This window comes from Ambystoma mexicanum, chromosome 3q (assembly GCF_040938575.1).
Source record: "Ambystoma mexicanum isolate Mex_15411 chromosome 3q, UKY_AmexF1_1, whole genome shotgun sequence".
Taxonomy (NCBI): Eukaryota; Metazoa; Chordata; class Amphibia; order Caudata; family Ambystomatidae; genus Ambystoma; species Ambystoma mexicanum.
The window spans coordinates 267608865-268762297 of NC_090926.1; the positions used below are offsets into that span (position 1 = coordinate 267608865).

Below are 1153433 nucleotides of genomic sequence, written 5' to 3' on the forward strand. Positions count from 1 at the left end.
CATTACAATTGACGGCTGCTGGACCAACCATTGGAAGATTACCAATAAGCAATGTCTTTTCCATCGTTATTATCTGGGCCGACCGCTATGTCCACTTGCGGTTCCTGCTATACGAACCAACCTGCTAACCTTTATTCTATAAGCCATCCCAGAGGCACCAGATGCTACCTTCGCTACCTTTCAAAAATATGTATTCTTCCACACGGGCCACCAATCAGCACTACGTACTCCTTTTCCCACTGTGCTACACGAGAACAGAAGAACAGAATTGCACAGATGGCATTGGTCATTGGATTTCGTTTGCGAAATAAAACAGCTGTGATTCCACCAACTGCGTTCACTTTCTGTGGCCAAATAAAGCACTTCCAACCACTAACCGTATTGTTAGTAAAGCTTGGAATGATCTGGAACCGTAAACTCTGTTTGCGCATGTCCGCTTTTCCTTTTGTTTATGTTGTTTGTTCCTTTCCAGAGCTAGGTACTCACATGACAGAGTGCACTACGCTTGGCACGCACATAAAATAAATACCTGGAGTGCCCACCATGACGAACGACTTTCCACAAGTGAATTCACTAACGCCAGTGACTACTGCAATGGTGTAGCCGGCACACAGGAATATCTAACGGAAGCGATGCACACATTGCAATTCCACACACTTAAAGCTCCACCCGCTTCCTTTTGCCATCTGAACAAGTACGCCAAACAAGGTAACAGTAAGATGGCCTGCCATCCTGTATATAGCTCCACTTAACGGCGTTCATTATGTTGCCGGCTGCAAATGTATTTATGTTGGACTGTACATTCACCATAGTTTTCATGTATAATACTTATTAGGTTGTGTCATGTCTCAGGCTGCCTTCCTTCGCTCTTAAAGTACAGGGTATTATAAGAGGTGTACCATACTGTACATGAATTGTGTCATCTCAGTAAGTGAATGGCAACAAGGCCAATAACGGTCACCATATTCACGTGCTGTCACTTCACGCCACCTCTACTGGTATGCCAACTGCAAAATTTCCTCTAAAACCATGCTGCGACAGTGAGCACCCACAGGAGACATACTTATTTCCAGCAGTGTATGCTGGATTTACATATCAGTGTAAGAACTAACCCAAGGACAGGAACATTCTTAACCCTACTTCCAAACAATATCCACATTATTACGTCAAACACCCATATCCATCCATACACGGCAGTATGCGCTTCCCACTACCAACACAACATGGTACACCGATTACAACAATCCCTATACCATCTGCAATACACTCCCCACCCCCAATAGCCTCTGTGTGAAAGCAAAAAGAGCATATCGAGGCTGAGTACCCCAAAAGGAAATACACCAAACGCGGGTTCAAAAGATACACAGATCTTTATTCTACAACTGAACAGTTTTCAAAGAACAAAGCAACAGATAGCTTTCAGGCCCTCAGTACAACACAGCGAATACCAGCCCTGTTCGGTGTGTGCAGTGAGTGGGACTGTACATCAGAATGGTCGCGTCTTTTATACAATATGTAATCTGATGTCCAGCCCACTTGCAGGTTAACCATTTACTTGGGCTAGGAGTTCATGCCGAGTTTGTTCCTAATTTATGCATCTATACATTTACGGATTGTCCTTAATAATTTCTCCAATAGTTTACAATAGCAACGGTGTGTCTTTGGATTCTATATTAAGTCTTCGTACATATTCTCATACAATATAGTCAAATAAGTGTTCACATCAAATGCTCGAACAGTATTGTGCATAATATAGGTTCACGGATTAGTATTGTTGGTACAGGTAATCCTCTATGCACAGGTCAACGAAGGACAAGGTCTCATTACATGACCCTAACATTTGGCCTGCGGGCAGTTTAAGCATTAACATGCATGCAGAGGTCAAGACGGCCATGTTACTAACAGAAGAACACTGTCCACCATCTTAGAACACAGGGTGACGTTGGAGCAAGAATCAAAATGGCGGATGAACCTAAAATGGTGGCTAAATCGTTCTAAGGTCAGAACCTTGAAGCGCAGATTTTCTCACAGAGCGACTGGGCTTAGGCCAACATATACGATCAAGAGGGTATAATATGATTTCCCGTTCGACAAACCTTCCTTTTGGCCTAAACCAAGTGCTGAACTACTTCTAGTCACTCTACGAACGTCTCAATGTCCATACACCTTGAATCACTATCAGAGATATCAATTGCCATAAGATCAGTTACTAAGATTTCTTTCAACATATATTCATTGGAGTTCTTGTCTGGGGCATATACCTTGCGTCCTAATGTACCCATCGCCTGTGCGCAACATCCCCCTAGCATCGAACATATACCAGGAAGACATTGTGTACAACAACAAAGAAACAGCAGAATTCCTAAAATGATCAGCAAGACCGAAAGTAGCTTCCAACCCCAAGATCACAAGAAGTCCCAGAACCAAGCGCTAAGATCCCAGTTTCCCTTGGGAACATGCACTTCTGAATTTAAGACATGCAGATTCTGTATTGCCTTGAAGATAGTTGGGGAGGAATCTGGCACGAAAACACAGCAAGCGGACCCCACTAATTTACATACCCCACCATGTTCAGCCAGGATGACATCTAATGCCATCCAGTTCTGAAGTGCTACTAACCTTATTGCTTTCTGTTCTAAAGTCATATTATAGAGTATGTCATAGGTCCGGTTGATGGTTCTCTCCAGTACTCTCGCTAGTCTCCTGATATCCTCGAGTTCATTATTTGTCCCCAAAATGGCACAAAGGATTTTGCTGCATCTCCCAGAACTTGTGCTGAAGTGTCACCATTCTCGTTCCGCCATGGACGAGCCTTTGAAACTTCTACGGTACTGGCTATGAATACCCCGGTTAACAGGATCCCTAAATAACAAGTTCCCTGACAATCCCTGGGTAACCGTGGAAATGCTACATTACCGCAAACAAAGTAGATAGGTTCGTCTACATACAAAGCTCTGTCCTCCCCAGTCAAATTCGCAACATTGGCGCAACCTTTAAAATCACCCATTGACTGAGTACCATTCCTCTGTATGCAGAAAGAAACTGAATCGGGCTATGGTTAACAGTGTAAGAAGGAGGTGTGGCATCCTTAATGGTCGTTAGGAGCGATCTTGAAGGAGATCAAAGATTGAAAAGGACGGGACAGTTTATCAGAAGGTCTAATTGAAGCAACATTAGGCTTACTCCTATTTGCAAAGAGCGAGCATCCCAAGGGAGTCAGAACACGTTTTTCAAACTGATTCAAATTAGTCCCATCAAAGTTCCCTGAGATGCTATTGTTCCAACGACCAAAGAATAGTGCTCTAAGAGAAGCATAGCATGCAGTTGTCAAAGATAGAGGATGTATATACCAATCTAGCCCCTTATCCCCATGTTGCGGTAAATGTGAACAGACCCAACAATTAGATTTGTTGACGATGGCATGTGTAGCATTCATGATGAGTAATAGTGTATTATTATGATATCTCTGTCTGTGCTGAGTGTCTCTAGGAGATAGAGTGTGCAGATGCACGAAAGGAGTAGAAACAGTAGGTACATTTTCAGTCAGCAACAAATTCTCAAGCGGATGTACTTCTTCTAGATACCAGAAGCCTAAAACAATAACTGTTATAAAACCAATTAACATTATCACAAGACGCAGTACATTTTTGGGGCCCTCGTAACAGTTAAATGTTCATTTCCGTAGCTGGTCACACAGTCTTTTCGCTTTTCCATACGAGCGGGAGCAGTTGCAGGCATTGTAGTCTTCAAACAAACGCACCAATATTTTTAGCTGGCAACCTCCAGGCCGAGCGTCTTCTTAGACCTTCCACAAACCCTAGCCAACAGAATCCCCTTTTCAAAAAATTAATCGGGCAAAAAAGGCAAACCCTTGATGACCTTTTCTTCTCTGAACGCACAGCTGAACCGTGCCGTAACTCTATTTTCTTGGACGCATATCGTACCTTGTGATCCCTGGTACTGATTGATCCGTGAACAATGAGTCGTCATTTCCCGCTGGAAGCGACAAATCAGAAGTAGAATTAGAGGCAAGATCCGGAACAGTTTCCGGAAACAAAACTGTTGGAGAGTGTGGAGGCAAAATGGCTGTTTCCCCAGGCCCCACGGGCTCAGGGAGAATCTCTGATGCACTCTCAATGCTGTTTACTGCTTCGGGATCATTGGTTGCAGTACTGGTAAGGGGTTCTGCTTCTTCTGTATCGTATGGCACTGGGTGTGCGTCGCGTGGATCCAATTTTTCCGGCCCGCTCCCCGCACTGCAGTTTGTGTGACCAGCTGGACTTGGAAGGGGCCCCGCCAATTAGGTGCGAGGCAAGAGGATCGCTCAAAGGCTTTAACAAGGATCCAATCCCCAGGCCGTATGCTGTGACCGGGGCCCTCATATCGTACAGGTAAAGCCTCTCGCACCTGGTGATAAATCAAATACAAGTTTTTAGTCAACTGGCTACAGTAACCTGAAAGAAGTACATTTTCAACATTTCGCAAAGAACAACATTTCCGAATGTTCCAGATATTAGCAGGCCTCCCCATAACCACCTCAAAGGGAGAGAGCCCAGTCTTAGTTTGAGGGGTTGTACGCATCGATAACAACACGATCGGTAAGGCGTCCGGCCATTTTAGTTTGGTGCCGGCACACATTTTGGCGAGCTTGTTTTTGATGATGCCGTTGTGTCTTTCCACTAATCCAGCACTCTGAGCGTGTCTAGCCAAATGGAACTGTTTATCGATCTGCAATCCCGCACATATCTGCAGAATTACAGCAGCAATAAAGTATGGACCATTGTCCGACCAGATGACTCTTGGTAGCCCGAATCTCGGGAAGTATTCCTGTCACGACCCTCGCCCAAAACCCCCTCTGGCAAACCCATTGGCCAGGTGGAGTCAGGACTCAGGCCTCTAGAGCCTGGCATCCTCTTCAAAAGCCCTCATGTGGCCAGTCCACCATGAACAACAATGTGCTTGGGAACTACCTTATTGTATTGTCAGCCAACATGGAGGCATCCACATAGCTTGGTTCCTAAGAACCAAGCTATGCGGTCTAGTGTTTTGTGAGTGGCAGGCCTGGAACTACCTTCCCTGGTACTACTTTACCTGGGCTATATAAACCACACCCTGACTGCAGAACATGCTTTGTGTTACTTTGCAGCTTGCAACGTGACGCTCACCGTGTCTAGCTATTCCCTCGAACCTCGGAGAAGCAGAACCTGCAAGGAGACAAAATAAACATTATTAGCAGCAGCATCTTACCTGCAGTCTTCATCTATAAACACTCGCAGCTACTGAGAACAGCTTCCTCGAATCTGCACGCTTCCCGGACAGAATGACCTGAAAGAGGAAGATAGAGGCAACATTAAAGAAAGCTGTAGAGACATTTACAAATTACGAACTGCTCAAAAGGCTTACCTGGCTGGTCGCCTCTCGGCTGGCACCACTCCGGACATTCCACTCGCGCTGAAGAACACCGCGACGTACAAGGAAGGAAAACACAGGTTAGCAAAGGCAAGACTTCGCAGTGCTGCGCATAGCGCTTACTTACCGCATCATAGCACTCTTAATGCACCATCATTTACCAGCGGGGCTCAACCAAGCCAGTTTGCCGTGCTGAAGCTCTGCATACCTAAGGGAGAAAAAAGAGACATTTGAAACAAAGAAAGGCATGCAGGATAGCAACAAAACTAAAGAACAGCAATAAGACCTACCTGAACAATATCAAACGGGCTGGTGTCAGTGAAGTAACTGGACCGCACTCGCCCATGAAAGACAACGCGCCCGTGCAAAGAAGGCAGGATGGAGAGCAAGCCCAATTCTACCACAAGGTGAAGAGAGGGCGCCAGAGGGACTGAAAGCATACAGGGGTGGAGGGAGGATACTTACCCCAGTCGGTCAGTCTTCAACACAGTCCTCCTGTATTTTCAGGCAGAACCTTCCCCGCAGACCACATCAGGGCAAAGCTGAGAAGCATACCAGCGAGTAACCCAGCTGGGTGGCGTCCCTGTGGATACCAGGTGAGCATAACAGAACACGAACGCCTACCATAACAAATCTACCTGGGTGCCATGGAGACATCAGAAATTGACCAATTGGAGAGGAGAGCTTCGTGCTGAGGTTCATTCTGCCGACAAGAGACTAATGCCCTCCGGAGAGACCTAATAGTGACCAAAGAACGCACTGAAGAGATTAGCAGGCAATACTTGCAATCACAGGCAGGACAGACGCCTCTACCTGGAAGCAATCCAACAATGCAAAACCCTGCCATACCATCCACTCCGGTACAGATCATGTTACCTGGAACAGTGCCCCTGGCAAAACCAGAAAGGTTCTCAGGCGACCCACGGAAGTATGCGGCATTCATCAATCAGTGCCGCCTTCATTTTCTTTGTAGGCCTGGAGCATTTCCAAACGACCAAGCTCGGGTAGCTTTTGTTTTATCATACCTGGGTGGTAGTGCAGCAGATTGGTCGGTGCCATTGGTAACCCATGACGATCCTCTATTACATGACTTTGGGGGGTTCCAGAGAGAAATGGAAAAACTGATTGCTCGCCATACCCAGGAACAAGCAGTAGACAATGAACTCTTGTCCCTCCGACAGGGGAATCAGGACTTGTTAACGTACATTGCTACCTTCAACAGACTGATTGCCGAAGCTAGGTGGCCAGAAAACAAAAGAACCACGTTATTCCATCGAGGCTTACGAGGCGAATTAAAGGACGTCATAGCCCAGATGGTTGATCCACCCAGAGACTGTGCAGAATTCATAAATCTGGTCGTGCAGCTAGACCACCGGTTGCAGGACCGAGAGGCAGACCGGTCTAAGACGGACCCTCGGACCGTGTATGTTCAACCAAGGGAAAACACACCCCGTGTACCTGAAAATGCTGTAGAACCCATGCAGATTGGACGGATACGGCCTCCATTAACAAAAAAAGAGCGGGACAAAAGAAGACAACAACAGCTTTGTTTGTATTGTGGGAAACCAGGACATTTCCTGAAGGACTGTCCAGTAAAACCCCCAAGAAGAACAGTCGGGCCACAGAGAAGAATGAAGCCAAGGAATCGGGAAACTACCAAGCTCGACAAACGTAGAGGTCAGTTTGTCGAGTGAGAAGAAAGAGTTGCTGACCTCGCACTTTGCAATACCAGTGATCTTAATTAACCACCAACAGTCGTCAAGAATGCATGCCGTTGAAGCATACATCGATAGCGGAGCAGTTGGAAATTATATTGATCAAGAACTGGCAGCAGAGATGGGGCTTCCTTTGTGTTCTAAGCCAACTATGGACAAGGTAACCACCGTGGATGGGACAGAAATCGCTTCCGGACCAGTAACCCAGTGCACAGCCAGGGTAACCTTGCTGTGTCAGGACGGACATCGGGAGTCTATTTCATTCGATCTCATCAATGCACCTCAGTTCAGGCTAATACTAGGGATGCCATGGTTGGTTGCTCACAACCCTTTGTTAGACTGGCTGGCACAAAAATTAACCTTCCCCGGTGACTGCTCCCCTGCCTGCTATTACCAAGAGGAGAAACCCGGCGTCTGTATCCCCATGACTCCCGGAGCGACAGTATCAACCCAGGGTGCAATTAATACCTTGCCAAGTGAATACCATGATTTCCAGGATGTTTTCTTAAAGGACCAAGCCAATACATTGCCGCCGAACAGGCCCTATGACTGTCAGATCGACCTTGTTCCTGGTGCACAAATCCCTTGCAGCAGGATCTACGCTCTCACAGAACCAAAAAATTTGAAATCCTATTTAGACCAGTACCTTGCAAACGGATTTATCCGTCCTTCGAAGTCCCCCGCAGCCAGTCCTTTGTTCTTCGTACCGAAAAAGGAAGGAGAATTGAGAACCTGTATTGACTACCGCGCATTGACCCAGATCACCGTGAAGAACCGCTACCCCTTGCCACTTATCCCTGAGATGCTAGACCAAGTTAAAGATGCCCAGATTTATACCAAATTGGACCTTCGAGGAGCGTACCACCTGGTCCGAGTCAGAAAAGGATATGAATGGAAAACCCCCTTCTGTACTAAGTACGGCTTGTTTGAATATCAAGTCATGCCCTTGGGGTTATGCAACGCTCCTGCGGCATTCCAATATTTCATGAATGACGTCTTAAGGGAGTTAATTGATGTGTGCGCCTTACTGTACATAGACGACATCTTAGTATACTCAGCCTTGGAACAAGATCATGTCAGGCACGTTTGTTCAGTCCTCACCAAGCTCCGTCAACATCGCTTGTTTGCACAGCTTGAAAAATGCTTTTTTCATGTCACCGAAGTAGAATTTCTTGGTTTTATCCTTACTCCAGGAGGCATCAGAATGGAAGTGCACAAGGTAGATGCCATTCTGAAATGGCCTTCACCGACGTCTCTGAAAGGGGTACAAAGCATGCTGGGCTTTGCGAACTTCTACCGCCGGTTCATCCCAGACTTCTCTCAGGTTGTGCACCCAATCACAGTACTATTACGAAAAAAACAATAAAAGGTTTGCTTGGACCGAAGAAGCAGAAGAAGCCTTTCAGGAACTTAAACGAAGGTTTACCTCCTCTCCAATCCTGCAACATCCTCGTCCAGACCTCCCTTATGGACTCTAAATACTCTAGGACCAAGCTATATTATCTCGTCGATTGGAAAGGATTTGGACCACAAGATAGATCCGGGGAGCCCAGTGAGAATATCCACGCACCACGTCTAATCAGGAAATTCCATCGGAACTTCCCAACCAAACCTGGGCCAGACAGAAGGAACACCATTGGAGGGGCCTAAGGGGGGAGTGCTGTCATGACCCTCGCCCAAAACCTCCTCAGGCAAACCCATTGGCCAGGTGGAGTCAGGACTTGGGCCTCTAGAGCCTGGCATCCTCTTCAAAAGCCCTCATGGGGCCAGTCCTGGCGCCTATGGCGCCAGGCTCATACACCATGAACAACAATGTGCTTGGGAACTACTTTATTGTATTGTCAGCCAACATGGAGGCATCCACATAGCTTGGTTCCTAAGAACCAAGCTATGCGGTCTAGTGTTTTGGGTGTGGCAGGCCTGGAACTACTTTCCCTGGTACTACTTTACCTGGGCTATATAAACCACACCCTGACTGCAGAACATGCTTCGTGCTACTTTGCAGCTTGCAACGTGACGCTCACCGTGTCTAGCTATTCCCTCAAACCTCGGAGAAGCAGAACCTGCAAGGAGACAAAAGGAACATTATTAGCAGCAGCATCTTACCTGCAGTCTTCATCTTTAAACACTCGCAGCTACTGAGAACAGCTTCCTCGAATCTGCATGCCTCCCGGACAGAATGACCTGAAAGAGGAAGATAGAGGCAACATTAAAAAAAGCTGTAGAGACATTTACAAATTACGAACTGCTCAAAAGGCTTACCTGGCTGGTCGCCTCTCGGCTGGCACCACTCCGGACATTCCACTCGCGCTGAAGAACACCGCGACCTACAAGGAAGGAAAACACAGGTTAGCAAAGGCAAGACTTTTCAGCGCTGTGCATAGCGCTTACTTACCGCATCATAGCGCTCTTAATGCGCCATCATTTACCAGCGGGGCTCAACCAAGCCAGTTTTCCCCGCTGAAGCTCTGCATACCTAAGGGAGAAAAAAGAGACATTTGAAACAAAGAAAGGCCTGCAGCATAGCAACAAAACTAAAGAACAGCAATAAGACCTACCTGAACAATATCAAACGGGCCGGCGTCAGTGAAGTAACTGGACGGCACTCGCCCATGAAAGACAACGCGCCGCTGCAAAAAGGCAGGACGGAAAGCACACCTAATTCTCCCACAAGGTGAAGAGAGGGCGCCAGAGGGACTGATAGCATACAGGGGTGGAGGGAGGATACTTACTACCAGTCGGTCAGTCTTGAACACAGTCCTCCTGTATTTTCAGGCAGAACCTTCCCCGCAGACCACATCAGGGCAAAGCTGAGAAGCATACCAGCGAGTAACCCAGCTGGGTGGCGTCCATGTGGATACCAGGTTAACGTAACAATTCCTTTAACATAGTCTTTGCAGTAGTCATGGCTGTAGCGTCTTTAACAGGAAAAGCCTCGACCCATTTGCTAAAAGCACAGATGACGACTAACACGTACTTTAGATTATTACACTGTTTCATCTCAATAAAATCAAAGTGGATAACCTCGAAGGGGACAGAAGGTGGACCAAAACTACCCCTAGGAGTTGCTGTGCCCTTTCCCACATTGTGCTGCAAACAAATCATACATTCCTGAACAAAGTGTTCAGCTACTTTAGAGATTCTATCATTTACCCATACTTTTTCCAACAGTTTAGTGATTTTAGGAGCACATATGTGTGTGGGACCATGAACCATAACAACCATCTTCATAATGTACGCATCGGGAAGTAGCCACTTCCCTTCAACTCTGTCCACCCAACACCCATCGTCTTCAAGTTTCCCCAAGCCCTCAGCCCATTTCTTAGACTCTTCTAACGTGGTGTCGGCTTGGATATCCTTTACGGAATCAATACCCTCATCCATAGTACAGGCATTTGTGGCTTCTCTTGAAGTATATATGTCTGAAGAGAGATCAGTGGCAGTCTGTTTAGCTATCTGATCAGCAAAAGCGTTCCCTTTTCCTACATCATCTACAATCTTCTTATGCGCTGCGCATTTTACGATAGCTAGCTGAGTAGGGAGTGCAAGCGCTGAGAGTAGCCGTACTATCAAGGAGCCATGCTGTATTTTTGTACCATGTTAAGTCAAGAACCCTCTTTCTGACCAAAGTCTCCCAAAGTTGTTACCTACTCCAAAGGCATACTGGCTGTCAGAGTATATATTCACAGTAAGCCCTTCGGAAAGTTCACAAGCTCGGGTCAATGCTATAATGTCTGCGGCCTGCACAGAGTTATGCGTGATTCTCTTGGTTTCCACGACCGTGCTCAATGTAGTGATTGCATAAGCAGCTGTGGATGTACCATCCGGAAGTTTGAAACAGGAGCCATCGCAAAACAGCTCCGCTTATGGATTGTTCGAAGGAGTATCTTTCAGATCAATTCTACCCTTTGTCTCTTGTTCGGTCGTGTAAAGGCAATCATGTGACTCTTCATCACTGCAAGCAGTACCTTGCAGGAAAGGTAAGAGTTCAGCCGGATTAAGAACAAAACACCTCTTAATTTGTATGTGTGGTGAAAACAAAATCAATTCATATCTCATCAACCGTGCAGAAGTGAGGTGTTGCGTTTGAGTTCTGTTCAGTAGAACATCCACAGAGTGAGGTACCATCAGGGTTAAAGCATGGCATAGGACCATTCCCTCACTCTGTTTTACAGACACAGCAGCAGCAGCAGAGACAGCTCGCAAAACTCTTGGCAAAGCACATGCTACAGGATCAAGGGCGGAAGAAAAGTAACCACAAAGCCTATTCTTCCCTCCATGTTCTTGTGTTAATACAGTCAAAGCACATCCATCACATTCATGCACAAACAACAGAAAAGCCTTTCATAATTTGACGTGCCCAAAACCGGTGCCGAGCACAATGCAGTCTTGAGCAAATCAAATGCATGCTGGTGCTCCATGTTCCACGGCAATGGCGAAGAAATGCCCTTCTTCTTCAGAGCCAACATCGGCTTAATCACTAGTGAAAAGTTGGGGATCCGCTGCCTACAGTAAGAAGAAATTCCCATCAAGGCTCTAACTTCCTTCTGTGTATTTGGGACAGACATGCTAGAAATTAGTTTTATCCGTTCAGGCGTCAACCTTCTTCCCTCCTTTGACCGGAGATAGCCTAAATAGGCGACCTCCTGACAACAATATTGAAATTTCTTAAGCGAAGCTTTATGTCCATGTTTAGCCAGATGAATAAGTAACAACACAGTGCCCTCCTTACAAGCGCTCTCTGAGTCAGCAGCTAAAAGCAAGTCATCAACATATTGAAGCAGTGTACAAGAAGAGGGCAACTCAAGGGTGTCGAGCTGCACTTTCAAAGCCCTACTGTAAATGCTAGGACTTTCCGTGTAACCTTGCGGTGCACGGGTGAAGGTAAACGAACGTCCCCCTAAGGTGAACGCGAACAAGTATCTACTGTCCTTGTATATAGGAATAATAAAGAAAGCATTCTTTAGATCCACAACACTAAAGTAAGAAGCTGAAGCCGGGATCATGGTTAATATCATCATCACATCAGGCACAATTGGAAATTGTGGGGCAACGATCTTATTGATGGCATGCAGATCAATTATAAAACGAAAAGGAATTGCATTATCGCCTTTTTGTACACAGGCAAAATCAGACTATTGCACAAAGTACCTGCAATTTCCTCAATCACCCCTCAATGCACAAAATAGGAGACGATGCATTTCAAAGCTTGCTCACCATCGACTGAAATCTTATACTGTGGAATACGTGGCAGCTTTACTCCATGTTTCAAGAAAATTTTAACAGGCTCAGTTTGCAAAACACCGACATCATACCGTCAATTGCCCACAAACACTCCAGAACATCACTAAATTCCGGGGGCAAAGGTCTGGACAAGAATTGAGAGACAGAAAGTTGCTGTGGTGAAATCGTCAAACGCACTCCATCAGAGAAAAATGAATTACCGCATTTAATTCCTTCAATAGATTCAACCCCAGCAAATTCTCTCCACAATTTGAAGTCAAAAGGAATGGACAATGGTCCATAAAGGGACCTAAAGAAATAGGTAGCAGTGAAGAAACCGGACAAACAACTGGTGTGCCAGAAAACCCTACAGAAACATTGTTTTGCCCTGACAGTGGAATGTTTGGAACCCAAGAATGATCAATGGAACACTTCTGTGCCCCTGTATCTATCAAGAATAGATGTTTCCTATTTCCCACTATCATTTCAACATAGGGACCTTTCTGTTTAACGGGAATAGGCGTTGGTTCCAAACCCTGCTTCAGGCAATCCTAGCGAAACAGAATGTCATCAAGAGGAAGTTCTTCAGAGAGGTAAGCGGCAGAAGGATGATCAAAAATATTTCTAGTATCCACACCTGATGCCTGATTGTCCTGCGAAAAAGGTTGCTGTGAATCCTGCGAGAACTGACCTCTACCAGGGCCCCCTACACCCGTGCGGCCTCTGGATCATCTACCCATATTCCAAAATGTGTTATTTGACCTCTGTCGGAGGATCGGGCATTGTGCATGCCAATGACCCTCTTGCCTACAATAGGCACACTGGTTAATGTTTACAGGACCCAAGGGCGCATTACCTTGTGGAATATACTGACCTCTAATTTGTGAATTACCCCCTCTAGGGCCTCAAACAATTTGCTGCAATTATACTTTTGTCTTTAAGTCTCTTCTCAACACTTTCTTTTTCATTATTGACACGATTCTCATAGTACTGAGCCATGTGCAGTACTTCTGATTGAGACTGTGCTTGCCAAGCGCTCTCAGAAGACATAATTTGTGACTGGATGTCAGGCAGCAATCCACGCACAAATGTGTCTACGAATAATCTTTTCCCAGACTCTGTGCCTAAGTCTTGTCCACTGAAATCCGAAAATACCTGTTCGAACCGATTAAAGATCTCGATGGCACCGTCAAACTTCCCTTGAACACAGGCAGTAAACTTGTCCCAAATAATTCTTTTTTCGGGAATTATAGTTTTCAATTTTGCAACTATTCTGTCAGGTAAAGTTAGTATCACCTGAGGCGGTCTTTCGCCAGCTGGCCTTTCTCCATCAAGTCTAATTATGTTAGTCCATGTGTCTCCTAGGCTTGCTACATCGTCTATAGTTCTAATCTGTTTCCACAAGTCAACAGGCAGAAGCACAGGAAATAACAAGTCAATGGGCCTCATTACGACCCAGGCGGTAAGTTACCGCCTGGGCCGTGACTTTACCACCATGGCGTAAACTACGTTTACGCCATGGTGGTTGGCGGACTTACCGCCCCATTCCGACCTTGGCGGGGCGGTAAGTCCCCAATCCCCATTTACCCTTCCCCATTCCCATTTTTGCCCCATAGGGCATAATGGGAGTGGGGAAGGCGTTAATTACGCCACCGTAAATTACGGTGGCGTAATTAACTCCATGGTCCCTTAGCGCCATGGATTTTAACACCCGCTAAAAGCAGGTGTTAAAAGCACCATGGCGCTAGGGGACCTCGTAATTGGCGGTAAGGGGTCGGCGCAGCTAACGCTGGCGTTAACCCCTTACCGCCAGGGTCGTAATGAGGCCCAATATCACTTAAGGTGAATACTGATGATTGCAAAACAGACTCTATTTCTTTGTGGAACCCTGTCGGATTCTTCCTAATGTCGGGAATAGATTGTCTAATGGTGTTCACTTCCTGTCTTGAGAACGGGACGTGAACGAATTGGGACACATAGTGTGCAGGGATGTCTCGAGCAACTGTACCTGCTACAACATCAGCGGGAATCTCCACTTTCGGGACAAATGTCGGAGGAACCTCTCTCATAGGCAACTGAGAAGTAAGCAACTCCGAACGCTTACTAAGTAACAGAGCCAAATCGAGCGCTAGAGCAGGCGAAGAAGTGTCGAACGAAAATGCTCTCTTGTAAATACTCAATAACTCTGCGGGACAACAAATCTTTCTTTTTACACACTCATCCTGTAGGCATTCTGCCATTACCTGTATCATTTTTCTCTGCATTTCTGGCCTATACTGACTATACGTGTCATATACTTCAACGGGAGTTATGGATGCGTCTGAAATCCATCTAATCGCGTCTTTCGTGCAAATTCGCGTTTCCTCAGATATCGATTTACGACAAGGAAGGAACCGTTTTTGTACGAACATAGTACGCAAATTATCTCCATCTTCATCTTCATTCTGTAGCCTTTCCAGCTCCCTTCTATACTCAAGTACCCTCTCAATATGCTCTTGCACCTTCTCTGCAGTGTCTCTAGAAAACGCCAAAGTATTTAGATCCCTCAATCCTTGTGGAAGATCTATATCATTTAGTCTGTCCCACATTACACATAAATGAATCCCTAATCCCTCAATAAAAACGTTTTTCTCAGGAAAACTGTCTGTATTAGAAAGTGTGGTAAAAACACTAGCTTGATCACCCTTCTCCATGCAATGCTTAGCCCACGCAATTAACTCACGTTTTTTCTGAGGAGACACAGTATTACGAGTGACAACCCTCGATCCCGCTCCCCTATCTACTACAAGCGGTGTAGAAACACTCGGAAGAGGGAGAGTAGGCAAGTTCAGTGGAGGTGCTATCACTGGTGCAACAGGTAAAGGTGGAGGAGCAGGTGGAGGAGCAGCGACAAAAGGAGGACCAACAACTGGAGGAAGAGGAGCAGCTAGAGGAACGATAGGAGGAGCTGGAAGAGCAGGAGGAGGAATAACAGCAGGAAGAGGAACATACAGAGGTGACACAGTGGCGCCAGGCCTTCATTCATTCAACAACTTATCAATAAGTTTGTCAGAAACATGAAAGTCTTTAGAAGGATAGATATTCTGGATACCAAGTGAGAAAGCCCTATCCATATTCCTAGCTGACTCAGACTGTTTATTTTGGTCATATAACAACGCTTTTTCGGCGTTCGTCTTTTGATGGCGCGCAAGCTTTTCTCTACTCTTAAACAGCTGTAAAGCTTCTTTCTTCCAATTCTGTAATACATCAAATGCTGCAGGTCTAGCCTTTTTCTTTAATAATGTAGATTCTAAATACTCAATACGAGGGATTTCAAAACTACCATTGATTGGCCACTGAAGTTCGAAAGCATGTCTAGTTTGTCTGTGCCAAATATCATTAAATACTATACTTCTAATGCCGTGCTTACAGTACATAGTACACGCAGGCGACCCCTCCATTGGTGCCGGTCGGCCAAATTCCAAAGATTGTCTGTCACTGCGGAATAACGCCCTAAAGAAGGCAGACAATTTCCCAGGCATATCAGAATACTGGTGTTACCTGGTCAGTAATTGAACTCGCGAGTACAATGCACCAAAACCAATGATCAGGATACTTAAGAATCGGGTCACGACTCACCTGATCAAATCCTAAGGAGGTCCGATCAGATTTCAAAGTTTTCTAATAAAGTTTACCACGTGTTTGGTGATTTCGGCAAATCTGCCCGCCTCGATATGTGGACCCTCGTCAAGATGCTGACTCGGACCGCGTGCTCACCGTCCAGGGATCGGGCCGTGCAGTGCTGCTGAGGTGTCGCTTCTCATTCAGGAAAGGGGTCCCCTTTACACCGTCCGATCCCGGTCCGATAGCCGCGCCAACCTTCAACGAGCTGGCATAAATCTTGAGGGTCCCTATTCGGGCGCCATCTGTGAAAGCAAAAAGAGAATATCGAGGCTGAGTACCCCAAAAGGAAATACACCAAACGCGGGTTCAAAAGATACACAGATCTTTATTCTACAACTGAACAGTTTTCAAAGAACAAAGCAATAGATAGCTATCAGGCCCTCAGTACAACACAGCGAATACCAGTCCTGTTCGGTGTGTGCAGTGAGTGGGACTGCACATCAGAATGGTCGCGTCTTTTATACAATATGTAATATGATGTCCAGCCCACTTGCAGGTTAACCATTTCCTTGGGATAGGGGTTCATGCCAAGTTTGTTCCTAATTTATGCATCTATACATTTACGGATTATCCTTAATACATTCTCCAATATTTTACAATAGCAACGGTGTGTCTTTGGATTCTATATTAGTCTTCGTACATATTCTCATACAATATAGTCAAATAAGTGTTCACATCAAATGCTCGAACAGTATTGTGCATAATATAGGTTCACGGATTAGTATCGTTGGTACAGGTAATCCTCTATCCACAGGTCAACGAAGGACAAGGTCTCATTACATGACCCTAACATTTGGCCTGCAGGCAGTTAAAGCATTAACATGCATGCAGAGGTCAAGATGGCCATGTTACTAACAGAAGAACACTGTACACCATCTTAGAACACAGGGTGATTTTGGAGCAAGAATCAAAATGGCGGATGAACGTAAAATGGTGGCTAAATCGATCTAAGGTCAGAACCTTGAAGCGCTGATTTTCTCGCAGAGCGTCTGGGCTTAGGCCAAGATATACGATCAAGAGGGTATAATATGATTTCCCGTTCGACATCTGAAGGTTGTGGCCTGCGCAGCTACCCCACAACGCTTTATTTGTTAGTATCTGCGTACATGCGCCATGTCGCAAACATTATGCAGTAGAACAATCCTTGCATTTCCCACTTTCTTAATGCACTCCCTGAAAGAAAGCTCACTTCACATCCACACCCCTCCTAACGCAAATGGTGTCTTATCTCACCAATGACCCTTTACGACCTGCACCATGCCCTCCACATTGATTCTGCAAAGGCGCGGATCTTACCACACTTACATATTTACAAGTGTTTTGTATGACACAAGGTAAGCTTTTAATAACTTATACAAATTACATAAGGCAAAGTGAAAGGACTCTTTATACATATGTCTTCAATCCACACACCAATATCAGAGGACTCCCATACATAGCAGCATTGCGGTGGAGGTTTCTTAGCAAGAGTCTACTCCTTTGCCACACCCACTGCAAAGCAATACACCCATGCATGGAAACATGTCAGCACTTACCCTTTCTGTCCACAGGTGCATGTCGGTTCCGTAGTGAACCCAATGAAGTCCACTTTCTGATACCTACTTCGAACCAGTACCCACCGTCTTATGTCCAAGGGCCCCAGTCATGCACTACAACTGCAAATATCGTCATATTCTCTCCAAAGCACTCCCCTTCTCCAATGGAGTCTGCCTGCACTCACCAAAAAATGAAACTCGCCTCTACAACTGCCCACCAATTAACTATCTGTGAGTACCTGCATACAAATTCCATCCATCTACCAATGTCTCACTGCCCTCCCCAACGCAAAGCTGTGCCCAAGCCCTAGGCTCTTGGGTACATAGGTGGAGGCCTATGGCCTCCGCCCATACACCCAATTGCCTAGTCCTACTACACACCCACTGGAACGCAATAAAGTCATACATGGTAACATTTCCCACAGTGTTTTACTGCCTACAAGTACATATAGATACAGCAACAGACTCAAACAAAGCAATATTCTCACATCTACTTCCAACCAGTGCCTACACTGTTACGGCCAAGGGCCGTACCCGTGCACACAAGCCAGTCTGGATTTTTCAGGCACAAGCCAACATGGCACTCCGACTGCAAATATCCTCATATTGTCTCCAATGCACTCCCTATCCTCAATAGAGTCTTCCTGCACTCACCAAAAAATGATACTGGCCTCCACAACTACCCACTGATAAAGTACATGTGAGTACCTGCATACAAATTCCTTCCATGTGCCAATGTCTAACTGCCCTCCCTAAAACAAGGCTCTGGCCAAGCCCTACAGTCTTCGTTACATAGGCGGAGACGTACGGCCTCCAGCCATGCACCCAATACCGTACTCCTTCAATACACCCACTGAAATGCAATATATACATGCATACTACCATGTGGCCACGTACGTTTGCTGACTACCGGTACATGTGGGTACTGTAACCAAGTCACACAACGCGACATTCTCCAACCTACTTCCAACCACTGGCCATACTGTTACATCCTATAGCCCTGGCCATGCATACAATCCAGTACACCTTTCCAGGCACAACACACTGTCATACATCAACTACAAATACCCTCATATTACCTCCAATTCACTCCCCATCCCCAATGCAGTCCACCTGGGCTCAATGCACTCTTTCTATGTGTGTGTGCTAAGCACACACCATTATCACAGTCCTCCCATACATGCCTAAAATGTGTTTCAGGTAATGTGCCCAACACCTACGCTACTCTTTGTCCAGATATCAATAGCACAGTACTCCTATACATTGAAGCATGTCGTTGCCGTTTCATTGCCAACAACCTACTCCATCCCTACACCCACTGCAAAGCAATGGAACCATTCATTGAAACATGTGACCACTCACCTTTCCTGTCTAAAGGTACATATTGGTACAGTAATGAACGCAATCAAGGCAACATTCTGTAACCTACTTCCAAACAGTGTCCACCCTGTTATGTCCAAGAGCCCAAGGCAGCAATCTGTAAACTACTTCCAACCAGAGGCTAACCTGTTTGGTCCAAGGGCCCCAGCCATGCACACAAGTAATTAGGGGTTTTGCAAGCACAACACAACATGTCACTCCAACTGCTAATATCATGAAATTGTCCATTTCTAACTGCCATTCGTAATGCAAGCCTGTGCCGAAGGCTGAGGCTCTTCAGTACATGGGCAGAGGCCTACGGCCTCCGCCCCTGCACCCAATTGCCTACTCCTACTAAACACCCACTGGAAGGCAATTGAGACATGCATGGTAACATTTCTCACGGTGCTTTCCTGCCTACACGTATGTATACCTACACTAAAGTAACCAAACAAAGCAACATTCGCACACCTACTTTCAACCAGTGCCCTCACTGTCACGAGCAAGGGCCATTGCCATGCACACAAGGCAGTAGGCCCTTTAGAGGCACAACACAACATAGTACACCGACTGCAAGTATCCTCCTACTATCTCCAAGGGACTCCCCATCCCCTATACAGTTTGCCTACAGTGACCAACACATCATAGTCCCCGGTGTACCTAACCACCAATCAGTGTATGTCAGTAGCTGCGGGAATGCAGTCTACCTGGACTCAATGCACTCTTTCTACGTATGTGTGCATTTCACACACCATTATTACAGTCCGCCCATACATGCCTACAATGCGTTTCAGGTAGTGTGCCCAACACCTAAGCTACTCTTTGAACATATGAGTGCTATCCACATATCAATAGCACAGCACATAGCACTCCAACTGAAATATCATCATATTGTAAATGTCTAACTGCCCTGCGTAATGCAAGCCTGTGCCCAAGGCCGAAGATCTTCGGTACATAGGCAGAGGCCGCGTGCACCCATTTGCTTACTCCTACCGCACACCCACTGGAAGGCAATAGAGGCATGCATGCTAACATGTCCCACTGTGGTTTCCTGCCTACACATATGTATAACTACACTAAAGGAGCCAACCAAAGCAACATTTGCACACCTACTTTCAACCAGTGCCCACACTTTTACAGCCAAAGGCCATTGCCATGCACACAAGGCAGTAGGGCCTTTAGAGGCACAACAAAACATAGTACACTGACTGCAAATATCCTCATATTATCTCCAATTCACTCTGCATCCCCTATACAGTTTGCCTACAGTGACCAACATATCATAGTCCTCTGTACACCTAACCACCAATCCAGTGTATGTCACTAGCTGCGGGAATGATCCATATCGCAACAATGTGCTGCCAAACAATCCTTCCATTTCTCCATGTCATTATGGCCTCCCTTGCAGCAACGGTGTGACCAGACTTGGCTGCATACCTAACCGCTAAGTGCCTCACTGCTCTTCCATGCATGGAGGCATTAAATTGCGGTGGTGGTGCCCAAGCCCTAGGCTCTTTCTACATGGCATGTCCATGCAGTGAAAAGGGTATGCCTTATCCAGACCCACAGCAAGCCAAGTTAAAGAAGCATGTTAATATTTCATCACAAACCCACCGCTGCAAAAGAGCACAAACGCACAAGATCAACATAACCACCGGCAGATGTCACCTTCAGCACAAAACATTGCCAATATCTTTGCTTCCCCCTCTTTCACCCAGTCGATCCTGCAAACCATTCTTTCCAATGCCTTTTGGCGAGCCACTATCCTCTGCTACACCATGGTGACGTCTCCCAAAAATGTTCACGCACAGCACGCCTCCCTCCATCCAACCACCGGCCGCATCCAGAGTTCGCCGATAGCACGGCATACCGCCGGCCAATAAGACATCGGTCCGCGGAGGGAACAGGGAAATGGGTTCAAGGAGCGGACCCAGATATCGCACATTTTTTGGGTTATACATTTCAGTGTTTAGCAAATAAATTACCAGCCGATTTCCACCAAACACACAAAAGCACACTTTCTGGCCCAAGCCCCCTTTCCGGCTGCAAATTTGGTGAAAATCCGTCCAGCCATTCGGCCTGTAGCCGTGCGCAAAATTTTTATTGGGGGAAAAAACATTTTGGGATCCCCCTATAACCCCTCCCACACGAAACCTCGCCCAACTTGGCGAAGAAATTTAGAGCCGGCCATATACTTCTTTTGCAAAGTTTGGTGAGGATTTGTCCAGGGGGAGCGAAGTTATAAGCCGCCGAAAAAGTGCTCTTCCTATGAGTTTAGCAACTTAACCATAACTACACGGCTGCTACTGCGGGCCGTGTAATATATATATATATATATATATATATATATATATATATATATATATATATATATATATATATATATATGTATACCAGCCTCTTTCTGGCTGCCCCACTCTTGCTCTCTATCTACCTCTCCGTCGCTTTACGCCCCCTCTCATTTTGTTCACACTTCTCCCTCTTCCCCATCTCATTTTCACTATCGATCCTGCGGTCTCTCTTTCTCTCATTCTATTCCGTCCATTTGTCCACTCTTCTGCCTCCTGTTGTTCCTCTTCAGACCTAATTCTCACCCTGTCCATCCATGTTCTCTTCCACTCCTTGCTGTTTCCCCATCCTAACCCCTTTCTCTCACCACATGTAGTTTATTTTTTTCTTCTCCCATTCTGTAATCTTCACTCTCCATCCCTACCCAGCTCATTCATATTTTCTTTCCCTTGCCCCCCCCCTTGGCCCCCCCTCATCCTTCTGTGATCTCAAGAGCCAGAAGAGATGCACACACATTTGCTTCCTGTCCTCATTCATATTTTCTATCCCTTGCCCCCCCCTTGGCCCCCCTCATCCTTCTGTGATCTCAAGAGCCAGAAGAGATGCACACACATTGGCTTCCCGTCCAGGAGAGAATCATTTTCAAAACCGTCTCCAACACCCACAAATGCCTGTCTAACACAACACCACCTTACCTCGCCAAAAGAATTGCCAAAGCCCACTCTTCCAGACCTACTAGAACCCCTTACACAGACAGACTTATTGTGCCCAAAGTTAAAAGATGCACAGCTGGAGGTGCCAGCTTCCCGTACCTTGCTGCCAAGCTGTCGAATAACCTCCCTCCCTCCCTGAGGGCAGAGAAGTCCTACCGGATCTTCCGCAAAGCACTAAAAACGCAACTATTCGCCTAAATCCCCCCCAGCACACCTATCCCCAGGAACGTCTTTGTCCCACCACTTGAGGATAATTGCCACCTGGTTTCACTCCTATGTAATGAAAGATTCTGTATGCTTTCTGTGATAACTGCCCCTTGGTTATAGCTCTTCGCCATGTGCTTGTATGAAACGATGCCTGTATTACAATAAGCCTGACTAATACTCGGTACTTGTAAGAGCACCTCAGTGCCTACGGGTTGTATGCGCGCTTTATAAATTAAATAAATAAATGAATCTGCCTCTTCCCCGTTTTGCCATGTCCTACCCCCTTACTTCTCTGCTTTTCCCTAGCGGCTCCCCGTTTCATTGCGCACTGCATCCCCTCCACCCAATCCGGTCTCTTGCCCATCCTGCCCCCCCCCCCACTGTCATATGCCTCATCTCGGAGCCCCACCCCCTGGTGTAGCTGTAGCCCCCATCTGTGCCTGCTTACAGACCCGCCGCGGAGACCGGCTCTTCTCCCGTCTGTGAATACATGAATGACTGAGCTGGCTGCCCGCAGCCCGAGTGGAGGGAGATTTCGCTGAGACCAGGGTTTGCGGTGTCATCGTGATTAATTCTCTTGGTCAATATAGTATTGACCCGCGGTGGGGGGTGAGGATGGAGATTGGAGAGGGGAGTAAGAGGCGCCGAGGAGAAGGTACACACGCACGCGCCCACAAACACACACATAGGGAGATGTCAGTAGAGGGCAACAGAAAAGGAACTAGAAAGGGAGTAGGGGGAGGGGAGAAGAGGGAGTGTAGCGCCGATGGGAGAGGTGAGTGAACAAGAGAGGGTGAGAGGAAGGAAGAATGAAGGGAAGTAGTTGAGGAGATGATGTTTGAGGCGAGGATAAAATAGAAGATAGGAGACCGGTTACAGAAGGCAGAGAAAGAGAAGGTGGAAAGAGGAACGTAGAGTGGGAGAGTGTGTGAGAGGCAGAGAGAAGAAGGGTGAGGGAATGGGGAACATTAAAGCAAGGAAGAGCGAGGGGCAGAAGGGAGGAAAAGAGAGAGAGAGAAAGAGAACGAGAGATTGAAGGAGGGAAAGACGGTGACACAGAGGCAGAGAAGCAGCGAATGGGCTGAGTGCTGGAAAGCATTAGACGGGGCAGACATATGAAGGAGGGAGACCGCCTGGAAAATAAAGAGAGGGTGTGTGATGGGGGACTGGAGAGGCCTGACAAAGTGTGAGACGCCGGGAGGGATTGGGAATGGGAGAAAGTGAGAGTTTGTGAGGGGAGCGATGCACGTCTACGAAGGGTCTATTAAGAAGACAGTTTAGGATGCGAACCAGGCTCACGAAAGCTAGGCTAACAGGGTCCGGGGTGCAAGACAATCTAGGTCGGACGATGAGAGTGAGGGTTCCCATGAATGCCCCCCACATGGGCATCTAGGCTTGGGTGGGCAGGGGAGACTTCTGAGAGGTGGCGCCAAACGGTCTGCTGCCCAGCCCTTTCCCAAAGTAGACTGGGCTTGTGCCCATGGTGTACGCCCTTGTGCCAGGCTGAGGTGTTTCTGGATTGGATGAGTACTGTTTGATGGTGGCGGGCAGTGAGATGATTATTTTCCCACCCACCTGCCTTAGCAGGAGCTGATGATCAGCTGCGAGTTTACTGTCCTGTTTAGAGAGGCCGAGGGGCGGTACCAGCTGAGGCAGCTCGTGGCACCAGGGCGCGAGTAGATGTGATGTGACAGCAGCGAGGCATTGCCAGACGCGTTTAGTGAATAGTGGGGGCAGGGTTGGGTATCTGGCCACTTGCTCTAAATTCTCTTGATTGGCTGTAGAGCAGGTGTTCTCTTTTCCACACAGCAATACAATAACATGCATGGAAAGTAACTGACGAGGAGGCCCTGCTGCTGGAGTTCAAAACCCAACTCATGTTGACAAACTCCTGTCCACATTTCCCACTAAACATCACTCCTTAATCACTCTCAAGTATTAACATCACCCCTAGATCAGTCACACTTACTAACATCACTCCTTGATCAGTCACACTTATCAACATCACTCCTTGATCACTCACACTTACTAACATCACCCCTTGATCAGTCACACTTATTAACATCACCCCTTGATCAGTCACACTTATCAACATCACTCCTTGATCAGTCACACTTACTAACATCACCCCTTGATCAGTCGCACTTATTAACATCACTCCTTGATCAGTCACACTTATCAACATCACTCCTTGATCAGTCACACTTATTAACATCACCCCTTGATCAGTCACACTTATTAACATCACTCCTTGATTAGTCACACTTATCAACATCACCCCTTGATCAGTCACACTTATCAACATCACTCCTTGATCAGTCACACTTATTAACAACACTCCTTGATCAGTCACACTTATTAACATCATCCCTTGATCAGTCACACTTATTAACATCACTCCTTGATTAGTCACACTTATCAACATCACCCCTTGATCAGTCACACTTATCAACATCACTCCTTGATCAGTCACACTTATTAACAACACTCCTTGATCAGTCACACTTATTTAAAGAAATGTGTTGTAGATCCCAAGTGAGGGTTGAACTCGCGTAATTTGGAATTCCTGCAATGTGCATGCAGTGTTATTTTCCCTTTATAAATACAGGATGTGATTAAGTCTTAAAGACACCCCCCACTGGAAGAACCTTGGTCAGTGCCCGAACATGTGGTCATGCTTTGACACAGGTATGCAGTTTGCTGATGTGCATGAAGAGATTAAATCTGCAGTTTAACAGAAGAAATATGTTTTATGTGCCTAGCAAGCTATCTTAATGGATATCGAATAGACAGCTTCTAACAGCTTCATCATTGTTTTTAGGTTTTGGTTCCTTGAATGCAGGTACATATTGGGTAGCCAGTTGCGAGGCCATTGTGTAGACAGCAAAAGGGGCTCAAGCCGAGAGAGGCGGATAAGTAAATGCAGTCCGGCACGAGGCTCTTCTGGTTTGCTCTGTCCACAGGCACCAACTTAAATCCCAAAACAAAAGAGGTGATGTCTGGGAGGTTTGGAATTAATCTTAACCTCTGGCATTGCTCTGGGCATCCTTCCAGACCATCGGGGAAAGACCATAGGCATATTGGGCATGGTCCCAGCCCAAAAGGGGCAGCCCAGCCTGAACTACTCGGCCACAACCCTTCAGTATGAGACCACAAGTATCCCCAAACATGTTGGGCCTTGCTGAGCCTCATCAGTGAGGAGTATCTTGGGTCTCTAGGGCCAGCAAGCACGGGACTCACATCTGGGCATACCCACCCCACTCAGGGTGACTACAGCAAAACAGCCAGAGGTTAAGATTAAATCTAAACCTTCCAGTGATCACTCTTTTTTGTTTTGCGTCAAACTTAAATCGGACACCAACTCCTTCCTTAGCTAACCGAAGGTGGACTGAGGCCCCACCTCAAAATCTAGGGATGGGGATTCCATCCATGTTCAACCTTGAGTGACACCAATTTCTACAGAGTTGGGGCGGTTCGGGGGAGAGGGGCTCCGTCACCCGAATGCATCCACGACTTGTTCCCTCGGTCGAGGGGCACAGGGGGTCGCTTCGTCCACCTGAGTATATCCTCGGCTCGACTTGTGTCCTGGGTGAATGGGTGAATGCAACTTTCCCAGAGTTGGTGGCCTATAATTTAGCTGAGCAGAGGTCAAGGAACATCTATTGTCTGTAAACTCCGATTTTGCCACCTACCATGGTCAGTACTTTGCTGAAACAGAACCAGGTTTAAACAATTAATAATGAACTTGGGACAGGGTGTCATGAGCCGTCGGACACGCCCCTTCTGGACCTCCTGGTCCTTGACACATCGAGGCTTACACTCCATGCTACTTCCAACATGGCCGTTAAGCACCAAACGCTGCCTCCCAGCCTTTACGTCCGATGCAGCATGTCCTATAAAGTAGCCACGCCCCCACGGGCCAGCGCGTCTCCACGCTACTGATTGCTGTGGCAAGACGTGTGCTCCGTAAGTTCACTTTTGCGGTACTCTGTTTATTCCTGGTTCCCGGTCCCTCCGTCTTCTCCTATATTCTCAAGCCCCCTTTCCTGTCATCCTTCCGGACTCCGTGTACCCGCCTCCGAGTACACTTCTTGTTCCCTGGACTTCCTGGACGTTTCCTCGATCCCGGACACTGAAGCTGAACGAACGCTGGAAGCCGACGATGGCCGAGCGGGCTTATATAAAACCCGAACCGTAAAGAAGAATACTCCTCCCAAAAATACCGGTAAGCAGCAAAAACAGGTGAGAAAAGGGGAAACCTGTGACAGATTGAGACGCCACCTAACTGAAGACAATACAGATATGGAGGCAGCCATTCAAGATCTTATGCACGGCATGCAAGAACTAACGACCGAAGTACAAAACCTAAAGGCAGAAAATGCCGCATTAAAGCAACTAGTCTTATCCTGCGACTCCGCCACGAAGGAAAGTGTACTATTGGGCGGCATTGTTGACAAATGCGATGGGTCTGCAAAAGATCTTCGTGGATTCCTTGATTCCTGTCTGGTCCACTTTACCTTTAAGCCTTATTATTTTTCTACTCCCAGGGCTAAGGTGGGCTTTATCATCTCACACCTTTCCGGGAATGCATTAACCTGGGCCACACCTTTAGTTAATGCCGGAGATGCCCTCCTGGATGATTATGATGGGTTCATTCAAGCCCTTAAGACCATGTTTGACCGCCCAGAACAGGTTTATACCGCTCAGGAGCGTCTACTCGATTTCCAACAGGGCTCTCAGGACATGCTCACATGTGTAACACGATTTAAGCAAATGGCTAAAGAAGCAGATTGCTCCTCAGAAGCCTGCTTCACTCTTTTTCGTGGAGGCCTAAATGAAGACATCAAGGATGAACTAGCCACCGTTGCTCGCCCAGGTTAATTCCAAGCCCTTATGGATCTCGCTCTACAGATTGACTTTCACATCCAGGAAAGAAATGCAGAGAAAAAGAAGACCAAGTTGCCCTTCCAGAAGAACCCTATGGAGACTTCCTCGAAGTCCGAGCCTGTTCCTGTCCCTAGTAACGAACCCAAATCCATGCAACTAGGGGCCTTTCGTGGACCCATCTCCCCACAAGAGAGAATGCGAAGGATCCATACGTGCTTATGCATGTATTGCACCTCGGACAAACATTTAGTGAGAGAGTGTCCTATAGCTCCTCCTCAGCGTTCAGGAAACGGCAGCTCCCGATCCTAGATGGAGCACAGTTTCGGGAGAGTGATGTTTGCTCCACATCTATTCCATCCTTGAACTCTCCTGGAAAAAACAATCTGGAGATTTTACAGGCTTTTCTATCATCATCCAAGAAGGAAACCTACCCCATTCTGGCATTGGTGGACTGTGGAGCTATGGGAATATTTATAGATCAAGACTGGGTCTTTAAACACCATATTCCATACAAATCCCGAGATATCATGCAGCCTGTAGAAGCAATTGATGGAAGACCTCTCTCTTCAGGACCCATAACCCTTCAAACCAAGGAAATTGAGCTCGCAATAGACCACCATCGAGAGAAGATAAAGTTTGACATCATTAAGTCCGCCCATTACCCAATGGTTTTGGGAATCCCCTTTGGAAGGATGTTCATCCTATCCGAACCTGAAAAGAAGGCCCTCCGTGAGTACCTAGATACAAACCATGAAAATGGCACCGTACGACCATCCAAATCCCCAGCCGGAGCCTCACTGTTTTTTGTTCCTAAAAAGGACACCAATGAGCTCAGGCCTTGTCTTGATTATCGAGGTTTAAATCAGTATACACTCAAGGATCGCTATCCATTGCCCTTGATCTCAGATATCTTGGAAGCTGTAAGAGGAGCCGTAATCTTCACTAAGTTGGATCTCAGAGGTGCCTACCATCTGATCCGTATTAGAGAAGGAGATGAATGGAAGACAGCCTTTAGAACACCTTTTGGTCATTTTGAGTACTTGGTCATGCCCTTTGGACTTGCAAATGCCCCAGCGGTCTTCCAACGCTTCATTGATCGGGTATTTTCAGACATGCTATTACTCTTCGTCATCGTGTATCTGGACGACATCTTGATATTCTCTAAGGACCATCTGAAGCATGAAGAGCATGTTAAGGCAGTGTTACAACGGCTAAGCGAAAACAAACTCCTAGCAAAACCCGAGAAGTGACTTTTTCATGTTTCTACTGTTCATTATCTAGGATTTGTCCTTAGTCCAGACGGTATTGGTATGGATCAAACCAAGGTAAAGGATACTATCTTGGCCGACCCAGACCACTGTGAAACAGATTCAATCCTTCCTGGGGTTAGCCAACTTCTACCGGAAATTCATACCTTCCTTTTCCGAGATAGTTCAACCGATCATAGCCTTGTTGAAAAAAGACAGTCCCTTCCATTGGACAACAGCCCAAGAGGAGGCATTCCAACGGCTAAAAATTGAGTTTACACAAACTCCCATCCTGGCTCAACCTGACATCAACCGAACCTTCCTAGTAGAGACAGACGCCTCTAACTCTGCCATCGGTGCGGTTCTAAAACAGGAATTCAATGATGGCCTAGAACATCCTATTGATTATCTTTCACAGACGTTAACTCCCAGTGAAACCCATTACTCTGTTTTTGAAAAAGAACTGCTAGCCATCCGCCAAGCCTTCACAGAGTGGCGTCATTTACTTCTAGGAGCAAATCATCCAGTCCAGGTACGCACAGACCACCGTAACCTTCAAGTATTAAAGGCCTTGGAATGTAGGAATAGCCGACAAGCTCGTTGGGCCTTCTTCTTTGCCCAATATCAGTTCCAAATTCATCATGTCCCTGGAACACAGAATTTGATTGCTGACACCCTGTCTCGATGTCCCGACTGCGAAACCCTTGAAGACCGCTCGTTCCCTAAAATGTTCTCACATACGATATTCGTGGCTCAAGCAAACAGCCTTCTAGACAAGGTTCGAATACAAACACAGTCCTCTGAACTATGGGAAGAATATTCAGGAAAGAACCGATGGAACCGCAAAACTAAGGATGGATACCTTTTCAAGGATAAGAGTTTAGTCATACCCACACAAAAACTACAGCAAAGGGTATTAAATCTCTGCCACGATACCCTTCACTCCGGACATCGTGGTATTACAAACACCCTCCGTCTTCTACAGAGACAATTCTGGTGGCCGAGAATGAAGTCTGACGTACGACTGTATATTCAAGCCTGTACAGTCTGCAGTCAAAACAAGCATGACCACAAGAGACCAGCGGGCCTCCTACTTCAGCCCTCACTACCAACAAGGCTCTGGGAAATTATTGCTACGGACTTCATTGTGGAACTACCACCTTCCAGGGGGTATACAACTATCATGGTCACCATAGATCTATTCACTCATATGGCTCATTTTATACCCTTACATAAACTACCCTCTTCCTCGGAACTTGCTGGAATCTTTCTGGAACACATATTTAGACTCCATGGACTCCCATCCAAGATTATATCAGACAGAGGGTCTCAATACATATCTCACTTTTGGAAACACCTCTGCCGAATACTGGGAATACAACGTGCCCTCTCTTCAGAAGAGACCTACAGAGATTAGCAAGAATACACAGTGAGCTGTCTGCAACTGATCAAGGGATATTATTCAGGGGGAATCGATTGGTAGCTTCAAAAAGTTTGCAGAAAGCTCATGTGATTCTAGCACACTAGGGTCATCAGGGAGTTGCAAACACGAAGAAGATACTAAGAAATCAGGTGTGGTTTCCAAATATGGATACAATTGTGGAAGATACTTTGCAACATTGTTTGGCTTGTCAGGTGACCTCATTCAGCATTCATTCATTCATGCCCACTTCAAATAGTGCCAATGCTTGACAGTCCTTGGCAGAGGGTTGCAATTGATTTCTATGGGCCGTTAGAAGAAGGAGGACATCTGTTGGTGCTGATAGACGAATATTCACGATTCCCACTGGTCAAACATGTGGCATCCACAGCCTTTCATCATGTGGTGGTAGTCCTGGATGAGCTCTTCAGTGTGTGGGGAGTCCCTAACGTGGTTAAGACTGATAATGGCCCGCCTTTTCAGGGACAAGAGTTTGGAAGGTTTGCATCACACCTGGGTTTCAGACATCAGAAGATCACCCCGTTATGGCCCCAGGCTAATGGTATGGTTGAAAGGTTTATGTCTACAATAAAACGAACCAGGCAGAAGGCTGTTACAGATCTTATGTCTATGCCACAAGCGATCTGACAGATGTTGCGGAGCTATCGTAACACGCTGCACGAAGCGACTCGGCGTTCACCTGCGGAATTGATGATACAGTATAAGCCAAGAACTAGGCTTCCACAACTTGAGGATTATACTCCTATTGAAGATGATGACATCAGAGAAAGGGAGAGTGTGAAAAGAAGAAGAGTCAAGGAATGGAAAGACCATAAGAGGAAAGCTAGAGAACATCAGCTGTCAGTGGGTGAGAGTGTGTTGGTCCAGCAGAGACAACGAAGGAAGATGGATTTGAGATATAGACCAATGCCTCGAGTAATCAAAGCGGTCAAAGGACCTAAGATTACAGCAGTAAGGGATGATGGTGAGATAACCAGGAATGCTTCTTTCTTTAGAAGGATGTTTCAGGATGACTAGGAGGAAGAGTCACAAGCCGTGTCTTAGTATTCCTGGAAGCTTTGGAACTTCTTTGTTGTTGTGTTTACAGGGCCCAGAATCTCAGGGAACTGCTGTGAGTGGTCGACCCCAGAGAGGTATTTGCAAGACTTCACGCCTCATTAAGCAAATGTAGATGTGAAATGAATAAGCATATGCTTATGAACTTAAATGATAAATAAGGCAATGGTGGACCTTTCTCAGGCCTTTGACACAGTGGACCGTCAAAAATTGTGGTCCAAGTTAACTTCTTGGAACTATCCAGGCTCGATTCTCGACCCAATAATGGCTCTTCATTCATCAATCTCGCTTCGAGTACGTCTAAATCAGCAAGGGACTCTCTCAGATCAGATTCACATGGAGCGCGGTGTAAAACAGGGCTGTCCTCTGGCTCCAGCCCTCTTTATTGCCTTCATTGGTGACTTTCAAGAATCTGAAAAAATGGCAAGATCCTTCCTGCCAAAAGTTGGAATTTCAAAAGTGTCGAGACTGTGGTACGCAGACGACCTGACCCTGATGGATCACACGGCGATCGGCCTGCAGAGGCAACTTACAAATCTGTCAACATACATGGAAAGTAATAATTTGCAAATCAACAAAACCAAGACAAAAATTCTATCATTCTCTAAAATACCCAAGAAGAGTCAGGCCAGTCCATTCTGGTTCTTGGACAAAACAAAAATAGAAGAAGTCAAAGAATTTAAATATCTGGGTGTTCAGTTAGACAACACACTTAACGAAAGTTCCCTTCAAAACTCCTTGTGGTCAAAGATGAGAAGCTTGACAGCACAAACTCGTGCAGTGGATAGAAAATTTGGAAAGTTTTCATGGACACCGGCTCTACAGTTTTATAAATCAAAAGTAGTCCCTACGATAACATACGGAATGGCGGCCAATCTAACCCTAGGCGCAGAGTTTTGGACTAAACTGGAAGGATTCCTGTGAAAATCGGTGCTAGGCTTACCAAAATCAGCCCCAATGCCAGCAATTTGACGCGATCTTGGTTTACCATCCCTAGCCTCCGTGGAAATGCAAAGTGCCATACTGCTCTATAGGAAAATTCGTATGCCAAATGCCCTCCCGATCTACCTGGTTGTGGCCGCTGAAATCAGCAACGGATCTTGTAAACCTCTAGTTGAGTGGGTCAAGAAAATTCAAGCAAAGTTGGAAGAAGTCAATTGTAACGAAGACCTGCTCATCTCCAACCCTGGACGAGTTAAGATCAAACTCTGCCAACAAGATTGGATAAATACAAATGAGAGAATTCTACACTACAAATCTTTAAAACATCTCCCACCAAGCCACAATCAACTAAAGGCGCCTTTGAGGTACTGTGAAAAATTCCCTGAGAAAGATCTGAGGAAAGTCTGCATGCGTGCCCGTTTAAACTTACTTCATACCAGGGAAGTCTTGGCATCCAGAGCGCTCTCGTCAGTAACAAACTGCCGCTTGTGCGGAGTGGTAGATCAAGTAGAGACAGTACGTCATCTCCTTACATCGTGTCCAGCACTAACGCGGGAAAGACAGGCATACTTGGCACCACTCATTACACAGCCGTCTGTTCTAGATGAAGGAAACATATGGTTCTGGCTGATTGCAGATGACTCCACCAGACGGTCGAGAATGGCAGCAAAATTTCTGGAATTGGCACTCAAAAGAGCTAGCGCACCTGGTGTTTCCTCCAACACGGCGCCTGACGACCAGTCTCTTCGGCTTCTTGGATCTAAGGTCGTACCAGAAGCTCCAGAAGCTCTAGAAGCTCTTTCTGTTGATCCAGAGTGGTGTCCTGAGTAGCCTTCACAAGACTGAAACAGTTTGACACAGATCTTTTGTAAAAAACCAATTGGTTAATAAACAAAAATTAAAGAAAATAAATAAATAAATAAGGGGGGTTGTTGTAGTGTAAGGTAGTGCAATGGAATGTAGAATCAAGCAGGTGGAACTTGGAATTTGGGATGGCTTGGGGTATTCAGTTGAAGTTAGACATTAAATGTAGTAAGAACTAAATGGTGTCCTGGCCTCGTTATTAATGTAATAACAATGCATGTGTAATTCAGGACACAACAATGGGGTCACAGAAAGCGAGAGTGTCACCAAGATACACGGGCGGTCACTGAAGAGGGCACACAGAGGGATGGGTCAAAGAGACGAACAGGGTCCACATTGATAGCTCTCTGGGCCACACACAAAGGGGGGAGGTTTCACAGAACGAGGCGGGTGTCAACGATCAACACAGGGACTCGTGGAAGCAAACACAGAGTGTGGGGGGTGGGAGGGGCAAAAAAAGAGGAGAGTCACAGAGGAAAGCAGCCGGTGGGTCATAGAGAAAGAGACGGTGTCACTTAGTAAGAAGGGCAGGGGGCACAGAAAGAGAGAGAGGCAGACGGTGACAGAAGTGGCACGGGGGCGCAGATAGTGCCGGTGGAGGGCCACAGGGAAAGGGCGTCACATAAAGAGAGGGGTGTCACAGAAAGAGGAGCGTGGACGGCGAGAAGCCCGCTGAGCCAGTGCGCCGCCCGGGAGAGGCGAGCGTGGGGGAGGGGCCGCGGGCGCTGCTCACACCTTGTGGGACTGTTGAATGCGGTGCAGGAGCTGGGAGCTGAGCTGCTGCCGCCCCATCGCCTCTCAGGGAGCCGGAGAAGTGGAACCAGCGCCCCGCCGCCGCGATGATCGCCACCACCCAGCAGAGTGTGACCCGGGACCTGGTGAGTGAGTACACGGGGGCCAGCGATGGGGGCTCCGTCGCCTTACACGGTGTGAGAGGGGGTGGCCCGCCGCTTCAAGAAGCGGTTCACAGCACCGTGGGGTCGGGTATAATGCCACCCCCCTTTCCAGGGACAGCTCAGTGCATGGCGTGTGCCTTGAACACGGAAGAGTCGTTATTATTATTAGAGTTTGCGAAGCATGTGCCACAATAAGGACTTCTTCGGGACCCCCGGGAAGGGGCTCACCCGGGCATCAGTAAGAGAGAGGGCTGTCGTGCGCATCATACAGCCCCAGACTGACTGCTTTGGGACCCCAGAGTGGGACAACTCGGGCGTGCTGTGTGCTCCTTCTCGTCACCAGGGGACCCTGGGGTGAGCGTGGCCCTGGAATCCCGGGGTGGTGCTCCCCGCAGCCCAGGATACAGGCTGCTACTGAGGTGGGCACAGGGATGCCACACCAGTGCCTGTGGGATGATCGCTGCTCTGCAACGCCAGCATGGCGTGCCCCGCGGCCCAGGACGCATGAAGGCTGCCACTGTCAAGGGATAGCGGCTGCTCTGGAGCCCTGGGTGGTGCTTTCCCCGCACCACGGGACGCGGCATAGGGGCTGCTACTGGGAGCCCTGGGCGGGGACTGCTCTGCCCATCAGGATGGGGCTTTCACTTAGCGATGATGCCTGACCTGCGGCCCTGGACAGGGGGCACACAGGGAGGGTCCTGGTCGCGACCCAAGGGTGGGTGCTGTCCAGGTCAGGTGCTGGTCTGCGTTCCATCATGAGTGCTGGTCTGAACGTGGGGAGCAGTGGGTCTGTACTAGTATTCTAACCCGGTCATTAATTCGTTCGTTCGTTCGTTCGTTCGTTCGTTCGTTCGTTCATTCATTCATTCAGCGTTCGGGGGCGGGGGGCCTCGAAGTGCTGAGCCTGCAGCACTGCAGCAGACTGCCACCATCCGAGTCTCCCCCTCCCTGCGCCAGCCACGGCGGGTTCACAGGCTGCCTTGCGGTGCTGCGCCGCCTAGATTTATAACCGAGACGTGTGATGTGCGGCAGCTTCTCTCGGTCCTCGTGTGTCCCGTCGCTGCCTGCCGGCATCCAGTTCCCACTGTCCCAATGAGATACAGATCCAATGCTCCGTGCACTGCACCCCGTGTCCAGTATCCCGGGCACTGCGGGCACTAAAGAAACCGAGAGCCCTTGTTCGTAACTACGCGTGTCCCAGCACCGCAGAAATCCAGTGGCCGGTGAGCTGCACCTACACCGCGTCACCTGCACTGCAGAGATCTATGTGTCCCGACACTGCAACTTCCCTGCGCCCGGGCACTACAAATATCCTGTGCCACCTACTGTTGCGAACGCCGTGCCAGCCCTTCCGTGTGCACCTGGCGACGCCTGCACCCGCACATCCACCACATATGTCGGAGCGTGGCAAATAGCAAGTAACACTTGCACGGCACCCTCGCGATTTCCAGCGGCGCTTACTTGTGTGTCCTGCATTGCATCGGTCGAGTGGCACCCGCAGGCATCAGGCGCTTCAAACATATCAGGCCACCACCGCTGCCTGCCCTGCGTGCCACAGCACCGCAAATCTGCCACATCGCCCCGGTATCCTGGAGCTGTAAGCGTCAATGCCACCCGCAGCGCATTCTCCGGGTGTGACGTCATTTCCCTAAAACCATCTGCCCTGTGCCTCGCCTATCCACTGACACTGTAAAAGCGACCGTCTGTGCACCTAACGCTCCAAACAGTAACACTAGTACCTGCACTCATTCATCCACGTGTTTAGGCGCTGCACAGATCTAAAGCGCCCGAAGCGCTGCAAATATTTAGTGCTACCCACACTGCATCATTCTGGTGCCTCCACAGTGCAAATGCCACTTGACCTGTGGGCCTTGGATGTCCCAGCACTGCAGACCTCAAATGCCTCCTCCTACTACATCCCCTCCCCCTGCATCAGAAGGGCGCAGTGCCACTGCACTTCTTCCTTCTTGTGACCTGGGCGTGACTATGAAGGTTTTATGTTACTTGCACTGTATATATTGTGAGTCTGAATACTGCAGGTATATATGCCATCAGTAACGGTTTATTGAGAAGCCATCCTCAACATGGGGAGTTGCTTCCCTCCCCACTCAAGGTGTGATACAGAAAACTTTTTAAGGGATACTTTATTCAGCCCCACTTCAGACACATATCATACCCCTTTGATCCCCCTAAGCCAACAATGAGCCAAGAACCAGGCCAATGTACAGGAAATATATATATATATTTATTTAAATTAAAAGAAATAGAAATCACACGGAATTACACGCACCACCTTCTGTGTGGCTCCATTAACTTCTTGTTACACAAATCAATTACACAAATTAGTAAAAAAAAAAAAAAACAAATCACAATTCTTTACTTTCTACAAATTTCACTTCGAGAAATAATTAAACTGATCAATAACCAAAATACGTTAAAATGTAGTGCTGTGCAATTTTGATTTTCCTGCGGGATTAAAAGGCTAGCAGTAGGGTTTGAAGGTTGGCACAAATACATATTACAATTATGATTTCACCCACACTTTTCGTTTAAAATAAACACAAGGTGATTTAGCGGTTTGTTTTTCAGACACTGCCTTACTTCTGTGTTGGGGAAGTCAGACAGAAAAATGGGAATGATTTGGTGACTTTTGGATTTCAGACCTCCCTTTACTGAAAGGCCTGTGTTAGGGATAAGTTGCACAAAAAGATTGGACTGATTTAAGAACAAAGACACCCCTCTTCCTTAAAGAAGTCGGGGTCAACAGGGCAAAAAGGATCACCCAATTAAGTTATAGGCTATAGTTTTTCAGCGCACACTGGCAAGTGAGCTTTGTTAATTTTGAATTTTAACAAAAATCGTGCCGTAGTGTTACTCCAAATGGGGATTTAATTAAATTAATATTTTAGTTAAGTAGGCTAAGGATCTACACAGTTTGTCCCCCTCCCCACCAACTATGAAGGGAAAGGATTTAAGGCATGCAGATTCCCCCACCTTTTGGTTTCCCAGGGCTCTGTTCTACTTACACAGAAAGCCTCTGTTTAAAGTTCAGGAAAGCCAGCTGCACTTTTTGTGTTTTCAGTGACCCAACCAATTTTACAATCTAGGGGAAGTACCCTGCCAGAGTTCTCACAACTAGGATTGGACAGTTACCCTTCTCTCTCCTCCCCACTCCAGCCCCTCTCCACAGATTTGTTTAAGAGTCTGGAGCAGACATATGGCAGCTTAATTTACAAGCCCCATTTTTTCTCATGTGACATTTTTGGCAAAAACGAGTTATGTGGCAAAACTTCATAATTTGGCTAATAACTGCCATAATATACATATTTTCAGATTCAGCTAATCATGGGGAATTAAATAAGATTGCAGCCAGGTCCGCAACATGTTGCAAGGCCATGTGGCAATTTTCTGTTGTTTCCAAAAACAGCATAACAGTTATGAATATGTAATTTGTTACCCATGTTCCTAATTTCATCCTCCTCCTGTTCACCAACTCTCACATTTGAAACATTTTAAGATCAGCCAGAAGCATATCTTAGATGGTCAGTACAGTTCCCTAACTCGTAGGTGCATTCATTTTATATCTCAAATAATCGCCTGGAAATTACCTAAAACATTGTAAATAAATAAAGAAAATCCACCTTTTGGTTGCTGGGAAAAAGGCCTAAATGATAATAGTCCTTTTACATTATTAGTACATCTTCATGTTGGACAAATGGGAATTCTCCTGCCTTCAGACCATATGGTCTCACTGGGTCAGTCTTTAACCAGAGTTTTTATTATTCTATTTGTGTTTGAAGCTTGCTCTTTGAAGTTGGTTGCCTGTTTGAAGTTGTAACCCCCTGTCTTCACACCTTTTAGTCATGCTCCAGTCAAGGGGAACTTGTCCTGCAGTAGCTGCCTTCAGAGCCAGCACGTCTGGGGAACACTCGGTTTTCCACACCTTTAGCAGTACACTCTTTTTGCAGTTTATAATTAGTTGAATGTCAAATCCAGACTGGTAGTGGGGGATTTCTTTGTGAAGTATCCCACAGCCAGCAAAAGGGGTTGCCTCTGGCGCAGAGACACTGTTTCATGAAAACAAAGTGGCTTTTCCTTTCAAATGTTTGCTGGTATTTTGCATGCAAAATATAATATACATTACTTTATGTCAACACGCACCATGTCTTTTCCCTGACATTTTTCTGTTAGCAGTGGTACATTTTCACATCCAGTTTCGGGCTGTTGAATGCACCCCACGTACCCCCTTCCTGTTCTTCCATGAATCTTTGATGGGGAAGAGTAGGGCAGAGTGAGGTTTCACTAGGCGCAATTTCCTTCATTGGGAGTGGGCATTCCGGCCTCTGCTTCCATCTTTGGGTTGGCGGGTGTTGCATGGCACCCCCTTTCTTTGTTCTTTAGGAAATGGGCACGCCAGCCTAACCTTCCCTCTTTGGGTTGGAGGGTGCAGCACGGCACCCCATTTTCTTCCTTCTTTTCCGGGGTCCCTGGTGCTCTCACCGGACTCCTTTCTTGCCTCCAGGTTAGAAATGAAGGTGGTTAGTTCTCTAATAGTAGAAAGGAAAAGATGTTCAGTACTTTTTACACACATATTTCCCCGGAAGATGTACATAGAATGGACAACAACAACTGCGTACAAGTATAAAAAGAAATTTTCACCATTTCACAAACCACATTTTATTTATTTTCTTTATTTAAATTATTTTTACCATGAGCACCAAATAAATTACTCCCTGTTATATATGTTCGTCTTAGTTTCTGTCTGATTTTTCATCCTTCCTTTTCATTCTTCAAAGGGTTCCTCTGCTCAACTTTCATTTGGCGCCTCAATCAGTCATGAAGCATATCTGGGGTGACAGCTTTTCAACTGATTTATGTGGACCCATTTTTGTTCTGTCTGTTCTCCTTTTGGGATGCAGATTTTGTAGGCAACAGGTGATATTTTATCTACAATTTTAAAGGCACAACCCCAAGATGGAAGGAATTTCCACTCCATGGCCTGATTCCTTTGAAAACTGTACAAGTAAACCTTACCCCCCACCTCATATTCTTTCTTGGTGGTCTTTAGGACATAATAGCTCTTCATTCCTTCAGTCAACTTTTCTAAATTACGCTGAGCATAAGCAAAAGAATGCTGCAGGTGCTTGCTTAAATTTCCAATGTACTCATGAGTAGTGGATATATTTATCAGTGTCTGATCCTGTGTCCTATAGAGCAGATGCTGCAGTACCACAGCTTTTCATCCGTTCATGAACTCAAATGGAGCCATCTTTGTTGCAGAAGGTGGAGTAGACCTAAGAGCTTTTCTGCTGTCGGGCCATTCCATGCGACCAAATCAACTCGCAGATGGTTCCCAGTTATGGATCACTTCCATGAGCAGCCAATATGGAATGTAAGATTTCCAATAGTTTAGAACTACAACTGGTGGCAATAGTTCCATTGTCCTGACAACTGCAGCATATCATGTATGCAGCCTTAATGACAACTGCTGCTACCCCGAGGTCATGTTTGACTCCAAGACAGATATGCCCTCTTCCTACACGTAAAGCTAACAGTTGCTGAAGCCATATTGTCGCCCCAGCTCTTTTTGGTCCATGGAGCTAGGTGATGGTGAATTAGTGTATAACTTGGGCCCCCTGATGAAGACGTGGTCAAAATAAGGCAACACATCAAAACTGGTCGGTCTTGAATCTATTTGGTGATGTGATAATGCAAACTATAACTTCCATCAAGATCCACTCCAAAATATGATGACATATGCATTTACTGATGTTGTCACTAAATATTATTTATAATGTATGTGAAAGCACTATTGTAGGTGTATGATTGTAAGAATATGGTTGTTGGATGAATGAATGGATTTTGCTGTGTAGGAGCGATTATGTCATCTGCTCTTTTTTGGATGTGATTTTACCTGCAACCTAATTGTTATTTTTGTTTGTGATGAATTCATGATTCATTTTCATTCACAATTTTCGTATCAGTTTAAATAATTTATTTTTGATACAGATCTATTAAATTAAGTCCTCGGGATCATTTATCAGTGCATATTGTTGTTGTAATTCCCTGGTCCATAGTGTGGGGTCTCCCTGCTCTTCAGCACTCTAGCAGACCTAATAGCCACCAGGATAAGCAGTAATTGGATGTCCCAACTGGGCCCAGAGTCTGGAACAAACTTCTTTATGATACTCACAATTGCTTTGCTGTATCTCTCTACCTCCCCACCAGGCGGTAGGCAATGTGGAGTTTTCTTTTTACCCCTAGAATCTCCTAAATCTTCGCCATCACCTCACTGGTAAACCGGCTTTCTCGGTCTGACTCAATCCTTTGCGGGAGGCACAAACGAGAGAAAATGTGATTGATCATGATTGCAGCAGCTGTCTGCAGCTTAGAATTTGGAGCTCCCCAATTCTACCCGCTTTGTGAACATGCATGTCACAGTCAACATGTACTTATTTCCTCTAGAGGAGCGAATCACTGGCCCGATGAAATCGACTTGCAAATCTGACCAAGGCAGTGCCATTCCTTTTTTTATGTAGGGGAGCTCTATGTGTGAGTGAACTGGTTTGAAATTGAGCACACACAAGACACCCCTTGAAGTAAGTCTTGAGGTCCTGGCCCATGTGTGGCCAGTAGGCAACCTCATGCAAGATTACTAATGTTGTGTGAAACTCTCTATGACCGGAAGTGGCCGCATCATGGGCGTGACTCAACATCAGGCTTCGGAATGAGATAGGTACCACCCACTGGTCACAGCCAGATAGGGCTCTCCTTACCAACAAACCGTCTTGGATCCAAAACATCCTGAAAAACTTCATCAACACCTGGAGATCCTCTTTACCGGTATAATCCGACTCTGTTAGAGGAAAGCTCACAGGGTCTTCGATGTGTCAATAACATTTCCCAATGAGTGGGTCCTCTTTCTGTGCTCAAATCTGGGGTATCTTTACTCCACTGGGCAGTCAAGAGTTAGCTGTTCACATGGGTTTGTGACCTGGTGACAGCAGCAATTTGGATTTCCCCCAGCAGAGATTCTGTTTCTATGAAATCCCACTGCAGAACTGCGTTTTAAGCCAGCTGGTCATCCAGGTCATTGCCAGTCTTATCTGGGAAGTCTATCTTAGAATTACCTCATATCTTCTTCCAATAGATGGTAATCTTGTTGCAAGTTAAGTAGATTGTCAATTGACTGGATCAGTTTGACATGCTTTATGGGTTTGTTGTTGGCACAAAGCATTCCTCGATTATTCCAGTTAATCAGGTGCTTACAAACCCATTACTGACATAATCAGAGTCAGTGATTATGACCAGTTCATTGAGTTGGTCGTGCACTGCAGTGAGGATGGCTTGATAAACGGCCATCAACTCTCCAACTGGACTAATTCAGGGTCCTATTTTATAACCAGCAGAGGGTTCTGGGGTATCATTCACCCAGGGATTCCCAATGCCAGCCACCAGTTATTTTGCCTCGTTGATCTCATCATGGTAGGAGAATCTATCCACATAAAATGTGGGCATCCCCTGACATGTGTCTTCTTCATAGACCTTGTGTGGGGAAGTTAAGTACGCCTCCATGTTGTTGTTGATTATTAGACTTTCATCCTCAAGACAGTTTCTTGAGCACAATCATGCAAGTCCCCCAACCCTTGCGCTAGGGGACTGTTCTTGTTTTGGCCATATCTGACCTCCTCAGGAAAGCTTTGCATGGACAAAATCCAGGAATTAATTCTGGAATTACTAATGTTCCCGTACAGATTCTGTCACTTTGTGGATACTGCAAGGGTTGGTGAGGTGTCTCAACAATGATGTGCTCCCCCTGGATGAATGGGTGGTAATTTTCCAATGACCACACTGTTGCCAGGAGTGCCTTCAGTTGTTTAACTGCCTCAGATTGTTCTGGACCCCACTCTCACTTGACTCAGGCCTTTAATAAATGGACCAAGGGTCGAGTGACCTCTGCGTAGACTTCAATTAACTTTCGACTATAATTAGTGAGTCCAAGAATGCTTCTTAATTCTTGCAGAGTGGTAGGGTCTTCTAATTTCAAGAAGGCTTCCACCTTCTTCACCTGTGGATTAAGACCCTCAGGGGTGATCTTGTTCCCTAAGAAGTTCACTCTGGTCTTACACCTCTGTGCCTTCTAAAAGGACAGTTTTGCTCCGGCTTTCTGTGACGGGGTTAGAATATAGCCAATGTCTGCTATATGTTCCTCCACAGTTTGGCCAAAACATCATCAACATAGGCCAGGTTTTCCCTGCACACATCGGTTATGGCCTTATGTAGGAAGATGTTGAACTTATTTCCAGAGTTTACGTATCCAAAGAGGGTTCGGGTCCATGTGTACTGCTGCCCCACGAAGGTAAAGGCAAGCTTGTACTGGTCTTCCCTACTGACGGGTATTGTCCAGTAACCGTTGGTCAGGTCAATGGTGGTGTACACCTTTGACCCTTGGATCTGGGTCCATCCCTGATCGATGTACAGAAGGGGCCATCTTGACATGTGGATCCCTTTTTTCAACTCCCTCAGGTCTACGCATAGTCTCCTTTGGCCATTTGGTTTGAGTATCCCCAGGACCAGGTTGTTGAACGTCTGTGGATTGGCGAATTATCCCACAGGATTCTAAATTCTTAATGATCTCTGTGAGTGACTCCATGGATGTGAGAGGTAACCGGTATTGTTTCACAAACACTGGAGCCATATCGGGGTTCCACGATAGTGGTGTTTGAATGAATGAAGGTTTGTGCACAGTCATATGAGTCCACTGAAAAGATATCTTGGAATTCCAGGAAGACCTGTTTCAGCTTTTGTCTTTGCTCCTCAGTCTCACAGGCATCAGCAAGATTGATCCTTTCTTCGACCACCTGCTTGAAACCTGGAAAGACCTCAGACTTGGCAATTTCAGCGGTATCCTCCAGTTGGGTGGAGAGATCTCTTTTGATGGTGTTGACCAGGAAAGAGTATTTGAGGTAGTGGTCCTTGACTCTGAACAATACCTCCTCCCTCCTAATGTCACAGGTCACCGCTTACACACCATAGGGGTAGGAAGAGTACACCATGAAATTCCCCCCATGCCTTGTAAAAATCCTTTCTGGAGGTATACCGCAGCTGAGTTCGAAACAGTCTTTTGGGATTGGTCCCATGATTTCATTACCTAAATCAAAAGAATAATGTTGGGCATGAATCGCCATTCCAACAAAGGTGTCTGCACCCAAAGTGATACTTTGAGGGTCGCTGTTATCCACCAATATTAGAATGGTGTCATGTTTTAGGTCTACTAGAGGTGTCAGATTTAAATACATACCTTGTTGTTGGACATGGGAATTTAGATTTATATAGGAGTCCTGATGTTTGAGGTGAGGTTCTGTCCTCGCTTAATTTTGAGGGGGAGAATACACTGTTACACCTGCCCTGGGATGGTAACCTCTTCTCACACTTGAACCTTAACCGCAGGCAGCAATTGAGCTAACCGGAATGCTGTTTCAGTGTTGTCAAAGCCCACGGGGATACCCCCAGTTGGGACCAGGCTTTATTATTAATTAGGTCCAAATTGATTGCGAATCGAATGAGGATGTCACTCCCCAGATAAAAAGTGCAATGGACATCTCTCACAACCCAACAATTATGCTCTATGCTTTTGTCGCCAATGGACATTTGTAGCATATACCTGTTAGCAAGGAGATGTTTGTAATTTGAGGTTTCCAGACCTACTTCCCATTTGTTAATCAGTTTAAATGTGGGAATTGTCTGATCTTTTGAAAGTTTCCTGAATTGTTCTTCGCTGATGAAGTTCCATCCATTATTCAGGCATACACTGGCAAGCATCGGTTCCTCCCCCTCATTTAACTGAATGGGGAAAAACAACTGCTAGCCCTTTTCCTGAATGTCCGTCAGACTTTGAGCGGGTTCTACCTTGCCTGGTTTCATGGGACTCAATATTTCGTCTAATTTTGGACTGGTGTACATTTTAGGGTGTTCCCTTCCAGTGTGAATTGCCACTTAATTCTTGGAGGAAGGTCGATTTTCAGGAATGGAGAAGGGTTCCCATCACCAGTTTGTTCTTCTACAGAGATGACAGTGATATCTAGGACTTGGTTATTCTTGAAAAGGAACTCTACATTCTCAGAGCATTGCTCAGTTACGTGACAGGTACCAATGATTCTTACATAATTGGTACTCATTTTTAATTTTATAGGGCGGTTGAGTCCAGACGACCTTGTTTACACAGTCGATCAGAGGTGATAACCTCATCAGGAGATCGTTCCCCAGTAAACAAGTTGTGCCCTCTGGAGTCACAACTATCACTAGATGTTTCAGCCTGTGCCGTCCAATTTTTATAACCAGATCTGCATTCCCTTGAATGGAAATATCATTCCCGTTGAAATTTTGGAGTTGTCCGGAAAGTGTTGTGAGTGGAATATGGTGGCCCTCTCACCGTCTAGAGTTTAGTTGGCCAAATTCGTTTTTGGACAGGCAGGTGGCTTGGGATCCAGAATCCACCAGATCTGTTCTGCTGAAGAGTCAAACATTTTCTGGTATTCTTTTAAACACCTCTGAAGAAGTTGATGACACATAATTACTCTGGATCGATCGCCTCAAAACTTCAACGGTTTCATGTCCTTCAACAGTCTTAAGTTAAGATGTATTAAGCAAAAGAGGGTACATAGGGGCACAAAAGTGGCTTGGGGCAGCATGATAGAGATAGCCAGATGAGCTTCAGGGACTACCAAGATCAGGGCGTGCAAAGTAACCACGCTGCATACACCAGGGTCCAGCATGCCCAATAATTATTGAGGATGGCAGAAGTCCCACTGGCCAAATCCGCAATGCGCAAAATTTTAGTACAGGTTTTATTAGTCATGACTGGTATAGTGCCATCGCCCCAGAAACATAAGGAAACATGTGTCAGTAACTGTATATTAACAGGTCTTTTTTGTGATTTCAGACATGTCAACTTTTTGACATAATACTTCAGAACATTCATTGTTGACATTATCTACCTGTTGTTCAGTAAAGTTCCTCATTCTTCCCCTTTTACAACTATTCACCCCCTGTTCACATTCACTGTGTAAAAAAAACCCCTCCTAATTACAATTGTGATCGCAGACTACATTGAACATCTTCGTTCTACTACTTTTCTTCCCTTAAACATTAAGATTGATCGATTGGTGTGGTAGTAGCCTGGACTGCTTGCCCTTGAAATAAGCCCCTCACTATGTACAAAAATAGGTGTACCATGCATTGTACTATTTGTGGTGTCACTTCATCAGGAATAAATAATCTTTGGATGCCAGAAGCATGAGGAATGAGTGAACAAATATAGCATGGGTCTGCCGTCTTTTCCCTCCTCACCCTCGTCATATGCCTATACCACAGATTATCAGGAGCAAAGCCATGTCCATTCACCATCTGGTCAAAACCCACCTCCTCATCTACAAATCCCCCTGGGTCCATACTGCTTGTGGTTTAGGGTTTCAATATTTCATAATTTTTAAACATATTACCCATATCTACATTATTATTCAGTGTCACGCCTGAACAAGGAAAACAGGAAAACAACAACAAAACATACATCCCACCCCTCATGTTTATTAACAGACATCTCCATTATCTGTGCAGGAACTTAAAAGCCTATTTATTCGGGGGGGGCGCTGTTGCGCGCAATGAAGCTGGCAGCCTAAGTGCCGAGCTCCGGACTGGGGCGGCCCTTTTTCATAATATAGCCAGCTTTTCGCCACTATTCCTCTCTCAACGCCCTAAATCCTGTGAACAGACCTCCTTGGACGAACCTGGCTGAACGGCAGAGCCCGAAACCCTGTGACTGCGGAGATAGGCGGTCCCTGACCTCGGCGGGGAGCCGGCTAGCTCTCCCCGCTCTGTAGCTCCGGGGGGCGCGGCCTCCCTGCTGCTGTGTCCCGCGGCGCAGCGACCTCTGAGGGGGAGGGGCATTTCGCCCTTCGCTGCGCAACTATTCTCCAGCGGATGACGGCGAGCGGAGGGGGTGGCCTGATCTGGGCTTTGGTGGCCCTGCGGTGCTGTGCGGGAGGCGACCGGACCCCCGAGGGCCCAGTACACCGGTGCTAGATCCTGTTTCATGTGGTGAGCCGGCGGGCGGGCGCTGCCTTGCTGGTGCCCCGTTGGGCGTTAAGCGGTGCGCAGTGTGGCCCGCGCTGCCCTCCTGGCCCTCCCCATCCCCCCGGCTGACGGATGCGCCCTGCACACCAGAAGACACGGTAGGGAGCAGGGGGGATTGCCGGGCATTGCGGGGCACAGCGAGAAGGGCCCTTATAGTGGTGGCTTTGTACCGGCTGCCTTGAGACCGGACAGAGAGACTTTCATCACCGCATCGAACAATAGTGGCAGCCATCACTCACCTCCCTGTGCATGCCCCTGGAGCGGGCCTACCTTTGTCTCGTCGGCCCCTGTTGCTGGGTCGGGGTTGATCCCCCCTCCCCATCACCATCTATCTCCCACAAGCACTGGGGGTAAATTCCCATGAGAACTGGAACTCCAATAGCCCGCAAATAAATCAAGCCCCGGGCCGGACGCCCTACAGGTGACAGCAGCGGGCTGGGCCCCACCTACTCTCCTACTTTATATTGGATTGGTTGACTACTCCACATACAGATAAGTGAGACTTCTTGTACCCCATCACCCGGCGCGAACCTCTCGGCGGATTGAGATGGGGCACGCTCCCACAGTGGCATACTCACGACTCCTCCAGAGGAGCCTGGGGCATAACTTACCTCAAGGACCCAAAACAGATGTCTTAGCGGCCCAACCGGAGTGGCCTGAGATACCATACGCTGAGTGGTAACAGAACTTTGATATTGCTAACTCCCCACACCCTACCCTGTGCTTGAACCCCTCTCTGCAGACACCATGACCAAAGGAGCGGGCACCGGGAAAAACAAAGCTCCTTGAACATGTTTACAAAGACCCCAGCTAAATCCGCAGCTGAGACCCTGGATGAAGCCCTGGCAACATCTGCCACTCCAGTTCCGGATGACTCGCAGAAGATGCTAGAGTATATCCGCGAGGGGTTCACCACTCTACACACTAAACTTGATGATATGAATGGTACTATCTCATCCATTAAGGCACACATTGAGAAGACTGATGGCCGAGTGGCGGAGATAGAAACAAGGGTGGGCGCCACAGAAGATGAACTGGGTTCTCTATGGGCCACGGTCTCCTCACTCTCTACTCGGAAGCTGGCGGTTGAAAAAAAGAACGATGACCTAGAATCTCGCTTGAGATGCAACAACCTGAGTATAGTCGGAGTGCCTGAGGACAACATCAACAAGCCCATGTAAGACTTTGTGGAGCACATGTTGCTGACAGTTCTTGACTCCCCTAAACTCTCCCCACAGTTCGCAGTGGAAAGAGCCCATCGATCCTTGATTGCAAAACCTAAGCCTGGCGCACCTCCGTGCCCATCATAACCAGAATCTTAAATTTCCGGGACCATGATGCTCTCCTGAGAGCGGCTAGAGTCAAAGGTGAACTGCGAATGGGGGTGGCTAGGATCCACCTTTACCCTGACTTCTCTGTAGCGGTACAGCAGGAACGCAAGGTCTTTGTGGCAGTTAAAAACGACTCCGAGACCTAGGGGTTAAATACTCCATGTTATTCCCCGCCAAACTAAGAATCGAACACTCCAATCAGACTTTCTTCTTCACGATCCCGGAGGAGGCTTCAAAATGTATTGATGAACCTTTCCCTGGATGATCCTCTGCTGCTGCAATGGAGCCGCTGTGACCTGATCGCTGTACACCAGGTCCTTGCCTGGAAACAAGCCTATTGACGTACCCACATTCATCTGGGGCTATGCCCCACGGGTTTGCATTAACAATTTGATCTTGTTCTTCTACTGAACTGTCTATTCTCCACTCACCAAGTCTATACTACTTACACTGGTTAATTGTCTGGTATTGAAGACCTCCTTATACTTCACCCAGTCCGGGGCGACACCGCCAGGCCAGCTAACAGGCCCCCAGGCGTTGATGCCGATGAGTTGGCTGTTGTTATGGTTATGTTGAGTTGTCATCCCTCTGGTTGGGGCAGGGATGTGGGTGGGGGTCGGGGGTGCGGGAGTTATGTTAAAAAAGGCTTGACAACCACAAGAGAGACCACGCATGCCACAGTATTAGGTCACAAGCATACGGTTAGGGCGACATGTCCGCTCCAGTTAAATTGGCACAGTAAACTGGAGTTTAACCAACATTCCCACACAAATGGCGGATAGTAGCTTGGCATTCATGAGCTGGAATGTTAGAGGTCTAGGCAATCACAAAAAGATGCAGCAGATGCAACTTTTCACTGAACGCCACAGCGTTAAAATCCTATGTTTACAGGAGACTCATGCCCGTTCTGAACAATGTGAAAAGTTTGCTAAACAGTGGGGGCCCCAAAGGTACTGCACAAATTATTCTACCCAAACCTGAGGTGTCCTTACTCTCATACACAGAAGCCTTAAGTTCTTAAACTGCCATTCACATATAGACCCGCAGGGGAGATATGTTCTAACCATTGGTAGATTGCAAAACCAAGAGGTAGCCATTTTGAATATCTACGGCCCGAACATTGATGACCCTGATTTTTACCTGCACCTAGCCTCTTTGTTGGAGAGTAATTCCTTGGTTCCGATTATATGGGGAGGAGATTTTAATAGAATCCTAGACATCAGCCTGGACAGATCAGGCTCCAGACCTTGCCGGCTTTCCAGAGCTGCCTATACCATTCTGACTACGCTTCCCCGATTGGCGGTCGTGGACGCTTGGCGGTTTATGTACCCCGACTCCCGCACATACTCCTATTACTCCTCGGTGCATGACTCGCACTCTAGAATAGATAGATGGCTCATATCAGATATATTGGTCAGATGCCTATCCCATCTAGCGATCCCCCCTAGAATCCTATCCGACCACTCGCCAGTGATCATCCCCTTGGATTGGGGTCCAGACTACAATAGAGAGAGACAGTGGAAGATGAGGCCTCATGCCCTACTTGACCAGGTCTTTGCTTCTAAACTCTAGTCTTCCATCGAGGAATTCTTCGAAGTTAATACCAATTCTGTGCCATCACGGGCCACTCTCTGGGAATCCTTTAAGACATACATTAGGGGTATTGCCATCTCCAAAGGGAGTGGTATTCTGAAAGGAATCCGCTCGGATATTGCTAGTAGCGAATTGACCCTAGCCACCCTCGAGACCCAATATGCCCAGGAACAATCCCCTGAAATATTGGCACAGTTAGGGGCTGAGCTGTACATATTTCGAAGTCTAGCCGAGCGAGAAGTCAAATTCCTGGACAGCCCCCAGCCGGTAAGGAAATATGTCAAGGGAGAACGGCCGGGCCGTTTGTTTGCCAGGTTGATAAGCCGTGAGTTTGGAGCCCCCAACATACTGGCGATAGAGAGACCCAATGGTACGCTGGCCACCTCACCACAAGACATTGATTCTGAATTTCTATCATTCTATTCTTCTGTATATTCGAAAGTCGAAAGCGTCCAGATATGAGAAATTGACTCCTATTCAGAGAGGCTCCCTCTCTCAGTCCTCTCCACTGACTCCAGCACTTCCCTGGAGAGACCGTTCACTCCTGAGGAACTCGCTGAGGCCATTGAATCGTCATCATCGGGCAAGGCCCCGGGACCGGACGGCCTTACCATTGACTTCTATGAACGATACAAATCTCTTCTGGTTCCACACCTACTGGCCCTATGGGAGGAGGCATGTGGAAGGGGCATACTCCCTCCCACACTCCATGAGGCAATGATAACGGTCCTTCTCAAACCTGGCAAACCCCCCACCCAATGCGGCTCATACCGTCCCCTTCGTTAATCAACTCCGACGTCAAAATATATGCCAAACTATTAGCCATCCGACTAGCCTCATTCATCCCCCACATCATTCACCCTGATTAAGTGGGATTTGTCCCAGGCAGGTCCACCTCTCTCAACCTGAGAAGACTCTTCAATGTGATAAGTAGGATCAGCCTGGAGGTGCAGGCAGTGGCGGCCACCCTAGATATGCAGGAGGCATTTGACTCAGTATCGTGGGAATATCTGTGGCGAGTCCTAGAGAAATCCAAACTTCGGCCCCAACTTCGAGCCTGGGTTAAGTTACTCTACACCGGCCCATCAGCTAGAGTCTGCACTGAGGATGGATCCTCCCCTCCCTTTCAGATAGCCAGAGGAACAAGACAGGGCTGCCCTTTTTCCCCGCTAATATTCGCTATAGCCATGGAACCCTTTGCTGACATGATGCGGCAGGCACATTCCCATAGAGGTTTGCGTACTGCGGGCCAGTCCAATATTGTTTCCCTGTACGCTGACGATGCCCTCCTTTACATTCGCTCCCCTGAAACCAATCTAGCCCCGATCCTAGAGGATGTGGTCCGTTTTGGACACATATCCGGGCTTAGAGTAAACTGCTCTAAATCTGTCCTATTTCCACTCACAAATTGCACGCAGCCCCCTCTGACCTCAGGGGGTTTACATGGTCCTCAACTAACTTCACGTACCTGGGGGTGGTGGTCTCTCAACATACGGTGGAGCTTCGTGAGGATAACTACCGGAATTACCTCACAAATCTGGCCACTAAAACCACTAGCTGGTCTAGACTCCCTTTTTCCTTAGCAGGCCGGATAGGAATACTTAAAATGATTGTACTGCCCCAACTCCTCTACTGATTCACCAATCTCCCCCTGAGGCAAGGCGATGATTTCTTTCGGACACTCCGCCACATAACTAACACCTTCCTATGGCACTCCGGCGCAATCCGCCTTAAATTAACAACATTGACCACCCCTATGGAATTTCACCAGGTATTGGATTGTGGCCCAGTCCCAATTTGCCTCCCACTGGTTTAACACCGCTGACCCCCCCCCTCATGTCCGGTTGGAGAAACGGTCAGTGATCGAGTACTTGGCTCCCTTATTCTCAAGCCCATTCCAGTCGACCCTGATTCAGCGGACCCGGTTACATGTACATCCTTGGCTCTAACTAAGATCTGGAAACTGGTGGGCACGCCTCACCCCTTCTATGGGGACCTCCCGCTCTGGAATTTTTTCCCTGATGTCCCACAAGTCCCACAATCCACTGTATCTCGATGGGCTAACGCAGGCTTCTTGGCAATCCGGGATGTCTTTGACCAGGGCAACTTCATTGAATGGGCAGATCTCCCACCCCCCCTCAAGCGGAACCCTTCAGTATGGCTACAATACTCCTATCTCAGGAGAAATCTCAAAGCCAGATACCCCAACATCCCCATGATTCCACTCGACGAGCCCATAATTGCGTAGCTATGCTCCTTCGATTCCTTTAGGGGGAAAGTATCAAGGCTGTATACTCTACTGCAGACTAGAGCTGCCCCCTCCTTCACTAAACTGAGACACAGGTGGGAAGAAGATCTCAGAGTTGAGATTACTGATGAACGCTGGTACCGAATGTGTAGCCGCACCCACAATGTATCCTACAATTCCAGATTTAAGTTAATACAATTTAAGGTGTTACAAAGATTTCACCACACCCCAGGCAGACTACACCATATGTTCAATGAACTCCCCTCCAGCTGTCCTAGATGTGGCGCAGACCAAGCTCCCTACATCCACATGATCTGGATCTGCCCACGACTGTCACAATTTTGGACGGAAATCTGCACCACATTATCGGCTGTACTAGATCATACCATAGATCCATCCCCACTGCGATGCCTCTTCCACGACTACATCAGTTGGGGCGAGATTCAAGGAGACTAGCGGGACTCTGCATGATACTAGCTGTGCGTTGCATCTTGATGAACTGGCTTCGGCCTAGAGCACCCACGCATGCACAGTGGCTCAGAGCAGTCACATGGGCACATGATACTGAGGAGGCCCGTGTCATGCCACTTACCTGTAGACCGGTATTCTCTGCACCCGCTTTCCCCTCCACCTCTTGGCGTGTCTACCCGCGCTTTCGTGCATGGGGAACCGCCACGGGGAGAGCGTCGGGGGGCCGAGCTGGAACTCCGCTGCGCATGTAATACAATTTAAGGTGTTACAAAGATTTCACCACACCCCAGGCAGACTACACCATATGTTCATTGAACTCCCCTCCAGCTGTCCTAGACGTTGTGAGTCGGTCCATCTTCCACCCAGTATCAATCTTGGGTGGTGGAGAGGCTGGTTCCCCGTGTCACTTGCTCATCAAGCAACTGTTGTCAGTCTGGCTACCACATCAAGATCAGCAACCAAGCAGACAGGTACGCAACATTCTCGTGATACTCGCCTTAACAGATTGAGACGCCTGCCTTCAGATTTGGAGATGGAGGACTCGCAAGACATGCGGAATGAGTTACAAGCTCTCAGAGCTGAGATGACTGCATTGCACCAGTAAAATCAAGCATTACGCCAAATGATAACACAAGGGGCAATGAGTGCCTCACAGGCTGAAGGTTCTCTGGCACACACAACTCCAATCAAGTTTGATGGAGATCCGCGACGAGTGGCGGAATTTTGCAACCACTGTCGAATTCATTTTCTTTTCAGATCTACTCATTTCAATAATGATAAGGCCAATATTGGATACATCTTGGGTAATTTAACTGGGAATGCTCTCGCCTGGGCAACACCTCTTGTGGCCACTAACAGTCCTATACTAAATGATTTTGTAGCCTTTGAGAAGGCTTTCCTGGAGGTTTTTCAAACACCTAACCTGGCCTCAGCTGCGCAGAATCAACTGATGGACATAAAACAGGGAAACGCTGACATAATAACATATATAAGTCGTTTCCGCCAACTGGCAACCGACTCTCAATGGCCAGAAATCACACAAAAGACCCTGTTTTGCCGAGGGCTGAGAGAGGAGTACAAGGATGAGCTACTCCATATTCCTGAGCCAGAGACCCTCCAACACCTAATCGATCAGGTGCTCCGGATAGATCAAAGACTAGCCGAACGAAAGGCAGAGAGACGTCGGTTTGAGAGAATTAATCTCAGAATGACCAGTTTACCTGCCGGATCTTTTGGTTCTACGGAGTCTGGAACAGAGCCTATGCAATTGGGAGCCATGAGGGTTCCTTTATCGGTGGAAGAGAGGAAACGGAGAAGGACATTATGCCTGTGTCTTTACTGCGGGGCCGCTGGGCATTACTTGGGTACGTGTCCTTTACACCCTCAGAAGAAGAAGGTGGAAAACTAGAGGACCTGTTATGTGTTGGAAGGGCAACGACAGGTCTCATCCCTTTTTCAGACCTTTCCACCTCTTGTTCTGTGCTCCACCCCATGTAACCAGCTGTTTTACTGACTTTGAAGATTCAAGTACAATTGCCAGGCAAAACTCTAGAAGTTTTTGGGCTGTTGGATAGTGGGGCCTCAGGCAATTACAGCTATGAAACATTTGCTACCATCAACAAGATCCCGCTCCTGTCCAGACACACAGCCCTACCTGTGGAAGTCATCGATGGTACCCCTTTATCTTCTGGACCCGTCCGACTGCACACAGTGGGTTTGACTCTTCAGATTGCTGACCATCTGGAAAATCTTGCTTTGGATGTGATTAAGTCCCCTACCTACAAATTGGTAATGGGGTTACCTTGGCTGCAACATCATAATCCAGTTATTAATTGGAGAACTCACACCCTGACCTTTTCTTCCGCTTTTTGCACTCAGAAGTGCAGTTTGTCAGCTCAAACTCAGGTCTCCTCAACTCCCTTGGAATCCCTTGGCAAGGGGGTCAGTCTTTGTTCCATTTCTCAGATCGCACAAGTATATGACGAGTTTGAACATGTATTTTCTGAGCCAGGAGATATACCCTTGCCACCTCATCGTTCGTTTGATTGTGCTATAGATTTGTTGCCAGGCTTTGAGATTCCCCATGGGAAACTGTATGCTTTAACTCAGGACGAGAGACAAGTGTTACAGGACTATTTGTCAGATTGTTTAAGGAAAGGATACATAACACCGTCCAAGTCGCCTTCAGGATTCCCCTTGTTTTTTGTGAAAAAAAAGGAAGGCACTTTGAGACCCTGTGTTGATTACCGGCAATTGAACGACATAACTACAAAGGACAGATATCCATTACCTTTGATTCGCAGTATCCTGGAATCCCTGCACACGGCCCGGATTTTCACCAAGCTTGACTTACGAGGAGCCTATCATCTCGTCCGTATCAAGAACGGGGACGAATGGAAAACTGCATTTAAGACACCTTTTGGGCATGATGAATATAGGGTTATGCCCTTTGGTCTGCGCAATGCCCCAGCTATTTTCCGACGATTCATGGATAACATCTTCTTTGACCTGATAGGCATTTCGGTCTGGATATATTTGGACGACATTTTGGTCTTCTCCAAATCTTTTGAAGAACACGTAGGGCATGTACATGAAGTTCTTCGTTGCTTATCTCTCAATCATTTGTTTGCCAAGGCAGAGAAATGCTTCTTTCATCAACCTAGAATAGAGTTCCTGGGATTTGTGATCAATCATACTGGCATAGAAATGGATCCCAAGAAAGTTCAAGCTATACAAGAGTGGAAACAACCCCATGATGTAAAGTCTTTATAACGCTTTTTGGGATTTGCAAATTTTTACAGGCGTTTTATCCCACATTTTTCTCAAATCACAGCGCCTCTCAACAGGTTGACCAGCAGCAAGATTACTTACAAGTGGGAGTCTCTTGCCACACGGGCATTCGACACCCTGAAGTCAGCTTTCATGACCGCTCTAATTCTGCGTCACCCTCAGGATGAATTACCTTATATTGTGGAGGCCGACGCTTCGGACTTCGCCGTTGGGGCTGCTCTCCTGTAGAAGGATCCTGTGACGTCTGTTGAACATCCAGTGGCTTACTTCTCACGCAAGCTGAACCCCAGTGAGAGAAATTATGCGGTTATCAAGAAAGAACTGTTGGCCATAAAAACCGCATTTGAAGAATGGAGACATCATCTACTTGGGGGTCGCTTTTCTCTGGAGGTCCGTACTGATCATCGCAATTTGCAGTACTTGCGTTCCTTACAATGTGGAAAGCCTCGCCAAGCCAGGTGGGCCTTCTTTTTCTCCCCATTTGTGTTTCATGTCACTTACGTCCCTGGTACGTCTAACCTGAAGGCGGATGCCTTGTCCCGATCCCTGGAGAAGGAGGAAGGGACTTCCAGTCAGAATCAGCCGCTGATTTCTCCTCATCATTTCTTGTTGACGTCTCCTCATCTAAGTCTATATCAGATGCCACTCGAACTGATCCCGAACGGCCGGCTCTTCTTCGACAAACATCAGTATCCGAACATGATGGTTTCCTGTTTTTCCAGAAAAGGCTATACATTCCCAAGGGGGCGATTCGAGATGGCATATTGCATGGCTTCCATGATTCACCAATTGGGGTCATCGAGGGGTTAGAGCAATGCAAGAACTGATATCCCGACAGTTTTGGTGGCCTGGATGGGCTGGTGAGGTCAAGAAGTAAGTGGAAAGTTGCCCCGTTTGTGCCCAGTCCAAGGTTCCCAGGAGACGGCCTTTGGGATTGCTTTTACTGACGGAATTAGCACCATATCCGTGGCACACCATCGCCACTGATTTTATTGTGGATCTGCCTCCCTCTGATGGGTATACTTGCATAATGGTCGTGGTGGACTGTTTCACTAAATATGCCCATTTTATCCCTTTGAACAAGATACCTACGGCTACCCAAATGGCTTCTGCCTTCTTACATGAAGTGTATCGGTTACATGGCCTTCCTGAAAAGATTATTTCAGATCGAGGTTCTCAATTCCTCTCTTCTTTCTGGAGCAAGGTGTGTGGCCATCTTAGTATCCACAGAGCTTTCAGCTCTGGTTTTCACCCACAAACCAATGGCCTCACTGAAAGAACTAATCAGACTCTGGAAGAGTACCTCCGTTGTTTTGCTAATGCTACTCTGTCCAACTTGAAGGTGTGTCTAGACCTTGCTGAGGTATCCTACAACAATTCTGTCCATTCTTCTACTGGAGTCAGTCCGTTCTATTGTTTGACAGGCCAGCATCCGTAATTGATGCCTTTCCATCCCGTGCCTTCCAGTGCAGTCCCTTCTGCTGATGCCCTGATATCAACCATCCAACAGCAACATGAAATGGCACGCAAGACTTTGAAGGAGGCAAAAGATCGTATGAAATCTCAGGCTGACAGGAGGAGGAGTGAGGAACCTGATTTTCGGGTTGGGGATAGGGTTTGGTTGTCCTCTAAGAACCTGCCGCTTCGCAATTTGCCTGTTAAGCTGGCTTCCCGGTATTTTGGCCCATTTAAGATTACCAAGCGTCTGTCCTCTGTGGCCTTCCGTCTCCAGTTGCCTCATTCTTGGCATGTACACCCTGTTTTTCATGTCTCCCTTTTGAAGCCCTATGTTGATGACACCTATGGTCGTTCTTGTCCTCGTCCAGCTTCTGTCCTAGTGCAAGGTGTTCCCGAATTTGAGGTTCAGGAGATTTGTGATGCCCGCTATCATAGGGGGGTGCTCCACTTTTTGGTGGATTGGAAAGGGTACCCAGTTTGTGATCGCACTTGGGAACCGCACCAGCATGTGCACGCTCCCCGCTTTGTGCGTGAGTTCTATGGTCAGTTTCCTTGGAAACCTGGGGCCCCGGGCCTTCCTGAGAGGGGGCATAGTGTCACGCCACTTACCTGGAGACCGGGATTCTCTGCACCCGCTTTCCCCTCCACCTCTTGGCGTGTCTACCCATGCTTTCGCACATGGGGATCTACCACGGGGAGAGCGTCGGGGGCCGCGCTGGAACTTCGCTGCGCATGCACGGGAAACCGCCGTCATGGTTCCGCGCATGCGCCGCGGATTGGGTCCTCGCAATTGGAAGGGCTTGCATTCCAAGCCTCGCTTTGGGTTCCGCCGGTGCCCGGCAATGAGACGGCTTGCGTCTCAAGCCTCGCGGGTGCCAGCGACCCATAAAAGAGAGCCGTGATCGGGAGCAAGTCGCGTCTCAAAGCGGTTTGTTCCGGATCGTGTTGCCTGCTCGTTCAGCTCCCGAGTTTTCCTGTTTTGCTCCTGCCTTCAGCTCTGCCCCTGGTTTCTCCATTCCTTTCCTGTTCTCCCTCTCCAGTGGGTCCTTGGACCATTTCCTTGTCCAGCCCTAGCTTGGCTGTGGGTTCCCTCCCCTGTTCCTGTACTCCCTTGGCTTCCCATCTCAGTCTTCAGGCTCCCTCCTTGGTTTTTGGGTTTACCAACTCTTGGATCAGTTTCCTTCCTCCTGCCTGAGTCCTCCCCTGTTTTTGTCCCGGACTTTTCGACAATCAGTGGTTCTCCTGTCTGGCCAACCCCATCAAGACCTGTCTCCTATTGCCTGCAATCTCCTCGCATTCCTGTGGACATAATTGAACCAGCCTCTGTCTTCACCTCGTGATCATCCCCGGCCAGCCTGGGACTTGGGTCGGCCTCAGCATCTGCTTCATTTCTTCTGGGATTGGCTCTTTTGGATTTCACCCTTTGGCAAGAATCTTCTGACTAAGGACCTTGAACTTCCGCCTCTCCTGCCTGTGCTTGTACAGTCCCTACATCACGCTAATCAGGAGAGTGCATCCCGTGACGTTGGGAGTCGGTCCATCTTCCACCCAGTATCAATCTTGGGTGGTGGAGAGGCTGGTTCCCCGTGTCACTTGCTCATCAAGCAACTGTTGTCAGTATGGCTACCACATCAAGATCAGCAACCAAGCAGACAGGTACGCAACATTCTCGTGATACTCGCCTTCACAGTCTGGAGTAGTTTACAGCACTCGCACTCGAGACGAAGGGACATTTGGCGGAGATTTCGCAGTTATGTGTCCACCAGGACCTCAAACTCGGACACAGAATCCTCTGCCTCTGCCCTGTCCCCTCCTAGGGCTGTCCCATGAACTGTGGCAATTGAATCATATATCTGTAACACCACCTAGACCCTGACCCTCTTGATTGCACATGAAATGCCAACACTGTATTGTACAGTATGCTTGTGTAAAAATATGCCTTGTTGTTACGCTGTGAGTGTCTCCGTTTACTTGTGTGTTGTCAAGTCAAATAAATAAAGGTTTAAAAGAAAATCCTATTTATTCACTCGGTTGTTCTCACTCGAATGAGCCCCGGTTTCTATGGGAATACTTAACTCAGTATTATCTGTTGAATCCGCCCCGCTAGATATCTGTTCTTGTGAAGTTGGAGAGTCGCAGGCCACTTTCTGTACTTCACTCAAATGGATCCAATGTTTTTTTCGCTTCCACCTTCACAGTGCTAAGGGTCGCATAGACTACTTCATAGAGCCCATGAAACCGACTTTCATTCCACTGGTGAACAAATGGTCTAATCAGTACTTGATCACCCGGGAAGAGGGGGCTGTATTAGGACTCCTGATTCTTGATCGATGGCCTCTGTTGCGCCCGGCTATTGATGAGAAGAAGCAACCCATGAAGATGTAATCTTGACAGCTTGGGTTAAGTCCCCAAGGCAGGCCCTAAAGTCCTCCCCTAGAATCTCAGAGGGCCTCTGAGCATCTGATGCTGTGTGTGTGGATGGAAGTGGTGTGCATATCCTTCTCCCTATCACTATTTCATGGTGGGACAAATGGTGCACCTTTCCCTGGATGGTTACGGACATAAAACAGAGCCAGGGGAAGGCAGTGTACCCACTTCTTTTTAAGCAACCATTAATGTGAACCACAATCCCATTGACCGGTAGGTGATACACTAAACACAACTTATGTTTTATCCCCAACAGAGAAGTTATTTCTGTGAAACGTTCATTAAAAAAAGTGAGTTCCATTATCAGGCCCCACAGCTTGAGATATACCCCACTTTGGAAACACCTAACTCACCAAAAATGTTGGAGCTGATTTAGCATCAGTGTGTGCACAGGGTCCAGCCTCAAGCCATCAGGAGAATGGACAAATGACAACAATGAGATAACTGAAATTTCTGCACCTTTTTATCATGTCCACATAGTCAATGTGATGTTTTCGAAGGGGCCAGGATTGAACTGGCAGCAGTTCACACAGTTTTGATTCAGATTTACTCACCTGTTCTTGTAGTTTGGGAACAAACCAGTCCTCCTAGAGGTCAGCCTCTATTTTCTGTCGAGACGTGTGCGACGGGTGATTGCTTTAGGGACACGCATTGTATGAGACTGATAACTGTACTTGTTGGGACATGGTTTCTGGGATATGGGAATCTGTGAATGGCAAATACTTAGCCTCCTTTGCTGCACTATCAGCCGCATTATTCCCAAGTGCAATTAGGTCAATATTGGTAGCATGTGCAACGCAGTTAACAACTGATGTTTCTGCTGGTAATGTTAATGCATTTGGCTAATAGTGCAGCATGATGTACTGGAGACCCATCCGATCTCCTGAACCCTCATCTCTGCCATCTCGACAACCCTGAATGCACCGTGGATGTGATGTATGCAGAATCAGAGTAAATAGTGATTACCTTCTCCTTACTGATCTCAAGCGCCTCCATGAGTGCTACCAATTCAGCTGCTTGCATGGAGAAATGTGAATACGATAAGATAATGAGAGTCAGAGTGCTAATACAGAGAGAAAAATGCATATTTCAGATCCATCAAAGTAAAGTGAGTGGATCCAGTAGGGATTTCAGACACAAAGGATGCCTGGTAAGGCCCTGGTCGTCCAAGCTAACACATCTACCAAGCCAGCAAATTCATCAAGACCCATGTGTTGGACAGATTGGGCCATGTAAAGGTTACATGTGATTTTAACGAATCACATAATAACGAATGAATTTTTAACGAACAAAAAACATCTAAAAAAATAACGAATAGTTTTTTGTTGTTTTTGGAAGGGTTCCCCCTCCAAGCCCACTTTCTTAAAAATCATACCTTTTCCCCACCTCCAAAACTACTATTCCCATTCCCTGATCCATATATATAGTTTTAAAAAAGTGTCATTTGGGTTAGTTGAAAAATGCATTAGTTGATTTTTAATTCAACAAAATAACTGCATACCCATGTAAAATACATAGCCAGATTACTCAAAAAATATATATTTGATTTTTGTATGTCAAATATTAAAAACATATGCAATCCTAATTTCATTTAATACACCGAATGTACAGGAATTCAAATAAGCACCAGACATCATGAATTTTGAAAAGTTGACTAATACACAAAAACACCTACCCTTTCTTATTCAAAACACAGTGATAACATAGAATGATAATTGTGTAACCAACACAGAGACCTAATCAGAAAACACTGAAAACACATGACAACATTTATATAAATATATATACATTACTACAACATAAATTCAACAATTGACACAAATACCCCTCCCAATTTGGGGGAAAAAAAAGGATAAATGAAAATTATCCACAACACCTGCACCTATTTAACAATTTAGATATGGTCGACACATTGTGTTTTGGCCAATAGGCAAGCAATTTCGGCGCTCCAGCTAACCCCGGCCTTGACCAGGGCAATAGTGGTGCTTGCTCACACCCCCACCAATGGGATCCTGTGTTCATGCATGTCTGTATAAAAAATATACAACCATGTCTTATTTTATAGTGATCTGTCCAACACTTATTACTACACAGAACTAAATCAGAAAGATACATTTAAATAAACACTTAATGTGAAATGCAACACAATGCCTCTCTTTCGATCAGTGTTTTAGGCTGACAAAGCAGTCCACATCTTCTTAGGGGGCCTATATGAATGACACAATGGGAAATGCATTCTCACCCTAGTTGTCAAACTACAGTTCCAGTAGGGTTGTTACAAAGAATGGTAGCAGGATTTGGGACCACCGGGACCTCTGCTTCAACAATATTATTCAGAGTACACAAATCTTTTACCATCCTCCAACTTGATCCCTTTGCCTTTTTACAGGGTACTCTGAGGGTTCAGAAATGAAAGCTGGACACAAAGGTGTCATGTTTTTGGTTAAATACTTTTACTAACATAAACAGGCTGGGAAAATGCCTTTCTCACCCTGCTCTAAGAGGAGTTTTCCTAAAAATGAAGGATCTGCCTGTGTCAGGATGTCAGAAATCAAAAGCCATCCTTGTGTCTTAACGTTCTATCGTGACTCTCACACTGCAAACAAAATTATAAAGTAAGATGGGAAATGTCTTTAACCTGGTATTTGTAAAAAGAGTTCATAAATAAAAACAGAACAGTTCCAACGTAAACATTCTTCAAGATGAAAAGACCTTGGTTCCAGAGGGTAATTCCCTTCCCCTGGATTCTTCAATGGTATGACATTGGGTCTCATAACGGCTGCGTCAGTCCGGTAACAACGGTGCCAGTAAGCCTACCAGCACCATTATTGCTGGATCGGCACAATACGACTCTGCGGGCGGGTGCTGTCCCACCTGCCAGTGTCAGACCTGGCGGGTGGAACGGCACCCACCCACAGAGTTTCACAGAAGTACCGGCACCATTATTAAGTGTGCCGGGGCTGCTGTGGTCCCCATTTCCATTGAGTCCTATCGGACTCAATGGGAATGGCGATTTACACTTTACCGGTGCCTGACTTCCCAGAACGCCAGGGTTGTAATACCCCGGTGTTACCAGAAGCCAGGTGCCAGATAATATTGCAAGTCCGTTACCGCCAGACTTGTAATGAGGCCCAATGTCTCTTGGTCTAACAGTTCTTTGTGTCTTTCTTGACTCACGACAATCCTGTTAGGTACAAAGCTGTTTAGCCTTGTAAGTCCCTCTTTAACAAAAGTTCCATCTTTGTTCAACAAACACTGCCCTTTCTTGACACTTTTTGTAGGTTTGCAATTGGCCTGGTATATTCCCCTGCCAGGACTCTGTATGCACTCCCAACTGCCTGGTATACTCCCCTACCAGGACTTCGCATGCACTTACAACTGCCTGGTGTATTCTCCTGCAAGGGCTCCTCTTGGTCTTTCAGCTGCCTCTTGCCAGGACTTCTAGTTTATTACAGTTCCTCTTTACATCCAAAACTGCATATACTTTCCTTGGTTTGGTATATCTATCAGTTTCAATGTTTGTTTCAAGCTTTCCCCACATCTGCATTCCATGCACTCATATGTTATTGGGGTTTGTGTTTGTACTCTGCCCTTTAAACTTGAAAACAATGTTCTTATTGTTGCTGTCTCTTCGGTGTTGCAATGTTCAAACGTCTCAGGGTCCCCACTTTGGCTGGGCTGACTCAATGGCTCTGTGTGGCATTCATACTTATGCGGCATAGCTTTGCCACTTGTTTCCCACTCTGCACACCTGCTTTCCATCAGGTCCCGGTAAAGGTAACGCTGCTTCTTCCAGCTGCCGAACGCCCAGGAATCCTCTAGTGCTTCCTGGCATCTCCATGGCACCTCCTGCTCATGCAATGTTACTTCCCTTCTCTGCTGGTGAGTCCCTTTGCTCCACTACACCAGCTCTTGCCTCTAGTTTCTATACACCTCTGCGAGAGATGCAACGCCTTCTCCTGAACCACTGCTCATAGTTTGGTTTCCATCTTTAAATGTCCCACGCGATGGGGCTTTCAGAAAACAACTAGCTTGCTCATTGAGCTTGAGGTGCCTACTGCTCTGCATAATTTCGTTCATAATCCTTGGCCCCGTATTTAGGTGTCAGGGAATGGGTTCTAGAAAATGAACGCTACTGTGCTGAGCTCTGTGTAGTCGTAGTTCTATTTTCTGGTATATCTTTGCAAGGTCACAAGGAGTAAGGGGCAAACCAATTGGAAATTTCGTAAGAGGTCCTGGTTACCTTGCAGTAAATTATATTATTTTTGACCCTTGTAAATAAAAAGGATCTCACACAGGTTGCTGTGTCTTCACATGTGGTTTTTATTGTCCCTGATGTGGACATATGGTAAAAGGAAAATGGTCATCCGGCACTTGTTTCAACCCCAACGGGTCTTTATCAAGGCACAAGTAATATATCTGAGGGATGTTATCCCATGTTGTTCTGGCTGCTGGTTGTCAATGTTTCTTAGTAAATCTCATCACTGATGAGTGACCCGCGCTGATACTGGCACCAGCCTCAGGGATTCTGCAAGTTTACTAAGAAACATTGCCAATCGGCAGCCAGAACAACATGGGATAAAATCCCTCAGATATATTACTTATGCCTTGATAAAGACCCTCAGCATCCTTTAACAATTGTTCGGCAGACACCTCCCTCAATGATAGTGTTGGATCAATGCACAGAACTGTGTGCCATTCCTCTCCTTCCTCATTAGTGCCTGAGAGAACCACCTTGTCCTTTGTCCTTTTAACAGCTATGGCATCTAGAAATATATTAACAACAGTACCTGGCGCTTTCTCTAGTGACACCGTGGAACGAAAAAAAAACTCTGCTGGTATTCATAATGCTCTAATCTGAATCCAGGGAACCCACACCAACACCACTATGGCTCAATAAAGAAACAAATCTGAATGTACAGGCACTCCCCCTTACTGCACTGTCACTAAAACATGCTTGCAAAGCGCCATAGTTATCACATGATACAAACCTGGGGTTGAATATACTATAGCTTGTTTGGTTTACAAGATCGTCATAATCAGTTCACTGAACAAGTCTCCGCCAAGAGATTCACTGGAGTATCTGAACCGTACAAAAAAAGAGCTGATAAATCTTGAGTACCTACCTTGATAGATATATCATCTGTGCGTGAAACCGACAGAATAGCCCCAGAGAATCCCTGAGTATCCAGCATTTTACCTAAAAGGGGACACGTACCTTCCTTGATGCAAGATTTAGTTGCCTGTGTATCAACCATAAAGGAAAAAATGAGATCGTCTCTCATTACACCTACCTGGGGTTCCTCTTCCGGATCTGCAGTAACAGACTGAACTGGACACGTCAGAGCTCTCTGTGGGCTGTCCTAACCGGGTATGAATTTGTACTCGTGAGTGGCAAAGGGCCCCTCCTAAAACAGACGCTCCTCTGTAATATGTGACGGTACCTTGAGGCAAAGGATTCCTCTTCCACTACTGTACTGGTGCCTGTGCTGACACAACTGACTATGGTACATAGGTCTATGCAGCCTTAGACTCTGAGTTCTGTCATACCTGTGCTTGCTGAGGTTGCACAAAGCCTGGGATGCAGGGCATAGTTGGGTCTGCATCTGGGGAGCGGGATCACCCGCAAACCTATGCAAAACAGAGGGGGGTCTGGGAAACTCTCTATCAGCACGAACACAGCCAATTGACTTGTTCTTGGGTGGATGGCCCCTGGGAGAGTCTCAACCAAGTCTTTAGCTGACTGTTCTTTTCACAGAGAAGAAATGTTCCTGCATATCAGTCTATGTCCTGCCCTTTATACTGCCCTACTTGCTGGTCCACTAAGGTTTGCATGTGGATTATAAAAATATGATGGCCTTCTCTGGCAATCCTTCTCTCGCAGGACCAACACTGGACTCCATATGGCCCTCCAAACTGGCCTCGAATTTGTCCACTGAGCCTAGGCCTCATTCCTCTAAATCTGTCAAATGCACCCCATCCTCACCTCTGAAAATGCCCTCTGCCCCATGAAACCCCTCCCATTTCTTTTGAAAACAGGAGCATGTCCATCCATCCACCCTTGTGTCATATTTGATTCAAGTTGTCCCTGCTGTCCCTGTTGCCTGGTGGAGCCTGTAATCATAGCTCCTTCTAAACCTATTTAAAGGGGTAAACTGTTGTTTCGTTGACAGGCATTTTTACGATTGCCTTTTTTTACGTGAACACTATTACGAAAAAGTCTTTGAAATTTTGGGGGTGTGGTAAAGGGCAGATAAGGGGTTGGGGGTCTGGAATAGTTAAGAATAGGTGGGGGTAGGGGGATTTAGGGAGGGGAACCCCCCAAAAGAATTCAATGACTTTTTTCATAATAGTGTCCACGTAAAAAAGGCAGTCATAAAGATGCCTGTCGGCGGAATGACATGGAACCTTTTAGCCAGTTTCTTTTGAATCAATTAGGCACCACTTTCTGCCCCTGCTCTGCGTTTCTTTCTCCTACCTCCTTTTACAATGGTGGACTATATGTGCTTAAATTTCTGGCCAACCCTTTGCTTCCATTCCTACAACTTTATCAAAATCTTGCTGTACCTCTGTGGGGAGTCCCTTTTTTAACACATGATAGAAAATGACCATGTTTTTATCCCATGCTTCCCCTGTCTCTGCTCTCTACATCTCTTGAATCTTTGGTATATATTCAGCAGGATCATCATCCGCCTTCATGGTCCTAGCTATGATTGAATTAATATCTGGTGTGTCAGGATACATAGCTCTTAAAGCTGCCCATACATTTGCCCTGCAATTGTTATAGGATGAAGCATCGTGGTTATTTGTGTCTAGCTGGACCTCTGGATACCCCGCTTTCCTCCAAATATCATCTACTTGTTCTCCTCTTAGGGTGGCAAGCAAGTTTTTCATATCTCCTACTGCCAATATAACACCTGCTGTTTGCTTTTCTAATGCATAAATCCGCTTCCATGCCCCTGCAGTGTGCGAGGTGTAATGAATCTGGAGTAAAGCTCAGACACAGAGGAATTGTGATGATTGCTATACACTTTTATTAAAAGAAATCAGATGGAAAAAAATTATATTTCCCTAACTCTAGTAGGGGTTTCCCTCCCTCACCAAAACTAACTACAGTCAAGATGTCCAAAGTGAAAGTCTTCCAAAACCCTACACTGACCCTCACCCGCTAACCTCATAATAAAGTGCAAAAGGGCCTAATGTTCTCTAGCTGCCACTTGCAGCTGTAGTTCACAAGTTAAACTAAAAGTTCCAAAAGGGTGTCAAAGAAATAAACAACCAAAAGTTCCACAATCATTGGAAAGGGATTCCATTCCTCTAAGTTTCTTAGCTCTTTCACAGTTCAGTCTCATAAGCGCCAGAAGGGTGTTCACCTCCTCTCAACCTTTCCACCACTTTCAAATATATAGCAAATATATCTCTCCACATATGTGTGGAGAGATTTCCCTCCTCTCTTGGTAGAAAGGGTTTTTCTCACTCCAAGTTCACAACAAAAGAAAAAAGAGGCCAAGAAGTTGCACTTTTCCTGCTCGGTCTTTTCACTCCTTCACAAGACTTGCTTTCTTTCCTTATTTGTATTCAACACAGTTCAGGGATGAGTCTCCTGACTCATAAACAAAAGGGGGCTGGTGTACTCTCCTGTCAGGACTTGGTTAAGACTTGACTACTTGTATTTTGGATGCAGGTCCCAGACTCACATTCAAATTGTCTGGTATACTATCCTGCCAGGACATTATCAGAACTCTTCATTTACTTTATTTGGGTGCGGGTCCCAGACTTGCATGAAAGGTGCCTGGTATACTCTCCTGCCAGCACTTTGTCAATGTTCTAACACTCTCTTATGCTCATATTTGTTTCCATTTGAGTATTGGGCCTTTTACCCACCTTTCATTCACAACGTCACCTGCTTGCCAGGTTCCCCCAGCTCCCCTACTCGGGTTCTCCCAGGCTTTCCAATTATGTTCAAATGGCATGCTGTGTATACCTCAAAGCGCCCCAGTGCCCCAATCTCCTTGTGTGGGCCCATCGGTCTCTCCAGGCTGCTTCAGCTTTACACAGTCTGCGCATTGCCCAGCTGTAAGCTTTGTCTTCTGTCCAGCATTGCGTATGCTCCCCGGTCTTCGCACTGCAGCGGCTCTCCCAATAGAGTGTCTCTTGCTCCTTACTTCCACGCAGCAGACCTCCGGTTTCATGGCCTCCTCTTCACCCTCTACCACAATCTCGCCTTCTCTTGGTCTGCTCGGCGTCCCTTTGTTTTCCCAACCAGCCTTGGGTATGGTGTGTTTCCATCTTCACGGCTTGTCAAGTGTTTTAAAGTTCCAGGCATTGGTCAGCTGTTCGGAACAACTAGCTTGCATTGTCTGGTTCTCAGCGGCCGTGATCTTCAAACCTCAGACCCTCTTCCTCGTCCCAATAGGCCCATAGGAACAAGCATGTGTTTGTCTATGGTTTTTAACAGCAGGTTCCATATTACAATATGGCAGACATAGCTGGGAAGGCAAAAACTGGCGACTATTATCCCTCAGAAGGTGGGTATGACAGGTCTTCTTCTAGTGAGCCATCTTCACCCCACCGAGGTTGGCCACCCCCATGTGGTCCTCCCACAGATAGCGACCCTCAGGGTCAAGATCGGTTAGCTTCTGCCTTTCCCAGGCCAAATGGGGAGAGACTTTCCCGGAGAAAAGAGTGATGACATCGCCCAATTCATCACAGACGATAGTGACTTCATAACATTATTCCTGTGCTTATGCGGCCAATAGAATACATTTCTTGCTATACCCAACCCTTTCTGTAGCAATGGAAACGGTCTTCGCTGTACCATTATTGGGGTTTTCCCTGTTATCCCTTGTGAAGGCATCATGAAGCAAGACACAGACAACAGATTTAAAGTTCATACTCAAATGGTTTATTAAATCAAATGTCAGGATGGTTGAAGGCTTAACTTGCCCTATGCTAAGGTGGGATTTCCCTACCTGAACGAAACTAAGGAAAGTCTGAGCCAAAGAGTTCAAGTTAAAAGTCTGTCTGTCTCCAAAACCTATCCTTGCCCTCACAACCAAAGCTAAACAATGTGTAGGGATGTCAATAATAATAAGAATAATGTAAAAAGAAATAGTGATCAACACAAAGTTCTGAGTTTTTAAAGAGTACAGCCATGTTTTTAGAGGCTGCAGAGATACAGGCTTGGATGTGGGCTCTCTTCTTGGACAAGACAGATAGTCTGTATTGCTTTTGGAGCAGGTGGCAGGCAAGTTTGTCAGAGGATGTGCCCGATGCCCTCCGCTTCCTCTTAGCCACCCTACACTTGCATTTCAGGGTGGCGAGGACAGAGTCATACCAAGAGTTGCACTTGGTGGTAGGCTTCAGACGGATTCTCATGACAGGGGCAAGGACATCCAGAGTGGTGGAGCTAGAAAGATGCTGTGTCAGAGTGTGGGTTAACTGACACATGCTTCAAGGGCCGAATGCCTGCGAAGGTAGGTGGCAGTCCTGGGGTGGGCTTCGCTGGGGAGATAGAGAGCTTCAGGTGAGAGGAGAGTACAAAGTGGTCCGTGCAAGAGAGAGGAGTGGTGAGAGGGTTCGAGAGCGGGATGTCTGAGCAGATGAGAACATCCAAGGTGTGCCTGGCAGAGTGTGTCGGACCAGAGGATAGAATGGAAAGAGAGAGAGAGAGAGTGTCGCAGAAGTTGGAGGGATGAGAAGCATTCAGGTGGATGTTGAGGTCTCCTTGTTGGCCTCTTGGCTTTATTTGCAGGTTCTCACTCTCCTGGCTTCTCCTGGTTAGCCTCTTAGCTTTGCCATTATGTGTTACACTTCTTATGCCAGTCTTTGGCCTTGCCACATTGTATCCATTCATGAAGTTCCCTTTAAGGTGGCTATGTGTATTCCCCACCTTTCTGTCTCACTGTTTCAACTTGCACTCTTTTCCGTAGATTGCTTGCAAACTGGCACTTTCCCTTTTGGCTTCCACCAGCTATTAGCTTTTGCCCATAAAGTTTCATTCAGTTCGATATTCAATATATTTAATTTAGCTTTGCTTCAAGTTTCCATTCAGTTTGGGATTCAATATAATTTATAATTTAGCTTAGCTTCAGGTTTTCATTCAGTTTGGCATTCCATGTGCGTAATTTAGCTTTACCTCATGGGTTCTTTCAGTTTGGGATTCAATATACATGTTTTAACTTTGTTTCAAGCTTTCATACTGTTTGGGATTCAATATAATTCATACAACACTTCAGTGCTTCTGCGTAGCCTCCTAGGAGCAGCCGGCTCCGAGTGCCCTTCCCTTGCACTCACTGGTACTCAGCGTTCGGCTATTCTGCTTCCAGTCGGCTTCACAGGCTGGCGGGCCGGTCCCTGTGAGCCCTGATCACTCTCTGGATGCTCCTGTCACACGTCGGTTGCACAGCTTCTGCTCCACAGATGGAGACAGCATCCTCTCCTTCCTCTCTCTTGCTCACAACTCCAGCTGCTTTCCCTTAACCACAGAGGCTCCCACCGCTGTGGCAGCCTAATGGTGTGATTCGCTCTGGGCTCCAAATGATCTCTGGGACATCTGCCGGCATCCTGGCTTCTCCTCTGGACCCACCATGGCTGCCTCATCACAAAAAGGGTCCCCAGCTGGTCTCTAACACACAGGCCTCCCTGTTGCTCTTCTTGCTGTTCCTTTGGTCTCCCTTTATACACTTGAAATCACCTTATTGGGGTTCCCCGAGTATAGTTAAAAGGACATGCCTGGGGGAGTAGGAGTGAGGATACCCTCAGGTTTCCAAAAACCTTTACATTTCACTACTGCTATATGAGTACTACAGCGTGTCCTAAGACCCCATGGTGTAATCTCTCTAACCACTTCTTCAGGTGCTGGAGCACCAGGCTCTCCTTGTTCTCCCTCTGATTCCTCTTCATCTTCCTCCCCTACAATCCTTACCACCTCTGTCCACCCCAAATCGTGGCCCACTCAACCATGGTTCTCTGTTTCTGGGACAATGTCTCAATTTTCCCTTCTAAGGACATATCTCACTGAGAGAAATCTACCTTGAAGTCTGTTATAGCAGCACTGTCAACTTTCAAAAGGAACCGCCCCGACCACCACTGATCCAATCCTAATCCTGCTACACACCTGTCTTCTTCACCATGCTCCTCTCTTCCTTGCTGTCTTGCTTGTACCCTCACTCCCTCAGCCTGCTGAAGCGCTTCCTCCAAATTTCTGCGCTTTTGGTTCTCCACCACTCGTCTTAATCTTTCTTCTATTCTCGCCATGGGAGGCGTTGCTTGCTTCCTCCTTGAATTTACTGGCATGGAGGATTGAGAAGACTGTGGCAAATACTGGGTGTTAGTATATCCCGCAGCAGGTGATAAGGGAAAGCGCCCATACGGTGGTGGGGCTGTCAGGGTTTCTAAACCCCCTTTCATTTACTCCCCTTTTTCATCTAAGCTTCCTGGGCCTTTTCTCTTTCCTCAAACATTCTCCACAATTCTAAAATGCTTTGCCTCTTCTCTAATATCTTACCCTTATACCTTGTTGATAAAAAGGTATACATATTCTCCAACATCCCTGCGTCATGTGTACCTTTCTCGGGCCATGATCTAAACATTCTGCCCTTAGTTTATTTTACCCATTCTCTGTGATATTCTAAAATATATTCCTTATCATTTGGAAACGACTAACAGATGATCGAGCGGAGTCTCCATAAACCTTTACAATCTGTTATCTAACAAAAAGAATCAAAAAAAGAAAAATACAAATCTAAACACAAGCCGAACCTGCGGCATGCCAAAAAAAGCAAACAATTCCCAAACAAAAGCCAATTTCCTCCCAAGTCTTCAAAACCCCTCAGAAAATCATTCACCCCTTCCTCATTCACACTACAATAAACTTCAGCACATACTTACATTAATCACTCTTATGCAAATGACAGCCTATTATCAATAATAAAAATATAATACCATGGTTAATAAATCTCCCGCGAGCACTAGAGAAGGGTGGTGTTTTATTACACACCACTTCCTCTTTTCTCTCTAATGCAGCAACTTTGGCTATGCTGCTGTCCTTTCCTGCCTACAGGAAGATCTCTCACTACTTGACTAACCAAGAAACATAAGAAATGAAAATGGAAGGGCTTACAACATATAACAATTCACCCTAACTTCTCACCCATAAACGAAATCACTCACTTTCATCCAATTTAGGTAGTTAACTTTCTAACTCCAAAAATATTCCAATTCCACACCCTCTCTGACTCCAATAACCCCGCCACCCTGGTTTTCTTGCAGAAGTGTACTCGCGTTAGAAAAGAGACTTTCCCCGAGGCCATCTGCAGCGATGTCCTTCCCAAAACAAGAGCCGGCACGATAGGACTATGGCACTTCACACCTGAAAAAAACAGGTCCTCAAATTCAATTTAGCACCCGCAGGCTATCTCATTATTGTGCACCGAATTTTCGATAACGTCAAAGATAAGAAGCCGCAGTCAGTGTGTGGCAGGACAATCCAGCCGTGAAACTGACCAGGGCATCAATTCAGCAGTCACCAAATGTTGGGACATGACTGAATGCTTCCAATGCAAAAGTATAGCTTCCATGAAGGGACACATGCACTTCTGTCAGAAAACAGGTTTATTGCATGATTATGATTGGGAGGGGCTAGTCAGTTACTTAGAGCTGAAAAACGAACTCAGGGTAATACAAAATAGCAGTTAAACAATTTACATAATCACACATATTTTGTTACATAGTCCTCGTGTAACCCTTCATTGGCTAACACTAATACAAAGTAACTTAATCACCCCAACTTTAAAATCCCATTGGATACTTTCATAGGGTACACCGCTTTTGACATCCGATCGTCTTCTCTCATCAGACATGACGTATTTCCACATGATACATATATTGTTCATAAACAACCAAGTTTATTATTATTCATACTATGTGACCGAAACCCATTATGGTGATTGTACAGGGCTATTATTCCTTTGGAACAACAATAAAATTCAAACCCACTGGCGTCTTTGTATTATTTTTTCGTCATCACTTCACATAGCCTTACTTGACATTGTCATCTCAGACCATATAATGTTTAACCCATAACCTGCTTATCTCCTTCAGAGCCCATAAAAACCCTAGACCCCCATGTGGTTTATTAACAAACTCTTCCTTCAGCCTGCCATGCAGGAACCTACGTGCCTCCAAGAAAATTACCTCTTGTATTTACAATTCAATCCAACCATAAAGGCTCAGAAAAAATGGTTTTGCATCTTACTCTCCTCTCGATATTATCACAGCCAGCCATATGCAGCTCGCCCCCATCTACCTATGCCTTCTGGGACAGCTGAAAATCCCCTTTCCTGAAACCAACACATTCTGCAACTTACATGGACTTTTAAACTGAGTGAAAACTGTTTTTACATTTTAAGCCTTTGTCAAACCCTCACAGGTACAATGTTCATAATTACTGCATCTCCCCATGTTCACTTCCTTTTGTTCCCATGTGCGCAGAGCTTCCCGCTTTGTGCCTGTACAAATGGTGCATTGCACAATACGTTGTGTGAGGAACCCGAGTGTGTCCTCATTTCTTTTCCCATGTACCCGCTTCCCGGGTGGCCAGTGAAAGGCCATCGCTTTTGGATCCCGACCCTGGGGGTGGATATGCGAGGGAGGATCACCAGGGTGTAGGAGACCTGGGGAGTGGGGAGAGGATTTCCTTGGGTGAGACATGGTATCCCCCATTTCCCTTTTGTAATGAACTCTCTATCCCTCAAGCCTTTGTAGGCTATTGTCAACCCTTTCCCTGTTTTTCCTCACAAACTGTCACCAAGAAACAACAATTTAATACTGGGATGAGGAAGAGACCAACTAGAAAGACACATCCTCATTTTATTAATGCAAACACACATCAGCCTCATTTTGGTAATACAAACAAATATCATCCTCAGCTGTATGCTGGGACGAGGAGACGGACAGTATGAGTAAGGCAGAACTACTGTTCTAATGGCGAGCAGTCTGGTTTTTCCTGGACTCATTTTTATGGTGGGATCTTTAAAAACCGACATTCATTTAGAAATGGAGTCAGCTGTGGAGGCAGTGAAGCATGACTGCTACATGCAGGTAGACCTCTCCAGATCGGTGGTGTGGCAGGAGGAGGGCTCGAGTTTGTTTCACGATTGCAGAGTTTATGCAGCAGGAAGCGAAGCGGGGGAACACTGGAAGCCAATAATGGACTGCAGGAGGAAGACCGGCCCGACCAAGCCAAGTGGTCAGAAGAATACAGAGGTGCAGGTGGAGCAACGCTGGGTGAGCGTAGCCACGAGAAACCGCTGGGAGTAAGAGCAAGGTGCTGCACGGGAAGGACCTTGCTGAAGAGCCGCAAGATAACCCGTCAGTGAAACCAGACTGGCAGGCGCATATGACAATCAGGCAACAAACATTGTTTTACTATGAGCTGATAGCAGAATTACTTCTGAATATCGAATTAAGTGTTAAGCAAAGTAAGCGCTTTTGGATACCGGATGAAGTGAAAAGGAAAGCAAGTGCTTTTGAATATTGAATGAAGTGAAAAGCAAAGCAAGTGCTTTTGAATATCGAATTAAATGAAAAGCACTGCAAGTACTTTTGAATATTGAATAAAGTGAAAAGCAAAGCAAGTACTTTTTGAATAACAAATGAAGTGAAAAACAAATACAAACAGTGTTGAATGCCGAACAGAGCAGATACACATTTTGAGCATTCTTGAACACTGAGCAGAGTGAAAGAAACATTGGGAATCTGCCGGATTCAAGGAACTGAGTACTGTATGAGCAAACATGCATTGGTAAAAGCCAAGAACATCCAAGAAACTGTGTATTATATGAGAAACCAAGCATTGGAAGCAGTCAGGAGAGTGCAAGAAAGTGTTACCAATGCTTGGTGGTCAAACAAGCCACAGCACAGTGCCAGAAGAGTGAGGCACAGATGAATGAAGCAAACCTCACTGTCAAGTTGATGCAGTGGCATATAGTTGATGGGAAAGAAGCCAAGAAGGGGTATCGGTTGCATGACCTGTAATTGATGTACTGTGTGTTCCAACAACTGCGTCTGGACCGAGTATACCTCTGTGTGGAAGAGCCACTGGAAAAGAGCTTGTGTTTTATAACAACTTCTTGTATGTTTTGAAGTCACAGAACTGAACTGCCTATATATGAACTGGTGAAACGTGACAATCTTCTGAAGGCTGGGACGTGTCCCAGGGAGCTTTGTTGTTTAAAAAGCTAGAATATTTGAACTCTTGGGGAAGGGAACCGCTCTGCTTTCTGAACAATTTTGAACTTGGGGAAGGCGAAGCTGATTACAAGCCACGAGCTGGAAGAAGCTCTGAACATTACTATGAAAACTTTTTGTTTTGATGCTGACATCCCTATACATTGTATACAATTAGACGTGAGGGCAAGTATAGGTTTTGGACACAGACAGACTTTTATTTCTGACTTATCGACAAAGACTAACCTTAGTTTATTTAGGTAGGGAAAATCCACCTTAGTATAGAGCAGGTTAGGCCTTATCTAACCCTACAAGTTAAGCGAATAAAACTTTGTGGACCAAACTTGTACCTGTGGCCTGTGTCTGCTTCATGATGCCTTCACAATTGTCTATACTACTAATAATGGTACTATCTACTGTAACTGTAATCTGTGATTACAAAGTAGTATTTATGAAGGCATCATGAAGCAAGACACAGACAACAGACTTAAAGTTCAAAATAAAATACTTTATTAAATCAAATGTCAGGATGGCAGAAGGTCTAACTTGCCCTGTGCTAAGGTGGGATTTCCCTATCTGAACTAAACTAAGGAAAGTCTGAGTCAAAGAGTTCAACTTAAAAGTCTGTCTGTGTCCAAAACCTATACTTTCCTTCACAACTAAAGCTAATCCGTGTTTAGGGATGTCAATAATAAAATAAATCATCTTTAACTCAAGGTTCTGAGCTGCTTCCAGCTCATAGCTCTCTTTCTGCTCCCCTTCCACACATGTAAGAAAGTTCCACAAACGTCTCAGGATTACCTTTCTCCAGTTCACAGTGATACAGTTGCAAACAATCCTTGTGGATCCCTTCCCCAAGTTCCAACCAACACAGTTAAAAATCAAAAGGGTCTTGAGGCTCCGTCCTCCAGACAACACGTGTAATTCCTCAAGTCTCAGGTATCCCTTCCCCAAGACTTTAGCTTCACCACTTATGCGTGTTTCATTCTTTTCAAAATGTTTAACACAACTCAAGGTCGACCTGACCCTCTTTCTGGTCTCCCTCACCAGTTCACTTACAGTGCTACTTATTAGTGTATTTCACAAGGTCCTTGGTTTTCAGCATTCTGGTCTCACTGGTCTAAGCGCAGTTGTTACACCACACAGTCCACCCATCACAGGTTGCGCAACTGGGATCCCTGGGCTCTGCAACCCACACAGGTTCTTCAGTCTTTAGCCCTGTCGACCAAGTCACCTTCACTCAGTTTCTCTTTATTGGCCTCTTGGTTTTTATGCGCAGATTTACACTTAACTGGCTTTTCCTTGTCAGCTTCTTGGCTCTGCCATCAAGTGTCACACACCACTTGCCAGTCTTTGACCTTGCCACACTGCATTCCCTTCTAAAATTCACTCTTTGGGGGTTTTGTTCCTATCCCACCTTTCTATGGACCTCTCCAAACTTGCGCCCTTTTCCATTGTTTGTTTTCACATGGGAAACTGTGTTGTCCTCTGATATTTGCTTTGCCCATAAAGTCTCATTCCTTTCAATACTTAATATGTCTAACTTCAAGTTTTCATTAAATTCAGTGTTCAATATCTATTCAACATGTTTAATTTCAGGTTTCCATTCAGTTCGGCATTCAATATACATCTGTTCTGCTTAATTTCACATTTCCCTTCAGTTAGGTATTTAAGATGCATTCGTCATGCTTGTTTTCATGTTCCCATTCAGTTCAGTATTTAAGATGCATTTGTTATGCCTTATTTCAGGTTTCTGTTCAGCTCGATACTCAAAAGGCATTTGTTGTATTTACTTTCAGGGACTGTTACTTATCTACGGTCCGCTAGAAGCGTCCCGGTGCCCAAGTGCTTTCCCTGACACTCACTGGCTCTCTGCACCTCCTTCCGCTGGCCTACGTTGATTCCTGTCTGTTTGCGAGGTCGGCGGGCCAACCTTTGCGAGCCCTTCTTGCATGCTGTGTATTCTCTGCATGGCAGCAACGTGAAAGGCTTCTCTCTGGACGCAGACAGGGTCCTCTTCTCACTAGCAGATCCTGCTGGTCGCTCTCTGTCATGGAGGCTCCCCCCACCTGTGGCAACAACGTGGCACACTCGTCCTTTTTTATTTTTTATTGAGGGGGAGTTCCAGAGGGAGAAGCCAGCCAAGGAAAGGAATCCACCTCCCACTCTCTGCTTGGAGAAGTGTTTGACCTGCAGAGAGTTGGAGCCAGAAGACTAAAGGACTATGACCGGGAGGTATTTAGGGAGGGAAAGCTAGATGTAAAGAGGTCCTAGGCCCCAAACAGCCTTGTGGATGATGCAAAGGGTCTTGAATTTGATCCTTGCGGTCACCGGGAGCCAGTGGCGAGATTTGAGGCTGTTGCAGCAGTCAAACCTAGAGAGAACCGGGGCTCTGGAGACGTTGCGCTTCTGGGGAAGGTGAGGAAAGATAGAATGCCCCTGAGGAGGTGCAGCTGAAAATTGGATTTCTTGGCAAGGTCCATGATGTGAGAGAAAGAGAGAGAGGAGTCAAAGATGATCCCAAGGTTTTTTGCCTCACGAGTGGTTGAGGTGAGAGGACCCGGGGAATCTAGACAGGAGTCATGGGCCCACAAGTCCTCAGGGGCATTCGCCGATGTCCTGGCTCCTTCTCCGGCCCCACCACGGCTGCCTCCTCTCAATCCGGGTCGCCTGCTGGTCTCTCCCACACAGGCCTCCCTGTTCCTCTTCTCTATGCCCCACTGGTCTCCCTTTATGAACCTGCATCCCCTTGACAGGCTGCAAGTGTGGGTGCCTAATTAGACTTGCCTGACCACAATGAAAGGGACATGCCTGACCCTCGCAGCACTTTTCAGGCATCTTCCTCGTCCTATTACTAAAGTGGTGAAATGTTATAGTGGTCATTACTCTTAGTCGCCTCTTCCTAATCCCAGTACTGTGAAGTGTCACATGTGGGAAAATTATGGGAACAGCTTCATAGGAACCCATAAAGGTTGGAGGAGGGTTAGGTTGGTCCTCAACAGAAAAGGGGGGATACCATGTCCCTCCTGTGTTATTCTTACTCCTTCTCCTCTTTACCCTTCCTCTGGTATTTCTAGAGTCATACCATCTTTCGTCAATTTCTGGGTCAGTGGGACAAATCTGCTGCACCCAAAACACTTCACGAAGTACATCCAGTCACTCCCAAATGCCTCTCTCCATAATGTCAATTTCAGGCTTCCAGTTCTAGTGTCAAATGACGTACTCTTTCTCCATGGTTACATTAAGCATTCACTTGTTTCTGTCAAACAAGCATTTCTCTAGCCAAGCGCCTGAAAGTCTGTGTATGCATCTCTTGTTCTGTTCCCAATCACTGTGTGTTCTGTCATTGTGACATTGTACATCATATCTATACCATGCTATCTGTGTACGAAACCATACCATCCTCCATTTCTCTCCTTCACTGAAATCCCTCTCTCCGTGTCTCTCTGTGCAAAGCTCCTCGCTCCCTTTTGCATGCCCCCACCTTCTTGTCTGCCTGCAAACAAGCCAGGGCCTGATAATAAAGCTAGCTCTTCCCTTCTCTACTAAGGCAAAAGTCACCTAATCTCTGACTCAAAACATTCTTCGCTGTGGCGCTGCTCTTCTGTGTGGCTCAGTGGCTTCAGAATGGCATAGGAGCCAGCTACATGCATTCTAACGTTTACTCAACCTCTCGCAACCCAAGCGCTATACCATGGCTCAATGCATACTTCTAAGTGCACACTCATGCGTGTCTCTACAATGCATACATAATAACATATGACTTTCTCTACATGTCTCTACAAGGCATGTCATATAACAGGCCTCTTTCTCTAGAAAATGCAAACGGCTGAATAATATGGATAACTAATGTCACTACTAATCAGAATGAATGATGGAAAATTAATCCCTAAATGAGTCACTAATTACTAATGATTCACTAAATGAGTAATGGATTTCTAATGATAACATACCAGGCCTCTTCATATAATATCCAGTTTCACATGGCAACACTCCACAACTATCTCTGGGACAAAGGGTTCTCCCTGAAATGGAAATGTGGAATACCACATTTTACCTGGGGAAATTTCTTTCACACTCCCAAAGGACCATCCTCCAGGTGATCTCCCTTGCTTCTCCACACCCAGGTTTGGGATGCAAGAGCGATGGCTTTTCCCTGGCCACCTGAGAAGAGGACCCAAGGGGAATAAATGTGAGGACACCCCCAGGTTTCTCACACTCTCCAGTCCTCTAACTACATTGTATCCCATGTTTTAGTGGCTACATCGCCTTTCAACTCTACTGCACTGGGGCATAATACACTTTACACAATGTAAATCTCTATCCTGCGTTGGGGTTTATAATGTCATCTCCAACACAGCAACAATTGAAACAAATGCTTGAAAAGATTTCAGTCTCAATTGGAGTTGACCATGGTGTCAGAAATAGTCAATAGTGAAAAGGTAGTGAGCTGAGTGCCCTAGACAGCATTCAACTCTGTTAAAAATAGTAGTTCTTCTTAAAAGAGTCCTTTGGAGACTTATATGGCAAAAAATACCATTCAGTGGCTTCAAAAATCAGACCTGGAAAAAGGAGGGACTTCCCTCTCCTCTCTTCATAGGAAAAAGTGTCTCCAGTGCTTCTCTATGTATGGTCCTCCCCTCATTCATCTGCCTCATCCTTCTTCCAGCAGGTCAGAGCATCCTACTCCCTCTCCCCCAAAGCCAGCCCTTTTTTTTATAGTTTCAGCCCACTATCAGCAAAAGCGAGATACTGCATCAGGAGCAGGATGCAGCTTAGATCATGAGCCCTCTGTCAGCGTTTAGCTAGGGTATGTCACTGTTTAGATCATATTCTCATTATCAGTGCCAACCACATTCCCATTATCATGAGTTTACATCTAAAGCAAGGCCAACAGCAAATTGCTGAGATCTTTCACCCAGTTACGGGATGTTCTCTTATCACATTATGGCTATTTCCCTGTATTTATTTATTTATTTGTATTTGTAAAGCGCATGTACAGCCCACAGGCATCGAGGCGCTGTTGCAGCAGTTGTCTTATTTGCACATATTTGTCTTAGTTACGTGAGTATGCTTGGCTCATTGTTACAGTGAGCAGGAGACATATGAAGGCGTTATTGCGAATTGAGATCATCATACAGTAGACATGATTTGGCTCTCGGTTACAGTGAGCAAGATACATTTTAGGTGTACAGAACACCCGTAGGCTGGAATGACAAATCAGCCATATTGAGATCCGCGAATCAAGGCCTTTAGGTGAACAGCATTGTTTTGATAGCTTTCCTGAAAGCAAGGTACGATTCAAGTTTTCTGGCTGGGGGAGGGAGGGCATTCCAGTGTGAGGCTGCCAGTACCGGAAAGCTGGAGCCTCCTGCTCGCATTCTCTTAGATCTAGGCACAGAAATCATGTGCGTGTAGGCTATTCTGGTAGGTCCGGTGGGTACCTGCTTAACAACTCTTTGTGCTAAGTATAGGGGTGCACGGTTTTTGATGCACTTGTGTGTTAGAGCAAGGGCTTTAAAGACTATCCTCTCTTTAATGGGTAGCCAGTGAGCTTGCTTTCTGGTCTCCAAAATGTGTTCCCTTTTAGAGATGCCAGCAGCTGCCCTAAGGGCGTTATTCTGGACTATCTGCAGCTTGGAGGTTTTTTTTTGGAGGTCCCTAGGAAGAGGGCATTACAGTAGTCAAATCTGGATCTGATTATGGCTCTTGCAATGGTGAGGCAGTTGGTCTTTGAGAGATAAGGTCTGGCTGCGTTAATTAGTTTGGAGTGATAGGCGGATGTCAAGGCAATGGCATTGACCTGCCTATTCATCGTAGGTCTGAGTCCAGGTAGACGCCCAGTGTCTTTACAGCTTGTGATACTGGGATAAACTAGTGGTCAATAGTGAAGGAACTGTATTGTTTGTCCATTTTTTTTACTGTGGCCGGTGATCCTATTATCAGGAGCTCGGTTTTCTCCCCATTGAGGCATAACCAATTCTCGGCCATCCAGGTTTGGATAGTGGAATAGATGGCCTCGAGGGTGGCCGAATTGGCTCCATAGTCACCTGTGAGTGGGATGAGGACCTGTGTGTTATCAGCATATTTGGTATATGTGATGCCCAAGGCGTCCAAGATTTGGAACAGGGGCCTTGTAAACAGGTTATAGAGGGTGGGAGAAATGCAGGATCCCTGTGGGACTCCACATTTGATGAGGCTTGGGAGGGCACAGGCTGAGTCCGAGAAGACTTTCATAACCCTTTCTTGAAGGAAGAGGTGATCCAAGCAATGGCTGTAGTGGAAATGTTGGCACTAGTGGACAAGTGGTGGCAGAGGGTATTATGGTCCACTAGGTCAAATGCTGCTAATAGATCAAGGAGCAGGAGAAGAGCGGGTTTGCCGGCGTCTCTCAGGTCATCCATTTGATTCTTTAGGTCTAGGAGGGCAGTTTTGGTGCCGTGTCCTGGACGGAAGCCCGACTGCCTAAGGCCAAGCACATTATTATCCTCCAAGAACTTTTGGATTTGCAGATAGGCTGCTTTGTCCAGAATTTTTAGAAGGAAGGGGACTGTTGTGATGGGTCTATAGTTTCCTGGGATGGTAGGGTCAAGGGTCGGCTTTTTAAGGAGAGGGCGAACCCATGCTTCCTTGAGACTAGTGGGGACATGGCCGGATTGGAAAGAGGCGTTAATGAACGCTGTGATGAAGGGGGCAAAGGGGAGGGCGCATTCTTTGATAAGTTGAGCTGGGCAAGCATCCTCCTTGCAGGATGATGGTTTAATTGAGTTGAGGAGAGTGATAACCTCTTGTTCGCTCATGTCCTTGAACTCAAATGAGGGGGAGACAACGCTAGCAGAGGTCCGAGAATGAGATATCTGGTGACTCAGGGCTTGTTGATGGGCTAGGATTTTGTTCTGGAGCATGTTGAGCTTGTCCAACATAGCCATTTGGATTTTGTTTTGTTGCACCAATCTTCATCCTTTTGGAGTGTTGGTGGGGGGGTAGTGGGAGTTTCCAGCTCCCTGAAAATGGCAAAGATTTCGTTTGTGTTGGATTTTGCATTTTCTATCCTAGAGTTGAAGGAAGAGGCTTTTGCTTTAATAATTGCCGCTTTATATTCTTTGGATAAAGCCTTGAAGGTGGACTTGGTGGTGTCATTGGTTTTTGCTTTCCAATGGGAGAGCGCTTTCCTTTTTTTGGCTCTGAGGTCGTATAGCTCTTTGGAGAACCAGGTTTGGAATGCTTGGACCGCTTGGCCTTTTTCAAGGTATGGGGGGCGATTGCATCCACTGCCTGAGAGATGACCGTTTTAAACACTTCAGCAAGGGTTTCTGGGTCATTGGAGCCATGGGCCTGGAGGGCTGGAACTAACAGATAGGATGTAAGCCTTTCTTTAGTTAGTTGCCGGGCACTTCTTGCCATATCAGCAGGTAGGGGGGTCAGTTTGAGTTGGTCCCTGGAGACCTTAATTTCAAACATGATAGAATGGTGATCAGACCATGGAATGGGAGAAACGTCTGTGACTCTGATGGAGCAGTTGTGATGAGCAACCCAGTCGAGGGTGCGGCCTTTGCTATGTGTGGGTACTTTGATGGCCTGAGTGAACCCCAGGGTGGATAAGGCTTTGCTAAGGGAGGCTGCTTGGGTATCATTAGGGTCGTTGAAGCCCAGATTGAAGTCTCCTAGGAGAATGGATTGGGATGTTTTCTTTAAATTGTCTGAGAGAGCATGGATTAGTGCATCTTGGAAGTCTTCCACAGGCCCAGGTGGTCTATAGATGATGTGGATTGCAATGGTGGAGTTTGCGGAGACCTTAACTTTAAGAGGAAGGTAGTCACAGTTATGGCTAAGATCCCCTTCTAGTTGTCTTATGGCAATAGAGTTTTTTGCAATTAGGGCTACCCCTCCTCCTTTCTGGAGGGGGGGGTCGTGTCTAAAGATATTGTAGCCTGGGGGAATGGCCAAGCCGAGGGCAGGTCCTGAGGAATCAGAGAGCCAGGTTTCGGTAATCATTAGAAGGTCAATGTTGCTGCTTTGGATGAGATCTAGAACATCCAGTGCATGTGCGGGTAAGGAGCGTGCATTGATGAGGGCACATTTGAAGGGAGCAACGTCAATGGAAACGTTGAAGTTCTTCGTAGTTTTTAAAATAATTGTAATTATTAGCTAAACCATTTAGCTTTGTTTATCATAATAAACTGAGGCACTTGGAGCACTTCCCAGACTGTCTGGAGTGCATCCCAGAAGCATTGTTTACGCAATCTGTTCACGGTGTTTCCTACCAAGGATAACATTGGCATACATCCCAAACTTCCAACATGAATTCTTTTATGTCGCCTGCATACATTTCAAATACATCTCAAAACAGTGCTGTCTTTCTAACTTGGAATACCACATATAATTATAATTATTTTTTATAACGTGCTTAATACCAGAGAACCAGTTTCTAAGCGTGAGCCCGGAATTCGAACTGGTGTTGCTATGTGTTGACTTGCTTCCAAGACAAAATGTGTTGCCCCTGAGCTATCCTCTCAGTGCTATGGCTTGCCATACCGCTCAATCCCATCATTCATGCTAAATTACATGTCACCCTCTCCATGAGTCATGAACACACCAGGAAGGAATCTTAAGACCCATTGAAATGAGAGTGAAGAGAGGAAAGAGCCTTGAAAACATAACATAATACGTATTCACTAAACTGTGTTCACCCATGAACTTCATGAGTTACTACATACTAAGACATAAACATATATCTTCGTGAGAAGATCCAGCTGAAGCAAGAGCTGGTCAGTATTCCAGTCGATGATGAATGTCTGTAGATGAATCAGAGATGGGTAGATGTTCTCCACACAAAAAGTTCCAAACAGTTCTCATTTGTCAGTCAGGTTTTAGCTTTGGTGCATTGAACAGGTTCTCTGTTATTTGTCAAGACAAAATAAAAAGATGATCAGGATTAGGATGAACTGATCTGCAGGAATGTAGAACACAGGTGTAATCCCAGATCCTATGTTTTCAAAGAAGTCCAATATGCTTTTCAATGGATTGATGGAGGAAACTGTATTCATCAGCTAGTCCATAATGGATCCCAGGATGGAGCTCCCATTTGTTGGAGTGGAGCTCTCCAGTAGGGCTTGAATCTCTTTTGAATCTCTTTTGGCCAATCTGGTGCCCTCTCCAGAAGGTTTCTGGCCACTTGCACGGCTCTGGTTGATGCTTCTACAAAGGTTTCTGTGGTGCTAGTGATATGTATCTTCATGTGCAGGAGATATGCCAGTTTCAGTGATAATTGCAGCAACTTCAGAGGCAATAGTTTCACTTCATGCCAATTTAATAGCACCAGTTCAGGACACACTGGGGGATGAAGGATGATGTTGCAACATTTGATCACCTGCGAGACAGTGATCAAGCTGGCAATCCCCACAGACACACCATAGCATGAAAGTCAAACTGCACGATGTAGGATCCATTAGGTAATAGTGAAGCTCTGCTATTAAAAAATTCCATTCGTATTGCACTCAGTGTACATTTGGTAGAATTTGAACTCTGCTCACATGGACTGAACTTAGCAATGTCCTGGTATCTTGCATGAAGTGTTCCCACGGAGTCTTTCAGATGAACTGTAGAGTCCTCATGTGTCACACAGGCATGGGTACAAGGCACCTCATCGATGGTTGTATACATTGCATGGGGCCCCAGGTCTGCAGCTTCTCATACATCAGTGGTGATCTTGCTTGGATCCCATGTAGTGTCCATGATATACTGTCTTTGTCCCATGCCGATATTCCATAGACTGTCTTTCTGAGAACACTCATAAGAGTGTAGGTGGACTCTGAAATGGCCTGTCTCTGAGCCTGTCTTGATAGGTTCAGTTCTGTCAGTTTCTCTGGCCATGTGCTGTAGTCCAGTCTGGAATGACCTGTAGACAGTGTGTTTAGGAAATCTGTGATCTTCAGAAGTTCACCAATTGCTTGTTATTCATCTTGTAAAGTTTCCAAGTCCTCTTGGATGATCTGCACCATATTTACTACCACATCTGTCAGCCTATAGATTCCCTGCTAAAATACAATGAAGTTGTCATCCGTGGCAAGAAGGCTCTTCTCCATGGGTCCTCCTGCCATTCTTTAGATCTCCAGGACAACTTTTTCCAGGTATAGGAGATGTCTGTTTTTTCACCTCTCTTCTGGTGCTACCCTTTCCTAGTTGCCCTATCTAATCCTCCGATTGCTGGCCAATGACCTGTCTTTCCCCATGTGTCTATCCGCTAACAACCTCCTTTAAAGGTGTGTGTTTTGCCGTTGTCACTCTTTGCCTATGGAAATTGCATAGGTTTGTGACATGTTAAGTGAAACATAAGCTGCCTATTTACCTACACCTATACCTCTGCGTCTCTTATGACACTCATTTCCACAAAGGTTCAAGCCTACTGGAATGCCTGAGGCATTTGTAATATGTTCATATTTATTTTCTTGCATCACTTTGTTAAGCTGCTGTGATGACCTCCAAAATGCACCCTCATTGGCTTTCCTAACTGGATACTTGGACATTTGGTAACCAATAATGGAAAATGAGTGGAATTGGGGAAGTACATTAAATGCAGATTTCAACATGCTAAATCTAGAGTGTCTGTTCCATGAGCTTGGTTCACCCCTCCCATGTCATGTTCAAAGGGACTTTTTCTTGCCATGTTTTCTCTGTCATTGTGGCATAGAATGTTTCATCATACACCATAGAATTTGTAAACTACAGAAATTGGGCATTTGCAGGTGGTGGGGGAAATATATAGTGGTTCAGCTCTACAAACTCCCCCTTCGATGGGAGTGTTAGTGCGTAAGGGCATTGTGTCTTAAACTCTGGTGGTGAGTTCAGAAGTGGAACAGGGCAGTGCTCCCAACTGGTATGGCCTGGCCAACGCACTGGCCTTTGTTTGCCAAAAAGAAAGGTGTCACAATATTTAACAAAACATACATGGTCTGCCATATCATGTAACTTTTCTATATCATCTTTAGGATCTAACAGTGCTTTTTGAGCAAAGACTTCAATCTCGGCCCTCAACATGTTCCTATAGGTGTCTTTGACAAGCATTTTAGGAGACAATATCCTAGAGACTATCAAAAATGCAATACGTAGTTACACAACTTCTACCCTACTCTCGCTTACCCCCTCTAGACCATTTATCACCACCCATCCACATGCCAGCTTGACATGGGTGGCTAGCAGGGACTTGGCCACCCCTCATATCTTAAACATTGGCCAATATGCACACACGCATGCTAGCACCACCTCAAATTTTCCCATACGTTCCCCCAAGGGTGTTCAACCTACAGTGCATTGTGGCCACACTAATGATGAAAGGCGCTATAGAAATTACATACTACTACTACTATCAATGATAGTGTATGTACCTAGAGTTGCATAATAGGATAGGCCCAATGTAGGTTTCATACTGGCGCATCTAAAATTGCCCTAACTCTAGTGGGTATATGCTTATTTGTGTTGAAACTCCACCCACATTAGCAACCCGCACCTCCCTCTCTTGCACTGGGTGTACTGTATGTGCTACATCTAAAGTTGAAATGTTCAACTGTCTGCTGATCATTGGCATCTCCAGTGGGATAAAAAAATGGCCCATGGTCAATAGGACAAAGAAGGAGAGACAATTTATCCACAGCAAAGTGTAGAACAGGATTATTGCTCCACCAAAAGGTTCACAGTTCTTGGTGCACTTTGGATGGTCAAAATACTTTGGATAGACGGTGTGCTTGGCTCTACTTCTAGCCTTGTGTCTGGCTCATCTGGTCCAGGTAAAATATCAATAATTTCATAAGATGCAGAGTTTTCTGGAGTTATTGATCTTCTATTCTTGCCTGCTCGTCAGGTTGTTCAAGAAAGAGAGTCTCCTCCCTCAGGAACCAGGCATTAACCATCTGTAGCTGACTTAAAGTGATCAACAGTCACTTGATGCATACCTTTCTTAGGAGTCAGGTCTGGGAGTGTGAGAATCAGTACAGGAGCCGGGGTTGATGCTGAGAGAACTTTATTTATACACGGGTTAAATGTTCAGTGTTACCCAATTAAGGTTGGGGTCCCGGTATGCCCACAGTTCCTTCACTGTGGGATAATGCCAGGATAGGTGTTCCTTATGAAGCGTCTCCTATTCACTCGTACTCAGATAGGCCCACCAGTTGCTTCCACACTCCTCTCCTTCTCCCTGCAAAAAGCAACAACACTGCCATTAGGCCAGTCCCTTTTATACCTGGTCATAGGTTGTAAAAGGGCCAATCAGGGACTCTTTCCACCCCCCCTCTGATTGGTGTAGACTCAAGGAGTCCTCCGACTAGAAGTAGAGCTGCCTTCCCCCCTCCTCTTCCCTTCCTCCTGTTGGCTGATCCCAGACCTCCCTCCAAGCTTCCAACTCCTTCCCTGCTGCCATTGCACCTGAGCACTGCCTGGCGTGCGTGTTCCCTACAGGATCCGCCCCCCCATATGGTATTCCATGGTCAGCCCGTCTCGTGGGCTGTCCTGCGTCGGCAGAATTTTTAGGTAAGGAGGGGGGGTTTGACTTATTCTCCTGACCGCGTCCTCCCTGGTACTGTGAGCCCCTCCGACACTGAGCGGTCGGCCCGAGCCCGGCACTCGTGTCCACAAGCCCTGCTGTTGCTCAACGCTGGAGAGTAAGGTGCCGGCCCGTATCCCGCTTGTACAGGGTTCTGCTGTGCTGCCCTGCTGCAGCGCCAGTGCCCCGGGCCAATGTGAGAGGGGCCGGCGCCGCGGCAGTGCAGGCGGCCTCGGTGCGGAAGGGCGACAAGGCGTCCCCGTTGTCCGCGGCACTTCCCCAGCGTTCCACACTAGTGCCATCAGCGGCGGCACCTCCGAGCATCCCGCACCAGCGCTGTTGGCGGCTGCAATTCCCCCGAGCCCCGTATCTGTGCTGACCGAGGTGGAGTAGGCGCAGCCTGCTCCGCCGCCCCCGAAGAGCCCTGCATCAGGCCCGGTCCGGCTCCCTTGGTCTCTCCCCTCCTACCTCCATCCTCACCAAGTAAATTGTGTGCCCGAATCCACCACGGCCAACAAATATTTGTATTTGATGACGGGTGTCAGGGGACCTATGTGGTCCATATACATGCATTCAAAAGGCCCTTTCATGGTATATGGTCATTGCATCTAATTCCTTGCATCTAAATGCATTTGCATCAAATTGTTTCCATCTAAAAAATGTGCATCAAATGCATTATTGTTTTTTTGGGGTTGGGGGTGGTCCCCACAAACCCCTGATTTTTGCCCTTTAAAATCAACCCGAACAAAAATTAACCCTTTACCCCCCAAAGACAACCATTCGATGCACATTTTTAGATGGAAAAAAATTAGATGGAATGGCATTCAATGGAATGGCATTAGATGCAATGACCAGATACCCCTTTCACACGTGTTAGTGTGCTCACTGGTAGTTTTTGGGAATTGACCAGGGACCACTGGTGTTTGCAAACATATGGAGCAATTTGCAATGTACTGCCATACTTCTTTACTAAGCCCAGGCCACTAATATCTGTCTTGCAAGAGATGTGTAGTAGCCGACACCCTAAAGTGGTTTGTGGATGCACTTGCATGTGCTGCAGAGATTATTTTCAATCTAACTTGCTTGTTCGGTAGTACCCTATCAATAGGGCCTCCCTTTAACCTAGGTATAGTGACTATTACTGTATTCTCTTTTAAAGTGTAGGCATATGTGGTTGAAAACACTGGCGGGGTAGGACTATTTGCATCTAGACATGCTGTTATGTCCTCATCTATGTATGTGGTGGAACGTGCTAATGCTGCTACCATCTTTTGTACAGTCCACTGTCTTGCAGACTGATCGCCAAGCGCATTGCCTGCACTGTGCACATAGGGCCTCAACACAGCCTTGGTGGTATCCAGGCGGTTAATCCACCAGGATGGTACCAACACAAATAGCATTATTGCAACTCGGTCCAGTGCTATTAGCGCCAGATCCCGAGTTGTGTAAGGCTGTTACTCCCATAAGACTCAATGGGACAGTATTGGCGCTATTACCACTGGTGTAAATAGCATGCTGTAATAGCGCTGCAAAAGGGCAGAAAGTGGAGAGTTTTACCTCCAGCAAAGAGCTGGAGGTAAACCTCCATATTTCGCTCAAACTCAAGTTTGGGCAGAGCTGTAATGCGGCGGTAATAATGTTAATGCTGCCTTTTTGCCGCTCTGCTTAACCCCTGATGAGGCCCATAATCCTTTTGTGTGCTTTTTTTATGCATAACCCACAGGAGAGTTCTAGCCTTCTTGATGTCCCATATGTTTTGCCAAAGCTGTTTTGACAATATTGGCTTACTTTTAGAGTCTCTGAATGAGTTGGATTGCTACCATTGAAGGTCAAAATTACACCCCCTTACTACATAGTCTGAATCAAACATAATTAAAGAGGGCTTTTGTGGACCAATTTGTCCCAGTGCAAGGAGGAGGCCTTGTAACTCACCAATACGAGGTGATGCATCCCCTAAAGGTGTTGCTTGGGTATCCTGGGGTTCAAACTCATTCTTATGGTTGAATGGCCCTTTACGGCAGCACAGGCATCAGAATACTGCTGGAACAGCACTTCTATCACAGAATATTACATCTGCAAGCATCCAAAATGGGATGTCTGGTACTGCTGTATTCTCAGCTGGTTTTAAAGACCATTCCAGTTCACACTTGTGTAGTAGTTCTGGTTTATAATTAATTATATTTTATATCTTCTGCTGTCTGCGTCAGGGCCCATTAACCTATCTGGAGTGCAGTGCCTTCACATTTACAATACTAGAGCGTGTAGCTGCTTCAGATTGCATTAACATTGTGTTTAGGTGCATGATCTTGTTTGCAGCTAATGTGCATTCCTTCTGCATTATTATCTGTACTGCAGCCAGAATCGTCTCCTCTGGAGTAAACCTCTGCTTTGTAATAGTATAGATATGTGAGTGGTATGCTATGGGTTTTGTCTCTTCATGGTTACACACTACATATGTAAAAGCTTTTGGAACAGCAAACAATGTCACTTCTAAGTCCTGATCATGTTTCTGTTCTGGAGAGGACTACTTTGAGTTATCTTTTGGTAGACCTTGTGCAGAAGTTTGCTGGATGGAAGGTGAGCTTTCACAAGTGATATAGTGATTACACTAAAGCTGCGTAGTCTGCAATGTATGAACGCCTACAGCTGAAAAGGTCATTTATGGCCTGAAGCTGCTTAGGTGTATGTGGGCTTTGCAAGTGTGCACATTTCTCTAGGAACTGTGGTGCAAGCCCTCATCACTCATCAGATAATTGAAACCCCAGAAATATGATTTATCTATGGGCTATTTTAGATTTCTTAAAATTGAAAATGTAGCTTTTAGCAGCTAGTGTCCTTGTGTTTATGTCCACCTTCTCCAAGTGTCCAAGTAAATCATCATCTGTGCAGCATATGTTGTCTGCATATGTCCAGCATGTCTGTATGCCTTTTAAGAGGAATTGTATTCTACTGGAGAATAGCCCTGGACTGTTTTTGTACTCCTGTATAAACCTTGTGATGCAAAACTGTTTCCCCCTAAATGTTACTGCTGTGTATTTATGGCTTGATGGATCCAAAGGCTGTGCAATAAATACATTTCCCAACACAATCTTATATTTACATCTACATCAATATTTGCTTGAAATATACAACCGACTAACCAAAAAGCTCAAACTTTCTGCATACTCACTCAAAAACTCACACAACCATCTTGTGCACAGCAAGCTGCACACACTTCAACACACCGCAACAACACATAAGCTGCACCAACAGCACACTGTGGAATCAGAAAATACAATATTAAGGATTTACACCATGCAAAGAGAAATACACCAACAGGGGCTTGTAAAGATTCCCAGAATCTTTATTGCAACACTGAACAGTTTACAAAACAAAGTACACAAATAGCTATTTGGCCGTCAGTACATCACAGAGAACACCAGCAGGTTCAATGTGAGCAGTGAACAGGAATTGCTAGCTGGACATCAGCATATTTATACAGTTTCTTTGTAACGATGTCCAGCTTCTTACGAGTTAATCATGTACTGTGCTAGGGTTCGCGCCAGGTTCATTCCTAATTTACATATCTCGTGCATGTGGTTTACTTCTTAATACATTTACTAACAAATACTATTATTCTCTGGGTTTAACTTTACACTCTTTACACATTTGCTTTAATGCAGGTCAAACAGATGTTTCGCGTATGATGTTTTAAATAGCATTATCGTTCTTGTATACTTGTAGGTTAACATCGTCGATCCAAATAGTCCCTTGTTCCCGAGGTCAACAAAGGACAAGGTCTACATGACCCTAACATTAACTCGCCTACAGAGGTTGAAGAGGTTAAAGTAAGAACAAGAGAACACAGGTCGGCCATTTTAGGCCACAGGGTGACTTTGCACGACAAGCCAAAATGGTGGCTTTAACCTAAAATGGAGGCTTGATTAACTTAAGGTCACGACCTTGCGATGCAGATTTCCTCGCAAAGCGACTGGGCATAGGCCAACATATACAATGAGGACGAAACAATATTATATCAGTTTTGACAAACCCTGCTTTTGGCCTATGCCAAGCGCTAAACTACTTCCAATCACTTTACGACTAACTCCACATTTCAACGTCTATACACTCCGAATCATTATCAGACATATCTATTGCCATTAGGTCAGACACTAGAGTTTCTTTCGACACATACTCCTTGGAAACCTTATCTGGGGCGTATATTTTATGCCCTAATACACTTGTTGCTTGAGCGCAACATCCCCCTAATACCGAACATATACCAGGAAGACACTGTATACAACAACAAAGGAATAGTAAACTACCCAAGATGATCAGCAAGGCCGAAAGCAACTTCCATCCCCACGACCGTAGGAGATCCCAAAACCATGCACTAAGTTCCCAGTTTCCCTCAGGAACATGCACTTCCGAACTAAGAACATGTAGATTTTGGATTGCCCTAAAGATCGTTGGATCGTTGGAGAGGAGTCTGGTACGTAAACGCAGCAAGCGGACCCCACTAATTTACATACTCCTCCACGCTCAGTCAGAATGACATCTAATGCCATCCGGTTCTGAAGAGCTACTAATCTCATCGCTTTCTGTTCTAACGTCATATTATAGAGTATGTCAGTGGTCCGGTTGATGGTTCTCTCCAGTACTCTCGCTAGTCCCCTGATATCTTCTGAATTCATAATTTGCCCAAAAAATGGCACAAAGGATTTCATTATGTCTCCTAGGGTTTGCGCTGAAGTATCCCCCTTCACATCTCGTCGTGGACGAGTCTTCAAAATTTCTGCAGTACTGGCAATAAATACCACAGGTAATAGAATCCCTAAATAGCAAGTTCCTTGCCAATCCCTGGGCAACCATGGAAATGCCACATTACCGCAAACAAAATTGACAGGTTCACCTACATACAGAGGTCTGTTCACACTAGTCAAATTCGCAACATTGGCGCAACTTCTAAAATCACCCATTGACCGTGTCCCATTCCTCTGTACGCAGAAGGAAACTGAATCGGGGCTATGGTTAACAGAATAAGATGGAGGCGTGGCATCCTTATTGCCAATAGGAGCCATTTTGAAAGAGATCAAAGACTGAAAAGGACGAGACAATCTATCAGAGGGCCTAACAGAAGCAATGTTTGGCTTACTCCTGTTTGCAAAAAGCGAGCATCCCAGGGGAATCAAAACACGTTTTTCAAAACTATTAAAATCTGTACCATCAAAGTTCCCTGAGATGCTGTCATTCCAACGGCCAAAGAATAGTGCTCTAAGAGAAGTATAACAAGCAGTTGTCAAAGGTAAAGGATGAATGTACCAACCTAGCCCCTTATCCCCATGTTGCGGTAAATGCGAGCAGATGCAGCAGTTGGTCCTATTAAAAACTGCATGAGTGGCATTCATTATTAACAAAAGAGTATTATTCTGATAGTTCCGTCTATGCGAAGAATCTCTAGGCGACAAGGTATGCAATTGCATGGAAGGAGTGGGTGTAACAGATACATTTTCAACAGGTAAAAAGTCCTCTAGCGGATATGCTTCCTCCAGGTACCACAACCCAAAACCAGTGGTCACTAAAAACCCAGTTATTATTACAAAAAGGCAACAATACGTTTTCGGGGTCCCCCTACACGCTTGCTCATTGTCTCTGCTAGTCACATATTTATCTAAAAGTTCGGTACGAGCGGTAGCGGGTGCAGGCATCGTAGTCTTCAATCGAAAAAAAACCCAATTGTTCGTACAGTCGCGCGTCTTCTTAATGTCTTTCCCACAACCCTTAGCCAACAGAATCCTTTCGTATAGTCGGGCCAAAAGGCAAGCCCGCAAATGATTTCTCCAATTGCACAGTCAAACCGTGCCGTACGTCTATTTTCTAGGACGTAAATTATATTTCACAATTTCCAGTGCTGAAGGATCAGAAAGCAGTGTGTCGTCACTTTCCACTGGAGGTGGTGAGTGAACGGAAATGGGATCAGAAAATGGATGATCCGGAAGTACCACTGTTGGAGAGTGCGGAGACAAGATGGCCATTTGTCTGGCCTTACGAATTCTGGAACGGTCTCCGATACTCTCTTGTCGGTTGTTGCTGTTTCGGGCACGTTGGTTACAGCATTGGAAAGGGATTCTGTGTCTTCTGTATCGTATGGCATGGGCTGCGGGATCCGTTTGGTGTGCGTTGCGTGTATCCAGTTCTTCCGCCCTGGTACCCGCACTGCAGTCTGGGTGACTAGCAGGACCTGGTTGGGACCCCTCCACCGAGGTGCAAGGCAAGACGACCTTTCAAAAACGTTCGTGAGGATCCAGTCCCCCGGTCGTAGACTGTGACCGGGACCCTCGTACCATACAGGTAATGCTTCTCGCACCTGGTGATAAATCGAAAATAGATTTTTAGTCAACTGGTTACAATAATCTGAAAGAAGCACATTCTCTACATCCCGCAATGAGCGACTCTTTGGCATATCCCAAATATTAGCAGGCCTCCCCATCACCACCTCGAAGGGAGAGAGACCATTCCTAGTTTGAGGGGTTGTTCTCATCGACAGCAACATGATCGGTAAGGCGTCCGGCCATTTTAACTTGGTGCCAGCACACGTTTTAGCGAGCTTGTTCTTTATAATGCCGTTATACCGTTCCACTAATCCGGCACTTTGGGCATGTCTGGCCGAATGGAACTGTTTATCAATCTGCAATCCTTCACATATTTGTAGGATTATAGCAGCGATAAAGTGTGGCCCATTATCCGACCAGATGACTCTCGGCAGCCGAATCTAGGAAAGAACTCTTTCAACAGAGTCTTTGCCGTGGTTATGGCCGTTGCATCTCTAACTGGGAAGGCCTCAACCCACTTGCTAAATGAACAAATGACAACCAACACGTATTTAAGATTGTTGCAACGTTCCATCTCAATAAAATCAAAGTGGATGATCTCAAACGGAACAGAAGGTGGAGCGAAACTTCCTCTAGGAGTCGAGGTACCTTTTCCTACATTGTGCTGCAAACAGACCATGCACCCTTGGACAAAGCGCTCTGCAATTTTGAAGATTTTATCATTGGCCCATACTCTGTGTAACATTTTAGTCAATTTACGCGCACAGACATGGGTCAGACCATGAGCCATAATGACCATCATTGTAATATAGGCGTCAGGGAGTAACCATTTTCCTTCAACATTGTCCACCCAACACCCATCACCATCCGATCTCCCTGCACCCTCGACCCATTTCTTGGTCTCCTCTACAGTAGCATCTGCTTGAATGTCTTTTACAGAATCAATACTTTCACCAAAGGTGCAGACATTTACAGTTTCCCTTACAGCATACATTTCTGAACTAAAATCAGTGGCAGTTTGTTTAGCTATCTGATCAGCGAAAGCATTCCCTTTTCCTAGATCATCTGTAACCTTCTGATGTGCTGTACATTTTACAATGGCTAACTGAACAGGGCGTGCGAGCGCTGAAAGTAATCGCACTATTAAAGTGCCGTGCTGTATTTTTGTGCCATGTGAGGTCAAGAAACCTCTTTCTTTCCAAAGTCTACCGAAGTTGTGAACTACCCCAAAGGCATACTGACTGTCGGTATATATATTTACTGTAAGCCCTTCAGAAAGTTCACAAGCTCGAGTTAATGCTATAATTTCTGCGTGGAATTATGCATAATTCTTTTGGTTTCCACAATCGTGTTTAAGGTAGTGACAGCATAAGCAGCCGTGGATGTACCATTCGGAAGTTTAAAACAGGAGCCATCACAAAATAGCTCTCCTTGTGGGGTATTCAAAGGCGTATCTTTCAAATCGATTCTACCTTTAGTCTCTTGTTCTGTAGTGTAAAGGCAATCGTGTGACGTTTCGTCCCCATCAACAGTATCTTGCCAGACAGGTAAAAGTTCAGCCGGATTTAATACACAACACCTCTGAATTTGAATGTGGGGAGCAAACAAGATCAATTTGTATCTTGTCAATCGTGCAGAAGTAAGGTGTTGCGTTTAAGTTCTATTTAATAGAACATCTACAAAGTGAGGTACCATTAGGGTTAACGCATGACCCAGGACCATTCCCTCGCTCTGTTTTACAGACGCAGCAGCAGCAGCGACAGCTCTCAAACATCTCGGCAAAGCGCATGCAACAGGATCAAGGACGGATGAAAAATAGCCGCACGGCCTATTCTTCCTTCCATGTTCCTGCGTTAACACAGCCAAAGCACAACCATCACGTTCATGCACATACAACACAAAGGCCTTTTCATAATTTGGAGTTCCTAAAACCGGTGCCGAACACAGCGCGGTTTTGAGTAAATCAAATGCTGTCTGGTGTTCCAAAGTCCATGGCAATGGCAAAGAAATGCCCTTCTTTGTCAAAGCCAGCATTAGTTTAATCGTTAACGAAAAGTTAGGGATCCACAATCTACAGTAAGAAGCCATACCTATCAGGGCTCTAACTTCCTTCTGCGTATTTGGGACAGACATGCCAGAAATAGTTTTTATTCGTTCAGGTGTCAACCTTCTCCCCTCCTTTGACAGGAGATAGCCTAAATAGGCGACCTCCTGACAACAATATTTGAATTTTTTGAGTGAAGCTTTATGGCCATGTTTTGCTAGATGACAAAGCAACAACATGGTGCCTTCTTTACAGGCACTTTCAGAATCAGCAGCCAAGAGGAGATCATCTACATACTGTAGTAACGTGCAAGTAGTAGGCAACTCGAGAGTATCGAGTTGCTCTTTCAATGCTCTACTATAAATACTTGGACTCTCAGTGTACCCTTGTGGTGCAGGAGTGAATGTGAACAAGCGTCCACCTAGGGTAAATGCGAACAAATACCTACTATCGTTGTGTATAGGAATAGTGAAAAACGCATTTTTGAGGTCAACAACGCTAAAGTGAGTGGCAGAAGCCGGAATCATAGTTAGTATGATAGTTACATCAGGTACAATGGGAAATTGAGGAGCCACAATTTTGTTAATAGCACACAAATCAATTATAAACCAAAAAGGAATCGCATTATCACCTTTTTTGTATACCGGCAAAATCGGGCTGTTACACAAACTACCTGTAATTTCCTCAATTACTCCACGATGTACAAAGTCAGAAACTATACATTTCAAAGCTTGTTCGCCTTCAACTGAGATTTTATATTGTGGAATGCGAGGCAGTTTTACTCCATGTTTCAGAATAATTTTAACAGGTTTAATTTGAAGACTGCCCACATCATTATCATCAATTGCCCATAAGCATTCCGGAATGTTACTGAATTCTGGCGGTAAAGGTCGAGTCAAGAACTGAGAGGCGAGTGATTGCTGAGGTGAAATTGTTAACCGAACTCCATCCGGGGAGCAATGTATTACTGCATTCAATTCCTTCAACAAATTTAACCCCAGCAAATTCTCTCCACAGTTTGAAGTAAGTAGAAATGGACACTGCTCTGTGAAGGGACCCACTGTTATCGGTACGGGCAAAGAGACTGGACAAACTACAGGTGTGCCTGAAAACCCTACGGAAACGTTGGATTGCTCTGACAGGGGAATGTTTGGAACCCGTGAATGGTCAATGGAACACCTTTGTGTTTCCGTATCTACTAAAAATAGATGCTTCCTATTTCCCACCGCCATCTCAACGTAGGGACCTTTCTGATGAACGGGAATAGGCGTTGGTTCCAAATCCTGCTTTGGGCAATCCTAACGAAACAGAATGTCATCAAAAGTAAGTTCTTCAGAGAGGTACGCGGCAGAAGGATGATCAAAAATGTTTCTATTATCCACACTCAATACTTGTTTATCCTGTGAAGAAGGTTGCTGTGATTCTGGCGCAAACTGGCCTCTACCAGGGCCCCCTACACCAGGGCGACCTCTAGATCTTCTACCCATGTTCCCAAATGACCTTTGCTGCAAGATCGGGCATTGTGCGTGCCAGTGACCTTCCTGTCGACAATAGGCACACTGGTTAATGGTTACAGGAGCCAAGGGCGTACTTCCCTGTGGAACATATTGACCTCTAAATTGCGTATTACCCCCTCTAGGGCTTCTAACAATCTGTTGTAATAGTACTTTTGTTTTCAGGTCACCCTTTCTTTTCTCAAGTTTTCCCTTTTCATTATTCACACGATTTTCATAGTACTGAGCCATGTGCAGTACGTCTGATTGAGACTTCGCCTGCCAAGCGCTTTCAGAGGACATAATCTGTAACTGGATGTCAGGCAGCAATCCACATACAAATTTGTTGACAAACAGCCTTTTCCCTGACTCTGTGCCTAAGTCTTGTCCACTGAAATCTGAAAATACCTGTTCGAACCGATTGAAGAACTCGGTAGCACCCTCAGACTTTCCTTGGACACAGGCCGTAAGCTTGCCCCAAATAATTCTTTTTTCAGGAACTATGGTTTTCAATTTTACAATAATCCTATCAGGCAAAGTTAACATCACTTGAGGCGGTCTCTCGCCAGCTGGTCTTTCTCTGTCGAGCCTAACCATATTATCCCATGTATCTCCTAACCCAGGTATATCATCTACAGTCCTAATCTGTTTCCACAAATCAACTGGCAGGAGTACGGGAAATAATAAATCAATATTGCTTAAGGTGAATACCGATGATTGTAAGACTGACTCTATTTCTTTATAGAACCCCGTCGGATTCTTTCTTATATCAGGAATAGATTGCTTTATGGTGTTCACTTCCTGTCTCGAGAACGGGACGTGAACAAACTGCGATACATAATGTGCAGGAATGTCCATAGCGACTATACCTCGTGCAGCATCGGCCGCAATCTCAACTTTTGGGACAAATGTCGGAGGGACCTCTCTCATAGGAACTGAGAAGTAGGTAGCTCCGAAGGCTTACTAAGCAACAGAGCCAAATCAAGCGCTAAGCCAGTCGATGAGGTATCAATCAAAAAGGCTCTCTTATAAACACCCAACAATTCTGCGGGACAACATATCTTACTTTTTACACACTCCTCCTGCAGGTATTCTACCATATCCTGTATCACTTTCTTTTGCATTTCTAACGTATACTGACTATACGTGTCATATACTTCATCTGGAGTTATCGACATATCCGAAATCCATCTTATCGCCTCCTTTGTACAAATTTGCGCTTCCTCACCTCACGGCGATGAGAAAACCGTTTCTGTAAGAATATAGCGCCTAAACTATCACCATCTGCTTCTTCATTCTGTAACTCTTCCAACTCCTTCCTATATACAAAAATCCTCTTGATATGCTCATATACTTTCTCCGCAGTATCCCTAGACAATGCTAAGGTATTCAAATCCCGTAACCCTTGTGGGAGATCTACATCGTTTAATCTATTCCACATTAGGCTTAAATGAATTCCTAACCCTTCAATAAAAACATTTTTCTCAGGAATACTTTTTAGATTTTCGAGTGTGGAAAAACATCAGCTTTTTCACCCTTCTCCATACAATGTTTAGCCCAAGCAATCAATTCATTCTTATTATTTGGGGACACAGTATTACGAGTCACAACCCTTGATCCCGCTCCCTGGTCTACTACAAGCGATGCGGAATCACTTGGAAGAGGAAGAGTAGGCACATTCTGAATGTCAATAGGTGGAGGCAAGGGGGCAGGCAAAGGAGCAACGACTGGAGGAACAACAGGAAGGACAATAGGAAGGACCGAGGGGACTATAGGAGGAGGAATAACGACAGGAAGAGGCAAAGCACCGGGAGGAGGGACGTATGGGGGTGGCGCAGAGGCATCGGGCCTTCGTTCATGCAAAAGTTTGTTAATCAATTCATCGGATGTATGAAAATCTTTCGAAGGGTACATTTTCTGAATGCCTAATTGAAACGCTCTGTCTGTGTTCCTAACTGATTCCAATTGTTTATTTTGATCATATAACAGTGCTTTTTCGGCATTCGTCATATGTCGACGCATGTTTTTCTCTAATCTTTTGTTGCTGCAAAGCTTCTGTTTTCCAACTGTACAATGCATCAAATGCTGCAGGTCTAGCCTGTTTTTTTTATCAATACAGACTCTAAATATTCTAACCGAGGGATTTCAAAGCTACCATTGGTTGGCCACCGAAGAGTAGGGTTATGTCTGGCCTGTCTGTGCCAAATATCATTAAATGCTATACTACCAAAGCCTTTCTTACAGTACATAGTACATGCCGGCGACCCCTCCTATGGTGCGGGACGGCTAACTTCCAAAGATTGTCTGTCGCTGCGGAATAATGCCCTAAAGCAAGCAGACAATTTCCCAGGCATATCAGAATTCTGGTGTTACCTGGTCAAATAATTGTGCTCGCGAGTACAATGCGCCAAATTCAAATTGTCAGGGTTAAATTAAGAATCGGGTCACGATTCACCTGACCACAGGACGGGGAGGCCCGATCGGGTTAGTAAGGACAATCTAAGGACCCACGTGTCTGGTGATTTCGGCAAATTTACCCACCTAGATATACGGACCCTCGTCAAGACGTCGTCTCAGGCTACAGCTCACCGTTCAGGGATCGGATCATGCTGTTCTGTCGAGGAATTCACTTCTCATCCACAGGGGCCTTTTTGTTGACACCGTCCGATCCCGGTCCGATAGCCGAGCCAACCTTCAAAGAGACAAAGTCAATCTTGAGGGTCCCTGTTCGGGCGCCATCTGTGGAATCAGAAAATACAATATTAAGGCTTTTACACCATGCGAAGAGAATCTTTATTGCAACACTGAACAGTTTACAAAACAAAGTACACAAATAGCTAGTTGGCCGTCAGTACACCACAGAGAACACTAGTAGGTTCAATGTGAGCAGTGAACAGGAATTGCTAGCTGGACATCAGCATATTTATATAGTTTCTTCGTAACGATGTCCAGCCTCTTACGAGTTAATCATGTACTGGGCTAGGGTTCGCGCCAGGTTAATTCCTAATTTACATATCTCATGCATGTGGTTTACTTCTTAATACATTTACCAACAAATACTATTATTCTCTGGGTTTAACTTTACACTCTTTACACATTTGCTTCAATGCAGGTCAAACAGATGTTTCGCGTATGATGTTTTAAATAGCATTATCGTTCTTGTATACTTGTAGGTTAACATCGTCGATCCAAATAATCCCCTGATCCCGAGGTCAACAAAGGACAAGGTCTACATGGCCCTAACATGTAGCCTGCAGGCAGGTTGGACATTAACTCGCCTACAGAGGTTGAAGAGGTTAAAGTAAGAACAAGAGAACACAGGTCGGCCATTTTAGGCCACAGGGTGACTTTGCACGACAAGCCAAAATGGCAGCTTTAACCTAAAATGGAGGTATGATTAACTTAAGGTCACGACCTTGCGATGCGGATTTCCTCGCAAAGCGACTGGGCATAGGCCAACATATACAATGAGGACAAAACAATATTATATCAGTTTTGACAACACGAGGACTGACATCTATCCGAAACTCGCACCAAAGCTCAGCGCACAGTGTATACCGAGATGAAGCTGCCAACAGAACACCACTCCTCTCACTATCCTACTCCCTCTTCACCTCACTAACCCATTCTGCCGTCTCCTTTGCAGATCCACCAGAGCGCCTGGGGACCAACTCCGTTGGTGACAGTGCGCGGTAAAGATACCTTTAATATTTAACATCTCTGTATGTTATGTTATATTAAAGGTTCTTATACTGCACACTATTGCAGCTTGCATGCTTCCTTGGTGCTCTGGAGGCTCTGTAACGCAAGAGGGTAGGGAGGTAAGTTAGCAGGACTCAGCAGGAAAAAGGAGCAAGAGAGCTGTGATGTGCTATTGGCAGTTTCAGTTCTGTTGACACCGTTTTCTGGGCATAGGTGTGTTTTTCGGTTGGTAGCCGTCATTTGCTATTGTGCAAGGCTATGTGTGGTTTGGTTCATTGTTGTGGTGTAGTGACGTGTGTGCAGTTTGTTTTGCTGTAAAGATATGGTTGTGTCTAGTTAGGACTCTGAGAGGTGTATGCGGAAGGATGAGGTTTTTTTCACATAGGGATGGTTAATGGCGGTCCGTTATCCTACAGCATCTGTTTTGATTGTCTGTTGCACATATCTCTTCCCCTGTTGTGTATTCTGGTGTGGTACACTTGCCCCCCACCTGTGATGTGGGAAGCATAGTGTATCCTCAAAGGGCTGTATCTTCCCCTTCAGTATATTTCGGTGTGCCACAATTACCAACCCCGCGGGTTCCTTGAGGTTGGGCTGTTCTCCCTGTGTCCCACAGTCCATCAGCTCTGGTCAACCATGCCATCCTGCTCAACCGTCTCTGTGATAACCTGGGTATCACTGATCAGGCCCTTGTTTGGATGCCTTCTTTCCTCCTCGATCGACCCTCCCAGGTTCAACTTGGGTCCTCCTTCTCCTCTATCTCTATCTCTACATGTGGTGTTCCCCAAGGGTCTAACCTCTCTCCCTGGCTGTTCAAACAATACCTGTCACTCTTGCCCACCGCATTGCCGCTCTCTGCCCCAACTTACAGTGCTATGCGGATGACACTCAACTCATTTTCAGTCTCCCTTCTGCCGCCTCTTCTCCTTCTCTCATCTCTGACTGTCTGTCTGCTATCCAGGAGTGGTGTGCCGCCAATGAGCTCTGCCTTAATGCCAGTAAGACGAGATTCTCCTCATTGGCACACCTGCTCGCTCCTTTCCTGTTACTTTCTGGCCGGCCTCTCTTGGCCCTCTTCCTGCTCCCACCTGTGAGGTTAAAAACCTCTGGGTCATCTTCGACTCCACACTTTCCTTTTCTCCTCACACCTCTGGCGTCTCTAAGAAGTCACACTACCAGCTGCACCTCCTCAGCGGTATTCTTATTTTCCTCTCCTTCCCACAGAAGCTTAATGTCTCCAGAGCCCTGGTTCTCTCTAGGCTGGACTAGTGCAACAGCCTCTTTCTAAATCTGCCTGCCTCTTCTCTCTGCCCTCTGCAACTCATCCAAAACAGGACTGCGAGACTTGTCCTTGGCCTCAAGCCTAGTGATCGTATCTCTCCAGGACTGAAATCTCTGCACTGGCTCCCAATGGCTTTGAGGATTAAGTTCACAACACTCTGCATTGTCCACAAGGCCTTCTGGGATCTGGGGGCTCAATACCTTCAACTCTCTCTTGCTAAATATCTTCCTTCTCAAGCTCTTTGCTCATCCGCCTCAAACTCCCTCAGGGTCAGTCGCTTCTCCAAGCAACGAGTTGGTGGTAGATCTCTTTCTTCTGCTGGGGCCTCCCTCTGGAACAGCCTCCCTGCCTCTCTGAAACTTGAGGAGAACCATCTCCGATTCCGGAAGCACCTCAAGACCATCCTCTTTGCTTCTGCTTTCTCTCCTCCTCTTCCCTGCTGATCTCCTGGCTGAAACTGAAACTGCTGTGGTTACTGGGCTCTAATATCTACTCTAATATCAGGCCCAGTTCCCCTCTCTGCCAGTTGCACACCTGCACTACCCCCCTGGCAACCCTTGCACTCGGGGACTGTTTCTGTATCCCTACAGCCCCCTACCAGCACTTAACACCTGATTTCTGCACTTACCCTTGCACTTGTCAGCAGCTGGCCGCACTTTTATTTATTGTTTTATTTATGTTATTGTTATCCTTTGTACTGCACTGGCACCACCCTCTTGCCCCTGCACTTTTCCCTTCCCACTCCTCTGCACTTGTATGATCTCAATGTCATCTGGCCTAGTAAGATCGTTGTCGCTGTCTTCCCTCTGTTCCTCTTCCCTTGCCTCGTCGCGCCTTGAAAAACTTGCGTATAGGCGTGTTATAAATGCCATATCATATCATATTGGGTGCCTCTCTTTCGCCCCCTTAACTCAGGCTCTCCCCCGGTGGTCGAACCAGGTTGAACCCATCTCTGTCCCCGCCTCTTTGTTTGATCCCCTATAGTGAAGGGTACACCTAGGTCTGCCTCACATTCGGACTGCTCTCCTCGTGCCTGCACTCCACTCCGGTCCGGCATATGTTACTCAGAAGCCTGAACTTTGCATGTTCTGAACGTCCTCTGTGTGTGTACTGGTGTTTAAAACCCTAAAGTAATTTACCAGTCGGTATACATCATCTGGTTTGGACACTGGAAGTAGGGCTGTGTTGCATGGTCTGGCCTGTTGTATCAGAACCCCTTGGTCTAATAACTGATCCACAATTATTTTCAAATGTGGTATAGCCTGTGCTTTGATTGAATATTGTATCTGCAGCTTTGGTGTTGCAAACACTGGCGTTTTAGGTGGAGGGCAATCTATGTCATGTCCTACATGATTCTTGATTAACTGTGCTGCACCTTAAACAGCCCATGAGGCTGCATATGTGTTTACTACATGTTTCTCAACTTCTGAAAAAGCTGATTTAGTGACTTCTTCCCCACTAGGACTTTCACTAACATATAGCCTGGGCCAATTGTGTTAGCTAAAAGGCCATCTTGTGTTAAATGCAACTTAGACCAAAATAGTGCATCTATTTCCTTTAGATGTCCCTCTTCAAGATGTATGGTAACTACGTACACTTCATTTTCCTCAACTACTTCTCTTGTGGGAGTCATAACATCTACATTTTGATCAGTAGGAGCATGTTGTAAAAGCCTCTTGTGTCTTTCTTTAAATATGGAGACTTGTGTGCCAGAATCCAATGGGTGCCAAGACCTGTTTCTTCTCTTTCTGTGAAAGACAAGGACAGTCTTCATCTCTGTATCTTTGTGGTTGCCTAAGCTGTTCCCGAATTTTTAAATGATACTTTATTAATGCCATTGCCTTGTAACTAAAGTAACCTATGTACTAAGCTGTAGGACTTCTTATTGCCTGCGGCCTAATACCTTTGGGTCCGGCACGCATAATAAATACTAAACAAACAAACAAACAAACTTGTTTCACCACTTCTGCCCTGATAGGGGCTTCTACCCCAACCAGCATCTTGCCTAGGGCCTTTACTGTCCCTTTCTACAGATGATATTCTGCTATAAAAAGAGTCCCTTTCTTCTTTGACAGGGGATGTACTGGAAGCCCGTGTACTTCTTTTTCTGCCACTAACTGAGAAGGTATTTCTGCCTGGTTTCTGCCTGATACAAGTGGTGCTAATAGGTGGTGCCCCCTTAGAGTGCTTACTCTCACCTAATTCCTTCTTTGTGTTCTCCTCATAGCTTCTACCCAGGTGATCTTTACCTAGGGACCTGTAAGTAGCTGTCACAATGTGACCAAACTGTAGTTTCCTTTCCTGATCACTGGGCAATGCCCCTAGGTGTCTGAAGACCTCTAGACTCACTGACTCACCTTTTATGATGGGCATGAGCACTCCCTCTGCCATGGGATAATGGCCCCCAGCTATTGCCAGTCCTAAAATCATTGCCGCTTCTGCTCCCTGGGAATTCAGTATCTCTCCCAGAATGGAACTTAATGCCGCCATTGAAGGAGTCCCTATTAAATGCAGGTATAACCAACTATACAATGAAACCCAGTTGTTTTTTTGTTTGTTTATTTATTTATTTATTTATCTATATTGCGCGCCGGACCCGAAGGTATCAGGGCGCAGAGGTTACAAGAAGACTCCCAGCTTAGGAGAGTTGTCACAGTATTGCATAGGTGAATTACAACCTGTTGGCATTATGAATGCTAAAACCCCTGCCTCTGTTGAGGAGTGACTTGAGGGTAGGCTGACTCAATTTAGGTGAATACCAGCTAGGGATCTGCCTTGTGGGGCAGATATCTAATAAGGCTTTGAGGGTCTGGAATAGAAGTATTCCTTCCTCCCCTGCTATTAATGGCCTGGGTGCTGCTGGTGCTGCTCCCAAGGCTCTATATTATACAGCTTGAGCGCGGACAGTATCAAAATGTCTCCTTAGGTGTTCATAGTCTTCCCTGGTATATGGGTCATTTGCCTCCTGTGAGGCAGGCATGGTATCAGGAGAGACTCAGACTCAAAAATAACAGTTTGAAAACCTTTATTATCAAACTTTGTTGGGTTGGTGTAATGCCTATCTGGCCCTACCCCTAAGGGGATTGTTCCCTCAACTGATGTTTCTAAGGACCGTCGATGTCCGTAAACCCAAAACCAACGTTCGTCTCTGTTCAAACCTATGCTTGCCCTCACTCTTAAACCAAATGTGATAGAGGGTCTTCCTAAAGGAAAAATGGGGATTCAAAAGAAAATGTAAACTACAGTTGGTTTCAGGTAGTCTTACCAATAGGTGTAGTTCTGCCAGTTCAAAATAGCTGAACTGAAAAGGGTTGCCCTTGGAACCTTCCACTTAGGGCTCTTGCAGCAAATCAATAAAGTTCACAAGGTCCCTGGGTCTCTTGGGTTCCCTTCCCCAAGCTTTGATCCTTCCAGTTCTAAACAAAAAGACACAGTTCCTGTTGGCCTCTCAGGGTTCCCTTCCCCAGGTCTAGACCTCTCTTTTATTTATTTATTTATTTATTTGTAATTTGTTAAGCGCACAGAGTCAGCCCTGAGGCATCGTGGCGCTGGTTACAGAAATAGCGCTGGTTGCAGAAATAGCGCGACTTAGTTACAACATAGAGGCATACAAGCATACAGGTTTAGACAATAACAATATTAGTAATGTGTGCCTGTTTGGCTGTAGGTAGAGGAAGTTTAGTCAAAGAGAGAGGTTTTGAGTTTTTTTCTAAACGCTGTGAGGGAGCCTTCTGCTCTTAGAGCGTGGGGGAGATTGTTCCAGAGTCTGGGTGCTATGTAGGGGAACCGCCGCCCTCCTGCTGTAGTCTTATTGATGCGTGGTACAGTGAGTTGGTTAGTGTAGCAAAGTCTGGTAGGTCTGGATGAGGTCAGTCAGTGAATAGTGTCTGAGAGATATGATGGTGCAGTGTGGTGGATACATTAGTGGGTAGTAGTCAGTACCTTGAAGGTGATGCGTTCTTTGACAGGGAGTCAGTGAACAGATTGTCTTGCAAGTGAGATGTGGTCCCTTTTGGAGATGCTTAAGGCTGCTCTTAGAGCGTTATTTTGAGTGACCTGAAGTTTGTTTAGGTTTTTTTCAGAGGTGCCAGCTAGGAGTGCGTTACAATAGTCAAGTTTAGCGCCTATGGTAGCTCTTGCTATTGATAGACAGTTTTCTTTGGAGAGGAATGGTTTGATGGCGTTGATGAATTTGATCCTTAGTGCAGATGCAGAGACAATGGCACTAACTTGTTTGTCCATAGACAAGGTTGCATCAATGTAGACCCCTAGTGTTTTCGCAGAAGATAGGACTGTGATAGTGCAGTTGTCAATGTTGAAATTGGCATAGCGACTATCTAGCCTGGCCAGTGTGGATTTTTGGCCGAGGATAAGGATTTCAGTCTTATCCCCGTTAAGACATAGGCCGTTAGTGGCCATCCAGGCTTAAATGGCGGCGTATATATGTTTTAGAGTCAGGGCGTCTGTGTGGTATGAGCCAGTTAGTGGGAGGAGCACTTGGGGGTCGTCTGCGTAGTTGGTGTAGGCAATCCCAAGTGCATCCAGTTTATCGAAAAGGGGCTTAGTGAATAGGTTGTACAGCGTAGGTGCTGTACAAGAGCCTTGTGAGACACCGCAGTGTATTATGGATGGTGTTGCGTTAGAAGTGTTAGAAAAGACTTTTATGGCCCTCCCTTCTAGAAATGATGTTATCCAGGAGGTGGCTTGGTCAGAGAAGTGTGCAGAGTGGGAGAGGTGTGAAGTGAGGGTCTTGTGGTCCACTAGGTCGAACGCCGCTGAGAGGTCAAGGAGAAGTAGAAGGGTGAGTTTACCTGTGTCCAGTATCTTAGTTATTTGTTTTTTAAGGTCCAGCAGAGCAGTCTCTGTTCCATGACCTTTGCGGAAGCCTGACTGTCTGGTACCTAGGATTAAGTTAGTTTCAAGGTATAGTTGGATTTGGCTGTGTGCCACTTTATCTAAAATCTTGAGAAGGAAAGGGACTGTCGTTATAGGTCTGTAGTTGTTGGGCACTGTGGGGTCGAGAGTGGGCTTTTTTAGAAGTGGGCGCACCCAAGCTTCTTTAAGACTGTCTGGGATGGAGCAGGTCTTGAATGAAGCATTAATGAATGCGGTAATGAGTGGGGCAAGTGGTTCAGCGCAGTCCTTGATTAACTTTGGTGGGAAATTATCGCCTTTGCAGGTCGATGGTTTCAAATGTTTCAGAATGTCCAGGACTTGTAGTTCTGAAACTTCGTTAAAGGCAAATTTGGGGATGTTAATGGTTTTGCTAGAGGATTGAGAATGTGAGTGCCGACTCTGTTTCGGCAGGGTATTGTAGTGGTCACGGATTTTGTTTTGTAAGAGGTCTATTTTGTTGAGCATGGCGGCTTGGATATTGTTTCACCAGCCTTCATCCTTAATGATCTCGTCAGTGGAAGTGGGAGGCACTGTGAGCTCTTTAAAGATGGAGAAGAGTTCTCTTGAGTGGGGCTCCGAGTCTGATATTCGGCGGTTGTATGACTCAGATTTGGCATTGAAGATGGCAGTTTTGTATTTCTTTGCGATGTCTTTGAATAAGTCTTTGGTGATGTCGCATGGGTTGGCCTGCCAATTTTTAAGTGCTTGGCGCTTGTTGTTACGCAGAGCTTGGAGGTCCTCTGTGAACCATGTGTTGGAATGGAAAGACTTTTTGTCTTTTTTTTCTTCTAGAGGAGCAATGGAATTTATAGCATTAGTGAGCGTATCCTTGAGGATGTCTGCTAGAATGTTAGGATCTTGTGGGATAGGTGGGGCGAGGCATGGGGTGTTGAGAAGGTGGCGTAAGTTGTCTGCAGTTAATTTTTTGGAGCTTCTGGCTAAGGTGGCAGATTTATGCACTGGTGTTTTTTTGGTAGGTATCGTGGGGATAGAGAATTGTATGCAGCTGTGATCTGTCCAGGGGAGGAATGTATTGGATGTGATAGAGGAGTTACAGTTATGGTCAGCTAGCCATAAAGATCAACAATGTATTTAGCCGGCCTCTTAGGATTCTCTTCCCCAAGCCTAGGCCCCTCTTTACGAAGTTCACCAATGTCTCTCGTGGGCCTCTTAGGGTTCCCTTCCCCAGGCCTAAGCCCCTCTGGTCTCAACCAAACAAATTCCTCTTGTCAGGATTTAACTTCACTGTAAGGTGCTTTCATGGGGGTAGTATCAAAGACTTTTGAGGGTATTATCAGAGACTTTCAAGAATGCCAGGCTCTTTGCTCCTACCAGGCACGACCACTCTGACCTCTAACCCATCTCCTTATTCTCTAGCACATTTTCCTCTTCTGTGCCTCTTTCACTCTGTCCTTTTCAACTTCACTGTGCTTCCTGCACACCTTCTTTTCCTGTCGTGCACACTTGCACCTTCTTTCCACCTTTCTGTGCCTCTTGCACACTTCTCTGTTTTTCACTGTGCTCTCTTGCACCTTTAGTTTCTCAAGGTGCTCTCTTGCACCTTTAGTTTCTCAAGGTGCTCTCTTGCACCTTCATTTTACCTTTAACGTGCCTCTAGTACTCTCTGTATTTCCTTTGGGTTGCTTGCACCCTCTTTCTCACTTTCGTGTTGCTTTCACTCTCTCTTGACTGTCGGTTTTCCTTCTCACTGTCTCTTTCCTGTCTCTCTCAGTATTGGGGTGTTGGCACCCCTCTCCTTACTTTTGGGTCTCTTGCAGCCACCTTGGATGTTTCCACATTGCCAGCACACTTTGATGTCTTTCATCACTTCTGTGCCTTCTGCCATTCTGCTTTGCTTTCTTTCACTGCTTTCCAGCTTTCGCTTTCTATGCTTTGCTTTTACCTTTCTCTGGCTTTGCTTTGCTTTTACCTTTCTCTGGTTTTGCTTTGCTTTCTTTCACTGATTTCCAGCTTTCACTTGTTTTGCTTTTACCTTGCGCTTGCTTCACTTTGCTTTCTTCCTGCTTTCGCTCACCGGGTTCTTCTTTACACAACACTCCTGCTTCTGCTCCAGCCAACCGGACGCTTCTGAGTTTCTCTCTGTCTCATGAAACTCACCAACAGTAGTGTGGTGCCGGCGAGCAGGTCAAATGGTTTTGTGTCGAGGTCAGGGTCTCACCACCTGCCCCTCAGCACCCCTGGGACCTGTACACATCCCAGGGGAACGAGCACTGGTCTAAACAAGGCCGAAAGACTGCATTCCGTCCCTCTCCTGCTTCCTGGAGGCACGGCTCCCTCACAACACTGCAGCCCCTCACACACACCGGGCCAGCATCTCAGCGTTCTGTGGTCCTTCTGGGCTCCACTCATTGCAACCTTATGCTGCTTGGCCTCCTGGTTCCATCTAGCAACCCCAGCTCACTCTGCTTTTCTGGCAGAAAATTGGTTGGGTTGAGAAGGGATCCCTTGCTGGCCACACAGCCTCCCGTCTGTTCTCGCAACTGATGCTGACTGTACTGCTCAATGTCCCACCTTTTATATACCTGAGGCCTGTTAAGGAGTTTCAAGTGTGAGTCCTTTGCCTCTCTTGCCTGACCCTCATTGGGCCAATTAATAGGACACGCCTGACCCCTAGGTCCCCTTTTCTCCTGGTCAATCCTGATAGAGTTCAGGTATGTAGGATTGCTGTCAAGTGCCTGATTTCGCCTGACTCTATTTATGGGACAGCCTAATCGTGGAGTGTAGTAGGCCTCTCCCTGCACATTGTTATTCCTAGGGGTAATCCTTATAACTCCCGGTCACCACTTCTTTGCCTTAGTACTTATTGGAAATGGGAATGGGGGATGATGTTACATATGGGAAAATGAGGGAAGATGTTTTACTGCAACCTAAAGAGATTGTGGGAGGGGAAATGGTAGATTGGCTGTCAGTAGGAAAAGAGAGATACCGCGTCTCACCCGTGGATCCCTCACTCCCAATACCCAAGGACCCTCCACCTAGGTGATCCTCCTTCACTTGCCCACCCCCAGTTTCTGGATCCAACAGAGATGGCCGTCCCCTGGTCAACTGAGAAGAAGATTCAGGGGGAGTAGGAGTTAGAATACCCTCAGGTTTCTCACACTCCCTATTTGGGTGGAACCTAAGGATGCATTCTAAGGTTAACCCCTCTATTGCAAATGGGCCATGTCTAGCCCGGGCAGTGGGATATGTCAAACCCACTTCAAACTAGTTCTGGTGGTCTACCTGCTGCAAAGCTAACTCAGGATACCTATCGGCTGTATAATCTATTTTGTCTAGATCCCGTCTGATGTTTAGGGTTTCAAACCTATCCCCTGGCTCAATGCCAGGTGTCTTTATGTAAAGTTGGTGTTGCCATCTCTAACACCTCCTTCCTGTAATCACCTGGTTACCACTCAGCGGCAATCTACAGGTATAGAGACATCAACATGTAGGTTAGCCATTCTAGTATCTCTTAGCTAGAAAGCTGTTAAGAGTATGTGCTTAAAAAGACACCCTGCTACTCATAAGAGCATGCTTTAATCTATTTATTCTACACCCTGCTCTTCACTAGAGTGTACTTTAAGATATTAACTTGTATTCTTTGTATCGCCAGGCCTGTACTCAACCTCCTTAGCTCCTATTCAGTAGCTAAGTAGGGAGAATGTTTTAAGGTGTAGGATTGTCTAAGAAGTGGGGAACCCATCTGTGGTGCTAAAGGTTACGTGATTCTTATCACCCCCATATCACAGATCCTTCCCTTCGCCCCTCATGGAGTGTCCAAGAGTAGAGGTAGGAAAGGTCATATACCTGTCACTGTGCATCAGTAAAGAGAGTAGGCAACAGCCCCCTGCAGTGAATGGCTAATCTCTTTCATCCGCACACGAGTGGTTTGTTAATGTCTGTATTAAAGACATGAACCATATATAACATATCAATATACAATACATCCAAACAGATGCCCCACACATAATACTCATATTCAAATGCTTCTGACACAATTCTCTGAAATGAACACTCAATGAATGGTCTTACACTCTCCTGTATAGTGTAAATCTTTTAATTATGAGAAATTAATAATATAGACATATTGCTAATATCTTCACTACACATAACACACTTAATATGCAAAAAATGATTAATGAGTAAGCAGCAATCATTGTCACTGCCTCTATATTTGCTTGAGATCAATCATTTCAGAAGCATACTAGCCACTACAATATAAGTGTCTACCTTATGAGGCAACCTCATAGAAGGATCTGCCCTCTCAATATCTCTCCTCTTTCCCAATGGGATATTAAAGACGGGTAAAACAATTTCTCATACTCACTTCTCCATGGAAGATAGAAGGTAGGGAGATAGGGAGAGGGGCAGGATGCATGTAGTCTTCACAATTCAGATTAATGTAAAAATATTGAATCCAAAGAAAGAAAATGCTTTAAGAGGTTTCTCTCTCAAATGGCACTGACCAGCGTTTCAGAAATAGTCAATTGTGAAAAGGTGGTGAGCTCCATGCCCTAGACAGCATTCAGCTCCATTAAAAAATAGTAGTTCCTCTTAAGAGTCATTTGGAGACTGATATGCCAAACAATCCAATTCAGTGTCTTCAAAAATCAGACCAGGAAAAGGGAGGGACGTCCCCCTCCCCTTCTCATAGGAAAAAGTGGCTCCAATGATTCTCTATGTGAAACCCTCCCAGCCCTTGTTTGCCTACCTCCCGTCTTCTTCCAGTCCATCAGAACACCCTACTCCCTCTCCCTGAACCAGCCCTTTTTATATAGTCTCAGCGCACTATAACCAAGAACGAGAAACTGCTTAGCTCACGTTCTACCTATCAGTGTCAGGAGCAGGACCCAACTTAGATCATGAACCCTCTGTCAGTGTTTAGCAAGAGTGCTTCGCTGTTTAGATTATATTCCCATTATAAGTGCCAACCACTTACCCATTATCAGCTTACGTCTAAAGTAAGGCCAACAGTAAATTGCGGAAACCATTTGTCCAGTTACGGGCATCCTCTTATCGCATTATGGCTATTTCCCTGTATCCAACTCCGTCAGAAACGCTCTAGTTCTTTGTAGTTTGTTATTAATTGTCATTATTAGCTAAACCATTTAGCTTTGTTTATCATAACAAACCGATGCACTTAGAGTGATTTTCCAGACTGTCCGGAGTGTGTCTCAGAAACATTGTTCACATGATCTGTTTGCAGTGTTCCCTAGCAAAGATAACATTCACGCACATCCCAGACTTACAGCATAATTCTCTGCTCTCAATTGTAAATTCTTTTACATCACCTGCATACCTTTCAAATGCATTTCAATACAGTGCTCATTTTTCTAACTTGGAATACGACATATGGCTTGCGATGCTGCTCATACCCATCATTAATGTTAAATTACATGTTAGCAGAGAGTGGAAACTCGACGAGAACGGAAACCCCACAACCTACACCATCTTCCTCCTGATCCTGCTCCACCCACCCCTGCCTCCCCTACTGACCTGGAGCCCTCTGGTGAGCACAGGCTAGACAACTTCACTAGATGACCCTGAACACCAGAACCACCAGTAGGGACAAAGTTTCAGCACCAAAACAATCCATTTCGTGCTCCCCATCTGTTATCAATCCCCTTCAAGCAACAAGTCTAGGGGTGGTGGGTGTGAAAAGAGATCCGGCTTGTACTCCATGCAGCAGCAGCCCAGTCAGGGTCGATGCTGAGGCACATCGGGAAGGCGACTGTGACTACACCCTAGAGCTGCGTGTTTTATGCCACCTTTCCTGCCACGCCACCTCTGCACCGGGGAATAGGCAGCGAAATGCAGCCTCCATCCCTGGCACTGTGCGCTGCTCGAAGATGACATCACAACACAGTGTCAGAAGGGGAGGGGAGGACAATGGATCCTCAAGGCACACTCAACCTGGCTCTCCCAACCCAGCCATCCTGGAATGTTGATGGGGTTTGCCATCATGGGAAGCACAGGAGCCAGAGCCTGCCAAGAAGACACATTATGCCCTTCTTTGGAAAAGCATTAGGGCGCATTTATTCATACAAAATACAACAAGTCAAAAACATTGCACATCAAACAAGTTAGTCATCATGGGTAATTGCATATTATCAATAGTATGGTTCAGAATAATGATGCCTTGGACGTGGCAGTAGAGCAGGGGCCTATCCCCGCTATACTCCCTGGAGCGATACCAGGAGGCCGGAAGCCCTACACCATTAGCCTCCTAATCTCTCTCCCCTCTGCCCCTGTGACCATTACCAACCTGAACACCCCAGTCAACGCTGAACCCCATACACACACACAAGCACAGTTATTGTCGAATGTTGAGCATTTCCCATGTCTGGCACACTGAGGCCATACCTAAGGCAGTAGCCGTACATTCCCCATTCCCCTTTCAGGAATTAATATTTAGGGGATGCATAGTGGCTTCAAGGCACATAATATGCAGAGTTTCCCAAGAAACGGCCTCCATACTTCCAGAATTCGAGGGAAAAGGAAATTCCAGATTAGCTCACCTAAACTCTGACCATCACATTGAGGCTGTTGCAGCCAATTTGCTACTTTTCTATCCAGTCTGGAAAACACCGAGTTACAGACAATTGACACCTGTCATGATGCCTACCCCCGGAGCACCAGGCCAGGCCCAGCACCCCCGGAAGCAGGCATCATGCCCTTGGGTAAAAGCCCAGCGGCCCCTTATAGGGGCTCTTTGGACTCAGTCCTGGCGCCTTTGGCGCCAGGCTCATGTTGGACATCAGTCCTGGCGCCATAGGCGCCAGGCTCATAAAGGGAGGTGTTTTGTGCACTTACCTGATGCAGACCATGCTGCACGCTTCAGGCCTCCCTGAGACCTGAAAGGGACTATTTTTTCACTCGGGCGTGGCCAGGGAAGGATACATACCTAGTTGGGGAAGGATACATACCTGGGACTTCTTTGGAGGCTATTTAAGCCACGCCCAGACAGCAGCTCATGCTTCGCGTTGTTCTGCTTCCTGCAGCTTAACGCTCACCGTGTCTGCTCCTGCTCCTGGACTCCAGCCACGCCCGCCTCGAACCTGGAAGACCTGCAAGGAAGGAAGAGAAGAGAAAGGTGAAAACCAAGGACTATTTCAAACTTCTTACCTGCATCCGGAATCTTCTCGCCAGCATCCCTGAAGAAAGACTTCCATTTAAAAGCATTGGGTTGCTCGCTGCAGCGCCACGCTTCACTCACCTGTCCTCGAGACATCTCCCGGCTCCATCGCGGCTGTCAGCATCGGGCGCCACATCTCTGCACCTAGGGGAGAGAGGAAGAAACAAAAGGTGAGCAGAAGGAACACAGAAGGAAAGCCTGATTAACAGCCATAATACTTACCGGCTTTTCTTCCACATTTCGGGTCGGCGCCGCCCCGTTGGCAGGTACCGTACCCCGGCCCCTATGGGGAAAGGACAAGAGACATTTCTGGGGAATGATAAGGACATTTAGAGGGATCGCCCTCATCACTACTCACCTCATCAGTTTAACCCCTCGACGCATCGCCTTCATTCTGCACCTGAAATAAAGGACAGATCACAGGTTAGAAAGACAACATAAAGGGGGCCTCACTTGAACTTTGAACTTTCATACTTACGGCGCATCGCTCAGGAAAGTCAAGTGGATTTTGCCAGCGCCATTCTGAAAACCAGTGAAGTAACTGGACGAACACGCGCCCCTGCACCAGAAGCAGGATGGAGAGTTCATCCTTCCAAACCATAAGGTGAGCTTAAACCGGGGTTTGGAGGAAGTTAGAGAGGAACGAAGGGGGAAGGGGGAAAGTGGGGAGCTAGCACACTATTCTGCAGACTGTTAATCCCCTTTCTCATCTGCAGAAGGATATTCCTACGGGCCAGGCAAGCACGATTTGGAGGTCCTGTCCAATCGGTGTTCCGGGTCCTGCGCATCACGCTAGAAGAGGCCACAGCAATCCAGACTAGACCAGCGCCCCCGTGGGAACCAGGTGAGCGTTACACACCTGATGTTTGGAGACATCCCACCCTCCATCAAGTAGATCTTTTTGGGGAGTCCTTGGCATGGGGCCCTCAGGAATGAAGAGTCAGATATGGGTGCGGCATGCACTTTGCTGGGTTGTGTCCCGGCTGGTGTTGCTTCTCCCTTTATCCTTCTGAGGTCAATTGGTTGAGTGTCATTTAATGACAATGCAGTAAACAATGCTGCCTGTCTTGGAAAAGGCGACCATTTTTTCCAGTTTATGTAGCCAACCAGGAGACAGGATTATACTCCTTTCCTTTGGTGTTCTTAGATTTCACAGTTCAGAGGGCTATGGCCTACTCCTGAGCTTGAGGTCGAGAGACCTCGTTCTTTCATCAGCCTGCTTCAAGATGGAGACTCTGCAGAGGATAATCCCTTGATAATATAAGATATCCACATCATTCCACTTGGCTAATTCCTACTTTAATGTTCTTTAAAAAAAATATATTCTGTCCTCTTGCGATCAGCCCCTACACACACATCATTTAGTACAGAAAAGTGTTTAATTTAATTTAATGAAACTGCTAGCCATTCCAAGCCATATATCATTATCAATATCTTTTCTAATTTACTTCATTCCTATTAAATGTGATAATTCAGGCCAGCGTACAGAACCATATTTCTTCCATCACACTGAACTGCTCATCTGTCCTCTGACTGTCCTGGGAAATTGCAGGATTTTTGGCCTCTTCCCCAATCTGCCACCAAGAGCAATGCTTTTGTCGGACACTAATGTCCTTGTTCTCTGGATACAGACACAAGAAGAGTAGGGGCCATGTCAATCTTCTGGCCAGTTTCTATTGCCGGGTTCCCTTTGCACGACTAGGAGGATATTGCAGAAGGTTCACAAGGATGGGCATCAGTTGATGGTGGGGGCCCACTCTGACTTGGCCCCTCAAAGCGTTGGCTCCATCTCTCAATTCAGCTGTCAATCCCCAGCCCCTAGGATGAACACTTCTGCTAGTTGTCCTTTTTGCCCTGGAAGTGGGGGGGGGGGGGCGTGTGTTGCCACTTTGCCCCCAGTGTTTTGAAGAGCAGAGATTTCCTACATCAGGGCATGTCCTGAGGGTTAGCCATTTTCATGCTGCACTATTGTAGTTCTTCTCCACTTCTTTTTAGAAAAGTTGTAGTTCATTTGAGAGTTGCCTTCAGTATTACCCACTTTTGCCAAAATTACACTTTCTGCAATTTAATTTTTTTACCGCAAACAGATAGTATGTTTGGGTAAGGTATATAGAATGTGGGTCGAAAGGGTGGGGGTTGAAGGGGTCTCCCTGCTTTTTTCAGAAAAAAACAAGTGGAAAAAGTGTAATTCGGCAAAGAAAAACCAGCAACACATCATAGAGCCGTGTCTTCAGCGTAAACTAGCAGTCCTTTCAATCTATGCGTGATTTTTCAGGAGAGTGGTTTTTCCATATGGCCACGTCTGTGACTACTATTCGAAGTCAGAGTTCAGAGATCAACTCCTTGAGGGGACCCTCGGCAGGTCCTGCGAAGGCTGCTCTCTTGACATCCTTCCATTTTCAGATCTGAAGCCCAGGCCTGGGGTCTTCTATTGGTAATGATTAGGCTCCTCCTCCCACACCCTTGGACTATTCGGACATGGGTCTTCTTTTTGTCTTGGCAGCCTACTATCCATGAAACCATATATAAGGTTAGGGTTAAATGCATTTAGAGCCTTGTTATAGAAGGAGCCGCTCTTTTGTTTTATATCGGATGCTATCCTCTTCCGGTGTGGTCCTTCCTTTGTGCCAAATGTTTCTCCTTCTCCTCCACTTTACCAAAGTCATACTTGTGGACATTTGTCTGTCTTCTTCCTGCATGGAGAAGGTGTCATTTCAGACCCTGATTCAGGGGTCTGCAATCTTTGACTCTCCTTGTGTTTCGGACTGCAATTCCCAGAATATCTTGCTTTTGACTATGCTGGTTAGGGATGATGGGATTTGTGGTCCAAAATATTTGGGGAGCCAAAGGGTGCAGACCTCTACCCTAGTTGTACCACAGGCTGTGCTGCCACTCCAAGTATAACCTCTTCTTTTTGAAAATGTTGCAATTTGAATTATTCAATCAGGGAAGACTTCAGCTATCACCTTGAGTTATGGGATCGAGACAACAATTCATTAGCTCCCCATTAGGCCGTCAACTTGTACTCCTGGCTTCTATTTTGCACCCTCTTATGGTGTTTTGCTCTCCTTCTCACCATATTCCTCAACTCCTTTTTTTCTTCTCTTTTGGCTGTATACTTTTGTTTGATCTTGGTAATTACTATGCGGGCAGACAATCAATTTCACCCTAGGTGCCCTGACCCACTAACCTCCCTCCCTGGACTTCGCGCTCTGAATCACTTGTATACGAGCGCAATATAAATAAAATATCATATACCACAGAGAGGGGAAATGTGTTAGAGAGGGAGACAAAATGGCTCTGTGTTGTTTGATCCTAGTAAATTATACCACTGGTTGCCTGATGTAATTTTAGGACTTTTAAAACAGTATTCCCCAAATATGCTAAGACTGGTGTTAGATTTGTAAATTATACCAGTCCGAGTACATTTGGGGAATACTGTATTAGAAGCCCTAAAATTGCATGAACCAGTGGTATAATTTACTAGGATCAACCAAGATAGAACCATGTTGTCTCCCTCTCTAACCCATTTCCCCTCTCTGTGGTATGAAGTCCAGGGAGGGAGGTTGGTGTTGGGGGTCCGGTGGTGGCGTCGCCTTCTATACGATACTTACCAGCTTAGATACGTCAGACTGCAACTTCTTGGCCTGCGCACTTCACGTGCACATCTTTTGGATATACGCACTATTGACTGGGTATCATCATCAGAAGAGCAACGTATTCAAGCATGCCAAATATTTTGTTAATGCATCTGCGGTCGATGTGTTGCAAATGTAAGCATTCGTTTGCATATATGCATGTTTCTGCATTTTCACCATCATATGCTACTTGTGCCGGTGGTGGCAATGCATATGTTTGTAGCGCAAAAAATACACAATTAAGTCATGTGCACACGTGTTATGCACACATATTAATGAGCTACTGTGCAGTGAGTCCTGAAGAGGACACCGAGCCCTTAAGGTTTGGGAATTCACACTTCGCAATAAGATGCACTATCACAGAAATACCTTCAACTCTCTCTTCCTAAATACCTTCCTTCTCGAGCTCTTCGCTCATCTGCCTCCAACTCCCTCAGGGTCAGTCGCTTCTCCAAGCAACGAGTTGGTGGCAGATCACTCTCTTTGGCAGGGGTCTCTCTCTGGAACAGCCTTCCTGCCTCCCTGAAACTCGAGGAGAACCACCTCCGGTTCCGGAAACACCTCAAAACCTTCCTCTTTGCTTCTGCTTTCTCTCCTCCCCTCCCTTGCTGAACTCCTGACTGAAATTGCACTGGTTACCTGGCCACGCTTCTGATCACTGGCCCAGGCCCTGTCAACTGCCCACCTGCACTGCCTCCCTGGCAACCCCTGCACTTGGGGACTGTTTCTGTATCACTTCAGTCCCCTTTCCAGCACTTTGTCCGCACTTCCTGCACTTGCCTGTTTTTTATGTGTTTTATTTATCTTATTTATTCCACTTCCCATGTACCTCACTTTCCCCTCTCCCTTTCCCCCCTTGCACTCTTCCTTTCCCCCTTCCCATGCACTTGCGCGATCTGAATGACACCTGGCCTAGTAAGATCGTTGTCTTTCCTCCCTTTGTTCCCCCCCCTTGCCTCGTCACGCCTTGAAACACTTGTGTATAGGTGCGTTATAAATGCCATACCATATCATATCATATCAGAACAGCATCCTGGTGTGAGTGCACATCACATGAAGACAGTGCCAGATTAAACCCTGTGGAGGTTCCTAGGCATGGAAATTTCGAGTCCCCCCTCAGAAATGATCTCCTAATACTTTTTAATTTTACCAACCAACAATTTTAGTAAACCAATTTTATTACAGTCTTGCGGGTCCCGTAAAAGGAGTGGGACAATAGGCTGGTGCCTACTTTGCCTATTTGGTAATCCTGAACCGCATGAAGACGCATATTTTGGTATCCAGGGATTTTACCGAAAACATTTTTTCGATGGATTGTTTAACCGAACAAATTAATTGAAAAAACACTGATTTTATTTTAAATATAAATATATATAAATATATATATATATATATATATATAAATATATATATATATATATATATATATATATGGGGAAGGGGTTAAAACGGGTGGGGAGGGAATTGGGGTGTGTGGTCAAGATAATAGGGAAACAGGGAGGGTTGGGGGACCCGCACAAATAAAAATAAATGAAAAAATTGGCTATTTTTTTTGGATTGATTTCTTTCAGTAGAAAATCCATCTGGAAAAAAGGGTTCTGTAAAATCCCAGTGAAGCAGACATTTTGTTGGGAATCGGGCCCATTGAGTATGTAAGATGAAGTACCACCCCTGTCTGACATTGATGTAAGTGGGTTTTGTGGAGTGCAGGAATTAAGTTATACATGGTCCTCATTCTGAGCAAGTCATTGATGGTGAAAAGAAGCACTCATTTCAATACAGCCTGTTTGTACTGCTCGGCATGCTGTGACATTTGGGGTACTTAGTGTACCCAGTATTGCAGGGGAATACTGGGTGCAGTATCTGATGGAAAGCAACATGTACTAGAGACTGTCTGATCATAATGTGAAATATTTCATATGGTGTTGTCCAATTTTTACATCGATCCAAGGGGGAGAATGTAATTTTTTTAAAAATACATAAAGATCCATAACATTTTAAAAAACCTTATCTGCAGGTCGTGAATGGACGCTCAGGGGCTCCCTGGCACAGGAAAGTAAAATAAACTGCATGATGACCGACACTCAAGAGGGGGGTCCTAAACCCCATCTACTCACCTTCTTTGCAATGCAGAGAAGAAGAGAAAAATGTTCTCAACATTATCAAAGGTTGTACTTCAGCGGCGTGATCCCCTTCTGTACATACTCCACTTCCAGCCACAAAACGAAGGTGGACATTACAAAACAATGTTACAAATATTGAATGTAGATTGTTTTTTAAATTCCACATGCAGCATTTCTGGAAATCAGCCTCCATTACCACCAAATCGGCAGATGCCCCATAATCTGGGGGATTTCAAGAATTAGCGGATCCTGCAGTCATTTCTATAAGGAATCCACTGAGTTGGTGCTGCTATGTCGCCCAGATGTCAGGGTCAGGAACTGCGATAGGGAGGATCAGGAAACACGATGGTTTTTCATCTTTGTGAATGGAAATGGGCACAGCAGTCCATATGTGTGAAGCTGTTGTGCAAAACCTCTTCCTCGTGCTCCCACACCTGGAAAGAGTGGAGCGAGCGACTAGACGCCACTCCCTGAATGAAAGAGCACTTATTGGCACTTACGTAAGACATCGGTCGCAAGAAAGGATGGCCATGTTTGATAGTAGGCTCTGTGCATTGTAAATAGTCATCTGAACTGCACAGTGTCCAGTGTCCAGTGTTATCTAGATAAAAAGACAGCAAAGATATGCAAATAGAAAACATATTATAAAGGAAACGAAGAGAATTAAAGAGTCTATATGCTACTAGAAAATCATGTGACAGTAAAGACTAAAAACTGACTATGAAGATAGATAACAGATAATATCAAAAACTAAGAAAACAAAAGAAAGAGTATATGCTACTTGGAAGTCGTGTCCTAGAAAACAGACTATAAAGTTATAAAAAATAAATATGTAAATCTCTTTTGGACAATTGTATGGGAGTGTTGCACAAAATGTCAAGCAACGGCAGAGTTTGAGGCTTTAGATCTAATTCTTTTCTTGTGTTCATTCAAACAAATGCATGCTTCTCTGTTGGTCTTGCCAATATTAAAAAGCCTGCAAAGGCATTTTATAGAGTAGATGACATGACTTGACATGTAGTTTGAGTATTGTTTAGGTTTGCTCTTGTCCCATTTTTGGATGAGTTACTCCATGAATTGTTGCGCGTTATCTATGGGTTGCGCAGCATGAACTAACGATTCCTTTGGATTTCTGCTTCTGGAATAAGTAAACATGTTTTTTTCTGGAAACAGTTTCAGTTTGGAATCTGAACTAATGATGTTCCAATTATTCACCACAATCTTACAACTGACATTACTCTGCCATGAAAATATTGTAATCATATTAAGAGAGGGTGGAGATTTAGGTTGAGGTGGTCTAAGTAAAGTAGTGCATGGTTTGGTAGATGCTGGCATTAGTTATTTGACAAGGAAGTCATGTGGATGTTCACTAGGAATAAATGTTAATGTTAAAGGATATTTGTACTGCGCATTATCCCCACTGCAGTGGTCCCCTGGCGTTCTGGCGGCTCTGAAAAGGGAAAGGGGTGAGTTAGTGGGAATAAACGGGAAAAGTGCAAGAGAGCAGTGATGTGCTGTTGACAGCCTCAACACGGTTAACACTGTTCACTGGGCTTGGGGTGTTTTTTTTGGTCGGTAGCCGGCATGTGTTGTTGTGTGAGTCTATGCGTGGTTTGTTTTGTTGTTGCGGTGTAGTGAAGTTTGTGCGGTTTTTTGTGCTATAAGGTTGTGGTTGTGTTTGTTTAGAGTTTGAGAGGTATATGCAGAGGGGGGAGGTGGTTAGTGGGTTGGTTATTGGCATCGCTGTCTGGAAGCAATGTGATGAATTTCCGCTGCCTTTTTAGGTGTGGCGTGTGAACATCTCTGCATTTCTGTCTCAATCCGGCATCCGTTGAAATTCACAATCCCTTCCAGATATGAAGCCCACAACTGTATCTAATTTTGGCCCCTGCCCACCTTTGAAGCCTGTCTGTATGTGAAGCGAACAAGTGTTCGCGATTCCATCGAAATCTGGCTTTGATAGCATGCCAATGCACTCCAGACGCGGCATTGGCCCGCAACCGCTACTCTATTCAGATGTGGCGATGGTCGGTACTCACAATCCTATCCAGCTGCGCACGCAGCTCACACAGGCTACCGTTCACACCCCATCCCAGCATGGCACATGCCAACACCCGCAACTATGTCCAAGTGTGGCACCTGCCATCATTCACAGCTTTGTCCGTGACCGGCACTTGCCAACATCCACAAACCCATCCAAATGTGCCTACCGTCAACAGTCAGAATTCGATCCGAGTATGGCACTTGGTAGTGTTCATGGAGTGGGCGAGGTTGCTAGATGGAGTTGGGCAGGGATGCTCATTTCTGTCCTCATGGGGTTGTCGTTTTGTGTCCTATTCCACCTAGCGTTGTCTCTTTGATTATTTTTGGGGTTTCCCTTAAGTTTTTGGATGCGGTTGGGCAGGGATGTTAATTCTGTTCTCATGGAGTTGTCGCTTGTGTCCTATTCCACCTAGCATTGTCTATCTTGTTATAGTGGGAGTTTCCCTTAGTCGGTTCTAGGGTTGTCTGTGTCATCCTAAATCCTGTCAACCTGTTCTTTGTGTTTCCTGTTTGATTGTTTAGTTGTTTCAATTTGGTTCTGTTGTGTTGAAAAGCCAGGTTTTTAGTCGTTTTCTGAATTGTAGGTGGTCTTTGGTGTTTCTTATTCTTTTGGGATGATGTTCCAGGTTTTTGCAGCCAGGAGAGAGAAGGATGAGCCCCCTAGTTTTTTCTTGACGTACGGTTTTGGTTCCAGGCGGATTTAATTGATTTCATAAACATGGACTTCATAACTTGTTGAACGATAGGCACGTCATGGTCTTCTGAAATGTATCTTTGCAATCTCAAAATCTGTGAATATGGCAAATTATGTATCAAACATCTAGGGTTGTTATCAGTACTTATCGAGGTATTTGTTTGGATTCACATTTGAAAGACATTGGCCATACTAGAGTGCACTATAGTTCTAGGTTGTTTTTCCACCTGGCATTCCTTGCTTTTTGTATAATACGTGGAAAATATGTGCTTTCACACAGTTGCACCAGTGTGGCACGGTCTCACTTTCTGTTTTGATGAACAAAGAAAATTTGCCATGGTTCCCATGTAGGGCTTTCTGCAGTTATTGGTGTTAACCTGGCGGAATGAACTGCAGCAAAAGGTTGGAGACATCTCCTCCACTTTATCGCCATCCTCATAGCTTTGCAGCATCGTAAAAGTGGTGATAACTGCCATTTGACCACCACTTTTCCCCATAATTACGCACACAGGCTAGTCAGGTAAAAGGGACAGGCGAGATGTTTGAGATATTGAATGCATTTTATAATGGATACATGTTTGTTTAGTTATTTGTTTATTTATTTGATATAGCGCGCAAAACCCAGAGGTAACAGGGCGCAACAGAGAACAGAGGAGTAAGTATACATAAAGACTTGGTTACAGGGTAGGAAACAGCTGAATGGTGAGCAGAGCATTACATTACTTACAGGGTCTGTTAAGTAGGCATATATACAAATATACATACAGTATTGTACATATTTGGTAGATTCATTTAACTTAAAAGTACATAATTGAGTAGTATAACTGTCCTTAGTACTCTAGTGCAATTATTCATAATCACGAGTTAGGTGAGGAGCTTTGCATGTGTTATTAATTGGAAACATTTCCCAGTCTCCAGGTCATAGGAGCAACTGATTGCAGTTGAGGGCTCTGCAAGATTTCCATGCACAATTTATGAGAAGTACTTGCATTTTAAACTGCAGATTACATTGCATGTTTACTTAACAGACCTAAGTTTGGTCCTACCGTTGCAGGAAATGATATATAGGGCACCCTTGCTTGCATACCTGACCCAGATATAGTGTCAATTTAAGTGCGAACATGACCACTGAAATAATAAACAAGATCACAGAACTGATTAACATAGAGAAAACCAATAGTTTTGGCTTGTGGATAGGAATTATATAAGCATTTGCCAGGATTTGGCATTACATGGTAAGGAAGTGATAAGATTTGCCAGCTATATGTCCCATGAATTCCATTATTTTCCAGGCATTGGCTGGTGTGCACTGATACGCGCATTGTGTCAGAAGTATTGCTGTCATGTGCCTGGTGTTGGGCCTCATCACGAGTTGGGTGGTAGCCCGGGTGTACGTGCGCAGGGATACCAACCAATGCTATTAGCGTTACCGCAACTCAATCTGGCGCAATTTGTGCCACATCCCGATGTTGCGGTGGCACTATTAATCCCCATTTATTTGAATCTACAGAACACGATGGGGCTTTTCGGCACTATTACCTCTGGCGATAACAGCGCCTGCGCTAATAGCACCGGAAATAGGCAGAAAGGGGAGGTTTTTACCTGCAGCAAAAAGCTGGCGGTACACCACCCACTTTCCACCCAAACTCGGGATTATGCAGAGTGGTAATGCAGCGGTAATAGCGTTACCGCCACATTTTTACTGTTCCGCCCAACCCCTAATGAGGGCCGTTGTCAAGAAATGGCCAGACGTTCATACCATTTCTAGTTTTTGTTATCAAAAGTGCACGTATTCACAGAATGTCAAAGCTTTCTTATCAAAAGCCCAGGTATCAACTCACCCTTTTGGCAGGTATTGCCATTAAAACCTAAGACTCTTACACCATTGCCCTAATATACATAAATATTCCCAACATTGCCAAGGATATGCCAGGTTACTATAGTATAGCAGTCGCTAGTTTCATTATGTTCAGTTAGGAAACCATGTCCAGATGCCATAATGCCCAGGTGGCACTGTCATATTCCATTATGTTCAGTTAGCAAACCATGTCCAGATGCCATAATGTCCAGGTAGCACTGTCATATTCCATCATGTTCAGTTAGCAAACCATGTCCAGATGCCATAATGTCCAGGTGGCACTGTCATATTCCATCATGTTCAGTGAGCAAACCATGTCCAGATGCCATAATGTCCAGGTAGCACTGTCATATTCCATTATGTTCAGTTAGGAAACCATGTCCAGATGCCATAATGTCCAGGTAGCACTGTCATATTCCATCATGTTCAGTGAGCAAACCATGTCCAGATGCCATAATGTCCAGGTAGCACTGTCATATTCCATTATGTTCAGTTAGGAAACCATGTCCAGATGCCATAATGTCCAGGTGGCACTGTCATATTCCATCATGTTCAGTTAGCAAACCATGTCCAGATGCCATAATGTCCAGGTAGCACTGTCATATTCCATCATGTTCAGTGAGCAAACCATGTCCAGATGCCATAATGTCCAGGTAGCACTGTCATATTCCATTATGTTCAGTTAGGAAACCATGTCCAGATGCCATAATGTCCAGGTGGCACTGTCATATTCCATTATGTTCAGTTAGGAAACCATGTCCAGATGCCATAATGTCCAGGTAGCACTGTCATATTCCATTATGTTCAGTTAGGAAACCATGTCCAGATGCCATAATGTCCAGGTAGCACTGTCATATTCCATTATGTTCAGTTAGGAAACCATGTCCAGATGCCATAATGTCCACGGTCATATTCCATTATGCTCAGTTAGGAGAGTAGTGCTAACCTTGTTTATGCTGTCAAGAACACACCAAATCTCAAAGACAGTTAAAGGGGATTTATTGCTTTTGTATTGAAGGGGCTCTCTAATGGCCGCCCCTCTCTATCTCATCTGGAGATGGGCGTTCCCTCTCTAACCCAGGAGTCCTGCAACCATGGGATGGTCGCTACCCGTACTATCTAAAATCTGTCCCACCTAATCGTGATGGCCTAAAGGCAGAATACCTTATCTATCTCGGTGGTCCCCGCTCTTACGCCCCAAAGATGGTGTAGATGTGGATTTGTTCCTTTCAGACATTCAGGCCCCACTTGATCTTATTCTTACCTGCCTAACTATTACTCTCCCTATGATTGTTACTCCTCCTTACCTCCTCCAAATCTCCTCCCTCCGGTTCTGCCCACTGTCTCTCCTCTTTCTCCCTGACAATTCCTCCTCTGCCCCCCAAAGTTCTTCTCTCCAGTAACTGCCTCCACCCTCTGTTGTTACTCCCTACTACTCTCCTTCACTCCTCTCCACTATCTCTACTACCCGCTTCACAATACTTCTACTCCCCTCTACACATCACTACTGTTCCACTATCCACAATACTACTGCTCCTATCTACACACTACTGCTCACTCCACCTACCCCTTCTCCTTCAGTCACTCTTCTTTCACTTTCCCAGTCACCCTTTCTTTCACTCCCTACTCTCCCTCTATCAATCACGCACCCTCAAATGGAAGCATCGCTCTCTCCCACCAAACAATACCTTGCCTTGCTCCCTCCGACCAATTGGTCCTTCCGCCGCCTGGTCTCTTTGTCCTCTTGCTCCTCCCATGAACTCACCCAAACAACCCACGCCTTCCTGCTTCCTGTCCTCCCTTTTATTTTAACCCTTCCTTCTAACCCTTCCCCATTAACTCTTCACTTCTGCTGGTCCCCCCACCAACCACTGGCTGTCCCCGGTTCGTATGGGTGTCTCTCAGCTGATTAAGGTTGTTGATTGGGGAGGGTACGGCTCTGTTCATCTTCATGAACATTTCACAAAGTGAAAAAGTGCATTGGGGGTGGGGCTTTGTTTTCATGGGGATGCCATTCATTGCAGTCGCAAGATACGTAGGGGCACGGGAGGTAGTTTTGGGTCTCTGTCTAGGGAAAGGGGAGGGGTCTAACATAGGTCTGCTAATTTTTGGGGAATACTATTTTCATCCAAGTGACTGACCCGTGCCAATTGTCGCAGACCCTGGGGGAGTGACCCCGGGATCCTTCACACTTCAGCCCCAGGCCCAACACCCACCAGCTCGGGATAGCATCTGGGTGCCTGAACCACTCTCCCAGCCTTCCCCAGAGCCAGGCAGGGGACTTTTCAAATCCATTACAAACAGCGAACACAGCAGTGCCAGCTTCTTTTATGCCCTACTGGCATTATATGTTCTGCCTCAACCATGCCTACTTAGCAAATGAGTGGCAGATTCCTGATACCAGATTCCAGATGGCCAGCTTGCGAGGTGGTCATAAATTCCATTATTTCGAGGTGGTAAGTTGCACGGGTCTATAAAGGCCTGTTTAGCAGCATAAGGACCGATAGTATTATGTCATGCTGGCACAGAGTAGCACAGATTCCATTATTCACAGTGACCACAGCGGTGCAAGAATCCCATCTACTCAAGTGCAGCATGGCAGATAGGATGTCAAGCGAGCACAACATAGACAGATTCCATCAAGCCCAATCAGCATAGCAGTGGTGGATTTCAGTATGGCCAAGCAGGCGAATAGTGAGGCTTCCATTATGGCCACATAGTAAGGTAAAGTCAAACACCATAATGTATTTCGCCCAGATAGTAAAATAGTGACAGATTCCATTATATCCACTTAGCAGGACAATTAAGGATTTCATGAAGCCAGTGTAAGGCCGATTCTAGGTGATTTATGTGATCTGCTGTGATTTGAGCTCACAGTAAGGCATGTTCTATCACACAGTGTGAGCATAGCAGAATCAGATTCCATTATGGCCAGTTTCAGCAAGAAGGCCGCATTACATCATTCAGATTTCCTTATGTCTCATTGCCACAGTAGGGCCAGATGCCAGCATTACCTCTCAGCACATAAAGAGCAGATTCCAGTATGCGCAGTAAACATAGTAGAGCCAGATGTCTGCCCACAGAGCAAGGGAACATTTCCAAAGTCCAGTTAGCACAGTGATGCCAGATTCTATTATGCCCATTTACCACCGCAAGGTCATGGGATCTGCCCGTGCGAGAGAGGCATTCTTGCACTCCCCGCCACTGGCAAGCACACCGGCTTCACTGCCATTGACAGTTGGCCATGGAGTCGGGCAGGGCTGGCGGATTTCAGGAAATTTGAGCAGCAATTTCCCTGTGCTCCACTAGGCCTGGACGGGTACCTGGCTTTGCTACCACAGGGGGACTGATGAGGCAGGCTGGGTTGGTTGAGCACAGGTGTGCCAAAGGTTTCTGTTTATGTGCTCCTAATATCCATTTAATTTCTTATGCCCCACTCCCTTTCACTGCGTGCCCAGGGAAGAGGGGGAGTTAGTGGGAATGCCACTGGGGCAAGGGGGGGAAGAGCAGTGATGCTCTGTCCTCTCTCAGTGCTTGCCCCTGTCCAGCTCTCTCTGTGCCTACCCTGCCATTTTCCCCTCATTGACATTGTGGTCAGTGAAACGAGCAGGCCATTGCTCACATAGCCAATCGTGATTGGATGAATACTGATCAGGAAGGAAATGGAAAGTTAAAGCATGTCCCCATATACAAATCTCCCGGTTGTTGCTAGAATCAAGTTCAAGACCCCCTGCATCATCCAAAAGGCTTTCTGGGGCCTGGGACCAAGCTACATCAAACCCCTTCTTCCTAAATACCTCAATGCTAGCGCCCTTCAGTCTTCTAGCTCCAACTCTCTGCGGATTAGACGCTTCTCTAAGCAGAGAGTGGGAGTAAATATCTCTCTTCCGCAGGAGCTGCCCTCTGGAATGGCCTCCCTGCCCTTCTCAGACTTGAGCGGATTCCCTTAAGATCTGGAAGCTCCTCAAGACCTTCCTTTTAATCTTCTTCCTTTCCTCTCCCCCTCCACTGCTAACACCCCCATCTGCTGCAGTGACTGGCTGCCTGGTTCCCTCTGAGTTCTACAGGGCACCAGCCCACCCCCCTGCCAATCCAACCTCCTCCTCAGCATGTGGACCCTCACACCCTGCATCCCATGCAATTCCCAGGCACGGGCCCTCCTGCCCTCCCCATTGCACTTGCCAAGCCCCTGTGGCCCCTTCCCTCCCCCCTCCACCCTACTACTTTCACTTGCACTTCCCTCTATACCCTGCACTTCCCTTCCCACCCTAGGACTTTACTTTCACACAGTCTGGCACTTCCTCCACACCGCTCTGCCACGCACTTCTTATGACTGCACGTGCACAGTCCGAATGTCACACGGTCTAGTAGGACCAGTATTGTTATCTTTCTCCCTTCTTCCCCCGCCCCCTTTTTTGTCTTATGGCGCCTTGAAACGTCATGTTTTGTATAGGCGTCTTACAAATGTCCAATAAACAAAATGCCATATAGGGTTATTCTTCCACCGCGGTGGTGCAAGTGTAACTTCTCAGCCAAAACTAAGCAGAATAAGGGGCAAAGAAGACACACGGTGGTGTCCCCTTCTAGGTTGTAGTGACATGCACCGAGAGTCACCACAAAAGGCAGTAAGATAAATAGGAGCCCATCGACCTTAAAGCTGTACCTCCCCATTGCAACTAGAGATGGTTTAGTAGGGTGCTGTGACGAACATTGTCGAAATCTACTGGAGAATCAAGACGCCTCCCACATTCACCACCTTACTTAGGCCAGCGAAGGGAGTCTCAGCCCCGCGGTGTATACAAAAACCGGCATCACAAGAATTGAGCAGACGGCTAGGTTCTTCCTTTGGTTATCACCGCTTCATGAGAAGACTTGGCCCTAAGATCAAACCAAGAGGATGAAACATGGAAAAAGAAAAGTGCTAACTAAAGGTTACCAGTGATCGAAGTGGGCGGGAGCAGTAGGGAGCGGCGCTCCTCTACTTTAAAAAAAAAAGAAGTACTGTTCCTATACTTTTATTTTAAAAAGAAACTGTTCTGAGATGATTTATTTTTAAAAATAAAAGTGTAGGAAAAAGTTGAAACTTGCACTTCAGCGCACTGCACTTAACATTCCCTTAAACAGCAGGTGCATTTGTTTGGGGGCTTGTCTTGCACGTGGGAGGGGGAATAGTGATCTGGTTTGTGGGGAGCGGGGGCAGACCAGCAGGGAACATAGTTCTGCTACTTCTTTCCTTACACTGCGATTGGTTACCTATAGTAGCTACGCACAACAAAGTATTACCGTGCACACACCAAAGAGCAACAAGGAAGCCGCAACAAACAGGATCTGTGCACATCTGGTCTCAGTTCCAAAGTTGATGTGCCTCAAAGGCCTTCTAGCATTGAGTACTAAGCCAATGGAGTTGTGTAAACGTCATCCTTGCTTTTAACTGTCCGTGAACTTAGCCTAGGGAACGCTCAACAACACACCCCATCCCGCCTACCTCTGGTACACAGATTCCACACCAAGCATAGACCTGACACAGCACCCACTAGTACGCACCCAAGCAAACCCTCGCTGATAAAATGCCCCAAACACACTTCCACCCTTATATCACAAAACTACTCCACTCCCACAGAGTCCCACAGCGCATACAGACACCAACCATAGAATCTGTCACAGCACACATGCATACACACAGCACTACAGTATCACCTGAGCTGCACTCATGGACAGTCAGCCCTCTTCGGTGTGGCAATATTTTGAGGCCCCCACCAAGAAGATATAAAACGTGCCAAAGCAGTAAATCGCTCTATGTGGCTGGTCCATTTAACTGGGGGCAATACTCATAAGTACAATGTGGGTGTATCTTGTATGCTCCTCCATATGTGCTAAACACACTACAGCATTTACGTTAAGAATGTGATAATCACTTTGCAGAACACACTTCACAAACCAATTAATCTCACGCTACCACCCCACCAGTATAGCAAGTGTAGAAAAAGACTAGGTCCTACCAGAGACACTATTGTGCACAAACACTAAGACAAGTGGACAAAAACCTGGCCACCTTGAGTTGGCGAGCCATAGCATGAGTGTTATGCTCGTCCCTTTTGCATAGACTTGCATAATAGCCTGGTACCTAGGGGGTTAAGTCAACATTTAAAAAACAAATGAACAATATTCAAAATATGGTATTTACTGCCCATAGTGTCTAACCGCCATTGCTGTGGGTGATGAAATCTGGAGACACGAATAGAAGTCATGTGGAAACACACCTTCCCGCATACGACAAATGAAAATTAAATATAGGTCTTTAACAATATATAGTAACTACCATTAAATAATTTGAAAATACAGAATGTATACATCACAAGTAATTATGTCTATATATACACGTTGCTAAGACAATTGGGGTATGCTGAAGCCTCCTATTACTGAAATAAAGAAATATGACATTATATAAATGTATAAACTGTAACTGTACTTATCTAATCTAATTAAAACATGTATACAATCTAGTTCCACATTTATACTTAGTGCAAATTACAATGCTGCAAGAATACAAAGATAATTTATAAACCACAAGAGAGAAGGGTCTTTTGTACTTATTGTAAAATGTCCATTAAGAAATAAATATATCACAAATTCCCAAACTTTGATATCATCACCCTCTGAACTCTTCTCCCTAGTGCGCCACACTGGTCCCAGGTAAGGTGGTACAAAGTGGTCCCAAATGTAAAGCGTCCACCAGAAATAAAAGTCGATGTCCCGGACAAGCACTGTAGGTGATGTTCAAATGTAAGCATTCAGAGAGATTCCGGAATGTTGGCCAAGGTGACAGCAGCTTGAACCTGCAGCTCCTGATCCCCTCCCTGAAGCTATTTCAAGATTGATAATGAACTCAAAGAAGAAAATTCAAGAACCAGAAAATCCTACTTCTAAGAAGCAGAAGCAACTGATGGACGTGGAAGAGGATAATCCTAGCAGCCAGGACATATATAAGCTTTTGAAACAGGTGTCCCTGGATATGGTAGAAGTTAAAACTACCTTGGCAGAACTGAATTCTAAGGTGTGTCATTTGGATGGCAGAGTGGAAGAGTTGGAAAGAAAATCACATTCAATGACTTCTGAGATGGCGGGAAGTTACAGGGCCTATAATAATTTGAAAAGGGATCTCCATGATGAGAAGGACCGGAGGCTGGAGATGGACTTCAAACTGCGGGAAAGAAATGTCAGGCTGGTGGGAGTGGAGGAAGACCCTGGAGTTGACAAGCTGCTTTCAACAGTTATTGGGATCTTCAAGGAATGTTATGGTCTAATATCAATTAAGGAAGAGGATATTGACCATGTTTATAGGATTGGTAAGCAGCCTGGCTCTAGACCCAGGCACATCATGGTAATCTTTGTTTTGGCCAGGAAGAAAGAAGGTCTGCTACTTGCTGCTAGGTCTAAAGGATCTACCTCTTACAAGGGAAAAGATATATATGTGTTTCCAGACTACCCTAAAGAAGTCATGATGGCTAGGAGGAGCTTTAAGGGTGTGAAAGATTTGGCAAAAACCCTGAAGGTGAAGTTCCTTTTGAACAAATATAATTCATTGACCTTGATGCTGCCAGAGGGGGAGAGAATAACTAAGGATCCAAAAGAAGCTTTAATTTGGCTGGAGGCGCTTCGGGATACACCTGGCACTATTGCTGATTGATTGACATTTTTTTTTTTTTTTGTTTTGGCCTCCCCTCTTTTTCTCACGTGTATTTTCCTTTTTTTTTAAATACCTTTTTTTTTTTTTTTTTTTTTTTAACATTTAACGTGGTAAAATGGCGCCGGATGGTAGTTACAGTTATACATTCAAATTCACCTACATTCGATGCTGTGATACTGCTTGTGGAATCTTTAGCGGCGACGCTCTGATGGGAGAGAGTAAAGGACCTTGTTATCCGACGTGAGGACACGTGACGCGTTTCTCTGTGGTACGTCGATATTACGGCTGGTGTGGATGTTCCGTGTTGTGGCGCTCCCTCCTCGTGTAATGGATATATGGTGGCTCGAACGCCGGGAATGGAGACCGGGAGTGGTTTACTGTAAGGTCAGAGGTAGGTAGGAGGTAGCGATCTTGCTGCGGGGCCTAAACTCGACGAACTACGAGTGAATTTCAGCTGCCCGTACTGTTTTGGTCTGAGGGAGGATATTAACGGGGGTATGCGCAACACGGAGCGCAGGGCTGCAGCAGTTGTGCCCCCGATCCTTCTGGTATATACGGAGCAGCTGACTTTTAACACTCTCTGGACATACAGGGTGCGACCCAGTGCCCTATACCCTCTTCCAATCTATTTGGAATGTGCTGTGCTGGTGTGTATAACATACCCTGGTTTATTAGAAATAAAGTGAACTGCTGGTGTTTTCCAACGCACGGTCACACGTACTCTATTGGATACGTCAAGTGGTACAGTAACCATCATTCTACCCTGTGCCCATGTGTCTCCCTGACCTGGCAGCTCTCATAATACTACTGTGGAACTGATGACAACACATTTGGCATGCTTTCCCATTTTATGCATGTTTTATTTTATAGCACTTGTGTGGTGGCACTTGCTAAATGATTCCTTCTACTGGCTGCCTTGTGACATGCTGCCCTGTAGTGCTATCTACTGATACTGACATTGGTTAATCCGGGGCGGTCAAAGGGTGTGGATTCATTTTTAAAGTCTGATTTGCTGCATTTGTGACATTATTCAAGGTCTGTGACTGGAGCTGAAGTGGCAAGATGACTTTTTCATGTGCTACGAATTGTCTATGTTTGGAATATGAATGACTCAGGCACTGGCATGTGGTGGAGTCGGGATGGGCACGCAGCTGCTGGGGTCCTGCTTCATTCTTTACACTGGCTCCTTGTGACATTGCTTTCCGGGAGTTGCGGAGTGGTCATCTTCACTGCTCCGGTATCTGTTTTTGGATCCAAATGACAAATGCATGTTACTTGACAAAACATACAGCATTTTATTTTCGGAATATTTTTATTCTTGAGGGAGACCAGTGTGTGGAAGCGGGGCGGAAGTGAACTGCAGTGTTGGTTCAATTTTAAAAGCATGTTGGAAGTGAGATTCCAGAAGGCTGTCTCCACTGTTTTGTGCCTGTCATTGGTTACAGGTCAGGAGAAGAAAGAAGACATGAGGAGCTCATTTTCCCAGTTCATAACAATATGATATAACTGCAGAAATGGGGCAATGCGGTGGCATCTTGACTTTTTAACTTGGTGGGATGTAACTCCTCATGGTCTCATACTGGGTGTTTTTTGATTCTGAGGCGCAGTCTCCGTATCGTAGTCACACTAGCTACGTCCATGACATTATTCAGGTACTATGATTAGTGGTACGCAATGTGCACTAAAGCGACAGAATGGCAGTTTAACAAGTTATTAGTAAATCTGCTTGTGATTTACAGCTGGACTTGGACAGAAATGGGGATTTGCTTCATGTTTGCCTAATATATGTTGCTACATTGTTATTGCTTTGCTATCTTAATATGTTGTTGTGTTTTTTTTATTTTTATTTAATTTTTTTTAAAATTTATTTATTTATTTATTTTTTAAAGAGGGGTTGGGCATCTCCATCTTTTGACTCACGGGTCGGGGATGTTTTGATAGGTGGTCCAATGGGTGTATTTATTTAGTTTTAGATATATTTGTTGCATCCTTTTCACCTGTTGCTTCAATGACTGGGATGCTGTTGAAGTGATTCAGGTTATGTTATGGGTTGCTTATGGCCTGTATGGGCTCTATTTGATTTTGGTGTTTTCTGGTTGGGATATCTCCATGTGATTGGGAGGGGTATCGGGGGTGGCTTGGGGTTTGTTAGTTCTTGTTGACGTTGGATTCATACTTCTGCAGGTGGGGGTGGGGGAGGGTTTTTGATTCTTATAGGTACAGATTTTTTTATTTGGTTTTTTGTTGTCTTCTTTTTTCCCTTGCAATGCCTTCTGGGAGGGGTGACCAGTTGTCTGTTTCCTCATGGAATATAAATGGTCTAAATAATCCACTCAAAAGGCAAATGATTTTTAATTGTTTAAAGGATATGCACAGTGATGTTTATTTTCTTCAAGAGACCCATTTATTGATGGACGAAGTCAACGTGTTGCGCAAGGGGTGGATTGGGGAACTTTTTGTCTCGTGTTATTCGTCCAGGAGTAGAGGGGTTGCTATTCTGATTCGGAAGAATTCACCAGTTAAGGTTTTAAACTCATGTTCTGATAAGGAGGGTAGGGTGATTGCACTCTTAGTGGAAGTTCAGGGAGTTCAAACTATTCTTTGCAATGTTTACGCTCCGTCGGTGGATGATGGTTCTTTCTTTGGAAAAGTGGCTCAAACATTACAGGATTTTGCTTGCCGGAATGTTATTCTGGGGGGAGATTTTAATTTGGTTATTGATAATGTCAAGGACCGAAGTGGATCCAGTACTGCTTGCAGGCGGGATCCAACATTTTGTTCTTTTAACTCACTTGTTTCGGAATTTGCCTTAGAAGACTGTTGGAGATTACTTCATGCTGATTTGAGAGAATACACGTTTTATTCTAACTCTCATGGCTCACATTCTCGCATAGATATGTTTCTCACGGCTGGTTCAGCAACCTTGAATCTGGCAAGCTGTGAGATTGGCTGTGTCGCTGTCACTGACCATGCACCTGTGTTTATGAATATGAGTTTGCATTTTGATACTTCTAGATCATTTTGTTGGAGAATGAACACCTCAATTCTTCAGGATGAGGAGATAGTGGAAAAAATCAGATCAGAGGCTGATCATTTTGTTGTAGAAAATAGGACAGAGGGAATTAGTGTTGGGACAGTCTGGGAGGCATTTAAATGTACGATGCGGGGATTGATCCTGGGTTTATCCAGTAGCAAGAGGAAATGTATAGAGAGGGAAAATTTGGATTTGGAACAAAATATTAAGCAGCTTTCAATGGATTTGGTGAATGACTCAATGAATCTGGAGAAAAGGAGAAAACTTAGGGAACTACAGAGGAAGCTGAATGAGACTTTGAAAGCTAGATCTGAAAAGGAGTTGTTTAGATTGAAATGTTCGTATTTTGATTATGGTGAAAAGTGTGATCGCTGGCTTGCCTATAGATTGAGACAACAGCAGTCAGAACGGTCTATCACTTCTATCATTAGAGAGAATGGTCAGGTGACTTGTGACCCGAAATTGATTAATGAGACTTTCAAGGAATATTATATGAAACTTTACCAACGGGAGTTGGATGTCAATGGATTGAATGGTTCCTTTTTTGATGGATTGGAGATACCTAGAGTGAATGATTTGGAGAATGCAATGCTGGGTGAGGCTTTGACTGTGGATGACTTGAAAACCGCGATTGGGAAGCTGAATTCGGGCAAGTCTCCGGGCCCGGATGGTCTGCCTGCTGAATTTTATAAAATCTTACCTGATTCAGTGGTAGAACTTATGCGGGATATGTTCGTAGAATCCAGGGTGGGAGGTTTGCTTCCTGCTTCTACTAGTCAGGCCATTATATCGGTTTTTTTAAAAAAGGGTAAAGATGGTTGTTTGACTTCAAATTACCGCCCGATCAGTTTGATTAATACTGATAATAAGATCCTTGCAAAACTGTTGGCCCTTCGTTTGCAGACTCTTCTTGTGAAGTTAGTGCACACTGACCAGTCAGGCTTTGTTCATGGCCGGAGGACATCTAGTAATATTAGGAACTTATTGTTGTTGATGACACATGCACAGGATATAGATGATGATGTTGCGGTGCTTTCCTTAGACGCGGAAAAAGCGTTTGATCGTGTTGACTGGGACTATCTTTTTTCAGTATTGCGTGCCATGAATTTGGGAGAGGAATTTATTTCTTGGATCGCCTTGCTTTATGCTAGCCCGACTGCCGCTGTCAGGACTAATGGGCAATTGTCAGACACTTTCGTGCTACGGAGGGGTACGAGACAGGGATGTCCTTTATCCCCCCTGATATTTGTTTTGGCCATGGAACCATTGGCGATTGCCTTAAGGAGTGACGCGGGGATACAGGGTCTGAGTTTTCATGGTGCTGACCAAAAGTTGTGGTTTTATGCGGATGACCTACTTTTGATGTTACGGAATTTAACGGTGTCCCTTCCGGCCTTGCTGAATGTTTTGGATAGATTTCATACAGTGTCTGGATTTAAGGTTAACTGGTCTAAATCTGAGGTGTTACCAATTTCAGGATATTGTGACAAGAACTTGATTACTGGGATAGGGTTTCAATGGTGTGAAAGGAAACTAAGGTACCTGGGTATATGGCTAACCCCACTGGTGGATGAGATGGTTGTGGTAAACATGAACGAGGTTTGTACTGATTTAAAAATGAGCATCTTGAGATGGTCTTTACTTCATTTGTCCCTATGGGGCAAGGTGAACGCTATCAAAATGAATGCAGCCCCAAAGATTAATTATGTTCTAGGTATGCTTCCGATGAAAATTGGTCAGCATTACTGGAAAAAAATTGATGGTTTCTTACAGTCTTTCCTGTGGGATAATAAGCCGCCTAGGCTTAAATTGTGGAAACTTCAGTTGCCAGTAGAAAAAGGTGGTCTAGGGGTACCAAACTTCAGGGCATATCATTTAGCCTTTTCAAGTCATTTTATTGTGCCTTTTTTGATAGATTTGCCTGATCAATGGGTAATTGCAGAGGCTAGTATGTTGGGTCCGCTCCCTCCAAGGGCAATTCTCACAGCGACCAACAAGTCATGTAATAAATCACCTTTGACGGTTTTTCTGAGAGAGACGTGGAGACAGGTTCATGAATTGTTAGGCTCGGTTGCTTCAAGGACCATTCACTCATCCATCTGGTTGAATCCATTGATTGCTATTGGGGGCAGGTCTCTATTTTGGCCGGATTGGTTTCTAGGCGGAGTGCTCTGGATTGATGATGTTCTGGTGGATGGGGGGTGGATTGGGGAATGTGAGTTACGAGCAAAGTTTCACATTGATAATTTCAGAACTGAAGACTACAGGAAATTGAAAAGATCTATTGGAGATGTGACGGAACTAGGAAGTTCAATGGTGAATCTCTATCTTATGGAAAGGGAGCCAGGTGGTTGTTCCATTGCTAGCAGGATATATAATTGTATTGTGTCTGCTTATAAGGAAAATTCTGATTTGAGAGATGAATGGGGAAGGAGGTTGGGGTGTGAGATTTCGTCTGAGGTGTGGTTGGATATGTGTGCGAATGTTAAACTCTGTGCAATTGATTTGGTGGAGCGGTCAAGACAGATAAAGATCCTCAATAGAGTGTTTTGGAGTCCGGAGCGAATGTTTAAGAGAGGGCTGTTAGACTCGGATGAATGCTGGTGTTGTGGGAATGGACAGGGAAGTATGGAACATCTGTTGTGGGAATGTGTGCGTGTACGGGGCTTTTGGCACGAGGTTTGTGGTGCCTGTTTGCGTGTTTTGGATTTGGATGTTGAATTGGATTTTATGACAATGATTTTGGGAGGTGGTGAATTGCTGGATGATCTATCTATGTCACGGAAAAAATTTTTACTCCGTGGAGCTGGTATGGGCAAAAAGTTGGTCCTCAGGGGCTGGAAGTCACGGAAGGCACCTTCTCTTGATGATTGGGTTGAGGGGATGTCTGCCCTTGCATCCATGGAAAGGGTGGTTTACAAGCGGCAAGGGAAGTTGAGGTTGTACGGAAAGGTGTGGGATGACTTTCTGAGTATTTACTGATTTATTGCAAGTTATGTATATATAATATTCATTTATTCTGTGTATTCTGGCTGAGTATTTTTGTTCTGATTGCTCTGATTGTTTGATTATTTATGTGTAAACTTTATAAATAAACAAATAAAAAAAAAAAAAAAAAAAAGAAATGTCATTGCTAATAAAGCCAGTACGTTTTACCTTGAAAAAAAAAAAAAAAAAAAAAAAAAAAAAAAAAAAAAATGTAAGCATTCAAAAGGAAGTTGACACGGGACACTGCACCTAAAAAACAAAGGTTACAAACAATGGAAAGCAGTGTCGCACATCCATACAACCATCTGGTTAGCCCCAGATCATGATCTCATCTGTGCAAGGACTATGGAAAAAAGTATATCTGCTGGTAATACACAATGCCAAAACGTACAATGATACAAGATGAAGTAAAGATACCAACATCGGTAGACAGTGGGGGTCATTACGAGTTTGGAGGCAGCCATGGCGCTATTAGCGCCATTGGCTGCCTCCAAACCCGGGTCGGGTCTGGCTGAATGGGGACTTACCAGGACATTCCGACCTATGTGGACCCGGTAAGTCCCCATTCAGTTGACCCTCCCCATTCCCATTTGCGGGCCCGTTATTAGCTTCAAGGTCCCTTAATGGGACCTGCAGAGAACGGCTGGTCAGACCAGCCGTTCCTGCTGGGACCCGCTAAGAGACCTCGGAATAGGGCTCTAAGGGTTAAGGTGCCCGTTAACCCTTACTGCCCAACTCGTAATGACCTCCAGTGTTTATATTGAATCCTTTATATTGAATGCCCATATATCGAATCTTTTATCTTGAAAACCTTTATAGTGAATGTATTTAGGGTGGGGTAAAGGGTTAAATATTTTTGGGAACCGGTCGGGATGGGTTTTTAGGGGTGGAAAAGAGGGGTTTGGGGGGACTCCCCCCCACCCCACAAAACGTTCACTATAAAAGTTTTCAGGATAAAAGATTCGATATATGGGCATTCGTTATATATTACAATCAACACTTCTCACTTGCACGCATGCCAAATTAACAACGGCGACACTCACACTATTCCGGTTCACACGGCTGGATCTTGCTCTACTTGTCGAAAACAAAGCTTCACACCACAGTCCAGTTACTGTGCTCAAGTCAAACACTGTTCTGGCACAACCACAGAAATGAACTGTAAACAAAATCAATTGTATAAAACGCAAACATAAAATCCGAGGTCGAAATGTGCCTGCAAAAATACACAATGTGTAATTGTTAAAATGGCCCACTTCTACAAATATTGTTAACGAATGAGGAACTATCTTGAAAACAAACATATAAGCGAGTTATGCAGAAGAATATGTATGGCATATAAAATAATATACTAGGAAATCTTCCACCCTCCTCTCTTGAAATCATCGCAACCTCTATGACATGGACACCATGCCCATAAAATGGAGGCCAATACTATGAGGTAGAAAACCTCTATGACATGGACACCATGCCCATAAAATGGAGGCCTGCTCAAAAGGCCTATACTGGAAACGAATCGTGTATCCCAATGACAGGACCACAAATCTGCAGCTGGAGCTATTCAACGTGAAACCCAAACAACTCTGGCTAGACCAATTTCAAAACCTTCAAAAATGTCTTCATGCCACTGCATCCTATTCACCTGCCAAAAACCTACATCTATTTTCACATTTTCAAATTAATTCCAAAGCTTGATACTAAACTTTTAGTCCAACCTAAAAAAAAAAAATTGAAAACCAAGCACAATACAAATGATCACACATTATGATATGATATGATACTTTATTTGTATCGCGCTCGTACACAAGTGTTTCAGAGCGCGACCAGGCAAAGGAAGGGGAACAAGGGAGAAACAAAAACAACAATGTTTTTAGGCCCAGTGACATTGAGAACGCGCAAGTGCATGGGAAAGGGAAAAGGGGGAAAGTGCATGGAAGGGGCGAGAGGTGGAAAGTGAGGAACAGAGGAGAGAAAAGAATACATAAATAAGTAAAATAAATAAATAAATAAAATAAAGGTGATAAACCGTGGTAGTGCAGCCAGCAAGTGGCGAGTGCTAGGTTAAGCAGATAGGATATATCTGATAAGTGCATAAGAAAAGTGGGAGGGGGACTGTATTGGTACAGATACAGGCCCCAGCGCAGGGGTGGCGCAGAGGCAGTTCAGAGTGAGCAGGTACCTGGGCCCGAAGGACAGAGGGTGGCCAGGTGCACAGTGCCAAGAGAGAAGACAGATCAGCAGGGCAAAGAAGAGGGGCAAAGGTGGAAGCGAAGGAACATTGCGTCAATGTTCCCTGCTAAGGTGTGTGGGGGGTGACTTGGAGGGTTGGGCCCCACCCCCGACTTCAAGAGGCATGCAGGATCCCTACCCCCATAAAGCTGGTGCCTCCTTGAGAAAGATACAGAATATGAAACTTGAGTCTGCAGGCCCTGCCAGGCCAGACCTGCAGTGTCTCATGCACATGCATGTCCCATCCGAAGTCACCCTGATACAGCATGGCTCACTCGCTGCTGCCACTGGAGGAGACCACAGACCGCAGAGAAGACACAGGTCCTAGTGGCCATCTTCATTGGCAGCGAGAGCCTGCCGGTATGTGCATCTAGGATTCAGGATTGCAGACTGGACCTTTAAGGGCTCGGTCAGGTTGGAGCAATAGTCCATTACACAAGACAAAATACACCTCAATACGGGAGCTCCATGGAGCCTAAGCAATCCCTGAGTACAAATACTGGTTGCACCCAGGTGCAAGTCCACATTCAAGCCTGGTCCAGGGCGAGTCAAGAAACCACTATACAAATCCTCACGTTCAAAATAGCAGCGAAGAAGCAAGTAGAGGTTAGGCAGTGTTTGAGGTGCAGGAGTTTGGTGGTGCAGGAGTTTGGTGGTGCAGGGGGGGTTGGTGGTGCAGGAGGAGTTGGGGAAGCAATAGGAATTGGGGAAGCAAAAGGAGTTGGGGAAGCAAAAGGAGTTGGGGAAGCAGGAGGAGTTGGGGAAGCAGGATGAGTTGGGAAAGCAGGAGGAGTTTGAACAGGGAACGTTGAAAGTCCAAGAAGTGTAGGGGAGATGGAGAAGGAGGGGATAGAAATAGAGAGAGAGTGAAAGAGCAAACGAGTAAAGCAGCTGGGATGGAGTGATAACCAATCAGAGAGGGAAGACAGAGAAATGAGAGGCAGTTGGAGGAGGAGAGGATATACAGAAGATGAGAGAGGAGGACGGTGCTACGTTCCTCAGGGGCACAGACAGTGAGCAAGACAACACATGCATACTTGCTCCCTGGGACGTGTGGGGGGAGGAAGAAGCACATGTCAGAGGGTTGACGAGGTTAGACGACAGCCAGCTCATGGGGAAGAGACAAGGTCTTGTGCCAGGACCTGAGGCTCTAATGAGCAGCAAGTCAGCGGAGAGGAAAGCCAGACAGGGCTGGGTGGCTGTAGGTTTAATACCATAAGTGGGGCAGGAGAACCAGAACCTTTGAAGATACCAAGACACCCTCGGGGGCCTGTCTGCCTCTCCTCTGGGGACATTGTGAAACCTGCTCCAGAAGACTATTGCACTATCGCAAGAGTACCTAAGACATCTTGGAGACACTCTCCATCCAGCGGCCAAACCGGGGAAAGCTGCTTACCCACCAGGACAGTATTCCATGTAGCACCTTGCCTAAGAGACTATTGGCCTCATTACGAGTTCGGCAGTAACCTGCCGGTGCTACCGGTGGGTTGCCGCAGAACTCGTGACACTGTTCCGCCGACTGATATCCCGGTGCCACCGGGACAGTCCCGTGATATCAGGCGGCGGAAAGTGTAAGTCCCCATTCCGGGATGGGGACACAGAAGCACCGGCACCGTTGCTAACGTTGCCAGTGCTTCCGTGAAAACCATGCCTGCAGGAGCCGATGCCGCTGACAGGTCAGCCCTGCCGGGAGCAACGGCCCCTGCAGGTATAGTTGTAGTTTGGCGGTCCGGAAAGGGTGATGGTACGTTGCTATTGGCACCCTTATTTCCGCACCTGCAGACTTAGATTTAGGTCCTACCAGTGATCCTGGGAAGAGACCGTGAGAGGCTTTGAGAAAACTCTTTACATTCAACAAGATACTTGCTATTCTGAACCTTTTGAAGTTGCCCAATCCTGCATGAACTTCAGAATAAACTCTCTGAAATGAATTCATGAGTAGCATAGAAATTTCTGGGGGCCACTTGGCTTTGTGACAACGTATCTATTTTGACAAACACAACTTATTAACAAATAGTAACTGAAAAGCACAATGTTTTAAAGTATGTGACTATAAAAAACAGAAAACGAACAAATAAACTAGGTGCTCTGACGTCCACGCACAAAATTGCCATGTGTGCATTTGTCAAAGTATTAAAAGTAATAACCCACCAATGTTAAGCACCCTAGTCATGTAACACTGATGGGTCACATTATGCCCCTTTCACTTTCACCTAAGTCTCCTTCTAGAACAATCCGTACAATCGCCCAATCACAAAGACTACAGTATCTAAACGGCAACCCTCAACCATCTTATTTATTTAGAATTGATTTTTAAGGCACCAATGGTGAACCGCGGTCCCTTTGTGCACAATTCCTAGGGGAGAAAAATAACGCACACGCACAGTCTTGTAGCATTCAGAAAGGTAAGTTCAGGGGGTAGGGAGAGATTGGTGGAGGTGCAGACAGAAGCACACAGACAAGGCAATGCTTTCAAGGAGGCCGACGTCACAACGTTAACCAGTACTATATTAATACATCATCAAAAGTGCAACTTCATCCACGGGATGCTCTATGAACCACATATACTCAAAACATTCTCAAAGAATCTGCACTTACCAAGAAAACCATACTCCAAAAGAGTTGTATGCACAGAGCCAAGGGGAAAGTTAAAATGTATTTTTAAGTTACTATCTATAAAAAGTTGAAGTCTATAAATGTTGGAATACCAATGTTAAAGTTTAACTTGTGATTAGACATAACACCAACATCAACAAAAGACATACAAAAATAAAACCAGAAAGGTTAAAGATTACCCCTGCTACCTTTCAGAGGTTAGTCAAGCAGGTCTTGGATGTCAAGAAATAATTAATTGTGGTATACTTAAACATATAATGTTCCTTAAAGCTATTTGAAAGTTTCACATGGTGCTGGTTCACAAAAGCGAGTTAGGTGCTTTTAAGAGTCAATCTGAAATTTAAGACCAGTAAGCTTCAATTTGGGCCTGGGGCCGTAATCTACCTTGGTAGCCAATTAGATGATGGGAAGGTATGGCTTCTGCAGGCAAAGATCCAGTCTGCTGTGCATTGGGAACCTCCCAAAATATAGATTGTCTCCTTGAAGAACCCCTGGCTCACTTACAGGCACTGACGGCCAAATCCAAGATTTAACATCAACAGAAGTATTGTGGGTGCAGGAATCATCATCACAATTAGCTTGCAGTTAAGAAATAGGAAGTCTAAGGTCTAAACAAAATGATTTAGAAAATGGTCAAAGATATTAACTAGGGAAAACAAAGATCTGGAATAGAAACTGTAGAAAATACTTTAAAATGACTAGAATAATGTTATGTTATGTTTTGTTAATAGTCTTTTGTACTGTGCCAAACCTATACTGTAGCAGTTACAGAGCCTCAGCAGTTTCATGCACTACGCATAAGAGGTTTAAAGGTTTAAAGGTCAGGAATTATTTTTAGTATCCTTGTAGGTGTCAGGAATTCGACCATCTGCACAGCCAGTGTGGGCTCGCCTGGGCTTTTTTGAAGTTTTGCAATGAAAATGAATAATGGGAGATCAACCTCAGAAAATGTGTGGGGCTAATCTGCACATATTTTCCTATGCTCACCACACAACAAACCCATAGACCTGTGTATTCTTTGTGGACACAGCCTACAGCTAGGAGTACATAAACACATCTCAAGAGGAGGAGGGCAACACCTTCCTCGGCCATGGCTAGCCTAATCAACCATGGATCCGCCCTGTCTATTGTCAATCTGCTGGTGGCAGCGCATACTGATGAAAGTTAATTGAAACAGGCCTGCGAGAGGCTTGTTCACAGAGTTGACGAACGGGACAGGAAACCCAACACCTTTTTGATATGCATCTCTGTCATCCTGAAGTCAGTTTCCACCCCTTATTATGAGGGGCAGTGAATGTCATGTCTGGGACAACTGTTTACAGTAGGCAACCTCAGCAGGGGACACCCTTTCAGAGGAGAGGGAAGAAGTATGTGATTTGATGGAGACAGAAAGTCTGTTCGCGCCATAACTTCAAGGGAGAGCTGCGCTTTGATCAGGGACCATGGAGACCCGTTGATCCACAACAGACAGGAAGATGGGTGGGACTTAGTAGTACATGTGATCACCCCTTTACCTTTCCTGTTGGAAAGCACTCTGGTTATGACCTCAGATATAACAGAAGATTGTTGGTGGTGACTCATGATTGGTTCATTAAAGTAGGCTTAGCCTGCACTAACGACTGGAGCCCATTTGGCTTTAAAAGAGGACAGAGCCCCTCTCTTGGCAGATCTGAAGACTTCTCAAGGATTAACAAGAAGAACTCATTTGGACCCTGGCTGAAGGTACAGTCTGCCTTACAGCTTCCGCTACTAAAGGAAGGCCAAGATTTCCAAAAGGGAAGCAAGATCCCTCCCCCAAACATTTCCCCTAAACATTTCCCAGGGAGCAGAGGGAGATGCTGAATCCAGAGGACCCTCTAGCAGCTCCAGAACCGGTACCCAGCCACCATGCAGCGTGCCCTGCTAGGCTCTGAAAGCAAGCTTCCTGGGTGGGAAGTTCCAGAGAGTCTCTGAACCGAAAGAAGGACAAGGCCGTTGCCTGCAACACTCTCCTCAACTTTGGGCCATCCGCCTTAAAGGACGGCACGAGCCCAGTGAAGAAGCTAGGAGGAGTGCACTGACAAGCATCAACCAGTGTCCATATTGGAGGGAGTCGAGCCCCTCGGGCTGGAACCACTGCACCACTGACTGTTGTCACACTGCATTCTCTCACGCTGCCTGAGACGCTTCGACCAGTCCTTCAGACCCGCCAAACAGGGCTGAGACAGCGATTCCTGACCCAGAGCCGCTGTGTAGGCCAACCTGCAGCCGTCTGACCAGCCTCGCTCTCCGAAGTGCCTGCCACCTGATACTCACAGCCATTTCCTGTGTTGAACTCTGTAGGAGGAGCGGCAAAGCGCCCTGAAAGCGACTCGATGCTGTCAAACACCAAGAATATATACAACACAAGGTACATTGTGGTTCTGTCCCCCTGGCCCTTCCCCAAAAGCCCTTAGTGACATTTTACGACCCATTTCTCCCTTTGTGCTGTATCCAAGTATCCTTGAACTATTGAGATAAATTACTTTATCAACTACCCTCCTGTCAGTATCCAGAGTGCATCCCCGTTCCTTCTTGAAACTATCTGTCCTCTGTATTCCTTTACAGGGTGGGTTGTATTTTGTAGTATGCTAGAATTGTCTGTTGTGATAATAATAAAGTAGATATTTTTGTCAACCTTGACTGAACAGTCCCTTTTATCATTGGTTAATCATTATATTTTCGCTGTGTTGCAACTAACCAACGGTCCACGACCTAGGGGATATAAGCCTGCTGTTCCGTCCACGTTACCAAAATTAGAAAAGGCGGTTTATAATTTACTTGGGTTTCCAATCTGTTTGCATCCCTTCTGGTGTACTAGAGTTGTGGGGCTGATTGATGGTTTAGAAACCAATATTCATCCCATGACAACCGGCACCCCAGAAGTTTATTCTTCGCAGTAGGTCTTTTTAGTTGGACTGCATTTAAGGAACAAATAATGATGCGAGTTGACTAAACCGACCTGTGGTTTGTGCTCAAGTCTCTTAGACAAACATACTTTTGAACATAGAAGAAGGTCTGATGCTCAGTTCACTTGAGCATGTGTAGACTGATGGCAATGAAAAAAAGCTCTACAATGGCAAAGGCACTTGTTTGTTTTCAATGTGTGGGGTTTCTCTTGGCACAACAGCCTTCAATGGGCAATGGTCCTAGAAGTCCTAAGAGCGTTCCACAGCTGTGGATCAAGTGTGCCAGATTGTGATGTTCGAACCCTTTTCAGAGAGGGGAATGCTTTGAATGGGAGAAGGTGCTGCTTGTGGGTGAAAAGGATTTGGCTTACTTGGCTTGACATGGCAATCTCTCCTTGGAGGTTTTTGCCGGCCTCAAATTGAGCACTAGGTTCTGATGCAGTTCTTTATCTGCAGAACATACTTCCGCAGACTTGGAATTCTGTACTGCTTGTTATTGACTGTAGGTTTGTGGGGGATGGCTTGTACGCCCGGGAAATTTACGAATGTATTGTCACAGATGGCACAAGAAACACTTCAAGCCTCACAGGCGGTTCAAGGGTTATTATTGGTTCTTCAATGGGCCCTACAGCCCTCTGTCTCTCTCTGGTCTTGTAACACACCCCCTCCATATCCCAGGTGCCCCTGACCAGTGCTTAGTAGATAGCGCTCATTGAACCCCTACTGTCTAGGTTCTGTCTTGGGTTGCCCTCTCTGTCTACCCTCTGTCGGGGACTTGCTAAGCATGTCCCTACTCTATCCAGTTGTTAGTGTTCTAAGGGGCAGACCTGATTAGATGTGAAAAAAACTATTATGATGTGACCATTAAACCATTATTTGACAGTTCATACATTACCCAAATGACAGGGCAAGCCGTGCTGTTGGGGCAAACAGACTTTCCAGTTGCATCAGTAAAACTAGATTCTGCCAAGCTGGGCTGTATCACTGGCACTTGGTAGCACCTTTCTCCCAGGGCTTTTTTCTTTACTTCCAGGAGCTGGTTGGGGGGCAATGCATTCAGCGCTGACCTAAAGAGGCCTTTTTTTGTCACTTGGCTTGTGTAAGGAAAGTACAAACGCATAATTCACACTATCCTCGAGCTTAGCTGGGTGCCTAAAACAATAAACACATTTTAGACAAATCATAGTTTCCAGACGATTTGCCATTCCCGTGGGTCTCTCTGACAGAAATGTGGTGACCGTAAGTCAGCAGCCCCCCCCCCCCCATGACACACCATATTCCCCAACCTGGGGTTTCCTTTATTAAAATAGACGGATATCATTCTGTCTAGAAACAAAACAATGTGAACAGAGCACTCTGTGTTTAGTTTTTCACTCAAAGTTACACAAAATAAAGATAAAACACGTAGGGTAACACAAGGGTGCGCAACACAAAGGATTTCTGCAGACTGTTCAACTAAGCCATGCATGCAGAAGCAACACTTGTCTAGCGTCAAAGGGGTTGTGTCAATGCCAAGCTCTTGCTGTGATTTGCGACCAGCACTTTGAGGCCGCCATTCACAGACTCAAGCACCTCTTCTGCCTGCCTCCCCAAGAAACCTCCTGTGTTGTGTGGTCCTGACAATCCCTTATATGCGCCTGCAATAGAGCTTTTCCCTCCTAGGAGGGACGGGGAGCCCACCGGGACGCGCTAGGGCCACTGCTGGACAGGGACATAGTTGTCAAGTTTCCCAGTACCATGCAGGACCCATCGAGCCAGTCATGTTTTCTTTTTTGCACTGCATGCTGGGTCATGTAAGCCCAACCTTAAAATGGGAAAATAAAACTACGAGTTCCAGCATGCAATTAGAAGCAAAAACTCAGGATTGGCTAAAGGTGTCACGCATGGAACTGCAAAACGTGGCAGGCAGGCGTTAAATGTCACATAGGAGGCCAAAGTGGATCTGTGCCTGTTACACATTCCCATTTCACCCACCGGTCCCCATCTCAGTTTTGTTCAACAGAACTCAGCTACGTCAGACCTGGGCAACTATTTTCATACTGCCTCCTGAGGAGCCCAAAGAGAGTGGGTTGCGATGCTGCCTTCCACTTGGGAACACCAGCTGCCAGATGCTGAATTAAGAACAACACAAACAAGAGGTTAGCCCAATCTAATCTGAAACGCCTACGACCAATGGGGATCAAACAACAGGAACACTACAAGGAGGTCCTGTGCGTACAATTAGCACAATCAAAGGCCAAATGCAATATATAGAAAGTATTACTAAGTATGTGGAATAAATGTAAAATAATACAAACAGGGAGAAACAGATATCCAGTTAAACAGAAGAAAGCATCATCCAATGAGAATCATATTTCCATGCACAACTCTACCCAGACATAACCCACACGTCAATCATGCCTAACTAACAACATGCACCAAATGCAAGAAACAAATATAATGAACACATGTTGCAGTATATCACCCTGTCTGGTCTGTGCTTGAAAACCTAGTGAAACCACAACGATACATGCCTGTGGTAAAACGTGCAATTATGTAGCCGAGTCCAGACAAACCGATTACACCCGCAAGGTTAAATTTAAGACCCTGTCAGATAGGCTGGGGCATCAATTAATCCCTCAAAAAAATGTACTGAGCGACGCAGAGAAAGGACTCCCCCAGACCACAGGAGAGGACCTGCGCAACCGCAACGAAACAAGAAATCACCCAGGATTTGCAGGTACGCAGCATGCCCCATTTTGGTGGAAGATAGCTTTAGACACAGCCACACTCCCGCACTCATCGCGATCATTCGCCACTTGAATACACATAGCACAACACCTGCCATTAGAATGCAACTGAGTCCCACAACAGAAATGTGGTCTGGCTGGACACATAAACAGTCTCCTGGACTCGCATAATCTCCTGAAAACCTCACAGCACCCATCCACAAACCAGCTCGACATGGGTCGCTAGCAGGGACTTAGCCACCCCTCCCAACCTTCGTATCAGCTCAAATGCACACGTGCATTCTAAACTCCTCTGACAAATCTCCCATACCACAGACTTCGGTCCACTCGAGGGCATTCACCTACAGTGCTTTGAGCCCATACCAATAGGAAAAGGCGCTATACAAATGCCATGTTACATTAGTTTACATCAAAATGGCGACTGAGAGGTTTTATAAGCGTAGCCTCGTTCCACTGAAATGTTTCTATTATTGGGATCGGAAACAGACACTGAGAGACAGGATTCTCTCTTTGGGCTTTTCTTGCTGCAATTCTGCGCACACAAAGCATGCTTAATGTTCCGGACATAACGGCTTCATGAACTCACTGTTGGGATAAAGCAGCGCGGCTCCTGTGATAACTCCCCAGAGCAGTCCAGCTTGAGGCAGGCAACAGCACATGCGCACTGAGGGATGGCAACAATGAACCATAGCTAATTGATCATAACATTGAGAAAACAAAATCAATCCCAAATTATAAAGGAAACTCGAAGTGTTTACTCTCTCAGCAAAGGTCAGTTAAGCTAACATAGCGGGGAGATTCCCCCATTGGCCAACCCACACCTCTTGTGGCCAGTGTGTTATAATCAAATCAAGCAATAAGCAACCACATACAACTTTGTAAGGTTTTTTCGAAGAAACAAGGTCACAGTTTATTAGGAGCAAACATAAAAAATGGGACGGTCCCAGCCACATACTATCAAATTACAAAAGGGTGAACCGTGTCATCCCTGTTTGCCAGAGGCACAAGTGGACTCCGCCTCTAGTTGTACTACCAGCCAGACACTTTTCGGGACACTGACAAGAGTTGTTGTTAGCCTAAAGCCATGGAAGGTGAGCCAGGACCCGTCGCTGGATTTAGCTTGAGCCCGGCCAATCCTGAACCACTAACAGCTGAAGCCGCAGCATGAAAATCCCTCACTGGCTGGCTGGGACCGCCGGACACTCCGCCATGCTTTGGGGTTGGCTTAGGCTGGCCCCAATGCCCCCACACAACTAGGACATACTCACCATAACACTTATGTGCAGCCAGCCCTGCTTAGTGCTACTTGTATTGCCGTCAAGAAAACATCTATACCCTTGTCCGACAGATGAACACTGTCCGTAGCAAAATGTGAAGGCAAAGGATTTAAGGAGCAGTGTCCCACATAGCCCAATCCTTCTGCTTTTGTGAATTTCTCCACACTCCTGTTAAGATGCCTCCTGGACTTATCCATCCCGGCCGGGGAAATGGCGTCACATCAGAGCTGTCTTGGTACAACTTCTGGCCAAAAAATGTCAGTGCCCAGTAACTCCTGGGCTGCTATGTGCAGTGCCACCTGTATCTGGGCCAACAAGAAACCCCGACCCAACTTGGCCAAGTCACTAACGCCCAAATGAATGACCATAATTCTTGGTGCCTGCCTCCACCTTAGTTTCCAATGGATGGCGGGTAGCAAGGAGTGCCACCTCATCCCTGGTGTACCAAGCCATACTACCTTGGTCCCCCTAAATCCTAGGTTGGGGCCAACTGTCCATTGTAGGACCTTCTTCTCTGCTCGTGTTATGAATGAATGCCCGAGCATCCTTACTGCATCATCTGTTGGAATAAACAAAGTGTTATCAATGCAGCCCCTCTACTTCATCATGCCCCATTCCCTTTCTCAACCATGACTCCTTGGACACCGGGAGGTGGGGGGTGGGAGTTACAACCGTTTAACAATCTGTGGGTGGGGGGCCCGTATGCGGGCATCCATAAAGCCTGTAGCAGCCGGATTCCCATCTGCCAACCTTCATTATAGCCTGGGTGGACATGCCCTGCTGGAAGGCTGTGGTGGCCGCCCCTATCCTGAAGCTGTGGGTGGAGCAACCCTCCCCATGGATGCCCATGACCCCTAAGGACATGGACAGCACCTTCCTGAATTGAAACAATGAGAGGGGTGAAGCGTCAGCATGAACTAACAGGGGGCTGTCCTCCCGGCCACGGTTCTCTAGAAAGAGCTTGAGAAGGTGGACCGGGCAGCTGTCCTTGAGAGGGGACCCATGTATTACCATATTAAAGCACTTGCCTTGCTGGTCAGTTTTGGATTTCCTCAATCTGATCTGTACCCCCTCGCCTGTGCCTTTGTTCAACAAGAGAACATCGCCCAAGGTGATGGCCCTACCCGATGTGTCCTTCCTAGATGCTGAGACCAACTCACTAATCCTGAACGCCCCAAAGAAAGCCCATGCAAATGCAAGCCTGAATAGTGACAATTCATATGAATCAAAACATACGCCCGCCAAAGCGGACAGTAACCTTATCATTGAATCAAAATCAATGGGCTTGCAACCATTTTTCTTGATAGGCTCAGACCAGGCCCAGCCCTTCAGGGCAGTGCGCACCAGGAATCCTTTAGTGGGGTCTGCTTGGCCTCCCAATTTGTAATGGAAAGCTACCGCCGCCAGGTGACATGCAGCCCAGCTTTTAGGTTTACCTTCCCTGTGCACCCATGCCACAAATGCGCGCACCTGTTCTTCTGCAGTGCACTCCACAAAGTTTAATGCCACACTTACACTCAAGAACTTACCATAGTTTTGCTGGTATCTAAACCTGACGTCCGGTGTGAGTGAACGCTCACCTAACTCACAGAGCGCCCTGTCCACACTACTAGCTGCCACCAACTCTTCTGAAACTGCGCTCCCTCCACCCTGGCCGCCGGTTGGGCCTTCCAAAACTTGGTCCACTGAAATCGAGAAAGAGCGTCAGCAGCAATATTTACAGTGCCTGGCACGTGCTGGGCCCTAAACTCAATATTACTAAAAAGGCACACCTCCACCAATTTCCTGAGCAAGCTAAGTACCACCGGGCATGACGCAGACTGCAAATTAATTGCTTGCTCAGACCAAAACCGTACTCTCTTGTCACCCAATCCCTTGGGCCACAACATAAGTGCCACCACAATGGCAAACATTTCCAAAACCATGATGTTCTTTGTCCTACCTTTCTTGTGCCACTGCTGTGGCCATCTTTGGGCACACCACTGTGAGCGAAGGTGTGATGCTGGAAATGCATCGGAGGGACAGGGCCTCTGTATCCTTGTACTTTACTGTTTTTTATTGTGTGTTCTGTCGTGTTTTCCATGTTCATGTGGGACTCCTGGTGGTGCAGCTCTTTCTTTTAGTTTGGTGTACAGACCCATGGGATACCCTTATGGCACCCATGGGTGGAGGTACAACCCTGTGCCCCTAGTGTATTTTTTTGGGCACCTGTGTGCGGCCCACAGAGCAGGTTTCGGGCTGGTGGCAGCTCTGTGCTGAATTGACAGGTGCCCTGAGCGTCCTCTAGTTTGGGATGCCCATGCCCTTGTCATTGGAATCAGTAGATTCCTGATGAAAACAAGATGGCCCCACTGGCCTCTTGCCTTCCCCCGACTGTTACCTTGGTTTTCCCAAAGTCCCGGAAAGCCTTGACTCTATCCCTTCCCCCTGACTGGCTATTGGGTGGAAGTTCCATATATGGTAGTGTGGGGAAGTGCCGACCAGGCTGGCTGGAGCCTTGACAACGACCGTATGTTGTGGGTACGCCTGTGGGTGGGACCTCGGTGAATGGAGTGTGTGACGAATACGCATTCTGTGTTGTGGATGTTTAGTATCTGGTGGTTGACACAATGACCGAGACAGCCCTGCCTGAAATTGGTATGAATGCAGTGTGTAGTGTTGAATGGTGTGGTACTTGTCCGAATCCACATTCTGTGTTGTGGGTGTATGGATGGAGAAGAATGGCCTGAATGCACCGTGCACCTGATTGGCTGACTGACTGCCCGAATGCCCTTCTGAGTGATTGGTTGCTTGAGTGTGACCCAGCAGAATTAATGGGAGATCAACAGTATATCTGGGGACCTCTCACTGCTAGAATTCATTCAGAAGCTGGAGTTGAAACTGACATTGAAACTGAAGCTTAACCTTGAAGCCCTGCTGGAAGAGAAGTATTACTGCTGCTCTACTTCGTCGATCTGAAAGTTGTTGTGTCTTCAAGAACTGATCCAGAGAGGACCTGGTTAGGCACCTGAGCTACTAGGAACCATCGTGCACTGCTAACCTTCGCCGAAGCTCCCTGGAAGTCAGACCCTCGACAGGCTACTGACCAGAGACGGAGACCGCTGAGGAGAACAAGGAGAAGCACCAGACATTCCATCTACTGTTGTCAACCAGGGTTTGCATGTTTTCTATGACCGCTGGAGGCCCGTCGAAGTTAGTTGCCCAGAAGCGGGGACTGCTTGACGCCGTGCCATCGACGACCGGAAGGCGCAACGCTCCATTGATTAAGACATTTGATTCCCAGACGCGCCCGTCCACATCGCCGACTGCCTTATCCCACTAGAGACGAGGAGCATCCACCGGTGGGTTTCCCGCCACACAAAGAACGTAGAGATGCCGGACGACTCAACGCACTTGCTGGGCCACAGTTCTTCACAAACTCTTTGCTGTCCTGAACTATTGACATCAAGGTGCCCTACATGCCTCTACCTTGTAGGACGTCTTTGACTTGTCATCGACGAGCACCGCCAGGACCGAAGCTGCTGCCTCAATGCCACTGAAATTTTCATCGAGGATCATTGACACCAAGTTCACTTTCTTCGAGGCCCATCAACGGTCCGTGGCTCCTACTTTAAAGGAAGTCACTCAAGAAGGATCCATAGACGCCTCCTCAAGGAACTGTGCTATTCCAGGTACATTGGGGTGATAGAAACACTTTAGAAGAAAATAAGACTAATTGAACAATATATGGACTGGGCTTGTAGTATATCTTTATTTTACAGGTTGCCCAGTTGGGGGGATCTCCACACAGAATAGTGTGTAGTGGTAGGGGCCAGTATTCTGCCAATTGTTCTAATCAACTGCTTTTTCTCCTATGTCTATTGTTGGTTACCTTTATTAATTAATTTGTGTGACATTTAACCAGAGTACAGTTGATGCACTTTAATGAAATCTGATAATAATTGTGGTACCGCTTAGAACTGTATATATTTGCCATTGCAGATTAACTGTGCACAAATTGAGTTATTGTGATTGTGTATATAACCTTGAACCTTAATTATATAAAGACGGTGTTTTAACTAATACATTGTGTGGACATTCCTTTGTGGGTGCTTGGGAACTACACTGTACTTAAGAACCAGCCTGCATCACCTCCTGAGAAGCTAGGCCTTGATTGCTTGACATGCACTACCCTATAGAGAATCTTGGCTGGGGTCCTCTGTGCCAGTCTTTACACAAGGTTCACCCCAAATCCTCGTTCCCTGTAGCATCAGAATACAACTGTAGCTCCACACTTGTCTCCCGTGGTGTCCGCCAAATTTGCACACCATTGAAACCTTCCAAGAATTTGAGCCACATCTTTAAATCTGCATTCAGGGCTGCACTGAGTCGGACGTGGTGTTGCTTTTGGAAAACCCCAGCAGTCACCCTGCCTAGCCTGAGTGCAAAGATCCTGCTTGGCTGCGAAATTCCGTTCGCCCAGGAGCTGTTGCAGTTTTTTCAAGGTTGGTCCTGTCATTAGCCAGATTATTAGAGATCTCTGCCACCAACCCTCTGACCTTATCCTTTGGCAACCTGCAAGTCCCTTCCACAGTGTCAATCTCAATGCCCAGGAAAGGACCCTGCACGGACCCTCGGTTTTCTAAGTAGCAAAAGGTACGCTAATCTTTCTCATCAGATTCTGGAAGGAAGACAGCGCAAGAACACAGTAATCCAAGCCATCCCTGCCTGAAAACATAAAGTCATCTATGTAGCGGATAATGGCACCCCTTTGCTCCACCCCAGGGGTGTTGCTAGGGGGGCTATGGGGGCTATAGCCCCTGATCTTTTGGTTGTAGCCCCGGATAGAATCTCAGGAGCTACAGCCAAAATACTAGCTTGCCCCCAGTACCAACAGTTCCGACATCAGCGTAGCCCCGGGTCTTTTCCAGACCTAGCAACTCTCCTGCTCCACCCTATGTGCTGCCCATTCCAAAAATGTGCTGAATGCTTCAAACAATGCGCCTAACACCGAGCAACCCATAGGCATGCATTTATCCACATAAAAACGACCCTCCCACTGGAATCCTAGCAGATGAAAGCTGACTGGGGGCACTGGCAATAAGGCAGAGGGCTGCTGGACAAGAGACTGACTCACAGCAGCCCCCGTCTTATATGCATCCCCCAGGCACCTGCCACTGGATGTCAGGCCCTGGGGGACGCCTCTTGCGCCTCCACTGGGGAGGAAGTGTAGAGGCTGACCACCCTGGAAGGTGGCGGCAACAGGGGACCGCCTGCTATGAAGGCTGTCCCTCTAGCGCACCATACGGGGGCCGATCCGCTTCTTATCTGGCTTTTGCTTAACTTTTCCCATGGGGGGACTAGGATGTCGTACAACAGCGTGGGGGAGGAGGAGGGTGTTCTCCTTGTGTTGCAGGTCCTGCACAGCCTACCCAACCAGAAAGCACACTCCTGGTCGCAGTGTCTATGCCCCGGTGGCTGACATCATTGTGTATGAAAGTAACTTGCTCCTTTTTTTTGTGTCAGTACCCCAGGTCCACTGCGCTGTCAGTCACTGACGCCACCAGCTTGGACAGTGCAAACTACAGAGGTGAAGCAGGCGATCACCTAAGAAAATGAAGGGCAAGTGGTAAGGTTCCACTGCTTTGGCCAAATGAGGTATTCCTCAGCGCCGCTGGCAAGGATAGCAGGCAGTGGTGGAAATGGAAAAAATGTGAAGGGGGATCCCACAAGGGCCGGAGTGAGGGTGGAGTTTGGAGGAGGAGCGGAGGTCTGAGGACGCGGAGTTCTGAGTGGTGGAGCTGGCAGTTAAACTCTGATCAAAGGATGCTTGAAAAAGATTTAAAATGGCGTAATTTCGTTCATGGCTTGAAAAGTACACAAATCATGGTAAGATATGCACTTTCGTACATTATTATGGTTTGTGTACGTTTCAAGCCATCTTCTCAAGACTACAAATAACAGAATCTTTTTTGGGAAAGGCAATGTTCAGTGCGGCTCGATAATGTAATCTGCCCTGTGTGCACAGTGTGCTCGCACAGTGCAGATTACATTACCGAGCCCACGAATCTGGGGGCTTTGTGATTATTGTGTTTTCCAAATGAATTCTGCTCTGTGCGCACAGTGCGCTTTGTGCTCTGCCACAGGGTCTTTAACCCTCGGCAAACCTGGGGGTTATCCTTGGCAGGGGAGTATCCAGCATTGCAAGAGTGGGGGGGGGTGAGCTATGAAAAAGGTCCTGCTACTTTTACCCCCAAATTTAGTGTGTGCAATTCCATACGGTTTCATTCGTGCCCCCAAACCGGCCACCCCCACCCCAATCTAACTTTTTGGTAACATTAGTGGCAGATGGCATTTTAACAAATAACAAAAAAAATCAAACTGCAGAATCATTGCAGATGTAGGAAACTCATCTATAGACGCCTCTGTCCAGGCGCTCTGGGGCAAAATGCATGCAAACCTCCTGATTTGCAGATGGACTGCCCCAACAGAGGTGAGTTCACAGAAAAGGACATTGCAAGGAGCATCATCTTTGATTCTTGGAGGCACCATGGAAATGAATTTAGAATAAGCTGCATAAGTAAGCCAAGTGGCAAATAACTTTGTGGAGCAAAATATCTAAATTGTACTATTATTCTATATGGAGCAACTCTATAGTCATTAGGCTTTTTTTTATAATAGTTATAATAGCATGCTATACTAATATAAGCTATGAAGTGAATCGGAATCACTTACAGAGCTGCAGATAAGACACAGTGCGATTAAATGATTTGCCCAGGATCACACACACTTTGGTGAAACCAGGATGTGGACAATTTAAGCAACTGAGCACATCTTCGCAGGTTTAGTTGATATACATATTTATCACATTGTTGCTTTGCATTTCATGTGCTTAATTAAAACTTTATTCATAGCAATGCCTTGGAAGCAAACCACATTACATAATAAACTAGCCTCTCATAGGAAACTAACTATGCACCTTATACATTGTCATAGAAATAAGTTGAGCAATAGGAGTATGGCTTTTGTTTTTTTTCTCCCCCTCCTGCATTCAAAGTGAGCCTAACAAATGCCCCTTGGGTTTTAAAGCGATAGTCATTATTTCATAAATCATGCAACGTTATACACACTTACCACTCCCTCCCTTTCACATTTCTAAAGACAAAAGTCCCTGCTAATAGACCCCTTCCCTCCCATCAGTGCCTAATGGCTCACATTCTAATGATCTGTTGACACAGAGCAACGTGACAGCCCCTCTGCTGCCCAGAGCTCCTTGGGACATTGCCCTGCCAGCGGGACACCTTTCCCGTTGGGCATCCCGATTGAGGTGCCCAACAGGAGAGGTGTCCCACTGACAAATGTCCCACAGATGCTTCCCCCTCGGTTTGCCACTGGGCCTCAGGGATGTAATGTGCTCTGCGCAAGCGCACTGTGCACACAGTCTCCGTGTGCACAGTGCGTTCCCATAGAGCAGATTAGATCTGTGCACGGTTGTTTGGCAGGGCTGGGGCAGAGGACAGCCGATCCCGAAATCCGGCTAGAGATCTGATGCCGGATCTCGGATCCGGCGAGAGCCGGCCCTTTAGTCAGTGCAGCTAGCAGGTATCCACTACATCGGAAAGGGGCACAAGCAAACATTAGCTGCTGCCACCCTGGGTGCTCGCTAAATAGCCAAGAGGGCTTATTTCAAAATCTCTATCTTCAGATGTTAATGATTGTAGCAACATGGGAAATCAGAGAAGACGGAGAGGACCATCAATAAATGGACTTCACTATGCCATTAACATAGCTGCTGAGATTCTCAGTTCCAGCCAGTCTTGTTTTCCTGCATGCTGGGACTTGTAGGCCCATGCTTACAATGGGAAAAATGAAACTACAAGTTTCAGTATTCAATTGGAATGAAAGAAACAGGACTGGCTGGAGGTGTCACTCATGCAACTTGGCAGGTAGGGGGACGCAGAAGACGCTGCTGGTTAAGGGAGTGAGTGTGGCCTTCCCACTTTGGAGGCTGGCACCCAAGGGCGGGGGCAGCACCCCCGGCTGTCCTGGAGCTCTGGATGAGCATGATATAGCTTTTCCCTATGGGGAGGGCGAGGGGCACCCGGGAACGAAGTCCATGGGAAAGAGAGCAGATCCCATAGGAGTCTGTGGTAGGGTAACTCAGCGGGAGAGCCTCTCCAAAGAAGGGAGTGTGGAAAGCCTTCCAAAGAGGAGAAACTCTGCATGTTTGGAGGAAACATTCCTAAAGTGATTAGAAAAGTGTGTGAAGAAAGCAGACCTGGTGCTGACACTTTGAGTCAACCTTCCCAGTGTTATTCGAGAACGTAACGGAACAGGGCCAACATGGTTTCTATAATTTGGGGTCAAAGTTCCTAAAGCCCTTGAGAAAGTGGCTGAAAAAAAAGACATGGTTCGTGCTAGAATTTGAAAGCAGAATTAGTAGATACGTTGAGAAACTGATTACACAGCGAAGATGCTGATACCCGGAACTTGGATAAACTCCTAGACGCGCCGAGGAACGCAGTATAAGGATAAATGCTATACGCTGAAACTTGCAGGTTAAGTTCCCAGAATCAATTGAGAGAATGAGTGAATGGAGCAATACTAGGCATTGAAAGTTGCAAGCAAAGTGTCAAGAGTCATTTGAGAGACATTGAAGGAGAAACCCCATGGCGTGATGCATGAAGTTCAAGATTCCCAGCACAAATGGTAAAGAAAGTGAATACAAATTGTGGCTATCGAATGAGAGTTCTGGGCCACCTGACAAATCATTTAATAAAAAAAATAACTGTGTCGTGATCTCTGATGTCATACTCTTATGATATCACCATAAATTGATTTAGAAGTGGGATTATATCTGGCCCAATAAAACCCAAACCACCCAAACCCATGTCTCCTTCTACCTGGAAATGGTCGCTACGAGAAACCGCCTCCTCCAATTCGGAAACAATCACTCCATGCCTGTCAACAGCGGAAAGGATCCATGAAGATAATCCTGTATTTCTCCTCCAAACTCCTAAAAAGAAATGGAAAAGTGCGACACCCTTCCAGATTTCACACCCTTTCTCAAACTCGCTCTCCCTGTCCATTCCGATCCTGCTCCGGAACAAGGATTAGGGAATGACCCAGTCAACAAGATCAAGGAGAGAGCATGGGTGCTACCATCGCCCTGGGCCAATGCACTGCAAGCTCTTCAGAAACTGCTTATGCCATGGAGGTACTGATACAAACGTGAATTAGCTGTGGAACAGATAAAGGTGCAAGAAGCTCAGAAAACCAAGAGGAAAAGTTAATTTACTGTGCGAGATAATCCACAGCTAGTCATTACCAGCTCAGAGAAGCTATTGCATCATCTGAGGTGCATCCAAAGGTCGCACCTTCCGTCCTTCAAAAATACACCAGGCTGGAACCCCATAGTTTTCTTTCTCCTCTTTGGGAGGGAAGTCCTGACTGCTGAATGCCTCCAAGAGAGGTTGACTCAGTGGGGACAATTCTCAAAAAATGGTGCATCGAAGAGTAGCTCAGAGGATATGCTCTTTTTACGTCCCCCATTTTTGGAAGTGCGCAGTTCACCTTATTCTCAAAGGTGGCAAGTTTGCTGCGAGGGGGCTCGGCTGCAGCGCAAGTGCTGTTCAACCCCATTGAATATGTTAGTGTTGGGAGTGGATTACAGGCTGCAAGCACCCACATGGGTGCTGGAAGCGCATTTCACTGTGACAGGCCCTTATAGGTCCCGTTACTGTAAAATAAGTTAAGCAAAAAAAGCATTTCTATCCCTGTTTGAGGGATAGAAATGCAAGTGAGACAACAGTGGTTCATATTACTACTGTCATCCTTAGAAATGCATGACAAGGTCAGGAAAGACCCTGAAGTGCAATGCGAACCCCCCTATGCCTGTTCCAAACGGGCACAGGAGTATGTCTTCGTTTTCTTTACTTTTTAACGCGCATCACATTTGCCAATTCGGGATGCGTTTTGTGCAGAAAAGGATTGTGCAAATGGGCAAGGGGTTGAAAAAAGACATAGAGAAGGTGAGAATCAAAGATGCGAACCTTCTGAGCCCTTTGTGGATTTGAATGCATCTTTTTTAGTCACTTCTGCCATAAAAAAGGTTTGAGAATCTGCCACAATATGTCTTGCCTCACTCAACTGTAGAGTTACAGCTGGCAGAGGAAAAGGCTAATCATGCTGGAAGTCCATATGTGCAGAGAGCAAGGAAGTCATTCACGCGAGACTTGGGAAAAGTAAAGAAGCATTCGGACCAAAGATTTAGAATACCAAACCTCTAAGCAATGAACTGCCTCGGCAGAGCTTATTGCTTGCGATGTAATGGCTGCCCAGCGCAGATGCTTCCAAAAGGCTTGCGGCCATCCTACTAGAACAGTTCTTGGATTTTTTACCAGTTCATTCAGTGGTGGGTCAGGCAACAGTATTGTTCCAATATTGCCTCCTCATACCAGCGGTCAAATAGTTGTGCCCCTACAAAACGGATTATCAGGAATTCTTCCAAAATTACCATCAGTTTGCTTAACACGATTAAAAGGCGACCAGGAAAACCTCCAAAACCTTGGCTAGAAGCAGTAAAATCACACCCACAGATGGCCCTCTTAGAATAACATGCTGTGTTTCTTTTCATGTGGAGATCTTGGTCATCTCTCCTTCCACTGTCCTAAACATTCCCCCTATTAGCCAATGGCGAGAGGCTGCATTCATTGATACAAACATCACTGCACCAGACAACCCAACCATTGCATATCATCAGATATTGAGCGCGTAGCCCAACTGGGTGAAAGAGAAATTCCAATCTGCCACCTTGCTTGTGTCAACATCCTCGACAAAATTGGATATTGTCCCGTTCATGAAAATTGCCCATAAGTCTTGAACTTGGGCTCCTGCTAGAAGAAAAGTGGCATTTATATGATGGCGATTCGGATGCATGACCAACACACTACAGTCCTGATCGATTCTGGAAGCAAACAGAGACTTCAGAATGAATGAGTCTTCATGAATGTGAGCCAGGAAAAACGGTTGGCATAATGTGTGCATGCGTTGAGGGGAAACCCCGCACTGATTCTATATTTGACATTGACGGGACAGCAATGCAATAAAACACAGCGGCTGAGCCAAACCAGCCTTGCATGTGATTATTGGGACCTCCTTTCCCCAATTCCCCTAATTAATACAGAAAAGCCAGAATAACAAGAGCTTGGTGAAACCGCAAGTGTGTTAAGAAATACCTGACCACGATTTTGAGGCCATTACTCAGTGGCCAAGAACGCAACAACCTCCACCCAGATAGTAGATTGCTTATCATTTGACTTCCCTGCTACCTGTGATTCCCAAAAAAAGAAGTCAAGGGAAAGGATAGGTGAAGAATCATCAGGCAAGATCAGTGGATAACCATCCGGTTGTGAGTCTTTCCACTATCTCTATGATTAGCTGACAACTACCTTGAAAACGCAGAGTAAAGGAGTTAAGCCAAGAGACAAAGTGTGAGAAGAAAGCAACATTGATTGCTGGAAATTGCAGTCAAAGCCCATAGAGCTATGAGCGAAAGTGATTTAATCGAGAAACACGGTCTGCTGGGATTTGGAGTCAGAGGTCCCAGAGTAAGTAGAGAAAGTAATTGAACAAATCCAAACTGCTTGCTAGAACTTTTTTTTCCCTCTTTGGGTCAAAGGTCCTAGAAAGCTTGAGAAAGTAACTGACAGGAGTTTATGCTTTATGTTGGAACTCAGAGGCAGGGTTCCAGGAGCAATTTGAAGGTAAAGTCCAAAGACCCAATACATGAAGCAAAAGGAGAAATACAGTGTGCTGGAACGTGAAGGCCATGTTTTCAGACCCATTTGCTAATGGAGTAGAAAGAGAAACGCTGCATGCTGGAACTTGAAGTCAGAGTTCCTGGAGCCATTGAGAAAGTTACTTTCCAGAGAAATAGTGCATGATGCAACTTGGTGGCCAAGTTCCTAAAACCTTTGGGAAATGGACTGCAGAGGGAAATGGTGCATGCTGGAGCTTGAAGTCAGAGTTCCTGGAGCCATTGAGAAAGTTACTTTCCAGAGAAATAGTGCATGATGCAACTTGGTGGCCAAGTTCCTAAAACCTTTGGGAAATGGACTGCAGAGGGAAATGGACTGCATGCTGGAGCTTGAAGGTAAGGTTCCTAGAGGCACGCGGAAAGCAAGCAGCGACAGAAAGAATGCAATGCTGCATCATGTAGGAAAGGTTTCCATGGACATTAGAGAGACTGATTGGAAATAGATATGCGGCTGGCTGGAACTTAGGCCAAGTGTCTAGAGACTGGCTGGACGAAGGTATGCTACAGTTTGGTGGATGTTATTAAAGCTTCCCAGGGCACACGATAAAGAGAGTGAAAAGAAATGGTGGTCATCCAATAGATATAGGTTTGAGTTCTCGGACCGCTTGACAAATCATTTAATACAATTTAGGAACTCACATATCTTGTCTGATGTCATAATTTTACCAAATCGCTTCAGAAAACAGAGATCACAATGATGCAGAAGCAACATATATAAAGTTTAATGATGAGAGGATTCTCAATTGGGAGTATGCGACACCACTGCAGCAGAATTCTCACAAGCTTTCTGAACGTGAATTTTGTAATATATAACCCGAGCACGATTTTATTGCCTGCCAATAAGATCCACATTGTCCGGATGGTCAGGGGGGCAGGGAGGGCAAGGCATGTCCGTTTGCTTCCGAAGCAGTGAAGGATACTTTGTATGTTGGGCTGTTTTGCTCAGTCTTTAAGGACATCATAGCAAGAACATTGGCTCAAGTTTTTGGAGACAAACAATTTGCACAATGCCGACCGGGCTTGTTATATCTTCTCTGCGCAGAAAACCCGTTTGTGAGCTGGTCATTGTTATATTTTTTTGAAACAAGCTATAGCTAGGAGGGCATTTGTGTTATCTCTCACCGGTAGTTGATGGGTCCGCCAACACCGGTCTAGCTCATAACAACAAATAGGGCAGATGCATGTGAATGTGCGCAAATCAAGCTAACAGGTCGGAGATGCAAAAGATTTTAGCAAACTTACGTAGTTGTCTCTCCTTTTCCATTCTCGCATTGACAATAGATATATGTTTAACCCTGTTGTATTGGCATGTACATACGCAGTTTGTAATTTAGTATCTGATGAATTATATATTGTTTTAGTGATTTGTATTATTCTTAATGTTTGTTTGCATATATATATATATATATATATATATATATATATATATATATATATATATATATATATATGTGATTTGATTTTGATATTTTTAAAAATATATATAAATAATGTCTATGGATGTCTGTACATTGGAGGCTGTGCATGCCCAGAGCCATCCTTACCCTTAGAACCGGCTTGCTCTCTAAGCCCTTCTTCTTCTAATCCTTTAGCTCAATTGAGCCCTCTTAGACCCCAACAGAGTGATATACATTGCAGCCATTTTATCTTTGCATACAAATTGTGAATATGTCAGAACTTGTATATATGGTTCATGATTACAAACACTTTAATGTAAGGATGAGTGTTGTGAAAAATGAAATCAGCCCCATGACCAGTGAGCATTATGTATTTAGTGCTTCAAGCATGAAGCACTTTTATCACTGATAGATTATTCAAATATAGAGCGCTGTGGCCATTCTTAGGTCCCCAATATTCTCTCTGATTTTATGCAAAGCATCCAGGAATCCTCCTTGGTGCTATTTGTCAATTTTTCATTTCTCATAGAAATGTTTTGAAAGAGTACAATAGGAGTGTACCAGTCTATCCATCTTGGAATCAAAACTTTCTATCAAAAATTATTTTTGGTGGTTACTCAAGGTGTTGACAATGTGCTCAGTAAGACAAGTTGAACGTTCTTATCGTGACACCAATATATAATGTAAGTGATCATTCGACATGAACAATGTACAACTATAAAAAGAGACAGTTTACAATGGTGACACAATTAAATAAATTCCTGTTTTTAGTATCTTCTGTCGCCGAGAATAAACCAATGATCGGTTTCTTCTGTGAGTACCAACAGATTTCTTTTTATTTTACATGCTGGCCACTGATTGGTTGGTGGTGCTTCTGAACCCACCCATTATTTACAATATGCACAAACACTAACACTAATAATTAGCTTACAAAAGAAAATAACAAAATCATGTGTAGGCCCTACAGCCTTGTCTTCTCATCCCTTAGAGGATTTGTCAGAATCTCGGCACCCCCTCAGAGCCTATCAGCATTCCCCTCAACTCCTCTGTGTGAACAATGTACTCTCAGTGTGATGGTGACATTCCTGCAGGACAAAGGTGACACCACTGTAAGTCTCCAAATACCAGACCAGGCTGCACCTATGTTACTGCTGCTCTCATTCTACTTTTAACCCTAAAGTAACTCAGCCCACCCTTCTAGATATGTTTTTCACTGGTTGTGCTGCCTTCAGTGATGGCTGGGGTGGCTTCTGTGTCACACAAAAGGGAGTGAGACAGAGACATAGAGTGAGTCAGAGCAGAGAGATAAGAGAGAAAGACAGAGAAAGAGTTGGGAGAGAGAGAGAGAGAGAGAGAGAGAGAAGAGAGTGTGCAAGAGTGCGTGCAAGAGTGCTAGATTGACATGTAGTATGCCGGCTACAGCTAGTGTTTAAGGAATATTGATGGATTTGCTCAAATGGAAACCCTACAAAGTTCCACAATAGAGACCCCTCACATCTCAATCCAAGAAGTCACAGTACCCCACAGTAGAGCAACCCAGAATTGCCTTGGGAACAACAATCTCCCCATGCTCATAAACCACAACTATAGTTTGTCTCGCAAATCTGCATAAGGTAGCTGTGTCCACCAAAGACACAAACAGAGACTCAGAAGAGTGAGAGGGAGCTCTTCTAGCTAAGTAAATATGGGCTGCCGACCAAAATACAGCAAATGGGGAAACAGACCAGAGGACAAGTCCAACGGATAAGGAGTAGGCAAGATAAGCTCCTGGGCCACATAAAATATAGAAAGGATCCTGGGGAAAATATGGGAGAAGTTTGCAATACCAATCCCTCGAGCAAAAACCACAAATCAAATATGTCTGCAATGCCGGGAGATTCCCTAACTCACCAACCTGGCGAGCCAAATAAAAGACTACAAAAAGCAATATCTTAAACCATGCACATTTCAGTTCTACGTCTGATAGAGGTTTAAAAGGAGCAGATTGATGAGCAGCAAGGAAGAAGGGAAGATCCCAAGTTGAAGTCGCAGAATAATATGGGGCAAGGGACCAAAGGAGATGCCAGTAAAGACAAGAACCAGACAGCAAAATGTAATTTAGTCTATTTATATAGTTCTTCTCTTTAGTTTGAAGCACTTGCCCCCTTAGGTTAATGTTACCTCTGTAAGTCACCTGTTTTCTTATATATATTTTGTTCAGTTTGTTTTATCCGTGGCATATGTCCCACTTATTTACACCTTCATAAACTGGCTCACCACGTGTTTTCAACTTTGTGCTATTGTACAGGCACCCTTCATGGCAATGTGTTATTTCTGATGGAAATTGACATACCTGTTCTTCAAATAAATATTTATTTTATCTATTGAACATTTGTATGGCTCCTATACATCAAAAGTGTTTCCAGGCACCACAAGACAACAAAGAGGGTTGGAGGAACAAGGGAGAAACAACAATAAAGGTCCTACTAGGCCCTGTGCTATTCGGATCGTGCAAGTGCAGTATCAAGAAATTCAGGGGGAGGGAGCAGTCGGGCGAAGGGATGGGATAGAGAGAGGGGGAAGAGGGAGAAGTGCTGAAGGGAGGGGGCTCAGGGGCAGGGCAAGTGCTAAGGGGAGCCCAGGAGGGCAAGTGCTCAGGGAAGCAGCAGGGGGGGGGTGAACTAATGTGGGGATAGGGGTGGAACAGACTAAGGGCCTCATTACACGGAAGGCGGTGAGCCATGGCGCTATTAGCGCCATGGCTCATGCCGGTAAAATACCGGCACCGCCTTGGCGGAAAGGGGATTTACCGCCCCATTCCAAGGTTGGAGGGGCGGTAAATCCCCCTTCCGCCATTGCCCTTCCCCATTCCCATTTCTGCCCCATAGGGCTCTATGGGAATGGGGAAGGCGCTAATTACGGCACCGCAATTTTGCGGTGCCGTAATTAGCTCCGAGGTCCCTTAGCGGGTTGGTTTTTAACGCCTGCAAAAAGCAGGCGTTAAAGCACCAACCCGCTAAGGGACCTCGTAGTAAGGCGGTAATGGTTAACGGTCACCGTTACCATTAACGGTAGCCATTAACCATTACCGCCTTCCGTGTAATGAGGCCCTAAGTATGCTAGTCAGGGAAGGATGCCCGAGGGCAAGTGCTGGTAAAGAGCGGGACAGGGGAATACTGGTGGATGGAGGGTCTGGCCCCGGTAAGACTAATAAGGGACACAGGCAACCAATCTCAGTGGCAGGTGGAGACTAGCAAGGGAGGTGGAGAGGGAAGGAAGAGGAGAACAGGAAAGTCTTGAGACACTTCCGGAACTTAGGGAGATCCTGCTCAAGTCGGAGACGGGCAGGAAGGCCCTTCCAAATAAAATTAACAGTTCCCCACCAAGTCTCTTCAAAGGCACAAATTGTTGCCGACTGTGCTCTCAAAGGTGGCATAGCCAGACCCAAGTAAAATCCCTCCGGTAGGATGTCCAGGTACCTTTAGGATAACAGGATATGGGAATTCCCCCTATATCCAGGCACCATGTGCGTAGAGTGGCACGCCACCTAGGATGTTGCACTGATAGAGCCACACTGTACTAAACCATTGGTTCACTCCTTGCAGTAGCTATGCCAGAGAAACGCATGCGCAGGAGTAACGTCTCACAGAACCATCCTGGGGCAGTGGTGTACCGAGCTGGGGCCGCTTGCCCCCCGATTGGCTCTCAATAGCTGGACTGGGACATTTGGGCTGGCGGGTCGGCACAATTGTCCTCCTAGCAGCGGGACATTCAGCACCCTCACCCGTTTAGTTCCCCCTTGACAATGAGGGTGCAGAACGGGAGGTGTCCAGCTGCCAAGACAAGGATTGTGATGAACAGGAGCACACCACACGGCAAACAGGTATCCGTGTCCCACCACCCCGCTCTGAGCCACTGCAGCAGCTGCAGCCTGGAGCAGTGCAGGGCACGGACACCAGACAGTGCTCCTGTGTGTGCCCCTCCAGCTCCAGTCCTGAACGCATTCACTAGTCAGACTTCAGAAAGAACTCCGATTATTTATTTCTGGAGTCAGAAAGAAATGATCTGAGTTCTTTCTGAAGTCGTACTAGTGAATACACTCAGGGCTGCAGCTGGAGGGGCACACAGAAGCATTTTCTGGTGATGTTAAAACTTTGGTTTATCATACATGCCCATAAAATATGTCATGCCACAGTAAGAAAGGGCTTGATTGGCTGTCCCCAAATGCCAGTCTACTCAAGTAAAAATCCATACCATACTAAACCAAATATGATTTGTGTGATTACTTGGCTAGAGTGCATTTGGGGACAGTCCAGGGATGACATCAGGGCCTGTCAACCCTTTAAAATGAAAGGGGCCTGAAGACTTAGGGGTGCCACCAGCAGCTGCCCCCAATTGCCAGTCAACAGTCTTGTAATACAGGAATGTATTAATTTCTCTTTTTTCATTCTGGGGCTTAAAATGTGCGCTTTGCCGCACTCGCATTACAAGCTGTGTTTTCTCCTCCCATGGGATATAGAGAAGTGCTATCACCTCATTGCCTTCTAACACTGGTTCCCCCACATCAGCCACTTGCTGACAAAGAAGGGGTTTAGAGTTTTTCAGTGGGCATTTAGTGTGTAAGCTCCCTGCTGACTGGCCGTCTCGTGATAATGGGCGGCTCTTAGCTGTTATTGTGGTCAGCATTATAATGTATATACCCATTGGGTGCCTCAGACTGTTTTCGTTCAAAGCAGGGGACCCACAGCCATCATGTTGAAATGGGCCCCCAAACATCTTCAGCCGGGCTTGAGGTGTGAAATATTTTCTGGGCATTCATGATCAGCCAAATATGGTATGTGTTATTACTTGCCTAGTCTGGCATTTTGGGGCAGCCTTGTTTAGCCCTTTCTTACTGTGGCATGACTTTTATTCTGGGCATGCTGTCGACAGCAGTATTTCTGTATGCTCCTGCTCTGTAGCCTCCATGCACAAAGAGGGGCATAGCAGGAGCACGCTCTGTGTCCCACTCCAGGCTGTTGACTGCACTGCAGGCCCAAGAAGTAGCAGAGCCAGATGCAGAGCAGGAGCACACAGCTCCATGTCCCACTCTTGCCCGAATGTTGTAGGGAGAGGGTACAGAGTCAAGTCATCAGGTGTGTCAGTTTAGCATTAATATTCCAATGTGCATTTGAGGGGGAAAGTAGCAGGATTTATTTTCGTGGCTCCCTCCCCGCCACTCTTGCAATGCTGGGTACACCCCTGTCCTGGGGGCAGAGCTATTTGGATCAGCAGGAGAAGCTAGGAACAGGGACTCCATCCTTCCTGGTTTTGCTGAGCAGCAGTTATTAATGGGAAAAGAGGAGATGCATATAGAAGACCAGCCGGGCAAGGGAATGGCAGAGAACGGATCCCTGCGCAGAGAGTAAACAAGATGGAGATGCGTGTCCTGAAGAGATGCAAACAGATGCATCCAGGGAATCCCGTCCTCCGGGGTAGCTGGCAAAACGAGCTCCCTGAAAGGAGTGGGAAGTCGGAATACCTGACCAAGGGAATCTGTCAAAACATTCTCCATCCGGGGATAGAAGCTGCTGACAGAGACAGGAGGTGAGCAGCAGGAATTTTCCAGATGAAACTGTGGGAGTCTGACATCACTTTATCTTTCCTGAGACTCTTGTATGAATTCAGAGTTTCCACAAGAGGCACTTAGTTGCTATACACTCATGCATATTTTGAACATGCACACAACATGTAGAGCCTGATAGTTTATACAGCTTACTACACATTAGAATCCTAAGGATAACACACGTAACAGTCTGTTTTAATCTAATTCTTTCCACCCGTGACATACCACATTTATTTGAACTAATGCAATCGTTGTAGATATTCCATATGTATAAGGTATATTTAATTTTTAAAAAACTATGCATATAGTACCAGGGATGTCATGTGGTGATTGCCAGGGGTAGCAGCTGCTACCCCTGGCTCCCCCTCTGCTACTCCTAGACCTGTCCTTGCTACCCCTGGCCACTGGAAAAAGAGGCAGTGCCAAGAGCAGATATCTGTGTTGCACCTGATAAAGGCGGTTGTAAATGCAGCTAAATGTGCCACCGCTTTTTTCACCTGGAATCTCGATCTCGTTAGCTGGAGATATAACAGGAATGCAGGGAAATCCATGAAGCCGCCATGGCTAACAGTTCGGCAGTCCATTGGTGAAGAATGCCTGAATGTTTGGGTTCAGAGGTGGGGCTGTCTGTGCAGCTCATACCCAGTACTGTAGCAGCAGGAAGGGTATGGGGCTGGATCTAGCTAGCTGGGAATGGGTAAGAGCAGTTTGCAGTACTTAGTGACAGCACAGCATGAACACAAATCTCATCAGTGTTTCTCACTGTCTGCTTTGCACATCCTGCGAGCCACTGGGCCTGTGATAAGAGATGTGTGCCCCAGTGGCTTCTGCCACCAATCCTGCCTGGGCACTGTGTGACCTCTGCCAGACCTGCATCACAGGCGCACTCTAGATAGACGCAAGGTGACATAATTAATTTACATCAAGTTGCCCTCTGCCTGTGAAAGAAACCATCTGCTGCTTCCTCAAGCAAATAAAAAATATATTTGGAAGGATGGCTCAGGGGCAACGCACTTATTTTGGGAACAAGAGGATGCAATGCAACATGGGTTCAGCTCCTGTACCAGTGCTTAGGAGCTGGAGGAGGCTGGCGTTAAGCAAGATATGAAGGACCAAAGAAAATAATAAAATTGGCCTTTTGTAGGGGCGATGTCATGGTGCTTCTGCTGTTTCCATTTTAAAATGAAAAAGAACTGCAATTACTGTGACCTGCATCACATCGTTCCCCTCTCTCTCATCTAACACAACAAACTGTGGGTTACTTCCCAAATAACCAAAACAGAAAGGTGATGACTGGAAGGTTTCAAATCATTCATAGCCACTAACGCTACCACTATCAGTCCGGCCCAAACAGCTAGATCACATCCCTTCTGCACAAAACCACAAGCATCCCGAGACATGTTCCAGCCCCATTGGGCGTCATCAGTGAGGTGTAGGCTATGTCTCTATGCCCAACAGGCTTTTCTAGGGGTATGTCATGGAACTGCTGCTACATTTTAAAATAAAAAGTCCTGCAACTACTGTGGCTTGCAACGCATCCTCCAACACGTCCCCTCTGTCTCCCATCTAACAAAGAGAAATATGGGTTACTTGCTAAATAAGCAAAACAGAAAGGTGATGGCTGGAAGGTTTCAAATCATTCCTAACCACTGGCACAGCTCTGGTCAACCCTCCAGACCATAATTTGTCAGCCTGCCAGCCCACTACACGAGAGAGAAGACCAAATGCAAATCAGGCTTGGTCCCACCCCAAAGGGGGCAGTCCAGCCCAAACTGCTAGGTCGCATCCCTTCTGCATGAGGCCACTTTAAGCATCCCCAGACATGTTTCAACCTCATTGGGCGTCATCAGTGAGGAGTAGCCTAGGTCTGTAAGCTCAGCAGGCTTTTCTGGGGGTGATGTCTTGGAGCTACTGCTGCTGTTTACATTTTAAAATTAACAATAACTGCAATTACTGTGACCTGCAACACATCCTTCCCCTCTATCTCCCATCTAACAAAAAAACTGTGGGTTACTTACCAAAGAAGCAAAACAGAAAGGTGATGGCTAGAAGGTTTCAAATCATTCATAGCCACTATCACAGCTCTGGCCAACCCTCCAGACCATCGGTTTTATGGTTGGACTTGTGTTGGTTAGTTGTTATTTCCAGTCTGTAGCCAGACACTTGGCAGGTACTGGATGTCTCACCCTGTTGATTTTGACCCGGAAACCCGGGACTGGCGGAAATTCCACCATAGTCCGCCTATCAATAGTTCCCCTACCTGCCGGCCCCTCTGGTGGCTATCAATGGAGCCTGCTGATCTGGGCCCATCCCGTTAGCAAGTTTGTGCTGACCAGCCACCACAGAAGAGCCCAGCGCAGAAGCCGTCTGAATCTCTACCATATACTCTTGTGATTTTTGCCCCCAGAGCATGCCGGCCAGCGCCCGAGGATCCGACAGTGGCCACCCATCCCCCTAGAACGCGATGCCAGGGACAGAGGGCATCTCGGCCAGCTTGAAGGAGGTCATTGGGGCCTGCAGTTTGAAAACTTGTGATGAATGAGTACCTTCTTTAGGATGGTCCCAAAGAGGGGGGAGGGAGGGATACAATGGGACTTGAGATGATTCGCTGTCCTCCCATGACTGGAGAGGAGAAGGAGGACCCTTGCTGCTGTATTGTGGGAGCCGCCTGACCCTCTGTCACGTGGACCAGAGCTCCCTGTCAGGCGTGTGTCCTGTCCTGTTCCCCGGGGATGTATCCAGGGCTGCATTAACCCGGAAGCAAAAGGTGCAGATGAATTCCACAACTGTGACTTGTATATTTTTTCTCTTGCACTAGCACTTTTGCTTGTGAGACATGACTGCACAGTTCTCTGCCCTTTAAAACATGTTCAGCGCGTAACATGTCTTCTCATGACCTGACCGAACTGTGAGCACCGTGTCTTCTGTCATGCTCTGTAACACACAACATTGCTTCACATAGCATTAGCATTTTCTCTTAATGTGATGCTAAAAGTGCAAGAGAAAAGAGGCCACTAAAATGTCACAGTGTGCACTACACAAGAGTACATTGCTTTACATTACAAATCTGAAAGTGCAAAAAGAAATGTGCAACTGGAAATCTATTTTCTGTTTTCTTTTTGCACTTTGCATATGAAATGGGACAGCAAACGTCAAGGTTTACTCCCTGCCCGCTCTACCTTCATGCAACTTATCTGGCTTCCGGTCAGTACTTGTGTCATATTCCCTCCAAAAACTATTAACCAAAAAGTCTGTCTCTACCATGAATATTTTCTCTCTAAAAAGGGCAGCCATGTTGTGGTTTCAGTGATAAAAACGCAATGCATGTATGGGGCATTGCAAGGATATAACGTGCGAAGCAGTACAGGGCGAACTGTCTGAAAGTGGCATAATAAGGAATCTATTAACTGGCCATATATCGAGCTGTGGTTCACAATAGCGCTCAGACATGGAGGGGCAGGCCCCTGGGGCGAGAGTCAGCAGGACAGTTCTTAGACAGCGTAGAACTGCTATAATGCACCCCTCTACTGGGGCAGGAGGGAGGAGCATTCTGGGCTCAGAACCCTGCAATGCACCTCACCCCCACCATTATAAAATCATTGCAATATAAACAAAAGCGAGTTTTATGGAACGTGTAAAGTAGTAAAAAGTAATAAGCAGGCATGGCAAAGTATACAACGATATTGTAAAAAATAATTAACGTTCATTACCGCATGTATGCGTTCATTGCCCAGAGCAGAGCCGGCTGGATATTGCTGCTGTAAAAGTGGTTATGCTGAGGCGCATATATTTTTGTGATGATTTTGCTCTTAATCGAATTCCTGACTGGAGGCAGTAGCCCCTCTTTACCCATTACAGACTGCAAATATGTTTTAATCACATTTAGTTTATGGAAAACTCCCATCAACAATCAGCAACAGCCCCTGTAACAAATGCTTTGCAAAAATAGACCGCATTTTCACTATCCACAAACCACAATAGTTGGCGTTTTATTTTTTTTAAAGCACAAACTGGAAACGGAATCACTTCTAGGGGCCCCCAGTGTTGGTAGCTAAGGCAAAGCGGCATTAAGGGGTTTGCCCAGAATCACACATTTTGATTAAGTGGGGTACCCGAGATTTGAGCCCAGTCTGCAATGTAGGCACTAGTCCACACATCCTCCCATCCCTAGTTGCTACAGATATGTGTTAATTTGAGCCTATACCAATATGCTGTGGGGTTTTGCAGCTGTGCTATGTAACGGCACTAGTGAGAAAAGTTGCATAATAAGCCCACCTACCTCCAGTCATTATTTGACACAGCATCGACCATGTTATACAATCCTCCCAGTTCTAACCGCACAAGATTTGAAATTCTTCAGTGACATCCCACTAACCACAGCAGCTGTCAGTTGCCCACTCAGGGCTCTCTGAGGTAACCTACTACTATTTGCTTCCCATTTAAATTGCTTTGCTGGCAACAGAGAGAGCTTTAACACATAGTTCCTAGACCCTGCTTGTCCTGTTTCTTCCTTTGTACTTGAGATGTACAGAGACCAACAAACAGATCAACAGGGACAATCTCACAAATGAAGCTTCCAGCACTGGCTGGGGACAGTTGACCCTACGCCCCCAAAGTACCAGCGCTCTGCCCGCCACAGGGAGCGTCCCCGACTGGCCCTCTGGTGCCCCCGTGTGCAGGGACAGAGAGCTGTAAACACTCATTAGCCACCGCACAGACACTTTGTTTGCACATCCTGAACTTTGAGTCACTGTCAGATATATAGCGTGAAATTACTGGACTGGGAGGCCGCTTCCTGTGTTGCGTATCAGCCACTGTCCACAATCGCTGATCATGCTCCCAACGGGAAGCTTGGTATCATAGGAAGCACTCATGGTAATGAGTTACTGTGTGTGTGTGCCTCATGATGACCCCATTCTTTACAAACACACACACTCAGCACGTCACCCTAGCAGCGACCAATCACGGGAGCACCATTTACATTGGCCACGGTGTGCGCCTCGCCACTGAACGTTTCTGAGACATCTCGACACACTGAACTCAGGGACGTCATTTCACCAAAATGCCAGGGGTAGCGGAAGTGACATCACGCGACCCTTGACCCCCCTGATGACATCAAATGAAGTGATGTCATTTGACCCCACCCCGAAATGATATTGCGGGAATCGATGGAACACGACCTTTCACCTGTTGACAAAACAGGAAGTGGCTTCACATAGCATTGTACACTACGAAAAATATGGCTACGATATCACTATAATGTGATGTACATTTCATACAAGAGTGGACCACCATATGTATTGTTAATATCAGTGTGTATAGGCCTATAAATGACAGTGAATGCAAGCAGTCGTCCATGGCCAAATGATAATGATGTGTTATTATATAACACTTAAGCTTAAGCGCTTTATATAGAAAAAATATACACCCAATATCACCCAACCTGCGTTGGTACTCATTTATCGACCTCAGAAGGATGAAAGGCTGAGTTGAGGCGTTTAAGAACAGACTAAATCAGTGACCCACCCCCTGAAGTGTGCCTGAAATAAACCTTTAACGAGTTTAGCATTTATTGTACAGAATTCCAAAAAGACACATTATTTGGTATTCCTATTCTTTCTTATTTAGGGGCAGTGCTGAAAGTGTTAGGGCCTCATTACACAAACGGCGGTAAGGGTTTACCGGTACCGGTAAGGGCACCGGTACCGGTAAACCCTTACCGCCTACTACGAGGTCCCTTTGCAGGTTGGTACTTTAACGCCTGCTGTTTAGCAGGCGTTAAAAACCAACCCGCAAAGGGACCAGGGTGCTAATTACGGTACCGCAATTTGCGGTACCGTAATTAGCGCCTTCCCCATTCTCATAGAGCCCTATGGGGCAAAAATGGGAAAGGGGAAGGGCAATGGGGGAAGGGGGAATTACCGCCCTGCCAACCTTGGAATAGGGCGGTAATTCCCCTTTCCTCCAAGGCGGTGCCGGTATTTTACCGGCATGGACCAAGGTGCTAAAAGCACCTTGGTCCTCCGCCTGCCGTGTAATGAGGCCCTTGGACTTGTGGCACCCCTGTTCTTATTTTTCTTGTTTTTTTAAGGGGCCTGAACAAGAAAGCCAGCCAATCCGGAAGTAAAGCGCCACAAGGTGCTGGCCACAGCCCAGGCTCTTGCATTACAAAAAAAACAAAAACTTTTTTTTTTGTTTTCTTTTGAGAGGTCTGCAAGGAAGACCTCAGAGGTCGCAGCTGCGACCTCTGGCGACCCCTAAATGACGTCCATGACTGAATTTAGGCTTTCCATCGCTCCCTGTTTCTCAGTTAATACATGGCTGCGGTGCATTGCCTTACTAAACCATGCTGCAGTTATCGTTTTCGAGAGATTATTTGAAACGGTCAGACCTGCTTAGCGAATAACTCCTGCCTATAAGGACACATTCCTTGGTTGATGGGCGTTCTCATGTGTTCACTTTGCACGTTGCAAGCCCAATATTTAAACCTATGCTCTCTTTTAGGACTTTCCTCGACCCGAAGGTGGCTTTGCTGGTTTTCATGGACCACCAAGGCCGATGTTGGAGCACACTATGCAAAGGTTGAGCATTGTGTATAGGCGCTATATAAATAAACTAGAATGTCAGATACCTCACCATATGCACTGCTAGTCTCCAGCTTTGTCTTTATGTTTGGCATCACAGCTCTAATGAGTGTGACATTTGGAAACCTCTGACAACTCCCATTCCCTAAGGTTCACATGTCAGCCTTTAGTCCTTAAAATAAGTGCTATTATAGAGGGTAAGCGCACATGTTAGAAATGAAGTTAGTGGAGGCCACTTCAAAGGTACTTCACAAACTCTATTTCTTCGGCTTTCTCCAATGCTTTCTATTAAGCCCTACATCGCCTGCTGGTAAACAGTAGACCTCGAGCCCTAGCAAAACATCAGGGAGGGCACACCTCATGAAATCCCCAGAGGGCAAGCTTGTGAGATAGCGCTCCAGTTACAGATTCCAACCCAAGTGACATAGCTCTGCATGTTAAGGTGCCCGTTGCAGAGATCATGGCGAGGCCCGGTGGTTGCAGGGTCCAATCTTGGAAAGACAGCTCAGCTGGCTTATGCGTTTTCTGCAGAAGTGTTCTTAATCAGCTGCCGCCACTATCACTGCGGGGACTGCACACTCGGCTCTGGAAGCGTAATCCAACCGTACGCCCGATGACCAGCCTGTCGGCTGTTCATTTCCACTCCATCCAGTGTAAGGAATTTGCCATAGGATGACCCTGTGTACCGTTTTTAGTTTGGCCTATTAAGTGGCGCTTTAGCTCCACCTTTAAGCCAAAACTATTGCATTAGAGTACAGATAGGGAGAAATGGCATATGAGGGACACAAAGCTTGAGGGTGTTGTTTGGCTATTTGCCCAATCGATGACTGCCCATGGCCATGCTAATCCCTATGGCCATTCCCACCCAGTTCCTGCCCCTTTCCACCCCAGATACCTCCTTATGGGAACTCGTTGAGCTCGTTTTAATCAAGCCTTCCCATCAAACTGTGCACTCGAATGGCCGGCCAGTGTTTTCTCAAAACAGTCTTCTGAGAGTTAATGACTTGATTGGAGTTGTAAACGCGCTATTGGTTTAATACAAATGTCTTAACCAGGTCTGCCTTCACTCATTGTATAAGCACTATGCATGTCTCTCACTGAAGTCCTGTTAAAAACAAACATTGGCAAAGACAGCAGTTTTGACTTGTATATATGTATTAGGCAATTTAAAGGCACTGCTATTAGATGCCCAGGTACTTTCACCATGTTGCACCTGCTACCACCAATAGCCAGTTAATAGCATTACGGCTGTGCCTGGCAAGTGCCCTTCCATGCCTACACGAAAGCCCAAACTGTTGGAATTGCCAATGCTTGCTTTCTGTTGTAATTGTTTCCTGTCTGGTGCAGTGGAAGTGGAGTGAAGGGGGGCTGCGAGAGAGCCTGGATCTGTGGGATAATGTCCCGCTGGATCATTGCACGGGGGCTGCGGTGTGCATCAGGCATGTCCCACCCAGGGAGGGGGGTTGTCTCTTGCCGCAGTGTAGTGTGGGAGCTGCTCAGTAAACGATCAGGGGGAGCCTAGGCTTTGGTAATTAGGTATTTCCAGAGCCCGTGACAGCGCCATCATGCACAGTACATTACCCCGCGCCGCCACAGGCCTCTCTCAGGGGACCCATCTCTGCGGGGAACATTATGCTGTCAGCACTAGACTGCTGAGCACGGCACTCTGCGTGGACATATGCGAGTACGCATCCAGGCGCACGCGCAGACTCGCGCGGCCGAGGTGCCATGGCCGGTCTAGCTATAGTCTGTGTGTTGGGGTGACAGAGGGAACACAAAGGCTCCCAGGGTGCCCCTCAATCCTGCTGTGCCGCCTCCACCCCCAGCTCTGCCCCTGTGACCCCTGAGACTCCAGTGCTGCACACCACGCTGCTTTACCAATGCACTTGGACTCTCACCTGTAGCTTCAGCTCCAAGCCCCAGGCACAGCTCTGCCAATGCACCTCATCCTTGACCAGGAGAACACTCTGCTCATTTCGCAATACCCTCCACAATCACTCTGCAAATTACCCTCTAAACTGACTTATTTTATTTTAGTTCTAGGATTCACATAACGCGCTGCCGAGGCGCCCCCATCCTGCGATTCCTGGTCATTACCGCTCCCCTTGTTATTCTAATCGGGGAACTCGCAAACAGCTCTACCAATGCACCTCAATCTTTACCAGCAGCAAGCACGCTTACTGTCAAATACACACAGCTCGGCAGGTGCGCCCCAGCCGTGACCTGGTTGCTCATACCTGTCGGCTGTTACACTGTTTCTGTAGCTCTGACACTCCCCCGCCATTTTGACCGGCAGCGTCTCTTGCTTTCCCAGCCTCTTACTCCTGGCATTCCTGCACTTGGGACCACACACAGCTTGCTACTGCACCTGAACCGTGATCTTCCGACCGACCCCTGCGATTCCATTACTGGGATCATTCCACGCATACGCCGCTCACCCATTGCACCATACTGCTGACCAGCAACAACCCTGCTATTCCATCAGGGGATCCCGCGCACTGCTCAGCCATTGCACCGCACCAGCAGTTACCCTGTCATTCCACCACAGGGATCCCACACACACTGCTCATCCACTGCACCACACCTCCCCCACAGAAACCCTGCTATTCCATCCCAGGCATCCAAGGCACTGCTCGGCCATTGCACCACACCTTACCAGCAGCTAGCCTGCTATTTCATCGCTAGGATCCCTTGCACTGTTCAGCCATTGCACCAAACCTGTAACCAGCAGAACCCCTGCTATTTAATCTATTTAATCCGAGGGATACCATGCACCACTGATCCATTGCACCACACTGCCGACCAGCAGCACTCCTGCTATTCCACCACTGGAATCCCACACACCGCTCAGCCAATGCACCTCAACCTAACAAGCAGCAAAGCTGCAATTGCAACACTGGTATCCCAAGCACTGTTCAGCCATTGCACCACACCCGCCAGCAGCAACCCTGCTATTCCATCCCTGGCATCCCAGCCACTGCTCAGCCCTCAGCCATTTCACCACACCCGCCAGCAGCAACCCTGCTATTCTATCTCTGGCATCACATGCACTGCTCAGCCATTGGACCACATCTTAACAGCATCACCCCCGCTTTTTCATCACAGGAATCCATGCACTGCTCAGCCATTACACCTGCACTCTGACCAGAAGCAACCCTGCTATTCCATCACCGGGATCCCAGGCACTGCTCAGACATTGCACCAAACCTCTGATCAGCAACAACCCTGCTATTTAATCAGAGGGATCCCATGCACCACTGATCCATTGCACCACACTGCCGATCAGCAGAAAACATGCTATCCCACCACTGGTATCCCCCACACCGCTCAGCCAATGCACCTCAACCTAACCCGCAGCAAAGCTGCTATTGCATCCCTGGCATCCCAAGCACTGCTCAGCCATTACACCACACCTCACCAGAGGCAACCCTGCTATTCCATCCTTGGCATCCCAAGCACTGCTCAGCCATTATACTACACCTTACCAGCAGCAACCCTGCTATTCCATCCCTGGCACCCCATCCACTGCTCAGCCATTGCACCAAACCTCTGAACAGCAGAACCCTGCTATTTAATCCGAGGGATCCCATGCACCACTGATCCGTTGCACCACACCTCACCAGCAGCACTCCTGCTATTCCTTCACTGGGATTCCACGCACTACTCAGCCAATGCACCCCACCCGGACCAGCAGCAAAGCTGCTATTCCATCACTGTCATCCCATACACTGCTCAGCCTTTACACCACACCTCACCAGCAGTAACCCAGCTATTCCATCACAGGGATCCGTGCACTGCTCAGCCATTGCACCCCCTCTCTGACCAGGAGAAATCCTGCTGTTCCAACACTGGGATTCCATGCACTGCTCAGCCATTGCACCAAACCTCTGACCAGCAGCAACCCTGCTATTTAATCAGAGGGATCCCATGCACCACTGATCCATTGCATAAACGTATATAGATGTACCCTTGCTCGTGAACAATACTCAAGGTAAGAGTTGGGGTGGACCAGTTCAAGTATTAGAGCTGGTCCAAAGACTCGCTTTAGCAAAGTAGTTGGTTGCTAAATAGCAGATCCAATCGAGATCCAATCGGTCAAAGACATGTACAAACCATTCACTGTGTTCAGAAATACATAAATGCAAAAAACAGAGATTTATTTTCTCATACGGACTAACATATAGTGCATAGATTTAAAAAAAACAGTGCTGTAGAGTACAGCATACATGTGCAGAAACAATATTGATTCATCATGACATTACTTAACAAAAGAAAAGTGTAATATATACAACAACCAAAAAACAAAAACAAAAAAACCAAAAAAACCAAAAGAGCATAAAAAACTGTATGGTTAGTATACAGATAGGTTTCAATAATGTCATTATTGTTTGACAATATACATGTTGATATAAGTGAAGAAGTGTTATTCTAAATCAATCCAGAGTAAACAACTAGAAAGAGAAAGGAGGGACTAAACAGTTTCCCAAATCTCATTAAATTTCCTAATTTTTGGGTAATTCCTTTTTATGGTTAATATTTCTTCCAATTATGACAATGAAATGTTCCAGGGTCTTGGGGAAAACAAGATATCTTTTACGCCAACGTGGCAGAGACTGTAGGTACAGAATCTGGTGCAAAGAGGAAACAATCAAACAAGTGTTCCCAGTTCGAGTCACGTTTCGGCGGATTTGCATCAAATTGCGTCCGCCTTCATCAGGGCTCCGCAGGGGAGACCCTATAATGTATGTAGAGAGAACTCCAGTGAGTATAGTAATGAGGAGCCAATCCTCAGTAGAGCATAGTGAAACATAATACATATTCTCGAAACACCGTGCTGGCAATTTACCTGCCGGTGCTTTAGATCCCAAGTACTTGGTTCTGAATCACACAGGGGCCAGAGGCTGAGCATTGGATTATCCTCCGGTGTAATCCTGCTGGGAAATGTGGACCCTTGCAGTCGAGGATAAACTCTACATCCCGATGCTGTGTAGAGGGTAAAGAGCAAAGAGACGGGATAGTGCGTGAGGAACCAGTGCCTAAATCCACACTGCTTGTGGTGGAGAAACTTGAAGGCAATGCATAGAAAGGAAATGAGATTCCACAATGATGCTGCAAGAGTATATTAAAAATCGCAAAAACGGGGTACCTGCTGATGAAGTGAGGGTGATTCACTGCAGGGAAAAGAGGTTAGAAGTGCTATTGGTATTCTCCCTCTTAACTTCGGAACAGCCAATAGGTTGCTTTGGTCGGAACCTGGAGTGGTCAGGATAACTGGGAAGTGGAAAGGGAGAAACAGCAGAGAGGACATGAAGGAACTGGGCAGTTAATGTGAGCCTGTGGTAATCTGGCTGTAAAGCATTCATCTATGGGGTTAGGGAGCGTGACCATTCAAAAAATGATGCAGGAGAAAGGTATAAAGAAATCCTGTGGAAGTGCACTGTCAAGAGATTAGTGTGGCCATATGGAGATGGCACAGATGGCATTAGTAGTGCATCAGAAGTAAGAAAGTACTCCTCCATGCAGGTAGACACTGTCTGTGCGATGCCGTGATAGAGTTCGAGGCAAGAAAAATGATTTAATGGATGCATGTTGAAGTGACCACCGGTGTACGTTAGAATACATCAGCAGATGTATCGCGGGGGCGGATAAGTTACCTTTCGTGGTGCAAGCACTCACGCATGTCTCCACATCAGGTGTAGTGCTGGCTGGCTGCGGTGGACTGCTGCTAAGTGTTCTCAGGACGAACGCGGGCGCTGGGAGCCAAGGTCTAAATGAACGTGTCCCTAGCAACCGCGCGTGCGTGGAGTGTGTGCCTTCCAAAGTCGCCGGCCAATCCCGTGGAATCAGGAAGTGCTGTGTGGTCGGAGTGTGGACGCGCCCTTTTTTGGTCTGGTAGTTTATTCAGTTGCCATGGCGACCCGCGCGGAGCACGGGTCTGCAGACTGGGAGGCTCCACATACGTAGACAGTCCAGTGCTCGTCCCACGTACCGGGTGAGTAGGATCAGCAGAAAGAATTCTTGTGCATGTATATATGTGACTGGATGTGACCTGGGTCGTAGGGTGTGCACGTTGTGCCCAAACAGAGACCAAAGCGCGGGTGGGGCAACTGGGGCTGTTGTCAACATGTGACTTGTGGTAGCGGCATATGATGGACCGCGTGCTGGTTGCTAGGGCACATGTCTCATGGTGACACATTACCAAGGGGGTATTGTCGGCGGTACGGGTTGGTGAGCCTCATTAGTTCAAAACTTTAGGTCAGAGGCTGAAAAATCTCATTTAGACCATGGTGGTATGTGTCTAAGCGATGGATCCACCTGGATTCTTTTATCAAAAGGCTGTGTTGAATATCAGGCCCACCCTTGACTCTTTCCACCACCCACCACAGGATGTCATTGGGGGTGTGGTGCATGGTAATGTAATGTTCCACTAGGGGGGCTGTCAGTGTTTTGCATCTGATTTTCTTACGGTGTTCTGAGATGCGGGTACTGACTGTCCGGGTGGTCTGGCCTATGTATCTAAGTCCACATGGGCACTCGATACAGTAAATGACATTCTGCTATTCCATCACTGTCATCCCATACACTGCTCAGCCATTGCACCACACCTCACCAGCAGTAACCCAGCTATTCCATCACAGGGATCTGTGCACTGCTCAGCCATTGCACCTCCTCTCTGACCAGGAAAAATCCTGCTATTCCAACACTGGGTTTCCATGCACTGCTCAGCCGTTGCACCAAACCTCTGACCAGCAGCAACCCTGCTATTTAATCACAGGGATCCCAGGCACGTTTGGCTGATCCATTGCACCACACCACCTCACCAGCTGCACTTCTGCTATTCCATCAGAGGTGTCCCATGCACCGCTGATCCATTGCACCAAACCTAACCACCAGCACTCCTGCTATTCCTTCACTAGAATTCCACACACCACTCAGCCATTGCCCCACACTGCTGACCAGCAGTAGCCCTGCAATTCCGTCACTGGGAGCTCCTGCACCGCTTAGAATCTGCACCGCACCTCACCAGCAGCACTCCTGCTATTGCATTACTGGGATCCCATGCACTGGTCTGCTATTGCACAACACCTCACCAGCAGCACTCCTGCTATTCCTTCACTTGAACCCATGCACTGCTCAGGCATTGCACCACACCCCTGACCAGCAGCACTCCTGCTATTCCATCCCAGGGATACCATGCACCGCTCAGCCATTGCACCACACTGCACCAGCAGTAAGCCTGCTATTCCTTCACTGGGATTTTATGCACTGATGATCCATTGCCTCATGCCACTGACCAGCAACCAACCTGCTATTCCATCACCGGGATCCCATGTACAGCTGATCCATTGCACGGAAACTCACCAGCATTAACACTGTTATTCCTTCACTGGGTTTCTACGCACCGCTGATGAATTGAACTACACTGCTGACCAGCAGCAACCCTTCTATTTCACCACTGAGATCCCACACCCACACACTGCTCAGCCATTGCACTAAACTGCTGACCAACCGCACTTCTGCTATTTCATCACAAGGATCCCATGCCCCGCTGATCCATTGCACCAAGCGTAATCAACAGCACTCCTGCTGTTCCTTACCTGGGATACCACACACCGCTCAGCCATTGTACCACACCGCTGACAGCAGAAACCCTACCATTCCACCACTCGGTTCCGACATACCGCTCAGCCAATGCACCACTCTGCACCACCAGCAACCCTGCTATTCAATCACAGGGATCTGTAAGGGTGTAGAAGTAAAACTCTGACATTGAGGGGTCATCGTGATTGGCATTAACCTTTATTCAAGTGAGAAAATGAAAAGAAAACCCTAACTTACCCTATCTCTACAGGAGGTTTCCCTGCCTCATCTGAAATACTAATGTCACAGAAGTACTATGTCAGAATCATGTCTCTGTCCCTCATACTTTATGCTAAACAAAAAATATACAGGATATCTTCCTGCTCCAGAGGAGTAACTCCCTTCCCCTGGACAGAAGGCAGGTCTTGGTATGAAAGTTCTCAAAGGTCATTCTCCACTGGTGGGGGAATGTCTTCTGTCTTCTGCGAGGGAGGCGGGGGGTGTTCTACGCACCGCCGATGCATTGCAACACACTGATGACCAGCTGCAACCCTGCCATTCCACACTAGGATCCCACACACTGCTCCACCATTGCACCACACCTCTGACCAGCTGCAACCCTACTTTTCATCACAGGGATCCCATGCAATGCGCCGCTGATCCATTGACCAAACTTAATCAGCAGCACCCCTGCTACTCCTTCATTGGAATTCTATGCAACACTCAGCCACTGAACCACACCGCTGACCAGCAGAAACCCTACCATTCCACAACTGGGTTCCCATGTACCGCTCAGCCAATGCACCACACCTCACCAGCAGCAACCCTGTTATTTCATCACTGGTATGCCATGCACTGCTCACCTATGGAACCAAACCGCTGACCACTAGCAACCCTTCTATTCCACCACTGCTAGAACACGCACCGCTCAGCCATTGCATCAAATCTCTGACCAGCAACACTCCTGTTATTCCATCACTGGGATCCCATGCACCGCTGACCCATTGCACCACACCTCACCAGCAGCCCTTGTGCTATTCCTTCACTAAAATTCTTTGCACTGTTCAGCCATTGCACCACACATGTGACCAGCTGCAAACCTTCTATTACATCTCAGGGATCCCATGGACAGCTCAGCCATTGCACCACACCTCGGACCAGCAGCAAAGCTGATATTCTATCACTGGCATCCAAAGCACTGCTTAGCCATTGTAGCACACTGTACAAGCAGCAAACCTGCTATTCCATCACAGGTATCCATGCACCGCTCACCCACTGCACCAAACCACTGACCAGCAACAACCCTGCTATTTAAGCACAGCAATCCCATGCACCACTTTGACCTATTGCACCAACAGCACTCCTGCTATTCCTTCACTCAGATGCCACGCACCGCACAGCCTGCTATTCCATCCCTGGGATCCCATGCACTGGTCAGCCATTGCACCGCAACTCACCAATGTTGAAAGGCAGCCGAATATGTCATCCATAGTTCATGCCCCTCCCCCAGTTCAATATTACACAGGTGAGAAATGTTGCTCACTAAGACAACCATACGGCCTTTATTCCAGGCAGGAATAGCAGGATATGGATGCAATCTAATGCTGACGGTGGCACGAGTAAACCAAACCAACGTTATAACAAGACAATACCAATACATGTGCATGCACGAGACATGAAGCAAATATGCACTCAAGATGAAGAACACAAACATTTATGCATGGAAAATATTAACATAGCATCCATAAAACATGAAGAATACTAACATAAGCAATGTATAATGTGATGAATCCAATTGAGTCATCACTGATTCCCTGGCGGTAACCTTCTCCCATGTGGCCAGAGGGTGGCTATATGAGGGAGGATCACATGGGAGGAGACAGCCTCCGGGGAGATGTCATGGCTTCATTGGATGAGACATGGTATCCCCCATTTGCCCAGGAAGAAAACCCCATTATACCTAATATCCTTATGGCATGTTGCCATACATCTACACCCCCCTGTTAGGGAATAGGGAAACTAGAGAAACCCTTTCCTAAAGCTCTGTAGATCAGACTTCCATCCCTGGTCTAAAACGTAGTAGACCCAAAACAACCTTTTCCAGTTCTAATTATTTACCATTGAGTCACATCTAGACAGAATTGTAATACTAGCTTGCATCACATCTAGATAGAATTGTACAGTTTAGCATTGCGCCGCATCTAGACAGGATTGTGAAGATTAGCATGCATCACCTCTAAATAGCGATGCCACTAACCAACAACACTAAATAATCTCACCCCTCTGCACACACCCCTCACACTCTACACATATACAACCACACCTCCAAAGCACTACAAACCGCATGCACTTGGCTGCCAACAGCACATCAAAGGTCTCTTGCTCTCTTTCCCGCTCACCCTTACTAACTCATCCCACCCTCTTTCCTTGTCAGATCCGCCAGAGCACCAGGGGACCACTACCGTGGTGATAGTGCACGGTATAAATATCCTTTAACATAACATAACATATAGAATTAGCATATCATGTAGAACTGTTGAAAGTGATTTTACAAGTAAGCTACAGCTCTCAACAACAATGGACTCCTTTTCCCACAATCACCCAAATACTGGGACGAGGAGGAGGAAAAGAGCAATGCCGAATGAAAGGATCCCCACTAGTTGTATTCAAAGTGCACCTGTACACGGGAGATTTAAAGACCAGAGAGCAAGTCAATGCAGCTTTCGGCGACTGCGCCAAATACAAACTGTAATAATTAAAGCCACAGGAGAAGAGGAAGTAAAGAGACTAAATGAGTAAAAAGAAAGCATATTGCAAATGAGACCCCTAACAAGGTACGATTGTGTGGATTACAAATATGTGGGAAAACCAAACCAAATGATGTATCAATGAGATTTAATATACCAAAGAGGGTATGCACAACTGTGGAAGTTAAAGAGGAACAACGTGTAATGACAAGAAGCCCAGGCAGGAGAGTACAGCAGGCAATGATCAGTGTGAATACAAGGACACCTGGCAGGAGAGCACACCAGGCTGACACAAGTGAATGAGAAGTCCTGGCAGAAGAGTATACCAGACAGTTGCAAGTCTACAAAGAAGAAATATAGAACTGTGTTTTCTGGACAAAAGCCACTTGTTGAAAGAAGTGGAACAAAATAGCTAAAGCGCTTTGTAAATAACAGTACTGTTGTGGGCCGAGAAAGACACAAAGAACTTTCGTATTGAGGAGAATTCCAGGGGAAGAGAGCCAACCTCTGGAGCCAAGGATTTTCCCCCTTAGAGAACTTTTGTTTTGGAGCTGTCTATTCTTCCTTTACGACCTCCTAAGGTTAAAGACATTTCTCTTTTCACCTTATAGTTTTGTTTATAGCGTGAGGGTCAGACTAGAACTTTTGGACAAAAGGATGATTTTGATTTTGACATCCTGACACAGAGAGATCCTTAGTTTTTGGTTTTAGGTAGGGAAATTCCTCTTAGAGCAGGGTCAGAGAGGCATTTTCCCAACCCTTTTGTTTTCAATAAAGTCGTTAACCAAAAACATGACTAACTTGTGTCCGAGTTTCATTCCTGACTCCTCACAATAAGCTGAATGCAACATGAGCGGCATACGACTATAGCTCACTAACATAGAAATGCAACAGTAATTAGCAGCCATCTTTCCAAAATGGAATCCGCAACATGCTTCTAAGTTGACGAAAGGGCTCAAGTATTCACGAAAACTCAAAATGCTGAAATAACAAAATACAGATCCATGTAGAGCTCTGGCAGTAGCTAGCAAAACAAGCCAAGGTTACCATGAATAAAGGAGGATAGGAACGACAGAGAGAAAGCACAAAATAATGATTCCCAGGATGTAAACCATATATTCTAGTTTCATTAAGAGCACAACTAGCCTTTGTAAGCCAGACGCAAGGCAATTATAAACCAAAAGATTCCATGAAGAATAGCTCAGGAGAGTCCTCAGTGGTAAGAGAAACCATAACACTCAAATTAATTTTAGTTTCTATCCTAATAAACGCAGGGTGAAATAATTCTAAACATGCTCCGATAGCACGTGACCCATAATTGAAGAACACTGACTATTCATTAGCAATGAATACAGATAAGACACCTGCATTACTCCTTACCCATATCCCCAGACACGAGATGCCACACAAGGTAAAGTACAAAGGGATCATCAAGTACAAAGGGATCATCCTGGCTTATAGTCTAGAAATTAGTGATGGTATCTTCTTCAATTGAAAGGAAAGCAGTCCGTGGACCTCTCTCCCCCTACTCCTGTCTGGCTCATGTTTTGACAACCTGTCTGTTGTCCAAGGGTGGTCAGTAAAGAAGCCAACCAATTAGAATCCTTAATGTTCGGCCGCTCATTACGTATTATGCCAACCAACTGCATATTGTAGAGATTATGTCATTTTACTGTTATGAATTTAAGAGGTGGTCTCAGGAGGAGCCATCAGACAAACGTTACCCAATTAGAAATGTAACCCCTATTGAATGTATATGTAGTCGTCAACTATTATCCAATCCCTATTCTCTGCAGATTTTGTACTGAGAGATGATGTTGTGATCTTAGCAATGACGAGCTTTGAATATTTAATCCATTGTTTGTATTGAATTAATCGAGAGCTCCAAGACTTTCTATGCTTGTATGCTGTGCCTGCTTTATTTTGATGATAATAAAACTAGGTTTTGCCTTGCAACTTGTTTATTTCCATTACTGAGTCTGGTTTGATCGAACTCCAGAACCTCAGTGTTATTTGTGACTTTCCCGGCCGTCTTAACACCAGCAGTACTCCTGCTATTTCTTCACTGGGTTTTGTGAAGACATCATGAAGCAGGACACAGACAACAGATTCACAATTCAAACAGAAAGGTTTTATTAACTTAAAGGTGGGATGGTTGAAGGCCCTACTTGCCCTATGCTAAGGTTGGATTTCCCTACCAAATGAAATTAAGGACAGTCTGAGTCAGGAAGTTCAACTTCAAAGTCTGTATGTGTCCAAAACCTATACTTGCCCTCACAACTAAAGCCAAACAATGTGTAGAGATGGCAATAATAAAAGAAATAGGGCCACATTACGAGTCCAGCGGTAGCCGTGCCGGTAAAACCACAGAAACACTGGGTTATTATGACCCAGGTGTTCCTGGAAATCAGGCGCTGGAAAAATGTTAATTCCCATTTGAGTCCAATAGGACCCAATGGTAATGGGGATGACGGAAGCACCGGTACCGTTCATAATGGTACTGGTGCTTCCCAGAAGTCTGTGGGCGCCTGCCGTCCCACCCACCAGGTCAGGCCTGGCGGGTGGGATGGCAGCTGCCCGCAGACTCGGAGAGTGCCGGTCCAGTAACAATGGTACCAGGAGGCTTACCGGCACCATTGTTACCGGACCGGCACACTGGTAATGAGGCCCGTAGTGTTCCAAATAAAGTACAGAGCCTTTTCCAGCTAACGGCCTACTTTTCAGCTCCCATTCCACAAGTTAAAGACAGTTCCACAAAGTCTTGGGGTTCCCTTCCCAAGTTCAGGACAGTTCTACAATTAAAAACAAAACAGTTCACCAAGGATTGGGATCCTTCCCAACCTGCTTACCAGGGTTACTTTGCCTAGTTCGCCAATCCACTTTGGTAATTACACAAGTCTCTTTCTGTACATTTTCATTGACTTGCTCCTCCTCACATCATCACTCTTGCCTTCTCCTTTCAGCTACTTTTGGATGTAAAGCACTTGATTAGAGCAAAGTCGATAGACCACAGGGTCGACCCATCATAGTTCACACAACCAATGCCCCTTTCTTGGCTGTGATTGATCAATATTGCTTTCATGAAGCGGTCCCCTCATCTAGGCGCAGTTGACAGACCACACGGTCCACCCATCAGAGGTCATGCAAACAACACCCCTTTTCATCTGCTTTATCAACCATGGTTCACTGCTTTCCCTTTACAGTGAAGAATAATGCTTGCATCACGTTCACTTCCTTCCAACACCTTATTGTGGCTAGCTTCGCCACTGTTCACTTAGTTGTGCTCTTTATGCTTCTCTGGCTCCTGCCAATACAGGTCTCCTTCTAAACTGCAGTTCCTTGACTATGACTTGTGTCAATGCTCTTCTCATACCCTTCTTAGGATCTTTGTTGCTTTGCCAATACTTGTATTTCAGTCATTTTATTCTGTTGCACTCGTCACTTGCCCAACGTTGCTTTTATTCCATTCAAAATCTGCTCATCATCTGCTTGATTTTTGTGCAGCATAAAAAATTGCTTTTTCAAACATCCTTGTTACTTATTTTCATTCCATATAATATTCAGCAAGACTTTCAGTTTGTTTGGTATTCAAAACTCACAGGTTTTGTAATGCTTTCAGTTTGTTCATGTTGCGAACACTTGCTTCAGTATTCAAAAGTGTTTATAATAGTTTCTGCAACGTTCTTTATCGTGAAAGACTTATAGCGGGGCGCTCCGCAAACCGCAATGACTGTTGCCCTTCTGCACTCACCGGCTTCAGGCTGCAGCTCCCGTCGGCTTTGCGTTCTTCCTTGCTTGACTTTTCCCGCCTCCACGGTCTCTGCGCTTCTCGCACGGAGGGTGGGGAGAGCATCACAAGCTCTCCCTGCGGTCTGTGGCAACCGGAGTACTTTGGCGCTTCGCAACTTCTGCTTGCGCCCGATACGAATGGGGCACAGGACTTCCCGACCTTCTCTGGGCCTTTACCATCCACTGTGATTCTGGTCCTCTTCCGACATTGCTTCCAACACTCACACCTCCCTCTCCTATCTCTCCGGTACGCCAGCTTCCTGCTCCAGTCGGCTCCACAATCCTACCTGCTGTGGATCTGCATCTGCAAAGTCCCCATTTTTATACTTGTTGGGTTTACTAATTGGCCACAGGTGGTGGTCACTTACTCCAATTGCCTGACCATAATTAAAGGGACATGCCTGAACTTCACTGTACTCTGCAGGCCTCTTCTTCATCGCAGTACTTGAGTGGTGAAATGACCTACCGGTTTTTCATCACTCAGAGTCGCCAGCATTACAATAGCCCATAAAGGCCGGGGGAGGGTTAGGCTGTTCTTCAATAGGGATACTGTGTCTCGCATGTTGATATCCTCTCCCCAATCCCCAAGGACACTCCACCCAGGTGATCCTCCCTTTCTTCTCCACCCCCAGGGTCACTATCCAAAGGCCATGGCCTTTCCCTGGCCACCTGAGAAGAGGATCCAAAGGGAGTAGGTGTGAGGATACCCTCAGGTTTCTCGCAGTTTCTATGCACTGGTGATCCATTGCACCACACTGCTGACCCGCAGCAACCCTGCTATTCCATCACAGGGACTCCATGCTCAGCTGATCCATTGCACCAAACCTAATCAGCAGCCCTCCTGCTATTCCTTCAGTAGGACTCCATGCACCACTCAGCCATTGACCCAACTGCTGACCAACAGCAATCCTGCTATTCCAGCAATGGGTTCCCACACACAGGTCAGCCATTGCACCAACCCATACCAGCAGTAACCCTGCTATTTAATCACAGGGATCCCATGCACCACTGATCCATTGCACCACACCTCACCTCAACAGCAGCACTCCTGCTATTCCTTCACTGGGATTCCATTCACCAGTCAGACATTGCACCACACCGCTGACCAGCAGCAAACCTGCTATTCCATCACAGGGATCCCATACACCGCTGAACCATTGCACCTCCCCTCTCACCAGCAGTACTCCTGTTATTCTATCACAGGTATCCCATGCACCACTCACCGATTGTACATCACCACTGACCAGCAGGAACTCTGCTATTACCTTACTGGGATCCCTTGCAATAGTCAGCATTGCACCTCACCAGCAGCAACCCTGCTATTTCACCAGTGGGATTCCATGCACTGCTCAGCCATTGCACCTCCCTTCTGATCAGCAGCAACCATGTGATCCCATCACTGGGATCCCATGCACTGCTGATCCATTTCACCACACCTAAGCAGCAGCAACACTGCTATTCCATCACTGGCATCCCATGCACTGCTCAACCATTCCACTTCACCTCTGACCAGCAGCACACCTGCTATTCCATCCCTGGGATACCATGCACGGCTCAGTCATTGCACTTCACCTCTGACAAGCAGCAACCCTGCTATTTAATCAGATGGATCCCATGCACCACGATCCATTGCAACACACCTCACCGGCAACATTGCTACTATTCCTTCACTGGGATTACACACACCGTTCAGACATTGCACCACACCACTGACCAGCAGTAACCCTGCTATTCCATTACAGGGATCCATGCACTGCTCAGCCATTGCACCAAACATCTGACCAGTAGCAATCCTGCTATTGCATCACTGGCTTCTCGTGCACTGCTCAGCCATTGCACCAAACATCTGACCAGCAGCAACCATACTATTTAATCACAGTAATCCCATGCACCACTGATCCACTGCATCACCCGTCACCAGCAAGACTCCTGCTATTCCTTCACTGGGATTCTATGCACCACTGACCCATTGCACCAAACATAACCAGCGGCACCCTGCTATTCCTTCAGTAGGATTCCACACACCACCAATCCATTGCACCAACCTACCTCACCTTCACTGGGATTCTATGCACCGCTCGGCCATTGCAGCACACTGCTGACCAGCAGAAACTCTGCTATTCTACCATTGGTATCCATGCATCACTTAGCCATTGCACCTCATCTCTGGCCAAAAGCATTCTTGCTATACAATCACTGGGATCCCATGCACTGCTCGGCCATTGCAACTCCTCTCTGACCAGCACCAACCCTGCCTTTCCATCACAGGGATCCCATGCAATGCTGATCCTTTGCACTACACCTCACAAGAAGCATTGCTGCTATTCTTGCACTGGAATTCCATGGCCAACAGCAACCCTTCTATGTCACCACTTGGATCCCACGCATCAGTCAGCCACTGCACCTCACCTCTGACCACCAGCAACTTTGCTATTTCATTACTGTGATCCCACACACCACTCAGCCACTGCACCTCACCTGTGACCAGCAGCAACCCTGCTATTCCATCACTGATGCCCCATGCAATGCTCAGCCATCGCACCACACCTTACCAGCACCAACCCTGCCTTTCCATCACAGGGATCCCATTCAATGCTGATCCTCTGCACTGCACCTCACAAGAAGCATTGCTGCTATTCTTTCACTGGAATTCCATGGCCAGCAGCAACCCTTCTATGTCACCACTTGGATCCCACGCATTAGCTAGCCACTGCACCTCACCTCTGACCACCAGCAACTTTGCTATTCCATCACTATGATCCCACACACACTCAGCCACTGCACCTCACCTCTGACGAGCAGCAACCCTGCTATTCCATCACTGATGACCCATGCAATGCTCAGCCATTGCACCACACCTTACCAGCAGCAATCCTGCTATTTCATCAAAGGGATCCATGCACTGCTCAGCCATTTCACTTCCCCTCTGACCAGCAGCAACCCTGCTTTTCCATCACCGGGGTCCCATGCACTTATCAGACATTGCATCACACCTCACCAGCAGCCAACCTGCTATTCCCTCACAGGGATCCATGCATTGCTCAGCCATTACACCAAACCTCTAACCAGCAGCAAGCCTGATATTCCATTACAGGGATCCCATGCACCACTGATCCATTGCACCTCACCAGCTGCACTCCTGCTATTCTTTCACAGGGATTCCATGCACCAATCAGTCATTGCACCCAGGGCTGGCCCTAGGAATTGTGGGGCCAAGTGCGGTCCCATTCATTTGCATTTGATGATATCACAGCAAGTGACATCACAAGATAATGACCACTACATATGTAGGTAGGAGCGAAAACATGGTAACAAAATATATATATACATATAAATAATCTGAGAGGAACATTTCCAATAACTACACTAGCAAAGTAGGTGTCCGCCCTTTAAGCCCAACAATGTATGTTAAATGTTAAATGTTAAAGGTATTTGTACCGCGCACCGTCACCAACGGAATTGGTCCCCAGGCGCTCTGGCGGATCTGTAAACGATAAGGTGGGTTGGGTTAGTAAGGTGAAGAGGGAGTAGGATAGTGAGAGGAGTGGTGTTCTGTTGGCAACTTCAACTCGGTGTACACCGGGTGCTGAGCTTTGGTGCGGGTATTGGATTGGTGTCAGTCCGCGTGTGCTGTTGTTCCGGCTTATGTGTTGTTGCAGTGTTGTGAAGTGCGTGCGGCTTGTGGTGCGAGAGATGGTTGTGTGAGTTTTTTGAGTGAGATAAGTATGCAGAGTTTGAGGACAGGGGTGGGTACTGAGGTGAATCTGTTAATATTAAATCTGCTAAAACTGGAAACGTTGAAGAACAAATCAAAGCTCTATCTGGCATTTATTGATATGCGGCAGGCCTTTGACTCAATAAATCGAGTCAAATTATGGGAGAAGCTAGCTAAGTGGAACTGTCCTCTAGCACTATTAAATCCATTGATACCCCTGCATTCGAACACTACAATGCGCGTACGCATGAATGTTCTAGGGGAGCTATCAAACAAAATACCCACAAATAGAGGCGTGAAACATGGCTGCCCCTTGGCGGCTCTATTGTTTAAACTATATATCTCAGATAATGCAACTGGACTCAAAGAAGCGGCATGTTTTCCGCCAAAGGTGAATGGGCAACATCTAAGTTGGGCTATTTATGCTGACGATATTGTGTTAGTGGACCGCACACAAATTGGCCTACAAAGGCTCCTGGTTAAATTTGAAGAATACTGCGATGTCAACGAGTTAACAATAAACGAAAAAAAAACAAAGATTCTGATTGTCGGCAAGGTCCAAACCAATAAAGATCGAGCATTTAAGTGGACAATTTCCCAGGAGAAAATCGAAATAGTGTCATCGATACGTTATTTAGGAATTCTCTTTAATAACTCTATAAGAGAATGCGATTGGTGGTGTGACCTAAGAAATCGTATGGATGGCTTTGGAGCTCAGGGAGCTCGCATACATGCTGACTACGGAAAATTCTCATTAACTCCAGTGTTGAAGTTTTTTAAACAGAAAGTTGTACCAGCAATTACTTTTGGGTCAGAAGCTGGGTGGAACCTGAATGCGCATTGTTGGGACATTCTTGAGGGAAAGTTTTGGAGATGTGTACTAAGGCTTCCCACATATGTCTCAATTAAAGCCATCAGACATGAACTTGGCCTTGATTCCTTGTATACAACGGTCTTATGGAAGTCAATTACATCGGCAAGGAAAATGCATCTGAAGGATCCAGCACCGGCTTACAGAATTCTGTCAGCAACCACGCAACAACAGTATGGAGGTTTATTAAAATGTTGGGTCGTGAAAATTAAAACCATTGTTGACTCTGCAAACATCAAGTGGGATTTGGTGATGGCGACACCACAACTAGCTAAAAAAAAACGACGTCAATGGAGTTGGATACAGAATGTAGCTGACCGTGGGAAGATGAAGACCTCACTAGCATTAGGAACCATGGAAAATAGCTTGGATAAGTTACCTAAATATCTAAAGCAATTTCCATCTAGATACCACCGGAATAAATTCCTAAGACTACGTCTAAATGTCTATCATACCAAGGAAGTGCTTTGGACAAGACATGACGTAAACACAATAGATAACATCTGTAGATTTTGCAAAACATCTGATGAAACGTTGAAACACTTAATTACGGAATGTGAAGCACTAGTAAGTGCACGCTCAATAATGTTAGGAAAATATGCGCCTCTCAATGGAAACTCGGAAGAATGGTGGTTTAGAATGTTAACCAGTAATAATGTTCAGCTAACTTATGCGGTGATAAATTTTCTTGAAAAAACTTTACCGAACAATGAATCGTTGTGAAAAGGTCATGGCGAAAAGAATGGTTCCAGAGAAATCTGGGGGCAATCCTGAGGTCTATTAAAGAGGACATTTTTGTAGCGCTCCATCTGATTGGCTTGGTTGTGTTGTGTAATAAAAAAGTTGATAATAAAACAACTACAATATTACAATAAAAAAATATATTGGTTAGTGGGTTACCTGACCTTTAGCATGCTGCCATTCACAGTTTTGTCTAAGTGTGGCACTTGTTGGCCTTCACAATCCTATCTGGAAGCGGTGCAGGCCAATGTTCAGAATTCTATCTAGGTGTGGGCATGCTAACATTCACAAACTTATCTAGATGCGGCGCAGGCTGGTGTTCACAGTTCTAAGTGTGGCACATGCTAACATGCTCACAATCTTATCTAGATGCGGCGCAGGCTGGTGTTCACAGTTCTAAGTGTGGCACATGCTAACATGCTCACAATCTTATCTAGATGCGGCGCAGGCTGGTGTTCACAGTTCTAAGTGTGGCACATGCTAACATGCTCACAATCTTATCTAGATGCGGCGCAGGCTGGTGTTCACAGTTCTAAGTGTGGCACATGCTAACATTCACAAACTTATCTAGATGCGGCGCAGGCTGGTGTTCACAGTTCTAAGTGTGGCACATGCTAACATGCTCACAATCTTATCTAGATGCGGCGCAGGCTGGTGTAACAGTTCTAAGTGTGGCACATGCTAACATTCACAAACTTATCTAGATGCGGCGCAGGCTGGTGTTCACAGTTCTAAGTGTGGCACATGCTAACATGCTCACAATCTTATCTAGATGCGGCGCAGGCTGGTGTTCACAGTTCTAAGTGTGGCACATGCTAACATTCAAGTTTCATCTAGGCGCGGGCATGCTATCCTTCAATCAAAATTCCATTTAGATGTGACGCAGGCTAATGTTCACAATTCTATCTAAGTGTGGACATGCTAATATTCACATGTATAATGAAATATTTCAAAGAAAACTAAATCCAAGCATGAGACGTGCGCTTATATGGCACTTTTATGTGTGCTTGTGGGTAAGCGTCTGCGTTGGAAACATGACCACCTGGTGTGAAAATCTAGTAGCTAAACACTTGAGCAAGGAAACTTTTTAATGCTGACCTCAAAAACTCAGAACCGGGGTTGCGTCCACCCGTTGAAAAACGTGGGCAGACGTGTCACCCAATATGTATCGTCTTGTGCCCTGAAAATCAGTACAGGGCCAGAACCAGAGAACATATCCCCTGCAGTCTCCAGGATGAGCACCTCTCTGCTCACATCCTTGGTACATATGCATGGCTCACCTGCATGCTTCACACACAATGTGAGGAAAATATTACATTGTACTTGAAGGCTTTTTTGGCTTGGTGAATATAAACATGTGGAAACAAGGCAAATGGCTCAAATGGTTTTGTGCGATATGTTTAATTGTGCTGGAGGAAGGTACAGATTGTAGGCAGCTAACTGCGGCTTTGCATGTGCTTTCAAAATAAAAATGTTCTTTGCAGCTCTTAACACGTTAAGAACGCCTTGTCCACAACAATGGTCTCTTAAATAGGCCATCGCTAATAAATCGCAGGCACTTTTAAAGTGATCAACAGTGCTTAGGAGGAGGCCGCAGCGCCTATTGGGCTGCTTGGAGGGGGGCATTTGTCTCGCCAGCGTCGCAGCAGGGGGTTGCCTGGTAACAAAAGATACGCTTCCCCTTCACCATGCATGCTGCAGCGTGTGCCACCCATGCGCTCAGAGTGGACTGCAGCGAGCTTAGGGACTCTGAGCACACGTCCCATGCTGCAGCCTGCAAGAGGGAGTCAACAGCACCCTTGGCGCGGGGCCCTAGTAGGCGCGGAGCCAAGTGCAGCCGCACATGCTGCACACGCCTCGCGCTGGACCTGATTGCACCAAACTGCTGACCAGTATAAATCCTGCTATTCTACCACTGCCATTGCACCTCACCTCGGACCAGCAGCAACCCTGCTATTCCATCACAGGGATCCTGTGCACCACTTATCCAATGCCCCTGACCAGCAGCCCCTCTGCTATTACTGCACTGGGGTTCCATTGCCCCATACCGCTGACCAGCAGCAACCCTGCTATTCCATCACAGGGATCCTGTGCACCACTTATCCAATGCCCCTCACCAGTAGCCCCTCTGCTATTCCTGAACTGGGGTTCCATTGCCCCATACCGCTGACCAGCAGCAACCCTGCTATTCCATCCCAGGGATCCTACGTACCACTTATCCAATGCCCCTGACCAGCAGCCCCTCTGCTATTCCTGCACTGCGGTCCCATTGCCCCATACCGCTGAGCAGCAGCAACCCTGCTATTCCATCACAGGGATCCTACGTACCACTTATCCAATGCCCCTGACCAGCAGCCCCTCTGCTATTCCTGCACTGCGGTCCCATTGCCCCATACCGCTGACCAGCAGCAACCCTGCTATTCCATCACAGGGATCCTACGTACCACTTATCCAATGCCCCTGACCAGCAGCCCCTCTGCTATTCCTGCACTGGGGTCCCCTTGCCCCATACCGCTGACCAGCAGCAACCCTGCTATTCCATCACAGGGATCCTACGTACCACTTATCCAATGCCCCTGACCAGCAGCCCCTCTGCTATTCCTGCACTGGGGTCCCATTGCCCCATACCGCTGACCAGCAGCAACCCTGCTATTCCATCACAGGGATCCTGTGCACCACTTATCAAATGCCCCTCACCAGTAGCCCCTCTGCTATTCCTGCACTGGGGTCCCATTGCCCCATACCGCTGACCAGCAGCAACCCTGCTATTCCATCACAGGGATCCTACGTACCACTTATCCAATGCCCCTCACCAGTAGCCCCTCTGCTATTCCTGCACTGGGGTTCCATTGCCCCATACCGCTGACCAGCAAAAACCATGCCATTCCAGTGCTCAGCCATGGCTCCTTAATAGAAACCAGTGGCCCCCCGAAATGCTATTACTCTGGTCCATCCCACACACCGCTCAGCCAAAACACCCGAACCCTATCTTTGACCAGCAGCCCCCCAGATTTTCCATCATTGGGATCCACTCTATACAGCACTCAGCACCCGTGCCTGTTTGACCAGCAGCAACCCTCTCATTTGTATTTCTTGGTTGCTTGTCCATGTCCCTCACAGAGGTTGGTGGGTGTTTGGGGATTAGTAGTCATCGCTTGGTCTTCGCAGGCACTCCATCAGACCAAGAAGCCATGGACGCTCAGCATAGACAAAATAAAGGTGTGGGAGGGGCAATGAAAGCGCTAGCAGGCATTCAGTAATGTGGATGTGGCGGACCGCATGGGAGGAGGAACTAACCTGTGCCATTTCCTTTTCCCGCAGGATATGGGGTCGTCGGGCCGGCCGCCCCGGAACTGGAAGGGAATCTGCATCGCCCTGATGGTGATCATCCTGGTGCTGTCGCTGGTCATTGTTTCCATCCTGCTGCTCTCGCCAGGTAAGGACACGGCCTCGCCTGTGCTCTCGACTCTCTGTGGCCCTGTCTATCTTTCCGTTATCCCAGTCCCCTGTGCCCAACACCCCTAACTACACCGGGGAAAGACTTCTTTCTACCCGCTTGAATCGAGGATGGAAGAAAATACCCGGCCTTCAGAGGGCAGTGCAAGCAAGCAGAACCTCAGAAATAGGACCAGAAGCCGGGATGAGAAGTTGGGCTGCTACGCAGCGGGCTACACGGCCCAAATAATCCGCCTTTTAAGTCTTTTCAGAAAGGAATCGATTGAGAAAGTCAAGAAGCTCCTTGAGGAAGCCCTCCCAGTGTGCTGGGCCGGGGGCACCGGGGCCTGCCCACCAAAGCCGCCGGAATAGAGCACATAGGGACCGGCAAGCGGCTGCTCACAGGGGGTCGCGGAAGACTTGATGGGCTGTATTGATTCATACTTGTTTAAAGGCAGTAAGAGTGATTAGCAGCGTGGCATTTATGGAACCATGTGAGAATGTTCAAAGTGATGCTTTCTTGACTGGGGATCTAAGGGAGGGGCGTGTTAAACCTGCTCTGATGGGCTTGATTTGCTCCAACAGTGAATAAGGCGAACGGGGCATCAGGAGTCCTTTGTACTTCACGGGGGCACAGTTTGATTTCATTATAATTGAACTACCATCCAGTTGAATTAGGAGTTTCTCCGCGCAGTTTGGTTATTCTGTGGTTCCCCTAATAGTTTAGAACTCAAACTTGTGAGTTCTTATGAAAAAGTGGCATAGTAAATTGTGTCAATTACACATTAATATCAAATTGATTGGGTGAACAGTAAATACAACATTTTATTTTTGAAAATTAGCCAATTTTAACCATACTGATGTAACAATCACAGGGGAAAGAACAGGATGAAGGAAGCAGAGAAACAGGAAGTGGGCGCTAACAACAAGGGGGAGGGGACAATTTGGCAGCAATGGATCTTCTTGGAGTTGTGACATGTGAAGGTTTACATTAGAATGTGCTGAAAGTTCTAAGACTCATAACAGAACTGTTAGGGTTTATTGGGTCTGAAGTTTGATAGTGAATGACTTCGTTTGTTTACATTGAGGTTCTTGGACTTGTGAAGTGTGAAGATTTATAATAGAATTGGCTGGAAGTTCTAAGACTCAGAACTGTTAGGGTTTATTGGGTCTGAAGTGTGATAGTGAATCACTTTGCGTGTTTACATTGAAGTTCTTGGAGTTGTGAAGTCTGAAGATTTATAATAGAATTGGCTGGAAGTTCTAAGACTTATATCCAAACTGTTAGGGTTTATTGGGTCTGAACTTTCACAGTGAATGACTTATTTTATTTACATTGAGGTTCTTGGAGTTGTGAAGTGTGAAGATTGATAATAGAATTGGCTGGAAGTTCTAAGACACATAACAGAACTGTTAGGGTTTATTGGGTCTGAAGAGTGAAGAGGATTCAGTTATTTCGTTTACACTGAGTTTCTTCGAGTTGTGAAGTGTAACGATTTATGTTAGAATTGCCTGGAATTTCTAAGACTCATAGCACCATTTTTAGGGTTTATTAGGTGTGACGTGCAAAGATGAATTAGTTATTTTGTTTAGATTGAGGTTCTTGGAGTTGTGAAGTGTGTAGTTTTATATTAAAATTGTAGTTTGCACTGCTCAGTTTAAGTTCACTGTAGTTTGCACAGCTCAGTTTGAGTTCATTGTAGCTTACTTAGTGGATTTAACTGTAGTTTGTGGAACTCGGTTTGAGTCCATTGTAGTTTGTCCAGCAGAGTTCTTTGTAGTTTGCACAGCTCAGTTTCCGTTCATTGTTGTTTGCACAGCTCAGTTTGAGTTCATAGCAGTTTGCATGGATCAGTTTCAGTCCATTGTAGCTTGCCCAGCAGAGTTATGCTATGTGATATTTGTATAGTGTCTACTGCCCTTGCTTTGGCTTTAAAGGCACTGTGGGTTGAAAGGCCCTTCGGTAGACCGCAGACTGTGCAAACATGAAAATAAAGAGTAATACATTGCATGCAAATAGTAATTAGAATTAGGTGAATATTCAACTACTAGCAAAGTTGACTAGTTTAAAACATTATAAAAATGTTGCAGAACATTGTGTTCAGGCGCAAAGATGACTGCTATGTCAGTGACCATGGGGCTCATTCTTAGTTTCCCTCTATACGGTAAAACTGCTGGTAATTCTATTTGCCAGCACTTTTACCGTTCCAGCCAAGTACGAGTTGGCAGAAACACTGTTGCTGTTCGTAGCAGAGCCAGTATTCCCAGTACTCACTCTGTACTGTCTCACCGGGGAGACGATAAAAGAACTCCACACCCCAGGAGGACATAGAGAGCAGGATTGCATCAGGACGGCCATAACACCCCTGGTCAAGTTGGTGTCGGTCCTGCACTTTTTGGCTACAAGCACATTCCAGTACTCTGCCCTCTCCAGAGTGTTGGGGCACGTGCTGGAGACACTCCTGCGCCATGTGGGACAGCACACTGCCCTCCCCACTACCCAGACACAGAATGCCACCAAGGCCTGCTTCAATGCCGTTGCTGGCATGCTCAACATAGTAGCAGCATTTGATTGCACGCATGTTGAGATTGTGGCCTGTCACGCCTCCAAGGAGGTCTACAGGATCCAGAAGCAATTCCATTCACTAAATGTCCAGTTCACTTGTGACGCTGACCTCACCATCATGCACTGCTGTGCCCGGTTCGCAGGATCAATCCATGATGCAATGGTTCTGCGGAAGAGCACACTGCTGGCATACATTGAGCGTCAAAGAGGACAATGGACCTGCATGTTGGGTGAGTACATGAACAATACCACCTACCTTGCAGTATGAGTGCCAGGCAAAAGGGGGGGGAGGCAACAATGTCTGAAATGCATGTCTGGACTAGTCCCAGTACATGCAGGACCCACCAGCATACCCCTCAACTGAAAGGCCACAACACACAGGAGTAACACATGACTGGAAATGCAGCAGTCAATGACCAGGACATTGCAACCCCAACAGGACAACGACACACAATGTTCCACATGTACCAGAATGCAACACCACACCCATGCATTGGGAGTAATGTGGTTGGCAAGGCCATCTATGGGCATCAAATGTATGTACAGTGGCACCCCCAAGATTCTGGGGGAAAGCATGAAGATGACCCATAGCAACAACATCAATGACCAAGGTTGACGTCCATTCACAGGAAACAATGCAGTACAGTGAGGCACAATTAGCTGTGTCTATTCAATGACACATGCTTATCTGGACCAGGCTAGGGGGCGTGGCCTGGAGATCATGGCGAGTAGAGGCAGAGTTGCCGAGCTCTGGCTGAGGCACCGCATCTTGATCCTTTTTGCCCAATTTAAACCACATCTGCGGCGACGAAAAGTAGTCACAGGGCAACGGAAGCGGTCCCCATCACGTTTCAACAAGTTTGCTGGAAAATCGGAACTCCGGAACATGTGGGATCCCACCTGAACTGAGCCCCCCCCTACCTCCGACTGAATCCAAGATGGCGACCGGCCTGTGATTCCAGCGTCGCAATCCGCACCCGCTCCGGTGGGCACACGAGGCGGAACAACGGGCGCGAGCCGCGGCCACGGAGAGTCCCGCCCTCTCACCCGGGCACGTACAGATGCAATAGACAATCGGCCCTGGTGACTCACACCGCACCGCGGCTACTGTGGAGGCCCATCCCCAGCGAGAGCGGAGGATCCAGCCCAGAGACATCTGCGACCGCACCCCGGCAGGGTAGTGGACTCATACGCAGGAAGGAAAGATGCACATCTGCTGACGGCGGGGGAAGCGAAAAGAAGGCGACACACAGACCCGACGAGAACGGGCAAGACCCAGAACCTGCTGGCCTCGGCGAGGTGGAGAAAAGAAACTAGCGGTGAGGAGAACTGCGGGTCGGGCACGCTGGAAGCTGGGTCACCGAAACTATCCAATGAACCGGAGCACAAACACACGCCATCCGCACAACAGCAGGCCCTCCCCAAGAACTGACCTGAAGGCCTGAGGCACCGGACCCGAGTGGCCATAGAAGGACACCGACCCAGCACCGGGGGAGCCCTACGCACCACAAATTGGCACTGGACAAAACCCCCAGAGCCACTCGGAATAACGAACTGCGTGTGCTGGGAGCCACAAGACCAGCTCCTACCTTCAGCAACTCAAACCTAGCACACCTGCCCAGTCCTGCGACCCTCCTCCCGGGTCGACACTGAGAACCAGAACAGCCTACCCCCGGAGCAAATTGGGCAACGCACTGTTAAAGCTTTCCACATGGCCGCCAGAAGCAAAGGGAAATCAGCCACTGTGGACACATATGTCTCCACCAAAGCAAAGACCCCTGTACAACCTCGCCTCTCCACCCCTGAACCTGCGCAGACAAGAGAAGGGGAACCTCCGGACAATCAATCCCAAGTGGTGGAAGCTATTGCATCACTACGAACATTTATAGACTCAAGAATCGACGAATTTAAGTCTGCAATCCAACTCATGCGCCAAGATGCCCGGAACTTAACTGAGAGAGTGACAAATGCAGAGACAACCATAAGTGAAACATCAGATGATACTGCAGGACTCAAAGCTAAGGTTGTGGATCTAGAGAAGAAGGTAGCTGCACTTGAGGCAAGATTCAAAGAGGCCGAGGGTCGGGCTAGACGAGGCAATTTCAGAATACTAGGGGTACCGGAAGGAAGCGAAGGCTCGAACCCAACAGCCTACATAAAGTCCCTGTTACAACAAGAGATAGGTGCCGAGAAACTAACGCAAGGATTTGCAGTGGAAAGGGCGCATAGATCCCTACAGAAGAGACCCCACCAGGCTCACATCCTCGCCCTATAATCGCTAAAATACTTAACTTTCAGGACAGAGAAACCATCTTGAAGCATTCCAGAGAAGAAGGACCCATAGAACGTGGGAACTCCAAAATAGCCATTTACCCTGATTACACCCAGAAAGTACAGAGGGAGAGGAACTAATTCGTTCCAGTCAAAGCGAGGCTCAGACAATTAAATCTGAAATATATGCTGCTTTACCCATCAAGACTTAAAGTCATCCACAAAGGCTGTGAGATTTCCTTAGAGACCCCAGCAGCCACCAATATGTGGCTGGAAAATAACAACCTGGCAGAAGGCACTGACACCCACCCTATGGAAGACTGAGGCAAACCCCAAAAACGTACGCGAGAAACGGAGCCACTTATGAAACCACATTCTCAATGCAGACAAGGCGAACAGAAACCTAGAAGGTAAACCACACAACAGTTAGCCACATGAATGCAGCCCTCGCTCGGCCTCCCGCCAGGCGCAAGGCACTACCCCCACGAACAGTCCAGGGCAGGCCAGTTGCCTGACCGACCCCGCTCGTGCCTGATACCCGGATGGGTTCAGACGGCGCGAGAGCGCCCGAGCACCACAAGAAAAATGTAGTTGCTAGGCGCACCAGTTTCAGTTATGTTGTTCGTTTTATTAGTTACACAGTGCCTCATTACAACCCTGGCGTTGGACCATGGTGCTATTAGCACCATGGTCCATGCCGATTCCGCCATGGTGGATGGCGGATTTACCACCCCATTCCAAGGTTGGCGGGGCGGTAAATCCCCATTCACCATGGCCCCTTCCCCATTCCCATTTTTGGCCCATAGGGCTCAATGGGAATGGGGAAGGCGCTAATTACGGCACCGTAAATTACAGTGCCGTAATTAGCACCAAGGTCCCTTAGCGGGATGGACTTTAATTCCTGCAAAAAGCAGGCGTTAAAGTGTGAATCTGGCGTTAAGGGTTTAGCGGCGCCGCAGCCTTTTACGGTGCCGTTAACCCCTTAACGCCAGGGTTGTAATGAGGCCCACAGTCTTCAAATCACTAAGAACGAAGAGGCACAGGACAGGACAAACTCAAAAGTCATGGGCAAATGGACCATGGAACCCAAACGAGAGAGATCCCATAACCCGGTAAAAAGACCGCCCCGAAATCCCAGGGGAGTTTGAGGGGAAAGGCCGACTACACCAACTCAATGGCATCACAACTCAGAGTGATGACATGGAATGTGAGGGGGATGGGCTCATATCTAAGAAGGAATCGGATCCAATCCTACCTCCGCAGAAAAAAGGTCTCGATCGCGATGCTCCAGGAGACCCACCACATGGTAGAATCCATGTCCAAATTATCTGAGCGATGGGGTGGAGTCGGAAGAGGGGCACCATACTCCAAATACACAAGGGGAGTATTTACGTGGGTAAAACCAAATGTGCCATTTCAACTGCTGGGACTTGAAGCCGACAAAGAGGGACGGTACCTAATAATGTGGGGCACCATTGAACACATGACTGTGTGCCTAGTAAACTCCTACCTCCCACAACACGGAATACCCTCTCACCTCAAAACACTATGCACTAAAATGGAGCACCATAGAGAAGGAACCTTTATATGGGGAGGCGATTTTAATTGCATCAGAAATGGATCCATGGACAGGTCGAAGCCGCCCCATCAACAAAGTAATGCCGCAACTGACGCACTAAACAACACACTTGAGCACCTCAACTTGGTGGACATCTGGAGGGAGCATCACCCCACTGAGAGGAACTACCTCTACTACTCAGCCCCACACAAAATCCATACGAGGATAGACTATTTGTTCATAGACCGAGAACAAGTTCTGATGGCCGAATCCGCAACATATCTAGGCAGATCTATCTCTGACCACTCACCGCTAGCCATGCAATGGAAACTCAGCGGGCCTAGACCACCAATCCCGATGTGGAGAATGCCAACGGCAGCACTCACTGACCACGAATTCAGAGAAAACCTCGGCACCAAACTGGAGGACTACATAGACATCAACAAAGGCTCTGTGGCAAGCTGGGGCACATTATGGGAAGCTATGAAAGTAGTGACACAAGGTGAAGCAATACCAGGTGCGGGGGGTATCCGAAAGCATCTGAAGGCAGAACTAGAGGAACTAGAGATGGAAATAACACACCTGGAATCCAATTCCCACATTACACTAGAGATAGAGGCGGAGTTGAAAAGAATCCGTGAAGAATCCCAAACAGCCTGGGACAGATTAGCCAAATTTGACTTTGCAACATACACTGCCAGGACACACAAAGAAGCAGATAAGCCTGGCAGACTGTTGGCCTGGCTGTGTAAACGTGAACACCCAAAACATCTCCCAACAGAGATTACAGACGAAGGAGGGACAACTCACAAGACACTGCAAGACATAAACATAGCATTTGTGGACTTCTACTCCAAACTATACACACACAACAAACAAATACCCAGAGAGGAAATCAAGGCACCCTAGAAGAAATTGGACTTCCAAAATTATCGGATGAGCAGAGAGAGTCACTAGAAGCTGAGATCACTACAGAAGATGTGACGGAAGCAATTAGATCGCTAGCCACAAGCAAGGCCCCCGGAAGCGCCGGCCTCCCGCCCGAATTCTATAAAGCATACGAAGCAACTCTCACACTGATCGTACACGAGGTATATATGGAGGCATATGAAAAAGGGATCCTTCCCAACTCCATGAAAGAAACAATAATAATCCCTATGCTTAAACCGAATAAACCCCACAACGACTGCAACTCATATCGCCCACTAGCGATGTTAAACTATGATAGTAAGATCCTGACCACTGTTCTGGCCAAGAGACTGGCGAAGGCGTTGGGAACCCCGATTCACGAAGACCAAAACGGCTTCGTCCCGGGACGCAACACCACAGCCAACCTGAGGAGGCTCCAACACATCATGGAAGAGACTTATTCAAGAGATGAAGACCTGGCAGTGCTTTCGCTCGATTACATAAAGGCCTTCGACTCCATATTCTGGGAGTGGCTGATCGAGGTGCTGAGGGAGTTCGGCTTTGGCAAGGGCTTTGTGAGATAGGTCGGGGTGCTGTACAACTCGCCCGTAGCGAGATGAGAACCGGTGGGACGATGTCCAAATCCTGGGGTCCAAATCCTGGGAGATACAGCGGGGCACCAGGCAGGGATGCCCGCTATCACCGATGTTATACATCTTAAGCCTAGAGCCGATAGCCATTTATTTTAGGAAACAGTTCTTCGATGCAGGCATCAGGCTGGGCAATGATCTCTCCATAATATCACTCTATGCGGACGATGTGCTCCTGTACCTGAAGGACCCTCAGCTCAATGCACAAGTCACATTGGACGTCCTCGACAACTACGCACAATACTCCGGGATTAAATTCAGCAGGCTAAAATCCTGTGCGTTCCCACTGGCCAGACTCAGGGGCTTGAAGGAATCTGATTTGCCAGATGTTGGGATAAAATGGCAACCGGAGATGTTCCGATACCTAGGAGTCAACGTGAAACACACCCCGGAGCTCACACACAAACATAATACTTCAGCAGTAATACTAGGCCTCCGCAAATCCATGAAATTTTGGTCAAAACTACCTCTTGCAATGATGGGCAGAGCTGCAATTGTCAAAATGATAGTCCTCCCTCAATTCTTGTACTATTTTGTGAACATTTGCCACTATATCAGACCACCCTTCTTTAAGAAGCTGGAAGCACTGATTAGGGACTTCAAATGGGGACCTTCTAGACATAAACTATCTTTAACTACACTTACGCTGCCTTACAAAGAAGGTGGGATACAGCTCCCTGACCTCCAAATGTACTATTTAGCAGCACAGCTCAGCCACGGGATGAGATGGCTCTCAGACGAATCGACCGCTGAATCAGGGCTACTGCGATAAACACCCTCCAGGCTGTTCCCCAAAGAGACTCTCTGGAACCCTCTGAAACTGACACAGGATGTCCCCATGACCGTAACACTAGGCAGGCAAATATGGTCCAGAACCTGCTTCATCCGGCAATTGAAACACCCCTACTCCCCCAACACCCCCATCCTGGCAGACACATGTAGGACCCATACAGATCTCACAGTAGCCAGAAGCTGGGAAAGAGCCGGGATCTACACATGGGGAGACATGTTTGAAGAAGGTACATTCAGAGAATTCGAATCACTGCAAGCAAATGAGGGACTCACGAGCGGTCAGTTCCTATGGTACCACCAACTAAAACGGACTGCCAAGAAACAATGGAACATCTGGCCAGAGAAGCCTACCCCAGACCCCCTTCTACAGGAGATGCATGACCTCACAGATGGCTGGAAACCAGTGACCCAACTCTACAGTTGGCTGATGGACAAACCCAACCCCAAAAGCGCAACATTGAAGGAAAAGTGGGAAGCAGATCTAGAAATTACACTGACGGACAAAGAGTGGGAAAGAATATTACTTTACCCCAAAGAGGTGTCTAGAAACGGCAGATTCAATTGAACGTCTTATACAGGACGTACATAACTCCACAGAGAGTGGCCAGCTTCAATAAACGGACACCGTCAAAATGTCCCTGGTGTGCAGACGACAAAGCAGACTTGCTCCACATGTTCTGGACTTGTACCAGGACGACGAAATTTTGGTCCTGGGTAAAACAGACTTGTACAGATGCCGGGCTAAACAGATACGAGTGGAACCCCAAAGAATGTTTACTAGGAGCCCACCCGAGGGTGAGCAAAGATAAGCACGTAGTCAAACGGATGGACATCGCCTGCATCCTCGCCAAAAGAACCATAGCAATGGCATGGAAGTCACCAGGGGGCCCGAGACACGAATGCTGGATCAAAGAGATGGAAAGATGGACTAAGGCAGAGACTAGAACCTGGCAAGATGGAACCAACGCAGGTGGGGATAACGTGAATGACACTCTCGATTCGTGGAAGGCCCTGCTGCGCGACATACACTTCTCTGCTGATCATAAACCCCCCTGAGAACGCTTCCAGACCAATGTAGCCGAACTAAGAACCATCTAAGCATTCGGGGCCCCCCGACCTGGATCCTCCTCAACACCCGAACCATTAGCCGCCTGCCCTCCTGCCCAAACAGACTGCCGAAAACGCTATACCATATCACGAAGACTGTTTTGGTTAATCGTTTAGTTTGTTAATACGGTTAATGTTTGTATATATTTGTATAAATGCCAATAAAATAAGTTACAAAAAAAAAATATCTGGACCAGGCTACCCAGGCCCGCACACACTTGGCATGAGTTCAGGGATTTGTGCAAAGACTAGGTGCAGGGCCCACAAACAACAATGTTGCCTATGGCGTAGCCATTAGATGAGGCACCGAATGACACCCCCATACATGGAATGACACACTGCCAAACAACAACTGAGGGACACTACCCTGCCATCAGACATGGCATGCACTCCGTTCCCCAGAATCAATACTCACCATCATGGATGCCGCACAGATGACCTGCACATGTAACCCAGACTTCCATCACATACCATGATGCACAGGCCCAGACCCCCACACATTGCATGCCGCTCTGTCAGTCAGATACCAAAATGAGTGTTGGCTGTGAGCTGTGTGCAAGTAGTACCATGTCAGACTGGACACCCCCCTGAGCAGTGCACTCCACATGCAAGGACTGGAATATGAAACAGTGTGGCCCAATGAGAAATGGGACATGCATGCACAAACTGACCATTGAGATGCCACCGTCAGAGGCAATACAACTGCTGATCATCATGAGTCACACCTGTGTCTTTCCCCTTTGTAGGTGACTATGGATACCCTCAGCTTCCATGGCTGATGACCCCTCTGAGGAATCCCCAGAAGCCACAGGAAGTGGCATATAACAGAGTCCATATGAGGACCAGGGTGACCATGCAGACCTTCAGCATCTGGAAGGCCCAATTCAGATTCCTGCACCAGTCTGGGGGTGCGCTGTTGTACAGTCCAGAGAAGCTGGGACAGATAGTCCTGACCTGTGCAATGTTGCATAGCATCTGCGTCAGTCGCAACACACCCCTGTCCCTAGATCTGGACATTCCTCCCCAGAGGATGATGCTGGTGCACCAGCTGGGCCCATGCACGTGTGCACCGAGCGCATGGAGGCCAGGGATGGGTGCATGGCCCGTAGAGCTGCTTGATAACCTTTTCTGAGTTTCCCCTTCACTTTGCACACCCCTTGCACCTTTGCAGAAATCCTGCACCATCACAGTAAAAGGAATGTCCTGTCATGGCTTTAAATGAAAATGCTTTTATGTGAAACGTGACTTGCGACATGCCCTACAGCACAACTGATTACCGAATGTCCAAACACCCACCCTCCTCTCTACACCCCAAACACATACACTCACAACACCCTTCCCAAGCACACCCAGTGATGCACCCTGGCAGTGTTTAAATGTCACTTATGTCATCTCATTTGTATGGGGCCCTTGAACGGTTCCTTCACAGGCAGGGGGCATTTAGAGCGACGCTGTGATTTTTCAGGCTCAGAGCCCTCTGTGGGGGTAACAGAGGCTGAGGGATCCGTCCCCTGGTCCTCCATGTGCTGCAGGGTGAGCTAAAGTGAATGGTTAATAGCCTCAGCAGTGGCCGAGGTAGAATCTGCGTTCTCCCACACTCTCTACACAAGAGTGACCGGGGCGGATGTCACATGGCCAAGAGACCGGGCCCTCCCGTGGCTGTACACTGCATGCACTGGTGCATCAAATGCATTTCCTCAAGCTGCTGGCCTGCAAGTATGGCCATTTCGGACAGGTGTTGTTCAATGGCCCGCAAGAATGCATCCATGACCCTCATAATTGACACAGGCAGAGGTGGGGGGCTGTGTAATGACCCAGGCTGATATACAGGATGTGTCATCATCCTCCTCCTCCTCATAGGTGTGGGCATATGGTCCATGCCTTGATGGCCTGGTGTCTGCAGTGCCCGTAATGGTTATGTGGGAACAGGAGGGACGGCAGCACTGTGTCCCCTGATAGGGGCTTGGTCAGGCCCAGCAGAGGGGACTTTGGCAGCTGGGGTCAGTCACTGCTGGCCAGTGGTGGGCACTGACCACTGGCCTGGGGATGGCAGCAGCCACAGGCCCCTCTGGTAGGCCACTTGCAGTGGTGGGAGGAGGTGGCGTTGGTGGTGTTGGTGGAGGTGCTGATGGCGCTGATGGCGGTGGGGGCGATGGTGCTGATGGTGGTGGCGTTGATGGTGCTGATGGTGGTGGGACTGATGGTGCTGATGGTGGCTCATATGGGCCGGAAGCCCTGCCCTGCCACCTGGGAGCTGCTGGCAAGCGGTGTAGACTTAGCAGGTTTGGATGCAGCTGCTTCCCCAAATGTAGATGGTCCAGCCCAGTCGCTGTCTGTGCACTGTGTGCCTGTTGTGAATAGATAGGCATGCTGTTAGTCATTTCGGAGTTATGTTTGCAGACTTGCATTACAATAATGCAACATTCAGTGCATCCTGGTCACTTCATGAGGATTACTTGGGTGTGTTGGCTCTGATGTGTGCTGCTATATGTGGGTGGTGTGAGTGCACATTGCCTGTTGGCCTGCCAAGGTGGCTTGTTGTTGTGTGTGTGATGAGCCATCAATTCGTGACATGGACACCCTTAGCACACATGGGTGCTTCTCGTGTGTCCATGTGTCGGGCTCTACTATTCGGCTATTATGCTTGTGCATGGCTACATTCACCCACAAACCCTGGCACGTGTTTGTGATGTGGCCAGTTGCTGTGACGGACATGTGTTGGACCACTTCCCTTGCTCATTTGGTCCTTCTCTGCTGGGGGATGCATGTATCGGACACAACATTTGGTTGCACCTGGGGGTCTGTTGTACTTACCGCCATCACCTTGGGTCCCTGCTCCTGCCTCCCTCAATGACCTTGGAGTGGAGTTTTGTACTGCACGTTTCCTCCCAGGGCATGAGGCGGAGGGGTGCCACCGTTCATCTCCTGTGGCGATGCTCTCCCTCTTGTGTTGAGCAATGAGGCTGCGTACCCGCAACTGCAGATCGTCCCACTGCTTGTGACAATCCCTGATGGTGCGTAGGGCAGTCACCATGGCCGTCACCCTTTCTAAGACCTCTTGCTAGAAAGCTGTGTTGCTTTGCTGGTTTGTTTTCCTCTGCAGGGTGCTGAAAGGTGCCTCTAAGTGTTGCACCACTGCATCCGCCAATGTGGTCAGCGCGGCATCTGTGAATTTTGTCTTTCTCAGCCAGAGATCTGGTAGACGGGTCTCGTTAGCATCAGACATTGCGATGGCAACTTTTTTCCTCGTGGATGGCAGCAGGAAATTATAGATTCAGGGTGTATTGCATTTTAAAGATAGCTGCCGGCAGTGACACTATTTCTGGTGCTGGTAATTCTGGAGGTTTGGGTGCCGGTATCTGTATTACCGGCACATATCTTCTGGTAATACTGGCAGATGGCAGCTGACGCCGGTAATACCGGCTTGACAGTATTACTGTTTCCAGCAGGGGGGTGTGCTCGCACACAAAGACTTGTGATGTGCCGGTAATTCCGGCCATCGCCCCACCGGAAAAGGTAACACCGGTGAGCCGGTATTACCAGCGTTTTACCAACAAACTCGCAATCAGCCTCCATGTGTTAGCTGGACTGATGTTTTCGTGGGACTCAGCTGTATTATATGGGTTGCAGCACAAGAGGGGGAATAGGTATTCTAAATAGTCTATCAACCTCTAGGGTAACTGTCCACTGTTGAGGGCTCTGCTATGTTTTACATGTAGAACACATGCTCACTGAATAACATGCAATCACATGCTAATTACATGCACAATTCTCAGATATTTCAAAAGATACATTCCATGCATGTCCTCTGGTATGTACGATCAGGTTATTGGGAAATGTGTATTCCTTGGTTTCTATCTACTTCTATCATGTAAAAACAGCATCAGAATGTGTGATGTATAAGGCTTGCCTGCGTTATTTTTACTCAGTCTTCTGAGATTTAATGCCTCAATTGTGCACGTAAATGAGTTCCAGTAGTAATTAAAATAAGACAAGTGTGGCCGTGCATATGTTCCTTGCACTTAATCCTGTTAAAAACAAGCACTAACAAAGGCACAAGTTTTGGCTTTTGTATATGTATTATGTAATATAAGTGGTCTTGTATAGTGCCCATCTACCACTATTGGTGGCCTTGCTGCACTTGGCTATGTCAGAAGGGGTGGGGGGGTTCATTAGTGGGACAGAGGGAAAGGCAGATGCAAACCCTATGGTGTTTATGAGTGCAGCTCGGAAGTACCCGGTTCCTGACTGTCAATCTGCTTTCTATGGTTTTGGCAGAGAAACTTGGGAATATGTTATCAATAGGGATGAGCCCAAGATCTGAAAGTCTACAGAGCTTTGGGTCTAGTTAGTCTCTGATGTGGGAGAGTGGGAAAGGGCTAAAGAGGGGAGGGTAGTGATGAGCTCACAGGTAGGCCAGTGGTGGTCGTCTGTGGCTTTTTGTGTGCACTCTCTAAGGTGGTAGGAGATCTTGGAGGGGAGATAGTTATTCAGGGAACGGGAGAGTAGACCTTACAAAGCAAACCAACCTGCAACTCTGCACTCCTCCCACTGGCCTCTTGCATGCAGGTCCCATTTCACTAGCTCACACTGTCCCTGCCAATCCCCCACCTCTCTTTCTCTCTCTCTCTCTCTCTCTCTCTCTCTCTCAATACATTGTATCTGCGAGCTGGCATATGAGGGGGAAGAGGCAGTCTGTAAACTCCAGTCAATTACCATAAACTGCAGCTAAGGATTATGGGAGGCAAGCACCTTTGGTTCAGAGAAAAGGCTACTTGAAATTTGCAGCTGCAGTCAGCCCTTTTCTCTTGCTTAGCATGCTGGATGGCAGGCTGAGAGATGCCTCAAAGCTCACACTACCATGCTCGGGTGCTGTGGTCAGTGGCCCATTGTGAATTCTGCCTGTAAGTGCACACCCTGTCGTGGGCAGGGAAAGAAGGCATTGGTCAGGCGTTGTTCAGGCATTGGTCGAACAGAGGCTAGATTCCCTGCTTATTTCACCCAGAGGTCTAACTTGCTGTCTCCCTCAAGCCCCAAACTCTTCTCACACAGTCTGAAATTAAAATCCCCCTGCCACCGCCACCAACAAACAAACACACCAGGTTTTGTCATGGCACCAGGCCTTCAATATCAAAGTAAAGCAGCAATCCTCTCCATTGTAGTTTGCCCGGCACAGTTTGAGTCGATTGCAGTTTTCCTGACTCAGTTCAAGTCCATTGTAGTTTGTCTAGCTTCAAGAAGTGCCAGGACTGCGGATCGAAGATGTCGATCACCGACCCCCACCGCATTTGTCTGTGGTGTCTCAGTTCCGGGCACCGTATTGTCGACTGCGGCTCCTGGTAGGGGATAAGCAAAAAGGCTCTCAGGGACCATAAAGGTAAATTGGCGTTGGGGAGATTGCCTTTGAAGTCTCCTTCAAAGAGGTCAAAAAAGACTGATGAGTCGAGGGATTCTTCTCGACGTAAAAAATCCAAACAGACTTGATCGAGAAGTCGATCACGCCATTCTTTGTCATCTTCGAAGAAGGCCAAGAAAAGGCGTTGTAGGTCACCTTTGACCTCCAGTGATTCCTCGGCTGAGGTAAAGATGTCCTACGAAATCTGACTCCCCTGCAAAGTGGGACATATTTTGTAGTGAGATGCTTAAAATCTTCGAGAATGCGGCCTCGACCCCCTCGAAGGACAATCAGAAAGGTCATGCTGATACCGAAGTCGACGCCAATTGAGGCGGCACCAATTTCGAAGACGTCGACAACAACTTCGAAATTGTCGAAACCAGTAGTGGTATTGAAAGGGGCCCCTAGGGGTCCCTCACGTCTATGGAAGCAAGGCAAGTCACCCCACACGATAGATACGCCAGACACGAGGTTGTATTCCCAAAGCTAGGGTTTATTGCAAAGCAAATAGTCTCAGTTGGCCAACTTGGTCTCACGTCCCGTGACGTGTATCTCTAGACCTCGAGGGACGCAAGAGAGTGAATTACGTACCTCAGTTACATATATACAAAAAGCATATCATACAATCAGCTATGACATGTTTTAACACCCCCCTTTATTGGGTTTCTTTGAACTTGGTGTGATGATGGACACTTTTGACAATTATGACACCTTCAAATATCTATTCTAGTAACAATATGCAATTTTGCAAGTGCGGAGGCATCTTTTAGTTGTTGAACAGAACACAGTGCTTCTGTTCTTGGAAGCGAGCTACATACGGGGGAAGAGTCACATTCCAGACCTTGCTATCTATGAGGTGCTATTTGTGTCCTGGGAGCCGATACGCTCTACAGGGCTCGGTAAGTGGGGGCCATAAGAAGAGCATAATTCAAGCCTTTAGCTGCTTTATTATAACATTTTCTACCATATAAAGAGACTGGCTGGCAGCTGTGAAATGATTAAATGCCCTGCGGCTCTGCTTCAAGGCTACATTCGGGAGGGAGCCGGGCATTCCTTCCCGGCGCTGCCTACGTTGTGTTTCAACGAACTCTTATAAGCCTCGCGGCCCTGCGGCCTTGTCCTTTCACATTCAGACAACAATATTAACAGTCGAGCAGTGTAAGCAGAAAATGTGCTGCGAAGCAATAAGAACAGAAAGCAATGAGCAATTGTTAGAACACAAAATAAATGGTGATCCTTGTTACATCAAAATGGCCGTTCATTGGTAAACTCGGAAACCTGTACCTCTATCGTATCGTGCATGAGACGGTTGGCCCGCAGCCACCAAAATACGTTTGCCGTCAATCATGAGAGGTATCCATTTTTCTAGACTGACAGTACAGGAAAAGGTTTTCAAACGTTTGCCTAAAAAAGACTATTTTAGGTCTTTATCTGCCATATATTAGGAAGACCAACCCTCTGATGACAATACACCAGTTTTTTGGGCTACAATTCGGCACCCCTAATGTGCCAGAGGAACATGAGTCCAGGTTAAGGGATTTTGTATGACAGCCTTCAGTCAGCCAGTGGGTTAGATACCTCGCCAGAGATAGACTTTGGCAAACCAGATAAATCTGAACATGCTGACTCTTCAAATAGAAAACTCATGGGAAAGGTCATTGAGTTTTTAGGATGGAGCAGGCCTACTCCTTCTTTTTAACAAGATGACATGACAAACATCTTGGATCAGGGCCCTCAGAAAGACCCAATTTTGCCCTTTCTGCGGCATTACAAAAAAGGGTCTCTGCAAATTGGGAGACACCAGAAACTGCGGCTGCAGTAAATGGAAACTTTGCAAAAAAATACAGGCCATCCAGCAGCAACCCAGAGTATCTCACTAAACATCCAACACCAGAAAGCTTGGTGGTTCAGGCTGCTACTTCTACTAAACAGTCAGCATACCCATACATCCCTCCTGATAGGAATGATGAAAGAGTGGATGGAGAAAAGTTTTTACCACTGGTAGTATGGCATTAAAGTCTACAAAAGTGACTTGCACCTTATCAAGATTTACGTTTACCCTGTGGGACTGTGTTGCTATTGTGGCTGCCCACATCCTGAGAGGAGAGGAAAGAGACGGCTTCCTGGCATTCATCAAGGATGGTAAGGAGACAATGGTTGAATGTCTCCAGTCAGTTTTGGATTCTGCAGACAGCATCAGCAGGTCCATGGTGGCGAGCACAGTGTTACGCAGATTTGCATGGTTGCGGAAGTCCGGGTTTGCACCAGATGTGCAAGCTAGACTACTCAACATGCCCTTTGACGGCTCAAGGCTGTTTGCCAGGAAGACCGATGAGAGTTTTGAAAAGCTGCATACCTCAAAAGCGGCAGATAAATCCCTTAACGCCACCATCAGACAGCCTCAACACACCTACTTGGTCTCATCTTCCGGGCGGGGTAAATCCTTTTGATACTACTCCTCATTTGGAAGAGGAAGAGGGCAAGCAGGTCAAAGAGGTCAAAGAAGATTCCCTCGTGGTGGACGAGGGAGAGGTGCTGAGCCAACCCAGGCAGCGCCAGCTTTGCCATAAACTGCTGCTTCAGCCACCTCAAAACCACTCTGAGGCCTTGACTCAAGAGACCCTGGTGGGAGGCAGACTTACTCAGCATCTAAGCGAATGGCAGGGCATTACTTCAGATGGTTGGGCACTGGAAACTGTAGCCCAAGGTTACTTCCTTCCTTTCCAAAGACTCTGTGTGAGACTCTAACCCGGGATATAGGCTGGTAGAAGAGAACTCCCTGAACCCCCCTTGTTTGTGCATATTAAGTAGCTTTGGGTTTTCACCCTAAGTTAAGAGGGTAATCCAGACGTGGAACCCTTGCTCACTGTTCTTAGAGTGGCAAAGCTCCACCTCACTGACAAGGCCCAACCAGGCTGAAACATGTGTCTGGGGTTGCTGTTGGTACTCTTGTTCAGAAGAGAATTCCCATGCATTTCAGTGCTGGACTGTCCCTGGGCAGGACAAAGACTGGTATGTAGATGGAAATTTCTCTTCTGTGAAAGGATGGTGAGCTAAAGACTCTGGTTGAGACTCTAACCCGGGATATAGGCCGGTGTAGAGAAACTCCCAGATCTCCCATTGTTTGTGCATATTAAGTAGCTTTGGGTTTTCACCCTAGGTTACGAGGGTAATCCAGACGTGGAACCCTTGCTCACTGTTGTTAGAGAGGCACAGCTCCACCTCACTGACCAGGCCCAACCAGGCTGAAACATGTGTCTGGGGTTGCTGGTGGTACTCCTGTTCAAAAGTGAATTGCCATTCATTTTGGTGCTGGACTGCCCCTGGGCAAGACAAAGACTGATATGTAGATGGAAATTTCTCTTCTGTGAAAGGATGGTGAGCTAAAGAATCTGGTTGAGACTCTAACCCGGGATATAGGCCGGTCTAGGGAAACTCCTAGAACCCGCCTTGTTTGTGTAGACTACTCAACATGCCATTTGACGGCTCGAGTCTGTTTGGCAGGAAGACGGATGAGAGTTTTGAAAAGCTGCAGACCTCAAAAGCAGAAGATAACGCCATCAGACAGCTTCAACACCCCTACTTGGTCTCATCTTCCTGGCGGGGTAAATCCTTTTGATACTACTCCTCATTTGGAAGAGGAAGAGGATAAGCAGGTCAAAGAGGTCAAAGAATATTCCCTTGTGGTGGACGAGGGAGAGGTGCTGAGCCAACCCAAGCAGCGTCAGGCATGCCATCAACCACTGCTTCAGCCGCCTTAAAACCACTCTGAGGCCTTGACTCACGAGACCCTGGTGGGAGGCAGACTTACTCAGCATCTGAGCGAATGGCAGGGCATTACTTCAGATGCTTGGGCACTGGAAACTGTAGCCCAAGGTTATTTCCTTCCTTTCCAAAAGAGGCCTCAGAATCATCCACAGGGGAACAAGGACATTTTGACCCTGCAAGAGAAAGGTGCAATAGAACATGTACCTGGAGCGGAAAGGAACAAGGGTTGGTATTCCCCATACTTTCTGATCCCCAAAAAGGATAGAGGATTTAGACCCATCTTGGACTTAAGAAACTTGAACATGTTCCTCAGGAAGGACAAGTTCAAGATGGTTACCCTTTCTCAGATCCTTCAGGCTCTCCAAATCCAAGAATGGATGGTATCATTGGACCATCAGGTTGTTTACTTTCATGTGCCTATCCATCCCAAGCACAGAAAGTACCTGAGGTTGGCGGTTGGCGGTTCTCCTTATCAGTTTCGAGTTCTGCCATTCGGGCTCACCTCCGCCCCAAGGGTTTTCACCAAGTTGAAGGTGGTGGTGGCAGCGAGCATCACGAGAGGGGGGATTCACCCCTACCCGTACCTAGACGATTGGCTGATCAGGGCTCGTTCACCATGACAGCCCTGGGAACATCTCAGCATAACGTGCCATCTTCTCCACAGACTGGGATTCTCCCTCAATTACAAGAAGTCCCACTTGATACCACCTCAAAAACTCCAATTTATTGGAGCAGTCCTGGATGCCTCCTCAGGAAAAGCCTCGACACCCGAGCTAAGAGCTCAACACATTCTGCAGATGGTCACCAAATTCCAGAGTGCCCAGCATCTTCTGGCCTTTGATTTTTTGAGTGTTGTTCAGTCTCATGGCATCCAGAATTCTTCTGGTGCCAGAGGCTCGCCTGAGAATGAGATCCCTTCAATGGGCTCTCAGGACTCATTGGTCCCAATTTTCAGGCAGAATGTTTGACCACCTGGACCTTCTGTGGTTGGCTTGCAAAGACAAAATTGTGAAGGGAGAATCCTTTTGGCAACATTGGCTGGAGATATTGGTAGTGACGTATGCTTCACTCACAGGGTGGAGAGCCCACACCATCGATCTGATAATCAGCGGTCGTTGGTCTCCATCTGAGTGTAAACTACATGTCAACCTTTTGGAGCTGAGGGCAATCAGACTAGCATGAAGGCCTTTCTACCCTCGGCACTGGGAAATAATGTCCTAATAATGACAGACAACACAGTGGTAATGTACCTCAACAAGAGAGGAGGTGTAGGGTCACTACCACTGTGCAGAGAGGCAATGCAGCTCTGGGTCTGGGCAATTCAAGAAAGAAGCTCTCTATCAGCAGTTAATCTAGCCGGAGAGCTGAACACAGTGGCGGACGCTCTGAGCAGACAGAGCACAGTCTCCCACAAGTGGGAACCACTCAGGAAATCCTTCAAGAGATCTTCACCCTTTGGGGAACACCTCAAGTGGATCTTTTCGCAACCAGTGTCAACCGGAAGTGAGAACTGTACTGCCCCACAGAATTTCCTCAAAGCGGAGCTCTAGGGGATGCATTCATGGTTCCTGGGAGTTTCCACTCCTGTACGCGTTTCCTCCAGTCTCCGTCATTTCTCACGTGAATAGGAGGTTTCGAAAGTTCGGGAAATCCATGATACTAATTGCTCCGGATTGGGCCAGGAGGACGAGGCACCCAGACCTTCTGGACATGTCCATCTGCCTTCCAATGCTTCTTCCACCAAGAGAGGATCTTCTCTCGCAAGAGGAAGGTCGGGTTCTCCATCCAGATGTCAAGACACTCAGTCTTCACGCATGGTTTCTGAAAGGCTGAAATACAAGGATGACGTAATGGAGATTTAGCTTTCGGCCAGAATGCCAGCAACAAAACCTTTGTACCGCTGCCACTGGAACAAGTTCAGCAGCTGGTGCAGGCATATGAATGTGGATCCCTTTCTATGTGACACACCTGTGTTGCTTTACTTGTTACATTTTGCAAATCTGGGGCTCCAGATCGGAACAATTAGGCGTTATCTAGCGGCGCTTTCTATTTTCAAGCTACCTTCATGGGAGGATTCATATTTTAAGATCCCTCTGATTGTTCAATTCCTGAAAGGCCTTACTAATGTATATCCACCAGTTCCATTCACTGTCCCTGTATGAGACCTCAATCCAGTGTTAAGGTTTTTAACATGCATTCCTTTTGAGCCTTTACACGCATGCTTATTAAGACTCTTAACATTAAAAACTGTTTTGCTTATTGCAATAACTTTAGCCCGTAGGGTAAGCGAGTTGCAGGTCCTTCCCTGTAAACCTCCACATACAGTTTTCCATAAAGACAAGGTAATTCTCAGGGTAAAGCCTTCTTTTTTTTTTACCAAAGGCAGTCTCCAACTTCCACTTGTCAGAAAAAATTACCTTACCAACTTTCTATCCACCTCCTCATCCAGAAAAGGAGGAGGAGAGGGTGCATAGACTGGATCCAAAAAGGGCTCTCAGTTTTTACATATCCAGAATGGCTAAATTTCACCAAAATGACAAATTGTTCATTGGCTATACTGACCCCAAATTGGGTCTTGCAGTTACTAACCAAACCATATCCAGATGGATCATCCTGGCTATTGGTGATTGCTACAGGTTAGTGGGCAAGGACCTGCCGGAAGGCCTAAGGGCACATTCCCCAAGGGGCATGGCAACCTCTGCTGCTCTTCAAAGATGTGTCCCAATCAAAGACATTTGTTCAGCGGCCACTTGGTCGTCAATTCATACCTTTGTGAGGCATTACTGTCTGGATTCATCTTCCAGTCAGGGGGACAATTTGCAAAAGCTGTCCTTCATTCAGTCCATGATTAAAATGTTATTGTAACTCCCACCTCCATATTATTACTGCTTTGGGAGTCTATCATAAGATGAGAAATACATGGGAGAACACAATCCATTCGAAGAATAAGTTACTTATCACTGGTGACGTTCTTTCGATTGGATGTTCCTCCCACATATTCCTCATCGCCCCTCCCAGGCTACCCCGCCATACAATTTGCGTGTTCTTACACTTTATGCTTTCTGGCAGCCTAGGTCTATGGTACGCCTGGTAATTCCTCTTCAGGAGGCGGAAAAACAGAACTGAAGTCAACGGGCGCTGCGTGCGCTACTTATACTGATGATGACATAGACCGTCGAACGGAAGCCCTCGAGGGACAACGACTCGACGAGACTTTACACAGCACCATCTGTCCGAAGCTTCTGAAGCTGGGGAGATAATTATCATAAGTTGAGGAATACGAGGGAGGACCATCCAATCGAATGAACGCTACTAGGGGTAAGTAACTTGTTCTTTGCCCACTGCAACCGTAGTCATGGTACCTGGGCACTGACTGCTTTTTGGACTCAAGGCGGCTGCGCAAGTCCCTTTTATGCTCCATATATTTTTGTCGCACCAGTGTAACATCAGTTTTGGAAGCATTTGCCGTAACAGCATAAAGCCATAACAAGTCAAGACTCGCAAACGCTTTTTCCAAAGAGTCCAGCCAGGTAATATTCCTGCAGGTGTCTGAAAGTTTCAGATATTTTAGGATCTCATGTGTTAGGTGATGCTCTGCTTGGGACCATAATCTTACCCAAAATAGCAAAGGTTTTAGGCTTATAAGATAATTTATATAGTCCAGTCTTAATTCTCAATGAAGCAAATAGATTGAGGTACTCTTCGTTGCTCCTAAGACCTTTCGGAGGAATCCATTTTCCTTAACCGGAATTGATTGGACTGGAGACAGACCCCAAAGACGCAGCACCATAAACACCTGATGCAACGAGCTTAGCCCGATAGATGTGTTGGATCGATAGTTAACCCACCCATCTCCAGTCCAAACCTATGCAACACACGGTAAGCCTGTGCAAATTTCTCCGTTGTTTCGGAAATATGGTCCGAACAATTTGCCCTACTATTAAAAGTCACCCCTAAATAGGTGAATCTGTCCACCCAATCAAGTTTAAGTCCAGATGCAAAAATATGAGGCAGACTTTTAGACTGCCTACCGACTCACATAACTTGGGACTTCTTTATATTGATTGACAAATCTCTGCCACCCATATTTTTCACATAGGCATGTACAGGTTCCTGTAGTGCTGACCAAGTACGTGCCAGCAACACTGCGTCATCGACATAAAACAGCACAGTAATATTTCTCCTCGTAACGCTAGGTGTATGTTTTGTGACTTTATTTAATTCAGTTGCCAGATTGCAGACGTTGAAGTTGAACAATAGTGGGGCCAGAACACAGCCTTGCCTGACCCCATGTGAAATGTCAAATGATAGGCCCGTATGTAGGGAGAATAATATATTCAAAATGGGTGCTGGTAAGCCCATCGTTTGGAGCAAATTCCACAGCTTTACGCGGTTTATCCTATCCAATGCTTGACTAAGGTCCATGAATCCCAAGTAGACTGGAAAGTCGAAGCCTTAAACATACGTGCCCAGAATCAAGCCGAGGTTCAGGACCTGCTCTATTGTGCCCATTCCTGCCTTGAACCATGTGGCTCCTCTGGGAAAAGGCCACTTTCTTTTGCCCAGTTTTCTATACGTTTATAGATCACCCCACCCAGCCATTTTGCGGTGGCATCAAAAAGGGATATTGGCCGGTAACAGCTGGGGTCCATATTGTCTCCTTTTTTAAGTATCGAAATTATTATGGATTCCTTCCAGCTGTCAGGAGACACACTCCTGGCCACAAATTCGTTGAAGTGTTCAGTAACACAGGTACTCATACTTGATATTCCTGCCTAAATATGACAGTCACCAGAAAATCAGGACCCAGAGCCTTGCCGATAGGGATAGAGAACAGAGCTTTCTTTGCCTCGTCGGCCTGAAACTCAGAAAGAAGCTAGTCAGCTGTAATGGGATCTTGGAGTGTACCGATGGATGTTTCTTTAGGGAGTAAAAGTGGCTGGTACATTCTGACGCCATACATTATTGTTGCATGTATTTTCCTGTCTTTAGAGAGTACAAGTGACTGGTAAACCGCTTATCTGTAAGGCTGGGCCCCATGAATTAGAGGAACCTTTGTGGAAGAGCCAGAGTGTGGGACACCAAAGCCTTGTGATACAGGAGTAGACCTATAGGAAGGTAAGGCTGGGTCACCCGGCACATGGCGACCACTTTGTCATTTATAAATTAGTGGTCGAGGGCATCAGAGTGTGCTGACTTAAGTACTCTCACCAGAGGTGTACTTCGATTGATGAGGCTCTCTTTGGGGGTACTTTGCATGGTGAACACCAGGAAGATGGGCATCCAGAGGGCACATTTCCCTAGATCTGTTTCTAATTGCAGTGGAATCTTACTGAAGAAGGAACTATTCAAAAGGAGACCCCAGTTGGCTGATATGAAATGATATGATTGGTTATTTATAACGTGCTTAATACCCAGAGGTTTCTAAACGTGGACCAGGGATCAAACCTGTGTTGCTGCGCGTTGTCTTGCTTCCAAGCTGAGCACGTTGCCCCTGAGCTATCTTCCCGATGCTGGAGACGCGGAGTCCACAGACAGTGTCCCTGACATGTGGGTGATGGAACAGCATTCAGACTCATGCCGCCTGCTGCTGCCCTGAAATGCAGACAGTTTACCCTCAATGGTTCAGGACTCTGTTAAGTGGCATCACTGTAGAATTAACTGTACATGGTCTTGATGTGAGGTGCCTCTTATGCCACGTTAAAAGTACTGGAGCGCTGCAGAGAAGTGCCAATATTGCCCCCATAGAAGCTAAGGATTGGGTTGTTTGTTTGAAAGTATTGCCCCATTGGAAGTTAAAGAGTAGGTTGTTAGTTTGTAAGGTTAGGGCTGATAAAGCAGGATTTGAAATGAGGAAAACATTTAGCAAGAAAATAATTAGTTCTAAACTAAGTTGTGACATCTTTACAATACTGTATTAGGGAAGGCTGGGGTGGTGAGGGGCGCTCTGTATAGGATCTCTGACCAGCACAATGCCAGTAACCTGGTGGGAAGTGCTGGCATTGCCCCAGTAAAGTGCTGGAAGTCTACTGACATGTGGGAATTAGGGTTAAACCCGTGAGTTTAGAGGCAAACCCTTAGATTTTCTGGTTTAGGAGTTTTGAGGTAGGGGCCTTGGTTCGGAGTTTAAGTGAAACCTATGATTGCCTGTACATATAAGTCTGAAACGACACACCCACTTGAAAAGTTGAAAAAATGTAAACGCCACTCTGATTTCTTTTGGAAAGTTTTATACCACTTCTTCAGTGGTGGCAATGCTATAAGGGCCTTGGAACAGATCTCGGTTTCCCATTCGTTATCCAGAGACGGATTGCAGAGCGAACCATTGAACAGATTCATGTCAAGCCGAAACGAGAGTAGGTGCCGGGTCCAGAAATTGTGTGCAAATCTGCCTAGTGATTTTTTTCAGTATGTCCACACCCTAGCAAAAATCATTGAGTATTATCTGGCTTCATCCAAACAGTTTGCTCACCTATATATAGCCAGTTCACCAGTTGGCTACTTCGGGTCCTGGTCTGCAAATACACATCTGGGAGGACCTGAACCAAGGTTCCCAGACTTAGTAAGGGGCAACTAGATTGGTTCGTTGAAAAACAGCCAATATGATTAGTTGGGGTAGATGAACATTTGTCAAATGACCAGACATTGTTGTTCGCAAACATTTGTTGATTTCTCGAATTGTGAGTTGCAAAAACCTATTATAATGGAGATATTGCTGTTCCCTGCATCTCCCCCGACCGAAACAGGGTGAGGGGGCTCACAGAGGGGTGCAATATGTCCCCAAATCAGCAATACAATGGCAATGTCTTTCACGGGGTAGCCAAACCCAGCTCCTGGAAACCAGGCCCCCTAACTTGCCCACACTGCATCCGCCTGACCGCCCCCCGTTCCTAGGCAAGGAGAGGGAGTGTCACAGAGGGGTGCAGTAATACTCTCTAAATGGAAAAGGGTTATTTTATTAGCAGAGCCAATGAACCCAATCTCTGAACACAGATCCGGGTCCTAGGGTGGATGCATTTCCGGGAGGTTGGCCATCGTTATGCGCATTTCACAGGCTCCCAACTCCCATTGGGCTCGTCCACAGGTCAGGCCCCCCTGTCCACTTCAAGTGGCTTGGCAGGCCTGGGGCATGGCCAACAGACACTTGACGTTGCTTCTCGGGGCCTTCGCTATGGCCAAACAATATCGCCCAAAGTGACCCATGGAACTCGAGTGGGGACATAGTGGCACTGGGCTACTGCACATGCCTTGGTGACGCCTGCAGCACGGCCAAAGGCCATGCCTCAAGAAAAGTGGCATGGTCACAATGAGGTTAAAGTAGCCACTATACATAACCAAAAGCCAGCCCAGTGGCTTAGTGGGGTGTGGGGCATATCTGGTGAAGTAGTCACAGGCCTTGGGCAGGTTTCCACAGACCTGCAATGGTTGTAAAGTGGCCGCTGGGAGGCTTGGTGGTGCTGCCGACAAAGCGCATTGGGCATAACCGCCGACCATGCCCAGGTGAGTAATGTAAGTATATTGTATGCAATTTAAAAAAAACATTGCAATTCTGTGAAAACAACTTTGGTTAAAGAGATGTTATGGTTAAGTTGGTCTAATAAATCCCCTAGAATTTAGAGCAAAACCTTCTTAAACGGACATTATGCTTGCAGCGCAAGAAAACAAAATCGTAACAGTTTACCAGTCAAGGTTTTTAAAGTAACAGTGGCTGTGCCTTTGACATAAAACATATGCAACTCAGTCACCACCATCCACTGCTAATAATGCCACGTAGGTTATATGTGATCTCATCGAGGAGATCTGGTCGAATCCAAATCCAACTTTTTTTCAGTTTTTAGTTTTACATTTTTTATTTTTTCTCTCTTTTAAGCCATTTGGCTGAAGATATGTAAGGGGGAGTCCCACCCCACCCCTCATCTCCCACTCACCCCAGACCTTAATGTCTACCCTTACCCACCCCTCCACCTAGATTTGCATCTAAATTTGGCCGAAGCGATTCAATGGATTTGGCTTCCACCAAATCTCCTGCAATGAAACCTCTCTATCCCGCCACATGTGCCCCGACAAATGACAGACACGTACCCAAACTTTGTATCCGCCTTGAAAAAAGATAATGAAACAAAAAAGGCTCCTGATGGATTTGTTTTTCGTTCACTGTCATGGCTTGTTTATATTTCATGTGAGGGACAAATTGGCAAAGTTTAACATGAGTAAACATGGAATAGAAGGCTTGATTATCTGTGGGTTACCATGCAGGGAGATCCCAGGAGCAGCGCATCAGTGGCTGCTGTCTGTTTTATAATGGCAATGCTGCAGCTCTGGTTGCTTTAGAACCCATACCCGCTGAATTGTTTAATTTTTTTCTTGTGCCCCATCCATACCAGCCCTTTAAGTACGTTTTTTACTGGATATATATGCATCGACATTTGGGAATCATTGTATTCCCAGTTTTATAAGCCTCTGGGAGTCGGAGTCGCTCAAAGTTTAAGGATGTTGGGGGTTTCGGCTCAGGCAATGAGGCTTCGGTTAAGGGCATTTTGCTTTAGTGGCTTAGGTTTACGGGTTTAGACTTGGGTTCAGGGTTGGGTTAAAGTGTCTATGCTTAGGCTTCATAGTGTAGGACTACATGTTTATTCTTAGTTTTGTTAGGGTGGGTTTACGATCAGGGGCTTGTAGTTTCAGCTTAGATGTCAGATTTTCGGGAATCAGTTTTAGGCTGGGGGGGTTAAGATTCGGTTGTTGAGCTGTTGGAATTTATACATGGGGGTCATTACAAGTTTGGCAGCAACCGTTAAACCAGGTGTATTTGCCAAATACCACCATTTATACCTTTTCAATTCAGGGTTTTGCAGGAAAATACCTCAGACGGTATTCCAATGGAAAACTGCCAGAGGTATTATAAGTAAGGCTCCCGGTTTTTCACTTTTACTGATTTTTACTGATTCACATAAATAGAGATGGAAATAACTCTGGTACCACCTGTCCGGATTTATCTATGAAACCAAAAGGTCTGCTTCTTGTTTGCCACAGTTTGCTGTAAATCATGGCAGAACAGCAGAGGGATAGAAGGGTGGTCTATCTATTGCCCAGAAATAACAGAGGGGCACTGCCCTCTTCACGAAAACAAGAATAATCATCTCTAAAAAGTCAAGCCTTGAGAAAGAGAAAGAGCGACAGCAGGTCGAAACACGTGTTGGGATCTGGGAACGTGCTTAACATAAACATATAAAAACAATTTTCTGAACTATTTCCTTGTGAAGAATATTGATTGACACTTTATAATCAGAGGGCTTCACCACAGGCCATAAGATACTAGGCAGTAAATCCAGGACTGCTAACTCCCATCAGCCTATCATTGCATTTTGGAGCTCTGGGGCGATTATCAGGTTAGGACATGCGCATGGTCTGAGTTGTAAAACCTTTCTCGTGCCGTCAGTCATGCATTGCAGGCCAATGGCTGTGAACACGCTGAGATTTTCCTTCAAAGCAATTTGCAGAGCTGAAGAGATGGCTCCGCTCCGCAGTACCCAGAAGATCGTCCCTTTAAAAAGCACTGAGTTTTTTCAGCTGAAAATTGAGTTTTGTTTGATGTGCAGGTTCAGCTTGAGTGTCAGTATTTGTGCGCTTATTTCCAGCCACTGTGTTGGTGTGTGAGCTACTTCCTGGAAGAGAGAAAGTGGGCAGGCATGTCAAGGGTGGCGTCCAGCTCCACAAGGGCCCCATTTTGCAAGGAAACACCTGAAATTCTGTCTGATTTAAGTGTCTCCATTTGTGATAAAGGTGCGACATGATCAGTTCTGCAGGTGTTCCATTTGCTTTAAGCAAATATCAGCCCATGTGTATCAAATGGGAACAGGGAATCCGCGTTGACGTCACTAGCCCAGCTCAGTGTGCGTGTCTCATAACAGGCTTTCAAACGCTCTCATCATTTTTTATTTGAATATATGTGTACAAATACTCGTGGGAATGAATTTCTTTTACAGAGCAAAAAAAAGAAATATTGATAAGTAGAAACGTATCTATATTTTGAGGAAAAGTTGCAACTGTGCCTGCACTTATTTGCGCCAAGATAAATTACTGGTGTATTTACTTTTGCTATGAATGACAAATCCAAAAGTTCTGTTTGTTTCGGCGTACAACCTGCACCTTTTTCAAATCCGGGCCTTTAATGTGTCATTACGGTTCACACAAAGAATAATGTTCTTGTTGTAAATGAAGCACTTTTAGTCTTGGGCTCAATCCCACCTGAAAATTCTGATACTCGCGCTACAAACATCGGATTTCCTGACACATTAAAGGCCCGGATTTGAAAAAGGCGCAGGTTGTACGCCGAAACACGTGTCATCCAAGAGGGGCTGAAAATTCCAAATAAAAAACTTTATCAAATACAACAGAACTTTTGGATTTGTCATTCATAGCAAAAGGAAATACGCCAGTAATTTATCTTGGCGCAAATAAGTGCAGGCACGGTTGCACCTTTTCCTACAGTTTACAAACGGAGTGACCTACACTCATGCGACAAAGAACCAACCACGAAAGACAAAAACCCTAAGGCTAATAATCACCAAGTAACCCCGATTTGGTCGCAAAGGTACAGACCTATGATATCTCAAAAAAGTTCCTCAATGTTAGAAAACTATCTATATTTTGATACCTACAAAGGCTGTTACCGTCTCCGGCACTCGGTCTGGCAGCATTGCTGAAGGATTGCGGGTGTCAGCGGAGCGGTGTAAATCCCCCTTCATGGAGTCCCGCAGGACTCCATAAGGGGATTTGCCATCATTACCACCATCGGCAATGCCGGTGGCGGTAATAAGGGCTTTTTTGGGTGGTAGGGCGTCTGGCTTACCTCCAGCATTTAGCCCCATTTAGCTCCCGTGGTTGGGCGGCCCGGTAAAGTGCTGGTATCCTCAGATACCGGCACTTTTTTACCGGAACATCTGACTCAGAATGAGCCCCCAAGAGCCTTCATTAGGAGTTAGATTTCCAAAACAGAAATCCTCCAATTTTTGATCTTCACGCGAAAAGTGGAGATAAAAAGTGTACATTGGCCTGAAACGCGTTCATAACGTTTTCATTGTATGATATGATATGATATGGCATTTATAACGCGCCTATACACAAGTGTTTCAAGAACAAAGGGAGGACAGACAGCAATCCTACGAGGCCAGGCGTCATTCAGATCGCGCAAGTGCATGGGAAGGGGAGGGAGGAGAAGTGCAGGGGGAGGGGGAGAGGACAGTGCAGTACATGGGATAAGAAGAAAAACAAAATAAACAATAAGTAAAAGTACGGCCAGCAGGTGGCAAGTGCAAGGGTAAGTGCAGACATCAGGTGTCAAGTGCTAGTAATGGGACTGTAGGGATACAGAAAACAGTCCCAAAGTGTGGGGGTTGCCGGGAAGGCAGTGCAGGAGAGCGACTGGCAGGGGAGGGGACCTGGGCCCGAGATCAGAGGGTGACCAGGAACCAGTGAAATTTCAGTGTCAGCCAGGAGGTCAGCAAGGGAGAGGAGGAGAAAAAGCAGAAGCAAAGAGAAAGGTTTTGAGGTGGTTCCGGAACCAAAGAGGATTGTCCTCAAGTTTCAGGGAGGCAGGGAGGCTGTTCCAGAGGGAGGCCCCAGCCGAAGAAAGAGATCTACCACCAACACGTTGCTTGAAGAAGTGACTGACCCTGAGGGAGTTTGAGGTAGATGAGTGAAGAGCTCGAGAAGGAAGGTATATAGGGAGAGAGAGTTGAAGGTATTGAGGCCCCAGGCCCCAGAAGCCCTTGTGGACGATGCAGAGGGTTTTGAACTCAATCCTCGCAGCCACTGGGAACCAGTGCAGAGATTTAAGTCCTGGAAAGATACGATCCTTGGCCTTGAGGACAAGGACAAGACTTGCAGGCCTGTTCTGCATAAGTTGCAGAGGGGCGGAGAGTAGAAGCAGGCAGATTTAGAAAGAGGCTGTTGCAATAATCCAGCCTAGAGAAAACCAGAGCTCTGGAGACCGTGACCTTCTGGGGGAAGGAGAGGAAAAGGAAGAATGCCTCTGTGGAGGTCCAGCTGGTAGTGTGACTTCTTAGAGATGTCAGAGATGTGAGGATAGAAGGAGAGTGTAGAGTCGAAGATGACCCCTTGGTTTTTTGCCATGCAGGAAGAGGGCCAAGAGAGGCCGGCCAGAGAGCTACAAGAAAGGAGGGAGCGGGTGTGCCGATGAGTAGAATCTCAGTCTTACTGGCATTAGGGCAGAGGTCATTGGCGGCACACCACTCCTGGATAGCAGACAGACAGTCAGAGATGAGGGAGGTAGAGGAGGAGACTGAGGGTAGTCTCAAGATGAGCTGGGGGTTATCCGCATAGCACTGAAAGTTGGGGCAGAGAGCAGCGATGCAGTGGGCCAGGAGTGCCAGGTATTGGTTGAACAGCCAGGGAGAGATGTTAGACCCCAGGGGGACACCACAGGTAGAGAAGAGGATAGTGGAGAGGAAGGAACCAAGTTGGAACTGGGAGGGTCGGTCGGAGAGGAAAGAGGTCAGCCATGCCAGAGCCTGACCAGTGATACCCATGTTATCACAGAGACAGTTGAGCAGGATGGCATGGTTGACAGTGTCAAAGGCAGAAGAGAGAACAAGCAGGATGAGGACGCAAGGGGTGTTAGAGTCAAGGTTGGAGAGCAGGTCTTCATGGATGTTCAGGAGAGCCGTTTCCGTGCTCTGGCAGCTCTGAAGCCAGACTGATGGTCATGAAGACAACCAACAGATTCAGTGTGGAGATTAAGCTGGGAGATGGCCAGTTTCTCCAGGAGCTTGCCCAGGAAGGGAGTGATGGAGATTGGGCGATAGGTGGCTGAGCAGGAGGGGTCGGCACAGGGTTTCTTAAGAAGAGGGTGCACAAGGGAGTGCTTTGGGGGGATGGGAAGACTTCAGTGGCGAAGGAGTGATTGCAGAAATCAGCCAGGGGAGGTGCCAGGGAGTTGATGTGGTCCTTGATAGTTTTGGAGGAACAGGGGTGAACCTGTTTCGACGAGACATTCATAGATCAGACTTGTCTAGAAACCTTGTCTGCGGAGAACAGTGGAAAGGCAGAGAAGGAGGGAGGAGAGGTGGCTGCCGAGAGGCCAGAGGAAGAGAAGGGAGTGGGGGGAGGTGGGGGATAGGAGGAGAGAGAGGACAGGATGTCCTAAGTTTTAGAGATGAAATGAGAAGCCAGTGACGTACAGACAGGCCTGGGAGGGGACAGGAGAGGTAGATACTGCGGCAGGATTGGCCAGTTCCTTGCAGATTTTAAAGAGTTCAGCCGAGTTGTTAGATGACGCAGAGAGGCGGGCTTGGATATGCGCTCTCTTCTTGGTTAGGACAGAGAGCCGGTATTGTCTTTGCAGCAGGCGGCAGGCCAGTTTGTCAGAGGATGTACATGAATTGTACAGAAGAATAGCACATGCGCTTCCCTTTAATACAGTGAACAAAGTGTTTACATTTTGTTTGGGTAAGAGGGTCAGAGGAACTACCTCAAGCAGTACTGCAATGCAACACCGCCTTAGGTATTACAAGTTAGATTTGGGGACCAGTCAAGTCCCTTTCTGAAAGTGAGGAGTGGGGTTGTAGCCTTGCAGTTCATGTGTCCCCGCTTTTCATCCTTGGTTCTGGTGCGGCTCCTGAACCCACAGTAAATGCTGGTACCCCCATTAAAAGAGAAGAACTGCCTAAGCTGGGGTGCATTGTGGCTCCTGGCTCAGGGAGGTGCAGCTCCAGCAAATGAAGGTAGGTCAGGGTCCAGAAGAGCCGTTCGTGTAGGAAATGCAATCTTCGGCGTGGCGTGCCAACATTCACTTTAGACTTCCTTTGGTTTGTGCTCCTAGTGCTGCAGGCCTTCAGTACAGGGCCATACAGGGAAGAGGGAGGGACAGTGATGAGTAGGCAACACACCAGCTTACTGCACAGCAGTGTCTGTGGCGTTCAGTGGTGCAGGCATGTGCACAGCCTCATTGTGCTGGCGTGACCTTTGTGGCCAGACCAGCTTCTCTGGCTCAGGACCACTGATGCTTGAAGCGCGGCAGTCTGCTGTGTCTAGGAGCAGAGGCACAACCAGGATTGTCTAACAAGTGGGGCCTGAAGCTAATGTATTTGGGCCCAGCGCAGTAGCATTGACATCTGTAAATGCCCACAGAGCGCTACTCAGTGGGCATTTACACATTTTGGTTGGGCCTTGCCCGCTTATACCCTGTCCTGTCTACACCTCTGTCTAGGAGAGGTTGTTGTCCTGTATTTGTAGGCATGCATGTGGGCCAGCTGTTCAAGACTGGACCTTCTACGTTACATATTGCTCTTGAACCAACAAGAGTGTGTTCATACAGTGGCAATAATGGCAATACATTGTGGGGCAAAGCGTCATGAACATGTGCTTTTCATTGCTGGCATACATGATGGACACAAGCATCATGAAGTGTGATTTACAGTGGCAATAATGGCATATAACTGTACTGTAGGTGACCAGTTATCTATTGGATTCTTTCACGTTACCCCACAGAACAAGTGGTAAATGGTATGGTTTTATTCCAATTTATAGCAAAAGATACATTGTCAATAAGTACTATTTTAACCCATTATTAAAAAAAATTCTTGGGGTAGAACTTCCCATAACTTTCATTGACTTGTTAGGGCCTCCTCTCTACTTTCTGTCACTCACACTCAGTTAGCAATATGTGCACCCCTCCAGTTAAATAATTTACCAGCCACCTTTGGAGTTCTTAACAGTTTGAACCAAAAAGAAGTCCTCTTTCACAGTTTTAAAATGTTTATGAAATTTTCAATTCACATACATTAAATCATCAGGTGCATGTTTTGACTAATTTTGCACGCTTGGGATGCCTTTTGGGATCGTGCCCTGTGTCCAGACTCTGTGTCTTTAAATTAGATCTGCTGTTCGGAATTGTGCCATAAATTTTACCAGAATTCTTTAGAGATTGTCCAGAATGTGCATTGTTGCCAGGTGGTGAACCTTTGGCAGCATATTGTGCACCATCTGTTGTTTTTGCCTTCTAGGTGTCAGCACTGTTAGTTTTGTCACTCAAATCAGACAGGAATCCCCTTTCCTCACCTGATTCTTCTTGACTTCATGCAGGCTCCTTCTTCCTTCTTCCTGCCTTTCTTCTTTCCCGTAGATCTATTCTTTTTGACACGATACGGCTTACCTCAAAGGGAAGCCACCAAGCCTTCCTGGTCAGCTGGTGGGCTAGTGGCCCCTTCACTGAAGCAGCCAAGTAAGGGAAAAGCCTATGAAGGCGGAAAAACCCTTGGGAGTGAGATGATGAGAAGTCCAGTCCGAGATCAGGGTGACGTCGAGAAGCGGAAAAGGATATCCTCAGGAAGGGAGATCCACTGGTAGCCCAAAGGTAGCAAGATGGGGCGAGAAAACAGGAGAATCAAAGGACTGAGATGTGAGCCCAGGAAGGGGGAGCCAAGCAAGGGGAGAACCGGAGCTTGAAGCTCTGGTCGAGAGCTGTGGAAATTAGCAGAGCAGCAAATCCGCCAGGAGTAGCGGAGGAGCTCCGCCTTCACAGAAGGCAATGAACTAAAGCAAAGGGAAGTGGGGCAAGGCAGAGAGTGAAAGCCAGGGCAAAGACAACAGAGCAAGAAAGGAGAGTGGGGACCTAGACAGCGTTTCACCCGTAAGGCCAAATTGCATCTGTTGCAACGCGTCGCCATCCAGAATCGGAGTGAGTTTATCTGATGCGGCAGGGGCCATGTTGGAAACAACTAGACCAGCACATCACACTTCGGAATTAACATGATGTGCTAATTCAATGTTAGAGAGACCATTTGTCCCACAAGCGCCATTGCTTGCTGCGTGTGACACTGGGTGCAATGGAGCCATCATTATCAAGCCGAGAAGCATTTCATCTCCCTCCCACCAGGCTGCTGATATATTTGGGAAAAGAGAAACACATCCTCTCCTCTTTGAGGTCACGCACCCATTTTGTGCATTAAACCGACTCACTTTAAAGGGAGGACAACCAAAGCATGAGACATATTGAAAATAGGATGGATGGAAATAATCTTTCACTCAAAATAGGCAGAAGCTAAAAGATGAACAGTGAGACAATACATGCTATTTTTGAAAAACGGTGGGCCCGACTCGCCAACCATTTTTTTTCAGAGGTATTCTTCCTTTCCTCTCATTCCCCCAGAAGCTCACTGTCTCCCAAGCTCTGGTTCTCTCTAAGCTGGACTATTGCAACAGCCTCTTTCTTAATCTACCTGCCTCTACTCTCCGCCCTTTACAACTTATCTAGAACAGGACTGCGAGACTTGTCCTTGGCCTCAAGCCCTGGGATCGTATCTCTCCAGCTCTGAAATCTCTCCATTGGCTCCCTGTGGATGCAAGGATTAAATTCAAAACCCTCTGCATTGTCCATAAGGCTTTCTGGGGCCTGGGTCCAAAATACCTTCAGCTATCCCTCCGCAAATACCTCCCATCTCGAGCACTCCGCTCCTCTACCTCTAACTCCCTCAGGGTCAGTCGTTTCTCAAAGAAACGAGCAGGGGGTAGATCTCTGTCTTCGGCTGGGGCCTCCCTCTGGAACAGCCTCCCTGCCACTCTAAAACTTGAGGAGAACCATCCCTGGTTCCGGAAGCACCTCAACACCTTCCTCTTTGCTTCTGCCTTCTCCTCCCCTCTCCCCTGTTGATTCTGCTCTCCCTCGGCACCATGCACCTGGCCACCCTCTGTCCTCTGGGCCCAGGTACCTGCTCATCTTGCCACCCTCACGCACTGCCTCCGGGCCACCCCCTGCACTGGGGTCTGTATCTGTACCCATACAGCCCTCCCCTTTTATTCCTGCACTTTCAGACCTACCCGGCCTGCTGCCATAAACCCAGCACTTGCCACTTGCTGGCTGCACTCCCATTGTTTGTTGCCTTTTTATTTATTATTTGATTATTATTTTTGATTTATTTCCTTCTCGCTCCGCACTCTCCTTTTGTTCCCCCTTCCATGCACTTCTCCCCCTTCTCCCTCTACCCTGCACTTGCACGTTCTCAATGTCACTGGGCCTAGTAAAATCGTTGTTTTTGTTCCCCCCTGTTCCCTTTCCCTGTCTGTTCGCGCTCTGAAACACTTGTGCATGAGCGCGATAGAAATAAAATATCAATCAATCAAGTGATGAGATCCAATGTTTAAATACAGGGGTTTGCTGTTTATTGCTTGTAGCTCAAAAGAGCCTGATTACCTTGGGAACAACATTTAGCTCCCGGGGCCAATTGGTGCCATTCAAACTTAAGCTCTGTTTGGGATGGTGTAAAAGGAGCATTAATGCACTGACATAGGGTTTTGCATTTGCATCGAATTTTTTCCATCTAAAAAATTGGCTTCAAATGCATTTTTTTTTTCATTTTTGTTTTGGGAGGGGGGACACTGCCCAAACCCCTGTTATTTACCCTTTAAAATCCTCCGGAACAAAAATAAACCCTTTACTCCCCAAAAACATGCATTCGATGCACATTTTTAGATGGAAAAAAATGGATGGAATGGCAATAGATGGAATGGCATTAGATGGAATGGCATTAGATGCAATGACCAGATACCCTGACATAGGTATAAAAATATGGAGGTTAGGTTTGCGGCACGGTATATAATACTAGCCCCTTATTCTCCAGAGCTAGCCTCTGCTGACTGGAGCATGCCGATTATCCAGGAACTACGTTTAGAACCTGCTCATGAAATCCATATTTCTAGCCCTATAATCCACAGTTTCATTAAATTGGGTTCTTATATTGCGCGTCACGCCTGGGGTCCAGCCTCTAAACGCGGGACCAGGTTTCGAACCTGTGCTGCCCAACAGTGGCCCCAAAGCTGTCTTCAGAGTTCAATGCTGTTTCAAGGTTAGAGCTCCCCCGACTAACATTTCTTCTTTTTAAGTAAGTCTAATTAAGGCAATGGTTTGAGTGAAAAGAGAAAACTGAAGGTTTCATCTGGCAGAGGTATATTCTGTCATAGAGCGATCGTACTCATGGCTCAACAGACCCTTCCTTGCACAAAGCAATTGTATCCGCCACAAAGCTAAAGTGTAGACAGCATGAAGTGTCCCAGTGATTCCCTTCTTGAACAAGTGGCTCCAATAAGCTCTCACAGTTCTGGCTCTGTAGAACCCCCAGCAGACTCTACAAGTGGTTTGCCTTTTACATCCTTTGAGACACACGCACACACACACACACACACACACTCTTCCATAAGGACATTACCAAATTGCCATCACATTCCTTCCAGAATTTAGATTCCTTTACTTCACACTATTTATTAATTTATTTATTTATTCATTTATTTTCTGGTTCCGGAGCCCGCAGGCATTAGGACGCCGGAACAAAAACACAGAATACAACAAACTAAACGGGACAAGCAGAGTCGAGAGGGCACAAGGGAGCTTTAGTTGAAAAGAGCAGTCTTAGTTGTCAGCAGAACACTAACATTGTGCACTTGTGTGGGCCAGGACGGGGAATCCCCACAAAGCCCACCTGATTCTGTAAGAAGGTGGCATGCATTGGACTGCTGAGATGTGATAGATGGCACGTGCAGCACGCTCAGTGGTATCGAAAAATTGAGAGGTCACCAACCAGGTGGTTCGAGTCATCCCGGCTGTGGTGGCTCTTTTTCTTGCCGAGAGTTCCCCGCTCTACACCCAGATCCATCTGACTAAGCGTCCCTGGAAGGCTTTGCAAAGCGGGTGTGGAGAAGCGGTGGAGGCAAGGTATCCTCACAGGGGTCATTCTCCACTGTCCTAACTGAGCAGGATACGCAGACATCCATGCGTCAGTGTATTGAGGTGGCTACAGCCTAAGTGCCGCGGCAAAGCTTTCTGGGAGCACATGAAGCCTGTTAAAGTTCACGTGGGGGTGTCCTTCCGGAAGCTGCTGTTCATCAAGTGGGCATAGCGGCGCTGCGGGTGTCAATTGCTTCCATAGGAACGAGTGCTAGCTAAGCCATATAGCTACATGCTTGTGAGTTGGGTTCTTGGAGGCTGGTGGGGGGATCTAGGATGAGTTTTGGGAGCGTGGGGGGGTTGTGATTCGTTTTTCAGAATGGCATGTGGTGCTAGATACTGTACTGTTTCTTTGTTAGCCAGTCTGTGCCATTATACAAGGGGAACAATCATATGCAAGCATGTCGGGGCCCTGCCCGCAAAGTGACAACATTCAACCAAAACAACTAGGCCGCGCCACCTCTGCGCTGGAACACAATCCGCCCCAGACAGGCTTGGGGCTTGTTAGGCCTTAAGGAAGCGCTGCTTGAGCTACACATACCCTGTGAAGTGGTGGATGGGCAGCTTTAAAGGAAATGTACCCACTGGGAATTTCTCTTGGCAGCTTTTCATTCCCTCGACTGTTTGGTGCTTTCAGGAGAGAAAGCTTAATGCTTGTGTTGTGCCAGCAACGTAGCCAAGATTGTCTAATAAGTGGGACTGAGGCTAATGTAGTTGGGCCCACTGCAGTAACATTAACATCTGTAAATGCCCACACAGCGCTGGTGATTGGGCATTTACAGATTTTGGGTGGGCCTTGCCCCTCAGGCCCTACCCTGTCTACGCCTGTAAGTTCCATAGGCAGCAAAGGCCAGGGGGATTGAAAGATGGAAGGATTCACGAGATGGCTGTTCAAAGTGAGCAGAGTCCTGGTAGTTGCGCCGAAACGATGCACGTACGGGGTCAATGTTTAGGTGTTTGTCTGATGGCTGCATGCAGAGGACCAAGGAAACAGTTCTGCCTAGGGCACACTTGCACCAAACCGTCAAGCAGCAGGAGTACTGCGGCTGCAGCCAGGATATCTGGGAGTAACTTGGGCCCTAGCAGGGAACTTTTTTTCAATTATTCAAATGGCATAGTAGAAGAGGGGGCATCTTGGTCTTGAAGGCGACACCTAAACCTCACACCCCATCCCTTTTTTTAACTATGAATTGGTGGTTCGCAGTCGCGCGCCGACTGTGGCAGTGGTGATGATGAGAGCAAAAAACGTGGGAGATGCTTTCAACGGATTAACTCTGAAATAAGACCTGCTTGAAATGTATAAACAAAATTAAAGGAATAAAGGGTGTGTTTTTATCCAGTCCTTATAATGATGAATAGTTATGTTTAAGTTCATTACAAAAACATAGAATAAGATCCAACATGAAGCAGAATACGAGTGTTGAGAAACACGTTGAATTCAAAGGTATTACCCAAATTAACCTTTTCATATTGAACTTTTGTCCTAATTTACCTAATAATAGTGGTCCTAATTGACCTTCTGCACAATTGACCTTTACCTGTGTCTTAGTTATTTTATATATGTGTGTGGTGGGTTTGAAATAATTAATAATATATGGGGATTGGGTGCGGGGTAGCAGGGGGTTTTGGATTGGGTGGGAGGTTGCAGGGGGTTTCACCCCCGCATATATGTCCTGATTGCCCTAATAAATTAGATCAGTTTTCCCGCGAGCAATTCTCCCGCAATCAATTATGATTAGAGAATTCGTATACATCCAATTCAAACATTCAGGAAAAAAAAACAACTTAATTCAAAGATCCTATTGGTTCTATGTTCCAAGATGGCCAGGTTTTCTTTCGCAGAGTGTTTTGCTGAATATTTTCGGCCCAAAATCTCATCGATTTTTTTGTTTTGTTTGGTGGGGTCAGGAATTCGATTCCAGGTTCCCCTTTGCCTATTAGCTAATCCCTATTCCCCATACGCCCTACCTCCTATATCCCCTTACGCCGGGCGTAATACGCCCCCCATCAGCATTCATTTTCTATGAGTTTGTTGGGGTGAAAATGGTCAGCAAAAAATCTCAGCAAAAACAAAATGGCGATGTAACAACGTCATAGCCCTATGAATGACATCCAGTAGCCTGACTGAGTTACCTAGGGAAGGGGATCAGGGGTCACATCTTAAGGGCCTGTGGAGGGGTCAGACGAGGACAGGGTAGGGGAAAGTCTTCTCTTGGTCTTTTGATTGGGTGCAGGGTCAACTTCCTACTACCAGGAAAATGATGGCGGAAATTTTCAGCACACAATCTCAGAGTGTCCCGGGTACTGCGAGATGCATCCATGTCCTAAAGCCCATGTTGCACGAGCACGCCCTGTCTCTCTCTTTTTCGGGGTCCCGTTACCATGGCCCTCATTTTAGAGGATTTGTCATTGGAAAGCAGATTCTGCTGACTGCGTGATGTTGTGTGCTTTGGCCCTCGCATTACCATGACACATAGGGGCCTGCACTGCACACGTGTGGTGATGCTGGATGGGGTAATTCATGAAGATTCTGAGAGAATCAGAATCTGTGACAATTCGCACATAGTACCTTGACATGCTCCCCAACTTCTGACAAGTGATCACACATTTAAATAAACTGGCAGGGCTCGGAGGAAAGCTTCAGTTGGTTACATGTCTTTATATCGAAATCCGTTTTAGTGAATGCACATAGCAGCGGCCATAGCAAATAGGGGCACGGCCACAAAACATGCAGCTTCACCAGATCCATGCTGCATATTTTGCAAAAGGGGTACCTCTAGGGCCTACAATGAACTGGAAATAGCCCGATTGCCAGATGTGATAACAATCCTTATTCCTTAGAATAAGGGTGAATGAGGCACTTGGAAATGATCAATGTCCACTGGGAGCCTCATGCTAATGGGTGGAGAAGTCCCTGGAATGTAGCAGCCTGCGGTTGGGTCATTCCCATGGCCCTGGGAAAGTCCTCCTGTGTCGGAGGACATGTTACTGGCTGCATACATGGGGTAACTGCTCATTCATGTCTTCTGTCCGCATCAGGGGACGTTGCTAGGTCTGGAAAAGATCCGGGCTACACTAAGGTCGGGACTGGCGGGACTCAGGGTTAGCTAGCCTTTTGGTTCTAGCCCCTGAGCTTCTATCCAGGGGTACAACCGAAAGACCGGGGGCTATAGCTCCCAGCCCCTTCTAGCAGCGACTCCGGTCCGCAGTACTGTGAGCGTGTGCGTACAACGGTGGGACATGGTGGAAGCCAGTCCCACCGCACCTTGGTGCGATTTCTCAGATTGTGACTGGTTTCATCTAGCGTCCAAAGACCAGACACAATCTAGCAAAGTGCATCTATTGTAGGTCCATCGGGATCTGCCTGCATTGCCGCAGGTGCACACGTGACTGTAATGCATTGCGACTCACAGTGGAAGGTAGGAGGGAATTGGGTGGATTGGGAACCAAATGTGGCCCTAGAAATGTTTTGCCGCGTGGCATCAAATTACACCATGCAAGAAAGCCCAACAGAAGAACAGGGCCTGGGGGCTCTGTGCCCAAGGAAACTTGGAAACATTGGTCCAAATCGTGCATTTTGAATCACTTGTGTCCCTATGTAGGCATTACAAAGTAGTTAAACAGAACACTAAACGTTATAAAACATTTGTTAAGCTTGAGGAATAGCATAATGAAAGATTTATAACAAATTAATTGTTTCAAATAGATGTGGGGACATGAGGACAGATGAGGGAAAACGGTTTGGTGAATGGTAGAGAGGATAAGAGGAGCAGAAAACCAGGGTACCCGCACAAAAGATGCCCATCGTGAACTCTCCAGGGTCCCTGTAGGCCACGCCACTACTCGGATTGACCATTTTAGGGCGAGGTGATTGCATAAGGCCAGAGACGTTGCTATTTTGGGGGCTGAGTGGGCTGTAGCCCCGGATCTTTTGGTTGTAGACCCGGATAGAAGCTCAGGGGCTACAACCAAAAGGCTATAGCTAGCCCCAAGTCCCGCCAGTCCCGACATTAGCGTAGCCCCTGATCTTTTCCAGACCTAGCAACACCCCTGCATAAGCATATTTTCTGTATAAGAGCTTTGAAAGTAAGCTGAGTGCCCAGGGCTTTAAGTGGGGTAAGAAATCGAGGGGGGGACCGGGGACCTCTTTGGGGGCATGGCTTGTGGGGTGAACGTGGTCTAAAAAAGCACACAAACCATAGGAAGGTACGCAAATATATAAATGCATGTAAGCATTTACATATTTGTATGTGTACCTTGCTATGGTTTGTGTAGTATGCAAGCCATCTTTTATAAACATAGAAATCTATGTTTATAAGAGATTGCTTGAAAAGTACACAAACCATAGTAAGGTACGCACACAAGTATATAACATTTATATATTTCTGTGCATACCTTAAGGTTTCCGTGCTCTTCAAGTCATGTTTTTTAAACTTTTCTATGTTTATGAAAGATGGCTTGGAAAGTAAGATACGCACACAAATACAAGTCATCTTTGATAAATCCTGGCCGATGGGCAAAGCCTGTGGCGTCTTTTATAAACACAGAAACCAGCACAGAGTCCCCAGGTTCGCTGAGGGTCAAAGACGCCTTTGCGACCTGGGCAAAGGGACAGTAACTTCCTCTGGTGACCCCAGCCCACTTAAAGCCCTGTGAGGGCCAATGCTTACACATTGTTCCAGCGGAGTAGGCAGGTTTTGCCGCAGCAATCTCCCTCGACCAGTTGTTTTCAAGGAAATCGCAGAGAACCGTTCCAGCACATTCTGGAGAGCAGCTAAGTTATGCAGAAGCTGCGGGAATCCTGTCACGAAATCGTCCGACAGAAGGAATAATTGGGAAACAATCAGTCGACAGCAACAACAAAACAAATTGAAAATGTTAGGAAACCGTAAACGATGAAGACTGGAACAGTAAAGAAAAGTTTGTCGGGAAACGTTCCAAAGAAGGAAGATGAATCTCACATGAAATGATGCATGTTCTGGAACCCATGACCACTAAGATGGATGCCGCGCAGCAGTGGATTGTGTCGGCTTCCTGGCTTTTAGCAGTGCATGGGTAGAGTCCATATTCATTTAGTTTTCCATTTATAAAGCGCACTAAACCCTAAGGGTGTCAAGGCGCTGTTACATACATAGGCGCTGTTTCCTGGCCATATTTCCCAGTGCCTTTGATCGTCTGCTCGAAAAAAACGAAGAATGAAAGGTCTTTAAGTGGTTTACAAAGTTATTGTGGAATCTGCATGACCCAAGGGGAAATTAAAAAATGTTAGGGGTTGGTGAAGGTACCATGGCGGAGAAGTGATTTTATTCGGACCCTGGCATATTCGGCCCTTGCAAGGCACTTACCCCTTCCAGGTAAATCTTCCACTACACTGGGGACAGCTTCACAGTGCCAGGAACATTTTACGGCTAGAACCTGTGGAACCTTCAACCGGGATTTTTTCAGACCCCCCCTTCCCCACCTTCAGCTGAAGTTTCCCTTTCTCAACCTCTGTCCCACAATGCCATACTGTCATGTCTCCTTTACTCGTCCTGTAACCTCCGACCTTTTCCTTTCAGGGAGAAAATATATTGACCGCCATTTTACAATTCCCCGGGGGTGTTAAAGGGAGGGTAAAATTATGCATTAAAGGTGTATGAATGTTTTGACACTACATTTAACATGCTACCCTACACACTGAAGGGGATTTTCCACTTTCTGTTAGCGTGAGTGGGGGCATGGACCCAGGGTTACATATCCACCACTGCCATCCACTCCTCATGTCACACATTTGCCAGAAAAGCATTGCATCCCCAAGGAACACTTCTGTGCAGCCGCGCTATAAATGTCATGTCATATCATATCAAGGAATCCACCTGTCTTTTGTACCTGCTAAAAGATGGCCGCTTCCAGAGATATCCATTGTAAACGCCCCCTGCCATGCATCAAGGATGGGAGGGGTTTACACCAGTTTGAACTATGAAGTGTAAGCAATGCATGCAAACCCAAACACTACACCGGGGTACTGAAGTGCATGTAAGCGCGCACATTGCCGGTCCACCGCATGAAAAATGAGTTCCATTGTCTTTTAGCATGTACAAGTAGGAAGTAGAAATCATGAAGGTCTGGAACCGACAGGTGTTTTCTCTCTTCCAGAAGAATCCAAGCAACAGGTGGGGTCCAGACTCACCCTGGAGGACCTGGGAAAGCTGGAGTACCAGCTGCATGACCCCAAGGTGCGCTGGGTCAGCGGTGAGTGTGCCAAAGACACAGAGCCAGAGCAACGTGTGCATACCACGCACAGTAATACAGCCATGCAGACAAGCAACACAACCACACAATAGCATTACCACTGACATACATAACAGCACAAACACCCATACACACAGGCACCTACCAGCACAACAACGCAGACACACACCAGAATGTACAGGAATAAACAGTGTTAAATACCATACATATATCTACTGTGCAAAGCATTAAAGACGTGTCTCTTCTGCTAAACTACCTTTGCATATAGCCCTTCCTAAATTCTGCCCATAGGTGCAGTGTATTCTGCCAGGTTCATACAATATTAAATACATGAACATGTATACACGCAACAAAACAGAAACACAATTAGACACCAATACAAAAAAGCACAAGTATTTGGACACCATAGAACAGCCCTACACAAGGATGTAGACTAATTGTATTTTATTGTTATAGTTGTGTTTAGTTCCTAGTCAAATTTACAACTATTACATTTATATTTACATCAAATCATATCAAAATTCATACATTCAATTTGTTATATTACAAAACAATACATCACAATAAGACTACATACATACATTTTCTTATAAGAATTTCACAAAATTCTGACCTACACTACATGGTATGTACATAACAAAACAGATCTGCCTATCAGTTTTTGTGAACTAAAAACAAAAAAATGAAAAACTGCCTACCATGCTTACTCACTTACAGAAATCTCACCACTTCTCTATGTTGAGATTTCTTATTTGACATGCTAATCACTCCTTTTTCATTTTAATTGATCAAAAGCAACCACTGCGCGGAGCCAAACGCGGTGTAGCGCAATGTGCATGGATTCAGTGTTCGTATTTAGACAATAGTGCCAAAAGTGCTCGGTTTGAATTGTTTTATACTGATACACATACCGCACATAGGTGGTCATGTATAGAGATGCAAAAACCGGGCACTCAGTAAGAACATGCCTTGCTGTCTCAAAGTTTTCACTATGTTTACAAATACGGCAATGACGCTGGTTCATAGACAATTGCCATTGAGTGCCACCGGCAGTTGATTTGTCCTCATTAATAAACAAAATTTACGTACCCCTGTGTTTGGGCATCGCAGAAGATATACTTGTGGACGAAGATATGAGTGAATAATTCCCTCAATTTGGTAGTGAAGTGTACTCATCTATATAAAATTACTTTCCCAATCCCATTTTTTCCAGCTTTTTTTAAATGCAAATTTGATGGATTTAAATCGCCTGAAGCAAGCCAAGTCAGTTGACCATTGGAGTTGGCTATACAATTCCCTACACAAATCATCATATTCATTTGAGTAATTTGTCTTCTTCAAATTAATGATGGTTTTTCCTATTATTCGTAACATTTGGCTTTCAGAATGACTAATTGCCTTCAAAGGGAGAAGACCTCTCTGTAACAAAATAGTAGCCTTCAGAGATAACAGGCCAAGTTCAACTCTAGCATATTGAATTGAACATGATGGAGGTAGGCGGAGGACAGTTCGCCAAAAGAATCCTTCTACCCTGTCTAATCAAGCTACATTTCTCATAGAGGGGTCATCTAGACAATAGGCTATTACAGGAATCAACCACTGAGTGTATAAAATCATGATTCCTTTCAGTGAGTATCCTGCGTAGTCCGAGACAAAGCTAAACACGAGCATAGATATTTGTTTGCCTCAACGTATCTTGTTTTCTATAAGAGGAGTATAGCCAAGTCTACGGTCTATCACAAGACCTAAATATTGATAAGATTCATTGTCATCTATAGTTCCCCAACTTATTTCCTTTTTGAGCTTATTCACTTTTTTGGTTGAGAAAACATAATCTGGTTCTTTTTTAATTTGTAAAGAATGTTCTGAAGCAAATAGACCAAGTTCTTCTGATATTGCTTTCATACCACTTACAGTGTGATCATCTACAACAAGATCGTCAGCATAAAGACCCTTGTACATTTAAATTTAGCTGGGCAGTTAGCTTTCTTTTCAAGACGTTTTAATAATCTGGCTAGGTAGAGGTTAAACAAATGAGCTGCCAACAGGCAGCCTTGTTTAACTCCTTTGTTGATTATAATAGATCTAGTCATGCAGCCTTTGTTATCAAGGTGTATTTGGGTACTATTGTTGGAATGAAGCATAATTAAGATCTCCAATAACCAGCTGGGACAATTCATTTCTGTTAATATCTCCCACAGTTTCTATCTATTGACACTATCAAAGGCCGAGCAAACATCTATTAATGTGAAGTATACAGATGGGTTGTTTATCTTTTTTTCCTTACTTATGATCGCATCTAATAGGTGAATATCGTGGGTAGTGCTGGACTGGACCCAGCTCTAAAACCTGTCTGAAAGGGATGGAGTAACTGATTGTCTTTAGTCCAGCACTGCAGATGATCTAAAACTATGACTGCAAATAATTTACTAGTAGTATCTAATAGTGAGATTAGATGATCATTTTCTGGGGCAATCCACTCACCAGCCTTATACACAGGGATTAGAATTGAGGTTTTCCAAGATGCTGGTATGTGTTTTTTACTGCACACTTTCATACAAAGGACATATATAATCTCTGTCCAAATTGCAGGGTCATGTTTAATAACCATAGACGCCAAGCCATTTGGACCAGGAACTCTGGAATTCTAGGTTTTGCTAATTATCTGATTAATGCACTGTTTGAAAATTCTAGTGGCCATTCTTCTAACAACGATTTCTGGTAAGCCTCATACATCATTTTCGATAAGTAAGCCACTCATCTTTCCTCACCTATCGAATTCAATGGTTGAGGAAGGGGGTTTCCTCTAACTTTATTCTGTGAATTCCACACTGGACTGGTGTATTTTGTTTGCAGTACACCTATCATCTGTAGCCACTTGAGATTAAGTTTCTCAGCTTTTCTACTTTTCCGCCAGCTTCTATATACATTATTCAATGTTTCCCGTTTCCTGTAGTAATCAGTAGCAGGCATGTTCTGGCTTTTTATTATACAGAGATTTCTCTGATGTAATCTCTTAACCGCTAATAATTCTGTATTAATGTACACTAATAACATTACAGCTCAGGCACATAACAGTACAGCATAATGAAACATGGTAGCACACACCCCCCCCCCGCACACACACACACCACAAGAACACCACTACAAAAACATACAAGAACACTACCACACACACCAACATACAATAGCACAATACACAGCGATGGAGGTAAACAATGTACACACACACATTTATACATATCAGTTAATAGGTACACAATAGAGCAACCAGAAACTCATATTCAAAGGCAAACAACACCGCACACACAACCAAATAGACACACAACAGCACAGTGACATAGCAAAATGCACAAATCCTCCCACCATCGTATAGGCACAGAACAGCACAAGCACACTAGAATGTAATCATGAAGACATACACAGTCCGATAGCTACGCAACCACACGGGAGCACCCGATGGCCACCAAATCAAATATCAGTACAACCACACAGCAGCATAACCATGATAATACAGGCACACAACTGGATACCCACACAGACACATCCATAATTCAGCACAGCCACACACACACCAGCATAAACTCAGACACACATTCTTACAAGAATAAATACAAAGATCAACACATCCACCAATGAAAAAACATTAGTAGAGATGCAGATGGAGGGGTAGTGTGAGCTTTTGGGAGACTGCTGGCCAAGCCCTTTGCACGTCCATAGAGGTCAATGGTTTTTCACCCGCCAAAAATAAATCTCTCGTTTCACCCACTCAGATGACAGAAAAGGTGGAGAGGTATGTGTACCCTCTGTCCCTTGCTCCCTTGTGACTTTCTCTCACTAGCACCCCATTTATTGGAATGCTGTTAGCCACATTCAGGTTCCTGATCCTGTTACAAGTATACCCAGTACTACACTCCCACCCCACCATGTTACACTCTCAGCTTGGCTCCCACTGTGCAGTCCTTCTTGGCAGGCTGCACTGTACTCGTGCCATCCACAGGTGGTTTGATGTCTATCACATTTTCCGTGTGGTGTGTTTTCACAAGAATGTTTAGTCGCCATTGTTAATCACTGAGTGCTATGCATTCGCGGTACAGGCGCCCTAAGAGTTCCAATGGGTACAATACTTACTGTAGCCACACACTTCAAGTACCACAATACAGGCCCACCTCTGCTCATCACGCTAAAACCCCAAAATTGATATTTGGAGTGCTCACGTACCACAGCACTAACACCTGAACACGTAGGCCCTTGAAGTGAGGTAGTGCTATCTGGGATGCATGGGGATGCAGAATTTACTCTCGCACCAACAATAAGGCAGACTCAGGAAGGTGGCAAAACGTAACTGGTTCATTTGCAATTATCTAAAACAGGGAATACAACAGCCATCAACTGACGTTTGTTCAAGTCTCTCACCATGTTGCATGGAAAAACATACATTTAAAGCAAAAACTCATCATCATTGACGTCATACTACGTGGCAAAGTAAGAAAACCTAACTGGGACTGTGGCTGGTCTCCGTGGAACATCTACATATACTTTTCTATGGGGGCAAGGATATTGGATCTCTCTAATCAGGTGGACAACTATGCCCACCCCTAGTGCAAGTCATCTTCGCTGTCATCAAATACACGTTTCATTGGCTTTTAAACTATAAGATCAAGGAGTCCGTATTAACGTGGCCCTCTACAATTGGTTGGCACGCTTGTACCCTTCTGGAATATTCCACTCGCTAGCAGCACGCAAGCTGGTGCCCCAGGTGCTTGGAGGGTTGGCTTGACCATGCCTCCCCACCCAATTAGCCCATCATCTATCATCACTCCTGCTGTCTGCCATTCAAATTGTCTTTTAACTCGGCCTTGTAAAATAGCACTGCACCTGGGTATAGAAGGGAGTGTGAGCACAGTCTTATCTTCAAGTATCGATGTAGCTTGCCCAAAGTCTATTTCGATCTAGACCATGTGACAGGAGACGGTGTTTGAGCTCTTTCTTTTGTATTTAACACTATTAAATGAATAAAACCTGCCACTCATAGTGTTTTTCCATTGCACCTTTTCCATTGCACCAAACAGGAGCTCGTCTTTGCTTTTCACGTTTATTGTATCTTCTCGAATAGATAACCAGTTTCTTGGCTGCCCCAACCCTTGTCATTGGCCAGACAAGCCTTCTCGATTCTTCCTTCATTGTCAGCTGTTTTTTTCTACTGTGCCACACTTTCAGCCCTTCTGTTCTTGGGGTCCTAGTTTGCTTACAATATGACGTGGAGCATCCAAATTCTATATACATATATATATATTGGCGGCACCGCCTGCATTCTATTCACTACTTATAGCCAGCCTTCATGATTACTTAGTATGCTTGCGTTTCAGCGTCTGTACATTTAAACAACAGCTTGCATTTTCTTCAGTGCTTTTCGTATGTGCAATATTCATTCCGCACAATAAATGTCACTCAATTCTTTACTTCGTCATCAGAATCTGGAAGGTTTATATACTTTCTTCTTTGGCATCTCCCTTTGGTACGCCATGTCTGCTTCATCTGACGTCACCAGGCTCTTCCCTTCACCGCTTCACACTTCTTTAAGGATCTCCCTTAAGAGGCTGTCATTTCTTCCTGGATACATTATGTAGGGTCTTCTCAATGGATACCCTGTTTCGAGGATTTTTCGTGGAAGCTATACCAATACTGGCATTGTGCATGTCTACATTTCTGCCTTCCAACATATGGACAGAATAGGGGCGGGACATCTGGTAGAGGCACCTGGCTCCTCCTCTACACTCCCCCCTCTGGTTGATTTATCGACCACTCTCCCATCAGCCTTCTTATCTAGAAATCCTCGTCTGACATTTTTTTCTTTGGAGTCCATGTCTTCACTACTCCTTTCAAAGATCCAGCTGATTTGACATGCTCATCAATACTCCAGGTCATGTTGCACCATTGTCCATTTGGATTGCAGTAGATCCATCATCCTAAATACTTCTTGTGGTTTATTGGATACAGGAACGTCATTCCCTAAGGTGCTAGAATACTGGCCTTTACTTAGACTCTGATTTCTTCATCTGTCAGATACTTGGGTCCAAACCCAAACTCAACATCGATCATGATCTTCATTCCTACTGCTTTCTTTGCTGTCTTAATGCACTGTGTGATTAGTATTCTGATCACACATAATCCAAACATGATCATCACCAATAGTGCTCCCAAAAACTTAAATATTCTCCATCCATTGTGGAACCGATGAGAAGATCGATACAAACCAGCTTTCATCTGCAATAGCTTCTGTTTCATCTTCCATCTTGATGTGTAAGTTTGTTTACATTGGTATGGCCTCTGTCAAGGTCCCATTCTCGTCATCATGTGAAGGTATGAATGTGCAACATGATTCTCTGATTTTTGCATAAACACCTCCATCCATCGCTGTACTCATGTACAGGACGTATCTGTTCTGAAGAGTCATTAGTCTTATGGCTCTCAGTTCTTCTTGACCGCATTGAATCCCTTTATGGTAGCGTTGATAGTCTGTTATCTGTAACCATTTGGCATTTGCCATCGTCTGGATCCCTAGCATGAATGTCGCTGCGAATACTGCCGAAGTCTGACTGAACACCTGTGTTCATACGGAATAGCATCGAAAGCTTCTATTGATTTAGCTGAAAAGTAGTTATCTCTCTTTGTTCGATTGAGAAATCCAACTGATCTCCTCTGAGATGAGCATCTGCTTTTGGAAACTCTCCAATGTTCGGGTCACTCTTTGGAATCACTGATGCTGGAACATGAACAATCACTATAGAACACAGCCCTCCCCAGTCCTTGGGCAACTTCATATATGCTCTGGATCCACAGGCCCAGTAGTGGTCCATTATTACTACTGTTCCATCCTTCATTCCTGGTACATTGAAAATTCTGCTGCATTGCTGATTCATTCCAACTTTTCTTGTGCCATTATTTCTGAAGCATAGTTCTGCACTATCTAGAGGCACTATCTGTAACAGGCCTCCTTTATCATCGCCCCATGTCAGCAACTTTGCAATCTTCGGTCATTGATGTTTGCATTCATTCACTGCAGTATTTATAACTGGTTCATAACATCCTGTAAGTGCTAATGCATTGCATATAACCAGGCCTTCCTCCCATCCACCGGGAGACAGCACCGTTCCCTTGATTTTCCGCTGACCTCTCTCCTTGCATCTCCATATTTCTGCAGGGTTCTTCCCTTGACAATGGAGCTTTTTGTTTATTTCCCACCTGATTCCTGCTCCATGAATTTCAGGCTGTCCATATCTTATCACGTGATCTATAGTGTGGGGTCTCTCTCTTGTCTTTGAAACTTGCACATAGTCATCTTCTTCTGGCGCTGTCTTCTCGGTCACCCATACCAAGGATGCCGTCTGACCCTGGAACTGACCTGAGTGCAAGGCGCGTCAGGCAACGACCTTTTTGAACTGCTACTTCTATAGCTATGTCTATCTTAGGATTCGCCATGGTATAAGGTAAGAGAGCCCAAACATAGCAGCTCTCCTTTGAGGTTCTCTCCCCCACCTTTTTCATGTGCTGATACCACATGTTATTCCCCAAATGTGCTGTGCTGTCTAACTAATTATTTAACTCATAATCATCCTCCCTTGTATTTCTATTGTGTCTCCCTCTTGCAAGTTGTGCGCGTGCATAATGCTCATGAAGTACATCAAAAACGGTCCTTCCTACAGGGGGAATCATAGGAACACTTGTCATAGAGATAGGTGACCTCACATGCGTGAATGGAGTGTGGATAATCACAAATGGCCTAGGTATTTCAGTAATAGACAATTCTGAGAGATGAGAGAGTCCTGAAGTGGGAAGAGTCAAAGGAACCCCTATCTTGTTCGAACCGATAAAGTAAACAGTATGGATTAGCAAAATCATGAAAATAATGTTAGATGTTGAGCACACATGTATTATGCCCCAGTACATTAATCCCCACCATTTACAATTCTCCACACGTCGTTGAGTTTGCTCACTTTCCAAAACTGTATCATTCTTGACATTCCTCATTGTGCCTGTATACTGCTTTAAGGAAGGAAAAAACCTTTTTAATCAGGCAACTCTGTTAAATGGCCAGGCAATTGCAAGATCTGTTCATCTATCACCATGAGTAGCTTCCTCATCGTAGTGCCATTTTTAGGATCATACAGAAAGGTACGTGTATCTGTACTGCGCCCAACAAGAGCAGGACAAGCTCTAAGTATAAAAACAAAAACAGCGAGAAGGAGCCTATGGGTATCAGCATCTGACAGGACCATTGCATTTTAAACAAACAAAAACTCAGCGAGGACTTAATCTGGAAACTGCTCACGCTTCCAGTAGTCAATTCAAACTCCAAGTTTGGCATATTTAGAAAATCAACACTTTCTAAAGTCCAATTCAAAATATTCCTGTGGCTCAAGAACTTGGTTTGCACCCCTGCTATAATATCTATAAAGAGTGTCTGGGGTGAGCCACAATCCAAATGCACACTTGCATTAATTTACTCAGCAACCTTAGCAGCGTTCTTCCTCGTCATCGATCAAGACTGCACATGCAGAACGTCTTCTTCTTGTCTTGCTTCCGAAATCGACAGCTGGGGGTGCATCGGTCTCACCAGCATAAGGCTTTACATTGCTCAAATGTATGCAGGCACATCTCTCTTGGACTTTTAAAGCTCAGGGAGTAATTTTTTCCACCACATAGGGACCACTAAACCGTGGCTCGTGCCACTTCTGGGTAAAATTACGCACTAGAACTGGATCTCCAACAAATAGTGTTGGTACAGGTAAAAGTTCTTGAGTTCTGGTTGCTGAATGGTCTTCATATGTGTCCCGAGACCGACCCCCCTTGAGCTTGAGTTGATCTGAAATGACAGAGATACTAGCGGTCATACATCTCAAATAAACACGTAACTCGTTTTCTAACATTTCAGCAGTTTTCTGGGCATCATTTCTGCTCCTCGATAGAGGAGCCAAAGGCATTCTCATTTGCCTGTCTGTCACTAGCTCGTGGGGTGTGAGGTGGTGGTCCGACCCAGGTTGATTCCTTAATGCATGTAATGCAAGGGGCAGGCAATACAGCCATCCCTTATTCAGTGTCAATTTTAACTTCACAATTCTTTCTTTGAGGAGACCATTGAGTCTCTCACATATTATGTTTGCTTGCAGGTGATAAGCAGAAGAAAACTTGTGTTTTTTGCTTAGCAATAGGCTAATCTATTCGAATACTTTGTTAACAAAATGTGGTCCATTGTCGGATCTCAGCACCTCACATACTCCTCTTGGAACTTTGAACGTTTTGATCCACCTTGAAAAGGGACACACCACCACTATCATATACCTGTATCCACTACATACTTGCAGCATGTCAACATAATCGATATGTAAATGCTGAAATGGACCATTCAGTCGGGGAATCACTCCTTTAATCATTCGCAGTGTGTGCCCACCGGTAAACCTTTGACATATGATGCAATTTACTACATAAAATGCAATGTGTTCTAAAAGGTTCGGTACGGACCAGTCCTCCGCAATAGCTGCTGCAAGGCTCTCCCTAGTTCCATGCACAGGGTAGTGCAGCTGTTAAAGTGCTACCTTTAACAAGGCTACAGGCATCACCATCTTTCCAGGGCTGTCCTGTTGCCACAATGCTTCAGAGGGGGACAAAGAACACCCCCTCCGTTTCCACAATTCTTGCTCTTCCTGTGGTGCACTGCCTTGAACTTCCATCAACTGAGTTCTTGATAAGTGATTAAACTCTTCATTCATTGTTATAATCGTGACATCCTTTTCCTTTACATCTGGAGTATCAAAACTCGAAATATCTGGTTAATATGACACCCTTTTGGCCTCTTCGTCTGCGGCTTTGTTCCTGCAAGAGATAAAGTCAGTTTGCTTAGTATGTGTTGCACATTTAACTAATAAATGGCTACTGGGAGTTGTAGTGCCTTAATAAACCTGTCCAATAATGCTGGGAGTTGTACTGGAGTGCCATCCACTCAGAGGTAACCCCTCCTTTCCCAAAGTGCTAACCCTGTGTGTATGGTTGACCTCACATAGGTGGAGTCACTGTACACCGTCACTTCCTGTCCTTCATTTTTTTCGAGCACAACAACAAGCGCCACCAATTTTGCAGCTTGTGCTGAAAAGTGAGACGTAGACTTGCACTTACTATAACTTCAAATTCCCCGTTTGCTCTATGTCTTACTACAGCAGCACCTGGATGCCTTTCTCCACTAGTTTGATGCATTTTTGAAGACCCATCAATGAAGAGAATCTGCCCCCTGCTAACGCATTCTCCTTTGCGCATGGGATGTTATTGTAGAACTCCTCATAGTTAGCGTAATCATGCACATGCTCTCCCTTTACCACAGGCTCAGCTATGAGTGTGGCAGGGTTCACTATTTTACACCTGACTATTTTGATGGCTGGATTCGTTATAACTACTTCATATGCAGAAGCTCTCTGGGATGTCAATGTACCCTTAGGTTTTTCCAAAATGTCAAACAAAGCATGCTCAACAAACAATGTCAAAGAACACCCCATCACAATACTGGTGGACTTCTCTATCGCGAACGCGGCTGCTGCCAGCGATTATTTGCATGGAAAGTGCCCTCTCATAACTGGATCTAGAATTACCAATATAATACGTCAGAGGTTTGTACCCCAATGTGGTTCTCTGTGTAAGCACTGCTGTTTTGACTGTCCCATTTGTATGCGAAAATAAAAAGAACTCCTCAGCATAATTGGGAATTCCTAAAACTGGAGCTGCACAAATTGCTTTCTTTAGCATTTCGAATCCTTCCTCCATTTCCTCAGTCCATACTATCTTTTCTTTATAACCTTGTGGTTTCTTTAGAGCCTGCAAAAGAGGTCTTTTGTATGAACTATAATCAAACACCCACGCTCTAACATAGTTGCATAATCCCAAAACTGCTGCATTTGCTTTACTGTGTGTGGTTTTGCTGTTTTCATGATCGCCTCAACTCTTTCAGGTGTGACTCTCTTCCCATCATGTGAGATCAACTGACCTATATGCAACACTTCTTCCTGACAATATTGCAATTTCCACTTTATATCCTTTGTCTGCTAGGATAGTCATTAACTGAATTGAGTCCTGTCTGCACTCATCTTCTGTTGTGCTACAAACTAAAATAACATCTACGTTCTGTATCACAACACTTTTCAAATCAATATGGCCTATGTCCATATGGAGGGCCCTATTAAAGATTGATGGAGACTCACAGTACCTTTGGGGAAAACGAGTGCTCTTCAGTTTAGTTTGGCGAAACGCAAATGACGTCAGGTCTTGGGAATCCTTATGCAACGGGATTGAGGAAAACACATTTTTCAAATCAATCACAGTGAAATAACGTTCCTCTGCTGGGATACTGCATAATATTGTCGCTGGATTCGGAACTAAAGGAAACTCTGCCTCTACAATCTGGTTAATCAGTCTCATGTCGTGCATGAATCTCCACGACCCTCCTTTTGATTTCTTTTATTGGATACACCTCAGTATTACAAGGTGACTCTGACATCACTAAAATACCTTGTTCCATTATGGCTAAAATAGTCTTAAAAATACCCTCTTCCACCTCTCAAGACATGGGATAGTGTCTATCTCGAGGTAAAATTTCTCCTGGTTTCAGCTTAATCTCAACCTCTCCTACCCCGTTCAATAGTCCTACATCATAGGGGTGTGTAGTCCATACCTGGCACTTTCTCCAAGTCCTCATCAAAAAATGCTGGACGCTGACGTACTATCACCATTGGCTGTGGGATTTCTCTTTTCTCTATTCTGATCCAATACTTAATACTCATCTCGAATACCACTTCATCATCTGATGGATCATCTCTAAACATATCCTCATCAGTGACGTCAGTCAACATATACCATTCCCCAAGTGCAATCCCTGTTCTCCAGGGCCTTCCCTTGTCACCGGTTCCTTCGAGCATGGCCATTTCCCCTCGCACTATGGCTGCATCTAACTCTAGGGGAACAATCTGTCCCCCCTCTTCGTCCATAGGTATCTGTGGTCTGAACAAAAATGTATAAGGTATTCTCATAATCTTTCCCACTAAGCTGGGTAGCAATGTCAACAAAATTCATACTCCATAACCTCTGGTTCTAATGACATTCCTCGCAGAGCCATTTGCCCTGTAAATGCCAATATAAATTTGCCCACATTCATCTAATGTATCCCTGAAGAAGAACACACTATGCCTTCATCAGTAAAAGAAATTGTCAATTTAGGTTTCGTCATTAAATCTCGCCCCAGAATATTGACTGGTTTCAATGGTGCTTACTGCAGTTGCAAAGCCTGTTGCATTTGCGGTGCTTACACTTGATACACTGTCTGATCTTGGACAAACCTGATCCTGGCTTGTGAGCTATATGCTGGAGGATATGCTGAGAATGGCCCATTCTGTACATACCATTGGCTTCCACATGTTCGCGCAATGTGCCTTGTCATTCCACATGTCCAACATACAGTAGGAAACCCTCTAATTTGTCACCCTTTGTTTAAACCTCATTGCATATTCTGATTATCATTCTGCATATTTTAAACCCCCCCTTGGTTATTCTGAAAACCACCCCTTCCTCTTTAGCCCATTCCTCTACCCTGTGGCATAAACCCAGTCCCTCCTTGATCCAGTTGGTGCTGATTATTCATCTGCAATGTACCCACTGCTTGCTGCATTCCCAATCCTTCTCCACTTGTCAATATTGCCCCTTCTATAGCATATTTTGACAATTTCTTCTGAACTAACTTTGCTTCCTTAAGTTTTCTAGCATCTTCCTTTTTCTTATTTTTCTCTTGCTACCGCTGACAGTGATGCACTATGGTCAACTGGTTTTCTGACCACTAATTCCTTAAACTGCCTTTGTACCGGTTCAGGTACTCCCTGACATAAATGTGGTAAAATACTGCCACTGTCTTTCCCCTTGTTTCCCGCATTCTAGGAGTCCACCGTTCCTGAATGCTTTGAATATGAGCAAGTGGATCTTCATCATCTCTCATCTTACGTGCCATAATTGCACCCATATCTGATGTATCAGGATACTGTACCCTGAGCGCTCTCCAGACATCTGCTCTACAATTATTAAACAGCGCCCCATCGTGCGCTGTGTTATGTGCCGTGACACTTGAATATCCTGCTCTCGTCCAAATGTCATCAGCCCTTTCCCCAAGATTGGCTGTTAGGAGACCTTTAATGTCCCCTATTGCTAACGTATTTCCCCCTGTCATTTATTCAAGTTCATATATCCATTTTCCTGCGACCGTCGCTAAACTGGGAAGTTTACATCTTAGATTATCTTTATCCATTTGTGGCCATGGGATATAATGCGGCCTGACCCCCCTTTCTCCAATAAAGGGAAGTGTGGAACCCAAATCCACAAGCGGCTCCCATTTTCTCCCTATCCATAGTGAGGACAAGAAGACAATGGTTCCTGATCGCCTTCTACCTGGTAATGACCTCAGCCTGCTCACATATGGTGGCAACTCTCCCTTCTTGCTACGCGATTGTCCTTTAGGTCATTCTGGATATGCTATAGGATCTAGGATTCTATCTTTAGGCTGCTCTAGATAAGACCAGTGTACTTCCTTGTCTGCCTGTCTCCCTCAGGACTGGATGCACTTCTTTCCTCCTACCCACGGAAGATTTCTCTCTCTTCATTCAGAGGGTTTGCCCAGACGTGGGTCCCTTGCTCGCTGCGCCACAGTGAACCAGACAGGACCAGGCCTAGCAGTTCGGGCTGGGCTGCTACCTTCGGTGGCGGCAGCTGCTGACTGATTTGCACATGGCTGGTCCCCTTTTGCAATGGTGCAGACGGGCTAAAAAACAGTGGTGTGGAAGATTGCCCAGAGCAATTGCCAGTGGTTTAGATTAATTCGAAACCTTCACCCATCACTTTTGTGGTCAGTTTGTTTCTCCTTGTGAGAGAGGGTATGCCCAGACGTGGGTCCCTTGCTCGCTGTGCCACAGTGAACCAGGCTGCACCTCACTGAGGAGGTCCAACAAGGCCGAAACATGTATGGGGTTGCTTGGTTTTCTGTGCAGAGGGGACCTGGCCTAGAAGTTCGGGCTGGGCTGCTACCTTCGGTGGCGGCAGCTGCTGACTGATTTGCACATGGCTGGTCCCTTTTTGCAATGGTGCAGACGGGCTAAAAAACGGTGGTGTGGAAGGTTGCCCAGAGCAATTGCCAATGGTTTAGATTCATTCGAAACCTTCCACCCATCACTTTTGTGGTCAGTTTGTTTCTCCTTGTGAGAGAGGGTATGCCCAGACGTGGGTCCTTTGCTCGCTGCGCCACAGTGAACCAGGCTGCACCTCACTGAGGAGGTCCAACAAGGCCGAAACATGTCTGGGGTTGCTTGGTTTTCTGTGCAGAGGGGACCAGGCCTAGCAGTTCGGGCTGGGCTGCTACCTTCGGTGGCGGCAGCTGCTGACTGATTTGCACATGGCTGGTCCCCTTTTGCAATGGTGCAGACGGGCTAAAAAACGGTGGTGTGGAAGGTTGCCCAGAGCAATTTCCAGTGGTTTAGATTCATTCGAAACCTTCCACCCATCACTTTTGTGGTCAGTTTGTTTCTCCTTGTGAGAGAGGGTATGCCCAGACGTGGGTCCCTTGCTCGCTGCGCCACAGTGAACCTGGCTGCACCTCACTGAGGAGGTCCAACAAGGCCGAAACATGTCTGGGGTTGCTTGGTTTTCTGTGCAGAGGGGACCTGGCCTAGCAGTTCGGGCTGGGCTGCTACCTTCGGTGGCGGCAGCTGCCGACTGATTTGCACATGGCTGGTCCCCTTTTGCAATGGTGCAGACGGGCTAAAAAACGGTGGTGTGGAAGGTTGCCCAGAGCAATTGCCAGTGGTTTAGATTCATTCGAAACCTTCTACCCATCACTTTTGTGGTCAGTTTGCTTCTCCTTGTGAGAGAGGGTATGCCCAGACGTGGGTCCTTTGCTCGCTGCGCCACAGTGAACCAGGCTGCACCCTCACTGAGGAGGTCCAACAAGGCCGAAACATGTCTGGGGTTGCTTGGTTTTCTGTGCAGAGGGGCCCTGGCCTAGCAGTTCGGGCTGGGCTGCTACATTCGGTGGCGGCAGCTGCTGACTGATTTGCACATGGCTGGTCCCCTTTTGCAATGGTGCAGACGGGCTAAACAACAGTGGTGTGGAAGGTTGCCCAGAGCAATTTCCAGTGGTTTAGATTCATTCGAAACCTTCCACCCATCACTTTTGTGGTCAGTTTGTTTCTCTCTTCATCTGACATATCTTGTCCCCAACTAGTATGACTCTCCCTCTTTCACCCTTGTCTAAAGTCAACCTGTCTTAGGACAAGGCTCTATGCTCAAGACTAAATGAGCTTTTTTCTTCGCCTCATGATTGGGCGATTATAGATCGATCTTCTTTTCCTTTGGTTTTTGTTTCACCTCTTGCTCTCATATCCTGATAAACTTTATCGATCCTATCTCCGATGTTCCCTATCTCGAAGTTCTCATCTATCATAACTTTAAATGGCCCTGACGTTGCTCCATGCGATGGGAGGAACTCCTCTATATCGCTCCATCATATCACTGGTCTCCGCTCCATCAACTCTTTCTGGATGCGATCAATATCGTGCTCTCTGTCTCTTTTTTCACTCCATTTCTTCATCTAACTCTCTTCTTCTTCTTCCTTTCGTCTTTGTGTCCTTTTATCCCTTAATTTCTGCACTTCCTCCTCTTCTCTCTTTCTGTCTTGTTTGACTCGTTCTTCAATTGCTCTCTGCCTGTTGTCTTATTTCCTTTGCTTCTCTGCCCTTTCCTCTTTCTTTTGTTGTTCTTCCTGATACATCTGTTCTCGTCTCTGCCTACTCTCGCTTTTAGGTTCATCCTCTTTCAGTGGCTTTTCTCGTTCCCTGTCTTTCCTATCCTGTTCGTCTGATCTTCCCTTTACCTGACTTCCTCAATACTTTTCCCATCAAGCTTGAGCAATATCTGTTCACCCATCCATTCATTCTGTATGAGTGTTACCTCGTCAGCTTTATACTTTTATCCTTTCCATCTCGTAATCTCTCGTTCTATGTCTCTGGTTACATTGGATCATTTGATTTTCTCATCCTTGTCCTGTAAGAACTTAAAGATCTCCTCCTTTCTTCTAGCCTCTTCTGGACTATCGTCACTGCTATAATCAGGCGGTTCATATATCGGGTTACTATACCCTGTCACTGCTTTTAGTTCCTTCAATGGGTACAATCCTGTACTTTCTGTATCAATGCTTTTTACTTCAAGCAAGGTAAGGGGAGCAGAAGGCTCAACACCTTCCTCTTAACACTGATTGAGCATCCAATCCTCAGGAGGCGGATACTCCCGCTTCTCCTGGTACATTTTCCAGAATTCTAAAATAGCTAACCTCTTCTCCAATTTCTTCCCTGTGTACGCGGTGTACACATATGTGGTCATGTGTTGCAATATCACCTTTGACAATTATCCCCCTTGTGGCCATGGCATGAACATTTTATCTGCTGTGCCCTTTACCCATTCCACACTATACTGTTTGAGTTTAGGCACATGTTTTGGCAGCGTCTTGCACAGATGCATCAGTGGAGTAATATCTTCCATTGTGACAAGTCTCAATTGACTGTCAATACTTACCGCCATTTACACAGATACGTTTCAGAAAAACAGCAACCATGAGCGCACTCCAACCTTTGCTGCTCAAAGCCTTTATTTCTCTATTATCTCAACTTGTTTTTCAGTCGGCGCGGACAATGACCTAAAATAAGTAAACTATTTATATCTTCTTCAACTTTACACAACTTTTTCTTGTCGCTCTTCAACACTTCTTTTCAATTACAAAATACACAAACAGACAAACTAGTCAACTTTTCATATGTACACCATGATACTCCTTTCCCCCTAGCCCCTAAAATACCCTGATTGGAGGTTGAGTCATTCCCTATCATAAACCTGTTTATGTGCCGCCTATTATACCCCACTTGGGGTTTTTAAATGACTCCTTCTAAAGCCTGTCTTGAGGTAGGAAACCAGGTTCTATAAACACTTCTGGTTTTAAACGCTCCTTGTTATATACTAAACAATATTCATTTATACTAGACAACCCCCGTTACTTTTCTACGTTTTCACAATCCCATTCGCTTATTTTGCCATTCCCCACAATCTACTCACCATTCGCTCTTAAACTCTAGGCATTCGGTATCGTCTCCCCTCCTCTTAACCGACCACCATCACATTCTGTCCACTCAGCACCTGTGGAAACTAGAAGGGATTTCATCAAAGGGGGAATCGTCCCACCTATATCCCACCTATATCGATCTTCTTGCACATTTTCTATATCAAACCTTGCAATCTTCGGACTGCATAGTGGAGGGTGTCTGAACATCCAAAACACTGGAAACCTACTGGTCGATGGGCCTTTGAACCATCCTCCCTCTGCTACCACGTGAATCCGTAGGCCCTTTAAGCGAGGTACCGCTATCTGGGATGCATGGGGATGCAGAATTTACTCTCGCACCAATAAGACCGACTCAGGAAGTTGTCAAAATGTAACAGTTTATTTTGCAATAATCTAAAACAGGGAGTACAACAGGCATCAACGGATGTTCGCTCAAGTCTCTCAATGTGTTGCATGAAAAAACACACATTTGTAGCAAAAACCCGTCATTGACGTCATACTACGTGGCAAAGTAAGAAAACCTAACTGGGACTGTGACTGCTCTACAGGGAACATCTACATATACTTTCTATGGGGGCTAGGATTTTGATTGTATCTCTCTAATCAGGTGGACAACTATGCCCACCCCTAGTGCAAAGTCATCTTCGCTGTCATCAAATACACGACATTTCATTGGCTTTCAAACTATAGGACTACTTAATACGTGGCCCTGTACAATTGGTTGGCACGCTTGTTCCCACTTCTGGAATATTCCACTTTCTAGCAGCACGCAAGCTGGTACCCAAGGTGCTTGGAGGATTGGCTTGACCATGCCTGCCCACCTAATTAGCCCATCATCCATCATCACTCCTGCTGTCTGCCATTCAAATTGTCTTTGAACTCGGCCTTGTGAAGTATCACTGCGCCTGAAAATAGAAGGGAGTGTGAGCAAATTTTTATCTTCAAATCTCAAAGTCTATTTTCATCTAGACCATGTGACAGGAGACTGTGTTTGAGCTCTTTCTATCTTATTTAACACTATTAAATGAATAAAACCTGCCACTCATAGGGCCTCATTCCGAGTCCGGCGCTAACCAATGGCGGTAGTAGCGCCTTGGTCAGCACCGGACCCGTACCGGCACCGCCCTGGTGGAATGGGAAATTACCGCCCTATTCCGAGTTGACCAGGGCGGTAATTTCCCATTCCCCAGGGCTCTTCCCCATTCCCAAATGAGCCCCCATAGGACTCAATGGGAATGGGGAAATTGCAAAAAGCCCCTTTGCGCCCTCATCCCTAACGCCTGCTAAAAGCAGGCATTAAGGACGAGGGCGCAAAGGGAACTCGGAATGTGGCGGTAAGGGATTACCGGCACCGGTCTCGTTAACGGTGACCGGTATCCCTTACCGCCATACTCGGAATGAGGCCCATAGTGTTTTTCCATTGCACCTTAACAGGAGCTCGTCTTTGCTTCTCACGTTTATTGTATCTTCTCGAATAGATAACCAGTTTCTTGGCTGTCCCAACCCTTGTCACTGGGCCAGACAAGCCTTCTCAATTCCCCCTTCATTGTCAGCTGTGTTCTTCTACTGCGCCACACTTTCAGCCCTTCTGTTTATGGGGTCCTAGTTTTCTTAAAACACATCGTGGATCATCCAGATTCTATATAGATACATATATATAGATTGGCAGCACCGCCTGCAGTCTATTCACTATGTATAGCCAGCCTTCATGATTATTTAGTCTGCTTGCATTTCAGCATCTGTGCATTTATAAAAATGGCTTGCATTTTCTTCAAGGCTTTTCGTACGTGTAATCTTCATTCCACACATGAAATGTCACTCAATTCTTAACTTCGTCATCAGAATCTGTAGGATTTATATACTTTCTTCTTTGGCATCTCCCTTTGGTGCGTCATATCTGCTTCATGTGACGTCACCAGGCTCTTGCCTTCAACGCTTCACACTTGTTCAAGGACCTCCCTCAAAAGGCTGTCATTTCTTCATGGATACATTATGTAGGGTCTTCTCAATGGATACCTTGTTTCGAGGATTCTTTGTGGAATCGATACCAATACTGGCATTGTGCATGACTCAATTTCCGGCTTCCAACATATGGGCAGAATAGGGGCGGGACTTGGTTCCTCCTCTAAACACCCTTGCACCCCCCTCACACACACACGATCCTCCAGCACAATAGATTCTGCTTGCATATAAGATGCACCAAACCATATCAAGAAGCGTAGCAACAAATATGCATCACTTAGATCTGAGCACGTCTCTGGTGCTTACCGTACAATGTTGTTACATCGCCAATATATTTTTCGATGAGTTTTTTTGCAGAAATATTTTCAACAAAAATATAGGGGGGTGAGTATGGGGATATAAGGGTAGTGGGTGGGAAATATCAAGTGAATAATAGGAGAAGGAAGGGATTGCGGGGTAACCCCCCCAAATAAAAAAACTGCAATGAGTTTAAAAATAAATATTTTGGCAAAAGACTAATGGAAAAAATAACTGGCGATGTAGCAACGTAGAACCGTGCATACATATGGAGTCTAACAGAGCACACTTTGGGTGCATGCTAACCACACACTCTTCAACCCACGCAGCAAGGGGCCTAGCTTTGGGCTAAGGCTTCAGGACAAGGGTCTTATTAGGCCAAGCCAGTGGCAGATGTGCACCTTGCAAATGCAAGATAACATAACACACTCTAGCACAGATACAGGCATGCACTGTGGAGCCACCTAGCAATGGCATGTTTCTGCACGCCTCTACCCTACACCGACACCGACATGTTTCATGATAAGCACTTGCATTCGCAGCCCAGTCTTCTCTCGCATGCCACCATTTTCCACTTCGTGTTTAACAGATGACGCCAATTGATGTTTCCGTGCTCTCCTCTCTGCCTTCCCAGATCGGGAGCTTGTTCTGAACACCAGAGAGGGATATGTCATCCGACTGGACGTGGCAAGCCGAGAACAGGAGACCCTGGTGGAGAACAGCACACTGGTGAGCAGCTCTGCACTCATTCTTTTCCAAGGAACCTGCGGGCCAAATTCTCAAAATACATTTTGTCACAAAAAAAATGTGCCACATACTCAAAGAGCCTTTGAATGTCTGCATCATAGATGCGCACATTCAAATGCCCCTTTTCACCCCTTTGTGCATTTGAGCAACCCAACGTGCATTCCTGTGCGTTTTAATGTGCATTCCGAATTCAGAAACAGGAATGCGCAGGTTTGAGGTTCCTTCCCCTGTGCCTGTTGGGTACAGGGGAATGCGCAAAGCATGAAAGGGGCATTTCTGATCCTGTCATTCATTTTTCTTTAAGTGTGAAAACAGTGGTTTGAAGCCGTTGCTGTCAAACAGAGATAGAAATGCTTTCATTTTTTGTGTACATTTCTTCACAGTCACAGGCCATTTAGGGCGGTTGTCACTGTGCGACACACTCCCAGCTCCTGCATGTGTGCTGGGAGACTGTCATACATTAGACTCTGGAGGGTGCTCTTCTTTTGCTCTGCCGCACAGCCCTCAAGAAATGTGCAGGTCTCCTTTGTGAGTAAGGTGGCCTGCACATTTCTTAAAGTGGTCTTGGAAGGAAAAATCTTGAGGTCTATCTTGAGAGTTCCCCAGTCTGTGCCATGTGAGGTTCTAAAACTGAAATTAGGCGTTCAGCCATTAAGATATACATGGCTGATTGCTAGGTGTAAACTCTGGTGCTCAATGTTGCCAACCTGGCCGGGATCCCTCCTGTCACTAGTAGCCAAGTCTTTCATGACTAGGTCCAATGCCTTTATGGATGGTTTGCAGGGCACCATGAGTAACCACTTGGTCTCAATTGGAATGTCTCTAAGTGATGTCGTGGACAACCGCAAGGGTTTGCTACTCTTAAAAAATACAACTTCTATAAATAAATCCGACTACTACTTTTGTTGCAAAGAACTGAAATGCACGTCCCAAAAAATGACGTGCTGTCGGAGAAGTTTGGACGCAGCCGCTGGTTGGCTGGAGGGAAGCGTGGTGTGCGTCAACATTTTTGGGAAAGCCACCATGGTGTATCGCAGGGCAGTGTGGCGGCGAAAGGGTCTGGAAAATGTACCGAACGGAATGTGCTGGCAGCAATAAGAGAGGGAACAGTTGGGGGGGGGTGAGAATTGGTTCATGTGACATATGTAGGCGAGTACTTTGGGGATTGGAGGCAGCTGTCGTAACGGCCCCATAGCTTCTGCCGTGACCTGTTTGCAGCAACCTCTTTTTTCTGGTGAGTGGTGGCAGGTCAATTGCAGAAGGGGGGTAAATTGCACATGACATAGGTTGGGTGGGAGCGCGGGTGGCTGTGTGCTGCGGATGGAATGCAGTAGTTGGACACATGGTGACATGCATGCGCTGTGGTTGGGGATGCTGTAGTGCAAAGTCATGCAGTGTGAACAGTGGGTGCAGTGTTTGCATACTGTCACTATGGTAGAGGGTATGGTTGAAGGGCAGCTAATATGTGCTTGGATAGTGTGCTGTGTGCACAATGCGTGCAGTATGGCCAATGTTTGTAAACATGTTGTGAAGTTGGCAGTGACACAATACTTCCTGAGTGTAAGTGGGTAAGACAATAGTATGGGAATGAAAGGGCATAAGGGTGCCGGACACAGTGTAATGTTTATACATTTTGGTTACTGTTGCATGTAACGCTTTGCATGTCCATTGCGGTGTGGAGGTTGGTTAGGAGTCCTGGTGCCAGTGGTGCGTATGTGCATAGTGGTAGTTGGTGACATGCTGACATGCATAGTTGCAGTACGGTGCAAGGAATGTGTGCAAGGAGCACACCCTCTGGAGCAATGCAGGTTTCACAGTGCATGAGGCACAGGGTGGCGATCTTTGGAGAATGGATGTGGAGCACATTGTTAACGTGCTAAAGCACCACAATTCAGTTGCAAAGCCTGTATTGTGCATTGCCTGGTTGTGGTGATAGTGCTGTGTGCAGACTTGTTGAAGTAGGCCCAATGTTGTGAAAATGGTGTGCTTAGTGACACAATACTTTGCGAATGGCTGTGGGTAGGGGTGGTGAAGGCTGTGGTATGTTTGTGGATTCTGGTAATTGCAACCTGTTTTCGTGAATGGGCGTTTTATGGTGTGGGGGAGTTGGGGTGAAGTGCTGCTTCCTACGTATGTTACGTTCATGCATAATTTTAGCTGCCCACATGGGCGTTATGTTAACTGTTGCAATTTGTTGCTGCATAGGGCCATGGCGGTGTACCGGTTTGGTAGGAGTGCTGGGGCAGTGGTGTGTATGTGGATTGTCTTAGTTGCTGAAATGGTGACATGCGTGGTGGCATAACATTGCTGTGTGTGTGTTGAAGGCCTAGACTATTGAGTGCATGGCCAAAGGCCATAGGCCTTAGGCCATTCACTCAAGAGCCTAGGCTTTGAGGACACCCAGGGCAGTAATGCTTTTTTGAATGTGCATCACTTAGAGAGTGGTGACATGTGAGGAATGGTTGTGGAGCACATTTCAGCCCTTATAGGCCAGTGTTGCAAACAGAATGTGGGTAGGTTGGCAGTGCCACTACACTTTGTGAATGGAAGTGGGTACGCCCATAGTATGTGATTGAAATTGCACAGCGATACGTCAGAGAGTGTTGTGTTTGTACATTATGGTAAATGTTGCAATTTGTTGCTGCATAGCTCCATGGTGGTGCGCTGTGTTTGGAGATGCTGCATTGAAAAGGCACGCAGTGTGAGCTCTGGGTACAGTGTTTGCATACTGTCAGTATGGTGGAGCGTATGGTTGAAGGGCAGCTTATATCTGCTTGGATAGTGTGCTGTGTGCACAGTGGAGGTTGGTTAGGCGTGCTGGTGCCAGTGGTGTGTATGTGCATAGTGGTAGTTGGTGACATGCTGGCATGCATGGTTGCATTACGGTGTGGGGAGTGTGTACAAGGAGCACATCCACTGGAGCAATGCAGGTTTGACAGTGTATGAGGCACAGGGTGGTGATCTTTGGAGAATTGGTGTGAAGCACATTGTGGACGTGCTACAGCACCACAGGTGAGTTGCAAAGCGTGTATTGTGCATTCCATTGTTGTGGTGATAGTTGCAACATTTTACAGTATTTGGTGTGCGGCAGGAGATGTTGAAGTGAGAAGTTGCGTGTGGGGATAAGCCAATCAGGGTGTGGTTAACGGGAATGGGAGGTTAAACTGTTGTACATTATACTCTGCGTACTGAGGGTGGCTGACATGGTGAAACGCATTGTGTTCACGGTAGGTGATCCCTTTCTCATAGATTTGCACAACTATGCCCTGCAAAGACACTTTGAAGGCAATTGTGTTTTGCAAGGAGTGGAAGCATCGTGGAACCCTGTGTATGAGTGCAATTTTGCCGATATGCAAGCACTTTGCAAAGACCTCGCCACTTTTCCAGTAGTAGATGTTATCGTCATCCATTACAGCGGCATGTATACAGGTTACTTGGCTTGCTTACATTTTTTCCGTAGACTGAGGAGATTGCTGGATGTCATGAGGATGCTGTTCCCCACCGCCAAGCTGCTTTTCTCATCCATAATACCACAAAGAGTATGGCCCACTGCAAATGGAGGTTGCTCCGAGGCAGACGCAGGAAGGTGTCTCATCAACAGAAGCATGTATAGTTTTGTGTCCGCTCGTGGAATGTTCTTCTGCAACAATGACCTCATTAGTTGTGGAAATGCAGAATCTTTCCAAGAAAATGGTATTTTGTTGTCACCCATTGGCAATGCAATTTTGTTTGCTTATTTACAGGATGCAGTGAAGAGTTTACTGTACTAATGGGAGCACAAGAAAACACAAAAGGTAATAAAAACTGAAAAAAGGTGCTTCTGTAGAAGCATCTAAACAACAAACAACCAACAGGCTCTTTTAAGAGCCGCCCCTTACCACGAACTCCCCCTCCACCTCCCCTGGTTGCAAGTTATTCCCCCACGGCCGCATACAGCACGAAAGCCACATCCGGGGATTTTGCGAATAGCGGCTGTGAAAATGGAACTGTGGGGATTGTCCAATCAGATGCCTAGAGTGTGGGGCAATAGGAAGAGGGACTTCTGCTTCACTCTGCCCCGGCCCTCAACGTACTTGGGGACCCGCATGTGCCACATTCGGCGCTTCTCACCATGCTGGCCTATGAAAATGGGACTGTAGCGATTGTCCTATCAGGCCGTGCTCAGGGTGTGCGTCACAAGAAAGCACGCCAATAGGAAGAAGGACTCCTCCTGCTTTACTGGGGTGCAGCCCTCGTGGTACTTGGAGAAAGGCACCTGACACATTCTGCGCTTCTCAGCATGCTGGCCAATGGAAATGGGATTCAGGGTGTATGTGACAGGAAAGAGCACCAATAGGGAGAAGAACTCCTCCTGCTTCACTGGGGCACGGCCCTTGCACTAGTTCGGAAGGCCACATTGTGCCCTTGTAAGCATGCTGGCCAATGGGAATGTGCCTGTCGTGATTATCCAATTAGCTTCTTAGGTTCCGCCTCACAGGAAGGGGCGGTAACACAATCTTACTGTACTTCCTGCACTCAGACTGGCAGAAATGGAGAGATGCAGAGTGCTGTTACTGGGTGATGGCTTTGTGGTAGATTTGCACAGGTTTGCCCAGGAAAAAGACTTGCATGGCAATGTCGGGTTGGAAGGAGTGGAGGGAATGTGGTGCGCTGTCGATGTATGCAATTTCGGCGTTGTCATTGACCTTTGCAAGAAGTGGTCACTTGCGGCCCTTTCCATGTTGTCGTGCTACACTACGGAGCTCATCATGTGGTAAGTGCCCCTTCTTCATATGTGGTGCATTAACTGAAGAGATTGTTGAAACAGTGAGGTGTTTTTTTTCCCACTTCGAAAATTCTATTCTCTTCTATACCGGCAAGAAGAATGTGGGACTGTTGGAACGCAGTTTCTTCCGACACAGAGGGCCAAAAGTGTACCGTGAATGGAAAAGTGGCTACCTGTGGAAGCAATTTTGGAATGTTCTTCTGCAACAATGACATCATTGGGTGTACATATGCGGTTTTCTTCCATGACAATGCCATGTCTTTGTTGGACATTGGCATTGGTTTTTTGTTGCAGCATCTACAAGATGCATTGAAGATCTTACTATAAGAATGTGCGGAGTACAGGAAAAGAAAAATCTGTAAAAAAAGCGAAAAATCCTTTTTATTATCCATACCACTAACAAGACTATGCACCTGTTGTAATGCAGTTTGTCCACTGCAAGAGGACGGAAGATGTATCAGCAATGCAAGCATGTCTACATTTTTGTATGATGTTGCAATGTTTTTCTGCAAGATTGACATCATTCTTTTGAGATCTTGCGTGCTGCCGAAGTGTCCCCAGAACACCCCAGAACACGGGCGAACACTGAAGAGCCGGGAAGAAACAGTGCGAAGCCGCCACCGACTGAGAGTAAGCCGGCAGAGGACACCGAGCAGGTCGAGCTTCCGGCCATCCTCTCAAATGAACTGGAAAACGACTACTGAGTCTGTATTTCATTGCATCGCCCTGCACTGTTGAAGCCCAGCTACCTTTGGAGTAAATGCTGCCCTTGTTGTCTGTTTTGTACTGCTACTTTTGCTGCAATAAGAAAGACTTCATCTTTTAACACAAGAGCTTCTGCTAAATCATTTTACAATACATTGCTGCAAAAAATGCGGCCTTTTGCCATGACAATTTCCAATATTGGTAATGGTGTTTTGTAGTAGCATCTACAGGATGCGGTGAGGAGCTTATTGTAAATGAGTAGAATGCACAAATATAAAAATTTCGATAGGAACCACAAAAATAGTTTTTCCTTAAAAGCATCTATAGAAACGCTGTCTTGGTTGAATTGTATTCCGCCACGTCTGCACACAGCACAAAAAGTATGCAGAAACCCTGTTCCAGGATTCCACATCTGGGCCATTTGCAGAATGGTGCGCATACAAATGGGTCTGTGGAAGCTAGGACATTGTGCAATAAAGCTTCCGGGTGTGGTGAGAGTAAGAATGTTTTGGAAGTGTAACGTTAGCACATTAGTCACCAACGGATTATTACTGCACTCTATATGATGTTGTTAGCAGGTAATTGCAATAGCTACCCAAGGGTGGGCAGGGACTTAGACACGCATTGCGAATGAAAGCCGTCGACTTCAACTCGGTCCCAATACGCACTGTGTTCCTTTCATCTTGCATGTGAACAAAGGCCCACTCTACAAGTTGCTATCAACAGTACAAAAGAACAGCAAATGTATATATCGAACGTCTCATGCACTACTCCTAGACAGCTTGTGCAGTGGCGCTACCATATGTGTGAATGTCTTACCAAGGGTAATTTCTTCTCGCACTTATAGCTCTGCAGCATAATCTATGTCATATATTACACCACAAAGCTGCAATGTGTACGTCTTTTAATATATCAATGTGTGCATCCAAGAAAATATTCCCTCACTTGATGGTACGCCATTAGTGGTATCTGTACCATTTATGGAGAAGAGTACATTTTGCCACATAGGAGTGCTTTTCATCAGGAGACACGCAGTTTTATTAGGAAGCGCAACAAGACAGTTGTTCAGGCAGCGGCATGCAGCCACAATACTTTTGTTACCGGCACTGTTAATATTTGCCATACAACGATTTTGTGGTTTACTCAGCTGTGCTTACATGTAACTGTCAGGGATTTAGCAAGCAGCTACAGTGTTTACATTTTCCACACTCACTACTGATTGTCATATGTGTAGTGCAATATTTTAGGTACTTGAACAAACCATACTGAGGAACTTGCTACGTAAGCACACATTGCTAAGTGTAGAGATGGTGTGTCAGTTTCATACCTAATGGAACGACAAGCAGCTCATCAATCATGGCAATGGCCCATTTAACACGCCCACTGTATACTAGAGCATCCTGCTCCTTGCTCCCAATAGGCCCCAGGCATCCAGGCGTGACGCTGTCATAAAACGGTATCTTTGCAACACGAAATCCGTATGCCGCAGCGAAGTTTGAAATGAGGTAGTGTGTGACATGATTCGGTAGGCGTGGGACAGGGCACCATTACCAGGTGACAGAGGATGAAATACGCATACATATAGCTGGGCAACTGCTAGACGTCCGGTGCCACGACTAATTTAAAAGGGAATGAGAAGATGTGGACATGAGGCAGGTTTTGTAGTCTTATGGACACTTCCATTGCCATTGAACATACGCCGGCCACATGCACTCTCAGTAGGAAACCTCCATTTTGCTTACCTCCAGGCATCTAGGGCAGCACTGTGCGCTACAGAGTCACAATGCATTGACAGCACCAAAGCAACAAATATGCACACACTCACAGTTTACATGTACACGTTTCATTTGTAAGAAACATCTGCAGTATTTGGACAGGGGGAAGGGTACTAGTCATTGTTTAGCAATTGTTCAATTTTTACGTACTGGCTGTGCACGTTACTTTTTACAGTGTCTCATAGATTTTGTGTGGCTACGTTCTGTTGCGGAAGAGGTGCTGCTATTGATGTATTCCTTCAATGTAAAGTACGTCCTACACACAAACATATGTGTGAAATGTACATAAAGCAATACATATTACTTACATTTTTTTCTTAGACTGTGCTGCTTGTCCATGCAAATAGTATTGTTACTTATTTAGGGAAGAGGGATGTTATCTTCCTGCTATTCTAGGGTTCTTGGCATTGTTGCAAGAAAAAAAACAAATACCATGGTTTGTTATTGTGGTACACTGCAGAAACTAAGCATTAATAGGAGACACTTCAGTGTACTTACCACATTGGAGTTACGTTTTGCTCTCAATACTTTGCATTCCTTACTCTGCTTCTGTCTTCGTTTTCATGTGTTGCAGCAGTGTGGTAATATTGCTGGATGCACACATGACTTTGTGTACTGGTGCTTTCCATTATGGTGCATACTGTATGCCTTTGGTCTGTTTGTTTCACAAATACAGAGTTTGCGCACTTACCTTACTTCATTCTCCTTCCAATCTAGATACATGGTCCGATTTATACATGTTTATTCAGTTTGATGAATGGTAGTAGTATGTAATACAACGAATGCTGTTTCCAGCAGTTGGAATGCTAACCACTATATGCGCTCACATGTACAGTTTGTGGTTATTGAAGAGGGAGCCAGACCTGTGATGTCATCAGTGATGTCATCAATGACATTTGTGATGTAATCTTTGATGTCATGGGTGTTAGTCCTTGCAGAGCACAGTGGTAGCGTGAGTTAGGGTTGCGTACCGTACCATAACTTGCGAATTTCTGGGGTTTTTAGGTTTTACTTGTAACCATAACGTTCTTGTAGGAAAGTTTTTCCATTGAATTTCATAGGTTTTTTAGTGGTGCAACTTCACCATAACATCCCTTTAACAACGTTTTTTGTTAGTGTATATATATATATATATATATATATGTTTATGTCTATATTAATTCGGTGGTATCAATGTGTAGCTCAGACTCCCCAGTAGCATAAATCACTGTCATGCTCCATAAGAAATGTGTTCTTCGCAGGTTTAAACACTTCCGCTCTTGTCGCTGTACCGTTTGTTGCTGTAATAATGATTCGTAGTTTACTCAATTCCAGTATAATCCAAGTTCCAGTTTACACAATTCCAGGATACTCCCAGTTTATATCACACAATTTCAGTACGTTCCTAATTTACTGTTTTGCAGTGCTGGCCTGCCAATAGCCCCTAACCCCTCCCTTCACCCCAACTGCAACATCTGAGGGGGAGCCTCCAGGGCCCCCAGCACACTGCCACTGCGCGTGCCTTCCTGGCAGGCTGTTCTAAATGCAACTTGGGTTACAGTGCAATTCACTTGATTGATTTTCTTGCAGATTCAGTCAAATGTAGCAAGCGTCAGTTTCTAGATAGTGCATCACCACAGCTCAGGGTTTCATAAAGCTCAGGGCTGCCACACCCTGATGTCTGCTGTTGTATTCTCTGTGCATGGTGACAAGCATGCATCCATGCAGACAGAACATGGTTTTCTTCACCCGTCACAGAATGTGCCTGAAACAGGTTGGGGATATGGGTCAGCTCAATATTCCCCTATACCAGTCACAGGCAAATACAGGCACAGGGTGAGGTCAGGGGAGTTGCCCCATGCTGGCTGACTAAAGTCCTGGGAAGGGTTGGTCTTCTAAGGGGGGGTCACACAATACTGTGTATGCCATTAGGCTTCAGGATCGTGTGTGCTAATCGCAAAAGTAGGTGAGGAGGTGGTGTAGCTCTAGTGCACAGAGACTCCTTTCATAGTCTCAAAACCCTCCATTGACACCATCCCAGACTTTGAATTGCTCGCTCTGACCTGCTTCATCTCTCTTACAGTCACACTTAGCTTCCTCTTAATCTACAGACATCCTTCCTAAAGCTGACATCAACGCCATCTAACTGCAGTTGGAGATTTCGACATCTGGCTAGAGAAAGCAGACAACGCTATTACAAAGTCACTTGGCGTGAAAACTCAATGCATTGTACCTCAAACAGATGGTTAAGGGTTCCACCCACATAGCTGGACACACCATGGATGGCATTGTTTTGCAATGAAAACCTAATCAATGTCTACTACCCAATTCACTCCGGTGTAGATCACTTATTTATCCTGTTAACAATATTCACAGAGGTAAAATAACCACCTTCAAAAGAACCATCGACCATGACCAAACCATGGAAAGAAATACACATCAACTCCCCACTAGAAAGACTAGAAGCAACCAAATCTACTGTCCCCGCAGATGGGCTAACAACCACACTGGATTCAAAACTCCACCACGTCCACAACTGGACTATATCTGTGTTGGACTGCATTGCCCCTAAGAAACCTTTCAAAAATTCTCAAAAATAGAAACAAGCCAAATGGTTCACAAACACACTAAATTACCTAAAAAAAAATCACAAACTACAAAAGATCTGGAGAAAGACTAATCTAGACACTAGCAAATTCCCCTACCATAACAGTTACATCTTTACAGGGCTGAAGTACTGAAAGCAAAGAATGCACACTACTCCACACGCATTGATTCCGCGCATCACAGCAAAAGGGACATGTATAAGATCATCAGAGAATTTAAAAACCTGACAGTCTGCAACACAACTGCTCCCCCTAAACAAGAGCTCTGTGACCATATCACTGCAGACTTCAACCAAAAGATCCTCCACATCGAGTATCACCTTGACAGCAAAAGATGCTCCCTTCCACAGGCTACCAACGAGATCCCACCAATACCCCCCACTACCTCCTCTTTATGGGGTTTCTGCCTTCTGTCTGTAGAAGACATACAAGCTACCATTGGCTAATGCAACCCATCAGGATCCATGTCCCGCCAATCTTTACAATCCTGAATCCTGAAATCACCAGAGTTGTTGCCCATCTTTCTTATCCCTCCATAATGACTCCATCAGTACTGGAAGAGTCCTAGCTCAGTTGAAATCTGCATACAACAGGTAAATGCTTAAAAAGCTCAGAGCTTTGTGACCCAGCCAGCTATCATCCGACCTCAAATACGCCTTTCATTGCAAAACCTGTGGTGACATTCATATATCGAAACAGACCAACTCCTGAATGAGGCACACCACAGATTCAGACCTTCTAGGTATACAGAATCAGCTCTGTGCTCCATCTGGGATACACTTAAAAACAATTTGGATGAAAACTCAGAGAGTGAACTCATCCTGCTCGACATCTCAGCCACTTTTGACACCATCAGTCACAAGATCCTCCAAAAAAGACTGGAAGATATTGGTAGTAAAGAAACAGCTCTACAACGGCTCTCCTCCTTCCTCAAGGGTAGAACAGAAACCACTACCTTGGGCCCCTACAATTCCTGGCCTCACCCACTTACCTGTGTAATACCCCCAAGGAACCACACTCTCACCTCTACTTTTCAATGTCTACATTACACCCCTACTAGACATCATCAATAAATCTGTTATCTCCTGCTACAACTATGTGGATGTCACACTAATGATCTACATATTTGTGAACCACCCACCACCAATCGCCTGAGACAATAAAAACTGCCTTGCACAGGTGGATGCAGGGATGACAGCAAACAGACTTAAACAAACCCTAGCAAAACAGAGCTGATGCTCTGTAATCCTGCAGGTTCTAACTCCACCACAATCCCTTGGCATGGCGAGATGGGCCCCTTCCCAAACCAGTCAACCATAGTAAGACATCTTGGAACAGCAATGGACAACACCCTCACACTTGATCCACAGGTCAAAGCCATAGTTGAAGCTGTTTCTCCCAGCTGTGCATGCTACCCCACATCTCACCTTACTTAACATTCATCCACAGTCCTAGGCCACAATTTCTCTAATATTATCCAAACTAGACTATGCAAGCAGCCTTTACATCGGACTCCTGGATTACCTAATGCAGAAACTTCAAAGGGCAAAACTTCTTCTCGGAATGAATCATTTTGAGCATATCACGTCGGCATTACGTATTCTGCACTGATTCCCATTTTTAAAAAAGGGTTAATTTCATAACCTTGTGCATGTTCTATCGTTCATACTATGGAGGGGGGCCTTTCTCCTTCAGTAGTAAACTTCAACACGGATCTATGTAATCACTGCGCCGCCCGCAACTCCAATGCCAAAAATGCCGCCCGCAACGCCAACGCCTTCCCACCCCCCCAACCGCAACTCAAACACACTTACTTTTAGGGCGGCAAACTTCTGCTTGTGCCTCCCGCACTCTGCAATCCCTGCAGTGTCAGCTCCTCCCACTAACGTGAGTTGGAGCTGACGCCACAGGGTGCTTTTTACATTTTATTTATTTTTTTACCTTTTTTTAACTTGTCCTCCGCTTTCTAAAATGGTAAGCGGGGGACACCACCGCAACTCCCGACCCCCATTACTGCACCCAGGAAATGCGGGGGGGACCCCGCAATCCCCGCTCTGCTTGGGCGCAGTAAATGTCACCCTCATTTTGTGTGCCTCCAAAGTCTCAGTGACTGTGGGGGCGCACAAATGAGGGCGACATTTTTGTACGATACCCTTCAACACTACATTGCTCCCAGAACTCGTAGGTCCCCAACTTAAACAAGAAACGGCAAAAGGGATACTCTTTGGCGTGAATAGGCTGCACACTGCAGAATGAACAAGGCTCTCGGTGTAAAGTGAGCATTTTTTTTCTTTTGTTTTGATGGCCCGGCTGGCTCCAATTAGCATAATAATAAATGTGTTGTGTGTGTGTGTGTGAGAGAGAGAGAGAGAGAGAGAGAGAGTGAGCAGTCAGCCAACAAAGGTTGCTTGGCAACCAAACAGGACTATAGAATCTTCTTTGCCCAAGCTCACAGTGCAGTTAACTTGTAAGTTGTTTCATGACTTCAGTCTTGCGTTTTCACTTTGCCCATGACCGAGAGAGCCCTTGGGTGCCACGTGCGGTGCAGCGTGTAGTGACTGAGTGAATGTCTTGCTGGGCCTCAATAACTGATGATGGAATGTTGACACATGTGTATGACAAACAGCTCAGGAGAATGTTGAAGAGTGCTTGATGTTCTGAAGGAGTCAGTTGAGGGCGTGAGCTGGAATGTAGCTTCATGACCGCTCAGGAGGGAGCGGACATGGGTAGTAAAGGTAGCCAGCCCGAGCTAAGGCAGGCCCGATCGAAGCGAGGGATTCAGCTTAGGGTTTGGCCCGTTAGCAGCAATGTCCGCCTTCCTGAATGGGCATGAAAGCCTTTCGCACTCCAGGGTTCATCCAGGGTGCGAATGGCCTTCGTTATTTTTCCTATGGAGTTTCGCAGCCGATCTCCCAAGGAAAAAAGAAAAACGAATTGAAAAAAAGATGGCCACGCCAAATGGAAATGGGACTCAGTGCCTTTTCCCTGTCTTTGGTGGCGGCAGGGAGACAGGACAAGCAGCGGGACCAGAACACAGAGCTCCGGTCCCTCAGGTAAGTGGGGATGGAGAGAGAAGTTGGGAAAGGGTATCAGGTGATTTTGGTTTGAGGCAACAGGGAGAGGCCTCAAGTTGCCTCCTCACATTAACAACAAACAAAAAATGACGCCACCTGGGGATGGTACGGGGGTGCTGGGACAGCGTGAGGAGAATGTCTATTCTCGCCCACTGTTCCAGGTACCTGGTGGCTGAGCGCCCTTCGACGAGTGCAAATGAATGAGAATAGCGAGTGGGTATTACAAGAGTAACTGGATCCTTTAAATACCTGTAAATAAAGTAACCTAGATTTTTCTTGGAAGTGACTCACAGCTCGTCTGTGTCTGTTCTCCTTCTATACACCTCTTCCTTATGGGGGGCAATTGGGCTCAGGGCTGGCTGGTTGTGGGGAAAAGGCCAGTCAGTGTCACAGATGGATTGAACGTGTGTGGACTGTCATGCCTGCTGATTCATGAGCACCCGTTAGAAACACGCCCGGCATCAGAAAATGGATGGGTGTACCATTCGCCCAAAGCAAGGCTGCGAGACCGTTCTTCTCACAATGGAAGCTGGCATGGCTTGTTGCCATGGAGACGTTGTTCTACACCAGCACATAGCGCGGTAACGCTGCGTTCCAGACGAGCGTTCCTACCACATGATGTGCATCCTGTTGCATCACGGTAGGCTGCAAGCGCGTGTCTGTTTATATCGTCCTGTTTCAGTCCAAGGTGATTCTGATTACGGATTTCTCCTGAAGCTCTCGTTGTTAAGCCGTTTGGCTGTATTATTGTGAATCCTGTTGCCGACCTGTCCTTCTGCCTGCGGACTCCCTTTTGGAACTCGCCCATGTTTCCTTGTTGTACTCTGTCTCTGATCACGGCCTGGTTACGGAGCGCCTGCTTCCGGCTTTCTTGTTTTCAGCCTACACGTTACCAACGTTAGCCCGCTTACTGGACTGCCTTCTCTTGCTGAATTTGTACCATCTGTTGGGGGTCGCCTGCCATGGCCATCCGGCAGGCGCCCCCGGGGTGCTGCTTCCTCACAGCACCAAACAGGCCCAGCGCCTGTGGGAGTTTGGGGCCTGCCACGTCCATCCGGCAGGCCCCGTGGCACTAGGGGACAGCAGCGCCATCGGGGTGGGGGCACAGCCTGCCAGGGTCCTGACCATGCGGACCTCGGCCACCGTCCCGGCACGAGGGTCCCATGGCAACAGGGCCTGCAGGCCTGTACCTCCCACATGTAGGCCTGCGGCCTACATCATCAATGAGACACGGTCTCAGACCAACCTTCCACGGAGTCTGCAGCCGTTCTGTTGCACGTGCCTGCAGGAGCTCCTTTTATTAGCTTGGGCCATGACACAGTCATGGCCCATCTTAAAGGGGCAATGCACGTGGGAGGGACACATCCCCTTAAAGGGGCAATGCACATGGGAGGGTCACCCACAACACTCCTCCTTTTTCATAACAAACAAACAAACATGGCTAACACAATTATGCGTCCCATCTTTTACAGAACGGCAAACTAGTTATCACTTCAAACCTTGCGGGGCAACCAGATACCCAACAAAGCACTGACACAACACCTAGCTAACTGAAAATAGTTACAACCATAACACATGCTACGCAATTATAAACACGCTCTGCGGGTGACAGTCGCGGTGGGTGAGCTGCCGATGGAATGTGGGCAGCTCTCCCAATTCACAGGACCCTTTATTAACCTGGGGTTCAGAACTACAACTGCTGACAAAACGCCATGGTCGGCGGCTGGCTCTACTCACACCCCACAACTGCGGGGCCACCGTTTCACCTTATGGTTCTTTCCTGAGACCACTCTAGGCAGGCGACTATGATACAGGTTCACAGCAACAAACACACAGGATTACAGAGTCCTCTTAAAGCAATTGCAGGACCGCAGAATATCAGACCGTCTTCTATCAAGAGTCTATTCAGGAGTCACTTCCCGGGTCCAGGTCCAGTGATGGTGCAGTTCCTGGCCGGCAAAGCCGCACCTGGTGGGTGCCAGGAGCCACATCAGCATAGTTCCTTGATGTTCAGAGCAGGGCAGCGGGACACCGGTCACCTGGCCTCCATGCTTCTCCACGTGCTGTTGGCGGGGCATGGTGCTGTTAATCGGGCATGGGATGGCAGGACATCACTTGTCCCCTCTCCAGCGATGTTCCCTAGTCCGGAGTGTCCCCCTCCATCAGGAGCGCAAGAGGGCGCACAAGCACTCCTACGGAGCTGCAACCGCTGCAACTCATTTTCAGCCTGGTGCTGATTCCTGGGGTTGCGGTCCAGGGCTGCCTGGTTCATTGGTCAGACCCACGTTGTCCGAAATCTGGAGTCCTGCCGGTATTTCCCTACCCCCCCAAATCCTGCTTCGTCTGGTCGGTCGATGGTGTGGCATGCAGGATGTCATTGGTGACCCGCCAATGGGGCACCACTCTGGCAGGCTGGGTGGCTCAAGTTCTGCTCGTACTAGGCCGGGAGATGACCATCTCTCTGCTGGTTGGACTTCCTTGCAGCACCCTGGGCACTGCACTAGTGGTGAGGTACATGATGCGCAGCGTGCAACACACTCAGGTGCACTGTACTTGGAGCAATGCTGTGGTGTTGGTGGATTGACTCTGCCCTGCGGCCAGTGTCGACATCGCGTATGTGATCACTCACATCTCTCCGGGCATGTGATCACTTACATCTCTCTGGATTGAGCGGACTCATCCCGACCTGCCCAGTGCACCGCTTCTTCATGGGAGTGTCAGGGTCACCCGTGCTTGCTGGTCAGACCCCATGGTGGTTGGATTCAGGGGGCGGTATGCATCTCCCCAAACCCACGCTGACCTGGTACTTTGACCTGATGTCACGCCGGGTGATGTCGGCAGGCAGGCAGAGTCACCACCTCCTTGGTCCTCAGGTGGTCTAGTAGGGGACCTTCATGGCAGTGTGTCGAAGCCACTTGTAGGGCTGGCAAGTGTCTTCCATGTTAGGGTGTCCTGTTTCCCCCATGGCACTGTTATTCAGGTTTACAGTGCACAGGGCTTAGGATGCTGAAATGTCGCAGCTCGGGGTTCTGATGCTGGAATGCCCTGGCTCAGGGTTCTGGTGAGCATAAGGTGTAAGTCCCCGTTCAACACAGCATGGCTCGTGTTGGTGTTGGTGTACTGCCGCACTCGAACAACCAGTTGCTCCCCATTGTGCCCCAGGTCACTGCTTCAGGCAGGTGAGCGCACCTGTGGTAGTGCGACCCTCGTGACTGGGTGACGCCAATAGTGGGGTTCTGTGAATGTTGTGAACCTGTCTGTCTGTTCTGTGAATGTTGTGAACCTGTCTGTCATACTGTTCTAGCTGGCAACCCACCATGTCCTGCCAGTATGCTGATTCGCTTCTGATGGTTTGCTTTTGGTTAGTATATGGACTGTCATTAGGCTGGCGGTTGTCACCCTTTTCCATTGTTGAACACTCAGGGAGCACGGGTGGGGCTGCTTCCACTGTATCGATATACAGCCCCCGGTAACCAGAGCTGCTTTCCATGTCAGGGCACCTCAGCTCTGTGTTGTAGACGTTTACACAGCACTGTTTCAATATCAGAGGTGGTTCAGCTTGTAGCTTGGTGCCCAGGCACTTTCACAAGAGTCTTTACTTTTGCCACCCAGAGAAATGCTCATTTCATCGTTTCTTTGTTCTCAGACGTATTCAGCACGCAAACCCACAGCTTTCCCAAGTGTGGACAGCGGTACAGAGCGCCTTGATCGTCACCACCTGCTTGGCCCGGGCAGTTTCCTGTGGGCTTGCCATCGCTCCAACAACGGACTAATCAGGATATTCACTGCCTATCGGCCCGGGACCTCTTCTATGTGCGGCGCTGCTTTCTAGGGGTCCAACACTGGAGGGTGTTTACACTTCAGTTTGTTCTGATCTAGAACCCTATGGTTAACGCACGGGACAACACCAGCCTTACACCTCTTCCAATTTACATCCGACGAACATAGGATCTGCAAGGGGCATTATAGATTTGTTGGTATTGCGCTCGCAATGGAGAGCTTCCTTCAGTCATTGCCTGCTCGCCACAAACAGCTTGGTCATTGTTTCCAACAGATTTTGTCACCAGCCTGATTTCCCAACTTCCACGTGCTCCTGGCATGGATATGACCGGAATACTCCACTCAAAGGCTGCCCCCTCCCTTCTTGGTGGGGATCAGAATCACTCTCCCTTTGTTTTACGGCAGCTGCCTTTCTTGACGGGGTTTGAGGTAGCACAGTTACTTTCTTTGCAGCGGGAGTGCCGCGGTGAGGAATGCAGCACAACTCACCCCTGGGTGGGGAGGTGTTGCTAATTTTGCGGCTGCAGCCGCTCCACTCCCCCTCCCCTGGGGTACGCCTGACTCCTCTGCCCGCACCCGATTGCTGCGGGAGGTGGGGGAGCAGGGCAGGACGTCACTCATCCCTTGCGGACCTCATAGTGTGCGGCAGCCGGCGCTCCGTTCTTTTCCCTTTTTTTTTTTTTTGGACGGCGCCCCCGAAGTCACTGAAAATACCGCCGCGGGCAAGGTATGGCCGCTGGCCGACCCTCCCGTGGCCGCACGAGCACCCTCTTTATACAGGGCTGCGGCCAGGGAGGGTCCGATCTCACAGCCGCTCCCTCCTTGTCGCAGGAGGGGCGGTTGCTCCCTCATCTGCATCGGGCAGCGGCACAACCGCAGGCGGCCGCACCAGAACCTGCCTCCTTCGGGGCGGGAACTGCTTCACTTCCTCCCTCGCCGAACATATCTTCTCTTTGTGGCGGAACGCCGCGGGGGAGCATCTCACCGCGGGGCAGCCCGGGCCTACATCTCCCACGCCACGGCGGTGTGGCGCAGGCCACGCTGGACCCGCGGTGGGGTTGCACACTCCTCTTTCCCCCGTCGGGAGGTGTAAGTTCTCTTGCGGCTACGGCTGCACCATGCCCTCACCTGTGGGCTAGCCCAACTCCTCCTTTTGCGGCGGCTATCGCGTGAGAGGGGAGTGACACTCACTCCCCCGCAGGAGCCGTCATATTCTTTGTGATGGTGACCGCACAGCTTCTTACTACTTTTGGGGCCGCCCAGTTCTACTTTGTGGCAGGGTGCCGTGGGGCGCACCTCACCGCAGGGCGGCCCGGGCATACACCGCGTCGCAGGCGGTGGGCGCAGGCCAGTCCTAACTTGCGGTGAGGGGTCATGCGCTCCTTCCATCACTCCCCCTTTCCATGCAGGTCACTGGATGGATTGGATTCCGCGGGCTCATCGCCTCCTCGCCTTCCTTGTGAAAGGAGGCGACTTCCCCGTCGCCAGTGTTGGGGGTCGCCTGCCATGGCCATCCGGCAGGCGCCCCCGGGGTGCTGCTTCCTCACAGCACCAAACAGGCCCAGCGCCTGTGGGAGTTTGGGGCCTGCCACGTCTATCCGGCAGGCCCCGTGGCACTAGGGGACAGCAGCGCCATCGGGGTGGGGGCACAGCCTGCCAGGGTCCTGACCATGCGGACCTCGGCCACCGTTCCGGCACGAGGTTCCCATGGCAACAGGGCCTGCAGGCCTGTACCTCCCACATGTAGGCCTGCGGCCTACATCATCAATGAGACACGGACTCAGACCAACCTTCCACGGAGTCTGCAGCCGTTCTGTTGCACGTGCCTGCAGGAGCTCCTTTTATTAGCTTGGGCCATGACACAGTCATGGCCCATCTTAAAGGGGCAGTGCACGTGGGAGGGACACATCCCCTTAAAGGGGCAATGCACATGGGAGGGTCACCCACAACACCATCCCTGCCTGCACGTTACAAACCTTGGCCCCTCTTATTGGACTGCCTTCTCTTGTTACATTTGTACCTTCTCTGCCCGCACGTTACCGACCTCGATCCGCCTACTGGACTGTCTTCTCTTGCTGATTTGATACTTCCTCTTCAGACGCAGTGCACAGGACATTGGTTTGCTTTGATGACTCTTCCGGGGTGCACCAGCCCGACACTTGCGCAATCCTCGTGCCGCGCTGGTATAGACCCATACTAACCTAACCCCTTTTTCATCGTTGCTCCTCACGCCATCCCTGGATTCCGCCATCATTCACCTCATCCCCAACACGTCCTACGGTAAGAGGATCTCAAGTGAATACCTAGACAAGGGTGCAGGGGACGGGGGTAGGAGGCGAGTAGGGTCTCACTCTCTAATACTGCGTTCCGCTTCTCTTACTAGGCGGAAGCAGGAAGGAGGCGCGTATCTGCCATCTCCGAAGCAGGATTTCGATTCCTGTCAGGTTAGTTCTGCATATTTGGGACCCTCTATTTTTATCATCAAACAAGGACCCTTAATGAACCCTGTCATTTTGTTTCAGCCTAGTGTGTTCCAGTAATCTACCCCACCACCCTTCCAATTGATCGGCTCCTCTGGCTCCTTACATTCTAACAGCTAGTGGGGCATATCACGGGGAAGGTTTATTTCCTCCAATAGACCAGTATTTCTGGTAAAGAGCCAGCAAGTTTCGGTCCACATCCCTCAGGGTCTTGCTGGTGAGTTTCTGGTCAAGTGGCATTGTTGAGCTTTAACCTGACATGGACTCATTGTCACTGGAATTTCAGTACTCACTGTCTGGTCCAAAGGACATGGACCCCAGTAGGCAGGGGCTGAGTGAGTGGAGGGGGGTGTTATTTACAGTGTAACATCTCTCTTTTCTGCGAAACACTGTCTCCAAACTTCCTTTCAGTCACTAGCAGTGACGCCTGGGGAATTCCTTAATTGAATTGGTGTAAATGTTTCACAAGGATAAGCATGAGTGGCCCACCAGGGCGAGGAAACCTGAATCAACAAAATAGGGCTTCATGGAGTTCTTCTTCAAAGACATTTTTACAAAGAACAGGTAAAAATGGGGCATTTTAATGCAGACTTCCTGTGAAACATTGGGTAAAAAGCCACGCCATTTGAAACTAGTTTTGTAACACATTAACACATCCAATAGATGCAAGTGAACAGTGCTTAGGAGAATTTTCCAACACATTTTCAAGATGCCTTTTCACACAATATATGACAGTATAAAAATCTATTTCATGTTCACTGTGCTCATAGACGTCCATGCTGGCAGCATCAATACATTTCAGTATTCCCATATAAGAACATACTCATGTTTGTTTTTCCCATAAGGACAGTAATGATACTTTAAGAAGAAAACATCTGCATAGTGGTTGTGCCAATATTTTCCAGTATCCCGTGTAAGCGCATACTACTATTAGTTTTGCCAGGGAAAATGTCATGCTACAGTAAGAAAATATGCCCACATTGGCTGCACAAATGTAGGGCAGTCTAGCCACACAATAATACTTATGTTTGCTTTACTGTTGATGCCCAGTAAAAATGTTGTGCCACAATAAGAAAATATATCCAGACTGGCTTCACCAACGTAGGCCAGTATAGCCACTTAATAATACTTATCATGTTTGCTTTACTCCTGATTCTCAGCACAAAATGCCCTCTCACAGTAAGAATATATCACCGTACTGACTGCACCAAAGTAGGTCAGTCTGGCCATGTAAACCACTTACCATGTTTGCTTTACCTCTGAGTCTCAGTAAAAGGTTCCATGCCACAGTAAGAATAGATGGGCAGCCTGACTGCACCAATGTAGGCCAGTGCCACATTCTAACACTTATCCTGTTTGCTTTATTTTTGATTCCCAGTAGAAAATGCCACACCACACGAAGAACATAGAGCCAGCCGGAATGCACCAAAGTAGGTCAGTCTTGCCACATAAGAACGCTTATCCTGTTTGCTTGACCCGGGATTTTCAATAACAAAAATGCCATACCACAGTAAGAATATAGGTCCAGACTGGCACTACAAACATAGGCCAGTCTTGCCATGTAATAACACTGACCATTTTTGCTTTATCCTTGATTCCCAGCAGAAAATGCCATGCCACAGTAAAATAAACAAAAGGTTGATGGTCTGGAGGGTTGCCCAGAGCTGTGTCAGTGGTTATGATTGATTCAAAACCTTCCAGACATTACCTTTTGGTTTTTGCTAATGCCACAGTAAGAATATGTCACCAAAGTAGCCAATCCAGCTATGTAATAACACGTATGTTTGTGTTTTACCTTTGATTCTCAGTAAGAATGTCATGCCACAGTAAAACAACATGCCACTGCACCAATAGCATCCCCATCCAACACTGCCACAATCTCGCCCCCTGCCCCATACTCACGCATAACACATTCATGCATCCATTCATTTCTCTCATTCACTCATGCAGAGCTACAACATGCACTCACTCATTCAATTACACACTGACAGTACAAAAACTTGCAAGCATGCATCAATACATGCAAACATACATACATGCAGTCTTTCATTACCTGAAGCCCCGGTCTGGACACTATCTACCACAAAGGCCCCGTAGCTCTCGTGCCACACTAACAGGAAGCCGGAAGCAGATGGAGCGTCCCTGTTTCTGAGGACATGCAGAGTGGAGCCAGAGTGCCTCCTCCACGCCACCTAGGGGGACCTAAACATGTGGAGTGGTGCAGGAGCACCCCATAGGCACATTTAGGTCTGAAATTCCCCAGCATAAATCCCCAATGGGCTGTGCAAGGATGGGGAGGCAAAATGCTCCGGCCTTGCATGTTCCATTGGGCACGCATACTCTCAAAGGGAAACACGTTTCCCTTTGACAGTTAATTAAAGCCAGCTCGGGATGGGAGTGCACAGTCATTTTACTGGGCTGATTTTGGATCAATCACCCAAAAGAGGCGACGTGGCGGGTCAGCGCCGGATTACCCATTATGGATGATCCGCTCCTGGTAACTAGTTTCAATTGAAGATACTGAAAATTATATGTATCATAATAATTCTAGCCACCTCTGCCAATTTACAAGGGGAGTTCAGAGTGTTGCCATTTCTCGCTAATATTGCGATCTCCTAAGGGCATGAAGGGGCAAATCACATTCTCCCTGCTCAACCACCTGAGTTATCTGAAAGAAACTCACCAATCATACGCCTTTCATAAGCTATTTGAATGATCCCCAATGTTTCCGAAAGCTGCATTTCAGCAGCCACGCGCTAAACGGTTGGTCTGAGTTGGAGGAACATCACTGTATTGGACGCTAACTCTGCAAAAAGTAGCACGCCCCTTACTATGCACCTTGCTCCCAAACATGCCATTCTGTGAAGGTTCAGCATTTTTGCTATAAAACAATAAAGCTTCCAACGAAACAGCTAGTGACATAGCAGAGCAGGTTACACATAATTACTCCAGTAGTGTATAACAGGTGCTATAAGCTAAAGTAAAGGCTGCAAATGAGAGAGAGAATCCAGAGAACATGAAGGTTAGACCAGGAGAGAAGTGCTGGTGTGCTAGAGGGTGCGCCTATGCTGGGAGTGAGGTAGGCTCATCAAGCTTGTGAAGCCAAAGTTTAGTTTTGGTTTTGAAGAAGTGGAACGTGGGTTCTGATCTGGGGGTGGTGTTCCAAAGTTTAGCTGCAAGGACAGGGAAGCTAGATCCCCCAGCAGATTGTAGCTTGAATATGGGTATAGAGAGTGTGTTGACATAGGTTGATCTCAGCAGTCTAATCACAACATGTTGAGAGAACCGGCTGGTCAGATAGGCTGGTGCCAGGTTATTCTGAGCCTTGTAGGTTAAGGCTAAGGTTTTGAGCGGAATTCGCTGCTTGACGGGGAGCCAATGAAGGTTACGTCTGATGTCAGAAATGTGAGATCTTCTCGGGATGTTGACGGCTACCCTGATGGCATTGTTTTGTGTAACTTGTAGATTGTCGATATTTTTTTGGCTAGTCCCTAGGTAGAGGGCATTACAATAGTCTATTTTTGCCATGATTAGTGTTCTTGTAGGATGATGCAGTTCTCAGTGTTCAGGAAGGGTCGGCAGGCTGTGATAAGATTACAGGTATAGGCTGAGGTGGACACTACGGAATTGGTTTGTCTGGTTTGCGATAGAGTTGCGTCGAGATAAATGCCTAGGGTTTTAGCTACGTTCGACACTTTGATTATGTTGCCATCTATGGTGAATGATTTATATGCTGGGTCAAGTTTGGCCAGTTTGGAATGATGAGTAGCTTTGTTTTCTCATCATTAAAGCAAAGCCTGTGATGGGCCATCCAAGCCTGGATGATTAGGTAGACATAATTGAGAGCCTTTGCGTCACGAGCAAAGTCACCCGAGATAGGGATGAGTATCTGGGTGTCATCAGCATAGTTGGTGTATGAAACACCCAATTTGGTTCTGCTATACTATGCAGCGGTTTACTGTGGTATAATATGATGTATAAGCATATGCAGCATTATGCCACTTGGCTGGATTTTGTGGTACTCTGGTATTTTGTGTAATGCTGTACTGTGCTAGGTTACTCCCTGCTAAATTATGCAGATTTGTAAAGCACAAGCATGCTGCCTTCCTTCCTGAAAACCTGGATGGAGTGCCTCAAGCCATTTTAATTAGCTTGCATCTTTTCCCTGTGGTTAATAGCTTGTAATTACATTTTAATTACATTGCAAGACTTATTAGTGTGCCGCTGGGCAAGTGCTAAAAATAGTAAGGGGGCCTCACCAAGTGGCCCAGAGATTGACAAAGCTTGTGTGACATGCCTGGGCTGCTGTGGCCAAATCCAGATATGGATGGTTTATGAATATATGCCTGGAATTCATCATCATCAACATAACTTTATTCGGCTAATAGCCATCAAAGTATACATAACAATCACAAATATACAGTACAAATTATTTCCACCAGTGAAAGGGAATCAGGAAAGGAGACAGTATTGGAAAAATGTTCTCAGGGGGCCTGAGTCCTACGGCAACCCTCAGCTAGTCAAACAAGTTTGGGCGGAACCCCGTTGTTGTTGACAATGGATACGAAGGAACCAGTTAGACCTTCTGTCCCCCAGGGGGGTTGCATTTCCACCTTTTAACACTGATCCCGGAGGCCCAAGACCCCTTTGGTAAAAAGAAAATTCAATTACACTATTAGAGTGCGGGGGGGCGGGTCTTATAGGCTTTCATTATGTCTCGGGCCACTACATAGTCACAGAGTTTTAATTTGACAGCTTCCTCTTCCCCCCATTTAAACATTCTGACACAGTTAAGAATATGGTCCTTGGTCAAAAAGGAGCACCCCCCTGTGGTTCCCATCCAGTGTAGGGTTTTGTTCATGAGTGCCTCACTTGATTCCGGGTGTCTTGAGAGCGGTTTGGGAACTCTTTGCATTGATATGGTCCTGTTGTCCAACGGTCTGCCATACTTGGAAGGGGAAGGGTAAGTTCTAAGGGGTGCCAACCTGCGGGGACACCTTTTGCACTAGAATGGATTGTGGAAGCTTGGCAGATGACCCCTCATTCATATTTGGTTTCTGGGGGTTAAGCCCTGAGTTTGACTCAATGTCCACAGGCAAGGATAAGTAGGGGCCCTTAGCAGAGTGGGAGGAGGTGGGGGGGGAGGGGGAGTTACAGACACGGTCATCTCCATTACGTAGATTATCACCTGCTTCATCCTGGTTGCATGTTGGGTCCCCTGCAGGTATACTGCTGGCCGCCACCTCTGCAGTGAGGATCAGCAACAAAGTCTTAATCTGGGAGAGCTCAACCAGAACTAAGTTACAATTACAACAAATAGAAGGGGTCATCCCACCGTCCTCCTTCCTCTCCTGTGCAGCAATGTCCATTGGGTCGGATGATGGAGTAGCGACAGGCCCAGATATGCTATTCAGGGGGGCGCAGGGCTGGGGTTCGAATACAGAGTCAGCTGCAAGAGCTCCCTCACACCCCATGACCCTGGGGGGGTTGGCTGTGCAGTTTGCGCGGGAGGACGGGCGGGGGTTACACAGGCAGCATTTGCCACAGCAACAGGGATAGTTGGCTGGGACTCGGGAGCTGCAACAGGCAACTTTGCTGCAGGAATGGAAGGGTCCCCTGTCCCTTGACTGCCCAGGAGTTGACAAATGTCTTTAATCAACAGGTGAGCCTCCCCAAAGGCTGTGGGTGCTATGAACTCGGTGAGCGGTTCCCTGCACGCCATGAGCATTTGGAGCAACTTTAGGGCCCAATAGCGAGCTCCTTTTTAGGAGCCTGATTTTCCTCTTGGCGCCTAGAGCTGGACCCGCGCCAGGATGGGGGCCGTAGGACACAAGGGGTGGGGGAGCAGGGATTTCCCCAGTGTCTTGAGCAAGATGGTCCGGCATAGTGGCCCCTAGGGGATGTTTCCAATATGGGGCAGAAATAACACCAGGGGGGGTTACCTCCTGAGTTACCTCCTTTGCGGTCAGCAGCAGCTTCCATACAACATGCAGCGGCCTGGTTCAGGCTCCAGACTCCAGACTCCGGCTTCCAAAACTCCCAATGTTCGGTGTCAACAGTCAATTGCATACAATGATTTTAAATGTAGATTAGTGTTTCATCATGAATATTAATGAGTGATATCCGCAAAACCCATCAGGATTGCTATTGGAAACTGAAACATCACTCAGCTTTCAAATTCCGTTTAATCTGGGGATCAGCATCCTTACCTCACGAGGTCCAGCGGGATACCCACCAGGCAGTCACAGGGCCTCATTACACGGACGGCGGTAAGGGTTTACCGGTACCGGTAAGGGCACCGGTACAGTAAACCCTTACCGCCTTACTACGAGGTCCCTTTGCGGGTTGGTACTTTAACACCTGCTGTTTAGCAGGTGTTAAAAACCAACCCGCAAAGGGACCAGGGTGCTAATTACGGTACCGCAATTTGCGGCACCGTAATTAGCGCCTTCCCCATTCCCATAGAGCCCTATGGGACAAAAATGGGAATGTGGAAGGGCAATGGGGGAAGGGGGAATTACCGGCACGCCAACCTTGGAATAGGGCGGTAATTCCTCTTTCCACCAAGGCGGTGCCGGTATTTTACCGGCATGGACCAAGGTGCTAATAGCACCTTGGTCCTCCGCCTACCGTATAATGAGGCCCACAGTGACAATGTTGGCCAAATTAGACAGTTTTTAAAGATATCACATTCATATCATGGAGGCCCATCTATAAATGAATAGGTCATAGGCTGAATGTACGAGGAAATGTTACTTTATTAGTCTTCAAAAGTAACTCCATTATAGAGCCCCAGCTGGTGTTCATTGTGCTATTAATTGGAGAAGGGCATGGGTGCTCCTGTCCCCATGTGCTGTCCATTCGCTCTCCGCAACTCTGCCATGACGTTGCTCGCTCTCCTTCCTCCCTGTGACGCCCCGCCCATGCCCTGCTCCATGCCATGAGCGGTGTGTGTTGTGAGGCAGAACAGAGCGTGTGTACAGGACGGGCGCGACACTACCTCAATGCTTTGCAATCTCTTGCCAGGACCTTATGTTCGTCCCTGAGTAACTGTACGGAATTAAACAGGGTGCTCTAACTGGAGCATAAACTACAGCCACAACAAAAGGGCTTCTCCGTAAGAACAGGCCTCTGGGTTTATTCCCCCTTAATCTGTGGTGTGCCACTGAGAACAATGAACTCAACAACAGGTTGTCGCCCCACTGGGATTCAAAAAGCAAAGTCTCTAGGCTTAGCAAAGTCTGTGATTTCACAAGAAGCCTCTGGATTTAACAAAATATCTCTGAGTTTCATAATCTTCAATCCAAGGATTCCTTGCTACGATAACCTCCCCTCTCAGGCACTCAGTCTTGGGGATTTTGTCTACTGTCCTCACATCTCTTTTTGGCTCTTCATTCTGCAGATTGATTTCACTGCTTCTTATCTTTGAGCTCGGGCTGAGCCCTCACTTGGGTATCAGGGCCCCACGCACACTCACACATTAGGGGTGGACAACAGCAGTAGCTAGGGCTGAGCGGTGGTAGGAGAAACCTTAGATCTACTACTAGGCGTCTGGACATCTGAACTCCTCTCAAGGTTTTGTTTTGGCACTTCTTAGGGACCTTGTTTCGGTCCCCAACACTCTGTCTTCACGCACCTCCACAACAAGTCGCAACAAGCTTGTGCCTAACAGGATCTATTCTGTACCTTTTGCACTCTCCTCTCCCATCTCTTACTGCCACCTCCACCAACGCGTTGCCCTGTGCTCTTAAATCCCTTCCTCCACCATTCATACCCCTCAACTTAGGGTGTGCCTGCTCCTCTCTCAATTTTCTCCACTCTGCTCCTCTGACACCCTTTCTGACAGTCCTCTCCTCATGCTCAGCTCCTCTTCTGTCTTCCTGCTTAGCCCTCTCTTGTACCTCCTTGGGGATGTTCCTTTCACTTCCTCCCTGATATATATACTACTCCTTTTCTCTTTCAGTGTCACCTCTGACATCCCCCTGAATGCATTGCTCCACCTCTCCTTGCTGTCACCTCCAACCTCTGCCTGAGTAGAGTCCCCACCTCTCCCTTGATATCACCTCCAAACGCCTCCTGTCTTTACTCTACCTCCTCCTCACCTCCTCTTCTTTAAGCTCTCGCTCCAGCCATGTCACTTACTCTGACCACTTTGTCACCTCATCTCTTTTCCCCACCTCCTTCCTGCTTTCTCACCTCCTGGCCACCTTGCTCCAGCCTCCTTCCCTTTGCTCTGTTTGAAACATAGTTTTATCAACTGAGGAGAAACCGCTCTCAGGGATATAGACAACCACATTTGTGCTTCACCCTATTTAGCGATATCAGTGATATGATGGCCCATTTAATCTCTGTGGTGGGCCCCATAGAGATGATTGAAATGATTATTCAGAATCACCATAACCATCCCTGGTAGCTCCTGTCAAACACTTGCATGTTAAGGCTTTGATTTGCGACCATGCCAGACTTCAGTGCTATTCTTCTGTTGGTTTCCTGGGGTACCTTAAACTTAAGTCTCTGGAAACCAACAATCTGTCCTCTGCCAGTACCACTGTGTTTTTTGTAATATACAGATCAAATCAGGCAGAGTCAATAGTGGCCCGGAATCAGGCCTTAGCATTGTCTGATATGAGAACACATTAAACAGGGATGTACTATCTTGGGTGGGACTCCTGGGTCAGGCCCCATTTATCAGACTTCTGACACCATCTGTCACAGAACGAGTGATCAACAAAATATTCGAAACATGTATGTGAGGTTGCCTTGATTCTCATCATACCCTGCATACCAGAACCTGACTGCTGCCCAAAGGTTATTTAAATGCCCACATGGGGCTGTGCCAGGTTGCGAAGCAGAGAATAGTTGCACGCCCGAAGCAAGGCTCTGGAGAGAGTTGGATCTCTGCTCTTTGTGCAAGAGAAACCAGGACCCCGAGTACTTGACTGGTTTTGTGTGATAAACATTAAATGTTAGCAATATCTTCCATGCACAGTTTACCACTGAAACAAGCATTTACACTTGCAGTACAGTGTCTTTTTATATTCAACCCTGTTCTCTGTTTTTGTCTAGCCTTTATGTATATTTATTCTCTTGTAGAGATAATATATGAACATTTTTAAAAATAGTATAGTCAAACAATATTCAGTTCCCAATAGTGGAAGTAATGTTGTGGCAATAAGCCACGAGGTGGCGGGCCAATACCGCCCCAGGTAGCGAAGAAGGGCCTTAACGGTGCCCCGGGGTCATTACCTCGGGCAGTATTGGCCTGCCACCGAGGGGCTTATTGCCATTAGTACCCCGGCCCGTTAGACCGAGGTACTAATTGCTTTTTTTTTCTGTTCCGAAACACGTTTCGGAACAAACAAAAAAAAAGGCAAATAAAATGGCCACCGCCATGGAAAGGGAAAACGTAGTGCGTTTTTCCTTTCCATAACGGCCATCGGGATGGCCCCGCTCCGAGTCTCCACACGGCTGGAGCCTTCCATCGTCCCCCGTCGGATATCGCAGGATAGAATGTAAGTCGGGTGGGGTGGGAGGTAAAAAAGAATCCTTACCTGAGTCCCCGGCGGGGGACAAAGGAAGCCTCCAGCCATGGGGAGGCTCGGAGCGGGGATTGCTCAGTTTCGATCCTCCTCATTGGCTGAGGCGGTGCCATCCCCACCGCCGGGAACAGAGTAGCCGGCACGCACGGTGTGGATGGGAATACCGTGTGGTATGGCTCACAAATGAGCCGATCACCACACAGTATTCCTGTTCAGCTGCGCGTGCCGGGTACTAATGTTGAATATAGCACTAGCATTCTACTCTTCTCCTATTCACTTCTAGAATGTTCAAACAACCTACAAGCATCATCAATATGTGTAGCCATCTAGAATTGTGGCACAGCAAAACTTAGTATTATACTCATAGTCGTGTTGTCAGGATTGGCGAGCCAGGGGGCAGGTGAGGTTATACCAACCTCCGTATACCTAATAGATGTAAAGGGTTAAAGAACTCTGTCAAAAGTCACAGGCATTTTCCCTTAAAACAACCTAAAAGCAAACTGAAGGCATGGATAATAAAATACAGATAACATTTTTTAAATCCCTTGCAAGGATTCACCTCTTCGATCCTCTATGCTTTAATGGATCCACTCATCCTGGCTGAAGAAATACAATGGTCGGCACAAGTCTAAATGCACTATGTCAAACCACAATATCGCAATATACACCAGCATAGGAGTAGCTGAAAGACTACATGACAGAAATACATCATGGTGTCTCTTAATGATGTAACCATGGGCAAGACAAATATGTTGCACAAATGTATAAAAACTGCTTATTTCAGCCCCTGAAACATTGAAACAGTCAGAAAATTGATTTTGGACGAATTGGCAAAGTGCTACTTTTTAGATTCATAGCAGATTTACTAGGTCATGGTGAAGGCCTTTGAAGTTGTTTGCTTATTCTTGTCAAAGCACTTCTTGGGTTAGTTATGCCTCTAAAATATTGATGCAAGCATAAAAATTTGAATTTGGAAAAATTGGAACAGTGACATTTTTAAGGCTCATAGGCAGGTCTGCTCTGCTATGGTAAATGCATTAAATTAGCTACTTGCATCCTCTTACCCGGTTACCCCAGCCTTGTGATTCAGCTAGGCCCTCCAGCTCTGTGGATCTGCTTCAGCCCTGGAATCTGATTGCCACAATACCGTCAGAATATGTCCATCTGCTTTTTCGCACAGCTTGTTATAGATGCTGAAGTCCTGTGTATCTAAACCCTTTCTATTTCCTTGCCATCCAACCCTGACTTGTGGCAGTCAGTGTCCTAATCTCTAATATTGTTCTTGCAAAGTGCCAGCGAAGACCATTTCCCATTGGCTTGTAATTGATTTCATGAATTAACCGTGCACAAGTAAGTCATGTGTGTAATCTGTATCACCTCACTAAACTGTGTCCATCTCCCCTCCCAAAATTGAGCCAGCCCACCATGAAAAATTGAAAAGCAGCCGGGACATCTGTTTTACATAGCCTTTCATGTTAAGCAGAGACAAATCTAAAAGTGTCCTCCCACAATACAATCCTAGTCAGACCAAAGGCAAAAAACGTAGTCATCAAATTGTTATATGCAAGTTTAACATGGAGCCTCCAATTTGAATTCCCCATTTTCATTCAGATTGCAATTTTCCCATGTGATGATAATGTATTTCTTAAAATGAAAATGAATTGAATGGCATTTCAAAAAATACCATACTCATACATTGTCCAAATCTTAATTTGCAAAATGCTGTAAAAAAACTCATTTGATTTGACATGTATCCTCATAATGGGGCAATCTATTTATTATGATTATTATTATGGTATTTTGTGAGCACGGACCTAACTTCGGGAAGCAACAGAGCGCTTTACAGTCATAGGGGAAAGAACACAGCGTGGAAGTAGAGAAAATGAGTGCAGGGAACAAACAGGAGAGAGCATGCAATTGGCAGCAAGGGATCTACAAGCAACTAGGGGAGGAAACAGAGAGGAGCAGATCACCAAGACTGAGGTACGGGTCGAAGTGACAGTTGTGTGGACCTTGTGTGGAGCTGTTAGGGAGGAGACATTCCTTGATGAGGACGGCCTTGAGGTCTTTCCTGAACTGTAGAAGTGAGGGGGCAGGTTTGATGTTGATGGGGAGGAGGTTCCAAAGTCTTGTACTGTAGGCCTGATTTGTTATCATTATGGAATCATTAGACTCATTATTATGGAATCATTACTCATTGTAATCATTGCTTCCTGTTTAGTTATTCATCATATATTCTGATTAGTACTGATTAGGAGTACATTAAATACTGACATTAGACTATCCACAATATTCTGCCACTTTGTATGCATTTGCATTTGCTTATAAAATGAGGCCTGGTATATTCGCAGAGACATGTAGAGCCATGTAGAGACACAAGACACATGTAGAATGTATTATGTATGCATGTGTAGAGACACACATTGAGTGTGCACTTAGAATAAACATTGAGCTTTAAGTATAGTGCTTGGTATGAATGAAAGCTTATAGGCACCACATTCGAGAATAGAGAGCATTTAACTGCCATTATAAAGCCATTTCTAAATGGAGACAGAGAAGCGCAGCGGAGTGCAAAGTTGTTATGAGGTAACAGTGTACAAGTATTCGTAAACATTTGCTTGGCAGAACACAGATAACACGAACCTTGTCCGAGTGGGGAAGGCGAAGGAGGCTTATCAGCATGGCTGTGTGCTTCGCAGAGAGAGAAAAGGTGGGGGTGAGCACCACAGGCAGCATGGAGTGCTTTTGCATGGAGAGGGAGAGGCAGAGACATGCACGAGAAGGAGAGAGGGATTTCAATGGAGTGAATGGATATGAATGGAGAAATAGATGGTAGGATGCTTTGCAAACAGAAAGCCATGGTATAGATATGATAAGAAATGCCTCAATGACAGAACACGCAGTGATTGACCAGAACACAGAGTGAAAGTACATGCAAACACAGACATTTAGGCACTGGCTTGGATATAGAATTTGCTGACAGAGACAGAGAGGTATCTTAGCTTAGAGAACGAATGTAACCATAGGGATTTGTATACATCATTGCACAGTATAACCAGAGGGGAGGCTTTAGGAGTTTCTGGTTGTTGGAGATGGAGTTTTGGATGGAGCTGCTCTCTAAGAGATAGATCGAGAGATGTTTGGATGACTCTGAGATTGAGGGAGAGGTGTTTTTGGTGCAGCAGAATCCGATGGCTTTGGGAGTTCGGAAGCTTGGGGAAGCATTCTGGCGAGGGGAGAGATTGAGAGCTTGGCAGAGGCTTGAGGCAGTTCGAGTGACCAGACTTGGCACACTGAGCTGGAGAGGGGAGAGATGGGACACATTTGAGATGAGACCATGGGAAGCTCAAATGGGAAGTATGGTTTATGGCCTAAACTGATTGATTAAGGCAGACACTCACAAAGAGCTTTGGGTTTGGGAAAGGGGAAATCAGACAGGGATTGTCTTAGAGAGAGAGAGAGAGAGAGAGAGAGTGTATGGTGTGGGATTGGAGAGGAAAGCTGAATGCTGGCACTTGCTATATGTATATTGCATTAGACCTGATAGATCCAGCTAATCATAGGCTTGCATTAGAAGCCTGTAAGGCTTATAGTTATTACACTGCATGGTAGATTTGCACCAAAAGTATAAAGGTGCAAATTCAATATTTTCATTATATTACTGTTTGTATCATGCCTGGCTGTGCATGAATAAAAGTGTTTCTATTGTTTGAATCGATTCATGTGTTTTCTTTGTGTCTTAGGTTAATGTGTCCATAGGAGTAAGTTGATAGGAGTAATCTAGGAGTAACATTGTGCACATTGGCCTCAGATACGAAAGCAGGGGGGGGATAGTGATCCACACCACCCTAGGAGATTGTCTAGGAAGTTGTCTAAGACTGATACATGGTCGCCCACTTGGGTAGACCATGGTAGGACAAGTTTGGGGATAGAAAATCTAGGGGTAGGTCAATGGTATATTAGGCAGATTTGTTTTACGGAATAACAGAAGTAGAGAAAATGAGTGCAGGGAACAAACAGGGGAGAGCATGCAATTGGCAGCAAGGGATCGACAAGCAACTAGGGGGGGAAACAGAGAGGAGCAGATCACCGAGACTAAGGTAGGGATGGAAGTGAAAGTTGTGTGGACCTAGGTGTTAGGGAGGAGCCATTCCTTGATGAGGAAGGTCTTGAGGTCTTTCCTGAACTCTAGAAGTGAGGGGGCAGGTTTGATGTTGATGGGGAGGAGGTTCCAAAGTCTTGGGGCATAGACAGAGAAGGTGTGCTTTCTGGTTCTTTCCTTCCTACACCAGTGGAGTTCAAGTCTACACATGTCCTTAGGTTTGGTGGATCACAGGCCTCCAGAGATGCTGGGCTTCTCAGTCCGGTAGCTTGGGGACTTCAGGGTGACAGCCTTTTAGATGACGCAAGAGGATTCAAAGATAATTCGGGCATGCAGCAGGAGCCAATGCAGTTCAATGAGGGTCGGGGTGTTGTGGTTGAATTTGCAGAGTCCTTTGATGAGTTGTGCTGTTGCATGCAGAACACATCTCAGGGGGTTCCATGGTAGTCGCTGGAAGGCCATCCAATAGGGCATTGTGGCCATGCAGGTGGGAGAGGACCAAGGATTGGATAGTAGATCTGAGATTGTTTTCTGGAATAAAGGGCTTGATTTTCTTCAGCAGAGAAAGTTGGTAGCAAGCCCTTCGTGTCTCTCTTGCTATGTGCTGTTTGAAGATGAGGTGTCTGCCGATGTCGAAACCAGGGGACTTGGCGCATATGGCCAGTTGGGATGTGAAGCTCTTGAGGTTCATAGCAAAATACCCAGGTCTGGATGTCATGGTGTTCCGTATTGTTGGTCATCAGTAGGACTTCAGTCTTAGAGGGGTCTAGCTTCAGGTAAACACTGGACATCCAGGACTGGATCAATGTGAGGCAGACCTTGAGCCTGTGTAGGTCTTCGATGGAGGATATCATGAAGTAGATCTGTCCGCCGTCTGCATATTGGTGGATGAGGATGTTGTATGGACGAAGGAGGGTTCCGAGCGGTTCCATGTAAAGAGTGAAGATCATGGGGGGGCAGGATGGATCCTTCGGAACTCCATAGGTGATTGGTAGAGTTGGTGATCTGGAGGAATCAATTCGTACAAAACGTTGCCAATAAAGTAGAATTGGAACCAGCTGAGGATGATTATCTACAGTTATTCTGTTAATATTTCCTAAGAAAATGTACTTTAAACAGATTTTTGCAACAGCACAATACAGTGCAATCAAAGCCTATGAGGCCCAAATGCACTATTTATTTTTAAATTAACAGTTTGCTTTTGTAAAACAGAGCTGCATACTCAGGTTGTATGGCAGCAGGGTTTGAAATGCATTATTCATATAAATGGAGCACATTTTCTTTTACGCTAAACCAATCCAGCGGTTTGCAAGAATACTTTGTGTCTCATTTGTGACAACCAGGCCTAGTTTTGATTTTCATTCTGTGAACATTCTGCTTGTTATAGCAATGCACAGATAAGAACGTGACATGCATTTCTGCAGGCACGGCACAGTGTGCATTCACATTATGAATTGTAATGGCAGCGCAACTGTGTAAATGGCACCTTCTAAATCGTGTGTGCTCAGCAAAGCTTGCGTAAAAATGCATTTTGATTTTAATAGAGCATTGGCAATACAGTGCGCATTCACATGTTTTTTGCAGCTGACATGTCTTTTTACACAGTCAAATGCAATAGTAAAGTTTGTCACATATGTTTGTGCAGGGGTGTGGCTAGATTAGACAACCAGATAACTAGTCTATATCATATGAGCGCATGCGCCGCATCGTGCTTTCGAGCGTTAATATTGCATGGTATACTGCTCCTACTCATTTGGACTACTGCTAACAAGTAGCTTTACCGCCACTCCAAAGTGTGCACATTCATCCAGTAGTGCTAATTAGTACTTTATGAGGTTAAATAAGACAAAGAAAAGCCTTATATATTTAAGCAGGAGCTGGAGAGCGACCTGTTTGCCATAGTGTCGCTTGCTGCTGGTTGTTGGGTTGACAAACTGACAGGGGTAGCTAGTGGGCTTAAAAAGTGGTGGGGTTCCATGTGATATAATCGCGGCAAAAATTGCCGTGGTAACAAAATATTGCGGCAAAAATGCTGCCGTTTTTGCGCCTCAGTCCATGTAAAACATGCGGGGGACACCCCCGCAACCCCCGGACCCATTAAACCATTTAAGGGGAGCGGGGACACCCCCGCAACCCCCGCTCCCCTTAAATGGTATAATGGGGCACACTTTTACCGGGTCAAATGGTGGCATTTTTGCCACGATATTTTTGCCGCAATTATATAACCTGATACCGTGGTGGGACGTAATTCATGTATTTATGCACTTCATTGGGAGAATGGAATAAGGATTCAAAAGCACAGTAGAAAAGGGAAATCGGATAAAGGAGGAGTGGAAAGGGAAATGGGAGGGGCAGTGGATATCTTGAGGTTGGAAGTGAAGAGGAGAAGAATAAGGAGGAACGGATGAGTAAAGGGGGAGAGAAATACCAGAGGAGGAAAGGGAGATGTAGGTGACAGGGGAAACAAAGCAGAGAACAAAGGGAGCCAAGATAGATTTAATAGCAGAGATGGGAAGGATAGAAGTAACAGATGGAGGAAGGTGTAAATGAGACCGGAGGAAGGGAGGGGAGAAGTGATGCGGTAACTAATGGAAGGAGGGAAACAGAGTTTGAGAGAAGACAGGAGGAGAGCGGGAGCAAAGGTGATTTGGTAAACAAGCTACACAGTGGGGTGACAAAGAGGTTATAGATGATGAGGGTGGAGAAGAGAGCTCAGAGAGAAACTAGAAGAATAGGATTAAGAAAGGAAGTAGTGAGATGGAGGAAGACAGTGAAAGTGGGGAAGGAAGGCCTGCAAAGGTTTGCTCACCCATTATATCACTGCATGGGATGAGAGCTAAGTCGTCGGCTGATGGCATGGAGAAAGCAGCTGAGTCAGACCTGGGGTTAAACATTTGCTTAAAAATATGATGCCCAATCCTCTACAAAACCACCCAAGGCACCATGGGTGGTGGCGGTGCCAGGTTATTCCAGGCTTCCTGACCAGATCCAGCTGTGCTAAGAAAGATCATGCAAGACTGTCAAGAAGGGACAACAAGAAGGTATCTTGCCAAAGAGGTTATAGACGAATATGAACTAGTTTGGTCGTCTTTCATTAGGGTGTTATGCTTGAAACGCATAACCAGAATTGCTTTCATACATTACACATACTGCTGACACTTCTACTGTAATGTAGCTAAGTTTCACTTTGCCACTCTATTTTATGCTTGTCTTTGCTTTGTGTTGCCCGAGTGTGAGTGTGTATACACATACACATGTGGAATAAGCTGGGATCTTAGGGAGATCTGTAGAACATCTTTGTGAATTGATATTATAATCTCACTCCGTTCGGGTTGTCTTCTTATTATTCTTGGAAGATATTATTGTACTTTAAACTTTCTCAATAAATTATTGGGAAAAAAACTAAAGAAACGTAGGGACTCTTACAACACCAGAGATTGTTACTGACTAACCAAGCATGAATATTTACCCGAAAAGGGAGCGAGGGAGAAGGACTGAGGGTCACAGTCCTAAGAGAATCTATTTTATTTGCACTGGTTATTGTAAACATCCACCACATGACCTTAGTTAACACTAATATCCTAGCATTTGGCTTTTTTGATAAAGCCTTTTGGCCCCACTTACTGGCTGTATGTTGTCTGTTGATCACTTTAGCCATGACAAGCCTCGGAGAAAAGGCAACCAGATTTGGAATCAAACACAGCTGTCATGATTAAGAAAGTACGTAATAGCATGGGGAAAGTGTCATCAGAAACACTCAAATCTGTGGGCCTCATTACACGTTGTGCGCTAAAAACCGCAAATTAGCGGCATGGCGCTATTAACGTGTCCGCCCTCGCAAGAGGGCGCTAATGGCGTACCATTACGAGTACGCGGACACGAGCATAGCGCCATGCCGTTAATGACTCTACCGCCATCCCGCTAAAGTCCCCAAAAAAACATTTACCGCCTTCTGCGAAAGTGCAGATAGCACCTCCGCCCTCGCGCCATTAGTGGTCACCGCTATTAGCGATCACCGCTATTAGCTGTGACTGTTAAATTGCGGACCCGGAAATAGCGTCATCGCACAGGAACGGGAAAGAGCACGGCGGCCATCTTTAAAAACACAATCCATTGCCATCCTCTGCACCCTGGACCTGTTTTGAGTTGGGAGCTGTGCAAATTCATCTGGGACGCCTGCATCATGCCCAAGGCTTTGAAGAAAACCAGTGACAGGCAGCGCAAGGAAAAATATACCAATGAGGAATTGGTCATGTTAACACAGACCCTTGCAGAGCATGCGGAGGTAGTCTTTGCAAATGACATGCGCCGGCCAACCTTGCTGAAGAAAAAAGCCATCTGGGAGGAGGTAGCTCTCAAAGTCAGTGCTGTGGGCACCAGCATGCGCACTGTGCGCGAATGCAAGAAGAGGTGGGACGACCTCAGGCGCGGGTGAGGGGCATCCTGGCTGAGAACCACCGCATTGCCAGTGCCGGTGGAGATGGCTCACCAATCCGGATGAAGGAATGGGAGGAGACATGCGCAAAGATGATTGCCGTTGAATCCATTGAGGGAGTGGGCAGCATGGAGATCGGCGTGGCTACCACTTCAGATGGAGGTGAGTGTAAACATGACAGGATGCGGTGTGAATGTACTGTTACCCCCATATGTGAGCACAGACTCCTCTCATGCATGGACACACACCCACACATGCATCCATCCCTCACCATGTCAGTGTCAGACCCAAACACACACACATGCACACATCACCAGAGACAAGTCCCAAACACAACCATGCATGGATGAGGCACTGAACTGGCACATCACCTGCATCCACAACCACTGAGTGCCAATGGCCACAACTGCATCATTCATGTAATCTTCATGAAGTAAATTGAATCGCAACCAATGATATCCCCCTTCTCGTCCCTGACAGGCTCACATACAGATGGGGAGGATGCCGCTGATGCATCAAAGGCACCAGCTACATGCAAGAGGCCAAGGGCACAGGAGCCGGAGGATACCCCAACAACATCCAGGGGCAAGGGGGGAAGGGCACACCTGACGAGTAGGAAACATCGTCATAGTGCCACTGCGGTAGTACTGCCAGGGCAGTAGTAGCTGCACCACCAACTGCGGCCCCACCACCGGAGGTGAACCCACTGGCACCAATGCCAGCCACCGAGAGCCCACTATCAGCTGCGGCTAGCTCCGCTGGTGAGGCAGCCGCCACTGCCCCCCTATCCGATCCGGAGGACACCCTAGGCCAGCACATGGAGATGCACACCCCAAGCCCCCCTGGAACCCTAGTGCCTGTGCCATTCCAGACCCCTGGGTCTGATGGGACTGTTGAGGACACCAACCCTGCAATCATGTCCCCCATGTTACCATCACCTGCTGCAGTGGATGCATCGGAGGGCACATCATCCAGTGCACGGTCACCCAGCACTGCCCCCCAACTGACCACCATCCTGCAGCGCCAAAACGAGCTGACTGTGCTGGTTAGCCAGCATGTTGAGGAGGCTGCCAATCTCAGAGAGAACATTGTCGAGATGGCGAGGCACTGCACTGAGCGGATGGACGCCAACACCGACAGGCTATGCAATGAGATAGCGAGGCTCATGGAGGTCCTTGTTCGCATGGCTGACACTATGGACCGCCACTTTTCCCAACAAGGCCAGTCTGCCCCGTCCTCATTTTCCGGGTCGAGACAAACAAGCCCCCTCCGGCGCTCATCGCGCACCACCAGGCGCACGTCTGGCAACCCTCAAGATCCTTTCAAGGACAATGGAAAATAGGGGGTTGATGGAGATTCCTCTGTGTGCATTGTCCAGGGAAAACATGGCAAACACATGAAGGGCTGTTGTGGGGGGTGGTGGGAAGGGTGTTATGGGTCTGTTGTGGGGGTGGTGGGAAGGGTGTTATGGGTCTGTTGTGGGGGGTGGTGGGAAGGGTGTTATGGGTCTGTTGTGGGGGGTGGTGGGAAGGGTGTTATGGGTCTGTTGTGGGGGGTGGTGGGAAGGGTGTTGTGGGTCTGTTGTGGGGGGTGGTGGGAAGGGTGGTGGGATGTTTTGGGGCTTGCACTTCTACACCTTTATGTCACTCAATACACTGGTTTCTGATCAAAACACAGGCTTGGACATCTTCATTCTGTGTGTGTACTTTATTGGCGACAGGGTCCATTGCGTGCTTCAAAACATACACCAGTGCATTACCCCCCATATCCATGTGACAGTACGAAAACATGTTCCACAGAATATTTGGTTGATCAGATGCTGTCTCACAGCACGTCCCTCCTGGCCATCCCCTCTTGCAACACCTGCATCCCCTTCACCTCCGTCCTCATCACCATCATCATCCTCATCAGGTGCTTCTATTTCAACGTCAGGGGGCAGTGGCACATTCCGTCTGATACACATATTGTGCAGCATGACACATGCCATGGTGATCTTGCCCACCTTCTCATGTCCATACAGGAGAGCACCACCAGACCTGCTAATGAACCTAAAACGTGACTTCAAAAGTCCAAAAGTCTGCTCAATCACGACGCAGGTACGGGTATGTGCACGATTGTATTCCTCCTCGTGCCTGTTCTGTGGGTTCCGTACAGGTGTGAGGAGCCAGGTCTTCAGGGGATAGCCCGCATCACCTGTATGGGGGAATGAACGAGGTCCTGTTACTGTTCACCTCAAGAGCGGCCTGTTCACATCACACAAATTGACATTGCATTGTGATTCAAGTACTAAATTGACAGCATACATGCAGATGGTCTGTGTGACAGCAACGTGCAAGGGGGAGGTCGACCCTGCAAGTAGAAATGCCACATTAATGCCTCCAACAGTAATTGACATGTCCTGGGTGAGGCCAGGTCTTAGGTGTCCCTGGCCCAGCCAAATTTGGTACCACACTGCTAGTGTACTGACATCTTGACACCGATGTTGCCATGCTGTGAAGCATCACTTCAGTGGTGCCATAGGTGTGTGGTTCAGTGCTATGTCTAGGGGTGATCCCTTTGCATGCATTCAAGGGCGCATTGCTGGATTGATGTTGTGCTGAACTGATTCTGTATTACTGTCTTGACGCCATGTTGCTGATTTGTGTAATATGTGGCGTGGCATGATGTGCAATGTGGATGGATGTGTAATATTTTGCAAACTGCATTGTTCTCAATGTTGTGCACCTTCGAATTGCATGTGGGTTCTTCTCAAGTACATCGTGGCCTTCCCTGATGGACATTGGTGTACATCTGTATGTCCATTTTCCCTACGGACGCCAGTCAACACCCAGTTGGAGTATGTATCCCCCCCCCCTTCACACCCAGTTGGAGTATGTATCTCTCCCTCCCCCATTGACACCCAGTTGGAGTACGTATCTCTCCCCCCCCCATTCACACCCAGTTGGAGTATGTATCTCTCCCCCCCCCATTCACACCCAGTTGGAGTATGTATCTCTCCCCCCCCATTCACACCCAGTTGGAGTATGTATCTCTCCCCCCCATTCACACCCAGTTGGAGTATGTATCTCTCCCCCCCATTCACACCCAGTTGGTGTATGTATCTCTCCCCCCCCAAATCACGTTGCCATGTGCTTGCCCTGCTACTCACCAAGTAGCCACGAACGTTGTCCGGTGTGTCGCTCCATGAAGCGTGGGATAGTTGAGTTCCGCAGATCCATGGAATCATGTGTTAATCCTGGAAATCTGGCACAGCAATGTGTGATTATCTTGTTGGCGTCACATACCATTTGGACATTGATAGAGTGGAATTGCTTCCTGTTTCGGTACACTACTTCATTGTGATGTGGGACCACCAATTCCACATGGGTACAGTCGATGGCCCCGATGCAACTTGGAATGCCTGCCAGTGAATAGAAGCCAACTTTTGTGTTTGAAATCTCCTGGGCAGTCTGTGGCATGGATATGTGTTCAGGTGCATGCTTCAGGAGTGCATCAAGTACCTGGTTCAGCGTGCGTGAGAATACTGGTTGTGAGATGCCATGCATCTGTCCCACTGTATGCTGATAGGTGCCTGTGGCCAGGAAGTGGAGCACACTCACCAACTTCAGTAGCGGGGGGGATGGCAGTTCTGATGTCTATGAGACTCACAATGTCATCGTGGATCATGTCCACGATGCTGGTGATGGTAACCCTGTCCAGACGGTACAGGGTGTGTATCTGCTCAGGGGTCAGATTGAATGGACTGGCTCTGATCCTGGGTATTGGTGGGTGCCTCTGTGGTATGATTAGGTGCCGTTGTGGTGCTTGCTGTGCCTGTCTTGCCCTCCTCCTCCTCCTCCTCCTCCTCCTCCTGCGTCTCCTTTGTGCTGCCTGTTGTTGTAGCAGCTGTGCTGCAATGAGGCCCTCCAGGCCATGTAATGCTGCCAGTATTGGAACCATCTTGGTGTGGGAAGGGGTGTGGGAAGGGGTGTGGTGTGCTCCTTTTGAGCTGCCACAGTCTCCATTGCCTCCACCTGTGCTGATTTGGTCCACCTGTGGCAGGTGGGAACACTACTCATTTCCTTTAACGGGTGGTCCGCGATGCCGGTATTAGCACCATGGCGGTAAGGGGTTTGGGGGGATTTACCATGCCGCTATTAGCATGTGCACTGGCCTTGTGATGCTGTGCTAATAGCGGCATAGCGTAATTTACGGGATGGAGGGTCACGCGCACGCGGCCTGCCCGCTATTAGTGGCACCGTAATTAGCGGTGCCGCTAATAGCGGTGTGCCGGGTCGTGATCCACATGGGGATTTAACGTTACCGGTAATACATTACCGGTAACGTTAAATCCCTACCGCCATCCGTGTAATGAGGCCCTGTGTGTGTGTTTGTGTGGTCGGTGTATTGTGAAGATAAATGCAGCAAAGGATAATGGCCTAAAATAAAGTGAGTTGAAAAAGGCCTCCCTGAAAGAGCAAGAGACAAACTAAACACAAAGTAGATCATTTGTTGGAAATCTATGTCTCTTAATTGAGAACATACCCTCTATAGAAGAAAGTGTATCTGCAGTTTAAATGTGATTTGTATTTAAGGACTGTCTGTATTATGTATTTTTGAGTACAAAACGAAATTGCAAAAAATATGTATACGGCCTACTGCAGCATTATGTGAAACATTACTGTATATGATTCCATTAAATAGATTTTCATAGGTTCTATCTTAACCAAATTAATCTGATATGTAAGGAAGAACCGAAATTGCCATGCATGTTGGAAGGGGAGGTAGAAATTGTCAAAATGGGGAAATGAAACATCCCAAAACTCACTTCTCAGGATTGCCACACAAAGGCAGGGGCGTTGCTAGGGGGGGGGGCTAAATGGGCTATAGCCCCTGATCTTTTGGTTGTAGCCCCGGATAGAATCTCAGGAGCTACAGCCAAAAGACTAGCTAGCCCCCAGTCCCAACAGTACCGACATCAGCTTAGCCCCGGGTGTTTTCCAGACCTAGCAACTCCCCTATACAAAGGGCTTCTTTAGTCGAGTTTGGGACAGTTTCTGAAGATTATATCTATACTGGCCATGCCAGATATTACACCAATGGATTCGAGCTCGCTGGCTTCAAAGGCTTGTTGTCATAGATCACGTCCTAGGCATCTGTCATACAGGCAGCTTTATTCCGGAGGTCACCAATAAAACTTTAACAGATCTCCATGCAAAACACAGAACAAACCTTGCATTAACATGTGTTATCTTGCCTGAAAAGAGAGTGCACTGTGAAGTGTCAACATTGCCCTCTTTGGCCTAAAACCAACATTTCGTCACTTCAGAAATTGAATTGCAAGCTAATGGATGCAGATACAATTCTACTTTTGAATAATTCAAATATTTGCTGCATCGCAACAAAATCTCTGATCGAAACAAAATGTTGACATGTTGTAGATAGAACAACTATCTATCAGAATACGTAAAAGAAATATAGCTTGTCACATTCTAAATAAATGAAAAATGGCAAAAATGCATAACTGTGCCAAATTTGATAATAGTGTGATCATTCAAAGTCTCTAAATATGCGCACAAACTTGCAAAAGCTGAAAATATTCAGTTTTCTTAAACTTGCATATTTTTATCAGGAATTAGGGGCCAAAAACAAAAGAGGTTTTTCTTTGATAGGGGTGGTTTATGACTCCACCTTACTGATCATGGGATTGGAAAGCCACACCTCTTTCCAAGGGAGGGGTGGAGCTAGATAAATATATACGTACATGCGCACAAGACATTAGGGTAGTATGGGTAAGGAGAAGAAGCAATTATGGAATATGGGGAGATGAACATGGCAGACGGACCCCAGGCAGATTGCAGACCAGTCCATTGGGAGGATGACCACTCCATGTTGGAAGATTGATTTTCAAATAGCCATTTGAAGAGAGGGTTTGCTTAAGGAATGAATCAGGCTGACGATATCACCTGCTGGCTCTACAAAATCAGATGCTACATTCAAAGGGTAAAGGAAATCTATCCATATGGATTGCTCAGGGTAAAATCTCAGATAAGGTTATGGGAGCTTTGGGGAATGCAATTTGAGAATCGGAACACAAGTGCTATCTCAATGCCCTGTGTTCCCCCATCTACATTGAATACAAAGTTAGATATTGTTTCTTTAAAGTCCAATCTATGCTGTATTGAAAAACTAAATTTAAAACTGAATGTATTTTGGTGCCACTTTAATGTAGAATTGCTCTTTGTAAAATTAGGTAAGATATTAGAAGTGGTCTAAGCCGGTCTAGAGTCCTTTGGATCACAGTGTGAGTTGCAGCATAATGTTGTCTGAGAGATAGCATGCATTAATGCAGCTGGTGGAAGCCGTCTGCTTAAATCACAGTCATTTGGTAATATGGGCCTATAGACACTGATATCAACTCTACATATGGTGATCCATTGCTATGCATATCGTATTACAGTGATATCATAATCATATTTTTCTTAGTCTACTGAGGAACAATTCTCTGAGATGCCACTTCCTTTTGATGCCTCAGATTAGGTGCATCACAACCCAACGAAAATATTATTGGTGACAGGGCACAGCCTTGTCTTACTCCCATACTCATCCTCAAACTCATCCGTACACTCTCCCCTATGTCTTGTCCATATCGACCCTGAGCATAATTATTAGGATAAAAAGCTTTAATGACTGACAATATGGGGGCGGGTATCAGGGATGTCATTTGGGGGTTTCCAGGAGTAGTAGCTGCTACCCCTGTCTCCCCCTCTGCTACCCCTAGACCTGTCCTTGCTACCCCATAGTCAGTGGACAAAGAGGCAGTGCCAAGAGCAGATATCAGTGCTGCACCTGAAAAGGGCAGCTGTAAAAGCAGCTAACATTTACACCTGGAATCTAGAGCTTTTTTGCTGGAGAAATGACAGGGTTGCAGGAAAAACCATGAAGCCGCCATGTCTAACAGGTTGGCAGTCCATTAGTGAAGAACGTCTGAATGCTTGGGTTCAGAGGCGGGGCTGTCTCTGCAGCTCATACCCAGTACTCTGGCAACAGGAAGGTTATGGGAGCTAGATCTAGCTAGTTGGGAATCGGTAAGAGCAGTTTGCAGTACTCAGTGACAGCACAGCATGAATGCAAATCTCATTAGTGTTTCTCATCTGCTTTGCACATCCAGTGTGCCACAGGGCCTGTGATGAGAGGGGTTTCCCCAGTGGTTTCTGCCACCAATTCTACCTGGCCAATGTTTTGTTTTGTTTGTTTGTTTGTTTAGGATTTATTATGTGTGCCAGACCCAAAGGTATCAGGGCACAGGCAGTAAGGAGTCATACAACATGGTACACAGGTTACATTAGTTACTAAAGTATCAGAAAAGCATCTAATCTAGCAGTTATTCAGTATATGTACATACAGTGAACAGTGGTAGAGAAAATATAGACAATCTATTTACAGGAAGATGTGCAGTTATTTACAGATACGGTCAAGTTCTGCAAGTTAATTTATCATCATTCTCTAAAAGCCATATAATCAGATTTTGCCTAAATTTAGTAAAGGTTTGGTCCATTCTAAGTGTGGTAGGCAGTGAGTTCCATAGTTCAGCTGCTTTGACCTGACCCAGATCTGCCAGACCTGCATCACAGGCACACTGCGTGTAGATAGATGCATGGCGAGATAATTAATTTACATAAAGTTGCCCTCTGCCTTTGAAGTAAACTGTCTGTTGCTTCCTCAAGCAAATAAAATGTATGTTTGGAAGGATAGCTCAGGGGCAACACACTTGCTTTGGGAACAAGAGGGTGCAGTGCAACATGGGTTCAGTTCCTATTCCTGTGCTCCGAAGCTGGAGGAGGCTGGCATTAAGCAAGATAAAGATATAAAGGACCAAGGAAAATAATAAAATGGTTCTTTTCTTGGGATGATGCCACGGAGCTGCTGCTGCTGTTTACATTTTAAAATTAAAAAAACAAAAACTGAAATTACTGTGACCTGCAACACATCCTTCCTCTCTATCTCCCATTTAACAAAACACTGGGTTACTTACCCAATAGGCAAAACAGAAAGGTGATGGCTGGAAAGTTTTCAATCATTCATAACCACTGGCACAGCTCTGGGCAAACCTCCTGACTTTTTCAGCCTGCCAAGCCACTACAGAAGGGGAAGGACCATACGCAAATCAGGCCTGGTCCCACGCAAAAGGAGCAGTCCATCCCAAACTGCTAGGTCACATCCCGTCTGCTCGAGACCACAAGTCTCCCCAGACATATTTCAGTGAGGAGTAGCCTAAATCCATAGGCCCAGCTGGCTTGTCTAGTGATGTCGTGGAGTAGCTACTGCTGTTTTCATTTTAAAATTTTAAAAAACCTGCAATTACTGTGACCCGCAACACATCCTTCCCCTCTTTCTACCATCTAACAAACAAAACTGATGGTTACTTAAAAAATAAGCAAAACAGAAAGGTGAAGCTGGAAGGTTTCAAGTAATTCTTAAACACTGACACAGCTCTGGGCAACCCTCCAGACCACTGTTTTTCTGGTTGGACCTTTGTTGGTCAGTTGCTGTTTCTAGTCTGTGGCCAGATACTTGCAGGCACTGGATGTCTGCACTTTGGGGTTTTGGTCTGTTCGAGATGCTCTGTCTGTTTACAGTTTAGCCCGAGTGATGTACAATAGTCCAGGTTGTTGTGTTGGACGTCTGCTTAAATCACCATCATTTGGTAATATGGGCCTATACACAGGGCCTCATTATGAGTGAGGCGGAACGGGTTAACGGGCTCCGCCAAAGGAGGCGGACCCGTTAAACCCCTTCCGCCTCATTACAAGCTCCCCTCGCGGGACCCGGTAAGCAACGCCTGGTCAAACCAGGCGTCCTTACCGGGTCCCGCGAGGGGAAGAGGGAGCAAACAACGGGCCGCTCGTAATCGGCCCGTTGTTTGCTCCCTCTCCCATTCCCATTGAGCCCTATTGGGGCTCAGATGGGAATGGGGAAGTTCCGGGCCCGGGTTCCTGGAGAGAGGAATTACCGGGACCCTCAAACTCAGAATGGCCCGGTAATTCCCCATTCTGGGAAACCCGGACGCGGACCCGATTTCGGCAGCCAATAGCGGTAGGGCTACCGCCGAAGTCGTAATGCGGCCCGCACTGTTATCAACTCTGCATATGGTGATCCATTCTTATGCATATCGTATTACAGTGATATCATCATCATATTTTTCTTAGTCTACTGAGGAACAATTCTATGAGATGCCACTTCCTGTTTTTGTCAAGGGATTAAAGGTCATGTGTCATCACTTCCTGTGATGTCACTTGGGGGTTGGGTCAAATGACCACTTCCTGTGAAGTCATCAGAAGTCAAGGGTCATTTGATGTCACTTCCGCTACCCGTGGCATTTTGGTGAAATTACATCCCTGGCAGTTCAATTCAAAGATTCCAATACCAACCACAGTATGTTCCTATTGGCTCTGTCGAAAGCAGCTTTAAATCGATAAAAACAAGATAAAAACATAATGTTCCAAAAACATTATTTACCTTAAGCCAGGTTGTTTAAACAGGACTAACAATTGATCTAGTGTGATCTTTTACTCGCAAATGTTTGCAGACCTGTTTCTTAGCACTGTGGATTGTCCACAAGTAAATTCTCTGGGTCTGTATGAGGTAGACAAGCCCGATCCTATATGAAGGGGACTGTGTGCCCAAAGTATAATCTCACAAGAGACTGAAAATTGGACCTGGTTATTTAGAACCCTTCATCTGCGCTTTTGCCTGGTCCTAGATTAGCCCAAGGAAGATCTTTTCACACACTGGGCCTCATTACGACCCTGGCGGTAAGCGCCCGTCATTAACGCCATGGCGTAATGAGCGTTTACGCCGTGGGACGATGGCGTAAAGAGCGCCACATCACGACCCATCGCGCACGAGCATTACGCCATGGCGGTAATGCAAATAACGCCATGGCGGAAAAGGCCCCTACCGCCATCGCTAAGCGAGCAAGGTGCCCATCCGCCAGCGTAAGTAGCGGCCACCGTAATTTACGGCCAGCGTAATTTACGGCCAGCGTAATTTACGGCCACCGTAATTTACGGTGGCCGTAAAAGGCCAAACCGGAAATAGCGTCATCGCGCCGGAACGGGAAGCAGCCCGTCGGCCATCTTTAAAAACACAATCCATCGCCATCCTACCAAACAACACCAGACCCAACCCTGACACCTGTCCCGACAAAACACCCACCCACCCAAGTTCCAAAAAATGCCGAAATGCGTGAAAAAGGCCTGTGACCGCCTGCGCCAGGAGCGATTCAGCCGGGAGGAACTCTGCATGCTAGCGGAGACCCTGCAGGACAACGCAGGTGTTGTTTTCTCCCCTGAAATGAGCCGGACAGCAATCGGGAAGAAGAAGGCCATCTGGGCCCTGGTGGCTGAGCGCGTCAGCGCGGTGGGGACCGTACCCCGCACCCCACAGCAGTGCCGGAAACGCTGGGATGACCTGCGCATACGGGTCAGAGCCGTCATCTCGGCAAACCGCAACCTTGCCCAGGGAACCGGTGGAGGGTCAGAATCCCCCCTGAAACTCCAACCGTGGGAGGAGATCTGTGCTGCCACCATCGGCATGGAATCCATCGAAGGCGTTGGAGGGATGGAAAGGGGAGCCCCGACATCAGGCGATGAAGGTAGGTGCCTCATACAAGACATGCCATAGTCACAGCAGTCCAATCATGTGTAGCACAAGGTTGCCCTAGAGTGTAAATGCAACACAAATCAATACTGCCCATAGCCACATGCGAGCACCACCCTGCATACACTGCTGGCACCCGCACACCTGCATCCACATGCCACACCAAAAGGAGACAACCTGCATGGCACTGCCTGAAATCTGCCTCATCCACTGGCCAAAATAATGTCAACCATTGTCATTCAAAAGTCCGTATACCCATCAATAACGCCCTCCCACCTTTGCTCCACCACAGGCACAGAATCACACCCAGAGGACCAGGAGACCCCTGCGCCGAAGAGGGCGAAGTCCACCAACAACCTCCCTGCACCCTCAACCTCAGCTGCAGTGAGGCAGACCCCACAACAAGCAGGTCCCACTGCAGGCATACCGGAGGTCCCACCGGCAAGCACCCCTGTTGGCAGCAGGCCAGCAGCTGCTGCTCCACCTCCACCGACATTGCCTGCCACAGAAGGCAGGGGGTCAGCGGCCAGCAGCAACATCGGGGAGACAGCTGCAACAGCTGCATGTTCTGACTCGGACATGGAGCAGGAGGTCAGAAGCCCCACTGACCAACTACATTCCCCCTGTTTCTCAGACGCCAGCCCCCATGTGGGCGACACACAGGGGCACACTGAGGCAGAGGAGTGGCCTTCCACCCCATGCCCTGTCCACACTCCACAGGAGGGGACCAGCCCCTCCATCACTCCACCTGCACTGGCCATGGGCCAGCACGGCCAGCCGTCCCTCGAGGACATCACTCAACGGCAGCATCAACTGTCCGCAATGCTGGATGAGCATGCAGCGGAATGTGTGGGGGCTAGGTTTAGCATTGAACAGGCCACGGAGACACTAAGGGCGGAAGTGGCGCAGAGCACTGCCACCCTGAGGGATGCCATGCAGGCCATGTCCAGGGACATCTGTGCAGAACTTGCGGCCTTGCGTCGTGCGGTCATTGGCCTCACCCACACACGACAGGACGTGCATGCACAGGAGCAGCCAGGGACATCCTCCACTGCCAGTTCTGCGCAGAGCAGCCCCGTGCGCCGTTCCGGACGCAACCTGCGCTCCACAGCCAGGGGTGCCCCGGGTGCCGGGAGAGGGGGCTTGTGACGGCCTGTGGACACTGTCACAGGCATCTGTTGACAGCTACTTGGGGTGTGTTGGGGTGTGCAGGGGGGAGGTGGGAGGGGGTGTGTTGGGGTGTGCAGGGGGGAGGGGGGAGGTGGGAGGGGGTGTGTTGGGGTGTGCAGGGGGGAGGTGGGAGGGGGTGTGTTGGGGTGTGCAGGGGGGAGGGGGGAGGTGGGAGGGGGTGTGTTGGGGTGTGCAGGGGGGAGGTGGGAGGGGGTGTGACACGACAGTTCATGGTTCCAATACACTTTTTTCTTTCAAAAAAAGGAAATGTGTGGACATTTTCATTGCGTATGTGTGCTTTATTGGTGTACAGTCCACAGTGTGCATGCCCCAGAGACACACAGTGCCCCAAGTGCAGTCTCCATGCGATGAACACCAGCCGTGTGTGCTAGAAGCAGTGGTTGATGATACTTTGGCGCATGGCACGCCCCTCCTGTACATCGCCTCCTCCATGTGGTGGCGCCCCATCTGCACCCTCCTCATCCTCATCCTCATCGTCAGGTGGTTGCAGTTCTGCGTCAGGGGGCAGGGGCACATTCCGTCTGACGCACATATTGTGCAGCATGACACATGCCATGACGATCTTTGCCACCTTCTCATGGCCATACAGGAGTGCCCCACCAGACCTGCTGAGGCTTCGGAACCGTGCCTTCAGGAGGCCGAATGTCTGCTCTATGACCACACGAGTACGTGTATGTGCACGGTTGAAGTCCTCCTCGTGCTGGTTCTGCGGGTTCCGGACTGGCATGAGGAGCCACCTCTTCAGGGGGTAGGCTGCATCACCTGTATGTAGGCGAGAATGTATGTGTCAGTCATGTTGTCTGATCAGGAACATGATGTTCCACCATGGCTGGCATGGTACTGTTACCTTGGCTCACTTCTACATGCACTAATTGATTCACACTATGCAACCAGTATATGCTCATTGCTGCCATGGCCTGTTTTGCATGCCATCACCCTATGTATGCAGAGGGGTTTTGTGCATTGTGAGTGCCCTTCCTCTGTATCCGTTCTCTGTGTTACTCACAGGCCAGTGGAGTATGCATCATCCCCCCCCCCTTTCTGCCAGGTGGAGTATGCATCATCCCCCCCCCCTTTCTGCCAGGTGGAGTATGCATCCCCCCCCCCTTTCTGCCAGGTGGAGTATGCACTGATACGTCATTCCCATGCCCACTTCCATGACATAGCACTCACCGAGTAGCCAGGATCTTGGGCCTGCATGTCGCTCCATGTAGCGTGGTATTGTGGAGTTCCTCAGGATCATGGAATCATGGGTTGATCCGGGGAATCGGGCACAACAATGTGTGATGATCTTGTTGGAGTCACAGACCATTTGCACGTTGATAGAGTGGAACTGTTTCCGGTTGCGGTACGGTACCTCCATGGCACGTGGAACCACCAATTCCACATGGGTGCAGTCGATGGCACCAATGCAACCGGGTATGCTGGCTAGTGCATGGAAACCCACTTTGGTGTTTGCAATCTCCTGGGCAGTCCGTGGTAATGAGATGTGGTCGTCTGTGTGCTTGAGGAGGGCATCGAGCACTTGGATGAGTGTTCGTGAGAATAATGGTTGTGAAATGCCATGCAGGTGCCCCACTGTGTGCTGGTAGGTGCCTGTGGCCAGGAAGTGGAGTACAGCCACTACCTTCAGTAGGGGGGGGATGGCGGTTGGACTTTCTATCATGCTGACGATGTCATCGTGTATCATGTCTACGATGGCGGTGATGGTGTCCCGGTCCAAACGGTACAGGGTGTGGATCTGCTCAGCAGTGAGGTTGTTTGGATTGGCTCTGATGCGTGGGATTGGGGGCTGCCTGCGTGGTGGCACTGGCTGTGCTGGTGGGGCTTGCTGGGCCTGCCTTGCCCTCCTTCTCCTCCTGCGTCTCCTCTGTGCTGCCTGTTGTTGTTGTTGTTGTTGCTGTTGTAGTAGCACATGCATTGCTATCAGGTCCTCCAGCCCCAACATTGCTAGTCGTATTGGCATCATTGTGGAGTGTGACTGGGTGTGGGTAGGGGTGGGGTGTGCTCTTTTTGTACTCCCCTGAGTCTGTATTGCCTTCACCTGTGCTGTTTCTGTGCACCTGTGGCAGCTGCATTCACTTGAATTGGCCCTTTACGGTTGGTTCGCGATGGCGTTATTTGCACCATGGCGGTAAGGTACTTTGCGGCCTCGGTGATGGCGTTAGGTGCATGTCCGCTTGGGTCGGCATTTGCGTGCCTTTCCGCCATGGCGCTAAGTACGGTGTGGGCGGTCGCGTGCGCGCACCCTTAGCGCAGTTAGCGGCAGCGTTAACTACGATGCCGCTATTGGCATCGTAGTTTACGGTCAGGAGTCATGATCGGACCTGGCGGAAAACGATGGCGGTAAGCATTTACCGCCATCGTTTGTCACTTAGCGCCAGGGTCGTAATGAGGCCCACTATCTCTGAATATTGTGGCGTGGAGGGAGAAATAGGCTTTTAGCCATGAAAAGTGTTGCTGAGGGACTGCGAGACATCCGAGTTTGAAGATAAGTACCGTCCCTTTCTGGATGGCGCAAATAGCGTGTCCAAGCTGGCAGTAGCACGCTAAAAGCGCACTATTATGAGTTTGCGGGCACAAGCTTTGCGCCATGCCGGTAAGGGACCTAGCGCCATGCCGCAAAAGGCCCCGAAAAACCCCCTAGCGGCATGAATCGCACCGTAGACAACACTACCGCCATAGACCAACGCAGCATTAGCGATGACCTTAAATAGCAGTCACCATTATTTACGGTCACCGTTAAATTGCGGAACTGGAAATAGCGTCATCGCACAGGAACGGGAAGGAGCACGGCGGCTATCTTAAAAACACAATCCATTGCAATCCTCACCACACAGGACCCCTGGTACACTGGTGACTTACCAGAACGTTTCTACAACCACCCAGGAATGCCCAAAGCACCAAAGATGGGAGCTGCCCGCCTCCGAAAGGAGCGGTTCAGCCCAGATGAGCTACAAATTTCGTGGATACCCTACACGAGCATGCTGGGACTGTGTTTAGCAGCAACATGCGGAGGGAGGCGGTGCTGAAAAAAAAGAAATCTGGGCACTAGTATGCCAGAAGGTGAGCGCAGTGGGCCATAACCCCTGCACCGTAAAGGATTGCCGCAAAAGGTGGGATGACCTGCGGCTGAGGGTGCGGAGCATCCTTTCTGCAAACCGTAATCAGGCCTTGGAGACCAATAAAACTCATGCCGTGGGAGGATACATGTGCGACCATGTTAGGGGGTGAATCCATTGAAGGGGTCGGAGAAATGGAGTGTGGCGCCACGTCATCCGCTGATGGAGGTGAGTGTCCAAAGTTAATACTGCTAAGGCAAATGTGATGAAAGTCACTGCTAATGCCTGGACAAAGAGTGACGCCATGGTCGACCACACACACCCCTCCAGTAAATCATGCCGGAGCAAGTGGGACCCAAGCCAGTGCCTGGTGCAAGGCCGTAGCGTACATGACACATATCACACAAAGTTGCTAATTCCATAAGGCACACAGGGTCGTTGATATAAACAGTGTGCATGTTAGACAGCACAGTATCTGCCCAACATGCGTGACACCAACATATGCATGCATTTACCACCCATGTATGGAATGACGTGCCGTTCCCTACACAAATGCCGATTACCCACAATTTTCTGAATATGCAATCGTAGCCATGTATGAATGCTGGCTATCCAAACATCACTCATGCCGTCCCTCTCTTTCACCCCCACAGGCAGTGAGCATGACAGTGAGGAGCACGACGGCAACCATTCCAGCACATCCAGGGGCCAAGGCAGGGGCCGCTGTGTCCCAGCGACAAAGACACCAATGGGACGTACACCACCAGCACCAGCAAGGCCCGTGGAGGGTGCACCACCCCCACCCTCTCCCCTCCCTGCACTGCCTGCAGACACCTGCCCAACGCCACGATCCGAGGAGTCCAGTGTGGCCGGGGAGGTTGCAGCCACGGCCCCCCTCGAAGTTCAGGACAGCCCCAATGACATCTGGGGAACAACTGAGGACGACACTGTGGAAGTCGTGCACAGCCCTGAAGATTTCACAAACCCCCAGGTATCCTTCAGTGACTCTGGTGAGAACGACACAATGGAGTAGTCTGGCCAAGAACAGACACTGGGACATGTTAGTCCCGTGTACAGTCCCATTGAGGAAGCGCCGGCAGGACATGTCAGCCCGACTCCCAGCAGGGCCACTGCTTCATCCACTGGTGCACAGCGGGCTGACCAGCTCTCTGCCCTGATAATGGAATTTGTTCAGGACAATCGCCAGGCCAGGGAGGAGTGGCGTGCTGATTTGAGGGCACTGGGCCAGACCATAACTGAAAACACTAACCGCCTCTGCAAGGTGCTCGGCCGAATAGCCGATGCTTTGGAGGCTGCTCATCCCAGCCAACAGCCACAGCATGAGGACACACCGTCCATGAGCAACTCCACCCAGACCAGCCCGCTCTGTCGGTCACTCCGTGTGCAGCGCCGACGGGACATGCCTCCCCCTGGCTCCGGAAGCGCAGAGTAACTATACTGGCAGCATCATGTGGGCTACGTGGACCCTATGGGACTAGTGTGGGGTTGTTGTGGTGGGAGGGGGAGTGGGGTGGGGGTGTGTTGGGGAGTTGTGGGGGAGGGGGTGAGGGTGTGTGGGGGAGTTGTGGGGGGAGGGTGGTGGAGGGTTTGATTTTCCACATTCATATTTTCAATTTTAATACACCGGTTGTGTTACAAAAAAATAACCAGAGTGGACATTCATCATTGCGCATGTGTCATTTAATCTTGCACAGTGCATGGTGTACATGTATCCCCACACCCAGTGCCCTGTGTCCTAATATGATGTCACCCTCTGCTGACTAGTGTGTCAGAAATATTGTGCGATCAATGACTGCTGCACAGCACGTCCCTCCTGTGCATCGGCACCGTGATAATGTCCTGCCACATCTTCCTCCTCCCCTTCATCATCATCAGGTGGTAGCAGTCCATGTCAGGGGGCAGGGGCACGTTCCGATCGATGCACATATTGTGCAGCATTACACATGCCATGGTGATCTTGGCCAACTTCTCATGGCTGTAGAGGAGTGCCCCACCCGACCGGCTGAGGCAGCGAAATCGTGTCTTCAACAGGCTAAAGGTCTGCTCAATCACCACACGGGTACGGGTATGGGAACGATTGTAGTCCTCCTCGTGCCTGTTCTGTGGGTTTCGGACAGGGGTCATGAGCCACGGCTTCAAGGGATAGCCACCATCACCTGCATGAGAGGGAAATGAAGGTAAATGTTCGCACATTCATGTTGGACAACAGTACTAGTCTCACATGGCAGCAGGTAATATGTGCCCACACGCACATGTCCCTGGATGCATTGACCCCATTTCTGGCCCCGCTATGTGTCCTGTGCAATGGACTAACGGTGTGGGTTGCATCTACAAGATGGGTCATGGTGTGCACTGACATCTTGTTGCACGTGCATTGTATATGCATACAGCAGTGTTGGTGTAAAATCAGTGATGAGTTGTGTTCTGTGGGATTTGGTAGTAGGGAGCGTTAGCTGTAGTCAGATCTATATTGGGCATTCTGCACTGATCAGTTCCATGGTGACTTGCAGCACTCCTATGGGTGTGCCGAACCAGTGACGCACTGTGGTATCCCTGGTTGACGCAGTTCAATGCACTCCCGGGGATGACTGTCCTGTGTGGTGATATGCTGGAGACAGCAACATAGTGCATATGCAGTGCATAGTGCAGGATGACCTTACGGTGTGTGAGGGCCGCTGATGAGTGGTGCATGTGTTGTGGGATGTGGGCTGGTTACCTGTTAGTCATGTAGTGATAGGTGTCGGCCTTACTTCATTACTATGGGATTTGGTTGTCATGTACCATTTCAGTTGCTTTGGGGCACAGTGTTCGGTGATGTGCACATCGTGCACTGACGTCAACATTCCTAGCCAGGTGGAGTATGCACCCCCCCCTTCCCAGCCAGGTGGAATATGCATCCCCCCCTTCCCAGCCAGGTGGAGTATGCACCCCCCCATTCACACCCGGTTGGAGTATGCAGCCAACCACCTCACAACCCCGATGCACGGCCATGGCCCAGTCAGGCAACTCACCAAGCAGCCAGGTATGTCGTCCAGCATGTCGCTCCATGTAGCGTGGTAGCGTGGAGTTCCGCAGTACCAAAGAGTCATGAGTTGATCCGGGATATTGGGCACAGCAATGTGTGATGATCTTGCTGGCGTCACATACCATCTGCACATTGATGGAGTGGTATTGCTTGCGGTTGCGATACACCACCTCCATGGCATGCGGGACCACCAACTCCACGTGGGTGCAGTCGAGGGCACCTACACAATTTGGCATGCCTGCCAGTGCATGGAAGGCAACTTTTGTATCGAATATCTCCTGGGGTGTCCATGGTAGGGATATGTAGTCCCTTGTGTGCTTGAGGAGGGCATCCAGCACTTGGTTCAGTATCTGTGAAAATAAGGGTTGTGATATGCCATGCACGTGGCCCACTGTGTGCTGGTAGGTGCCTGTGGCAAGGAAGTGGAGCACAGATACTACATTCAGTAGAGGAGGGATGGCGGTGCGTATTTCTATGAAGCTCACTATGTCGTTGTGTATCAGGTCCACTATGGTGGTGATGGTGTCACGGTCAAGCCGGTACAGGGTGTGGATGTGCTCAGGTGTTAGGTTGAAGGTTGTGACTCTGATGCGAGGGATTGGGGGCTGCCAGCGTGGTAACGGTGGCAGCACTGGTGGGGCATGCTGGGCATGTCTCACCCTCCTTCTCCTCCTGTGTCTCCTCTGTGGTGGCGGCTGTTGTTGTTGTTGAGGCATTGCAAGCAGGTCCTCCAGCTCCAGTAATGCTACTACTATTGGTATCATCTTGGTGTGGGAGGGGGTGTGGTGTGTGGGTGTGCTCCTTTTGTACTGGCCCTGACTCCATTGCCTCCACCTGTGCTGATTGTGTGCACCTGTGGCACTTGTAAACAATGCTCAGGGTTCTTAACGCCTGGTCGGCGATGCCAGTAGTTAGACCATGCTGGTAAGCACTTTTTCGGCCTTCAAGAGGCTGTTATTTGCATGTCCGCATCACTTGTGATCATCTCCGGTTTACGGCATGCCGCTAATGCCGGTATGGTGGGTCGCACGCGCGTGCCGATACCGCTATTTACGGCATTGTTATGTACGATGCCGTAAATAGCGGTGTAGTTGGTCAGAATAGCCTGTAGCGGTAAGCGATGACGGTAATCCTTTACCGGCATCGTTTTTCCCTTACCTCCAAACTCGGAATGAGGGCCATTCATTGTACAAGAGGCATGCTTCCTGAAGGACACTGAATTGAAGTTTTTTCCTTTAATTACCCAGAATTACAAAACAATTATGGTCACCCTAGGGCAGTTTTATAATATTTATTTCTTGTTCTTTGAAGGTAGAATTTAAGATAATGGCCTTGCATGTCATATGCTTGGGTGATCTATTTGAGATATCTTCCCCCTGGTGATGCAGCTATTGAGTTTCTTATTGTTAATGTGCACATCCCCCTACGTGTAATATTGACTATGCGAAATCTAAGTCTGCCCTAGTTGATGCCCTCTCCCAGTGGCCAATACGTTATCCTGCGGCTCATGTAATAATGGCAGGGCATTTTAATGCACAAGAACTATTGGTCGCTTGTATCACTTTTGTGATACAATTGAGAGCATTTTAGAGATTCCAAATGTTGTTATTAGTCCCAGTAGTTCACTAAACTGTGAGCTACAGACACATTGGGGGCTCTGGGTCCCAAAAAGTAAACGCAAAACGAAATGCAATTTGGAGCTGCCAGATTTCAAACCCATCCCTTCTGGTGCAAGAGGTATTCATGATATCAGGCAGATGCTCGTACAGAAAACACATGCATGGTGGTGACCTGCCTCACACCATGAACATGTATTTTACAGGGCAATATGCTGTTACTGGGAAGTGGGAACAAGCAGCATGAGTACAGTGGCAACTACTGCCATCATTGGGCAAAACAAGAAAAGTGTGTTCTTACAGTGGCTGGAAGTGCTGGCCTTCGGCTTATTAGGCAAAGCCATTGTGGGTGTGCTTTTTGAAGTTACTGTACTGGCATTCTTCTGCAAAGCCAAGGCAAGTGTGTTCTCACAGTGGCTGTCCTGCCATCATTGGGTAAAGCCAAAAGCAGTGTGTTCTTACAGTGGCTGGCAGCACTGGCCTGGAATATTGGGCAAAGTCATCCTGGGCATGTTGATATTTTTACTGTGCCTGCCTTACTGGGCAAAGCATGCACACATGTATTCTGACTGTGAAAATACTGGCATATAGTGTGGGTGCCTGCATCCTGTAAATGCTGTGGAAAACACTCCTGTGTACTATTGGTGGCTCAACATCTATTTGACTTCACTACGTATTACCCTTAACTGATTGCAATCTGTTTGGCCTTTTATCCAGTTGTTCACTAGAAGTGTACTAAAAGGTTACCATTTCGGCCCATGAACGTTTTGCGGAGGGAATAGCCACCCTTGGCGGTTCCGTACTTTCTCGCCCGCCACGGCTGTGACCAAATAAGAGGGATTGATGGCTTACAGACCCCCCTTGACATGAGTCTCTCGACACGGGGAAATGGAAGGGTTGAAGGAAGCCCTCCTGCTGGTTGCTACTAGATTTAGAATGACCTTACATTTCATTTCGGATTGCCTTTCGTTGATGCTTCCCTTTTCAGAGCCTGCCAGAGGTAAATTCGAGGCAAAGGCAAGAAGCAAGAGGGATCGTCATCCTCTTGCATTTGAAATGCTTCTCCCTGCCACACTGGGGTGTGAGAATGTGGCCGCCATTTCCAGCCGTCCCTAATGTGGAATGGCACGGGGGTTAGGCCTCTGTTGCTGGACTCGTGGGATTTGGCTGGGCCTGATATTTTTGGACAATATGAAACATTGATTAAGAGACTGCGGATGCGCCTAAGGTTAAACTTTGTAAGTCTAATTCCCACATAAAGGATATTGACAATGAAGGGCGGTGTGTCTGGAGTTTATTTATTAAACATTAAAAAAAAAAAAAATCACAGAGAGTTATTACGGAAAATAAATGTGTTTAAATTAGCATTGGCAGACAGGTGGCAGTGACAAAAGGTAAAGCAGTTCTTTAAGTTACATAAAGTTAAAGAAGAGGAGGTTCATGACCCAAAAATAGATTACACTTAGTCATGTCATGCCTAGTCCATATGGTGTGGCCACTCAGGCTTCAGGTGTGACAATGTCTCCTGCCTGGAATCAAGGGTGTGTGGGAGGGATAATCCTGGGGCCGGGCCCCACCAACCGCTGTATAATGGGCCCCACCAACCGCTGTATAATGTGGGGCCCAGGAAGCATAGGGAGGATCCCTTGGTGCCAACCACAACTCTGGGGATGTGGTGCAAGCGACAGCCTCTTGGTGAATGGCCTTGTAAATGGTTCCCTCCAGTCAGTCAATGGGACCTGCGTAAGCGCAAATGCAAAGTGAACAGATAATGGAAATGCAGGAATTAGCGACTTGCGTTTCCAAACTGGCTTTTTTCTACAGGCACCCCAGCCGTTGGCCTGAACATAGCAGTTATGTGCCCTGCAAGCCCTCCTTCAAAAACTCTATGTGTGTTTCACAGCACACATGCGTGACTGAGAGTTAGTTCCAAGCAGGCCTGGCTCCAGCAGGGGGCCCAGGGGGCCTGCCCCCCCCCCAAGGTCATTCCCTGGCCCCCCCTAGAAAGGAGGCATTGTAAGTGGGACCTGAGGGATAGGAGGCATTGGGGGTCCGTGGGGGGAGGGGGAACAGCATTTCACTCTAAACATGCTGCAATGCAGAGAGATTAGCATTCTAATGGGCTGCACTGAAGGAGGCCTGGCCAGGATTTGTTTGCTTGTCCTGGACAATTATTTATGCCCTATCACCATGAAAGCACAAATGACCAGGGAGACTAAGGGCCAGTCACACCTCTAAGCGAGGTAGCACTTACTCGAGAAGGCTGCTTACAACTATTTCTTCAAGCCTAAAGTCACAAAGTTGTTTTTTGTTATTTAAATATTTTGTTGTGGGAAAATAGCATTTTCACACAACATGCTTAATAAAATGTTTAGCTATGTCAAACAATAAATGGCAAGTGATGTTGATTGCACACAGATTTCTGCAGAAGGTGCATCAACTGACTGGGGACCCTTTCAAATATATTTTGCTGCATTAACTACTTGAGTATAAGCGAAAAAATAAGGTTGGTAGTAACAAAAATGTAATTCTGGAGGGGGCAGCAGTATAGTGAAAAAGTGATGGATGCAAGGCTTTGAATTAAACATTACCACTATAATTTCTTTGCACAACATTTCATGCTATAATTCTTTAGTATGTCCCTGCCATTACAGAAGAGGACAAGCCATTAGCAAATGACTCCTGGTCCTATCATCAAAAGGTGCAGATTAGTCTCAGTTGTTAGGCCAAATACCCTTGGCACTTGAAAACAAGCAACCACAGACAGATTTTGGCCTTGTGGTCTAGCGGTCTAGCAGTTTAGGCAGGGCTGCTCACATTAATGGCAGGGCCAAGGCTGATTCGCAGACAATGTTATGGAAGGCTGACCAGAGCAATGCCGGTGGTTATGATTGATTCAGAGACAAACATATATCTTTTTTTAGTTTTGCCTACGAGGTGTAAGTCAGAACTCTTGCAGTGGAACACAGATAGCTAGAGATAGGATGTGAGGAGAAGCACACCTCTTATGAGCGTGTTTGGCCATTTACCCACCCAATGATTAGCAATGGCTATGTGAACGCCTACGGCATTACTACCAGCTACCTGCCCTTCACTGCCAAAACATACTCTTTGGGGACTCTGCAAGTTCTATCACAAACTAACACCAATCTTTCTGCTGTATTTGACTGGCCAGTGTTATATCTAAGCATTCTTTTGAGTGTTTAATTACGTAATTGCCTCTGTAAATGAGCTCCTGGTGTGATAGAAATCTCTTAATGTGTGTCTTCAGCCAGTTGATTTTATAAGCAACTAGCAAATGGTGCCCGTACTTCGCACGGGTTCTGTAGACACACATGATAACACTGTCATCAATTGTTGATAATCGCAGAGCAGATGTGGAGGGGAGCACCATAATGGGACCTTCTGTGTGCTCTCCCAAAGTGTCGCCTCACCCTGTCGTGGTGCAGTATGTTGCAGTGCATTGTGGTGCAGATATTTTGGAAAGGGAGAGTCCTAGGGCCTTGAAACATGGGTTTTGAGCCAGAACAAAATCTTGGTCCTGGCCTCTGGATCGTTAAAATAACCTTTGTCCGGTCCTTCTATGACCACATTCATGTTTTGCACGTTGCGGCGTGTATATCTCGGAAACGGTGCATCCGAGGGCCTGGAAACGTGGTTGACTTTGAACGTCTGTTCCTCGCATCCTGACACTTGAAATTAGCTCTGACTGTTCCTTCTACGACCACCTTGATGTTTCGCTGCTTCCAGCCAATCGTCTCCTGTGTGCAGAGGCTTAAATCCAGGGAATGGAGTGGGGTGTCCACATGAAATGTAGCCAGTGTAGCTAAGAGGTAACTGTGCAAAATATGGTGCATATTGGCTGAACGGTGTGAACATTCAAAAAAACAAACAGATTTTATTATATATATATATATATATATATATATATATATATATATATATATATATATATATATATATATATATATAATGCCTCTGTCCCTTGCACTGGAGTCCTGTCTAAAACAAGTATTTGCAAAGCCAACAGTTTTGGCTTGCGTATAGTTATTAGACAGACATTTGCCAGGCAATGACATCATATACCCAGGTGCTCACAAAGCTTCCCAGCTGTTCCCATATTATGGCCAGATGTTACCCTTATGGCAGCGACTGGCAAATACCTATCCATGCCTAATCAAAACACCAAGCTGTTTGCTTTGCCAATGCATTTTGGTTTCAGTTTGTCTCCCTAAGTAAAAGTGTGTATGCCCGGATGTGGGTGTCTTGTTTGCTATGCCTAGAGAAACAAGCTGCACCTCACTGGGTTGATCCAACAAGGCCCTACCTGAAAATGACAAGGCTAGGATGGCAACTATGGACCAAATTCAGATCTTCTTCTCAAGCATGCTTACCAGTGGGGTTCCGACCTATGTAGAAGGCATCTTTTTCTGTGTGGAAGAGTTACCTAAACTGCCAGGACTTTTTGTGATTCAACCTGATAAGTACTGAATTGATAATCTCATACTGTTTGAGTAACTTAACAGTGTTTGTATGCAAACAAAATACATCATGTGAATTGTGGGTCTTGTTTGGAAAGTATAATGAAAGTCCTGCGTGCTGGGTGTTTAGGCAGTGCTGGAAATAGAAATGATTTGCTGTGGGACTCCATCAGTGATTGTGGGAGGGGGATTGGAGGATTACTCCCACACCCCCACTAAACCTTTGCCTCTCGGAAAATTAATCATGAACACTTGGAAATAACACAAGAGCAATGGCATTTTCTATAATGTTGCTGACAAAATATAAAATATGAACATCTTTTAAAACAAAAATACAGTTTTTAAATATTTCCTAAAGAGTGCTATCTGAGGTGAATTTCACATTTGGACAAGGGACACGTGGCCATGCCCTTCTCCCTGCTCTGCCTCTCTCCACTCAAACACAGACAGTGCTGCAAAGGTCCTCCCAGTGAGGTCTTATCTTTTGAATGTGTCTCAGAGGCAGATTATTTACAACAGGAAGTGATTAGAGATGGAAAAATGTAACTGGCAGTGACCATGTCTGTGGCACATTTTTCTTAAAATTATATAAGGTGTGATTGTTGGGTGATTAGAAATGAAGGTGATACAGAACAAGCTGTGTGAAATAGTGACCTTGTATGAGATTAGATTTTTTGTACATGTTCATTAATTTCTATGCTGGAGCTTGTAGGCTTCCATTCAGGATGAGTAAAATAAAGCTACAATCATAAGGGGTAATTTTCCAAGTAAGGCGTAGTGGAAATGTTTTGCTAAAAGCATTTATTGACACTTTTTATACGCTGGAGGATTTTGTATGATTTGGCAGTCGAAGTTGGAAAGCAGATCGTACTTAACAAGTTTGCCTGCTCTTACATTTCCCCCTGCCCAATCCGATTGGTTTTTCAACAGCATGTATTTTTATGTTGGCGGAAAACCAATGGATTCCTAAGGAATCAGACTGACTTTTACACCTGGTAAAAGCAAGCAGATTCCAAAAGAAACCACTGTGGATGGCTTCCACAATCATTAATTGTGGGAGGGATTTACACTTTTCCAGACACGTAGTAGAAAAGTGAAGATCAACGGCGATATTTGCCAGTTTTTTATTCTTTACTTTACAGTACTTGGTGGAAACACTTAAAATTGCATGGAGAAGCACTGTTGCAAAAAACTTCCAACACAAGTGGTCCCTTCTGTGCAATTTAAGGTTCAAAACAAAATGACTCCCTTACTGTTTTTCCTCAACACATTTCCACAATATTGCATACATTGTCAGGTTGGTTTATCATGTGACTTTTTAAAGTAATTTGTATAAAATCGAGTATTATTGTAGGTATTTAAAACCAAACTTCAACACATATTTGTACTAACTTGAGCTTGGAAGATGTGTGGTCAAGTATCAACATTTCAGGATAGGCTCAAATTCTGGTTTTATCACTTAACCAAAGTGTGTGATCCTGGGCAAATCATTTAACCACACTGTGCCTTACCTGCCAACATTAGGTGCCCCTAGAAGTGATTCAGTTCACAGTATAAGCTATTTAAGAAAAGTTGCACACATGGTTTAAGAGATGAGCACTTCATGTGTCAGGACCTGCCAAGAACACACACATCTTTCTTTGAAAATATCAGGCCACATTTATTGAACAAAATTGTTAAATTCAATAGCAAATCAAAGTAAGCACATCAAACAAAAAGCCCTAATGGACAGTAGCAGACAATGAGGTATAGGGAAGTGGCAGGGGACCAAGGACCCCTACTCCCTGCCAAGTCCAGCGGGAGCAATACCAGAATGAAAGAAAACCCTAAATCTGCCCCATTGGCCTCTTGACCCCACGTCTCCCACCCTGGCTCTCTTCCCTGCATGCTAGCACTCTCTTGTGCACTCTACTGAATTAAAATGTTTTGCAAAAATGCAACCACAAAAAAAGTGCTTCAAAATTAAATTTTGTAAGAAACAAAATGTCCTATCCCTTGCTTCAGTATACTGGAGGAGGGGAGGGGGTCGTCTTTCACAACAATGTGGCAAACCATAAGCACCTCCTCCAAGCCCTACTGGAGTAGCCACAGTGTTCAGGGAGGCATTGTTGAGAGCACACCGTCTGAGATGGAACAAATACTGGTGTCTTGCTCCTCAGCCCTCGCAGAGGAGGAAACATCACCCTTGATTCTCCCCAGCCAGGCCAAGAAAGGCATGGTGAGGGTTTTTCGGGGTAGTTGGGAGTGGAGATAAATGGGATTGGTGGTCAGGGGAAGATGATGGAAGGTGACAGGTGGTGAAAGGTGAAGGAGAAGTGGATATAAAAGAAAGGGGAGAACGGATGGCAGGGGAATATAGGTAGATTGATGTTACACCACTATTTTCCTTGTTTCTCTTTTGCTCTGTACTGTATTTTATAGAGCTGTACAAATGCATTTTTCTGGATCTGGGAAGACATTTTTTTCTGAATCACAGATCTGGGAAATCTGGATTAATGTCAGCACTTTCTTTTGGGTACTCCTACACCCAATGGAAATTGGGCCCTCCTGATCACAAACCGGTCCCACCCAGATGCAAATTGCTGGAGCCGGGCCTGGTTCCAAGATGGTGGTCCTAATAAAGGCCCAGTCCCTAGAGCACGCAGCCAGAAAATATTAAAAACACCTGAACTTGCACCACATAACCAATCCCAAACTATGAACAATTAGCAAACAAACCTGCGAGACGTATAAAGCAGCCAAAATTAGGAGAGTGAATCAGGCCAGAAAGTAGGGATTGGTTTGTGGAGAACACAGGGACTAAACGTGGTGAGGTTGAAGTGCGGACAGAGATTAAGATGCGGGAAGAGGCGACGGTTTGGAAAGAGCTGAAGGTGCAAGAGGAGGCACAGGTGCAGAGAGAGCTGAAGGTGCAGGAGGAGGTGGAGTGGCCTGGGGAGTTGAAGGTTCAGGGGAGGTGCAAAGTGTTAAATGGGCAGGAGGAGGGAGTTGTGCAGAGAAATCACAGGGTGCAGAAGAAGGTGGAGGCTTAGAGAGAGTTGCTGGTACAGAAGGAGGAGAGGAGAGTTCTACAAAGTTGAAGGAGATCAGCAAGGTAGAGAGGTGACTACCATTCATTGTTTTCTCAACCTGCCAGCAGCAGCTCCTCGTGTTGGAGTTTTCCTAAACCACTTGCAATCTGCAGTTTCCTCTGGCGGTGCCTACTTTATATCTGGGAATTGTTGCTCGCAAATACACTTCAATGGGACAGGCCTGCACCAATAATGTGGCTATTGTCACCTCATTTTGTATTTAAAGTTCTGAAACTTAACCAGTACTGTTAATCAGTACTGAAGCCTGCCCTGGGCTCATTGTAGGTACCCTGCACCATGCCAACTATCTACAGCCCCTGCAGACAATCCACACACTCAGTAGAAGGGATTGAAACATGTAGGGCAATCATAGAGGGTTCTTAATTGTTGTAGATGAATTACATAAGCATCCATAGGACCCAAAGAATGTTATCAACCAACGTTAACATTGTACAAAGCTTTCATTGTGGTATATGGTGCTAAATGTGATTTTTGTATAAGTGCTGTATCTGTCACAATTTGTACAGGTTGCCTGCACTTTGTTGTGTATCGGTACCTTATATGTTTTTATGTACCAATCATTTTTTGTCTATTTTGAAGCAGTTTTTTAAAACTGCATAGTAAATTGTATATGTACTGATATATGAGGATTCCTTATAAATATAATGCTAGTGTCATAGGCTATATATGTTTTTCCCAGACACTTAGGAAAAGAGATGGTAATTGTGTCTGATAATTGGCTGTTAATTGTTGAATATGAGAGCAGACTACAAACAAGGTTTGAGGGGTAGAACATCAAGAAAATAGGGGGGACAGAATAATTATGAGAATGTGAAGAGCAGGAAGGAGGCGAGGCGAGGAAAGAGAATGAGATGTAGAGAGTTGGAACACAGTGTTAGGACAGTTTTTCTGAAGTCCAACTAAGGGCTTAGTAAAACCATTCAACCAAGGCAGTACACGACTCCACTCTTAGTATAAGGCTGTACCACCAGAGTTCATGGTAGCGTAGACAGAGCAACCAGGTGTATCTTAGGAGGGAGAGAGGGCTGTAGAATCAGAACAAATGAAATTGTAATACAAATGGTCCAAAGAAACACTGAAACACTATGTATGTAAAGATAAATGGTTTATTTAAATACAGTACTATCACACATTATATGTAATTACAATTATCAAAACACAACACTGTGCTTGAAGGCGCACAGACAAAAGCATAAACCTTATTTGGAAAAACTGACAGTAGTTCTAGGGAAGTCAAACCTTGTCCTACACATTCAGTATAGGTCACACCTATTCTTTGGGAGTAACAACCAATGGTTACTTTCACAATTACATTCAGTAATGCAAGGGAAGTAGACCCTACCAGTTGTACCGTGACGCTCAGTAACAAATCACATAATCGGTCAACTGGACAGTATATGTTTTGTGAATAGTGGAACACTTATTCCAGGCACAGTAAAAACCTATAACTACTTTTGTGCTATTCAATTACAGGTGCTTTTGAGATCAGTAAAACACAGATTGAGATAAGCAGTAGCTCTTGCAACTAAATTTTGAATAGCACACAGCTAACTCAAGGTAAGTAAAACCTATTTACTTTTCTAACCTCACAATGAAGTCCAGGTTAGATCTTTCCCAGCCACACAAGTACCTTATGTATGACTTATGAGGGACAGTTAGAACCAAAGACTCTTTTTCATTCTGTCTACAACAGCACAAGGAAAGCAAAAACCCAATGTTACACTTTACTGAATGACTCAAAGTTATTCTAGGTAGGAAAAACCTAAGGCAGACTTACTCTGGACAGGCTAACAACAGTCAGGGGAAGCAAGACCCAGTTGGGGGACACTTATACAATTATCCTAACAGGAATAATCTGGTGAAACCAACAAATTACTTTTGGGAAGATGCACAATCTAATCACAGGTGAATAATACACCTTCACATCTACTTTCTATCAGAATGGCAAAACGGTTTCTAAGGAAAGAAAGATGTTAACCATACTGTTGAGAATAGTGCACCACATGTTACGCTCACCTGGTATCCACGGGGACGCCACCCAGCCCTGGTTGCATGATTTGCACTCTCGAACCCTCTCCCGGTCCCTTGGTAAGGCCTCAGGTTAAAGATGGGTCTTAATATTGTAAAAGGAGGATTCTCCATCCTGCTCCTCATGGCAGGGGTGCGTAGATGTGGGGGGCGAGCAGCGACCAAGTTACTTCACTGTGGGAATCCAGGCCTGCTGCGACTCCGTAGGTTTGCTGCTTTACTGTCTTTATATGCAGTTCTTATGTTCCTCTTAGTTCGAATAATTATGTCTGGCTTCTTTCCTTTTAGGTATGGAAAGGTATTTTGGTGTTGATGCAGTTTGAAGATGAGCATGGGCCGGTAGGCGAAAGCGCGGTGTGCGCGATGCTGTCCAGTGAGTAATGCACGATGCGCGGCACTGTTTCGCCTTTTATATTGCTAACCTGTGTCTTTTCTCTCCTTGCAGGTTGCGATGTTCCTCGCCGAGCACCGTAATGTTCCAGCAATGATACTGACCAAGAGATGACTACCCAGGTAAGAATTGTGTGGCTTTCTTCATTCGGGAGGAAACGTGAGTAAACGCTTACTAATGCTGTCTTTCTTTCTCCTCTTTTCAGGTTATGGTATTCCAGTATGCATGCGGTGGCGGATGATGGAGTTCGTACCTTCAGGTGAGTGGAACTGAAGTCAGCGATGGATTGAAGACAGGATACGTTCCAGGTAAGTTTTGTAGTGTTCTTTCTCTATCTACAGGTCCTTAGTTTCAGGTAAGCTGGCATCAAAGAACTGGACACGGTGAGCGTTACGCTGCCCAGAGCAGAATAACACAAAGCATGTTCTGCTGTTTGGGTGCGGTTTAAATAGTCTCAGGTGAAGTAGTCCAGGTAACATAGTCCCAGGCCTGCCACACCCAAAGTAGTCCAGGTAAAGTAGGCCCAGGCCTGACAAACCCAAAAGACTAGACCGCATAGCTCAGTTCCTTATAACTGAGCTATGTGTGTGCCTCCATGTTGGCTGAGCCCTCCCCCCCAAGTTAAATAGTCCCAAGTAAATAGTCCCATTCAAATGTTGGTTTTCATGATGGTTATGAGCCTGGCGCCAAAGGCGCCAGGACTTACTCCAAGAGAGTCTTAGACCTGGCCTTAACTGGAAGGCTGACTTGCCAGTGAGGGCCAGGGGCAAGGGTCATGAAACTACACATCCAAGGTAAGTTAGAACTTTTGTAACTGTTCACTCTTAGAGTTACCGTTACCAACCAACTCGTTTACAAGTAAGTAATTTTTAAACACTTATTCTCTTTTCTAGGTAAAAGGCCAAATCCCTTACACGTCTTTCCCTTATTCTTGGAGCATGATTGTTCTCAGTGGCAGAAGGGGGTCACTAGGATCTAGTGACCAACAGACAGTGTCAGAATAGGTTCTTAATAGGTTCTTAAGTAGCAAGAGTCAGAGTTCCTTAAGAAGACAGGGCAAACAGGTGAGTACTTTACTTCTAGAATTAGAAGAGAGGCCAGGGGCTTCACAGAAGACACCATAGCAGGATACTAGCAGTGGGACTGTGTGCACTGGATGAGAGGACTCCCCATCACAGAAAACGCCCCACAGCTACACAGAAGTCCTAACAGACTTAAGGTAAGTACATACCCAGGTCAACACAGTACCTCAGCATTGAAGAAGATTTTGCAGCAGGAGGACTTCAGGATCTGCAGCCAAATACCCGGTCAGTGGATTCCTTGTCGTGGTGACTGAAAACAAGACCTCAGAACGATCTTTGCAGCAGGGATCCATGGAGAAGTATCGAGGCAAGGTTTCCCTCGTGGCTGAATGCAGTTCTGCAGATTTGGCACCTTTTCAAAGAGCACAGAAGAAGACATAAAATTGTGGTTGAATTCTCATTGTTACAAAGGTCCAGTATTCTGGACCTTTGTAAGGGGACTTTTTGGACTTGATTTGTGTCTCTAGAGATACACCAGGATGCCCACGAAGTTTCAGCAAGATTTGGAATTCTGAAGACGCACACCGCACAATGGCTTGAGGTGGCTGGGTATTGGGGTATTTCAGCCCTGCAAGGTCGCAGCAATGCGTGGGATAGCTCAAAATATAGGTATTCCTGAGTATAGTGGGTCTCACCAGGTTCTGGGTCAGGGTTGTTGTTTTCAGAGTCTCCAGGTCAATTGGAAGGAAGGGCTACAGCAGGCTCCTCATATACAGCAGGCTCTTTCCGGTCGCTGGAAATCGTTTCAGCCGCTTTTCCTTCATTGTCCTCTGCAGTTCCAGTTTCAGTGGTCGACATGTCTTCACCTTCCAGGTTCGCAGAATTTAACAGGAATTACAGCACAACTTCTGCATTCTCTCCCGGCATCTTACAACAAAAGGCGGTCTGGTTGTTCAATCAGGACAGCCTGCCCCCAACTGGGATTGTTCCCCATTCAGGTAAGGAGGAAGACAAAGGGCTGTTGAGTTTTGGACTCTTCCCTCACTTCCTGCCTTCCCAGACAGACTGAAGCCTGGGCGGGGAGTCCAGGGGACTGTCGCTGAAATTAAAAATCACACAAAGGAATTTCCCACCCTGGATGTCAGGGGAAGGAATAAGAAAGGAGAAGAATCACTAAAATGGCATAAAATGAAGATTTTGGTAAAATGAGTGCCCTAGGTGCCCTTACTGCAGCTGTGAACACAGCCCGCGGTAAAGGTGCACCAAATTAATACAAGGTATCACTGTCACCAGCCATTGAATGCAAGTTTGAAAGGGGCTACATTGGGCCTCATTACGAGTCCGGGGGTAACCGAGGCGATAAAACCACCTGGTTACCGCCGGACTCGTATTACCATTCCGCCTCCGTGATTCCCGGAATTACCGGGGCATTACAACCCCGGTTTCCCAGGAATCACGGAGGCGGAATGGTGTTAATCCCCATTCCCATTGAGTCCTAAGGGACTCAATGGGAATGGGGATCATGGAAACACCGGCAGCATCTCGTAATGCTGCCGGTGTTTCCCCGTCCGCCTGCAGGTGGGCAGTGTTAAACCCGCCAGGTCAAACCTGGCGGGAACATCACCTCCCGCCTGCAGGAGTCGGGATCAGGCGGTCCGGAAACAACGGTGGCGGCGGGTTTACCGCCACCGTTATTTACGGACCGCCTGATTTGTAATGAGGCCCATTGTATCTCCCCAGCACTCAACATAAGGTGGGGTGTGCTGGTTTCACCTAACAAAATGTAAAAGGGATCTAAAGATCCTTTCTACCCTTGCGAACTGTAGTTCTCTCAAGGTTAGCCAGAGAAAGTTTAAAGGGGAAGCCCCTAGGGCAACCCAGCAACAACAGGCACTTATTGCCAAAAAGTTGCTAAAGAGACACTGTGGAGAGTCTAAAAACTGATACCCACAAAAAGAGTAAAAGATTCTGTGGGTGTGGAAAAAGGTTACCACTCACAGAGGTATTAAGTAAAAATATCCCACTAGCAAAGCAAAAGGTTCTGGAGTTGACCCAGGTCAGGAAGATTTACCATTTCTATAAAAATCTTACCTAACAGTGGGGAAGAGTGGAAAGAAGAGAACTGAAAAGGAAGATACGTTCTTAGTTGAAGATGGGGAGAAAGTCGGAAGTAAAACAAGAAGATGGTGGGATGGTCCGGCATTGTGTAGGGCCAGCAACAATCAGATACTAGGAAAATATCTACTTGCTGTCTGGGAGAAGTGGGAGGAACAATTTGTTTTTGGTGGAATGGCAAAGGGTCAGCTGCATGGAACTCTAAAGATTTTTATGGTGGGCCTCTACATCATGGGCCCCTTTTGTGTGGTGTGATGAATCCTGCAGAGTCATTACTAAACCCCCCCCTAAAGTCTCCTCCCATGTGGCCATGTTAAGGCAGCTGCTACCTGATGCTAACTCTGGGGTGGTAACATGAGGGGGGATCACATGGCAGGAGACGGGTGTCAGGGAGAAGTGATGACTCTGTTAGGAGAGACATGGTATTCATCCTCTTTTGAGGACGAGACTCCCCTAATACCTAAATATCTAATAACATGCTGTCAAAGTACGGTTCCCTCTGCTAGAACTACCCAAAGTATAAAACATGTAAGCACTTTTAACCAGCATAAAAGTGGTACATTGAGGGTTCAGGGATTTAATATCACAACTTCCAATTTGTATGATTCTGCCCTATATAGCGGTTCAAAACCCAAGGGTAAATCACCAACTCTTTTAACAACCTCCCATAAACTTGACAACTATCAGTTACCAAATCAGCTTAAGTTAAAAGATCAAATAAAGAACAAAAACATTAGGGACCTCAAGTCCCATAATGCCCATAGTACTGGGATGAGGAAGAGGGATTCAGAGTTGATGAAGTATTAGGAATAGTCTAGTTGTTGTAATATAAAGCCCCTGAGCGGGACCTTGAAATATATAAATGGGTTTCAGGTGCAGGAGGAGAGAGAAGTAGTGGCAGCAGCAGGACACTTTGTGGGAGACGCTGTAGATGCAGAGTAAGTGCACCATGCAGTGAATACACAGCGGGAACCAACACTGCAGAAAGCTACGCTTTGTGATGTCGATATTGATATTGATATTTTATTTCTATCGCGCTCGTACACAAGTGTTTCAGAGCCCGACAAGGCAAGGGAGGGGAACATGGGAGAACAAAACAGCGATCTTACTAGGCCCAGTGACATTGAAAATGCGCAAGTGCATGGGCGAGAGGGAGGGGGAAAGTACATGGAAGGGGGAGAAATGGAAAGTGCGAAGCAAAGAAGAAACAGATAAATAATAATAAATAAATAAATAAATAATGTAGGCAACAAACAGTGGTAATGCAGCCAGCAATTTGCAAGTGCTAAGTTTAAGGCAGCAGACAGGGTAGGTCTGATAAGTACAGGAAGAAAAAAAGGGGGTGCTGTATGGGTACAGATACAGATCCCAGTGCAAGGGGTGGCCCGGAGGCAGTGCAGGAGGGTGGCAGGGTGAGCAGGTACCTGAGCCCGCAGGACAGAGGGTGGCCAGGTGCACGGTGCCAAGAGAGAAAAGATCAGCAGGAGAGAGGGGGAGTGAAGGCAGAAGAAAAGAGGAAGGTCTTGTGGTGCTTCCGGAACCAGAGATGGTTCTCCTCAAGTTTTAGAGTGGCAGGGAGGCTGTTCCAAAGGGAGGCCCCAGCTGAAGACAGAGATCTACCCCCAGCTCTTTTCTTTGAAAAACGACGGACCCTGAGGGAGTTAAAGGTAGAGGAGCAAAGAGTTCGAGTTGGGAGGTATTTGTGGAGGGATAGCTGAAGGTATTTTGGACCCAGGCCCCAGAAAGCCTTGTGGACAATGCAAAGGAAAGGCAGAGTACCTCTGAGGAGGTTCAGTAGGAAGTTTGACTTTTTAGAGACATCAGTGATGTGGGCGGAGAAGGAAAGCGTGGAGTCACAGATGGCCCGAGGTTCTTAGCCTCGCAGGTGGGGGTAGGAGGAGGGCCAAGGGAAGCTGTCCAGAGAGTGAGGGGAAGATGAACTCCCAACATGCCGCAAACTGCTCCGGTACAGAAGTTACACCAGAGATCTCACAGAGCTGTCAGAGCTCCTATGAAGGACTGCGTGGACCACGGCATTCAAACCGGAGCTGGCAGAAGTGTAGAAGGCCCAAAGGGACCCGCAGCAAAACACCAGTGTGTCAGAAGGAGACACCAAGGCATATTGGTGAGCTGGCCTGAAGCAGGTGACCTCGGGTGCTCAGAAAGAGACCGCTAAGTGAAATTGATCATTTTGCACAGCAAACAAATGAATTAAGTCAAACATGGGCCCAACTCTTCCATCAAGGGATACCAATTAGGGGACGATTAGAACCTGCATTGCCAAAGCCACAACAGACTGATATTAAGACAAACTGGGAGCAACCCTCTTGATAAGGGATACCACTTGGCGGGCGATTGTAACCCACATTGCCAACGCCGCAGATGAGTGATATCAAAGCAAACTTGGCGCAACTCTCCTAACAAGAGATAGCAATTTGGAGACAATTGTTACCCGCATTGCCGGAAGCAAAGAGGTTGCATAAGCATAAAACAAATGCTGCATAAGTGAAGCCCTCCCTGTATGAGAGACTAAGGGGTTGAGAACTGTAACCTGCATGGTCAACAGCCAAAAGGCGATATAAGACTAATAGACAACAAGAGAGCAATTATTATTTTATGGGATACCATTTTGAGAGGAAATGTATCCAACTTTGTTACAATATAGTCAAGAGACTAGAAAGAGGAGCAGTTGTTGTTCAAACCTCCTCATTTAGGATCCTTGTGTGGAGAGCTTTGGAACAAGCATTACCACACAATACAATTGTAGCAGTAGGACTTTTAGCCTGGCAGGCGAGTGAACCAGGAAAGCAACCAATTGTAGTTTGTCCTGGCAGGCAAGTATACCAGGACAGAAGAAGATGCTTTAAAGTACTGTGGTTGTGATAGAATGGTGTGGTGGAAAAGAAGTGTTAATTCCCAAACCATGTCTTGATGAACCATTGCATTTCAGAAAGTGATTATTAAGCTATCCTGACTAAAATGTGTTTCTTGAAGAAGTATGATGTGCAAACAATTGCTTGACCCTTTAGAAAAGAACATTTGTTCTAATTGATTAACTTGTGTTTCGAGGCAAAGACATTTGTGTTGCCAAGCAGAAGATGGTGGGAAATTAAAAGTTGCTTTGATTTATGAACAAGCATTTGGAAGAGATATATTTACTTTGCCAAGAGGAAGGATATATTGGATGGAAAAGACTTTGTATGTTACCCTGAATGGAACTTTGTAATTGTACAGAATGTTCTTGAACTTGAACTTTGTTTCAGTTATTCCTGAATTAATCCATGGAATGGGAACCCAAACATGCTCACAAGGTGCACTTTCTAAAGTTGAGTTTGAATTGATATGTTATTTTTATGGAACTTAAAATGGCCAAACAAACCTTGTATAATTGTAATATGTTGTGTATATTAGCATGAGGGTCAGATACCTTTTGGATATTACATCATTTTTCTTTAGTCTTAGTTTGTTAGGCAGGGACATAATTGTTAGGTTAGGGAAAGATAGCATTTATCTCACCCCTTTTTGTTTAATAAAATGGCAACTTGTGAGAAAACTATACCTTTGTGTCCATCTCATATTTCGGACCCCTCACAGTGGGTACTCATTTTTAATTTTCCACATTTTCCTATGGGAAAGGGGTTGGGATTGCTCACACTGTATAATATGGGGCCACTTCCAAAAACATATCGAGGTCCTCTTTTAGTTCCCTGTCCAACCCAGCCTACTGGTGACCAAGGCGCTGTCCAATCAAGCAGAGTTGTGCCTGAAAGACCGTGAGTGACACTGGCGAGGGAACCAAAGAGATTTTGACTGTAAACCTTTCTGAAACAGTAAGACATGTTATTGGTTTACTATTCTGACCCCTGCATTTGCATTGCCCAACGTTTGTGGATAGTCCCGAATAAAACCTTGTCAAAATAGATCCATGAGTTTCACCGTCTGTGGAGTCTGCTCACCTTTGTGGTGTTGGCCTCTGTTTTATATGCTGTTTTTAGACATAAAACAATTCTGCAGCAAATACTGAAGAATATTGAAAAGGGAATTTGGCGGTCCCAGTACATAAAAGGGTGCAAAGATATCATCTGGTAAATTGATTGAATGTTCGTTTTGTTAGACATGGCGGGTGAGCCCTCGCAAAGATTCTTTTGGGAGAGGTACAGGTGTGGAAGGATGGTAATTTCCTTGTACCATTGATCCAGTCTGATTCTGAATGCCCTCATTCAACAATATATTTTGTGTCAAAGTGCTTAGGCTCACCTCATTAGTGGATGATGGATTTGTCAAGGGAACAGAGGATGGCAAGTGAAAAATCCCCTGGCTTACCCCACCAATCAACATGTGGAGGGCAGTGACTGTCACATAGATGCACTACCATATCAACTCAAGCAGACAGACCCCTCTAAGATACCAAATAAATCTAGAAAGAAAAACAGCAGACCTGCCCTAGAGACTTAAACCCTAACCTGAATCGTTGTAATAATCTACAAGACAATGGAAGGGCTCCCCCTCCCAAGTTGAGAAATTCCAAAGCTCGCCGTAGCTAGACCCAAATCTTCAATGCTGTCAAGGAAGGCTGTCCCTTTAAGAGAAGCTGTTTCTGTATGACCAACCAAGGTAGGTTAAAGCTTCATTATTCTCTGGTCAGTGAATCTCCCACACAGGAAACAATTTACCAACTTTGCCCCCTTGCACCAGGTTACATGTATTTCAGAGAATTTCGAAAGTTTACCCAGAGAATCGACAGTTTGTAATTTACATGCTGAATACCCACAGTCAACGGCTCAGTGCAGACAGCCTCAGGGAGGGTCAGAGGATGAAATCTCAGTTCCAAGATGACTGACAGGGCGGATGGAGACTTGCTCCAACCTCGTGGGCCCAAAGCAACTCCTGGCGAGCTAAGGGAAGATAGAAAATCCTAGCCCAGACTCAATTAGCACTGACAGACTCATGCAGGGGGAGGGAGAAGCAGTCTAAATGCGGCCAGCCCCAGTTGCTGAGTGTGAGGTATAGGAGCAGGAATTTTGCGTTGGGTGAAGGCTGGAGCCTTGAGAGTGGAGAAGACCATTGCCGTAGAGAAAGATGGGGCTGGAGAGGTGGTGGCAGGAGAAAGGAGAAGGTGACATCTATTGAGAAGAAGGGAGTGGTGAGATCAGAAGGGAAGCAGGTGAAAACAGAGAGGTGCTGGATGCATTGGGGGTTAAGGAGGTGGTGGTAACAGCTACAAAGGGGGTGGTGAGAACAAAAGGAATAGGGGTAATAGCCGAGATGGTGGAGGTGATGGGAGTTAAGGAGGGTGTGGTAACGGCTATAAGAGGGGTTGATGAGAGTTAAGCAGGGGCCAGTGTCAGCTGCAGAAGAAATGGTGACAATGGAGGAGGACAGAGACAACAGAAAGGGTAATAACCGAGCAAGAGGTGGTAGAAGCAGAGTTGTCAGAAGTGGTTACAACTGATAAAGAGGTGTTTGCAGCATGGGAGGTGAAGGGGGAAACAACTGAGGGAGAGGCAGCTGAGGTGATAACAACTCAGGAGGATGGAGGAGTCATAACAACTAAACAAGCAGGCAGTAACAATGAGAGCAGGGGAGGCGGGAGCAGGCAGTAACAATGAGAGCAGGGGAGGCGGGATATAGAGACGAGTTCTGAGCTGAAGAATAGCAGATATAGGAGGAGGAGGAGGAGGAGTATAGGGACTAACTTGGAGAAGAGGAGGAAGAGAGTGAGGAGGAAGATCTGCCTTACACAACGAAGTTTGGAGGAGCAAGAAGAGACCCATATTTAAGAGACCAAAGTGCTCATTCTGAGTTTGGCGGTAATTTGATGATAAGTCTGCTGAATTACTGCCAAAATTGGATACAGTTACCGCCCTTGGTCTCATGCATTTACAATGGGATTACATGTGCTGGTTGGTTGGTGTTAGTCCCCATTTAGTGAGTCCATTGGACTCCATTGGGGATAATTGGAGGAATTACCAATGGCGGAATTACAGAGTGGTCATTATTCCGTCAATTTTTTAGGAAAAGTGGAGGATTTGCCATCATGCTGGTGGTAAATCCTCCACTTTTCCTCAAAAATCAGCAGAATTACTGAGCCTCATTATGAGGTAGGTGGAAAATCGGAGATAAATCCTCCACTAAATAGTCCTGAGGAATTACTGTTACCGCTACTAGGTCGGGCGGAATTTCCGTCTGATTACAAGTGGTGGTGGAGGTGTAATACCCCATTTATTTTGGGGCCATTGTATACAATGGTTTTTTTGTGTGGAATTACCATGGTGGAATTACCGCTGCAGTAATTCCACCAATTCTGCTGGTTTTATGTCGATTTACGTCCAGGGTTTTTGCTGGAGGTAAATCCTCAACTCAAAACACAAGCTCATAATTTGGCATAGTGGTAAAATTGGCGGCAACTCTGTTAGCACCAATTTTACCACTTACTGCCTAACTTGTAATTAGGCCCTGAGTGGTAATTCCACCAGTGGTAATTCCACCAAAAGGTGTAATTTGGTGGTGCAGGAAGAATTGAGGTCATTCCGCTACCACCCAAAAATGTAGCAGTAATGGAATTACCGTAACTTTTTTACTGCACTGCCAAATACGGATTGAAACCCCAAGCTTTTATAGAAGAGCTGTTCAGGGAAGCACAGATAGGGACTAGATACGTCAGCCAGAGTGGGAGGTTCCAAAGGGCCAGGTCAGGCTCTTATTCAGCTTGCGCTGTGGTAGTAGGTTCCAGTTGAGGTCACAGGGCCTAGTGATTGTTCAGAGAGGAAGTGGAAATGTTCTACAGTCACCCGCCCAGAGAAAGGTAGTAGCAATCGTTCCTTTTATATCTCTCTCGGCCTATTCAAGGATCTGACCGGCTTGTTTAGCAGTGGGGTTTGAGACTGCTAAAAGCCCACAACTAGGTGCTGACTGAACATAATAGGCTTCAGGGACCCCATAAGCCTGCAATATGAGATAGGGGCGAGGCAACCGGTATGGAACCCACGGAGACAGGAAGGCCTGCCTCTCTTCAACCTGCAGAATAGATAGTCCATCTGAGGGAAGACCCTAAAACAGGGAGTCCTCCTTGTTTACAATCCTGACCTCATTACAAAGGTGGCGCTCCCGTAATGAAGGGTGCCGGTACGGGACCAGCAGCCTTCACCTGGTAAAACCAAATTGGAATGGGGAATGGTTCCTGCAAGGAGGAATTACCGGGTCGTCCTATGTCGGAATGACCCGGTAAGTGCTCATTGCAGGAGCCCTGTATTGCTATTAGCACCATGGCTGCCTGGTGCTAATAGCAATACAGGGTTCCTAAGGAGGCCCAATGTATACATTCTTTGGGAGCTGCCCTGATATTTGGGTCGCCCCACTTGTGTAAATATCCCTTAATAAAACAAAGAACTTTGCATGGCATTGAGTCTTGGCTGGTCTGTTGATCCTGTCACTTGGGTGACAGTGGTCATTGACATTAAGGGGGTCATTACGAGGTTGGGGGTAAGGGATTACCGGCACCGGTAAGGGTGCCGATGCCGGTAATCCTTTACCTCCGTATTCCGAGTTCCCTTTGCGGGTCCTTCCTTACCTCCTGCTTTTAGCAGGAGTTAAGTACGGGACCCGCAAAGGTACCTCGGAGGTAATTACGGTACCGTAATTTACGGTGCTGTAATTACCTCCTTCCCCATTGAGCCCTATGGGGCAGAAATGGGAATGGGGAAGGGCAAAAGGTGAATGGGGAATTACCGGTCCCTCCAACCCTGGAATGAACTGGTAATTACTCCTTTCACCATGCCGGATTTGGGACGGTTTCGGAGGCAACCATGGAGCTAATTACTCCATGGTTAGCTCCAAACCCGGAATGAGGCCCTAAATATTATTGGCGTTTTGTAGATTTTTCTACAGCTTTAATCATCAGAAGCAGAGGAATACATTGGATTTATGGCCAAGCGTTTTGCTGTTTACCTTGCAGACGGACATGTATTACCAAACGGTATTACCATTACCACCACTTGGTCGCGTGGGAATGCCGCGGGATTACAACTGGTGGTAGGCAGTGGAAATCCCCATTTTATGGAGTCCACAGAACTAGAATTGGGAACTTTTGCAAAACCAAAATAATGGTAACAGGCAGATTAGCAGCACTTCCTTTATACCTGGCAACTAGATAATGAAAAAGTTTAAGCTCGGGTAAACAAAGGCGCAGGGAGAATTCTCAAAAATTTGCTAATTTCCTTCTACCTTAGAGACCGCCAGCTCTTTTGCTGGTCTGTAGGTCTTTTAATTTCTAACCTGGCGAGAGTGAGCTCTTTTTCTCTCTCATGTATTTTTATTGTTATTTAGACCCAGTGTTTCTTTTAACTTTGGAGTCTGACAAACTCCATAGGCATCATCTTTACATTGTGTCACACAGCACCTTCAGTGCAGTGGCACAGAGAAGTCTCTTAGATTTCCCCAAGGTTTAAGTACCTTCTCTTGGATAAACTACTGTTTCCAAGAGCAGTGAAGTGAAATTGACTTTACTTACATTTAATAACTTTCTAGACCCAGCACACATTATTTTACCATAGTGTGCTGGAGGGGTTACTTAGTATCCCCTTTGTCTAGTTACTCATGTAACATTTTTATGTTACCCTTTCTACAATTAATGGCTGGTGGCAGTGGTTTACTTTTTACTACCATTGTGTGTTTTTACTGCGGGCTGCGTTCGCAGCCACAGTAAGGCACCCATGAGTGCCCATTTCGTCAAAATGGCCCTGGTCTTCTTTTTTCACTATTTGTTGCTGGAAAGGTCCTTCTTGAGATTTACTCTGTGCGCCAAATCAGGTTTGGTCCCTTTGTTCATTTTGTCTTTGGCGGGATTCACGAGTGAAGCCCACCTCTGGCTCCAGTATGTCTGGCAGGGGTAGGAAGTGAGGGAGGTGCCTGAAACTCCCTGTGCTTAACCCCGTTGGTTACAGGAATGCACCCAAAGGTAATTGGTCGGTCGGCTCTCCGGGAAGGACAGCCACCCTGCTGTGTGATTGACAACTAAGCTGGAATGAATGGGAGAAACCTGTATAAAAGGTGAAGCTTTTTGGCTTGGAAGACAGAGTCGACCACTGGACGAAGGAATCCGAATAAGAACTTGGAAGAGACGCCAGCTGTGACTCCTGGACCATTGGTTTGCCCGGTGAAGCCCTGCTGCTGTGCTGAAGCTCCGAATTCACCACGACTAGAGAATCCCTGCAAGGACGACTTCTCCCTTTGAGTTGGTGGGACCAATCAACTCCAAAGTAAGCCCGTCTGGACATCCTCTCGAAGCTAGCTGTACTTCCACTGCTGCTGCTGGACCCAAAGTGCCAGGGAGAGGAACACCAGATTGTGTGTGTTGCTTTTAAGTCGGACACGAGCGCCAGGAAGATCCTCTGGACTTCCCTGAAGCAGGACTGGCCAAGCCTGAGCCACCTCAACAGAGTGCTGGACCGCAGATGTGAGGAAAGTCCAGAGTGGTATCCGAGAACCGCAGTGTTGCTATTTGCTGTCAGATGCGAGGAGCTGAAACACCGAAAGAACCGCTGAATCAAAGTTTGCCCATTGCTGCCACTGACCTTCCCATTGCAGAGCAGGAGTCCCCAGACGTTCTTCCTCTTGTCCCCACGACTGAGGCTCAGGAACAACAGGATCTGCAGAGCTGTACAGGAACAGAAGCCAGCTGGAACCATTTCTTCTTACCAGAGGTTAGGTCTAAGAGAACTTGCCTCTTGTTGTGTAGCCTTGCTTGCCCTCAGTTGAGACCTGTCTTGGTTACCTTGCAGAGTTGCTATAGCTTTGCCCCTCACAAGCATCCTAGCCTGTGGCCCTTCATTTGTTCTATATCCTGCAAACATATCTAAAAACATTGTGCAAGACTTTTTACCTACCTGCAAAGAAGATCTTCAGCTCCTCTAGACATTGTGCAATTAACATTGGCTGTCCTGGCTCCCTGAGAGACTCTTCTTCCCTTTGACTTTGTGCTTTATCTTTTCCTCAGGAAAGGGTTAAGCTTATTTGACATTGGAAGGTTTTTTTTAAAGTACTTACCTGTTTGTGAATTATTTGTGAACCTTTGTTTTAGTCCTCTCTTCTATCTTTTACACCAAACTCAGTATTGCTCTAAATGTACCAGTGATAAATCAATGTCCACAGTGTACTGGCTATTTAAGTCACCTGAGGGTGTATGAAGTGCCTGTGTGCCATCCCCAATGGGTATAATCTGATTAAGAGAAACAGATTGTGTTTTGAAGTGTTTATAAGTGTTATGAATACTGCTCCCTTCTGAAGAAGGCTTATACAACAGACTGTGAAATAAATGTATAATTGTTTTATCAAGAAACCTTGAGTATAAGTGTTTATTTGGATAACCGCTACTGGGAAACTGTGTGTCACAACATTACTGCTCACACTGACCCTTCTTGAGATAAGCCTGGCTGCTCAGCCACACTACCAATCTGTGTAGTTCAGACGTATACCAAAGGTTGGGTCCCTATTGCCAGGAGGTCAAGGTTATTGTAGTGCACCCAAAGGGTACTGCATACAATCTTGCCTAACACGCAGCTTCAACAGCAAGGTATCTGCTTTGTTTGGGGTGCTGTGCTTGTTTTTGGCAGTGTAGTCATTTTACCGTTGCTTAATGTCTACCAGGATAAATTTGCAGCTATGACGTATGCTGTAGAGATTTGGGGTTCACAAGGTTTTCAATGGAGAATACGGAAGTATGGCTTTGGAGAAGAAGTTGACGTGATATCCGTATTTGTCGTTGTGTCCTGCATGGTTCAGGAACTGTCTCTGTGGAACACGAGTAAAATGGCTATTATTCGCCTAGCCTCCCATAAATTCAGTACACACACGCAAATTCACTTCTGGCTAGCAGCACAGGGGACAAGACTGTACTCGTTGCTGTCTGCCTTTCTTCAAGAACTTGAATGAAAGACTGATGGGGGACTGGTAAGCGTGCAGGGGATTTCTCAGCATAGAATATATAAGAAAACGACATATTAGGCCAGCGCTGCACCTGGTCCTTTTGGCTGTAATTGACCGTTCCGACGCTGAAGTAGATCAGGGCGAGCTTATAGAAGAGCAGGGGGAGATGGCAATTTACCAGGAAGATTTGTTTGGGAGCAGGGCAAGGAAAAGGGGCATCCGGGGTGGGAAGAGTGTCAAGGTTTTTTTAATGATGGGAAATGGGCTCAGTGGAAATTGCGCGAGCTCAATCTCCTTTACAAAAAAAAAGATGTCAGTCACCATAGTAAATAGAAAAGGGACTAACTCCCTTTTCTGTTTCTATGATGGGTCCGGTGCGGACGGGGAAGGAGCACGGCAGCCAGAGCTGGAAGCCCCAGGCTAGCCAGTAAATTGGTGGGGCAGACAGGAGTTGGGCAAAGTGGGGGATTTTGTGATGACATGGAGTTGAGTTGGTGAGGATGACAGCTGAGGCAGGACCTGGGGGTCAATGCACCGAAAAAACATGGTGACACCCAGGGAAGGGACGAGGGCAGCTGGTGGAACGTGGGTGGTCTCTATCAATTTCCATCTGCATTTCCAGTCACCTGATTGGCTAAGCGCCGTTCCCCGGGTGCGGGCTCTGTCCCAACCCAGGTAAATCTACCGTCCATCTTTTTCAGTGTTGACCATCCAAAGCTTGACGCGGCTGATAGGGAAAGATGTTCGAGTGAATGAAGAGGAAATACATCTAACAGTGACTTGTTGAAGCCGGGGAAACCCCATATAGATTTCTTTTGCTAGTGCTTTGTTTCCATCCCCACCGCACTGTTTGAGCTCTTGAACAAATCTATACGTAGGGAGGAACGCCCTAAGTCAATCACATGGTCTTGATCCGCCTAATTCCCAAACCTAGCATGGATTGTGCGGAATGAGAATGGCCCGATTTGACTGTTTGATGCAGATCTGAGCCAAAGTGTTTGCATTATGCCTGACCACAATCATTGGAAGCCTATTCCACCCACAGCATTCGGGCTTCCTAGGAGGAATGTAGGGCAGCAGCAACATCAACATGCTGCTCTATAGTATACACGCATATGCTGACAGGGAGGCTGTGGCAACAGCACTTTTTATCGACCCCAAAAAAGTACTAAGCCTGGTTGATTGGCGCTTTTTGGAGTTCCTGGTGCAAAATATAGTTGTAGGGAACGTTTCTTCTCTTTGTTCAGAGAGCTTTACTCTAACGTGAGAGCATGGGTGCAGTCAGAAGTATTTAAGATAGATATAGGAACATGGCAGGGGGTCCTGCTCTCCTGTTTGTTTTTCAATATAGGATCGGAGCCATTTCTGGCATTCACCCGCCAATTCCAACAAGTGGGCGTGCAATATGGCTTGTTGGGTTGAGATAAGTTCTTCTGCGTTCCTGCAGTCCCTGGGTTCCACCCACGGCCCGGATTGGATGCAGGCTCTGGTTGGTAACATCATGATTTACAGAGCAGGCCGTCGGGTTCGTTACCTACTGATGTCGGAGGCTCCACGGGGAAGAGCGGGTAGAAAGTAGCTGGTGGCTTAATTTCGGCAAGGAGTCCTAGGCAGGGTACACCAAAAAATGTCAATCAGGCAGCTTCCATGACCAGACCGCCAGACTCTAAAATGTCTGGTCCTGTTGGTAACACCTCAACTGGCAAACTGGCCGACTAACATGGCATTCCAAAGACAACTGAGACAATTATCATCGGTAATGGCTGCACCTTAGTAGTAAAAACTACAATTAATCTTGCGCGCACATATACAAAATGTAATCCAAGAACGTGCATGCGCAGTGAGAGCCAGTAGAACTCACGTCTCCTATGAGGCTTTCTGGTCTCCATCCATGGAAGCGGCACGCGCGTCCTCCATATAGTCTACTTGCGTGAGCTGTGGAGTGATATCAAAATATACAAAGCACAATGGGCCTGGGCTTACAGGGCCTCCAGATTGCAACACAATTGGGCCTCATTACGAGGCTGGCGGTAGCCGTAGTACAGGCATGGCTGCCGCCGGTATTCATTTTTTTCCGGCGCCCAGAAAAGGGCAACTACCGGGTCATTACGACCCTGCCTGACCCGGTAATTTCCCTTTTCTGGGCGCCGGAAAAAAAGATGGTAAATAATAACGGTACCAGTGTTACCGTCATGTTCTGCTCATGGGTGCCGGTACGGCCACCACGTCAGACCTGGTGGCGGTAAAGGCACCCGCGAGCAGAACTCGTAGTTTGCTGGTACGGCAACAACAGTACCAGCAAGCTTAGCGGTACCGTTGTTACTGTAGCGGCAAACCCGTAATGAGACCCAATATCCTCATTTCTTACTCGGCCATTCCTGGCAGCATGTGCCATGTGGCAGTCCCCTGCACCCAGCCTGTAGTTTTGTATCCGAAGACCAGGAGGTCGTCCCCGTATTTCCCCCAGGCCCTACATCATGTGATGTGTGGTGGGAACTAGCCCCCTGAGTCACCCCAACCTATACCTTAAGAGGCAAGCAGGGGACATTGTCACCGGAAGTAAAATGAGAAGCATAACAGAAGAAAACAGAAGAATGAAATGGGTCTATGTCATTTTACCGACAGTCGTTTTTCAATTGATTTTTTTACCGAAAACTACCCATAAAAGACCCATCTACATTTTCATTTTTTTAGTTTGGGCACCCCCTCCAAAGCCCCCCATTTCCCGAGGTTATTAACCCACCCGATCCCATCCCCATTCCTTTTAATCCCTTACCCACCCCCACATATATTTCGATGAGATGGTAGGATCTGAAGAACGCGAGGACTCCCTGAACCAAACTACAATAGAAAAAAACTGTCAAAAATGATGCAATGCCAGTGGAAACAACAGAGTCATCAGAGAAACCTTGAGTATCAATTGTTGAAAATAAGCAAAAGAATATTTGTTTTTAAACCGGTCCGAAAGAGATGAAGAGTAGGAGGTGAACGAATAGCGAGAGGAAGTGAATTGCCGGTAGAAGATGCGCAGATTGTGAGTGAAGAGTATGTGGGGGACAGTGGAGGGAGACCTGCGAGCAAAGGTACGGGGGTGCAAGGCTGTGAGTGGATTTTCATACAATACAAAGAAGGTGAAAAAGGAGTCCAGAGACAACGGGCAAAAGAGAGATAGATAACAGAGATGAGGTAATGGAAGGGTGTGCGGGCAAAGGAAGTAGTAGACAAATAGTAAAAGTAACGACGGAACGAAGATGGGTAAGATGCGAGGCAGGGAGACTAGGAAAAGTTACTTTAGGAGAAAACCAAAGATGGAATCAGAAGCTTAGAGGCGTGGAAAGAAAGAAAATCATGCGCACGGTGTATATCATAGAGGTGAAAGCGGCAGAAGCAGGCCGTGTTGGATATGTGAGCAGAAAAGGAATGAGTGGGGTCGCCAATCACACCAGGATTTGCGAGCAGCGGCAGAATTAGAAAGAACCAAAGGATGGAAGGATAAAGCCGGAGAATGACCAAGGAGAGAAATAGTGGAAGCAGGGGAGAGAAGAGATGCTGTTAAGGTGGAGAAAAGGGGAATGCGTCCATGATTGGATAGCAGAAACACAAGCACAGGCTGTGGAATAAAGAGAATCGGAAAAAAGCAAAGGAAAGTCTGTGAATCATCTGCATAGTACTGGCAAGAGAGATTAAAGGATGATCTCAGAGCAGAAAGAAGAATGGTATGCAAAGAAAAAAGGAGAGGGCCAGGAACAGAGCCTTGAGGAACACCATATTGAAGAGGACAAGGAGACGAAGTTGGACCAGTGCATGAGACTGAGAATGTACGATGAGGACAATAAAATCAAAGCCATTGGTGTACAGAACTAGATAGACCAATACACGTAAGAGAAGAGAGAAACATAGTATGATCAACGGTGTCAAAGGCTGGACTCATTTCTTTATTGTAGAAGTACAGTTGCAGGTAAGTGGACCTCTACAGGTAGGTATATAGGCAGAGAGCCACCAGCACATCCACCATGCCTGTCTCCAGGAATGTGTACCTTGGTGGGCCAGGTTTGTGATCGGGGGGCCCAACTTACATTTTCTGTGAGTCCAGGAGTACCCTAAAAAGTGCTGCCGTTAAGCCAGATTTCCCAAATCTGTGATCCAGCAAAAAATGTCTTCCTGGATCTGGATAAATCCATTGCACCCTTAAATTGCTTTAGTCTGTTAGAATGTTTTATAAGGTGCAGAAGCCTGCGTTCAACCACAGGGTGTTAGGACCAGGATTGACACATATACTTGCAAGACCACTTGAATGTCTGATAAAGATGCTTTCTAGGATTTCACTCTGTGGCAGATTTAAGGCAAAGGAATACTTGGCCAAGGCTGAAAGATGGTCGTGGGTAGGTGGGGCATGAGCGTGGAGCTTATGGCAGGAGTATTTACTGGTTGTCATGAGTGCAATAAATGTTACATGATGTTTTTTAAGTTGTCTTTCTATACTATTGGAGCTGTGTGTTTAGGGGTATGACTATGGATGGAAACAGACTGTTTGCCTCACCAGGTTTTGCAGACATAAATTGATTTGCCCAGGTTTACTCAATTTGTTCAAATGGTAAATCTGCTCTCGCCTTCCACCTGCTCATCCATTCCAAAATCACAGGCTCTCTACTACCCCTTCCAAAGTCTTCTGCTTTCCTCCATTTGCTCCTTTGTTTCCTTACATAAGCTCCTTCACTACTTTGATCTTCCATTCGCTACTCACTTCATCTTCCATATGCTCCTCCATCTCCATAATAATGACAGTGTTTTCAATATTTTCAATATTTTATTTAAATGCACCAAACATCCTCCCCAACAAAGTTTAGGACTGGTGTAATTTTATATACTAACTCCAGTCGCAGAATATTTGGAGAAAGTGTTTGATAGTGCATTTCATTAAAATAATGAACATATCGAAAACGCTGTTGTTATTTTTGCATTTGTTATAAAGACTGCATACCAAGGGAAACTATTGCCAAAGCATGAATAATTAAAGTTATATACTACAGAACCCTTAATAGGAGTCTGAGAGATTAATTCCAATTAATCATGCCCCAAGACAATTATTGTGTACCTTTTTTCAGCATAATGAGCAGAGCAAAAGAGAAACAGAAACACTAGTGTGGCAATATCAATTTACCTATCTTCCCTTCCCATCTGCTCTCCCCTTTCTATTTTATCCACTACACCTTCCCCTTTCACCACCTGTCACCTTCCATCAGCCCTCCCTGTCCCCCGTTCCCATTTACAACCACTCCCTCCCACCCCACCCTACCCCCACCATGTATTTTTGGCCCAGCTGGGGAGAATTGAGGATGATGCCACCTCCTCCTCTGCAGGGGTTGAGCAACAAGGCCCCCAGTCCTTATTTCATTTAAGATGGTGGGCACTCAACAATACCTCCATGGATGCTGTGGCTACTCCCAGCAGGCCATGGGGGAGGTGCTTGTGGGCCAGCCATCTTGTTGTGAAAAACAGCCACCCTCCTCCTCGATAAATATTGAAGCAAGGAATATGACATTGCTTGTTACAAAATGACATTTTGAAGCACATAATTGTATTCTTTGTTGCAATTTCGCAGCACATTTTAATTGAGTTCAGGGTGTGTGGGAGTGCTAGCATGCAGGATAGAGTGGAAACAGGAGGTAGACAGTGCAGGTTGAGGGGTGTCCGGCTTCTGGCTTGACGTGGTAGGGAGGAGGGGCTGCTGCTCCCCTGCCACCCCCTATAAATCATTGTCTGGTACATAGTGTTTATAATATGCCATTGTCATGATTTCTTGTATGACATGTGTACTTTGCTTTGCTATTGAATGTCACAATTTCGTTAAATAAATGTGGCCTTATATTTTCCAAAGAAGGATGTGTGCATGCCGCCTTAGCAGGCCCTGCCTCCTGCACTGCCCATCTATTAAACCATGTGTGGGGCTTTTTTGAAGTAGCTAATGCTGCAAACTGAATCACTTGTAGGGGCACCTCATTTTTTCAGGAAACAAACAGTGAGATTAAATAATTTGGCCAGGATTACGCTTTAATTTACCACTTTCGTTAAGTGGTAAAGCCAGAATTTGAGCCTAGCCTGAAATATAGGTACTTTACCACACATCTTTCCAGCTCAAGTTGGTACACATATGTATTGAAGTTTGGTTTTAAATACTTAAAATAATACAATTCTGAGTCTTTGCACACAAGTCACATTTTGTACAGAATTGTACGTGCCATAGCTGCTACTCCGTTCCGTATATGAAAGGCATTTTAAGTGATAGGAATGATTTATAGGAAAAGAAATGTTATTGTTTTGAATTGTATACTTTTATGCCAATGACTGGAAGCCATTAAACTTAAATGTTCCCATTTCCCATCACTAATTACTTCCTGTTTTAAATAATCTGCTGATGAGATATGTTAAAAAAACAAGGCCTCATTGGGTGGGCCTGTGCAGCCCTGGCTGACTTTGAGAGGAGAAATGCAGAGCAGGGTGTCCAATGGGCACGTGTCCCTTGTCCGACTGTTAAATCCACCTCTGACTGCCCTCTGCAGGACATATTTCAATAAACCTTTCTTAGGTTTAACAGATATGAACTTTGCCAGCAACATAGTAGGAATTGCCCTTTTCTTGTGTTATTTTCAAGGTTTCATGATCAATCTTCAGGGAGGCAAATATTTATGGGTGGGAGGGAATGATCCTCCAGTACAGCTCCCCCCCTCTGAAAAGGGCCCCTAGGGGTCCCTCATGCTATGGAAACAAGGCAATGACCATACACGAAAAGATGTGCCAGACACGAGGTTTCAAATTCCCAATGCTAGGGTTTATTGCAAGCAAAAGATAGTGTCAATTGGCCAATTCTGATCTCACGCCCCGCGACGCGAGTTTCCTAGACCTCGAGGGATGCAAGATAGCGAATTGCGTACATCAGTTACATATATACAAATGCATATCATACAATCAGCAAAGTCATGTTCAACACCCCTCTGTATTAAGTTCCTTTGAACTCGGGATGACGATGGACATATCCGACAAGTATGACGATTATAATGCTTTCGATGTCTATTCTAGTAACAATGTGCAATTTAGAAAGTGCTGAGGCATCTTTTAGAACACAGTGGTTCTGTTCTTGGAAGCAATCTGTACACGGGGGAAGAGCCACATTCCAAGCTTTGCTATCTATGAGGTACTATTCGTGTCCTGAGAGCCGACACGTTCTAAAGGGTTTTGCGAAGGGGGGCCGTAAGAGAAGCATAATTCAAGCCTTTAACTGTATTATTCTAACATATTCTACCAGTACGAGACTGGCTGGCAGCTGTGAAGTGATTAAATGCCCTGCAGCTTCCTCCCAAGGCTACAGAGAGGGAGCGTGGGCATTCCTCTCTGGGCTACTCATGAGGAGTTTCAGCAAACTCTTCAGTCCCGCGACCATGTCCTTTCATATTCAGACAACAATGTTAACAGTTGAGCAGAGTAAGCAGAATTCGCAAGAATTGCAAGCTGCAAAGCAGTTTTTAGACAGAAAGCAATGAGCAATGGTTAACAAGCAAAATGGCGATTCTTGCTACATTTAAAATGGCCGCTCGTCGTCAAGCATAGCAGTTTATATTTCTATAATTTGGTGCATAAGACGGTTGGCCCACGACCATCAAGTTACGTCTATCATTCAAATGAAGGGTATTCATTTTTCCAGATTGACACCTCTGTCACAGGTGGGATCTCACAGTAAATAACTTCCATTTCCAGCACTGCCTAACCACCAAGCCGTTATATCTTACTTTTCAAACACGACCCACAATACACATGATCGATTCTGTTTACATAAAAACATTGTAAATGGTTACTTCAACAGTATTATGTTATGAAGTCAGTACTCATCTGTTCATTTAATGAAAAGTTATGTCCAGGCAGGCTAGGATTGTACACAAACAAAGATGCATACTACTTAGGTCAGAACCTCACTGGTAAGTATGCCCGCGATGGTCTGAAGCTGTCTCATACTTGCCATCCTAGCCTTGACATGTTCAGATAGGGCCTTGTTGTACCAACTCTGTGAGATGCAGTTTGATTCCCTAAGCATAGCAAGCAAGGCACCCACAACTGGGCATATACACTTTCACCTTGGGAGACCAACTGAAACCAACACGAATTGGCAAAGCCAACAGTTTGGGCTTTTGCGTACACATGAGACAGGCATTTGCCAGACACTGAAATAAAGGTACCACCTAGCAATAAGGTATGAACATCTGGAAAATGGTGCGAGTACCTATGCATATGATGGCATTGTCTGGCAAATGCCCGTGTAATACCTATACACAAGTCAAAACGGTTGGCTTCATGATTGCTTGTTTTACGATTCCAGTGCAAGTAACAGATGGGAGGACACCTATACTGCTTTTAAATCTACTGGCTGAAAACACACATTGTTAATAGATGTGTTATTACAAGGAGCTCATATACAGAGGCAATTAAGTCATTAAACACTCAAAAGAATGCTGGGATATAACACAAGCTGGCCCAATGCAACGCAAAGTTTGATGTTACTTTGTGACAGAGCAAGCTCAAAGAGTACCCAAGAGGGTATGTTTCAGCAGGGAGGGAGCAGGTAGTTGGTGGGAATATCATAGGGATTAATGTGGCAATGGGTGGGTTAACAACCAAATGCGTCCATGGAATGTGCATCCCTCCTAACATCCTGTCTCCATCCTATCTGTGGTCCAATGCAATTGTTCTGACATACACCTCATAGCCTAATTCAAAGACTCACATCAAATAACTTTTTGATTTTACTACACTCTTCCCATCCAGAATTACATTTTTCTTACTCCCAACCTTATTGTTTCACTTACACACAAGTAGTTCATGCAGCAGAATGTATACTTTGAATGTAATGTGTAAGGGCCCTCAGTATGATGGATGTAAGTCTCAAAATCAGTCATAACCACTGGCATTGCTTTGGTCAGGCTTCCATACTGTTGTTTTCAAGTCAGCCTTGTCCTCCCTACCACTAATGTGAGCAGCCCCGCCCAACCTGCTGAACCACACGGTCTAGAAATGCCTGCAGTGGCTTGTGTGATTTCTCAGGGTACTCAGCCGTTTATGCACCTGCTGCAGAAATCTCTGTCCAAGCAGCTTCACCTGCCATTTATTGTTTGCTACAGTTATCCATCTTATTAGGCATGATGGGAACAACAGTTATATTCCCATTCAAAAAAACCTACTTTACATTTCAGAAATCAACTTGATAGGTTTGAAGAAATATCTACCTTGTAAATGAGAGGTTTGAATTGTAAGTTGACCAGTGCTGTGAAAAAAAGCAATACAGGATCTAGCTGAGTAGTTGTAGGCTTCCTGCTTGGGCAGTGTGCTACCTCACTTAGAGGTTTGAATGGCCCTCCATCTGACTGGCCATTTCTGCTTTCAGGGCTGTGGGGCATAAATCATTGTCAGGGCAAGCAAACAAATCCTGGCTAGGCCTCCTGAAGTTAAGCCCCTCAGAATGTTAACTGCTATATCCCCCTGCATGCAATCCCCTAGCTTCCCCAGGTCCCACTGACAAGGCCTCCTTTGTAGGGTGCCTGAGAGGGGGCGGCCTTGCGGCGGGGGTGGGGGAGGCTGTCCCCCTGGCTAGAGCTGGGCCTGACATCCATACACCAGCAGTCCATCTCTCAAATGCCTCTCCTGGAACCATCAATGAGTAAATTCCACCAGGAATATATATGGCATCACCTGCTCATGCATACACCGGACTAGCCAGCACACTCACAGGCACACATACACATAATATAGACTCTCAGAGGAAGCTATTTTGGCAATTCTCTGGTGGCACCTTTGGGATTCGTTCGCCACCTCAGACCCGTGTCCTAAACTGTGGGAGGCCTAATGTGCAGGTGTACGTGGGCTTTGAGGATGAGAAGCAGATGACCGGATTCCCCAGAAGAAAAAGGCAAGACAAAGTGTCAGGGACACTCCAAACCCCATGCAACGTGGGTGACTGTGAAACTACTGCTCACTTTGAGGCTGGACCTGGAGTGAGACTCACAAAGGGGCATTTTGCGGCAGAATTTGTTAGACTCTGACCTGGGCTAAAAGAGAAAATATCCTATATAGGTGATTCCTACATTGAGCTCACAGAGAATTGAGAAATCCTATAGGTGGGGGAGCAGAAGTAAGGATCGCGAATAAGAGAACCCATCACCCTGTTGCTGATGAACCTTGTTTTTATGTTGACTTTCATCATCATCATCATTATCTGAAGCATAATCCTGAGTGCCAGCCTGTTGTTGGCCTACTTTCTTTGGATTGCCACTATTATCCTGGGTCATCCACTGTGAGACTTTGGGTGAAAGCCGAGAGCCCAGCACTGGGCAACAATAGTTCTTTAATCACTACATACTGTAGGTCTCCTCTTGTGGACCATCTCTTCTGAGAGCATCTTGACTTGAATGCAAAGGGGGCTTCTTCTTCAGCAGCCAATGGAAGCCTGATCCACACTGCGGCCATTAGGGACTTTATAGTTCTCTCTCTTGATTTCTTTTCACTCTCTTTTTTCTGTGCTTCCTCTCCTCCCATTCACATTCTCTTCACTTTCTTTCCTCACCTTCTCTGTACCCTGCCATGCTTTCTTTTATTCCCTTTTGTATGGCAAACTCTCTCTTCATGTGACTTTGCAACTTTATCTCTCTCCCTTCCGATCACCCTGCTCCAGCTCCTTTCCACCATCTAAACTCTCTTCCCCCTTCTCCTCTCTTGCTCGTCGCCTTCTCCTCTTCACTATTTTAACCCATCCGGTACGACGTCCTTTTGCCAACAGTAGTTTTTTCGAAGGAATTTTTACCAAAACAAATCCATCAAGAAAACTCATCAAAATATTAATGGAGGGTGGGTAAGAGGTTAGAAGGGATGGGGAGGGGTTCGGGGTGGAGTTAATAACCTAGGGAAGTGTGTGGTTTGGGGAAATGTTAAGTTTTTCGAAAGATTCTTTTCAGTAGCAAAATCCATTAAACGACATGGAACCCTAGCAACGGGTATGGTGGATCCTGGATGTAAGGAATAACATGAGAGAAAGAGAAAAGATGACCCATTGACCCACGAAGAAAGCATTCTTACAAGTGGTGGCTTGCAGTGGCGGCTTGTGGGCCGTGATGGAGTATGCCAGCCCAGGAGCCTCTTGTGCAACCCTGTTTGAGCAAGAGGCTCTCGTCCCATATGGCCTTTCATGCTGGTACTGTGCTGCTGGTGCAGCAGGTGAGTAACGTATCCGTAAGCCGTGGAACTCATCTTTCCATGTCGACAAATGCTTGACTGATGATGTCCTCTGTGTTCAATGGCAGTACCTCCCATTATTTGACCCAGCGACTGTGTGCAGCATGGCCTCACCCATGGAGGCAAGTATCCAGAATGTTGTGACTTCCATGAGTTACTTTCCGGACGGCTGATAGCTAGCTATGGCATGAGCCAAACTGTGGAAGTGCTGCTTCTGGAGGGGTGACAGCCAGAAATCCACACTCTAGGGTACTGTGAGTTCTCGCCTGCTCGCCATGGACATGCTGGGCAGCTTCTGCAGGAGGCCACTGCACACATGTATAAAGCAGCCCTAGACGCATCAGACCTGTGTATCCCTCTCTGACTCTGGAATCTGCTATGGCGACCTGCTGGTTATGGGGCTGGCTCTACCTGTGGGAGTTTTAGTGTGTTGTGCCATTACATAGTGTGCTTTTCTGTCGGGTAAAGGAGAAGGGGGGAAATTTGGTTGGTGGATCATCCACAAGAGTATTTAAAAGGGAGACTAGGCTTCTCGGTTCGGAGGAATGATTGCTACATGAGATCACACATTTGATTCAACCTGTTAAACAGGCCGAACTAGGTTGGCTACATTGGGAAGCGGTGTATGCTTGGCCCTATGGTTTGAAGTCCTTATAGACTATGCAGCGCCAATTGAACCATCAGATGCAAAATGCAGGGTTTTCGGGTTCCCCTCTTAGATGGTTCTCATCTTTTCTCTCAGGTCCATGTCAATCTGTGTCTCTTTTTCCATTCCGTTCAGACCCTGTGGCCCTCTTTTGTGGGGTGCCCCTGGGTTCTGCCTTGTCGCCGCTTTTGTTCAATCTTTGTCTCCAGCATTTGTCAGAGCTTATTGCTGAACTTGGGGTACGTTTTTATACCTATGTGGATGACACCCAATTGCTTTTTTCGGCTGAACTCTCCAGAGTCTGACCCTCCTTTAAAACGGCAAAATTGTCTATCAGCAATTGATAAATGGATGGCAAATAACTGGTTGAGGCTAAATGGGGCAAAAACGGACACCCTGGTTGTGGGCTCTGATTCTTGCAATTTGGCATGGTCTTCTGCTTTTTGGACTGATTGTCTTGGCCCCTCCCCTAAACCTAGTGACTCAGTGAAAAATCTGGTTATTAAAATGCTTTCTTCTGGATCCAGGGAAGCCCATGTGTCGGCAGTGCGTAGCTCTGGGTTTTTTAGGTTGAAGATCCTGAGGAAGATCCTGCATTTTCTTCCATTGGAGCTCCAGCCGAAGTTAGTGACTGCATCCATCACAGTCTCCTGGGATTATTGTAATGGAATATATCTCGGACAGTCCGACTTTCTGATTAAGCGTCTGCAATTGCTTCAAAATGCAGCTGTGAGCCTGGGACTGGAAGCTGCAAGAATGGTTCATTCTTCCAGTCATCGCCACCAGCTGCATTGGCTCCCAATTAAGAGTCGTATTAAGTTCCAGGTTCTGTATATTGGACACTGGGCTCTTTACAATACAGGGGCCAAATACTTGCGTTCTAATCTTACCAGATATATCCCTGCAAGGCAGCTGAGGTCAAACTCTCTAAATTTGTTGAAGGTTCCCAGGTTCCGTAGGGCCCGGCTCGGGGCGGGCGGTCCTTCTTTGTTCTGATGCCGTCCCTCTGGTAGTCCCTTCCTCTGCAGCTTCGAAGGATTACGGACCTCATGAGCTTTTGTAGGCTTTTAAAAACCCATTTATTTTGAATATTTTGCTGCTCTTTTTCATGGTAGAAATCCTCTGTCTGACTGCCTCTCTGCCTTCTGTCTCCTGTAGTGCCTAGATGCCTTTGGCCCTTTTGCTTGCGCTATATAAATTCTAAAAAAATAAATAAGCCATGCCACAGCCCAACTGACTGTCCAGTTCACTGTTGATAACTGGAAGAGTAATATATCTGATTTGGCTTGTAGTTATTGTTTGCACGCCAATGCTCCGCTATAGGACAAACTAGTGCTTCAATTCCGAAATGAACAATTTTACTGGACGGTGTAGATATAGGATTTAGGAATTCTCAAATGTGGAGCATCTAGGCAGGTACATCAATTCACACCTATGAATATCTTATTACATATAAGCTCTTGAATAGGAAGGAGCATGGATACAGTCAGGTGCAATTTCTTTTAGACTCTCTGAAGGGTATACCCACACAATGGGCATCGGCAGAGGCACACATATACACCAGTTTCTTATGGGGCAGATGCGGGGCTGGTACTTTCCAATCACTATACCGATGTACCCTGGATGGCCGAGGTATGTGGGGAAGGATAAACATGGGAGTGGGGGCTGCAACCCACTCCATCATGCCGGTCTCGGGTGGTGTGGGGAGGATCCTCTGGTCACCCCGCAACCCCTGGGGCAAAGGCTTGATAAATGTGTAACCCAGGAAGACTTGATCCTCTAGATTTACATTACACTAGAGAGCTGTTCGTCAGAGGCGTCGTTAGGGGATTGCTGGGGGGGACTTTTGGTTGTAGCCCCGCATAGAAGCTCAGAAAAGGCCAACTAACCCTGAGTCCCGACAGTCACGACATTAGCGTAGCCCCAGATCTTTTCCAGACCTAGCAACACCCCTGCTGCTTATAACTCCCTAATTCTGCCCGGCCCATAAGGAAAGGCAGGCTTTCTCGGTGGCTGCCGCAAATGGATGCACTCCTTTGCATTACTACTTAAAGACATGTATTTCGGTGAGCATAGTTGGTTGGGACTTGCAGCTCGTCTTTTCAATGTAGCTTTTTCCTGCTGAGATCTCAATCTCTAGGTGATGCTAAGTATATAGAATGCTCACGTGATATAGTGCTAGGGAACCACTGCAGTAGCCGTTCACTTTGCAAATGAAGATAATATAACATCAGAAGGAGGAGAAGTTGGGAAGACTTGGAGAGACATCAGGCGGAAGAGGAGACACATCAGGAGGAGGTGGTGAGTCAGCAAGGAAAATATCAGACGGAGGTCAGGAGTTCAGCGGAGGAGGTAGTGGGAACATCTGGAGGAGGTGCTGACAGGCCTGGAGGGGTAGAGTCTTTGGTGGAGCCGGGCAAGAGAACAATCAGCCTAGGAAGGTTGTGACAGAGAGTGAAGGTACCCCAAGTGTGGTGGACTGGAGGAGGTACGAGCACCTGGTGAGGTGACAAGGAGGCAACAGGAGTTTAGAGTGAGGAACAGTATAGTATTGAAGGAGAAAAGAGACTAGAGAAGGGTGGCTGATAAACGAGATTGCGGGGCGAGAAGGGTTCTATGTCCAAATCCCCCCGTGGAAGGCCGCATAACTAAAAGGATGCGTTTTAATGCAGATGTTGTGTGGCCTTGAATGGGGGGGAAATGGGAATTTTGTGGTTCATCCCCCATCTTCTACCGCATTGACGGGGCTTACTTTTAAATGGGGTGTTTCACCAACTCCCCTCTTTTCTCTCCCCCTCCCTCCCTCACTTCGCCACCACAGTCATAGCACGTCCCTTCCCCCAACACACAGATATACATACTTACACAAACACACGCATGCTTACTTGCTGTCCACGTTCGCATCTTCCCTCTTTCAGCCGCCTGTGCCTGTCAGCCCTTGCGCACACTTGTGTATGGCGTGGGGCGGGCTTTGTCCAGTCTCATCATTCTGATGTCTTTGGTAGACAGCCTCTTTTGCCCAAGATCTATAAATTGCGGGGGGAAAAGAGCATACTGCTAGGAGAGTAACCCCAAGGGGGAGATGGAGTGTCAGTCAGACATCCCCTAAACCAGACAAAAGAAGCCTCTCTCCAACTGAGTCAACTGGCCAAAGACCATTGAGAGGTCTCGGTGCTGAAGCGTGGTGGCCTCAAGACTCTTTCCAGCAGTGACCCCTGATGTGGACATCGACAGCGTGCAACGCCTTGAACCGGATCCGTTCCTACAGAGAAAGTGAGGCAAAGTCTTTGGCTATGAGAGAGGTGGAAGGAAGTGCCAGAGATACCTAAACATCCCAGCCTGAGAGTGACTGTAAACCCCTCAAAGATTGCCGAGAGTGGGCCCCGCCTTCTGAAACTGTTATAACCCGGGAACTTTCCCTTAGGTGGACTTGTTTTGGAACTGGAGGAGGAGCCATGTCGTTAGTTGTTACCCACGAATCCCGGGAAGAAAGGCAAGGAGCAATCCAGACCACCCTGAATGTCTACCTACTTCACCCCATTACCCTATGAACCTTTGTCTGGCTGATGATGAATCCATGTCTAGTTTATCAGAGGCCGCATCTGCAATAGTGTGAAACAGAGAGCAAGTGCTATCGGATCCTACGGTTTATCATGCAGAGTCCTCCTGCCACGCCATTGTGGACTGCAGCAAAATTATGCGCGTTATCCCTGTCAGGCTCCGATACCTGCTCGTCCTGCTCCGGGGGCGAGACCACAATAGATCTCATGTTCTGAAGTGTCCAAGGGTCACAGATTTTAGAGAGTGGTCTTTGATTGGATTTCATTGGCGACTATGGCTGTTCTGCCCTTCTTGCTGCTAATAGCGATTTGTAACTACTTACCTCCCTCCGTCCGAATGCCTTTCTCTTCTTGGTGGTGTTTGCACAGGGCATTGACTGGTGCAAAGAAGGAAGTAAATCCCACAGGAAGCCTTGCGAAGACGACTGGGTCTCCGGCATGTTGCTCCTGCCGAGCTATGAAAATACAAGGTAAAGAAGAAGGGGCAAACTTAACGTCTACGAAGATGTTTGGGGCCACTTCGACGGCTTCTTTATTGAGTCTGCCAGACTTAAGATACTTGCTGAACCGCGGATGCACAGCACTGGTTTAGTCCGCAATCTGCCCACCCAAGGTAGGACTCAACAAGCAAGAATCAGGAAGCGACTTAACTGTAACCCTGCCTTCCTGCAACTAACTACCACCTTCCATCAGACGACCCTTCTGGCCTAGTCTACAATGAACAACCCACAGCGAAACATAAAAAGGAGCGCTGCGCGCAACCAGGGCTAACCTGCCCCAGCAAATCACCTCTCCCACCAGGCCAGCACGCAGGTAACCGGTACTCCCGACATGCACTCATCAACACCACAGGCGTTTCCACATCTACCTTCCCTCTGCCCCACTAACACCACCCACCCCTCCCTCTTACAGCGCAATGCTCATTGATGCCAACATTATTGGCAGAAGGGCTCTATATAGCACCACTTACCTTACCGTACCTGTTAGGCTATTTGCGGCTTGATGTGTTCCTCGGATGTGTCCTGCAAAAGTGTTGGTTTGTTGGTCCATATGTTCTACCCTTTGTATGTGTCCTCTTAGTAGGCACCGAAGGCTGTAGCGCAGAGGGTGGACACAGAGTTATCGTCTCTTGTTATCAGGTTACAATGCAAAGACTTTATCTGGCTATGAGGATGTTTATAGCCAAGCTCAATCGCATTGCCTCTTTCTTGTCCCTGCAAAAAATGCTCAATACAAAGAAAATGTGGAAAACATCTTGCCTTTGCTAAAGTGCTAGGCTTTTCTATTATGAGCTGTTTCAGGCACGTTGCGCCTGTTAATGGTCCATTGTTGCACTTGGCACTTTAAATAAGCTGGCACCTAGCAATATGTGTATTTTGATTTCCGAGTATTGATTTTTATGACTAGTTACTCTAGCAGTGAAAGCTCTTTTTTTAGCAATATCTTTTATGTTTTATCAGGTTATTTTGTTTATTTTTAAAACAAATGTGTGTATGGTTATTGCATGTTAATAAACTGTGTCTTTATTATTGTTTAATGTATTTTGTTTGTATGGCTTATTTAAACCTTACAACAATGGTAAACATGAACCAAAGGTACTTCGACTTTTGCCCCTAACTGTTAAAACCCTACGAAAGAACTCCCCAGGATATTGAGAAGTTACATTTCGAGGTCACACACTCTCACCTGGATTGTTCAGTGAATAACGTTCTATGCAGTGGGACATGAAAATCACATCTCTACAGTGGTCTGCAACCTTGGTCTCTGCAGATGTTTTGCACTACAATTCCCATCAGCCGGCTAGCCAGCACAGTCAATGATTAGGGTTATGGGAAATGTAGTCCAAATTATATAATAATGCGGACCATTATTCTACAAAAAAAAAATCATATGCCCTGCTCCCTCTACCCATGCCAGCTCCTCAGCTTCCCCTGCTCCCTACTTGTAACTCCTTTGGCGTGTCCCCTTTATACAGTAAAAACACACAACCACCCATATTGCAAGCGCTCCGAAAAACGGATGTATTTTCAAATGAACATGCAATCGGTCCAATTCGTCACACTAAATGCATTCAATGTTTGACGCGAGTTGGTGCGTATTTTGACGAATAATAGATCAAAATGAACACAGAGCATCAAAGGAAAGCATTTTTAGTATACATAGGTGTCGGTTAAGTGGCCACTAGTTTCGCCCCAAGGCTAACTGTTTGCAAAGATTTCAATAAAAGGTTTGTAACTTTCTTCATATAAGTGAAGGAACGGCTACCCGAGGGAGGAAAGGGTAAAACCCGAAAGAACAAAGCAAACAAGTTTAGAATCAACAATGAACAGTCAGCAAGTCCTAATAAAAGTAAGGCGCTTTAATGAGCACGGGTGAGTGGCAAAATAAAAGGTAATGACCTGGCAATCATTCTGATTGAGTGGCAGGGTCATTGATAGGCCGAAGGAAAGGATCATGTCAGTGTCCGTGTGGGCGTGAATTGTTAGCAAGCCTGCTGAGGACAAGGACTAAAAAGGCAATATAACACACACTGTAACTCCCACTCCATTAGGCAGACTCAAGATACAACAATCTCAAGTCCTGTGCAGCCGCTGATCTGTGCCCAGGTCCTTTGTATGTAACTGATTCCAAATATCAGATCCAGGACAGATCCAGGGTTCAGCCCGCGCATTGTGCCGCAATTATTGGCAAGTATTTTGCTCAATCATCGCGTTCCTATAAATACAATGAAATTGGGCTCAGTATAAGCACCATGTTGTGTGCATTAAGTTTGATTCCAATCTGACTTGCAACGGATTTCGGGATCCATCGTCGGATAGGACTGCACTTAACTGAAAACCCTGCCTGTCCATTTCCCCACATGGAACGAGCACTCTTCCCTGACAGCAACACACCAGCTGCCATGCAGGAGCCCACCCCTCCCCATGAGAATATGCGCTCTTGCCTGGAAGGATGCTGTGCCCTTGTGCATACCATTTCCTACAGGAAGCCACACTCTTCCTTCCCTAATTCACAGTCTTCAGGTGTGACTAGCCAAACTCTAATTCACGGCTCTTTCTGGTATGGATTCCTATAGGTGGAAATGTGGATTCCTCTCTTTCCCTATGCGCATCCGTGCCCTTCCCGTCCCGCCCAGGGAGCCCCGGCCGGCCTCTTCTTCTTGAGAGCCCATTTGCTGTGACATTCTATGTTTCTTGCGATCCTGCAGCCTGACACTTCCTCCAGTAACCCTGTGGTTTTGCTCTTGCAGGTACCCATGAGGGCCGCCAGCATGGAGATCGCACCAGACCTTCAGCACCTGCTCTTGGCCCACGACAGACAGCCGGTAAGGATGGCACATTCGTCCACTTTTATGAGCATGGGGATCAAATGAGCCAAAGCCGAGGCCAGATGGGATGCCCTTGACAGCTTTCGCACTGCCCTCCATGCCCTCATCTACTGGGTACTCTGGCATGGCAGGACTGCCAGCCATTCTGTTCCGCTCTCTGCCAACGGTATTGGATGAATCTGATGAGCAAAGGAGTCGGGGGGGGGGGGTGAGGGGGGGCAGCTGTGGAGAATCTACATGCAGTGAGATAAATTCGAGTGTGGGCAGAGTTGTGAGAGAGTTAAACTGGGACTTAGGGTAGAATTGCTGGAAAGGGTTCACTGCCCTCTTTTAATGGTAGGAGGTAATGGCTGCACTTTGGGGGAGCTTCGGAAAAAGTCATATATATTGTGTCAGGTCGGCCCCGGGACCAACAGACAAGACTAACCTGAATTTAATGTGTGTAAAGTGGTTTACGTGGAAATGTGTACAGGTTAGGGCGAAAATAATAAATGGAGTGCATAAAAGGTAACTCATTTGTCTCTGCCAGGTTGTTTAGCCGACCCCCTCCTTCGAGTCAGTGTACACTTTATTAAATTTAAAGGTGCCAGTTTGCTTGGGTCGCTCCCTAATCCGCCATAACGTCCTTCCATAAGGTGCCTACAAATGGCAGGGAGTCTACATGGTACCAGGGTAGTCCCTGAGCATCTGGGTGCAGAATGGGTGAGTCCTTGCTTCAGGTCTTTCAATCTGGATTGAGTGACGTTCGTGGGGTAGCTGGGTACCCTCTTCCTTCTCTCCAGGTGCTAATCCCTCTTCCAGTCTTTCTCTTCCTCCGACAATAACTATTTTGCTATTAAGCCTTCCTCCACTCCTCTCTCCTTAACCTCCTTTAAACCCGTTCAGGATAAACCTCTCCTCGCCAATACGTTCTACCCTGCATCCTTCTTTCTACTCCACAACCCTTCTCTCGCAACCTCTTGCTCCCTTCTCTAAGATGTTACCAGTTCTCCACCAGCCTCCTCCTCTTGTCTTCACTCTGCTCCTTTTCTAATGGTCTCCAAGTTCCATCGGTACCTCTCTGTAGAATTCCACAAACTGACTGGATTTGGAGCTGCACTTGCAGTGGCCTGGCCCACCCCCCAGGGTGCTCTTGAAGACAACAGCCTGCAGCTGTGACTGTGGGGGAGCACTCCGGTGCGGCAGGCCGCAGAAGCTCAGACAGTCGGGCAGCCATCTTGACTAGACGGCCCTGTCTCTACCTGTCTGCACTGTCTTCCTGCAGCTCTCACTCCTGGTCTGTTTCTGGAAAGCGCTCTACCCTCAAAGCCTCTTTTAGCCTTCTCCTGATTTCCCAGGTCAGCTTTAATATTACAAGCTCCCCTGTTGGGGAGTGGCTGGACAAGTGGGTGAGGAGAAAGAGAGAGAGAGAGAGAGAGAGAGAGAGAGACAACGGTTTCCTTTTGTTATTAAGAATGAGATGGGTGTACACTCACTCCTCTTAAGGACAAGAGGTGTGGGTTCTCCTTTGGTCATTTCCCTGGATTTGGGAAAGTACCTTTGTAGATTGCACTCTACCCCGTTCTCCTGTCCCAGTGACAATGAATGTGGTTTCCAGGTCTGGGATTCTTTTCAGGAAACCAGTTGGATTTTGGATGATGTAGTCCTTCCCTTCTGGCTCCATGGATTATCTATGGGTGCCCTGGCTAATTGTGGGTGGGGTTATTTTATGTGGACAAGTTGCTACCATGTGGGCCATGTGACTGTCCCCTACTTTGAGGATGGGGGCTACAGAGGGGTCCCAGAAGGTTTAGGTATCACCCCTCTGTGCACCTCTGAATCCCAGCAGGGGACCTTATTACAATACATGTAAGATACATTATTTGTGTGACAGCCTCCTGGGATGGAATGATAGATTTGACGAGCAGTAGTGAGAAGGAGCCCCTGGACGTCGGACATCACACAGTAAGCTGGAGCAGCCTCTGGAGCTTGAGAAGCTAGTAGCTAGCTTGCTGTTAATCTGACATGCAAACTATACATTGCTGTCCATAATGTAAGACACATTGGGCTTTCAATTTCCCCTAGGGGTGTCTTAGTGCTTCGTTGCACACATTCCGAAAACACACAGAGGTATGTAATGTCACATAGGTATGCATGTTGTAAGGGTGCAGAAGTAAGGTTCGGGCACAAAAGTGACATGGTTTTGGTTATAAACTTTGATTAACCAGTAAAATGGTTGGAAAAACAGCCTTTCTGTCCCTAAAGCTAAGAGGGGTTTCCCTGCCTCCAATAAATCTATGGAAAACGTCAGGATGTCAAACACATAGTCAGTCACTGTTTTGTCCAAAAACCCTGCTTCTGACCCTAACACTAGCAACTTACATCTAATGTGCAAGGACAATCTTTCAAAAACTTAAAGTGAAAATTACAGTTCTTGCCAACAGAAAAGTTCCCAATGTCTCGGGTGGTCAAACACAATAAAAGGAAACCTTCCAAAATATATAACTCCAAGGCTAAGGGGGTTAGCTCCTTTGCCGTGGATTACTTCTGGCTCTACTTTAGGATCTTGTCTCCTCCTTATGTGATTTCCTTTATCTTCTTGGTTCCCATGCCCTGTACTTTCTTGAATGAACTTCACTTTGTTCTTAGATTTCCATATGGGTGTGGGTCCCAGACTCACAGTGCTGTATTATACCAGCTTGGTGCACTCTCCTGATAAACATATATTTTCTTCTGATGTATCTCTTTTGCTTTCAGGTTCACAGACCCTCTTATTCTCTGGTTAGCATGTGGGTGCGGGTCCCAGACTTGCAATGCGTAGTTGCAATGGCTTGCCAAGCATATGCTTCCTTTTATACTTTGTCTGTTTCTCTCGGGGTCCCAGACCCTCTCATTCGTTGGTTCTCATATGGGTGCGGGTCCCAGATTCGCAATAATGTCCCTTGTCTGCCTGGTTTATGCTCCTGCCAAGCATACAAGTATTTCTTTCTTTTTCCCGTATCCTTGGGGGTCCCAGACCCTCTTATCTCGTATTCTCCAGTTCTTCCTGACTCCTCCAGGACCTCTAGCACCTTTCGGTCTGCCCCTGTCCCTGCTTGGGTGGTTCACATCTTCCAAGCACCGGTGCTCCTCTGTGAGGCTATAGCACTGCTCGGGCGCTCTCTCTGCTTGGCAGTGTCTCCACTGGGCAATTCTTCTTCCCCTGGGCTGGACCTTCCTTCTCCACCAGCCTTCTTTCCTCTTCTCGTCAGCGGCTGTTCCGCCAGTTGCTACTCCCTTCTTGGGCTTTGCTTTTGCTTTCCGGTGGCTTGCCAGACTTTGGGATGCCCGGAGGGTTGCACGGGCAGCTAACAAGGGAGCTTCCTCTGCCTGGACTACCTTTGTGCTCCCGCTCGGGTCTGTGCATGGTGTCTCCTGTAGTGCTTCATTTCTTTGCCGGGTCAGCATCACACAGGGTTTCCGTATCGGAGGATGGCTTTCTCAATGTTGATATCTCTCTATTATTGTGTATTTCCTTTGTCCAATCAAATTCTGTGAGAAACTAGACCATTCACTCTGGTTCTCTGGCTTGATCTTCATACTCCTGGTCACCTTCTGCTTCACAGTACGTTTATTGGAACTGTATGAAAATCAACTTGTATTTTCTGGGCCGCTAGTCAGGCCTAAAATACTAGGTTGGTTGATCTTACTATAAAAGATGTTGGCACTGTTTGGAAAGAGGAAGGAGAGTTTGGCTTTGGGAAAGAGGGAGGGTGTAACATAGCAGTGGTATACCGCATTCTCAGTAGATGGTCATCCCTAATTCCATAAGGGGCTTCTTCTCCAATGTGATCCTCCCCCATTGCCCCACCCCCAGGGTAGTATTGTGCTGTGGATGCACCGCCCTGGCCCCATGGGAAAGGTCTCCCTCCTGGGTGAGAAGGGACGACATCCACAGATTCATCACAATGTATGGCACTAGTTGGCCTGTGGAGTCAAAGGGATGGTGCTAACCAGGCTTGTATAGGCAACAAACTGGAGTTCAATAGCTCAGAGCACTCCTCAGCTTTGAACGCTGGGTTTAGCACTGTCCTTAGAAGCATAACTGCATACCTGCAACACCAGAGGAATTCCCAAAGGGAACAGGCAACACAAGGAGGGCTGCAGGGAGAGCCAGCACAGGGCACCACCCTCAGTTGAGCCAATCTGCCTATGCAAGAGGGCATTCAAGAGCGTTCACATGCTGTGGGACCTCTCAGGGGTCTAAACCCTCAAGCTTCATCATGGTCCCTATCTTGCACTGGTGCTTACTATTTTTACTGTGCCTGTCTGAACCTTACATTTATCTGCCACTGCAGCATGCTTCAGAATCTCATAGTGCTCAGAAGCAGCAGGAAGGCAGCATGTTAGTACTGAAATCTAGCAGTGCAAGAATGCAGGAGTGAAATTGAAGGTGGAAAAATGTGTACAAATAATTGTTAGGCCCTAGTCTATGCACATGATTTTTGCTTATCATTTCATATACAGATATATCTTTGGGGCGAGGGTTAAGAATGAAATAGAATAAAGTATGGTGTCCATATAAAACTATTTCTTTTACAAAAATAGAAGTTTCCCTACAAGGGCACAGATAAAGGGCTAGAATTGAAAGGGTCCCAATGATTAAATTAGGTATCCTGGAATTAACGTTGTTAGATACGTGTTAGGATATCCTGCTAGTACATATTTTGAAGCTTTGCTGACTCTTCAAATGAACTTTGAAAGTTGATCTCTTGCAGGTTTAAATATTTGGGTTAAGCGCAATGTACATATATTGTGTGCCATTTGAAAAGGTCTGTACATTTTTCTCAATCTTTCCCTTGGTAAGCCCGATAGGGAGCTTGCTAAATCATGGGTAAATTCCAGCAGATTTGGAAAGGAAAAGGACTTTTTATGCAGGGTGGATTTGTGATTTCTACACTTTGCAAATTATCAGACAATGTTTGCGCCTCACCGTTGTCTACGGAGATGTCTATTTCTCACTCTACAGAGTCCATGTGGCATCAAGTAGAAGGTGCTGGTTTTATGCCTCTTGATATTACTTAGACATTGACAAAGTCGAGGTCAGTATATAAATACTTAGGGTGACATACATGTTTTTACTGGCTACCTCTGAGAAAACAGGTGTATACTCTACCATATCATTAACTTCCGAAATTGAGTTCTACAGACTTTAAAGTTCACTTGTTTACTTCTGAAGAGGTTTCAATCATTGCATTGAAACATGTGTAGATGACTGATGTTTAATTAATTGAATTAATAAAAACCTAGGATATCGCAAGCCATGTAGATGTTAGGCATGCTGATATGTACATAGTGAATTTCATTGCAATATATTTATTCAGTGAACTTCTATTCGCAGTAATGAATAGAATTTCCCCTTCAGTTTGAATGTATGGGCTGTGCACCAGAATTATCTATTGTTTTGGAACACACGGGCATATTACAATAACAATACTTCTGGGATGTGTTCCAGTTGACCTGTTTGTTTTGGTAAATAAAACAGAATGTTCCCGTTAAACAATAACAATGTTTTAAGAAACTACAAGGGACTGCAATGCTTCCAGGCAAGGCCAGATATGAGGGAGAATGGGGAATGGGGAATGGAGAGATTGTAGACTAAAGGTTTAGTCAACTTGCCGTGGACCTTGCTTAGAGATATAATAGCACGTTGCTACTAACGGGAGGAGTCAGCGTCTTGCTAATCGCTGCTAACTCAGCCAGTTGCTACTAACGGGGGAATTTAGCATCCTGCAAAGGAGGGGAGTAGACGGCTTAAGTAAAAAAAGTGCTCCAACACTATAAAAAGACTAACTTATGGGAGGGGCAGAAATAGAGTGATGCACACAATGCTGGAAGACACAAAGGGAAGACTAGCACAACGGTTTCCTATGATGGGGGGGGGCTCATTTTTTTCTGCCTGTATTTTGAAGCCTCTCAAATTTGATTGTTTGACTTCTGAGTCTCAAAAAGGCTTTTCTCTTTGCTTTTGAGAGGAACTACTATTTTTGGCTGAGCTTTACAGGGAAAATCCCTATGCATGGCAATCAGCTCACCACCCATGGACGTATCTTATTCATAATTGGCTGTTGTTTGCACCGTGGTCAATTCCAGTGGACACTAACTCTTATTAAAGCAATGTCACCTATTTTGGCAGTTTTTGCTAAAGAAAACACAGAGATTTTGATGGGTGGATTTTTCAAATGGTTTTGATATTTTTGGATTGTTTTGGGATTGAGCAGACCACAGGCCTTCATGCTCCAGGCATCCAGTCTCCATCTCTCATCTCCCTACCCTCTGAGGACAGTAGTGAGAAGGAGGGTTTCTTTTATCCATTCTTACTATCACATTGGTAAAGGGGTGAGGAATTGGAAGGGCAGTTAATTTCATGAGGTTGCCTTGTTAGATCCAATAGGCAGACAGTTACTTTTGAAGCTGCTATTTTGCCTTTGAAATGGTTGGTTGGTCTTGAGTAGACATAGTGGCAATGACAATGATAGCCGCTTATTTATTTATATTTTTTGTATGTTAAAATGATGACAATAATAGTAGCAATGTTTCTTTATGATTTATTTCTCATAATAAAACAAATTACACTATACAGGAGAGTGTAAGAGCATTCATTGAGTGTTTATTTTTGAGAATTAAATCAGAAACGTTAGAGAACATGTGTGGGCCATGTAAAGTATTGTATATTGACATATTGTATATGGTGCATGTTTTGATAAGAAACGGGTCAGTGGAAGGTTTGAGCAGTGGACCATCAATAAAATACATGTTACATTAGTAAATCTGTCCTGTGTGGACACTGTAGGGGGGTTGTTGCCTACCATCTCTTCTGAGGCCCAATGACAGGTATAGGCTTTTCTCTCCTCTATTCCTACCACAAACCCTAATGGGGGAGAGGGGGTTCGGTGACACTCCCCTAGGGATAGGGGAAAGGTTCTGTGAGGTAGAGGTGATAGGAATCACATCACTATCATAAAAAGGTTTGGTTTTCTGTGGCCTGTCACCATTTATCTGTGTAATCACAATTTTAACATGAGTTTATGTTCAGTAAATGACATGTTTCTGTGTTAGGCAATATGCAGATTGCTATGTAATCAAAGTATAACATGTGCAGAGATTTGTTGGATGTTTAAACACTGATTGGGAGAAGAAACTTGTTCAAGATAATTGTGTTAAAATTTGGAATGAGTAGGTTCCTGTTGACAGATCTGTGTGGTATCCAGATGAACTGTACATGGTGGTTACCTTATCAAACCCAATATATTTTCCAGCATCAGCTTTGTCTGAGGCACTGATGAAGCTCTGTATAGGAGCTAAACGTGTTGGCCAAGAGTCCCTCTTTTATCAGATTTTGGACTGTATGCTGATGCCTATGCCCACAATAGATGCCAGTGTTGTCACTGTAAAGGAGGCTGTCTTTCTGTTTGTGGCCACAATTCATCAGTGTTGGCAATGTGAAACATTTTCATGTTTCATGTGCTCACAGTATCTGCCACTGCTGCAGCTTTAATGCACCTGTTCATGATGCATGTACTAACAATATATGCCAGTATTGCTGTATAAAAAACATTTTCATAATGCCCTCATAATGTCCCAGTGTGAAAGCAAAAAGAAGATATCGAGGCTGAGTACCCCAAAAGGAAATACACCAAACACGGGTTCAAAAGATACACAGATCTTTATTCTATGACTGAACAGTTTCAAAGGACAAAGCAATAGATAGCTATCAGGCTCTCAGTACAACACAGTGAATACCAGCCATGTTCGGCGTGTTCAGTGAGTGGGACTATACATCAGAATAGTCGCACCTTTTATAGAATCCAAAACATGATGTCCAACACACTTGTAAGTTAATGAATCTCGGATCTAGGGTTTGTGCAGAGTTCACTTCTAATTTATGCATCTATACATTTATGGATTATCCTTAATACATTCTCCAACAAGTTACAATAGCAACAGTGTGTCTTTGGATTTCATATTGAGCCTTCGTACACATTTATACAATATAGTTAAACAAGTGTTCACATTAGATGCTCGAACAGTATTGTGCACAATATATGTTCATGGATTAGCTTCGTTGGTACAGGTAATCCTCTATACACAGGTCAACGAAGGACAAGGTCTCAGTACATGACCCTAACATTTGGCCTGTGGGCAGTTTACACATTAACTTGTACACAGAGGTCAAGACAGCCATGTTACATTCAAAACGACACTGTCCACCATCTTAGAACACAGAGTGACTTTAGAGTGAGAATCTAAAATGGCGGATGAACCTAAAATGGCGGCTAACACAGATCTAAGGTCAGGACCTTACAACACGGATTTCTTCGCAGAGCGACTGGGCTTAGGCCAATATATACAATAAAGGAGGCATGATAATTTCCCGTTCCACAAACCCTCCTTTTGGCCTAAGCCAATTGCTAAACTACTGCTAGTCACTTTACGAGATATCAATTGCCATTAGATCGGTTACCAGAATTTCTTTTAAGACATATTCATTGGAGTTCTTGTCTGGGGCATATACCTTGCGTCCTAATGTACCCATCGCCTGTGCGCAACATCCTCCTAACATCGAACATATACCAGGAATGCATTGTATACAGCAACAAAGGAACAACAGAATTCCCAAGATGATCAGCAAGACTGAAAGTACCTTCCAACCCCAAGATCGCAAGAAGTCCAAGAACCAAGCGCTAAGATTCCAGGTTCCCTCGGAAACATGCACTTCTGAACTTAAGACATGCAGATTCTGTATTGCTTTGAAGATAGTTGGGAGGAGTCTGGCAGGAAAACGCAGCAAGCGGACCCAACTAATTTACATACCCCTCCACGTTCAGCCAGGATGACATCTAATGCCATTTGGTTCTGAAGTGCTACTAACCTTATTGCTTTCTATTCTAGAGTCATATTATAGAGTATGTCAGTGGTCCGGTTGATGGTTCTCTCCAGCACTCTCACTAGTCCCCTGATAACCTCAGAGTTCATTATTTGTCCCCCAAATGGCACAAAGGACTTAGCTACATCACCCAGAATTTGCGCTGAAGTGTCACCATCCTCGTCCCGCCGTGGACGAGCCTTTGAAACCTCTACAGTACTGGCTATGAATACCCCGGGTAACAGGATCCCTAAATAACAAGTTCCCTGCCAATCCCTGGGTAACCATGGAAATGCTACATTACCGCAAACAAAGTAGACAGGTTCGCCTACGTACAAAGGTCTGTCCTCCCCAGTCAAATTCGCAATGTTGGCGCAACCTTTAAAATCACCCATTGACTGAGTACCATTCCTCTGTATGCAGAAAGAAACTGAATCGGGGCTATGATTGACAGTGTAGGAAGGAGGCATAGCATCCTTATTGCCTATAGGAGCCATTTTAAAAGAAATCAAATATTGAAATGGACGAGACAGTCTATCGGAAGGCCTAATAGAAGCAACATTGGGCTTACTCCTATTTGCAAAGAGCGAGCACCCCAAGGGAGTCAGAACACGTTTTTCAAACTGATTCAAATTAGTCCCATCAAAGTTCCCTGAGATGCTATCGTTCCAGCGACCAAAGAATATTGCTCTAAGGGAAGCATAGCATTCAGTTGTCAAAGGTAGAGGATGAATATACCAACCTAGCCCCTTTTATCCCTGTGTTGCGGTAAATGTGAACAGACCCAACAGTTGGACTTATTAAAGTTGGCATGTGTAGCATTCATAATGAGTAATAGCGTATTGTTATGATATCTCTGTCTGTGCTGAGAGTCTTTAGGGGATAGAGTGTACAGATGCACGAAAGGAGTAGAGACAGTAGGTACATTTTCAGTCGGCAACAAATTCTCAAGCGGATTTACTTCTTCTAGATACCAGAAGCCTAAAACAATGACTATTATAAAACCAATTAACATTATCACAAAGCAGCAGTACGTTTTGGGGGCCCACATAGTTAAATGTTCATTCCCGTAGCTGGTCACACAGTCTTTTCCCTTTTCCATACGAGTGGAAGCGGTTGCAGGCTTCGTAGTCTTCAAACGAAAAACACCAATGTTTTTAGCTGGCGACCTCCAGGCCGAGCATCTTCTTAGTCCTTCCACAAACCCTAGCCAACAGAATCCCTTTTTTCAAACAATTAATCGCGCCAAAAAGCAAGCCCTTGATGACGTTCTTCTTCTCCGAGCGCACAGCCGAACTGTGCCGTAAGTCTATTTCCTTGGACGCAGATCGTACCTTGCGATCCCTGGTACTGATTGATCCGTGAACAACGTGTCGTCACTTCCCACTGGAAGCGGCGAATGAACGGAAGTAAGGTTAGAGGCACAATTGGGGTCGCCTCTGGAAACAAAATGGTTGGAGAGTGTGGGGGTGGAATGGCTGTTTCCCCAGACCTCACAGGATCAGGGAGAATCCCTGACACACTTTTGATGCCAGTTGCTGCTTCGGGATCGTTGGTTGCAGTACTGATGAGGGGTTCTGCTTCTTCTGTATCGTATGGCACTGGGTGAGGAATTTTCTTGGTGTGAGTCGCATGGATCCAATTGTTCCGGCCTGACACTCGCACTGCCGAATGTGTGACCAGTAGGACCTGGAAGGGCCCCCCCCAACGAGGTAGAAGGCAAGCCGATCGCTTGAAGGACTTAACGAGGACCCACTCCCCAGGTCGTATGCTGTGACCGGGGCCCTCATATCGTACAGGTAAAGCCTCTCGCCCCTGGTGATAAATCAGATACAAGTTTTTAGTCAACTGGCTACAGTAATCTGAAAGGAGTACATTTTCAACATTTCTCAAGGAATGACATTTTGGAATGTTCCAGATATTAGCAGGCCTCCCCATTACCACCTCAAAGGGAGAGAGCCCAGTCTTAGTTTGAGGGGTTGTACGCATCGATAACAACACGATCGGTAAGGCGTCCGGCCATTTTAGTTTGGTGCCGGCACACGTTTTAGCAAGCTTGTTCTTGATAATGCCGTTGTGTCTTTCCACTAGTCCAGCACTCTGAGCGTGTCTGGCCGAATGGAACCGTTTATCGATCTGTAATCCCGCACATATCTGCAGAATTACAGCAGCGATAAAATGTGGACCATTGTCCGACCAGATGACTCTTGGTAGCCCGAACCTTGGGAAGTACTCTTTTAACATAGTCTTTGCAGTAGTCATGGCTGCAGCGTCTTTAACAGGAAAAGCCTCAACCCATTTGCTGATAGCACAGATGCCAACTAACACATACTTCAGATTATTACACCGTTCCATCTCAATAAAATCAAAGTGTATAACCTCAAAGGGGACAGAAGGTGGACCAAAACTTCCCCTAGGAGTTAAAGTGCCCTTTCCCACATTATGCTGTAGACAAATCATACATTCTTGAACAAAGCGTTCAGCTACCTTAGAGATTTTGTCGTTTACCCATACTTTTTCCAAACTTTTTGTGATTTTACGGGCACATATATGTGTGGGACCATGGGCCATAACAATCATCATCATAATGTACGTGTTGGGAAGTAGCCATTTTCCTTCAAATCTGTCCACCCAACAACACCCATCGTCATCGAGTTTCCCCAAGCCCTCAGCCCATTTCTTAGACTCTTCTAATGTGGCATCGGCTTGGATATCCCTTACGGAATCAATACCCTCATCCATTGTACAGGCATTTGTGGCTTCCCTCGAAGTATACATGTCTGAAGAGAGATCAGCGGCAGTCTGTTTAGCTATCTGATCAGCAAAAGCGTTCCCTTTTCCTACATCATCTACAATCTTTTGATGCGCTGCACATTTTACAATAGCCAGCTGAGTAGGAAGTGCAAGCGCTGAGAGTAGCCGTACTATCAGGGAGCCATGCTGGATCTTTTTGCCATGTGAAGTTAAGAACCCTCTTTCCGACCAAAGTCTCCCAAAGTTGTGAACCAACCCAAAGGCATACTGACTGTCAGTGTGTATATTCACGGTAAGCCCTTCGGAAAGTTCACAAGCTCGGGTCAATGCTATAATCTCTGTGGCCTGCGCAGAGTTATGCGTGATTCTCTTGGTTTCCATGACCGTGCTCAATGTAGTGATTGCATAAGCAGCTGTGGATGTACCATCCGGGAGTTTGAAGCAGGAGCCATTGCAAAACAGCTGCCCTTGTGGACTGTTCAAAGGCATATCATTTAGATCAATTCTACCCTTTGTCTCTTGTTCGGTAGTGTAAAGGAAGTCATGTGACTCTTTGTCACTGCAAGCAGTACCTTGCGGGAAAGGTAAGAGTTCAGCCGGATTAAGAACACCTCTTAAATTGAATGTGTGGGGCAAACTAGATCAATTCATATCTCGTCAACCGTGCAAAAGTGAGGTGTTGCGTTTGAGTTCTGTTCAGTAGAACATCTACAGAGTGAGGTACCATCAGGGTTAAAGCATGGCCTAGGACCATTCCCTCACTCTGTTTTACAGATGCAGCAGCAGCGACAGCTCGCAAACATCTTGGCAAAGCGCATGCTACAGGTTCAAGGGCGGAAGAAAAGTAACTGCATGGCCTATTCTTCCCTCCATGTTCCTGCGTTAATACAGCCAAAGCACATCCATCACATTCATGCACAAACAACACAAAGGCCTTTTCATAATTTGGTGTGCCCAAAACCGGTGCCGAGCACAATGCAGTTTTGAGCAAATCAAATGCACGCTGGTGCTCCATGTTCCACGGCAATAGCGAAGAAATGCCCTTCTTCGTCAGAGCCAACATCGGCTTAATCGTTAACGAAAAGTTGGGGATCCACTGCCTACAGTAAGAAGCCATTCCTATCAAGGCTCTAACTTCTTTCTGTGTATTTGGAACAGACATGCTAGAAATTAGTTTTATCCGTTCAGGCATCAATCTTCTTCCCTCCTTTGACAGGAGATAGCCTAAATAGGCGACCTCCTGGCAACAATATTGAATTTTTTTAAGCAAAGCTTTATGTCCATGTTTAGCCAGGTGAATAAGTAACAACACAGTGCCCTCCTTACAAGCGCTTTCTGAATCAGCAGCTAAAAGCAAGTCATCAACATATTGAAGCAGTGTAGAGGGCAACTCAAGGGTATCAAGCTGCTCTTTCAAAGCCCTACTATAGATGATCGGACTTTCCGTGTAAACTTGCGGTGCACAGGTAAATGTGAAGGAGCGTCCCCCTAAGGTGAACGCGAACAGGTATCTACTGTCCTTGTGTATAGGAATACTAAAGAAACCATTCTTTAGATCCACAACACTAAAGTGAGTACCTGAAGCCGGAATCATAGTCAATATCGTCGTCACATCAGGCACAATTGGAAATTGTGGAGTGACGATCTTATTGATGGCATGCAAATCAATTATAACATGAAAAGAAATTGCACTATCGCCTTTTTTGTACACGGGCAAAATTGGACTATTGCACAAACTACCTGCAATTTCCTCAATCACCCCTCGATGCACAAAATCGGAGACGATGCATTTCAAAGCCTGCTCACCATCGATCGAGATCTTACACTGTGGCATACGTGGCAGCTTTACTCCATGTTTCAAGACAATTTTAACAGGTTCAATTTGCAAAAAACCGACATCATTGTCATCAATTGCCCACAAACACTCCGGAACATCACTAAACTCCGGCGGCAAAGTTCTAGTCAAGAATTGAGGGACTGAAAGTTGCTGTGGTGAAATCGTCAAACGCACTCCATCAGAGGAACAATGAATTACCGCATTTAATTCCTTCAACAGATTCAACCCCAGCAAATTATCTCCACAATTCGAAGTCAAAAGGAATGGACAATGGTCTGTAAAGGGACCCAAAGAAATAGGTACCAGTGAAGAAACCGGACAGGCAACTGGTGTGCCAGAAAACTCTACAGAAACGTTAGTTTTGCCCTGACAGTGGAATGTTTGGAACCCGAGAATGATCAATGCAACACTTCTGTGCCTCTGTATCTATCAAGAACAGATGTTTCCTATTTCCCAATATCATTTCAACGAAGGGACCTTTCTGATTAACGGGAATAGGCGGCGGTTCCAAACTCAGTTTCGGGCAATCCTAACGAAACAGAATGTCGTCAAAAGGAAGTTCTTCAGAGAGGTAAGCGGCAGAAGGATGGTCAAAAATGTTTCTAGTATCCACACTTGGTGCCTGATTATCCTGTGAAAAAGGTTGCTGTGAATCTTGTGCAAACTGACCTCTACCAGGGCCCCCTACACCTGGGCGACCTTTGGGTCATCTACCCATATTCCCAAAAGTGTTATTTGACCTCTGTCGGAGGATCGGGCATTGTGCACGCCAATGACCCTCTTGCCTACAATAGACACACTGGTAATGTTTAGAGGACCCAAGGGCACATTTCCTTGTGGAACATATTGACCTCTAAACTGTGAATTACCCCCTCTAGGGCCTCCAACAATTTTCTGTAACAATACTTTTGTCTTCAAATCACCTTTTCTCTTTTCAACTCTTTTTTTTCATTATTGACACGATTCTCATAGTACTGAGCCATATGTAGTACTTCTGATTGAGACTTTGCTTGCCAAGCGCTCTCGAAGACATGTCAGGCAGCAATCCATGCACAAATTTGTCTAGAAATAATCTTTTCCCAGACTCTGTGCCTAAATCTTGTCCACTGAAATCCGAGAATACCTGTTTGAACCGATTAAAGAACTCGGTAGCACCCTCAGACTTCCCTTGGACACCGGCAGTAAGCTTGTCCCAAATAATTCTCTTTTCGGGAATTATAGTTTTCAATTTCGCAACTATTCTGTCAGGCAAAGTTAATATCACCTGAGGTGGTCTTTCGCCAGCTGGCCTTTGTCCATCGAGCCTAATTATGTTAGCCCCTGTGTCTCCTAGCCCTGCTACATCATCTATAGTTCTAATCTGTTTCCACAAATCTACAGGCAGAAGCACAGGAAATAACAAGTCGATATCACTTAAGGTGAATATCGATGATTGCAAAACAGACTCTATTTCTTTGTAGAACCCTGGCGGATTCTTCCTAATGTCGGGAATGGACTGTTTGATGGTATTCACTTCCTGTCTCAAAAACGGGACGTGAACAAACTGTGACACATAGTGTGCAGGAATGTCTCGAGCAACTGTACCTGCTACAACATCAGCGGGAATCTCCACTTTCGGGACAAGTGTCGGAGGAACCTCTCTCATAGGCAACTGAGAAGTAGGCAACTCCGAACGCTTACTAAGCAACAGAGCCAAATCAAGCACTAAAGCAGCCGAAGAAGTGTTGAATGAAAAAGCTCTCTTGTAAATACTCAATAACTCTGCAGGACAACAAATCTTTCTTTTTACACACTCATCCTGTAGGTATTCTACCATTACCTGTATCACTTTCATCTGCATTTCTGGCGTATACTGACTATACGTGTCATATACTTCAACAGGAGTTATCGATGTGTCTGAGATCCATCTAATCGCGTCTTTCGTGCAAATTCGCATTTCCTCAGATATCAATGTACGACAAGGAAGCAACCTTTTCTGCACATACATAATGTCCAAACTATCTCCATCTTCATCCTCATTCTGTAACCTTTCCAACTCCTTTCTATACTCAAATACCCTCTCAACATGCTCTTGTACTTTCTCCGCAGTGTCTCTAGAGAACGCTATGGTGTTCAGATCCCTCAACCCTTGTGGGAGATCTGTATCGTTTAATCCGTCCCACATTACACACAAATGAATCCCTAATCCCTCAATGAAAATATTTTTCTCAGGAAAATTGTCCATATTAGAAATGTGGCAAAAACATTAGCTTGATCACCCTTCTACGCACAATGCTTAGCCCACGCAATCAATTCACCTTTCTTCTCTGGAGGTACAGTATTGCGAGTGACAACCCTCGATCCCGCTCCCTGATCTACAACAAGCGGTGCAGGACCACTTGGAAGAATAGGCAAATTCAACGGAGGAGTTATCACTGGCGCAACGGGCAATGGTGGAGGAGCAGATGGAGGAGCAGCAACAAAAGGAGGACCAACGACTGGATGAAGAGGAACAGCAGGAGGGACGATAGGAGCAGCAGGAGGAGCAGGAGGAGGAATAACAGCAGGAAGAGGCAAACCAGCAGGAAGAGGAACATACGGAGGTGGCGCAGTGGCACCAGGCCTTCTTTCATTTAACAATTTATCGATAAGTTCATCGGACACATGAAAGTCTTTAGAAGGATAGATTTTCTGGATACCAAGTGAGAAAGCCCTATCCATATTCCTAGCTGACTCAGACTGTTTATCTTGGTCATAAAACAATGCTTTTTCGGCGTTCGTCTTATGACGGCGCACATGTTTTTCTCTACTCTTAAACTGCTGTAAAGTTCTTTCTTCCAATTCTGTAATACGTCAAATGCTGCAGGTCTAGCCTTTTTCTTTAATAATATTGATTCTAAATACTCAATACGAGGGATTTCAAAACTACCATTGATTGGCCACTGAAGACCGGAAGCATGTCTAGTTTGTCTGTGCCAAATATCATTACACACTATACTACCAATGAATGCTTACAGCACATAGTACAAGCTGGTGACCCCTCCTGTGGTGCAGGATGGCTAAATTCCAAAGATTGTCTGTCACTGCGGAATAACTCCCTGAAGCAGGCAGACAATTTCCCAGGCATATCAGAATACTGGTGTTACCTGGTCAATAATTGTACTTGCAAGAACAATGTCCCAAAACAAATTATCAGGATACTTAAGAATCGGGTCACGACTCACCTGATCAAGCCTAAGGAGGTCCGATCGGATTTAAACGTTTTCTAACAAATTTTACCTCGTGTTTGGTGATTTTGGCAAATCTGCCCGCCTCGATAAATGGACCCTCGTCAAGATGCCGACTCGGACCGCATGCTCACTGTCCAGGGATCGGGCCGTGCAGTGCTGCTGAAGTGTCGCATCTCATTCAGGAAAGGGGTCCCTTTTACATCGTCCGATCCCGGTCCGATAGCCGCGTCAACCTTCAACGAGCTGGCATCAATCTTGAGGGTCCCTATTCGGGTGTCATCTGTGAAAGCAAAAAGAAGATATCAAGGCTGAGTACCCCAAAAGGAAATACACCAAACGCGGGTTCAAAAGATACACAGATCTTTATTCTATGACTGAACAGTTTCAAAGGACAAAGCAACAGATAGCTATCAGGTCCTCAGTGCAACACAGCAAATACCAGCCCTGTTCGGTGTGTTCAGTGAGTGGGACTGTACATCAGAATAGTCGCACCTTTCATACAATCCAAAACATGATGTCCAACCCACTTGTAAGTTAATGAATCTCGGATCTAGGGTTCGTGCCGAGTTCACTTCTAATTTATGCATCTATACATTTACGGATTATCCTTAATACCTTCTCCAACAAGTTACAATAGCAGCAGTGTGTCTTTGGATTTCATATTGAGCCTTCGTACACATTTATACAATATAGTTAAACAAGTGTTCACCTTAGATGCTTGAACAGTATTGTGCACAATATATGTTCATGGATTAGCTTTGTTGGTACAGGTAATCCTCTATACACAGGTCAACGAAGGACAAGGTCTCAGTACATGACCCTAACATTTGGCCTGAGGGCGGTTTACACATTAACTTGTACACAGGGGTCAAGACGGACATGTTACATTCAAAACGACACTGTCCACCATCTTAGAACACAGGGTGACTTTAGAGTGAGAATCTAAAATGGCAGATGAACCTAAAATGGCGGCTAACACAGATCTAAGGTCAGGACCTTGCAACGCGGATTTCTTTGCACAGCGACTGGGCTCAGGCCAATATATACAATAAAGGAGGCATGATATGATTTCCTGTTCAACACCAGACTTGCCACTTTAACCCATTCGATGAGGTCTGTATCCAAAATATAAAGCAGCATTGCCACTGTTAAACTCTTTCATTGTGGTATCCTCATAATTTCCTAGTCTTGCCACTTTAGCGCATTTTCATGATGGCTGTGCACACAATACAAGGCAGCATTGCCAATGTAAAACACTTTCATGATGCATGCACTCACATGAAATATGTCAGCATTAGCGCTGTAAAACACTTTCATGATTGTTGTACACACAATATTTTTTGCAGGATTGTCTCTGAAAAGTACTTCCATATTGCTTGTGCCCACAACATATGGCAGCACTCCCATTCTAAGGCACAAGTTCCTGATGTCTGATGAAATACATGCCAACAATGCCCTTTAAATAACATTTTCTGGGTGGACGTTCATTCAATATATATGCCTGCATTGTCAACATATGTTCATGATGTCTGTGCTTACAGTATAGGTTAGCATTGCCGTAAAAACATGTTATTGCCCCCCCACACACGTACATACACACACACACACGTACACATTGAATAACACACCTGCATATTTACATATGTCTATACACACACCAAATTTGGACATACACACATGCCCACACACACACAAGCTCCCTCTCATTGAAACTCACACACACTCCTTTTGCATTGTACTTCCTTGCCTGCCTTATCTAATGACCTGAGGATTCCTATGCACTTACATTACACACCACGAAGGCACCAGACAGCTCAAAACATCACGTATCAGAGCCCCAGGCATGTAGACATTGCTCACGTCTAGGTATCTGATAACTTAATACCCATGATGCTACATTCCTCAACCACGCAGCCATTCAGATGGCTGGAAACATGAGTGGAAACTGCCAGTCTCCACCCACATTCCACCAGCCACCTGTGACCCTTCTCCATGCGTTTTTAAATGCATCTCAAATTCACAAAGGTATGCAATCATAATGTAGACATACAAAAGATACTCAAAATATAGGCGTTGTAAGGTTCACGTGTGCAAACAATAGACCAGGTCGAAATATAGACATTGGCCCTCATTCCGAGGTTGGTGGTAGTCATGGCGCCATTTGCGCCATGACTGCCACCAATAACGGGCCCGCCAACGGTCTAGTTCAATGGGGACTTACCGGTGTAGTCCGACCTTTTCGGGACAGGTAAGTCCCCATTGAAAATGCAATTCCCCATTCCCATTGAGCCCCTATAGGCTCAATGGGAGCCCCTATAGGGCTCAATGGGAATGGGGAGGGCGCAAATAACGGGCCCGCGAATGTCAAGCCCGTTATTTGCGCCCTGGTCCCTTAACAGGTGCCATCCATAAGGGCTGCTCAGACCAGCCATTACTGGCAGGACCCGCTAAGGGACCTTGTAGTAGGGCGGTAAGGGATTACCGGCACCGGTCTCCTTACCGGTCCCCGGTATCCCTTACCGCCCACCTTATAATGACCCCTATTTTATGGTTGATATATTGAGCTGAGAGATATGTGATGTAAGGAATGGACACAGGTATGAACGGTTTTAAAGCAGTGTATGGAAGTGAAACGCCTCATTATAAAAACAAGGCAATCTGAATTAAAGGGAAAACTGAATATAAGTCTGTATTTCAGCTTTTTCAGTTTATCTACGGTTGTATGGGAAGTGACAGACAAGAGGAGCATTGGGGTTGTGAACCCCCCCTCATATTTAAACATGTAAATCTATTAACCTGACAGTGTTTCACTGTTAGAATTGAACACATTTTTCATTTCAAAATGCCTGGACATGTCGACCTTTGAAGCAGGTCGACCTTTTACGGTCTATCTTTTGGCATGGATATCTTTTGATGTAGATCAAAGGGTATACAACCATTCACAAATGGGTAGTGCTTTAAAATGTGCAAAAAACAAACGTATTCCCGTCCACCTGTTTGGAATGCGTGCAAGGGGTTTGCAAAAAGCATGGCAGGGGTCAGTTCTGAACATTTCAGGCATTTTGTGAGTGAGAACACTGACGTCACACTTGCATTTCTTTTTCCCAAACAAATATGAATTACATTTCACAATGACAGGCCCTTTAAGGGTCTGTCTCTGTGAAATGTGCTCTTAGCACTCGCATGGGTGCTGGGAGCCTGTCATACATGAGCGCTCCCGACACTCATGTATTTAAGGGGTCTGAGCAGCACATCATTTGCTCCGCTGAGAATAGTGGGAAATGGGCATTTCCTATAATAACACTAATAAAAAAGTGCATCCTCTGCTTTTTTTTATATTTGGGTTAGTTTTGAAAATGTGGCCCTTTGTGTTCACGACATTCTTGCTTTGCTAACGCCAAGTTGCCTGCTTTCATAAACATATCATGTACGCTGCTTGCAGTGCTGTTTACCTATGACAAAATGCATGCCATGTCCATTTCTTCTCATTATCAATAAACATCATTTTAAAAAGAGTGCATTTTTTGGGGTTTGTTTAGTATCTCTGGAGCACGGAAGCACATCTGGAATTCACAAACAGGATGCTCTTTAAAATGCACAGAAATGGGGATCGCACCACTGCGCTTGTTGGGAACAAGCGCAGGCGAAATTCATGGTAATGTCATTTCTGACCTTGTCATGATTTGTTCTTCACGTGTGACAGCCGAGTTTTACACTGCAGCTATCAATCTAGCATTTCCATCTCCCAAAAGGGTATGTAAAGGCTTTTTTTTTAACCTAAGTCATTTCAGAGGGACAAGACCTTTAAGTGCCCCTCTCTTTGAAATGCACGCCCAGTAACCACACGTAGCTTGTCTTACATTAGTGTCTTGTGCACGCCCCTGACACTAATGTATGCAACGGCGATTAGACAGCACATGTTTGCGCAACTGCGCAGCCGCTCTGGAAATGCACAAGCCACCTTTGATAATAAGTTGCGCATTTTAGCAATGAGCGTAAATGAAAAAGCATCCCATGTTTTTTTTTATTTTTTTTTACATTTGCCTTCATTATTGAGAATCTGGCCCTCAAACTTTGCAATTAAAAGGTATGGTTGGAAATTGTGGACAGAATTGTGGGAGATCCTCTACTGAGCATTCCCAAGTTCCCAAATATATGTGCAAAAGGTCTTGGAGCCCCTCTACAGATAACGAACACAGCCAAATAACTTGTTCTCTGGGTAGGTTCCCAAGTATAAGGGTCTACAACCACGTTTTAGCTCACGGTTCCTTTCACAAAGGAGAAATATCCATTTGCATGTCAAGCTGGTCCCACCCACGTGTGCAGTCCAGCACCGAAATGCTAGGTAATTCTCCTCTGAACAAGAGTACCAACAGCAACCCCAGACACGTGTTTCTGCCTAGTCAGGCCTCATCAGGGAGGTGAAACTCTGTCTCTCTAAGCACAGGGAGCAAGGAGTTCCCATCTGGATTAACCTGGGTATTTTAGGGTGAAACCCCAAGTCCCTAAACATATATGCAAAAATGAGCTAAAACATGGTTGTAGACCTTCCTGAGTGGGAAACCACCGATAGAATAGGCTATTCGAACTTGCTCGTTATCAATAGAGGGGGTCCCTCAATTTTGTATACAATTGTAATGCTTGGAGTTTAACCCTAGGTTTCGCAGGTGAGGGAAGACTTTAACGCAGCAAGTTTCAGGAAAAGCTTCTCTTCCCTCTCTGCCTACTAAAAAGAAAGTGGAAGCCCCGCCCCTCAACTCACATTTCGGGGCGAGGGGCGGGCTGGAGCACGATTAGCTCAACGGCGTTGCACCACTGCCTGTAGGCTGGGTTCGGAGTGGGCCGGACAGGGGTGGAGAGGAATGACTTCTGTAAGGGGCAGACATCAGCCCTCCTCCCCAGTGTATGCAATGCTGTGTCACTCGTGTATTGGGTCTTAGCGACCTGCTAATGTAATCTGACCTGGAGCAGGGACAGCATAGTGAGGCGGCAGACACCAAGATACTTTTTAAGGGCCTATTTTTCAACACAGTTTATAAGAAACTGAAACACTTCATAAGCCGTAGAAATCCTCTTGGGAGTGTATTTAACGCAGGCAGTCCTGGGCAGGCTGGAGGAATGTGGATTGGTGATGTAGATGGCGAACTGTCCAACACTATGGAATGGATCCTTCTCAAAGGTCTGGAATAATGTCCATCAAGAATCAGACAGAATGAGTGAGCACGCAATTCTATTGCTCTTAGGGGGACTGGGATAGAATGGCAGTTTGTCAAGCAATGAAGAGTTACAGGATAATAGTATGGTCGGGTTAAACAATCCCACATTTTTTTAATTATTTTTTTTATTTGTGCAGAGGAGGTCCCAAATATGGCCTGCACTCCAGCCACCCATGTCGAAATGCCAGAAGCATACTCGCCAAGATATGTGACATTTAAGGAGCAAATGAACCAACAGAGAGCCACAGTGGGGCTCTGTCCAGTACCCATCAGAGGGACATGTATACCTATTGAAGCGCCAATAACCAGACAACCGTGGGCTGCAAGGTACCCACTGAGACAACCATACCAGCAACTGATACGAAATGAGGATTACTTACAAACAGTCCCTGAAGAGACCCAGAGAGCCTTAATGGAGGGCAGATGGTGACAACAAATGAACACAAACAACGAACGAAAAACTGACACACAAGAACTAAAAACAAAGAGCAACGATCTAATGGACATATAAGAAGAAACGATGTTAGCAAACAGAAACGTAACCATGAAGTAAGATGAAAATATACGACTAACTGAATGCATGCGAATAGGCCTGCAACGCAAGGAGCAAAGAAAAACGGTACTGCTTGCAATGCTTGGTAGAAGAATAGAGGGGCATGCGCCAAGTACATATCTACCCCTATGAAGCACGCTATACAAGTGCGACTTCATTTTGTAAAAGCAGAATTAAGCCCAGGCTGCAAGGGACTAACAAGGCCAAGATTCATATTCAAGCCAAAGCCAAAGGGAAGAGCGGAATCGAAACTCAGTAAGAAGCAGCTCAACGCCTGGGAATTCGAGGTCAACCTACGGAAGGGAGAAGAGCTGCAGCCTCAGAGAATCAAAACTTCAGAGCATACCAGCCAGCCAGTGAAGGTCGAGATAAAGAGGCCCTAGGCAGGTGGCGATGCTAAGGAAGAATCAAATACGCGAATAACAGGAAAATGAAGCAGATTCACAGTGAACAGACACGTGACCAGCCAAGGGCGCAGAGGTACCAACGTCTGATGTCACCCAGAACCCAGAATGACATAACTGTACCTGATAAGAAGCTACAGATCCGAGGCCATCCTTAGCCAACTAATTGACACATAGCCCTAAAGGTACTGATTGATGGAAGGGAGGCAGGGTGAATCGTGGGGCACTCCGCATCTGGGTGTCCATTCTGCATGGTGCTAATTAAAGTGGAGATTTATGCCTAGGGTTGTAACCCACCTAATCACAGTGGACCAAATAATCTAGGGCAGAGATCTTCAAACTGTGGGGCGCGCCCCCCAGGGGGGCGTGGCCGCATCCCAGGGGGGGGCGCCAGAGCCCAGCATGAAATGTAATTTTTTTTTTAGATTGGAGGAAATGGCAAGGGGCTGCTCACATGGTCAGGCTGGGCCATAAAACGGTCTTAGGCACCAATGAAAAAATGGCCAACAGTTGCAAATGGATATTCAGTGTTTAGTCACAGACTGTTTGAATAGTACCCAAGGGGTTGTTTTTTGTTAAAATGTAAACAAATGGTGATATTTAAAGAATATTTATTCAGCAACAATGGTCAAAACTACTAGCTGCTTAGTGAAGTAACTCCTCAAACAGGCCCACATTGGCCAAAAAAAGGGGCCCATTTTTACTGGCCTACACTAGCATTTTGCATTTTTGGTATGGTCATCGCCCTATTGTCCTATAGGCCAGTCCAAGCCTGCCGGCTCATCCATATTGGGTGAGGGGGCGTCCACCCACTGGCCACCTCACTCATTATGGAGGAGCCGAGGAGCCAGCCCAGTGAAACACTGAGCACTCCCTCAGCTGCTGAACTGTCAAAGGGAAACTGTTTGCCTTTGACAGTTCATTTCCCCAGCCGCACATGATCACTGAGCCATACAACGCTGGGGGTGTTTTTCTTCGCCAGCCTTGCATAGCTCATTGGAAATGCTGGCTGGGGCACTGCATGTATGTATGTGAGAGGGGGTGCTCCTGCGCCTCCTCGCATATACGGGCAGAGCAACCTGGAGCGGGGCATTTTAGCAACCACGCGAGGTACGTTTATGGCGATTTATTTTTTATTTAAATGTGTATGGATGTGTGTATGCTTGTGTTATGGGACTGTGGTGGGAGCAGGATGGGCGGCCGCACAGATATAGTGGTGGGAGTAGGGTGGGGAAAGCCCAGGGTCTGTACAGGGAGTAGGTTCCGTTGAGGGCACGCAAAAGTTCATAGCGATTTCTACATACTGTCCTTCTGGCACATTTGGGGGGGCCGGCCTGCCCAAACTTTGCTCAGGGGGACCCAGGCCAAAAATGTTTGAAGACCGCTGGTCTAGGGTCTTATAGCTGGTAGAACCAATAAGACGTCGTAGTTGTAGTGATGTCTATCACGAGTGATGTAGTGGGATGGGCATAGACGCCCACCCGATAAGAGCTATCCAATCCGCATGCTCTGTTACCATATACAGATATAGCACCTATACTTAAGTTACCTTTCCGACCAATAGAATTGCATGACAAACCTATGAGTTTTGCACGTCAACTGATGACAAATTTTGCCCATAAAAGTTGATGTCTGAATGAAGAATTTGGGAGTTGAAGCGAGACAGGCGATCGCATCATTGATGATTACCATTTGTTTCCCCGTTTTTTGTGCTTGTTATTAAACGGACTTCCCTTTGCCAAACTATTGAGTTGTCCTTATTGAAGTGTGTTGGAGTAAGTGAATCCTGCACCCCCATTCCTCACATGGTGCAGCTATCTTGTCTTACAGGTATGAGGGTGAGCTCTGACCTATGGGCACATTTGGTTTATACAAAAACCTTTACAAACATTTGATTAAAATCATGATGTTGTTTCCTACTCACAAACACATAAACAAGATTCTCAAAAACAAACCATCTTAATTAGACACATTAAAAACATAATCTCTTTCAGTATGTTGTGCAAAATGCAAAGTTGTGAGAAGTTTGTAGAAAGTTTGTGCAAAATAGCAGTTATACAATTCATGTTATTTAATTTTTCACATACAATTGGGGTGAATTCTGATACTTTTTTTTGGTTAAATCAAATTAGAATCACTAACTCTTTCGTTAGATTTTACAAAGTAGCAAATGTGCAGATCATCGCAGTGATTTCTAAAATAAATCAATTTTCAAGGCATTGATAAACTGCAATTTTATGTGCAATATAGGAGAAACAACAAGCAGTACAATTGATGATCTTTAAGAGGTAAAATGTTAAATGTTAAAGGTATTTGTACCGCGCACCGTCACCAACGGAATTGGTCCTCAGACGCTCTGGCGGATCTGCAAATGATAAGGTGGGAAGGGTTAGTAAGGTGAAAAGGGAGTAGGATAGTGAGAGGAGTGGTGTTCTGTTGGCAGCTTCAGCTCGGTATACACCAGATACTCAGCTTTGGTGCGGGTATTGGATCGGTGTCAGTCCGCGTGTGCTGTTGCTCCGGTTTATGTGTTGTTGCAGTGTTGTGAAGTGCGTGCGGCTTGCTGTGCAAGAGATGGTTGTGTGAGTTGTAAGACTTTTTAAAAATTGTTTGCAGGTCAGTGAATATTCAAGCCTAATTTCATGTGAAACTTTACTCGATCAGAGCTAGAGTGTGTATCAGTGTCTGATCAGATTCTGCATCAGACACTTATATCTGATACTGAGCCTCTCTCATGAGTGCGAGATCAACGTTACTTACAGTTAGTAAGCGTACAAGCGAGAGAACAAGCGATTGATAATCTCCCCACATACATCTTGTCCAGAAATATTCTCTGGAAAACCTAGTCTCCCCGATATTATGTTTACCTAATATTTCAATTCTACTATTTTCAAAATGGGAACATTCAATCACAAGATGTTTAATGGTTTTGCTTTGCTCATTACCTACACAGAAACAACAGGTTCCGTTATTTTTCATGGTAACTCCGGCCTTCCAATATTTAATCCGTTCATTGGTATGAAATTGATTGAATTTGAATTGCATGAACATTGCTTTGAGCTTTCTCACAAGGAAACCCTAAAATATATGACAAGCGCAGCATCCTCTTTCTATAAAACCGAGCGTATTCCCGAAACATACAGTGGCCACCAAGAGCATTGATGGTAAGTGTCCAGCCATAGCCATATAATTTGTTTAGGATGTGCGAGGAGATCATGTCTGGTTACATCTATCTTATTCATTAGTGTTTTCATTTATGTTTCAAACTGTGCCACAGAGACTGGATGGGCATCAGCGAGCATCTGAGATATATCTTCATACAATGAAATTTGAGGTAGATTTAAGATTTTTGAATAGTTGTTCAATTGTCTCCAGTGAAATCTTGAGGACAAGGAATGTAGTCCTAGTTTGTGCCTTAGCATGGAATTGGGCAACAAATTAGCCATTCCCAGGGTACGTTTCCAGACACAACCTTGAAGTACTTCTAGGGTAGTGTCTATGTCTACCAGACACATATCGAGTATATATAACAGGATCGATTCAACCATAAGAGTATAATATTCTATGACCGGCATGAGAGAATTTGCAATATTTTCCAAATAATATTTTCATCTCCGAGATGAGAGGTCTCAATTTTTGATTTAAGGCATTCTTCCACATGGCTATTGACAAAGTGTCACAGAGGTCATACCCCAAGTAACGTAACTCAAGTGTACATTCAATTATTGTACCATCTAATCTCCAATTGAAGGAAGTGATATTTTTCCTACCCGTGAAGATTATAATTTTGGATTTAGTAGCATTTGAATGTAAATTATATTGATGGGCATAGGTTGAAAAAAATATGAAGTTTGTTTTGCAATCCACATGGTGTTCTGTCAAAGACAATAAGATTGTCTGCAAAAGCGAGCCAATGAAGTCGAAGTTTGCAGAGTCTAATGGGAAAAATGTTGTCATGTTGCCAGATTTCGTTGAGATCACATAGATAAAGATTAAAAAGTGTTGAAGCCAAATTACACCGTTGTTTTACACCTGTGTGGGATCGTATCAGTTAGTGCGCCTTCTTGGTTTATGCGTACCCTATAACATGTGTTGCGATGCAGCGTAGAGACAATAAGAATAATGTGATGAGGGATACCAATCTTTTTCATTTTTGCCCATAGGTGATTGCGTATGACACAGTCAAATGCTAAGCTCATGTCCAAAGAAGCCATGTACACTGGCCCAGAATCTGTTTTCTTAGTCTTTTCACGAATATGTGAGAGAACAGTAGCATTCAAAGCTGTGCCCATGTTCTTACGAAAGCCGGTTTGAAATTGCGATAAAGAATCATGTTCTTGCATGAGGCGTCCATGAGCGCAATCACCCTATAATTTGAGGGCTCTGAGGGATTCCCCTTTTTATAAATAGGTATTATGATGGAAGTAAGCCAGGACTCTGGAATTTTGTTGGTTGTGAAGATGTTTTGAAATTTGACTTTTAGGATCACAGACCAAAAGAGTCTGCTTTAAGTTCACATGAATGGATCCATCAGGTCCTGCAGCCTTTGAGTGATTGAGTTTGTTTATGGCCCACTGGATGTCCTCCTATGACCACATGCAAACCCCCCATTACCAACATATCCTGGGACTGATAGGATGCCTCAGCCTACAGAGAAGGTATGCAGTAGGTTTGTCCCAAATGTTGTTCCGAGGCCCCCACTGAGATAAAAGAATTCATTGTGACTGCAGGTGTATTTAAAACACTTCTTATAATTGCCCATATTGATTTGCCATTGTGTTTACATAAATGATAAATAATGTTCTGATTGTCAGCTACATGTAACTTATATTTGAGCTATCTGATGTTATTCTTAAATGCCTGCATGATCTTTTTTTTTAAGTCTTAGGTGCTGTTCTATTGACACCTGATCAACTTTGATGGCCCATTACCTTTTATTTTTGAGTTGTTTTAGATTTGCAACATCCAAGTTGTATGTGTGCTTATGTTGTTGTTTACTCGCAATACTTTTTTTGCAATTTTGGTTAGTAGGGAATTTATAATGAGGTTGTTGCATTCCTCTATATGTTGAGCATCTATATCATGATAGTGTGATTCTTCATCAGTAGATAATTAGTTTCTTATCCGTAAGGTAAGTTGTCGACATTAATTCACATTCCAGTACATAGATAGTAATGGACGTTTGAATTCTATAAGTGCTAATGCAGGGACAATTTCAAGATTATTACATTCACGAGTCACATACAGTGTGATAGCCATATGGTCACCAAAACCTGGATTACTAATTTTGACTGATTTGCAATTCGTGGACACAAAAAAATAATCTATGGTAGATTTCTGAGAACCTCTTTGCCAGGTAAACAATGTTTGTATAGTATCCATCTGAACTATTTGGATATCCCGAAACAAAAAATATTTCGCCCAACTTTTCCCTCTGAGCCAAGAAGAGTACTCATAGATCGATTTGCGAGAGATGTTTTCTTAGTAGGTGAGCCAATACAGGCTGAGTTAAAATCACCACCTACGATCACCTTATACTGGGAATTATGCATAAGGGCATCTTCCAGAACTATATCTAAGTGGTCAAATATCGTTGTTTGAGACATCTTAGCCCAATTCCAATAAAGATATATTAACAAATACGCAATGTCCACTTCAGCGTCTGTGATGAGTTCAACAGCCAACAGTTCTTCAGAAGAAGATATCTTCTTAGATTGGATTTTCAAGTTGTCATCCACTAGGACAGCTGAGCCCCCAAACTGTCTGCCTCAAAGCCCTTTGTTGGTAGGTATGGTGTAGGATGAGTATCCATTGAAACAAAAATGTTGTAAGCTCATGGTTTCTTGAAGAAATATTATAGATGGTTTATTAAGATATTTATTTGTGTTAAACCATGCATTTAGATTCTTAGATCCACAAGTGTTCCATGATAGGAGGCTCAGACCTTTGCAGCTACGGTTGAGAGTTGGTGTTGTTCATTGTCGAAAGGGTTTTTATTAAAGGTTCATCCCAAGACCAGTCCTTAATAGTACTGGCAAGGGATGAAACCTGAGACAATAAATCGACACTCGGAGGTTTTACGTTACCATTGTTAGAAGACATTCCTTTTCCTTCACTGGATAGGCTTGCATGTAGCTCTTTAAAGGTAACAGCTTCTCCCTTAGAATTAAATAAGGAGAGGTGCAATCTAGTTGCACCAAGTCAGTTCGATGTTCCCAGATCAATATCAAGATGATAGGTGAATGATATTGACATATCATTCTGTTATTGTTGAAGAGCGGCAAGGTTATCCAGTCAATGTCATCTGAGTTTAAAATCCTAAGCGAGGGAATCTGATTGAAGGCATTAAGTAGGTACAAACGATGTGTTCTTGATGTACCATTTATTTTAGGGTCACTTTCCCACCCCAAATAGTAGAGGCTCAAGAATGGAATCACCATTCTTGAGCCTCTACTATTTGCCACATATGACACATTCCATTGATTCAATATTGGGATCTTTTTTGATGGGAACTAGTTTTGAATCTTTTGAAGGAGAGCTAAGCGTTTCCTTAACTGTGAAACTGGTTTCATTTGAGGGAAAATAACGTGAGATTAACGAGGTATTTGTCTCAGAAGTAGAATCATTGCAAGTAGATCCTGCAGGCATTTTTTTGGCAGTCGAGCCTTGACTCTTTTTTTTTAATGATGACGGGGAAAAACTAGATAACTGTGTTTGTTTTAACCCTGGTGAAGTCAGTCATCAGTTGGAGTGGAACTTTGAAATGTTATTGGATTATTTATATATAAGTATCAGCAGGACTGTCCTCCTTTACCTGTAGGTGGGACCCGCTCTCTTCATTTAACTGTCGTAGGTCGATCAACTCATCCTAATTTGAAATGTTGCAAATCTTTTTCAAGTTTGTGTTGTGTCCGTTCATCTTGGATATCAATTGAGTTTTAGTTTTTTTGCCTAGAGTTTCTTTGGTGTTCATTCTATTAATTCTTTAGTCTATTAGCCCTCTGAGAAAGATACAGAGAGGGTGCTACCGCTTCTGCAGGTGACTGCATGTGTCCTATAATCACATGCAAACCTAGACCTAGTGCAATATCAGCTGAGTCAATCAAATCCGTCAAAGGGGTCGGACTGTTTGGGTCGTCGCAGGTCAAGTCTGCCTCTAATACGTCCTTCTCATGATTTACACAACAGTTTCTATGTATGAACCTATTTAGAGCTTGAGGGACTTTTGGGAATGTCTCTATTTCAATGATTTTATTAGTGTTAATATGTTTTTGTTGCCATATTTCTTTACGGGTGGGTTCACATGTGATGTCAGACATGTGTTCAGGCTTGCCTACTACAGACGTATAAGATGCTTTTTCAGGAAGAGATATTTTTTTAAAGCATTGGTTTGTATTCAATTATTACAGAAGCTTCTAGTTTCTGTTTGGCAAGTGCGGGACATTGCAGGTGTTAAATTGGTCTCTAAAGTTGGTGCAGATTTTAACAACATAAATGTTTCTTGAGCAAATACGAAACCTTCAAGTTTGTACAGCTTTGCCATAATGTCCAATAGCAACAATTTCCTATCGCAAATCTCATAGTTATTTCATGACCCTTATCTAATAAATTCAAAATGCGAGTCAAGCCTTGAAACGAGTAGGTTTCTGAGGTATTAGAATCTTGAAATAGAATATTGTGTAATGGAGACACATTGAAGCTCGAAGCACCTTCGTTATGAGTTGCGTAATCCTTACTCTTTACCTGTGGTGCCTCATCCTGATTAATGATCAACTCAATCATTTAATGTGGAAAGTCACTGGACAGGAGAGTGGGCGAGCTAACCATAGGTCTATTTACATCCTTTAAGAGGGAAGTACTTGGTGAAAACACTGGTTTACGGGGGCTGATGTTAGGTTTGAGTTATTGTAAAGACGAACTTCGTCTATATCATCTGGGGGAAAAAGCGAACAAGTGCAGGGTCCAAGAGACAGTCTAACTCGCTTTCCAAGTTCAGCCATGACTGCCGGGGCTAGCATGGAGACATCCGAAAGCGAGTTGTTGAAGCATTCATCTGGGTTTAAACCCAAAGAACTGCTTACAACATACCCTGTACCATACGATGGAGATTGGTATAGCGGAATTTCCATGGCGCAAACCTCATGAAGAGAGTATGATGAGGAGTAACGTGATTGAACGTGGATGACTGATGGACCTGGGCACAAGCCAGATTGGACGCTGTGGCTGAGCAGCTAGGGAGAGACATTGAGTTTTTGTTTAACAATATGGATGCGTGCCTAGGTGTTTCAAAAGAGTCTGCTTCTTTGTGCTCATGAATGTTTGAAGGTTTACTGCGCAGGCCCTCAGGCTGCGGGGAGTCCTGATTCGGAATGGCTTTTACTTTAGAAATTGCAGTAAGATTTCCGCCGCTCCTTAAACCCCCCACCATTGTGTGCGCAATTGGAAAAGAAGGGAATTGATCCTGCTATTTTTTGGGGATGGGATTTATTTTATCAAGTGGCACAGCGAGTAGAGCGCCCGCTTTGACACCCGTGCAGAGCCTGTTAACGCAGGTTCGAATCCCGGCGGGGCCAAACTCAGCCTTTCATCCTTCCGAGGTCGATAAATGAGCACCACACACCGTGGGTAATAATAAGCAGCGCTCAGATACCTGAGGGTTTGTAGCGCTATATAAAAGCCTAATTAATTAATTAATAATTAGGATTATCTAGAAAGAGTGTGTTTGATGAAAAAAATTAATCAATCATGAAGACGGTTGCAGCGCATTGTGAACGCAGGAGTAATCAGAATTGGGTGTTCTTTAAATCGGACTGATTCCAGTTCAAAGAGACGCTCCCCCACACAAGAGACAAATGATATTAAGCAAAGTAGTGCGTGTGCCAAAGCCGCGTCTTCCCCACCCGTGTACAGGAACAAGTTGACTGTCACTGAGAAAGCTTACGGCTCCACAACACGCTCCACCAAATGAAGTAAAAGTAAATGCTGCGTGGCTACGATCAGATCTTGTTTGCACTCACCGTAATACGAGATCTCAGCATATTGACCAAAAACTTCAATCACACAGTGTAACAATGATTACTTTCGAGCTTCCAGACCAGAAAAACTCTTGCAACTTGCTTGCAAAAGAGCACCAAGAACTATGGTCAAAAAGACCTGAGGACACAATCCCATATTGACTTTTAAGTCTGGTATAAATGAATGTACCTGATGCAAGAGAGGCCGTTTTCAGGCATCTCTGCTGGCTACTAGCAGAGGAAAGGATTAGAAAACAAGCTTTCTCTGCCTACGCCCCAAAACTATGGAACTATGGAACCTCCTCCCTGTCAGCATCAGACCTGTCCCCACTCCTAGAATTCAGAAAATAACTCAATACCCACCTCTTCAAGAGTCTCTCCTCTTTAACACTTAGGCCATCACCTCAACATCACCTCAACACCCGCGCCCCCTGACTCGCTAGATGCCATCCGCCTCTCTCCTCCTCACCATTCTATACAGCTGTGCCCCTCCTCTGTGCCCCTCTGTATCCTACCCCCTGCTGTATATCTGTTCTGTTGTTACCGCTGTAAAACTCTATGTTATGCATCTGTACTGTTGTATACCTCTGTAAAGTGCTCCGTTGCTTCTCAAAACTCGGTCCGTGCTCAATAAATTCCATAATAATAATAATAAAAGGGTCAATTAAAACGACCCATGTATTTCCTCTTAGAAAAATTGACTTCATCTGGTCTTGGGCCCAGCAATGAGGGTGCAGTCCGCTTAAAATACTTTCTCTGAAAATCTCTGGTTTCATTTACTGTACAAGATGATTTGCCGTAACCTGTGACGACTATGACTGCTTCCCTCTCTGAAGGTTAACCTAAGGAGCACTGAAAGTGTATCCCTTATTTTCAGACTATAAGGAGAGAGATTTGCCCTTTTTAAAAAAGGTGCATTTTCCTTTCCTTCGACAGCCCAGTGCATGTCACCAATACCAAACATTTGAATAACTGTCTTGTGAAATGTAGGTATACAAAAAGACCTGAGGATACTACAGTGCAATGAAAAGACTTAAGGACTTAGTGTGGCTTGTGGTAGAGGTTGATTGATAAAGGACCTACTGATTTATTGCTGGCTGGTGCTAGAAGATGATTGATGGTGGACCTGCTGACTTACTGCTGGCTGGTGCTAGAAGATGATTGATGGTGGACCTGCTGACTTACTGCTGGCTAGTGCTAGAAGATGATTGATGGTGGAACTGCTGGCTTACTGCTGGCTGGTGCTAGAAGATGATTGATGGTGGAACTGCTGACTTACTGCTGGCTGGTGCTGGAGGAGAAATTACTTGAACATCTTTGACAGGGGATCTGCTAAGTTGCTTCAGTCTGGCACTGGCTGTTGAATGATAGATGATCTGCTGAGTTACTGCTGTCTGGTGCTCTAAGTTGAGTAACCGAGGACGTGCTAAGCTACTTCTGTCTGATGCCAGAAATTCAATGATGAAAGAACCCCTGATCTAATGCTGTCTGGCACTTAAATTTGAATGACAGAGGAACCCCTGAGTTTCAGCAATCTGATGCTAGAATTTGAGTGACAGGTGACTCCCTGAGTTACTACTGTTTGTTGCTTAAAGACAAGTGTCAGAGGACCTGCAAGTTATTGCTGACAGATGCTAGAAGTTGACTGACTAATCACTCACTGAGTTACAGTAATCAAGCACTAAATGTACCGTGATTGGTGACCCACTGAGTTACTGCTGCCTGGCTGCAGACATTGAGTGATAGGAGGAGCTGATGAGTTACCACTAACACCAGATGTTGCGTGACAGAGAACCCCCACAGCTATTACTGTCTGACGCTAGAAGCTGAGTGACGAAGGACCCCCTGAGTTACTAATGTCTGACGCTAGAGATTGTGTGACATTTGACCGCTGATCAATTGCTGTCTGACTTTAGGCATTGAGTAACTGAGGACCTTCTGCGGTACAGCTGTCTGATGGCAGAGGTTGAGTGGCAGCGGACCCCATGAGCTACTCTTGTCAGACTCTAGAGGTTGAGTGGTAGGAGGACCCACAGAGTTGATGGTGTCTGTTAGACCTTGAACGATTGAGGGCCCCCTCAGTTACTGTTGTTTTTTGGCTCTAGAATTTGAGTGGCGCATGACCTGCTCAGTTACTGCTGCCTGGGGCTAGAAGTGAACTGATAAATGAAACGCTAAGTTACTGCTGTATGGTGCTTGATGTTGAGTGATGGAGGTCCCACTGAGCTATTGTAGACTGATGCTAGAATTTCAGTGATGTAGGACCTGGCATCCCCAAAATGACCACCTGCTGTGTGAGAGCTTGTTTTAATAGCAAGATTGCTGGCCTGTCACTTACAGTGCGAATGCTAGTTGGAAAGGAGGTGTAAGTCTGCCAGTTTGGAAGGTGAAGTAAGAGGGATAGTTGGAAAGAATATGTAAGCGCACTGGTTTGGAAAGTGGAATGTGCACAATATTTGGTAAGAAGGTGTAAGCCTGCCGGTTTGTAAGGTGGATCAAGCACACTATTTGGTAAGAAGGTGTAAGCCTGCTGGTTTGTAAAGTGGATCAAGCACACTATTTGGTAAGAAGGTTTAAGCCTGCTGGTTTGTAAGGTGGATCAAGCATGCTATTTGGTAAGAAGGTGTAAGCCTGCTGGTTTAGAAGGAGGATCAAGCACGCTATTTGGTAAAAAGGTGTAAGAGTGCTGGTTTTGAAGGATGATCAAGCATGCTATTTGGCAAGAAGGTGTAAGCGTGCTGGTTTGGAAGGTGGATCAAGCACACTATTTGGTAAGAAGGTGTAAGGCTGCTGGTTTGGAAGGTGGATCAAGCACACTATCAGGTAAGAAGGTGTAAGCCTGCTGGTTTAGAAGGAGGATCAAGCACGCTATTTGGTAAGAAGGTGTAAGGGTGCTGGTTTTGAAGGAGGATCAAGCACGCTATTTAGTAGGAAGGTTTAAGCGTGCTGGTTTGTAAGGTGGATCAAGCACACTATTTGGTAAGAAGGTGTAAGCCTGCTGGTTTGTAAGGTGGATCAATCACACTATTTGGTAAGAAGGTGTAAGCCTGCTGGTTTGTAAGGTGGATCAAGCATGCTATTTGGTAAGAAGGTGTAAGAGTGCTGGTTTTGAAGGAGGATCAAGCACGCTATTTAGTAAAAGTTGTAAGAGTGCTGGTTTTGAAGGAGGAGCAAGCACGCTATTTCATAAGAAGATGTAAACCTGCTGGTTTGTAAGGTGGATCAAGCCCACTATTTGGTAAGGAGGTGTAAGCCTGCTGGTTTGTAAGGAGGATCAAGCACACTATTTGGTAAGAAGGTGTGAGTGCTGGTCTAGAAGGAGGATCAAGCACGCTATTTGGTAAGAAGGGGTAAGCGTGCTGGTTTAGAAGGAGGATCAAGCACGCTATTTGGTAAGAAGGTGTAAGCCTGCCGGTTTGTAAGGTGGATCAAGCACACTATTTGGTAAGAAGGTGTAAGTATGCTGGTTTGTAAGGTGGATCAAGCACACTATTTGGAAAGAAGGTGTAACCCTGCTGGTTTGTAAGGTGGAGCAAGCACGCTATTCGGTAATAAGGTGTAAGCGTACTGGTTTGGAAGGTGGATCAAGCACACTATTTGGTAAGAAGGTGTAAGAGTGCTGGTTTTGAAGGAGGATCGAGCACACTATTTAGTAAGAAGTTGTAAGAGTGCTGGTTTTGAAGGAGGATCAATCACGCTATTTAGTAAGAAGTTGTAAGAGTGTTGGTTTTGAAGGCAGAGCCAGCACGCTATTTCGTAATAAGGTGTGAGTGCTGGTTTAGAAGGAGGATCAAGCACGCTATTTGGTAAGAAGGTGTAAGCATGCCGGTTTGTAAAGTGGATGAAGCACACTATTTGGTAAGAAGGTGTAAGCCTGCTGGTTTGTAAGGTGGATCAAGCACACTATTTGGTAAGAAGGTGTAAGCCTGCTGGTTTGTAAGGTGGATCAAGCACACTATTTGGTAAGAAGGTGTGAGTGCTGGTTTTGAAGGAGGATCAAGCACGCTATTTGGTAAGAAGGTGTAAGAGTGCTGGTTTAGAAGGAGGATCAAGCACGCTATTTGGTAAGAAGGTGTAAGCATACTGGTTTGGAGGTGGATCAAGCACGCTATTTGGTAAGAAGGTGTAAGCATACTGGTTTGGAGGTGGATCAAGCACACTATTTGGTAAGAAGGTGTAAGCCTGCTGGTTTGTAAGGTGGATCAAGCACGCTATTTGGTAAGAAGGTGTAAGCATACTGGTTTGGAAGGTGGATCAAGCACACTATTTGGTAAGAAGGTGTAAGCCTGCTGGTTTGTAAGGTGGATCAAACACACTATTTAGTAAGAAGTTGTAAGAGTGCTGGTTTTGAAGGAGGATCAATCACGCTATTTAGAAAGAAGTTGTAAGAGTCTTGGTTTTGAAGGCGGAGCCAGCACGCTATTTCGTAAGAAGGTGTGAGTGCTGGTTTAGAAGGAGGATCAAGCACGCTATTTGGTAAGAAGGTGTAAGCCTGCCGGTTTGTAAAGTGGATCAATCACACTATTTGGTAAGAAGGTGTAAGCCTGCTGGTTTGTAAGGTGGATCGAGCACACTATTTGGTAAGAAGGTGTGTGTGCTGGTTTTGAAGGAGGATCAAGCACGCTATTTGGTAAGAAGGTGTAAGCGTGCTGGTTTAGAAGGAGGATCAAGCACGCTATTTGGTAAGAAGGTGTAAGCATACTGGTTTGGAAGGTGGATCAAGCACACTATTTGGTAAGAAGGTGTAAGCCTGCTGGTTTGTAAGGTGGATCAAGCATGCTATTTGGTAAGAAGGTGTAAGCATACTGGTTTGGAAGGTGGATCAAGCACACTATTTGGTAAGAAGGTGTAAGCCTGCTGGTTTGTAAGGTGGATCAAACACACTATTTGGTAAGAAGGTGCGAGTGCTCGTTTTGAAGGAGGATCGTTTTGAAGAAGCACACTATTTAGTAAGAAGTTGTAAGAGTGCTGGTTTTGAAGGAGGATCAATCACGCTATTTAGAAAGAAGTTGTAGGAGTCTTGGTTTTGAAGGCGGAGCCAGCACGCTATTTCGTTAGAAGGTGTGAGTGCTGGTTTAGAAGGAGGATCAAGCACGCTATTTGGTAAGAAGGTGTAAGCCTGCCGGTTTGTAAAGTGGATCAAGCACACTATTTGATAAGAAGGTGTAAGCCTGCTGGTTTGTAAGGTGGATCAAGCACACTATTTGGTAAGAAGGTGTGAGTGCTGGTTTTGAAGGAGGATCAAGCACGCTATATGGTAAGAAGGTGTAAGCGTGCTGGTTTAGAAGGAGGATCAAGCACGCTATTTGGTAAGAAGGTGTAAGCATACTGGTTTGGAAGGTGGATCAAGCACACTATTTGGTAAGAAGGTGTAAGCCTGCTGGTTTGTAAGGTGGATCAAGCACGCTATTTGGTAAGAAGGTGTAAGCATACTGGTTTGGAAGGTGGATCAAGCACACTATTTGGTAAGAAGGTGTAAGCCTGCTGGTTTGTAAGGTGGATCAAACACACTATTTGGTAAGAAGGTGTGAGTGCTCGTTTTGAAGGAGGATCAAGCACACTATTTAGTAAGAAGTTGTAAGAGTGCTGGTTTTGAAGGAGGATCAAGCCCACTATTTGGTAAGAAGGTGTAAGCGTGCTAGTTTAGAAGGAGGATCAAGCACACTATTTGGTAAGAAGGTGTAAGCGTGCTGGTTTAAAAGGAGGATCAAGCCCACTATTTGGTAAGAAGGTGTAAGCGTGCTAGTTTAGAAGGAGGATCAAGCACACTATTTGGTAAGAAGGTGTAAGCGTGCTGGTTTAGAAGGAGGATCAAGCCCACTATTTGGTAAGAAGGTGTAAGCGTGCTGGTTTAGAAGGAGGATCAAGCCCACTATTTGGTAAGAAGGTGTAAGCGTGCTGGTTTAGAAGGAGGATCAAGCACGCTATTTGGTAAGAAGGTGTAAGCATGTTGGTTTAGAAGGAGGATCAAGCACGCTATTTGGTAAGAAGGTGTAAGCGTGCTGGTTTAGAAGGAGGATCAAGCACACTATTTGGTAAGAAGGTGTAAGCGTGCTGGTTTAGAAGGAGGATCAAGCACACTATTTGGTAAAAAGTTGTAATCGTGCCGTTTGGAAGGAGGAGCACGCATGGAAGATACTGAAAGAGGGGGCTGCTTTAGAACACTGGTCTGGTGGGTGGATTTTACATAACCACTAGATTGGGTGGCCCAGTGAGAGCTTTGGGTTGGGAAGCGGTGTAAGAGGGCTTATTAGGGGAACAGTGTCAGAGCGCTGTCTTGGAAGGTGATGGTTTGGCTGTGGGGGCGTGGGGGTAACACATCAGCTCTGGAACATAGCGTAGCTCTGAGGCGTGGACATCCCGGTTCCTCTCCCACGGGTAATTGCTGAAACCGTTGCCTCGGCAGAGGTTTGAGGTGAAGTGCCCGGGCAGGGGCGTTGCTAGGGTGGGGGCTAAGGGGGCTATAGCCCCTGATCTTTTGGTTGTAGCCCCTGATAGAATCTCAGGAGCTACAGCCAAAAGACTAGCTAGCCCCCAGTCCCGACAGTGCCGACATCAGTTTAGCCCTGGGTCTTTTCCAGACCTAGCAACTCCCCTGTGCCCGGGTAAGACGGTGATAAATGCACGGCGCTTTCTCATTAATGAACTAAATAGAGGAAAAGCAGATCGTTGGGCCGCGGTGTGATAGGGGGAGCGAGGCAGCCCTGCTGCCCGCCGTCAGAAATACTTCCCAAAAGAATCACTAGCCCTGAAACGGATGGAACTGCTGACTGCTGAGGAACTGAGGGATGATGGAGGAGAGGAGGCAGAGGGGGCTGGGCGCCTGCGCCGCACTGCTCCCGCACCCTTCAGGGGATCCGTGGCATAATGAACGCCACCTCCTGCCCTTGCAAATGAATGCGCCTCCGCGCTCGCATAATCTCGAGCGCTTTCAGGGAGATACCGCAGGGGCGCTTCCGCGAAATGCAAATGGGTCCCTCAGTCTTTCCTGCAGGGAGTCAAACGTGTCCACGCCATGCGCAGTGCCCCGAACTAGGGACGTACACACGCGCACAGTTGCTGGGACTGTGGACAGTGCTTCATTTGTCAGGGTGTTTGCCAGGGCTAAGCCCTGCCACTTATTTCTGGGCCCCCGCACTTATTGTCTCAGACTCAAATTGATTATGAAGTAAGGATCGCCAGAGCATCCATCAACCTCAATGAGCAGGTGCAAGCTGTAGTTTAATCCCAAATGTGTCAACACTGTGGGGAGCAACTGTGCATGCTGGCAGCAATGGTGGGGAAACGCCCGCCCGCAGTGTGACGAGCGTGCTAGAAAATATTCGTCCCTGGCGCTTATTTTCTTACAAATAAAGCACTGACTGGGGCCATTAAGACATGTGCATGTGGAGCAGATACACAGAAGATACAGTCCCCCTCATGCCAATTACACTCAAGTACGCGGATACCACATGGAACACGCCCGTTACACTCACCAATGGGATGTGTTATATTATGTAGCTTGCTTGTAATTGCAATTGTAATGGGTTATTTATAACGTGCTTAATACCCAGAGGTTTCTAAACACAGACCCTGGGATAGAACCTGTGTTGCTCCCAAGGTGATCGTGTTGCCCCTGAGCTATCCTCCCCAGACGCATGCATGCACACGAGATACAACTACAACGCAATGTACTCACGCGATGCCCATTGCACCTAGGGTATGTTATGCACCCTGGGGGTACACTCTCAGATGAACCTACAGCATGCCTATTGCACTCACCCACAGTCTCTACCCTACAACTACACGAGAACACACTCATGACATGCACAATAAAGACACTCATAGGATGGGTGCAGCAGAGGACACCCATGGGATACGTGAAGCGTGTACACATGTGAACATTCAGAAAAAGCATCTGAAGACCCTCCTGACGTGCCCATAACAATTACCCAAGTGATATTTTATGCTAAGTTAGGTGTTTTCTCGTGACCTCAGTACCTGGAGGGAGTAGCGACCATCGGTTTAAAGGACTTGTAAAGCGTGCTTTGGTGAGGGGCCGGGCGGTGGCAGATTTAAGGCAGAGCGCCTAGAGGGCAGAAATGATGGAGGGCCCCAGGTGGGCATGTCATGGAGGCAGAGCCTAGAGGGGGCGGGGTTGCACATTGATGAAGTTTAGGAATGCCACTTTTTACAGTTGTGTTTTTTTTTTACAGTTTTCTGTGTTCGGTGGTTACTGAAAGCTCAAGGCGGAAGTTACTGTTGGAAATGATAGGGTTCAAGGCAATCAGCAATGGGAAGTGACATTACAGGAGGTGATATCACAGGATTATTCCTACAGCATGCAGAACCATTCAGTGCATGTGCCCAGTGTTCTTACATCACACACTTGAAATGTCATTGAACATCACAAACTCAAGAGTTCACTTTTTAATCTCAAAACATACCAAGGGGTTACCTTTATTTGTGGGTGCAGCTTTTGGCACTTGAAAGACTCCATAACTCCAACCCCCCCCCTCCATAATTCCTCCAGATCCACAGGGTCCTGCTGCAGTAGAGCTGGGCGAGCCCTTATGGCTCGGGCCAGCCTGCCCCCCATTTCAAGGCCATTGGCTGCCCAAAGCAGGGGCCGGCCACGAGCCCCACCAGGTGCTCGCCCACTCCTTCTATTTAAAAAAAAAAAAAGAAGAAAAACTGCACTGGCATCTGCCTTTATTCCGGCCACCTGACCCTAACTTACCTGCCCAGGAGATCACGTCCTTCTCCCCCACTTTCCTGGCTTCCTACATCCAACAGCTGTTCACATCTTCTACCGCGGCATCTCTCGGCGCGGCTATTTTTTTACCCTGGCCGCAACGTGCTGCTGTGATGCCGCAGACCACAATCTGTCCTTTTTTTGTAGGTTATTCGTGATGTTGAAAACCTTCAATTAGTGACTGCATTGTTTTTGCATGTCAAGATAGAAGAGACATCATGGATATAAGCAAATCTTTAAATGGGCGCTTTGTGTTGCTCACTTGAACTAGCACAGATTGGCAAGGTAACTGGTGCTTTGCGGGCTCTTTCAGTTGGAAATGTTCCATCATGCATATGAAAGGCCCTGACTGCCACTGATAAAAAGAAATGTGTTTGCAAACAGAGCTCCTTCACGACCTGCAGAGTCTGGATGCTGTGTGTGTGTCTGCCTAGCTGAGACCTGGGAAACCGGCAGTGCTTGAATGACCAGCCTGAGCTAAATCTATAACTGGCTCGGGAGGAAGAAAAAGGGTCAAGGACACGTTTCTTGAGCCTTTGAACTAAAGGTACGCTCTGTAAAATTAAAAGAACTAGTGGTACGGCACCAAAGATTGATACCCCCTTCATTAACACGGTCCATGAAAATGCAGAGTAAGGCACAAAATACATGACCTGCAAACGTACTTAGTGACAGATAAGGTCACCATCACTTTATTCATGAACTCCATACTAACGAATAACAGGGAGTGACCTAATTCTATACCATAGCTGGTAAGATAGCTCAGCGGGTTGAGCGCTTGCTGCTGCAACCTGTGTGTGATATGCAGGTTGCAGGTTCTCATCCTGGCAAATCTAGCTCAGCCTTTCATCCTTCCGAGGTTGGTAAATGGGTACCAACTTCGGTACACATTTATCGACATGCAAATATTCTGTATGTACATTCATTTGGAGGAAGCGTTTTGTGCTGCCATTTCTCTGGCTCCACCCGTGGTGGGCTCCTAGAGCCAGGCCAGATCCCCAGGCTTGGCCCTGGCTCGGCTCTAGCTATGAAATCTCTGGCTCCCCCACCTCTATGCTGCAGGGCAGTGAATGGAAATGGAGAAGGCATCAGGTCAGGATAGAGAGGGAGAAAAGTAGAGATGGCGCAGGTAACATGAACACTGATGGGGCAGGAGAGTGGAGAATGAAGGAGGGCAGAAGCGTGAGGGAGAGATTGAGATTGAGGGAAGGCAGGAGATAAAGCAATAGTCAATTAGGCACAAGAGTGAGGGGAAATGCAGCGTAAAGAGGATTAAAGGGAGGGCAAATAGAGAGAAGGGGTTCCGGAGTGTAAGGGGAGTGGGGAATAATCGAGGTCTAATGAGTCTGGGAGAAATAAATAATAAGGGAGGGCAGGAGAAAGGGCGAGAAGGGAGGCAAGTGAATGAGAGATGGGCAGTGGAGGGGCAGCAATGTAAAGGCAACTCGTGTGACGTAGGCAAATGAGGGAGGGAACATTGAGTGAAGCAGGGAGGTGAGTATGCGAATAGCAGCAAAATGAGGAGAGAGCAGCAAAATGTGTAGAGAGTGGTATCTTTATAACAATTAACCTTTGGCAGAAATGGAGAAAGAAAAGGCGAGAGGAGGATTACGGGAATGAGGCAAGAACAGGGAATGGCATTGTGTTAAAAAAGAGAAGGAAAGAGTGGGATAGAGAGAAAATTGCTGTTAAGGAAAAAAAGGAGGGTAAAAAGACTTCTGTATGGGAGAAAATAGAAGCAGGAGGGAAAGGTGTAAAAGAGGAGCATATTTGTGATGGGAGGTGGACAAGTGCTTGCCCTAGCTGCCCATCTATATGAAGACACAGCTGCAATAGATACATGAACAGGTAAACAATTACATTGCATCCACTTAGATAAGTGTATATGCTCCACCAGCACCCCCAGTTTCAGTTTTGTGTCAACCTCATTTCAATAAATTGATTAGAAGGGGATGATCCAGTCACAGGGGCACCTGGGTAAGGACTTTTGTCCCTTAAAAGGTGCAATTGGTGGTGGATAATAAATGGCAGAGGAGTATAATGCTGCATGCTGTGTGAAATAATGGCTCAAGTAAATTACGTCATATTGAATTCTCCTTCACCACATTCCTTTGCAGGCTGCTACTGCAATTGTGCATTCAAGGTGGTGAAAATAAAGCTATGCATGTCTTTTGCTTTACCTATTTCTATAACAATGTATGCAATGTCAGGTTGGTTTCTTATGTGATTTGTGTACTTTTCAAGGCATTTTTGGAAACTCAAACCTTAAAATATATTTATGTGACCTATCAGTGGGATGATATGCAGTCAAGTGCTTAAATTGCAGCCTGGGTTCAAATACTGTTTTCACCATTTTAATGAAATGTGTGATCCTGGGCAAATCATTTAATCTCACTGTGCCTAATCAGCTCACATTGGGTGTCGCTAGACGTGATTTAGTATGCATTTTTTTGCTATGAAGAAAATCCCTCGTGGTTTACTAAACTATTGAGTTGTATCTTTACAACAGTGAATATTTATATATTGCACAGCATATTATTCTTTTGGTGTACACATGAAAATGTCTTTTAATGTCTTTACCAAAGATAGTATTGAAGACTGATGTCACTGCTTGTAATGTTATTTACTGTGATGTCGCTACTGATCAAGTAACTCCATATTGTGCAAATTAGGAATCTGCATTTCTTTTGCTGGACAGGTCCGGACGACAAATTAGATAATATCAGTGCCTTGTATGTCCAACCGTGCTGTGAATTTGTTGTTCTGTGTATGTGTTCAAGAGCCTCAGTGAAAGGCGGCCCACGCAGTTGACCCTATTTTTTGCTGTTTTACTACACAGCAACATATTTCTTTCATGGCATTAAATGTGAACTTTGTATTGTGTGCATTTTGCAGTCAGCCCTTTTTCTGGCTACTGTCACCTTAACTCAGTGGTATTCAAACATGTTCATAACAATCCTTCTCTCACCACCCTAGTAAAACATTTTCTGAGCCCCACTACTTAGCCGTTGGTCCCCGCCTAGCCAGTCCAAAGGATGTCCATGGGGGGCCCAGGCACTTTAAAATATAAGCAGAATTTCTACTGCTTATATTTTCTATTGAAAGCAGTCATCTTAATCCTTTTTTATATCAAAAACATTCATCGTAATCTTATTTTAAAGAGTCTGTGGGCCACCGTGTGCGATGAATCAACTTCCGGGGCACCAGTGGTCCAGGGATGATTATCAGTTTCTAAACCCTCAATCAGCCCCACACCTGTAGTACACCATAATGGATCCAAACAGATTGGAAACACAAGCAAAATATAAACCTCCTTGTCCAATTTTGGTAACGTGGACGGAATGGCAGGCTTATCTCTGCAAGGTTGTGGATCATTGGTTAGTTGCAACACAGCGAAAATATAATTATTACCAAATGATCAAAGGGACTGTCCAGTCAAGGTTCTATACAAATATCTACTTTATTATTCTCATAACAGACAGTTCTAGCACACTACAAAACACCATCCACCCTGTAAAGGAATGCAGAGGACAGACAGTTTCAAAGAAGGAAAAGGGATGCACTCTAGCTACTGAACGGAGGGTAGTCGGTATAGGAATTAATTGCAATAGTTTAAGGATACTTGGTTTCAGCACAAAGGGAGCAATGGGTCGTAAAATGTCACTAGGGGTCTTCGGAAAAGGAGCAGGGGCACAGAACCAAAATGTACTTGGTGCTCGACAGTGTTGAGTCGGTTTTAGGGCGCTTTGCAGCTTCTGCAACAGACTTCAAGACGGGAGACAGCTGCCGGTATCAGGCGGCAGGCAGTTCAGCGAGAGAGGCTGGACGGATGGCGGAAGGCTGGCATACACAGCGGCTCTGGGTCAAGAATTGTTGCGTCAGTGCTGGTTGGTGAGTCTGAAGCACTGGTCAAGGCGTCTGGGATGACGTTAGTGACTGCGGCGTGACAAAAGTCAGCAGGGCAGTCGGTTCCAGCTCGAGGGGCTAAACTTGCTCGAAAATGTCCTTTAAGGCAGACATCGGTGGATGCTTGTCGATGCACTACTCATAGTTTCTTCACTGGGCGGACGTCCCAAAGCTTAGGAGAGTGTTGCAGGCAATTGCCTTGTCCTTGGTTTGGCTCAGAGACTCTATGGCACTTCCCACCTAGGAAGCTTTCTTGCAGAGCCTAGCGGGGCACGCTATGTGCTGGCTGGGTACTGGTTCTGTAGCTGCTGGAGGATCCTCTGGAATCAGTATCTCCCTCTGTTCCGTGAGAGATGTTTAGGGAGGGATCTTGCTTCCCTCTTTGGAAATGATGGCCTTCCTTCAATGGCAGAAGCTGTAAGGCAGACTGTGCCTTCAGCCAGGGTCCAAATGAGTTGTTCTTGTACTCCTTGCAAAGTCTTCAGATGATCTGCCCAAAGGAGGGGCTCGACCTTCTTTTAAAGCCAAATGGCAAATGGGATTGGTGTAGGCTAAGCCAACCTTAATAAAGAAATCCTGGGTCCCCACCAACAACCTCTTGTATGCATGAGGTCATAACTAGAGTGCTTTGCAACAGAAAAGGTAAAGGGGTGAAAGCATGCAATACTAAGCCCCACCCATCTTCCTGTCTGTTGTGGATCAAAGGGTCTCTCTGGTTAATTGTGCTCTCTGGGGTTTCTGATTTTAGTTGCCAGGTTTCCCTTGAAGCCGTGGCGAGAACAGACTCCGCCAAACCACACACTTGTATCTTCTGAATGGGGTCCCCCTTCAGGAATGACTACTGTAAATACATAGTTCCAGACATGAAATGTCACTGCCCTTAATACTGAGAGGCGGGAGCCGGCTTCAGATTGACACTGTGCATATCAAAGGTTGTTGGGAGTTTTCCTGTCCTTTGTTTTATTTATTTAATTCATTTTATTGGGCATTTGTAAGGCGTATATACATAAAGAAAATTGTGTTTCAAAGCGCCCACAGGGCAAAGGGAAGGGAACAGGGGGGAAAAAACAGCAAGAGAATGGAATATGCAAAATACAAGACAGAGCACGCCTGTAGGCTGTGTCCACCCAGAGTACACAGAGTACACTGGTCTGTGTATATGTTATATGTTGTGCGGTGAGCATATAGGAAAATATGTGCGGATTGATCTGCCATCATTCAATTTCATTTAGAATTTCAAAAAGGTCCAGGCGAGTGCCAAGCCACCGTGCGGATGGTCGAATACCTCACACCCTGACATCCTTCAGGCCTCCTAGTTTGAAGACCACCGCCTTAACTGAAGATGTTCAATGTATGCTTGGCAGCAGGCTACCGATTGGCCTTGATAGCATCCAGCAGTGTTTGCATCTATTTACCTTTTACTCTGATTTCATCTGCATTAGCACCTTGCTGACAGAGCAATTACTAACTTGTCAGTGGCATTTAGTGTTTCAGCTGGCCTCTGGCTGGTTGCCTGCCCAGTGGGATTAAAAGGCATTCCTTTGTATCCATTCTTATTTAAGCAACCCAAGGGTTCCACAGACTGTGTCCACCCCTCCTAACTGTAGTCAAGGGAGGACCCAATCATATTGAAATGGGCCTCCACGAGCCCCGACAAGTGTTTAGCCAGGCCCTGTGAGCGAGCGCTAAAGCTGCTCTTTACTTGACCACGGTCAATTTGGCCGCAAACAATTGTGCCACGGCCAAATCGTATACATCAGTGTGTTCCAACTGCCACAGACTTCCCATTGTCGGGGCCTGCATATTTATCTCTAATCCGAACCCCCGCATTGATAGTTATAACAGACTCTTTTTGATCCACTCTCAGAGCTTCAAAAGCTACATTAGCAGACCTTATTGTCACCTATTCTTCTCACCACGTTCTCTCCTTCCACTTCTTAATTGTCTTTCGTCTCCTCTTTCCCCTGACCCTGCCTCCCTTTCCTCTCTCCCCCCTGATCTTGCTAGTTTCGTCTCAAATAAAAGTTCTCCGACTTTGTTCTTCTCTTTCTTTCTCATTGTCTTTTCTGCAATTTCCTCCTTCTGTTCCCCATCAGTTTCTCTTTCTTCTCCTCCTGTCTGATTCTGACACTGCTCTCTTTCCTGCCCACACCCACCCCGCAGCCTCCCCTCGTGTCCTTCCCCCAGTCTTGTGCTGGGGGGGTTTTCCCCATCATATACCCTTTTTGACGTCTCTCTTTCATTTGCCTCTTTCCACATCCATCTTCCCCACTGATTATAAAAACAGTGTCAATCTTCCACTCTTGAAAAAACATCCTTGGAGCCCTCACTTCCCTCCAATTTCTGGGGTATTTCTCTTCCTCCCTTTTTATCTAAAGTTCTGGATCATTATTCTCTTCCTCCACTACATCAATCTGGTTTTCATCCTCTCCACTCCACTGAAACTCCCCTAATTCATGTTACTAACTTGCCACCCTCTAATTGTCAGAATTCTGTGCATTTTACAGTCCTGTCTACTCCTCACAAGCTCAGGTTTCACAATCTGAGATGAGCAGTTTTCTTGATCAGGTCGCGTTTTATTGCTGTACTGATGAGGAGGGGGAATGGCTGTGTCAACCCATTACGGAACGAGAGATCCTTCAGGCATTTAAAGCACTGTCGTCCGGGAAAGGGCCAGGAGCAGACAGCTTTACGGCTGTGTTTTATAAGTGTGTTGCGCTAAACTTGGCGCCATATCTCTTAGAGGTGTACCAAGAGGCTCTGTAAGGTGGCTGATTACTGGAATCAACGAGGGAGGCGGTGGTCGCTGTATTACTGAAACCGGGTAAAGAGGCAGAAGAGTTCTCTTCCTATCGCCCTCACTTATTAACTTGGATAACAAAATCTTGGCTAAATTGTTGGTAACGATATTGACTCCTTTGACGCATAAATGTGTGAAATCTGATCAATCCGGATTCCTCCCAGGGTGCTTCACTTCATATGGTTTGCATCGAATGTTTGGTTTAATGTCTGTAGTCTAGCAGAAGGATTGTATAGTAACAGCACTGTTGGACGCCGAAAAAGCATTTATTTTGGTTGAACGGCCCTATCTTTTTATGGTATTGCAGAGGATAGGGATGGGAGAGGAATGTATAGCTTTGGTTTCATTGCTTTATGCATTGCCAAATACAAGGATCTGAGTGAACGGCCAGCTCTCCTCTGTCATTCCACTGGGGGGAAGCAAAAGACAGGGGTGCCCTCTTTCGCCCCTGCTGTTTGCTTTGGCGATAGAGCCGTTGGCATAGATGATTAGAGCTAGGGATATACACAGAGGGATACAGCTGCATAGACATAGGGTGGTGGTTTCCCTGTATGCAGAGGATATGGTGATTTATATCAGGAATCTGCAGGTTAATTTAGGACCAATCATAATGGAAGAGTCGAATTTTAGGGAATTCTCAGGTCTGAAAATGAATGTCACGAAGGCAGTGCTTTTCCCACTCACTGACGGTAGGGGGCATATCACCAATGGTTTTGGGTTTCAGTGGCATATGGTTTATTCCCGGTATCTGGGGATAGATATTGGATAATGCCCAGAGGTTTTATATCAGCGTAACTATGGAAAGGTATTGGAGCACACAAATGATGTTGAGAAGATGGATGAGGTTGCCTCTTAGTATCTATGGGAGGAAATCATTGGTAAAAATGGTCTTCTTGCCTTGATTTCTTTATGTGTTCTTAAATGTGCCCTTAGTGTTGCCTAAATTGTATTTCCATGAGGTACAGTCAGAGATCTCCCGGTTGTCTGGGCAGGCAAACAGACACGCATATCTTGGAAAAAACTGGTTGCGCCACTAGATAAGGGGGGCTTAGCGCTACTGGATTTCGAGGTGTACTATGAGGCGGCTCAAGCAGGATTTCTGCTGTATTGGTTTGGGGGTGGCACGGATAGGAGACATGTGGAGATAGAAAGTGCCCTTACAACGCCATCCTTGCTACGGCTGATAATATTAACAGCCTCTGATAGATCATCGAAAATATTGAATATGGTAGAGTTGTGATGCAGATCATGGGTTCGCATTAAGAAAGCGAAGAGGGAGGTTCTTTACTCTCCTAAACCTCCTTTCCGGTCATTAGAATCCTGGGGTTACTACTGACCAGTGAGCTCAGATTTATACACTGCATGAAACGGCTGGGTATTTCTTGCTTTTGGGACCTCTTTGTGGACAGACAGTTCCTAACTGTGGAGGGACTACGGAGCAGAGGGACCATCACATCCTTAGATCTGTTTTTATATTTTAGTTTACGGTATTCCCTGAAGAGTCTGTTTTCCTCCTTTCCAGATGAACCGGAAGAGGCAGCTATATTAGATGTTATGTTAAATGAACTTATATAGCTACATCCAGGAAACAGGGAATTCTCCTACTTTTCATCGCACCATGGGCTATATACCAGGATTGATTATTCACTGATAGGCAGGGCACATCTCCACCAAACGGAGTTAGCAAACTATCTGGCTAGATCAATATTGGACCATTCCCCTCTACTCATAGACTGGAAAATGTGGGGCCCTAGACCACCCATACCACAATGGCGTGTGCCAGTGGATGCCTTGACAGATGGCGCCTTTAGGGATGGACTCCGGAGTAGACTTTCGGAATACACAGATAATGTGGGGAGTGTAGAGCGGTGGAGCACAGTCTGGGAGGCGCTGAAAGCTGTGGTGAGGGGGGAAGCCATTGCCAGTGCGGGAGGCATCAGAAGATCGCTTATAAATGACCTGGAGGCAAGCGAGGAAAAGATTAGACAGATGGAGGCCTGCACCCAGAAATCCAGGGAGGTAGAACAGGAATTATTGGCAGCCAGGGACAGTTGCTATGATGCCTGGAAAAGGCTATCGAAGTACGACTATATTGCAAAGACCACTAGGACCCACTCAGAAGGGGATAGGCCGAGCAGGCTGTTGTCGTGGTTGTGCAAAAGGGAAACTCTGAGGCACCAAACCACAGTGATTAAAGATGAAACAGGTGCAGTGCACACATCGCAACTATCAATTAATGACACCTTCAGAAAATTCTACTCCCGATTGTACGGCCACGACATGCCAGTACCCCAGGGCGATATACTAGACACATTAGAAGAGATAGGCCTAGCCACACTTAATAGCACACAGCGCAAAACACTAGGGGGGGAAATAATGGCGGAAGACATAGGTAAAGCGATCAAGAAATGAACCACTTGCAAGACCCTTGGGAGTGATGGGTTGCCCCCTGAGTTCTATAGGGCGTATAGCCCCAAATTAACTCTGGTCCTACACAAAGTATTTAAGGAGGCGTAGAAGAACAAGGTACTGCCTGGGACCATGAGGGAGACACTGGTGGTTCCAATACCTAAGCCCGGCAAGCCCACGATGAGTGTGATTCATATAGGCCGCTAGCGATGCTGAATTATCATGTCAAAATATTGACAACCATACCGGCCAAACAGCTGTCCAAGGCCCTTGGAACCATAGCGCATGGAGAAAAATGGGTTTATACCAGGTCGAAATACAGCAATAAACTTGCAACGGTTACAACACATCATGTCACAAACGACAGGCTCGCAAGAACAGTACGCATTAGTCTCACTAGATGTCATAAAAGCATTTGATTCTATATACTGGGAATGGTTGATTGCTGTGCTAAGGAGATTTGGGATGGGCGAATACTTCATCGGCTGGGTCAAAATACTATACGGGTGAAAACTGGAAGAACAGTGTCAGCAACCTGGGACATCCAAAGGGGAACCAGACAGGGCTGCCCACTGTCCCTGATGCTTTATGTCTTGGGCTTACAGCCGATAGCGATATACCTGAGGAATCAATTTTATGACGCAGGAATCAGAGTGGGAGGAGTGGATCATATAGTATCTTTATATGCAGACGAAGTACTATTGTACTTAAGGAACCCCCATCTGAATCTGCCGGTGATCCTGGAGGTGCTGGAAAACTTTGCACAAGTGTCAGGTATCTCCTTTAACAAAAGGAAATACTGCATAGTCCCGATAGCGGATCTGGCAGGAAAAATAGAGGAAGATCTCCCGGTCATTGGGCTCCGATGGCAGCTGATGTTGTTCAGATACCTAGGAGTAAATATCTGGCAAACACCAGAACTGATGCATGTGGGAAACACTGCACGGGCAGTGACGGGAAGATCTCCCGGTCATTGGGCTCCGATGGCAGCTGATGTTGTTCAGATACCTAGGAGTAAATATCTGGCAAACACCAGAACTGATGCATGTGGGAAACAGTGCACGGGCAGTGACGGGACTCAGGAAGTCAATGAAAATCTGGTGTAAACTAACGCTGTCGGTGATGGGCAGGGTCGCCATCACTAAAATGATAGTCCTACCGATGTTTCTGTATTACTTTCACAATGTCCACTATTATATCCCAGCCTCCTTCTTTCACCTCCTAGAAAGGCTGCTGAGAGAACTTCTTTGGGGTCCCACCAGACACAGATTATCACTAGCCACACTCATGCTGCCGCACAAAGGTGGGGTCCAACTACCAGATCTCGAGAAATACTATTAGGCAGCGCAACTCAGCTTCATGGCCAAGTGGATTGCAGATGAGACTACAACGGAAACAAGGCTAATAAAACAGTTAGTAGCGCCAGCACACCTAAAAGATATACGGTGGGTGCCACTGGGATGCTTGGGCAATGTCCCAATGATTGTAATGCTGGGTAGGAGGGTTTGGGGCAGAGCCCTGACACTGCTGAGACAGGAACACCCCTATTCACCTGAGACCCCGATTGCAGCTGATGCTTGCGCATCCAGAGAAGACCTGGCAAATATGAGGCAATGGGAAAGCTGTGGTATTTACACCTGGGGGGGATGTATATGAGGAGGGTGTTTTCAGGGAATTTGCAGCTATGGGAGAGAAAGAGGGGCTACCCAAGAGCCAGTTTCTATGGTACCAGAGGACCAGCAAAATAGCAAAAAAGAAATGGAAAGAGTGGCCAGAGGAGCCAGTGACAAATCCAGTACTGGCGGTACTCCACAACATGGGTGACGGGTGGAGGCCAGTATCCACAATCTACAGTCAACTGGTGAATAGGCCCAACCCCAAGAGTGCAGCACTGAAACAATTGTGGGCGATTGACCTGGGAACAAACATAACAGAGAAGGAATGGGAGAGGATCCTGATGTATCCCCGGGAGGTGTAACAAAATCCTTGATACAGGCTAATCCAATTAAATATACTGTACAGGACTTACATGACACCCAGCAAAATAGCTTAATTTAGTAACAGAGCACACCCACTATGCCCCTGGTGCAGGTCGGAAGGAGCGGGAATGTTACACATGTTCTGGGAGTGCCTGAAGGTACAGCGCTTTTGGGCCAGGGTAGAATAAACTTGCAGAGAGGCCAGTGCGGTAAGATATGAATGGACACCGAAAGACTGCTTACTAGGGGCGTATCCAAGAATAAGCAAATACATACATGTGGTCAAATTCATGGACATGATATGCATACTGGCCAAAAGGTACATTTCAAAGGCGTGGAAGACGGCGGGGGGCCTGCAATATGCCAAATGGCACAGAGAACTGGAACACTGGACAGGGGAGGAAACCAGAGTGTGGGATGATGGGGTATCCAAACACAGAGGCGATGAAAACCCAGCATTTGAGGAATGGAAAACATTGATCTGGGACATGTTCCATCCATCAGATGGTAAGCCCCCATGAACGAACAGGGATAATGCCTGGGCTAACTAAGACCCACTACTAGCTAGACTATTGAAACAAGGAAAGCAGAATGGTCATCCACTTGCCCCTAATGAACACACTGTTGCCCTACACCCCAAAACTCTGTTAGACTAAATGACAAGTACCCCAAAGTGCGAATCAAGTGATGAAGACTGTTTGTTGTTGTTAGAATATAACTTATTTTGTTGTTAATTTCTTATCACATGCAACTAAGACAATGGGCCTCATTACAGGTCTGGCGGTAGCCGTGCCTGTAACAAAGGCACGGCTGCCGCCCGACACGTGATTTTACCAGCACCAATGAATGGGCATTTACCGGGTCATGCCGAGGTCGGCGGACCCGGTAATTGCCCATTCGCGGGTGCCGGCAATAAGGGACTCCCCATCCCCATTCGGGCCCATAGAGCTGAATGGGAATGGGGAGCTCGGATGCACTGGCACCGTTCATAAGGGTTCCGGTGCATCCACAAGTTGTGCTTGCGGGTGCCGCACTGCATGCCAGGTCGGACCTAGCGGGCAGAGCGAGACCCGCAAGCACAACTCGTAGTATGGCGGTACGGTGGCAACGGTGCAGGTAGCGATACCGGCGCCGTTGTTGCCTTACCACCATGCTTGTAATGATACCCAATGATGGTAAATTGAGATGCTAAGTATAATTGTACATTATAAATGCCAATAAAAAACACATTTTAAAATAAAATCAATTTATGTAGCACAAGACGGGAACCAAAACAAAAAATTGTAGTTTCAGAACAAAACGGTTTTCAAAGCCCTACGGAAAGAAAGATAATCAGAGGTGGAACGCAGGAACAGGGAAAGAGAATTCCAAGCCGTGGCCCGCAGCAACCGTAAAAGCATGGGCACCAATAAGGGAGAGTCTGACCCGAGGAATTTGGATCAGGAAGGCTGATTGTGATTGAAGTAGTCTTGTGGGAACATAACAGGGGAATTTAGTCTGCAAATATTCTGCGCCACATTTATAGAAAGCTCTGTGTACAATACAGAGTAACTTAAAAAGGACACATTTCTCGACTCGGAGCCAATGAAGCTGTCGAAGAAGAGGAGACGTATGGGCGCCAAAAGTGGGGTGAATAACAGACCTGGCCGCAGCGTTCTGAAGAAGCTGCAGACGGTGCATAAGATAAACAGGTTGAGCTAGATATAATGCATTCCAATAATCAATATTGCTAAGTACAAGAGCGGCCACCACGGGTGCCTGAAATTTCACAAGAATAAACAGGATAGCTGTGCATAGAATTTTAAGTTTAAAATGGCCATTTTCTTTTTTTTTTGTGTTTAATTGTATTACAATTTTTACAACGTTCCCTTGGTTGCGTGTTTAGGGGAAACGTAAAAGTTTCCTCTGGCTTCTTTTTCCTATTTTTTTTTTCCTTTAAAATCATCAGTTTTCTATTCATTCCCCGTTGCATTTCCTTCCAACTCCAAACTTTCGAGGAACTTGGCTGTTGCCACGGTCAAAGTCGTGGAGTCTCCACTCATTAGCTTATTCCACCAGTCATTTTCACTTGTGGTCAGATGTTTGAGTCCGTGTGGTCACAGGTAGATTGTTCTGAATTTGTCTGTACCCGGGCAGTGAAGGAGTAGGTGTCGCACTGTTTCGGTCTCCAAACTGTTACAGTACCTACAGTTGGTATCCTTCGACTGCTTTCTTTGGAATAGAATTTCTTTCGTCTTCAAGACGTTTAAGCATGCTCTTAGAAAAATTGTGCGTAGTCGTTTATCTGGACATTTTCTTACCTCATCAATCCTTTGTGTATTGATTGTGTGATGGGTCTGGGATGTGTGCTCTTCTGCTGTTTCCAGCGTGTCAATGCAATCTTGAGTTTTTAATTTTTTCTTGATTTTCCCAGGAATACATTCTATGTCCCATTCAGAGCATCCCATTTTTTCTGATTGTACCAAGTCGTTAGCATTTGGTTTTTTTTGCTCTTCATTTCATCATGGATGATGTCCAAGATTTTGGGCCGAGGACTCCTTAGAATTTTTCCCAGAAATAATAAGCTGTTTCTCTCTACTACTGATTTTAGTGATTGGAGGCTCAGTTCTCGTCGGATGACTGCTATGGGAGTAGAGTTCGGGAGTCGTAGCACTTTGCGCCAAAAGACGCCTTCCCTCCATTTTTCATGGCCATATTTGCAAACTGAAGCAACCTGGTCGCACATAGAAAGAGAAGAGGAGATTTTAACCCCCAGATCCTTGACAGAGGAGGCAGGAGAAGGAAATGGGCCAAAAGTAACAGGACAAAAGTCAGGGGGCCAGAAAGACAGAGGGCTGGAGGTGTAAAAAACCAGAACCTCTGTCTTTTCCCCATTCAGCTTCAGCCAGTTCTCTGCCATCCATGAACCCAAGTCTTCAAGGCAGCCCATAAGCCGTGCAGCAGTATCAGGCCTGGCGAGGTCGTGGCGAACCATGATCTGCGTATCATCGGCATAATAGTAACACTGGAAGCCATGGGAATGGATGAGGCAGAGAAGCGGCCATATATAAATGGTCAATAGAATAGGGGAAAGAGCGGAGCCCTGCAAGACTCTGCAAGATAGAGGAACAGGCTTAGAGAAAAAAGGTGAAAGAAAAACAGACTGGGAATGGTCAGCCAAGAAAGCAGAGAACGAGGCTAGGAGCTGGCCTGACAAACATGCGGACGATAGCCAGGGGATCAGGGTGGGATGATCAACAGTATCGAAAGCAGCAGATAAATCTAATAAAATCAGTGCCCTGACACCACCCTGATCAACCAGACGGACAAGATCGTCAATCACGGATGTAAGAACTGACTCAATGCTCCTCCTATGACGAAAACCAGACTGAAAGGAATCAAAGAAACTGGAAGATTCAAGGAAAGATATGAGCAGAGGGGACACCAAAGACTCTAGCAACTTTATGAGAAAAGGAAGAGAAATAGGGCGGAAATTAGAAAGAACAGAAGGATCAAGAGAGGGTTTCTTAAGCAGAGGAATTACCAGAGCGTGTTTCAGAGCAGTGGGAATATACCCAGATGAGAGGGAGATATTGACTGAAGAGGTAATCAGTGCGACAATCTCCCCCGAGATCTCCTTAAGAAGAGCAAGAGGAATAGGATCAAGTGGTGAAGCAGAGTTAAGCTTATGAATAGTGGCCAGGACATTGTGATCGGAAAAAGTAGGAAAAGTAGACCAACTAGCATTAAGAGTAGAGGAAGAAACGGAAAAGGAGAGAGTTGCAGACTGCACAGCAGTATTGCTAATATTCTGCCAAATAGTATCGATCTTATTGGCAAAAAAACATTCTGAGAGGGAATCACAGAGATCCTGAGAAGGCACAGTCCATGAACTGGCCTTGACATGGGAAGACAGCGAGTGAACCAGATTAAACAACACTTTGGGTTGATTTATTGCTGCCTCAACTTTCATACTGAAAAAGGATTGTTTGGCTAAGATAATAGCCTTCTGATAGATAGACGTGATTAAGCGGAAGAGAGTCTTATCATCCTGAGAGTAGTTGGCTCTCCACTACCTTTCCGTCTGCCTACAGAGATGTTTATGGGCCTTAAATTCATCTGAGAACCAAGCCTCTGAGGGACAGTTTTTCTTTTCACAAAGCCTAGGAGGAGCCAGGGAATCAGCAACAGTGGAAAAAGTAGCAGCTAGCGTCGGCAGGGATCATGGTGCATTACGAGCACATTGGGAATTAAGACAGGCTACAAGGTCAGAATTGAAAACAAGATGACAGCTGTATTTAAAAACATCTTGTCTGACCACAGACGGAATAGCAGCCAATAGTGGAATGGAGAATGGCACCACAGGGTGATCAGACCAAAGCACTGAGAAAGAGCGGGTAGTAATAATAAAAGCCTCGGGGGCAAAAACAAAATCAAGAATATTGCCCAACTGATGAGTAGGGTCAGCAACCTGCTGGTGCAGACCAAGATCAGACATGAGAGCCAAGAAAGTGGAGACCTGCAGAGCACTGGCCGTACTAACAGGAAGGTTGAAATCACCCACAATCAAAAGGTTGGGATACTTAAGCTGAAGTTCAGACGCAAGAGCAGGAAACTCTGCACAAAAAATGCTATCAGTACCCGGAGGTCGTTACACCACAAGGACAGGCAAGGTAAAGGTAGGGGAGACCGAGATACGGACTAATAGGCACTCCATCTTCAAGGAATGGTCAACCACAATATACAAAGTTTTAAAAATGTCTTTATGTATTAAGGCAGCTTCCCCCCATGATGAATAGAAGAGTGGTCAAAATGGACAAGCTCATAGTTGGATGGCAGAGCTTGAATTATAGATGGGCCTGAGGTATCACGAAGCCAAGTCTCAGTCAAAAACAAAACATCAGGCTGAGAAGTATTTTACAAATCATGGCAATCCAGGGCATGAGCCACCAAAGAACAGGTATTTCATAAGCAGCAATAGAGAGCAGCCATAAAGTCTCAATAGGGGGCCAAGAGTAGCAAATCACTGTGAGCCAGATAGCAAATGGACTTATAATGAATGACATTACTTTCAGAATGCAGCCCTTGCACAGCCTGCGCACGGACGAGCAGAGGCGGGCTAGACTTTGGCGTGACTTCGACGCGCAGAGCTCTCACCCGCTGTGCATGCCTGCTGCGATTCCGAGGCAAATCCTTCAAACGCATGCAGATATCGCACCAGCTCAGTCTCTCCCACTCAGGGAAAGAACATGGAAGACAGACCGCCAAGCGTGTCTGCGGTGGAAGCCAGGCACCTTCCTGCCGTGATAAGGACAGTTAATACAAGGAAATGAAATAGGTGCTGCAATGCTAGTCACAGCAGCAGCAAATAGTAAAAATACACACTGGGCTTCCAGTCACCCACATGCATGTCTGCGCGTGCTAAAAGGAAATAAAATGAACAAATGGAAATAGAACATGCAGGCCGTAGCTGCTGGTGTAGTATGCTAGGGGCCGAGCGCTCTAATGAGACCAGAAGGCGCTCAGTCCCTCCCACTCAGGGAAACAACATGGAACATGTTATGATAGGGAGGGTGGATACCAGTAGGATTGTGCCCAATCTTTACAGTAAAATACAGGAAACTAGAATGGGTTGTGCAAAGTCATCTCGGAGGAAATGGGAGGTTTCCCTAGGTAGTACTGTACCTGATGACGTGTGGAGATATTGCTGTGCCCAGTAAAGGAAGATTGCCCTTAATGGTAGATTTAAGCTAATTCACTTTAAATACCATCACCAATTTTATAATGCCCCTGCATAGTTACACAAACCTTTTCCTGACATCCCAGATGAATGTGCTCGATGTGCGAGTACTCCGGCAGACTTTTTGCATGTGGCGTGGAACTACCCTCCAATATTACCGTTTTGGGAAGGGGTCTTTGAGACGCTGAGTGGCATTATAGAGGAGAGGGTGGAGCCTGACTCAAAGATGGCTCTATTAGGATACACCAAGCAGATCTTTGGACGTCTGAGGAAGTTAGCTGGGCTATTACTACTTTTAGCTAAACGAAGAGTGGCAATGGTGTGGGGTATAGCACGAAGTCCTACAATAGTGCAGTGGAAAGATTTTATTTATTTATTTATATTTGGTTAATTCAAACCTTTGCACAGAAAAACACATTAGTTAAAATATTTTTTCACATTGCATTACAATTCATTATCAACACATTTCTAAAACCTTTAAACACTTTTCAAATAAACAAAATGTCAAATTTAAAACATTAAAACACTGAAATCATCCAGTATTTCCTGTCATTTCACCTAAGGCAATTTCCAGAAATTTTAAAATAGACATGTCCCAAAATAATTTGTGGCTATTCAATATATTTCCCCAAAACCACTCAGTATTGATTAGAGCTATATCAGGAACAAAGCTTAGAGCAGATTTCAGTGAAAACAAAACATCCTAGAAAGAAATGGCGACTTGTTCCATTATGCTGAAAACAATGCCTACATACCCTCAGTGAACGCTCAATACCCTGTCTTGAGTCAGTGACTGCCCTAGTGGGAATTATATTCAGTTTAAAGCATAGCATGTCACAACGATGTTTTCTTGACGGGTGCTTTTTCAGATTAAAAGGCATATCATTAAATGCTCTAAGTTCATATTTTAGATTATAAAATAATGTATAGCCCAAAGCTGATTGTCTGTTCTTTACCCAGTCAAGCTCAAACATAATTTTGTTTTTGTCAACATACACCGCTACCAATTTGTCAAGGTTCAGGTCATAATCAGCCAGCAATTTTATACCTGAGTGAAGCCACTCTGTTAAAACTCTTGAGGAGTTACAAAAAAGCACTGAACGTAACTCTGATAATATACTGTTCACAGGAGGGAGCAAAATAGATCTCAACCGTTGCAAATGCTTCCAATCTGCCCATGCTTGTAGTGAAATTAGGCTCCCCTCATGTCTGATCACTGATATGGGCATCCCCCTTGGAAGAGGGAGTAATCTTTTCCATATCAATGACTCTATTGTGTTCACCCTATCCGAGAGTAAGCCTGATTCCACTCCATACAAAAGACATGAGACCATTTTTTGGTGGTAATATTTAATCATTGGAATTGCTGAAAATCTACCAAACTTCCTATCAAATGCCAGAGTTTCAGAGATATTCAATTTAGTTTTTATCATCATCAGATCATATTTCTTTTGTTTTGATTTCCTTGAGTTAATTTCAGCCCCTGAATATTTGAAAGTTTGGACTATTTCCAGACTTTCTTTTTCTATCACCCACTTGAATTTTGGCTTATTTTTCTTGCCATATTTTAGCACTAGGATTTTAGATTTTTTAACATTTAACTGCAGGTCCAGTGCCGCAAAGTATTCATTGGTCACTGGAAAAGCCCTTTGAAGGCCTATGGGTGTCAGATCGAACAAAACAATATCATTGGCATATGCCAAGTAATCTATTGATAGGTTCCCTAGTTTAGGAGGGACATTTCTTATGTATTTAAAGATTTTTCCCAAGTCACAGGTATACAGACTATACAAACACAACGGCTGGGCACCCACCTCGTTTAGTTTTCTTGTGGGTCTAAATGCACCCTAACCTTGGTGTCTGTGCGTAAAGCCATCAAGATATCCACCAATGCCACCAGGCATTCCATCTCCTTGAGCTTTTCCCACTGGCGTTGTCGATTTACTTGATCAAAAGCCTGTGAGATATCCAGGAAGGCACAATAGATCGCCCTTTTTTCGTGTTTGGCCTGTATTTGAAGAAAGTTGATTACAAAGCCATTGTGGGCAGTGCTTAGACCTTGTTGAAAGCCTGATTGAAATTTATCACATACTTTTTTATTGTTTGGCCACTTCTGCAAGTGCTCTAAAATAATAGCCCCAAAGATTTTACTTGAAGAATCTATGCAGTGGAAAGAGGATTTTCTTTATTGTAATGAAATGGAATTGGAAAATGGGAGAATGGTTCATCCTTGTGCCAGACCTAAAGATATCTGGGACCCTTTTAAGCAATATTTTATCCTACAGGCCCAAGAACTTGAGTTGAATTCTGAAGAGGAGATGCCTTGAAGGATTGCCAAGATTGTCTGTGCAGGGATTTGATGCAAATTTGTCTAATGTGGATAGCGGGGTGGCGATTAGGGAGTTCCACTTCCAACCCTTTGCTTTTAGTCCTAGGGAAAAAGAAAGGACATGCCTTGCCCAAAGTACTCTTGCCTGCTCTGACTTCCCCAAACAGAAACCAAGGATGCCAACTGAAAGTGGTCTACTATGTGTGGGAAGCCCAAAGGCCTGCACCCTATACCACCCCATCTCACAGGACTGTACCAATAAGAAGTTCAGAGGAGATTAGGAATCCACTGGTGAGGTAACCATCAGAAAACACAGAGAAGCAGAAAAGGGGTGACACCCCTTCAGGCTCATGTCAGATGTTTGCATACAGAACACCAGGCATCTGACGGGAAGAGGGGTACACAGCAACCTAGCCATGATAGAAATGGGTGGTGCTAGCAAGATACACAACTTCACCCATGAAAATAACTGTATCAAACCTAAACATTGGCAGATGTCCTTAACATGGAAAATACAAATATTTCTACCTCTGCAGGCAAGCATACAATCTAACATGACCTAGTCCAACATGTGGCAGGAATGGCATCTGCGTTTACCACACACACTTCAGAAGTGAAACTTCAGGCAACCATAAGAGTACTGACACCACCAGAGTCCAACTGATCCTAGCTTCCTGAGAAGGGCATTGACTTAGACACCTCAAATTCTAACCTAAACTATTGTCCCTGGGTGCAAGACTGGCCCATATGCCTGCAGGTGTCTTGCTGATCCTTGCATCGCTAGGTGACCTGCTATTTCAGATACTCCAGAGTCCTATGCTGGTACTAACAACCCGAAATGTATACCATTGTGCTGGAATTACAGTATTCTGTACCAAACTCAACACCGCCCTGAGTTTATCCAAACTCTTCAGACACAAACAACAGATGAACCAGAGAGAGCGGACATAGGAAGTGATTTCCCCAGGCCTATCACTAACAGGATAACCCTTCCAATGAGTCAAATACCATAAACGACCCAGTCAAATTCAAGCACACATTTACTAACCCTCATACAAAGGCGGTGGAATGGTGTCATGGTCAGAAGGGTCCTGAGCCACAAATGTCTGCACTTCTGTTCATAGACTCCTTTGCTGCACATAGTTTCTTAGCAGTCAAATGGCAAACCTCTTGCAAATCTTATATAAGAGAACTTGAAGCATAAAACGTCTATCGTAGTACAGCTTCTTACAGAAAAACAGAGGTGTATGTCATGCCAACAAAAAAAGCAGATGCTGAGTCGCAGAATGAATAGAATTATAATCAGCAAATTCTCAAGTGGAAAGAACTTTCTAAATAGTCTGTTTAGGATTACTGAATCTATACACACTTATATCCCTTATCTGATTTACTTTCTTCATCTGGTCTTCAGTTTGCTCCTGACAACTGGAGGATACGGTCTGCTCAATGCAAAAACCTTTGCAAACAGCTCCCCCACAGTTTTGAGATATAATATGTGATTCTGACAGGAATGCAGTGAAGACAAACTACCACAACAAGAAACTGTGAAAAACCTGAGAGTATCCCCACTGCTACTCCCCCTGGATCCTCTTCTCAGGTGGCCAGGGAAAGGCCATTGCTCTTGGACCCTGAGGGTGGAGAAGTGACGAAGGATCACCTGGGTGGATGGCCCTTGGGGTATGGGAGTGCGGCGCCCACAGGAGAGATATGGTATTTCCCTATTGAAGGCCAACCTAACCCTCCCACAGCCTTTATAAGCTACTGTAAGCCACTTCCCCCCATTTTCCCACATTTTACCTCTGAAAGTACTGGGACGAGGAAGAGACGACTGAGAGTAATGAACACTAAACACACATTTCACCACTCTAGCACTGGGAAGAGGAAAATGCCTGCAGAGTACTGTGAGGATCAGGCATGTCCCTTTAGTTATAGTCAGGCAAGCCTGATTGAGAATCCATACCTGCAACCTGTTAAGTGGTATCAGGTGTATAAATGGATGACCAGAGAACAGCAGAGAGAGCAACATGGAGGCGTGTGTAGGAAAGACCAGCATGGGAACCTTTTCGAAAAGGGTGCAGCCGTGGTGGGACCAGAGAAGGAGCCAGGACACCGCCGACATTACAGAGGAACTGTGGAGCCCAAGGCGAGAGAAGCCGTTGGACTGTCAGGGGTGTGGGAGCCTCCGTGTGTGAGAACGAGCAGCCGGAGCTGCGAGCAAGCAGGACAGAGGAGAGGAGGCTGTCTGTGTCCCTGCAGAGTCAGCAGAGTTGCCGTTGTGTGCAAGACAGTACCCGGTGTGCGAGCGGATTTCGCAGAGGCTGGCCCGCCGACTGGAGAAGCAGAAGGGAAAGCCACTCAAAGCAAGGGCTCTCCTAGCGGGCTGCGGATGAGTAATGAAGTATCGAATTAAATGAAAACTTGAAACTAATTTGAATTATGCAATTCATATACCGAACAGAATGAAAACTTGAAATAATGTCGAATTGTGTATATTGAATACTGAAGTGAAGGAAAACTTGAAATTAAGCATATTGAATATTAAATTGAATACAACTTTATGGGCAAAGCAAACAGCAGATAGCCGCCAAAGGGAAGGTGCCCATGTGAAAGCAACAGAAAAAAAGCACAAGTGTAAAAGAGTGCCATAGAAAGGTGGGGCATGAACAAGACCTCGAGAAAGTGAACTTTATGAACGGATGTAGTGCGGCAAGGCCAAAGACTGGCAAGAGGTGTGTGACACGTTGTTACAAAGCCAAGAGGCTAACTAGGAAAAGCCAGAAAAGTGTAAAACTGCACATAGAGCCAGGAGGCTGACAAAGAGTAGCTAAGTAAATGTGAGTCTGAACACAGGGGCAAGTACAGAAGAACCTGTGTGGGCTGAAGAGCTTAGGGATCCTGGTTGTGTGGCCTGTGATGGGTGGACCGTGTGGTCTGATTACTGCGCCTACACCAGTGAGACCCAAATTGTGAAAACCAAAGACATTATGAAACAAGCCAAGGAGAAGCACTGTGAGCGAACAGATGATGCAATCCAGAAGAAGGGTCAGCTTGACTTAGAGTTGTGTTGAACCTTTTGAAAAGACTAAAACAAGTAAAAGTGGCTGAATTAAAGTTTTGGGGAAGGGAACCCGGAGACTTGAGGAACTGCAAATGTTGTCTTCAGAATGGAGCATCAAGACCCTTTTCGTTTGAACTGAGTTTGAGTGAACTTGGGGAAGGAACCACTGAGAATTGTGTGGAGCTATATTGCCTTGAACTTTGGAAAGGTAATCTTGAGACTTTTATGGAACTTTCTTGAACTTGGGGAAAGGGAGCTGAAAAGAAAGCTAAGAGCTGGAAGAAGCTCAGACGTTGTGTTGAACATTTCTTCGATTATTGACATCCCTCCACGTTATTTAGCTTTAGTTGTGAGGGCAAGGATAGGTTTTGGACACAGACAGATTGTTAAGTTGAACTCTTTGACTCAGACGTTCCTTAGTTTCGTTCAGGTAGGGAAATCCCACCTTAGCACAGGGCAAGTTAGACCTTCTACCATCCTGACATTTGAGTTAATACATTATTTCTATTTGAACTTTGAATCTGCTGTCTGTGTCTTGCTTCACGATGCCTTCACAAACCACTCAAAACAACTTCTTAAAGCAGAAGAAGAATCCTCAAACAGAGCAAAATGTGATGCCCAAAAGAAGGTGTGTCCTGTAACTGTAATTATTCAGCATGCCTCAAAGACAATTACATAATAAAGCTTGCAGTAACCGTATGCCGGGGTTCTAGAGTTATTTCTAATTTCCTTAACAAAGCTCTATCGCAAGAGTGAAGGATACAGGTTAAATAAATAATAGGACGCTCCACCAAGACACCATCCTAAACCTGTAGCACCACAGCACCAATAGACCTGTCTGAAGTGTCAAGCACCACAATACATGGTTTAGATGTATCTGGATAAAGCCTCACTGAGCCCAAAGGAAATGCCTGCTGAAGTGCACAGAAAGCCTTTGCAGATTGATGATTCCAATTTAACCCTGCCAGGTTATTCTCCTTTAATTAGTCAGACCATCTCAGAATGGTACTGTGAATAGTTCATAATATGGGAGCTACAAACATTTGAAAGCACTAAAAAAGCAATGAATTACCTTAATAGAGGCTGAAGACTGCCAGTGTAATATTGGCGTGCATGGGGTCCATGGGCAGCGCAACAAAATACAGCATGAACCGGGTAGTGATTAATGTTCTCTTACTCAAACACACACTGTTCAGACTTTACTGATAACTTGCTCTTGCACAACTACTCCAAAACAGCTCACACATGTCCCTTATGCTTCTGTAGTAGAGATGACTAGATGCACACAACGACATTTCCAGACAATATTGCGCCACGGGCGAAACATCAGAATACGTTGCCGCCTTTGCTGCTAGCCCGCACTGCACTCCCTCTCCAGCATTATTAAATGATTGCGATTTAAATAATGTTTTGTTGACTTGCACTTAAAATTAATAAATCAACAACAGCGTATAAAGCAATATTACAAACAGTAATACATTTTCATTTCACATGTTTATGTTAATTGTTATCTAAATGAAGGGCATTCTTGTTGCTTTGTAATTTTTCCAACAATTTTCCTCTCAATTGAAAGTGCAGAAAGAGCCAATAGCGCTCTCCAGTTGGTGAACACAGCACTAAGGGGCTGCTCCAAATGTTCCAACTGAAGAAATGAAGACGGGCAAGAAAGAAAGGGAAAGAGAGTCAGGAAGTGGAAGTTCCCAGTTATATTAAGAAAGGTTAGGCTATTGTGAGAGACCAGAAGGTGTGCCACCCACTTGTCCCCGGGGATCTGTCATCCAGGTGGCCAGGACACAGCCATCACTTTTAAATTCCAGTTCCTGGGGGTGCACCAGTGCGGCAGGATCACCTGGGTGCAGGGTCTTTCGGGGAGTGTTTGTTTGTTTGTTTGTTTATTATTTATAATGCGCATCAGACCCGGAGGTAAAAGGGTGCAGCAGATACAAGATAATGCAAGGCTTAGTTACAGGAAATCAACATTATCGAGCATAAATTACAGAGCAAGGCAAGAAATACTTATTATGTACAGATGTTACAGTCATTATGTAAAGAGATATGGTAGTTTCTATAGGAGGCATATGAACGTGTGGAGCATATTTTACAATGGCAGAGTTTACAAGTATTTACACATGTTATATATTGAGGTAGTGGCAAGTAATGGTAGCATGTTGGGATGATCAGTATTAATTACAGTTCATTCGACATAGTGCAATAGTTAACAGTCATTAGCTTTCAACCATGAGATAGTGTTAGTTCAGAAGTTGGAGTAGGACTGGCTAATTCTCAATGTAGGATGCATGGAATTCCAGAGTGTAGCCGCTTTGACGGGAAAACTATTACCTCCGATGGTAGTAAGTTTGAATTTGGGGATGATCAGTCGATCCTTATTTGCTAATCTGGTGGGTCTTATGGATGTTTGTTTGTGGAATCTCTCAGAAAGGTAGATAGGGGCGGCGTTGTTGAGTGATTTATGGGTGAGTTACAGGGTTTTTAGGAGAATTTTGTCTTTGATACAGAGCCAATTATTCTGTCGCCTGTTCTCAGATTTATGGTTTCTTTTAGAGATGCCTAATGTCGCTCTGAGGGCATTGTTTTGTACGGTTTGAATTTTTTTGATGATGGCTTTGTTCGAGCCTATGTACAATGCATTGCAATAATCCAGACGGGACATGATTAGTGCTCTGGCCAAGATAGTACAACTGTTATTGGAGAGAAATGGCTTTCCTGTTCTTATAAGTTTACACGTGTAGGCCGTGGAGGAAGCTAAAGTGTTAACTTGTTTGGCAAATGAGAGTGTACAGTCAAGATAAAAGCCTAAGGTTTTTACCTCCTGGGCTACCTTAATACAGTTGCCGTCGATTATAAATGAGGAGTATTCAGGTCCCAGTTGTTATAAGTTAATTTGTGTGCCCAGGATGATGAGTTTGGTTTTATCATCATTCAGGCATAGTCTGTGTGAAGCCATCCATGCCTGGATTATGATGTACACTCTGCTCACCAAGGCCAAATCCTTGTCATAATCTCCTGAAAGTGGGAGGAGGATCTGGGTATCTTCTGCATAGTTAGTGTTGGTGACACCCAGATCATCCAGATCATCAAAAAGGGGCTTGGTAAAAATGTTGTACAGAGTGGGTGAAACGCATGATCCCTGTGGAACGCCGCAGGAAATGGGAATGGGATCTGCCGCTGCGGAGGGAAAGAAGCCCCTCATGGTTCTGCCACTTAAGAACAATCTAATCCACGTTATAGCGTCCTTAGAGAAATGTGCTGCTGTGTCGAGATGGTTGCATAGAATTGTATGATCCACCAGATCGAACGCAGCTGAGAGGTCCAAGAGGAGGAGCAAGGCTGATTTGCCATTATCTCTAAGCTCGTCGACTATAGACTTATGATATGATATGGCATTTGTAACGTGCCTATACACAGGTGTTTCAAGGCGCGACGAGGCAGGGAGGGGAGGAAACAAGGGGAGACAGACAACGATCCTACTAGGCCAGGTGTCATTCAGATCGCGCAAGTGCAGGGGTGGGGGAGGGGGAAAAGTGCAGGGGGAAGGGGAGGGGGGGAAGTGCAGTACAAGGTAAGTGGCGTAAAGTAATAAATAAATAGGGCCAGCTGGTGGCAAGTGCAAGGTAAGTGCAGAACAAGTGCTGGAAAAGGGGGGGGGCTGTAGGGATACAGAGACAGTCCCGCAGTGCAGAGGGGATTCTAGGGCATCAGTGCAAGTGGAGAGTGGCTGGGCCCAGGACCGAGGCCGTTAAGAGTGGTCCAGTTGCAGAATCAGTGCAGTTTCAGTGAAGAATATTAGCTGTTCAGCAGGGGAGAGGGAGAGAGAAAGCAGAAGCAAAGAGGAAGGTTTTGAGGTGCTTCCGGAACCGGAGATGGTTCTCCTCAAGTTTCAGGGAGGCAGGAAGGCTGTTCCAGAGGGAGGCCCCTGCCGCGGAGAGAGATCTACCCCCAGCTCGTTGCTTTGAGAAGCGGCTGACCCTGAGGGAGTTGGAGGCGGATGAGGGAAGGGCTCGGGAAGGAAGATATTTGGGAAGAGAGAGTTGAAGGTATTTAGGACCAAGGCCCCAGAAGGCCTTGTGGACAATGCAGAGGGTTTTGAACTTTATCCTCGCAGCCACTGGGAGCCAGTGTAGAGATTTCAGTCCTGGAGAGATACGGTCCCTGGGCTTGAGGCCAAGGACAAGTCTCGCAGTTCTGTTCTGGATGAGTTGCAGAGGGCGGAGAGTGGAGGCAGGCAGATTAAGATAGAGGCTGTTACAGTAATCCAGCTTCGAGAGAACCAGGGCTCGGGAGACAGTGAGCTTCTGGGGGAAGGAGAGGAAGGGAAGAATACCTCTGAGGAGGTGCAGCTGGTAGTGTGACTTCTTAGCGACGTCAGAAATATGAGGAGAGAAGGAGAGTGTGGAGTCGAAGATGACCCCAAGGTTTTTTGCATTGCAGGTAGGAGCAGGGAGGGGGCCAAGGGAGGCAGGCCAGAGAGCTGCAGGGAAGGAGGGAGTGGGTGTACCAATGAGTAGAATCTCAGTCTTACTGGCATTAAGGCAGAGGTCATTGGCGGCACACCATTCCTGGATAGCAGACAGACAGTCAGAGATGAGGGAAGGAGAGGGGGAGGCTGAGGGTAGCCTGAAAATGAGCTGGGTATTGTCCGCATAGCACTGGAAATTAGGGCAGAGAGCGGCGATGCGGTGGGCAAGGAGTGCCAGATACTGGTTGAACAGCCAGGGAGAGAGATTAGATCCCTGGGGGACACCACAGGTGGAGAAAAAGATGTCGGAGAGGAAGGACCCCAGTTGGACCTGGGAGGGTCGATTTGAAAGGAAAGAGGTCAGCCACGCCAGAGCCTGACCAGTGATACCCAGGTTTTCACGGAGACGGTTGAGCAGGATGGCATGGTTGACAGTGTCAAAGGCAGAGGATCAATGAGGGCAGTCTCCGTTCCATGTTGTGGTCGGAAGCCTGATTGTCTGGCTCCTAATAGGTGATGTAGTTCTAAGTATTTAAGTATTTGTGTGTAGTCCCCTTTATCTAGTATGTTTAGGAGAAAAGGGACTGTAGTAATAGGCCGGTAGTTAGTGGGTATTGAGGGATCTAGTGTTGGTTTTTTAAAAAGTGGAAGTACCCAAGATTGTTTGAGGTTGGTAGGTATGTTGCCAGAGGTGAATGAAGCATTAATAAGCTTGGTTATGAATGGTGATAGGTCTCGAGCCGCATCCTTGATAAGTTGCGCGGGGCATAGATCGCCCTGGCAATTGGATGGTTTGAGGGATAAGATGAATCTTTCCACCTCATGGATGGTTACTTTGGAGAAATTGAATCGGGTGGTTTGGGCCTCGGCTGGATTCCCCGTTGTTTTAAGGGGTGATGTGTTCTTTAAAGAGTCCTTTTTTGTGATATTTTATTTTGTAATGTAGATACTTTATTGACCAGTGCCTGTTGGATGTCTGAACACCATTTTATATCTTTGTTGCAGGTATCTGGTATAGCAATGGGGGTCTCTAATTCTTTGAGAATTGAAAATAATTCTTTCATATTAGTATTAGCATGGGAGATCCTAGTGTCATAGGAGGCTCGTTTGGCGAGGCAGATTTCTTTCTTGTAGAGGGAGGAGAGTTTAGTAAATTCTAGTTTATTAGCTTCAGATGGTAGTGATTTCCAGGCTGTCTCACAGTTTCTTTTCTGTTGCCTAAGGTTTTTTAGGTAGGGTGTATACCATTTGTTCAAATGTTTTATTGATTTGCTGGATCTGAGTTTAAGAGGGGCAATCTGGTCTAAGGATGAGGCCATGATTTTGTTGTACTCATCTACCAGGCGCTCTGGATCGATGCTAGCCGGTAGTGCATTGAGGGTGGGGAGTATTGCAGGGATGAGCCTCTCCACAGTGATGCTCTTTTTATTTCTGGTGAGTGTGGGTGGATCCGAAGTGGGAGGTATGGGCAATGGTCTTTTAGTGGAAAGCGTGAATGAAATAAGGTAATGGTCAGTCTAGGTAAGTGGTGAGGTAGAAAGGATGTTGGCCTGGCAGTTGTAGTCAGCCAGCCAGTCTAGGGTTCTACCTTTGTTGTGGGTAGGGGAGGTACTTCTTTGGCTGACGCCTAGTTCTCCTAGTGTATTTGCTATTGCCAGGGCAGGCAAGTCTATGGGGTTGTTAAAACCCAGATTAAGGTCACCCAGTAGTAGTACTTGTGATGAACTTGTGAGGTTGGTATCTAGGGTCTTATTAATGTTGTCCTCAAATGTCCCAATAGGGCCCGAGGGGGCGGTATACCAGGTGAAGGTTGAGTGTTTGAGAGTTATTTAGGGGTATTTTGGCTGACAATGATTTGCATGATTTGATGTCATGGGGGGGTTAATCTCATAGCAAGGCTACATTTGCAAATAATGGCGATGCTGTCTCCTCTAGTTACTTGTCTGTCTTGTCTCAGGATGGGGCACTTGTTAGTGAGATGTGGTGTTCCCTTCCCTATAACACCTTTACTCCATCCTACCAACTAGGATATTTAGGAACTCTACCCCCATCCCGTTTACAACACAAACACTTTCTCACAGACAGCCTGCTATGAGAGAATGCGGACTAACACCCAAGCCGTATACCTGGCATGTCCCACTACAATGGTCAGGCAATGTCATGCAATTACTGACCATCACACACACCTGACTTCCATTAAGCTTCCCCACACGTATAAAAGGCGGATCACACGAGGAAACAGCAGTTCCAAGATGGCAATTTAACAAGAGAAGAAACACGGCCAAACAGAAGGGGTTCGCAAGGAGGGAAGTTCCCTTGACCTTTTCGACAAGGAACCGCTGCTTTCATGAGTCCTCAAGATTGGAAAACGTAAGACCAGAAAAACAGGATGAAGAATTCTGCATTGTGTGTCAGAGAAACCCAGGGCCCTCCCACATCAATAATCAAGGCAGGGAGAATCGTGAGCCGCAGTGGTACTGTCCTTAGCTCCAAGAACAAAGCAGCGTCAGTTAAATCAACACAGCTGGTGAGTTGTGGAGACCTTATACAAGACCAGTCTGTGTTGAAGATTGCAAGCAGCAACATTGTATGGCGAACACTGGAACGAACATTGTTTTAAATAATTGTGCTAAAAGATATATGTTCACTGCAAGTAGAGTTGAACTGCTGATGAGTGATTGAACTTTGAAACCAAGATGCGATACCTTTGACAGAGTGGTCCAGCACTGCATGTGTGTTCAATTGAAGGTCTCTGTAAGGTATCCAGCTGAAATGTGAAAGAGTTGTAGCAAATTGGGAATCAAAGTGGTCCGACGATGGGTCAAGCTAAATCCTGCGCACAGTCAAAAGTCTTTGATGTGGACACAGTAAAAGAAAGTTTATGGCAAAGTAGATAATGTTGATCCGAGCACAACAGAGGGAGATCAATTGGAAGCTTTGTGTTAAAGTGAGTCTGAGCCCAGTGGAGGAGGACCCAGGGTGAAGCGAAAATTACCCCAAGAAGGTTTTGTGTTGAAGTGGGTCTGAGCCCGGCATAGGGGTAACCGGGGTGAAGCAAAAATCACCCGAGAATGTTTTGTGTTGAAGTGGGTCTGAGCCCTGCAGAGGGAAACCCGGGGTGAACAGAAAATCACCCAAGATTTTGTACATGTGAAATCCTAAGAAGAAAGGAACTTTGATGTTTGTTGTGTTGCATCAGGCCCTCTGAAAAAGAGACTTTGAATGGCAATGAGACTTTGGCACAGACGGCTATGATATTGAAGTTTTAAACCGCACCCTTGTGTTAGAGAAGCAAGAGACTGTGCTAAACTCGAGTGTGCCGCCTTTTCCCATGCTAAAAACGTGGGGCAAGGAAGCCAACGGCTTGAATATCCTGACATATCATTTCTTGATCACTTTTCTTTTGCATAATATTGTTTTCCACACTATTTGTATTTAGAAGTCAGGATTGGTAATAGGTTTATTAGTATATGCCCTTTTATTTTGACAAGACACCACTAGGACTGTTTTATTATTATTGGATGTTCGTAGCTTTCTCCCATCTTTAGATTTAGAATTAGAATTAGATTCAGTATAAGTTCAATAAACACCCTTGAACTGTGATGCCTTGTGTCTGTCTTACTGTTAGATAACATGCCTTCCTTGCAGTATAAAGAGTGCCTCAAAGCTGCTTCAAAGTGTTGTTGGGGAAGGCGAGAGAAGTAGGTAGGCTATGAGGTGAAGCAGTCACGTTGCTATATAATGTGAGTATATAGCACCTATTATAATAATACCTCTCAAATGGTCTGAGTGCATAAGAATTTAACAGCAAAATCTGCCAAACATGGAAGATGTTCCTGTAACGTTTACTTTAATCCATTCAAATAAATAAATAATAACTGACATATAGTGAGAGTACCAGAGTATAAGATGGCAATATTTAGAAAATAGCATGACTACTTAGGTTTGTGATGGCAAGCGTTGTCTAATGGTGTGAGAATCTGGGCACATAATGATAACTTGCACGCCAGATGGATAGCTCCTTTGCAATGTGCCCCCTTCAGGAATGCGGCGATGAGAAATGGGACCATTGTGAAGCCCTGCTTGTGCCAGCTAGGCCCTTCATCCTTCTGCAGGAAATAAATCAAGTACCATCAATGGGTAATAACATTGATTATTACAGAGCTCCGAAGCACTCCGTCTACCTGAAGCGATATAAAAATCACCACATTATGAGTATAAGGACAACATTCTGAAGATCCTAGTAACTTGTGTGAGTTGCTGTTGTCTGGGGGTGAAAGCTGCCAATTTGTGTGTGTAGCCGGCAATGCTGCCAACAAAGAAGAACATTTTCACTACGCACAACTGAAATATGTTGATTTTGTTAATGCATGTTTTCTACCTTTGCACATACAGAATTTGCACAGGAAATCTCACACAAACACAAATCACATGCACACACTCACACGAAATTGTTCCTGGACGCATAAAACAAGCAAAGGCAGTTGTCCCATTGATCTCTAAACATTACCCTCACATTTCTCCAACTCCTGGCCCCTTTGCCTAAAGCTTAAAGAGCAGCAACTAACATAATGCATAACAATATTGCTTTCACCCCACTTACTCCATGATTTGATTTGCAACCTAGTAAAAAGGCTTGTTTGGCATTGTGACTCCAGGTCACCTGAACACGTGCTGTTCAGTCCTGGGCTTCCATGTAAAATATCAGTGCATTGTGGGAGTTGTGGGCATTTTTGGTTTCAACTGAATCAACGTTCCAGAAAACAATGTTATTCCAAAGAAACCCTACTGGTGTCCAGATTACATTGAGTCACTCATTTGATCATTCGAAAACATCATACATATAAGAAAAAGAGCCTTGTCATCTGCTACAAGACCATACATGAATCCCAATGTCTCCCTTGTACAGTATGCCTTTCTCTCTTTGGACATTTACTTCTGGCTTCCTGCTCTATACCCACAACTGCCTACTGCTTCAGGCAGTCTCTGGTCCTTGATTACGTCAGAAAAAAAAGCCCATCAGTTAATCACAAACCCTCAACCCTCCATTCTGGAATGCCAGTATTCGAGTGTAGCAATTATCACACTTTCCAAAAATGTGGGCACTGTAAGAATGTTCATTTTCACAAAGAGATGCGAATGTGAAAGGTGCAAGTCTACTTAAAAAAAAAATCAGCATAGTATGACTGGATAATAGGGAGGTAGATGGATATGGGCTGGGCAGGAGCTTGTCTCTTTCCACGCACTGCTGCTGCCTGTTAATGATCTTAAAATGGAAAGGATCCATGCTCCTCCAGGTGAGAGATTTTACAGGCTGTCCCTGCTGCACCGCTTCTTTGCCTCGGGCTGTTGCCCGGTTTGCCTGCCCATAGAATGGTCCTGACTAAATTGATATATATCATCTAAGTATATCATCATAAATTGGTTCAAAATATCAGAGAAGATTGGATCCATATGTTTCTGTAAATTTATCAGAGCACTTCATACATGATGCTGCGATGGAGCAGCTGAGGCAATCGCCAACTGAACCAAAGTATTTTTCTCAGGATAATTTGGCTCTTCTTGTCACACTTCGGGAGCCCAATACCCAGCTTCATGCCTACGGCCATCTTTGCAAAAACATCCCATAATAACTGACTGAGAATTCCATTTGGGCACGGGTATTATAGCTCAGTGGCAACACGCTCGTCTTGGAAGCAACACAGGTTTGAATCCCACATCCGGGCTTAGAAACCTCTTCGGTATTAAGAGTGTTATAAATAACCAATTATGATAGGGTATGAATTAAAATATGACCTATGTCTCTCTAATGGAGGCACCCACAAAGCCAAAGGGAAATTGATAGTAGATATCAAATGGAAAGATAAGCCCTCAATACATTTACCCAAGTATTAAATGCCTGGGGAGTCAAAATCCATGGGATGGATCATACCAATGTGACCCTTTTGCCATTATTGGAGCCCAGCCTAGGGCCATTTGCAAAGCAAAATGTCTATAATTCAACAATACTGAGGCCTCTTTAATGTGGCCAAGAAAAGGTATTACCTTCAGCATCACCAGAACTAGGACTCTTAGGGCCTCATTACGACCCTGGCGCTCCCGGAATGAAGGGGGCCGGTACGGGACCGCCCCCCTTCATTCCGGGAGCACCAATTACGAGTTTCCCTTTGTGGGACCCGGATCAGACGTCTGGTAAAACCTGACGTAAAACCTTCTACGGCTACTCTGGCCCCGAACAGCCAGAGTAGCCGTAGAAGGCTGTGAGGCACTCACAGACTTAATGACATGTGGCGTGCCCCAGGGTGCATGCCTATCCCCGGATTATTTCATGCGTATACAAGACCCCTTTTTGACCTCCTGCATAGCGTTGACGTTGGTTATACAAACTTTGCCGACAATACCCAGGTGGTCTTAGAATCTACTGGGTATTATGAGGAGGATACAGCCAGAATAAATGGAATATACAATCTAATCCAGGAATGGATGACTGTGAATTCATTGGTTGTAAAACCAGACGTCTTTTCCGGGTCCCGCGAGGGGAAGAGGGAGGTAACAACGGGACACTTGTATTGTGCCTGTTGTTACCTCCCTCCCCATTCCCATTGAGCCCTGTGGTTATCTCACAGCTTGACTATGGAGGAGCCGCTTCAGGACCAAATATCAATTTACAGCCTTTGGCTCATCTCAACCAATTAGCATCTCAGATTCAGAGGGTGATCCTGTTTATCCTGTCCAGTTGTTCTTTTTCATGTTTTTATTTTCTCCTCAGGAATATTTCAGCACTTAGATTACACAACTTCCTCAGTGCTCCCAAGAATTGGTTTGTTCTCCATAAGGGATTGAAAACCAGTATTCCACACCAATTCTGAGGTCCCAAACCGTGTTGTTCTGAATTTGTATCACACTACTTTAAACACAGGCTACTCATCTCCTCTCCATCTAGCTCTGTCACTTGATGTTGTTACATGCACTTCTCCCTTGTTGCACATATCGATTTAGATAATTGTGAGCATACACTTGTTGAATTAAGTGTTAATGCAAATATTACCATTAGTTAACTACTATTATATCGGCCACCTATTAAGACGCCTCTTTTTGAGGAACAACTACTCACGCTAGTGGGAGATGTTGTAAAGGGTGATGTTTATACCATTATTTTGGGTGATTCTAATCTTTCTACTCAAAAAGAGGGCAACATTCTTGACTGGGTTCTAACACAAAATCGCTTAACCTCTTCTCCCGTTATTGATGCTAGCCCTTGGACAGAACATTATGTTCTCTTTTTTCTTACAACTACCAGCTCAACGCAAGAAAAGCCAATACTCATCCAAGGCTAATCTCAAGGGTTAGAAATGTCTGTAAAGTTACTCCGGAGACTTTCTCTAAACTAGCCAGTCAGATGCTGGTGAATCGGACAATCTCAAGGAAGACAGACGTTTTGATTGTCTAGTTTCATAATATAACTACTACAGTGAGTGATACGCTCACACCTCTGAAGATGAAGGAAATAAAAAGTGCAACACTAGGTAAAACCTGGTTTTCACCAGAAATTATAGAAAGTAGGAAAGTAAAAAGATTAAGTGAGAGGATTTGAAGGAAACAACCAGGTCAAGCCGACTTAGAAGCATATCAAAAGGCTGCAGCCAGTTATAAAAGTGACATTCTTAAAACCAAAAGAGACAATTTTGAAAATAGAATAAAGAATGCTAAGTCAGACCAAAAATAACTATTTAGCATTCTGAGAGAATCGGAGGGCAAGACAATTGTAGGCCCTACAGAATAGAAAAGTGACTTATGGTGCGTTATCATCCAGGATGGGTTTAATAATAAAATCAGGCCGCACCTTGCAACTATTGAGCAAGGAAGACAGATTTTGCCACAGCCTACTCCCAAAAGAGTATATAAAAAGTCACAGATTAACCACTCCTCTCTTCTTTATAAATTCAAGCTCAATACAGTCTCAGAGGCTGAACTGATGGAAATCGTGGACAGTTTGAAACCATCAAGCTGTACTGCAGATATATGTCCATCTAGTGTAATAAAATCATATATTAAGTGCTTTGCAGCACTTATAACAGAGATAGTGAATTTCTCATTGAACACATCTATTGTACCATCATGTCTAAAAGAAGTGTAGATTCCTCCCATTCTTAAAAAAGACACGTCTGATCCTGAGAAGGCAGATATTTACCGCCCTATCACAAAGGTCCATTCTTGTTAAAGAGCTTAGACAGTGTGGCCATCTACAGCTGCAAACACACAATGAAAAAACATAATGTGCTGAGTGTCCGACAGTCCGGTTTCCAAGCCTCTCATGAGACGGAAACCGCTATGCTTGTTTTGATAGCAAGTCTTGCAAAGGTTGTTAATGATGGCAGAATTGCACTGCTGAAGCTTCTCGACCTCTCTGCAGCTTTTGATCTCATTGATCATAAATTGCTGCTCGAGAGGTTGAAGGACCTGTTGTATTGCTCGGACTCCACTGTATCCTGGGTGGCATCCTTTTTGGGGCCCCGAACAGCCAGAGTAGCCGTAGAAGGCCTTGAGGCACTCACAGAGTTAATGACATGCGGCGTGCCCCAGGATGCATGCCTATCCCCGGATTATTTTATGCGTATACAAGACCCCTTTTTGACCTCCTGATACAAACTTTGCCGACAATACCCAGGTGGTCTTAGAACTTACTGGGTATTATGAGGAGGATACAGCCAGAATAAATGGAATATACAATCTAATCCAGGAATGGGTGACTGTGAATTCATTGGTCGTAAATAAAAGTAAGACCGAGCTTTTGATTGTGGGAAAAGTGTGGGAACAAATCAGAGGCAAAAGAAATTGGAAGACAGGTTTGCTCAATTTAATGTCAAACTGTACTATAAAGGTTAGTACATGGGTGAAGACCGTGGGAGTATTTTTAGATTCAGGGCTCACCAAGTCAAAGCACGTATTACAAACTAATGCTGTATGTGCGTATACGACAAAGTTTAATCAGACAAATTAAATTATACCTGTCTCCCAAAAACACAGCTTCAGTAGCAACAGCATTAGTAAACTCAAAACTCGATTATTGTAACAGCCTACTAGCTGTAACATCGAAGGGCAACATCAAAACTCTCCAATCAACACAGAATGGAGCTGCTAGAGTCATCTGTGGACTAGCCAGGACTGAACATGTGACACGGGCAAGATAATCCTTGCACTGGTTGCCAGTCAGTCACACAGTACTTTCACTGACATACAAGTGTATTCATGGCAGTGCACCCTTTTATCTACAACAGCGCCTGAAGAATACTTTAAATACACGTCTTCTTCGATCCAATGCACTTGGAAATCTGATGTTGCCCCGCTTCAACCTAAAATAAATATGGCGGTGCCTGTTTTGACACCATATACTTAGACGTAAAAAACCTTCCTAATCTTACCACTTATAAAAACCTTTCTGTTTAACTCTAAGGATTAGTCATATCTTTCTGTCTTGACCAACACCTCTGACTTCAGCATCTCTTATCGCTATGTCTTGTTTATCTCTTGTCTTTTGTTATGTGAGCGTACTGAGGCCTCCGAGCGTGCTGCGCATTATAAAAACCTGATAATATTAATAATGTGCATGGAGACCCTAGTCCTTGCCCTCGAGAAGCAACAATAGATTTAGAAATGACTATAACAGACAGTCATGAGTCCATTTCCGCACCCAGGAAAGGGCGCTCAGCCAATCAGGTGGGTGGAAGAATGGGGGAGAATACACTGCATACCAGCCGCTCTTTCCAGCCACCTGAGGCCCTTCCCCGTGTTGTGGCAACATCTTTTTTTTAATTAATGTGAGGAGGCAACAGGAATCTTTTGACTCCCACCCCCCCTCCCACATCAACAAAACAGTCTTTCCCAAACCCTCTCCTACCCTCCCCACTTACCTACAGAACCAGAGCTTTGTGCTCTGGCCCCGGTGCTCCTCCCGCCCTTGGCTGCCACAATAGAAATAGAAAAAGGGACGCAGTCCCTGTTCCTGTGACGGCGTCTACCTTTTTTTTCCATCTCGGGAGATTGGCATCCCGCAATACGCTCAAGCCAATCTCACAGGGGAAAAAAACAATTAATCGCACACCTTGTCAAGGCCTACCTAGGATCGGGCCGTTATCGGCCATGTCTGCCCCCTCGACGTGGGGGTGATTGCCATTTAACGCACTGATTTTGGGATATTTTGGCTGATGGTATAAACATTAAGAATCATTATCTCCTGTGACATAACTTCTTTTTGAAATTCCTCTTTCAGGGCCCAGCCCTCCTAAAAAGCCTAATGGACACAGATTTCCCAACATCAGGCTGGCACATCCAGCTGGAGAACTTTGTGGTGTTCTTCAGAAAGCAATGCAAGCTTTGGATATGATGCTAATGGGAAACCGGTAACTCCAGGCTTTATTTTCAAAATGGCATTACTGACTCCAAAAAAGCCTTTCTTGACCACTGAGATATCCATTCTAGCAGAGGTTCTTTTAAGCTGGAAGAGTTCTCACTCTAAACCGTCTACTTTGAAGGTTTTAGATTTTAAGGCAGGACACTTAAAGACAAGATGTTGTTCTGGTCATGGAATCTTGCAGCCCAGTCAGTGGTAACCTCTGTGGTATTAAGAGCAAATCAGCTACAGTTCTGAGCAAGGAGGTCAAAGCTTAAGAATTAGAAGCGAAGACACAAATTGTACACATACTTAAGGATAGCCTCTTCATTCAAGCATCCCGGATAAGGCCATGGATGTACACTTTGAAGCTTAAACATTTTAATCACTTGCATCCAGGTTTTCTGAACATGCAACCCCAGTTTAGTACAAGCAAAATCTTTAAGTGCGGTGATGACACCTTCTACACACTGTGGGATGTTTTTAGCCATGCATCCGAGCCCTACCTCAAAACTGTGCATTACTGGCATTGAAAACATCATAATGGCCAGAGCTCCACAGAAAATGCACAGGAAAATCCCATTTCGCCTATGTTGTGAGCTCAGAGAGGCAATGCTGGTTGCCAAAAGCAAACCCATAACTGTTGGGAATTCATTTTTCTTGAATGTCAAATATGGCAAAATCATGGGCACAGAATTACTTTACTTCAGAAACACACCAATGCCATGTCCTGAACATGGACAATATACTCCATGTAATATCACTTGCTGAAATGAATCAATCTAAAAAAAAAAATCCCAAGGATGGATGCAGTAACCACAAAATCCTGATGGTGGCGCTAGCGGTCTAAACTCTGACAGGAGAGCTGTCTTGCAAAACTGTCTAAGTGCAAAGAAAGGGGTCCCATGTCATTAAAAGTTCAAAGAGGTTGCCTGTCCTGAGAACTCTTGACACTTCAGAACTCAACACAAGAAGCCAGGAAATAACAGGGTTCTGTTAATTAAATGCAAAGTGGCTCCCTGGCCTCCTGATCTGAGCTTGCAGGACACCACACAAAGGACCCTTTCCTCTGAAAGGAATATGTTAATTCTGAATGTTTGCTGTCAACAAAGGCCTGCCTGCCCAGAGGACTGACCCACCCAAGTCTTGGAGGCGGACCTCGACACTCTGAACTGACTTGAAAGCAAAATATATATTTTACAAAAACACTGATAACTCTTTGTAATCAAATGATAGAAATGTATAACTTTGAGAGCCTTAATTTAAAAAATGTACCTTTAATTCAAGCCCAAACTCCAAATTGTGGGATATTCTGGGACAAAACCCTGCTGTTTATTAATATTACAGACTCCCTGTTTCAGCTAGACAAACGAAAATGCATTGGTATGTGGGTAGATATGTGAGGAACAGTTGTATAAAATTTAATGAAGATCCAATGTTGTTTAGCACATTAAAACGCGCAAAATATTGCCATTTCTGGATGCAAGCTCCTAGAAACGCCAGAGTTAGAACAGGGGCTAACATCAGTAATGCCTCATGTGTGTATGTCATTTTAAACAAATGTGTACCTGTGCAAATATGTCTTTTGTTATCAAATATAGAATGTGTGCAATTTGACAGGGGAGTGTCCTCTCTGCAAGCCATAAAATGACCTCACTCTGACACAACTTAGCTCCCCCAATCAGGGGAGAAATGAAAGCTGGACCAATGGCAAGTGGAGAGGGGTAGGGTCTAGTGATGCTGCATACACACCCACTCTCAAAACCCATAAAAGCAGACAGTCAGGACAGATAGGGACCTTCAAATCGTTCTGCAGCTGGAAGCTCTGCCGGAAAAATCCATACTTTACCTCCATCAACCTTCAAAGAGCCAACACTTAGACTCCAAGATAAACCAGAGATTTCAAATCCCTCAATCTCCAGAATCCAGAAGCAGTGCTGTACCCAGAGAGAGAGAGCAGGGCTGACCCCAATGCTGTGAGCAGTTCCAGAGGCCAGGCGCTGTGAGCGGAACTCGGGAAGACCTGACCAGACTGAAGTCCGTGACCAAGTCGCTTTCCGGTTCAAAATCTCTTGTGAGTACTCAGCAAAACTCAGAACACATCTCTTAGTTAAAATCATATAATTCAATCCATTTTTAATCTAAGTAGAACTGCAGCTTAGCAATTGTGTTATTCTGCCATCATTTTTAAAACTGAAAAAGTGCTGCGTTTAAAATTTGCAAAACCAAAAACGACCTTTACTAAATCGCTCATATCTCCGCGACCGTTTGTCTTAGAGACTTGCAGTAACTTTCATTTGGAAGCTGAGATCCTAGGCTTTCCTAGGACCCCAAAACGATAGTGATAGTCCTTGTAGTTCTTCTGTAATAGCGCCCGGCGCATTCGCGAATTTTACCGCGATTTGCAAATTTCTCCACGTGGTGTAAAAAAATCTGCTGCTGCTTGCCTTCCATTTGCCAGAAATTCGTTTAACCTGCTAATCATTCCTGAATCATTGCACGAGTGAGCCTGGACTAATATTAACTAGATACCACTCACCCTGAACCTCTGAAAGGGAATTAAAAGCATTTCCAGCATATTTCTCATCCATTGCTAGCACATATAAAAGCATTTGGGCCTGTGTTTTCAAAACTCCTATCTGTTTTCTTTAAGCGTGCTTGGGGGGGATTGAACTGAATTACATTGATTGCATTTCTGAGAACTGTGTGCTTTCCTCCCATTTCCTTGCATTGCATAAAGAGGGGGGGAGTGAATAGCCAGAGAAAAGTGATTACATTGTTTGGTTGAAATCATATTGAGTATTTTCTGTACTGCATTCATTGAATATTGCATCCACCTGAGCTTACATAAAGCATTCTGTACCACCTTCTTCTTTTGTTCCTATTCACCTGTGTGCTACCTTATCCATTTCATGTCAACTCCTTATTGATTATAGAGAAGCGTGTTGGTGCCAGATTCTCCGTTGTTAATCTTTATCATATCAATTATTTATTTATTATAAAGTGTGATATATATATCTATTGTTTAAATTATCAAATAAACCTTTTAACTTGCAAAACAGAACTACTTCTTGGCTCAGTGGGGTCAGGAGGATTCCAAGAGAGGGGTGTTATATAGGGGTAGTCATCCAGAACGCATGAACTGGACATAAAGATATATCAATAAGGGTTTTCATTCAGTATTCTAGACTAGGCGTTGACTTGGCTGTAGTGCTGAATTGAATCCTCTTACAAATTGGGGGCTCGTATCCGGGATTCTGGGTTAGAATACCACTTGTGCGGCTTAATACAGTGTGCTAACTGACGGGATACATACATCCAGTCGGATCACCACGCTGCATTACGCTGTGAAGCATTCCTCAAAAGGGACACTCCAAGAAAAGTTCTGTTCTGCAAAAATAAAATACTAACTTCTGTAAGTCAGGACAGAGACCAATCTCTAGAATGACGACCTTGGTAGATATGAAAATAGCCAGAGAGCACTTCTTACATAAACTATTTGTGAGAGGTGAATGGGCTGAGCAGGGCCAGGATGCCTGGTTGCAGGCCATCACGCGACAGGTCACTGAAACAGGGTCAGACTCATGGAGAGATCAGGGTCCATTACATGTGGCCCTGAGTGAACTATATATGGCTCCTAAGGCCAAAGATGAACACGACAAGATCGTTAGGATAGCGGCATATTTATATTTATATATGGGAGCCATACAGAATAAATGTGCTGAAGGCCATGATCTGGCAAAAAGGCAACAGATGGTGTTAGAGAAGGCCCAATCTGATCTGGACTCTTCTGAGCAAAGGCTGCACAGAAGCCAGGAGTCAGAAAATGAGACCAGACAGTACATCACTAAAATAAAGGAGGATATGGATGTGCTGCAAAAGGAAAAGTCAGAACAGGATACCAGATTTCTGGCCTTGCAGAAGGAACACCAAGAAGGTTTGGACTCCCTACTGCAAAGCCAGAAAAAGCTGGAGCAACAGCTAGACTTCAATAGGGCATGTGCTGAGCAGGTAGTCACCCTGCAAAGCCACCTAGATAGGGAGAAGGCAGAGAGCAATAAACTGATTTTGAAAGACCTGGATACCCAGGCAGAGTTTGATGAGGAGCGCCAAAAAGCTGGTGCCTTCCAAAGGCAAAGGGACGACCTGACGGTACAGATGCAGACTCTTAGTCAGGAAAGGGACACCTTAGGCCAGGAAGTCTGCCACTTAAAAAGAAAAATGGAAGAAAATCACCTGGCCCACCAGGGACTGGGTGACCTCCAAAAAGAACACCAGAACTTGCTAGAGCACACCAGGAGGGTGGAGGATGCTCTAGCAAGAAAGGAGCAGGCCAATAGGGACACAGCTCAGGAGGTAACCCTCCTGCAGCAAAGACTGGCCCAGTTCTCCAGGACCAACCAGGAAGCACGGAGGGAAAATGAGGCTCTCTGCCAGCACAATGAGAGGCTCCAGCAACAGGTAGCGATGCAGGAGAAACTGATAGAGTCAAGTAAGGCCTTAACAGAGGAACTGAAAGCACAACTGCAGGCTCTTGCATTGCAACAGGGAGCAGGGGCGGATAGAGATGAGGTCCGCTGGGAAAGAGAGATTCCTGACCATAACCGCAGGAGCCCTAACACCAGGGGCCTTCATCTCCCCCAGTCCCTGGACTCTACCACCCCCATGTCCCCTGGCGCACATGAGCACAGGGCCACAGGGATGGCAGATTACTATCCAGCTAAGAGTATGGGGCTCATAGGCCAGTACCACTCAGGAATGGAGGGGTGGGCATCCGGGTATGGGCACCCAAGTACAGTACAGTTCAATGGGGAACCCCAGGAGAGTAGGCCCATTAAGGGCATCCTGAAAACCTCTGCCCAGTTAGGTCAGTGGAGGGGGTACCCATCAAATCCTGGCAGCAAGGAGGAATCTGAAGACTCCTCTGAACTGCGCAGGACACAGGAGACCAGGTCCCCACAGTCTGCCAGCCATTCCCAGGCTCGCAGAATCCGGGAAAACCTGGAAGAACAGACGGGAACCTCTGGGAGCAGTGCCTCTGAGTCCGAGGACGAATGGACAAGGGTTACCCGAACCAAAAAGGCCAATAAGGCAAAAAGGGCCTTGCTTAAGGACCCCTTAAAGCAGATTAAGGCGATCAGGAGCGTCATCACGCCTTACCATAAGAACGCTAAGTATTCTGTTTGGGAGCACTTAGAGTTGTTTGAACAGATGATGGAGACTTTCCATTTGAAGGACAGCCAAAGCTGTATTCAATATGTAAAGTGGACCTTCTCCCCGGAATACTCCAGTTTCTTTGCGGGGCTGGAGGACCAAAATCATTTAAGATGGTCCACCTATAAGGCGGCCATCTTGAAACATTTTTCTGTTCACAGAAATCCTCAAGAGGCTCGCAAGGCAGCCTACAATTTGCAATGTGGGGAGGATCAGGCCCCACAAGAATTTGTGCAGGAGTTAAAGCGTGCTTTTGCACAGACCACAAGAAGGGTGCGCACGGATAGCAGAGAATTTATTAATACGTTTTTCCATGCCTTGCCCAAATATATCATGACCCAGCTCGTGAGGGATTTTCACGAGAAAAGATCTTTAGACTGGGTCATTGAACAGGCTACCCGGATCTATGAGGTGCAGAAACCGATAGATAGCAAAAGTAATGCCCAGAAAAACCCCAAAGCCAACAGCACCCGTGCTGCTGCCAAGGTGGCAGAGGTAAAGGTCACCCCCGTTTTGGATTTGGAGATGGGGGGGCCTAAAAACCTACCTGCACCTAATAATGCTAGGCCTAGGAGGTCCTCGGGTCAGTCACAGACAGGGAGCCAAGGAGGCAGCCCCACAAATGGGGTCCCTCGCTCTCCTGATTATGTAAGTCCCCGTTACAAGGGAAATCGACCCATCCTGGGTTATGTGTGGACTCCTCCAGCCCAAGGGGGGGGATCCAGCCAAGCACCTAACCCAGGGAACTTCCCTCCTAACTTCCCACCGGAGGGCAGAAACTCACCAAATCCTGGGCAGAACTTTTTCCCCAGGTATCCACCCAATTTCCAACCCCAAAATCATCCATCCTTCTTTCCCCAATTCCCTGAGCCCAGACAACCTAATCCGGGAGAGGGGAGGCCAAGGGTGGAGGGGTACCCAAATCTTCCCAATCCGGGGTATTACCAGAGAAGGGACAGCTACCCTTCCCGGGATCAGCCCAGGGGAGAAAACAGGGCCCCGTATCAGCCTGAGCGGGTTTCCCAGTTAGAGCGCCAGGTTCAAAACATGGCGCGGGATCTGGGTCACATACTGAGGGCTCAGCAGAACCCTCAGATGGGCGTGCCGGCGCAGAACGCACCCAACTCTGGACCTGGTGCTCCAGAACAATGACGGGGGCAGCACCCCGATAACTCACCGGTTCCCAGGGAGGAGGCACAAGGGGAAGGGGGGTGTAAAGCCTTGGAGGAAGCTTCCTTCCTCACTTGTAAACAGCCCCTGGAAACCCAGGAACCGGAAACAAAATCTCTTGCCCCTGAAAGTCTGCCTCCTAAGGAGCAGAGGGGGGGTAGGAGAAACAAAAGACCCAAACAGACTCAGTTTGAGGAGGAGGTACAGATCTTCCAATTTGAGGGAGAGGGATCCTCAGAGGATCCTGGGAAAAGGATCTTCTCCTTCAGAGAGGGGGGAACTCCTCCCAAAGAAAAATGGGTCCCTAGGGATGCAAATCCAGACTGGGGAGATGTGGAGACTGAGCTACCGCCGCCCACCATCTCGTCCCAGAACCAACAGCAAGAAAATCCCCTGGTTCAAACCCATCCTGGTGACTGCCTCCAAAAAGGGGGGGGCGGCCCGGAACCGGAGCCAGGGGAACCCACAATGGCTCTGATCTCCAGTTGCCAAATTTTTCTTTCAGATTCCCAAGGCTCTCCACAGAATTCTGCCCAAATCTCTTCGCTAGCGATGTCTAAAACCAGAAAATTAGCCCACCAGTTGTCCAAAAATGTACATTATCTGTGCCCCCTTGAGGAGAAGGAGGGAAGATATTATGCCCCGGTACAAGTACAGGGGCAGGGTACAATCTCAGCGCTGGTGGACACTGGATCTCAAGCTACCCTTCTGTCCAGAAGGGCCTTTGACGAACTGAATGCAGGAAGGGGAGAGAATTACCAAATTCCGCTCACCTCACTTCCTGGACAACTCCAGAACTTTGACGGGAAGGAAATTCCCGTCGAGGGGACGGCAGACTTGGACATTAAAATTCGGCGACACAAGTTGAAACACCCAGTCATAGTTGTGACTCCAGAGGGCACCCCTTGTTTACTGGGGAATGACCTCCTGAGAAGGTTGTCACCCCTAATAGATTGTGTAAACAAGGTCCTCTGGACCCAGACTAACCGACCAATAAAATTAAAACAGAGTGTCAACCATGTTAGTTTAAACGGCACCTGCCACATGGTTGAACAAAAATCTGACCAAGTAGAATTTCACTTCCAGAATAGCCAAATTCCAGACGTGACAGTAATAGCAGTAGGACAACAGACTGGTGATGGGGGGTCCTCTCTATTTCTGAAAATCAACCTTCCTTCCAGTCTAAAGTGGTACTCCACGCTGGAAGGAAACACTCTGAGATTCTATACTAATCCACAATCAGAAACTCCCACTTCTATAGTCCAGAAAGATGTGAAATCAGCTCAGAGCCTGGCTGATATCCAGCAAATTGGAGAGCAGTTGTTCATCCCTGTCCAGTTAAATGATGGGAAGGACTCGGTTCTCGCTCGAGTGTGTGTGAACAACGGTAAGAGCTTCATCAGCGAAGCCATGTTCCGCCAACTCCCAAAAGATCCAGCCATTCCCACATTCAAACTGATAGACAAATGGGAAATGGACCTGGAAGCGCCTAATTCCAAACATCTCCTGCCAAGCAGGTGTATGCTCAAAATCTCCATTGGCAACAAGAGCATAGTCCACAATTGTTGGGTCGTGCGAGACGTCCCTGCCGCCTTTTACTTAGGCAGTGACATTCTCAATCGCTTTGCCATTAGTTTGGACCTAATAAACTTCAAAGCTTGGTCCCGATTAGCGGATAATCCCATGGGCTTTGATGATCCAGAAAAAGCATTTAGGTCAGCTCAATTGCTACCTTATGCAGTTGAAATCCAGATTAAAGAGGAGGTCACCATCCCAGAAAGGACCCGACAATTCTCCCTGGAAGTGAAAGTTAAAAGAGGACAACATTTGAAAAACCCTGATGGTTACATACATCTAAACGCTTCTCTCCAACAGCAAGGGTTGGGGGTAAACCCAACTCCATTAGTCAACATAGAACATGACACCATTCTAATAGAGGTGGATAACAGCGACTTAAAGAGTATTACTCTAGCCGCAGGCACCATTATTGGAATGGCGGTTGATGACCGACATTTTTCCATCGACTTAGTAAATGAACTGTTAGGACCAATCCCCAAGGACTGTTTTGACAGTGACAGTGATGACAATACAACACCAGACAGGATTTTTACCCGGCATGGGGGGAACTTCCTGGTGTACACTTCCTGCCCCTATGGTAAGGAAGATGTGACTTGTGACTTCAGGAGGGATGAGGTGATTTTCCAGGTCCATGAGGGCTGCCTTTCCCACCTGAAGCCTCCAGTCCAAATCAGCACTCTGACCAGGGACTTCTCCACCCAGCTGGAGGAGGCCGCTGAGATAGCCAAACCAGAAGTCTTTCCAGGCTTCAGGCAGATGGTGGAAGAGAGAGTCAACCTAGCTGATGCCTGTGTGACTCTGGAACAAAAGCAAAAGTTGAAACAAGTTTTCTTGGATTTCCAAGATCTCTTTGCGGTAGACTCATATGACTGTGGTCGCACCGACATCCACACAACAACAATCCCCACGGACCCTGGCATGACTCCAGTGTTTGTGAAGCAATATCGTTTGCCTCTCGCATCCATGGAGTCCCTTACTGAAATAATTAAGAACCTTGAGTCCCGGGGAATAATCCGTCCAGTCCACAGCACCTTCAATAATCCGGTGCTGGGAATATTGAAGCCAAACGGCCAGTGGAGACTCTGCGCCGACCTCAGGGAGCTCAACAAACGGGTCCATACTTCCCGATGGCCTCTGCCCTACATTGACCAAGGGCTGGCCCAGATTCAGGGGTCACAGGTATTCACTGCAATAGATCTGACCAATGGATACTGGACTGTGCCTGTCAGTAGGGAGGACCAATACAAGCTGGCTTTTACCTTTGGGGGCCAGCAATACACATGGACCCGGACTCCCTTCGGATACCTCAACTCCGGCAATGAATTTAACATTTTTCTACACAAGGCCATGCCCGACTTGGGTGCGAGGGGTAACCTGGCTTATGTAGATGATGTCCTCATCAAAAGTTCATCTGTGGAGGAACACATAGCGGAGATCCATTATGTTCTGACCCAGTTGAGGGCCGCCGGAGCAAAACTTTCCTTTCAAAAAGCACAGTGGTGTAGAACCCGTGTTAATTTCTTGGGGCATGAGATTACTCCTCAGGGTCTCTGTCCCCAGGAAAAGAAAGTGGAAGCACTTCAGAAACTGAAAGACCCCACAACTCTGCGAGAACTAAGGAGCCTCCTTGGACTGACTAATTACAGCAGAAAGTTCATTGAGGGCTACGCAGAGATCACCAGACCCCTGATCCATCTCCTGAATGGGGGGGTCAAGTGGGAATGGGGTCCAGAACAAGCCGAGGCAGTAAAACAACTCAAAAGAAGCCTCTCACAAGCGCCTTGCCTAGCTTACCCTGTCAGAAACAAGGAGTTCTTCCTGGAGACGGGGTTCTCTAATACGTGCTTGACGGCAGTATTATACCAAAAGCATGACAAGGTCAATAAAGTAATCTCATATGCGAGCAAAACTTTATCCTCTGTGGAGGAGAAATTCAACGATTGTGAGAAGGCACTCCTGGCGACGGTGTGGGCATTGAAGAATTACCGCCCGTTTATCCAGGGGGAGCACATCATAGTGGAGACTCCACACCAGCCTCTGCAATATCTCCAAAGTGACAGAATCCGGGCCGGAAATGTGAGTAATTCCCGAATTACTTCCTGGATTCTGTCAATGCAAGGCTTTCCTGTGGAAGTCAGATATGGCCAAAACAAGAAGAGTCCCCTCGCGCAAGGTCTGGCTGACTTGCATGATTGTGCCAGAGAAAACTGTCTCGAGGACGAAAGTCTAAAAATCAAGGACAACATGGAGGCATACCTTAATTCCCCACACAAAGTCTTTGAAGAAGACAAGTGTGAGGGAATGCCCACTGTGTATGTGGATGGATGCTCTTACCATGTTGACAACGACGGGGAGAAAGAACTGGTGGCTGGCGTAGGGAATGCATGGGTGAATGAGTTCCCAGAACCCTCCGCTGGATACAAAATTGGTCCCCGAAGTAGTCAGGTGGCAGAATTGATGGCTGTGCATCAGGCCATCCTCACTGCTGTCCAGCATCAACTCCGCGAACTGGTCATAATCACAGATTCGGATTATGTAGGGAAAGGGTTCGTGGAGCACCTGGTTAATTGGAAAACCAGAGGCATGTTATGTGCTAACAACAAACCCTTGAAACATGGGAAGTTGATCCAAAACATTGATGATCTGGTCACCTCGAATGAGATGACCATCTATTGGAAAAAGATCAAGGGTCATTCCAAAGTAGAGGGACCAGACAAAACTGGAAATGACTTAGCTGATCAGCTGGCCAAAACCGGGGCCATCCAAGGGGATCTAATTGAGATTGAGTCCCTGTTGGGGGAAATCCAGGTCACTGCTATCACTAGGTCCCAGACAAATGCTCACAACGACCTTTCAATTGCACAATGGAGTAAGGAGACCCCTGATGCTGATTTGATTACCGCTCAAAAGGGGGATCCAATAATTGGTAAATTTTACCAGCACCTTGAGGACCCTGAGAACTTTCCCCTGACGGATACCGATTACATTGGGAAAGAGGACCTAAGAGTGTTGATGAAATGTCCAAAAATGTTCCGAATCCAAGACGGTTTGCTGGTAAGGAAATCCAAAGCTGGCCACGATCAGTGGGTGGTTCCTACCTCATTCCGAAGCCTGATGTTAAGTCACGCCCATGATGCGGCCACCGCCGGTCATAGGGGGTTTCACACAACACTGGAAATCTTAAGAGAGGTTGCATACTGGCCACACATGGGGCAGGACCTCGACCAATACTTGAAGGGGTGTCTCGTGTGTGCACAATTTCAGCCATCATCCCTCACGCACCGCGCGCCTCTCCAAAAGCGGGGGATGACACTGCCATGGTCAGATTTACAAATCGACTTTGTAGGCCCCGTGATTCGCTCTGCTAGGGGGAATAAGTACATGTTGACTGTCACATGCTTGTTCACCAAGTGGGTGGAATGTCTCCCAGCCCCAAACTGCAAGGCAGAAACGGCAGCTGCCTTGATGATTAACCACATCTTTTCCCGTTTTGGTCTACCTCAAAGGATTGAGTCAGACAGAGGTAGCCACTTCACCAGTGAAGTAATGACAAAGATGTGGGAGATACTGGGGGTCAAGAGAAAGCTGCATATTGCTTACAGGCCAGCTTCTTCTGGGGCAGTAGAGAGATATAACCGGACAATTGTGAGCATATTAAAGAAGTTTGTGGCAGATTCTGGGCCAAGTTGGGATATCCGATTACCTCTGGTCCTAATGGCCATCAGATCTACCCCTTCATCTGCAACCAAAATGTCACCATTTGAGTTGATGACTGGGCGCAAGATGGTGCTTCCGCAGCATTTGCTCTACAGGACCCAAGAGCAGACACTGATAAATGCCTCCACTACTCATGAGTATGTGGAGAATTTAAGGAAACACCTTCAACATGCTTTTGCTTACGCTCAGCGGAATCTAGAAAGATCAGCTGATAGCATGAAGACCCACTATGACCTGAAGACCTCCAGGAAGGAATATCAGGTGGGGGACCGGGTCTATCTATACAACTTCCAAAGGAACCAGGCAAAACAGCGGAAATTTTTGCCTACGTGGAAGGGACCCTTTGAGATCATCGACAAAATCTCCCCTGTGGCCTACAAGATCCGCATCCCCAAAGGCGGTTCGGCAGAGGGGGAAGACAAGTGGGTCCACATAAACCAGTTGAAATGTTGCCATCCCGGGCACACTCTGCAACAACTGGAGGAATCCTCTGGAATCCTAGCGGGCACTGTCTCAGACTAATTCAGTTCCAACCATAAAACATACCACATCTAGTCTCTAAAATATTGTGATTTGCATGAAACTGTCTCTTAGTTATACTGTTCTTTTTCAAAATAAGAATGTAATGTTTCGTTATGATGAAATGCATATGCTGCCCCACTATCTCAACAGTGGTGGAAAAACGTCTATGAGTAGGTATTGCCGTTTTTGCTTTATCATCCTAGGAGAGATGAAACCAGGGAGACGGGCCAAGGAGGACGATCCGGAGACCGGGAGCAGAGACGCAACGGGCCCGGGGTACCGCCCAATCTTCCCATCAGGACCGGCGAGGAGAACTGATCGATCTGACCGGATGGAGGAAAAGATGCTGAACTGTGCCATCTACCGGAAGAAGATGAGAACTACATCCCAGATCTTGCGGGTCCCACCAGTGAAGGATCAGATGGCCACCGCAAGAAGGGGGGCTTGTGGGATGTTTTTAGCCATGCATCCGAGCCCTACCTCAAAACTGTGCATTACTGGCATTGAAAACATCATAATGGCCAGAGCTCCACAGAAAATGCACAGGAAAATCCCATTTCGCCTATGTTGTGAGCTCAGAGAGGCAATGCTGGTTGCCAAAAGCAAACCCATAACTGTTGGGAATTCATTTTTCTTGAATGTCAAATATGGCAAAATCATGGGCACAGAATTACTTTACTTCAGAAACACACCAATGCCATGTCCTGAACATGGACAATATACTCCATGTAATATCACTTGCTGAAATGAATCAATCTAAAAAAAAAAATCCCAAGGATGGATGCAGTAACCACAAAATCCTGATGGTGGCGTTAGCGGTCTAAACTCTGACAGGAGAGCTGTCTTGCAAAACTGTCTAAGTGCAAAGAAAGGGGTCCCATGTCATTAAAAGTTCAAAGGGGTTGCCTGTCCTGAGAACTCTTGACACTTCAGAACTCAACACAAGAAGCCAGGAAATAACAGGGTTCTGTTAATTAAATGCAAAGTGGCTCCCTGGCCTCCTGATCTGAGCTTGCAGGACACCACACAAAGGACCCTTTCCTCTGAAAGGAATATGTTAATTCTGAATGTTTGCTGTCAACAAAGGCCTGCCTGCCCAGAGGACTGACCCACCCAAGTCTTGGAGGCGGACCTCAACACTCTGAACTGACTTGAAAGCAAAATATATATTTTACAAAAACACTGATAACTCTTTGTAATCAAATGACAGAAATGTATAACTTTGAGAGCCTTAATTTAAAAAATGTACCTTTAATTCAAGCCCAAACTCCAAATTGTGGGATATTCTGGGACAAAACCCTGCTGTTTATTAATATTACAGACTCCCTGTTTCAGCTAGACAAACGAAAATGCATTGGTATGTGGGTAGATATGTGAGGAACAGTTGTATAAAATTTAATGAAGATCCAATGTTGTTTAGCACATTAAAATGCGCAAAATATTGCCATTTCTGGATGCAAGCTCCTAGAAACGCCAGAGTTAGAACAGGGGCTAACATCAGTAATGCCTCATGTGTGTATGTCATTTTAAACAAATGTGTACCTGTGCAAATATGTCTTTTGTTATCAAATATAGAATGTGTGCAATTTGACAGGGGAGTATCCTCTCTGCAAGCCATAAAATGACCTCACTCTGACACAACTTAGCTCCCCCAATCAGGGGAGAAATGAAAGCTGGACCAATGGCAAGTGGAGAGGGGTAGGGTCTAGTGATGCTGCATACACACCCACTCTCAAAACCCATAAAAGCAGACAGTCAGGACAGATAGGGACCTTCAAATCCATCTGCAGCTGGAAGCTCTGCCGGAAAAATCCATACTTTACCTCCATCAACCTTCAAAGAGCCAACACTTAGACTCCAAGATAAACCAGAGATTTCAAATCCCTCAATCTCTAGAATCCAGAAGCAGTGCTGTACCCAGAGAGAGAGAGCAGGGCTGACCCCAATGCTGTGAGCAGTTCCAGAGGCCAGGCGCTGTGAGCGGAACTCGGGAAGACCTGACCAGACTGAAGTCCGTGACCAAGTCGCTTTCCGGTTCAAAATCTCTTGTGAGTACTCAGCAAAACTCAGAACACATCTCTTAGTTAAAATCATATAATTCAATCCATTTTTAATCTAAGTAGAACTGCAGCTTAGCAATTGTGTTATTCTGCCATCATTTTTAAAACTGAAAAAGTGCTGCGTTTAAAATTTGCAAAACCAAAAACGACCTTTACTAAATCGCTCATATCTCCGCGACCGTTTGTCTTAGAGACTTGCAGTAACTTTCATTTGGAAGCTGAGATCCTAGGCTTTCCTAGGACCCCAAAACGATAGTGATAGTCCTTGTAGTTCTTCTGTAATAGCGCCCGGCGCATTCGCGAATTTTACCGCGATTTGCAAATTTCTCCACGTGTAAAAAAATCTGCTGCTGCTTGCCTTCCATTTGCCAGAAATTCATTTAACCTGCTAATCATTCCTGAATCATTGCAAGAGTGAGCCTGGACTAATATTAACTAGATACCACTCACCCTGAACCTCTGAAAGGGAATTAAAAGCATTTCCAGCATATTTCTCATCCATTGCTAGCACATATAAAAGCATTTGGGCCTGTGTTTTCAAAACTCCTATCTGTTTTCTTTAAGCGTGCTTGGGGGGGATTGAACTGAATTACATTGATTGCATTTCTGAGAACTGTGTGCTTTCCTCCCATTTCCTTGCATTGCATAAAGAGGGGGGGAGTGAATAGCCAGAGAAAAGTGATTACCTTGTTTGGTTGAAATCATATTGAGTATTTTCTGTACTGCATTCATTGAATATTGCATCCACCTGAGCTTACATAAAGCATTCTGTACCACCTTCTTCTTTTGTTCCTATTCACCTGTGTGCTACCTTATCCATTTCATGTCAACTCCTTATTGATTATAGAGAAGCGTGTTGGTGCCAGATTCTCCGTTGTTAATCTTTATCATATCAGATTAAGTGTGATATTCAATTATTAATTTATTATAAAGTGTGATATATATATCTATTGTTTAAATTATCAAATAAACCTTTTAACTTGCAAAACAGAACTACTTCTTGGCTCAGTGGGGTCAGGAGGATTCCAAGAGAGGGGTGTTATATAGGGGTAGTCATCCAGAACGCATGAACTGGACATAAAGATATATCAATAAGGGTTTTCATTCAGTATTCTAGACTAGGCGTTGACTTGGCTGTAGTGCTGAATTGAATCCTCTTACAACACAGAGTTTATCAATATTTCTCAGGCCTTCAAAGTTTCCAAGACTGGGCAACCTTCTGCTTCCTCTTCTGTCAGAAGAAAAGATTCGGCTCAAATTCAAGTGACCCACTGTCAGAGCTGCCTCCACCCAGCATGCAGTCCAAAGGTCGGTTTGACTTCATGTTAGGGAGACAAGAAGTCCCTCTTTCATCAAGAACCAGGCATCTCCTGTAGAAGAGATGAATTCCTCTTTTTACCATCTGTCGACCTCCGCTATTCAAGACCCTTCGGAATGCGGGATAATAAGAGAGGCTTTCTCTAAACATTCCATTAATCCGACCCGCCTCAAAATCAAAAGGGGATTCAGCGCCTTCTTCTGTTGAAGGCAATACAGTTTGTGCCAAAGAACCAGCGAGGGACAGGGTTGAACTCCCAAATTGCAGGACATGAGGCACCCTGATCAGGCATGTATATGTAATATGCTACAATGTCTGTGGATTAATGATAGGGCAGGCACCATATGGATTTGGGGACAAGCATTGTCACCAGAAATTAGTAACAGTCCTGCCCTCAGACCGCACACGTTCAAATGTCACAGCCATTTCATCCCGCATTCAAATTTTTAGGCTGTAATAAGTATGAATGGTTCATGGTGACAAACACTTTGATTTTTGGGTACGTATTGTGGAAAATTAAATGTGCACCAAACCCTGTGTACATTATGTGCACAATGATTCAAGCATACAACTATTTGATCCACAGATGTGTCATATATAAACATGTGTGGTCATGCTTACGTTCCCAAAATGTTCTTTGATTTTATGCAGCCAGGAATTCTCACTGATGCTATTTGCCCTCCTTCCCTTTTCTTATAGAGGTATATCTAAAGAGTGCAATAGGCGTGTACTAGAGAGTCCAACTTGGAATGGCAGCCTAATATCAGAAAAAAATTCATATCCTTAGTTTAGGTTTTGATCATGTGTTTGTTCTCTAAGACAAGTGTAGCATTCTTATTGTTCTATTACTGGTTGTTCATGTCCACTTGGTGAGCTCACCAGTCCACCCAGCTGGGTCCTCTTTTCAGAAACCCTAAACAGTCTGACCAAGAGAGACAGCCAGCTGAGTGGGCAGGTGGTAATGATAGGTGGGATAGGTGACAGGAAGCGCGGAGCTCAAGTCCTAATCCCTTAAAAACTGTTAACTAAGCATAGTCTTATAACATACTGGCGAATATCCATGATTAATCCCCCCTCCTTCCAGGATCCCTCTACCTACCTGGGTCAATAGATGCAAGCAATAGGGAAGTAGATGAGAGGCTGAATAGGTGGAGCCCAGAGACCAGGATCCTGGTTTCCCGCCCTGGGAGGCACTAAAATGTAAAGCAGCTGACCTGACGGCACGAGGACACACTGTAGGGCACAGGAGAAATCTAGGAAACGTAGCACGATACTGGAGTTCTAAAAAAATAAGTGTCAGTTACTCAAAGTTCATCAATGTCCACAAAGGAGAATCCAACTCCGGTGCAGAGCACAGCCCAAAGGTCCAAACAATGAGCGCGCAAACAGGATCCAGCTGACAAATCAAGAGGAAATCTAAGAGAAGGTCACAGGGAGGCCAAAGTTCGGTACCAGAAAGCCAGAATAATTCTAACGCAACACCAGCACAGTACAAAGCTAAATCCAAACACAGGTTCAAATGGGAACCACAGGTCAACACAGAAATATTGGATATGTTGCAAGGGAATAGAGACACTGTGTCTTTAACAGACGCGCCCGTCCTCTAGTGATGACGCGGGAGGAACAGGGAAAGGAAACGGAAGCCAGAAAGAGTTAGTAATGAGAGGAATAAAGAAGTGCAAGAATAAGCTCTGGTGTCTTGTGTCCTTTGTAGTGTGCGTGCCAAAATACAACTGGCGACGAGTCTCCAGTTACCCACGACACCTTCTTTCTTTGGCGATTCCACTGCATACGCAAGCCAGCGATCCCGCTGCAGCCAGAGAACCGGTGATCTTACTGCAGTTCCGGAATCATCCACACTCCATGCTAGGGATGTAACGGTATAACGGTATACCGTTAAAGATACCGTGAACCACTTAATTGACCAATAATAACCGTCACATTGTTTATACCGGTATACCGTTTATACTGTTAAGTGTGCTTTTCAGTCTGATTTGGAAAGGCTGCAGAAAGCAAGTGCTGCGCAGTCTTGGTCTTGCACTGTTGGATGTGCCATCTGCCAAGTAGTTTCAGTTGGAGTAGTTTTTAATGCCATTCCATAAACCACACGTGCCTGATACAATCAATATGTTAGCAATAGGAAGAATAAATACAGTGCCAAGAAGGAAAAGGGTTTACTTTGGGATGGCGGCTTTGGGGTTTATATATTTATAATGGATAATGTTTGCTAAACATATGACAATGGGGGATTTCCCTGGTTCTATCATTGAATTTACATATAAAAAGTCACACTGCAAAATTCACTCATCTCTGTGGGTATTCACTGCTGCCATACCAAAGGTGACATGTCCGTGTTTACTGAACACCTTTTGGCCCGCAAGTAAACTAAAGGCTGTCACATAAAGAGAGAGAGCGTGTGTGTGTTCATGCGCACACGCGTATACTACCATCAGCCTCGATTGATCTGTGGCGTGCAGGTTATCAAGATGGCAACTAGTTCATCTTCACCAGTAGCCAGTGGGGGAGCCAAAAGCCTAAATGACCATGTAAGAAAAGCTATTAAGTTTGCATTGCCAGTCGCAGCAGGGCTCTCCCCTCCTCCTCTCCACACGTGTGTTTGCGTTTGGTGGAAGCAAGGGGTGACATTTCAGTGGAAAGTATGTTTGAAAAGCCCAATTCTGGTCCTGGGTGCCTGGTTTTGTTTGTGATGATAAATCTGACTGTTTATGACCTTTTAGAAAATATTTGTTAACATTAGTTAACTCCACCTGCTATACCGCGATAACCATGATATACCGTCATTTGGCAAGAAGGTTATCGTACCGTCATAAAACTAATACCATGACACCCCTACTCCATGCACAGCACCCCAGTGCCAGCCCAAACGCTCACATCGGTTGTCCTCTGCAGAATGGTAATTCCGTTGCGACACGCCCAGAAACCTCTGACGCTCCGGCAATCCCGCCTCACTGTTTCACGTTGAACCCTGGGGCAAGGTATGTCCGCCAGCACCCTCACCCCCTGCCAACACCCAGGTGGCTCGCCCATATGCCCTTGAGCCTATTTTATACGCACCTGCACAACAGGCCACGCCTGATACTGGACTCATGGCAAACCACCCACCTGATCCCCCTATCCCCTGCAGGCACATTTCAAGAACCACGTGGTCATGATGGACCAGTAAATCGTAGCCCTAGAGGCCAAATTATCCTCCAGAGCCAGGGCCAGTTTCCTCAGGAAACCCCTTCTTTTAACCTGGTACCTCATAATGACAGAGGGCCCCGGTGGGCTGATTGGTTTGAGGAGTTTCACGATTTTATGAAAGCAGTGGAAGAAGACCAATCCTCTGCTCTATCAGACATGCTCACCAACCTCGGTGGGAAAGAAATCAGGAACCATGTGAAAACAATCCTTGTGTGGGAAAGAGCAGACTACAAAGCATTGACAGATGCACTGAACAAAAAACTCATTATTCTGCCCAACAGAGACTATGATTGCTATGTGTTCAACCAGTGCACGCAGCATGCACAAGAAACCATTGACAAATTTGTCACACGCCTACGTCAAAAACTAACAGACTGCGAATTTGCGCAATTCTTGGATGACAAAGCCATAAGACTAGGGTTATTGAAGGGTGCATCTCTTCCACATTCAGAAAACAACTACTGAAAAAGCCCGATAGAAAAAGTTATCTGGCTAAGATATACGAACGAGTGGATGCCCAAGCAGCAAAAATGCCCCCCAGACAAAGCCACACAAAGGTGAGGTAGTGGCCGCCAAACGTACACACAAACCTGCGGACCGACCACCACCGATGGGTTGCTCACTAAATCAGCAATCTAATCCAATCAGACCGGCGAGCAGACCCCAGAGATCCTGCTACAGATGTGGATACAAGTTCCCACATATGGGTACAGACATGAGAAGAACGGCCTGGCTACAGGCAACCAAGTTCAAACTGGATGTCCTGGAGCGCATACTAGATCTTCCTTTGGATGGTGGCAACCTGTTCCATTCCACCACAGACACGGAACTGGATACGAAGAAAAATAGTTCAAAGACAGCCAAATTTTTGTCCAGCCTCACTAAGACCGCTCCTAAAGCATACAGTCAGACAGACCAGCTGCCAGACAAGGGTCATGGCTGCAGTGGTTTCTGCGGCTTCCAGGAACAACGGTCCAGGCAACCAGACAGGTCTCTGAGCCAACACCGGCGCAAACAACACAAGGCTGCGCACAAGGTTTTTTTTCAGTCCCCCTCCTCAGCCTCAGACGGAAAAAAGGCATGACATGCCTCTGGTGGGGGGCCTTCTTGCCCTTCACTCCTAATGCTGGCTCACAAGGTTCACAGACCCCTGGTTCCTCTCAGTAGTGTCCGCGGGCTACCGCCTACCAATCCCTCCTTCCCCTCTATCCTCCCCTCTGCTCCCACAGATTTGGACAGCATGTGTCTATGACTCTACACATTCAATTTACATTTGTATATAACTACATATGTCTACTCTTTACAATTCATGCTATAAATACTCCATTAAGCTCCCACTAAGGAGAGATGACAAATATGTACTTATCTTGCTTAAGAGCAGTAAACAAAGAGGAGGAGTCCAGGGACAGGAAGAGTGTCACAGCTGGACTGGGACTGGATTGGACTACAGAGACATTGGGATTTGTAGTTTCAGGAATAGAAAAGTGGGATGAAGAGACTTTTCAGAGTTTTCTTGTGTGTTTTTGGTTGACTCTGCGGAAGAGTAATAAATTGAAGTTGAAGCATAATGCTCACCTCCAGTCTTGACATAGAATTCAGCCTGAATCTCCTGCAAAGCCTTTAATACCTCTACTAAAGGGGGAGTGGTTGTGTCAATTTGGCTTGGGTGGTGAGATAACCCAATGTATGTGGGGTGGATTGTTATGTCAAGACTTGAAGGGAAGGGTATTGACACCCACTTCCGAACCACAGAAGCCGAATGAGTTTGACCCTCCCACCGTGGTTGGCACAGGTTCCTGATGGCAGATCTTACACGTGACCACGTGGCAGTCAGTGGGGGTGGATGGGAAGGGGGAAATTAGGAAAACCTGAAATAGGGCTAGGGTAACAAGATTAGATAGGCAAGGGGAGATTAGGTGAAAAACACACCTTGATACACTGGCATACACATCCCAGTCACCTGACTTCACCTATACACTAGTAAACCTGCCTAAAAACTCCTAATACCACCTAGCACAGTAACTCAATTGCATTTCCCATAGAACATATTCCAGATACTCTGGTAGACATTAAGCATGATGACCACATGATTCTGGACTGAGCAACAACATGGACATGGCAAACATCATGGAACAAACAACTGGGGGTGTTCCATGGTGCATAGAACGCATGGCCTGATATGCAAGATGGATAATGAAGGACAAGCACCACAAAACATGAAGCATGCAACAGATAATGTATTCAAGCACAATTTCTGTAGTTGTGATAGCGTGTTATAGTTACACGCTCACACTGAAACCTGTGTTTAACTCCACACAGTGTTCGCTGAAGTTCGTAGCCCCTGAACGTCCAGAACTCTGTTTGTTCCAAATTCACAAGACACACTGTTTCCTGAGCGTCTACCACAAATGGCAATGGCTGCACGTGTCTTAATTGGGATACCTTTTGAAAAGCAGTGCAAACATATAGGCAGCACGGTAACTTAAGTGAAGTCTAGGATCCCTGTGAGACCGTTCGTGCACTGCTGAGTACGTATCTGATCACCGGAGCATAACGCTGTCACTGCCGCGTGGCCCGGGTCTTTGCTCACTGCTCTGTGGTACCTGCTTCACATGCCACTTCCGCAATGCCATAATCAACATCAATAATCCGCACCTGGCACAGGCAGATGGCAGTCTTCATGCCGGCAGCAGCTGTGTCGCTTGCGCACAGTCATGCACTCCCAGGGACACCTGGGAACTGTAGTTCTCGACTAGCCCAGCTACCACCACACATTACTGCCGCATAAACATGCCCTCATCCTTTTTCTTGACAGTGCTGTTGTGATGGCTGCTTGATGTGTGTTGATTCCCGTGAACTCACTTCAGCAGCTTAATGTGTCCAGTAGCCAGAGTGGAAGACGGTGCAGGCATGCCACCTCCAGAGTGTGACGACATGGGAAAAGAGCCAGGGGACCATGGCCACAGAGGTAGAGGAAGAAGTAGGCACCTTGGCTGGAGATGGCACTCTGGAGGGCATTGTGGAGGGGTTACCTGTTCATGAAGATGTGGCCAGGGGCCCAACACCTGCACTCATTGACACTCTCACCTCCAACCCAGAAAATCAGACAAGCATGCACTAATTGGTCTAGTTGACCCAACATGGGAGGAGATGATGCGCCAGCTCCGTCTGGTCTTTCGGACCAGCTCACCTCCATCCCGGCCACAGGTAGGGCATTTCCAATGACGTGGCTTCCGCCAGGCGGCCCTTGTAGCGCATGGCTGCCAAAGCGGTAGTGGTGTACTTCATGCCCTGATCTGGATTTCACATGGCCACTTTACAAAACATGTTTAACATTATGGCGATGAGGGGGTGTTCACTATCATGTGTTGCTACATACTATCCGACGGTCACCCTGTTGCACTACCCGAGTATGGCCTAGGTATCTACAGCTGGAATAGAGTATTCCAGAAGCACTTCATGGGAGAATCCTGGAGGACATTTTTACGGTGTGGGGATGTATCTGGGCCCCTGCCCAATGGGCTCCTAAAATGGTGAACAGATGTCCTCCCAATAAATAAGCCTTGCAGCTGTGGAAGAGAGAAGCATCGTGTGGTATGTCCTGCTATATGTACATGTGGACATATGCCTTTGCCTATTGAGCAGCCGACGCGAGAGAATCCGGAGGGGTAAAACTCTCTGTCTTTGGGATTTGTCCCTATTATTGCCTATCGGACAACAGTCACACGGATTAGCACATTAAAATTGGCCCTGATTTGACAAAGGCTCGTGTGAGCCGAAACGCGTTATCTAGTGGAGGGCTATTGTCTACATACATAGCTACGACTGATATAGTCCATGCTATTAAACAAACCTTTTCCATTGGCGCCGAGTCCTGGAGTCCTTTGTGGTTTTTCTGACATATGTGTCAGGTCGGTGGCCCAAGTGGGGCACTGACTTATGCAGGGGTGGTGTGACGTATGAGTGCACACACACACCCATCTGAATAGAAATAATTTACTATTTGTTTCCACTACCATATCTACTTTAATTACTAACATTAGTGTCTTACAGTCCTGTGTTTAAAGTTTAATAATCATAGGTTAGGATAATGGGGTGGCCAATCAGATTCCAGAAGTAGCACGTGCCACCCTGGACACGCCACTGCAACATGAACTCCTCATCCACCACCGAACGTTTGTCATGTTCGTTCCACATGGTCTTCTCCCCTCCTCATGTATAGATATCTAGCATGATGTCTCCAAAAGCGGCCATTTTTGGAATGAATACCTACTGAAATGTGTTGGACTTTTCAGTTGTATCATTGTTGAGATTGTGTCACTAGATTTGATTTACTAGTGACTTGCACATTTTACTGGACCACTCGCCTAACATAACCTGGGCATTTGTCCATCTTTGTACCAACACATTTGCTCATTCTCTTTGCCCCTTTCGATATCACACCCGATAAGGTGCAGAATGAGACATGTTTTATTTGTTGGCATAAAAAGGCTGCAGATTTATTTTCACAACATAATAAACTCAAAACACTGCAAACAAACTTTGTGAAAACAGTTCAGAAGGTGCTGCGACTGCTCCGTGTCCAAAACTTGCTTCCCCCTTTCCCAACCAAGTCCACAGTAGGCCAAAGCTCCCCCAACCATTCTTGTCTGAGCCCCGCCTGCCCTTGCAGGTGTTCCTGGGCTGGGGGAGTGCTGTTTATTCGCAGGAAGCTGAGCCCTCATTGCTACCACCGGCGCCCCCGCCGCTTAGGCCCCCAAGAAGTGCTGGTCCCGAGAAGGGCAAAGACACTTCCGGGTTTCTCATGGCTCATTCGGAGTCTGTATCTTGCCACTGGTCGCCAAAACCCTGCCTCGCCGTTCTGCAACAACAACGGTCAGGCATTGCCATTCCGCCACTCTCTAAGCAGGGTAGGTGGGTGGAAAACGAAAAACAGGTCCTTCTGTCCGGCGGGCGACTTCTGCTCGATCTGGATTCTCCCGCAGCAGGACGCTGGCCGGTTTATATGCAGCCTGGCACGCCCCCTCCTATTGTTGCCTTTCGCAGGCATTCCCTTGGGTTTGGCACGATTCCCGCCCCTCAGGCTGCATTCAGCACACCACCCCCTTAACCATGGGGGAGGGAGGAGGACCCTGCCCACGTTATTAGGGCGCCTCCGCCAACTTTTACATCATCACCTCCAATCTGTTTGGAGCAAACGGTCTTGGGAGTTGAGTAATTTGCTTAATTTTTGTGAATGGCATTTTTTGAGCATTGTTGCCCACTTTCACATACATCATTTGAGACCCTTGCATGTTTTCGGTCCCATTTTGGACTTTGCAGTGTGTTTGTGCATCTTGTAAATGCGCATTTCTGAGAATCTTGCACATCTGTTTCTTGCATGCTTATTTCACAGTTATTACGTATCAAAGAGAATCCACTTCACAAATACACACACATAGGCACATTGAGGCATTGCGCGCACAAGACAAACGGCGTGTCTTCACGTGCAACATCACGTGCAACATTACTATTGCACTCGTTCTCCAAATCCAGCCAAACATAAAAACATTGCAAGCAAGCTTGCAAAACCAGAGCTTCCTATCCCCACCTCTCGCACTCTCTCTCTCACACCCTCACACGCACAGAAATGAGCACCAGGGCGCGCATTTATAAACAATGACCGTTACAAATCTGCACACTAGCGCATTTATAAACAATGACAGTTACAAATCTGCACACTAGCGCATTTATAAACAATGACAGTTACAAATCTGCACACTAGCGGATTTATAAACAATGACAGTTACAAATCTGCACACTAGCGCATTTATAAACAATGACCGTTACAAATCTGCACACTAGCGCATTTATAAACAATGACAGTTACAAATCTGCACACTAGCGCATTTATAAACAATGACAGTTACAAATCTGCACACTAGAGAAATCAATGTTCCGTTATAGATTGAACTCCTAACATCCCAGGGCAGGACAAGCGTGTACAGAACGGCGCCAGATAGTCGGGATTGCTGTGAAGATCAGCTATCGATTAACGAGGAGGAACATCCATAAACCACCAGCAGCCGCAGGGGGGATGCTTAGCAGCCTGCGAGACTCTGCCCATACCCAAGGCACACAGGGCAGCTCTATTAATGCACCTGAGCATTGTCTTCCCTGGCACCCCAATGCCGAGAGATCTGCCGGCGCACCTCAGCGCCCGCCCACCTGCAGCAAGACTGGGCAGCACTGGGGCCGCACGCCGTGCTCCGCGGATGCACCCCTACCCGTCTCTGCACCCCGCTCCTTGCAACACCGAGAGTTCATTTTCTGACCCGGAGAGGTGGCCTTGGGTGGCTCTGTCAATGACAGATCTGCAGGGATAGTTTTAAATAATTGGAGCAGATCCAGGGCGGCCAGCACTGAAGCCTCAGCTGTTTTTCAATGAAGTCAGTTCATCAGTCCTGACAAGCAGGAGGGAAGCGCAAGGCCGTTAACCCCTAAACACCCGGATAATCTTCACAGCGAGATTCAACCGTGGGTGGAAACGGAGGAGGGGTGCATGGGGTGGGAGGCAGAGCTCGTGTTTCCTTGTATGGAGAAGCAATGACATATGTTACTCTTTGAAATCTTTTACACTGCCCGGAATCACCATCACATCGTACCTTAGTGTAATCTATTTCATGCCCTGAAACCTTCAAACTGCACGCTAGCATTCTTGCTTTGTTTCTGATCAATAAATCAAAGTATTTTCGTACCCTCCATTGGAACCATCATTCTCTTTTAAGGCAAATCACCTCTTATTCTCAACTCATTTACCTTTTGTTCTATGTTCTTATTTTCTGTTACACTACATCCTTTCGTCTACACATGTTTCGAGTCACAAACTCTTCATCGGGGCATATTTCAGCCTCAAATGGCGGACATTTGCCCAAACTGCTCAATAATCACAGACATGTCTCTCCCTGCTTAGGGTGTGTAACAAGTAAAATGTCAATCTCTTCCCCAGAAATCTTATTAAAGATAGACATAGCACAGCTCTTCTAGCCGTCAATGGTATTGTAATTATAATCAATTCATTTCTGCCCAGATATGTGTACTCAAGGAGATTTTAATGAGACAATCAGGGTTGTCTGACAGTATCATAGGATATGAAATTTGATTAAGTTGCTGATTGATTAGGTAGAAATACGTGTTTGCAGGGCACTAGCAATACAGAGATGAAAGAACAAAATAATTGTAGGTATTAAGAGAACTATTTTGAAATTAATTACCACGCTGTCTTACATGTGCAATGTGAATGATTTTTTCATTTGTACCTCATGTGTTAATTGAACCAAGATGATTAATTGGAGACACAAGGATTACTAAATGTAAATGACCTCATATGCAATGACATGTACATAATATGAATGGTTTTCTGTATGCATTTTGTTATATGTTCTAAATACAAAGATTACAAAGATTCATTTGATCATTTGAGATAAAAAAAATTTACATCTGATGAATATATCTTTCCATATATTCTGTTAATGTTCATTTTTAGCTAGGGCCCTCTGACACATAGTTTAATAACCTGTAACATTAGGGGCATTTTGCAGGGTGCCTTATGTTTAAGAGTAGCTATTCTCACTTAAACATTTTGCAATTGGTGCTGGGAGTGGCGGGGGGGGGAGGGATACAGGGGTGGTGGGGTGTCAGGCATGATATTTTTTACTGGAAATGTATGATAGATGTCCTGTAAAAAATACCATCCCTGTCCCCTGGGCTCCACAGTGTCTCAGAAGGAGAGCTGATTTTGGCATGTGGGTAGGGGGATTGTGCAACAAAGGCATTTCTAAAAAGTCTTTGTTGTAAAAACCCCCACCCCCACTCGCCAAAATCAGCTCCACGGGCCAACACAAACAAACACATTCACATAGCATTCACACAAGCACCCATAATGCACGCACTCATAACACAAGCATACACGCATCCATACACACATTTAAATGAAAAATAAATGAACATAAACATACCTTCTGCCCCAGTGCTGAAGTTTCCTCCCCAGCGCTCCAGCTCCTGCATCATGAACAGGAATCAGGAAGCGAGAGCTTCCTAGTTCTGCATGTGCAGGGGCTTGTGCGTGGGTGCTGAAATGACCCGCTCCAGCCGGCTCTGTCTGTATGTGCCAGGAGGCACTGGAGCGCCCCCTGGCACATACAAACATGCAGTTCACCAGCCAGCATTTCCAATGAGCTATGCCAGGCTGGCGAAGTAAAATGCCCCCAGCCTTGCATGGCTCATTGAGGATGTGCGGCTCAGGAACTGAACTGTCAAACAGATTCCCTTTGACAGTTCAGCCAGGCCAGGAACGCTCCCTGAGCTGGAGAAAGCAGCTCAGGGAGTGCTGAGTGCTTTATTGGGCTGTCTCCTCGGCTCCTCCATAATGGGTTAGGGGGCCGCTGGATCGATTCCCCCTCACCCATTGTGAACGAGCTGCCCCTGCCAAGGGGTCCCCGCTGCCGCGCTCCTCCCTACCCCACTTCCTGCATACTCCCAGGGCCGCTCCCCCTCTCCAAAATCAATCCCAGGGTTCCCCCGCCGCTCCAAAAACAACCCCAGGTCTCCCCCATCCACTCCAAAAACAACCCAAAAGACCCCACACCCACACCGTTTCCACGAACCACCCTCATATAATCCCAGTCCCGTTTCGTTCCTGCGACTGGATTCAAACACCCTGGAAGCGTGCTGGATACCCATGGAGTGGGTCCTGAGACTGGTTCAATTACGTTGAGTTTAATCAGTTTGTCCAGCTCCTCCTCAACCTGGTGTTGTATGTTTATCGGAATGCCCCTGTAGTGTTGGGCTACGGGCGGTATCTTCGGGTTTATGTGCAACTGTACCTTGCGATGCTTTAGTTTTCCTAGGCCTTTGAATAGGTTGGGGAATGTTTGCTCGATGGCATCCGGTCTGGCAAAGTATTTATGGGCCATTAACTGATATAGGATATGCACGAAACCCATCTCAACGGCAGTCTTGAAACTGAGAATGCACCCGCTATTGGCTTCCGTCTTCAAGATGTGTAGCGTGATTTTTGCGGCGTGCGATTTATGCACGCACCATGCTGATATGGTTCCTTTGCATGGCAGCGGGGCCGTGGCACCGTAGGGGTATATGTCCACTGTCGCCTTTCGGATTTTTGGGGGGCTGGGGAGCGAGTTGTACGCCTGTTCACTTATGATATTAACAGTTGCCCCCGTGTCTATGAGGAATTCTAACGGTGTGTTGTTTACTTGAAGCTGGAGCGTTGGGCTGTGCTGGGTGGCTGTGGCGTTGTTGAGAGCCCACACATATCCTTTTTTCCGTTGATCATCCTCTGATGATTGGGATTCACTGCCTGATGGGGATCTCATCTCGATGTACCGGACGAACCGTCTTCTTTGCGATCGCCTCGATCCGTCCGGGGGCCTTCTGTCGTCTCTTGTGTATGCGCTCCTTTGTGGTTTTTCTTCTCTCCTGGGTCCTGGCTGGTCTTCCTCACCTCTGCCTGCTGGTGGGCTGTGTCGCGAGCTTCTCCTTCTCTCTAGGTGTCTCGTTTTGCTGGGTCCCTGCCCCGGTGAATTTTTGCATACGGCTCTGTAGTGGTCCATTCCGCCACATGCGGCGCACTTTTGTCCCAGTGCAGGGCAGTCTCCCGCGTGCGGATACTCGAATCCGCATCTGTAGCACGTGGCGTCCGTTCCTTTCCCACTCTGTGGGGGGGCCGTGTATAGTTTATTGATGGACTCAGCGGTCGGTGGCGGGTGTTGAATAGTGACCTTGCCTAGACTGTTCAGTTGCGACTCCACTGCTGCTTCCATCCTGGCAAGTGCAAGGATTTCCTCCAGGGACCTTTGTTTCTGGAGCAGCTGTTTCCTGAATGGCTGTGAGATGCAGCCTGCTATAACTTGAGATCTTAACGCCTCATCATTAGAGTACTTGTGGAACTCACAGTACTTTAGCTTGATGCGTAGGCGCATCACGAAATTGTCGAGGGATTCCCCTTTCTCCTGTCGCGTGGTGTGAAAGACGTGGCGCTCGTAGTCAATGTTCGTATGGGGCATGAAGTATTCCGATAATTTTCCATGTAGTTCCGCATAGGTGACGGTGTCTACGTTCATCAGTTCGCCTGCGATGTCCCTGACAGCGGGGCCTACTGTCATGAAGAGGGTGTTTTTCAGCATTGCGTTGTCTGTCAGCCCTATTGCCCCCGTGTAGAATTTGAAATCCCTGAGCCATATGACCTATCTGGGTCCTAGGTTAGAAGTGTCTCGCACATCAAATGGGCCCGGTAGGGGTAGGTTATGGGCAGCCGTACCTGAAGTCGGTGCCTGTTGATTTCCATCGTTCGCTGCTCCCGAACCATCTGACGAGGAGGCTACGGGACTTGCTGGGCCTGACATGGTCGCTGTGACGGTCGCGCCGTGTGGCAATGTGCCGCCTCTTTTCTGGCTGTAGCTTGCCCTTGTGCTCCTCACGGGCTGGTGCGTGCCGGCGGTGCCTTGTGGCGATGGGTAGCCTCTTTGCCGGCTCTGGCGTGGCTGGTGCGTGTGCCGGCCTTGTTGGTGCCGAGTTCAGAAAAGAAAATATATTTTTTTTTTTTCTTCTTGAGGCCCCCCTCTGGGCCTCCCGCCGATCGCGTGTGGAAGTGGGGGAGGGGGGGCGGGACCCTGGCGACTTGCCTCCGGGCCTGCGCGTGCTTTTGCAGGCGCCTCCGCACCCGCTCCCTCGCGGCTCCTAATGCTGCGGCCGCCCGTGCCTGCGGCCTCGCAGCTGGCAATGGGAGGTGCGCCGACGCGCCACGCCGCTCGACTGCGGACCTCCGCGGAGCTTTTATGGCGTTGCGCCGATGCGCCTCACCCGCTCTCCTGCGGGTTCGTGAGATCCTCGTCGCCAGTTGTGGGGTTTTACGCGGGTCCCCGAACCGCGTAATAATGCACGCGGGAGCCGGGGATTCGTGCGACCCTTTTATTTTATCTTTAACAGGAACTGCCCTTTTCTGTCCCGCCCCCTCCCTAGCCCAACGTCACTTCCCTATCCGGGAACTGAGACCGCAACGGCGGTCTGCCCACACAACGATGTGGGCGGGCTGCATAGCCCTGCTTAACGATCCGACAAATAGAGAGCGTGCTTCCAGGGTGCGTATTGCCTGGGTCAGCCACTCCCACCGACCCCTAAACCTGGTCCCGTCACACTGAGCATGTGTGGCGGGGGCCATGGTAGGATGGTACATGCACAAACGTGCATGTTCTATCCCACGCCGGCGTTTTCTTTCCTTCCTTTATAAAAACAAAAGAAAAAGAAAAAAACATCTTTCCATTTTTTTTCATTTCAGGCTATGGTCCTGCAACCTCCTACGGGCCCAAAAATGAGGCGGCACCCGACCGGGAGGGCGCGCCCCCGCAGTTTGAACACCACTGTTCTACTGCATGCCTTCCTCACACTTCTGCCGCTTCCAGTAAGGCATTGGTTTCCTGTGTGCAACCTGTGTTTACTATGTTTTGATATTGTACGTTACCGTACAATGCATATCGCACATAGCTGCCAATGTCAACAGCACGGTCTCTCTCTCTCTCCTTTTGCGTCCCATTGCCGCTCTCTCACTTGCTCTATTTCTCTTTCGCTTTTTCTCCCTCCCTCTATTTTTCTCTCTGTCTATATTTCTTCTGTGCCTTCCTGCGATGTACCCTACTGTGTGGTGATATGCTAAAATATTCAAACAAATTATTCTAGCATGATTTTCTCTAACAGAACCCCCCGAGCCCCACTCGCTTCACCCTGAGCACAGATGGTCACCCATCTGCAGAATGAGGGCCTTGTGGGTATCACCCAGCAAGGAGGCACTGAAAATAGTATGATATATTACCTTTCCATCTCCCTCACGCTCTCATTCTCTCTCTCTCTCTCTCTCTCTTTTTCTACGGTATGCCTCTCACTTCTGTCACGGTAATGTTGGGTTATGTTATCGTGTTGCTGGGATTTCTATCGTGCGCTGCTAGCAATGTTTTTCTGGATACAATCTGCATTCACTATGTTAGGGTTCCATACAATGTATACATTACATCACTGGCAAAGCCAACCGCATGCCCCTCCCCCTTCCTCTCTCTCTCTCTCTCACCTCTAAGTGTCTCTATCTTGCTACCTCTCTCTCTACCTCTCCGTTTCTGATGACCCTTCTTTCAATGTGTCCTGCTATTTGGTGATGTACAAAAATATTCCTGCATAATGTTATAATATAATGTTTCTTAACAAGGCCCCCAAAAAGTCAGTGGTCATCCGTCTACAGAAGGAGGCCCTTGAGAGCACCATCCAGCCAGAATGCATTGCAAATAGTAGTACATTCTATATTCCTCCATGTTCTAGTACTTTACAAAATGCTACTGGGGTTTATACCGCACACCTCTCTTTCTCTACAGTATTCCTGCCTCCATCTTCTGACACTTACAAGAAAGCAATGATTTCCTGTTTTATAACCTGCACTCGTTGTATTATGTTACTGTATGCCACTGTACAGTGTATATCACACGTCTCTCGTTTATTCTCTCTACTTTTCTCAACTGTGTGCGTCCCTATGTCTCTCTATCTCTCTCTGTCCCCTCCACTCTGCCTTTCTCCTGTAACTTCTTGCAATGTTCTTTATCTGGGGATAATATTCTAGCATAGTGTTATAATATGATTTTACTCAACAGAGGTCCCCAAAAAGCTCCACAGTTTGAAAAAGAGAAGCAGGGCTGTACCATAGAGTGGCAGGGCCAGCCACCCAAGTTGCTGAGTGAACCAAATCAGTGAGGTTGCAGCTGGTGCTTGCGACATGCAGCACCCAGTAGGTTCACAGTAGGCTTTCACACCATCTTTTCGACAAGGTTCATCGAATCAGTGACTATTTGGACATGCTGGTTGTAACAGAGGCATGGTATCACAATTATGACACTGGCACAAGAGGGGCAAGTTTGGAAAAATGCCTGCTTTGCCCTATATCTATGATGGGAGTGATCTGTACCATCAAATAATAAAGAAAACACAGTCCTAGTCAGTCTTTGTCAAATCAAAATGGCCTATACTAACAAAACCTAATGCCTGCCCTATCTCTCATACAAAAAGTGTGTAAAGGAGAATATATATGCAAAGGAAAATCAGTGTTACATCATAAAGGATCAAAATGGCTGAGTCAGCTCTCCTTCCAATATTGATCAGCATGGAGTAAGGCCGCCACCGTAGACCATATGACACCCTCTGGCTCAAGTTCTCAAAACAAAGCCAATTCAAAACGTGGATCGAGGCCCGCCTGGCCTTCCAAGTCAAAGTCTGTTATTCCAGCATTCCAAAAGTTCTTTCACAGTTCAACAAAAAGTTCACAGTTCAACAAAAAGTTCACGTAGGTCTCTCTCTGTCGGGCTCAGACCTCTCAAAGCTGTAACAGTTCACATAGGTCTCCCCCAGCCAGGCTCAGACTTCTCAAACAACAAATACCTGAGTCAACGCAGATCTCCCTCCGTCGGGCTTGGACATCACAATCACAGCACTTGCAGGGGTTCCCTTCCCCAAGCTTAATTCACATTCATTAGGGGTTCCCTTCCCCTAACTTAACACACTTCCGGTCTCCCTCATTCGGCCTCGGACCTTTCATGGATGTTGAAGACTTTCGAATGTGAAAGGGTTTTACCATAGAACTCTGCAGGACCACTTTGACTTTCTCTTCAGCTCACACTCTTATTTTATTTGCCCCAGTGTCTCTTGGTCTTGGTAGTTCAGTATCATAAGCACAAAAGTTCAAAGGAATCTTTCTCTTCAAGCATTCACCTTTTCACTTCCCCTTTTGCCGGGGTAAATCTTGACCGTTACACATTTCAGAGTTCGTTCACTTTGCTGCTTTATAACAAAATATTGAACATTTTGCAGAGATTTTCAAGTGCGCTACTTCCTTTCGCCAGACCACGCCGCTACTCTGTATCACTGGCTTCACAGTTATCAGCCACTTAAAAGTTCATCACTGGTTAGCTTTCTTTCGCATCTCATAAACAGGTGCGCAACCTTCACTTGTGAGATACGCTATTGTGGCTTCAGTCTTTCCTTGACACAAACCGGCCTTTCATGTTTTTTACTAACTCACCAGTTGTGCACGTTCCTTTCTTGTCTCTGTGGCTTTGATTCACGAGTCAAGGTAAATACCACAGGTTTGGCCTCGCCTCCCCAACTCTGTCATTCACCCAGGAGGGTCACTAGCATCCTTGAAACACAATGCAGATTTCTTCTGGTCTGCGATTTGGCTTTCTCTGCGTCTCCTTCACGGTTTCCTGGAAGCAACCCCATGTCTTATCCATACCTGCTACCACCTTTGCACTCCCTGCCATCTCTTCACCCACATACACCCTTGAGCTTCCCGCCTTTCTCCTAACACACCCCACTTTGAACCCCTGCCTTGTCCTCACCCACCCCACCTTGGCACTCCCATCTGTTACTCACCCTCCCGTGCACTCCATGACTCCTCCTCACCGGATACCACTCTTGCACCCCCATCATCTCACCCAAACCCATCCTTGCACTACCTCCCTTCTCCTCACCCACACCAACCCTTGCAATCCTGCCTTCTTTTCATCCACCCACTACTTCTCTTCATCCACACCCATCCCACCTTTTCCTTTGGTAGCACTGACTTCTACCCCTCTTTCACATTTGATGCCCCCCCCTGCCACGCACCACCCAACCCATACTGTGGCTAAGAGAAAGAAGACTGATTGTCCCCAATTGCTCGATTATGCACTAAAAACCATTTCAGCTAATGATAAGCAAGTGCACATTAATACTTGTCAGAACTTCCAGTGCAAAATGATACAGTTCAAACAATTGGTCACTTTTGAGCAGTATAAGCAGTGGTGCAAAAGAGTGAACTTTGATGGATCGCACAATAAGGTGGGTCTTCCCGTTCTTCTGAGGCCTTTGTGCGTGCAAGGCTTGTGGGTGACCACACTTAGCTTTGTAAGAATAACACAAACACGTCCTTGTGGATGTAAAGGCAGAACCAATGCCCTGTGCTCTCCTTCTCCTGACCCACCACTTTCCTTCTTAGTCCCATATGGCAGCAAAAGCTGAGAACCATGCCCCCCTGAATCTCACCTACCTTCTATCCTGTTTAGCCCCAATACCAGTGACACAACCACATCTCCCCCATTTGTCCCACACACTAGTGGCAGTTATCAAACCTCCTTCTCTGCAGACTCTGACTGTTCTTTAATCTTCCAGTTAAACTTTGTAGGCAACTATTTGCTTATACAGAAGACTCGCCCATACTGTGCTGCACGTGTTCTTTCTCCCTCAATACGTTTAACAACCATTGTATTATACATGTGCTTCTTTATTGTACTGTACTTATTTACTGGGTGACTGGGACAGTATAAAACCTGAGTAGCCGATTAACACAACATAATGGTGCAAGCATTCAGGGGGATATATAGTGGATTCATATATCAGTTGCTGCGAGACTTGTCCCTGGCCTGAAGCCCAGGGACCGTATCTCTCCAGGACTGAAATCACTACACTGGCTCCCAGTGGCTGCGAAAATTCAGTTCAAAACCCTCTGCATTGTCCACAAGGCCTTTTGGGGACTGAGGCCAAAATACCTTCAACTCTCTCTTCCCAAATATCTTCCTTCTCGAGCTCTTCGCTCATCCGCCTCCAACTCCCTCATGGTCAGCCGCTTCTCCAAGCAACGAGTTGGGGGGAGATCTCTCTCCGCAGCAGGGGCCTCCCTCTGGAACAGCCTTCCTGCCTCCCTGAAACTTGTGGAGAACCATCTCCGGTTCCGGAAGCACCTCAAAACCTTCCTCTTTGCTTCTGCTTTCTCTCCCCCTCTCCCCTGCTAATCACTGAAACTGCACTGAATCTGCAACTAGGCCACTCACCAAACTCGGTCGCCCAGCCTCTCTCCCCTGCACTGCCTCCCTGGCAACCCCTGCACTACGGCACTGTCTCTGTATCCCTACAGCCCCCCCTTCCCAGCACTTGTCTGCACTTATCTTGCACTTGCCACCAGCTGGCCCTTATTATTTATCTTGTATTTACTAACCCTGTACTGCACTTTCCCCTCTCCCTTTCCCCCTTGCACTTTTCCCTTCCCCTCTACCCATGCACTTGCACGATCTGAATGACACTTGGCCTAGTAGGATCGTTGTCTGTCTCCCCTTGATCCCCCCCTGCCTCGTCGCGCCTTGAAACACTTGTGTATACGCGCGTTACAAATGCCATATCATATCATAACATTGCACCCCCGGGCCGCTAGAGGTGCCTTCCTAATGGGCTTTATCACCCTTGCAATGGTATCTGCACTGAGGGCCTACCCCAAAGCATTGTTATGCCCTCCAAGATTACTGCCCTGTTCATAAGCTTGTCTACATGCTGGAGGTACCCACTAATGTGTGCCCACATCCACTCCATATAGTTTAGTTCAGGAGATTCCAGGGTAGTTCAAACCAAGGTGAGCCCCTGGCATGCCATACAGACAGCTGCAGTGGAAGGCTTGTGGTCATTGTCCTGCACATTGAGTACTTTGCTGATGTCCTCCGGGAAATGCTTGCTCGCATTCTGCTGCTATATCCCCAGCATCATTATTATCTCTTTAAAGAAGACCATCCCTTATGCCCTCCCAAAAAAGTCAGGGGTCCTGGGCCATTGTTGGAGATGCCCCCCAGGCATGCACTTTGATTGGATGCTTTGGGTGAGCTTGCATGAACATTGTCCTCTTCTTTTAAATGCCATTCTGTTGAATCTTTCGAGGGTGATGTTGGACGTCCATGAAGTTTTTCATCATATCCATCCATACCTTCAAGTGGGACCCCCCACTTTGCATTATTGATGTTGTGGAGCATAGGGCAGAGCCTGTGGAGCATGACCAAGGCATGGTTAACATCAAAAGATCATTAGCACTGTCTTTGGTAGGGGTGAAGCAGAGTGGGGTGTGCAGGGTGGAGTAGAGTGGGTAAGCAGGGTAGGATTAGTAGGTTAAGCAGGGTGCAGTATAGTATGGTAAGTGGGGTGAGGTGGATTGGGGTCAGCAATTTGAGGTAGAGCAGGTATGTGGGGTGAGAAAGAATAGGGTGAGCAGGCTAAGGGTGAGTAGGGTGAGGTAGAGCGAGGTGAGGTAGAGCGAGGCGAGATAGAGTGGGTGAGTGAGGTAAAGAAAAGAGGGGGGGAGATAGACTGTGTGAGTGGGTGCGGTAGAGTGGATCATTTGGGTGAGCTACAGTTGAGTACAGTAACTGGCATTGCAGTCCCTCAATACTAGCCCAGACCATGGTTAGCATGTTAGATTACATCTATGCTGCACATGTTCTTAAGAATTGTCTTGCATAGGTGCGTCCAAATTGAAGGATAGAAAAAGGGAATGTTAATGCACAGTACCGTAACAATTAGAAAATCTGGGACACCTAGTATCGATGTTGGCCATACCTAGAGAGCTCTATAAAGGGTGCTCACTGCTTCTTTCCCATATATGCGCACCGTATGACCACTTTGACATAATCCCAGTTTCTGGCATAAACATCTCATAATGTTAAATATAAAAATCCATATTTTGCATGTTAAATATTGCCTGTTTGTTTACTATAACACAATCAGCTTTCTAACACGTACTTGGCCTGATGCTTAATTACCCTCTTCTATGGGTGTGCTTGGCCACTGGTGTGGCAATAAACGGCAGACCGCGTGCGGAAAATCCTGAGAGTAATGAGCCATTGCTGGATCACCGTAATGGGATACCCAACACCATGACGCTCCCTGAGTGTAGTGCTAATATATGGGCTGATTCCTTTAGGCATTGCTTGGATCATGAGTTCGGGGACAGCAGAGGATTACAAGTAGCAGGTGAAGTAGCTCACAAGTTGCAATTCTCAATGAATACCTGTAATGCTCCAGAACATGGTCCTTTAACGTCGATAGACAGCTAGGAGGAGGGGTGATCAAGGAACCGAAAAGTCCACAGATTAAATGGCTGGAGCAAGTTATGTTTTAAGTACAGACATCAACCCGTGGTGCCTTCATCTGGACCAATTGATATTTTTCACGCTGGGAAGGCCAACATTGCCCATGTGCAAATTTACAAACACCTTGCAAGTGACCAAAGGTGTAACCAGGCCCTCTCCTGGAGTTTAACATCTCAGTATCGAAGGGACGACTATACCCCACTACTAAGGAAACAAAAACGCTTGGAGTTGCGATAAGCCTTGCGCACTATAGCTCAGTACAATATGATTGGCATGTTATACAGTGGTAGAGCGACCATAGCCAACAGCTTTTGTAATTGGTCTTCACAAAAATCTGCTTTGGTTCCTTTTATTTGATGTTTTAAAGTAATTTACAATACAGAAATTACAATATAGAAAACAAAATGAATAAAACATCTAGAATACCTTATGTACGCCTATATACACTTGGGGCAGTATGTTCCATTTCAGTTTCAGAAGTTGCTATTCTGCTAAAAGTATGGTTTGCATTTTAATGAAGACATCAACCATATTTTAATTCTGTAAAAAAACACAGAGCCACATGCTCCTTCCCTTGCCAGCTACAGGTCTTTGCAAGCAACACAATATCATGCAATACATTCAATACAAATGCAATAACATAAAATTCACAGTACAAGTGTGAGCACATTCCCTGACCTGCCTAAGGAAGACACATACAACCAGACATATTTATAAGTTATTGCAATATTTATTGGATGGTTGTAGTGCACAATCAGAGATGCAGGGGGGTTGTCTGATGCCTTTCAATGAAGGAAGCCATGAGTATTCCAGGCATGTCAGAAAGAAGTAAGGAGTGCTGTCATGCTAAATCCAATGGGGAGCTGGCGCCAGGAGTAGTGGACAATGGTGCCTGGGACCAGTGGCGTAGCACAATATTTGGGGGGCCCCCCCGCAAGCCATGCAGGGTGGCCCCCCACCCAAGCTCAGCAACATAACACGGGTTGTGCCACGCTCTGGTCTTACCTAGACTACCACACCCAGAATTACATCTATGCCCATCTTCCTTGTCCCAGTGCTTACGTATGAGGTACCTTGCCTTATAGATAAGTACTGGGACGAGGAAGCATGGGACTAGGAGTAATGAAGATTACAGGTAACTAAGCCAGGCATTACCTCCATGTCCTTCTACGTTGTTCCAGCACTTGTGTAACAGGCAAAGTGCCTCATACACAAGTACTGGGATGAGGATGAGTAGGGCTAGGAGTAATGCAGATTACCAACAAGTAATCCAGACATTAAACACCAGCACGCACACCATTCACCATACACGCACACCCTGGCAGCCACACATACATCATGCATTCACACATTACATTATATACATAAACTACAAAGGCATCATGAAGCAAGACACAGACAACAGATTCAAATTTCAAAAGAAAATTGGTTATTAAATCAAATGTCAGGATGGTAGAAGGCCTAACTTGCCCTATGCTAGGGTGGGATTTCCTTACCTGAACGAAACTAATGAAAGTCTGAGTCAAAGAGTTCAACTTAAAAGTCTGTCTGTGTCCGAAACCTATCCTTGCCCTCACAACTAAAACTCAAGAATATGTAGCAATGTCAATGATGAAAGAAATGGTGATCAACACAAAGTTCTGACCTTCTTCCAGCTCCTAGCTTCCTCTTCAGCTGCCCTTCCCCAAGTTCAAGAAAGTTCCACAAAAGTCTCAAGATTCCATTTTCCGAGTTCAAGGCAATAGAGTTCCACACAATCCTCGGGATTCCCTTCCCCGAGTTCAAGGCAACAGTTCACATAAGAAAGGGGTCTTGGTGCTCCGTCCTCAAGAAAGAATTTGCAGTTCATCAACTTTCAGAATTCCCTTCCCCAAGATGTCAATGTAGCAACTTGTATTGGTTTTAATCTTTCAAAGTTCAACACAAATCGAGGTCCACTTGACCCTCCTTCTGGTTTACTTTACCAGTTTATTCACAATGCTCCTTCTTGGTTTATTTTACAATCTATTTGACTTTCACCATTTAGGGCTCACTGGTCTAGGCGCAGTTGTCAGACCCCACGGTCCACCCATCACAGGTCGCACAACCAGGAACCCTAGGCTCTCCAGCACACAAAGATTCTTTCATTTGGTTTCTCTTTATCGGCCTCTTGGTTCTGTGTGCAATCTCACCACCACCTGATTTCTCCTGGTTAGCATCTTGGCTTTGCCACAACATGTTACACACTTCTTGTCAGTCTTTGGCCTTGCCGCCCTGTATTAATTAATTACATTCACTTTGTGGTGTTCTTTCTCACGCCCAATATTTCCGTTGCATTTCTTTCACACTTGTGCTCTTTCAGTAAGTTACTTGCAAATGGGCACTTTCCCTTTTGCTTTCATCCATTATTAGCTTTGCCCATAGAGTTGTATTCAATTCCGTATACAATAAATTGACTTTAGCTCTGTATCAAGGTTTTCATTCAGTTCGATATTCAATATATGTAATTTAGCTTTGTTTCAAAGTTTGATTCAGTTCGGTATTCAATAAACCTAGTTCAGCTTTGTTTCAAAGTTTCATTCAATTCAGTATTCAATAAATTATTCAATAAACAGACTTCAGCTTTGTTTAAAGTTGCATTCAGTTTGGCATTGAATAAATGCACATGCACTTGCTTGCCTATGCGTGGGCCGCTAGGAGTGCCCCGGTGCTGAGTGATTTCCTGACACTCACCGGTCCTCGGCGTTCCTCTCCGGGGCTCTGCTTCTCCACTTCTGCTTCTCAGGTCGGCGGACCGGCCTTGGTGAGCCCCTTTCACATTCCAGAGGTGGTCCGCCACATGCTGGTGTGTCTGCTGCGTCGACACGGATGGCGTCCTTTCTTCTTCCTTCCTCTGTTGCAACTTTAGCTGCTCTCTCTCTCTCCATCATGGAGACTCCCACACCTGTGGCGGCTTAGCAGGCCAACTTGCCCTTGGTTCCACAGGTCTCTGGTACATCGACCGGTGTCCTGGCTTCATCTCAGGTCCCACCACGGGTGCCTCCTTCAGACACAGGTCCCTGCTGGTCTCTGCCACACAGGACTCCCTGTTGCTCCTCTTGCTGCTCTTTGGCTCTCCCTTTATACACCTGCAACCACTTGACAGGTTGTAGGTGTGGATGTTCAATTGGGCTTGCCTGGCCATAATTAAAGGGACATGCCTGACCTTTAAAACACCCCAGAGGCATCTTCTTCATCCCAGTACTGAGTGTTGAAATTACGCTTTAGTGTTCATCACTCCTAGTCGCCTCTTCTTCATCCTATTACTGTCAGAGGTAAAAGGTGGAGGAAAAACTGGGAGAGATTTTACAGTAGCCTATAAAGACTGGGGGGGGGGGGGGTTCAGGTTGGTCTTCAGTGGGAAAAGGGGCATACCATGTCTCATAAAGAAATGATTTCAGTTTGGAAACTATTTCTTTATGAAGACAGAGTGACTTCCCAAGTGGCCCCCCTCCCAGGACATGTGGCAGCAAGGCCTCCTGAACCATGGGGGCTGTGCAGGCCCCCACTATGCCAGTGCCTGGCACACCTCAAGCACTCTGAAGCACCGAAATGAGGAAGCCTTGTTGGCTGCCGGTGTGTTGTAGTGGCCATCTGTGGGACTCAGTGTACACTAGAGACGATGTGCCAGAGCTGTGGGAGGATGCCAGTACACCACAGTGGGATCCCACAGTTTTCAATTGGTTTTGTAGGGTAAACCATGAAAACATCCAATAGATGCCAAGTCACTAATAGTACAAAGGATTATTTTACCAAGCATTGTGAAATGCATTTTCATGATGCCTTTGCCCACACAATATGGCAGTATTCTGTCAGTGTAAAAAAACATTTCCATGTGGGTTGTTCCTCACATGTCCATAATGGCAGCACCAATATATGCAGATATTCCCAAATGAAAACATGTTCTTGATGCTTTGCCCATGTCAGCAATGATACTATAAAAATACATGTCCATGCTGTCTCTGCCAATACATGCCAACAACCACACACTCCTAGTGCCAGTCACAAATGACATGCCACTGTGAACAAAATAATAATACTGGTGGCACCAATGTAGGCAAGTATGGCCATGTAAGAACACTCATATTGGTCATGCCACTGTCAGAAAGCATATCCATACTGACTGCAACAATGTAAACCAGTAGGGCCACATAAGAACACTAATCATGTTGGCTTTGCCCATAAGGTCAGCAGAAAATGCCATGCCACTGTAGCATAATACTTCCACACTTGCTGTACCAATTTAGGCAAGTATGACCATACAAATGGCACTGCCCACAATGAAAATAAAAATGCTATGTCCACTGTAAGAAAACATGACCATGCCAGCTGTACCAATAAACTCCAACACAGAAGAACACTCTTCATGTTGGCTTTTGTCCATAATGGCAGTAAGAAATGCCATGCCAAGCCAACATGTCCTGCACTAATGTAGCACCCCCTAAATACCAATGGTAGAACACAAATCATATTGGATGTGTCCATAAGGTCAATAAATATCTATGTCACAGCAAGAAAATGTGTTCATGATGTGCCACTACAGCCCTATCATACCACATATAGACATTAATATTAGCTTTGCCCAAAATGACAGTAAATATTATCCTGCCACATCAAAAAATATGCTTACATTGTAGTTGCTTTTAATATCTGTAATATATTTCCATCCATGCTCCTCGCCCTACGGACTCCTCTCTTCACAAGTCTCTCAACCCCTCTTTTTGTGCCCCACATTACACACAGCACAAAACCGTCCACTGGCTCATTCGAGCATTCATACACACATGTGCTTGTGCATAAACGGACACACACACTCACATCACATATTCAAGCAACATTCAAACACTCTCACACAAACTGTCTCCCTCTCTCTCACACACACACACACATTTACATGTTAAACACTTACTATTGAACTCTGGGCAGGACAGGGGTCAGCTGCCTCCCTCTACACTTCTCTCTTCCTTCCATGAATCAGGCCGGGGGGCAGGGTCGCGTTCCCACCCCGCCTACTTCCATTAGACAGGCAGGATCAGGGAGGGGTGAAGAGACATTTGTTTCCCCATTCAGGGAAATTTATACTCTGACATCAGGCAAGGTCGTTTTTTTCTGTTTTTCTGTGATTTGTGCATGAAAAAATGCAGAGCGCCGATAGGCTCGGTGCCTTGTGCATTTACAATACCTAAGACCACATATGCATAATAATTTATTTATTTATTAATAATGTGTTACAGTTTATATTTGAACTTTACACATACTGATAATTATATAAGATCAAAGATAAATACAATATAAAATATAAAACTAAAAACTAAAAAAGAAAACTGCAAAAGGAGAAAAAAGAGAAAAGAAGAGTAGAGAAGAGAATAGCAGAAGAAAATAAAAAACAGTTCCATATTACATATGACATATTACATATTGTTAATACTGGCTGACTAAAAAGATTTAAGTTACCATTAAGCTCATCTTAGTTTAAAACTTATTGCACTTGCTATTTTTCTGATCATTAGACATTAATAACGATTACCCATACTGAGGTACATAGGCCAGAAGATCAAAGACCTCTACAGAAGTCAATGCCATAGTGTTTAACAGGTTCATACAAAGATATTCAGAGTTCTTTCAATTTCCAACCATACTCTAAAGGTCGCAATCTGCAGCTGTATACTTTGAGTGTTTATGAGGCGTTGCCAAAAAGCAACTTCCCCTATAAACTCTGTATCATGGACAAAGTTGCCAAAGTTTACTAAGTAAATGTCCATCATATTTACACAACTAGTTAGTACATGATTAGCTGTTTCTTTGCATCCTTTGTCCTTACAGAGTCTACAATATCTTTCTGTGGAAGATAAACCATTATATTTGCTTTTGTTAGTCAGCAGCGGCAGATTATCAACCCTCAGTAAGAGTAAAAATCGCCTGAGTCTACTAGAAGGACTGAGGGTTAAATACGGCTGCATTTGTTTGAATGAGTAGAGCATGTAATGAATAAATTTGTATTTTGGAAGCTTGTCGAGATGTGCGTAGTTTTCTAGCCAATCCCAAAGGTCGATTTTTTTGGATAGAGCTTTTTTTTGAGGATCAGTGAGCTTCTCTCCACTCATGGTCCAGCATATTGTCCTCAGGAGGGCTTCAGTCTCCTTTTTCAGGTGGCATTTGGTGGTTTCCTTTGTACTTTCCATGCCAAATTCTTTTAATAGCCGAGACTCTGGTTGATTAGACATCTTTAAATACAGTTCTGCTCTCCTTTTCAGGACAATGGACCTTAGCGAGGAAATCCCAACTTCCAATCTTAGCAGTGCCATTGGGATAGATTGAGGGAGACCTAGGATTCTTCTCCAGAACTTACCCTCTATCACTTGCAGCCAGCTTAAGTCCATTTGCAGCAGCGCTTCCAGCCCGCAAACGACCATAGGAGTTAATACCTGGGTATAGATTTGGCGGATTCCACATAGTGACATTCCACAGTTCTGTCTTGCAAATTGGCTGATCAACGACATTACTTGAGCTGGACGATGTTTTCTCATTTGGATGCAAGTGTTATAACCCAGCCTGGCATCTATTTCGACCCCAAGATATTTGTATTGCTGGGTATATTTAATTTCTGTTTCATGCAGTGTTAGTCTGGGTCGTGCAATCTTCTTATTTGAAAAGACCATCACCTGAGTTTTCTCCTGATTGATAATTAGGTCGTTGTTTGCAGCATATTCCCATAGCTTCAGAGCGGACCTCCGTAAACCGCTAAATGTGTGATCCATAATTATCAAATCATCTGCATACGCTAATACTGCGCAGTGGATAGTGCCAACTACAGGAGAACAGTTATATTCACTTAAGATGACATCTGGTAGATCATATGTAAACAGATTGTACAGAAATGGGGCCGTCACGCACCCCTGCTTGACGCCACAGTTCTGTGGAATCCTAGCTGTCAAATCCCCCTGAGTACTAAGTCTGCAGGCCACTGTGTTGTCCTCATGCAATAATTTTAAGTAATACAGAAGGATCTCGGGGCAGCCTAATAGCTCGAGTTTTGCCCACAGTTTTTCTCGGCGGACCGAGTCAAAGGCTGCTTTAAAGTCTACAAACAAAGCATATAATGGTGGATTTCCTTTCCTCATGGCTTTTGAGCGCAAAGTGTCCAATATGATGATATTGTGGATTGTTGAATAGCCTCTCCGGAAGCCACTCTGAAATGTATTGAATATTTCAGTTTTGGTCGCCCATTCTTCTAATTTCTCCAGTAAAAGTGATGCAAAAAGCTTCCCTGTGCAGTCTAGCATTGAAAGTAGTCTAAAATTACAGGGATCTTTCTTGTCACCTTTCTTGAAGATTGGTATTATGATTTAGGAATTCTCCCAACCGCCAATACTTTGCCAAATAATATACTTGCAAATTTAGCCCAAAATTCCGGCTGGCTCCTCAGCACAGAATTTGAGAGGCCATTAGGCCCAGGAGCCCTAGATGACTTAAGCTTTTTAATTTTACAGATTAGGTGTTCACTTGTTATGCTGAAAGGGACGGATCTTGGTGTCACTTTTTCTACCTGCTTACCCACCTCATCGTTGGGGATATTGCGGCACATAAGAAAATCTGTCCATTTATTTGCACTTATCGAGTTAATCAGGTCCCTACTACCGCTACCCCTTGCTTGGCCAAGTAAAGACCATATGCTTCTCGAATTTTTGGAGCATATGGTTTGAACCATAGATTGCCATCGCTTAAGTTTTTGCTCGAGTCTTTTGGCTTTAATCCATGATCTATATTTATTTTTTTAAGTTCTGCATACATCATGGTAGTCTCCAAAGGATTTGCTGGTACATTTAGCTTGTCGGATTTCTGCTCTTAACCTGCGTTTAGCATCTCTTATGCTTTTGTCGTATATTACTGACGTTTTATCTTCTGTCGCTATTTGGCTTATAGCAGATGTCGCATGTAAAGAGGAAAATGTGGTGGCCCATTGTTCCATCTCATTTATGGACATGTTTTGGAGCTGGGACAGTATGTTATCATCCTCAGTTTGCACCGTGCTTCCAGCCGCGTTTATGTTTTTATCAGACCAGCATATTCGGGTACCCGAGTGATTAGTTGACATATCACCCAGGGGTTTAGTATGTATGGCTGGCATGCCAATATTGCACTTTAACACCAGGGTAGAATGATCGCTCCAATCGTTTGAGGTGATCTTCAAATCTCTTACTTTCAGGGCCATCTGAGGGCTCACAAATATATAGTCCAGGGTACTTTTTGCTTTCCCACTATGCCAGGTGTAATTTCCTGGGTTGTCGCTTGGGGTTCTGCCATTTATCATCTCCATTTCCCATTCATTGAAAAAGGTCTGCCAAGAGGCACCAATTGGATCTTTGATTTTATGTTTCATATTATTTATTGGATTCAAAAAGGGATTAGTCGTAGTACCAGCTGCGCCTGACATATGACAGTTAAAGTCCCCAGCGATAATTACCGAATTGTTAGTCGGAACAATCACCCAAGCCGCTATTAATTCATGAATTGCTTCTTGAAGGGGTTCAACTCCATTTCCATGAGGTGGACTATATGAATTAATGATGAGCATATTTTCTTTGCATCCATCACTTATGCTCTCCATTTCCACTGCAATCACTTTGTCGCTGGATAGTGTCTCCAGCTGCCTAGATTTAACCGGGTTTCTAATACCTATAATCAGTCCTCCATAAGGTCTCCCTCTCCTTCCTTTAATGAAGAGGCGCTTGCTTGCAGCTTTTTTATGTTGTGTTTTTCTGCAGCTCTTGTCTGGCCAGGTTCCGACTTCTGGTGATGCACTGACCACCAGTGATGATGACTTTGCCTTCCAAGTAGAAGGGATCACGCATGTTGACAGTTTTGTTTATGATGTAACTGGCATTTAAGGGGATGAGTGCATATAGGGGTAGCCAGTGAGGTTTGAGGAGTTTGTGCATTGTGTGATCGTATTTACAGAGACCTTGGAGGGGTGGTTAGTGGCATTGAGGGAACTTTTCAGAGATGCTAGGGTGATGGAAGGTTGACCAGTGGGCAGGGCGTTCTTCCATCTAGGTGATATAGGACTAGGGCCTGTACAGTGGATCTGAAGTGGGTGACTGGTAGGAAATGCTTGATCCTCTTCAGGAGGAATAGTTGGTACCATGCTGCCTGAGATTTCTTACGGGTACTCGACATACAGGTCTGGATCAGGGGAAGCAGGCCTTGAGTTGGCTGATGTCTTTGATGGACAATATTTTCAGGTGGTGTTGTGTATCGATTGCATGTTGTGGAATGCAGATGTTGTGGCTGGAGAGGGTGAAGATGGTCTTCAGGGGCTCCCAATAGCTAAGAAGTGGCACTTCTTGCTTCTGCTGCTGCCCAGCAGAGCCATGGAGCCAGTCAATCTGGAGAACCAGCATTGTGACAGAGTACCATTGAGCTGACTCAAGTATCTCGAGACATCATGAATGAATCCTCATTTGTAACGTTGAGCCGCAGATCGGACTTGTTGAGCCACCCGCCTCAAAGACATCACTGGTTGCAGTATTTAGTCCGTCGAGCCTCCTATCTTGAACAAATCAATAATGTGACTGATTGCAAGTAAACCAGCTCAAAACCGTTCAAAGCATCAGAAAAAAAGCTGGACACTGCTGATTAGGTGTCATTCCGAGGCTCAGTAGATATCACGAATATAGGGTTTTATAGTGGGCCTTTAATACTGGTCAAGGCCAATGTTATTACCTCGGTCCAAGAAAGAAACTTTCCCAATGGACGATTTTTGTGTTTTGTTCCCTTTTTTACATGAATGGCCTTTTTTTTTTTTTTTTTTTTTTTTTATTGAAACACCAGTCTGACATGTCTCAATGCAAGCATTGTGACATCAGACTTTTATTACAATGTGGTCCTATGTATCCAAAAAGAAGGAAGAAGAAGAAAAAGAGAAGAGGACTTCTCCAAAACGAGCAAAGGTCCATCAGACTATTACCGTCCGCTCGAGCCACTTCTGAAAATCCTGGATGAAACGTTGTTTCAAATAAAGTTTGTGTCGAGACGTAGAGAGTCCAAGTAGTCAACTACGGCACAGCTTAATTTTATACAGTGTCCGGCTGCCGCATATGACCACCAATCTCGACTAATACAGTCCACAGGAATTAAGTCTCCCAGATGCGTCATCCGTTTGGCGGTGGTATCTTTGCATCTAGTGAGGAGATGTTCAGAAGTTTCGGTTTCACAGTGACAGAAACGACATATATTGTTACTCACTTCTTTAAAGTGACGACTCCACATCATTTCTTTTGTTTTTATGGCATTTAAACGAAACCTTAGGAACTGCTCACGATGATGTCGAGACGGGCAGTGTTTTAGGTAGTTGCTTGTAACATTTAGCTTAAGTGCCCCAACTCCAGCGTCTAAGGTGGTCGGTTTCAAGAGACGTGAATCATTGTTCGAAATCCAGCACCATTGTTCGAACTTTTTTTTTGCTAGTTGTGGTCTCTCTAGTAGATCGTTCAGGTTGAGATCAGCAGTGGCTAAGATTCTCAGCATGATTTGCTTCCACTCATCGAGAAGTTTCGAATTCCCTGTGTTACTTGTCGCAGAGAAAATTTGGAATGCAGGGGCTGTCGGAGACAAATTCATCTTTTGCATTACTGTTAAGGACTTCCACATTACATGCGAATGTAGAGAATTCAGTGAAAGTTCGTATCTGATTTGGGTCATTGATATGTAGGTTGGAAGCTTCAGAACACGCCGCCAGAAGATTCCTTCCAATTTTTGCCAAAACGAGACATCTGTGTTCCAACCGGATTCTGATCCAAAGGTGATTGCTGGAACTACCTTTTGGGTATAGAAAATCAAGACCGGTGTTAAAGTGAACTTGCCAAACGTTTTGTTCAGCAACTGTCCCTGAATGCCAAATTGAGTCATACGATTGACCATGTCAACTTTCCAGTGATGTTCATGGACTGAGTTGTTAAAGATGATTCCCAAATATCTGATTGAATTGACTGTTTCAAGACAGATGTCATCGATTTTCCACTTGAAGATTTTTTGTCTTTTCGGACGATTTTGGCTAATAATAATGATCTTAGTTTTTTCAATATTTAGCTCCAGGTCATTTTTGTGCAGGTAGTCATGAAGGTTTGTTAATTGGCGTTGCAAGCCTATCTCGGTTCTGTCCAGTAAAACCACATCATCAGCATATATTATGCATCCTACTTCGATGTTATTCAGTTTTGGTGGAAAACATCGCACATCTTTGCGATGAGCAGGGATGTCAGAAATAAACAATTTAAAGAGTTCAGTAGCTAATGGGCATCCCTGTTTCACACCTATGTTGGTTGGTATCCGCTTGGATAGGGTGCCTTCGTTGTTTAGTCTTATGCTGACGGTGGTTTGTGTATATAGTGCTCTAATTGGCTCGATGAAGTTTCTTGGACAGTTCCAATTTGCCAGTTTTTGCCACAGTTTGTTTCGGTTTACACTGTCGAAAGCACCCCTCAGATCTATGAAGGCGAGAAATAGTCTCGTCTTTGCCTTTTGGCTTTCTAATTTGAGAATGTTTAGGAGCAACAGGTTCACCTCCACCCCCACGCCTTTGGTAAAACCTGTTTGCCGGATATCAGGGATTTGTTCTGACATAGACCACGCAACCAGCCTTTGACGTAAAAAAGATGCAAAGATTTTACCTATAGTGTCCAGCAGGGCAATCGGGCGATAGTTGATTGGATCTGCCCGATTGCCCTTTTTGTAGATTGGCACTATGATTGCGTCCCGCCAGGAGTCAGGTATCGTTGCTGATGTAAGCACACGGGCGAATAATAGTTTGATGAAGATTGCCCATTGCTCCTCGTTCTTTTTCAACATCATGTTTGATATTAAATCTGGGCCTGCTGCGTGGGAATTTTTCAGGGATCGTATGGCGAGTCTTATGTCTGGTCCTGTTATTCGAGGTTCCCAAGATATTGTCTCTTGTGCAGGTTTTCTAGCGTCCTCATTAGCTGTTTTACAAAAGATGTTGCCATAATGCTGTTCCCATGAGTCGGCATCAATCTCGTTCGATGGTAGTGACTGGTGCTTCGAGGTTCCTGCGTTCAAAATTGCCCAGATTTCTCGGGAATTCTTTTGGACTAAATGCCTCATCAGGTACTCGGCTTGATCTTGCTCAATTATCGATTTTTGCGATTTTAGCCAGTTACGGTATTTTTGGCGACGTATGCGTAAGGCGTTGTTGATTGCATTTGTGTCATGTGTTTTGTTCCCTTTTTTACATTAATGGCCTTTTTTTGACATCCTTACTGCATTTCAATTCCCAGTTACCCAACCTGCCTCTTGTAGCCAGTCTCTTTATGCTGTCCTTTTCCCCTGCATGGGTAGCGTGTTCGTTTTTAGTGTGTACTGTGTTTAAAGAGTGCTATATACATTTACCCAATGTGATTGTTTGGGCTCTTCCTGTGCTGATCCAACTATCTGGGGGGTATATCCTGCCCTAGTCCCATGCTTCCTAAGCCGAAGGAGTTGTGTTATCTACTTTTGTCTGTTTAACCTCTGGCTGAAAAGTGTGGTGCATTTTTAGACATAATAGTGCATGGAAGCCTTTGCTCCCCTCGGGAGCATTTTGGTGCAGTGCAGAACGTGGCAGAGGCGTTGCTAGGGGGGGCTATAGCCCCTGGTCTTTTGGTTTTAGCCCTGGATAGAATCTCAGGAGCTACAACCAAAAGGCTAGCTAGCCCCCAGTCCCAACAGTTCCGACATTAGCAGAGCCCCGGGTCTTTTCCAGACCTAGCAACACGCCTGCGTGCCAGTGATCTACAGATGTAGCGGGGGGATCATACCACGCACCTTATTAGGAGACAGATGCAGGTGGGCACACAATATACTTCTTATATACCTTTACTGAATACTTGGCCTGCCTCTTACCTGTCTCCAACCGCGCTTACCTGGGTCCAAGATGAGCCCCACTGTGACGTGGTGAAGGGATGAAAAGGCAAGAATTAGGACAGGATTTTCCCCAGTTGCCGTAAGGGAAAACACACTAGGTTAGAGTAACTGGCACAGAAAAGGCGAGAAAGGAATCCCAATGTACGGTTCTTTTAGTTGTTGTATGCTTATATATACTTTTCTCTTCCAGTACACAGCAGGATTTTTTGAGAGTTGTATTTAAAAAAGTCCTTAATAAATATATACAAAGTCCATACAGTGCACTGTACAAAAACTATATATATAAACGCCTTCCTTTGGAGACAGCCTGGCTAGGGCGAGGGCTGTCTCAGGGTCCATGGCTGCTGCTCTTTCTGGATGTTCTTCTGTGTCTTGGGCTCTCTTGTGACGGTTCTGGCAAGCAGTTCTTATCTATAGTAGGCAGCAGGAGTGTGTGGGGGCCCCAAAGTCTTCCCTGTGGCTAGGCCGCGTATGTTAGAAGCAGCCCAGCAAGCAGATGCAGTGTGGGGGGGGGCCCACAACTCTCTGAAACCTGGACCACATCTTCCAGGTTTCAGAGAGTGGCCAGACGTGTCCCAAGGAGTCCTGGTGGGCCACCTGTTAGGGTGGGCCTCTTTAATTCTTATATACAGCCTAGCAGGCTTTGACAACGTTGGGTGCTTTCCTCTGTGGGGGGAACCAGTAATTAGAGTGCCAGGCCGGCGGTGAACCGGGACCACCTTGGGGTGGAAATGATGTTGGGTGCCCCCCTGCCAGTCAGGGGAGCACCGTCTTTAGGCATAGGCAGCAGCAGTAAAGGACCCTCAGAGGGTTGAAACCATTGAGAACGGTGATCCACTTGCGCCGGCAACATTTTTTTAAATTAGAGTAAAGGATCCATTGCGTGATAATGCGCGAGAATCCTTTACTCTTTAATTTTCAAGGATCCCCAGTGCAGCTTGACATGCCAGAGATGCTTTTGTTTTCTTTCTCTTTTTTTTAATACCCCCAGCAAGGGGGTTACACAGAGTTGAACCCTTCAATGCAGGGCCTGAAAGTTACACCCCAGTAGTGGGGAGGGTACAGTGTGTGTCTGTGTCCCCCATGCAAGGGCGCAGCACTGACAAGAGGACAGTGTGTCTGCCTGAGAGTGACAGACACTGACACTTTACGCTCAGAGAGCCCAGCATTTGCTGAGACTGACAGACATCTGCCCGCACACTGTGTAGAGTGTGTTGTGTCTACCTGGGACCGAGAGTCGCACTCTTTTTTGTTACAGAGAATGCTGCATTTGCCTGCGGCTTAAGACTGGCCCCGTGTACCACAGAGAATGCACAATTATGCTAATTTTGAAGGGGGCAATAAATGGCCTGGAATATACTTTCCTGGTGGAGACAAGCACTCCACCAGTACATTCAGTTCAGACTCATTGTGGTCATATTTTCTGCGCAGACTTTGGGGACGTATTGTAAGGTCTGTTCTGTCACACCAAGCTCCATTCAGAAAATATGTGCCAGCATATCTCTGTAAAAAGCAGGTGTGACCTTTATGGATTCCTGGCAATGCTGGCAGTCATGCCCATATAGAGGACCAGCATTACCACTTTTATTCAGTTAGGTTGCCTTGGGACCGGGGACCACCTAAAATCCAGTGGCTCTTTTGTACACCCCTAACTGACAATATTAGGATGTGTGTCTCTCCTCAAGGCACTTGTGAGCTCACTTTGCTCTGAACGTGAATGAAAGGTGTAAAAGCCTTGCGTAAGCCACGCCACATCTTCCAGTTGTACGGCAGAGAGGAGGGGCGGAACGCAACTTGCGTATCCGCAGCTCCCTTCCTCTCCTCCATACACATAGCTCTAGCATTTGTGCCGGGTGCAAATGCTGGGGATCCCTATGGAGGATGCCGGCATTTTGCACCACCAAAAAGCAGGCGGACTCGGGACTCCATCGGGATCCATTGTAAACACCGCCTGCCATGCGGACATGGCACATGACGTTAATTTTATTCGCCACAGCAGATTGCAAAAGTGCAGGCCAAAAGGCAGCGTAGAAACGTGTACGTCGCCTTTTGTCCTCAAACTTCAACTCTGAGTTCATCTCTTTCTTTCCCCATTTCGTTCTGAAGTTGGTTATCTTCATTTCTCCCTACATTTCATTTTCCAGCTCGAGTATGCCTCTCTCTTTCCTTATCAATGTACGTGTGTGTCGCTTTCAGCCTGCCCCGTCGCCCTGTCTGACTCTCTTGCCACCCCTTTTGGTCTTCCTCCTCGTACTTCTTCCCCGTGCACGCCTCCCTCCTCCTCCCCGGAATCTCTGCCAGCGCAGTTCCGGCGTGCTGCATTGGCAGGGTGCAAGCGAGCTTTGCCAGAGCTGTGTAGGTAATATTTTCTTCTGTAAATGAATTAATACCGGCCCACGCTTTCTGCATCCGTCTGAGTCCTAGGCAGACACACTGCACTGGCTGCAGCAGAGACCTGCGCAGATATCAATTGAAGGGACACTCCGAAGTGTCTGGCCCAGCAGGCTGATACTGCACACTTTTCAATCGAAGAGCCAATGGCTATCGACCCTTGATGCTCTGCACACTCTGCACTACAAGGACCAGCGTCTATCAATGACATGCAGCCCACCTGCATCCTCTGCAGTGGTTAATGTGTCAGTGCTTTAAACGAGCGGCTCTAACTGGCCCTTAGTACCTGCTTCTTATTTTTTGCCAGAACTTCTCCCCGTGAAGTTTTGCTATGTGTGACGAATCAACTTCTGGGGCACCAGTGGTCCTGGGATGAATATGGGTTTCTAAACCATCAGCCCCACACCTCTAGTACACCAGAAGGGATCCAAACAGATTGGAACACAAGTCAATTGTAAACGTCCTTGTCCAAATTTGGTAACGTGGACCGAACGGCAGGCTTATCTCTGCAAGGTCGTGGATCGTTGGTTAGTTGCAACACAGCGAAAATACAATTATTACCCAATTTTAAAAGGGACTGTGCAGTCAAGGTTGTATAAAAATATCTACTTTATTATTAATACAATAGACAGTTCTAGCACACTACAAAATACAACCCACGCTGTAAAGGAACACAGAGGACGGACAGTTTCACGAAGGAAAGGGATGCACTCTGGATACTGACAGGAGGGTAGTCGGTAAAGCAATCAATCTTAACTGTTCAAGTTTATTTGGTTTCAGCACCAAGGGAGCAATGGGTTGTAAATGCCACTAGGGGCCTTCAGAGAAGTTCCAGAGGGACAGAACCACAATGTACCTGGTGCTTGATATATTCTTGATGCTCAACAGCGTCCAGTCGGTTCCAGGACGCTTTGCAGCTCTTGCGACAGAGTTCAAGACGGGAGACAGCTGCGGGTGTCAGGCGGCAGGCAGTTCGGCAAGTGAGGTAAGACGGACAGCGGACAGGCTCGCATACACGGCAGCTAGGGGTCAACAATCATTGTATCTGTGCTGGTTGGTGGATCTGGAATGCTGGGAGAGGCGTCTCGGACGGCTTGAGTGACTGCAGCATAACAACAGGGCTCGACTGCCTCTAATATTTCCTAAAAGATGGACGCTGGTTAATGCGTGTGTGGCATTCTTGCCAGCTTCTTCGCAAGGCTCATGGCGTCCTTTCAAGATGGACGGCCCAAAGCTGAGGAGAGTGTTTGCAGGCAATGGCCTTGTCCTTTGTTCAGAGACCCTCTGGCACTTCCCACCTAGGAAGCTTGCTGGCAGAACCTGTCACGATTAGTCTCTGCCTTCTCAAACTCCTCCTCACCTGTCTGTTCCTGTACTTCTTCCGTCTTTATTACAGCTTTCTTCTTCTTATTCTTTTCTCCTTCGGTGGGTTTCTTCTCTTTTTTTTGTCGAAGGTAGGGACGCGCTCCCTCGGTAGCCTCCGTGATCTAGCTGATAACAGACCACGGGAATACCTGAGGAGCGCGCCCTAAAGAATGGGGAAAAAGCCTCCTGGCAAAAAACCCCTATCAGGTATTCAGGTGTCCGTGGAATACCAATGTCCGAAAATAACTCGGAGATTTTGATAACTGTTAGTAGCCGAGCTCCGGATACATAGTATGAATATCCACACCTTGCTCAACTATCGTGCCGGCTGAGCTGTGGTTGAGAGAGGACTCGAGCTCGGTCCGTCGGAACACCGGAGAGGCGTTACGAACGGAACAACAAAAGAAAGAAAGAGGAAAAGAAATAGGTAAGTAAAAGGACAGAAAAGAAAGCACAGTCGAATGCGCTCACAGCGAAGTAACACTAACGCTGAAGCGCCGGCTGAGAGAGAAAGACGGGAAAAATACTTACACGGAAGATGCCGAATAGAGCGCGTCGTGTAAGAAAGGACAGAGGACAAAGACCCTAATCACCTTACCTGAAAACCTGAAATCACCTCCAGTGTAGGGAAAGAATAGGAGGTAAGTAAGCATAGGAGGGTAAGTAACGGACTTGAAAGCAAAGGTAAGTTGAATAACTAGATGCTGAGAGCGACTTGCTGGGCACGTAACGGGAACGATACAACGCGCAGAGCGTTGCTATGGCCGCTAGTTTATAGAGTACGTCGGCCATCTTGGAATAGACTAGACCAACAGAATGGAACAGGCCGCCATCTTAGTAGTACTTCCAACGACTAGCGATTCTCCAGGGCTGGTGCATGACAGTATGCCCCCTTCGATACCTGCCTCCTCCAGGCTTCCCTGGGTACAGCCTATGAAATCGCTGTACAAGTTTGGGAGCGTGCATATGGGATCTTGGTTCCCAAGATCTTTCGGCCATGGGAAATCCCTTCCAATGGATCAAATATTGAAGGGTTCCTCTTCTGTAGCGGGAATCTACAATTCTGGCTACCTCATATTCCTCAGGTTCTTCGGGTGGAGTGATCACCGTCCTTCTCAAAGGTCTCTTGTATAGATCTCTTTGATGGGTCTTGAGTAAAGAGGAGTGAAAGACCGGGTGTACTCTCCGCAGAGAGTGAGGTAATTTTAGTTTGAAGGCTACGGGATTGATCTGGGCCAGGATTGGGTAGGGCCCTATGTATCGTGCTGCGAATTTCCCCTTATGGATCCAACGCGGTAAATATCGCGTAGATAACCAAACCAAATCACCGGTCTTCCAAAGAGGACCCGGAGTACGTTTGGTGTCAGCATAGGTCTTACACTTCTTGCGGATTTCCTCTAAAGTTTGTAGAGCTTCCTTGTGTGTACGCTTGAGATCCATCAGCATCCTTTCCAAGGCGGGAGTGGGAGTCTGGCTACTGAAAGATAAGGCTCCTAGATGATGTGGGTCATAACCATAGGTGCACCTGAAAGGACTCATCTTAATTGCCGTATGAAAAGTGTTGTTGTAAGCGAACTCTGCCATTGGTAACAGAGCTGCCCAATTGTCTTGTTCTCTGTTACAGTAACAGCGAAGGTATTGTTCTAGACTAGCGTTTAGTCTTTCGGTCTGTCCATTGGACTGGGGGTGATATCCCGAGGATAACGCTTTTTGTATAGCCAACTGGTTACATAGTGAGTTCCAAAATTTTGAAGTAAATTGCGTTCCTCTGTCTGAGACTATGGACCGTGGTAAACCGTGTAACCTTACAATCTCGCGAAGGAAGACTGTAGCGGTCTCTGAGGCTGAAGGAACTCCTGCGAGAGCTACGAAATGTGCTAACTTGGTGAAAGAATCAATTGTCACTAGGATCACCTTCTTTTCCTGGGAAACTGGGAGTTCTACTATGAGGTCCATTGAGAGGTCTTCCCAGGGACGTGTGGGAGTCTTGGCTTGATGTAGGAGTCCAAGTGGTCTGTGGCGAGGGGTCTTATTGATGGCACAGATGGGACAAGTTGACACGTAAGAGGTGATGTCTCTTCGCATCGACGGCCACCAGAAACTCCGGGACACCAACTCGAACATAGCCTTCTCCCCTTTATGTCCTGCCAATGGTAGATCGTGGCAAAAGCTGATGGCCTGTCTGCGAAGATCAGTGGTGGGTAGGAATAATGCTGAATGATGAAACCACAATCCTTCGCGTTCCTGTAATTTGCCTGACTGTTTCTCTTCCAGAGCATAATCCTTGAGTTCACCTTGAACCTTCTCAAGGAATAGGTTAGCAATTGTAGAAAAGTGGTTCTCAAGTAGAATCTTTTCCTTTTTAACCTCCGATAGATCTTCCTCCAACCAACTTCGGGATAACGCGTCTGCCACACTGTTCTGGGATCCTGGTATATAGGTGATCAGGAAATCAAAGCTTGAAAAGTAATAGGCCCAACGGGCATGTCTGGAATTCCTGCATTCCATTTGTTGGAGAACCTTGAGATTCCTATGATCCGTACGAATCACAAATCGATGAGAGGCTCCCTGTAACAAATGTCTCCATTCTTGACAAGCTGCCCGCATTGCTAATAATTCCCTTTCCAGAACTGAGTAGTTCCTTTCGCTTCCGGTTAGGGTGCGAGAGTAGTAGGCAATAGGGTGTTCTTCTCCATTGCTTCCTTCTTGTAACAAGACAGCTCCTAAGGCACCCCCCCGAGGCATCGGTCTCCAAAATGAATGGTTTATTCTGCTCGGGCTGAACCAAAACCGGGGCAGTGATGAATCGTCTTTTTAGTGTCTCGAATGCTGTTTGTGCTGCCGAGCCCCACTGAAAAACTGTACCCTTTTTGAGGAGTGCTGTGATGGGTAATACCAGATCAGAGAAGTTGGGTATAAACCGGCGGTAAAAGTTCGCCAGGCCTAGGAACCGTTGAATCTCCTTGACTGACGAGGGCTCTGGCCATCTATCTATGGCCAACACCTTCTTGGGGTCCATACGAATACCTCCTTCTGACAATATAAATCCCAGGTAAGGTACTTCTGTGGTCTCAAAGAGACACTTCTCGGGCTTGGCGAACAGTTGATTTTCCAATAACCTACGGAGTACTTCGCACACATGTAGCCGGTGTTCTTCCAAGGATGGAGAGAAAATTAGAATGTCATCAAGGTAAATGACTACCGATATGTATAACATATCGGCAAAGATCTTGTCAACAAATCTCTGAAATACCGCTGGGGCGTTTACCAGTCCGAATGGCATAACACAGTACTCAAACAACCCCAGCGGCGTCCTGAAAGCAGTCTTCCACTCGTCTCCTTTCTTTATTCTCAACAGATGATATGCCCCACGGAGATCGAGCTTGGTGAATACCCTTGAATCCCGGACCGCCTCCAGTATGTCTCTGATAAGTGGCATTGGGTACCTGTCTCGGACGGTTATGCTGTTCAAGCCCCTGTAATCGATACAGGGACGTAATTCCTTGGAGTCCTTTTTTGATATGAAGAACTATGATGCCCCTCCTGATGACTTTGATGATCGAATAAGCCCATTCATCAAGTTGGAGTTGAGGTATTCCTTCAAAGCTTCCTTTTCAGATAAGGATAATGGATACATCCGGCCGAAAGGTAAGGAGGTCTCTTCCTTTAGATCGATGTTGCAGTCCTCTTGGCGGTGAGGTGGGAGGAGTCTGGGGTTAATGTCTTCAAACACCCTAGCGAAAGCCAGATACTGCCTAGGTATCGAGGATATTGAGAGATTGCAATGAGTGGTAGGGAGACTGGAATGTATCTCCTTTGGAAATTCCATAGCCTTCATGCAGTGTTCCCGGCAATACTCGGCGTCGAAGCTTAACTTGTTATCAGTCCAGTCAATCTTGGGGTTGTGTCTTCTTAGCCATGAAATACCCAATATCAACGGAAAATGAGCTGCTCTGATAACATCAAACGTGAGGGTTTCAACATGATGATCCATCCTTACAGTTATAGGTTCCGTTTCCATGGTAATGAGCCCAGATGAGAGTGGACGGCCGTCTACTCCCTCAACCGGTATCGGTCTGTCCTTCTTTCTTAGTGGAATCTGGTTTTCCTGAGCCCATGCTACGTCTATGAAATTTCCGGCTGCTCCGCAGTCAAGCATTGTCAAGACCGAAAGGTTCTGTCTCAGACTGTAGGAAATGGACAGCTGGAACACCATCAGACGATTATCTTCTATTCCTTCATTAATGGGTCTTGTGAGGTTGCAAGGGTTTGTACGGTGGTCCCCACGGCTTCCCTTGCAAGAACCTGGGGTCTGGCGTTTCCCTGTCTCTTAGAAGGGATGTTAGGGCAATCCTTAAGCATGTGAGTCGATGAACCACAATACATGCAAAGGTTGAGCTCCTGCCTTCTTCTCCTTTCCATCTTGGTTAGCGGTCCCCTAGTTGCCCCTATCTGCATTGGCTCTTCCATCATAGGTCTTTCCCCCCTTCCTGAAGGTGGGCTGTAGCGTGGCGCTGATCCTCTTCCTCGTCTCTTCTCTGCCCGTCTTTCCTGTAGACGATAGTCAATCTGTAGGACTAGCGTAACCAGCTCTTGAAAGGTGTTGGGACGTACTGCTCTAGCCAGTTCGTCCTTCAGTTCCTCATTTAACCCTCTCCGGAAGATGGTTTGTTGTGCCGTATCCGGCCATCCAGCTGATACCGCCAGTGTTTGGAATTGTGCAACATAACTCTGTAAATCTTGGTTACCTTGTCTGACATCAAGATAGGCATCGTACTTGGAATACTGTACTTCAGAACGCTCAAACCGGTTCTTGAAGCCTTGTATAAACAGGGTGTAATCGTTAACCAAAGGGTCTTGATTGGTTACCAAAGGGGTAGCCCAGGCTAGGGCGCTTCCTGTCAAGTTGGCTATGAGGAACCCAACTCTGGCCCTTCCAGACTCGAATGCCCGAGGTCGGAAGGAAAAGTAGACGGTACAGGCATCGAGGAATTCTTTAATATACTTCGGGTTTCCATCATATTTACCAAATGTGAATGGCATTGGAGGCAAATCATCTCTACCCACCTCCCTAGAGGCTGCTTGCTGGCGTAGAAGAAGGTTCTCTGCATGCAGTGATTGCATGTCAACTCTGAGGCTCTGAATGGCATTACACATGTCTTGAATTTGTTCTGGTGACGCCATCGTGTCTTCTGGGCGTTGTATACTGTCACGATTAGTCTCTGCCTTCTCAAACTCCTCCTCACCTGTCTGTTCCTGTACTTCTTCCGTCTTTATTGCAGCTTTCTTCTTCTTATTCTTTTCTCCTTCGGTGGGTTTCTTCTCTTTTTTTTGTCGAAGGTAGGGACGCGCTCCCTCGGTAGCCTCCGTGATCTAGCTGATAACAGACCACGGGAATACCTGAGGAGCGCGCCCTAAAGAATGGGGAAAAAGCCTCCTGGCAAAAACCCCCTATCAGGTATTCAGGTGTCCGTGGAATACCAATGTCCGAAAATAACTCGGAGATTTTGATAACTGTTAGTAGCCGAGCTCCGGATACATAGTATGAATATCCACACCTTGCTCAACTATCGTGCCGGCTGAGCTGTGGTTGAGAGAGGACTCGAGCTCGGTCCGTCGGAACACCGGAGAGGCGTTACGAACGGAACAACAAAAGAAAGAAAGAGGAAAAGAAATAGGTAAGTAAAAGGACAGAAAAGAAAGCACAGTCGAATGCGCTCACAGCGAAGTAACACTAACGCTGAAGCGCCGGCTGAGAGAGAAAGACGGGAAAAATACTTACACGGAAGACGCCGAATAGAGCGCGTCGTGTAAGAAAGGACAGAGGACAAAGACCCTAATCACCTTACCTGAAAACCTGAAATCACCTCCAGTGTAGGGAAAGAATAGGAGGTAAGTAAGCATAGGAGGGTAAGTAACGGACTTGAAAGCAAAGGTAAGTTGAATAACTAGATGCTGAGAGCGACTTGCTGGGCACGTAACGGGAACGATACAACGCGCAGAGCGTTGCTATGGCCGCTAGTTTATAGAGTACGTCGGCCATCTTGGAATAGACTAGACCAACAGAATGGAACAGGCCGCCATCTTAGTAGTACTTCCAACGACTAGCGATTCTCCAGGGCTGGTGCATGACAGAACCTAGCAGGTCACGCTGTGTGCTGGCTGGGTACCGGTTCTGGAGCTGCTGGATGAGTCCTCTGAGTCCGGTATCTCCTTCTGTTGCCTGGGAGATGTTTAGGGGAGGGATTTTGTTTCCCTCTTGGAACTCCTGGCCTTCCTTCACTGGCAGAAGATGTAAGGTAGACTGTACCTTCAGCCAGGGTCCAAATTAATCCTTCTTGTTACTCCTTGCAAAGTCTTTAGATGATCTGCTAAGTGAGGGGTTCAGTCCTCTTTTAAAGCCAAATGGCCCCCAGTGACTGGGGCAGGCTAAGCCTACCTTAATGAACCAATACTGGGTCCACACCAACAATCTTCTGTTATGTGTGAGGTCAGGACCAGAGTGCTATGCAACAGGAAAGGTAAGGGGTGACAACGTATACTCCTAAGTCCCACCCATCTTCCTGTATGTTGTAGATCAAAGTGTCTCTCTTTTTAACTGAGCCCTCAGTGCCTCTTGATCAAAGCGCAGGTCTCCCTTGAAGTTTGTGATGAGAGCAGACTTCCTGTCTCCCTTAAATCACATGTTGTCTGTCCTGCGACCAAGTCCCTTTAACAGGCTTGCCTCAATTAATTGTCATTAGTATGCACTGCCACCAGCTAAACAAGACAATAGGGAGGCAGATTCATGGGGAATTTGATATTTTAATTAGGCTGCCCATGGCCGAAGGAAGGTTTGATTTGATTTGATTTGATTTTATTCTTATAAAGCGCTACTAGCCCATAGGCCTCATAGTGCTACACAAAACAAAGACTTACAAGACAACATAAATAAAGTAAATAACAAAATAAATACATAATAACAACCAAAAAGTGAGAACATCAGAGGGATATATAAGTATATGGGCATTAAGGAGACATTGAGTAACACAACATCGATCTTAAAGGAGAAATAAGAGGGAACCATTAAAAGGATATAGCAAGTTACTACTACAAATGGGCAGCAGCATCAAACAATAAGCTCAAGATTTGTGGAGCCCATGGGCAGATATTTAACACGTTTCAAGTACATGGGCAAAGTGCCAGTTCCACATCCCACCAAAATACAGTCACTATTCACTTTTGAACACCATTTGGCTAAGTCAATTCTGCGCAGGAGTTTCAAATCAGAAGAACGCACAACGCCTGGCCCTGTTCTTGCACGTAGCCAGGCAAGGACTTTATTGCAGAGTGCGTCTCTGGGTCCGGGCTTAGCTAGTTTAGGGACATTAGAAATGACAATGTTCCGATTGTTCAACACCAAGGTCTTGTTGTCTTCATTCTCCAGAGGTGGCATGTTGGATTTCCTACGACATACATTCCTTAAGTCTGTCATTCTGGGTTTCTGGAACTCCTGATGTCTGGCTGAATATGCTGACACAGGCACAGTAGGAAGTTCCAACAGACCCAAACTGGGTTTCTGTGGAGCCTCATTTACTAAAGAAGAAGGATAGTATAATACATCTTTTCGAGGGGGGCACAGGTCAGCCTGGGCACCAGTGCACGGAATCCTCATTGGGTGGGTAAAATGTTCAGCTTCTTTATAAAGAAAATCTGTCTGGGTAGAACAGGTGACTTTAATTGTAGGCTGTACGCTCTTGAAAGGAGTATTATCTGCTTCTAACCAATCAGTTTGGGAGGAGCAAGATGCTTTAATACTAGGCAACCCCATCATAGGTGGAGTATTGTCTGCCTGTGTATTTCTAAGAAAAGGGAGCGCATGATCTATTTCTGTAAAAGTAACAAAGGACGCACGCCAGGCGTAAAAGTCCTCAAGAGTATTACAGTTATTCAGCTTTGTTTCAAGAGTCTCTTTCAAAAGGCTCCAGTGATCAGGCATACAAGTCGTGTCAATATTCTTCACTGAAGCAGAAAGCGATGGCAAAGGCAAGATGGGGGGTAGGAGTGTTCACATTCTCCCCTGAGAAAGAGGGTGCCAATATGATGGGGAATAGCCAATCCCCATTAGTTTCAGAGGTTGAGGGAGGCACTTGAAAGATATTATCAGTGTTATCTTCACAGCTAAGCATTACCGTAAGGTAGGAAAAAAAGAACCAGAACTGTCAGCCTGCAAGTTAGGACTATCAACGTGGACTACCCCATGAGCTGCGTGACCTTTGTTGGTTATGCCCATAGTTACTGGGCCCTCTAGAAGAGAGGCCATACCGGCATCAGGGATCATACGGGACTCCTCTGGAGAGCCTAATGAGTCCGGCACTGGCTCATAGTGCCTGGTACGAATGCCCTCTCTTCTACGAGAACTATGAACTAAAACTTCAGCAAGACGATCCTTTTTTTAAACCATCATAGAAACCGGAGAGACAGTCATCTTAGATTGAGGCATCATTGAGTAGCACTGCAACTATTAACTGAAAGGCAGAGTGCTTTGGGAGAACAAAGCTGGTTTTAAAAGCGAGTGCGGTCACTGTCTAATGAATAGTGAGAAACAGTAAAAGGCAAACTTGTGGACTATAAGCAGGGCAGCCGGTGGCTCAGGACACCAAACCAGACTTTCCACGGGTGCGGCAGGATGCGGCAAAACACAGTGAGTGATTTTGTGAAGTTTGGTGCAATTTCGTCCACGGGGCCACACATTTATAGGGGGAGGGGCAAAATGTGTGGAAATGCTCATAGACGCAATGGAAACAAATGGTACTTGCTCCTACAGCCCAAACCACTGGACGGATTTTCACCAAATTTGCATCAGGAGCAGCCGCTTGGTCCCAAAAGTGTGCTTTTGTAAATTTGGTGTAAATCCGGCCAGTAGGTATTTTTTTTAAAATGGCCAAAAATTAGATAAAATAAATTAGTGATATCTGGGTTCGGTCCGCAGACTCATTTCCTGATTCAGACATCTTACACGCCTGCTGACTGCATGATGAAAAACATGAGCAGCGTCATATTTTTGGAAATGGTGACCATGTTGGATCTGCGGACAGCCACTGGTGCCTGTGGATAGCGCAATGAGGTAAAAGTTTGGAAAACACCTTTGGGATTATTTGGTGGCTGAAAGAGGGTCTGGAAAGTGTAGGGAAGTGGAACAAATTTGACATAGTGCTGTTTTTATAGATGAAAAAAGAGTTGCCGGTGGCGACGAGTCTGCTGACATAGCCGCTGACTTCGGACAGAGCAGTGAGAAAAAAGTGAGTAAAACACATTTGGGGTTATTTTGTTGCCGAAAGAGAAGCTGGGAAGGATGGGGGAGTGGAAAAAGTTAAGATGGAGCCATTTTTGTAGGTGAAAAAAGTGGTGCAGGTTTAATTCTATTGTGGTGGTTGTGGCAGTTTAGGTAGAAGGACTCCCTTGTGCTATTGTGTCCATGGACACAATAGTAGTCCGTGGATCTGCACGTGCCATCCAGGTCCTTTGAGGATGCCTGGCATGGAAAGGGGACTGCAGTGAACACGGACAGTCATGGATGTCCGCGTACGTCGGGGAGATTAGTCAATTATGTTCTGTGGTTGTGGTGTACAGGAAGAGAGGGTATCAGGTGTTTTCTTTGTGGGTGCAGTGAAGATGTCTGTAGCTATGTCTATGAAGAAGCAGAGTGTGTGGAGGGTGGAAGATTCTTGGATGCATTCATTGAAGTGTTGAGTCCCTAGGTGACAGAGTATGCAGGTGTACAAAAGGAGTAAAAACAGTAGGTGCAATTTCAGTCGGCAAAAGAGGCTCTAGAGGATAAATCTCCTCAACGTACCAGAATCCTAAAGCAGTTACTATAAAAACCCCAATTATTATCATCAAAACACAGCAATACGTTTTCGGGGCCCAGGCACATTGTTCATTGTCCAAGTTGGTCACCCCCTTATTTACAAGTCCAATACGGGCAGTAGCGGTGGCAGGCATCGTAGTCTTTGGATAGAAACCCCAATGTGCGTTGCTGGCGACCCCCCAGTCGCGCGGCTTCTTAGTCCTTCCCCAACCCTAGCCGACAGAGCCCTCTTTCTCAAAATTTGGGCAAAAGCAAGCCCTTGATGATCCTTTCCTTCTTTTGAATGCACAGTCGAACCGTGCCGTAGGTCTATTTTCTCTGCCGAAGATTATATCTGGTGATTCCCGGTACTGTTTGATCCGGAATTAAGGTAACGTCACTCCCTGAGGGAAGCAACGTATCAGAGGCAACGGAAGTTGCAGAGTTTGAAGCAATGGTTTCTTGAAATTACTTTTCCAAAGAGTGTGGGGACAAAATGGACGGTTCCGCAAGCCCCACGGGCTCAGAGAGATTCTTCGGCTCACTCACAGTGCTATTTGCTGCTTCAGGATCATCGATTGCAGCGTTAGCGAGGGTTTCTGTTTCTTCTGTAACGTGCAGCGTCGGGTGAGGAAGTTTCTTGACATGCGTCGCATGTATCCAGTTCTTTTTTCCAGCCACCCGCACTGCCGTTTGGGTGACCAACAAGACCTGGAATGGTACCCGCCAGCGAGGCGCGAGGCAAGAGGACCGCTCATATGCTCTCACCAGGACCCAGCTTCCAGGCCGGATGTTGTGTCCTGTCATAACGTACAGATAAAGCTGATCGTACCTGATGATAAATGAAATACAGATTTTTAGTCAACTGGTTACAGTAGTCTGAAAGCAATACATTCTCAACATTTCTCAGTGGTTTAGGTTTCGGAAGACCCCAAATATTGGCAGGCCTCCCCATCACCACCTCAAATGGAGAGAGCCCAGTCTTAGTTTGAGGGGTAGTGCACATGGCTAATAACACGATTGGTAAGGCGTCCGGCCATTTTAGTTTGGTACCGGCACACGTCTTAGCGAGTTTGTTCTTTAGGATACCGTTATGTCTCTCTACCAACCCGGCACTTTGAGGATGTCTAGCCGAATGAAATTGCTTATCAATATGTAGTGCCGTACATATCTGTAAAATTACAGCAGCAACAAAATGTGGACCATTGTCCGACCAGATGACTCTTGGCAACCCAAACCGCGGGAAGTACTCCTTTATCATAATTTTCACAGTGGTCATGAGTGTAGCATCTTTGACAGGGAAAGTCTCAACCCATTTACTAAAGGCACAAATGACCACAAGGACATATTTTAAACTATTGCACCGCTCCATATCAATAAAATCAAAATGAATCACTTCAAACGGGACAGAAGGAGGCCCAAAGCTACCCCTTGGAGTTACCGTCCCCTTCCCCACATTGTGCTGTAGGCAAATCATGCAATTTTGGACATAATGATGAGCAATTTTCGAAATCTTATCATTTACCCAGACTTTCTCTAACATTTTCGTAATCTGTTGAGCACACACATGTGTGGGACCGTGTGCCATAGTAACCATCATGACTATGTAGGCATTAGGAAGTAACCATTTCCCTTCAACTGTGTCCACCCAACACCCGTCATCATCTAATTTCCCCAAGCCTTCAGCCCATTTTCTTAGATTCTTCCATTGTGGCATCAGCTTGGATATCCCGCACAGACCCAATATCCTTGTCCATTACATAGACATCCCTAGTTTCCCTTAGAGCATACATTTCTGTGCGAAGATCTGTGGCAGTTTGTCTGGCTATCTGATCAGCGAAAGCATTCCCTTTTTCTACATCGTCTGGGATCTTGCGATGCGCATTTCATGATCGCTAACTGACTAGGGAGCGCGAGCGCCGAGAGCAATCGTACTATCAGGGGGCCATGCTGAATCTTGGTCCCATGTGAAGTTAAAAACCCTCTCTCTGACCAAAGTCTCCCAAAGTTGTGAGCCACCCCAAAAGCATACTGACTGTCAGTATATATATTCACTGTTAGCCCTTCGGAAAGCTCACAAGCTCGGGTTAATGCTATAATCTCTGCGGCCTGCGCAGAGTTATGTGTAATTCGCTTGGTCTCTACAACCGTGCTCAATGTAGTGACTGCATAAGCAGCTGTGGATGTACCATCCGGAAGTTTGAAACAGGAGCCATCACAAAATAGCTCCCCTTCCACATTATCCAAAGGAGTGTCCTTAAGATCAATTCTGCCCTTCGTTTCTTGTTCAGTAGCATACAGGCAGTCATGTGGCTCATCATCACCGCAAACAGTATTTTGCAGGAAAGGTAGGAGTTCAGCCGGATTAAGAACACAACACCTCCTAATTTGTATGTGGGGAGCAAACAAAATTAATTCAAATCTCGTCAATCGAGCGGAAGTGAGGTGTTGTGTTTGGGTTTTGTTCAATAGAACATCTACAGAGTGAGGCACCATCAGGGTTAAATCATGGCCTAGGACCATTCCCTCACTCTGTTTTACAGACGCGGCAGCAGCAGCGACAGCTCGCAAACATCTTGGCAAAGCGCATGCAACAGGATCAAGGGCGGAAGAGTAGTAACCGCACGGCCTATTCTTCCCTCCATGTTCCTGCGTTAATACAGCCAAAGCACATCCATCACATTCATGCACAAACAACACAAAGGCCTTGTTGTAATTTGGTGTACCCAAAACCGGTGCAGAGCATAATGCAGTCTTGAGAAGCTCAAATGATTGTTGATGTTCCGATTTCCATGGCAATGGCGAAGAAATGCCCTTCTTTGTCAAAGCCAACATCGGTTTTATCACTAGTGAAAAGTTCGGGATCCATAACCTACAGTAAGAAGCCATACCTATTAAGGCTCTGACTTCCTTCTGTGTATTTGGGACAGACATACCAGAAATGTGTTTTATTCTTTCAGATGTCAATCTTCTTCCCTCCTTTGACAGGAGGTAGCCTAAATAGTCGACCTCATGGCAACAATATTGAAACTTTTTAAGCGAAGCTTTGTGACCATGCTTAGCTAGATGGATGAGCAACAATACAGTGCCCTCTTTACAAGAGCTCTCAGAATCTGCTGCTAAAAGCAAGTCGTCAACGTACTGAAGCAGCGTACAAGTAGGGGGTAATTCAAGAGTATCAAGCTGTTCTTTCAAGGCCCTACTGTAAATGCTAGGACTCGCGGTGTAACCTTGAGGAGCACAAGTAAATATGAACGAGCGTCCCCCTAAGGTGAACGCGAACAAATATCTACTCTCCTTGTGTATAGGAATACTGAAGAAAGCATTCTTCAGGTCCACAACACTAAAGTAAGTAGCCGTAGCTGGAATCATAGTTAATACCGTCGTCACATCAGGCACAATTGGAAATTGTGGAGCGACAACTCTATTGATGGCACGCAAATCATTTATAAAACGAAACGGAATAGCATTATTGCCTTTTTTGTACACGGGTAGGATCAGACTATTGCACAAACTTCCTGTAATCTCCTCAATCACTCCACGATGCAAAAAATCGGAAACAATGCTCTTCAAACCTCGCTCACCTTCAACCGAGATCTTATACGTGGCAGCTTAATACCATGTTTCAAGACTATTCTAACAGGCTCAATCTGTAGAACGCCGACATCATTGTCGTCAGCCGCCCACAAACACTCCGGAACATTACTGAATTCTGGTGGCAAAGGTCTAGTCAAAAATTGTGAAACAGAAAACTGCTGTGGTGAAATCATCAAACGCACTCCATCAGATGAACAATGAATTACCGCATTTAATTCCTTCAACAGATTCAACCCCAACAAATTCTCTCCACAATTCGAAGTCAAAAGAAATGGACAATGGTCCGTAAAGGGACCCAAAGAAATAGGTACCAGCGAAGAAACCGGACAAATGACTGGTGTGCCAGAAAACCCTACGGAGACATTGGTTTGTCCTGACAGTGGAATGTTTGGAACCCGAGAATGATCAATGGAGCACTTCTGTGCTCCAGTGTCTATCAAGAACTGATGTTTCCTATTTCCCACTACCATTTCAACGTAGGGACCTTTCTGACTAACGGGAATAGGTGTGGGTTCCAAAACCTGCTCCGGGCAATCCTAACGAAACAGAATATCATCAGAAGGAAGCTTCTCAGAGAGGTAAGCAGCAGAAGGGTGATCGAATATGTTTCTAGTATCCACACTCGAAGTCTGATTGTCCTGTGAAAAAGGTTGCTGAGGATCCTGCGAAAACTGACATCTACCAGGGCCCCCCACCCCGGGGCGACCTCTGGGTCGTCTACCCATACTCCCAAATGTGTTATTCGACCTCTGTCGGAGGACGGGGCATTGTGCATGCCAATGACCCTCCTGGCAACAATAGGCACACTGGTTAATGTTCACAGGACCCATGGGCACATTCCCTTGTGGAACATACTGACCTCTAATCTGCGAACTACCCCCTCTGGGGCCTCTAACAATTTGTTGTAACAATACTTTGGTCTTTAAGTCTCCTTTTCTCTTTTCTACTCTATCTTTTTCATTATTGACACGGTTCTCGTAGTATTGAGCCATGGCAAGTACTTCTGATTGAGATTTCGCCTGCCAAGCGCTCTCGGAAGACATAATCTGTGACTGGATGTCAGGCAGCAATCCACGCACAAATGTGTCCACAAATAACCTTTTCCCAGATTCTGTGCCTAAATCCTGTCCACTGAAGTCCGAGAATATTTGTTCGAAACGATTAAAGAACTCGGTGGCACCCTCAGATTTTCCTTGGACACAGGCCGTAAGCTTGTCCCAAATAATTATTTTTCCGGGAATTATAGTTTTTCATTTCGCAATGATTCTGTCAGGCAAAGTGAGTATCACCTGAAGCGGTCTCTCACCAGCTGGCCTTTCCCCATCAAGCCTAATTATATTAGCCCACGTATCTCCCAAACCAGGTGCATCATCTATTGTTCTAACCTGCTTCAACAAATCTACGGGCAGGAGTACAGGGAATAACAAGTCAATATCGCCTAGGGTGCACACTGAGGACTGCAAGACGGACTCTATCTCTTTATAGAATCCTGTCAAATTTTTCCTAATGTTGGGAATAGATTGCCTAATAGTGCTCACTTTCTGTCCTGAAAACGGGATGTGAACAAACTGTGATACATAATGTGCAGGAATGTCCACAGCAGCTATACCTGCTGCAGCATTAGCAGCAATCTCAACTTTTGGGACAAATGTCAGAGGTACCTCTCTCATAGGCAACTGAGATATAGGCAACTCCGAACGCTTACTAAGCAACAGAGCTAAGTCGAGCGCTAAAGCAGTCGAAGAAGTGTCAAGTGAAAAAGCCCTCTTATAAATACCCAGTAACTCTGTGGGACAACTAACCTTCTTCCTCACACATTCATCCTGCAGGTACTCTACCATTACCTGAATCACCTTCCTCTGCATTTCTAGCGTATATTGACTATATGTGTCATATACCTCAACCGGAGTTATCGATAAATCCGAAATCCATCTAATCGCATCTTTTGTACAAATTTGTGCTTCCTCAGATGCCCATTTACGACACAGAAGAAATCGTTTCTGTACATACATACTCTCCTCTTCGTCATCCTCATTCCGTAACTTCTCCAAATCTCTCCTATACTCAAAACAACCTCTCGACATGCTCATGTACTTTCTGCACAGTATCTCTTGATAGTGCAAAAGTATTCAGATCCCTCAGCCCCTGTGGGGGATCCACATTATTTAATTTACCCCACATTACGCATAAATGAATCCCTAAGCCTTCAATAAAAACATTTTTCTCAGGAAAATTATCCATATTAGACAGTGTGGCAAAAACATTAGCAGGATCAGCTCTCTCCATACAATGCTTAGCCCATGCAAACAAATCCCGCTTTTTATCTGTAGGGACAGTATTACGAGTAACAACCTTCGACCCCGCACCCCGATCAACTATAGTCGGTACAGAACCACTCGGGAGTGGAGGTGCAGGCAGATTCAATGGAGGTGTTATTACTGGTGCAATGGGAAGAGGTAGTAGAGGAGGCGGAGGAACAACAGCCGGAATAATAGGAGCAACAGGTTGAGCCGGGAGAGCAGGAATAAGAGCAGGAAGAGGCAAAGCAACAGGAAGAGGATCATACGGAGGTGGTGCAGAGGCACCAGGCCTTCGCTCATTTAACAATTTGTCAAGAAACTCGTCAGAAACATGAAGGTCTTTAGAAGGATAGATTTTCTGAATACCGAGTGAGAAAGCCCTATCCATATTCCTAACTGACTCAGACTGTTTGTCCTGATCATATAACAACACCTTTTCAGCGTTTGTTTTATGACGGCGCGCATGTTTTTCCCTACTCTTAAGCTGCTGCAACGCTTCTTTTTTCCAGTTCTGTAGAACATCAAATGCTACGGGTCTGGCCTTTTTCTTTAACAAGACCGACTCTAAGTATTCAATACGAGGGATCTCAAAACTACCATTGATTGGCCACTGAAGTTCGGAGGCATGTCTGGTTTGTCTGTGCCAAATATCATTAAATACTACACTTCCAATGGCATGTTTACAATACGTACTAAACGCCGGCGACCCCTCCTGTAGTGCCGGGCGGCTAAATTCCAAAGATTGTCGATCGCTGCGGAATAATGCCCTAAAGTAGCTAGACAATTTCCCAGGCATTTCTCAAAAAACTTGGTGTTACCTGGTCAATAATTGTGTCTGCAGATACAATGCGCCAAATTCAAATTGTCAGGGTTAAATTAAGAGTCGGGTCACGACTCACCTGACCAAACCTAAGGAGGACCGTACGGTTTAGCAAAGAACTTACCTAACGAATTTTACCTTGTGTTTGGTGATTTCGGCAAATCTGCCTGCCTCAAAAGTGGACCCTCGTCAAGATGCCGTCTCAGACCGCATGGCTATCGTCCAAGGATCGGATCGTGCAGCGCTGTAGAGGTGTCGCGTCTCGTTCAGTCGGGCCCATAGTATCACACCGTCCGATCCCGGTCCGATAGCAAGCGTCAACCTTCAATGGTCCAGCATCAATCTTGAGGGTCCCTATTCGGGTGGCAACTGTGAAAAGAGAAAAATAATATGAGGCCGGGAAACCCAAAGGAAACACACCAAACACTGGTTACAAAGGAACATACAAAGTACTTTATTTTAAGGTCAAGTAATGACAAAGTCAAATGACAGGTCGGATAGCTATCGGCCCTCAGTACAACACAACGAACTTCAACAGGGTTCGATGTATTCAGTGAGAGACTGTACATTGGGACATTCAGGCTTTTATACATTTCTCCAGCCTGTTGTCCAACCCCTTCGCGGGTTAACCATTCCATGAATGTATTACTGGTCTAGGGTCTCTGCCAGGTCATTCTTCTAATACATACATCAGTATGCGCATAGATCAGTTCCGTTGATACAGGTAATCCATTTACATGCAGGTCAACAGAAGGACAAGGTCTCAGTTCACGACCCTAGCAAGTGGCTTGCAGGCAAGTTATACATTAGCTGTACGGAGGTCATGTCGACCAGATTCTGTTCGGAATGGCATCGTCCACCATTTTGATGTACAGGGTGACTTTTACACAACAAGAGAACCTAAAATAGCGGTTTGATTCAAGATGGCGGCTTACATCAATTTCTAAGGTCAAGACCTTGCCGTAGAGAGTTATTCGCGTACAGTTTTATGCAACTTGGCGGAGGCCAATATACATACAATCGTTTACAATAGGAGGCATAATTTAATATCCAGTTTGACACCAAAACCCAAGACAAATTCAACTGGTCTTTGGAAAAAAACAAAATTGAAAAAGTAAAGAACTTCAAATACCTGTGCGTAATCTTGGATAACTCAGCAAAAGACATGGCCATGCAAAAATCTCTGTTTGACAAAATTCGAAGCCTAGCAACAAAAGGCAAAGCAATAGATACAATATTTGGCAAATTTTCCACCATTCCACTACTGAATTTCTACAAACAAAAAGCGGTTCCCATTGTAACATATGGATCAGAAGCTATGCCATGCCTACCCAAGACTCTATGGCCTAAACTAGAAGCTTATTTCTGGAGGACGACTCTCGGCATACCAGAGTCGACTCCAATCCCACTGATACGCCGAGAACTCAGTCTGCTTTCCCTTCAAGGCACTGTTGATTGCAACACACTGATGCTCTACAGGAAATGTATTCTGCCAAATTGCTCCTTTCTCCATGAGCTGGTGCTCAAAGAAATCCAAGGGGGAAGCTGCTAAATGCTAAACCGATGGAAAGAAGAAAACCAAGCTCTACTAAAAGCCATTTAATGCACAGAAGATGATCTGATCAATAACCTTACAAGAATAATCAAAAAAACAAAAGAGATGGATTGGATCAGCACTCTAGATGTAGAGTCCGAATACAAGCTCGTCTCTCACTTGCCCTCGGTATGGAAGAAATTAGATGACCTCCAGAACTATGTCAAAAAATGTCCAAGCCGATCAGCACGTAACCTCATAATGAGAGCAAGACTAAACCTTCTAGACACCAATGAAATTCATCATATAAAAAAAACACTCTCTGACTAACATCTGCAGATTTTGTGGCAAAGAGAAAGAGACTATTTGTCATCTACTACTGTCCTGCCCAAGTCTGATGGATATTCGACACCCCTACATGAAATACATCTGTCAACACTCAACAGTAACTGACGCAGAAACATGGTGGAAAAGGATGATTAGCGGTGATCGCACATCATGGCAACTAGCGACATTCAAGATCCTTCACATCCTAATCGAAAAATTTGCCTTGAAACAAAATGAAAATTAAGACTTCCTTGTCTATTTGGATGACCTTTTCCTCAACCTTCCATCTATGATATTACAATAACAACACCCAGAACAGCCAGAAGTGTAAGATTTAAACTAAAGAGACCAAATACGATTAAGGAAACAAAAAGTCAAGATGTTGTAAAAAAAAAAAATATTTGAATAAAAATTCAACAATAAAAAAAACATTTTTTAAAATGCTATAAAACAGTTTTGGTACACATATCAAATATGGATTGAAGTATTGTTTAGTACTTGTAGTAAACAAAAACGAAAAACTGAACAAGAAATAGAAGCACTTTTTTTATTTTATTTGAAAAATCTACAGTTTTAACATATGTAAAAACTTTTGTTTCAATTCTACTGACATTACCCACTAAACTCCTCCAAAACCAATAGCTCTTCACATCAAAGAAAGAAGGCAGATGATCAGAAACAAAGATAAGAACACATCAGCCAGTTTGTGCGCGACATGCAAGGAGTCAATTCATTCTCTGTTCATTTTCACCAAAACACAGAATTGATCACAGCTCAAAACTGGCATTTCAGAAGTGCATCTAGATAGTTTACAATTGCACCAACATGTTTTGCATTTGCGCCAGATGAAATCTTGAGCCACCAAGTGAACATATCATCATCTAAGGGAGCAAATTGACACAGGTGTATAGAAGCACTTTTTATGAAAGTTACAAAAAATTATGAAGTTTAGTAGATCATTTGTTATTTAAGTATATAAAACCAAATAATCCTAAAAATATATAGAAGTCAGAAAGTAAAAACAAAGTTATTTTAAGAGTCACCAGTTTTTCATGAAAAACAAGTTAATTGATTTTAATTCTCCTGCCCTGCAAATGGAATTTTTCAGGTGTCTGCACAATATAATAGTGTCTGTGGACCTTACAGGCTGAAAAAGGTCCAGAGATAATTTTTTTTAGTTCTATTTTTTAACTTTAAAAGTGGCTCCAAAGGGAACCTTTTTTTGTCTTTCTAGCTTTTATGATTTTTGGGATTTTGTTTTTTTTGTCAGAGAGGTGAGGAGGTAAATTGGGGGAGGGAAGACAGGGTAGGGAGGAAAGTGGTAGCAACCACAGATACATAGGGGCAGGTGTATAGGGGAAGATGTTGGGTGGGCCTTAAATATAAGGTAGGGGCAGTGTGTCGCAGTAAATACAGAAAACTGTGACCCTTGAAAGGTAAGGACCATCAGCCTCCTCAATGGCCTGCGAAGGAGCTGTTGGGTACCTCTGCTCCACAGGAGTTTCCTCTGTGGTGGCAGAAGTGGTTGAGGAAGATGGGTTAGAGGAAGTGGACTGCTTCTCCGTGACAAAGGAACAGACTTACTCAGGGCAGCCGATTGGTTGGATTTGTTGTGGCGGCGCATGGAGGTGGTACCAAAGGAGTACTGCTTAGGTTGTTCATGGGTAAGTACGACCCCGCACTGAATGCATTTCACCTGGGCAGCCTGTGTTATTATCACTGATAGAATGTTGATTTGCAATCATAAAGTCAGACATGTACAGTAAACAACGATCCTTCACTAACCTGTATCCTGACAGACCTTTAGGAGAATGTGAAGATCTGTCAAGTATCTCCACCTCTTCCTACCCTGATAACAAGGTGGCAGAGGCAGAGAGCCCCGGGAAACCCTCTGGGGAAAAAAACTAGGGATGTTCCAGATGCAGAGATCCTCCCGATTTTCTGCTGGTCTAGGTGGGTCGTCTCTGAAGAGTCGTGCGAGCTACTCTCTCTGTCTCTGGCACGAAGGAAAAGAGGACAGTAGTAAGTCGTATATCCCACATTAGCTACCAATATGATTTTATAGGTTTCTAATGTTACCTGATCTGCGGGGGTTCAGTGTGTAAGTAATCGGAGGCCAGACGCTAAAGGTGGAGGTAAGCAGCGGGGGAGCGCCTGCAAAGGCACGGAGTGGGTGAGCGCCAGCAAAGACGAGGAAGGTTCAAGGAGGGGAGGATTCAGAGTAAAACCACTCTCTTTCCTGGATGTGTGAACCGATGTGAGGGTTGGTAATTCGGGACGGAGTTGAGCGTTGGTTTATAGCAGTAGCAACGTGGAGACAGTTTCGGGAAGCCGATAGATGAAACAAGTGAAGATTTTGGGGCAGAGCCCATAGATCAGGAAGTAACTGGGGGACTAGAACTGCACGTGGAACATTAGCCGCCATCTTGGGAGTGGAAATGGATAAAGAAGCAATCTGTCGCCATCTATGCCACAGTGACCATCTAAAATGTTTCCTCATAGCAGCCTGAGCCTTTGTTACTCCCCCAACAGTCAACAGTAGTAAAAAACCACCACACCCATGACTCTCTACGGGCACTGGAGGTAGGCACTTCCTCTACCTACTCTTCTTGTTCCTCATTATCCTCATCCACATCACCACACCTGTTGCCTTGTCCAGGCCTTTGACTTGGTGGTTGCGGTGGTGGTGGTGGCCCCTGGGAAGGAGGGATGGCCATGAGAGATCCCCTTGTTAAACTTCTCAATGTCTTTTCGAAGATATCTCCTGGAAGATTCTGTCTGCTGGTGTACCAGATTATCAATGGCTAAAAGTAGTGGGTGGGTCCCTTTATAGAAACTGTCCGCTGACTACCGCAGCAAATGTAGGCCTTGGAAAGTTGTAAAAAGTTGACAGGTCAAGTAAGAATGGGTATAGGAGCTCTGGACGGGTAAACTTTGAAATTTAAATATTGTAGATTGGCTGAAAATGCAGTTTGTCCACAGTGATGGTCACTGTCTGTGGCACTCAGTCACGCTGCACGGGTGCGATTACATGGTGATGTCTGGGGATGTGTGTGGCGGCCGGTGTTTATGGACCGCGTTGAGTGGGAGAGACCTGGTGCATGCACATGAATGTCTGGAAACAGGTGTGCTGTCTGTGGAATAATTAAAAGTGCATTATGTGAGACCGGGCATGTCCGGACATGGTGCGATGTGTGCGGACACTCTATTTCATAAACGGACCCCCAAATAGTTGTGTAGTCCACAGACTATCAATTGTTTTTTTTTTTTAAAAAAGGAATGTATCACAGAATAATATAGAAGTTACTTATAGTATAACAAATAAATGTATGCACCCCACTCTTGGGACTGCTCTACCCAGGACTTAGGCAGTGGCCTTTGACTTTGGTACTCCCTGGCACTTCCTTCACGGGCTCCATTCAGCACTTGGCATCCATACTCCCCCCTTCTATTCATGCACTTCTCTCACAGCACAATGCATATGTGCATTTATAGCAGCACTGTGTACATTTTGTTTGTATAAGGGAAATGTAGATGGAAAATATTTCTAGAACATTGTTAAGTGGCAGTTGGTGTGTGGAAGTTTAATATGTTGATAGGGTTACATGCAGATTTTTGGGAAGTGATTGCTGCGTGGATGTGTGAGTGTTTAAAAGCAGGCAATGACGTAGTGTTAGAAACATAAAAGTAAAAAGTGTAGAAGGTCTGTCCTGTGTGATGGTGTGCACGTGCCATTTGGGTCTTTAAATGAGGCCTGGCCTGGAAAGGGGACTGCGGAAACCGCTGATAGTTATAAAGGTGTATGGATTATGGTCCTTATTGTATGCTAAACAAAAGTATTTGTGACAGCAAATTGTTTCTTTTTTTTTCTTTTTCTCTACTATACAATTGTCCATTATTTCCATCATCATAGTACAAAATGGTAATGGAAATGTTGGAGAATCTTATTGAGTCCAACTACTTTATTCAAAAATGTAAAGTAGATGGAATCTATAAGAATTTTTGGTTCTATTTTATACCTGTGAGAGGTGGTTCCAAAAATAACCTTTTTTTATTATTTTGCAGGAGAGACAAGGAAGTGAGGTGTGGGAGGGAAATGAGAGAAGGGGCACCAATGACAGATATGGAGCGGCAGGTGGACAGGGGAAGATGTTCTGTGTGCCTTAAATCAAACGTAAGGGGCAGTGTTTCTCATGTTCCTTCATTACAGCCTCAAAAGCACTTAGAAGCTGATCCCCCAGTAGAGTGGTGTGTTGCAGTGTATACATAGTACTGTTGTCTGTGAAAGGTATGTATCAACAGCCTTTTTTATGGCTTGTAAGGTAGCTGGTGGGATCTTCTGCCCCACAGGAGTAACCTGCATGGTGGCAGTATTGGTTGAGGTAGATGGGGTAGAGGACAGCCTACTACTTCTGGAGAAAGGGACATCCTTTCTCAGAGCATCCCGGTGGTTAGATTTGGTGTTGCAGCGCATGGAGGTGGTCCAGTAGGAGTACTGCCCAGGCAGTCCGTGACTGAATACAGGTTGCACTCAGTGCATTTCACCTTGGTAGCCTTAGCCTTCGGTGCACCCCCAACAGTGGTAAAGAAATGCCACACCCATGATTCTATCTGGGTGCTGGAGGTAGGCATTTCCTCTATCTCATCTTCCTGGTCCTCTTGATTCTTTTATGCATCATTGTGCTTTTTCCGTTGTCCATGCCCTCCAGCTTGTGGTGGTGGTGGTATTGGTGGTGGTGGCTCTTCGGGAAGAGGGATGGCCAAGGCTGATGCAATTTTTTAAGTCAAATAGCAGTTGTGCTAATATTCTTCCAAGCATGTGCTCTCTCCTGGATTGCAGATGGAAAATCAGTAAGAATGGGTATAGGAGCTGTGAAAAGGTACATTTTCAGCTTGAAACTACCTAGATCAGCTGAAAATGCAGTTTTTAACTGTTCGCGAAGCACAGACCCGTTTGTGAAGTGCGGACCCGTCAGCGAACACATCATCACACCGCACTCGTGTGGTCTTGTGACACTGTCCGGAAAGCCCGCGATGATGTCACAAATTCGCCAACATCAGCAAACAAAAACAGTGCAAAAAGTTGCAGAAAGTTCATAGAAGTGTTAAAAATGTTGCTAGAAAGTGAGGAATGGCACAGTTTTAAGGAGAAACTTTTTAGATCGGCCAAAAATGCTGCTATGTTGGGGGTAAGTATTATATTAGGAAGTTGTAGCAAATTAGGGTGAACTGGTAAAAACCCATGAAATTCAGTGGAAAAACGTTGTTAAAGGGAAGTCATGGTTAGGTTGTACTAATAGAAACCTATGAAATTCAGTGAAAAAACTTTGTTAAAGGGACATCATGGTTACAAGTAAAACCGAAAAAAAACAGAAATTCGCCAGTTATGATAAGCTAAGCAACCATAACTCGTGCCACCTCTGTGCACTGCTAACACTGACACCCAGGACATCAAAGATGGCATCACAAATGTCATTGATCACATCACTGATGACATCACATATCTGGGCCACTTGTTTTTGTTGACTGACATATGTAGGCCAGGAGGTTTTGTTTACAGACAGTCAGAATATGAAAATTGAAAAGGTGCTATATATGTGCACGTTAACCTTCTGGTATGTTCTTAAAGTGCCTTCCCTTCAGGTTTGGTCTTAGCTCATGGTTCACATATATTGAGCAATAAGCAACTTCAAGCACACAATTAATGTATACACATGTTGATGAACTTTAATGTTATTGACCTTTTCTGGTAATGCTGTTTCTTTCTTCCTTACTTTAGTTTCCTTGTATGTGCCTCTGATTTGTATGCATTGTGGGTCTTTATATGTATTGTTTGTACTAACACAATTATCTAGTAGGTTTTGAATTATTACCATTTATTCTATGTTTAACATTACTAAAAACTCTGCAAAAGTAGCATTCATTTTTTAGTAGCCAAAATTGCCAAATTAAACTTACTGTACTTCTATGGTGCATGCTGTAGCCATTACTTTTGTGTATGCATGATTAGATGCCTGTATTAACAACAACACTCCAATATAATCTTTTTTTAAGATGAGTACATTCTTTAATACATGAAGTACTTCATGATAGGTCTCCTGATCACCCCTGATATCTTGCTACCAACATTGGAAACACAACCCCTTATAGGAACTGTTTATCACTGATGTCATCAGTGATGTGATCAATGACATTTGTGATGCCATCTTTGATGTACTGGGTGTAAGTGGTAGCAGTGCACGATGGTGGTGCGAGTTATGGTTGCTTAGTTTACCATATATATAAGAAAGTCCATTTGAGCCAAGTCACACATTGCACAATGCCACCTAGTAGCCATCGCTGAAAGTTCACCTCCAGGTCTGAGCCACAACAGTAAGGCATTGTGGCTATGCAAATTAGCTCATATGCAAACCTTTCTCTCCAGAAAATTGTCTTTGTCTAAGAGGGCAGTGCTACTTTATACATAGCTTAATCAACCCAAGACAGACATTTGCAAGGTTGCCAAGACAACTGCATACCTTGTTTCACCCTTATTAGGGATCATCAGTGCAGTATAGTCCTAGGCGAAGCGAGGGGGGATAACGAGGGCTCCGGACCATTATCCCATTCCAGCCCCTGCAATGGGGGTGAAAGCCATTAGCACCCTGGGTTCCCAAGGCAGGAACCCGGGGTGCTAAAAAAAGTATTTTTCTTCCTACATTGGGATGCCTGTGGCATCCCGCTGTTGGAAGAAAAATCCTTTTCCAAGATGGCCACCATGGAAAGGGAAGGCAGGGCTCCGTACAGAGCCCCTCTTCCCTTTCCATGGCAGCCTGCAGAAGGTGAAGAGAGAACCCTATGACCATATTACCACAAGCACATTTTTTTCCTCCTTTCAAACCTATGCCATGACCCAGACAATCTGGCCACTGCCCATGGCCACAGGCTATACCTCAGTCACCAAAAGCATATCACTATTTTCTGTACCTACATTATGACACTTGTCAAAAACTAAAACAATAAAACACGGGCACATTTGGAAAACCATGTTTTAAGGTGCTTGCCAATGCTCCATATATATATATATATATATATATATATATATATATATATATATATATATATATATATATATCAATCTTTTTGCAAACTTTTTTGTAGATTCATCAAATGGCATCACATTTATAAACCTTTACAATATTTATGGACCTCCCTCTAATTTTGCCTCTTCTTGACAGAATCCCACCAAACTTTGCAGAAATCTTTATATCTAGATTTAAAATCTGTTTGTGAACTTGTGTGCAGATTTGTCAAATGGCAACACATTTATAAGCTTTACAATATTTTGGGACCCCCTTCTAATTTTGTTCTCTCTTGACAAAACAGCTCCACACTTTCCGAAACCATTCAGATTCAGGTCTAGAATGAAATTCCAAAATTTCATGCAGTTTTATTGAGTGGCACCAAAGTTATAAGCATCCAAAAACTGCTTTTCACCAACCATTTAATGCAGAACTAGGCATAGATGTCCCCGAACATCTCAAGAGTTTGCGAACATCACAGGCCCGTACCCAAACAGCTGGACATTTTGCAGACTGAAAAACACCCGTTTTTTTTGGCTACTTTCGTACATATCCCATCCCAACCTCATCACCCCCCACCTCCCCAGAGATTGTTTGATGAGTATGACAAGTGCAATGTGTTTTTTTATAGGTTTTTACCGCAATGTTTGTGGACACTGGCGGATGTCCACGAATCCAACATGGCAGGCTTATCCAAAAATCTGACGCATTTCACGCTTTTCACCATCCAATCAGTGGGTGAGTCCGATGTCTGCGGACATCACATCGCCCTCTTGGCCAATCGGATGCCCGTCCACGGACCGTACAGTGAAGTGAGTCCACAGACCAAACCCAGATATCACTTTTTTTTACCTACTTTTGGGCCGCTTATAAAAAAAAACTACTAGTCAGATTTTCACCAAATATATAAAAGCACGCTTTCGGGACCAGGCGGTTTTGGCCGTAGACGTGAGTTGATTTTTTTTCCATTGCATGTATGGAAAAAACAGAAATTCTGGGCCCCCCCCCTACAAATTCCCCCCCCCTTGATGAAACCTCACCAAACCTCCCCAGAAAATTCTGACAGGACCACATACTTTTTTTGTAAAGTTTGGTAAGGATTCGTCCAGGGGGGGCAAAGTAATAAGCCGCCCAAAAAGTGCTCTTCCTATGGGTTGAGCAATCATAACTTCAGGGCATACCTCAAGCCCTGTAAAATAAATAAATATATATGGCATGTATGATGGTATTAATGTATTTTTTATGTGATTAATTAATTGTTTTATTCTGTTTTAAATTGTGTAAGGTTTATTCATGTAACCAAACCCAAGAAAGAAGGTTAAGTGTTGTTATGAGAGCCCAGGTACAGTGGTGGGTGCTTCGACTGCGAGCCTCTGGTTTCCATGGAGATGTAGACGAACAAGGGACAGTGCACGTCTGTCAACCGGTTTGTATGGCTCTCCTCAGGACCAAAAAAGTTCTCAAATTGTAGATGATAACAGGACACGCCGAATAGGGTGAATTGAAGTTTCCTAGCCAGGGGGGCTCTGACGCACACGAAAATTGCATTGGCATGTTAGGAGTTCCACCTGCTGGGCAGCCAATGTACAACAAGGTTTTCTTCACCTCAAGACAGTGTCTACCTGCGGCTGCACCTCGTATAATAATGTGTCAATAACAGTGGTCTTTTCTATAAAACACAGCTGCCATTGGTATGTCATATCACGTCAAATAGGGTGAACTGATGCTCCTTGGTCGTGGCGGTTTTGGTGCTGTGATGTTCAAGAGTTGGGATAGTACCAAATGTCCACTCCGCTGGACAGCGTCCCTATGGCTGGGCTTTTTACACCACAAAGACAGTGCCCAGATGTGGGTGCGTCTCATAAAACAACATGTCAATGTCAGTGGAATTTTGTATATTGGCAGCTTCCATTGGTATGGTTGTATCATATGATACGATATGGCATTTATAACGCGCCTATACACAAGTGTTTCAAGGCGCGACGAGGCAAGGGAGGGGGAACAGCAGAGACAGCGATCCTTCAAGACCAGGTGTCATTCAGATTGCGCAAGTGCAGGGGAAGGTGGAACGGGAGAAGTGTGGGGGGAAGAGGGAGGGGACAGTGCCATACATGGGATGATAGAATAAATAAAGCAATAAGTAAAAAGTATGGCCAGCTGGAGGCAAGTGCAAGGGTAAGTGTAGACATCAGGTGTCAAGTGCTGGCAAGGGCTGTAGGGTTACAGAAACAGTCCCCAAGTGCGGGAGTTGCCAAAGAGGCAGTGTAGGTGTGCAACTGGCGGGGGAGGGGACCTGGGCCCGAGATCAGAGGGTGGCCAGGTAACTAGTGCAGATTCAGTTTCAGCCAGGGGTTCAGCAGGGGAGAGGAGGAGAGAAAGCAGAAGCAAAGCGGAAGGTTTTGAGGTGCTTCCAGAACCGCAGATGGTTTCCGCAAGTTTCAGGAAGGCTGTTCCAGAGCGAGACCCCAGCCAATATTGTGCTGCACTTGTTAAGCAGCAGCCCTGGTCAGAGGATCGCTCCTCAATGTGCCTAAATACGATGGCCAATCCCAAATAAAGTTTAAGGGTGGGCACTCTGACTGGTAGACATTTGCATGGAGGGGGGACCTGCAGGCTCACTGTTCTTTAGGATAGCACTATAGTGGGGTTCCATGAGGCAAAACCAAAGTACTAAAGTGGGTACATAGTTCTCTCAGTGCCAGCCAGCCAGGCTTCTGACTGTGAGGTGGAATTCAGGGATCTAGGCTCCAGCTGTAGAGAAACCTGCATGTTCTCCTCATTGTGAGATGGCCCAAGCAGAGGAGTAGGCCCATCTAGAAGGAAGCTGGGAGTCTGGCAGAACACCGGAAGAAGGATTGCCCCCATCTTCTAGCAAAACTGAGGGGAATAGCCCCTGCCACTCTGGTAGCTGAAAGGTTCATGTCCAGACAAGCCAAAATAGGACCCCGTACAGGCATGCATCCATTCACCTCACAGCTTATCTGACAGGAAACATTGCCTCGCACATTGAATTTTCCCAGAAGGGGAAATGCCCTCTACGTTAGAGCTATCACCTTTCCTTTGAGCACAGCTGGCATGTCTAGTGAAAACACTTCTCTCACAGCTAAACATTCACAAGCAGTGTTTCACTCCCACTTTGTTTTCCATGTGGGCAGAAGAAAGGGGAGTCTTTGCCGCATACGGAAATGCTGAAGCTGCTGCTGAGATTGTCCATCCCGCCTCTTCTTAACATTGTTATCTGTCATTTTGAAGGTGTTGACATTCCTTTATTTTCATGCATTCCTTTCACAATCAGATTCATTCATTCAAATGTTACTTTTCAAAGCAAGTGAACATGCAAGTTCAAAACCTACTTTTTAGTGGGCGTCACTGCAGCTGATGTTATGACTCCTCTTTGATAAGTCATTAGCAAATGTCATGAACCTTCTCTTTCACTCGGCCACCACCAGCCCATTGCGAAGGTGTGGCGAAAGACAGCTAACACTCTCACCCGCAAGCTGAAGAGGAAGCTGCAGGCCCATATTAGGAACTGCTCCACTCTCATCAGGTGAAATACTGGTGGGGTGCATCCGAGGGGTGTGCGAACGCTTCATTAAAAAGCACATAACGACGGCCACCAGGGGGCGCACGAATGATGTCGTGCCCCGTCTGAGCGCGCTCATCGAAGGTCCTACGAGAGGTCTGAGCCCCCACTTCTAGGACCCCCCCGCAGCTGAGACTCGAGACGAGGCTTTTGGAAGGTGCCCCCCATATGTGGCAAAAAATCTGGAGCGAATCGGTGGAGTTTTCGCAACAAACCGACCGACTGAAGTTCTCCCTCATCGCCGCATCGAAACAGCGCGAACGCGCGGAACACAACGCAGGCCCCGCCTACCAGGAGCCCGGCGAAGGCCCCGCGCCCTAGGCGGACAACCTCGAGCGACCAGAAGCGACAACGACACAGAGCACATACCAAGCCCTCCCGCACTGCGCAATCTCGAGCAAGAGCAGCAGATCGGCAGAGAGGGCCTCGAGCATCGGGGCGCCGAACGTGCACGGAGGCGTGCACCCGGGCTGCGGGGGAGCCCGCGAAACTCCGACGGAACGGCTCGTCCCTCCCGGCGGACTACGCATGGTCAGTTCCTCAGATCCGGGCACCCCACACACTGCCGCGGGAAGCTCCGGGCCCTCGGACTGGGCCTACAAAAAGTGGGGAGATCCACGGATCACCGCAACATCCGACGAGCTGAGGGTTGGGCCCCCAAACTTTGGGGCGTGTGCCCTCCTCAAGCTCAGAGGACAACCCGCCTCAGAAACCACACTGCGACATAGAGTCTCCTCGCCGCTCCGCCGGCGCACTACGGACACGTTCCAGCAGTATTGGAACTCCACTAGGCAGACTACGGGCCTACTTTAGCTCTATGGACTTTTCACAGAAATTGGCCAAATTTCGCTATAATCAGTTATCCGAAGAACTGCCCCTCCGCGAACCCCTCACCATGACCTCCCAAAACTCAGAAGCGGCGCTGACCAGGGGTGACATCGCTGACCTCCTTTCAGAAATGAAAGGGATGAGAGCGGACATAGGCAATAAGATCGACAAGATCACAAGTAGAATCGACAAGATGGAGGAAAGAATCGAGGTGGTTGAACATAACCAGACCTCCTCGGGCATCCTTGAAATGCAGGTAGATCATCGCCTTATGGACATCGAGTGCAGAGAGGAGGAACTCCGACTGAAAGTCGACGATTTAGAAAACAGGGAGCGTCGGAACAACATACGCGTCTTTGGCGTTCCGGAAGTGGAAGGAGAATCGGAGACACACCTCAAGCAGACCCTGCATAATATCCTGAAACTCCTGTTCGAAGACGATGGAATAGATGCACCCAAAACTGACAGGATCCACAGAGCGGGAGGAAAACCTGGCAGCCCGAGGTCCATCCTGGCCCGGTTCCACAATTACGCAGACAGAGCTCGGATTCTAGATAAAGCCAGGCTTGCACCGCAGATTTCCCTGGAGGGGTCACCCATCACCATATTCCAAGACCTGTCATCCCTTACACTAGCGATGCGAAAGAAATGCCAACCAATTACTAAGTTCCTTAAAGAAAAAGGTGCCAGATATCGATGGGGCTACCCATTCTCGCTAGCGTTCGAATGGGACGGCACGAAGATGAAACTCACAACAGAAAGAGACATTTCCAACGCCATCGCTGAACTACTGGGCCCCCAGACGAATGGGACTCCCATCCCGACAAAAAAGAACCCGGAAGAAATTTGGCAAACTAAAGGTCCTCGCAGACGAAGGATGCAGGGGTCTAGGAAATTCAGGAGAATGAACGCCTCACCAGATATGGAACACTGACTTCTCCACTATCTTGTACACCCACTATGAAGAGACAACTCGAAAGACAGAAGCGAACTGGGTGTCATCTTCACTACGCTGACTCCTAAACTGGACCCAAGTAAGAGGTTGATGGGTGTCATGCGATCTGAGGTACAGAGTGGGGTCAAAAGGGGGGGTAATGACTGAAATATCGAATAGACCTGGTCGGGGAGGGCCATTTTTGAAGTGCTGTTTATTAGTAATATAGAAGGCCTCTCTCACCTAGGCATCGATTGACTCGATATGGGGGCTCGAAAGTTTGAGATATGATGTGTTCTTACTGAAAACGGACCGTTTGTTGTGCGGTTCACACTGGTGGTTCGATAACAGTTGGGTGGTGTCAAACCAACTGCATCGGACGCTGCGGGAGGGAATGTTTAGGGGTGACCCGACAACGGGACACTCTGTTCATGGTGGGAGGGAGGGAGTTTGGGGCAGAAATGTTGGACTTTCACAGGTTCCCTTCACAGAACGCAGGATACGGTTGAAAACAGGAGTTGATTTAAAAGCAATCACCCTACGTGGCAAGGAGCACATCTCGATCACACGGCTACGAAAAACCACTAGCTCAACGCGACAGGCACCGAGAATAGCGAGATCATCGTCGACATCTTCTAATGGCAACCACACATAACACGGATCATCTACGCATAGGCACATTGAATGTTAAAGGCTTAAACTCCCCAACGAAGCGTTCCTTGGTTGCAAGAGAATTTAAGCGTTCCAAGATTGATGTCTTATTCATCCAAGAAACACACTACATGAAAGGTCAAGAGAGGGCAATCCCAGGCAGACTTATCGGCCATACCCTATGGAGCTCCGGTATAACAAAAAAAGCAGGAGTGGGAATTGTAATGCGTAAGAACTTACGCATGTCGGTCCAAAGCTCGTGGGTAGACACGGAGGGAAGAATGGCAATCATCACAGGACTCATCCAGAACGAGTCTGTCACGCTGGCCACAGTATACGCTCCCAACCAAGGCCAAAGGAGGTTTCTCCACAAAGCGATTGAAAAAGTGTTCAATATGGCAAAGGGGCAAACGATCCTTGGAGGAGACTTCAATATGTGGATGGACCCCGCTCTCGACAGACAAGGTGCGACAAGCACATTTAAACCATCACACTTGACTGAGGACACTGAGATGAAGGAGACACTCTCGATATTTGGGCTAACTGACAGTTGGCGTCATCTACACCCCACAGACAGCGGCTTCACCTTCCGCTCTATTCCTCACGGAACCCTCACACGAATTGATTACGTGTTCCTGTCCGAAAACCTATTACGAGAAACCACTGCTGCAGAAATACATCCGATATCGTGGTCGGATCACGATATGGTACTGACAGAGATACGCTGGGCGACAAGCATCCCCCAGAACACGAAATGGAGATGCAACGATTCTCTGTGGAAAGATACAGTGTTCAGAGATGAAATCGAAAACGAAATCAAGGAATTCTTCGCTTCCAATGACACTGGGGAAATTCCAAAGACCACTGTATGGGAAGCAGCAAAAGCAACATGGAGAGGTATTCTTATTAGAGAGGGGGCTCGTAAAAAAAGAGAGCGAACCCTGATCGAAGAAAATATCAGATCGAAACTGAGCTCAGTAGAGAAATTGGCTCAATCAAACCCACAAGAAAGAGCAAAATACATCAATGAAGCCAGGGAACTCAGGGAAGAACTAAAAATATTAGAAGTTGGCAAAATCACCCAAACCCTACAATATCTAAAGCAAAAATTCTACGAAAAAGGTGACAAGGCCGATGCCCTGTTGGCGGCAAGACTGCGCGCACAGAGAGCTGAGAGGTGGGTGAATGTAATAGAAAGAAGGGACGGCACACTCCTAAACACCATCGAAACCTCGCCCCAGGGAATTCAAGAGGCGTTCGCCTTCTTCTACGAAGACCTGTACACATGTGACCCGCCATCCCCGCCAGGTGTCATAGATGAGTACCTCAAAGGAGTCAAATTACCATCGTTGTCAAAGGCTGATTCGGAGGTGCTCGAGGTCCCTGTCAGTGAAGACGAAGTCTCTGACGCTATCCGGAGACTCAAAGCAGGAAAGTCTCCCGGAGACGATGGATTCACCCCTGGCTTTTATAAATCATTTACTGCGCACGTTGTCCCCTTCTTAACAACTCTCTTTAACGAAATATTTGAAACAGGGAAAGTCCCCCCCTCCTTCACTCAAGCACTGCTGACGGTTATTCCAAAAGAAGGCAGGGACCCTAAATTGTGTGAATCATATCGTCCCATATCACTGTTGAATATAGACGCCAAAATATACGCAAGGGTCATAGCAGCCCGAATTGAGGTCCACCTACCGCGGCTGGTGAACCCGGACCAGGTTGGCTTTGTGATCCAAAGACAAGGAGCAGACACCATGAGGAAGACACTCCACCTGATACATGAAGCTCGCCGCATGCCAGGTGACCCCACACTCCTGTCATTGGACGCTGAGAAAGCCTTTGACAGGGTGGACTGGGACTTTCTAGAAAGGGTACTCGTCGAGGTGGGACTTGGCCCGAGGCTCCGGCTTGCCATAAAAGCTCTATATTCGTCTCCACGTGCATCTGTCTCTGTCAATGGTGGCTACTCCAGATGGTTCCCCCTGGAAAGGGGTACGAGACAGGGTTGCCCATTGTCAGCCATCCTGTTTGTCCTCTCCCTCGAACCTTTGGCGCAACGGCTGCGACAAGACACCGGGGTTCGAGGGATCAGAGTCGGAGACAAAGAATATAAATTGGGTCTCTATGCCGACGATATACTCCTACATATCACCCACCCGCTCGACTCTATCCCGACGGCTCTAAAAATTATTGAAGATTATGGACAGATGGCGGGCTTGAAAATTAACACTGGAAAATCTATACTGCTCCCGCTTGACAAGAGCAGGGACGATGAGGTGGAGAGATTCACCCCACTGGGAATGAAGGTGAGCCTGACCACCCTACGATACCTGGGCATCAACGTCACCCGAGATCTGGACGCCTTGTACCAAGCAAATTTCCCGCCCATGTCACTCACATTGCAAAACGACATGAAAAAATGGGCCAAACTCACAATCTCGTGGATGGGACGCCTAAACACCATTAAAATGGTAATTCTCCCGAAGATCCTATACCTGTTTCAGATGCTCCCTATAAAAATGCCTAAAGAATTCTTCACTGAAATGACAAAATCCCTGTTAGCATTCCTTTGGCAAGGTAAAAAACCGAGAGTCCCCAGAGCCCTTCTATACCTCAAGAAAGATGACGCGGGAGTGGGCCTCCCGAACTTAGAATCATACTATAGAGCGGCTCAGCTGCGAATATTGATCCCCCACCTGAGACAACAGACGGATTCACATTGGATAGCTTTGGACAACTTTCACCTTCGCCCATATACTGTTGGCGAATGGATATGGGTACCTGGACCGCAACTCCGAAACAGTATCAGAAACCACCCGATACTCGGGACCATCTGGTCAATCCTGAAACCAAACAGAGACATGAAGGGGATTACAACCTGGCCCTCTCCCCTGGGACATCTCTGGGTCCCGGGAATATGTGATGACATTTCCGAACCACTAAGTTATCAATCTTGGTACGAAGCCGGCCTGGAGCGGGCAGGTCAGTTGTGGAGAAACAAGGTCTTCATAACCATACAAGAGCTTGAAGAGGCGCTCAACATAGGCCCTCTATCAGTCTTCCAATACTTAAAACTAAAAGGGGTAATGTCACGAGAAAAGTGGAAAGGTCAGCTCCAGAGGGATCTTACACCCTTCGAAAGAGTGCTGGACACCTGGACGGGCTCCAGAGGCTTGATAAGCGCCATGTACAACGCCTTGATATCAAGCAACACAGCCCCAACAACCAAACTGAGGACTAAGTGGGAAACCGACCTGGGCAGACCCCTACACGACGAGTTGTGGCTGCGCATATGTAGACAAACAGCTAAATCATCAATATCGTGTCAATATAAACTCCATGCGCTAAAACTACTCCACAGATGGCAGTACGACCCACTCAGACTTGCTAAAATGTATCAAGGGGTCAACCCACAATGCTGGAGGAACTGTGGCCAAGACGCTAATTACTGGCATATGTGGTGGGGCTGCAGCAAGGTGCAGGCATACTGGGATGAAGTCCTCAGTTGGATAAAAGACTTAGACGATGAGGTCAGAGAAAAACACCCCATATTGATCCTCTTTGGCTTGATTGAAGATGATGAAACGATCATAAAGGCGCCTAGGATGACTCTGGGTTTGCTGATGGCAGCTAGAGCCTGCCTCACAATGGCATGGAAAAGACCATTCCTCCCCACCAAGACGGAATGGGTGAACGTAGCACGTAACATCTTCAGAATGGAGAGTCTGACCGCTGCCCTACACGGACATAGCACATCGATGGAATCCGAATGGGCCGCCTTCCGTGCACAATATATTACCTGAAATTTGGGGTGCGTAATGCCTCAGTTTGACCCCACAGATCCATGTGATGCCTGTATGAGTGACATGTTGCCTTGATCCCGTTGAACACTCGTGCTTACTATTGTCACCCGATCTCTGTAAGGACCTATAATAATGTCACAAAAGAAACATCTCTGTTCAAAAGAGGGAGGGGGGAGTGATTGAAGATTGTCAAATTTGCCTACTGTTGTCACCAGCACATTTCATGCCACATGTTTAGAATTGCTCTGCCTGTATTTAGATTATATGTTTTATTTCTCTACACATGCTTGCACTGAAGAGATGTTACTGTTTAAACCTGTAAAACTAATAAAACTGAAATTTCAAAAAGCACATAACTTCAAAGCTCTAGGGCAGATCTATAAAGGCGGGTAGCATGAGAACCAGTTTACCTAAAAAAAACAAATCACCCTTTCCAGCCAACCATGTTTCTCAAAAGCGAATTTGCTGCTGGAATCAGGCCAGATTTTCCCGGATCTGGGATCCGGCAAAAAATATCTTGCCTGATCTCGGATCCAGGAAAAGGCAAAAGCCCTGAAGCGCCATAACACCGCGCTTCAGAGCCCTGCCATGTGCACTGTTTGCATGCTCAGGGTTCTGAAAAAATGGCTTTGCGGTTCCGGCACAATGGGGTTCCCGTGCACAGGACCCTGGATGTGGGCGGAGTAGCATAGGGACTGTGCTGAAGACAGGTAGAGTAAAAATGGTCTAAGTGGCAACGTGCATGTGTGTGAGTCGAAGTGTGAGAGGAGTGTCTGCAAGCATGTGGTGTGGATGTCTGCAAGTGTGTGTAAAAGTGAGAGGTGTGGATGTCTGCAAGCATGGGTAAGAGAGGTGTGGATGTCTGCAAGCATGGGTAAGAGTGAGAGGTGTGGATGTCTGCAAGCATGTGTAAGAGTGAGAGGTGTGGATGTCTGCAAGCATGGGTAAGAGAGGTGTGGATGTCTGCAAGCATGTGTAAGAGTGAGAGGTGTGGATGTCTGCAAGTGTGTGTAAGAGTGAGAGGTGTGGATGTCTGCAAGCGTGTGTAAGAGTGAGAGGTGTGCATGTCGGCAAGTGTGTGTAAGACTGAGAGGTGTGGATGTCTGCAAGCGTATGTAAGACTGAGAGGTGTGGATGTCTGCAAGCGTGTGTAAGAGTGAGAGGTGTGGATGTCTGCAAGCGTGTGTAAGAGTGATAGGTGTGGATGTCTGCAAGCGTGTGTAAGAGTGAGAGGTGTGGATGTCTGCAAGCGTGTGTAGGAATGAGAGGTATGGATGTCTGCAAGCGTGTGTAAGAGTGAGAGGTGTGGATGTCTGCAAGTGTGTGTAAGAGTGATAGGTGTGGATGTCTGCAAGCGTGTGTAGGAGTGAGAGGTGTGGATGTCTGTAAGCGTGTGTAAGAGTGATAGGTGTGGATGCCTGCAGGCGTGTGTAAGAGTTATAGGTGTGGATGCCTGCAAGCGTGTGTAAGAGTGATATGTGTGGATGCCTGCAAGCGTGTGTAAGAGTGATAGGTGTGGATGTCTGCAAGCGTGTGTAAGAGTGAGAGGTGTGGATGTCTGCAAGCGTGTGTAGGAATGAGAGGTATGGATGTCTGCAAGCGTGTGTAAGAGTGAGAGGTGTGGATGTCTGCAAGTGTGTGTAAGAGTGATAGGTGTGGATGTCTGCAAGCGTGTGTAAGAGTGAGAGGTGCGGATGTCTGTAAGCGTGTGTAAGAGTGATAGGTGTGGATGCCTGCAGGCGTGTGTAAGAGTTATAGGTGTGGATGCCTGCAAGCGTGTGTAAGAGTGATATGTGTGGATGCCTGCAAGCGTGTGTAAGAGTGATAGGTGTGGATCTCTGCAAGCGTGTGTAAGAGAGATAGGTGTGGAGTTCTGCAGGCGTGTGTGAGCTGGCAGGTGTCGCTGAAAGTGAGAGGTGCAGAAATGTGTGTGTGTGTGTGTGTGTGTGCACACATGTCTGTGTGTTTTTGTTTATGTGGAGGCATACAGGTGAGGGGAGCAGAATGAAATGCCAGTCCCTGTGGCAAGGCAAACTTAATCCTGTATAGGCAATGATTTAAAGTGGCAGTGATGATGCATATTTGTGCCATCCATTCCAAGGTCGTGAGAACATTACCGGGAAGGAAGGGGGCCCATCCACTCCCCCATCGCACCTCCATCGCTGGTGGGCTCACACGGCAAATCATTTCCATTTCCAATGCACCCCCATAGAGTCCATGTTCAGCCCCCATTTACCCTTGGGCCTCGCCTCGGCCTGTCTCAATGTACCCCAGAGGTGATCCGCATGGGGTGGAGGCATTCTAAGCAAAGCCATCAACCAGGGAGAGGAGGGGGGCGGGGGAGGGCAGAGAGAGGGGCATGCAAGCACACATGCTGAGAGAGAGCACGAGGAGAGGTATAGCAGGGCATAGACTGAGAAAGAGGGAAATATGCATAACGATGGGGACCAGGGAAATATGCATAACGATGGGGACCAACCGATGGCAACGCAGACAGAGGGAGAAAAGACAGCGCAACCCAGAGCATTCTGTGCAGGAGTCTAGGAGACTCCCCTGTTCTGGGGGACACAAGGGAAGCCTCGTGACACGGCGTCTGACGCAAATCACTCCAGCCGCATTGCTGCTGTCCGGGTGCCGCAGCCTTCCGGCGCCCACACGTGTTCTTAATGAGCACCATATGATTCCAGTTGTGCAATGATGGTTACGCATGAGCGGCCCTGGGTCATATATTGTTCTACCTGAAAAGATGATGTTAAACAAATTCCTTTTTTCTGCTGGTATCGTGTATATATATATATATATATATATATATATATATATATATATTTACTTAAGCCAGCGCAGAAAAGCCTCTTCGCCTCCGCAGCCTATGCCATTAGGAATCAATTAACATTATTCCCCTATATGCAAAAAAAGGATAAGGGCAGGATGTGGTTGGTGGATAGGTGATGTATTCCCCTCCATGCAGTAAAAGGCTGGCGCGTGGCGGCCAGCCTGTGGTGGATGAGGAGGGATTCATTCCCCTCCATGCAGAAAAGGACGGCGCGTGGCGGCCAGCCTGTGGTGGATGAGGAGGGATTCATTCCCCTCCATGCAGAAAAGGCCGGCACGTGGCGGCCAGCCTGTGGTGGATGGGGAGGGATTCGTTCCACTCCATGCAGAAAACGATGGCGCGTGGCAGCCAGCCTGTGGTGGATGAGGAGGGATTCATTCCCCTCCATGCAGAAAAGGACTGTGCGTGGCGGCCAGCCTGTGGTGGATGAGGAGGGATTCATTCCCCTCCATGCAGAAAAGGCCGGCACGTCGCGGCCAGCCTGCGGTGGATGGAGAGGGATTCGTTCCCCTCCATGCAGAAAACGGCGCGTGACGGCCAGCCTGTGGGGATAGGGTGGGATTCAATCCCCTCCAGGCAGAAAACGACAGTGCGTGGCGGCCAGCCTGTGGGGATGGGGAGGGATTCGTTCCCCTCCATGCATAAAACGACGGCGCGTGGCAGCCAGCCTGTGGTGGATGGGGAGGGATTCATTCCCCTCCATGCAGAAAACGACGGCGCGTGGCGGCCAGCCTGTGGGGATAGGGTGGGATTCAATCCCCTCCAGGCAGAAAACGACGGTGCGTGGCGGCCAGCCTGTGGGGATGGGGAGGGATTCGTTCCCCTCCATGCAGAAAACGACGGCGCGTGGCAGCCAGCCTGTGGGGATAGGGAGGGATTCGTTCCCCTCCATGCAGAAAAGGATGGCGTGTGGCGGCCAGCCTGTGGTGGATGGGGAGGGATTCATTTCCCTCCATGCAGTAAAGACCGGTGGGATTAATTTCCCTCCATGCAGTAAAGGCCGGCGCATGGCAGCCAGCCTGTGGTGCATGGGGTGGGATTCATTCCCCACCATGCAGTAAAGGCCGGCGCGTGGCAGCCAGCGTGTGTTGGATGAGGAGGAATTCATTCCCTTTCATGCAGTAAAGGCAAACACGTGGCGGCCAGCCTGTGGAGCATGGGGTGGGATTCATTCCCCTCCATGCAGTAAAAGGCTGGCGAGTGGCAGCATCGTGTGGTGGATGAGGAGGGATTCATTCCCCTCCATGCAGTAAAGGCCGACACGTGGCAGACATCCTGTGGTGGATGGGGAGGGATTCATTCCCTCCTGTGGAGATAGGGAGGGAGTGACGCCCCTCCATGCAGAAAAGGACGGCTCGTGGCGTCCAGCGTGTGGTGGATGAGGAGGGATTCATTCCCCTCCGTGCAGAAAAGGACGGCGTGTGGCAGCCAGCCTGTAGTGAATGGGGAGGGATTAATTCCCCTCCATGCAGTAAAGGCCGTTGGGATTAATTTCCCTCCATGCAGTAAAGGCCAGCGCGTGGCAGCCAGCCTGTGGTGGATGGGGAGGGATTCGTTCCCCATCATGCATTAAAGGACGGCCCATGGCGGCCAGCCTGTGGTACATGGGGTGGGATTCATTGCCCTCCATGCAGTAAAAGGCCGACACGTGGCAGCCATCCTGTGGTGGATGGGAGGGATTAATTCCCTCCTGTTGTAGATAGGGAGGGAGTCATCCCCCTCCATGCAGAAAAGGACGGCTCGTGGTGCCCAGCCTGTGGTGGATAGGGAGAGATTCATTCCCCTCCATGCAGTAAAGGGCGACACGTGGCGGCCATCCTGTGGTGGATGGGGAGGGATTCATTCCCTCCTGTGATAGATAGGGAGGGATTCATTCCCCTCCATGCAGAAAAGGACGGCGTGTTGTGGCCAGCCTGTGGTGGATGGGGAGGGATTCATTCCCCTCCATGCAGTAAAGGCCGACACGTGGCGGCCATCCTGTGGTGGATAGGGAGGGAGTCATTCCCCTCCATGCAGAAAAAGATGACGCATGGCGGCCAGCCTGTGGTAGATGGGGAGGGATTAATTCCTCTCCATACAGTAAAGGCCGGCAGGATTAATTTCCCTCCATGCAGTAGCAGCAGTAAAGGCCGGTGCGTGGCAGCTAGCCTGCGGTGGATGGGGAGGGATTTGTTCCCCATCATGCAGTAAAGGACGGCCCGTGGCGGCCAGCCTGTGGTGCATGGGGTGGGATTCATTCCCCTCCATGCAGTAAAGGCCAGGGCGTGGCAGCCAGCGTGTGGTGGATGAGGAGGGATTCATTCCCCTTCATGCAGTAAAGGCTGACACGTGGCAGTCAGCCTGTAAGGCATGGGGTGGGATTCATTCCCCTTCATTGAGTAAAGGCCGGCACGTGGCAGCCAGCATGTGGTGGATGAGGAGGGATTCATTCCCCTCCATGCAGAAAAGGACGGCGCTTGGCGGCCAGCCTGTGATGTATGGGGAGGGATTTGTTCCCCTCCATGCAGAAAAGGACGGAGCGTGGCAGCCAGCCTATGGTGGATGGGGAGCAATTCGTTCCCCATCATGCAGTAAAGGACGGCCCGTGGCGGCCAGCCTGTGGTGCATGGGGTGGGATTCATTCCCCTCCATGCAGTAAAGGCTGGTGCGTGGCAGCCAGTGTGTGGTGGATGGGGAGAGATTCATTCCCCTTCATGCAGTAAAGGACGGCACATGGCGGCTAGCCTGTGGTGGATGGGGAGGGATTTATTCTCCTCCATGCAGTAAAGGCCGGCAGGATTCATTCCACTCCATGCATGCAGTAAAGGCTGGTGCGTGGTGGCCAGCCTGTGGTGCATGGGCTGGGATTCAATACCCTCCATGCAGTAAAGGCCAGCGCGTGGCAGCCAGCCTGTGGTGCATGGCGTGGGATTCAATCCCCTCTATGCAGTAAAGGCTGGCGTGTGGCAGCCAGCCTGTGCTGGATGACGAGGGATTCATTCCCCTCCATGCAGTAAAGGCCAGCGCATGGCGACCAGCCTGTGGTGGATAGGGATGGATACATTCCCCTCCATGCAGTAAAGGATGGTGCATGGCAGCCAGCCTGTGGTAGATGGGGAGGGATTCATTCCCCTGCATGCAGTAAAGGATGGCATATGGCGGCATGACAGTGGTGGATGGGGAGGGATTCATTCCCCTCCATGCAGTAAAGGCTGGTGGGATTCATTACCCACCATGCAGTAAAGGCTGGCGCATGGTGGCCAGCCTGTGGTGCATGGGATGGGATTCAATCCCCTCCATGCAGTAAAGGCTGGCGCGTGGCGGCCAGCCTGTGGTGGATGGGAGGGATTCATTCCCCTCCATGCAGTAAAGGCCGGCATGTGGTGGCCAGCCTGTGGTGCATGGGATGGATTCATTCCTCTCCATGCAGTAAAGGCCAGCGTGTGGCGACCAGCCTGTGGTGGATGGGGAGGGATTCATTCACCATCATGCAGTAAAGCCCATCGTGTTGCGGCCAGCCTGTGGTGGATGGGAGGGATTCATTCCCCTCCATGCAGTAAAGGACGGCGCATGGTGGCCAGCCTGTGGTGGATGGGGAGGGATTCATTCCCCTCCATGCAGTAAAGGACTGCACATAGCGGCTAGCCTGTGGTGGATGGGGAGGGATTCATTCCCCTCCATGCAGTAAAGGCTGGTGCGTGGCGGCCAGCCTGTGGTGCATGGGGTGGGATTCAATCCCCTCCATGCAGTAAAGGCCGGCACGTGGCAGCCAGCCTGTGGTGGATGGGGAGGGATTCAATCCCCTCCATGCAGTAAAGGCTGGCGCGTGGCGGCCAGCCTGTGGTGGATGGGGAGGGATTCATTCCCTTCCATGCAGTAAAGGCTAGCGCGTGGTGGCCAGCCTGTGGCGCATGGGCTGGGATTCATTCCCCATCATACAGTAAAGGCCGGCACGTGGCGGCAAGCCTGTGGTGGATGGAGAAGGTTAATTCCCCATCATACAGTAAAGGCCGGCGCGTGACGACCAGCCTGTTGTGGATGGAGAAGATTAATTCCCCATTATGCAGTAAAGACCAGCACGTTGCGGCCAGCCTGTGGTGGATGGGGGGGATTAATTCCCCATCATGCAGTAAAGGCCTGTGCGGGGCGGCCAGCCTGTGGTGCAATGGGATGGGATTCAATCCCCTCCATGCAGTAAAGGCCGGCGTGTGGCAGCCAGCCTCTGATGGATGGGGAGGGATTCATTCCCATCCATGCAGTAAAGGCTGGCCCGTGGTGGCCAGCCTGTGGTGCATGGGGAGGGATTCATTCCCCTCCATGCAGTAAAGGCCAGCATGTGGCGACCAGCCTGTGGTGGATGGGGAGGGATTAATTCGCCATCATGCAGTAAAGGCCGGCACATGGCGGCTAGCCTGTGGTGGATGGGGAGGGATTCATTCCCCTCCATGCAGTAAAGGCCGGCGGGATTCATTCCCCTCCATGCAGTAAAGGTCGGCACGTGGTGGCCAGCCTGTGGTGGATGGCGAGGGATTCATTCCCCATTATGCAGTAAAGACCAGCGCCTGGTGGCCAGCCTGTGGTGGATGTGGGGGGGGAGGATTAATTCCCCATCATGGAGTAAAGGCCGGCGCGTGGCGGCCAGCCTGTGGTGGATGGGGAAGATTCATTCCCCATTATGCAGTAAAGGCAGGCGTGTGGTGGCCAGCCTGTGGTGGATGGGGAGGGATTCATTCCCCTCCATGAAGTAAAGGACGGTGCGTGGCAGCCAGCCTGTGGTAGATGGTGAGGGATTCATTCCCCTGCATGCAGTAAAGGATGACACATGGCGGCCAGCCTGTGGTGGATGGGGAGGGATTCATTCCCCTCCATGCAGTAAAGGCTGGTGCGTGGCGACCAGCCTGTGGTGCAATGGGATGGGATTCAATCCCCTCCATGCAGTAAAGGCCGGCGTGTGGCAGCCAGCCTCTGATGGATGGGGAGGGATTCATTCCCATCCATGCAGTAAAGGCTGGCGCGTGGTGGCCAGCCTGTGGTGCATGGGGAGGGATTCATTCCCCTCCATGCAGTAAAGGCCAGCATGTGGCGACCAGCCTGTGGTGGATGGGGAGGGATTAATTCGCCATCATGCAGTAAAGGCCGGCACATGGCGGCTAGCCTGTGGTGGATGGGGAGGGATTCATTCCCCTCCATGCAGTAAAGGCCGGCGGGATTCATTCCCCTCCATGCAGTAAAGGCTGGTGCGTGGCAGACAGCCTGTGGTGTAATGGAATGGGATTCAATCCACTGTATGCAGTAAAGGCCGGCGCGTGGCGGCCAGCCTGTGGTGGATGGGGAGGGATTCATTCCCCTCCATGCAGTAAAGGCCGGCGGGATTCATTCCCCTCCATGCAGTAAAGGCTGGTGCGTGGCGGCCAGCCTGTGGTGCAATGGAATGGGATTCAATCCCCTCCATGCAGTAAAGGCCAGCACGTGGTGGCCAGCCTGTGGTGGATGGAGAAGATTAATTCCCCATCATACAGTAAAGGCCGGCGCGTGGCGGCCAGCCTGTGGTGCCTGGGGAGGGATTCATTCCCCTCCATGCAGTAAAGGCCGGCGTGTGGCGGCCAGACTGTGGTGCATGGGGTGGGATTCAATCCCCTCCATGCATTAAAGACCGTCGCGTGGTGGCCAGCCTGTGGTGGATGGGGAGGGATTAATTCCCCTCCATGCAGTAAAGGACGGCGTGTGCCAGCCAGCCTGTGGTGGATGGAGAGGGATTCCTTCCCCTCCATGCAGTAAAGGCCGGCGGGATTCATTCCCCTCCATGCAGTAAAGGCTGGCGCATGGCGGCCAGCCTGTGGTGGATGGGGAGGGATTCATTCCCCTCCATGCAGTAAAGGCCGGCACGTGGTGGCCAGCCTGTGGTGCATGGGGTGGGATTCATTCCCCTCCATGCAGTAAAGGCTGGCGCGTGGCAGCCAGCCTGTGGTGGATGGGGAGAGATTCATTCCCCTCCATGCAGTAAAGGCCAGCACATGGCGACCAGCCTGTGGTGGATGGGGAGGGATCAATTCGCCATCACGCAGTAAAGACCGGTGAATGGCGGCAAGCCTGTGGTGGATGGGGATGGATTCATTCCCCTCCATGCAGTAAAAGCTACTGCGTGGCGGCCAGCCTGTGGTGCAATGGGATGGGATTCAATCCCCTCCATGCAGTAAAGGCGGGTGCGTGGCGGCCAGCATGTGGTGGATGGGGAGGGATTAATTCCCCTCCATGCAGTAAAGGGTGGCGTGTGGTCGCCAGCCTGCGTGCATGGGGAGGGATTCATTCCCCTCCATGCAATAAAGGCCAACACGTGGCGACCAGCCTGTGGTGGATGGGGAGGGATTAATTTGCCATCCTGCAGTAAAGGCCGGTACGTGGCGGCCAGCCTGTGGTGGATGGAGAAGATGAATTCCCCATCATACAGTAAAGGCCGGCGCATGGGGGCCAGCCTGTGGTGGATGGGGTGGGATTCATTCCCCATCATACAGTAAAGGCCGGCACGTGGCGGCAAGCCTGTGGGGGATGGAGAAGATTAATTCCCCATCATACAGTAAAGGCCGGCACGTGGTGGCCAGCCTGTGGTGGATGGGGGGGATTAATTCCCCATCATGCAGTAAAGGCCAGCGTGGGGCGGCAAGCCTGTGGTGGTTGGGGAAGCTTCATTCTCCGTTATGCAGTAAAGGCCGGCACGTGGCGGCAAGCCTGTGGGGGATGGGGAAGATTAATTCCCCATCATACAGTAAAGGCCAGCACGTTGCGGCCAGCCTGTGGTGGATGGGGGGGATTAATTCCCCATCATGCAGTAAAGGCCAGCGCCTGGTGGCCAGTCTGTGGTCGATGTGGGGGGGGGATTAATTCCCCATCATGGAGTAAAGGCCAGAGCGTGGCGGCCAGCCTGTGGTGGATGGGGAAGATTCATTCTCCATTATGCAGTAAAGGCCGGCGCGTGGTGGCCAGCCTGTGGTGGATAGGGAAAGGATTAATTCCCCTCCATGCAGTAAAGGACGATGCGTGGCAGCCAGCCTGTGGTGGATGGGTAGGGATTCATTCCCCTGCATGCAGTAAAGGACGGCACATGGCGGCTAGCCTGTGGTGGATGGGGAGGGATTCATTCCTCTCCATGCAGTAAAGGCTGGTGCGTGGCGGCCAGCCTGTGGTGCAATGCGATGGGATTCAATCCCCTCCAAGCAGTAAAGGCCGGCGCGTGGTGGCCAGCCTGTGGTGCATGTGGAGGGATTCATTCCCCTCCATGCAGTAAAGGCCAGCGTGTGGCGACCAGCCTGTGGTTGATGGGGAGGGATTCATTCCCCTCCATGCAGTAAAGGCCGGCGGGATTCAATCCCCTCCATGCAGTAAAGGCCGGTGCGTGGCGGCCAGCCTGTGGTGGATGGGGAGGAATTCATTCCCCTCCATGCAGTAAAGGCCGGCGCATGGTGGTCAGCCTATGATGCATGGGGAGGGATTCATTCCACTCCTTACAGTAAAGGTCGGTACGTGGCGGCCAGCCTGTGGTGCATGGGGAGGGATTAACTCCTCTCCATGCAGTAAAGGCCGGCGTGTGGCGGCCAGCCTATGGTGCATGGGGTGGGATTCAATCTCCTCCATGCAGTAAAGACCGGCGAGTGGTGGCCAGCATGTAGTGGATAGGGGAAGGATTAATTCCCCTCCATGCAGTAAAGGACGGTGCGTGGCAGACAGCCTGTGGAGGATGGGGAGGGATTCATTCCCCTCCATGCAGTAAAGTGCTTGATGCTGAGAGATTTTCACCTTGCTAAGTCTGAACCAAGCAATTTCAAGGTATGTTGGAGTTAGGGTAACCAGTGAACTGTTATATCTCCCAAAACAACTCACCTCACGCGCTCCCCTGCGGGAGACCTTCCAACATAAAAGTGTTGGCTAGTTGTCAGGGTGGCAGACGAATAGCCTCTGCTTTCCAAATGCGGTAAGAGCCAAGAAACGAACACTCCACATGCTCCCTAGCCCCCCTTCCCCTCTCAGAAAGTGGATGGGAGCAGGGCATGAAATATTCCGGAACAAGACTGGGCGGCGCTCCGGCAAGAGAAGCCTGTCTTGCCCACAACAATCACGGATCTGCTCTGGAGCTGCGTTATTGCATGGACCTGCAACCCGCGCTCCAATGAGCAGCAGTGGTTCAAGTGTATGAAAAGAAGTAGTGGAACTATGTTCCTTGTGGACCTGCCCCTGTTCCCCACAAACCCCATCTCCAACCCCATCTCCAAGCCCCCTCTCATGCGCAATGCTAACACCCAAACGAATGCGCCTGCTGTTCAAGGGAATGTCCAGCGCACTGCACTGAAGTGCAAGTTTCAACGTCTTCCTACACTGTTAATTTAAAACGAAACCATTCCGTAACGTTTTTGTTTTAAAATAAAAGTATGGGAATGGCAAAATGTAATAAACAAAAGTAGAGGAGGACCGCTGCAGTCCTGCCATGTCTTCTGAAAGCCGCCTGCTCGTTGAAGCGCTTGCTGCTTGTGCGTATGATAACTTGCCCTCCAAACAGAATACTCCCAGCAAGATCTGTCCTGAAGCCAAGTTATCACATGTATACACCACACAGGAGACTGAATACAGAAACAGCCAAAGCCTCACATACTTGTTGCACCTGTCCAAACTGATATACATCCTGCAATGCACAAACCTTTTTTTCTTTGACGAGTAGTGTGACCAATCAAAACTGCATGGCCCAACTTCCTTTATTCGCTCAAAGGGGTTTCATACTGACGCTCTTTAGGACATGTTTCAAATTTAAAATTGTGGACAGTATGTTCCCATAATGCTCTTTGTGTTGATACAAATCGCCAGGATTGTGTTGTATTTTAAATGTGTCAGCACAAAAGAAGCCACGCAATAAAAACACAGAGCCAGTTGGATCATGTGCTCATTTCTTTATCTCTTAATTCTGACTGCCGAGTTTGGCGGTAAACCCGTCTACACACGTGACCAACCCCTGTTGGTCGGTAACATAGGAAGAGGACAAGGAGATGTCTTGTCCTCCATGAACATGGGGCATTACATCTCCCCCCCACTTAGAGGATAACGTCTTCATCGAGCCCATTTCCTCAATCCATCTTTTGGATTTGCAAATTGTTCCTTTTGATGGGCTCCGAGTCCTTGGAGTACCCTCTTCTCTTTCAATGTCCCTGTCGTTGGGAACTGTCCGCCAGGGCTCGCTGCTGTTATCATGGACCGCTTGATGTGTGTAACTGTCAGGGGTTCGGGATTGAAAGCGGGCGTTTCCTTGGACTCCTACTTGCATCTCTGGTTCACAATCAGGCGAGAAGAGGAGGCGGGAGAGCCCAGTCTAAACTGGGCTAGGATAGCACCTACACGGACAGGGCTCACGTCCACGGTCAATTCAGTTTCTGTGTCTTGGTCATAATAAGCCATGCATGAGGTGTAGGAAATGCGCATCTTGATTTCTTGGAATGCTTCCTCGCAGTCTCGTGACCACATTAACGGTTGCCCTTTTTTTTGTGAGGAGATGTAACAGCGTACTTATGGAGGGAAAATATTGTATGTACCTTGTGCAGTAGCTGGCCATGCCCAGAAATGCTCTCACTGCAGATGTTGATGTAGCTGTTGGGGTGTCAATGAGGGCTTGTGCCTTGTCTGGGTCAGGTTTTAATCCATCCTGTGAAAATGTGTGCCCACAGAATTTGAGTGTGGTTTTACTGAGCTCACATTTTGCTGCATTGATAGTCAGATTGGTTTCCTCTAACACCATGCACGCTTGACGTAGTGCATCATCATGCGCTTCTTCTGTCACTCCAAATATTAATACATTGTCACTGTAATTTAGGCATTGCGCAATGTGTTTAAATATTTTATGTATTTAATTCTGGAAGATCTCAGCTGTGGTGGACACTCCGAAACAGAGTCTTTTGTAATGAAAGAGTCCCAGATGTTTGGAAATTGGAGTAATCTATCAGGTTTCAGGGTGTAGTTCGAGTTGATGATAACCTTTATTTAAATCTATTTTGGAGAAGACTTTCGGTTATTCTCAGGGATTCGTGTCTTTCTCTCTCAATTGCCACATTTGGTATGATATGATATGATATTTTATTTATATCGCGCTCGTACACAAGTGTTTCAGAGCGCGACCAGGCAAAAAGGGAGGGGAACAAGGGAGAACAAAAAAGAAAAACGCGATCTTACTAGGCCCAGTGACATTAAGAAAGTGCAAGTGCATGGAAAAGGGAAAAGGGGAAAATGCCTGGAAGGGGGGAGAGTGGAAAGTGCGGAACAGAGGCATGAACAGAATAAATACTAAATTAAATAAATAAATAAATAAATAAATAAATAAATAAATAAATAGGGGAGATAAACCATGGTAGTGCAGCTAGCAAGTGGCAGGTGAAAGTTAGTCAGATAAGGTATATCTGATAAGTGCAGAAGAAAAGTGGGACGGGGACTGTATGGGTACAGATACAGAACCCTAGTGCAGGGGGTAGCCTGGAGGCAGTGCAGGAGGGTGGCAGGGTGAGCAGGTACCTGGGCCCGAATGACAGAGGGTGGTCAGGTGCACAATGCCAAGAGGAGAAACAGATCAACAGGTGAGAAGGGAGGCAAAGGCAGAGGCAAAGAGGAAGGTCTTGAGTTGCTTCCGGAACCGGAGATGGTTTTCCTCAAGTTTTAAGGTGGCCGGAAGGCTGTTCCAAATGGAGGCCCCGGCCGAAGACAGAGACCTACCCCCAGCTCATTTCTTTGCAAAACAACTAACCGGGAGGGAGTTAGAAGTACAGAAGCGAAGGGCTCGAGAGGGGAGGTACTTTACAGAGGGATAGTTGAAGGTATTTTGGACCCTGGCCCCAGAAAGCCTTGTGGACAATGCAGAGGGTTTTAAATGTAATCCTTCCATCCACTGGGAGCCAATGAAGGGATTTCAGGGCTGGAGAGATGCGATGCCAGGGCTTGACTCCAAGGACAAGTCTCGCAGTCCTGTTCTGGATTAGTTGTAAAGGGCGGAGAGTAGAGGCAGGTAGATTTAGAAAGGACATGGTGTGTGGACATAGTGCCCTCATGTCCACACAGATCCGAAAATGTCCTTCATTCTCTTTTTTGGGGACTGGGAAGATGGGTGAGACCCAGGGTGTGGGTCCTGTGACATGTTCTATGATATCTTGACTGAGAAGTGATTGAAGTTAGTCTTCCACTTGATTTTGAATATTTAGCGGGATTCCTCGGCAGTGCTAGGCAATGGGTTTGATGTCTGGGTTGAATAATACCGGGAACATTTTGACTATCATGTCATTTGGGCTTGTTGTGTACGCCGTCATGACCTGATACATTAGGTGCACCAGGCCCATGTGAATGGCAGATTAACGACACAAGACAATCCGGATTTGTCAAAGGAGTGGGCACTGCCCTGAACATCTTCCTGATTAACATCTTAAAGGGACGTGTTCGGGAGAAGAAAGCCCCCAAATTCTACCTGGTGTTTATAGATCTGGCTCAAGCATTTGACACTATAGACTGAACTAAACTATGCTCAAAGCTCGAAGATTGGAAAAGCCCTGGTGATCTATTAGAAGCCTTGCAAGATCTCTACACGGGGACCTCCTTAAGAGTTAGGTTGGACGGCAGAGGTACTCTTTCTGAGCCCATTACAACTTCGAAAGGCCTGAAGTAAGGTTGCCCGTTAGCACCAGCATTATTCAACCTTTTCATAGCAGATGTTCGTAACACCTTGAACACAGCAAGGAGCTTTGCACTGAAAATTGCCAGAGAGCCACTTCTTAGGCTTCTGTATGCTGATGATCTTGTCTTGGTAGACCAAACACTGATTGGTTTACAGAGACAACTGGATGCCCTACAAAACTACCTGAGGGAAAATGGCCTCTAAATCAACACCAAAAAATTGCGAATAATGATAATAGAAACACCAGGGGGAGGAGGCAGAAGCAAAGGTTCCTGGTTTCTAAACCGAGAGAAGCTCCTTGACTTACCTGGGAATGTGCCTAAACGTCAGTTCAATCGACGCTTCTAGAGAGGGTACCCTTTGAAGTAAAGCCACAAACTTATCAGCACAGGCGAGGATTATTCTAATAAAGTACTGCACATTTTCAATTGGCCCAATCTTGTCATTCTATCGTATGAAGGTGGTCCCGATTCTCACATATGGAGCAGGAGTGTTCTTCGCCCTCCCAGCTGCCATATGGCCTCTACTGGGTATCTATTCCAAAGAAAGGTCCTTTGTCTACCAAGAGGTACTCCAACCCAGGCTATTAGAATGGAGTTAAGCTTAACTTCCATGTATGCAATGATGGTCTGGAAATCATTGAGCTTGTTTCTTAAATGTATTTTTCCTGCGCCACCCTCGGGCTATAAATTGTTGCAAGCAGCACTCCGGGAAGGATCCAAAGCTACACTGAGAGAATGGAAAACCATCTGCACTGCACTCTTGAAGATCCAAGACACCTCTGAAGATACCTTAATAACCAACCCTACCAGAGTGAAACGCAAGTTATTGGACCAAGATTGGATAAGGGCACAAAAGGAAAGATCAGGATTCAAATGTTACGCAACAACCCTTTCTGAATGCCATCCACTTAATTCACCCTCAAAGTACTTGTTAAAATGTTCAAGCCCCACTATCCTGGACAGTTCCTGCGCTTTAGACTCAACTTATTTCCAACTCGAGAGATTCTGGGTGTCAGGTCAGCGCGTAATCTAACTGACTTTAGCTGTAGACTGTGCACTCAAAAGGACTGTAAGGAAACCTTGAAGCACTTAGTGCTATTTTGCACAGCAATCACGGAATTGAGGACAAAATGTTTGGGAAAGTTCATTAACGACTAACCGTCATTATCAGCCATCCAGTGGTGGGCCCTATTGATACAGGGGGGGGGGAGAATATATTTGACACTGGCTTTGATAAAAAATTTTAAAGGAATGTTTGTTCAAATTGACAGTTTACAAATATAACGGTTTGTGTAACGGTTTTTAATGTTCTTATTAACAACTGTATGAGAAGACCTAAGTTTGTTAAGAACAACATCTGCAACTGGTAAAAGGTATTTTTTAAAGCCAAATACCAGTTTAAAAAAAATATCTCACCTTGTGGCATGTTCACCTTCTTTTTGTGTCTTTCGGAGTGAGTGTTCGTCAAGTATCATCCCTTCTATCCCGCCGGTGTCTGGTTCTGTGTGGGGATCCTCTCTGTTTGCTTGACAAGAGGTTTGTTCTGTTGGTGGGGGATCTCCATTGTCTATGGGCAGGACTTTCCTTCTTTCGATCATTGGATTCTATGTGGGTGGAGTTTCTTTGAAGATATTTGACGTTTTTGCATACTGACTGAAAATTATTCTCACCACCACACCCGTCACAAGAGTGGCCAATGGCTGGACATGGGCCCACATGTGGGAAGTTATATCCGCAGCGATAACGATTCTTTTGATTTCTCTTTATAGTCTGTTCAGTTGTCCTCATTTGATATATGGGTGCTGCGGATGCTCCTTGAGTGATTTTAATGTTCCCTAGGGATTACGTTTGCATTGAGAGCGCCATGTCTGCCTTGGCAAGTTGTAGAATCTCATATAGGGATCTAGTCTTTTGCAACAGCTTCCTACGTAATTCGGCGGATTCACAGCCACCAATTGTTTGAGATTTGCGTGCTTCCTCTGTTGAGTAGTGTTCATAGGCACAGCATGTGGCTCTTTTGCGTAATCACATGACAAAATTGTCCAATGTTTCACCCGTCTCCTGAGTGGAGGTGTGGAAGATATGGCGTTCGTAATCAACATTTCTTAGTGGAGCAAAATAATTGTTTAGTGCGTCAATAATGCCCTGAGAAGTGTTAGTAGAGGTCTCAGGCATTTCGAAAACAATGTCCCGTACTATTGGACCCAGTGAGTGCATCAATATTCTTCTAAGATGGCGTTCTTCTCATACACCAGCCGCATCAATATAAATGTGAAGCTCTTCGAGCCATCTGCTCCAGCGTGGCACCAGGCTGCTTGTGTCAGTTATATCAAAAGGCGGGACCACTTGCAGTTGCAATGATTCATGACTCCCCTCCTCCCTGATGGGTCGTGAGGGTGTGGGGTGAGGTGGCGTCTGAGAAGAGGAGCTGCTAACGCATTTCTCCTCTGACATGGTAATAGCCTTCAAGAGGGGAATCAACGATGAAAAACAAGGTTCCAATGCAATATAAGCAGGCAGACATGTGCTCTCTGACCACATCGGATACATCGTTGTTGGTCCCTCACAGGTTCTGCATGTGAATGGGCTGATAATTTGAGTCTGGCGCCAGTGATTTGGTGTCCCAGGCTTGAGGCTGACAGCTTTCGCAGTGGAAACTTGCTGCTGGATGTGTGTGTGTGGTTCGAGTACCTGTGCCGCGGGTGGAGTGCACACCTGGAGGGTGATACGCCCTGGGCTCATCACCGCTGCGGACCGAGAATACTCACCTTGAAACTATACACTTGCTGGCGGCTGTGGCATGCATGGTTTCAGCGCAGGCTGGTGCGGGTGGATCCTGGCACGGTCTCTGTGTCAGGCGCAGGGGTCCTGGGGAGACTACGGATGCACAGAGGCCCAGACACGACCGCCTTGCGCTCGTGCCATACTCACAGTGTCCTGCATTGCCAGGCAGCTCCACCCACTGCGATGGTCGCATCGCGTGAGCAGCGGGCCATTTAAACCCAGCTCTCCATGACACGGATGCGTCTCAATATGGTCCGTATGTTTGCGTCTCTGGGGAATTGCTTAGTGCCTGTTTCCTGTGTTCCCTGCCTGCCTCTGGCTGATGCCCTTGCCCTTTTCCAGTCTGGGCTATTTCTCCCCTGCTCTCTCTCTCTTTCTCCTTGGGCACTATCTACCCTGGTCTCCTGCCTCCTGCCTTGCCTTGGTTCTTGCCTGCCTTCATCTCCCTTCTACTGCCTCCTGCCATTGCCTTATTACCCAATTCTTCTGGCAGTAATTTTCCACTTCCTGGGCTGCCTTTTTGGTGTGACCCAACATATGTTGCACCAGCGTTACCAGCTTTCTCGGCCAGCGCCCTGCGCTGTCCTCACGCCACGTAAATCCGAGAACAGCTGCCTCTGGCATGGGGAGTTGGCCCCCTGGTGCCTGTTCTGTCTTTCCAAGTCCAGGGTGGAGCTTGGGGGTCAGACTCCACGTCATGGCTGGAATACTGGACGACAAAAGAAGACCCAGAAACGAAACACCCCTGCCACGGACCCGGATCAACTGTGAGCAGATATTTGACAGAGAGACGCGATTATTCCTGTTTGTCTTGCGCACCATGGGCGGCGGGTTTGAATGCCTTCCCTGAAGTGCGTGAGTAATTGACTGATGCCTGCTGCCGCCAACGGATTCCTCGAGCCGGAGTACTAATGGTCGGAAGAGGGGGAAGCAGAACAGCGAACAGCGCTCACTGTGGCACAAGCAGGTGATATGACCTTATCGCCATTGTCATATTTTTTATGTGTTAGCACAAAAGAAGCCACGCAAAAAAATGGAGCCAGTTGGGTGATGTGCTCACTTCTTTATCTCTTAATTCTGACTGCCAAGTTTGGCAGTAATCCCGTCTACACATAGAAAGAGGACCAAGGCCTTGTCCTCCATGAACGGGGGACATTACAGATTGGGTTCTATGGAGAGATGCTGTATTGCGTGGCCTGGCCGGGAGCCCGCCCCTCTGCCCCACCTCCTCTCCCCATGACCAGTTACGAAGGATGAGAGTTCTCCCAGTCAATATGTTCCATTTCCAGCACTGGATGGGGCAGAAAAGTCGCAATGCACCTCCTGCGCCGTTTCCTCTACTCCAGTGCTTTAAATGGGGAAAAAGAAGTGCAGGTACTCTCCAAGCTACGGAGCCGGACATTCCGGAACAGTGCTTATGGCACCAGGCGTTTTGGTGCAGCACCTTGGTAAAAGTGAAATGAAATGCTTTAATTTTCACTTTGCCACATAGTCGAGTGCCAGTACTCTTTTTCAGGTGTTGAGAAGTGCATGTACTGAAATGCTCATAAATAAGAAGGGCAGGTACTGAGGGCAGGCGAGCTCCGCCCCATTTAAAGCACTGCTCTTCCCCTTTAGGAGTCGCAAAGTGAAACAAAAGCATCTGTGCAACACTCCACTGCACACAGGCCGGGGGAGTGTGACAGCTGAAGCGCATGCGTGAATGCTCGCGCCCTGTGGCGTGCTGGTTACTGCTCTCTCTGCTCCAGCCTCTCAATGCAGTGCGGGATCCTGCTGGCAGAGCCAGGCGGTTCTGGGCTGCTGCCCAAACTGCTCCCCGTGGCACCCCTTTCAGTGGCGCTTGGGGAGCCCTAAGAAACAACACGGCAGGAAGAGGCAGTGAGTGAGACATGAGAGAAGGCGAGAGAGGAAGGAGAGAGGGTGAGAAGACACTGAGAAAAGGACTGTGAACGATGAGAGCAAGCAAGGAGCAAAGCAGGCATGGCAGAGAATGAAAGCATGATAACAGAGAAGAAGGGCGGCTTCTGGGCATCTGTCCTGTGATATCCACAACCGCTTCCATGAAATCTCCACGCCAGGCCCGGGGTGCAGGGCAGGTTTAAATAGCCGGTCATGAGTGGGGCCATAAGTAATCACCCAATATCCAGTTTCCCACCAAGCGCATGCGCGCCCACTATGAGTTGTGCATTTGGTCCGTGCACTCTGGCCTTGGTAACACTCATGCATGTGATGGGGGCACCCGTGCCTCGGGCCGCCCCGTACTAACACACACACGTATGCATACACTGACACCAGTGACCACACGTCCGTACGTTCCAGGGTCCCGGCGGCAACTGCCGCATAGACCGTCTTTATTGTCAACGCGCATGCGCGGCCAGAACGAGGCTTGCACATGCGTACAATCACCAAAAGACGTAACATCCCTTTTTTTCTTTAAACAAAACAATGTAACAAACAACAACTTGAACGTGCCCACCAGTGGGTTGCTGATCTTTGCCAGTCTCATGTTCAGTCTCCTGAGTCGAGGACGTAGTCCTTGAGCCGAACAGGTGGGTTGCGACTCTGTCACATCGGATACCGCCTCACGATCCTCGGGGTAGGTGGCGGGGTCACCATCACTGGCGGCGGGTCCAACCCGGTGTCTCCTTCAGGGTTCAAGACGTTGTCCTCTTGCGATGCTGGTTCCATTGATCCCATTTCTTGGGGATGTCGACCTTTTTGAAGAATGACCTATTTTGGGTGACAGTCCCACGCTCGCTAGCCGCAGTGACCATCGACCCCTTCACATGGGTGACGGTCCAGGGTTGTGGTTCGTATGGCAGTGACAGCTTCCCTTCGGGTCTGCGGTTTTGGACTAGCACGGAGTCTCCCACGACTACTGCCTTGTCTTGCAATCCTCTCCTGCCACTTTCCTTCACGTTGTGGGCCTCTCGCTCTTGCCTCACTCGGTCATTGTCTATGACCCCCGGCTCGAAGCCTCCCACTTCCGGGCGGAGTCCTCTCGGGCAGCGCCCAATCAACGCTTCGGCTGGTGCAACCCCTGTCGACTGTTGGGGTGTTGTTCTATACTCCCTGAGAAATTCGAAAAGGTTTCTCTTCAGTTCACCTCCACCATTGGCCGCTATGCAAAAAACCTTGTTGAGCGACTTCATGAGCCTCTCCGCTTCACCATTCGCTCGGGCCAGAGCGGTGAAACTTTGCGGTGCTGGATCCCTTTTTCCCTCATGAATTGCGCAAACTGGCTTCCGGTAAAGGGCGGTCCATTATCTGAACACAGGATTTCGGCAAAACCATGCGTGGCAAACATTTTTTCTAGGGCCAGGATGGTGTGGTCACCTGCGTATGAGTCGACTAGCTCCACCTCTGGATACCTTGAGTATTGGCCCACCATTGCCAAAAAGTACATGCCTCTCCCAGTTGACCCGAAGTCGGCATGGACTGTCCCCACGGCCTTTCACTCCTCTCCATGGAGTTGATCGGTGGTGCTATTTCAAGGGGACTCGCTGCTTGACACGGGAGGCACCCTTTCACGTGTGACTCCACCCGGCCTTCTAGGTCCGGGAACCATACTTTTGGTCGCAGTGTTGCCTTTGTTTTCGCTACCCCTTGGTGCCCTGTATGGGCCAGCTCCAGGACCCTAGCCCTTAGCGCTTGAGGTATCACTATCTGCCGTCCCCGCAGCAGCAGTCCGTCATGTGAAATTGACAGTTCGTCACAGACTTTCCATAGCAACTGCAGGTCCTTCTGGGCCCGTCTTTCCCGCCTAGTGTTGTTCTGCAGGACATCTCTCCATTCCCCGCTGCGAATCGCGGCCTGGATGATCTTGAACACCTCATCCTTGGATGACTCACTTGCCACAACCTCCCTGGCCAACGCTACCGGCATCGCCCCTTCAACGATGCTGTGGATGAATTCTTGGCACTCCACCACCTCCCCTTGGCCTGTCGTGTGGTCCTTGTTGGGGTGGCGGGACAGGTAATCCGCCGGGTTGTTCGTCCCTGGCCTGTACACTAATTTGATGCCATATTCAATAAGAGCGAGCATCCACCACTCTATCTGTGGAGGGGGCTTCGGGGACACGCCCGCTAGGATGGGCAGGAGAGGCTTGTGATCTGTTACAACAGTAACCGGCTTTCTGAGGATGTACAACTGAAAATGCCTGCAGCCCCACAGGATCGCAAGCGCCTCCCTCTCAATCTGCGAGTAGCGTCTCTCTGTCTCTGTAAGGGTCTTACTCGCATAGGCGATGGGTAGCATTTCACCCCTGGCATCCGCCTGCATGAGAACTGCCCCTAGGCCCACAGGACTAGCAACCACGACAATCTCGGACTCTGCAGTGGGGTCAAAGTATGCCAACGTGTCCTGATCAGACAGTGCTCTTTTGATCGCCAAGAACGCCTCCTGTTCACACTTGTCCCACATCCACACAGTGTCATTCTTGGTCAGGGCTCGCAGGGGCTCAGAGAGCGAGGCTAGTCCTTTGATGAATCTGCCACAATAATTCACCATCCCCAGAAAGCTGCACACCTCCATGGGCAACTGGGGTGCCGCTGCCTCTCGGATGTCCTTGATCTTTTTTCCGGGTCTGGAGACACCCCGCTTGCGTGGAAGACAAATCCAAAGAACCCACTATAGGCCCTGAAGAACTCGCATTTCTCCCGATGCAGGGTGAGGCCTAGGTCACTCAGCCTTTGCAGGGTCGCCTCCAGCCGCTTCATGTGCTCAGCGTGGGATGTAGCAAAGACGAGAATGTCATCAATCATATTAATAACACCCTTGATTCCTGCCAGAGCACCCCTGATGATATTTTGGAAGACTTCTTGGCCGAGGATATGCCAAAACGGAGGCGCTTGAACTGGTACAGACCCTCTTGTGTGGTAAAGGTGGTAATGTACCTCGAGTCTGGGTGCAGTTCAAGCTGATGGTAACCTGCTCTCAGATCCAGCTTAGAAAATATCTTGACTCCCTGCAGTTCGCCGACAATGTCGTCAAGCGTGGGAGTCAAATGGCGTTCACGCTTAATAGCCGCATTTGGAAGATGCATGTGTAGGCAGATGCGTACCGCGCCAGGTTGTTTGGGCTTGGGTGCCACAACGATGGGCGAGACCCATGGAGTCGGTCCCTCCACCCTTTCAATGATGTCCATACTGATTAGCGTTTTGAGTTCATCCTCCACTTGGGACCGTAGGTGGAATGGAATCCTACGGTGCTTCAGCGCTGTCGGCCGTATGGTTTCATCAATGTGCAGCCGCACTGGTTCTGCCCTCAGCTTGCCGATCCCCTGAAAGGTGCTAGCAAACTTCTCCAAAAGCGTGTCAATGTCCCCTTGGTAGACCTCCAGTGCAAAGTGCACAAGGTCCAACGCTTCCGAGGCAGCACAACTTAATAGGGAACTTGGGCTGACGTTGGTGATGAAATCTCGCTTTTATCACTTTGCCTCCACGGGACACTGGGGCCACGAATACCCCCTTGATGGGCAGGGGAGTGTCACCTCCAAATGTGAAAATTCTGGCTCTTGACTTGTCCAGGGGAGGCGGGCCTGGGATGGCCTCATAATGTTCTGTGGCCAGCACGCACAGCGAGGCCCCTGTGTCTATTAGCACATGTGTGGGGGTCTCTTGAATGTCTACAACGCACGTCAGTTGTCTGCATTTCTTCGTCCCTGTAGCCAGATTCAAAATGAAGAAGACCTCTTCATCTTCCTCTTCCTCCTTGGCTATGTTGAGCCTCTGGGCCTCTTGCTCCAGCGCAGCGACACTACGCTGTCTCCTGAAACCACCACCTGACCTGGCTGGCCCTCTCTGCATGGCAGCGGCCCGACACATCCTGGCATAGTGTCCCGGCGTGTTGCATCTCCCGCAGACTCTCGATTTCGCTGGACAGTCTTCTGAGTGCGGCAAGTCATACCCACAGTACTGGAAAATGGCAGAGCCACCCTGTGGTGATGCTGCTTCCTGTCTCTTCTGGCTCCAGCAGGGTTTCGATTGAGTCTGTTTCTCCACAGCAAAGGCCTCCTCGTGTTTGCCTGGGCGTACTGCTGCGTCCATTTTTGCCCCTCTACTATCAGCGTGCTCGTACACCCTTCCATTGCCCAATATTTGAGCTAGAGTCATGCCCGGCTCCCTCAGAATCTGCCTCCGTAGTTTGCCAGAGCTGCAGCCCTGTATCAGTTGATGGCCAACCATCACATCTGTATCTGCCCATCTGCACGTGCTGCTAGCTGTCTTAGGCATGCGTAAAACTGATCTAACGACTCGTCATCATGCTGCTTCTCCCCGCACATGACACACCTGTCAAAGTCAACATTAGATAGAGGGATAAAGTGATAATGGAGAGCAGTTTTGACAGCAGCGTAGGTTGCAGCTGGCAGGGTGAAGGATTCGGAAATACGTAGTACTTCTGTACCTGCTGAATATAGTAGGGTTGCTACTTTCGCATCATCGTCGGTTTCTCCTGTAGCAGTGAAGAACATAACAAGTTTTTTGATCCATAGCAGCCATCTTGGGCCCAATTTTGAAGGTGGGCCTGATGTGTCGAATTCTTGAATGGGTTAAAAGGAACCATGCTGCCTTTTCACCACTCTAGCCACCGCAGGAGCTTCTCCGTTGCTGTCCGTCATCTTCACAAGTCGCACAGGCACCTCAATCCGTAGTAGAGGCTGCAAACCTGTCTGAAATCGGCTTCGTACTCTTGGGCTGAGGTACTAGGGTGATGTCCTTTGGCTGCTTCTCTCCTAAAAACCTGTATGCCCAGGTCAGAAGAGCAGTCCCTTTGACTGGGGGCTGCAGGGTGTCCGAAAATTAAGGAATTGTTTCCTTCAGTATTTGGGCAGCGCACGAGCACCCTCGCGGGCCGCTACTGCCATACATACCGAAAACAAAATGGCCACCATCCCTCGTGTGAAGTTCGTAGCACACGCGAGGAGGAAATACTCATAACAACACGTTTACACGTGTCGAGCGTTTCTCTCCCCGTGTCCCGCCTCGTCGCCAATGTGATGGGGGCACCCGTAGCTCGGGCCGCCCCGTACTAACACACACACGCATGCATACACTGACACCAGTGACCACACGTCTGTACGTTCCAGGGTCCTGGCGGCAACTGCCGCACGGACCGTCTTTATTGCCAACGTGCATGCGTGGCCAGAACGAGGCTCACGCATGCGTACAATCACCTAAAGACGTAACAATGCATAAGCTGTCTCTCTCTGCTCCCAATTGTTCTTGAAAAATTGAAGAAAAAAGTGAAGCATAAGGGTCCATAAAAACGGCACCTCCTTGAGGTTATGTGAGGTGAAAACAGGTCACAGCACATCAAGCACACCTGTACCAGTCTCTAGACAGGAACTGGATGTGTTGCCTGCAGGCAGTTTACACATAGCTGCAGTTGGTGCAGTAACTCTAATGTTTGAAGTGAGCGGGCACGGTCGGGAGCGGTGTTCCACTACTTTTATTTTTTTTCTGTTTACCATTGCTCTACTTTTTACGACCATATTCACCATTCTATATATGTGCAAGTGTAAAGTTGTAACGGGAGCCTCAGTTACTAGTCACTTAGACTATGGCAATGCCCCATCTGCAACGCCTTGTCACATGTTGCACTAGGCTTCTGCCTACCCTCTTCCCTGCTCAAACCACAGTTCCACTACGTTTTCAGCCCTTCTAACACTGCCTTTCTTCTTCCTCTGAAACCAGGAGGATGAATATCAATCCTTCTTCTGCCCACGTGCTCCACCTTTCACTCCAGTTCAAAGGATATTTAGTTCCACGGAGGAATGCTAATAATTCAAAGTGTGAGCAGAGCAGGCACGTCTTTGGCTTCATCATGAGGGGTTTCTGTCCGTTAGCGCTGTTACTTTTGTTGCTGATGCTGCATGTTAATGATTCTTTGAGCTTAAGCAATCTGCTCTAAATGGTGAGAAATGAGACATTCGACAGCCTTTTGTTGTGTGCTCCTTTCTGCTTCTACTTTGAAGCTCCAGCCCTCCCCAACAGTGGCCGACTTTTCACCAGGCCCGCAGTTGCACTGCTTCCTGGTGAGCCACTGAATCTGAAATTGATTAAGCAGGACTCTGCCCTTTCTTATCTCATTTATTTTAGGTGTGTTCAGACCTTCATATCCTAATCATGTGAGGGGTGTGAGGGAGCATCGGGACAGGTGAATGGTAATGATTATTCTAATGAGTGATAAACATCAGCGATAAGCAGGAGGTATTTCTTGTTAGAATAAATATACTTATTCATTCATAGAACTAATGCTACTTAAGCAATAAGCACCCATTCCAGGGGCTTCACTGGTTGGTAATGGCCTGGGGCCCAAGGTATAGGCCTGAGCAAAGAATGGCCTTAACACTAGGCCCCTGTGCCGTTATCAGCCAGTAGAGCTCCCACTGTACGGGTGCTTATTGCAATTTAAAGCTGTAAGCCCTGGTGCTAATAGCAATGTATTTTGTTTGAAACCACTAGATTTACCCAAGATGGCCGCCTTTAATCTGGAAGGCGAGCCCCCTCTTCCATTTCCATGGCAGCCAGGAGCGACGCGGAGCGGCAGCAGCGAAGGCACCACGTCACAAATCAGAAAGGTGGGGCTGCGGGGGGTAGGAAGGGAGCAGACACCCGAGGGGAAAGGAGGGCAAGGGAGGAAAGTATGGGAGGAAGATGGCAGGTGGGGGAAGCAGCCATTTAGCTGCTCGAAAACGCAGGCTCAGATCGTGGGATTCAGCCTGCGAGCCGACCAACCGGATTGGTTGCTTGTCCCACTCCAGTTGCTAATAAGGGTGTTATGCTGCCCAAAGTAAGACAATGGTATGAAGGAGCAATACAAACATGTAGCATTGGAACCTGTTAGTCAGATTTATCAGGCTCATCTGGATTCACTGACGGTTGGCAGCCTCACGCCTGTACTTCTTGGTGTCCAAGCCTTCAGTTTGGTGACCTGTTTATTATGGTCAGGCGAGTCAGGGGCACCGGACTGATGGCACCGTCATGATGTCATAAGGACCTGTGGGTCACTGAGAAATGGTTATTCTTTTTTGTAGGAATTCTGCTCCTTGGCCATGGATTGCTCTGTGCGTTATGCATGTTGTTTTGAACCATATTCGTAGTTTGATGGGTAGCCAATGTAGCGTTTTTAGCACTGGGATGATGTGGTCCCTTCGTGGTAGCCACAGTTGGGGTAGGGGTGCGAGGATAGGAAGTGATGAGGAGGACAAGGAAGTCCCCAGAAAGAAAAAAGATTGAGTTGGAAATTGTCCTCATGTTGTGGCATCTTAAATTTAATAGGTCCTATGGGAAGTCCTGTCCAACGTATGTCGGGCAGAACAGGGTGAACTACAAAAAGGACCAGGGACACAGAAAGGGGGCAAAGAGGACGAGGGAGTTTAAGCAGGTAGGGTGAAAACAGGAAGCAACATGGACCACTTAGATATGAGCAGGCAAGAAAGAAATCAACAGCAGATCAGGCAAGTTGTGCACTGTGATGCATCATATCATATTTGGTGTCTGTTTCAGCTGGGAATGTGGCCTTCTTAACCTAGAAACTGTGGCAATGGCTTGTAAAGTGCCTCTGGGAGTCATCTTGGGACTGGAACGTTCCAGACAGTAGTACAGTTTGGAGGTCAATGACCCCCCATCTATCTATTATGTCAATGATGTACTGCAGCCGAGGTCTCGAACAGAGAAATCCCACCAGTGAGTAGTACCATTTAGTTGGGTAATAGTAACGTCTGTTATGTAACACACTGCTAGAACACACAGAGGTCTACGTCTGACAGGAGGGGAGTGCTCTACATGACAAGCCAGCTTTTTCATGCAGAGACAGAAGCTCCTGTAAGACACTACGTGAGGTGGAGGTCCGTCTCAACATGGGGCCTGCAGGGGCCTCTGTCAATGCAGGCAAAAGGTGGTGGTTAGGTTAGGAGGCCCGGTCCATAGAAGTGCATGAGACCATCTTGATTGGAGGCTCGGCATGTGTAGAAGAGTTCATGCTGAGGCTTCAAATCTGAGCCCTTTCAGCCTTCTCTGGACCTTTGTAGGTGCAACTTTCAGTCTTAGCACAAGCTGTAGCACAGCTGCAGTTGAGCAGAGCAGAGGGAACGGGCAGAAAAAAAAGGTATGTTATGTGATGGTACTGGAATACATACTACCTCTGCCTCCATTTGCAAAGTCTTCAGGTTTTTAAAAAGATGTTTGCGACAACTTGTGCAAATGTGTGTGTGCATGTGAGTACATGTGTGAGTGCCTGTGTGTGTGTGCATGTGTGTGTATAAGTGAGAGGAAAATGTGCAGTTTGTAGGCACAGAAAACCGCGAATGGACGATAGCACAGAGGCAATGCGCTGGTCTTGGAAGCAAGACCACACAGAGCAACAGAGGTTTGAATCCCGGATCCGCGCTTAGAAACCGAACACAAGTACGTTATTAGGCGTGTTATAAAAAAACAATAAAATAAATAAATACATGAGGCAGAACAAGGGACCTATGGGCATTCCTTCCTATGATGCACTGTGTATGCATTAAGCCTTTTGGCCTGCTGTGCCTTGGAATCCATTAGTATTTACTTTCCCACTTCCTACCCCTCGTAATCTGTTCCCTCCTTCCCCTCCTCTTTGCCCATCCACACTGTGTTACAATTCACCGGGTAACTTTCATGTGAACAGAAGTTCTGGGGATCCCTGAGAGCCTTATTATCTTGCCACGCACTCTCGGAAGTCCCCTTTGCCTTCCTTTCTAAGACACATAATGTATGTGGAAAGCATTTTGTCCCTCTGTGCCTGGGAATCCATGAGTATTTACATTTCCCACTTCCTGCTGCTCATAGTCCATTCCCTCATTCCCTTCCTTCCTGCCCGCCACAATGTGTTACAATTGGCGGGAGAAACTTGCATGTAACCAGAAGAGCACTGCTTTGATGTCCTTCCCAGGGCAGCCTTACCCGGGCAGCTGGCAAAGGGCCCAAAGCAGGGACATCATTTCACCAAAATGCCAGTAGTAGCGGAAGTGACATCACACAACCCTTGACCCCTCTTGATGACATAACAGGAAGTGATGTCATTTGACCCCACCCAAAGTGATATTGAGGGAAGCAATAGGACATGACTTTTCACCCGTTGACAAAACAGGAAGTGGCATCATATAGCATTGTACACTACGAAAAATATGGTTATGATATCCAATAATGTGATGTACATTTCATGCAAGAATGGATCGCCATATGTATCGTTAAGATCAGTGTGTATAGGCCCATATTACCAACTTACTGTGAATGCAAGCAGACGTCCATGACCAAATGATAATGATTTGTTATTATGTAGCACTTACGCTTAAGCGCTTTATATAGAAAGAATATACACCCAATATCACCCAACCTGTGTTAGTACTCATTTATCGACCTCAGAAGGATGAAAGGCTGAGTTGAGGCATTTAAGAACAGACTAAATCAGTGACTCACCCAAGTGTGCCTGAAATAAACCTTTAATGAGTCTAGCAATTATTGTACAGAGTTCCAGAAAGACACATTATTTGGTATTCCTATTCTTTCTTATTTAGGGTCAGTGCTGAAAGTGTTAGACTTGTGGCCTGAACAAGAAAGCCGGCCACTCCAGAAGTAGAGCCACATGGTGCTGGCCACAGCCCAGGAGCTTGTATTACATTACAAAAAAAAGAAACGTTTTTTTTTTCTTTTTTTTTTTAGAGTCCGCAAGGGAGACCACAGAGGTCGCAAGTGAGACCTCATAGGTCGTAGTTGTGACCTCTGGCGACCCCTAAAAGATGTCCATGGCCAAAGCCAAACGGCAGCTCCCACTGCCTGTTTGCATGGGTGCCGTCCACTACTACAAACAGGTAAGGTGGCAGGAATTGGGAGCACAGCCAGTGCTGAGCTTCCTAAATCCTGCACTACCTAATTACCTTATACCCACCATGCAATTCTTACCACTGTTTGAAATCTCACTACGCTCGCAAGCTAGCCAATATGTTGCATTTAGAGGATCTGTTGAGGATAGCCAATGCATTGCATTAGATGAATTTTGAGGATAGCCAATGCATTGCATTTAGATGATTTTTTTAGGGTAGCCAATGTTTTGCATTTAGATGTTTCTATTAGGGTAGCCATTGTAGTGCATTTACTTATTGGTTATTTATTTATTGGCTATTTGTTACGCTCACTATACCGCAAAAATTGTTTTTCAAGGAGCATCACGGCAAGGGGGAATAGGGGTGGGGAAGAAGGTATAAAACAAAAACAAAAATGTTCTTAAAAGGTCATGAAACATTTGTGACGTGCAAGTGCTATGGCATGATAGTAGGGGAAATGGGGAGGAGGGCAAAGGGAAGGGACGGGGAATAAGGGAAGAGAACAAACAAAAAACAAACAAAACACTCTGACTAGGTCATGAGACGATTTAGAAGGTGCAAGTGCTGAGACATGAAAAGGGGGGAAAGGGGGAGAAAGGGGAGTTCACAAGGGGAAAAGGGTGAGAGGTACAATAAAAGCAAAACAATTAAAAGTGCAGGAGCAAGTAGGTGAACTACATTAAAGAAAAAAACCTGACTTGTAATTATGACAAGCAGGTAAGAGTGACTACAGAGTGGACAAGTCTCACCTGAAGGAATGAGAGGCTTCATCAGGCGTGCAGACAGCAATTAAGACTAAGCAGTTAAGAGTAACTACAGCCTGGAAAAGTCTTGCCTCAAGGAATGAGGCTACCTCAGGTGTGCAGACAGCAATTAAGACTAAGCAGTTAAGAGTAACTACAGCCTGGAAAAGTCTTGCCTCAAGGAATGAGGCTACCTCAGGTGTGCAGACAGCAATTAAGACTAAGCAGTTAAGAGTGACTACAGTCTGGAAAAGTCTTGCCTCAAGGAATGAGGCTACCTCAGGTGTGCAGACAGCAATTAAGACTAAGCAGTTAAGAGTGACTACAGTCTGGAAAAGTCTTGCCTCAAGGAATGAGGCTACATCAGGTGTGCAGACCGCTATTAAGACTAAGCAGTTAAGAGTGACTACAGCCTGGAAAAGCCTTGCCTCAAGGAATGAGGGGCTACATCAGGCTTGCAGGCAGGCAAAAAGCATTGCAAGGTTTCAAAGTCAATACATGGAAGCAGGTAGGTCAAATGCAAAGAAATTGCACATTTCCAAAGTCAATCAGTGGTTGCAGGTAAGTCAAGTGCAAAACACAGCAAGGTTCCAAAGTCAATCCAAGGATGCATTTAGATGAAATCAAACATCTTCCACAATACACTACTCTTAGACACATTGCACAACACTTCTGCCATCACAATGCAGCTATCCCCCATGATAAAGATTTGGTCTAGCTGCCCACATAACATTTCCCCTACTCTTGCATACTCGCTAGGCAACCTCTCTGCACCCATCAACTACATGCAATACTCGAAGACACACTGCACAACACCCCTGCCATTATAACCCACGATAGAAATGTGGACTAGCTGCTCAAATAATGTCTTTCCTACTCAATACCCTCCAAACGTCCTCTCATTACCCATCCACTACATGCACTACTCTAAGACACATTGCACAACAACCCCGCCATTATAATGCAGCAATACACCACAATACAAATGTGGTCTTGGTGCTCACATTGTGTCTCTCCTGCTGTTGCATACTGTCCAAACTACCTGTCAGCACCCATCCACTACATGCACTACTCTAAGACACATCACACAAACACCTCTACCATTAGAATGCAGCTATCCCCCACAATGGAATCTGGTCTAACTGCACATGTAATGATTCTCCTGCTCTCACATACTCTCCAGACTTCGTCGCTGCACCCATCTCCATGCCTGCTCGACATGCCGGCACTTGGCCACGCCTACCTATCTTCGTATTGGGTAAAAATGCACACACACATTCAATTTCTCTGACAAATGTTCCCATACATGGACTTAGGTCCACTGAGGGCATTCATCCTACAATGCATTTGGACCATACTAATGATGAAAGATGCTATACAAATGACAATTATATAACATGTTGTTGGGACAGATCACATGAGTCATCCTGAGCCAGAGCAGTATTTAATGGTGCCAGGCAGATCAGGCCTTTGTTCTTGAGACAGATGCAAGATATTCTTTGGGCACAGACAGAATGCTAATGTGTTTTTGAGAAACTATGCTGGCATTATTATGTTCTCCAGTTCACCAGTCGCAGTCTGCACAGAATCACACCACAAGACTTGTCAGTCAAGTCCTCAAAAGCAGGTTTATTTCCGCTAGTCTTGATACAGATGATAGTATTCATAGAGGCCCCACGAACATGGCTCAGCAAGGCAACTTCTAAGGTTCCAATGGACTCCCAATGGACTCCCATGGAGCCTGTCAGACCTCAGCCGTGCAGAATGCCCTGTGCTCTCAGAGCTCAAACTGCTGCTGCTCTAGAGGTGAATACATGAACTAGAGAGGGGAAACTGACACGGGTACAAAAACTACTAATGCGACACAATTGTTGTGACAGGCCTCTGGATCTGCTTTGGGCATAAGCAGCATGTGGGGTAAACATTGAATTTGTATTGTAATACAATGAAATACAGAGGGACATTTAGGCAAAGCACAAGCCCGAGTAAATTGGAATCCGTTCATACCTGATGCATGCACATTTTATATTTTGCTATGTTAGCACACTTAGAAATGTAGACTACTTAATCTGCACTGTGAAACTTTAAAGAGAATACTTTGGCAAGTCAGAAGAAGGAGTCGGACAAAGGGGTGGCATTTCAAACTTCAGGTTTTTGTCAAATAATAAAATAACCTATCTTTCCCTATAACTAGAAGGGTTGGCCTACCTAAATGAATCCTAACTCGGGTACTCGTCATCAGGGTGGTTGTCAAACTAAAGAATCAGTCCTCTGTCCAAAAACTATCCTACTCTGACCCTACCACTAATAAAAGGTATTCAGCAAACACAAATGAACCCAGGAGAATGACTCCCTTCACCTGGTCCAAAGGGCTGATTTCTGGTAAGTCCTTGTAATTCCTCCCAGGGACTTCTTTGGGCTTGGTTAAATGTACAACCATTATTCTTTCTCAGTGTTATATATATTCCTGGAGTTTATTTATCTTCTTCTTGGCTATTGCAACAAGGGAGATGGGGGAGACTAGTCCCGAGGCCCTCTTCACTCTGGGTATCTTTCTTGTATATACTGTGGTGAAGGAAGATTACTCCCAAAGCACTCTACACGCTTTGTATCTTTCTTACTGTTACTGTGACGAGGGAGATTACTCCTGAGATACTCTTCACTTGCAGTATCTTCCTGGCAACAACTTGCCCAAACCTCTACCGGATCTCCCATGAGAAGTGACGAGATCCCATGAATCATCACAATACGTAAGGATAATGCTGACTCACCTCTGCTATTTTGCATGGACTCGTTTCTAAGTCAATTATGTTACACACCTTAAACAGCAGCAATATGTATCTACTCACTAACGATGTATATGACCATGAATGATTGAGTTAGGATGGAACACAACACATTAAATAAAATGATGTGGACATAGAAATGTCCATGTACTTCATGTTTATCACTATGCGATCACAAATGTATAAAACGTGGCTGGATTGTCAGGTCACGGAGCATCCTCTTCCGTTAAAAGGCTCTTTCTATTTGTTTGAGTTTTTGTCTGAGTCAGTGCTGTGGAATAAAGATCCTCTGAAGGTGGCCCAACCCAAAATGATCTCTGTGATTCTTTTAAATGGCGAGCATAAAAGTGGGGCAGCGCTGTATTGACAGACCTCATGATTTGCTTTGGGAATAACAGGCTTGAAAGTGGGGCCATACTGGCATATATTGTTGAGGCATGCCTCATTTTCTTTCTTTGCACATAGCCATCATGACAATATGTTGCTAAATGTTCCTGTGTATTGTTGATGACACTACATCTATTAGCATTGTTCATGTGTTGTCCTGCAGAACCAATTATGAATTCTATGGCATTTTGCCCAGGTTTGAGGTGCAAAATGCACAGTTTCTGCCCATTATTTTATACATGTCCTCAGGGGGGTAAGCTCCCAAACCACCTTTGGGTTGGTTTGGGCTTCCTTGCTCGGGCTAATTCAAGGAATAACATTGACATACCTCCAATCTACAAATTCACCAGCCACAATGGTTTTATCAGAGTGGGGCACAGGAGCCCAAGAAGATGGTGCATTAGGGCTTGTGCCCGTCTTTCACCATTTATTTGAAGCATTAGAGCTCACATCCTCTGAAATATAGGACTTTTGTTCATACCTCACCCCCTCACTCCTGCCATGCCCAGTGTGTATTCTCCTAGTCAGTCTACAACACAAAGGACTTTGCCTCCATCCCACCAGGAAGACTAGAAGCCACCTTGAGTACTCTTATTGGTTCCCAGGGGGTCATGTGACCATGTCATGTGATTGGAATGTTACATTAACATCTTTCTTCCTCATCCTTTAATGCCTGCGGATCCTGGTCAACATCTGAGGGTCCTGCCACAAAAACAAAGGTCCCTTGGACTACAACACCATGGTCTCTGCTCTCATCCTGCCAGGAAGACTGGAAGCCATCTTGAGCACTTTGATCGGCTCCTAGGGAGTCAAGTTACATGTTTGCTCCATTGTTATTGAGTCTTCCTTAAGTGACCAGCTTGGGCATCTTCATCGAAGGGCTAAAAGCAGTAAGGGGAAACATCCTGTGTGGCCCTGTTAGGAGAGGAAAGGGCCGAAGTCCAGAGCTTCTGCTCTAGCCAGGACTTTGCTGAGCTTGCTTGTAGTCTGACTTTTGCTTCCACAAAGAGGGATCCTTCCACCTGGCAACTCTGCATTCACTACGGAACTTTTATTACTTAAGTACCTAGGGGAATCCCTAATTTGGGCCTCTTGTCCTTTTGTCTCCTATAGCCCTATTCTAGTCTAACTCTGAATTTACAGTCCTTCCCAAATAGTCTCCCTCCCTCTCCCCTTTCCTTGCCACTCACTCACCTACTGTATTAATTTCAGGCTGCACCCTTACTCAGCTGTCTTCTCTGGCCTACTTCTTGTACCATATGCACCATGCAAATTGACTTCCCCCTTCATCCTTGCACTCTCTTTTCACTTCCCATTTTTCCTAGCCTCCAACCACAACTCGGCCTAACATCTAGCTCACTCTTCCCCCACCCCTTGTCCCTCTTCTCACCATGCACCTGCACGCCACAAAATCAACGCTCCCATTCTCGCAGGGTTTCCAACCTGATATATCCCCTTACCAACCCCACACCACCTGCTCCTCTATGCCACCTCATATCAGTATTTCACTTGGCCTATGAAATGGACAATCCCTCTGCAACAGATCTTCCTACATAACTGACCACGTCAACTCTAATCACCCTCAACTTGCACTTTTTTTGTCACAGAAAGCTGGACCTACCCGTATAACTCTGCTACACTGGTAATGCTCCAACCCACCATTAGGCTTCCCTGCTTTTGTTGTCACAGCTGCTTTGCCAAATTTGTTCATGCCATTTTTAAGGGTGGTGCAGAGTTAAGGAAATTTCTTTCCTATTTAAGGGTATAGGAAGCATCACAAAAAGAGACCACATCACCCTTGCCAGACAAGAAGAACACTGGCTCCCAGTTAAAGAACGCAGCACATTGAAAATCCTCACTCTCACTCACAAATGCCTCTCCCACACAGCACCTCCATACTTATCTGAGGCTATAACCAAATCTACCTCCACACAACCAGTCAGGGCTCGCTACGCCAACAAACTACACACCCCCCCCCACATAAACAAAGCTAGAGCTGGAGGGTTAGGATTCCCCCACATAGGCTCCAAGCTATGAAACTCCTTACCTGCTGATATCAGAGCCGAAAATTCACTCCCCGCTTTCCGGAAAAAACTAAAAACCACCCTCTTCACCTAATCACTATCTCTCTTCCCTTCTCCGACTCTGGATTGTAAATAATGCACATGTCAACGCAACTGTAAATAAGTCAAATGTAAAGTCAAATGTACTGTAAATAAGAACAAAATGTCTGCAACCAGTGCCACGATGCCTCCGGGCTGCTGTGCAATCAACAAATACGAATAAATAAATAAAACTAAAGCCATACTCTTTTTGCTCAACATATGTCTATGATAATGCATATAGTGTATAGTTAGTTTACTATGCAAGGCTAGTTTATTACGTAATGTACTTTGCTTCCAAGGCATTGCGATAAAGTATTATTTAAGCACATGAAATGCAAAGCAAAACCCTAATAAATATCTATGTCAACTAAACCTGGGAAGATGTGCGCAGTTTCTTAAATTGTCCACATCCCGGTTTCACCATTTAACCAAAGTGTCTGATCCTGGGCAAATCATTTAATCACGCTGTCTTATCTGAAGCTCTGTAAGTGATTCACTTCATTGCTTATTTTAATATATCATGCTATTATTTTTTTTTAAAAGCCTAATGACTATAAAGTTGTTCCATATATAACAATAGTGCAATTTAGGAATTTTGCACCACAAAGTTATTTTCCACTTGGCTTACTTATGGCTACTTATTCTTAAGTCTCTTCCATGGTGCCTCCAAGAGTGCTGATACTCCTTGTAATGTCCTTTCTGTGAAGCCACTTCTCTTGGTGCATTCCATCTGCACATCAGGAGGTTTGCATGCATTTTGCCCCAGAGCACCTGGACAGAGCTCTAATAGATGACTTCACTGCATCTGCAATGATTCTGCAGTTTGGTTTTTTGTTTGTTATGTATTAAAATGCATTCTGCCAGTAATGTTACCATAAAAGTAGATTGGGGCAGGGGTGAGCGGTTTGGGGGCGCCAATGAGATTGTATGGAATTGCGCACACTGCATTTGGGGGGAAAAGTAGAAGGACTTTTTTCGTGGATCGCCCCCTTCCCCTCTTGCAATGCTGGACACTCCCCTGAAGTCCCGTGCATGAAGACGCATTCGCTCAAGGCGCAATATATAAGGATCAACAGTTAAGGCGCGTGCATATGAGCAACAGCCAGGAATAGTACCTCTGGGGCAGCAGCGAATCAAGGGGCAGCGCTTACTTACGGTAGCAGTCTGTATGAATCCATACAGGAGTAAATTAAATGAAGCATGGGGCGCCGGAGGCTGCACCTGGGGAGGAACATGCCTGCTGTGGTGTCACGTGCACAGGTAGTTCCGGGTCACGTAACACAGGAAAAATAAAGGTACCACCGGAACTGGCGTCAGAACGCCAGTCCGGGTTTATGCACCCCAACGGAGTGGTCGTGTCTTATTTTGCCTTGCGCGCTGCGTGCCATCGCGGGCCCAACAAGGCCCATCTCTGGATGTCGGGTCTGCATGCTGACCAGACCGACATCACACTGGCGACGAGGCCGTGGAACGGTCCACGCTGAATCAGCCATCCACCGAGAGTGCCCGAAGCACCACACCAGCAAAAAGACCAGGAGGAAGTCGTAGCTCCGAGAGCAGGCACACCCGAGAGAAGAGGAAGCAGATACCACTTGAGAGGAAAAACCCAGACCTTCATCCCGTCTCCAAGGATACGTAGTAGACGGAGTATACCTACAGAGAACCCTGCCAAAGTAGACTCTAAATATGTAAAGAATACTTTACCCAGTTGTGGCAGTTGATGTTTTATCAGTTGTGTAAACACCTCCAAGTTGGGGAGGAATGTGGTGTCATGTGCCCAGGTAGTTCCGGGTCACGTGGCACAGGAAAAATAAAGGTACCACATGAAGTGGGAGAATGGAACAAAAGGCTCCCACCAATCCCCTCTCACCCCAGGCCTAGAGGATCACGGCCCAGGCACCCGCCACGAGAGGAGTTTGCCCATTTACCAGACGACCAAATACCCTGGTACAGGAACATACGGATGTGCCCACCCGCCTGCTCACCAGCCTGCCCTGCCCATGTCGACACCTGCGGCATGGATGGACTCGACTGAACCATCCAGCACTAAATCAACACATCGTTAGAGATGCCATGACGACCTAGCCAATGGTCAGCACACCCGTGCAAACATGCACACTGGACACTCCCACACCAATCCACACGAAGAACATACTCAGTGCTATGACGTAGGTGACGGACACACCCACGGACGTGCATCTTTATTATTTTTCACATAGGCTTTTCAAAATGCAGAAACGCAAGACGCACAATGAACTCATCTAAAATGCTTGCTCACGCTTCTCCTAAACCCATGCGCCATAATGAGAAATATAACAAAGACACGATACTGGGGATAAAGCAATATGATACCATAACCTAAAGCGCCTGTGTATCAAACGGCTCCACCTATGCACCAGGCCCAAGTAGGCCGCAAGCAAGAGCTTCCATGAACATTGAATGAGCAAGAGTTCAGTTGCTGACCCTGCAGAATGAGCCCGGCGAAAGCAGACAGTCAAGGGCACAATGTTGCAAACTCGCATGCCGCAAGCCGACGCCAAGGTCACACCTGCAAATTAAGCCAGGCACACAGTGGAACATGCAATATTAATTGTGCAGAATTCTGCCTCAACCACGGTCCCACCTCACGTGACCAAGCCGAACCTGACAGGGTGCCAGGCCCAGGAGGAGGGAGGCACCTGGATCCCCCGTTTCAAGACACAGGCAGATACAATTAAGCGACTCAATGGACATCTGCGGCGGTGGGAGTAGTCGGCCTTCCAGCATATGAATAAATCCTCACATTGTCTGCACATACCCATAGTGAAACATTGTTGCAAATGACAGGTGCACCGCGAGCTGGGAACAGCGATGGTCCCAGACTGGGGGGCTCGCGAGTGGACCAATCAGAACATGGGGCTCTTATCACTGACGCCATTAACATTGACCAATCCTCAGGGGTCTTCATGTAACAATTTTCATGTATCAAATTGAAGGGACAACCCAAGTATACCACCTGGCTAACCCTCGACCACTAATAATGCTCTCTATATGTATGCTATACTAACCCTACCACTCGAGGAACCAATCCAGAGTGGCGATATGTTTTTTGCTAACTTTCCCAGGTGACGCAAGTAGCGCGTCATACTAAGGTAAAAAGGGCCTGCGAGCCCCACGATTGAGAGAGAGAGTCAGGACGGACGCGTACGATCCTTGACCCATCCCTGCCGTTTTGTTTAATAAACAGCAGAACCACCTTGCTTCTTGCGTGTGTCTCATACTCAATTTTTTGGGATATACGGGAGGAGTTGGGGCCTCCCTGCCCGGAGGTCCGCGGACGGCCCAGCCGACCCCGGGAGTATTTCCCCCCGACAAGTTGGAGGCACTGCTGAGATCTGTTTGAGGTCTGCTTTTTATTTTATTTTTCCGAGTACTCCCGTTGCGAGGAGGCCTGGCGGCGCGACCCCCTCTGCCGCTGCCCCCTTTTGAGGACTACAGAACCATCGCAGAACTGCGAGAAGACCGGACAGCGCAATCCGGATATTGGCCTTCGGGAGCCGGTTGAGAAGTATCCCGCCCGCGGTTGGCGAGTGTCCAGACGTGGTCCAGACGAGGGGAGGTGGCGAGCCGCTTGGAGGGGTGCACGCAGTCGAGCGACCCCGCATCAAGAGCACTTGGTGAGTATGCCACGCACAACAAGCAATGTGAAATTGTGTGGGAGGGGGGAGGAATTGAATACGGGAGGTGGGAGGTGTTGCACAGGTGCGCGGCGAAGGTTTGATAATTTAGTGTTGGCAATGAAATGAATAGTAGCCAGACGAGTGCGAGAGCAGTCCGCTACGTTACGGGAGAGAAGGGGGCGGAGCACGAAAACATCACGTGCGGCCGCTCGTAGACACTGATTGGCCTAGGTCGCGACCACGTGTAAGGGTGTGTGTGTGCACGGTTCCTACGATTTGCTAATTATTGATCAATGAGTAGAAGAGGATCCCTATTGATCGAGCAGGAAACTCGATAGATAGATGACGTTTCCCTGTAGACGGTAGCTAGCTGGTTGCCCAATACGGAAGATAATTGGCTGGTTAAGCCCTCCTGTCGAGGGGCGTATCACACGCGAGGCGACACAGCGTGCGCAGTCCGATTATATTGTTGATTACCTTGTTCCAGGCGTGACAGGAAGACAGCTGTGGGATTAACGGGGGTAGATTGCAAGTGTATTTTGAACTTTGAAACATATGAAGAACTTACCAGTAGTTTGAAGAGATCGGTGACGTCACCAGTAGGGCTTTCATAGGATATCTCGAGCACAAGGCATCTTTATTTTTGAGAGTGGTGTGGAGGAGAGTTGTGGTAAGGGAGTGGAAACGGAGGTAAATGGTAATGAGTTGATCAGGGGAAAAGGTGAAAAGGGGGACGTGGATGCGCACGGAGAACGCCAGCCACGGCAAGTGTAGAAGAGGGAGGAGGAGCAAGTGGGAGGGCTGTATAAGAACGTCACAAGGGGCACGCAGCCGCAGGGGGCTACGTGCGCCTCGACCGCAGGGGGCCGTAAGGGTGTTCTGTAAAGGAAGAAAAGAAAGAAAAGAATATACAAATGTAAATGCTATATTTTACTAATTTTCCTTAGCGGACTATCGCAAGTCCCCAAACTTATGGGGCCAGGTAAAGATATAAGGCTGTATATTGTAAACTGTCAGTAAGATAACCGCTACCAAATAGGGGAAGGATAACAAGTGGAGCGCTACTATGTCATACGGGGCAGGACCGGGAGGGTGGGGGAACACCCTCACTACCCCGCTACAACACATATGTAAAACACTGTCACCTCATAGGGAGAAACTGATCAAGTATAGCATAGAATGGACACAGGGGACGGACAACGAAATGACGACACCATGGCCGCCTAATGGTAGCTTCGATCCATATACCCAACATTCACTATTAAACCATCTGCATAACACATACAAGGGGAAGAAGTTGACGCACCACGTGGAGGTGTTTAACTTATGGAGGATGTTCCAAGGGTCCCGACCAGGACCAAACGGAATGTTTATTATGGGGGGAACAACGGAGGAAGAGAAGATTGAGGAGGAAGGAGAGAATGGGGAGAAAGAGAGTGAAGGCACACAGAACACGGGGAACGGAGAAGAGGGACGAGAGAAGAGTAACAACATAAGCGAAAAGGAAATAAAAAAGGGACAGAACGGCGATAAACCCCTAGCGAAGGTAGTGAAAAAGGAGGAAGGGGGTTATATCCTTTAACAGAACTACGAGATATGGTTCAATTAAGGGCGGCTGAGGGGTACTCGAACCTGGCATACAGCCCGCCACCATATACAGCCATAGGTAGCCACACAGGAAGGGAGCAGAGTAGCACGACGGGATCAGCCTGCACGAAAATGCCCACAGGGGAAGGGGGATTGGCGAGGAACGGATCGCAGGAATAGGACAGGATGAGTGGGTAGCTGCGCAGGTATTATTAAAATTACGAGGCTCATTAACAGAAGAAGAGGAGGAGGTAGTAAGGAAAATGGACGAGGACGACACCAGGAAGAGTGAAAGGAAAGGGGAGGAGGGGAAAAGAAAGGGAGAAGAGCTGTTACGACAGAAGGAAGAGATTTTGGAAGAACGATTAGCAGAATTAAGGGATGAGCAGAATACACTGATCAAGCAGCTCGAGAGAGAGGAAAGAGAGAGAGCACAGAAAAGGAAAGAAAGCAAGGATGAGTTGGACAAAATGAGGGAACGAACCGAGGAGAAAAAGAGAGAAGCAGAAAGGGTGAAGACAGTAGCAGAAAGGGTATCCAGAGCAGCACTGCGTGACAAGAAAAGGGAAGAAGAAGAGAAAGAAAAGGAACTGGAAATATGGAGAGGGAGATTACGATCAGAAACGACAAGGAAATACGAAGAAAGAAGGATGATAGAGGGTATATTAGAGCGGGAAAGAGTGAAATGGGAAAGGAAGAAAGAAGAAGAAAGGATAATGGAAAAGATGAGTATTGAAGTAATGGAGGAATTGAAAAAGAAAAGAGAGGAAATTGGTAGAGAAATAGCGGAGAAAAATGAAGGGGAAAGAGAAGAAAGGAGAGGAGGGAGTGAAGTAAGGAGGTATGTATACAGGGACACAGAAGTAGCAACCACATCAGCACAAAGGGGAGCAATTGGCAAAGAAGACAATGGAGGAACGGATCTAATAGACTTAGAAACAGTAACGATTAGGGGGAAAAAGACAGATTGGGGGTTGCCATTAATGGAGGACTTTTGCAGTAAGGAAGTAGAAGGGATAGAGAAGGAAGGGAGAGACAGTGAAAGGGAAAGCTTAGATAAATTATACATCACCCGGACAAACGGAGAATCACCATGGATCTGCAGGAGAAAGGAAGAACTGGAGGGAAGTGAGGAGGAAGAGCAAGGAATAGCGGAAAGACAGACACGTGCAGCGACACCGTCACCATCCCGTCCTACATGCTCCACTACCTCACGCTCATTACGTGCAACATGCCCATCTAAACTCGCGCCCTTCCCAAATGAACTGACACCCTATGCAGGTAGGCTTAGAGACCTCCCTGGACGCAGGCAGGGAGAACGAATACACACGCCCACATTAAATAGAGGAAATGATAAAAGAAAGGGAAGAGAGGGAGGAGAAAAGGTTACGAGCAATATGAACCCCATTGACGACGTAGAAGACAGGGAAGAAGAGGAGGGGTGTACGGATTCGATTGTGTGGGACCCAAAGGGCCAACCAGGACACAACCTAATGCCACTTCTGGAGAGGGGAGTAGTTAGACCACAATACGTCCCCTGGAAGCATGCAGACAAGGAAAATATAAAGTGCAGGCTCCCATCATTAAGTGGAGGTGTGGGAAAATGGATATATGAAATGGAAAAACACACCGCAGGACAGAAATTGGCAGTGGGGAATGTAAAGGGCCTTCTAATATCAATATTAGGGGATGCAGCGGATGACATCTGGCAGAGAGCGGGCTTCCCCGGGGTCACAATAACAAACACATCACACGATGGGGCACCATTCGCAAACTGCAGACATGCATTATGGCAGGCACTGAGGGTACAGTATCCAGACACATCAGACATAGGAGCAATTACCTCGCGCAGGATGCGTGAGAGCGAAGATCCTGTTCATTATATCCAGGAAATTCAAGAGAAGTGGCGCATGGAAACTAGAGAACAATTGGACAAGACACCAGTAATATTCTACCATATACTAGTACAAGGGCTCCCAGAAGCAGTTCAGAAACAACTGAAGAAAGTAGTGGGGATGGAAGCAAAAGCATGGCCAGAAATACAACTGACAATAGTGCATCATTGTAGGACATGGCAAGAAAAAATGAAACAAAAGGAAGAGGATAGAAAAACGGAAGAGGCTAAACTAGTACAGAAAAAACTTACTAAATACACGATGGAAGGTGCACTAATAACTACACCTGCAACAATGACTCAAAGCCCCACACAAGTAGTGGCTGCACAAGATCCCTCCCAAATACAATCATCACAGACTGTAACACAACAGCTGCCGCCACTCCAACCATACACGACTAACATGGGAGGAGGATACTCAACGCCAGGAGCTGGGTATTATAATTACAACAGGGGAAGGGGAGGAATAATGAGAGGGAGAGGGTACGGATATAACACACAACAGCAGGTGGGAGGACTTAGAAATTCCTACCCCACCGGGCAACCAGTATACCAGGACAACACAGGAAGCTTTCCATGGCAGAACAGGGAACCACCGGTGTGTTGGATTTGTGGATTAGTAGGGCACATGTCACGCACGTGTAGAGTGAGACCAGGCACACCATCATGGAGTGAACAGGGACAACAAGGGCCCACACAGGAACAGCAGGGCATCCAGCAACAGCAGACATTGCAACAGGGAAATGGACAGCAACAACTAGTAACACAACACCAGCCACAGACATATTCACTGCCACAACAACAGGTAGCGATAACACAACAACCCCAAGCACAGCAAGTACAGCAACCTGCACAAATCCAAGACCATAACATAATCTCTACCAATACACACCTACAGCAAACACAACTGGGTAGGGTGACGGTCCTGGGACACAACCCTTACACAGGAAGTGGTCAATCATTATACCCTCAATAGGACAGCCCACAGACGGCCTTGGTGTGTCCCATCCTGTCGGTAACACCTAATAGTGCGGAGGAACCACGCATAGAGGTAACGATAGGTGACAAAAAATTATCATTCCTTGTTGACACCGGGGCGACCCGGTCTTGCATAAGGGAAGGTACATTTAAGATGTCAGGTGAAGCCATGAACACCCAAGGATTCTCTGGGGCAAGGGGGTTGGTTCCCTTTACTGATAACATTCCCTTATCAATAGGGGATTATGACATGTCAGTCCCACTTTTATATTCTAGGGCCTCACCAGTAAATATACTGGGGAGAGACATAATGAGCAGGTTAAATATGACGATCTCCTTTACGGAGGACGGCATAATTTGCTCCACTCCAGGAATTAACATGCTCACTGCACGACAAATTATGCAAGCATACTGTGGACAGACAGTGATTAGGGCTGAGCCAGTAGATGGTGAACTGTTCCAGTACGGGACAGACATGGCATTTGCATGGATGCCAGGGATAGAAGGAAAGATCTGGAGGAGGCCAGCAGCCTATTTGTTTAGACCAGAAACACCAGCCAATGAACCAGAAGGAAAGGTGATTTCAGTGAACATAGAGAGCATTATAGCAACCGCTGATTACATTGCAGTACATGCCCAAGACAGAGAAGGAAGAGCATGGAGGGCAGTGATAGCACTAGCAGAGGGATGCAGACTCACCCAGGTGTCAGATGAGGAGCTCTTCTCAGAAGAAAAGGAAGAGGGTGAAATGGTGTTTATGATGAGTGTGGAAATATGGCTAAGAGTGACGTACAAACAAGTGGCACAGAAAATTGCAATGGCACTTGAGGCACCCACATCCACCCCAGTTCCCTTCTTTGAGGAGGATATGGAAAAAGTACCCACATCATTATGGACTACTAGCCCCTATGACGTGGGGTGCATAAAAAGCATAGGGGGAGTAAGAATAAAATTGAAAAAGGGTGCAATACTCCCCAGAGTGAAACAGTACCCACTATCAAAAGAGGCAGATGAGGGCATATATGAAACAATAACGGCCCTTATAAATAATGGCATATTGGCCCCATCAGAATCACCATGCAACACAGCTGTATACCCAGTGCGCAAGGCTAAAGGGGGGTCTTGGCGCTTCATACAAGACCTCAGGCCTTTGAACAACATAGTGGAAGCAGAATACCCCATAGCTGCAAACCCGGCCACAATATTGTGCGGCATTCCAGCAGAGGCATCACGATTTACAGTGATAGGCCTCAAAAATGCCTTTTTCTCAATACCCCTGCACCCAGACTCACAAGATCTGACAAGCTTCACTTACAGAAACACAAAGTGGAAACACACCAGATTGCCACAAGGGTACTGCGAGTCACCCTCAATCTTCAACAGAGTAATACAGATGGATTTGGGTAACATTGAAGTGGAAAGCACAGTGTTGCAGTATGTTGATGACATAATAATTTGCAGCACAAACAAAAGAAGATGCAGATAGGACTCATTAAAGATGCTGACAATATTGGCTGAAATAGGTTACAAGGTAGACAAGGAAAAGTTACAGTACTGTCAGGAACAGGTACTTTACATTGGTCAGCTCATATCCCAATATGGAAGAAAGATTGCACCACAAAGAGCACAGGTCATTTCAAAAACGCCATTGCCACAAACAGTGAGGGAACTGCAGCAGTTCCTGGGTCTGTGCAACTACTGTAGAGCATGGGTATTTGATTACAGCTCATACATAGGACCCCTACTTGAGGCGTTAAAAGAAGCTAACAAAGGGGAGAAAAAGTTGGGGCGGACAATGGAAATGAAAGAGGCTTTTGAGGAACTGAAAGATGCAATATCAACTGCTCCGGTACTGGCCACCCCAGATTATGAACGACAATTCTTTATATTTTCACATTGCGACTCAGCAGTAATGAAAGCAGTGTTGGCTCAAAAAACAAGCATGGGCTACAAAGCAGTAGCGTTTTACAGCGGCCACTTGGATCCTGTGATGTTAGGTCATTTCCCTTGCGAACAAGGTCTCGCCGCAGCTGCCTTTGCGGTAGAGAAAGCATCAGCAATCACCATGGGGTGCCCAACCACACTATTTGTGGAACATGCACTATTTGCAATATTGAACAAGCCTAAGTCCACACTAACCACGCAGAGGGCGTCAGGTTATGAGATCATCTTATCTAGACCAGAACTATCAATTGTTAGATGCAGCACGGTTAACCCTGCAAGGTTTATAGCAGAAGTAATTGAGGAAGGAGACTATGCACACGATTGTACGCAGACTACTGAAATGTACTCATGTACTAGAAAGGTTGAAGAGAACGCACTAGATGGAGGTGAGCTCTTGTTCATTGATGGGTCATAAACAATTGACCAAAGTGATGGGATAAGGAGAACTGGGGCAGCAGTGGTAAAAATGACGGAGGTACCGGTGTGTGTGGCGATGAAATGCGTACAATTACCACAGCATTACTCTGCTCAAGCAGCTGAATTAGTTGCACTGATCTTGGCGTTGAAGGAAAGCTTTGACAAACGAGTGACCATATATTCTGACAGCGCATATGTCACATCTACTGTCCACTCAGGGTTGTCCAAATGGAGGAGAAGAGGGTTTAGGAGAGCTGACGGCACTCCAGTGCAACATGCTCTCTTGTTGGCTGAACTAATTGAAGTAATAAATGACCCCCAAGAATTAGCCTTGGTCAAATGTACCGCACACACTAATGGAGAAGATGATATCTCAAAAGGGAATGCAGCAGCAGGCGCACATGCGAAGTATGCTGCATATTTTGGTGAGATATGGAACCCCCCAGAGTCAGAGAGAGGGAGAGGGAGGGAATAGCTAAGGAGATGTTGATAAGAGAAGGGTACACCCATCTCCCAGCCACACAGATAATGGAGCTACAAGCGGCTGCACCAATGGCAGAAAAAGAAATATGGGTAAAAAGAGGATGTACAATGTCACCAACTGACGCACTATGGCGCCAGGGTAACACTGGAAAGATGGTAATGCCACTGGCACTATTGAACACCGCCCTGAGCCAACTACACCACCCAGCCCACACAGGCAAGGAAGTCATTGCAGCACGAATTAGGGAAGATTGGTTCTGCCCCGAGTTAAATTCCCATGTGACAAATTTTATCAGCAATTGTCTCACATGTCAACAGTTCACGGCCGGTCACATGCTGAAGGTGATAAAAGGTACTATACCCCCGCCAGAGGGACCCTTCCTACACATCCATATTGACTATGTTGATATGATCAACGTATGTCAAGGAAATAGGTATATGATTGTAGTAGTATGCCCATTCTCCAGGTGGATTGAGGCAGGGCCCTGCTCACACCCTGATGCATTCAGAGCAGCTAAATTTCTAGTGAGGGAGGTCTTCCCCAGGTGGGGAGTGTGCGAGGTACTGCGGTCAGATAATGGTCCGCATTTTGCCAATGAAATGTTCCAGCACATCACATCCTTACTGAATATCAAGCATAAATTTGCATGTGCATATCACCCGCAGGCCAAAGGTATATGCGAACGCCTGAATGGCCTACTAAAGGAGGCAATTGCAAAAATACAGCAAACAACAAAGAAGAGTTGGTTGTATTGCCTTCCGCTAGCCCTATTTGAGCTAAGGAATAGACCAGGCTCCGACCACCACCTCACCCCTCACGAGGTGGTGACCGGACGTCAAATGCGCCTTCCTCTGACGCCAACATCAAGAGCATTCACTGATTATGAAAACACTGCAACTGTTCTTGGTGATGAAATGTACCAATATGTGTCTTCTTTGATTACTAGTGTAGTGTTTGTGTCTCAACAGCTCGATCGCACGCGGGGCGGGTCTAAGAGTGATCAACAAGAAGACGCGGATAAAGAATTGGAAAAAGAAAAACTGTGCAAAATTGCTAAAGGTGACCACGTACTACTCCGCAATTTCAACAGAAAGTGGAACAGCCCACGCTTCACTGGCCCCCACCTGGTAGAGGAAGTATCAACGAGAGCAGTAAAACTACAGGACAAACGTTCCTGGAATCACCTACACGACGTATAGATCTGCAAACTCCAGACCCGCCCTAGCGTCACCGACAGGGCCATTGGAAGAACAGCAACAGCGTCACCAACGGAGGAAGAGACTTCTACCACAGCTAACGGCCTAAGTGTCTCCCTACCCTACCACCCCCCAGATTCCCCAGAGACAACTACTGAAATAGAGAAGGGTAATTCCCATACCACCCACCCCATGGTCACACGATCAAAGAGTAAAGAGACTTCCGCCAGTTGAGCCCTAAACCCTCTGCCTATCGACGTCCCTCCCACTGCAGTAATAACCCAACTGAAGGACATTATCTTGCACACATACACATGCAAACACTTGAATGTTCTCCTTTTTTCTCTCGCACATGCAGGTACTGTGTATTATTGTACTGCTAAGAAAACAGATAACTAACAAGGTTCACTGCCCAGGAGTAGATGCTACCCTCAGACGATAACTACCCTGAAGAATTATCACACCAATTTGTCTATCACATAAAAAGGCCAAAGTACCTGAAAAGGAGGAGGGTACGTGTCTACTACACAGCATTTCTCTTGGCCATAGAACAATCAATGCCCCACCTCCACCCATACTTGCCTGTCCTAAGAGATAGATCGCTTAGATTGGCGTGGGAACAGCTCTTCGCCTGGGCACTGAACGACTACTTGATAGGGAGAGCTTGAAAACAACAACTAACACTAATAGCAAGCATATTGAGAATTTTCAGGCGGGCAACTTTAACGTCGCAAGAATTAGCTGCCGGACTGCAACAAGGTAAGAGCAAAAATGCCGGTGAGATTAGCCTCTGTAATAAAGATGATAGGGATTTTGATGATCACCGGGTTCTTGGCTGCCTCTGTATGGCAGAACAGTTATGCTATCAATATTTTGCCTGTACCCAAACCTAATATACCCCCACCCCCGGCTAGAACAGGTGTTACGTCAGGTGGTACTAGCAAAATTCCACACAAGGGAAATAGAGTTAAACGCAGCACATACTCAGACAATAAAGGTATTGACAACTACATACAAGATTCAGCACACGTCTCGAACAACATGTGGTACCAACACATGACTCAAATAGGTAAGCAAACAACAGAAGACAGCTGCTACGTCTGCTCATTGATCCCATACGCCATGAGCGCTTCCCGAACTTTCGTTGCCACGGAAATAGATGAAAAGAAAGCACGATGTATAATATACCTGGCACTGTTCCAAACGAAAGGGAGATTTCAAAGGAACACGGTGCACCTGGTATGGAAAACACGAGACACATACCAGTACGAAAATAACTTCCTCAAGGTTTATTTGAGTTACCACAAGGCCAGTTTGCATGCTGAAGCATTCAGATACATAACAAGTGGCCCTGAAAAAGGAGAAACAAAGAAAGTAACACTACAGTACCTACCATGTGATTGGTACGCCACTGAAGTTCCTGGTAAACAAGGATGTTGGGAAAGACCACTGATAATAATAACAGGGAAGGTGTACCTGGGTGACAAATGGGACATAGGAGTGGTTGGCAGCAACATGGTAACGAGAGAGGATACTACAACTATTGCTGAACACAACAACAGATGTTGGATGACTTGGGTCAAGTACGTACCCATGCTAACGTGGATAGAGAAGGATGAAGACCCCATAACAGTACTGCCGCTGACTGCACCTAAGGTATGCTACCAACATAAAGGAGAAGTGGACGTGGGATACAACACCAACTGTGCAAGCGTGACATAGTTACCTGAGGGGGGAGCAGGAACAGCAGTAGTAATGGACCATTACTGGGCCTGCGGATACAAGGCATACCACACACTGCCCCCTCTGTGGAACGGTATATGCACAATGGTACATGTTAATGTACCATCACTAGTGGTGCCCCAGAAACATGTGAATGTGGCGTACTTCCCCAAAATGGATGAAGGAAACAAGAGGAAGTAGAGATCTGTACAACTTCAGAAGTGGCCAGAGAACCAAAACAACGACAACAACACTGTCCTGAATAGAAAGAAAAGACAAGGAGAACCTCTGACGGGAAATTACCTATGGGGAAGGTCGGAAACAGCACTCACTTCAATCCCGCCAGAACACAGACTATTCAGCAGAGCAGCAATGTTCTTCTCCTCAATAATAGATCCGGGACTACAGACTTACGCAAACGCAAAATGTCTCCAGATAACTAGATGGGAACTAATGATGACAATTAATTCTACAATAAATGGATTCAACGCAATAAAAGAGGAACTGCGAGCAGTGAGGATGGTAGCACTACAGAACAGATATGTACTGGACCTCCTCACAGCAATGGAAGGAGGAGTTTGCGCAAAGATAGGACAATCATGCTGCACATTCATTCCTGCTAACGATGCTGACAATGGTACACTGACAGAAGCAGTGTCACAATTGGCCCAGATGCACTCCAAAATGATGGATGAAAGTAAAGGTGTGAAAAAGGATGAGAGCTGGTTTTCGATATTATGGTCATGGATGCCATCTTGGCTGTCAGATGGACTGAAGATTATAGTTGGATGCATTATTTTGGCTGGAGCTGCACTGATCATAATAAGATTTTGGAAGGCCCGGAAGGCACGCACCATAGACGAGATGATCGAAATGGTTGGTATGCACCCCTTCATGCCAGCAGATGACGGCCAACACACAGGCACAATAATAAAAGAGAGAGAGAAGTTGCGCATCCAGATCATCACCAACCACCTGGACCCACCATCTGTGAAGCTCGAAAACCCAAGGAGCTACATAGGGAAATGGGTATACTGCACACCTGGAGGAACCTGTGTATATATGTATTGGTCATTTGAAGACCATGTTAACCACTATGGACATTTGGGAGGAGTAACTAAAATATGGAGAGTGAGAGGAGATAAGGAAAAGGATATGTTTGTGGTCGACAAGTCGACCAGAGGGGGGACTGAAGTGGGAGAATGGAACAAAAGGCTCCCACCAATCCCCTCTCACCCCTGGCCTAGAGGATCATGGCCCAGGCACCCGCCACGAGAGGAGTTTGCCCATTTACCAGACGACCAAATACCCTGGTACAGGAACATACGGATGTGCCCACCCGCCTGCCCACCAGCCTGCCCTGCCCATGCCGACACCTGCGGCATGGATGGACTCGACTGAACCATCCAGCACTAAATCAACACATCGTTAGAGATGCCATGACGACCTAGCCAATGGTCAGCACACCCGTGCAAACATGCACACTGGACACTCCCACACCAATCCACATGAAGAACATACTCAGTACTATGACGTAGGTGATGGACACACCCACGGACGTGCATCTTTATTATTTTTCACATAGGCTTTTCAAAATGCAGAAACGCGAGACGCACAATGAACTCATCTAAAAAGCTTGCTCACGCTTCTCCTAAACCCATGCGCCATAATGAGAAATATAACGAAGACACGATACTGGGGATAAAGCAATATGATACCATAACCTAAAGCGCCTGTGTATCAAACGGCTCCACCTATGCACCAGGCCCAAGTAGGCCGCAAGCAAGAGCTTCCATGAACATTGAATGAGCAAGAGTTCAGTTGCTGACCCTGCAGAATGAGCCCGGCAAAAGCAGACAGTCAAGGGCACAATGTTGCAAACTCGCATGCCGCAAGCCGACGCCAAGGTCACACCTGCAAATTAAGCCAGGCACACAGTGGAACATGCAATATTAATTGTGCAGAATTCTGCCTCAACCACGGTCCCACCTCACGTGACCAAGCCGAACCTGACAGGGTGCCAGGCCCAGGAGGAGGGAGGCGCCTGGATCCCCCGTTTCAAGACACAGGCAGGTACAATTAAGCGACTCAATGGACATCTGCGGCGGTGGGAGTAGTCGGCCTTCCAGCATATGAATAAATCCTCACATTGCCTGCACATACCCATAGTGAAACATTGTTGCAAATGACAGGTGCACCGCGAGCTGGGAACAGCGATGGTCCCAGACTGGGGGGCTCGCGAGTGGACCAATCAGAACATGGGGCTCTTATCACTGACGCCATTAACATTGACCAATCCTCAGGGGTCTTCATGTAACAATTTTCATGTATCAAATTGAAGGGACAACCCAAGTATACCACCTGACTAACCCTCGACCACTAATAATGCTCGCTATACATATGCTATACTAACCCTATCACTCGAGGAACCAATCCAGAGTGGCGATAGGTTTTTTTGCTAACTTTCCCAGGTGACGCAAGTAGCGCGTCATACTAAGGTAAAAAGGTCCTGCGAGCCCCACGATTGAGAGAGAGAGTCAGGATGGACGCGTAAGATCCTTGACCCATCCCTGCCGTTTTGTTTAATAAACAGCAGAACCACCTTGCTTCTTGCGTGTGTCTCATACTCAATTTTTGGGATATACGGGGGGGGGTTTGGGGCCTCCGTGCCCGGAGGTCCGCGGACGGCCCAGCCGACCCCGGGAGAATTTCCCCCCGACACACCCGAACTGGCGTCAGAACGCCAGTCCGGGTTTATGCACCCCAACAGAGTGGTCGTGTCTTATTTTGCCTTGCGCGCTGCGCGCCATCGCGGGCCCATCAAGGCCCATCTCTGGATGTCGGGTCTGCATGCTGACCAGCAGACCGACATCACACCTGCCAATGAAGTGCTCCCATTTGGCTGCTTAAAAATAAAATGACAACCTGCCTACATTGTTTACACCTCGCCATTCCACCACAAGCCGAAGGCCGGCATTTCATAGCGTGCTGGACTCCCGCCCTGCGAGACTCTAGTGCTGTGGAAGTAGACTGCGTCACCACCAAGGCTCTCCTGTCCTCTGGGCGCATTGCCCCTGCATTTGCGTCGAGACGGCTGGCGGTTTGCCGAGCCTTAAGGACCCACTTCGTCCATGTAGCATACTGTTCCCAATCTCACCTATCCTCTGCCTCTCCCCCTCAATCCCCGCCTTCTTTCTCGTCTTGCAGTTTAGCGCCTGGACGCGTTCGCGCAATGGATTAGTTTAACGCTATACAAAAACTATACAACAGTAAATTAAATGTAAAGAATTAGGTGGCGTAACAAAATGTAGTAGGCGCCACGGAAAATGTGGCGCGGGTTCCCTCACACAAGACTGCTTTTAACACCGGAGATACAGAGGCCCCGGGTTGAGTTGGAGGCCATAAATAGCCCCCCCATTCCCCGCCCAAAAGCACTGTTCGTACTCCAGGGTGCATGTTTTGCTGCTGCAAAAATGCTGTGGTCATCTCATCCCATGACTCTGGAGTGGCAGGCAGTGGACGGAGAGAGGCCTACACATAGGGATCAAGTCGAGGGAACACGCGGGGGGCGGGGGCTGGGGGGCGGACGGAGTCCACCCACTTTATTCAGAGGGTGGACTCAGTCCCCCAGTTACAAGGAGAAACATCGAATTAAAGCCAACCTTGGCGATCAAACATGCGTTGTCGGGTTGGGAGGCTGGACATTTCACCCCTGCACCATCTTACCTGACAAACAACTTAAGGTAAAATGTCCCATTTCGGTACTGCAAGTCCCAGGGAAAACATTTGTATTGGATCTTGGAGTTTAAAACATTCACACCTTTTAACGTTTTCAAAAACACTATTAGATGAAAATATCCTCTTTTGGTTTTGTTTGTGTGTTGATTTTATGAAAGGCAAATGTCATTCCTCCTGCACAATTTGGGTGGTTATGCAAAACCAATTTATTGAAGTGTGCATATTCACCTTGATATGATCATTTCTGGCGACGTCACATCTCATTCGTTTGTTGATGAGTCCCCCCACTTTAATTTTTAGGGCTTGAGCCCTGATGTCGCTCATCAGACTCCCCACTTCTCTCGCGCCGACACAGACGCGATTTCCACATAAACTTCCGTGAGAGATCGTCGGCCAAAAAGCTCTGTGTACCTTGGAAAAAGTGCAGCTTGGCTTTGAGTCTGACCGCAGTTATTCACAATAAACGTTATAGAACTGCGGTGCATTTTTTTCAGATTTGTCCAATTGCTTTTTCTGGCGCTACTTTCTTTGAACAGCTTGGTAATAATATTAAGAGTCATTTTTGCGGTCACAGCACATTTTAATATAGTATTTCCATGCATGCTTTGCGGTAGGAACACGTCTCGCAGCGCGGTTGTATGGAAATACCCTGTCACCAGCGTCTAAACCTAACAGCCAGCGCTGAGCGGCATTTTGCAGCAAATGTGCTCATTTTGAGGCAGCGACTGATGTGAAATGTTATTCCATGTGAAAGAATCCAGGACCGTGCATGCGAAATGATAGCATTTGCCAACTAGCAAAGCCTGTTCCTTAGAAATGAGCGAAGGCAACACTCATTCTGCGGGTAATCAACAGGACATTGCCGAAGGGCACGGTGGACTGACAACAGGAGGCAGCTGCCTGGATTATGCTGCAGGCAATTACCTCCTTTACTTAATTTATTTTCTTCAAAAACGTAATTTGACGGCAGGGAGCCGTAACTTGTGACATACAAGTATGTAGCTTCCCCCGCCCAATTGTATAATGCCAGGCAATTGTGAGCACAGCTTGACATGCTCGCATGGCAAAAGGCGCTCACAATTACAATTAAACCTGCGTGTTGGGCAGGGTTTAATTGTACCTGTACACGCTGCCTGCCATACAAGCATGGCAGGCAGCGTGTACAATGGATCCCTATGGGACTCATGTTCAATGGGGCATAACCTTAATGGAAATTAACGTTACCCCATTTTCAATCGTTTGTTTGGCAGAGAGGAGGGGCGGAACGCAACTTGCGCTTCTGCCACCTCCTTCCTCTCCGTCATGGTCCAGAATTTGCGGCGGCATCGATTTGGGTCTGCCAGCTTTATGCACCAGCGTACGTGACCGCCCTCAGTGAGAGGCTCTTCGGGAAGTAGGTTGGGAAACATCCTGGTAGATTTGGATCTCAAATTCTCAGAACTGAATGCCATTGGGCATTCTTGCTTCTCCCGGGAAAGGCTCCTTCACCTTGTAATCGTGAAGCTTCACCATGATGTCTCTGAGTGGGCGGCCATCTTCATGTCTCTTAGGGCCGGCCATATGTGCTCTGTCAATTTTGATAGCACTGAGGGAGCAGATGCTCTTGACCTGTGGGAAGAGCTGCTGTATAGAGTCCTCCATGCCTCCTTCCACTCGCTCCCGGAGGAATTTAATGTGCAGGTTGTCTCTCCTCCCTCGGTTATCCAGATCATCAGACTTGGTTCCTGAAGATTCGCTGTTGTCTTGTAAGGCCGCCACTGTGCCTGCAGCCTTCCCTGTTTCAAGAGCAGTTAGACTAGCTGTTGTCAACTGCTCCTAGCGCACCTATCGCCTTCCTGATTTCCCCAGCAGAGTCCAACATTTCCTTCCTGAGCCCTGCTGTTTCAGAGCGTAGAGAGTCCCTGATGTCCTGCTGCAGTGAGTTTAGGGAGTGGCTCAAACTCTGAGGTCAGTGACGCAGCCTCAGTCGATGGCTGCGTGCCCGGTGTCAAATTTTCCTCCACTGCCTTGGCCGACATAGGCTGCTTGGGTGTTGGCACCAGGTATGTTTATATATTTGAGCCCCTTATTTTTGGAGTAGGGGGGTTTAGGCATGACGCTCTGTCTCGCACCAGGCACTCCAGGGCATACAAAGCCTGTAGATTTCTGGTCTTCTCCCCCTGTTCGCCCCTTACTACTCGGGTTCGTCCCAAGATATGCCGATCTTGGGGCCAAAGACACCCAGAAAACTGCAACAGGACTCAAACGTGGTAAATCGGGGAGCTTGTGCTATGTAGAGGACTTCATTTTCCACAGCCCCATGGGCCAGACCCTGGGCCAGAGCAACACACATGGTCTTCTGCTTTGCTGCTGGCTTTATTTCCCTTATTGTTTCTGTTTCTTTGCAGGTGTGTGGACCACTTGCCGCCAGTTATGCCACAGCCACCATAGAAGGGGTGGATCCAGTGGCCCACTCCGTGTGCTTGCCTCGGCAGTCTCCTCAGTAATTGTAATTGTTTATTTATAGAGCGCTTATACGCAGGTGAAGTGCTTCAAAGTGCTTGAAGGTGAGACTGGGACAGGGGAATACAGAGTCATAGTTCGGCTTTGAAATTTCCAATTGATATTGCAAAAATAACTAGCAAACTTGGGCTGAAGGCCATACTTCAAGTGCAGGTGTAAGGCAAAAGGAAGGAGCGAAGGGGGAGGAGAGGAAGAAGAACATACACATTTTTGGCTACCGTACTCGGCCAACGCAGTGCAAGTGCAAGTGCGTGAAAGATGGTAAAGCGCTATGGGATTGGGGGGAGGGAAAACCGAAACAAAAAACTACCGTACTAAGCCTAGTGGACCAGGCCCAGTATATTCTAGGTAAGGTATGTGCCAGACCTAGAATGAAAGGGAGGTGGGGGCAAGTGCCCCAGTCCAAGACCCTGGGTTAGGTGCCGAGAGGTTACCATTCTCAAGGAATGTGTAAAGAAGTGCAGAAGTGGTGGGTGGAGTGCAGAGGCCTGGGGGCAAGTGCAAGGACTGGCGGGGTAGCCTGAGACCTGTGTGGCTCTGGAGGTGCAGCAGGCGACCTGTCAGCAAACAGAGTTGAGTTAGGGAGAAGGGAGAAGGGCAGTAGGCAAGAATCGAGAGGGAGTTAACAAGGGAGAGGGAGAAAGAAGGAGGAATAGAAGAGGACGGTCTTGAGGAGTTTCCAAAACTTATGGTGATCAGGCTCAAGACGGAGAGAGGCAGGGAGGCTGTTCCAGAGGGAACCGCCTGCAGAGGAAAGAGATCTACCCCCAAATCTCTGTTTTGAAAATCGGCTCACCCTGAGAGAGGTGGAGGCAGACGAAAGGAGATCGCTAGAAGGAGAGTATTTAGGGAGAGAGAGTTGTAGGTAATGCAGACCCTGGCCCCAGAAAGCCATTGTGGACTCTGCAGAGAGTCTTGAACTTGATTCTTGCAGCCACGGGGAGCCAGTGGAGGAATTTCAGTGCCAGAGAGAGATGCAGTTCCTGGGCTTGAGGCCAAGGATGAGTCTTGCGGTTTTGTTCTGGATGAGTTGTAGAGGTCGGAGAGTGGAAGTAGGAAGATTGAGAAAGAGACTGTTGCAATAGTCCAGTCTAGAGAGAACCAGGACTCTGGAGGCGGTAAGCCTCTGGGGGGAGGTGAGAAAAGGTTGAATACCTCTGAGGCGGTGCAGCTGGTAGTGAGATTATTTAGAGATGTCCGAGATGTGAGAGGAGGAGAGAGTGTAATCGAAGATAACCCCTAGATTTTTTGCCTCACTAGTAGGAGGGCGCAGGGCAAAGGAAGGCCGGCCATAGTGACAGCGGGAAAGCGGGAGCAGGGGTCCCAATGAGGACAAACTCTGTCTTGCTGGCATGGAGGCAGAGATCATTTGCAGGAGTAGGAGGCCGTGGGTAGCCTGAAGGAGAACTGTGTGTCACCTGCGTAACCCTGAAAGTTGGGGGTGAAGACAGAGATCATGCAAGGCCAGACGGGCCATGTAGATATTGAAGAACCAGGCGGATAGGTTAGATCCCTGGGGGACACCACACATAGAGAGAGTAACAGCTGAGAGAAAAGACCTCAGTTCCACATGGGAAGGACAGTCAGGGAGAAAGTAGGCAAGCCATGCCAGGGCCTGATCTGTGATCCCCAGGGTGTCACAGAGACGAGATATCAGGATGTTGTGGTTTACTGAGTCGAAAGCAGAGGAGAGATCCACAAGAATGAGGACAGAGGGAGAGTTAGAGTCAAGATTTGAGAGCAGGTTTTCACGGGTCTTCAGAAGAGCAGTTTCCGTGCCTCTGGATGCTGTGAAGTCAGACTGATGGTCATGGAGACAACCAACAGATTCTGTGTGGAGGGTAAACTGAGAGATAGCCACCTTCTCAAGGAGTTTTCCCAGGGAGGGAGTGATAGAGATCGGGCAGTAGTTTGCTGGAATGGAAGGGTCGGCAGAAGGTATTTTTAGCAGAGGGTGCACAAGAGAGTTCTTGAGAGAAGTGGGGGAAAACTCACTTGGCGAAGGAGAGGTTACAGAGGTCAGCCAGGGATGGAGCGAGAGTGTCAATGTTTTCCTTTGTGGTTTTAGAAGGTCAGGGGGACACCTGTTTGGAAGAGGATTTTATAGATCAGACTTGTCTAGAGACCTCCTCAGGTGTGACCGGGGAGAGGGAGGAGAGAAGAGGGGTAGGGGAGAGGGCGGCCGAGGGGAGCCCAGAATATGTTGTTGCAAGAATGGGTGCAGAGGTGAGAGTGGCCACAATTTCCTGTGTTTTGGCGGTGAAGTGAGCAGCCAGGGCCGAGCAAAGGGCCTTGGTGGGTGCAGTAGAGCATGACGCTGCAGTAGGGTTGGCCAGATCCTTACAGACTTTGAAAAGTTTGGCCATGTTGTTTGATGCCGCCGAGATGTAGGCTTGAATATGGACTCTCTTTTTGGATCTTATGAGGAGTCGGTATTGCCTTTCAAGAAGGCTGCAGGCCAGTTTGTCAGCGGGTAGATCTGAGAATCTTCATTTCCGTTCTGTTGCTCCGCACTTGCGTTTAAGGGCAGCCAAGTTGCAGTCGTACCAAGAGTTTCACTTTTTGGCAGGCTTCAGTCGGACCCTCATGACAGGGCCAAGAATGTCAAGAGTGTTGGAGATGGAGGGGTGAAGGTTAGTGAGGGCTGTGTCGTGGTGGGAGTCAGCCGCAGGAGTCGAAGGAGGAGAGTAGGTGGAAGCAAAGGCAGCCACAGACACTCATTTCATAGATCGGAAGACCTTGAAGGTGTTCGGAGGTGCAGGGTGTGCCAGTGCTAAAGGAGAAGAGAGCTTCAGGTGGGAAGAGAGAAGAGAGTGATCGGTCCAGGAGGGTGAGGTAGTGAGAGGGATAGGGAGAGGAATGTCAGTAGAGATGAGGGCACCCAAGGTATGGCCTGCGGTGTGTGTTGGACCAGAGGGTAGAATGGAGAGAGATAGAGACAGGGATGTCATTTGAGGGTCACCAGGGGTAGAAGATGTGACCCCCGAGGTGTCCTTTGCTACCCCTGTGGGCTCCCTTGCTACCCCTAAAACCAAAAGAAAACACACTTTTTTTCTTTTTTTGTTTTTAAATGGAAGCTCCTGGGCTGTGGCCAGCGTCATGTTGCTCTTTGTTTCTGGAGTGGTTGGCTTTCTTGTTCAGGCCTCTTTAAAAAATGGGTATCCACAAGTGTAACACTTTGAGCAGTGACCCTAAATAAGAAAGAATAAGAATAACACATAGTTTTTCTGGAATTCTATACAAAATTTGCTAGACTGATTAAAGGTTTATTTTAGGCACACTTCAGGGGTGAGTCACTGATTTAGTCTGATTTAGTTTGTTGTTAAACAGCTCACATTCACAATACAGACAAAAACTATATATTTTTCTTTTCACACGTTGCAGTTATAGCGTGTTTTTTTCTGCAGTTGTCTCTGTTAAGATCATCACAAGATATTCCATCTCAGTGTCCTCGGTCCCTTGACAAAATCCTTGTGCCTAAAAGCCTGTGTACAGTGTAGAAATGTTTGCCCATACCACATCAAGTGACCCTCAATTGCGCCACAATTAATGCTTTGTTGCAATGTGTCTATCTTTCCTATTGCCCTGGCATGCTGTTCAGGATGTCTGTTTGCATGCATGAGGTAACGAGTGCCCAGAGTACGGGAGGTCATGTGAGTGGGCTGCTTTCCCAGAGCTACTCTAAATTCTTTAATACGCAGTTATGAACCCTCCCAATGGTATGTATTTTGCTGACCTCTGAAGCCTGAAAAGTAGATGCACGCAGGCTTGACATGTGACCAACTTTGCACCAGACCTGCAGATGAACTGGCCTGCTGGTAAATCTCAGTTACCAGTTTATTGGTATCCACTACAGAGTGTAATTTGCTTTCTGACTTTCAGAACCTTCTGACAGATAGCTATAGCTGGTAAGATAGCTTTATAGGACAGTGCAACCAGGGTGCCCACTTACTGGCTGGCCTCCGGGGGCTCTGCCGCTGATTGACGTCTATGGCTGTGTGCCCCTACCATGTCAATGTTGGCTACAGGCAACCAGGCCTCAGATCGGGTTTGGGCAACCTCGCAGCTTTGGATTTCTTCGAGGAACAATGTTCTCCCACACCTCTTCCGCAGCTGAGCCAGCGATTTCTACGCGCTCGGAGCTTGTCGGTACCGCCAGATAAGCGATGTTATGGGCAAGTGATCAGAGCAGGACAGAGACGCACGTCCTACTGCTCTGCCATCTTGGCCATCGACCACCCCTCCTCCCTCCTGTTTTGACTTTTGTCTTCAGCAGGAATCCTTTGTGAAGCCCGCCGAGGCTCCAGAGGGTCTACAAAGACAGGAAACAATGGAGGAGTCTGAAACTCCAGAGTTCTTTGTCTTCTGGCATGCCTGCCTGGAACCAGGTCCAACTGGGAGGCTGGCTGTCCCAGCCACCCCACAATAGTGAATGTAGCATGAGTGCTGATTGGCTTGGTTCATGGATAAATGGCTTGGATCCTGAGGCTGAAAACAAGTCGACCACAAACTGAATTCGATGAAGATGAGGACTCCTGTAGTCTCTTCCAGCAACAAGAGATGCCTGCTGAGGGACTGCTGCTGACTGTGCTGACCTTTTCTTCCATGCAACAGAGGAGCTCCGAAGAGGACATCTCCTTCCCTTGGACTGGTGGGACCGGTAAGTCTTGAGACAACCTGCATTTCGAGCTATCCCATGACAAGCTCTGACCTTTCTGGGCTACAAACTGCCAATATCCTAGGTCCTCGAGCCTGAGTGATGGGCATTGTCTTCCAAAGAACAAATCTTCCAGAAACTTTGGTGGACTCCATCCGGACCACCAGAGGCAAAATTCCACTCCGTGAAGTCCCCTCACCTGAGTGCTGGACCGACAAAGCGAAGCAAATGGTATGGACAAGAACCATTCTTTGTCTAGTGTCTTGAAAAGGGTGCCAAAATCAGAGCCGCAAGAAGCTATGAAGAAGCCTTTGCTGTGAGCCTTTCCACTCGACTGCTGCTGCAGAATTCCGTGCGGTGTCCTTTCTTTCATCTGAAGACCACGAATTCAGAGAGCGAGTCCTGTAGCTGCTGCCTCGTGAGGGTGTGCGCCTGCACCATCATCTTCACTGCTGAGGTATTCTGAGACTCGAGATAATACTTAGCCATTTTACTGCTCCTGTGTGGCTAGGGTAGTGATTTGTGCGTTTGGGAGTTCGCTCATACATATTTGCCCAGGCCTAACACTGGTGCACATTCAGGGAGCCTTCTAGTCCCTGAACCCTTTACCCACATAAATGGTTACTTATCTACTACATCTACTACTCTCAAATTCGGTGAACGAGTCCTGTAGCTGCTGCATCATGAGGGTGTGCGCCTGCATCATCATCTTCACCACTGAGGTATTCTGAGACTCAAGATAATACTTAGTCATTTTGCTGCTCCTGTGTGGCTAGGGTAGTGATTCGTACATTTGGGAGTTCGCCCATACACATTTGCCCATGCCTATCACTGGTGCACATTCAGGGAGCCTTCTAATCCCAGAACCATTTTACCCACATAAACGGTTACTTATCTACTACAGAATATTTCCACTGGAACTCGTGACTTTTCTACAGCTTTTGCCTGCCTTTGTGACCACCAATCTAACCCTGGAAGAGACTCATTACTAGATAGGGATGTACTCCTAAAGCCTAGGCTCTGTGAAAAGAGATTGCTAAGTAACTTACCTTGTGTTGGTGTTGTTTCTATCATAGGGATCTGAAACAAAGTATTACACAGTTTTTACTCACCTTTGAATTGCATATTGCCATTGTGAAAAGTAATTGGCAAGTTCTTATCTTTGAATTGTGTCTACTATTCTAAAAAGTAGCCACAAAGTTTACTACAAAGTTGTTTTTACTTACCGTGAATTGCATACTGCCATTCTATACCTCTCTTACATTGTGGTTTACTTACCAGAAGTATTGCGTTGGTTTTATATTGTGTTTGCTAATTGTGATTGTAGTTAACTTTCTGAAGATTTCTCTGCTTTTTTGTGTGTCTGTGTATATATATCCAATACTTGTATATGACCGTAGAGTGTGTAAGTGTTTCTCTGGACCATATATATGCTAGACTTTCTTTGTACCTTCCTGCAGCCCTCTCTCCCTCCCAAGATGAGCATGGCTTCTCTGCCATTGCTGCCCTTACATTGAGTGGTACAGGCCTATAATAAGAGTTGGAGTTCTGTAATATGGCATTAGCACCCCGTTCCAAAGGCTGGAACGGAGTTAACACCCTGTTAGAGAGAATTTTATTTTCTTGTGCCATTTCCCCCCTCAACCTGAGAGACCCCCAATACTTTTGCTGGACTTCTGGAATTGTTTGCTTTACTCTCCTGAGTGGGACTTTTTACCACGCACTTATTCTTTTGCTCTGAGATGGGAACCCTATTTTTCTGTTACTGTATTCTTTTTACATATAATGGAGTCATGCTTTCCTCCCTGTATTTCACTACAGGCATGTGTAATAAATTGTTGCAGCACGCATCACCCTATGAGCAGTGTTGCTGGGGAATCCCTTGTGCGCCCCGTCCTATTTTTTCTACTACTTATTCCTGATAACTACTGTTCGCAAGTATAGTAGGATACTTTTATCTTATTTACATTTCTTTATGTGGGATCAGCACACACCACCTTAGGTGGAGTGCGAAGGGTCTACATTGTAACTCCTTTCCCCCTGCTCCTGTAACTTTTATAGTTACAGTAACAGACAAACCTAAAGGGCTGGTTGAAGTGGATGCCCTTTTACCATTTTTGTGTTAGTTACTCGCAGGCTGTTTTCACAACTGCAGTACAGCACTCATGGGTGACCAGTTTTCCAAAATGGCCCCAGTCTTCTTTTATCACAATTTTTCATCTGTTTGTTCCTTTATGGCCCTTCTTTTATCCTTCTAGGTGGGGGTGTGTCCTCTTTGAGATTTGCCTTTGGCGGTATCCCTTTGGGAAGACCGCCAAGGCTCCAGTGTTTCTGGTGAGACAGGAAGTGAGGCAGGACCCCGAAACCTCCCTGGCCTTTGTCTGAAGGTATGCCTGGCTGGAACCAATTTGTGCTTGGAAGCTGGTTGTCCGGCAAGGACAGCCACCCCCAGGTGATTGACAGGTCCATAGAACTAAATGAATGGGTTCCTACATAAAAGGTAAGGCTCTTGTGACAGAAGGCTAAGTCGACCACTGGAAATGAAGCTATAACGAAGCAGACCACCAGAGACTTCTGCAGCAGCTCCTGTTCCCACAGAAGCATCGCTGAAGTATCGCTACTGCCCTAAACCAGTTTTTGAATCAACAGGGAAGCTCCCCCAAAGATGACTTCTTTCTCTGGTAGGCATAACCAGCCTCAAGACACTCTTCCATTTGAGCCATCCACTGACATCATGTGACCTTCCCGTGCTGTAGAATCTCAATACCAGGGGTACCTCAGCCACCTTGGAGTGCATCATCTTGCCGTTGACGAATCACAATGGAACTTTTGTGGCATCCGTGTGGACCCCCAGAAGCACAAATCCTCTCCCCAGAGTCCCCTCACCAGAGTGCAGGACCGGGAAAAGAAGGTTCTGACCGGTGGTGATCATTCACTACTGGTCCTGAGAAAAAGACACCAAAACCACAAACCAATGCTGTAGGAGAACATCAGGGTCACTCCTTTCATCACCATGACCAAGGATCAAGAGATAGGGTTTGCAGTCATGCATCCAGAAGGCGTCCAGATGCATCATCTTCTTCACTCTCAAGGTACTGTGGGGCTGTTGGTAATCTTACCTGAAGTCATTTGTGCTGCTCCTCTACATTTGGAGTACTGTTTCTACTGTTTGGGTGTTTACCCATTTGCAGTCGCCCAGGCTTAACAGCTTTCGCCCTATAGGAAGGGTTCTGTACTCTTCCTAAGAACAAGTAAATTGTTACCTACTTATGCTAATCAGATTTGCATCAGAGCTGTTGCATTCCTATTGACTTGGGCATTGCTAGTTTCCTAAAAGTAAATCTTCTAACCCTGTTGGCTTTGGCAGTGCTTGTTTCCCTCCAAACCTGAACTGAAGAACTCCTTTCTTGTTAGGGAAAGGACTGCCTAAACCTTATAAGAGTTGCTACAAGTATTGTTTACCTGTAATTGTTGTTCTTGACCTTCTTGAACTTACCTATACCTGAATAATGCAGAGTTGTTTTAAAGTAAGTACTTTTGCTGGCCTAATCTGAAGTCACTGTGTGTGGATAAGAAATGTTTAGAACAATGTAATCACCTGCTTTATTTGTCCGTATTATTCTAAATGTATGTTTGATGTTGCTAGTTGATACTATATACCTTTAATTTCTGACTGCCTTGTGTATATATAAAATAAAACACTATTTCTGATATAGCTACAAGCGTGTAAGTGTTTCTTTGGGTCTATGTATGTTCTGATTTCTTTGTACTGATTTACAGCTCACATTCCTCTTCCTAAAAGAAGCTTGGCTGCTCTGCCACTCTACCAACCTTAGGTAGTACAGGCTTATATTAGAAGTTGGGGCCCTAAAACCAAGGGATACGTCTTGTAGAGTCCAATACCAACTGGACTTTAGAAAACGTAACTAACACGGACTGACAGCCCGAGTTATAGGCCTGAGCGAAGCAAGGGCCTATTACTATGGCATTGGGATGTTACACCCCGATCCAGCACTTGGAAAGGGGTGCTAATACCTTTCGCACCCCAGGTTACCAAAATGGTAAACCGGGGTGTTAAAACAAAAACGATTTTCATTCATTGAAAAATGTGTTAACCTGGTGAAAAAAGCAACAAGTCAGGCTCCAAAATGGACCCCTGCCCACCAGACATCTATAAATCAATCCTTACACAGGGCACTTCATCGGAATGCTACTTAAATCATGTCAACCATTCAATCTCAAAAGGGAGAGTACAGCGAGCATTAAAATCTGCAAACATCAAACCACTACTCAAGGACACAACAGGCGATGTGTAAGACCTCTCAAACTACAAATGGATCTCAAACATTCCCTATCCAGCAAAACTATTAGAGACCTATGTCTACAATGAAACACCGGAACATGTGGAACATCACCACTACTGGACCAGGTACAAATCTGCTTCAGACCCACCAGAGGGACAGAGTCTGCGCTACCCTCTATATGGGGCGACCTAAAGACCATCGCAGACTCGAACACAAACTTGGCACTTATACTACTCGACCTCTCCTCAGCATTCAACAGTCAGCCATAGAATCCTCATCAAGAGACTGGAAGAAATAGGGATCCCTGACACAGCGATGCTCTCGATTGAATCTTTCTTATCTGAAAGAACAGAAACAGTATGGATAAAACAATTCAAATCCGCATCGTTGGACACCACCTGTGGAATACCACAGGGATCCTCATTATCCCTGCTCCTCTTCAACATCTCTATGACACCACTAATCAACCACATCAAAAGACACAGCTTCACCTGCTACAACTATGCAATTGACACCCAAATCATCTACAAAATTTGCTGATTAACAAGAGGAGAACGCAGCACTAATAGACTGTCTCAAAGAACTCTTACAATGGATGAACATTAACAACCTCAAAATAAACCTGGGCAAGATGGAAATCATGATTACATCCAACAACCAAGGAAGCAACCAGTACATCCAATGGCCCACTGAACTGGGAACAGCACCCACACCATCCAAAGTTGTGAAAATCCAGGGAATCCTAATAGACAACGAGCTAACCTTAGAACCACAAGTAAATGCGATAATCAAGGAATGCTTCTTCCATCTACACACAATCAAAAAGATTCTTCTGTTCCCTCCTTCACGCACAAAACACTGGCCATCATCTCCCCCATCATGTCCAGGATAGACTACGCCAACAGCTTATACCTCGGAATGCCGGATTATTTACTGAAGAAACAGCTACGTATACAGAATGCAGTGGCCAGACTTCTCCTCAAACTATCGCGAAGGAACCACATCACTCCGGCACCAAAGACGCTACATTGGCTACCAGTCAAACCAATCACCTTGAAAACAATGTGCATGTCACACAAACAATCCACGGCCATCTACCAGCCGACTAGAACACTCAGTTCCAGCGACGACATACGCCTAGAACCTAAACCATACACAAGGAAAGAACTTGGTGGATCAGCATTCTCTTGCCTAGCTGTAAAACTTTGGAAATCCCGCCCTAGAGAAATATGAACCATGAAAGACCATCTAAAATTCAGAAAACCTCTAAAAACCTGGCTCTTCAACTCAGAACGGGATAAAAATGAATGAACAACACCCACACCCCATGAAATGAACACACAACTGAAAAGAACTAGGGGAGTAGGCTGGACTGGAGTGAAGTGCAGGGAAATAAAGTGACATTTGAACGGCGAGGTGTCAAACCAGAAATGGGGGAGATAAAGAGGTCTAATTGAACCTCATATAGAGGGTCTTGGATAAAAAAGTGGAGAGAGAGGTTGTCCCGAACTCGGAACTTATGCACCGTAGAGCACAGGGGTGCCTCAAATTTGGGAGTCTGATCACTCACTGCTGTAACTCAAATCAAGGTGTCATAGCATTCAATGCTGAGTCCCAATTTGGGCACATCTCCATATATTGAGGTACCTCAAATGTAGGTGTTTTATCATTTGCTGCTGTGTCTCAGACCTGGGTGACAATGATTTTGCTGTTGAGCCCCACATTTAGCTGTTCGTCCCATAAGGACTGGGGAGTAAGACAGATCAGAGGGGCATGCAGAGAAGAGAGGCTTCCAAATGGGAGGGAGACTTATGTGTACCCTTCCCTATAGAGGGTCAAATGGGAAACAGGGGAAAGAGATTGGTCTGACCTAATTGGACCACTGACAGAGAGCCTTAGAGGAACAAATGTGGAGAGAGAGGCATCACATTCTCGAAACTGATGGACCACGAGGCACAGAGAGCGCTCCCCCACTGGAGGGACCCGTGGGGGGGTGGAGGGTGTAGCTCCTGCAAACCAAGGTGAGCTAAGAGGGAAGGAAAAGGGATACGGGCAGCGCTTGCTCTGAATGCTGGGGGTAGAAAGGTACCACCACTGAATAGCCCATTGAATACCCACTAACCTGCACACAACATATGAGTGGTAAGTGTAACACCCCAGAAAATACAACCGGGGAAGGGGCCCCGGCCACAGTCAATCAAAACAGTGGGGGTAGGATAGGGTACCGCCATTAACCAACCCTATTAAAAAACTCACCCTTCTGCATACACCTCTCAAAACTCTGAACTAAACACAACCACATCTCTACTGCAAAACAAACCTCACGTACTGCCCCACACCCAACAACGAAAAACAAACCACACATAGCGTTGCACAAGAGCACATGATGGCTACCAACTGAAAAGCAACCTACGCTCAGCGAACCGTGTAAACGGAAATGAAGCTGCCAACAGCACATCACAGCTCCTTTGCCCTTCTCCTGCTCAGTATTACTAACTCCCTTTCCCTCTTGCCTTACTGATCCACCAGAGCACCAAGGGGCCAAGCAGGTGGTGAAAGTGCATGGTATCTGAACCTTTAACATAACATGACATAACATAAAGTAGGCAGACCCCGTAGGGATCCATTGTTAATGTCGCCTGCCATGCTCGCATGGCAGGCTACGCTTGCATTACAAATAGATGCTGCTCATGGTAATCAGTGTTCACAAATGAAAATTAAATGCTCTCCGACATGCAAGCATGTCAGAGAGGGTATAATTGTAATGGCAAGCAGCGCTCACAATTAAAATCAAACGCTGCCTATCACGCCAGCATACTGGGCAGCAGTTGCTCACTTTGCACTGCGGAGTGCACATGTGAAGGGAAAAGGGCAGCAAACACGCTTGTACGCCACTTTTTTGCCCTTTACATTTGCACCCTGCAGTACAAATGACCAGAATTTGGTGGCTTACGTTACAGTGTAAACATAACAGGTCCTCTCCACCAAATTACACATTTCAGGAGCATGGGGGAGGTGGAATCATAAATTACGATCTATGCCCTGTCTCTGAATACAAATGATTGAAAATATGGCATGGAGTAAAATTCATGAGCCAAATGTTTACGCACACATTTTATGCATGAATTGTATTTGATACATTCCATTACAAACATGAACCCCAAAGAAAACTCACCCCAACCCATTTCCCAGCTCCCGGAGAATAGCTCCATTTACGCCTCTAAGGAAACTAAGCGCAGTCATTAATTTGTAATCTTTTGCTTTGCAATGAGGAAGCAATCACTTTCCTGGTGTGATCAGCATGGTAAAATCTTGTACTTTGCAAAAGTAATATTAGGAGCCCTATCTTGTTTGGCTGAGAGTTCAAGGCGGCCTAAGTAGGAGGTTGATTAAATGGTTGTATTTCTTTAACTGAGGTATCATTATTCAAATGACGCAGAACAAAATAAAGTTTATTTAGGATAAAAAAAGTAAAATGTTCTCTGAGATGAGGATATGACAGGCCCTGCCTATCACTGGTCGGGGCCCTAAATCACTCTTCACCACGTTCATTGATACTACTATCTGAGGGGGTCCAGGGAGGCCTTTCTCAACCTCCCCATTTGTATATTCACCCCAAACCCTAAGGTCAAGCGAGAAAATGTAATGTTAGGGAGATTTTTCCACAGCCCTCTGGCGAGAAGTATGAAATCATCCACCCTAAGGGTAAGATAGTCTTCCAACCACAAGCAAGACCAACATCATGTCATGGGGTAACAGCGGCAGAGCCGCCTTGGCTTCAATCGGGGGAAGGCTCGAGGATGGCAGGCAAGTACAATTAGCCCCAACAGATAATCTACAAAATGGCACTGCATTGGTGTACTGAAAAACATACACAATTTTATATAGAATCACACAATGAGGAGCTATAACTTAAAATAAGTAACGTAAGTAGCGTAAAACACAGGCAAAACAGGTGATGTATAACTCAAGAAAAGAAAAGGACCTTACTACAGAACGTTCTGTAATGTAAAGCCTTTACGGGGTGGCACCAGCCACACATTGTAATGCTAAAGGGTGTAAGAAGAGGGATTCCTAAACAGACACGTAACTAGATTCACATGTCCTGACATCACCAGGCTGGTACATGAGTTGAACAATTGTTCCCCTCAACCTCTGATACATTACAGGACGCATACATCTGAAAGGGAAAGTGTTAGACACATGTTATGCATTTCCAACAGGAAGAGAGAGGGTTAAACATTTAGGAACAATGCCCAGAAAGTCACCCAAAAAACAAGTGAGATACAATGCACTTTACTTTATAAATGCATATAGCACCAAGAACAGGCCTGTAGGCATAGTAGCGCTCCCCTGACAAACACCAACAAACATAAAACTAACCAGGCATCAGTGGGGGAAAAGGCAAAGGGAGAGTCAGTGGAACAGAACTGTTTTTAAGCCATGTTTAAATTTTGCCAGTGAGGGGCATGTCCTTAGATCTCGGGGACGGGCATTCCTTTCTCTTGGTGGCGCATAGGCAAAGTTTTCACGACTCAGAATAGGTCTTAACTGGACAAGCAATTTCAGGTAGTAGGAGGTAGAGGACACAAGGCTACTCACATGCACCCTGATGCTAAGTTCTTGATCAAGAATCATGCCTAGGGTCTTCCCTTTAGAGATAGTAGCAATGGCACAACCCGCTATGTGAAACACCTGAAAATTAGGACATTTTCAGCCGCGCAGCCGTACCCACTATCATGAGCTCTGTTTTCGAGTCATTCGGGGCTAGTCCATTGTCTGCCATCTAGGACTGAATAAGGGTGTAAACACCTGAGAGAGGAATGGAGTCTAACTAGTAGAACAATGGGTAATAAAGTATCCAATGTTATCCTATGGGAAAGGAGTGAACTGCAGTGATGTATTACATTAAATTCCCTAATAAATCAAGGGTACCTTCTAAAGTCACTTTCTTTGGAAGAGAACTCAGGGGAGGCAGGGGATCGGAGAAAGATAAATATCCAAGTGCGGGTAAGTACCTGTTTTGGTTCGTTTTTAGGAGCTCAAATGTTTGCAATTTTTGTGTCCATTAGAGGCAATGTACTTTTCCTATAGGCAAAATTTGGTAGTTGATCAAACAAGTTGATCAAGGACGGATACATTTTCAACATTTCCCAATTCTTTTTCAAAATCTTTTAATTTTATGACTTTGTTGGAAATATGTAGTTACTACGTACACCAACTTCTCAGAGGTTGGCTTGCGTGTCGGTTTCAGTGCCTATTCACTTTGCATTAGTATTGCTTTCTCTTTTGCTCCTGTGATAGTCCTGTCTGAGTAACCTCTTTCTACAAATGTGTTATGCAACTGAATAGATTTGTCAGTATATTCTTGTTCTTCTGAAATTATCCTTTTATACCATAGGAATTGGCTATACAGTATACTTTCAATTGTTTGACGGGGATGAAAACTTGAAGCAAGTAACAGATTGTTACAGTTCGTAGGTTTATTATAGACTGCCGTCTCCAATCTGATATTCTTCACATATAATTGTACGTCCAAAAACTGGATTCTCATGGTGCTCTGTTGTGTTGTGAATTTGATTCTCGGAGCGAGATTATTCATAAATTCAAAAGACGACGTGCCGCTTCAAACTCCAAATACATTGTCGATAAATATGTAAAGGCACTTCAAGTGACTGGCCTTCCTCTAAATATTTGTGATTACACATTGGAGTGACTTGTCAGGTGGTTTTGATAGGTTAATGCATAAATTGCCTCTTTAATTCTCTCACAATGTCTCTTGGTTTATGGCAATTCTGGTTGCAAGGTTCCCCTGCTGACACCTCATGTCAGGAGAATTGTACCATGTTTACCTTTTCTTTTTGCTTCGCTTTGTTTGATATTCAGAAATATCCCTCAAATACTCTTTCATGTTTCTGCATGTCCCAGAGGACCCTCATCCTCTCAGGTTGACTCACTGGTATTCTGTGCTGTTCCTGCAGAGTCTATTGCGGGGCCGTCTTCCCAGTTTTAGCAGTGGTTCGTTTGGCTCCCGCGTCAGCGTTTACTTCCTTCATCGCCAGAACCTGCACGGCTCTGCAGGGCTTCGTCTTCCCTGCCCCCGCTGCACTTTGCTCACCGTTTCTCTACCGGAGTCTCTCTTCTCCGGTTTAGAACGTTGCACATTTATTGCTTTCCCTGCGGCTCTTCTCCTTGGGCTGCCTCTGCTACCCGTCTCACTTCCCGTTTCACATACTCTGCAGCCTTTCTCCTTGCTTCCTTCTCGATTCTCCAGCTGCAGGAAACCTTCGGGTTTAAATGTCCTGTGCAACTGATTTAGCTTGAGACAACTAGACTGCACTTCATGCTAAAAGTCACATTTCCTACCCATTAACTCTGGTGTCTTCGTCTTCATCTCAGTACCCCAGTTGTTATAGGAATTGGAATCCATATATGTTTTGACATCTCAAGGTGATATGGTGTTACATCTTTGTTGGAATAGAGATTGTCAGAACCAGGAGAGGCTATTTCAACATTATGTGTAGTGATGTTTTGCGCAGACCTCTTATCCAGGTAAAACTCTTTACAATCAAGGGATGTTGCATGTAAACCGTGCATATCTGAGGGGTAATTGTTATTCCGCTGGGGAGGTTTTTCATACACAGTGGTTTGGATTTTAACATGGGAAGGATTTGCAAAATGACAATATGCCACCAGGTATTTAGGGATTATGGGGTTTCCTCTTCATTTAGAGAAGAATACCACGTCTCTCCTACATAAGTCATCCCGTCTCCCTGACAGCCATCTCCTCCCATGTGATCCTCCCCCATAATGCCATCCCCAGGGTCAGAATCAGGTAGCAGCTACCTTCCCCTGGCCACATGGAAGGAGACTTTAGGATGGCGATCAGTGATGGCTCTGTAGGATTCTTCACAGTTGGTAGATGTTCTTCAGGCAGGACTAACCCTTAACCCTAGTATTCCATGATGTTACTGCTTTTGCATACAAATATGGTACTGTTTTTCAACTCTTTTATATATACAACAGATACTAACCCAGAAAATATTTTCTTTGTGATGTACAGGTGTACCGGTCATCATTCACAGCGTCCTATGCTGTTTACAACATTGGAACGAGGTAGGCATCGACTCCTTGGTGTTAATGATCTACCTCCAGGTAGGAGACTTGCTGTAGATGCTTTGAAGAACCCAGTGCTTGATCTATTCAGCTTTTTACTAGCAGTCTGAGTGCTGGCCGGTCCTGACCAGGACATTCATTCACTAAGCCTTCCGTGCCTCCTTGCTAAGTCAACCTACATTATTTTACCTGGAAGGGCGTTGTTTGGCCCCATTGTATTCCTAAATCTAAGTTTCGCAAAGCTCACAATCTGTGAACGTTTATCACCAACTTTTCGTGGCCTGGGTATTTTTCTTTCATTTAGAGATTTGCAATCATCTACTTGGGGATCTGGGGACTTTCATACACTTCTGGGGGCAGCAGGTGGATGTTACATCAGAAAGAGGCTAAGATATCGAACCAACAACCAGGGCCATGCTGCACTTCAAAAACAAAGAGGTGATGGCTGGAGGGTTTAGAATGAATCCTAACCACTGGCAATTCTCTGTGCAACCCTCCAGACCACTGTTCTTCGCCTGCCAAGCCATTGCAGAAGGGGAAAGACCATATGCAAATCAGGCTTGGTCCCACCCCAAATGGGGCAGTACAGTCCGAACTGCTAGGTCACATTCCTTCTGCACGAGAGCACAAGCATCCCCAAACATGTTTCGGCCTTGTTGGGACTCATCAGTGCAAGTTGTAAAATGGCATCCAAGGTGTGGAGTGACGGTTGAGTGAACAGAAGTGATGAGTCTTTAAGTCCATCCCAGATTTTCAGGAAGTCATTTTCTGAGTATGGCAGTAGTGATACTGAATTTTAGATGGAGGAGCCGAGAAAAGGCATTGCTTTACCTCTGAATCTATACAGTCTGTAATAATGCACGTCAAGTAGAATCAGTTAGAAAGATCTCACACTTCTAAAGTTGGACAATCTTAGAAAGTGGCTTGGATTAAGGCCCTGTTTTGCTTTGTGGGACAGAGGTAGAGTCTTGAAATCACTAGTGCTATTTATTAGGATGTTGCAGAAGAGGAAGGGATCCTCTGAGCAGGCAAAAGTGGTAGGCTTCATTTATTATATCTGTGTTCACTTGGGTGACATGGATATGTCGCTGACTAACAGCAAGCGCAGGGTGCAATGTATTTCATTGTGAGTGGAGTTGGGAGTAGAGGGGGAATAGGCAATTAAGTGAAGGGTGATGCCTCCACTGGCACAAAGAGTAGGATCTCAGCTGTTTGCTGCTGAGGCAGAGCCAGTTCCTGAGTTCCTCTGAATCCACTTTAGCGCCAGGAAGTTTGCATTTGAATGACAAACCCTGGATTCCTTGTACAGTCTGAGGTGGATCTGACTGTCACCAGCACACATATGGCAGACACTGTTGTGAGCTTTAAATACAGAGGTTACGTGGACCAACAAAGTGTTAAAACGTAGAATGTGTATCCTTGAGGTGGTCTGCATGTGATATTGGAGGGGAGAGAGCGAGAGATGCCCAATATGACTTGATGGGTGTGGTTTGGGAGAAAGGAAGCAAACCAAGAAAGAGCTGATGGTTTCTTTAGTAACCAGGGATGATGTCATGTTTCAGGGCGTAGTAGGCATTGTCAGACAAAAGCGATGGGTTAATAAAGTTCATGATAATGGGAGCAAGACCATCGTTAAGGACCGTTCCATTGCAGACATTGGTTAGAGGGTAGCTATTTTGAGGAGGCCACAAGCTTCTTAATGTCAACCTCTGATAGTGTGGTCAACTCAGTAAGAATTGATGGGCAAGTCAAATCAAGCTGGCTGGCTGATTCGGTTAGTTGGAAGGCAGATGCAATGTCAGTCTGTAGGGATTTGATTTTGTCAATAAAGAAGATCATCTGGTTGGCACAAAGGATGCCAGAAAGGACACAGTTTTTCTTTGCTTCTTTCAGCAAAATCAGCCCCTAAAGAGGCATGCAGTATTTTCAGAATTAGAATATGTTGTGTTTAACTGTTAATGTTTTATCTTCTACTATTTTCCAGTGGAAACAATCTTTACTATTGCATTTTTAAAATGTTAATGGCCATTTTCCTTGCTACAGCTGTCCTCCATTTTGTGAAATGCTTTCAAGCCCTTACAGAGGAAGTCACATCAAAGGAGAGGAAGTGTGGTATAACAGAAAGGGGTCAAATTAAAGGTTACATGTTCTTTTACTTTGTGCTAACAAGTTTACTTACCTACTGATCCTGCCCCACCAATGTCTGTTGTTCCAGAAGTAGCAGTGCAACTATTAGTAATAGTAGCAGTACTACGACCAACAGCAGTACCACTGCTACTACCAGTTGTACTACTTATAGAAACAATAGTATTATCACATGTTAGTTGTCAGTAGTACTCGTAGTAAGAGCAGCACTATTACCAGTAGTAGCAACAGAAAAATCACTACTACCAGTAGTAGTAGTAGTAGTAGTAGCAGTAGCAGTAGGACTGCTGCTACTAGTAATAACACTACTGGCAGTATCGCTAACCTTGGGAACATAGAAGCCGAAGGAGTCGGGGATTACACGAAATTGAAAAAAACAATATGTAATTTGGTTGCATGGATCAGTATTTTAGTATTTTGTGAAAACGTTTTCTAAACTAGCACAATAAAAAAATAATCATACGCGCTACTGTTACTAGTACTAGAGGTAAATGCATCACAATTAGATTGTCTATTACCAGTAGTACTGATAGTGTTACTAATATTGGTAGTACTACTGTTAGTAATACTAGTGTTGCGACAAGTTCTACTATTGGTAGTAGCATTGATATTATTGCTATTTTTAGCAGTGCTATTCCTGCTGTTTGTATTGGTACTACTGTTGGTAGTAGTACAATTACTAACACTAATTGTTGCACTTCTAATTCTGGTAGTACTGCTATTGGTGTGGCAGGATTATTAGGTAAGCACACTTGTTGGAGTAAAGTAAAAGACGAAGCAACCATTTTACCTTGCCCCTATGCTACTAAAATTAATTAGCAGACTACACTCCCTCTCCTCCTCTGATATCACTTCCCAGCTCACAAAATGAAGGACAACCGTTGCAAGATAAATGCTTACACAAGTGTTGAAAATAAGATAGATTGAACTGGGATCCTCCCGATTGGGACCCCAGCACCCAACCTTTTCCCTTCACTCTGGCCTTCTTCCATGGGCTCTCCCCCTGCTCCCTCTTTGGAAGCCAGAAACCTCAGAGTGATCTTCGACTCCTCTCTCTCCTTCCTCCCTCATACTCAGGACATTGCCAAGAAGTCCCACGTTCAGCTACCATTCCTCACTTTACCCCAGAGACTCAATCTTACCCGGGCTCTGGTTCTCTCTAGGCTTGACTATTACAATAGCCTCCTCCTTAATCTACCTTCGTCCACTCTGCGATCCTTCCAGCTAATCCAGAATAGGACAGCAAGACTTATCATTGGTCTCAAGCCCAGGGACCGCATCTCTCCTGCCCTACAAAGTCTTCACTGGCTCCCGATCACAGCACAGATTAAATTCAAATCCCTCTGAATCATCCACAAAGCCATCTGCGGCTGGGGACTCCTCTATCTGCAGCTCTTTCTGACCAAATTCTCCCCCTCTAGACAGCTGCGTTCCTCTGGCACCAACTCCTTGTGTGTGAAGCGGTTTGCTAAACAAACACCAGGTGGTCCATCGCTTTCCCCAGAGGGCTCCCCTCTTTGGAACAGCCTCCCTCTCCCACTTCATCTTGAACAGGACCTCCTTAAGTTCTTGAAAAGCCTCAAGACCTTCCTCTTTACCTCTTCCTTCCCTCCCTCTCTCCCCTGCTAATTGCACAGTAGCTTGAGTGGTGTGCAGGACCTTTATGCGTCCTTGGGGCCCTGACCTCCCACATCTTAACATCCAAGCTGCTGTCTATCCTCTACACTTGCCTCGCCTCACCCTCCACCACTGGAGGTTGCACTTACCTTTCTTCATTGCACTTGACCTGCTGCTCTCCACGAGCACCACAGCACCTATCCCATACCCCTCTCCCCTCTGCACGTACACGTTCTGAACACTCACAAGGCATAATAGGTTCATCTTCCCCTCCCCCATTGTCTCTTCTTATTTTGTTGTATTTAATTAGTTAACATTGTTGTAATTACATGTTCTCTCATCCCCTGTCCCCTACCTGTTTCCTGTGGGCGCTTTCAAACAGTATTTACTTCCTGTATAAGCGCCTAACAAGGGAACAATAAAAACACCATTTTTTTCCCTGGAGATTAGGTAGAAGACAATGCATTAACATTTAGGAACAACATTTTATTTTTGTTAAAGCTGTATGTCCGCTTGATAGACTATGAAAAATTCTCTTTCAAATGTTCAGCTTTCTCAGATCTGGCTTGGAAATGAGAATTGTTTGCTCTGGTGGAGGCAGCGTTGAACCAATGAGAGTGTAATTAGCAGGTTGTGTTGTCAGTGAGGAGTTGAGAGGAGTTGAGATTGGGGTTGTTTTGTTCCATTGCTCTGCCCATGTGACCCCCTGAACCCGAGTTATGTGGTAGTCCAGCCACTCTCCTTTCTGAGTTTTCAGGGTGGATCATGGTACGAACATTTGATTTCACATGTCTGGAGCCCCTCTGGGAGGTGGAAGCTGCCAAGATATGCTGGTTAAAGGCAGAGATATCCATTGTGTTCAAGTTCCTTCTAAGGATGGGGGGGTCCATGTTTGTGTGGTGACTTTACAGTGGGGCACAGCTCACAATTGATAAAAAAGCTAATTGGGGCATGGTTTAACTAGGAGAGGGGCTGGAAGCCTTTGGTCTGGGTGAACAATAGACTGAGGCTGTGACTTCCAGAAGGCTCGTCTAGAAGGACAATGTGTTGGCCTGGTGACACATTGTGCCAGGCATTGTTAAAATGATCCAAAATGCAGACCTTGGACTACCTTGAAGGAAATAATGTCTGTGCTGAGCCAGGTGATCCATCCCCATCCTATCCCATAGACCTTGAGCTATGTTTCTGTGAGGGCCAAGGCCTGATAGGAACACATCAACTAATGAATGCAGACAGTGGCCCTCATTACGACCCTGGCGGAAAGCGACTGACCGGAGCGCCACAGCGTAAATAGCGTTTCCGCCATTGCACGAAGGAGCAAAGTGCGGCCCATTCCGACCCATCGGGCACGAGCACCACGCCACGGCGGAAGTGCAAAGTCCGCGATGGCGGAAATGACCCCAAAACGGCCCACACCGCCGCCGTACGGCGCCCTAGGTGCAATACCGCCACCCCTCTTAGCGGTCACCGCAGTGTGCGCCTACCGGAAAGTACGGTGACCGGAAATATACGGAAACGGAAGTTAAAACATGGGCCCGGAACGGGAAACATCCCGGCGTACACCTATAAAAACACTAAAACCACACAACCACTAAAATCACTACCCTGAAACACACCCCAACCCGTCAACCACCCTAGCGAAACCAAGAAAAATGGGAAAAGTAGCGAAGAAAGCGTGCGACCGCAAGCGGCAGGTCCACTTCTCCCGTGAGGAACTCACCGTGCTAACAGAGACCCTCCAGGAGAATGCTGCCGTCGTCTTCTGCACGCAAATGACCAGGACGGCACTTGCAAACAAGAAGGCCATATGGGCTCTGGTGGCACAGCGGGTAAGTGCGGTGGGGACCGCACCCCGCACCCCACAGCAATGCCGCAAGCGATGGGACGACCTGCGGATACGCGTCCGCAGCATACTCTCTGCCAACCGCAACATTGCCACAGCCACCGGGGGAGGTCCTGAATCACCCATCAAGTTGACCCCCTGGGAAGAAATCTGTGCCTCCACCATCGGAATGGAGAGCATAGAGGGAGTCGGAGGGATGGAGAAAGGAGTGCAGACATCCGAAGATTCAGGTAGGTGGGCCAGATAAAACAATGCCAAATCCACACAGTCCATCCATGTGAAGTACCATGCGTCCACATAGTGCAACAGAAACACATGTCCAGGAGAACGTCCACACACATCGGCCTGATAGCGCACGTTAAAACCCACAATAAATACATAAATAATTAAAAACCCCTAATACACGCACTACACGTGCAGCAGGCACACCCTAACTGCAGGCTGCCAAACAACTGCACCCTCACTCCACACACAAATCAAAGCACCTCCAAGGCCCCGACCCAAATCACCCTCAGGTACCACCCCAAAGCATGTGATACAATGCCATTCCAATTCCCACAGACCCATCAATAACCCTCGCCCTCCTTTACTCCACCACAGGGTCCGATCCAAACGACGAGCTACAGGACACCCCTACCAGCACACCTGCAAAGAGGGCCAAGACCAACGGCCAGAGACCCTCCACCTCAGCTGCACGCATCAAGACACGGCAGCAGCACAAATCAGGTGGCAGCACAGAGGAGGGAACATCAACAGGCACCCCAGCAGCCAGCATGCCCACAACACCACCACCACAGGTCCCCCCAATGGATGCCACAGAAGGCACTGCCTCTGGTGGCAGCAGCACCATAGGTGACACCCCATTGAGGGCAGCATGCTCGGACACAGAAAACGGGGATGCCGAAGTCAGATCCATCCATGACCTGTCCCAATCCCCCTGTCTGTCCCATCCCGTACAACATGAGGATACCACGCAGGGGCACCCACAAGACGACGACTGGCCATCCCCCACAAGCCCTGTGGCAAGGCAACATGAGGACAACAGCCCCTCTGTGACACCCCCGCAAATGGCCATGGCCCAGCAGAGGCAACAGTCCCTCGACCAGTTGATCGAACAACAGCAGCAACTGGCCACACTCCTCAAGGACCATGCCGATGAATGTGGGGGCACTAAGGCAGACATAGAAACATCAACTGAGACACTTAGGGCAGAAATGGAGAGAGGTACAGAGACGCTAAGGGCACAAATTGAGAGAAGCACCGAGAGCCTGAGGGGGGAACTGCATGCGACGTCCAAAGACGTATGTGCCGAACTTGCCGCAGTGCGCCGTGTGCTCACTGAGCTCTCGCAAACCCTTAGGGACATGCATGGACGTGAGCAGGCAGACACATCATCCGTTGCAAGTTCCGTCCAGGGCAGCCCCCAACGTAGATCTGGAAGGAACCTGCGCTCCACAGGCAGGGGTGCCCCTGATACCCGCAGAGGGGGCTTGCAATAGCGACAGCCCACTGACAATGAGCATCTTTGGACACTGGTGTTCGGGGGGGAGGTAGGAGGGTGGAGGGGGTGTGTTGGGCTCACTTGGGTGGCGGGTCGATAGGGTGTTCAACATGACATCACATATGCCATAAAAAGTGCACGATAAACCAATGAGATGTGTGGACATTGATCTTTGTGTACTAGGCCATCATAGGCGTACAGTCCATATTGTGCATGTCCCAGACACACGCAGTGCCACGAGTCCCGTGTCCATGTATCAGCCACCAGGCGTGAGTGCTAGAAGCATACATCAATGAGATGCTGACGAATGTCACGGGCCTCCGGTGCCTCGCAGACTCCATGAGGTGCTGCCACATCCCCACCCTCATCATGACCATCATCAGGTGCTTGCAGTTCTGCGTCAGGGGGCATGGGCACATTTCTACGTACGCACATGTTGTGGAGCATGGCACATGCCATGACCATCTTTGCAACCTTCTCATGGCGGTACAGGAGTGCCCCGCCAGACCTGCTGAGGCAGCGGAAACGGCCCTTCAGTAGGCCGAATGCCTGTTCTATGTCTACACGGGTACGTGAGTGGGCATGGTTGTAGTCCTCCTCATGCTGGTCCCGTGGGTTCCGGACTGGTGTGAGGAGCCATCTCTTCAGTGGATATCCAGCATCACCTGTATGTGGACGAGAAACGTATGATGTGGAATGCCATTGATACGTACGCACACCCCCCCCCTTCCTGCCAGGTCATTGCCAATTCACATACCCCACATCATCATGCATGTAATGAGACTCACCGAGTAGCCAGGATCTGTTCCCTGCGTGTCGCTCCATGTAGCGTGGTATTGTAGAGTTCCTCAAGACCATAGAATCATGGGTTGATCCAGGGAATCGGGCACAACAATGTGTAATGATCCTGTTGGAGTCACACACCATTTGTACATTCAGGGAATGAAATTGTTTTCGGTTGCGGTACTGGGCCTCCATGGCATGTGGGACGACCAATTCAACATGGGTGCAGTCGATGGCACCAATGCAACCCGGTATGCCGGCAAGTGCATGGAATCCCACTTTTGTGTTGGTAATTTCCTGCTCCGAGCGTGGTAGAGAGATGTAGTCGTCTGCGTGCTGCAGGAGGGCATCGAGCACTTGCAATAGTGTCCGTGAGAACAGTGGCTGAGAAATGCCATGCAACTGTCCGACTGTGTGCTGGTAGGTGCCTGTGGCCAGGAAGTGTAGTACAGACACCACCTTCAGTAGGGGTGGGATGGCGGTTGGGCTATCTATCATGCTGACAAGGTCAGCCTGTGTCATGTCCACAATGGCGGCTATGGTGTCCCGGTCCAGACGGTAGAGGGTGTGGATCTGCTCATCAGTGAGGTTGAACGGATGTGCTCGGAGGCGTGGTATTGCAGGCTGCCTGCGTGGTGGTAGTGGCTGTGCTGGTGGGCCTTGCTGGCCCTGCCTTGGCCTCCTCCTCCTCCTGCGTCTCCTCCGTGCGGCTGGTTGTAGTTGGTGTTCGTCTTCTTCTTGGAGTCGGAGCACTTGCAGTGCTATCAGGTCCCCCAGGGCCAACATCGCGAGTCCTGCCGGTAGCATTTCGGTGTGGTTGTGGGAGGAGACTGGCTGTGCAATTTATGTGTTTCCAGGCTGTATGGCCTCCACCTGTGGTGATTAATTCCACCTGTGCAAACTGCTCTCCCCTTTGGCCGAGCACGTCCCGCGCACAACGCTGCAATTCGGGGAATGGTATCTTGCTATTGCAATCATGTATTTGTACCCGATGGCCGTGTAAGATTGGTTGATATGTTCATTCTGCTGTGGTCCCATTGTTTCCCATACTATCTGTGCAGTCGCGAACAGACTTGTGAAGGGTCAGTGGAACGTAGTACTCGAGTAACGGTGGGCCCTCATGCATCACTGTACCGAGTTGCAACGACGGGCGGGGCGTCCCATTTGTGGGTGAAGGCAGTTGCCATTTTCACACACAGCCGCACTCGATGGAATAATTAGTGATTTCAAACGGCCACAGATGCCTTTTCGACGTGATGTTGCAAATGAGGAATTCGAAGGGCGGCGCTTTCGGTTTCCAGCTAGCGGCGAGGAGATGCCCACAGGTCTGACTGCAAATGTAACGTTCTATTGTTCAATGTCCTTGAGACAGGGCCCATGGCGAGGGAGCAATGATTGATATGAATAGTTTGGGATGCGCAATAGCTACGTGGGCGATGAGGCCGGCCGTTCCCAAATACATGTTACTTCACAACACTGGAATTACGGGCTGGGGCACTGTGGATTTAGCAGGCTGCATAACGCACAGACTCAATGGATGTTTCTAATGTTATGTGAGTAATTATTCAGGCGTTTTGATCCCGGGATGAGGGAATGATGAATGGATGCATGGGCAGGTGATTTGATACAGAGTTTGCCATGTACAGGGCTTCTTGGGATCTATCCGCCTCCCCTACGCTATGTGATGCAGGGCTGCCATAGTGGGACCATCGTCTATCTGGCCTTGTTGAGCCCTCCCTGTCTCGAGGCGCCCTCAGACACTTGTGTCCATGCACGTTAACATTCCCATCTGATGGATTCTGTTTTGACAGACGCATGCACAGGTACACTCGTTTGTGATGGTGTTTGCACCTCGATATAGATGGTTATGAGTCGCAAGTGGTTTTGGGGTGGTGATGATCCTTTTGAGTGGGCTAGCATGCATATGGCTGTGGATTTCGTGTGATCATTGAAGTGAGTTGTTCGAATGTAGTTCTGATGGCCATTCTGTTCTTGTTCTTTTCTTTTGGTTGACAGGTATCTCCTCCCCTTTTGCCACTGCCATCTGTATGCCACTCCTGCAGATGGATTTTACTCCCGACACCTGCTGCTTCGTGTTAATCAGTGGAGCAGCATTACGATCTTATGGGACGATCGCCAATGGCCCACATGCCCTTACGCAGTACTGGTGGCTCGGAGCAACATTTCGGCCTTTCAGCTGGACTAGTGCCTCCCCATTGGGTCGGCCCTGCGGTTCTGTGCGCTTCCATGTTGCCTTTTCGTACGTGAATGTGGCTCTGTGTACCATGGGGGAACAGGGCGACACACAGGTAGTGGCTGGTCATTTCTTGCGGATGCAGCCCACAATGGTGATTAGTGTTTTGGAGTTCATGGCCTGATGGCTGTATGGGCTTGGTGACTTTGATGTGCATAAAATTTCTATTCTGATTTGGCCCGTGTAGCGTTTTTCTTTGCAAGTGATGTGGCATATGCCTATTTGGGGGGCGATGTATTGTGAGGAGATCTGCATTGGGTTCCAGCTTCGGGGTTTAGTTGCGTGGTACTGTGCTGGGCGCGTTTGCCTACGAAGCCCAGTGAGGTCAGGGATGGGGGCTGCCAATATGACTGTTTGAATGTTGTCATGCTCAGGGGCGGGGGATTGGGTTTTGTGTAACAGATGCCGGTCAGCCAGGTGGACTGGTGGAATGATGTGATTTTCGGAATATTGCTGGTCACAGGTGCCTGTGTTTGCATGCGTTTCTTGGTGGGGGACTGTGGTCATGTCCATTGGGATGGCTTCTGTATTCGTGCCATCTGTGCCCTGCAGCTCCCATTGGCCCCTCTTGTGTTTCTTTTGTTCGTTGCCATGCATGGGTGACTTGTACATTTCAATGGTTGCATTGTGACTTCATTGCACCTACGGGGAGTTGTACTTTGTGGGCAGGGAGCGGTGTACAGGCACTCAGTGGGGCCGTTTACGGTTGATTCGCGATGCCGTACTTCTCGCCATGGCGGAATGGTACATTACGCCATGCCTGATGGCGTTAGGTACATGTCCGCTAGGGTCGGAATTGGCGTACCCTTGCGCCATGGTGGTGTTTGCGGTTTGGCATGGCGCGCGCGAGGGTGCTTGGTGCAGTTAGCGTTGGCGTTCACTACGGTGTCGCTAATGGCTTCGTACTTTGCGGTGACGGGTCATAGTCGCACCGAGCGCTATTCGATGGCGGTATTGCATTTCCGCCATCGTTTTCCCCTTTCCGCCAGGGTCGTAATGAGGGCCAGTGTGTTGGGTGGCAGATATGGAGCTGAGAACAGTTCTGTTGAGGGAATTCTGCAGGTGTGTGATGTGCATCCTGCTTCCGCTGAATCGTAAAAACACTGCCATTATGGGTAGACAAGAGGAGGCTGGCAACTCAGTGGACTGGCATCATAGTTATGGGGAGTCTGATTTGGTGTTAAACTGATGATCATTGCTGTAATGACCCTAACAGGAGGATTTCTTCTGTTACCCTTTGCTACACTGGGCAGGATATCCATGGGTTTGTGTTGGATTCATTTGCTCTCTCGATTGGTTATTCTGTTGTGTGCTGCAAAAAAGGACTTCTGGCTCCCATTGCAGCATTGGCTGGATTTATCCTGGGAAACAGGGGTGGGATTATTTAGGGTCCAGGAGAAGTCAGTGAGGCAGTATTCTGGAAACCTTTGCCGTCTTGACATGATTGTCTGAAGGAAGAGCAAGCGAGGCTGTTGCCGAAAGGATAATGATGATTGCTGGGAATCTGGAACCACCAGGCCTATGTGATAGTGCTGTGATGATTTGGGGAAATGCTCATATTTGGCTGTCGTCTGATTTGAACAGTGGTCCAGACACAAAGTGAATGGATATGCCTAGAGTAAGGGTAAGGATAGTTGAAGTGTAGGTCTACAGCGTGGTTAGGGAAAGGTTCAAACAGAGTTCTTGTGCCCCATCTACTAGCCAGCTGAATCGTTGAGCAAATGCAGGCCCATTGTTGTGATTAGAGTAGGTCAATGCCCTTCCATGACATAGATAGTGATAGCCAGGTCTGTTAGTTTAGGGCTGATTGAGGTTGATTGTTGCTGCTATGAAATATAGAGAAGAATATGATGGCATACTCTAGTTGGATCTTTCATGTCCCAGGTGTGGATGTCTGGAGTGTACAACAGGAGGTTGATAATTAATTTGCCTTTTCCGGAGCAACAGAACCTATGTATGACTAGTGTTTCAGGGTTCTGTTATGTTATGTTAAATGTATTTGTAAAGCGCATGACCAGCCAAGGGCAACCTGGTGCCAGCTCCAGCAAAGGCAAAACAAGGAAGGCGAGAACAGGTGAGTATTGAGAAGAAGTAGTAATTCCGCGTAGCACAAGGGAGAGAATTCTGCAGCCTACCTGCGGCAATGGAGAAAGATCAACCGGCAATACGTACATACTTAAAGCGGGGAATCAGTACCAAGCAAGCATTGGCAGAACGGAGCATCAGGGCAGGCACATATGGGCAAAGCCTGACCTGAAGGGAATCAACTCCAGCGCCATGCAAAGCACGATGAACCAGGCAAAGAGCCTTGAAGTGAATTTGTTTGACCACAGGAAGCCAATATAGGTTCCGAAGAACAGGGGAAATATGCAGGTGCCTCGGTGTAGAAGTGGCAGCTCTAGCCACAGAATTTCAATAGGCAGGCTGAGCCGAAAGCAAAGAATTACAATAATCTAAGCATGACAAAATTAAAGAGGTGACCACGGGTGCCCGGAACTGAAGAGGATGGAAAGGAAGTACCTTACAAAGGATAGCCTGTTGAAAGTAGCCCTTTTGGCTAATTGCAGTAATCTGAGGCTGAGCTGACAAAAAGGCAGATATTTCCACACCTAGATCCTTCACCATAGAGACAGGAGAAGGGACAGGACCAAGAGATGAGGACCAAATGAAGGGAGTCCATAAGGCAGATGCAGAAGGGGAGCCCACCACCAGCACCTCGGTTTTGTCACCATTTGATTGTAACCAGTTCTTATGCATCTATACTCCCACGACCTCCAGGCAGCCCCTAAGCCTAGCCGCTGTCTCAGACAAAGAGATGTCACAGCGAACTAAGATTTGGGTATCGTCAGCATAGGAGTAACAAGGAAAGCTGGCGAGAGGATGAGTTTGGTGAAAGGCTGGATATAGATGTTAAACAGTACTGGGGACAAGACTGACCCCTGAGGAACACTGCAGGTAAGGGCAGTAGGGAAAGAACAAAAAGGAGTGAGGGAAAGAGATTGAGAGTACGCAGAGAGGAAAGATGTCAACCGTGCCATGACGGCTCCTAAAAGCACCGGCATCCGCAAGGCGATCCAGCAGGACCGCGTGATCGATCGTAAAAAAGGTGGTGGAAAGATCGAGCAAAATAAGATGCCATCACACCACCCTGATCATGCAACCCAGCGAGAACATCTACAACAGAGGCCAGCACACTCTCAGTGCTGCGACCCGGTCGGAAACCAGACTGGGAGGGATTCAAAAAGGAAGTACCCTCCAAGAAGGAACTGAGCTGCAGGTAAACCAAAGATTCCAAAAGCTTCATCAAAAATGGCAGGAGTGATATGGGATGAACATTAGCAGGAACTGTGGGGTCACGCAAGGGCTTCTTCAACAGAGGAATAACCAACACATGTTTAAGAACAACAGGAATGAGACCGGTGAGAAACAAGTAATTACTTGCTTCAGTAAGCAGTGGGTATAACCGGTGGATAATAGTCTTCAGAAATAACAGGAGGATGGAGTCAATCGGAGATGCCGATTTAAGTCTGTTTGTGGCAGCAGAAACATCCTCGGGAGTAAATAATGGGAAGGAGGACCAAGACTCCTGACTCGTAGCAATGGAAACCTTGTTCTGAGTTTCCATCAGCATGGGACCTGAGGAACAGATGTCACTCCGAATCTTGACAATTTTGTCAATTAAGTAATTTGACAATGAGTCAAAGATTGAGGAGGTGGCCATGACCTCAGCAGAGACAGATGAAAGGGAGCGCACAACCTTGAAGAGTTCTCCAGGCTGATTCAATGATCACTGATCACAAAGTAAATAGGTTTAGCCTCACAAATAGCTTTATGATAGGTAGACGAGATAAGACACCAAGCAGTTTTGGCCAAGGGGCAGTAGGCCATACGCCATTTGCATCCAGCTGTTCTGCGCTGCACCCGGAGAGCATGCAGATGATCAGTGAACCAAGGTTCTGACAGCCGGGCCCTAGGTTTAGGTTTTTTGAAAGGGGCCAGATGGGCATCCAGTGAGGAAAAAGCCTGCCAGAAAACATGCAGATCGAGTAGCGGGTGGTCAGAACAATAGGATTTCACCTCAGCGGAGATTGTATCTGGATAAAGAAGACGCAAGTAACAACGGGAGGCAGAACAAGGTTTACGCCTAGAAGAAACTGGTTGGACTTCACAAGTAAAAGGTATAATGAAGTAGTCAGGCCACAAAACAGGATAGACAAAGTACAGGTCTTGGAGGCAAAATAACATCAAGAGTATTACCAAACTGATGAGTTGGGCCAGTGACCAGCAGCACCAAGGCAAGATCACTCATAGCTATAGTAAATCTATGAGCTCGGATTTCCAAGGAATCATTGATTCTAAAGTTCCCAACTATACGGAGGTTGGTAAAACGGAGCTGCAAGTCAGCCGCTAGCTCTGAAACAGAATCACAAAAACGAGTTACTTCCAGGGGGACGATATACAGCCAAACTATAAATAGACTGTGTAGGTGACGACACAAAGTGAGCATGCATGGCCTCAATGTAATGTTGTGCGTCAAAGGAATTAAGGTTCCAGTAAAACGGGAACTAAATATAATAGCAGCTCCACCTCCTGGATGGGTAGCGGCGCGGTCCTAATGTAACAAAAAACAATGAAACTAAAATATAGTAAAACAACATGACCATCACAAGCAGGAACATTTGGGAGAAGGGGACACACGCAACACTGCCCAAGCAAGTAAAATAGATTAAAATGTCAAGCGCAAGGCAGATGAAACTCCGCAGTAAAGCCAACCATAAACCCTTTTACAAGAGAGTGAAGAAGCAGAGCAGGTGGTTCAACTTGAATTTCTTTGCTGTACATTTTGTTGTGGCAAATTGTCAATTGATCGTTTTGAAGGTTGTTGAACCAACTCTAGTGAGCCGCGTGTTGGGAGGTGAGAAGAGAACATGGGTAAGAAAGGAAGAAAAGGGCAAGGCATGGTTCTGGGTATGGCAGCTGTAGAGAGACCACAAAATAATGGGGCAGGGGTGTTGCCTAGGGAAGGGAAAGCACAATGAGAGGGGAGTAGGATGCATAGCATGTGACGTGTGACAGTGTGACAGTATCAGTATTGAGATTGCTGGGCGTAAACGGCCAGGTGTGTTGGATTGAACATTTGCTTACTACTGGGAGGTGGGCAGTTATGCATCAGGGGGAGGGAGTTATGACTACTATTATTGTTAAATTATTTAGCAAAGGGAAGCACTTTCCAATAGTAGGTGGAAGAACAAAGTGAGGGAAGCAGAGAGACAAGGGAGAGGGGAGCCGAGCAATCTGGCAGAAAGAGATCTACAAGCAAACAGGGGTTGAAACAGATCACCCAGTCTCAGGTGGGGTGGGGTGGGGAGTGGAGTGATTGTGGACCTAGGTGTTAAGGAGTTAGAAAGTCTTGCTGTATATGGAGTGTTCCAGGGGACGACAAGCAAGGGTCTTGACAGGTTTCCCTGAGCGAGTCCACTTAACGCAACACTGCAAATCTGGTGTGAAAGAAGGAGGCTGATGGCATGTTCAGTCTGGCTACAAGGGGCCTATTGTTGATCCTTGCAGTGGAATCTACATCACATGTGGTCCTCTAGATCCAACATATTCAGCGGTAAAACACAGCACTAGCTGAACTCCTCCCTTCCGGAATTCTCTACTGCTCTGTTCTGAAGGGCCTAAAAACTCACTACTTTAATGCAGCTGGCATCTCATAATCAGAAATTTCCAGACGCCTTATTCCCTCTTCTTCTGAAGTTCAGACACATTGTTTTCCTTCTCGTCACTTCAGACAGTCAGATGCCAGAGGGTTCAGACCATGGGTTCCCCGCCTCAAGGCTTCGCAATCTTAATGCATCACAACAATTGGATCCCTCAAGGTGGATGTAGTTCTCACCCAGCACAGACTGAACCTGAGAGTCGCTTCATCGCCATCTTGGACTCTTTCTGTTTACGCCCCAGCCCACCACTTTGGGAGTAACTAGTCTGGGTCTCATTATATTGTGATTACAAGTGAGTAGACTCAAAACAGGCCATCTGAAGACCTGATGTAATCCCTTTACAAGTACCACAGATTAAGGGACTAATTCAAGGTAATGGGGAATCCCGCTCTGGGGTGTAACAGAACATTTACTGACTCAGAGCCAGTATTCCTTCACTGGGGTGTGGTAGAACAGTTACTGCATCAGGGCGAGAACTCCTGCCCCAGGGTTTAATAGAACCGTTACTGCATCTGAGCGAGTACTTAAGAACCAAGGTGTAACAGAACTGTTACTTCATCAGAACAAGTACTCCTGTGCCAGGGTGTAATTGAACTGGTGTTGCATCAGATCGAGTACTCTTGCAACGGGGCGGGTGGGTATGATAGAACTGTTACTGCATCAGAGTGAGCTCCTGCACTGAGGTGTAATTGAACTGTTGCTGCGTCAGAGCATGTACTCCTATACTGAGGTACAATAGAACTGTTGCTACATCAAAGCAATTACCCCTACACTGGGGTTTCACGGAACAGTTACTGCCTCAGAGTGAGTACTACTGCAGCAGGGTTTAATCAAACTGTCACTGCATCAGAGCTAGTACTCTGGAACCAGGGTACAATAGAACTGTAATTGCATCAGAGCAGGTACTCCCGCACTGGAGTGCAACAGAACTGCTGTTGCATCAGCACAAGTACTCCTACACTGTGCTTTAATAGACTTGTTACTTCATCAGAGTGAGTACACCTGCGCCATGCTGTAATAGAACTGTTACTGAATTAGATTGAGTACTCCTCCACCGGGGTGTGACAGAAAAGTTACGGCATCCAAAACTACTCCTACACTGAAGTGTATTCGATATATGACTGCATCCAAGCAAGTACTCCTGCGCCAGGGTGTATAGGAACTATCACAACCTTTGGGAGACACTGGGGTATTTGCTAAGGCAGCAGGTGTGTTATCCCTGGTATTGTGACATGAAAATACTAAAATAAACCCTTCTCTGCCAGTACATGTGCAATCTTGAGTTCTGACACTTAGATTTCCATTCAGCAAGTAGATTTATTCTTATTCAGAATATTAGCACCAATTATCATGTCTAGGGAAATTCAACAAAAACTGAGAAATACATGTTATAAACAAAACATAATACATATCACACTTGACACAATACCACAATTAAAACCATCACTACAGTACAATAACCACAAAGTGAAAAATGCCAAAAAGGTGCTCCTGTGCCTGTCAACATATACCTATTTACACTTCAACCTTCAAGTGAAACATCAAATCACCCGCTTTGCAACCACAACTTCTTCCTATAACTAAAATGGTCCTGCTGCATGGAACCTCTCTGTTATTATATGAGGGGACACTTCTGCATATCTTTACACTTTGAGGGATCCCTTAGCCAGTAATCACAATTTTTAGTCATTTGTGTCGTACAATATTTAGACCTTCTTAAGGGTTGGTTACTTTCTTTATTGGTTGCAAGAACAGTAACTATATACAAATGCAAGTTCATTCATTGTCATGAGAGTTCATTTGTGTTTGTGTGGTCTCAAGGGTCTCTGTTATCTGGAGAGGTCCTACTCTCTACTCTCATCAGGAAGAGTGCCAGGAGCGGCTTGCTGCTCTGTTGCTCGGCCCGCTCTGCTGACTTCCTGTCGGTTGCGTGCTTCACGTGAAGCAGGTCTTGCGAGAACTCGGCGCTGCAATGTCTCGTGAGTGCACTCTACATACCTCCCTTTGGTGAGCACAGAACGAGTTTATTCCATTACATAATCATTATACTTCACCAATCTTCTCCTATCTCTCCTGGGTAGGTTCTCCTTTTCTCCATCGTCTGCTGGCATATTGGGTTCTTGTGGACTTGAGTGAGGCTGCTCAAGATCCATCTAGGACTCCATCAGGGGCAACGTACATGGGTCTGGATCAGGTTCCCTTGCTGTAGCCTGGTCGGGGTCTTCCCGTGTGCATGTCCCTTGTCTTGCTTTCTCTTGTAGCTGATGTCTTTCAAACATTGCCACTTGTTCTATGTTCCATTTGCAATCATCTTGGGTGCCGACAGGGTTGGTTGCTCTTTGCACAACCTTGATCGGTCGACTGAACTTGGACCCAGTCATTTGGTCTTTGTGCGGCATCCGGATTTTGACCCAATCGCCTTCTCTGACACCTAGACTTTGGGTTGCTCTACTTTGGTCACTCCATTTCTTCATCTGTATCTTTCTGGTCTTTATCCTCCACACTACCTCCTGCAAAACCACTTCTTCATCCTCCCTCACACATGACAACCATGGAGGTCTTCTTCCCCTTAGCATATGGAACGGTGACACTTGGGTGATACCATTGGGGGTCAAGCGATGGGCTGCTATGGCTTCCTTAACTGTCTTAAATGGGTCCATGCCGGGTGCCGTGGCCAGTTGTATTGCCCCTTTGATAAACCTGTTAGCTCTTTCCACCAGTCCATTGGCCTGGGGGTGATACAGCACTGCTTTGATCTGCCTTATGTTGTTCCTTTTCATGAAGGTCTCAATTTCTTGGGAGTCCAGTTGAACACCATTGTGGGTAACAATGGGCCTCATTACGAGATTGGCGGTAACCCGCTGGTGCTACTGGAGCGTTGCGACCAACCTTGTAACACTGTTTCTGCTGCCTGATTTCCCAGTACCACCGGAACATACAAGTCCCGGCGGACCAGGATGTCAGGCGGCGGGAACTGTAAGTCCCCATTCCTGTGGAGTTCCATAGGACTCCATGGGAATGGGGACACAGAAGCACTGGCACCATTGCTACCAGTGCCAAGTGCTTCCGTGAAAACCATGCCTGCAGGGGTTGGTGCTCTCAGAAGTTCAGACCTGCCAGGAGTACAGGACGCTGCTAGCATTCTCATAGTTTGGTGGTCCAGAAAGGGTGTCGTATGTTGCTACCAGCACCCTTATTTTTGGACTGCCAGACTGGAGTCCTTTCCTCAGAAACACAGTTGTTAACACTCCAATCACAGTTACAGTGGTGATGTTCGATACACAGTTGGCTTCCACCCTCTTTGATAAATGATCGATTATGACCACTCCACATCGATGGACTGGGGCCATTGCGTCCAGGGGGCCAATAAAATCCAAACCTAAATATTGCCACTCCTCTTCCAGGACTTCTGTGGGCCTTAGTGGTGCCTATCTTGTCTTTAACCTTTTGTCACTGTTTAGGCATTCGTGACATCTACCGATCATCATGTGTATGTCCTGATCCATGGCAGGCTACCAATATGCTTCTTGCACCCAACACTGTGTCATGGTGCTTCCCAATTGCCCAGAAAGGGCCCTACATAGGATGATCTTTCTCATGCCCACTGGCAGTATCACTTGGTTGCCCTTGAGTAATTGTTAATGAAAGACATCAGCTACAAGAAAAAGCAAGACAAGGGACATGCACACGGGAAGACCCTGACCAGGCTACAGCAGGGGAACCTGATCCAGACCCATGTACGGTGCCCCTGATAGAGTCCTAGATGGATCTTGAGCAGCCTCACTCAAGTCCACAAGAAACCAATATGCCAGCAGACGATGGAGAAAAGGAGAACCGACCCAGGAGAGATAGGAGAAGATCGGTGAAGCATAATGATTATGTAATGGAATAAACTCGTTCTGGGCTCACCAAAGGGAGGTATGTAGAGTGCACTCACGAAACATTGCAGCCCCGAGTTCTCGCAAGACACGCTTCTGCCTCGAAAATGTCTTCAGCCACTTTCCAATATGGCCTTATGCCCTTTGTGGTGGCCCTTTCCTCTGGCCAGCCCCTCCTAACCCATTCAGTGAACCTCACCATTGTGGGGTCTTTGCTGGTTTCTTCATTCCAATGACCCTCACTCATTTCTAGAAATTCTTTGCTCTTCAAATCCTGGATAGAGGCCACTACTCACTCGTCCTCGAGAAATGTGATAGCCTTCTCTCTGTTCCCTGGTAGTCTGGACATACAGTCCGCCTGGGCATTTTTCCACCCAGCGATATGCTCGATTTCATATGTATACTCATGTCATTTCGCTGCAATGCAAGCTAGTCAAGGTGTGGATATTTTCATTCCTCCCGGGATTAGCATATGGATCAGTGGTTTTTGATCCGTGACTAGCTTGAATTTGGTGCCCGATATGTATGTTCTGAAATATTCTACCTTGCACACACAGGATAACATCTCTTTTTCCACAGTCAAGTTATTTTCTCTGCAGTGGACAATGCCTTGGATGCAAATGCCACTATGTGTTCTGTATCTCCTTTCTTTTGGGTCAGCACAGCTCCTAAGCCAAACGCAGTGGCATCGGTGGTGATGACTGTATCCCATGCAGGATTGAATGGATGCAAGCATGGAGCTCTCACAAGCCTTCCCTTTATGGATTCAAATGCCATTTTCTACTCTTGCGACCATGCAAACTCAGCTCCTTTCTTGAGCAATTCTCTCAGCACCTCAGTGACTTCTGAGAAGTTGGGGGTGAACTTTGCGTAATATTCGGCAAGCCCTTGGAATGTTCTTAATTCTTCCTTGTTTACGGGTGCAGGGGCTTTTACAATGGCTTGTAACAAGTTCTTCTCGGGACTGATTCCCTGACTGGATATCTTGTACCCTAGGTATTCCACTTCCTTGGCTCTCGGTACACATTTGTCATATCTCAACTTCACACCTGCATCTTGTAACTTTGTGAGGACTTTTCTCAGTACTGCGTCGTGTGTCCGGTCTTCTTCAGCATATGCTAAGCTATCGTCTTGAAATACAATACAATTCCCACGTCTTGTAGCAATGAGTCCATCATCCACTGGAATGCAGAGGCTGCAGATGATAACCCAAATGGGATCCTTGTGAACTGATGTGTGCCGAACGGGGTGATGAACTCTGTGAGGGGCCTTGATTCTATGTACAAGTATATTTGGTGGTAGGCGTCCCTCATGTCCAGCTTGGAAAATACTTTGGCTTCCTTCATCATTTATGTCAGTTTGTTTATTCTGGGGAGGGAGTAGCTGTCTGTAATAACATCCAAATTTAGACTATGAAGATCTATGCATACCATCAAATCATTTGAATTCTGTTTTTTAATTAACACTACTGGACTCAACCACTCAGACAACTACACTTCTTCAATGGTGCCCTGCTTCACTATCTTTTCCAGTTTCAGCTTCAACACGTTGCTTGCCATCGCTGGCACTGGACGTACTTTGTGCTTTACGGGGACTGCATTGGTTTTGACCATTATCTTGTGCACATAGTTCTTGATTGTACCAGGCCCTTCTGCGAACAACTTGGGGAAATTTTCTTTCGACACTGGCACTCCTCCTGCATTTACCACCATTACTTGGTCCTCCTTACTGGGCTCTAGTTTGATTTTAGGTTTGGCTTGCCCGTCCCATCCCTGGACCGCTGGACGTTCCTTTGCCAAATAAACTCTGGTCCTGGTTTCTCTCCCACTTGCTTGTAGTGGCTTTAACACATTCTCACTGTGAACAAAATGATATAACACCAGACCAATTTTAGCCTCCTCAACATATACATTGCATGCTGTGAATGAAAGGTGCCCTCTATGCACTTACTTCATGTGTTCTTAATATCTCCTACTTCGATCTCCATTGTTCACAGTGTTTTCCCTTAGGTATTGTATGCACCTGAAACAAACCAAGTGCAATCCATTAACCTGCTTGGTCACCCAATCGTCTCAACTTCATTGTATCATTTAGTTTGCCTCTTTTTCTTTATTCGTTAGGTTCTTGGCCCTTGCTACTTACTTGTTTCCTTGTGCGACAACAGCATTCAGTTTAAAGCCAGTCTCTGCTCGCTGCATAGTGAGTGTTAATCACGTATCGGTTCGCGTATCTTATTCAAATACTCCCGCCCTTGAAACGCCATGGACAACTATGAACGCCCCACACACTGTGTTTCGCCACTGTGTTCACAAAACCACGCACCACGTCTCTGCATGGCACGTGACTTTGAATCTTGACTCCCAGCGCCCTTGCTAAAAGCCAGTGCATCTATCATGTATAAGGGAAAACGCTCTGACCAATGGAGAAGATCGAAGTAGGAGATATTAAGAATGCATGATTTAAGTGCATGGAGGGCACCTTTCATGCATACTAGGTAATGTATATGTTGAGAAGGCTAATATTGATCTGGTGTTATATCATTTTGTCCACAGTGAGAGTTTGTTAAAGCCGTTACAAGCAAGTGGTGAACAACAAAGTCAATTGTTCGCCGAACAATACAGCCCATTCTGTTAGGCAACTTTAGGAATTGTTTGTGTTCAGATGGTAGAAACAACTGAGGGTGAAGAGTGTGAAACCCTTAAAGCTGCAGTGCAAAATAGGACCCATTATCAAGGGTAAAAGAATGTGACGTCATGTAAGGCGCAGTAGTAGCATGCAAAAACAAAAGTAGTTTCTTTCAAGCAATCGACTAAAAATTGTGATTACTGGCTAGGGGATTGCTTAAAGTGTAAGGATACACAAGTGACCCCTGAGGAAGTTCCATGATTTAATCAAAGTGTAAGGAGCGAAACATGTAGGGCAGTGCGTAGTCCAGAAGAATTGCGGGTGATTTGATGTTTCACCCGAAGGTTGAGTGTAAATTAGTCTATGTTTACAGGCATAGGAGCACTTTATTGGCATTTTTCACTTTGTGGTTCTTGTACTGTAGTGATGGTTTTAATTGTGATATTGTGTTAAGTGTGATATGTATTATGTTTTGGTTTTAACATGTATTTCTGTGTTTTATGTTGAATTTCCCTAGACATGAGAATTAGAGCTAATATTCTGAATAAGAATAAAAAGACTTGCTAAATTGAAATGTAAGCGTCTGAACTCAAGATTGCACAGAGAGGTTATTTTTGTATTTTTTGTATTTTCATGTAATGGAGCTGTTGCTGCATCAGACCGAGTACTCCTGCACCGGGTTTAATAGAACAGTTACTGCATCAGAGCAAGTACCCTTGCACTAGAACTGGCCCTGAAGTATTCCTGCATCGGGCTTTAATGGATTTATTACTGTATCAAAGCGAGTGCTCCTGCACCAGGGTTTAATAGAACTGTTACTGCATCAGAACCAGGAATACTGCACTTAGGTGCATTAGAACTGTTAATGCAATAGCGCTGTTACTCCTGCGCAAGTGCGTAACAGAACGTTTCCTGCATCGCAGTGAGTATTACTGCATTGGGGTGCAATAGGACTTGTACTGCATCAGCGCTAGTTCTCCTTCACAAGGGGCTACAAGACATGCAAATTAATATAAATAATAACCTGTATTGACCTCAACGTGCCAGGTCTTGACCACTCCATTCCCTTACCTTCTGTTAACAACTGTTACCTTTATACACCGTCTCTGCGTGACTCTTGGCAGTCACCATTATCTACTTTGACAGGAGGCACAAAGTATTGAGACTCCCGGCAAATAAACCACCAAAACTTACAGTATTGCCCGAGCACACTCTCGATCCCCTTATGCATGTAGAATTACACGGTGCACTAACTTGCAATTCTCCAAATTTGCCCTGGTACCCAATTATCGCAGAACTATAAGGCAAACGCCTCTTTCCTTTGCAGAACCATGGTCCACCTGACTGGACTGTCATGCACCCATACTGCCAGAACAAGCCATCCCTGCTGCACCCAGCCCTCTTTGTTTGAGTAGCATCTATATTCCCAGATATATATATATATATAACACACTTAATACCCAGAGATTTCTAAGCACAGATGTGGGGATCGAACCTGTGTTGCCCCACGCCATCTTGCCTCCAAGTCGAGCGTGTTGCCCCTGAGCAATCCTCCTTTCCCATCTGTTTATCTGCCCTTCACTCATTTTCTTTCTTCCAACAGACTAAGTTCTGGATACCCCTGACAGGGTCACAGTATGCCACTCCATGGATGAACCTAGGCGCTCTGATACTATTAAGATGGTGATTTGGCACTGAATAAAATGACACATATCATACCATTTACTGCTCAGCACAAGTATACCCGCACTGGGATGGAATAGGCCCGTTACTGCATCCGTGCAAGTATACCCGCACTGGGATGGAATAGGCCTGTTTATTTATTTTTTTTACATTTGTAGAGCGCACTACAGCCCCAAGGCATTGAGGCGCTTTTTACATAAAAGTGCACGTAGGCAGGATTACGATTAGGACATGCGGTTACTTGGTTACATCATATGTGCTAGGTTACAAAGTACAGTTGGGAACATGGTTGGTTTCAATAGAGTACAGAGTGAGAGTGAGGATTTAACAGTTCAGACAAATAGCCTGGTTTTGATGGCTTCGTTACTGCATCTGCGCAAGTATGCCCGCACTGGGATGGAATAGGCCCGTTACTGCATCCGCGCAAGTATACCCGCACTGGGATGGAATAGGCCCGTTACTGCATCTGCGCAAGTATACCCGCACTGGGATGGAATAGGCCCGTTACTGCATCCGCGCAAGTATACCCGCACTGGGATGGAATAGGCCCGTCACCGTATGGGAGCGAGTACTCCCGCGCTTGGGTATTCTGGCGCAGAACCTTTTACACAGCAGGAATTAGATGTCAGCCGGGTCTGACGGGGGCAGACTAGCCACGAAACAGGTCGCACATAGGCCAGTAGCATCACAGGCTACAGGGCTGGTCACTTGAGGATTTCCGTTGACCTCCATGCGTTTGGTCGCCTCCACAACACCCTCCTCTCTTAATCCAAGAGCTGCCACAACAGAGCCAAAACAATTCAAAAAAGACATGATCATAACTAAAAGAGCCGGTAGGACCGTCCTGCTGGCTATCAGCGTCAACATAGGGCTGGCCACTAGTCAGCCACATTCACACAGCTCATGTGTAGCTTCAGGTCAGTACTTCGTTCTGTACTTGCGGCAGGCTTCCTTGCTTCCACCGGGTAGATAACATGTTCAAGCCCAGGAAAGGCCAAATAGTCTTTTTCTTTGTGGGTAATAGAGTTTATTAACTCTGATGCTTTGAAGCACAGTAAGATGCACTAGATACGTTTATCAGTTACGCTTATTCTTACCATGTCCTGTGCACACTGCCATTATATCCCGGTTCAGAGCAAAGTTCATTACCTGCTGGCACAGCCATGTTAGTAGAGGGTTTAGAGGGCTTATTTTTTGTGGCAGCGAGCGTAGTGGCGTTCAAGGTGGGGCATGGAGGGTGCTATTTTCAACAAGTATTGGCAATACCAACAGTTTGTGCTTATGTGTAGGCACAGGAAAGGCACTTGCCAAGACCTGGCATTATGATATTAACTGGCCATTGATGGTAGCAGGTGCACAATGGTGAGCGTAACTGGGCAGGTAACAGCAGTGCCTGGCAAATGCCTAATACTTATACGCGAGCCAAAACTGTTGGCTTTGGCAATTCTTGTTTTTAACAGGACTTCAGTGAAGGACACACATAGTGCTTCTAAATCGATTGGCAAAAGGCAGACCTGATTTAGGCATTTTTATTTCGCCAGTAGCAGGTTTACAGCTCCAATTAAGTGATTAACTCTCAGAAGACTATTCAGAAAAAACACTGGCAGGCACTTTGAGTGCAAAGCTTGGTGGTAAGACTTGATCTTGATTGAAGCGAACTGAAAGAGTTCCCGTTAGGTGGTGCTTTGGGATGGCGGGGGGGGGGGGGTGGGAAGTGGGTGGGAATAGCTATAGGGATTAGCATGACCATGGGCAGAACATGGGTGGGCAAATAGCCAAACAACCCCTTCAAGCTTTGTGTCCCTTCTCATATGCCATTTATCCCTAGCTGTACCCAGATGCCATCGTTTTGGAAAATCCCCTAATAGTCCCAACTAGACATGTTGAACTGGGCTGGAGTTCCATACTGCCTGGGCTGCTGGCGGCCTCCCAGTCTGCCCAGGTTACAAATCGGAGTGATGATGCTGACTGGGAAGGCGGGAGGTGTGGCCGGGGGGAGGGGTGATGCAGGTGTGTGGAGATGTCATTAAGAAATGCCTATTGCCCTTATACAATTCAAAATACTACATAGAATATACTCTCCAAGAGTGGCACTTTACCGATAGGGGAAAACTACGGACCCACATTGTCTACGTTGTAAAAGGAAGGGGAAACTTTTTTCACATATTGTGGGATTGTGGTGGTATTGAACAATATTGGGAGCAGTACTGTGACGAACTCACATGAGTGCTGGGGAAGACGATACACAGAGACCCAAAACTGATGTTACTTGGGGTGGTGGAGGAGGGAGAACTGTCCAGATACGAGAAACTGTTATTATCAGCGACCACAGCATTGATCAAAAGGAACATTGCAAAACTGTGGGGCTCTAAAACGACTCCACAATATGAACAATGGGTCACGGACGTGAATATTTGTATTGCAATGGAACAAAGATTGTACATGGCTAGGGGATGCTCGAGGAAAGCGGACAAGGTTTGGAATAGGTGGGAAGAGGCGCAGTGACCATTTTAATTCACGCCAAGCATGGGAAAATGTATGACGTGTAGACGGATATCTGATAAACATATTGCAGAGAAAAGAAAGGACATCTTAGGATCCCAACTTCCTTTGTTTGAGTGTACACAGTTTGAATGATCATGTTAGGTCATATGTTTACTTAATTGATGTAATGTCTATAGTAAAATAAAACAATAAAATATGTTATTAAAAAAAAAGAAATGCCTAGTGCCACCTGGCGTCAGAGCGTCTTACTTTCTTGCAGAGAAATCTCTGAGCTGAACCCTCCCGAAATGAACCACTCAACATTGCAGTACGCAGCATGGGGCCCGCAGGGGAGCCAGCTGGTAAGTGGACATTGTTTGACTTCAGCGTGTGAACGTTTCTCCTGACTCAGTATAAACTATCTCTCAGTTCAGTGTGTGTGTGTGTGTAATCGGGGTGGAGTGGGGGGGGTTGGTGGGGGAGGGTGGTTGGTTGATATTGTCGCACGGAATCCACACAGCAAAGGAAACTGCCTACAACCTAAGTGCATGACACCTGTGGATGCCGCACTTCTCATGGATGCACATACAAGTTAAATGTTAAATGTTAAAGGTATTTATACCGCACACCGTCACCAACGGAATTGGTCCCCAGGCGCTCAGGCGGATCTGCAAACAAGAATGCGGGTTAGGTTAGTCAGGTGAAGAGGGAGTAGGAAAGTGAGAGAAGTGGTGTGCTGTTGGCGGCTTCAGTTCAGTTTTCACTGTGCGCTGAGCTTTGGTGTGAGTATCGGACCGATGCGAGAACTTATGTGCTGTTGGTGCGGTTTATGTGTTGTTTCTTTGTTGTTGCAGTGTTGTGAAGTACGTGCAGTTTGCTGAGCAAGAAGATGGTTGTGTGGATTTTCGGGTCAATTAGGTATGCAGAGATTTGAGCTTAGGGTTAGTGGCTTATATATCCTAGTCCTTACAGATCTTGTTCTATGTATCCAGTTGTCCGTCTAATTGTTATGAGCGGTGGCGTCGCGCGTTCCTGGCTGTGTTGTATTTGAACTTAGTGTAATGGGACGGGGCGTGTCTAGTCCCCCCTCTGGTATTGGTGCTGTAAATTAGCAGTCACCTGCTACCTTGCTGTCTATTTCATTCTGTGGTCTATTGGCGCTAGTGTGTAATTTGGTGTCCTAGGGTGCTACTGATAAATCGTCCTTGACCTTCCGTCCCGATCTAGCTGTGTTTAATCCATAGTTTTGTCCTATCATATCTATCTCTCAGTTGGTAAGTTGGTATACCTTTGATTGTCTTCCTTAGATTCTGTTTATAGATGATAGCTTAGGGGATATGGGATTGGTTTCTTCACTCATCCTCGTTTCAGCTGTGTATATGCCCCTGAAGGTGTTCTTCTAGTTATGTAGTGAAGAGCCAGTATTTGAGGAGTTTTCTGAATAGTAGGTGATTTCTTGTGTTAAGTATGTTCTTTGGGAAATCGTTCCAAGTTTTTGGTGCGAGGTGAGAGAAAGAAGATCCTCCGAAATGTTCTTTTGTTGTAGGGCTTCGGTTCCAAGCGGATGTCGCTGCTTGATCTGAGCGTCATTGTTGGGTGATGTAGGCTCTCAGGAACTCTGTGCCTTGGTTGTGGATTGCTCTGCGCCTGATGCACATTGATTTGAACTTGATTCATTGTTTTATTGGTAGCCAATGTAGTGTTTTCAGCGCTGGTGTCATGTGTTTTTCTTCAGGGTAATTTGAGGAGCAGTCTAGCCGCTGCATTTTGTATGCATTGTAGTTTTTTTAAACTTCTTTCAGGCAAACCCAGATACAGGCTATTGCCGTAGTCTACTCTGGACATGACGAGAGCATTGACGATAAATGTTTTGTTGGCGAACAAGAGGAATGGTAGGATCCTTTTTACCGCTTGCAGGAGAAAGAAGCATTTCTTGATTAGAGCGTTTTCTTGTGGCTCTAGAGTAAGTTTGTTATCCATCAAGACTCCAAGGTTTTTTCCAGTCGAGCATAGGGCTGGGGTTGGACCGAGTTACCTTGGCCAAGGGATGTAGTTGGTTGTTTTTTGTGATGTCAATATTTCTGTTTTGCCTGGGTTGAGTTTGAGATGGTTCGAGTTCATCCAGTTGTATATTTCATGGAGGCAGTTCTCTAATGTTGTGCTTGCTTCTTAAAAGTCTTGTATTTTGAAGACTATTTGTGTATCATCAGCATAGTTGTAGCAGGTGAGGCCGTTTCTTTTGATGATCTTGATTAATTGAGACAGTTAGACGTTGAATAATAACGGGGAGAAGGATGATCCTTGTGGTACTCCGCATGAGGATTCTCTTGGATTGTATTTGAAAGGTTTCATCCATATGGTCTCTGTTCTGTTAGTTAAGAAGGTTTTAATCCAAAGTAGGGAGCGGTCGGTGATTCCAAGTTCTTCCAATCTCATGATGAGGATGTTGTGGTTAACTGTGTCGAATGCCGCAGGGAGGCCTAGAAGTATCAAAGCAGTACTGTTGTCTGAGTCTGCGTTTGCTTTTAGGTCGTCCTGTATTGAAAGGAGTGCTGATTCCATTCCTCTCATTGGTCTGAAACCTTCTTGTGGCTTGTCTGGTAAATGGTGCTCTTCTACAAATTATTGGGTTATTCTGTACATGTACGTTTCGAGCAGCTTAGGTGGATATGGGATGTTGGAGATGAGTCTGTAATTGGAGAGGTCCTCTACATTTCCTGCTGTATCTTTGAGTAGCAGCCTGATGTATGCTGATTTGAAGGATTGTGGCTCTTTCCCTGTTGAGATTGAAAGGTTGAAGACATTCCTATGGTATTGCAAGTGCATGGGAAAGGAAAATGGGGGAAAAGTGCAAGGAAGGGGGGGAGTGGAAAGTGCAAAGCAGAGGAGAGAAAGCATAAATAAATATTAAATAGAATAGATAATAAATAAGGGCTTTAAACTATGGTAGTGCAGCCAGCAAGCGGCAGGTGAAAGTTAGTCAGACAGGTATATCTGATAAGTGCAGAAGAAACATGGGAGGGGGACTGTATGGGTACAGATACAGAACCCTAGTGCAGATGGCCTGGAGGCAGTGCAGGAGGGTGGCAGGGTGAGCAGGTACCTGGGCCCGAAAGAAGAGAGGGTGGCCAGGTGCACAATGCCATGAGAAGAAACAGATCAACAGGGGAGAAGGGGGGCAAAGGCAGAGGTAAAGAGGAAGGTCTTGAGAAGTTTCCGGAACCGAAGATGTTTTTCCTCAAGTTTCAAGGTGGCCGGGAGGCTGTTCCAAAGGGAGGCACCAGCCGAAGACAGGGATCTACCCCCAGCTCGTTTTTTTGCAAAACGACTAACCCTGAGGGAGTTAGAAGTAGAGGAGTGAAGGGCTCGAGAGGGGAGGTATTTATGGAGGGATGGTTGAAGGTATTTTGGACCCCGGCCCCAGAAAGCCTTGTGGACAATGCAGAGGGTTTTAAATGTAATCCTTGCATCCACTGGGAGCCAATGAAGGGATTTCAAGGCTGGAGAGATACAATTCCAGGGCTTGAGGCCAAGGACAAGTCTCGCAGTCCTGTTCTGGATTAGTTGTAGAGGGCGGAGAGTGGAGGCAGGTAGATTTTGGAAGAGACTGTTACAGTAATCCAGCCTGGAAAGAACCAGAGCTTGGGAGACAGTGAGCTTTTGAGGGAAGGAAAGGAAAGGTAGAGTTCCTCTAAGGAGGTGAAGTAAAAAGTTTGATTTTTTGGAGACATCAGAGATGAGTGCGGAGATGGAAAGTGTAGAGTCAAATATAACCCCAAGGTTCTTAGTCGCGCAAGTGGGGGTGGGAGGAGGGCCAAAGGAGGCCGGCCAGAGAGTGAGAGGAAGGGATGGAGATGGTGTACCAATAAAGAGGATCTCAGTCTTGTTGGCATTTAGGCATAGATCATTGGCAGCACACCAATTTTGAATGGCGATTAGACAATCAGAGATGAGGGAAGGAGAGGAGGAGGCTGGTCAGAAATGTGAACACAGAGACTGCAATGGTATAGTCCAGCCCAAAATGAGCCTGAAAATGAGTTGGGTGTCGTCAGCATAGCACTGGAAAGTTGAGCAGAACATTGAGATGCAGTAAGCAAGAGTTTCCAGGTATTGGTTGAAAAGCCAGGGCGAGAGGATAGACCCCTTGGGGACACCACATGTGGAGAAGGAGATAGAAGATAGGAAGGACCCAAGTTGTACCTGGGAGGGACGATCAGAGAGAAAAGAGGTCAGCCAGGCCAGAGCCTGATCAGTGAGACCGAGGTTATCACAAAGATGATTGAGCAGGGTGGTATGGTTGACCGTGTCGAATGCAGAGGACAGGTCAAGTAGGATGAGGACAGAGGGAATGTTAGAATTGAGGTTGGAGAACAGGTTTTCACAGATGTTCAGGAGAGCAGTTTCTGTACTGTGGCAGCTCTGATGCCAGATTGGTGGTCATGGAGGGCGCCAACAGATTTACCAGTTTGACAAAAGTCTCCACTGATGTTTCGGGGAAGCTTCGGAGTTTGTTTGCCCGTTCCTCCTAGGGCTAGGTGGGTTTGCTTGGTCTGTTTTGTGTGGTATGTTGGATGGGAATGATTTTGTTTTTGAAGTGGTCTGCTAGGTCATTGCATAGTTTCTTCAATGGTATTGGCATGTTGTTGCAGCTAGGTGGATTTTTTTTATTTCATTTATGATTTTAAAGAGTTCTTTTTGGGTGTTTGGTGCTTTGAAGATTTGGTTGGCGTAGTATTTCCTTTTTGCTTTTTGTATTTCCCTTTTGTATGAGCAGATATGTTGTTGATATTAGAATTTTTTCTGCGGTCGTTTTTGATCCTGCAGCGAATACACAACAAGTGATATATAACATTGCCTAACCAGTACGCACCAGTTTGTTTGACCTACACTGAAGCGTGTTCAGGGAGAGGCCTGGGGTGGCACGTGCTACCCCTGGATCTGATTAACCACCCCAGGGGCCACCCCATTATCCTAAACTATGATCATTATCTGTGTATGCGCTTGTATGTCATGCCACCCCTACATAAGTAAGTCCCCCACTTGGGCCACCCCAGTGAAAAGAGTCTGGACGCGCTACTGGCCCTACAAGGGCACAAAACACAGATGCCACGGATGTTAATCCTCATTGGGGCTGGCCACACCCATGAGTGATTCCTTGCCTAGCACATACTGCTATTCTCCCCAGAACTTGCAATTTTAGCAGCCTGAGATGTATTTAGCACACTAATGATATAGAGAGACATTATGTACCCCTACTCGATATACAGCACCCCAGCATTGCCTCTACTAACGAGGTGCCTAATTCGCCAAACGGTCAGTATTAAAGGGTGACACACACCTGCCCACCATGTAGTATTGCAATGGTGACACTTCAGCCCAGGCACACGGTGCCCCAACTCCCAGACAGGCAGTGATAATGAGTGCTGTGCACACCATTTTAGCAGGCAACACCATCGAGGTGCCACCAATGCCCAGGCACACAGTGTTTAAGCAGATACCACTAGAGAGTGTTATACACGCCTTCCCCGCATTCCGCATCCCAGCAATGCCCCCCACTGATGAAAGACTGGGCCCCTTCTAGAAGGTACTATAGAGTCATACATATACCTCTGCGCGTCCCAGCAATGCCACCAGAGCCCAAATACACAGCGTCTCAAGCAAACAACCATTGCTAAAGAGTGCATTATATACACCTTTTACAACACACCGCATCCCAGGAAGGCCACCACAACTGAGGTACACAGTGCCCCAAACAGACTGTACCAAAGAATGAATGCCAAAAACGTGCCGAGCACGGAGTATCCTAATGGCGGCAGTGGTGACCCAAGTAGACAGACAGACACACATCATGTCGGCAATGCCACCACTGCCCATGTACACAGTGTACCAAAGAGTACTACAAAATAATGCATACTCCTCCCCAGCATACAGCATTATAGAGGAGCCGCCAACACCAGGCATACAGTATCCAAACACATGGGGCGGTGATGCATACGCCCATCCAGCATCCCACCAACACCACCACTGCCGAGGTACAGTCAGTGTCCCGGCCTTAACCCTTAAAGATGGCCTCACAGGTCATTCATACATCTGCCCAGCTCACAGCATCCTTGCAGTGCCACCGCTGCTATATCTTCAATGGACAGTGTCAACCCGCTATACAACCTGCCCAACAACACAGCCTCACCCTCACCACTGCACTCACCTTGAAGGATAGGTGACCGGGTGATGCCCTACGTCATTAGTCATGCGATCACGTGCATGCCTCCACACAGTCCTCTGCTCGCCATAACATGCATCTATTCACTTCCCCAGGTGTTCATATATGAGAATAACATCTACTATCAGCAGGACGGATCGGGTCAGGCTGTGAGCCTCACCTCTTCTGGAAGGCCAGGCAGCGTGGCAAATGGGATTACTGACTGGCTGTATGAAGGTGAGCATACTGGCAGGGCAGCAGAAAGACCCCTGAGGGGACACCCAAGAGTTATCGAGAGCAGTGCGAGATAATATTAGCATATGGTATGAAAGGTAGTGATTAGGTGGGAGATTAGACAGCGTTGTGTTTAGGCGACAGGGCAGAGTGGATAAAGACTAAGGGCCCTATTCATGGAATTATTTGCGTGGAAAATAGGGAACTTGCGCGCCAAATTGCATGTGCAATCCCGTTTGTGGATCCATGGAATTGAATGCGCTGGATTTTCCTTGGGCTTGGATTTTGCGGCGGCCTGGAACGCCCCTGCGAGCGCCCAAGTGGCTTGCCCGAGACACCACACTATGCGTGGGTGTGCTTTGCGCAGAGAGCGGGGATGAAGGCTGAACACCGAAAATGGGGCCGAAAATGTGGGCGTTACTTGGGGTGGCCTGCTGTCAGTCCATTGCACGCCCACTATTGAATGGAACAATACGTTTTCAGGGATCCAATTGCGCAACCTCCCGTCAGGGAAATGGCCACGCAAAGCCCTCATACTATCCGCCACCCAAAGGAAGGCATACAGACGCTTGCGCATAGGAATCACCACGCTGAAGTAAGATCGGGTGCCAGATGTAGGGGGCGTACGTGCAGCCGGGGTACCGATCTAACTCAGGGGTGCTTGTACGCAGTGTCTCGGGGTGCATGAACTGTTTATGGGGTTCGCACCCAGATTTTCTGAGTTTTACACGGGTTAAGATAAATTGTATGCATGATGTGGGGATGACAATAACAGTTACGGGGACCTCGCGCAGGGTCCCCAAGATGCAAGCCTGCTTGCGGGTTGCCCCATGCCCTGTTCTGAGGGTGCATGTATGGCTGTTTCTTGCTGTTTTTGATGATTTGCATGGGGGAATGTCGGGGGCGTTCCCACCGCGACTTGCGTATGCGATTACTTTGCACAAAGAATTCCATGAATACGCAGAGCGCTCAGAAAAACTCCTGTGCGCAGGCCTGCGCAGTGACGTTCTCGGCAGCCAAACATTGCAGGATTTCTGCACACTTTCCCATGAATCGGGCCCTAAGTGAGGAGGCGATATGGAGAGGTCAGGAAAGACACCACAAGTGGGAGAGCTTCAGCTGGTGTAGATGTGAAGTTGAAGATGAAACAGGCCTCCTTCGGCTAAGCATATTCTCACTTGTTGCTGCCTGTTTGTTTTGCCCCAGAGGAAATCCTGCAGACATACCCAGCACACTGGTGGTCCCCAGATGGAGCTCGGCTAGCATACATAACTCTCAACAACTCCCTTGTGCCCAACATGGAGCTACCCCAGTTTCTGGGCAGTGTGTACCCATCCAGCAAACGTTACCCGTACCCCAAGGTGAGTGTGCTCTCTGCTTCCGCTCCTCACTACACTCCAGAACTGAGATTCCCTATTCGTTCTGGCTTGCGCTCCTTAGCTTTTTCTCCCTTATCAGCATCCCCACCTGTTACCCTTCTCCTGCTTCCCTTAGCATCTTAGCCCGCTTCCACTAAATACAGTTTCCTAAGCAGGATTCCAACCCCAGAGCCCTGACCCTCTCCCAGTCCCCGCAAGCTATCACTGACCCTGTGATCTTTTGCTCGCCTTGCAGGCAGGCCAGCAGATCCCTTTGGTGAAGCTATCTGTGGTTAACCTGTACGGTCCTGCGCACACTCTGGTGCTCCTCCCACCGGACACCTTTCGATACAGGTGAGTCTAGAGCCGAAGGACGAGGATAGAGTCGACAAATATTTAGCATGATCCAGAAATATTGAAGAAGGCCTCTGGATCTCAGAAGGAATTGTTTGGTAAGGGCGACACCTGTAATGCACCCCAATACATTTCTGAGATGGAACAAGTGAGGGTGTCCAGGTTTACAGGTCTCCAATATTTCTTAAATTGGAGTTTCCATGTGCCAGAAGGGTGATGCCAGATGTTGCGGAGGTGTAAATAGCTGGTGCCACCTCGGATCGCTCTCCTGGAAAACATCCTTAACTGAATTAGGGGTGGTGGCCCCGTTTATGCATAGATTGGCTCCTAGGAACGGTCCATCGTCCTGCGGAATTTGGGGATGATTTCAATGATGTGTTGATTTCTGAGATATGCGGCCGCATACAAATGGTGCAAATGGAGTCTGTCCCTATCCAACCGTGCTGAGTAATTGGTGGTTTAAATAAATTATTTCACTAACATTTGTGGTTGCATAATTTCGATTTTTTAGTTGATATATTTTTTGAACCATTTGTTTCAATCCGTTGTTTCTCCCAATTCACACTAGATATCAACATTTAATTACAGATTTTTATCTTATAGTAATAACCTCAGTGGTTTAAGTATTCGCAGGACTATTGCAAATGAGCAGAATTCCTCAAAGAAGCAGTAACGCCCTCCCACATTTCATGGAAATGTTTACTTCTTCATTCAAACACCCAAGGTAGTTCCATAACTCATTATTACGCGCCCTAAGATATTAATTTACACTAGTGTCACTCCCTGTTTCCCCAATTTCTTGTACTGTTATTGTAGTTTTCATTTTTGTTTTTAGCTTTTAATCCGCACCCTGCGTGCCCGCTTACTCCATGTGAACCCACTTATATTTTAAACTATATCCTCCCATTCTTAGGCCCTTTCCTTCCTCAACTGACCTCTCAATCGCCCTAAGTCCATTTTCAAAATGAATGGGCGAGAGTAGAGCTGTACAGGTAGACCTCCCAAGTGTTGGCCCTCCATTCCCAAGCATTTAGATGGCACAGTGTTCCCACCATCTTTGAGGTGAATCTGAGGGGCTTCTGTAAGCACCTGGCTTGTCCATGAGCTTACCCAAAATCTTCCCAAAACATTCAGTCGTGCCAGATGGCCAGGCTGGCTCCTTTTTGTAGAGTGGCACCCTGATACGGCAATCCAAAATGTCTCCCTTCGCCCATTTGAAAATGTAAAACTTCCTGTGCCTTAGTTTTGCCCTGAGCCCTGCTGCCCTAACATAGGGTTTCTCTTAGCCACTGTTAGCTCGTGGCAGAGGTTGGCAGTCCAAATAAGGCCAGTCTACGATTTATATTCACTTTCATCCTCTGGACCTCTTCGACCAGTGTAACAGCATAGTCCAGAAGGGGCACTTCCTACTTACACCCCCAAATCATAGCCATGCTCACCACAGCCTCTCCAGAATCTCCATTTTGTCTACTTCCGTTTTGGGGAGCCCCAACTAAGATCCCTGTCCACTCAGAATCTCCCAAGTCCATCTCCAGGTCTTTCTCCCATAAGGTGTTTAAGGTGGGACTGCCTCTTTACTGTACTCTGGCCAATACCACATCTCCCTGTCCAGGCTCCTGATGTGTGTCCCAAAGTTCAGAAATACATTTCCTGGGAGATATCCCTTGAAATCCCTTCTGAGTGGATCTGTAATTTGCTGATAAAGTCCCCCAAACAGACAACACCCCTAGAATTCCAATTTGTGTAAGTTAAATTTCTCTTTAACCCCATAAAATCACATACGTATGCCTCTATCATAGAGGTTCCAGATCAAGCGGAACCCCCTTTCTACTCCAATCCTCCACCATACTTCCATCCCTTTTACTACCTGTATTTTGGGTTTAGCTGAGGGAGAGAGTTACCTCTAAGCTCCATACAAGTGCCCCATTGACACGTTGTCTCAGAACCTCCCATCCAGGATATTGAAGTACTTTGATTGGAAGGTCAGAGAAACAGAGTAGTTCTGAATAATTATATAGAGTAGAATAGAGTCATTATGAACAATTATATAGTGGGGGAAACAATCAAATGAAACTACACTGCCAGAATGTGTGTCATTTCATGTGCTTCATCGGGGGCAGCGTTTGATCACATTTCATACAGGATCGATAAGGTAGTACCCAGGGAGCAATTGCAAGAGTGTGCAATAACAATTTAAGTGGCATATTATGAGGTCATGATGATGTTAGTCTGCCTAGGTCTCTACGGCCCCGTTTAACTTGTACTTGGACACTTTGAGAGCAGAAGACAAGAATGGCTCTGTGGGGCAACACTTGGTGTTCCTTCTGTGAGAGTCTGACTGCGTACATGACAGAATGCATCATTAAGAATGGTAACATATAACGCCTCGGCAGAAGCATGTTGTGGGTGTGTGAAGGCCTGTATGATAGGCGTGGCCCATATTGTTATAGACAAAACAGTGCAATAAAGTTTGAATTCATGATTGAGAGGCAGTAACAGCCTATGCACTGCAGCGCCTCTTGCCAGACGCTCTCCCATTTGAAAAATCGATTTCTTGTTATTGTTGTTCCATTCAGGGAATACTTCATCACGATGGTGAAGTGGTTTGCCAACACCCGCCTGGCAGTGCGCTGGTTAAACCGCCCTCAGAACTGCTCCATCCTGACCTTCTGTGAAGCCACCACCGGAGCCTGCCAGGAGGTGAGTGCCAGGCTATCAAGCCCTTATGTCAGGCATAGATGCACAGGGCAGAGCTCTGGTGTAGGGCGGTGGCAACCAAGAGAAGCGCGGCACGGAAAGGCCACACTCAACTGACCTTTTTGAAGAGCAAGCACCGGGTCCGATTCCATTTCTGATATTTCTTTCTGCTTTTTAGGTAAACCAGAATACATCTGGGCCATCACCATTGCACACTTTTTAACATCATTAAAAGCTCCCATCTTCATCGTCACTGATAAAATCAGCAGGAACATCCTCGGGGGATCTGTCATGCACAACTAGAGCATCATGCGTCCCGCGTGCATGTACCACGAAGGGGTCATCAGTAGATCATCCATGGGGCCCGCAACATGAATCACCGCATGACCAACTGATCAGGAGACATCCCTTCCCTGTGAGAGAGCAGCCCCCGCTCAGAAATGGGACCGCATTGGGGCAACATTAACTTGGGTCATCTCTGGATCATCAGCAGGGCAGGTGCCTTTCACAACTGCACCCATCATATCTGCCATCCAGTGGGCCAAGCTGAGGACTGTGACCAGTGGGACATCATGTACAGCGCATGTCCTTCACAGCGGCAACATTAATGGCACCGTTCCCTTAAACTGAGCAGCATAACATCAACTGTATAAATCCCGGACCAATGTTAGCGCCGCCTTTCATCTCGCCATGCCAGCGCAATTGGGCATCATCAGCATTACCCAAACTGATGAGACATCAAGGCGGTCACTAACCCACTATACCATAAGATCAAAGACACCAGCATTCATCGCTGCTGCAACCTCATCGCACTGACCTCCATCAGCTGCATCACTGAAGAACTGGTTCAGAAGATACCTTGACACCTGGGCAATCATTCATTTAACGTGGCATCCTCATGAGACTAGGCATCGCCGGCATCCTTATCCAGGAAGAACCCTAAGGGCATGTATCTTAACCGCATCACCATGGCAAATGTGCTTCACTACTACATCATCATCAGGCCAGCCGCCATCGCTTTATCAATGGCTGGTCCACATATCATCACCATCACCGCATCACCAGGGCTAACACCATTCACAGCTAGAGGATGTTGCCAGGGCACGCAAAACTCACCCCTGAATATCCCCAAGGTAATTGCAGTCATTGGCATCTCAGGGCCCCTTCACTGTCTGCTCGGTGCCAGGGTGTATCGTCTGGCTTTGCCAATATCTCCAGCATCTTGGCAAGTCATGATCTCACCATTACTGCCCCGCTATCACATTATGTTGCCTTTGCCCGGAATAGAGGTTCTGGCCACTGAGACTCACACTCTTCTCGTCTGTCTTTATTTCCTGCAGAAACACAAGGTCACCTCGGACCTCTGGGTGAGCAGACAGGTAAATATCTGCCTTGTGTTGCCAGCGTTCACCATACCGTTGCCTCCTTCCTTTGCGCTTCTAGATGCGTCTTTCCCTGCCCCCCCCCCCCGATTCTCTTCCCCTACTCCATCCGCCTCCCTTGCTCGATTTCCCTGAGGTGCTTGCTGCACGTGTGTTGCTAGAGAAACGCTCATTTTAATATTGAACTTCCGCTGCCCCTCCCCCTCTCTGTGGTAATTGCGTTGCAATGTAATGATAGCCCACAACTGCACTGGAGAAGTCCAGGTCATTACGTTGCTTATGGCCTGCCTCTGTCTAAACTCTGTTAAGTCTGGGCCTCATTTTATCAACTCAATACATTCCTTAATTGTGGCTTTATTTGGTGGATTCGAAGATTTCCACCCACATTTTTGTAAAACAAAAGAGATGATGGCTATAAGGTTTATAATTAACCTTAACCTCTGGCATTGCTCTGGGCAACCCTCCAGACCATCGTTCTTCTCCTGCTTTTTTGTGTCAGCAGTAGTGCCAAGCAAAGGATCAGAATATGTACACAAAATGTGAATATTCTTTCCACAAAGCAGATAACCACACACTGTATGTGCCCTGGTTCCAAGGTATGGAATGTTCGTAAAACACTGGGGGAGTGGGGAGGGGACGTAACAGGGGCTGTGTCTAGTGCCGCGGAAGGGGGGAACCCCATGCAGCTCAAGGGCACAGGCCCCTAAACTAGGGGAGCTGACACCCGGGATACTGAGGGAGAAGAAGGGAGAAAGGCGACTGGAAGGCACGCCACCCCTCTGCCCCTCCTTTTCTCTCCTGCTGCTGCCTCTCAGGCAGAGCCTGAAACAATGGTCTGGGGAGGGGAGCCAAAAGGTGGTATTGGGTGGTGGGGGGTGCCCGCACCAAAACCCCCAGTGTGTCTTCCCCTATTCAAAGGGGAAGAGGACATTTAGACAATAAGAAGGGGGGGGGGGGGCAGGAAGCCACACACCGATGCTTGTGGTGGCTGTCGGCGCCGGCCGGTTGGTGCCCAGAGCCAGCAGACATATGCATGGCCCCAGGCCGTATGCTTGCTATATAGGCAGGGCTTCCCTGCAGAAATAACACTCCGTTCGAAGTGCATCAGTATTCTGCATTAGTTCACAGAACAACCTTTCTTTTGCCCAGATCCCACCCACTCTTGGAAAAGGTACATTTGGGCAAGCACAGGGCAATGGACGTTGTCGGAAAGTTGTGGAACAGAGATGGCGGCATGGGCCTGGAAGGAAACTGCAATCAGGCACAGGAGTGCTGCACCAGCCAATTTACAGGTCCCAAATATACGGACCTGGGAGCTGACGCGGGCGGCACCCTGTGAGCAAGGAAGGGCATCATCAGTGCCCAAAAGTACAAAACTAAGAAGAAACTGCACACCTGTTTGTTTGCGAATATCCATAATACTCAGTTATGTTTTTTTAGTATTATGTATTAAAAAAAAGCCACAGTCTTTTCATCGCCAACACAAAACAAGTTTCTGAGTGTTGTTTTATATATTTACTGCTATAGGGTAAGTACAAACAGATGTTATGTCCCCTAGGGCTAGCGGTTCCTCAGCTTATGCAGGATCTCAGGGAATTCTTTCTGTACTACCCACCCCCATCTATTCAGCAATCCCCCCACTCAATGCCCACGACAGGAACTGACGAGCTTTTACCTGAGGTATTTGCACAACCAGCTGCCCACAGTGGACTAAACTATTCAATCCTCAACCATGCACAGCAGTTCCCCAAACACTCAACACAAAGTGTCCCTTCCAAGCCCTCATTCCCCCTTCAACCTCACTCGAAATATACTATTCCAACATGGTGTTCCAGGGGTCCACGGACACAACCAGGCCATCCTTCTAGGGGGTATCAAATGCCTCCACATCACAGTATTGTGAAGAATCTATGGAAATCCAGTCAGTGCCCTGTGCTTTCACCCTAAGAAGTTACTACATCTCTCAGACGCCGCCAACTCCCAGACGCAACGCATCTCACCCACACCAGTCACGAAAGAACCTCCACACACTATCTGATGGATACCATGGGGACCTCCACACACGATCTGATGGATACCTGGGATAACAATAACTGCTCTATGCACAACGGCATGGGGACCTCCACACACGATCCGATGGATACCTGGGACAACAATAACTGCTCTTCGCACAACGGCATGGGGACCTCCACACACGATCCGATGGATACCTGGGATAACAATAACTGCTCTCTGCACAACGGCATGGGGACCTCCACACACGATCTGATGGATACCTGGGATAACAATAACTGCTCTCTGCACAACGGCATGGGGACCTCCACACACGATCTGATGGATACCTGGGATAACAATAACTGCTCTATGCACAACGGCATGGGGACCTCCACACACGATCTGATGGATACCTGGGATAACAATAACTGCTCTCTGCACAACGGCATGTGGACCTCCACACACGATCTGATGGATACCTGGGATAACAATAACTGCTCTATGCACAACGGCATGGGGACCTCCACACACGATCCGATGGATACCTGGGACAACAATAACTGCTCTTCGCACAACGGCATGGGGACCTCCACACACGATCTGATGGATACCTGAGATAACAATAACTGCTCTATGCACAATGGCATGGGGACCTCCACACACGATCTGATGGATACCTGGCATAACAATAACTAACTGCTCTACGCACAACGGCATGCAGACCTCCCCACACGATCTGATGGATACCTGGGATAACAATAACTGCTCTACGCACAACGGCATGCAGACCTCCACACACGATCTGATGGATACCTGGCATTACAATAATTGCTCTACGCACAACGGAATGGGGGGGAGGGTCGACGGCTTGTAAAATAAAGCAACCCTTATGGGGGGAGTTGGAGAGTCCTCACAGGCAGTCTGTCCCTAAACCCTCCATGCCCTACTGTCCCCACATTGCATGTGAACTATAATAGGTAAGAGACTTGTAGGCAAAGAAAGATCCTACAACTTGCCTTGGTTTAAAATATGCTGTTACGAGGCCATTTTTTACAGCTACAGTGTCAAATAAATGCATCCCACACCACTTAGGAGAGCCCACCTGCTTACACCTGATGCCAAGAAGCCAGCTGCTTAAAGGGATGCAAGGGGACTTGGTGAAATATCTGCGGTGAACCCCTATTCCCTCAGGTAGCCTCTCCCCTGGGCCTACCATTGGTTCAGCCTTCATTACTTAATAAATGCTTTGGTTCTCTTCACTGGACAGTTCCATTAGTGGCATGATAGAAGTTTATGGGGGGAGGTCCAGTCTCTCAGGTGTTTGGTGTTCCTACCACCCACACGTGTTCCCCAGCCTAGAGGCCCACATCTGGGGGGATTTCTGGGCAGGGTTGGGAAGGCCCTATGACCAGGCCGTCCATCCACCCTCGTGCCCATCCCCCATAGTATACACACAAAAATAGAAACAGAAATAATTAGAATCGTAGGCCCAGAAAAATGCAACAGGAAATGCAGCGGTTTAGGGGTTTTGCGAAAACGATAACATGTCAGTATTTTTTTCAGTAAATTTGTTTTGGAAGACATGCCTCGAATAAAAGGTTTTAAACAATGCCCTGTTATTAATGGAATTTATCAGCAGTTTCTTCATAGCCTACTCGAGTTTCGGCCTTATGGGTAATTATTCCCAACGACCCAGCCTTCCTCAGGGATAAACTCTAAGCATCGCAAGGGAGTATTTTAAATTACCTGCAAAGCAAACCATGAGGAAACAGCATTTACTAGTACACATACACATCTCGTGTTAAACAACCACAAACAGTGCAAATCAATTGTGTGTACTGTAATGTCCTATGTTTATGTTTAGAGGGACAATCGTTAGCTTGTCCAATTTCAATGTCTAGATCGGATGTTGGCCGATCACGTGATGTGGGTGGGGTTACCGCCAATTCAGCATTCAGAGAAAAGGAATAAAGAAGTTACATTGCCACAAGCCTGGCACCGCGCAGTTAAACGCACGCTACTTGATTGCTGATGTGCATGCCGAAAGATTTAACAATGGCGACGAAGGTTTAACATCGGACCCACTGGTGACGTGCCGACACTCGCTTCCAAGCCATGCAGGTCGACTTCAAGGGCTCGTTTCTCCACGCTGCATCACAAACTCATCAAGATCCGGCTGCCGCACAACAAAGAGCAATGCCCGCACGCTGCCTCCTCCAACCCCTGCCTAACTGGTGTTGTGGCATTTGGAGGGTGCCCACACTGGAAAAATAACACTACTCATGTTGAACGTGATTCCATCGATGCCCAGCAGGGCCCCAAGTGTAAGTAAAGCACACTGCACCCTTGAGGTCGCCGCACACGCACTCTGCCACATTTCCCTGCAAGCTGCATTCCAGCTCTCCACAAGCACAACGCTGCATTTGAAGGATTGTGGCCCACACGTAAGGAAATGCCACGGTCCTGGAAGGCCCAGCATTGCCAGCCAGCCATCACCACTGCCTACTGTGAACTGGAGCGCACTGTCAACACATACGCGTGATTTTCTTTCAATGGACAGCCATAATTAACCCAAGAACAAAAGGTGAGAGCGCACAACCAGCCTTACCCCCCTCCCCAGCGCCACACCACGGGGTTACACTGCCATTATGTCAGAGAATGAAACAGTCAGTAGCTCCTCCAGCCCATCTTCCAGCTCCTCCACACGCAACCCAATGGCCAGAGATGATGGGGGATATGAGTCTCTGCAATTACAGGCAATGCAGCCATTTGATATTTCTGACACCGGTAGCTTGGCACCCTGGTGTAACAGGTGGCTTAAAGAACTCAACATTTACATTGATGCAACAGGGCTGAGGGAGGAATGCCTGATGCACTCCTTGGGGCCAATCATAAGGGACATTTTATATGAAATGCCAGAAAGCTCAACTGACACATTTCAAGGCATCATTGATTCATTGAACAACTATTTCGCACCTTTGAGGAACGTAGACTATGAACGCCACATATACCACACATCCACGCAGGACAAGGGAGACACATTAGACACCTTTGTCATGAGGGAACGCAAAAGAGTAAAATACCTCCGACTTTGATCGCTATTCTACGGACGAAGCCTTAAAATCCCAAACAATTGCTGGCTGTGAATCCGATGATTTTCGAAAGAAATTATCACAGAAAACCAGAATACTAGAAGAAATTCTACAACTCGCAACAGCGGACATGGCAAAATCCATGCAGACAGAATCCCTGAGCAACATCAATATTACACAGAGAGCCTCCCCGACATCCCTGTGTCAAGTTCAATCGTCTGAAAGAAATGAAGATACAAAAAATGTTTATCGCTGCGGATACAACTTTCCCCACATAGGCCTGTGCCCAGCTGTTGGGCATAAGTGTGACTAATGCGGAGGTGAAAACCACTTCCAATCAGTGTGCAAAAACAGAAAATTCTTCCAAAAATCAGATAGTCAAGGGGTAAGCAAAAGGGGGGAAAATTCCCGTTCCTGAGCATGGTGATCACCCTTCCCCAGCAGACATCGATCAAACAGCAGAAAGAGCGAATCGTCCCACAGAGACAGACGACACAGAGACAGAAGGGAGGAGACCTGTCGCACATGCTCCCCAGAAGAGTCAAAGAGGAGATCATCGCGGCAGAACATAAGATATATAAGGCCTCATCACGACTTGGGCGGTAACGCTATTAGCGTGGGCGGTATTTGCCCTACCGCCGAACTCCCCGGTGCTAATAGCGCCGGATCACGAGTTCGGCGGTAATGTAAGTCCCCATTCCCCACTGAGCCCATTCGGGAATGCCCCATTCCCCATTGGGCTCAATGGGGAATCTTCGCACTAATACCGCCAGCGGATTTCCCGCCGGCGGTAATAGCGCACATTTTCGGCGGATTTCCCCCCAGCTCAGAGCTGGGACGAAATCCGCCAAAGCCCTGGTTCGGCGGACCCTTAAATCCGGCGGTAATAGCGCTACCACCGGATTTAAGGGTTACCGCCGAAGTCGTGATGAGGCCCATAGAGGCCTCACTGTGGCGCCAAAATGGCTCTGGTTCTTCGTCATCAAGCAGCGACTGTAAAAAGGGGCTACATACATGCCATAGATAACAACACAGCAACCCTATACAGCCTGACACTGCTGCTACAAATAAACAGAAACATTCGAGAATTTCTGATTGACACAGGAGCCACAGTCAACGAGATTACCGAAGAGACTTATCAGTCTCTCGAAAACAAGAAACCATTGAAGCCTGCCGACATTGACATATATCCATGCGGCACAAACACACAGCAGGAAAGCAAAGGAATGTTCGAGGCCCCTTGCACATACAAGGACAAGAGGACAAAGACCATAAAAAACGTGATCAAAGGTGAAGTTCCAGTAGGCAGCATCCTCCGCTTCAGATCGGCCATACAGATGGGACTGGCGCATGTGATGTACCAATCATGTCAGCCTGCACACGTCCAAAAGACATGATGGTGAAAATGTTCCAGACACTATTTAAAGGCCAGGGAAAACCCAAAGGGAAACAAATCAAGTTAATATCAACACAAACATACAAACCGGTAGCACAACATTACCAAGGAATACCACTAACCATCCGGAGGCAAGTGGAGGATGAAATACAATCAATGCTAAATCAGGACATTATTGAACACGCAACGGGACCCACGCCCTGGGTATCGCCCATAGTTCCCGTTCCCAAAATGGAAAATAACAAAAGCATCCACATCTGCGTGGATATGAGAGCACCAAATATCGCAATTGAAAGAGAACGACACATGTCACCAAGAATGACTGATATGATGCACCTCCTACATGGTGCCAAAGTTTTCCCCCAATTTAAATTTAAACAAGGGATACCACTAACTTCAATTGCACCCAGAATCTAGTTACATAACCACCTTCTCCACGCACCTAGGCCTGTTTCACTAAAAGCGCCTCAGCTTTGGGGTATCATTCGCTGCACAGATCTTTAAAAACAAGATACATCAAATAATCAAACACATTCCGCAATGACTCAACTACAGCGACGACATCTTAATCTTCAGTGCAATCCAGGAGGCCCACAATGATACACTTCATCGAGTGTTCATGGCGCTTGAAGAAGCTAACTTGACCCTAAAGTGCGAACTAAGCGAAACAACGCTTAAATTCTTCGGGCATATATTTTCGCACAGCGGTTTGGAACCCGACCCAGACAAAGTGCAAGCCTTGGTAGAAGCGCCCATGCCAATGTCAACATCAGCTGTCTGATCATTCCTGGGCATGGCTAGCTATTGTACCAGGTACATACAGGACTCTGCCTCTGTAAGCACACCCCTCTGTCTACTCACCGGCAAAGGACAAGATTTTGCGTGGTCCACTGACTGCAAAGATGCGTTCCAAGAAATCAAAAAGCGCATCACAACTGCCTCATGTATGGCATATTATGATCATGACTTAGAAACTGATTTAACAGTCGAGGCAAGCCCTGTTGGACTAGAGGCAATTCTGGCACATCTGCACATTACATAATGGCCGATGCAAGCCGTAGCCTGTCTTCGACTGAGTGTGCACTCTCGCGACCAGAGAAGAAAAGGCTTGCAGTAGTGTGGCATGTGAGCACTACCACCTGTTCCTTTATGGACGGCCTTTCACCATCATCACCGATCAGCAATCCCTCACGACCATCTATGGAAAACCTACAGCCAAAATGGTGCCTCGCATTGCGCGATGGGGACTCCGTTTGCAAGAATATTCCTTCACCATAATTCATCGACCAGGAAAGGACAGCAACCCAGCCGATTTCCTGTCTAGATATCCACTGCCAGCCAAAGAAGAAAGCCAATCCATCAAAGCCAACCAATACCTGAACTACATTTTGAGCAATGCATTGCCCAAGTCTCTCCCCATACCACAAATACTTGACGGTATGCACCAAGACAATCTCCTCATGACCATAAAAGACTGTGTAATGTGTCGGGAAGATGGCATCAAGGAAGCCGAAGAGAAACATCCCAGCGGGAAACAGAAAAGAAACAAATGCAGACTTTCCACCTGATAAAACACATGCTGTCAGTGTCCCCAAAGGGTTACTGCTGAAAGAAAACATGATCGTTATCCCTGAGAACCTTCAAGACTGAGTAATCGCCATTGCACACACAGGACACCATGGAATTGTATCAACCAAAACACAGCTCAGAACGAGGGTGTAGTTCCCACAAAGGGACATCGAGGTGGAACAGACGCTGGGGAAATGCATCGCCTGTAAAGCAGTTGTCCCACGCAACTTCCCATAACCACTCAAAATGACAGCTATGCTCCAGCGTCTTGAAATCAGTTCATGGACCCCCGTTTAGCAGACATGACTTTGCAATGTTCGCAGAACATCTAGGAATTTCAACACCGCAAAGTCACGCCTCTCTGGCCTCAGGCAAATGGCATGGTGGAGAGGTTCATGGCCAACCTGAAGTGCACCCTACAAATATGTTCAATCACAAGAGGATCATTCATGCAGGTCATCTGCACACTCCTCAGAGACTATCACAACACCTCAAACAGCTCCACTGGTGTGTGGCCCTCAGAATTGATGTTTGGTCGCGTTGTAAGAACCTCCCTCCCGCACAATTAAAGCAAGGTGGTGACAGTGGACATTGATGCCAAAGCTAGAGCAAACGACGAAGAAAGCAATGACAAAATGAAAGAGTATGCATACAACAGAAGGAGAGCAAAGGCCAACGACCTCCACATGGGAGACCAAATTCTAGTACGCCAAAGCCAAGGATCCAAAGAGACTCTGTCCTTCAACCCCAAACCCATGACAGTGACACACATCAACGGATCCATGGTAACAGCAGCAAGTCCCACCGGCTCCATTACAAGAAACTCCCTGTTCTTCAGACAGGTTGAAAGTGACCTGGCTGCTGGAGTGAACATTCAACCAGTGCCACAGACTCCTCCGATGATGTCTCTGAGTTCATGGACAGTGATGCGGACACGGACGACAGTGATAGCGACAAGGAAAATGGGACCCTTTCTGACACAAGAAATGGGTTAAAATGCAAAGTTTCTATTAATCAAGGGGGAGATGTAATGTCCTATGTTTATGTTTAGAGGGACAAGAGTTTGATTGTCCCATTTCAATGTCTAGATCGGGTGTTGGCCAATTACGTGGTGTGGGCGGGGTTACCGCCAATTCGACAGTCAGTGAAAAGGAATAAAGAAGTTAGATTGCTACATGCCTGGCTCCCTGTATGATTGCAGTTAAACCTACACTACTTGATTGCTGATGTAAAGATTTAACATGTACAATCGTACTCATAAGGAGATTTACTTCTGAACTATTTATTTTTTATAACGCTGTTTCTCAATGGGAATCCATTTGAAGACTCGAGACCTTGAGAATCAGTGGATACTATCCCTTCCCCTCGGTTGCACCACTAGCAGAAACAAACACAAAGGCCCACCCAGATCAAATCCAGACATTTATACATAAACAGCAGTAACCTCCAAAGACTCTAGAAAATTCTGAACAAATTCTGAAATAGGTGTTCTTACCCATAGGACTTTCAAGCTGCTGTACACGCAGAACCGAGGGTCTGAGTGTAACAATTTTCACAGCAACCAACGACCTATTTCCACTCAGTATTACTTCAGCAAGGCTACATGTCATGTATGCCACCAGCGGGAAACTAAAACCAAAATTAAAAAATCATAGACCTCGGAGCTCAAAGCACCAATCGACATAGTCCCTATCACTGCTTAGCTTGTTACTCACCACCGATGAGACCAAATGAAGTTAATTGCTGCAACGGACATCACTTAGCTTTCAGCTCGCAACCACGTGGGGCCATCTTGCACCACGGCCAGACATGTCACGTGTCCTGCCCACTGTAACGTGATGTCAAATGGCCATCTTGGGTTTATTATTACCCCTCAATTGTTACCGGTCCCCCAGGATGCATGGGTCAACAACTGACCTGTATCCTACAAACATGCAGCCATCCTAAACTGCTATAACACTCATGCTAAATGTATTATCTACTTATCTGTTGGTGTGGAAAACCTGTGTAGGATTGTATTTTCCGAAAAATAGACATGTGAATATTCCATAGCACAAATGTATGATTATTCGACCGTTCTGCATGAGCTAAGTGACAATTATGTGTGTAAAGTCCATTTTCATATTGGAGTATTCAGAATCATATTGGATCAAATTTGTAATAACACAAATGCCCATTTGAGGGATCAGGCCATTATCGCAGCCCATTGCAGCCCCTCAATTGGACCATTTGTGTGTGTTCTTAGACGATATATCCAATTCTGTTCCAACTTGGAAAGGCGCAACGCCATTGAAAAATTGTTACGATCAGGTTGTAGTTGGTCAATGACTAACCATTTAAAGTCGTCCTCGCCATTTCCATTTTCCTGAAAATGTTGGACCAAAGGAGCTCCATTATGAATGCGACTGCGATGCTCATTGATGCTAACTGACACATTTCTTGTAGTCATCCCTATATAAAGCAGGGCACATGGACATATGATCCCATAAACTACATTGGTGGAGTTGCAGTTTGTAAATTTTCTGAGGGACCAATTGAATGTTCGATGTGAAAACTCTTTTGTTTTAATTGCCAGTGCACAGGTACTGCAATTCCCACATGGGTAGTGGCCTACTACCAGTAACCTCTGTGCATTGCATGCAGCTTGTATGGTGTTTTGTGCAATTTTGCCCTGCTCATTAGTGAACCTAGAGTGCATCAATCGATCTCTGAGGTTCTTACCACTTTTAAGGGTGAACAACAACATCAGTGACACACACCCTGTACACATGACCAAGCGCCAATACTTTTTGACCAATGTCTTGATCTGATTCATGTGTTTTGAAAAAGTGATAACACATACCACCTTATTAGATACATTTTTGCCCTCTCTGGGTGACAATAAAGCCTCTCAGTTTGTAAAGCATGCTCTGTTAGCAGCCCGCTTAACAACCTTACGTGAGTACCCTCATCACAATCTATCCGTCAAGCCCTGCACCTGATCCTCCAAATGTTCCTTGAAAGTACCATTTTGCTTCACCCGAAGGAACTGCCCATAGGGCAGGTTATTGCAGAGAGTCTTCGGATGTTGGCTTTTGTATGCCAATAAAGTATTACAATCCATTGACTTTCTATACAAATTGGTATACAGCCAACCATATGTCCAATATGTAAATCGAAGAAGGGCACAAAATCTTTTTCAAAGTGATGTGTGAACTTCAATTTAACATTACGCCGATTAAGCCAAGCCGCAAATGCCGGTAGCAGTTTGACCATGCCTTCCCAAATGAATAACACATCATCAATATAACATTTCTATTGAGTTACTTTGGACACATATGGATTATTCTCATACATATATCTGTCTTCAAAGTGTGACACATAGATATTTGCCAGACTGGGGGCAGAGAAGGCCCCCATCGCCGTTCCTTTCTTCTGCAAATATAGGTCTGAGTCAAACGCAAAGAAGTTATTTGCACAAAGTCATACACAATAACTCTATTACAAATGATGTTGGGGCACACTACAGCATTGATCATCTAGCATCTAATTGACCCTTAATAGCCACCATAACTTCCATTTGGATATGTTGGTGTACAGAGCAGCTATGTCAATGAAGATTGAGTGCCGGATTATATGGCAGCCTCTCCAACAAATGGATAACCGCTGCTGTAGCCTTCAAGTAGGATCGAGCTTCCACCACCAAGGGTTGCAAGAAAGTATCAATTTATTGATGTGGTACATGATATGATATGGAATTTATAACACACCTGTACACAAGTGTTTGTCGGCTACTTGGCTCAAGATAAAGAAGGCTTGTTTTTCAGATAATTTGCGTACGACAATTCATTGCTCTGTGATTCCAAAGTGGAGGTGAATTTCCAGCAATGGCTGCTTGATTGTGCTTTGGCATATGTTCGTGTTAGCTGAAGCTATTATTAAGCACATCCATCAAGCATTCCACTCAGAGTGCTTGGAGCTTGGCTCACTGCCTCCCTGGAAAACATATTGGCACCCAGTTCCAATCCAAAACCCCTCTCGGGAGGGAGGAAGTTTCATACTTCGGGGCCATGATGCTACCAGTGTCCCTTCCAACTGTTCCTTGCCGGGGGTGCAAACCCCCACCTTAAATACCCCTGGGAGTCAAAGAGGTGAGGGCATCTACCTCAGGGTCCCCATTGTTGGTGACCAGCTTCTTCAAAAAGACAGGTGATTTACTTGGATACTTATAGAGAATTACCCTGGGCTGTTTTGCCCTCAGGCAGATACAGCACTTATAGCAGGTCCAACACCAGCATCCTACCTTTGTTGCCTGCCACCAGGCCTTTCGCTGTAACCTCAGATGCTGCGCAAATTCTGAGCGAGTTCTAAAACTTGAGTTATTGCCTGCCCTCAGGCCTGTTGCTGGAACCCCAGATACTGCCCCAATTCTGAGCGAGTTCTATAACTGGCCGGTTCCATCTCAGTGTGACAAACCTGCCTTTCAGCACATTTACTGCAAATAATATCTTGTCACTGCCACTGGAGAAGTACCTTCTTTGGTGTTCGCTCTCAGCAAGACCCATGCTCCCTTCTCGCTCTGGTCTACGTTTGAAACTGGGATCTTGAAACCCATTCTATCCTCCTCTATCCAACAATCATCCTATAGAGTCACCATGCTACTGTCCCCTTTCCCACAGGCACTGCCAGTTTGCTAACCTTGGGGGCCCCAAACAAACCCTAATGAAAAGATAGAGCCGGATAGCACCTGTTGAAAAGCATCCCATCACACAAAGGGAGGACAAGACACTGATCTTACTAGGCCCTGTGTCATTGAGATTGTGCAAGTGCGCAACTAGAAGTGCAGGAGGGAGGGTACCGGGAGAAGTGCACCCAGAGCAGCAGGGCCCTGAGTTAAGTGCAAGGAAGGCTGGGACTACGGAGGGCAAGCCCAGCCTGGTAATGTAAGGTTAGCCAGATGGCAGTGCAAGATGGACCAGGCAGCAAGTGCAGGAGGACTGGTTGGGGCGGGGGCTGGTGTCCTGAAAGACTCAGAGGACACCAAGCAGCCAGTCAGCAGATGGATCAGGAGCAAGGGAAGGTTAGAAGGAGAGCAAGGGAGCGAGAAAGAAGAGGAGAAAAGGGAGGTCTTGAGGAGCTTCCGTAACTTGAGGAGATCCAGCTCAAGGTGGAGAGAGGCAGGGAGGCCATTCCAGAGGAAGGTACCTGCAGAGGAGAGAGATCTACCTCACATTCTCTGCTTGGAGAACAATTCACCCGCAGAGAGTTAGAAGTAGATGAGCGAAGGGCTCTAGAAGAAAGATACTTAGGAATAGAGAGTTGAAGGTAGTGAGGGCCACAGTCCCAGAAAGCCTTATGGACGATGCAAAGGGTCTTAAACTTGATCTTTGCAGCCACTGGGAACAAGTGGGGGGATTTCAGGGCTGGAGAGATGCGGTCCATGGGCTTGATGCGAAGGATAAGTCTTGCGGTCCTGTTCTGGATGTGTTGAAGACGGCAAAGAGTAGAGGAAGAGATTGAGAAAGAGTCTGTTGCAGTAATCCAGCCTAGAGAGAACCAGGACTCTGGAGACAGTAGGCTTCTTCGGGAAGGTGAGAAAAGGGACAATACCCCTGAGGAGGTACAGCTGGAAATGGGCCTTCTTGGCAAAGTCTGTGATGTTTGAGGAACAGCTCGCAATTAATGTTAATAGCCAACTAGCATCCCTTCCAGCACTCACACCGACCCGTGGCACGCCATTGTTTCTAAAGAAGGCACTGAAGTCTATATTTTCTAATTCACTAGTAAAAGTTTCCAGTAGAACATTGTCCATTCTAGCGTCCCACCACAAGGATACTCATCCTATACTCTCAAGTGATGCTTATCCCCTTGCCTCAGACTGGTGAAGTGATGCTTGTGTCTTATCCACGCCACCCACCCAGTGGCATTAACCTGTTGACAACGTTTGGCTGCCCTCTAGCAAATGATCTTGGCCGCTGCTAGGTAGGATTCCGGTGTCACTGTGTCCTGGTCTATTCCTAGGAAGGAAAGGCAAATGGTCAGCCTCTTGCATTTATCTTGAGTCAATGGACACCAAGCTCACCTGGGCTGTGTGTCTTACCCAGCTCACCCCACATGCGGGACATTGGGGGTCATTACGACCTGGGCGGTAAGGGATACTGGGCACCGGTAAGGAGACCAGTGCCGGTAATCCCTTACCGCCCTATTCCAAGGTCCCTTGGCGGGGACCGTAAGGAACGTGTGGTCTGACCACACGTCCCTTGTGGGTCCCGCTAAGGGACCAGGGCGCTAGTAACGGGCTTGCAGGTCTCGAGCCCGTTATTAGCGCCCTCCCCATTCCCATTGAGCCCTATGTGGGCTCAAATGGGAATGGGGAATGGTTGGTTCAATGGGGACTTACCAGTCCCACCAGGGTCGGACTACACCGGTAAGTCCCCATTGAACGAGACCGGACACGGGCACGGTATGGGAGGCAGCCATGGAGCTATTAGCTCCATGGATACCACCCATCTCGTAATGAGGCCCATTGTCTAGATAGAGTAAGACCCTCTGGAGTCCACTCTCCTCTTTGCAATGCCATGCCTGAAAGGTACTAAAATGCCATAGCATGGCACAAGATATTGCACGTCCCACTGGAAAACAGTGGTCAGAATAGAGCTCACTGTCGCTTGAAATGCCCAGCAGCGGGTACCTGAATGGCTGTTCAATCCTGGATACGTCTCTGGATGAGCCCAAAGCCATACACCCAATACAACCATTTGTAACACAATACATGCACATTTTACTAATATAAACCCTGGCCAAAACAATTTCTAAGACAACCTAATACACATCTAGGTACCTCAAAATACAGATATGCCAATAAAATGATGAATTAAGGGCGTCTAAAGCCCTTATAATTTATAAAATAGATACAACATTCCTAAAAGCTACTGGAAGCCATTGGAAGCCAGCCAGAATGAACAAGGACGACGTAATTAAATCAACGTTGCCCGGGAATGTCATTACCGCAACCCTTCTGGGATTGGGTGCTCCAGGTGGCCTGGTGATCTAGTGGGATACTTTTTTGCCCTTATCTATAGAACTCTGGTGAGCCAGGGCTCGGCCACCAAGGCTCCACCTTACATTCTAAAACTCTGCCCTTTCTTGCACCTTCCCTCACTCCCTGGCGGTCCACTGGTTGGTCTAGTCTGCTCCCTCCTTTTTTCGCCATCGCATATCCCTGGTGGGGTGGCCCAGTGGAAGTCTCCATCTGGCCCTCTCTCTTTCTGTTTATTGTATATGACCTGGTCGTATAGTGTGTTCACTTTCCTCCCATGACCCGCTAGTGGTAATTCTCTGGTGGTCTAGTGGACTGCTCTAAACCCTTCCCTCTTCTCACTACTCTACATTTCAGAGTATCCTGATGGGTTACCCAAGTTGCAGCGTCGAATCTTGCCTAAGCAAGCCTCCAGCAAGCCGCGTCCTGCTCTGCTCTTCTCGCCCGCAATGATCTTTTCCTCCTCTGCGCCATAACGTTGGTATGCTCTGCAGTTACACTCTTAAGCAGAGTAGAGGCATATGAAACACTTTGAAACTAGTATGATGGTGCAACAAATTTTGGCCGTTGGCTTTATTATTTACAACATCATAATACAAAAACACCACTCAGACTGTGCTTTTGGTCATCGTGTTGTCAGGAAGAGTAGTGCCACTTATCGCCAGCTCATCTCCATAACTTCCCAAGCTCATCCCCTTTTTGCCTGAGGATTTTGTCATCCGGCGATGTCGTCTGTTTACAGGCCCAGGTCCCCTTTGGCATAGACGGGTGACGGGTGACACCGGATAGACTGGAACACAGGCGGCACGCACGGAGACACTACCCCAGACAATCCCACCAACACTTCGCCCGCCCCTTAGTTATCGCCAGGTACCACAGTGGTGTGGAATTGTCGAGATACTTGCAATCACCACACTACCTGAGAGGTTGACATTGGCAGGTGCACTAACCACAGGAGTATGAAGGGAGGATAAGGGGAGCTATAAGAGAGCATGTTAGAGGTGGGGGCCAGAGGAGTAAGGAACCTTGTATGCCAGTCAGACCCAGATCAGGACAGAGCCGCATCAGGGAGACTATGCAAGCCGAGCACCTCAACTAGGATAGAGACGCAAACTAACCAACCCTACTAACAATTTCCCTTTCTACATACACCTCTCAAACTCCAAACCAAACACACTCAAAACCTACAGCACAACAAACCGCACAAACTTCACTACATTGCAATAACAAAACAAAAAACACACATAGTCTTGCACAACAGTACACGACGACTACTGGCCGCAAACACCCCAGGCCCAGCCAACGGACCCACCGGGCTGAGGCTGCCAACAGCACATCACTGCTCTCTTGCACTTTAACTGCTTCACCCCACTAACGCAACCTCCCCTCCTCTTTCAGAGCCGCCAGAGTGCCAGGGGACCACTACGGTGGTGATAGTGCGCTGTACAAATGTCTTTTAACATTAACATAGACCAAGCTGTACACCCTGGTCTCACCCGTTTCTTCTTTTCTGGCTGCCGAACCACCTTTACCCAAGTGGCCTTCCTCTGCTCTGACCCACACCGCTACAACGTAATGGTTCTGTGGCCATTCAGATTCCCCTCAAAAGTAAGTTATACACAACCTTTTTCGCTAGAGTCTTGAAAATGTTGTTGATAAATACCTCCAAACCTGCTGTAGACAAATGTACCCCATCGCGATGAAAAAGAATTGGATTGCTCAAAGCTATCATTCCCCATGCCTGATGAAATTCAAACCCCTCCTGTTACAAAATGTAGCCAATTCTGTGTTGAGCTTTCTTCGTGGCAACTCCACCACCATATCTGTCCCGGCCACCGCCATCTGGGTATCAATTCTGGCAAAAATATCTGTGTGCCTCCAGCACTGCGCTATGCGACCTCAAGGCAAATCTCTCCTGCCCAGTAGTCCCAGGACACCCACCCCCCAGGTACATCACTAGGTATTTTAGAGAATCCCTGAAGCCAATTAAATCGGACATTTTACCATGAATGTCTTCCCGCCGCATCCCTGGCGTCCCCCACCATGCGGTGATAGTATTGCGAAAGTGCAGGGACTGATGTCTCCTGTACCCATCTGCCTGCATGGGGCACAAATGAGTGCCTTACTCTCCATGCTGACCTGAAAGGGCCGTGACCTGGTGGAGAAAAAGACTGCGTTGTATCAGTTCTTCTCTTATGTATCTTTTAAAACACTCTGATTTCCATCCACCAATTTGTTTCACTCTTTTGATGCCGAGGCCTCCCTAACCAAGCGGATGTGGCTGCCCCTATGCGGAATGAGTGTGACCCAAATTCTGTTGGGTCCCACCCAGCTCATTTTACTGCTTTCTTTAACACTGCTTCGAACTGAAATCTACGGAGACTTCCCATCTTTGTGAATCAGCAGCTGTTTACCCCTATGAGGGCGTGCTTCAAGAAATATTTTTGCCTTGCAAACTGTGCACTGAGATGGTTTTTTCGATGCAATACAAGTTAATCAACCGATGATCAGGTTTTGATTTTCTCTGCAATATAGACATGCTTTCTTCTGCCAAACTAATGCTGCCCTTTGCTGAACCATGTTCTGCCGCAGTATTATTAGCGGCCAGCTCACTAATTCTGAATGCTCCAAAGTAGGCCAGGGCAAACGCTGCCCTGAACCATAATGTTTCATACACGTTACTGAAAATTCCTTCCTGCCTTTTGGTATTCTGACTTAGGTGCTTAGCGGGGCAAACCCCTACTTCCGCTCTCCACCCAGACCCATAGGAAATATGTACTTACAAAATCATAGACCGCAGAGACAATTATATTTTTGAAACAAACAGATCACATTTTATTGGGTTCAGCAATGAAAATGGGGGGCGGCCCCAGCCCACTTCAGGGTAATGGCCTACAGCATCACCCACAACCTTTGCTGCCTAAACAGGGGATGGGAGAGACAACTGCATGGGGATAGAGGGGATGACACGGCCGCCTGTCTCACTCTCTTAATGCCTTGGCCCGTTAACTCCATGTCCCGCAGCGATTCCGGGCCAAGGACCGAAGGCGCGGTAGAGTCTGCTCTTCCTTTCTTCTGACTTGCAATGGTCCCCACAGACCAGCTGATTTGTTTCCACGCTGTTTTTTACGCCAGCGCTGCTGCCTGACTCCCGCCGTCTGCTGCCCCGCTGCTGCTTTCCGCGTGTTCTGAGCCTAGGGGAAACCTAAGACAAAAGAAAGCCAATGGCATGCACAGCCACCAGAAAGGCCTCAGCGGGCACATTGTTACCCTCTCTCGGTATCGTGGCCTGTCGCAAGATGGTGATGTCATCGCGCCGGTCCAACCCAATGCTTGATCTTGCCCCTGATGGGGCACAGGGGCCTAGGTAAATGGCCCACTGAGGCTTCTACCTCCATAATACAACATTCCTAGAGGCTCAATCCCAGGGAGTAATAGCTGGCCTTCTACCACAGGGAAACCCCCACATGGCCACTAGGGACCATCATAAGGCCCAGCACCCTCCACCCAAAACCCAAACCCAAAACTACAACCGGCCAATCACTGGCTACACATACACAGGATGTCAAAACATGGATGCACGTTCATGAGTACAATTTGATTTGACAAAATATAACACATTCTTTTTTTTATTTTTTATTTTTTATTTTTTTTTGTGTATAATCTTTTTAGATTTTTACAAAACGTTTTTTTTCGTCATTACGAAGTAGATGGACTCTTTGGTCGTCTAGACTATGCAGAGAGATCTGGGACGCCGTCTAGCTAATGGATACAAATTCGCGTTGGCATCAATGAGGGTTGGTCTTTTCTATGGCGATGATTAGAAGTTTAGCTGTCGGAATTAACCATCTAGTACGAGCTCCTGTGATTAGACGGTTCCACCACTTATCTTCATCGTCTACGAAAGAGTTTATGCGCAGAGGGCCAAAGAAGGCGTCCCTTTCTTGTGCAATCGCCGGGCAGGCCATCAGTAGATGTCTTGTAGTTTCTATTGTTTCTGAATTTTTGCAGAGTCGACAATACATACAACACATTCACTACATTTTAACTTAAGTGCCATGCTATTATGCAAGTCTATGCAAAAAGGACGAGCATACTCGTCCTTGGCACTTAAGGGGATGAAAGTATCAATAATGCAAGCAGCCTTCCAGACTTTACTGAATCCTACTACATAATATCACAATCTCATTTAATTGCGATTAGCTAACACATCGATTGAGTGATCCTACGCTGCCTGCCATACTTTTCCCATACACTTACATAAGTGTGAGGGAAGACCACAATTCCCAACCCCCCATGCATGCATCGGTTGTAGGAAAACCCACACACAAGTGTTGGGGAAGGTCAAGCAGCCCAACTCACTGCCAGGTGATCTGGTGATCTGCTCACCGGACATCTCAGCACCAAGAGGACCAGCCATTTGCAGTCATTGCGCTTTATAAACACAGTGTGACATTTAGGCTTCACTGTTGACACTCTAGGCACGAATTCCACAGAAAGGCTGCTACTTGGTGTCCTCACTTTCCAGCAGAGTGTTTAAAGTAGGAGCTGCTCTACATGAAAACAGGCATGGTTTCTGGGATGGCCTTAGACAGCAGCTGTACTCAGTGCCAGCCTCAGGTCTACCAGCACCCTGTGTGTGATTTTTGGGCACCCACCCCTAGACTACAAACAAATACCAGAATGCAAAGGCGCAGCGTGATTCTTGAATAGGTTGCTGGCGCTGCGCCTCTGTCCCTCACTGACATGTAAAGTGTCAGTCAATGACTTTCTATTAGTGAGTAACTCACTAATAGGAAGTCAATGACTGACACTTTACATTGGGGCGCTGCAGATAAAGGGTCCTGCCAGCACACACAATGTAAAGGTCATGCACATGACACTTTACATTGTGTGAGCTGTCGTCGCCCTTTATCATGACACTTTCATTGTGTGAGCTGGCGGCGCCCTTTATCTGCAGCGCCCCTATGCCACCGCACCACTTGACTGCACTTGAGACGGCTCTGGCTATACTCCAGTGACTGCACTTGTTGGCCTTGTGTCTGACACTTTACATTGTGTGAGCTGGCGGCGCCCTTTATCTGCAGCGCCACTGTGCCACTGCACCACTTGACCGCCCTTGAGCCGGCTCTGGCTGTACTCCAGTGACTGCACTTGTTGGCCTTGTGTCTGACACTTTACATTGCGTGAGCTGGCTGCGCCCTTTATCTGCAGCACCCCTGTGCCACCGCACCACTTGACCGCCCTTGAGCCAGCTCTGGCTGTACTCCAGTGACTGCTCTTGTTGGCCTTCTGTCTGACACTTTATAAAGTGTGAGCTGGTGGCGCCCTTTATCTGCAGCGCCCCTGTGCCACCACACCACTTGACCGCCCTTGAGCCGGCTCTGGTTGTACTCCAGTGACTGCACTTGTTGGCCTTGCGTCTGACACTTTACATTGTGTGAGCTGTCGGCGCCCTTTATCTGCAGCGTCCCTGTGCCACCACACCACTTGACCGCCCTTGAGCCAGCTCTCGCTGTACTCCAGTGACTGCTCTTGTTGGCCTTGTGTCTGACACTTTATAAAGTGTGAGCTGGTGGCACCCTTTATCTGCAGCGCCCCTGTGCCACCGCACCACTTGACCGCCCTTGAGCCGGCTCTGGTTGTACTCCAGTGACTGCACTTGTTGGCCTTGTGTCTGACACTTTACATTGTGTGAGCTGCCGGCGCCCTTTATCTGCAGCGCCCCTGTGCCACTGTGCCACTTGATCGCCTCTTGAGCCGGCTCTGGCTGTACTCCAGTGACTGCACTTGTCGGCCTTGTGTCTGACACTTTACATTGTGTGAGCTGGCGGCGTCCTGTATCTGCAGCGCCACTGTGCCACTGTGCCTCTTGATCGCCTCTTGAGCCGGCTCTGGCTGTACTCCAATGACTGCACTTGTTGGCCTTGCGTCTTTGCGTGCCCCCTGCCGCCGATGCTAACTAACCCTGTTCTCATTTCCCACAGCAGGAGCAGCCAGTGTTTTCCAAGGATGGAGAAAGCCTCTTCTTGTCCCTGCCGGTGAAGCAGGGGGCGCGAGGGGAGTTCCACCATCTGGCCATGCTTGCGACTCAGGTAAGGCGAGAGGAGGTCTTGAAGGTTATGGAGGAGGGTGGCAATGTTTGACATGTGAACGCTTTGAAGCCAAAGGTAATATTTGAGCACATAGACGATCCCTCCATTGCTTGAAAGCCATTACTTTTAAGCTGGGATACGGAGAATAGCGCCTAGACAACGACAGGGCCGGTTTTCCTAGGGTTCGAGGAGGTGAAGGCACCTTGGACCGCACATCAGACTTTACTGACATTCCTGTGTGATTTCCTATCAATGGTTGTCTCTGGAGTGTAACTTTCACAAAAGGAGAAAAGGCGTGCATGACAGGGAGCCGTGAAAGGAGTGCCACATGTTCATCTTATTTGAGCATTATAGAGTCTGTGGGGCATTCTGGGCACATGCTGTGCCTTTTATATAAACACGTGAAGACAGGCTTTTCAGAGAGATGGCGCGTGGCCAGTCTTCTTTCCAAATCTGAAAGGATGGCACGTACGACGCACAGCACAGTGGTAGGGTTGCAGTAGCATTTGTGCACATGGCATCGAGGCAGGTTGAAGGGATGGCAGCATGGCTGACCAACGGTTCATAAAGGGATCCAAGATCTCACACTTGGGGGTTAAGCCCAATTAATATTCAGGATCCAACCACAGAGTTCAAAAGGGATTGCAGCAGTGGGTTGCGAATCAGACGATATTGTATGGCGACATGGGCTGGAGGCATAGTTGCCAGCATGATCCATTCCAATATGTAGGCACTTATCGAGTCCTGTTTTTTCTGGTGCATTCTGGGACTTGTAGTCTGAGTTGTATAATGGGGAAAGCAGGAGGACAAGTCCCAGAATGCAAAGAATAATACCAGGACTGGGCCAGCACCTACAGACTGGAATGGGTAATGTTGGCAACTATGTGGAGGCTGGTTCATTGTGGGAAACTTGGAGGTTGAGGGGCTTCTCCCTTACTCTCCTTGGGTTGGCTAAGTGGTTGGCTGGTGAATGGCTGTGAATACTGACCTAATGAGTCACAAGGGGAGGTCGCGGGTATTCTTTTGAAAAACAAAGGGCTTCTTGTCTCTTATGGCCACCCTTGGGTGCAGTGATCATGTTGGTGTGGGCAAAAGCGATTTTTTTGAACTTGCTGGTAGTGTGTTGTTTGTGCATGAACATCAAGTCTTTGGGATGCTGTCTGCCTTTTCCAGAGTACAGCCTGCGCGTTCAGCCTGGCTACCAAGTGTTGAGCCAGGTGTTCCCAGCATCCTCTTCTGTGGCAGTAGATTAGGAGCTGTACATGCTGATCAGACAGGAAACGCCTGTGTATAGGCGCCATACAAATGTCCAATACATAAAGAAATCATCAGGGACCCACGTTGGGCCTTTCCAAACCTCCATGGAGCTTGCAGACCAACTCCCAGTTCTACAGCAAGAATGTATGTTGGGAGAAGCATGAGGATGAGCAGAGGGGCACAGTATGGGCGGGGGGCTCTGCATCAGAGTTAAGTGGCAGAACAGGTAGGGAAGATAGGTGGACGTCAGGGAAGAAGATAGGGTGTCATCAAGAACAGAGAAAAGAACGTTGGCACTGTGAGTTTTGCATTCATGGGAATGTTCGAAATTATCCAACACTCGCTTTGCAGCTTTTGGAACTTAAATGAGGAGACGTGATTTAGATATAGTGTAATCGCAACCTCTTTATCCTGGGATCACAACTGATATTCATAAACATTCAGACATGAACGGAAACATGTTTTAACAGAGGGAGCTCTCCTTTAAATTGAATCGAAATAAGAGCCATGAATGGAGAAAAGAACTAAACTCCAATCTGGCATAATACATTTTGTTTCGTGCAATTACATCTCCAGAAAAGAAAAGCAGTGTGGTTAGACTGCAATTCCAGAGTCCTTTCCCTAGTGACAGAATGCCAGCATGATAGAAACATGCCAACACGAGCACTTCCCCTTTAAGGGTACAGAGGGGGCTGGCTCCCAGCATGCACTGCACTGGCAGTTGAAACCTGCTCTCTTTTTCGATCTGTTAATGTTAATGTTAAAGGATATTTGTACCGCGCACTATCACCACCGGAGTAGTCCCCTGGCGCTCTGGCGGATATGAAAAGGAAAAGGGGGCGGGGGATGAAGTTAGTGGGAACGAGCGGGATAAGTGCAAGAGAGCAGTGATGTGATGTTGGCAGCTTCAGTTTGGTTAACACTGTTCGCTGACCTTGGGGGTGCTTTACTGGTCAGTAGCCATTGTGTGCTGTTGTGTGAAGCTGTGTGTGGTTTGTTTTGTTGTTGCAGTGCAGTGAAGTTTGTGCGGTTTGTTGTGCTTTAGGGTTGTGGTTGTGTTTGGTTTGAGTTTGAGGGGTGTATGCAGAGGGGTGAGATTGTTAGTGGGTTGGTTATTGGTCTCGCTATCTAGAAGTGATATGTGCTAAAATTCCACCTTCTTTCTAGGTGTGGCTCGTGAATATCTCTGAATTTCTATCTAGATCCGGCACTGGCTAATATTCACAATCCTGTCTATATATGACGCATGCCAATATTCACTATTATATCCAGATGTGGCACTGACCTACCTTCAAAAACCTGTCTGGATGGGAATCAAGCTAGCATTTACATTTATATCTAGGTGGAATTGATAATATTCCCAATGCTGTCTAGATGTGGCAAAGGTTAATATTCGCTATTCTATCTAGATGTGGAACCTGCCAAACATTCACAATTCTATCTAAGTATGGCACTTGCTAATGTTCACTTGCTAATGTTCACTTGCGCATCAGTGTGGGAGGAAGTATTCTAGAAATTGTCGTCCTGATTTGTGGCTGTTGTTCTTATGTTGTACACAATTTTTTCAGATAATATATTTCACTTCACTTGACGTTATTTGTCGCCTGCTATCATGTTAGGCAGTTTTTCCTGAAGGTAGGACTTTTTATCTGAATTTCTCCTCCGCCAAGTCTTGACCTGAGCACCAGTCCTCTATAATATCACAATTTGATAAATGTGGAAGCTGTGTAGGCGAAACCTCAAAAAGGGGTGACTGCGCATTGTGTATTGGCTGCCTCCCAAGCATCCACTGAGAAAAGGAGCGCCCAATGTGTTCCAAAATGTCCCATAATACAGGGCAGGCATCAGGCCTAGGATGAGGACAGACTCCACCTCGGGAACAGGAAATACATCCTCCAAAGGAGATCCTGCGCCAAACAAGCCAAGCAGGTGTTACAAGATCCATGGAGAAAAGGGCCGACTCTGTGTCGACATTACTAGCCGGGCTGTCCGTTCCACCGCTCCCCTGGTGAGAAACCATAGCTTGCTTCGGGGGACTGTACAGAGGATGGTGGAGTTTCTCCCAGAAGATAAGAAGTCAGTCAGGGAGAGTTGTTTGGTTTTCAAACCAAGTGATGAGTCCCTCCAAGGATCTTAGCAACACATGGTTATTGTCATGACCTAGCCCCCTAAACTAAAGGTCCATTTTGCAACTACAACTCATTGGTCTTTCTTTCACTGCAAATCCCTTTTTAGATTTCATGACGTAGACAGAGAGAGGCACTTTACATTCGGTTAGTTTGGAACTTAAGAAGAAAGAATAGAAAGCATCCGTTGGTTACTCGAAATACTACCCGTATTCGTCTTTTGGGCAACAACCTCAGCACAGACATTCTTACCAATGGAGACCTCACTACCAACAGGGGTACCCGTTAAAGAAGAGGGGTGACAGCAAGCACTGCCAGCAGCAGAGAAGCCTGCTACACCTAAAAGGCAATGAAGGTCACAGACAATCCCCACTGTTGTGCGTACAGGAGGGAGACCTATTTCAGGGCCATTATAACAAGAGGCAATTGGGTGTTCGTTAGTCTAAAAAAATGTTTACATGTTGGAGTTTTCAATAACTCCCCCGCCATTTTCCCCAAAAAGCAAGCACAACCTTGCATGTGTCATCTGAAGCAAGAGACTGAAATCCTGATGTAAAAGGTAGCAATAGAAAAAGTTGTAGGGTCTGAGTGGAGTGAAGGACTTTACTAATGGAGAAAAAGGACTCCGACCGAATGAGACCTAACAAAGAAAGACAAATTCAAAATGATGGAGTTTCACCAAACGTTATGGTGACTTATATAGCATACGGTCGCCCAAGGGCATCATGGCGGTGGAGAGGCAAGTAACTAAATAACCAGAACAAAACAAGCAGTGCACAATCCTGCATAATCAAAATAAATGGGTTTTTAAAGCTTTCGTAAATACCAAGTGATTAGACAGCGTTTTCATTGACAGCAGGAGATCATTCCGCAGCTGAGCTGCAGCGATGGAGAATGCACGTCAACCTACCATGGAAAACGAAAGGAGGGCACACATGGCAGACCACCTGCTGCTGAGCGCAAGGAGCGACTGGGAATATAGCTCAAAAACCTAGCGCAGAGATACTCTGCTCCATGGCCATGCAGAGCCCGGTGGACAATACACAGCGCTTTGAATTGTATACGCTGAGGTACTGGGAGCCAGGGAAGGGATCGCAGGACTGGGGAGATATGTGCCCCATACGGTGTCCCGGTTGCCAACCGGGGTGCCAGATTTTGGAGATGTTGAAGGCGCCAGACCAAACCCTTGGGCTGTGCAAGATAGAGAGAATTACAATAATCCAGCCCACTTTGTATCATAGCCGCAACCACCGGAGGACGCAAAGATACTGGGATCAGATAGAGCACCTTTCTTAGAATTCTCAGATGTAGATGCCCAGTCTGGCATACAGCCAATACTTGGGCATCCATGGACAGAGTGGCAGACATGATCATCCCAAGATTTCTTAACTTGGCCGAAGCCACCGGGAGCCAACCCAAAGAAGATGGCCAAAATGAGGCAATCCAAAGTGAGGGGTCAGGGTGGGAACCCACCACCAACACCTCTGTTATGTCCCCATTGAATTTCAACCAGTTGTGGCCCATCCACTCCCCTATGGCTGTCAGGCACCTATGAAGGCACAACAACACCTCAGGCCGATCAAGATCTAATACGGGTCAGGATCTGGGTGCCGTCGGCATACAAATAGCACCTGATGCAGAAATAGCGGATGAGACGCAACAGCAAAAAGATATACATGTTGAAAAGAATGGGGGACAAAGCAGACCCCTGAGGGACCCCGCAACTGAGGTGACAAGAGTTAGATGTGAAAGGAGGAAGAGAAAGAGATTGGGATCGATTGGCCAGAAAGGAAGAGAAGCAAGCCAATACTTGACCCGAAATACCAATCTCGTCCAGGCGGGTGAGCAGGGTAGCGTGGTCCATGGTGTCGAAATCTGCTGAAAGATCTAATAGAATCAAAGTTCCGACACCCCCTCTGTCCACCAGCCTGGCCATGTTGTCCTGGAAAGAAACAAGGACACTCTGCGTGCCACTACCAGGACGAAAACCGGACTGGGCAGGGTCAAGAAAATTGAAGGATTCCAAGAAAGAAGACAGAATAGGGGAGACCAGTGATTCCAAAAGTTTAATCAGAAAAGGAATGAGAGAATTAGGCCGAAAATTCGAAGGTATGAAAGAATCTAAAGAAGGTTTTCTTCAAAAGAGGGTTGACCGTGGCAGCTTTGAGCTCAGAGGGCATGAAACCCGACTGGCAAGAGAAATTCACAGCTGCTGTAATCTCACCTAGAAGGTCAGACAAAATCTCTTTCATAACTCCCAGAGGCACCGGATCAGATGGCGCACTGGACTTGATCCTTTGTATAGCACTACAGACCACATCCTCTGAGTCTAGAGGGAAGACGGACCAGTTAGGGCAAAGACTACTCATGTCATCATCATGAGGCAAATTGCCAAGAAAAGAATCAGGAGCAGGGAAGGCAGAGCTCTCTGCGATGTTAGCACAAATAGTCACAACCTTTTTAATAAAAATCCTGGGATAAGGAGTCCCAAAGCTGTTGAGTAGGCCTAATACTGGGGACACATTTGGTAGAGGAGGATAAAGATTTTACACGAGCGAAAAGAGCCTAAGGCTGATTTAAAGAAATTTTAATTTTTCAGCCAACATAAAGTTTTTTTGCAGCTAAGATAGCCGCTGAATAGGCTGATAGGCACTGAAACTTATCGGCAGGATCATAGTTGATACGCCATTTCCGTTCCAACTGACTAAGTGTCAGTCGGGCAGCTTGCAACTGGTCCGAGAACCACAGCATGGAAGTAAGCCTACGAGGTTGAAAACACCTCAATGGGGAAACTTCATCAGCGTCTACGGAAAAAGAGGCAGCCAAACAAGAAAGTGAAGGCCAGGTGGCCGTTACACATTTATCTCTTACAGAAGAAACAAAATCCTGTAGATTGGCTGAACGCCAGCAGCACCGCCAGAATATTAGGCAGTCCATGAGCTACCAAGAGCAAACAAGTCACCAGATAATGGTCAGACCAGAGGCTCAGCTGACTGAAAAGTAAGGGACGTTTTATTAGCCAATACGACATCTAAAGTATTTCCCATCTTATGGGTAGGCCCGACAACATGCTGTGGAAGATCTAAATCCAGCAGGCCATTGGAAAATACATCCAGGGCAGAAACCCTCTGAGATTTGAATTTCAGATTCAAATCGCCCAAGACAATCAAGTTGGAATGTTTGATTTGAAGGTCCGCTATCAGGTCTACCAGCGTTTCCAGTAGTCCAACATAGGAGCCTGGAGGGCGGTAGATGGCCAGAATATGACATGTATGGATGTGGCCGTAGACCTTCAAGACCGTGCAGCATTCCCATCGCCACAAAACACTAGAGGCTCTTGAGGTTTGTGGCAAACAATTCCGAGTACCAGTGCAAGTTCCTTCCCTTCCGACTGAAATCCACCACAAAGGCGTTCCCAAATTACCGGTCTGTAGTGGTTGTGTAGCTGAGAAAAGTAAAAAAGATCATCGTCTTTACATAGATGGTTGGCCTATCAAAGAGCATTCACCTCAGAAAGAGGTGCTTGACTACCAAACTACCACACAAGTAATTTCACAATTGCCCCCCCCCGGGTCAATTTGAAGAAGTTCACAATCACTTTTTGGGGGCAATCCTAGACACAGTGGTCGTAAAAAATGTTTTCTTTCAGAGGAAAGATCATTATCAATCCGACATCGGGTAATTTGCACAGTAACCCCTACCGCAGCCAGGAACATTGTGTCCTTGCTGTGATTGATGGCTCATGCATTTTCATTGTGTCTCAAACCCTCCTGCATACGATAAGCCTGCAGGGACACCTGGGGAGTCAGTGGTCTCACAAATCAACCAATAAGGAGGAACAACTGATGATGTCTCAGTCAGCAAAGTATTCCCTTCGGTGATGATGCAAGGAGAATCATCTGCTACTTGGAGTAGTTTGAACACCTCCAACTCACCAAATAATTGTGACAGATGCTTCCATGAAGGGTAGAGGAGCACACATGGACCACCTCACCACTCAAGGATCATGGTCCAAGAAAGAAAAACAAAGCCATATAATTATGCCGGATCTGAGATCCGCCTACTTTGCTTTCTAGACATCCCCTCCCTCCACATGGCCCTCATTAGTTGACCCAAAAGGACAACACCATAGCTGGGTACTACCTCAACGGGAAGGGAAGCACAAAGTCCAAACTTGTTGCAAAAGAAGCATGGGATATGTGTCACTGTCCTTTAGAGAGGAATCTCACAATCACAGCCATTCACCTGCCTGGGATTCTAGATGTTCAGGCAGCTGCGCAAGCAAGTCCTCCCAAGAAGCCCACAAGTGGGTTCAAAAGTATGGTGTCATGCAATCTGTCTTCTGAGGATTGAGTTCTGACCACTAGACCTATTACCAACAGCAAAAAATGCAAGCTGTCCCAGCTTCCCCACCAAAGGCCCTGAGACAGGTTTGCAGGGAATGCTTTCTGATCAGCTGGTCAGACTCTTTTCTTTGTTTTCCTCCGATCCCAGTATTTCTCAAAGCGATCATCCTTCTGAAGCAATCAGGACAAAGGTGATCCTCACATCTCTACCTCGGCCAGTGGTTGTGCTGTGATCTTACCTACAGCATCTAAGTGCACTCTGCCGTGCAGAGCGGACCCCCAGTCCAGGATGGACCACAATGTTTACCACCAAAACCTGCAATCCTTGCACCTGATAGCATTTCTCCTGAGCACCTGCGATATGGACACTTGAACTTGCCAGAGGACTGCTTGCATGTGTTGAAGGAAGCCAATAGGCCTTCTACAAGGTATTTAATCATCACCTCTCAGAAACAGACATTGCTACATGACCTTCTTTATTTGACAAAAATAGGCTTTCCGTTTTTCTCCCTGAAATTACATGAATCCCCTACTTTTTAGCCTCCAGAAAACAAATCCCTCTCACAAATCCTTTTTTTCAGATTCCTGTGAATAGGGATTTCTTAGGGCTACTTAAAAAGGTTTACCCACTGCCTGTAAGTGTCCCTCCATGGAAACGTATTATTGTTCTGGAAAATCACATGAGAATGCCTTTCCAAACTGTGTATAAAACTATTTTGCAACATCTGCCTTCGAAGCCGTGAAAGGGGCTTTCTTGATAGCAATCACCTCTGGCTATAAGGTCAGGCTCTGTACATCCATGAGCCTTACACAGTGTTTCATAGGGATGGAGTGACTGCGAGGACACATCTTTCTTTCCTCCCTAAAGTAGTTTCTAATTTCCATATCAATTGGATCATTACATTGCCAGTGTTCTCTTTTATCCTTCCTGTTCGGACGAGAGAGGCTAACACACTTCAGATGTTAGGAGAGCACTGAGGTGTACCTGAACAGGATGATTATTGGTCAACTATCGAATAATTAGCACAGGCCTCGGCATCGAAGCAGTCCATTTTGCGATGGGTAGTATCCTGTATTCAGCTTTATCGGGCAACCAAGCCTCTGTCGGGTACACTTAATTCCCACTTTACTACAGGTAATGCCACTACTGTGGTCTCATGAGAAAGACTCCCCTTACAGAAAATTGAAAGACAGACTCTTGGAAGTCTGTCCATATGTTCTAGACTTAGAGGAGAGATCAGATGCCGAAGTGGGGCGTGCCTCCTTACACAATCTGTCTGGTTACCTCTCCTTGTCCTCTTCATTTACCCTCATAAGAGTAATAGTCTAGCCATTTATGCCATCCATCCAGCAATCCATTTCTTCAATTTCCATTAAGCTGATACCTGGTTGCCCCGCCCCTTCTGGTTAGGGGACGAGCTAATGTAGTCTATGTTTAAGAGTAGCAATGAACATCCCAGAACGAAGAAGGCATAGTCACTCATAAATCCAGATGTTCATGCTGGGTATAACAATTGAATTCATAAGCAACCCTCCTGCCCTTGCAGCCCCCCGTATGTTTTAGTGTCTCTGTGAAAATAAATAAGTAGTGTTTTAGCGATTATTAGGCTCAAATTTTTAGAATTGGCTTAAACTTCCAGTGCAGTGCATGCCACGTGGCAGTGCGCTTGTTCACATGTTAAGTTGAGGCCGCCAATCTGTCACTTGTTTTCTTTTATTTCAATATGGAAAGGTTTCTGGAAAGGCCCTTTATACACACAGCTTTTCATTCAAGCAGCGGAACCTGAACGAACCAAATGACTTTACACCCGTTAAGCATTTAGTTATTAAAATATATTTTTTTATTTGGCATTTATAGAGCGCGCCGAACCCGTAGGTATCCGGGCGCTGGACAACACAGGAGAGCACTATCTTTGCATACATGGTACAGGCAGTAACTGCAAGGAATGCATAAAATACATGATCAAAAATTTAAATTATGTGCCGACAGCTCAAAAAATACATTGTGCAGAGGGAGCCAAGAATACTGGATGTGGAAGTCCATGTGGGACATATCTATTATATTGTATTGCTGTTTAATTTAGAATTAAAAGAGTAAAAAGTATTGTAGAATTCCGTACACAGGCAGAGCTAGTCAATGGTTATGAGTTCAGTGAAGATACCCAGGACGAAGAACTGGATTGACAAGGAATTATTTCCTATCAGAGGAAGCCGGCTCCAGCAAATTGAGGGCCGAGCTGGGTTATGTGACTGCCGCGGGCCAGTGAAGCAGTATAGGACTGGCATATGAGGAATATACATGCAGCCTGTGTCGGAAGCCCTCCAGCAACCAACAACAGCCTGAAGACACCAGCCTACATGGAGCCTGGTGGAGAAGGCAACAGCTGTGACCCTTTCTGTCTCATGAGATGTACCTTCTTGGTGTTGAAGCGAAGGGTCTGGGGATCAGTAAAAACACACGGCTGCGGGATAGACCACATCTGCAGAGGCGGCTTTCTGACAATAGATTTTCAGTAAAATGAAGACGAGGAGCAGAAAGAGTTTGCAGTTCTCATATACATTAATTTGCAGTGTACGTTGTCATCGTCGATATGCGCCAGGGAAGAGTAACGCCATTGCACATACGTTGTTTTTTTGATTGAATTTGGAAGCATCAGGGATAAGAGGTGGTGGATATGAATTGATCCTTAAAGCTATGCGTGGCCAGATTTTGGAAGGGCCATATATTTGAGTTCATTAAAGCGTGTGTCAGTCGTGATCAACACAAACCTGTTGAAAGTATGATCTTTTTGTTCTTTAATGTGCTGAAGTTATTAACAGACTATATATTCATGTATTTGTTAATTTTGATGACACTTTAAAGGCAAAAACAGATATATAAGTGTGTCATGTATGTGTAACATTTACTTTGACCAACTAAAGGTGATTATGATCAAACCTGGAGGCTCTTGGGGGTCCCCAGTTGCTTTGATTGTGCCATGAATCATGAGGATTGCGAAGGGAATCGCCTTAAGGCCACTTTAAGAAGGTCGGCTCAGATTCATTCGGCAGTATGAGTGTAGGGATAGGAGGATAGTAACCCTGCAGAATGCCAGTGCTGGGGCCATTATTCTACCTTGCTGACTGAAATCAAACCTAGTGGAGTTTGCTTCATTGAAATGATGGGGTCACCAGAGATGCTGACACCAGGTATCAGAAATTGACATTGAGCTGTTTTTCAAACTAGCTAGAATGAGTAGCAGACAGGAAACGTGCTACATGGTGTGGCCTTTTTTGAAAATGCGCAGCCCATTTGTTCTGTGAGCAAAGAATGGATGGATGGTCTGGGAAATGAGCAGTGCCCGCTGTGTCTCAGCTTGCCCGCTATCCCTACAAGATGTCTCTTATGGTGAGCCCGCATGCAGCTGCTGCATAGCATTTAGGCTGACCTGTTCGGCTTGAAGACGGGTTCCAGACGGATTTGCATGTGGTTAGTTCCCTTCTGAAATAGCACGGCCAAGCAAAAGAAGAGTGCAATGAAATACTGCACTGAGGAATTCCCAGTGGTTAATAAGTGTCTCGGTCTAAATCATGTTTTTTTTAAATGTTTTTTTTAATTTATTTTGTTTTCCTTCTCTTCTCTTCTCTTCTCTTCTCTTCTCTTCTCTTCTCTTCTCTTCTCTTCTCTTCTCTTCTCTTCTCTTTCTCTCCTTCTCCTTGTGATGTTTTGTGTCCTTTGTATTGTCTTTGTGATGTTTTGTGTGTGTTAGGTGGAACATTTGGTAGGGTTCGTGTATTTAGGTTTCACATAGTTGATTGTAATTATAGGATTATGTTAAATGGACTGTTCGAGACTTTCATGTGTAAATGCGTGCTGTACGGTTATGTTACATCTATGTAGAACCGATGTTTTTTATTGTAAACCTAATAAACAAAAATAAAAAATAAATAAAAAAGAAGTGTCTCGGGCATCTCCCTCCATACAGAGTCTTACTACATGGGCGAGGCAGTGCCCGTGGGTGAGTCTCCTGCTTGCTGTGCCTAAAGGAGGCCAAACAGGGCCGCAACATGCATGGGGCTTCGGGTGTCCTGCTGCAGAGTGGACGGCACAGCAGTTTAGGTTTGGTTACAGCCATTGGGAGCATGGTCAATACTGATTTATTGATGGTCAGTCCCGTTGTGTAACCCACAGAGGAATTAAACATAGTGGAATTCACTTGCACTCAGAGGCGCATCAATCTTTCCAGCCATAACGTCTTGGTTCTCTTTGAATCATGTATTTCTGACTGTGCTTGAAGGAAAAAATCGCTTTTCAAAAATGAAAAAGCTGTATACGTGCTCCATATCTAACGTCTAAGCTCTGTTCATTCTGCAACTGCAATAGCTCAGTATTGAAATTCGGAATGGCCACATTTCAGGATGGTTTTTTCCTCAAACAAGCAATACACACACTTGTGTAACCATTCTTTGAAGCTTGGGGGTTCCTTATGCTTCCACTGTTTAGCAGTACCTAGCAGAACAATATTAAAAGCACAACAGGCAGGTAGGAAAGCCACAAAGCTGTGCCCACCGCTTACATTGGTGGGGTGTTTGCCCGGGCGGAGTCCCTGGACCTATTTCTGAGCACCAACACTTATTGCTTCAGCCTCAGTTTAATAATGATGTGGGTTTTGGCAACTATATTTTGTTCATTTGTATTTGTCAGCGGTAGGCACCTAACCAGCAGCAACAGTGTGAGCTGTGCCGGGACTGCTCGGCTAGTTATCCAGTTCCATGAATCACAATGAGGTGGAAGGTGACAGGCCTTGGTGCTGGTGCATGTCATGCAGCACACTGCTCTACTCACTCTACGTGCCATGGGTGTCACTCGGCTAAGGTAATTACTGGCACCAATGCTGCAGCAGGCTGGGGCAGCAGCCAGGGTACCTGGTGCAGTTCACTAGTTCAGCAGGCAGGTGGGCATACGCATGTATATGTGTCAGTGTGTCACGGTTTATTACACGGCACGCGCAAGTCAGGGTCTCCTTCCTCGACGATGAATGTGGCGCACAATAAAAACGCTTTGATTTCTATACTTCAGGTCCTTTTTGAGAAGGCCTCCAACCAGTTTCGCATACAACCCCAACAAATACCCAGTGTCACAATGGACTAAGAACCAGGCCGGTGTATTAATAAGATATTTATTAATATATTTATTAAAATCAAATTAGAACCAACAGATTACATCAGCCACCAATGTTGAGGCAACACAAAAATGCATTGGCTTCTGTAAAGCGACCAGGTTGAGATATACTGTCACAAATACTTCCTTTTAAATTACAAGACAGAAGAAGAACAATTCAACAGGCAACAATAGCACAATGGTTAAATGCTCCCCCAGCGACCCTCAACCCCCAAACATCAATTGGGCTTGATTACGTTGAATGTAAGGCATTGGCAGGGAGTAGGAATGCAAGGGAAAAATCGGTTTTTGTGTGGTGCATACAGAAACAATATGGGAAACAGAAATGAAAGGGGAAAATTCATTTGGCACAGCACAATGGGAAAATGGGTTTTTAAATTATTTATCATAACCGCTATGGGGAAAAAATAGAAAGGAAGGGAATTAATTCTGCATTACCTAGAAAGACACACAGGTCTTTAGAGAATACTAGTCAGCACACAAGGGGAAAATCGGATTTTGGAAGACTTAATCACAGCAACATTAAAGAGACAGGGATGCAAGGGAAAAAATGTGTTTTGCCACCCCTGACAATACACACAGGGTTTTAGGTTGATGATCCGAATAGCATGGGAAAACCAATTTTGGGATGCTTAGCACAATTTCAATGGGGAAAGAAAATGCACATGGGTATTCGTTTTGGCCTTACAATGGGGAAATAGGACCAGAATGGGAAAATCGATTTTGATATGCTTTACACAATTTCAGTGAGGGAAGAAAATGCACATGGGAATTCGTTTTTACTTTACAATGGGAAATAGGAACAGAATGGGAAAATGGGAACAATTTCGTTTTGCACCTTAAAATGGGACAATAGAAACAAAATGAGAAAATGGGAACAATTTTGTTTTGCACCTTATAATGGTTCACACATGGAAACAGGGCTTTTTTAAGTCAATTCTTTTGGCAAATCTTTAGGACTATACCGGCGCACAAAACACTGGGAAAAGATTGTTAGTTTCGAATTGCACCAATACAGATCTTGTGGATTCAATGGGGGAATTAATTGAATTACTATGATAAATAGACTAAGGATCCACAAAGGCAAATGGGAGATTCTTCAATGGGGAATTATCTCAGGCAATGCTACAAGAGTACAGGGCCTACAGACTCTATAGCTTTTGAGGTTTAAGTCTACTTACAGGAGAGGTCTGGACTGAACATCAGGGAGCATCAGGGCACTGCTGAGACAGCAAAAGGGGGCCAGTCAAGGTCTCTGCTGAGTCTCCAAGGGGTCCCAAGTCAGCTTCTAATCTCCTGGCTCCTATTCAAGATTTAGGCCTCTCACTACTGGGATGTTTCTCCAGATTTGACAGCTGATCACCTCATGGGATTAGGGGGAAATGTCCTGCTCTGAGGCGGGCAGACTTAGCTATAGTGCAAATGACATAACATACTTGTCATTGTTCCCACAGAAGGGATTGGTTAATGCTCCAGTACCCCACTCCCACCTGTGTGCTGATATGTCCAGAACATGTGGGAGTGCTTTGGGGACACCAGGGGAGGCAAGCACTTCATCATCTCATCTGGACAGGCGGGCTTGGTCATGTTTTTGCACTTAAAATCTCACTACCTTGCAAATACCCTTAACTTCCACGTTTTGACAGATTTTAATGCATTTTTGAAAACTAAATTTTTCTGCTGGTCTATTGACGCTACTTAGGAGTCTGTATGTCATTCCTGTGCAGGCACAAAGTTTTTCTTCATTTACCGCAGGGTCATATCATTGAAAAACACGACCCTTTATGCGCTCAATACTGATCATATTTTACATGCTTTATCAATTTTTCCCATCACTGGTAAACACAATAAGGCCCAAATCACATTTTCCTGAATAGCTTTAGTTGTGTTTACCTCACAAAAATAATTTTTGGATGACAAGAAGGGGTTAACTGTCACCTTTCCAGAAACCTTACAATGACTATTGTGCGATAAATATTGTCAATTGTACATGAGAAATACATTTCTCCCCTTTTAAACAATGGACAGCCAAAACACTCCTTGGCTCTGGCCCCACCTTTGCTCTCCCAGTTTCAATTTCCCTGTTCATGCCTGTGACATCAAGAGAGAGTTCTGTGTTTAGATTAGCTCAGCTCTTCAAGAGCTAATGACCACTAATGCACTTTTTTATGGGTTTGGGTGACCTGGAGGTCAGCAGTGCAGCAGAACAGACCTCCTTGTCTAGGATCCCACTGCAAATCTGATCTCTAAAAGTATTTAAGTTGTATTTTTAGGGGAAGGCACTGAGGTTTGAAGTTGCAAGCCCAGATCGCCAGGACAATAGGGACCCTGGAATGCAGTTTCTCATCTTGAGCAAAGAGAAAAAAACACAAATGGCATGCAGCACAGGGCCTTTCAAACTCAGCCGTACATTGCTTTTTAACTTCACATTTCACTTTAAAATGAACTCTTGGAAGGCACACAGTTTCAACATGTATAAGTGTCACTACAAAGCTGTCCCCTGCACACAGTGGTTAAATGAGGGCATCATAATCACACTTTTAGTGGCTTTGGTGAACATTTTGTCTCGCATATAGTCACTTTGGAGGAAACACGAGAGGACATTTTCTTTAGTTCACACATGAGAGAAACATCCTTTTACTGCAGCTGCTTGGAACAATCTTAGCATTTTCCTGTGTGATACTGTGCACTGTGATTCTGTGCACGGTGGCTTCATGGAATATCAGTCCAGCTCTTCATGGATTAGTCAAAATATCCTTGCCATGTGTCTTTTGCTTCCATTGTGAAAGGCAGTTGGCATCTTTCCATATTTTGCAATTTAGCACATTTCCTTTCCTTTTGATTTGAATGTACAATGCCTTATGTTCCACATTATTTCAGGGCAGGCCTTTTACTTAGGGGCATGTCCCCCAATGACTCCGGCCTCTTTATTCATGGCATCTGGGGCTATATCACCCCACAATTGTCACTCTGACACTGACGTTTCTCCACCATTGCAGGTGGGAGCATTTAGTGGGCGCATGCAGGGCCTTGTTAATGGGGGCACTTTCCATGGAATGCACCACTATGCAGGTACTTGCCAGGCTGCCAACTCACTAGTACTTAATCACACACTGATACATGACCGCATCAGTGCCGCACAGTCCCCAGTTCTATTAGTGGGACGGAAGGGCACCATGCAACTATTTTCTGCACATAGATGACCAACATTTTCCACATGGCACCTACAGAATCAGCGGGAAATGATGATGGGGATGATGTCTTTTCAGCATGCAGCGACCATGTAATGCTATGTCATTTTGATTGGTGTTTTTAAATATTTGCCATGGATGGTGCACACATTACCCACAATAACCTGATGGATGTTGCAGCTCCGACCCCCAAAATATTGACCCTGTCTGGAGCCACGAGCTGTCGCCCTGACTTGGCATGGGCACGCTAGAATATGATTAGCTCGCAGCATTTATTTACACATTAAGCACTGGCTGTGTCACGCAACACACTAAGAATCATCACGGCAATCTGATGCCGGCATTGAACTATTTTGTCTTTCAAGACTGGGGAATTCAAAGAGTCCGTCCATCCTCTTGTTCATGTTCCAAAATAGCATATATCATTAGTCGAGAATATTAGTTGATAAAAATCTTATATGCTTATCTGTACACATAGAAAATGATGCACTGGAAGCAATGTGTCCAGGTGAACCTGTTTGGGTAGAAAGTCCCCAAATTGGATCTATGTAACAACCTCAAAATGAGCAATGTCCAAACTATTATCAACTTGAATAAGCATAGCAGCTCAAAAAAAGAGGCCTTTGGAAGCAATCTGCTTATAATCCTATCATCGAAGAATGGGGCAAGTGGCTTCTACCAGGCAAGCAGTGCGTGGATCAACAGCATTGGGTTAGTTATTTCATATATGCCTTTATATGTTCACAAAATAAACTAATTTGCATTCATTTGCAGAGTGCTCAATGTCTGCGCTTGACCAACCAGTAGAAACAGACTGGTCAGTGCTTCATTTGTAAGAAAATAAGTGCCAGGGCCCAAATATTTTCTTACACGTCACTGACACATCGGGGCGGGCAGCTCCCAGCCCACTGACACCACCCATGCGTGCTCCATACAGTACCAACATCATTGGTGTTAAGGCTGCAAATACCACTGGTTCATTGAGGGTGATGGATGCATGGTGTAATTTACAGATTCCAATCGACATGACATAATGGGCCTCCTTACAAGTTTGCTGGTCCGGTAACTACGGTACTGGTAAGCTTGCTGGTACCGTAGTTACCGGACGGGTAAACTACGAGTTCTGCTCGCGTGTGCCTTTTCGACCCGCCAGGTCAGACCTGGCTGGCAGACAGGCACCCGCGAGCAGAGCATGTCGGATGCACCAGCACCATTCTGAATGGTGCCGGTGCATCCGGCCTCCCCATTCCCGCTCAAATGGGAATGGGGAGCATTTTTTACCGTGCCCGGGAATGGGCAAATACCAGCTCCGGCGGGGCCATAATGACCCAGTAATTGCCCATTCCTGGGGGTCCGGTATAATTTGCAAGTTCGGCGGCAGCCTGCCAGTTTTACCGGCAAGGCTACCACCGAACTTGTAATGAGGCCTATTGTGTCTGGAAATAATATGAATATTTAGGCGTTTCTTTAAAACACATTATTGTTAATATTTTGCACTGATCGTATCAGTAAGAAGTGGAGCCTCTTTACAATCGATCAATAGAAAATAAGAGCCAACGTGCTTTCCTTCTATTGTAAAATATTGTACGGATGCAGGCATAATCATTACTAAACTGATGATCGTGCTTGTCAAACACTTATGCAAGATCATCTTCCTTGGTGTGGCACCCATGCTAGGCACTCCTCTTTGATAATACCCTTTTCACTGTCCTTGCCTCTGTGTTGGTTGAGGCTGCCGGCTGGTGACTGCCCTGTTGTTGTCAACCCACTTTGCTGGTTATTACAGTAGAAATATTTGCAGCAGTGTCAAGCAGGTTGATTGGAGCATTGCGCAGGCCTGAACAGCATCAGTGCCCAACATTATAACTCATTGTTATTCATGGAAATTGATAAAAAGCCATGCCCTGCCAGCCTGGGTTATCACGTTCGTGAATTACATACAATGAGTAAGCCCAGGATGACGAGACCCAGGTCAGTGCACACTGTTGTTTTAATATTACTATGACTGACTGACAATTAAAATAATAAAGTTGCCAAAACATCACAACATCATCAATCTAGGTTTAGGAATAAGTGCCCGGGCTCAGAAATAAGTGCCGGGGCTGAGCCCTGGGAAGCCCCCCCACACCCAGACATTAAGCACTGCTTGCACACAGCACCCAAGGACACACAGCAGCAAAGCTTACTTGCATTTTCCCTTTCTCCTCACTAGCCTAAGCCCCCAGCCTCTCTTTCACATCCCCTGGGACACTATGCAAATGGCAGCAATGCACGGTCTAAATCCCAACAGCACAACAGAGCAGTGGTCTGGTGCCCGGCGAGGGAATCCTGGTGCAGTTCATCACCTCTGTGATTCATTTCCCTCACGCAGCCCACTACTATTTGTAACATCTGGAAGCTCCCAACCTCCCAGATGAAGCAGACGTTTTGAGTCTCTTAAAATAAGCGTCATTTTGAACCATTCAGAGATGCTCTGTGTGTTTAGAAAATAATACAGCAGAATGTACGCCAAGGAAAATAAAAGCAGCCTTGTATTACAGGAAAAAATGTATGGTTGAAAGGGATTTTAACGAACGCATGACTAGATTATAGAAGTGTTCTTCTGCTATCATATTGATCCCCCCCCCGCCCCAAAAGGCTACACAGACACGCGCGCGAACGCACTCAATCTCTCTCTCGCTCTCTCTCTCTCTTCCTTCCTTCCTTGGCATGAGCTCTCTCCTAATCCTTATTTCTCCATTACTAATTGCGGTTTAGACTCTTGGGAAGGAGAACAATATCCGCTTCCTGACGTCTGGGAACTGGGAGGTGACCAGGATTGTGGCTTATGAAGAGGAAAGTAATAATGTGTAAGTAGCCTGGAGTGAAGGGCCTCCCTTCCCAACGCCCACATCGCCTCTTGCGGCTGTGATTGTTCGCCTTATGGACTGCTAGATTACGAGGTGTGCGTTTGCTCCTTATCCAGCATGACAGCGAAGATTCCTGTGTACAAACCCCAATGGAATGAAGAGTCCAAGGGAACAAGCATAGCTCACATGTGGCCAACACTGCCTCGTTCTCGCTTCTTATGCACTTTCCAATCCTGTCTTTCTTGGTGTTCAGGCACATTCTCTTCTTCCCTCTCCCTTCATTCCACGTCCTTTTTCTTCCAGCCTTTGTGCTTTCTATCCTCCACCAATTTCCTATCCCTCCTCTCCCTCTTTTCTTGCATTCTTGTCTTTTTCCTCTACTACCATCCCTGCATATCTGATTTCCCGCCTAATTTGCTCCATATTCCATCCAATTCACCAACTCATACGTCATACACACACATCAAAACTCTTCCTCCATCTTCCTTCAAAGATTCATGCAAGCATCATACCCCGGCCCTCCACTGGTCACCTGCCCAGCGATCACTCCTTCTGCTGTCATACCCCGGCCCTCCACTGGTCACCTGCCCAGCGATCACTACCTTCTGCTGTCATACCCCGGCCCTCCACTAGCCACCTGCCCAGCGATCACTCCTTCTGCTGTCATACCCCGGCCCTCCACTGGTCACCTGCCCAGCGATCACTACCTTCTGCTGTCATACCGCGGCCCTCCACTAGCCACCTGCCCAGCGATCACTCCTTCTGCTGTCATACCCCGGCCCTCCACTAGTCACCTGCCCAGCGATCACTCCTTCTGCTGTCATACCCCGGCCCTCCACTGGTCACCTGCCCAGCGATCACTCCTTCTGCTGTCATACCCCGGCCCTCCACTAGCCACCTGCCCAGCGATCACTCCTTCTGCTGTCATACCCCGGCCCTCCACTAGTCACCTGCCCAGCGATCACTCCTTCTGCTGTCATACCCCGGCCCTCCACTAGCCACCTGCCCAGCGATCACTCCTTCTGCTGTCATACCCCGGCCCTCCACTGGCCACCTGCCCAGCGATCACTCCTTCTGCTGTCATACCCCGGCCCTCCACTGGTCACCTGCCCAGCGATCACTCCTTCTGCTGTCATACCCCGGCCCTCCACTAGTCACCTGCCCAGCGATCACTCCTTCTGCTGTCATACCCCGGCCCCCCACTGGTCACCTGCCCAGCGATCACTCCTTCTGCTGTCATACCCCGGCCCTCCACTGGTCACCCGCCCAGCGATCACTCCTTCTGCTGTCATACCCCGGCCCTCCACTGGTCACCCGCCCAGCGATCACTCCTTCTGCTGTCATACCCCGGCCCTCCACTGGTCACCCGCCCAGCGATCACTCCTTCTGCTGTCATACCCCGGCCCTCCACTGGTCACCCGCCCAGCGATCACTCCTTCTGCTGTCATACCCCGGCCCTCCACTGGTCACCCGCCCAGCGATCACTCCTTCTGCTGTCATACCCCGGCCCTCCACTGGTCACCCGCCCAGCGATCACTCCTTCTGCTGTCATACCCCGGCCCTCCACTGGTCACCCGCCCAGCGATCACTCCTTCTGCTGTCATACCCCGGCCCTCCACTGGTCACCCGCCCAGCGATCACTCCTTCTGCTGTCATACCCCGGCCCTCCACTGGTCACCCGCCCAGCGATCACTCCTTCTGCTGTCATACCCCGGCCCTCCACTGGTCACCCGCCCAGCGATCACTCCTTCTGCTGTCATACCCCGGCCCTCCACTGGTCACCCGCCCAGCGATCACTCCTTCTGCTGTCATACCCCGGCCCTCCACTGGTCACCAGCCCAGCGATCACTCCTTCTGCTGTCATACCCCGGCCCTCCACTGGTCACCTGCCCAGCGATCACTCCTTCTGCTGTCATACCCCGGCCCTCCACTGGTCACCCGCCCAGCGATCACTCCTTCTGCTGTCATACCCCGGCCCTCCACTGGTCACCCGCCCAGCGATCACTCCTTCTGCTGTCATACCCCGGCCCTCCACTGGTCACCCGCCCAGCGATCACTCCTTCTGCTGTCATACCCCGGCCCTCCACTGGTCACCCGCCCAGCGATCACTCCTTCTGCTGTCATACCCCGGCCCTCCACTAGCCACCCGCCCAGCGATCACTCCTTCTGCTGTCATACCCCGGCCCTCCACTAGTCACCCGCCCAGCGATCACTCCTTCTGCTGTCATACCCCGGCCCTCCACTAGCCACCCGCCCAGCGATCACTCCTTCTGCTGTCATACCCCGGCCCTCCACTAGCCACCCGCCCAGCGATCACTCCTTCTGCTGTCATACCCCGGCCCTCCACTAGCCACCCGCCCAGCGATCACTCCTTCTGCTGTCATACCCCGGCCCTCCACTAGCCACCTGCCCAGCGATCACTCCTTCTGCTGTCATACCCCGGCCCTCCACTGGTCACCTGCCCAGCGATCACTCCTTCTGCTGTCATACCCCGGCCCCCCACTGGTCACCTGCCCAGCGATCACTCCTTCTGCTGTCATACCCCGGCCCTCCACTGGTCACCCGCCCAGCGATCACTCCTTCTGCTGTCATACCCCGGCCCTCCACTGGTCACCCGCCCAGCGATCACTCCTTCTGCTGTCATACCCCGGCCCTCCACTGGTCACCCGCCCAGCGATCACTCCTTCTGCTGTCATACCCCGGCCCTCCACTGGTCACCCGCCCAGCGATCACTCCTTCTGCTGTCATACCCCGGCCCTCCACTGGTCACCCGCCCAGCGATCACTCCTTCTGCTGTCATACCCCGGCCCTCCACTGGTCACCCGCCCAGCGATCACTCCTTCTGCTGTCATACCCCGGCCCTCCACTGGTCACCTGCCCAGCGATCACTACCTTCTGCTGTCATACCCCGGCCCTCCACTGGTCACCTGCCCAGCGATCACTCCTTCTGCTGTCATACCCCGGCCCTCCACTGGTCACCTGCCCAGCGATCACTCCTTCTGCTGTCATACCCCGGCCGCCCACTGGTCACCTGCCCAGCGATCACTCCTTCTGCTGTCATACCCCGGCCGCCCACTGGTCACCTGCCCAGCGATCACTCCTTCTGCTGTCATACCCCGGCCCTCCACTAGTCACCTGCCCAGCGATCACTCCTTCTGCTGTCATACCCCGGCCCTCCACTAGTCACCTGCCCAGCGATCACTCCTTCTGCTGTCATACCCCGGCCCTCCACTAGTCACCTGCCCAGCGATCACTCCTTCTGCTGTCATACCCCGGCCCTCCACTAGTCACCTGCCCAGCGATCACTCCTTCTGCTGTCATACCCCGGCCCTCCACTAGTCACCTGCCCAGCGATCACTCCTTCTGCTGTCATACCCCGGCCCTCCAATAGTCACCTGCCCAGCGATCACTCCTTCTGCTGTCATACCCCGGCCCCCCACTGGTCACCTGCCCAGCGATCATTCCTTCTGCTGTCATACCCCGGCCCTCCAATGGTCACCTGCCCAGCGATCACTCCTTCTGCTGTCATACCCCGGCCCTCCACTGGTCACCAGCCCAGCGATCACTCCTTCTGCTGTCATACCCCGGCCCTCCAATGGTCACCTGCCCAGCGATCACTCCTTCTGCTGTCATACCCCGGCCCTCCACTGGTCACCTGCCCAGCGATCACTCCTTCTGCTGTCATACCCCGGCCCTCCACTGGTCACCTGCCCAGCGATCACTCCTTCTGCTGTCATACCCCGGCCCTCCACTGGTCACCTGCCCAGCGATCACTCCTTCTGCTGTCATACCCCGGCCCTCCACTGGTCACCTGCCCAGCGATCACTCCTTCTGCTGTCATACCCCGGCCCTCCAATAGTCACCAGCCCAGCGATCACTCCTTCTGCTGTCATACCCCGGCCCTCCAATAGTCACCTGCCCAGCGATCACTCCTTCTGCTGTCATACCCCGGCCCTCCACTAGTCACCAGCCCAGCGATCACTCCTTCTGCTGTCATACCCCGGCCCTCCAATAGTCACCTGCCCAGCGATCACTCCTTCTGCTGTCATACCCCGGCCCTCCACTAATCACCAGCCCAGCGATCACTCCTTCTGCTGTCATACCCCGGCCCTCCACTAATCACCAGCCCAGCGATCACTCCTTCTGCTGTCATACCCCGGCCCTCCAATAGTCACCTGCCCAGCGATCACTCCTTCTGCTGTCATACCCCGGCCCTCCACTGGTCACCTGCCTAGCGATCACTCCTTCTGCTGTCATACCCCGGCCCTCCACTGGTCACCAGCCCAGCGATCACTCCTTCTGCTGTCATACCCCGGCCCTCCACTGGTCACCCGCCCAGCGATCACTCCTTCTGCTGTCATACCCCGGCCCTCCACTGGTCACCAGCCCAGCGATCACTCCTTCTGCTGTCATACCCCGGCCCTCCACTGGTCACCCGCCCAGCGATCACTCCTTCTGCTGTCATACCCCGGCCCTCCACTGGTCACCCGCCCAGCGATCACTCCTTCTGCTGTCATACCCCGGCCCTCCACTGGTCAGCTGCCCAGCGATCACTCCTTCTGCTGTCATACCCCGGCCCTCCACTGGTCACCTGCCCAGCGATCACTCCTTCTGCTGTCATACCCCGGCCCTCCACTGGTCACCTGCCCAGCGATCACTCCTTCTGCTGTCATACCCCGGCCCTCCACTGGTCACCTGCCCAGCGATCACTCCTTCTGCTGTCATACCCCGGCCCTCCACTGGTCACCTGCCCAGCGATCACTCCTTCTGCTGTCATACCCCGGCCCTCCACTGGTCACCAGCCCAGCGATCACTCCTTCTGCTGTCATACCCCGGCCCTCCAATAGTCACCTGCCCAGCGATCACTCCTTCTGCTGTCATACCCCGGCCCTCCACTAGTCACCAGCCCAGCGATCACTCCTTCTGCTGTCATACCCCGGTCCTCCAATAGTCACCTGCCCAGCGATCACTCCTTCTGCTGTCATACCCCGGCACCAGCCCAGCGATCACTCCTTCTGCTGTCATACCCCGGCCCTCCAATAGTCACCTGCCCAGCGATCACTCCTTCTGCTGTCATACCCCGGCCCTCCACTAGTCACCTGCCCAGCGATCACTCCTTCTGCTGTCATACCCCGGCCCTCCAATAGTCACCTGCCCAGCGATCACTCCTTCTGCTGTCATACCCCGGCCCTCCACTAGTCACCTGCCCAGCGATCACTCCTTCTGCTGTCATACCCCGGCCCTCCACTAGTCACCAGCCCAGCGATCACTCCTTCTGCTGTCATACCCCGGCCCTCCACTAGTCACCTGCCCAGCGATCACTCCTTCTGCTGTCATACCCCGGCCCTCCAATAGTCACCTGCCCAGCGATCACTCCTTCTGCTGTCATACCCCGGCCCTCCACTAGTCACCTGCCCAGCGATCACTCCTTCTGCTGTCATACCCCGGCCCTCCACTAGTCACCAGCCCAGCGATCACTCCTTCTGCTGTCATACCCCGGCCCTCCACTAGTCACCTGCCCAGCGATCACTCCTTCTGCTGTCATACCCCGGCCCTCCACTAGTCACCTGCCCAGCGATCACTCCTTCTGCTGTCATACCCCGGCCCTCCAATAGTCACCTGCCCAGCGATCACTCCTTCTGCTGTCATACCCCGGCCCTCCACTAGTCACCTGCCCAGCGATCACTCCTTCTGCTGTCATACCCCGGCCCTCCACTAGTCACCAGCCCAGCGATCACTCCTTCTGCTGTCATACCCCGGCCCTCCAATAGTCACCTGCCCAGCGATCACTCCTTCTGCTGTCATACCCCGGCCCTCCACTAGTCACCTGCCCAGCGATCACTCCTTCTGCTGTCATACCCCGGCCCTCCAATGGTCACCTGCCCAGCGATCACTCCTTCTGCTGTCATACCCCGGCCCTCCACTGGTCACCTGCCCAGCGATCACTCCTTCTGCTGTCATACCCCGGCCCTCCACTGGTCACCTGCCCAGCGATCACTCCTTCTGCTGTCATACCCCGGCCCTCCACTGGTCACCTGCCCAGCGATCACTCCTTCTGCTGTCATACCCCGGCCCTCCACTGGTCACCCGCCCAGCGATCACTCCTTCTGCTGTCATACCCCGGCCCTCCACTGGTCACCCGCCCAGCGATCACTCCTTCTGCTGTCATACCCCGGCCCTCCACTGGTCACCTGCCCAGCGATCACTACCTTCTGCTGTCATACCCCGGCCTTCCACTGGTCACCCGCCCAGCGATCACTCCTTCTGCTGTCATACCCCGGCCCTCCACTGGTCACCCGCCCAGCGATCACTCCTTCTGCTGTCATACCCCGGCCCTCCACTGGTCACCAGCCCAGCGATCACTCCTTCTGCTGTCATACCCCGGCCCTCCACTGGTCACCTGCCCAGCGATCACTCCTTCTGCTGTCATACCCCGGCCCTCCACTGGTCACCCGCCCAGCGATCACTCCTTCTGCTGTCATACCCCGGCCCTCCACTGGTCACCCGCCCAGCGATCACTCCTTCTGCTGTCATACCCCGGCCCTCCACTGGTCACCCGCCCAGCGATCACTCCTTCTGCTGTCATACCCCGGCCCTCCACTGGTCACCCGCCCAGCGATCACTCCTTCTGCTGTCATACCCCGGCCCTCCACTGGTCACCCGCCCAGCGATCACTCCTTCTGCTGTCATACCCCGGCCCTCCACTGGTCACCAGCCCAGCGATCACTCCTTCTGCTGTCATACCCCGGCCCTCCACTGGTCACCTGCCCAGCGATCACTCCTTCTGCTGTCATACCCCGGCCCTCCACTGGTCACCTGCCCAGCGATCACTCCTTCTGCTGTCATACCCCGGCCCTCCACTGGTCACCTGCCCAGCGATCACTCCTTCTGCTGTCATACCCCGGCCCTCCACTGGTCACCTGCCCAGCGATCACTCCTTCTGCTGTCATACCCCGGCCCTCCACTGGTCACCTGCCCAGCGATCACTCCTTCTGCTGTCATACCCCGGCCCTCCACTGGTCACCCGCCCAGCGATCACTCCTTCTGCTGTCATACCCCGGCCCTCCACTGGTCACCCGCCCTGCGATCACTCCTTCTGCTGTCATACCCCGGCCCTCCACTGGTCACCCGCCCAGCGATCACTCCTTCTGCTGTCATACCCCGGCCCTCCACTGGTCACCCGCCCAGCGATCACTCCTTCTGCTGTCATACCCCGGCCCTCCACTGGTCACCCGCCCAGCGATCACTCCTTCTGCTGTCATACCCCGGCCCTCCACTGGTCACCAGCCCAGCGATCACTCCTTCTGCTGTCATACCCCGGCCCTCCACTGGTCACCTGCCCAGCGATCACTCCTTCTGCTGTCATACCCCGGCCCCCCACTGGTCACCTGCCCAGCGATCACTCCTTCTGCTGTCATACCCCGGCCCTCCACTGGTCACCCGCCCAGCGATCACTCCTTCTGCTGTCATACCCCGGCCCTCCACTGGTCACCCGCCCAGCGATCACTCCTTCTGCTGTCATACCCCGGCCCTCCACTGGTCACCCGCCCAGCGATCACTCCTTCTGCTGTCATACCCCGGCCCTCCACTGGTCACCCGCCCAGCGATCACTCCTTCTGCTGTCATACCCCGGCCCTCCACTGGTCACCCGCCCAGCGATCACTCCTTCTGCTGTCATACCCCGGCCCTCCACTGGTCACCCGCCCAGCGATCACTCCTTCTGCTGTCATACCCCGGCCCTCCACTGGTCACCCGCCCAGCGATCACTCCTTCTGCTGTCATACCCCGGCCCTCCACTGGTCACCCGCCCAGCGATCACTCCTTCTGCTGTCATACCCCGGCCCTCCACTGGTCACCCGCCCAGCGATCACTCCTTCTGCTGTCATACCCCGGCCCTCCACTGGTCACCCGCCCAGCGATCACTCCTTCTGCTGTCATACCCCGGCCCTCCACTGGTCACCCGCCCAGCGATCACTCCTTCTGCTGTCATACCCCGGCCCTCCACTGGTCACCAGCCCAGCGATCACTCCTTCTGCTGTCATACCCCGGCCCTCCACTGGTCACCTGCCCAGCGATCACTCCTTCTGCTGTCATACCCCGGCCCTCCACTGGTCACCCGCCCAGCGATCACTCCTTCTGCTGTCATACCCCGGCCCTCCACTGGTCACCCGCCCAGCGATCACTCCTTCTGCTGTCATACCCCGGCCCTCCACTGGTCACCCGCCCAGCGATCACTCCTTCTGCTGTCATACCCCGGCCCTCCACTGGTCACCCGCCCAGCGATCACTCCTTCTGCTGTCATACCCCGGCCCTCCACTAGCCACCCGCCCAGCGATCACTCCTTCTGCTGTCATACCCCGGCCCTCCACTAGTCACCCGCCCAGCGATCACTCCTTCTGCTGTCATACCCCGGCCCTCCACTAGCCACCCGCCCAGCGATCACTCCTTCTGCTGTCATACCCCGGCCCCCCACTGGTCACCTGCCCAGCGATCACTCCTTCTGCTGTCATACCCCGGCCCTCCACTGGTCACCCGCCCAGCGATCACTCCTTCTGCTGTCATACCCCGGCCCTCCACTGGTCACCCGCCCAGCGATCACTCCTTCTGCTGTCATACCCCGGCCCTCCACTGGTCACCCGCCCAGCGATCACTCCTTCTGCTGTCATACCCCGGCCCTCCACTGGTCACCCGCCCAGCGATCACTCCTTCTGCTGTCATACCCCGGCCCTCCACTGGTCACCCGCCCAGCGATCACTCCTTCTGCTGTCATACCCCGGCCCTCCACTGGTCACCCGCCCAGCGATCACTCCTTCTGCTGTCATACCCCGGCCCTCCACTGGTCACCCGCCCAGCGATCACTCCTTCTGCTGTCATACCCCGGCCCTCCACTGGTCACCCGCCCAGCGATCACTCCTTCTGCTGTCATACCCCGGCCCTCCACTGGTCACCCGCCCAGCGATCACTCCTTCTGCTGTCATACCCCGGCCCTCCACTGGTCACCCGCCCAGCGATCACTCCTTCTGCTGTCATACCCCGGCCCTCCACTGGTCACCCGCCCAGCGATCACTCCTTCTGCTGTCATACCCCGGCCCTCCACTGGTCACCAGCCCAGCGATCACTCCTTCTGCTGTCATACCCCGGCCCTCCACTGGTCACCTGCCCAGCGATCACTCCTTCTGCTGTCATACCCCGGCCCTCCACTGGTCACCCGCCCAGCGATCACTCCTTCTGCTGTCATACCCCGGCCCTCCACTGGTCACCCGCCCAGCGATCACTCCTTCTGCTGTCATACCCCGGCCCTCCACTGGTCACCCGCCCAGCGATCACTCCTTCTGCTGTCATACCCCGGCCCTCCACTGGTCACCCGCCCAGCGATCACTCCTTCTGCTGTCATACCCCGGCCCTCCACTGGTCACCCGCCCAGCGATCACTCCTTCTGCTGTCATACCCCGGCCCTCCACTAGCCACCCGCCCAGCGATCACTCCTTCTGCTGTCATACCCCGGCCCTCCACTAGTCACCCGCCCAGCGATCACTCCTTCTGTTGTCATACCCCGGCCCTCCACTAGCCACCCGCCCAGCGATCACTCCTTCTGCTGTCATACCCCGGCCCTCCACTAGCCACCCGCCCAGCGATCACTCCTTCTGCTGTCATACCCCGGCCCTCCACTAGCCACCCGCCCAGCGATCACTCCTTCTGCTGTCATACCCCGGCCCTCCACTAGCCACCTGCCCAGCGATCACTCCTTCTGCTGTCATACCCCGGCCCTCCACTGGTCACCTGCCCAGCGAATTCTCCTTCTGCTGTCATACCCCGGCCCCCCACTGGTCACCTGCCCAGCGATCACTCCTTCTGCTGTCATACCCCGGCCCTCCACTGGTCACCCGCCCAGCGATCACTCCTTCTGCTGTCATACCCCGGCCCTCCACTGGTCACCCGCCCAGCGATCACTCCTTCTGCTGTCATACCCCGGCCCTCCACTGGTCACCCGCCCAGCGATCACTCCTTCTGCTGTCATACCCCGGCCCTCCACTGGTCACCTGCCCAGCGATCACTCCTTCTGCTGTCATACCCCGGCCCTCCACTGGTCACCCGCCCAGCGATCACTCCTTCTGCTGTCATACCCCGGCCCTCCACTGGTCACCTGCCCAGCGATCACTACCTTCTGCTGTCATACCCCGGCCCTCCACTGGTCACCTGCCCAGCGATCACTCCTTCTGCTGTCATACCCCGGCCCTCCACTGGTCACCTGCCCAGCGATCACTCCTTCTGCTGTCATACCCCGGCCGCCCACTGGTCACCTGCCCAGCGATCACTCCTTCTGCTGTCATACCCCGGCCGCCCACTGGTCACCTGCCCAGCGATCACTCCTTCTGCTGTCATACCCCGGCCCTCCACTAGTCACCTGCCCAGCGATCACTCCTTCTGCTGTCATACCCCGGCCCTCCACTAGTCACCTGCCCAGCGATCACTCCTTCTGCTGTCATACCCCGGCCCTCCACTAGTCACCTGCCCAGCGATCACTCCTTCTGCTGTCATACCCCGGCCCTCCACTAGTCACCTGCCCAGCGATCACTCCTTCTGCTGTCATACCCCGGCCCTCCACTAGTCACCTGCCCAGCGATCACTCCTTCTGCTGTCATACCCCGGCCCTCCAATAGTCACCTGCCCAGCGATCACTCCTTCTGCTGTCATACCCCGGCCCCCCACTGGTCACCTGCCCAGCGATCATTCCTTCTGCTGTCATACCCCGGCCCTCCAATGGTCACCTGCCCAGCGATCACTCCTTCTGCTGTCATACCCCGGCCCTCCACTGGTCACCAGCCCAGCGATCACTCCTTCTGCTGTCATACCCCGGCCCTCCAATGGTCACCTGCCCAGCGATCACTCCTTCTGCTGTCATACCCCGGCCCTCCACTGGTCACCTGCCCAGCGATCACTCCTTCTGCTGTCATACCCCGGCCCTCCACTGGTCACCTGCCCAGCGATCACTCCTTCTGCTGTCATACCCCGGCCCTCCACTGGTCACCTGCCCAGCGATCACTCCTTCTGCTGTCATACCCCGGCCCTCCACTGGTCACCTGCCCAGCGATCACTCCTTCTGCTGTCATACCCCGGCCCTCCAATAGTCACCAGCCCAGCGATCACTCCTTCTGCTGTCATACCCCGGCCCTCCAATAGTCACCTGCCCAGCGATCACTCCTTCTGCTGTCATACCCCGGCCCTCCACTAGTCACCAGCCCAGCGATCACTCCTTCTGCTGTCATACCCCGGCCCTCCAATAGTCACCTGCCCAGCGATCACTCCTTCTGCTGTCATACCCCGGCCCTCCACTAATCACCAGCCCAGCGATCACTCCTTCTGCTGTCATACCCCGGCCCTCCACTAATCACCAGCCCAGCGATCACTCCTTCTGCTGTCATACCCCGGCCCTCCAATAGTCACCTGCCCAGCGATCACTCCTTCTGCTGTCATACCCCGGCCCTCCACTGGTCACCTGCCTAGCGATCACTCCTTCTGCTGTCATACCCCGGCCCTCCACTGGTCACCAGCCCAGCGATCACTCCTTCTGCTGTCATACCCCGGCCCTCCACTGGTCACCCGCCCAGCGATCACTCCTTCTGCTGTCATACCCCGGCCCTCCACTGGTCACCAGCCCAGCGATCACTCCTTCTGCTGTCATACCCCGGCCCTCCACTGGTCACCCGCCCAGCGATCACTCCTTCTGCTGTCATACCCCGGCCCTCCACTGGTCACCCGCCCAGCGATCACTCCTTCTGCTGTCATACCCCGGCCCTCCACTGGTCAGCTGCCCAGCGATCACTCCTTCTGCTGTCATACCCCGGCCCTCCACTGGTCACCTGCCCAGCGATCACTCCTTCTGCTGTCATACCCCGGCCCTCCACTGGTCACCTGCCCAGCGATCACTCCTTCTGCTGTCATACCCCGGCCCTCCACTGGTCACCTGCCCAGCGATCACTCCTTCTGCTGTCATACCCCGGCCCTCCACTGGTCACCTGCCCAGCGATCACTCCTTCTGCTGTCATACCCCGGCCCTCCACTGGTCACCAGCCCAGCGATCACTCCTTCTGCTGTCATACCCCGGCCCTCCAATAGTCACCTGCCCAGCGATCACTCCTTCTGCTGTCATACCCCGGTCCTCCACTAGTCACCTGCCCAGCGATCACTCCTTCTGCTGTCATACCAGCGATCACTCCTTCTGCTGTCATACCCCGGCCCTCCACTGGTCACCTGCCCAGCGATCACTCCTTCTGCTGTCATACCCCGGCCCTCCACTGGTCACCTGCCCAGCGATCACTCCTTCTGCTGTCATACCCCGGCCCTCCACTGGTCACCCGCCCAGCGATCACTCCTTCTGCTGTCATACCCCGGCCCTCCACTGGTCACCTGCCCAGCGATCACTACCTTCTGCTGTCATACCCCGGCCTTCCACTGGTCACCCGCCCAGCGATCACTCCTTCTGCTGTCATACCCCGGCCCTCCACTGGTCACCCGCCCAGCGATCACTCCTTCTGCTGTCATACCCCGGCCCTCCACTGGTCACCAGCCCAGCGATCACTCCTTCTGCTGTCATACCCCGGCCCTCCACTGGTCACCTGCCCAGCGATCACTCCTTCTGCTGTCATACCCCGGCCCTCCACTGGTCACCCGCCCAGCGATCACTCCTTCTGCTGTCATACCCCGGCCCTCCACTGGTCACCCGCCCAGCGATCACTCCTTCTGCTGTCATACCCCGGCCCTCCACTGGTCACCCGCCCAGCGATCACTCCTTCTGCTGTCATACCCCGGCCCTCCACTGGTCACCCGCCCAGCGATCACTCCTTCTGCTGTCATACCCCGGCCCTCCACTGGTCACCCGCCCAGCGATCACTCCTTCTGCTGTCATACCCCGGCCCTCCACTGGTCACCAGCCCAGCGATCACTCCTTCTGCTGTCATACCCCGGCCCTCCACTGGTCACCTGCCCAGCGATCACTCCTTCTGCTGTCATACCCCGGCCCTCCACTGGTCACCTGCCCAGCGATCACTCCTTCTGCTGTCATACCCCGGCCCTCCACTGGTCACCTGCCCAGCGATCACTCCTTCTGCTGTCATACCCCGGCCCTCCACTGGTCACCTGCCCAGCGATCACTCCTTCTGCTGTCATACCCCGGCCCTCCACTGGTCACCTGCCCAGCGATCACTCCTTCTGCTGTCATACCCCGGCCCTCCACTGGTCACCCGCCCAGCGATCACTCCTTCTGCTGTCATACCCCGGCCCTCCACTGGTCACCCGCCCTGCGATCACTCCTTCTGCTGTCATACCCCGGCCCTCCACTGGTCACCCGCCCAGCGATCACTCCTTCTGCTGTCATACCCCGGCCCTCCACTGGTCACCCGCCCAGCGATCACTCCTTCTGCTGTCATACCCCGGCCCTCCACTGGTCACCCGCCCAGCGATCACTCCTTCTGCTGTCATACCCCGGCCCTCCACTGGTCACCAGCCCAGCGATCACTCCTTCTGCTGTCATACCCCGGCCCTCCACTGGTCACCTGCCCAGCGATCACTCCTTCTGCTGTCATACCCCGGCCCTCCACTAGTCACCTGCCCAGCGATCACTCCTTCTGCTTTCATACCCCGGCCCTCCACTAGTCACCTGCCCAGCGATCACTCCTTCTGCTGTCATACCCCGGCCCTCCACTAGTCACCTGCCCAGCGATCACTCCAGTCTTGCGGGTTCTATGTCATTCCATCGCCAGTTTTCTTTGTTGCAGTTTTTTGCCACCGATTTTTCACAGAAGAAAATCATCAAATTTCTTTTTTATTTGAGGGTTTTCCCCATTGCCAGTTTTTGGAGACCTGTTCCCCAAAACCCCTACCCCTTATATCACTTTAACCCCTCCAAAGCCCCCCCCCCTCCCATATTTTTTGATGCATCTTTCTGGCAAAAAATTGGCGGCAAAAAACTCAGCAGAAAAAAAACTGGCGATAAATGAACGTTGTACCATCTAGAGCCCCATTTTCCCTCCACCCATCACCAACCTGTCACTTATCCAATCATCCGTTTCCACAATCAGAACACTGCCTGTGCAGCTTTAGATAAGAACCCCATACACTCTTGTGTGGGGGGCTCTAGATACCCCATTTGGTGATGTGGCGCCCCGTAGAAGCCCCCATGTGTTGGCGAGGCACCCTGTGTCTCATGTGTTTTTGGGGCTCGCTGTAGAAGCGCCTCCCGTGTTGGTGAGGTGCCCTGCAGAAGCACCATGCCTCTTGGTGTAACACCCTGTGGATCTACCCATGGGGTTGGCATAGTCCTCCGAGTACTTACCCCAGGTGCTGGTGAGGTGCGTAGCAGAAGCATCCCATGTGTTGGTGAGGCACATCATAGGGTCACCCCATGTGTTGGGGTAGCACCCTGTAGAAGCAATCTGTGTGTTGTTGTAGCAAGCTGCACACGCCCATACAACAATTTCTTATTGATTTTCGAATAAGGATGTTACCAAAATCTTCTAAGAACGTACATAAATTCTCCCTCAAACTTAAAAGATTTTATAAGAATTCAATAAGTATTTCAGTGTCATATAAGTTCTAATAAAGTTCTTACTATTGTCTCCATAGTCCCACTAGTTTCTCACAAGTAATGATAAGCTACTTTTCACAATCTTGTAAGGCAATTTTGCTTTGGCGCATCCTGTTATACTGGTGTAGTGCCCTCTAGAATGAGCCCATGTGCTTGTGCTGTGCCAATGACCCATATATTGGTACGGCTCCCTAGTGTGGTGGTGTATTGCTCTGTAGAAGTGGCCGATGTAGCCCGCTGTGGATTGGCCCATGTGTGAGGAGGTGCGATCTTGATGTTCCGTCTGTGAAGAGGAGGAGTTGGAGAGCTTGGCCTGGTTGAGTCAGACGCAAGGCCGGACCTCCTTGGAACCTGTGAGACAGCGTATGTGCACTCGTGTCTGAGACTGACCCATCGGAGCCCACTCTCAATTACATTCTTGTTTATGAGATCAGTGCTTCCGTGTGTGTGGATAATCCTGGTTTCCTCCAGAAGCTCTCCATGTGGCGATGAAGTTCCCTGGAGTAGGGCTGCGCATGGTGTGTGCACATCATTGTCAGTACACTTCAGTCTTATCATGTGCTCTCATTCTTTTGGTTTCAGGTTCTTCCTAAGCACTGAAGACAGTCCCCGGAGGAGGCACCTGTACAGGTAGACAACCTCAGTTTGGGAACTGTACATATTAAAGGCACTGCGTAGCACAGAACTGCATTAAAGCCCTCCGCCACCTAATCAGAACATGTTCCCCGTGAAGCATGCTTAAGTATTATTTTACAAAGCTTTTCCACCATAGTTGCCCCTGAGTGTGGGGTCTTGTCTGAAAGTTGGCGTATTGTGCCCCTACTGGGGGTATTCGGATTGTAATCTGGGATTTAGGGGTAGGGAAAGAGAGCACAGATACATGAAGAAGGGGTCAGAGTAGGGATGAGGCAGGTGAAAGGGAGAAGGAAGGGTGCATGTTCACCCTGCCAACTTGGATTGCGGATCCAGCGAGCAGAACATGTAGAGGTACAGTCCAAGGGCTCTAAAGAAGCAGGGAATGGGTGCATGAAGAAAGATAAACATTTGCTACGCTCATGAGAACCCCTCGGTGCGTGGAGGCTTCTGTGTTGTACAGGAAAGCGATTCATCTCTTCCAGCAAACAAACCCCAGCATAGGAATCCTGGGACTGCCCGAAGACCAAGGCAAGACCAGACTATATAATACGTACGTGGGAACAAAACCACAGAGGCAAGAAGAGAGGGGGATGAGGGCTGTTTATTCTTCTGCATGCATGTTAGCCTTGTGCCCGAGTTGTACGAATGAAAAAGAGGTGTATAAAACCATCTCGCTTTGTTTTTACCTTAAGGAAGCAGAAAGACTGTTCCCACATCACTTAAGTATATTTGTAACATTTGAAAATTGCATTGCCTGTCGCTATTTTAAAGTTCTCCACACCTGTGTGATCTACTCACATGGGCGGCGGGAGTGGCGCCCAATCCTATGGTTTATGCTAAGGTGTTGCCTTAAAGCGCACTGATCTACTAACAAGCAGGTGAACCAAACCTTGCAGTTAAGAGTGAGGAACTAGGGGATGCAGAAGATACTGTGGACAATGCATTTAGCAGCAGGAATCCCATCCCATGTGGGTGATGCATCTAGCAGCAGGAATCCCATGCTCTAGCAGCAGGAATCCCATGCTCTAGCAGCAGGAATCCCATGTGGGTGATGCATCCAGCAGCAGGAATCCCATGCATCTAGCAGCAGGAATCCCATGTGGGCGATGCATCTAGCAGCAGGAATCCCATGCTCTAGCAGCAGGAATCCCGGTGGGCGATGCATCTAGCAGTAGGAATCCCATACTCTAGCAGCAGGAATCCCATGTGGTGATGCATCCAGCAGCAGGAATCCCATGTGGGTGATGCATCTAGCAGCAGGAATCCCATGCTCTAGCAGCAGGAATCCCATGTGGGCGATGCATCTAGCAGCAGGAATCCCATGCTCTAGCAGCAGGAATCCCATGTGGGCGATGCATCTAGCAGCAGGAATCCCATGTGTGGCGATGCATCTAGCAGCAGGAATCCCATGCATCTAGCAGCAGGAATCCCATGTGGGCGATGCATCTAGCAGCAGGAATCCCATGCTCTAGCAGCAGGAATCCCATGTGGGCGATGCATCTAGCAGTAGGAATCCCATACTCTAGCAGCAGGAATCCCATGTGGGTGATGCATCCAGCAGCAGGAATCCCATGTGGGTGATGCACCTAGCAGCAGGAAAACCATGCTCTAGCAGCAGGAATCCCATGTGGGCGATGCATCCTGCAGCAGGAATCCCATGCATCTAGCAGCAGGAATCCCATGTGGGCGATGCATCTAGCAGCAGGAATCCCATGTGTGGCGATGCATCTAGCAGCAGGAATCCCATGCATCTAGCAGCAGGAATCCCATGTGGGCGATGCATCTAGCAGCAGGAATCCCATGCTCTAGCAGCAGGAATCCCATGTGGGCGATGCATCTAGCAGTAGGAATCCCATACTCTAGCAGCAGGAATCCCATGTGGGTGATGCATCCAGCAGCAGGAATCCCATGTGGGTGATGCATCTAGCAGCAGGAATCCCATGCATCTAGCAGCAGGAATCCCATGCGGGCGATGCATCTAGCAGCAGGAATCCCAAGCTCTAGCAGCAGGAATCCCATGTGGGCGATGCATCTAGCAATAGGAATCCCATACTCTAGCAGCAGGAATCCCATGTGGGTGATGCATCCAGCAGTAGGAATCCCATGTGGGTGATGCATCTACCAGCAGGAATCCCATGCTCTATCAGCAGGAATCCCATGTGGGCGATGCATCTAGCAGCAGGAATCCCATGCTCTAGCAGTAGGAATCCCATGTGGGCGATGCATCCAGCAGCAGGAATCCCATGCATCTAGCAGCAGGAATCCCATGTGGGTGATGCATCTAGCAGCAGGAATCCCATGCTCTAGCAGCAGGAATCCCATGTGGGCGATGCATCTAGCAGTAGGAATCCCATACTCTAGCAGCAGGAATCCCATGTGGGTGATGCATCCAGCAGCAGGAATCCCATGTGGGTGATGCATCTAGCAGCAGGAATCCCATGCTCTAGCAGCAGGAATCCCATGTGGGCGATGCATCTAGCAGCAGGAATCCCATGCTCTAGCAGTAGGAATCCCATGTGGGCGATGCATCCAGCAGCAGAATCCCATGCATCTAGCAGCAGGAATCCCATGTGGGCGATGCATCCAGCAGCAGGAATCCCATGCTCTAGCAGCAGGAATCCCATGTGGGCGATGCATCCAGCAGCAGGAATCCCATGCATCTAGCAGCAAGAATCCCATGTGGGCGATGCATCCAGCAGCAGGAATCCCATGCATCTAGCAGCAGGAATCCCATGTGGGTGATGCATCTAGCAGCAGGAATCCCATGCTCTAGCAGAAAGAATCCCTTGTGGGCGATGCATCTAGCAGTAGGAATCCCATACTCTAGCAGCAGGAATCCCATGTAGGTGATGCATCCAGCAGCAGGAATACCATGCATCTAGAAGCAGGAATCCCATGCATCTAGCAGCAGGAATCCCATGTGGGTGATGCATCCAGCAGCAGAATCCCATGCATCTAGCAGCAGGAATCCCATGTGGGCGATGCATCCAGCAGCAGGAATCCCATGCTCTAGCAGCAGAAATCCCATGTGGGCGATGCATCCAGCAGCAGGAATCCCATGCTCTAGCAGCAGGAATCCCATGTGGGCGATGCATCCAGCAGCAGGAATCCCATGCATCTAGCAGCAAGAATCCCATGTGGGCGATGCATCTAGCAGCAGGAATCCCATGTGGGCGATGCATCTAGCAGCAGGATTCCCATGCTCTAGCAGCAGGAATCCCATGTGGGTGATGCATCCAGCAGCAGGAATCCAGCAGCAGGAATCCCATGCATCTAGCAGCAGGAATCCCATGCATCTAGCAGCAGGTATCCCGCTGGGGAAGGGTTTGGCACACAGTCACAGATGGAGCAACATCGCACTGTGGTACAGTTCAGTAAAAATTGCAATGGGGGGCAGGAATGCACTAATAGAGCAGTAAAGGAACACAGTAATTGCATGAGAGCGTGTACAGTATGGAGCAATCATGCGGTGGGGTGGCAAGCAACGGTATCACAGTGGGGACACTGAAGAGCACAGTAACAGTAGGTATAAATAGGGCAGAAAGCACACCGGGGCGGAGTCCCTTCCCTTCCCATTCTTTAGTTCAGTCTGGAGGGGGGGAGGAGGGGGGCGGTACCAGGCACAGGCAAGAGGTCCCATGAACATAGCCCCCCAAGATAGAGAATGCCAACTTGGGGTACTCGGCTGCCCCCATAGACCCATTCCTGCCAGCTCCGAGCAGCAGGCCCCAAGCATAGAGGCCAACCAACACCACGCATCAGAGGCATGCTTTCAGGGAGTGTGCTCCCCCCTACATTTATATTCCATCAGAAAAGGCAAAACCCTGGCCCATGCTAGAGGAAATGCCAGACAGAGCAGATGGAGGTCAAGCGCAAAACGGGAGCAAGGCATGCGCAGACGGAGGTCAAGAGCAGAGCGGGAGCAAGGCATGCGCAGACGGAGGTCAAGAGCAGAGCGGGAGCAAGGCATGCACAGATGGAGGTCAAGCACAGAGCGGGAGCAAGGCATGCGCAGACGGAGGTCAAGCGCAGAGCGGGAGCAAGGCATCCGCAGATGGAGGTCAAGCGCAGAGCGGGAGCAAGGCATGCCAGATGGAGGTCAAGCGCAGAGCGGGAGCAAGGCATGCGCAGATGGAGGTCAAGCGCAGAGCGGGAGCAAGGCATCCGCAGATGGAGGTCAAGCGCAGAGCGGGAGCAAGGCATGCGCAGATGGAGGTCAAGCGCAGAGCGGGAGCAAGGCATGCCAGATGGAGGTCAAGCGCAGAGCGGGAGCAAGGCATGCGCAGATGGAGGTCAAGCGCAGAGCGTGTGGAAGGCATGCGCAGATGGAGGTCAAGCGCAGAGCGGTAGCAAGGCATGCGCAGATTGAGGTCAAGCGCAGAGCGGGAGCAAGGCATGCGCAGATGGATGTCAAGCGCAGAGCGGGAGCAAGGCATGCGCAGACGGAGGTCAAGAGCAGAGCGGGAGCAAGGCATGCACAGATGGAGGTCAAGCACAGAGCGGGAGCAAGGCATGCGCAGACGGAGGTCAAGCGCAGAGCGGGAGCAAGGCATCCGCAGATGGAGGTCAAGCGCAGAGCGGGAGCAAGGCATGCCAGATGGAGGTCAAGCGCAGAGCGGGAGCAAGGCATGCGCAGATGGAGGTCAAGCGCAGAGCGTGTGGAAGGCATGCGGAGATGGATGTCAAGCACAGAGCGGGAGCAAGGCATGCGCAGATTGAGGTCAAGCGCAGAGCGGGAGCAAGGCATGCGCAGATGAAGGTCAAGCGCAGAGCGTGAGGAAGGCATGCGCAGATGGAGGTCAAGCACAGAGCGGGAGCAAGGTATGCGCTGATGGAGGTCAAGCGCAGAGCGAGAGCAAGGCATGTGCCGATGGAGGTCAAGCGCAGAGCGGGAGCAAGGCATGCGCAGATGGAGGTCAAGTGCAGAGCAGGAGCAAGGCATGCGCAGAGCGGGAGCAAGGCATGCGCAGAGCGGGAGCAAGGCAGAAGAGATTTGGAAGGAATGTGTAGGTGTGTGTGAGACATGGTGCACACTGCAGGGGTTCCACCCTACCACAGGACCACAATACTGCCCCCCTCATTGCCCTGGGAGACCCCACCAGCTCACAGAGCCAGACATCTGATGGCGAGGGGGGGCTCTGTGTGTAGTAGGGGGCATGGCAACTGGAGGCTTCCTTGCCTATAGTCCCATGATCTCCCAGTAGGGCGGCAACCTCCCCGTCTCCTCTTTGCCCAGAACCAATAATATACTTTCTAGGTGCTTTCACAGGCGTGTGTAAGACCTCTGAAAAAACGTGCATTTCTTCACATTGTCCCCTTACAACTCTCACTAATTCAGGTGAATGATTTAGCAGAGCTGCCCGTGGCTGTGTGTAATGTTGCCAAGTGATGGTGTGTGTGCGACTGGAGGCTCCCCTGCTTCTTCAGGTGACCCCGTCCCCTGTGCCTACTGGGACTCCAAGGCTCTACCTCCATCAAAGTGCCCAGCTATGGTGTCTGGTCCTGGGGGAAGGATCTCCTCCATCTTTTCTCCCTCTCTCGCTCCCTCTCTCTCTCTCTCTCTCTCTCTGTGCTGTATTTTATTCTCTAAATCCAACATGAGTGTGCAATAGTGTCGCCTAGTTGCTGCAAAGGAGGTCTCCCAGTCCCTGCGCTCCCCCTACCAGGTGTGTGATAATAGTGTCTTGTCCCATGGGGGGTCCGACTCTCCATCCATTTCCTTCGCTGTCTAATAGTGCTTTCAGGCCCCAGCCCCCCTCTGGGTTGGGGGTGAAGGCAGGGCCGGTCTTACAACAGATTGCACCCCAGGCGGCAAGCATCGTTGGCGCCCCCTCCCGCGACCTGTGATCTCATGCATGTGTCATGGGCTGAGCAGTGGGGGTGGGGACTATGAGTTAACAAAATTGTCAATGCTGGCATCTGCTGAATTTCATGAACCTCAGAAAACAGCAATAAGATGGTCAAACCCGAACAGGCCTGGTTATGTTAGTCTGCTTTTGCTCTTCATTTTTAGTAACAATGACCAGTTTACTGCTGTGACTCAGGTCAGAGAATCGACAATTTTAGATCTACACTAATGTCATTCGTATGACCTCAAACATTTAGCCAGTCTTAGCACTTACTCTTATCATTGTCATTCACCTCTGATAATAGCTTCTCTGTCCCCCCTGTTCCCCTTTGTCTTCTCCACCCTCGCCCTCCCCAGCACTACCTTGGTCAGTCGCTGACCCTTAAGATAGTCATTTGTTCTGTTACCTCTCCCTTCCCCTCTCCTCCCACCCTCCCCAGCCCTCCTCCCCCTCCTCTTGTCACTCTTGCACTGCAACAATTGTCGTCAGGCATAGTAATGCTACTGCTAGTTTTGTCTCCTTTTTTCCTTCCCCACCTCTCCCTTATTGTTCCATGCTCTTGTACTATCTGTTATGATATGATAGCTTTCTCATATTCTGATTTGTTTAAAGGACCTGTGAGAATGTAACTGTTTTTCTTCCTTGTTCCCTTCCCTCCTTGAAGCGCTTTGAAAAACATTGTGTATAGGCGCTATACAAATAAACAATCATTCATTCATTCATTCAAAAGGTGATGAACTGGTCTTGAACAGTGTTACTCAAACCTCCAAGAACAAGCACCAGCAACATACCCACCAATAGCTGTACAAGCCCGTCTATCTCAGCATTAAAATACATGCATTTATGCAATATGTATTGCATCAAATATTTCACGGGAAGTTAAATATATTTAGGAGGGACACACATAAACAATATCACTACTCCATGTGAGTGGTAAAGTCTACTTTAAACATATTCAGAGAGTTAACATGCATGTACAATTCAACATAGCTCCCAATGTTAATGTTGGAGAGGTGGCGCTCTAAAATTAGGATATTACAATGTGGACTTTACATTGAAACACACTGCAGTGCATTACCGCAGCAGAGAAATGGCAGTACGAGTATTGGGGTTTGTTTCGCTCATGCTTGTGAACTCTCAAAATTCTTAAATGTTTCCTTCGTCATCACTCATTTTTGCTCCCGACAGCACCATGAAACAGTAAGATCGCAAAGAAAAACGATGTCTACCATCCCAACATAAAAACAAAAACAATCAAATTCTTAAAGGGTGGAAGATGACCTTTTATTGGGGCTCGTTAAGATAACTTTTTACAAGGGGGGGCGTGGCTACGAGGGCCATGTAGGAGGACGTGATCTGGAGGAGCTCCCGAGATCCTGAAATGATCCGGGCGTAAAAGTGCGCAACGATGGGCCGACGACTGCTGAAAATACACATGTCAGTGTGTGAATGATTGGGCCACGCTTAGTGAACCTTTGGAAGGTGTAGGAAGAACGGCGGCAGAGATCTGTGCGGAAAGGATAAGGAGCGCCGGAGACAAAAGACGACACAAAATGGCCGACCAATGTCCGGAACAAAGGAAGGAGCAGGCCGCACGGTGCTCGAGCGAAAGAGGCGTACTGGGTGCACAGTTGTCATTTGTGCAGAACACAGGTCCTCTGGGTCATGTCGAATAGAACGGTGAGGCCGAAGGCGAAACAGCCCACCCTGGACGACTTCGCTAAGACGTCCCCTGGTCAAGACAATACCAAGAGCAAGGATAAGCCGCCTGCAGGCAGCATGACGACAACGGGCGCTAACCAAGAAGTCCTAGCTGCGATTGCAGACCTAAAGGCGGCCTGGGAATCTAAACTCGAATTAGCCGTCACTGAACTGAAAACGGCACTGGACCTTAAGGTCGGAGAGGTGCAGGAGGATGTTAATCTACTCCGACAGGACGTCAGGGCCTTGGCGGAGCGCACGGAGTCCCTTGAGAAGGAAGTTAGCCCGAATACCGCGGATTGTGCCTCCCATAAGGCCGAATTGCATGCCCTGATACAGAGAGTGGGCAACTTGGAGAGCAGAGCGGAGGAGGCGGAAGGACGTGCCCGACGAAACAACATCTGCATCGTGGGCCTGCCGGAGGGATTGGAGGGCCACGATCCCACGGAGTTTATTGAGTCCATGCTACTGCAAGAGATACCCGGAGGAGCCCTATCTCAAGGGTTTGCGGTGGAAAGGGCACATAGAGCTCTAACAAGGAGGCCACCGCCAGGAAACCCGCCTAGGCCGGTGATAGCCAAAATTCTTAATTACCGGGACCGGGAGAGGATATTGGAACACTTCCGCAAGGGAGGAACGATTATACGAGGAGCGGCAAACACCACGGCCTACCCGGACTATACCCTGTCTGTGCAGCGTAGCCGCATGAACTTTGGGACGGTAAAGAGGAGACTGAGAGAGGCGGGCCACAAATACATGTTACTGTATCCGGCAAAATTGAAAGTTATACATAAACACAAAACTTTGTTTTTTGAGACCCTGGAGGATGCCATGGGATGGCTCGATGCGCAGGGATGTCCCCAGGAGTGAGAAGTTCGGACGGAGAGAGAGCACGGAAGAGATAAGTAATGCACGAGGAAGGTGCCACAAGATGGCGCGGCACGGACCCGTGGGACTTGAATATAGTCATTTGCACAGCCTTCAGTAGAGAAGGTCAGACTATTGCACTAGATGTTATGAGCACTGTAATTATTATTGAAGTAATGGGAGCCTTACAGAGCGGATCTCTTTACCCCACAATAGTCTTAGCTAAGTGGCCATTAGGGCAACTTCACCCTACTGAGCTCTGTGCATTGTTTGGTGCTTGCAGGGCTAGATGTGGGGGTGCCTGAGTTCCGAGTACGGAGCTGGGCAGCAGTTGGGGGGTGTGGTGTTGGGGAAGGGACGGGTGGAGGGAGGGGACGGAAGTTGGGAATTTGTTGTGTACATAGTTATGGATAGTTTGAGCTGGTACAAGAAGCTACAAGTAAAGATGGAGAGCTGTATCTGTATCACGTGGGCAAGGGGGATTCGCTACATGGAAAGGCTCTGCAACCTTAACTATAAGAAGTATGTTGAGAGGCAACATGCAGGTGGGGATAAAACTGGCCGCTTGTTGGCGTGGTTATATAAGAGCGAAACCCCCAGGCCCCCGATTAGGACAATAACTAGAGAAGACGGGGAGGTGGTTGACACCCAAGAGGGAGTCAACGAGGCAGTCTTAGACTATTATAGGACATTATATGAGGACAGAAGAGGGAACAATCGAGAGGAGATTAGAGAAACTCTAAAAGACATGGAATTACCTAAGATTAGTGCTGAAGAAAGGGAGGAGCTGGACGCACCGATTACCTTAGAGGAATTGGAGGAGGTGGTGAAGCAGCTACCCACCTGTAAGACCCCGGGCGCGGACGGATTCCCTGGCGAGTTTTATAAAACATATAGAGAGGAAGTACTCCCCCCTATGCTAGAGATGCTCAATGAGTCTTTTGAGATGGGCCGGCTGCCGGAATCGCTTAGAGAAGCGTTAATTGTGCCGCTTCCTAAGCCCAACAAGCCGGGGCATAGCTGGCGCTCCTATAGGCCTTTGTCAATGTTGAACCAGAATAGCAAGATATTGACAGCGGTCCTGGCCAATAGGCTGCATAGAGTTATTAGCAAACTGATACACCCGGACCAGACAGGTTATGTCCCCAGCAGAAATATAACCCACAACCATAGGCGACTCCACCGGTTGATTGAGGAGGGAAACAGGAGCGAGGGGGAAATGGCGGTGGTGTCCCCAGATGCAGTCAAAGCTTTTGACTCAGTGAGGTAGCCATGGTTGCTGGAGGCCCTGGAAGAATACAGGATGGGGCCGGGCTATGTTAGGTGGGCAAAATTACTATACAGTGAACCACAGGCCAGGGTGCGCACAGGATCGGTGATATCTGAGAGATGGCAACTCAGTAGGGGCACCAGACAACGGTGCCCCTGGTCCCCGATGTTATACATTCTAGCCCTGGAGCCCCTGGCAGTGTACCTCAGACAACAATATGACATGGTTGGTATTGAGGTAGGGGGAGAGAAACATCTAATATCCTTGTATGCTGATGATTTACTACTATACTTGAAATATCCGGAGGAAAATCTTCAATATATTCTAGAGGTTATGGAAAGGTATGCAGAACTGTCCGGCATAGCGGTGAACCCCCAAAAATCGAGCATGTTCCCATTGGGGAGCTACAGAGGAGCCCCTCTGGAGCGGTTGCCGGTGTTGTCCGTACCATGGGCGGTTGATTCCTTCCGCTACCTTGGAATAGATGTGTACCATACGGTGGAGGAGGAGCACTTGCATAATACCAAGGTGGCTGTGGGAAAAATCCGAACAAGTATGAAGTTTTGGGAGAAGTTGCCGCTGGCGATGGTGGGACGGGGGGCGATGCTCAAAATGGTGGTCCTGCCCAGGCTGTAACATTTCTTCAGTAATATACCATACTTGATACCCAAAAAGTTTTTTGTCAAACTGAATAACATGTGCAGAGACTTCCTATGGCATGGCACTCGCAATAGAGTGGCGCTATGGAAGCTGCAGAACTTCCATGATAGAGGGGGCATTAAGCTGCCAAATTTTGAGGCCTATTATGTAGCTGGTCAGTTGCAATATGTAACTAAATGGCTTTCTAATGAGGTAACTCCTGAATTTAGGCTGTTTGGACAGGACTGCACTCCGTTTTACTTAAAGGAGATTATCTGGGTGCCTAAACTTGAAATGAAAGAACGCCCGGGTATGCTGTTGCTTGGGTGGAAGATGTGGCGTAGAGTATGCCGACTGATGGAGAACCCGTACCCGTGTTCCCCACAGGTACCGCTAGTCGCCTTGGCTGGGGCAGACAACCAACTCAGAATGATAATCAGGACCTATTGGGAATCGGTCGGGCTGGTCACATTGGGAGACGTATGGCAAGAGGGGATCTTTAAGAATTTCGAAGAACTGGGAGAAGGGGCAGGCTTGCACAGAGGCCAATATGTCACGTATCTTAGGCTAGTGCAGATTATTCGTAAAACCTGGCCAGAGACTGTACTGGCGGAGGAGCCAGACGTCATAATGGGAACAATATATGACATATCAGAAGGAGGACACGAGATCTCTAGATTGTATGAGATGGTGATGACCCGGGTGGGGAAGGATTTGACTCATTTGAGGCTGGACTGGGAAGCGGAGGTGGGGGCACAGATGACCGATGGGATGTGGGAGCGTGCTATGGGATACCACAAGAAGGTGTCCAGGAACGCCAGATTGCACCAGATACAGTTATACATAACGCATAGAGCCTATATGACCCCGAAGAGAATATCTAAGTTTGTAAACGCAGGAAGGCAAGCATGCCCAAAATGCGATGAAGAAGACGCTGACATGACACACATGTTCTGGTCTTGCCCAGTGATTGAAGGTTTTTGAGGGGAGGTGGCACAAAAACTAGCAGATAAAGGGGTCACGATCAACATAGATACAGCCTGGGCCTGCCTGTTGGGAGGGTTTCCCAGACCATGGAATACTAAACATGTTGGGAAATTGAGGGACCTGGCGTATGTGCTTGCAAAAAGAAGGATTGCCATGGGCTGGAAGCAGTGCCACAGGCCACGGGTTGAGGTATGGTGGCGGGATTTGCAAAAATGGGCGGAGGCTGAAACGGTAGTATGGCAGGAGGCATGTAGCAAGTGTGGGGAAGAAGAAGTGGGTAACCTGATGGCATGGAGAGTGTTAATAACAGGACTGTTTGACACAATAATGGATTCTGCAGCTTCGGAAGGAAGCGATACCCGGCCACACGCAGCAGATACAGAACGAGAAACGCAAACAAGCTCTTGAGGGGGGAGGGATTTGGGGAGCAGTAATGTGCATTAATTGATGTTCACAAGTCTGTTGTAAATAATGCTGCAAGTTTGGTTTGTATTGTTTATTTGTTTTCAAAATAATAAAAACTTTTTAAAAAAACCTTTTTACAAATTACTAGTCGCGTGCTGCTTGAATAACAGCGGCCCTTGCACATTGTGCAGTGTGTAGACGAGTTTCATTTCAAGGAACTTGGAGAACTGCGGGTATTAGGGGAAGCATCTCCAGTGTACCCCAAGCATAGTGTGCTTTGCCCTCCACCCTCACCCCCCAGCCATGCAGCCCTGCGCTATCTCACATTCTCCATTATGGTAAAGAATATTGTCCCGAGCTTGGGAGAGACATGGACTATGCAGAAGGAGCTGCCTCCCCAGGGTGTGTTTAGCTGCTAGTTTATCAAATTCAGAAATGGGTGCATCAAGAGCCCCACGCTCTGAAACATCTTTTGCGCACTGGGTGGTCACACGACAGAAAGTGTGAGCAGGTGATTCCCCAACACTTGAACCAATCTTTAGAGACCTGGCTTTGATTAATGTGGCGTTAGCTAGTCATGGCCATTTCCCAGCGTTTGTGTTAAAGGAGATCGGAAGCTACGCTGTGCAGGGTATTTTAAAGGCCATGAATTGATGCTACAGCATGTCGCCCCCAATGGAACAAAGAAAGTGAAGCATGCATCCTGCAAGTATGGGTATTTGTATTATATGGAAGACGGGCCAACCGTCCACGAAGACGATTTCTACTGTAGTTGCTGAGTTGCTTTCCCAAGCCAGCTGCTGAGCAGACTTCGCTCAGCTTTTGGTCCACCGCCTGCATCCATCCTTCACACCATCATTCACAAGGCGCATTCGTGTAGGTGTTTGTTTATCTCGTTAGACTAGCGTGATTGCTATTCCAAACAAAAGAAGCACAACGACAAAGAAGAGTATAAGATAAGTCTGAGCGAACAGTGAAATGTATGAAACTCTTGCACTAAAATAAAGTCAGCAGTGCATGCCCAGGAAAGAGGGAACGACGAACAATATGCTCGGGAGCAGGAACTAGGGGGGGGGCGTATTAACCCCCAAACCGGCCCAAGCGTGGTACCGGCCACAGGGCCTCGCCCTCAAATGATTTTGGCCCGGCCCACGGACCGATCAATCCAACCCTGTCGGAACGTGCAACTGTCATATCTGCTGACGGTGACACTATGCCCAGGTCTTCCGAGAACCAGCCTTTTGATCTCCTGAGGAGAGTCCACCACCAGTGCTCGCTTCCTTTTTCATGACTTCTTGAGCCTTGACAAAAGTGTTTAGCTTTCTGGCCTCCAGAGGCTGTTCTTGGATGGCCCAGTAATCTCTGCAATACCATTTTAAAATAAATAAAACGCCTATGCAGCAATAGGCCTCACCTGCGAGGACGGGAGCAGGAGGAAAGAATTGTGCTTGCCAATCAGTGAGGGCAGGATGCAGCAACTGTTTGTATTTGCTGATTCTGCTGCTGCTTGGCAGTGTGTTTGTGATGGGAACAACTTCAGGATTTAGTGACCCACTCACTCCTCTTTTCTGTAATGGCCGGGTGCGACAACACCAGCCAGGCCCATTCGATCCACACTTCAGTGTCAGTGCGCGCCCATAGCCTGGAGGAGGGCACACTGTACGTGCGCCCATGGGCATGGCTGGCGCCAGCAGCGCCGGCGCAACCCGGGGCTGGGGGAAGGTAATAAAGCAACAAATGTTGCTAATTTATTTGCCAATTGCCCTGCCTGAGGGCCGAGGCCAGGCCCGTTTCTTGGCCCGGATGAGGCGGGCAACTGCCCGGGTCACAATAGCCCCTAAGGGCGCAATTGCCCCAACCATGGAGCCTCTAGAGGGGATGAAGTTCCGCAGGTCAGGTGCTGGTGCTGCCCTTTCCGACTGTAATGTCACATAGTACAAAAGTACTACGTGACATTACAGAAGTCAGAGGCTCCCTCTGACCACCTTTGCGCCACTTGGGGTGGGGGGCATAAGCACACCAATAAAAACACTTTAGGTCCCCCTGCAGCTAAGACCAGCCCCTACCATCACAATGCCGGCAGAAAACTGCTAATAGTGGCCCGTTAGTCACTAGATGGTTTCGTGCTGGCATTGAGATGGGAGGGGAGGTGCAGTGGGGAGTGGGCGTGCCTTGCAGGGATGCACCGTGGGCCCCGCCACGGTACAAACGGAGACCCATTTGGGCCCATGGTGCGTCCCTGCAAGCCCAGAAAATGGCCAAAATAATAGTTTAAAGCAGTGCTATTTCTTTCATGCCGCTTCTTTTCCAAACTATATATCAATTACACTTTAAACCACTTCCATGGCACTGGTGAGGAGTTACTTCACTATGCAGATAATAGTTTTGACCAGTGTTGCTGAGTAAATATTCTTTAAGCTACGAACCGGTTTATTTATTTATTTATGCAATGTTTGTCGGATACATGGAGATGGGTAATTTATTTATTTATGCAGTGTTTGTCGGATACCTGTATCCTACACACATTGCATAAATAAATAAATATGCAGGTACCCGACAAACATTGCATGAATAAATAAATAATCCTGGTCCATGTATCCTTACAACAGTCAAGACTTTACTGTATCAAAGCATAACCCTTGATTCCCATTCAAAGAATGTTCAAGTGATTTTTTATTGGGTTCAGGTGTCTCCTTGTCATTGCCCTTTTGACTTAGGTTGCCTCCAAACCCCCTTAAGCATCTTGTGTTCTTTGTTCATAGTCTCCTGGTTGGTGTGCCCAGTCCTCATTATCTGCAGCCTAAGTGGGACTGGGACATAACATTGTCTTGGGCACCAGTGAAATAGTGGCCCACCGTTGCAAATGGCAATTCATTCAGTGACAGACTGTTTGAGTTTGGGTAGGAGATCCTTAACGGTGTCATTTGGGAATGGCGCGCAGGGTGCAGTTGGAGTGGTGCTCGGGGTGCGGTGGAAGTGGCGCATGGGATCCGGTGCGGGGGCAGGCGCCTTCCTAGTGTTTCGCCCTGGGCACCAAATGGACTAGAAACTGCCCTGGCCGAGGCCACAGCCTACAGCAGTGCCAGTGGTAGAATACACGTGTAACACGTTAGTTTCCTAACATTATAAAAATGAACAGGCACATTAATTTTTATAATGTTAGGAAACGAACGTGTTACACGTGTAATCTAGCACTGTGGACTGCTGGTGCAGCGCCCCCTAGAGGCTGACTGACGTCAGGCAGCCGCCTGGGCTGCCTGACGGAAAGACCGGCCCTGGGTGAAGGGACACTATCTCTAACACCCCCACTTGTACAATATGGGTGTCTGGTCCCTGCTTTCCTTCCTGATCGTACACCCCATATTCCACCTATACATCCTGCCTACCCCCAGTGGTTCGGAAGCCTTTGGGCTAGGCAGGCCTTGCGAGCCGCGGAATACGCACATTGAACAATGCTGTTAAGAAGGAGCGCCCATTGCTGTCTTCAACCATGGCTGCCCTCCTGCGGGGCAGCAGGGGAGCGTGGTGCCCCTTCTCACTGTCCCAGCTCTAGGAATGCACTGCAGGTGTTCACATATGGGTTCCCCTTCCCTGGGGATCCGTAAATCCCCATTGCTTTCTTGGCGGGGGGGGCTAAGGGGCCTGTAGCCCCTGGTCTTTTGGTGGTAGCCCCGGATAGAATCTCAGGAGCTACAGCCAAAAGACTAGCTAGCCCCCAGTCCCAACAGTTCCGACATCAGTGTAGCCCCGGGTCTTTTCCAGACCTAGCAACACCCTGCCAGGATGCTCTCAGGCCTCCTACAGTTCTGCATCTCCGATGCCCCCCCCTAGCCAGCTTTGCTTACTGTGTGGGGGCACCACGTCTGCTCGCATGAGTGTGCAGACTCATGCGCTCTGAGGTACGGTCACGTTCTGTCCCCCTCGCCCCCCAAACTGGGATGCAGCCTTTACAAAAATAAAATCAACAGTACAATTCATAAACAACAAAATGCAAAACATAAATTAACAGGCAAGGAAGTGAGTTTCAAACAGTGAGCGGAAAGAAGGAAAAGAGGAGAGGAATCAACGAGGGAGGGGAACCACGTTCCAGTGCTAGGGGGCCAAGAGAGAGAAAAAGCAGAAATGGAAATTAGCGCAAGGGGACGAGAAACAGTAAGAAGAAAGAGAGGGAAGAGGATGGGACATAGAAAGAATAAGAGAAGAAAGATAGGGAGGGCCAAGGTCATGGAGACATTTAAAGACCAAGCACAGAAAGTTAAATAACAAACATGACCCAAAGGAAGGAAGAGCAGGGGCAATAGAGTTGTGAGAGGATAGAGAAAAGAGGAGACCTATGGCTGAGTTATAGATGGAATGGAGGGGAGAGAGATGAGAAACAGGAAGGCCGAGGAGAAGAGAGGAGCAGTAGAACAGGCGAGAGAAAATAAGAGAGGAGACAAGAATGGTGGCGGCAGTCAAGAAATGAAAAGGTCTAGCCTTTCAGATGTTAAAAAGCTGAAACCGACAGGAGTGGGAAAGAGCAGACATATGACAGGAGAAAGAGAAAGAAGAGTCAATAACAACACCAAGATTCCGATAGAGGGAGAAATGGGGAGAGAAGAAAGTGGAAAAGAGATAAAAGAGGGAGGAAGAAGAGGGGGCACAGTGATGCCAGGGAAGATGAAACATTAGTCTTGGAGGGATTGAGATGAAGGAAGTGGGCCGGTATCCAAGGCAGAAGAGCGAAAAGGCAACAAGTAAGAGTAGAGTGAAGAGACGCAGAAAAAGTGGGGAAAGAAAGAGCGCATATCGTCAGCATAAAGATGATGAGAAAGACCGAAGGAGGAGATGAGAGGGGCAAGAGAAGTGGTGCAAAGAGAGAAGAGCAGGGGACCCAGGACTGAACCCTGAGGTACCCCATACTGAAGATTATGGGTAGGGGACTTTAGGCCAGTTTAGGATACCGAGTAGGTGTGATTAGAGAGATACAAGTGAAATCAATTTAAAACAGAGCCACGGAGACCAAGAGAGGAAAGAGATTGAAGACGCAGAGAGTGATCAACGGTGTCAAAAGTGGCAGACAGATCTAGTAGATACAGGTGAGATGATTGCTTGGAGTGGCAAGCAGATAGAAGGGCATCACAAACAGAGAGAAGGGTCATTTCAGTGGAGAGAAGAGGGTGAAAACCAGATTAATGGGTAGGAAGGAGGGAGGCAATGTTAACATGAGCAGAAACCTGAGAATAGAGGATACGCTTGAGAGGTTTGGAGAGAAAAGGTGAGAGCGAAATAGGTCAGTAGTTAGAAGCAAGAGAAGAGTCCACAGATGGTTTTTAAAGTAGAGGCATGTTTAAATGAGGAAGGAAAGGTAGAAGACTGAAGGAAAAGTTTAAAAAGTAGAGCCAGATACGAAGAAATGCAGGGATAGACTTTGGGAATAAGCGAGGAAGGAAGCAGGTCAGAGGGAGAGGCTGTAGGGTGGGCTTTGGAAAGAAAGCCACAGATGTCAGTTGCAGTGAGGGGGTAAAAGGAAGACAGAAGACAGACAAGGGGGCAGTTAGGAACAGGAAAGGGATGGGGGAAAAAGAAGACGAGACAATAGATGAACGAAGAAGGATGCCTAAGAGTCGAGGTTGGAGGACAAGAGAGATGAGGAGGTAGAAGGATCAGGGGTAGAAGGAGAAATAATACGATTAAGAACCTGGAATAAGTGGCGGGGACAGGAGGAGAGAGAGAGTCAAGAAGATTGTTGTAGAAGGGCAGCTGTTTTTCAAAGAATGCTGGAGCAAATGCTTAAGAGCATCAAAGGTGTTGTGGTTTTCCAGGGCAAAGTACTAGTGTATGGTGTCATGGCATTTTTTGAAACCCGACTTCGGAGTAGAAGACGCAGATGATGAAGCAATTTTCAAAGATCACTCGAATAGTTCTCAAAGGTTTCTTTCACAAAGGAACAAAGCGTACCGTATCCGAAGCGTTAGCGCAGAAAAACATTACTGAAGCCAATGGACGCTGCACGCACTATATATACCTTCGGTGATGTCGACATCAAGATGGAGGCCTCCGAGGGACTTCGAGACAACAGGTATCGACACGCAGCGCCCTCTGCTGAAAAAATAATTCTGAACCAACTAAGTTGGATATTGGAAATATCATAAGATAAGGAATACGTGGGAGGAACAAGCAGTCAAAAGAACGTTACGAGCAGTAAGTAACTTGTTCTTCTATAGAAATGAAACAAATATGTTATAAGAGAAAATAGTATGGTTGTGGAAAAGGCAGAGGTATGAACTACTGCAAAAATTACAGTGGCGCCCCTTCACATGGCAGAGGCCAGCTACAGTGCCAAACACCAAGCTTGCCAGAGCTAAGTGACCCATGGATAACCACGCTGACATGGGACAACAGCCTGCTAAGTGTAGTGTAAGATGGCCTGGCTTTCCCACACCAACCAAGGCGTCAAGCTGGCTGAAGGACTTTGTTTGTAAATACTATCACTTATAAAGGGAGGGGCATGGGTTGTGATGTAACCTGGAACCCCCACAGGAGTTACATGCCACCTGAAGGTGAAGACTGTAGTCTTTGGCTTACCTCTGTGGATGGTAATACAGGGGAAGCTTCTCGCCTATGTCCTGCGCACTCTTGGTCAGGCCTCTGTAGCTTCCCGTGGAGCCCAGTCAGCTATGGAGTGGGTGTTTAGGACACTGTGGAAGAGTATTTCCTCTACAGAATGCACCATTGCTAGACTTCCAATGAGATTTGATCTTTCCAGGGCTGGGGTCAGATCACCATCCCGAATCCATTTCCTTTTAAACCACGCCCGGCGAGGTCATCCATACAGAAGATGGATTTCTTTCAAGATCTTTTCAGCCAAGGACGTTTCCTCCTTCTTGTACAGGATGTAGGGTAGGCTGTCGTGATTTACCTTGAGCACAGATCATCTTTCCATCTACAGACTCTCTCTGCTTTTTTTGGCCCGTAGTCTCAGGGGAAGACGCCTTCCAATGCCACCATCAGTCACTGTATTAGGATGGCACTTTCCCTGGCCTGTGAATCTGTGCAGGTACCCCTTCCTCCACTCATCCAGTAGGCCCACGAGTAGATGTTGGGCGCTCGGGGGCATCCTTTCGTACGGCAGGACTCCTCTCTGCAGACTGGCATATGCTGTGGATTCTGTTCAATGTTCCACTAGGTTTATTTGGTTATAGGTCAAAGTATTGAATCAAAAGGATCGAATGACAAAATGCTCGAGTCAAAAGGACCGAAAACAAAAGGTTCGAAAACATTTTTTTAACATTTTTTTTTTTGGGGGGGTCCTCCCCCAACCCCAGTTTTTGTGGTAAAAACCACTTTTTTTACCTAAACGGAAACCCCCAAAAAAATATATGATAAAAAAAAAGCGTGAACCTTTGGTTTTCGATCCTATTGACTCTCACCTTTCGCATTTGAACCTTTTGTATTCGATCCTTTGACTGGACACCGGTTTATTTCATAGCAGTTTGCCTCACATGGTGATTGTATGTTCATGTATGGCACCCTCTGTGCTCTGCGTATACTCATGATTAAGGACTGGGATTAGGAAGAGAGACAATGTGGTAATGCCCTGATTACTTACTGGTAATCTTAATTACACTGAGTTCTACTGTTCCACATTACAGGACTATGTTCCCACCCCGCGGACCCTCACTGTTATGTTATGTTGCCATAATGTATAAAGCACAGCGTAGACCCGAAGGCATCTTGGCGCTAGCTTAAACGGAAGATAGAAAAAGGAAGAAAACTAGAACAAGTATGTTTTGAGTGGGTGGACGGGTGATATCTAAATACTGCTTCCTGTGCCACTCCTCAGACTTTAAAAAAAAAAATGTTCTTTATTGCAATTTCTTAAAATACAAACATGAACTCACTTAATCCCATCATACTGAATTGCTTCACCGTTTTCTCACATTTCCCCCTCCTCCTAACCCCGGCCTCCCGCGAAGAAACTCCTCGACCTTCCCTCGGCAACAGGGGTATTCGACATTTCAAACTCATAGCGCATGTGTTATTCTCAAGCTCCTCAATCAGCGGGGCCCATTACCGTTTCACGGTTTATCCTAAAACCATGTTGGGCTGGAATAGGCTTCAGACAGGCCTTCCGCCTTCACATTTTGTGTAGAGGATGTTTCGGAATTGGTGTGTTAAGGTTGGTTCTGAACATTATCAGTATTTCGCCAAAAATGCCCTCCATTCTAACTCTCTGGGTGGGTGCATATCATGCAGAGCTGCCGTAATGTTTTCCATCTCGTAGATTTCATTGCCTTTAACGACCCATGTTTCCCCCAGTAAGGGAGGCTCTTTTCCACCCAATGACACTACACGCCCTGGCCGCAAGAAGGGTGAAATGTACCAAATGGGGAAGGCGCCTCCACCTTCCTTCCACTACTTCTATGCCGAACAATACCAGTAGCAGACCTAGCGCTCTGTCTCGTCCCTCTGTTTCCTTGATCCATCCCAGCACCACCTTCCAGAAACCTTGTATCTCGGGGCATGTCAACTGCTTCAGACCATGTTTAAGAGATTAAGGCACCCATCTCAAGATAGACACCTGTCATGCTTCAGGGCTGTAACGAGGAAGAGTGGGGTTCGGTGTTATCACGGTTACAGGACTACATCCATCACGCGTGCCCTCCTTGCTATTTTAGCAAGGGCGGCTGGAACCTGACTGTGGCCCTAGAAACATTTCTAGTTTTTGATTTCCGACTAAGCGTTCATGAAATATTAACGTTGGCTAATATGAACACCATTTTGCTTTTCAGTCATGGGCCTCAATATGAGTGTGGCCGTCCGGAAATAAGGGTCCGGATTGCCACACTCCGACTCTGCATGCAGGGGCCATTATGCCCAGCAGGTCTGACCTGCTGGCTGCAACGGCCCCTGACGGCAGAGTTTACAAGGAAGCACCAGCACCATTAACAATGGTGTCGGTGCTTCCATGAATCCATTCCCGTGAAGTCCTGTGGTACTGGGGACTTCCCGATTCCGCCCCCTGATATCCCGGGCTGGAGGGACTTGTAATGTCCCGGTGGCACCGGGAGTTCAGGCGGTGGATTCAGTGTTACGAGGACGGCGGCAACCCGCCGGTAGCCAGTTGACAGGGATTGAGCTGTTGGAAATACAGTGATATTGAGAGGCATCTGGATAACCATTATTTTAAATGTTTTTAAAAGTTGAGTAATGAGTCATGAGGCACAAAGCTGGAAATGTAGCTCAACAGGCTGAGTTACTGTTATTCAGATCTGTGTGTAACCTGCTTGCCACTTCACCAGTCTGAAGCCTGGCGGAGCCAGGGCAGCCATTTTTCTTGCTGATCCAATGAGTCCTACTTGTTTTTGCAATCAATTTTCTATTGGGATTTCTCGAGTATTGTCAGATTGATTCATGACAGGCGTTGGCCATTTGCAAGCCAGATTTATTGACGAGAATTCAGATTTAGCCCTTGTAAGAAGATGCAGGACGCATTGCACATTTGGCTGTAAATCTGAAGATGGGATGGCAGAAGATGTAGACTCTGCTGTCTGAATTGTAAAATGTGGAACCACACTGAAGCTTGGGCATGGACCAGGAGCCAACCTTACCTTCAGATTAGTGTGAAAATGCTGAAGAAACTGGTTTCTAAATGATCATTCTTCTCAGAAATTGAGAAACGAAAAGTAATCTAGGTTTTATTTGGTTTTCTTACAGTTAACCTTTGTTTTTCCAATGTGTTGAATCAAACTACGATCTTGGAACTCTTTTTGATGTGCCCCTTTCATTGTTATTTTTTGGATATATCTCCCTTAATTTTCGCTCCATTCCTTCTCTTTCTACCTGCTTGCCACTCCCTTAATCCTCACCACCTTCCTCTTATTGCCCTCCCTCGCCAGGAACCAGAATGCATGCAGCCTTCGGGATCTGTGCTGGAATGTTCCATTTGGCAGCTAACTCCTGGTTCTCTCCCCCCTTTTTATTTTTGCAATAGTGTCGACTCCACTGGGTCCTTTAATCGAGTCTGCGTGACCTGCAGCATCTTCCCCGACTGCGCTTTTGTGGATGTGGAGTTCAGCCCAGAACGCGGACACTTTCTACTGTACTGTAAAGGTGACTTCATGCATGCAGGGTCTCAGGGGTCGAGGGCATGCATAGGCCCTCCAAGTGTACGGCACTCCATGTGAGTACTAGCATGAAACGCATTGTGTAGATCACATTATCGAATGAATCCGAATCAGCCAGTTGTGGGCAGCCTTCTATCGTAGGTCGCCATTTTTGATTCAGGCCTTCCTTTTTACTATGAGAAATTCTTTACTTGACACATCTTGCTGTGCACGGACAGAACCCGGAAGTGCACTATTCAGAGATCACGTCACCGAAACAGTAGTCGACTCTCAGAGACACCATGAATCCACTGGCATCATGCCAAGCGGTATTTCTATTGTTATTATTATTATTTTTTCATTTCCTATATAGCACATCATTCTCAGAGGCCTCAGTGTGCACAAGGAAACAAAACAAGAGACGAACAAACATGAACGCTCTCTGCATCTTGTATGATTGTCATTTTTATTTTCTCCATCCTGAATGTAAACCTAGCAGTTCAGGCTGGACTGCCCTTTTTGGGGTGGGACCAACCCTGATTTGCAAACCTTCAAGCCATCACCACTTTTGTGTTGCATAAGTCAACCCGAGTGGGACGGGTATGCCCAGATGGGTCCCGAGCCTGCTGGCCCTAGAGACCCAAGCTACTCCTCACTGGTGAGGCCGAATGAGGCCAGAACATGTCTTGGGATGCTTGTGGTCTTGTGCGGAGGGGATGTGATCTAGCAGTTCAGGCTGGACTGCCCCTTTTGGGGTGGGACCAAACCTGATCTGCACACGGGAAACCAGGCTGCTGTGGTCACACCTTATTACTGCAACACTTCGCTTGAACGCGGGACGCGGCAATTATATTTGCAGTTGGGATTGATCCCCGTTATTACACTTCCAGTAATGATCAAGAGAAATAAAGTTGTATAAGCCCTGATTTGAGAAAGGCACCTTGCCGAAACACGTGTAATCAATAGGGCAGATCAATTAAACTTCCTTATCACACAACAGCAATTGGACTTAGTCTCCAGCATAATTTATTTCTGGCGCAGTAATAAGGTGTGACCACAGCAGCCTGGTTTCCTAATTAAACAAACGGAGTTGAGGAACTCAAAGTCTCCGTTCTATGGCACACCAATGCGACAGTGCACATTTTTGCATTTAATCAGGTCGTGGGGGTTCTAAGTGATATCAACCCAAAAGTTCCTTCAAAATCTGTCTGATCTGCACATGGTCTTTCCACTTCTGTAATGGTTTGACAGACTGAAGAACGATGATCTTGAGGGTTGCCCAGAGCAATGCCAGAGGTTAGGATTCATTCCAAACCTTCCAGCCATCACCTCTTTTGTGTTGTGTAAGTCTACAAGTAAAAGCATGCAAAGTATTGTGATTCTAAAAAATCATCATATAGGTTTTGTAAATGTACAATAAAGAAGTAAAGACACACAGTGAAAGCAAATGCACACAAAGGTTACCTGCTTGTCGACATTGTTTTGCACAGCATACAGCTTGTTATGCAATCCCATTTCCAATACCCCAACTGTCACACTTCTTAAGGGATATGCCAGAGACAGTAGTCACTTCCAATTACCCATTCACTGCTGTGTCTGCAGCCATCACTCACTAAGAGCGTTCCCTTTTTAAATGCAGTCCTGAAACAGACATTTGGTAGACCACAATGTGAGGCCCTTATCAACCTTTTTCTTTGTGCTTAAATTCAAAACAGAAAAAGACAAACAGGAGTTTAGCTCTTCACACCCAAGCTCGGCTGTTAATTTCTGGGCGCTACGAACAGCCGATACTGGACCCTCAAATCATCAGGCCCCAGAGCGGCCGCTGACTGGCCTCACATTTGATCGCTGCGGGTGCAGTGTAGTATGGTGCCCACCGGGCCGGGGGTTTTGCACTGGCTCCTGGTGAAGAAGAAAACTGCAGTCCTATTGGCTATTTCTGCTGCGGTTGGCCCTTTGTGACGCGCGGCAAACGTTTTCACTGTGAGGCAGAGGCATAAGCAGGGTAGGCCCTGAGCGGGCAAGGCCCACCCAAAATCTGTAAATGCCAACTGGGCAGCGTTGTGTGGGCATTTAAAGATGCTTCAGACCCCATTTGTTAGACAATCCTGGCTACGCCTCTGCTGTGAGGCACAGCAAGACAGCGGCTTTCGGCAGCTGTTTCTTATGTTGCTATTTGTATCAAGTGTGCTCATTTAGAAATATTGTGTAGATTGGGAGAAGGTGGTCACTGTCCCTTTTATTGCTTTATTGTACGCACGCACTGGCCCTAATGTCCTCTCCTCTTCTCCCTCGCTCACAGGGCCGGGCATCCCTCAAGTCTCAGTGCACAAGACACGCGACCCCAGCGGTAAGTCCACCTGCACATGCTTTGAATGGGTAGCACGAATTCTTTGGCAGCAATAGCTGTGTATCTCTACGTATCAATGTACCAGCCGCATTAAGGACAGAAGACCCCTTCGGGATCTTCTGTAAACATTTGAAAACGTGGCTCTTCACTCGAGAACTACTAAATTAACCCTCTATCAGCAACCTACACTTTCCTAACAACTCCCTGAACTTTGTAACTCAGGGTGAAGATTGTTTGGTACTCTGTTTGTATCTGCGTAACCCTGCAATGCCCGTACCTTCTATGATCAGGAATTCTTGCGTTCTTATGCTCTTCTTTACCTGTGACTCCTATGCTCATCTGTGTTCAAGAACAGCGCCTAGATGCCGCTGAGTGAGGAGCGCTATACAAATCTCAAAATAAATAAATAAATGTATTGCAGCCAGGTACTCCTTTTCAGTATAGAAAGTACCCTGTGCCAGGGGTTTTTAAAGAGGGAACTAGACGCTGGTCCATTAAAACCGCACACACACGAACGTGTTCATGAAATGCCGCATCAATTGCACATTTACACGGGTGGGTTTTAAAGATGTCGGCCCGAACCCCTGGCCTGTTGATGCCCTGATTCGTGGAATGGTTTGCGTGCAAAGCGGGGAGTTGCGTGGAATTCTGCCCGCAAAGCCCCGTTTTACACGCAAATAATTCCATAAATTGCGGTATTGCAGGAGCCATGTCCGCAGGCAGACGCGCACATTACGCAAAATCGGTGTAGCGTCTTTACCTCGCTCGGGGCGTGGATGAGCCCTGGGAGCCTGCAGAAAGTTGTCAAGAGCCCCAGGGCTGCCGAGGCACCCGACCCCGCCCCTCCCCTCATCTAGCCCTGCCGTGAACCCCAGCCTGTGTGCAGAGATTCGGCGCAGTTGCTGAGGCGGGCGCTTTGCAGTCCTCCCGGGTGATCCCTGTGCGCATCAGATAGCTGAACATTGCAGCTGTGAAGTTCCAGGTGCAGAGAGCTAAAAGGAACCCACAGAACGGTTCTGTAATTATTGTGACAGCCATGCCCACTGGGACTCCCCGCCAGGACTGCTCAGGGTACATATGTGTCCAAAAAGGAATTGCACCAAATGACACTTTCGCTCATCAGTTAAAGGCTTATTTTTGGCTTACTGCACAAAAACCCAGACTCATTTAAAAGTGGAAAAGGTCGCTTTAATGTGACAGGCCAAAGCTTACAATCAAAACGCTTAACTGGCTCCATGGCCTAACAAGCTAAAGAGATATTTGAACAATCAATTAAATAACTTAAACAATTTCATTCTCATTTTCCCCCCAACAATTAAATAATTAAATAACCAATTTCCTCCCTAATGATCCCTTGGATCCTACCGTCTCCTTGCCCCTTTTCCAGGCGTCCCGCTTTCTCCCAGGGGCCATGCCCCTCCAGACTCAATACCTGTTCCCCCGGGGTGACCTGCTTGTGCAAACAGCGCCACCCCCTCCTTTCCCGTGTCATTCCCCCATTGTGCATCCCTCCCCCCACATCAAAAGGGGCCATGACCCAGGCACCAGAAAAACCCTCCCCAGAGGAGTTCTTTCTGCCCCAAACCACCCCCCCCCCAACTTTTGTACCTCAAACTTTTTACCCAGTCTCCCAGCCAAGAACCCAAGTCCGCCAGGTAGTGATTATTCCCATACACGGACAAGTGTACCCCATCCTCTCTAAAGATAAGAAAACCCTCATATGTTATTTCCTTATGGTCCATGACCCTCACCGCCACTGAGGCACAACATTTTTCCATTTCCCTGTTTATCCCCTTCCTGGCCCGCTCTATTGCTCCCACACTTCTTGCTCCCCTCCACACTCTTCGCGGCAACAACTTAGTCCACACCACCACCGCTTGAGGCCACATATCCCTAATCCACCCTAAGTCCCTCTTCATTTTCTTTAGCAGAGCCACCCCCGTATCTCTCACCAGGTCATTCTCCCCAGCATGCAGCATCACCACCCTTGGAACTCCATAGCGTTCCCTCATCCCTGCCAATATGGGCAGCAGCTGATCCCACCGCAGGCCCCCCAAACCGTGCCATCTCACCACCACTTCCTTGTAACTGCACCCCAACTGCCTTCCAAACACCCTTTTCTCCGCCTCTTTCCCAGCCCACTTCACAATTGAATGGCCAACAATCCAAACTTGCGCCAACTCCCCCTTCTTTTGTGCAGCATCTGAAACAGAAATTACAAAATTACTGACAAGTCAAATTATTACAACAACATCTTGCCCACAAAGTCCTCCACCCCCTTTCTTCAACAATCCCCTTTCCCAAAATCCCTGACGTAACCCTTGTATTTCCCCGACCTCCAACGCCCCAATCTTTTCACTTTGTCTTCCGAAAAACCCAGTCTGGTACCCTCAGATACTGCGCCCATCCTAAAAGAATGAGTCCCGAACTCCTCAGCCTTTTCTCCCACCGTGACTAGCGCCTTCCGCAATACCCCTAGCACCTGTGCCGCTGTAACCGGCGATCCATCCGCATGCTGAAAAACCAAACCTGACTTACCCCCACAGCGCTCCTTCCACACCTTACCTGCCTGAACTGGGAATAAAACCTCGCTCCCTCGACCCAGCAGAACCCAAGAGCCCCTTCCCTTCTGATCCGTCTTGGACCTTTTAATCTTGATGTCTAAACCTTCTTCTGTAATTTGAACATCTTCCCATTGCAGTCCCCCTACACCCCCTCTTCCCCGACCAACTCAGAAACCCTGAAGGCCCCAAAAAATAACCATGTAAAACAAGCCGCAAACAGTTCCCCTTCCCATACCGACCAGCAAACTCCCCCCACCACCTCAATCAACCTCTGCAGCAATTCCGCCGATATCGGCCTCCTCTTATCCTTGTCCCTCTTACTCTCCCTTGCCCATCCTTCCAACATCCTACTCGCCATCTCCCCCCCACTTGGTTGAAAACCCCAAAACCATTTCCCATAAAAGGCAATCCCTGCTCGCTTTCCTGCTATCGTTGCCCCTGACCAGCCCCTGTCCATGCACCTCAGAAGGAAATTTGTGACATCATCCCTCCTCCGCTCTTCCGCATCCCATCTACCCTTCCAACTACAAGCTCCTCCTCTAATAAAATCCTCCCAGGCCCTCCTGTATGACTTCTTAGATGCCGCGGCCAATGAACCCTCCACCAGAGCAAGCGCTCTCAGCTTCCTATCTTCCACAGCTCCTCCGGAATCTGCTGCCTCTCCTGATCTGCATCTGGAGCCAATCCACGGAATCTCTGCCATTGAAAACGAGATAATGCATCAGTGATGCCATTATCCTTCCCTGGCACATGTGTCGCCTCAAACACCACATTCCATTCCATGCAGCGCAGAACAAATTCTCTCATCAGTCTTGCCACCCTCTGATCCCTCGCTGACTGCCTGTTCACCACATGGACCACGCATTCGTTGTCGACATTGAAGTTCACCTTCCTGTTTTGCAACTCCTTCCCCCACAACTCCAATGCTACTAGTAATGGAAAAAATTCAAGAAATGCTATACTCCTCCCTTCCTTCAACCATCTCTCTGGCCACTTTTCCGCACACCATTTCCCCCCCAAAACACTCCAAAACCACCGGCCCCCGCTGCATCCGAGAGTATCTGAACTTCCCATGTCACCGGGTCTCCCTGCAACCACATTGACATTCCAGTGAAACTCTCCAAGAAGCGCAGCCAAATTCTGCAATCCTACCTCACTGCCCCCGATACTCTTATCCGATGATGTGGGCACTTTGCTCCCGCCATGGCCCTTGCCATGTTCCTGCAAAACGTCCGCCCTGGGGCCACCACCTTACATGCAAAATTCAGATGCCAAACCAATCTCTGCATCTCCACCAGCATCATTTTCTTGGCCCCCACCGCTTTCTCCAACAGTACCACCAATTTGCTCACCTTGTCGTGCGGCAAGCGTGAGGTCATGGCCACTGAATCCAGTTCAATTCCTAGAAATGTTAACACCACTGCCGGCCCTTCTGTTTTGTCTTCGGCTAATGGTACACCCAGCTCCTCCATCAATTCCTGAAACAACTTTAGCATTTCTCTGCAATCCTCCTCTCTTTTTGCCCCGCTAATGAACAGAAAATCATCCAGATAGTGCAGCACACTCTCCCACCCCGAGCTGAATGAGAAAACCCACTGTAGAAAAGAGCTGAACCGTTCAAACAAAGCACAGGAAATTGCGCACCCCATTGGCAATGCTTTGTCTATGTATATGCGGTCCTCAAACTGCAAACCCAACAACCAAAAGTCCTCGGGTGCACCGGCAAAAACCTAAAAGCCGCCTTGATATCGCACTTTGCCATGAAGGCCCCTCGCCCTTCCTTCCTTATCAGCTCAACCGCCTGGTCAACACTTGCATACACAACCCCACATTCTTCCGGGGCAATGAAATCATTAACTGACATACCCTCTGGCCATGACAAATGATGAATCAGTCTGAACTCCCCCGGAGCTTTCTTGGGCACCACCCCCAATGGGGATATCACTAAGTCACCCGGCACATCATCAAATGGGCCCACTATCCTTCCTGCCGCTATTTCCTTGCTCAATTTTTGTCTTACCACCTCAACATTCTCTCTTGCCGACTTCAAATTTTCCGCCCACCGACACACCCTTGGATCCTGGTAACCTAATCTGAACCCCTGACAAAACCCCTCACTCAAAATCTTAGCCCCTTCCCTATCCGGATAAAATTGCAACCATTTTTCCAACACACCCACTTTAATTGGAGTAAAAGCTTTTCCCCCCAACCCCTTTTCCAGCACCTCTCCCCCTCCCCCTGTCTCCTTGTTGGAAACACTGCGTGAGAGGGTGTTTTCCACCACACTTGCTACACTCGTGCCTGAACCTACACAGGGTCCTTGCGCAGCTATCCTTATTGTACCCCCAGCACGCTGCTGAGGACTGGCCCCTGCCTCCTCCCCCTGCCCCCTCATGGGCGGGGCGACCAAGAAAGGGCCGGAAAGGCACAGGCAGCCCACTTGCTGTGTGTAATGTCGGGGCAGGCCTCGTTGGGGCCATCCATTGCAGCCAGAGATCCATATCTATCTCCCCCCAGACCGCCTGACTGTCCTCTGCCATTCTCGCTCTGAATTCCTCATCGTACCTTACCCAGGCAAAACCCCCAAAACTTGTGAAAGCCTTCCTTATTACATCCATATATTTAAGCAGGGCCACGCAACGCTCCGGGAATTTTTCGCAATACACACTGGCATAAATGATAAACGCCGACGTCCAATTCTCAATGGTCACCGGGACCCTCGGGCGTGAAGCCAGTTCCCTCTCTTCCTCCTTAGACCCCTCCTTCGCTCTCACTTCCCTATGGAGCAATTTGAAGACATCCACAAATTCCCCTGCCTGGATCTTCTCCCTGGTCGCTGCCATCAAGTGCGCCCCCAAAGGTTTTGTTATCCCCATGTATGGCAATTTTTTCTCCTTTCCTTTCACTTCCACCTCCTTATCTTTACCAGCTTGCACTTCGAGCCCCAATGGCTCCACCACTTTGTCCGTTTGGCCCTCCACTGAGCAAATGCTCTTTTCAACCCCCTCGGCTCCAATGGCCTGCACACCAACTTCCTTCCTTACACCTTGAAAACCAGCCCGTTCATCCCCTGTCTACCTATTTGTAACCCCTCTCTGCCATGCAGATGACCATTCCCTTTCCCGCTCACCTCTTTCCACATCTGCCACCTGCGGCCTGGCGTCCACACCGATACTTCTCCTCTCCATTCTTAGAGGGCTCCTACTGCGGGGACAAAACATGTCAGCACACTCACCCAGCCAATAGTTCCCTTGACCCCTTTTACCCCGTCCACCCTGCACTTCCCTTTCCCTATCCCACTTTGAACTTCTTCTCTCCTCCCCCCTTTCCCTTTCTGCCCTGTAATCTTCCACTTCCCATTGCCCCACATATTCCTCCCAACCAACTTCATCACCCCTTAAATACCATTGCGGATGCGAGCTCATGCCCGAGATGAGTTGATGATCTTCTTGCGAGCCCGGGGCGTCCGCCCCGCCACTCCTTTGACGTCTTCTCGGCAGGGTTGTGGGAACCCCTGCCTGGTCCTCTTCTCTCGGGCGAGGTGTTCCGACCTCCACCCTGGAATCCTCATTGCTAGGGGCTGTGCTGCGCCCTCTAGGCTCCCCTTGCGTTGACCGAGGAGGGGCCGTACTGAAACCCTCAACCTCCACCTGACCAGCGGGGGCTGTGCAGCACCCTCCACCCTCACTCCTCCTACCCGGGGGGGCCGTTCCGCGCCCCACTCTACCCTCCTCAATTGAAGGGGACCTCTCCCTCCTTCTCCCACCTGCACTCTTCTGCAGGTATTTACCCCCTCTTCCCCTCTGCCCTGACACCCCCTTCTGTGCCCCATCCCTGCCCCTACTGTTGTTCCCTCGAGCCCCACCCTCTTCAGCATTCCCATCTTCCCTAGGGCTATCATTCCCTTCCTCCCTCCTTGGCTGCCCACCCGACATCATTTCTCCCCCGTCCGCCCTCCTGTCTATCTCCCTCCTCATTTTCCTGCCCCTGGATTCCCAAACCTCCCCCCTCCCCGCCGCAGGGGTGCAAGCCACCACTGCCGCGAGCGCCCCATCAGCTGCAGCTCTACGCTGCGGTCTACCCCCCTTATCTCCCCCTCACCTGTGACCTCCCCCACCGCCCCCTCCAACTGGGCCTTCGATGCCCTGCTGATGATTTCCAGGGCCTCCCTCAGAGCCCTAGCATCAACCAGCCCCTTCTTGCTAACCCCTTGGCCCACCATCGTGCACTACTAATCTGAGAGCGCACTAAACTTTGCCCTGACGCTCACTAGCTAAATACGCCCCCGAGCCGGTACCTACCCGTGGAAAAAATACTCCTAGCAGAGGGAAAACCAGCAGAAATTGCGCTATAACCCTAATAACCCAAAGGGGTTAAATAACCCCAAAATAACAATTATCCTTTTCTTTCTTATTCAAAAATGTTTTTTTTTATTATTTTTTTTTTATTTGCCCCCACCTAAAAAATACCCTCTCCCAAAGAAAAACCCCCCTCTCCTACCTCTACTTCTTCCCCTGATAAATGCACACCACCCAGGAGCCCCCACTACTGCTGCTGATAATCACCACTAATTCCCTTTAACTTATTTTGATTTTTTTTTTTTTTGAACCCTGTAAATCAGGTAAAAGTTCACTATAGCACCGCCCGCCCTGCCCCCTGGTGGCCCACGAGCTGCACCGCACTACCAGCAGCACCAGCAAAACAGCGCGGCCCCTTTAAGGCACCTGCCCTGCCCCCTCTGACAGAAGGCTGTCACCACACCGGGACACTCCACAAGACAGGGCCGCCTGGGCTCTGCTAATCACCCCCCCCCCCCGCCGACACCCCCGCAAAACCAAGAGGATCCGGGCAGGGAAGAACCGGTGCCGTGGGAAGAGGGAAAAGGAAGTGTCCCCGGCTCCCATACGGAACCGCCTCAATATGCAGCCCAACCCGGCCTGCACTCCCCTCATCCCGCGCGGCGGAGGAAGAAACCCGAGATGGGCCCGACGAGGAAAATCCCCTCTCCCACGCAGCGACCCCGTTCCCCAGAAGACTGAAGACTGTGGAAAGAAAAAACCCGTCCCCACAATCCCACCGCCCCCACCGTGCACGGAACGCCAACGGCAGCTCAGGTAAGAAGGAGGGGGTAACTTATTTACGCTACTCCCCAATGGGCGAAATTCGCCGGCACAAAGATGTTGTTTTTTATTTTTTATTTTTTTATTTAACTTTATTAAATAACTCCTACTACCTAAACCGCCCCCCAGTTACTAACTAAACCTCCTCACCTACTCTACCCTGCAGAAACGAAGGCCCAGCTAGCTTCAGGGAAGGCTCGGGAGCGGGCGACAGGACTGATACAATCACCAAGTCCTAACCGTCGCCTGCCTCCCGAACCTTTCCTGAGCCCTTAAATACCCCTAGGGAGGCGCTCTGCACCCCCACGGCCACTCGCTGGCCGTGTGCAGCGTCAAAAAACTCCCCGGGGGGAAACGCTTCGCGTTCCCCCCGGGGCCCCTCTTTTCTTCATAAATCATTTTGAATATTTCCCTCACAGGTTAACGGTCCAATTGTCCACAATCACATGTTTATATGAGTGCTATCAATAGGGGATGATAACGCCTCTCTATGCGTTTTAGACAACAAGGCCTATTTTCAGAAGCAATAGATATGATTACATTCACAAACATTAATTCCTAAACCCTCAGGGGGCTTGTTAGACTCATGGCCTCGCCGTGTGGGCGAGGGGAGGGCACGCAGCACTGAGGGGAACAGAACCTTCCTGCACCCTAACTCTCGCAGGCACACAAATGAATAAAACAACAACACCGTATGGGTTGATATGGCTGAAAAGAATGCTAGGGTGCTTGCCATGCCAATTCGCCTTCTTTTCTTTTTTCTCTGTAACAGTTCTTATTGGCCACAGGGTGGCGCCAATGGCCCACGGTCACGTCGTGTACAGAGGTCTTGTAGGTGTCTGCAAACACTAATTTGTAGATTTCTTTGGAACACTTTAGTAATTTGTGGCTGCATAGGGCCCAAGCATTTGCGTGGTTCATGTTTATAAATATAAAATGCGGTCAGCAATTGCAAGGAAGTTCTGGCGAAGGGGAATCCGCTGGCTAGGCGCGTTGCTGAGCTGTCAGCGGAGCCCACATGGTGTTTACTTGGTTCAGTCCAAGAAATAACGTTTGTAAAGAGCACAGAAATTGTGCAGGCGTGACATTCATCCTGGCGTAGAGATGGATAGCTCTACCCTGGAGATCAGGTGGAGTCGGCCTGCAGTGTGATTTACCGACAAGGGATGCCCATCTCCGGCTGAAGATGGGGCGTGGTGGGAGGGCATTTAAACATGACGGTTGCCCTCACACGCAATGCTTAGAGCAGTAAACGGTCTGAGGCACCTGCGGGGTGCAAACATTCTAAAGGAGACAAATATAGCCAATGCTTATTACTAATACTAATAATATCACGAGATGGCTAGCCAGCCCTTGGGCTTGAGACACTAAATGCCCACTGAAAAGCTATACATCCTTCTTTGTCAGTTAGGGGTGGATGTGGAGAGACCAGTGTTAAAAGGTAACGAGGTGGTAACACTTTTGTATACTCCGAAGGAAGTGACAGACAGAAAGGGCTCTCGCAAATGCAGCTCATAAGGCGAGTAGTGCAAAGCGCACATTGAAAGCCTCAGAACGAAAGTAATATCGAAAGGCATATATTGCCGTGTTATAAGACTGCTAACTAGCAAAACAGGGGCAGTTGCCGAGGGCCCCACTGAGGCCTGGGGCCCCTTTAAACTGCAAACGTTGAAAGGTCCCGATGCCATCCCTGGGGTTGTTATTGAGTGGACATCTGCGGAATTGACCGTTCATAAGGAAAGTCACTTATAGCACTGGTCCGAAGGCAGCACTTGAGTGGGGCGGGTGTGGGGGGAGCAGAAAATCTAAAAGAGCACATGAACGTGCATGAGGCAAGCCCTCCTTAAGTTAGTCGATTTTCTGAAACCTGGGGCGTTGCAGGGGTCGAGTTGAGTCCTACCGTATTGTCAGTACATTGCAAATTATATAATCTGGTGAGCTGTTTAACTTCTGTACCTGGCTTTGTCTTACTGCTGCAGATGTGTTTGTTCTGTTCTGGATTCGTTTTGTATATCCTTTTTCATACACCAAAACGTCTGCTTGTTGAGTTACACTTTGACCGCCGGATTTGGACAGCTTGAGCTAGAATACGCTGGGCCTGTTATTCCTCTAGAGTCTTTCTTTGGGCTGGAGTGCTAAGATAGACCAGTCAGTAGCGTTTTGTGTACACTATGTGTACAGGCGTGTTATAAATGACTTATCATATCATATATCAAGCGGGACAGTTTAGCAGCCCCCAACGCTGATCTCCTTGCCAGAGAACACACAGGACGTACTAGGAGGCGCGGCCTCCAGACCGCAGGATGCCATCTCCTGTGGCATGCCCTGATGCTTAGATGAGGCGAGTCCTGCAACCCTTTGCACCAGGGTCCCTCCTGCTTTCCTGAAGAATCCCCCGTGACCTGAGGAAAAGCGGTCAGTTTGCCAACAGGGGAACCTATTCTCAATGGGGTCGAAGGATCCGAAGACGTGGCCCGTACAGCCACAGCCAGGGGTCTTCCCTATCCAGGCCAGATGAGGGGTTGCTGCGGGGCAACGTAGGTCCCCTGAGGAATCTTGGAAAGAACAGTCTTCCCAGACACCATATTCAGGAACCTCCACTTGGAACATGCCAGAAGTCTATAAGTAACTAAAGGGCCAAATGCACAGCACTTGAACACGTGTATGCAAAGTGTGATGCCGAGGGAATACGTGTGACATTCTTTTTCTCCAGCGAGAGCAGCTTGTAGATTGGTCTGCTTGGGCACACTGGAGGCTTCCCACCAGGAGCCAAATCTTGAGTTCCGTCATGTGTCTTGGGCCCCTGTGAACACAGACATCTTTCCATGCCACCTTCATCAATCTGTAACATTGCTTTGGCTACAGGAACATGTCCTACTAGTTTCAAGAATAAAACTCCTGTTGCTAAAAATTATTATTGTTTAAAAATCTGTGGCCTTTTCGTCTCCATCTGTTGTCCTGTTTCTCTTCTTCCTTTTATTTCAAAGATCCTATAAAGAACAGCATATACTCAAGTGTCTTCTTACCTCAATCACCACTTAAGTGTTCCCTCTCACTAACCTGTATTTCCAGAGACTACTTTACTGTATGTGTCCGACTTTCTTCTTGTTATGTTAAACACTCCTCTTTTCTTGTCTGACTGGACCTCTCTGCAGCTTTTGATACTGTCCATCATCCACTGTTTTCTCTGTGGATCTGGTACTGTTCACAAGTGGTTACCCTCTACCGTCTCTGGCCATTCCTACTCGGTTTCATCGCCTAGTCAATCTTCACCTGCTCTGCCTTTGCAGTATGGAATTCTACCAGGATCGGTTCTTGGACCCATTCTTTTCTCAATGTATACAATTCCCCTATCTACTATTATCTCTCCTGTCCATCTTTCCTGTCACTCCTCTGCTGATGGCCTGAAGATCCTATTATTTTTTCCTCACCCCGCCACCCTCTATGCTTCTATAACAGCTGCGCAGTCCTGGATGTCTGCAAATGTCCTTCTTTTAAACCCATCTAAGACTGATGTATTATTCTTCCCGGCCTCACAGATTTCCTCTTCTACTTTACCTACCTCCATTTCCTTTCCTCCTTCTCAACTCCCTCTCTGGAATTCTGCTCACAGGTTGGGAGTGATATTTGACTCTTCTCTTTCCTTTTCATCCCACATCACCTGCATTGCTCCTTCTTGCACTGTCAACTATATAACAGCTGCAAGGCGTGTCCTCTTCCTTTTCCTTTTGCTAAGCTTCTTGCTGCCGCTGTGATATTTTCCCATCTTAATTGCTGTGCTGCTTCTACTCTTGGTCTTTCAGCCTACCAGCGTTCTCCTCCTCACTCTAGGTGTAATTCCTCAATTAGACTATCTTTCTCCTGGCGACTCCAACTCCATTGCTCTTTCCTCCCTTCCTTGGTTGTCTTTAGAAGCTCATCTATGGTATCATTTTCTCGGCACTGTTTCCAAGTGGCTTTAGAGCCCTGCTCCACCCTATCTTTGATCTCTTATCTCTTTTGATCACCCTGCTCTGGACCTTCTATCCCAATCACAATTCCATTCCATTACAATCCCTCGCCCCCTTGCACTTCATCTCGTTTTTGCCCCTTCTCTCTCCTTGCTTCTAAACATTGGAACTCGCCACCTCTCTCGCTTATGTCTCCGACCTCTTTTTCCCATTCAATTCCTCTTCAACTTAAAAGATGTTCATTTCCTATCAATTGCTATGAATTTATACCGTTTTTGATACTCATCTGCAGCTCTTTGGTGAAAGCGCTATAGAAGCAGAACATAAATATATAAATACAAATCTGTCTTTGATTTCTTCCAAGATGGCTTAACTACAGTGATTAATTAGACCTGTCCCTTTCCATGTTACGACTACAACCTTTGCCTTGAACTTATACCTCAAATGTCATGGCTACGGTTATTTTAAAAGTATATCTTTGGTGTAGGTTTATGAGGTACTTGTATGTTGTGGTTTAGCACTCTTTTTCAAGCTAGAGCTTGCCATTGATTTTACTGAGCAATACAAACCCCCCTTCAATACTTATGGGGATCTAAAGTGCACCCCCCCCCTAGGGAAACAAACATCCCTTTGTGGTATTGTGAGTCATTTAAACATTAAAAATGTTCAAAAGTTAATTATTCACCAATTAAATATTTGTAATAATTCAATCTCCAATCCCAATTTGTAATTCATTTGTAATCCACAATATAAACAATGTTATATATATATATATATATATATATATATATATATATATATATATATATATATATATATATATATATGTTCCCAAAATTAGGCGGTGAAGCCTTTTTTGTATGGAGCTGCACTCCCATCATTCTGGAATTACACCAAAGAGCGGCTCCAATTGCCGCAAATAAGAAGCTTCAGGAACTCCAAAAAACTGCCCAACAAGGTTTGTAGAAAAGTAGAAAAAAATAATTTTATTCAATAATGGCAGTTTTAAAAAAAAGGCTTCCCAAGATTAGAGAGGCTGGCTGATGCGTTTCGCCACACTCCTTTGGCTTGTTGACAGTTACTCCTCCTTGTGGTTGGAGCCCGAATTTAAACACACAAGATTATTTGACAAACAGTAAAGAGGTTACTTACTGGCTGTAGCAAATGCAGTCAGCCATTTTGGAACAGGTTCATACAACTTTCAATGTGTGCATTCAATGAATGTTAATATCGCGGCAATAAACAGAGCTTCATTAACATTAAATTGGAAAATTTCCCAGATGTTACTATTTGCATCCATAGTGGATTCTAAATATTACTAATATTAGGACATAGAGCTGTTAATTTAACCACATCAAACAAGCCGTCATATAAAGTGTCAATGCATAGTGCAAGAGAGAAAAAAGACATAACTCAATCATAATTTTGCTAAAATCATATGTCTGTAGTATATGATAAAGTGTGAGTGCCTAAGTTGACTATAATGGTCATATGCATAATATTCACTATCATTGATAAAATCCCTGCATAATACTTCTAATGGATCTGTGCCAGTGACACCAATATTTATAATATATGGATTAGATGACATGATATGAAGATAAAATGGCGACGCATGGTGTCCAGTTAAAGTTTCGAAAACAAAAGGATCGAATGCAAAAGGTGAGAGTGCATTCGACCGAAAACCAAAGGATCGAAAAAAAAATTAAAATGTCTTTTTTTTTTTGTTGCTCTAGTTTAGCTTTAAAAGGGTGTTTTTACACCAAAAATGGGGGTTTAGGGTGGGAAGCCCCCCAAAAAAAAAAAAAATGTTGATCCTTGTTGGACTCGACCCTTTTGTCATTCGATCCTTTTGATTCGGTACTATGACCTATAACCCATAACCGCGACGCATAATTCCTTATGAAGCATCATATTTGTACAGTTTTATGCAGAATTTCCATAATCCGTATTGAAATATTAATGCTGTTAATTAAAAAGATCCGACATTTCCATTAATATAAAGATAAATACCAATGTGTCCAATACGGAATAAAGTGCATGTGCCTTATACATTGACAATATGACAATATTGGCTTAAGTTCTAAGATGCAGCAAAGCCTGCCTAGCTGTGTCTTGATGCACTCATGATAGTAACTATTTATCATAATTTCTTCATATTATGATTTCCATGTTGATAAATGAAACATTGAACCCTTAATACCAAATGCTAATATCAATGTAAGTCAAGTAAATAAGAAAAAATAGAAAAAATGTGTGAAAAGATCAGAAACCCTGAAAGAAAGTAGTTTAAAAGGAAAATAAGAATGAAAGAGATAAAAGACAGAAATGGAATTGGTTAGAGAAAATCAATTAAATAATCGGAAAACAAATTTACATATAATTTTTCTACAGGGAGCAAGCATGAGATGTCAAGAAAAAAGGGATAGAGAAATACAATCACAGGTGAGAAAGTCTAGATTATCTAAACACCCAAAAACATGTATAATTCCTCATCTAAATTATGCCCTTTTGGGTATTTGCTTTCAAAGTCAATTATGTATTTCGTCTCTTCTTGTCTCCGTTGTTTTTCACTGTCACCTCCTCTTGGGCCAATAACAACCAACAATGTAAGAGTCTTCGGGTCGCCATCGTGAAACTCAGAAAAATGTTTGGCCATAGGATATGCATGGTCCTTGTTGGTGATAGCTCTAATATTTTGTAAAATCCACTTTTAGTTTACATTTCGTGCTGCCCACATACCACTTAAGTCATGGGCATGTCAGGACATATACCACTAGCTCAGACTCACAAGTGATTTTACCCTTAATTTGCATGGGTGTTTTAAGAATAGGGTGAGTATAGCTATTACAATTAAAAGCATATTTACACACTTTGCATTTACTGCGCTTAAAAAAGCCATCACATCCCCCTGAGAGCCAATTGCTGCCATTTGTGATGTTTTCTGAGACCATATAACTTTGTACCACAAGATCTTTGATGGATGTACTCTTTCGGAAGGTTATATCCGGGCGTTCATGTAATATTTGCCTAAATCGTTGTCCACCGTCAAAACGTTCCAATATTTATTGATGAAGTTCCGTATGGTCGGTGAGTGGCTTCCAAAAGTTAGAATAAGTCTGATAGTACTGTCTTCTGTACTGTCCTTGAGTGCAAATTTGGATGTCATCAACAAGTCCTGTCTTTTGATATCCCTGTCTTTAAGATACGCTCTTTCGATTACTTTTTTCGGGTATCTTTGGTGTAAAAAGTTTTGGGCTGTGACTTGGCACGCTGTATCGAAATCTTCAATATGACTGCAATTTCTTCTTATGTGAATGAATTTGCCATATGGAATGGACCACAAAAGACTTTTGGGGTGAGCACTATTCTCATGTAACGGAACATTGGCGCCTGTGATCTTTCTGTGAAGTTCGCACCCTAGTTTTTGTTCCACAATTTTGATTTTTACATCAAGAAAAACGATATCATGTGCACTATGCTGTTCAGTGAATTGCAGATTCAAGTTGTTGATATTAAGGAATTTAACAAATTATTTCCATGATTGTGCTGTGCCATTCCAAATGATGAATAAGTTGTCGATATAGCGTAGCCATAATATTATTTTGTCAGTGAAAATTTCATTTACTTCCATCCACACCACTGATTTTTCCCAGTTGCCCATCATGAGATTAGCATACAATGTCGCAAATGTAGCGCCCATGGTGGTGCCTTGGGTTTGACGAAATAACTCATTATTGAAAAGAAAGAAATTATTCTCTAAGCAAAGTCTCAACATTTCAAGGATCATGGTGGCATGTTCAAGATAATTGAGGGATCTGGTTTTCAAAAAGATTTCACAAGCCCTTATGCCATCCTCATGTTGTATTGATGTATATAGAGACACTACATCCATGGTGGCCAATAAGTATGTAGGTTCCCAAGGCAATTCATCGATTTTGCATAAAAAGTCTGTGGTCTGTCTAATATATGAGGGTAACGTAGAGACAAAGGTGCAGAGGACTTCATCCACAAACTTAGACATATTTTCAAGGAGTGAGCCATATAGTGTCACTATGGGTCTCCCTCGGGGGGTCTAGTGGGATGTTTGTGGACCTTGGGGAGGAAGTATCTAGTCGGAATGACTGAATTTTTAGTGAAGAGAAATTTCACAATTTCTTCCTCCAGGATACCCTCATTTTGCCATTTTATTAGGAAGTCCCAAACTTTATTTTCCATTTCTTGAATGGGATTTTTAGCAAGCCTGTCATAGCATTTGATGTCATTGAGCTGCCTGTACGCTTCTTTCACATAGTCTTGTTTGTTCATTAAAACAATATTGCAACCCTTATCCGCTGGTTTTACTATCTACTTGTCCATTTTGCATATGTCACACAGAGCCTTTTGTTGTTTCCAAGAGAGATTGCTTTTAATGTGTTTTTTGTTTTTTCTTCTTTTTTGTTTAAGGTCATATATATATATATATATATATATATATACGATCCAAGACTCTTTTGCTACTGGTTTCACATGCAGTCTTCTGTAGTTATCCACAGTAAATGAAAATTAACTTAATTTTGTATCCTTCAAATGTATTTTATGAATTATAACACTTTTTGGATTTGTATTATTTTGCATGTTGGTTTACAAAAACCTTTACACAAATACATTATACAAGTTATAATATAATTAATTCACAAATTGAAATAATTAATACCAAATACACAAGAACAATAAAAATGTGTAACTATGTCATATAAACATATGACTAACAAACATGAATATTATACAATCTTGACAGAATCACTAAACATTTATTCCACATGTATACTAAAAGCGATGCTAATAAACAATATGACAATATTGCTCTTTTTACTGTGAAACCATTTACATCATAGGAATGCATTTTTTTGCACATAAGCACTATGCAATTTATATTCTTGCAATACTACTTACTTAACGCAATACCAACCTAATTCACATACATTCCAATTATGATGGTGATAGGTATTTATAGTGACTACCTCGGTCTCCAAATATTTTTCACAGACTACATAAGAACACGTTGTCATTGCTTTGGTACTTTTATGGGAAGATAGTGCTCTATGTTCACGCACTTGGCAAATGTTTTCCCCTTTCCTATATTTGCAAGTTACGAGGGACGTATCTACCATAAAGGTTTTAGCGAATGTATTCTTGGTTTTCAAATAAGAGTTACCTTTCTCATCTGGGGTTTCTATATAAAATCAAGCCCACAACACTGTGTTAACAAAATGACAATACGGATGTTTCAGATTCGTTTTCCCAACAATGGACTGTACTACATATCACTGCTCACCTTAACAATAATATTGTAATGCTATGAATTATATTTTCCCCACTATGGTTTGAAAGCCAGGTTAGACTCGCAAAACATAGGTTTATGTCATTAGTTAAGTGAATTAGTAGCCCAAGCCAACATGGCTAACTACTATTAGCTTCGGTCCATAAGTCACCTTTTCTATGTTTTTCACTGAGGTGGGTGTGTGTTTTTTTATAAAAACTAACTTCCTGTGGGTGATGAGTGACTGTGAACAAGCCACTAGGTAGAGGTGAAACGCGTCAGGCCGCCGTCTGGCTAGAAAACTCTCACTGGGAGACTTTTTCCTTTTAATTGCTGCAAAATGAAAAAATAAAGGTTGTTTTATACAATACAACCGGAGTTGCAGTGTTTGCTGTTGGTTTTCCGTGTTTACTACGCTATTGGAAAACTTGTTGTGGAGTGCTGCTCGCTTGGACAGTTTCTGTTGATGCTGTTCGTATTTCAAAAAATATATAAATATATATATATATATGATCCAATACTCTTTTGCTACTGGTTTCACATGCAGTCTTCTGTAGTTATCCACAGTAAATGAAAAGTAACTTAATTTTGTATCCTTCAAATGTATTTTATGAATTATAACACTTTTTGGATTTGTATTATTTTGCATGTTGGTTTACAAAAAACTTTACACAAATACATTATACAAGTTATAATATAATTAAATCACAAATTTAAATAATTAATACCAAATACACAAGAACAATAAAAATGTGTAACTATGTCATATAAACATATGTCTAATAAACATGAATAATATACAATCTTGACAGAATCACTAAAAATTAATTCCACATGTACGCTAAAAGCGATGCTAATAAACCGTTCTGGCCTTTTTTCACCCAACAGTTTATAGTATGCTTTTATAAAATGGACAGAGGCTACATGGAGTTTGTGGCGTTTACCACTAAGAAGACTGCACAATAATGCCTCATCATCAATTATCCGCAAATCCAGATAAAATTGACCCAACAATTGTTTATGTACATCAAAAAGTGGCTTTGCACAATAGGAATAGATGTTTCCAAATTTCAGTTGTATCCGTGGTCTTACATTTGCAACATACCCTTCCATTTCTTGGAATTCCCCTTCTGGGTCCCGCACATCCAAGGTGCACAGCTGATTTAGATGAAATTGCATGAACGTCTATAAAATATATTGGGAGAGCACTTTAGACATCCTGGAAGTACATCGTAATGTCTACCCATTCTCCTATACTCCTTCTTTTACTCTCTGGCAATCACGTTTTAATTGTTCTGGGTTGCTACCTATTTCTTGTAAAAAGAAAAGCACACACCCTTATCCATATGATCCAAAGCATTCCAACACTTTTTAAATAACCTGATTCCCAGCTCTTTGTAGAAATTATCTTCAGAAGGGTTTAAAATGGCCAGGGGACCACTCCGGTGGTGATAGTGCGCGGTACAAATATACTTTAACATCAACATTAACATTAACATCTTGTGAAAGATCATACGTTTCTTTAGGATGACATAGTAGTTCAAAGATTGGAGTACCAGTTCTGCCCTTATTGTCACCATTGGGACACAATTCGGTAAACTGAGGGTATTTCTCCAGATGATTGCTTCCATTCGGTCTAGATCCCTTTCTTTAGGAAGATCCGAGACCTCTAACCCATATAGAGGAGCTGGCATGCATTTATGTTTGTAATAATTAATGAGAGGAATTACAGTATGCCTACAATACTTGGTCTTCATTTTATTAAGTTGTGCCACCAGGGTTGTCAATTTCTTAAAAGCCTGGTGGTAGTATCAGCTATTATTATTTATTTTTTTAAATGCCCCAGTATACGGTTGACTTACATGCTTGGATTTCCTTGTCACCTATATACCACTATTCTTAAAAGATTAAGGAATTCTATCAGTAATCCACTTCTCAGTTTGCTGCTAGTTATCTACGCATTTCAGAATATTCCAGCCCTTCATCAGGAAAGTTAGATCTGTCCTCCTGTGAGTAATCAATAACATAAAGCTTTATTCAAACACCTCACTAGTGATCATATCTGAGTAAATGCATCATAATAGATATTCACTAACCTTATCTGTTATTCATCAATATCCCTATTCCTCCTATAGATGGTTAGGATGCTGAAATTGAACAAAAGTGGCACGTCAAGATGACAATATGACACATTTCATTCAACTCCCTTCAAGAAAGTTGGTTCTTAAATTACCAGCTAACCCACAGAATCTAGGTAGATCACAATATGGCAGGGAAACAACCATAAACAGCAATAGCGCTCACTAAGAAGGATGTCCAACAGTGTATATAATCCCTTCTGTTATGTAATTAGGCTGTAACATAAACTGACTGACCTGATCAGAAGCAGCAATGCTATAGACATAAGGAATGTGCTGAGACCCTTATCACCCTGGTGATATAACAACAGAGAAAACAAAAGTGTCAGGGGAAACCCTCTGATGGAAAAACCCCTGCTGGTGAAAGGCTTCAGGCTCAGATGTAAACAGATGCACTGCGTGGTGTAAAAGAATATAGAATGTGTAGGTTGGTCATGAAGATGCAGAAGTGGCAGGGATGCAGACAGTCCGAAGCAGACTGCGGTAGGATATAAGAAGCGTGTCAGAAGACGCGCAGCAGCAGACAAGGCAGATCGAAGCAGGTTAGCAGAGAGGCGCCATGCTGGATAGATTTGCAACTTCCATGGCTGAAGAGTGAAACAGGTAAGTGGCATCAAAGGACAGAGTCTGCAGGGTTGATGCGCTATGGTATGAAAGTAGCAATGCGCTGTTGTTCTGGGATATATTTCCTATATAGACTTCTGAGTTCAGTGTACGACCCTGTAGGACACAGCACGCAATCTCAGGAAAGACTAGCCCACTACTTGGCACAATGGGTGCCATGTTGGAAGAAGTCCTCATAGTGTTAAACATCACATTTTGGATCCATGTCCACCGGCGCCAGAATGACCCCTGCCTGATGTGAGTTGTGACACTATGCCCACTCCCAAGAGGAGAAGAACCGGCTTGCCCGGGTGAAGTCTGTGAAATAGACAGACAAGTTGAGGAGTGTGGAAAGGGAAAGCAGGTACCCAGGTACGATCAGCCTTCCAATCCACCAAATATTTGAGATGCCCTCTGTAATATCGGGCATCGCAGATGCCTGAGACCTTGAATTCAGGCCCGGTATCGGTACTCACGGGAGGGGGACGAAGCACAGCACATCTCTGAAAGCGGTCTGGGACGTCAGGTTTCAGATGGGATATATGAAATACAGGGTGAAAACAAGACCCGGAAGGAGGGAGTCATAACAGAAAGGCTACATGACTTCTGGTAGCCAGAAGAATTTAGGTGAGAGTTTGGAAGGAACCAGATGACGTGGAAGAAAGCAAGATGCAAGCCACACCTTATCACCAGGAACAAGAACAGGAGCTGGGGAGTGATGGAGATCCGCAAATCGTTTGGTGCATTCCTGAGATGCGGCACGAGCAACGAGAGCTTCTTTTATGACCTTGTTGAATGTCTGCAACTAAAGCATCAATAGCAGGAAAGTGAGTTGCAAATTCCGCAAGTGGCAGGAGGTCTGACCAATTGTCCTGTGCGAAATATATGAACACCTTAAATACCCTTCCAGCATCTTGTTCAGTCTCTCTGTCTGTCCATTTGTCTGTGGATGGAAAAACGAACGAAGGGCGCTCTTGATGTTCAGGGTAGAGCAAATCACGCACCAATACTTGGAGGTGTATTGTGTTCCACGCTCAGAGAGTATTGTGTGACAAACCATGCTGTGAAAAAATGGAATAAAAAAAAAAGACGAGCCATCTGCAAAGCAATGAGGATCCGGGGTAGGGCTAGGAAATGTGCCAGGTTAGTGAAATAATCAATTGTCACCATGATTGGGGTAAGGTCGTTGGAAGGTGGAAAATCAACTATAAAATACATGGATATGATTTGCCATGTTCTGGATGGTAACTGTGGTTTTACAAGATGTCCCAAAGGATGTCTTCTAGAGATTGATTTGGTAATGGCACTCTGCATACCTCTAAAAAGAGCTGAAGGAGCCGGCAAAGTGATAAGGGAGAGCGCAGCTCCCCGGTGGTGGCACTCTCTGTTTAAAGTTATACCCATGCTCATCCCCATTTTGATAAAATACCCCCTTTCCTTGTTTTCAACATTTATTCAAAACACCCTTTATTCCAAAGATGAAGGAGTCTGTAAACAATTACAACACCCTGACGCTTGAAAATGTCTGCGCAAGACTACCAGACATCTCCTACTTTTCCCTACTTGTCTTCACATCATATAATTGTTTCCCACAAGCATCTTCTGAATAAAATGTGCAAGTATGCATGCATTACACTGTTTCTGGCTTATGTGATGCAGGCATTTACTGTGGAGAATACAATTAATGAGGGTCTTTGGAATGCTAATGGCCCTTTCCCAGTGACCCGTGACTTGTCAGGCAAAGGGGCCATTAGAACTCTCTATTTCACTCTTATGTCTGCTCCAGCCCAATAATAAAAGATAAGACGTCCAAGAAACAGACTTGGGGAATTGCGTGGGTCCTGTGAAGCTCAGCTATGGCACTTACCATTACGGTACTTCAAAGCCCTGGTCAATGCCAGCCTGCAATATGTAAAAAAGGACAACCTTTTGATAGGTTTGCAAGGAGGCCAACCTCTGTGTTTACACTTCAAAAAAACACAATTGTCCACGTTTTAGGGAACGAGGATGCATACCGCAGAGCAGTTTAAGTGCCACAACTGGGGAGCAACCAGAGAGAGGATCACCAGCGATGTGGACGTGCATCAATGGGAGAGATGATCAATGCCCCTGAAAGAGAGATGTGAAGTCGCCAGAGGGTGCCTGTACCAGCAGTACCTGATGGACTGTAGCTGCCAGAGGAGGGCAACAGGTTTCCTTGGGAAATAGTAAAGTGCTAGGTGGGGATGATGTGAAGGGAGAAAACATCCTAAAATAGACAGAGAACGGCCAGGTGGAGAGATCTCCCACACTGTTGGAGGTTTGTATGGTAAAAAAGTAAAAGATGACTACACTCTAAAAAGTGGTGGCCATCTTAGAAGAGTTTTGTAAATGGATACATGAAATCCCCAGCATGCTAAAGTGCTCCCTGGCCATTGAGGTGGGCATTGTCCTAGCCGTGGATATCCCTTGTACCTCTTGAAAGTTGACGGAGGCCCTTAGTCTCTTTCTCCTCCTGTGACTTCTGCTAGAAGGCCATCCCTGTCTACTCCACTTCTTGTTCTCATATCTCACCCTGTTCCACCACTTGCACCCTCTCCTCTCTGTCTCCCGGTAGCCCATCCATTCTGCTGCACCAGCTCCCTACATTACCAGCGTCTTGGTTAAGGCACTGTCCACCAATGAAAGTGAAGGAAAGCCAGGAAGAAAATTACAGAGCACTCAAAGATGCAGAATGAGAAAAGGAGAAAAGGATAGACTTTAGAGATTAAAGGTGAGGGTACAGGGTCAGAGGGCACAGCAGCAAGATGAGCTTTAGAAAGAAGGGGCCTATTATCAGCATCAGAAAAAGGACAGTAGACATAGTAGCTGAAGGCGAAGAGGGTGAGAATGGACGAAGAAGAAAATCAACTGAAAAAAGTGTGAACAATATTCCGCCAAGGTCATGATGAAAGAACAGGCCAAGAATGACACTGGCTGTAAAGCAGGGAGGGACAGGAGTGTGTAAAAAAGATGCCGGTGACAGGAGGCGGAAGATGGTCCCATCAGGGGCGGCAGCAGTATGGAAGGAATGACGAGAAGAGAGTTTAAAGAGTAAAGGCAGCAGAGATAGGGAAAGAGATGGTGCAAGCCATAGACAGGTGCAGATAGCTGCAGACCTATCCCACACTTTGCTCCGGAAGTGATGTTAAATATCATCTGAGTGCAGCAGAGGGCAGAGGGGGCATGACCTATTCTGAGTAGGCGGAATGAGGGTAGTACAATCTTTCAGGAAGGCTGACAGCTGAACGTCATGCATGAGACGCCGTAGCATCCAGCAGGTAAGGCTTCAGGGGAAGCAGAAGACTGCAGGTCTTTACTTGAGCAGATGGCAGACAGGCACATGAGCCATCCCAGGGACCATAGCATGCAAAGTGGCTTTGGAGTTATCCCATAGTTTCGCACAGAGCTTTGCCCCGGAAGTGATGTTAAATATCTTCTGGGTGCAGTAGGAGGTCAGAGGTGGCATGGCCGGTTCAGAGTAGGCGGGCAGGGGTACAATCCGCCAAGGAGGCTGACTGCTCCGATGGTGTCGGGGACATTCTGCATGAGGCACCACCACAACCAGCAGGTAAGGCTTCAGGGGTAGTAGGAGACAGAGGGCGACCGGGCCCTGCCGTTTCCTGGTCCGACACCTTTCCATCTCATCACACTGGCCACAACATACATGCCCTCCTTGCTGGCAGTCAGGCACATTGGAATACAGAGCAGCTTTAGCGCTCTCTCACTTGGCTAAACACTTGCCAGGGCTCGTGGGGCCCATTTTAATATGATTGGGCCCTCCCTTGACTACAGTTAGGAGGGGTGGGCACAGTCTGTGGCACCCTCCAGTTGCTTAAATAAGAATGGATACAAAGGAATGTCCTTTAATCTCACAGGGCAGCAGGGGCGTTGCTAGGGGGGGGGGCTACTGGGGCTATAGCCCCTGATCTTTTGGTTGTAGCCCCGGATAGAATCTCAGGAGCTACAGCCAAAAGACTAGCTAGCCCCCAGCCCCAACAGTTCCAACATCAGCGTAGCCCCGGGTCTTTTCCAGACCTAGGAACTCCCCTGCAGGGCAGGCAGACAGATGTGAGCTGAAACACTGAACTGCCACTGAAAAGTTAGTAATTGCTCTGTCAGCAAGGTGCTAATGCATATAAAACCAGAGTAAAAGCCAAAGAGGTTTAATCACTGCTGGATGATGGCAAAGGCAATCTGTAACCTGCTGCCACGCACACATTTGAATTCTTCAGTTGAGGCAGTGGTCCTCAAACTAGGGGGTCCCAGACTCATTGAAATAAGATTAAGATGAATGTCTTTAATGTGAAAAAGGATTAAGGTGACTGCTTGTAATGGCAAATATAAGCAGTAGAAAATCGGCTTATATTTTAAAGAGCCCAGGCCCCCCTGGATATCCATTGGCCCCCCCTGGGGGCGACCAACGCCTAGGTAAGGGGGCTCATAAACCTTTTATTTTACTAGGGGGAGGGGGAGAAAGCTTTAATGTAATGCCATGAAAGAAATGTGTTGCTGTGTAGTAAAGCAGTCAAAATAGGCCTCCCTGAGGCCCTTGAACACATACTCAGTACAACAAATTCACAACACTGGGGGACTGTTAGGCATGCAAGGCACTGATATGTTCTAAGTTTATCTTCCAAACCTGTCCAGTAAATGATATGCAGACCCCCAATTTACACAATATGGATTGACATGATCAGTACCGACATCACAGTAAATAACATTACAAGCAGTGACATCAGTCTTCAGTACTCTAGGATGCCTTTTGTAAAGACATTAAAATAGGTTTTCACACGTAAGGCAAGAGAATAATATCCTGTGCAATATATAAATATTAACTATAATAAATATACAAAAACTCAATAGTTTAGTAAACCAAATCACTTCTAGCGACACCCAGGGTCAGCCGATCAAGCACAGTGAAATTAAATGATTTGGCCAGTATCACACATTTTGTTAAAGTGGTGAGATCAGTATTTGGACCCAGGCTGTGATATAAGCACGTGGCCCGGGATATAGGCCGGTAGAGTGAAACTTTCAGAACCCCCCTTACTTATTCATATTAAGTAGCTTTGGGTTTTCACCCTAAGTAACTAGGGTAATCCAGATGTGGAACCCTAGCTCACTGTTCTTAGAGAGGCACAGCTCCACCTCACTGACAAAAAAGCCCAACCAGGCCGAAACACATGTCTGGGGTTGCTGTTGGTACTCTTGTTCAGAAGAGAATTGGCTGGCATTTCGGTGCTGGACTGCCCTTAGGCAGGAAAAAGACTAATATGTAGTGGAAATGTCTCTTCTGTGAAAGGATGGTGAGCTAAAGACTCTGGTTGAGACTCAAACCCGGGATATAGGCCGGTGTAGAGAAACTCCCAGGAGGAATTGGGGGCCAGCGATATAAAAATGGGCATGGGACGTTCATTAGAGATTCATTCAAGAAAACTAGGGTTTATGCTTATTCTATAGATGGTGATTATATGGGGGATAGAAGGATTGAAAATGTTTGGGTAATGGACCAGACAACCCTGGCACGGAATGTATGAGACCCATAATATCATGGGAAGAGAGCAAAGGGAGGGTAAAAGCACAAGAACCCGGTGGGATAACATATGTCAGGAGCTGAAATGAAAGTGTACGACAGTTACTTTTGACGAAGATGATCTGTCTTGCCAATATGTGATTTAAGAAAGGATTGTTAAGTTACAAATTGATTGTGCAAAACTTTAATAAAAACTGAAGTTGAAAAAAATAGACTGCTCTTATGGGCATGAGTAACGCAAGAGTAATAATGCATTTAGAAAAATGATTTAAGAGTAACCTTTGAGTTTTCTCCTTAGGAAATAGTGAAATGACTTAATTCGATCACTTTTCACTTTGCCGATTAGTGATCAGACACAGTAAGCCGATTGCAAGTAGCCCCGCCTCCTGACATCTGGCTGAAAATGGGCTCGTAACGAACATCAGTTTGTCTTTATAAAGAACATTCAACAGTGCAGTGCACTATGCTGAGACTACATTTTCCTGCTAAAGAGCTGAGATGATGTCTGAATCTAAGGTTGACGAAGTCTACTCATTTTAGACCCTCCCATTACAAATGAAAAAACATGCAAAAGGTGGTGTTTGCAATTCAAGAGGTTTTTGCAAACAATTACATTTTGGCCTTTCTCCATCCTGTGTTATAATGATAACTACAACAGCGTCTATTATAACAATTATGTGCTTTACAACAAATAAGGTTGCCTAATAACACACCTTAATTCTTGATGGCTTGGCTCGTGGTTTGGCACTTGGGGCCAAGCCAGATCCCTGGCTTAGCTCTCCCTGTGAATTTCTTGGCTTGCCCACTTCTAAATATAGGGCAGCAACACACACTGACATCAGGTTTGAATCAAATGTGGTAGAGACCCTATTTGCTGACAAATGAATAAATCTTTTCAGTGCTGGTGATTGGTAATTAGCATTGCCAATGAAACAGCATGTCAATCGCAAAGTAAAGCTCTTTTTTTGTTTGAGCTTTTATTTGGCCCTTGTGCCAACTATAGGCCACAACTATTGCATTAGAGTACAGATAGGAAGAAATGTCATATGAAGGACACAAAGCGTGTAGTTCAATTATTTACCCACCCATTGACCGCCCATGTCCATGCTAATCCCTCGGGCCATTCCCACCCAGTTCCTGCCCCTCCCCGTCCCAAACACCTCCTCATGGAAACTCTTTGGGCTCACTTTAATCAATCCTTACCATCAAACTTTGCACTCAAAGTGCTGGCCAGTGTTTTTCAAAGCAGCCTTCTGAGAGTTATTTTTTTTTATTATTTGTATTGTTTATAGCACAAACCTGCCCGCAGGCAGCAGAGCTTTACAGAGCTCAGGAGAAGCCAGAGGCTAGCGTCGAGCTAGCGTTTTTAACAGTAACGCAGTACTGTGGGTGATTGTCGAGGTTTCACTCCTGGGGGAGGAAGCAATGTATGTCTTCACGATTTTGCAGAACTGCATGATGGAAGTAGCAATACAAGCCTCCAGGGGGAGTGAGTTCTAGAGGGGTGGGGCATAGCAGGAGAAGGACCGTTTTCTGGTCTTTTCCTTACGTGTAAGCGTGGACTATAACCTTTGGTTGGATGGTCGAGCTACAAGAGGTGCAGGATCCTCCTGAGAAATGGAATTTGGCTGCCAGGTAAGATGTGTACCGTTGGAGACCACTTTGTATGTGATGCACACAGTTTTAAAGAGAATCCTTACGGGGAGAGGGAGCTTGTGGAGATCATATAGGACGGGGTGATATGCTCGAATCTGCTAGCACCCACGATAAGATAGGCTGTGCCGTGGTGGGCAGCTTTGAGGGGAGCCAGGTACATGGCTGGGAACCCAGCAAGGGGGGCATTACCCCCACCAATGTGTGAGATGACCAGTGCCAGGTCTACTGTACAGAAGTTAGTGGAGCAGATGAAGGGTTTGATTTTCCTAAGTGTGGAGATTTGGAGCCAGACGGTTTGGGCTTTCTTGGCCATGTGTTTTTGGAGGCAGAGACCCCTGTCGACAATGAAGCTTAGGGATGTGGTTTAGTTGGTCAGCTTGGGGGTGAATCTGTCTAGGTTCATGTTGTCGAGCCAGTTTTGGACAATCTGTTGTTTGGAGGGGGGCTGATAAGGACAAACGCAGTTTTGGTGTGGTTGAGTTTTAGGTATGACATCCAAGTCTGGATGGTGTCCAAGCAGCAGCAGAGATAAGAGATGTCTTGAGGGCCAGTAACCTTAAGGTACAGCTGCGTGTCATCAGAGTACTGGTGGATGGAGATGCAGGGGTCATTTAAGAAGTTTCCCCGGGGCTCCATATAAAGGTTGAAGATGATGGGTGAGAGAGAGAATGGAGTCCTGTAGTACGCTGCAGGGTACCGGTAGGCATTTGGACCTGAACAACCCCATTTGGATGGCTTGGAATCTGTTGGCGAGGCATGAGGAGAACCAGTCAAGGACTTTTCCTGTGAGACCCATTCTAGTGGTGAGAACTGAGATGAGCGGGGGACGATCGACTGTGTCAAACGTTGCTCAAAGGTCGAGGAGGACACGGGGTGGCAGGAGTCACCTCTGTCCATAAGATGAAGTGCATCATCTATCACCTGAATTGTGGCAGTTTCCGTCCTCCATTTGGAGCAGAACCTTGATTGGTAGTCAGGAGGAGGCCGGGTTAGTTGATTTTGTCCAGCAATTGATTGGCTACAGCCTTTTCAGTGAGTTTCTCTATGAAAGAGCGGCTCGTGATGGGTCTGTAGTTTGCTAGGTCATCAGGATCGAGTGAGGGCTTTGTCAAGAGTGGGCAAATCAGCCCTGTTTTTAGAGAATCTGGAAAGGAGCCTTCAGCGAGAGAGTCATTGACGACATTAAGGAGTGTGTTCAGGGCACAGCCTTGGAGCTGTTTGATGATGGAGGCTGGGATGAGATTGTCTGAGTAGCCTGTGGGTTTGAGGGATACAAGGGTGTCAGAAAGGTCTTTAATGGTGAGATGGGTGATGTCTGACTAAGGGGGGAGTTTCCGGTGCAGGGTGGGAGTGGCTCTTTGGATGCCTTTGCAGAGTCGATAAAGTACCTGATTTTTGCAATTTTGTCGAGGAAGAAGCTGTTAATGTTATTGCATTTCTCCTGCAAACCCGGGACCTCAGGGTCTGGGGTAGGCCTGGCGCAGTGCCTGATAATGTTGAAGAGGGTTCTGCTCCTGTTAGGGGCACCCTCAACTGTGGTGGCATAATAAGCTGATTTTGAGTCAGTAATCAGCTTTTTTGCGCAAGGTTCGCAGGGTTTTGAGTGAGGAGAGATACTCTGGATGACAGTGTTTACACCACCATTCTTTCACCAGCCTGGGTTAATGACTTAATTGTAAACCCGCAACTGGTGTAATAAAAATGTCATAACCAGGTCTGCCTTCAGCCACTCGATTGTATAAGCACTATGTGTGTCCATACTGATTTCCTGTTAAAAACAAGCATTGGCAAAGCCAACAGTTTTAGTTGGTGTATAAGTATTACACATTTGCCAGGCCCTGTTATTAGATGCCCAGGTACTTGCACCATTTTACACCTGCTCTTCAAATTGACTTACTCTGCACATGAAAAGAATAAGCACATATATGTGCTAGACTGAAAGCCATTAATTTTGGCCATGTAGGCATTCCTTCCCTTTCTGTTGTGGAAAGGTCTACAGCTTCAAAAAGACAACACAGCTGCAATGTTGTACATAAAACCTGGGGCATAGCTTGATGGCAATCCAGCTATGCCTTTGCACAGAGGAAAATGGCGTGCTTCTGGTGGCTGAATGTTCAGGGTCTCATCAACGCGGAGTTGGACAGGCTAAGTAATCTCTGGCACCCCCCTCATGATGGGGAGCTCCACCAAAGAGCCTTTTTCTGTGGCTGAGTGTTTCCTAAATAGGCGTATTGTCTGCAGGACACAACAGGAAGTGGCAGTCCTATACATCATGGATCTGGAGATGTCAGTCTTCCTTAGGCAATGCCTTTCTGCTTGGTGGGCCAGCCAAGCACCTCTATGCCTTCCCTCCGATAGCATTGATTCACAAGGTGCATCGAAATGTCAGGCATAGAATGGACACATGCATGATTCTGATCACCCCAATCAGACCCCGTCAGTTCTGGTACTCCGATCTACTGCTGTAATCGGGCAGACTCTTCATGAGTCTTTCTTCTACCTCAGGAGAAGAGGCTGCACCACTCACCATCCCTCCCTACCAGTGGCCAGCTCGACACCTGAGGACTTTGTTTATGCTCATGATGGGATTTCTGGGCCCAAGATTCAGATTCGACGTGGAAGGTGGCAGCCAGGAAACAAAGTAGATGTGCTTCTGCCATTGGGCTCTAGAGTAACATTAACCCTCTAATGTCATCCATAGGCAGTGTCAGACTTTTCATGTTGCATTTGGCCAGTACAGACATTACAATTGGCACTTGCCAGCATCATCCTTCAGCTATTGCAGCCCACATGAGCATGGAAGAAATATCTTTCCTCTGCAGAGTGAAGCCAGTGGGTTTCATTTTAACACCCCCCCCCCACTTTATCTTTACCCACAGTCAGAAACCCTCCACCTCAGCAGGACCTGAATTTGGCTCTGTGTTGCTTGAAGAGCTTGAGCGCATAGCGGCCTGTGAACTTGGCCTCCTTTCCTTGAATATTGCCTTCCGAGCTGCACTCACCTCTGCCAGGAGGGTCAATAAGGCCTTTTCCTATAAGGATTCTTACACAATCTTTCCTGCTAAGACAGTTCCATACTCCATTCCCAAATTCCTATGCATGTTTCCATCCTTCAGCCTTAGCCTCACAGTTCCCCAGCTGAGGAAGAGCTTCACAATTAATATGTGGCGAGAATAGTTAATTGGCGGGAGTGGATTTAGACTGTCTTGGCAGTCCTAGGCTGCAAGCTGATGATGGCCCACAAGGCGGCTGTCGTGGAATACTGAGGGCGCCGGAACCTATATGCTATACCCCAATGTTCCTAGACCTAGAACTGATGGTCATGAGGCCGGCCATTCCGAGAAGGGGAATGACCGATGGCCCTCAGTGTGAGTCTGTGGGTTAGGGGAAGGGACAGGAGGTGACTTACGTAAAAGCAGGCTAACCACTTCAATTTTAGAAGATATGGACAAACTGGAGGGAGCATTTTCACTTGTGAAGGGTTTGTGGAAGGATCTGAGATGGTTCCAGGAGGCTCACAATCATGTATTTAAGAACTCATACCTATTGTACAGGTTGACAGGGCAACCACTATGTCCACAAATAGATTTTGCATAATAAGTTCAATGGACGTGACACAGCGATAAATGCAAGATATTGTCAAAGGCTAACTTTGAAGCAGTTCACCAGGCTGGTTAGCAGCTCATGTACTCAATAGTGAACTCCCGGAGGCATGGTGAATTTCCAGAAAGGCACAATGCTTGTTTTGCAAATGTTTTGCGTTCGGAGAGCTAGTCCTTTTTTTCTCTGAGAAAGTTTTTAGGCCTTTACGTAAAATATGAAAGTACAGTCTATGTAATTCGTCGGAAAAAAACTGCACTAAGTCACATTTGTATGGTTTTCGAAAAACAATGAAAAATATTGCTTTAAAAATGAAATGGGGATTGGGAGTGAGTCGGACAAGGCCAGCAACCGGGTAGAGTATTTCTAGTTTAAAGACACTGCAAGTCTGAAACAGTGTTTGTGGGTATTTGTAAGGGCAGGGTGTGGCCACCATCGCCCTGCACGGATAGATAAAAGGCCACACATGTGAAGACATGACCTTTAAGCATTGTGTACCATCAACACAACTCTAAACGGGACTGGTTCAAACTCGCCTAACGATTCCATGCATGTACACCAAAACAGGGTGTAAAGACAACTACCTAGGTTCGCTTTGGACCAGAGGTGGAAGAATAATAGGGGGTGATGGGGTCCAGTGGCTGCTGAGCTGCCCTTACAATATGTAGACGAGGGGCCAGCGTACAGACACGTTGCACAGCTGCAAGGGCAATTTTGCCCAGTATTGGAACGAGGCCAAACATTGTTCTACTGCAAAAAACAGATGCTTTTAATACATGTTTGCCATTGGGCAAAGTATTCCCTGGTACTCATGCCATTCCATGTTAGCAGCAGGGCAACGTTTTTTTTTTTATTTTTTTTATTGCGATTGGTTTTATTTCAAACCTTATTCAAAATTAAACAATAATTACACAATTAACAAAAAAAAGAAAAATGAAAAAACGTACATAGATTGCATTTAATGCATAACATTAACCTAAAATATCAATAACATTAATCTAAATTAGCCTCTAACTGAAAATACACAATAATGAACGTATTTAGAAAGCAGTTAATGCCATCCTACAATTCATTTTATTCATTGTATAATGTATTGGAGCCCACATTCTATCCACTGTACACGATACTATGTTTGCCTAGCCAACAGGCTAACAAGTAACTTTAAGAACCTTGTCAAAGCCAGTCACAAGGAAATACTCTCTCCTTGCATGAAGGGAGCCCACAGACTTTCCCCCACCACCTTGCTAAACAGGGGATTAATAAACACAATGCCCTCTTCAGTTATGCAAACGTGGGCAGAAGATGGCCAGATGTTTAAGAGTTGCCACTGCCTCAGCGTTCAGGCATAACCTGCAACTTTTTTCGTGAGCTCGCAATTCGTGTTGGGCTTCTTTGCTGCCCATGCAGCTTTACCAATCTGGCAATGCTTACATTAAAAGCAACCATACTTTTAGCATTTACTGTTTTCAGTGGTTGAGGTTCTGTGCCTTTTATATATTACTGCTTATTAACAGGCACATAATAAAGTTTTAAATAAAGATTGCTTTTAAAGAATGGCCAATGGCGACGGTTAGGAAGACATAGACCACGTGATGTCACTTTCTGTGGACCTCACTGAGGGGGCTCTTGGGTCGGGACGCCTGCTGTGCCTTTTCTGCTGACTGTATCATTGTGGTTAAATGATGCCACTGCTGCTGAGGGGGCATTCTTGCCCTTGGATTGGATAAGCTAGATACAATAAGTGCTTTAGTGACCCTTATCGGAGAACACATGCATGGACCATAGGTGTAAAGGGCAGAGATGAACTGTAGAGATGGAAATGGGCGTCACCGGTCGCTATAGTGAACTGCTCCTCAATAAAGCAAGGAAAGCGGGCCAGTTGACAGGCCTTTTCTCCAACTTTGCTGGGCAGAGGTCAGGCTCCGGCTTGGCAGGCTTTAGGAAGTTGTGTTTGCGATGCTTCTGTCTGGTTATATGATATGGCCTAGAAGCATTAGTACCCCCTGGATACGATTGGCTAAATGGGTTGCAGGGACGATTTTGGAAGCGTATACTCAATCTTCCCCAGTTGATTCCTATGGAAGTACTGAGACTAGACCTGGGGCTAACATCACTAAGACCAGTGCTTTAAGTGGGCCAGCCGGGGCCGGGCCCCGGCAGTCTCCAAAGAGTGGGGCTGAGCTGGGGCCCTGGCAGGACCCCCCAGTCCCACTGCAACATTGGCGAGACCCATTATCCTGCCGCAGCCGCGACGGGAGATGCGCCCGCCATTAATTCACACAATCTGACAGAAGTGCTGTGGCTGGCTGGCACTTCTGCCAGTCACTGTAAATTCCTCTGGTGACCCCTCACGCGAGGGGTCAGCAGAGGAAGTTACTATCCCTTTGTTTCCCCGCCCCCTCCCCAGGCATCTTTGACCCTCAGTGAACCTGCGGACTCTGTGCTAATTTCTGTGTTTATGAAAGATGGCTTGAAAAGTACACAATTCAAGCCATCTTTTATAAAGCTTTGCAGACGGACAAAGACGCCTCAGGCTTGTAACTTCTTACTCAATGGTGGGGCGGCTTTCTTATTTACCCCCACAAAATTATTTCTTGGAATGTCCGAATTCAAAAGTCAGAAGGCTAATACTGAAACTACGCACAAATCAACTCCAGGTCCTCTCAATCATTGGTCTTAGGTTGGGTCTACCTCCTAACATGAGATCTTGTAGGATTTGTAAACTTGCTCATATACTTGAAACCCCTACACATGTTTTGACTAGATTTATAAAATTGGGAGATGTCTATATGTCTAATCTGGGAAAATGTGTGTGTGTGATTATAATGAAATTAAATCTACAACTTTTTGGTTTTATTGCTTGAATTCTGACTTAACACATCTACAGATTGCTGTATGGCGACTCTGAACTATAGTTTAACTATTTTTGATTTCAGATTTCTCTTAAGTCCAATTGTTTGTTGAATTTTATTATCTGCTATATTTTATTGTATTCATTGAGTTCATGTTTAATAGTTTGATTTGTTTTTGTATATATTTATATTTGTTTTAATATAACATGGCGTGAAAAGTTCCTCGTGAGCTAAACACATTCAATAAAAAAATTAAATAAAATAAAGAGGGAAATGTTGGATCTATGGGCGTTTCACCCAGTCCTATACGCAGGGGTCTGCAACCTTCGGTTCTCCAGATGTTTTGGGCTACAACTCCCATGATCCCTCACCATTGACTTTGCTGGCTAAGGTAGATGGGCATTGCAGTCCGGAACATCTAGAGAGCCAATGGTTGCAGACGCCTGCTATGGGAAATAGTGTATGGGTGCAAGTGATGGCTGGAGTCCAGAGCTCCTGCACGGCATTTCTCCATCGGTAGGAGAAGGTGCTGTTAGGTAGCAACTTGTCTACTTCCGAAACTGTGCTGGTGTGATGAGTTTTATGTTGTGTTGCTTGCTTACTGCAGATTTCCTAATACTGGAGGACAACCACATGCTGAGAGAAGAGCTGCGTGCCAAGGAGATGCCCATCTATGAGTATAAAACCATACGTCTTGCCGGCTATGGTAAGAAGTAGCATTGAAGACCATTATTACAGTCCCAGGAAGCGGGAGGCGCCCAGTAGGATCAGTCTATCTATTATAGCTTGGAGTCACGCGTGTGGAAGAGTGGTTGCCCTGCATCTTGTGTTATCCTGGATCATATCTGCTTGCTCTCTGTCTGCAGAGGGCATACAAGCTGCACATTTGTGTTGCTTTCTTCAAGTTTCTTTGTGTAGCCTTTGAAGCTAGATGCACAGGGTTCCAAGTTTGGTCCCACAGCCACACAAGAAATTGCTTGGCTCAGTGATGGGAGGAAAGGTAGTATGGATATCAGTAAAGTATGCAACACAAAGCTCATTGAGTGGGGTGGTGTTTGGGTGGGAGGTTGCGTGGGCAGAGTCCTGTGGTAGAATGTTGCCGGGTATCCTGTGTGAAGAGAGGGCCCTTCCGCTGATCTCATTCTGTCTGTCTTCTGTAGATCTTCCCATACAACTGACCCTACCTGCAGGGTACAAGGATAGTGTGCACCCTGTGCTCCTGCTACTGTGAGTATCAGGCCCACCCAGGCACCGAGCGTTGCCCGCAAGATACCAGAAAGATGTCTCTGTCGCGCTCCATCTCCAAGCCACTAATCTGTATGTATCGCCTTCCCTTTGCAGTGACGAGGCCCCCGGAGGTCAGCAGGTAAAAGAGGAATTTCAGCTGGGATGGGATTCCATTCTCGTCAGCTCCTCCAGGGCCATCCTGGTCCGATTCGACGGAAGAGGGTCTGGACGCCAAGGGCTCCGTCTACTGCATGAAATCAGCCGGAAGTTGGGCACTATGGAGGTCAAAGACCACATTGCTCTTACTGAGTAGGTTCTCAAACAAGCATGTAATGCACCTGCTTTATTAGCATGTTTGTCACTAAAGGGAATCCGAATATCCTGTGCCCATAGAGAGAGTATACAACTAAATCTGCCTGTCATTCATACAGGAAAGGAATGGCCATCATTTAAGGTTAGCATTAGATTGCACCATTTGTCATCCGCTTCAGACACACTTTTGCTCCTTGAAGGAGTTGAGTGTTATTGGGAAGAATGATTTCCTCACGAGCCCTCATCTGGCGAGAAAGGGAATAGAAGGTGGTAACTGGATGTTGGGAATGCCAGCTGTAGGCTGAAGACATGTGGTCTATGCTGAGAGTGATAGAATTATTAGCTGCATATATTCATTTACCTTAGTGTAAGGAACCCCGGAATGTGGTCTTCCACGGGACATGCAGCCTATGCTAAGGGTTTTGGAATTCAAAGCTCCCAAGTTAATCACCAATGTTATTATAAGGCATCACAGAATGTGGGATTTCGTGGGAGGTGCAAGCTATGCGAAGGGGGATGTAATGTTTAGCTACCACCTTATCACTGAAGTCAGTGCAAAGGACCACACATGCCATCTATATGCTAAAATGGATGAAATCCACACAGATAATCACAGAAGGTATTGTAAGGAATTGCAGAGTGTGGGCCTCCATGAGAGATGCAGGCTGTTCTAAGAGGGATGGAAGTATTAGCTCCCATATATTCATTTACTTTAGTGTAAGGAACCACAGAATGTGGTCTTCCACTGGATATGCAGTCTGCCCTAAGAGTGATGGAATACAGAACTCCCCAGATAATGATTTATGTTATTATAAGGAATCCTAGAATGTGGGATTTCGTGGGCGGTGCAAGCTGTGCTAAGATGGATGTAATTGTTAGCTGCCACATAATCATTGAGGTCAGTGTAAGGGACCACCGAATGTGGTCCTCCACATGACCTGCCATATATGCTAGGATGGATGGAATTCACAACTGTCCAGATTATCACTGCACTTGTTGTGAGAAGTCTTTGAATGTGGGCTTCCACTGGATATACAGGGTATACTAAGAGCATTGGAATCGACTGCTCCTCAGATAATCACTGAAGTTACTGTAAGCTATGACTAAGCTCTCTGAGATTCCGGAAACAACACTGGAGGGAACTCCCCGGCACATAGTCCATGAATCCATCAATCACTTCACAAATACACGCCAACACAATAGATAGTCATACACCTAACAACCACCCGCGACTCTAGACCCTTATGGCTACAACTAACCAGTGCGCACGACCACAACCCCACCCTAGCATCACACACACACCAACACAAATACAAACAAACCCGAGGCACTGAGTCCTACCCATACGGTTACAACACACGGGGCCTCCCGAACCAACTCCCACATGCAAGACAATACTCACAGAGGCCAGTTCCTCCTGGTTCTGAACCTGTCCTACCCCCACTAACACACCTAGCCCTCCTCTCTTTAAGAGCCACGTGAGCACCTGGAGACTGCCTTTAGATGGTAGTGTTGCGCGGTATACATCAACATAACATAACATAACATAACCTAAATCTGGGCTTTCATAGAAGATGCCGGACATGCTAAGAGCAATAACATCCACAGCTCCCCAGATAATACCTTAGTAGTTTAAAAACTCATAGAATGCCTTCTTCTTTGGGAGATCCACTGGATGGAATTATTAGCCCCACGTACAATAATTGAAGATGGTTTTAGAGCTCATGGAGATTGGCCTTTCGCAAGCGCCGCCTGTGATATTTGAATAGTCCATGAAAGAATCCAAGCTCTTCTATGAGGGGTGGATCCCGTACTACCAAATCACCAGATTGGATATATGAGATCACACAACAGGGCCTTCCTGAGCGAATATTGGCAGCTGCCTGGGGAGGGTGATGGGGGTCCCTCTCATGGCTTGCAGGTCAATCAGTGAACCACTTTCCTCAGATAGCTGTGGGATATTCAAGCACATCCCCAAAGAACATATTCAGATTTCCAATGGATCCCAGTGTCTGCTAACAAGGTCCTTTCATTCCAGGTGGTTATCGCAGCTGCCTTATGTGGACCGTCAACGTATTGGAGTGTATGGAAAGGTAAGGCCGCTCACTGTTGCTCCTCACATCTCTATTCACATCTGTGATTGTCCACAGGCCAGGAAGCGGGGCAAAGTGTGGGAGGAAGAAGCACCAGCCTACAAAGGGGAAAACGGTGCAAAACAAAGGACGGGTCTAATCTTCAGCCATGCCGTGAGATCAGCGGGCTCCATGCCCTGCTCTGGAGACTGGCATTTGTCCATCGCTCGCACATCTCTCACTCATGTTATCCTCTCTCGCTTGCCTTGTACAGCTGGTAAAGATGATCACAGCATGTATGATATGATATGGCATTTATAACGCGGCTATACACAAGTGTTTCAAGGCGTGACGAGGCAAGGGAGGGGAAACAGAGGGAAGACGGAGACAGCGATCCTACTAGGCCAGGTGACATTGAGATCGCGCACGTGCAGGGGAAAGGCTGGTTGCTCCTATAGCGCTGCACGTGGCCCTGCAGTTGCAACAAACACAGAACAGACTGAGAAAGAGATTCTGTGGTCAGAGTTTGGGGGTGAAACCGGAATATGGAGGTGGCCAAGAAAATGGAACCAGGAGGGAAGAATACCTTAGGAGGAATAGACTGAAGTGTGGAAACCGTTTAGATTTAAGAAGAGGGTGGGTCGTTTCAAAAAGGAGAGCTGTCTTGCCCCTCTTGACCTGAAGAACAAGGGGATTGACATTGCATTATGATACATCTTAAATTCTGTTTTTACATGAACCCACCTCAACACCCCAACAGCTGTATGCCCCGCCACTTCAGATAAATGCAGTGCCCTCGCATAGTGTGAATGACCTACAACATTCCCTTTACTCCAACTGTTAACACTTTCTGTTGACACACTGGCTGCAATAACGTGAAGCGTGTTACTTTTTACCAGATGCAAGAAACAACACAGGATCTTGTGGCAATGATGCCTTTATTAGGCCAACTCCTATTTCTGTCCTCTACTGACAGTGGTCTTGGAAGCTAGCAGACAAGAATAGTATTTATCCTATTAAAGGTACCATCTCTGCAAGATCCTGTGTTTTTTGCACTTTATATAATCGTAAAAGTAAATCACACATAACATCTCTATCACTCCGGCAGAAACATTGCCATGACAAATAGAATGGAAACAAAGAACATCGGCCAAGCCTGACCATCCCCACCCCACAGCGCCAGACATTACCGCATGGGTAGGAGCACTGCCAGCTTCCCCCTCACAAAACGGCAGACAATAGATAACAGCTTCCCTCAGCCATCAATGTGTACAACACCAGAGTGGCATGACATGCGGCCTTAAGAGACAGAAACCGCACGAGACGAGGAAGTGCAGGTTTTCTTCTCACATAGAGGGTTGTAGCATGTGCTTCAACTTTGCAAGCCTCTCCCTCTGAGAACAGCAGCAGCACTACAGCTTTCCTCTTCTTGTACACACAGAACTGAAAACAGCATGAGCATCATCACAGGATGTGCAACCATTATGCAACTTTCCCTCGGTTATGTACATCCAGTGGTGGCTAGCGAATTTTTAAAGTGGATGTAAATGTTTTTCCTGACTAGAACAAACACAGATGTTTTGGGGTTCACCCCCAGTAAATGTAGTAAAATAATGCATTAAAATGGTGCATTGTATGACACTGGTTACGGTTGAAGTCTGTGACAAACCATAGAATTTACCATCAGTTCTTTGGGTGGTCATATGAAATATTTCAATGAAATCCAGGTTTCCCACAGTACACAGGAACATTTTGCAACAAATGTCCATGCTGGCCATCCCCAAGCAATGCCATGGGCCGTTGCTATAGTATATGTCAGCCAGGGGTGTTGCTAGGTCTGGAAAAGACCAGGGGCTATGCTGATGTCGGAACTGTCGGGACCGGGGGATAGCTAGTGTTTTGGCTGTAGCTCCTGAGATTCTATCTGGGGCTACAACCAAAAGACCCGGGGCTATAGCCCCCTAACCCCCCCCCCTAGCAACGCCTCTGGTGTCAGCACTGGCAACATATAACACGTTTTCATACATTGTGTGCCCAACAAATATCATCAGGACTGTCTCAACAATATTTGCCATCATTGGCACTGTAAAACACATATTCATCCTGGTAGCGCTTAAAAAATAATATGAGGCCGGTCACAACTATATATGGTAATGTTGACTCTCCTCCGTCATTCTGCTTTTGTCCAAAACACATCACAGTCACAACAATATAGGCCAGTTTTGCCCCCTTATTTTGCTTGTGCCCAAAGAATATCATGAGGCCAGTCACATTAACATATGCCATCACGGCCTAACTCACTAATGCTACTTATACCCCAAGAATATTATGAGTACAAAAGCAACAATGTATGCCAGGGTTGACACCCTTTATCATTCTGCTTGTGCCAAAAGAATATCAGGCAGCTGGTCACAACAATAATATATTTCCATGCTGACCCCCTTGGCTGTCATGCTTATTTTGCCCCAAGAAAAACTTGATGCTTAAGTAAATGTATTCCAGCATTTGTATAGTAAATCAAATTTTCAAGCTTTTTTGCCCATTCTCTGACACATTTGATTTTCTCTGCAAACGTTCTAATAGTGCAGTAGTTTCAGATTTTAGGAAACACTGGATCAGGGATGCACTGGGAACCAAAAGTGGCCGTGGACATGTTTTTCATAGGGCGTCCAATATTACACTGTACAAACAAGCTAAACCCCTCTAAATAGGGCTTGGCGGTTCTCGTACAATATAACACAAAATAGACAGAACCACTTTATTTAAAAAGGTATTCCTACTGCTACCGTCCCTACAAATGACTAAATGTCCCTAAAAGAGGATCTTTCTGTCCCTCAATATGCTGTACTACCCCTAGAAAATGCTACCATGACACCTATTTAGTGTGAGGGATAGACAAGAAGTTCACCCTAACCTCTCTCACTACTTTCGCTGAATGCTAAAAATGGTGCACACTATTTGAAAGTCGAAATTTTCAATTTTTATTTTTATCGCTTCCAAGTAGTGTGTTTTATAGATACCTAAATTGCTCAATTCTACATAAGACAAGTTTTAAAAATGAGAATACAATCCGCATACTGGATTGATTAGTGACTAATTTTGTTTACACTTCTCTAAAAGGTGATGCAATTTCACCGAGCTCACAGCAAACATTGTGTGTCTCGGGGATCAAGTCATCGCCCTGAGCCTTGATAGTGTCAAACGGTTTAAGCGGATACAGAAGCGCTTACCGCTTTCTTCAGTTATGGCATTAATACATCATATTATATTGAACAAATAATAAAAAGACAATTTTCTTGTTTCTTGTCTTGGTCTCCGTTCTCTGGATTAGTGAGGGTGTCTCACATTCACTCTAATGGAGGTCTTGTATTTTCTTCCAAATACCCAGTCTTCATATAGTACTTGCCACGTTCTTATCTCTTGCAGCCGCGGCTGATAGTTATCTGGAAACATGGCCAAATACAACCCGTTCTTGATTACAACTCCTGCTTGATCTTGATGGGTTACTTTGTGAAATGTATGTCTTCCCTCTCTTTGGTCATATCATTCGTTATGAGTGGAGTCGCCTTCTGCGGCGTTTCTGAACTTTCTCTCCTCAATCCATCGCGCTGCGAATTCTCATTTTGACAAATGAATCTAAATAGTGAATTTTAAAGCACATTTGTCCTATTATGGATTACATTATAGAAAATCACAGCACAAAACCTTCATATAACATTTCTTAAGAGTGAGAAACAGCGTACTGAAAACTTTATAACAAATTCCTCACAAAAGGGACTGATGGATCGTGCAGAGGCCCACTTGTTAATCTCCGGAGTTCCCTGAAGGTCAGTCCAGCACTGCACTGGATGCTTTGATGAACCATTTGTCAGAGAAAACCCTCTCCGAAGATTCACGCAAGGGAAACATCAGTAATCTCGGCTAAGCAAGTGCGCTTCTCATTTAAACATTGTCAAAGCCAACAGTTTTGGATTATGTGCAGTCATAGTATAGGAATTTGCCAAGCACTGCCATAAGGGTACCACTTGGCGATAAGAGGACAACAACTGGCAAATTGTGGCAGTACCAGGGCAAATAATGGCAGTCCCTGGCAAACGCTATCTTGTGTCTATAAAATAGTGACGCCGTTGGCTTTGCTAATGCTCGTTTTAACAAGAATTGAATGTAAGCACACACATTTGTTAAAAATCAAGTGCCCGAAGGAACACTTAATTATGACATTTTTGTTATGTTAGGATCTGATTTACAGCTGCTATCAAGTCATTATTTTTCAGAAGATTGCTTGCAGATAAAGGCAGCACTGTGCAATGCTGAAGGGGAAAGTCAAAAGGGTGAATGATGTAGAGGGTTAAACAAAATGCCAATATAATCACCAACACCATTCACAGGAATTCAGGATTAGTAAGTGACAGGACAGTTGTTTTTAAAAAGCAAAATGAACACTATCTGATTAGCGGGGACCAGATACAGCCAGGACACCATGTGACAGAGGGATAGCTCTTGCAAAGAGATGCAGTGCAGAGGATGAAGCATTTTGGAACCTTAGTATTTGCTTGCTGTGCTTTTTGTACGCCCACACCCGACCCAAACCTCACAGTGCCTGCTGCTGCAGATAGTGCTGAGAGGGCCGCCTTCAAGTAGTCTACTCGAGAGCGAGAATAATAAACATAGGTACACACAAATGTAGAAGAGGTTATTGCCTTTGAGGACATTTACCGCTCTAACATTTTCACACTATAGGCAAGCGCCTAACCTATCCTAGTGGTAGCACCAGCCCTGCTCATGCATGTCCCACATTTCCTACCCCGTGGCCAACCTGCTCCCCTTCAGCACCCGTCCGTCATAGGGGGAAGCAAAGCGGTGAGACGCTGTCAGACATTTCCCTCCTTTGCCGTATTGGTATGTGTTCTGGGAGCCATGACATTTTGGGGTTCAACTGAGTGATTCAGTGTACTGCTGAAGCACAGGAATTCCCATCTTCTCCCCTGAGGGTGGAGGGAGGCAGAGGCGTTGCTAGGTGGGGATTAGGGGGCTATAGCCCGGGTCTTTTGATTGTAGCCCCGGACAGAAGGTGTGGGGCTACACCAAAAGGCTAGCGAGCCCCGAGCAGCAGAGGGTAGGATCATGCCACGTTTTGTCCAGGTGATGTGCCAGATAGGCTGCCTGGTAAGGTGTATGGTGGTGTGTGAACAGCTTCTTTGGTCATTTGGTTGCTGGTGGCCAATTGCCTCTGTCTTGCTGTTTCTGGGGCACTTACGAGAGAGTTGGCTTGGCACCGGCCAATGAGCAAGGCAAGCCCACAATTTTACAGGCAGTTCCTGGGGGTATTTCGGCCTGGTCACATGGTGGCTCGAAGAAAAACGTCTCATTGTGCACTCGAAAGGGATTTGGGATGGCATTCTGGCACAGGATGGTGTTAGGACGGCCAGGCTGATAGGCAAACAGGCCCACAATGTTTCGCTGTGACACAAAAAAGTGGGCAACTGTTTCGAAGAGGACCCAAAGCTACATGTAGCCCTATACAAAATGCATAACGAAATGAAAAAGAACTGAAGACTGGAATAGATTATTTATTTAGTGCTTGGACTGCACATAGCTCTTTCAGAGCACGCACGGCCACTGTGAATGGTTGTGGTACAGTATGGAGATAGCCCAGTTGGGAATTTAACATGTGATCAAGACACTGGGGTGCATTCAGAGTTTGTTGAGGTCAGGGGTGATAAGGGACTGTTGAGGGTAGGTGGGTGATCTACGTGTGTGTGATGGTACGGTTTAAGGGTCCCTACAGTGTTTTATGAGGTCTGTGAATTTTAAGATTAGGGGATTGTGGTGTCTGATGGGTATTTGGGAGCAGCTGTGGAATGTAATGACATTGACCATTAACCCTCCCCTCTAATCACATTAGAGATGTGTGCAACCATAATCCTTGTTTGGTCCTAGGTTCAGAAGTCGGCAGGGCAAGCGTGAAAGCAAGAGAAGATAATGTACAGAAGCATGTTACGTAAATGTGTCTTCTGACTTTTTATATGTATTTTGCCGTTTTGTTTTTGACAGTTACAGAATAATGTCCAGGTCACAGTTTCAAGTGCCCCCAAACTTGTCTCTAGATGTGGTCGGGTGCTGTCTTCACACAGCTATCTCTGGATTGTGTGTAGGGATATTTCTAAAACTGTTGCAAAGTTCTGTTGGGGCTCTCAGCACTTGTCAATGGCCATGCATACCACAGAAACGCGGAGACACCGTTCTTATCAACCTTCCTTTAATCTCTCCTACATCATAACTGCCTTTCCGCTCCCTGGCCCCTCCCCTTCTGCCCTCTTCCCGCCTTGGTGTCCGTGTGTGTTCTTAAAGGAGCTGCGTCCCTTTAACCACGTACAACACCTCCCCCGTGCTAAACATGAAAGTCCGACTACATCTGTTCGATGAGTCGCACTGGTCTCTTTACTGTTCTGAGTCGTCTGCCTGGGGATTCTCTCCTTTCACCACTCGCTTCGACTGGGTTTTCTATTTCGTCTTCCTCACTTGGATCTTTGGCTTCTGCCTCTTGTGTCTCTGGCTCTTCAAGATATAACCTTTTAAAGAATGAGGAGTTTCGGGTGATGTCCCCTAGTTCTCCGGTCGCCGTGACCATGGGTCCATTAATGGCTGTGATGACCCGAGGTTCGGGGCTGTAGCGTGTTTCTGTTTTCTTGCGCTGAGTTTGCTGGACCAGGACGGCTTGTCCTACTTCTAGTTGGTGTTCTTTCGCTTTCGTCTTTTTGTCGGCCCACTCTTTGGCCTTCCTTTTTTTCTCGGCATCTCGTTCTCTGATGGCTGAATCTTCTTCAGGTGTGTAGTCTTCCCATCGGGGAATGCGTGTTCGGGGCTGGTATCTCACCATGAGCTTGGCTGGCGGCTTTCCCGTCGTGTTGAGTGTTCCTGTAGCTCCTGAGTATACTGCAGATGGCTTGCGTGTGGGGTATCTGCTCCACTGTAGCTTTCTGTCTGGTTAATTTGATGGTGGCCATGAACCGCTCCACCATCCCGTTGGCTTGGGGCCAGAGTGGTGTGATCTTTTGGTGGTGGAATCCTAGGTGGGCCGCAGGCTTAGCAAACTCTCGTCCTTGGAATGGGGATCCGTTATCTGTCTTGACAATGTTCGGGATGCCCCACTCGCTGAATAGTTTGTCCACGATGGGTGCTGTTTCGGTGAATGATGTCGATTGTATTTGTTTGATAAATGGGAACCTAGAATATTCGTTGATGATTATCAACAGGTATACACCTTCTTCTAGAGGTCTGTAGAAGTCCATCGCAACTTTTTGCCAGGGCCTTGTTGGAAGTGTGGTTGGTTGGATGGGGTTCGGGTTTGACCCTTTTGCTGCAAGTTGGCAGGGTCTGTAGTGCATCAGCATGTCTTCAACTACCGCGTCCATGTAGGGTAACCAGAAGTTATTCCTGAAGATCTTTTTTGTGTTGTCAATTCCCCTGTGGCCCTCATGGGCTAGTGTTACCAGGGTCTTCCTTAGGTCTTTCGGGGCCACTAGTCTGTTTCCGTGGAATGGTACGCCTTGGTCTGTGGCTATCAGTTCGCCATGTACTTTGGCTAGCCGATCAAGATCTTTCTTGTCTGCTTCCTCCCCTCCGCTTCCTTTTTGTTTTTGGTGCTTTCTCCATGTGTTGGAGCGGGTGAGGGAAACGGCGGCCTTGATCGTTGGGTCGGCCTTGCTTCTTTCCTCAAATGTTGCTGTTGAGATCGTAGGTGGCATGGCATTTGAGGACAGGTAGGAGATGTATTCTTCGGCCTCATGGGCCAGGGCGTCGTCTTTGTTAATCATGGGGTGCCTGGACAGGTAGTCTGCCGGGTTGGCTTCACCCCCGGGTTTGTGGATGATCACGTAGTCATATTCTTGTAGTCTTATTCCTCAGCGCTGTATTCGGGGCAGCATTTTGGTCTTGGAGTTGCCCAATATCGAGACCTGATGGTCTGTTACGAGGGTGAATTTCCGGCCAATGACGAAGTGGTGAAATTTTTCGCAGGTCCATACTGCAGCTAGGCTTTCCCTCTCAGTTTGCGAATAGGCCCTTTCCGTGTGTGATAGGGCGCTGCTAACATATGCCACCACCGCATGTCGGACGTTGTCATTGGCGTCCGTTTGGGCAAGGATGGCTCCTAGTTCCACTGGACTAGCATCTACAGTAATGATGGTGTGCCACTCTGGGTGAAAGTATGCCAGTTGGCGGTTGTTGGTGAAGCTCTCCTTTATGGTCGTGAATGCAGCTCGGCAGGGTGCGTCCCAGACGAAGGGTTGGTCCTTTTTCAGGAGGGTGCGGAGTGGGTCGGTGATTGTGGCATAGTTCGGGAGGTAGCACGCACAGTACCCCGCCATACCTAGGAAGGAGCGTAGTTCCGCTGCTGTTGTGGGGGATTGGAGGTCAGTAATGGCCTTTATTTTGTCAGGGTCGGCTGTAATTCCTTTGTCTGAGAATATGTGCCCGAAGAATTTGAGGCTTGTCTTGTTGATATCACATTTGAGTTCATTTAGTGTCAGTCCCGCTTCTTGGAGGTTCTTGCAAACAGCTATTAGGGCTTTGTCGTGCTGTTCTTGGTCTTTTCCAAAGATCAGAATATCATCACTGTAATTCAGGGCATTCATTTCAGATGATATCAGGCGTCTGATTGTCTCTTGAAAGATCTCTGCGGCAGATGATATACCAAAGTTCAGCCGCTTGTATCTAAACAGCCCATCATGCGTCACAAAGGTGGTGATGGGTCTTGAGTCTGGGTCAAGGACGAGCTGGTGGTAGCCTTGATTGAGGTCTAGTTTTGAAAAGTGTCTCGCCTGATTTAACCTGATAAGCATCTCTTCCAGACTTGGGCCTAGGTGTCTCTCCCTTTGGATGGCGGTGTTTGGGATGCGCATGTCAACGCATATGCGTAGGCGGCCGTTGTCTTTGGGCATTATCACTATAGGAGATACCCATGGCTTTGGTCCTTCTGCCTTCTCTATGATGTCATTGAGGAGGAGGAGTTGGATCTCTTTTGACACTTGTTCCTGAAGGTGGAAGCCTACTTCACGGGGGTGCTGTGGCACTGACATGATGTCAGGGTTGATGTGTAGTTTGATGGCCGGGTGTTTGAGCATTCCTACTCCCTCGAATAGTTTGGGGAACTGATCTTTGAGATCTCCTTTCGCAAGGGGTCGGCATGTTACTGCCATGATGGTTTCACGTGTCGATGGGTGTCCCTCTATGACTTCCGATTGGTCATATTGTAGGTCAATCAGTGCCAGGGCACTGGCCGTTCGGTAGCTGAGGAGGCAGCGATCTATGGATGGACTCTTTATGACGTGGATCGTGGAAGTCACCATGAGGTCACCATGTGTCAGGTCACATTGAAATTGCCCCCTTGATGTCATGGGCAGGGCCACTCCTCATTGGAAGATGTGTGTCCTGGATTCTCGTAGGGGGTATGAGAGGGCTATATCACAGTACAGGTCTTCATTCATGACGTTTACCGTCGCTCCCGTGTCGACGACAAATTTGTTCCTGGTGTTCCCCATTTGTATTGTCACTCTGGGAGCTGAAGGGTCTTCCACGTCAACTCTGAGGAGCCTGACGTATTCCTGTCATATCCATCTTGCAGGTATTGAGTTTGTTCGCTTACTCCTAGTTGATATCTTGGTGGGGAGTTGGTGTATGGGTCTGTGTCCTGTTCATGAGGAGCTAGGGGGTCCCTCCTGTATGTCACCCCAAGTTCCGGTATTTGCACTGGGTCTCGTTGGCGGATGTCATATAGTTCGTGATCTTTCCTATCTGGTTCAATCTGGAGTCCTTCGAGTGCCCTCACGGTGTTCGGGCGTTGATAGGAGTTAGTGGGGAATGTTGCATTTCTTTCTGCAGGGCATTGTTGTTCTGTATGCGTCTCCATTGTGCTGCTGGCAGTTCGTTGGCGTGTTAAACTCCCTTCGGGGAGTTGTTCCTTGCACATCTCTTGAAAGTGGTTTTCCATTCCGCATCTTAGGCAGCGTTGGCCGATGGCAGGGCATGGTCCTCTGTGTGGGTACTCGAACCCACAGCAGTAGCATTGACGATCACCCTGGGTCCATTGAGTAGAGTATCTGGGAGTTGTTCTGTTTTGCGAGGTTGGGTATCGGGCGTAGGGGCTTACGGCTGCGATGATGTTGCCCTATTTTGGATTTTCAGTAGCTGCGGCCTGGACATCCACTCTTTCGTAAACTCTGGCCAAGTCCAGTACTTCTTTTAGGGAAAGGGGCTTTTTTAGGAGGTGTTTCCTGAACATGGAGGATATGCACCCTTCTATTATGCGTAGCCTGATAGCTTCATCATCGTTAAAGTTGGCGAAGTCGCACTTCGTTATCTTTCTTTGAAGGCGGATGACGAATTCTCCTATGAATTCATGGGGGAGTTGACCACATTGATTGAAAGTGTACCGCTCATAGTCACGATTGGGTGAAATGACAATTTTCTCATTGATGGCTTGTAGGAGTTTCGCATACGTGGTGCGGTCCTGTGGGGGAATCGGCATATGATGTTTTTCATTTCTCTCCCAGCAACGTTGGCGAAAATGCTGAATATATTGGGGGGTTCTTGTGTGCCAATGGCACCTACGAAGTCCTCGAATTCTTCCACCCACTCTTCCCATCGCTGACCTTGGTCGTGGTGAGGATTGAGTGTGAATGGGCTTGGTCTCCTCATGAGGCTGGCATGCGAGGTGAGGTTGGTGTTGGCAACTGGTGGTGCCCAACATCTGCAGCTGCCTGCGCCTGGTCAGTCATGCTGGCACTTTGGTGGCGTGTGGGCGCTCTGGCGCTGTTCAGGACATTGTGCTGCAAATTTGAGTTTTCCGGGTGGTCCCTGTTCTTTCCGTTGGTGATGTGGACAGAGGTGGTGAGCCCCTTCTTCTGTGAGGAGTGGTGGTGGCGTTGGCGTGGCTGGGCGTGGGTGCCACTGCGTTCTTCTGTCTCAGTAGGTCAAATTGGGGCGGTGGGTGGTCACCTTTAATTATTTATTTTTTTGTGCGTTGCCCCTGGTCACTATCGTTACCCCCACATTACATTTGCATTGGTCGGGGCAGCCGGGGTGTTAGCAGGATGCTGGATGCCCCTTTGTGTGCTGGCTCTGGTTGTGGTGGTTTCCCCAGGTTACGATTGCGTTGGTTGGGGCAGCCGGGGTGTTAGCAGGCTATTGGGTATTATAATTTTCTAGTCATGCGCTCGGATGCGATCGAGCAGGGTTTCCTTACTTGTGTTCGAACTCTTTTGTCACGGCACCGCCTTCCGCCGACTGCTCCGCAGGTCAATATGTTTCTTGACGACTTTCACGGCGTCCGTCGCTCGTGGCCGTCTGCCCTCCACAGGGCACACAGGCCCTCTTCCGGATGACACCGCCTCGTCCACCGGACTTTAGGGCATACGGGTCCCTCACTTGTGCACACAGGTCCAATGCAGGTGCTGGATTTGGGCACACAGGCTCACTGTGGGGCACGCAGGCCCCCTCGCTACTGTCGATCTCGCTAGCTCGCCGTTAGTACTGGGCGCACCGGCCCGCTGCAGGGCGCAAGGGCCCACCTCTGGTTGCTGGGCGCACCGGCCCGCCGTTCGTGTTGGGCATACAGGCCCGCTGCATGGCACACGGGCCTGTTGATGCTGGGCACGCAGGCTCGCTGCAGGGCGCACAGGCCCACCTCTATCAGCTGGGCATACTGGCCCACTGTTGTTCCTGGGCACACAGGCCCGCTGCAGGGCGCACAGGCCCGCCTCTATCTGCTGGGCGCGCTGGCCCACCGTTGTTCCTGGGCACACAGGCCCACTGCAGGGCGCAGAGGCCCACCTCTATCTGCTGGGCGCGCTGGCCCACCGTTGATATTGGGCACACAGGCCCGCTGCAGGGCACACAAGCCCACCGCTCTTGCAGGGCACACGGGCCCACCGCTATTGCTGGGCACACGGGCCCTTCGTCACCACCAGGCGCACAGGCCTTCTGCAGGGCACACAGGCCCACCGTTCTTGCCGGACGGACTGGCCCACCGTGATTGCTGATTATGCCGGTTTGTTAGGTGCGAGGCATGAGTTCTCGTCTGTCCTTCGTTGCCAGTTGTTGGCTCTCAGCACTCGTCAACAGCCATGCATACCACAGAAACGCGGAGACACTGTTCTTATCAACCTTCCTTTAATCTCTCCTACATCTTAACTGCCTTTCCTCTCCCTGGCCCCTCCCCTTCCGCCCTCTTCCCACCTCGGTGTCCATGTGTGTTCTTAAAGGGGCTGCGTCCCTTTAACCACGAACAACAAGTTCCTATGTTATGTTACCCAACACTCTTAAATTCCAAGCGCGCCACCCATTGTTTCTGTGAGTTGTAGTGTCAGAAGTCTATCGAGATTGTGTAGTGATGAAATTCAGTCTGTGGTGGCCTTTCCTCCAAGCTGCATTCGCTGACGTCCATCAAACGTGTTTTAATGATCCTTTCTTTTGTTCTAGGCCTATGGAGGGTTTTTAACCCTAAAGCTACTAGCAGCGACAGACATCTTGTTCAAGTGCGGAGTGGCTGTAGCACCAATCACAAATTTCCGTCTCCACGGTGAGCAGTAGATTTCTCCTCTTCATGCTGCAGGCACCTGAGCAGCTTCACCTAGGGATGGAGCATGATCTAATAGGAGTATGAGTGGGGGTCAATTAGAGTCTTGACATGGGATCCTGTGGGGCTCTGAAAGGGGAACCATGCAAGCAAGCTACAAGGGAGGAGCATACACAGGAATCCACCAAGGATCGACCGGCAGCATAAAGAATGACCCACGCAAGCATCAACAGAGTCCTGATGGGAACATAACAAAAGAATCCACCAAGGTCTAAAGGGGTCCATCAGCACTACAGGGAAAGATCCATAGACACAAGGAAAGAGATTTACTGGCCGCATAAGCAGTAATCCAGCAAGGCCTCGGGGCGGGGATCATTAGGGGTGCAAAGAATGATCTTTGCAAACAAGGAAAGGGATCTACTGGGAGGCAGAAAAAGACACCCCATAAGGCATAAGAATTGATTGGATGATGGATATGAAAAGGGCTCCAGTAGGGTTAACAAGGAGTTCTACAAGGGGCACCCTAAACGGTACCCTCAGGATATGAGTCATGGGTGTAAAAGGCAGACAGAGGTTCTGTACACATTTGAGGGATCCCTCTGTCCCCTGGTGACATGATGTTAGCAGACTCAGCCATGCAATGTATTGTATTATCTGGTGTGAGAATTTAAGGGTGCACAATGGTGCAAGTGGGTGAGAAGAGGAAAGGGGGAAGAGCGGCGTAGTCACAGCAGCTCCTCTGAATGTGTACGTCTGCTACACTTGTACCTTTGGGATTGAGGAAGAGCAGCCCTTGCAGGCAGGGATAAGCATGAGATGGCCTATTCTTTCCTCTGGAGATTATCTTCAGTCTTCTGATAAACATCCAATATTATTTTCTCCAATCTTTTAGAACACTGACTTTTTCTGTAAAGATAAAGTGGCCAAGAGTGTAATCATTTCCAGTGATACTTCCCACTCAGAGAATAGCCAACAATAGGAGATGTTTGGACATGTATATGTCTCTGAACTGATGGCAGGACTGAGTGAGTCTGATGACTGACTGGCTGCACCACCCCTGGAGGCCTTTCATAGGCACGGAGCTGTCTGTAATCTCCCATTTTACCCCTAGGACACCACATACCTAGATGCTCTCTGGTATGGGTGAGGAGGGAGGGAAGCAGGTGTTGTGGAGCAGGGGTGTTTATTGCAAATCTCTGCCCACCAGGTATATAAAGACCGCCATCCAAACAGACAATACAGGCACTTGTCTGCAGCTCACAATCTGATCAAACATTACAAAAAAGAAATACACCTGTGTGTAGCATCGCTGTAATAATCTGTGAGTTGAAAAGTAGGCCGAAACGTGTGTGGAACCTATGAGTATCCACAGTGACTATACTGTGTTCAAGGGTCCTTCATAATATCTGTAATTTTGATGCTTTTCCATTGTTTCTCTTTGGCCCAGCGTCTGCATTCTCGGAAAGGTACCTAGGGGTTCCCACGCGTGAAGACGCAGCCTACACGGTACGTTTGCCAGAACAATGTTGCTAGGCCTAGTGTGACACATTACTCCCTAGGCCTAGGGAAATATTGGAACTCCCACCAATTAATTTCCCATTATGAATTACATACATTGAAATACTCTTGCTTGCTCTCCTCAGGTCGCCTCGCTGTGGGATGATGCTCCCAGGTTGAAAGATCAGCACTTTCTTTTGGTGCATGGAACCGGAGATGGTAAAAACATTAATGGGTGGAGGGGGTCTGCATGGAGGACGCAGGTGCCTGCAACATATTGGGTTAAGGAAAAATGCATGATACTTACAACTGAAAGTATCCCATTATCGCATACTCATTTTCACTGGGGTGTTTGCCGATTCAAAATGATGGACAAATCTCATTCCCTCTCCAATATTGAAAAATATATCCTAAAAAAGATTTTAATAGAAATCATAATCATCTAAGAGTAGAATATTCTAGATCAGAGTATTCTAGAATGGAATGGAATATGTGAACATTGAAGCCCCATTGCAGCTACATATGCTGGTGGAAAGCAAATTACTCATGTCCATCAGCAAGTGTATGGGGGATGTCTTGTATGTGGAGTTTGGTAAGTTCAATAATGTACCCCATCTGGGTACAAACCCACCAACACCAGTTTGTAAAACACAGAGCGCTTTCTGAAAGTGAGACTGTTTAGCAAATCTCAGTTTCATGGAAGAATGCACGCCAATAGAGCTCCTAAAATGTTGAGGAATCTGGGAGATTCCCCCTAGCAGATGCACACCTGTTCCTAGTGTCTAATAGCAAGTATCACATATCCCATGCAACTACTGCCATCCCAATCCATGGGAAACCATGTATAGAGAAAGCCCTGTATTAGGTGCCATGACCAACTTAAGTGAAAGAAAGTCCTTTGTGAATATAGAAGGAAACATTGTTATTATAGTACAATTGTTGTCGGTGACTAGAGAATAATACCAATAAAAAGGGAACAATGATTGGTGTATTGGAGACAGCCGATTTGCAGCAAGTTTATCGTGAAGCTGATCAGGAGGAGGAAAGTTTGGAAAACCTGAAAACCCCATCTTTGAAAAATGTCTGTAAAAAGGCCTGGGGCCCTTAGATCTGGTAACTAATCTTAAATCACTGCAGACATCACCCCAATGAAAAGGAACTAGTTCCCTAGGGAAGCTAGAGTCAATATCATGCAGAGGAAGGATGCAGATCCAAGATTGACATTTATGGATGCAGAATATTGCCACAAAGCATAGAGGAAAGGATTTTTGCTTTAAACCCAAGAATGAGCATTTTAGCCATATGATTCATGACAAGTAGTAACAGTATTATATGCTTCAATGGTTAGTACAAATATCAGCATCAGAACGCATGGAAGGTCCATTTTGATAAACAGTTAATAATTCACTTTATTCAGAAATGTTCTTGATGCCAAGTACACTTCAAAAGTTTGTTCTGTCTTCACAGTATTTCACAAAGTCAATATGCAGCATGCCAGCCTAGAAGTAAAAAGAACAGCAATGCAGGCCAAAATCAAAGGTTGTCATCTGGATGTGCCAATTCATGAGCAGGAAACTGAGCAGTGTTGTGCATTTTTTATTTATTTATTTCTTGTTTTCTTGTTAGGCACTTATACAGGAAATACATTCTGTTTCAAAGCGCCCACAGGGCATGAGGGAGGGAACATGGGATAGCAGTACAATTAAATACAAAAAATACAGAGGGTGAAGGGATGGCCGAACCTACTATGCCTTGTGATTATTCAGAACGGGTAAGTGCAGGAAGGAAGAGGGCAGTGGGGTAGGTGCTGTAGTGTTCATGCTCAAGGGTGAGCCACAGATGAAGTGCCAGGTATGGTAAGTGCTGTGCGGCCAGGAGCCGCGTTGGGAGGAAAGTGCAAATCTGCAGTGCGGAGGGTGTGCCGAAGCAAGTGCTGAGGAAGACAGCTGCTGGGGAGATTGGGTGTGAATGGTCAGAGTGTCAGAGGACGCATAAGTGTCCAAAACATCAATCACAGCAACTGTGGGATTAGCAGAAGAAGGGAAGGAAAAGGAAAAGAGGAGAGTCGTGAGGTGCTTTCGGAACCTCAGAAGGTCCTGCTCAAGACGCAGAGGGAGGGGGAGGCTGTTCCAGAGGAGGGAGCCTGCTGTGGAAAGCGAGCGGCCCCCTGCTCTCTGTTTAACAAAACGCTTTACACACAGAGAGTTGGTTCCAGAGGAACGTAGAGGTCTAGAAGGAGAGTATTTGGTAAGAGAGAGTTGCAGGTGGTGAGGTCCCCGGCCCCAGACAACCTTGTGGATGATGCAGAGGGATTTGAATTTGATCCGTGCAGCAAACGGGCAGGAGAGATGCAGTCTCTCGTTTTAAGGCCAAAGATAAGTCTTGCTGCCCTATTCTGGATTAGCCGAAGGGGTCGCAGAGTGGAAGAAGGTATATTGAGGAGGAGGCTGTTGGAAAAGTCAAGCTAGAGAGAACCAGGTCTTGGGGAAACATTAAGCTTCTGTGGTAAAGTGAGAAATGGGAAAATTCCTTTGAGAAGGAAGAGTTGGAAGTGGGACTTCTTGGCAATGTCCTCCGTGTGAGGAACAAAGGATAAAGAGGAGTCAAAGACGACTGCAAGGTTTCTGGCTTCAGAAGAAGGAGCCGGGGGAGAGCCGAAGGTGGGAGGCAAGAGAGAAGGGAAGAAGGAGGGAGCAGGGGTCCCAAATAGGAAGGACCTCAATTTTGCTGGCATTGAGGCAGAGATCATTGTATGAGCACCAAGGCTGGATGGCAGACAGGCAGTCAGGGATAAAGTAAAGTGTGAGTGAGTCAGCAGGAAGTCTGAAAAAGAGTGGAGTGTTGTCTGCATAACACTGGAAGTTGGGGGAGAAAGAAGAGATGAGACGTGCCAGCTGAGCCAGGTAGATGTCCAGGTGGAGACGATAGATCCCTGGGGGACATCAGAGGTGGAGAAGGAAGTAGGAGAGGAAAAAGTGCCCAGGATGACATGGGAAGAGAGGTCAGTTAGGAAAGAAGTCAGCCATTCCAGTGCCGTTCCGAGATACCAAGGGTATCGTGGAGCCTTTGTATAAGGTTGGAATGGTTGACAGTGTCAAAGGCAGAAGAGAGACCAAGTAGAATGAGGACAACTGGGGAGTTGGAGTCCAGGGATGCAACCAGTTCTTCATGGGTGTTCAGAAGAGCAGTTTCCATGCCTCTGGATGCTCGGAATCCAGATTGATGTTCGTGGAGACCACCGACAAGTTCAGTGTGTAAGTTGACTAGTGGCAAGACCAGCTACTCCAGCAGTTTCCCCAGGAGGGGGGTGATTGAAATAGGATGGTAGCTGGCTGGACAGGTAGGGTCTGCTGAATTTTCTTCAGGAGGGGGTGCACAAGGGAGTGCTTGCGGGAGGAGGGGAAAGATCCAGTGGCAAAAGAAAACTTGCAGAAATCAGCGAGTGCGGGGGCAAAAGAGCCAACGTTATCCTTGAAAGTTCTGGACGAGCAGGGGAGAACCTGTTTGGAACAAGCCTCCATAGAGCGGACCACTCTGGTAACTTCTTCAGGTGTGACAGTGGTGAAGGAGGAGAAGGCGGAAGGAGGAGGGGGAGTGGCCAAGGGAGGCAAGGTGGTGTGGGATGGGTTAGGTGGGTGAGTAACCAGGGTGTTCGGGATGCCCAGAGGTCTGTTGGCAAAGTGTGTGGCCATTGCATTGCAAGGGCCTGGGAAGGAAGAGGGGAGGAAGAGACTCTGGCAGGGTTAGCTAGCTCCCTGCAGATTTTGAAAAGTTCAGAAGTGTTACTGGATGCACCTGATACCCGTGTCTGAATGTGAGCCCTTTTCTTGGCACGGATTGCGAGTCTGTATTGTCTTTGGGGCAGGTGGCAGGCCATTTTGTCAGAGGGTGAATCTGAGGTTTGCCACTTCCGTTCCGCTGCTCTGCACATTCGTTTCAGGGCTGCAAATTCCAAGTCATACCAGGTGTTGCGCTTAGAGGCAGGTTCCAGGAAGATCCTCCTGACTGGGGCAAGGGTGTCAAGGGTATTGGTGATTGCTGAATGAAGATGGAGGAGTGGCCATATATGTGCACCAGAATCAAGATGCCATCTATGATATGATATGATAAGTGATTTATAACGTGCCTGTACACATGTGTTTCTAGGTGTGACAAGACAAGGGAGGGTACGGAGGGAGGACAACGCAAACGATCTTAATAGGCCTTGTGTCCTTCAGATCATGCAAGTGCAGAACGCAAAATGAAGGGGAAGGGAGTGGGGGAAGTGCAAAGGGGAGGGAAGGTGAAAGTGCAATTAGGGCAGCAATGCTCTGAGTAAGTGCAGCCAGAGCAGCACAGCTCTGGGTAAGTGCAAGGAGGCAGGGGACTGTAGAGGTTACAGTTACAGCCCCTAGTGCACAACAGGCCCATAGGCAGTGCGGGGGAGACTGGTCAAAGAGGATCCTGGTACCCAGTGAGACTCTGAGGGTAACGAAGCAACCAGTCCGTGCAGCAGACAGGTAGGTTAGCAGGGGAGGGAGGACGAGAAAGCAGAGGAGAAAAGGAAGGTCTTGAGCTGCTTCCGTATTTTAGGACTGCACTGAATTATTCAATTGTCTCTGATAAGTTACTATACTCAGTTGCTCAGTTGGGCGTGGGCCTCTCCCCCACTATGCGGGTCTCTCAAGTCTAGCCGTTCCCGCACCAGGCAGGATTCCCGAAACCCACCGGTACAACACATAAACCGCACCAACAGCACACGAGTACTGACATCAGCTGATACTCGCACCGAAAGCTCAGCACCCTGTGTATACCGAGTTGAAGCTGCCAACAGAACACCACCCCTCTCACTATCCTACTCCCTCTTCACCCTACTAACCCATCCCACCTTCTCGTTTGCAGATCCGCCAGAGCGCGTGGGCACCAACGCCATTGGTGACGGTGCGCGTTACAAATATCTTTAACATTTAACAAATAAGCTTCCACCCACATGGAAAACATATCTACCACAACTAACCAAAATTCGAAATTAAGCATTAGGCAAATGCATAAAGTTTATCTGAACATTAAAACATTGTCCTTTCCCTACTGGGTGCCTGGAAGGCAAAGCTTTTACAAAAGGTATCCAGTGATAAAATCGACTTGGAAAAAAGTCACCAGAGGCTACGTTTCCCCAAATTTGCAATCCCAAAAAATTCAAGCACTTTCCCCAAATATTCTAAGACAGGAGTATATAACATTAAATAATACGTGTATATGTGGGATAACGATTTTAGAGATGCAGGAAAAAAAAAGTCGCTTACCAGGCATCTTTTTCCCATTGAACCTTTACAGCCTATCCCATATTATGGACCCGGCATACCAGACAATTATTGCAGTAATTCTGTCAACATTTGTCATCTATCTATTTTGAGCTCCCCCTTCCCACATTAACAGTGACTCCTCTTCCTCTGTTCCTCTGCCCCTACCCCTTCCCATGGAGTTCGGTCCTGCCCGGCGCCCCGCCCTTCCTTGCGAAGGCTGCAGTTGTTGGATTCGTAATGCCATTAATCTAACCTCAGTAGTTTCTTTCTGTCTGTCTTCCTTTTCTTGAAAATCCTGCACAGCCACAATACTTCAGTGAAGTTCTTTCTTCCCAGACAATGAGTACTCCCTTAATTAATTCTGCATTCTTGCACTGCAACCCAATTACAAACAGGGAAACCACAGCTTGTTGTGAGGTTTTTGCCATATTGGAGTTCCCCGAAAATGGATCAAAATATTGCTTAAGCCTTTCTAGGTAATCTGATGGATTCTATCCCTTCTTCTCCCACTTTTATCTTGGTCCAATCTGTCTTCTTGGGGCATATATCTATAATGGAATGGAGGCCACTGTCATTAAACTCGTTTATTATCTCCAGGGGGTTCTTACAATTGGCAGTCTCTTATTTGCTTCAAGAAAGTAAATGTATCAGGAGGAAGGGCAGCTCTTAGTAACTGAAATCATCACAAGTAGGAATAGCAATCCGTGATAACTTGCAACTCTTCTTAAAACATAACAGAGTCTTCACACATTTTCGGAAATCTTTGCACAATATTAAATAGACCTGTGGCACTCCAAGGTGCATGCACAGTCACTATCGTATTACCTGCCCCAGGAAACTATATTAAAGGGTACGCAGCAGCATGAGCCCGAGGCAGTGTATTAGTGAACTGTGAGGGGGGCAAAATGTAAGGCAGACAACTTTGTGAAGTTTGTTCAAAAGATGCCATTTTATTAACCCAAAAGGTTGGATAAACACCTCATTATCCCGACCCTGAAGAGGATTTCCCTGCCTAAAATAAACTAAAAGAAACACTCTAACAAAAGATCTCTGTACCTAACACTTATAAATACAGTAACTCAACAAGGTAATGCATGGCAGTTCAAAAGCAACAAAAATATAACAGTTAACTTCTCAATATGAAAACAATATCTCCTTATAATCTGGGAGAATTCCCCTTCTCCAGATTCAAGCAGGATTCTGTTCCAATGTTCCAAAAAGAAATAATGAAATCCTGGTTTGTAACAAAGTTTTAAGACAGTTCTTTGTGACCCCAACTTGACAACAAAAAGTTCCAACACTCAGTGATTCAACCAAGGTGTTGTCCCTTCCTCTTGTAATAGTAAGATTCAAATTAATCTTCTTCACATGAACGAAGAATATTTTCTTACTTCATCAGTATCAACATGAATTGTCTTTGTCAGGATGCATCTTGCAACAACCTATTGTTTCTGAAGAGATATAATACTTCTGCAGCAGTTGTATACAGTTCTTGCTTCAGCAATTAAAAGTTTGTCAGGATAATGTGTTAACACCACTTTACCCTCACAGCACTTTATCAACTTCTACCTGGTTTACTTCCATGCCAGGCCTACTACTTCAATCACACCACGTTTACTCCCATGCCAGGCCTACTACTTCAAAGATCGCCATTCAGGTATACTCCCCTACCTGAACAGTAATTTCCAAACAACAAGTGCCTCTGTGGTTAAGATCAGTTTACAACAGCTTTGAAGTGTTCATTTCTTTACAACATCAGGCTTAAAGCGTTTCTTCAGGGAAGGCAAAATTTACATTGGTGCTCTTTAGTACTCATTGTACTTTCCAAAAACCTCTGCACGCTATGCTCCTCTCCTTCTGAACAACCTTTCCAGAAGGGCGTGCTCCTTGCCATTCTTGTTTCCCCACTGCTTTATTAACCAAACACTGATAAGGATATGCTTTTATTCTGCTTCTTCCTTGGCTTTGGCAATGTGGCTTTATACCAGCTTTTGTTATATACTTCTTCAAATATGGGCAATAAGCTTAACAACCTCTAGAACTTTCATTTGTTGCCTCCTAACTTTGGAAATATCTGTTGGGTTTAAACTGCCTCGCATTTACTTTCTTTTGGCTTGGATAATGGTTGTCTGCATTAGGTTCTAGGAGTATTGCCCCATCTTGTTTGCTAGGTTTTGAATAAATGTGCATGCTTATAGACACAGTCATTTGGTTTTGCCTAATAATGTTTTATCTGTTTTCTAATAGTTCGGTGTTCAAAATTGCCTTCTGCATTAACTTCACACATACGCAATTATTTTCTGATCTGAAAACATCTGTTTCGATCACACGAGCGGTCACAGAGCGCTCCTCTGTCACTATCAGTTGGTGAACTCACCAGGAAAAGTATGCACGTCTGATTTCCTCGCTGCTCACAGGTACTTCACTTCTGCCTCTCCTCGCGATCCAGCATTCTGCTGGTTTTGGTCTGCCATTGCCCGTGCCACTTGCACACAGAGCTTCCTTTGGTCCGCAGGCTCTCCGGTGCTCGCCTGTGACCAGATACAGCCTTGTGGGGACGAAAACTTTCTGTACTTTTGCTTGCGGCTCTGCAGCCTCTGCAAAACAGGTCTTCAAAGGCCAAGCTTCCCTCTTTCATGCTTCCTGCTGCCCGACCCTTGCAATTATGGCTTCTGGTGGTAAAGACCCTCTAAAGGCCGGCTACTGCTCTCTGTTCGACCGTGTTCCCGGCGTCTCCTTACTCCTCCAGTTTCTGCTTCTGCTGCTCCACTGCTTCCACTGTTCACTCTGCTCCCACTGTTTACTCTGCTCCCGCTGCTCAATAATCACCTGCACCTGAGGGGGCCTTTTAAGCCTCCCAGTCTCCCTCAGGTGTGGGTCATTCCCATTAACAAGCTGAATTTGTAGTTTTGTTCCTCTTTAGACCTCTTCTTCGTCCCAGTACTTCAGGGATTATGGGACTGGAAGTCCCTAATGCAAAAACTAGTTTTTCTAACTTGATTTGTGGTCGCATTTCTGTTCCCTATAATATTCTTGAAAGGAATATCATAAGGACCAATCACAAGACTGGATTGTATAGAAGAGGAACGTTCTTTAGAGTTAGAATTGGTAATATGCAATAGCTCTATAATACTCCATGGTTTTAGAAGGGTTTTCTTTTCTCTCAATGCCTAAAGGTTTATGATGGTTTTTATCCATATTAGTAGGTTGAACTTGGGGAACAAAAAGGTTGTTAAGACAACAAGCCATTATATTTTATGGTATTGAGGAAATGTCTTCCCTAGAAGAAGACAAATACAGCATATCACCCAACAGAGTCCTCTTATTCCCCTGGGCGCTTTCTCCTCCCAGGTGATCTTCCCGCAGAACACCACCCCCAAGGTCAGGATCAGAAAGTGTCTGCCTTTCCCTGGCTACCTCGGAGGAGACCTTAGGTAGGGTATTTTTGAGGACTCATCACAGAACCCTTCAAAAGTTGCAGATGCATTAGATGCGGATGAGTCACCAAAAAGATTCGAAATTGGCCATCTATCACAAAACACATCAATGGCTGAAAGCGATCATGATGTAGAGCTTCCCAGTGATACCAAAGAAGTGGATTAACTATATGCCTATGGTTCACTGAGTGATCACTGAGTGATTAATCTAGGCTCTGAAATTGAACCTGCATACCTGGTGAAGATGGCACAGCAGATACAGCCACCTGAGGTTTGTCTGGTGCCTGATTAGGTATTGGGTTAAGAATAGCAAGATTAGGGGGCATGGCCAGCAGGGATGTGAGCAGGACTTTTTTCGCTCTACGCTCCCGTACTGATCCGTGAATGATAAGTCTCTTGTGCATCTCATTATATACCATTGTCTTGCTGGTAGGAACGAGATATTCCGGTGAGCATGGGGAAGCTCCCAAGCTGAGCAGAGTGCAGAATGAAGGCAGGAAGATTGTGAAAATAAGACGCGACAGTGTCGACTGACCCCAAAACGGCGGGCACGATATGGAGGAAGTGAGGCGAGATTGAGCGATTTGCGGAGGAAGCAGAGGTAAGCGAATCTGGCGATCGAGCTCGCCCTGGGTCCACGGTGGTCCAGAAGAACAGCAGGCTGTTAGACATTTGGTGAGACCCAGGCAGCTGAAGTCGGAGCCGGAGAAGTGTGGAGAAGGACAACGCAGCAAAGGCAGACATTGAGGTGATTACAGAACTGGCGGCTGTGGGGGGAGGGGAATTGGCACATTGAGTGTGGAGCCCTGTGGGTCTTGTCGGATATCAGCTGCAGCAGGTGCTGAGTAACGAGTGAGTGCCCCTCCCCCTGGCTTGTATACCACTACTGTCCTGGCCCCCTCCCCTCATAGGTTGTGAACACAGTGAGATCCCCAGGATGCCCGTGGTCCCTTTGCTACAACTGCAATGCCCCAAAAGATTGGTCTCAGACTACCTCCAGAAACAGGAGACAGAAGGGAGTTAACAAGATTGCAACACCCCCCCCCCTAGTCACAGCTTTGTTGGGCCAACCTGCATATTGAAGGAGTGAATGCCCAGGCCTGTGCGAATTGGAGGGACTTGGAGCACAAGAGGGACAAGGTGGGCTGGACCCCCCAAAACACACCTGAATCAGGACTGCAAAACGAGAATAACCTTGGGGAGGTGCGGATTACAGAGGCTAGCATGTCATACCCAGACCAGAACTGCACTGTTACCAACAGGACGTGCAAAACTGTGGCCTCCGCAAACCTGCTTCAAATGCATATAATTATAAACACTGTTTGGTGTTACAAAGGACTTTGAGTCTGCAATTTGAATGGTCTACAGAGTCTTTTCATTTTTATTTATTTACTTCAATACGTAGTTTATGAGTGAATGTATTAGCAAACAAACATATTAGGAGAGTTTTCTCCACATGAGTGCATTTGGGTCACCTACTGGAAACAGTGGGCTTACTTGTTGTATATTGTCTCACTCTTCGTGGCCGGAGAGTATTGCCCAGCTGCATCTGAAATTGCAGTTAAATCATTACATATGTATACTTTATGAAATTAACCATTAGAATAGGCTGTGCACCACACACATCTTCTGTTATCCTGCACCTTGGACTTCAGGATTCACAAGTGGTCCTGCCTGGACCTTGAATTTAAGGATTCACAAGTTTTCCTGCCTGGATCTTGGATTTCAGGATTTATAACCGGTCGTTCGTGGTGTTCTTTATTTCAGTCTTCACAAATGGTCCTACCTTGATCTTGTCGCTTCGGGTTCTTGCACGGTCCCTCCTGGACCTTCTGGTTTCAGGATTTATGCATGGTTCCTCCTGGACAAATTGCTTCGGGAATGAAATCCTGATTACATGGGTATTTCTCCCACCTCACTCTGGGTGCTTTTCAGGAAGCCAATATTGTACACGCCTTCCTGCTACGGGCCCAGTCTCCCTCTAAACTGCATCAGGGTTGCTGGTGGGTGGCCTTCTGGTCTGGGTTTTACAGTCTCCCAAGGTGTGGCAGTGCCTTACCAAAGACCCTGCAAATGTCTTCAGATATGGACTATGGGACCTATTATTCTCTTACACAGTTTAGCAGCCGTCTTCTAGGCACTGCTTTCTTCAAGCGTTTCTTTACCACGATATTCCACGGTCATGCCATGGAGTGTGATCACCCATGTCTGACTTCTCAGTGATTCTCTATACCTCTGGTGTTTTACAGCCCCTTTTATGTCTCATAGGCTGTGGATTGGCCTTGGTTTAATTTCTGAAAGTATATACCTCATTCCAGTTTGAACTCTCGCTTTTGATTGATTATTCTCCAACTAGTTCTTAATGTCCCTCAATAGGAAATTACTAGTGGGATTTTGAGGTTGGCTAAATACATGATATTTCAATGTTACCAAGTTGATCCCTTTGGTCGGTTCACCGACTTTACCAGCCAGTAAACCCCTGTACAGAGCTATTCTCTGAAACGCTGTATATTAAATACACCCCTCCACATTCAACATCCGACTTCATCTTGTCCGACTCGTCCGATATCAACATCAAGAATTTTGACCACTCCTATTCTGTCTGCGAAGGACCAATGATTTCATTCAACATTACGGGTGCCCTCTCCTTGGATGAATGGCTACAAGATAGTTTAACAAAAACAGAAGATAGACTAACATGCCTACCTTAATATCCTAGTAGTACTGTACAAAACAGTGCCACTGGACATGGTAGCAGACATGCTACTATATGCAGACGTGATTTGGAGTCTATTGAATTAAATACATCCAAAGTAAGCACACAATCTGCAACTAAATGGGCTGTGGGCACATTAAAACGTTGGCTAACTCGTAAGGGCCTTTTAAACAGGAACCTCTCCATGCATTGACTTCCTTATTGTGCCAATTCTCTACTGAAGTGCGCACTATATCTGTCACTGAGAACCAACCACAAAGTTGAATCTCTCCATGCTCTGGAACTAACCGTCATTTAAATAATACACCCTTCCGTCGTAAAATAAACATCATGCACAATGAGCAGTTTCTCAGTGCCAACATTGTGTTTGTCGGCATAATCAAACGCCTAAGACGTGATGGGAAAGACCTGGCCGTTCACACATCTCCCATTTCACGAATGGACATGCAAAAGCTGCGCACTTCCGGCATTTTCAATATTGAATATCACGATACCTTGCAATTCAAAGTTTGGATTGATATCCAACTCCATTTCTCCCGCCGTGGTCGAGATGGTCTCAGACTATTGCCTGCTAATGCCTTGCAAGGGATCAAAGAGGAAAATGGAAAGCAGTATGCAACCCTCACTTTCAACGAACACAAAATCACCACTAATTTCTCGAAAGGCACTGCAGTGACTTGCGTGGAAGAATGTACAAAGCCCTAACTGATGCAGACTGTACGGTGACGTCACTACTCCGTTACATGTCAAAGCTCCCAATCGATGCACCCTGCTTTTCTTGTTGTACCTCGAAGACTGAAAAAAGAACAATGCAGACATGAAAAAATCTGGTACACTAATCGGCCTTTGGGCATAAATATTCTTGGGACCTTTATCGCCAAAATAAGCAAACTTGCCCACCTAAGCACAATATACACCAACCACTGAATTCGTGCCACCGCAATACAACCTCTTGCCAATGCCGGACTCAAAGCAAGACTAATTATGTCCGCCACTGGACACCGAAATACCTCCTGTACCAAAAGCTACTGGCAACCTCAACCTACCGAGCGTACTGACTGGTTAACATTCCTCCACCATGCTGAACTGAACAAGTCCCCTCCAAACACACAGTTCATTGCACCCATCCAAGTTGTTTCCCCTACTGCGCATACCCCTCTCCAAACGTGGTCCACTTCTACTTTACCTTTTTGCACTGCCTTTTCTAATAATAACCCCACTGCTCAGTTTACAAAACTGTTCATTTACCTTCCTCAGTAATGTACAATTCAACTATAAATAACACCCAGAGCAGAGCACCTAAGGATTACAGGGTTACTTCCTGTCTAAATATTTGCTTATTGCTACAATTTTCCAGTTAGTATTCTTTTTCAGGTTTTCTAAATTACTTATTTATTGTTAACATATGTTCGATGTTTTTCTAATCCTTTGTTAATTTTAATACATTTCTAATGTGTTAAGTGCATGTGCAAAGGTTCATTCAATACATGTCCTTCTTCTCAATAGGGACCATAGTATACTTCCAACATGGCTGCCATATATCTAATGTGAACACAAATTCAGTAGTCTAGTGTGTCATGTAATGATGAGCACGGGCAATTTCAGACCACACTCGGCATCAGCCTTCCCGTTCGTGAGCAGCAGCAAGACCGTGATGCTGTTCAAATTAGAATCCCAGGAAACACACCCCGAATACTAATAGCAATAAACCCCTCAATGGGGCAGAGGGAATTACCGGGTCAGGTAATGCCCACAGCTCTGGGTTTATTGCTTAAATATGAATTGGCCTAATACAATCAGATGGGGATTTACAGATGTGTGTGCTGGCTGGCGCTAGCTTGAAATCGCCCTCTCCAGGGTGCGCAGTGCCGTGCTGTGTGTTCTCTTGTCAATGTGGGAACAGTTGTTGTGCTGGGTCAACAGAACCGCTTCTCACGTAAGCTTTTTCCCTTTTGTCTACTCGTAGGCAAAATATGTTACTGAACTTCCCGAACCCTGCTCACACTGAGGGTTTGCGTACTTTGGGGTTTTTGAAGCATCTCTAAATATGTGTCTGTTCCCTGAATTGTGAGTTAGTTACAGGGTCCATCCCTCCGCCAAGGAACCTCTGAAGAAATATTGCTTTTCAGTGGCAGTAGCGGGCCAACATGATCACACCTCATTCACCTTCATGGAGGCACATTGGGCCTCATTACGACCCAGGTGGTAGAGGGATAATGGTGCCGGTAGAGCTGCCGGCGCCGTTAACCCTCTACCGCCTCATTACGAGGTCTGGTTACGGGTCCCGCTAAGGACGTCTGGTAAAATCAGGCGTCCTTAGCGGGACCCGCTAGCAGACCAGGATGCTAACAACAGGCCCGTCATCAACGGCCCCGTTGTTAGCATCCTTCCCATTCCCATTGAGCCCTATGGGGGCTCAAATGGGAATGGGGATGTACCAGGTCCCGGGAAAGGGAATTATCGGGCCCTCCAAGGTCGGAATGGACCAGTAATTCCCCATTCCAGGAACCCGGACCCGGACCCAGTACCTGGTATGGGGGTAGCCGTGAAAAGCGGCATGGCTACCTCCATACTCGTAATAAGGCCCATTGAGTAGCAATCAGACTAACCCTGTCCCTGGCTTGCCCCACATTTTAATATTGGGGAGTTCTGGGTACTCGCCACACAATGTAGGTTAACAATGTTTGGGAGGGTGATTAATTTTTTCTCCGACAGGGATCTCATCAAAGTCTGTGGAAACGTGTGGCTTGATGTCAGGGTGACTTTGATTTGAAAGGGTCTGCGTGAAGAGGCTTGAGTACGTTCACTATATTCCGGTTGTCCCTCAAGCATCAGTGTGTTGTCTCATGTTCTACAGCATGTCATGTGCTTGCTTGAGCACATGGATGAGTGTCTTTGACATTCATTCCCTTTGACACCTTCACTTGTCCATTCCTTCACTTCTCCTGTCTTCCACTTCTCCTAGCATTCACTTTGTCATTACAGGGGGACAACCCTGCGCCCTTCTTCTTTTGTACCCAATATTCTTTTACTTGACGCCTCTGACCACAACCCTAACCATAACCACATCCATTGCCACTGTTACAATGTGAAAGTGCAGACGAAGTAAAGGCAGAAAGAAGTCAATGCATGGTAAATGACAAAGTCAATGTAGACGAGGTTAGTCCTGTCAAGGTTTTCTGGGTGAAGAAAATAGGGGATACCAAGCACATACAAAGAAGCAACTCTGCCTAGTTTACAGTTCCTTGATTCGACACTTACCACTAGGGTGTGTACACAGTGCCTAGGACAGCTGCCCATGACCCAACAAGGAACTCTCTGATCTGTTCAGGTTTACACAGCATCACGATGAAAGAATGGCCTTCAAAGGTCTCTTCTCAAGACATAAAAGAGTTTTGGTGATGACCCTAACACTGCTTAATGAGGGCCGACCCCGTAGTTAAGCTCAATGGTGGCAATTTGTTATATTCGCCATCAAAATGTATGTTTTTCCCCTTAGAGCTTTAGATGAATGCTATTGATATGATAGATATTTAATGTGCTTTATACCCAGGGGTTTCTAAGCATGGACCCGGGGATCGAACCTGTGGTGTTCTGTGTCATCTTGCTTCTACGGCGAGCACGTTCCCACTGAGCTATCCTCCCAAGGCAAGGATATTACGGTATCATGCCTGGGTGATAATCTAAGCTAAGAAAAGACCCTCCTCCTTTTGACCTTTGGGTGATCCTGGATTTTGGGGATCTAGTGCGGGAGGGTGGGGTGGTGTTGGTGCTGGTGTTGTTTGTGTTTGTGTGTTAAAGGACAATGTGATATAGTAACCCAAACACACTTTCCTCTGTTTTCTCAATGCAGCAAATGTACATTTCCAGCACACTGCCGAGCTCATCAACCACCTGATCTTGGCTGATGCCAACGTCACATCCAAGGTACAGTGCCAAGTATGTCTCAGTTCATTGGATGCCTGGAAGTGCGCAGCGCTGCACTACTTTCTTTCTATGGAAGTTATGTTCCCACTTGGATGTTCCCTTATTCTTCATATTGAGATAAGAACTGCGGAGAGGCAACCACTCAACGCAGGGTGGTGGTCGCATTGAAATCCGTTCATTCACTGACCTCTGGGATCTGTGGTCTAAAAGCAAGAGGGGACCCCTTTATGCAGTGAAACCACTAACTAGCTTCACAGAGGGCACCAATCAGACAACCTGGTGTCAAGTCATTCTGAGGTACAGCGAGCTTGCTGATAGCCTGGGACAAGGAAGTCTTACTGTGTGCCATGCCATTGATTCACAGGTAAACTTTGGTGCCTTGCCTTCCTTTTTGACAGGCAGCAGCAGGATAAGTGTCAGGTTAAACGACAAGTAATCCATGTGTCCCCTGCCCTCCCTATCCGGTCAGGACGCCATAGTTGTGAACACCTGAAGCGAACCAGTTGCGACAAACTTTAAACCGGGCACCCATACAAGAGCGGCTACAGTTTTGACTTCACCTTGGAAATGCTGACACAAAATCCAAGAAAATGTCACCATGGAATTATTTTTTTATATAATGTGTATTGCCGTGATCTTTGGACATTTAATAAGTCCTATGGTTAACAGCAGGCAGAAAGGATTCCCAGGAATAATGTACATAGCCCACTGCTGTTTCTAGTGTCGTCAAACATGGCGGCTGGACGGGGTCTCCGAGCTTCTCAGGCCGTATTAAAGTATCTTCTTGACCAATAAGCCGTTTGAAGCTGAGACGTTGCGAAAGGAAATAGCATCTATAGGGGCTCATTACACGTATGGCAGTGCAGGGAATAATTGGCAGCAACGGAATTACTGCCACTTTCCCCACACTGCCATACTGTGAGTATGGCCCTGGAGTGGGGGATTTACCTCCAGCATCGTGCTGGATGTAAATTCTCCCACTGTCTGCTGATAAATCGGTGGAGTTACCATAGCGGTAATTCTGGCCAAAAAACCACATAGAGATTTGTAATCCGGCAGTTATTCCGCCAGACCAAGTAGTGGTAACAGTTTAACGGCGGAATACCGCCCAACTCTTAATGAGGCCCATAGGTCTTCTGTCTGTAAAATCACAGTACAAGGGGCAGATCGTCTAGAGAATCAGTCAACTGCCAATATCTCCTTTTGCAAAGACTTCTGGGGTCTTAGATGATAAGCTAATCGTCCTCACGTGAATTGACATACACACCTGATCAAAGGCGAGTCCCTTTGTTTGATAAAAATGTACCTTCTAATATAGTGCAACATAAAAGTCTATTCATTTGGGCATGTTTGCTGACATTTCCACTGAGGGAGGAGGATCAGGTGACCTCTCAGAGAGGCGCTTCCCCAGAAAGGCAGCCTTCTCACTCCAGCAGCTTGTTACCATGCCCCTAAACAGATGCATACGGACCACTAAACCACATCATGCCAAAGCAAGGGCCCCTCTGCAGTCCTGTCTGAAGTTCCTAGCAGTGGTAGAAATAGCCCCCACTCATTTCTTGATAGGGGTGTTTTATGACCTATGCCCATGAACTTCCTCACAGGGATGGTTGAAGAGAGATATCCCCACTAATTTATTCACAGTGATGTGGGAAGAGATATCTCCCATTAATTCCCTAACAAGCGTGTTTGAAGAGATATGTCCCACTCCTCCTGTTCGAGAATGTGCACATGTGTAATGCAGGGGAGCAAAAGGCCAAAGAAATAACTGAACTTACCAAAAAAAGAGAAAACTCACTCTTCCTTTATGCAATGGAACAATTGAATTTAATAAATAATTCCTTGCTCATTCATCTGTCGGAGGAGCGGGATCTCATCAGATCTGCCTGAATAACACTCAAGGGAGATATGGTTCTTTCCTGCAGCCGCCCGCTAACGAGCATAGAGAGGTAATGGAGGCTAGAGTGTCTCTCCTGAGGTGCTTTGGAAAAAGGTGTCAATTTTGGTGCTCTCTGTGGATATGTGCTGATCTGATGAAGTTGTTCTTAGTTTTACGGAACAGAATGGACTAGACATTTTTTACATGGCCAAGGGTAACCAACAAACGTTGAGATGGGTTTAGAGAAGCGCTATCACTAGCCTGTAGCTAAGACTGCTGGGCAAATAGCAATACTGCGCAGGGGTTTAACTCGTACTGTACTCTAGACACACTATTCAGTGGCTGTCACTACACAAGGGAAAAAGGTTTGTGGTTGGAATTAGGAGGCTGGTGTAGAAAAGACAATCATTCAGTGGATATCACTGTCATTAATGTCATTGGGCCTCATTATGAGTTTGGGGGTAGCCATGCCCTTAATAAGGGCATGGCTACCCCCAAACACGGGTCTGGGTTCCCTGAATGGGGAAATACCGGCCCATTCTGACCTTGGAGGTCCTGGTATTTCCCCATTCAAGGAAACCGGACCGGTCCATCCCCATTCCCATTTGAGCCCCCATAGGGCTCAATGGGAATGGGGAGCATGCTAACAACGGGCCCGTTAATGACGGGCCCATTGTTAGCATGCTGTCCCGCAAGAGGACCTTGTAATGAGGCGGTAGGGGGTTAATGGCGCCGGCAGCTCTACCGGCGCCGTTAACCCCCTACCGCCAAGGTCGTAATGAGGCCCATTGTATGAAGTCTGAGTGCCAGTATTTTACATATGCGGTTATTTGTACAACACTCATGACATTGAATACACACTGATGAGTGGTTTACGCTATCGAAAGACAAATGACCAACAATGATTATGATATGTTCAAACTGAAAGTTGTCTGCAACTTATTGTGTACTTCTATCCCCACCGTGCTGTAGGTATACCCAGATGAAGGTCATTTCTTCCGACAGGAGAACAAGCAGCATCTTCAGAAAACCATTGTCTCCTACTTCCAGGACTGCTTCCAGGTCTCCAGGAAGAAACCCTCTCCTCGCCATGAGGAGGAGTACTCGTAGCACCCAACACTACCCACTGGCTCAATGAAAGAGAAAGCGACAACTGGGCATGCATGGTACCGCCAGCCTGCTCCTGAACTCAGAAACCCAATACCTCTTGGACGCCTGGACTTGAACATGGTTCCAGTCACGGCCAGCCTTACGCAGCCCTTGCGGCTGTGCTGGGCGCATGCCAACTGGATCTGGAAACAGGGAACACTGATTGACTTTCCCATGGTGCAGCAGCATTACCAGGCGCGGGTGTCACGCACATGTGACGCAGATGGACCTCCCTTGTGACTCCTCATGCAGGCCTCTTAGCCATGCATGGGGGCTCGCATTCTTTTCTATTTGAGCATTTTGGCTCTTGAGGATGGGGCAGAGTGAGACTCCCCAGCTGCATCCCTACTTCTGCATCTTGATTGCTCGTTTTCTGGATTGCACATATCAATAGAGAATGCCCCACAATGTGATTATTTACAAGTGTAGAGCGTATGAAACGAGAAGGCATGCGTCCACGTGTGGTCCTGGCCGGTGCAGGGAGGTGCATGATGTCGGCTGGAAACGGCTACCTTGTGATGGGCACTTCTCCTTGGAATTGTTGACAATGACACATTTGCTATGACATTATTTTGGGGGAAACAATATCATGCAATGAATGACACAAATCCAAATTCATTCAGGTGGCTGATGTGGGAGTGAGATGAGATGTGGGTGAAGTATTTGCATCCCTTGGCGATACGGCCTACGTAGCTAGCACTGCTTGTTGCGTGCTGAAAGGTCCTTCGTCCCTGTCATCATCTACACTGGCTGCTCCTGGCACTGTGTTATGTTATGGCCATTTGTAGAGTGCACGGTCGCCCATAGGCATCATGGCACTAGAGAGGTTGAAAGCCAACCACAGAACAACACAACAAACAAGAAAGATAACAGATCAGAGCAGATGAGTTTTCAGAGCTTTCCAAAAAGCTCTGTCACAGTGCTGGCCCTAGGTCTACCAGCGCCCTGTCTGGGATTTTTGAGCGCCCCCTTCGATCCCCAACCCAAGACTACAAATACTAGAATGCAAAGGCACAGTGTGATTCTTGAATAGGCGCTGGTGCCGCGCCTCTGTCACTCACTGTCATGTAAAGTGTCAGTCAATGATTTTTTTATTAATGAGTAACTCACTAATAGAAAGTGATTGACTGACACTTTGCATCGGGGCGCTGCAGATAAAGGGTGCCGCCAACTGACACAATGTAAAGTGTTATGTAATTTATATGACACAACACATTGTGTGAGCTGGCGGCGCCCTTTATCTGCAGCGCCCCTGTGCCACTCCACCACTTGACCGTCCCTTGAGCCGGCTTTGGCTGTACGCCAGCGACTGCACTTGTGGGCCTTGTGTCTGACACTTTACATTGTGTGAGCTTGCGGCGCACTTTATCTGCAGCGCCCCTGTGCCACCACACACCTTGACCGTCCCTTGAGCCGGCTTTGGCTGTACGCCAGCGACTGCACTTGTGGGCCTTGTGTCTGACACTTTACATTGTGTGAGCTGGCGGCGCACTTTATCTGCAGCGCCCCTGTGCCACTCCACCACTTGACCGCCCCTTGAGCCAGCTCTGGCTTGTGGCTTCTGCCCACATTGTACATGACCCTCGAAATCATCCTGTTGCTCCATCACACAGTGTGTCAGGTTTCCTAAGATAACATCTACTGCAAAGTGCAAAGACTTGCTCTGCCTGCCATCTCGTAGTGCACATGTGACTCCAGTTCCACACAATGACGTACAGATGGGGCTCTCCCACCTGCAGGGAGAGCCACGGACCTGCGCATCCATCCTCGTGCTCAGTCCATGTGGAACTAACTGGAAGCAGCTGCCAGGGCCTAAAACAAGCGTTTCAGACTTGCCAGGCTGCTGCTATTTTACCTCCCTTGCTTTCCTCATCTAGGTTAATAGTGTTTGTAAGTCCTCAGGGGTCACACATTCCAAAGGAATGCAGAAATACTGTACACATCACTTTCTTGCAGTGTAAAATAAACCGCAACTTATGTGGGGATTTTCTAAAAGATAAATATATACTATTTCTTGTGAAACACATGGGCACGTATGGAAGTCCTAAATGGCAATCAATTGGAGAGGACTTTGTTCTGTGGGCGAATTCAGTCTTAGTTTTTGCAAGGGTGTATCTCATTAAGGTTTGGTTGTCAGCTTTGGGTGTGTACTTTTATCTTGATTACCAGAGTTAAAGTTATATAGATAAAATGAAAATGTACATTTCCCAATTTGCGCCAATCCAAAGAATAGTATTCAACTTAGGTTAGTGTAAGCCATTTAGTAATTTCCACACTGGTTGATGAAGAATGTTTCTGAGCGTGTTTTTATTTCACAAGGTATTTATATACACTCGCTACGCGTGGTTGAACCTTTTATAATAGTCAAAAGGGATCCTCAGGAGAGTTTCAATTCTGTGTGATTTTGGTCTGGATAGATATTTGTACAAAGTAAATCTTTTTGTTCTTGAAGAAAGTAAATAATATGCTTCTGGATTTGGTATTTGGAATTCACTGGCCTTATAAGCAAGTAGATTTAGTCACCAAAGTTGCAACACCGGAAGCGCCAAAGAGGGGACAATCGCATGCTTCTCCTATCCATCGGATGATTAAATCTACTTACTTATAAGGCCAGTGAATTGCAAATACCAAATCCAGAAGCATATTATTTACTTTCTTCAAGAAAAAGATTTACTTTGTTCAAATATCTATCCAGACCAAAATCACACAGAATTTAAACTCTCCTGAGGATTCCTTTTGACTATTATAAAAGGGTGAAACACGTGTAGAGAGTGTATATAAACACATGGGCACGTATGGTCATGGTGTATTCTGTGACAATATACAACAAGCTTTGGCAAATATAATCGTTTGTATATTGAAATGCCTTTCAGTGTTTGCAGACACACATGCATACAAAGATATGCGCGGGAAAAGGTCCCATGCAGAGAAAATGGGAGAGTGCATTTCTGAAAACATTCACATTTTCAGGAGAATTTCGGGAATGGAGCTGCCTTTAAATGCATTAGCGACAAGAACCGTTCACATTTCATGACACTGGTGCCAATATACATGAAGGACAAACTACTGATTTACCCAAGACAGAAATGGAGCACTGGTAATGCCGGAGTGTCGTGAGCTTTACAAGAAAATAATGGGCCCTCAGCTACGACCAACAGATTCAAGAAAGGAAACCTCCACAAAAGTGCTATAGAAGCCTTTTTGCTGACACGTGTTTCGTGCCACTTGAGGTGCTTATTCAAGGAGTTGGCAGCCATATGAGTAAAACTAAATGCAATCAAAATGGTAGGTGTGGCGTTTGGGCTGTCCCACTTTCGTCTAGTTTGCCGATCGTGAACAACCATGACTGCTTTGCCCCAAGTTACTGCTAACACCATGCCTGTACATTATCTACAGCCCTCACATCTTTATTCATCAATTCCTGCCTACAGAATCTCTGCCCATCAGTACTATATACAGAATGTGTTATGTCATGTGAATGTATTTAAATTGCACACCACCAAGGCCTGGAGGCCCACGTGTGCTCTACTTAGAGATGTTACACATAACATACAAGACAAATTAGTAAACAAAAACTAGAAAAAGGTCAGGAGAACTGGGTCAGAAGAGAAACCGGGGGAACCTGCTATCTAAACATGTAGGTTTTCAACCTCTTCTTAAGCAGATCTTGCGATTTGATCTCTCTCAAATCTGGTGGGATTGCATTCCATGCTCTGGGCGCGGCAGCAAAGAAGGCACTTTTACTGACTGACCAAGGTCTGTTTTGACTTTGGCATCACCAGCAAATTGGTGTCATTGGATCTCAATGGTTTTAGCAACGGTTTCCTCCTCAGTGTTTTGAAGGCAAGCGTCCCCAGCCAGCACGATCCTCCCCGCAATGAGAGACAATGACGGACTCTCCCAAGTCGGGAATAAAGCCAAGACAGAGTGTGGGTGAGCTTAAATGGGAGTTTATCAATCAGAATAGAGCATGCAAAGAACTCTGCAAACTCCGAGAGCGCTCTGTCTGACAATCGCAAAGACAGGCGTATATATTTACAAAAAACGTCATAAGAACCTACATACTATAGGGGGCACAAGTTCGATGGGATTGGGTGGCGATGACTAACTATAGGTGCTGCTGCGATGCGGTTGGCTTTGGCTGGAGCATGTCACTGGTCAGCCTCGTGGGTTGGGCTGGGCCTGGCAGGTTGGCTGAGTTCATCCGGGCGGTGTTGTTGTGCCATCGCGGCCAGTGTCAGAGATGAATGTCTTTTCCTGACTTATTTGCCCTAGGCCATGCACACCGCAGTCATTCAGTCATTACAATATTATCTTCTTTGGTAAATCTTCCAATAGGTTATTCTACATGTTAATGCAACACAGGAGGAATGCACCTTATGAGGGGTCTGATGGTCATTCGTCAGGGCATGGTTACCAGTGTCCTGTTGACCGGAGCCATAGGTTGAGGGGCTAAGCTTCAAGGCATGGGACTGGCGGTACATCCCTCCCTGTCTTGTTAGATGTGGTTATAAATGTGCCGCTGTGTGTTGCCACAGTATTGGGTGTCCTGATTGCACAGGGCCATAAGTCTAAGATGATCCGGTGGGTTGTGGGGTTTACGAGGGGGCGCCTTTGGAAGTGTATGTTCAGGCAGAGGTTTACTGCTGTGCTGTAAATTATGCAGGTGGCGGGCCGTGGCCTTGGGTGCTGCAGAGGCTATACATCTTTGAAGCGGCTCCAGTCTGGTTGGGGGAGGTGGAGCAGCGCGGCGCGGGCCTCTGCTCTCATGTTTGGCAGTCTCCGCAGGGTGGGAGGGGAAATGGCCTTGCACATATTCACAAAGGTATCTTCCTCGTGTGTTGCCGGCTTTTAGAGGTGAAAACATCACAATCATTTGAACACTTTATAATATTTGTTTGAATACATTTCAACTTTGCTGGATGTGTCTCGATTATGTCCAGTCTGAGCACCTTATTCGTACACTATGTTTTAACAATTACAGTATTTAGTTATATGCATATGCATTTGCAGTAAGTGAGGTAGTAGTGAAGTTGGTGGAGTACATAGAAAATGACCCGCCACCGTACGCGACGGTGGTGGCACATAAGGGGCTTAGACATACACGCATGACAAGTGCATTCTCGCACATCCTTCACATGAGCCCTCTGTATGGTTACATTCGTCTTCTTGTGTACTCTAGCAGCATTAGTTCAGTTATGGCGCGGGACCGCGGGGTGTACGGTTTTCAATGATACATATAGAGAATAATCCCCCGGAATGCTTTTATCATTTGCACACCCCTGCAGGGGTGTGGGTCCTTCATTACTGGTGTCATGTAAACATGCGTTTCTTACAATAATTACACAATTTTACAGTAGTAGAAGTAGTTTTATGGAAAGGATACATGTATTAAAAGTAGTTTTTGACATTCGCATTTGGGTATTTTTCTGCTTTCATCGGATGACCATTCTACAGATCTCCCCATCACCCAGGCCTCGCTGACCGGGTCACTCTGGGAGCAGTGATACACTGTGGACGGGAAAATGTTACAGTGTTAGTATCTTATGCTAGCTCATGTCCGTCTTGTTCGTGGGAACGGGCTCACAGCGGATCTGCCAGGGTGCTGCGGCAACAGGGATAATTGAAACTCTCCGAGGGTGGGGGCCGCGCTACAGTGCGCTGAGCTCACACCATCTTTGATAGACAACATGGTTTCTGAGCCGAGCTAAATTCAATACGTGTGGGCAATGTCTTCAGCAGGTGAACCCTCCACCACCTGGGCCCGGGTGGTCTGAGGGGACGCCCAATGAGCCATGGCCCTCACCTGGGGAGGGGATGCAGGCAAGGAGGGTCTTTTGGACCACTCCTCCCCTACATTTCCCCCCTTTCGTTACTTAAGTAACAAATACTTTAAGTCCTCCAACCTTCTACATTCTGCTTCATCCATCACTGCCTCATCCCATGCAGGTGTGCCTTTTATGGGCATCCATGCTCTGCACACCCCCCGTAAGCTCTCCCCTCTTCTGGCATATTCATCTGGGGTACAAGTCAGGTATATACATCCGCCATCTCCCGCCAAATCTACCCACACCTCTTGGTACCATTCTAATACACGGGGCTCCCTAATGGTGGTGTGCCATGCTTTATCTACGATATCCTTGTCATGATACCTAGGCACCAGTTGATATCTTGGTGTGTCATCAGTTCCAGTTTGTACCTGCACTTCCTGCATAGTTTGTATTGTCCCACGGGTGTTGCCCATTGTCACCATCATCATTGCACCATTAGGTACTGCGTTAGCACAACATCGAAGACCCACCTGGCACAGGCAAAAAATTAAAAGGAGGAACACCACAGCTGGCATCAAAAATTTCACAGTTGTTCCAAGCCATGAGGGGACCCAGGAGAAGATGTTATCGAACCACGTACTGTCTTCTGCTCCACCTTCCATTTTCATTTTTTCTCCTAGGTTGTGTACTGGTTCGATCACATGGGACAGGGAGCCGTTTTCTGCGTCTTCAGAAGGTACGAAAGTGCAGCAGGCACTTCCAATTTTTCGGCAAACACCTCCATCCATCGCCGTCAACAGGTCCAAGACATACCTGTTTTGCATTGTCATCAGCCGTAAAGCCCTTAGTTCCACTTTTATTACGTTGAACCCTTCCTCAGTGTGATTGGCTAGCTGAATCAATTCCCAACGTGTTATCTGGAGCCATTTTGCATTTGCCCTTGCTTGGACACTTGAGATGAGTGAGGCAAAGAATGTTTCTGCTGAGCTGAATAATCGATATCTGTCTGGGATCTGGGCCAACAGTTCTGATGATGCCTTTGATATGTAGTTTGATGCTCGTCTGTTACGGGTCAGCACCTCTCCCTTGCTCCCGGAAGACAGGACATACATTTGTGACTGCGCAGTCGGCTGGGCTGCACTCTGTTGTATGCGTTCCTGTGTCTTTTTGCTCCCATCGATGTGGCTTTCTGGTATTACCATTAGGGCTGAGTGCAGAGTGGCCATTGAGCAGCTGCCACTCCATGACGGGGGAAGGTGCAGGTATGCCTGGTTGCCGCATACCCAGTACGTGTCCATCAGGGCCGCTGTCCCTTTTCTCAGGTCTGGGATGGTGAGGGTCTTGTTACAGTTCTTGTTTGTTCCCATGGAGGTTTCCCCTCTCCTTTGAAGCATAGTTCATAGTCTATTTCGTTCTGTAGTTTGAAGGGTTTTTCAATGGCGGTTACCCAAGTTAGTTTTGAAATGTGTTCCTTCCATACTGGTGTGCATGTTTCTTCTATCCACTGCAATTTCTCTGGTGCCACACCTCTCAGTGCTTCAGCTTTGCACATTACTTCTTCATCCTTCCACTTGTTGTCTGAAAAAAGTGTCCCTTGTATTACAAAAAATGGTTCTTCCAGACATACCACCCCTGCCGTCCTTGGATAGCAAGTTTTCTCGTTCTGCAGCATTCTAAAAGTAACTTCATGTGCCTGGAAGGTGTTCTTAATCCTGCATAACGTGAGATGAAGGAGACATTGGGCATCTATAATTGGCAACTCTTTGGGTAGTAATACTTTGGGTGTACCTGAAGCATGAGGAATGAGGGAGCAGACATAACAGCTCTCATTTGTTGTTTGTTTAGCTGTAGCACTCATATCCGCATACCATTTATTTGTCTGGTGGGGGTGTCGTGGGTCTTCCATTTTATCTAGTCCTAACCCATAGTACTCATCATACCTCCTTCCCCCTGCGTCTCTTATTCGTCTGTTGTTCTTGTTCCTCATGTACTTCCCAGCCTCCTGGGCGAGGGACAAAATAGACCCCCCTTTCTCATTCCCGCCCCCCTTGGCCCATTCATCATATAAGATATCGTGTGCTGCTAGCATTTTTTCCTTTTCGTCCCTGACGTTATCTTGCAGGTTGTTTTTTAATATGGGGGCAGGTTGGCTGGCGGGGGTATCATACAACCACGATATGGCAGACGGGTTTCGGTCATTTAAACTGCGAGCATTATAATTAGATATCTTTGGTGGAGACACTGTGTTGTTTTGCATTCCACCCTGTGGCTCTTTCTTTTCTAAGATGACAGCATTGGATGGTGTAGTATGGTAACCCCATACAAGTTTAGTTCCGTCCCATACCAGAAAATCACCTTCCCTCGTATTGACACTTGCAGTTGCATTGGTCCCAGTAGTGCTGTTAATCCCAGTGCTGTTAATCCCTCCCCCCTCGTTCATCTCGATAGAGATGAACGCTACAAACCAATATGTAACCAGGCCAAACATTATTATAAAAAACAACGTAATGCACACAGATAATCCACACTCATACGAATATCTGCATCTCTCATTTAATAATTCTCTCATTCTACTAATTCTATCCGTTGCAGGCTGCCCGTTAGATGCCATGGTAGTTCCTGTTCGAGATATAAAAGTGCATTAAGTGCATGCATGTAAACACTTTGTTGGCACTATTAGTGCCAATATATATTGACGGGGAATGGAAGCGGGTAGGGTTGCAGGGAAGGGTATTCACAGACAAGGGTGTAAACACGTCATAATTTGATCACTTCATTAATTACATATAAGTCCAAAAAACGTTTTTCTTTTTTTTTTTCTAGTAACATCTTAAAAAGAATGCAAGTATACTTATCAGTCATTTTCCCATTCGGGTCCATTACTGTCACACATACACAAGTTCATATTCAGACATTCTGCTCAGCTGCATCGTTTGCTGTTGTCTGTGCCTCCTCATCTACCTCCTCTTGCACATTACTATATGCTTTTCGTACATCTGTCAAGTGTACCCAGTATTTTAGGCCCTTTACTTTTACTGCCGTGGGCGTGCAGAACACTACCTCGTATGGGCCATGGAACCGTGGAGCATTCCATCGACGCACAAAACTCCTGACATAAATGAATTCGCCCGGCATCAGCTGTAGCTGTTGCTCAGGCTCCGTGACAGACCCTGTTATGTTTCCCTCCTCTCTAGTGAAGGGTGGAGAGAGCTGCTTCGATATTGCGCGCGCTGCCCTTGTCAATTTCTTCAAATAGTCTGTGAACTCATCTCCCAATATCGCGGCGCTTCTGTGTGCATCTGAGTATTCGCGCAGTGGAGAGTGTGCTGTGCACATTCGTCTCCCAGTCACGATCTCGTGCGGGGACAAATGGTGGTCTTTGCTTGGCTGATTCCTCAGCTCAAATAGCGCAAGGGGCAGACAGTAAATCCAATTCTTTTTCAATGAAAAGCATAGTTTTGATAACCTGCCTTTTAACAGTCCGTTCTTCTTTTCCACTATGCCATTACTTTGAGGATGATAAATCGAACACAATTTATGTTTTATCCCCAATAATGTAGTAACTTCCTTAAAAGCTCATTTACCAAGTGAGTGCCATTATCTGAGCGAATCATGTCACAAATTCCCCAGCGCGGGAACACTTCCCTCACTAGGAACTTTGCAGCGCTTTTGGCATCAGGTCGTGCACATGGTCCTGCTTCCACCCACCTTGAGAATGGGCATACAACCACGATCATGTACCGTGCGCCATTACACCTTTCCCCCATGCCAGCGTAATCAATATGTAGCTCTCTGAATGGGCCAATGGGTTTTGGAATTGTTCCTCGGAGCGTGCGTAACGTCATTCCTGAATTGTATATCTGACATGTTGTGCATTCCATCGCTAATCGAGATACGTGCTCCTGGAGACAGGGCACGAACCACTCCTCCTGTATTTCTGCTGCAATGTGCTGTTTGGTATTGTGTGCAGGGAAGTGTAGTTGTTGAAAAGCAATTTCCAATAACTTTATTGGCATTACCACTTTCCCTGAGTTGTTTTGTCGCCACAGTAAGTCTGTTGCCGACTTGCTGCACCCTCGTTTTGTCCACATCAATTTTTCGTCTGCACTAGCTCCTTCCTGTAATTCTAGTATTTGTGGTATAGGCATCATGTTGTAGCCTTCTGGGAGCTCTTCGTTTGTCTTGTGCTGCAGCATGTACTCACCTGCTTCATATTTCTGAAAATAGGAAGCCTCCTTGGCGGCAGCGTCCGCTGCCGCGTTTCCCAAAGACACAACGTCTGTGTTGGATGTATGTACTTGGCACTTCACTATTGCTACTGCAGTAGGGTTTTGTAGGGCCTCAATTAACTCTTTCAACAATTCTGCATGCTGTACTGGTGTTCCGTCTGCCCGTTGAAATCCCCTCCGCCCCATCTCGCTAGACCTCCATGTACTGTCGTCGTCATGTAAGCTGAGTCTGTGTATATTGTCACTGCGCAACCCTTTGCTGCGTGTAGTGCTTCGATGAGCGCAATCAGTTCTGCTGCTTGTGCGGAGTAATGTGATGGGAGGCGGTACTGTACTTGTGTTTCATACTCACCGTCTTCTAACCTCACCACCGCCATACCAACATGTTTTTCTCCCGTGTCCACATCAATCGATGCAGACCCATCCACGAAGTACACTTCCCCCTCGCTCAGAGCGTTCTCACACACCACTGTGTCCTCCCCTCTTTCTCCTGTGTAAGTTGCACAATCGTGGTCCTGCATGTCCTCTAGTGTGCATGCCTCTGTAATAAATGTTGCGGGGTTCACTGTCTTGCATCTCACCACATGGATATTGGCGCTAGACAATATGATCTCATAGGCTGTTGCCCGCTGTGTTGTCAGTGTGCTTTTTGACCTCTCAAGTATTGCAAATAATGAATGTTCCACAAACAATGTCACAGGGCAACCCATTACTATTGTGGCACTTTTCTCAATCGCGAATGCGGCTGCAGCGAGTGATTGCTCGCACGCGAAATGGCCTTGCATCACGGCATCGAAAGTACCACTATAGTAAGCCAAAGGCTTGTGTGCTAGGGACGTCTTTTGTGTCAGAACAGCTGTCATGAGTGTTCCCTTGCAGTGTGAGAATAGGTAAAATTCGCGTCCATAATCAGGATTTGCTAGCACTGGAGCGCTTGAAATTAACTCTTTTAATGATTGGAATGACGCGCTCATTTTTTCTGACCATTCTATTTTTTTATTTTCCTGTTGTGCTTCTTTGAGTGCGTGTAGTAGGGGTCTCGTGTATGCTGCATAGTCTAATATCCATGCTCGGCAATAGTTGCACATTCCCAAGAATTTCTGCATGTCTTTCACTGTTGTGGGTTCTCCTACTGATCTTATCGCTTCTACCCTGTCGGGGATTATTCTTTTTCCATCTTTTGATATCAGCTGTCCCAAGTATAAGACCTCTGTCAGGCAGTACTGTAGCTTCTCCTTGTCTACCTTGTACCCCTTATTGGCCAATAGAGTCAGGAGCGTTGTTGAATCCTTTCTACATATTTCTTCGTCTTGTGCACACACTAGTAAATCGTCTACGTACTGAATGATCGTACTCTCAACTGATAGGTTCCCCAAGTCTTCATGCAATATGCGGTTGAATATGCTTGGGCTCTCACAGTATCCCTGTGGTAATCTGCAGTGTTCATATCTCTTTCCCCCCAGTGTAAATGCTGTCAGGTATCTACTCTCCTCGGCCAGGGGGATTGAGAAAAATGCGTCTTTCAAGTCTACTACTGTGAAGTGTGACACCGTTTTTGGGATGCTGCATAATATTGATGCAGGGTTCGGGACTAAAGGGAACTCTTTCCGAATTACATCATTTAGGGGGCGTAAATCCTGTATCATCCTCCAAGACCCTCCCTTTGCTTTTTTGATTGGATAAATACACGTGTTACATGGGGAGTTTGAAGGCACTATTATCCCTTGTGCTAGTAGTGCATTTATTGTCTCTTTTATCCCTTCTTCAGCTTCACAGGACAATGGATACTGTTTCACTCGGGGTAAAATTGCTCCTTGCTTTAGTTTTATTACCACAGGTTGTACTCCATGCAACAGCCCTACATCATGGGGGCCTGTTGTCCACAAATTATTTGGTACGAGCCTCATGTCGTCATCAAAAAATGACGGCGGTGCTCCCACCACTGCCCTCAGTTGAACGGGGATTTCCCTGGCTTGAATCAAAATGTCACAGGGCATCGCTATTTCCATTACTATTTCACCATCCCCTTCTGCATCTGAAAAGAGATCCTCATATGCTAACTCTCTTAGGGCGATGTTGGCATTTGTACACAGCACTGTACGCCACTCACATCCTTCCCTATCTAATCCAATCACAGCAATCCTTTTCGCTGATACCTGTACAGCGTGCAAGTCTAATGATACCACTGATCCTGGTGCTGTGTCGGGGCACACTATGGGGCGGAAGAGGAACTCCGCTGGAATCCTCCAGTCCATTCTTCTCAGCTCTGGAATTATGAGGGCCAATGTCTTTAGCCCTTCAATAAACATTTCCTCATTTTCCGGCAACCCTCGTACTTCTTGTGTGGTTGTGTAGGCTTGCACTACCAACATTGCACGCAATGGGCATATTCCGGGTGTTGAACACACTATTCCTCTCTCTGTAAATGATATGGTCATGTTGAGTTTACTCAGGAGATCCCTCCCTAATAAATTTATTGGCGAGTGTTCATAATACAGTAAGGGTGTCTTTACAGTCTTACCCCCCACTGTTACATCCAATGTTTCTGTGTAAGGAAGAGAACCCCTGCGTCTCTAACTTCCTGTTAGATAAAGGGAACCGGCCCTCCCTGATACATGATTTCTCCGCTCCCGAATCCACCATGAATATGAACTGCTTGTCTCCTATCTGCGCCCCTACCGATGGTTCCTCTGCTGCATCGTAGGTGGTAGATAGAACTGGACACGCAAGTGTTCTCTGTGGGCTGTCCTATGCGGGGTGTCTCATCGCCCCCCCTTGATTGAAGACACTCCCTGAAACTACTGATACGCCGCTATAGGGTGCTGGTGCGGGGGCCCCGTTTGCTGCTGTCGCAAAAGGGTTGCCTGGCGTGTACTGCATATTGTCATTGTTTTGTGGGTGGTTCTGTGTTCTATACTGGTGCCCCGGTTGTTGCTCATTATTACCTTGGCCTGGGTTTCTCGGTTGTTGTTGTCCCATTGGAAGACCATATGGGCTCCCCGGGTGGGGATGGCCATACTGTTCTACCTCTTGGAACCCGTTGTTGGGTCTGGCTCTACACTCCCTAGAGTAATGCCCCCATCTTCCACAGTTCCAGCAACTCCCTTGTGCACCTCTAGGGCCCTGCCATCCATTTCCTCCCATTCCCCCGTACCCCGGTCCACCCCTTCGGCCCCTGTACCCACCTCGTCCTCCTCGAGGGGCCCACTCCTGCCACTGCGATCCTCCGCCTGTCTCCTGCTCATTCCACTGCCGCTGTCCTGCTCCAGCCCAACTAGTTTCCATCCTTCCTTGTATGGCTATCAGCCCCTCCTCCTCCTCATCTCCCTCCCTGCTGTGGGGGAGTGCGGCTACAGTTTTGCTTCGTCTGCCAATCTCCTCTGCGCCACCTCCTTCTCCCTTTCCTTTATTCGCTTACAATGGTGCACTATTATGCTCTGAATCTAAGGCCATCCCTTCGCTTCAATGCCCTTCAATGCTATTTTGTCAAGCGCCTTTTGCACCTCTTTTGGGAGCCCTCTTTTTATAATGAAGTAAAATAAAGATGTCGATTGATACCAGGGCGTGCCCGTTTCTGCTCTCCACATCTCTTGGACCCGAAAAATATAATCCATAGCCTCCTCCCCGTCATTCATTGTACACTGCATTACTGACTGTAAGTCTGGCGTATCTGGAAACGTTTCTCGCAAGGCATCCCACACCCTCGCACGCACTGTGTTAAAGGAGGCTCCGTCATGGCGGTCGCAGTCTAATGTTACTCCCGGGAAACCGGCCTTGACCCATACTCTATCAGCCTGATCCCCCACTGCTGATACGAGCAAGCTCTTCACATCTCCTATTGCTAGGGGTACCCCGGCAGTGTGTTTCTCAAAGGCGTATATCCACTTACTTGCCCCTCCCGATAACGGGGGCAATAGCTTTAATAAATTGGCTTTATCCATCTGAGCCCATGGGATATAATTCGGCCTCCCTCCTCCCCTATGTATCAATGGGAGCTGTAGCCTTCCTTTTGTTGTTGCATCTGGACCCGTTTTGGCTGCTGATGTTCCCAGTGATGCCATTTTCCCCACCCTGTTTCTTAATCGCCCCGTCCACTCATCATCCAGTGTTCTCATTGAACATGTACCATCCACCCCTTCACTTCCCCCTCCCATTGCCATGCTCAACCTGTCGCTTTCTTCTAAATCGTCCCTTATATCACATAGTAGTTCCTCTCTGTCCCCTATAGGCCTCTCTTCATTATCAATACCTCCCTCTCGTGTCCCTACTTCGATTATTCGTGTTGGTTCTTCCTCAATTCTGAACAGTATCTCACCTTTTTTCCACCCGTCTTCAAATCTTCTATTCTCACTCGGCGCTCTAGACGTGCGCCCCGATCTTGCTGCATTAAGTGCTGTTTGTTCACATATGTCTTTTAACCTTGAGAGCTCATCTTTCGCTATTGAGAGTCTTGATTGTAAATCATCTGTTAGCTTTTCTATGTCCATTCTTTGTGTACTTGCCTGGGCTCGCTCCCTTGTACTTTCATATGGCGGGGGTGCCGTTGGCCGGTGGGGTGTAGTAATTGTCGGGGGAGGCACATAAGTGGGGTCACTGTACCCTTCTGCGGGAACAGGCTTGTTTAATATCGGGTACAAGCTTATTACCTCTATTGGTGGCGCTACATTTGACGATTCTTTAGCATCTTTCTGTATCATCAGTGGATTGTCAGTGGTGGATGGGAGGTCAGTATTTAATGCTGGTGCTTTGGGCGGTGGTACCTCTTCAAATAACCTCCAGAGATCTAATATTTCCCTCCTATTGTGCAACTGCTTCCCCTTGTATTTCAAACAAATGCATGTGGCCACCGTATCCAGAACACTTTTATCAAATGACCCCCCCTCGGGCCATATCTGTGGTAACCCCTCTCCCTTCAGTTCTGTTATCCATTGGTCATGATATTTCTTAATTCGCTCCGCGTACCCTGGTAGGTTATTACAGATATGTGATAAGGGTGTTTCGGCCCCCATCTTTGTGTTTTCCTAGTACTTGTGTGTCTCTGTGTGTCCACAATTACAATGTAAACCTATTACCAATATGGGTTTCGTCTTCTACTTCACATTCAATAATGGGCTCCTCTGTGCTCTTCCCCCTGCCTGCGCAATACAAAACTGGCTGTACACAGTCTCTATTCTATTCTCTTTGGGGGGCACATACAAGAGCAAACCATCAGTGATTTCGACAACAGTAACCCGGAAATCAAAAAGGTACACGCACACTTCACCTTGTCATTTTTGTCTTCAAGAAGCTCTATCCGGCCACACTTACCATGACCATTCAATTACTATACATTTATAGCCATGTTACACACTCACAGCACCAAATTGTCTTCTGACGCTTACGAGGTGCACACACCTCTCTGTAACACTCTATTCACAATTCAAGATGCCCTCCCTTTCCTCCCTAGCCGGCTGTCCCTGTCCGTCTTATTCAGATATATGGATGCGCATATATATATATTGGTCTGCTCTTCCCGCTTCTAGTAGGACTCTTTCTCTTTTACTTTCTCCCTAACGTTTTGTACTGATCTCACTTTTATTTTCCCCCCAACCCTAAAGAAAAGAAAAGAAGGAAGAAATAGCAGTCACTAATATATTCTCCGTGTCCCCCTTTGCCAGACACTTTTATCTTATAATCCACTTCTTCATATATTCCCACTACTAGTCAAGATAGCACTATGCGGCGCCGCCTTCCACCCCCTTTCGGAGCTAGGTTCCCGTCACAAGCAAAGAAATTTTAGGATGATCCTTAGTAGATCTGCGTACCCCCTTTTCTACCCCTCTTCGTTCTCTGTCCTAGACTTCTTCCCCCACTCCCTTTACGATCGCTCGCACTCAATACTCACGTGCCCGTCTTGAACCGATAGTCTCCGAAACTGGGTCCGTCCAGGCAGTGTTGCCGTCCGCTCAACAGTCAGCCCCGGCTCCGGCGAGCGGTACTCAAAGGGGATTTTTCAACTGGGATCCCGTACCCTCTCTCTTTTGAGTGCGCATTTCTTAGTGTACCGGTCGCCGTTGGCGGGCAGCCTCCCGGAGCTGGCTCACCGTGCGTATCCCTTTTCGACCGGAGATTCTCATGCCAAAAGGGGACGGTAATGTTAGGTCGGGAAAAAATAATAATAGTAATAATCACGCTTTCGGGGTCACCACTGAAGGCAAGCGTCCCCAGCCAGCACGATCCTCCCCGCAATGAGAGACAATGACGGACTCTCCCAAGTCGGGAATAAAGCCAAGACAGAGTGCGGGTGAGCTTAAATGGGAGTTTATCAATCAGAATAGGGCATGCAAAGAACTCTGCAAACTCCGAGAGCGCTCTGTCTGACAATCGCAAAGACAGGCATATATATTTACAAAAAACGTCATAAGAACCTACATACTATAGGGGACACAAGTTCGATGGGATTGGGTGGCGATGACTAACTATAGGTGCTGCTGCGATGCGGTTGGCTTTGGCTGGAGAACGTCACTGGTCAGCCTCGTGGGTTGGGCTGGGCCTGGCAGGTTGGCTGAGTTCATCCGGGCGGTGTTGTTGTGCCATCGCAGCCAGTGTCAGAGATGAATGTCTTTTCCTGACTTATTTGCCCTAGGCCATGCACACCGCATACATTCAGTCATTACAATATTATCTTCTTTGGTAAATCTTCCAATAGGTTATTCTACAGGTTAATGCAACACAGGAGGAATGCACCTTATGAGGGGTCTGATGGTCATTCGTCAGGGCATGGTTACCAGTGTCCTGTTGACCGGAGCCATAGGTTGAGGGGCTAAGCTTCAAGGCATGGGACGGGCGGTACATGCCTCCCTGTCTTGTTAGATGTGGTTATAAATGTGCCGCTGTGTGTTGCCACAGTATTGGGTGTCCTGATTGCACAGGGCCATAAATCTAAGATGATCCGGTGGGTTGTGGGGTTTACGAGGGGGCGCCTTTGGAAGTGTATGTTCAGGCAGAGGTTTACTGCTGTGCTGTAAATTATGCAGGTGGCGGGCCGTGGCCTTGGGTGCTGCAGAGGGGGCTACACATCTTTGAAGCGGCTCCAGTCTGGTTGGGGGAGGTGGAGCAGCGCGGCGCGGGCCTCTGCTCTCATGTTTGGCAGTCTCCGCAGGGTGGGAGGGGAAATGGCCTTGCACATATTCACAAAGGTATCTTCCTCGTGTGTTGCCGGCTTTTAGAGGTGAAAACATCACAATCATTTGAACACTTTATAATATTTGTTTGAATACATTTCAACTTTGCTGGATGTGTCTCGATTATGTCCAGTCTGAGCACCTTATTCGTACACTATGTTTTAACAATTACAGTATTTAGTTATATGCATATACATTTGCAGTAAGTGAGGTAGTAGTGAAGTTGGTGGAGTACATAGAAAATGACCCGCCACCGTACGCAACGGTGGTGGCACATAAGGGGCTTAGACATACACGCATGACAAGTGCATTCTCGCACATTCTTCACATGAGCCCTCTGTATGGTTACATTCGTCTTCTTGTGTACTCTAGCAGCATTAGTTCAGTTATGGCGCGGGACCGCGGGGTGTACGGTTTTCAATGATACATATAGAGAATAATCCCCCGGAATGCTTTTATCATTTGCACACCCCTGCAGGGGTGTGGGTCCTTCATTGCTGGTGTCATGTAAACATGCGTATCTTACAATAATTACACAATTTTACAGGTTTCTTTAGTAGAAGTAGTTTCATGGAAAGGATACACGTATTAAAAGTAGTTTTTGACATTCGTATTTGGGTATTTTTCTGCTTTCATCGGATGACCATTCTACAGATCTCCCCATCACCCAGGCCTCGCTGACCGGGTCACTCTGGGAGCAGTGATACACTGTGGACGGGAAAATGTTACAGTGTTAGTATCTTATGCTAGCTCATGTCCGTCTTGTTCGTGGGAACGGGCTCACAGCGGATCTGCCAGGGTGCTGCGGCGACAGGGATAATTGAAACTCTCCGAGGGTGGGGGCCGCGCTACAGTGCGCTGAGCTCACACCATCTTTGATAGACAACATGGTTTCTGGGCCGAGCTAAATTCAATACGTGTGGGCAATGTCTTCAGCAGGTGAACCCTCCACCACCTGGGCCCGGGTGGTCTGAGGGGACGCCCAATGAGCCATGGCCCTCACCTGGGGAGGGGATGCAGGCAAGGAGGGTCTTTTGGACCACTCCTCCCCTACATTTTCAACTAAGTACTCTGGGCTGAACCCTTTCAGACATTTATGAGTTATCATAAGCAGGCGATAAACTATTCTGGCTTCAATCGGAAGCCAATGCAGCTTTTCTCTAGCCTCCGAGATATGGGGCCTTATTATGAGTTTGGAGGCAGCCATGGAGCTATTAGCTCCATGGCTTCCTCCAAACCGGGCTCCATTACCTTGTTCCTGCAATGGGGACTTACCGGGTCATTCCGACATGGGAGGACCCAGTAAGTCCTCCTTTAAGGAACCATTCCCCATTCCCATTTGAGCCCCCATAGGGCTCAATGGGAATGGGGAGGGAGGTAACAACGGGCACATTACAAGTGTCCCGTTGTTACCTCCCTCTTCCCCTCGCGGGACTGGGAAGAGACGTCTGGTTTTACCAGACGTCTGATCCAGGTCCCACAAAGGGAAACTCGTAATAGGCGCTCCCGTAATGAAGGGGGCCAGTCCCGTACCAGCCCCCTTCATTACGGGAGCACCAGGGTCATAATGAAGCCCATGGGGCCTCATTATGACTTTGGAGGTAGCCATGCCCTTAGTAAGGGCATGACTGCATCCAAAATCGTGTCCGGGTGGGGGTTCCCTGAATGGGGAAATACCGGGCCATTCTGAGTATGGAGGGCCCGGTATTTTCTCCTTCAGGGAACCCGGGCCCGGTCCTTCCCCATTCCCATTCGAGCCCTCATAGGGCTCAATGGGAATGGGGAGGGAGCTAACAACGGGCCCATTATGAAAGGGCCTGTTGTTAGTTCCCTGGTACTGTTGCGGGACCCGCTATGGACGTCTGGAAAAAACAGACATCCAGAGCGGGTCCCATGAGGTGACCTCGTAATAATGCAGAGTGGGTTTAATGGCACCGGCACCATTACCGGCGCCGTTAAACCCATTCCGCACAATTTGTAATGAGACCCTATGTGTGTATTCTGCTCCCTGAGCCAACTACCATTTAAGGCTCGGCTGCTTTCCACCATCCATGTCTGACACATTCAATACACCTTATTAATATTGCTAACATCTTCCTTGTACACCCCAGATACGGGAATGATGCATTGTGTATCACCCGCTCTATTAGTAAAGCGCACTTCCTTATATTCAAGCTTCCTGCATAGTGATACAGTAAATAGGAAGAGTCACACACCCTGTGGTACTTGGTAATGCATCTGATCTGGGGCTGCCTGTGCACTATTGCTGCAAACCCTAATAAGTATATTTTCTAGAAAGGACTGTGCCCATACGGATGAGCCATACGAAAATGCCTCCACCATCTGCAATCTCTCGATTAACAAAGAGTGATCCACCAAATCGAAAGCAGCGGACAAGTCCAGCAGCATGATCAGTACCAAGTGTCCTTTGTCAATCAATTGTAGCGTACTGGATTTAAGATCCAGCAGTGCTGTCTCTGTTCCATACCCTGGCCTGAATCCAGACTGCCACTTGTTCATTAAGTGCTCTAGAGTCTGCTCATAAGCCACTCGATCAAGTATTTTCAACACAAACAGTCTATCAGTAATCGGTCGATAACTATAGGGGACCAATGGATCAAGCCCTGTGTTTTTTAAAAGTGGCATGTTCCATGCATTCTTTAATTCATCAGGCACATGATTTTCCCTAAAGGATAGATTCATGAATTTCGTAATGGGCCCTATCAAGGATGGCAGACAAGCCGTAACAGTAATTGCCGGGCAAATGTCTCCTTTGCAGCTTGTTGGTTTAAGTTTCATGATGATATCCATCCATCATCTCATTTTCTGTGACCATTCTGAAACTGAACTGACTAGCAATCGCTCCCTGCATAGTCTCACCTGTCATAATGCTCCTCTTTTCCACCTCTTCCACCAGCATCAGTGTATTCTCTTGGTATTTATGTTTTGCTTAATCTTATGGAATTTGCTGATCATTGCCTCTTGAATTGTGGTCCTTTAACTGGACTTTCATGTTTACTAGGACAGGGATTCTCTAACTCCTTAAGAATCTTAAATGGCTTATGTAAATCCTGCTCTGCGTTGGCTATCCTAGTATCATACATCCCTTTTTTTGGATTCAATGATTGATTATTTATATATATATTAGCTGCTGTAATATATGATTCCTTATCTTAGTTTACTCCAGTGTTTCCAGATATTGAAGCATTTTCTTTTGCAAACTTTGAGCTTCTACAGCCCAGGTGAATACCATGTATTCCCTTTTCTACATGGCAACAGCCTGGCCTTAAGTGGAGCGATTCCGTTTACTGCTTCGGCAATAGTCTTTTTTTTCCTTTTTTTTGTAGTTTATTGCAAACTTTTAAAAAGATTCAAAAATCTAAATTCTGTACAGCACAAGCTTATAAAATGAACATAATTTACAACACATAATCAACAATTCCTACATGATTAGCTTTTGTCATAAAACACGTCACACAATTCGAATGACAAAGAATAACCATTAGATAAAAGTAAAATTACGGCTAGACAGAATTATTCACAGACATTTTAAAGAAAGAAAGAAAGACCCAATAGAGACAAAAAGGAACTGAAAAACACTGGCACTTGCATGAATTACTATGGTTCGATTGAATTAAAAATCACTCTTAGTGGGATTAGGCCCATTTCTCAACCAGTTCTGTTCATGTCTGTAAAGCATATTTTTGAGATACACACACAGCTCTCAACTTTAAAGGTTCACTCAAGTCATATGTTTGTCATTCTTTTATTCAGTTCCTCAAGGAAAATAGTATTTTGTTGAAAATTATTTTTTTGGGCATTTTTCAAACATCAATATTTTCACCACCATGAACAACATTTAACTCCAGAAATTCCACTCCCCCTCCTCACCCATCACAATACACGCATAACCAACATTTCTCGGGCCACCTCGTCACAACTAGTGGCGTCCTCTATCCTCCCTCTATTTTCCTAGAACAGGTTATCAACAATATTTGTTAAAGAAAGGCAGCCAATTCCCTTAAATGTCCGTCCGTGTTTCGTCCAGGAGATGTTTCAAGTATTCCATATCATAAGTAGACCTCTCCTTCTGTTCCCACTCCCTCTCTTCAGGCACATTCCCCTTTTTCCAGTGCTGTGCCACAAAACTCCTTGCTGCCACCAACAGGGTACGAATCATATGACCCTCGTCCCTCCTATCCTCCTCCATCTCACGTGCCCCAAACCGCAGCAAGCTTGGCTCCATTGGCCTGCTAACCTCAACCAAATCATATAGCCATCCCAATACATCCTCCTCGTATGTCTGTATAAGGGGGCAGCTCCACCACATATAATAATAGTTACTGTTTGCCCGTCTACAATGCCAACAGCGTGAGTCCACCCCCAGATACATATTTGCTAGGGTTGCCGGTGCGTAATGCCACCTATGTATTAATTTGAATGCCTGCATTCGATATTGCAGGGACAATGTGGACATCTTTACTCTCCTGCATACTGTGCCCCATAATTGATTGGTTAGGTCAATCCCCAGGTCCTTGGCCCATTTTCCCTGTACTACCAATATACCAACGGGCTCTCCCCTTATCAGTTCCCCATATATCCAAGATATCCGCCCCTGCATATCCCTTGCCTGCAACAACACTTTCTCAAAGGGAGTGAGCTCCCTACATAGGTTTACTCAACAATTCAGCCTTAGCAAACCCCCCTTCAGCTGCAGGTACCTGAATTGCCTCTCATCCCCAAACAGTCCTCAAGTCGAGTTAAGGACATAAACTTGCCTTCCTCCTATAACTGCCCCAACCTCGACAGTCCTGCCTCATACCACTACTGAAACTGTAGAGTGTCTACAATAGCATTTTGCAGCCCAGATGCAGCTGGGGGGTTGACACCCAAGTCAACATCCAGTGTGTCAGGCTACTCTCCCGCCAAATAGACCAAAACACTGTCAAAACAGGGTGCTCCAACACTCGCCTAGGTATCTCCCTCTGCGGGAACCATATTCATTCGCCCAGCGATACCAGCTCTAAGACAGCATTATCCGAGTGAACCCACTGTTTCTTCATGTTTGAGTCTAAATGGTCTATCATTTTTCTCAGCTCGGCCGCCTTATAATATGCCCCCAAATCTGGGAATACCTCTCCCCCCTCTTCCTTCGGCAGCACCAATGTTCTGTAAGTTACCCTGGACCTTGCTCTCAGTAAATGTCCCAGGACCGTAGTGGGGATCATTTGAAAGAGAAACAACAGATTGGGGAGGATCGTCATCTTGATACAGTTTAATCGTGCCATCCGTGAAAGCCTGAGTCGCCCACACTGCTGCAGGTCTACCCTTATTTCGCTCCACAGCGGGAGATAGTTCTTCTCAAACAGGTCCTCTGCCTGTCTCGTAATCTTTACCCTAAGATATTGGTATACCTCCTGTTGCGTCATCAATCCCCATTTACTTATTGACTCCATGGCCTCCTGACTCCAATTCCCAGCTAAAAATGCCCCTGGCTTGTCCAGGTTGACCATGAATCCGGATAAGGCCCCATACTCCCTCAACCCCTGTTAAAGGGCTGGCATTGAGGTTCGCTGCTTCATGAGATAGAGCAGTGCGTCATCTGCGAATAGACCCACCTTGTACTCCTGACCCCCTATCGTCACCCCTGTTATATCCCTACAGCCTCTCAGCACGATTACCCATGGCTCCATCACCAAGGCATATAATAATGCTGACAGCGGGCACCCCTGCCTGGTCCCTCTGCTTCATCCTATTTTCCTGCATGTCCCTCCATTCACCACCACCCTCGCTTTGGGGCAGAGTACAAGGCCATGATCCATCCCATCCATTGTTACCCTGTGCCCACCTCCTCTAGTAAACCTTTCACAAAGGCCCAGTTAACCCTGTCAAAAGCCTTTTTGACATCCAGGGAAAGGGCCAAGGCCCCCTCCCTACCAACCCTCGGGTCATTTAACATATGTTGAGTTTTCCTCAGATTGTCAGACCCTTGTCTGTTTCAAATAAATTCAGTCTGGTCTGGATGCAGCAGAAGCGGGAGATGTATCTCCAAGGCGGGACGCTAAGATCCTTGTAAATATTTTCACACCTACATTTAGCAATGACATGGGCCTTTACGAGGCACAGCTCGCTTGATCCCTACCTTGCATGGGGTTCACCGATATGAGCACTTCCAGGAATGTTAGGGGGATACCCTCCGCCCTCTGGATGGAGTTAAAGACCCTCACCAGGGGTTCCACCAGGACTTCCTGAAGATGCTTATAGAAACCAGCCTTATACCCATCTTCCCCCCGATGCCTTACTAGGCTTTAGATGGCTTACTACCCACCAGACTCTTCCCCCATTATATCGACCTCCAGCAACAACATTTCCTCGCTCATCAGCCGCGGGATAGCCAGCATTCCCAGATACTTTTTCACCTCCCCATCTACTCGGACATCTGGCTGAGAATACAATTGTTCATAGTATTCTGCGAAGCGATCGGGGATGCTTCCCGTGGGGACAATCGCCTCCCCTTGATATGATATGGCATTTATAACACGCCTGTACACAAGTGTTTCTAGGCGTGACAAAACAAGGAGGGGGAAACAAGGGGAGGACAAAACAACGATCTTACTAGGCCTTGTGTCATTCAGATCGAGCAAGTGCTGGGAAGAGGGAAGGGGAGAAGTGCCAGAGGGGAGGGGAAGGGAGAAGTGCAGGTAAATCAATAATTGCAGCCAGCAGATGCATGAACAGACCCTTAAGTGCCGGGGGAGCCCCCAGGCAGTGCAAGGGAAACTGGACATGCAGACATGTGGGCCCAATTTCAGAGGGTATCCAGGTGACCAGTGTGCGGAGCAGTCAGGTACATCAACAGGGGAGAGGAAGAGAGAAAGTGGAAGCGAAAAGGAAGGTCTTGAGTTGCTTCCAGAATCAGAGGTGGTTCTGCTGAAGTTTGAGAGAGGCAGGGAGGTTCTTCCAGAGGGAGGCCCCAGCCGAGGAGAGAGATCTGCCTCCAACTCTCCGTATGGAGAAGCGTCTGACCCTGAGAGTTTTGGAGGTGGATGAGCGGAGAGCTCAAAAAGGAAGAGAACGTTGGAGGTAGAGCAGTCCCAGCCCCAGAAAGCCTTGTGGACAATGCAGACGGCCTTGAACTTGATCCTTGTGACCACGGGGAGCGAGTGAAGAGATTTCAGTGCTGGAGAGACACAATCCCTGGGCTTGAGGCCAAGGACAAGTCTTGCAGTCCTGTTCTGGTTAAGTTATAAAGGTCGAAGAGTAGAGGCAGGCAGATTTAGAAAGATGCTGTTGCAATAGTCCAATCTAAAGAGGACCAGAGCTCTGGAGACAGTAGGTTTGTGGTGGAAAGTGAGAAAAGGAAGAATACCTCTGAGGAGGTGCAGCTGATAGACTTCTTAGAGATGCCAGAAATATAAGAAGAGTAGGAGAGGGTGGCGTCGAAGATGACACCAAGGTTCTTAGCCTCACAGGTTGGCGGCACACCATTCCTGAATTGTGGTCAGACAGTCTGGTATGAGAGAAGTAGCAGAGGTGGCTGAGGGGAGCCTGAAAGAAAGCTCGGTGTCATCTGCATAACACTGACAATGTTGTTGAACCTGAGAGGGTGTTCAGGAAAACAGTTTCAGTGCTTCTGGCAGCTCTGAAGCCAGACTGGTGATCGTGGAGGCAACCAACAGATTCAGTATACAGATTAAGCTGGGAGATGGCCAGCTTTTCCAAGAATTTGGCCAGGAAAGGAGTGATGGAGATAGGGCGATAGTTAGCCGGAGAGGATGGATCAGCTGAGGGCTTCTTTAGAAAGGGGTGCACAAGGGAGTGCTTAAAGGGAAGGGGAAAGTTCCAATGGCAAAGGAGTAATTGCAGAAATCGGCCAAGGCTGGAGCAAGGGTGTCGATGTAGTCCTTGATCGTTCTGGATGAGCAGGTGAGAACCTGCTTTGATGAGACTTTCATAGATCAGACTTGTCAGGGGTGAACAGGGGAAAGGAGGAGAAAGGAGGAAGAGAGACGGCCTCAGTCGGGCTAGGAGTGATAGAGGAGGAGGAAGAAGAGGTAGAGGAAGAGAGGGTGGACAGGATGTCCCGAGTTTTAGTGGTGAAATGAGAAGCCAAGGCTGTGCAGAGTGCAAGGAGGGGACAGGAGACATAGAGACTGCAGCAGGATTGGCCAGCTCCTTGCAGATTTTGAAAAAATTGGCCAAGTTGTTAGATGCCCAAGAGACACAGACTTGGATGTAGACTCTCTTCTTAGAGAGAACAGAGAATCTGTACTGCTGTTGGATCAGGCAGCAGGCCAGTTTTTGAGGGGGGTGCATCTAATGCCCTCCACTTCCTCCCTGCAGCCATACACTTGCATTTAAGGGTGGCGAGACCAGAATCTTACCAAGAGTTTACACTTGGATTTGGGCTTCAAACCGATCCTCATGACAGGGGCAAGGGCATCCAGAGTGTTAGAGATGGAGAGATGAAAGTTAGAGAGGTCTGTGTCAGGGTGTGAGTCAGCCAAAGGTGCAAGAGGAGGAGACAAAGGAGCGGCAAAAGCCTCAACTGACACACTCTTCATGGGTTGGATCACCAAGAAGGTAGGTGGCAGTGCTGGAGTCAGCTTGGCCTGAGGGGTAGAGAGAGAGAGGTGGGAGGAAAGGAGAAAGTGATCAGTCCAAGAGAGAGGAGTGGTGAGAGGGTTAGAGGGGGGGAGGTCTGGGGAGATCAGGACATCCAAGGTGTGTCCTGCAGAGTGAGTCGGGCCAGAGGGAAGAACAGAGAGAGAGAAAGTCACAGAGGTTGCGAAAGAGTCCCGAAGAAGGGCTGATAGCATCCATGTGAATGTTTGGGTCTCGGAGGAGGAGAAGTTGAGAGGAAGAGGCAAGGAGGGAGGAGGAGAGGTCTGCCCACTCAGAGAGGAAGAGGGCCATCTGGCCAGGTGGCCTGTAGATAGTGGCCACTGCGAGAGAGAGGCCAAGAGAGATAGAGAGCCTGCAGACCAGGCATTCGCAGGGAGGAGTAATCGTGCATTGAAGTGATAGAAGCAGTGATCCACTCCAGAAAAATAAAGGCTACACCCCCGCTGGGACAGTTCGTTCTGGGTTCGAAGAGGATCTTGTAGCCATCAGGAAGGAGCGTGTCAAAACTTGTAACAGAGCTAGCCATGAACCAAGTCTCGTGAGACTGAGTACATCCAAATCAAGCTCTTCCAGGAGATGGCAGATGCCAGAGAAATGTTTGACAACTGAACGAGAGTTGAGAGTAGCGATGTGGAGCAGGTTGCCATATTTGGAGGACTTCCAGGGAGGGGTAAAGGCCAGAGGTACGCGCTGCGGAAGTGTTGGAGGTGCCAGAGGATGGGCAAAGGAGGTAGGAAGAGAAGGCATGGTAGTCGGAGAGTGAGAAAAAAGTGCCAGAGGGGTGGCAGAGGAGGGAGGCAACAGGGTGGCCAATGAAGCAGAAGGAGGTGCTGGGGAGTTGGCTGAGGAAGGAGGCAGCAGAGGAGCCTGAGAGGGGTAAGAAGGGATAGCAGGCGAGGAAAAGAAGTTGATAAGGTGCGGGAAGCGTCTATCAAAAAGGAGGAGATTGGCCTGAGGGCCCTGGACCAAGACGGTGCCATTTAAGTAGACATTAATGATGGATTTAGAGGAGTGCAAAGGGGCCAGGAGGGCCTCCCACTGGGTGTCACCATTAATGGTAGAGAGAACAGAGACCATTTAGGCAGTCCATAGACCTGCAGAGGGAATGACAAAGAGTATGTTGGTAAGGATCTATCTGGAGGAAGGACTGGTGTAGGTATCAGCGATAGGGAGGCCTGGGTGAGAGACCAGGGTGTCCTTTTTGAGCTTCCTCCTGCCAGACTTAGTGAGAGGGATAGGGTTGTCGATAGAAAAGCAGTTAGAGAAGATAGGTGAGACTGAGAGCACCATAGGGAGTGCAGGGAAGACAGAGGGGGGGCCGGAGCAGGGGGGGCCGGAGCAGGGGGTGTTTCTCAGGGGGGGAAACAGGAGGTAGACACAAGGGGGACACAAGAGGGAGGGTAGCGCAACAAAGAACAAGAACAACAGACTACAAAATCAGAAGAAATACAGAACCAACAATAAAGCACAGAGCGTAGCTGGGCACCTAGAAGTAGAGAATACAAAAGCAATACGGAACCAGAAACAAAGCACAGAGCACATCAGGGAACCTAGAAGTAAGAAACCAGATGTAATACAGAACCAAAAACAAGGCACAGAGCAGAACAGGGAACCTAAAAGTAAGGCCAGCTGATTCACATTCGGCGCATATATGGATGCAAGGGTAAGCAATCGCCCCTCTAGGCGTCCCTTCACTGCCACAAACTTGCCGTCGAAGCCTTGCTGCACTTGGTCCGCTCTCAGTTGCATGGCACTCGACAAGACAATACTAACACCCTCCTTTTTAGTCATCTTATGTGAGGCCCAATACGTCTGCCCAAGCCCCGGCCCTTTGAATGCATGGTCCCTCCCCTGCCTTAAATGTGTATCTTGCAAGCAAAGTGCTGCTAATCGATTCTTACGAAGCATATTCACAGTGAGGGACCTTTTGATCTGGGATTCAACCATTTCACATTAAGCTTTGCTACCTTCCAGCTAGCCATCTCCCCACAGTTGAAACCTCCATCCTTCCCTGTCCTTGGTCTGGCCTACTCCAAAACTCAGTTGTGACGGTATAATGCATGCCAACCCCGTCCCGCACTCCCCTCTGCCCCCCAGACCTCCCCCATGGCATTATAAATACTTCTGTTTCTCCCTCGTATTATCCCCTTGGCCCTTCCCTTCCCCCTGACCCCTGCCTATCCCACCTGCCGCCCCTTCCCTTCCGTGGAGTTCAGCCACCGTACCGTACCTGAGGCCGAACCACCAGCTTAGCGGCCCCTGCCCTTACCCCAATAATTCCCCTTACTCTTCCTACCAATCTGTAGCATCCCAGCTTTGCCCCTCCGCCCTCTCACTTTCAGGCTTTATCACTGGGTTCCCTTAGTCCCCGCCCCACACACCTTGCCTCCCCCTTTCAAGCTTGAACCTCTAAAACTAGAAGAACAACCAGGGATCTTTTCCACTCAAATTCAACACCCCCCACACCCCCACTCCCTATCCTCCCTCCAACATACGAACCAGTTTGCCCAACCAGCTCCCATGCACAGAGTTTCACAGACCCTGAAGAACAATTAACTGGCAACATTGAACCTGACCCCCCTCAAGTGATCTCCTTTCTAGGGGATGGGGTGTTGAGTTTCAAAAATGTCCTGGCCCCTTGCATTTTGCGCCTTGCATAGTCTGCCTTCGGGCCTCTAGGTTTTCATTTTCCAGACTTCCCTTCCTCTGCTTCCTCACCTTTGCCATCTGACTGGAGACCCGTAAGATCCTAAGTGGCTCGTGTAATGTCCTCCTCCGATACCAGGTGATATCTCTCTCCCACCCATTCGAATGCAAATGCAACAGGGTAACCCCACCGGTATCTCACCCCCTTCTCCTGGAGCCACCTAGGAAGGGGGACACAATTCTTTCGCTCATAAGAGTCTGGCCAGAGAGGTTTTATTGGTTTAAAAGCCAAAAGACAATGTACAAAACTTTAGCATATAACATTCCATCTCCTGGTCAGATTAAATTCAATACATCATGTTAAATTTCACAAATAGGCAATCAAGGCATCAAATAAAAAGAAAACTTCATACCATCATTCCCCACTATTTTAAGAGCAAAAAATAAAATGTCCTCCCTCCAAACCAAGAGAAACACTCACAAAAGGAAGCACAATGAAAAGACCCTCACTTCACCCAGATTGACCTTAGGCAACATTACTTACTCCGCCTCCTCTATTTTCTTCCCTTATTCAACACAAATTCATCACCGCAATCACCAGACTGTTTTTTCCCCAAAAGAACCCATTCCCACCAGCAGTCATATGTCCATTCAGAAATGAGCTTCTCACTTCTCTCAATGGAACACTCACAGTTACCAGGTGGGGAAACGTTTCTATAGTACCTGTCTCCTTGCAAAATCGGCATTGGTCATTCATAATCATTTTCCTGGCCCATAGTACCTATCTTGTACCAAGAGTATTTAACCAACATCTAAGTAGAAAATCCTGATATATCGGTGAGGGGAATTTTTGTAGGTACACTGGGAGGGAGTTCAGGCCTTTTTTCTGCATTCAGTGGCTGCCTCAGTTTGCCTCGTCCCCATTTCTCTACAGTATTAATCCAATCCACATTTTGCAGTTTCTTTTTAACTTTAGTCGGATTGGCAACCAAATCCCCCATTACAATCCCAACCTGTCCCATCCTTTCAACCTTCAACCTCCACTGGGTTAGATGCCTATCCTGCCCTTCTTTATGCTAACCCAGAATTGCAAAGGGTGCCACTGATGGTTCATATACACATTTTCTATACAGGGCAATTGTTTTCCACAAAAACCATGGATTCCGGAGATTACAGAGATTGCAATTTTAGTTCTTGCCTAATTGTACTCATTGGCAGTGCATTTGCAAGTCTCAATACTTTTTTTTGGTTTTTGTGCAGTTTCACGGGGGCCTCCTATTTTCCCCTTACACCTCCATCCCTGCTTTCACCTCCAGGCAGCTTCATATCCGGTGAGAAAGGAGCACTAGAGGCACTGTCACAAACTAGCTTGGATTTCCCTGTGCCATGAGGATGCACATGGACCACATGAAGTGGCTGGGGTCCAGTGCTGTTTTTTTTTTTCGAGCAGGATTATTTGCCCACTTTTGATGGTAGTGAGAAATGTTCCTTGGTTGAGATATGCATTGATATTAGCCAGGAATGGATGGGGTGCTTGTCTCGGGCCTGTTGTTCTGCACGCATTCAGGAGAAAGGGCTTCATTACGAGTTTGGTGGTAATTCAGCAGTAAGGGCCTCATTACAAGGTTGGCGGTAAGGCAAAACCGATGCCGGTATGGTAATACCGGCATCATTTACCGCTCCGGTGTATTCCGACCCGCAACCCGGTATTAGCGGCACCCTAAATAACGGTGCCACTAAAGGCGGCATAGGCGGGTACACGCGCCCCTTCGGGGAGCAAATACTGGCATGCCGGTAATAGGGGGAAATCCCAACCCACGCGGACGGCCTGCATGATGCCCGCCATACAGGCATCGCGGACCATCCGCAAACAGCAATAAGGATACAAGGCAACTGCCACAGCTGCACACAATCCCCACAGGTGGAGTCAATGGATGCTGGCCCAGTATAAAATGAGCACACCCACACACCACACCCCTTCCAACACCAAAATGCTACCACTAGCTGTTGCAATCATGGCGCTGGAGGACATGCCCATACGGCTACAACTACAGCAACAACAACAACTACAGCAGCAACAACAGGCAGCACAGAGGAGACGCAGGAGGAGAAGGAGGGTGAGACACGCCCAGCAATTACCACCAGCGCAGGCAGCAGTGCCTCGTAGGCAACCACCAATCCCTTGCACCAGACCCAGCCCTTTTAACCTAACCCCTGATCAGATCCACAACCTGTACCGGTTGGACCGTGACACCATCACCACCATAGTGGACATGATACAAAACAACATTGCCAGCCTCATTGAAATACACACAGCCATCCCCCTGCTACTAAAGGTGGTGTCTGTGCTACACTTCCTGGCCACAGGCACCTACCAACACACAGTGGACCAGCTGCATGGCATTTCACAGCCACTCTTTTCACGCATGTTGAACCAAGTGCTGGATGCCCTCCTGAAGCACGCAAGCTGCCACATATCCCTACCACGGACTGCCCAGGAGATAGCCGACACCAAAGTAGGCTTCCATGCACTGGCAGGCATGCCCAATTGTGTCGGTGCACTTGACTGCACCCATGTGGAATTGGTAGTCCCCCATGCCATAGAGGCGGTGTACCGCAATCGCAAGCAATACCACTCCATCAATGTGCAAATGGTATGTGACTCCAGCAAGATCATCACTCATTGCTGTGCCCAATTTCCCGGATCAACACATGATGCCATGGTACTGCGTAACTCCACGCTACCCTGTCACATGGAGCGACATGCTGGACCACGTGCCTGACTGCTTGGTGAGTTGCACAACTGTCCCATGGCAGTGCTTTGGGGTACTCATGTGTGGGGATGGATAAGGGGGGAATACTGCACCTGGGTGGGAAAGGGGGGGAATACTGCACCTGGATGGCAATAGCCGGTGATTGGAGAATGCATGCAGAACTAAACACTCCTGACCTGAACCAGTCAAACGGTACATGACACATCACTGGGCCACATATCACAAATAATGCATATCGATGACAACAACTAAGAGGCACAACGAGGCCACCATGGTGATGGCAAGCAATGCATGAATGAACAGGATGGCAACTGTGGCAATGTGGTCAGTGTGACCATGCATAGTAAAGAATGAACAGCATAAATTGGAGGCTAAACATTGTTGCACTACCACAGCACATCTGCCTCAGCATGCATGATTACACCCTGCATCATCTATTGAACGCCATCCAGACTACCACACCTCATGACAGTATAGATTGCATCTAGGTAACATTTTTGCATGCGTACAGGGACATGTGCATGCCCACACCAAATAGCTGCCGCCATGACTGTGGCAGTTCAGAGTGACACACACCTATTTGTATCTGCTTGCATGTGATGGAGGATATCCCTTGAGGCCGTGGCTACTCACCCCTGTGCGGAACCCGCAGAACAGCCATGAGGAGGAGTACAATTGTGTGCACACCCGTACCCGTGTTGTGATTGAGCAGACCTTTGGCCTGTTGAAGGTGCAGTTCCGCTGCCTCAGCAGGTCTGGTGGGGCACTCCTATATAGGCCTGAGAAGGTGGCAAAGATCACCATGGCCTGTTTCATGCTGCACAACATGTGCGTCCGGAGAAATGTACCACTGCCACCTGACATTGACATGCATGGCCCGGGTGAGGATGATGAGGATGGAGACGGAGGTGAAGTAGCCCCACTGCCAGTACTTGATGCACGGGATGGCCATGCTGTACGCCAAGCACTAATTCACAAATACTTTTTAAACACAGGGACTATGAAAGACATGTGTCAGTCAAACACTGGGCCAATGTGGACATGCACACAGGGAATGTTGGGGGTTGGGCACTGAACACCGTAACACATTAAATAGATGCACACGAAAATAACAATGTCCAGCCATGGACTTTTCTAATCACAACTTGTGCATTATTTACAACAGCAAAAATGTGCCCACTCCCCCCTCCCATACCCCCCCAACAAACTTCCAGACCCCCCCCAACAAACTCCCCGACCCCCCAACAAACACCAACACCCCCAATAGACTCCACAAGATGCACCCCTTCACCCCCAACCTTGTGTCCCACTACCATTGTCCCCCCACACTACTTCTGGGACTTCTTCCTGTCCAGAGGCAGCATTTCAGTGTGCCTTGCACTCCTACGTGGGTGGCGAACTGGGCTGGTGGGGACAGATGAAGCTGGCATGGAGGTAGTAGGTGAGTCGCTGGCAGGTCCCACACCTTCTGCAAGCCGTGGCCGCTGCATATGAAGCATCATTGAAGTCAGCACCTGTGTCACCGCCCCCAGGCAGTCCCTCATTAGCCGAGCCGATGCATTGACAGCGGCTGTGTTGGCTTCGATGGCCACTGTGGTCCCCGCAATTGCTGTGGCAATACCCCACCTGGTTTCCTCCCCGTCCGCTATGTACTGGCGGAGTAGGTCTAACATGGCCTCCTGTTGGGCCTCCACCATCGACAATCGTGTCTCCAGGATTCTGGAGGGGGCTGGAGTGGTGGGTTGTGCAGTCACGTGGATGGCATTTTCAGGACTGTACTCCTCAGAGGTGGGTAGGTCACAATCACGGAGGCAGGGATCAGCTTCACTGCAGGTGGGTGACTGCAGGTGTTGGGGCGAGGGGGTGAGCACGGGGCTCGGGGAGGCCGGGCATGTCACCTCGGTGTCTGCCTCAGGCTCTACACTGGCATCAAGTTCTTCCCCAGTGGAGGCGGGTGCTTCCAGGGACTCCCCTTGGACAGGTGTGGGTGTGGCCTGCTTGCCTCCAGCGGAGGTGGTGGTGGTGGTTGCCCTCTTCTTAGGGTGTGAGGTGGATGCCCTTGCGGTTGTCTCCTGGGTTGCTTCTTCCTCATCAGTGCCTGGGGGGGGGTAGAAGAGATGCAGGGCATCAGTGATGGTGTGACATGGCAGAGGCATAAAATGGTGCTGTTCATTATTCATTTGATCATGCATTCATGTCTTACAGGTGTGTCACGCAGGGTATTCAGAGGGGGCATGTTAGCATTCACTGCATGGCAGGTGGCATGCTGTTGATTTTGGGTTTGTGTGATGTATCACATGGGCAAGGTCCAGGTGTGTTGGCTGTATGTTGGTTATGGGATTGGCACTCAGCATGCATTTCAGTGTGGCAGCGTTTGGCCCGCCATTTGGACTTGGATATGGTCATGTGGGTGTTGGGACATGCATTGCCTTGCCTAGACTCTCTACCACTTCACTTGTGCTACGTCATGGTCTCCCCTACAGGGATCTGCAGGGTCACTCACCTCCTTCCGCGGTTGATGCCGTACCCGTCTCCATCTCACATAATCCCCCGATGGACTCAGGACTGATGAATCTGCTAGCCGTCTCCTCCCAGGGTATCAATTTGGCAGGGGGGTGGGCACCCCCGCCTGTGGCCATGGCCTCCCTCCGATTGCTGGCCATGATATTGCATACCCTCAACCGGGGGTCATCCCACCGCTTCCTGCAGTCCCTTACACTGCGCGGGGTGGTACCTACTGCTGATACCTTGCGGGCTACCTCCTGCCAGATTTGCCTCTTTTGTTGCTGCACCTCCCGCTTCTTGTCGTGGGATTGTATTGTGTCTGCATGTGCAGCTAGAGTGTCCGCTAACTTGGTGAGCTCTGCGTCTGAATAACGCTGTTTCCGCAGCCGGGGGGTGGTCTTCCTGGTAGCCTTTGACATTCTCTATGGATTTCCACTTTGCTCTCCGAGTATCGACTGGTGGTTAGGGAGGATGGCAATGGATTGTGTTTTTAAAGATGGCCGCCGGCCCATTTCCAGTTCCTGCGCAATGACGTTATTTCCGGGTCCGGTTTTGCAAACCCGGTATTAGCATAGTGGTATTACCGGGCCGGTATTTAGGGGTTGCTCCTAGGCAGTTCCGGTATCGCCGGGTCCCGCGATGCAGCTATCGGGGGGTTGGAGGGCCTTTAGCGGCATGCCGGTATATCCATTACCGGCATGGGGGTTCGCGCGTGCTCGCGCACTCATAATCACCTGCTATTAGCGGGTTCATACGAGCACGGACCCGCTCTTACCGGCATGCCGGTAATGGACCTGTTTTTACCGGGCTACTCGTAATGAGGCCTCAAATCTTTTGAATTACCACCAAAATAGTTTACCGTTACCACTCCCGTGGATTTACCACAGGATTACAAATCATGGAAAGGTGGTTTTAATCCCAATTTTTGAAGTCCATACGACTCCATGGGGATTTTGGCGGGATTACCACAAGCAGTAATTTCACTGTAGTTATTGCACTGTTTTTGTTCTTAAACTGGATCACAGCGCCAAACTCAGATCTGAAATTTCATTATCAACAGATTGTGTGATTTTGGAGATAGCAGGGGTGGAAGGGATTTCCACAGAATGTGTAATCAACTTACTCACTTTGCTGTGCCGCCAAATAGTGCACCAACAGTATCAAGCCTATGTTTTTCCAGTGGCCAAGCCTATGTTTTTTCCAGCGGCACTGCTATAGTCTTTGCCCCTAGAAGCACTTGGAGAAACAGAAACAACCTCGACAGAATTGCCAACAGACCCCATGTCATCAGGCAAGTCGACAGGCAGTCGAGGGCCTGTTGATATCTATGCCTATAAAATACTGTTTTTTTGCCTTTTTACCCCTTGCAGTGAGAACTAAATGCAGGGAATGGACTCTTATCCTCACGTTGCCAGTGTCGCTTCCCCTTCATTTACTTCCCTTATCCCTTATATTACGAATTTGCGTTTGGAGAACTTATGAACCAGAAACCTGTTCCACATGGGTGGCCATAGGGTGCTAAAAGACAAGCAGGAGATAGATGGCAGACTTGAAAACGCAGACTCACCGATTACTGTATTCAAATCAGCCTTAGGAATGTACTGCAGTCCATCGTAGCTTTGGTTCGGGTTGCTTCATCTACTACAGCATGTTGTTATATGTTGCACCGTAGCAGCAACATGGTTCAGGTTACACATCAGAAATCTAGCAGCCGCTAGGAATATGTGCTGTGGAGGTTTTGCTGAGCGTTACAATGCATGCTATTGATGAGTCTGCTTCCCAGAGCTGGACTGGCCTGTATACACATCTCATGAGTTCTCACAGGCCAGTTCCTTTGTGGACTGAGGAACATCCCCTACTTGACTTTTCCCCTATGTCACACTGGATCACAGCACTCCCTTATAAGGGACTGCAACATATATAACGAGTTTATTATCCAACCCAATGCCTTCGCCATTCTGCCTCCTTAACCTGAGCTCATAAGGCTGGGGCATAGTGCTTCCTCCAGTCTTTTTACTTGCCATTTTCTTACTGCACATTTGTTACGTTATTTTTGCCGCAAAAAAGATGGGCGGTTATGGTGAGACAATATTGGATGGGGAAGGTTAGAGGGTGAGAGCAGGGTGCAGAAGAGGAGGTGCAGGTAATTATCCACCCACATTTTGCAAAATTAAAATTAAAAAATGTGTAGTAAAAAATGTAATTGGTTGGTAACAATGTGGTCGGTAAAAACACATCAAACTGCTCCTTCTAGCTTGTCGAAACTATGCCTGATATGGGATCTGATCCAGTGCAATGGTGATTGCACAAAGTAATCTATGCATTACCTATGAATCCCCTCCCTCACATCTCACATAAGAATGCATACCTAGTAAAATCACCTTTTTGCAACATTGGCCACTGAAATCGATGAAGAAACATTAGACCGCTCTAGCACCTTGAAGAGTCTCATGTGCTAGATGGAATTACCAATAATGATCTCAGACCCAAATAACCGGACAGCCTCAAAGAATATGGCAAAGCACTACTTTATTATGAGCTCAGAACAAAGTAGGGCAATCTGGAGAACAACAAACTGTAGTACACGCACTCTAAATTCAACTTTGATGTAAAACCTATTGAAGGGAGGGTTTGGTTAAGGAAACATATGTACTTATATATCATATAAGTATTAGTAATATTACTGGATGCCCCTTATCTAACAGGCACGCCTTGAGCCACCTCTAAATAAGTATAATACAGATTATTGCAAAATAACAGCAGATGGTTGGCCTGTGCAAGACTGTATAGCATGTTGCTACATAGACCCTCTGATTGGTTGGCATTCTCTCCCCACCTTTCGGCTTGTTAGCAGCACGTAAGCTAAACGAAACCCAGGTGCAGAGAGCTACATCAGACTGCTATCCACTTGCCCAATTAGTCTATCATCTCTCATCAGGTAGGCCCCAAGCCAAAGCTTTTTCTTTATAGTTGACCTTGAAGTCTGTTCTGTTTTGGGATTTTAAAGGCAGTGTGGGTACACCATTATCTTCGTCTGGAGCTTAATGAATAGTCCTTGTTTTCGACTTCTGAATCATGTTTGAGGAGACAACGATTTTGTCTATTTCGACCTTTTACTGCTATTTGCTTTAATTAGGCTGGTTGTCATTATCCTCTTGGCCTCAGGAGACCTGGTTGCTCTTCCTTACAGAAGCTTTTCACACCTTTAATTGTCCAATAATTGGCATCTTTACTTAATCTAAGAGAAATATGCCTTACGTACACAGCCTATCTTTTGACTCCCTTTGTGCCTTGCAATTATTCCTTGATGTGGCATCCTTGATTCCAAGCCAATAGACTCCTCTCCATTCCTCACACAAAGCTGTTTTCCAGCATCTCCTGACTCTGCAGCCCTTGTCTGTCTGTGACGTAGCTCAATTGGTTTTAACACAAGTCCAACATCCATCTTTTCCTCATGGCCACCTTAGGCACGTATGTTTTCTTCTGCAGCAAGCTTCTATATGTCTCAACTACCTTGCATTTCTGCTTGTATATATTTACTTAATCTCTTCTCACTTATTTCTTTGGTGCATATGATAATGTCTTCGTACTTGAGTACATGTTTCTTTTATTACTCCAGTTACACCATCATCCTTTAAGTATTTGCAAATCGCTTCAGTGCATCTTCTTGTCTTTTCTTCATGATGTCACTCTGTCCTCGTCCGATTTCACTTATGGCTCTTCAATGTCCGATGGTGGGTGCAGACATCCTTTCACCCTTTTCTTTATTGTGATTTAGTTTAAATAAAACTTTACACAATCTTTTCACGTAAACCAAGGAAAAGAAAAGAATGTAAGTTATATCCAACCAAACTTAACAAAAACAGTAAAATGGGGAAAAACAAATAATATACAATATAATACAATAAAGGTAATCCAATTTGGTTGTTACCTCTTAAATACTAAACATTTCTCTACAATTCATGTGCAATTAATGGCTGTTAAAAATCGAGCAAGTGCCAGAATTAAGACAGATTCTCTCCCCACATGAGTCTTGACCACATTTTCTCCTTTGAACTGTCCGTGGAGAAACTGTAGCTTTCTTTGAGAATTGATAGCATTCTAAATGAGGATAGATCCTTCAATCTTTTCAGTGTCAGGGTACATTCGATCCGGGTGTCTGATTGCATATCGTGTCTCATGCACTTGATGCTGTATTGGGATAATACCTGGTGTCCCACATAGGGCTCTTCTCCTGCTGTTCCAATATGACGGAGGTGATGGGGCGGGAGATAGGGATGACATATCCACCTGCTCCTTTACATTCCCCTCCTCTGGTCGAGTCCTCGACCACCTCCTCAATCTTTTCCACCTTCTCTTCACACTGTGGCTTCTTTGGGATCCATATCTTTGTCACTCCTCTTAGGTGACCTGCATTCTTTATGTGTTCATCCACACTCCAAGTCCGATAGCAGCACTGCCCAGATGGTGGACAAAATATACAATGTCATACATATTTCCTGTGATAATAGAACTTTGTTGGTGGGGTGCCATGAGACTTCTTTTTATGTTCTCACAGGTGCTTCTCTCGTTTTGTATGTGTTCACCAGTTTCAGCATCCATATCAATCATTATCTTCATCCCAATGGCTTTCTTTGCTGTATTCATGCATTCTCCTATAAGGATTCTTATAAGACAGAATCCTAGCAATACCAACACTAGTATTGCTCCAAGTAACTTGAAAGCATTTGCCAGCTAGGTTGGAATTCATGAAAACAGAGATGAGAACCAATCATCGTCTTCTTCGTCATCAGCTTCATCCTCCATCTTCGTATTCAGGATTGTCAGCATAGATATTACTTCTGGTTGTAAACAGTTGATCTGCGCCTCAACAGAAAAATCAAGGATAAGTGCAGTTGTACAGAATTATTAATGTATGTTCACAGCAGCCTGACACGTGTTTCAAGCATTGCTCTTCATCTGAGGCTGTTGCAGTCAGTAATATACACAGTAAAAAACATATTGCAAAATTATATAAACCATTAGCGTAAAATGGACCAAATTATGGGGCAATTAGAGGTTGCATCACATGTCAGGGCACATCATAGTATCATATTAGGACCATCACAATGTATGTAAACCTGTACAATTAGGTGACCAATCCATATATAAAAAGAAATGTGTTCAAATGTACCAAATCAGGAAATGACATCACGATAATCCCAAAGTTGGAATATGTACAAGATGAGAAAATAAAAATAAAAAAAGAAGAAAACCGCAAAAAACGGTAGATAACCTGTTGTGGGCTGTATCTGTGGCATCTGCAAGGTGATTCATACTTGAATAGAGTATTGATGTATTAACAGAATATGCAAGGTTTAAAATGCATATTTACCCAAATATGCCGGAACCTAACCCTGCAATTACCTTCAGCAGAGCACCTACATTGAAAAATATCTTATGTCCATCTTTCATGTCTCAACCGTCAAGCGGGGGGACATGGCTTGCACAGGGGAAGGTTAAAGGCTTCCACAAATGTGGGGGTTGTAATATGTGTATGTATACTTTGGAGACTGATATGGTTGACTTTGGAATAACGGGTAAACACCTAATTAATGCTTTCATTAACTGTAATACCAGATTTGTGGTATATTGTATCATCTGTGTCTGTGTTTGTATGTATATTGGCAGCAGTATCAGACCCCTGAAGATTCGCATACGTGAACATTTCTCCACTTTGTCGAAAAAAAGAGTCGAAATATCCCTTGGCACAGCATTGGCAGACCTGTCATCAATTGGACAATGTTAAGGATATTCGATTCATAGGATTGGCCCAGGTCTTCCCCCCTAAAAGAGGTGGTAACATTGAACTTAAACTTAGGCAGTTGGAAGCCCGACTCATTTGCAAACATAGACTTGTTACCAGGGGTCTAAACTCAGATCATGAGTTCCATGTATTTCTTTAAACATGACTACCGGATTCAGATGTGACTGTATGTTCTTCATAGTTTTTTATATTTAATAATTATTTTATTTAATTTTTCTATGTATCTGTTCAATAGATTTTTCTTCCTTATGTTTAGGAACCTAATAGCATCATGCAAAATTGTGCTGATTGTTTATAGCTACCTATTCTGGTTCTTCTTACATCTATTGATCACTTTACTTCAGTATGTCATGAACCATCGGACGTGTCCTTTCTGGACTTCATGGTCCCTGACCCATAGGGGCCTGCACTCGACAGTACTCCCAACATGGCCACCGAATGCGGAACGCTGTTTACCTGTCTCCGCGTCGTACGCACTACCTACTACAAAGCTGACACGCCCCGCGGCCCGGCACTTCTCAACGCTACCACTTGCACTAGTCAGACGTGTGCTGCCGTAGTTCGTACAGCGAATTCCTTTGATTCCCGGTTCCCGGTCCCCTAAATTCCTCCTCCTTCATCCTTTCCTTTCTTGTCCTCAGTTGCTTCCCGGATCTCCTTTGCACTCCTCCTACGAGTGCACGCCTCGCCGTTTCCTGGAACTTTCCCGGACATCTGAACGTTCCCTGGAGACAGGACGTAGAGCGCACGCTGGAACTCGAGGACCTACGCACTGGGTTGTACAAGACCCGAACTGTGCGAAAGAAGACTCCATTGAAGAACTCCAGTAAACAACACAGACAGGTGAGAAGGGGGGAAACCTGTGACGGATTGAGATGCCAACAAACTGATACAGATACGGACATGGAGGCTGCAGTCCAAGACCTCATGCGCGGCATGCAGGAGTTCACAACAGAAATTCAGAATCTCAAATGTGAGAATGCTGCATTAAAGCAACTAGTCCTGTCACTTTGATTCCGCGACTAAGGAAAGTGTATTGCTGGGCGGAGTGGTGGATAAATATGATGGCTCATCAAAGAACCTTCGTGGCTTCCTCGATTCGTGTTTGGTACACTTTACCTTTAAGCCCTACTACTTCTCTACCCCCAGGGCAAAGGTGGGCTTTATGATTTCGCATCTTTCCGGGAATGCATTAACTTGGGCTATGCCCTTAGTCAATTCTGGAGATGCCCTCCTGGATGATTATGATGGTTTCTTACGGGCTCTAAAGACCATGTTTGACCGCCCAGAACAGGTTTACAGTGCCCAAGAACGCCTACTGGACTTCCAACAAGGGTCCCAGGATATGCTTACCTATGTAACACGCTTTAAGCAACTGGCCAAGGAAGCAGATTGGTCCTCAGGAGGCCTGCTTTACCCTTTTTCGAAGAGGACTGAACGAAGAGATAAAAGACGAGTTAGCCAGGGTAGCTCGCCCAGGTTCCTTCCAGGCTTTCATGGACCTCTCTTTACAAATAGACTTTCGTATCCAGGAAAGGAAGGCGGAAAAGAAGAAGAGCAAAATGCCTTACCAAAAGACCTCTACAGAACCTTCCTCTAGACCTGAGCCCGCTCCTGCCCCGACCACAGAGCCAGAACCCATGCAACTAGGGACCTTCCGCGGACCCATATCTCTGCAAGAAAGGATGCGACGGATTCACACCGGGCTGTGTATGTACTGTGCCTCTGATAAACATCTTGTGAGAGAATGTGCTTTAGCCCCTCCACGGTGTTCGGGAAACGCCAGCTCCTGATCCTAGATGGAGCACAGCTTCGGGAGAGAGATGTTTGCTCCACATCTATTCCATCCTTGAACTCTCCTGGACAAAACAACCTTGTGGTCTTTCAGGCCTTTCTATCGCCGTCCAAGAAAGAAGCTTATCCCATTCTGGCATTAGTGGATTGTGGGGCCATGGGGGTATTTATAGACCATGATTGGGTCACTACCCACCATATTCCATATAAAACACGAGAAATCATGCAACCTGTAGAGGCCATCGATGGAAGACCTCTCTCTTTAGGACCCATAACCCTACAAACCAAAGAGATCCAGCTCTCGATAAACCATCATCAAGAGGTGATCAAATTTGACATCATAAAATCTGCCCATTATCCAATGGTACTGGGTATGCCATGGTTACAGAAGCATAACCCATACATCAACTGGGCAGCAGGATCCTTGTTTCTTGGTTCAGAAAATTGTATGTCTCACTGTCTTTCCCTGGATTCCTCTACAAAATCCTCTGAAAGTACGCTAACAGACCAGCAAGGCCCATTCACGTTCTCAAGTATTATCCAGGTTCCCAGGGCCTATCAGGATTACACTGATGTGTTTTCAACCGCCATAGTTCAGGCCTTACCCCCTAACAGACCTGAAGACTGCGCTATTGATAATGAACCCTCAGCATTGATTCCCTTTGGAAGGATGTTCATTCTATCAGAACCTGAGAAAAGGGCCCTCTGAGAATACTTGGATACTAACCTGGAAAATGGCACTATACGACCATCCAAATCCCCGGCGGGTACTTCGTTGTCTTTTGTTCCCAAGAAGATACCAAGGAGCTTAGGCCTTGCCTTGATTATTGTGGTCTTAATCAATGCACCCTCAAGGACCGCTACCCATTGCCCCTAATCTCGGATATCTTGGAAGCGGTGAGAGGAGCTGTAGTCTTCACTAAATTGGATCTCAGAGGTGCCTACCATCTGATCCATATAAAGGAGGGTGACGAATGGAAAACAGCCTTCAGAACACCCTTTGGTCACTTTGAATAACTGGTTATGCCCTTCTGACTCGCCAATGCCCCAGCGGTCTTTCAACGTTTTATGGGCCGGGTGTTCTCCAATATGCTGTTCCTCTTCGTCATAGTGTACCTGGACGATATACTGATATACTCCAAGGATCATCTTAAGCATGAAGAACATGTAAAAGCAGTCTTACAGCGGCTTCGTGAACATAAGCTCCTGGCTAAACCCGAGAAATGCCTTTTCCATGTCTCTACTGTTCACTATCCCCGGTTTGTCCTTAGTCCAGAAGTAATTGGAATGGACCACTCAAAAGTAAACTCCATTCTATCCTGGCCTGTTCCAACTACTGTGAAACAGATTCAATCCTTCCTGGGGCTTGCCAACTTCTACTGAAAATTCATACCTTCCTTTTCAGAGATAGTACAACCGATCATTACATTGTTGAAGAAGGATACTCCCTTTCTCTGGACAGCAGCTCAAGATGAAGCGTTCCAACGATTGAAGTCAGAGTTCACACAAGCCCCCATCTTGGCTCAACCTGACATCGATCGACCCTTCCTGGTAGAGACGGATGCCTCTAACTACGCCATCGGAGCAGTCCTAAAACAGGAATTTGAAGACAAATTAGAACACCCCATAGCTTATCTCTCGCGAACCCTGACTCCTAGCTAGACCCATTATTCTGTTCTGGAAAAGGAACTATTAGCCATCCGTCAAGCCTTCACAGAGTGGCGTCATCTACTCCTGGGAGCAAAACATCCTGTTCAGGTCCACATGGACCATCGGAATCTTCAAGTTTTACAATCCCTGCAATGTAGGAACAGTCGTCAAGCCCGTTGGGCCTTCTTCTTTGCCCAGTACCAGTTCCAAATCAATCATGTTCCTGGAGCACACAATATAATTGCTGATGCCTTATCCCGATGTCCCGACTACGAAACTCTTGAACACCGATACTTCCCAAAGATGTTTCCCCACACAATATTTGTAGCCCAAGCAATCAGTCTCCTGGAAGACATTTGGATTCAAACCCAATCCTCTGATATCTGGAAAGAGTTTACCGGGAAGAATCGATGGAACCTTAAAACAAAGGATGGGTATTTATTCAAGGATAATGGCCTGGTCATCCCCACGCAGTGATTGCGACAAAGGATTACAAGCCTCTGTCATGTTACCCTTCATTCAGGACATCGTGGTATCAACAGCAGTCTCCGTTTAATACAAAGACAGTTTTGATGGCCCAGAATGAGAGTTGATGTCCAGCAGTACATCCAAGCCTGTGCAGTCTGCACTAAAAACAAGCATGATAACAGGAAACCGGCGGGTCGCCTACTCCAACCAACGCTACCAACAAGACCTTCGGAATTCATTGCTACGGACTTTATTATGGAATTACCACCTTCCAGGGGATACACAACTATCATGGTTACCATTTATTTATTCACCCACATGGCTCATTTTACACCCTTATATAAACTACCATCTTCCCCAGAACTCGCTGGAATCCTCGATTCCTGGATTCAAACCCTCATCAACGTACACAAGGAAGCCAAACAACACCTCAAAAAGGCCCGTACAAGCACTAAGCACTATGCAGACTTCAAAAGAAGACCAAGGCCTTCCTATGCATTTGGTGATAAGGTCTGGCTGTCCTCGAAACTACTGCCTCGACACTTACGACCAAATAAATTGGCTCCCCGATATTTTGGTCCTTTTTCCATAAAGGAAATCATTAACCCCGTGGCCTTCCGACTCAAACTACCAGACTCTTGGAAAAGAATCCACCCAGTTTTTCACACTTCTCTGTTGAAACCATACATCCAGTCCTCCCGGACTGCTCCAAGATCTACCCCTGTGGTTGTCAATGATCAGTTGGAATACAAAGTGTACAGAATATGTGACCCCAGGTACAGACGTGGTCAGCTACAGTATCTGGTCGAGTGGAAAGGGTACCCTCCCAGTGAACACACCTGGGAACCATTCTCAAACCTAAATGCCCCAGACTACTCCGAAGGTACCACCTTATACACCCAGGCAAACCCGGAGGAACAGGCTTTCGGAGGAGGCATGCTGTCATGAACCATCGGACGCGTCCTTTCTGGACTTCATGGTCCCTGACCCATAGGGGCCTGCACTCGACAGTACTCCCAACATGGCCACCGAAAGCGGAACGCTGTTTACCAGTCTCTGCATCGTACGCACTACGTTCTACAAAGCTGACATGGCCCCGCGGCCCGGCACTTCTCAACACTACCGCTTGCAGTAGCCAGACGTGTGCTGCCGTAGTTCGTACAGCGAATCCCTTTGATTCCTAGTTCCGGCCCCCATAAATTCCTCCTCCTTCATCCTTCATTTTCTTGTCCTCAGTTGCTTCCCGGATCTCCTTTGCACTCGTCCTCTGAGTGTACTCCTCACCGTTTCCTGGAACTTTCCCAGACATCTGAACGTTTCCTGGAGACGGGACGCAGAACGCACGCTGGAACCCGATGACCTACGCACTGGGTTGTACAAGACCCGAACTATGCGAAAGAAGACTCCATCGAAGAACTCCAGTAAACAACACAGGCAGGTGAGAAGGGGGGAAACCTGTGACACAGTGTGTACAATGTACATGCTCTCTAACTCTGTGTGGGCCCAACGCACATCTTTGAATGGCCAGTGTAATACCGGGATTGCAATGTACTGTTATTCAATGACATGGATTTAATATTTTTAAAAATGTGCATTCACCAAGTGCATTGCGGCAATGGTGGGTAGGTGGCTGTGGCTACCTCTGTGGCGTTTTTTGCTAACTTACTGTTAAACCTGTCTGATCCACTAATATATATATGTTTTAGGGGTTTGCCTAAACCAATTTGCGGCCTTTCCGAACATCTGGTTGGATGTTTTTTTTTCTGGTTTACAACTCAATTGGCTTTTATTTACATTGGTTAAATGACTTCCGTGAGTGAATAGCATTGCATTCGGATCGCGGCTAAAATATACATCCTATTTATCGATCAATGTGAATCATACTGTATGATTTATATTGTAAGCGGCACGCGGCCAGTATAAGGTTTTTGCCGCTTGCCAACTCGTAGATTAGCCTTCTATCTCCTGTTCTTTAATCGCTCTAATGGGTGCAATTGCATACAGATGGGCCTCATTAAGAGTCCGGCGGTAAAACCGCCTGGTTACCGCCGGACTCGTATTACCATTCCGCCTCCGTGATTCCCGGAATTACCTGGGCATTACAACCCTGGTTGTCCGGGAATCACGGAGGCGGAATGGTGTTAATCCCCATTCCCATCGAGTCCTATGGGACTCGATGGGAATGGGGATCATGGAAACACTGGCAGCATCTCGTAATGCTGCCGGTGTTTCCTCGGCCGCCTGCAGGCGGGCGGTGTTAAACCCGCCAGGTCAGACCTGGCGGGAACATCACCTCCCGCCTGCAGGAGTCGGGATCAGGCGGTCCGGAAACAATGGTGGCGGCGGGTTTACCGCCACCGTTATTTCCAGACCGCCTGAGTTATAATGAGGCCCATAGCCCTGACTCATCCAAGATGGCGGCTAATGTTGACCGCTCCACACGTTGCAACTTAAGTTTCAGTAGCTGTTCAATATGACTGGTAGTGCGCGGCAACGCGCCCCCATTCTAACCAGGAATTGTTTCACTTTTCCTTGCTTCTTTAATTGGACCTTATGGAATTGACCAATTCGATTATGTAGGATAATTATACTCCAACCTTGATGAACTGGATAAGCTGCAGCACCTATATTTAACGCATATCTGCAACTGCAGTTTAAATTAAGGTAAATTTTATCTTGCTTCTCATTTCAGATTTATACATATGTGGATAATTATTTTTACGTGACATTCAATATCATTAGTTGTACATGGTTTCCTTCTTTCTGACTGATTTCAGATTCGTTAAAGGGCCCCACGGCCGACTTTATCTTATTGGTAAGTCTTTACGAGTTAAAACCCCTCGTTGCGGGTGGTCCGCGAGATTCTAAGGGTTTTTATCAATTTCATAGCTTTTGTCTTTTGTGTTGTTGTTTCAGATTGATCGTGGACTTTTTGGGTAAATATGCATTTTAAACCTGTTAATACATCAATACTCTATTCAAGTATGAATCACCTTGCAGATGCCACAGATGTAGACCACAACTGGTTATCTACCGTTTTTCGGTAACATTTGATTTTCTTCTTTTTTTATTTTTATTTTCTCATCTTGTACATATTCCAACTTTGGGATTATCATGATGCCATTTCCTGATTTGGTAAATTTGAACACATTTCTTTATATATATGGATTAGTCACCTAATTGTACTGGTTTACATACATTGTGATGTTCCTAATATCATACTATGATGTGCCCTGACATGTGATGCAACCTCTAATTGCCCCATAATTTGGTCCATTTTACGCTAATGGTTTCCATAATTTTGCAATATGTTTTTTACTGTGTATTCTTCTGAAGGCAACAGCCTCAGATGAAGAGCAATGCTCGAAACACGTGTCAGGCTGCTATGAACATACATAAATAATTCTGTACAACTGTACTTATCCTTGATTTTTCTGTTGTGGCGCAGATCAACTGTTTACAACCAGTTGATTTAGTTTAGGCATTCACAACCTAACAGTTGACTGTGGCCGCTTATCAGACTCTGAATTAACGGCATTAGCGCTAGTACTCTTTGTGGCCCGTCTTGCCCACTTTCCCTGGTTTAGATATTACTTCTGTTAGGGTTCCATTTTCTCCATCATGGGCAGGTGTGAATGTGCAGCAAGGAGTGATCTTGGCGCCACGACTCCTTACATTGCTGTCATCGGGTCCAAGACATACCTGTTCTGGAGGGTCATAAGTCTCATGGCCCTTAGTTCTTCTTTGATTGCAATACATCCTTTTATTGTCACGTTGATCGTTTGTAGCAGCTTCCATCTGGTGATTTGTAACCACTTGGCATTCACTGCAGACTGGAGTCCTGGTATAAATATAGAATTAAATATAATTGTTGTCTTGCTGAATAATCTATGCTGTGCTGGAATACCATCATATGCTGCTATTGACTGTGATGAGAAATAATTCTCCCTCTTCAGCCTATGGAGGTTGAGCGACCTCTTCTTTCTCTGGTAATCATTTAGTTTTGGACTCGTCAATATGAAGGTCACTTTGGGGAATCACTGATGCAGGAACATGTGTTACCACGAAAGAAAATATACCTCCCCAATTCTTGGACAACTGCATATAAACTCTGGATCCACAGGCCCAATATCGATCCATCAGCACAGCAGTCCCTCCAATAATTCCTGGTACTTCAAGTATCTGTTTACATCCTTTGTTTTCTCAAACTAGAACCAGGCCTTTGTTCTTGAAGCATGTTGTTATATTATGTATTGTATTATGGACACCAGTCCTGCTTCATTGCAAACCCATGTTAAAAGCTTAGAATACTTGGCCCAATACTTTAGGCACATGTTGTTTACTATTTGCACTATGCTTACTGGTTCCTTCTTCAATAGGTGCGCAGTGCAACATAACATTCCTTCTTTCCATCCTGTTCTGGTGGCAACTCGTCCATATACCAGAATCCTCATACTCCTTATTTGTCCAGTATGTCTGAACAATCCAGCCTCTTCATTTTAACAATGTTTGTTTGTTCTCCAGCCCGGGATGGATATATAAGCATCTTGCTTGTCCAGCCTATCTTTTTCCATCTTTTGTGTTTTGACATAAGCATCTTCATATGGAAATGTTCTTCTTTATCGCCATCGTAGGGTTGCGCATCTTCCTTTGAATTGTCCTCTGGTTGTGCAGGCTGCTAGATGGCTGAGGCACTTCGCATCATGTGCAGGTATTTCTCTCACAATTAATGTTCTGGCTGCGTTCATGGCATAGGGGATGAGAGAACATAAATAGCAGCTTGCGTCTGATGTTCTCTCTCTCACCTCCTTGATGTTCTGATACCAGAATGTTATTCTTCAAATTAGCAGAATCAGTCAAGGCTTTCGCCGCTACTTTCTCTTCTCCTTCTATATCTTTGGCTGACTCACATTCTGATACAGCCCTATCTAACCATCATCTTTCTATCTCTGACACTCTTGAAGTACTTGCCCCTGTCATGAGGATCCGCTTGAAGCCCAAATCCAAGTGCAACTCTTGGTACGACTCTGACCTTGTCACCCTCAAACGCAAGTTCAGGGTGACTGCGAGTAAGTGGAGGACAAGAGGTCCACCCTCTGACCAACTAGCCTGCTGCCTGCTCCAAAGGCAGTACAGACTCTCTGTCCTCACCCAGAAGAGAGCCCACATCCAAGCCTGCGTCTCTATGGCATCTAACAACCCGGCCAAAGTCTTCAAAATCTGCAAGGAGCTTGTCAATCCTGCTGCAGTCTCTACCTCTTCTGTTCCCTCCCAGGCCCCCTGTATGTCCCTGGCTTCTCATTATTTCATCACTAAAACTCAGGAGATCCTGTCCACCCTCTCTTCCTCTTCCTCCTCCACTCCTGGCCTACCTGTGGCCACCTCTCCTCCTCCCTTCTCTTCCTTTCCCTTGTTCACCCCTGACAATGTTTCTAGACAAGTCCGATCTATGAAAGTCTTGTCAAAACAGGTTCTTCCCTGTTCATCCAGAACCATCAAGGACCAGATCGACACCCTTGCTCCTGCCTTGGCCAATTTCAGCAATCACTCTTTTGCCACTAGAACCTTCCCCTCCCCCATTAACCACTCCATTGTGCACCCCCTCAAAAAAGCCCACTGGCGATCCTTCCTCTCCAGCTGTCGCCCGATTTCCATCACTCCTTTCCTAGGTAAACTCTTGGAAAAGCTGGCCATCTCCCAGCTTAATCTGCACACTGAATCTGTTGGTTGTCTCTATGACCACCAGTCTGGCTTCAGAGCTGTCAGAAGCATGGAAACGGCTCTCCTGAACATCTGTGAAGACCTGCTCTCTAACCTTGACTCTAACCTTCCTTCTGTCCTCATTCTCCTCGATATTTCTTCTGCTTTTGATATGGTCAACCTTAACATCCAGCTCAATCGCCTCTGTTATAACCCGGGTATCACTGATCAGGACCTGGCATGGCTGACCTCCTTTCTCACTGATCGACCCTCTCAGGTCCAGCTGGGGTCCTTCGTCTCTTCTATCTCTCTACCTCTTCCCGTGGTGTTCCCCAGGGGTCTAACCTTTCTCCCTGGCTGTTCACCCAATACCTGGCACCTTTTGCCCCCTGCATCACTGCTCTCTGCTCCAACTTTCAGTGTTATGCGGATGACACCCAGCTCTCGTTCAGGCTCCCCTCGGCCGCCTCTTCTCCTTCTCTCATTCCAGACGGTCTGTCCGCATTTCAGGAGTAGTGTATCGCCAATGATCTCTGCATTAATGCCACTAAGATGGAGATCCTCCTCATATGAACACTAGCTCCCTCCTTTCCTCTCTCTCTGGCCACCCACTCTGGGCCCACTTCCTGCTCCAACCTGTGGGGCCAATAGCCTTGGGGTCATCTTCGACTCCACCCTCTCCTTCTCTCCTCACATCTCCGACATCTCTAAGGAGTCAAACTATCAGCTGCACCTCCTCAGAGGTATTCTTCCTTTCCTCACTTTCCCCAAGAAGCTCGCTGTCTCCAGAGCTTTGGTCCTCTCTAGGCTGGACTACTGCAACAGCCTCTTTCTAAATCTTCCTACCTCTACTCTCTGTCCTCTACAACTTATCCAGGACAGGACTGCAAGACTTGTCCTTGGCCTCAAGCCCAGGGATCGTATCTCTCCAGCTCTGAAATCTTTTCATTGCCTCCCAGTGGCGGCAATGATCAAGTTCAAGACCCTATGAATTGTCCACAAGGCTTTCTGGGGACTGGGACCGCACTACCTCCAACTCTCTCTTCCTAAACATCTCCCTTCTCAAGCTCTCCGCTGATCCACCTCCAACTCTCTGAGGGTCAGTCGCTTTTCCAAGCAAAGAGTTGGGGGCAGATCTCTATCTTCGGCAGGGGCCTCCCTCTGGAACAGCTGCCCTGCCTCTCTCAAACCTGAGCAGATCCACCTCCAGTTCCGGAAGCAACTCAAGACCTTCCTCTTTGCTTCTGCTTTCTCTCTTCCTCTCCCCTGCTGATGTCCCGACTGCTACACGCACTGGTTACCTGGCCACCCTCTGAACTTGGGCCCAGGTCCCTGCATGTCCAGTTGCACCTCGCACTAGCTCTTGGCTCCACCAGCACTTGTGGTCTGTATCTGTAACCCTGCAGTCCATTCTCTCTTATGAACCATCCGTTGGCTGCAATTTCTGATTTACCTGCACTCCCCCTGCCCCGGCACTTCTCCCCTTCCACTTCCCCGCACTTGCGCTGTATGAATGACACAAGGTCTAGTGGTCTAGTAAGATTGTTGTTTTGTCCTCCCTCCGTTTCTTCCTCCTTGTCTTGTCACGCCTAGAAACACTTGTGTACAGGCGCGTTATAAATGTCATATCATATCAGACACTTAAAGGTTGCGAAACACATGTTTATTCATCCACATGTGAAACCTATAACTCTGTCAACACTCTAGGAACAGAACTGTAGAATAAACAAAGGTCTTTACAACCACCTCCAAATGCCACAAACAGGTTGTCACACTTCATGAAACTCTCACTCCTCGGCAGATACACTTACACCACCCTTTCTATGTCAAGGGAATGCAAAACCACTTCTTCACATGAAAATAACACATTTTTGGTAGAATCCCTGGTTGCAACCCAGCATTTCTGCTGGGACCTTGACATATGGAGATCCACCGACGCAAGCACCTACATATCATCCCAATCTCTTCAATGATGATAAAGCTACCAAACGGAGAGTCTCCACTGACACCCATTCCAGTTAAGCATACTGAACTGGCATAAATGGGAACCTTGCATTGTCAACATTAGTGGCAAATCCCATTGTGGGAGACACTACTTAAAGGAAGGATTTAACAGGATAAATCCCTTAGGTAACCTGGGGATAAAGATAAAACATTTCTAAACCTCCCAACGGAATCCTAATATTGTTATGGTCGCTTACTAGCCATTATGGTACAACTGCCAAACCTTTTTTGAAAATATCCAATATAATATCCAGAATGTTAGGGGATTAACACTGTAAAGGAAGCCCAAACACTATTGCTGATTAGTACCCAGGCAGGGGTGGGTCGGGGTTTTTTTTTCTGTTGCGAAACAGAAAGTAAATGCTTTTAGTACCCCGGTCTTACAGGCCGGGGTACTAATAGCAATAAGCCCCTCATCCAGGAGGCCATTACCACTTAAGGTAATGCCCCAGGGCAATGCCCCCCGCCCTGCTCGGGGCTTATTACTTAAAAGGAGACTCAGGGTCTGATTCATAGAGTGTTTTCCTATGGGGTTGTGCCATTATAAACTGCTTCCGTGAATCGGGCCCTCAAGTCTTCTTAACTGACGTACAATACCACTTCCTCTTACACACTCGGATTCTTCATTTCGTCCTTCTCAACAGCAATGCCGATAATCTGAGATGTGCCAACTTCCGAATTAACAGCACCAGAAACCCGAGGGGAGAAGTAAACAAATTTAACACTGATCTACCAATGTTTCTCTCTGTAATGGTAAACCAAGATTACCTGTTCAAGTTGGGGACAACCAGAATTAAGCCCACGCTCTCCTACCTAAATTTCATTAACAGCGTGGGAATTTGGGGAAGCGAAGGAACCTAATACAACAGGGCCTTTGGCCAGAGAACCAATAGTTTATCTGTGCCCTATGCCACTAGATTGGGATCCTAGAACAGATCTGTAGAACCAGCATGTCATCTCTTGTGGTGAAAAGATCTATTATTGGAACCCCAAAGATCAAGCTTTATGCAAAAAAGTTTCCTGTGCCATTCAGAATTCAAAGGATGATGGAAAAACTCTGCTGAATATAACAGTCACTTTATTTGGCATCCCTTGAGCAGGAACTGTTGACAATGCTCCCAGATTGTTTTTGGTCCATGCCAACATTTTGTTCAAAATCACGAGAGGGATTCCACCTTTTCCTCTCCTTGATAGTTCATATAAGTCTTTTCTATCACGTTGTCCGTCTGAATAAGAATGTAACTTCTCTGGATCTGATTGAGGTAGGCCATTGGGATGTTAAAGGTTGCTCATAACTCCTTCCAGTTCAATGACTTCTGATGATGAACAGGTAATCATTTACCTTGAACAGATAGGTATTCCCATGTTGACACACAGACCACTAGCATCCCTGGTTATCACTCCTAGTACTGAATGACCAACGGCTCTCCTTTTTCCAGGCTCCCTTACCCGCAACCACCATTTCCAGGTTTCTCAAAATTTGACACGATTGGGATCAATTGATAAATGAGCTCATGAAATAGGTGCTTCAAGTGCAATTAAGTCCAAGGGACAAGAAAATTGTGAGCAGCCATGTCTACCTGCAACATTAACCATTTCCTGCCAGTTGCTTCCACCTGTAGGAGGAGATGCAATAACCTGCCTCTCTTATTCACTGCCATAGTGGGAGGTAAAACACATAATCCCATTTTGTACATAAGCGGGACCTGATAAACGTAAAGTCTTGGCATTATACCAAGTGAGTCTTCTTGAGGTTTTTATATTTTAAAAAATGCCAGTGGCATAATTTACATCAGCTGAGTGTCTCTTTTAGGGTGGTCCTCTGTACTTGTCACCACCAACCAACATCCAGATGATGAGGTACTTTGATCCCTCCACATGAAGAAAGCCAATCAAAGGAGCCAACTCCTTTTTCAATATTTTAGGTGCCCATTTTATTACAAACAGAAAAACTATGTACTGGCAGAGATGATATGAGATGATAAACCAGAGATATCTGTGGTGCAGTGCATCAGTCAAAAAGTGATGATACACATTGTGCTGCTCCACATATATTAGGATATCCTCTGTTGACAATAGGCAGCAGGATCTGTTGATCCCCTGCTGCAGTGTCTCCATTTTCATTTTGATTTCCATAATACATTTGTTGAGCTTTTTCAGGTCCATTACCGCTAGTAAGTCCCACTTTCGGCAGCTGGAACACAATGGAGTAAAAGTCCTCTACGGTCCATTTTCCATTTTCCATTTTCAAAGGTAGGTCCTCCACCCTCTGGGTCAAGGTTTTTTCAAATGTTGCTATTTGTTGCAGTCACAGTCTCAACAAGTTGTCTAAATCCACCAGAAAGGTCCTGCAAAAGGGATGAAGGGTCAGATATCTACAGAGTAATTGAAAAGTTGCTGGGCTCACAGACACATCCCCCTATGATAGCTGAAGACAATATCCCGGCACTATTGTTTGCTGACGATGCAGTATTATTGTCAGTCACACTACGGGCGCACGCAAACAATAGGGGATATTTGTCGATTTCTGTAAGAAAAATGGCCTGGCACTCAATGTAAGCAAAATGAAATCCATGATTTTTAGCACCAACACTAGCAGAAAATGTAGGGGTCTCACTCTGGCCCTGGATGAAGGGGTGATCAAACAGGTGGATGTTTATGATTACCTGGGGATACGGGTGATGACGTCTGGCAGTTGCAGAATGCAACTGGACAAGTCAAGGGTCCCACTAGCCAGGTATAGTGGTGCACTTTCCAGGTACTCTACTGAACAGGGCAATGGTGCAGTTTGTGTCTCGCTAGAGGCTTGTATGGCTCAGGTGAGACAGACTGCAATCTACGGGGCAGAGCTTTGGGGCCAGGTCAGAATGGTCTCCTTGGTGACCGTGGAAGATAAGTACTTAAACAATATTCTGGGATTACCACGTTCTACTCCCAATTTACTATTGCTCTAGAAACAGGAATGCAAAGTATTGAGTGCATTTGTCAACATCGGCCGGTGTACTACTGGGTTCGGCTGTGGTTGAACGAATCCCTGCTTAAATACAGAGAAGCACTGATGGATGTACTTGCTCAAGCAGGGGGAAAATCCCTTCGGTGGGCAGTGCATGTCCAGGAATGGTTGACTGATCTGGGCTGTGGAGAGGTTTGGTCTAATCCAAGTGCTGTAGCAAACTCATCAAAGGTTGTGATAAGGACTGCAGCGCTGGGAAAGGCCCAGCATCACATTTCTTCTAAGATAGCTGGTCCTACGGCATTGACGAGATACTGCCGTATTAAAGTGAAAGGGGGTTATAAGGATAATCTTGACTATGTTAACCCAAAATTTGAAAGATCTCTATCCATTAAGTTTCATTTAGGGATATTGCCACCAGCAAGTCTTAGACATGCATGGAACAGTACTGTATCTCCAGTGTGACTGTTGTGTGACACTTCAACCGAGAACATGGTTAATTTCTTAATGATGTGCCCAGTTATGCTGCCACTGAGGAAACGATATTTGAAGCCCTTGTTTCTGGCTAGAGGTTCCCGGATGACAAATGAGGCCATGGCAATTTGCCTCAACTCCAGCGACATGCTCGCTGTCTATGCTACTAGAAAATATCTTGTGTGGCATGGAGATTAAGATTGAAGAGGGTACCAACACACGTTTTACGTTATTAGGATATTACTTTTCTTATTAGATGATTATTTAAATTAAGCCAATGTGAAGATACTTGAATTAATGGGAAGTCATTTCTTCGAATGTATTGTTTGAATGTATGTATGCTTTGATGGCTTATTGTCAAAATAAAGCATTATGAATGAATGAGATATAGCGAGGAGAAAGAACATCAAGTAGGCATGAAAAAGAACGAGGCAGTTAGGATAAAGAATACTAGCATCAAAATGACTGACAGAAACCATGTTTCAAGCTTGCAGTAAAAAGGAAGAAAAGAAGAGGAGAGTCTCAGATCAAGAGGGAGAGAGTTCCAGAGAGAAGATGCCATTACTGAGAAACCATGGCCACCCTTCACAGAAAGGTGGGATTTCTGAGTGACTAGAGTCTTCAGACTGCAAGACCAAAGACTTTCGGTGGGAGAATAGGGAGTGATTCTCTTAGAAAGGCAAGAAGGAGCAGAACTGTTAAGACTTTGAATGATAGTGTGCAATACATCTATGTTCAAATGTTGCTTAATCAGTAGACTCTTGAATTTTCTAAGGAAGACAGAAACTAGAGTAGATCAAATATGAGGTGAATAACAGAATTGTCCAGCATTTGTAGATGACTAAGCAAAGTAACAGAAAGACCAAGGTAGAAAAATGGGTAAGGCAAGACTGGATATGGGCTGAAAAAGAGAGAGAACAAAGGCACAATTTGCTGAAGAAGATGGACTTCAAACCAAGAAAAGACAAAACCCGCAAAGTTGAGGAAGAAAAGTAAGAGAGTCTTCTAGTTGGAATCCAAGATTTCTTACAGAAGCTATAGGGGCAGGGGAAGTCCCCTGAGAGGAAAGCCAAAACTGGGACCCCCATAGGTTAGCATGATCACCACACAAAAACAAGAACCTTAGCTTTATCAAACTTATTTTTGAAAGAGTTCTGAATCATCCAAGGTGATATTGCCACCACGCAGGACTGAAACTGAAAAGAGGGGATGCCCAGGTCCCGTCAAGAAAAATGAGGATCTCGGTGTCACACTTGTAGGTATAAAAAGTGAAATCAAAGAAGACTACGAGAGAGGCTATGAGCTGGATGTAGATATTAAATGAAATAGACAAGAGGGTAGAGCCATGAGGAACACCACATGTGAGAGGACAAAAATAAGAGAAAAAAGGGGACACAACAACTGAATGATAGGGATTGGAGAGAAACATACAGTGCCAGCAAAACCCTGGGAGTAAAGTCGGCACAGGAGGAAGCCATCACCCACTGCGTCATAACCAGCAGGTTAATCAAGTATCACAAGACCAATGACTCCTCCTGAGTCAGCCACCATCTTGATGTTATCAAGGATGGCGATCGGGCCAATTCTGTATCATGTCCATTTCCAAAGCCTGCCTGAAGGTGATGGAGACCATCCTGTCCCTCAACAAAAGTTGAATTTGGGTTACAACCACACTCTACAGATGTTTAGTGAACAGAAGGGAAAAGAGAGTTAGGGTGGAAATTAAAAGGTACACCAGTTGTTAGAGAAGGATTCATTAAGAGGGGTACAAAAAGCATTTTCAAAAGAGCCAGGTACAGTTCCCCAGGAAACAGAGATAATATCACTGAAAGAAGAGCCTTGCAAATAATATTTGGCCAAAGTTTAAGAATATTTTCTGGGAAAAGATCTAAAGGCGACCAATATTTCAATTTTAGAAAAAAACCTAGAATACTGAAATCAACAGGAGAGAAGAAAACAATGAGAATGTGGATGAACGAGAGACAAATAAGGAACTGTAGGAAGAGCGATAGATCAATACAGAGGAGGAAGCAATACGAATATGGATGGAGGACAATTTTTCCTCAAAGGAAGAGGAGAGTTTCCCACATAGGTAGAGCAATGGAATGATAAACTTAGAGGCAACTGAGTGGAGCCCGTTAAGGTAATAAAGAGCTCCTTTTGGGACAAATACAACATACATTTTGCTAATAGTTCATTTTGTAGAGAGACAGTTAGGACATGTATAACATTTTAGCATCAGAATAATACCTGCGGTGCAAGGCTAGACAAATGCATTTTTTGGTGGTTTTAACCACTGCTAGTTCTTGAGTAAACCACTTGGGGTGATATATCTAAGGGATACAGAATACAGTTTTCATAGGAATTAGAGAATTAATGGAAAGGGTGATCCAATTGCTAAAATGGAATGCCCTGTTTACAAGGAGGGGGTTACAGGGGCAAGAAGACTTCCTTTAAATGTTTGGGGATTAATTTTTTCCCAAAAGACAGCAACCAAAGAGTGAGAGGTAACATGACTGAAAGAAAATTCACAAGGGGGAAGTATAGAAAAAGGGGCTATAAAGTGGTCAGACTAATCCAAAGGGATAACAGTGGAACATTTCATAAAGTCCAGGCAGCTGAAAAAGAAGTCCAGAGTTTGACCGGCAGTTTGAGTAGCGACAAAAAACAGTTGTACGAGAGTAAAGAAAACCATGGACTCAAGGGTACATTTCACTAAAAGGACTTATGAACAGTCAACCGCATATTAAAATCACTCAGGATAATCAGATGGGAACATGAGAGGAAAATAGTGTGACGATAGGACCTGAGCAAAAGCATTAGGAAAAGAAGTGTGAGATTTAGGAGGATGGTAAAGAAGAACAAACAAATGTGAGCAGTAGCAGAGATCAAAACCTTTATTAACAAAGTAGCAGCATCGGAAAAGAAAGAAAGGGAGTACAAGTAATATCAAAGAAGTAGCTGAAAATGGCAGCCACACCCCCACCAATAGAGGAGCTGCAGTCCAAATGAAGAATAGAAAAAACAAAATAAGTAGCAGAGTGAATAGTGCAGCAAGTAGGGTCCCATGGCCATTCTTCAGTGCTAAAATGATATATAAGGATCATCCACAAGTGAATCAGAAATGTTATTGGTATGTTTAGTGAATATTGATAAGGACAGCTCCAACCAGGGGCAGGTGGGGACAAAAACATTGTGTGATCTTTGTAAGACTATATAAATAAATAAAGTGGGTTCTTATATCGCTCTTCATGCCAGAGTCCAGCCTCTAGGTGCAGGACCAGGTTTCAAACCCGTGCTGCTTGACGTTTTGCTTCCAAGACAAGCGTGTTGCCCGTGAACTATCTTCCCAGGTGTAAAACACAGTGAAAAAAAAAAGATTGAGACAGAGTAAAATGTGGGATAGGTAGAAGACCACAAAAGAAGGAAGAGCATTGTGTCATAGTGGCAGATACTACACAAGGCACAGCGTCCTTTATGTCGTTTTTTGATGTACAGGTAAAACAAGTAGGTTTCTCAGACTTCCAAGGAAGCCGCTCTAATTTCACATTCGGCCTTCAAAGTGACTGCATCAGAACCCCTCCACCAACATCTAGAACCTCCCTGCACCAAGGATTCCTAGGATGGCCCCCACACACACACAAAATGGAGAAGAAAGAAAGGATTCATATAAGAAACTCAAACATAACATACTGCCCCCATCTGCCATTATATTACAGAGGTAACAGGGGGGGGGGGGACAGGGAGTGGCAATCAAGTCTTGAACCTTAGCTTCCCTTTGTTTCAGACCTTCACGTCATCTAACACAACAGCATCAGGCAATACTCTCACAACCTTTTGCGAGCCCCAAAACCTTGACCCACTCTTGCGGATGTGGACGTACCTGCGCACCCTTTCTTCATTACACACAATCACCTCCTTTGTTCTAACACACTTGAGCTGGTCGAATCTGGGCTATGTGCATGCCACTCTGGCATCTCTCTCTCTCTCTCTCGAAGGCACTCCCTATCCCACTCTACGTACCCTGCTGTCCTAGTGACGGGGGTGGTGGGGGAACATAGCAGTCCTGGGTTTCCTTACCCTAAGAACCTCAACTGGAACTAGCCTCATAGTGGCATGCAGAGTTAACCTATCTGTAACATTCTTCTGATTATTTCACTGCCCCAATCCTTCCTTGAAGACAGCGCCATTGTAACTCCTTTTATTAATGTGCGATTGAAGCGTTCCATCACCCCAGTCGTCTCAGTAAAGAGATGTCTTGTGGTGAGCCACCCCAATCCATCGTATGACATTCTCCATCTCCTCCAAGGTAGGTTGCACCCCATTGTCCGTTAGAATTTTGGTGGGACTACCTTCCCTTTGTACGATGTCATCTAAGAATTCAACGACTGCCTTTGTGTCTGCCTCATGGGCCACTTCTGTTCCAACCACTTTGAATACAAATCCATGTGCACAAGGATAAACTTCCTACTGCCCCTGGCACCATTAAGGGTCCCAGTAAACCCATGACTACAAGCTTGCATGGCATCTTGGGTAATTCTATGGGTCTCAGTGGCTGCACCTATGTCCTCAATACACAGACTCCTGACACATCACAAAACCATTCACGAGTTGTTCCACGCCACTATCGATCCCTGGCCACCAATTGTCTCCTCTTACACTTTCCTTTGTCTTATTCATACTGAGGTGGGCCTTGTGGCAGGCTCACAAAAGCTTTACACAACTCCCTCTAGTGGGTCACAACATTGCTACCCCTAAACAAAATGCCACCCTTGACACTCAACTCATCCTTTAGGGCCTCCTCGTAGCGAGCATTGCACCCATCACTTAGCAATGTGGTAACTCAGCAGGGTGTCAAGGGCCTCCTTCCACTCTTCCTCTCATAGACCACTTCCTTCAAGTAGGAACACTTGCTCCTCTTCCTCCCCATTTTCACCAGTGTCATCTCTGCCCTTTTAACCAGTTCCCTCAATTGGGTTGCAGGACAAATAGTCAGCTAATAAAGTCTTCTTCCTTGGGATGTGTCCGGCTAAGTCGTGGCCCTGAAGTGAAGTCACCTATTGCATTATCCTATGCCCTCCAGCCCCTTGGATGTGAATATCCCAACTAGGGGATTGTGATCACTTCTAATACCAAATGTCCTGTCCCACAGGAATGTGCAGAATCTGGTTATTCCCCAAACACATCTGAGGACTTACTCCTTCTCAATTACTGTATACTTAAGTTCGGCCCCTTAAGGGCAGGACATACATATCCAATGATGCGCCCACATCCCTTCTGGTTCGGAATCAGTACGGCTCCTAGCCCTATATCACTTCCATCAGTCATGATTTCACAGTCAGCCTCAGGATTAAATTGACCAAGTGCAGGTGCCTTAACAATGGCCCATGTTATCTCTTCAAATTCCTAGTCACATTTGTTTGTCCAAGCAAATTCTATATCTTTCTTACATAACTTACAAATGTTCAGCGTCTGTACAGTCGGCAAAATGGTCGACAAACTGGAGTAGTATTTGATTAACCCTAGAAAATACATTATTCCTCGATGATTTCTGGGGTGAATGGCTGCTAGAAGGCTTTACTTGGCTTCAACACTGCCTCCTCAGTAGTCATGAGTACTCGCTTCAACCTTGCATCATGCTCTCTCACTGACCTCCCACAAACCAGGAAGTTGTCCTGAAAACAGAAGACTCCCTTCTGTCTCCCAAACAAGGCATGCATAATATGCCGAAAAACCACAGCTCCCGAGACTATCCTGAAAGGCATTCGCCTGTTATGAAAGGTACCCTCTGGGGTGATATATGTGTTAAGTCTCCTTGAGAAGGTATGTAGTTTAACTTGATGATAGGCTGAGGTATGGTCCATGGTGAGATCCAGTGTACTAAACACTTGTGCCTCGCCAACCATCCTCACCATCTCTCCAATGTTAGGAAGTGGGAAACGATCCACTATAGCAAAACCATTGAGAACAGAGGTCAACACACAACTGATTTGTCCAGTACGCTTCTTCCCCATGACTAGGGGTGATACCCATTCTGAGGCTTCTACGGGCTCTATGATGTCCTGATCCTGTAAGGACTTCAGCTCCTTAGCATATTCATCACGTAAGTTTAAAGGGATATTCCTCACGCATGCCATGATTGGCGTTGCGTCACTCTTATGTTTTAACACCTTTAGGTAGCCCAGCCTTTCGGAAAACACTTTTTGGTGCTTATCTATCACCCTGTCCTTTCACTCCCCTTCACTTATCCCACCTGCCCCGGTATGTTGGGGTTAATGATGATTCTCATGAGGCTTTGCTCATATCACCCAAGCAGACAGCCTCCATTTCTAGACACATACCTCCACAATGAGAACAGGATTCTGTCATGCCAGTACTCCCTGGCACTTTTTCTTGGAGATATGCCAAACCTTTGCCTCTGGATCCTTTTCCCCCCTCATCATCATCTTGCAGAGGACCTTTATCCTTTTGGTTTTTCTGCTTCTGCCCTAGCTTCGCTGCACAACCTCTTCAATATCTGTCTGCTATTCAACCTATGACAGTACTGTAGTGCAGTGGTGTCCCCAGTTGTAGCTGTGTTTATTACAGAAGTCATGAGCATGGACGGAGACATCTAACACCTGTCTATATGTCTCTTTTCAGGCGAATGCTCTGCTCCTGACAAGATTTTCCCCCTCCTTTTCACCCATGGCGACCTTGGGGAAGATGGTCTCCCTTGAGCAGTGGCAGCCAGTGAATTTTGTAAGTGAAAGGTTGTGAATACTTTCTCAAAATTGGCCTCAGTGAGTGATTACAGCAAGAGACCTTTTAGGTCCTATTTTCATGCTGTCTGTGCCCAATATATGTCAATATGCCATTGTAAGAACACATTTTGAGCAAGGGCATTTCAAGGATAATTGCGAAATGGGCTGCCTTGATTTGATCAAACGTAACTTTCTTTTGATGGTAAGCTATACTAATTAGCAAAGATGAGGTTTATTAAATAATCAGACCTGAAATCAGCAGACGCTCATATACATTTTCTTCCTGGCTTCCCTTGGTAGGTGATGTGACCTGGCTCAAGTGTCATTCATAAAAAGCACTGCCACACCGCTATCTACATGGTAGGTGCTTCAATGTGGGTACCAGAATTAAACCAAATACGAATATGAAGGAAAAGGAGTGAAGTATCTGAAGCTTCTGGAGTCAGCAAAGTGATGACAGAGGGACATAAAGAGGTACCCGACCATCATGCCCTTTTAAGGCCAGGGAGTGACTTTTCTCAATCTCATTGGTAGAACAATAGGACAGTCACAAACCAGAGGACCTCTTGAGCCACAGTACATCCAAATACCTTCTTCTTCTCTTCTGCACCATTCATCATCTGTTAAGGGCCTCATGTAGATCCAGTCTGCACAGGCTCAGATTCAGGCTGTGCCACGAGGATCAGAAGACTGAGTTCGTCTTTCGCTCACCCTTTCTTGTAGACCGTACTCCAACTGTAATATGATGGTGAATTCTAAAAAAGACGCCGGTTAAGGTACCCTTGCATGCTCATCTCTGATCTCCTCATTCAAGCCTCATCTGAATACCGCAATATGTTTTTCTGCTTTTTGGTACTGTTCGTGGGTCCGTGAATTCACCATTCATCATTAATCAAGTGCTTCAATCAATAAGCAGAGTTGTTGTGCTCCTGCGCACGTGCGTCCAGCAAGTGCTCTGAAAGAGCAGGGCAGTTTGGCAGGAGGTTGTGCTTTTTGTTATTGTTCTTGTGTTAATGCGTTCACCATTCATCATTCATCAAATGCTGCAATTGTTGTGTCAGCAACTATTTTGGACTGGCCTGGACTTTTGGTCCACCTGCTCACCGCACAGCATATAACCAGTGTCGCTGTGATCCTGCATGCACGCTTGTGGCAAGTGCTCTGAAAGTGCAGGGTAGTTTTGGCAGTTAGGTTGGGAGGTGGCTGTTCTGGTAACGTTTGGTGAGTTTTGTTAGCAAAAAGTGACTCGTAATTCTTCCGCTAATTGTACCTTGTTTTCAGAAGTCTTGTGAGTACCAGCAGCTAATATCACAGGACTGCTTGGTGTGGGATGTGTGACCTTAGCAAAATTGATTTGGGTGACTCATCCCAACCTGATATTACCTCTGCTCCTTTGGTTTTCACTCAAGGGATAGTCTGAGTTTAGCAATGGTTATGCTGTAACTAGCGTCTCATGAAAAATAAGCTAATCAAGCCGTAGAGGATGAGGGGAGCAAAAAAAGTGAAAAATTGGGGTAAAATGAACAACCATTTTCCTACGATTTCCAGAAACAAGAGCATAGAAGTATTTGCTTCTCAAGAAAGGGATTTAGGCACCCTCCCTCCGACAGTCAAATTTTAGGTCTTACTGAGCCGCCTCTTGATCAGCTTCATCTTTTCCCCCTTCATTATTGAGTTCTTCTCTCCTGAGTACTCCCCTACCACTGATTTTTACGTATGGCAGGAATACGCTTTCAGGAGTCTCTAACTACTTACATATTGGACAGCAAGTGGGGACGGTGCCTCTTCAACTGATGTGCATTCTTTTAACTGAATGCCTACATGGGCGGATTTTCACTTGGTATTCACCTAATTAGAAAAACTGTGTGAAAACATCTGCAAGGAACTTAAAGAACAGTCAGGCTATTTATATAATATCACTTTGCAAATGATTAACTTGGAAAAGGGGGTTATGGTGACTCTCCAGGATGATCAGAGAGTACTGAGCAACCTGTTCGTGTACCCCCGGCGAAGGGGGTGGATCAAGTAACCTGCCAATCAAAGAAGACGGTTAAAAGACTAACAAGAAGAAACAAAATCAAGTGTCTAAATCGTCAAGGAAGTGTGATGAATCTGATGATGTCATCACTCCTTTCCCAGAGGTAGTCTCTCCTCATGTGGCCAGCAGCCACTAACTGATCCTGAACCTGCGGTGGCTATGTGAGGGAGGATCACATGAGGGGTGGTGACCCCCGAGGGATAGACATGCATCATCAGATGACACATCGTATCACCACTTTCCTTTTGGGTATACCTCCTCCATTCCCCATGCTTTAATGGCATATTGAGAGAAACCCTCTCAACATCTTGTAAAAATTGCTGACAGACTTCATGAACATTTCCCACCTTGTGAAACAACATGTACTGAGATGAGGAAGAGGACTGCAAAGAACAAGAGTGTGAACCTTAATGTGCAGTCTAGTGTTCTGAAGAATGTGATTGGTCCAAGACACTTTCCAGCATGGAGGCAGAAGTTTAAATCAGCTACTGTGAGAAAACAAGCATCGGCTCGGAAACCGTTGAGAAGCGCAGAGTGCAGTGCAGAGCAGACAGTGTCCCTTTCCGGGAACATACCCCAAAGGCAGGCGAGTGGTGGCGGCAAATGAGGGAGCCGACCCAAGCACTGCTGGCTGATCAGATGAACCAGGAAGAAGACTGGACCAAGACCTGTGGCTGCAGAGCATTGTTGACGAGAAGAGAAACGGAAAGGCGAGGTCCAGATCGACCATGTTGGGACGTGGTGCCGGTTCTCCATGGAGGTGCCCGAAGAAGAAGGAAGTCACAGTGGGAACTGGAAGTCAGGACAGGATTCGTTCCAATGCAAGGAGCGAGAATGCTCTGTGCAGCTGACTGGGGAAAGCCAATCGATCAAGTTCAGCTGATACCGAGCCGAGTACCTGAATGTATGCAAATGCAGCAAGAGAACACAGATGATGCTAGTGAACCCAGATGGGAGAAGGGAACAACAGTAATCCTCATTGGAATCAGTGTCATCTTCATCGTCACAGTACTTTGCCATAAAGTAACTTGGGGAAGACCCATGCCCCCTTGTGCTAAAGTAAGAAAGAGAGATTATTACATAAAGTCCTGGCAGGAGAGTATAACAGGTGAAGAGCAGATCTGAGGTCCACATGCATAAAGAATTGTGTTGTATGAGAGAACCTGGCAGGGGGTATACCAGGTGTTTTACATAAAGTCCTGTCAGGAAAGTATACCAGGTGAAGAGTGCATCTGGGGTACGCACCCATAAATAATTGTGTAGTGTGAGAGAACCTGGCATGGGAGTAACCAGGTGTCTTGAGAGTCTGGGACCTGTACCAATTTTTATTATCTTGAAAGAAGAACTCTAAGGAAGACTCATGCCCTTAAGATTTGAAATTGCATTGAATGTGGAAAGGTCTGGGGAAGAGAATCATTTCCCCTAGAGTGAATTGCAGCACAGGAGGTGGGAGTTATCGCCTTGAACTATAAAGAACTTGGTTATTCTTTGAACTTTTGTTTTGATGGAGAGAATCCTGCGGAAGGGAGCCATTCACTCTGGAAATGTGAACATTATCCATTTGGAACTTTTGTTGGACTTGTACCTTTTTGTTGAGCTTGAAGATTTGTGCACTTTCCAAGCAAAAGACAATACCCTTAAGACCTCAGAGGTAGTTTTAGAATGTGAGGGCTAGGATAGGATTTCGGACACAGGACGTTTTTGCTTTGGACATCTTGACACTTGACAGACCCTTAATTTTGGTTGAGGTAGGGAAATACCTCTTAGATTAGGGACAGTTAGGCATTTTCCAACCCCTTTATATTTTCAATAAAGTCTATAACAACCTCCATGAATCCTCTGTGCCCATGTCTCATTCTTGGCTCCTCACATATGGGGCCAGGAGTGGGATCGGGCTCAGTGGATACAAACTGGGGAACCCTCAGATCTAAAAAACTTAGCAACTGAGCGTCCGATCCATCAGTTGCTACAGAAAAATCTATTGGATTCGACCTATGCAGTAGCAGGGGAGAATTGGTGCAACCCAGAGACAGAATGATAATACCCATTGACTTGGTCCTAGTACCCACTTCTGGTACCTAAATCAGGTTAACCTCTAAGTCTGGTCTAGCCTGGCAATACGGCATAGACGTCCTTGCAGGTGTAGTAGACCCCGACTACTGGGGCAATGTGAAGATCCTGATTCAAAACAATGGGAAACATGCATATCAAATAAAGGTGGGAGAGAAAGTAGCTCAGGGAATCCTGGCGAGAGCTTGGTTTCCCAAATCAAGTAAATCAAGGAAGCAGATAAAACTGAAAGCGGAGGAAAAGGCTTTGAGGGGGGTGCAGATGAGGATTCCTCAATTACATCAGAGGCAGTAACATCAAGAACCCCTAGCGAGGAAGCTGAAATCATTCCTGATTTAGCATTTGCCCAACGGAATGACCCCTTGCTAGCAGAGGCTTTTTACATGTGGTGGCGGAAGAAGAATTGAAACTGAAGGGGTGGGACATTCCTCTTTCTAAGGCATTGGTTAATTTATAGAGGAGATCTTAGCCCCAGTGGTACTCTGAGATCCCGGATTATGGTGCCTAAACGTCACAAGCAGATGGCAATGGAGATTGCCCGCTCCCATTTAACAGGTGGTCACATAGGAACAGCTAAGACACAAGGGCAGGTGATGAGCAGATTCTTCTGGCCTGGAATATATGCTGATGTGAAAATGTTTGTACTCACATGTGCCTTATGTCAAAAGACTAGCTCCCAAAAACTTCCCCCAGTTCCACTTCAAACCTTACTCATCATTGATGTCCCCTTTTCCCGTATAGGTATGGACATACACGGCCCCCTTGAGACATCTAAGTTGGGGGAATCGTTACGTCTTGGTAGTTGTAGATTATGCTGCCCGATACCCGGAGGCCTTTCCATTACGCAATAATTTGTCACAACAGATCCTGAAACACCTAATCCAATTTTTTCCACGAGTTGGTTTACCAAAGTAGATCCTAACAGATCAAGAGACTACCTTCATGAGTCGGTTGATGGCAGAGGTAAAAGAGATCTTACACATCAAAACTCTTAGGACCTCTGTCTACCACCCCCAAACTGACAGATTTGTAGAGCATTTCAACAAAACCCTTAAAAGTGTCATTCAGAAACTTGTTGAGGCAGACGGCAAATATTGGGATATTATGATACCATGGCTCTTTTTGTCGCCCAGCAAACACCACAATCCTCAACAGGGTTTTCAACATTTGAGATCGTACATAGTAGGGAGCCATGGGATGTCCTTGACATGTTAAGAGAGACCTGGAAGGAGAGGGAGGCAGCCCAGTTACCACTCTCTCGGACTGCTCAACGTTTAAAGGAACATATGGCTACTGTGAGAGCAATAGTTGAAGTACACCTGGCTAAAGGCCAAGAAAATCAGAAGACCTCTCACGATAAAAATGCTCTACGCAGATCCTTTTCCATTAGACAGAAAGTTCTTGTAGTCCTGCCAACATCTGAGAATAAGATGTTGTCCAAATGGCATGGACCTTATGAGGTGATTGAACAAACAGGGCCATATAACCATTGGATCTCCCAACCGGATGGGCAAATTAAGACCCATATCTACCATATAAACCTCCTTAAGGAATAGAGAGAGGATCCTGTAGAAACCACAACTAGTCTCTTAACTTAGGAGTCAGATAGAAATACTTAGATTCTTTCCCACCTGCCACAAACCCAGAAACAAGATCTAAAATATCTACTGGAATTTCCATATGTCTTTAGGAATGAGCCGGGAAGAGTAAAAAGGATTTTTCACTCCATCCGCACACCTCTGTGGAAGGTTGTCCACCTAAAATCGGATCCCCGAAGCAAGAAAAGGAATAGTCATACAGGATATGGAGAATATGTTGGACTCTTACATAATTTAACCATCCCTGAGTCCTTAGTCCACTCCGATAGTACTCGTTGCCAAGCCAGATCAATCATGGAGGTTCTGTATTGATTTCAGGAAGGTGAACGTGCTATCCCAATTCAACAGTTACCCTATGCCAAGGATAGACAATCTGATTGATCAATTGGGAACTGCTGTTTTCCTCTCCATGACTGATCTGACAAAAGGTTACTTGCAAGTTCCTGTCAATCTAGAGGACAAGGAGAGAATGGCCTTCCCTACCCCTAATGGACTATTCCAATTCAAGGTGTTACCCTTTGGTCTTCACAGGGTAACCAGCCACATTTCAAAGGCTAATGGACCATGTTCTTCATCCATGTTCCTCTTTCTGTGAAGCTTATATTGATTATGTAATCATCCATAGGAGGATGTGGAAAGAACATATGTACCACCTATATTTGGTTCCCCAGGCATTAAGGAAAGCCAGCCTTACAGCCAATCCCAAAAAATGTCACTTGGCACAGTCAGCAGGCAGGTATCTTGGTTTTGCTGTGGGGAATGGACTTGTTCAGCCCCAAAGTGAAACGGTTAAAGCTGTACAAGAAGCCAGTACCCAAGACAAAGGAAGATCTAAGTGCTATTTTTAGGATTGGTTGGGTATTATAGGCGGTCCAATTATTCCTCTATCACCTATTGCCTCACTGATAAGGTGAAAAAACACAGAACCCCAAATGATCAAATGGAGTTCTGAAGACCAAAACTGTTTTGATAAACTTAAACAAATTCTGTGCAGTGAGACAGTGTTAAAAGTGGCCAATTTCAACAAAGGATTTATCTTACAAACAGATGCTTCACATGTTGGGTTGTGGACTGTTCTTTCCCAAGATCACGATGCCATCAAACATCTGATTCTTTACATCAGTGTGAAGTCATACTACAGGGAAAAGAACTATGCCACAATTAAGCTTGAGGCCCAAGCCATAACATGGGCGATTTCATACTTAAAATACTATCTAACTCGCAGAAAGTTTAGGTTTGTCACAGGTCATTCTCCACATGGATTAGTCTTTGCAAAGACACCAATGCACAAGTCATGCGCTGGTTCCTAGACATGCAGCTCTATTGCTTCATGGTAGAACACAGAAAAGGAAGCATTCAGGGGAATGTAGACTTTATCTCCCATTTCCCAATAGATGCCGAAGGAACCAGCAGCATTAGGGGAAGGGTATTTGATGAATCTGATGATGTCATCACTCCTTTCCCGGAGGGAGCCTCTGATCCTGGCCCTAGGGGTGGCTATGCGAGGGAGAATCACATGGGGGAGGCAACCCTCAGGGGGGTGGATAGGCATCATCAGATGAGACATGGTATCCCCACTTTCCTTTAAGGGCTACCCCTCCATTAGCGAAACCCTCTCAATATCCTGTAAAAATTGCTGACAGACTTTGTGAACATTTTCCACCTTGTGAAACAACATGTACTAAGACGAGGAAGAGGACTGCAATGTGCAAAAGTGTGAACCATAATGTGCAGTCTAATGTTCTGAAGAATGTGATTGGTCCAAGACACGTTCCAGCCTGGAGGTGGGAGTTTAAATGAGCTACTATGAGAAAATTGAGAGACCTTCCTTTTCCAAGCATCAGCTTGGAAATCGTTGAGGAGCACAGGGTGCAGTGCAGAGTAGACTGAGCCCCAGTTTGGGAATGAACCCCGAAGGCAGGCGGGTGCTGACAGTGGGAGAGGGAGCCAGGAAGAAGACCGGACGGAGAGCAGTGGCTGCAGAACACTGCCGGCGAAAAGAGAAACAGAAAGGCTAGCCCCGGATCGACCACGTTGGGAAGCAGTGCTGGCTGTCCATGGAGGCACCCAAAGAAGAAGGAAGTTGCAGCGGGAACTTGAAGCCAGGATGAGCTTCTTTCCGATTCAAGAAGCGAGAATGCTCTGTGCCGCTGACTGTGGAAAGCTGCTCGAGTTCAGCGGATTCCAAGGCGTGTACCCAAATGTGTGCGAATTCAGCTAGAGAACGCAGATGATGCCGGTGAACATAGATGGGAGAAGGGAATGTCGAAACTAAGGCAAGGAGACCTGAAAGAGTGAATTGGTTACTTGAGTGAGGTAAGAGAGGAATCCTCATTGGAATCAATGTTATCTTCATCATCACAGTACTTTGCCATAACGTAACTTGGGGAAGACCCATGCCCCCTTGTACTAAAGTAAGAAAGAGAGATTATTACTTAAAGTCCTGGCAGGAAAGTATAACAGGTGAAGAGCGGATCCGGGATCCGCACCCATAAAGAATTGTGTTGTATGAGAGAACATGGCAGGGGCGTATGCCAAGTGTCTTGCAAGTCTTGGACCCACACCCAAGTTGTGTTGTCTTGAAAGAAGAACGCTAAGGAAGACTCATGCCTTTAAGATTTGCAATTGTATTGAATGTGGAAAAGGCCCGGGCAAGGGAATCATTTCCCAGAGAGGGAATTACGGCACAGTAGGAGGGAGTTATCCTCTTGAACTATAAAGAACTTGATTATTCTCTGAACTTATATTTTGGTGGAGAGAATCCTGGGGAAGGGAGCCATTCCCTCTGCAACTGTTATGTTATGTTATATTATGTTAATCTCATGTATACCACACACATTCACCCAAATGCATCTTGGCGCGAGAATTCCAAGGAATTAACCAAGCAACTAAGCAACTAAAACAACAGGGTTTTCAGGGAGCGCCTAAATTGGAGGTGATTCTCCATACCTCTAAGGGCAGGCGGCGGCCATTCCACAGTTTTCCCACTGAGAAGGAAAAAGCACGTCCTCCAACTCAGGACAGCCGAATAATTGGAATTGCCACCAAGTTAGTGCTACCAGAGCAGAGAGACCATTCTGGAACATATAAGCAAACCTTTTCTTGCAGGTAATCAGCCCCTTGGCAATACAATGCCTGGTGAACCAGACACACAGATTTAAACTTGATCCTCTGGGCCACGGGGAGCCAATGAAGAACACAAAGCACCGAGCTGATGATGTGAGCTCCATAAGGGGAATTGGTGGCCACACGAGCTGCCAAATTTTGCAGCAATTGCAGGTAATGTATAGAGCCCATAGGCTGAGCCAAGTAGAGGGTGTTGCAATAATCAATGTGAATAGTAACCAATGATGTGACAACCAATTGTCGCAGGTGACTAAGAAGAAATGGAAGTACTTTACGGAGCTCTTTAAGGAGAAAGTGCCCCACTTTTCAAACCACACTCCTTTGGGGAGTCATCGAGAGAGAAGACAATAAAATATAATCCCCAAATCTCTAACCACCGTTGCTGGATTAGGAAGAGGAAGATCACCAAGAGTGAGTGGCCAGAATGAGGATGTCCAAAGAGCAGAGTCAGAAGGGGGACCCACCACCAAGACCTCCGTCTTGTCCCCGTTCAGCTTAAGCCAGTTCGCACTCATCCACAACCGCTGACAGAAACTCCCACAGACCTCACACAGACCAGAGGTCACCCAGGACTGGTCCAGATCTAATCGGACCAGGATCTGGGTGTCGTCAGCATAAGAGTAACATCGAATGCCGTGGAAACGGATGAGATGAACCAGCGGCTGAACATAGATATTAAAAAGCATGGGGGATAAGGCGGAGCCCTGAGGGACATAAGACAGTGCAGAAGAGAGACATCGACTGACTCCTATCAGTCAGGAAAGAGGTGAACCAGGTCAGGACTGGCCCAGAAAGGCCTGCTGATGCTAACCTGGACAAAAGGATGGAGCGGATGACAGTGTCGAAAGCCACAGACAGATCTAAAAGTATCAGGGTCCCCACTCGATCCTGGACAACCAACATGGTCAGGTCATTGGCCAGCGACACCAGGACAATCAGAAGTTTACAAGAAAGAAGAAAGAAGAGGAGACACCAGGGACTCAAGCAGCTTCATAAAGAAAGGAATAAGAGAGATAGGGCGAATATTGGCCAGCACTGATGCATTCGGTGATGGTTCCTTCAGAAGGGGGATAACGGTTGCCTGTTTCAACTCAATGGGAATTGAGCCTTATTGACAAACAGACTTCACTGCTTCCATGACCCAAGGGATCATGCCTGGCATAATATCTTTAAGAGTAGCCAGAGGAATCAAGTCCGAGGGGGCAGCAGACTTAAGTCGATAGACCACCCAAAGAATCTCATCTGCCCACAGAACCTTATCTGAACTGTGCACATTATCCATTTGGAACGTGTTGGACAATACCCTTAACACCTTACAGTTAGTTTTAGAATGTGAGTGCTAGCACAGAATTTCAGACCCAGACCTTTTTGCTTTGGACATTTTGACACTTGGCAGACCCTTAGTTTTGGCTGAGGTAGGGAAATACCTCCAAGATTAGGAACAGTTGGGCATTTTCCAACCCCTTTATTATTTCAATATAAGTCTACAACAATCCTCATAAATCCACTGTGTCTCATTCCTGGCTCCTCACAGAAGTTTCTACGTAAGAGTGTTTTTTCTACTGTAGAGGAAGCAAGTTCATCAAAGCCTTGTGATAGGCAAAGCTTGGATACATTAATGGAAGAGCAAGAACCATTATGTAATGTTAGTAGTAGTACTTTAATATCAGAGGACCATGTTTCAATTTTAACGGTGCCGTCAACTGTGGAATGTGTACAACAGAGTAAGATGGGTAATTCACTTTCTTGTACAGGTTTGATATTGTCTATGAAAGGAAAGGGGGGCTTGCAGTGCCTACGGCATAATCCTATTATGGAGCCATGGAAATGCCCTCCTTTATTTGATATGTTTCGTCGTCCTTCTGTTCTACCTCCCCTTTTGAAGCAGTGTTTGACGCAAGTAAGGAGGGTCGGACTAATGTGCCTATGCCTCATAAACAGTTGGGGGGTTTAAGTGTACCTAGTGATGTGGCACAACAAGAGTGTGCTGATCAGGTGGTAAAGCAAGATGTTCTGTGTCAAACATTGGGCCTCATTACACGGTAGGAAGAGGACCAAGGTGCAATTAGCACCTTGGTCCATGCCGGTAATATACCGGGACCGCCTTGGAGGAAAGTGGAATTACCGCCCTATTCCAAGGTTGGCAGGGCGGTAATTCCCCCTTCCCCCATTGCCCTTCCCCATTCCCATTTTTGCCCCATAGGGCTCTATGGGAATGGGGAAGGTGCTAATTACGGTGCCGCAAATTGCGGTACTGTAATTAGCACCCTGGTCCCTTTGCGGGTTGGTTTTTAACGCCTGCTAAACAGCAGGCGTTAAAGTACCAACCCGCAAAGGGACCTCGTAGTAAGGCGGTAAGGGTTTACCAGTACCGGTGCCCTTACCGGTACCAGTAAACCCTTACCACCGTCCGTGTAATGAGGCCCATTGTCTTTAACTGACTTGAATAAGAAATCTCTAGTCGATGTCGATGCTGCCTTTATGACAGTCTCTAGGCCAGAGGTGGGGCGAATGCAGAATTTGACTCTCTGTGGTGCTCATAATCTGCTGTTGGAATATATGTTCAATAGAGGTGGTCCTGGTAAACTTGAACGAGCTTGTGTTTTGTCCCTTTTTAACAAACTGCCTAGTATTCGATTAATTACTACAAGTGACATAGACTTGGTGAAGTTTGTGGATCCTATGAGGTTAGATCGAGTTAGACCGGCTATACCCTCAAGAATGTTATATGAGGTACTCTTGAAAGAAGCATCAAGCCTATGTAAACTGGGTTATGACTTAACCTCCTTCAAATCCATAGTGGGAGGTAGTTGTATAGGTCAACAAAGGGGCTTGGGGTAAGGGGGATTGAACCAGCGAGACAGAGTACATTACATGGGGTTACTCATGAAGGAATAGAAAAGGGATGGTAGAGTATTCGGATTGAGGATGATGAATGGAGATGGTTGGCTTCATCATTAAAGGAGTCCATTATGCATTGAAGGATCTGAAACACCATCTTTAGCTTGAACAATTATCTCTCATGTATTTCATGGATCACAATGGGCTTTTGTACCCCACAGATCCTTCTCATTTATCCTTCTTCAAGAAATTTGGTTGCTTTTACCCCTTTTATTGGATGGGTTTCAGATATCCTTTCAGTCAGCAACCCAGGGGAAACGGGGTGGACCTTCTGGAGGGTTGATTGTCGCAGTGTAGTAAAGAAGCATACACAGGAGGTAAGTGAAAGTCCTTTATTGGTAACCAGCCTGAGCCCAGCAGCGCCCAGCCTACACAATACTTCAAACCTCTCAACCGTTTCCGAATACGGAACCCTCAAGGAATGTAAACATGGCTCAGAGCAGGAGTGGAATTCTACCTTGTAGAATTCCACTCTAGCACAAGACAGACATTACAACACTTCTCCCCCCTTTCCCCAGAACACATAAAAAGGAAGAATTTCATCTAGATTCCACACGGGCGCCCACACCACACATGCACACACACAAACCCACACACACACCACACACACACACACACACACACACATACACACACACACCGCATGAGGAAGGGAAGGATGAAACAAAGGCCATTGAACCATGGCCCCCTGGACAAATCTAAACACGAGAACTATTGAATTATAGCTCCCAGGACAAAGTCCTTGTACTTAGAGGGAACCTTCCTCTCCCTGACAGGAAGGGCAAAACCCCCGACCTGCTCAGCCGCCCCAGAGACGGCAATCCCATCATCATCCCCAGAACCGGTAACCCCTTCACTACACTCAACAACCACGTCGTTGGCAGCGGGGTCAAGTGGGGAATTCAACATGGAAGAGCCGTCACCCCGCAGAGGATCCATGACCACGGCATCATTCATGTCACCACCAGACCCCCCCAACTCACCACCAGCAGGGACCAACTTGTCCTTATCAACCACCACCACCCGCCTGAGACTCCACCTGGACCCGTCATCAAGTTTAACATACCCACGACCACATTTGGTGACTACACTGGGTTTCATAAACTTGCTCAATCCCTTAGCTACAAACCTGGGATTCTTGACCTGCACCAAATCACCAACCTTAACAGACAAGGGTTTCCTACGGGCAAATTGCTCATTCAGCAAACGCTGTTGTCCAGCCCGTACACGATTCAAAACTTCTTGCATATCCACCTGCGATTGGACACCACCACCTAGCGCAGGTACTCTCAACTTTGATCCGGGTTTCCTCCCTCGCATCAACTCGAAAGGAGAGTGGCCAGTGAAAACTGAAGGGGTTAGCCTGTAAGCTTTGGGCCTGTAAGCTCCGACAACACCCTGGCCCAGGGAAGACCGTTGGCAAGAGCCAGTTGAATAGCCCCCTTGACAAAACGGTTCATGCGCTCAACAAGACCGTTGGCCGGTGGGTTGTACAATGCAGCCTTGTGGTGATGCACACCAAGCCCATCCAAGAAATTTTGCATCTGTCCTGACACAAACTGAGACCCATTGTCAGTCACTAATGCAGCAGGCACGCCTTCCTTGTCGAACACCGCAGAGAGAAAATCTACAATTTTCTCGGCTGTAACAGTTGACATAACAGTGGCCTCGACCCACCTGGACGTATAGTCCACCAAGACCACAACAAACTTCAGATCTCCTCCCAATGAGTCCATGGGCCCCATAATGTCCAGCGCCACCTTGGACCTTACTTCACCGGGCACCTTCACCGGATAAACAGGCTGCGGGGAAAGAATTTTACTTTTATCACTTGCGGAACAAGCCGCACAATCCTTCACTACTGCCTCAGCATCCATGCGGGGCCACCAATAATCTTCCCTCAGCCTCCTTTTGGTCAGGGATCTGCCTAGATGCCCTTCATGTGCCAAACCAACAAGCTTCCCCCTAAGGGAACAAGGGGGAATTAACCTCATACCTCTTGCCACACCCCATGGGCCAACAGAAAACTCTTTCCAAACATGACCGTAAGACTTCGACACAGCTGCATCAAGAACACCACTACTGAGGGCCGCCCTCACTCCAATCAGCTCGGGATCCACCGCACACTCCGTACTCCACTCACATTCCGACACTGCAGGCGCCAGATTGGCAACCAAGGTGCAATCGTCCCCCACCTCTCCATGGACCTCCTCGATACCACTTGGGCTTGGAAACCGAGACAGACAATCCGCCACTGTGTTCCTCACACCCGGTACATACTCCACTTTGAAATTATACTCAGCCATGTCTGCCATCCATCTCATGATCCTTGAGGATGCATGAGACAACCCTTTCGTCGTCATGACATGTACTAAGGGTTTGTGGTCGGTACGCAGGGTGTACTCAATACCCCACAAGAAGGTCCTAAAATATTTGGAAGCCCAGACCGCAGCAAGAGCTTCTCTCTCTATGACAGCATACCTACCCTCAGCCTCCCTGAGAACCCTGGAAGCGAAGGCAATGGGACGAAGCTCACCTTCGACCCTTTGCTCCAACACCGCACCTATGTCGTACTCACTTGCGTCCACAGTTAGGAAAGTTCTCCTGGACGGGGAAAAGGAACTCAAGGATGGGGCTCGACTAATCTCCTCCTTCAACCTGAGGAACTCTGCCTGGCACTGGTCGGACCATGTAAAATGCGCAACCTTCCTCAGAAAGGACCTCATGCCGACAGTCTTATCGGCATACGATGGCACAAACCTGCTATAGTACTCAGCAGGACCCATGAAGGATCTCAACTGGTTCTTGCTAGCTGGGGTCGGAGCATCGCTCAACGTCTTCACCAACTCGCTCTTGGGATGAATACCCTTAACATCCTGGGAATGACCCAAGTACGTCACACTCGGAACACCTACCTTACATTTACTGAGTTTAACGGTAGGTCTGCTGGCTTTCAGGACGCTCATCACTTCCAGAACCCTGGCATGATGCTCAACACGAGATGTACCCCACACAAGAATGTCATCTTGGAAACATTCTACACCAGAAAGACCTGCTAAAAGTTTCTGCATTATCCTCTGAAAAACAGCCGCAGCAGAGGCCAACCCAAAGGGCATCCTACAAAAACGGAATGCCCCAAAGGGGGTAACAAAAGATGTAAGGGGCCCGACTCTACATGTAAATCTATCTTATGATAGGCAGACGACAGGTCAAAGGTGGAAAAACAGGAGGCACCACACACCAAGGAAAGCATTTCATTGATATTGGGCAATGGGTGTCTGTCAACCCATATGCAAGAATTAAGATCCCTGAGATCTACGCACATCCTCATGCCTCCATCACTCTTACGTGCCAAAACCACCGGGGCCAACCATTCTGAACTTTCTACCTCTTCAATGACCCCAGATCCTTTAAGTTTGGCAAGCTCTTCCTTTAAAGCATCACGAGCCATAACTGGGACCCTTCTGACCTTGTGGACAACAGGCACTGAACCTTTCTTGAGAACAATCTTGTGGGCAAAGCCTTTCAACTTGCCTAACTTAGAGGTGAAAACCGAGGGGAACTTACACTCCAGGACTTCCGCTGTAATTCCCACAGGCGACTCAGCACCCCCGTTCTCATCAGATACACTCATGACAGGGACTGGTTTCCCTGGTCTAATCTGCAACTCTAGGGCGGCCTGCTCATCCCAACCCAGCACAGGGTCTCCCTTATGAGCCACGTACAACTTTCCCTTGGCCACCCGACCCTCAAACTCTATATTGGCTCCCTCGAACCCTAGAACCTTGATGGGTACCCGCCCGTAGGCACATGGGTTTATGTCAGGCGCAACCAAATCTGACACTCTCTTGTGGAACTTAGACTCATACAGCTCGGGGGAAATCATAGTATATGGAGAGCCCGTGTCCACCATAATCTCCAGTGGGACACCATTGTCCACAGGCGTCGCCCAAGCTCTTTTCATACAGCTCCCCACACTCAACAGTGAACCTTCAGACGCACCACAATATTTCTTGTCTGAACAACCCATGTACCCCACAATGGTCACTTCTTCTGCATCATCACAAGGCTCTACCATGTTCATGGATTCTTTGGTAAACACGCCACTCTTGCACATGCGGGCATAATGCCCCTTGGACTTGCATCTTCTACACTCCAAGTTGGAAGCAGGACATTCCTTTGCACCTGCCACGTGGCCACGCCAACCACATCTCTTGCATTGTTCTCTTGACGAGGGTATTACCCTGCTATCCTTGTTCTTAGTCTTAGCATTACAAGATACCTTTCAAGCACAATGTTCTCTCTCTTGCCAAATCGTGCTTCCAGCTTCCCTAAAGCTGTCTCATAAGCCAAAACTACTCCCGGAACAGTGTCACCACCCTCGCTACCTTCTGCAGGTGCAGTGGGAGCAGCATGCATGTTGGGGCCAGGGAGATGTCTGAATACTCTAAGACCTTCCGTTCCCAAACAGTTTAGCAGGGCTGCTTCCTTTTCATCATCTGTAAACTTGGAGCCACCTGCCACCCTGAGGTACACCTTGAAGGTGTCCACCCACAAGTCCCATGTAATGGCCGGCTCACCAGGGGTGGCCAAAAACGCTGGGGGCGGACGTGCATTGTTGTGCTGCATGTTTGGGGTAAACCAACTAGGGGACAGTCAACTGCAATCACTTTAATGTACCTCCACAAAGTTCGTAAAACGAATTCCTGGATGCACAAGTCACTCACAGTTCTTGGGCGGTGAACGGCAGGGGGTCAACTGGCTTTTGGACCGGGAACGCAAAACAATGTCCCCCTTCAAAAGTGCAGATGGGGTTGCTTGCCAGATGACGGGCTTCCCAGATCCTTCTTCACCCCTTGCCCCTCCGCACCTCTCACAGCAGCAGCAGCGCGCTCAACCCCGACTGGGGAGCGCCAGCTGAGTATACATAGACTCCGGTGCAGACTTGCGCAGTGGCCTCTCCTCCGGTAGACGAAAAGGGGATCAAGTTGCGAGAAGACAATCCCGGCAGCGTCAGAGGAAGTGATCCTCCCCTTGGCCCTCCTCCTTACGGCAGGCACCAATCGACAGTGCGAGGAGGAGGAGCTGAAATAGGATTGAAGGCCTGCCTCCCCAGGGCTTCCTCCACTCCGTAGCACTGTGCAGACGAGTCCCGACTGCGCGGACTGTCAACGTCTCTCCAAATGAACACAAGGTGTGTTTCTCTCGGCCCCTCCTGCTCACCGTGTTGGCTCTCAGCCGGCCTCACTGAAGATTCTCCTCTCCAGGGAACGATGAAGGTGCCGGCAGCAAAGCCTCTGCCAGTAGCTCCCGGAGCAGGTCGCTCGACGCGGACGGCGACGGCGGGGAAGGGCTTAGCTACCCACGGTTTTCCGACTCTGCTGGCCGCGAACGCGGTGCCGTACCAACGGTGCAGGCACCAGTCTGGTGCGACGACCGGTACGCGGAGGCAACGACCGTTGGCACACAGGATCGGGCCGCTGGAAGGAGTGTAGGTAACTGCTGGGCGGTCGAGGAGGCAGCGTGGGTCAACACCGGTTAGTCTCGTCGCCAGTGTAGTAAAGAAGCATACACGGGAGGTAAGGGAAAGTCCTTTATTGGTAACCAGCCTGAGCCCAGCAGTGCCCAGCCTACACAACACTTCAAACCTCTCAACCGTTTCCGAATACGGAACCCTCAAGGAATGCAAACATGGCTCAGAGCAGGAGTGGAATTCTACATTGTAGAATTCCACTCTAGCACAAGACAGACATTACAACACAGTATGAAAGGATTCTTGGTTTGAAATTATTAAAGAGAATAATGCAGTCAAAGGTGTGTTGGTGGTTGGGTTGAAAAAGGGTGAGCCAGGGATTTCTATATATATTTACTTTTGATTAACATATATTGGTTGCATCTAAATAGGGATATCATGGAGACAACTGATGCTATGTATGCTTTATTTGAGGATTGTTTTTTAACTTAACATGGAGAACAAGTGATACTGGCAGGGGATCTGAATACTGACTGTGGACAGGGCTTGGAACCCTTTATAGGCTGTAGAGGTGTACATATTAGTAAGGAGGGGCTGAGGAAAACTCAACTGGGCACCCCATGGAGAAAGACCATGGAGGACTTGGGCCTAAGTATGTTGAACAAATTATTGAGAGGTGATCTGAATAGCCATTCAACATGGCATAAGGGAAACTCCTCCTCTGTATTAGACTATATGTTTGTGAGTATTTGTTTCTTGACAGTTGTGCAGAGTTTAGGATTATTGGGAACAATTTAAGCGGTCACAATATGTTGAGTGCAGTATTTAGAATTAATTTGAAAGGTCATATCGGTTTTGGCTTGTAGTCTGTGCTAGTGAATGGGGTCCGTTGTCGAATAAAATGGCATGATAAGAATAGAGATTGCTTTAATATGATTATGGAGCGTATGTTTATGCACTGTCCCTTTGTGTCTACGATGAATACCTTTTCTGCGAGGGCTATAAATCTGCCTATTCAGAGGGCCATGGAGTCATTATATAAAGGAGCTACCCCAAGTGTTGCGGGTAAACTCCTTCAACATATATTTGGCTCCTGTGTTCAAGAACATAAGCGAGCAAGCCGGAGGACTATATGTAAGATTAAAAGTAGCATTTTGAATGTGGAAGAAAAGATTTCTTATATCAGGAAAGAAAGACAGAAGCTAAAGAATTGGGTGAAAGCTTATCAGCACCAAATATTTCAGCATGATGGGGAGGCAATGCTTGTTATAATGGCTGGGAGGCAGGATGCAAATTTCTGGTCATTATTAAATGCGGTTGAATTTAATCAAGTGGTGGTACAGTCCAACCCCATTATGGAAGATGTGTGAGTGACTCATTTTTCTTAGTTGTATACCTAACAGGATTGTGAGGCTGGCAGGTGCAAAACTTTAGTCCCAGATTAATGGAGTTTGGAATTTTCGATTGAAGATATTGAAAGGTTTAGTGCATGAGCTAGTTCCTCTCGTGCGGGCAGACCAAACCACCTCTCAAACAAAATCTTCAAACAGACTCCTGCTTTATGGTCTAAGATTTTGTTTATTTTGTTTAAGGATATAGTTGATACTATCTTCACTCCCTCCTTGTGCAAGACATCATTTGTAATACCCATCTATAAAAGGAGTAATAAAATGTTGCTGAATAACTATCAACCTATTACTTTAATAGATGCTGTTTCTAAAATATTTGCGGCTCTTATTACTGAGAAAATGGAGGAGTGGATTGATGAAAACTGTATATTTGATCAATTTCAAATGGATTGTGGGGGCTTTTTAATGCCCTGTATTCAAACGTTAGCATGTGGGGTTTATTCTATTACTGTTTATGCTGCATCAATTGATTTGTCTATGGCTTTTGACTTGGTTGATCATTTTTTACTGTGATCCAAATTCGAAAGATGGGAGTTACTGATGGGCCTGATGAAAATTCTGGTGTATATGGATGAAGGAACATCTGTTCAAGTTAGGTTGAACAATGAAGGCGTTATATCTAGATCGATTGTTAAAGGAATGGTCTCTGGCAGGGTGCATCTTAGCACACTGCCTCTTTAATTTATATCTGGGAGACATTGGAAAATCCCTTATAAATACTTCATTTATAGTTCCAAAATTGGGGGAACTTCATGTGTCATGGTTGACATACGCCAATGATTTTATTTTGTTTGACTGTACACCCATTGTTCTGCAGCGACTAATCAATGCCTTTGTGCAATTTATTGAAGAGAATAAATTGAAAATAAATCCCTTAAAAGCCAAGGTGATACAATTTTGTAAAAGGGATAAGAAAAATAATTTTACCTGGTTGATAAATAAGAGTAACTTGTCTTTTACTGATAATATGATGTATTTTAGATATCTAATTTTAGCTCAACCTTGTTAATCTTTTTACCAAAACTTTTTAAAACATAAAGCTGTGATGTTAGCTGCTCAAATAGCGAAGGTGGATGCTAAATATGGAACGTTTTCCTTGCTTCCAGTTTTCAAATTTTATATTGGTAAGGTGATCCCTGAATGTATTTATGGTTTGGAGATTTTACAAATATGGTTAGTGGATGAATTAGACCGCTATGAAGCAATTCTCTGGAGAAGAGCTCTGTATCTTATTCCAGCCTATGTGCCCATAGTGGTAGTTTGCCACAAGCTAGGTCTTCAGTCCCTGTGTAGTAACTCATGGTGGAAACAGCATTGTATCACAAAATTATACGTTCTTCCCCCTCCCTATTATATGCTGACGAGAGTAGGTTCATAGCAGCCTGGCGAATATCCAAAAGGGTTTTGTGTGCGGAATATGTCAATTCTTGAGAGTAAAACATTCCCTTCAAAGCTGTTATGAAAAGCTTATAATGATGTAGAAAGGTGCTTTTTTGATGTTACCAATAGGGTGGCTCAGCCAAGGGCATTACCAACCATATTCAAAATCATGTGCCGGACCGTAGACCATTGATATGGAAAAGGCTACGGTTTTAAGTGTAATTGTATCGTGCAGGGTCCAGAAATTCACGTAACCTCTACTGGGATCTGTCAAATGTAATCATACTTTAGCCTCCCAGAGGGGTGACATAGGCAGTGGGATCTCTCTTCATTACCAAGTGGCATAAGGTGGCATTTTCATCCTTTTGATTCTACATTTCTGTGGTTCATGCCCTTACAGCGTGTTCCTGGGCTTGATCCATCTGAACCTCATTTTGGTGGCGTTGCAAACTCTCCCCAAATGGTCTCACCTGGAGTCTGGTATGTAGGTGGAAACTGTAGTTGAGGGATTTTTCTGGGGGTGTCTGATGTGTTGATGTGCAAAGTACAGTTAAGGGTGATCCCTACCAGATGCCACTGTTTCCCCATGGTAGCAACAGGGGGTTAGGGGGACAAGACGCTCCCAGAAGAGCACTCTCTAGATGTAGAGCGAAAAAGCCAGCAGCATAAAAAAAACTTTACAATACTCTCAGAGGTAGTGTCAATGAAGACCATGGCGGAGGATGGTTGAAGGAACTGGATCCAGGAAGACGGGAGAAGTATTCATCACGAGAAGGAGAAGCAAACGACTGTAGAGGAAACGGGTAAGGCTGGGAACAGGCTGGAGAAGGGGAAGAAACGGAAAACAGGGAGGTGGAAAAGGGGAAGATATCTAGGACTCACAACAACTGGATCAGAGAGTACACAGCATCAGTCTCCCATAGACAGCTGAAGGTGCGATGCAGAGCAAAGCTCCTATTGAGGCTGTATAAAGTAGAAATCCATAAGCATCAGCTGCAATTAGTTGTACGTGCAGTTAAAGGAAGACTAGACCGTTACAAGGCGTTCCGTACAACATGATGGAATAAACCAGAAAGTCATCTCGTCCATCGCCAACCATGCCGCAAAGTCCATCAGTCACCACAAAACTTTAAGTCATGACAACCTGAGACGAGTTGCCTAAAGGAAAGACCATTCTTGGGCCAGCTTACAAACACGCCCAACACCCTGGGCATAAAAAAGGGGCTGAAGGGAGCCGCTAAGAGCAGAGTAATCAGATGTGCAACCAACTATTCCCTGGGAAACAGGAAGACCACTAACTGGATTGAGGAAGACTACCTGCTGCCAGCTATACATCAGAAGCACTGTCAGATCTGGGTTAGAATGCGTGCCATGAGGAACAGTGGTGGTGCGCAGGAGATGGAGCCTGCACTAAGGTTATAGCATAGGGAGGCGTGGCTAACTGCCATGTAGAGCGGACGTGTCTCCTGTGAGCTCCGCGCCGATGTGCCATCATAAGCTGTTTTTCATGTATTTTTGCTAACTTTTAAACGTTGCAACTTGCACCATTCGTCGCCGGATCCCATCCGCAATCGTTTGATCCGTCTTTCAGATGGGTGAGGACAACTAACAACGTCATACGCCGAGTGAGCAGTGCCAGGGCAGAGAACTAAAATGGCGGCCCCCGCGTCCTGAGTCTCGAGGGACCGGAGCGCGCCTGCACCACAGAGGACGTCGCCCACCGGAGCGCACAGGGGAGCCGGAGCAGCCAGCCTGCACCGGGGTCGAGAGAGAGGAGCGGAGCAACTGTGCTCGCAGGCGGAGCGGGCCGGCCCCTGGGCCTTCATCCAGCAGCATCCTGCCCGCGGAGCGTGGCGGAGCCCCGCGTATCCCTGACAAGACTGGCGGCCGGCCGGTGCCGCGAAGGTAAGCGGGGAGGGGGGTAACCAGCCCTGACTCTTGCTTCGGGAGCAGAGCGATAGTGGACCCGCGGTCGCATAGTGCTCCGTCCCCCTGCTGCGGGGCTGGCCTCCCCGAGTTGTTGGGACCTCGGCCCCCACCCCGCCAACGCGATTCTACATCAGCGAGAGTCGCAGTAGTGGATCCCAGCAGTCCCCCGTCACTCAGAACCGCCTTGCGCCCTGCAGTCGACACCGAGGGCAGCCCAAGTCCGGCGCACTGTGCACCCACAAGAACTGGTGAGCCCACGGGCGGCCATAGCTGACCCGCCACCCAACATTGACTGCACCCACAGGACGGGGTGTGGGCACTGCGCAACTCCCTGACCCCACCACCTGCCACCTCAGATGTACAGAGCCCCACCTTGGCGCCCAGAAATCACCGCCTAAAGACCCCACTGCTCACTCACCACGGAAAGGGGGTGCCAAACAATTGTAATACGGTGAGGGATCCGAGCATAACCACCTTCGAGCAGCCTACGTATTACCCCTTCCTTGACATCTGAAACGGGCGCTGTCTCCCACCTCACTGGGCTGAAGCTTTTCACCCCTCTACAGCGACCTTGGGACACCCGAGCAGCCTCACACCTTCACCTCGGCCCCGGGCCCTGCAGAAACAGTGAAAAGCACCCCTCTGTGACTGTGACTAGCGGCCTACCACCTGCGCCTCCGGCGCCCTCGGCGTGAGTGGTCTGTGGGCTCACAAGATGGCTGGTAAAAACTGCAGGCCCAAGCAGCGACAGACCACCATGGACACTTACGCAGCCAGCGAATCTCCGAACCTTGAGAGCTCGAATAGAGTGACCACAGATGTTCAATCAGACCCATGACAACACCCGAACCCAGTAACACCCAGCTCCTCGAAGCCATCAGACTACTCCAAACAACGATGGAACATAAAATCGATGCCGTTGCCATAGACCTGGGCCTTCTGCGACAGGATGTCCGCTCCTTAGCCGGCAGGACTGAGGTGCTCGAAACACAAGTCAAAGAAAATACCGAATCCAAAACGCACCTCCTCCGAGACGTCGACGAGCTCCAACAAAGGGTCAAAAACTTGGAAGATAGGGCAGAGGAAGCGGAGGGAAGAGCCCGTCGTAACAACATTTGTCTCCTCGGGCTGCCTGAGGGTTCTGAGGACTACGACCCCACTAACTATGAAGAGAACCCCCTGCTACAAGAGGTGGGAGCTGGTAAACTCTGCCGAGGCTTCACCATTGAAAAGGGCCCACAGTTCCCTCGCTAAGAAACCTCCACCGGGCGCCCCACCCAGGCCGGTGATAGCAAAAGTTCTTAACTACAGCGAACGAGAGGTAATCCTGGCCTTTTCCCGGGCAGGTGGTCGAATCAAACGGGACTCTGCCACAATCGCTATCTACCCTGATTATACCTTCCAGGTTCAAATGAACAGAGCCCAGTTTATACACACGAAGGCCAGACTGAAGGCAGCTGGGTTGCGTTATATGCTCCTGTACCCTTCAAGACTTAAAGTGCTGCACAACAATAGGGCACACCTGTTCGACACTCCGGCACAGGCCAGAGACTGGATGGACGGACTGCAAATACCTGATGTCGAGGAAAGAAAGCGTAAACCGAGATAACGTTTCTCCCGCCATCTCGATAGGAATCATGCAGCCTCTACCCACCGCCGGCGGGCGAATTGAGCATCCACACAGCTGATCAGATCCTAACATGGAGACACTGGAGTCAAGGTTCACTCCACCCCCTGGAAAATTTCTTCCCTTTTTTTTTTGGGTGTACATACCCACCCGTAGGGCACCTGGGGACCTATGCACGGTCCTACGGAGCAGAAACGGGATTGTCATAACGAGGGTGACCTCGCTGGGCTAGTTCTATGTTTGGGTTGTTTACAGTTAATGGGGGGGGGGAAACAGGGAGTTATTATTACAGTTGGGAACTACAAACGGAAACTACCGAGACCACGGAAGCCCTCGATATGCATTGCTGCACTAACTAGATCCCGAGTCCTCCTGGCCCCACACGTCCGTCTACGTAACACCTATGGCTGACACAGTAAAGATCGTTACTTGGAACGTTAGAGGCCTGAACAGCTTCGTCAAACAACGACGCGTCCAATCCTACTTGAAGAGATGCAGGGTCGGAATCGCCATGCTCCAAGAGACTCATCTAACTGCCAAAAAGCTAGATGCCCTGGCCAAAACCTGGCGTGGCACCCTAGTGGGTTCCGCTTACTCCTCCTATGCCAGTGGGGTCTTGATCTGGATTGCCCCCACGGTCCCCTTCAGGCTTACTAGTACTAAATTGGACAACGAGGGGAGGATGGTTGTGGTTTGTGGCTCTATCGAGGGCAAAGAGCTATGCCTAGTTAGTACTTACGCACCCAACCACGACGCAACTATCTTCTTCCACTCCCTCTATACACGGCTCACCCCATACATGGACAGAATTATGATATGGGGAGGCGACCATAACTGCACCCTTGACCCTCTACTGGATAGATCCGACAATAAACACAATCGTCCCTCCCCCCGGCCAAAATACTTTCTAAACTAGTCCAACAGTTGCAACTCAGTGATATTTGGAGGGACCAGCACTTGGAGCAACGCGAGTACTCCTTCTACTCCCCACCACATGCTGTGCATACCAGACAAGATTATATTTTTCTCAGCCAGATACAACAGTCTGCGTTTGTTGACTCGCACTATTTGCTGAGGGTACTGTCCGATCACTCTCCCCTGTTGGTCACCTAGGAGGTGTTCCCGCCAAGACCCCCCATTCCCACGTGGAGATTGAGAGCCGAAGCCCTACTTGATACAGCATTCAGAGAGCGCATAAGAGACGGTACTGAAGAATATTGGCAGAACAACCTACATAGTGTTAAATACATGAGCACCGCCTGGGAGGCATATAAGGTGGTTATGAGGGGTGAGATGATCGCAGCAGTTGGGGGTGCCCAGAGATCCATCACAACACTGTTGGAACGAGCCGAGAGAGACCTGTGTACCCTCGAGGGCATGGCTGACCCTTCCCCTGATCATTTACTTAAAATTACCGAAGTTAGACAAACCTGCCTAAAGCACTGGGAAGCTCTAGGTAAACTAAGCTACGCCAAACACACGGAAAGAGTCCATGCCCTGGGGGACAAACCCGGGAAACTCTTGGCCTGGCTCTACAAAAGGGAAACCCCCAGGCCACCCATTTGCCACATACTCACACCAGACGGCACTACCGTGTATACCCAATAGGAAATTAATTCGGTTTTCTCTAGCTACTATCACAACTTGTACTCCGAGACCCCGCCCTCTGACACAGGGATCGAGGACGCCCTCGACGTCATCGACTTGCCTAAACTAGACTCGCATATGGCTGAGACCCTTGACGAGCCCATCACTCCCGACGAGGTCAAGGTGGTAATTAAATCCCTACCAGCTGGGAAAACCCCGGGCTCGGATGGCCTCCCCGGGGAGTTCTATAAAACCTATGAGGAAACACTCGCCCCTATATTAGCTCAGGTCTATAATGAGGCCTTCGAGCGTGCCGCCCTCCCGGATTCCCTGAGCGAGGCCGTGATAATACCCCTACTCAAACCTGGGAAGGACGGGGCAGATTGTGCCTCATACAGGCCCCTCTCTATGCTAAACGCAGACTGCAAGATCCTCACAGCACTGCTCGCTAACAGACTACGCAGAGTGATCCCACTGTTGATTCACCAAGACCAAACCGGATATGTCCCCGGACGATCCATCACTGAGAACCTGCGTAGGTTACATCATGTCATCTATAGTACCGAGGGAAGACCACAGAAACTTGTGGTGGCGTCACTAGATGCCACCAAAGCTTTTGATTCCGTGAGGTGGGAATGGCTATATGCTACCATGGCAAAGATGGGAATAGGCCCCGTATTTCTGAAATGGACCGAGCTGGTTTATGCCAACCCCACTGCAAGGGTACGAACCAATAGAACCTTTTCCGCGAAATGGTCCCTACACAGAGGCACCCGTCAGGGTTGCCCTCTATCCCCCATGTTGTACATCATTGCCGCTGAGCCTGTAGCAGCCTACCTGAGACAGGAATATGGAGATGGGGGCATTAAAATAGATGGGACGACTCACCTCGTCTCTATCTACGCGGATGACACCCTCTTGTACTTACAGGACCCTGAACACTTCCTACCCTACATTCTTGAAACCCTGGACAGCTTTCACAAGCACACCGGGATCCAGATTAATAAGAGTAAATCTTGACTCTACACCCTAGCTGCACTACACAGTGAATACTATGGATCTCTCCCTCCCCTAGATCTCGAATGGCAGGCGACATTGTTCAAATATTTGTGGATAACTATACATCGAAACCCTGGCACGGAACATATTCTTAACACTGTAAGGGCCAAAGACTCTCTCTTAAAATCCATGGAGTTTTGGGGGCGGCTCCCTCTTTCGGTGGCCGGGAGAGTGGGCCTCCTTAAGATGGTCGCCCTGCCCCGCCTACTGCATAACTTCACTAACATTGCCTTCTACATCCCCCCCGCGTTCTTTAAAGACCTCAACAAACTCTGTAAGGGCTTCCTCTGGCAGGGAGGCAGGCACAGGGTGGCATTGGAGACTCTCCAGAGACCATATGAGAGGCGTGGGCTGAAGATCCCCAATTTCGAACTCTATTTCCTTGCTAGCCAGTTAAGACACATTGTGCGGTGGATGGCCGACGAAAGCACAACAGACACTCGCCTCCTCCAGCCGGCCATCCCTCAGCTATTACTTAGGGATTTGCTGTGGACCAGGTAGAGAGCCCTCGAACATTGCCCTTACCTCGTTAAGCTGGGGATCTGACTCTGGAAAAGGGCCTGCAAACTGGTTGGGTCCGAAGATCTGTACTCCCCACAGATCCCCATCGCTGCACTCATGTCCAATCATTCCTGGGGGCAACTTGAGACCCGTACACAATGGGAGCCCTTCGGGGTGGCCACACTGGGGGACCTAATCCAAGAACAGGCGGTTTTGGCCTTCCCGGACCTCTGCGATGCCACAGGCCTCACGGCCGGGCAATTTCTGTTGCATAGAGCGGTCATACAGGCCTTGAATAGCAGATGGCCTGTCACTATCGACCAGACTGATGAAAACGAATGTATCGAAACGATACTGAACGCTGCTGAGGGGGGCCACGAAACCTCACGTATCTACGAGGCCCTACTATGGGGCTCCACCAAAGATGACCTCAAATGCCTGGACAAATGGGAGACCGAATTAAACCTTGTTTTTGAAGACAAAGCCTGGGGCGATATAACCCACTACCACAAAAAAATCTCCCGAAACGCCCGCTTACAGCTCATCCAACTGTATGTTGTGAACAGAGCGTACCTCACCCCGGAAGCTATATCAAGATTTACTGGTGCGGGCACCCAATCATCTCCCAAATGCAGTGAGCCCAAGGTTGGTATGACCCACATGTTCTGGGGATGCCCAGTGATCAGAGAATTCTGGACACAAGTGAAGGAAAGAGTGGCTGGTGCAGACATTGACATTGAAGTGGACAAACCCTCGGCATCTATCCTGGGCGGGTATAGGCGCAGCAGGGAGAACAAACCCCTCAATAAGCTCAGAGACCTTATATATATAACGGCCAAAAGGCGTATAGCCATGGGGTGGAAAAGCCCCAGAGGCCCACTTATGCCCCTATGGTGGGGAGATCTTGCGAAGTGGATCACAGCCGAAACCGCAGCATGGGAGACGGCGATCCAAGTGCAGAGACTTGATTCTAGCGAGGAGCTACACCATTGGGTGCCCTTAACAGGACCCCTGCTCCACTCAGAGTCGCAGGAGGGTGAGATAATCGGGGAAGGCGACCCAGGCCCGGGCATGGACTCATGATGAACATAGAACTAAACGTGGTCTTGGATGGGGAGGGGAGGGATGGGTGGAGGGTAGTTGGGGACTTTACCTTTTGATATGCTTGACCTATTACCACTGATGCCAGTTTTTGTTATCTTATGTTATGAAACTAATAAAATATTTTTTTTAAAAAAGGTTATAGCATAGCTCTCAACTCACACGCCTTTTTGGTGGGTGTCAGACCACCTTGTAAACAGCTGACTCACCCACCAAGCCTCCTGCATGCCCATTCACTTCAATGGGCTCTCACCCGCCAAAAACAAAATCGGGTGTTTTCACCCGCCTTGAATGTTGAGAGCTATGTTTTAGTAAAGATGGAAAATGGAGGGCATGAGGTCTGAGCTGTACAGATCAAATCCTGTGAAGGATTGACCGGAGGCAAGAAGGTGCCAATATCGACTGCCTGACAAGGTCACTGACAGAGGGGGGACAAAACGTCTTTCATGCAGAGGGGGGGGGGGAGTGGGGGGTGTGTGTGTGTGTGTGTGTGTGTGTGTGTGTGTCTAAAAACCAAAAAGATTACGGTTGAACTTTTCTCTTTGCCATCGCTTTTAGTATTCATTTGATAAAATAGGGTGTACCTGGAAGCTCAGAGACTTGTAAGGATTAGGTTTGAGAGATTTATAGCTATTGAAATTAGTATCCCAAGGTGTTGGGAATACAGGGGGAACCCCACTTTGTATTGTCCCATCCCTAATTATTCCCTAGCTCCTGTAGGCATTTACCAACCCACATTTTGAACTTCTTGTAACTAAGAATAAAATATGTTAACTCATAAACTGTTCCTCCCTTATCATTTTGCTCAGCCTTCCTATATGTGGTGTCAGTAGTAGGATGCAGAGGGCCAAAGCTCAGACTGAGTCATGAGGGTCCACGGAAGCTCCCAGGGTGCCAAACTACTCATACAAGCCACCCCAGGCTTTGCTGACCCTGACATCCTTGGTGTGGAGTAGGTTACCATACCAGCAAGTATTAATATTAAGACCAGCTTGAGGTCCAGTTATCTGCAGGAGAGTATGGCAAAATCTAGCTTAGCACTCTTAAATTCAGTACATGTAAAGCCTGGAGTTATGTATAGTGATTATAGAGGGAAGTTGCAGGTCATACTAGCTAATGATGGTTACAATTACCCTGTTATATAGGCCAAAGACCCTCTGTCCCATTTGATATGTGAAGTGATCCTTAGCCCAGAGTTACATAAAGTAACACTCCTGGAACAAACTATTAGAGGCTTAGAAGGCGTTGGCTGCTGCCTGCGCCATGGGCACATCCATTTTTGCTCCATTTGGACTTTGCTACTTAATGATTATTGTCAACTAACTACGCATACCATAATGCACCTGGCCGCAAGCATTGTTTCCTTGCCGTTCCTATTGGATTTCTATGGAACTACACCCCCCAGAAGCCTTAGAGTCTGGTCCTGCTTCCACCAGCCCAAGAACAGAAAGGGAGGTGGCCGATTGCCTACAGGTGTGATTCACCAGGTGAAACCAATTGGCCTGCCTCTGTGCTGGGCTAGGCAGTATATAAGGCTGCTGTCTGCAGTGGCTCAGCCTCTTGCATTGAGAGTCCTTCCTCCACCTTTCGCGAGTGTCTTCGGATCCTTGTATGCTGTTTACCCTCTCTCCTGCTTGGACCCTGCTTTGCAGCCTATCTCACACCGGCTGCCTTAGCCCTTGTCCTCAGGGCTCCCTGCTCTGCAGCCTGCCTCTCTCCGGCTGCCTTAGCCCTTGTCCTCAGGGCTCCCTGCTCTGCAGCCTGCCTCTCTCCGGCTGCCTTTGCCCTTGTCCTCTGGGCTCCCTGCTTTGCAGCCTATCTCACACCGGCTGCCTTAGCCCTTGTCCTCAGGGCTCCCTGCTCTGCAGCCTGCCTCTCTCCGGCTGCCTTTGCCCTTGTCCTCTGGGCTCCCTGCTTTGCAGCCTATCTCACACCGGCTGCCTTTGCCCTTGTCCTCTGGGCTCCCTGCTTTGCAGCCTATCTCACACCGGCTGCCTTAGCCCTTGTCCTCTGGGCTCCCGGCTCTGCAGCCTTCCTCACTCCGGCTGCCGTAGCCCTTGTCCTCTGGGCTCCCTGCTCTACAGCCTACCTTTCTCCGGCTGCCAACAGCCCTCGTCCTATGGGCTTCCTACTTGCAGCATATCACGCTCCGCTGCCTACCCCCTACCTTTTTCCCCGCTGGGTCCTCGGCCTAGCAGCCCTCTACAGCCCTCTGCAAACTTCTACATTCGGCGGCCCTGCCCCTCAGGGTTCACTCCTTACTGCCCGGCCCTTCTGGGATCCTTGCCGTGCAGTCTACTTTACTCTGTTGCCCTAAGCCCTTTTCCTCTGATATTTCTTCCTTACCGTCCCACTCTTGTGGGCTTACTCATTGCCTTCCTGCTCCTCTGAGCTCTCCTCCTACCTTTCTGTCCTCTGTTATCATATCCTGTTACTCGACTTTCCCTTCCTATCCTTCTGCTAGTTTGCTATCATCTCCTTTCCTGGATTTGTCTGTTGTATCTTCTCTTGTACTGTTTGTAGACCCTTTGTACAGAGCTTGTCTGCTGGTTCCCATCAGTCAACCTCTGCCCCTTCCCTTGTCTCGTTTCTATATCACAGACACCCATAGCTGCTGTTCCAAGTTATGAGCAAACAGCGTGGGACTCTGTTATAGCAAACTGTGCAGAAGGCTAGAGTATTTCCAAGGTTTGTGGAATACTCTTTTCCTATTCTGCATACACCCCAAGAGGGTATTCACTCTGTACCTTTTCCCTTGCTACTCTTCCCTACTCTTCGCTCCCTTTCCTTTCCGCTGTGTGTGTTCCTATCTGTCCACTTTATTTCAGCACCCAAACTCTTCTGGGTGTCTTGTGCCACTCTTATTAGAGTGCCATCCCTGACAGAATGCAAGAGCCAAAAATGTCTTATTTCATTGGCCGGAAAGGCACACACAGACCTAAGATGCTTTCCTTTCGAGTTAAGAAACCTTTGCATAAACCTATGGTTTCCCTAAAGACAGCAGACAAGAAACCTAGTCTAAAGGACAGACTCGCCTTAGTAAACAAAGATTTACAGGCACGATACTATACTCTCTGGCTAGCTGACCCTTCTTCCATGTACAATTATTATGACATTTGCGACTATGATCCGCAGTCCTTATCTGTTGCAGAGCTACAGCAGGATAATGAGTTCTTACAGATCTTGTTAGACCAAACAGTGGAAAACTCTCCTGCGTCTTCTGATAAGCCTTCTAACACCGCAACGGCTAAGGACATATCACTCATTGTGAGAGAATCCAAACCAGAATACGCCGTTGCCAGTGTAAGATGCGCAAGTTCAGCTTGGCAAGCTCCCCAGAATGCTGGAACAGGACAAGGCAGTCATTACCCTGAGGTTTGTGCATCTGGTTCTGGGTACAAAAGACCTATACTAACCATCGGTTGTCTTAATACTTCCACAGTATCTGCTAACCACCATAACCCTAAGGTCAGTCTTCCCATTGTTACAACCGAATTCACTGCCACACCAGCTTCTGAAGTTTTAGGTCAAACTAATGATACTTACCTGTTGCACGAACAACTCCTACGCCTTAAAAGAAAAACCGAAGACCTCTATGACGACTTTGTTTCTTTGTATTATAAGAATCTTATGAAGGGACACAAGTCACCAGACCTTCTGACAATATGTCCAACACCTGACATCTTATCTCTAGAGATCGACATGATAAGGCCTGGAGTTGCCATACAGAAAAGTATACTGACATTTACCAAGCAGATGGAAGACCTAAATATATCATATGTATCCCTTCTAGAGATTGACACAATTCTTTCACCTTCCAGCCGCAGAAGCTCAGGTTGTTGTACTGATAGAAAAGAATTAACTCCTCCGGTGGGTCATATCATGCACACAGTCATTACACCGCAAGACAAAGGTGGTCCACTGATTGAAAATCCCTCTGAGTCAAAGGATGATTCCGCCCTCACCCTTGCCCCTCGTCCAGTACCCACACCTACAACCTCCTCTGCAATGACAATGGCAGCTGAAGAGACTGGCACAGTTCACCCCGAGCATGCTGAAGTGGCAAGCGGGGCTTGCCAAAGTGTGGCTGTGCTATCAGACATCACTCTCGAGCAATTAACATCTTCTGTTTCTTCGATACCCCCTGAATCGCCAGTGGTTGTGGTACCCGATCTACCAGTTGTTGCTACACCTGATTTGTCTGTAGCTGCTATAGCACTCGAACTTCCAACTGCTATTCATGATCTGCCTACTGCTGTGGTTCCTAAACCCCCGGACACATTTGAGACTCCTGAAGTCCCTGCTACAGATCTTGAGGTCGCTATAGCTATTGTGAATCCTGAAACTACTACTCCAGTTGTTCCTGCTGGTATATCTATAGCACTAAGACTGCCAGACTTTACTTTACCAGTCTCAGGTGTTTTCCAGCCAGCTGGCTCTCTCATGGCTCCCTCACACCTAGTTGTTACAGCCTCGATACCCCCTACAGCCATCCAAGATCTCACCGCTGCTGTATCCTCTGAACTCTCTATGGCAAACCCTAATGTTGTCATTACTACTTCGGATGTCTTGGAAAACCTTCCTAAAGATACCAACTCTGCTGTACCTATGGCTCCACTTTCCAGCATCATACTGTTGCCCATCAAGGAAAAATCTATCTTGGAGCCTGCAGCAGTTTTTCGCAGTTCCTCTCTTCATGCACACACAGTTGGGGTCTGTGTTCCAAAGACTTCATCTTTTCTGAATTCTACATCCAAGGTCCAGAACATTGGTACCGGCTCCGTCATTCAAGTCTCTCACCTTACAACTCGTTTCTGGTACCTCATGATGTGTCTTTTTGGAGTAAGACTCTTGTACTGTGGAACAGACACTCTTCCTACAGGTCGGTCTTCAGGGAGCCTGGAGAGGGGCCTGGAGAGGGGCATACTGTCATGCCTGCGCCATGGGCACATCCATTTTTGCTCCATTTGGACTTTGCTACTTAATGATTATTGTCAACTAACTACGCATACCATAATGCACCTGGCCGCAAGCATTGTTTCCTGGCCGTTCCTATTGGATTTCTATGGAACTACACCCCCCAGAAGCCTTAGAGTCTGGTCCTGCTTCCACCAGCCCAGGAACAGAAAGGGAGGTGGCCGATTGCCTACAGGTGTGATTCACCAGGTGAAACCAATTGGCCTGCCTCTGTGCTGGGCTAGGCAGTATATAAGGCTGCTGTCTGCAGTGGCTCAGCCTCTTGCATTGAGAGTCCTTCCTCCACCTTTTGCGAGTGTCTTCGGATCCTTGTATGCTGTTTACCCTCTCTCCTGCTTGGACCCTGCTTTGCAGCCTATTTTGCAGCCTATCTCACACCGGCTGCCTTAGCCCTTGTCCTCAGGGCTCCCTGCTCTGCAGCCTGCCTCTCTCCGGCTGCCTTAGCCCTTGTCCTCAGGGCTCCCTGCTCTGCAGCCTGCCTCTCTCCGGCTGCCTTTGCCCTTGTCCTCTGGGCTCCCTGCTTTGCAGCCTATCTCACACCGGCTGCCTTAGCCCTTGTCCTCAGGGCTCCCTGCTCTGCAGCCTGCCTCTCTCCGGCTGCCTTAGCCCTTGTCCTCAGGGCTCCCTGCTCTGCAGCCTGCCTCTCTCCGGCTGCCTTTGCCCTTGTCCTCTGGGCTCCCTGCTTTGCAGCCTATCTCACACCGGCTGCCTTAGCCCTTGTCCTCAGGGCTCCCTGCTCTGCAGCCTGCCTCTCTCCGGCTGCCTTTGCCCTTGTCCTCTGGGCTCCCTGCTTTGCAGCCTATCTCACACCGGCTGCCTTTGCCCTTGTCCTCTGGGCTCCCTGCTTTGCAGCCTATCTCACACCGGCTGCCTTAGCCCTTGTCCTCTGGGCTCCCGGCTCTGCAGCCTTCCTCACTCCGGCTGCCGTAGCCCTTGTCCTCTGGGCTCCCTGCTCTACAGCCTACCTTTCTCCGGCTGCCAACAGCCCTCGTCCTATGGGCTTCCTACTTGCAGCTTATCACGCTCCGCTGCCTACCCCCTACCTTTTTCCCCGCTGGGTCCTCGGCCTAGCAGCCCTCTACAGCCCTCTGCAAACTTCTACATTCGGCGGCCCTGCCCCTCAGGGTTCACTCCTTACTGCCCGGCCCTTCTGGGATCCTTGCCGTGCAGTCTACTTTACTCTGTTGCCCTAAGCCCTTTTCCTCTGATATTTCTTCCTTACCGTCCCACTCTTGTGGGCTTACTCATTGCCTTCCTGCTCCTCTGAGCTCTCCTCCTACCTTTCTGTCCTCTGTTATCATATCCTGTTACTCGACTTTCCCTTCCTATCCTTCTGCTAGTTTGCTATCATCTCCTTTCCTGGATTTGTCTGTTGTATCTTCTCTTGTACTGTTTGTAGACCCTTTGTACAGAGCTTGTCTGCTGGTTCCCATCAGTCAACCTCTGCCCCTTCCCTTGTCTCGTTTCTATATCACAGACACCCATAGCTGCTGTTCCAAGTTATGAGCAAACAGCGTGGGACTCTGTTATAGCAAACTGTGCAGAAGGCTAGAGTATTTCCAAGGTTTGTGGAATACTCTTTTCCTATTCTGCATACACCCCAAGAGGGTATTCACTCTGTACCTTTTCCCTTGCTACTCTTCCCTACTCTTCGCTCCCTTTCCTTTCCGCTGTGTGTGTTCCTATCTGTCCACTTTATTTCAGCACCCAAACTCTTCTGGGTGTCTTGTGCCACTCTTATTAGAGTGCCATCCCTGACAGAATGCAAGAGCCAAAAATGTCTTATTTCATTGGCCGGAAAGGCACACACAGACCTAAGATGCTTTCCTTTCGAGTTAAGAAACCTTTGCATAAACCTATGGTTTCCCTAAAGACAGCAGACAAGAAACCTAGTCTAAAGGACAGACTCGCCTTAGTAAACAAAGATTTACAGGCACGATACTATACTCTCTGGCTAGCTGACCCTTCTTCCATGTACAATTATTATGACATTTGCGACTATGATCCGCAGTCCTTATCTGTTGCAGAGCTACAGCAGGATAATGAGTTCTTACAGATCTTGTTAGACCAAACAGTGGAAAACTCTCCTGCGTCTTCTGATAAGCCTTCTAACACCGCAACGGCTAAGGACATATCACTCATTGTGAGAGAATCCAAACCAGAATACGCCGTTGCCAGTGTAAGATGCGCAAGTTCAGCTTGGCAAGCTCCCCAGAATGCTGGAACAGGACAAGGCAGTCATTACCCTGAGGTTTGTGCATCTGGTTCTGGGTACAAAAGACCTATACTAACCATCGGTTGTCTTAATACTTCCACAGTATCTGCTAACCACCATAACCCTAAGGTCAGTCTTCCCATTGTTACAACCGAATTCACTGCCACACCAGCTTCTGAAGTTTTAGGTCAAACTAATGATACTTACCTGTTGCACGAACAACTCCTACGCCTTAAAAGAAAAACCGAAGACCTCTATGACGACTTTGTTTCTTTGTATTATAAGAATCTTATGAAGGGACACAAGTCACCAGACCTTCTGACAATATGTCCAACACCTGACATCTTATCTCTAGAGATCGACATGATAAGGCCTGGAGTTGCCATACAGAAAAGTATACTGACATTTACCAAGCAGATGGAAGACCTAAATATATCATATGTATCCCTTCTAGAGATTGACACAATTCTTTCACCTTCCAGCCGCAGAAGCTCAGGTTGTTGTACTGATAGAAAAGAATTAACTCCTCCGGTGGGTCATATCATGCACACAGTCATTACACCGCAAGACAAAGGTGGTCCACTGATTGAAAATCCCTCTGAGTCAAAGGATGATTCCGCCCTCACCCTTGCCCCTCGTCCAGTACCCACACCTACAACCTCCTCTGCAATGACAATGGCAGCTGAAGAGACTGGCACAGTTCACCCCGAGCATGCTGAAGTGGCAAGCGGGGCTTGCCAAAGTGTGGCTGTGCTATCAGACATCACTCTCGAGCAATTAACATCTTCTGTTTCTTCGATACCCCCTGAATCGCCAGTGGTTGTGGTACCCGATCTACCAGTAGTTGCTACACCTGATTTGTCTGTAGCTGCTATAGCACTCGAACTTCCAACTGCTATTCATGATCTGCCTACTGCTGTGGTTCCTAAACCCCCGGACACATTTGAGACTCCTGAAGTCCCTGCTACAGATCTTGAGGTCGCTATAGCTATTGTGAATCCTGAAACTACTACTCCAGTTGTTCCTGCTGGTATATCTATAGCACTAAGACTGCCAGACTTTACTTTACCAGTCTCAGGTGTTTTCCAGCCAGCTGGCTCTCTCATGGCTCCCTCACACCTAGTTGTTACAGCCTCGATACCCCCTACAGCCATCCAAGATCTCACCGCTGCTGTATCCTCTGAACTCTCTATGGCAAACCCTAATGTTGTCATTACTACTTCGGATGTCTTGGAAAACCTTCCTAAAGATACCAACTCTGCTGTACCTATGGCTCCACTTTCCAGCATCATACTGTTGCCCATCAAGGAAAAATCTATCTTGGAGCCTGCAGCAGTTTTTCGCAGTTCCTCTCTTCATGCACACACAGTTGGGGTCTGTGTTCCAAAGACTTCATCTTTTCTGAATTCTACATCCAAGGTCCAGAACATTGGTACCGGCTCCGTCATTCAAGTCTCTCACCTTACAACTCGTTTCTGGTACCTCATGATGTGTCTTTTTGGAGTAAGACTCTTGTACTGTGGAACAGACACTCTTCCTACAGGTCGGTCTTCAGGGAGCCTGGAGAGGGGCCTGGAGAGGGGCATACTGTCATGCCTGCGCCATGGGCACATCCATTTTTGCTCCATTTGGACTTTGCTACTTAATGATTATTGTCAACTAACTACGCATACCATAATGCACCTGGCCGCAAGCATTGTTTCCTGGCCGTTCCTATTGGATTTCTATGGAACTACACCCCCCAGAAGCCTTAGAGTCTGGTCCTGCTTCCACCAGCCCAGGAACAGAAAGGGAGGTGGCCGATTGCCTACAGGTGTGATTCACCAGGTGAAACCAATTGGCCTGCCTCTGTGCTGGGCTAGGCAGTATATAAGGCTGCTGTCTGCAGTGGCTCAGCCTCTTGCATTGAGAGTCCTTCCTCCACCTTTTGCGAGTGTCTTCGGATCCTTGTATGCTGTTTACCCTCTCTCCTGCTTGGACCCTGCTTTGCAGCCTATTTTGCAGCCTATCTCACACCGGCTGCCTTAGCCCTTGTCCTCAGGGCTCCCTGCTCTGCAGCCTGCCTCTCTCCGGCTGCCTTAGCCCTTGTCCTCAGGGCTCCCTGCTCTGCAGCCTGCCTCTCTCCGGCTGCCTTTGCCCTTGTCCTCTGGGCTCCCTGCTTTGCAGCCTATCTCACACCGGCTGCCTTAGCCCTTGTCCTCAGGGCTCCCTGCTCTGCAGCCTGCCTCTCTCCGGCTGCCTTAGCCCTTGTCCTCAGGGCTCCCTGCTCTGCAGCCTGCCTCTCTCCGGCTGCCTTTGCCCTTGTCCTCTGGGCTCCCTGCTTTGCAGCCTATCTCACACCGGCTGCCTTAGCCCTTGTCCTCAGGGCTCCCTGCTCTGCAGCCTGCCTCTCTCCGGCTGCCTTTGCCCTTGTCCTCTGGGCTCCCTGCTTTGCAGCCTATCTCACACCGGCTGCCTTTGCCCTTGTCCTCTGGGCTCCCTGCTTTGCAGCCTATCTCACACCGGCTGCCTTAGCCCTTGTCCTCTGGGCTCCCGGCTCTGCAGCCTTCCTCACTCCGGCTGCCGTAGCCCTTGTCCTCTGGGCTCCCTGCTCTACAGCCTACCTTTCTCCGGCTGCCAACAGCCCTCGTCCTATGGGCTTCCTACTTGCAGCTTATCACGCTCCGCTGCCTACCCCCTACCTTTTTCCCCGCTGGGTCCTCGGCCTAGCAGCCCTCTACAGCCCTCTGCAAACTTCTACATTCGGCGGCCCTGCCCCTCAGGGTTCACTCCTTACTGCCTGGCCCTTCTGGGATCCTTGCAGTGCAGTCTACTTTACTCTGTTGCCCTAAGCCCTTTTCCTCTGATATTTCTTCCTTACCGTCCCACTCTTGTGGGCTTACTCATTGCCTTCCTGCTCCTCTGAGCTCTCCTCCTACCTTTCTGTCCTCTGTTATCATATCCTGTTACTCGACTTTCCCTTCCTATCCTTCTGCTAGTTTGCTATCATCTCCTTTCCTGGATTTGTCTGTTGTATCTTCTCTTGTACTGTTTGTAGACCCTTTGTACAGAGCTTGTCTGCTGGTTCCCATCAGTCAACCTCTGCCCCTTCCCTTGTCTCGTTTCTATATCACAGACACCCATAGCTGCTGTTCCAAGTTATGAGCAAACAGCGTGGGACTCTGTTATAGCAAACTGTGCAGAAGGCTAGAGTATTTCCAAGGTTCGTGGAATACTCTTTTCCTATTCTGCATACACCCCAAGAGGGTATTCACTCTGTACCTTTTCCCTTGCTACTCTTCCCTACTCTTCGCTCCCTTTCCTTTCCGCTGTGTGTGTTCCTATCTGTCCACTTTATTTCAGCACCCAAACTCTTCTGGGTGTCTTGTGCCACTCTTATTAGAGTGCCATCCCTGACAGCTGCACATAGGCACCGTAGACCCATCTAATAACTCCGCCCTCCAGTATCCAGGCAGATATGAATATCTATGAAAACTCTCCTCCACCCACAATGGCAGTGTGCGAAGAAATGACCCTCCTTTGGGGGATGCCTTCTGGCAGGTCATCTCTGAAACCAAAGATGCTCAGAAACAAGGTCCCTATTTACTGACAGGAACAGACTTTTGAAAAGGGCAGAGCAAAATGTGAAAGGAGATGGGAAGCCAATATACCAACTTCTAATTCCTGCCTCTTTACAGAAGGAGGTCATGGAGAAGGCACACTCCCCTCTCACTGTGGTCCAACAAGGGGTCAGGAAAACCCACAACCACCTTCTCTCATGGTTTTATTAGCCTGGAGTGTATAGCTGTGTGAAAACGTATGTTACACCTTGCCAGATCTGCCAGAAAACCACTGCTGGTTCCGTTACAAGAGTTTCCTTCAAAACCTACCAATAATCAAAATACCACTCTCAAGTCTTCAGATGTATATTGTGCCTCCTTGTGAACCACCACAACAAGGAAATCAATACATCCTCGTAAAAATTGATTATGCCACTCCCTAACACAAAGCTTTCCCACTGAGAGCCAATACTACACAACAAATCCTGAAACACTTTCTCCCTTTCTTTTCCCAGGTTGAGTTGCCGGGGGAGATTCTTACATATCAACGCAGAGCTTTCATCCCTAAACCCATGGGTGAGGTAAAAGAAGTCCTATGGATTGAAGCTTTAAGAACCTCTCTTCACCATCCACAGACTGACAAATTGATGGGGTGGTTTAATAAAGTGCATAAGACTCTTAAAAATGCTATTCATTGAACACAGGATGAATTAAGAAATATTGCTTCTGGGAACACTATTCGCCATACAGAAGACCCCTCACAGTTCTACAGGCCTCTCACCATCATCATTTTCATGATATTATGGGTGAGAGCTAAGGGGTGTATTAGACAGGCTCTGACAGAGCTAGGAGGGCCAAAGTGATCAGGGCTAAAATGCAGACAAGTTTTACGCTCCAGATGCTTACAGCAGTTGGAAAAGCACCTCGAGACAGTTGCGCCAGCTCAAAAACAGATCAAGTTTTAGAAGAGCTTGGCTATGTTCGTCAGGTCTAACATGGCGACATCTTTAATGAGTAAAAAAGGCCTTTTCTCTGCAACAGATTGCCTGCGGTCGTGTCCCCTTGGGTGGTGGTTTAGCCAAGTGAAAACCACATATAAATGGTTAAGTAAAGAGAAAAGATCCCAAGTTGAGACTGCGCCCAGTTTTTTCAACAAGTGTTTTATTATATTGATGCCCTTTGTGTTGACACGTGTTACGGTCCCTGTTAGACCTTTCTCAAATCAGGGCTAATTTTATATATCAATCAAAAGAGAAGGTCACAAAATTATACAGATATTTACAAAATAATATAAAAGTCAAATTAAAAAATAAAAAAATAAAATAATAGAAGTGTTCATTCACATGTTTAACCAATTATTGCAGTATTTGATGGGTTAAAGCAAACCATAATAAATAACAACAGTTATTAAATCAAAGTAAACCAAAATACCAGACAATAAATGGAGTGGGGAATAGGGAGGAATGTCGGGGGTCAAGAGGTAGACAAAACCACATTTTTGTTAGTCACTGCTACATGTAGTTTCAGATCGAAAATCAAGGAAAGTTGGATTCAAGTTGTCTCTTTTACCTTATTTTCATCTATTGCCCCTTATGGGTTAAAACAAATAGTAGTCTCTCTTCGAGTCTCGGGTTAGATCCCTTCGAAAAAATACAAATCAAAGATGTGACCTCCAATGGTGTGTGCTGGCTCACCATAGTTATCACCTAATATTGCAAGATAGTAATTCTATAACTCCCCAAGGTAAATGTGTTTCTTTTAACTCTTAAGCGTTAAAATATTGTGAATCCTGTGCGTTATCCATTTCATACATACATTTCCGAGAAAATAATGCCCTTTCATTGCCTTTCCATATCTTATTCCTTCCATAGAAGTATTAGTTAAGGTTTACAAATCATTCTTAACTGACTATGTATTCTGGCTTTTATAAATGCTCTGATAGTAAAACCTGTGCGCGTGATAGCGCCGCACATGGCAAGACAATAGTAGTGCTGCCGAGCGTTTATAACTTAGTCCCGAAGGGACGGCAGGCGTTTCTATCAAGCGCAGCGTGTGCTGCACTTGCAGGACGGTCTCTTACCTGACAGCCTTATTCTCGCGTCTAATCGCGTGCCGTAGATTCTCCTGAGGGGGCAGCGACCGGCGCCTAATCCCTCATTATTGTGTTCGTGTTGTCATGGAAACGGATCCTAGCCTTGGTCCGTTTTCTAATTGAATGACAGCACTTCTCCTATGTTCTCGTGGCGGCCATTTTAAGCTAGTATTTATAACGTTACTCTGGTGTATTTCGGACATGTTTCGTATCAAATTTCATTCGCCATATCTTTTAATATGTTTTCTGAAATTACTAAAACTTACTATGCCATGTACTGCATCATTCCGAAGATAGATTAACAATGTTAAATACTCACAAAACTTTTTAAGAAGCCCGTATTCTTTACAATTACGTAATGGTTGCATGCTTGTCAATAATGGGTTCTAGTCTCATTATATAGGTTATTATTTAGACAAGTAACCGCTTAAGGTCAGTTGTATAATATTATATTAACTGTTATCATTTCCTATGAGTGCCAGTAGGAGCATTAGAATTCTCATATGAAAATATATTGCTAGAATGCCGTACTGAAACCTGTCCAGAGAGATAAATACAAGTATACATTGTTCATACAGTAGTTCATTGGGACAAATAAAGTTATGCATGAGAAATGGGTCCTCTAAAGAAAGGACACCATTTCATTGTCCGTGTTTAATCCAAGTACTGTAGAGTTCAGTTTGCAAATTGTTCTCGCTTCTGCTTGTCTTAGTTTCTTTTCTTTATTTCCACCTCTTTTGCCTATTGAGATCTTCTCAAGGCCAATAAATCATAATTCAGCTTTGTTAGCCATCTGTTGTTTTTCCTGCCAATGGCAGGCCAATGGTAGTCTCGGATCTTGGCTGCCAATTTTGGCTAGATGTTCTCTGACTCGTATCCTAAGTTCTCTGATTGTGCTACCAATGTAGACCAAATTGCAAACACATATAATTCCATACACTACATAGTTTGATCTGCAGTTGATTGGTTGTAAAAGCTTCAGTGTTTTATTATTGGTGCCAGTAAATGTGTCCGTTTTGTTGTGTGTAAATTTGCACATTGTGCATATACCACACTTTCTAAAGCCATTTGTAGATGTTTTAAGCTAGTTTGTTGGTTCTTCCCTAGTCAGGTCTGGTAGATTTGATGGACTCAATTTGTTTTTTATGGTTGGTGCCTTTTTGTATATAATCCTTGGTTTGTCGTCCACATTATTCACGATGTTCTCATCCAGTTTTAGAAGGTGCCAGTGTTTTGCTAGTATTTAGTACACATTTTTGTGGTCACTGGTGTATCTGGTGATAAAGCCTATCGTTGGTTGCTCCATCCCTTTAGTCTTTGGTGTTAGTGTTTGCTCTTGAGTTAGTGTTAAGCTTTTTTCTAATGCTCTTTTGACACATTGTTCTGAATAACCTCTTTCCAGAAACCTGGATGTTAATAGAGTGCATTCCTTCTCAAAGTGTTCATTTGTTTGGCAATTTCTTCTTGCTCTTATAAATTCACCTGTAGGTATGTTCAAGATTGTTGGTCTATAGTGAGAGCTCCCTGCGTGGAGAGTTGAATTCACTTCGATTGGTTTCCCGTATGTACAGGTTCTGATCTGATTGTGGTCAATGTACATTGTGAGATCGAGAAAATCCATGCTTGTCTCATTGCAGTTGCCCGTAAATTGTATTCCCATTTGATTTTGATTGATTCTGTATTTAAAGTCTATGAAGGCTGAGGTTGTACCTTTCCATATTATTAATACATCGTCAATGTATCTCATACAATGCACAAGTTCTCTCTCATATGCATTGTCTTTGTAGATGATTGTATCTTCAAACAGGCCCATGAAGATATTAGCTAGGGCCGGGGCATATTTAGCGCCCATAGCTACGCCCTTTGTTTGTCTAAAATAATTATTGTCGAAGTTGAAGATATTACTTTTAAAGGACAATTCCAACATTTCGTTCACCATTTGGATTTGTAAGTACATCGATGCAGAATCCTCCTTAAAGGTGTGATATTGCTTTAAGGCCCATGTATGCTGGATCGATGTATAAAGTGCACATACATCCAAAGTCGCAAGTTGATAATTGCTTTCCCAATTTATGCTTCTCAACTTTAGGATGACATCAGTAGTGTCCTTTATATATGACTTCAATCTCATTGCTCTTGGTTTTAGGCTGTTATCCAAATATTGAGAGATGTTCTCTGTTGCCCAGCCTATTCCGCTGAAGATAGGTCGTCCTTCTGGTATATGTTCGTATCTCTTATGTATCTTGGGCAAAAAATACATGATTGGTATCGTGGGTTCTTTAATTGTGAGATAGCTCCTTTCATCGTCCGTAAGTAGACCTTTGTGGTGCCAGATCTTAATTTGTTGCTCCAAGTTAAGTACTATTTGTTTTGTTGGATTAGAAATTAGTACTTCATAACAATATGGGGTACTCAAATGCTTTCTTGTCATTTCCAAGTAGTCTTCTCTATTCATAATGACAATGTTTCCCCCCTTGTCTGCTTCTTTTATCACAATTGAGCGGTCAGTCTCTAGAGTGCGAAGAGCTTCTTGTTCCTGTGTGGTCAAGTTATGTTTGGTTGTCGTTTGTTGTCTTTTCCAATCCCTCTGATACAATTCTTGTGATACCGCCTTGTAGAAGGTGTCTATGATGTTATCCACTGCAAATTGTGGTACAAATTTGGAGACAGGTTTAAGCTCTTTAGTTGATAGCGTGTCTGATTCCACATTAAGGTCTCTTAGTACTTAATTAATATAATAGTTTGTGGGCTCTGCAATGGATCTGAGTAGGTGTATCTCCTCTATTTCCTTAATACTCAAATTGCTCCGTTGTATCTTAGGTTGTGATTGGTAATTCCCTGGTGCTTTGGTGGCAAAGAATTTCTTCAATTTCAATTTACGTACAAACTTGAATAGGTCTATATGTAAGTCTGTTTCATTATGTTTCGCCGTAGGGGCGAATGACAATCCTTTATTGAGTGACTGTTTTTCTTCAGGTGTTATCTCTCTTCTGGATAGGTTCAGGACAAGATTTTGTGTTATTTGGTTCTGCTTAGTTCTTTTGCGTTCGCTCTGATAAGCCTTTTGTTTGTGTTTCCTTGTAATCCTGGATTCGTTGAAACGGACCTGTTTGGGTGGAAAGTTCCTATTACCTTTCTTGTATCTTTTTATTTGATTCATGAAGCCTGAGGTTGTTTTCCCACTTACATTTGTCTTTTCTGTTGTATCTTCCGCAGTAAGTGCTTCCCCTTCTGAATCTGTTTCTGAACTTGCGGATGATGTGTTCGGTGTACTTGTTTTTGATCCAAATTTTGTGTTTTGGTTATATTTAGTCTGGAAGGTGTAGACCCTGCCTTCCTGATAATCTCTCTCATCTCTGTAGTGTTTTCTTAGTTTTCTAAGTTTCACTTCGTCCTGGTAAATGTTAAGAATGTCGTGCATAGTGTTGTAGTTCTTTTCTTTTGTTGTTTCTTGTGAATTTTTTTCCGCAATCTCTTTTTTGATTTTATCTATCAGTTCATTTGTTCTTTTGTGCTCCCATGTTGTGTGTTCTATCAGGAGTTCCACCATTTTGTTTGAACTTCCATTGAGATTCTTCTCCCACAAGTCTGCTAAGTCATTATCCAATTCGTTGCTGAAGTTCGGGAAAATCAAAATCCTCAAGCCTCTCGGAATTAACTCATTTTTAAGATAATTTTCGAGGGATACTATTTCCCAGTATTTGTCTATTTCCTTTTTTGATAGTCTCTCTAGTTTGCAGAATAGTGCTCTCAAGTCATCCTGTTTTTGAATAGGGTTGAAGAAGGCATGCTTCATATTCCCTTTTGGTGTGAAAAGATTGGCAGTTTCCTCCTGCCTATTCTTAAGATATTCAGCCATGTTGCGCTGTTTTATGTCTGCCGTAGACCAAAACCCAAAAATATAGTTTTAGAAGAGCTTGGCTATGTTGGTCAGGTCTAACATGGCGACATCTTTAATGAGTAAAAAATGCTCTTTTCTCTGCAACAGATTCCCTGCGGTCGCGTCCCCTTGGGTGGTGGTTTAGCCAAGTGAAAACCATGTATAAATGGTTAAGTAAAGAGAAAAGATCCCAAGTTGAGACTGCGCCCAGTTTTTTCAACAAGTGTTTTATTATATTGATGCCCTTTGTGATGACACGTGTTTCGGTCCCTCCTGGACCTTTCTCAAATCAGGGCTAATTTTATATATCAATCAAAAGAGAAGGTCAGAAAATTATACAGATATTTACAAAATAATATAAAAGCCAAAAAAAAAAATAATAATAATAGAAGTGTTCATTCACATGTTTAACCAATTATTACAGTATTTGATGGGTTAAAGCAAACCATAATAAATAACAACAGTTATTAAATCAAAGTAAACCAAAATGCCAGACAAAAAATGGAGTGGGGAATAGGGAGGAATGACGGGGGTCAAGAGGTAGACAGAACCACATTTGTGTTAATCAATGCTACTTGTAGTGTCACATCGAAATCAAGGAAAGTTGGATTCAAGTTGTCTCTTTTACCTTATTTTCATCTACTGCCCCTTATGGGTTAAAGCAAATGGTAGTCTCTCTTCGAGTCTCGGGTTAGATCCCTTCAAAAAAATACAAATCAAAGATGTCACCTCCAATGGTGTGTGCTGGCTCACCATAGTTATCACCTAAGATTGCAAGATAGTAATTCTGTAACTCCCCAAGGTAAATGTGTTTCTTTTAACTCTTAAGCGTTAAAATATTGTGAATCCTGTGCGTTATCCATCAATTTCATACATACATTTTCGAGAAAATAATGCCCTTTCATTGCCTTTCCATATCTTATCCCTTCCATAGAAGTATTAGTTAAGGTTTACAAATCATTCTTAACTGACTATGGGCCTCATTACACGGAAGGCGGTAAGGGTTAACGGTCACCGGTAATGGTACCGGTGACCGTTAACCCTTACCGCCTTACTACGAGGACCCTTTGCGGGTTGGTACTTTAACGCCTGCTTTTTGCAGGCTTTAAAAACCAACCCGCAAAGGGACCTTGGTGCTAATTACGGCACCACAAATTTGCTGTACCGTAATTAGCACCTTCCCCATTCCCATTATGCCCTATGGGGCAAAAATGGGAATGGGGAAGGGCAATGGTGGAAGGGGGAATTACCGCCCCGCCAACCTTGGAGTAGGGCGGTAATTCCCCTTTCCTCCAAGGCGGTGCCGGTAATTTACCGGCATGGACCAAGGTGCTAATAGCACCTTGGTTTACCGCCTTCCGTTTAATGAGGCCCTATGTATTCTGGCTTTTATAAATGCTCTGATAGTAAAACCTGTGCACGCGATAGCGCAGCGCACGGCAAGACAATAGTAGTGCTGCCGAGCGTTTATAACTTAGTCCCGGAGGGTTGGCAGGCATTTCTATCAAGCGCAGCATGCTGGAATCAGACACGGTATCAACTAAAGAGCTTAAACCTGTCTCCAAATTTGTACCACAATTTGCAGCGGATAACATAATAGACACCTTCTACAAGGCGGTATCACAAGAATTGTATCAGACGGATTGGAAAAGACAACAAACGAGAACCAAACATAACTTGACCACACAGGAACAAGAAGCTCTTCGGACTCTAGAGACTGACCGCTCAATTGTGATAAAAGAAGCAGACAAGGGGGGGGGAGACATTGTCATTATGAATAGAGAAGACTACTTGGAAATGGCAAGAAAGCATTTGAGTACCCCAGATTGTTATGAAGTACTACTTTCTAATCCAACGAAACAAATAGTACTTAACTTGGAGCAACAAATTAAGATCTGGCACCACAAAGGTCTACTTACGGACGATGAAAGGAGCTATCTCACAATTAAAGAACCCACGATACCAATCATGTTTTATTTGCCCAAGATACATAAGAAATACGAACATATACCAGAAGGACACCCTATCCTCAGCGGAATAGGCTGGGCAACAGAGAACATCTCTGAATATTTGGATAACACCCTAAGACCAAGAGCAATGAGATTGAAGTCATATATAAAGGACACTACTGATGTCATCCTAAAGTTGAGAAGCATAAACTGGGAAAGCAATTATCAACTTGCAACTTTGGATGTATGTGCACTTTAAACATCGATCCAGCATACATGGGCCTTTAAAGCAATTGATCACACCTTTAAGGAGGATTCTGCATCGATGTACTTACAAATCCAAATGGTGAAAGAAATGTCGGAATTGTCCTTTAAAAGTAATATCTTCAACTTCGACAATACCTTTTTTAGACAAACAAAGGGCGTAGCTATGGGCACTAAATATGCCCCGGCCCTAGCTAATAACTTCATGGACCTGTTTGAAGATACAATCATCTACAAAGACAATGCATATGAGAGAGAACTTGTGCATTGGATGAGATACATTTACGATGTATTAATTATATGGAAAGGTACAACCTCAGACTTCATAGACTTTAAAGACAGAATCAATCAAAATCAAATGGGAATACAATTTACAGGCAACTGCAATGAGACAAGCATAGATTTTCTCGATCTCACAATATACATTGACCACAATCAGATCAGAACCTGCACATACCGGAAACCAACGGAAGTGAATTCAACTCTCCACGCAGGGAGCTCTCACTATAGACCAACAATCTTGAACATACCTACAGGTGAATTTATAAGAGCAAGAAGAAATTGCCAAACAAATGGACACTTCGAGAAGGAATGCACTCTATTAACATCCAGGTTTCTGGAAAGAGGTTATTCAAAACAATGTGTCAAAAGAGCATTAGAAAAAAGCTTAACACTAACTCAAGAGCAAACACTAACACCAAAGACTAAAGGGATGGAGCAACCAACGATAGGCTTTATCACCAGATACACCAGTGACCACAGAAATTTGTACAAAATACTAGAAAAACACTGGCACCTTCTAAAACTGGACGAGAACATTGCGAATAATGTGGACGACAAACCAAGGATTATATACAAAAAGGCACCAACCATAAAGAACAAATTGAGTCCATCAAATCTACCAGACCTGACTAGGGAAGAACCAATGAACTGGCTTAAAACATCTACAAATGGCTTTAGAAAGTGTGGTACATGCACAATGTGCAAATTTGCACACAACAAAACGGACACATTTACTGGCACCAATAATAAAACACTGAAGATTTTACAACCAATCAACTGCAGATTAAACTATGTAGTGTATGGAATTATATGTGTTTGCAATTTGGTCTACATTGGTAGCACAATCAGAGAACTTAGGATACGAGTCAGAGAACATCTAGCCAAAATTGGCAGCCAAGATCCGAGACTACCATTGGCCTGCCATTGGCAGGAAAAACATCAGATGGCTAACAAAGCTGAATTACGATTTATTGGCCTTGAGAAGATCTCAATAGGCAAAAAAGGTGGAAATAAAGAAAAGAAACTAAGACAAGCAGAAGCTAGAACAATTTGCAAACTGAACTCTACAGTACTTGGATTAAACACAGACAATGAAATGGTGTCCTTTCTTTAGAGGACCCATTTCTCATGCATAACTTTATTCGTCCCAATGAACTATCATGAATATTTTGTAATGTGTATACTTGTACTTATCTCTCTGGAAAGGTTTCAGTACGGCATTCTAGCAATATATTTTCATATGAGAATTCTAATGCTCCTACTCGCACTCATAGGAAATGATAACAGTTAATATAATATTATACAACTGACCTTAAGCGGCTACTTGTCTAAATAATAACCCATATAATGAGACTAGAACCCATTATTGACAAGCATGCAACCATTACGTAATTGTAAAGAATACGGGCTTCTTAAAAAGTTTTGTGAGTATTTAACATTGTTAATCTATCTTCGGAATGATGCAGTACATGGCATAGTAGGTTTTAGTAATTTCAGAAAACATATTAAAAGATATGGCAAATGAAATTTAATACGAACCATGTCCGAAATACACCAGAGTAACGTTATAAATACTAGCTTAAAATGGCCGCCACGAGAACATAGGAGAAGTGCTGTCATTCAATTAGAAAACAGACAAGGGCTAGGATCCGTTTCCATGACAAAATGAACACAATAATGAGGGATTAGGCACCTGTCGCTGCCCCCTCAGGAGAATCAACAGCATGCAATTAGACGCAAGAATAAGGCTGTCAGGTAAGAGACCGTCCTGCAAGTGCCAGAATACATAGTCAGTTAAGAATGATTTGTAAACCTTAACTAATACTTCTATGGAAGGAAGAAGATATGGAAAGGCAATGAAAGGGCATTATTTTCTCGGAAATGTATGTATGAAATTGATGGATAACGCACAGGATTCACAATATTTTAACGCTTAAGAGTTAAAAGAAACACATTTACCTTGGGGAGTTACATAATTACTATCTTGCAATATTAGGTGATAACTATGTTGAGCCAGCACACACCATTGGAGGTGACATCTTTGATTTGTATTTTTTCGAAGGGATCTAACCCGAGACTCGAAGAGAGACTACTATTTGCTTTAACCCATAAGGAGCAGTAGATGAAAATAAGGTAAAAGAGACAACTTGAATCCAACTTTCCTTGATTTTCGATGTGACACTACATGTAGCATTGACAAACAAAAATGTGCTTTTGTCTACCTCTTGACCCCCGACATTCCTCCCTATTGCCCACTCCATTTTTTGTCTGGCAATTTGGTTTACTTTGATTTAATAACTGTTGTTATTTATTATGGTTTGCTTTAACCCATCAAATACTGTAATAATTGGTTAAACATGTGAATGAACACTTCTATTATTTTTTATTATTTATTTTTTATTTTTTTATTTGGCTTTTATGTTATTTTGTAAATATCTGTATAATTTTGTGACCTTCTCTTTTGATTGATATATAAAATTAGCCCTGATTTGAGAAAGTTCCAAGAGGGACCGAAACCTGTGTCATCACAAAGGGCATCAATATAATAAAACACTTTTCTCTTTACATAACCAAAAACAGATCAAAACTGGAAAAGAGGGTCCAGAGCTGTTTCTTGTCTTCTTGTTGCTGGGGGACCCTGGCCAGTTTCTCCAGAGACAAGGTAAATCCTTTATTTTCATTTCTGAGCCAGGAAGTATTTTAGAGAGCACTTGAAGAGTTGCCCAAAAACGGTGTCAGAGAGCTCTGAATGTCCCAAAAACATTTGCAGCCTGAAGGGGGCATTAACCCACATCCTAGTCCACTGAAATTCCCCAAAATATTTTTACCATGAAAAATGCATCCTATACCCCTGAAAGTCCAGAAAATATTGGCAGCCCAAAAAAGGCCTTAAAATGCATATTAGGCCTGCAAAAATGTTGAAAACTTTGGAGGCCCAGAAAAGGGGTCTACAGGCATCCTAGACCCCCTAAAGTCCAGAAAATGTTGGTGGACCAAAAACTGTGTCAGAGAGCTCTGAATGTACCAAAAACATTTCTTTCCCCTGCAGTAAGCAGGTTCCTGAGTACCAGTGGGCTCACCTGCAGTAGGAATTGTCCAACCAGCAGATCACTGCAAATAGTCCTCTGGGATGGTTGAGGGAATGAAAAAAGCACCTCCTCTAATCTTTTTTCATTTGCGCTCCTTGTTGAGAATCGGGTCGTCAGTGTCCAATAAAGAAGGGCAGACGGTATGCAGTGATTTCACCTAATTAAATTAGAAACGAATGCTGCAATAACAAAAATGTTATAATGAAAAAATATCGAATTCTGTGTTTGGGGGTGGTTTAAGGGGTTAAAACAGGCGGAGAGGGGCTTGGTGTGGGTTCAAAAGCATAGGGAAACCAGGGGTTTATGGGGAACCCCCAAAATAAAAAATAAACAACATTTTTCGTTATAACATTTTTCGTTATTACAGCATTCTCTGTAATTTAATTTGTTGGAATCACATGTAATCGGGCAGACTAGGTCAGTAATTCTAAGATAGGGAATCAAAGAACGCAGAGAAACATAAACTGCCAGGTAGAATAATCACTACCCATAGTGAGGGTTTTAACCCCCCCAACCCTCCCTTTTTTAATTATTTTAAAAAAAATTATTTTACTCACGAAACCCCAAAAAACTATATAAATAAAAAAAAATTTATTTTTCGACATTATTGTTTCGACATTATTGTCATTCGACCTTTTGTTTTCGAAATAATGACCGACCACCAGCATGCACATGTAGACATGAAGAACACTAGCATGTAGAAATGAAGAACATATAGCGTGGACACAAAGAACACAACATGGTAGAGAATTAACAGAAGTACCGCCGTTACTCAGACCAAATCCAGCACGGCCTCAATTCCAAAATGCTGCATCCTAGCATAACATTGCTTAACACACATTTTCCAGGCCTCACAAAGCCCAAGCACCAAGGACAGTGCGCCGAAGGGAGTTTTGCTTAGAAGCTGAAGCTGCACAAGATAACTTTTTCCAGAGCACATAGTTGAAATCATTGAGATTAATTTGTTTCAATTGGTAGCAATGAGAAATACAAATGCCCTTGAATACCAGGTGCTAGTAGTTACTGTGCTGATTGCTCCCATAATAAATGAATACACCGCACTGTGAGTGGCTGCCAAAGGAAAGCACACATACGTTAAGATGGCAAAAAATAGATGAAATTGAGCGCTGAACAGTTGTCCTCTACCATGTGATCCCAACAATGGCCATTCATTCCAGGCCCAATTATATAGTGCACCTGCCACTTCCTTAGCACATCCAGACACAGAGATGCCAGCCAAGACCACAAACAATACTGGCAGATAAGACCTCAGGCCTGGGAACGGGACAGGAATAACCTCTTTAAACTGGATCATAGCGGTTTGCCCATCTCTCCTTCCCCATCACGTAGCTTGGCACTGAGCAAGGTGTTTGAGGTAGGATGAGCAAACAACCGACCAATCGAATTATGTTACTCTTACCGACTATTGTAGTAGCATGCCAACCAATAGTATGATAGATTGAAATGTAACATTTTTGGGAGGAAGTATCTGGGAGGAGTTATTAGTTGTAGAAGAACCAATAGTAAACAGTTCCCATATAGATAACTATATGTTCTATACTCTACCAACAAATCAAAACTGAGATTAGAGGTTTTTTATAATTATACAAACTGTGACATCAGCTATGATGATTTGTTCATTCAAAATCTTGTTCATAAGGCCATTTTGAGATTGTCTTTTGTACACTCTTCCAGCGGCCATTTGTATTGGAATAAAGCTGGGTTTTCTCGTGCACTTGGAGTTACTCCATTATTGAGGAGTTTCTCTTACTGGTGTATCAAGAACACCAACTACGGATTATCCTTTAGTCCAAACAATCATAATGACTACATGCAGATCCATATTGATCTTTATAAATAAACATTTTTAGACACAGAGTTTCAGAAGACAATGTCAGTAACACGTGAAATATCAACTATGTATATCAAATTTGTGAAGGATACTTTAACCCTTCTAAACTTATATGACTCGGATGAACATCACACCATTGATACCTTCGTTGTAAAAAACAAGATATACAGAAAGATGCCACTAAATAATGTAAAAACAAATGTAAATATAATAATCAAACCAACTGATAAGCAAAGTGGTTATTATGAATTAACAACACTTTATTCGGGAAGCTATGATGCAAATTAAATATACCAAACTGCTATAAGCCACTTCCGACAAATCCAATTGAGAACATCACGACTAATTGGCGTGAATAGCTTAAAAAATGGAATGAGGTGGGACTTTTTGATGCTGATAAATTTCGTTACATATCGGCCATGGGTGCCATTACTTCAATCTGAAACTACACAAACATTTCACTTGTTTTCTAGGATATCGACCAATCATTAGAGCCTTTCACGGAACCAATGTTAGAATACATAGAATACATAGATGTATATCTGAATCCGATGGCGCAAGCGTTATGCTCATATTTTAAGGATACTAGTCATACAAAAACTTCAAGACATCACATGGCAATACAACTACAGATTTGTTACACTTGGCGTTACTTCCCTTCACACATGCAATAAATCATGGTCAGGATCATTGAAGGGTAAATGATTATTGGCTAAATAGAAAGATGATGCTGTACTTTTATTCAAATTATAAATAAATCACATTAGGGGTCATTTTGACTCAAACACATTTCTCTGAATGAGACGAAATTGAACACAGAAACAAGTCTTTAACGCACAGGCAAAAGACCTACATGATTGGCTTAAACACAGAGGATACCCGACTAAGATTGTTATACAATCTCAAAATAAAGCTGCTAATATAGACACATAGACCTGCCTGTGCACTCAAACAAGGCAGGCAATGAGTACAACGGTCCGTGTCACAACTTTCAGCCCAGCTAGCAACACCATTTGAAAGTTCAAATAAAAAAACTGGCATTTAATAAAATACCCTGGAACATTGACCCAAAAACCACTGTTTGCTTTTAAAAAATGTACAATCTATGACAAAGGCTAGCCCACATGTGTAGGAAGCCAGAACTCAAAACATCAATCATGACACTGTGGGGGATGAGGTCTATTTATGGGCACTATAAATATGTGTCATATAGCTTGTCAGATTACAGTAAAGAAAAAAGGACTTTTGAACATAATGTAGTCCAATGGGCCTTAAGGGGACACACCAATTCTAACAGCTCCAATGTTATGCACATGAGAAAATGTCCTTGCAATTTAATGTATGTAGGCAAAACTACTAGACTAATCAAACAGGCATTTCTAAACATAGGTCATGCATTGGCAACCATATCAAAGCTAAACCCCTGGTGGACCATTCTGAAAAATGTAAACACACCGACAGACATACAGTGGTTAATAATTCAACTTTTTCCACACCCAGGAGGCAGCGATTTTGACCACAAACTAAGAATGGTGGAACAGGCCTGGATACACCAATTAGACACTGTGAAATTTGATTTAAACATCATTGAAGACTGGTTTGACCTAATATCCTAAATGCCTAAACGCGGTATGTTAATTGTGGAAAATGAGAGGTAGATCAGAAAAGAGCAATGCTCCAAATGTTGAATCTGAAGTGAAAAATGGAAATACAGCGAGGCTAATTTAATTAAGATAACAAACTGCGTTTAGTTGGTACACTTTGTCCATAGTCCATGGAGAAATTCCTTCAGACTGCTCTTCCAATTGCACATGGTACTCGTAAGAAAATTCATGTCAATAAGAACACTAAACTGACTTTTCCACGCTAAGATGGCCGTCGTGAATTACCATTATACACACCCACAGAGTTCTAATAAAGAACTAGATGGCCAACGTTCTATGTCCATTGATAGCTCAGACGAGGCAGCCATGGACGTCATGCAGGTGGAATAGAAGCAGAAGAATCCCCAGCATTTCCTAAACAGGCGGCTGCAAAAAAAGTGCAAAATGCTTTTTTTTTTCATTTACAGCGTTATGTTAACATAAAAAATAAAACCCACTTTCTAAAAAGATAGAGTGCAGGTATATTATTTCAGTCATTGGTGGCCTCATATAGATAAAAATTGTGATGATTAATGTGCTCAAAGAGTTCCCACTGAACACCAACATCCCCTTTTCCTATCTTATACCCCTGGATTAATTCCTGTTTTATTCTTGTTTTTCGCTTAATGCGTTCCAGGATTTGCAGGTTTGTAAATTGGAAGATGTTGATAGGTTTGTGCATGCGGTTTGAGAGGCCATGGTCCTGACCTTATTATGCTTTTGTTGACATTCATCATGGGTCAAAATGAATTGTTGGGACAGCTACTGGTATTGTGGCTTCATATTGCTCAAAGATATTTGAAAATCACAGACCATATACCCCATGTCATGGAACTATAATAAGAAAAATATCAAACACTTTCCGAGAAGTAATTTGCCCGACTTAACACCACTGGGAGAGACGGTAACACTTGGTTGCAGGGGTTGCATGGGAGGGAAAATACAAGCTTGTGCATTTGTTTAGTAATTGGCATACTGATCCATGAAGCAGCAATTATAGAAACATGTACACAAACTGTACCATAACAATGGTCCTCATTTCGAGTTTGGCAGTAGTTCTTTAGTAATTCTGCCAAACTACCACCAAAATCAATTTCCGTTATCGCCACTTCCATATCAAAATATTGTGTGATAAGAAATGGCTGGGGTGCATTACAATCCACAGGCTGTGTGAAACACTGACCATGCCATCCTTTTTATTTCACTTAGTGTATATTGGATATTTTGTTGTAGGTTGACTTGACCAATAAACCCAACATGTAGGGGCATTACTTTTTTTATATAATTGGTTATTTATAACAAGCTTAATACCCTGACGGCCGGGGATCGAACCAGTGTCACTCTGTATCGTCTTGCTTCCAAGACAAGCATGTTGCCCCTGAGCTATCCTCCCTGAGCTAAGTGGGTCTGGCAATGCCTCTGTGCAGAGTTACAGGCCCGAGTTATAGGCCTGGTAATGCCCCTGCATGGATGGGCTTATTGCTATTAGCATCCTGCCATGTTATTGGGGGCACACTTACCTGAATCCCAGGGGAAGGGCTTTCTTTTAAAGGTCGCAGAATAAGAGAAAATTGTGGGATATGCATGCTCTCAAAGCTTTGCTTTAACACCGTGCTGGCCTGGGTTTACAATATCAAACTGTACATCAAAGTGCACACTACACAGATAACTGTTCTTCTTGGCCTTCAAGTTCTTTCTATAAACCCCAGAGGTCCATCTCAACGGTAAATCCGGGTTCGCAAGTGGGAATCTATATTAAAAGATTTTAAAAAATATGTTTGCAGAGAGAGTTCTAAGAAAAGTTAACTAAAATTGCATTTTTGTGTTTTTCAGGCTGAAACTTTCTTTGCACTATTATTATTCCAAAAATGGAAACACGAGCATTCTACAAAGGCAAGATTACATTTCAACTATTTCATCAGTTAAAAGAAAAAAAGCAGATATATATAGTGGCATATTGTGTAAGAAAACCCATCATGCCCCCAACACGTAAATGTTTCAGGTGATGTGGAGAAACAACAGGGTCGTTGCAAGCGTGAGGAGGTAGAGCCCTGCTAAAAATATTTTTCTGGATTGAAGCACCACACCACACCATTAGGTAATCTACCACAAAATCCCCATCTAGACATCAGCAACTGACTCTGTAAACCATCTGTGCTTTTCTTAGTAATGTATAATGCAATTCTCAGCTTTTTTGAGCTTGGTTTGCAATGGGAACATTTTTAATATGAGTTTTTTTTTTAGGAAGCTGGAACATCCCAAACCCTTAATTTCCACATATTGAGTAGGAAGTAGTGTTCTCACATTGTAGTCATTTTTAAAATGACCTCATAATAATTAAAGTGTACTTTTAAGGGGACATCTTTTTAAATCTGTTGCAAAATAATTCATATTTATATAGCGCTTTCATACAAAGCACTTTACATAGAACATTTTTATATACAATATTAATACCCCATCGAATTTGGTACTAATTTTATTGACCATAGAAGGACGAAAAGGATGAGATGACTGTGGCACACACACAGATCATAGCAAAAAGCTTGTATCCCACTAAGCCATTTTACCATCTAAGTACAGGATCATTTTAAGGAAACATGTGCCCTAATATTGGCATTTGTCCAAGATAACACCAATTATTCACGTAAGTGAAATAGAATAACTAGGTCTGGTTCCACAAGGATCACTTTAGCCCCAATACTGATAGAGTCTATGGACTATTATCGCTAGAATCAAATAAGCACCCTAACATAAAAAAGATAAATGCTCAGGAATTTAGATTAAACCATCTGCTTGGAGACAGATTGGAGTGTTCGTGGATGCCTGGAAGAGGAGTGTGGGAGTGACGGGTGACTTACGCAGAATGGCGAAACCTCAAGCCATATTAAATCCCACCGTTGGCATCACTGTAAAAAATAAATCCTTCCCTTCAGGTTTCTGGCATTTCAACACATTTACCCAATATATTAATGTCGTTTTGTGCATCATTGTACAGCATGGGGCACATGCCCAGCTGTGGATGATACAGCTCTTCAAAAGTCCTACGTAATGGCAGTTACTTTGATATACAGTAGAATTCAAAACGGTTCTTTCAGTAAAAGAAAACAGCCAAACAGTGTATAAAATGCTTCAAATGTCACTACTGACCTGTGCAAGGAAACAGTGTTTGCGCCATATCCCCCCCTGCCCCCTGCTAGTACAATTCGGAGCAGCACAGACGAGAACCATTTTTTGCTTCTGAAAACCGCTGGTTGCATAAGAAAGCTGCCATGTTAGCGGGAGAAAGGGGCGTCATGGCAGCAAATAGACCCACCTAAGCCCCTTATCTCACTAAAACACTGTTATGACTGCGTCCTCATTTGGTCCAAACAACCTGATCCCTCCCCACATTCCCTGCCCAATAACAATTTGCTGGCCGCGATTCCATGTCTACGGCAACTCACCTCTCCTCCATGCCCCATCTGAAAAAGAAAATTGTAATGAGTCTCCCTTCGCCACTGCCAAAACCCCCCCTCCTGCTCCTGCCCTCGTTCCCAATCTGCCCAATTTCAGGCAATCTCTGCTTATACCCCTTGTACTTCCCTTCTCCCAGCGCTCCCCTTCTTCCCTTTCTCTGCTAGCCCCCCTCCAGCTACCTTCCGAATGCCGTCCGCCAACCTCCTACAGGCAATATTCCCAACCTTACTATCATATCATAACCTCTGCTCACTCCCCCACGGCCACCAAAACCTCCTCCTGACCCCCCCAATACATGTGCTGCCAGCTCTGCCGACCCATCCTTTCACTGCAAAACTGCCCTTCTTTTTCCGCCATATGTCTCACCCAAGACAACCCATCCTCACCTGGCCAACTCCTTACTCCCCCTACGGAAGCACTTCCCAGCCCTTTCCTTCCTTGCCCGCTTTTAATTTGTGCATCTTTAACCCCCTTTTTCTAACAAATGCACCTACCCCCATTCAGACCTCCTGACTCCGCTATCCTATTCCCCTCCTGTTCTCACTTGACCCCACCCTGCATCACCTCACTACTATTGCACCATGTTTCCCACTCTGCCCCAGGGGCCCACGTGCACCCCCGTCCAGGCAGGCCCATCTCCTAATTTCTCCCCCCATCCCCTGCCACTGCACCAGGGGCCAAACTTGCACCCCTGTCCATGCAGTCCAATACAGATAACCTTTCCCTCCAGCACCTAGCGTCCATGCAGTCACCTCTCACAACTTCCCCCCACTGCACCAGGGGCCCTCACGCACCCCCGTCCATGCAGTCACCTCTCATCACTTCCCCCCACTGCACCAGGGGCCATACGAGCACACCCGTCCATGCAGTCCGCTCCTCATAACCTGCCCCCTCATGTAGCTTCTCGGCATCCCTTAATCCTCTTGAGTGCCTCTCTCCTTCTGCTGCTACTGAAGCACCAACTCTGATATAATCCCTTTTTGCCTCCCAGCAAAATACTTAAACTACTCAAAGCCGAACATGCAACTCCCTTTACTCACCTGCCAAGTTCCTCCTGGGATGTGCATACCAAATTCCCACCCTAGCGCGCCCCCTGTCTCCTGCCCACATGTGAACCGGGGTACTACGGTACACTCGAAATTGCGATATCCACTTAGGGGGTAATTCATAGAATTCAGCGCACAAGTGGTGCACGCGGCTGGCGCACAGTGTGCGCATGCGAATCTCTGCACCAGCCGCATGCGCTAAAATCCATTTCCGCGCACAGCGTATTCATGGATTTTAGCTACCAAAACCAGACGTGGCACACAGTGGCGCAGCGACCCTGCAGCAGTGCCAGTTACGCCCCCAAGAACGCCCCTCGCGCAAGGAAAAGCCATCAAAATCCCCAATCCAGCACAAAGGACTGCGATAACCCTGGACCAGTATACAGTGCCACTACACAGCACACAGCAAGCGGGTAACGTGTATTACTGGGGTTCGCGGGAAGTTTTACACGCGAAAGGGCCCTGTGCGAGTGGGGTACGTGTATTCCTGGGGTGCGTGGGAAGTTTCACACGCGATTGGTCCTATGCGAGTGGGGTACGTGTATTCCTGAGGTGCGCGGGAAGTTTCACACGCGAAAGGGCCTGTGCGAGTGGGGTATGTGTATTACTGGGGTTCGCGTGAAGTATCACACGCGATTGGCCCTGTGCGAATGGGGTACATGTATTCCTGGGGTGCGCGGGAAGTTTCACAGGCGATTGGCCCTGTGCGAGTGGGGTACGTGTATTACTGGGGTGCGCGGGAAGTATCACACGCGATTGGCCCTGTGCGAGTGGGGTACGTCTATTACTGGGGTGCGCGGGAAGTTTCACACGCGATTTGCCCTGTGCGAGTGGGGTACGTGTATTCCTGGGGTTTGCGGGAAGTTTCACACGCGAAAGGGCCTGTGCGAGTGGGGTACGTGTATTCCTGGGGTGCGCGGGAAGTTTCACACGCGATTGGCCCTGTGCGAGTGGGGTACGTGTATTCCTGTGGTGCGCAGGAAGTTTCACACGTGAAAGGGCCCTGTGCGAGTGGGGTACATGTTTTCCTGGGGTGCGTGGGAAGTTTCACACGCGATTGGCCCTGTGCGAGTGGGGTACGTGTATTCCTGGGGTGCGCGGGAAGTTTCACACGCGATTTTGCCGTCAGAGCGGGGTACATGAATTTCGGGGGTGCGCGGGGAGTCCTACAAGTGAATTGGCAGTGTGGGTCCTCCCAGGTGTTCCCTCTACACCCTCCACGGCCCCTGAAGGCAGCCCACACCACAGGGGACTACCCTGCACCCCTGGTCATGTCCTGCAGGCAGCCCATCCACCATGGGCTGCCCCCCAGCCAAGCCACATGTCAGCTTGCACTACCGATCACCAACTCATGTCCCCTTGCACCCCCACACCCCAGCAGTCAGGGGCACCTGCCAGCAGGCCCCCACTCATGTCCCCCTGCACCCCCACTCCCTAGCAGTCAGGGGCACCTGCCAGCAGGCCCCCACTCATGTCCCCCAGCACCCCCACCCCCCACCAGTCAGGGGCACCTTCCAGCAGGCCCCCACTCATGTCCCACTCATGTCCCCCTGCACCTCCACCCCCCACCAGTCAGGGGCACCTTCCAGCAGGCCCCCACCCATGTCCCACTCATGTCCCCGTGCAACCCCACCCGCCAGCAGTCAGGGGCACCTTCCAGCAGACCCCCACTCATGTCCCCCAGCACCCCCACCCCCCAGCAGTCAGGGGCACCTGCCAGCAGGCCCCCACTCATGTCCCCCTGCACCCCCAGCCCCCAGCAGTCAGGGGCACCTGCCAGCAGGCCCCCACTCATGTCCCCCAGAACCCCCACCCCCCACCAGTCAGGGGCACCTTCCAGCAGGCCCCCACTCATGTCCCACTCATGTCCCCATGCACCCCCACCAGTCAGCGGCACCTTCCAGCAGGCCCCCACTCATGTCCCACTCATGTCCCCTTGCACCCACACCCCCCAGCAGTCAGGGGCACCTTCCAGCAGGCCCCCACTCATGTCCCCCAGCACCCCCACCCCCCAGCAGTCAGGGGCAACTGCCAGCAGGCCCCCACTCATGTCCCCCAGCACCCTCACCCCCCAGCAGTCAGGGGCACCTGCCAGCAGGCCCCCACTCATGCCCCCAGCACCCCCACCCCCCAGCAGTCAGGGGCACCTGCCAGCAGGCCCCCACACATGTCCCCCAGCACCCCCACCCCCCAGCAGTCAGGGGCACCTGCCAGCAGGCCCCCACTCATGCCCCACTCATGTCCCCTTGCACCCCCACCCCCCAGCAGTCAGGGGCACCTGCCAGCAGGCCCCCACTCATGTTCCACTCATGTCCCCCCTACACGAAATAAAGATGCACAATCATGGCCCACTTCTACACCAAAAAAACACATCACGCCACCCCATTCTTGAGACGCAATGATTTCCCAATCCACCCCACACTGACATGCCTATCTCAAGACACAAACCAAAACTCAACTATGTACATCAACACATGTCCATCACACACATACACTGGTTGGCATTGCTTGTGTAAACCCACATTTTCACATGCATCAACCCAATAAGCGAATCCCACACATGGAACTAAAATATGAAAATGTATTATGTACATAAATAAATAAATGAAATGAAAGCATACCAAAATATCAAACATGAAATGAAAAGCATGTGAAAAAGAAGAGTGAATGAAAATGATAACCAATCCAAAAAAATTTGAAAGAAAAACAGTCCAAACTCTCCCTTCACCAATGCAAATCCAAAGGAAAGGTAAAAAAAAGATATCCATTGTTTCATGTTTATAATGAAAAATAAAAAAGAGAAATCAATCCATAGTCCCAACTATTTACAATACATTGTCCTGAAAAAAAAAAAATCCAGGGGCATCATCGAACTCCTGCTCAATGTCCTGGAGGCGGTCCTCTTCGTTATAACATTTTTTGTTATTACAGCATTCTCTGTAATTTAATTCGTTGGAATCACATGTAATCGGGCAGACTAGGTCAGTCATTCTAAGATAGGGAATCAAAGAACGCAGAGAAACATAAACTGCCAGGTAGAATAATCGCTACCCATAGTGAGGGTTTTAACCCCCCCCAACCCCCCTTTTTTTATTTTTTTAAACATTTTATTTTACTCACGAAACCCCAAAAAACTATATAAATAAAAAAAAATTATTTTTTATTTTTCGACATTATTGTTTCGACATTATTGTCATTCGACCTTTTGTTTTCGAAATTATGACCGACCACCGGCATGCACATGTAGACATGAAGAACACTAGCATGTAGAAATGAAGAACATATAGCGTGGACACAAAGAACACAACATGGTAGAGAATTAACAGAAGTACTGCCGTTACTCAGACCAAATCCAGCAAGGCCTCAATTCCAAAATTCTGCATCCTAGCATAACATTGCTTAACACACATTTTCCAGGCCTCACAAAGCCCAAGCACCAAGGGCAGTGCGCCGAAGGGAGTTTTGCTTAGAAGCTGAAGCTGCACAAGATAACTTTTTCCAGGGCACATAGTTGAAATCATTGAGATTAATTCGTTTCAATTGGTAGCAATGAGAAATACACATGCCCTTGAATACCAGGTGCTAGTAGTTACTGTGCTGATTGCTCCCATAATAAATTAATACACCGCACTGTGAGTGGCTGCCAAAGGAAAGCACACATACGTTAAGATGGCAAAAAATAGATGAAATTGAGCGCTGAACAGTTGTCCTCTACCATGTGATCCCAACAATGGCCATTCATTCCAGGCCCAATTATAAAGTGCACCTGCCACTTCCTTAGCACATCCAGACACAGAGATGCCAGCCAAGACCACAAACAATACTGGCAGATAAGACCTCAGGCCTGGGAACGGGACAGGAATAACCTCTTTAAACTGGATCATAGCGGTTTGCCCATCTCTCCTTCCCCATCACGTAGCTTGGCACTGAGCAAGGTGTTTGAGGTAGGATGAGCAAACAACCGACCAATCGAATTATGTTACTCTTACCGACTATTGTAGTAGCATGCCAACCAATAGTATGATAGATTGAAATGTAACATTTTTGGGAGGAAGTATCTGGGAGGAGTTATTAGTTGTAGAAGAACCAATAGTAAACAGTTCCCATATAGATAACTATATGTTCTATACTCTACCAACAAATCAAAACTGAGATTAGAGGTTTTTCATAATTATACAAACTGTGACATCAGCTATGATGATTTGTTCATTCAAAATCTTGTTCATAAGGCCATTTTGAGATTGTCTTTTGTACACTCTTCCAGCGGCCATTTGTATTGGAATAAAGCTGGGTTTTCTCGTGCACTTGGAGTTACTCCATTATTGAGGAGTTTCTCTTACTGGTGTATCAAGAACACCAACTACGGGATTATCCTTTAGTCCAAACAATCATAATGACTACATACAGATCCATATTGATCTTTATAAATAAACATTTTTAGACACAGAGTTTCAGAAGACAATGTCAGTAACACGTGAAATATCAGCTATGTATATCAAATTTGTGAAGGATACTTTAACCCTTCTAAACTTATATGACTCGGATGAACATCACACCATTGATACCTTCATTGTAAAAAACAAGATATACAGAAAGATGCCACTAAATAATGTAAAAACAAATGTAAATATAATAATCAAACCAACTGTTAAGCAAAGTGGTTATTATGAATTAACAACACTTTATTCGGGAAGCTATGATGCAAATGAAATATACCAAACTGCTATAAGCCACTTCCGACAAATCCAATTGAGAACATCACGACTAATTGGCGTGAATAGCTTAAAAATGGAATGAGGTGGGACTTTTAGATGCTGATAAATTTTGTTACATATCGGCCATGGGTGCCATTACTTCAATCTGAAACTACACAAACATTTCACTTGTTTTCTAGGATATCGACCAATCATTAACAGCATAGAGCCTTTCACGGAACCAATGTTAGAATACATAGATGTATATCTGAATCCGATGGCGCAAGCGTTATGCTCATATTTTAAGGATACTAGTCATACAAAAACTTCAAGACATCACATGGCAATACAACTACAGATTTGTTACACTTGGCGTTACTTCCCTTCACACATGCAATAAATCATGGTCAGGATCATTGAAGGGTAAATGATTATTGGCTAAATAGAAAGATGATACTGCACTTTTATTCAAATTATAAATAAATCACATTAGGGGTCATTTTGATTCAAACACATTTCTCTGAATGAGACGAAATTGAACACAGAAACAAGACTTTAACACACAGGCAAAAGACCTACAAGATTGGCTTAAACACAGAGGATACCCGACTAAGATTGTTATACAATCTCAAAAGAAAGCTGCTAATATAGAGACATATTTATTTATTTTTATTTATTTATTGCATTTGTTACTCGCCCAAACCCTTAGGTACCACGGCGATGTTACAGACAGCTTAGTTAAAACATTTCTTGGAAATTGCCAGTCGGGCGCAGTGCATGTGAATACAAAATAATCATACATGAAAACTTTAAATGCAGGGCTTAAATACAGTGATATTTCCTGAAGCATGGAAGAGGCTTTTAGTCTTGGTTGGACCTGCCTCTGCACTGCCTCTGCACTCAAACAAGGCAGGCAATGAGAACATCGGTCCGTGTCACAACTTTCAGCCCAGCTAGCAACACCATTTGAAAGTTCAAATAAAAAAACTGGCATTTAATAAAATACCCTGGAACATTGACCCAAAAACCACTGTTTGCTTTTAAAAAATGTACAATCTATGACAAAGGCTAGCCCACATGTGTAGGAAGCCAGAACTCAAAACATCAATCATGACACTGTGGGGGATGAGGTCTATTTATGGGCACTATAAATATGTGTCATATAGCTTGTCAGATTACAGTAACGAAAAAGGACTTTTGAACATAAAGTAGTCCAATGGGTCTTAAGGGGACACACCAATTCTAAGAGCTCCAATGTTATGCACATGAGAAAATGTCCTTGCAATTTAATGTATGTAGGCAAAACTACTAGACTAATCAAACAGGCATTTCTAAACATAGGTCATGCATTGGCAACCATATCAAAGATAAACCCCTGGTGGACCATTCTGAAAAATGTAAACACACCGACAGACATCCAGTGGTTAATAATTCAACTTTTTCCACACCAAGGAGGCAGCGATTTTGACCACAAACTAAGAATGGTAGAACAGGCCTGGATACACCAATTAGACACTGTGAAATTTGATTTAAACATCATTGAAGACTGGTTTGACCTAATATCCTAAATGCCTAAACGCGGTATGTTAAATGTGGAAAATGAGAGGCAGATCAGAAAAGAGCAATGCTCCAAATGTTGAATCTGAAGTGAAAAATGGAAATACAGCGAGGCTAATTTAATTAAGATAACAAACTGCGTTTAGTTGGTACACTTTGTCCATAGTCCATGGAGAAATTCCTTCAGACTGCTCTTCCAATTGCACATGGTACTCGTAAGAAAATTCATGTCAATAAGAACACTAAACTGACTTTTCCACGCTAAGATGGCCGTCGTGAATTACCATTATACACACCCACAGAGTTCTAATAAAGAACTAGATGGCCAACGTTCTATGTCCATTGATAGCTCAGACGAGGCAGCCATGCACGTCATGCAGGTGGAATAGAAGCAGAAGAATCTCCAGCATTTCCTATACAGGCGGCTGCAAAAAAAGTGCAAAATACTTTTTTTTCCATTTACAGCGTTATGTTAACATAAAAAATAAAACCCACTTTCTAAAAAGATAGAGTGCAGGTATATTATTTCAGTCAGTGGTGGCCTCATATAAATAAAAATTGTGATGATTAATGTGCTCAAAGAGTTCCCACTGAACACCAACATCCCCTTTTCCTATCCTATACCCCTGGATTAATTCCTGTTTTATTCTTGTTTTTCGCTTAATGGGTTCCAGGTTTTGCAGGTTAGTAAATTGGAAGATGTTGATAGGTTTGTGCATGCGGTTTGAGAGGCCATGGGCCTGACCTTGTTATCCTTTTGTTGACATTCCTCATGGGTCAAAATGAATTGTTGGGACAGCTACTGGTATTGTGGCTTCATATTGCTCAAAGATATTTGAAAATCACAGACCATATACCCCATGTCATGGAACTATAATAAGAAAAATATCAAACACTTTCCGAGAAGTAAGTTGCCTGACTTAACACCACTGGGAGAGACGGTAACACTTGGTTGCAGGGGTTGCATGGGACGGAAAATACCAGCTTGTGCATTTGTTTAGTAATTGGCATACTGATCCATGAAGGAGCAATTATAGAAACATGTACACAAAGGGTACTATAACAATGGTCCTCATTTCGAGTTTGGCAGTAGTTCTTTAGTAATTCTGCCAAACTACCACCAAAATCAATTTCCGTTATCACCACTTCCATATCAAAATATTGTGTGATAAGAAATGGCTGGGGTGCATTACAATCCACAGGCTGTGTGAAACACTGACCATGCCATCCTTTTTATTTCACTTAGTGTCTATAGGATATTTTGTTGTAGGTTGACTTGACCAATAAACCCAACGTGTAGGGGCATTACTTTTTTTATAATTGGTTATTTATAATAAGCTTAATACCCTGACGTTTCTAAGCATCGGCCCGGGGATCTAACCTGTGTCACTCTGTATCGTCTTGCTTCCAAGACAAGCACGTTGCCCCTGAGCTATCCTCCCTGAGCTAAGTGGGTCTGGCAATGCCCCTGTGCAGAGTTACAGGCCCGAGTTATAGGCCTGGTAATGCCCCTGCATGGATGGGCTTATTGCTATTAGCATCCTGCCATGTTATTGGGGGCACACTTACCTGAATCCCAGGGGGAGGGCGTTCTTTTAAAGGTCGCAGAATAATAGAAAATTGTGGGATATGCATCCTCTCTAAGCTTTGCTTTAACACCGTGCTGGCCTGGGTTCACAATATCAAACTGTACATCAAAGAACACACTACACAGATAACTGTTCTTCGTGGCCTTCAAGTTCTTTCTATAAACCCCAGAGGTCCATCTCAACGGTAAATCCGGGTTTGCAAGTGGAAATCTATATTAAAAGATTTAACAAAATATGTTTGCAGAGAGAGTTCTAAGAAAAGTTAACTAAAATTGCATTTTTGTGTTTTTCAGGCTGAAACTTTCTTTGCACTATTATTATTCCAAAAGTGGAAACAGGAGCATTCTACAAAGGCAAGATTACATTTAAACTATTTTATCAGTTAAAAGAAAAAAAAGCAGATATATATAGTGGCACGTTGTGTAAGAAAACCCATCATGCCCCAACACGTACATGTTTCAGGTGATGTGGAGAAACAACAGTGTCGTTGCAAGCGTGAGGAGGTAGATCCCTGCTAAAAATATTTGTCTGGATTGAAGCACCACACGACCACACCATTAGGTAATCTACCATAAAATCCCCATCTAGACATCAGCAACTGACTCTGTAAACCATCTGTGCTTTTCTTAGTAATGTATAATGCAATTCTCAGCTTTTTTGAGCTTGGTTTGCAATGGGAGCATTTTTAATATGAGTATTTTTTAGGAAGCTGGAACATCCCAAACCCTTAATTTCCACATATTGAGTAGGAAGTAGTGTTCTCACATTGCAGTTATTTTTAAAATGACCTCATAATAATTAAAGTGTACTTTTAAGGGGACATCTTTTTAAATCTGTTGCAAAATAATTCATATTTATATAGCGCTTTCATACAAAGCACTTTACATAGAACATTTGTATATACAATATTAATACCCCATCGAATTTGGTACTAATTTTATTGACCATAGAAGGACGAAAAGGATGAGATGACCGTGGCACACACACAGATCATAGCAAAAAGCTTGTATCCCACTAAGTCATTTTAGCATCTAAATTCAGGATCATTTTAAGGAAACATGTGCCCTAATATTGGCATTTGTCCAAGATAACACCAATTATTCACGTAAGTGAACTAGAATAACTAGGTCTGGTTCCACAAGGATCACTTTAGCCCCAATATTGATAGAGTCTATGGACTATTATCGCTAGAATCAAATAAGCACCCTAACATAAAAAAGATAAATGTTCAGGAATTTAGATTTAACCATCTGCTTGGAGACAGATTGGAGTGTTCGTGGATGCCTGGAAGAGGAGTGTGGGAGTGACTAACAGGTGACTTACAGGGAATGGCAAAACCTCAAGCCATATTAAATCCCACCGTTGGCATCACTGTAAAAAATAAATCCTTCCCTTCAGGTTTCTGGCATTTCAACACATCTACCCCATATATTAATGTCATTTTGTGCATCATTGTTCACCATGGGGCACATGCCCAGCTGTGGATGATACAGCTCTTCAAACATCCTACATAATGGCAGTTACTTTAATATACAGTAGAATTCAAAACGGTTCTTTCAGTAAAAGAAAACAGCCAAACAGTGTATAAAATGCTTCAAATGTCACTACTGACCTGTGCAAGGAAACAGTGTTTGCTCCATATCCACCCCTCCTGCCAGTACAATTCGGAGCAGCACAGACGAGAACCATTTTTTGCTTCTGAAAACCGCTGGTTGCATAAGAAAGCTGCCATGTTAGCGGGAGAAAGGGGCGTCATGGCAGCAAATAGACCCACCTAAGCCCCTTATCTCACTAAAACACTGTTAAGACTGCGTCCTCAGTTGTGTCCAAACAACCTGATCCCTCCCCACATTCCCTGCCCAATAACAATTTGCTGGCCGCGATTCAATGTCTACGGCAACTCACCTCTCCTCCATGCCCCATCTGTAAAAGAAAATTGTTATGAGTCTCTCTTTGCCACTGCCAAAACCCCCCCTCCTGCTCCTGCCCTCGTTCCCAATCCGCCCAATTTCAGGCAATCTCTCCTTATACCCCTTGTACTTCCCTTATCCCAGCGCCCCCCTTCTTCCCTTTCTCTGCTAGCCCCCCTCCAACTACCTTCCGAATGCCGCCCGCCAACCTCCTACAGGCAATATTCCCAACCTTATTATCATATCATAACCTCTGCTCACTCCCCCACGGCCACCAAACCCTCCTCCTGACCCCCCCAATAGATGTGCTGCCAGCTCTGCCGACCCATCCTTTCACTGCAAAACTGCCCTTCTTTTTCTGCCGTATGTGTCACCCAAGACAACCCATCCTCACCTGGCCAACTCCTTACTCCCCGTACGGAAGCACCTCCCAGCCCTTTTCTTCCTTGCCCGCTTTTAATTTGTGCATCTTTAACCCCCTTTTTCTAACAAATACACCTACTCCCACTTAGACCTCCTGCCTCCGCTATCCTATTCCCCTCCTGTTCTCACTTGACCCCACCCTCCTTCACCTTACTACTATTGCACCATGTTTCCCACTCTGCCACAGGGGCCCACGTGCACCCCCGTCCAGGCAGGCCCATCTCCTCATTTCTCCCCCCATCCCCCGCCACTGCACAAGGGGCCAAGCCTGGACCCCTGTCCATGCAGTCCAATCTAGATAACCTTCCCCTCCAGCACCTAGCGTCTATGCAGTCACCTCTCACAACTTCCCCCCACTGCACCAGGGGCCCTCACGCACCCCCGTCCATGCAGTCACCTCTCATCACTTCCCCCCACTGCACCAGGGGCCATACGAGCACACCCGTTCATGCAGTCCGCTCCTCATAACCTGCCCCCTCATGTAGCTTCTCGGCATCCCTTAATCCTCTTGAGTGCCTCTCTCCTTCTGCTGCTACTCAAGCACCAACTCTGATATAATCCCTTTTTGCCTCCCAGCAAAATACTTAAACTACTCCAAGCCGAACATGCAACTCCCTTTACTCACTTGCCAAGTTCCTCCTGGGATGTGCATACCAAATTCCCGTCCTAGCGCGCCCCCTGTCTCCTGCCCACATGTGAACCGGGGTACTACCGTACACTTGAAATTGCGATATCCACTTAGGGGGTAATTCATAGAATACAGCGCACAAGTGGCGCACGCAGCTGGCGCACAGTGTGCGCGTGCGAATCTCTGCGCCACACGCGTGCGCTAAAATCCATTTCCGCTCACAGCGTATTCATGGATTTAAGCTACCAAAACCAGACATGGCGCACAGTGGCGCAGCGACCCTGCAGCAGCACCAGTTACGCCCCCAAGAACGCCCCTCGCACAAGAAAAAGCCATCAAAATCCCCAATCCAGCACAAATGGCTGCGATAACCCTGGACCAGTATACAGGGCCGCCACACAGCACACAGCACACAGCAAGCAGGGAATGTGTATTACTGGGGTTCGTGGGAAGTTTTACACGGGAAAGGGCCCTGTGCGAGTGGGGTACATGTATTCCTGGGGTGCGCGGGAAGTTTCACATGCGAAAGGGCCTGTGCGAGTGGGGTACGTGTATTCCTGGGGTGCGTGGGAAATTTCACACGCGATTGGCCCTGTGCGAGTGGGGTATGTGTATTCCTGGGGTGCACGGAAAGTTTCACATGCGAAAGGGCCTGTGCGAGTGGGGTACGTCTATTACTGGGGTTCGCGGGAAGTATCACACGCGATTGGCCCTGTGCGAATGGGGTACGTATATTCCTGGGGTGCGTGGGAAGTTTCACACGCGATTGGCCCTGTGCGAGTAGGGTATGTGTATTACTGGGGTGCGCGGGAAGTATCACACGTGATTGGCCCTGTGCGAGTGGGGTACGTGTATTCCTGGGGTGCGCGGGAAGTTTCACACGCGATTGGCCCTGTGCGAGAGGGGTACGTGTATTCCTGGGGTTCGCGGGAAGTTTCACACGCGAAAGGGCCTGTGCGAGTGGGGTACGTGTATTCCTGGGGTGCACAGGAAGTTTCACACGCGATTGGCCCTGTGAGAGTGGGGTACGTGTATTCCTGTGGTGCGCGGGAAGTTTCACACGCGAAAGGGCCCTGTGCGATTGGGGTACATGTATTCCTGGGGTGCGCAGGAAGTTTCACACGCGATTGGCCCTGTGCGAGTGGGGTACGTGTATTCCTGTGGTGCGCGGGAAGTTTCACACGCGAAAGGGCCCTGTGCGAGTGGGGTACGTGTATTCCTGGGGTGCGCGGGAAGTTTCACACGCGATTTTGCCATCAGAGCGGGGTACGTGAATTTCGGGTGTGCGCGGGGAGTCCTACACGTGATTTGGCAGTGTGGGTCCTCCCAGGTGTTCCCTCTACACCCTCCACGGCCCCTGCAGGCTGCCACACCACAGGGGACTACCCTGCACCCCTGGTCATGTCCCGCAGGCAGCCCATCCACCATGGGCATGCCTCCCAGCCAAACCACATGTCAGCTTGCACTACCGATCACCAACTCATGTCCCCTTGCACCCTCAGCAGGCAGGGGCACCTGCCAGCAGGCCCCCACTCATGTGCCCCTGCACCCCCACCCCCAGCAGTCAGGGGTACCTGCCAGCAGGCCCCCACTCATGTCCCCCAGCACCCCCATCCCCACCAGTCAGTGGCACCTTCCAGCAGGCCCCCACTCATGTCCCACTCATGTCCCCCTGCACCCCCAGCCCCCACCAGTGAGGGGCCCTTCCAGCAGGCCCCCACTCATGTCCCACTCATGTCCCCCTGCACCCCCACCCGCCAGCAGTCAGGGGCACCTTCCAGCAGACCCCCACTCATGTCCCCCAGCACCCCCACCCCCCAGCAGTCAGGGGGACCTGCCAGGAGGCCCCCACTCATGTCCCCCAGCACCTCTACCCCCCAGCAGTCAGGGGCACCTGCCAGCAGGCCCCCACTCATGTCCCCCAGCACCCCCACCCCCCAGCAGTCAGGGGCACCTACCAGCAGGCCCCCACTCATGTCCCCTTGCACCCCCACCCCCCAGCAGTCAGGGGCACCTGCCAGCAGGCCATCACTCATGTCCCACTCATGTCCCCCACTACACGAAATAAAGATGCACAATCAGGGCCCACTTCTACACCAAAAAACCACATCACGCCACCCCATTCTTGAGCCGCAATGATTTCTCAATCCACCCCACACTGACATGCCTATCTCAAGACACAAACCAAAACTCAACTATGTACATCAACACATGTCCATCACGCACATACACTGGTTGGCATTGCTTGTGTAAACCCACATTTTCACATGCATCAACCCAATGAGGGAATCCCACACATGGAACTAAAATATGAAAATGTATTATGTACATAAATAAATAAATGAAATGAAAGCATACCAAAATATCAAACATGAAATGAAAAGCATGTGAAAAAGAAGAGTGAATGAAAAAAGAAAAACTCTCCCTCCACCAACGCAAATCCAAAGGAAAGGTTAAAAAAAAGATATCCATTATTTCATGTTCATAAAGAAAAATAAAAAAGAGAAATCAATCCATAGTCCAACTATTTACAATACATTGGGGGTCATTACGACCCTGGCGTTAAAGGCATGGTCCAGTAAAAAATGTTATTGTCCCTACGGGTCGGCCATGTTTTTTTAAGCCTAAGTGGCTCGATTTTAGAAAACTTTCCTATGGACCTTACCCGAGATTTCGTCCATTAAACGCAAGCGAAAACAGGCACCAGGGAGCTGCCATTTTGTGATAATCCTATCACTTGCCGCATCGCCCTGGCTGACTTGCTTCTGCGGCACTAAATCAAATCCCCCGCCCCTGAGCCTGTCATCAGCATACTCGTAACTCCCATTTCCCAACACCAAAGCACGTCTCTTGTCAACAATCGCTGCGCCTCAGCTAATGACGTGTCGCCATGGAAATGGCAGGACGCCTCTTTCCTCAATAAGTATAAACAGACCGTTTCCCAACACACAGCAGCAGATTTTCGATTCCATTCCTCTCTCTGTGTTACTTTGAGTATTCTGTGACTCGTTTCTGTGCTCTGGTCAGCTACCTGCGCCGCTTGTAGCCCGTGTGAACACCTGTACCATCTCTGTAAATTATTTTACTTTGTTTACCACACAATGGCTACAATAATGCCCTACATGTACCAGCCCGAGTATACCGAGGAGGAACTACTGGAAAGGGAAGCACGCGAAAATGATGGGGATTCGGACGGCAGTTGGGAGGACGATTCAACAGATGAAGAGCCTGGGCCTAGTCGCATGGACGGCGTCTCCACCTGGTGCACATGCAATCGGTGCGAGCTAATGCCAACCGAGGACGGGAACTGCTGCTGCCGAGAAAACTCGGGATGCCTGGCCTACATTTCGGAAGGCGAGCCACGACCGCAATGCATCACCGAGCTGCCAGGCTTCAGGGCAGCCTGCCTCACACGGGCCGTGTTGAGAATAATGATGGTGCTTATGCACGAACTTCGCGCAACTGTTCGTCCTCGTAATCCGAGTAACGAGTAAGTATACTCTGCTTGTCATGCCACTCCTATTTCATGTTCTTCTACTATATCCAAAATTATATATTCATATCATAGGAACGCATGAAAGTCATTCAGTCGTGTGCATTGTCTAGATAGCATTTGTCCGTGCAGAATGCCATTAGTTACAAGAATTTTCATTGACAACAAATGTTTATTAAACTTATCTTTGTCATTTAAAAACAGTTTGTTTCATTCCTTTTCACAGGTGGTACAGGCTGGTGGCCTATCGTTCCTTTACATGGTGGCTCCACGGGAGGCTTGGACACCGCGTTCGAAGAGTGATACCCGCCTGTGCCGTTCGTGCCATAAGAGAAACGTTCCCGAGTGACAGCGGTCAGTACAGAGGATTTTCTCTCGCTGTGCTGCAACCTGACCTGCATAATCTTTAAAGTCTTGTATTTTTGTGTCATGAAAATAAGATACAAAATAAAACACCACATATATTTTAACAACGGTTGTTTCGATTTTTTAAATGAATCAAGTGTGTCTCCATTCAAGGATGGACGTCAGACATCTGTGCTCCGAATGGGTGAAGGTCTGGTCGCTGTGAAGCAGGGTGGTCACTATCTATCTAAGCTAACATAACATATTCTCGATAATGCATGCACTAAATAACACTTGTTCAAGGTCTTTCAGTAGGTTATGACTCTATAAAAGTCACACATATATCTTTACTAACAATTACCATTGGATTATACAGGCCTTAGGGTCTTGACCACTATAATACACCGGTTGACGTGTGGGTCTGTGCTCACAAGAATCTCCGGTATGTGGCATTTGTTATTGATAAGCAACGATATACTATCAAAGGCAGTTCGCACCCGTGGATGAGCGCTGGCATGTGGGACTGTCTGGGGCGCGAACGGCCAAGGTGCCAAACAACATGTACACTTCAAAAGGTATCCCACGCCAAGGGGCCATCGGTCACATGGCCTCCTCAGACCCCGTGTCTCCAGACAGGCCTCCCCTTGAAGCAGGCCGCCCCCCCTGCAATCCACATAAGTGTGTCTCCATTCAGCAGTCTTCCTCTGCCTTATCTGCAAGCCCCAGACCCCTCCATCCCACCCACCCTCTATCAAAGGCGGTTTGCGCCAGTGGATGCGCGCTGTCAGGGGCGCGAAAGGCCAAGGTGCCAAACTACATGTACACTTCAAAAGGTATCCCACGCCAAGGGGCCATCAGTCACATGGCCTCCTCAGACCCCGTGTCTCCAGCCAGGCCTCCCCTTGAAGCAGGCCGCCCCCCTGCAATCCACATAAGTGTGTCTCCATTCAGCAGTCTTTCTGTGCCTTATCTGCATGCCCCAGGCCCCTCCATCCCACCCACCCTCTATCAAAGGCGGTTCGCGCCAGTGGATGCGCGCTGTCAGGGGCGCGAAAGGCCAAGGTGCCAAACTACATGTACACTTCAAAAGGTATCCCACGCCAAGGGGCCATCAGTCACATGGCCTCCTCAGACCCCGTGTCTTCAGCCAGGCCTCCCCTTGAAGCAGGACGCCCCCCTGCAATCCACATAAGTGTGTCTCCATTCAGCAGTCTTCCTGTGCCTTATCTGCACGCCCCAGGCCCATCCATCTCACCCCCTCTATCAAGGGCGGTTCGCACCCGGGGATGAGAGCTGGCATGGGGGGCTGTCACAGGCGCAAACGGCCAAGGTGCCAAACAGCATGTACACATCAGAAGGTATCCCACGCCCAGGGGCCATCGGTCACATGGCCTCCTCAGACCCCGTGTCTCCAGCCAGGCCTCCCCTTCAAGCAGGCCGCCCCCCTAAAACCACGATATACATACGTCATTCATTCACAAACACACCCCTGTTTCTAATACTTTATAAACCACTTGATATGTCTCATGCTTTGTGCTTTGCAAGTCAACTCCTGAACGTGCTACCTGGCAACCACTGAGATCTACGCTAATCTGCTCGTCGTCGTGCTATCCGTGAACTTCTGTGACCGCTTAGAGCAAACCCATCAGTGTGCTACCTGTGGCCACCCACCTATTCTCCTGCAACATACTGCTCTGCTTGCTGAATCCAACTGTTTGTTGGTCAAGGTAAGGCCATGTATCCTAGTCATATTTTGCAGATTTTTAAATTTCTATCTATTTGCGAGTAGAGTACACAATAGTGCTATGTTCATTGGTCTCATTGCTATTGACTTGAGTTTCCATTGCTATGCTATCAATAGATCTATTTATTTTCATCTTTGTCTATTGTCATCGAATTGCATCCTTCGGGGGTCCAGTCTATAATGTAAGCATGTTTCCTTCTCGTGCAAGACAGAACATCCAAGGGACGAGTCACATGTTCAGATTTTAGTCACATCATTTATACATTTCTGCAATTTATGCAAATACTAAGCCGCACATAATGAACTGGTATAGTTCCAGCGACCAAAACAAACCTTGCATTGATCATTGTATGATTCATTTACTTTTGTATCAAATCTTTATTCATGAAGATTGGATAATAATGTCAATATTTACTTTTCAGATTTATCAACAATGCCTGCCTGTTCGATTAGCGGTTGCCCTACGAAGACCCATGCGAAATCTGAAGGCACTACAATGCATGTATTCCCGAAAACTGTTGATCGAATAAGAGAATGGGTCAGACATTGCGGATATCCACTGGATGAGCTGGAAAGTAGAGTCCAACAAGTCTTACTGGACAAGAGGGGTGATCGATACCGCATCTGCAGCCGGCACTTTTCCTTGGACATGTACACAACATCTTGGGTAACAAAGAAGAATAAACGGCGAACGACACGGAAATTGCTCGAAAACGCTATTCCCACTCTATTCGTCCACATTCCGCCACCGGTGAGTCAAGTGTCCGGATTTAGTTTTAGGCCTTGTGTGTAGGTAGCCGAATGGATTAATTGATATTGTAAATGTTCTATCCCTTGTAATAATTTCGATATTGATATGAGTGTATAGCTTTTTTTGAATAAGGACATTTATCAATATATTCTTTTTCGATTTCATAACCCACAAACAAAATGTATATATATGGGAACAGGGAACTGTGCTGTATTGAGCATTTTTCAAGTATTCTGTCGCCTTACATGGCTATTTTTAATATTGGCATTTCATTATCAATCATTAATTTACCTTTACAACTTCTTTACCTTCCCTTGAATCTGAAGCAAGAACATTCTACATCCTTGACGTGGTCGCAGTTATCAACCACTTCTAGCGCGTATCAGGTAATCCTACTAGGCTAATCCTCGACAGACTTGTTTTATGCATGTCAAGTAATAGTTTTATTGTATCGTTTTATTATTTTACCGAATGTTTGGTTAGTGCTTTCCAATTGATATACACCTTAGTTATCGTCCGCTGGTGTTTGTTTTCAGTTATAATTAGTGTTATCCACACTAATGCAAGTACTGTCTTTCAGGGAGATGCTGAAGCGTCAGCCACATCTACAACATTTCTAGATGTTCTTCACCAGCAGGAGGTATGGATACTGACAGCTCCATCATTTCATTGTTCTACACAATGTTTCATTCGTGGTTAGCCGTTGATATGTACCTGTGCTGTCGACCCCAGGTGTGTGTTATGTTTTCACTATTGTAATCCTCACTAATGCAAGTACTATGTTTCAGGCAGTTGATGGAGCGTCAACCCCTGCACTTGATGCGGAGCCTGACATTCAAGTAATTCCAGGGGAAGTGGAAGCGGGACCATGCGTATACGAATCGGCGCAACAGCTTTCGGAAGTGCGCACTACATTTGCAACATCCATAGATATTCTTCAGCAGCACAAGGTATGGATACTGACAGCTCCATCATGCGTGATCATATAACGTGATTCAATTTGCTATACTTTCTTCCCTATTAACGCAAGTGCTGTGTTTCAGGGAGACGACGGAGCTTCCACTACAATCACAACATCCCATTTAGATGATGCAGATGTAAAGGAATCGGAGAAATAAGTTTATGAAATCTGCATATTTATATTTTCCTTGATTGTTTTAGACAATGCATCATTTGTGGTTATCTCTTTATATGTACCTCTGCCGTCGACCCCAAGTGTGTGTTAGGTTTCCAATATTGAAAACCATACTAATGCAAGTACTGTGTTTCAGGGAGATGCTGATGCCTCCTCTCCAATACAACCATTCATGGCAGTCCATGCAGAGCCAGAGGTATGGATACTGACAGCTCCATCGAAATAGATCATCACTGGTCGAATACTTGTCGTTTGATTGTTGCACACAATGTTTAAATCGTGTTTGGCTATTGAGATGTACCTGTGTGTTCGTCCTCACGTGTGTTTTATGCTAACAATATTTTGATACATAGCAATGAAAGTACTATGTTTCAGGGAGACGATGGAGCCTCATTCCGTGCTGTCTATGCGGATACAGAAAATATAGTCATTGCAGCGCAAGAGGAATGGAGGACATGCGGAAACAAATCGGAGCTACAGCGTGCATATGTTGAAGGTCGAGTCAAAAAAGTTGCAAACAAAAAAAAACCAAAGAAGGTTAGTTACAAACAGTTAATAACTTTAAAAAAATGTTTGTGCTGGGGACTATTGTATGTTTTCTTCAAGTCAATTGGACTACACTTTATCTTGTGTTTAAACTGAACATCCCTTTTCCAATCTCTCCTCTAGTTACCCGTGGGTGTCAGAACTATACATACACAGACAGTGAAGCGAATGAGAGATGTTGCTTGCCAGACCATGTACACTATGGAGGAACTATTAATTGAGGCGAGGCATGTTCAGGCTCGAGATGCTGATGTCCAATGGCCAGAATATGAATTAACTGTGTTTGGAGAATACAGCAAAGTTGCATTGGACCATTGCTACAGTGCGACCGCACCACCACAAGAAGATGATATTGAATGTATTGAAGATAGCTCTGAAGTAGTTGCAGATCAATTCACACAATCTACACCCGCCAAATAATTGCCACCAAAAACATGTCGACATTGTTGTGTTCTCCCATCAATGTTGAAGTAGCAGATGTCGAAATGACAGAGAATGAACCAGCCGCAGCATCCATAGACGCATCAGAACTTGATAGCAGCGATATTACTTTCCAATGTGTTGAAATCTCTGCAACGTCACAGGCCGAAACAACGTTGACGCAGGATGACAGTCTAATGAAAGAGAGCAAATACATTGTATTCGACAGTTGTTTGATGGAAATTATAAGTATGCTGAAATGTGGGCATTCAGTTAGAGGGAAAGTATGTGGGAAGCCATTGATTAATGTAACTCGTCAAATAAAAGGCAGTAACGTCAAAATGAATGCCGCCTGTCGATTAAATCATAGGTTCTCATGGTCTGCACAAACGATGCTGGGGAAAATGCCAGCAGGCAATCTACTGTGTGCAGCTGCATCACTTTTTAGTGGCTCCAGTTTTAGAAAGTTAGAGGCTTTCTTTCAGTTTGTGGGACTCCATTTCATTTCTAAATCGCTGTACTACATATACCAACGTGATTATCTGTTTCCGGCCATTAGTGATGCTTGGAAAATTGAACAATTGTCTCTAGCAAGTACATTTGAAGGGAAACGTTTCAGGCTAGCCGGCGATGGACAGTGCGACAGCCCTGGATTTTCTGCCAAGTACTGCACCTACCACTTTCAGGACATGGATAGTAAGAAAATTGTGAGTTCGGTGGTCGTGCAGGTAACACAATGTACATCCTCAGTGGCCATGGAGAAACGAGGATTTATAAAATCAGTGGAATATCTACAATCAAGGGGAATGCACATCGACCTCATAGCCACGGACAGACACGTTTCAATTGCCAAGACAATGAGAGAGCAGTTCCCGCTTATTAATCATCAATTTGACGTATGGCATCTTGCTAAATCAATCAGTAAGAAAATCTCGGCTGCAGGAAAAAAAAAAGCTTTTGAAAGTATTTTGCAGTGGTCCCAGTCTATCACCAACCATCTTTGGTGGAGCTCAAAAACTTGTGAAGGGTCAGTGGAAATACTACTTGAAAAATGGCGGTCACTGATGCACCACTATACCAACATTCACCGCTAGTCAGAAAACCTACATTTCCACCAATGTGAACATGACCCTTTGTCCCCAGAGGATGCAAGGAAGAAGAAGTGGTTGATTCCATCTTCACCGACACACAAAGCCATTGAGAAGATTGTTTTCGACAAAACTCTATCAAGAAATTTGAGAAGACTGACAGAATTCTGTCACACAGGGGATTTGGAGGTGTTCCACAATATGTGCCTAAAGAACAGGCCAAAGCGCTTGCATTTTAGCTTTCGGGGCATGAAACATTGCACTTTACTAGCGGTCTTGGCCCATAACAGCAATGTCGGACGTGAACAATCTAGGACTAGGGGTAAAGTAAGGATGCCTCGCTACACTAAGGTGTTTTCAAAAAGAAGTAAGCAATGGGTGATCAAACCAGTCTATGATGAAATGCAGTTCGACTTTGTGAAAGGCCTTATTGTTGCTGTGTTAGAGAAGCACAGATATGGAATTTTGGACGTTTCTGTGCAGAGCAGTGATCCATTGCCAATGAACATTGCAACTGTGCCATGTCCACCAGAAGCACAGCTGGTTGTGAAGTACAAATCCCGGTTTAAATAATTGCAATACGATTGTCTTTTTGTAAATAAATGTTATTGTACAGTGTACCTGTAACCCTAACCCCTGCCTTCACCATCATGGGTGGCGAACAAGCTGGGTGTCATCTTTGAATTCTCTCTATTCACCTCATATATGTGTATGTATATATTTTTCTCATGTCTCATCTCATGTAAATGTAAATGCTGCGCACTGTTGCGCACTGTTAACGGAGGGGAGGCTTGCGTATTGCAAATAATAAAACAAACAAACAAACAATAAATCTCACTTTTAACTCAACTCCTGTGGTACTTTATACTTTCCCTGATCTTCCGCCAAAAATTAAATGTCTCCATTTGGGCTGCAAAGCTCGCAGACAACGGGGACAAAATTGGGGGCCTTAGAGCGTGCCAAGCGGGCCGTGGCATTTGGGAGAGAAGCCAGTTCGCATTTGCACATTGTGGCGCACTACATAGAGGGATTGTAAAGTTCAAGTTCTCACAGATGCCTTTACTACGGGATGTTGCAAATAAAGAATGCGAAGGACAGCAGCTTTGATTTTCAGCTCGCGCCCAGAAGAGGCCCACAAGTCGCACTGGAAGTATAAGGGTGTATTGTTTTTTGACCTTGCGACAGGGACCATGCCGAAAGAACTTCATTTGAAGGGGGTGCGCAATAACGTAAGAGACGATAAGGCAGAAAATTCAGAAACTAGACCGAGTTTCATTTTAGTTCAGTATACGAAAAATCGTTGTCAAGAGCACGGTCCGATTTACAGACTGCATTACGCAGAGACACAATGGAAATTTCAAATATAATGTGAGTAAATCTTTAGACGCTTTTATACCGGAATGAAGAATTAATGAATGGATATATGAATAAATGAATGAATGAAGAGCTAGGAAAAGCAAGGAAAACATGTTCGTAGTGGGCACATGGGCATGCAGGTCCACTGGTCTCACCGATCTCGCTCCATGGCCCAGCCACTTTTCCCTGCACTGCCTACCTGCACTACGGGACTGTCTTTGTATCCTTCAGCCCCTTCTCCCGGCATTTACCTTGCACTTGCCACCAGCTGGCCCTATTATTTATCTTGTATTCTACTAACCATGTACAGCACTTTTACCCCCCTGTCCACTTCCCCATGCACGATCTGAAAGACACCTGGCCTAGTTGTCTGTCTGCCCTTGTTCCCCCCTGCCTCGTCGCGCCTTGAAACACTTGTGTATAGGCGCGTTACAAATGCCATATCATATATCATATCATTCCACACGCATGTAGACTAACTGTCGTTTCTCATTGTGTGTTGGCCTCGATTTATTTCGTTACTTTTCGCATTGATTTTAGAGCCGAACATACTCCATTGAAATATCCTTGCAAGCAAATAGTTTCTGATCGGCCGTAATAAATAAAATGAGTAATATTAATGAAGATCGGCTGGCGAGACTAATTATAATTTTTTTGTTCTCATAACAGGTATTTGCTCCCCTTCTGCTACTGTCATCGGTTTGAGACACCGGCAGACGGATTCTTCAATAGACACCTGCAGCTTCGTGTGAACAACTGGAGCACGTTAACCATATTATGGGACGATCGCCAAGGGCCCACATGCCCTTACGCTGTACTACTGGCTAGAAGCAACATATCAACCTTTACGGTGGACTAGTGCCTAGTTGATGGAACAGCTTTGCGGTTCACCGTGCTTCCAAAGGGCTTCTTTTAACGATGAGCAACACCCTGTGTACCATAAAGGAACAGCGTGTGACTCAATATTAACTTAGACGGATTTGCGGATACAGATAAAAGAAAATAAATGGCTTTCGGAGTTCATATGGCAATTGCTGAATATTCTGTAAACATTTAATGTCAAATAAATGAACTTTACCAAATGTACCGTGTTACTGTTTGATTTTAAAGTACAGTTTCATATTCCGAATTGTGGCGCGCTGTGTTGTGAGATGGTCTGTGTTGGTTTACGGGTTCTGTGTGGAGTCGCGTAGAAGACGACTGGGCACGTTTGCCTACGCAGCACAGAAACGTCACGGAGAGAGGCGGGGAATATGAATGTTTTGATAATGTCAGGCTCAGGGGCGGGGGATTTGATTTAGTGCCGCAGAAGCAGGTCAGCCAGGGCGATGCGGCAAGTGATAGGATTATCACAAAATGGCGGCTCCCTGGTGCCTGTTTTCGCTTGCGTTTAATGGACGAAAACTTGGGTAAGGTCCATAGGAAAGTTTTCTAAAATCGAGCCACTTAGGCTTAAAAAAACATGGCCGACCCGTAGGGACAATAAAACTTTTTACTGGACCATGCCTTTAAGGGTTTAACGGCGCCGTAAAATGTGTCGGCGCCGTTAAACCCTTAACGCCTGATTACGAGGTCCCTTTGCGGGACCCAACCTTAATGGCTGGTTTTACCAGGGTTAAAGTAGGGGACCGCAAAGGGACCTCGGTGCTAATTACGGTACCGCAATTTGCGGTACCTTACTTAGCGCCTTCCCCAGTCCCATTGAGCCCTATGGGGCGAAAATGGGAATGGGGAAGGGCCATGGTGAAATGGGGATATACCGCCCCGCCAACCTTGGAATGGGGCGGTATGTCCCCATTCCACCATGGCGGACTTGTTACAACACCGGCACCAACCATGGTGCTAATAGCGCCATGGTTTAGCGCCTGGGTTGTAATGAGGTCCATTGTCCTGAAATAAAAATCCATTACTCCATGTCGATAATGAAAAAAAAATCCAAATTAATCCATGATCTAACTATATACAATCCATTGTCCAAAATACAATCCATTAATGCATGTGCAAAATTACAAAAAAGAAATCAATCCATTGTCCAACGATGTAAAGGGTCCATGAGCCCAACCAAACAAATGAAACCTACCTAGGAAACTACCTAAAAATAAAACTATATATAAATGTGTGTGGCATTGTCCATTGACCACAAATAAAAGGAAAAGGAAAAGGAAACCTAACTCTAAAAACTATTTACAATGGCAGCGGGCTAATCCGATGGCTCACTTTTGGATGTCCCGGGCCAGGGCATCATCGAACTCCTGCTCAATGTCCTGGAGGCGGTCCTCTTCCATGGCCCCGAAAGTTTGCAGGGACGACATGTTCTCCTCCAACTCCCTGCGAATTGCCTCGAGGCACTCGGCCCGCCTCAGAGCCCTACGCATGGAGTTCTCCGCCCTGACCATCGTGAGCCGTGCCTCTTCTGCCGCTCTGCATCTATAGCATGGCCTAACCACTGCCACACAGAAGACACTTCCAGTCCTGGGTCCTCCTGCCCTCTGGCCAATGCCTGCCCCTCCGTTGTCAAAGGCCCCGAGCCATCATGGCTCCCACCTTGTTGCTGCTGCTGCTGTGCCTCTGCCTGTGCCCTGGCTCTTGCTGCCTGCACATCCTCCTCCGGCTGGGGTGCAGTTGTTGAGGTGGCCACCCCTGCTGGACGTCCGACTCCCGACTGTGGCAGGGATGTGTCCTCCCCCAGCCTGGCCGCAGGGTCAGAGGCAGCTCCACAGGGTACCCAGTTGATACATGGGTGGGAAGATGGCATGGAGGACGACTGGCGCATAGGGGGTTCAGGTGAGGAGGGGGTCGCAAGGAGGTCCAGCACATGGAGGAATCCAGCACTGGTGACCCGTCCCAGCAGGTCAACGTGGTCAAAGAGGCACCCAGGATGACGTGCAGTCTCTTCACAAAAAGACTGCACGTCAACTTGCATGCCCCGTTGACGCAACGCTATCCCGGCCAGGACAGGCTCAACACAGTCCCGGATAGCAACGTCCGCAGGGAGAGGAAGGCCAGTTGTTGTGCGCTCATCCCCTCCCTGAGAATGGGTCTGGACGTAGGCATCCCTGCTGGTGCCAGATGATGCAGTGACAGGATCAGGGACAGGATTGCACACAGGCACCTCCGCGGCGGCCTGTTCTGCCTCCTGTCCCTGGTCCTGCACTGCACCACTAGCACCAGTGGAATCCCCACCTCCAGACCCCGTGTGTGTCCCTTTCACGGCCTCCTCCTCCACCAAACCCCCCACCAACCTGGATGACTCCATGCCATCTTCCTCCGTCGGACCCTGTGGGGTCTCAGCTGCCCCTTCTGCTGCCGAGGAGTCCACCTCCAACCTCTGCCTCTTGGACCTACCCTCGGCAGCTGCGGCCTGGGACGCAGCACCAGACTCCTCACTCCCCGACGAGATGACAATCTGGGAGGGGAGCCGGGCCTTGCGTCTCCGGCTGGTGGTGCAATCCCTGCCGCTGTGCTCCACAGCACCCTCTCCGCCCTCTTCATCAGTCGATGCTGCAGACAGGGAGAGATAAAACACAGGCTGTGACCGCTTAGAGCAAACCCATCAGTGTGCTACCTGTGGCCACCCACCTATTCTCCTGCAACATACTGCTCTGCTTGCTGAATCCAACTGTTTGTTGGTCAAGGTAAGGCCATGTATCCTAGTCATATTTCGCAGATTTTTAAATTTCTATCTATTTGCGAGTAGAGTACACAATAGTGCTATGTTCATTGGTCTCATTGCTATTGACTTGAGTTTCCATTGCTATGCTATCAATAGATCTATTTATTTTCATCTTTGTCTATTGTCATCGAATTGCATCCTTCGGGGGTCAAGTCTATAATGTAAGCGTGTTTCCTTCTCGTGCAAGACAGAACATCCAAGGGACGAGTCACATGTTCAGATTTTAGTCACATCATTTATACATTTCTGCAATTTATGCAAATACTAAGCCGCACATAATGAACTGGTATACTTCCAGCGACCAAAACAAACCTTGCATTGATCATTGTATGATTCATTTACTTTTGTATCAAATCTTTATTCATGAAGATTGGATAATAATGTCAATATTTACTTTTCAGATTTATCAACAATGCCTGCCTGTTCGATTAGCGGTTGCCCTACGAAGACCCATGCGAAATCTGAAGGCACTACAATGCATGTATTCCCGAAAACTGTTGATCGAATAAGAGAATGGGTCAGACATTGCGGATATCCACTGGATGAGCTGGAAAGTAGAGTCCAACAAGTCTTACTGGACAAGAGGGGTGATCGATACCGCATCTGCAGCCGGCACTTTTCCTTGGACATGTACACAACATCTTGGGTAACAAAGAAGAATAAACGGCGAACGACACGGAAATTGCTCGAAAACGCTATTCCCACTCTATTCGTCCACATTCCGCCACCGGTGAATCAAGTGTCCGGATTTAGTTTTAGGCCTTGTATGTAGGTAGCCGAATGGATTAATTGATATTGTAGGTGTTCTATCCCTTGTAATAATTTCGATATTGATATGAGTGTATAGCTTTTTTTGAATAAGGATATTTATCAATATATTCTTTTTCGATTTCATAACCCACAAACGAAATGTATATATATGGGAACAGGGAACTGTGCTGTATTGAGCATTTTTCAAGTATTCTGTCGCCTTACATGGCTATTTTTAATATTGGCATTTCATTATCAATCATTAATTTACCTTTACAACTTCTTTACTATCCCTTGAATCTGAAGCAAGAACATTCTACATCCTTGACGTGGTCGCAGTTATCAACCACTTCTAGCGCGTTTCAGGTAATCCTACTAGGCTAATCCTCTACAGACTTGTTTTATGCATGTCAAGTAATAGTTTTATTGTATCGTTTTATTATTTTACCGAATGTTTGGTTAGTGCTTTCCAATTGATATACACCTTAGTTATCGTCCGCTGGTGTTTGTTTTCAGTTATAATTAGTGTTATCCACACTAATGCAAGTACTGTCTTTCAGGGAGATGCTGAAGCGTCCGCCACATCTACAACATTTCTAGATGTTCTTCACCAGCAGGAGGTATGGATACTGACAGCTCCATCATTTCATTGTTCTACACAATGTTTCATTCGTGGTTAGCCGTTGATATGTACCTGTGCTGTCGACCCCAGGTGTGTGTTATGTTTTCACTATTGTAATCCTCACTAATGCAAGTACTATGTTTCAGGCAGTTGATGGAGCGTCAACCCCTGCACTTGATGCGGAGCCTGACATTCAAGCAATTCCAGGGGAAGTGGAAGCGGGACCATGCGTATACGAATCGGCGCAACAGCTTTCGGAAGTGCGCACTACATTTGCAACATCCATAGATATTCTTCAGCAGCACAAGGTATGGATACTGACAGCTCCATCATGCGTGATCATATAACGTGATTCCATTTGCTATACTTTCTTCCCTATTAACGCAAGTGCTGTGTTTCAGGGAGATGACGGAGCTTCCACTACAATCACAACATCCCATTTAGATGATGCAGATGTAAAGGAATCAGAGAAATAAGTCGATGAAATCTGCATATTTATATTTTCCTTGATTGTTTTAGACAATGCATCATTTGTGGTTATCTCTTTATATGTACCTCTGCCGTCGAACCCAAGTGTGTGTTAGGTTTCCAATATTGAAAACCATACTAATGCAAGTACCTTGTTTCAGGGAGATGCTGATGCCTCCTCTCCAATACAACCATTCATGGCAGTCCATGCAGAGCCAGAGGTATGGATACTGACAGCTCCATCGAAATAGATCATCACTGGTCGAATACTTGTCGTTTGATTGTTGCACACAATGTTTAAATCGTGTTTGGCTATTGAGATGTACCTGTGTGTTCGTCCTCACGTGTGTTTTATGCTAACAATATTTTGATACATAGCAATGAAAGTACTATGTTTCAGGGAGACGATGGAGCCTCATTCCGTGCTGTCTATGCGGATACAGAAAATATAGTCGTTGCAGCGCAAGAGGAATGGAGGACATGCGGAAACAAATCGGAGCTACAGCGTGCATATGTTGAAGGTCGAGTCAAAAAAGTTGCAAACAAAAAAAAACCAAAGAAGGTTAGTTACAAACAGTTAATAACTTTAAAAAAATGTTTGTGCTGGGGACTATTGTATGTTTTTTTCAAGTCAATTGGACTACACTTTATCTTGTGTTTAAACTGAATATCCCTTTTCCAATCTCTCCTCTAGTTACCCGTGGGTGTCAGAACTATACATACACAGACAGTGAAGCGAATGAGAGATGTTGCTTGCCAGACCATGTACACTATGGAGGAACTATTAATTGAGGCGAGGCATGTTCAGGCTCGAGATGCTGATGTCCAATGGCCAGAATATGAATTAACTGTGTTTGGAGAATACAGCAAAGTTGCATTGGACCATTGCTACAGTGCGACCGCACCACCACAAGAAGATGATATTGAATGTATTGAAGATAGCTCTGAAGTAGTTGCAGATCAATTCACACAATCTACACCCGCCAAATAATTGCCACCAAAAACATGTCAACATTTTTGTGTTCTCCCATCAATGTTGAAGTAGCAGATGTCGAAATGACAGAGAATGAACCAGCCGCAGCATCCATAGACGCATCAGAACTTGATAGCAGCGATATTACTTTCCAATGTGTTGAAATCTCTGCAACGTCACAGGCCGAAACAACGTTGACGCAGGATGACAGTCTAATGAAAGAGAGCAAATACATTGTATTCGACAGTTGTTTGATGGAAATTATAAGTATGCTGAAATGTGGGCATTCAGTTAGAGGGAAAGTATGTGGGAAGCCATTGATTAATGTAACTCGTCAAATAAAAGGCAGTAACGTCAAAATGAATGCCGCCTGTCGATTAAATCATAGGTTCTCATGGTCTGCACAAACGATGCTGGGGAAAATGCCAGCAGGCAATCTACTGTGTGCAGCTGCATCACTTTTTAGTGGCTCCAGTTTTAGAAAGTTAGAGGCTTTCTTTCAGTTTGTGGGACTCCATTTCATTATTAAATCGCTGTACTACATATACCAACGTGATTATCTGTTTCCGGCCATTAGTGATGCTTGGAAAATTGAACAATTGTCTCCAGCAAGTACATTTGAGGGGAAACGTTTCAGGCTAGCCGGCGATGGACAGTGCGACAGCCCTGGATTTTCTGCCAAGTACTGCACCTACCACTTTCAGGACATGGATAGTAAGAAAATTGTGAGTTCGGTGGTCGTGCAGGTAACACAATGTACATCCTCAGTGGCCATGGAGAAACTAGGATTTATAAAATCAGTGGAATATCTACAATCAAGGGGAATGCACATCGACCTCATAGCCACGGACAGACACGTTTCAATTGCCAAGACAATGAGAGAGCAGTTCCCGCTTATTAATCATCAATTTGACGTATGGCATCTTGTTAAATCAATCAGTAAGAAAATCTCGGCTGCAGGAAAAAAAAAAGCTTTTGAAAGTATTTTGCAGTGGTCCCAGTCTATCACCAACCATCTTTGGTGGAGCTCAAAAACTTGTGAAGGGTCAGTGGAAATACTACTTGAAAAATGGCGGTCACTGATGCACCACTATACCAACGTTCACCGCTGGTCAGAAAACCTACATTTCCACCAATGTGAACATGACCCTTTGTCCCCAGAGGAGGCAAGGAAGAAGAAGTGGTTGATTCCATCTTCACCGACACACAAAGCCATTGAGAAGATTGTTTTCAACAAAACTCTATCAAGAGATTTGAGAGGACTGACAGAATTCTGTCACACAGGGGATTTGGAGGTGTTCCACAATATGTGCCTAATGTACAGGCCAAAGCGCTTGCATTTTAGCTTTCGGGGCATGAAACATTGCACTTTACTAGCGGTCTTGGCCCATAACAGCAATGTCGGACGTGAACAATCTAGGACTAGGGGTAAAGTAAGGATGCCTCGCTACACTAAGGTGTTTTCAAAAAGAAATAAGCAATGAGTGATCAAACCAGTGTATGATGAAATGCAGTTCGACTTTGTGAAAGGCCTTATTGTTGCTGTGTTAGAGAAGCACAGATATGGAATTGTGGACGTTTCTGTGCAGAGCAGTGATCCATTGCCAATGAACATTGCAACTGTGCCATGTCCACCAGAAGCACAGCTGGTTGTGAAGTACAAATCCCGGTTTAAATAATTGCAATACGATTGTCTTTTTGTAAATAAATGTTATTGTACAGTGTACCTGTAACCCTAACCCCTACCTTCACCATCATGGGTGGCGAACAAGCTGGGTGTCATCTTTGAATTCTCTCTATTCACCTCATATATGTGTATGTATATATTTTTCTCATGTCTCATCTCATGTAAATGTAAATGCTGCGCACTGTTGCGCACTGTTAACAGAGGGGAGGCTTGCGTATTGCAAATAATAAAACAAACAAACAAACAATAAATCTCACTTTTAACTCAACTCCTGTGGTACTTTATACTTTCCCTGATCTTCCGCCAAAAATTAAATGTCTCCATTTGGGCTGCAAAGCTCGCAGACAACGGGGACAAAATTGGGGGCCTTAGAGCGTGCCAAGCGGGCCGTGGCATTTGGGAGAGAAGCCAGTTCGCATTTGCACATTGTGGCGCACTACATAGAGGGATTGTAAAGTTCAAGTTCTCACAGATGCCTTTACTACGGGTTGTTGCAAATAAAGAATGCGAAGGACAGCAGCTTTGATTTTCAGCTCGCGCCCAGAAGAGGCCCACAAGTCGCACTGGAAGTATAAGGGTCTATTGTTTTTTGACCTTGAGACAGGGACCATGCCGAAAGAACTTCATTTGAAGGGGGTGCGCAATAACGTAAGAGACGATAAGGCAGAAAATTCAGAAACTAGACCGAGTTTCATTTTAGTTCAGTATACGAAAAATCGTTGTCAAGAGCACGGTCCGATTTACAGACTGCATTACGCAGAGACACAATGGATATTTCAAATATAATGTGAGTAAATCTTTAGACGCTTTTATACCGGAATGAAGAATTAATGAATGGATATATGAATAAATGAATGAATGAAGAGCTAGGAAAAGCAAGGAAAACATGTTCGTAGTGGGCACATGGGCATGCAGGTCCACTGGTCTCACCGATCTCGCTCCATGGCCCAGCCACTTTTCCCTGCACTGCCTACCTGCACTACGGGACTGTCTTTGTATCCTTCAGCCCCTTCTCCCGGCATTTACCTTGCACTTGCCACCAGCTAGCCCTATTATTTATCTTGTATTCTACTAACCATGTACAGCACTTTTACCCCCCTGTCCACTTCCCCATGCACGATCTGAAAGACACCTGGCCTAGTAGGATCGTTGTCTGTCTGCCCTTGTTCCCCCCTGCCTCGTCGCACCTTGAAACACTTGTGTATAGGCGCGTTACAAATGCCATATCATATATCATATCATTCCACACGCATGTAGACTAACTGTCGTTTCTCATTGTGTGTTGGCCTCGATTTATTTCGTTACTTTTCGCATTGATTTTAGAGCCGAACATACTCCATTGAAATATCCTTGCAAGCAAATAGTTTGTGATCGGCCGTAATAAATAAAATGAGTAATATTAATGAAGATCGGCTGGCGAGACTAATTATAATTTTTTTGTTATCATAACAGGTATTTGCTCCCCTTCTGCTACTGTCATCGGTTTGAGACACCGGCAGACGGATTCTTCAATAGACACCTGCAGCTTCGTGTGAACAACTGGAGCACGTTAACCATATTATGGGACGATCGCCAAGGGCCCACATGCCCTTACGCTGTACTACTGGCTAGAAGCAACATATCAACCTTTACGGTGGACTAGTGCCTAGTTGATGGAACAGCTTTGCAGTTCACCGTGCTTCCAAAGGGCTTCTTTTAACGATAAGCAACACCCTGTGTACCATAAAGGAACAGCGTGTGACTCAATATTAACTTAGACGGATTTGCGGATACAGATAAAAGAAAATAAATGGCTTTCGGAGTTCATATGGCAATTGCTGAATATTCTCTAAACATTTAATGTCAAATAAATGAACTTTACCAAATGTACAGTGTTACTGTTTGATTTTAAAGTACAGTTTCATATTCCGAATTGTGGCGCGCTGTGTTGTGAGATGGTCTGTGTTGGTTTACGGGTTCTGTGTGGAGTCGCGTAGAAGACGACTGGGCACGTTTTCCTACGCAGCACAGAAACGTCACGGAGAGAGGCGGGGAATATGAATGTTTTGATAATGTCAGGCTCAGGGGCGGGGGATTTGATTTAGTGCCGCAAAAGCAGGTCAGCCAGGGCGATGCGGCAAGTGATAGGATTATCACAAAATGGCGGCTCCCTGGTGCCTGTTTTCGCTTGCGTTTAATGGACGAAAACTTGGGTAAGGTCCATAGGAAAGTTTTCTAAAATCGAGCCACTTAGGCTTAAAAAAACATGGCCGACCCGTAGGGACAATAAAACTTTTTACTGGACCATGCCTTTAAGGGTTTAACGGCGCCGTAAAATGTGTCGGCGCCGTTAAACCCTTAACGCCTGATTACGAGGTCCCTTTGCGGGACCCAACCTTAATGGCTGGTTTTACCAGGGTTAAAGTAGGGGACCGCAAAGGGTCCTCGGTGCTAATTACGGTACCGCAATTTGCGGTACCTTACTTAGCGCCTTCCCCAGTCCCATTGAGCCCTATGGGGCGAAAATGGGAATGGGGAAGGGCCATGGTGAAATGGGGATATACCGCCCCGCCAACCTTGGAATGGGGCGGTATGTCCCCATTCCACCATGGCGGACTTGTTACAACACCGGCACCAACCATGGTGCTAATAGCGCCATGGTTTAGCGCCTGGGTTGTAATGAGGTCCATTGTCCTGAAATAAAAATCCATTACTCCATGTCGATAATGAAAAAAAAATCCAAATTAATCCATGATCTAACTATATACAATCCATTGTCCAAAATACAATCCATTAATGCATGTGCAAAATTACAAAAAAGAAATCAATCCATTGTCCAACGATGTAAAGGGTCCATGAGCCCAACCAAACAAATGAAACCTACCTAGGAAACTACCTAAAAATAAAACTATATATAAATGTGTGTGGCATTGTCCATTGACCACAAATAAAAGGAAAAGGAAAAGGAAACCTAACTCTAAAAACTATTTACAATGGCAGCGGGCTAATCCGACGGCTCACTTTTGGATGTCCCGGGCCAGGGCATCATCGAACTCCTGCTCAATGTCCTGGAGGCGGTCCTCTTCCATGGCCCCGAAAGTTTGCAGGGACGACATGTTCTCCTCCAACTCCCTGCGAATTGCCTCGAGGCACTCGGCCCGCCTCAGAGCCCTACGCATGGAGTTCTCCGCCCTGACCATCGTGAGCCGTGCCTCTTCTGCCGCTCCGCATCTATAGCATGGCCTAACCACTGCCACACAGAAGACACTTCCAGTCCTGGGTCCTCCTGCCCTCTGGCCAATGCCTGCCCCTCCGTTGTCAAAGGCCCCGAGCCATCATGGCTCCCACCTTGTTGCTGCTGCTGCTGTGCCTCTGCCTGTGCCCTGGCTCTTGCTGCCTGCACATCCTCCTCCGGCTGGGGTGCAGTTGTTGAGGTGGCCACCCCTGCTGGACGTCCGACTCCCGACTGTGGCAGGGATGTGTCCTCCCCCAGCCTGGCCGCAGGGTCAGAGGCAGCTCCACAGGGTACCCAGTTGATACATGGGTGGGAAGATGGCATGGAGGACGACTGGCGCATAGGGGGTTCAGGTGAGGAGGGGGTCGCAAGGAGGTCCAGCACATGGAGGAATCCAGCACTGGTGACCCGTCCCAGCAGGTCAACGCGGTCAAAGAGGCACCCAGGATGACGTGCAGTCTCTTCACAAAAAGACTGCACGTCAACTTGCATGCCCCATTGACGCAACGCTATCCCGGCCAGGACAGGCTCAACACAGTCCCGGATAGCAACGTCCGCAGGGAGAGGAAGGCCAGTTGTTGTGCGCTCATCCCCTCCCTGAAAATGGGTCTGGACGTAGGCATCCCTGCTGGTGCCAGATGATGCAGTGACAGGATCAGGGACAGGATTGCACACAGGCACCTCCGCGGCGGCCTGTGCTGCCTCCTGTCCCTGGTCCTGCCCTGCACCACTAGCACCAGTGGAATCCCCACCTCCAGACCCCGTGTGTGTCCCGTCCACGGCCTCCTCCTCCACCAAACCCCCCACCAACCTGGATGACTCCATGCCATCTTCCTCCGTCGGACCCTGTGGGGTCTCAGCTGCCCCTTCTGCTGCCGAGGAGTCCACCTCCAACCTCTGCCTCTTGGACCTACCCTCGGCAGCTGCGGCCTGGGACGCGGCACCAGACTCCTCACTCCCCGACGAGATGACAATCTGGGAGGGGAGCCGGGCCTTGCGTCTCCGGCTGGTGGTGCAATCCCTGCCGCTGTGCTCCACAGCACCCTCTCCGCCCTCTTCATCAGTCGATGCTGCAGACAGGGAGAGATAAAACACAGGCATCAGGGCACAGTACATTGGACTGATACACACATGACAGTTGTAGATGAGTGGCATTGTCAAAGTTCAGACACGGCATCACACTCCACGACACACATGTCATTTTAACTCACACACATGAGCATTTCCACAGCAATATTGCACCAGGCAGCACCATCCATACACATACAACAGCATGTACAGCCAAAGGTGAGCCTGACATCACAAGAAACACTGGGAGTGCACTAAACATGCACACACGCCACCACACTTACATGCATGTGTACATCTCCTCCAACTGTCGCAGTGATGAGATAGCCATACATGTCACATCTGACATTCAGCCTTCTACATATCAGTGTCACGTGCATCCATGTTGCATCACAGTTGCACACTTGTCAAATCCACATACATGCACATGTACACAGTGCAGATACATGCATTATGAACCACCATCCATGCCACAACCATGCCAATGTACACACACAGAAATTAAAACATGTGTGCTCCCACACCTGCATTTGCCCAGCATGCTTACCAACACATATACCATCAATGTGTCTCACACCTGAGAGGACTCACATGTGGCAGCCTCACGCCCATGTTCATACACATCCCTACATGGCCCTACAAAAACACATGTGCAACCTGCACACTACTGGCACACCACGACAAGCACAGCGTCCAATCACCATGCATGTACACTTACCGCTTGACTCCAGACGGGTCTGCCTCTCAAGGATCTGGGCGTAGAGCGCTGGGCATATGCGTTCCAGGACCCTCATTTGGTGGTCCGACAGCTGGCCCCAGCGCCCCTTGGCATCCACTACCTTAGCGAGGCGCCGGTCCTTGTTGAGGGTCCTGGACCTGAAGTGCTCCCAGCGCTTCTTGACATGATGTAAGTCGTGGACTGCCACCCCCTCCGCGTTGATGGAGGTCACGATGTCCATCCAGATCCTGGTCCGTCCTTCATTGTCGGGGCGCGAACTTCCAAAGAGGGCATCATACTGCCCCAGGACTTGCTCCACCAGGACAGCAACTTCCCTGGCACTGAAGCTGGTGGCCCTCTGCCTCTCTGGCTGGGGGTTGGCAGTGCTGCCAGATGGTATTGTGCTGGACATGGCAACCCCAGAAGCAGGAGTGGGTGGGCAACTGGGTCCTGGGGCTGGGCTGTGGAGCGATGGAATCCCAGTCGGGAGTCTTCAGTTCCAGCAGGGGTGGTCACAGCAACTGCACCCCTGGCTGACGTGCAGGCAGCAAATGGCAGGGCACGTGGGCAGCAGGCAGTCAGGCAGCAGCAGATGGCAGGTGGGAGCGTGTTTGGGGCTCTGGGGGGCAGTAATTCAGCCTTCAGGGCAGGAGTGTGGTCTTCCGTGTATTTTCGCATGGCCAGCTTGATACGGAGTGATTTGGCACGTGAAAAAATTGCACGTCAGTGTGTAATTCCAGGAAAGGGCCTTAGCGCGTAAGCGCGTCAGCACACGTACCCGCGATTTCATTGGGCCAAAGGCCCTTAGCGTGTAAGTGCTTAAGTTACATTACGCGCGTGGGCGTTTCCCTCATAGCACGTGATGACAGAGCACACGTGGAAAACTGCACGCCTGAGTGCCATCGCGTGTAATTGGAGGAAAGGGCCTGCATACACGGGTATGTGATGTGTACGTGTGGGCCGGTTTAAAAGCTACGTGTAGGACGCCATTTCCTTGTACGTGCTTTTCGTGGAGCGCAAGTGGATGAAATCTGTACTTCTTGTCGGTTCACACGCGATTACTTCACAGCGTTTCTAGTTCGTACTCCCTGTTACCTCTGACAGCTTTTTTCTGATTTTCTGTTGGGCCTGTTTCCTCAAACAGCGTTCACTTCTTCTTTTGTCCTGTCTCCTCAGACAGCGTACAATTCTTCTTTTGCCGGGGGTGTTTCCAACGCGCACACGCGTGTATTTTTCACGTTCTTTTTCCAGGCAGACGGTGAGTCACGCACGTATTTAACAAATGTGCTTGCCCCGTGTGTTGCGTACCTCTTCAGAGGTCATTGTAGGCTGTGTGTATTACGCGTACGCTTATTTTTGTGTTTCTGGGTGCCACAGCGTAGTGCGGGTTCATTTTATCACGCACGTGGTCTATGAGGGGTTGCGTGCAGGTTATTTTTTGATTTTGGGCTGCCTGTGCGTTGCGTGACCCGTCATCTTCCCCCAGGGGTCACAGACAGCCTTGTTAGAGCACTAGGGTACGAATGCCATCTAGTACCCTTCCCCTTTGACCCCCAATTGCCCAGGACAATTGTTTACTGCAACTCCCATACGCACAGCAACATCAGAGCCGTGGTTGGGGGGCGACCAAGCGGTAAGGGAGGCAAAGGTGGCCGACCTTTAAAAGGTGGCCGTGGTGGGCGCGGTAGGGGACGTGGCCGGGATTTGCAGGGTGCCTCTATACCCCCATGTGTGTAGGACCAATCATGGACACCCATGCCCACCCCCATGGTTGACTCCCAGGCTGACTTCCAGGTCAGCAAGTCTAGGCCACGTGTGGCGGTGCAAGTTGTTGTCACCAAGCCACATGGATCTGGGGCAGCTATGTCATCTGCTGCCCCAAGTAGGCAGGGTGGGGAGGCTGCAGAGGCAGCTGCAGCTCCATCCGCCCCAGCTGTCTCTCCCAGCCAGGACAGTGTAGGTCCAGGTCCATCAAACTGACGTTCCCCCTGCCAACATCACCCTGCAACCAATGCCTACACCAAGACCAACGGTCATTGTGCATTCGCACACTCCCAGTACCCAGTCCACCTGCGCTTCTGCCCCTACTGACCAGAGCGGCGTAAGCCACTCAGGCTCCGCTCCACCTTTGAAGAAGAGGAAGAAGGGTGCTCTGGCACAAAAGGCTGAGACCCCATACACGGCTACACACTCCGGCACGTCAAGGAAACATAGCTTTAATGACCCGGAACTTGATGCACTTGTGACCTATGTGTCGACACATAGCCGCGAAATGTTGGTGACTGCAGGGTGCAAGACCACACCTGCTCAACGTAGGGCACACTGGCAGACCATCGCGGACCGCATAAGTGCCCTTGGATTTGTGAGGGGCACAGCTGATGATTGCTACAAGCGGTGGAATGACCTGAAACGCAGAGCAAAGAACAAGCTGGCCTCAAATCATGCTGCTACTCTGGTGACTGGCGGTGGGTCTCCACAAGAGGACAACAAACTCACAGAACATGAGTCTGTTGCTGGGACCTTCGTCACAGAGGAACAGATCCAAGGTGTGGGAGATCTACCTGATTACGAAGCATTGTCCGGTGAGTGGCCATGCGTGTGTGTGTAATCCATGTGTATGTTGTTTGGGTGACGGGGTCTGATTCAGTGCCAGGTGAGGGTGTGTACTCCTGAGTATTATGGGTCACCAATTTGCTTCCTCCCATAAATTCACGTGCCTTGGATTTGGGTATGACTGTATCCCTTCTGCCCACAGTTGCCAATTAGGCACACATTAGTGCACTTTACCTTGAACTGTCATCTTGCAACTACATAGTTCACATTTTGTGTTCATTCAGGCTGATTGTTTCCACTCTCCCCTTTTTGCTAGACATTTTTCTGCACTATTGCGACTATGTGCTATGTTTCGGTCATTGTTCACAGCCCACACTGTGGCACTATTTTAACATGGTTATGTTAATGATTAGACCATTCAGGCCGATGGAGTCTTGGCCTGCAGAACATTTTCATAAGGGCCTGTTTGCATGTGGAAGATGACAGGTGTTTCCTGTGATGTCAAAGGGACCAACCATTGATCAGCCCACAATGACTGTGTTATTGGACACTGGATGTGTTTCAGTGAGTAGTACATGCATATTTTGCAACACTATTCAGCATCAATCTTCGCATCATGTCGATGTGACATGGATGTGTGACATTACTCATTCACTGACATATTGCTGTAGTTTTGTAATTTACCGTGGCTATGCTACATGACATCTGTGTGGTGGCATGTGTCATGTATGTGTATTGGACATGCCACTCACAGCCTGATGTGTGATGCCAGTGCTACCCAACATGCTGCAAATGTGTTGCATATCCATATTGCTCTCCCAAAAAGTGTCTGCCTTTTTGACTCCACTTCCAACTCTTTGAAAGTGCATGCATGGCAGGGTTATAGTCATGTGGGACATGTGTAATTCATATACTTGATCTCTGGCTTGTCACGGCCTATGTGTGTGCTATGGTGCTCATGCCTTTTTCCATTTGTTGTCTTTCATGTTTTTGCAGATGATGACACACTTGGTGCTGTTGAGGTTGAGGAGATGGTGCAGACCCAGGAGGAATCTCAGGCACGACCGGGCACCAGTGGGGGACGTGGTGTGGTAGTGGGTGAAAACCCAATGTTACTGCAGACCATACTGTCCAGGGGTGCCTCTGGGTGCACCTCCCCAGACCTCTATTCAGGTGCTGAGTCGGATGATGAGACTTATGTGCAGTCACAGGTAAGTGTTTCTGGCAGGGATTCTGTTCTGTCCAACCCACCTGGACCAGGGGTAGAACCCTCTATGGGGATGTCAGTGTTGGTAGGTCCGCCTTTGGCAGTTACGGATGCAGGGTCACACTCCACAGCATCTGATCCTGTTCCTGGGCCAGCAGATCAGAGGGGGAATGCAGTCCTGCAGCCTCAGGCAGTGCCAGCACAGCAATGTGCAGATCGCCTTGCCCCAAACAGGTGTGGTGCCCGTCGACGCAGTGGCCGTGCGCCACCAGGCAATACTGTATGGGAAAACTCCATGTACGGTATTGCAACCCAACAGGCAGCATCAGTGGAAATGATGGCTCAGGCAATGGAGAGGGTGGCCACTTCCATTCTGCCCCCTGAAAAGCAGATAGAGCAACAACAGCAGGCAACAGACTCCATTTGCCAATCACACAGGGAAGACATGTTGGCGTCCAACAGGGACCGACGGGCGGCACTGGAGACTCTGCGCCAATCGATATCAATAGAGTTCCAGGCCCACAGGGAAGCCCTGAGGGAAGAACTACATACCCTCAGGCAGACTCTGGTTGACCTTGAGGCTTCCACTAATTATAGGGCACAAAGGCAGCTGGAGCAGCTCACACGTTCGCTCTCAGCTGAGATGCAGGCAACACGTGAGGAGATCCGGGCATCACGCGAGGCTATGCGTGCAGAAATGCAGGCAACCCATGAGGTGCTGCATGGGGATCTCCGCACATTAATCCTCCAGAATGAGACCTTCCAGACCCGCATGCTTGCTGCCATGGGAGACCATACCAGGGCTTTGCGTGGGCTGCCTCCCATAGTGCCACCACCTCCTGATGCAGCGGCAGAGGGTGAGGAGAACGACAGCAGTTCTCCCACAATAGCATAGCCGTGCAGGCCATGACCCCAAGGAGGTTTTTTTTTTTTCGCTACATCCACGCAGGTGGGTGTTGTTGTGCACCCTGTCCTCGAACCTCCTGGGTGGCCTCCCCCACCCCCCCTGATCCCCCGTGGCCCCCACATGGCCACACACCCCTCCTGCTTCCCGTTTCCATGGGCTTGCAAAGGGTGTGACCAAGTGACAGTGAATTACACAGTGACGTTGGGCTCCCATGAGCTGTGTGGGCAGTCTGTAGTCAATACTGTGTAGACATTCCTAGTAAATACTGTGTAGACATTCCACAGAAAAAAATCTCTCAAGTGCCGGACACAACACGGGGAAACTATGGCTACAAAAGTCTCGCGCAGCTACGATCTTTAGCGCGCTTTAAGGTACAATTTGCCTTGCATTTTATATACATTTGAATAAATAACAATAAAACGCCGCACAGCTAGTTAAAAGCTTTTGGACAGTTTTCACTGTTGCACGAAGCCATAAACTGCAGCAGCCTTTTCTTGAATACTTTCTTGTTCTGTGCCAACGTTGTGGAAAACAGCTACGGCTTAGCCGTTTGCTTTTCTCGTTGTGTAATATGCATTAAAGAGCAGAAAACAAATAACTTTTCAACATGACTAGTAAAAGAGCGCGAAACAAAAAGGAATAGAACCAGTCATCCTTCGACACGAGTAGCTAAGATTTATCTCATATCTTCCTCGTAGTCTCAACAACTGTTAAAATCCTCAGTTCCCATAATTGAATTTGGTTCAGACGCCGAGCCAATTCGATGCCACACACATCAAAGAAGCAATGAAAAGGTTAGTGTCAATAGTTGCATGTGCACGCCAATAGAGATATTATACTCCTTTTCAGATTTTAATCACGTCACCAATACATTTTTTCTGTTTTGGTTTTTAGATTGTCTTCATGTGAAAAGTCAACCAATGAACTTTCTTCTGTCATCTAACATTTGATGCCATTATTTAACGTCCTGAAGATGGGTCCAACGCACATCCCATAGCAGTTTAAGTCAGCTATAGAGTGTTTCCATAAATTGCTGTTTGAACCCAGAAACACATTTCTCTGTGTCGACAGAGTCAAGGACAAATGAATTAAAAATTGAGGATATATGTAATAGTAACATGTCTACCTCACTCTCTTACTAACCTTACAATATTGCTTGAATTTAGCGATTCTGCTTGGTTTAGTCTGCTGAAAACATTGACTATCACTAATTGTCTTTTTACGTAATGTTCTGTGTAAACAAAATGCATTTTTGTCTGTTTTATAATATTTTGAGTGTTTTTATACTTATAAATTAAAATATGTTTATCTCTATTTCTCATGTCTTGATCTATTGGCTTACATGATCGATAGCACTTGTTGCAATTAGACACACCTAGCTCATGTGTAGGCGGGTAGCTGTTTTGCAGTTGCCATTTTCTATATACACGATTACTCAGTATGTGACATGCATGCATGTGCAGAGGCATTTATACTCACCATGCAGCCGTGTATCGCTATGCCGCCTAGCTTCTAGGTCCCGGTTTAGGGTTGACATTCTGTAAATGAAACTGTCGTGGGTGGACCATGGATAGCTGGCATATACTGAGGTGATGATTCCCTTGGCATCACATACTACCAGGACGTTGATGGAATGCCAGTGTTTGCGGTTTCTGAAGATGTGCTCAGATGCCCTGGGGGGACGTAGAGCCACATGGGTGCAATCAATGGCACCTAGCACTTTGGGGAATTGTGCCACCCCGTAAAAATCCTGGACGGCAGCCTGCATTTCTGCAGGTGTTCTGGGCAGGTATATGTCCCTGCGGACTGATGGGCGTGCAGTCATGATGGCCAACACCTGGTGTAGGCAGCGTGACTGCGTGGCCCATGACACCCCCCCACTATAGCAGTTGTCCGCTGAAATTATCCAGTGGCCAAGAAGTGCAGTACATTGAGGACCTTCTCCAGGGGGCTGAGTGCTTGGGAGCACAGGGTGGGTGATGTGAGGTCATCCTCCCACTCACTGACCAGGTTGAGTATTATGTGAGGTGGAAACCTGTACCTCCCATACACCTGGTCATCACGCATCCCAAAACGGCTGGTTCTGGGTGTAAACATTCTGGGCCTGACTATCCTCCTCCTCCTCCTGCGGTATCCCACGACCACTGCTGCTAGGAACGGTATATTCATCCTGGCGTCTGAGCTTGTTTGTTGTTTGCGCGCACCTTTATGCTGCGCGGGTCCACGTACGCCTGCGTTCTGCTGGCGTAAGTGTTTCCGGATTAGCGCGTCTTCTTTGGTGCACGCGTTAGCCCCGTTCGATTCCATGAATACGTGTTTTGAAAGTGCGTGTGGGGGTTCCGCGCATTTGCCTCCTGTACTTCCCCCATGATGCCCACATTTTCACGCGTTGTTCCCCATCCCGCGTGTCACGCCCCCTGTTCCGCCTACTTTTGTTGTGTGCGCAGCGCTATGTGCGATTTTCACGCCGAAAATTTCAGCGCAAATTAATTCCATGAATCGGCCTGTTAACCTCTGTGAGCCTCTCCATATTGACTTTGTGCCACTATCACCCTCTCAAGTCCCCCAAGCCTGCTCACCTTGTCATGCGGCAAGCGTGAGGGCTCTGCCACAGTCTTCCACACCCGTCCTATGACGGCCACCAGCCCTATCAGTTTTTTCCCCCCACCTCCTTGCCCCGCTCCTCGCCCTTTCCCTCTGTCCCCTGCCTGAAAACAATGCATAATCGGATGCTGACGCGCACCTCTGCTGCACTTGGGTTTAAATTTGAACATCGTCCTCGTGCAGCCTTCTTTATTGAAAGCCCAAACATGCTCCTGAGGGCTGACCTCTGCCACCTCTCCACCCCCTCCTGGGCGGGGTGACCAAGAAAGTGCCGGTAAGGCACAGGTAAACCGCTTGTTGTGTGTAGCGCTGGGGCTGGCCTCGTCGGCACCATCCACTGCAGCCAGAGATCCATGTCGATCTCACCCCAAAGCGCCTGGCTGTCCTATGCCATCCTCGCCCTGAACTCCTCATCATAATGCAGCCACGCGAAGCCCCCAAAACTCGCGAATGCCTTTCTTATAACATCCATATATTTCCACAGTGCTACGCACCTTTCCAGGAATTTTTCACAGTAAACGCTCGCGTAAACCTCTCCCTCTCCTCACTACTCGAAGGGGTCTCCTCCTTCCTGCACTCTTCTGCAAGTATTTTCCTCCGTTTCCCCTTTGCACTGCTGCCTCTTTGCTCCCTGAACCCTTATCTTCCCCCCTGTCTGCCCTGCACCATTTCACAATCTCCCATCCCCTGCGTCCTCCACCGGGTCTTCGTCCCTCATACCCCTCTCTGACCCCTCTCCATCCCTTCTGCCCCCCTGGGATCTCCCTCCTACTTCTCCTCACCCCATTATCCCAAACCTCCCCTCTTCCTGCCGCCGGGCTGCAAGCCACCACTGCAGCAAGAGCCCCATCCACCGCAGCTCTATGCTGGGGCCTCCCCCCAACATCCTCCTTTTCCCCTGTAACTTCTCCCACAGCCCCCTCAAGCTGGGCATTAGTTGCCCTACTGATAATAGCCAGGGCCTTCCTCAGCGCCTGGGCATCGATGAACCCCTTCTTCTTTGCCCCCTGCCCACCATCTTGCCGCAGCAGCGTTGCTTCAAACTTGTGCACGGCCCTGCTGGACCCAAATTAACGGCTGGCCCTCGAGCCATTTACTCCCAGCGTGACCTGTCTGCAAGGGGAGGAAGCTTCTTATCTGAAGCTCAGGGTTCCCCACGTGCCAAAAGTCAATCACCTAAAATTATACTAAACTATTTTAACCATTCCTGTTTTGTTTTAACTAGCTTGCTGGCTCTTATTGTCACTAGCTCCTTATTTAACTGTGTATCTAACTATTTATTTATTATTATTAGTATAATTTGGGTTTTATTTTTGTTTTTTTCAATTATTATCTCCTACCCCTCCTCTTAGCGGCAAATCTAAAAGAATGCCCTGTGCAAAACCACAAACCCACAGGGGGGCTGCTAAACTATAGCAGTTGAAAACTGCTGGCTGACACGTGGGCTGAAAGCAGTGCGCTGTACTGCCCTCTGTCGGAGCACAGACGGCACTGCGCACCTGTCCCCCAAGTCGACCGAGCTCCCTGCTTGGCCCTGTATGGCGCTGGGGAACAGCAAAGCCTACTTGGCTTGCCGCGCCCTTGCGGGTGAGAGGCCCTCTGCGGCCGACACACCCCTATCAGGGCCACAGCATCACTGCACTCCCGCTGGAAGCGGAGCCCTGCAGCCCATACCAACCCACTAAGCACAAGCGATGCACTCTAACAGGGCAAGCCATGCCCACACTCGATCCCGCTGAGAAGGAAGGATCCCCAAAGGGGGCTCACAGAGCTGGCTGAAATGGGAACGGCAGCCTGACAACCCACACGCCCGGAGGAGTGCAGGCGGGACCGCATTGGCACTCCCCCCAGATAAACCCCAATAAACCTGCATGGCTAGGGAGCCGCAACTCCCCCCACCACAGTAGGAAATGGGTGTACCTTATTTACGGTACACCCTCTATATATATATTTTTTATTTTATTGTTTTAAAACAAGCCCCTCACTACAACTACCCAAACACCCTAACTCTGCTCTACCATCAAAGCCCTACATCGCCTCTGCTACCACAGCAACTATGGGCCCACACAGGGAAGGCTCGGGAGCAGATGACCAGGACAAACGCTTGTTCTCAACTATTGCCTACTCCCGAACCTTCCCTGCCCCCTTAAATACCCATGACGGCGCGCTATGCGCAGGCCAGCTCGCTGGCCTGTGCAGCGCCCAAAACAACCCCGGGGGAAACGCTTTCCTTTCCCCCCAGGACCCCCTTTTACATTGCTTGATTTTTAAGCTTTAAGGGGAAGTTTGCTCAAAAAGTTTAATGGCCCAATCGATCGGGCATGTGTTTTTTTTTTTCCAGATAATTTTTTATTGCCTTTTTTCAAATACAACAACATATTTTGCCCCCCCTTCTACATCCGCCCCTCCTCTTTGTCCAATTAAGATCTTCTATCACCCTCCAACCCCCCTCCTTGTAGATCAGCCTTGACCATTGCTTTCTGAGCCTCAACTTGTCGCAGTTGGCTCTTCCCTTTTGAGACCGCATTCTTGTACCAGTTGAGATATGTGCCCTATGTGCTGTGGTAAGATTACAATAGTCCCAGAAGAATCATTCTCCTCGGGCACCAGCCCCCTTCCCCCTAGCTCCTTTCTGTGAGAAACTCAGAACCAGATTCCAGTCAGCCAAGAAACCCTGGTGATCTCCTTGTATTGCATAAGAGACCCATTCAAGTGCTGTGAAGTTCCACACCTTTCCCACCCATTCATGCTCCGTGGGGGCCTCTTTTGATTTCCACCTTTGCTCCACCACCAGAGCCTCCACCATCACCAAAATCACATATAGTTTGTGGGCGATTCGTGCAGTATCCCTTCTAGGCCCAAACGCCATACCTCTATTGGCCTCTCCCATTACCTTAATCCCCAGGTATTCTTCTAGCGCCTCCTGAATTAATCCCCAGTACGATTGGATTAGTGGGCATTCCCACCAAATATGACTCCAAGTTCCCTCCATTCAACAATCCCTCCAGCATGAGTTGGTGGCAGTGTGATAAATTGTATGTAGCTTAACCAGAGTTAGGTGCCATTGTATCATAGGTTTTACCCATATTTCTTGGATTTGTAACGACCTTGTGAGTTTGGGAATATTTGCCCACAATTGTTTCTGCAATCTCCTGGCCTGTTGACTCTTCCCAGTGCACCATGTATCTCCTATCTCCCGGTACTTCCCCTTGTTTGGGGTGTGTGTAGATTGCCCCCACTATGTTTGCCCAATGAATCCCCCGCCAGGTATTTCTTTTCTTGAAAGGGGTGAGGCCTCTTGTCGATGCCTCCTTCAGTAGCAGTTGCATTAACCAATGCCTTATTTGGGTGTATCAAAATGTCCCCCCTTCTACATGAAAATCCTTTTAGCATTGGACGAAGGATTTGATTTCTTTTCCCTCAAACATATCCCGGATTTTGAGGCCTCCTCGCTCTTGACATGTGTTAAACCCTGCCCTCCTTTCCCCCAGAAAAAATCGCGGGTTTCTGAAAATAGGTGTAAATGGGGACGAGAAAGTAGTGATTCGGGCTGGCTTATTAACCCATTGCAGGATTCCCCCACAAAGGATACTATCCTACTGCAGTATATGTTTGTTAGCCTGTCCTCCTTTGGCTTCCACAGCACCTCCTCTAGGGTCCCCCCACCACCGCCCGTCCATTACCCTCCAGTCTTGTCTCTGTCGTCCCTCAGCCAGTCCCTAATCACTCTCGATTGTGCCGGTAAGAAGTACATCTTAACGTCTGGCTCCCCCATTCCTCCCCTGTTCCTTGGCATCAAAGTTACCCTCTTTGCAATCCTCTGCTTTTTATGATTCCAGACGAATCTCCCAGTATGTCTTTGGATGGCTCGGAAAAAGGACACCGTCAATGGTACTGAAAGGGTTGTGAAATAGTACAGCAATCAAGGGAGGACAACCATCTTCAGGCGATTGATCCTTCCCATCCATGAAATTGCAAACTGGCCCCAGTCTATCAGTTTATTCTTTATGGCCTCTAATATGTGTGGGTAGTTAGCCGCGAATAGCATCTCCGTCGTTTTTGTTATTTTAACTCCTAGATATTTTATGGCATTATCAACCCATCTATATGGGAGCGCCTTCTTAAGCTTAGCCACTCTCTCTAACAGTGTTGTCAGGTTCAGGACCTCTGATTTGTGAGCGTTTATTTTTAGCCCTGCCACAACACCGAACAGTTACAACTCTTTTTCCATAGCTTGAAGCGAAGCTTCCGGCTCTGTTAGCGTCAGCAACATGTAATTCGCGAAAGCAGCTACCTTATGCTCCCTTCCACCAAACTGTATTCCTGCTATGTCCCTATTCTCTCTTATTTATGCCAGTAGAGGCTCCAGATGGATTGCGTATAGCAATGGTGATAGGGGGCAGCCTTTCTTTGTACACCTCTGTACTTTGATGGCCCCTGAGAGCTAGCTATTAATTGCTAGTTGTAGTGTTGGATTGTGGTAGTTGGTCTTAATCATTGATAGGAATTTCACACCAAAGCCCATCTTCTTCATGGTGAGAAACGGAAATTGCCATTCTATCCTGTTGAAAGCCTTTTTGGCGTCTACGGCAATTATCAAGGCAGGATGTCTTAGGTGTGCTATCCTACTAGTATTGTCACTTGTCTGCCTGACCTTAATGAAACCTGATTGATCTGTACTAATGATAAGTGGGAGAATTTGGAATAGGGAGGTTGGATGTATCACAGTGCTATTCTATATAGTGGTGCTTTCTAGATGTGAATCGGGTCAATGAGTGCAAATCTCTAAGGGTAGAGCGCAGTCTGACAATCAACAATCACAGTGTTGTCCTAAGGAACAAGCAAATAATCACAGTATTGTCCTAGAGGACACCAGCTAATAGTCACAGTGTTATTCTGTTGTGGTGCTTTCTAGATGTGAATCAGGTCAATGTGTGCTAATCTCTAAGGGTAGGGCACTGTTTAATAATAAACCACAGTATTATCATAAGGAACAAGCCAATGATCAGGGAACTATCCCAGGAGGAGCAAGCTAATAATCACATTACTAATTTAGAGGTCTAAAGCTAATAATTGCAGTACTGTCCTAGAGGGCACAAGCTGCTGATCACACTACTAGTCTAGAGGGCGTAGGCTAATAATCACAGTACCTTTGATTGGTTACTTGTGTCTGTCTTAGTGTTGATGCCAGGCGTTCCTAACATGTGGTGTCAGGGTGGGATGTGATTCAATTGATACAAATTGAGAGTCCATGCTGATAATTGTTGTACCATTGGAAGGGGAAAATAGAATTGTTGAACTCCTTGACTCTGACCGTGTACCCACTTTTAAAGAGGTTTTACTCTCTCAGCTGCACATCCCTACTGGTCAACAAGACGTGTTTTTTAAAACCAAACTGTTATTAGACACACTCCCACACTCTCATTATAATATCCAACAGTGGGATTGAATAATATAAAAAGTTCAACCAGCCCATACCTTCATTAGACCTGGTACCAAGTTACCATCAGTGCCGGGACCATCAGGGTTAGAGACCAATCTATTTAAGTCATTCCCTTTGGCAGAATCAGACTCAGAAGGGTCAGGCGAAACCTTATCGGAAGGAGTTGAGACCTGATTTTTTCCTAATTCAGAAAAGTCCACCGAAGGAACCCTTACCGCACCGCAGACGAAATGGCCGACCTAGTAGCTGTTATGGCCCAATCGTCTGCCCATCAAATTCAGGCTGAAGCTAGGCTTCCAGAAAACTTGACAAAATTGGTCGAGTTGCTAGCCAGACCCCTACTTCCACAGGGGATACTTGAACCATACTTAGAAGGTGAAGATCTAGGGAACTTCTTTCTGAATTTCGAATGATTAGCCGAACAGTTAGGATGGGAAGAATTTCTAAAAAGATGTCACTTAGGGCCCCTGTTGAAAGGTGAACTACAGACCACCTACCAACTACTTAATCTTGCCCAGGAAGTCACCTTTTGTCACGGTACCCACCGTCGTTCACCACTGAGTGCACATGTGACCGGCGCAAAACGCTGGCGGTTGCCATGGCGCCTTCAAGACCGTCGTGGTTTCAAGCGGCCCAGCCTTCCAGTGTGATCACGTCCCCTTTGGTTGCCATAACCACACTACCCTTCCGACCTGGGGCACTATCATGTCATCAAAGAAGGCTTTCAGCCGAGACGCTTAAATATGCGTACAATTCAATCAGCTAATGCTTCTGATTGAAGTTTATTTATGTTTCGTGTTTCCTGTTTCCTCTACGTTACGCAGTGCTTTCCTGGTTACCGTTCCCTTGCTCTGCTAACTCAGTTCCGAATTGGATTTCATCAGTGATTCCCACCCCTGGCTCTGGTAACTCGATCCTGCTTTTGAATTATCCCGTTTTTGGAACCTTTTTCCTTGCTGATTACCTGGCCCTTGCTGATTACCTGACCCATTTTTGTATTAAGGATTTCTTACTGGATTTTGCACTTGCTTCCTTTTTGATAAACTGGTTTTGACCTATTCTTCTGATCTCACTGATTTCTTACTGGATTACCCATTCATCTCCTCTCAGAGGGCTTTGAACTGTGGACACCTTGCTGTTGTCATTGCTTCTCTGCTTACCGTTAGTGCGCCCTCAGTCTGCCCGGGAAATAAGGTCCTTACTAACCAAATTAACTACCCTTCCCTTTCACCCTGCCTCCTAAAAAACCCTGGACACTTTGCTACTACTCTAATCCAGGCAATCTATCGAAGAACCTTTTCCATAAAGAGTTTTTTTTACCACTTACACCTAATCATCATTTAGAGTTTATTCACAGCACATTCAGGTTAGTCTCTCTTTCACTTCCCTATTATACTTACCTTTCCATTATTCCTGTATTAAAACTCTCCTTCATTTCCTTTCATCCTGGTGAATACCTGGTGGTATTTTTGCTCTTCCAGGTGAACCACCATCCTGTCCGTACCTACTGGCTAGGAAAGGGTGGTATTTCATAGGGAAGGTCACCCTCACTGAGGAGGCCTCTGCTGGGCTTTTTTTTAATCATCGTCCCGATCTGGTCATCACCATTACTGAACTCCAGAGTGTTACCATTTGCGTGAGTATTCTGACACCTTTATATCCATAAAAGAAGGACTGTTGGAAAGAGTAGGCCAAACCCGTAACTTCTATCGGCAAAAACTGAGGGCCATTAAATTCAATCCTGGATAAACACCCCTTATGATATGATATGATATGATATGGCATTTGTAACGCGCCTATACACAAGTGTTTCAAGGCGCGACGAGGCAGTGAGGGGGGAACAGGGGGAAGACAGACAATGATCCTACTAGGCCAGGTAAAATGGGTGAACATATTAAAAACACCATTGCTCTTTAGATTAATAACAAAACAATGGAAGAATTGGTAGAAATGATTACTTTAGAACAGTTCATCCATTCTTTACCTACCTTTCTACAAAAGGCAGTATTACAATTAATTCGACCTACCCTAGCCATGGCCATTGAGACGGAACAAAACCACTTGGATGCAGCCAAACACTTCCACTCGGTACATCGAGGTGAGGAATGGAAAGATTATAAACCTACCCACGAACCCCAACCCCAGGTACTAGACAAACAAGGAGGGTCATATAAAATCAAGGAATAGATACCGTAGGAAAGAATGGAAGCTAAAAGACCTGACCCTAGAATTAAAGAAGAAAGTAAAAGGGAGGAACCTAAAGAAAGCAGACTATCCCCCCTATCTGCTTTTTATGTAGAGAAACTGGTCATTTGGCCAGATGCTGTCCGAAGAATTTAAAAGTAGAACCTATGGAAATAGGTTGTTTAAAGGAAGAAGAGTGGGAAGAACCCTAATAGGATCCGGAAACCTTCAGCATATGTTTGTGTCAGTCTTCTGCTGACTTCACCTATGAAAAGGCCTGGTTAAAGGGGAAACAAGTGACAGCATTAATTGACTCACGTAGCAAGCAAATCACCATAAGGGCTGACTTGGTCACAAGCATGGACCTCGAGAACGCAACCCTAGTTAGAGTAACCTGTGTACACAGGGACAACAAAACATACCCCAAGATACCCATGTACATTAACATCAGGGGCGAATCATGTCTGATATCTTCAGACATCATCCCTGGGCTTCCCGAAGAAGTCATCGAGGGTCGGGATTTCCCTATGTTTTCCACCCTTTTGCAGGAAACCCCACCTTCCTATAGAGAGTTTTCACCCCAGAACTGCTGGCACTTTAATTACTATTCCCGAAATTCTCCAATATGGGACTGGAAGGTGCCAGAACCTCATGAACTTCCCACAAGACATAAGGAACCCATAAGACTAGAATCAACCCCTAAAGACCAAGTTGTTGGTTATTTTCAAGAGACCAAGGATAACACCTTGCCTCTGCCTACGCAATTGAAGAGAAACCTGTGGAATATATGAGAGTCTTTGGATACTTCTCATCCCTGTTCTTTACCAGGTCCTAAAAGCAAAGAATTTGGACAAAGGCCAGTCATATCCACCTTGCATAGGGGAAGGGTATGTGAGAAACCTGAAGGTGTCTCACCCGCTAGTCCCCAGGGATCTGTCATCCAGGTGGCCAGGACACAGCCATCGCTTTTGGATCCAGTTCCTGGTGTGGACCAGTGTGTGAGGATCACCTGGGTGAGGGGTCTATAGGGAGTGGAAGTGGGACACCGGATGGCGAGACGTGATATCCCCACCCCTGTAACACCTTTATCCCATCCTACCTGGTAGGAAACTTAGGAATTCAACCCCTCCCCCCCTTTCCATCATGAACACCTTCCCACGGACAGCTCACTGTGAAAGAAAATGGACTAACACCTGAGCCGGATACCTGACGTGTCCCACTACAATGGTCAGGCAGGGTCAGGCAATTACTGATCATTACACACACCTGACTTCCATCACACTTCCACACACGGATAAAAGGTGGAGCATGAAAGCACATTCTGAGCAAAGCAAAGCACACGAGGGAGCAGCAGTTCCAGGATGGCCGTTTAATACAAGGCAGGCAGAAGATGGCAAGACCGAAGAAGAGTGAAAGGAGGGGAGTGCCCTTGACCTTTTCACCGAAAGCCTGTATCTTTCATGAGTCTTTGAGAATAGGAAACTTAAGACCTGGAATCAAAGCTGAAGAATCCTGCATTGTGTGCCGGAGGTACCCGGGGCTCTCCTATGTCGACAGTCAAGGCAGGGTGAATCAACTGCCGCCGTGGTACTGTCCTTGGCTCCAACAACAAAGCAGCACCAGTGAAGTCAGCACCGCCGGTGAGTTGGGGAGACTGATACCAAACCGGTCTGTGTGAAAACCAAGGTTGTAAGCAGCAACATTGTATAAAGAATATTGAAGAGAACTGTGCATGAAGTGTATGTGGTGAGCGTCACGAATATAATCAAAACAGCCGATGAGTGATGGAACTTTGAAGCTAAGATAGAATACCATAGATGGATTGATCCGGCACCACGTGGGTGCTCATTCGAAAGTCTCTGTTAGGTATCCAACGAAAAGGTGACAAATGTTAAAACAAGAGGAATGGTGAAATCGAAGTGGTCCTGCAGCGGGTGAAGCCAAACCCTGTGCAAATTCCAAAGTCTTCGATCTATGAAGTAAATCGAAATTGGTCCGTGCCCGGCTGAGGGAGACTGATTGTATTAAAAGGGATCTGAGCCCGGATGAAGGGGATCTAAGGTGACGAATATTGTGAAAAAGGGATCTGAGCCCGGCTGAGGGCCGGGGTGAATCATCCGAAGTGAATACTTGTGAACTTGTTGTTTAGTTGATTGCATCAGGCCCTCTAAGCAAAGAAACTTTTAAAGCAAGGAGACTTGCGCACCGAAGGCCCGGTGCTAATGATTTCAACTGAATCCTCGTGCTAAAGAAGCCAGAGACTGTGCTACGATAGAGTGAACCGCCTTGTCACATGCTGAAAACGTGGGGAAAGGCGGCCAACGGCCTGAACAACCTGAGATATCATTTTAACACTTCTTTCTTTTCATAACATTGTCCCCCACACTATTTGTATTTAGAGATAAGGATTGGCAATCGTTCCTTTTTAGTATAGGTGTTCTGACTTGAGTGTCGTGTAGACCGATGAGACCTCCGTCCCCAAGTGACGCACAGGGGAACTAATAGAAACCCGCTGTACGACCCTTGAGGCCACAGGTGAGAGATGTCTTCTCAGATCCACGGAGCCTCTTGGAACACCGATGCTGCTGTCAAGAGGGAATGAGGTTAAGTACCAGGCAAGCACAATACAATGAGGTAAACGAAAGTAACTAAAGTGTCTTACCTATCTGGTGTAAGGGAGACCCAGGTAACCTAGTAGGGAGGTTCGAGGCTCATTAGATGCGGCGGTCCCTGGAATGGTAGAACCGCCAGTTAGCGTGGATGAAGTGTAGCCACCTGTGGGAGTCAGGGCTTGACTTGAATCCCCAGTAGGGAAAAGGCGTAGAAGATCAGCAAGGTACCAAGGGGTGATCCAAAGACAAGTCGAGGTGCAGTCCAAATATCCGGCAACAGGTAAACAGTTCCAAGCAAAAGTACCAAGGGGTGTCCGAGGGAGTCCGAGATAGAGTTCCGTGATCAAGGTAACAAGGAGCAAGTTGTAACGCCAAACAGTGTCCGAAGCCAGCTGAGAAGCAATGAGCGTTCTGTCTCTCAGACCTTTATACTGATCGCCCCTGGGTCATGTGACTTCTCTGGATCATGTGACGTCCACCAAGATCACATGGGGAACGCCATAGTGTATCACGTGACCGGCGTGAAGACGTAAGGCCGCCCTTTCTGCTATACGTTCTCCAAGGCAGTTGCCAATGCAGAAAGGGTTGCAATCGAGCCCGTACACTGGTACGGAGTTTTCGGTTCTGTGGGTTCACCGAATCACTTGAGCCTCGAAGCTTGGGAGGAGATGTTGGGGGAATGTGAGCAGTGTTCTGATGTGTCGTGGCCTGGTGTGCAGAGGATCGCCTAACATAGCCCCCCCCCCAACGGCCCACGACCCCGTGGGCAGGACGGATGATCCCTATGGAAGCGGGCTACCAACCGCGGGGCGTTCAAATCAGATGCGGAAACCCACGAACGCTCCTCCGGGCCGTAACCCGTCCAATCCACCAGATACTGGAGCCTACCCCTAAACCATCTAGAACCCAAAATGGCCGACACCTCAAAAACATCAGGAGAGGTCAAGGACACCGGCGCAACAGGGGTACGAAGACGGACTGAGTCAGGACAGGGTTTGAGGAGGGAGACATGAAACACAGGATGGATACGCCAAGAGCTGGGGAGTACTAGACGGAAAGCCACCGGATTAACAACCTGTGAGATCACATACGGCCCGACAAAGCGAGGCAGCAACTTCCGGCAACCCACTAGGCGAAGATGTCGGGAAGATAACCAGACCCTAGAACCCACCACCAGAGGGGGAGCAGCATGACGTTTGCCATCCACACGGGCCTTCATAGAGGCCTTTGCTTCAGTGAGATGAACCACTGTACTCGCATGAATAGCAGAAAGATCCCTAAGACATGTCGTGGCCGCAGGATTCGAAGAACCAGAGGCATCAGGGACCGGCAAAACCTTGGGATGTTGACCATAGAGGGCGTAAAAAGGAGAATAACCAGTAGCTGAATGAGCCGCATTGTTATACGCGAACTCCGCAAGCCGCAAAACGGCCAACCAAGAGGACTGATGTTGCAATATGAGGCAACGAAGGTACTGTTCCATCGATTGATTCGTCCTTTCGGTCTGACCATCGGTCTCCGGATGATAGGCCGAAGAATACCTCGTATCAATGCCCAATAGTTTCGTCAAGGATCTCCAAAACCGAGAGGTGAACTGTGAACCTCGATCGGAAACAATGACCGAAGGGAGGCCGAATAGCATAAACACATGTTCAAAAAACAAGTCCGCCAAGACAGGGGCCGAAGGGATACCTTTACAAGGAACAAAACGGGCCATTTTTGTGAACGTGTCCACCACTACCCAGATGGTATCGAAGCCTTTCGACTTGGGGAGATCGGTAACGAAATCCATTGTCAATGTATGCCAGGGCCTGGGAGGTACCGGAAGCGGAAGCAACAACCCAACCGGTCGACCCCTTTGATGTTTAGCCTGAGCACATACCGCACAAGATCTGACATAACACTCCACATCGCGCTTCATAGAAGGCCACCAACACCAACGCTTGAGAAGATCTAAAGTGCGCTCTTGTCCGGGATGGGCATTAAAGGGAGCGTCATGAGACCACTCAAGGGCTAGATTACGTGTATCAGGTGTAGGAAGGAACAGGCGTTCATGTACGAAAGGTAAACCATCAGAATATACTGGATCCCATTCTCGTAACTGGTCAGAATGATTGCTAGTCCAGGACCGAACCGAATCTAATAGTGACAATGAGGGTGTACAGAGACAAATCACATGACTCTTACCGAGAACAGTGTCGGGGAATGTAGGCAACTGGACCCCCCCCGGGGAACGTGACAAGGCATCCGCCTTCCCATGTGAAGTGCCAGGACGGTGCATGATATGGAAATCAAAAGCGGAAAAGAAAAGATGCCATCGGACCTGTCTGCTATTGATGCATTTCAAAGAAGCCAGATCCTGTAGATTCCGATGATCAGAGTATACCGTGATGGGATGTTTAGCCCCCAGAAGATGATGACGCCAGACACGGAAAGCATCCATGACAGCCAAGAGTTCTTTCTCCGTAACGGTATAATGAGACTCAGTACTGGAGAACTTACGGGAATGATATGCAACTGGATGTAATTTGCCTGTATTTGGACATGTTTGTGACAGTACCGCACCGAGGGCAAAGGAAGAGGCATCCGCCTCTACTATGAACGGAAGATCAGGATTTGGATGTTGGAGTACCGGTGCGGTAGTAAAGGCGGTTTTCAAAGCCTCAAAAGCCTCCTGCTGTTCTCTCTGCCATTGATATGGTACCTGAGGACTAGTCAGGGCTGTAAGCGGGGCTACAATTGTGGAAAAGGAAGAAATGAAACGTCTGTAAAAGTTGGCGAATCCTAAAAAAGCCTGCAAGGATTTGAGTGTTTGAGGTACTGGCCAATCTAATACTGCTTTGACCTTAGATTCGTTCATGGATAACGCCCCAGGGGTGATGTGAAAACCCAAAAACTCAACAGTAGTTTTATGGAACTGACATTTCTCAGGTTTGGCAAATAAGGAATGTTCTCTCAAACGGGTTAATACTTCTCGGACAAGCTTTACATGTTCATCAAGATCACGAGAAAAGATTAAGATGTCGTCCAAGTACACAACCATGTAAACATCCAGAATATCCCTGAATATGTCATTCATGAATCGTTGGAATGTGGCCGGGGCGTTACATAGGCCAAAGGGCATGACTAGATATTCGTACAAACCATAACGAGTACAGAAAGCGGTCTTCCACTCGTCTCCCTCGTGGACGCGTACTAAGTTGTATGCGCCGCGTAGGTCAAGCTTAGTGAAAATGGAAGCATGTGTTAAATGATCTAGAAGTGGAGTGATTAACGGGATGGGATACCTATCCTTTTTAGTGATAGCGTTAAGACGCCGATAATCCACACAAGGACGTAAATCCCCCGCCTTCTTGGGTACAAAGAAGATAGGACTTGCCGCGGGTGAAGTGGAGGGGCGGATGTGTCCTAATCGTAGGGCGTTCTGTACATAGTCTTTCAACGCCAGTTCCTCCGAAGGGGACAAAGAATAGATCCTGCCCGAAGGAATATTGGAATCGGAAAGCAATTCGATTGGGCAGTCATATGGTCTGTGTGGAGGAAGTACCTCAGACGAGCCCCGATCGAACAGTGATTCGAATGCTCTGTATTCTGGCGGAATCCCAGATACCAACCCCCCAACAGTATGTGTATGTACAAGCTCTGGATCGTCGACAGTCAGTGTGAGTTGGGCTAAGGCCCCCAAGGCCCGAGAAGGTGTGTCAGGGGCTTGATGGACCGGGAGACAATAATTCTGACAGATTTCAGACTCAAAGATTACAGTGCCTGACTGCCAATTGATCAATGGATTATGTTCACGTAACCATGGAATCCCTAGTATGATACCAAATTGGGGTGTGGTGATCAAATCAAAACTCAGGGTTTCTGTGTGTACTTGTCATACCTCAAGGAACCTGGCGGCTGTGGACAAAATGGAAGCTGCGTCCTCCATTACTGGTTCCTTTACGTACAACGAAACGCAGAGTACGAGTCTAGTCTTTTTAACGCATTCCGACGCCCGTTTATAAGCCGCTCACTTCCGGGGTCGGATGCGTTGCAACGAACAGTTTTCCTGATCGCCTGCGCTTTCGTACTCCTTGTACTCGCTCTTCAGAGTTTTTGCCCTCTCTTTCTCGCCTCGCTTTCCTCCCGTTCTTGCCCTTGGTATTTCCACCATTTCTCTTCGCCTCCGTTCCTTACCCTTATCCTTCTACCTTCCGCTCCCTTCTTCCTCCAGTCCCGTCCTCCCGTCTGGTGTTCCTTTACTTCAGCCTTTCCTCCCTCCATTTCCTCCTTCCAGTCTTACCTACGAGTTTGCCTTGCCTTATCCCAGTGACTTTGTTGTTCTTCCTGTGCACCGACTCCTGCTTGCCTACGGACTGCCTGCCTTTTCCTGTACTGGACCTACCCTGGTTGATCCGGAGATTCCGAGTTCACTCCTCTCTTCAGTTGAAACATTCCTTTCTGGGGTTTTTTATGCCGCCGGCTTTTTCCCCACCGTATTACGGCTGAGGAGGGTAGCCACAGTTCACCCATTGGGTGTCACTGTGGCGTCCTTTCACGGTCGTCCTTCCCTGCAAAAAAAAAAGGGAAAGAATCGCACACAAGACAATCCGAAGCTTGCTTCACATCGAAAGATCAGAGGTGAGGAGGAAGGGGAGGACAGGGGATCAGACTCTTCACAAGCAGAGGAAGAATTCTATGACAGATTGCAACGCCCGCAAATCCCTATGGCTACTCCACAACAGGTGCAGGAGTTAGTGGCAGCGGTCCAGAGCCTGAACTTAGAAGTTCAAAATCTTAAGGGCGCTAATGCCGCCTTACAGCAGAGGATGGCGGAACGGGACCCACCTACCTCGGATCTTCCTCCCTTGCCCTTAGTCTCGGGGAAGTTTGAAGGGACGCCCAAGAATTTGAAAGAGTTCTTGGATGCTTGTAACTTACATTTTTCATTCCGTTCCCATGCATTTGCTTCCGGACACGCTAAGGTCGGATTCATGATTACTCACATGTCAGGCAATGCTCTGGCCTGGGCTACCCCACTGGTCAACAGAGCAGATCCCGTGTTACAAGACTATGAAGCTTTCAAGACATTGATGAAGCAGACCTTCCTACGTACTGAGAGTACGTATTTGGCCTCGGAGGACCTGTTGGACATTAGACAAGGGAACTCCGACTTAATGTCCTACATCACGTTGTTCAAACAAATAGCCGCTGAGGCGGGCTGGCAAGAACAGGCACAATACGCCATATTCCGGAGAGGTCTGCGAGAAGAACTCAAAGAATTGGAGTTGTTTCTACCTTTTTACAACGTGTCAAGGACAATTCAAGAGGAAGATTTGAGGATGAAATGCATGACAACCGGTCGGAGTATGTCATTAAAGACAGACTTTATCTGGTAAAAGATAAATTGTACGTACCCACGCCAGCATTAAGGAAGACGGCGTTATCCTGGTGTCATGACTCAAAGTTTGCCGGACATCGTGGTATTCGTTGTACACAGGATTTTCTAATACGACACTTCTTCTGGCCCAACATGAGAGAAGATAACAAACAATATGTACAGTCTTGTACCACCTGCCTTCGGAACAAATCCACCACGCAACGACCCCTGGGATTATTGGAACCCTGTGCCATTCCTACGGGTCCTTGGTCCACTATATCTACTGATTTCATCGTTGACTTACCAGAGTCACAAGGTTGTACCTGTATCATGGTGGTGATTGATTCTTTCTCAAAGTTGGCACATTTCTCACCCTTGCCCAAAGTACCTTCGGCCTCCAGTATGGCGGAAATATTCCTGAAGGACATATTCAGGTTACATGGTCTACCCACTAAGATCATTTTGGACAGAGGCAGCCAGTATACATCCCATTTCTGGTCCGCTCTCTGTAAAGGTTTGGGTATAGAGAGGGCCCTCACCTCGGGATTCCATCCACAATCCAACGGACAGACGGAACGCCTTAACGGAACATTAGAACAGTATCTCCGGTGTTTCGTTAACCAACAGCAAGACAATTGGGTCCAGATACTTCCTATGGCAGAATTTTCCTATAATCACGCCAAACACTCTGCCCTCGGAATCAGCCCTTTTTTCTGCACTTATGGTTACCATCCCCGCACCTTACTTCCATTAGTTGACATAGAGGGTTCTGTTCCTTCGGCCGAGGTCTCATTGGCAACTATCCGAGAGGCACATAACCAAGCTAGGCTGGGATTGAGGGAGGCCCAAGAAAGAAACAGGACCCAAGCAGATAAACGCCGCAGACCAGTTCCAGAATGGGGTGTTGGTTCTAAAGTACTCCTGTCAACCAAATTCCTACCACGTTGGGTACATCCTTCAAAACTATCCCCGAGATATATTGGGCCCTACAAAATCTCTCGGGTTATAAACCCTGTGGCCTTTCGTCTTCAGCTACCATCAAGCTTACGCCGCGTTCATCCGGTATTTCACGCTTCTCAACTAAAATCTTTTGTTGAAGATAGATGGACCCGAAAGACAAGCCGCAACTCTGTACCCAACGACCCTTCTAATGATATCTATGAGGTGGCCCAGATATGTGACTCCCGGTATCATAGAGGACGCTTAGAATACTTGATTCGTTGGAAAGGATACCCTATTTCAGAAAACACCTGGGAACCTAGATCACATTTGAATACCCCCTTGCTGTTGTTCAAGATCCATCGCAATAATCCGAGCAAGCCAGGAGGCGTGGACCTTAGGAGGGGGCATACTGTCATACCTCAAGGAACCTGGCGGCTGTGGACTAAATGGAAGCTGCGTCCTCCATTACTGGTTCCTTTACGTACAACGAAACGCAGAGTACGAGTCTAGTCTTTTTAACGCATTCCGACGCCCGTTTATAAGCCGCTCACTTCCGGGGTCGGATGCGTTGCAACGAACAGTTTTCCTGATCGCCTGCGCTTTCGTACTCCTTGTACTCGCTCTTCAGAGTTTTTGCCCTCTCTTTCTCGCCTCGCTTTCCTCCCGTTCTTGCCCTTGGTATTTCCACCATTTCTCTTCGCCTCCGTTCCTTACCCTTATCCTTCTACCTTCCGCTCCCTTCTTCCTCCAGTCCCGTCCTCCAGTCTGGTGTTCCTTTACTTCAGCCTTTCCTCCCTCCATTTCCTCCTTCCAGTCTTACCTACGAGTTTGCCTTGCCTTATCCCAGTGACTTTGTTGTTCTTCCTGTGCACCGACTCCTGCTTGCCTACGGACTGCCTGCCTTTTCCTGTACTGGACCTACCCTGGTTGATCCGGAGATTCCGAGTTCACTCCTCTCTTCAGTTGAAACATTCCTTTCTGGGGTTTTTTATGCCGCCGGCTTTTTCCCCACCGTATTACGGCTGAGGAGGGTAGCCACAGTTCACCCATTGGGTGTCACTGTGGCGTCCTTTCACGGTCGTCCTTCCCTGCAAAAAAAAAAGGGAAAGAATCGCACACAAGACAATCCGAAGCTTGCTTCACATCGAAAGATCAGAGGTGAGGAGGAAGGGGAGGACAGGGGATCAGACTCTTCACAAGCAGAGGAAGAATTCTATGACAGTACTTCTTGTATGTTTAACAAGAGGGGTGCAGTTTGGTGTCTAACAGGACCAGAAACCAGTGCAGAGCCGTCTACGGCTTGGACATGTTCCGGTCGTGTTTTTACCACTAAAGGTAGGTTGAGGGAATGGGCCAAATCAATATCTATGTAATTACCAGTGGCACCTGAATCAATAATGATATTGACTGCATGAAGAAGGCCTGTAGAGGGACATAGGGTAGCCTTTACAGAAATGGGTTGAACACGAGTAAAGGCACGGGAGGTACCCGGAGAAGATGACGGAACACTCGACCTGTTCTCCGGTTCTAAGGTCGAGCCGTCCGAAAAACCTGACTCTTCCTGGGCCGTCGAGGACACTCTTTCACGAAATGTCCAGTGGTGCCACAATAAAAGCATGCATTATCCACCCTTCTACGTTCTCTCTCAGATGTTGTAATAGGACTACGTAACCCTCCCACTTGCATAGGTTCTTCAGTACTGGAAGCAGGAGTGCTAACAAGAGTGGGAGAGGAAGAGGCCCCCAATTCAGCTCTACGCTCCGATCGTCGTGCATCTACCTGCAAGACCAGATCAACCAATTCCTGATACTGAGTAGGCATAGAAGGGATCACTGCTAATGCATCTTTCATGGTGTTACTCAACCCCCTATAGAAGACCACCGCCCTCTTGTTTTCTGGCCATGATGTTTCCGCAACTAGCTGATTGAACCGGGTGATGTAATCTATCAGAGTCCTTTTACCCTGAGTCAATTCCAACAACTCCAAATCCCTAGACTGTGCCTTGTGTCGGGTATCGAATACTCGGGACATTTCTAGGACCAACAAATCAAAGTCATAAAGAACTGGGCTATTGTTCTCTAACAGGGGATTAGCCCAAGCGGCTGCTGTTCCGGCCAAATGGGAAAGGGCGAAGGCAGCTTTAGCAGTGGACGTAGGAAAAGCCAAAGGTCTGCATAAGAAATGTAACTTGCACTGATTAATAAAGGTTCTGAACTTCTTGGGATCACCTTGATAGCGTTCAGGAGCAGCTAAGGGGGAAGGAGTTGGGAGTATCATCGGAGTTGGGACTATAGGAGCAGTAAAGGGAGGGGGTGTAGTGGAGGAGCTGGTATCTCCAAACTCAGGGTCTGCAGGAAGGGAATGTTGAACACTTTGTATGGAATCCAACCTTTGATGGATCACTGTGTTTGCAGCGGCCATATCTGCCCTTAATACTGTAATTGCCTGATCCAAAGCAGCTATGGGTTCATCCGTGGATCCCTGCATCGTCTAACACGACTTTACGGCTTCTCAGTCTGTTCTGACTTGAGTGTCGTGTAGACCGATGAGACCTCCGTCCCCAAGTGACGCACAGGGGAACTAATAGAAACCCGCTGTACGACCCTTGAGGCCACAGGTGAGAGATGTCTTCTCAGATCCACGGAGCCTCTTGGAACACCGATGCTGCTGTCAAGAGGGAATGAGGTTAAGTACCAGGCAAGCACAATACAATGAGGTAAACGAAAGTAACTAAAGTGTCTTACCTATCTGGTGTAAGGGAGACCCAGGTAACCTAGTAGGGAGGTTCGAGGCTCATTAGATGCGGCGGTCCCTGGAATGGTAGAACCGCCAGTTAGCGTGGATGAAGTGTAGCCACCTGTGGGAGTCAGGGCTTGACTTGAATCCCCAGTAGGGAAAAGGCGTAGAAGATCAGCAAGGTACGAAGGGATGATCCAAAGACAAGTCGAGGTGCAGTCCAAATATCCGGCAACAGGTAAACAGTTCCAAGCAAAAGTACCAAGGGGTGTCCGAGGGAGTCCGAGATAGAGTTCCGTGATCAAGGTAACAAGGAGCAAGTTGTAACGCCAAACAGTGTCCGAAGCCAGCTGAGAAGCAATGAGCGTTCTGTCTCTCAGACCTTTATACTGATCGCCCCTGGGTCATGTGACTTCTCTGGATCATGTGACGTCCACCAAGATCACATGGGGAACGCCATAGTGTATCACGTGACCGGCGTGAAGACGTAAGGCCGCCCTTTCTGCTATACGTTCTCCAAGGCAGTTGCCAATGCAGAAAGGGTTGCAATCGAGCCCGTACACTGGTACGGAGTTTTCGGTTCTGTGGGTTCACCGAATCACTTGAGCCTCGAAGCTTGGGAGGAGATGTTGGGGGAATGTGAGCAGTGTTCTGATGTGTCGTGGCCTGGTGTGCAGAGGATCGCCTAACAATAGGCCCTTTATTTTGACAAGGACACTACTAGGACTGCGTTATTATTATTTGATGGTCGTAGCTCGCTCCCATCAGTAGATTTAGGCTTAGATAGGCGTTTATCAAACCCTTTTTGAAGTTCAATAAACACCCTTGAACTGTGGTTACTTGTGTCTGTCTTATGTGTTGATGACATGCCTTCCTTACAGTGGCTGCCGCAAGCGAACAACGAAGGTCGGGGAAGCTGGAAAGCAGAGTCTGAAGCGTTAAGAGGCCATACGAGTAGGACGACAAGCAGAAAGGAGCAGCTGTGTGCAAGCAGTGCGTGGAAACCAGGGAAACACTCATACCGGGGCGCTCCAGGAACCTGTAACAAAGTCCTTTTGAATACCGAACAAATTGAAAGTTGTTGCAAGTACTTTTTAATGTTGAAACAAGTACGTTTGAATACCGAACAAATGGAAAGTTATTGTAAGCACTTTTTGAATGCTGCAGAAAGTAAAAACCATGTTTAGCACTCGAGAATGAAATGAAAGAAAGGTGGTGCATGTAGCAGACACCACAGAATGCATTGTATGAGATGAGAAACCACGTATTTACCCCAAAGCTAAAATAACCTGTGTAACAGCAGGTTAAGAGGAAACCTGTATTGGCAAGAGCCAGAAGAATACAGAAAAGTGTAACAAAGTGCATGGTGGCCAACCAAGTCACGGTACAATGCTAGAAGAGTGTGACACTGATGACAGAACCAAGCTTCACTGTCAATGAAAATGTAAGACAGGCATGGTATCAAGAGAGACACAGACTCAAAGATGTTAGTTTCAAAACCTTTATTTACTAAGGTTCCTGGTTTGGTGTAATGCCTAACTGGCCCTAACTCTATAGGGGTGGTTCCCGTAACTGATGTTTCTAAAGGCCGTCGATGTCTGAAAGTGCAAAATAATAATCCGTCTGTCTCTAAACCTATGTTTGCCCTGGAAATGTGTTAGGAAGTCTTTAAAATGAAAAAATAGTGGTTGAAAGAAAAGGAAATGTAAACCAGAGCTGGTTTCAGATAGTCTTACCAGTGGGTGTAGTTCTGCCAGCGCAAGATAGTTCACTTCAAAAGGGAGGCCCTCAGAACCTCCCAAGCAGGGCTCTTGCAGCAAATCGACAAAGTTCACAATATCCTTGGGTACCTTGGGGTTTCCTTCCCCAAGCTCGGACTCTTCCAGGTCCAAACAAAAAAAGAATACACAGTTCTGGTCCAGCCTCTCAGGGTTTCCTTCCCCAAGTGTAGGCCTGTACTTACACAGTTCAACAATGTTTCTTGCAAAACTCTTGTTAGGCCTCTAAGGGTTCCCTTCCTCAAGCTTAGGTTCCTTCTGTCTTTTAACAAACAAACAAATAAACAAAGTTCTTCTGGTCATGATGTAGCTTTACTTTCTCACACAATTCTTCTTAGGCCTCTCAGGGTTCTCTTGCCCAAGCTTAGGCCTCTTTCATCTTTAAAGAAACAAAGTTTTCTCTGTACAGTTCTTACAAACAAAGTTCTTACATAGGGTTGCATCACAGACTTTTGAGAACGCTGGGCTCTTTGCTCCTCCGAAGTGAGACCACTCTGACCTTTAACCCCTCTCCTTATTCCTTGCTCTTCCTTATTAACCTTTCACCTCCTTCAGGTTCTTCCTGCACCCCGTCTTGTTCTCCTTTGTTTCCTTAGCTTTGTCGTGCACACTTGCACCCATCCATTTCTTTCTTTCCAACCTTTCACTTTCCCGTGCTTCCTGCACCCCTTCTTGCTCTCTTTTGTTTCCTTGATTTCACTGTGCACACTTACACCCTTTTCTTCACTGTGCTCACTTGCACCTCTTTCCTTTGTTTCCCTTTATTTCACTGAGCACACTTGCACCCTTTTCTTCACTGTGCACACTTGCACCTTCCTTTGGTTCATTGTCCTTATATCTTGTCTCTTGCACACTTTCCTTTCTTTATCGTGCACACTTGCACCTGTCTGTTTGTTTCTCGTGCCTCTTGCACATTTCACATGCCTTTACTCTGCTTTACTTTCCTCCAGCGCGGTTAGTGCCTTTTCCTTATTTCTGTTTTCTCTCTCTCCGTTCTTTCTTACACTTTCTGTACTTCTTATGCTTTCTCTCTCTTTTTGTTCTGTGCCATTTTACAAATTGTACCTTTCTCCCGCTCCTCTTCAGTCAAACGCATGCTCCCGAGTTTCTCTCTCTCACTTTCACGAAACTCACCGGGCAGTGTCGTGTTGACATGCGGTCTCCCTCTGGATACGCATGGTTGAGGCCAGGGTCTTATCACCTGCCCCTCAGACACCCTTGGGGCCGGCACAGGTCCCAAGGGAGCGCGCACTTCACTAAACGTCACCAACAGGACGCAGGCTGCCTCACTCCGGCTCCTTGGAGCCATGGCTCCCTAGCCACGCAGCAGCCCCTCACAAACACCGGGCCAGTGTCTCAGCACACAGCTTTCCTCCAGGCTTCAGTGCCTGCTGCTCTCTGCTCCTTGGCTTCTCTGGTCCGGACAGCATCCCCAGATTGCTCACTGCTTCCGGCAGAATTCCACCTTTTATAGTGTAGGGAAGAGTCAAGTGGAGTCAGGTGTGCACAGTTGGAATAAAGTACCTGACCTTACCTGACTCTATTAGTGGGACAGCCTAGTAGGTTGTAGTAGTAGTAGGCCCTGTCTTGCTTCCCAATGCTTTTCCTATGGGTAATCCTCATTGGCCTTAGTTGCATCTTCCTCGTCTCTGTGTCTGTAGGAATTAGGGAGGGGGAGATGGGGTGTGATTGAAAATACTCCATGAAGGCTGAGGGAATAATGGGTTGGGGTATTATTGTGAATGGGGGAATACCATGTCTCACCCTTGGGTATTCTCCTCCTAATTCCTTGCGACCCTCCACTCAGGTGATCCTCCCTTGCTTGTCCACCCCAGGGTCAGGATCCAAAACCGATGGCCCTTCCCTGGCCACCTGAATGGCAGATCCCGAGGGAGTGGATGGGAGAATACCGTCAGGTTTCCCACAGAAAGCAGTGGTCCAATAACTGCGCCTAGACCGAGTGGCCCTGTAAGGAAAAGATGGAAAGCAGTCTAGAAGGGGTATTGGTTGCATGACCTGTAATGGGTGACCTTGGGGTCTGACAACTGCGCCTAGACCAAGTTCCCCCCTATATGGAAAAGCCAATTAAAGTATGCATAAAGAAGCTTGCGTTTTGCAACAACCTTGTGTGTGATTTTGAAACCAAGAAACAGAACTACCTATGTGAACCAGTGAAAAGTACTGATGTCAAAAGAGCTGGGAAGTGTGCCAGGGAACTGTGTTGTTTTTGAAACTCTTGGGGAAGGCAATCCTGAGATCTTGTGAAAAAAAGAAAATCTCCTGGGAATCCATCAGTCGAGCTTTAGACCCCAACATGGGACAGAAACTGCACTCATCGACCTTAAAGCCCAAATCAATACCCTCAGAGACAACGGTAAAACCACACTACTTCTTCTACTTGACCTCTCAGCAGCATTTGATTTAGTAGACCACAGAATTCTCTGCAACCACCTAGACTCGGCAGCCCACTTTTCGCAAGAGGCTATCGGCTGGATTGAATCTTTCCTCAACAACAGGTTCATGCGTATCTTCTCTACTTCAGCCTCCGCTGACCCTATCCCCATCACCTACGGGGTTACCCAGGGGTCATGCGTCTCCCCTACTTTGTACAACGTGTTCACGAAGCCCCTGTTCGATGATCTTGATGGTCTGGGTATCATCTACACTAACTATGCCGATGATACCCAGATCCTCATCCCGCTGATGGGAGATTACTACAAGGATTAAGCCTTGGAGAACAGGGTGTACCTCATCATCCAGGCATGGATGGCCTCCCATGGTCTATGCCTGAATGATGACAAGACCGAGCTCATCATCCTTGGTTCCACACCTAACTTAAATAAACTGAATCACAATTACGCCAGCTTTAGTATCGACGGCAATCCCATTAATGTAGCCAAAGAAGTCAAAACCCTAGGGTTCTATCTAGATGCCACTCTATCCTTTCGTAAACAGGTTAGCTCCATGGCCTCCTCTACAGCTTACTCCTGTACATTAATAAAAGCAGCCAAACCCTTCCTTTCGACCCAGAGCTGCACTACCTTAGCCAGAGCCTTAATCCTATCAAAACGGGATTATTGTAACGCCCTATATGTAGGAACCAATAAATATGTTACAAACAAAATCCAGATTTTGCAAAGGAATGCTCTCAGAGCAGCTCTGAGTATATCTAAAAAGAACACATCAACATTAGGAGAGCTCATAACTGGCTCACCACCACCAAAAAAATCATGCTCAAGGTAGCCTCTCTGATGCACAAATGCCTCAACAATGCAACCCCTCGCTACCTTGTCAACAGAGTCAAGAGATACACTCCTAACCGATCTACCAGAACTGCCAACGCCAACCTTCTTACAGTCCCTAGATTTAAACGCACCAAAACTGGTGGTAATAGTTTCCAGGTGAAAGCAGCCCAACATTGGAACTCTTTGCCACTTACCTTAAGGACACCTCAAACGTACCCTCACTTTAGGCGCAACTACATTCAGTGGATAAAGGAAAATGACCGCTAACCTCACCTATGCTTGCCCTCCTTATGTACATTTTGTAAATTGCTTTCTAATGTTTTTGCCTTGTTTTTGTAGCTGTACTGACCCATGTAAACACATTACTGTACAGCACTGTAACCAAGCTGAGAATAACCTTGTTGCTCCCGCGCCCTGATACTCTTGGGTCTGGCGCGCATTACAAATTAATAAAACAAACAAACAAAACAAACTCTTTTTAACTTGGGGAAGGGGAAGCTGATCATACGCCAAGAGAAGAAGATTTCAACTTTCTTTTTCAAACAAAGCTATTTATTTACATTTGTGGTCACTAAAACTCTTATGTGACGAACAGCGGAACACCAGAACCTAGAATTGCATAAACCGTGTATACATCTTTAACAACATGCTTAACTATAACACAACAGCGATTAGATGGATTTCCAATTATACATGTCATTGAGGTTTGTGATGTATGCTGACATGCCACTTTTGTTCGTTGATGAGACCCATTGTCTTGATGAATCACACTACTGGATTCGTTTTTTTTAAACAATTTTATTGATTTATCCAAACAAAAAACAATACAAACCAAACATGCAGTGCATATATCAACCGCTCAATTGTTCATTGCTTAATTTCGGTCACTGCTCCCCTTATCCCACCCTCCCCTACGAGCCTATTTATTCCACACACTCTGTATCTCCCTCGCGTGGTGGGGTCTTCCGTTCCGAGGATTCTGTCAGATCTTGCATCGTTCCAAACAATTCCGCTATTAATGATTTCCATGCCATCAGGGTTCCCGCCTCCTCCTCTCCCCCTACATTGCTCGCCTCTTGCCATACCATGGTTTCTGCCTCCGCCCATTTCTGCAACTCCTTCCACCACACCTCCACCCGTGGCCTGTGACATGTCTTCCATCCCATGGCAATCCTTCTTTTTGCGAACACATATGCTAGATCTTTCAATTTACTAACATGCTTAAGTTTTTGCGATCTGGGGAACCCTCCCAGCAAGCAGGCCCAGGCTGTATATATAACAATCGTGACCCCCTTTTCCGCGAGTTTCTGTGCTACTTCACCCCAGAAGCGCTCAATTACTGGGCATGACCAAAACATGTGTACCATGCCAGCCTTTTCTTTGTCGCATTTGGGACATGCTTGTCTTCCAGCATTTTCAAACTAAGATATCCTCTGGGGTGTCATATATGCCCTGTGCATAATATATAGTTGTATCTGTTTTAGTCTCGCATTCCTTGACACCTTCTTGTGATACCCCAGGGCACGTTCCCACATTTTCAACTTTCTTTTGAACACTATTCCTGTTGATGCTGGCATCCCTACACATTGTATACAGTTAGTTTTGATGGCAAGCATAGGTTTTGGTCCCAGACAGACATTTGATTTGTGCTTCCTGAGACAGACTATCCTTAGTTTTCTTTAGGTATGGAAATCCCACCTTAGCATAGGGCAAGTTAGGACTTATGCCATCCCGACTTTTAAAGCTAATAAAAATATTGAGAACCAATTTAGAACCTGTTGTTTGTGTCTACTTCATGATGTCTTCACAATACCATACCAAAACTGATCTATCTTGTCCAAATGATTTTGGTACCCATTGCTGCAATCATGACCAGGGACCAGGAGAAGCAGATTGGTTGATTTGGCGACATATAAAAGTGAAGCTCAAAGGTAGAATACTACAGCCAACCAAGCAGGATGGAGGACTCGCTCTCCCTTCCTGGAAATGGCTAAATGTAGATGATACATCCAGTTGGCGCGCCACAGAGGTGACCTTAATACAACCTTTCTCGGCCGAGAAATCATTGCTGTACCACCTAAAACTGCCAAAACATATAAAGAAAAAACACATTGTGTGGCAGGAACTAGCCCACTTACTCGCAGACCATTTTGTTTGAAGCCCATTTGTTCTTAAGTTTTTATTTACCACATTGCAGCGCAAATGTAAACAGGGAGTTGGGTTTAGGAATTTAGAAAGGTGGGGAGGATGTCTGGGATTTCCAGGGGGTCTCCCACCACAGTTATTCCGGTGAAATGTGGTAAAATAAATTTGAACAAATGGGCCTCGAGCAAATTGCTGCAAGGAAACATTGTCGATCCGTGGGGCCCACTATATCATGCTAGCATCAAATGCTCAAACACACCGGTGTCGATACTTGCTGTATTCCTCCTTGGCTGAGCATCAGAGCCCTGCTCAGAACCCACTCAGACAGGCAGGCTAGATTTAAACGTGAAAATGACTGGCATGACACTTGTATTATGGATGTATACAGTGGTCCCTCGCCTCTGCCATTTGAAGAGACTAGGAGAATGCTAGATCTTGCCCCAAATCAGTAGTTGTCGCATAGAGCTCTAATCTCGCTAATTAACTCCAGGATCACTACGACCACTCACAAATGTGGGCAATCTGCCCGTGAATCGGAACTGGTTCAGGACATATCAAGCACCCCAAAATTAAGACCTTCTACTGAATAATCTCGGGAGAAGTTCTGTGTTAGCAGCTAAGTGGTCATAGGAGCTGGAGGTCCTAATAGATAGTGGGGACCTGTACTCTTTCTTTTCAGTAATAAATGAAGTTTCATGCAATGTTAGGATTAGGGAAATTCAATACAAACTAATACAGTGCATATATTACAGCCCGGTTATGCTTCATGCGATGAAGCTACTAAAAGAGCCTACATGCTGGAGGTTGTGTGGACAAATTGGCACAATGGGCCACTTATTCTGGTGTCCGGCCCAAATATACAACCATATTGGGAAATTATATTCACTAGGATTGCACTCATTTAGTGCTCCACTCCAGATGATTGTGAACCAATGTCCATGCCTTTCGTTTAGGAGGTGGAAGATTGGCATGACAGTCTGTCAGGAAGCTAATGCATATCTTGTTATTTACAGCCCGAAAAGCCATTTTGATTAAATGAAAATCAAAAGAACCACCAAATCAGTTATTGTGGGAGAGTCATGTGTCAAGGACATGCTCATCGGAGCAATGTGCCTATAGAAACCAACATGGGTCCTCCAGATCGGATAGGATATGGGAACTGTTTGAGTAATATATTTAAGTCTAGTATGCTCCGACCACAGATTACACTGAGAAGTACAAGAAACACAAATACACCCATTCATAGATCATGAGTGAAACATGCGACTTAGAAATGAGAGTCTGTGTAACATACAAACTGTATACATGCACTGCTATACACTCCCACATTGTCAAAAAATAATGTGGCACTAATGTTAGGTGGCTGAAACTACTGTGCTCTTTGAAAATAACTACTGTTATCTCTGTAAAGTATACATGTCCCTTGATACAGATGAGTAGACGGCCCTGACAAGGGTTTATTAGTTTTTTATGTTATGTTTGGGTTTCTCTCTGCTACAGTTGGGGGATGAGGGAGGGGAATGAATGGATACAGGACATCTTGGACTATTGCTTTACTATCTCCACTCGTACTACATGTATTGTATCCTATATTTCTGTTACATTTGCATTTTCAATATTTCAATGAAAACATTCAATTTTTTAAAAAAAGTATTCTATTAAAGGTAAATTGTGCACACAAAATAAAATAAGAAAAAAGACTGGGGGCCTGTAAGGAACTCATGGTGGCAGCAGTAAAGGCAGATACAAGTTATCACAGTTCATGGGTGTTTATTAAACTGTAAAGGCAAGGTGGAAAAACGACTAAGCTAAAGCTAAATCTAATATGGGAGCAAGCGTCAACCATGAAATGAAAATAAGGCAGTCCTTGTGGCGTCTTGTCGAAGAAAAAAAGGCCTATACTAAACAAACCTATTGCCAAATCCTTACAACTAATTACAAAAAGACTGTTGGATAGGGTTTCCATAAAGAAAGAAGTGTTCACAAATAATAAGTGAGGATGTGATTTCCTCTAGGTCTCCCTTCCCCATGTTTTGAGCATGGGACAAGGTGGATTTCCTGAGCACAGCACACACTCAAGCTTTCGCAGCACAAGGCAACAGTTCCGTAACAGCTATCAGGCTCTTCAATGTTTAAGTCTCTTTCAGTAAAAGTCTCTTGCCTTTGAGGCCTGATACTATTAACAAACAAAGACAAAGTTCTGTTCCACGAATACATTGGGTTATGACTTCACCCCTGGGTCCCCCTCTTCAGGGCGCAGACCTCTCTCAAGTTGCTTTCAACAAACCAACTAAACAGTTCCTTTCTCACTGAACTTCGGGTGATAACTTTCCACCCCTGGATTTCCCTCCGCCGGGCTCGGACCCCAGATGACAAGGGGGACACTTCCCTTCCCATTGTCTTGCAATGCATCTTGCTTTCACAAAACTTAATGTCTTTTAAGGTTTTTAACTTTTGCCCCTGGTTGTTGGCTTCCCTCTGCCGGGTTCACTCTCGTTGACTTTTACCAACCATTCATCATGGGACTTTTAGATTCCGCCCTTTTCCATTAGCATCCCACGGTCAGGTTCACTCTTGCTAATCTTCCATTAGCATCCCTCGGTCGGGTTCACTCTTGCTAATCTTCATGAAACACAGTTCATGTGCTAATTTTCACCATGCAGGATTTACTTCCCTTAGCTTTCACAGTTCTCTGTCGGTCAAAAACTTTCGACGGTACAGAGGATTTTACAAGGCCCCTCTATGACCACTTTAACGTCTTCTCCCCTTTTCTGAAGGCCTTCTGGTTACGGTAGTCTTCTACCACCGGGTAATCGCTCAGTTTTCTGCGAGAGCACCCATGTGGTGCTGTACTCCTCTATTGCTCGTTTTCCCCCTCTTTCAATCGATAGTTTATTTTTAGATCTTTCAAAGTTCAAATTAGCCATTGGTTACTTTTAGTTAACACAGTTGGTTTCTTATCGACTCTCCTTTCGACCGATTGTGATGAACGACTTTGGTTTCTTGTCTGTAGAGTTAAGGCTGGTACCATGGGGCCAGCCGTCTCTCCTCGGCTTGGCTGTCAGCGGAGGAGGCGCCCGCGTACGATTGACATCAGGCGCAACACACATAGGCTATTGTTCCTGGCATTACGATTCCTTCTATTGAGGCTTTACGGGTCTCTGTCGATAAGGGCAAGTTACTTGTCCCCCTGGTTTCCTCTCGACTTGTGCCATCTTTCGCCTTCTCTAGAACTGCCTGGCCGGAACTGGCTCTCACGTCGTGCTGTATGCCTTGCTCGTCCTGTGCTCTTGTGAACCACCTTATATCCCTGTGGGGAAGGGAAAGGGCCATCAGGTGTGTGTGAATCTGGTCATTTGCCTGACTTTGCCTGGCCCTAGTATTGGGACATGTCAGGTAAATGGCTCTGGTCTTATTCCATTGTCTTTTGTGCTGTGCAAAGGTGTTCATGTGGAAAAAGGGGCTGGGACAGTGTTTTGGAATATCCTATGTGGTAGGACGGGGAAAAGGTTTAAAAAGAAGGGGGATACCGCCTCTCACCCATTAGTGTCCCACTCCCCAAGGACCCCTCAGCCAGGTGATCCTCCCTCACTGGTCCACCCCAAGAAACTGGATCCAATAGTGATGGCCGTGTCCTGGCCACCTGGATGACAGATCCCCAGGGACTAGCTAGGGAGACACCATCATGTTTCTCACAGGGCCCCATAGGAACTTATTGAGGGAGAGGTGCAAAAACAAAATGTTGGTGTCTCTCATTAACTTTGAGTTCCAATCTGCCACTGTATTCGCTAGTCCCGGCAGATACTCTGCTCTCACTGAAATATTCCTCTCCAGGCAGTAGTGTCAAAAGTCCGTGGCTAGTTCCAACAGGAGCTTGGATCTCGTAGCAACCAGGTGATTGATGTATCTCAATGCCTAGATTTTGCCCATCCTAAGTAGGACATAGCATGTTGTTGATTGCGAATGAGCCAGCTAAAAATTCCAGGAAGTTAATGTGACACTTACCATCTGCCATCGGTAGTGTTATCCCGCATGGGGCTCACAGTTTGACCTGCTGGCATCCTACTCTTTTATCACGTCCAGAAATCTCCTAAAATTGCATGCACATTCCAGGCTTCCATCTGGTCTAACCGCCAGAACATCTCTGTTTAGGCTTCGCTGGATATTTGGACCAATCGGCTAAACCCCATCCCTCTACGTTGGTGCTGAATATTCAGCATATTAAGAGGTCGTGAAGAAGGGGACCCTGGAAAATTGCTTGAATCGAGGATGCTAGTGGGCCTCCCAACCTGGCCAGATGTCTGAGCGAAATGTCCTCTTTCTCCAGTGTACTGGCTGCATTTTGTGTGACAAAAGACAGAGGAATGCTGCTACTGTATCCACACTAAACCTCAGAAATGCCTTTCTGTGAGCTGACTCTAGCTCTGAATTTTCCCAATTTATCAAGAATCCCATATCCCGTAACAAGGACACTGTCGTCTGCACTTGAACCCTCAATAGCTCTTTGTCCTGTGACATTAATATCATGTCATCCAGATGGATAATCAATCTTAAACCCCTGCTCGCAAAGCCTGGCCACTATTGGCTGTAGGAGCTTCATAAAACACCCGGGAGTGAAAGACAGTGTGAACGGCAGACAAAATAATTCCCCAAGTCTGCTTTGCCCAGACAAATCTTAGTAAATACCTTTGCTGGGATAGGGGAAGGCCATCACTTTTGGATCCTGACTCTGAGGATGGACAAGCGAGGGAGGATCACCTGGGTAGGGGGTCCTCAGGGAGTGAGGGAGAAGCATCTGATGGTGAGACATGGTATCCGTTTTTCCCACAGCCCATCTAACCCCTATGCCTACTTATTTTATGGGAAACTACGCTCCCATAATTCCACCCCACTTCACACTGACAACACTACTGAGCCGAGTAAAATGAGAAATGAGTCCAGGAAGATTACCTCTCATGACTTGCAATGGCTCTGTCTCTTTAAAGAGATGAGGCAGAGTCAAGCACGTAATCCTTACTACACACACCTGCCACTTGTTAGCACTGCCTGTCAGGATAAAATGTGGCGCGCACAGACACACTCTGAACAAGGCTGGGTACGATAAGCAGCAGCTCTTCCAGGGCTGATGCGAACCAGGCTATCGAAGTTGGAAGGCCAAGGAGCTGATCGGCATTTGCGGGGAACAAGAGAGAGCCAGGCGAGAATTCCATACTTTCGGAAAGCCATAAGCGTTCCAAGACTGAACCCGATTGAGACGGAAGGATATACCTTCAAAGTGCTTCAAGGTCGGTCCACTCCCCTCCTGGGTGAACGACGAAGTCGGGGAGGAGCAGAGGAAGTATTGGTGATGGCCTTGACTGCTACATGAACAGCATTGAAGAAAGAAACCCAAATAACCCGACCAGCGAGTTATCAAAGGCAACAAAAGCCCGGTTTTGTTAAAGGCAAAGGAAACTGTAGCGAGAGTTGAAGATTGCGCATGTGCCGATAAACGCATAATGGAAAAGACAATTGCTGAACTGTGGTGCGAATATACAAAGTAACTAAGTGGTTCTGCGTGGCGAGATCACACATTTGAATGTTTCTGTAAAGTGTTTGAAGTTGTGATGAAGCGGGAAGCGAAGGCAAGAAAGTAACCATGTTCCTGAATGAAAATTGATTGAACGGAAAACCGAAATATATGAACTTTAATACGCCAAGAGAGCAAAGTGTGAACTTTAAACACGCCAAGAGGGCAAAGGAAAGAAAGGATAATTCCAAGGAATTACAAGTACCAAGAAGCATTGGTGTTGAGAGTTGATGAAGATTGTTAAATTGGTTAAAGAGAGGTCAAGGTGGACATGCAGAGGTCTGTAAAATCCTTGCAGTTTCGAAAGTCTTCGACAGTGAAAGTAAAGGGTGTGCAGTCATTTTTTTGGGAAAAAAATGTCGAAAGACACTAATGTCGAAAAATAAATGTCGAAAAAAAAAGTTGAATTCCTTTTTTTTATTATATATTTATTTTGGGGTCCGGGAATAAAAAAAAAGGTGTGAAATAAAAAAAAAAATTAAAAAGGGGGGTTGGGGGGAACCCCCCATTTAGAATAAAAAAAGTCATAAAAAAATGCGACTTTTTTTCGAAAAAATGACTCGACATTTTTCATTTCGAAAAAATTACTATGAACCAAAGTAAAGTAAGATAAAAGTTGTATGGAACTGTCTTGGGGAAAGGAAACCCCACAAAGAGAGAAGAGGGTTTTGGCCCGGCGGAGGGAAACCCATGTGAGAAGTGAAGTTACAAAAGTGTGGAATGAAAGACAAGCTCAAGCCCGGCAGAGGGAAGCCTGTGGTTAACTGTGATAAAGTAAAAGACAAGTTTGAAAAGAAAGAGAGGCTCGACCCCGGCGGAGGGGAGCCTGCGTTGAATTGTGGTAAAGTACAAGTTAAGAATTGAACAGTACATTTCTGACGAGGCGGACGACGTCTGAAGAACTTATTGAATTGTTAAAAGCTTGAAGCCCAAGTCTGAACTGTTTAATTGTATCAGTAAGCCAAAGTGTTCCAGATCATAGAACTGTGCCAACCACCTATGCTTTTAAGAAACTCTCGAGGCCCTGTGCTTCTGAATGTGGGGAAGGGACTTGTTACCTAAGCCATTCTGACATTTCTTTTTAGACACTATTTTTCCTTTATATATATTCCCTTTACACATTTGTCATTTAAGAAGGAGGGCAAGGTTAGTTTTTTGTTAGTATAGGCCTTTTTATTTTGACTAGACTGACTTGGACTTGTTTGTTAGGTTCCATGTCATTTCATTGCGGGATGTTTTTTCGCTGGGTTTTTTACCGCAGATTTTTTTTCGAAAAAACTCATCAAATTTTGTATTTATTTATTTTTAGGGGGGTTAACCCCCCGAACCGTCCATCCCCTTTATTTTTTTTTATATTCCCGTACACCCACACCCAATTTATATAATTTTTTTAACCCCTCCCCCCCAAAAAATTCAATTTTTTGGAAAAACAATCTGCGGTAAAAAACCCTGCGAAAAAACATCCCACGATGAAATGACATTGTACCGTTTCTTATTGGTTTAATGGTCCTGTGCAGTATATGTGCCGACAAACCTACACATCTCATTCACAAAGCCATCTCTGAAGAGAAGATTGTTGGCCTTCTTGCCAGGCTCCGAAGTGGCAAGTTCTGCCTTGCTTAAGGCCCTTGCTGTACTTTCTCCGGAAAGTGATCATTTTTCAATGCACCAGTGTCACTGCCACCTTCTTCTCTAGATGTCAGACAACCCTCACGATTTAAACGGAAGAGCCCTGATTTTTCAATGAAAAATGTGGCTGTTTTTTATGTTCTTCCCGTCTAAAATAATTCATACCCCAATGCAATACTGCTTTCTGTAGTAGAATCTCCCTCCCAGGTGCTGCAAAATGTTGACATGTCTGAGATGTAGACACCCCGCTTTCAATTTATTCCAGACCTCTTCATCTAGGGGTGACCTCGGTCGCTTTCACAAGTAGCTAGCAACCTTTGCAAGTCGCTCACATTCTGCTGATCTGGGTGTAGCAGAGCGTCCAGGTCGAAATCATCATCTCACTCATCCGCATCTTTTCGATGACGTCCCTACCGTCTGTGTCAGAAGAGCTTGAGGCATGATCAGAAGATGAGCCTTTGGTCGCCACTTGATCCGTTGAATAGGAAAATGAATCCTCTATCTCATGGGTCGACAAGCCTTTCTTGACATAATCATAGTCGGCACGGCTACTAGCCAGAAAGGCTTCCTTTGGTCTCTTAAGGGAGTATGTTCTGATCTTCTAGGTTGGTGAGTCGACTTCCTCTTGTCTGCATCCTCATTGTCTGCATCCTTAGAGCCTTTCTCAGAAACGTTCATGCTGTGTGCTTCCTTATTCATCATAGAGCTGCTGCCCCAAGAAGGGCTAGTCAGCCATGGCTCTACTTGCGCCAGTCTGTTTTACATGGGTTTTAGAGCTGCACTTACTGCTTTGTGCACTGTCCTGCCCATGATGTGCCCAGTACTCTCTTGAAACTAACGACCACATGGGGATCTAGCTCTTGGTCCATGGACCCTGTACCTGACATGCTTTTGCTGGTTATCTGCATGCAGTATGAGGCTACAGGACTTGGACCTGGGCTCCCAATCACCTGTCAAAGCACAACTGAGTTGCGGGGAGCAGTAGGGCTTTACTGTGGGTCCCTACTGAGCCGTCATGCTACAGGTAGGATCTGATTATTTATGCAGCCGGATACTTTTCAAGGTCCACTCGACACCATTTTTCCTTTTTTTGATTTGCTCCGTTCTCAAAACACAGAAGGAAGCTTAGAAGTCCTTTGCTTTCCTGTGTGTAGGCCAATTCATGTTGAGCTGCTCCCTCTAGATGCCATTTGAAAATATATATGAGGCTTCAGCAGATATGGCTCTTGTAGGTGGTCCAATCTCTTCGCCCGCCCACTCTTATATGCCATCGGGAGGAGGCTGTTTTTTCAGGCAACTCACTCAAGCACAGTGCGACTGAATGAACCTGTCAACCGTCAGTCACTAAAATTGAGTCAGTAAAATTGATGACTAGCAACAGCACTTGCGCGAACCGATGCTGTGAGTGCTCCCTTATTGAGGACGCTCTGCGTTGGGAGAAAAACACTGCTTGCTTAGACTTGAAGGGAGCTCTAAAACATTGACCGTGAAGCAAATGATTGGCGCTGTGTGAACTGACAGTAAAAACTCAAAACCCCTTACAAAGTCACACCACAACACAATTAACAGAATGCTAGAGAGATAATACTTATCTGTCCTCTGAACATCAAAGATAAAAGCCAGCTGTTCCAGAGAAGGGACATTGGATTGGACCGTAATTGGCCTTTAAGGTCACATGCATACCTACATATCTTTAAATGGGATGGGGCTAGCTGGGTTGGAGCCCTGGCAGTCATCAAAAAGTGCTCCCAAGCCAGGGCTCTGTCGGGCATCCCCCCTCCGACTAGCCCTAGAAGCCCCAAACACCTCTGACAGCCCTTTAGCACAAACAAGCTCCATGGTTAAAGGGCTGCTTGCGAGGTTGGAGCTTCTGATTACAAAAAACTGAGAGGCCCGGACCTTGAATGCACCCCTGTAGCCACACAGCTATGTTGAGTTAAAGGGCTGCCTAAGGTGTTGGTACCTCTCACAGCAAAACAAAAGACGGGGCACCACAATTGTTTTGGTGCGCCCTCTACCTTTGTTTCTTAATCACCGGCTCAGACGCCCATAGGCACTCTGAGCTGGTGAATAAAAAACAAACATAGAGGGTGCAGCAAAGCACCCTACCACTCTTGCTTTTCTCCCACTATCCCCCTTCTGTCTCTCAACACAGCCCCACTTGTCCAAGCCCCCCTAATATCCTTGCCCCACTTAAAGTGCCTGGAGACTGCCCCTGGGTACTAGCGAGGCGCAGTATAAATCAACATTACACAACACTGCCTACCTCTCACATACATGCCAACCCTCCCGATTGCGGCGGGGGACTCACGATTTTATTGTTATTTTTCACGTTCTCCCGACGAAAATACATCTTTGCCCAATGTTTTCCTATGGCACAAATGTTATCTCCCGATTTTTCGGAGGGAATCTCCCTCCCAGGTGGGTCGGAATGTTGGCATGTATGCTCTCAACCCACCCGCTTTAGGCAAATCTCAATTGCCTTGAAATTAACCCATTAACCTGCCAAGCCTCCCACCCATGCCACAATTCAAGTGGCTCTCATCCCACTCCCAACATTCTTTTCTCCGTTTTCACTCATCTTGGGGGAATTAAAAGGTTGAGAGGTATGTACATGGTTGTTGTTTTAATCTACTCCTTTTTCCCTGTTGGTCATGCGAAATTAAGTGAAGTTTAAAGGTTTCAATACATTTTTCTTTGATGCCGTTCTCAGAGATTAAAGTAAGAAATGCAAAATTCAAATCTCTGTTCTTGCCATAGAACGGTATCACACCATTCCCTACTAAAGTTGCTCAACCATACCTGCCAATCCTTCCGGTTAACGCGGCAGACTCCCGGTTGTTCCATTAAAAATAGTGCTCTTTTTATTGTCTCCCGCCTGTTACGTGTGGGTCCCTCCCAAATGTCATGGCCCCAACTAATAAAAGGAGCTCCTGCATGCACGCTACCCGCGGCCCATCACTGCGAAGACCCTGTGAAACCAGCTCTACTGTGACAAGACCACACAGACCAAGAAGAAAACAAACCCATGACTACATACTCAACCCGAGAAGATGGAGTAATGAGGCTCAACCCTCGGTATCCAAAAATCACCGCTGATGGATAAAAATCTATCAGCAAGAAGAAGAACAAGCGTCGACGTGCCTCAGAACGGCTGCACTCCAACAATGGAAGTCCTGTGTCCGTCTCTCATTTCGGTCCTGCAAGTCCCTGCTGGTCTGGGCCCCTTGGACCAGCCTGCTGCCCTGGGTCAGCCCAGGCCCCCCTCCATCTCCGATGCTCCCGGCATTAATGGTGCCCCGGCACCCAGACCTGCGTCCTCACAGCCAACAGGGTTCCGCCCTGCAACAACGATAAATCCGGGTGACCCCAGCAATCCAACAGGGTGCTGGGCCTCCCAGCACCTGTGAGACCAGCCATGTGTCCACCACCAGCCCCACAATACCGACAAATATAATTATAAACCCTATGCAATCGAATAGAATAATTACATTCGCCTGATTTCTTTTGGCAAATCTCCCGTTCAGGGGCTCTAGAATGTTGGCATGTATCATAACTCTCAACTCACACACATTTGGCGGGTATCACCCGCCTTGTAAAGGACGGACTAACCCGCCAAGCCTTCTGCACGCCCATTAATTCCAATGGGCGTCTCGCCCGCCAAAAACAAAATCGGGTGATTTCACCCGCTTTTGACACAAATGATTGAGGGCTATGCATGTATGCTCAACTGTAGTGAACGAGAAAACCATAACAGACCGAAGTCGGGAATATTATATACTGAGTCACTGCAAATCAACATGGAAAGTTCAAGGCCAATGCTAACCTATTTGGCCGTCAAATCGGAATTAGATGCTATTCTCGTAAACTGTCACGAGGCAATTTAGTGTACGAAGATTTTGCAGAGTACATAACTTGTAAGACACGTGTAAAGGCGCGCAGCTATGTCCGTTCTTCTAACAGGATCTTGTTGCCGCTGGTCTATGGTGGTGTCTCCATGGAAACGCTGCGCAGTGACGTCACCATAGAGCGACGGGCAGGCGCGCTTCCTTCTGACGTTGACGTCGGGCTGGATAGCTGTCTGACGTACAGGCTTACGTGAGCTGTATGGCAGGAAAGATTCTAAAAGAAGTACCAGGTCAGTATCGGATTCGAAATGTCTTGATAACAGGTCGCTAGGCTTAATAAGCAGTAGAGTTGATCAATGTGGAAACTATGAACCCAATGACCAGAAGTCGAATGGACAAATAGGTGGTGGAGGTTCAAGAGTACGGACAGTACAGTAGTAAGTAGCGATTTAACTGGTCAGAAGAGATCGTGCCACACTGGAAAGGTGAAGGCAGACTACAGTTTGCAACATGCAGGAGGAATTGGGTCTGTAATACCATGCTTTGCGATCTTTTTGTACGACTGCTTATTTTCAACGTTCGGATGGCCTTCGTGGGGGCTCATGTATGTAAATATTTAAAGTTTCCCGTGACCTATGATAAAGCCATCCAGTCTTGTGTTTTTTTCCCCTTTGGGTCATGGGAACTGTCATTTTTCTTTTGTGATTTAGGAAACTGCAAGTTCCCGCATTCCAAACAAAATCAGAACTTCATGACCACAGGAAGCTTGAGAGACTGGGGTATGTCATAATCATTCCACGTTTGGTCAGTACTTTTGTGCGGACAAACCATATATTATCATCTTTATTCCGGTTTCTTTATTTCATGGAAATGTACCCATTCTGTAAAAAAAAAATAGTTCATTTCTTCAAACGTATTACATTAGCATTTCCTGTTATTTGTATGGTATTGTTTATCTGCTCACACTTGTTAAGAAAGTGTTGCTCCCCACACCCCTAAAGCCACAGACGAAATTACCTGAACTTGCACACCGTGAATATGCATGTGTCTAAAAAATATGTGCACATTGCCATTACATGATATGCCAGAAGGGCCCTATAAATGGGGGTGGACATTGGAGTGTGAGTTTGCTTAGCAAAGTGTACAAAGCATACAACATCTAAAGACCAGGCACACGGATAGTAATTAAGACAAGCATGAAATATATATGTAATCCTAGACCGTATCGGTAGTAGCAACTGGAGCAGTGTCTGCAGTGGTATCAGCCTGAAGCATGTGCAGCAGGAAGGGTGCTCTGTTGTCAGCCTTGCTAATTCTTTAACATCCCGCTAGACCTGCAGGTCCAGTCATTTTAGTTTCCAACTCGACCGAAGAGAAATGCATTCGACCGATGGCTAAAAATGTCGGCCAATGGCTAAAAATGTGCATGTCGCCATACACCCACTTAATGTTTGGCACACCATGCTAACTACGCACAGTGAAAACATTTATTTTATAAAGTGTTTTTAGTAAAGGTCAAATGTCCCAGAATTTCATTGTACTCGCTAGCAAGGTTGAGTACCATTTTAAAAATGGTGCTCAACCTTTATAAAAACGACTTGACTATCTATGCTAGTGGTCTAGTATATTTTGCAAGGCCTGGACAGTCCTCACTACTCCGTAGCTTCCTCACTACCATTGCACCAAAGACATCTCTAAACCACATTCCATAGCCAGAGAATTTCTGTGTCTTTGGGCAACTTGCCATATTCCCGGAATAGACTGCCCGATGGGTCAGGACCCCCTCTCGGGACTAGAAATTTGCCACCACTACACATATCCAGATGATGTCCCATTGGGCTGCATTAGCATCACCACACTTGGGGCATGACTGACTACGGTACATATCCTCCTCTAAGTAAGGTATGCTTTATTTGACTAGACCTGGAAGAGACACCATCAGAATATTTACCCATGGCACCCTTTGTTGGCCACTGAGGGCTTCTGGCACATCGTGGTGATGTTGCTTAAGTTTAAAACGATATTCTTGCATTAAGGGTGTAGTGTAGACTCGGTGAGACTTGTGGCTCAGCTGGATAGTCATCACCCCTGACTCTGTATTTATTGATAACATGTATCTAGCGTCAAAACCCGAGGGTACCCGGGTGCTTGACCAACATGGGTACGGATACAAATAGCAACATGTGTTTAATGCTTAGTCATAGTTGTTGAACAGCCATGTTTTGAGGAGTTTTCTGAAAGCTAGGTAAGATGGTTATTCTTGGATGAGCGAAGGTAGTGTTCCAGAGGTTGGGAGCAAAGAGTGTGAAGCTGGAGCCTCCCACTCACTTGCTTTTGAATTTAGGGGGTATGCAGCTGGATGGAAGAGGTGGAGCGTAGTAGGCGTGTGGTTGGTTTTCTTGCTAGGCGGTGATTGAGGTAGTAGGGAGCTTGAGCATGGATGTATCAATGTATGAGAGTTAGCATTTTGAACTCAGTGTGGGCTTTAATGGGGAGCCAGTGTGTTTTGCGTCTTGTTTGGGGTATGTGATCTGTTCGTCGCTTTCCCCAAGCTGCTCGTAGGGCATTGTTCTGGAGTAATTGAAGTTTGGACAAGTTCCAGTGCCTGTGAGAGAGTAGCACATTGCAGTAATCAGGTTTGCTGCCTATGTTGGCTCTGGCTAAGGTGAGGCAGTTGCCTGGGGAGAGTAATTGCCTGCTGAGGTTGAGGAGTTTGGTGGTATAGGAGGCTGAAGAAGCAAGGGGGTTGACCTATTTTGACCAGTGTAGGTCAACGTCCAGGTAGACCGCCCCCATCACCCCCAAGGGTTTTCATGTGTTTTGAGACTGGGATGTTGTTGCCATCTATGGTGAAGGCCGAGAAGGCAGGATCCACGTTTTTCAGACTATTGGGTGGACCTACAATAAGGAGCAATGTTTTGTTGTTGTTGAGGCAGAAGTGATGCATAGCCATCCAATTCTGGATAATGCTGTAGGTCTGATTTTATAGTAGAGGAGTCGGTAGAGTAGTTGCATGTGAGGGGAGCAGTTTCTGGGTATCGCTGGTGTAGGAGATGTGGGGGTGGTGGAATAGGTGTTTTGTGTAGATGTTGTCGGCGGTGGGAGATGCAGGAGCTTTGGCGGACACCGTAAAGGACAGGTGTGGGGTCTGTGGCAGCTTCTTCATAACAGACTTTGGAAGTACGGCCACTCAAGAAGGATTTTATTCAGGCAGGAGCCTCAGGGGAGATGCCGGCTTTGGTGATGAAATTCTGGCAAAGAATGTTGTGGTCGACCAAGTTGAAAGCAGCAGTTAGAGCCAAAAGGAGCAGTAGGGCTATGTTGCCTTTGTTTTGTATGTTATCAAGTTGGATTTTTAGGTCCAGAAGTGCTGTTTCTGTGCTGTGATAGGGCTGAAGCCGGATTTACGAGTGTGAGTAGATTATGACATTCGAGAAAAGACTGGAGTGTAGGCGGCTCGTTCTAGGATTTTTAGGAGGAACGGGACTGTAGTGAGGGGTCGATAGTTGGTGGGTGGAGTAGGCTCTAGAGAGGGTTTCTTAAGTAAGGGGGCAACGTAAGCTTCTTTCATCGTGGGAACGATGCCTGTGGTTAATGGCATTAATAAAGGCATCAATTAATGAGGATTTAATAAAGTTGGTGGGGGTGAGGGCTTCTTCGCAAAGTTTGATGTGTGCGGGACAGGCATTGGCATTACAATTGGATGGTTTGAGGGGCTGAGTGATATTGGACACTTCTGTAGTGTTGACTGTGGAGAACTGGAATTGGGGGGAGGGGTGTCGGCTGGGTCAAGAGCGTTTTTGTTGCGAGAAGAGACTTTTTGGCAATCATGTTTTCCCTTAGCCTGCATGTTTTTATCTGAGAGGGCTGTTTGAATAGTTGTGCAACTGTTTCAGTGGGCTTTAGTGATTCTAGTGGTGTTTGAGTCTGAAGTCGAGGGTACACACGGGTGGATGGAGTGCCCCTGTCGCTCCCCCACCCGCTTTTTTCAAAGGGCTCCTTGATATGCTAATTTCTGGTGAAGCCACATTCAATTGGTATGCTAATGAGACCCCCACTTTTTTTATGACTTGACCCCTACCATAGAGGGATTTGCCGATATTACCGACACCGGTAATACTGTGATTTTTGCCGGTAAGGTGTTTTCTAGCTGGAGGTAAATCGGGTGCCCCATCGGCAAGCTTGTAGTTGGCTGGTGAGGTAACATGCCGGTATACGTTAATACCGGCACGTTATTACAGCGCCGGCCAGTTTATGAGATTAACGATATCTAGCCTATGCGCCATGTACCGGTTAATCTATTTTAAATAAACACTTGTTACACTCAAGTAAGGTTGAAGACGAAAAACACCAGTTCTAAATTATACATTGGATATTATTTAATATCTGCTCATCCTGAAAACATCGCCAACACGTGTTTCGTCCTTTTAATCAATGGCCTTCATCAGGTCTTTAAACATCACAATGTAATTATGGATATAAGATAAAGAGCTCCCCTACATTGATACATCGCTGGTCTGCTACTGGTCTGTATATGAATATTTTTTATTTATCTTATTTTTTATTTTATATCCATAATTACATTGGTGTTTTTCGCCTTCAATCTTATTTGAGTGTAACCAGTGTTTGTTTAACAAAGATTAACGGGTACATGGCGCATAGGCTAGATATTGTTAATTTCAGTATCTGTGAGGCTTCTTTGGACTTGAAGCCTTTTTCTTGTTCCTGTGCAGCCTAGACGTGCCAGGCTTTATATTAGTTACTGGATATTTTTTGAACAAATTGACTATAACAGTGGCAGCGCAGTGGAGTGTAAGCCCACGTGTTAGATCAACTTATAATGAGCCCCATTTTCTTTACAAGACCACAGGAAACCCCAAAGTAAAATAGTAGGACTGTGTTGCTCGTAGAGCAGCCAGACGCTGCATTCAGTTGGGAACGTACAAATTGAAAGCCACCCTCGTTTCAGGGGCACCTCAGAGACGTCCATATATCTATACTGCCTATATAGAACAGGTCATTCGGCAGCTTCATGCCCTCTCGGCGGTGTGGAGGGGGGTTTGGGTGGGGAGGGGGCATTGCAATGTCTCTGAAGCAGCAGTTTGTTCATACTATATAAAGCACCGAAAGTGCATTTTACAGTGTGGAAAAATCCTCTGTGTGGTGGGAAGGTAGACCATTGTTGAGGCACTTGGTAGCGAGGCCAGGAGGACACTGGCTAGGCGTGTGCTAAGAAATGTCTTTATCCGGAGCAGGATGCTGTCTATCAAACCTTTATCTTCACTCGTCTAGTGGCTTCCCCAGTCTCAAACTATATACTTTTGATCTGGGCTATGAACTTAAATATATCTATTGGGGAGAGTTGCAGGTGACGTGTGGTTTCTGCAGACACTGTGGCAAACCGGGGAGGGGATACTGATTACCTGATACCTTAGTCTTGGTATTCATGCCACTGTTCTACCTAATAAACGGATAGCCCCTTTGTGTGCTCTTACTGCCACCCCACCAGGGTTGGAAATGCAGAGAGCTGCTTGTAGAGTAGAAGAGCCTGGCGATCCTGATACCAACGGGAACAACGTTTGATTGGGCAAGCTTAATGGTGACCTACAAAACATACATGTTACATTAACACTGTATCTTTGGGAATGTGCATAAAGGAGGCTCAGAACACATTTGGAAGACATTTAAAGCACGATGTGCCATTTATAATGTACACAAAGTTGTAGTTTGCATCTCATGTGGAAGCTTTACTTGTGGCACGCTTTGTAACTGTTTTTTATATCGAGTCACAAGCTGTGCCTATGTCCCTATTGCGTATGTGTTGGGCATGGCATCTGCTTTTAAGAGTTCAACAAAATCTGAGGGTGAGAAATGCTTGCAGCAAACGGTGCCCCACAAGTGCTTTCTGCCATGATGAACAGCATGGCTATGCCCCTCTTTGTACTGTCACCTAGGAGAGCGACTTTCAATGTGTAGCTTCGGAAAAGCCTCCTGAAATACCTGTACACCTAGGGGAGTCGGTTGACAGTGTCTGGTTGTGAGATTGCATAGCCAATTACTGACCTTTCTATGCCCCCTGCCTAATAATTGTGTCCAATCTACTTCAAACGAAGTAGGTGCAGAATTAAAGAGTAGGTGAAGTGGTTATACATAACTTTTTGTATTCTATTGCATGGGTTGGTGTTTCCTACGTTCTTCGTTTTGGAATGTAAGCCTTCCTATGTAGGTAGCCTCTTCTTAATTCCTTGCAGAGGGTGGAGATGCCTGCACAATAGGATATTCCGCAGAGAACCCTTCTCAACGCAGTGTGGCATAGCATAGAAGATCATGGGAGGCACAATACGTGATATTGGCATTGTGCTAGCAACTAGTGGAAGAGTCGTACATTCCTAAAACAAACTGGGGGGAGCAAGTTGACCATTTTGTTCTGGGGGGCGGGGAGGGCTGATCAGTGGCAGCTGGTGATTATTTTAATTTAATTTTAGTTAACATTTTTTTAAGTGGAGGGGCATCAATATTTCCCCAAAAATGCCCTTGCAACTGAGCATAGCCAGCGAGCCTGACTCTATCATGGGGGCGGGAGGGAGGTACTACCCCACAGACCTTTTTTAAAACCATGGGTTAAAATGGTGCATTTTTACAAAACACGTGTTTTGAAAAATTGAGTAGAAAGTTAAACCGTTTGCAATTGGTTTTGTAGGATAACTCATGAAAAAATCCAATAGATTGCATACGAGCATTTCTCCAAAACATTTTCATGATGCCTTTGCCCACAGTATGTGCCAGTATGAAAACATTTGTATGCTGGCTGTGCCCTTACGTTTCCATGCTTGCTGCACCAAAGTATTCCCGTATATGACCATACACATGTTTGCTTTGCGCATAAGGCCAGTAATGATACTATAAGAAACCATGTCAGTGTTCGAAGTGGAGGGTAGCTGGGAGCTATTTAGCTCCTGGTTGTAGCTTAGAAGAGCCTGGCTAGCTTGACACCAAACGCACCAGGAGCTATATTTGGCTCCGGAGACCAAATGATGCCAAACAAATACATTTGTGACTTTAACTCTGTGCATATGGAACCATCTATAAGTAAGCATTAGGACAAATCTATGCAACATCATTTAAAGCATAAGGAGTCCTACGTAATGGACAAAATGTTTTCTCCATTTTACGTGGAAGTTAGATCTGTAGAGCGCTATGCACTAGCTCCTCATCCCCCAGTGGTAGCTCCTGGTCACTGGTTAATGCTGGATACCGAGGAGCTGCTTTTAGCTCTTGTTTATCGAATCTTATTTTCGAGCCCTGCATGTCCAAGCTTGTTCCTGCCTAATACATGGTAGTATCCAAACATAAAGACATACTCCAGTTGGCTTTACCATTAATACTGCAAGCTACGGGATGAAAACATGTCCAAACTGGATGCGCCAAAATGCCAGTCTAACTACATAACCTATTGTGCTTGCTTTATCAAAGATATCCAATACAACTTGTCAAGCAATGTGATTATGTGTGTATGTGAGGCACTGGTTCACCCAGGGGGCAGGCGTGGTATTTTTTTACCAGGCATCCATCCTAGATAGATTTATGATTTGTGTGTATTTGCGTGGGTGTAGTGTTTGAGTGGGTGTTGTTTGAATGATTAAGAAAGCTATATTTGTGCTTAACTGCTTATGTGCATGTGTGTATGGACTTTCTGTGTGTGGGCTCGGAGGAGGCATTTGGTGCAGGGCAATACCAAGGTAAGAAAACACGTTCTTGCTGGCTACGTGCGGTGCACGCAGACAGTAAGCACATGTTTTCTCACCTTGGTATTTGCCCTGCTCTAATGCCCCCTTCAAGCCCACATACACCTGCACACAAGCAGTCATGCACCTATACAGCCTCTCTCAATCGTGCACATGACTCCTACAGAACACTTTATTCGTACAGATATACACGTTCATATATGTACATGTACACAGTCACCCCCCCCCCCCCATACAGCTTCCCTCAATCCCTGAATGATTCCCAGAAGCTGTATAGGTGGGTCTCTGCTTCTGTGCATTTATATATGAATATGTGCATATACCAGAGTAAGTGTTCTGCTGGGCGCCGTGTAAAATAAATGATTAATTTGCGTGGCACCCAGCGGAACACTACTTGTGCTTGCGCACACATTCACATAGACGCAAGCAGTCACACACTCCTAAGGCTTTTTTCAATCATGCACTCTGCACCCACAAGAACACTTGACTTTTATAAGTCTATTCATTGCATTCCCACAAGCAGCCATGCACCCGTACACGACATCCACCAGAACACTTACACAGACGCACACATTCAGTGCCTGATGGCAAGCCTCGCACAAAATGTCTTTCCTTCACGGAAGGACGCTTTTCTTATTTTACACAGAGCTCTCAATCAGGCCCTCATACAAAGCATCCACACAAGTAACCACGCACCCTTACAACTCTCATCATCAATCATGCACATGGCACTCACATTTAAAAAATCTTTCTCTCCCTTTCTACCCGGCGCCCTTCAGCCCGCTGCCTATTCCTCTATCAGGCAGAAGGTAAGGCCAGCATCCTGACCCCGCTCCCGGTATGAGACGGGCAGGCAGAGGGCGAGGTAATGAGCCATTTAGTATCCCTCAAGGGCTATTTCTAACTGCGCCCTCGAGGAATCCTGAACGGCTGACTTCACCCATGGTTTCCCAATGCCTTTGACAGAGCTCTACATGAGTGAAGGCATGGGTGCTTTATTTGTGCTTTTTGGCTGATCATACGTTACACTTCTTTATTTCTGCCTATGACATAAATTACACCTCAATTCTCCTACAACCTAGAGTTGAGCGATAAAGCACATGGGGACTATACAGTGCTAACAGGATTTAAACATAGTAGATGGATGCTCTTCAATTGGCAATAGCATTACAATTGTAGCTACGTTTTCCTTTTCATCGTGCAGGGTGTAACCTGTTATATGTTTTGGGATCCCAAATTAAAACTATGTATTAAATATCAGAAATTAGACCGTAGTTTATGTACTGTACATCAGGAGAAAGGGCGCCAGCCATTTATTTCTAGAAAGGCCAGGGTTAGCAAAATAATTACAAGTAGGATATGCAGTAATGGGGAGGGCTCTACCCTTAAGCCCATGAACCGTTGCTTCTGCCTTTCCTTTTCTGCCAAGTCTGGGAAACTATTGGCACTGGCTATAAAGCCTGTTGTTTCCAGTGCAGTCCTAGAACCTTCCACTGTGGCTGTCAGTAAATTTGAGAGAACCTATTTTAATATTCTGATGAGATATTAGATTCTGTAGTTCCAGTTAAAAATACTGATATAATTAAAATAAATAACTCCAACTCGTTGGTCTCCTGTGGGCTGTTTCTAATGAAACAATAATGATGTGTCTTGAATCGAAAATGGCGAAAATCGTGTGTACGCATTGACAGGTTTCTTTGCAGATAAAATATAAATATTCTCTTCCCAGTGCAAAAAAAGATGTTATGCTGCTAGAATTGGCACTGATAAACACATTTAAGAACTGTTTAAAATGGACAATGAACTGTTTGAAAAATGCATTGGATTCCAGTCACATTAATCTTATATAAGAGCTGTTAAACTGCAGATTTCGTTATTGAAAAGCTGCTGCACATCTTCTCTAGTATTAGCAGAAAACCGATGGCATCCCAACCGTGTAGGGAGGCTAGACCTTTAAGCATAGAATTCTCTCAATTTGCATTGATATCAGAAAATGGCTGGTTTTTAAGCTTGTACTGTTTTTGAGGTAGCTTTGAGAAAGCGCTATGTAGCGCTAGACATATTGGTGTTTCTTGTGGCCAATTAATCCTTCCTATGGTGTTGTGCGTGGTTTGGTTTTTTTTTAATTTTTTTTTTATTTATTTATTTTTTTTTTTTTTGTTGCTACAAATATTATGAAGCCCTCTCTTTTGATTTACTTCTGGCAAAGTGGTTACAGAGAGTTTACCTTTGCTACTGCAGGATTAGTCTGTAGTTTCTAACCTGTTCTGGCAAAGGAAAATGTATCCACTATGTTTTAAAACAGTTGATTTGACCTTTATTAAAAAAACAACCACCTAGATACTAAGGAACCAGTAAACTATAGATCTATATCACCATTGCAGTTTACAGCCAGAATTGAGTCCGAGGTGACGGTCCGGCTAACGCGCATTTTGAAAAACTTTCTCTTTTTCACTGATGCTTATTCTCTGTCAGCAGCTTTTGACATCATAGACCACAGTTTTATTGTGGATTGCCTAAGCCATGTGATGGTATCACTGGCATAGCACTAGCCTGTTTTCCTGCCTGTCGCAGAGCTAGGTCAACAAGTCCAACTGTGGAGTTATTTTTTCATCAGGGCTGGGAGGATGGCTCCAGGGCAATGCGCTCGCCCTGGAAGCAAAGCGACGTGGAGCAACACAGGTTTGCTCCCCGGGTCCGCGCTTAGAAACCTCTGGGTATTAAGCGCGTTATAAATGACCAATTGCAATCTCTGCCTTTGCCATGTGTCGTGCCCCAGGCCAGCACCGACCCTATCTGCCCTGCTCAGTTCATCAAGGACTGTAGCCTGCATTGTCAAATACATGCTGGCGCTCTGGCTCGTCTAGGCCTTCATGCAATGCTGAGAACCGTAGATGGGTGGGGCACATCATCTAGCTGCTCCTACACTGGGATATATCTCACATAATGTTACTGGGCTGTATGAATCAAGGTGTCTTTCGCCTAGACTGCTGTACTAGGGCCTACATTCAAGCCCCCCCGCCCCCTCGAGTGCATAGATTATCTGTGGGTGATATATAGTAAGGAATCAACCTTCGAAGCTTCAGTGCAGGCTTTAGTATGCATCTGCCACTAGCATCTGTCCTATGCTCGAGGTGAAAAATGGCATGTTGCAAGAAACTATCCAGCATACACGTGGCCCCTAGCATAAATGGCAGTTTGTTACATGCATGCACCACATCAATTCTTGCTCGCCAAGAGTAAATCATCACTCGCCATTGGGTAGTGCAAACTATGAGGCCTGCTATGCTGAGTATGCTATCCTGCTTTACTTAATGAGGTGCAGTTTATTTGAATATCTCAGCATGAGTTTGGGGGTCCACTATTAACGGACCAAGAATCCTCTAAGATTGCTAGCCTAATATTAAAGATGGTCCTTCGTACCACATCTTCTTCTTTCTTATAGTCTGGTCAAATTGCCGACATTCTTTAGAGCCTTATGTTCAGACATGTTCCCAAAATCCAATTAATAGCTCTGTTTAATAAGGTACCCCTTGGTGATAAAGCACGGCAAGTTGACCGCGGAATACATACATGGCTCTGAAGTAATTAAAAGTACTTTCGCTTTTTGTTTGATAAAATATTTAATCCCACTTGCCTCACTGTTTCAATGTGGAATTTGTTGTGGCTATTTTCAGGGTAATTCATGGAATAAATGTGTGCCGAAAACGGACGTTTGCACGTGTTTTCACGTGCATACGTATTCATGGAACACATTGCGCGTGGCTTACCTGAGACCTGCGCTGAATCCATGCGGGTTCAACACGTCACTGCAACACCACGAACAGCTTGCACGATACAGCCATCGAATGCGCACAACGTCCAGTGCACACACCTGAAAAGGGGGCTGGAAATGGGGAACACCTCACGAAAATGTGGCCGTTACGGGGGAAGCACTACAGTAAAATCCTTGCAACGCCCACATGCGCGCTATCAACACGTATTCATGGATGGAATAGGGCTCACCAGCGTGTGGGAAAAGATGTGCTAACGCCAGGCGAAAGCACCCCCATGCAGCAAAGCCAATACATAAAAGCGCGCGCGCAAACACATGCGCGTATACAGCTACAATGAATGTAACATTCCTCACTGCAGTGATCGTGGGACACCGCAGGAGGAGGATAGCCAGGCCCTGCATTTTTTTTTACCCAGGACCTGCCTTTTTGGGATGACTGATGACCAGGTATAGGTTTCCACCTCCTATCATTTTTTGGCCACTGGGTCATTTCAGTGGACAACTGCCATAGTTGGGGGCGTCTCACAGCCCACGCAGTCACGCTGCCTACACCAGGAGTTGGCAATCATGACTGCACGCCCCTCAGTCCGCAGACACACATACATGCCCAGAACACCCGCAAAAAGGCAGGCCGTGGTCCAGGACTTTGACGGGGTGGCACACTTCCCCAAAGTGCTTGGTGCCATTGATTGCACCCATGTCGTAGGGCCACTGATGACATCTATTGCAAGCACTGGCGTTCCATCAACGTGCAGGTTGTATGTGATGCCAAGGGAATCGGGTATACCATTATTACATCGCGGCACTTTTCAGCGGAGGTTTTTTTTTTACTGCATTTTTTTTCCAGAAAAAAACATTGTTTTTGGGGCGGGGGGTAACATTTTTTAAAAATGGGTGTGGGTGTACGGGATTTAAAAAAAAAAAAAGGGGGGGGGGTGTTTGGGGGCCTAACCACCCCCCGCCACAAAAACCAAAAAAAGCGATTGAGTTTTTTTCAAGAAAAAAAATATGCGGGGGGGGGGGGGAAACCTGCAATGAAAAGTCCCGCGATGTAATAACGTAGAACCGGGAATCATCACCTCTGTCTATGCAAACTATCCAGGGTCCACCCATGACGGTTTCATATTCAGAATGTCACCCCTAAACCGGGACCTGGAAGCTGGGAGGCATGGCAACACATGGCTCATTGGTGAGTACAAATGCATGTGCACATGCATGCATGTCACACACAGACAAATGGACAAACCCACCTAATGACAACCATTATCACCTCCCCAGGGGACAGTGCCTACTCTCTGAGCACCTACATGATTACGCCAATACGGAACCCCACCACACCACCCCAAGAAAGATACAACGCAGCCCATATTGCAACCAGAGCCATAGTGGAGCGCACATTCGGAGTACTGAAGTCAGACCGCTCTGGTGGACAGCTACTATAAGCACCCCCAGTAGTGTGCAGGTTCATTGTGGCAGCATGTGTCATGCACAACGTTGTAACACAGCGGGGCGTACCGGTGGACATGGTTGTGCCCCCCCAAATCCCCAACCACATGCATGGCCGCTGCACATGGGAGGGGAAAGGGCAGGTGGCGAGGCAGCCCGTACCCAGCTTGTGGCTCAATTTTACACCTAAAATCCCACCCCTGCGGAATGCACACAGGCCTGGCACATTCCAGGTGACAATCGATGATGACAAAGGAACAGTCAACTGTCACAACCTTACCACCCTGAGAATGTGTCCTTGAAAGTGCTACATTCTGTGCATCCCTAGCTACTTGACCCCAATCCTGTGTGACCAAAAGGTACACATTCAAGGTGCATAATCCATTACCCCCCCTGCAAAGCAGCACATCTAAATACTAGCGTCACCTAAACCCTCCCAAACCCCATGTCACCTGCCCGACACACCATGCCATGGCATGCAGTGTGAATAAATGCACAACACGTGACACAACTGTCATAAAGTGCACCATGACAAATGGAAATGGGGCCAGAGACCATACCCTCTGACACATCGAAATCAAACCGGACACATGAACATATATTTTACCAGCATAACATATCATGAACCCAGGACCCAACAGTGACAATGTCACACAGTGACCAATCACAGTAACACAAGTGTCTCAATGTGACAAAGCCACCACATGGACCCCTCCCATCCCGAGTGTCGCTGCTAGTTAAATGTGTCAGGGTACCGCATACAACATGATGTGCATCAACAATGGAGACAGGCATGGTAATACATGAAGATGTAACATGTAAATATGCACAATTAGCAACATATAAACAAAAATGCATGTCAACCATGCAATGGAGAAACCATCATGAATCCCCACTAGGGGTATATACACTGTTTGGACTTCAGACTGGCCACACAACTGATGGAAGCCCTATGCCTCTGTTTAAGTTACTGTCACACGGTGCCCTCCTTGCAAGCCCATGGAAAGCGGAAGCAGGAGTGGCATATGTGTCTGGACCCCAAGCCTCAAACACGAGACAAGCCTGTATGGGCCCAGCAGAAACGCACAGTGGATGCCTTTTGGATGGCACACAAAGCAACACACTGTGCTGGATGTTGAGAATAAAAAGAAAAAACTCAATGGGCTCATGGCCCGCACGGCTAGCCTATAGTGGGAGTACTGTCATCACCCTCGGGTGCAGTATGATAAGGTGTGCATGCTATGGGAGCCTGACCACGCATAGCCCTGGCATGCTTCTCCATGGCAGCAAGCATGCAGGTCTGAAAGGTCTGGTTCTGCAGGATGATGGCCCGGAGGTCCCCATGCAGCATCTCGCGTGTAGAGTTCAGCCTGCAAGGCCTCACATGTTGCACAGGCTTCCTCGCGGCTTGCCAGGAGCTCAGCCGAGATGTTGTGTGTCAGCTGCACCATCAACAGGAGCAAATAGTGTGGAGCGTGACCCTGTATACGTAACTGCCACAGGCGGACATACCAACACTGAATGGTCCCTTGAGGGCTCTACCCCCACTGCAGGTGTCGGACAGAACAGCATCCATGCCAGAATCGCTCACCTGCGACGGCACATATGGTTCAATATCCGATTCCGCACCAGAGGCATAGAGATCCTCAGAGGTGTACTCCGAGACACCCGTGGCCAGGATGGCCTGTAGCACTAGTGAATTTTCGTCCGCTACCACCCCACGGCCTCCACTGGTGCCTGGTTGGGGCTCTGAATACTGCACCCCCTCTGCCATCTCTTCCTCCTCCACTGCTTCCAGTGGCTCATCACCTGCACAAAATGAGAAAGAAGACATGACCACACATGTTAACAGCATAGGCCACACACATGGGTATAACAATGTTGACAGCCAACACATGAAGCAGCCATGTGACACATGCACACAGTGCCAATGTAATGGAACGGGACCCTGAAAGCAAACATGGATGCCTGGCAAAATAAGACATGTACTGCATGGTGCATAGCACCTGCATCACACACAAGCATGTCTGGCATAGTCCGTCCACAAACATGACAGATGCCAACACACAGATGGCACGTAGCATAGCCATGGCAGAACCAGATGGAAGTCAAATGCTACTGTCCGTGATCCATGTAAAATGCGTGTCGTCAGACAGTACATGGAAATCAGTACGACAAAACACATGCGTCACAGGATGCAACAACGCTAGGGTGTTGAAATACAGTGAAGGGAGGCACATGGGTACATTAATGCTAGGTCACATAGACATCACACAAGTGAATGGGCATGTTGAAGGGTGAAACAGGGCTCATAAGTGTGTGGGTGCAGTGCAGTACATGTGTACGGCCTCCACTATCAACAAAAAGACAAAACAAGTAATTGCAATGTTGTGTCATGATGGCAGTGTAAGGGCAAGTGCAGTCATCATGTGCAAAGTGTTGGCAGTGGGTTGTAGGGATGCAGTGAACCCCAACCCCAAGGGCGGGGGATGGCTTGGAGGCAGTGCATGGGTCAAAATGGTTACTTGGAGTACCCTGTTGTATCAGAGAGTGTGGGAAGGTGTTGATTGCATTGTCACAGTCCTCTGGGATTGCAGCAGGGGAGAGGAGGACAGAAAGCACAACACATGAGGAAGCATCAGAAGTGCCCCCAGACCCGGAGAACCCACAACAGCAGTTGCATAGAGGCAGGGAGGCTGTACCAGAGGGAGGCATCCGCACGACACAGACTAGAACCACAAACTAATTGCCATGTGGAGCAACTGACCCTGAGGAAGCGGGAAAGGGATGATCAAGGAGGAAATACCGGAGATGGAGTCGGATGAGGGGCTTGCCCCGGACCCAGAGGGGCTTGCCCTGGACCCATAGGGGCTTGCTTGGAATGTACATGGTCCATGAATGAACACTCATGGCCTCTGTGAACCTGTGCCATCAGCACAGTCCGAGTGACAGACCCTGCATCAAGGCCAAAGGATGTTCCACACAGTACAGGTCTGGGAGAGTTGCAGAGGGAAGAGTGTATATTCAGAGAAAATCGGGAACAGCCCATTGCAGTAGTCCGCCCTGGGAATCACCAGTCCCATGGACAGTGAGCTGCTGGGGGATAGAGAGGCAAGGAAGGATGCCCCTGAGGAGGATCAGCTTGCAGGGTGACCTCACAGAGATGTCAGTCATGTGACGACAGAGGGCGAGTCTTGAGTGCAAGATCATCACAGGCTATCCGCATACATGTTTTGGAGCAAGAATATTGTCAAGAGAGGTTGGCGAGTGATTGACATGGAAGGAGGGTGCAGCTGTTTTGATGAGGATTGCCTCCGTGTGCAGCACATGGCCTGTATGCAGTCTGCATCACAACAAGCGCGTATCAGTCCAGCATCGCATGGGTCACACATGGCAGTCATGACTACATAGCCTGCACTGGCAGTCAATCGCAACACATCACCCAAGCAACATCGTCCTCTGGTGGTGACTCACTGCCAGTCACCAGAATAGAGGCGTAATTAGAAGCCTGCTTGTTTTATGCTCGGCGTTTGAGGTCATTCCAATGCTACGCTTCGAGCAATCATCAGCTGTGCGCTTCTCACATCCCAAGGCACTAATACGGTCCGCGATGCACTGCCAGTGTGCCCTATGCTGAGCAGGCGTAGTTCTGCACCCTGCCGTCACCAGCATGTCGCGGCAGTGATCCGACACGTAGCCCACAAGTGTGTGCAGTTCCACTTCATTGAAACTCTGCTTCCTTGACGTGTTGGAGGCCCGGCTGGGTGACTCTTGAGCCGGGGTGGTGTCAGCTGCAGCTGCCCCTGCAGCTTCCACACCCTGGCTGCTCCGGGCAGCAGATGACATTGCTGCCCCAGATTCACGTGGCCTGGTGACAGCAACTTTCACTGCCAAACGTGGCTTGGACTTCCTGACACGGAAGTCGGCCTGTGAGTCATCCTGTGCCTATTCTGTGACCAATCCGGGCTGGGCTTGCAGCCCCTGAGCTGGGGTGGTGTCAGCTGCATCTCCCTGACCCGCTGGGGTGGGGGGCATAGCTGTCCCTGAATGGGCCTGGACACACTGCCCATGTGGCCCACGTTGCCCACCACGGCCACCCTGGCCCCGTCCACTACTGCGGCCACCTCTGGGAGGTCGCCCAGCTTTGCCTCCCTTACCACTTGTTGGCCTCCCAGGTATGGCACTGATGTACTAGTAAGAATGGGAGGTGCAGACAACAATTGTCCTGGGCAAAGGCGGCAGGGTGCCTGATGGAAAACGTGCCTCTGTGCTCCTGCAAGGCTGTCTGTGACCCCTGGGCAAAAATGACGGGTCACACAAAGCTCAAACACCCCCAAAAACAAAAATATGTGCATGTGACCCCTCGGTAGCCCACGTGCGTGGAATAAATGTCCTGCAGTACGCTGTGGCACCCAGAAACACACAGAATGCATACACGTGAAACACGCAGGCTACTATGACCTTGAAAAAGGGGGTACGCGGCGCACATGGGCAACCACAGTGGGAAAAACACGTGCACGACTCACTGGCTGCCTGCAAAAATGAAGAAAAACATGCGCATCGGCAACTCCCCGCCAAAAGAAGAAGTAAGCACTGCCGCAGTAGTGAGCAAATGATGTGTGAACCCACAGGAAGAATCTCACGCGTCGGTCCCCACGAAAAGCACATACAGGTCACTGACGTCCTATGCAGACCTTTAACCCGTACTGAACGGCAATGCCCAACGTCCCGTGCGCGTCCGGTAACTTACGCGCTTAGGCCTTTTCCTCCGATTACATGCTAATGCGCTGTTTCCGCACGTGCGGAGTCACTCTGCATCTGGCTGGCCGCGCTAAAGCACACGGAAGACCCACACTCCTGCCCACAAGGCCAATTACCTGCGTCGGGCGCCCCATGCTGCCTCCTACGAGCCATCTGCTGCTGCCAGCCCACTCTGTGTGCCTGTTACCCATGTGCCCTGAATTTGGTGCCTACACATCAGCCATTGCCAGAAATCCTGTTGCTGAGACCACCTCTGCTGACCCAGAAGACTCCTGACTGCCTTTCCATCGCTCCACAGCCCAGCCCTAGGACCCAGTTGCCCACCCACACCTGCCTCGGGGGTTGCCATGTCAGACCAAGCAATATCTGGGGCAAGTGCCAACCCCCCGGCAGAGGGCTGCCAGCTTCTCTTGCAAAGAAGTTGGCATCCTGGTGGAGCAAGTCCTGGGGCATTATGATGCCCTCTTCCGTGGACCATCGCGACTCGACAAGGAAGGACGAAGTAAGATCTGGGCGGACATCGTGGGTGCCATCAACGCAGAGGGGGTGGCACCCCGCGACTACAAACATGTCCGGAAGCACTGGGAAGACTTCAGGGCCAGGACCCTCAACAAGGGCAGGCGCCTCGTCACGTCTGGTGATGGAGTGGGGCACCGGGGCCCGTTGACCAACAATGAATTGAGGGTCCTGGAGCGCATTAACCCAGCTCTGCACACCTAGGTCTTACAGTTGGACCTCCGTCCGGTGTCGAGTGGTACATGTGTTCTTGTCCAGCGTAGTGCATGTTGAGGTGTGGGTGTAGTGGGCACCTTGCCCTCATATCTGGCATGCCTCATGTATGGATGTCTGTGTGCATGTCCATGACAGTGCTGCATGTGAGTCCAATCAAGTGTGCTTCACATCAATGCTGTCTGTGTTGCAATGCATGACGTGCACCAGCATGTGACGACGCACACAAGTTTGCATTCCTGTGTCTCGACTTGGCCATGCAAGAGGTGTAAGACATGGATGCTTATGTCACCTTCATGGACATGCATGGTGTACATGTGCGTGTGTATGAGTGGTGAGTGTGTGGCTGGCCAACCCCATGGATGCATGGCACATGTGCATCTCAATGCGCGATTAACTCATTTCGCCCAGTTGACCACAAGTGCGGTCCACTTGTCCACAAGTCCGCTGTGACGGGAGGTCTACATGGCCTGATGCATGACTGTCAGGTGGTGTGTGTGTGTGTGCATGTGATGTGCATGTTCCATGATACATGTGAGGATCAGCCCCTCTTCTGATGTGCCTGCAGTGCCGTGTACATGGATGCAAATGTTTGTTGTACATGGCGCCGTGGAGTAACGCGGCAGGGATACCCTCCAGGCAGCCCACACCACAAAGGAGCCCCCAACACCCATGACCATACCCCGCAGGCAGCACACACCACAAGGGAGCCCCTCCCCTCAACACCCGTGTCCATACCCCGCAGGCAGCCCACATGAGACCATACCCCACAGCCAGCTCACACCACAAGGGAGCCCCCCCAACACCTGTGACCATGCCCTGTAGGCAGCCCACACCACAAGGGAGCCCCCATCACTGTGACCATTCCCGCAGGCAGCCCACACCACAAGGGACCCCACCCCAACACCCATGACCATACCCCGCAGGCAGCACACGCCACAAGGGAGCCCCTCCCCTCAACACCCGTGTCATACCCCACAGGCAGCCCACATGAGACCATACCCCACAGCCAGCTCACACCACAAGGGAGCCCCCCAACACCCGTGACCATACCCCGCAGGCAGCCCACATGAGACCATACCCCACAGCCAGCTCACACCACAAGGGAGCCCCCCCAACACCTGTGACCATGCCCTGCAGGCAGCCCACACCACAAGGGAGCCCCATCGCCCGTGACCATTCCCGCAGGCAGCCCACACCACAAGGGACCCCACCCCAACACCCGTGACCATACCCCACAGGCAGCCCACACCACAATTATCGAGGGTTATAGCTGTACTCTAATTGAGTGATGGTGTAGAGTAGAGCGTAAGCGAAGTGATATGATGGTTCATGCATAAAACACCTCAGCATAATGCGCTTTGAAGCAAGAGGTGAGTTGCAGACAGTGGGGACATGGCAGGAACGGTACATATGGAACGGAACGGTTGGGAACACATCGCTGGGGCCATGGTAGGTACAGACAGCAAGCATTCAGGGGTACACAATGACAAAGGGGCACACAGACGGGGGCTGTGCTTATAGGGTTAGGATGGAGCGCTAGAGGGATACATAACGACGTGGGGGATAGGAGACGGGAAACAGTGACACACGGGCGGCGCAGTGGGGCATATATAGCGACATCACAGGGGCTAGAGATGAGGGCAATACAGAGGGATACAAAGCGATATCATGGGAGCAGGGGTCAAGATAAACGGCGACATCACGGGACTATGTCTTGTTGAAGGGGCTGGTGGGGTTGCAATGGATAAATGGGTAGTCCGAGGTCAGGGAGCACAGGGACAGAGGGGTTAGGGGTGAGGGCAATACAGAGGTATACAAAGTGTAATTACGGGATCAGTTCACAGTATACCGCGACACACAAAGCACAAAGTGACATCACATTGCTAGATGTGTTGTCGAAGGGGCTGCCGGGGCATAGAGGGGTTGCGGTATACGACGATAGCACAGGGCCAGGGGATTACGAGGGGAAGGAACACAGGGCCGGTACAGGGACAAAGGGGCTGGGGTATATCGAGACACCACAGGGACCAGAGAGTTGGGCAGACGGAGGCATACAAAGTGACATCACGGGGCAGGGTATACAGTGACACAGGGCACTCAGCGACATCACAGGACTAGATGTGTTGTCGAATAGGCTGGAGGGTATAGGGGGTTGGGTATACAACAATAGCATGGGGCTGGGGGTTACAAAGAATACACAGGTAGTACCAGGCAGGGGACACAGGGCGAGTACGGGGACATATGGCAGGGGTTTATTGATGCATCACAGGGCCTAGGGAGTTGGGCAGACAATGATAACCTGGGGAACAGAGGGGTAAAGGCGAAAGCACTTATGATGGTACATAGCGATATCACCAGAGCGAGGATGGGGTGCGCAGTGACAACACAGGGGCTAAAGGGTGGGGGACACGTGGGGACCAAGAGGTATGGGGGCACGCAGTGATGCACAGTGGGCTGGAGGGGATGGGGCATATAGCGGAGGTACGGGCCAGAGGGTACACAGCGATGTCACAGGGATCTTGGGCGGTATCACAGGGGTCCTGGGCTGGGGCACATAGTGATAGCACGGGCAAATCGTGCAGGGGACACAACTTGGGAGGAGTGATGATGCAAGAAGATCCGTTGTTCTGTATTCAGGGATATGGTTGTCTATGGCTGAGTCAATGGTCGTATTCATTGGTGACATGGATGGGTCACATTGTATTTAGTCTTTCGGTGTCTTAGAAATTCAATCACTTCTTAAGGTTGAGGTTGGTGTTATGGAAAGAGTCACATTTTTAGTACTTTTTGCAGAATGTCATATAGTCTTGCGTGTTGCGAATATGAGGGAGAAGCAAGTTCCACAGAGTCGGGGCCAAGGCTGAGAAAGCGGACCCTGCGATCCTGACGGTTAGTGGTAGGGATCACTAAAAGGAGGGCAGTGCTTGATCTTGGGGTGCGGGGTGGGAGGTAGGGTTTTATCTTTTCTTGCTGGTATAATGGGCCGGTCTTGTGCACTGCATGTTAAGTGGCTCTTCGTCTGACTGGGAGCCAGTGGAGGGTTCGGATTGCAGGGGAGGAGTGGTCTCTAGGACCCAGGGTGAGGAGCATCTTAGCAGCAGCGTTTTGTGCTCTTTGGAGTTTAAGGTGGTATGGCGGGACTACTAAGTATAGGTTGTTGGCATAGTCCAGTCTCGACATTACAATCGACATAACAGCGGCAAGTCTGTTCGGGAAGGAGAGGTAGGGGAGGATGCGTCTGAGAAGTTTGAGATGATGGTGGCAGCATTTAGACACATTGTTGATCTGTCGGGAGAGGGTTAAGCCAGAGTCCATAGTGCAGCCTAGGTTTTTTTTTTTACTGTATCGGTGGTGGTGGGGGGTGTTGGCCCATGGAAGGGGGCCAGGGGAATGGATGAGGTAGAAGCGCAGAGTTGCTGCACACCATGATTTCGGTTTTCGTGGGTTTTAAGAGGGGGTGGTTTATTGTCATCCATCGGTCGATATCTAGGAGGCAGGCTTGGAGGTCGGGCTGGCGTTGGTGGTTGAATTGTGGATTTTAAGGATGATTTGGGCATCGTAAGCATAGTTGTAGCACGTAATGTTGTGTGGGCGTATGAATCCAGGAAGGGTGGACATATAGAGGTTGAATAGGAGGGCAGATAGACATGCGCCTCGTGGTACTCCAGTATTACCTGAGCCTGCAGCGGAGACAAAAGGGGAGAGAAGGGTTATTTGTTTCCTATTGCTGAGGAAGGAGGCGATCCACTTGAGAGCGGTGCCACAGATTCCAAGGGAGTGGAGACCGTCTAGGAGGATTGAGTGGTTAATCGTGTCAAAGGCTGCAGAGAGGTCGAGGGGAATTAGTGCAGCGCATCCTTCAGAGTCTGCAGTGACCTTAAGATCATCCCAGATCCAAGTCAGTGTGGTTTCGGTTCCATGCCATGGTCTGAAGCCTGATTGTGCAGGGTTGAGGAGGTTGTTGGATTCAACAAAGGAGTTTAGCTGGGAGTATGCTGTTCGGTCGATGGGTTTTGCAAGGAATCTGGTGTTCGAGATGGGTCTGTAGTTTAGGGGGTCGAGGGATGGTTTTTTAAGAAGAGGCTTGACATGCACAATTTTGAAGGCATCGGGGAAGATACCAGAGCTGAGAGAATCATTCAGTATGGTTCTTGCGTGTTCTTCGCAGGTGGATAAGAAGATTTCTTTTAGGGGCAGGGCAGGGGTCAAAGGGGGAGTCAGACGGTTTTCTAGCAGATCATGAAACTCGTCTCTGGAGATGGGTTCTGAATGAGTTGAAGGTGGGTGGATCTGGGAGAGGGGCAGAGGGAGGATGAGGTAGGGTTGCTTGGTCGTTGTGGGGCGGGGGAGAGGAGGGACAGTTTTTTTTTTGTTAAGGGCGGTCGTCCTGTCAAGGGCGGTGGTGTAGAAGTGTAGCGAGAGTGAGTCGCAGAGCGATTGTTATGGGGCGGATTGGGTAGAGGTGCAAGTGGGTTTGATGAATTCAGAAATGATTCTATGGAGTTCTTTGTTGCTGTTTCCACAGTTGTGAATTTGCTTGTTGTAATAGGCTTTTTGGCATTCCAGATTTTAGCTTTGTATTTACAATGGTGCAAGGCGAAAGCGGATCTGCTAAGTTCTGTTTTGGATGCTCGCCATTTGCATTCCAGAGATTTTTGTTTTTTGGTGTTCCCCAGTTCGGGTGTGAACCTTTTGGGAAATAGTCCATTGCGTGAGGAAGCAGGCGGGGTGAGAGAAATTAGTGATTCATTGAGTAAAGAGTCGATGGTTAAGGATCTATCTGGGGGGGGGGGGGGGGGCGGGTGTTATAGGGGATCTGAGAAGTAGCACTCCAGCAAGGTCAGGAAGGATCTTTACTTTGTTCCAGCATTTGAGGTCTTGGGAGGGGGTAGGCCAGGAGGGTGTAGGGAGGGGGGCAGGGTTGATGCTGGAGAAAGGGATGACAAATTGGTCGGACCTGATGAGGGGTATGGAGGGGGAATAGATAAATCGGGGTTGAGGGGTCGAGTGAGCTGAAGATTGCATCCACTAGAGGGGGTTCAACCGTTCATATGAAGGGAGAGGTTGAGCGCATCAAGGTTGTCGACAAGTGGGCGGACCATGGGGCTGGTGGTAATGTCTAGCCAGATATTGAAGTCGCCTAGGAAAGTCAGAGAGGGGTAATTTATTTGAATGGTGGCTACAGAATTAGGTTGTTTGAGAAGTGTCTGTCGTAACCAGGAGGTCTGAGAAGGAAGCTGTGGGAGAGTCGGAGGTAGCAAGAGTTTGACTAGAAGGGATTCACATGATGGAATGCATGTCTGAGATTCAACGAGTGAGATGGAGAAGTGTGATTTGAAGGACTGCCACGCCGCCGCCTCTGGATGATTTGTTTAGCAGGATGGGCGAGTAGCCAGGGGGGGAATGCTTCATGTGCAATAGGGGCAAAGTCATCATAGAACCAGGTTTCAGTGATGAAGATGGTCTGGTTTGTTAGAGGAGAGGAGTTTGAAGATGCAGTTGATTTCTGAGTGGGATGTGGTCGTGGAGGTGGTTATCGGGACCGGAGTTTGGGGAGCTTGTGGGGGATTGGGGTGGAGAAAGGGTGGGGGTGACATTCCCGGAAAATGAGGCAGAGGTGGTGAGGGAGTAGGGGTGCCAGCGGATTCTGGGTGATGGGGTTACATCGGGGGAGGGTGGGAAGAGTAGGCAGGGTAGGAGGAAATGTGAGGGGGAATGGGTAGACTCGAGAAGGGGTGGGCGGATGGACAGAAGGTCAGTGGGTGATGAGGGGGGGTTGGATATTGGGGTGAGGTTCGGACGGGGAGGGTGAGATTGGGAGGTCGGATTGGTGTAGAAGTGGTGAGGAGAAGATGGTGGCAGACACGTTTTCCACTTTTTAAGGGTTTTGGTAGAATAGGGGTGTGAGAGTGGGCAGCGGGGTCGGAGGCAGGTGGAGATGAGGCTACTGTTCTTGCATGGGCGAGACATGTTGTTTTTAGAGAGGGGAAGGGATATGATGGGAAGGTGTTCTTTGCCGGTGTCGAGGGTGGTTTAAGTAGGGGGAGGTTGTTCTGAGGTGGGATGGGGTGGAGGGATTCAGTGGGAGGGATGTGCGTGTTGGACGGAGTGGAAGAAGATGAGGGTTTGAGCTGTTTGGAGCGCCAGCGGACTCCTCTGGTTTGGCAGTTTGAAAGGGGGGTGGGTCTTGGTGTGGGTTATTAGTGCGTTATCAATAACGGACAAAGGGAGGTTGGGGGGTGATGATTTTGGGAGGGAAAGAGGGGGTATTTGGCATTGGCTGAGGAAGGTGGATGGCGCGCCACAGTGCACCTCTGATTTTGGAGTTGGATGTGGGGTGGTGGTAGGAGAGTGGGCGAGCGGCGTTGGGCTGTGGGCACGTGCGTGCAAGGGATCTATGCTTGTGCTCGGGGGAGCAATGAGGGGGATCGAGAAGGTGGGTGTCAGAGTACGGACTGTGTGCCGTGGGTGATGGGTGAGGAGGGGAGGGAAGGAGTGTGGGATTCTAGGGACTGGGACGGTTGCGAGAGGGGGATTCTTGCGGGTCAGAGTTTCCTTTTGGCTAGTAATCGATGGGCGCACTACAATCGTTGAGAGCATCAGATACAACACAGTAATCTTTGTACTATCTAGATGAGAGGTAATCTAAGAGGGCAGTCTTAAGACGGCAACACAGACGTTTTTAAGTGCACTACAATCTGTAAACTCTTGGTCACACAATGTAGATGTGAGATAAGCTAAGTAGTCTCTTGGTCACACAAATGTAGATGTGAGATAAGCTAAGAGGGCAGAATACAATACAGAAATCTTTGAACGCACTATCTAGATGTGATACAGTCTTAGGAGGGCAGAATACAACAATGTAATCTCTTGGTCGCACTATCTGGATGCGAGACAGGCTAAGAGGGTTAAGTACAACACAGTAATTTTTGGGCATACTATCTAGATGAGAGTTAAGCTAAGAGACCAGTTTTAAGACGGCAGAAATACGAGACCGTAATCTTTGAGCGCACTATCTAGATGTGATATAGTCTTAGGAGGGCAGAGTTCAGCAATGTCATCTCCTGGTCACACTATCTAGATGTGAGAAGGTAAGCGGGCAGAATACAATACACAACTCTTGGTCACACTATTTAGATAAGAGGCAGAAATACAACAATGAAGTCTCATGGTCAGACTATCTAGATGTGAGACAGGCTAAGAGGCAGAAATACAACAATGTAATCTCGTGGTCGCATTATTTAGGTAAGAGGCAGAAATACAACAATGTCATCTCTTGGTCACACTATTTAGATAAGCAGCAGAAATACAACAATGTCATCTCTTGGTCACACTATTTAGATAAGCAGCAGAAATACAACAATGTCATCTCTTGGTCACACTATTTAGATAAGCAGCAGAAATATAACAATGTAGCCTCTTGGTCAGACAATTTAGATTAGAGGCAGAAATACAACAATGTAATCTCTTGGTCGAACTATCTGGATGGGAGAGAGGATAAGAGGCAGAAATACAACACAGTAATCCTTGACCGCACAATCAAGATGTGGAACAGGCTACGGGGGCAAGTTCTGGGACTCACTGACATATACTATTATACACAGGTCAGTCTGAGATGCTCATTAAGGTTTGACGTATACTAACATTTAACGAGACTTGATATTTTGTAGGGTGGGGCCACCCTGGCATGTACAAAAATTGACAGGCTGCATTAAAGTGATTGAACTATGTTGAATTGATTTGATATATTCAAAATCAATTTTTTACATTTTCTTTAATCTGCGTTCTTTGCAGACCAATTGGATCCATAGAACCCTGTGTACAGAGCGATGAGCACCCAGGTAAAGGACGCTATGATTGTTCTGCTTGTGTTTATTTTCTCAAATGGTGTCTAACTCCAATGTCTCTTTGTTTCCTGTTCAGTATAGCATCCTCTTCAAACAAGAACAAGGTGAGCTGTGGTTTTATGCTTAAGAAACCTAAGAAATGAGGATGCGGTGCTCACTGTTTCCAGCTGCAGTTATTAAACCTTATAGTAGGAATGGGATTTGCATGTTCATTATGTCATTGCATTTTATATAGTGCAACTGCTGCCATTTTCATAGTCTTTTAGTGTTTGGGTAGTAGGAGCGCAGAGGTAACCGTGCAGTATTGCTTCATTGTTGCGTTCATGTGTGCCAATCGTATTGAAAGTGTTTGTGTCTCTGCGTGTTATCTAGTCTGTCTCTTATGCTATGTTGGAGCATAATGTTGTGTGGTGTATTGCATTGATAATTGTGGTGACCCTCAGCAGGCTGTGTATTGTGGGTCTGGGCTTTGTGGTGGTTCTGGCAAATTGGTTTGGTGTAGGTTCTTAAGTGGTGGGATGTCCGTTATGGGACTGAAAAGATTATTACAATACAGCAAGGCTTGCACAGGGCACAATCAAAGGAGCCAAACCTTAATGAGGAGCAGAGTAACACTGGTGCAGTCATGAAGCGTGTAAACGGGGGAAGGCTATTCGAAAACGTAATCCAGGTTTACGTTATTTTAAATAACGGCAGAGATCATGCGGTGCAGTCTGCAATGTAAATGATATAACCTAATAACAGCTGCAAAATGAAAGGTGCAGACAGTAGAATGGTGCCAGAATCTGAAGATGCTGTTGGGTGTATAATATAAGGTGCATGATGTTAGCATGAAATATAGACTGCGGCAAGTAAGACCTGAGCCACACCAGAGGACATTGTTCAACAGTTGACTTCAAGGCATAAAATCAGCAGTCTCGCGTAGCTATTTGCTTTGCAATTCTGTTGTTTTGCTAATTAAATTGACACTTGTGTAGCAACGCTGGCTATTTAAATTTCCCCTTTCAATGAAAGCGCAGTTCATCCTGCATTCTTGCACTCTTCACCCTTTTATCTCTGTTCTCTGCAAGTTCAACTGGGGGCTAATGGAGAGGGAGTGCTGCAGTAATCCTCTCCATTGTTAAGTGCCAAAGGCGTGTGGGAGTGCTAGGCAAGAATGTCTTTTCTTTTTCAAATAATTGCAAACCAGATCGGGTTGACACGTTTATTAAGTGAAGTATATCCTATATGGCAAAGACCAGTATGTGTTAACTTTATTTGTTTTTTAAAAAGAGTCCTGCAATGCAATTCATAAAATTTTAAATTGTTACATCATGTATAATTGCAGTATTGCTATTGTAAAACACTGCATGGTCACGGCCAACTACTTTTGATGGCAAATATAGTTCTGTGGTTTGCTGGTTGCATGCATCCGTTCAACTGGTGCTCAACCCATGAGCTGATACCATACTCCTTGACATTCTATCTTATCACACTGTTGCTTTATACCAGCTACCCTGAAAGTGAGATGGCTGCAAACTTCAATATTTCACCTAGTATGCCCAGTTCTCTGCCTGCTACACCCGCACTCTTAATCTCATACTTTCTTCCCTCTGCACATCTACAGGTCTACTGCAATAACATACAAATTAGTTATCCTCCACAGCTTGCTTCACTCTGATTATCATTGCATTGTATATTAGCACTTGTGGGATAGAGCTGGCCGAACTGTTTTTCAGAGCCTTTTTATCTTATTTATTGGTGTCCATTCATGCAGCTAACCTTTTACATTTTACACGAACATTCATCCAGGGCTCGCAAAGTCTACTCGCTCATTCGAAATAGATTTTATGAAGGGCGCATACCATTTCCAGGGGATGTTTGAAACCTTTATTTAAAACATTTCCGTTGTTTGCAGTAAATGTCACTGTGAATGGGGCCTCTGGGTAGCAGCAGCGTGCCAAACATAGTGGGGTTGTGGTGACCTGCACCATTTTAAAGAAAGCGCATTTACATTTTTTGTCATACTTTGCTATGGGTCTAGCCGAATTTTAAAGAATTTGCCAGGCTTGACTCATCTCACTAATGTCTTCAGCCATACTAAAAAATGCTATTGTTGCTGATTTCTTTTTTTTAATGTCTTGGCTACAAATAACCTCTGGTGATAAACATATTAGTACAACATTGCTACTTAAATGGGTGTGTTTGCTAATCGAGAACCTTTTCATTTGCATCCTCTACTAGTTGATTTTGGAAAACTAATGTATGCCTTGGACTTGATTAATAAAATGTATGAAAACCTTCTAGACCTATTTCTACAAATGGGTCCCTGTCCCAGAAATTAACAGGTGTGAGCTCAGCAGCACGTCTCAGAAATGAGTACTGGCCTTGGTCCAAAATTGTCTACTTTCTGCCCTAAAGAACAAACAAAAAGGGATGTCTGGTCTTAAGCTTGGGATCGGGTAACTTCCCCTTTTTGAGGTGGCTGGTTTTCTGACCCCCGCCGAAGAGTTCTACTGATATCTTTCAGTTCTTGGCTAAATATTAAGTCCAATGTCTTTCGGTTGTCCTTTTGGTTACAAACAAAGTCTTTGTCAAATAGTCTTTGCTTTATCCCTTCTCTTGAGAAATCTCCTTTTGGTCTTGGATAGGTCATTATTTGCAATGCAACAAGATTCACTGGTTATTGTTCTAAATTGTTTAGCTCATGTAGACTACAGGATTGGCAGGCCCTGTTTGTTGTTCTTTTCGCTAACCCCCTTGTGGGAAAGCCAGTTTCTCAGCCCTGAGTGGGCTACGGGCGTGTTCGGCCCTACTCTGTAGTTGCTTTGCTCACCCCCTTCTGGGGTACTCCTACTTTCAGTGCCATGGACTACGGCCATTTCAGCCCTGTTTACTTCTCGCACCCCCTTCTGGGGTATACGTGTACTCAGCCCAGTGTAGGCTAAAGGCTTTCTCTGTCTTTCTTCGCACCCATTGATTCGGTATTTGGTCTTGTAGCCCGGCATGGGTTTCTGCAGCCATACTTTTCTGGGTTTCTTAATCACTTTGTGGGGTGTTTGGTCTTGGAGCCCTGTGTGTGCTTCACACTGGCCTCACTGCCCGGCGCCTGCTTTTGACATGAGGTTGCGTATCCCGCATCCAGCTGCGGGGTTCGCCCAGGACTTCAGAGTCTATGGCCAACGCGGCTCTGCGTCTTCTCCTCTTCAGGGCGGGGGGCTCCAGAGGTTCATTGGGCTGCATGTAACCCTGCTGTTCCTGGTTTGTCTTTGCTGTCCCACGCAGTCCTGGGCTCTCGGAGATCGGCGCATTACAGCAAGCAGCAGCGTTCCGCAAGCTTTCAGCACTCTCCGCCTACCGCGTTAACGATAAGGTTCTTCGCTCTGCTCCTTCCTCTGAGGGGCACGCAGGCCAGTGTTTTTCACTCTCCGGCTGTGTCTCCTGTGCTGCTGGTTTCTAGGTGTATGTTTAGGTTCCTCCTTGGGAGCAAAGGGACAACGCCATTGATTCTGGTACTCGCAAGAGGGTGGTACCAAGTACAGGTCGGATACCAAGCCTGTATATTCATATTCTCCATGTAATCAACAAACATTGAAGCATTAAAAGTAAAGGGAGGTGAAATGGAATATTTGCTTGGGCATTCCTTGTCCCCAAGTGGGTGGGTGGGTGGGTGGATCACCCTCAGTGGGATTCTGCTTGCCCTGTCCCCTATAGAGGGTATTTCACATTGGGCTCACTTCCCTAGTGCCAAAGGCGGTGGCTAACCCTTGGGGAGAATGGACGAAAATCTATCCCAAGGAAAATAAGCAGCAGTAAATGTTGAATGGCATCGTCGTGTGGAGTCTTGCACGGGCCGATGAAGCAAATATTGCCAAATTCAGTTAAAGGAGTAAAATACTATTACATCCGGGGGAAAAGGATGACATATGGTGCTATGGCAGAATAGCACGGGAGCAGATGAGCATAACATTGTAGTGTGCAAATTGTGCAGAATCTCAAACGGTAGCAAAATATCACACTTTACTGACCAGATAGTTATTTCACACTTGCTCTGTTATGCTTTGTTAATTGCAGTGCCAATAAATTAAATGGTAGAACAAAAATGTGTTGATAAATTGTTACAGCACTCGCTGAATATTATGTAATTACATGTACCATGTTGATTAACGGGATGGAAGTTTGTATTTATCGCAAGCGTCAAGATGTTAGTCTGTCCAGGAACTCTAAGGTGGCCATAATAAATGCATTTTCTGTACCTCTTGAAAGATGCAGGTTGGGGTGTTCTTGGAGTAGGCCATATTTGAATCTTCATCTTCTTGCAGTATTCCTTTAGGTATCCCAAAGTAGTTTGCCTGCAATGTTGTCTTGTACTTGTATTCTTTGGCAGTTGGTTCTCTTTTCTGTCGCACTGTTTTAGGCTTTCATTTCTCCAGAGTTTCTACCTAATAACTTCAGGGTTCTTGGGTTTTCGGGAGGGAACTTGAGAGCAAAATGGTCCCTGTGCTTCTGGCTACATATACCTTCTACACTCAGACCACAGAGCTTTTACCGCTTCTTGCAGAGCTATTGAAATTGCAGGGTTCAGTAAACATATCAAAGTATTTCAACAGGATAGCTTTCCTTTGGTTGTTCCCTTAGTAATTGCAATACTTACTGTTTGCATAGTTCCCACAACAAATTGAGTTCTCTTTTAGGGCACGTCAATAATGGACCTTGTTGTCCAAGTCTGTGTAAGAGAATTAAAGGTTGTTAGCCCGGCAAGGATGATTCTTTTTTATTGTATTTATTGAGCGCAGAACTAGCTTCAGGAAGCAGCGGAGCGCTTTACAAACATAGGGGGAAGAACACAGTTGGGGAAAGAGAAAAGGAGCATATAGCTAATGGGAGGGTGGGCAATTGGCAGCAAGAGATCTACAAGCAACCTAGAGGGCAGCGGATGGGGGCAGTGGGGAGCACACCGCCAAGTCTTGGTTAAGGAGAGGAGTATAGGGTGGGTGGACCTAGGTGTTAAGGAGGATCCATTTCTTGAAGAGGAAGGTCTTGAGCTCTTTCCTGAACAGTAGAAGTGATGGGGCAAGTCTGATGTTGACGGGAGGAGGTTACATCTGCACTTTCATAATTCAAATCTGCACATGTCCTTACTTCTGCTGGATCGCAGGCCACCGGGGATGCTGAGTTTCTCAATAAGGCAGCTCGGAGACTTCAGGATGACTGCCTGTTGGGGAGTTTTACTAAAGTCCACTTGAGGTAGGACTCTCAAACTCACTCTTAGGCGTACAGGGCTCCGACTCTTAGGTTTGGCCTGAACTAACCAAAAGGTTTGGTGGCTATGGTCGAGCAGCCAGGCTTAGTCTAGGAGGGAGAAGGGCTGTAGGTAAGTACAAAGACCTCGGGGCACACCTATAATCAAGAATACACTGCAGTTTTATGAAAATATAGTTATTTATAAACGTTAAGGCAAACTAACACAATGCTAGGATTGCCGGTAAGTAAATGCATTCGCATATATACATTAAGATATTTGATGAGCATTACTCAATTCACTGGTTAACTTTGGATAATATACAGATAAGTATTCAGAGTAGTATTCAAGATAGCAATTAATTTCGTCAACCAACATTCAATGTAATGCAGCAAGTATATTGGTAAGTAATTCTAAGCAGCCTATACTTTAGAAAGTCCAGCGGTATCTGGGAATGAGAGTCTAGTCAGTGGGGACATTGGGTGACCTGGGCCTGTGAGCGGAAGAACAAAGGAAGGCAGATGCTGTCAAAATTACAACTTCAGCAGGATTCTTTAATATTTGTTTGTTATAAAGCAGGTTCAGGAAGGTCAGACGGACCCCCCTGTAGCGGTTTAGCCCAATGGACTGATGTCCTTAGGCCTGGAAGAACACTATTGAGTTGTCCACCCCAACTGTCTCATGGAGCACAGATAACACAGCAAGCACCCAGAAAACACCCAGGAGCAAGACAGTACCTTTTCTGAAGGAAGAAGACCATGGCATCGGCGGGTCCCCACGGTAAACTGACAGCACATCCTGTTTGGATTCTTGGCGTGGAGGCTGAAGAAAGAACTTTTGGCAGTAGCAGACGGTCAGCTTCTTGTGATGGGACGCCCGCCAGATTATCTTCACGATACTGGCTTTTTGGGACTCGACACAGGCTTTGATTCACACACGGTTATCACACTGCAGGCTTCCCTCTTTGACTCAGTTGAGAAGACCTATATGAGGGGGGAAAGAGTCACTTCAGGCCGAGAAGGATACCTACAAGGTTCCAGCCGAAACCATGCTTCACAAGACGATGCACAGCAAAATGGTCCAGGGTATTGGAGGAATTGCAGCCCAGGACGGTCGCAGCTCTTGATGGCTCAATATGCAGGTGATCTTGGGACTGGTTAGCCAGCAGTCCAAGGGAGAGAGTAGTCAAGAGTTGGTGAAAAAGAAAACGACATCCACCATTTTAGGTAAATGGTGATCCATGTGTCCCTTATTGCAACTGTGACGAGCCTGCATGTAAAGTTCACAAAATGTTGGTAGAAAATCTCCCCGGCCACTCAGATTAACTTGTCACTGTAACTAGAAGTTACAGGAGAAGTGGAACAAGGGATACAGTGTGTCCGATATGCACTCCACATAAGGTGGGGTGTGCAGATTCCCAAAAATAAGTCGGGTAGGATAAAAAGTATCCCCTTGTCCTTGGTAATGGCTGTTATCTCAAATAAAAAGAAAGGGCAGCTCAAGGAGCTCCCAGCAACACTGCACAGAAAGTGCTGTATTAAGAAATTGCAGATGCCTTGAAAGGTGGAGGAAAGCATAACTCCAGAAAGATTCAACCAAAAGGGTTGAAAAAGGTCCCCAAAGGTAAAGTAAAAGACTGAGTGGGGAAAAATGTTCCCGCTCGCTCGGGAGAACTGATTTAAAAAAATTCTGAGTCCAGCAAAAAGTGCTGGATGCCTCACAAGTGGGGCGAATTACACCCAGAAAGGACATTTGACCTAATGCAGGCTTGTAGATGATGCAGCAGGATTTGAAGATGATGCAGGCTTGCAATGGGAGCGAGTGCAGTTCAGTGAACGTCTGGGTAATGTGGTTGAATTTGCAAAGTCCTTTAATGAGTCTTGCAGCAGCATGCTGGACACATTTCAGGGCTGCCAGGGTAGTCGTCGGAATGCCTTCCAGAAGGGTATTTCTACCATACAGGTGGAAGAGGACCAAAGCTTGCAGAGCGGATCTGAAAGAGTTTTCTGGGATGAAGGGATTTTCTGCAGGAGAGAAAGTTGGTAACGGGCTGTTTGTGTCTTCCTTGCTATGTGCTGTTTGAACGTGAGGTGCCTGCCGATGTTAAGCCCAAGGGACTTGGCACAGGTGGCCAGCTCAGATGTGAATCTCTTGAGATTCATAGCGGAGAGCCAGGTTTGGATGTCGGGGTGTTTAGTGGTGTTGATCAGCAGTCTGAATTTAGTCTTGGAGGGGTTGAGCTTCAGGTAAACTCTGTACACCGAGGACTGATCAATGTGAGGCAGACCTTGAGCCAGTGGATGTCCTCAATGGAGGACATCTTGAGGTAGATCTGCGTATTAGTGAATGTGGATGTTGTGCAGACTGAGGAGGGTTCAGAGTGGTTCCATGTAAAGATTGAAGATCAAAGGGGACAGGATGGATCCTTTTGGGACTCCACAGGTTTTGGGTAGAGTTTGTGATTGGCAATTCGCATACTAGGATTTGAATCCGCTGAGGATGATGTCTCTGATCCCCATGGGGCGATGTAGATTGTTGGTGAGTATCTGGGGGTCTACTGGGGGTCTACTGATTTTGCCAAGAGGTCAAGGAGAACTAGGAGGCAAGAATTGCCATCGATTATTTTAAGGGCATCATCGATCACCTTGACAGTAGCCGTTTCTGTGCTGCATCTGGATCTAAAGCCGTAGGACTGAAGGAGGTTATTGGCTTCAATGTGTTGGAGGAGTTGCGTGGCTACTGCTTTCTCAAGGATCTTACCTAGGAAGGGAAGATGACTGTTGGGTCCGTAGTTGCTGGGAACCTCCAGGTTCAGTGTTGGATTTGTCCGGCCTTGAGGGTCAAGGAGAAGGTGCCTTGAGTTAGGGAGCTGTTGATTGTCAGGTAAGGTAGAGGTGCTTCAGTCAGAAGGGCCTTGAGTACAGAGGCAGATATGGCCTTGATGGATACTAAGGTAGCAGTGAGGTCTTCCATAGTTGGTGTCTTGAAAGTTGTCCAGGTAGTTGTGGTTTTGCGAGATGGGATGTGTAGGATGCTGTCAGTGTTGGTGTCTGTGTTGGCAAATCTTGTTGACGTTCGAAAAAGTTGTTTGCAGTGGATTTTTCAACGGAGTGTGCTGCGGGTGGGTCCGTTAGAGGGTTGATGCTGTGCTTGATGGCTTGGAAAAGGGCTCTGCTTTGCTATGGCGTTTTGGTAGTAGTTGGCCTCGGCAGTGTTGATCAGTCGCCTTCCTGTAACAGAGTTCCTTGAGCCGGGCAAGGTCTGATGCACTACAGGAATTTTGCCAATTATTTTCTGGTTTATTTATTTAAAAAAAAAAGAATTTGTGTACCAGGGTGCTGAAAGTTTAGGCTTGAGTGCACACCATTCACTGGGTCATGGTGGTTGATGTTTGCGCGGGTGGTGTTGCTTTCTTGGAGAAGCGAGTTGCAGTCCTGGTTCGGCAGAGGGACATCGGCCCATGTGAGAGTCGAGTTTCGTGGGGTCTTCTGTCTGGGCATCCACTGCAAAGTTCTTGAAGGATCTGAAGACTTGGTTTGTTTGAGAGGGCTGGTGTGACTGTTTTCAAAGGGGATTTCCAGTTGGTCCGAACAGTCAAGCGGAGTAGGAGAGCTGTGATAGAGGGTGGACAGTGCAGTGATGATGGGGTTGCAAATATTACCATTCATGTCAGTTAGTTCTTTTGTGTGCTGTGAGTTTGTTTGTCGGGTAGGCAGTGGAGAACATCTTTCATTGACTTAGTTGTTGGCTTGCCGGGGATGTTGAAGTTGCAGAGGGAGATGTTGTTGGCATGCGTGCGACATGGTGGTGACCAAGTCTATGAAGTCTTCGATGAAGGAGGTGTTGGGCTTCGGTGATGAGATGAAAAGTGGCTTTGTACGTTAGGCGTCCAGTTGGGTCATGGCCATGATGCCTTGTGAATGATACATTGTGAATAATGGTGCGGCATTTGCCATCTTGTTTGGACATCTTGTTCGGACATCTTGTTCTATAATTCTGTAGCCGTTGGGGGTGAGGCATCTAGGAAATTGGTGGAGGTGGATGTCGTCCAGGTCTCAGTAATGAAGATGGCACCCAAGTCATGTGTGGTAATGAGGTTGGCATTGTTGGCTGCATGGTTGATTGCTGAGCAGACACTTGCAAGCATCAGTTTTCATGTAATGGTGATGGAGTGGTGATGAGGTGTATGGTGACATAGGATTTTAAATTTTGTGTGTGCACTCGCCCATCCCCTTATTGTAGCTAGACTTTAGAGCGGTCTGGCAAACCCTGCTTAACAAAAGTGGTCCTGCCCCATTGATCTGGACTGTCTGTTCTTTTTGTGATCATGCTTGTTCCAAATATTGCATCTTCAGTTGATGCAAACATTTGAAAAGATTGGGTGATCCATGGTGTCTGCTTAGTGTCTTGAAAAATATAGATGTTTTTGGGGATGCTGTTGGTGTGGCAATGTATGGCCATTACACCCTATGTCCAAATATGTATAAAGACAAAAGAGCAGATGGCATGTACCTTATTACCTGCACCTCATATTTTGCTTCACTTAAAATTAGTCTTCCTTTACATTTGCTTGTCATTCCAGCTGTAACGTAAGGCACAGGTTATCCGTTCTTTGGAATTACACATGTTCTAGTATGAGTGCTCGGTGACTGCATAGTGCTAAAGTTATTGGGGTACATGTTAATTAAACAGGTGCCGGCACACAGTGAACTCCCTGAAGGTGACATTAATCCTACAACAATCTTTAGACGCCAATGGTGATATCGCATTTTTAACTGTGAACAGAAATGTGTCAGCCTTGGGCAATATCTCAGTGGATACTGAAGTTCTGCATTTCTTTATAGTATTGTTTTTTTTTTTTTTTTTTTTTTGTATGTGGTTTACTTTCTGTAGCAGGTAGGGCCATGCATGCGAGATCCTAGTGCTCGGGTGCTTTTGAAGGACTGATTCACTTAATCTGCGTTTTCTGCATTACAGCCCACGATGACGCCATCTGGTCAGTGGCATGGGGTAAGAACTCAAAGGACCACACAGAAACAGTGATTACTGGCTCCCTGGATGACCTGGTGAAGGTGTGGCGATGGTGAGCTTGATAACAAATGCCATTTTCCAACCCACTGTGACCCTTGCATGCTCAACTTGCAGTCTGTGCTAGGGCACAATTAACTAATCTACTAAACGTTAAAAATAAAAGGCTGTAATGTCTTCCCTGTCCTGTGTAGAAGAATGTTGGGAAGATAACATCCATGCTGTACATATTCTGCATATGCATGAGGCCTTGTCCTTCAGCTGCCTGTGCTGTACATCTTGTGAAACTATTTGAGAAACCTGTACTTTCGAATGGATTGTGTTCTCCAAAGTATTCCACATCTTTGATAGGTAATGTCCACAGCTGTGTACTTCTGAAACTTTCTCGGCAGAGGGCGTCCTGCGTTGCTGACGTCAGCTCGATGTCCTTCGAAGGCCTCCATCGAGGGCGACGTCACCGATGTTATAAATAGGACGCACTGCGCCATAGCCATAGTTCTGTTTTTTCCGCAAATGGGTGCTTCGGAGACTCGGCGCGCCTCGTGTATTCCTCGTGAATGTCTTCTTCAACCCCTCCGACTATGCGGTCTGGCTTTAAGACTTGCCAGGACTGCAAGTCTAAAATGTTGATTACGGACCCGCATCGCATTTGTTTGTGGTGTTTGGGCGAGAGTCATGACACCGATGACTGTTCCAAATGCCAGTAGCTGACTGCTAAGGCCTTGCGGGAGTGTAAGGGGGAAGCTTCAGGTAGGTAGGGGTTCTAAACCCAGTAGGTCTGCCAAGGGGATGTCCACCGACGATTCAAGGGGCAACTCTCTGCGTCGGACAGAGTCCCGGGGATCTCGGTCGGGAGTGGTTCCCGCCATTCGTCGTCCTTGTCTCTGCATTCCAGGAAGCGTTGTCACTGGTCTCCTTCCCCGTCCTCCTCAGAGGATGGCGCCGCAAGGAAAGTGGCTTGTCCTACTAAGTCCTCGACTCCAGAGGAATGGGCAGCCTCCAGGGAACAGATGATGGCGATTTTCCAATCCCATGGCACAGTTCCGTCCGAGCCTTCGCAAGTAGCCGGCAAGGAACAGTCTCGGTCCGTGGCTCGTGTACCTAAGGCTCGGGACCTCGGCGCGATTTCTCATCGGGAACCTTTGCGGTCCCGTTCGGACAAGGTTCAGGCTGATCGCATGAGACCTGCTTCCAGGTCTCGGTTCTCGTCCCCGGCGAGACCGCAGAAATCTGTCGCGGGCTCGAGGTCGGCGTCGACTCCATCAGGGCCGTGTCCGTCGGATACGGATGTCGAAGCTTTGCCTTCGCACCAGCCCTGGGCGTTATCGACGTCTACGCCGAAGCCATCTGCAACATTGTCAACGCCTTTGGGGTCTTTTGGCCGGAATTTGCTAATGGCGGTCCCTGGTACTGTGGATCCTCCAAGGAAGGCTACTTCCAAGTCTGTCATGATTCCAGGTCCATCTGTCCCGGGAGCAGGCATCCAGATACTGGGGGGGGGGGGGGGGACCCAGCAGCACATGCTAGGGGCTATCTGGGTACAGTCCTGGCGCCATAGGCGCCAGGCTCATAGAAGGGTTCAGTCCTGGCGCCATAGGCGCCAGGCTCATTTGCTTTCACTTACCTCATGCAGACCATGCTGCTCAGCATTCAAGCCAATGTGAAGTCTGAAGGCGGACTACTTTATCTCAGGGACTATTTTCTTACTCGGGTGTGGTCTTGGGAACTTCTTACCTGGGACTACTTTGAAGGCTATTTAAACCATGCCCGAAGAGCAGCTCACGCTTCACGTTATTCTGCATCCTGCAGCGTAACGCTCACCATGCCTGCAAGCCAGCATCCAGTCTTCTGCCACGCCCGCCTCGAGTCTGGAGCTCCTAGAGAAAAGGGAGAAAGAAGGAAAAAGGTTAGACCAAGAACAATACTTATTTCCTCACCTGATTCTGGATCCATCGCGCCTTCGACCAGGAAGAAAGGCATTATTTGATGCGTGTCGCATCGCCTGCTGCAGCGCCGCGCTATACTCATCAGCCTTCGCAGCACCTCCACGATCCACCTCTGTCTTCATCATTTCTTCGCCAAATTCCAGCACCTAAGGGGAATAAAGTACAGCAAGGTGAGCTGAGAGAATAACAAGGCAATATTAGTACCATAATAGACTTACCTGATTTTACCGCCAGAGGCATTCTTCATCTCCATGGGCCGGCGCAGCCTCCATTCATCTTCGCCGAACTCCGGCATTTAAGGGGAACAAAAGGACAGCCTGGTGAGCCGAAAGAACAAACCAAGGGAATCTTGTTCACCATAATAGACTTAGCTGATTTTACCGCCAGAGGTATTATTCCTCAAAACACCATAATTCTCACTACGCACCTGTAATAAGGGAGAAAGAAACAGATTACATACAGGTGTCATTTACCGGACAGTGTTGGATACTACAGACTCTTACCTCAACTTTACCAGCTGCACGAGGCAATCCTCTTTAGGCTCCCTTGTGACTGTCTTTTTTTAATATAATGGTTTTGTAGCTTAGGGTCAAGCTGCAAGGAATCAGACAAAAGTGAAAGTCAGACATTTTGAACTCTTACGAACTATATACTTACGGCTCCTCGCCAGGAACCTCCGAGTCAATATTGTTCTGGAACTCTCCAATTCCTTCGGACCAGTGAAGTAACTAGTTATCCACGCACCCCTGCATTCTACGCAGGATGGAGAGCTCCTCCTTTAAAAACCTAAGGTAGAATATACAACGAGACATCGGAGGTGATTAGAGGGGAGAACAGTGGGCGGGGGGGTGTTTATCACTCAAATACACGGGTGGCTAATTCCCTTTCTCCACTTTCAGGAGAATACTTCTTCGGGTCAAGCAGACGAGATTAGGTGGGCCAGTCTAGTCTGTCATCTCTGCACTACGCGTCACGTGGGTGAAAACCACAGCTGTCCAGTTCCGATCGACGCCCCTGTGGGAGCCAATTGAGCGTAACAGAATGAAAGCCTACCCACAAATTCCCACCTGGGCGCTATGGAGACATCAGAAGCTGACCAACTGGCCCTATTACTAGGGGAACTAAGGGCTGAAGTACATTCTGCCTGCCAAGAAACTAATGCGCTCAGGAGAGAACTGATTTTGTCAAAGGAGCGAACTGATGACCTTGCTAGGCAATTGCTGCAAAGCCAGGCTGGACAAACGCCCCTGCCTGGGCTAGGGGAAACCCAACTCCTGTTTCATCAGGCAACCCTGTGCAAGTAATCCTACCAGGAACTATTCCTTTAGCTCCGCCCGAACGCTTTGCTGGGGACCCCAAAAGGTTTGCCGTGTTTATGAATCAATGCCGCCTGCACTTTTTATGCAGACCTGTAGCCTTTCCAAATGATCAAGCAAAAGTAGCATTCGTACTATCCTATCTCAGTGGTAGCGCAGCCGATTGGTCGATTCCTCTAGTCAACCAGGACGACCCTCTTCTTCGTGACTTTCAGGGTTTTCAATTGAGCATGGAAAGACTATTCGCCCAACATTCACAAGGACAGGCCCTGGATAACGAACTTTTTTCCCTGCGACAGGGTAACCAGGATCTACTAACCTATATCGCTACCTTCAATAGGTTGGTGGTGGAAACAGGATGGCCCGAAGTAAAGCGAATTACATTATTCCATCGTGGACTGCGAGGCGAACTCAAAGATGTTTTGGCTCAAGTTGTGAACCCACCTCAGGATTGTGCTGAATATATAGACTTAGTGGTCCAGATAGATCACCGACTTAGAATAGAAAGGCGGATCGAGCTAAGTTTGAGAATCGAGTGTTGGTTAAACCCAATGTTACCCCCAAAGGAACTGATGCACCGGAGGCCATGCAGATAGGGGAGGGTTAGGGGACCTTTAACTCAGAAGGAAAGAGAAGAGAGACGACAGTTGCACTTGTGTCTGTACTGTGGAACCTCTGGACATTTTCTACGGGATTGCCCAGTAAAACCACCCAAAAAGGTGGTAGGAGCGGCGGACAAGAGTCAAACAGAGTCTGATCTGGGAAACGACCACGCCGACAAGCGTAGAGGTCCGCTTGCCAAGTTTAAAGAAGGACATTCAGACCTCGCACCTAATCGTGCCAATGGTCCCTATTGATCCTAGGCAGCCATCATGTATGCAATGGTAAGAGCGTACATGGATAGCGGGGCCATAGGAAACTATATGGATCAAGAACTGGCTTCAAGGATGAACATATCTCTTTGCAAAAGAACCACTACAGATGTCATCACTACCGTCAATGGAACTGAAATTGGCTCTGGGCCAGTAACTCATTCCACTACAGAGATGACACTGTTGGGTCAAGATGGGCATCGAGAAAGCATTGTGTTTGACTTAATCAAGGCTCCACAATTCCAAATAATTCTGGGAATGCCATGGCTGTAAACGCATAATCCTTGTATAGAGTGGCGAGAGAAGAGAATGACCTTCCCAGATTGTACAAACACCTGTCACCAAAAAAAAAACCTTGAACAAGGGCCTGGCCACAGTCACTAACCCACCTGTTCAGTTACCTCAGGAATATCTGGATGTTTTTCAGAAAGAACAGGCAAACACTTTACCACCTCACAGATCTTACGATTGTCAGATCGATCTTGTGCACGGTGCACAACCGCCATGCAGCAGGATCTACGCCCTTACGGAGCCTGAAAACCTTCACCTATGACAATACCTGGATCAATACCTTGCTAATGGCTTCATTCACCCATCCGAATCTCCTGCATCCTCAGCTCTGTTCTTCGTACCTAAAAAGGAAGGTGACCTTAGAACATGTATGGATTACTGCGCATTAAACCAAATTATGGTAAAAAAACGATACCCTTTGCCTCTGATCCCCGAATTACTGGACCAAGTTAAGGATGCTTGTATCTATACTAAGTTAGATCTCCGAGGGGCATATCATCTGGTACGCGTGAAGAAAGGCGATGAATGGAAGACTGCCTTTCGCACCAAGTACGGATTATTCGAATATCAGATGATGCCTTTCGGGTTGTGCAATGCACCGGCAGCTTTCCAGTATTTTATGAACGATGTTTTTCGCAAACTCATTGACATCTGTGGTGTTGTTTACATAGATGACATTCTAGTGTACTCCTCCTCAAGATCGGACCATGTTAAGCACGTTCGAGCAGTTCTTGAAAAATTACGCCAACACAAGTTGTATGCAAAGTTGGAAAAATGTGTCTTTCATTCCACGGAAGTTGAATTTCTAGGATTTATCCTGACCAAAAGGAGTTCGAATGGACTCTCAAAGTGGATGCCAATCTCAAATGGCCATCACCCAGTTCAGTTAAAGGAGTTCACAGCATGCTTGGCTTCGCTAATTTCTACCGCAGATTTATCCCTGAATTCTCTCATATTGTACATCCCATCCCATCACAGCACTTTTGAAAAAGAACAAGCACTTCTTGTGGACTGAAGGAGCTGAAAAGGCCTTCCAACGGCTGCACCTATTTTAAAGCATCCTCGCCCCGAGCTTCCATACGTAGTTGAAACAGATGCATCCAGTTTAGCCATGGGAGCTGTCCTGTCTCAGAAGGATCCGGAAACCGGCCAACTTCATCCAGTAGCATTCTGGTCAAGAAAATTCTCGGCACCCGAATTAAACTATGCGGTTAGCGACAAAGAGTTATTGGCCATGAAATCTGCTTTCAAGGCTTGGTGGCATTATCTTCTCGGTGCCAGGCATACCATCACTGTAATCACCGATCACAGGAATTTGCAATATTTGAAGACAGCCAAGGCCCAATCATCACGTCAACTTAGGTGGGCATTATTCTTTGCAGAATTCGATTTTGTGATCACTTACCGACCAGGTTGTAAAAATGGCAAGGCCGATGCCCTATCCTGAATAGGAATGGGAGAAGCATACTCGAACCCGGAACCTGTACCTATAATTTCAGAAGAAAGAATCCTTGGCATAACTACTCTACAAACTCTAGAAGACATTCATTCAAAAATCAAGCAATGTTTTAATCCAGCAGCCCTACAGAACTGGGTAAAGAAAGGCCAATATTATTCAGTTATCAATGATCTACCGTACTATCAAGGTCGGTGTCCGGACATTTCATCGAAAACAATTGGTCGACAGGACATTTGGTCAACGTAATTTCGTCAAACCAAATGGTTGAATTTTTTTTGAAATGTGTGTGTGTGTGTATATATATATATATATATATTTTTAAGGTTGTAGTTTAGGGGAAAAAAAGGGGGTTGGGGGAGGACCCCCCCAAAAAAAATAAAAAAGGGGTAAAAATAAAAATTTCGACCATTTGGTTTTCGACAAAATTGGTTCGACCATTTGTCCAGTCGACCAATTTTTTTCGATGAAATGTCTGGTAACCATCAAGGTCGTCTATTCATATCACACAAGGAGCTACATGAATTAGTCATCTCCAACTATCATGATGCGCTGATTGAAGGACATCCAGGGGTCGCAAAAACTGAAGCTAAAATTAAGAAACAATTTTGGTGGCCCGCCTGGCGATAAGACGTTAAATCATTTGTGCTATCTTGTGGAATCTGTGCCCAAAACAAAAGCCAGAACAAGAAACCAGCTGGTCTTTTACAACCTTTGGATGTTCCATCTATGCCATGGCACACTTTGTCTCTTGACTTCATTACTCATCTGCCTCCATGTAGTGGATTTAATACCTTTCTAGTTGTAGTAGATCTTTTTTCCAAGATGGCCCACTTTATTCCTTTAAAGGGATTACCGTCCGCTGCAATTTTAGCCAAGGAATTTCTTGAAAATATTGTTCGACTACATGGATTCCCTTCTGTCTTGGTTTCAGACCGAGGTAGTCGATTCATCTCACAATTTTGGAAAAAATGCTGACCAACATAGGAGTGATGCTCCACAATACCAGATTGGGGATCAAGTCTGGCTTGCTACTAAACACATACCCCTGAAAGGAACTCAGGCTTTTAACCCTAGATATTTGGGACCTTACATCATTAAGGCCATCATCAACCCGGTGGCCGTTAAATTGGAACTACCTTCTAACATGCGAATTCACCCCGCCTTTCATGTTTCACTCCTGAGGCGCCAGGCTTATAGAAGGGGTCAGTCCTGGCGTCATAGGCACCAGGCTCATTTGCTTTCACCTACCTTATGCAGACCATGCTGCACAGCATTCAAGCCAATGTGAAGTCTGAAAAGGGACTACTTTATCTCAGGGACTATTTTCTTACTCGGGTGTGGTCTTGGGAACTTCTTACCTGGGACTACTTTGAAGACTATTCAAACCACGCCCGAAGAGCAGCTCGCGCTTCGTGTTAGTCTGCATCCCGCAGCGTAACGCTCACCGTGCCTGCAAGCCAGCATCCAGTCTTCTGCCACGCCCGCCTCGAGTCTGGAGCTCCTAGAGAAAAGGGAGAAAGAAGGAAAAAGGTTAGAACAAGAACAATACTTATTTCCTCACCTGATTCTGGATCCATCGCGCCTTCGACTAGGAAGAAAGACATTATTTGATGCACGTCGCATCGCCTGCTGCAGCGCCGCGCTATACTCGCCAGCCTTCGCAGCACCTCCACGATCCACCTCTGTCTTCATCATTTCTTCGCCAAATTCCGGCACCTAAGAGAAATAAAGAACAGCAAGGTGAGCCAAGAGAATAATAAGGCAATATTAGTCACCACAATAGACTTACCTGATTTTACCGCCAAAGGCATTCTTCTCCACGGGCCGGCGCAGCCTCTTTTTATCTTCGCCGAACTCCGGCATCTAAGGGGAACAAAAGGACAGCCTGGTGAGCCGAAAGAACAAACCAAGGGAATCTCGTTCACCATAATAGACTTAACTGATTTTACCGCCAGAGATATTATTATTCCTCAAAACACCATAATTCTCACTCAACACCTGTAATAAGGGAGAAAGCAACAGATTACATACAGGTGTCATTTACCGGACAGTGTTTTGGCTACTACAGACTCTTACCTGAACTTTACCAGCTGCACGAGGCAATCCTCTCTAGGGTCAAGCTGCAAGCTGCAAGGAATCGGACAAGAGTGAAAGTCAGACATTTTGAACTCTTACAAACTATATACTTACGGCTCCTCGCCAGGAACCTCAGAGTCAATATTGTTCTGGAACTCTCCAATTCCTTTGGACCAGTGAAGTAACTGGTTATCCATGCGCCCCTGCATTCTACGCAGGATGGAGAGCTCATCCTTTAAAAACTTAAGGTGAGAATATAAAACAAGACATCAGAGGTGATGAGAGGGGAGAACAGTGGGAGGGTGGGGGGGGGGTTATCACTCAAATCCACGGGTGGCTAATTCCCTTTCTCCACTTTCAGGAGAATGCTTCTTCGGGTCAAGCAGACGAGATTAGGTGGGCCAGTCCAGTCTGTCATCTCTGCACTATGCGTCACGTGGGTGGAAACCGCAGCTGTCCAGTTCCGATCGATGCCCCTGTGGGAGCCAGGTGAGCGTAACAGTCTGTGAGGCCTGTTAAGGATTCCAGACCCTCTTTATCTACTGAGGCAGGAGTTTTTTCTCCCTCTGGATGACATCTATAAGGAGAGGTCGGATTTAGATTTTGACCCTGTTGAACCTGATGTGGCTCCTGTCTTTTCCGGGGGCAGTCAGTTGGAAGAATTACAGCAATCTGTTCATGATGCAAGTGGCTTGGACACTTCTCCTGAGGTAGACTTTGGCAGACCTGAGCCTAGGGCTCATGTTGAGTCGTCCCACAGGAGACTGATGGCTAGGGTCACTGAGTATCTTGGTTGGTCTAGTCCTCCAGAAGGTTTTGTTCAGGATGACTTAACAGATATTTATTTTGGATCAAGGTCCATCCTCTGACCTGGTGTTACCTTGTCATTTGACATTGCAGAAAAGGGTGGCGGCTGCTGGGCAGACACTGGAATCTCTTCCGGCAGTTATCAAATCGTTAACTAAAAAATACAGCCCTTCCGGCAGTGGCCCCAGCTACCTTTCCTCTCACCCTACTCCCGAGTTTGGTGGTTCAGATTGCTACGGCCACCTCGAGGCAGGTGGCGTACCCTACCATCCCTCCTGATGGGGACGACAAACGCTTCAATGGTTGGGAACGCAAGGTGTTTTCTGCGGGGAGTATGGCGCTGAAGTCGACCAACTCCACTTGTGCCTTGGCAAGATTTTCACACACTCTGTGGAATTGTTTCTCTAGCAGCTGAGCATTTTCCCAAAGGGGAAGAAAGGTATGGGTTCCTTGGTATCGTGCAGGATGTCAAGGATGCATTTTGTGAATCCCTTCAGTCGGGTTTTGACATGGCCAACAGTGTTAGCCAGTCCATGGCTGCAAGCCCATTATACGCAGGTTTGCGTTGTATGCGGAAGTCGGGTTTTGCTCCGTGTGCTAGCCCGTCTTTTGAACATGCAAACAAATGGCGCCCATTTGTTTGGCAGCAAGGCTAACGAGAGCCTTTAGAGGTTGCAGACCTCCAAAGCTGCGGCTAAATCTTTGAGCGCAGCTGTACGTCAACCTCTGCCTTTTCGTCCTAGGGGACAACAGGGGAGGTTCCTTTTTGTTACTACTTCTCTTTTGCTAGGACGAGAGGAGCAGCCAGACAAAGGGTCCAACGAAAGAGTACCTGTGGTGGTCGAGGAAATAGGGGTGCCAAAGCTGCTCAGGCAGCTTCCTCTTTGCATTCAGGTGCTGCCGCAGCCACTCCAAAACAATTGTGAGGCCATGTTCCATGGTTCGCCGGTTGGGGGCTGACTGTCTCAGCATCTCGAAGAATGGCGAGCTATTACTTCGAATGTGTGGGTTCTGGATACAATAGCCCACGGCTACTGCCTTCCCTTCCTAAAGCGGCCTCACGACAATCTGCCGGAGAATCTCTTTGAAGCTTCCAGATCCGCTCCTTGTGCAGGAAATCCTGACCCTGCTGGAGAAAGGGGCTATAGAACTGGTGCCTGTAGCGGAGAGGAACAAGAGATGGTATTCCCCATATTTTTTTATTCTAAAGAAGGATGGGGGATTGAGACCAATCTTAGACTTGCGTTGGTTGAACAAACTTCTCAGGAAGGAAAAGTTCAAGATGGTCACTCTTTCTCAAGTCCTCCAGGCTCTTTGTCTCCAGGATTGGTTGGTGTCTATGGACCTACAGGATGCTTACTTTTATGTGCCAATTCATCCAAAGCACAGAAAGTACCTGAGGTTTGCAGCTTGCACTTTCAGTTTCGGGTCCTGCCATTCGGATTGACCTCCGCCCGAGGGTCTTCACCAAGCTCGTGGTGGTGGTGGTAGTGGTAGCATATCTGAGAGGGGGATTCACGTCTACCCTTACCTGGACGATTGGCTGATCCGTGCGCATTCTCCCGAGCAAGCAACATATCTCGGTCTCATCCTGGGGTGGTGGGATCTGAGGAGACTCTGGGTCGGGTTCTCCATCCAGAGGTCAAGACTCTCAAACTTCACGCTTGGTATCTGAAAGGTTGAGGTATAAGGATTGGGACCTCCCGGATGATGTGATGGAGGTGTTGCTTTCAGCCAGGCGGCGGGCAACCAAATCCCTGTACCGTTGGTGTAAGTTTTGCAACAGGTGCAGAGGACAAAATGTTGATCGTTTTCAGTGTTCCATTCCCGTGGTTCTATCTTTCTTGCTTTCTTTGGCCCACAGGGGCCTTCAAGTAGGCACCATTAAGGCTTACCTGGTGGCACCGTCTATCTTCAAGCGCTCGTCTGAAGAATGTTCTTACTTTAAGATTCCTTTTGATTTCCCAATTTCTTAAAGGGCTCACTAGTGTGTTCCCGCCGTCCCCATTCCAGGTGCCAGTTTGGGATCTGAATTTGGTCCTGAAATTCCTGATGGGTGCTCCATTTGAACCTTTGCACTCTTGTCCTTTGAGACTATTGTCTTTCAAGACAGTGTTCTTGGTTGCGATTACTTCCGCTCACTGAGTGAGTGAATTGCAGGCACTTTCATCTAAGCCGCTCTTTGTGTTCCTCAAGGATAGGGTTGCACTGAGGGTACGTCCTTCCTTTCTACCTAAGGTAGTATCTGAATTTCATTTAAGCCAGAAAGTGGTTCTTCCTTCTTTCTATCCTCCTCATCCTGGTAAGGAAGAGGAGCGACTCCATCGGTTGGACCCTAGGAGAGCTCTGAGCTTTTATATTTTTAGGATGTCCAGGGTCAGAGTGGACGATAAACTCTTGGTGGGGTATGCTGGACACCGATTGGGCCAGGCTGTTAGCAAACAGACCTTGTCCAGGTGGATTATACTCACCATTACTGAATGTTACCGATTGGCGGGCAAGGACCCTCCTGAAGGGTTGTGAGCTCATTCCACTATGGGCGTGGCTACTTCCACAGCCCTGCAGCGGGGAGTTCCTATTAGGAATATTTGTGATGCAGCCACATGGGCTTCTATCCACACCTTTGTTAAACATTTACTCCCTGGATAAGCTTAATGGTCAAGATATGGCCTTTGCTCTAAATTCTCTATTTTCTGGTACTGCTTTGGGAGTCTGTCAAAGATGTGGAATACGTTGGAGGACACAACCCATTCGAAGAACAAGTTACTTAACAACTGGTAACATTCTTTCCATGTTCCTCCAAGTATTCCACATCGCCCTCCCAGCCTGTCCCTCTGGAGAATTTCCTATGCTATTACAGCTTACGTTCCCGCAAGGCTATGTGCAGTCAAGCAACCATTGGGTATGTGCATGTCGCACGTTATGGAGGAAAAAACATAAACTGAGGCTACGGGCGCCCTGCGTCCTATTTATAACATCCGGTGACGCTGCCCTCGACGGAGGCCTTTGAAGGACATCGTCCCGACGCCAGCGACGCAGGACTCCCTCTGCCGATAGTTTTCGAAGTGCACAGCTGTGGACATTACATGTCAAAGATGTGGAATACGTTGGAGGAACATCCAGTCAAAAGAACGTTACCAGTTGGTAAGTAACTTGTTCTTTGGTACGCTATTTGGTTTTTGTACAATTAAGGATTTTGTTGCTTGTTTCCTGCTGTATTGGTGTGACATTTTAAGATGCTTGGTTTACTGTGCCCAATCTGTAGATGAACTGAGGCCTTTGTTTTTCAGTGTTTGCGTCCTCATATAGTTCTGAAATCTTCAAATGGGCAAGTTGGGTAACTGATTTCATAGCTAGGCTTCTCCTTTCTGTCTTGGGTAGTTAGCCGTTTACAACTTTTAGGTGGCCTGCTACCCTAATAGCCGTGCATAGTGCTTGTTTGAAAGCCATCTCCTCTCTTTTGCAGGGCAGACGAGCGTCTCGAGCTGCAGTGGAGTCTAGAGGGGCATCAATTGGGTGTTGTGTCTGTAGGCATCAACCACACGGGCAGCCTAGCCTGCTCCAGCTCCCTAGATGCCCACATCCGTCTCTGGGATCTGGAGAATGGCAAGCAGATCCGCGCTATTGATGCAGGGCCTGGTAAGAGCATCCTCTCGCCATATGTCAGTTTTACGTTGTCAGCATGATCCAGCATACTGTGAGTTTTTGACCTTGGCAGGAGTACTTGTTGTGTCATCACCACAGTCCAGGTGAATCGGGAGAATCCTATGTCTTTGGATCTTATTTTTTTCCTTTTTTCTTTATAGTTGACGCCTGGTCACTGGCATTCTCTCCGGATTCCCAATTTCTGGCGACAGGAAGCCATGTAGGGAAAGTTAACATTTTTGGAGTGGAGACTGGTAAAAAGGAGAATTCGTTGGATACCAGAGGGAAGTTCATCTTGAGCATTGCATATGTAAGGAACCCTTACTTTTATTTTCTCTAAAACTGTACTGTGGTTTTTTTGTCAACACCAGCACAGACTCCGGGTGACCATCAACACAACCGCTGGTACCATTGTGTAGTAGCTCAAATTCTTGAATTTTATTAATTCTACATTAGCCTAGTAAACCCTCTTTTCCCTTGAGGGGATGCAAATTAGAATCTATTGAATACCTTAACAGACTGTGATGCTGCTCCTAACGGAGCCAGTAGTACGTAGAATGAAACCAATGGCAAATGGGGCTTTTTGTCCTGACTTAAGTCTCTTTTGATTGCCTGTCCATTTCTCCATAGATTAAATATATTCTGCTGTGATATTATTACATTTTTTTTTAAACATTTGTTTTTGTCCTGTCGGTAGGTATTCAAGTAGGGTCCAATCACCCTCACTGCCTCATGCCCTAACGCTACCACCACTCCTGCCAGATGCTCTCACTTAGTCCTTTTACTGTCTTTATTATTTGCAGAGTCCAGATGGAAAGTACCTGGCCAGTGGAGCCATTGATGGCATAATCAATATTTTTGATATAGCGACTGGAAAACTCCTCCACACGCTGGAAGGTGAGATTCCTCCTCCTTGTCACCCCAAGGTCTGTGCTATTGGCTAAACCCCTTATATTGATGGTAGAGGTTTCTGTTGCTTTGCTGTTTTGGAGGGTTATGTGCCTGCCTGGGGCAGCAGTGGTATGTGTGTTGCAAAGTTCAAACTGTTCTCTGCTCAGCAGGTACAGGTGTGTGTTGTCTGCAGTGAGGATGCTTGTGGAGTCAATGTCTTGTTTACATCGGTGAGAGATGAACTCTCTCTATGTATTAGGTCTTGCTGTGTCACATACTGGGACCGAGGTGCCAGTAAGCTGAAGCTTTTTAAAGGAGACTGTTGTGCATAATGCTACACTGAAGTCTCTAGGTATACAGAGCAATCTCTGAAGTCTCAATGTACCCAGAGCAGTCTTTAGTTTCTGTATTCAACGTAGTATATTTTCTGTATTCTCTATCAATCATACAGTGGCTTTCCTCTTTATACATTGTTAGTCTCTAACCAGAAGTGCTGGCATTTGCCGATTTTTATACCTGCTTACCTACTGTATTTTTCAGGACACGCTATGCCCATCCGCTCGTTGACGTTTTCTCCAGACTCTCAACTGCTTGTCACAGCTTCAGATGACGGCTATATCAAGATTTACGATGTGTAGGTTGTGAGTTTCCAGCAACTTAATCTTTATGTTGCGGTTGCTAGTCGGTGTGTGAAATATTGGGGGAAAATATCCTGGCAGCAAAAGGAGGGGTGGGGGATATAATGAAAAGACCATGATGAAAGAGTGCCAGATTGGTGTGACAAATAGGCAATATCGGCATCTAACCATGATTAAACACCACCTTCCTTTAATACCCTGTGAAACACCCCATGTGTCATCTGTGCCTGCTCAATCCTTGTTTCACATGGGGTCCCTCTGCAACTAGTGATCTGATATGGCATTTATAACGCGCCTATACACAAGTGTTTCAAGGCGTGATGAGGCAAGGGAGGGGGTACAGAGGGAAGACTAAGACCACGATCTTACTAGGCCAGGTGACATTGAAATTGTGCAAGTACAGGGGAAGGGGGTGGAGGGTAAGTGTAAGTGCAGGGGGATAGATAAAGAATAAATAAAACAATAGGTAAAAGTGCTGCCAGCTAGTGGCAAGTGCAGGAGGAAGTGCAGACATCAAGTGTCAAGAGCTGGTGGGGACTGTGGGGATACGGAAACGGGGGAGGAGGAGAGAAAGCAGAAGCAAAGAGGAAGGTCTTGAGGTGCTTCTGGAACCAGAGATGGTTCTCCTCAAGTTTCAGGGAGGCTGTTCCAAAGGGAGGCCGCAGCCGAAGAAAGAGATCTACCACCAACTCGTTGCTTGGAGAAGCGACTGCCCCTGAGGGAGTTGGAGGCGGATGAGCGAAGAGCTTGAGAAGGAAGATATTTAGGAAGAGAGAGTTGAAGGTATTGAGGCCCCAGGCCCCATAATACCTTGTGTACAAGGCAGAGGGTTTTGTCTTTAATCCTTGCAGCCACTGGGAGCCAGTGCAGAGATTTCAGTCCTGGAGACATACGATCCCTGGGCTTGAGGCCAAGGACAAGTCTCGGAGTTCTGTTCTGGATGGGTTGTAGATTGTGGATAGTGGAAGCAGACAGATTTAGAAAGAGGCTGTTGCAATAGTCCAGCCTAAATAGAACCAGGGCTCTGGAGACAGTGAGCTTCTGGGGGAGGAGAGGAGAGGAAAGGAAGAATACCTCTGAGGAGGTGCAGCTGGTAGTGACTTCTTAGTCTTAGAGACGTCAGAGATGTGAGGAGAGAAGGAGAGTGTGGAGTCGAAAATGACCCGAGGTTTTTAGCCTCACGGGTGGAAGAAGGAAGAGGGACAAGAGAGGCCGGCTAGAGAGCGATGGGAAAGGAGGGAGCAGGTGTGCCGATGAGGAGAAACTGTCTTACTGGCATTAAGGCAGAGATCGTTGGCGGCACACCACTCCTGGATAGCGAACAGACAGAGATGAGAAGAGGTGGCGAAGGGAGCCCGAAAATTAGCTGAGTGTCATCCGCATAGCACTGAATGTGGGGGCAGAGAGCAGCAATGCGTTGGGCGAGAAGTGTCAGGTATTGGTTGAACAGCCAGGGAGAGAGGTTAGACCCCTGGGGAACACCAAGGGTAGAGATTGAGCAGAGGAAGGATCTAGGAGTGTCGATCGGAGAGGAGCCAAGCCAGGGCCTGATCAGTGATACCCAGGTTATCAGAGACAGTTGAGGAGGATGGCGTGGTGGACCGTGTCAAAGGCAGAAGAGAGATAAAGTAAGATAAGGACACGGGGTATTGGAGTTAATGTTGGAGAGCAGGTCTTCACGGATGTTCAGGAGAGCACTTTGCGTGATGGAGACATTCAACCAACCACTTCAGTGTGAAGATTAACCTGGGAGATGGGCAGTTTTCCAGGAGTTTGTCCAGGAAAGAAGTGATGGCGATTGGGCAGTCGTTAGCAGGGCAGGAGGGGTCGGCTGAGAGTTGCTTAGAGGGTGCACAAGGGAGTGTTCAGGGGTGACGGGAAGACTCCAGTGGCAAAGGAGTGGTTGCACAAATCGGCCAAAGCAGGAGCCAGGGTGTCAATGTGGTCCTTGTTGGTTTTAGGGGAACAGGGAGAACCTGTTTTGACGAGACTTTCATAGATCGGACTGGTCTAGAAACCTTGTCTGGAGAGAACAGGGGAAAGGCAGAGAAGGAGGGAGGAGAGGTGGCCACAGAAGGGCCAGAGGAAGTTGGGAGGGAGGAGGAGGAGAGGAAGAGATGGAGGACAGGATGGCCTGAGTTTTAGAAATGAACTGAGAAGCCAGGGCCGTGCAGAGGGCCTGGGAGGGGATAGGAGAGGTAGAGCCTGCAGCAGGATTGGCCAGCTCCTTGCAGATTTTAAAGAGTTTGGCCGAGTTGTTGGATGCCGAAGAGACGCGGGCTTGGGTGAGGGCTCTCTTCCTTGTGTGGACAGAGAGCCGGTATTGCCTTTGGAGCAGGCGGCAGGCCACTTTGTCAGAGGATGTACAGGAAGCACGCCATCTCCTCTCAGCCACCCTGCACTTGCTTTTAAGGGTGACAAGGTCTGAATCGTACCAGGAGTTGAACTTGCTTTGGGCTTCAAGCAGATCCTCATGACCGGGGCAAGAACATCAACGGTATCAGATATAGCAGAGTGGAGCTTAGAAAGGGCTGTGTCAGGGTGGGAGTCAGCCGAAGGAGGTGTGTGGGAGGGGGTTGAGAAAGTGGTGGCGAAAGCCTCAATTGACACACGCTTCATGGGTCGGATAACCGAGAATGTGGTTGGCCTGGCCTGAGGGGTGGAGAGAGTGAGCTGGGAGAAAAGGAGAAGGTGATCACTCCAGGAGAAAGGACTGGTGAGAGCGATATAAAGGGGAAGGTCTGTAGAGATCAGAGCATCAAGAGTGTGCCCTGCAGAGTGAGTTGGGCCTGAGGGGAGCATAGAGAGTCTCGCAGAGGTCGCGAAAGAGTCCAGAGGAAGGACGGGGAACATCCAGGTGGATGTTAAGTCTCCAAGAAGGAGGAGTTGAGTGGTCGAGACCAGGAGGGAAGAGGAGAGGTCTGCCCACTCGGAGAGGAAGGAGATCTGACCAGGGGGGGGGGGGTGGTGTCTGTCTGTCTGTCTGTCTCTGTGAGGCAATCGAAAGAGGTGTAGGAATGACGGAGGCAGGAATCCACTCTTGGAAGATCTGGGCTACACCCCCTCCGGAACGATTGGACCTGGGCGCAGAGAGTATCTTCTAGCCATCAGGGAGGAGAGTGTCAAAGCTTGTGCCAGAGCTGGCCGTGAACCATGTCTCAGTGAGACCGAGGACTTAGGTTAAGTTCTTCAAGGAGGCGGCAGATGTCAGAGGAGCGTTTGACAGCTGAGCAAGAGTTTAGAGTGGCAATATGGAGAAGGTTGCCATCCTTGAAAGACTTCCGGGGAGGGGTACCAATCAGAGGTACGCCCTAAGGTGTAGAAGAAGCCCGAGGGGGGGGGGGGGGGGACAGAAGAGGGCAAGGAAGATATGGAGGGAACGGGGGGTGGGGTGGCAGCAGGAGAAGAAAGGAAATTGATGAGGCGCAGGAAGCGTCTCTCAAAGAGGAGAAGGTTACCATTCAGGTAAACATTAATGATGACCTTAGAGGAGTGGACGGAGGCCAGGAGGGCCTCCCACCGGGTGCCACCATTAATGGGAGAAGAGAAAAGCGAAAGCACAGAGACCATATGGAGAGTCCATAGGTCAGGCGAGGAAACGACAGAGGATGTCAGTGTGGGTTTGCCTGGAGGAAGCACTGGTATAGGTATCGTCGATGGGGAGGCCTGGGTTGGAGACCAGGATGTTCTTTTGAACTTCTTCCTACCAGATTTAGTGAGGAGAGCAGAATAGTCGAGAGAGAAGCAGTTAGAAAAGATAGGAGAGATAGAGAGCACCATAGAATAGGTAGGGAGAGGAGAGAAGAGGAAGGGGGTGGGGTGGGAAGCACACTAGGGAAGGACACAGAGGGGCACAAGCAGACAAGACAAATGGAGACGAGGCAATTGTAGACAATTGAACAAGACGACGGCTGAGACAATAGTATAACAGTTCACTAGAAGAATGTTTTGCTAAGAAGGCAAAACCAAAGAGTAGCACTACTTTCACAATGTGGTTTAAACACTGGAGAAAAGCACACTTAAGCCTGAGAGTCCTGTATAGTGGGGAAAAAGGCCTAAATTTCACAATGCAATTGTAGTGTGCTACCATTCCTTCCTTGGTGTCTATGCTTGAAACAATCTGTGTATGGCACAGTAGCCATGTCACCCAATTGCATTTATTTGCAGCGCACATAACCGTAGGTATATAGGCACTAGTTTCATTAAATTGTGTAAGTGCAGGTTATTTATAACGCACTCGGTTTTTTCAAGCACAGATCCGGGATTCGAACCTGTTTGCTCAGCATGGTCTTGCTTCCAAGACCGGAGCGTTGCCACAGAGCTATGTTGCTGATGGTTCCCAATGTCACAATCCAAGGCTCTCCCTAGTCCACGCAGGGTGGACACCATTGAGGATAGGTTGGCTTCCCTTCTTGATATGGGCATGTTGCAAATGGATGGAAAACCATAAATCTTAATTGAGAATATTTCTGACATCAGACAGGCTGCCCAGTCTTGCTTTCATTTGTCTCGGGAGGATAGCTCTGGGTCAACGTGCTCGCCTTAGAAGCAAAACGACACGGAGCAAAACGGGTTCGATCCCCGGGTCCGTGCTTAGAAATCTCTGGGTATTAAGCGTGTTATAAATAACCTATATCATATCATATAGTGTAGTTCATACTCCGCTGGTATGGCATGGTAGATTTGTGCATATGCGTTCCCTTTTTTTTCCGTCTGCCTGCACAGATCTGGAAACCTGCTGGCAATGTCCGTCAAACTTGCTGCCATGTTTGAAGGGTGCTGCCTTTGTGGAGTGAAACAAATTTAGAACCGGGATACTATCTTATCAAACTAAAAAATTCCATTAAAAAAATACAATTTACAACCATAACACTTATCTAATTTGTAAATGCATCCCATTCATCAATTCACTCCCCCTCCATTGTGTCGTGTTTGTCTACTTCGCTCACTATTTACATTGATTTTCTTTTAAGGATATCCTACCTTATTACATGCTACTTCATCATTGAATCTTACTGTTTCAACTTTGTTATTAATGTTGGATTTATGTTTTACATTACTGCGATTTATTATTTTGTTTTTTGTTATGAAAGTGTGCTGCTTATTAATAAAAAAAGTTTAACATACAAAATAAAAACAATACATCAGAGCCGCCTTCATATCCTTTTTGTTAAGAAATGAAGAGACAATGTACACTTTTTATGGTATTGTGGGATGTCAGTGCCAAAGATGATGATGGGTAGCTCCCTACCACAGTTTTGATTCACTTTTATAGTTCTGTGTTAAATTAACTAGCTCGCTAATAGCTAATCATGTTGGATGTTCTAAAACATGTTTCACACTGGGTCTTTTGGAGATTTGAGCAGTGAAATGGAAATTGTCAGAGCCGTAACTCTGTACATTGAGTCAATACCTCTGCAAGCCTAAGAGGACTGGGGAAGAGTCTGATTTCACAACGAATTCAACAGTCAAGTCTTTTGGGGTGTGCCAACCCCATTAGGCATAAAAGACACAAGATTGATGAAAGCTACCCTTTCCTGTCTTTGCACACAATAACTTGGCTCTATATATAATTACTGGCTTTGTTGCTTTTTTGAGCGATTGCATACTCATTGTTTGCAATTGTTTCATCCAGCGAACCTTCATGAATCAACCATGTAGTCAATGTGCTTGTTAAATATTTGTTTTACATGGCGCACAAAATAATTATTTTAGGCGATGAGCGTTATATAACGTAGTTTCCCTCCCGCCCCTTTGGTATTCCTGCTTTATTTCCTGAAAGGGCACTGCTCCAGGGGTCATTGCTGTTGATTGGCCTGATAACTCCCTCCCTATGCCAAGCCCACTTTGCTCCTATTCCTCATATTTTGTCTGAAACCATGCTGTCAGAAGTAAGGAACACCATGCTGGAGACCCATTAGGCAGTTCTCCGGTATTCCCACGCTTGCAGGGCACAGACCGTTATCGCACTTAACCCATTATGAGAACAATCTGTGAATACTTGTTTTGCTGAATGTCCACGTCTTCAGCTCTGATAACATGCTCATTTCTTGTTTACTGTGTAGGCAGCACGCCAATTTAGCTGGAACCCTAAGCGGTCACGGGTCCTGGGTAGTAAATGTGGCATTTTGCCCAGATGATGCTCATTTCGTTTCCAGGTAAGCTGCAGCCTCGGTCTCCATTGCTATATGTTATGTACCAGACCAATACAAAATAGCTTTTGAATAACTGCTTCACAAGTTAGTTGATCCTCGAAATAGCTGCTCATCAAAGCAGACCTTGATCTCTGTGCAATTGGTGGTAACACGTGTAATCGGTTATGTAATGTGCAGTGCTAATGTGAACTTTTTTTTTTAGACATGTATTAATTAAAATATCTTGTACTTTTTTTATGGGCTTGGGAAAGGTTCACTTGTGCGTAGTATTAGCCAAAGTCGGTAAATTATATAAAGAAGCTATTCTGGAGGCAAAGTGGACCTATTATGACCAAATCGAACGGGCAGATAATGATACTAAGGAACTCTTTCGGCTTTTTAGGTCGTGGGAGAAACCTGAAGTCCTAAATCATGCCATCACCCCTACTGAAGAAGATTGCAGCAGGACTCAGAAAGCCTTCGCAAATAAATTATTAGGCGCCCAAGATAAAATTAGGAAAGCATTAATGAGCCAAACACCAGATACTAACTCCCTTGACCCAAAGTTTGATGAATTTCAACCTTTGACTGATTATCCATTACCTATAAATGAGGACTCTAAACCTCCTCATGTAGGATTTAGATTCCCGGAGATTCCAGTAGCTGAGATAGAGGACATTATGAGTAAGTAAGTATGAACACGACCAGTGTCCGGGAGATCTCATACTTTCTAAGATTATCCTAGACCATCTGACCATCTTTGCCCTATTTCTTTGTAGATTTGTAAATGCATCATTTGGACATTGTGTGGTCCCCCAGGCTATCAAAACGGTAGCAGTGACTCCTCCTTTAAAAAAAGTTGGCCTAGACCCTAAAGATGCTACCAATTTTCGGCCAATTACGAATACACTGTTCTTCATGAAATTGGTAGATAAGGTAGCTACTATTCATCTTCAATTGTATATTGAAAATTCAGGTCGGCTACATGGAAAGCAATCTGGTTTTCGCCATTTCCACGGCACGGAGAGTGCCCTGGTAGACCTCCAAACCCACATGTTAACCTTGGTGGAAAGGAGCAGACCGGCTTGCTGATACTGTTGGATCTTAGTGCCGCCTTCGATCTTCTGGATCACAAGATACTATTAAAGAGGTTGCTAGATATAGGTGGTCTAGCTGCCGAGACCATAAATTGTGTTAGATCTTTTCTGGAGGGCAGAAGATCTAGAGTACACTAGGAAGACGCATTTTCTGAGATAGAAATCATTATGTGTGGCGTCCCCCAGGGAGCATGCCTATCTCCCTTACTCTTTAATATCTATATCGTTCCCCTCTGCCGAGAATTGGAAAAGTTGGGCTTTTTCTTTACCAATTATGCAAACGACTTCCAGTTGTCTATGGAATTGTCGGGAGATCACCAGGATGATCAAACTAAGCTTAATAAAATCTACAAAGTGATAAAGAATTGGATGACGACCAATTGGTTGTGCCTCAATGCCGGGAAAACAGAACTCATGATCTATGGGTCCAAAAAATCGAGAGAGGCATTAACACCTGCATTCTCTAATTTCCTGGTTGAGGACACCCCATCACAGTAGTTGACAAGGTAAAAACCCTGGGCGCATATCTGGAGGCCTCACTGGATGCAGGAGCACAAGTAGATGCCATTGAGAAAAATGCTCAATATCATCTGCGTGTCCTGAGACAAGTTGCTCCACTAATTTCCAAAGGAAATCGAGCTAAGCTAGTAAGGGCAGTTATTCTGCCACGGCTGGACTACTGTAACGCGTTACTGGGGGGTGCCAGTATAGCAGATGTATTAAGACTGCAGAATATCCAAAATACCTTGGTGCGAATAATTTATGGCCTGAAAAGGCACGTACCTACTTCCTCCGCCAGAAAGGAACTACATTGGCTTCCAATATCGGCCAGGATCTCCTTTTAAAAAGCTGACCTTGTGCCATAAATGTATATATGGGACAGCCCCGTCCTATCCAAGGGACAAAATTAATATATATCAACCGACAAAAAATCTTCGCTCCACATCCTCCTGCCTTTTACAGGAGGTAAGGACTAAGAGCTCGCGGAAATGGACGTTCTTTCCCACTGCTTGCGTCTAAGGCATGGAACAATCTACCGCTGGGCCTGAAAGAACAAAGCAATCTTCTGGCTTTCTGAAAATTGCTGAAAACGACACAACAACTAAACTCCGGCTCAACTTCACTGAACCTTTTTTCTGCTTGTGAAGGAGCGCTTAGATGCTAGATTGCTTTGGCGCTATAGTAAGTGTTGTAACATAACATAAATATTTTCTCTATAAAAACCGCTAAAAAAATTGCTTATTTACCTTTAAAAAAAAAGTTGCACATCTGTTTTAAATTGTATTTCAGATTTAGCAATATTGAACTAACTTATTATTTGGAAAGCGTAGTGATTGCATTCGTTACTGTTTAATGTGAAACTGAATTTACCATTTCAACCAACTCACACAGCGCAGCGCCATCCAATATCCATCACTGGAATTTTACCTCCAGTTCAGAGCCCGGTCGGCAATGCATTGTTGTTAGGACATATTTTCTATACTATGACGTGGTGGACAGATGTATAGAAGGCCAACCTAGTATTGTGATGGGGACAACTCTGGGAGCTGTAGCCGAACCAGTTCAAGATAGCAAGGCATTTGATCTAGGCTACATCTCAAGGTGGTGAACTTGGAAGGGGTCCACAATGAGCATGCAGAGTGCAGCTGTCGGGGAACACAATTGGACTAGAAGGTATAAAAAATACTTCTTTGCTTATGGCCAAATGACACAGCGAAAAAGGACTACTAACAGGCAATATTTATCACTGAATACTAAAAATTAGATACATATATACAATTACCCGAGTAGGGTAAAATACATATCAAAGCCTGAAAAGGCAGATACAGATTAGTATTAGCACTACAGGTCCACAGAGATTCAATCCTAATTTCAGAATTCCATTCCTAAAATGTATGGGGCCTTGTGCCCCAAAATTCAGCAAGGTAACATACAGTTTTGTGAAGCTGCAACAAATTAATTTGTGGTCTCCGGGGTCCAGTGAACAGTTCCAATGGTTAGGGCACATGTTAATCTAATTAACAAACGTGTACTCAACTTTCGGAGTGCTTGTGTGAACAAGCAATGGCAAAGCCAAAGTAATCTAAAAGTTACCAACACTTTTTAAAAGGGAGTTGGGGGTGCAGGTAAGGATCGCTACAACTCACACGTTCTCCAATTCTTCATAGGACTTGGCAAGTCGATTGAAGTAGGTCCAAAGTCGCTTTTCATGCAGACAGCCTCGGCCCTGGATTCCTAGGGGTTGTGGGTTCGAGCAGCTCTCGGGTCGGTGTCTAATGCTGACACAAGGTCTCCCAGTAGAACTCTATGCAGGGACCCTCTCAGGACAGGAATGGACTGAGGTAAGCAGTTTCAGACGACGGCCACCGATGCACGGTGACGCAAAGGGATTTGCTTGCCGCAGTCAGACTTTCCCCTTTTATCTTGGGTCCCCTTGATGCTAAAACCAAAAAACTTCAGAGGGTAAGCCTTGTTGTTCAAGCTGAGGATCCCACAAGTTCCAGGCCTCAACTCGGAGCAGCGACATCTGTAGCATGTTAGCCCAAACTCTAAGTGGTCAGTAACAGGCCACAGGTCGTAGGACTCTGAGCTGAAGTCGAGAATGGATGTTCCCTCCACTCCAAGGGTCGCAGCTCTTTTGCGGGACTGCTGGAGATCTTCCACAGGACAGGGCTCTACCAGGATAGCAGCAGTAGTTGGTCGCCAAGCCTTCTTCCGACGGTTCCACGAGTCTTGGCTCCTTTCTTCCAGGATCTCTCTAGAGGGTGGGGGCTAGGGGTCCTCTTATTATCCTAAATGCCAGGTAAGAGCAGCAGCTCCCACTAGCCAATTACAGATCTGCCCTACACACGCCAGCAGTGGTCCATTTCGGACCACTGGCGGCAAAAGTCATGCATACCACTCAGACACACTGGCACCAGTTTGTGGATTGGGACCAGACAGTCCCAGCCCACTTCCTGGCAGGAAACGCACATAACCCTCCAGTAGCCCGCCAAAAGCCTCTGCTTTCCCAGGCACTGAATGTCCATATAAGGATTTTCCTGGCTTCACAGGCCAGGAAGAAGGCTAAAAGACAGGATGGCAAAAGGACAAGCCAATAACTAGCCACAGTTAGTAGCCAAATGGTTTAAGGCCAAAACGGAATGCAAAACAAGTGTTAAAAGTCACTGGTGCCACCAGCTTGTCCCTTTAGCACACCTGGAGTAACAAAAACATCCCATGAGGGTTAGTCTAGGGCAAAGCAAAAATTGTACCCTCATTGTACTGCATTGTACAATGATGAAAAACTACCACACGTGGTAAAAAGTCACAAAAAGTAGTAACTAAGTTACTAGACTAAGGGAAATGTGTTTTGTCTATAGTGCAGTGCTATTTTATACAGGGCATTTTATAACCCAAGACAGGCGACTTTCAAGGATTTAGACAACTACATGCATATTTCACCCTTATTGGGATGTTGGTGCAGTATAATCTGAACCATTAGGTGTGCTGTGCGTACCTTGGCTGAAATGGCTAATTCTGCTTTCACGTTTCAGGTGGAGGTTTTTATATTTTTTCCCCCCTATCCTTTTAAACCCACCATAAATATGCTGGTGTTTGCCTAACATAGCCGAATGCTCCAACCACAAGGATTCAGTCTGTGCCACTTGGCTGAAATTGCTCATTCTGCTTTCATGTTTCAGGTGGAGCGTTTTTTTTCTTTTTTCAAGCCTATTAAACCCACCATAACTTTGTTGGTGTTTTACTCTTTGATGTGCAGTTTAAATACGCCTTTTCAGGATTAACTATTCAAAGAAAAACGATTTTCAACGAGCCATTGAACATACGATTAGCCTAACCCTAAACATGGGCTGAAAAATAAATGTTTTTGCATTTGTTAATTTGGTGAAGTATGTATTTCTCACTCATTCACTGCATGTCAAAAACTAAAATTATATTACTGCAACCTATGGTCTGTTATCTGGATCAAATTGTCTCATTGGAGAGTGTTTTTTAAATACGGTCTACAAAGCATATGCTGTATAGGTGCTGTTTAAAGTCGTCCATTTACCCTTACTAAACAATTTGTGATTCTAATGCTGAAATATCTTATATGGTTTATCTAGAAATAATTGGTAAACTGTTTTTTTTTAAATTACAACTTCTTTGTTGTTTTTGCTTTTTTGCAGACCATTTGTGTAATTTGTGAAATCGCTGGCTCTGCATTAATTTTAGCACTTTTAACCAGTGCATGATTGCTATGCATTGGCCAGCTGAGGTCACAGTTTTCGAAAATCTCTTCACAGCCTTGTTCTTGTATGGGCAGTTTGTGTTTCTTTATTTTGCACTCTGATATTGGCCCCAGTGTCATTGCTTTTACACTGGTTCTTACTTTATTGGCGAGCTTATACATCCTTCTAGAAATGGGAGAGGCTTAGTGAGCTTATGCATCTAGGGAGAAACCCAACCGCTGATGCTACCCATTAAGTTGTTTTGTTTACAATGGGTTGACTTTTAAAGGGTCTGACTTTGAGGCACCCTCGCTTGATGGTATATGATGCGTCTCCACAAGTGCTCTTTGTGTGTCTGTTTTTCTCAAATTGTTTTTTCCCCCTTGTTAGTTCATCAGACAAAAGCGTGAAGGTATGGGACGTTGCCTCCAGGACATGCGTACACACATTCTTTGATCACCAGGATCAGGTATGTGCTGCTTTTTGTGTTTTGGTATGTGGATATGTTGGAAAAACCATTCTTTTTGGATGTGGTTCATTCCCAGCTCCCTGATGACCACTAATATTATCTTAGCAGGTTTCTTGTCTAAACTTTGCGCCCATTTATCATAGCATGGGAATATAAATCTGCACAGAAAAAAGTACCTTTTTAAGTATCTGGTGTGTGAGGCCCAGAAGCTCTAATAGTCTTCCTGGTTTATGATGGTGGGTTATTTATAATGCGCTTAATACCTAAAGGTTTCTAAGCGCAGACACAGGGATCGAAACCTGTGGTGCTCTGTCTCGTCTTGCTTCCAAGGTGAGCACGTTTCCCCTGAGCTATCCTCCCGAGCCATGCACATGTACAACTTCAGTGCGAATAACCATTTGGAAAAGCACTTTTTCGTTGCTGCCGCGAGTTTCGACCAGGCACACAGATCGGGATTGAGCGTAGCTGGAATCCGTGTGCCCTTGAACATTTTATGTGGGGACCAGCACTGATTAACTTGCCGCAAAAGGTTTGAATGATGTAGGAATCTAGGCGAGGCATACAAGCTGATGCTCTGTATGTGTGAGATTGATAAAGCGCAAACCTAGCTTGGAAACATCTGAGCGCAGTACCTAGGGGGCGCACCAACCCAGAAGGTTACTAGTAGAGTGTATGTGTAGCAGAGTAACTGTAATGAGAGAAGTACTTAATCAAATGTTGACATTTTATCCTGAAACACGGTAACGAGGACACGCCTAAGGATGAATTACTGTGACTGCAGCTCTGCCTCTCCTGCAAGAAAGAATATTGAGTGCTGCCGCTTCCTTTCGATCTGACGGGACTGATTGGAGCCATACTACTGCAATCTCTGTCTACTTAGAAAACATGTTTAATGGGTGCATCTCTATTGTCTGGTGTTGGGAGCTCAAGTAGGGGTGGGGGAGGCGAGTTCAACAGAGGATGGTGACGCAGACCTCTGCCTCTCATAGAACTCTGGCTCCTGACATCAGAGCACTGCTTCGCAGTCCCCAGTTTGGCATGGTGGTGAGCAGAGGCAGCTGGAACATAATGTGTGTGGGGGGGGGGCACCTACCCTTGCCCATTATGGAGGCGCTGCGGTTTTATATTGTCAAAGCAAAACGTGGTAATAAAAAAAAAATGTTGTCTTGTGAGAGACCCGCCCCCTCCCTTCCCCCCTCCCCCGCTTGATTCAGGCTCTGTGCTTCGCACAGTCGATCTCAGAAATCTGTGCCGAATATTTACACCATACCAATTAAAACATTCACCAGCCACCACTGGTGGGGAGTGTCTTCTTTGGTGACAGGATTTCTTCAGTGGGGTGCTCCCTCATGCTTCTTTCTTTTTGCTTCATGTTTCACTCTGGGACAGGGTAGGCAAGCAGTAGGCAAGCAGAGCACCTGCGCTTGCATTCCCCGTACTTCACCCAAAGTCTACCATTGGGTGCTGCTCAACCAATCCATTGTTCTCTAGTAATTAACTTCATATTGTGGGTGGAGTATTGAATACTAAAGGGGACTGCTGGATTGTTGGACATTTTTCCTACCCTGTTGAGAACCGTCTCCCTCACTTCCTCAGCAGTCCTAGGAGCAGTTCAAAATGTGCTTAATGAAGTTGTACTATTCAGTAAGGTTAAAGCACCCTACAAAAACACATCCTTTCTTTGGCAAGTGGCTTATATGTAGGACCAGATATTTTTATCAAAAGGTGTGTTTAGTGCACCTTAAATTGGGTTTCTTTTGTGGTTGTGTTTTCGGGGGAAACACTGGACTCTGTGCAACAAAAAAAAGAGGAAGCAAACTGTTAGTTGGTGCGGATGAAAACTGCATTAATTCTGTTACTGATGGTTTTCTGCTTCTCTGACCTGCGAGTTTGGAGGTATGATTTACCACAAGCAAAAGACTGGAGGTAAACTATCCACGTTGCCTCCAAAAAATGGTTTGATTTACTGCAGTGGAATTGCCACTCACGGCAAGATGCAACGAAATCCCCATAGAGTCCTATTGACTACAGAAATTGGGATTTACACTGCAGTTTTCCCCACTTGTGATCCTGTGGTAAAACTGGACGTGAGTGAAGGGAGCAGTAAGTTTGGCAATATTTCTCACCGAATTTCTGCCAAACCCATGAGGCCCATTGTGTTTCTTAAGCTTTAGATAAGGCCTAGTGAGCCTGTAAACCCAAGCAAAAGGGGAGCGTCACTGAAACAATTATTTCTTGTTCTGATGTGTGTATACACAACTTTACAGCAATCTTACTCTTGTATAAAAAAACCTGATTCGTATGGCATGAACTGCTAAATAAATTGGCTCTTGAATAATAGGGCTACTGTGTTACTGATCTGCAGTACTCCTTTTCATTGATCTGCGAGTTCTAAGACTGGGTTAGCCATGCTGGCATTAACATGAGACCTGCATTTTACACGAATTTGTGCAGCGCATGCTCTACTCACTCAGTTTTCAAAGGCTCCATGCAAGTAACTTATGAGTCCTTCTGATCAGGCACATTCTCACTGGTGTTTCTTTTTCTTGTTACAGGTCTGGGGTGTGCAATACAACGGAAATGGTTCCAAAATTGTGTCTGTTGGCGATGACCAAGAGATCCACATCTATGACTGTCCAATTTGAAAGTGCACACTTAGACTTCTTAATGGGAACTCCTAACCTCATACCATTTGAATGCTAATCTTTTTTTAATATAAAATGTTCTTGTCGTTTTGTGTTTGGTGCAGAAAGGACACCTATGTTCAGTTCCTTAATAAACCAATGCAACTGGTGAGAATACATTTTGCTTTTTCTATCCCTTACTCCAGTATCTTCGAGGATTGTGGCTGCTGTTGGAGGTTTTTGAATGAAGGAGCAATATGAATCCTTTACAGACTCTTTAGTCACATGGATAATGTGAACCCTTATTCTGTATCTCCACTAGGGCAAGACTCTGCAAATCTAAATATGCTTCTTACGGCCTTCGCCATTGAGGTCTGTGCAATCTGGGGAATGGCAGGGAGGTCTTGATCAGCCTGATACTTCTGTAACTCGACCAGTCGCTCTGCTGTTTGAGGCGACTACCGCCCTTTGGCCTGAACTGGGTTGTATATACTGTTTAAGCTTGCATCCAATTTTATTTTCACAATCCCATTGTCAATCTAAAAGGAGCTTTTATCTAAAAAAAAAAAAAGAAATCGGGAGATTGAAAGGACAAATGGCTCACATTTTTGGGACCAGACTTCAGTCATGGAAAAAATTGATTTTTACCATTTGCAGTTTTCAAACTGAACACTGAAAATAAATGTTACCATTGTGTGTTCATTGATAATGGCCTATATCCATACCTGTGCAGACCACGTGTTTATATTCCTTCCATTGTCTTATTTGAAGTGTTAAAAAAAAGACCATTAACTTTGGGTATACATCTTTAGATGACTTTTCATATACTGCTGATTTTCAATGTGCCTCATTAATGTCTCATCAGTAAGCTCTTCCTCTCCCAGGGACCTGTTTCCTCTTTGGTGGTCTTCCCCTTCCTCCCCCCCCCCCGTTAACCAACTCAATCCTTCTCCCATCAAAAAATTATTCCCTCATATCAGTGAATGTTGCTGATCATCAAGCCGGGGAATTGTGTTAATCAGATATCCGCGTGGAGATCTCCCTAAACCTGGCATAGGAAGTGGATGAGTTTACCATGTTCCCACAAGAAACCCCCCTTCCTTCGGATTTCAGTTCTCTCAATGCGTGTGCTTTGCTAATTTGGGGATTCTGAGCAAGCTATCTTTTATAGCACCAGGCAGGCAATCGTCTATCCTCTTCTTGTCTTGGCTTGACTAGCACCCACTCCTGGAGTTACCTTGCTCTGATGTAGCACAGCATTATGTGCAAGATGTGACACTTGCCCTCTTCATATTTCCAACAATTTATTTTCAGCTACATCTTCATTTTATATTTTAATGGCCTCAGGCTAACCACACCACAAGTCGCTCTTTCTGTATATGACCCATTTGTCATCCTGACATTGTTTGCATCATTTGTCTTAAATTTTAGGTCTAGTTATTATTTATTTTTTGTAGGCTTTTTTCCATTGCTAGATGGTTCTTCAATGTTATTTTAACTCGCCCATATGATTATGGTATGATTCATTAATGGTTTGAATAATTTAGCACAGCCCGGGAGAAGAGCGGATGCTCAAAACACGTGTTGGCTGGGCACACCAGTTTGTGAGAGAGAGGCTTACCATTAGCCAATTCATAGTCTCACAGGTTGGAATTGACAAATTAATTCAATTCAACTGTCAGTTTAAATGCATTCTTTTGTGAATCTTCACATTTGCCAAGCAATGTAACATGTTAAATGTACAATAATGATATAAAAAAAAATATTTTCCAAGGTTACAATACAACAAAAATGTAAGAGTATTCTTGTGGTCAAAATATAAATATTTAATCGCATGACAAATGTAAATGGAAACCAATAATTATTTGGTGAATTCTTGTTGGGCGCCTGATGTGACAATGTGCTTGAACTACATTTTAATTGCCAGAAGTGTACCAGCTGATTAAACTTCGGCATGGTCTCCAAGCTCCCCAAAGACACTTAACTGCTCTCGTGGTATCTAGTAAAAACTATTTGGCAAGCTTGAAGAACACTTAAATGAAGAGATGACCATCATTGAAGCCCCTGGTTCACTCTGCTTCCTGTGCTAATTAAACCTCCTCCATGCCCCTCAGATAATTATAACTCATAGCTGAGACTTTCTCTGCCCCACCACCATGTATTTGGACTTGGTCAGATTAATGGCTGGAGATATATTCATGCAAACCATCTGGGCAACCACTGGAGACACTGAGGACTTCTGTGATCAGGCTAGAAGCATCACAATGTCTTCAAGTAAAAGGGCCCAGATCCTTCTCCCTGCCATAGCAGGTACATCTGCGGATACTCCCATCTAGTGCACCCGTCACCCATTAATGTATAAATTCAATAACATTGGGACAAGGCGTAACCTCCTGCCTGTCCCTTCACTGTTAATGAGCCAGAAGGCCAGCCCTCATGCCCAAACCTGACCGTTGCAGAGTTGTAAGAATAAACTGCTCGATGGCCTCTAACAGAGTATCATCTATTCCATCTCTTGCCACAAGCAAGCTCTATATATAGTCCTGCCTTAACATTTAATTAAACAATATCACAACAAAAAGAAAATTGCTTCTGGTCTGCCCCTATGGCTTTGAGCAGGTAACCAGGCTGGAGGTGGTTCGAACGGGTGCTTCCTCCCTCACCATGAGCCCCACCACACTTAGAAAATGTACTTCCAAAGTAGAAATGCTGAGTTGGTGGGGTGAGTTATTTTATTCCCCTCCACTTTCCTACTGAATAAATAACCGAACATTCTAATATTTGTGGGGGGGATACATATTGTTAATTTTAAGTTCTTTGTTTAAAAGTTTTGCTTTATTTTCTACCTCTTTGTTTTGACTGTTAAATTAATTACTTTCCTTTCTCCCCGCTCTTTTGTGCTGTTGGCAGATGTATTTGCAGGGCATGTGGAGGATTCTATGCATGATGACTACCATAATTGTAATTTCCTTATTCAGATCCTCCTCGCTTAGCCATTTCATTAAGCAATTTAGATTGTCAGTTTGTCACCATTATCTGGGCCTTTATCCATTTAAAGTCATCATTTCTAGGCATCCTACGCCCGCTGCCCCACTCCCCATTGGTCTAGGGAGGAAGACATTGAACGGTGTGGGTTTATCAGTTGGCCCTGTGGAGAAAGAAGATCTGATTGGTTGGGACCTCTCTGTCCCTTCCCCCTTTGACACTCGCTGTAAGCTTCCTTTCTTTTCTTATAACCGTTACCCACTGATTGGAAGATTAATCTCCCTCCCCTCTTTCCTGTATCTTTTTGACTTCTGCCATCGCACTTTGAAGCAGCCTCCGGGGAGTATTAGATGCAAGACACCTACATACAAATTGCAGCTTTTGTGCACATTAACCTGTCAAAAGCGACCGTTCATCTTTTTCTATGTCCAATTTTCTAGGGTGGTGTGGAGCAGAGGGTTGTTTTAAATTGTCAAATTCTTCCAGTTGTTTGTCATCCGAGGTTAATTGCTGTGCAGTGCCTCAATATTTTTTGGCATACCTTTAAAAAAAAAAAAAGTTTTTTTTTTCCAATATATCTTTACCCTCCGCCTTGCATTGTAATGTACAGGTTCACAACCTCCCACTCCCCACATACACTCCTGGATCTCGCTTGTTCTGCTATTGTAGCATAGCAACTAGAGCTGCTCACTAGCAGTTTTGAAACCTCGTAGCCCAATAGTTCTTTGTAAAGAGCATGTCCCCCCTGAGTTCTCTACCTTAGTAACCTACCTTCGCTTTGATTGCCCCCTTTAACTTACATGCAATGTGTGTGTGCGTTTGTGTATGTATATTCAGTGAAAACACTTTAGTAGTTGACATGATGTTATTGTGCCGGTTTAATAGAACAACACCCCTGCATTTTGGCAGGTGCTGAAAGCTACGCCATCTTAATTATGAGACCTGAATTGCGCAGCCTGTGAGCACCAGAATGACATCACAAATTAAATATCTGATATCGCATGACATCACTTATGGCGTCATGAGTGACATCACTGGTACAGCAGATCACGTGTGCAAGAAAAAGGCAATATTTAAAAAACATGTTTCTGTATAGAAGGGTAGATTCAGGTACAAAGCTTTGTTGTAGTTTGCATTTAAAAATACTGTCCATTTACAACCATGGTATTCTTATTTTATTTTTTGGATTTGTATAGCGCACTATAGCCCAAAGTCATCGAGGCGCTGTGTCCGCTGAATCCATCGATGGACTTTCCATCAAATTACTTTCCATCGAGGGATTTGCATTGAAAAAATATGCATCGAATGCATGCTTTTAAAAGGTATACATGTTTTGGGGGGGGTTTTAAAGGGTAAAACACAGGGTATTCGATGCTAAGACCATAAACCTCGAGGCGCTATTGCATGAAGTTGTAAGAAGGCTTGGGCCAGGGTTACATAAGCGTGAAGCCCAACAGTACAATTTTCTTAGTTACATTTACAAGTGGTTCAAAAGTAAGGTAATGCTCATTGATAAATACAGTGTAAATTTAACCTGACCTAGGGTAGTATACATACATAGGTGGATACATCTTTAGAGTATAATAAAGTCTGAGAAAGTTTCATACAGAGTAGTGCTAACGTACCACACAAAAGGTACTAAGTCGTATAAATAACATGGTTTTTATCGCTTTACGGAAGGATCCTAATCTGAGGGGGTAGAGAGTTGCAATGGATCGCGGCCATGGTGTGGAAAATAGTACCACCTGCACAAACTCTCTGGGTCTTAGGAGTGACAATTAAGTTAGTTTAAGCCAATCTCATGGGTCTGGATGAGGTTAACTTGGCTATTTTTGAACCAGATAGGGAAGTGCTGAGTTATGGATGCATTTATGCGCAAGGGCGAGGGTTTTAAAGACGATCCGCTCTTTAACGGGGAGCCAATGAACCTGCTTCCTGGCCTCAGAGATGTGGTCCCTTTTTTAGAAATACCAGTGGCGGCCCTGAGGGCATTGTGTTGTACCATCTGGAGTTTGGAGATATTTTCGCCAGACGTCCCTACAAAGATAAAAAGGGTCTAGCTCTTTGTGTGAGTACACATAGTAACCAGCACTAGAGTTGCTAATGTACTGGATGGACAAATGTTTTTAATAGTTTTATTGCCTGGGTTTGAACCTGGCATTCCCCTACATATTTTGGACTCTGGCTCCCATTTATTCTCACCATTGTCTATGCTGGGTAGGGCTAGTGGAAGTTGTGATGTAAAACCTATGGAGATCCAAAGCTTGCAGACTTCTACTATAGGCTCTAAATTGTCAACTACTATGTGCATGAGCAACTTTCTGTAGTCTCCCCCTCCCCCCCCAATCCATTATTTACAATGCTTGACAAATGTTGTCAAACCGTCACAAAAGACAGGGTATATTGCATCTGTGCTATATGTTCAAATAGAGTAAAATGTTCTCCCACGGCTGGTGCTTACCAGTAAGGTCCTTGGGGAGGTCACAGGTGATGTCCTGTCCGATTTCCCGTATGAAGGAATCATTTGGCAGGCTCTAAGTGGCTAGGGAGTGGTTAAATTGATGTGCTGTAAATGTTGCAAGTATTCAAGTGTGGCCACACCTTGGCCTACATTCGGTGCTTGGTTGGAGTCACCGGACGTTCACTTGTCAGGGTGAGAGTGCATGATAATGTGGCCTGTCAGTGAAAGTCGCATGGTGACGGACACATTGACAATGCACATGTGCGACATACTGGGAAATGCAAATGTGCAGGCTGCTTACCCAGATTCTTCGAATTATAACAGGGACAGTATTTTTAAATGCAAACTCAAACCAAGCTTTGCACCTGAATCCACCCTTTTATGCAGAAGCATGCTTTTTAAACGTGTAATCTTTCTTGCACGTGTGATCTGCTGTAGCGATGATTTCAGTCCTGCATTTAGTGATGTCATATGTGATATCAGCAATGTCATGTGTGATGTCATGCGGGTGCTTACAGGGTCGCAATGCAAGCCTCGTAGTTAAGGTGCCGTAGCGTCCAGCAGCTGCCGAATTTCAGGGGTTTTGTTGTATTAATTCTGCACCTTAATATCACTGCAACTAAAGTTTTTATTTATTTCAAGGGTTTTGTTCTTCCTCCCACCACCTGTAATTCTGCCGTTTCTGATAACCTAACTGATGCCATATCATTTGTTATCAATCTCTATTCTTGATGTGGGACTGTTGGGTACTTTGAAAAGGGAAAGAGTTGGAGTTAGTGGGGGGGGGACTGTGACGAGGAAGAGTGAGGTGGTGGTAGTTTGGTACTGTGACGAAGAAGGGTGAGGTGAAGTTAGTGGACGATTGTGTCGAAGTGTGAGGTGGAGTTGGGGGGGACTGATGAGGAAGAGTGAAGTGGAGTTGTGAGAGTGATGAAGAAGAGAGGTGTGGGAGTATATAGGTAAAACTACTATTTAGAACTGGGACAAGGAAGAGGGATGTAGGATTCTTAACTAGAAGGTAGAAGTGGGAGGTACGATCATGTAGATCTCTTCCTGCCTGACATCGGCATGAATCAGTTAAGTCATGTGAAAAGTTTGTCCCCTTACCCTAGCTAGTAAGCACATTGGAAGTAATTGTAAATTTTATTTTTTTCTTTTTTTTTTTTTTTTTTTTACAGTTTGTGCCGATTCTCGAACTTGACTCTAGCTAAGCACAGGAGCCGGGTAGGTTCAATGGGTGTGGGGGTACAGGAGAACAAATCCCAAACTTTTTCAAAAACCAAGTTAGACGTTTATACAGTGCAGTGAAGGAAATGTTGTTTGCATTAAAGGATAGTAAACACTAGTAACTGAGTAAGGAACTGCAACTTCAGTTTCTTTCTATGCTCAACTGCTGATGACTTTTTAATGTAATGAGTTCTGTATCTAGTGCCTCTAGCATCCCCATGCATCTTGTTTAACTGAACAGTGAATTGCAAAAGTGGGGCCTCTAGTTACAGGAGAAGGCATCTATTGTACCTCTGAGCATTGCTGCTATTAACTTAAAAGGCAAATCAATTTGATGTTCTTCAAAGGGGCTCCATAATAAACCTTATTGGACCTCTTTAGAATTTCAGCTAGGCTGGGGTGCGGACCAGTGGGCAAAACTAAGGCTGTGTATTACGTGCATTATCGTTTCACTTCTATGCTATGGTTACAAGCAGGGCTCTGATGGGCTTTTCCACCTACTTGGAATCAAATGCTTAATGCTTATCAAAGATGTTATTTTCTCTTAAAGTTCCTCTTGAGATATGGCAGACATATTACTAGTGCTCCTTCCCATGCCACTTATTTGCTAGTCTGAATCAAACATATCAGTGGAACTTTGTGGGTTGAAGCAGGGCAGGCTCCTATGTGTTCATTGTTTCGTGTTTTTCGTTGGGCTTATTTTTACTCCGCATTTTTTTTATGGGCACATTTTCCTGTTTTTAGGGCGTAGGAATTTGTGGTATGAGTGCTGTCACTGCTCTGTTCACATGACATTGCAATTTGGATGTTAAGGAAAGGCACAGACATTCTGATTATCCTACTGGTGCAGTTATTCTGATGTTTTAATCCTGACGAAAATTCGGAGAGGCATGTTCTGGCCCCTGAATTACTTCATGAAAGTGGCACATCACCTCTTATTGGCAGTTTTCCTGGAACGTTCATTTTAGTTTCCATTATTCCCTTTGGCAAATAATGTATCATGTCTGATAGCAAAATCAGTTTTTTATAATGCACACAGGTTTTTTCCAATGGCATGAAACACGTTCTGCATTGTCTATGCGCAGTGTCGACAAATAGCCGCAAGTAAACCTATTGTAGTGTACTGAGCATACAATGCTTTCTTTTTCTGCGTACACATACTTTTCTCTGCTTTGGAGTACTTTTGGTAGGTACTGTGTCTCATCTTGAAGTCTTAGCCTGGTAGATGAGCTCTCTTTATAATCGTTTATAAAACATTTTGTTTTTTTACCTTACATCTTTGGAAAAAGTGCTGTAAGAAGCACCTTTTTTGCACTGATTTTTAAAGAATTGCACTTGTTGGGGAAGGGGAGATTACCTACCTGACTATCTTCAGAATTGATGGCTCACTACGTAAGCTTTTAAAGTGGCTTACCTCATTAGTCAGTTGCACACATGGAAAATAATGTGCGCACAAGAGCCAATCGTATCAGCACTTAGAACAATTGAGAGAATATTGCTCACCACAGGTTAGTATTCTATGGGGAAGGATAGGCTGTTGCCTTGCAGCTGCTCGGTACGATTTACCTGCTTCGTACGATTTACCTGGTTCCAATCACATCACCTTCACCTCTCACTGCTGCTCTTTCTGCTTCTTCCCTATCTCCTCCCCCTGACCTCCTGGAGAAAAAAAAAGTGAGTGATCAAGAGTGAGAAGCCACTTGAAACACGCCAACTGCTGGCCACCAGCCGGGCTTCCATGACAAAGGACTGTGAGGCAAGAGCCTGTCAAACGTCGCACCTTGGAGGGCAGAGTATTTTAGAAGGGGGTGGAGGGGTGGTCAACAGCCCAATGGATTAATGGTGCAACTCAAGACTAACTTTGAAAACTCATTCAACCCCCACCCCACCAAAATATTGCTCTGCCTCCACCGTTTATTCATTGGTGAATTAGAAGAGCATAATCCGCTCCACGTAAAGGTTTGGGGGACCAAAGGCCAGTGAATGCCCGCCTCTGATGGAGGGCACTAGAGCAGATGCAGAGAGATTAAATCCACGGAACGAGGTGAGAAGGGGTATTGCAAAATTGCCCCTCCGTGGAAGCAATGTCTTTTCAAGCACAATTCATCTTGTAACATAGCTCTCCCCAGAGACTCATTTGACATACATGTTGCTGTTGGACGAGTAGCTACCAAGGAAACTGGTTGATAAAGAAGTGGGTGAGGGGCCTGGGGGCAGCGGGCAGTTTGTGGGAGGAGCAAAAACAGGGATGTGAGTCGGTACCTGTTTGACAATATCAGACTCCTCCCAGTTTGCAAAGTCTGAATATGTTAACCGTTTGCCCTGTCCCACTAACATCCATTTGACAGTCTCTGTATGTTCTGAGGTTTTTGTAATCCCAGCATGCTCCCAATTTGCACAATTCAAGTTTACTCGATACAATTTTAGTATTTCTGGTTTGCAGAAGGCCACTGTATTTGTTCTTTAATAACCCCAGTGTGTTTCAATTTGTATAATTTCAGATTGCACTATTCCAGTGTGGTTCCACTTTACATCTAGTTGGTACTATGTCCGCAGTTTACTGTTGCATAATTCCAGTACTCCCAGTTTGTGTGTTTTACATATATGGATATCTGAAGAATTCGCTCAAACCATTACTTTAGGAGAGAAGGTTTATTTCAGATTAAGGGTTTAGCCCACCGGTCACATCAGGATACAGCAAACAACTGAACTTTGCATCATTCCCCTTTCCCTCTACATTCCACATTCTGCATTCCTCCCATACACAATGCAAGTTTCCATATCACAAAGCCATAGCTTAATGTATCTATGAATGTGACAAAGTAATGAAAGATGAAAACACTGTACAATGCTAACATGAAATACTACTACAATGAGATACTACACACCTCCCTTCTTTGCAAAATATAACATTTTGTACTGTCTGCAACTGAAGAAGAAATAAACAGAACGTTTGCTCTACAGAAAGTGCCGGATGGCAGGAGTCCCCTCGGTCTACAACTTAATACATCAAGAACTGGAGAACTCCAACAGTAAGTCACTTTGCCTATGGAAAACTAACAATATTAAGTCTCTCAAGTCTATTGAATGTGATGAAGATACGCTCCTAAACAATCCAGTGAGAATCCAAAATAAACGGAAATAGTTAGACTGGATAGAGATAATAGGCAGCAGCAAGTAACAAACTGACTATCCACCTGCCAACAAACACAAAAAAAATTAAGTGAACTAGTCATTTATCAAAAAAAATCTGTGCAGACAAGGAAGAGACTTTTTATTAAGAGCCCGCCTAAACTTGCTTCCCACAAATGAAATCTTGGCATTTAGAGGACTTTCAAGCACTAACAGCTGTCGATTCTGTACTACTCCCAACAAAAAAGAAAACATTTCTCATCGTTTGCTTCATTGCACAGGTAACCAGCAGATAAGAGCCCTATATCTGTGGCCAATTTTGTCGACCTTCGCTCGAATGGACGAACCAACATGCTGGGCCAAATTGATTGGCGGTGACAATACGAAGTGGCTGTTAGCTACTTACAAAATACTGCACCACATCGATTTAGCAGGCAAACTGTTGGTTGATAAACATGCACTTACCATTTATATCTGAAGATGAAACCCTTACTCAGCGAGAAATGTGGAATTTGTTTTTTTTTTACTCAACTTCAGTGTTTTTTCTCTTTTGTAAAAGAAATCTGTAAGATTATACACAAATAAAAAAAAAAGAGAGAACTATTTAAATTGTAAAATACTGAATAACATTATCTTCACTACCTAAAGTGATACATTTGCAATCCATAACATAGAACCTGAATAAATCTGCAGTGCAAAGTATAAGAACAAGAAGATTAACTCACGTAATCCTTAAAATACGATAGCCTTTTACATACCAGTTTGGAGCAATTAGTCTCAGGATATTGTCTTGTCTTCTTTTTTTTTTTTTTTTTTTTTTTCTTCCTCCTCTCTACCTTTATCATTGTTCCTAAACCTGGACTCCTGACTGGTTCACTTGCACACTCTGTTCACATTAGACTCTTGCATCCTACACCTTAATGGCCTCTAGGAATCTTTTTAAAAGTTGAATGGGTTCAGACAGTTTAACAAGTACTCGGGCATTGACAACTGGGAACTTAATTCTCACCCACATCCACTCGACGCTGGTTAACAGCCTTTCTCACATGAAGCAAATATTACATTTTTGTCTTTGTAAACTTTCTTTCCCACTTCCTCAAAATCAATGTTCTTGGTACATGCTCTGCCCAACCACGCAGGACATACTCTCGTATTAGGTTTTCTACCTCTTAGTATTTCAAAAGGGGAAATCCTAGTGGTGGAATGGGGCGTGAATCTATGAGCAACCAGAGTATCCTCAACTGCCTCCTTCCAGTCACCATTGCTTGCCAACGCAGACCTGATACTATTCTTTATTACCTTGTTGAATCTCTCAACTATGCCATTAGTCTGGGGATGATGAATAGAACTTGTCCTATGTTCAATCCCATTATCTTTTAGAAATGATTTCACCTCTTCCGAAACTAGTTGCACTCCATTGTCAGTAATGATAATGGCTGGATAGCCTTCTTGTTTTAAATATTTCATCCAAGAAAGAAATAATATCCTTCTAATATTTTGTACCCACTTAACTTCCACCCATCTGGACAGCATATCAATAAGCACTATACAATATATCAAAATACCGTGGCTTCTCACCGGACCAACTATATCTAAACCAACACGGTCCCAGGGTATGTCTGGTATAGAAGTAATGGTCATGGGCTCTTGCCTGGCCACATATCCTTTGGCAGAATCCTCACAACTGCAACATTCTCCAATTAGTCTTTCCACTTCCAAATCTACACCAGGCCACCAAAAATCTTCCCTGACCAATTGCTTAGTCTTAGTCATCACTTGATGACCCTCATGTGTGATCTGCAATATTTTTTTTCTCGCCCCAAAAGGTGGGTATAATTTTCCATTCCTCAATACCAAATCTTTAACTACATGTAGTTTATCAAATACATGTTTTACAGCATCCAGCAATTCACCCTTTTTAATCTCATTGCCTTTTGCGCCACTCATTAATCGCTCTCCATCTTTTTGAGAACTTAATCTGACTCCATTGCTTGTACCCAATCATTTTCAGATACTATTTGCTGATGCACACTCAAAATCTGCTCCTCATCACTAGTTTAATCTTCTGCACTTTCCACAATATTGGTCCATCTTGACAAGCAATCGGCAGATTTATTCTTCACACCAGGCACACATTCTACATCCAAATTATACTCTTGTAAACTTGCCACCCATTTTATAATCCTTGAAGATGTTTTATCAAGCCCTTTGGTCATAAGTATCTCCTTCAGAGGCTTATGATCCGCTCTTACAACAAATCTGGTTCCCCAAATGAATGACTGAAATTTTTCAAAGGCTCATTTAACTGCCAGTAATTCTTTCTCAATAGTAGAATAATTGTGTTCGGCTTCCCTTAACACTCTTGAGGCAAATGCAATTGGGTACTCTATTCCACCTTCCACTTGTGATAACACTGCCCCTAAACCATGATTACTGGCATCTGTGGTGAGCATACTTCTTATGTTTGGATTAAAGGATTTAAGTGTGGGCGCACCATTTGAACTCACTTTCACACATCTCATCCCATTCAAATCTCACATTTTTCTTTACCAGCTTTCTCATGTTAAATGTTTTACTTACCAATCTGGGAATAAACTTGGTGTAATACTCGGCCATCCCCAGAAATGAAATCAATTTTTCTTTATCTGGACTGGGAAACTTTAAAATGGTGTTAATCAAATCCTCGTTGGGTTTGATACCTTTTTTTTTCGGAGATCTCATGACCCAGATCTTGTATGCTAGAACCGTTAAATTTACCTTTATCCTTACTTAGTGTGTGCCCAGATTCCTTAAATATGTTCAACACCGTATAAAGTCTGCTGTCATGTTCTTTCCCATAAACTAATAGGTCATCCTGAACCTAGAACACCTTGCATTTGATGAAACAACTGATACATTACAGGCTGGAACAACGATGCGGCAGATAAGAGTCCAAAGGGCATTCTTTTGCAACGAAATAAACCCTCTGTAGTGATAAAAGTAGTCATATTTCTTAACGTTGGATGCAACATGATCTGATGGTATGCAGACCTCAAAACCAAAGTACTCAATATTTTGGCATTTGTAATCATTCTCAGCATTTGTTATATTTGTTAGGGATGTCTATCTGGAATGACACATTTATTTACACACCTAAGATCTATGCACAACCTCAATTTACTGTTTGGCTTGTGCACTATGACTAAAGATGAAACCCATTCTGATGATTCCACTCTTTCTGCCATTTGCCCCCTTTTTTATTTTCTTTTTTAAACTACTTAATTTTTTTGACTTTAGAAGGATCAAAGGCTAAATAGCCAGTGCCGCGTGATTCAAACTTGTGAAATTAAGTCTGCTCTCTTGTTCGGGACTAGTGAGTTACTTGTGAGCTATACACCCTTTGCAATATGTCACTGTACATATCCAGTCAAAAAGCCACGGTGTACAACTATTAGACTATGCCCGCATGAACGCAATTTTCGTAAAATTCTTATACTCTCAATTTGGCTGCCTTGGGAAATTCTCACTTGGTACTATGCTAGTATATTGCAAATTTGACAACTCCAGTACTTTACCATTTTAGTTGGTAGTGAGCAATACACCATCCCAGCATACCCAGTTTCCCATTACAATTGTATGCTCCTAGTTTACAAAACCCCAGTATGTTCCACTTTATAAGCCTGCAAAATAACTTGGCCCTTCATTTTGTACCATTACATTGGGAATAACACCTGTTAGTGGAGCACTTAAAAGTGGATGGTATCAGACTCTCTATAAGCATATTGCTGTCAGATTTAAGCTGATATTCCTAGTATAGCACACATACGTATATTCCGATCTAGGCAATTCAGTTTGCACAATCACACTATATTTGCAGTTTGACATCTCCGATGTATTGCACTGGAAAATGGGACTGCTAAGGTGCAGAGCCCCGTCTGTTTCCAAGATGCCAGCCAAGGATTATTAAGTCCTGGGCCAGGAGGAACTTCCTTAACTTGTGGAAAGAAACCCTACTGAGGGCCAGGACTGGCATTGAGAAAAGGGCATGGGAAGTGAGCATTCAGAACGTCCGAGTTTTAGGGAGGTCTAAATGAAAGCCAAGAGGAGTGGAGAAGGTGAGTAACGTGGGTCCATCTCCTGAGGTTGGATCCATTGCCTGACCCCTGTAAAAAGAACAGGGATGCCCGGTGGGGCACCTAGTAATGAGTCCAGGAGGACCAAAGGTGGGAGCCAGGAGACTGCTGTGCCATCCAAAATAGGCAAAGACTCCAGAAAGAAGTGTGAGGGACATTATACAATCTCAGGACTTTGGATGTGTCAAAATGCAGGGCAGCAGGTTTAACTCATGAAATGGGGAAGGATGGAGGACCAGGGTCCTAAAGATAACTAAGAACCTTGGCGCCTGTTCGACTCTTGGTGTGCTATTTCTGCACTCACTGGTGTTGCTTCAGTCAAGCCTAATCCTATTGTATGATATTAATAAATGCCATCTAGAACTTCAGCTTGGTCTTGAGTTGTCTGTTGATCGCCCAGCCATGACCAAGGGTATGTAGTAAAGTGCCTCACAGCTATAGCGGCAGGAGCCATTATTGCCTATGAGTGCACATACGGGATGCACCCTACTATCCCCTTTAAACAACTGCATTTTAGGAAGAGCATCTGTGCGAGGTGTGGTGGATGTTGGTGTTTCCCAGAGGAGACGTGTGCTAGCTTAAATAGCCATTCCTTTAAAGAAGCACAAAAAGGTGGCTTATATGACTTGTGTATTGCCAGAAAAGTATGCACTTAGGACAGCACGCTGCTAGGAATTTACAAACAGTAACTCACCCGTGGTTGAAGGATTCCCCAGGGTCACCCACATGTCCCACCTATGGTATAGTACTTCGGGCCCCAGACCACCTTGCATGTTCTTTAGTTTCCCACCTTTCTTTATAGTGCTGTGGTAAGTTACTGTGTCTGGAAAGGCTCAGTGGCTGCTTAGTATGGCATTTAGCTTATATTTTACATTTCAGATGTAAAATCCTCATGTCTTTTAGTTTTTCTGGCTCTTACTCCTCCCGTCCTTTAGCACATAGGGAGGGGAGCTATGTATGGTGATCAACCTACAAAGCAGCCTAGCCTAGCAGGTTTGGCACTCTGGTGGAACCCCCCACCCTCTCACCCACCCTCTAGCCTTTCATTTGCCCCCTGCTCTCTCCCTGACCCCCCTCCCCTGCATTTGCTTTTCTTACGCACTCCACTATTGACTCCACTGAACTAGACAGTATGAGCCCTCGCAAATCCCAGTCCATTGCAGCTGGAGCATGTGCCCAATTCAGTCAGGCTTCCACCCACCTCTTGCGCCCATTGTGCAACCTTTCACCTCTTAAAGAACATATGGTTAATAGAATGGCTTATTTCTAGCTTCACCTCAACCTTCTGCGCAATCTCTGGATTTGATCAGGAGATTTACATTGATGAACACAATGAGACGCACTCTCCCTCCCAAGTCCTCTACCCCTAGGTATGCCTTACCCTCTCCATCCAAATCCCCTTCCACCAGGACTCTCCTCTATGCCTAAACCTCTCCTACCCTTCTTATTTCAATCCCCCTTTGTGGACTCTGGCCTGCAAAACTCAGTCATGGGGACAATGTTTCCTAAAACCAGCTATGGCACTGTTTGATGGTAAATGTTGCAGTAAGAATGCTTATTACATTACTTGTGATAGCCCAAAATTTGTTTTCCATGGTGACTGTCAAAAGACCCAGCTTGCGGCCGGAAGGAAAATGCCAGTGACCTCAAAATGGAGAAATAATGTTCTGGGGAACGTCTGTTGTTGACCAGTGTTTTGCTGGTGTGAAGGCTGGACTGTGAGGAATGCTGGGTGTTTGACTGCTAACCTGCAAGAGTCTTCAGCAGGTCCTGGTGGTGTGGAATTGTGGTGAAAAATAATCTTCCAAACTTGAGTTTGTAACCATGTTAACGGTTTATGTTTCATGATGGGTCCAAACTTGTTGTCTCGATGGGAGATCTGAATACATGCTCAGTTCTGCTTGCTACTTTAGTCTGAAAAAATATCCACTTTGCACAATAGATCAAATGCTTGATAAAAACATAGAGCAATCCTCCCATATTTTAAAGTATCTTGGATTAAACTTTTTCATAATGTATAGAATTCGTATTCCATGTCAAAAAGAAAATCCAGAACTTTTTTTGCGTAATCCTTCTTCATTCTCACTTGTAACCATTCTTGCTTCCTTATTGTCCCTATTTGTTGTATTCTTTTCACATAATATTAATGTTTGTGTGTTCTGAAAGATCAAGGAATGGGCCTATATCTACATTTGCTTTGCTGGGTTTTGTTTCTGTATGTCAAATAGCACTTGTTAGGGAGAATTCTCAGAAATGTGATAATTCCCTTCTACCTTAGAGACCCCCAGCACATTTTGCTGGGCTTAGGACTTTTCATTTCTAATCTGGAGAGAATGAGACCTTTTTCCCACTCATGTATTTTTCATTGATTTGAATACTGTGTTTCTTTTGACTTTGGAGTCTGACAAACTCCATAGGCATCATCTTTTTACATTGTGTCACACATCACCTTCAGTGCAGTAACACAGGGAAGTATTCCAGATTTTGCAAAGGTTTAAATACCTTCTCTTGGTTAAAATACTGTTTCCAAGAACAGTGAAGTGAAATTGACTTTACTTACATTGTAACTTTCTAGACCCAGCACACGCTATTTTACAGTAGGGTGCTGGAGGAGTTACTTAGTATCCCCTTTGTCTAGCTTCTCATGTAACATTTTTATGTTACCCTTTCTACAATTAATGGCTGGTGGCAGTGGTTTACTTTTTCCTACCTTTGTGTTTTTACCGTGGGCTGCAATTGCAGCTGCAATAAGACACCCATGGGTGCCCCTTTTGTCAAAATGGCCCGGTCTTCTTTTTTCGCCATTTCTTGTTGACAAGGTCCTTCTTGAGATTTACTCTGCATGCCAAACCAGTTTTGGTCCCTTTGTTCATTTGGTCTTTGGCAGGATTCACTGGTGAAGCCTGCTTCTGGCTCCAGTGTGTCTAGTAGGGACAGGAAGTGAGGGAGGTGCCCGAAACGCCCTGTGCTTAATCCCCTTGGTTACAGGAATGCACCCAAAGGTGATTGGCCGCCTGGCTGTCTTTGGAGGACAGCCACCCTGCTGTGTGAGTGACAGCTAGGCTATGAATGAATGAATGAATGAATGGGAGAAACCTGCATAAAAGGCAAGGCTTTTTGCTTGGAAGGCAGAGTCGACCACTGGATAAAGAATCCAAAGAATTTGGAAGAGATACTTGCTGCAATTCCTGGACCGTTGGTTTGCCCGGTGAAGCCCTGCTGCATTGCTGAAGCTCTGAATTTGCCTCGACTAGGGAAGCCCTGGAAGGGACTACTTCTCCCCCTGGGTTGGTGGGACCAATCACCCCCAAAGCGATCTCATCTGGACAGCCTCTTGGAGCAGGCTGTACTTCCATTGCTGCTGCAGGAACCGATTTCCACGGAGAGGAACATCAGATCAAGTGCATCATTTTTAAGTCGGACCTGAGCTACAGGAAGATCCTCCGGACTCCCACGAAGCAGGACTGACCAAACGTGAACCCCCTCAACAAGAGTGCTGGACCCCAGATGCGAGGAAAGTCCATTAAGGTATCTGAGAACCGCAGTGGTGCTGTTTGCGAGAGCCCAGAGGAGCTGAAACAGCAGAGTGCTGCTAATCTGAAGTTTGCCCATTGTTGCCGCCAACCTTTCATTTGTAGTGCCAGAGTCCCCAGACGTCCTCCCTCTTGTCCCCAAAACTGAGGCCCAGGAACACCAGGATCTGCAAACCTACATAGGAACAGAAGCCAGCTGGATCCAGTTTTCTTCAAACCAAAGGTACTGTAAAACTAAGGGGACGTACCTCTTGTTGTGTAGCCTTGCTAGCTCTCAGTTGAGACTTGTCTTGGTTGCCCTTGCAGAGTTGCTTGCAGCTTTGCCCCTCACAAGCCTCCCATCTTGTGGCCATACAGTGATTTCATTTTGCGCAAAGATTTCTAAAACATTGTGCAAGACCTTTTTACCTACCCACAAGAGATGCTTCAGCTCCCCTAGACTTCAGCTAACATTGGCTGTCCTGACTCCCTGAAACTCTCTCCTTACCTCCGACTTTGTGCTTTGCCTTTCCTCCCAGGATAGGGTTAAATTACTTTGCATTGGAGGGTTCAAAAAGTACTTACCTGCTTAAGAATATTTGTTAACCAGTGTTTTATTCCCTCATCTTTTTCCTTTTTGACGCTTATCTCAGTATTGCTCTAAATGTGCCAGAGATAAATCAAAGTCCACAGTGTCTGAGTTATTGAAGTCACCTGAGTTGTAGGCAGTGTCTATGTGCCATTCCCCCATCTGATTAAGTGAAACTGATTGTGTGTATTTATTGAAGTATATTTTGTGTTAAATGGTTGCTCCCTTCTAAAGAAGGCTTATATAACTGACTGTTAAATGAATAATTGTTATATCAAGAAACCTTGTGTGTAGTGTTTATTTGAATAACTGTCATTGTGAAACTGTGTTACAACCTTACAGTTCACATTGACCCCTCTTGAGATGCGCCTGGCTGCTCAGTCACTCTACCAACTTGTGCAGTACATGCTTATACCAAAGGTTGGGTTAACTATTGCCAAGAGGACAAGGCTGGTGCAGTCTCCCACAGGGTACTGCATACAACCTTGTCTAACCACACTCCTGTTTGATTATTGATCTCCCCAAAATGTTTTCTTTCTTTACTTACCCCTGGTGAGGTACTGATTTAGGCGCTATTAGTGTTGGTCTGATTCTCTTTTTGTTCCCTAGGTTGATTGCTTAACTTGTTTCTAATTTGTATTGATTATCCCTTTAGCTCTTGCAAGAAAGCAATGTATGTCAGTGAAAGGCGTTCTTTTCAAAATTGTGCTGGATATATTAGCTGTAGTCTGTTTGTTGTCTAAGAATGTATATTTGCTAGCTGCACTTGAGCCGTTCAGAATTGGCCTGCTATGGGACAAGGTTTCCTCAGTGTCTGCTTTCGTTCTTGTGAAATTCATCTCTTTAGACCCATTAACATATTTACAGCAAGGCTGACTAGACCCAGGTCTAGGGTGGCAGATTGCCAGAAGAGCTGCATTTTATTGCAGTTTATTTTCAATTTACTGGTTTGTCATTTTTTAAATATAAAAGTTTCTCTGAGTCTGGCTGATGCACAACACTGCGAGTAATTCTGAGCTGTAAGCATTTATTCCACTCTGACAGCAAAAGGTTTTGATTGCCAAACTTGTATATATCCTTGATATTTGCAAAAGCTTTACTGTTAGGGTGACTTTTGTTTATAAAAAGAAAAAGGGAACGCGTATCAAACCCAGCGTGCTTTAAGTATTCAGTGATTCAGTCATACAACTATCACAGACACATGACGGATATAAAACTCTTTGGTCATTCCTATCTTCCTAAAATGTGCTTTAATATTCAAAACAGCCCAAACCTCATTGGTTTTATTGGTGCCACTTCAGATTATCTTTGGAGTTCTTTCTAATAAGTAGACACATACACTGTGTAAAGCAATCACTTTAATATTCAAATACATGCATTTTTTAAACATTGCAAAAATGAGGGGTTTCCCTTCAGAAAAGTAAAGGTTAGAAATGATGCATCATTTTACAATATTAAACTAATGCCTATGCTTAAGTCCAGCACAGAGTTCCCACAGGTGGCACTAAATGATATTCAGAAGCAAGCAGTAATTTTTCTCCCCAGCCCCACATTTCAGAGGTCTGTGGCCATCCAAAAGGTGCAAGCCTGAAATGGATCATAGAGAAGTTAAAATGGTGAAGAGGAAATCTGAATGCGCTAGTGCATCAAGAAACCTGTGAAAGCATACCCAAAGCCATAGAAGGGTGAGAACAAAAACTGTACGCCATAGGTGCACGCTGTTTCACAGCTGTAAAGGTGGCCCGTAAAGATGTGCATTGTCATATTTACAGAAGCTGCTCAGTGCTAAGCAGGCAAATTGCATCCATACTGGGTTTATCATGGGTCTTTGACATTCTACTGCACAGCCAGGAGTACAAACTGCACAGTATGTCACACAATTCATAACTGTGATGCTTAGAAGTAAGCTTTACATTAATTGTATTGTAAATACAAGGTAGGACTTTTACTGTGAAACAGTACCAAACGACATCAGGACATCTATGCTCCCACACCTCAAAATGTTCCTATGTATTGTACAGTCCAACCAACTCTACGCAGTTAACAAACATTTTAAATTGCCTTAAACACAAGCTGGCAAGAACCATAGCAAAAACCACACTCTATTGTGCTGGAACGCCCGATCCATTGCTCAATTTTACTCTGGGTCTTGGGGTATTTTGAACAATTACACAAACAGCAATGATGTAAACCGTATATAGCACTTCATTTGTTATAAAAGGTGCCTGCGTTATGCAGCTATGAGGAATGCTTTTGCTTCCCACACATGAATGTTCAGGGTCGCCATTATCCATTACTCCACCGTGAGAGAACCTTCTCCAACTGTCTTTACTCTACTGAGGTGTTTATGCCCAGGCAGTTTTTCCAAATTTCACTTGTGATTTTGCCATATTTCAATGGCGCTACAGCCCAAGGGATTGGAGGACACCAGCTGCAGCAGGTAACTATTCCATTTTGCCCCCTGCTAACACCAGAGCTGTAACCATGAGAAGGTGGCAGAGTTCTTTTTATTCAAAATGTGTATAAGATGTGCCTGTACCACTTGCATATATTTTATATGTAATTTTACCATTTGACAAGACCGGATGTAGAAATGTAGTTATGTTGCATTAATATTACAGACCAGTCTAGGTGCTTCTCAGAGTGACAGCAGGCTATTTGTGAGAGAAACCAGATATTAGCATTGAGACCAAAATTCCTCATTCCAACCTTCTCTCTCTTGTGTCCAGTTGGCAGACAGCTTATGTTCTTATCACTTCCTCTAAAAGATTGTTTTCAAGCCTAACTGAAAGTAGACAATCAGCCGTAACAATTACCTCTAGTGCACTCAACTGTAGAACACACTGCCATCTGTAAATCTTGGGCAGCAGAGATCTGAAAACACTCTTTCAACTAACATATGACATAGAAGATGACAGGCTTGAATTAATCGAGAGAAGGCAATAACTTTCTAATGCCTGCAACCTTAAAAACGTCTTTATAATGTTATGGAGAAAAAATGGGGGTGAAGGAGCATAGTTTGGACAACGCATACAAAGTTTGTTGAAGGGGTGGAATCTGGTGAAGGTGCTGAGTCTGGCAGAAATGGAGTAAAACTGGGGAGAAGGGAGGGCGCATGCACTTATTTAGGCCTAGGGCAGCAGAAAGCCTGAATGTGCCACTGTTTAGATCTAAAAAGTAAACTAAACAGTGTGCCGAACGTTTCTGTGACAAATGTTAGTTTCCAAGTTGTGCCTTGTATTTCATCATTGATCTAGTTACTGCTTGATATGATGTCCCAGTGGGATCAATTTCATAAATGGAACCTCCGTAAAACCTTTATGCCTGTCTTTATCACCTGTTCTATGCTCCAGAAACTTGTAAATCATAGGCTTGCTTTCCGTCTTCACTGTTCTGTGGTGGCCTGTTGTAGGACAAGGTTTTAGCTGTGTAGGGAAAAGCAATGTATGTGGTGTCCACGTGTTTACCAGAGCTGTGCCCGCCATCTTTGATATTTTTGTATACTATTCCTGTAGGAATAGATGCCCAAAAACATTTGTTGCAAATAAGAGTCTGGTGTCTTTAAATTGTTCCTTTCCAAACCTGGTATATTGAACCAGTCATCCATTAATTTGTGACTGCTTTATTGCGTTGTACATAAAATGTATTCTGCTGTTACATTTTATAAATATGATGGTGTTCTACGATACCCATAATCGACGTATCTCATCTTTAAGGGTGTACAATCTACTATTACATGTGCTTATAAGAAGATGGAGACACACTGGTATTAATTAAGCTGTTCTTTTGCCGCTTTAAGCATGGCAACCTAGCTTTCTTTCCACAGTTTTGTTTGTGTCTTAAGCATGCTAAATGGCAATACTGCCAATATACCGACTTCTGTTGATTCTGTTTTGGTTTACTTACTGTTATCCTGTTACCCCTTTCTTAGGCTGCTGCCAGGACCTCTTGGACAGTAGCAATTGCTTTTGTGTACACTTTTCTGATTCAGGTTTGTGCACTTATTTGGTGCCTTGCTCACTTAGCGATTACTGTTTTGGTTAATGTGTATCAATAGTGCCACTGCATTTGATCCTTGTCTTCTGATGGAAGTATAAAAATTGAGAAAGAATACCTTCTACTCAAGGTCTAGATTGCATTCTACGGTGCATCCCATTGACCTGCCAGCGTTAAATCACACTGAAATCTTCTCAGCATTGTTTTAGTTGTGCAATGCCCCCTAGGCATTCTTTCTAGTTACGGGGTGAATAGCCAAGATTTGAGGAGTTTTCTGAATAGGTTATCTCGTGTTATGTATGTTCTTCGGTCGATTGTTCCAGGTTTTTTGGGCGAAGTGGGAAAAGGGGGATCCTCCAAATGTTCTTTTCTGTAAGGTTTTGGTTCCAAATTGATGTTGCTGCTGGATCTAAGTGGCCTTGTTGGGCGGTTTACGTTACATTTTTCTCTTAGGAACTCCGCGCCTTGGCCGTGGATTGCTCTGTGCGTTATGCACATTCATCTGAACTTGATTTGATGTTTTATTGGTAGCCAGTGTAGCATTTTCAGTGCTGGTGTAATGTGTTCTCTTTGAGGTAATCTGAGGAGCAGTCTAGTTGCTGCATTTTTGTATGCATTGGTGTTTTTTTAGGAGTTGTTCTGGCATGCCCAGATATATGCTATTGGCGTAGTCTACTCTGGACATGACGAGAGCGATGACGGTGAAGGTTTTGTTAGTGAATGACAGGAATGGTAGGATCCTTTTTACTGGTCGCAGGGGAAAGAAGCATTTCTTAATTTGAGCGTTTACACGTGGCTCAAGGGTAAGTTTGCTATCCATCAGGACTCCCAAGATTTTTGCAATTGACGATGGAGCTGGGGTTGGGCCAAGTTCTGTTTGCCAACGGATGTAGTGGTTGTCTTCTCTGTTTTTTGTGAAGATCGTAATTTCTGTTTGGCCTGGGTTGAGATTGAGGCAGTTCGAGTTCATCCAGTTGCAGATTTCACAAAGGTAGTTCTCCAATGTTGTGTTTTCTTCTTGTGCGTTTTGTATTTTGTAAACTATTTGTGTGTCGTCCATGTAGTTGTAACGGGTGTGGTCTTGTCTTTTAATGATCCTGATTAGTTGAGACAGGTAGATGTTGAATAATAGTGGGGAGGGCGATGATCCTTGTGGTACTCTGCATGAGGACTCGGCTGGATTTGAAAGATTTGATCCATATGGTTTCTGTTCTGTTTGTTAGGAAAGATTTGATCCATAGTAAGGTGCGATCAGTGATTCCAATTTCTTCCAGTCTCATGATGAGGATGTTGTGGTTAACTGTGTTGAATGCTGCAGAGAGGTCCAGAAGTATCAGCATGGTACTATTGTCGGAGTCTGTGTTTGTCTTTAGTGAAGAGAAGTGTGGTTTCTGTCATCGGTCTAAAGCCTACTTGTGCATGGTCCAGTAGGCGGTGCTCTTCTATGAATTCTTGAGTAGTTTTATATATGTATGTTTCCAGCAATTTAGCTGGGTAGGGGATGTTGTAGATGGGTCTGTAGTTGGAGAGGTCCTCCACTTTTCCTGCTGTGCCCTTGAGGAGCAGCTTGATGTATGTTGATTTGAAGGATTGTGGCACCTGTTGAGATTGATTGGTTGAAGATGTATCTGTAGTATTCCATGGGTGTTCCTTGTGGGAGGATTGATTTGTATACATCTGGGGTCAGGGATCTGTGGGGGAACCAGTTTTGCTGTTTTTGTTTGCCAGTTTGACGAATGTCTCCACGGGTATTTGGGGGAAGCTTCAAAGGTTGTTTGGGTGTTCCTAGTAGGGATGGGTGGGTTTCTTATTGTTGTTGCATGGTCTGCTTTTTACGGTCTGTTGGATGGTCATGATTTTGTTTTTGAAATGAACTGTGAGATCATTGCATAGTTTCTCCGATGGTATTGGAGTATTGTTGCAGCCAGGTGCGTTTTTTATTTCGTTTATGATTTTAAAGAGTTCTTTTTGGGTATTTGGCACTTTGAAGATTGTGTTGTCGTTATATTTCCTTTTTTTGCTTTTTGTATTTTTTTTTTTTTTTGCATAAGCGGATATATATTGTTGGAGTTAGAATTTCTTTCCGCAATCGTATTTGATCCTCCATTCTAGTTAAAGTTTTCGATTTTTCCTTTTCATGGCGCTGAGTAGTGGGGTAAAACATTTTGCAGTTGCTCTTTTGCATGATGGGGTAAATTGTTTTTCTTTGGCTTTCTCGTCTATCGTTGTTGTGAAGTAATTGTGTTTTTTTTTTTGTTGTCCAGGTCAGCTTCGTCCATAGTTGTTGCTTGCGGTTTGCTAATTTCCACTAGTTCACAAGTTGCAATTTTTGATAGTTCACCAGTTTCTTTTCATGATGATCGGTGGCTTGTCCTGTTTGATTATTGGTGTGGCCAGTGTGATTACGAAGGGAATGATGAGGTGGTCGCTCCAGAGGCTCTGAAATGGTGGTGCAGTGGTAATGAGTTTTTTGTTGACAAAGATTGCGTCTAGTGCATGTCCTGCCATGTGGGTTGCGCCTTTGACTAGTTGATGTAATGTCATGGTTGCTAGTTAACTGGCTAGAGATTTTTGTGTCTTAGTGGTTTCTTCATCAAACCAAATGTTGAAGTCACCAAGGATGATCAGGTGATTGTGCTCAATGGCTAGGTTGGCAATGGCTTCTGTGAAGACTTCTACGAAGGTCGCTTCGTAAGTTGGTGGTATGTAGACCAGTATGAATTTAAGGTTTGTTGATAGGCAAAGGATTAGAGATCTGCAGTTATCGATGTTTAGGGGGACTTCCAGTTTAATTTCTAAGTGTTCTTGCTAAATGCATAAAGCAAACCCGTTCTAAGTGTATCACTCACGTACATCTCAGCTGCCCTAAATATCCTCTTCAGAAAGCACCTACTTGGATCTTGACTCAACATACTTTGGCTGGGGGGTGGGGAGGTGGCCAGCAGCAGAGTGATAGACGGGAGCCTACAGAGCTCCGTGGCCGACCTGTAAACATCCTGATAAATCCTGGATATTTGCACCTAAATTGAACTGGGCCATGGGGCAGAGAAACAAGCGAGTTGAATCCCCACCTCACGACTCCAGGGATAGGCATGGCGCCACCTGCAGAGAAAGATATTGTGGGTTGATTGCTGGGTGGCATCTGCTATTTTGGTGTGAGAAGCCTGCCGTGATGAAAAGCGGAAAGGAAGAGGCTCGGAGACGCAGACCGTGGCATCAAAGGAGATGAGCCCGGCATGCTGAGCATTTGAGTGGTTCTGATTGTTGGAGCAGCAGCAGCAGGAGGAGGTGGCTTCCGGTCAGTACAGAAGTGGAGGGGAAGCACCTGCCATGAGCGGAGACCCCGACGTGACCTGGGCTGTGAGTCGTAGGACCAGCAGGGGAGTTGGAGAAAGGCCTCTGAAAAGTGGCAATCAAGGTCGGAACTGAGCACGTACAGGGAGTGAGCGAAGGAGCCAGGAAAGGAGGCTCTCTTCTAGGTTTTTACACCATCGCCGTGCACCAGCTACAGAGAGGAGGGGGGTCCTGACTGGCAGATGCTGCACAGGTGCATGCAGTGGTGACCCCAACAAGCTTCTGATGTCATTTTTGGCCTCATTGACTGCATTAGGAGAGGAGGATCCCTAAGGGGAGAACCAGTAGAAAACATGCACAGTAAAGCAAATGAGGAAAAAAGAGAAAAATGGAGATACCTTTAAAAACAATAAACACTCAAGACAAAGAAGTACACCTGGCGATGGAGAAAGACAGAGTGCAAGAAAAAGGGCAGTAGCAGGTGCAGTGATTGATGAAGAGGACCCTAGCCTGAGGCAGATAACGGATACTGTTGCCTGGCCCAGAGGGTACACTTGGGAACAGCCCAACACGACTAGCTTTGGTTGTGCATTGAAAAGGAAATTGAGACCGTGCCAGTGGGCCTCAACACCCCATCCCCCCCACATACCCCCACCTGTGAGGAGGAGAAATGGTATAGGGACTACAAAGATGGAGGAGTATGTGAAGGTGAAGCCAAAATCATCCAAACAGACGCAGGACCATCGGCGGAAGATGTAGGCGCCGAACCAGCAGCAGGAGGGAGTTACCATGGAGAGTCTTATGGTGGCGATTCAAGACTCTCGGAGAGCACTGGAGAATAAAAGTCAGTAGGTTTGAGTTTGTGTAACCCTGGTGCAGGCCGATCTGAAGAAGTGAATGACAGGGTGTCTGCTGCGGAACAACGGGTCAGCGATTTAGAGGTCACAGTGGAATCAGGTTAAGAACCTGGTAGGGGCTACAAGGATTCTTGAGGATGGAGCTGAGGATGCAGAGGGCCGTTCCCAGAGATGTAACATCTGATTGGTTGGGGTACCGGAATGAGAAGAGAACTGCACAGAATTGTATGTGGAAACACTGGTACTGGTACTTCACAGTGGAGAGAGAGCCCATAGAGTGCCAGGACGATTACTGCCAGGCACAAACCCCAGGGCAATAATTGTGAAAATACTTAATTTTAGAGATCAGGATGTTCTCCTACAAGAGGAGAGATGCATCAGCAGCATACAGCAGGGAAATGTGAAAATCCTCATGTTCCCTAACTTCACACAAGAAGTACAGAAGCAAAGATGGTCTTTTGATGCAGTAAAATGAAAGCTCTGTGAATGCAACTTTAAGTACACAATGTTCTTCCCGGTTTACCTGCAGTATTTCGAAGGACATTTTTTCGAATGCCATAATGTCGAAAACATTCGGCTGGAAAAAAAAAATTCAAATGTCTTTATTTTTATTTTTTTCGAAATTGGGGGGTGTCCCCACCCCCCTTCTTTTTAAAACCTTTTTTTTTACTCACGAAACAAACAAAAAAACATGTAAATTTAAAAATAACATTTAAAAAAAACATTTCGGCCAAATGTTTTTGACATTGTCATTTGAAAAAATGCATTGCACATGTTAACTGGATAACGTTCTTCCCAGCAAAGCTGAAGGCAGACAGGAATTCACATTTGTTTCTCTCAGTGGCCGAGGCGTGGTCTTGGTTGGAATCACGACGCGGAACGGAAGGTGGCTCAGGGGACCAGCAAAGAGGGAAACAATCATACCCGAGCATCGGGGACAACCTCAAAGCCAGTCGATGCAAAGTTGAAAGCGGGGTGAGGCGACAGGATTCTGCCGACACATGCCCAGGATAGGTGGATGAGATACGGCGGTGCAAGAATATTGATGGCTGATCCGACTGGGCAACCACACCCCGGAACACTGCTCCATTAGTTCTAGAGAGCTGATGTTGATAGGACGGATGGACTGGAGGGTCACACTGCAATCTTTATGGATGAACAGCTGCATGAGTATGCTGCAGTTGAAGGTGCAAAGTTTTAGTTAATTGGGAGGGGGTAAGTTGACGGTTGGGGAGAAGGGACATTGGGGTATAATTGTGGGATGGTGGAGGGTATCAGGGAGATGGAAGACACAGAGCAACAAGGGAAATGGTACAGTGGTGGCTGCGAATGGGACTGCCGTTTGATTGAGGGGAGGATCAGGACTCCATATGGGAGCATGAGACGGGGTAGGTCTGGCGTGAAAGGGGTTAGTATTCAGGGGGACAATCGGGGCCGGATGAGATATTCTAGGAGGATCGGATGGTGATTAAGATAGAGACGTGGAATGTTGAGGGCTTGGGGAACAGGTCCAAATGACCAAAGATACAGCAGTTTATGAAACGCTGTGGCATTCAGATGACATTCTTTCAAGAAACTAATTTGACCGGCCCTGACCTACAGAGATCTGCAGGAAATGTGGAGGCCCGTGGTGGGATCTACATATTCATCGTATTGAAGTTGGGGGGTGTTGATAGAAAATAAGGTCCCAATACAGATTGAATTGACCAAAGACTAGATGGGGGCAGATTTATATGGTGAAGGGGAGACTGGAGGGGCAGAGCATTTGCATAATTCATATCTATGATCCTAATCTAGACAATGAGGACTACTTTTCATCAGTGGTGGGGATTTCAATTGCTACCTAGATCCAACCAGAGACTGATCAGGAGTAGATAAATTGCTGCGGCTGGAATCACCAAGGTCCCTAAATAAAGTGGTGTCTGGGCTAGACTTGGAATTGTAGAAGTGGGTGTATAGGGAATATTCCTTTTACTCGCCGGTACACCACACATACTCCTGATTGGACTACTTATTTGTAGGGAGGAAACGAGCACATGGATTTAATCATACTGAATATCTAGGGAAGGTATTGTCTATTCATACGCCATTGGTGAATGTGTTTAAGGGGGTATTTAACAGGACAGCAATCTTGACATGGAGACTAAGGGTGGAGTCGTCGGAGGATGGGGCGAACTCTTTGAAAGAATCAGAGCGACAGATCAGGAGAATGATGTGTGCAAGGGATCCAGGGTTGGGACAGACCTGGCTGAGGCACTCCACATCCAGCGAGAACGTCAAGAGTCTCTGACCAGGTTTGACAAGGGGCAGTAAATGTGAACAAAATACACGCAGAAGGGGACAAAATGGGGCGTCTATTGGCCTGGCTGATTAGGAAACAGTCTAAAGGGGATTCCTATGCAGACTTACAACTAGACAGTGTGATGGGCAGTAACACAACAGCAGATTAACAGGGTATTTCAGGATTATTACAAAATATTATACAATAGTGAAGACACAAACACGGAAAGGGATGCAGGGGATCTGTTAGACATCGTGCAGGTACCTCTGCCGAGGAAGAGCCTAGACACACCCATAGAGGAGGAAGAGATTGGCAGGGCGCACCGAGCGGTGCAGAGAGGCAAATCACCGGGCACAGACGGGTTGCCAGTGGAGTTTTGTCTAGAGTATGCAGAATTATTAGTTCCCCTATTGAAACGGGTGTACGAGGCAGCATATGTTAAGGGAACTGTACCGGAGCTGATGAGGGAGGCTTGAATAATGGTGCTGTTGAAACCCCAGAAGAATCTGAATTATTGCGACTCTATAGACCTATCTCTATAATAAATGTGGATAAAAAAATCTTAGGTGATGGCATCTAGACTGGCAGGCGTAGATCCGGCCCCCGTTCACCCAGATCAGTGTGGGTGGGAGAAATACATCCAGGAACATAAGTAGGTTACATTCCATAATGGAGCAGGAATGAGGCTCCACAGATGAATTGGCCATAATGGCCTTGGACGCTACGAATGCTTTTCTCTGTTGAACTGAAGTTCCTACTCAGCCCTTTAAGATGATAGCAATACCCTTGAGATGATGGGGATGCATAATTTTATTCAAACATCAATAATTGAAACAACTCAGGTAGTTGGCAAAAAGGATAACTGTTTTTTAATATCATTTATCTAAAACAGGGAGTACAACGGACATCGGCAGACGTCCATTATCACAATCTCTCTCGAGACTTCGCAAAGCATTTGGAAAAAAGGTACAGTTTTATAGTACATATTCGTCAAAGATGACATTAACCTGCGTATCACTAACATCAACCTACGTGGCAAACTACAAAAACTTATGAGTGAATGTGATGTGATCTACACGGATCATCTAGGTATATGATCCATACTTGTCTAGGCAGTGAAGTAAAGTAATAGGTTTCTTAACATCCGGTAGGGCAACTAAACCCTTCCCTAAAATGTGTCACTATGAAGGTCACAAAATATACGACGTCTAATTGGTTATACAACTATAGGACCCATAATCATGCGGTCCTCTATCATTGGTTGCTTTTCAACCTCCATCAGTATTCTCCCAGCCTACGTTAGCAGTGTGCAGGCTGAGCGTGCAGGTGCAGATAAGCTAGTCTTAACCATAGCTTCCCACCAAAGAACATGACCATCCATCATCACCTTAGTGGTCTGTCGTCAATTAGAGCTTTGGTCTCGGCCTTGGAAATGTCTCTTGCTACTGAAAAATGCAGGGGAGTGAAGGCACACTCTGCCCTCGTGCGTATGTTTGATCATCATGCTCGGCCCATTTCTTCTCCCCCTCATAACCAAAGACCATGAAATCGAGCTTTCAGTGTATTAAAACGCTAATTTCTGACAGATTTCTGACATCGTCTTGTTTTCGTCCATGTCTTCTGAACAGAAGCATCGTTCTTTCACACGATTTGTATCGGATGTCAGCTCACCCCAGACTGATAAGGCCTTAAGGTTTCTGCTCATCCAACCTTGCCTTTCCGAGTTTTCTCCTGTAAATAACTTATTTTCTGACTGCAACAAATGGAAACTTAGTCTTTCTTTTGCTCAGCACTGGCAATTATACGTAGTGGGAGCATCCATCCTTTACTGACTCCAATCAATATATATATATATATATATATATATACACACACATACACATGTTGGTGCATGCCACAATCTATTCACTATAAAGCTAGCCTTTTAAGAATATTTCATCTGCTTGCGTTTCTTTGCATATTTACACGTGTGAAATGGCTTGATATCTTCATTATTTCTTAAACCTAAGCTTCTTCATCTTGATCCCAAGATGTCTTCTTTCTCTATACCTTATAGACTTGCATTCATTCTTTAGTCTCTGCATCTTTTTATACGTCCGCTTCATATACGTATGTCATCATTTCTCTTTGGTGTTCAATTGGTCATATTCTCTTCTGGATTATCACTCGGACAGCCATCATACTGTCTCATATGCGGATATGGTTTCTTCAATGGGAACCTTGCTTCCAGGATTCCCTTTGTCGTTTCAGTTGTTCCACATATGTCACATACTCTGGTTTCCAACATATAGGCATTCTGGGCAAAGTGGGTGAGGTGGGGGTACTTGGCTCCTTCTCTACACTGTGGAGTGGCCTTGGCTATTTAAGGTACTACAAGCATTTGGGCTGGGACCTCTTGTACAAAAGTGGATACATCTACTCTATAATAGACCACAGGTGAGAGTCCAAACGGGAGGTTGGATTTCCACACAGTGGCAATTAGAAAGGGGGACTAGACTGGGCTGTCCGGTCTCATCATTCTTGTTCGCCATGGCTCTGGAACCTTGGCGGGGTATTTTTGAAAATATATGCCAGAGACTGGAATTCGGATCCAGGGCATAGTACATAACATATACAAAGATGATGCATTATTGTATGTCAGCAATCCTGGTGAGAATATTCCAGTGTTAGTGGAGGTACTGTACAACTTTAAATGGCTTTCTATTTTTTTGGTGAATGCAGAGAAGTTTCTTCTGTTCCAATTGGGGGGGAAACTATGTGGGCCTCCAAGGGAATTGCTCCAACAGAGGAAGTTGCAGTGGGAATTGGAATTTTTCCGCTACTTGGGTGTCATGATTTTTCATGAGGGATCAACCCTTTATTTATAACACAGGAAGGGCATTCTTGGGTATAGGTGAATCGGTGGAGTTTTTGAAGACCTTACCATTGTCATTAATGGGGAAAATGGCTCTGTGCAAGATGGTAATATTACCTAATTACTTTATTATTTTAGGAACATACCATATAAGGTAAAGAAAATCGTCTTTAGAATCTTGGATATCAAAATTGGGAAATTATTGTAGGGCACGGGTCGCAGACTAGTGGCGTTAGTTACATTGCGCAGATCACACACACAGATAGGGGGTGGGGAGCTGACGGATTTTGAAGCTTACTTCATGGCAGCTCAATTGCAGACAGTTGCCCATTGGGATGACTCACCAGAAGGAGATCTGAGGAGGCTCTTACTGAGGTTTCCGAAGAATAGGGAAGGAATTCAGCTGTTATGGGACCCAATGGGGACGATAGGAAGGAGCGCAATATACTCAGTTCCGAGGGAGATCTGAAGAAATTGATGTATAGCCGGACTTTACCGCTGAGGTTTGATCCAGTCATACGGGAAATACTGTGAAATCTGGATGTGCCGAAGGTACGGGAAAAGGGCTGCACCAAGGTAGGAGATCTATACACAGAAGGGAAGTTACTGCGATTTGAGCAATGGAGACAACAATGTGATCTGCCCAGGGGAGCCTCTTTAAGATATGCCTGGTTAGTGAAACGACTAGTGGATTCATGGAGTGATACTCCTGTGGAGCCAGAGATGAATCTCTTAGTACAGCAGGTGCTGGACATGGGCGGGAGTAGAGGAGCTATCTCGACCCTGTATAAAGGGATTAGAGAACAGAAGCGGAGAACGATGTTGGGGGCTAAGGAAAAGTAGGAGAGGGACATGAGGTGTGTGATTCCAGAGGAGAAATGCGCTTGAATTTGGGAGCAGGTCAAAAAGGTATCAAGAAATGCAAGGTTCCACTTAATTCAGTATACTTTCTTGCACAGGGTGTATTTGACTCCATCTAGACATCATGCGGTAGACCCACAACACTCGCACACACCTGTCCTTGCTGCTGGGAAGCGCCGGCAGGATTCTGGCATATTACCTGGGAGTGCCCAACGATTAGAGTGTATTGGGCGGAAGTGGTGGTGAAATGGAACCTGTAGAGACACAGTATATGTGCACGCCAGAGATATGCCTGTGGGAGACTGATACAGGGTGGGAAATGTGGCCAGAACACGAAAAGCAATGGTGACATTTCTACTAATTTTAGCCAAACGTCGGATAGCAATTTCTTGGAAACGCTGGGGGGCCCCATCAGTGCAAACTTGGGCAAAGGATGTACATCGCTGGGGGGCGGCTGAAGCAGAGGTTTTAAGAGAGCAGAATGCCTTGTTTGAGGATAAGGGGGCTGGTATGGACTGGGGGTCAATGCTCAATGAACTAATGACAACACCGAACTTGCGGCCGCCCTGTGAAGGGCAGCTAGGACCAAGTGACACTGGTTAACTGAGAAGAAGGGAATTGAGGTGTGGGGGAGGGGGAAGTTCAACGGGCGTGGAGGGAAGGTGCCCTACTTGTCAAATGTTCGATCCGAATGAGTCTCTGTAGAGAAGTCGCGAGAGCCCCGCTCTCGCGAGATCTCGCGCAACCGGAAGTCCCGCCCCCGCGCGCTCCGCGCGCATTACGAGCCGGGCCGAGGACGCGGAGGGAAGCGTCTTGCCGGCTCCTCTGAGAACGGGGCCTGCAGCTCCGTTGGGGACGTGAGCTGCACACAGCAAACCCCAGCCACTTCAGGCCCGTTGGCCTTAATCCTTAGAGACCCTCAGTTTGTATGTATTTGGGACTGGCTGGCGATTCATAAATAAAGCCCTTCCAGAGCACCAGCAAGTCTCCTGTTTTCCATTACTGCAGTCTCCGAAATGTTTGCCAAAATTAATGAATCCGTGAATTGTTTGTGACGGAAATTCGTTGTATGAAAAGAAGGAAAAATTAAATGTATAAAAAAAACATACTTTGGCTAAAAATCTCGACATCCAAATGTCGAAAGTTTGCTCACACAGATGTTTATGATACGAAGTTCAAAGTAAAGTTGACAACTTTAAAAAGCCCACTTGCAACTCTTTTCTGGATGTAATATGACACTTCCAGAGTCGAAGCTTTAATCTTCCGCTTGGCGGGAACAACGTTTTCCGCTGAAGCAAATGAAAGTAAAATAAAACATCATGCATTCCCCAAGAATAAAATGTAGAAATTGGGAAGAAAGGGGTGGGTAATCCTCACTCCATCAACAAAGAATCCAAAACGGTGTCAATACGAGCACAATAACTGGAGAAACATCCCGCGTGCCAAATAACCATTGTGCAAACTGTCGAAGGAAAGTGGCACCACTATTTTGAATTGAGGAGCATGACAATTGTGTAATCGCTATGCACGGTCCAGTAGTATACATTTGCAACTTTCACCAAACGCCGCTTTTCACATGGAAAATGGCCTGGAGCCTGCGACACGAGAAGCGCCCAACTTCGAAGAGCACGCTGTGAAGGGAGTTGAAACACAAGCCTAATTTGACAAAGCGGCCAGTAGAGGGCAGAGAAGAGTATAATCAAACACCCATCTTTTAAATTATTTGCAGTGCTGTAAACGCCCAACAATGCCTTGCGTTTTGCCATATCTTTTGATGTTTCCAAAGTTAGGTGGCATTCTGCACATTGCACGGATTCTTTTCGGCTGTGTCTAAAGTGCAGAGTGAATAGCTCTCCTTTTGTGTGACTAAATCGATGTCCTGGGTTAGAGGTCTGAGCAAATGTTTTCAGTTTTAGTTGTCTCTTTTTGCCATCAGAGTCACTGGAGTGTAATGTGCTGTCACAGAAAAGTGACGAGTTTCAGTTACGTCTGTATTTGGGAGGGAGGGATTAAGAACTGGATACCATCTTAAGTGCCATGAATATTGTCATCAAAAGGTCTCTTATATCTCGGCTCAATTGGCACATTTGTGTAAAGAAATAAAAAAATAAAAAGTAATATATAGGTATGGGGTTCTGTTGCCATCCATAAACTCCGGTGCCACTAAACCTGGGGGCAAACTTGATTCCTAATGTTTTGTATAGCGCCTACTGCCATTGTTATGTCTTCAAAGTGCTATGAGGATGAAGGCCCTTCGGAAGACTGCAGTCTGTGCAGGCATGGAAATAAAAAGAGCATTTCATTGCATGTGAGTAGTAAATTAGGTGACTATTCAATTGCTAGCAGAGATGACTGGTTTAAAACATAAAAATCATGCACAACATTGTGTTCAGGCGGGGGAGGTTGGTGCTTTACCAGGGCTAGTTTCTATGTATTCTTGTAGCTCTTGATCAATGGTCCGAATACAGCAATTTTATTTTTGCAATTTACGGACTGGATTGCTTTGCAGTGTGTGTATTCTCTATCGGAATGTATGTCTCATTCCTGGCTGTTAGGACAGTCCAACTAAGGGCTTCATAAAACCATATCTGAGGCAGTACAAAATTCCACTCTTAGTACAAGGCTGTACCACCGGAGAATATTTGGTAGCGTAGACAGAGCAGCTGGGCTTATTTTAGGCAGGAGAGAGGGCTGTAGCTTGGTGCAAAGAAATTGTAACATACATAGGGTCCAAAGAAACATTATCTATTATACAAAAATACATGGTTTACTTAAATACAAGTAGGCCAAGATGAATCTTGGGAAAGTAAGTACTATTCACATAAGTTATAAACACATATATACAAACCAATAGTATACCTATGGTATACAAAACAAGGTAACATTATTTAGAGGAGCATTAAGCAAGTCAAGGTGAGTCAAACTTAAGGTTATACAGTCAGGACTGCACTCTGCTATTGTTGGGGAATAGGACCAGGTTAGTTACTTTTTATATTACAATAAGTCAAGGGTCGTAGACCCTATTTGTAAGATCATACAGTGTTATTCAATTACAGAATCACATACTATGCCAACCCTGTTACAAGTATACACCTTGCAACATATGTAACTTTCTTCTTTCAAGAATGGATATAGCTACAGTCCACTGTTACTTTTTAGAACACAGTTCAGAGGGAATAACTTAACTTGTATACTACCTAGAAGCCTAAAACTTCTCAAGGATATGTATTGACTCAGTAAACTATTTTAGAAGTGCACTAAGCAGTTCAGGGAAAGCAAAACCCAGTTAAAGTTTAAGAAAGCCACAATGTTTTTAAAGATAGGTTTGGTATATAAACCTATTACACTATGTCTATTTTAGGAATAGACCGTTTCACCAATGGAAATCAGTGGTGTCGGGCAGAGCAGGCAACAAAGAGGAGATGGTTGCTAAAAGGGTGATGCTTGACATACAGTAAAGAAACACAACCTGGGTAATTGTGGTCCCCATACACACAAATATGAAAACTGTGACTGAAATACAACCAATGCCAAAAGGGAAAACAAGGGATCAAGAATGATCACAGGTGAGCCCGGAGAGGGCTTATGCAGTAGGGATTAAAACAAATTCCAGAAATATAACACATGTGCACGCTGCACAGAAGAGCACATGTTTGATTAAAAACACAGACCACGTTTAAAGTAGGCCACAGATATCGGAAAGCAATCCCACTTTTTTTTTCTTCTAATTATTGTTTTGGGATTAAGATTAGTATATTTAAATTGCCCCTCACACTAGGCCAGGATTTTCATGTAATGCTGCATTTTTAACACAATAACTTAGTTTTGTTAGACACGAAATAGTTTTGACAGCAGTTAACAATAAACGTAATCTGTGAGTTTGCCTTATTTATGTCATATATTTTTCTCTATTTTTTTCTCTTCCTTCCCCTCACTTTTGTGTGTCCCTTCGTGCATTGGAAATATAATATGAAAGATGGGGAATGGAAAGCATAATGTTATAAAAAATAATTAGCTATCTTAAAGAAAGATTGAGTGTATGCTCTGGAGAAACGCTAGTCCTGAGATGTAGGCAAAGCATTTCCATAGAATAACAGCATATAATGGCACTCCTCCCATGTCTTGTCTGAATCTGAGCGGTGGGATGAGATGCAAACCATGCAAACAACAATTCTGCGTATTTCTATTATGACCCTGAATTTTCAAATTATTTTTAAAACGGCTGCACCAACTGTCAAATTGGTGCACAGAATCTGCACCTTCAGTGCTTACAGAATGTTCTTGTTAGTCTAACTTTGGGATTTACAAACCTCGTCAGCTCTCGTAAAAGTCCCTTTCCTTTGCTCCCGCTTTCCGATCCTGTTTTATGTATGCTCTAGTGCCTTGCGTTCAACCGCTTGCGTGCATGGTATAGCGCCTCCTCACGGCACATGGCTTGATTAAGCTTCACTCACTCACTGCATGCCTTCGATCCTCCAGCCACTGACATCTGACAATCTCGCTATGGAAGCCTGAACTAGAGGAGATACAAGATGGTCATTATAATCCCCACATCCATAATGCTCTCCACCGGAAATTCGTCCTAGGAATAATTTGTTGACATTTAGAAAACTATGAAGACTCTGCTCTTCTTCTCAGATCATGATGTTTTCCTGCTGAGCTCTGCCGTGAGCGCCTAGCAGCGTTTCAGTTTGCAGAGTTGATTTTATGCAAAAAACGAAATCAAACTTCACTGCAGCCCTTCCCCATCTACACATACAACCCTCCCTCAAACACCACCATCTCACAACCCACCCAACCTCATGCCCTCCCACCCACAAACCTTCCTGCCTACATCATCCTGCCACCTTACCTTGGGCCACCCACACCAGCCTATACACAAGCCTCGCCTCAAACCACGCTACCAACTTCAACTTTCTACCCAGCCCCACCCTATCATCTTAATGCCCACTTAAACTCACCTTTCACATCACCCATCGAACTCCACCCACAGCCTCACCTCATTCACCCAACACAGCTCACCCAGCGCTTCCAAACACCTCACCCTAGCAGCTTCCCCACCTGTAGCTCACCCCAGCCCCAAGCCCACTCATGCTAAATTCACCCCACCACCAACCCCCACACACCCATATTCACTTACTCCAGCACGCCCCACCCACACATAACCAAGCTAATGTTTAGCACTGTCCATCCAGCAAACTTGCCCATCCAGCCTAGCATTTATTTTCACCCACATGTGCAGCCTAGAACCACCATACATAGGGCATCCTAGCACCCCCAGTAGCTCACATCAGCACCAAGAAACATACCGAACTATAGCCCACCTAAGAGAACCTCACTAACCCCCCCTCCAACTTAGCCAAGCATTTCACTCACCTACCCCAGCAACCCTCCACCGCAACACCACCCACCTAATCTCACACCAGCACCATTAGCGTAGCCCAGCACCACCCACCCCAGAATAACTTGGGGGGGCCTACCCACAGAGCCTAGCTCAACCCTGATTCCCACTGAGCCCACCCCAGCTCCTTCTCCAAACTCCCACATCCTTCTGCCAAAGTCGTTTGCCATTTTAGGACTCTATCCGACCTTCCAGCCTGGCTCTGGCCTAAGGGTGCCCTGGTCCTCCTCTCTGCAACTGGTATAGTGATGGCTCTTTCAGTCCTGATCCTGTGGATGGCATGGTGTTTTGGTGTGGGACTTTACACCGCTTAATCCATACCCATGGGCAGTTCTGCCTGCTTGTCACACCTAGGCTCGGCCTTCGGGGATGGTTATGTCATTAATGGGGTGTGGTCGGTTGTAGAATGGGTATCCCCAGGCCTTTGCTCTCCCTCTGCCATGGTGATCCGGCCTATTATGCAGTGAGCCTTATGTTTCAGACCCAGCAACTTCATGAGTCACTCTGCTCATGCGCAATCAGATAGATCAAGGCAAGGCCCTTACACAAAAGTGCTTTGCTCTGCCTCGGCAATCTAGTGACTCGCCCACTGACATAAAAAGTCTGAGCCAGGGCAGGAAAGGAGACCGACTCCATAAAAGTGGTCTGCTCTGCTCGCACGCTGACACAGATTGTGTCCAAGGCAGTGGGCACTTGTGGACTTGGCTCACTGGCCCACAGAATGCTGGAGCCGTTTTTAGCAAAGTGAGTACTTGTAATAGGGAAGCAATGGAAGCGGTGGTGACGAGCAAAGCAGAGAATAAGATGACGAACAAAGGAGCAAAGGAGGTGGTGAATATCAAGACCAATAAAGAACTTGGGGCAAGGAGAGCATGGTGGAGGGGCGATGTCTGGGAAAGAGCCAGAGGAGAGCACAGAGGAGACAAATACGCCATGTCTACGGGGTGAGAAAGGGAAGCTGGAGAAGGCCCTGCAGGAGTTGATAAAACTTTGGGGCCCCTTAAGCAATGAAAGAATGATGATGAATTAATGAGTTTCAGTGAGTCTAGAGTGATGATGCGTTTGAATGGTGAAAATGTATGGCACATGACACTTTATATACACTATTTACTTAGAGGGCCGCACTTTGATAGCCCCTGAATTTGTATTTCCTGTTTGCTCTATATACAGGTGAAAATGTATGTGCCAGTGGTCGAAGTGTATGAAAAGAAGTTGTGGAACTATGTTCCCTACTGGCCTGCACCACTCCCCGCAAACCCCATCGCCACACACCCTCCCACGCACAATACAAACTCCAAAACACATGCTCTGGCTGTTTAGGGGAATGCTCAGTGTAGTGCACTGAAAGAGAAAGTTTTAACTTCTTCCTACACTTTTATTTTAAAACGAAACCATTCTGGAACGTTTTAAAAAAAAAAAAAAAAAGTATAGGAACTGTAAAACTTAATTGAAAGAAGTAGAGGAGCACCGTTCCCGACCGCTCCCCCCCACTTTGATCACTGGTATGCGCACTGTGCATCCCTTTCTTAACCAGTGATTTAAGAGATGTCAACGACCTCATAGAGATCGAGAGTGAATTCGATTTCAAGTGTGTTCAATTTTAAATTTGTTGCATATTTGTGTGATACTAATAAATTGATATATTTTTTTAAAATAAATTTGGCTTCATATGGCTGATTGAAGCAGTTGGGTTTCTGGTTTTTAGTTCAGTGTGGTACACTTAGGCAGTGGAACGTATGGCCTCCTGACACTGTTTGTTTGCTTCCAAAGGTTAATGAACCTCTCTAAGGGATTGTCGGGTTGAGGCCTGAATCTCCCTTCACCTCTGTGTTTGGTTTGGCCCCTTAAGCACAAGCAGATATCAGGGTGACATGGAGGACGTTAGTAGTGGGCAGGAGAGACAAGGCATCGGCACCCTTTTGGGCTAGGGGAAGGCCACGGCCCCATCATGCAGCCACCAGGGTTTAACAGTCTACTAGTGGTCGACGAATCCTTCCATTGCTTCAAAAAAGCATTAAAAACCTGGCTATTTAACCAATACCATCTTAACCACATATAATCTAACACTCTCCCTCCTAGGCCCAGGTAGCTGCCTTCCCTAGGGTTGACTGTGACCAGTTTTTGTATATAGTGAAAGTTACCATGCAATGTCTTAACCCATGTGTTTTTTGTACCAATGATTTACTGGAAGTAATTGGAATACTGGTTGAATTCTTTGTAAGATGTCTGTAACAACGCAGTGATACCTGAGGGTTTGGGCATTTAACAAATGAAATAAATAAAAACACATCGGTGCCTGATCTTTGAAAGTGTTGTGCTTTTTTGGCCCGAAGCGCGGGACCAAGTGGAGGTGTTTGGCACAACCCGTAACAATTTTGTAAACTGATGATGCATCAATGAGGTTACAAAACCTAAGGACTGCAGCTTACCCAGGATGCACACAACCTTGAAACCAAGTGGCCAGCCTGAGTGACACCGAAATGAGACAGAGATTTGATTTTTTGTTAAAGACCCAGAGACTTTGAAAGACTGCCATTCTGACCCTTTCTTAGACTTCTTACTTTGAGAAACATTTGGACCTGGTTTGGAAGACAACTGGAGAGGGAGAGAGAGAGAGGGATATATATATATATATATATATATATATATATATATATATATATATATATATGTAGTGTATATGCCCCACCTAAACTAGACAATTGATATCTCCTGGCATTAGAACCACCCACAGGGAGTTGCAAAGATACTTTCAAAGCAGATAAACTGATTCAGTGGGTGTCATTTCTTGGGGCAGATGGCAGGATGAGAGCAGCAATCCTCGAGGACCACTGTCATGGAGTCCTCTACTGCGGAGAGCTTGTGGTGGGTGGATACCTGGCAAGAGAGGAGACTGGGGTGGGGTAACGTGGGAGAAGCATAGAGTTTGGATGGGAGCACTGAACGAGATTCTGTTTTCTTGAAGACCGAGGGAGATATTGCTATGGAGGGAGATTTGGTTTGCTTCAAGGAGGAAGACTTTGCAGAACAGGAGATACTATTGTGTGGGAGGAGAGAGCTAGTCTGAAGAAGGAAGGCTTTGGGTCGGAAGGTCGAAAAAGATATGTTTGGAGTGGGAGGATGTCGCTATTAAGATATGTTTGGAGTGGGAGGATGTCGCTATTAAGATATGTTTGGAGTGGGAGGATGTCGCTATTAAGATATGTTTGGAGTGGGAGGATGTCGCTATTAAGATATGTTTGGAGTGGGAGGATGTCGATGTTGTTGGGGAGAGGGAGAGACAGGAGGTAGATACCATCTTGGAGAATAAGGTAGGTGATATTCTTTTTGAGAGAAAGGAGGGGAGATTACACAGTGAAGAGGAAAAAGCAGAGCAATATTGATCTGCAGATTCATTTTGAGGGGAAGAACGGGGGTCTACAACGAAACGGTTGTTGTAGAGAGGTGCAAATAGGAGAGTTGGGTGTAGTAGAAAGCTGTAATTTGTAAAAAGGGACAGCCTCAGAAGAGGGAACATTGTTGGCAGGTGAAAGGATGGGGACATCATGATGAGAGAGAAAACGGGCAGGTTTGCTAGTGGGGAGATAAAGCCGAATAATTTGGGATCTGTAAAGTGAACCTTCACCTAAAAAGGCACCATGGCTCTGGAGCACAAGGCCTAGACGGGTATATCTGAGCCAAAGTCCAGATAGATGACTTCCAACCGGGAAAATATGTGCTGTGATCTGATGCCTAAACGCGGAATGATGTGTGGTAAATCGAATAGCAACAGGCAGAGTTCCACTAAGAAGGATTGGACTTCCCACTTCCAATATCTGAACTTGGAAATGGCCAGAAGTTTTGGAGAAGCAGATCTGAAGGATCCATCTCGCATTTAACGATCCACATTGGTTTTGCAAAAAAGCTGGTCCTTGACTGTGAAGTGGCTTGTAAAAAAAGAATCCTTTAGGTTGGATCCTTGCATTTTCTGGAATCAAGCGAAAGATGCAACGGGCTGAGGAAATATGTTCCCTACCTTTCTATTTTAACAACATCATGGGAGCAGCATTCTTGATGATTGGAAATGTATGCACTGTGGCCCTATCACGGCCAAGGTAGATTGAGTTTCAAAACTCCAGCCGGCTGGAGACAAAGGCATTTACAAGCTGCACCCTGTGAGCAAATACAAAGTAATCCAAAAACCCACAAAGGGTACGTAGCTGGTAGAAGCAAGACTTGGATGCAGGGGGCGGGGAGGTCAACAATGTGATGACCAGGCCCTTGTGGCTCTTTCATTGGAATTGATGTAAAAAATATGACTTGAATTACTGCCCAGCAGAATCTCTACATTTAGAGCATTACATTCGAGCGTGTTCTGATTCATACACCCACTCGCCCCCTTCATGCATTGTTTAAAGTGATCCACCATAACCCCCAAACTGGAGGACTACCTCAGTGCAGTGTCATAAGTGTCATACTTGTAGAAGGTCAAGCCATGCGATTGAATAACATCTACCAATGACGAAGATATTAAATAAATAAATAAAGGGCTCCCAAAATAGCCCTGCAGCACTCCACAGGTAACTGTTTTCTGTGCAGACGCAGAGAGAGGTAGGGTGAATTTATCCAGTCAGAAAAGATCTCAGCCTTGCACGAGTCAATGAAAAATAGGGAAGGACTTGAAATTGCCTCTCGGGGGAGGGGAGAAAAATATGGGGGTTTGTTTTACATGTTGTAAACTCAATAAAAATATGTTTAATAATAAAAAAAAAGAGCTCAGCCAAGCTAACGCCTTAATCTGTAATCCCTAATCGGCAGAGTCACCCAAGGAGGGTGGGTTGGTCGACCGTGTTGAAGGTTGCTGATAGATCCAATAAAGTAAGGATCCAGAACCTTCTGCCACTTTCCACAGATCATCATCAACAACCGCAGCAACTACCTTGGGATAGTCCTGAAAAAATGGTAGGCGGTATGGCTACCCATTAAGGCAGTGAGATTATGAAGGTTCTGGAGGAACAGGTCCTTGGAGGCAAGAGTGTAGAGACGGGTGGAACAATGTGTAGGTGCCATTACACTGGGAAGTTACCGGAGGTGTACTCAGGATGGAGATGAGCCCAAGCTCAACCGTGGAGAGAAGTGGGAGTAATACAACAGTAGGGCCGTTCTTCTATGGAAGCTCTCAGGGTACACCAGACCACCCAAAAGGTGCCAACCTCGGGCCCCTGACAGGAAGCCCAAGATGCTTTGCAAGGAGAGAGTCCCAAGGAAAACCCTAGGAAGCAGCGGGCATGAAAACACACGGCTGCTCAAGAACGGCGACTCCGCTGATGTCGAAAACCTGCTTGATAACAGAGTCTGAGAGCAATACAACTCCCTTTTTGATCGTGGTTGAAGGAGCGATGCCCCCTCCTTGAAGAGGAAAGATTATTTTGAACTTTGAGACACTGGACACCTTGCTGGCAAATGCCTTTGGGGCAGGAGGGGAGCCCCCCATTTCTTTTTACCCCTAGCAGAGACTCACTGGCCCCCCTTTCATGTTGGACCCTAATATTTGGAGCTACCACCCCAAACCCTACATTTTAGTTTGTTTTAAAAAGAAATTGAACTAGATTTCTGTGTACTGGTCTCCATTCTTGAGTGCAGTGATCGCCCTGTCATAATGTGTGTATAAAACGTAATGTCCGTTGCTGGCCACCAGAATGGTTGATGTAACCTGTGTTTGGTAAGAGTAACTCCACTTGGCCCACATGAGCCAGTGTGATAAGCGTGTTCTTGAGGGACCTTGGTGGTAAGAACATTCCGTATCCTATGGAGCGGCACATCTCTCTGCCAGCTATCATTCCTTTGTGAAGGTGAGAATTAAGCAACCATTGATCCTCTGAATCATGTCTTTCGTGACCATCGTTGACGCAGGCACATTTGCGCTCTGTAGTTCAGTCCTCGGTGCCCTTCCGCATCACACAGTCTGCGTGTCTGCTCCTGCAGCCATTGACATGCCCCATCCATGGAAAATTCCTGCCGTTTTGGGGCAAGTGCTGCTAATCATGAAGTAGCCTTTTTTAGTATCAGCCAGGGTTAGATTGTTAATTATGGCCGCTTATCGTGAACCATATGCCCGTGTAGAAATGGTTGTTGGCCCACGCACGGGCAAGCATTTCCTTCTCTGTTTTGTTTGTAGACATTCAGGGATTTGGGCACAAGGGCCACAAGTGCTTCGTTGTCTACAGTCGTCTGCATCAAGACTGTTCCAAGCCATACACAATGGGATCCATGGTGGGAACAGTGTGTTTCAGAGGGTCAAATGGCTGGAGAGAGGGTGACATCACAATGTCAGGTGTGACCTGCTGAAAAGCCATTGCAGTTATCTGTGACAAAGTCAAATGTGTGAGGCTAGGGGATGGGCGTGGCAATGGGGACTGGGGACCTTGTGGGCGAGAATGTAACAAGTCTTCAAGAGCACATTAGTAATAAATATCATAGTACAAGATACTGATGGTGTTGTGCACAAGATAGCCAGCATGTAGGTTACACCAAGGTGTTGTTGAAAGAGCCAGGACTTCAGTTTCCTCCAAAACGGAAGGAGATTTATAACAGTCTGGATTGTCACAGAGATGGAGTATCAGAGAACAGAAACATAGCATTGGAAGAACTGTTTCCTAGTCTTCCCTTTGCAAGCCAGTCTAGTTTAGTCTGGTGATGGTCTTACTGCCAGATTAGCATTTTCCGGCATACAGCAGTGGTTGCCTTGTAGGTGAGCAATGCACCCCAGAGGTGGTATCTGGAGGATTCCCTAGGTTTCCCACCCCAACTCCTGTATAGGGAGTCTCCAAGATCTGTATTATGGACCATGAATCACATAAGAGATACTGAAACAAACGGCTTGATGAATAAAAGTTGCACATTTTGCAAAAATGCACCTAGCTGCAAACCATGCAAACACCATACCAAATCCTAGATTTCAGAGAGAAACAAACTTGCGAGCCAGACACTCACGGATACTGAACTGGGCACTGCCATCTCCGCTCAATTGCACCCGTAATTGTAAGGAAGAAGACTGAGATCACATCATTGGGGAGTGCAATGGCAGACCCGAGCAAGGAGATCATGTTGAGAGGAGAGATGGCATGGCGAAGAGGACTTGGAAAGGGGAAAGAGGGTAGAGGTGAAAGAAGAAGAAAGACAAGGAAGGACCAGTAGGAAAGAATAGTAAAGAACTGAGAGGAAGCAGTGGTGATGAACAAAATCGAAAGAGGGGAAGTGGTATAAAGATGAGAGGGGGTGACACCCAAAGAGATTCCTGATTTGATGGAGAAAGACTAGCAGAGGTCAGGTTGGAGATAGATTTGCTTAGTCCACCCAGGAAAGCAAAGATGATAGTACACTGGGGTTCATCTAGCGCGGGTATTGCCTGATGCCCGCCCTCATCTGAAGACTTTAAGGTACTGGGTGGTGGTACCTGGTAGGAGAGTCTTGAAGGACAAATGTGTGACCTTGATGACATTGTTCACAATCATGAAAGATACAGAATCAAGAAAGAAGTGCAGGACTTACTACGTCTATAAATCCCACAGATTGTGAATGGCTGTTTTCCGTCAAGGAGGTGGTCCTGAACCAAGGGTATGAGGGAAGGATTGATGAACATGGTCCAAGGTAGATTAGGGCAGGAGGCAAAGTGTTGAATGTGCTATCCTTAACCTTAGTGTTGTGAACAAACTCAATCTGGCAGTAAAGCTTTAGATGGTCTGAAGTCCTATGTGGATCCCTGGCCATAACACATCCAACATGAAATTCACAGCTTTCTTGAGAAGTGAGCAATGGGGTCCATTCCTTTCCGAGAAGTCTTGAAAAACCCTTGCAATATATTCAGCCATGCCCATGAACAAACATAGATGTCAATAGCATAGGACCAAGTAGGAAGTCCCTGGGGGGAAATAACAGGCAGTAGGGGTTACCAGTCAGTAGCACTAACCAGTGGGGGTTACGAAACACCGAAGCTAGAGATGAAATCCATGGGAGATGAGAGATTGAGGGACTGCCCGAGCACCACTTCCCAAGTCCAGGGTCTTTATTGAACCAACTGCCTGTCGTAATCCTGAATCCTATGAAATTGCTGATAACAGTCACTATAAACTCTGGTACTTTATGGTGATAATAAAATCCCTTGAACTTTCCTGGAGGCTCAGCAACTTATTAAATCATCTGTGACGCCTGACGCAACTGCATCAGCCCCTGCCACCACCAGGGAATCTGTAAATCATATAAAAAAGGAAACAGATCTGCAAGACAACATAAAACACAGCCAATAAACAACCTTAGTCTAGCAGATTTGAGCAAAGAACCTACCCGACTAACAATCTCCCTTTTCAACCACCGTACTCAACGCATGATATGGCCACCAACTCACAGACACAAAGTGGCTAAACAGAACCCTCAGTCCACTCCATGGTAGCAACAACTCTACTCCTCTACAATCAACTGCTAATCCCACCCAGCGGCCAAACACACATATCCTCCACAGACCACCCAGATCTCCCATCTTGAAACATAATCATGTGGGTGAGTTTCACCCACACAGACGCCCATTGTTCCTGGTTCTATATGCACCAACAGTTAAGCACAATGCCTTGTCCTTTCCCGCTAATCCCTTACTCCCATCATCCTTTATCAATTTCAGAACTATGTTCAGCACCTGAAGACAATGAAAATGGCAGTGATGTGTGGTGCATATTCCATTAACATAAATAAATTACGATCTGTGTGGGCATCAAAATGGCCGCTGTTCACTGACAAGCCATCCATCACGAACTAGAACAGTTCAACAGGATGGGGTTTCGGAAGCAAAGCTGCCAGTCTATTGAACCAAAGCTGATGCATGTGGATGAATGTCTGTCTGCGAGGCCCTCTCCTTGCATGGCCCAGGCAAGAATCTTACCTTTGAAGGAACAATGGACTAGCACCTTGCCTGTGGGGCTCTGGTCCCCCAGGTTTTTAAGTGTTATACACAAGACACCCAAAAACGCAGAATGATAACGGACAGCAATCGCAAACTTTCCTCCATGGAGAGCTATGTCTTTCACTAGGGAAGAACTCCTCCTCAGTCTCTGAACATAAATCTGACTGAAATGGCATGGACGCACTTCAAGGGATATTTGAAACTGGTTCTTACGCCCAGGAACAAGGCATCACAACGTTTTGGTTTGAGTTACTGTTACAAGGATGTTGAGCATGACAATTGCGCTGTTTAAAAAGATCCTTCCAGTTGTCATTGAATGGAATGCGGTAGCAAATAATATGTGAAACTCTACCAGAATATCTATTTTCACCTTGGATGACCAAACAGCCATTTTTTGAAGGTGCCATAAGTCAATTGGTGCTGGCTGTTGCTGTGAACCATACTAGATATGCAGTGAATATGTCTCACATGATCACTGCGAAAGACGCTCAAGGTCATTGTAATGATACAGTGTTGGAGTTTGAGGAGGCTCCTGCAGTTGTTGAGGCCAGATTATGAGTGCCACACCTGTCACAACTCACTTGTGTGGTTACAAAAGCTTCTTGTAGTGGTCAGTGCATGCATAAAATGAATCAGATTACTGACTTTTTTCATCTGTTGCAGACACTCAATACAACTTTTCTTTTAGTAAAGAACCAACATTGGTTAACCTAGAACATCTTGGAACGAAAATGAACCAAGAAGTGAAACCTCAGTTATAAGCAATAGCCAATAGTTCTTCACAACTTTGCATATTGGAGGAAGTAGGTGGGATCTATAACAGGAGCTGAGAGTAACAGCTGGCGATGGTGTGAACGTAACAGTGACAAGGAACTTAAGATGCTGCATGACAGGTCTGATATAGGCAGTAATGTACAAAGGTGGAGGTTAATGCAGACAAATATATTAAGGAGAATAATGGGGACAATGAACTTGCCCCTCAAATCACGAAAGGTTAAGAGTAAGGCAGATCACTTAGTGAAGTCCAAAGGTATCAGAATGTTATGAGCTCCCTGACAAACAATGTGTGTTTTGTAAATAGTGAATTGGAGGCCTTGTGAAGGGGAAGCATTGCCTGAGGGTTTAGATGATGATAACGTGCAGCAGACTTGCTCAACTGATCTTTCTGTGAGTGAAGAAGGCGTTAATACGGCTATAATTGTAGGATGTGTGGATAGTAACCATGAGCAAGAAGCAGGTGTGGGTGATAGCCCCTCCTACGATGATTCCTGGGATTGATTGCTACAGTAATGACTCTAATATCTTAAAAAAGGAAAATTCTGGTTACTAGTTAAACCGTATTTGAATACTTTTGTTATCGCATAACGTTCCACAGGTAAGACTGTTACATAGCATGATGATGAGGGTGTGGATATACAGGAACGTTAGATGGCTAGCTCTATACTTTCAGTCGTAGGCTTTGGTTGATCTCCTTATTACTTTTGCAGATGATTTATGAAGAATGAGTTATGATTGTGACATGGTTGACCAGTCACTGCAACTTAAGCATGGTAGCTTACTAAAGAACCAAAAGCTGCTGACAATTGATCAAAATGACCTCAATCAGTGATCCACACACAGAACCCATAGGACAAAAGATCACAGAGGAAGAAGTAACAGCGAGTGTTCTTGGATCCAAATTTCAATTGTGGCGTGCAATGGGGGTTGCCACAGATTTAGTGGTTGTGAAATGGCAGAAAGCCATAACCGTGAACGAGCTGTTACTACTTTATGATCTCGTAATTGTTTATACACTGTGGATTATGAAAGTGATCATGGCATATAGTCTAACCCCTCTGTGCAAGCACTGATCGATACGAAGGGGCGCACATAGCAACAACATAACTATGAATGTCTGCCTAAAACTGCGCTTGCTGCCGCCCTGTTTAAATTATCTTGGGTGATATTCATAATATTGTCACAGAGATAAATTGTCGTTCTCCAAAATTAGATGATCGCGTGATTGCATGGGTAGACTATACTGATGATTTATTCAAAAAGTATTCAAAAATACTCAGAAGAACACGGATTAGGAATCAATCTGAGGTAGACTAAGATCATGATCTTAAATACAGGTGCTGTTGGTATTCAAAATATGTGGTATTTTAAAGAGGAAAAAAGAGAAGTGTTAAAATGCTGTAAGTACTTGCCTGTTAATCTTCCCTCTACTCTGAAAAGGAAAAATGATGTTGATTATTTCCAGGGTGAAGCAGTTCTGCACACGGTGGATTAATTCTGCGCCACCTAATAGAGGCGTATAGGAAACAAATCTTACTGGCTGATAATATCATCCAGTCGAAGGTACTCCATGGGAAACTGGACAAAGTCGCTGAAAATATTCCTATTACTACTCCAGAATTAGCTTAACTGAATTTTGTATTAACATCTTTGGTGTAATTGTGAAGCAATATTAAAAAATCTAAAAATCATTCAGCATATTATGGTGAACTAATAGACGCACTTCATAGGAGTGGAATTCAAATCAAAGACAACAATGAGAATGAATCCCTAGGGACCACTGATGATGAGCAACTTGATTCAAATCAGGTGGAGCCGTATATATAGAGCTTGCAGGACGGGTAGTTACCCGCTCATTCGGAAAAAAAACCTAGCCATGATTAATAGTGAGTGTGATCATTTTGAGGAAGGGTGTGTCGGCGTGCCGCTTCCTCTGGCCAGCAGTCATTTGGGGATTCCATCACATCAGTCCCCTAACTCAGAAGATAATATGCAAACTGGGAACACTAATGGAAACCCAATCGAATCAGTAATTAGTGCTATAGCGCCTGATCGAGGGCCACTTGCAGCTAAAATGAACAAAAAGAAACACTTAATAACAATGTGCCAAGCTGGAGGTTAATTCTGACACATATGTTAAATGCACTTCAGAGAATAATGGGGACAATTAACTTGTTCCTCAATCTAGTGAAGGTCACCGCGATGACCTCTGTAAATCTGGAATGGTTAAGCGTAAGGCAGCTCACCTGGTGAAGTCCACAAATAGTAGAATGTTCATGAGCTCCGGAAAAACAGTGTGTGTTTTGTAAATACTGAAAAGAATGGAGCCTTGTGAAGGGGAAGCATTGCCCGAGGGCTTAGAGGATAATAGGCTGCACATTTGCTCACTTGATCCCACTGTGAGTGAAGGATGTGTGGATAGTGAGCATGAGCGAGCAAGCAGCAGGTGTGCTTGATAAGCCCTCTGGTGATGATTATTTGGATAGCAATACTTGCTACACTAACGACTCTACTGTCTTAAACATTACATGCATCTGTGCATTCTAATTACTTTCAAAACCCGTAGTTAAATAATGTTGTAATTGCATTCCATTCCACAGCTTCGTCTGTTACATCGCGATGATAATGCGTGCGTGGATACGAAATGACATGACTTTGGTTGATCTAAGCATTGCTTTTGCTGATGATTTATGAAGAATGGGTTGTGACTGTAAGGTCATTGACACAGCACTGCAACGTAAGCATGGCAGCTTAGTAAAGAACGAAATCTGATGACAATAAGTAAACATAACATCAGTCAGGGATCCACACACAGAACTCGTAGGGCAGAATATCACAGAGGGAGAAGTAACAGCCACTTTACAGTTTAAATCTGAGGCAGCCTAATAATAACATGCTGTATTTGAAAGGTGTATCCTGTAACACGAGAGGGTTGGCAAAGTATCTTGAGTCAGGCTCCTCATTAGAATGTTAAGACTTAATTGGAGTGGTTGTCTTACCCGAATGCTGGATTATTGAAGAAGTGGCGTTTCCAGGGCCTAAGACTATTTTCTTCTTAGGCTGGCACAAAAGAGGATTAATAATTAGTGCTTCCAATGAATATGCAATCAAAAAAGTACCCACTACACTGAGAAGTTCCATCATTCTTGTGGGGCTGATCACTAATGTTAAAGTACACAATCATAGAAATACAGGACTCCAGAGAGAACAGGGGGTTGTGCTTAGCCCGGACTCTCAAATAATTATATACATAAGAAGTATGGCCCTTTTAATCTAATTTAACTTTATTATATTTCATAAAAACTGTGTAAGGATGCTAACGCATATCTATTCATATTTCAATCAATTTACCGCAATATTACAAACAAAGACACAACATAACATTCTAATGTGACATAACCAGCATCACATGTTTCCCAACACTCATAAGTACATTGCAAAACACATTGACCATTTGGATGCATCCTATTAAAAACAGTATGTTGATTCTACAGCAAGCTAATTCCATGGATCAAATGCCAATTGCAATATATGAAGTATCACACGCTTAACTGCTTCCAACATGTTTCTGTCTCACATCACCAGTTTTAGACATTCATCAGGGACACACTTTTTACAACAACCAGTTAGATGTTATGTCTCCTTGTGTGAACTAGGCCTTGTTGTTTAAGGAGGGATGAACATTCCAACCTGTACTTGTCTCCAGTGCATTACTCCATTGCATCTGTTCCATTCGTTTTTTCTTTTGTTGGTGTGATTCCTGTGGAATTTGGTTATCTTCTAGCATCATTTAGTTCATGTCTACTTAATGATTTTCCTCTCCCAGTCAGTCGCACTCTCACTGTTACAATGGGTCATTCTCTTGCCTCTTTGTTCCTTGACCATTAGCACAGTCACATCATTCCAAATTCCAGAACAGAGCAGTGTGGCTTGCAAATAACCCGATGTCTGCTGCTGTCTAACTTTTGTGTCCCCCCTCCCCCCTGCTGGCAGTCAGTTCTAGTTGTCACCGCAACCACATGATAATTGAGATGCAACAGGACAGATGCTGAATGTGGATTTATAAGTGCTTATGAGTGTTGGGAAAAAATGTGATGTTTCTTATTGCACTTTTTTAACGTCATGATGTCTTTTAGTTAGTAATATTTTGGTTAATTTCTTTCAATAAAAATATGTGCTAGCATCATTACACTGTTTTTATGAAATATAAATTGAATCAGATTAAAAGGGCCATACTGCTTAAAAGTGTACAATTAATCACGTCAACTACTGGTGATTATCATACTTGACCTCCGCCTCTAACCTGATATCTGTGTTATGTTATGTTCTTACTAGTAAAATAGTCAAATCTAACGACGCTACAATGTTACTAGCCTATGATCTACATCCAAAGACTCCCGCTGAAGGAGAGATGCAATGGGGTTTTGTTAATGACTGCTGGGGAATACCTGCAGCAGGTTTACCCCGGTAGAGATAAGACCGGAAGGGACACACGTGGCTTACTTGCCTTGAGCTCAATGGGTAACAAACATATGCTGAACACTTGGGGCAGATTCGCAAAAAATGGCGCAAATGAAAGCAGTGCGGAATATGCGTGTATGTCATTTGCCTACTGTTAGAAATGCTCAGGTCACCTTATTGCCAAAGGTGACTTGCGCATTTTCGGAGGGTCTGAACAGTAGCGCAAAGATGCGCTGTCCAGCCCCCTTGCATGCATCTTTAGTGTCGGAAGCGTGTCCCGGCACTAATGTATGACTGGCTTCCAGCAAACACGTGGTTGCTGGAAGCCCATTTCACAGAGATGGGCTCTTAAAGGGCCCATCTATGAAATGCCCAGAAAAAAAGCATTTCCACCACTGTTTGGGGGATGGAAATGCAAGCGTGACAGTCACAGCTGTCACACTTAATGGAACATTCATGACCGGGTCAGAAATGACCCTGTCATGATTTGCGCCTCCTCCATGCCTGTTCCCAACAAGTGCAGGGCGATGGCCCCTCATTCCTGTGCATCCCGTTAGTGAATTTGTGATGCACTTTTAAATGCACAGGAATGCCCCCTGATTTGTGCAAATGCACAAAGAAGGGGTGAAAAGGCACATCTGAATATGTGCATCTATGATATGGTGAACATGCAGATGGCCTTTGCGGGTTGGGCTTCTCCTATTTTTTTTTTTTTTTTTCGTGACAAGATGCCATGATACTGGATCAGATATGCCATGTGGTTTTTTGCCCTGTCCTTTGGCCTTTTTCCTACTTTCTCAGATCAGGAAATGCCATATAAGGTATGCACTTTTCTGGGATCCAGCTTGGATTTCTGTGCAAAGTGAGCGTGTGTGCAACCTGTTCGGATATGGGAGATGACACTGTCTTGTGTGAATCCACATTCCAGCCAGGGGATGTGTGTTGCTGGGCAAATGTGTGGTGTGATTGGACAGCCCTTGTCTGTTTGAATCGTCCGGTGAGCTGTGACAGCTCACCGCCCAAACTTGAGATAAGAAGTGGAGTCCTGGAGCCGTTTCTCAGATTGACCACCAGAGCCAAGACTTCGAATGAAGAGAGACCCATGCTGAAGACCCAGGAGGTGGCCAGAATTGCCAAAGCCAATCCCAATGAAGTTCTGATTTTATTTCTGCAATCTTAGAAGGCCCTCATTAATGCGTTGACCCTGACACTGGTGGGAACAAACAGTCTGGACCCTGTGTTGAGAATCATGCTGCCAGAAACCACCAGAAGTGCCTCGGGTCCACCTTGTTGGTTGTCCATCCTCTGCCATGGCCTCTCCACTGCATTGTTCGGCATCCTGAGCTGGCGCTCTGCACTCTGCATGCTGGGGACTTGTGGCTAAGGATCTCCCTTCCTGCTGCTGCTCCAGACCAAAGAGGGCCTACTTGGAGCCACATATTCCTCACCGCCACATAGCTACTCTGGCATCCCCTGATCGGGGTGAACTCTGCGGCAGCCAGCCTCTTTTATGTGCTGTGGATCTCTTCTCATCGTGGGACCCGTTGTGGGGGCTGTCCAAAAGTGCCTGGGCCCCCATGCTAGAAGATCTTCGGAACCGTCCAATCCAAGCACGGAAACGACATCTAGCCCAAACCAAACCTGTTGGTGACCCCAGGCATTGCATCTGTGGCCTCTAGACCCCCTGCAACTGGACCAATGGCAGCAGTAAGTAGCCCCAACAAATCTGAGTGCCTTAGCAGTGGGTACTTAAAGAATCTGAGTTTGGGGCGGTAGCCTGCGTACCTGTTTTCTTAACCCTCTGCCCCATGCCATTGGGATTGTATGGGCATGAAGTCCACTCCTTAACTCTCCCTTGCCTTGTCAAGATCAGTGTTGTTCTGGCCAAGGATACAGGTGCAGAAGGCAGAACAGGGCCAGAGCAGAAGAGAATCAATGCCAAGAAATAGAACGGGATCTTACCTGCATTAGGGAAAACACAGCAACTTCAGAGATGGGACCAACAGAGAGAGAAAGCTACATTAAGCCTGCCAAGTGGTGGCCATGGACTGTCTGGGAAGTGAAGCTGTCATGGATTGGTGAATGAAAAGCCGTTTGGAGGTGAGGACCTGATTGGAAGGAGTATAAAACAGGAAACAATCTAGAAACAGCGTTCTTTTGTCCTCCACCCCATTATGGAGGGGCGAAGGAGAACTAGAAATGGTACCTGGGCCTATTAAATTCCAAATAGCAAGAAGATTCGTAGACAACAAACAGAAATCACACTTCCACCCCCGAGAAGTAGGGAACCAGGATAACCATTGCATTGAGAAACAACTTAATACATAAATAAAACTCACCATTACCCAGGGTCCCAGGCCTTCTGTTTGCCCTCATCAGAAGTTGGATCTGACAGTCCCATTGGGGTCACTCATCAAAACCCTAACTGATGGCCAACAACAGCTCCAACTTTGGGGAGGAAGGATGGCTCGGGGGCAACCAGTGCAACACAGGTTCGAATCCTGATCCAAAGTTTAGAAACCACTGGCTGGTATTAAGCACAATATACAAGAACAATTGTAACAATTATAACTGCAAAGCCAACAGGCACAAGCCAAATGCCAGACCTTCCAACAAGCTAAATTGCAAGTATCACGACAAACTGCTGCACATTAAAATATCAGGAGGCTTCAATACAGCGAAATGAGGTTGTGGCTTCCACTTGAGCTCAACCTGTAGTTTACTCAACTGTATTGCAGAAATCCACCAGTGGGGAAGAACCATCCTACTTTCTAGTCAATTTTCAGAGGGTCGCACGGAATGCCCTTGGCCACAAGAATGGTGGTGCCAATATATATCGCTCTTCTTTTATATGGGTGAGGTACAGGCTGCATACCAAGGAGCTAATACAACATGAGATACTCCCTACATCGATGTAAAAACAACCGTCATGAAAAACCATGGAATGAATGAGGAGACCTACTGCCTGAAGTTTCGGGGAACCAGATTTCTTTGCATGGGTAGGATTACTGAAAGAAATGATAATGGACCTGGAAACCAATTTTATGTCCACATTCTGAAACTATTATGTTACCTATGACAAATAAATCATATCTTCACCTCAATCTATCACCCTGTGATAGTCCACTGTTGGTGGAAATATATAATCAAAATATAAAGCAAATAATCAGAAAGACCATTGCGCCCCAGGGAAAAGTGTTTGGCCCCAGGGTCATATTATGCCTCTAATCCTGAAGACTTTACGGGACACTCCCCATTCAACTACCGGAGTCTCAATGTTTCAACAGATCGTTGATCAAATCCCATGAATCATTCTGTACATGGTTCAGGAGGAATGGGAACAGCAACCAGAAAAAGAAAAGATGCTGGTAGAATATGTGGAAACCTACAATCCCATGTCCATACTGTGAGAAACTTGAGGGCTTTCTCATGGTGTCCAGTCATTAATTCGAAAACAAAAGGATCGAATGCAATACATTCGAGTCAAAAGGACCGAAAAAACAAAGACCGAATACCTTTCTTTTAATGTATTTATTTTGTGGGTTTTGGTATAGGTAAACTTAATGGTTTTTGGCCAAAAAACAGGTGTTTGGGGGGGGCCCCCCCAAAAAAGAAAAAAAAAAGGCATTCAGTCTTTTTTTTTTCCAGTCCTTTTGACTCAAATGTATTGCATTACGACCCTTTGTATTCGATCCTTTCACCCATAACCCTTTCTCACTTATGGGCACCAGGGATTCTTTGTTCAGGTGGCCAGGGCACGGCCATCACCTTTGGAACCAGACTCTGGGGGGTGACCAATGCAGGAGGATCACCTGACCAGGGGGTCCTTGGAGACCGTTGGAGGAATGCCCTTGGGAGAGACACGGTATTCCCCCCTTTCTGATAAACCCCTACCCTGACACTTCCTCCACCTTTTATAGGTTGTTATGAATCCTGTCCTGTTGCCCCCTCCCCAATGCATGAGCCGGCAGTCGAGCAAGGCAGGAGAATAAGGCTCCTCCTGACAGAGCTGACTGAGCGTAACTGGCATCGGACGCCGGTACGCCGCTCAGCCGGACACCCATCTCCACGATCTACGTCGCCCCCTACACAACGGGGGTGCCCAAGCATCTTGTTCAACGCCCAGATCCCCGGAGGTACAGGAACAATGGACTAGCCTCCTACTGCTGCCCATTCCGTGAGTTTTTGGGATACTTTAACCACTGGAGCCAGATCTCATTCTGCCTGGTAAGCTCCTTGCTGATCACCATTGCCTGCCCAACGCCTTGTGTAAATCACCCTGTATTTCTGCATGCGCCTCTGCGCAAGTATTAAGCCACGTTGACATGATCTCCTGTAATTCCGTTGCCTGAATAGCCCTATGCTCACTGTGTGCCTCTCATACGACGTGCCTATTTCACTGCATACAGGTGTTATGAGTTCCTGCTGTTGCCATACTAGTTGTAGCACTGGCCGTGACAGCATCCACAACGATTAGCTCGCACCCTCGTAAATTGCATTATAAGTATGTTCCTCTTGTGCCATGCTACTTCATTGTACGCCTGAGACTGGCAACCTACTCAATTGTGGCCCTGCCTGGCAATTCACATCATTACAAACTGCATATCTAACTGCCCAATTGTCCTGAGGCAACCGCTCCTGCAGTACATAGATAGCTGTCCAATAGCACCGCTCTTGAATGTTACTGCTTATCTGCCTATTTAACTGCCATGCTGCGAATGTTGGACTCCTACCTCGAGTCATACAGCCTACTCAGAAATTGCTGCTAAAGTAATTACCATTGCTATAAGAAACCTAGGCTGACCGTTGTTGCTAGTAAACACCGGACACCAACCTAGAACGCTAGTACCGGCACAGGTGCTATTATCAGACCGCCAGCCCCTAACACTAAACTGGCTATGCTAGCCTGGACTCTACTCATCATGTTTGCTTTCTATGTGGTACCGCTTGACCTACCGTGCACAGAATTGCACTCTCTAACCCACCATAATGGCCTTAGCAGGCCAGCTTGCCCACGACACCATCCTATCCCGTGTCCCACCCCATTCCTACCTAACATTAACCCATTCCAGCCTTCCCTCAATCTAACCCACCCCAGTGCAGATACTTGCACCATCCATAAAGAAACACATGACACCATCCCTCACACTCCCATCCCGAACAACAATCCTATTAGGAAATCCTATCCTAGCTTAGACACACTGAGACGTGATCGTCTCGGATCCAGGGCATACACCGCCTCGCATCTTCCGACCATATGTACAAGCAAAAGTAAAAGCAAACTCAAACTAGCCACCCCCACCACTCACACAATAGCCTCTCCCGATCAGCCCACTCCCCAGATCACATCAGATCACACACACAACAGAAAACCAAACCAACCTACCACCGAAACAGTAAAATGCGCACCAATCAATGCTAGATCAATAGTTGCCCATGCCTTAGACATTGCCGACATCATCTCACTAAATGACCTAGACTTCTTAGCTATCACTGAGACCTGGCTCCACGCAGCCTCATGTCCCTCACTAGCGCTAGCCATCCCTAATGACGACACCATCTACCGCTCGGATAGACAAACAGGCAAAGGAGGAGGAGTAGCCATTATAGCAAGATGCTCCCTTAACATAAGACACATACTCAACCAAACGCTCCCCTCCGCAGAATCACTTACCATCAAACTATCCACTACTCACACAAGTACCATCACTATCCATCTGATCTACAGACCGCCAGGCCCTATATCCTCATTTAACGACGATATAGTGCTTCTGCTCTCCAACAACACCAAACCCAATTCATAGATACTCATACTAGGTGACTTTCATCTGGGCTATAATGACGAGAAAGACGACAAAGCAAGCGCAGCTACTAATACTATCTCAGAATTAGGACTCACTCACCACATCTCTCAACCAACACATAACAAAGGCTGCACATTAGACTGGATTGTAGACCTCAACTGCAACACCACCATCCTATCCAACATGCCTTATGCTTGGACTGACCACCACCTCATCACCTTCACCATCAACAAAGATAAACAAACACCGGCACCCCTTCCTAACGCTCCACCCACATTCACAAGAAACATCAAAAACATCACAGCTGAGAAACTCATACCTTTACTCCAACCTATCATTGACTTCACACCCACCATCACCAATCCCACTGAATTAGTGGACCTATACAATACAACCATTCTCAAGGCCATTAACACTGTTGCACCACTTAAACTACGGAAAGCTAAACCACGCGTGCATCTTAATTCCTGGTTCACACCAGAATTAAAAACTCTGTGTAAAAATAAAAGACAAGCCGAATCAGCCTGGAAACAGACTCCTTCCAATAATAATAAAACATCCTATGCCCTAGCCTCCAACATCTACAAGTCAGCAATCATCCAAACAAAAAACAATATGTACAACGAGAGAATTAGCAAAGCCAAATCCAACACTAAAGAGCTTTTTAACATCCTGCGCGACCTCGAGTCCCCTTCGCCCATACCAGACACATGCACCAAAGACAGCTCTTGGTGTACCAACATACAAGAAGCACTCCTCGGCAAAATTGCCATGTTACAATCCAAAATTGAGACAAAGAAAGAAAGCCCCACCTTCGCCAACAATCCCACTTCACCCACCCACACCACACGTACGGATAATAATAATCTATTCGAATTCTCCACCATCACTACCAAGGAGGTTGAAGATATAATAAACTCTCTCAAACCCTCCAAATGCCAAGGCGACATCTGCCCAGCCCCAGTCATCAAAGACGCTGCCAAACATCTTGCCCCTTTCATCACCTCTCATTTAAATTCATCCTTCACATCCAGCATAGTACCCAACAACCTAAAGGATTCTTGGGTTTTACCTCTACTCAAGAAACCCGCTCTCGATCCTAGCGTACCCACGATTTACAGACCAATTACTACTGTACCCTTCCTGCTAAAAATACTCGACAGGGCTGCCTACCTGCAGATTCAGAACCACCTAGAAAAAAACAACTTGCTAGGACTAAGACAATCTGGTTTCCGTCCCAAACACGGCACAGAGACAGCCTTGTTAGACCTCAAGACACAAATGGACAATCTTAAAGACAAAGGCAAACTAGCCCTTCTTCTCCTCCTCGACCTTTCAGCCGCTTTTGACTTGGTAAACCACAACATTCTCTGCAAACATCTAACTTCAGCGGCTAAATTCTCGGACAAAGCCAATGCCTGGATCCAGTCCTTCCTGAACAATAGATCCATGAGTGTCTTTTCTCCCACGGCCGCCACAGAACCAGCCCCTGTCACTTGCGGGGTCCCCCAGTGCTCTTGTGTTTCCTCCACATTATACAATGTGTTTACGAAACCCCTCTTTGACATACTGGACCATTTGGGTGTCATCTACACGAATTACGAAGATGACACTCAGATACTCATCCCACTAACAGGCGACTATTCCACTGACAACACTGTGCTCAACAACATTTATTCCATTATCCAAGAATGGATGGCCAAACACGGACTCTGCCTCTACTACTAGGCTCCCAATCCAGACTCAATAACCTCGACAAACTCTACCAGTCCTTCACCATTGACGGCAACAATATCTCCGTATCCAACAGTGTCAAAACTTTGGGGATTTACCTTGACTCTTCCCTTACACTGACTAGACAAATCAATGCCATCTCTTCCACCACTGCTTACACATGTAAGCTCATCAATGCCAGTAGACCCTACCTCTCGACCTCCAACTGTACTACACTAGCCAGAGCACCAGTACTTTCAAAGGTCGACTACTGTAATGCTCTCTACCTGGGCACTAGCCAAAAGAACATCAACAAGCTCCAAGTTATCCAAAATAACGCATTAAGATCAGCACTGAACATACCTAAACACGGGCACATCTCTGATGCTAGACGCTCCAATCAATGGCTATCCATCCCCCAGAGAATCGAGTACAAAATACTCTCTCTCACACACAAATGCCTAGCTAACCAAGTACCTAGATACCTCTCTGACAATTTTATGTTTCACATTCCATCTCGCCTAACTAAATCAGCCCAAACACAATGCCTAAACATCCCCAGATTCAAGCTCCAAAAAGCAGGCGGCACAAGCTTCACTGTACTCGCCGCAAAACTCTGGAACTCCCTTTAAGCCAATCTCAGATCCGAACCTTCCTTTCACCACTTCAGACATAGAGCCAAAACCTGGCTACTTTCCAAAGAAGTCTAAAAACGCCAACTCCTTACTAGAACTGTGTATATCAACTTTGTGCAACCACCTTTACGGTTGCACCTCATCTACTATCTGTACAAATACCAACCATGTATATAATTCATAATGCTCCATTCCACGAACAATCTCTTCTAATGTAATATGTAATTATCTGTAATGCTTGTTTGTACTATTTTGTTGCAACTCTGTAACCTTGCCAAGCGCCTGGATGCCCCAGGGCAGGCGGCGCTATACAAATAAATAAACTAAACGAAACTAAACAATTACAATAGGTACTAACATGAAAAGGAGGCGTAGGAGAAGAAATATATCCCTATCCGACATTCGCCGGGTGACTAGGGGACATTATCATCTAAAACCCATTCACCTACAACCACGCATCTTCCCCCTTCACCCTGACAAACACTTACAAAAGTTTCCCTCCATTATTAGGGAAAACTACAACTCCCATACTTCCTCCCCATTGTCTTCTTTCAAAACCACTGGGATGAAAAAGAAAAGGAACAGAGCTATGAAGATTGCCATTAGGAACCAATGTGCCATGGATTCCTATGGGCAGTCTCCATCTTGTCCCATTGACGAGGACAGGCAGTGTCAGGACTCCCTTTTCAAGCACCCACACCTGACTCCAATTAACACTCCCTGTCAGCAGAGCTTGAAGTGGGCGGGAGCAATTGGGAGCGGTGCTCCTATACTTTTTATTTTTAAGTTTCAACGTTCCTATATTTTTATTTTTGTTTTAAAAAGAAACCGCTTTGGAATGGTTTCGTTTTAAAATAAAAGTGTAGGAAGAATTTGAAGCTTGCAATTCAGTGCACAGCACTGAACATTCTCATAAAGGGCAGGTGTGTTTGTTTGGGGGTTTGGATTGTGTGTCGGAGTGGGTGTGGCGATGGTGTTTGTGGAGAGCAGGGGCAGGCCAGAAGGGAACATAGTTCCACTACTTCTTTTTGTACACTTCGACCCCTGCCTGTCAGTGTAAAAGGTGGAGCACTGAGACACACTGGGAGCGAGCTGTGGATGCATTGTGGACCAGAGGAGCTGAAGAACAGAGGAGAGTACTTTAAGAACCCTTGAGAGTCTGGAAGGGAGCTGAGGGCCAAGACGCTGATGCTGTGTCGTTGAAGGGCTGCAGCAGGGCTGAGGAGCTGTGCCTTCCAAGAGCCAGAGAGGGCAGATCATATCCTGCTGACTCTGTCCACAGGAGTACTTGTTTCCTGTAGGCATGTGAAGGGAAGCCCAGGTGGCCGAGGGTCAGAAGGGAAGACCCTGACCTTGACCCAGAAAGCTACAAAGTAGTTGCTCACCAGCACCGCGCTAACCGGATGAGGAAATCTCAGTGGACGTGTGTGTGGCTGGAGCGGGAACCTGCACATTGAATTTGAGAAAGAAAGCAGGAAATGAAAGGCCCATGAAAGGCATTATGGGACTTTAAGTTCTTTTTTTTGAATGAAGTGAATCGAAATGGTCCTGCGATGGTTTAAGGAAATCCCATCGCACAGTGGTAAGTCTTTGAATTTTGACATCAAAAGGAAAGCAAGATTAAAGTGATCCAAGCCCGACTGAGGGAGACCAATTGCTGTGAAGTGAAAGCAACTGCAAAATAAAGTAACAGAGTGGTCCGGCGGAAAACAAAAGTACGCCCATTCGAAAGACTGCGTTTAGGATCGAGCCCGATTGAGGGAAGTCAAAGATTTGAGGGGAGGACTCTCTTTTCGAAACTGAGAGATGTTTCTCGTTTATGTTCAGATGCTTCACTGACTGAGTTGTTGAAAGCTTGTGGATGCTTCTCAGAAGGATTGACTCTGAATCACAAGACTTGATAATGAGGAAGACGCTTCGGGAGTGGGGCTTCATCGAAAGCATAGAAATCTTAAGTCATTTAAAGCTCTATATGGAATATACAAAGTGTATCCCAGGAGCTAAAGCACTGATGGCTGAAATTTCCAAACTTCCATGTCGGAGTCATAGAATGTGGTTCCTAAGATTAAGTGTAATTGTCCCCACACGTCGGAGTTCTTGGCCCTCGGCTGGGTCTAGCGGGTAACAAGCATGTGTGTCAACTCTGCAACTCATTAAAGATGGAAACACTCCGCCATCAAACTTTGGAATGTCCGTTTTTATTGAATGGAACATTGTTTTATTTTCTTCTTTGCTGTAATAACTGATAACTTGTTGAGCTGATTGAAGAATGGTAATAAACTAGTCAACTGCATTAATTGCTTTTTTTTAAATAGATTTTCCTCCTGTTGGATGATATTCCCCGTTTATCTGACCTTTTATTAAGCCTTCAGGACTGAGACCAGATATACAAAGAACAGGCAGCAGCGCCAACCCAGTGAGTAGGTGTTTGGATATTCGGTGGATAAATAACGTCCATTGACTGGGATCTAGACTTTCAAAATTGCATCTGTTCCATTATTACCGTAGTACGTATTGTGCAAACTGTGCTTCTATTTGAAATAGTGGGCGATACATTTTACTGGTTTATGCTATATTTATTTTACTTTGCACAACATTTTATATCAGCACTCAGTGATTCGGTGTGTAATGTCTCAGGTTTATGCCTCGCAGGAAAACCTAGCAGTCAATGCACTTTACTGTCCCACATTGTTCTAGTGGTACGATTCCTTGATCAAAACGTGTGTAACATAATGTCGATATGTGGTATGATTTTAATTTTGGTGACAACGTCTGCAAAATATTGTTGACAGTTGAGTTCAACGCTAGGCTTTAATAGGAATGAATTGTTATTTTCTTGCCATGTTTTTATTATTTGTAATTGTGAAAGGTTTGAATTATAAATGATCGCACACTATAAATGCATATTAAAAAAACAAAGAGAACTACTAAAACAATTACAACCCTTAACATAACATATCATAAAATGTGTATTGATAAAGCGCACCTTCACCCCAGAAGGGGCATCTTGGAACTAATAACAGATATTTATTGTTACCCAACTTAATGGTACACATTTTATCAACCTCGGAAGCATGAAAGGCTGAGTGGACCTGGCGGGATTCAAACCTGTGACCATGAGGTCAAACACAGGCCCCTGTAGTGGATGCATTAGTCCACTGAGCCACAGACCCATGTGAACCCTTTGTGAGGGCATTTTCTCATTTGCCTGGGAGAACTCTTGGACTACAACACACCATTAAAATGCTCTCTGTAGAGTACATCCAGATAAGAACCTATACAGTGCAGGAGCCCCCAAGAAAGATGGTACAGCAAGAGGTTGAAGAAATGCTGGATTTGGGCCTCATTGAACCATCTCAAAAGCCACTGATGCTCCCCAATGTGTTGGTACCCGCACCAGTTGGATTCACATACTTCTGCATGGGTTTCTGACAGCTCAATAAGATCTCCACATATGAGTGCTACCCGATGCTCATTGCTCATGGTAGATGAACTAGTAGAAAACCTTAATCGGATTTGTTGCAAAGAAAAAACAACCTTTGCCACCCCTCAAGGTCTCTATAGTACTATTATTTGTCTTACATGAGGCTCTCAGGACCTTTCAGCAGTTACTGGTTTGAATTCTATGACCATTCAATGGCTAGGCATCAGCCTACTCTGGTAGGTCCAAAGAAGGAGGTGGACCAAATGGTGGCATTCTTGCTATTTTTTTATTTAAAATATTAAGAAAAAGGACTATCTGTTCCTATCACAAAGGTTTGCCCTACCTAACATAAAGCTAACTAGATGCCTTGTCGTCAGTATGGTAGTCCAAAGTAATGATCCGTCCTCTGTCAAAAGCTATCCTATTCTAACCTTGCCACTAAGTAAATATCAATGGAAAATGAAAGGGGTCCAGGACAGTGCCTCACTTCCCCTGGACAGGCTTCTCCCAGCCTTTAAAGTCTATTTTCAAATAGGTCTTGGTAACCATGGGAATCAAATCCTTAAATTCTTCAAGGGGATTTTTCCACCTTTTTTCTTCAAGGGGATTTTCCACCTTTTCTGCTTTGCACTAAATGCTTTCAATAGTGTTCCTTGGTCTCTCAAAATGAGGCTTTGACCCTTATCCCTTTCAGATTCTTTTAGTGTCTCTAGCTGACTTTCTATCCTTGGGTTATACTTCAACCACTCTGTGGACTTAATGAACAGTCCTTCACCCTCTTTAAAGCATTCACAACCACTGGGACAAATATGATTCCCTTTGTACTCTTCACTTTCTTTTAGGTATTCACAAAGCCTAGGACGTGTATGAGGAGTCTCTGTGTATTCTTCACTTTCTTCAAGGTGTTCACAACCACGGGACAAATATAATGAGGCTCTTCCTGACTTGTTCCCTTCCTGGGTCTCCCATCTCTCCTGTTACCTCGATTTTGCTGGATTGGCGTCACCGGTCATTTCTGTGGAGTCGGCTGCCTCTTGTCTCTCTTGCGTATCTAGTAGACCATCTCTCTCCCGACACCCATGTGCCGTTCCACAGAGCCTATCCAGCTGCAGTCTCTGCGTTGTTTGAGGACGAGCCGGTCCACCCCTTCAGGGTAATGCTACTGCGACGGTTCTCGCTCTTGGGCATACACAGTTTGGCTCTTGGCCCTCTCCATGCTTCTTCCGCCTCATGGTTACTGGCGTCCTCTCAGCCGAGGATTCCCAGTGGCTCTCCGGTCTCTCATTCTCGCCAGCTTTGAACCTCCCGGGTTCCACCAACAACATATGTTGGTCCTTCCTCTGTTTTTAAGGGGAAGTACTGGTCCCTCCTGAGGGTGGAACCATAGTCCTTTGTCTCTTTCTCATGACTGTTCTTCCTCACTCGCTCAATCTTCTTTGTCCCAGTATGGCTGACTGCCAACCACTCGGTAATATTTATTTCCATTTTCCTCTTCTTCTCAGTATGTTTGTTTGTCTGATGGTGAGTTGATGTGACAATGCAATAAAAACATTGATTTGTGGAGGATGCTTCAACGGTTCTTCGTAGAGGGATTTAGAAAGCTACTTGATGGAATGGGAGTCTATCCCTGTGAAGTCCCCCTTACCTCTGCCCCTAGAGGGAATGTTGTGTAGCGGACTCACCTCCCTAGCCTTATAGGAAAAGGTTCCCTTCTGGGAGATGTGGCGAGATCCTGTGAATCGTCACACTACCTAGACAACATTGTCATCTACAGTACCTCATGGCCAGAGATGGATAGATGCCGCATATGCATGTGGAGGCTCCACTGCCAAACCATCAAACACCTCTCCAGCTTATCCCTCAACCACATAGGAGGTGGAGAATGCAGAACAGGGCCAGGCCAGATGAGAATCCATCTTAAGAACGAGAACGAGATCTTACCTGCACAGGGGAAACCACTGCCACTTCAGAGATGGGACCAACCAGCAGAGAAAGACATAGTAACCCTGGAAAGGGGTGGCCATGGACCGGCATAGACCTGAAGCAGTCATGGGGAAGAACTAGAGCTCTGAACAGCAAATTACAGGAAACAGTATAAACACAGAGCAAGTCCTAGAAACAGTGTTATATTTTCCTCTACCATGTATAGGAGGATGCCAGACCACCAGAAGGTTATTCTGGGCCTATTAAACCAGGCAGCAAGAGGATTCCCAGAGACAGACAGAAATCATGCTTCTACCTACAGAGAAGCAGAGACCCGTGATAATTATCACATTGAGAAATAACTTCATAAATAAAGAAAACTTGCAAGCAACCAGTACCATGATTTCTGTTTGCCACCCATTACATCCTCTCATCCCCACCCTCAAACATGGATTTTTCCAGGCATCTGACAGCTGAGGACAACCATACATCTCCCCATTCACTGCTGCTGCCAAGGGTCCCACACCTGCTCTTCTTAACGCCTACAAAGACCCTCCCTTTGCCTTCAACATTGCTCTTGACTGTTTTAAATCATCCTACTACATTGACCTCAGAGCACCCCTTTGCTTTCATCCACACAAACATTCCATGATCTTCCAGGCCATGCCCTACCCACCGCAATACTTGCTTCACAGCCTCCTCTTCCTCTACTAACAGCTTTGCCTCCTACCTCTCATCCAAGGTCACTAAAATATGTGAAATCTACCCACCAGTTTATCTCTCCACTCCCCCTCCTTCACTCCAACTCCTGTCACCAAAACTCTCTCCTCTTCATTCCACTTCCTGCCCAGCTTTTCCACTGAGCTTCTACCAATTCTGCACTCAGCAAATCCATCATGTGCACCCACTGACCCCTTTGTACCTCAAATAATCAAAGACCTTGCACCCATCACCACCTCCCATCTATCCTCCATCTTCAACAGCTCCCTCTTAACAGGAATCTTCTCTGCTTCTATTAAAGTAACCACTGTCATCGCCATTTATCAATGAACCCACCACTGACTCTAACAATTGCTCTTTCTACCAGCCTTCCTCCCTCTTGACCCATCACTCCACAATCCTCAAAACAGTGGCCTTCATCAACTTCATCCGCTGCCTCAGGGTCACACAGTCTATGACCCACTTCAAACAGGCTTCCGGGGAAAGCTGCTCACTCATGTCTCCACATTTCTAACCACTGCTCATCACTCTCACCTCCCCTCCAATCTCATCCTACATGATCTTTCTGCAGCTTTGACACATGCCTCCCTCCTTCTGACCCGCTCCTTTCTAGGATTTCAGGAAATGATACTCCCCTGGGTGGCCTCTTACCATCTGACTACTCCTTCTCCATCTCATGAAACTCCAATATGGCGTCCCCCAGAGCGCTGCCTGTTGCATTCCGACAGGTTCAGTCATTAACCCCTTTCCTCTTCTCGTTCTATACCTCCCCCTGGGTAAATGCATCTCCTCCTCTGGCTCTCACTATCGCTGTTTTGCCAATGAGACCAATATTCTCTTCTCCTTTCCCTCCTTCACCTCTGCCCTCTCGGAACCCATCACCAATGAAACTGTCTCACTGCTATTTAAAACCCCCGGTCTCTACGCTACCTGATGCTGCGCTCATCCAAAATGGGAGTCATGTATATCCCTTCCTCCAATGTCAGGGCCACTCTCCCATCTCTCATCACCTTCCTTCCTGATATCCTTATAACATCCTTGAAGGCTCATAACCATGGGAATCATCTTTTACAGTGACCTAATACTCCACCAATTTATCATGGCAATGGCCACTGCAGCTCGTACCTCACCTTTCAGTCCACAAACACCCTCATCTCAGCTTGTGTAATAAATTGAATTGCGGGTCCAGCCTATTATTTGGCCTTGCCCTTTACTCCTTTTCACCCATTAACAAGGTTCTCAACTTCCTGCTGGGACAGGGTGGCAGTTGGTGGGCGGGGGCCTGAGGCATCTAACCTGGTTCGGTTTGGGTCACCTGGACCCACTGTTTCAGCACCTTGATTCCTCCTTGCGTAGTGAATGTCTGCGCTTTACAAGTACTGTACCATACGGTGCCATAACATCATCACATATACCCTTTATAACCTACCAAGATCCTCCCCAACCCCATCAATTCATCACCACACTGGACTGCTCTCCATTTCATGCACCATCGCTCACTCATTAAATTCCTGCTCCTCGTCATTAAATCCATCCATACTCTTGCCCTCCCCATCAGGAAAGCTAGCCATCACTAATAGTGTTTAAGACGGCACTAAAAATCTCACTATCCACACAATGAGGACGTCACACCTCCCTACTGACCCTGCCATAATAACCCTGCCGAAAATGCCCCACATGCAAATACTAAATATATACATATATATATATATATATATATATATATATATATATATATATATATGTACAAGTGTAACATGTAAGCCTCCCTTTGTTTAGACTATTTATCTCTGTCTCTAGTCAATGTCCCCCATCTATGTCCCTCCATGCTACCCTCTACTAAACCGGTTCACTTTCATTCACAAGTCGCATACCCATTGTAAAAGCGCCCTATCCAGAAACTGCCTCTATGACTGTTTGATCTTGAATATGTCAGCATGAAATGAAACACGCAATGAAAACACAGAGCCAACTTTAAGTAGTGCTTACTTTTTTATCTCGTAATCTAGACTGCCGTAAAATTGGTGGTAACCCCACCTACACACGTGACCAACCTACCTTGGTCAATATCATAGAAAGAGGACAAGGTGATGCCTATTCCTTCATGAACATGAATATGGGACATTACATCTCCCCCCACTTATAGTATAATGTCTTTATTTAGCCCATCTCCTCAATCCATCTTGTGGGTTTGCAAATTGTTCTTTTTGACGGGCTCCGAGGCCTTGGAGTACCCTCTTCTCTTTCGCTGTCACTGTCATTGGTCTCTATGTCCCCATCCATGACATCAGAGCAACTGACTGACGCGCTCTCTGAGATGGCCAGTTCTTCACTTTCTAATGCCTCCTTTGCCATCTTCTTGAAAAACGAAGAGTTTATGGTGATTTGTCCACCAGGGCTGGCGCTGTTATCATGGACCCTTTTATGAGTGTAACTGTCAGAAATGTGGGATTAAAAGCAGGCGTTTCCTTGGATCCCTGCAATTGTCACACAAGGACTTGGTCTCACACATGCATATCTGGTTCTCTGACCTTCCTTCTGGTGTCTGCGTAGTTCTTCATTTTTGCCTTACTCTCTTCATCTTTGTTGCAAGCTCGTGCTGCCATGTCTGCAGCCACCACAATAGTGAGGGTCTGTGGCAGGGACGTTTTTATGATTCTGCTGAACATGACTTCTAAGGGGCACATTCCAGTGGAGCTATGTGGTGTGTTAAGATAGTGTCTGAGGAATGTGAAATTGCTTGCATATATGACCTTTTTGTGATGGAACATATTTGGAGTCTTGCTGTTTTGTCTTTGTAGGTGCATGTGGCGTTAAACATGCCTTTGCATTCTAGTGGTGTATTTGCTCTGTATTGATAAATGCCAATGTCAGTTGGATTTAATGCTTTCTTGTTTTCCAGTCCATGATGTGTGTCTTCATTGACCACATTGATAGTGCTCCTGTGTCAATCAGGAACTCCCGGGTCTTTCCGTTGACTTGTAGTAATTACGTTGGGCTATATTCTGGGGCCATTTTGTTGCCGATTGCGTGTACTTATCCTCGTTTACGGTCGCCACTGGAGCATGACGAGTCAGACTCGGTGTGGTGTCTTGATGATGTCTCTATGTATCTCACCTTGTGGCGTTTTGACCTCCTTTTTTGTGTCTTCTGGAGTGAGTGTTTGCCAAGTCTCATCCCTTCTATCCTGCTGATTTCTGGTCCTGTGTGGTGATCCTCTCTGTCTGTTTGACGAACGGTTTCTTCTGTTGGTGGGAGATCTCCATTGTCTACGGTGAGGACTTTCCTTCTTTCGAAGATTGGATTCTATGGGGGTGGCATTTCTTTGGAGGTATTTGATGTTTTTACATACTGACTGAAAATGATTCTCACCCCTACACCGATCACAAGAGTGGCCAATGGCTGGACATGGGCCAAACATGTGGGAAGTTATATCTGCAGCGATAGCACTTCTTTTGATCTCTAATGATATTTTGTGAAATTTGTCCACATTTGATATATCAGTGCTGCGGATGCTCCTTGAGTGATTTTGATGTTTCTTAGGTATTCCGTTTGCAATGAGAGTGTCATGTCTGCCCAGGCAAGTTGTAGTATCTCATCTAGGGATTTGGTCCTTTGCAATAGCTTCTTATGGAACTCAGCAGATTCACAACAAGCAATTGTTTGAGATTTGAGCGCTTCCTCCGTTTAATAGCGGTCAAAGTCACAATATTTGGCTCATTTTTGTAATCGCATGACAAAATTGTCCACTGTGTCACCCTATTCCTGAGTGGAAGTGTGGAAAATATGGCGTTCGTTGTCAACATTTCTTAGTGGCGCAAAGTAATTCCCTGAAAAGTGTTAGTGGTGCTCTAAGGCATTTCGAAGACAATGTCCCGCACTGTTGGACCGAGTGAGTGCATCAATATTCCCCTAAAATAGCGTTCGTCTCGTACCCCAGGTGCGTCAATGTAAATGTGAAGCTCTTTGAGCCATCTGCTGCAGCTTGCAGGCCTTCCTTGAAGTGTGCATGCGTGATTGATTGAGATCTGCTGCCACTGGCGGTTTCCCGAGCTGGAGTGTTGCTGGGCGGGAGAGCGGGAAAGCAGAACAGCTGTCACTGTGGTATGCGCGGGTGATGTGACCTCGTCGCCATTGTTAGATCTTGAATATGTCAGCATTAAATGAAACACAAAATGAAAACACTGAGCCAACGATAAGTAGTGCTTACTTCTTTATCTCGTAATCTAGACTGCCGTGAAACTGGTGGTAACCCTGCATACACACGTGACCAACCTATCTTGGTCAATATCATAGAAAGAGGACAAGGCGATGCTTTGTCTTTCATGAACATGAATATGGAACATTATAGTGATTGTATCGCCTCCTGTGTTCTTCAATTCTGATCAAAATATCCCTGTTAGCCGATAACATAAATACAAAAATACAAATGTTGACATGTATGTTGAAGCTTTTCAAATGCAAAATGGAGGTAGAAAACTGGTGTAGGAGTATTTGGGGTAAAAGCAAAGGTTCAGTTGGAACATGTTTTAATTATGTCATGGACAAGACCTTATATAGTGAGCTCTCCTCCCGTCTAGGGGGGAAATCTCGGAGAGAACCTGTAATGGTATGGGCAATTGACCTTCAGCTTGATTGATTATTGTGAGTCAAGTGGTCTGGGGGACTGCTGCCACCTTCTATTTTAATTTTTCCTCTGTAACCCTCCTTGCTGTTGCCTGAACAGAACCTGAGTCCCCTGTTTACCAAGTGAATGAAATGAAGGTCATAAAAATCTTTGGTAAGTCTGTAAAACGCTTTCCTTTTGAAAGCTTCTCTGAGCGAAACATGTTGTCTCTCCCGCATGTCCATGTAAATCCTCTACCATGGAACAATGGGCCTCATTACGAGTTTGACTGTAAGTGGTAAAGCTGGCGGTAACACTATTACCGCCAACTTGACCACTACGCCAAATTATGACTACCAGAATATTGGGTGGTAACACCTCATGCAGAGTTACCGCAGATGGAATCACCTCCAGCAGTAACTCCGACAATAGTTTGCAGAATGCAAGCTGAAAACCCATTACTGTCATATTACAAGGTAAAAAAACAGCAGAATTACCTCCAAAAATCAGAGGCACTTCAGCAAAAAATGCATCACAATTACCACCACAAAAAAATTGGAGGTAAATGCAAACAGGTGTCACAAATGAAGGCCAAGGTACACCAGATCCACTCAGGTGGAGTATAAAAGGCCCACCCCCAACACACATCTAAGTAACGTGCAGCCTCAAGCAGATGTAGAATAATGGGCTTCACAACCTGCTACTCTACATTGAGCTACAGCAGCATGCTGGAACAACAGCAGGGAATGAGACAGGCGCAACCAAGGCATAGGAAATGGATACAGCGGAGGGCACCAATCCTACGTGTCCGACCATCCCCATGGACACTCACTGACAGGCAACTAGTCCCCTCATACAGACTGGACTGTCCAACCATCGCAGACCTGCTCACCCGGACACAGGCACAAATGCAGAGTGACATTTCCATTAGAACAGCCATCCCCCAGCCTGCTGAAGCTTGTGTCCATTCTACATTTCTGTGACACATGTGGCTTCCAGCACACATTAGGGGCACTGCATGGCATGTCTCAGGCCGCATTTTCTAAGGTGCTGGACCAAGTCCTGTATGCCCTAATGATGCGCACATCTCCATGCCCATCACCCAGGCACAGGTGCATGCAGCAAAGGCAAGATTCTACATCATCGCACATTTGCCCAACAAAATAGCAGCATTGGACTGCACCCATGTGGCATTGGTACCACCCCAGGCAAGTGAACAGGCATACCGCAACCGGAAACAATATCACTCCATGAATCACCATCAGTCGAACTCACCATCAGTCACTATTGTGCCCGATATCCTGGTGCGAAACATGATGCACCAGCACCCTGCTTGCGTACATGGAGAGGCACAGGGGACAGCACACCTGGGTAAGTAGCACTCAGACCTGACTGGCAAAAGCACTCACATGCACATGGGGCACATCAGTAGTAGTAAATTGAATAAACCACAAGTACCATGATGCAACAACAATGACACCCAGAATAGGCCAGGCACCCTGAGTGACCCACACCAGGACACAGACTTGACACATGTGATGAATCAGGGCATCCATCCATGCTAGGCAGCACCACGCAATCATGTCAATGTACAACCTATGTAGGCATATCCATGTACCCCACATGGCGTAGTGCCACAGCTGACCAGTGCATTTTCAATGTCACATCATTGACAGACTACACATGACTGGTGACTCCCACAATGCATATGACTGCAAAGTAGCCATGTTGAACATGCCCCAACAACTCCTATGCACACAAGGCGCCCTGTGCCCACCCACCGTGACATGCACATAGGAGTATGCATGTCATGACCATGTACTTGTACCACGGTCAACACACTGCCATCTCTCACACAGTCCATTCATGTCTTGCAGGTGACGCTGGATACCTGCAGTTGCCATGGCTAATGAGCCCTGTGCGAAACCCGGCCACACCACAGGAGATGGCCTATAATGATGCACAGAGGAGAACACGATTTTACATTGAGAGGACATTTGGCCTTCTGAAATCCTGGTTCAGGTGCCTACATCACACAGGTGGTGCACTAATGTACAGCCCCAAAAAAGTAGGGAAAATCATAGTGGTCTGCGCCATGCTGCACAACATGTGCATACGCAGAAATGTGGCAATTTTTGCAGATGTGGACAATGACCTCCCTAGCTCCGATGAGGAAGAGGCTGGAGGAGTGGACCGGGCACCCCAGGCACTACGTGGGGAAGCTAGGGAAGGACGGATGGTCCGCCATGAGCTCACAGAAAATTATTTTTGACACCAGAGACATGACACCCATACATGAAGTGAATGCATCTGTCTGAATTGCATTCAATTGATACTACCAACATGAAGAAGATTCAAGTGTGTTTAATACTGGCAATAAGGCAACAACATCCCCAACAACAACCACCACCCCGCACCCTCACCCCCAACAACCCAAGCATTAGCGCTTGCGCTTATCCCCCTTGTCTGTTGGCCTGTCAGCATTCACGGCACGCCATTGTGAGCGCCTGGTTGCGCTGCGTTGACCCCTTAGTAGGGGTAGCGGACTGTGAGCTCCCATGCATGCTCCCCCGTAGATGTTCTAGGCTCAGATGCATGGCTCTGGCCATGGTCTCATGTGAAGAGGACATTTGTTCAGCCAGCTCCCAGACCCTCTGGCTGATGAGACAGTCTTGCATTGCATATGACTGTGCTCCTTCATAGACCGTTGATCGACCGCGCCAACCGCCTCGAGGACCCCTGGATGCATTCACACAAGGACTCTGCATCCCCCAAGTGCTCCTGTGCTATGTTGCGCATTTCTGCCTGCCTCTGTCCCATACGGTCCAGGTGGTCCCATATGGCCTGGAGTGTGGAGGTAGGCACTAGCGGTGGTGTTAGCATTTGCACATGTTCCTCGTGCTGTCCATGACGCTGAGCATCGCTGCCCTGATCATCTGGTGAGTGCTCTGCATAGCTCAGGGCACGGCGGACATCACACTGGGATAGTGGTGTGTGCAGTAGTGAGAGGCTGCGCAGGGGGGAGGACTCAGGGAAGAAATTCCAGGTGTGGGAATGTAGGTGGCTGGATGCAGGGGAGGCACCCTCATACTAATCTACATCTGTGCCTGCTTTGGCCTGCTCTGATTGCTGGCTTTCATACTCACCCTGACCCACCTGTGCATCTGCATGTCGGGCCTGATGTGGCACTGTCCTGGACTCTTCTTGGTGGCACAGATTGCACACCTGGGGTCTGTGTTGGCCCGGTGGGCTAGTCCATCTAGATGGCAGGAGTGTCTGTCGGTGGCCTGGTGGACTGGTGCCTCTTCTTGGGTGGCACACTCCCTCTCCCTGAACTGTGTTGGTCTGGCTGCTTGCTGCCAGTGGTTGTTGCTGGTGTCCTGGATGGTCCAGCCTCCGGGGACTTTTCCTGTCTTGGGTTCCTGTTGGGACAAATTGATATGTGTGTTACCACATTGGTGCTGATGTGCTTTGGATAACATTCACTGTCACATGTACATTGTCCTCAATGTGTGTTGTGCCTCCTGGGGGGCGGGGGGGGCTGGCATCACCTGTCGGCCACTATGTACATGGCATACATTGCGTAGGGGCGGTCATGTGTCGGTTGGCCTGCTAGATTTGAAGGTGCATCAAAGGGATAAGTTGGGCCATGGGCTGTCCTGTGCAGTGATGCGTCTGGACTGTTGGTGGTAGCTATCTAGTTGTGCAGTCAGGTGGGTCGAGTGCATTGGGTTGTGTGTGGGTCAGGTGGGCATGTTGTCAGATGTGTACACCTCAATGTGTCTGTACATGGGCCATGGTACATGAAGTGCATGTGGCTGCGACACATCTATCAACTGTTGTGCATCCATGAGCAGGGACACGTTGATTAGTTACATGGTGGCTATGTTGGCAGTGCTTATGTGTCATGTGAGGGTGAGTCCGGTGATCACTGGTGATCCCTTACCTGGGTGGTGATTGCTTTCTGCCTGCAGGGTTGTGCAGTCATCGTTGCATGTGTCACTGTGGGACTCACCACATTCAGCTTGGCTGCTGGCTCCTAGCTCTACCGTGCCCACGCCCTTGATCCTGAACAAGTGCAGTATCCCACTGACCATCTCCTCCCACAGTGTCAGTAGCAGGGGTTCTACTGTGCCACCTCCAGTGGCAGCGGTCTCCCGGCAGTGATTGGCGATGAGGGTCCTGATCCTGGACTTCAGGTGAGTCCACCTCTTCTTCATGTCGTCTACGTCACTTTGACATGCCCTACAGCCACCACTTTGTTCTGGATTTCTGACCATATGTGGTTTTTGCGCTGTTGGCTGGTCTTCCTGTGAGATGGGCCATATAGCTCATCTGAGTTGGCAACCACTTGCTCTGCCAACAATGTGAGCTCCTGCTCGCTGAATTTAGGCTTCCGCTGCCTCATATCGGTCACCCTGCATTTGACTTTTCCTGTGGACATGTTTGGCCTTAGCCGGAAGTCTCGATGGCACTCCTATCTCGAGATATTTGATGGATTGTGTTTTTCAAAATGGCAGCCGTGGAACTTCCTTTTATAGCTATGAGGAATTTCTGCACGTGGAATTACCTCAGGTGGAATTTCCGCAGACCACCATGGCAGTAACGGTAATTACGCAAATTATAGACAGATGTTCATCGTACCACAGGGTTTCCAGCAGTAAGTCTGCGAGACACTTTTAACATTACTGCCATTGTTGTGTTCACGCGCCTGCTAGGTAATAATTTGCCAGTAAATCTGCCCATCCGCCCCGATGCATGGCAGTAACAGTAAACAGGCATCAAAGGATTTACCGCCAAATTACTGCTTAACTCGTTATGAGGCCCAATGTTTCCATAACTTTGTTTCCCGCATCTTCCTTTGTTCGTTCAAGGATCCAACACATTATATCCCCAGAGTTCCTGCTTTTGTCGTGTGTTCTTGCATTCATCTAAATTGACTTTGCTTTCAATTGGATGGTACTTGTAATTATATGAAATCCTTTGTTACCTTTGCTGGGTATACGCAACATGTTTTCCTTAAAGGGAAATGTATCTATTTTGGGTCTGACTATTGATAGCATTAGTTCTGCTGAGGTCTGTCTAGTAGATGTTAGGTAAAAGGGCAGGGCAGTCTTCTATGTGCTTGCCCCCGCCCTTGAGAAGGGACTCAGAGAGGGTGGTGTGATGAATCTGGACAATTCATCCCTTCTCTGCATAGGTGAGCCACCCCCTTTGAGGCTAGAGAGGTGAGCCACTACGCAAAACCCTCCATAGGGGTCTGGGCCAGTGTGACCTCACTGGGAGTGACTCTCCTGTTGGTAACAAGGACCCCCATTCCAGCATGGAACGCCCTGTCCAAAGAACCCTTTCTGCATATATGGGGTCTGAAAAACGGTTGCATTCCCTGTTACAACTAGAATGCACAGAGATTCTTCCTTAACTCTATTGGCTTCAGGTAATGATGAACCTCATCTAAGGAAGACAGACATAATTTCAGTGATTCTAATGATATATAGAAGATGGAAATGAACTGTGAATGGAAGTGGAACTCCCCCGTTGGGAGGTGAGCAAGTGCTACGCAGAGGCGAGCCCCCGGGGCACAGACATCCTGGAGAGGCAGAGCCATGTCGAGCCGCAGAGCCAGTGTGATGGGTCGAGCAAGAAACCCATTAGCTGGAGGCTGGAAGGTGGGTACCTTTACAGATCAAGTGGCTCCGGTCAAGGGGAACGGGAGGATGGAAAGCCAACCTACTTCATGGGTGGAGTGACCACTGAAGGGCAGTGGTGGGACTGGTGCCCAGCAACCAACGATGAGACCCGAAAGAAGAGAGGAGCCCGAGATCCCAAGCTCCTGCTGCCGAGCACCCTTCCCGCCGTGAGAGATACAGACGTGGAAAGAGATGCTGTTGACTTGTGGAGGCGAGCGAGATATAACACTGCAGGTTTCCAGAAGGAGCGAAACCAAGGCAGGTATGACACAAAGTGAATGCAACAGGCACCCAAACCTACTAACCAGAGACAATGGGATACAAATAATGTGATGCAAGGCTGGGATAGCCGCCAAATGAATGAAAGGTCATAAAAAAGTAACGGGGCATCCAGTCCCACTAATCGCGAGAAAAGGCGTATGTACACTGTAATGCTAGTATAGAATACCTGCCAAAAATCTGAGAAGTGAAGAAATTGAGACTGGCACACGGCCCCAATAAATGAAAGTGGAAAAGATACAGACACAGTGTATCCAAGTTGCAACAACCGCTAAGAATATCAAGGAAGCACAGACACAGGGCATATGTTGTAACAGAGTGAAGGGAAGGTGAATACTCTGTAACCCTGACCGCTGTAAGGAACCCATGGTGGCAACAGTAAAGACAGACACAAATGATCACAGTTCAAGGGTGTTTATTAAACTGTATGCAAATTGGAAAAATGCCTAATCTAAACCTAAATCTAAAATGCGAGCAAGCGTTAACCATCAAATTAACAATAATGCAGTCCTAGTGGCGCTGTGTCAAATGAAAAGGGCCTATACTAAGAAACCTATTGCCAAACCTTACAACTAATACAAACAGGGTGTGGTATATGTCTCAAGAAAAGAAAGAAGTGTTCACAAATAATATGTCAGGATGCGGTAGCTTGGGTCTCGCTGCCCCACGTTTTAAGCACAGAGTAAAGTGGGATCCTGGTGCACAGTACAGCCTCGAGCTTCCCCAGCACGAGTCAACAGTTCCACTTGCAGCTTTCAGGACGGTCGATGGCGAAGTCTCATTTCTCTTTAAAGTCTCATGTCTTCGAGGGACTGACGTATTCAAATCTCAAAACAAATGTTCCTTCAACAAAATGAAAGTTTGTTTCCTGATTTTACTTAGGATGAGGATTCTGCACCCTTGGGACCCCCTCTTCCGGGCGCTAATCCTTGTTTCTCGTGGTGTTGGGTGATCGCTTTTCACCCACTGGATCGCCCTCTTCTGGGCTTGGATCCAAAAAAACTGTTTATATCAATATCAAGGGCTTCAGTGGTTGTTGTTTTCTTGATGTCGAGGGTCGGATAGGTGTTACAAAAACAACTAAGAAAAACAAAATTCTGTTCTACGTATTTCTCAGGTGATAGATTCACCCATGGGTCCCCCTCTTCCGGGCACAGATCCCTCTCTTATTTCAGCCTCCCTCTGCCTGGTTTACTATGGCTTTTCTCGGGTGATGGATTTACCTCTGGGTCACCCTCTTTCAGATGCAGACCCCTCTTTGCTTTCAGCCTCCCTCCAGCGGGTTCTCTATGGCTTTTCCAGCATTCACTAATCTTAATGTCTTTTTAAACAGTTCTAATTGACATCCTTCGGCCGGGTTCACCTTTGTCAACAAACTCTTTCTTGGGACTTTAGACTTTCCCCCTTCTCATCAGCATCCATCGGTCCGGTTCACTCTTGCCAACTTCACATTTACTTTCATTGTTCACAGGATTCCCTTCCTTTGCTTTCGTTATAGTTCTTAGGTCAAAGGCTTTCGACTGTACGGGGAATTTGCTTGACCTCCTGTATGACCACTTTGACCTACCTTGTCGCTCTCCTACGGCCTGCTGGTATATGTAGTTTCACTCAAACGGGGATCAACCAGAGTTTCTCGGAGCAGCAACCACGTGGTGCCGGTCCCCTTCTGTAGCTGGTCTCCCCTTTACAATTGTATAGTTCTTTGAACTTAAGACATGCTGGCTTCGTTTCGGGAACTCCCAATCGCACACAAGTGCTGAACGTTGTTGGGGAACGGCTGGCTGCGCATTTAGCAGGAGGCTCGCAGCATCTGCCGGCATATCCAATAAGTGAAATGGGCAGGGGTACGGCCATATATTAACAGAACACTGAATGGAAGCAGCCGTGCACAGCACGCAGGCAGTCTGGATTTTGCCAGGAACACGAAGCTATAGCACACGAGATGCACGTAAAAGCACACTAATTTGCAGCCCATTTTAAAATGCTACAACCAAGAACAGGGTTGCTAACTGCCCCCGGCCCAGCAGCTGAGAACCCCCAGTGATCAGAGATAACCAACGGGGGGGAGGGGGTTGAAGCCAGGGACCCCTGGAAACATGTGAAGCTCCTTGTCTCTAGGACCAAACCACACTATAACGTTCCTGGACTCACTTTAGCCCCCTTGGGAAAGGTATGGATTATTGAGGGCTGCTAAGAGACCTGGAGGAGCCTAATCCCATTGACTGAGCAAATTGCATTGTGAAGGTGGGCCACGAAAGGGGCGATCACACAACAGAACATGCGACTGGCCCACGTGTGCACGGTGAACAAGCCAGCTAAAATTGGTATTGGCAGCTCAGCCATGGAGCAACTCACCGGATCCAGTGAGAATGGAAAGCAGATAAGTGTGGGGGCTGTGCACTGAGTGTGTATACTGGAGAGCACGAGGCACAGGGTCGAGCTGGATGGCGGATGGTGCGGGGGCAGCCTCAGCGAACACAGACAGTGGTGCGCAGAGTATAAGGAGTCCAAGAGAAGGGTGGTCCGACCGGGACCAATAGCAATCTACAAGAAAGCGGTAAGGACAAACAGAAACGTGGGAGGACACAACCCACCCGAAGATATAGCGCAGCGCATGTGAATCCATACGGGGTACTTCAAGGATAACAGCCCAGAGCTGAAGCACCTCACAAGCGGCATGGCGGGACAGCTTAACAGAATTGCCACACCAAGCACAAAGCAACCTCAGATACTTGACCAAGATTGCAAGATGGCAGGGAGAGTAATCAAGGGCAAAAGCAAACAACCCACGATGGAAGCATTTGCCAAGACACAGCAGTCCCCAGCAGCGTCGGCGCACAGTGGTACAAATGCACCCACGGAAAGCTCCCCAGGGACCGAAAACCAACAGATACTAACGGCTATAACGGAGCTAGGAGACTCATGGGGGATAACAATGGCGGACATGCAAACCTCCTTGGAGGCTAAAATATACGCAGTGGGGATAGAAGTCAACCTGCTGAGACAAGATGTCAGGGCGCTGGTGGACGGGACAAGCAGTCTGGAGAGTGCGGTCAAAACTAACACAGACACCAGCATGGTAACGCAAAGGAGGTCCACATACTAAAGCAGCAAGTGGCTAACCTAGAGAATTGTGCGGAGGAAGCCGATGGAAGGGCGAGACGGAATAACATCTGTGTGGTGGGCCTGCCGGAGGGAGAGGAAGGCCAGGACCCTACAGACTATGTTGAGAACATGATCCTGCAGGAAATAGGGGCCGACAAACTCTCGCAGGGATTCACAGTGGAGCGTGCGCATAGAGCCCTCATGAGAAAACCGAAGCCTGGAGCCCCTCCCTGCGCAATAATAGCCAAGATATTGAACTATAAAGACCCGTATCCTGATTATACTATGCTGGTCCAGAGGCAGCGGTATAGCTGCGTGGTGGTAAAGAGGAGGTTGCGCACGGCTGGCATCAAATATATGCTTCTGTACCCTGCAAGATTGAAAGTACTGCATAAAAGCAGAATGTTCTTTTTTGACACCCCAGAGGAAGCCGTGACATGGCTGGACCTACAGGGCTGTCCGGAACGAGATGCAGAACGGACACAAGAAGAGCATGATAAGTGATTGGGATGTTACATGTATATTGGGGTAACACATAGCGGGGTATCCCAGTAGAGACTTGGTAAAGACACAGATAGACGGGAACGGATGGGTAGTGTTGAAGCTAGGATATGGTATCCTAGATTTTGTTGAAACTTGATGGACTGGAATAACACATGAGTAAACTGTTTAGCGATGCATGATTGAATTGAAGCTAATAGGAGCGGCAGGACACAGGCACTTTACCCCCCGAGCAGCAGTAGAAGTAGCAGGATAGCCATTAGGGCGACCTCACCCTGCTGATATTCGAATACAAGCTATTGCCAGAAAGAGCTAGATGCAGGGGTGCCTGAGATCCAGGGATGGAGCTGGGCAACAGTTGGGCAGGGTAAAGTTGGGGAGGGGAAGGGAGGCGGGAGGGAGAGGGAAAGGGGTGTTTTGGGTGTTTGCAGTTAGGGGAAGTTTGAATTGGGGAACGAGCCTATATAGACTGAGACGGAAGTGGGATCTGGACTGCACCGATGGGAAGGGAGGGGGAACTTTAATGGGCCATGGGGGACCTTCAAATAATTACGTGGAATGTCAGGGGACTTAATAGTTATCTAAAAAGGAACAAGGTCATGTTGTACCTGCGCAGACAAAAGATAGACATTGCACTGTTGCAGGAGACTCACTTGACACGGGAAAAGATGGAGATAGTTGAGAAAAAAATGGAAAGGGGTTGTGGTGGGCTCGACATATTCTGTTTATGCTAGAGGAGTGCTCATCTGGGTGGCGCCACATGTCCCGTTTCAACTGTTGCGAGAAATGGTGGGAACGGATGGGAGGATGGTCATATTGAGGGGATTGGTGGAGAATAGGGAGATAAGTATTGTAAATACATACGCCCCCAATCAGAATACAGCAGCATATTTCAGAACTCTGTGTACAAACCTTAGCATGTGTATGGGGAGTGCGGTGATTTGGGGCGGGGATTTTAACTATGTATTAAACCCCAGGGTGGATAGATCAGATAGAAAGATTGATAGACCCGCCCCTGCGGCCATAGCGTTACAGACACTACTAGACGACTTTGGTCTGGCAGATGTGTGGAGAATGAGACACCCCCAAGAAAGGCAGTGCTCACACTATTCCGCCCCTCAGCAGTTGCATGCGAGGCTGGACTACGTCTTTGCTACATCGGAGGTAACAACAGAGATTACTCAGGCAGAATATAAAGCGAGGGTCCTCTCGGGCCACTCTCCCCTGTTTCTCGGATGGCAATACTGCCCCCCGAGAGCAAGAATTCCGACATGGCGCCTCCGGGCAGAGGCACTTAGGGATCCCTTTTTCAGGGAAGATATAAGGGAGGAGATTTTAAACTACTTTGAGATGAATACGGGTAGCGTGGACGCGGCGAGCACATTATGGGAAGCCTTCAAGGGGGTGATGTGAGCCGTAACCATAGCAAAATCAAAAGGCCTGCAAGGTGGGATCGTGGCTGACCTACAAGAAACAGAAAGGCAACTGGAAAAGGCACTAAGGGGAGGAGGTGACACGGAGAGAGACATGGAGCTGATACTTAAACTCCAGCAGAAATGTGCGGAGCAATGGGAAAGACTGTGCAACCTCAATTATAAAAAAATATAGAGAGAGACAGCATGCGGGAGGGGATAAAACAGGAAGGCTTTTGGCATGGTTATACAAGAGCGAAACCCCCAGACCCACGATTATAACGATAACGAGAGAAGATGGAAGTGTGGCGGACACCCAAGAGGGAGTTAATCAGGAGTTTGCAGATTATTATAGGTTCCTATATGGGGATGAAGAGGGAAGTAGCTATGGGGAGATAACAGAAACACTGGAAGACATAGGGTTGCCTACGATAAGTGCTGAGGAAAGAGAGCACCGATAACTTTAGAGGAGTTAGAAGAAGTGGTGAGGCAGCTGCCTACTAGTAAGACTCCGGGGGCGGCCAGGTTCCCAAGTGAATTTTATAAAGTATATAGGGTGGAAGTGCTCCCCCCAATGTTAGAAATGTTAAATGAAGCGTTTGAGGTGGGACAGCTGCCAGAGTCACTTAGAGAAGCGATCATAATACCACTACCCAAACCCAAGAAGCCTGGGCATAGTTGTGGCTCCTACAGACCTTTGTCGATGTTGAACCAAGACAGCAAGATATTGACGGCTGTCTTGGCAAACAGACTGCGGAGAGTTATTGGCAAACTAATACACCCCGACCAGACGGGCTATGTCCCGAATAGAAATATAACCCATAATCACAGACGACTTCAACGGGTTGTTGAATGGGGGAGCGAGAATGAGGGCAAAATGGCAATTGTGTCATTGGATGCGGTAAAGGCTTTCGATTCGGTTAGGTGGCCATGGCTGCTGGCAGCCCTGGCAGGCTATGGAATGGGGCCTGGATATATAAGGTGGGCGAAGATGCTATATACTGAACTGCTGACCAGGGTCAGAACAGGATCAGTGATATCTGAAAGATGGCAACTTAGTAGTGGAACCAGACAGGGGTGCCCATGGTCCACAATGCTCTATGTACTAGCCTTGGAGCCCCTAGCAATATACCTTAGACAACAATACAACACTATAGTTATTGAGGTGGGATGGGAATGACACTTGATCTCCTTATATGCACACGATTTGCTGCTGTACTTGAGGCACTCGGAAGAAAATCTCCAGTATATTCTGGAGGTGATGGAGAGATATGCGGGGGTGTCTGCTATAGCGGTAAATCCCCAAAAATCTAGTATTTTTCCGCTAGGCAGTTATAAGGGAATCCCTGTGGAACGGTTACCGGTATTACAAGTACCATGGGTGGTTAGTACATTTCGGTATCTTGGGATAGATGTGTACCATACGGTGGAATAGGAGCACAGGCACAATACTGAGGTAGCCATTGAGAAAATCGAGAAGTGTATGAAATTCTGGGTGAAGTTGCCCCTAGCAATGATTGGACCAGGGGCAATGCGTTATATGGTGGTCATACCTAGGCTCCTGCACTATTTTGGGAATATTCCATACCTGATACCCAAGAAGTTTTTCACCAAATTGAACAGCATGTGTAGGGATTTTCTGTGGCACGGTACCCGGAATAGGGTGGCACTATGGAAGTTGCAGAACTTTTATGAAAAAGGGCGGATAAAACTGCCTAACTATGAGGTTTATTATGTAGCGAGTCAACTGCAATATATTGCTAAATGGCTCTCAGATGAAGAGAACCCCGAATCCAGGTTGTTTGGACATGATTGTGCCCCATTTTATTTAAGAGAAATGATCTGGCTGCCCAAGACAGAAATGGAAGAGCGCCCTAAAATGATGATACTTGGGTGGAAGATGTGGCGCCGGGCATGCCATATGATGGAGAACCCTTTCCCATGCTCCCCGCAGATACCACTAGTTGCACTAGCAGGGGGAGATAAGCAGCTGAGGATGATAATCAGGAACCATTGGGAATCGGTGGGGTTAGTAATGATGGGAGACATCTGGCGAGAGGGGACTATCATAAATTTCGAAGTGCTGGAGGATGAAATGGGGTTACACATGGGCCAGTATATCACATATCACAGAATGGTGTGGAGAATTAGGAAAACATGGCCCGAAACGGTACTGGAAGAAGAACCAGATGCTATAACAGATGTAATATATGATATAACAGAGGGGGGGCATGAGATCTCTAGACTGTACGAAATGATGTCTAAGGTTGGGAAGAAATTAACACAACTGAGACTAGACTGGGAAACGGAAGTAGGAGCCTCGATAGAAGACGGGAAGTGGGATCGTGCCCTGGGGTACCACAAGAAGGTAATGCAAGACTAAAACAGATACAACTATATATTACGCACACGGCATATATGACACCCGAAAGGATATCCAGGTTTGAAAATGCTGGGAGACAAGCATGTTATGTTATGTTATTTTGCACTTGTATAGCGCCTTATATACCATTGGTATGGTCTGAAGGCGCTGGTAGGTTGATTGCCCTTGGGAACCGAAGTTCAGGTCAGTAGCGAGAGTAGGGAGAGTCAACGGCGCGTGTGCGCACTGGGTATGTGTGCAGCTGGTGCGGTATTGGTTAAATAGCTGCTTCTTAGCAGTAGGTGTGGTGATTGAGATCAGTGGTATGTGTTCGTTCTGGCAGGATTTATCCAGACCGACTGTGGCTGCGTTAGGCCTGAGGAGAACGCCTGGCTGGGGGGTGTGTAACCAGCAGTGTTTACTTAGAGTGATGGGGAGTGAGCGGGAGGTGTTGGTATGAGAACAGTTATACCGAATGGTGTCATAGTATCTCTGTGTTCTAGTTGAGTGGTGGTGTAAAGAACAGGGTAAGCGTGGGGTGTGATATGATGGGTTACATGCTCATTCATACGTTCTCTGCATTCCAGACTATACTATGTACGTCACGCAGTTCTATGCGCTCCAGTCCGTTCTCTGGACTTTTATTCAGTCCATGCGTCCCCGTCAGTGCTACATACTCCGGTCTGCTCAACGCACTCATGCATTCCAGTTCGCCCCGCACGCTCCTGACTGCCCCACGCATGCACTCATGTCTGCCCTTCGCATGCACCCTGTCTGCACATGTATTTCGCATTCATCCACCGTGCGCAGTCACCCACTCCCCGCATTCATCCACTCCTGGCACTCACCAGCTCCCTGCACTCACCAGCTCCGCACACTCATCCGCTCTATGCACTCATACTTTCCCCGCATTCAACATTAATATGCCCTCATCAGCCCCTTAGAGTCATTCGTTAGTACGCAGTAATCCTGTTCTATAAATTAATTTGCTCTCTAAGCTCCTCCGCACTCTACATGCTCCTCCACTCTACACGCTCCTCCACTCTACACGCTCCTCCACTCTACACGCACCCCCACTCTACACGCACCCCCACTCTACACGCTCCCCCACTCTACACGCTCATATGTTCTGTGCAATCATCAGTTCTACATTCGCTTCTCTGTATTTATGCCCTCGTCCGCCATACATGCTCGTCTGATCTACATACCCAACCACTCTACATGCTCATCCGCTTATCCTGTTTATCCATTCTATAACTTCATCCGATCTACATAGTCATTCGATTTACACACTCATTTGATCTATGTAGTCATATGTTCCTCCACTCATGCATTCTTCCACTTAGTGCATTCAACTGTTTACACTCAACCACTCTACACACTCGGCCGTTTGCCATGTTCATCCATTCTATACACTTATCCGATGTACTTATTCATTCGATTTACACATTTATTCAATCTATATAGTCATCTGTTCTTCCACTCCTGCATTCTTTCATTCAGTGCATTCATCTGTTCACACGCTTCATCCATTCTAACTATTTCATCGATGCTATTCACTTCGTTCTCTCCTCATGCATTTTGTGCGTTTCAGCAGTTTACATCACCTTACTGTTTCCATACGATTTATTCTTATTATCCACTTCACTGTTTTGATCTACTTTATTCATTTAATTCTGTTTGTCTTTCTAGTTTATATTCATGGTTAACAGCTGTCCGTATCTCGACTCAGGTAGTTTGATGGGTTGGTGTCGTTGCAATGCTGTTTGTCTGTTTGGGTTAGATTGGTTACCGGTTGGTTTTAGGGGAAGAGCCAGGTTTTCATCAGTTTGCAGAAGGATGTTAAATCCTCAGTTTGGCGGATGTGGGGTGGCAGTTAGTTCCACAGGGTGGGGGCCAAGGCTGAGAATGATGATCCGCCTAATCTGACTGAGTTTGTCTTAGGTATGACTAGGAGGTCGGCTGAGCTTGATCTTAGGGTGCGAGGGGGGTGATAGGGTTTTAGTTTGTTTTGAAGATATTGAGGTCCGGTTTTATGCAGTGCTCGATGGGAGATGCATAAGGTTTTGAAAGTCACCCTTCGGGCTACTGGAAGCCAGTGCAGCATCTTAAGGGCTGGGGAGATGTGGTCTTTTGGGCCTAGGGCAAGCAGCAATTTGGCTGCCGCGTTTTGTGCCCTTTGGAGTTTATTCAGTTGGTACGCGTGGAGTCTGAGTTATAGGGGGTTTGCATAGTCCAGTCTTGACATAATGATTGATTGGACCACGGAGAGTCTGTTGGGAAAGGAGAGATATGGAAAGATGCGTCTCAGGGTTTTAAGGTGGTAGTGGCAGGATTTTGAGACATTGTTGACTTGGCGCGAGAGTGTTAGGTCAGAGTCAATGATGCATCCAAGATTTTTCACTGATTTGCAGGGGGTTGGTGAGCTGCCCATGGCGGGTGGCCAAGGTAGTGGTTGCGGAAGAAGCTCGGAGTTGCCACATACCATGATTTCAGTTTTGGAGGGGTTTAACAAGAGGTGGCTTTGGGCCATCCAGAGTTCTATGTCGAGGAGATTGATTGTGCAGGGTCTAGGAGATTGTTGGGTTCGACAAAGGCATTTAGTTGGGAGTAGGCGGTTTGGTCAATGAGTTTTGCAAGGAATCTGATGTTTGCGATGGGGCGGTAGTTTTTGGGCTGGAGAGGGTCGAGAGAAGGTTTTTTAATTAGTGGTTTGACATGAACCATTTTGAATGCGTCCGGAAAGATACCAGAGGAAAGGGAGGCATTTATGATGGTTCTTGCGTGTGCACCTGCGCAGGTGGAGGCGAAAATTTTTTTGAGTGTTGTGGCCGGGCAAGGGTCCAGCGGGGAGCCAGATGGTTTGCGGGCTGATAGAAGTTTGAGAAATTGCTCTGGTGATATTGGACTAAAGGATTCGAACGTTGGTTGCGTAGTGGTAGCACCTGGGGGGGTTGGCTGCTAAGGGGGACGTATTGCCTGGTGGATGTGAGAGAGCCAGTTTGGTGGCTAGAGTATTTGTTCTTTCGAGAGCTCTGGTGTAAAAGTGGAGGGAGAGTGAGTTACACAGTGATTGTGAGGGGGTCGTGACGCAAGCCGGTTTGGTGAACTCAGAGATGATTTTGTAGAGTTCCTTGCTTGGGTTTTTGCAGTTTACGATTCGGGAGTTGTAGTGGGCTTTTTTTGCTTTCCGGATTTTGGCCTTGTACTGATAGAGGTGTCGGGCCAAGATGGCCCTGTTCTCCTTGGTTTTGTCTTTCTGCCATTTGCGTTCTAGGTATTTATATAGTTGTTTAGTGGTCTTCAACTCAGTGGTGAACCATCTGGGGAAAAGGCCACGGCGGGAGGATGGTTTATAAGGGGGTGTGAGCGGCATTAGAGATGCGTTGAGCCATGAGTCAAAGGCATCGAGGCTTAGTTGTTTAGTCAGCTGGCAGGTAGGTGGTGGAGATTGGAGGAGTGTGTCGGCTAGGTCCGGGACGATTATTAGTTTTTTCCAACAATTGTGTAGATTTGGTGGTTCAGATTCGAGTACGGGAGTGGGGTCTGGTGAGTGAATGGTAAAAGAGAGAATTAAGTGATCGGACCAGATGATGGGGGAGGGGGGTTTAATGAATCCGGGTGTTAGAGCTAAAGATAGCATCAAGAGTGTGTCCTTTATAGTGAGTCGGGCCATTTATGTGGGGTTGGAGATTTATTGCGTCTAAACCGTCAACCAGAGAGTGTGTCATAGGGTTGGTGGGGATGTTGAGCCAGATGTTGAAGTCTCCAAGATGGGTGAGGTTGGGGTGGTTTAGTTGAAGGGTGGCGATTGAGTCGGAGAGGTTGTTTTGCGAATTGTCTATCGTAGGCTGGGGGCCTGTAGATTATTAGGAAGCTGTGCGAGAGCGACGGGGAGAGGGATAGTTTAACGAGGAGTGATTCGAATGGAAGGTTGGTTGTCGATGATTGAGGCATGGAAGAAAGACTTGTAGACGAATGCGACTCCCCCTCCTCTAGAGGGACGGTTCAGTGGGATGAGGGAGTAGTCAGGGGGGTAGGTTTCACTGGCGATTGGTGCGAAGTCTTCAGAGAACCAAGTTTCGGTGATGAAAACCAGGTCTGGATTGTCAGCGGTGAGGAGGTCAAAGATGGAGAATCTGTTTTTTGCTATGGATCAGGCATTAAATAGGATGCAGTTCACATCGGCAGGCGAGGTTGGTCTCGGGGCTGGGGCGGAAGGAGGTAGAGGCGGGGGGAGAGGAAGCTGGAGAGGGAGGGGGTGGGTGATGATCAGTGGGAAGAGTGGGCGGGCAGAAGGATTGGCGGCCTTCGGGCAGGATTGGGTGGCTGCGTGTGTTCGGATGATCGGGTTTGGCTCAGGGGATTTGAAGGTGGGGTGTGGGCGGTTAGGAGTTTCCATTACAGTTGAGAAGTCGAGGGAGAGGGGTTTCAGGAAAGGCGAAGCTACGGGGGACGGAGGTGATTGGGGGTAAGTGGAGGTGGGTCGGGACAGGGGAGGCGAGGAGTGCTGGGAGATTGAGGGGGACCAGGTGCGATTCCTCTTTAGTTTCCTTGTTGCGATTGGAGTGTGAGAGAGAGAAGGGGGGTCAGAGGGGGAGAGGGATGTGGCTTCGGTTCTTGCTAGTGCTAGGCGTGCAGTTTTTAGGGACGGGAAAGAGTGTTTTCGGGGGGGAGGTGGTGGGGGTTTGTGGGCAAGGCGGGGGGTGGATGCTTGCAGGGCAAGGTGTGCCCGCTAAGGTAGTGAGGGGAGAGGGCGAGGTTAGCGTGGGCTGGCCGGAGGTGGGGTTCGGGGGAGGAGTGGTCTTAGGGTGGTTGGCTCGCCATCGTGCCCCTCTGGCTTGGTGTTTGGAGAGTGGAATGGTAGGGAGTGCGAAGGAGGGTGGGGTGGTTTGGGAAGGGGGGTATGGGGCAGAAGGCACACCGGGAAGTGAGGGCAGTCCACGGTGGTCGTTTCCAACAGACTCTGTTGGAGTGGGTGTACTCATGCTTAGTACGAGCTGTTAGGAGTGGTCTCAATTGAATCTTAAGTTTATTGGACTTTATATGTTTGGCTATATCACTGGCTGTGAGTAGTTCTGATTTCAGGCTTGTACTAGTTTATAGATATTAGGCCGTTTGGAGGTGTAGCTAGACCCTAGGCTATGCTAGTTAGGCAGTCTATTTAGTTGTAGCTACAGCACAACTACGTAGTTGGTAGAGATTCTTCTAGTAGGCTGGCCTTCTTCTAATAAGCTGGAATATGAGTAAGCTATTTAAGGAGAAGTTGAATGTAGCAACACTCCAGGTACGGTTTTAGTTGGACTTTTAGGAGGGCTTTCTGATTGTAGTTCTAAATTCAGTGGAAGCACTCTATTGGGTACACTTCCAAGTTCAATTTGCACAGAGATGATATTAGACTATTGAGTGCACTCTGGCTTCAACTGTACACAGAGATGATGTTAGGATATTAGGTACTATTAAGTGCACTTCTAGATTTGACTGTACACCGGAGGTGGTATTAGGTCTACCTCTAGATTAGGTTTTGTAAAAGGGATTTTAGACTATTAGGCACAGTACTAGATTCTACATTATACAGATGATATTAGACTATTAGGATATTGGGCACACTTCTAAGTGCAATTTTCCTAAATGTGACGAAGAAAAGGCTGGCATGGTACACATGTTTTGGTCATGCCCAGTAATTGAGCGTTTCTGGGGTGAAGTAGCACAGAAACTTGCGGAAAAGGGGGTCACGATTGTTATAGATACAGCCTGGGCCTGCTTGCTGGGGGGGTTCCCCAGAACGCAGAAACTTAAGCATGTTAGTAAACTGAAAGATCTAGCATATGTGCTTGCAAAAAGAAGGATTGCCATGGGATGGAAGACATGTCACAGGCAACGGGTGGAGGTGTGGTGGAAAGATTTGCAGAAATGGGTGGAGGCAGAAACCATGGTATGGCAAGAGGCGAGCAATGTAGGGGGAGAGGAGGCGGGAACCCTGATGGCATGGAAATCATTAATAGCAGAATTGTTTGGAACGATACAAGACCTGACAGAATCCAAGAAAAGTGAGACCCTACCACGTGAGGCAGATACAGAGTATGTGGAATAATTAGGCTCATAAAGGGGGGTGGTATAAGGGGAGCAGTGACCGAAATTAAGCAATGAACAATTGAGCTGTTGATATATGCACTGCGTGTTTGGTTTGTATTGTTTTTTTTGTTTGAATAAATCAATAAAATTGTTTTTAAAAAAATTCAAAAAATAGTTCTTTGAACTTCTCTCACTTTGCCAGTTCGTGACTTTCATTCACCAGAGCCCGGTTCTTATAGGCTCTCCCCTCGACTCACCGGCTGTGATGAACCACTTGGCTTTCCTCTTTACTGGAGTCAAGGCTGGTACCACAGAAGCTGGAGTCTCCCTCGCTCCTGCTTATCAACGTCAATACGCTCCGTGTACCATTGACATCTGCTGTAGCACACTTGGGCTATTGTCCTCGTTTTTACGATGTCTTCAGTGGAGGGTTCGCAGGGTTTTGTTGAAAAGGGCAAGGTCGTGTCTCTCCTCGTCAACCTCTCGATATTTGCTGTCATTCTCCTGCTCTTGAACTGCCAGATCTGGATAGCTGTCTCATTGTGCGGTCTTCCTTGCTCATACTGTATTCTCTTGCTCTACCTTTTATCCCTGTGGGCAAGGGAAAGGGCTCTCAGGTGTGTGTGATTCTCGTCAATTGTCTGACTTTGCCTGACCCTTGTATTGAGACATGTCAGGTAAATGGCTCTGGTGTTAGTCCGTTGTGCGAAAGTGGTCGCGTTGGGGGGCAGTATTTTCGAATATCCTACTTGGTAGAATGGGGAAGAGGTATTGAAGGAAGGGCATACCACATCTCACCCGTCGGTGTCCCACTCCCTGAGGACGCCCCATCCAGGTGATCTTCCCTCACTGGTCCACCCCCAGGAACTGGATCCAATAGCGATGGCTGTGTCCTGGCCAACTGGATGACAGATCCACAGGGTTTATCCAGGGCGACACCTTCAGGTTTCTCACACGACAAAGTGCATGAAATCACAGGAAGCTGTATTCCCTGCCTGGGTAGAAGCCGTAAGCTAACTTTGCACCCAGAAATAAGACACGTAACCACAGAAATACCAGACTTCTCAAAGTCCCAACACTATGAAGGTGGAAAAGGAAGAAGTGTAATTTCATTGCATCCTGGAGGCATTAGAACATTTTAAAAATCAGAAACTGTTTCCTTATCAAAGGGAGAGAGGAACCCAGACCGACGATATTTGTTAATTTTCCAAAAACATCTGGTAATGAAGTTGTGAAGACAATCTGCAAGAACTGTGAGACTGAGAACAATTTGAATACAATTGGGCCATGCAGAATCCCATACCGAGTATATCATACAAGCCTCCCTTTGCTTTTTAGTTAGGTAGTTTTCTAAAGTGGTAGAGTTAGTTAGGTACTAAGGATTCAGACAGAAGACTTTTTGTTTGGACTTGACGTGCTGCCTTTGTTTTACTTTTGTTATGTAGGTAACTTCTCTCATAGAGATAGGGCAAGTCAGGAGTACTTCTTTTTTTGGAACATGTCACTAAGTTGTCCGACTCCTTCTTCTGGTTCAAAACATATGGTGTTAGAAGTGGGATGTAGTCCAGTTGATATAAATTGGGAACCCCATCTTTTTTACAAAAAACATTGCAAGAGCTAAAGACCCAAACTTGGCCACTTCCCAATCCATTGGTTTTGACGTATATAGTTTGGAAACAATATCCATACCCCTGAAACAGAGATGCCTAATACCAACAGGCGTAAGTCTTTCCCCTCACTTGGGATCTATATTAGGCTGACAGCAAATTCCTGATTGGCCTGGTGATATGCACTACATCGTGCTGCTGGGGAAGTAGACCCCAATTATAGGGGTGAGGTCAAGGTGGTACTCCATGACCATGGGCCTTCTGACTATTTAGTTAAAGAGAGGGAGGCCACAGCTCAGGGAATCTGCGAGAGAGCCTTCATCCCAATACTCTAAGGAATGAAATCTGAGGTTTGGGGAGGCTCACGTCATTAGAGAGGAGCCTGGGGTGGGACAGGCAGAAGAGATAGTACTATTACCTGAGCTTGCCTTCGCACAAAGGAACAACCCTGAGATAGTGGCCAACTTTGGGAGGCTAATCTCAGAGGAGCAGGGTCATAGCCAAAGGGGTCCTTAAAGGTCTGTAGGTATTATAAATTATGGTGATCATTCCATACTGTAACTGGATGTCTTCCTCCTTGTATATGGTGTCACCATTGCTCGAATGCACCTTTTATGACCAAGAGTTCCTTTTCAATAACCGCGTAATTGACTTCACTATGAGTTAGTTTGCTTGAATAGTGTGCAAGCAGTTGTTCCACAGATGTTGCTGATTAGTTTTTAACAACACAGCTCCTATGGCTCCATCAGAAGCATCTGATTTGATGATAAAGGATGCTGTGTCATCTGGATGACAGAGAATAGGTGCTGTTATAAAAGCCCTCCTAAGGTTCTGAAAGGCTTCTTCAGCTGGCTAGTGTTCGCCAATGATGTTTGTCCGAAATTGGGAATAAAATCCCAATAATAGTTTCGATTTTGTTAATGTTAATGTTAAAGGATATTTGTACTGTGCACTATCACCACCAGAGTGGTCTCCTGGTGCTCTGGTGGCTCTGAAAAAGGGAAGGGGGGGTGAGTTAGTGGGGATAAGCTGGAAAAGTGCAAGAGAGCACTGATGTGCTGTTGGCGGCCTCAACCTGGTAACTCCGTTGGCTGGGCTTGGGGTGTTTTTCAGTCAGTAGACGTTGTGTGCTGTTGTGTGAGTCTATGTGTCGTTTGGATTATTGTTGCAGTGTAGTGAAGTTTGTGCAGATTGTTGTGTTATAGGCTTGTGGTTGTGTTTGGTTAGAGTTTGAGAGGTATATGCAGAGGGGTGAAATTGTTAGGTATGCTAACATTCACAATTCCATCTAAGTGTGGCATTTGCTAATCTACACATTCCTGTCAAGATGTGACGCAGGCCAATGTTCCCAATTCTATCCAAGTGTGGCACATGCTAATATTCACATTTCTAGTTGCGGGACTTGCTAACATTCACAATTCCATGTAAGTGTGAGGTATGCTAACATTCACAATTCCGTCTAAGTTTGAGGCATGTTAACTGTCACAATTCCATCTAAGCGTGAGGCATGCCAACACTCACAACTCCATCTAAGTGTGGCGCTTGCTAATCTACACATTCCTGTCTAGATGCGACGCAGGCTAATGTTCCCAATTCTATCTAAATGGGGCACATGCTAATATTCACAGTTCTAGGTGCGGGACTTGCTAACATTCACAATTCCATCTAAGTGTGAGGGATGCTAACATTCACAATTCCGTCTAAGTGTGAGGCATGCTAATATTCACAATTCCATCTAAGTGTGAGGCACGTTAATAGTCACAAATTCCATCTAAGTGCGGCACTTGCTAATCTACACATTCCTGTCTAGATGCGACGCAGGCTAATGTTCCTATTTCTATCTAAATGTGGCACATGCTAATTTTCACAGTTCTAGGTGCGGGACATGCTAACATTCACAGTTCCATCTAAATGTGAGGCATGTCAACTGTTACAATTCCATCTAAGTGTGAGGATTGCTAACATTCACAATTACATCTAAGTTTGAGGCATGCTAACAGTCACAATTCCATCTAAGTGTGAGGCATGTTAACATTCACAATTCCATCTAAGTGTGAGGATTGCTAACATTGACAATTCCGTTTAAGTGTGAGGCATGTTAACATTCACAATTCCATCTAAGTGTGAGGATTGCTAACATTGACAATTCCGTTTAAGTGTGAGGCATGCTAACAGTCACAATTCCATCTAAGTGTGACCATGCTAACATTCTCAGTTCCATCTAAGTGTGAGGCATGCTAACATTCACAATTCCATCTAAGTGTGAGGCATGCTAACATTCTCAGTTCCATCTAAGTGTGAGGCATGCTAACATTCTCAGTTCCATCTAAGTGTGAGAATTGCTAACATTCACAATTCCATCTAGGTGTGACAATTGCTAATATTCACAATTCCATCTAAGTGTGAGAATTGCTAACATTCTCAGTTCCATCTAGGTGTGACAATTGCTAATATTCACAATTCCATTTATGTGTGAGGCATGCTAACATTCTCAGTTCCGTCTAAGTGTGAGGCATGCTAACATTCACAATTCCATCTAAGTGCAGCGCTTGCTAATCTACACATTACTGTCTAGATGCGACGAAGGCTAGTGTTCAGAAATCTTTCTAAATGCGGCACATGCTAATATTCACACTTCCATCTAGTAGTGACGCAGGCTGGTGTTCAAATTAGTATGACATTCCAGGCTAGTGTTCACATTTCTACTCTAAATTTGGCGTGTGTTAATATTCACCATTTTGAAGTAGGGTAATGTAGAGTGGCATCAGTTTTCTGGAGTAGAGCAATTGCTCTACTCCCCACCCATACCACACTTACTTTTGTGGTTGTTGCTGGTTGACGGCTGGCCACTGGCTTCCCCTGCTGACACCTGCAGACACAGTCTGGAGCCACCAATGTAGGAGCCATCCAGGAGCCGGTCAAGTGGCACAGCAGCCGGTCAAGTGGCACAGTGAGTAGAGTGCTCGCTTTGACAACTGTGCAGAGCTTGCTAATGCAGGTTCGAATCCTGGCAGGGCCAAACTCAGCCCTTTCATCCTTCCGAGGTCCATAAATGAGCACCACACACCGTGGGTAATAATAAGCAGCGCTCTGAGCGCTCAGATACCTGAGGGTTCGTAGCGCTATATAAATGCAAAATTATTATTGCCTTGGGGGCTGGTGGGCAGGGGGCTGCCCTAGTGCTAAGGTATTTATGGGACCTTTGGCAATTGCCGGTGCAGGTGAGTGGCGTGGGGCAGGGTATTGGAGGGCGGGTGCCTGGCCTAACAAATGCCAGTGTACTCTAATTGGGTCAATCAGGGCCCGGGGGCTGGCTATGTGGGTGGGACCAGCTGGGAGGCTGGAGGGGAGAAGGGAGAGACTTGAGTAGCGCGCATGGCGCTATTGGGGCATTTTTAAAAGCAAATGGCATTTGTGGCTCCAGATAGAGCTCTTTAACCTTACCTGCTGCCTGGAAATTAGGAAATGGACTTTGCCAGCTTCTAATTGCCTGTAGTTTGGCAGTGTCCATTTGTATTCCGCATTCACTGATCAAACGGGCAGTGTATATCGTTTCTTAAGGGTGATACTATTTAGGTCTCAGTACTCAACACAAGGCCGCAGGGTACCTTCCCTTTTTGGTGCAAATAAGAGGGGTGCCCCGGCCCATGACTGAGAAGGGACAATGTATCATTTTTGTAAGCAATCTTTCAAGTATTACTGAAGTTCCTGACGTTCTTTGGAGAAAAGGAATAAATCTGACCATGTGGTATAAGTTTCTCTAGGAGAAGCGGGATATCGTCTGGTTCTGAAAACACCTTCCAAAATGTGTGGTATTCAGGTGGTACCCCTTGAACAGAACAGACTTGTGGAATTGAACAAGTGGTCTCTGTATGTATGGGAATGAACTTGGGGGTATTTATGCAACATCGAGTGGTACACAATGTTGAACCGAAGATAAGCTTCTGTGAGGCCCAATTCACAAATGGGTTGGGATGGGTGAGGCAAGGAAGTCCCAAAACCAACGGGTATGAGGGAGTTTGGATGACCTCAAGTGCCAGCTGCTCACTATGTTGGTTTATGGTTAACATGGAGAGGGACAGGGAATGATGTGTAATAGGGCCGGAGGAAGAAGCTGTCCCATCAATAAGTTCTACTCAAGCTGGGATGGGTTTTTCTTCCAGTGGTATCCTATAACGAGAAGCAAAAGCATGATCTATATAGTGCAGCAAGAGCTGGTGGAGGCAGCTGTGACCGTGGGTGAGGAGTGCCCAGCGGTACGTTGAGGAAGGCAAGGATGGCCGACGACGAAGAGCTGCAGGCGTGGATGACCTTGCAGAAGGATCAGAACACGAGAAGGACGGCCCGGGAAAGAGAGCCGGCAAGAGACACCGGGGTGCAGCGGGTGAGGAGGACCCTGCACACAGACGGTGGTAAGCTGCGCACTACAGCAGAGACAGGAGGTGGGGCAAGTGCACTTCAAAGGAGCTGGCGTATTGCACCTGGCTGCACTGGGCGATTAGTGCCTGCAGCTGAAGAGGACCCAGCACACGGACGGCAGCAAGCAGCACAACAGCAGAGGCACGAGGGGCAACGCAAGCACTCTAGAGGTATCGGAGCATTGCACTTGGCCGCTCTACTACACCACCAAGGAGGTGGCCATTCACAGGAAAAAAACAAATATGGAAAGAAGGGGAACACAAATCCAGCCGGTGACGCTAGAAGGTGCCACCCAATAAACATTGAAAAGTGGGAAAGAGGCCTACACAGACCCCATCTCAAGCAAACTGCAAGGCGCAGGAAAGTGTGTGTCACCAGCAGATGCCCAGATACGCAAGCCAGACCAGAAAGAAAGAATAGCATAAGAGCATACCGCCAGAGGGCAAGCAAGCATACCTATAAACCACCAAAATGACAGAGGAGGCACGATCCGCTGCAGGTGCAGGTGCACAGGAGCCCAGGTCATCATTGGCGCAGGGCCTACCACCAGAGCATCCTTGCTACAGCGACACAACCCATTTACGCTGCAACCACATCATGACCAGAGACAGAGGTGGGAAGAATGGATCGAGGAATTCAAGGATTTTATGAGGGCCATAGGAGACCAAGACTGACCAAACAAAATAGAAATGTTTGCCAAGCTAGCTGGGAAGGAGAGCAGGGGGATCCTAAAGACAATTCCTCTGCACGAGAAAACTACCTTCACACTCGTGGTTTCTGCCATCAACAGGAAGCTAGTCATACTACCTAAAAGGGACTATGAGAGATATTCATTCAATGTGTACAACTACCGCACAAGACTGTAGGGGACTTCATTATCAGGCTCCAGAGAGAAATCACCTGCTGTCACTTTGTCAACTTCAACGATGATGAGGGGATCAGATACAGGATAATTGAGGGATGCACCTCCTCACTCTTCAGAAAACACCTATTGAAATAGCCTCTTTTACTACAGAAGATCATCGACCTAGCAACGATATATGAACAAGTTGATGTACAAGCGGCAGCCATGGAAAACCCAAAGAAAGGCAACACTATGGCAGCAATATTCACTGGACCTAACGGGAATGGCCGCAACCCAGGAATGCCAGGCATACAAGATCCCTGAAATCCACACCAACGACCCCAAGGAGACAATGTTATAGGTGCAGATTTGAATTCCCTCAAAGGGGTCAATGCCCGGCCATAGGCCAAATGTGCATGAGGTCTGGCCAGGAAAACCACTTTCAAGTGATGGGCAGGGAGAAATCCCCAATGCTTGCCGCCTACGGACAGACCCCACTGTCTGGCCTGGTCACAGACTATACCACGACGGGGACACCATGAGAATGAACCAAGACAGAAATATGCCAACATTTCAGGCCCAAACAGGGGTCATGAGAGTAATGGAGGACCTTGCCATGAACCCGCCAATGCGCTACTCAAATGAATACAACTACTCGCCCAACCGGGGGCGTGGCTTGGACGGCCATGTAAAGGGTCGCACTCTGGAGGAGCTCCGTTGATCCTGTTTTGATCCTGATGGAAAGGTGCGTCCACGGGGGCCGGCCGACGCTGGAAATCGATGTCCAGGTGTGGGAATGCCACCACCACACCCGCTGAAAGTTTGTGATTTCTGGGAGACCCGGAAACCGAAATAAATGTGATTGACTGGGATGAGCCCTGAGTAGGCGGACAAGACAAAATGGCGGCGACACTTTGCAAACACTGAGGACCGTGAAGTCAGCGTCGCGATCACGAGCGCAGGACCTACGGGTCCCTTGGTGTGGGGACTAGTACACATGAGCACCGCCTAGGACGCACGGTGGTCCGGCGAGTTGGAGGGCCGAACGGATGTAGCTGTGACGACGAGACCGTGGGCCCGGGAGCTGGGGTGCTTTGGGCGTGTTGGGCGCCCCATGGTGTGGTGGGCCAGGCTCTGCGCACGCACTGAGCGGCGTGATCTCCCTTCGGCGCCTGGCGGGACGGGCCCCCGCCCGACTCATACAACAGTATGACCACGAGAGGTGTGAGACCCAAGGCCAAACAGCCCACGATGGAGGCCAACGCCAAATCCCCCTCAGGGGCGGAAGGAGGCAAGAACAAAGAGACCCCCGTGGCGGTCGCAGAGTCGCCGGGCACGATACAGGAGGTGCTGGCGGCGATTGTGGACTTAAAAGTGTCATGGAAGACCAAGTTGGGCCTTTCCATGAAAGAGCTGCAGGAAGGCCTAAACCTCAAGATCGGTGCCGTCCAAGAGGAGGTGAATCTGCTAAGACTGGATGTGAGGGCGATCTCGGAGCGCACGGGGACCATTGAGAAGGAGACGGCCACGAACACGGCAGACTGCGCTGCTCATAAGAGGGAGCTCCACGCCCTTGTGCAACGGGTGGGCAACCTGGAGGACAGAGCGGAGCAGGCGGAGGGACGTGCCAGGCGCAACAATATTCGCATTGTGGGCCTACCTGTAACGCTCACCTGATTCCCACGGAGGCGCGGGTCTTGGCAGGTAGGTGTCTGTGACTCGAAACGTGATGTGCAGGACTCGATTGGCTTCTGGGGTCGAACCTCTTTGCACTGTGTGTCGAACTCGAAGGATGAGGTTTCTGCAGATGAAAGAATATGGGGATTAAAGGTCTGGGTTGTTGAATGTCCGTCTCTCTCTCTCTCTCTTCCCAGCTTGTCTGTAGAGCCCCCCTCCCAGGTCAACGTGCTCACCTTAGATAGGTGAATGCTGGGCTCTCCATCTGCGTCTAGTGCAGGGTGCCGTTGCCAGTTCCTTCACTGGTGAAACATTGGCCTCTTGACTTCAGAGGATGGTTACCGACGTTGACTGCACGACCGGTAAGTTTCTGGACACCTTTTGTCTTTATAGTCTTTCAATGAGTGGCAGTGAAGCGCCTGGAAATTCGTAAGTATGCAAGCGCTCTAACAGTCTCTTTCTTGCAGATTAGTTCGTGTTTGGAGTATTCGCAGGCGTTGGATTGCGTCGAGCGTGATGGGCGTGAGTAAGTACCTGCTTAATGTCTTTTCCCTTGTCTTTACAGGCGACAATGCAGAATGAAGAAATGTCCGGAATTCGTCGCGTGCCGGTAAGTGTAACAATGCTGTTGTCTTTGCAGGTGAAGATGCAGTGTGAAGAATCCGGAATGCACAGCGTGCCGGTAAGTATAACAATGCTGTTGGTCTTTGCAGGTGAAGGCGCAGCGTGAGACACGGCCGCTGCCGATGGATCAGGTGAGTAAGCACTGCGTGTAAAGTTCGTCTTGCTAACCTGTTGTTTCTGGTCTTTTGCAGGTGCTGATGTTGATCGGGTACAGGAATGGTAAGTATAATTCTTGCAGGTTCAGGATCAAAAGAAGAAAGGCTGGAACAGACTCGGTGCGCGTTCTGCTGCAGATGCAGAATAACGCGAAGCACGTTTCATCAATCAGGTGTGGTTTAAATAGCCTTGGAGTGATGAGGCGTCTTCTTCCACGGCCCCGCCTAGGTAAGAAAAGAGTTCCTGCTTCCAGAAGAGTTCCAGTGCTGTATCCAGGGAGTGGAGCTGCCCCACACAGGTAAGAAAATAGTCCATGTTCACAGAGGGCTTCTAAGAGGCTGGCAAGTAAGCAGCATGGTCTGCCGCAGGTAAGTCCACCCAAGCACTTTCACACCAATGATGAGCCCGGCGCTTCCAGTGCCGGGACCGATGATTCTGATGAGCCTGGTGCCACCGGCGCCAGGACAAGGTCCAAAAGGTCCCTGTGGGGACCGGCTGGTGCCTAGGATTAGGATTAAGGTTAGGGGCCTGCTTCCAAGGACGTTGGGCTGGTCCTGGCTCCTTGGAAGCAGTGATCATGACAGTACCCCCCCTCAAGGCCCCTCCTAAGCGTGTCTTCTCCGGGGGCTTTGGCTTGTCGGGGTGATTCAGATGGAATCTCTTGACCAGACGAGGTGCGTGGACATGTTCTGAGGGTTCCCAAGTTCTTTCCTGGGGACCGTATCCTTTCCAATCAACCAGATAGTATAATTTAGATCTGGAGATTTTGGAGTCTAGTATGTTCTTTACTTCGAATTTGAGTTCTCCGTCTACCAGAACGGGTTCTGGGAGTTCAGTCAATCGGGTTTCTGGTTGTACTGGTTTTAATAAGGAGACATGGAATACTGGATGTATTTTCATATGCGTAGGTAATTCCAATTTGACAGCCACCGGATTAATTATGGCAGATATGAGGTAGGGTCCAAGGTATCTCGGGATGAAGGTGCGGGGTCCTTTAAAAGGCAGGTGCTTAGTGGATAACCAGACCTGATCTCCTACAGCGTAGTGAGGGGCCTCTTTACGGTGGCGATCTGCTGCCTTTTTGAATTGAGCTTTAGCTCTTTGCAGATGGGCAGTGGCTTCCTTAAAAGCACAGGTGATCTCCGAGTGCAAGTGATCCACAGCAGGTGCTTCAATTTCTTGAGGAGGATCCAGGTTGGAGGTTCTAGGATGGTGTCCGTATAATAGGAAAAAAGGAGTCTTTCCGGTTCCAGAATGAGTCGAATTGTTGTAAGCGTATTCAGCGATCCAAAGAATATCCTTCCAGGGGTTTTCTGTTTGTTGGAGCATGCAGCGTAGGTATTGTTCTAGTGTCTGATTTGTCCTTTCGGTTTGTCCGTCAGTTTGGGGATGGTGACTGGTTGAAAGTCTTACATCAACTTGGGCTAGACGACAGCAACTGCGCCAGAAGTGGGAGATGAATTGACTTCCCCTATCGGAGACTAAAACTGAAGGAAAACCGTGTAAGCGAACAATGTTTGCCAAGAATTCTCGGGCCAATACTGAGGCTGAAGGCAGACCCTTTAGGGGTATGAAGTGAGCCATCTTGGAGAATAGATCCACGACTACTAAGATGGTAGTATACCCCAAACATGGAGGTAAGTCCGTGATAAAATCCATGGACAGGGTATGCCATGGACAGGGAGGGATGTCAAGTGGCTGCAATAGGCCGGCTGGTTTCTGCTTTTGACTTTTATTCTGGGCACACACACCGCAGGAGATTACAAAGTCCCTAATATCCTTTTTCCACGATGGCCACCAGAAATGTCTTTTAATCTTTTCCATGGTTTTGGTAATGCCAGGGTGCCCCTCCATTAGAGAATCGTGATAACAGGAGATTACTTGTTTTCGTAGCTTCTCACAGGGCAAGTGCAATCGTCCTTGGAAATATGGTAGGTCTTGATCCACTGAGAATTCTTTTCCCTTTAATTGCCAGTTCTGCAAATCGGCCGGAGTTAGGAGTGATTTAACCGTGGTCCTGATGTCTTCAAAAGATTGAGTGCTGACCAAACCCAAAATTCTTTGTTCTGGGATTATGGGTATTGGATCTGGATTGATCAAATGTTCATCTACTCCCATCCGGGAGAGGGCATCCGCTTTTCCGTTCTTACTGCCTGGTCGATAAGTAATTATAAAGTCAAATTCTGCTAGAAACAGAGCCCAGCGAAGCTGTCTGGAAGACTGAGCTTTGGCTGTCTTTAGATATTGTAAATTGCGATGGTCAGTCATTACGGTGACTGTGTGTCTGGCTCCTAGAAGATAATGCCGCCAGGCTTTAAAGGCCGATCTGATGGCCAAAAGTTCCTTGTCTGTAATTGAATAGTGGATTTCGGGAGGCGAAAACTTGCGGGACCAAAAGGCAACAGGATGTAGTTGGTGTGTGACCGGATCTCTTTGTGATAACACTGCCCGCATAGCAAGACTGGAAGCATCCGTTTCCACGATGTAAGGAAGTTCTGGGCGAGGATGTTTTAAAACAGGTGCAGAAATGAATTTAGCTTTTAAGTCCTGAAAAGCTTGTTCTGCTTCTGAAGACCACTCAAAACGTTTGTTCTTTTTCAACAGAGCGGTGATGGGCTGGACTATCCGGGAAAATTCAGGAATGAACCGGCGGTAAAAGTTAGCGAATCCTAACATGCTTTGAACTCCTTTTACAGGGGTTGGTGATGGCCACTTGATAATTGCATCAACTTTCTTTGAATCCATATGGACTCCGTTAGGTGACAATATGAATCCCAGGAACTCGACTTCCGTTACGTTGAAAACGCATTTCTCAAGCTTAGCAAAAAGATTATGTTGACGCAATCTCTCGAGAACCTTTTTAACGTGTCTCTGATGTTCTTCTTCAGATGATGAATAGACGAGGATGTCGTCAATGTAGACAACAACATACACGTCTATGAGTTCTCTAAGGACATCGCTCATAAAATATTGAAAAGCAGCAGGGGCATTACACAGTCCAAAGGTCATCACTTGATATTCGAATAGCCCGTACTTGGTGCGGAAGGCCGTTTTCCATTCATCGCCCTCTTTTATCCGTACCAAGTGGTAGGCTCCTCTGAGATCCAGCTTTGTGTATATACATGCATCTTTGACTTGATCCAGGAGTTCAGGGATCAAAGGTAGCGGATATCTGTTTTTAACAGTGATCTGATTCAGGGCGCGGTAATCTATGCAAGTTCTAAGGTCTCCTTCCTTTTTCGGAACGAAGAACAAAGCCGATGAAGCTGGAGATTTTGAAGGACGGATAAACCCGTTAGCTAGGTATTGGTCCAGGTACTGTCTGTGGTGAAGGTTATCTGGCTCGGTGAGGGCATAGATCCTGCTGCAAGGAGGAGTTGTTCCGGGTATCAGATCTATTTGACAGTCGTAAGACCTATGAGGAGGCAGAGTGTTAGCTTGATCCTTCCGGAAAACGTCTTGGAATTCCTGATATTCAGGAGGTAATTTGGGAACCTCCTCACAAGAGATCGCCGCCAGTGAAACATCAGGCCGAGGATAACAAGTGGTAAAACACTCTGGAAACTGAACCGTCTTTGCTCGCCAATCGATCTGAGGATTGTGCTTCTCTAACCAAGGGATTCCCAGAATGATCTGGAACTGAGGGGCCTTGATTACATCGAACACGATTCTCTCCCAGTGTCCATCCTGACTCACTAGCGTCACTTCTTGGGTGGCATGCGCTACTGGTCCGGAGGCTATCTCCGTGCCATCCACAGTAGTGATGACGTCTTTTACTGCCTTAGGGACAAGGGGTAGATTCATCCTTGATACCATTTCACGGTCCACATAGTTACCGATTGCTCCGCTGTCAATGTAAGCTTCAATTGCATGCAAACGATCTGGACGTTCTGGACTAATGAGGACCATGGGTATCACGAAATGCGAGGTCACGGGACAGATCTTAACGCTCGGCAAGAGGACCTCTACTCTAGTCGGGCGAGGTCGTTTCCCTGCTCAGAATTTGTGGTACAGGTATCCGCGGCTCCTACAGTCTTCTTAGCTGGTTTCACTGGACAGTCCCGAAGAAAGTGTCCTGAGTTTCCGCAATAGAGGCATAATTGCAGCTGCCTCCTTCTTTCCCGCTCTTTCTGGGTTAAAGGTCCTTTCATTCCCCCCTATTTGCATGGGTTCCACAGTGTCAGCTCCCTTATTCGAGGTCTGTGGTTTAGAAAACACTCGGGTATCAAATCTGGAACGATCTGCCTTCCTGTTCTGTAGTCTATG

The 1153433-nt window shown here is 46.7% G+C and overlaps 2 protein-coding genes across 4 annotated transcripts; both read left to right on the forward strand.

Moving 5' to 3' along the window:
- The first annotated feature begins 33066 nt into the window (after nt 1-33066).
- LOC138582434 (inactive dipeptidyl peptidase 10-like) lies at nt 33067-788163 on the forward strand. The gene is made up of 26 exons (XM_069653734.1): nt 33067-33428; nt 196496-196610; nt 240497-240592; nt 260671-260765; nt 360359-360433; nt 598130-598182; nt 624996-625077; nt 631031-631151; nt 632355-632509; nt 632763-632860; nt 635437-635560; nt 636898-636936; nt 657997-658104; nt 676943-677034; nt 692201-692248; nt 713949-714067; nt 716363-716410; nt 750357-750455; nt 750910-750976; nt 751091-751285; nt 753327-753381; nt 765841-765940; nt 767385-767443; nt 767581-767653; nt 782723-782796; nt 785648-788163. Exons 1-26 carry the CDS (start codon nt 33390-33392, stop codon nt 785783-785785), a joined length of 2367 nt encoding a protein of 788 aa, XP_069509835.1. The 5' UTR covers nt 33067-33389; the 3' UTR covers nt 785786-788163.
- Nucleotides 788164-985010: 196847 nt separating this feature from the next.
- SKIC8 (SKI8 subunit of superkiller complex) lies at nt 985011-1050036 on the forward strand. Of its 3 annotated transcripts, none has more exons than XM_069653735.1 (12): nt 985011-985118; nt 985539-985607; nt 1011082-1011128; nt 1011211-1011238; nt 1021333-1021438; nt 1033617-1033789; nt 1033957-1034105; nt 1034599-1034692; nt 1035227-1035320; nt 1041390-1041482; nt 1047157-1047235; nt 1049791-1050036. In XM_069653735.1, the coding sequence occupies exons 3-12, from the start codon at nt 1011117-1011119 to the stop codon at nt 1049878-1049880; spliced, it is 918 nt and encodes a 305-aa protein (XP_069509836.1). In that variant the 5' UTR covers nt 985011-985118; nt 985539-985607; nt 1011082-1011116; the 3' UTR covers nt 1049881-1050036. The 3 variants fall into 3 exon arrangements, with proteins under 3 accessions (XP_069509836.1, XP_069509839.1, XP_069509838.1); XM_069653738.1 differs by having other exon boundaries at nt 985107-985432; XM_069653737.1 differs by lacking the exon at nt 985011-985118 and adding an exon at nt 985131-985265.
- The last annotated feature ends 103397 nt before the right edge of the window (nt 1050037-1153433 follow it).

What these genes read in the sequence shown, in the direction of transcription:
- SKIC8 (XM_069653735.1), top strand. An exon ending in CCTCTTCAAACAAGAACAAG is followed by an intron (nt 1,011,239 to 1,021,332) that starts GTGAGCTGTGGT and finishes TCTGCATTACAG; the next exon opens with CCCACGATGACGCCATCTGG. An exon ending in TCTTTGATCACCAGGATCAG is followed by an intron (nt 1,047,236 to 1,049,790) that starts GTATGTGCTGCT and finishes TTCTTGTTACAG; the next exon opens with GTCTGGGGTGTGCAATACAA.
- LOC138582434 (XM_069653734.1), top strand. Translation starts at nt 33,390, where the DNA reads ATGATCGCCACCACCCAGCAGAGTGTGACCCGGGACCTG. An exon ending in CATCCTGCTGCTCTCGCCAG is followed by an intron (nt 196,611 to 240,496) that starts GTAAGGACACGG and finishes TCTCTCTTCCAG; the next exon opens with AAGAATCCAAGCAACAGGTG. An exon ending in TGGTGGAGAACAGCACACTG is followed by an intron (nt 260,766 to 360,358) that starts GTGAGCAGCTCT and finishes TTGCTCTTGCAG; the next exon opens with GTACCCATGAGGGCCGCCAG.